Below are 1,153,433 nucleotides of genomic sequence, written 5' to 3'. Positions count from 1 at the left end.
TTAAGTGAGCAAAGCCTCTGGTATTCCACGATCCTAGTTTCAACGATGCTTCTGGGAGTTCCATAGAAGCCCGTGCCTTCCTGAAGGAATCGCCGGAAGGCCCCTCTGGTGGCTACTGCCTTCTGATTTGGGATTTCTGGGAGTGCCTGCTATAAATTGTTCCCTCTGCAACTGGGTCAATTTTTCCCGATAAGCTTCTGCCGTGCTTCGTTGTCTCATCTGTTTTATCAATGCGTTGGAAGATTCTATGAGTTACATTACATGTCGGGTGTGATGCCGGTGAGAGATCCCTCTCCGAACTCACTCTCCTATTCGCATCCCGTCGAGTGTTCAGAATATTAGATTTGCGCCGGATCCGGTTTTCGACATATTTCCTGGGAGCTTGTTCCCCGGTAGGAATCTTGTGCAGCAGAGAGCCTCGATCAGGTTCCTGCTGTCTAGATCGATGATAAGACCACTCCTGCGGGGGCGCAGACGGTGTTTTGCCCTCCCTCGCATTTGACAGATCGAAGCCAAGATTGTACAATTTGTCTCTTGCTTTCCAGATTTGTTCTTGAATATGATTCGATCCTATGTGTAGGAACGAACTATCTTTTCTTCCGTTAGGATTCGGTTCCAGGATATGTCTTTTGTAACATCGATATGAGACAACCGGCTCTCCTGAAACAGTTTGAATAGAGCTTTGCGGTTCAGTGTCCAACTATCCTGTCTATCATGTATTCTTTGCAAATTAAAAGTTCTTGTCGTCGTATTCCTTTGTCTAGGCGGAGGAGAGTGGTTAGAACGGGTGGCTACGTCAACCCGCCGGCCTGGTGATCCCGACGGAGCATGAGCCCTGGTTCTGTACCGGCGTTTGGGTTTGTCAATTGATGGGCTCCTATCCTTTTTTCTGTCATGTTGGACCCAAGGGTTCTTCTCCCCTGGAGAGCGCGATCTTAGGTGAGGGTCTCGGGGGTGGACTTCGCCTTGATTTCTCCCCTGAAGCCCCTTACCCCGCAATTGTCCCAAATTCCTACTTGCTCTTTTTTGTGGCAAAGTAGTTTTTTCCAACGCTCGCGGCGAGGTCGAGGGAGAATCAAGAAGCAGAGCCTTTGATTTCGGTTCCTCTGCTTCTCTGTTTTCGCGACTTTCCGTTTTTTTTCTTTTTTGATTCAGCGCTTGCGGAATTTCTGATTCTGAGTCCTCGACCGTGTAGGTACTCATGTTCATTAGGTCAAGTGAATTCCAAGAATCATCTTGCGACCTCTCTGGACTCCGTAAGGCCTTCTGCGTCTTATCCGAGGGTTTTAGTTTGAAGACTTGGCGATTTTGTATTGGTGGGGTAGGTTTCTCTTGGTTACTTTGACCTCTGCTCTCTGTTTTGTCTTTTTGTGCGGGCTGTTGAGGGGGCTTATGTTTCGAAGCCTTCTTGCCCTTACAGACCGGTTCACTTTGGCCTTTGTGTTGGAATATTTCAAAGGTAGACGGGATTTTCATTTTGGAGAAGTCTATTGGTTTCGCGACTGATTGGATCGCTGCACTTTCTGGGAGGGCAAATGCAACTGATCCATTTTTCCTTCCTGGTTTACCAGTCGATTCATTCAAAGACTGGCCCCCCTTTGAGCGGAGTTCCGTCTGTGTTGCACTTTTCGCCAAAGGTAGTGGTCTGTCAGTGGGCCAAGTGCCCACCTCTATCTCCCGGCCGGGCTCGAGACCTTGATTCGTCTCGGGGGATTCTCTCGAGCAAGGCCGATCGATCAGTTGTGTCCCCTGCGCGTTTTCTGTCCTGTTTCCAGAGCACGAGTGGTCGGCTGGTAGCTGGTCCACTACCAGGGATTTGCTCCCCCCACTCGAACTTTCCATGTCGTCGCCTTTGTGCTGTTGAAAGGCTGTAATGAACCCCTCTAGGAAATTCAGTTTGGTGTGCATATGTGCGATCAGAGTGGTTTGATCTTTTAAAGTATCGCTGATGGCTTCATATAATTTCCCAAATGGTGCCAGCGCGATAGTGACTGTAGCTAGAATAGACATAAGATCCTCTTTTTGCGAGGGAGTTTCAGACACTTGGCTAGGAGGAGGTTCGCCTTGACAACTGAGGGGCGTCGGAGAGCCCCGTTCTTTGGGGTGGCTCGGATTTACCTCGTACGGAGGGCCCACCCCTCTAATGTGCGGTTCCAAGCTGCACTCCAAAGATCGGGGAAAAAAGGGGACAGACCTTTTGGGCAGCGCAGGGGGGCCATTAACCGGAGCCAGGGGTGGGTGTGGCTCTCCCACTAGGGTTCCTGACAGCCCCAATCCCTCTGCTTGTTTGTTAATGGAGCGCTGGGTGCCAGTAACCAAAGTGGCACTTCCCAAGGTCCCCCTTCCAGCGTCTAACTCGGTATGCGGCTGAGTTGAAACAGTCGTCTTGTCCAACAGATCACAAGTTCCAGCACCATTAACCGGTTGTGGGATGTCCCTCCCCGTTACAGCTTCTGATCCCGTGTGTATTAAATTTGGACTCCGACTCGCTTGAGCGGTTAAGTGTGAAGCACTATTAGCCGCTTTCTCTAAGGATGCGGTCATCTTAACAGGGAAGTTCAGGGTTGAGGGGAGTATGGCTCTATCTTCAACTATGGCCAAAAGCTCTGCATCTGATACATCTTGGTATCCTTCACCCTCCGTTCGTATCTTTTTCCCAAAAAACTCTTTCAGCGTTGACATGCAATGAGGGATAAGATGTTTTTTACCCCTCCCCTGTCCTCTTTTATACGGGGGTTTGGCCCTTACCGTTCTACGAGAGGACATCTTTTGAGAGCCTCCCGAAAGTTTCGGCAAGTTGCCCGGAATCTCATTGGCATTTGCTGTTGCATCAACCACACCGAGTAAGGGTGGGGGGGATGTACTGGGTAGAAATGGATGTTTTTTCGCTGGGCAGGAGCTGGGCTTCGGAATTCCCGACTGAGAGCGGGGAGCAGGGGGTTGGGTACCCCCCTCTTCCAGGGCAGTCCCCACAATCTCCAACCCCCGATGTTCGTCCCTTCCCTCCTCACCAGCAAGTTCGAACAGCAATTGGGGGGAGGAAGATGGGGCGACTAGTCCCGGAGGTGTTCTTAAATCCTCCACTGCCGCCGCTCCCTCTGTGTTGTGTATCATGATCACTACTGACTCCCCCGGGAGTGAGGGCGGGATTGGGTCTGTCCGGGATATTTTCCTGCCGCCCTTGTGCGTTGCTTGCTCCGTGAGGGAGTCCAAAAAGCAGGACGGAGACTGGCTCCCCCCCCCCTCCACGTTCCGTATAGGGGTCGTGGGCTGCTCGGGCGTGGCCTCTTGCGCTCCCTCCCCAAACAGTGGGAACAACTCCGGGTTTGACGGGCTTCCCCTCCCTGTTTCTGGACCTTGGGCCTCCGTGTTGGGTAAAGGGGAGGGGAGTGTGTAGGTAGACGCGGGGCTCGTCGTTATTAAGATGGCCTCTTGAGGGATAGTTTGATCGTGTTCTGTAGTCGGCACTATCAGAGATGGTGTGCCCTCCAAGCCCAAGGATTCAATCGGGGGAAACATGAAGTCACTTACTTCATTAAGCTCCGCTGGGCGATTTGTATTTGCCTGAATCATTTTGCTCGCGTGTTTAATGCGGGAAATCCGTTGAAGCCTCTGAGTGGCCAACTGCTCCACGCTTTCCGGCGAGGTTACATGGTCCTTGTTATGGGTCGGCGGCTGGCGAGGTTTGCCGTTTCTTAGCAAGCGCTTGTCCAGGTCTTCCAACCCAGGTTTCCGTTTTACGGAATCGTCCAGAGCAGCCATCCGCTGGGCCTGAGGAGCAGTGGCTCTTTATGAAAGAAGTCTCAGAGTTGGATCAGAGTTGGATCAGCACGCGGTCACGCGGGCCCGCGGACTGCTGACTGCCCTTGTCAGTCCCTTCGCGGTCCGCTTCGCGGAAGACTGAGGGTATGTAGAATGGAGGGCTCGGGACACGCCTCTGAGCACACGCCTCCACTGATGAAGCTGGAAAAAATACTCGAACTCCAGCACAGCGTGCTGGTACTGCTGACTGCCCTTGTCAGTCCCTTCGCGGTCCGCTTCGCGGAAGACTGAGGGTATGTAGAATGGAGGGCTCGGGACACGCCTCTGAGCACACGCCTCCACTGATGAAGCTGGAAAAAATACTCGAACTCCAGCACAGCGTGCTGGTACTGCTGACTGCCCTTGTCAGTCCCTTCGCGGTCCGCTTCGCGGAAGACTGAGGGTATGTAGAATGGAGGGCTCGGGACACGCCTCTGAGCACACGCCTCCACTGATGAAGCTGGAAAAAATACTCGAACTCCAGCACAGCGTGCTGGTACTGCTGACTGCCCTTGTCAGTCCCTTCGCGGTCCGCTTCGCGGAAGACTGAGGGTATGTAAAATGGAGGGCTCGGGACACGCCTCTGAGCACACGCCTCCACTGATGAAGCTGGAAAAAATACTCGAACTCCAGCACAGCGTGCTGGTACTGCTGACTGCCCTTGTCAGTCCCTTCTTAAACAGGGCACTTGGTATGTACTTATGAATACCGATCGGTGCAAGCACCAGTCGGCTACCTGTAGTATGATGTTAGATTACAACCGAGTAATGTGATCTTTGCAATCTCTTGGCATACCAGTAATGGCAGCCGAGAGAAAGGACTCATTCCGGAATCTGTGGAATGATGAATCGCTCCTAATTTAAAATGTCATCTGGGGTCACAGACGCGTAAATGATTTGCACAGTCAGTGACTATGGGCAGACCCAAGAAGTAGCGAGTACTACAAAAACAAACCTCCATAAGGGAGTGCGAAGACTAATGGGCAACACGCATGAGGATTTTGCTTAACCACAACATCTGTATGTGTACTGTATCACCATCCTCACAGTGGGACATGGAGAAAAAATTCCCAATCAAATTGTGTGGCATGCGCAAATAGATCAATAACAAACAATAGGCAAGGACTTTGGGTCGTACTCTAGTCGGCACAGAGATATAAGGTTAGAACTGAGTGCCACAGGACCTCTTTATATACTTGTTAAAAAACATACTTTTTCTTTACTAGGCACCATAGTAATGGGTAAAGAGGTCACCAGGATTACACAAAGCAATTCTATCAAAAAAGTATCTGCTGGTCAACCGAACAAGAAGGTCAGTATGAGAGGCGAAAATATTCTGAAATAACTGCTGTGCCAGCAAGACAGTATGCTGAGAAATACATTTTATGCAACAAATGAAGATACCAACACACTTGCGTGGCTCCAAACAATCAATATGTCATCTCTGCAGGTGTGCCAGCAGTACTCTACGCTCACTGATTAATGAACCGTAATTCATCACGAAGTTGGAAATTGTTTTTCAAGAAAGAGAAATACATCACCATCCCAGAGTGTGAATTAAATTAAGATCAGTAGCCCAATATGGAAAGTCAGTTTGGTAAAGGAAACTAACCAAAGAAAGCCTTACTCATTAGATGTATGTTTGTATTGTGTTGAGAAGACAAGTTGAAGGGTTAGTCCATTGATTCGTATATTGTATTCCAGCTAAATATATGTCCTGATAAAGGCCCAGCTCTAAACAGTCCAAGAGGAACGTCAAGAAGGGGCGGATCCTACACAAAGGGCCGAAACACCTTGTGTCGACCACATATTGCATAATATATCCTTCTTAGAAGCGGAATGGCAAAATAATAACACCACTGCAGGGAAATGTATGCATACAAAAACCGATGTTTGAACCGGCAGTAAAACCAACCTGTATTGACCATCAAGATTTAGACCTACCAATTGGGTAGCTCATACCTCAGATGGTCTGTTTGCACATTCCTACCTGTATGAATAGAAAATGTTCCCAAGTAGACTGCTGTTTACTATATATAGCACTAACCCCACTTTATTACACCAAGTCTGCACTTATGCACTTTAATGACTAGGTAAAATGTTATGTGCCTACCCGTTAGAAGATGTCTAGTGTTGCTGCCATCTGTCATGTAATGGTTTGTGAATTAAATGTGTACACCATTTTTTGTTGTGGTAACCTGGTCTCAATGTCTGTTAAAACTTAATATGTGTTATAACTGTTTTTTTTATAAATTGGTGTTATGAAGAAAGAAAATCAGAGGTACTGTGCAGCATTTGTTCCACAACTGCACTCTTTCAAGAGCGGCTGACTGGTCTGCACAATAGAGGTAGGGCTGGTCCATCACGTGCCCTTTGTTTTCCTGATAGTAACTCCGTGTTGCAAGTAAGGCCCTGCCATAAACAAAAAAGAAGGGAAAGGCCCATTTTGCATAAACTTTCTGGGATGAGGCAGACCTTCTCCACTGTTTGAGCAAGACGACCTAACCGATATTCTGGATGACCACAGAAGAATCCCATACTTCCTTTTCATGTAGCTCTCCAGAAAAGGGTTATGGAAAATTGGGAGGCTCCTGAGTCGAGGCCAGAGGTGAACTAAAACCTCAGCAAAAAATATAGACCATCTACTACCGACCCTAGCTACCTGTCAAAACACCTGAAAGCATAGTCCAGGCAGCGATGTCAACCTACAAACAGACTATATACCCTAGCATCCCACCAGATACGAATGATAAGAGTTTCAATGCTTAGGGAATAAAGGTATTTTCTGCCGGAAGCACGGCATTCAAGTCTGCAAATTCCACTTGCGCTTTAGCAAAATTCATATTCAGCTTGTGGGACTGTAGCTATGGCGGCTGACCATATTCCCGAAAGGTAAGAGAGAGACTGGGTATCCGTATAAATGATTGAATACAAAAAAGAACGAGGATGAAAAGACAGAATTTGTTTACCTACTTTTTTCAAATTTTTTGTTGTTTTTATTAAAATATAGATGTGGGGTGGGGCAAGGGTATTAGTAAAGGAAGGAGGTGGGAGAAAGGGTGCAAGGGGGCTCCTCTGCATTATTAGAAAGAAAGAAAATGTGGTAATTTCTACTTTTGATTTTTTTTAATTCGATCATTTTATGGTAAACTGAGAGATGGCTTCTTGAGCATTGTAAGAGATGGCAAAGAGGCTATGTGTGAGTCTTTTTAATCAGGATTGGACTCAGCAGATAGCATCAGAGCCATGGCGGCAAGCACAGTAATGCGCAGATTTGCATGATTGAGAAAGTCAGGTTTTGCACTGGATGTGCAGTCCAGGCTCCTCGACATTCCTTGTGACTGCACCAAGCTGTTTGGCAGCAAAGCTGCTGAAAGTTTAGAGAAACTGCATACGTCAAAGGCAGTGGCCAAGTCCCTTGGAGCCACCATCAGAGAGCCACAATCCTCTCATCCCAGTGGCTTATCTTGGAGGGGTAAGTCCTTTCGCTTCTCCTCAGTTGGAAGAGCAAGAGGACTGGCTAGTTAAAGGGGTCAGAAGATTCCCTCATGGTGGACGAGGGAGAGGTGCAAAGCCCGCCCAAGCAACTGCAACTTTACCATCAGCCGCTGCTTCAGCTGCTCAAAACCTCTCTGAGGCCTTAACCCACAAGACCCCAGTGGTAGGCAGACTCACTGCACCTAAAAGAATGGTGAGGCATTACTTCAGATGCATGGGCATTAGAAACAGTAGCCCAGGGTTACTGCCTTCCCTTTCAAACAAGGCCTCGGGACCATCCATTGGAGAGCCACTCTTTCAAGGTTCCAGATCCGTTCCTTGTGCAGGAAATGTTGAGCCTGCTAGAGAAAGGTACTATAGAACCAGTACCTGTGACAGAGAGGAACAAAGGGTGGTACTCTCCCTATTTCCTAATCCCCAAGAAGGAGAGAGGTTTGAGACGCTTGAACAAGTCCTCAGGAAGGACAAGCTCAAAATGGTCACTCTTTTTCAGATCCTTCAGGCCCTCCATCTTCAGGATTGGCTGGTGTCATTGGACCTTCAGGACGCTTACTTATATGTGCCAATCCACTACAAGCACGGAAAGTACCTGAAGTTTGCAGTTGGTGGTTCTCATTATCAGTTTCAAGTTCTGCCATTTGGGCTGACCTCCGCCCTGAGGGTGTTCATCAAGTTGATGGAGGTGGTGGCAGCGAGTCTCAGGAGAGGGGGGATTCACATCTACCCCTACCTGGACGATTGGCTGATCAGAGCTCGGTCCCCCGAACAGGCCATGGAACATATCAGCATAACCTGCCACTCTCTCCACGGACTGGGCTTCTCCATCAATTACAAGAAGTCCCACATAACACCATCTCAAAGACTCCAATTCATAGGAGCAGTCCTGGATGCATCCTTGGGAAAAGCCTCACCACCCGAGGTGAGGGCTCAACACATTCGAATGCCCAGCGTCTTCCGGCCTTCGACTTATAGAGGTTGTTTGGTCTCATGGAATCCTGCATTTTACTGGTGCCAGAGGTTCGCCTGAGAATTAAATCCCTTCAACGGGCCCTCAGGACGCAGTGGTCTCTATTCTCGGGCAAGATGTCAGACCTACTTCAGGTTCCAAACAGGGTCGCTCTGGATCTGTTGTGGTGGGCCTGTGAGGATAATATTCTGAAGGGAGAATCTTTTTGGCAACCATGGCCGGAAATAACAGTGGTGACGGATGCCTCAACGATCTGATAGTCCTCAGTTGTTGGTCTCCGTCGTATTCCAAATTACACATCGACCTTTTGGAGCTGAGGGCAATCAGAATAGCACTGAAGCCCTTTCTGTCCTCTGTACGGGGAAGGAATGTCCTGATAATGACAGACAACACAGTGGCCATGTACTACATCAACAAGAGAAGTGTTGTAGGGTCACTACCACTGTAACAGAGGTAATACAGCTCTGGTTCTGGGCTATTCAAGGAGTCGTCTCCCTATCAGCAGTTCACCTAGCTGGAGAGGAGAACACGGCAGCGGACACTCTGTGCAGGCAGAGCGCAGTCTCCCAAGAGAGGGAACTAGCTCAGGAAGTCCTTCAAGAGATCTTCATCCTTTGGGGAACCACTCAAGTATATCTATTCACAATCAGTTCAGCCGGAAGTGCAAACTGTTCTGCTGCCGGAATTTCTCTAGAGTAGCTCTCTGAGACGTGTTCATAGGATGCATTTCCTCCAGTCCCCGTCATTCTTCATGTGATCAGGAGGTTGAGAACTTTCAGGAAATCTATTATCCTAATTGCTCCTGTTTGGGCCTGGAGGACGTGGTACCCGGACCTTCTGGACATGTCCATCTGTCCTCCATTACGTCTTCCACAAAGAGAGGATCTTCTCTCGTGAGAGGAGGGTCGGGTTCTTCATCCAGAGGTCAAGACACTCAACCTTCATGCATGGTTTCTGAGAGGTTGAGATACAAGGATTGGGACCTCCCGGATGACATATTGGAGATTTTGCTTTCGGCCAGAAGTCCAGCAACGAAATCCTTATACTGCTGCAGTTGGAACAAATTGTTCAGCTAGTGTAGGGAAAAGGATTTGGACCGTTTTCAATTAAATACACCTATGGTATCTTAAAGGGCTCACAAATTCGTTGCTTCCTACACCTTTTCAAGTCCCAATTTGGAATCGTAATCTGCTGTTAAGATTTCTGATGTGTGCTCCCTTTGAGCCCCTCCACTCATGTCCATTAAGACAGCTAACATTGAAAATCCTTCTGTTAGTTGCGTTAACATCAGCCCGCAGGGTGAGTGAGTCGCAGGCCCTATCTAGTAAGCCTCCATTTACCATTTTTTACAAAGATAAGGTTGTCCCTGGGGTTAAACTGTTTTTATTACACAAAATTGTGTCGGATTTCCTTTTAGCGCAGAAAATTGTGCTTCCAACTTTCCATCCGCCCCCTCATTCTGGCAAGGAAGAGGAAAGGCTACATAAGTTTGATCCCAGAAGGTCTTTGAGCTTTTACATTTCTCGGATGACAAAGATATTTCAACACACCCAGCTTTTCATTGGGTACACAGGACACAAACTGGGTCTTCCAGTTACAAAACAAACTTTGTCCAGATGGATAATTCTAGCTATTTCAGAGTGCTGCAGAGTGGCCAGGAAAGATCCATAGAAGGCCCAAGAGCCCATTCCACGAAGGGCATGGCAACATCTTCCGCTCTTCAAAGAGGGGTGCTGATATGTCATTTATGAGGCAGCCACTTGGTCTACCATCCATACTTTTATGAAGCATTACTGTCTGGATTTATCATCTAGCCAGGAATGAGGATTTGGGGAAGCAGTTTTATACTCGATCCATGACAAATCTTGAAACTGAAAACTCTTAATCCCTCCTCCAAAACCTAACCCTGCTTTGGGAGTCTATCATAAAACGAGGAATACAAAGGAGGACACAATCCATTCCAAGAACAAGTTAGTTACCTCCTGGTAACGTTCTTTCATCTGGATGTTCCTCCCACGTATTCCTCCTCAAACCATCCCAGCCTACCCCACTGTAGAATTTCCAGGCATTACACTTTACTCTCTTCCAGAGTCCAGTACTGTCTAGGTCTCACTGAGGCTGGTAATTCTGCATGAGGAAGGGGTAAAAACGGAACTGAAGCCAACGGGCGCTGCGCGTACTATATATAACGCTGATGACGTCGACTCAAGGATGGAAGCCCTCAAGGGACATGGACTTGACCGCATCCACGAACTGTGCTCTCTGTCGAAAACATTTTCCGAAGCAGCTGCAGCTGGAAGATCTTATATCTTCCAGCTACACTGCTACAGAAATGTATTTGACAGGGGGCGCTGTGCGTCGAAGCAATGTCGCCCGAGGGCTTCCATCTCTGCTTTCCAGCCAAGAGCCTGAGACTAGAAAAGGAAGCAGGGACACCTACCTCAGGCCTGATCCAGGGCACCCAGCATGGGCACCTCTCACCAGAACTACCCTGCAGAAGCATGGAAAGGTGAAAGGTTAAATGGTGCACAAATGCAGCTGCCACAAATTTTGTTTCTGCGGTTTTGCTTGCCTTGGTACTTACCTGATCTTGCTCTGGCTCTTTGTTGCTGTTCTTATCTAGACCTTTGCCCTGGGTTCCTGCACATTCGACTCGTGAAGGGAAAGAAGGAAGTTTAGGCACTGTACAACAGACATTGAGACAGCCATTGAGACATGCCAAGCATGCCACAAAGAAGCAGACGTCAGCAGTACTGCGTCATGGGAACCAGTAAAGCAACTGGCCACAGTCGGCTTCCAGACCACCTGCAACTCGCACTAAGGTAGGAACACACACAGAGGGGGAAAGGGAAACACATGCAGACCAATCTAACATGTTTTTACACCCACGCATGAGAGGAGATAATGTCTGACAAGGGGGTCTTGTCCACTGTAGCACAGGGATATTATGTCGAAGTCATCACAAAGAACAGACCAATGCCTTTGGAGCACAGAAGACTTCTACAAGCAGAGAGCCAGGCGTTGCTCGAAAAGGTAGCAATAGTACAAGCCCCTACAATCACTGGTAAATGGGGGTGTTTGTTCTCTCCACTTCCTTGTTCCAAAGAAAGACAAAAAAAAGACAAGTGTTGAGACCAGCAAACAAATACATAAACCTTAAAAAGTCGAAATGGAAACTTTACAGTAGGTCATTCCACACATCTCTGATGTCTCTAAGAAGTCAAACTACCAAAATCACCTCCTCAGAGGTATTCTTCCTTTCCTCTCCTTCCCCCAGAAGCTCACTGTCTCTAGAGCTCTGGTTCTCTCCAGGCTGGACTATTGCAACAGCCTCTTTCTAAAACTGTATGAGAGGTGGGTTTACTCCTGGTTATCTTGTCTGATTCGGTATCAATAATCCTTCTAACACGGTAGTTAGTGCGATACAGGTTCGCTTTTATTGATGGTTTATGAAAGATTCCACTTGATACAATGATTAGTGTGTAGAACACTGTTATGGCATTTTGTGCCTTGGTGCGGTCAGCCGACACGTGTTTCAACCCATACGGGTCTTTCTCAAGGCTGAACAATATTCAAAAGGTGCAAAGTGATATGTGGTAAAAGACATTTTGTGACCAGCATGTTTAATTAACAAACATTAAACGTGGTGGGTGATGTGTGGTGGTGGTGGGAAATTTAAAAACATTGCATAATTATACATTGTATTTACAAGTTGGATTATTAACACAGTAGACAGAAGAAAAATGGGGAGAGAGAAAAGAGAGAGGTTAAGCAAGAGCGGTGGGGAGGAGGATGGGCGGAAGGAGGATTGGAGAGATAAATGGTCTTCTTACCAAGTATGTAATGCTGCGGTCCCTAGGTGGGGTTCTTGTTTTATTGTGGGTGGCTGTCCTTATGGCAGTCTAGCTCCTATTGGGCTCTGAAAATAATTCATGAAAAAGTCCGTGGTTACAACTGGTATATGATTTAGATTTTATAGTTCGAAGGGGGTGGGTTGAGCCCTTTCTTAGGTATGGCGAGTTTCAGCGAGGGTTGGATCGAGGTGGCATTGCTTACCTTCGTCTGAGTAGTGTCTGTGATGCGTTGCTCCCTGCGGCTTCAGTGGTGAATGAATGCCGCCATGTTTAATATACTTGCGCATGCGCCTACCAGCCATAGTTGGACTGGCGGCGCATGCGTGAGCGTGTGGTGTCCCAGCGGGTGCTACTGCGCGTGCGCGAAGAGATAGTGTTCTTGGGAGGCAATTGCGCATGCACGGGTGCGAGTTTGCGATACTGACGTGTGCACATTTTGATATTTTTCTGATTGGGCCATGGCCCGGTGGAAAGGGGCGGTTTTGTTGGAACCTAGGAGTGCAATTCAAGGGGGATCTGAATGGAAGGGTGTAAGTGGTGGTTTGCTAATTTCTATTATGAGTGGATAGCTCATTTAAAGTGTGATTGGATAAGTCATTACGGATGGTCAGTCGTAGCTTGCCAAGAAATTGTCGATGTCTGAAACTGTTATTCGTGTTCGTCGGTCGGGCCAGGGTGTGATGCCCATTGGAGTATATCATGGAGGAGGCAGATTTGGTGGTTGAGAGGGTTTACAGAAAGACATTGAGGTCGTGATCTCTGTTAAGACCATTTTTAACACATCTAAAGTGACAGATAAGTCGCGCTTCTTCTTGTCTGAGTTTCTGGATTCTGTCTTCTCCTCTCGGGCCCAGCCTGACGATTTTCAGTCCGATGAACCTTATTTCACTTTTGTCGTTCATTTGGTGGTACTTCTGCCAGTGGTTGGCCAGCGGTAGTTTAGGATCTTGCGAATGTATGCTGTTCATATGTTCCCTTATCCTGATGCGAGCTTCTCGGATGGTGCTGCCAATATATATCTTGTCACATACGCAAATCAAAGCATAGATCACATACTTACTTCTACAATTGATGTGCTCCGTGATTTTAAATATTGGGCAACCTGCGAATTTGGCACAGTTAGTTTGTGTCGCATATTTGCACATTGAGCAAGTGCCGCATTTAGTGAAGCCTATTGGTGTTTGCTTGCTGAGCCAGTCTTGTGCCATGATGTGTTTCTCCGCGAGAAAGGAAGGACTAAGTAGGTTCCTGAGAGTTGGTGCTCTTTTGAACGACATGCTTGGATATGTTTCAAGCTGAGGTTCGATATGTTCATCCATACGGAGTAGCTCCCAGTGTTTGGTCAAGATTTTTTGGAGGGCATGACTGTCTTGGTTGTATCTTGTGACAAATCTAATCTTGGGGTTGCATTCCTGTCTTCTGGGTTTAGGTGTTAACAGTGTAGATCTCGGAATGTGTATAGCTTGTTCTCTTGCCGGTGTCAGGCTCTGGGCGGAATAACCTCGGCATCTAAATCTGCGATCCAGTAGGTCGCATTCTTCTGTGAAGGATTTGTCTGTGTTACAGTTCCTTCTCGCTCGGATGTATTCACCTTTTGGGATATTTCGTATAACACTGTTCCTGTGGCAACTTTGTGCATGAAGGGTTGAGTTCACTTCCGTTGGTTTACGAAATGTTCTGGTTGTAATTTTGTTGTCTTCAATCATAATCTTGAGATCCAAAAAGTCTATTTGTTCCGAGCTGATATGGCTAGTTAGTTCGATGCCATAGTTGTTAGTATTGAGGTAATCCATGTATTGGTTTAGTTCATCTTCTGTCCCTTTCCATATCAGGATGATATCATCTATGAAACGAGCCCAGTTGACAATTAGACTGGTGTATATGGTTTCCTTCATTGCATGCTCTTGTTCGTAGGTATGCATGAAGCAGTTGGCTAATGCTGGAGCATAGCTGGCTCCCATAGCGATCCCCTTGGTTTGCTTGTAGTATTCACCATTGAAAATAAATATGTTGTTGTTGAGTGAAAATTTCAGGAAGGATTTGGTCATTTCTACTTGATCGAGGTGTGACGCTGACTCGTATTTGAGGAGGTACCCCATACTCGATATTGCAAGTTCATGGTCTATTGATGTGTACAGGGCCTTGACATCTAAGGTGGCCATTAAGAAATTCGGTTCCCATTTGATTCTGGAAAGTATCTCCAAAGTATGCATGGTATCCCTGAGATAGGTAGGGATCTTGACGATGAGTGGCTGTATTACATTGTTGATGTATCTTGCTAGTGTTTCAGTAATACCGCCAATGCCACTCATAATTGGTCTTCCTTCTGGAATGGTGTCAAAGGTTTTGTGGATCTTCGGTAGGAAGTACAGCGTTGGCATAATTGGATGATCCGTTCTGAGGTAGTCATATTCATCCTCTGTAATGAGTCCTATCGCTTGGTATTTGTTTAGGAGTTCTCGGTGTTCCCTGAGAATCCTGGCTTGGGGATTGTTGTCCAGTTTCTCGTAGTTGCCCGGTATTTGGAGGTGGTTCAGGGCCATTTTGATGTAGTCTGTTCTTTCCATAATAACTATATTGCCTCCTTTGTCTGCTTCCTTGATCACGATGCTGGTTTCTTTTTGTAGATTCCTTAGTACCGTTTGTTCCTCTTTTGTTAGGTTGTCTTTATTATTACTACCTCTGGTACATCGATCTTCCAATTTGTGGAGGTCATTGGTCACAGCTTGATGAAAGGTGTCTATGTAGTTCTCCGCACATAGTTGTGGATTGAATTTGGATTTGCTTTTAAGCTCTGGGATTTTCATGGATACACTCTGAATCCCTAATTCTTGCATGCATTCTTGCTTGCTCTTGTTGTTCTCTGCAAGCGTGCTTAGGAGGTGGATGTCTTCAAGGTCTCTGATGGTGAGCAGGCTGGGTTTTGGTACCGTTTCTGGTGGTTTGTAAACCGTTGTTTTGGTTGCAAAGAATTTTGTAAGTTTGAGGCGTCTAGTAAATTTGAATAGATCTATTTGTATGTCTACAAAGTTGTTCTTGCTTGATGGTGAGAAGGACAATCCCTTATTGAGTACCCTTATTTCCAGATTCGTGAGTTCTTTGTGTGACAGGTTCATGATCAGATTTTGTTGTGTTTCTGTCCCACAGTTTTCTGTGATTGTGACCTTGTTTGTCTTTGTTCGATTTCCTCTTCCAGGTCTCCTGCGTCCTCTGTCTGTTCTTCCCCCCCTTCTTCTTCTTGAGGGGTTCCTGTATTTGTCAATGGAGTTGCGAAGGATACCGATTTTTTGTTGCTGTTGGGTTGTGATTTCAGGCGACTTGCCTTCTTGTGTAGTTTTATTTGGTCTAAAAAAGACCGCTTAGATGTCTCCTTTACCGGTAAATTTGATGATTCTTCCTGATCGCTATCAATTTCTGAACTTGCACCCGAGGTGTTTGGGGTACTTTCTTTGGACTTCTGTTGCTGTTGGTTCTGATCATATTTGGGTTGGTAGGTGAAGACCCGATCTTCCCTGTAGTCTTTGTCGTCTCTGAAGAATTTGTGCAGCTTTCTCATTTTGACCTCATCTTGGTGGGTTTTGAGTATTCTATACATGGTTTTGTAGTTCTTCTCCTTGGTTGCTTTGGGGGCATCGTATATCTCTATTTCCTTTTTTAACTCTTCTAGTAGGATCACAATTCTTTCATGTTTTCTTTTTGCGTGTTCGATCAGCAGTTCTATCATTCGTAAAGAGCCTGTTATGAGATTTTGTTCCCATTCATCTGCTAAATCTGAGTCGAGTGGGTCATCGAAATCCGGAAAGATAATTATCCTGAGACCCCTCGGTATTTTCTTTTGTTCCGCATATTCCTGCATTGTTGTTTTCTCCCAGAATTTGTTGATTTCTTTTTTAGATAATTTCTCTAGTCTCATGAATTTGTGCTTTAGATCTTCTTGTAGATTTGAATCTCGGAAGGCGTTATCCGTGGATCCTCGTGGGGCAAATAGCGCTCTGATGTCTTCGTTCCTTGACATCATGTATTCTGCCATTCTTTAGCTGTTCCCTTTTTCGTGTTGATTTTGTTTGGAAAATTCCAGGCGCTGTGAGCAAGGCTGGTTCCCTAGTATTGAATAAAGGGTCTGGTTGGCTCTAGGATTGGAACCTGCCCATGCTAAGCACCATTTATAGGTTGGAAGGTTTATTCTGGTGTCGCAAGATCACAGGAGTGGTTAGGGGTTTAGCCAGGACCCCAATTTGGTGCGTATGAGAGGTGGGTTTACTCCTGGTTATCTTGTCTGATTCGGTATCAATAATCCTTCTAACACGGTAGTTAGTGCGATACAGGTTCGCTTTTATTGATGGTTTATGAAAGATTCCACTTGATACAATGATTAGTGTGTAGAACACTGTTATGGCATTTTGTGCCTTGGTGCGGTCAGCCGACACGTGTTTCAACCCATACGGGTCTTTCTCAAGGCTGAACAATATTCAAAAGGTGCAAAGTGATATGTGGTAAAAGACATTTTGTGACCAGCATGTTTAATTAACAACCATTAAACGTGGTGGGTGATGTGTGGTGGTGGTGGTGGGAAATTTAAAAACATTGCATAATTATACATTGGGCCTCATTCCGAGTACGGCGCTAACCAATGGCGCTATTAACGCCTTGGTTGACGCCGTACCCGGACCGGCAGCGCCTTGGTGGTTGGCGGAATTACCGCCCCATTCCAAGGTTGGCGGGGCGGTAATTCCCCAATCCCCATTTACCCTTCCCCATTCCCATTCTTGCCCCATAGGGCATAATGGGAGTGGGGAAGGCGTCAATTACGCCACCGTAAATTACGGTGGCGTAATTAACATCAAGGTCCCTTAGCGCCATGGTATTTAACGCCTGCTAAAAGCAGGTGTAAAAAGCACCATGGCGCTAAGGGAACTCGGAGTATGGCGGTAAGGGATTACCGCCACCGCTCTCGTTAGCGGTGGCCGCTATCCCTTACCGCCATACTCGGAATGAGGCCCATTGTATTTACAAGTTGGATTATTAACACAGTAGACAGAAGAAAAATGGGGAGAGAGAAAAGAGAGAGGTTAAGCAAGAGCGGTGGGGAGGAGGATGGGCGGAAGGAGGATTGGAGAGATAAATGGTCTTCTTACCAAGTATGTAATGCTGCGGTCCCTAGGTGGGGTTCTTGTTTTATTGTGGGTGGCTGTCCTTATGGCAGTCTAGCTCCTATTGGGCTCTGAAAATAATTCATGAAAAAGTCCGTGGTTACAACTGGTATATGATTTAGATTTTATAGTTCGAAGGGGGTGGGTTGAGCCCTTTCTTAGGTATGGCGAGTTTCAGCGAGGGTTGGATCGAGGTGGCATTGCTTACCTTCGTCTGAGTAGTGTCTGTGATGCGTTGCTCCCTGCGGCTTCAGTGGTGAATGAATGCCGCCATGTTTAATATACTTGCGCATGCGCCTACCAGCCATAGTTGGACTGGCGGCGCATGCGTGAGCGTGTGGTGTCCCAGCGGGTGCTACTGCGCGTGCGCGAAGAGATAGTGTTCTTGGGAGGCAATTGCGCATGCACGGGTGCGAGTTTGCGATACTGACGTGTGCACATTTTGATATTTTTCTGATTGGGCCATGGCCCGGTGGAAAGGGGCGGTTTTGTTGGAACCTAGGAGGGCAATTCAAGGGGGATCTGAATGGAAGGGTGTAAGTGGTGGTTTGCTAATTTCTATTATGAGTGGATAGCTCATTTAAAGTGTGATTGGATAAGTCATTACGGATGGTCAGTCGTAGCTTGCCAAGAAATTGTCGATGTCTGAAACTGTTATTCGTGTTCGTCGGTCGGGCCAGGGTGTGATGCCCATTGGAGTATATCATGGAGGAGGCAGATTTGGTGGTTGAGAGGGTTTACAGAAAGACATTGAGGTCGTGATCTCTGTTAAGACCATTTTTAACACATCTAAAGTGACAGATAAGTCGCGCTTCTTCTTGTCTGAGTTTCTGGATTCTGTCTCCTCCTCTCGGGCCCAGCCCAACCACCAGAAACGGTACCAAAACCCAGCCTGCTCACCATCAGAGACCTTGAAGACATCCACCTCCTAAGCACGCTTGCAGAGAACAACAAGAGCAAGCAAGAATGCATGCAAGAATTAGGGATTCAGAGTGTATCCATGAAAATCCCAGAGCTTAAAAGCAAATCCAAATTCAATCCACAACTATGTGCGGAGAACTACATAGACACCTTTCATCAAGCTGTGACCAATGACCTCCACAAATTGGAAGATCGATGTACCAGAGGTAGTAATAATAAAGACAACCTAACAAAAGAGGAACAAACGGTACTCAGGAATCTACAAAAAGAAACCAGCATCGTGATCAAGGAAGCAGACAAAGGAGGCAATATAGTTATTATGGAAAGAACAGACTACATCAAAATGGCCCTGAACCACCTCCAAATACCGGGCAACTACGAGAAACTGGACAACAATCCCCAAGCCAGGATTCTCAGGGAACACCGAGAACTCCTAAACAAATACCAAGCGATAGGACTCATTACAGAGGATGAATATGACTACCTCAGAACGGATCATCCAATTATGCCAACGCTGTACTTCCTACCGAAGATCCACAAAACCTTTGACACCATTCCAGAAGGAAGACCAATTATGAGTGGCATTGGCGGTATTACTGAAACACTAGCAAGATACATCAACAATGTAATACAGCCACTCATCGTCAAGATCCCTACCTATCTCAGGGATACCATGCATACTTTGGAGATACTTTCCAGAATCAAATGGGAACCGAATTTCTTAATGGCCACCTTAGATGTCAAGGCCCTGTACACATCAATAGACCATGAACTTGCAATATCGAGTATGGGGTACCTCCTCAAATACGAGTCAGCGTCACACCTCGATCAAGTAGAAATGACCAAATCCTTCCTGAAATTTTCACTCAACAACAACATATTTATTTTCAATGGTGAATACTACAAGCAAACCAAGGGGATCGCTATGGGAGCCAGCTATGCTCCAGCATTAGCCAACTGCTTCATGCATACCTACGAACAAGAGCATGCAATGAAGGAAACCAAATACACCAGTCTAATTGTCAACTGGGCTCGTTTCATAGATGATATCATCCTGATATGGAAAGGGACAGAAGATGAACTAAACCAATACATGGATTACCTCAATACTAACAACTATGGCATCGAACTAACTAGCCATATCAGCTCGGAACAAATAGACTTTTTGGATCTCAAGATTATGATTGAAGACAACAAAATTACAACCAGAACATTTCGTAAACCAACGGAAGTGAACTCAACCCTTCATGCACAAAGTTGCCACAGGAACAGTGTTATACGAAATATCCCAAAAGGTGAATACATCCGAGCGAGAAGGAACTGTAACACAGACAAATCCTTCACAGAAGAATGCGACCTACTGGATCGCAGATTTAGATGCCGAGGTTATTCCGCCCAGAGCCTGACACCGGCAAGAGAACAAGCTATACACATTCCGAGATCTACACTGTTAACACCTAAACCCAGAAGACAGGAATGCAACCCCAAGATTAGATTTGTCACAAGATACAACCAAGACAGTCATGCCCTCCAAAAAATCTTGACCAAACACTGGGAGCTACTCCGTATGGATGAACATATCGAACCTCAGCTTGAGACATATCCAAGCATGTCGTTCAAAAGAGCACCAACTCTCAGGAACCTACTTAGTCCTTCCTTTCTCGCGGAGAAACACATCATGGCACAAGACTGGCTCAGCAAGCAAACACCAATAGGCTTCACTAAATGCGGCACTTGCTCAATGTGCAAATATGCGACACAAACTAACTGTGCCAAATTCGCAGGTTGCCCAATATTTAAAATCACGGAGCACATCAATTGTAGAAGTAAGTATGTGATCTATGCTTTGATTTGCGTATGTGACAAGATATATATTGGCAGCACCATCCGAGAAGCTCGCATCAGGATAAGGGAACATATGAACAGCATACATTCGCAAGATCCTAAACTACCGCTGGCCAACCACTGGCAGAAGTACCACCAAATGAACGACAAAAGTGAAATAAGGTTCATCGGACTGAAAATCGTCAGGCTGGGCCCGAGAGGAGGAGACAGAATCCAGAAACTCAGACAAGAAGAAGCGCGACTTATCTGTCACTTTAGATGTGTTAAAAATGGTCTTAACAGAGATCACGACCTCAATGTCTTTCTGTAAACCCTCTCAACCACCAAATCTGCCTCCTCCATGATATACTCCAATGGGCATCACACCCTGGCCCGACCGACGAACACGAATAACAGTTTCAGACATCGACAATTTCTTGGCAAGCTACGACTGACCATCCGTAATGACTTATCCAATCACACTTTAAATGAGCTATCCACTCATAATAGAAATTAGCAAACCACCACTTACACCCTTCCATTCAGATCCCCCTTGAATTGCCCTCCTAGGTTCCAACAAAACCGCCCCTTTCCACCGGGCCATGGCCCAATCAGAAAAATATCAAAATGTGCACACGTCAGTATCGCAAACTCGCACCCGTGCATGCGCAATTGCCTCCCAAGAACACTATCTCTTCGCGCACGCGCAGTAGCACCCGCTGGGACACCACACGCTCACGCATGCGCCGCCAGTCCAACTATGGCTGGTAGGCGCATGCGCAAGTATATTAAACATGGCGGCATTCATTCACCACTGAAGCCGCAGGGAGCAACGCATCACAGACACTACTCAGACGAAGGTAAGCAATGCCACCTCGATCCAACCCTCGCTGAAACTCGCCATACCTAAGAAAGGGCTCAACCCACCCCCTTCGAACTATAAAATCTAAATCATATACCAGTTGTAACCACAGACTTTTTCATGAATTATTTTCAGAGCCCAATAGGAGCTAGACTGCCATAAGGACAGCCACCCACAATAAAACAAGAACCCCACCTAGGGACCGCAGCATTACATACTTGGTAAGAAGACCATTTATCTCTCCAATCCTCCTTCCGCCCATCCTCCTCCCCACCGCTCTTGCTTAACCTCTCTCTTTTCTCTCTCCCCATTTTTCTTCTGTCTACTGTGTTAATAATCCAACTTGTAAATACAATGTATAATTATGCAATGTTTTTAAATTTCCCACCACCACCACACATCACCCACCACGTTTAATGTTTGTTAATTAAACATGCTGGTCACAAAATGTCTTTTACCACATATCACTTTGCACCTTTTGAATATTGTTCAGCCTTGAGAAAGACCCGTATGGGTTGAAACACGTGTCGGCTGACCGCACCAAGGCACAAAATGCCATAACAGTGTTCTACACACTAATCATTGTATCAAGAGGAATCTTTCATAAACCATCAATAAAAGCGAACCTGTATCGCACTAACTACCGTGTTAGAAGGATTATTGATACCGAATCAGACAAGATAACCAGGAGTAAACCCACCTCTCATACGCACCAAATTGGGGTCCTGGCTAAACCCCTAACCACTCCTGTGATCTTGCGACACCAGAATAAACCTTCCAACCTATAAATGGTGCTTAGCATGGGCAGGTTCCAATCCTAGAGCCAACCAGACCCTCTTTCTAAAACTGCCTACTATAACTCTACGCCCTCTGCAACTCATCCAGAACAAGACTGCAAGACTTGTCCTATGCCTCAAGCCCTGGGATTGTATCTCTGCAGCCCTAAAATATCTTCATTGGCTCCCAGTGGCTGCAAGGATTAAGTTCAAGACCCTTTGCATTGTCCAAAAGGCCTTCTGGGGCCTGGGTCCGCAAAACCTTCAACTCTGCCTTCAGAAATACCTTTCTACTCGAGCTCTTTGCTCCTCCACCTCCAACTCCCTCAGGGTCAGTCGCTTCTCCAAGCAACAAGTTGGGGGTAGATCTTTCTTCGGCGGTGGCCTCCCTCTGGAACAGCCTCGCTGCCTCTCTGAAACTTGAGGAGAGCCATCTTCAGTTCCGGAAGCACCTCAAGACCTTCCTCTTTGCATCTGCCTTCCTCTCCCTTGCTGATCTGTCTGTTTCTGCACTGGGCACCTGGCTACCCTCTGATTTCGGGCCCAGATTTCTGCCCACTCAGCCGCTTACCTGCACTGCCTCCTGGCAACCCTTGCACTTGGGTCTGTATCTGCAACCCTAAAGTCCACTTCCTGCACTTATTAGAGACTGTTTGTCTGCACCTTATTATTGCACTTCCACCAGCTGGCTGCACTACTTGTTGCTGTTTAGATCATGTGTTCAGCACCTTTCCACTCCACCCTGCCCCTTGCACTTTCCCCCTTCCCTCTCCCCTGCACTTGTGCATTCTCAATGTCACTGGGCATAGTAAGATCATTGTTTTTGTTCTCCCTTGTACCCCTCCCTTGCCTCGTCGCGCCCTGAAACACTTGGGTATGGGCGCAATATAAATAAAATATATCATATACTAAAAGTAGGCGATTGTCTGGAAACTATTGAGATGAAAGATGATGCATACTTTCATATTTCAATGTTCCCAGGTCAAATACCCAAGATTCAAATTGGGTCACATTAATTACCAATTCAAAGTACTCCCTTTGGAATTGCCTCATCGCCTACAGTTCACAGCTCAAGGGTCATGGTCACTGCCTCTGAAGAACCGGCACACAAACCTGCTGGAACTTCTAACAGTGCGTGGGGCTCCGCACTCATTATATAGACTAAAAGGGAAGAACATTCTAATGGCAATAGACAGTACAACAGCTATGTTTTACTTAAAAAAAAGTGAAACGCATTCTCTGCAGTTGTCCAAACGCAACTGTCTGGAACACAGCTGAACCAGAACACAATCACAAGCATATGAGTGGGAGTTGAACACAAACATAATCAAATGCATTTTTTTCTCAATGATGTCAACCAGCGCTCTACCTTTTAGCAACAGCAGAAAACGCAGAATGTCCAAATTACGCCTCCGGGTACTCACAAAGGGGCTCCCTGGGGAATGCACTATGGATCAATTGGACAGGGATATTTGCTTATGCTCCTCCTCCTTTATGACACCCCTCTTATGCGGAGTAGTCCACAAGATGCACCAAGAACCTTTAACACTGGTAACACCGATGTGGGCACGTCAAACATGGTACTCCTTTCTTCTCAAGTTGTCTGTCTATCGACCAATAAAATGGCACCCACTAAGAACCTATTGTTGGTGTCGGGGGAAGGTTCTACAACCAAACCCTCATAAAACAAACTTGGTAGCTTGGCTTTCGAAGTCATAGTTTGGTTATCTCAATTTACCTGACAGATACATGGACATCCTGAAAGGAGCACGCAAACCCAATACCAGAGACTACTGATTTTTTCATATGGTGTACAAAATCCAACATGGATTCTATTGATTGCTTGGCATCGCATATTATTTTATATCTCCATTATCTACCCAATTCAGGGCTGGTATTTAATTCCTTAAAAGCTCATGTGGCAGCTTGCACATCTCAGAAGGTCTCCTCTTGGTGAATTCCATTGGATAAAGCCTTCATGGAAGGAGTTAAACAATTACACCCACTGGTAGCTAATCCACCACAAAGTTGGGATCTTAATGTTGTGCTTAGCAAACTCATGGCTCCACATTTCAAACCAATGCATAAAGCATCCTTAATAGACCTCATCAGGTGCTTTTCTTTGTAGTGATTACATCTATCTGCAGAATGAGTGAACTACATGCATTATCAGTGGCAAAGCCTTTTGTCATAGTGCTCAAAATCAAGGTTGTCCAAAGAACATATCCATGCCACCAAAATACATATCCAAATCTCAATTATAATCAGTGAATTGAAGTTCCAGATTTTTTACCAAAACCCTCAACTTGTGGGAACACGCCCTTCATACTTTGCATGTACATAGTGCTTTCAAGTAGTACCTTAATGAAAACAAAACAACTGAGAAAAACAGTTGCCCTGTCTCTAAAGCTATTGCCAGATAGGTTTGTAAGGTGAATTGAACAGTGTTACAGCCTCTAACGCAAAACACTTCCCTTTACTCCCAGCGTTCATTCTACTCGATGCACAGGAGCAACACTTGCTTTTATTGCAAATGTGCCACTTGAAGCAATTTGTAAATCGGCAACATGAAGCTTAGTACACACCTTTACACAACACTAACGTGGTGACACTCAAACAAGAATTGTATTTGTAGGTGTCAGGCAGTGTTAACACATATTTGTTACTGTCCTTTCTACTCACCTGCTACCTTCATCGACCACTGCTTGATAGTCTATGCAAAGCATGTGATTCTAGCCTCCCAAGATCAACATTACTTACCGTAATCTACTTTCTGATCCCTGTATCTGCTTAGATTCACAGGCACCCGCTCATCCTCCCCTCTATTACAGTTGAAGCTACAACAAACAGCACGGGGAGTCGTATTAATACCCTCATTGTGAATATATTGTATTTATTTTTAAAAGATTAAACCTTTTTGTTTTTTTGTCACTTTTCAGTACTCACAACACACTATAGACTTCATGCAACCTCAGGTCAGAAAAATAACAATCTGACGTGTGAAGGATCATGGGTACTGTACATGTAACAGTAGGGCTAACACCCTGTCGATAATAATGTAATACTCCTCACCAACCACTAGATGTCGGCCTTTGCAAAGCAGGTACATGCATCAGAAAGAGGATTATGGTAAATGTTTATCATTATACATGTATATATTCACAATACATCAGTCTCTTACCTCCTTTCAATCACTTACACATCTACTCATATGCTCTGGAGCATATTACTCCAACACACACTTCTTTCTTCTTGTTACACAGCACTTTCTGGTCAATGGCCCTCATTAGGACCCAGGCGTTAAGGGGTTTACGGCGCCGTAAACGGCGCCGACCCTTAACGCCTGATTCCAAGGTCCCTTTGCGGGATGGTGATTTTAACGCCTGCTTTTTGCAGGCGTTAAAACCCATGCCGCAAAGGGACCTTGGTGCTAATTACGCCACCTTAATTTACGGTGGCGTAATTAGCGCCTTTCCCCATTCCCATTATGCCCTATGGGGCAAAAATGGGAATGGGGAAGGGTAAAATGGGAAATGGGGATTTACCGCCCCACTGTAACGCTCACCTGATTCCCGTAGAGGCGCCGGTCTTGACTGGGCGTATACCGTATCTTCAAAGGTGATGTGTAACACACGGCTGGCTCTTTGGGCTGGACCTCTGTGCACTGTATGTCTGACTCGAGGGGTAAGATGTCCGCAGATAGAAAATATGGGATTAATGAACTGGGTTATTGAATGTCTCTCTCTTCTTCCCTTTCTCTTCTCCTGTAGAACCCCAAAGGTTAACGCTCTCACCTTAGGTAAGTGAACGCTGTGCTCTCCATCTGCCTCGGGGCAGGGTGCTGTAACCAGTTTCTTCACTGGATAAGGGGAGCAGGCCTCTTGACTTCAGAGGACTGCTGTCCGTCGTTTACTGCACGAACGGTAAGTTTCGAGTAATTCTAATGTCTTTAAAAGTCTTTAGTAATGATGTCTCTTGTTTTGCAGGGTTCCGGCGATGGCGGATGACGGGCTGAAGTGAGTTGAAGATGGAGCCCGTGTGATGAATAGAAGCGCCTGGAAGCACGTAAGTAAGCGCTTGTTGCCTGCTTCACGATGCGCTCTAACTGTCTTTTTATTTTGCAGGTACAAGTTCGGAGCGGCTGCAGGGTCTCGGAATACCCACTGGGTTAGATGTGGAAAGGAGTAATGGCACGTGAGTATTAAAGTTCCCCAAAGTCTTTAAACGCACCTGGTTTTGTCTTTCAGATGCGGGATGCAGCGCCGAAGGCCTCCGGAGCGTGCGAAGAGTTGGTAAGCTTTTGTCTTTCAGATGCCGGAATGCAGTGCGAAGACCTCCGGAGCGCACGAAGAGTAGGTAAGCCTTTGTCTTTCAGATGCCGGAATGCAGCGCGAGGCGTTGGTGACAGCAGATGGACCAGGTAAGTGAAGCGCTGTCACTGAAGACCGTAATGCTAACCTGTTCTTTCTTGTCTTTATAGGTGTTGCTGAAGACTGGATTCAGGATGGTAAGCCTTTTCCCTTAGGCCCAGGATCAGATGCAGAAGACACGATGAGCGTTCTGCTGCAGAGGATGCAGAATAACGCAAAGCAAGATTCATCCATCGGGTGTGGTTTAAATAGCCTCCTGTAGTGCTTAGGTATCTCCTTCCACAGCCACGCCTAGGTAAGAAAAGAGTTCCTGCTTTCCAGAAGAGTTCCAGTGTTCTGAACCTAGGGAGTGGCTCCTGCCCCACCCAACAGGAAAAGTAGTTCCAAACAGAAGAGGATCAGAGGCTCAACTGGCAGGCAAGTAAGCAGCATGGTCTGCTGCAGGTAAGTCCACCCAAGCATTATGAGCCCGGCGCTTCCAGCGCTGGGACTGGGCATATTTATGAGCCTGGTGCCACTGGCGCCAGGACTGGGTCCAAAAGGTCCCAATTGGGACTGGTTGGCACTCGGAACCTGGGTTATGGATCTGCTTCCAAGGGAGTTGGGAAAACCCTGACCTTTTGGAAGCAGAGATCATGACAGTACCCCCCCTCAAGGCCCCTCCCAAACCGGGCTTCTCCGGGGTTTTGGCTTGTCAGGAAATGTTCGGTGAAATCTTTTGATTAGGCGAGGAGCGTGGACATATTCAGCAGGTTCCCAGGATCTCTCTTGGGGGCCGTAGCCTTTCCAGTCAATTAGGTAAAATAGTTTAGAATTTGGAGATCTTGGAGTCCAGAATGCTTTTGACTTCAAACTTGAGTTCTCCATCAACTAGGATGGGTTTTGGAGATTTAGTTAGTCGGGTTTGAGGTTGCACGGGTTTTAATAGAGAGACGTGGAAGACCGGATGTATATTCATGTGCGGGGGCAAGTCCAACTTGACCGCTACTGGGTTTACTATGGTAGTGATGGAATAGGGACCAAGGTATCTTGGGTTGAATGTGCGTGGCCCTTTTAGAGGTAGATATTTGGTGGATAACCAGACTTGATCCCCTACTTGATACTGAGGGGCTTCCTTCCGATGTTGATCTGCTCCTTTCTTGTATTGTTCTTTAGCCCTTTGAAGGTGAGAAACAGCTTCCTCAAAGGCTTGGGTGATTGTAGAATGCAGGTAGTCTACTGCTGGTGTTTCAAGATCTTGGAGGGGATCCAACTCCGAGGTTCGAGGGTGACTGCCGTATAAAAGAAAAAACAGGGTTTTCCCAGTTCCCGAATGGACAGAGTTATTGTAGGCATATTCAGCTATCCAAAGGATGTCTTTCCAAGTTTTTTCAGTTTGTTGCAGCATGCAGCGTAAATACTGTTCCAGAGTTTGATTGGTCCTCTCGGTTTGTCCGTCGGTCTGAGGGTGGTGACTGGTCGATAGTCTCACATCAATTTGAGCCGACCGACAGCAACTTCGCCAAAAATGAGAAATAAATTGACTACCTCGATCCGAAATTAGAACCGAAGGAAAACCGTGCAGTCGGACGATGTTTTCGAGAAATTCTCGGGCCAGAGTTGCTGCTGTTGGCAAGCCTTTGAGCGGAATGAAATGCGCCATCTTGGAGAATAAGTCCACGATTACTAGAATCGTATTGTATCCGGAGCATGGAGGTAGATCGGTGATGAAGTCCATAGAAAGCGTATGCCAAGGGCGAGGTGGGATGTCAATAGGGCGTAAGAGGCCTGCTGGTCTTTCCTTTTGACTCTTGTTTTGGGCGCATACTCCACAGGACATTATAAAGTCTCTGATATCTTTTTTCCAAGACGGCCACCAGAAGTAGCGCTTGATCTTTTCTGAGGTCTTTAAAGAATCGTGATAACAAGAGATTACTTTTTTCTGTAAATCTGTGCTGGGCAGGTATAATCGTTCTTGGAAATACAATAAGTTGTCCTTTACTGCAAAATCCTTTCCCTGCAGATGCCAATTCTGTATGTCTGCTGGAGTTACAAGTTGCCTGGCTTCATCCTTAACTTCCTCTATGGATTTTGTGGCGATTACACCCAGAATTCTTTGTTCGGGAATGATTGGTACAGGTTTAGGGTTGATCAAGTGTTCTTCCACTCCCATCCGAGAAAGGGCATCAGCTTTACCGTTTTTTGTACCAGGTCGATAGGTAATTATGAAGTCAAACTCGGCAAAGAATAATGCCCAACGGAGTTGTCTAGAGGATTGGGCTTTTGCGGTTTTCAAATATTGCAGGTTTCGGTGATCCGTAATCACAGTAACGGTGTGTCGGGCCCCCAGCAGATAATGCCGCCAAGCCTTAAAGGCAGACTTGATAGCCAGAAGTTCCTTGTCAGTAATCGTGTAATTGATTTCAGGAGGCGAGAATTTGCGGGACCAAAATGCCACGGGATGCAACTGATTGGTTACCGGGTCCTTTTGTGATAGAACTGCCCCCATGGCAAGGCTTGAAGCGTCAGTTTCCACGATGTAGGGGAGTTCGGGGCGAGGGTGTTTTAAGATTGGTGCAGAGATAAATTTAGTCTTCAAATCCTGGAAAGCTTGTTCCGCCTCGGTAGACCATTCAAAACGTTTGTTTTTCTTTAACAAGGCAGTGATGGGCTGGACTATTCGAGAAAATTCGGGGATAAACCTGCGGTAAAAGTTAGCGAAGCCTAACATGCTTTGCACACCTTTTACGGAGGATGGTGATGGCCATTTGAGAATTGCATCGACCTTCTTTGAATCCATACGCACTCCGCTAGGTGATAATATGAATCCCAAGAATTCAACTTCAGTCACGTTGAAAACACATTTTTCCAACTTAGCGAAAAGTTTGTGTTGACGCAATCTTTCGAGGACCATTTTCACATGTTTCCGATGTTCAGATTCCGATGAAGAATAAACGAGGATGTCGTCAATGTAAACAACAACACACACGTCTATGAGCTCTCTGAGGACATCGTTCATAAAATATTGAAAGGCGGCCGGGGCATTGCAAAGTCCGAAGGGCATGACCTGATATGCAAATAGCCCATATTTGGTGCGGAAGGCCGTCTTCCATTCATCGCCCTCTTTTACTCGTACCAAGTGGTAGGCTCCTCTAAGATCCAGCTTTGTATATATGCATGCTTTTCTGACTTGGTCCAGGAGTTCAGGGATCAAAGGTAACGGATATCTATTCTTGACGGTGATCTGGTTCAGGGAGCGATAATCTATACAAGTTCTAAGGTCTCCTTCCTTTTTTGGAACGAAGAACAAAGCTGAAGAAGCAGGGGACTTGGAAGGACGAATAAACCCATTTGCCAGGTATTGATCCAGGTATTGTCGAAGGTGAAGGTTCTCAGGCTCGGTGAGGGCATAAATTCTACTACAAGGAGGAGTAGATCCAGGTATCAGGTCTATCTGGCAGTCATAAGACCTATGAGGAGGTAGAGAGTTAGCCTGATCCTTCCAGAAAACATCTTGGTATTCTAGGTATTCGGGAGGTAACTGGGGATTCTCTGAAGCAATTGCTGCCAGTGCAACACCAGGTGGAGGGTGACAAGTAGAGACACATTCTGGAAACTGGACCGTTCTTGCTCGCCAATCGATCAGAGGATTGTGTTTCTCTAACCAAGGTATTCCTAGAATAATCTGAAACTGAGGAGCCTTGATCACATCGAACACGATCTTCTCATGGTGTCCATCTTGACTTACTAGCGTCACTTCTTGAGTGGTATGCGTTACTGGTCCGGAGGCTATCTCCGTTCCATCCACCGTAGTAATGACGTCCTTTACAGCCTTGGGACAAAGAGTTAGATTCATCCTCAAAACCATTTCATGATCCACATAATTGCCGATGGCACCGCTGTCGACGTAAGCTTCAATTGCATGTAATCGATCCGGATTATCAGGGCTAATGAGGACCATAGGTATGACGAAATGCGAGGTCACGGAACTGGTTTTCACGCTCGGCAAGAGGACCTCTAGTCTTGTCGGGCGAGGTCGTTTCCCTGCTCAGAGTTTGTAACTTTGGTAACTGCAGCTCCTACTGCCTTCTTGGCAGGTTTCACCGGACAGTCTCGAAGAAAGTGCCCTGAGTTTCCGCAATAGAGGCATAATTGCAACTGTTTTCTCCTTTCCCGCTCCTTTTGTGTTAGAGGACCTTTCAGGCCCCCTGTTTGCATGGGTTCCCCGGAGTCTACTCCTTTGGAAGGAGTTGGCGGTTTGGAAAATACTCGAGCATCAAACTTGGAACGATCGGCCTTCCTGTTCTGCAGTCTGTGATCTATTTGAACGACTAAGTCTATATATTCCGAACAATCTTGTGGGGGATTCACTACTTGGGCTAACACATCTTTGAGCTCTCCACGTAGACCTCTATAAAAGAGCGTAATCCTTTTGTCCTCAGGCCATTGAGTTTCCACTATCAGTCTGTTGAAAGACGCAATATAAGCCAAAAGGTCTTGATTACCTTGTCGCAACGAAAGAAGCTCATTGTCCAAGGCCTGCCCCTGTGAATGTCTTGCGAACAGTTTTTCCATACTGAGCTGAAAAGCTTGAAAATCATGGAGGACCGGATCATCTTGATTTACTAGAGGGATCGACCAGTCTGCCGCATTGCCACTAAGGTACGAAAGCACGAAAGCTACTTTAGCTTGATCAGTTGGAAAGGCTGCTGGCCGGCATAAGAAATGCAACCGGCACTGATTAATAAATACCGCAAACCTCTTTGGGTCACCAGAAAATCGTTCGGGCGGAGCCAGAGGTACATTCCCAGGTAGGTTGATCTGCACTGGATTCATAGAGGATGTAGAAGGAAGATTTTCCCCAGATGCGGGTAACGGGGTCTGTCCGGCTTGTGACTGTAGCAATTGTCTAGCGAGATCATCTGTTCGCTCCTTGGAAATAATCAGTTCCCTTCTTAGAGCGTTCGTTTCCTGACGGGCTGCATGCACTTCTGCCCTTAGTTCCCCAAGTAACTGGGCTAGCTGGTCGGTATCCGAGGTTTCCATAGCGCCTGGACGGGAGTTTTGCGGTAGGCTTTGCGTTCTGTAACGCTCAGCTGATTCCCGTAGAGGCGCCGGTCTTGACTGGGCGTATACCGTATCTTCAAAGGTGATGTGTAACACACGGCTGGCTCTTTGGGCTGGACCTCTGTGCACTGTATGTCTGACTCGAAGGGTAAGATGTCTGCAGATAGAAAATATGGGATTAATGAACTGGGTTATTGAATGTCTCTCTCTTCTTCCCTTTCTCTTCTCCTGTAGAACCCCAAAGGTTAATGCTCTCACCTTAGGTAAGTGAACGCCGTGCTCTCCATCTGCCTCGGGGCAGGGTGCTGTAACCAGTTTCTTCACTGGATAAGGGGAGCAGGCCTCTTGACTTCAGAGGACTGCTGTCCGTCGTTTACTGCACGAACGGTAAGTTTCGAGTAATTCTAATGTCTTTAAAAGTCTTTAGTAATGATGTCTCTTGTTTTGCAGGGTTCCGGCGATGGCGGATGACAGGCTGAAGTGAGTTGAAGATGGAGCCCGTGTGATGAATAGAAGCGCCTGGAAGCACGTAAGTAAGCACTTGTTGCCTGCTTCACAATGCGCTCTAACTGTCTTTTTATTTTGCAGGTACAAGTTCGGAGCGGCTGCAGGGTGCCGGAATACCCACTGGGTTAGATGTGGAAAGGAGTAATGGCACGTGAGTATTAAAGTTCCCCAATGTCTTTAAACGCACCTTGTTTTGTCTTTCAGATGCGGGATGCAGCGCCGAAGGCCTCCGGAGCGTGCAAAGAGTTGGTAAGCTTTTGTCTTTCAGATGCCGGAATGCAGTGCGAAGACCTCCGGAGCGCACGAAGAGTAGGTAAGCCTTTGTCTTTCAGATGCCGGAATGCAGCGCAAGGCGTTGGTGACAGCCGATGGACCAGGTAAGTGAAGCGCTGTCACTGAAGACCGTAATGCTAACCTGTTCTTTCTTGTCTTTATAGGTGTTGCTGAAGACTGGATTCAGGATGGTAAGCCTTTTCCCTTAGGCCCAGGATCAGATGCAGAAGACACGATGAGCGTTCTGCTGCAGAGGATGCAGAATAACGCAAAGCAAGATTCATCCATTAGGTGTGGTTTAAATAGCCTCCTGTAGTGCTTAGGTGTCTCCTTCCACAGCCACGCCTAGGTAAGAAAAGAGTTCCTGCTTTCCAGAAGAGTTCCAGTGTTCTGAACCTAGGGAGTGGCTCCTGCCCCACCCAACAGGAAAAGTAGTTCCAAACAGAAGAGGATCAGAGGCTCAACTGGCAGGCAAGTAAGCAGCATGGTCTGCTGCAGGTAAGTCCACCCAAGCATTATGAGCCCGGCGCTTCCAGCGCTGGGACTGGGCATATTTATGAGCCTGGTGCCACTGGCGCCAGGACTGGGTCCAAAAGGTCCCAATTGGGACTGGTTGGCACTCGGAACCTGGGTTATGGATCTGCTTCCAAGGGAGTTGGGAAAACCCTGACCTTTTGGAAGCAGAGATCATGACACCCACTCACCTTGGAATGGGGCGGTAAATCCGCCATCCACCATGGTGTAAACGTAGTTTACCCCGAATCTCTCCCAGAGTCTGACGCTATTCAGGTCTGCGTTGGTTGTGCATATGTCTGCCAAACGTAGTTTACACCATGGTGGTAAGGGTACGACCCAGGCGGTAACTTACCGCCTGGGTCGTAATGAGGGCCAATGTGTCCTAAGCAGATTAAGGTCCTGCTGTCCTTAGGTGGGAATGAATGCTCCTTAACTTTGACAAGGTTTACACCGTCGGAGATTTATTTATATGCGCCTATACACAAGTGTTTCAACACACAACCTGGCAAGGAGAGGGAACAAAGGGAGGACAAGACAAACGATCTTTGTGTCATTTAGATCGTGCCAGTAAGCAACAAGAAGTGCAGGGGAGACGGTACAGTGCTAAGGGCACCTGAGTTAAGTGCAAGGAAGGCTGGTATTACAGGGGGCAATCACAGCCCGCTAGTGCAAGGTTAGTTAGGCGGCAGTGCAAGGTGGGGCAGGCGGCAAGTGCAGGGGGACTGGTCAGGGGCGGGCTGGTGTCCTGTAAAACTCGGGGAACAGCGGGCAGCCAGTCAGCAGAGACTACTTCCCTGGTGAATTGGCACAGTATTAAAAAAAAATAATAATAATGCTAAATGTGTTAGTCCCCTCTGCATGGCTTCAGGAGTATTTTTATCCATGATTCTTTTGCACTTGCACTGCTGACACAAAAAGCTGTACATGCACCATTCAGACTCTTGGTCTTGAACTCCTATGTTATGAAGGAGAAGTTAAAGAGCCGGTCAGACAGCACAACGAGTTGAGCGCTCGTTCTGACATCTGTGCATAGCCTGCTGATGCAGGTTCGAATCCCAGAAGGGCCAACTCAGCCTTTCATCCTTCTGAGGTCAATAATTTGAGTACCAAATCTGCAGATCTTGCCAACTCTTCAGCAGTGGAATTTTTTAGGCACTGTGGACTGTTTGGATGCCTTTATGCGTATTTTGCGCAGTACAAACGCATAGTAACCTAGCTTATTTCTTTTTGTCTGCCCTCAGAAATCTTTGGTTTTCTACTGCAGGGTTTTGTTTCCAATTCAAAGTTCTACCCTTTGGTCTTAGCTCTGTCTACAGAGTTTCATTCAAGGTCATACAGTGGCAAGAGCTTTTTTCCGTCAAATGGAAGTTCACATTTTCAGCTTTTTTATTGGTTTGGTTTCCATGATTTGCTTGCTAATTTATTTATTTTTAAATTTCTTTATTGGCATTTTGTCATAGAAACATGAGCATACTGGCATTTGTTCTTAGGAAATAAAGGAAGAGATTGAAGAGAAGAAAAAGAGAGAAAAGTACAAAGTAATGTAAACAACAATAACTGTCTCATTATGTTGATTGTGCAGTCCGGTGCGAGCTATTTCAGCTCGGGAGGGGATGCTGAGGAGCAGGGGGGATAGAAACGGGTTTCAGATAGCTTTCCAAGGCGTACCTGCTCAGGTGGTTTCATGATTGGCGAATTGTTTTTGCGGGTCTGTGAGGCATTCATGGGGGCTTATCGTCTGAGGGGTGGAACATGGTCCATGTTAGTTCCTTCCATGCGTCCAGGGCCCCGCTCATGCAGTCTGTGGATCTGGCCACGCTGTCTTCCCAGGCTTTGGTTTCCGCACCCACCCATCGTTCCAGCTCTTTAAGCCATGTGTTGTACTGTGGGCCTGCGGGGCGTTTCCAGGCCATTGCTATGGTCCTTTTGGTTAGTACACATGCCATGTCCATGAGTTTCATTGTGTGTTTAGATTTGGCTAGTCTGGGATAAATTCCCAGCAGGCATGTGCTGGGTGACCATTTGTATCTCGTCACACCCGCTTTCGTGCAGCAGGCATGTTCCACTCTTGTCCAGAGGTTCTGTACCTTTGTGCAGGCCCGTAACATGTGGAACAGATCTGCCTCTCCGCTATTGCACCATACGCAGCTGGATGTTGTCTGTCTATTAAACTGCGCTATTCTGTGTGGGGTTAGGTACATGCGGTACAGTACATTCAGTTGTATAAGACGGAACCTTGGAGTTCCTGGACACCTCCTTCGGGTAACTGAGCGCCCTGTCCCACTCTTTATCGGTCAGCTCGGTTCCCAGGTCCTCTTCCCACTTAGACCGCCGCATGTCACTTTTAGGGTTTGGGGTATCATTGAGTCACTGCCGCCTTCCACCAGGTTGTATAACAGCGTGACTAAGGGGTCTGCCTCGGGTTCGTCGGGTTCGTCAGGCCAGGCTGCCCACTTGGTCTGTGCCTTCCCTCGAATCTTATAGTACCACAAGAACTGGCCGCTTGGCATGTCTTCCTCCTCTTGTAGTGTGGTAAACTCCCGGAAACTGCCCCCTGCGTACAGGTCCCCCCAGGTGTATACCCCGAATCTCTCCCAGAGTCTGACGCTATTCAGGTCTGCGTTGGTTGTGCATATGTCTGCCAGCAGCGGGATCTCCGGTGAGTATGGGTGCCTCATGTGCAAGAGTGTTCTGGCCCGGAGCCATATTTTCCTGCCCAGTTCAACAAGTAGCGGTACCCTGCTCAGGAGCTGTCGGGGCACCCAGATTAGTTCTTTCAATTGCATTGGGGAGATCATTTGTCATAGCAGTGTCGTTTCAGACGTGGTGTCATCAGCCAGCCATTTGGTTACATGGCTGAGTTGTGCCGCTAAATAGTATTTCTCCATATGTGGTAGTTGTATACCCCCTTGCCTATGTGGTAGGACTAGTGTGGGGAATGCAATTCTGTGCCTGTTTTCCTTCCATAGGAAGTCTCTTAGCAGTGTGTCTAGCAAGCGAAAGAAGGGGGCGTTAATGTAGTAATGCACGTTCTGGAACCCGTATAGGAATCTGGGGAGGACAATCATTTTGATGATTGATGCCCTTCCCATCACAGATAAGGGAAGCCTAGACCAGAACCCAATCGATCTGCGTAGGGCAGGGAGCACTGCCTTGGTGTTGTTCTCGTCCATTAGTGTGGGAGTATGTAGGATGTTTACCCCTAGGTAGCGGAAGGATTCAGTTTGCCACTGTATTCCCACTGAAGGGAGGAGTGCCGCGTATCGTCCCCTCAGGTCTGCTAGGGGGAACAGGCATGATTTTTGCCTGCTGAACTGTATCCCAGAAACTCTGGAGTAGTTATCCAGGACCTCTAGTACAGTTGGTACATTTAGATGCGGTTTTCTAATGTACAGGAGTACGTCGTCAGCATACAGTGAGATTATGTGGTCTTGCCCCCCCAACCCTTATGCCTGCATCAAAAAATTGTTTCCTGAAGAAAATTGCGATGGGTTCCAGTCCCAGGATATAAAGCATGGGTGACAGTGGGCAGCCCTACCTGGTTCCCCTTTCTATATCCCATGCTGCTGAGACGTATTTCCCGGTCTTTACTCGGGCTTGTGGCCTTGTGTATAGCACTCTTACCCACCTAATGAACCCTTGCCCAAATCCAAACCCTTTGAGGACCATTAGTAGCTACTCCCAGTAAATCGAATCAAAAGCCTTTATGGCATCCAGTGAGAGCAGTCCATATGAGCCTTCTTTCTGGTTGGTCTGATCTATTATATGTTGGAGCCTGCGCAAATTAAGGGATGTGTTTTGGCCCGGTACAAAACCGTTTTGGTCGGGGTGCACTATCTTGCCTATGGTTTTGGACAGTCTCGTGGCCAGGATCGTGGTGAGAATTTTGACGTCGTAGTTCAACATTGCGAGGGGGCGATACGAGCTGCATTCTTCGGCAGGTTTGTTGGGTTTAAGTATTGGGACCACTAGTGTCTCTCTCATGCTTTCGGGTAGGACTCCATGTTCAAATGCTTCGTGGAAGACCTTGTGCAGCATGGGTGCCAGGGTCGATTCGTAGGTCTTATAAAATTCTGAGGGTAGCCCATCGCTGCCAGGCGTTTTGCCTGTAGCTAGAGATTTAATTGCTTCCGTTATGTCTTCTATGTCTATGTCTGCGTCTAGTGCTTCAACTTGTGCTAGTGACAGCTTGGGGAGCCCTATTTCTTCCAGTGTGTCTATGATCTCCTCTCTGGGAATCTGGGTTTCATGGGAGTATAGTTTGGCATAAAAGCGTTTTAAGGCTTCATTGATGCCTGATTGTGTTTGGTGCAAGGTGCCACCCTCATCCACTAGTGCTGTGGTTAGGTGTCTGGGATGCTCCTTCCTGCAAAGCCAGGCTAACATGCGACCAGGCTTATCTGCTTCCGCGTGTGCCCTGGCAGTTCTGGTGGTGTAATCAAATTTAGCTAGTCTACCACAGGCAACACTGCACTCCTCCCTTAGCTGTCTAAGGACGTCCTCCCCTCCAGCTCCGTCTAGGGGGGCAGCTTCAAGCTTCTCAATTTCTCTTTCTTGGTTTTCCAGGTCTGATCTCAGTTGTCTTCTAATCCCGCCTGCTTTTGCTATAATCTCTCCCCGCATTACCACCTTTAGCGCATCCCACACAGTGCCAACCCTGCCCACACTTCCAATGTTCAGCTCTATGTAGGACTCAATAGCATCTCGGAGTTCCTCCCTAAAAGCCTGATCCCCTAAGGACTCTGTCAGTATTCTCCACATGGGTGTAGGGGGTCTGGGTCCCGTATTGTTCCACTCGGCCAGAAGGGGTGCGTGATCAGAGACGGTTCTCCCCAGGTATCTGGCTTTCTGTATCTGGAATGCATGTTCCTTTCCAATGAGGATATAATCAAGTCCAGTGTGAAGGCCGTGTGGGGACGAAAAATAAGAGTATCCCCTCTCCCCCTGGTGCAGTTCACGCCAGATTCAGCCAATTCCAGTCGCTCTAGCATGGCGCAGAATGCCGATGAGGCCGCCGTTGGGCCTCCTGTGGGGGGTGTAGATCTGTCTAGGTTCGGATCGTGTACACAGTTAAAGTCTCCCCCCCCAAATGTCCTCTGTTACACCTAATATACGTATGTTGCTGCGGTGGGCACAACCTTCCGCATCTTCCGAGTGCGCTTCCAGTTGGGCTATTCTCATTTCAAGCTTCTGGAACTTCGCCTGTAGCTCCGAAGTAGTTTTGACAGTGCTTTGCAGGGTTGTCTCCGCCGTGGTCACCCTTTCTGTCAGCTTCCGGGCATCTTGGCGCATCAAGTGCGAGTCTGATTTGACCTCCTCTATTTTGCTTCGATGAATGACCTGAGCGCTGCTATGGCCTGGAGGACTTGTTGTGTCTTGGGGTGCCTCATTGGGGGCAGGTGCTTTGTCCCCTGCAGCGGCTCCATTTTGCTGCTGTTTGGGCCTCGTTGTCGCAAATGAGTCCATTATGGATGTCTTGGTTTCGTTTTTGGGAGGAGACATCTCTTTCTGGCCTTGCACTTTGCCCTGTTGGTGGTGTCTTGAGAGGGGCTCGCAATAGTCCAGCAGGTACACCTATGCTGTGTTGGTTTTCAGTGGTGCATCAACCTTTTCTTAACAGGCTCAGGCGTTTATGCACAGTGCGGCTGTGCTCCGGCAATGGCGATGTCTCAGTAGTGGTCTCCAGAACCCTGTCTGCTATGGGAGTGCTGCAGTAGCAGCTCCCTCGGCACGTTCTAGCCTTATTTGTAAGTCCTGATATGCGTCCAGTTATGCCCTGTGGGCCTGGCAGGATCCGATATTGCTGTAGTGCGCCAGGCTCCAGCACCCGTGTCTCGGGTCTGTGTTGCGTAGTGGAAGGGAGTCGCTGGCCTCCCTGTTGCTTGCTTGTGTGTGGGGGCCTTCCGCCTGCTCCTGTGCGCCTTCCGCGGAGATGCCTCCGCGTGCTCAGCAGTCCATGCCCTTGTAGTTGCGGGTCGTTAGTGCCCGCAAGTTGTGCCTTTAGCTGGTCCCCCTGGTGGGATTGTTGGTGCCGTGATAGCTTGAGATCCCGCATGCGAGCGTCCGCCCCACCCGGGTCCCGCCTGTGCTCCCAGCAGGGCCCCTACCTCACTATGTAGCTCCTTCCTCCGGCACCCGCAGCTCCCTGCCGTCCTGCGGTGTTTGCTTTTCTGCTTGGGGTGTGCGCCTCAGCACCTGTGGCCTCAGTGGGGCTCCCCTCGTAATGCCAGCAACAGTCACAGTCTCCGTATAGCAGCTCTCAGCTGTGGCCCAGGTTCCTCGGGGCGACCTCCTCCGCCTCAGGCAGTCTCCTGCTTCTTGCGTCCTCGTTCCGCTTCACGCCGCCTCAGGCTGCGGTTCAGCCCCCGCTGGGTCCTGGTAACAATCGGCCCGGTTGCCGTTCTCTCTTCGCCTCGTCTGGGGCCCTCTGTGTTGGTTCGCCCCTCCCCCTTCACTCCTCGGGTCTCCGTTCAGGCTGCCATCTTGCGGGCCTGGGGGTCTGCTTTCCGACGCTCCTTTTGGTGCGAAGCCCACACCGATTTTCTCCAAATCTGCCACCACGCTGTGGGGAAGTGCTTCAGGTGCCTTTTGATGGTAATTGTGTAAGTTATAGTTGCGCACAACTGCAATTTGTGGAGGATCACTGCTATCGCCGGACGGAGCTCACGCGGGACCTGCCTTCACTCCATGAGCCCAGGCCACGCCCCCCCTTGCTTGCTAAACTTTATTTTGGGCACTGATGGTGGTGGATCAGTATTAAGATCCATGTATGACATGTGCATACTACTCCTTATGCTTCTGGATGTCAATGTATTCAGATTCTTTTTTTCTGCCATCATATTTGGTCAGAGTTAAGCAGCGGAGTGAAAAAAAAGTAAGATCTAGGATTTATTTTAATGCATTGATCTGGTTTTTCGGTGATGGTGGTAGGGGTAGATTGTATAAAGAATTAATGTTAAGGTTTTTGGGCAATTTCTACTATGGTCTTTTCACCGTCTTGGATACATGGGAAAGACTCCATTTTAATCTTGCCCATCCTGTAACCATAGGTTTCAGTGGCTATATAAGCACATACTGTGGAGACCGTCTTGAACATTAAGTACCATGAGGTGAGTAAGTGTCAAAGTTATTCAACGCTTATGCTGGAAACTGAAACACACACAATGAAAAGCGCTAGGCAGCCTGACATATGGAGGCATATCAGTCAATCTAGATTGTGAAGTGGGCACCACCCTAAAAGAATCTAATGGTCTATCGTATTAACAGTTTGTCTATCAGGATTTGATGCATACCAGATCCACATAGCACATTTGTGGAAACCTAGAACAAAAAGACCAAACGAAGGTAGCCACCCCTTCCCCCCCCAACTCCCCACAGCTCTGGATGCACCCTTGTAGGACAAACACTACTCAAAAATTGTTAACATGTATATGTAATTCTATACAGATTCTGCACTCTTCTTAATGCTAAAATATCTTTAGTATTGTTTTTCCATTCCTTAAGAACCAGCGAAGCTGACAATGTTGGCCAATGCATTTTGGACAATATAGTCCATCAAACTGTCTTCTAGTACAAATGGATAAGGGCTCAGTGAGGACACGTTCAGGAACACACTCTACTTTGATCATCTTTTGACCAAGTAGAAAAGGGTTCACTCTGGCTCAAATGTGGAAATAAGAGGGGGAGTCTGGCTTCCTCTCTCGAGGTAAACGCGTCAAAAACAGTAACAAAGATGTTTACCAAAGCGGTGGGAGGTTCCCTCAGCTTGATATCTTTGGCAGGTAAGTCAATGACAAGAAATCCTCGGATGCCCATTAAGCTGCATTAGTCGTTTTGGGACCCAAATTAGGGTAAGGCGTTCCCACCTCAGGAGAGACTCAAAGCACTTGATGAAACCGGGAGCAAGATGTCTGAAGAGGCGGCTGTTTTGCTTTTATTTCGTAGTGTGCTTGGACAAATGGTATCTTAGTTGTTCCTACTCCAAAATACACACATTTCTTCCATCCTGATTTAATCAAGAGTCTCTGCCTCAGTTGGCTCTGATAACAGACTAGCGGAGCAGGAGGTAACATGGTGGATATAGCAGAGTATTTGAACATTGTGTGCCCTTTCTACAGTCTGTGACCCAAGAATTCCATTGCAACAGCAAACCCCACTCTGTCTTAGGGGAGGTAGGGCACAACTGACTCTTAAGGTACATATTTCATGTGGCCCTCGAGACTGGAACTCATATCCACATGCTTAAAGTAGAGGCCGTTTTTCCTGTCCCGCGAGGCTTTTCTAACAACAAGGCTGATTTCAAGGGTGTTCATGAAGACATATAACACCACAGCCATGTTCTACCTCAACATGCAGGGTGGATCCAGGTCTTGACAGCTATAAAGATTAGCACATAAACTGTGGATAAGGGTTGTACAGAAGGACCTCTCCCCAGTGGCTACATTCTTGTCAAACTCTCCATGTGAGAGAAGACTTTTCACTCCAATACATTTGAATAGTCGCCCAACTGGCGAAAGGGTCATCTGTTGGATCTCTTTGAAACACAGACCACTGTATGCCTTGTGAGAGGGGCTGAAGACTCTGACATCATTTCCTTCTACATTTGGGATGGGCACATCTTCTGCCTCCCATGCCACCCAAAATTGTTCACAAACTGGAGGTGTCTCTAACCTACTCTCTCCTCTTCCCTTCATACCTTTGTGATCTCGTGCATACGGGACTGGATCAGAGCACTCTGCTCAGCAGATGGATTAAACATTTGCACGCAGGGTGCATGCACGCAGGTGCCGGTCCCTCCCTGAAGCGCTTCTAGGCTAGCAATCACCACTTACTTAGCACTGTTTGCTAAGGAGCACTCGCTGCAGCATGCTTTCTTCCATGTGACAAATTCTGCTACCTTTTAAGCTGGGTGCCCGCAGTCTTCCGTGGTTTTTCACTTGCTGGTCCGCCTATGCCACGTTCCTGGGGCTGCAGTCGCTGCCACTCTTATGGCAAGGATTTTATTGCGGTGGACCCCTACCACTTGTGCTTGGCCTGTTTAGATACAGATCACGGGTGGCTGCTTTGTGCTCACTGCGATGTGCTTTCCCTCTGGGTGTTTGTGTCAAGACTAACGCGCTAGGAGCAGGTTTTTCAGTATCTGTTGACCCAATGTTTTTAGGACTTTATCAAAAATAAGGTGCAGTGTCTTTTCAATACAGATTCCTGCAGGGATGACAAATTCCCCACAACCTCTCCTGCCAGTCTGGGTCACACCACACAGCATGCATCTGTGGATCCCACTGAGGTTTGCCCTGAGATGCCATGTGAGCTGCCAATGGATCCTCTTTGGCTCTGCAAGTCCAGCACTGTCTTTTCCTGAGGTGAAACGCCCTTGCTAGGTCCCACCAAATATCTGAACCGTTCCCCACCTCCATTGGGCCCTGTTATCAGGAGTTAGACCTCCCCCCAACAAGCATGGGCTCACCAAACTAAACCCCTGCACCTCTGGGACCCCAAGATGGCACTTCGTCCTTTAAGGGAGGGTGGCTTGCACAGCTGAAATCTTCAGTGACCTTGGGGAGAGTACGAAGCCATCGGAGTGGTGTGCCAAATTCTTGTCTTCTAACCTTCAGTCTATGGGCTCTGCAGAGGAGGCTGCCATCGCACACGTACTGGAGTGGCCAGTGATGGGGGTTGTTCTTCACCAGGCCTCTTGTACCTGAGTGGTTGCGGCAGATGGTATCGGCCCAATGGTCACCCACTGCTTTCCCCTGTGTGGGAGTCTACCCCTTCGTATCTTCACCTATGCTATATAGGTTTCCTGAGCCAAAGGCTTCTTCCATTCCTCTCGGTCTCATCAGACTCTAAAGCAAAACAATGAGCAGCAGTTGACACATCTTATGCCAGTGTGAAGTCAGTCACTCTGCACCAGAACCTGGGAGATCACCTTGAATCCTTAAACCTTCTCAGTAATTGTGGTATGGTGGACACTTCCCCGCCCCTCCTCCCCCTGCGCCCCCTCTTGCCCTTACTGCCTTCCCACACCTCTCCGCTAATATTTCTTTCTGGCACTAGTCCCCCAGAGGAACTCAAGTTGGTAGTCCCCAGACAGATTGTCCTCCCTACAGAATGGAGATTGGATCTGCGCAGTGGTGGACCTGCAGGACACTTGCACGCATATCCCCATTTGACCTCTGCATCGCAAAGTACTTGTGTAGTTTTTCATGGGCTTTTTGCACCTCCAGTACTTCCTTATAGCCTCGGTTCGGTGCCCAGGACCTTGTCCAAGGTGATGGACTCTATCACAGCCACCCTTCAGTGGGAAGGACGTCACTCATAACCTCACCTTGACAACCGGTAACTTGGGGAACAACTTTGGGTTCTCGTCAAACACAAGGACTTTGGTTTGCACAGGACAAGTCTCTTCATAGCAACTGGCTTGGTTTGAAGCCTTTCTTCCCTATCTTTGATGCCACTGAGTGTTGATCCACTCAGACAACATAGCGTCTGTTTAATGCATCAACAAGCGGAGCAGGGACTATATTGTATTGTACTTGTCATTGATATAGCAGCTTTTACCCTTATTGTAGTCTCAATGAACTATTAGTGAGAACGCCCTCGGAGGGCCGAAGTCCAAAGTGTTGGAGGTCATGGAGTAAGATTAGGATGTGTGTGTGCGCGTTTTGCTCATATCTTGATCACATACTCCCCCAGGCTCCCCTGTGCAGGCTGGCCCTTTACCTATTAGACTGGGTCATTCCTAACTCGATCTTCTTGCAAGCCAGCCATTTGGCTGGGACTCGGTTTTCAAGCGGATGCATTGAGCAGGATGGATAGATCTACTCATGCGTGGGTACTAGACATGCAGGTCGCAAAGGAAATATTCTGATCTCATGATATGCCCTTGATAGAACTGTTTGCCCCCCTCTGTGTAGGAGGCAGAGGTGAGGGGTGGGTGCATTTGGGTTGATGCACGCCTGAATCCCATTGAAGGGGCAGTTCTTGAATGCCTTTCCCCCATCCCTCTGGTGAGCACGGTCATCCACAGATTCAGAAGGAGCCAACATGATAGTGCCTTACTGGCCAAAAAGGATCTGTTCTCAGACCTGGAGTTATTAATATGTCCGCGAATCCGTCTGACTATGCAGAACCTTCTCAGCCAGTTGGCGGGGCAGGATCTTCACCCCTTCCCAAACTCTTTCCTTGACTTTTTGGCTCCTAAGGACCTCTTATGTGGCAACCTAGGACATTCGGGAGAGCATGGCAGTTCTCCAGGCAGTGTGTAAAGAATCCACCAGGAAACCATATGCCATGAGATTCTGCCATTGGTCACTGAGCAGGGGTTATAACCCCCGACTTTTCTAGATGACCTGTTTGAGCCCAGTCTGGCTTCTTCTGGATTCAACTTGGACGTGTGCAGTGCATACCTGCCTGCAATCAGTCTGTACCTTAACTCTGGGCCCTTAGTATTTTCCCTCCAGAATCCTGTTGGCAAGAGAAATGTCAACATGCTCTCCATACTATATCTACTGGTACAATAACCTAGGTGCCAGTGGAATCTCCACCTGGTGGTAGTGCCCTAATGCAGAAACCCTTGGAGCCTGTGTCCTGAGTGGGCTTAAAAGTTCATTACTTGGTAGCCAATGTTTTTGGTTGAGAATACTTTGGCCAGGTGCTTTGGGAAATGTCAGGCTCTCGGTTGTAAGGAACTTTCATTCCGTTTTTTTATGGAGAAAGTGGTGTTGCATATGTAACCCTCTTTCCTTCCTAAGGTTGTGATTGAATTCCACATTAACCAAGAGATTTTTTTTTCCTTTTTATCCTGGACCCAACTAATGGCTGCGCAGTGCATAACTTGGATGCTCCATATACTCTTATAAGTTTTATCTGGAACACACAAAAAACTTCAGTGCATTCGATAGGCTTTTTGTCACATGGATGTCTCGCATGGTTCACAGGTGGCAAAGGCCAGCATCACCCAGTGAGTGGTTTCCTGCACGCTAAAGGCTTAAGTCTCAGAGTAAACCTCTACTGAAAGTCCTTCACCCATTTCGTTGGGGCCAAGGTGACTTTGGCAGCATTGTAGCGTTCAGTTCCCCTCAGACATCTGCAGGGCCAGCACATGGTCCACTCCTCACAGTTTCTGAAGGCATTACCTGTTGGATTACAGCTCCATAGTGATGCCAGGTTTGGTCTGGATGTTTTGAGCAATCATTTTGGTTGTACATAATATAATGAGCTCCACTAACATTTCTGATCTGGATCTTTGTTTTCGGCCATCCTCACTTTTTCCGTTTGCTTTGGTAGTCTTCCCGAAGGCATGGAGGAAAGGGGACGGGACACAAGAGTACGTTTATTAATCACCATAGTGACTATTGTACTAGTCCATAGTCCTCCATATTTCTCTCCGCCCATCCCAGCTAGGAAGGTGACCTTTACCTGTTAATGCTTGTGGCAAAAGTCAATGGTGATTGGGAGTTGAGCGTTCAAGGGCGGGAAATGCGGTGCCAGTGTATCCATGCATGTGACCTTAATCTTTTTAGCCTATCTATTCCTGTAGAGATGACATCCCACAGGTAAGGCGGAAAGGGGACTGGGGGCACAATGAACTAGGAGTACAGTAGTCACTACAGCAATGAACTTGAACCTTTTATGCAAAGTGCCCCAACATGGACAACCTTGTGTGGTTCTTGGGCCTATCTCTGGAAATGTACTTGCTGAAGTACCAGTAATATGCTAATACAACTGTGTATGTAAAGCAGTATATAAACATTTGCTATTTCTAAGGTTTGGAGAGTTATCATCCTCACTGCCTCCCAGGGAAGTGGGGTGGGATCTCCTGGACGCCCTCCCCTCAGTTCCTGAGCTCCTTCGAGGAATGTAATTTCTAGATCTTTTCACCATGGCTGAGGGAGACAAAACTTACAAAAGCCAGTTCAAAGGCTGTTCCAGCTGATATCTAACCAATGTATATGTTTATGTTGGGTTTATATAGCGCTTTAATCCAAAGCGCTTTACAGTATAACAACAAGGTACAATAAAGAAAGAAACATATATACAAACATGAAGCAAACCAGTGAGACAATATGCAGACCAATTTACTGAGGTGAAGGGTGAGAGGGAAGGGAGAAGGGAGGGGGAGAGCAGGTGGGTAGGAGGTTACAAATAACTGAATTGAGACCAATGGGTGAGAGAAGAAGGGGAAGGGAACAGGGGAGTTGGAGAGGGGAGAAGGTAGGGAAGGAAAGTCGGGGGAGATATGTTAAAGACTGGCATGAAGAATGTCTTTTCTGCCTTTATCTTGATCGGGACGCAGGCACTTGCAAAATGTGCAACTAAACTTTAACTGACAGGCACAGATGTGTGTTAGACCTATTGGATGAAAGGATAGCTACCGTGGACACTTGTTATTTGGGAAGCACTTCTTTAGCCAGGCCAGGAAGACTATCCCTAAAGGCCATACCATCAAAAAGAGTGAGATTCCATAAAGAAAGAACTAGTGAAAGTGTGCTGATGCTGATCCAACTGGGACTCAAAAGGCACCAAACAGCCCTCCAGAGCCCAGCCAAATAGACCTCCAGAGCCCAGCCAAATAGACCTCCAGAGCCCAGCCAAATAGACCTCCAGAGCCCAGCCAAATAGACCTCTGAACCCATTCCAGACAAGTTGCCCTCAAAGGGTGCTGCTTGCAAGACATCTAAACCAGCAGCTATGAAGTACACATTGACTGATAAAAGATTGTCTAAGGCACTGTGAACTACGAAATCCTAGTCAATGCCTATTGGCTGTACTGTCGGATCCCTTGTTGATCATCCCATTGAAGGCAAGCATCAGCGAGGGCCTAGCTGTCTTTGGCCTTGTTTTTCAGCTTACCAGCGCCACTGTTGATGGAGAAATGAATTTCTCACTTTTCAACTGGCTGCTCGAAAAGAACATTCCGTCTGCGACCCCTGGTGGTCTCCACATTCGACTCCTTTTATGGTTATCGCCTTCCAAGAATCCTGGTTAACCAGAGAAATAAATCTGGAAGGCAGAATTGCTATCCAAAGATGTGCAACTTGAGGGGCGGTGGGACGCCCAAGGGGTGGGCTTCTAATTAGCTGTTTACCAAATTGCACTTGACCAATTTAAGTGCGGACTTGGATTACATCCTTGCCGGAACTCTAACCTTTAATGATCCTGATACTGGGACCATAAAGTGTCTCATTCATATATTTGGTCCTCCGGGAATTAAGTATACTGCAGCCTTATGTAACACAGGAGGAACCCTGATTAATTGCTATTGTACTCCCTGCTTAGTTTTGCTTGTAGGGGATTTCAACTCCAGGATACCCCCCCCCCCCCCCCCCCAAGGATTTTGACACAGATGCACTTCCCTTATCTGAACTCGGTCAACTTACTATTAATAAAAAAGAAAAAATGTGGTCTCTGTCCCTAAATTCCCTTGACGTCTTTATGTTAAATGTTCGATGTAAATCTGATTTTCTGGGTAACTTTACATGGGTAACACCTATTTCCGCCAGTATTTTGGATTTTGTCTTTTTTTCTGTCTCTTTACTTTTGGGGGATGTGAAGAGAGCGATCAGTGTCCCTTGCTAATTTTTTTAAACTATTATATATCCACAATATCATCTGATCATGGTCAGCCTCTGTATGCGAGTCAAGGGCAAAATCGGATCGTCTGGAACAATTTTAATTTACCAAATGTTAATCAATTTATGCTGTTAAATCTATTGGGTTGTCAACCTGGAATTAGGGAAGAGCTGGGTGACACGCTGAGCGATCATGAGTTAGTAAAATTCATCATCGAGGAATATGGGACCATCTTGACGTGTGTGCTAGCGAAAAAAAATGTGAAGAAAAAAACAAAACATACTTTGTTCCTAATGTACATAATACGCAATTTGATCACAATATAAGATATGCCAAGAGATCCCTACGTAAAGACCTAGGGCCTCATTACACGTTGTGCGGTAAAAAATTGAATTTAACGGCATGGCGCTATTAGCGTGACTGCCCTCGCAAGAGGCCGCTAATTGCGGCCCATTACGAGTACGCGGACACAAGCATAGTGCCATGCCATAAATGACCCTACCGCCATGCCGCAAAATCCCCCAAAAAGCCCCTTACCGGCTTCGACCAAAGTGCTGATAGCACCTCCGCCCTCACGCTACATGCAGATAGCGGTCTCCGCTATTTGCGGACACCGCTATTAGCGGTCACCGCCATTAACGGTCTCCGTAAAAAAGCAGAACCGGAAATAGCGTCATCGGACAGGAACGGGAAAGAGCACGGCGGCCATCTTTAAAAACACAATCCATTGCCATCCTCTGCATCCAGGACCTCTTACCAGAGAACTACGACTAGAAATCATCCCGGATAGCCCAAAGATGCCAAAAGCCCTAAAGAAAGCTGCTGATCGCCAGCGTAAGGAAAAGTTTTCAAACGAGGAGCTGATAATGCTCACCGAGACACTTGCAGCTAATGCAGAAGTTGTATTCAGCAATGATATGTGCCGGGAGGCCCTCATAAAGAAAAAGGCCATCTGGGCCGAAGTTGCCCGCAAAGTCAGTGCAGTGGGCACTACCATCCGGAGTGTGAAGGACTGCCGCAAGAGGTGGGACGACCTCCGGGTTCGTGTCCGGAACATACTCTCGGTCAACCGTAACCTGGCAATGGCGACAGGAGGTGGCGCAGATTCCCCTTTGAAGCTCAAGGAGTGGGAGGAGACCTGTGCCTCGACAATTGGAGTAGAATCCATAGAGGGCGTCAGAGATATGGAGCTTGGTGTGGCCATTTCATCTGATGGAGGTGAGTGTATACATCTAACAATGCACAGTGAAGGGTGAGGGGTCCCCCAAATATGTGTCCATGACCAGGCCATTGATCCAGCCACAAACATACATGCATGCATCACCATATACACGTGCAACACAGACCCATCCATGCATGACCCACCCGACATCCCCATCACAAGAATCAATATTAAAGAGGCCCCAATGCATAGAGCCGCATGACGTAAAGATTCTGCATAAGGCACGTAGAACCATTAACGATGATATACCCTATTTCTGTCCCCTACAGGATCACCGACAGACACCGAAGGCACATGCACTGCAACACGTACTCCCCCAGCAGCCAAAAAGGCCAGGATGAATCAGACAGGGAACACCGCCACCACCTCCAGGGGAACTGGGAGGAGTGTCCATCATCAGAGGGCCAAAGGCAGCAGAAGCACCACTACCACGCAGCCTGAGGGCACGGCTGCTGTCATTGCTGAACCCACGCCAGTGTGCCCCATCATAGGTGAAATCATCACAGAGGGCACGCACTCCGCTGCCACCAGTTCGACTGGTGAGGCAGCAGCCACCGCACTGCTCACTGACGAGGAGGACGCCATTGATATCCTGGATCATAGCCATACACCCAGCCCAACACGGTCCATTGAGGAAAGGCCAAGGGCAACGTCCATATCAGGTAGCCATGGAGGAAATGACACCCACACCGTTGAAGGGGCATGGAGCCCTCTGGTGTCCTCACCTGATGCCGGAAGCACGGACCAGGGCGCACTAGCCAGCCCAACAGCACACACCCTCAACCTGACCTTGCAACCGTTTGTCGGAGGCAGGAAGAAATTACTGGCCTGGTCGCCCAGCATGTGGCCGAGGCAGGCCATCTAAGGAATGACCTCAGCACATTAGCAGGGCAAACAAGGGAGGCCATGGAGGCCTGCACTGACAGGATCTGTAGGGAAATGTGCCAACTCCGCCAGGCCATTACACGCATTGGGGACATTGGAGCGGCAATACCAACCCCCAACACAGGAGCAGCCGGGCCCCTCCTCCTCGGCAAGTTCCCGGCAGACAAGCCCCTGCGCCGCTCCCAGGGCAACCTGAGGCGCCCCACATCACAACCACCCAATGGTGGAGGAGGCCCTGACGCTTAGCTCCAGCAAGGACTAGGTGGCACATGTTGGAAAGACACGTAGACACTATGGAGCTCACATGAGGGTATTGTGGGGGGAGGGGAGAAAGGGTGTATTCGGGGGTGTTGTGGGGGGAGGGGGGAAAGGGTGTATTTGGGGGTGTTGTGGGGGAAGGGGGGAAGGGTGTATTTGGGGGTGTTGTGGGGGGAGGGGGGAAAGGGCGTTTACACAGTTGGGGTAATACACTTTTTGTCCACATTTTGTTCGCAATACACTGTTCTGAAGTTGAAACACAGGCGTGGTCTCCATCATTGTGTATGTGTAATTTATTGTGGACAGGGTACTTTGTGGGCCTCAAAAAATGCATCAGGGCAACAATACCCATCTCCATCCATTATATTTCACCTTTGTACCTGATGAAATTCCTGATTCAGATGCTGACGCACATTGTGTGCCTCCTTGCCATCGCCTCTTGCATGTGGGTGTGGATGGATGGGTGATATCTGGAGACATGGATTGTTTTCAATGATGTGCAGCTCAAATATGCATGCGAGGTCTTCTCAGGTACATTATGGCCTTCCATGATGGACATTGCTGTACATCTGTATGTCCATTTGTCCGACACACGACAGTCAACACCCAGTTGGAGTATGTATCTCTCCCCCCCAATCACACCACCATGTGCATGCCCTGCTACTCACTAACTTGCCACGATTGTCGTCCAGCTTGTCGCTGCATGTTGCGTGGTATAGTTGAGTTCTGCAGGACCATTGAATCATGGGTTGATCAGGGATATCTTGCACTACAATGTGTGATTATCTTGTTTGCGTCACATGCCATTTTGACTCATATGGAGTGTACTTGTTTTCTGGTTTCGGTAGACTACTTCGTTGTGATGTGGGCCCACCAATTCCACATGGGTACAGTCCATGGGCACAATGATACTTCGGATTCCTGCCAGTGAATTGAAGGCAACTTTGGTGTTTGCGATCTCCTGGCCAGTCCGTGTCAGGAATATGTGTCCACGTGCATACTTCAGGAGGGCATCGTGTACCTCGTTCAGTGTGCATGAGATTACTGGTTGTGAGATGCCATGCATCTGCACCACAGCATGCTGCTAGGAGCCTGTGGGCAGGAAGTGGAGCACAGTCACCACCTTCAGTAGAGGGGGATTGCAGTTCTGATGTGTATGAGGGTCAAAATGTTGTCATGTATCTTATCCATGATGCTGGTGATGGTATACCGGTCCAGACGGTACAGGGTAGGTATCTGCTCCAATGTTGGGTGAAATGGACTGCCTTGGATCCTGGGGTTTGTTGGCTGCCCTTGTGGTATTTATGGGTGCCCTGGTGGTGCTTGCTGCGCCAGTCTTGCCCTCCTCCTCCTCCTGCGTCTCCTCTGTGCTGCCTGTCGTTGTTGGTGCTGCACTGCAATCATGTACTCAAGCCCATGTCATGCTGCTGGTATTGGGACCATCTTGGTGTGGGAAGGGGTGTGGGAAGGGATGTGGTGTGCTCGTTTGTGCTGCCTGTCTCCATTGCCTCCACCTGTGCTGCTTGTGTCCACCTGTGCCAGATGGGAACACAGCTCAGGTCTCTTAATGTGTGGTTTTAGATGCCGTTATTAGTGCCATGCCGGTAAGGGGTTTTTGGGTCTTTACGATGCCTCTAATGCCATGTCCACATGGCTTGTAATGGCGTGCTATTATCGCCATGGCGCTATTTCCGTACTGGGGGTCGCGCACGCACGGCCTTGCCGCTATTAGTGGCACCGTACTTACCGGGTCCGCTAATAGCGGAGGGTACAGGTCGTAATTGGCTTGGGGAATTAACGGTACCGGTAATTCTTTACCGGTGCCGGTATTCCCTTACTGCACAACGTGTAATGTGGCCCCTAATGTTGATTCTAATGGTGCAGAAGCTTCATCTATAAACCTTTCTAATTCCCGTAAGAAAGCCTACCGTGTATGGTTAAGATCTTACCAAAAGAGTATGAAAGTTGAACGTTGGAATGCTCTGAAAAACAACAAAAAACAAAAACATTTTTTTGAAGATTAGTACGAAATAGTAATCAGCCTACTTTCTGTATATGAAATGTGAGCAAGGATGAATGGCAAGCCCACTTGGGTACCAATATTGACAGGCACCAGACGTAGAAGTTAATTTGGGCATTTCTTTGGCCAAATGGCAATATTGTCTGACTGCACACGATATTGCCCGTATTATATCATCTCTAAAGATATCCCATGCCCCCGGCCTAATTAATGCCCTATTAAGGCTCAATCCTGTATGGTGGGGTGGTTTGTTACACCAATTGTTTAGTTACATCTCTGCTACAAATGTGTTTCCTGGCACTTGGAAGGAGAGTGTAATTGTGCCGGCACACAAAAAGGGCTCTTAGAACGACCCCAAGAATTATCGTTTACTGGCCATGATGGATGTGCTCGCTAAGATTTATGCCAGTGTGCTCTTGTTTGAACTATCTTTTTTTTTTTTAATATGTTTGGCTGAAGAATTCAACCTTTCAAAATTTCTTTGTTACAACATAATTACAACATAATTAAACAATTCATTAACAACAAAAACAACATATTTTTCTTCCACAATTTTACAATAGTAACCACTGTTGAACACATTTGCGTTGTTTTTAAAGAATTGTGTATAAGAGTTAATTTACATATAATAACACACACATTTTTAGTAAAAAGGAAAACTCCCAGTTTCATAAAATATTTGCAGCACTTTTAAATGGAACACGATCTATTGTAGAGCATACAACAATACGTTTTTCAATTTTCATTAAAAATTGAATCACGCTGCAGTATTGTTTTTATGAACTGCGTAAGCGCAATATGGATAGTGGTTCGGTTACTCGTGATTAATAAACTCAATATTTCGTAGGAAGAACGATCACAAGAGAATTGCAATAAATTGCGAAAGTAATGTTCACGTAGTCCACACAATGCAGGACAATCAACTACTAAATGAGATAATGGGCCTCATTGCGACCCTGGCGCTAATGGGTTAACAGCGCCGTAAAAGGCTGCGGCGCCGTTAACCCATTAGCACCTAATTACGAGGTCCCTTTGCGGGACCCGACCTTAATGGCTGGTCTGGACCAGCCGTTAAAGTAGGGACCCGCAAAGGGACGTTCGCTGTAAGTATGGTACCGCAATTTGCTGTACCGTACTTAGCGCCTTCGCCATTCCCATTCTGCCCTATAGGGCAAAAATGGGAATGGGAAGGGCCATGGGGAAATGGGGAAATACCGGCCCGCCAACCTTGGAATGGGGCGGTATTTCCCCATTTCACCATGGCGGACACGTTACGATACCGGCACCATGGTGCTAATAGCACCATGGTTTAGCGCCGGTATGGTAATGAGGGCCAATGTCTCTAACTGCTTTACATTTTTACAGAATCGGCAAAAGTTTTCATTTTCAGAGATTAAGCCACGTCTTGCCAGGATCTGATTTGTCGGGCAAAGATTCAGGCGTACCCTTAGCATTTCAGCACGCACAAAATGTGGTGGACACTTTATGAGATAATGACCCATTTGTTTAAATGTCTTGTGTGGGAACAGGTTTAAATCAAAATCTACATAGTTTGTGCAAATTTGTTGTGTCAGAATCCAATCATGCCAATACATTAACTAACATGGTCCAATACACTTGGCATGTACGTAGCTTAAACTACTGTGCTTTGTATGTGGACTTTAGCGCAGCCTTCGATTCCGTTTACCGGGATAAACTCTGGAGTAACTTGGTGAGGTGGGTCATACCATCTGGACTATTGCACATGTTTGTTGCACTCTATACAGACACACCGCTTACAGTTAGGTTGAACAAAAGTGGGGCGGTTCCTGATGCTATTAACACCTTTGTTGGGCTTAAGCAAGGTTGTATACTACCCCCACTGTTGTGCAATCCTTTTCTGAGTGACCTGCCTGAAGCCCTGGCGAATAGTGCTCCAGTGTTTCCCAGGCTAGGTATGGTACAAATACCCTAACTTGGGTACACGGATGACTTGATATTGTTGGATCTTACTCCCAAAGGTCTCCAGAGTTCACTCAACGGCCTTAAGCAATATTGTGCCAAAAATGGCCTGGTTATTAATTTGGGGAACACAAAATCTGTGTTTGTTAGACCCAAATATACAAGAGCTTTAAAGCCTTTAAAACTCAAATTAGGAACTCTACCTATTGAACAGGTGTGTACCTATGAATGCCTGAGGATTACTCTCGACTGTCATTTGCTTTGGGCACCTCATCTTGAACGCACTCAATGGAAGGTTTATTTGATTACTGCTGGGTTGAAGCAATTTGCTAGGGAACACGCAGGAAATTCCTTAATTTCATTAGTGAATTCATATAAGGCTAAAATAGGGCCAGTTCTATTGTACGGGCCAGAAAGTTGGGCCTATAAAATCTGAGACAAAGGGCCTCATTACTAGAAGTGCAGTAAAAATGGGGTCATTACCGGCATGGAGGAACTAGTGGGTCTGTGCTCGTTTGACGCCGCTAATAGCGGGTGATTACGAATGCGTGAGTACGCACAAACCCCCATGCCGGTAATGGCTATACTGCCATGGCTCTTAAGGCCCTCCAACCCCCCGATAGCGCCATCACGGGACCCGCCGATACCGCCACCGCCTAGGAGGCACCCCTTAATACTGACCCGGTAATATCATCATGCTAATACCGGGCTCGTAATACCGGACCCGGAAGTAACGTCATCACGTCGGAACAGGAAATGCGCCGGTGGCCATCTTTAAAAACACAATCCATTGGAATCCTCCCAAACCACCAGTTGTGTACAGGAGAGACCAATGCCAATCTATTCAACATGTCTAAGGCTTCCAGGAAATCAAACCCCCGCCTGTGCAAGAAGCGTTTTTTGGACGAAGAACTCAACATGTTGGTGGACACCCTTGCTGCCCATGCTGAGGAGATTAACCAGCACAACCTGAAAAGGGAGGTGCAGCAGCGAAAAAAGGAGATTTGGGAGGAGGTAGCCCGCAAGGTCTCGGCACTCTGCACCACCCCACAGACAGTCAAAGACTGTAAGAAAAGGTGGGATGACCTCCCCCTCAGGGTACGGAACATCCAGGCCAGCAATAGGAGGGAGGCCATGGCCACAGGCGGGGGTCCCCACTCACCCACAAAACTAATGCGCTGGGAGGAGACGTGCAGTACCTTCATCCAGATGGAGTCCATCGAGGGCTTCGGGGAGATGGAGATGGGTGCCACAACATCTGGAGATGGAGGTGAGTGACCCTGCAGATCCTAGTAGGGGAAACCATGACGTAGCACAAGTGATCTGGAATAGAGTCTAGGCAAGGCAATGCATGTCCTAACACACACATCAACATATCCTTGTCCAGATGGCGGCCCAAACCCTGCCACACTGAAATGCATGCTGAGTGCCAATCCCATTACCAACAGACAGCCAACACACACGGACTGTGCCCATGTAATACATCACACAAACCCCAATACAACGGCATGCCAGCTGCCATGGAGCATTCCTGAATTGAGACATCACGACAAATGCCAAAATGCCCCCTTCATACTACCCTGTGTGACACCCCTGTAAGATATGAATGCATGATAAATGAAATTCTCCACAGCACCATATAATGCATCTTGCATGTAACACCATCACTGATGCCCTGCATCTCTTCTACCCCCCCTGGCACCAATGGAGAGGATGCCAGTGAGGAAACACCCACAAGGGCATCCACGTCCCGGCACAAGACAACTCCCATAGGCAAGACCACCTCTGGGGCAGCCTCGAAGACCACACCAAAACCCAGGGCGAGTTCCCAGACCTTGGCCGCACATGAGGGCCCCACATCTACGCCTGAGACCGGGACCACAGAGCTGGCAACACCAGTGGAAGGTGAGGCCAGTGGCACACATTCGGCAGCAACAAGTTCGGTGGGCGAGGCAGCAGCCACTGCCCCACTGAGCGACATTGAAACTGCAGTGGAGGAGTATGTGGACGAGGATGGACTAACCCATGTGGCATGTCCACACTCCCCAAGCCCCGTGTCCACCCCCCAACTCCACACTCAGGCCACACCCACCAGCAGCATTGCGGATCCTTTACTCCGCGATTCGGACCTCAGCAGCCCCCCCCGAGGACAGCACTGCCAATGCACGACCGGTTGCAGCACCCTCAACCACTGCTGCTCCCACCAACCTTGAGGCACGGCTAGCAAGGGTGGAGGCTAGACAGGACTCAATGCTGGACCTTGTCCGACAATATTTTGCAGAGGGAGAGGACACAAGGCGTGACATTGCGCAGGCCATAGCGGCGAACACAGCCGCCATTAATGCCTCTGCGTTGATGATGCGAGACAGTCTGGGGGCCGTCACGCAGGTCCTCACCTCAATCAGCAGCAGCAACAACCCGCACCATCCGTGCCAATCACCACGGCTTCCACCCCATCCATCACACCCCCATCCTCCACACCTGTTTCCTCTGCACCCTCCAGCCCTGTGCATCCAACAAGACGGAGTGCGAGGCAGTCAGAAATGCTGCCCCCGGACAAGAAAGCAAGGAAATAGTGTGGGACAACAATGTGAGTAGGTCAGATGGTGTCTGTGGTGTATAGGTGTATTAGGGGGAGTTCATTGGGGGCTATGGGGAGTTCATTCGGGGTATGGGGAGTTTATTGGGGGGTATGGGGTGTTTTGGTGTTGTAGGAGGGGGTGGGAGGTAGCACATTTCTGTAGTTGACATTAATACACCCGTTGTGTGAAAAATCATTCAATGCCTGGACATTGTTCATTTCGCGTGTATACATTTTATTCATGACAGTGCACAGTGCCCAACTCCCCACATTCCCTGTGTGCATGTCAACATGGACCCAGTGTACAATGTGTTACTGACACATGTCCATCAACGTCCCTGTGGGTCAGAAGCATTCGTCAATCAGTGATTGGCGTACTGTACAGCCATCTTGTGCATCACGTACTGGCAGGGGTGCTGCTTCTCCTCTGTCTTCATCCTCATCATCCTCACCCGGTGCATGCATGTCAATATCAGTTGGCAGTGGTACATTTCTCCGGACGCACATGTTGTGCAGCATACACAGGCCATGGTGATCCTTGCCACCTTCTCAGGCCTATAAAGGAGTGCTCCACCAGACCTGCTTAGGTAGCGGAACCGCGCCTTCAACAGGCCAAAGGTCTGCTCAATCATAACACGGGTATGAACCCGATTGTACTCCTCTTCATGGCTGTTCCGCGGGTTCCGCACAGGGGTAAGTAGCCACGGCTTCAAGGGATATCCTCCATCACCTGCAAGCAAATACAAATAGGATTCAAAGCTATGGCCGCAGCAATTTGGTGTTGACATGTACATGTCCCTTTACGTATACACAAATATTATTTAGATGCATTGTATACTGCAATATGGTGTGGTAGTCTGGATGGCGTTGTACAGATGATGCAGGGTGATTTCTTGCATGCTTATGCAGATGTACTGTGGATGCAGGACGATGTTTTCCCTCCCATTATTGCTGTGTATACTACACTGTAGATGATCACACTAGCCACATTGGCACAGTTGCAATCATGTATAGTCATGCATTGCTTGACATACCCATGGTGCCAGGTTATACGTCTTACATGTTGTCATTGATATACGGCATTGGTCCAATGTGTGCCAGTGATGTGTCATGTTCGGGTTGGGAGGTTCAGGTCAGGAGTGTTTAGCTCTGCGTGCATTGTCCACTCACCACCCATTCCCACCCTGGTGGAGTATGCATCCCCCCACCTCACAACCCCGATGCACTGCCATGGGCCAGTCAGGCAACTGACCAAGCAGCCAGGCACGTCGTCCAGCATGTCGCTCCATGTGACGGGGTAGCATGGAGTTACGCAGCAACATGGCATCATGTGTCGATCTGGGATATCGGGCGCAACAATGTGTGATGATCTTGATGGAGTCACATACCATCTGTACATTGATGGAGTGGTATTGTTTGCGATTGCGGTACACCGCCTCTAGGGCATGGGGGACTACCAATTCTACATGGGTGCAGTCGAGGGCACCAACGCAATTGGGCATGCCAGCCAGTGCATGGAAGCCTACTTTGGTGTCGGCTATCTCCTGGGCAGTCCGTGGTAGGGATATGTGGGTGCTAGCGTGCTTCAGGAGGGCATCCAGCACTTGGGTCAGCATGCGTGAAAATAGTGGTTGTGAAATGCCATGCAGCTGGCCCACTGTGTGCTGGTAGGTGCCTGTGGCCAGGAAGTGGAGCACATACACCACCTTTAGTAGCGGGGGGATGGCAGTGCGTATTTCTATGAGGCTGACGATGTCGTCATGTATCATGTCCACAATGGTGGTGATGGTGCCCCGGTCCAACCGGTACGGGGTGTGGATCTGCTCAGGGGTTAGATTGAATGGACTGGGTCTGATGCGAGGGTTTGGTGGCTGCCTACGAGGTACTACTGGCTGCACTGGTGGTAATTGTTGGCCGTGTCTCACCCTCCTTCTCCTCCTGCGTTTCCTCTGTGCTGCCTGTTGCTGTGGCTGTAGTTGTTGTTGTAGTTGGTGTTGTTGCTGTAGTTGCAGCAGTATAGGCATGTCCTCCAGCCCCATGATTGCAACAGCTAGTGGTATCATTTTGGTGTGGGAAGGGGTGTGGTGTGTGGGTGTACTCCTTTTATACTGGGACAGGCTCCATTGACTCCACCTGTGGTGATTGTGTTCACCTGTGGCAGTTGACTTGACTGCAGGTTGCTGTTTACGGGTGGTCTGCGATGCCTGTATGGCCGCCATCGTGCAGGCCCTAATTACCGCCCTCGGGTGCCGGTAATTGCATGCCCGCGTGAGTTGTGATGTCCTCTATTACCGGCATCCCAGTATTTACTCTGCGAAGGGGCGTGTGTACGCACGCGTGCCGGTATGAAGGGGCACGGTACGGGCTGTGGCGGTATTGGCGGGTTGTCGGGTCGTAATGGCCCAGACCCGTTAACGATGCCGGTGTTACCATTCCGCCTTCCTTTTTTCATTACCTCCATTCTCGTAATGAGGCCCCAAGTATCCAAGATGAACAAAAATTGTATCAAATCCTTACTTAGTTTACCAAGTAGCATGCCATATGAATATATCTTACTAGAGACTTGCACGCCCTCCCTTGACTGCACAAGAAAGATGGGGTTTTATCAACGTCCATACACAAATGATGTTATCTGAGGAAGGCACTCTGTTACACGATAACGGCTTTCACGATATTGACCTTCTTGGCTGCAGAAAAGTGACATATTTATACTATTATACTGAAATGTACAACGGATGAGACGAGGTTGGCTAAAATTATACAAGTAACACAACTTGAAAGATGGCGCCACGAGGCAAAAGAGCTCTCATGGGAATTGATTCCGAGTAGTTGCTAACTAACCTGGCATGTAAAGCATCCTCTGGCGATTATGTGTTGCATTGGCATATTAACACCGGTAACAATAGTTATTCGAAAGCCTACCCATATAATAGGATTGTGGCATCTTATTCAGTTTAATCTATTGGGTACACTAGGAGGTTTTTCTCTTGGGGACACATGCCTGCTTAATCTACATTGTCGAGACTGTGGCGTTATGAAATTTGAAACCCTTAAACATTTATTAACATAATGTGAAGCTTTGGCCTCCCTCCATCAAACAAATTGTTTGGGTGGCAACCGGCTTACCGCGGCCCCGGCTCTGGGGGCACCCAGGCCAGGGTCGCCACCCTGGCCCGACTCAAAGGGCCAGGGGAACACACAGGGACGGCATTGCCCGGCAGGGGCACCGTCCGGACGGCGTTGCCCAGCAGGGGCACCGTCCTGGAGCTGGGCCCCGCCCTTGGTCCCAGCACACGTGGTGAGGCACACTCATGGTGCTGACACGGACACACACACGTGGAGTCAGTTTGGTCTTGACTGACGAGCCCGGAAACGGCTCGTCCATTTTATTAACTTGGTCACATGGTTCCCCACATGACCAAGACAACACACTGGAAGATACCATGTCCCCCTACAGGGGTGACATGCAACACTCCTCCTTTTTAATAACAACAAAAACAAAAACCCCGAAGTCCCCACATAACCACCACTACTACTACTTGAGCCACTCTACTACTTTGCACACCCTTTATTAACCTGGGTGAGTGGCTCTCATGTCACTAAAAGGCACCACTGAAAGCTACTGACACAACATGAAGCCCTCTGCCTGTGCAGGCTTGCACAACATCACATTCCCCACCACCGGGCCATTTCCAACAAGTCCCAGTCTGCAGGCCATCACTCTCCATGGGGATGTCGAGGACGATGTTCATCCTTCACACCTGTGGGGTTGCAGGACAAATGGTCCACCTCTTCACCCGCATTCACCAGAGTCACAGGAGGCCGGCAAAGCCGCACCTGGGGAGGCCCAGGGGCCACATCGGTCAGGTCCACAGTCTAGAGGGCAAACCTTGCGGCATGGTGGTGGCGGTGGCCAGATGGTTGTACCACTCCGTGGCCAACCCCACGGAAACCTGGAAATGCCGGGGACGCTGACAAGGGGGCACACGTGATGGTGTCCATGCTGTTTGGACACCTGGCTTTGTTCAGACAGATAGGTGACACTGAGGGCGCACAAGCACTCCAGATGGAGCCGCTACCCCGTTGTAGGGCGATGGACTCAGCCCCTTCAGTGTGGGAGGGGCAGACCTTGGCCTATGCAGTTCTATTTGTGTTTCACTTCCCTCATGTGGCGGAAGACAGAGGTTGTGCCGGCCTTGACATTCTCCTTGCCCGCATCCTCATTAGCAATACTGTGAATTTGATGCCTGCTGTGTGGCAGGGTACTCGTGGTGTGCCCCTCTCTGTTTATTGTCCGGGGGCTGCCTCCCACCGACATGCAGAATAATATATTTACCCCCCCCTTCCTTTGCACACGCTCCGGTGCGGAGCGCTTTACCTTCTTTTTTTTGTTGTTTTTCCATTAACGAAAATCGCCGCTCCTCCCCCTCCGCGGCGGATGTCGTTTCACATCTGCAGGCAGGTGGGGGCAGCCACTTGGTGTCTCCTCCTTCGCGGACACCAGCCCGCCTTTCCTTTGTCGCGGCACAAAGCCGCATCTTCCTTCACACAGCAGGGCTGGGGAGGTCGCACCAGTCTTGTTTCGTTTGCGGGCCCAGTTGGAGTTGGGCCCGCGACTTGCGAGTTGGGGGAGGGGCAGTGCCTCCTCCTTGCGGCCGATGCCGCGGGCACTCTCTCTCTCACGGGAAGGGAAAACGGCATCCCCGCTCCTGCGGATGATGGGGGGTTGGGGGGAAGACCCCCCTTCCTCGCGCGGCCGCCGCCAGCCATCTCTTCCTCCCCTCCCTTGTGGCGGGAGAGTCAGCGTCCAAGGTGGGGGAGGGGCGCAGCCACACACGCGGCCAGTGCCACGGACCTCTTCCATCCCACTCAGGGGACGCGGGCGGGCAGCTTGTGCGGGCCCAGTTGGTGGTGGGGCCGCCTCACCATTTCCTTTCGGGGCGCGCGGGGCCCCACTTCCTCCTTCATGGTGGCGCAGCCGCCGACACGTTCCGTCTCCCTCGGGGACAGAGTGGGCAGCTCGCCATCCTCTTCTTCTTTGCGGGCCCAGTTGGAGATGGGCCTGCAACCCTCTGTTTCTTGCGGCGATTTTGTCCGCACCTCGTCCGTGCGGCCGATGCCGCTTCGCACGCAGGGCTCCAGCCCTCGTCGCCATTGTTGGGGGCTGCTCCGGGTCACCGGGCAGCCCCATTGCTCATGTCGGGGAACACCCGACGGCCCACACCGGTGCAGCGCTCACGCTGCAAACACAAGGGTGGGGGGACACCTCACCCGCTCTGGATCACCGGAGCTTCGCACATGGCCGGGTGGCAACCAGTTTATCGTTTGGGTGGCAACCGGCTTACCGCGGCCCCGGCTCTGGGGGCACCCAGGCCAGGGTCGCCACCCTGGCCCGACTCAAAGGGCCAGGGGAACACACAGGGACGGCATTGCCCGGCAGGGGCACCGTCCGGACGGCGTTGCCTAGCAGGGGCACCGTCCTGGAGCTGGGCCCCGCCCTTGGTCCCAGCACACGTGGTGAGGCACACTCATGGTGCTGACACGGACACACACACGTGGAGTCAGTTTGGTCTTGACTGACGAGCCCGGAAACGGCTCGTCCATTTTATTAACTTGGTCACATGGTTCCCCACATGACCAAGACAACACACTGGAAGATACCATGTCCCCCTACAGGGGTGACATGCAACACTCCTCCTTTTTAATAACAACAAAAACAAAAACCCCGAAGTCCCCACGTAACCACCACTACTACTACTTGAGCCACTCTACTACTTTGCACACCCTTTATTAACCTGGGTGAGTGGCTCTCATGTCACTAAAAGGCACCACTGAAAGCTACTGACACAACATGAAGCCCTCTGCCTGTGCAGGCTTGCACAACATCACATTCCCCACCACCGGGCCATTTCCAACAAGTCCCAGTCTGCAGGCCATCACTCTCCATGGGGATGTCGAGGACGATGTTCATCCTTCACACCTGTGGGGTTGCAGGACAAATGGTCCACCTCTTCACCCGCATTCACCAGAGTCACAGGAGGCCGGCAAAGCCGCACCTGGGGAGGCCCAGGGGCCACATCGGTCAGGTCCACAGTCTAGAGGGCAAACCTTGCGGCATGGTGGTGGCGGTGGCCAGATGGTTGTACCACTCCGGGGCCAACCCCACGGCACCTGGAAATGCCGGGGACGCTGACAAGGGGGCACACGTGATGGTGTCCATGCTGTTTGGACACCTGGCTTTGTTCAGACAGATAGGTGACACTGAGGGCGCACAAGCACTCCAGATGGAGCCGCTACCCCGTTGTAGGGCGATGGACTCAGCCCCTTCAGTGTGGGAGGGGCAGACCTTGGCCTATGCAGTTCTATTTGTGTTTCACTTCCCTCATGTGGCGGAAGACAGAGGTTGTGCCGGCCTTGACATTCTCCTTCCCCGCATCCTCATTAGCAATACTGTGAATTTGATGCCTGCTGTGTGGCAGGGTACTCGTGGTGTGCCCCTCTCTGTTTATTGTCCGGGGGCTGCCTCCCACCGACATGCAGAATAATATATTTACCCCCCCCCCCTTCCTTTGCACACGCTCCGGTGCGGAGCGCTTTACCTTCTTTTTTTTGTTGTTTTTCCATTAACGAAAATCGCCGCTCCTCCCCCTCCGCGGCGGATGTCGTTTCACATCTGCAGGCAGGTGGGGGCAGCCACTTGGTGTCTCCTCCTTCGCGGACACCAGCCCGCCTTTCCTTTGTCGCGGCACAAAGCCGCATCTTCCTTCACACAGCAGGGCTGGGGAGGTCGCACCAGTCTTGTTTCGTTTGCGGGCCCAGTTGGAGTTGGGCCCGCGACTTGCGAGTTGGGGGAGGGGCAGTGCCTCCTCCTTGCGGCCGATGCCGCGGGCACTCTCTCTCTCACAGGAAGGGAAAACGGCATCCCCGCTCCTGCGGATGATGGGGGGATGGGGGGAAGACCCCCTTCCTCGCGCGGCCGCCGCCAGCCATCTCTTCCTCCCCTCCCTTGTGGCGGGAGAGTCAGCGTCCAAGGTGGGGGAGGGGCGCAGCCACACACGCGGCCAGTGCCACGGACCTCTTCCATCCCACTCAGGGGACGCGGGCGGGCAGCTTGTGCGGGCCCAGTTGGTGGTGGGGCCGCCTCACCATTTCCTTTCGGGGCGCGCGGGGCCCCACTTCCTCCTTCATGGTGGCGCAGCCGCCGACACGTTCCGTCTCCCTCGGGGACAGAGTGGGCAGCTCACCATCCTCTTCTTCTTTGCGGGCCCAGTTGGAGATGGGCCTGCAACCCTCCGTTGCTTGCGGCGATTTTGTCCGCACCTCGTCCGTGCGGCCGATGCCGCTTCGCACGCAGGGCTCCAGCCCTCGTCGCCATTGTTGGGGGCTGCTCCGGGTCACCGGGCAGCCCCATTGCTCATGTCGGGGAACACCCGACGGCCCACACCGGTGCAGCGCTCACGCTGCAAACACAAGGGTGGGGGGACACCTCACCCGCTCTGGATCACCGGAGCTTCGCACATGGCCGGGTGGCAACCAGTTTATCGCGACCCCGACTCTGGGGGCACCCAGGCCGGGGTCGCCACCCTGGCCCGACTCAAAGGGCCAGGGGAACAAACAGGGATGGCGTTGCCCAGCAGGGGCACTGTCCGGACAGCGTTGCCCAGCAGGAGCACCGTCCTGGAGCTGGGCCCCGTCCTTGGGCCCAGCACACGTGGTGAGGCACTCATGGTGCTGAGACGGACACACACACGCGGAGTCAGTTTGGTCTTGACTGACGAGCCCGGAAACGGCTCGTCCATTTTATTAACTTGGTCACGTGGTTGCCCACGTCGTGACCAAGACAACACACTGGAAGATAGCATGTCCCCCTACAGGGGTGACATGCAACAGGTGGCTGTTTTTGTTTTCAAGAATGAGATGGAAATAGACGGCAATTAGATCAGCCTGTTATACTACAAGACTAAACTATTGTATCAAGTGGCAGATATTTTCTTATTACTCCAGGAGACAGTTAAGTAGGTAACGCATATTTCTTACTCCAGGAGACAGTTAAGTAGGTAACGCATATTTCTTATGTTCTTTTCATGACTACCTTTTATTCAGAATTATTTTATTTCTTTGTGTTTTCATTTCATTTTTATGAATTGTTTATTATTGATGAGTTATGTTATGTATAAATAGCCGAACTAATGTTGCACGTCACCCCTCCTGGGAGCGTTATTGCACGTCACCCCTCCTGGGAGAGTGGTAGCTCCCAGGACTTGTGCTTGGGTCACATGGTCTTAACCATGTGACCCACCTGATAAAAGGGACGAGCCATCTCCGGCTTGTCAGTCTAACAAAGAACTGATCCGGTGTAGTTATTTGGAGCACCATGCTGGTGCTACACCGAGTGCAGCAGGCCCAATGGCGGGGCACTGCACGTGGACGGTGCTCCAGCTGGGCAACACCATCCCACTCGAAGGTATTGGCCATGTGACCACTAGCACTATGCTGTAGATGAGTTCTTGTCTCGCTACACTCTGACAAGATTGCTGCAGGGCAGTATGGAGCCCCCAGACTACAAAACGCAGCACAACAAAGTAGTGGAGGATGTTGGAACAGTCAGGGAGCATTCTGAAGCATTTTGGAGCATTTTGAACCCCGCTATTGAAGTGGAGAAAGTCTCCCCATGGAGTTGGAGGCCAAAGAACGCAGCCACCATGAGGACCAAAATGGTGGTGACGCCAAATGCTGCAGCACTACACCGCGACTCAGACAGCTGACATGGGCTGGAGACACAAATAGGAGGCTGACAAAGACAGGAGCGAGTTTGAAATAACAGTGCAGAAGGCAGTCAGGCGAAATCGATGGCAGAGAAGCTGGGTCGACAGCGGAGTAGCTGCGCAGGAGACTGCATTACTAACCAGCGAGTCGGACACTGGGCAGTGGACCTGCAGAGCAACTCTGCGGGAGGCTTCGCGAAAAAAGCCAGAACAGTAAGGAGAACTAGCGAAAAGAAGACCTGGACATCGCTCGGCGGACGGCTCAGGGTGCGGGGAAGAAAATGAAAGGTGACCTGCGCAGGAATTGATCCCAGCATAGGCAGCAGTGATAGACCAGGAGGTCGGAGGAAGGCCTGCGGGAGAATGAGGAGATGTCTGCTCACCCACACCAGCAATTAGTGTGGGGCTGGTGGTCCCCCCTCCTTTTAGACCCTACAGTGTGGCGACTTGTTGTGGCTACTTGTTGGGCCGTCTGCAGTGGTGGGGGTGGTTTTGCTGAAATACACAAAGGCAGGAAAAATCGGAGGACTCACTGAAGCCTTCAGGTGTCAAGTACATTGCTCAAACCCACCTGGGAACCCTTTGCTGGCCCTGTTTTCTCTCTTACTGCCCTGTTCTCGGTAACTGCCCCCCCCCTAAAATCATGCCCATGGTGGTCTGTATCAGTCATTCACGACTGTGTGAGCAAAGGACAGACAGCGCAGCTTGACCACAGAAGAGATGCAAGAAAGATAAAGGCGGAGAGGAAACATGGACCGTAAACAATCTTGAGTTACAGCTAAATGCTGAAGTAGCTGCACCTGTGAACAGCCAAAAATGGAGAAAGCTTCTACGCGCTCTGATAAACAGAGGGATTTGTCCATCCCTACAATTGTGGTGTTCATTGTAACAACAGGGTACGGCAAGGAGTGCCCTTATCTAGCGAAGAGGCCACAGAATGCTTTGCACCCATTGTAAGCTTTTTAAGACACTTGAAATGGCTCCACAGGGGTCTGTAAGGAACTCATGCTGGCAACAGTAAAGACAGACACAAGTGATCACAGTTTAAGGGTGCTTATTAAACTGTAAATGGAGGGTGGAAAAATGCCTAACCTAAATCTAAGATGGGATGAAAAATAAGGCTGTCCTTGTGGCTTCTCTGCAAAGTAAAAAGGCCTATACTAAAAAAAAAAGAATATTGCCAAATCCTTACAACTAATTACAGAAAGTGTGGAATAGAGATTTCAATAAGGAAAGAAGTGTTCACAAATAATTCAGGATGTGATTGCCAGCGGTCTCCCTTACCCACATTTTCAGCACGGGACAAGGTCGGTCTCCAGAGCACAACACACACTCTAGCTTTCCCAGCACGAGCCGACAGTTCCGCTCCAGCTATCAGGTTCTTTGATGGGTAAAGTCTCTTTTCAATAAAAACTCTCTTGCCTTCGGGGGCCTGATATTCTCAACAAACACAAAAGTTCAGTTCCACGTATGGCTTTAGGTGACGGCTTCACCCCTGGGTTCCCCTCTTCCGGGCGCAGACCCCTCACACTCGTACTCAACTAATCAAACAGTTCCTTTCTCAACAAACTTTGGGTGATGACTTTCCACCGCTGGATCTCCCTCCTTCGGGTTGGGACCCCTTTTCAATTACCAGTTTCCCTGCTTCGGGTTCACTCTTGTCAACACAATGTTCAAATGTTCATGAGACTTCCGATTTCATCCCCTCTTGTTAGCATCCCTCCGCCAGCTTCACTCTTGCCAACCTTCAACAGTTTTTTTTAAAAACAATTTTTATTATTTTAAACAAACAACACACCAAACATTACAACCAGTTAGGACGATCATATTCAATATCAAGGCATCACATTATATAGTGTTATCTTCCGTCCTCCCCCCTCCCTCCCCACAAACTCGAGCCGTCTTACCCGTGCCATCTGCATGAGCATTTTCAGGTATCTCAGTGTTTGTCAACTCGTCTGAGTCTTCCGTTTCATGATTGACCTGGTGGGGGTTTGCCATTGAGGTCACCAGTTGCCTCTAGGCTATCAAGGGGCCCACTTCCTCCTCTCCCCCCCTAGTGACAGCTTCATATCATACCGCAGTTTCTGCTTCTGCCCATTTCAGGAGGTCTGCCCACCACATCTCCACTCTGGGCCTATGGGCCGCTTTCCAGCACACTGCAATTCTGCGCTTGGCCAAGATATAGGCCAGGTCCTTCATCTTGCTGATATGTTTTGAATTACGTGGCCTGGGGAAACTCCCAAGCAGGCATGCCCAAGCAGATCTCACATCAAGCACCACTCCCCCACTGGCCATTCTCGTCTTTATTTCTTCCCAGAATGTCTGCACCTCTCGACAGGCCCAGAACATGTGCAGCAGCCCTGCCTATTCCTACCCACACCTGGGGCATTTCTGTATAACCGAGCCTCCAAACTTAGCTATTCTTCTGGGGGTTGGATAAGCTCTGTAGGTGACATACAGCTGGATTTGTTGGAGTCTCGCATTCCAGGACACCTTCTTATGGTACCTTTGGGCTTTATCCCACTGTCCCTCTGTCATGGGTTCTCCCACCTCCTCCTCCCAGTCGAACCTCAGCTGAAGCAGCTCCTTCCCTGTCTTCGCACTCAGGAGCTCATGTATCCGAGATATTTCGTGCCCACCCTCCGAGACATCGTACATCATTTCCAGGGTGGCATTAGGCACTTCCGCTAGTACCGCCTCGGGCCACCTCTCCCTCACCCGTTTCATGAGCCTTGTGTAAGTAATATATTGGCCTTTATGCACCCGTGTCTCATCCTGCAGCCTCTGAAATTCCAATGCCTCCCCCTCCTGCCATATATCTCTGAGGGTAGCTAGACCCACCGGTTCCCAGTATCTGCGGACCCCTTTGAACAGTTGGGAGTCTTCCCCGCCTAGCACCGCCAGCGGAGCCTGCTTTGGGAGCGGGTCTGGGTCACCCACCGTTCTCCATGTTCTGCGCCAAACTTCCCAGCCCAACACCAGTAGTCTCCCCTTCCCCGCCATTTTAGTTTTATCAAGCCACACTGTCTCTCTTAGGAAGTATGGGGTTGAATCACCTTGCAAAAGCCTAGCTTCTGCCGAGTCCTCCGCAGACAACCATCTAGCCACATACAACAACTGTCCCGCCAAGTAATACAATTCGAAATTCGGCAGGTTTATGCCCCCCTTATCACATGTGTTCTGTAGTTTCCATAGGGCCACCCTATTCCTGGAGTTGTACCATATGAAGCCCCTGCACAGGCTATGAAGTCTCTCAAAAAAAGCGTCTGGGGATCAAATACGGGACATTCACAAAAAAATGCAAGAGTCTGGGCAAAACCACCATTTTGAGCAGCGCTGCTCTTCCCATCATGGCGAGGGGTAATCTAGACCAGAACGCCATGCTATTTTTAATTCCTTCGATTGCTTTCTCCGTATTGTGTTTGTGCTCTGTCTCAATCTTATGGTAAATGTTTACGCCCAGATATTTAAACGTCTCGGTCTGCCAGGGTATCTGCATGATGGGTAGCCTTTCTAATGATACTCTTATACCTTCCCAAGGGGAACACAATAGACTTCCCGGGGTTCACCGATATGCCCGAGAAGGTGGTGTACCGGTCCATCACCTCCAGCACATATTGCAGATTCTCCTCCGGGTAGCGCAAGTAGAGGAGCATATCATCTGCATACAGTGATATCAGGTGTGTGCCTCCTGTCGTACGAATCCCCACCTCCCTGTATTGTTGCCTCAGGCAGATTGCCATCGGCTCTAATGCCAGAATATATTGCATGGGCGACCAGGGGCATCCCTGTCTGGTCCCTCTACTGAGTTGCCATTTGTCTGAAATTATAGTTCCTGTTTTGACTCTTGCAACCGGGGAGCTATATAACATCTGGACCCATCTGATGTATCCTGGTCCCATCCCGTATCCTTTCAGGGTCGCCATCAACCATGGCCATCGCACTGAATCAAAGGCTTTAACCACGTCCAGCGACATGATGGCCAACTCTCCCGGGTCTTCCTCGGCTTGATCAATGATATGATGTAGCCTCCTATGGTTGTCTGTGATGTTTCTACCGGGGACATAGCCTGTTTGGTCCGGGTGTATCAACTTGCCAATTACCCTCTTAAGTCTGTTGGCCAGCACTGCTGTTAGTATTTTGCTATCTTGGTTAAGCATAGACAAGGGCCTATAGGACCCACATTCCACGTTCGGCTTGCCTGGTTTCAGGAGCGGGATGATCACTGCCTCACGGAGGGACTCCGGCAGTTCCCCCTGCTCGTAGGCTTCATTGAACATGGCCAGCAGCAGCTGGAGTAGCTCCTGCTTATAAGTTTTATAAAACTCACTGGGTAACCCATCCGACCCGGGCGATTTACATGTGGGCAGGTGTTGGATAACCGCCTCCAGTTCGTCCGAGGTGATGGGGGCCTCTAGATCTGCACGTTCTAAGTCATCCAAGGTGGGCAGCCCTATATCATCTATTGTTTCCAGTATTTCTTGACCCATGCCCTCTCCCGCATCCTCATATTATCGTTTGTAATACTCTTCATTTACTCCCTCCTGGGTATTACAGATTTGACCTCCCTCATCCCTGACCTCTCTGATCACCGGGCGGGGGGTCTCATTTTTGTATAACTAGGCCAGTAATCTACCTGGCTTATCCCCCCCGCATGTTGCCTTTCTATATATTTCTTATAATTTAGCTTGCATAATCTGTCCCAGTGTTCGCTACAAGTCATCTGTAAGTCTCTTATTTTAGCACTGTCTCCTCGGGTGGTCCCCTCCCTCTGTATCAGGCCCTCTAGCTCTCTTTCTGTTTCCTGCAGTTCCCATTCAATACCCCCTTGTAGCCCTTTGGATTTTGATATAGCTACCCCACGCACCACCACCTTAAATGCCTCCCATACTGTTCCCATGGAGCGTACAATGCCCGTATTGATTTCAAAGTATTCCTTGATGGCCTCCCTCAGATCCTCCCTAAATCCTGCGTCCTGTGGAGCCTTGGCTCTAAGCCTCCATGTCGGGATTCGTGCTCTAGGGGGTTGGTGTCGCCACTCTATGACCAGAGGCGAATGGTCGGAAAGTACCCGAGCCTTGTAGTCCGCGCCCACCATTTCTCCCACCATCTCAGCAGCAGCAAACACATAATTCAGTCTTGTATGCAGGTCATGTGGCGCTGCGTAATGCGAATATTGCCTGTCTATTGGGTGCAGCCGTCTCCACACATCCACTAGGCCAAGGTCTGTCAACAGTTTCCTCAGCGCTTTAGCCGCTGGCGGCGGCTTTTCCGACTTGCCATCTGACCTGTCCATCCCAGGGTTCAGGGTGCAATTGAAGTCCCCTCCCCACACTATTGCGCCAACAGGGAGATAATTTTACTATAGAGGGACCTAAAGTATGCCGCTGTATCATGGTTAGGGGCGTACAAATTTATAATGTTCACTTCCCTGTTCTCCAGGAGTCCCACCACCACCGCCATTCTACCCTCTGGGTCTATCATTGATCTGAGCAGCTGAAACGGCACATGCGGTGCCACCCATGTAATCACCCCTCTTGCATATGCCGAGTATGTGGCCCCTATAACATTACCCTTCCATTTTCTCTTGGCCACCTCCAACTTCTCTTTGGTGAGGTGGGTCTCCTGTAGCAGAGCTATGTCAATCCGCATCCTCTTTAGGTACATCATCACCTTATTACGTTTTAGATAACTATTGAGGCCCCGCACATTCCAGGTCACAACTCTGAGGTTAACCAATGCCATTGTCTTGATGTTCTCCTCCTCCCCCCTCTCCCTGATGTCTTCCTTCATGGCCCGTTTTCCGACTCTTACCCCTCCCAACCTGAACATTAACAACTCCTCCCCACCCCCTTTCCCCAACCCTGCCCCACTGCACACAACCCTCTCCCTCCCCCCTCCCTACCCGACCCCAACAAATGGCCAGCTCCATCCCTGGATCTCAGGCCCACCCGTGTCTGGTCCTGTCTTGTGAACCGAAGGCTAGGACCCCACGGGGCGTCACCGGACTAACAGTGACCTAACTAAGCATTATGCTATGGGGTTCAAGGGTTGACTCCCAGGAGCTCCCGCTTATCTGGTCCGGATTATTTGCTTCTGACAGACCTTGCAAGCATGTATTTTCTGCAACACATTCCCCACAGGCTTCATTTAATACTATACTCTAGTCCCAGTGTCTTATGCTGTGTCGCCAGCGATGACCCAGCTGTGTGCTACTTATCTTCCGCGGCTCCTGTTTGGATACCCAGTTCTTGGGGGCGGCCCTGCATATCCAGCCAGTCTATAGCATCCTCCGGCGTCTCGAAAAACAGAGTTTTATTCTTGTAAAACACTTTCAGTTTGGCCGGATAAAGCAACATATATCTGTGGCCAGCCTCTCTCAACCTCCTTTTCACCGACCCGAAGTTCATCCTGCTGCGTTGTACGTGCAAAGTGTAGTCCGGATACGCTGTGATTTTCGCCGGCCCCCTTTCGATCGTGCCTCCCTTCCGGAAGAATTCAAGTATTTCTCCCGATCCCGATAGTTTAGAATCTTTGCAATCAGCAGCCTTGGGGGGGTTCCTGGGAGCGGTCTCCTTGTCAAGCTCTGTGCGCCCTTTCAACTGCAAACCCCTGGGTCAGTGCTCCGCCAGTTATCTCTTGCAGAAGCATGGATTCCACATATTCTGTTGGGTTGGGCCCTTCCATTCCTTTCCGCAATCCAACAATACGAACGTTGTTGCGTCTAGCGTGCCCTTCTGCCTCCTCGGGCCTATTTTCCAGATTGCCCACACGCTGCACAAGGACATGGAGTTCCGATCCGTGGGCGGCGCATGCCGCCGTGTTTGGGGCCATCTCCTTTTCCAAGTTTCCAGTGCACTCTACGATCGTCCTGACGTCCTGTCTCAGCAAATTAACTTCTTCCTGGACCGCTCCGATCTTAAGGTCTAGTCCCACTTTTAGATCGCTCATTGCCAGGCCCAGTTTGGTCTCCCAGGCAACTTTCAGGTCTGCTATCGCTGCAAGCACCCCCTGGATCGTGCCCGGTGTCTCCGCTTCCGCCGTGGTTGTGTTGTCTTTGCCTTTGCCCCCTTCTGCCCCTGGAGGTGTCTTGGCATAGGCATCCAGCGTGGGCTGTTTGTTCCTGGGTCTGACAATTTTGTTAGACATCTTGCCGTGCCGTTCTCCGCTGTGTCTATTTCAGTCGCTGGTGGTCGGGTGCTCAGCCTGTCCCAGCGCAATCCCACTCCGGCCCCCTGTTAGCCCAAGGCCATCCGGCCTACTGTCTTGCCGTAGGTGCTTTTGCCCAGTCTCCAGCCTAACCTAGCTGCCTTGTACGATTTAGCGGTTTGGCAATTGCTCTGGGGTATGCCTCCTCTCTTCTTCCTCCTCATGCAGCTCTCAGTACAGTTCCACCAGGCTCGGATCCTATTTGTGCAGCTCAGTGTGTTGTGCGCTCAGTTTTGACTGTGGTGTGGGAGCCATGGCTTCAGCTGATGGCTCCAGCTTACATGCAGCCCCGCTCTGTCCGTTGGCCGGGGTGTACTATACGAGCCCCCTTCGGCTCCTCCGTCCTCCTCTACCAGCCCATGTGTGGTGGGCAGCTCTCTGTGCTCCTTGGCCCCCCTTCCGGCCGCGTCCGTGCCTTCACGGGTCCGCTCGGCCCCCGGTAGTGCCCTCTCTCCAGTTCCGGATTGAGTGCCGATACCAGCTACCCTCTGACCCCAGCGGGTGCTGCGTATGTTCCGGAGCGGGCCGTGCCACTGGGCCTCCTTGTGTATGTTACAGGGACAATTAGTCATTTAGTGCAGCGGCCCTGTCTAAGCAGCCTGTTTGCCGCTATTCTGCGTCTGATTACTGGCATGGGGGCCCTCCTCTTCTCACAGCTGATTCCAGCACTGGTGTCCTGTTCACATGTCTCACGGCCCAAGCTACCCAGTTATGTTCTCTGACCCACCTCCGTCGTCAGCTGCAGCTATTGAGCTGCCGTAGATGTCCTGCTGTGTGGTGGGTTTTCATTCCAGCCCTCACTTCAGGCCAGATGTATTATCCCTCATTAAGGTATATGCCGCCGAGGGGCCCAGCTGTGCACAGGTCACAATACCCTGCGTCCATCCGCTCTAGGTTCCAGAGGCAGCACAACATGTCCTTTTAATTTGCCATGTTTCCACATGGCCAGCCTGAGTACCTCACAGGGTCCGCCGCTCACCAGCCCCTCTGCGGCTGTCCCTCGCCAGGCCCGACACCGCCCCCCAGGCAGTCCGGGTCCCACTTCACTGGGCAACTGATCCGAATCGACTGTCTCACTGGCCGCAGCACCGCGCTGCACAGGATCTCCCCTGTAGGGACCTGCACTTTCATCCACGCCGCCAGCCAGGAGCGTCTCGGGATTTTCCTACAAAGCCGTCCCAAGGCTCCGCCGGGCGCCCCAGTACCCCAGGCGCTACGGCGCAACAAGTCCCAGGCACCTATAGTCCGGGCACGGCACTTCGCTGCCCCGCCTGGACTCCGATGTGGCTGCTCCCGCTACAGCAACGTGGCCTCGTCTGCGCTGTCCTTGCTCCCCCCTCCTCTCAGGCACGGGGGCTGCGGGAGCCTTTGTCCTTCCTGGGGCCACCAGTTCGTGCGTCGCCGCCACCAGCTCTAGGCGATCGCACTTCAGATGTGCCACTGCCGCAGTCCGCGCACTCTTGGGGCCGAAATAAGTCGGCGCACCCGTCTGTGCCTCTGGTCTCTGCCTGCACGCCGGCTTCGCGGGGTCCCCCCCAACCAGTTCTTCCACCACTACCAAACAGGATGCTCCACGCTCTGGGCCTCTATTGTCGGCGCGGCGTGCGCTGCTCTAGCCAGCTCTGTCCTTCTCAGCCTCGCGGACCATTTATGGCCCTTTGTTCATGAACGGCCAATTTGGATAATGTCCTTTCACAGACCGATCGTCTCCTCCTTTGAGCTCCCGTTTCTTCGGTATACGATCTCCCAGGCTGTTTAATCACTCGTCATGTGCCCCCAGCCTTCATGCTCCTTCCGATGCGCTGTGGACATGCATGTCCTCCAAAAACCATTGTTTTTCGTCAGGATCAGTGCCGGATCTGCAGGAGCTCCCCCGAGGAACGTCCCCTCACGTAGCCATCTAGCCACGCCCCCCCAACCTTCAACAGTTCATGTACTTTTCATACCATGCAGGATTCGTTTCCCTTAGTTTCCCATTCATCTGCCGGTCAAAGACTTTAAACTGTACTGAGGATTTGACAAGACCCCCGTATGACCACTTTGACCCCCTTTTGCCTTTTCCTAAGGCCTTCTGATTACTGTAGTTCAATATCAGGGTAATCGCCTAGCATTTCTCAAGTGAACACCCACATGGTGTTTGATTCTGATATGCTGGTTTTTCCCTTTCCGTATATCAACAGTTCTTTGTTCTTTCAAAGTTCAATTAGCAGCTTGCTACTTTCGTTCAACACAGTTCCAGTTCTTTATCAGCGCTCCCCTCGACTCCCAGACTGTGATGAACCGCTTTGCTTTCTTGTGTGTGGATTCAAGGCCCGGTACCATTGGGCCATGCGTCTCTCCTCGGCTTGGCTGTCAGCGGTGGAGGTGCCCAGGTACCGTTGACATCTGCTGCAACACACGCTAGCTATTGTCTGCGGCCTTACGATTCCTTATCTTGAGGCTTCACAGGTCTTTGTCGATAAGGGCAAGGTCCCTTCCCACCTTGATATCCTCTCAACTCACCCTGTCTTTCTCCTTCTCTTGAACTGCCGTGCTGAGTTAGCTCTCACATCGTGCGGTTTGTCTTGCTCGTCCTGTGCTCTCACGCTCCACCTTTTATCCCTGTGGGGAAGGGAAAGGGCTGTCAGGTGTGTGTAATTCTGGTCAATTGCCTGACTTTGCCTGACCCTTGTATTGGGATATGTCAGGTAAACAGCTCTGGTGTTAGTCTCTTGTCGTCATGTTGATGCAAAAGTGTTAGTGTAGGAAAAGGGGATGGGGCAATGTTTTGGAATATCCTACGTGGTAGGATGGGGAAAAGGTGTTTAAAGAAGGGGGATACCGCGCCTCACCCGTCAGTGCCCCACTCCCCAAGGACCAGGAGATCCTCCCACACTGGTCCACCCCCAAGAACTGGATCTAAAAGCGATGGCCGTGTCCTGGCCACCAGAATTACCGATCCTGGGGACTAGTCAGGGGGACACCTTCAGGTTTCTCACAAGTCCCAGAGAGCTGAACTGGGAAGGACAGATTCAGCATTGCCACTGAGCAAGATTGACACCATAAGCATGGTTGGGGGGCTCTTAAGGCAGGACTTCCACAAGATGTCAGCGAGAACGAAGGAGGCAGAGCAGGGGATTTCTGACATGGAAGATGCACTGGGCCTGGTCAAGAAGCTTTTTGGGGATTATATAAAGAAGAGAGATAAAGGATACCTCGAATTCACAGGCTCAAGAGAGACAGAAAGGGTACACACTATAGTTCTATATCGGAGCATTAAGGTTTCCTAAGGGCAGAGCCCATTAGAAGAGCATGTATCAAACTCCCAGAAGGGGTAATAAAAAGGCAGTGGAGGAAGATGCGCATAAGGGGACAAATTGAAAGTGCACATATTTATGGAGTTATAATATGTTAGTATAACAGTGTGTGTTGGGTCTAGACTAATAAATATAAAATGATAGTACATTTCTTTAATTAAAGCACTTCTTATCCTAACCAAAAGATTGATGTCAATCTGGTGGGGGGGGGGGGTAAAATGAAAAAGAAAATAAAGAAAGAAAAGAACTTTAAAGTATACATATTAAGGCAAAGATATAATCAAAATTGATAGAAAATGTAAATGAAGAAACAAAAATAAAATCTTTGTTAAAGATTTATGAAACGGTGTGGATAAAATATTCGTATTTTTTGATAAATAAGCAGCACTTGATGATGCCTGCTCAGATTGATCAATGTGGTATATTTGATCAAATATAGACAAGAATAAAAGGCCAGACACGTATTGACAGTCGAGATCGACTTGTCATCCTGAGAGAACTTCCACCAGTGCACAAAAGAACAGTGAGAGTAAGTAACAATAACATTATTTTATGTATATATGTGTTTATGAAAACATTTTGATTAAATGTTGTAGGTGAAAAGGTGTCATTTTTGGACCAAAGGAGGAATTTGTATATGGCCTTAGTGGAGTGGAGTGGTACACCTGAAAGAAATATTTTGAAAGAAGATAAGTACTAGTTGATAAATAAAAAGAGAGAAACTATAAGTACCAATGGACACACAAAGTGTGTGAATCTCCTTATTTGATCATTATTAGGAGAAAGAGGACCAGGTGAGTACAAGTAAAAGGCAGTAAGCATTTTATTCCCCAAGAAAAGGGTGGTAGGTGTAGGCAAAGAACAGTATTGATATGCAAGTATGCCCATATCTAAGTGAAGAAAGCAAAGAAGACACATGCACATAAGAAGGTGGTGTAACCTTTTTATGATTATGCTGATAAAAAGTATTGAATTATTTATATATGGTTAATGCATAAAAATGTAGAGATAGGCAAACATTGTATGCATATATGCCACACTTGCATGCACTTAACAGGACAAACACTTATTCTCAGCGTCATGGGTAGGTAGATTAGGGTAGGAAGCGTGACAAACATGTGCATTATATCTCAACAGAATAAACACAGCAAAGAAAGAAGAGATCCCATGCCATCGAAAGGACTACAAAAGCACAGAGATTTTCAGCATAGCAGAGAAAATTAAAAGCAGGTCTGCCACCGTATCATATTTATAATAATAAATCAACATGCACCACCGCTTTACTGAGGGGAAAAAAGAGTTTGAGGCCGATTCATGGAACCAATGTGCGCCGAAATTTGTGGCGCAAGCTGGCACAAGCGTGAAAAAGCAAGCGCACGCGCATGCGTGCGATTCATGGAAGGCCCTGCGCGTGTTTTCCCCGGGATGTGCGCCAAATCTGTGGGTGGCACACACGGGCGCACACATCACTGCAACATCTGGAACGCTGTGCGCGACGCGCACAGCAAAAGCGCACAACGTGTCGCGCACCCACCAACAAGGGGGCAGAACACACGGAATAGGGAAAAACGTGTGAAAACGAAGGCATAACTGGGAAGTACTGCTGGGAAATACACGGAATCCCCACATGCGCGTGAACAACACGTATTCATGGAATCGAATACGGCAAACCCGCGCACACCAAAAGACACCCACAGGCGTAAACACGTCCGCCACAAGAAGGCAGACGGAAGCGTCCCCACGCAGTATAAAAGTGCGTGCAAACAACAAACACGTATATACAGCTACGATGAATGTCCCATTTCACGCAGCACTGATCGTGGGACACCGCAGGAGGAGGAGAATAGCCAGGCTCTGCATTTTTTTGCCCAGGACCAGCCTTTTTGGGATGCCTGATGACCAGGTCTATGGCAGGTATAGGTTTCCACCTCGTATCATCCTAGACCTTGTCACTGAGTGGGAGGATGTGCTCACATCACCCACCTTGTGCTCCCAAGCACTGAGCCCCTTGGAGTTTTTGGCCACTAGGTCATTTCAGCAGACAACTGCCATAGTTGGGGCGTCTCACAGGCCATGCAGTTATGCTCCCTACACCTGGTGTTGGCAATCATGACTGCGCGCCCCTCAGTCAGCAGGCATATATACATGCCCAGAACACCCGCAGAAAGGCAGGCCATGGTCCAGGACTTTTACAGGGTGGCACACTTCCCCAAAGTGCTTGGGGCCATAGATTGCACCCATGTGGCCCTATGTCCACCTAGGGCCACTGAGCACATCTATCGAAACCGCAAGCACTGGCATTCCATCAATGTACAGGTTGTATGCGATGCCCATGGAATCATCACCTCTGTCTATGCAAACTATCCTGGGTCTACCCATGACAGTTTCATATACAGAATGGCCACCCTGAGCCAGGACCTGGAAGCTGGGAATCATGGCGACACATGGCTCATTGGTAAATCCAAATGTCTGTGCACATGCATGCATGTCACACACAGACAAATACACAAACCCAACTAATGACAACCATCCTCACCTCCCAAGGAGACAGTGACTACCCTCTGAGCAACCACATGATGACGCCAATATGGAACCCCACCACACCACCCCAGGTAAGATACAACGCAGCCCATATTGCAACCAGGGGCAACCAGGGGCATAGTGGAGCGCAAATTCGGAGTGCTTCCGCTCCCTTGACCGCTCTGGCAGGCAGCTACTATATGCACCCCCAGTAGTGTGGCAGCATGTGTCCTGCACAATGTTGCAACACGGCAGGGCGTACCGGTGGACATGGTGGTGCCCCCTCATCCCCATCCACAGGCACAGCCGCTGCCCATAGGAGGAGAAAGGGCATGTGGCCAGGCAGCCCGGACCCAGCTTGTGGCCAAATTTTTCACCTAAACTCCTACCCCTGCGGAGGGCACACAGGCCTGGCACCTATCGGGTGACACAACCTTACCACCCTGAGAATGTTGCCACGGAAGTGCTACATTGTGTTCATCCCTAGCTACTTAAACATAACCAATACGGTGTACCAAAGGGAACACATGCAAGGTGTATATCACACCACACCCGTGCAAAACAGGCCATGACAATCACTTGTATGTCACCCAACCCTCCCAAACCGCATCACCCTTGTCTGCCACACCATGACATGGCATGCAACAGCAAAAGAGCAAACCAAAAGCACAACACATGACCAATTAGATACGAAGTGACACGTGATAAATGAGACAATCACACCTGACATGGAATCTGATGAAATGACTGACCAACAACCTCCCACACATACAAAGTCATACACAAATGCATGCCATCAGCGTTACCATCAACAAAAGACAGAATGCCTGTCGGCATGCACATTGGCCAAGCCAAATCCGCAAATCCCTAACCCGTGTGCTGTGTGTGTCTCCTGCAACACACTGGTCAGCACACAGCACAGTGAGCAGCCATTGTGTTGGGGATACACCTTGAGCATCATATAAAAAGGACAAGCAACAAAAATTACCTATTGACGCATGTACACAATCCCCAATTGGTAAGTGATCATGCGCTGCAGGGACAAAGCATGCCAGAGAAGGCAATCTGTGTGCACGTGTGGGCATGGAAGGGTGGTTGTATGTGTGGTGGAGCATTGTGTAAGTGTGTGTGTCAGTAGGGACATGCACTCAATACATGCATGTGAAATCAAATGAACCTCAGTGTCCTGTACACATCACATGTGAACATTGCCCATGTATACACCCCAGTATGTCAAACCACAACAATACCCTGACACCTGAAAAGTAAACCCAACACAGGAACAGCCATTGACCAGCAGAACACATCATGTACATAGTACCCCACAATGACAATGTCAGAGAGTGCCCAAACACTGTAGCCCAAGGGTACTGTCCGACAACAAGAGGCCCTCCCTCATTTAATCATCACCATGCCCTTCAGAAGAACTGTGTCTGGGGTCTGTTTCCTTCTTCCTTCTAGTCTACCTGGCTTCAGGATCCCCCTACCCCTTGGTTTCCTTATTCTACCTTGCATTTAAATAGGGTCCAGCCCCCTCAGAGGCCACCTTGACTGGTAAAAATACCAAATCGCAGAGAACTCCAAGGAGCCAAACCCCCAAACCAGGGTAAAAGCCTGTAGCCACCAAAAAACCCTGGAAGAGTCTCCATTAGATGACTTGAAGTCGCTCAATATGGCCAAGCACATGTCCAAGCAGAATGATAGAAGAACTACCAAGGTAGCACAGTTGAACAATGGTTGAATAGGATGGGTAGCATTTTCAGTACACAATAATCAATGCGGATGCAACAACTGATGGGTAGTGTCACAGCTCCGGTCTTCAGGCGCAGGAGTGGCACGAACTGACCACCCCCTCTGCGGTCTGGGCGCCTGCAAGGTAAAATTTACACAGGCCTCCGAGACCCCAGCGGGGAAAGAGGGTTAGGGATCCATTGTTTGGATAGGCATCGGTATTCAGTGTAACCGGAAACAGGGTCAGGAGAGGGGAGGTGGATGGGCAAGGGAAAGTAGGCAAAAGACAAAATACAACTATTGACAATTACACATACTCAATCAGAGAAACCATGTACATCATGCACATTTTAAAAATGGCTCAAAGGCGAGCCAAAGAGAGACTTATCTCTAGGGTGAGTGCTGGCCTCCCGCCTGCGCACTCTCAGGTCCGGTAACAGGAGCAGTTCAATGCTGCAAAGAGATTGTGAGTTACTGTTCTGTGTGTGTTTTCCCAACACACACATAACACCATTCATGCCTCAAACTTAGTGACTCTTCCCCAAACAAGCACTCTTGTCTGCTGCTTCGTTTGTATACTTTTGCTTGCCCCTGTGATGGTTCATACACTGTTAATGCAGTAAGGCAGCCACACGTTGTCCCGCGGTAAATGGAAGACCATGTGTTAAGAATCACACATGATAGAATGGTCCTTGGGTGAGCTGCTAGACGCGTGTGGCGAGGTGCGACTTCAGTACAAGTCGCGTTCTGCCTGCCGCAGATTTGTATAGGTAGCGCACGTGGCAATTTGCATATGCTAATGATATGCACTGCACTCGAGTTTGTGCGTTGCTGTGTGTCCCCCCCTTGCGCTGTATTAGTTTATGGCTAGGAACGCTACTGCGCTAATAACTTAACTTCTATGGAGCAGGGTGGAGTTGAGGATATGGGCGACGCCCCCTGTGTGTGCCCCTGATAACTTGGAAAGCTTCTTGGTATTTGGTCCTCAGCGCGGCTTAGCTGTACTGTGTACATCTTCCCCAATGCCTGGCCAAGCTCCCCAGCACTGGCCCTACTTAGCTTGCATGTGTGAGGGGCCTGGAGGAAGGACGGCTGGGGCATGGTCCCTCGTGCTGCTCACCTTGCTAGGAGCTCCTGGAAACACGTCTGCTTCTGTCGGACGTCTGAGCACAAGCCCCGTGCTTCTGCATGCGCGCACATGCTCACGTGTGCCCCACCCAACGTGGCAAGGGTTTAGTAGTTCTTGGCCCGGTGTCTGCTGGGAAAGGTAGTCTGGAGGCTCCTTATCCTGCAGAAAGGGCATAAAAGGCTTTAATAAGGCTGGAAAGTTTTCTGTGTGTGTCTTCATGCTGCATGTTACTGGCCCATGTCTGAGACCTACATCTGACCTCCTCCCACACAACTCCAGGTTCTGTACCCTGACAGGCAGAGCTTGAACTTGAGTAGAAAATAATCAAGGAGGCTGGCACAACTGGATGGTTGAGCTGAAACACAATAAATCCCTGATAGCGTGAACTAAGAAAGGCAGAGACAAGTCTGGAAAGGCACAGAGAAAGCAAGATAGCCAGAAACAGCTGACAGCAAGTTAAGAGCCACAACAGTTGAATAGCATTGGCAAAAGGAAACACTCAACATAAAAGCATGGATGTAATATATGAAAGACAGGAGGAGCGACAGAGAGATGCAGTTGAACAGAAGTGTACTGAGGCAAACCGAGTCAGTGTAAGAGTACGTGGAAATAACTACCCGAGAGACAGGCAGACAGATCTGCAACAAGGACAGTAGCAGGAAGAAGAACAGGGACTAAAGGCACCAGAGTGTGAAAAACAAGTAAAAGAGCCGTAGTCCAGTAGGAAAACTGGGCCGTCAGGCAGCATGAAAGTCATAGAGGGAAGAAAGACACAATGTGCCGTCCAAACAGAACGGAGCGTAATAGTAGTATAGGCGGACATCTCAAGTGAGGACTGGACCGTGAGTTGTGCCTCTTGGCTCACATCCCTAATGGATCCTCCTTTGCCACAATCCACAGGGGCTGTACTCAACACATACCAACTTCACATTGTCACCACCCGGCCCCCTCCCACCATCAGTGTGAGTTTGACAGCTAAAGGGTGAAGGCTACCGTCTACAGCATGAAGTGCATCAAGCACGTATACAGGCAAGAAATTAACATACATCCCAATCAACATCAATAATTGGACAGTTCAATAATGTACTCACCAAAATTGATTGTAGACATGCCGTGGAGAAAACATCCATAATCCCCACTAGGGGTGTTAACACAAGTGGTACAGCAGCAGACAGGCAACAGATATGACGAAAGTCCTATGCCCTTGTGTAAATGGTTGTAACACCAAACCATCCTTGCGAGCCCATGGATAGGGGAAGCAGGAGTGGCATATGTGAGTCAGGACCCCAAGCTGCAAACACATACACGAGACAAGCTTGAATGGGCCCAGATGGAACAGACAGTGGATGCTTTCAAAAGCCACAAAGCACCACACCATCACATGAATGCACAATAGACAAACAATTTTAAACTATATTAACTAATTAAACTATAAAAAAAAATTGCCACATACGACCCAGGGAGGGGTGGGGGGAGGAGGCACCCATGAGGGTGGAGGTACAGGGTGCACCTCAACACCCACATGCGATGATGTTGAGATAAAAAAAAACGTAGGTCAGCATGTAGCACCTCACGTGATATGCGTGCTTCCTCTTGCAAGGTAGCACGTGTAACATGGAGTCCTTCCTGCATGGCCTGGCATGACATCTGGAGCACCTCCCGGCAAGCACGTAGCTCAGTCGAGATGGTATTCTCAAGCTGCTCCAACCTCTCCTCTGTCCGCTGCCTCTGGGTCATATTGAGCACACCCAGGGTAGATCTCAGGGGTCGATGGTCATCCCTCAGGGTCTCCCTGTGTGCCTCTGCATGAGCAGCAAGCGCTTGATGCAGAGACACCATTTCAGCCTGGCGTGCCCTGTCTGAGGCTGCCATGCCCAGCCTGAGCGAGCGGGCCGTGGACTGTGCTGCCCGCTGCTGGAGATCCACCTGCTTAGCAGGGGGGAGCACGGATTGGCCCACACGTTCCATGCTCTGAGTGATCTTATCAAATTCTGCCCCCTGTTGTTCGGAATCGGCAACCATGTCTTGCTCCCACTCAGTATACCCCGGTGGCGCACGGCCACCGCGTTGCTGGGCTTGACACCCGCGGGGCCCAAGGAGCCGCAGTCCTAGTTGGGTTGGCACCGCCCGCGGCTGCAGGACTACATCCCTCCATTGACGTGATGCCCCAGGCACATCAGCAACTGGTGTGGAGTGTGACCGTGCATCCCGATCCACCACAGGCGGAGGTTTCAACACCATCTGGCCCCTCAGTGCAGGTGTCGCAGACAGAGGATCGTCCACATCAGAATCACTCACCGTGGACGAATGGACATGACGCACATTCAACTCGACATTGTTGTCAGAGTGATCATCCGAGCTAGACCATTGCCAGCCCTGGACACAATGGTCTGCAGCACAAGTGGGTTCTCATGGCCTACCACCCCACGACCCCCACTTGTGCTGGATTGCCGAAGTGATAGCAAACCTGTGTCAGTATTGACATCACCATCCTCTGGCTCCATTGCATCATCATCTGTAATGTGGAAAAAACAAACATGAGTACATATGTCAGAAGCACATAACCCACACACACATAGACATCACATCGACAGCCAATGCATGAAGCAGACATGTCACACACAAATGAAATTCCGGCATGCATCCAGTGGCATTGATATGCAAACACATCCCAAAGCAGAAATGGATGTGTGTAAATAGCAAAGCCTACACATGTACAGAATGTAGTATATCACCTCCATCACACACCACCTCTATCAGGCACATGTCACAGGCAGAAATGACAGATGGCAACAGAGAGATGGCACATACCATAAGCATGTCTGAACTGCAAAATGGTCACAGCTGCAAGTGAATCCAAACACACCATGACACACGTAATATGCATGTACACATGCATCACTAAACCATCATCACCAATATAGCTTCATCCATCTGCAGCTCATCCCGTACCGGGCGTCATGGGCCATGTAGACATAGTGAATGTCCCAAGCAAAACGAGGGCCTGCAATCAGGCATGAGGGACCATAACGCCCAGTACGGTCCGAGCTTCCGGCCATGAAGCCTCCAGAACACCCCTCAGGGCCTGATTGAGCACATTGTGTATTGATTGTGCCCTAAAACATTATTCAATGTGTCAAATCATCACAGCCAAGTGGGCCTGGGTGGACACATACTGCACCACAGTGCACCTTCAGGATTGTGCCAGTTGAACATAACGGGCTCAATGCTGAAATCGCAGCAGCATTAACATTAATCAACTACATTTTAGTCATACTACAAAAAAGCTGCAGAAGATACGTGTAAATGAACACTTTCACACACACATAAGTGAGTAGCCACAATGTTGCACTACACAACATTGAAGCTGCTTGCATATGTACATGTGAAAGTGTTCAAAAACACCCGTTTCACCATACACCTGTATTGTGAACATGAACAGCAACCAACACAGCAAAGCAAGCAGCTACAACGCTGCTTGCTTTGATGTATGTGAAAGTGTACACATACACACGTGCAGGCAGCTCCACAGTCATTACAACCCGATTGGCAGGCTACAGTCAATCTGTGGCCTATACCGGTTAGTATAGGCCGCAGATTGACCTATCAACTTTGCTAAACACCCACCAGGGTGTCTCAATACTGAATACATGTGTCAAAGGATGCACCTTTGCCTGTGCCTTTCATAACAGTGAAGGGATGACAATCTGGCCATACATGCCAGTTCACTTTGACATTGCATCAGTGAGTAGGCATGTAGAACGGTGTGACATGGCTCAGAAGTGGGTTGGTGCAGTGCAGAGCATGTGCACGTTATCAACTATCTACATCAACAAGTGCATTATGATGTCAGTAAGTGCAAGGTCAGACATCAAATGTAATATGCATGCAATGGGTTGCATGGATACAGGCACCCCCTCCCTTAGTGAAAATGCACGGAGGCATTGAATCACAGTGAAAGGTTGACCAGAAACTGTGTATTGGCAGACAGTGTTGAGTACCGTCAATTGCATCATCTGAATCAACTGACAACACAGCCGATGAGAATGGGACAGTGAGCAGGACACATGATGAACCCTATGTACTACACCCATTTGTGCAGAAGGCACTACACCAGTTTGACAGAGTCAGGGGGCCTGAGACAGGGGGAGGCCAGTGCCCCACACAGACTATGACACCCTAAACATGTGCGTGATGCCGGACTGAGCCACAGTGAGCATGGAAATGATGATGAAATGCCATTAAATGCATGTCATGCTGGACACGTACTACAATGATCATCCTGCAAAGGACACATAGGGCCATGCATGTAATGCACATGGAGCATGAATGGGCACTCATGTCCCTGCGGAGCATCAGCCATCTGCACAGTCCGAGTGAGACACCCTGCATCAAGGACATAGGATGTACCCCACAGTATGTGTCTGGCAGGTTGGCAGGGGGAAGTGTGCATGTACACAGGAGCGTTGAACAGGCCATTGCAGTAGTCCAACATGTTACCCACCAGTGCAATGGTGTAATAGTGGTGCAGGGGGGTAGAGGGGCAAGGGAGCATGCCTACGTGGAGTACCAGCATGCAGGCAGAAGACCCATGCATGTCAGTCATGTGATGACATAGTCCGAGTGCTGAGTGGAAAGACACCCCAGGCTACATGCAGAAGGGCCAGTGAGCTGGAACATGGACTAGAGGGGCAGCCGGATGACTAGCATGTGAGTAGGGTGCAAGTGTGGTGATGAGGACAGTCCGTGTCTGCAGTACATGTCCAGCATGCTGCACAGCAGGCACGCATTAGTGAACCATTGCAAGACTCGCACATAAGAACCATGTACACATAGCATGTATTGGCAGTCAAGCACAACACATCGCACAAGCAAACCACACGTGGCCTGGACAAGCACGCAGAAACACTCCCTGGACGGGGCATCAAAATCCAGCATCTCTCCCACTCCTTCGTACAATTCTGCCGGTATGAACTCCGCAGCGATCAACTCATGCGGAGTGAGTTCTTCCTCCTGAGGTGGTGGCCCACCGCCAGTCACCCCAGTCATGGCATAATTGGAGGCACGCTTTAGCTTAGCACAGCATCGGAGGTCATCCCAATGCTTTTTGCACCCCTGAGCTGTGCGCACCTCATGTCCGAATGCACTAACACTCTCTGCAACACGCTTCCAGTGGTCCCAATGGTGGGCAGCCATAGTGTGACAATTTAGGCCGACTAGCATGTCACGGTTGTGTTCCGACATGTAGCCCACAAGGAAGTCCAGTTCCTGCTTGCAGAAAGACTTCTTCCTCGACGTGCCGGAGGCCGGAGCCGTGTGTGGGGTCCCAGCCTCTTGTGCAGGTGCAACCTTCCTCCTCTTGGACCCTGAATGGCAAATGCCGCCCTGATCAGTTGGGGCAGTGGCGCTGGTGGATTGAACCGAGGGAGTGGCAGGTGGAACAAGGACAGAAACCCTGACTTGCATCAGTGGCTGCTGGGTGCCCTTGACTGGACCCTGCTCAGCAACATCCGCTGTGCCAAGGTCATTGACCAGGACTGTCCTGGATGGTAGACTCACAGCCGGGGTGGTGTCAGCTGCATCTGCCCATGCACTTGCCAAGACCCGGCTGCTCGGGGCAGCAGATGACAATACTGCCCCAGGGACATGTACCTCGGTCAGGGCAGCCCTGCGTGCACTTACCGTGTGCCTTCTGACCTCCTGGAAATCATCCTGGGACTATTCAGGTGCCAACGCAGCATGCGCTGGATGACCCTGAGCCTGGGTGGTGGTGTCCACAGCTGCACCTGCAGCTACCACTACCCTTGAGCCTGTGGCAGTCGATGAAACGGACTGCCGGGTCACATGGGCCCCAGTGCCAGATGCAAGAGCTGTATCTCCCGGAACCACAGGGGGTGGTGGCATGACTGCACCAACACGTGGCAGAACATCCTGCCGAAGTGGCGCACCCCTGCCTCTTCCACCTCTGCAGCCACCCTGGACACCCTGGAGTCCCCCTACTCCCTGGTCACCCTGGCCACATCCGCCACGTGGAGTACGCCCAGCTGAGGCGCCCCTCACCTTTCGTGGCCTCCCAACCATGGCACAGATGTAGTAGTGCCAATGGGAGGTGTACACGACAATTGTCCTGGGCAATTGGGGTGGAGAGAGGGGGATACTAGATGTTAACAGCACCCCTGTGCACCTGCAAGGCTGTATGTGACCCTGGTGATGAAGTGACGGGTCACGCAACGCTCAGGCACCCCAAAACTGCAGTAAAACCGCGCACGCAACCCCTCGGTAGCCCAGGTGTGTGGAATTAACCTCCCGCAGTACGTGGTGGCACCAAGGGACACGAAAAACACATACGCGTGGGACACGCAGGCTACTATGACCTCGAAAATAGGTAAGCGATACACAGGGGTACCCACAGTGGGAAAAATAGCATGCGCGACTCACCGTCTGACTAGCGTGGTAATGAAAAACACATGTAGCCAATACCCCCGCCAAAAGAAGAGATACATCCTTGATCCGCTGTGAAGTAGTGATGGCGCGTGAAACAACCAGAAGTAGCAACACACACGTCGGTCTCCACGAAAAGCACGTACAGCGAACTGCTGGCCCTGCTCACCTTTAACCCGTGCTGAGGTAAACGCCCGCGTGTGTCACATCACTTACGCGCTTAGGCCCTTTCCTTGAATTACACACATTAACACGCGGATTTACAGTTTTTTCACATGCTGAATCACTATGCACCCGTGCAGGGGAAACGCCAGTGCGCGTTCCGTCACATACGTGCTTACACGATAAGGGCCTTTCCTCAAATTACACGCTGACGTGCTGTTTTTTCACGTGCCAAATCACTCTGTATCAAGCTGACCACGCGACAACACACGGAAGACCATGCTCCTGCCCAGAAGGCCATTTTCCTGCCGCCCAGAGCCCCGAGCCAACTCCCACCAGCCATCTGCTGCTGCCTGCCTGCTGGCCACGTGCCCGGCTATTTGGTGTCTGCACGTCAGCCATCTGCAGGGGTCCAGTTGCTGTGACCACCCCTGCTGGAACAGAAGACTCCCGACTGAAGTTCTATCGCTCCACAGCCCAGCACCAGGACCCAGTTGCCCACCCACACCTGCCTCAGGGGTTGCCATGTCGGGGGAAACACCACTGGCAACCCCCAGCCAGAGAGGCAGAGGGCTGCCAGCTTCACAGCAGGAGAGGTTGGCATCCTGGTGGAGCAAGTCCTGGTGCATTATGATGCCCTCTATGGAAGAAGACGCGCCAACAAGGATGGACGGGAGAGGATCTGATTGGACATCGTGGTTGCCATCAACGCGGAGGGTGTGGCAACCCGCGAACTACAACACGTCCGTAAGCGCTGGGAGGACTTCAGGTCCAGGACCCTCAGGAAGGTCCGGCACGTCTTGGAAGCAGCGGATGCAGTGAGGCGCCGGCTCCACCTTACCACCGACGACATCAACCGCATTAACCCAGCCCATCCCCCCAGTTCATGGCCCGCAGGCAACCCATCACCCCTGGGCATGCCCCGCAGGCAGCCCACACCACAGGGGACCACCCCACACCCCATACCATGCCCCGCAGGCAGCCCACCACCCCAGTCCATGCCCCGCAGGCAGCCCACCACCCCAGTCCATGCCCCACAGGCAGCCCATCACCCCTGGGCATGCCCCGCAGGCAGCCCACCACCCCAGTCCATGCCACGTAGGCAGCCCATCAATCCAGTCCATGCTCCGCAGGCAGCCCATCACCCCAGTCCATACCCAGCAGGCAGCCCATCACCCCTGGGCATGCCCCGCAGGCAGCCCACACCACAGGGGACCACCCCACATCCCATACCATGCCCCGCAGGCAGCCCATCACCCCAGTCCATGCCCCGCAGGCAGCCCATCACCCCTGGGCATGCCCCGCAGGCAGCCCATCACCCCAGTCCATGCCCCGCAGGCAGCCCATCACCCCTGTCCATGCCCCCCAGGCAGCCCATCACCCCTGGGCATGGCCCGCAGGCAGCCCACACCACAGGGGACCACCCCACACCCCATACCATGCCCTGCAGGCAGCCCATCACCCCAGTATTTGCCCCGCAGGCAGCCCATCACCCCTGGGCATGCCCCGCATACCAGCAGCCCACACCACAGGGGACCACCCCACGCCCCATACCATGCCCCGCAGGCAGCCCATCACCCCTGGGCATGCCCTGCAGGCAGCCCATCACCCCAGTCCATGCCCCGCAGGCAGCCCATCACCCCAGTCCATGCCCCGCAGGCAGCCCATCACCCCTGGGCATGTGCCGCAGGCAGCCCATCACCCCAGTCCATGGCCCGCAGGCAGCCCATCACCCCTGGGCATGCCCCGCAGGCAGCCCATCACCCCTGGGCATGCTCCACAGGCAGCCCATCACCCCAGTCCATGGCCCGCAGGCAGCCCATCACCCCTGGGCATGCCCCGCAGGCAGCCCATCACCCCAGTCCATGGCCCGCAGGCAGCCCATCACCCCTGGGCATGCCCCGCAGACAGCCCATCACCCCAGTCCATGCCCTGCAGGCAGCCCATCACACCTGGGCATGCCACGCAGGCAGCCCACACCACAGGGGGGACTTTTTCCACACAATTTACCTGGCATGAGCAGGGTACGTGTATTCCAGGTGTGCGCGGGGAGTTTTACACGCGATTTCGCTGGCACGAGCAGGATACACGTATTCCGAGGGGTGCGTGTGGAGTTTTACATGCGATTTTGCTGGCGCGAGCGGGGTACGTGTATTCCAGGGGTGCGCAGGGAGTTTTACATGCTATTTCGCTGGCGCGAGCGGGATACACGTATTCCGAGGGGTGCGTGTGGAGTTTTACATGGGATTTCGCTGGCGCGAGCAGGGTATGCGGAATCCGAGGGGCGCGCAGGGAGTTTTACACACGATTTCACTGGCACGAGCGGGGTACGCATATTCCGAGGGGTGCGCGGGGAGTTTTCCACACGTTTTCGCGGTTGGGGGGCTGTATGCTGGTCCACTGGCCTTTGCGCCATGTACTGAATTTGTACCATGTTTTTGGCGCATGGAGCGCGGTTGGGGGCGTAGCTGGCGCTGCTGCAGGGTCGCTGCGCCACGGCTGGTTATGGATGTAAAAATCCATGACTACGCTGTGCGTCAAAATGGGTTTTGGCGCAGGCGGCTGGCGCAAGCTGCCGCACACGCACTCTGTGCGCAAGCTGCGTGCGTCACTTCTGCGCTTTATTCCATGAATTACCCCCTTAGTGTCCTACCTAACAATGGATATAAAGAAATGACCCCAGCATCTGTGTCCTACTTAACAATGGATATAAAGAAAGGACCCTAGCATCATCATGTTAAGGAAAAACATAAGCGACAGGGCCAGGGCCTCTGTGCAGAAGGAGAAAGAAAGGCCTGTTTTAGGGAAATACAATTTTTGTTAGCTTATCATGACTTTGGCTCTATTTGGTTTCTGCAGGGAGCAAAGGACAATGTTATCCATGGGTGTGCCAAGAGAAGCGGCTAAAGAAAGAAGAAGAACCCCCATTTTTTAATATGTTTTTGGATTTGTTATGTTGTTTGTTTTGTCTTTTATTATTTTTATCATAAAGAAGGGGACAATTTAACCCCACTGGTGTGAAAAATGAGAAGCCACATGTAAAAGGCTCTATTAAGAATGGAGGAGAAATGTTTCCTTTTTCACTTAAAAGAGGAGTTTGGAGATGACATTTGAGTTTAGCACAGCACTAAGAAAGATACAATGAGGTGTAAACCTAGGAAAAAGGAGGGGCAAGTGAGGGTAAACAAATTTATACGTGTGCTTTTTGGTCCCACGTCTCAAGCACACCCAGGTATAGGCATAGAAAAACATAGGTGACACTAAGGTATGCATGAAAGGGAGAAAAAGCAGCCAATCAATTATATTAAGAAAGAGGAAATGTATTGTATGTGTTAGGAGGTAGGGGTGCTTTAAAGAGAAAGAAGCACTAAAGTAGTAATGTTTAGATTTTAGGTGGAAGTACTGATGATAAAATGCACCTATTTTTCAAGAATTCTTTCTATTTTTTTTATATTTCAGATGGACCGGGAGCACCTGCACGACAATTGATCTAAAGCAACTAAGCATAGGACCAGGGAGAAAAGTCATAATTGAGACATAAAGGGGATTTAAGGGGACCCAGCCAGAGGCCCATTTGCTATTTAAAAAAAAAAAAGAAGAAACAATTCTCCATATGAAATCCCCCAGAAAATCTAATGTCCCGTCGACTGACTATTTTATTCAAATCAGAAGACTGGGGGTTTTAGTCCTCAGTGGTCACAAAACAATTCATCCTAAAGCATAGACTATGAACTAACAGCCCTTGAACCGGCTGCAAAGCAGCTACATAAATAAATAAACAAATAAATAATGGACCACTGAAAGGACCATGGACTTGTAATAAAAGAAGAACAAAGAATTGAGTGGAAGATGCGCAGATGGAAAACAAATAAGATGACGGCCAAAAAATATACTTTGAGAAGCTGGCGAATGGGGAATAAGGCAGGGACAAAGGAAACGTCATGGAGTGAGAGAAAAGAGAACATAAAAACACATGAGAATGTATATACATGACAGTATGAAAAATGAGCTTGTGGGTCCCCCTCAAGAAATATAAATGTTGTTTAACGATATCTCCCAAATCTCATGGTGGGAGAAATCACTTGTGCATGTAAAATATCTTTTAATTGGGTAATAGGGGTGGGAACAGGGTGGAGCAAACAAAGTTGCTGTTTGGAGATGCATACATAGAAACAAATAATAAAAGAGGGCAATACATGTCATACCTTTGACAAAAAAGGGTACATATACATTTGATTAGGATACTACAATATGATTAAAGACACTATTGGTTCTTTAGAAGTGTATTTCACAATTCCTCCAATCTTGAGCTAGAGCATTGCGTTGAGGGGGCTGACTGAGATAGGGATGTATAGGTACACTGCATGCGGGGGAGGGTAAACACTAGATATAAGGTTAAGTAGTGAGGGGGGATGTAAAGGAGGTCTATATCCCCCATTTTATGGTAGACAGACAAATATGGTAATTAGGGCCAATATTTCACTCTCCTGTACAATATTGTAGAAATCAGGATTCTTATCTGTTTAGATAAGTTAGGTTGGCCTAATTAAAGGTAAAAGTACTTTTGAAATAGGGGTCACTGCGCACACTTGTTTGGGGTGGCATGGGCTAGGGAGGGTGTGCTTACATTTTGTACAAACAAACATAACATAAGACATTAGGCCACACTGTTGCCTCACAAATAAATAAAGGCTTTAAGTCTGATGGCAGTTATACGTATTGAGCAACCACGCGGAAAGTGCTGTGTGCAGAAATTCAAGGTTGACTGAGATCAGCTGAAAAACGTGTAGAACAATTCAGTATTTAAAAAGCAAGAATATGTGTCTTTCAGTGGTATGGTTCATGAAATAAAATTGGCTTATCTTCAGAAAAGATAAGATATAGAGCCAGACAGTCCATGTTCTGAACATCGCGTGCTGAGAAGTCTGGAACACAAAGTGTCATCTCAGAAACTTGTTTTTTCTTAAAAACAATTTTTATTGATTTTCAATACAAACTATAAACATTTAATACACCAGCATTATGCATCTTGAATCCACAACATCTGTCATTTACATGTAGGCTCTGCTGTTTGTGTCCCCCCTACCCCCAAACTCGAGCCTACCTCACCTCACTTCCTGCCATTCCATAATTCTGCGACATTCCTACACCTTCTCCTCAGCATGTTCATTTTCATCGGGGCCTTACTGAGTGGGCCCATATAGTGTAGCCGTCAGTTGTCTCCATTCCATCAGGGAGCCTGCTCCCCCCCCCCCCTGTTGCTCGCCTCATGCCACACTGCTGTTTCAGCCTCTGTCCATTTCTGTAGTTCCCCCCACCAAGCTTCTATTCTGGGTCTATGGCTTGCCTTCCATCCCATAGCAATTCTCCTTTTGGCGAGTATATATGCCAGGTCTTTCAGCTTACTCACATGTCTCAGTTGGCACGGTCTAGGGAACCCCCCTTACATGCATGCCCATACTGAGTCCACATTTATATTTATCCCTTTCTCCTTTAACCAATGGGCTATCTCTCCCCAGAACTTTCCAACTTCCGGACACTCCCAGAACATATGTGTCATTCCAGCATTAATTTCTCCACATCTAGGGCATGTTTGTCGTTCAGCTTTCCCAAATCTAGCTATCCGTTGGGGGGTCAAGTATGCCTTGTGGGTTACATATAATTGTATTTGCTGCAGTCTCTCGTTTCTGGACACCTTTTTGTGGTACCCTTGGGCTCTTTCCCATTGCCCATCAATCATACGTTCCCCAGCTTCTTCCTCCCAGTCTACTCTTAATTGGGTTACTTCCTCCCCGATCTTAGACATTAAGAGCTCATAGATCCTGGAGATCTCATGTCCCCCATCAGCCATGTCTTGCATCATTTCTATAGCTTCATCAGGTTGTTCTTCTAGTATTATCGCTGATCATGACTTTTACTCCGCCTTACTATTCTGGAGTAAGTGATTTATTGTCCCACATGCAAACCAGTTTCCTCCACCAACACCCCAAACTCCTTTATCTTCCCTTCTTGCCATATGTCTCCCACTGTTGCCACCCCTACTGATTCCCATCTCCGCCGAATCGTTCTCCTCAGTTGTACATCCCCTCCTGTGAGTGCCACTAGTGGCACTTGCGGGGAACATGGTGTTGGATTCCTCATGACCTGACATGCTTGATCCCATATCTTCCGTCCCAGTTGCAGCATCCCCGGACTCCCTTTCAGCTCCGACCTAGGGAGCCATATCATTTCTTTAAGGAAGTATTGGCCACACTCTAAGCTCAACAGTCTAGACTCTGACGTGGGGTCTTCAGATCACCATTTTACCACATGTTTCAATTGGCTTGCTAGGTAGTAGGCCTCGAAGTTTGGCAGCTTGATCCCCCCTCTGTTGTACATATTCTGTCATTTCCACAGGGCAATTCTATTCCGAGGGCCATGCCAGAGGAACCCCCTACGTATACTCTGTAGTTTAACAAAAAAACGTTTTGGTATCATATGCGGTATGTTTCCGAAATAATGCAGCATTCTGGGCAATACAACCATTTTCAATAACGCTGCTCTTCCTATCATAGCCAGGAGTAGTTTCGTCCAGAATTTCATACTGTTTTCTATGTTTGCTACCGCTCTCTCTGTGTTCCGCCTGTGTTCTTCCCCCACCGTGTGGTAAATGTCTATCCCTAAGAATCTAAATGTGTCAGTCTCCCATGGTATTTGTAGGACTGGAAGGCGTTCCTTTGGGACCCCTACGTTCCTCCCCAGCGGGAATATACATGATTTCTTAGGGTTGACAGCAATATCCGACAGTGAGGAGACTCTCTCCATGATCTCCATTATATACTGGAGATTCTCCTCCGGGTATTGCAGGTACAGCAGCATATCATCTGCATATAATGAAATTAAGTGCGGTTCCCCATTTGCCCGGATCCCAATTATTCCATATTGCTGCCTTAGGTATATCGCCAGTGGCTCAAACGCCAGTATGTATAGCATCGGCGAACATGGGCATCCTTGCCTAGTGCCCCTCCCGAGCTGCCATTTCTCCGAGATACATGCTCCCGTCTTGACCCTGGCCAACGGTGCGCTGTAGAGTAGTTTCACCAATCTAAGGTATCCTGGTCCCATTTCATATTTGTTTAGGGCCACCTGACGGAGTCAAAGGCTTTGACTGCATCAAGTGATACAATAGCCATCTCTCCTGGGACCCCTCTCGTGTGTTCCATGACCCGGTGTAGCCTTCTCAAGTTATCTGATATACTTCTGTTCGGGACATACCCTGTTTGGTCGGGGTGTATCAAGCTGCCAATGACTCGCTTCATTCTGTTGGCTAGCACTGCGGTGAGTATTTTGCTGTCCTGATTAAGCATCGACAGTCGTCCGTATGATCCGCACTCCACACCTGGTTTGTTAAGTTTAGGGAGCGGGACAATAATTGCCCCCCTCAGGGATTGCGGTAGCATGCCCTTTTCAAACGCCTCGTTCAACATTGCTAGCAGCAGGGGGACCACATCATTTTTATATTTTTTATAGAACTCGCCTGGGAGTCCATCAGTCCCTGGGGTCTTACCGGTGGGCAGCAGTAACACTACTTCCTCTAATTCCTCTATTGTGATCGGGGCTTCCAGACCCTCCCTCTCTTCAGCACTTATTTGGGGCAAGCCAATGTCTTTCAGTGTTTCCACTATCTCTCCACTATCTCCTCCCCCTACGTCCTTATACAGTTTCTTGGAAAATTCCAGGAATTCTCGGTTTACTTCTTCCTGAGTATCCACTATGTGCTCACTTTCTCCCACTATTGCTCTAATTACTGGCCTGGGTGACTCACTCTTATACAGCCAAGCCAGCATTCTTCCCGGTTTGTCCCCGACCGCATGCTGCCTCTCCGTATATTTCTTATAGCTTAAATGACACAGCCTATCCCAGTATCCCACACATTCTTGCTGCAGTTGACTTATGGTTCCTACCGCCTTCTCTGACTCCCCCTCTTTGCTCATCATTTTCTCCAATTTAATTTTGTTTTTTTTGTAATTCCCTCAGTATCCCTCCTTGTAATCCTTTGGATTTAGCTATTGCTGCTCCTCTTATCACCACCTTTAATTCTTCCCAGTATTGTTTTCAAAGTAATCTACAATGTCCTCTCTCAGATCGTCTTTGAATTCCATATCCTGCAATGCTTCTGCTCTAAGACTCCATGTCGGAATCCTAGCTCTCAGGGGCAGGTATTGCCACGTTAGGACCAATAGCGAGTGATCCGACAGAACCCTCGCTTTGTATTCCGTGTTAGTTCTTTCCCCCATCATTTCTTGTGTGGCGAACATGTAGTCTAGCCTCGTATGTAGTTTCTGTGGGGCCGAATAGTGTGAGTACTGTCTATCACTTGGATGTTGTACTCCCCACACATCCTCTAACCGGAGTTCCAACAGCAGCGTCCCCAGGGCCTTAGCTGCCGGGGCAGGCCTATCCCATTTCGCATCCGATCTGTCTACCCTTGGGTCCAGTTTACAGTTAAAATTCCCTCCCCATATCATCACCCTCCCCAGATATGTGCTGACTTTGGTATATAGGGACCTGATGTACGACACTGTGTCTTTGTTCGGGGCATATGTGTGTATAACGCATGTTTCCTTATTCTCTACCAGCCCTCTTATTGCCACCATTCTTCCATCTGTTTCTATTGTGGTCTGTAATAGCTTGAATGGGACATGCCGGGCCACCCACGTGATCACCCCTCTCACATACGCCGAATACGGCGCTCCAATAACAGTTCCCTTCCATTTCTTTTGGATCACCTCCTGCTTTTCTTTCGTTAGATGAGTTTCCTGTATCAGGGCGATATCTATCTTTTTCCTCCTTAGGTACATCATTATCTTGTTTTGTTTCAGGTAACTATTGAGTCCCCTTACATTCCGTGTCACTACTTTAAGGTCCCCCATTTTCCCACTGTATCCTATTCCTCCCGGCCCTCCTCCCTCTTCTGCATATAGCGCAGGTGCGCAGGTGCGTAAGCTCATTTCCCGTTCTACAAACTACTCCCAACACATAACACTTCAACTCCCCCAACTTCCCCCCACCCTCCTCCCTTCCCAAACCCAACAAATGCCCAGCTCCATCCCTGGATCTCAGGCGATCCCATGTTTCGTCCCTTCCGGGTTACCGGTTCTAGGGACACCGTAGGAGACCACCCCTCTAACAGTGGCCTTTCTAACTTTACTTATGGGGTATGAGAGTATGGCCTCTGCGGCTCCCGCGCTTTGCTACATTCCATAGTGTGTGCTAACTTTATATTATACAGTCCTAACGATTCGGCATATGTGCGTGAAATTATATTCTAGTCCCAGTGTTTTAGTCATACAGCACCTCTGCCTCTTGGGCTCCCAGGTCATTTTCCTGTGCCATCGTCCTTCTGCACATCCGTCTCTGAGGGGCAGTTCTGCATATCTAGCCACTCTATCGCGTCCTCCGGGGTATCAAAGGACAAAGCTCTACTTTTGTGGAATGCTTTTAGCCTTGCTGGGTACATCAGCATGTACTTCAGACTTGCCGCCCTCAGCCTTCTCTCCACTGTGCCGTAGTTCATCCTCTTCCTTTGCACTGTGAGCGTGTAGTCTGAGTAAGCTGTTATGGGGGCAGATGCCCAGTGTATCGTGCCGCCTTTACGGAAGAATTCTAGGATCTTCTCCCTGTCTCGATAGTTAAGGATTTTGGCTAAGATCAGCCTCGGGGGTGCTCCAGGTGGTTGTTTTCTCATCAATGCCTTGTGCGCCCTCTCGACTGCAAATCCCTGTGTGAGCACCCCACCTGCTATTTCTTGTAGTAGCATGGATTCGATGTATTCCGTAGGGTTAGTGCCTTCTTCTCCTACAGTGAACCCCACTATGTGAATGTTGTTCCTCCGGGCCCGTCCTTCTGCTTCCTCCGCTCTATTTTCCAAGTTGCCAACTTGCTGGCACAATGTGTGGATCTCTGAAGTGTGCGACGCGCAGGCAGCTGTATTTGTCGTTGCTGCCTTCTCCAGCTCGCCTGTACGTTCTGCTATTTTCCTCACGTCTTGCCGTAGCAGGTTGACATCCTCTTGTACTGCCCCCATCTTGAGGTTCAGTGATACTCTAATTTCACTCATGGCTGCTTCCAGTTTGGTTTCCCAGGCGATCTTCAAGTCAGCGATCACCTCCAGTATCTGGCGATGGACTCTGTGTGGCGTTGCTTCCGATTGCGGGTTCTTATCCCTGTTCCTGGTCCCCTCCGACTGTTGGGGTGTTTTCGCGTAGTCCTCCATGGTTTGTTGTTTCCCCTTTGTCTTGAGTACCTTAGACGTCATCTTGGTGCCTCTCCCGTTCTGCTCGCCGTCCCCAGGCTATATTCTCTATCCTCCTTCTGTACTGCAGTCCTTGTGGTGCCTACTCTTGTTGGGGCTATTTTGTGTCCTCCCGACTGCCAGGTGTATGCTCCTCTGCCGTTGGCACCTTGGTTCCACCACCCTGAACTGGGTTCTACTGCACGGGTTTTGTCCGCTGTGGTTGGCGTGCTTCTGGTCCTTTGCCACCAGGCCTTGCCCAATGTGTGTCTCCCACGCTTTATTGCAGGCCTGGCGTATGCATCTACATCCAGGGGGTCTCTCCAGCTATGCGCTTCGGTACCCTGCTTGTAATTTTAATTGCGCCTTTTCACAACCTCATTAATGTGCACTTTGTGCTCCTGGGGAACACTGCCTATCTCTTGGTTGAGTTTTCGATTGTGTCCTTTACTTGGGGTCTCCCTGGCATGGGGTGTGTGCCATTACCACCTTGTCATCACTTTGGTCTTGTGAGGAGCGCCCCTGGCAGTCTATTGTCACACTGCTGGCTGCCCCTATGCATTATCTCATTGTCCATGGCTATCCGCGCTGGGTGCGCTTCTGCTTTATTGTTTGTTTCTTGTGTATTCTTCCCCACTTGTCCCCTCCTTGCATCTGCGATATTGGGGAGAGGTGCCCTTGGTGCCTGCCTTAGGCCAGTCCTGCACACTGTGTGGCGCTTTACAGCCTAATGCTGCCGTGTGCGCTATCCATTGTTCCTGGGCCCCTTTTGCACAGCCGCTACTCCGCCCGTTGCTGCTGCGGATACAATGTGTCCATCCCCGTTCGTACTCACACGGCTCCGTGCGATTGTTATTGCAGCGGCGGGGCAGGGCTACTATGTATCCCACCGCTTTCGTATCTAGCTTCCACAGGCGCTGGCTCGGCTTCCTCCCGTTTTGGAAAGGCTCACATTCTCCTGCCTCGTCCGAGCTTTGCAATCAGTCCGCTTATGTCGTGATGTTAAGCATGCTTGCACCACCCGTGTCTTCATGCTTCCAAGGGTTCAGTGATTCTCAGGGCGCCACAATATTATCCAGGGTTACATCCGCATCTCCGTCGCCCGCAGCGGGTCCCTCTGCCTTCTTCACTTTCTGCCGGCGGCCATCTTCCGTTGTTGGGTTGCCCTCACCCCGCAACCTTCTCCTGCGTCCTGGATCACACGCACAGCGCCCCTCCTCGTTCTCTAGAGCTTCACACGCTGCTTCCTATGTTTACAAGTAAAAACGCCATAGTTTGCACAGTATTCTGCCGGATTATTGTAGGATCTGCGGGAGAGAGACAGACAGAAAAGACGCTGGAAGCAATCATGAAAAATGGGGGCACCTCACAGGAGGATGCTGAATGTGTAAGCCAATTACAACAGGCATGTGCTGGTCTATGGGAGAGATTATACAACCTGAACTATAAAAAATACATCGAGAGACAACACGCAGGGGGAGACAAACCAGGGAGGCGCTCGCCTGGCTATACAAGAATGAGACAACAAGGACAGAAATTAGAGAAATAACGGGAGAAGAGGGCCAAACCTGGAACACTCAGGAGAGGTGAACGAGGGATTCCTCATATTCTATAAACACCTATATGAAGACACAGGAGAGAAGGCAGAGCAGGAAACTCGGGAAACGCTGGAAGACATAGGGCTAACCAAGTTGATCGAGGAAGAGAGGGAGAACCTAGATGCCCCCATTTCATTAGAGGAACTAGAAACAGCGGTGATACACCTGCCCATGAGCAAAGCCAAAGCCCCTGGGACGGGCGGGCTCCCTAGCGAATTCTACAAAATATATAGACAAGAAGTACTCCCCCACTACTAGCAATGTTAAACGAGGCCTTCGATAAAGGGAAACTGCCGGAATCTCTGAAGGAGGTGGTAATTATTCCTCTCCTCAAACCTGACAAGCCAAGCACAGACTGCGGATCGTATAGACCACTGTCCATGCTTAACCAAGACAGCAAAATTCTCACGTTGGTGCTGGCGAATAGACTTAAGCAGGTAATAAATAAACTCATACATCCTGACCAAACCGGTTATGTCCCAGGCAGGAGCATATCTGATAACCACAGGAGGCTCCACCACATTATAGAACAGGCAGAGAGTGACCCAAGTGAAATAGCGGTAGTCTCACTAGATGCAGTGAAAGCCTTTGACTCCGTGAGATGGCCTTAGATGATGGCAGCCCTGAAAGAATATGGGATGGGACCAGGGTACCTGAGATGGGTGAAAATGGTGTACAGCTCCCCAACAGCCAGGGTCAAAACAGGAGCGGTAATTTCAGATAAATGGCAACTTAGTAGAGGCACTACACAGGGCTTCCCGTGGTCCCCGATGCTGTACATCCTCGCCTTAGAGCCACTAGCGATCTGTCTGAGACAGCAGTATGAAGAAATAGGGGTCTGTACTAAGGGGGGCCCGCACTTGATATCTTTGTATGCGGATGATATGCTGCTATACCTGCGATAACCAGAGGAAAACTTGCAGTATATCTTGGAGGTGATGGAGCGATATGCGACTCTCTTGGGCATAGCGGTAAACCCCAAAAGATTGTGCATGTTCCCCCTGGGCAGGTATAGAGGATCTCCGAAGGAAAGCCTACTTATCTTGCAGGTAGCCTGGCAGACCAGAATATTTAGATACCTGGGGATAAACATATATCACACAATTGCAGATGAGCACAAATATAACACGGTAAGAGCAGTAGAAGGTATCAAGAACAGCATGGGGTTCTGGGCAAAGCTCCCCCTGGCTATGGTGGGGAGGGCAGCCCTACTCAAGATGGTGGTCCTGCCTAGGCTGTTACACTTTTTTGTGAATATCCCACACATGCCACCTAAACGTTTCTTTACCAAACTCTAAAACTTATGTAGAGGCTTCCTGTGGCACAACTCCAGAAACAGAGTGGCCCTATGGAAACTACAGAATACATATGATAGAGGGGGCATAGACATATCACATGGCACCGCAGCTACAATATGTGGCTAGGTGGCTGTCGGAAGATGAGACAGCAGAAACTAGCCTTCAGAGGGGCGAATGCGACCCTTATTTCCTGAAAGAACTGATATGGTTACCCAAACCGGAGCTGCATGGGCGATCGAGATTGTTGGTGCTGGGGTGGAAGATGTGGAGAAAAGCGTGTCGAGCTATAGGAAACCCGACCCCATGCTCCCCACAGGCACCACTGGTAGCGCTACATGGGGTGGATGAGCAACTGAGGAAGGGGATCCGCAAATACTGGGAACTGGTAGGCCTAGCAACCTTGGGCGACGTATGGCAATAGAGGGAGGCATTGGACTTTCAAACGATAGTGGAAGAAACTGGGATACATACGGGGCAATATATCACATATACCAGAATAATCAAATGGGTGAAAGGGACGTGGCCCGAAAGAGTACTAGCAGAACAACCTGATACCACCATAGAAACTATGTACGATATCTCGGAGGGAGGTCATGAGACATCTCGGATCTATGAACTGGTAATGTCCAGAGTGGGCAAGGAGTTTCTCCAATTGAGACAGGACTGGGAGGAGGAGGCGGGAGAACCCATGCAAGATGGACAATGGGAAAGAGCTCAGAGATACCACAAAAAAGTGTTGAGGAACGCAAGGCTGCAGCAGATTCAGTTATATGTCACCCACAGGGCGTATTTGACCCCTCAGAAGATAGCTAGGTTTGGAGGCGCAGAAGTACAAAAATGCAATAAGTGCGGGGAGCTGGACGCAGGGATGATCCATATGTTCTGGGCGTGCCCGGAGGTGGGAACATTTTAGGAAGAAATCAAGCTGTGACTAGCTGAAAAGGGAATCAACCTAGTTGTGGAATCGGTGTGGACGTGCATGATGGGGGGATTTACTAGACCACGTAACCTGAAACACGTATGCAAACTCAAGGACCTGGCCTACATTTTGGCTAAAAGGAGAATTGCCATGAGCTGGAACGCAGTTGGCAGACCCAGATTAGAGGTATGGTGGAATGATCTCCTGAAATGGGCAGATGCCGAAACAGTGGCATGATATGAGGCAGCCAACAGGAGGGAGGATGAAGAGGTAGGACCTCTGATAGCATGGAGACAGATGGTCACCACACTGTCGGGACCCTCCCGGCCCAACTCCAGTGAACGGGATACGCCTGAGAACGGTGAAGGGGACTAACCCCAAGAGAAGGGGTTAAAATGGGGCGAGGGGGAAGACATTAACAAATAAATTGCGAAAGTATGCTAAAAAAAACCTGTAATGAAAAATGTCGGGCGTGTTGGTTATGTTTTGTGTGTTGTGAAAACCAATAAAACATGTTTTTTTTTAAAACTATGTTTAACTGAAACATTCCTTCTTTGTGGCTTCTTCTACTGATTGCTTGGCCACACATTTTAAATTAATGTCTTTTTCATTGTTATAACAATATTGTGCACACACCATAGAAGGCCACGGCAGATCAGCACACTATCCTTAGGTATTGCTCCAAAAACACTTGAAGCACTTCGCATGCACCTGGTAGTAGCAGTGTACAGAAGGATGTCTTGAGCCACACCCTTTGGGTCAGTATACCATTTACATTCATCAGTACTCGCCATTCGGTCTGTGAACACCATGCAAGTGCACAAACAATGCTCTGAGTCCTCCACGAGTTGTGAACCCCACATCTGCCAAGTTCCAACATTCTTCCAAGGTACCTAGCCCAATTGGGCTGCCAGGGGTGTGTGGGAAGGTAATACCCTACCTAGGCTGGAACATATTGGGTTGATTGGTCTAGTTTTGGATGTTTTACTACTGAAACATAAGGTGCTGAATGTAACCCTTCTCCACCTTTCTCTGACCCTCCAACATCTGAGTGTTGGAATGAGGAAGATGCCCCTCAAGAACATCTCCACATTTGTAGACAAGACCCATTCGGGCTCTGTGGCAACATAAATGCCCCCAAGTTTCCCCACTCCCAGATCTAAGATGATTGTATGGCCCAGTGCTGACTCTAGGGTCCCTACCTTGGGACAAGGCGCACCAGGCTCAGCTGATACATAATCCTCCCAAAAGTGGCATGCTGCCGCTCTATAGTTAAGATGGGAGCCTTGTGTCATAGAAAATTCCCAAATTCTATTGCTATGGCTGATATTTTCCAAACCAAACATTTGTCATGGCCCCTCCCCCCAGACTGGACATTTTGAGAAAGATTTGTACAAAAAGAATTAAATGAAAAGTTAATAAGAAAGTAAAAATAACGCTTTGGGCCTACTATTCATTTTCCCATGGAGAAAAAGTAAAAGTTTGGTAAAGACGAAGCGATGAACTGCTGGGTGGATTTGGGCCAAATAAGAAACAACTTGTGCACGAAGTGTCGACTACATTTCCAGAACAGGTTTGGGGTTATTCCGTCCAAGAGTTTTAAAAACATTAGATGGTGAAGCGGGTATCTTATACTCCACATTATCTGATTATCGAGGGGGATAACAGGGAATCTTGCGATATTCCAGCATCTACAATGGAATACGTGCTTGGAAAATAAAATGCGTCACACGGACCAAAGAGTGAAAGTGGGTAATGGGAGAGGGTCCGGGAGGAAAAAAGCAGCTAGGGAAAGTGGGAGGTTCATGGAAATAGGAGGGTCCCTTAGTGAGTGCTTGTGAGGGCAGGGGAAAACATTTGGATTTTTGAACATTTTCGCATTATCGTGGGAATACCACGGGCATTAGTAGTTCATTGCCGCTGTATGCGTAGTTCATTGCCATTATCGGGGAATCCTGTGGGAATCAGAAGGGAGAGATAAATAAAGAAATTCTACACCTAGTGGGCCCAAAGGAACCTATTGGTGCAACATGTACAGTGGCCACAGCTGAAGGCTATGTCTTGTGGGCCTAAAGGAACCTGTTGGTGGAACATATACAGTGGTCACTAGCATTGGCCAGGTCCCAAAGAAACCTAATGGTGCAATATGTACAGTGGCCACTGCCCATGGCCGAAGGCCATGGCTAGTGTGCCCCCAAAGAATCCTATTGTTGTAACGTGCAGTTTCAGCCATAGCTAGTGTACCCCAAAGGAACCTATTGGTTCAACATGTACATTGGCCATGGCAAGTGGGTCCCAAAGAAACCTTTTGGTGTAACATGTACACTGGCCATGTCCAGTGGGTCCCAAAGAATCCGATTGGTACAACATGTGCAGTTTCGGCCATGGCAAGTGTGCCCTAAAAAAACCCTATTGGTGCAACATGTACAGTGGCCACGGCTGAAGGCTATGGCTAGAGGGCCCAAAGGAACCTATTGGTGCAACATGTATCATGGCCACAGCCGAAAGCTATGGCTAGTGGGTCCCAAAGAAACCTATTGGTGCAAAATGTACAGTGGCCACAGACAAAGGCCATGACTAGTTGGCCACAAAGAAGCTTATTGGTGCAACATGTACAGTGGCCACAGCCGAAGGCCATGGCTAGTGGGCCCAAAACAAACGTGCTGGTGCAACAAGTAAAGTGGCCAAGGCCGAAGGCCATGGCTTTTAGGGCCCAAAGAAACAATAGTATAACAAAACCCTTAAAATTCAATGAAAAAACATTAGTCAATAGAGAGTTAAGGTGATCAGATTTAACGCAGCAAAACCCTTGAAATTTAGCACTTGCATTTGAAGTCCACCTTAACTTTTCACCCCCTGTTATGCAGTGTATGACCACAATGAAAGCATCACATCATTGGCTAGTGGGCCCCAAAGATACCTATTGGTGCAACATGTACAGTGGCTACGGTGGTAGGGCATGGCTAGTGGGGCCATCTGATCACCTTAACTCTTAACAAAGGTTTTTCCACAGTAAAAAAAATAATAATAATAATAAAATATATATATATATACATATTTACATTTACACACACACACAGTTGCCTGAACTCAGTTCCTTGTGTCAGTTACTCCTTTTCTGCAGTACAGGCACTGTAGCTGCAAATAACCATATTCTTTGGTTCATTTTCTGAACATGCTGCATACATGTTAGCAGTGTGGTAAGCAGGTGTTTGCTTTGGAACCACAAAGACACCTGGGGATTCATTACAATCTTGGCGGAATGAGTTAACGGGTGCCACTAATGGATGCGGACCCGTTAAAACCATTCCCCCTGATTACGAGGTCCCCTCGCGGGACCCGGGAAGGATGCCTGGTAAAACCAGGCGTCGTTACCGGGTCCCGCGAGGTGACCAGGGAGCTAACAATGGGCCGTTCGTAATCGGCCCGTTGTTAGCTCCCTGCACCCATTCCCATTGAGCCCTATGGGGGCTCGAATGGGAATGGGGAAGGTCTGGGCCCGGGTTCCCTGAGGGAGGAATTACTGGGCCCTCCAAACTCGTAATGGCCTGGTAATTCCCCATTCAGGGAACCCGAACCCGTTTTTGGAGCCAGCCATGCCGCCAATAGCGGCATGGCTACCGCCAAAGCCGTAATGAGGCCCCTGGTCTTTTGGACTCAAACAACAAAATGTATGATTTTGATGTATACAGTCTATTTAAATTAGACATAGAAAAGAAATTTGAACACTGTCAAAAACAGCAAGTTGGAAGAAGGACTAGAATCCTCAAACCATTGATTGCAACCTTGGAAGCAATTAGTCTAGACGAGAAAACATACCTAATCCAGATATGGATCGCTGAAACAATCGACAGCATGGCCCTGGAAAATCCCCCAACCCCACCCCATGACAAAAGAAAGCAGTGGGGAGATGGTTCCTCCCCCACCTCAACATAATGAAAATAAAAAACGGAAACTAGAACAAGAATGGAGGAAAAACTACAACTTAGCCAAAAGAATAATTTATCAAAAACAAATCTGAGCATATAAAAAGGACATCCTTACAGCGAAAAAGAAATACTATGACGAACAGATCACAAAAGCCACCAACACTCAGAAAGAACTATTTAACATCATAAACGAGATAAGAAATCCCTCTGGATATAATAACACACTGGTGCCTTCACAAAAACTATGCGATGATCTCGCAGATCACTTCAACAATATAATCAGGATCATACAAAGTAAACCAATCAACCAGTCCATGCACTCGCCCCTACCTAACCTGGGACCACAGAACAGACTGAACTGTTTTGCACAAATGTCAAGAGAAACTCTTCAAACTGGTGAAAAAAGCAACAAGACAGGCTCCCCAATGGACCTCTGCCCACAAGCCATCTATAAATCAATCTATAGCCAGGGTACACCATCGGAATGCTACCTAAACCTCTTCAACCTATCACTCTCAAAGGGGAGAGTAGCATGGGCATTCAAATCCGCCCACATCGAACAACTCCTCAAGGACACAATGGGCGATGTGGGAGACCTCTCAAACTACAGACCAATCTCAAACATTCCCTATCTAGCCAAACTACTAGAGACCTATGTCTATGAACAAACAGCGGAATACATAGAAAACAACCAACTACTGGATCAGGCACAAATTGGCTTCAGACCCATGAGAGGGATGGAGAAGGCGCTTCTCTCTATATGGGACAACCTAAAAACCAACACAGACTCCAACACAAACTCGCCACCGATACTATTCAACCTCTCTGCAGCATTTGACACAGTAGACCAGCAAATCTTCATAAAGAGACTAGAGGAATAGGGTTCACCGACACAACGCTGCTCTGGATTACATCTTTCTTGTCAGAAAGAACAGAAACAATACTGATAAAAGCCTTCAAATCTTCACCATCGGACACCACCTGTGGAGTACCACAAGGATCCTCGTTATCCCTGTTCCTCTTCAACATCTATATGTGTTACGCTCACCTGGTCTCTGCGGGGACGTTGGGGCACGGTTGGAGCCCTCCCTGGATTGCACTCCCTTGGCTCGAGCTCCTCCCTTGACTGCGGTGGTGTGGACTGCTCGGGTTGCTGGTTATACCCCTGAGAGAAGGTAGGAGGCAATGAGAATGCTGCAGTGGAACTGCGATCCCCCTCGAACCCTTTGTGCCAGAATGAGATGAGCATGCGTTTTCCATATGACCTCACCTGTGATTTTGTAAGGATGAGCTCACCGTCCTGCTTTCTCACAGCAGGGGCGCCGTAAGTAGACCAAGTTGCGTCAATGGTCCTTGTGCGTGGTGGTCCAGACCGGCTGCGACCAATCCCGCCTTGGAGGTAAGTTTTTGTAGCAATGATTATTGTTTGTATCCTTTTGTGTTGGTTTTTCCCAATGATTATTGTCCGTAACCTTGTAATGTCCTTTATTTCCCCTTTAGGTATGAAGATGGCCCACAGAGACGCAGTGATGGAAGAGAGTTCAAAATGGAGCCAACATGGATTTTGAAGACCCCACTAGAAAGGTGAGTTGGGTTTCCAGATGTTGCGCAAGGTTTGTAGGTTGCACTGATAAGCGTAAAAAGTTTGTGCAGTTGCTAACCTTGTGTTTTTTATCTCCTTTGCAGGTTCGACCTGACAGCACTTAATGGCAGAATCCGTGAGGATGCTGAGCCGGAGGATGTCTCCGGTGATGTCGGGTGTCCAGAACCGGTAAGAATGCAAGGCGCTGCAAGATTTGGATCAGCAGAGATAGTTAAGGTGCGCGCAGTAGCTGTAGAGTTGGAATTGAGTACGCAGTGCTTCGAGCGATGGCGTGGCTGGTCTCGGGTAAGATGCGCGAGGTAGCTGCAGAGTTGGGATCGGGTTCGCAGAGCTTCAGGCGATGACGTGGCTGGTCTCAGGTAAGATGCACGCGGTAGCTGCAGAGTTGGGATCGGGTTCGCAGAGCTTCAGGCGGTGGCGTGGCTGGTCTCAGGTAAGATGTGCGCGGTAGCTGCAGAGTTGGGATCGGGTTCACAGAGCTTCAGGTGGTGGCATGGCTGGTCTCAGGTAAGATGCGCACGTTTGAAGGATGGAGTTCTAGAGATTGAAGATAAGCATGCAGAACTGGAAACAGGTAAGGGTCTGTAGACGGCAGTAAGCGTTATACCGAACCAGCAGACTAACGTGAAGCGCCAGCACGTGGGTGGGGCTGGCTTATATAGTCTGGCCCCAGCCACTCCCCTTCAGCCCTGCCCTCTGGCCCCACCTTACCACTTCCTCAGACTTCTGCACGTGCTCCCAATGCTTGTGGATGGTCGCACCCCGCCTGGATGCACGTGCCTTAGGCACACTGTGTGCAGAGCACACTTTCAGATGAGCCTGGCACCAAAGGCGCCAGGACTGGGTCCATTGGGACCCTGTGGAACATAATGGCCCTTGACCAGTGGCCATGACAATATGATGCCACTAATCAACCTCATCAAAAGACACCTGCTACAACTACGGAGACAATACCCAAATCATCTACAAACTCAGCAATGAACAAGAGGAGAACACAATGCGAATAGACTGTCTCAAAGAACTCTACCAATAGATGAACATTAACAACCTCAAACCCAACCCAGACAAGATGGAAATCATGATTGCATCCAACAATCAAGGATGTAACCAGTACATCGCATGGCCCACATAACTGGGAACAACACCCACACCATCCAAAATTGTCAAAAACTTTGGAATCCTAAAGGACAAAAACTAATCTTAGAACCGCAAGTAAATGTGATAATTAAAAAATGCTACTTCCAACTACACACGATCAAAAAGATTCTACCATTCTTCTCCTTCACGTACAAAACCCTGGCCCATCATCTCCCTCATCATGTTTAGGATAGACTACGCCAACAGCTTACAACTAGGAATGCCAGACTATTTACTGAAGAAACTGCAACATATACGGAACTCAGCTGCCAGACTTTATTTTTTTATTCGCTTTTGGTTTAAAAAATAAACCTTACAGCTTTAGAATAACACATAAAAACAAGCAAGTAAAACCAGGAACTTAGACGGAAAAGCAAAACACAAAAGCTATGACAGAATACACTGCAATCTTCCAGTTCCCTTTACAGAAATTCACCACCAAATCAAATCATAAGCAAATCAGGAGCAAGAGGTTAAATACTAAAACACTAAAAATATCCAGTGGCCAATACGCCGTCGTAAAGTTAAAAGAAAACAAGATTGATTGGTGTGTGCATGGGGGGATGGATCTGGAGTTAGCCTGGGTCCCCAGTCACAGTGGCATTTTGGGTAATGATTTGGTGGATTTGGCGGCGGGTGCGGGTATGAGGAGAGGAGCGGTTGATGTGAGGATACCTTTGAGTGTGGGTGAGGTGAAGGCTGTGGTGGTGAAGGGGGTTATGGATGAGTGGCAGGAGAGGTGGGAGAGTGGGGTGAAGGGCAGGTGGATGTTTGGTGTTCGTGAGAAAGTGTCTGTGAAGGTGGATGCAGGGAAACTGGAATGGAGGAGGAGAGAGGAGGTGATGCTGAACCGGTTGAGGATAGGGCATGTGGGGCTGAATGACAGTCTGTTTCGAGTGGGGAAGCGTGAGTCGAGGGACTGTGCGGTGTGTGGGGTGCCTGAGACTGTGGGACGTTTTTGGCTTGCGTGTGAGAGGCATGTTGAGGAGAGGAAGTTGATGAGGGTTCGGTTGTCTGCGCTGGGAGTGGCTGAACTGAGTGGGAAGGCTTTGCTGGGAGGAGTCGGGGTGAGAGGCAGGGAGAGGAGCAGTGTGCTGCTAGATTTTGTGGGGCAGACGGGGCGGTGGGAGGAGTTATGAGAATGTGAGGGCTGTGTGTAAGAATGGTGGGGTAGGTGCACATCATCCTTTTGGATGGGGAAGCGCCTGCGTGGGTCCGCCCACGCATCCGTTAATAAGAAAGAAAGAAAGAAAGAAAGAAAGAAAGAAAGAAAGAAAGAAAGAAAGAAAGAAAGAAAGAAAGAAAGAAAGGCATTTGTAGCCTCAGTTCTTTTCCTAGCCCTCTGACCGGTTCTGAGTCATACTAGAAGCTCTTGCTTGTCTACCATCAATTCAAAAACTTCTTTCAAGAAAGCCAACATAGCCAAAGACAGAGAGATTTGAGAGCTCAACATCAATCTCCCCCACCAATCATTTGGAGATAAAGTTTAAAATTCATTAAAATGTTTCGCCAACCATTTAGACCGAAGGTCTTTCGCTCCCGGTCAATGTAAGGTGAGGTGAATGAATATTTCTCTGTTGCAGTCACATAGCCTACATTTGTAGTTGTGCGAGTCCGTTGGCTTGTGGGCCTCCGTTACTTCCTTAGTAGGATACAAATTTAACCTCATCCGCAAAAAGTCTGCACGTTTATACCTTCATGGACATTTGGCTATGTAAGGAGGCAGTGAACCCCTTGCTCTAATGTCCTTAAAGTTATTCCCATAGAGCATTGAGTTAGCTCTATTTTCCAACGCATGAATCCAGTCCAAGTCGTACAACTTCCTCTTGAGCCGGGCCGGGTTTGTCCATAGCGACTCATCTGATTCGCCCAGGTCAACCAAAATGTCTTTGCAGAAAGAGCTCCAGGTATTCAGGAGGACCTCGGCGGGCCTTGACATTACTGAGCCAATAACCGAAAAACCTCCTTCAGCCCCAACTGTACAGCATTTCCTGTAGAATGAAAGGGTTTGCCAGACGGCAATAGAGTAGAGAGAGGTCAGCCCCAATTCCATCCTAATGACTTGAATTGGTACACAATTTGGCAGGCCTAGGACCCTCCTCCAGAAAAGGGCTTCAAGTTTGCCCACACAGTTGCTGATAGAGAAAAAGACGCCTCCGCGCCATATGTTAAAATCAGTGTCACTTTTAGACGGAAGTAGTTATTACCGGAGACAAGGAACATTTGCAATAGTGCTTCTGGATGATACAAGCTTGAGCAGCTAAGTTTTAGTTTTACTCCGCAAGGTTAATTCCCTTTGGGTGTCAGCTGCACTGACATTTAGACATAGCCCAGATATGTGAGTGCTGACACTTCCATTATCTTTTCCCCTTTGATGTACCATGCTTTAGCAGCTCCTTTTTTCTTCATCTTCTTTCGGACAAAAAAATTAGAATCCTTGATTTTGTAACATTTATTTTTAGCCCGTTCGTCGCCAGATACTTCCCTAGGGCATCAAGATGTCTTTGGAGACCCACCTGCGTTTGATCCAGCAGAATTAGATCGTCAGCGTAGAGCAATCTGCGAATTGGAACCCCCGCTAGAGTAGGTGGAAAACATCTAATTAGCTTAAATGCCGACTCTATGTCAGAGATAAAAAGATTGAAAATGGCAGGCGCCAGTGGGCATGCCTGCTTCATGCCATTAAAGGTTAAAATTGAATCACTCATGAGCCCCTTACAATCCAGTCTCGCGCATAGGGAGGTTTGACTGTGTAGTCATTTCAAGCTTGCCCAATGTCCGTTGGGCACCCCCAGGCTTCCAATTCGGCCCACAGACGTTGGCGGTGTATAGTGTCAAAGACCTGAGCTAGGTCGATTGACACCACGTATAGTTCGTATCCATTTTTCACCTTGCCCATTGACTTGAAAATATTTAGGAGAAATAGATTCAGCGAGGTACCAACGCCCCTAATAAACCCTGCTTGCCAGGGGTTGAAGTGAAACGCCCAGTTAGTAAGCGCCTTCAGCAGCAGGCACCCTAAGATTTTACCACTGACATCTAAAAGAGCGATGGGCCTATAATTCCCTGGATTAGGCATGTCGCCCTTTTTATATATCGGGACGATGGTTGAACAAATCCACGAAATCGGTATTTGTTTTCTCTCGTTTAATTAGTTCAAACCACTGCCACAAAATGTCAGCCCATTTATCTGAATCTTCTTTGAGTCGTAAATTTGTCATCCCATCAGGGCCTGCCCCTCTTGAGTTACTAGCCCTGAGTATCTGGTCATGGATTTCGTTCTGAGTTGTAGAGAATGACCATGGGCCCACTGAACCAGGGTCATTTTGGAACTGTTGATTTTTAGGACCTGCAAATACCTTCTCGAAGTGAGCCTTCAATTTTTCTGCCGATATCAGGTTTAACGCTACAGCATCTTGGGGGGCAAATAGTTGATTCATGACTCTCCAGATATCCTCTGTATTTTTAAGGATATAAGGCATAGCATTCTTTCTGCATCCTGTTGTAACATTTCATGTTTGTGGCACTTGAGCCAATTCTTAAAGGCTTGTTTGAGCCATTTAGAGCTTTCCGCAGCCTCTACCGTTTGTTTTATGGAGTTTGCTCTTAATTCCTGGTTCAAGGCCTTTTTCCTCTTTGCGACCTCTGCATCATATTTATGACATGCAGAAAATTCAACTTTGTTAGATGTTGAGTATGCTGTGTCATAGGCTTTGAGTGGTTCTGACGTCTGTGATAAGACATAATTGTCGTTTGGCTTTGGAGGTGCTGGAAACGGTAATATTTTCACTCTCAAGCGATTTCTTCCCGGTTCAATTTCGAGGTCATTGTTTTGTTGCATGCACCTCTTAGATGGCTATTTATCCACAGTTATGACTATAATGTTATGATCACTCCAGTCAGTTTCCCATACTACCAGACTTGATAGTTCAGAGAATAGCAGTTCTGAGGCGAAAACATAGTCTAACACTTTCGCTTCCAAGCCCCTTTTCCATATTATCCTTGAGGGACAATCGTCTGTGATGTGCCCATTCACCAGAAGTATATTTCTCTCTTCCAATTCATGTCTCCAATGTAGCCCTCTCAACACTTGCTGAGGAGCTGAAGGAAATGGGTCTTCTATAAGGTTTAATGCACCATCGAAACAGTGGATATTTACATCGCCGCACAAAAGGACCTCTAAGTTGGCGTGGCTGGCCCTTGCTTCATCAATCAGTGCAACCACTGTACACACAAATCTTTTGTTCCACTTTGATGCCACATTTCAATAAAGGTTTAACACCATATCCTTTTTAGTAATCCCAGATGTAGAGGGGCCGATCAGTATGATTATCGCCTGAATCAGGGGTGAAGGTTGAAATTCCGATATGATCACATAGCCTCTAGCTGCTCTCAGAGCTATTATAAGGCCGTCCGTTGGTCTACCATTCTGTTACGTTTTCTCAGCCAATGCGCCCGCCAACCAACTCCACTCATTACTTTCCAAATGATGGCGGGTCACCGGCTGTTCTCTCTGATCATTGTTGGTATTAGGATTCTGATCTGCCGATGATCTTGGAGAACGTTGGGAGAGTGATTTGGAGGAAAGCCTCGAGGATACCCATTCGTCAGTGGGCTTATTTCTTGAAGGAGAAGCAGTAGGATTGGGGTGTTGAACTGCCCTCCCCCATTGCGATTCTTCTCTTGAGGATAATGGGTGGATGTGGGGTCTTCCCCCTCATAATCTGAGAGCATAAAGTCTAGTTAGTAGTTTAGCCCTAGCAGACAGTAGTGTGTTTCTCTTTCTCGATGAGGAGAGATGTATTAATATTTTATCAAGTCGGTGTTCGTCTGGGTACTCCACTAGCCGTAGATCTTTAGATTTAATTTGGTTGAAGGCTGGAATGGTGTTCAGGAGCCCCATGAGATTGGCTCTATTAAAAATGAGAATGTCCTTAATGATGAGTATTCTCTCCAGCAGGAGCCTGTAATCCCTCCTACCATTCTTAGGAGATCCTTTGGGTGGTGAGTTTATTTCTCTATCAGCCTTTGGCCAGCTTGGGTCTATTTTGACCTGACGAAAGATAGGAGGATTTTTAACTGGGACCCCATGATGGAGATTAGCACTTTGGGTGGCCTTTTTAAAGAGCAGTCTTTTCTCTTCTAAGGTTTTAAAGCGTGGACCAAATGAAGGACGGTCATTTGGGATTTGAGCAGTGTTCGGGCCCTCCACCGCCCCCTCTCTTCCTCTTGGGAGTCCAGATAGCTGTAGTCGCCAAGGCCCACTGAGGAGAAAGTAATTCTTGAAGTCCATCTTCTTTGCGGAGGGATTGGTTGCCTTTTTGGTGGGTCTGCGTCTTCCTCCATAGAGTAAGTAGAGAGATTGATCTCTCTATAGACTGTTCGTCTAGTGAGCCTTACTACATTGGGTCACCACGTTGGCCCAACAGGGGACCCAGTTACCTCCAAAGCACTGCGTCCAGTTGTGTTCACCAGGCTTTTTGGCTCATTAGTCGTGACCATAGGATGTACAGTTTCATTTGTGCCCTCTTGGGTGCCATTTGAATGCTGCAAGGGGTTTGCCACAGGGAGTCAGTTTGAATATGGTCTTTGCTACCATCCACATTTCCAGCAGCCCGTGGCGAGATGGTCACTACTGCTAGACAGTCATTTGGCATCTGATGAAGCGAGCCCTGAAACACATCGCTCCTCCTTCTATTCTTGTCTCTTGTCGCAGTTGCAAAAATTGAGTGGAGGATGTTAGTAATCTCTTCCTTATTTTTATCGAGGCTATCTTGAATACTTGTCACAAATCCTTCCAGAAATATCAACTTGGTATGCAACATTGCAATCAATGCAGACTGATCCCTAATGTGATCACTCAAGGTTTAATGTAATTTCATGAATGGAGCCAGAGTCACTGTCAAGGCCGCGATTAAGCCTGTATCAATAGTAGATGAGCAAGGAACCTGGTCTTGAATCTGCGCTGTTGCCAGGTCCAACAGAAGGTCTTTGTCCGTAAATTGAAAAGCCATGTGGCCCGTCAAAGTTTTATCAGTCCTGGACCTGCGTAGTTGAACTTCCTGAGTAAGAGAGATTGTTGAGGCGCCCCTGTTCGATACTTGAGCCACAGTATCTCCTAAAGAGTTCAGCTTCATTCTTCTTGTAGGCAGGGCCCTTACGCAGGTTCTACACTCCAATTTAGGGGAGGACTCTCCCCTATTTGCCCCCCTTGATGGCTGGACCCCCAGTGCTCCCTCCACCCTCCCCGTGCTCGTCCTTGGCCGCCGACCAGCCCCAGTCGCCTTGGTGCGTTCTCTTAGGGGAAAGGGCCCTCAGCATCATTACTGGTGGCTCCTGCAACATCGCTGACAGCGCTGATGAGGTGGATTGGGTCTCTGACCTCCGAATGGAGAATCTAGATGTTAAATAGGCAGTTGCTGGAACCAGACCTCTCGGCTATCACCATTTTTTGAGAGAGGGCTAGCAAGTAAAACCAGGAACTTAGACGGAAAAGCAAAGCACAAAAGCTATGACAGAATACACTGCAATCTTCCCGTTCCCTTTACAGAAATTCATCAAATCATAAGCAAATCAGGAGCAAGAGGTTAAATACTAAAACACTAAAAATATCCAGTGGCCAATACGCCGTCGTAAAGTTAGAAAGAAAACAAGAAATTTGTGGCCTCAGTTCTTTTCCTAGCCCTCTGACCGGTTCTAAGTCATACTGGAAGCTCTTGCTTGTCTACCATCAATTCAAAAACTTCTTTCAAGAAAGCCACCATAGCCAAAGACAGAGAGATTTGAGAGCTCAACATCAATCTCCCCCACCAATCATTTGGAGATAAAGGTTAAAATTCATTAAAATGTTTCGCCAACCATTTAGACCGAAGGTCTTTCGCTCGCGGGCAATGTAAGGTGAGGTGAATTAATATTTGTCTGTTGCAGTCACATAGACTACATTGGTAGTTGTGCGAGTCCGTTGGCTTGCGGGCCTCTGTTACTTCCTTAGTAGGATACAAATTTAACCTCATCCGCAAAAAGTTTGCACGTTTACACCTTCATGGAAATTTGGCTATGTAAGGAGGCAGTGAACCCCTTGCTCTAATGTCCTTAAAGTTATTCCCATAGAGCTTTGAGTTAGCTCTATTTTCCAACACATGAATCCAGTCCAAGTCGTACAACTTCCTCTTGAGCCGGGCCGGGTTTGTCCATAGCGGCTCATCTGATTCGCCCAGGTCAACCAAAATGTCTTTGCAGAAAGAACTCCAGGTATTCAAGAGGACCTCGGCAGGCCTTGACATTACTGAGCCAATAACCGAAAAACTGCTTCAGTCCCAGCTGTACAGCCTTTCCTGTAGAATGAAAGGTTTTTCCAGACGGCAATAGAGTAGAGAGTGGTCAGCCCCAATTCCATCCTAATGATCTGAATTGGTACACAATTTGGCAGGCCTAGGACCCTCCTCCAGAAAAGGGCTTCAAGTTTGCCCACACAGTTGCTGATAGAGAAAAAGACGCCTCCGCGCCATATGTTAAAATCGGTGTCACTTTTAGACAGAAGTAGTCGATTACCGGAGACAAGGAAAATTTGCAATAGTGCTTCTGGATGATACAAGCTTGAGCAGCTAAGTTTTAGTTTTACTCCGCAAAGTTAATTCCCTTTGGGTGTCGGCTGCACTGACATTTAGACATAGCCCCAGATATGTGAGTTCTGACACTTCCATTATCTTTTCCCCTTTAATGTACCATGTTTTAGCAGCTCCTTTTTTCTTCATCTTCTTTCGGACAAAAAAATTAGAATCCTTGATTTTTGTAACATTTATTTTTAGCCCGTTCGTCTCCAGATACATCCCTAGGGCATCAAGCTGTCTTTGGGGACCCACCTGCGTTTGATCCAACAGAATTAGATCGTCAGCATAGAGCAACCTGCCAATTGAAACCCCCGCCAGAGTAGGTGGAAAACATCTAATTAGCTTAAATGCCGACTCTATGTCATAGATAAAAAGATTGAAAATGGCAGGCGCCAGTGGGCATGCCTGCTTCATGCCATTAAAGGTTAAAATGGAATCACTCATGAGCCCCTTACGATCCAGTCTCACGCATAGGGAGGTTTGACTGTGTAGTCATTTCAAAGCTTGTCCAATGTCCGTTGGGCACCCCCAGGCTTCCAATTTGGCCCACAGACGTTGGCGGTGTATAGTGTCAAAGACCTGAGCGAGGTCGATTGACACCACGTATAGTTCATGTCCATTTTTCACCTTGCCCATTGACTTGAAAATATTTAGGAGAAATAGATTCATCGAGGTACCAACGCCCCTATTAAATCCTGCTTGCCAGGGGTTGAAGTGAAATGCCCAGTTAGTAAGCGCCTTCAGCAGCAGGCACCCTAGGATTTTACCACTGACATCTAAAAGAGCGATGGGCCTATAATTCCCTGGATTGGGCCTGTCGCCCTTTTTATATATCGGGACGATGGTTGAACAAGTCCACGAAATCGGTATTTTTTTTCTCTCGTTTAATTAGTTCAAACCACTGCCACAATATGTCAGCCCATTTATCTGAATCTTCTTTGAGTCGTAAGTTTGCCATCCCATCAGGGCCTGCCCCTCTTGAGTTACTAGCCCTGAGTACCTGGTCATGGATTTCGTTCTGAGTCATAGAGAATGACCATGGGCCCACTGAACCAGGGTCATTTTGGAACTGTTGATTTTTAGGACCTGCAAATACCCTCTCGAAGTGAGCCTTCAATTTTCTGCTGATATCGGGTTTAACACTAAAGCATCTTGGGGGGCAAATAGTTGAGTCATGACTCTCCAGATATCCGCTGTATTTTTTAAGGATATAAGGCATAGCATTCTTTCTGCATCCTGTTGTAACATACATTTGATGTTTGTGGCACTTGACCCAATTCCTAAAGGCTTGTTTGAGCCATTTAGAGCTTTCCGCAGCCTCTACCGTTTGTCCTATGGAGTTTGCTCTTAATTCCTGATTCAAGGCCTTTTTCCTCTTTGCGACCTCTGCATCATATTTATGACATGCAGAAAATACAACTTTGTTAGATGTTGAGTATGCTGTGTCATAGGCTTTGAGTGGTTCTGACGTCTGTGATAAGACATAATTGTCGTTTGGCTTTGGAGGTGCTGGAAACAGTAATATTTTCACTCTCAAGCGATTTCTTCCCGGTTCAATTTCGAGGTCATTGTTTTGTTGCATGCACCTCTTAGATGGCTATTTATCCACAGTTATGACTATAATGTTATGATCACTCCAGTCAGTTTCCCATACTACCAGACTTGATAGTTCAGAGAATAGCAGTTCTGAGGTGAAAACATAGTCTAACACTTTCGCTTCCAAGCCCCTTTTCCATATTATCCTTGAGGGACAATCGTCTGTGATGTGCCCATTCACCAGAAGTATATTTCTCTCTTCCAATTCATGTCTCCAATGTAGCCCTCTCAACACTTGCTGAGGAGCCGAAGGAAATGGGTCTTCTATAAGGTTTAATGCACCATCGAAACAGTGGATATTTAAATCGCCGCACAAAAGGACCTCTAAATTGGCGTGGCTGGCCCTTGCTTCATCAATCAGTGCGACCACTGTACACACAAATCTTTTGTTCCACTTTGATGCCACATTCCCATAAAGTTTTAACACCATAACCTTTTTAGTAATCCTAGATGTAGAGGGGCCGATCAGTATGATTATCTCCTGAATCAGGGGTGAAGGTTGAAATTCCGATATGATCACATAGCCCCTAGCTGCTCTCAGAGCTATTATAAGGCCGTCCGTTGGTCTACCATTCTGTCCTTTTTCCACCGGTTTGAATATTAGAGTAAAACCCTCCAGGAGGGGAAGGAACCTCAGCCATCTCTCCTGTAGGCATACTATGTCCATCTCGTGAATGTTTGGAATACCCTCTCCAAACAATTGCAAGAAACCGCTGGTATTCCAGCTGCATATTGTCACTTGATTTGACATGGCATAGAGCTGTTGGCCCCAGCCTACCGCCTACAGGCTATGATCTTACGTTTTCTTCAGCCAATGCGCCCGCCAACCAACTCCAGTCATCACTTTCCAAATGATGGCGGGTTACCGGCTGTTCTCTCTGATCTTTGTTGGTATTAGGATTCTGATCTGCCGATGATCTTGGAGAACGTTGGGAGAGTGATTTGGAGGAAAGCCTTGAGGATACCCATTCGTCAGTGGGCTTATTTCTTGAAGGAGAAGCAGTAGGATTGGGATGTTGAACTGCCTTCCCCCATTGCGATTCTTCTCTTGAGGATAATGGGTGGATGTGGGGTCTTCCCCCTGATAATCCAAGAGCATAAAGTCCAGTGGTAGTAGCTTAGCCCTATCAGACAGTAGTGTGTCTCTCTTTCTCGATGAGGTGAGATGTATTAATATTTTATCAAGTCGGTGTTCGTCCGGGAACTCCACTAGCCGTAGATCTTTAGATTTCATTTGGTTGAAGGCTGGAAAGCTGTTCAGGAGCCGCATGAGATTGGCTCTATTAAAAATGAGAATGTCCTTGATGAGTATTCTCTTCAGCAGGAGCCTGGACTCCCTCCTACCATCCTTAGGAGATCCTTTGGGTGGCGAGTTTATTTCTCAATCAGTCTTTGGCCAGCTTGGGTCTATTTTGACCTGACGAAAGATAGGATGATTTTTAACTGGGACCCCATGATGGAGATTAGCACTTTGGGTGGCCTTTTTAGAGAGCAGTCTTTTCTCTTCTAAGGTTTTAAAGCGTAGACCAAACGAAGGACGGTCATTTGGGATTTGAGCAGTGTTCGGGCCCTCCACTGCCCCCTCTCTTCCTCTTGGGAGTCCAGATAGCTGTAGTCGCCAAGGCCCACTGAGGAGAAAGTAACTCTTGAAGTCCATCTTCTTTGCGGAGGGATTGGTTGCCTTTTTGGTGGGTCTGCGCCTTCCTCCATAGAGTAAGTAGAGAGATTGATCTCTCTATAGACTGTTCGTCTAATGAGCCTTCCCACTGCCTTACTACATTGGGTCACCACGTTGGTCCAACGGGGGACCCAGTTAACTACAAAGCACTGCGTCCAGTTGTGTTCACCAGGTTTTTTGGCTTTTTGGCTCATTAGTCGGAGTTGGTAATAAGTTCCTGATGGATTGTCTCATCCTTCCCCCTGCCTCTGGTAAGGCGCAATCTCTTTGCAATTGTCTATGGGCCTGCGGCTTTACCCCATTCTTTTTGTTTCCTAGCTTCCTCTTTAAGGCAAGTCTCTTGGTTTGAGGTGACTTAGTGTTTGTTCTATCACTCTCTGGAAGTTTCGAAAAGATGTCATATTTTTTTTGGAGTGAGTTGGCCCTGAAGCCTCCTGATCTTCTAACTTCTCCAACCCAGACCGATGGTCTGGCAGTGGAAGACCTCCAGGCTCCATGTTCGGTGGCTGAGATGCTGACTGTAATTGTGTGACCATAGGACGTACAGTTTCATTTGTGCCCTCTTGGGTGCCATTTGAATGCTGCAAGGGGTTTGCCACAGGGAGCTGGTCAGTTTGAATATGGTCTTTGCTACCATATACATTTCCAGCAGCCCGTGGCGAGATGGTCACTACTGCTAGACAGTCATTTGGGGTCTGATGAAGCGAGCCCTGAAACACATCGCTCCTCCTTCTATTCTTGTCTCTTGTCGCAGTTGTAAAAATGGAGTGGCAGATGTTAGTAATCTCTTCCTTATTTTTATTGAGGTTATCTTGAATACTTGTCACAAATCCTTCCAGGAATACCAACTTGGTATGCAACATTGCAATCAATGCAGACTGATCCGTAATGTGATCACTCAAGGTTTCATGTAATTTCATGAATGGAGCCAGAGTCACTGTCAAGGCCGCGATTAAGCCTGTATAAATAGTAGATGAGCAAGGAACCTGGTCTTGAATCTGCGCTGTGGCCAGGTCCAACAGAAGGTCTTTGACAGGCCACATGGCTATTCAATTTACGGACAAAGTTTTATCAGTCCTGGACCCGCGTAGTTGAACTTCCTGAATAAGAGAGATTGTTGAGGCGCCCCTGTTGGATACTTGAGCTACAGTATCTCCTAAAGAGTTCAGCTTCATTCTTTTTGTAGGCAGGGCCCTTACGGAGGTTCTACACTCCAATTTAGGGCAGGACTCTCCCCTATTTGCCCCCCTTGATGGCTGGACCCCTCCCATGGATTCACACAGGGTGCTCCATCCACCCTCCCCGTGCTCGTCCTTGGCGGCTGACCAGCCCCAGTCGCCTTGGTGCGTTCTCAGAGGGGAAAGGGCCCTCAGCATCATTACTGGTGGCTCCTGCAACATCGCTGACAGCGCTGATGAGGTGGATTGGGTCTCTGACCTCCGATAGGAGAATCTAGATGTTAAAGAGGCAGTTGCTGGAACCAGACCTCTCGGCTATCACCATTTTTTGAGAGAAGGCTAGCAAGTAAAACCAGTAACATAGACGGAAAAGCAAAACACAAAAGCTATGCCAGAATACACTGCAATCTTCCCGTTCCCTTTACAGAAATTCACCAAATCAAATCATAAGCAAATCAGGAGTAAGAGGTTAAATACTAAAACACTAAAAATATCCAGTGGCCAATACGCCGTCGTAAAGTTAAAAGAAAAACAAGACATTTGTAGCCTCAGTTCTTTTCCTAGCCCTCTGACCGGTTCTGAGTCATACTGGAAGCTCTTGCTTGTCTACCATCAATTCAAAAACTTCTTTCAAGAAAACCAACATAGCCAAAGACAGAGAGATTTGAGAGCTCAACATCAATCTCCCCCACCAATCATTTGGAGATAAAGTTTAAAATTCATTAAAATGTTTCGCCAACCATTTAGACCGAAGGTCTTTCGCTCCCGGGCAATGTAAGGTGAGGTGAGTTAATATTTGTCTGTTGCAGTCACATAGCCTACATTGGTAGTTGTGTGAGTCCGTTGGCTTGCGGGCCTCCGTTCCTTCCTTAGTAGGATACAAATTTAACCTCATCTGCAAAAAGTCTGCACGTTTATACCTTCATGGAAATTTGGCTATGTAAGGAGGCAGTGAACCCCTTGCTCTAATGTCCTTAAAGTTATTCCTATAGAGCTTTGTGTTAGCTCTATTTTCCAACGCATTAATCCAGTCCAAGTCGTACAACTCCTCTTGAGCCGGGCCGGGTTTGTCCATAGCGACTCATCTGATTCGCCCAGGTCAACCAAAATGTCTTTGCAGAAAGAGCTCCAGGTATTCAAGAGGACCTTGGCGGGCCTTGACATTACTAAGCCAATAACCGAAAAACCTCCTTCAGTCCCAACTGTACAGCATTTCCTGTAGAATGAAAGGGTTTTCCAGACGGCAATAGAGTAGAGAGCGGTCAGCCCCAATTCCATCCTAATGACCTGAATTGGTACACAATTTGGCAGGCCTAGGACCCTCCTCCAGAAAAGGGCTTCAAGTTTGCCCACACAGTTGCTGATAGAGAAAAAAAAGACGCATCCGCGCCATATGTTAAAATCGGTGTCACTTTTAGGTGGAAGTAGTCGATTTCCAGAGACAAGGAAAATTTGCAATAGTGCTTCTGGATGATACAAGCTTGAGCAGTTTAGTTTTAGTGTTACTCTGCAAAGTTAATTTGGTTTGGGTGTCGGCTGCACTGACATTTAGACATAGCCCCAGATATGTGAGTGCTGACACTTACATTATCTTTTCCCCTTTAATGTACCATTCTTTAGCAGCTCCTTTTTTATTCATCTTCTTTCGGACAAAAAAATTAGAATCCTTGATTTTTGTAACATTTATTTTTAGCCCGTTCGTCTCCAGATACTTCCCTAGGGCATCAAGCTGTCTTTGGAGACCCACCTGCGTTTGATCCAGCAGAATTAGATCGTCAGCGTAGAGCAATCTGCCTATTGGAACCCCCGCCAGAGTAGGTGGAAAACATCTAATTAGCTTAAATGCTGACTCTATGTCAGAGATAAAAAGATTGAAAATGGCAGGCGCCAGTGGGTATCCCTGCTTCAAGCCATTAAAGGTTAAAATTGAATTACTCATGAGCCCCTTACGATCCAGTCTCACGCATAGGGAGGTTTGAATGTGTAGTAATTTCAAAGCTTGTCCAATGTCCTTTGGGCACCCCCAGGCTTCCAATTTGGCCCACAGACGTTGGCGGTGTATAGTGTCAAAGACCTGAGCGAGGTCTATTGACACCACGTATAGTTCGTGTCCATTTTTCACCTTGCCCATTGACTTGAAAATATTTAGGAGAAATAGATTCATTGAGGTACCAACGCCCCTAATAAATCCTGCTTGCCAGGGGTTGAAGTGAAACGCCCAGTTAGTAAGCGCCTTAAGCAGCAGGAACCCTAAGATTTTACCACTGACATCTAAAAGAGCGATGGGCCTATAATTTCCTGGATTCGGCCTGTCGCCCTTTTTATATATCGGGACTGGATTCGGCCTGTCGCCCTTTTTATATATCGGGACGATGGTTGAACAAGTCAACGAAATCGGTATTTTTCTTCTCTCGTTTAATTAGTTCAAACCACTACCACAATATGTCAGCCCATTTATCTGAATCTTCTTTGAGTCGTAGGTTTGTCATCCCATCAGGGCCTGCCCCTCTTTAGTTACTAGCCCTGAGTATCTGGTCATGGATTTCGTTCTGAGTCGTAGAGAATGACCATGGGCCCACTGAACCAGGGTCATTTTGGAACTGTTGATTTTTAGGACCTGCAAATACCTTCTCGAAGTGAGCCTTCAATTTTTCTGCCAATATCGGGTTTAACACTAAAGCATCTTGGGGGGGGGCAAATAGTTGATTTATGACTCTCCAGATATCCGCTGTATTTTTTTTAAATATATGGCATAGCATTCTTTCTGCATCCTGTTGTAACATTTGATCTTTGTGGCACTTGAGCCGATTCGTAAAGGCTGGTTTGAGCCATTTAGAGCTTTCCGCAGCCTCTACCGTTTGTTTTACAGAGTTTGCTCTTAATTCCTGGCTCAAGGCCTTTTTCCTCTTTGCGACCTTTGCATCATATTTATGACATGCAGAAAATCCAACTTTGTTAGATGTTGAGTATGCTGTGTCATAGGCTTTGAGTGGTTCTGACATCTGTGATAAGACATAATTGTCGTTTGGCTTTGGAGTTGCTGGAAACGGTAATATTTTCACTCTCAAGCGATTTCTTCCCGGTTCAATTTCGAGGTCATTGTTTTGTTGCATGCACCTCTTAGATGGCTATTTATCCACAGTTATGACTATAATGTTATGATCACTCCAGTCAGTTTCCCATACTACCAGACTTGATAGTTCAGAGAATAGCAGTTCTGAGGCGAAAACGTAGTCTAACACTTTCGCTTCCAAGCCCCTTTTCCATATTATCCTTGAGGGACAATCGTCTGTGATGTGCCCATTCACCCGAAGTATATTTATCTCTTCCAATTCATGTCTCCAATGTAGCCCTCTCAACACTTGCTGAGGAGCTTAAGGAAATGGGTCTTCTATAAGGTTTAATGCACCATCGAAACAGTGGATATTTAAATCGCCGCACAAAAGGACCTCTAAGTTGGCGTGTCTGGCCCTTGCTTCATCAATCAGTGCGACCACTGTACACACAAATCTTTTGTTCCACTTTGATGGCACATATCAATAAAGGTTTAACACCATAACCTTTTTTAGTAATCCCATATGTAGAGGGGCCGATCAGTATGATTATCGCCTGAATCAGGGGTGAAGGTTGAAATTCCGATATGATCAAATAGCCCTTAGCTGCTCTCAGAGCTATTATAAGGCCGTCCGTTGGTCTACCATTCTGTCCTTTTTTCACCGGATTGAATATTAGAGTAAAACCCTCCAGGAGGGGAGGGAACCTCAGCCATCTCTCCTGTAGGCAGACTATGTCCATCTCGTGAATGTTTGGAATACCCTCTCCAAACAATTGCAAGAAACCGCGGGTATTCCAGCTGCATATTGTCACTTGATTTGACATGGCATAGAGCTGTTGGCCCCACCCTACCGCCAACAGGCTATGATCTTACGTTTTCTTCAGCCAATGCGCCCGCCAACCAACTCTAGTCATCACTTTCCAAATGATGGCGGGTCACCGGCTGTTCTCTCTGATCCTTGTTGGTATTAGGATTCTGATCTGCCGATGATCTTGGAGAACGTTGGGAGAGTGATTTGGAGGAAAGCCTTGAGGATACCCATTCGTCAGTGGGCTTATTTCTTGAAGGAGAAGCAGTAGGATTGGGGTGTTGAACTGCCCTCCCCCATTGCGATTCTTCTCTTGAGGATAATGGGTGGATGTGGGGTCTTCCCCCTCATAATCCGAGAGCATAAAGTCCAGTGGTAGTAGCTTAGCCCTATCAGACAATAGTGTGTCTCTCTTTCCCGATGAGGAGAGATGTATTAATATTTTATCAAGTCGGTGTTCGTCCGGGAACTCCACTAGCCGTAGATCTTTAGATTTAATTTGGTTGAAGGCTGGAATGGTGTTCAGGAGCCGCAGGAGATTGGCTCTATTAAAAATGAGAATGTCCTTAATGATGAGTATTCTCTCCAGCAGGAGCCTGGAATCCCTCCTACCATCCTTAGGAGATCCTTTGGGTGGCAAGTTTATTTCTCGATCAGCCTTTGGCCAGCTTGGGTCTATTTTGACTTGACGAAAGATAGGAGGATTTTTAACTGGGACCCCATGATGGAGATTAGCACTTTGGGTGGCCTTTTTTAGAGAGCAGTCTTTTCTCTTCTAAGATTTTAAAGCGCTAACCAAACGAAGGACGGTCATTTGGGATTTGAGCAGTGTTCGGGCCCTCCACCGCCCCCTCTCTTCCTCTTGGGAGTCCAGATAGCTGTTGTCGCCAAGGCCCACTGAGGAGAAAGTAACTCTTGAAGTCCATTTTCTTTGCGGAGGGATTTGTTGCCTTTTTGGTGGGTCTGCGTCTTCCTCCATAGAGTAAGTAGAGAGATTGATCTCTCTGTAGACTGTTCGTCTAGTGAGCCTTCCCACTGCCTTACTACATTGGGTCACCACGTTGGCCCAACAGGGGACCCAGTTACCTCCAAAGCACTGCGTCCAGTTGTGTTAACCAGGTTTTTTGGCTCATTAGTCGGAGTTGGTAATAAGTTCCTGATGGATTGTCTCATCCTCCCCCCTGCCTCTGGTAAGGCGCGATCTCTTTGCAATTGTCTAGGGGCCTGTGGCTTTACCGCATTCTTTTCGTTTCCTAGCTTCCTCTTTAAGGCAAGTCTCTTGGTTTGAGGTGACTTAGTGTTTGTCCTATCACTCTCTGGAAGTTTTGAAAAGATGTCATTTTTTTGGGGGGTGAGTTGGCCCTGAAGCCCCCTGATCTTCTAACTTCTCCAACCCAGACCAACGGTCTGGCAGTGGAAGACCTCCAGGCTCCATGTTCAGTGGTTGAAATGCTGACTGTAATTGTGTGATCGTAGGACGTACAGTTTCATTTGTTCCCTCCTGGGTGCCATTTGAATGCTGCAAGGTGTTTGCCACAGGGAGCTGGTCAGTTTGAATATGGTCTTTGCTACCATCTACATTTCCAGCAGCCCGTGGCAAGATGGTCACTACTGCTAGACAGTCATTTGGCATCTGATGAAGCGAGCCCTGAAACACATCGCTCCTCCTTCTATTCTTGTCTCTTGTCGCAGTTGCAAAAATTAAGTGGAGGATGTTAGTAATCTCTTCCTTACTTTTATCGAGGTTATCTTGAATGCTTGTCACAAATCCTTCCAGGAATGTCAACTTGGTATGCAACATTGCAATCAATGTAGACGGATCCCTAATGTGATCACTCAAGGTTTCATGTAATTTCATGAATGGAGCCAAAGTCACTGTCAAGGCCGCGATTAAGCCTGTATCAATAGTAGATGAGCAAGGAACCTGGTCTTGAATCTGCGCTGTGGCCAGGTCCAACAGAAGGTCTTTGTCCGTAAATTGAAAAGCCATGAAGGCCCGTCAAAGTTTTATCAGTCCTGGACCCGTGTAGTTGAACTTCCTGAGTAAGAGAGATTGTTAAGGCGCCCCTGTTGGATACTTGAGCCACAGTATCTCCTAAAGAGTTCAGCTTCATTCTTTTTGTAGGCAGGGCCCTTACGCAGGTTCTACACTCCAATTTAGGGGAGGGCTCTCCCCTATTTGCCCCCCTTGATGGCTGGACCCCCCCACCCCATGGTTTCACACAGGGTGCTCCCTCCACCCTCCCCGTGCTCGTCCTTGGCTGCCGACCAGCCCCAGTCACCTTGGTGCGTTCTCGGAGGGGAAAGGGCCCTCAGCATCATTACTGGTGGCTCCTGCAACATGAGGTGGATTGGGTCTCTGACCTCCGATAGGAGAATCTAAATGTTAAAGAGGCAGTTGCTGTAGCCAGAACTCTCGGCTATCACCATTTTTTGAGAGAGGGCTGGTCGTATTTTTTCGGAAAGGTATTGCCTGGAATTTTTGCAAATCTGTAGATTCTGGTGGATGCAGCTCCGTCCCCTTTCAAGGATGCTACTGAGGAGTCCAGTATTGCCTCTGCGGCTGGCGACATTTCTCCCTCCTGCGTGTGGGGATGTAGTGCAGGTGAAGAATTTTGGGGATCAACGCTCTGGGGCTCAGGTCTCTGGTCCAGCAGCATTGCCGAGAACATGATCTCTGGGTGCTGCTGTTCCACTTGCTCTTCCTTTAACGGGAATGATGAAGCCTTAGGCGATGGAGTTGGGGAAATGACCTCTCCCTCCAGAGACCCTACTTGGAGCTGCATGTCAGTCGGTATAGATGTCTTTGAGACCTGATTTGTGGCCTCAAGAATGTTCAAGGCCGAATGGGTTGTGGCTGTAATGTGAACTTGACCGTTGAAGGGGCATGCTTAGGTATCGACTCCTCCCCGGAAGTCTATGGGTGCCCATCGAGTAATTCACGCTCCCTATGTCCAGCACCATCTTGAACTTATGTGAGAGTTTTTAGTGCGCTTTGTGCTTGGGTTGGTTGAGCCTCCAATATATCCTCCAGTGGGCTGCGGAGGGCAACCAATCCCTCCCCAGCCACCACGCTCTGTGAGCGTACTAACATCGCTTATAGCCCAAACTAACAAAAGCAGAGGGTCATTGTCTCCCCCACAACGTGGAAGTGCTCTAATAACGGATAGTTTGCTCGTCCTCAGTGGCTTCACAGGCTAGGGAACCTCCTTTTCACCTTTTCACCTTTCGGGCTTAGCACTTGGCCCGACCCAACATAACCAGCAGGATACCAAGGGTTCATAAGGTACCACTAACCACTGAGGAAACGTGAGTCAAGCCGCACCTACTGAGCAATGTTACAGAGGCCGCTTCCGTCAACTCTCACGAAGGGACCACATCACTCCAGCGCTGAGGATGCCACATTGGCTCCCAGTCAAAAAGCAAATCACCTTCAAAACTATGTGCATAACACACAGAGCAATCCACAGCCTAGGAACGGAATTCATACAAAAGAAAATCACCATCTACAAGCCGACTAGAACACTCCGATCCAACAATGACATCTGCCTAGAACCTAAACCGTACATGGTGGATCAGCATTTTCCTGCTTAGCCATAAAACTTTGGAACTCCCTCCACAAAGAAATAAGAACTACGAAGGACCACCGGGAATTCAGAAAGCTTCTAAAAACCTGGCTCTTCCACTATGAACAGGACGAAAACAAATGAACAACTTTGTCTCACCATGAAATGAACACATGACGGAGAAAGACTGAAGAGTGTGCCGAACCAGAATAAAGTGCAGGGAAGAACAGAGCAGTCCGAATGGGAAGAAGACCTAGGTGTACCCTTCCCTATATAGGGTCAAACGGGAAACAGGGGGACAAATATGGTTCCAACTTAATTGGACCACTGTTAGAAAGCCTGAGTTAAAAAGAGGAGAGAGAGGAGCCCAGATCAAAACTGATGGAGTACAAGACACAGGGAACACATCCCAACCTTGGGGAAGCCGTGGGGATGGTAATTGCGTCACACTGAAAATATACTAGAGGGGAAGATACAGCCTTCTGAGGACCCACTATTCTGCACACATCAAAGGCGGGGCAAGTGTATCACACCGGAATACATGACATGGGAAGGGATATGTCTAACAATCAATCCAAACAGACTTTGTAAGATAAGGCACCGGCACTAACCATCCCTAATATAAAAAAAACTCATCCTTCTGCATTCACCTCTCAAACTCCTAACTAAACAAAACCAAACCTCTGCAGCACAACAAACTGCACACACTTCACTACACCACAACTATGAAACAAACTGCACATAGACAACAGCACATGACGGCTACCAACCGGAAAATACACCTATGCTCAGGGAACAGTGTCAACCATTCACAGCTCTCCTGCTCTTTCTACTGAGTCCTGTTAACTTACCCCCTACCCTCTTGCTTTACAGAGACAACACAGTGCCAAGGAACCACGCAAGTGGCAACAGCGTGCGGTATAAGAATCTTCAACATAAAATAGGTTTCAGAGACACTAAGCAGTCGTTCTCGCCCAGATTTTGACATGCCAGAGTGAAGAGACCTAGTTGTTCTTCCAAACATCTGTCATCTTCATCCCAACAGCGGCGGACCCACTTTGCCAATTTGTGGAGGAATACATGCCTACATTTATGCAAATATGTAACAGGCCCCGGTTTCCAGCAGACATCCACTCCACAGGACTGAGAATCTTTTTAGAAGGCTATGCTCAACATTTATTAAGCCAACCTCTGTGTCCCTGGCCACTTTGGAGTGATCTACTCAGCTTGCTGCTGCTTCTCTGAACAGTGGATGCCAGAAGGTTGCTTACCACCCATACCTTCGACCTGGGTGGCATCTTTCATAGTGCCTGCAGCGTCACTTTTTGCCACTACTCCTTCAACTGACGCAGGCACTGCTTCCTCTGCATTGCGGGCGGCAGCCCCAACACCCATCTTTGTGCGGTTGACCAGTGCTGGACTGGTGGTGGGGGCTGAGCTGGTGACTCCTAGTGGGACAGGTTGACCTTTCTACCGAGGTCCTATGCTACCTTTGATGAAAGATGGTGCTACATTGCAGTAAAGAAATCTCAGATTTGTTCCAGCACAAATGTCCTATGGAAGATGAACCGAGCTTAAACAATGCACAGACTTTACGCATTGTCTACTTTGGGGAAAATATGTAGAGTAACAATTGTAATAAGGGGATAGACAATGAACTACAATATTTGTCAGTCAATGAATCAGAGAAGGGTGCTACCCCAAGTGTGCCATCATCTAATTTCTTTATTTCAAATACACCAGCCATTTTTAAAGAAGGACTTGGGGATTCACTATTGGATGCTTACTTGATATCCTCACCACAGGAGCACAAACAGGCCACATTGGAAACTATTGCGCCTGAGGAAACCATCTCCGTTGGACCGGCAGCCATATCAGCCCTCAATATGATACTAACATCACTTGTGGACCTCTATGATAGCATGAGGATAGAGTTGAAGCCACATACTGTCCATTTTAGTAATATTCAACAGATCAAAGTGGAAAAAGAACTGGGCACTGTGGATATGAGTAGTTATCACAGGCCAGGAATAAAACAGAGTGTAATTACTAGACGGTGTAGCCCCATATTCCGGTGTCGATAACGGAAGATATGGAAGTAGCGCATGTTGACAATGCCAATGTGCAGGAGCCAAATAAGGATGTAAAGAACTTGGTGCCCTGATTTCTAATTCAATTCCATCTAACATTCTAGCTGAGGTTGCCGTAATATATTCGAAGAAGAAAAGTCAACAAAAAGACACTCTTAATAAGAGCATTAGAATTGAGGATTTATGTGATCTCCTCCCTGAAACAACAACACCCAAGAGGTCAATAATAAATAACCAACAAATGAAGAAAGCAAAACATCTGAAAAGGGTAAAGCCTAACAAGAAATCATCAAGGACATTTCTAAGAGCTTTAACACGTGTGGTCACGTTTAACCACCTCCACCTTCAAAACATCACATCAAGCTGAATCCTCCAGAAGAAAACAGAAGGTCAAGATAAATAAACAATCATCCAACGACACCAGTAACATAATAGACAGTGAAGGGGAAGCTACTACACCAACGGACGTAATAACTACTGAGGACAAAAAGAAACAGCAGCAGTGTAACTGAATGAATGAGATGGGTACACAGACATGGCTTCCCATGAGTGAGTTATCCCAAGAGACCTAATCAGGAGGTAGACATGTGTTGCGTAGTATGCAAACCATGTGAGCATGCGCGAGCCTTGTTATGGCTTGCGCATGTGTTGTTCAATAAAGGAGGTCCCGGTCGCCAGTTGCAGCCGGGACCCTGTACCAGCAACACGCGTCCCACGTCTGTCTCTGCCTGATTGCGTGTGCGTGTGAGTGTTTGCACGGGGGACACCGGGGGTCGCACGCCATTTCCAATGGCGACGAGGATCCGCCACGGCAGAGAGCGTGGCATTGCTCCGACTGTTTTGTCGGAGAGAGTGTCTCCCCCCACGCGGTCACAGACCTACGCAGATGGCCGGCAGCCATTTTATGAACACGCAGATCACGGCGGTTGCGGCCCACACGGGTGCTCGTGCGCCGGACGTGATCCACAGTTTATGACTCAATTTTTGGACACTCCAGGACCCTGAAATACAGAAGGGGCCTTGGATTTTCGACTTGGGGACACCCAGAGGCATCACTTGCTGCAGCTGCAGGCCTACCACATCATCAACCTTGGCCATCTGACAGTGGGCACCTCTTTCTGCCCACAAAAGGTTAGTGGAGCCCACCCCAACCAACACCATGGGTGAAGAGGATGGAGAAGAGGGGGCACCCATGCCAGTCCCACGCAGGATGCATAGCACTTTGGCACCCATGCCCGAGTTTGACACCTCAGGCCCACCATCCAAACTGGGGCCGAAGTGGCTACTGTGGGTGAAGAAACTGGAGATGTTCTTCAGGGCCTCAGGTGAGACGGATGATGATGCAAAGGTGGCCACGTTGGTGTACTCGGCTGGCACAGAGGTCAATTGGATTTTTTACTCGCTTAACCTTCAGGTGGTCACCTATGACGCGGTGAAGCAGGCCTTCCAGGATCACTTCCTCCCCATGACGAATGTTGACTTTGACAGATTTGTGATGTGTGCCGAGAAACAGCAAGGGGAGCAATCTTTGGACTAGTTTTGTGCAAGGTTGAGGTGCCTCGCTAGCACCTGCAGGTGGGTGAATGAGGAGGAGATGGTACGGAACCAACTACTACAGGGGTGCAGCTCCGGGAAATTGTGGAGGCGAGTGCTTAGAGAACCAGGCCTGACACTGCAGAAATCCTGGACAGTGGGCGAGCCTATGAACTGGCAGGGTCGAGAGGTGCGAAAATGGACGCTGCAGTGCATCCAGGGAAAAGTGAGGATGCTTTTGCCGTTGGGTGCTCGGCCCAAGGGAGGTCGGGCTGGGGTCCCAAGAAGGCGGACAATCCCTCAACGCCCGGCAATCCGCAGTCCTGCCCGTACTGTGGGTACAACCTGCCACATGCGGGGGAGTGCCCCGCAAAAACAAGAGTCTGCGGAAGGTGTAGCACACCAGGACAATACGCGAGAGTGTGCAGGGCAACAACCCCAGTAGCAGCATCCAGGGGGCCGGCAAGACCATTAGGGGGAAACCCCAGGTGCTTGAGGAACGTGTCTACGATAGAGCAAGGGGTGCAGGAGTTGGACATTGCAGAGGAAGAGGAAGATGAAGAGGAGATCTTTTTCATCTCCAGCATTGCCACGGGAGGGAAGCAGAGCAGGGAACGGACATGCCCACCCCCGTCTTGATTGACAGAGGAGCGTTGGTCTGCGTCCTAGCCGCTGAACACTATGAGGCTCTACCAGGGCAGCCCAAGCTGGAGGAGTCAAAAGCTTGGATATACTCTTTTGGCGGGGACACGCCCCTGCCAATTCAAGGGGTCTTTGTGGCTCCCTTGTCACACGGGCTGAGCAAAATCAAGGCCAGGTTCTTCGTGACTAATGTGAGCCCGCATTCCCTGCTGAGCTGTGCCGCTTCCGAGGCCCTTGATATTGTGCATTTCACTCTGGCATTATACCATATCGACATTGATCGCCTGCTGCATCGATTTGAAAACATTTTCCAGGGTGTAGGCAAGCGGAAAGGAGACCCCATTAGACTCCACATTGATGGGTCGGTGAGACCGACAGCCCTCAAACACTGCAGAATTCCATTTCATCTGAGGGCGCAGGTGGAAAAGGAACTCCAGTCGCTCATTGACATGGACATTATTGAGAGACCATAGTGGTGGCACTGAAGCCCAAGCAACCAGGGGCTGTCAGCATCTGTGTGGACATGAGACTGCCAAATGCTGCCATTAAGAGGGAGCGTCACCTCACGCCTACGCTGGACGACATTGTGGGCGAGCTCCAAGGGGCGAAAGTCTTTTCCAAGCTCGATGTGAGGTCTGGGTACCTCCAACTAGAACTCCATCCGGAGTCGCGGTACATTACTACGTTTACGACCCATGAAGAGCTATATCAGTTTAAAAGACTCAGTTTTGGTGTCTCGTCAGCAGCGGAAGTGTTCCAGAACATCATCCGTGGAGCCCTGGCGGGACTCAAAAGTGTCATTAACATGTCCGATGACATTCTGGTCTTTGCCCAGTCGGAGTCCGAACACCTGAAGAGGCTGGAACAAGCTTTGGAAAGAATCAAAAGTCTGGGGCTGACTCTACACTGGAAGAAGTGTGAGTTTCTGAAGGACCGGATAGAGTTCTTCAGGTTCGTATTGCACGCAGGGGGCATCTCGCCTGACCCGGAGAATGTAAGAGACATTTGTGAGCCACCCCCCCGGAGTCACCGGCTGAGATAAGAAGCTTTCTCGGCATGGTGAACTACTGCAGGCGGTTCATTCGCGACCTGGCTTTGCTGTCAGAGCCCTTGCGGGCACTGACGAGGAGCGACGTCGCATGGGCCTGGACACCCAAAGAGCAGAGAGCATTTGCAGAGATCAAGAATGCCCTGTCGGGTCAGGAAACCATGGCATATTTCAGCCCGGACAAGGAGTCGGAGATAGTGGTGGATGCCAGCCCAGTCGGCCTTGGCGCGGTGCTGATGCAAGTGGACTCACAAGGACTCATGCGCCCGATAGCGTATGCCAGCAAGGCACTCACGGAGACGGAGAAAAGATACTCCCAGATTGAGCGGGAGGCCCTGGTCATTCTGTGGGGCTGCAAGCACTTCAGGATATACATCCTTGGAAAGCCTGTTGTGGTAATCACCGACCATAAGCCACTCATTCCGATCATGGTGGGTGCATCCTCCAAGCCACCTCCACGCATCGAACGGTGGATGCTGTCACTGATGGAGTATGGTGTCAAATTGCAGTATCGCCCGGGGACCCATAACCCGGCAGACTACTTGTCCAGACATCCAGGGGCCGGGTGCCCCCATGACACCGCTGAAGTAGTGGGCTGCATTGAGATGGTGCACAATGTGGTGGAGGCAGCCCTGCCTGTGGCCCTCCATTCCAAGGGCAGCAGTTCGCCAGGTACTGTGAGGACAGAGGGATCAAACATCGGAAAGTCTCCCCGCTCTGGCCCAGGGTGAACGGTGAAGCCGAGCGTTTCATGCGAACACTCAACAAGATCTTCCGCATCTCGCTGGATGGGGGAGGAGAACTGCGTCAGAACCTCTTTGAGTTCCTGCGAGAGTATCGGACAACACCCCATCAGTCCACGGGGGTTGCGCCGGCCGAGGCCCTGTTTAATCGATGCCCCAGAGGGCTGCTGCCTGAGGTCGAGGGGCAGCACCCCGGAGTGATTGACAACAACCGTGTGCGCCAAGAGCGTACAATCAGGAACTAAAAGGAAAGTGCCCGCTGGAACATGCAGGAAAAGACGATTGAAGTAGGGGACACTGTACTGGTCCGGAACAGGCGTCCGGAAGGGAAGTTATCCCTCACTGTGGGGATACGCCTCGGCGCCAGCAGGATATGTTGGCTGCACCGGCTGCACCGGTGATCGGGGGCCCTGGGAACCGCGGGTCGGCTCCTCCGCTCTCGGCTGTCATAAACGCCGAAGAGCGAGGGAACGCGAGCCGCTGCTCGGAAATGCGGCGCATCACAGCTGCACTCACCTGACGGGAGGCCCGACCCCGAAGGAGGGGGGACGAGGGCGCAGGCACTCCATGGCGGCGTGGAGTGGGGGCGACCGGCCCTCCAGCATGGCGTGCCCCGCGGCAGCCCCGGAGCGGGTTGCGGCTGGAAGGCACCCAGAGCACGCCCATACCCAACGCGATCGCGGTTGCGATCACGTGATCGCCTCCGGCGTTTTCCAGGTCTCGGGAAACAGGAAATGGTGTACGCTAGCACGGCAGCCTTTAAGGGAGGCGGGACAACCCCTCAGCAGCCAATAAGGTGTAAGCCAGACAAGGCTGATGCTGATTGGTGGGGACTTGAACCTAGGGAACCCTTTAAAAGCGCGCCAAATGAAACTGAGGTGGTTCTCTCATTTTCCAGGAAAGAGAAGAGGACGAGGAACGAAGATCGGAGTGGTGGGCCTATCCGGACACCACGAGATAGGACAAAGTTAGGACTTGCTTCAATCTACATTGGAAGGGCCAAACACTGGTGAAGGAAACCAGAGGACGATACTCTTTGTTTTGTTAAGGACCCTTTACCCATTAGAATAAATATTGTTTTAGCATCCGCCTGTCTCCTGAAGTTTCCTTATCACACTGGCGACGAAGGTGGGATACCGACAACGTCATGGAGGCACTGATCAAAACGCTATCGGAGGGGCAGCAGCAGCTGCAACAATTAATACAGCTGCAAACCCAACAGGCGGCTGCCGATAGACAAGCCTTCCAGCAGGCCATCCAGCTGCAGGGCACCATACAAACCACAGCCCAGGACAAACAACACGAGACCATAGCCCGTCTCACTGATGTGGTGGCCAACGTCAGAAACCAACCATTGGTGCCATCAGCTCTACTCCAGAAATATAAGGAGGGGGAAGATCCTGCCTTCTTTTTTACCAGTTTTGAGAGGATCGCCAGGAATGCGCAATGGCCTCCGGACCGTTGGGGACAGTATGTCGCCCCCCTGCTATCCGGGGTGATGCAGGGTGCCTATCAGGCGGTTAACCCCAATGGCAGCACTCCCTACGGAGAAATTAAGGCCGCAGTCCTGGATCGTCTAGGCCTAGATGAAGAGGCTTACCGGATACAGCTGAGAGAGACCAGACTCAGGGTGGGGGAAAGCCCGCGCCAGCTATACTATCGTATAAAAGACTTGGTCGAAAAATGGCTCCTACCTCCCACCCCAGCGAATCAACCCGTCCTCGACAAGATCATCCTGGAGCAATTCATCGAAGCCCTACCAGGACAGATGCAGAGGTGGGTTAGACAGCATCACCGGCCCTCCTTGACTGAGGCGGTAGATATCGCCTCAACATACCAGAAGGCGGGTCACCACAAGATGCAGCCAGTTGGAATAACAGCCCGGATAGCAATCCCGATATCCGACCCCCTTGCATTCCGGAGTGGTAGGACCCTACCCACGAGGTGGAGACACGCCGACGACAGCTCCAGAAAACCGGAAGACAAAAAAACAGGAGGTGAGGAAAAACACCCATTGGCAGCACCAGGATACAAGCAACCGCAATGCTACGAGTGCAATGAATGGGGCCATATAGCCAGGTTCTGCCCTAGAAGGAGACCAGCCGAACCGATGGACATCGGATACCTGAGCCCTGGGTCGGAGGAGAGCATCCCGGGTCCCTATGTGGTGGACATCCGGGTGGATGGCAGACCATCGCGCGCTCTACTCGACAGCGGCAGCCGGCAGACCGCCATATCACCAACCGTGAGTAACGCTCCCTATTTATCTAATATAACAGTACCCATTAGATGTATCCATGGGGATGTAAAGCGGTATCCAATGAAGAATGTGGTGGTAGAACTAAACGACACAACCACTCCCTTGAGGGCTGCCGTCCTGCCGTGTCTGCCTGCCCCGGTAGTTATAGGGACCGACCTGCCTGGCTTTGAACAGGCCATGAATGCCCTGGAGGGAAAGAGAATTCCGCGCGATTCCGGCGCCCCAGCGTCAGACTCTGCTTCCCTGATCCCTGTGCCAGGACGGAAAAAGCCGAACCCGGATGGAATGGTGTCAGGCTAGTTACATGACCAGACCCATCGATTGGAATTTGGAGGAGAATGAAGACACCCTTAGGGGGGAGACCCTAACTGACTCAACCCTACGGGTAGCACGAGAAAGGGCAACACAAGATGGGGAACCCGATCTAAGTAAGGGACCAGGGTTCCTATTACGCCGGGGTCTACTATATCGAAGATATAAGGGCGAGGATGAAGTCGCCAAGGAGCAATTGGTACTACCAAAAAAACATCGTGCCATAGTTGTACAACTGGCTCACAACCATCCCTGTGGCGGCCATATGGCTTCCCTCAAGACCCAGCAGAACCTATTGAAGCGGTTTTACTGGACAGGCATATACGGGGAAGTGGCGCAGTTCTGTAAAAACTGCCCCACATGCCAATTGACCAGCGGTGTCCTACCAGCAAAGGCGCCACTACAGAAAATGCCTCTCATAACAGTTCCCTTCCAGAGAATCGGCATGGATATTGTCGGTCCCTTGGAACCTGCTAGCAGGGGGTATAGATATCTGTTAGTGATCGTCGACTATGCCACCCGATACCCGGAAGCGTTTCCCCTAAAGGGGACATCCGCCAGAGTTTTGTGTGATCAGCTTATTCCGTTTTTTGCACGAGTGGGGTTGCCTTCGGAAATAATCACAGACCAGGGTACGAATTTCATGTCCGCCCTCCTACGGCAAGTATGTGAGAATCTACAGATCAAACAAATGAGAACCTCAGTATACCATCCCCAGACCGATGGACTGGTTGAACGGTATAACCAAACCATCAAGAAAATGCTGAAGAGGGTGACAGGGCCGGACGCGAAGAATTGGGATCGGGTGTTGCCTCTGGTGTTGATGGTATTAAGGGATACACCCCAAACTTCCACTGGTTTCTCCCCCTTTGAACTGCTATTCGGAAGACAACCCCGGACGATATTGGATCTGGTTAAAGAAGAATGGGAAGCCAGCGAAGAGGTATCACTCACTGAATACACTGAGGAGCTAAAAACCCATCTGACAGCTCTGCGTACCTTGGCCGAAGCAAACCTCAGCCAGGCTCAAACGACCCAAGAGAAGAACTATAATAAAGGGAGCCGAATGAGGACCTTCAAACCCGGAGACCAAGTACTGGTACTCCTGCCTACGTCTGCAAACAAGCTATTGGCCAGATGGAGAGGGCCATACAAAATCACGGACGTGCTCAGCCCAGTGACTTATCGGGTGCATCAACCTGATAGGACCACAACCGACAAGGTTTATCACATCAACCTTCTGAAGGAGTGGAGCGAGCCGAGTCTGAGTGCCTTCACAGAACCCGGGGAACCAGAATCAGAGGAAACCGTGAACACCGTTCCTGACACCCTCGAAGCCATCAATTGGGGCAATGTCCTCTCCCCGAACATGAAATCAGACGTCATGGACAAACTATTCCCCTATGCCGATGCCTTTTCTACGTTGCCCGGTCGGACCAGAATATTGGAACACGGGATCAACACAGAACCCGGAAAAACCATAAGGCTTAGGCCATATCGAATCCCCGAAGCCAGGCGAAGAGTCATCAGTTCAGAAGTAGACGAAATGCTGCGGATGGATATCATTGAGCCATCCAACAGCGTATGGTCATCCCCCATAGTTCTGGTTCCCAAGCCGGACGGGTCCGTCCGCTTCTGTATGGACTACAGACAACTAAACACAATTTCCCAATACGAACCGTATCCTATGCCGCGGATGGACGAGCTCTTGGAAGGCCTCGGAGCGTTCCTCTTTCTAAGCACCCTAGATCTAACCAAGGGATATTGGCAGATCCCCTTGCGTTCCCAGGACAAGGAGAAAACCGCCTTTTCCACACCAAGGGGCTCTATCAATACAAGGTTCTGCCCTTTGGACTACACGGCGCCCCCACCACGTTCCAGAGGTTAATGGATATCATCTTACGACCACATGACGGATATGCAGCCGCTTATCTGGATGACATTGTGGTGTATAGCAAGTCCTGGGAAGCCCATCTGAACCATCTGGAACTAGTGGTTGCCGATCTGCATAGGGCTGGTTTGCATATAAACCCAAAGAAAAGCACAATCGGAACCCATGAAACCAAATACCTGGGGCACATAGTGGGTGGGGGTGTCCTGAAACCACAACTATCCAAGACTCAGGCTATACACGATATTCCGACTCCCACCAACCGGAAACAGATCCGAGCGTTCTTGGGGCTCGTTGGATATTACAGGAGGTTCATTCCTGACTTCTCCTCGGTGGCTGCCCCCTTGACCGATGCTTTAAGGCTCAAAGGTGTTCCAAACCTAACCAACAACCCGAGCGCCCTGAACGCCATAAAACTCCTGAAACATAGGATTTCATCGAATCCTGTACTTTGTTGCCCGGACTTTCAAAAACATTTCTACCTACAAACAGACGCCTCGAACCAGGGTTTAGGGGCTGTACTCTCACAAGACTGGGGGGATGCCCTACGTCCTGTGTGCTTCATCAGCCGGAAGTTGCTGCCTCATGAGGCTGCCTATTCAACCATTGAGAAAGAATGTTTGGCCATCCGATGGGCCATCGACTCCCTTAAGTACTACCTATTGGGTCGCCGGTTCACCTTGTACACGGACCACGCCCCCTTGCAGTGGCTTGCGCAACATAAAGATACCAACCAGAGGGTGCTCCGCTGGTTCCTCTCCCTCCAGCCTTTTGACTTCCTCACGTTGCACAAACCGGCCAGGTTTCAGCTGGTGGCCGACTACCTGTCTAGGTGTGCTTCCCGGCCCGAACGGCCTGGGACTGGGGTGGGGATGTGTGGCGATACGCCTCGGCGCCAGCAGGATATGTTGGCTGCACCGGCTGCACCGGTGATCGGGGGCCCTGGGAACCGCGGGTCGGCTCCTCCGCTCTCGGCTGTCATAAACGCCGAGAGCGAGGGAACGCGAGCCGCTGCTCAGAAATGCGGCGCATCACAGCTGCACTCACCTGACGGGAGGCCCGACCCCGAAGGAGGGGGGACGAGGGCGCAGGCACTCCATGGCGGCGTGGAGTGGGGGCGACCGGCCCTCCAGCGTGGCGTGCCCCGCGGCGGCCCCGGAGCGGGTTGCGGCTGGAAGGCACCCAGAGCACGCCCATACCCAACGCGATCGCGGTTGTGATCACGTGATCGCCTCCGGCGTTTTCCAGGTCTCGGGAAACAGAAATGGTGTACGCTAGCACGACAGCCTTTAAGGGAGGCGGGACAACCCCTCAGCAGCCAATAAGGTGTAAGCCAGACAAGGCTGATGCTGATTGGTGGGGACTTGAACCTAGGGAACCCTTTAAAAGCGCGCCAAATGAAACTGAGGTGGTTCTCTCATTTTCCAGGAAAGAGAAGAGGACGAGGAACAAAGATCGGAGTGGTGGGCCTATCCGGACACCACGTGATAGGACAAAGTTGGGACTTGCTTCAATCTACATTGGAAGGGCCAAACACTGGTGAAGGAAACCAGAGGACGATACTCTTTGTTTTGTTAAGGACCCTTTACCCATTAGAATAAATATTGTTTTAGCATCCGCCTGTCTCCTGAAGTTTCCTTATCACACTCACGTATGAGGCCCAGCCACTAGGAGTGACCCATGTCAAAGGGTCCATGGTTATGGCGGCCAACCAGAGGGGAACTATCACCAGGAACATATCCTACTTCAAGAGGATCGAGGCCGGCCTGCAGGAGGCCCCACCAGGAGCGCCGCCGGAGGCATCTGCCCGAGGGTCACGACTGGCGACGCCGCCGGTGGACGAAGGACCTCCAGAGGCCCCGGGGACACCGAGGCCCCCTCGTGAGGACGAAACGAGGTACCCGAGCCGGGAGGGACATCAGCGCCCATCGAGGTTCCAAAACTTCATCATGGACCCGGTCTCGTAGAAGGCCCAGAACAGTTCCGGCACACCAAAGTTTTGTCTGTTATAGTTATGGTTTACACGTGTTCATTGTTTGCAGTAAAAGGAGGGATGTTGCATAGTACGCAAACCATGTGGGCATGCGCGAGCCTCGTTATGGCTCGTGCATGCGTTGTTCAATAATGGAGTTCCCGGTCGCCAGTTGCAACCGGGACCACGTACCAGCAACACGCGTCCTGCGTCTGTCTCTGCCTGATTGCGTGTGCATGTGAGTGTGTGCACGGGGGGCGCCGGGGGTCGCACGCCATCTCCAACAACATGGACGAACCATGTAATGCAAGTCAATATCCGGATGGGATAAAAGACTTATTGGGAGATGCTCTCATCTCTAACCCAAGGTGTAATAATGCTAGAATGCTTGTTACAAGGATGACTGCTATCAACCTAAAACATACATGCACCTGTCTGAGTAGTTCTAATATTGGGTGTAAGGGAATTGCCAGTGTCAAGGAAAAGGTGATAAACAGAACCCCTGCTATATTGCATAAGAGAGCTACTAGAATTGTCCTAGAGTTATTACTATCAGAATCTGGATGGCCCTTACTGAACAGAACGAACATTCTGAATTTGTTTTATGACATATCTAAACTAAGTCTAATTCAGTCTGGTGATACTGATCAAGTTGAATTTCCGGATGACAAGAGGGCTGGTGCTGTTACTTTTGAAATTCAATCTAGAATAATAAGAGAAATGATATTAGCCTACATCCCATACTTTTGGCTCTATGGTGTACGACATTGTGCCATATAATGATGGGAGTGGCATTGGCATGGCCCCAAATACAGCGGGGAGTGTTTGTTTTAGGAAAACACTGTTGCTATGTGACAACTGCTGCTTGCAGATGGAGGGTGGTGAAGATCTCAAAATTGTCGTAATAATAATGAGGAAATTATGGAAAAGGAGGTCATCTTAAAAAAACAGCTTGGAGGGGAATATGAAATGGTCCTGGCTACCGGGGGCTTTAATGGGCTATAGTATGCAAAGGAAGTATGCAAAAGAAATAATTTAGGCAGGAGGTTTAGCCCTGCCCAATGCATGAAAATTATAGTATGGATCACTCGTGGACAGAACCAATTAAGTACTAAGTACAGTTGGATGGGTGGCATACATGCAGCCAGCTGGCCACCAATGGAATCCGTTTGCCCCTTGGGGGGGATAAATAATAGCAATGAGAAACACTATGGGCACCATGACCAGCAGAATATGGGCAGCTGGTATATTAGCGACCGAATATAAATGTGTTAATAATTCTACAGAATATATCATCCTTATAATTAGTATTTACTGGAACCCAATCAAAAATAAAATTGCTATGTTGCGGATAGAATTGACAAGCGTACTAGGAGAGTGGCATATGAAGACCAACAGAGGGTATGTTATTCTAGCTGGAGATCTTAACACAGTGAACTTAAATCTAAAGGGAACAGGGGGAAGATGGGTGTGTCTGGCTCAACGGAAACAATTCTATGTACGGGCTTGGTCAACCTTCCTGAAAAGGTGGAATCTCATGAAACTGAATGGGAATGTTGAGGGGGGCTTACAGGGCGCCCCCCATGTGGTGAAGAGGTCCCCTTTCCCCTTGCATAGATTACGTCTGTGTTTTTTTGACATCTTTTCCATAAATGTGTCTGCTTTAGAGTAAAGAAAACTGACCTTATTGACCACATGATGATAGCCGACGACTGGCTGGATGGGGGCTGTAGGGCGAAGCATGGTCCTACTAACTTCATGGTGAATATGGCTGGCAACAGGGTTAAATGGAATTTAACAAACACCAATTACTTTAATAATATGATTGGGGATGCATATGCTGTGATGGATGCAACAGAAAGAGGGAGGGCATGTACATCTCTTTTGATTAACTGTCTCCTAAACAATAAACTCAGTAGAATTGCGCACAAGAGTGTATCTGGGCAAAGTACTCATACACACACTTCAATAAGGATAATACATTCAAGAAAAGAGAGCCAAGAAGAGAGTTGAGATGCATTCAAATAATTAAAGACTCTATACAGAATAAAATGCTGACGATCAAAAAGTGTCGGCAGAACTAAAAAAAACAGGATTAAACAGCATAAATATTTAATGCTTATAAAAGATTCAGAAGTAATTTTAGCGATAATTGGGGCCGACCAAGACAAAAACCTTTGGGCCTTCAATGGCAAAATGGAGAACAATAAATTGGAGGCTCACATTAATCCTATTTTAGAGAGTGTGTGGATAGAGTATTTTAACAGGGTGTACTCTGTGGAGATCAATCTGGCTGACGGACAATCTCATGAGGAGGGAAATTGGAGTCTAAGATTTGACCACTCATATATTATAAACGCAATCAAAAGAGCAAGCAAATCCAAAGCAAAAGGCACATAATGGTTTAATAAATAAAATTTTGAAATATGCACCTGAAATGAGGGCAACCACATTGTTTATCCACTTTACAAACATTATAAAATAAAAAAAGGACTCCAGAGATATGGAAACTCTCATATGTATTTCCCATCATACAAAAGGATACCGGCTGAACCCGGTCAATTATTGCCCCATTACCCTGATAGAAGTTGAGGGTGAAATCTTCTCTGTTTTAATCCTTAGGGGGCTGGAATCTTGGGCCATTGAAACAGGACATTTTAGTAAACATCAATCGTGGTTGCATAAGGGAGTAGACACAATATTAAATGCCACAATTGTAAACATCTTGCAAAATGTAGCGTCAAAACCTAACAAGCCAAATATTTGCATGGGATTCATTGATTTCTCATCAGCTTTTGAGATGATAGATAGAAACAGATTATGGGAGAAGTTAGCAAAGTGGGGGCTTCCAGTGGGTCTAGTAAAAATATTAGAGTACCTGCACACGGACACCTGTATTCAGGTACGTTTGGATCTGTGGGACCATGTCCAGCAGGATTCTGGTAGGATGGGGTTTAAGGCAGGGATGTGTATTGGCACCCTGCTTGTTTAATATCTATATGTCCGATTCGGGGGAAATCCTGAAAGCTATCATGATGATTTCATAGTTGTAATTATAGGATGCGTAATTTGATTAATGTTATACAAGATTTGTAAGTAACTATTGTATGAAGATTTTGTAAAGACCTTTTTTTTAAAGATATGAAAATACATTTTATGTGAAAGGTTTATTTGTTAAACCAAAGCACAATTTAAAAAAAATTAAAATATGCACTGCATGATGGTAACTATTGCTAAAAGGTCCAGGATCTTTAAACCTATTATATGATGTATATGATTATTCTGTCAATTTTCTTTCAGTAAATGTCTTAATATGTTCTTTGTTTTAGGTGACTGCACTGATTTTCTGGTATATTCATTGTTTCATTTAATATTTGATTGTTGCTGTACTTTTATTGATGTTTTTTTATTAGTTTATTTGCCTGAAATGAACTAAAACTGAACAGAAATTTGACAAATTTCAGAACCCAGTGTGCTACTTTGCCATGAAGGCATCCTTTGGGTCCTGTTTTGTTGGGGCACACTCGCCAGGTCCCTTTAGCGAGCTCCCACTAGTTATGCCCAGAAAAGCGGTACCTATCCTGATTCCGGGCTTCACTGCAATTTTCCCCCGATCCTGCCTTCTCCATGCCCCCACTGCTGAAAATGTCACCTTTGCTGCCACTTGTTCCTCTCTCTCCATATAAAGAGAACACAGACACATCCATGTCCCTGAACACCTATGATAATGGGAATCCCAACAAGGCAGGTGATGAAGTGCACACTTCGGCCACAGTGTTTCATGACGGCATCATTCAGCAAAGGATCGACACAGAGATGAAAATTCCAGACACTGCTTCAGTTGAAGCAGGCATGCTAGCCATAGTGCTATTTTGGAGAGATAATAGGTTAGGAATTCTGATGCAAAATTATGTGCTTCAGGGATCCCTTATGAAGCCCCTTCCTGCTGCACCAGTAAACAGAAAATTGACTGCCTGCTACAGGGGCCTGCAGGTGGAAAAATGGTGCTTGATTTATTTATAAAAATCACAGGGAAAGCATTGCATTTCTGGGGAAAAACATGTAAAAAATGTACCATTGATAACATAGTGGAGGACCATAGTCCTTTACAATGGGGTGAGAGAATGTGACTTGAAGACCAGATGTAGCAGGGGAAAGTGAATACATAAATCAGGGACGAGGCAGGACAGAATGACATAGGAATAGGTTGGTGGAGGAAGTGCTGAATTAAGGGTGGAGGGGTGATGGAAACGTGCTCTAGCGTTGTCCATGAATGGTAGGGATGGAGGAAAACAGGGTGATGCAGTAGTGTAGAGTGCTAGGAAACAGGTTCCTCAGAAAGCAGCAGAGCTTTGAGGTTGGATTTAAATAGTGGTAGAGTTGGAGTAGTACAGAGAGGGAGAGGAAGAGCATTCCCAAGTAGGGGAATGAGGAGAGAGAGTGGAAATGAGAGGGAGCACAGGGGGCTTAAATGGTGGCAAGGAGGAGAGCCAAGGTAAATCGTAACAAGCCAGGAGGAGATTAGGCAGTGAGATGCACAGAAAGGTAGGGTGAGGCAAGTCCATGGATTGTTTTGAAGATGAGAAGACATGTAAAATGAAGTTGTGAAGAGTGATCACAACATAGCTGGATGGGCTACCAAGGTTTTCAAGGTGGGGTTGGTTGTGTAAATAATTTTGTGCATAAGATAAAACTCAACAGAAATGCTATACCTGTTGCTGCCAAACTCAGACCAGTACCCCTGGCTTGTAAGAAAGAAGTTGAGATAGAGTTGGAGAGAATGTTAAAAGATGGCGTGATTGAAAAGTCAGAAGCTTCTGAATGGATTAGCCCAATAATGATTTTAAAAAAAGCCAATGGTAAAATAAGACTATGCATTGATCTCAGGGAGGTGAATAAGAATGTCATTACGGAAAAATTCTCACTACCAAAAATAGATGAAATGATCACTGACTTAAATGGTTCAAAAGTATATTCCCTTTTAGATCTTTGTTCAGCATATCATCAGGTAAAGATGCATCCAACATCCTATGATATATTAACATTTATTACCCAGATAGGGTTGTTCAGATGTGTCAGGATGCCATTTGGTCTCATTTCAGCCGCTAATGTGTTTCAACGCGTGATGCATAACATCTTAGAAGGAATGAGTGGGGTTAAGTTTTATCAAGGCGATATATTGGTGTGGGGAGAGATCTTAAAGAACATGATGATACATTGAAGAGTGTGTTAAGTAAATTGGAAGAGGCTGGTTTATCCTTGACGTTGGAAAAATGTAAGTTCAGAAAGAGTCAAGTGGATTACTTAGGATACAGTGTTTCGGGTGACGGCGTGAGACCAAAGGAGAGTGCTGTGCAAGCCATTATGGACATGTCACTTCCAACAAACAAAGTTGAGGTATCTTTGTTCTTGGGGTTGATGGAGTACTACGCTAAATTTGTGAAAGATTTAGCAAGCAAAACAGGGAATATGAGAAAGTTGACAAGGAAAGGATCAAATTTGAATTGACTGAGTGGTTTGAAGCAGAGTTTATTTTGGTAAAGGAAGACATCACAAAAGCACCAGTTTTGTAAGGTTTCAGGGAGGGTTTGCACACTGTGCTATATACTGATGCCTCAGAATGCGGGCTTGGAGGGGTATTGATGCAGGAAAATGGTGCTGGGTGCTGGGAAACACACCATAGCATATGGCTTGAGAACGCTCAAGGAGGTTTAGGGGCATTAGCCATATTGTGGGCCATTGTGAAGGTTAGAGTGTATCTATATGGTAGAAAGTTTGTGATTTGCACCGATCACAAGCCACTGATTGCCATACTCAACAAAAAAGGTTTGGATGGAGGGCCCAGGCACATATCAAAATGGATTACGAGGCTACAAGGTTTGGAATTTGAAGTGGAACATGTCAGTGGTAAAGATAATGTCATAGCTGACGCCCTTTCCAGAAAGCCATTGGCGATGGGGGATGATGTCAATGTACAAGGAAATTAATTAATTATGGATTTCTTTATGGTGGAGGAAGCTATTCAGGAGGAGGAGTAGTTTGAAGCTTGTGGTGAGGACAAGGTGTATCAGGAAGCCAAAAGGTTAACAGAGTTAAGGTGGAGTTGTCAGAGTAGTGATGGAGTTGGAGAAAGAATCAAGGAGTACAAAAGCGTTAAGGATAAATTGTGTATAATGGATGGTATACTGTGTAGAGGGCAGCGTTTGGGTGTTCTGGAGAGTGTGTGAGAAGGTGGTGGATTTGGGGCATAGGTCCCACATGGGTATCTGCACAGCCATGGCCCTCAGTAGGATGGATTTTGTTTGTGGCCAGGAATGGACAAGTTCATTGTAGTGAGAATTAGGGAGTGTGAGCAATGTAAACATTCTGTCTGACAAGGTTTTGGATACAAGCGCATCTCCCATGATTGTACCAGATAGTCCCAAGACAGTGTGGGATACCATTGCCATAGACCCTTTAGGTCCGTTGAATTTCTGTGGGTCACAAGAGTGTTATGTTGTGGTTGTGATGGAGTTGCTAGCAAAGTGGACAGAAGTTGGTATTCTCAAGGACATCGCCTCAAAGAATGTGATAAAATTCCTTGAGAACATTTTTTAGAGAGGGATGGCCAGCTGTGGTGGTGTCTGACAATGGTCCTCAATTTGTTTCCTAGGAGTTTCAACAGTGGACAATTGGAAAATGGTATCAAACACAAGAAGACGGCTTTGTACTATCCACAAAGCAATGGTTATGTGGAACGGTTTAATAGGACGTTGATGGAGGGGAGCAAATGTCCATAAAGTTTGGGGGGATTGGAAGAATGTGATGTGTTGGAGAGTGTATCAATAGAGGAACACTCCACACCCGGTGACTGAAGTTACACCGTTTGAGTTGATGCGTGGGTGCAAACCCAACACCTTGCTGGTGCCTGGATGGATGGGGTATGCAAAAGCGTTGGGTGGGGATGTTGGATTGGTGAGAGACAAGGTGAGGCTGAAGGGAGATGTTAGCAAAAGGTGGTATGATAATAAACATGCCTGCAGATTGATGAGTGTTAGGAGAGGCGATAAGGTGGAGATCAAACTACCCAGATGGACAAGTAAAAAAGGATTCAAAATTTTCCAAGGCCAAGACAGTGTGCGAGAATTTTGGCAATTCTGTTTGTTTGTAGGGACATGAAGTTTGGAATAAAGAGCAAATGGTCAAGGGGTCATCTAAGTAATGCACCGCCAACAGTAATGCACAACCAACACTTTCTGGTGGCCCTGTGCTGTTTCAGATTTGTTCGGTTTATATAGTATATAGTTCACCCTAGTTAAAGGGAAGACAATGTGTTATATTGTATATAGTTCACCCTGGTTAAAGGGAAGAAGATGTGTTATATTGTATATAGTATAGTCTGTTTAATTTTGGGCATCACTCAGTGCCATTGATGTCACACAGTTCTATGTAGAACATAAGACCTGTTCCACCATTAGAATCAGAGAAGTGTTGGAATGTTTAGGTTCAGATTGGTTGGGCAGTTAGTGGCTGAACAAGGGAGAAAGCTGCAGCTTTGATATGAACCTGGAAATAAAGTTATGTTCATATCCAAGAACAAGTGACTCACTTACTTTATAATAGGATGCATTCACAAAGCGCGTCAAGAAAGGGATGAATGATTTGGGATTATTTAATACCAGTTTGGATGGAATGACGTCTCCTGGGCAGGTAGTAGGGCACACCTTATTAAGGAATTTCCTCACCTCATCTTTAGATATCTGTTTAAAGCAGAAGCTATGACCCCCCTCTCTTCTCCGACACCTGAGGAACAGAAGGAGTTTAATTTTCCTCGTCACAGGTTATCTTGGAGCGGGCTGTGTTCATTTTATTTGAGAAGGCTTTTAGTATAGAACAGCAATCCTCATTCGAGGGAGTGAAAGACTGAGGGTTGGGCAGGCAGTTTCTCGAGCTTCTTATATATCTCAAAATGTTTTTTCAGTTTGGTTGCCTGTTTCAATCTGGTTGTTGAAAAAATGTTGCTTTGCCTCATAAATGTGCTTCTTATAGGAATTTTGTATTAATTTCCACATTGTTATATTCACTTTAAATTTGTCTTTTTCCCATGCCATTCGCCTTTCTTTTTTCTCTTTTTAGGGAAGTGAGAGTAGAGTCAAACCATGTCTGATGGCATATTTTGTTTCTGACAACTTTAGACTTCAACAGAGCTGCTCTGTTTAATAGGCATGTCAACTGTTCCTCATAAATACTCGCCAGTATCTATGGGGTATGTAAGTCTGAAGTGGTGTGCATAATAATATCTAAACACTGTTTAAGTTCCTCAGGTTGAATTTTTTTCAAGTTCCATCTAGTTACCCTCTTAGGGGTATTGTGCACTTTCAGTAGTCGACCCGGGAGAGAAATGGAGCATTCAATAATGGGGTGATCAGACCAGATACAAGCTTTGGTATTAATAACCCTCATGCAGATATTTCATGCAGCAACCCATTCTAGAGTATTACCTCCCAAGTGAGTAGGTTCTGTGCTAGGGATGGTAAAGTCCAGATTTTTTAAATGTTTTTCTAAATCTACTGCTTCTTTATCATTGGGATTCCTTAACCATCTATTAAAATCCCCAAGGAAGATGGTGGAGCAGTTGGATTTATTCATGGAGGCTAGAAGATGCACTCAATTCTCATTGAAACCTGACATGTCAATGGGCGGGCGGTAGATCAAGATGAAATTTCTACTGCAGTTGTTATTAGAACTAAGCTTCAAATGTATAATTTCACAACTCGCACACTCAATTTTAGTTTCAAAGAAGTGGAAGTTGGATATTGCAATAAGGGCTACAAAGCCTCCAATACCATGCACTGATTTTTGCTAAAGAAATTGTAACCTGAAGGAGTTTCCATACTCATTTTGTGACCGCTAGAATCGTTAAGCCAAGTTTCGGTGATGCACATTACATCAAGATCTTTTGCCTCAATATAATCATGAATATTGTTTGCATGCTTGCTAAGTGAGTGAGTGTTTAAAAGAGCCATTTTGATGATTGAAATGGTATCCCAAGATGTATAAGGTCTTGTCTTGTCTGGCATGGATTTGGCAGGTATTTCCCAGATGTGCTACAGTGTTATTAATTGGTGCCTTCTTATTTGGAAGTTTGTTTTTTGATTTCCCTGGGAGCGTAGTTAATGATACTGTGGTCAGGAGATTACTTTTTGTCTTTCCATGTAAAGGCAGGTCATTTAAGTCAACCAGTTCTTTAGGCACAGTTACAGTATCAATATTAACTAGCGAGTGGCTAGGTAGGACATTATGGGCCTCATCACACGGATGGCGGCAAGGATTTACCGGTACCGGTACCGGTAAAATACCGGTACCGGTAAACCCTTACCGCCTTACTACGAGGTCCCTTTGCGGGTTGGGGGATTTAACGCCTGCTTTTTGCAGGCGTTAAAAACCAACCCGCAAAGGGACCCAGGGAGCTAATTACGGTACCGCAATTTGCGGTACCGTAATTAGCGCCTTCCTCATTCCCATTATGCCCTATGGGGCAAAAATGGGAATGGGGAAGGGCAATGGTGGAAGGGGGAATTACCGTCCCGCCAACCTTGGAATGGGGCGGTAATTCCCCTTTCCGCCAAGGCGGTGCCGGTATTTTACCGGCATGAACCATGGGGCTAATAGCACCATGGTTCTCCGCCATCCGTGTAATGAGGCCCTATTAGTAAGTGCATCAACTTTTGATATGTTACTGATATTATTTAATGTAGAACTAGATCCATATTCTAAGTTCGAGATGTAAGAATTGACAATATTCTCCCTTCGCAGTTTTTGTGCCACAAGTAACAGGGCAAGTTCGGGCGAAAGACCCATGTTGTGAGCAAGCAAGAATCGGTGAGCAGATCAGGGAAAGAGAAAATAATGAGAGAGCATACACCAAGTGTGTTGAAATGTCATGAAAAGTGTCTTACCCAAGCTCCGTTTCACAAAGATTAGAGTGCAGTAGCGGGCAGCGTGTTCTAGCGCGGACTGGCGAAGACCAGCTTGTCGCAGAAGCCCCCGATGATCTGGAAATATGGCCTAGAGCAAGCTGGGTAACGTAGTTCTAAAGAACTGCAAAAGCAGCAAAGCAACTGATATCGAAAAATAAGATTGCTTTTCTCTCTGCTTGAATCAAGATGTAAAATGCAGAAACACAATCACAGTATATTGCAACGAGTGGAGCTGAATAGCATATGTTTGATAAAAGCTGTAGACAGCCAGTTTGCGCTTTTCCATGTATTTCAACATGATATATGCTAGGACCGTGCTCTTTCAAAGTTGGACAAAGCCAGTACCATATCCATGAGGTCGGAACAACCTATCTTACTTTCATCATAGGCATAGGCCCCAGATGGATTACCGGGGCAATGGTACTCTATCAACATGCTAGGGTGACGGTGTTGGTGAATAGGGTCACCTTTCAGGAATTTCACTTGGGTCGTGGAACGTGGCAGGGATGCCCCTTATCACTGCTTATATTCGCGTCCACCCTCAAACCATTGGCGGTAGCCATACGCTCTAATACGTTAATTTGTGCCTTGACATTGGGGTCTAGGGAATACAAACTGGTGCTGTATGCCGATGATATTCTGGCAAATCTGAGCCTTCTGGGTACATCGGTTGCAGTATTCTTGAAGACCATCAAGGATAATGGCCGGCTCTCAGAATTAAAGGTTAACATCACAAAGACAGTCGTGCTCCCATTACAAAAAGCCTCGCCCCACTTACTCTATTTGGAAGTTAGGCATTCAAATCGAGGAGGGTAAGATCCCATACTTGGGAATTAAAATCACTTCAGACCTAACAAAACTGTTTGAGACCAACTTTACACCCCCGTGGGATGTACTTAATAAGGACCTCCAATCATGGTCAAAGCTCACGCTGTCCTGGCCGGCTCAATTAACTGCAACCAAAATTAATATCTTTCCACACCTTTTGTTTTTGTACTAGGTCCTCCTGGTCATAATCCCGGCCTCCCACCATGACAAAGTTAGAAGGGTTCTTCTAAGCTTCTTGTGGGCGGATCGAAAGCCGCGAGAAGCATATTCCACCCTTATCTTGACCAAAGAGGGAGGCGGGGTAGGCCCAGACTTTTATGAGTATTATTGAGCTTCCCAGTTTAGGATCCTAGTTGACCATATACGTGAAAACAAGGACAGACAATGGGTCAACCTGGAGAACCTTTTCTTCGATCCCATCACACTGGGGGAATGGCTTGGGTCCCTCAGCAGTGCCTTCCCCAAAGGATTCACAATCATCCAGTTCTCGCAGTATTGTGGCAAAGTTGCATTTGGTCCCCCCGCCCTTCAGGGATAAGATATGGAGTTCCTCAAAGTTTCAGGCCTGCTATGAGTCGGGTCTGGTTAGGGCCAGCCAGATGTGGACAGAAGGCAAATTTTTGACTAAATTTGAACTTGAGATGGTAGTGCGCTGGCCCCTCCTTCCCCCCGGACATATCTCCAGCTAAAGGAGGTAATGACAGATTTGTGTTGGGGGATGCCCTGAGATGTCCACTGACCCAGTTCGAGCAAATCCTTAACCCGCAAATGGGCTCGAAGGGGCTTATTTCACAAATACATTTGTCATTCCTGATGAGGGGCACATGAGTACACCCAGGACTCAGACACAATGGTCTATGGAGCTCCAGCTTACTGAGTAAGTAGATGTTTGTATGTTCCTATACAGGGCAGTCTGATCGTCCTCCATAGCGACCCAATATCAAAACGCAAAATGGTAGAGTATTGTTTTGATGGTATCTGATCTGACCCAATTGCGGCTCTCCATAATGTACTCTAACGCTAGCCCCCTATGCTGGAGAAACTCTGGAGTACAATGCACGTATTGGCATATGTGGTGGGATTGTCCCGTGGTGCCGCTCTTTTGGAAAAAGGTGGCGGTGTGGGTTAAGGACATAGACGGTATTAAAAGGGTCCTGTCCCCATTATTGGTCTTGTTTGGGATAGAGAGGAGTGGTAATGATTTCTCTGTGCTACCACATATACAGAGGAACCTGCTTCTACCAGCCTGAGTGTGTATAACCCTTCAGTGGAAAAGGAGCCAATTGTCCACGCAAAAGGAAGGGCTCGATAAAGAATATGAAATTTATGATATGGTGAGTTTGACAGAAATATTGCTTGAGACACACGCTCACATAGACACAATATGGTTCCCTTTTTGGAATATTACTGCACTCACACAACAGTGGTGAGAACGTGGCTTGACTCCCCTTTCACATATATTTCAGCACATGAGGACCCAAGAGAAATGTGAGCAATGGGCCCCCATCATACATTGTAGTGTCTGGTCCCGCACAGATGTCTTTGTCCTCCTAACCTGACACCATTCCTCCAAGGATACTATGGCTCCCTATCTTGCACCGGTCCAATGGGGGGGTGGAGAGGGAAGGTGTGTTTGTTGCAGCAAAGGGACGATATGTCAACATTGTACAGTAAGTAGTACTGAAACCACAATATAGGCGGTACCCTCTTCCATTCCAATTTTGTTATTACGTGAGTTGTTGATAGGTGAAAGTGAACTACATAGTCGATGGCTGATTTGCTTTTCTTTATAGTTTTCCATGATGTACTTTAATTTTGACATGCTGTACCCATTAAAAGTTTTCAATAAAAACATATTTAAAATAAAATAAAAGTGTGTCTGCAGGTTTTGCATCAGCCTGTACACATGGACCAGCCTCAATCCATCGGGGGAATGGGCATACAACCCCAATCATGTAACGAAAGTTACTGCACCTGTTAGTCCTGTCAATAAAATCGACATGGAGTTCCTTGAAGGGCCCAGAGGGGCGGGGCAATGTTGCTTTCAGAGTTTTCAACGTGTGGCCAGAATTGAACATGGGGCAGGTTGTGCAATTGGCCACGAATGTGTCCATGTTCTCAGATAGGTTTGGAACTAATCAATCTTCGCTGATTTCAGCTGCTATGTACTGCTTGGAGGCATGTGTGAGGGTAGTGAAGTTGTTCCAGGGCGATGGTCAACAATTCCAAAAGCATCACTACTTTACCTGTAATGTTCTGTCGTCATACCATGTCAGTGGGTGATAATGTGCACCCTTTTGCTTCACCCATAATACTTTCTCTTGGGGTGATGCTTTTCCCTGCAACTCTACAATGTGTGCCATAAATATAGAGTTGTACGATTCTGGTAATTGCTCTTGCTGTACTGCTATGACAGGTGTTTTTCTTTCCATTGGAAAGGGCATATAAGCTGCCTATTTGGTGGCTCCATCTGCAGCTGCGTTTCCACATGAAATTGGATTAGTTCCTCTGGTGTGCAGTACGCACTTCACAATTACTACATGGAGGAGACATTTCAATGCATCTATTAGCCTTGATAATAATGCTGCATGTTGAACTGGGGACCCATCCAATTTTCTGTACCCTCTCCTGTGCAATCTTCACAAACGTGAATGTACTGTTGATGTTACATATGCTGAGTCACTGAAAATGGTTACGTCATCATCCGATAACGCATCAAGACATTCTATGAGTGCTACAAGTTCTTCTGCTTGTGCTGAACAGTGTGAGAGTAATCTTTTTTGCATTACTATCTGGTATTCTTCTTCCTGTCCCTCCACATATATGACCACCGCTGCCCCTTTGTGCTTCAGACCATTCTCCTGATCTATCATTGATAACCCAACAATGTACAACACTTTTTCTGCATCCTCACTCTGCTGCTTTCTTCAGGTGTTCCTTCATGTATTGCAGAGTCGTGTACCTGATCTTGTGGTTCAACAGGCTTTGCTACCAATGTTGCCGGATTCACAATGTGACACTGAACTATGTTAATGGCTGGGTTGGACAATATTACCTCATAGCCAGAGGCTCCCTGTGTGGTGAATGTTGGTTTATTTATTTCCAGAATTGTGAAGACTGTATGCTGAACATACAATAGGCCTCATTACAAGGTTTCCAGTAAAAAAAGAAAATTACTGACATGCCAGTTCTACCGTTTCCGTGTAGCACTGCTGCCGAAATCTACAGTAGATTCTGAGTCAGCATGCACGCACATGCCGGTAACGGCCCCTGAACCCACGATACTGGCATCCTCGATGCCGCAGACGACTCCGGCACCGACAACGCCGTAATTACGTGTACCTGATTTTGTAGTTCAACAGGCTTTGTAACCAATTTGCCGGATTCACAATGTGACACATAACTATGTTAATGGCTGGGTTGGACAATATAACCTCGTAGCCAGAGGCTCCCTGTGTGGTGAGTGTTGGCTTATTTATTTCCAGAATTGTGAAGACTGCAGGCTGAACATACAATGGGCCTCATTCCAAGGTTGCCGGTAAAAAAAGAAAATTACCGGTATGCCGGTGCTACCGTTTCCGTGTAGCAGTGCTGCCGGAATCTATGGTAGATTCTGAGTCGGCGGGCATGCACATTCCGGCATGCCAGAAACGCTAACACCGGCATGCCGGTAATGGCACCTAAACCCGATACCAGCATCCTCAATGCCGCAGACACCAACTACGGCACCGACAACACCATAATTAGCAGCACCGGTAATACCGGCACCGGAAGCAACGTCATCACACCAGAAAAGGAAATGCACCAGCGGCCATCTTCAAAATGCAATCCATTTCAATCCTCATTCTACAGGAGTCCAACAGGAAAACCGAGTAGATACTGACAAAGTACACCATGTCAGCTAGGCAAGGCGCCATCCATCAATAGCTCAATATTTTGGCAGACACACTTGTTGACCATGCGGATGTGGTGTTCTGCGCTGATCTGTGGTGGTCAGCACAACTGGCAATATGGGAGGAAGTGGCCTGAAAAGTCATGGCAGTGGGGACAACACCCCGGACCGTCCGAGATTGTCGGAAGAGGTGGGACGATCTACTTCTCTGTGTCCGCAACCTCTTGGCTGCACAGCGCAGCCAGGGGCTGGCCACAGCAGGTGGCGCGCCATCCCCCATCAAACTCCAGACGTGGGAGGAGACCTGCAGCACTGTACTCTACATGGAGAGCATTGAGGGAGTAGGAGATGCGGAGATGGGAGCAGCAACCTCTGATAATGACGGTGAGTGTCCGTTACCGTAATCCCAAAGCCACACCTTACACCTTTATCCCCAATGCCAATGGTGAAGTCCAAACATGAAGTAACTGGCACCGGATCCCTGCTCCATTTGCACCCACCAAAAGCCTCCTCCCACACAAGTACAATGTACCTGCCACAAAGAAAATCAACAAACCCCACTGACACACCCCTCATGTCCCCTGTATTGCCGACACACAAGTACCATCTGCATGCGCAGAGACACACATCACTGTCCAACTGCTGTGGTCACCACTGTGCCACAAGATGCACACATCACCAGTTGCACACCTGTCACACCCACCATGTCCATACCCGCAGAGTAGCCATCAATGCACAATGGGACACATCAGTTTGACAATCAAACTCCACATGGCACACAGCCCTTGTGGCATGGCCACAATACCCAAGCCATTAGACACCAGTACGCCAGCCAACAGACACTGTGCCATGGCCGCACCACAAGGATGCTCCCACACTGCATCCCCCCCACATTCCTGTGTGCACCATGCCAGGCCCTCCAACACGTCCATGACAATGCACATGACTCTGAATGTACTAGCATCGATGTATGTCAGATGGATCCACACCCTTTACTAATGCCCTGCCTCACTGTCCCCCACAGGCACATCATCTGGAAGTGAGGATGAACATGCCACCACACCCCAGTCAACTGCTGCATGTCGCCGCCGCCACAAAGCCCCCGCCTCTAGCCAGGAACCAGGCACCTCCACGGCAAGACCCGAGCGTGCCACAGAATCTACTGCAAAACCCCCCACCCCGCCACCACAGGCTACCCAGCATCCCCAGCTCCCACCAACACCAGCCAGCAAGGCCCCTCGGCAGTCCTCAACACCTGCCAGCAAGGCCCCCCCGGCAGTCCTCAACACCTGCCGGCAAGGCCCCCCCCGGCAGTCCACAACACTGCCAGCAAGGCCCCCCGGCAGTCCACAAGACCTGCCTGCAAGGCCCTTTGGCAGTCCACACCACCTGCCAGCAAGGTCCCCCGGCAGTCTACTACACCTGCCAGCAAGGCCCTGGCACTCTACAACATCTGCGGCCAAGCAGGCATATCAGCTGGAAGAGCCGGAATCCCCAGTGCACAGCGAGAAGGAGGAGGCACAATCCCCAGTGCACAGCCAGCAGGAGGAACAAGACTCCCCAGTGCACAGCAAGCAGGAGGAAGCACAATCCCCAGGGCACAGCCAGCAGGATGAGCCAGACTCCCCAGTGCACAGCCAGCAGGAGGAGGCAGAAACCACGCCACCCAGGCAGGCAAGCATACATGCTACACCTACAGATGGCTCAGGAGTACACAGCACAGTGGTGGCCAGTGGGCCTGACACACATAGCTATGGCGCACATGACGACAATGCTGTTTTGACTCCCCCAAGCCCTCGAAGCCCATCTCCCTTGCCACTCCCAGAACTCCGCCACATAAGAGACATTCAGGGGCGCCTCACTTGAACGGAAGTGCGGCAGCAGGCAATGTACGCCTTGGTCAGCCAGTACATCACTTAGGCGCAATTGACCCGGCAGACTATGCAGGACTCCATGGGCACCATGCGAAGACTGCTTGGCAGAGCCATGGAGGGTATCTACCACCTGGCTAGGCGTGTGCGAGAGGGAGTCAATTGACAGGTTGGTGACTGCCATTGACGCACAACGGAACATCACCACCACACTCGGCCCATCCTCCAGTACTACACCCAGCAGCTCCAATCAGAGTAGCCCTGTGCATTGCTCGCAGTGACTAAATCGCCCGCAAGAGACTCACCCCCATCCTCCAAAAAGGGGGCGTAAATAGACCCAGTGACTAGTGCATGTATGGAGGGAGTTGTTAGGAAGGGGTAGTGGGGGTAGTGGTGAAGGGGGTGTTGGGGTATTGGGTGTGGGGGTAGTTGGGGAGGGGGTGTTGGGGTATTGCGTGTGGGGGCAGTGGGGAAGGGGGTGTGCGGTCAATTTAACGGGATAGTAGTGTTAGGTAAAGAATGCAAATCTGTATATAGTTTATCCTTATTCAATACACCGGGTGTTGCAAAAAGAAATGACTGGACATTGCTTCTTGAGTGTGTGTCTATTTAATCATGTACAGTGTCCAGTGTGACCCATGCCCAGTGCCGTGTTTTTTACAGTCCATCAAAAGTAGTGGTCAATTAAATCTTGCCGTGTCGGACGTCCATCATTGCCATTGTGGCGCAGAGGAATTTCAGATTCTTCCTCATCCTCAGGTGGCATCATGTCCATGTCAGGGGGCAGGGTGACGTTGCGCAGGATGCACATGTTGTGTAGCATGGCACATACTAGCACAATCTTGTTCACCTTATATGGGGCGTAAATTAGGGTACCCCCCGACCTGCTGAGGCAGCGGAACCGGGCCTTCAACAGGCCAAATGTCTGCTTGATGGTGACACGAGTGCATGCATGTGCACGGTTGTAGGCCTCTTCGTGCCTGTTGTGTGGTTGCCTGATGGGGGTCATGAGTCACCCCATCAGGGGCTAGACGGCATCACCTGCATGGGAGCAAGAGAAAGGGTACTTGTGATTAATTTGGTCATTCCATGCAAGCACTGACTGTACAGTGTTCATATTAAAATGCAACTAAGCACAGGGATTCATAACTGTACATGGCATGTGTCATTCTGTATGTACCCGGTAAGTGAATTTAGGGCTGATCCATGGGTGAGGGGGGGATGGGTGCAGTTGCTGTGACATGGCCCATTGAATGTGAACCTGCACTCTCACAATTCAAGTACAACAGACCACAATGGTCTCAGATCTCATTGATGTGTTACCAATGCAAATGGACAGTGCATATACAGTGGCAACTCACACATATGCCTGATTAGCTTCATGTAATTCAGTGGTATTCCCAGGATGTGTTCTACATATAAAGGTCTCCAAGTACACATCCATCGACCCCTTCCCCCATATGACCAGGTCAGATATCCATTGGTGGTATGTATCACGGATGAAAGGTTGCATTACTGTAATAAGGCTGAGTGGGTGTTAGCATCTGTGGTGTACCTGTGGACTTGATGCAGTGACATATTGTTTGTGTTTTGCAGATGGTCGTCTCTCTGGCAGGGAAGCATGACTCATGTATTGCTTTGCTGAGATGATGTATGTCATGCATTGTCACTACAGAGTGGTGCATTGTGGTACATGTGGTTCATGTTTTGTTATGTACCTGGTACATACATTGCATGTAGACATGGCTGTGAAGGGGTTACACATCGGCATGCATTAGCTGTGTTGCACATTCTGTTTCATTTACAATGGACACAGTTGAAGGCACCCAGTGCAGTGTGTGGTCTTGTTCCATTCAATGTGTGTGCTTTCATGTTGTGCAGGTTGGGAATGATGAGGTAGCTAGGTCTAATTCCTCATCAGACTTAGCGTTCTATTGCCCTACCCAGTCTCTCTTCACTGCAATGCATTCCAGGTAATGTTTACGGGTTTTTGCAGGAGTGATGATGAATTAATGCATGCAGTGTGCACTTGTGCACCTCATGCATGCAATCCTATGTTATGTTCCGACAACCCTCATGGCCCTGTGGTCAGACTCACCCAGCAGACAGGTTGTTTATGCTGGTAACTGTCCCCCCCATTCAATGCCCCTCATGGCCCGCCCAGCAGACAGCTTGCCTATGCTGGTAACTGCCCCACCCCCATTCAACGCCCCTCATGGCCCACCCATCAAACAGGTTGCCTATGCTGGTAACTGCCCCCCCCCGATTCAACACCCCTCATGCCACTGTGGTTAGACTCACCCAACAACCAGGTACGATGTCCAGCATGTCGTGCCATGTAGCAGGGCAGCGTGGAGTTGCGCAGCACCATGGAGTCATGTGTGGAGCCAGGGAATCTTGCACAGCAATGCGTGATTATTTTGTGTGCATTGCACACCATCTGTACATTCAGAGAATGGTAGCTTCCTGTTGCGGTACGCTACCTCCACAGCATGCCGGACAACCAGCTCCACATGAGTACAGTCGAGCGCACCTATTACATTTTGTATTTATTTGTATTTATGAAATGTTTATATAGCACTTTCAGCCAAAGCGCTTTACATAAGCAACGATGATTACATTACAAGCATTACATAATGAAACATGAATCAAATAACTGACAACAATATAGAGAACAATTTACATGAAGGAAATGAATGAACTTGAGCAGTAGGGCAGTTGTGAGAGAGACTAGAAGGGGGTGCTAGTTTGAGGTGAGAAGAATGGTAGGATGTTAAGGAGGAGAGGATGGAGTAGCAAGAGGTGATGGAGCAGAAGGGAGAACAGGTGTCAGGTTGGGGTTTGGAAAAGGTAGGATTTTAAAGAGGAGCGGAAAGAGGAATAAGAGGTGGTGGAGTGGATTGCGAGGGTGGGACGGTTCCAGTGAAAAGGGTAAAGAAGTTAGGAGAAGCGGGATGGGGCGCAGGGTGCAGGAGGAATAGAGAGTAGGAAATGGTCAGCAGAGTGGGCGAGAGGGAGAGTAGAAAGAGAGGACAGAGGAAAAGTAGGGTGGAGCAAGGCCATAGAGAGATTTGAAGACTAGACAGAGGAAGTTGAATCTAAGTTGGGAGTGAAATGAGAGCCAGCCCAGTGAGATGTGTGAAGAGGAGATGGAATCGTGAAGAGAGATATGGCAGAGAGAGCGGATGGCAGAGTGGTAGATGGATTTAAGTGGGGTTAGATGTGAGGAGGGGAGACCGAAAAGGAGAGCAGAGCAATAGAATAGCCTAGAGAAGATTAGAGAGGAAATTAAGAGTTTTTTGGCGTGAAAGGTGAGGAAGGATCGGATTTTGCATAGGTTATAGGGATGGAAGCGACAGGCTCGGGAGGTGAGAGAGATGTGGTGGGTGAAGGAGAGGTTAGAGTCGAAGTGCAAGCCGAGATTGCGGGCGTGAGGGGAGATGGGTAGCTTGGAAAGAGGGAAGAGGATGGAGGGAGGAAGGGAAGGGGGAGGGAGGGTGTTAGCGGGAAAGAATAAGACTTCTGTTTTGTCTGTGTTTAGGATGAGAAAGTGAGAGGACACCCAAGATTTAATAGCAGAGAGGCAGAAAGAAAGCTTGAGATGGATGCCAGGGGTAAAGGAAGAGAAAGAGAGGAATAGCTGGGTGTCCTCAGCGTAGAAGTGATGAAAGATACCAAAGGAAGAGATGATAGGTGCTAGAAGGGAAGTGTATAGTGAGAAGAGGAAAGGGGCGAGCACTGAACCTTGTGGGACACCGTAGTGCTGCCTCCCCAGGAAACTGTGAAGGTGCGATTGGAAAGATAGGAAGTGTACCAGTTAAGGACAGAGTCTTTGAGGCCAAAGGAAGAAAGGGACTCAAGAAGTAGAGGGTGGTCTATGGTGTCAAAGGCAGTGGATAGGTCAAGAAGAATGAGAATAGATGAGTGTTTAGAGTAACGAGCAGAAAGGAGGGGGTTGAGAATAGAGGTGAGAGCGGTTTCAGTGGAGTGGTTAGGACAAAATCCAGATTGGGTGGAGGGGAGGATGGAGAGGTTGGAGATGAAGACGGAGAGTTGCGAGTAGACAAGGCGTTCGAGGGGTTTTGACAGGAAGGGTAAGAGAAATGGGTTGAAAGTTGGAAGCCAGATGGGGGTTGGCAGAGGGCTTTTTCAGGATTGGGATGATGGTTGCATGCTTGGAAGTGGAGGGGAAGGTGGAGGTAGCCAGACAAGTGTTGAAGAAGGAGGTAAGGTAATGTATAAGGAGGGGGTACATTTTGGGAATGAGAGAGGTGGGAAGGGGAATGCCCCATTTGGCATGCCTGCAAGTCAATGGAATGCTATTCCGGTTGCATTCACCTCCTCCGCAGTCCGTGGTAAGCTGATGTGGTCACGTACGTGGGACAGGAGTGAAACTAGCACCTGGGTGAGCACACGGGAGAAAAAGGGTTGGGCGATTCCATGGAGCTGCCCCACTGTGTGCTGATAAGTGCCTGTGGCAAGGAAGTGTAGCACTGACACTACCTTCAGCAAGTGGCGGATGGCTGTCCGGATATTGATTAGGCTCACCAGGTCATCATGTATGAGGTCCACTATTGTGATGATGGTGTCCCTGTCCAGCCGGTACAGGTTGTGGATCTAAGCAGGGGTTAGATTGAATGGGCTGGCTCTTAGGCGAGGGATTGGTGGCTGCCTGCGGGGTACAACTCAATGCATAATGGGTATCTCCTGGCCCATTCTCGCCCTCCTTCTCCTCCTGCGCCTCCGCTGAATACTCTGGCTCAGTGCCTCCTCAATGAGTAGCTGTGCAGGCATGTCCTCCAGCTCCAGTAGTGCTAATGGTAGCATTGTGGATTTGGGAGGGTTGTGGTGTGTGGAAGTGCTCCTTTTGTGCTGTGCCAGACTCCATTGCCTCCATCTGTGTTGATTGTGAGCAACTGTGGCAGGTTTTTACACATCAGAGCCCTATGAACGGTTGTTACGCGGTGCCTGTGTTTACGGTATCATTGTATCTGTTATTACTGGCATGGCCATGCTTGAAATTGCATGTCCATGCACCTCTGAATGTTGCCCTAATTGCGGCATGACAGTGTCACTGGCATGGCTGCCGCGTGTCAGCGCGGATACCGGTACCGGTGTGGCCAGCCACGTCGGTTTCCCTTCCGATGCCGGAGGCACCAGCATCGTGAGTCGGAATACTCTGGTCAGGTAAAGGATGCCGGTACGGTGATACCGGCATCGATTTTACCGGACCGGCAACCTGTAACGCTTACCTTTGACTCTGCGGGGACACTACTCCCTGTCATTATGACCACTCTTCTCAGGGTGCCTTGTTCTCACCTTTTCTCTTATCAATACTTCTATTCCTTTAATAACTAGGAATCTAAGAAGAAACACAAGAAATCTATCAAAATATGTTCTCTACAGTTTTCCAGGGAATGACTCACAACTTCCTCTTTACTTCTTTCTAAAGCTTTTCACTCACAATTACCTTATATTATTATTTGGTGGACTCTCCATCCTGCTTCTGCACAGGGGCGCTTGTCCTGTAGATGGCAGGCTGAAGGGGGATTGACTGAGGAAAAACTTCCTAAACGGAATGTACTGGGAATAGTGAAAGAACCCACCAATATATATATAAATGAAAGAATTTCCACAAGCACTCGCCCTAGAAAAGGACCCCAACAACTAACCCCTTGAACAGTAATAGAGAGGTAACTGAGGTGAGATACTAAGACTAACTTACTGTAACTCTGTGGAGGGACTAAAGTTATGCTAATTCTACAATCCAGGGAAATCCTAAATGAGCCCGAGTGTATAATTAAAGAACTGCCAGAAATGGAAATTCTAAGTTCCCTCTAACTCCGGGTCAGAAATGTGTGCCCTGTTCTTGTTCGAACTTGTACCCAAAAGTCATGGAAACATATAAGAACCTAGATGGGAGCCAGAGTTACACTTATGGCTAATACATTTCTGTATTGCACTCAAAATAAGCAACCCCACAATAACACGCAATAGAATGTCAATGAAAAAAAAACATGCGTGACTAAAATGAAGTGAGCATCACTAATGTGTCACAAACTTCAAGCGACTACAAAACTCCAAGCAATCACAATGTTAATGAAACGATATGCGCGCCTAATGAGCAGCGAGCATATGAATGTGTCACAAAACTCCTCGTGCGCGTTCATGCACGGGCGCTCCAACACTCGACATTTGTGAGGAAAATTCATTCAGCACATAACGCCGCAGCGCACAAAATGCAACACTGAGTGTTCTACAATTATACTTGCTGTGTCATCAGAAACAGGAAGACTGTCACTCTGTTCCTTGTGAATTGAAGTTCAAAAGAAACGCGCACCAGGAAATACAGAAGGCAAAATGAAGAGAGGGAAAGTAAAAGGGGAACTGCAATAATGGGAACACAGGAGCAGTGAACTAAGCCAGAAATTAAGAAAAGGGGTACTGAGGTATTTTTGACTGAAATTCTGGTCCGCGGTAAGCGTCACTGCGAAGCAGATAAGACGCGAAGCACGGAACGAAAAAGGGGAGGGGCTTATATACCCAGAGAGTGGCAGCAACTAGACTGCAAAACATTATACAAAGAATTCAACAGGGCGGCCATGTTGAGAGATGAGGAAGTGTCTACAGCAGTATAGCCCTAAGGTTCTACCTACCCTTAGCCCATGAATGTGAGAACAAATAGAATGGCTTGTTGTAATCTATTGTTGCTAACAGTGGAGCATTACTGATTGCTATTTTGAGATCCTCAAAACATTCTGTCATCTCGTCTGTCCATTCAAAGGGTTTCACTTTCACTTTTGGGCACCTTTTAGTGCTTGCAGTAAAAGTCTGACGTAGGTGGAGTAACCAAAGATCCATGTCCTGCAATAGTTACTTAACCCTAGGAATTGCTGCATTTCCTTGACTGTTGTGGGATGAGGTGTATTGTGCACTGCTGTTGCTCTGACAGGGGTAACTCTTCTCCCTGCTGAGGACATTATCTGCCCTAAGTATACTACCTCCTTTTAGCAATACTGCAACTTCTCTTTGTCTACTTTGTACCCCTTGTCTGCGAGGAGTTTTAGGAGCTGTATTGTATCTTCCCTGCACTGTTCTTCCGTTGTGCTGCAAACTAGCAAATCATCTACATAATGTAATACTGTGCTTGATATTTGTATGTTTCCTAGGTTCATCTGGAGCACCCTATTGAAGACACTGGGGGACTCACAATACTCTTGTGGTAAACAAGTGTGTTGGTATCGCTGTCCACGGGAGGTGAACGCAATGAGATACTGGGAATCTGGATGGAATGGTACCAAAAAGAATGCATTTTTTAGATCAATCACAGTGAAAAAAGCTGCATCTGCAGGGATATTAAATAGTAATGAAGGTGGATTAGGCACAAATGGGTATTCTGCCTCCACTATATTGATCAAAGGGCGGAGAACTGGTATGAACATCCATAATGAACGTTTTGCTTTCTTCACAGGGTAAATAGCTATGTTACATGGGGAAGTAGGTGATACTATAATGCCTTGCTCAATCAGTGCTGAAAGGGTGTCATATATTCCTTAATCTGCCTCTCTGGATAATGGGCATTGTTTTACTCTGGGGAGAATTTCACCTGGTTTAAGTTTCATTCTCACGGATCCTATGCTGTTAATAATCGTACATCATGAGATCTGTCGATCCATAGACGGCTGCACACTGTTGCCATGTCTTCATACAACTGTGAAGGTGATGCTGTGGCAGTCAATATGGTGTTTGGTATTTCTCTGTGCTGTATTACCATGTGACATGGTATGCATATTACAAACACCATCTCCCCTTCCTCTTCTGTGTCTGAGAACAATCGCTCATCAGTTACTTCTCTTAAGGGCCGTGTAGAGTCTATGCACAGTACTGTGAGCCATTCTATTCCCTCTTCATCTGTGCCTATTAGAATGATTGAGTCTTTTCTGGTGATCACTACTTCTATGTGTAGGGTAAACATTGTTCCTGGTGTTCTCTCTTGTGGGTTCGCTGGTCTAAACAAACATTTTGCGGGCAGATGGAATTTCATGCTTTGAAATCCTGGGAGCCATTCTATCAGGATGGTCACTGCGAACAGGAACATTTGTTTGTGCAATGGTAGTGCTTGAACCATGCTACTGCCGCTATTCTAGTATAATGCATGCCTGCTGTCGAGCACACTATCCCTTTATCTGTGAATGAGACAGTCATATTCAATTTGCTCAGGAGGTCTCTTCCTAATAGGTTTGAGGCTATCTCTGTGCTCTACAGTAATGGTGCTAACACCTCTTGATTCCCTATAGTGATTGGTTCCATTCATAGAAGATTTACCTTAGTAATAGCCCCAGAGAATCCCTGTGTATCCATACTTCTGTTGGTTAACAAAACCTCCCTTCCTTAATACAGGACATGGTGGCCCCTGCATCCACCATGAAGGTGAATATCATGTTGTCTATCTTCACTTCCACTGTAGGTTCCTTTTCTGGGTCTGGGGTGACTGATAGAATTGGACATGTCAGTGCTCATTGTGGGCTATCCTATTGTGGATACCTGTTTGCCCTTGGAAACGGAAAAGGATTGCTTCCCAGGACACTTGCTCCAGGGTACTGTGTCACCATCCCTCATGGCAATGCATTCTGTTCCCATAGCAGGGTGGTAGCTTGGGTGGGCACTTGCTGTGTGACATTCTGCGTAATGTTTGGAGTCGGATATTGTATAGGCTGTACCTGTGTTGGGGCCGCTACCTGCAGTGGGCCTAAATTATGTGGTTGTGCGGATCATGGGGCGTACATGGGTCTGGGTGACATCCTGCCTATAATCTTACTAGACGGATGGCTAACAGAGGTGGGGCTTGTTCCCTCCTCTCTGCTAGGCCAGAGCCATGGATTCAGTGACTCACACCCATACCTACATGCGAGATGATGTTGCCAGAGATAAATATAAGTATATAATACATCAGCATTTCTGGTTGGTTTGCTTTCCTCTTGTTTTTTTCCCCTACCCAGTGTTGTTACCCTATCTGTTCGTCTTGCTGTCCTTCTATATCTCCCCCACTTTTTTGCTGTTTATTCTGTTGGCCTGCTATGACATGATGTACATTGATACACTCATGAACTTAATTGTTGCCTAATTGCCATGTTTGACAAAATGACAATAAAAATGTTTTTTTTAAATGGGTCTGGGTGCCACTGCGGAACCTGGGGCGTATTGAACCGCAGGGGCATATACTGGCATCTGGTATGGTGGGGCATTCAAGAAATATTGGTTAGGGGGTGCACCTGGGTGATACTGCATGGGGGACCTGCTTCTGCAGTCTTGTGCTATGTGTCCCACTTTTCCACATGACCAACAAAACCCTGTGAATCATGGTTGTAACCCTCCAAACCCCCCGGCCTGTTCTCTCGGAGAGTTACTTTTTGCCCCCTGGACACTTCCCATGTCTCTTCTGCCATCCCCTGATCCTCCTGCCCATCCTTGCTGTGGTTCTCGCTCACTTTGCCTATCTGTGGCGTTGGTAACTACTGCTCCTTCCATGCTTACTTTCGCTAACCTTTTTTGTACTGGCTTTGCTTCTGCTGCGCTTGTTCTTCTTTCTCCCGTTCTTTCTCACGCTTCCGGCATACAATAATGCACTATATGTGCTTGTAGCTCGCCCCATCCTTTCACTTCAATGCCCACTATTCTGTCCAAGTCTACCTGTACCCCTACTGGAAGACCTCTGCCTAACATATGATAAAATAATGGTACATTTTCATCCCAAGCTTCCGCTGTCTCTTCTCGCCACATCTCCTGAATTGAATGAATGTACAATGTTGGGTCTTCATCTTGTCTCATTGTGTGGGCCATAATTGATCCTATGTCAGGTTTATCCATGCATGCTCTTCTTAAGGCATTTCAGAGATGGGCTCAGCAATTATTAAAGGGAGCCCCATTGTGTATGTCACTCTCTAATCAAACCCAAGGTACCATGCTTTCTCCCAAATTGTGTTTGTTTGCTCTCCTAATATAGCCACAACCAAGCTCTTCATGTCTCCTACTGCTAACGTGACACCCGATGTCTGATTTTCTAGGGCATGAAGCTACTTTCCTGCTCTTGCTGTGAGTGTAGGCAATGCCTTCATTAGATTATTTTTATCCATGTGCGGCCATGGCACATAATGTGACCTTCCTATTCCTTTCTGCATCAAGGGGAATTGTGTCCCGTTCCTTTCCGTTTTGAATGCTTTTGCTCTGTTTTCCCCCTTGCTACTGACATTCGTCTTGGGCGAGGTCTAAGCCTTTCCCCCCATGGTGTTCTCTCCCACTGCTCTTCCTCTGTCTCCCGGTCTTTCTCGTCCTCATTTTCTCCTTCTTCCCTCAAAGCTTCTGAATCATAATCAAAGCTTTGTTGATTCTTACCTCTCCAACATATACCCTCTTCATTCCTTCTTTCCACTTGATTACCTTCCTCAGACTCTATTTGAACATCCTTAATCACTGCGCTATTCATTTTGTAACAGAATCTCCCCTGCTGTCCACGTATGAGCATTTATCATTGGGCACGATCCTCCCCGCTCCCTTCTTTACGTCACCTTCACATGCTCACCTATGCCTTCTGGATTGCTGCCTCTAGATCCCTACGTGATTTATTTTCTATCTTTGTTGTAATTGGGTCTCGAGCTTTGTTAGTTTCTACAGTGCCCCATGATGCCTTCTTTTCTGAATCGGCTTGGGGCTTAAACTGGGGATTTGAATATCTCGCAGCAGGCTGTATGGGATTTGTTCCGAGTGTGGGCGGGTCTGTTGGCTGCGCAGGTGTTGGAACCTGTGCCAAATTGGTGCGCTCTTCTGGAAGGGGCAGGATTATCGACTGCACAGGAATTGGACCCTGTGCTACACTTGTGTGTTCCCTTGGAAGGGGCAGGGTTGTGGCCATAACCACTTTTCATTTCTACTCTCCGATTCCCCCTCAATTTCGTCATACAGTTTCCATAATTCTAATATACTCTGTGTTTTCTTCAGTTCTTTTACCTTTATATGTTGACAACAAATGCATATACATGGACTCAATGATTCCCTTATTATGCGTACCTTCCGCAGGCCAGGCAGTAAACATTTTCCCTTCTGTCTCAGTCACCCATTCATTGTGATAATTTAAAATCTTCTCCCTATATGTTGGGAGCTCTTTACAGATATGCTCAACCGGCATACACATTTTAGATAACAAAATGGTCACAACAAGATGAAAATCGTTTTCATCAAGGACCTCCAGGGACCGCCCCCTATGGTGCACCCTGATTTACCGCACAAAACACAAAGGGAAACAAACAATCACTGTGCATTTCCACACCACAACCCCCAATAAAGCCCCCTCCCACAATGCGTTCTTCACCCCAAATTCTCATCCCACTCTTCACACATATGCCAAACTACTCATACTTTAAATCAAAAAAATCTCTATATACAATTCATACAACAAATCCAAAATAACCAATTATGTAAACAATGGTTTATTTATCCTCCTCTTACCTCGGGGCAGAGCAATACAGTCCTCTGTACTAAGGGACTTCCCACTCTTTGTCTAAGTAGTGCTGCCCTCCCTCCTCTCTTGAGGGATGTTTTACTTCAATGTCTCTTTATTCTTGTTAGGCAGAATCCTGTGTAGTTCCCTTGGGGACCACTGAAAGAAGATTAAGTCTACAGGAGTAAGCAGTAATCCCAATTGGTAGCAGTCTGCAACACCCAGATTTACCTGGTAGCTGTGGCTGAGCAGTCAGACTTCGCTCAAGAAGAGTTAGGCAGTATACAGAGGATACACAATAGGGCCAAAAACACCCTAGAACAAGCAAACACAGACCAGAGCTTTGTATCAAAAGTATATAATTATTTATTTAACACACACTTTAGAAAATACACTAGCACTATTAATCAAAGCAAGTTCAAAACACAATCAGAAAAGTATACACACCTCCCTTAGCAATTATTAGACAAGTCTAAGTCAAAACACCACCTTTGGTCAAAACAGAGGTGAGCACGTAACTTAGATGGCACTCCAATAATTAAATGAAAGGGAGAGAAAAAGGCAGGTTATAAAAATAAAACAGTTCCCAACACTTTTAAAAAAAACAAAACAAGTTAGTGAAGGCAGAGTCTACTGTAGAGTCAAAGTTCATAGGCCAGGCCCACTTTAAATGGAGCAAGGTGAAATGTGCCAAGATCACACAGTCGCGAAATGCATTCAAGTCTTTGTAGAAATGTTCAAAAGAGGTTGGGGTGGTTCAAAAGATAAAGTTAGAAGGTCTGGGGGCCAACCCAGTTGTAAAGCCAAGGATTTAAGGGTCACCATGGGCAAACCGAAGAAAGGGAGGCCAGGTGGAACACAGTACCTTTAAAGTTGAGGAAGCTCCAGCGGTGGCAGTTGTTCCTGGCAGCGGGTGCAGTTTGTGGTTTCGACCAGGGTAAGAGAGGATCTCGTCGAGGAGGAAACTTGGAGTCGTTGCACTGCCCAGGGAAGAAACCAGCCGCGGAGTTTGTTGGTGAAAAGGTGCGTTCCTGGTATTCGCAGTCACAGTGGTGAAGCTTGGCTATCCGGCCGCCGGGGTGCTTGGCACGGGCGATTCGACCAAGAGACGTCCTGGAAGGTGAAATGGCGAACTGGTTGATCCCACCAGCTCAGAGAAAGAAGACTCTTTCTTCAGAAGTGGTGAAGTCGTTGCAGTAGGGCTCCACCGGTGGTGTCGTCGTTGCAGATGGCTCAGCTTCTCCCCTCTTTGGATTTCTTAGGTCCTGTGGTGACTTCTGAAGTTCCAGTCCCAAAAGCCCTGCTTTTATGCAGAAAAACCCCCATTCAACAGCCTAGCTGTCACTCATACATGCTAAGTGGTGAGCTGGGCGGCTCACCACTGGCCCAATCAGAACAGAGTGCGACTTGCGTTGCTAATGCAACGCAGTCCAGGGTGCCAATTCCCCCACCCACACATCCTGTGGAACCCAGACAGAGTGGCACCAGTTGAAGGGCTTCTGTGGAGAAGCCTGCCAAAAAGTGGGAGAAAGGGCCCGACCTTGGTTGGAGTTACAGAGACCGACACGAACGCCATTTTAGAAAAGAGTTCTGGCAAAAAGACACAACCGGGGATTTAATATTAAATAAATAAACCAGCGGTATCTTTAACATTGCACCAAAAAGTGGTGCTTTTAAAATCAATGGGAAAATCCCATAGGAAATATTCTGGTGGAATATTTTGCGTGGTAACCACTGCCCCCAGCCAGAAACTCGACAAGGGGGGACTGAACAGTGCCCCCTTGGAAACAGACCCAGGGGCAATCGAATTAACCCCTTCCAGTACGTCCACAATATGATGGTTTGTACTGGTTCTGTTCACAATTTTGGACTAGTAAAGACTAGCAAAGTCAATGGTGACTTTACATGCCTTGGGAAACAGTAGTCAGTCCCAGGGTATGGAGTCTATGTTTGGGGGTCACTATGACACCCCTGAGGGTGCTGTGTAACACATACACAAAAACAGATGATACCCTATGGAGTAAAAAAAAAACATAGCCCATAAGCACACAAAGAGTAAAAGACATACCTCAAATCATGCTAAGAGTGGGAGGAAAAGAGTCTCACTCTTACCAGGAGAAAAAAACAACCCCCAAAAATCCAGCAAAGCTGCTGGGGGACTCACTAGGTTTGGGAAATTAGCCTTATAAGAGAATTCTCCCTAACAATTCTTACTTCTACTACTGTGACATCACTGCTCCCCTCTGCGGGATCCCTTTTCTCCATTTCTTCTAAAAATAACAAATAAAAATATACATCACTTGGTTCATTCCCTCTCACACTCCAGCTTGTTGGTCCTGTGAAAGGTGGATTGGCGTTCTGTATGTTCTTTCGAGGACCACTGATGCTGTCACGTCCCCCTCAAAAGGCTTGCACATTTGGGGCAGTGCCAGACCTTCAGTGTTCATGCAAGCATCTGCTCAACCACAGGCCTTCTCGTGGTGTGCGCAATCTCTGCTCCCTGCAGGCAGGAGCCGCTTACCCAGGAAAGTGCGGCAGAATAGCTCCTTGCCCCTCGGTTGGGCCTTGAATCACGTTGGGGTCTCCAAAAGGTAAGGTAGCCCCAAAATCCAATTAGTCAAAAATCAATCCAATTAGCCAATAATGATGCGCGAGTAGCAAGGAAAACAAAAGTGTATTACATGCAGCCCCGGCTGGGAACAATTCAAAAATCATTTGTGTCATCATTAAATTGTGGTTTTTATAGGAATGAGTGACATCACAGCTCTAACAATGTTGCAAGATACATGAAAATTATTGTTCACCTGATTGGGCAGTAATTGTTGTGCCCTACAAAAATCTATACAATGCCACCTATTGGCCTATCCTATTCCTTGTGACCAATCTAATGACTTCCTCTTGATAATGACCTAACCATCAGATTATCCAGCTTCTCCCTTCCTAATTGGTCGATGTAAATTCTAGCATTTTGCAACATACAAATCAGTTTCCCATTGGCTTTCCCACCCCAAGTGTTCCATGGGGGGTTTCTTCCCTCTTACTCAGCCAATCGTTTTGTGAGGTGTAGACAGTGTGGCAATAAAAATAATTACTTCATCACTTTCTCACAGGACCCAAATGTTGACACTATCTGACTGTTCTCAGACTTGTGACTGTATAACGACTTCTCTTCGGAATCATGTTTCACCGTTTAGTATATTTCCTTCCTTTCCCACGATGGGAATGCATGACTTCATGAGGCTTATTTTCTGGCCCTTTGCTCCAAGACCATGTGCAAATCTGGATTGTACATCTACATGTGGACGCATGTGTGTGTGGCCTTTTTAGATTGTATGTATATAGTTGGTTGTGGGGCAGTAGGGTCACTTATTTTCCCGACCCTTCCATATACTATACTTTATTCACTGCATTGGAACAGGTATCCTTTTGCCTCTATTTGACCAAGTACCCTTGTTGCTTGGTACTTGCAGCTTCAGTCTAGGTGGCCATTTTCCTACAGGGAGCAGTGTGTTTCTTCTGCCTAATGGACTTTGACTGGTGCATCTCTCAGCACACTATCTCGTTCTCACCAAACTGTAGCCTTCATCTTGCTAGTTTTAACTGATGTGTGAGAACATTTTTGTGTTATATTTTTCACTCATTCAGGGCTTGGAAACCTGCTGTCCACTCTGCTTCTAACCAAACTCTGTGCAGATTTTCACATCTTTTCTCCAGTGTTCTGACCTTGTCTGTTGCAGCATATGAGACAAACGGGAATGGAGTGTATTTTACCACTAGAAATGTGAATATTTCTCTGCTGCCTAATGCTCATAACCCCCAATGATTGCATTTAGGATGAGATGGCTACCCGGATCATGGCTTGAGGGCATTACGTTGAGTATAGAAACATCAGACTATATGTTCTTAGTTGAACTGTCTCTCAGAGCTGCATGGTCTGCACTCAGTAAACAACCAGGAAAGCTATATCCTTTTTCCAAATGAAACAAATTACTTAACATTTATAATGATGTGTTTTTTTTAAAACATTTATTCAACATTTTAATGCCTCCTTCATCTAGCATTACTGACAATCACCATACCAGTGATGTGCTCTAAATTTAAGACCAGACATGTTTTTATATAATTCAAATAAGAAAAATGCATAGAGATGCAGATATATGTATCTGCCTCCAAGATGATCACCACTGTACGGCTATGTAATTTAGTAGTGTTTATATAACACCAGCCCTCAAAAGCCCACATAATCCCCTTTTCTTTCATTTAATATGTAGGGATTCATTGTAATGCTCGTTTTCGTAACATTGAGTCTGTTTTCCTTGTTTTAAAATTTCTCACCTGGATTATTTGCATTGTTTATCGGAAAATGATCATTTGAGTCCACTCATCTGTGCGGGGATACACCATTGGGGTCACATGAGGCGGCTAGTGTACTGTGGGAATTTATAGAGGACCTACTGGAAAAATACTAGCACGTGTGATATGGGAAATGACGATTCTGAGCCTTCTAGAATGAACTGACAAGTGTCAATAAAGGAGAAGACATATGCATTGAAGATAGACTTGCCAGAACCCCAGCAATGACTGGACAGGTGAGGGATCCTCCTCCCTACGACTGGTGCTGCTGGTGCCAATGGCGTCAATACATTTGGCTGGTGGAGGAAAGGATAGACTGATAGAGGGATGTACAATGAGGAGGTATCGTGCTTCAAATTAGAAAGAAGCAATTGTCAAGGGTGGCTTGGAAACTCCCTGCAAAACAAATTCAGGAAAAAAGGAGCAAAACAGGTGTATTTTAAGACACCTATGGACCAATATATAATCAATCTAATGCATTTGATGGAACTAGAGATGCTGATTGTTTTGTCCTGTGATGTTGATTACAATAATAATACATTTTGAAATTAAGTGATCCAGGTTCATACATTGTTTTCAAAACATCATAGTTTCAGTGATAAAGCAGATCCAGTGATAAAATAATGAACTATTTTATTAAACTACTCTTGGATTACATCGTGAATACAAACACTTATCTTGGCAGGATAGGCCAAGCAGACAGAGGGGAGCAAAGCCCATGTATTACTAGCTAATCAGAGTAGTGACAACCCTATGTAAGTGGTCAGGGGAGAGCAGGAGAAAGCCCAGAGAGAGAGCAGAATGAAGGAAGGAATTCATGAATTAAGGAAGGCAGGAATCTCGGAATCACAAGTGTAGGAGGGTGACACCGGGTTGGTTGGAAATAATTACACAGCCAGTCAGGGGTAGTATTCCTTGATGGTAAGATGAAACCCAGTCAAGGAGTCTAGGAAGATGGTCTAGAGGGGAAGAATTTCTGTCCCAAGAGAACACTTGTCAACTGACAAGAAGTCAACTGGGCAGTTGGTGAGCAGGTGCAAGTGGATCTTGATCACGTGACATAAGCCTCACCGACCTGCCAATCACTGCTAATCTTTTGGTGCCTTCTTGTTTTGCTTCCCCTTTTCCCTTCTTAAGCAGCTCTCCGGCCTCTTTACCTTTGTAGTTGGTGAGCAGGTGTAAGTGGATCTTGGTCACTTGACCCAAGACTCACCCACCTGCTTAGCTATGCTTCTTAACTCTTATATCAAGGGCATCTCTCGCCCTGGCGTCCGAAGCAAAGGTCAGATGAAGAAAAGGGCAATTCCTGTTTGGACCTGTTCAGACCGGAAGGACCTAGGACCAGACTCCCTGCTCCGCTTCATCAGGGTAAGCTCCCTTGAACATGTGTTTCACCCCTCTCTGCCAGCAGCCCATCCCTACCATCACCAACCATGGCACTCACCAGAAACATCATGGATACCGCATCGCAGCAACCTCACAAACATCACCACAGACCCCATCAGAACTCTGTCACCACTACACGAAAACTGACGCTCGCCAATGTCTAGTCAGCAATCAACCATGCAGCCGACATCATCAACCTCATCACATGACTTGAACGCCATCTTCATTACTGATACCTGGTGTTGTAGTGTAAGGTAGAGCATTGGAATGTAGAATTAATCTGGTGGAACTTGGAATGTGGGATGGCTTGGGATATTATGTTGGAATTAGATATTAAATGAAGTAAGAACTAAGCAGTGTCCTGGCATAGTTATTAATGTATTAACAATGCATGCGTGTTTCAGTACACAATAGTTGGCGACGAGGAGACAAATAACCCGCAATATTAAGTAAGGAAGACCCAGAGATACTGGCAGCCTACAGAAGAGGCTGGGAACACAGCCTGCAGAGGTGGCTGATGTGGAAACATAAGCAAAACCGGAGTGAGGACAGACAAGCGACTTGTAGCTCGAACACAAGGCACTGGAAAAGGAGACTGGAAAATGAAAGGCGAGAACAACATGTAAAAGCTGCTGAGGAGGGAAGCAGAATTTGTGGAGATGGCAGCCGCGTAGAGCAGCCATCATTTATGAACATTCAAAACCTTGAAGAGTAGATTGTTCCGCAGCATCCCTAACCAATATGATCTACTGTGATAAATGTATGTTAAATCATAAACAAAGCTGCTGCACAAGAAAGGCATTTTTTGAAAAGGGATTTGAAACTGTATAACTTATGAAGGCGGGAGGCATAGGATTCCAAGACCGGTGACAAAGTCATTGCGTAGCCCTGAAAACGTAAGAAAGCGTGCAGCCATATTTGTTTCAGCTCATAGCAATGCAACGGAAGTAAACAATGTGACGTACATAAACGAAAAAGACTTCCAATACTCCACCGCAAACATTAGGAAATACACAAAACAAAGATCGAAAACCATTTGAATATCACAAACACAGTAGCAGTGTACATCAATAACCAAGTGCCACATTACGCATGGTCAAAACGAAAACAACATGTTGACATTTTCGTAACACAGCATTTTTCAGACCTGAACAATAAACTGTTCCAATACGAAACAGAGTGATGGAAGAAAACAAACAAAAACCATGCAAACTGAAGATATAAAGAAAAGAAAATAATAACAGACTACAGTAACTCAACAAGTAAAGACACAAAGGCTGTAATAGAAAATAGTCAAGCTACTGCATCTGTGTCTGCACAACAAACACAATAAGACATTGCAACAAAATAACGAATCCTAAAACGGCATTCAGGCAAATACAACATACCAGGTCTGAGGAATAACTAACAAAAAAAAAAAAAAAAAGGGAAAAAGAAATGTCCTTTAACAACGCAAGTGGAGACATGAACCTTCTCAGAATGTGCTTGGAATGTCCATATCCACAAACCAAGTCAGTTATCTACGCAGCCCAAACCCATTCAGTCTTGAGCCACAAGATGACCAGGGACAGTGCTGGCAGGAATGGGTAGACAAGTTTGAAGAGTTTCTAAGGGCAGTGGGAAATCAAGATGCCACAAACAAATTAGACATCTTCATAAACCTGGTAGGAAAGGAGATAAAAAGTGTCATCAAAACCATACCACCTGAAGAGAAAATAACATACCAACTCTTAGTCATGGCTAATAGTGGACGATTGATAATTCCTCCCAATACAGACTATGAACGTTATACATTTAATCAATGCATGCAAGCTCTGCATGAAACTATAGCACAGTTTGTGCTACGACTATAGAGGAAAGCAACATATTGCGAGTTTGCGAACTTTAGTGACAATGATGCAATAAGGTTGAGAGTCATTGAGGGATGCATATCGTCACAATTTCGGAAGCACCTCCTAAAGAAGCCTCTCCCCTTAAAGGATGTACTAGAGTTGGCGAGAGTATAGGAGAGAGTTGACACTCAGGCGGCAAATATTGAGATTAGACACCATTGCTGCCGTAGGACCAAATGTACAAGGGCAAACATGATATTCTGGCATACCATCTCGTCAAGAATGGTGGAATAATAGCCGTAACAATCAACTGGAAAGACAGTGCTATCACTGTGGTTTTGAATTCCCACGTAGAGGCCAATGTCCGGCTCTTGGCCAAATGTGTATGCTATGTGGCCAGCAAAATCACTTTCAGACAATGTGCAGGGAGAGAGCGCCTTTGTTGCCTGGCCACGTACAGGTCTAACACAAAGATGTTGCTAAAAAGAAGATATGATGTGCAAAATACTTCCACCACAAGAACATATCAAGAGAAAGACTTTACAAGACCTAATACAATTGCCAGAGTGAGTCATCTGGCACCACAACCGGGATTCATCAGAGCAATGGAGAATTTACAAATAGGAGTAACTGAAGAGGCCAGTCAAGAACATGATCAGACCCTACAGTCATACCAAGCTCAAAATCAAGGAAAAATGCAGTTAGAGGATTCTTATGAAAATCCATCAATTGAGGAAGAGCACCTGAATACAGATCAATATCAAGAGTATGACAGATATAGCAAAGAATATGTTAGACTGATTTATGATACATCGGATGACAGGGTTGCCATAGAAGTAACAGTGAATTTATGTGAGCAACCCACACCCTTCTGTATTCATACGGGTGCCACAGTAAATGTGATGAGTGAAAGAAGGGATAGCAAACATGTACCCGTTAAGACCGTCAAAGGCTCACATTTTTCAATGGGGAGCAAATCAACCATTAGGCTCCAAAGGGCAGTTTCAGTGTGACTTAATTCACAAGGGTTACTGTGTGCCTGTCAACATGCGTGTCATAAGTAGTCCAGCAATAGGTAGATGCCTCATCAGCCGCAAGACTGCCACTGAGCTACAACTAATTGATGTCAAATATGATCCATCCAAAATGATACAAGGAGTTCCTCCACGTAACCACGACCTACAAGCATTATCAGAAAAAGGATAGGACGTGGAAGAGCTAAAGGATACATTTCCAAAGTTGTTCCAAGGTGTTGGAAGGCTGAAAGACAATGTTATACATCCACACATTGATCCTTCTGTTCGTCCTATACCGCAACATCCCCGACGGATAGGGTTTCATCTTCAGGCAAAAGTATCCCAGAAATTGAAACAACTGCTTGATAATGATATCATTGAGAGAGTTGATGGTCCCACCCCTTGGGTGTCTGCTTAAGTGGTGGTACCCAAAGCGGATGGTCGTCTTCGTCTGTGTGTGGATATGTGAATTCCCAATACTGCGATACAAAGGGAGAGACATCTTGGGCCCAATATCGAGGATATGATCATTCGACTCAATCAAGCCACCAGGTTTTCAAAATTAGACTTAAATCAAGGATACCATCTGTTAGTAATCAATCCTATATCTAGGCCTATCACTACTTTCACCACATATGAAGGTCTGTTTCGATACAAGCGCCTCAGTACAGCATTTCTTCAGCCGCGGAAATATTTCAAGAGACAATCAGGTGACTCATTGCACCAGTCAGTAATGCTTTCAACTACAGCGATGATATCCTGGTATTTGGTATTACCCAAAATCAGCATGATGAGGCACTGATACAAGTTCGTAAAATCTTGCAAGACAATGGTTTAACTTTGAATGGCCCAAAGTGTAACATCAATAAGCATAGCCTACGCTTCTTTGGTCATATATTTTTGGAGAAAGGACTCAGAGCAGACCCTGACCAAGTCAATGCCATCCTGGGTCTAGAAGCTCTGAAAGATTTCATGGCATTATGGTCCTTTTTGGGAATGACAGGGTATTGTGCTCGATATCTTCCCAACTATGCGATGTTAACTGATCCACCTAGGCAGTTGCTCAAGAAAGATGTGGCATTTCCATGGAATGAGAACTGTAAGGCTGCTTTTGAGAGAATACAAAATGAGCTAACCAGTGATCGACAACTTGCTTACTTTATTCCTAGCTGGGAAACTGAAATGATAGTGGATGCTAGTCCGGTTGGTCTAGGTACCATCTTAGCTCAGACTGACCCAAAAGCAGAGCCTGGGAGGCACATTGTGGCATACGCTAGTAGGGCTTTCAACACCATTGAACAAGCATATTCACAAGCTGATCGGGAGAGTCTTGCTGCAGTCTGGGCATGTGAGAAGTTCAATCATTTCGACGTTGGCAAGCTGTTTACGCTCATCACAGATCATCAAGCCCTTTTGTCACTCTTTGGAAATCCCAGAGTTAGAATGCCTCCACGCATAGAGAGGTGGCGTATACGTCTGCAAGAATATGATTACACTATCATTCACAAACCAGGAAAGGAAGCTAACCCTGCAGACTATTTGTCTCGACATCCTGAGGGAACACTTGAGAATGAGATACAAAAGGAGGCGGAGGCGTATGGTTCCTAGTGATTGCATCGACAGCCAAACCATCGACAACCATACCATTGACAAAAAAACATTAAAAAAAAACCATCAAATGCATTTTTTCTTTTTTTATTAGGGGGGTTTGGCTCCGCACCCCCTTTTTTAAAACAATAAAACACATTTTTACCAAACGAAACCCTTTACCATTGAAAAAAATGCATTAGATGTTTTTTGTTCAATGCATTTTTTTCAATGGTATGGTCTGTCGATGGTTTGTATTTGATGCAATGACCGGATACTGAGGCCCGTAATGCTCTGCCCACAGCCATCACAAAAGAGGTATTTGTAGGAAAGAGCAAAGCTGATCCCACAATCCAAGCAGCTGTTCAGCTTACTAGGGCCAACAGCGCCAATAGATGTCTGGACGCAGAACAATTTGGCAAAGAAGGGGTGGACAGAAGAGACCTACAGAGGTTAGCAATAATACACAGTGAGCTGTCTGCAACTGATCAAGGGATGTTGCTCAGTGGGAATAGATTGGTAGCCCCAAAAGGTTTGCGGAAAGCTCTTGTGATTCTAGCACAAAAGGATCATCGGGGAGTTGCAAACATGAAGAAGATACTAAGAAATCAGGTGTGGTTTCCACATATGGATAAAATTGTGGAAGATACTTTGCAACATTGTTTGGCTTGTCAGGTAACTGCATCCAGCAAGACTTCATGCCCACTTCAAATAGTGCCAATGCCTGACCGTCCCTGGCAGAGGGTTGCAATTGATTTCTATGGCCCGTTAGAAGAAGGAGGACATCTATTGGTGCTGATAGACGAATATTCATGTTTCCCACTGAACAAACATGTGGCATCCACAGCCTTTCATCATGTGGTGGTAGTCCTGGATGACCTGTTCAGTGAGTGGGGAGTCCCTAACGTGGTTAATGGCCTGCCTTTTCAGGGACAAGAGTTTGGAAGGTTTGCATCACACCTGGGTTTCAGACATCAGAATACCACCCCGTTATGGCCCCCGGCTAATGGTATGGTTGAAAGGTTTATGTCTACAATAAAGCGAATCCGGCAGAAGGCTGTTGCAGATCTTATGTCTATGCCACAAGCGGTTTCACAGATGTTGCAGAGCTATCGTAACATGCCACACGAAGTGACTGGGCGTTCACCTGCGGAACTGATGTTACAGTATAAGGCAAGAACTAGGCTTCCACGACTTGAGGATTATACTCCTGTTGAAGATGATGAATTCAGAGAAAGGGAGAGTGTGAAAAGGAGAAGAGTCAAGGAATGGACAGACCGTAAGCGGAAAGCTAAAGAACATCAGCTGTCAGTGGGTGAGAGTATGTTGGTCCAGCAAAGACAACGAAAGAAGGTGGATTCCAGATATAGACCAATGCCTCTAGTAATCAAAGGACCTATGATTACAGCAGTAGGGGATGACGGTGAGATAAGCAGGAATGCCTCTTTCTTTAGAATGTTGTTTCAGGATGACTCAGAGTCACAGGATGAGGATGAAGAGGAAGAGCTGTGTGTTAGCATTCCTGGAAGCTTTGGAACTTCTTCATCGTTGTGTTTACAGACCCCACAATCTCAGGGAACAGATGTGAGTGGTCGGCCCCAGAGAGCTATTCGCAAGTCTTTACAGCTGATTGAGCAAATGTAGATGTGAACTTAATAAGCATATGGGTATGAACTTAACTGATAAGTAAGGGGGGATTGTTGTAGTGTGGGTAGTGCAATGGAATGTAGAATAAAGCTGGTGGAACTTGGAATGTGGGTTGGCTTGGGATATTCAGTTGGAATTAGTTATTAAATGAAGTAAGAAGTAAGCGGTGCCCTGCCGTTGTTATTAATGTAATAACAATGCATGCATGATTCAGGACACAACACCTGGATGGCATTCACTGCCACCCATATCCCTGATGTCTTTATCCCCAGCAGTTGTACAATTCTACAAGACTGTCTAAACAAGATCGGCAGAGGCCTCACCATCATTCACAAGGCATCACGGCCATGCACCCAACTGGACGTCACCACCATTGGCTCTTTTGAAAACATTTCCTGTCACTGCACGCTTTCCCCAACAGATGCAACAATCACTTTTCACCTCATTTACAGACCACCCACACCCAACACCTCCTTCATCAAAGACTTCACGCATGCAAACACCTTCCTCTGTGACTTCTATATCCCTGGCAACCCAACAACCAAGTCAATGAAGGAAGATCTCCACTGGCTGCTTGAAACTCTGAACCTCGCACAGCGCACAAAAGATTCAACTCATAGGAAAAGTAACATTTATTTCATCCTCGCTGCCCTGCCCACCCTCTATCCATCACAGCTCTCCAAACCCGCTTGACCGGTCAAACCATCTACTAATCCCCTTCGACATTAGTCACACCACCTTAGTCAAGCCTACCCATCAGAAATCCAGCAAACAAGCCTTCAGATCCTTCAAGAACTTCCAAGCAGAGGCTCTCACAGAAGACCTCGCCAACCTTCACCTTACATGGGCTGATCTACCTCCGATGAACTAGGACTGTGAATCAATTCTCCAAGAACGCAACACCACCCTCAGAACCAACATCAACTGTATAGCCCCAGTGAAACAATGCACCATCAAGACTATACCTTCTAAGAAGTCAACTTCAACAAACAAACCATCATAAAATAAGAAAGGTCTTTGCAAAAGTCCTGCAGTACATCAGAAATGTCCTGTTAAAGGAACTCTTTGCTGCATGTAGATGACTGATCACCACTGCCAAGGTCAACAATGAAAGCAGAGTCCTCTTCAAAGCCATAAAGCATTGCTTCAACCCTCTGCCCAACAGACCTGTCCTGCACTCCTTCGACAAATCCTCTGCCATCAACTCTTTCTTCAGAAACAAGATCAGCATGATCCACCAACACATAGACACCAACTCCACAACTGACAGCACACTACACATCCCATCCTGCAAAAGCACAACTATCAGGCCAACTTTCAAGAAACTCACTATGGAAGACCTCATTGCCACCCTAGCATCCCTCAAGGCCACACTGTATGCGGACAACATCCTTCCTGCCTCCATACTGAAGACCCTTCCAATTGAAGCATCCCATTCCCTTACCAGACAATCACCAACAGCTTTTACCGCAAGGCACCTTCCCCTCGACCCTCAAGACAGGAAAAATCCTCCCACTCCTCAAGAAACGGACACTTCAGCTTCCCATCACCCATCTTTCTTTCCAAGGTAGGATCCTTGGGAAAGAAATAACCACGCAACTCTTCCAACACATCGAAACCGACAACCCTCTTCCATCTGGCTTCAGACTCAGATGTAGCACAGAAACAAGAGAACCAGGAGGCAAGGATGGGCATCATCAAGGACTTTAAGGGCATCATCAATTCCCTTAAATTCCTTGATGAAGACCATCCTTGCCTCCTGGTTCTCCTTGACCTCTCAGCAGCATTTGACACAGTGGACCACTAGACACTCAATGACAATCTGCATCGCTGCATGGGGATCAGCAAGATCATTCTCAGCTATTTCAAATCCTACCTTGCTGGTTGCTACCAGTTCATACAAATGGATTCACCAAATCTACCAATTTTGATTTATTTATTTTTTATTTAAATTTATAATTAAAAAAATAATAATAAATACACATGGATTCCTCCAGATCACCAAATCTACTCATCACCTGTGGAGTCCCACAAGGATCCATTCTCGCCCCTGTGATCTTCAATCTTTTCATGGAACCACTCAGAACCCTCCTGGCACCACACTACAGCCACATCCGCCAATATACAAATGACAGGCAGCTCTAGCATAAGATATCATCCACCAAAAACATCAACAGGCAATAAGCCTGCCTCACATTGATCCAATCCTGGATGTGTGGTACTTAACTGAAGCTCAACCCCCAACCAAGTCATAATTCCTACTGCTGACCAACAACAGCGAACACCCTGACATCCAAACTTGGCTTCCTGCTATGAACCTCGAGGGCTTCATCCTACAGCTGGTCACCACTGCCAAGTCCCTTGCTTTCGACATCGACTGACACCTCTCCTTTAACCAGCACATAGCAAGGAAGACACAAACAGCTTGGTAGTGCGGAACAATGCAGTAAAGCTGCAGATTCAGCATTGCCAAGGGGGCGCACCTACAAGTTGCGGGTGTGATGAGGAAGTGGCATCCCTAGAGGTGGAGGGACATCATTGACAGCTGCAAAGTGTAACATATGTGCCGTGAGAGCAGGTGCTGCTAGAGAAGTCCATGGGGAAAGAGCGGAGGTGAGGGCACCCAGGGTGCAACATGGGAGATAGGGATCCAGGACAGGTGCAAGGTGTAGAAGGGGTAGTACCGTATAATATGAACCACAGAAGAGTCATTTTGGGACATAAGTAAACCCCTTGGCTTTTCGCATTTACAGGCCCTGTGTTTCGGGCAGACATGAATTTCACGAGCGCTCTTCCACAGCAGTGTGCTGGAGAAATGTTGTAAGCTGACCATTCCCTGGAGACTGGTAAGTGGGAAATGGGTCCAGCTGATACTTTCGAGGTCAGCAAGTCAGGCACCTGGGCACTCGCTGGGAAATGAAGGAATTCAACTAATAAATACAGGCAAATGGGAGTAAAATCACTTTGGGGTAAGCAGTTTCAAATTGCCCCTTTGTAGATGAGCCTGGGGAAGAAGGCTGTGGGGCGAGGGGGAGAGGGGGAGAGCTGGGAGGTGGTCAATCATCGAGAGTTTCGGTGTCCTTATTGTGCAATGTCCGCAGGCACCTCATTGGTTGGGGACCGGGTGAATGTCACCTCATTGCCAATCTCTGGTTGTCTTGTGTGTCTCATGAGAACTGGTCACTGGCAGAATAATAAAGTTCCAGTGGCCAGCACAATTACGTAATGTAATGAACATCATTTTAGGGCAGTGTGGGGAGGTTTGTGATGTCACGTGGAGTGAAGTTGGACAGCATGGGTAAGGATGATCTGCTCCAATTATGGCTTACATTAGTATGGCATACATTAGTATGTTCAGCTATAGGGGACTGACGTAGTCCCCCCAATAAGCTTTGTAGGATGGTTTTAGTAACTGCTACAATTTTTGTTATGCTAATTATATGAGAAATTGATAAAATGTTTGCCTGCAGTAGGCAGCGTTGACAGCTCCCTTTGTTCAGTTCTGTTACACTGTGCTGTTTGAATTGTGCACTCCCAGCTGCGTCTGCACCTGTAATAAACTACGTTACTTCCTGCTTGGTGTATGCTCCTTTTGGATTACTTTGGTGTTGCAGTCATTACTTACATTTGGAGGATCCAGGATACATTTGGAGGCCCCAGTGAGATCCTCCATTCTTCCAGGAGGCATGGGTCAGGCGAGCGCAGACCAGTCTCATGTGCACAACCGAAGAGGCCCAGCAGATGCAGAGTTCGCAAAGGTCTGCCTGGTCCCGATCACCGCTGCGCTCAGCTAGGTGGATGAGCCCCAGGGAAGTCTCGGTGCAGGGAGGACTCGAGCCGAGGTTTCAGGCCCACCGAGGGGGGAGGGATTTTTTTTTATGGTGTTTTGGATGCATCCTATAGGGGTGTGAACGATCGGCCGTAGTAGTCGTGGAGTGTAATTCCACCCCTCCGATAGGGAGTGGGTGTGCGGCAGGCATGTCTGCATTAGAGAAGAACGGTGCGTAGACGGTAGTGGACCCCATTAGATTGAGTTGCGCATAGTGCAGGCGATTGTATAGTTGCGTCATTTTTGGGGATGGAGTTTATGATTTGTTGAGGTGTTGAAGGAAGACGTGCAGTAGGGTAGTTTATGTTGGGTGAGTACGTTTGATTTTTGGTGTTTCATTCTTTTCATAGTGGTCCAAGTTGGTTTATGTGGAGCGACTGAGGTGGGAGGGTTGACACCAGAGATAACTTGTATATAGTTGCACTTGGCTTAGTACTGGCAGGCGCAGGGCCAGAGGAAGGCCGTGGCTTGGTGCCAATATTGTGATAAAATATTAAAGTACCACTTTCATTGGGCTCAGGACACTGCAGGACAGTGCTTTCACGAATGGCCAGGAGAGGGAACATTTGATGGTGGAATGATAGAACATATGTTCTTGTACTTGCTAGCAACATATAAAGGATCAAAGCTCAAGAGCCAGCAAAATATTTTAGGGCTTTGGAAGCTCTACGAGGAGAAAAGGGAGAGACCCGGGAAGGGGGCCGGGCAGGACAGTGATATGAGAGGACCACCTAGTGCTCCGCCCCCTCCATACGGGTTGTGTCCCACGTTGAGACCTGCCGTGGGGTACACCAATCCACAGCGTGTGTCCCCAAGGAGGGGGGGCAGAAAAGGGTAGAAGGAAGAGCAAGGAGAGCGGTGCTGGGGAACAAAAGGAAACGAGTGACTGAAAGTACCTGGCAAACATAGAAAAAAAGCATGCAGCGACAGTTGGACACTATGTTCAAGGAGGTAGAGAGAGTGATAGAAAAGAAGGTATGGAGGAAGGAGAAAGAACGGGGGGCTGATTGAGGTGGAGATGGGTGGACAACAGGTAAGATAAAGTTCAAATTGGATAATGAGGAGTCTGACAAGGGGGAGTAAGGACTGGATATGTCTGACGAAGACTGAAGTCTCAGATGAGTAGGAGGAGGAAGAAATAAGCACGGGTGACAAGGATCCCTCAGCTGAAGATAAGGAGAAAGAGAGGGGACGAGAGCAAAGGAAGAAGGGGAATAAGGGGGAAACAGGTAGAAACAGTCGACTAGCCTCTGCCATAGAAAGGCAAAGATAGGGATGGCAAAGGTCAGGAGAGGCCGGGGGCCGGACCCAGGTCCCAATCATCCCAAATGCCTCTGCTACACAAGGGGTGAGGTGATGCACACTATGTGCCGTGGCAGATGTCGACAGACAATTTGATATACAGCTTGGCCTGCCTTATGGCAGGGGTGAGCAAGTGGATATACGCTCCCCAAAAGGAAACAGCTGGGGTCAGCCTGGCAATCAGGGATATGAATAGCTTATTTGCAGTGATAATAGGGGAGCGAGGGGACAGAATATGGGAACAACCGGGATAAAACAGGGTTAAGCGGAGTCCATATATACACAATGGAGCTCCCTTTAATAACTGCCACACCCATGTGTGGAAGGTGCTAACAAGCATGTATCCTGATACCTCGGATCTGGGGGCGTGATGGTCGGCAAGAGGAACCTAGAAGAGGACCATGCAGAATATATATGACCAATACAGGAGTTTTGGACACTAGAGACACGTAAAGTTTGGGATGGATATATGCTACTACCGTATACTGGTCTGAGGGTTACACCCAGATGTGCAGACGTCCCTGGATAAGGTAGTAGGGATAGAAGCAAAGAGGTGGCCAGAGATACAATCAACTAGGGGGAGGGAATTTGCAGATAATGCCATAAAGGCAGAGAGCAAGCTAATACAAAGGAAACTAGCAAAGCTCTCCATGGAAGGGCAGTGCTCATTACAGGTCCCGGAGAAGTGGCTCCCGCCCAACAGGGGGGTTTCCCAGTAGGGAATAGGCCACAGCAAGGTGGCACAGTGGGGGGGCCAGCCGCCTAGGTTGTACTCACAAGGGGGGTGGGTGTAATGCTCACCTGACTCCCACGGAGATGCTGACCAGGTCTGGGCTGCTGCGGCCTCTTCTAAGGTGATGCGCAGGACTCGGAACACCGACTGAGCCGGACCCCCAAACCTCGCCTGTCTAATGCGTAGGAAGATCTTTCTGTAGATGGGGAAAAGGATTTTAATCACCTACGGAGTGACGAGTCGAACCCCTCCTTTCCCCTTTTACTCTCTCTTCAAACCACCTCTGAACCTTCCATTAATTCTCACCTTAAGATTTGAAATGACGAGCTCTCCATCCTGCTTCTGGTGCAGGGGTGCAGTAGAATCCAGTTACTTCACTGGTTATCGGACGGGCATTCAGGTCCAGTTGCTTCACTGGTTTTTTGGATGAATAAGGCGCTTTCGTAAGTATATGACTTATCAAGTTCAAGGGTTGTTCTCCCTTCCTGTTTGGCCTTTATTTTCAATGGATTGCTTTTAGTCTTTTAGAGCAGGTGCAGAGCGAAGATTCCACGTAGAGAAGACAATTCGCTGTGGATAATTCAGGTGAGCTTATGTTGGGATGGTTTTTCTAATGTCTGTATGTTCACCCACTAATGCGTGTGTTCCTTTTTCCCCAAAGGGGCCAGGGCGCGGTACTGCCAAAAGGCGTGCCGACCCGAGATGAGGAAGGATTCTCCCCCACCAATCGCCAGGTAAGCCTTCTGGCAAATCAGTTTTTTCCCAATGTTTTCTCTGGCTCACCTTTTGTTCTTCTCTTTTCCTCCCTAGGTGCTGGAATGCAGCGGAACGTGCGGATGGTCGTAGGAGTTCGGAATTCCTTGTGGACAGGTGAGTTGAGCGCAGCACTGCAACGAGCAACGCGAGGAATCCAAAAATAATGTTGTTTCCTTTAGGATCGTCAGCGTGTTGGCTCCGGATCCCATGCAATATCAGGCAATGTCCTTTATTCACCTTCTCTTCCTCTCTTCTTCCTTGTAGGTGTTCCAGGACTGAAGCGGGTGTGGCTGGAGTCAGGATGCAGGAGCAGACACGGTGAGCGTCCGGCTGCTAGGAGCAGAGCAACACGAAGCGTGAGCTGCTGTCTGGGCGTGGCTTAAATAGCCTCCAAAGAAATCCCAGGTATGCATCCTTCCCCAACCAGGTATGTTTCCTTCCCTGACCACGCCCGAGTGGCAAAATAGTCCCACAGGTAAAGTAGTTCCTTTCCGGCCTCAAAGAGGTCTGGATCTGGCAGCATGGTCTGCATCAGGTAAGTCCACCAAAAGCACTCCCTTTATGAGCCTGGCGTCTACGGCGCCAGGACTGATATCCAAAATGAGCCTGGCGCCTATGGCGCCAGGACTGTGTCCAAAGGGCCCCTATTTGGGGTTGCTGGACCTTCCCTTGGGTACCTGATGTGTGCTTCCGGGGCTGCCGGTCTTGGACTGGCTCTCCGGGAGTATGCATCATGACAGTGGGTGTATCAGCCGATGGGATATCACCCACAAGGGAGAGGATACCAGCAGAGAGGCGGGAGGGTCGGGTGGGCAGATATGCAGGGATGTGGGGTCTACGTTTTTTGGGCCATGCTTCACACGAATGTATCCCTTTGGGCAACCAGTATATTACAATCTGGGGGGGCCCAGCTAGGGAGCCAACTGACACAGCAGCAGGGCCCACCACAGCAGCAGGTGGAGCCCACCAATCCCCCCCAGCAGCTCCTGCCCCAGCAAGTACAGACATTTGTCCAAGCAGGGCCAGTAGGGATCCCGGGGACACCCACAAATGCATTGCAGGCTCCCATGCAAACACATCCACAAGGGGACAGCACACTGTTGGTACAGAGCGTGGTACCCCACTACACAGGGGTAACCGTTTTGGGGTCATCCCTTCCCGTTCCTGCAGAATATAAAGTCCCAATAGAACTGCCCACAGAAAGTGTATGTGTGTCCGGTCTTTGCAGTAACTGAAGACCCTGAAGAGTAACCCAATGTAGCAGTGAAGATAGGACGGAAAGATTTGTCCTTCTTGACAGATAGAAGGGCCACCAAATCTTGCATAAAGGAGGGTGGGTTCCTACTGTCAACTAAAGTTATAGACACACAGGGCTTCTCTGGGGCTATTGTTACGGTTCAGGTTACATCGGATTTACCCCTAACGATAGGGACGCAACACCATGTAGCTCCTCTGCTGTACTCGTAAGATACTCCCATCAACATACTGGGAAGGGACTTGTTAAGCAAGCTAAATACAACCATCTCATTCACAGAAAAGGATATGGTGTGCTCAACTCCTGGCTTGTACCCAGCAAGGGTGGCCACCATCATACAGGCCTACTATGGCCACAGCACCTTACGAGGGCAACCCAAGCACCCTGAGGTGTTTCTATATGGGGTGAAAGTACTATTGGGACGGGTGCAAAGGAAAGACATTTCAGCTATCCACAGAATTTCTGGTCAGGCGCTCATGGCACAAGGACTTTGCCCCAGGTACATGAATATTGTTGTACTTAGAGGAGGTGATTACTCGAAAAGACATGGTGATACTATGTGGGATGGATAAAGACGACATTGAGTGGTGTTCTGTACTCTGTATGGACCCCACATTGACATTGACTGACATGACTGATGTACAGCGTTTTGCAGATGGGGAAGAGGAGAGAGAAGTAGTGTTCCAACTACACAACCCATGTCTCATAGGAGTGATAGAAAGGTTAGTTCTGCAACTGACACAGATAGTGAAAAAGCAACTACACTCAAGAGGATTTGAAGAATGTCCCAGAAACATTATAGACAAAGGGGCCCCATGATGTGGGAGTGCTCAAAGGAGAAGGGGCGGTTAGCATAAAGTAGTTTAAAGAGTGGGCATTACTGGCCCGGGGAAAACAGTATCCCTATCCCGCAAAGCAGATGAGGGCATTTATGACACACTCCTCTCGTTATGGCAGCAGAGTATAATTTAAAAACATCAAATTCCCCATGTAACACAGCCATATTTGCGATTAAAAAGTTAAAGGGATGGGACTGGAGATTCATACAGGCTTTCTGCCCCTGTCATGACCCTTGCCCCTGGCCCTCACTGGCAAGTCAGCCTTCCAGTTAGGGCCAGGTCAAAGACCTTAAAACCTCATCCAAGACTCTCTTGGAGTCAGTCCTGGCGCCTTTGTCGCCAGGCTCATAACCATCATGAAGACCTACATTAGAATGGGACTATTTACTTGGGACTATTTAACTTGGGGGGGTTCAGCGAACATGGACACACACACATAGCTCCAGGAACAACAAACAAGAAACAAGGAACTGAGCTATGCGGTCTAGTCTTTTGGGTGTGGCAGGCCTGGAACTACTTTACCTGGATTACTTTGGGTGTGGCAGGCCTGGGACTATTTTACCTGAACTACTTTACTTGAGACTATTTAAACCGCACCCAAACAGCAGAACATGCTTTGCGTTATTCTGCTGTTGGCAGCGTAACGTTCACTGTGTCCAGTTCTTGGATGCCAGCTTACTGGAAACCAAGGACCTGCAGAGAGAGAAAGAACACTACGAAACCTACCTGGAACAGTATCCTGTCTTCAATCCATCGCCGACTTCATTTCCACTCACCTGAAGGTACGAACTCCATCATCCGGCATCGCATGCATCCTGGAATACCATAACCTGGAAAGAGGAGAAAGAAAGACAGCATTAGTAAGCGTTTCCTCACGTTTCCTCCCGAATGAAGAAAGCCACAAAATTCTTACCTGGGTAGTCATCTCCTGCTCAGTATCATTGCTGGAACATTACAGCGCTCGGCGAGGAACATCGCAACCTGCAAGGAGAGAAAAGACACAGGTTAGAATATAAAAGGCGAAACAGCGCCGCGCATCGCGCATTGCTCACCGGACAGCATCGCACACACCACACTTTCGCCTACCGGCCCATGCTCATCTTCAAACTGCATGACAACACCAAAATACCTTTCCATACCTAAAAGGAAAGAAGCAAGACATTATTATTCGAACTAAGAGGAACATAAGAACTGCATCTAAAGACTGTAAAGCAGCAAACCTATGGAGTCGCAGAGGCCTGGATTCCCAGAGGGGGGCTTGCACCAGTGAAGTAACTTGGTCGCTGCTCGCCCCCCACATCTACGCGCCCCTATCACCAGGAGCAGGACAGAGAATTCACCTTTTACAATATTAAGGTGAGGAGAGGGCCCAAGGGTGAGGAAGGAGTTGAGGCCAAGGGAGGTGGGAAAACAAAGACAATCTGGTATTGAATCTAGCTCTCCTATATTGCAGACCCATCTTTAACCAGAGGCCTTACCAAGGGACCGGGAGATTGTTCGAGAGTGCAAATCATCCAACCAGGGCTGAGTGGCGTCCCCGTGGATACCAGGTGAGCATAACAGAACGCAAAGCCTCAATAATATTATCCACCTTGGCGTCATGGAGACTTTATAGACTGACCAGTCAGTTCAGCTGTTGGGACAATTATGCGCTGAAATACATTCAGCCAGGCAAGAAACCAACGCTCTTAGGAGGGATTTGATTGTTACTAAGGATCGTACAGACGAAATAAGTGGACAATTTCTCCAATCGCAGGCAGGACAGACCCCATTGCCTGGTAAAATTCCGCCAGCACCTGTACCAACTTCTTCCACTAATCCAGTACAAATAACCCTTCCTGGGGCAGTTCCTTTAGCTCCACCTGAACGATTTACAGGGGACCCCAAGAAGTACGCAACGTTCATGAACCAGTGTCATCTTCATTTCCTTTGCAGACCTGGGGCTTTTCCTAACGGCAAGCGTGGGTTTCTTTTGTCTTGTCATATCTGAGTGGCAGTGCTGCGGATTGGTCGGTACCATTGGTAAGTCAGGATAACCCATTGTTACATGACTTTGGGGGTTTCCAGATGGAAATGGAAAAACTCTTTGCTCGTCATACCCAAGGCTAAGCATTGGACAACAAACATTTGTCACTCCGTCAAGGAAGTCAAGACTTGCTTACATATATAGCAACATTTAACAGACTAGTCGTTGAAGCTGGGTGGCTTGAGGAAAAAAGGACCACACTATATCATCAGGGTCTACGAGGGGAACTAAAGGCTGTCCTTGCTCAAGTGGTTAACCCACCAAAAGACTGTGGAGAATTCCTCAACCGTGTGGTGCAATTAGATCAGAGATTACAAGACCGAAAAGTAGACCGGATAAGGTTAGACACTCGAGCTGTGTATGTCCAGTCAAAGGATAATATTCCATGTACATTGGAAAACACGTTAAAACCCATGCAAATTGGAGGTGTACGGCCCCCTTTAACTAAAACTGAAAGAGACAAGAGAAGGCAACAGCAATTATGCTTATATTGCGGAAATTCAGGCCACTTCCTCAAAGAATGTCCAGTGAAACAACCAAGGAGAACTGTTGGAGCCACAGAGAAGGAAGATAATAACAAGGAGTCGGAAAACTACCAAGCCCAGCAAGCGTAGAGGTCCGCTTGTCGAGCGAGAAGGATGAGGCACAGACCTCACACTTTGCATTACCAGTAATTTTGATCAATCACCAACAACCGTCTCGGATGCATGCTGTCGAAGCATACATAGACAGCGGAGCAGTTGGGAATTAAGTAGACCAAGATCTGGCAGCAGAGATGGGGCTTCCCTTATGCTCTAAGTCGACTACTGAAAAAGTTACTACAGTTGATGGGACAGAAATAGCTTCCGGACCAGTAACCCAATGCACAGCAGCACTAACCCTACTGTGCCTGGATGGAGACCGAGAATCTATTGCATTCGACCTCATCAAAGCTCCTCAGTATCGACTAATCTTAGGGATGCCATGGTTGGTAGCTCACAACCCTCTAATAGATTGGCGTGCCAAGAAGTTGGCCTTTTCCGATGATTGTGCTCGCACCTGTTATTACCAAGAAAAGGGGAAAACAGACTTATGTACATCTCTACTTCCAGTACGGAAGCGATTGTACTAGGTGTGACTAGCACTCTACCAAATGAATACCAAGATTTTCAAGACGTGTTCCAGAAAGAACAAGCCAATACTCTACCACTGCACAGGCCCTACGATTGTCAGATTGACCTCATACCTGGTGCGCAAAATCTATGCACTTACTGAACCAGAAAACCTCAATTTGAAACCTTATCTTGATCAGTACCTGGCAAATGGATTTATCCGCCGATCTAAATCACCGGCAGCCAGTCCCTTATTCTTTGTACCAAAGAAGGAAGGAGATTTGAGGACTTGCTTCGACTTTGGCGCATTAAACCAGATCACAGTAAAAAACTGTTATCCACTGCCCCTTATTCCTGAATTATTGGATCAAGTCAAAGACGCCCAAATCTATACCAAACTGGACCTTAGGGGGGTGTACCATGTTGTTCAAGTGAAGAAAGGAGACGAATGGAAAACCGCCTTTCGTACCAAATACTGCTTGTATGAATACCAGGTAATGCCTTTTGGAATTTGCAACGCTCCTGCTGCATTCCAGTACTTTATGAATGATGTTTTGCGGGAGTTAATCGACGTTTGCGCCCTCGTTTACACTAATGACATCTTAGTGTATTCTGCTACAAAAGAAGACCATGTCAGGCATGTCTGCTCCGTCCTTACTAAACTCCGCCAACATAAACTGTATGCTAAACTTGAAAAATGCTCTTTTCATGTCACCGAAGTGGAGTTCCGCGGTTTTATCCTCACACCAAAAGGTATCAGAATGGATAGGCACAAGGTAGATGCCATTCTTAACTGGCCGTCACCAACTTCATTTAAAGGAATCCAGAGTATGTTGGGCTTTGCAAACTTTTACCGCAAATTCATCCCAGAATTTTCCCAAATAGTGCATCCAATTACATCACTATTGAGAAAAAACAATAGAAAGTTCCATTGGACCGAAGAAGCAGAGAAGGCCTTTCAAGAACTTAAGAAAAAATTCACTTCTGCTCCAGTTCTACGGCATTCTCGCCCAGACCTCCCTTATATAGTTGAAACAGATGCCTCTAGCATGGATATGGGAGCTGTTCTCTCACAGAGGGACCCAGGAAATGGCCAGTTACACCCTGTGGCCTTCTGGTCACGAAAATGCTCACCTTCCGAACTCAACTATGCTATCACAGACAAAGAACTCTTGGCTATAAAATCAGCTTTCAAGGCATGGCGACATTATCTCCTTGGTGCTAGACATACTGTCAGGGTCATAACTGATCATCGAAACCTGCAATACCTAAAAACAGCAAAGGCTCAATCATCCCGTCAATTGCGGTGGGCTCTTTTCTTCGCTGAATATGACTATGTAATCACCTACCGGCCAGGAGTCCGAAACATGTCCCGCATGGGTGTTGATGAAAAGGTATACATAACTCCAGATCCATTAGCCATCATTCCAGAAGACAAACTCCTGGGTCTTACGACAACATTGACACAGGGCGAACTCCAAAACAAGATCCAACTCTTAATGGATCCCACTTTCTCACAAGAGTGGTGTACTCAAGGAGAACATTACACCATTAATAACCAGTTACCATATTTTAGGAACCTTCTATACTTGCCAAGTAAAGATTTACAAGAGCAGGTTATTTCGGGTTATCACGACCCCCTGATTGAAGGTCATCCTGGAATTGCGAAAACTCTAGCTAAAGTAAAACGAAACTATTGGTGGCCCACATGGCGTAAAGACATCATACAATGTATCCAATCTTGCGGTGTGTGTGCACAAAACAAGTCCCAAAAGCAGAAACCAGCTGGTCTTCTCCAACCATTGAAAATTCCTCCCGCACCATGGCACACACTGTCCCTTGATTTCATTACAGATCTACCTCCCAGTCAAGGATTCAACACCATTTTAGTAGTTGTAGACTTGTTCTCTAAAATGGCACACTTTATTCCTTTTAAGGGTCTTCCAAATGCATCCAATTTAGCAAAAGTATTCCTGGAGGAAATCGTACGGCTACATGGCTTTCCATCGGTCTTGATCTCAGATCGAGGTAGTCAGTTTGTATCCAACTTCTGGAGGAAATGCTGTTCAATGGCCCAAATTGACATTCGACTATCCACAAGTCACCATCCTCAAACAGATGGCCAAACAGAAAGAACAAACCAAACCCTCGAGCAATACTTACGTTGCATGTTACATCAAGTGGAAAGAAATTGGAAGGACTTGTTATGGATAGCTGAATACGTCTATAATAATTCATTACACACCAGCACTGGACAAACCCCTTTCTACACTATATATGGTAGACATCCACGTACTTCAGAATTGGATCTCCCAACCCCTTTGGAAATGCCAGCGGTTAAAACCCTACATACAACCATTTCCCAGGCCTTCAAAGAAGCAGCAGAACATTTACTCCAAGCCAAGAACAGACAAAAGAAATTTGCTGACCAACATCACAGTAAAGCCCCCGACTATGAAATTGGAGACAAGGTCTGGTTAGCATCAAAATATGTGCCCATAAGAGGGACTCAGACCTTTCGTCCCCGATATCTGGGACCCTATTCTATTGAATCCATAATAAATCCAGTGGCAGTTAAATTAGCCCTACCACCCACTATGCAGATTCATCCCGTGTTTCACGTATCACTCCTGAAACCGGTACAACCCGGTACTCGGGTTACAACACCACCAAAACCAGTATTAGTTGACGGACAACCAGAGTTTGAAGTAAAGGATATCCTAGACTCAAAATACACCAGATCCAAACTATGCTACTTAGTTGATTGGAAGGGATACGGCCCTCAAGACAGATCATGGGAACCTAGTGAATACATCCATGCACCTCGCTTAATTAAAAAGTTCCATCAGAATTACCCAGCCACACCAGGACCAGGCAGAAGTGTCACCATGAGAGGGGCCTGGGGGGGAGTGCTGTCATGACCCTTGCCCCTGGCCCTCACTGGCAAGTCAGCCTTCCAGTTAGGGCCAGGTCAAAGGCCTTAAAACCTCATCCAAGACTCTCTTGGAGTCAGTCCTGGCTCCTTTGGAGCCAGGCTCATAACCATCATGAAGACCAACATTAGAATGGGACTATTTACTTGGCACTATTTAACTTGGGGGGGGGTTCAGCCAACATGGAGGCACACACATAGCTCAGTTACAAGGAACTGAGCTATGCGGTCTAGTCTTTTGGGTGTGGCAGGCCTGGGACTACTTTACCTGGACTACTTTGGGTGTGGCAGGCCTGGGACTATTTTACCTGGACTATTTTACCTGAGACTATTTAAACCGCACCCAAACAGCAGAACATGCTTTGCGTTATTCTGCTGTGGGCAGCGTAATGCTCACTGTGTCCAGTTCTTTGATGCCAGTTTACCTGAAACCAAGGACCTGCAGAGAGAGAAAGAACACTACGAAACTTATCTAGAACAGTATCCGGTCTTCAATCCATCGCCGACTTCATTTCCACTCACCTGAAGGTACGAACTCCATCATCTGGCACTGTATGCATCCTGGAATACCATAACCTGGAAAGAGGAGAAAGAAAGACAGCATTAATAAGCGTTTACTCACGTTTCCTGCTGAATGAAGAAAGCCACAAAATTCTTACCTGGGTAGTCATCTCCTGGTCAATATCATTGCTGGAACATTATGGCGCTCGGCGAGGAACATCGCAACCTGCAAGGAGAGAAAAGACACAGGTTAGCAACATAAAGGCGAAACAGCGTCGCGTATCATGCATTACTCACCGGACAGCATCACGCACACCGCGCTTTCGCCTACCGGCCCATGCTCATCTTAAAACTCCATGACAACACCAAAATACCTTTCCATACCTAAAAGGAAAGAAGCAAGACATTATTATTCAAACTAAGAGGAACATAAGAACTGCATATAAAGACTGTAAAGCAGCAAACCTACGGAGTCACAGCAGGCCTAGATTCCCACAGGGTTGCTTGCACCAGTGAAGTAACTTGGTCGCTGCTCGCCCCCCACATCTACAAGCCCCTGCCACGAGGAGCAGGACGGAGAATCCACCTTTTACAATATTAAGGTTAGGAGAGGGCCCAAGGGGGAGGAAGGAGTTGAGGCCAAGGGTGGTGGGAAAACATAAAGACAATCTGGTATTGAATCCATCTCTCCTATATTGCAGACCCATCTTTAACCAGAGGCCTTACCAAGGAACCGGGAGAGGATTCGAGAGTGCAAATCATCCAACCAGGGCTGGGTGGCGTCCCCATGGATACCAGGTGAGCGTAACAGCCCCCTAAACAATGTGGTAGAGGCACATTTTCCACTTGTGCCGAACCGTGCTACAATATTGTGTAACATTCCAGCAAACACTAAATATTTCACAGTAATTGATCTCACAAATTCGTTCTTTTCCATCCCATTACATCCCGACTCCAGGTATCTTACTGCGTTCACGTTTCGTGGGGTCTGATTTGAGCACACAAGGTTACCCCAGGGGTACTGCAAGCCATCCAGTGTGTTCACCAGAGTGATCCAGGTGGATTTGAGAAATTTACACGTACCTAGTACAGTGACACAGTACCTTGATGACCTAGTGTGCAGTATGACAGAGGAACAGTGCAGGGCAAATTCAATCCTCCTTTTTGCCCTGATAGCAGTCCAGGGGCACAAGGTAGACAAGGAGAAGCTACAGTATTGCCAGGAAGAGGTGGTGTACCTAGGACAGATCTACAATAGGACAGAGGATTCCACCTGAAAGGGTGGAAGCAATACATAGGACTCCGCCACCCCGCACGGTAAAAGAGATGCAGCAGTTCTTAGGACTGTGTAATTACTGTAGGGGATGGGCGTTTGATTACTCAACTTTCACCAACCCCCTTCTCCAGGCACTTAAAGAAGCCCAAAAGGTTAAGGGCCATATTAAATGGACCTCAGAGATGAATGAACATTTTGCAGAACTGAAGGAGGCACTGGCACACGCACCAGTGTTCAGAACAGTACAGTGATGACAGCTGTCCTCACCCAGAAAAAGCCACAGTGGCACAAGCCCCTAGAATACTACAGCAGTCTGTTTGATCCAGTGATGCAGGGTAACTTCACCTGAGAACAAGCACTTGTGGCAGCAGCATTTGCCATAGAGAAGGCTGCAATGATATATTTTTTTAACTTTGTTTTTCAAACAATAACAAACCGCATTACGATACTGTGCCATGTGCTATCCAGTCCCCCCTCCCTCCCACAGCCTGAACATAGGGTTCAGTGTAAAGCATGTATTCATATCACAGTTAGTATACAGCAGTTATAGAGAAGCAAAAGGGAAGGATTCCAGATCCTGAGTCTGGGATTCAGGATAGTTTAGCAGATTTCCGTCTGGTGTCACCAACAGGTGACTGATGTAGTTTCTGGACATCATTATTCCCAGATACTTGACACCTAAGGACTCCCATTTGAATTCAAAGTCATCCCTGAATTCTGCTGTTTCGGGGGTTAGGGGAAACACGACTAATTTATTGTGATTAATGTTTAGCCCTGAGAAGGCTCCAAATGTGAGCACCTCCCTCATTACTGGGTTCAGGTTTGCCGACGGGTCGCTGACAAAAAGGGCTACATCATCAGCATATAAGGAGAGGATCTGTTTGTGAGGCCCTATCGTAAGACCTTTTTTTCCATTAGTTTGGCCCTGAGGTTTGCAGCCAGCTGCTCCATTGCGAGCACCAACAGCAGGGCTGATAGTCTGGTCCCTCTTTTTAGTTCTATGGGTGCTGATTTCATTTTCCCCAGTGTCATACTTGTCAAGGGGTGTTTATAGAGGAGTAAGACTAGCTGTAGGAAACAATTCCCTAGGCCTACTTTTTCCAATACTGTGAAGAGATATGGCCACTCAACTGAAGTCAAAGGCCTTCTCTGCGTCTAGCAGGACTGCCACTGCCTGGGCCGAGGGGTCTAGTGCCTCAATGATGCAGAAAAGATGCCTGATTCCAATTGTGGTGTTTCGCCCTGGTATGAATCCCGCCTGGTCTGCCAGCACTAGCCTGGGCATCAGATGGAGCAGTCAATTAGTCAGGATTTTAGCAATGATTTTATTATTGATATTTATCAATATCGGTCTGTATGAGGCGCACTCCTTAAGGGGTTTCCATGGTTTATGGAGCAGGATAATGTTGGCTTCAAGTAATGTGGAGGGAATGCATCCTTTCGCCAGTGCTTCGCCAGTGCTTCCTCGTATACTGATTGTAGGATCGGAGCTAAGGTTGGGGAAAATGCTTTATAAAATTCTCCCATCAGGCCATCAGGACCTTGTGATTTAATCCTGGGCAGTTATTCTATAACCGCCAATATCTAAGTGTGATCGGTCTGTTTAAGGACTCCCTCATATCTCCTTCTACCCAATAAAGTTCTATTTCATCTAGATATTCTTGGAGGCATTCCGGGTTGTTCGGGGCTCTGGTGCTATATAAGTTTTGGCGCGAAATGCTACCATTATTTTAACTTCGGTGTGGACTAGGGTCCCCTGAAGGGTGTGGACATATTCCACCTGTGGGGGTCTTCTTACAGCTGCTAGCAGCCTTGCTAGGAGGGCTCCTGGTTTCTGGTCTTCGCCGTATTGCTGTATTTGGTGGCCACGTGCCATGAACCGGCTCCCACGGTCAGCGTTACTTCTGAACTTATCTAATTCTTTCCTGAGGAGGGTTAGTGCTTGCAGGTTTTTAAAATCTTTATAGGTCTGCTCTAGTTTTTTTAATCTGGTCTTGTTGTCCGCTAGTTCCCTTCTGATGGTTTTCAGAATCCCATTTTCTTTGGCCATACATATCCCCATGGCATAGCACTTTAACGTCTCCCATAGGGTCCCACTCGATAACACAGACTCTAGGTTAATGGCGAGAAAGGATCTCATTTCAGACAGGAGCTCCTGAGCAAACACCAGGTCTTGGAGTGCTCTTGATTTGAATCTCCAGCTGGGGCCTTTTGTTTTGTTGTCTGCGGGGATGCACTCTAGGGTGACTGGGGAGTGATCAGAGAGTGTTCTTGGCAGGATTAGCCATTCGCCCCATTGGAGACCTCTCGGCTGGGACATCAGAAGGTAGTCCAGTTGCGAGCTAGTGCCGGGGAGCCAGGAATGAAAGGTGTACTCGTGAATGTCTTTATGGCCGAGTCTCCACACATCGATTAGGTTGTAGGCTTCGCAGATTTCGTGAATTTGAAGACTTGCCTTAGTGGATGTGTTGGTGAGTGAGTGTGATTTGTCCCATGCCGGATCCAATGTGGTTTTCTGGTCGCCGCCCCATATGATTCTGGCTGCTCAATTCCTGCTAAGTGTGTCAATACCCAGTCGAAAGTGTTGGTGCTGTCAGTGTTTGGCTCGTATGTGTTCACCAGGACAACCTCAGTGCCCTCCAGTACCACCCCGGACCAATAGCGCCCTGCCCTCATCATCCCACTGCATCGACAACAACCTGAACTTAGTGTTCCTGCCGATCAGTATGGCTACTCCTCTGGCGTAGGATGAAAAGGAGGAGTACTACCGGTGGCATCCCCACATAGAGACCCATCGGTTTTCAGAGGATGGAAGGAGGTGAGTCTCTTGTATAAAAGTGACGTCTATGTTGTGTCTATGTTGTTTTGGGTTGTGTCTATGTTGTGTCTCTTAAGGTATTGTGATATCTTCTAAGTTTTAGTTGGGTTGTTCCCCCCTCTGATGTTCCACATTGCTAACTTGAATGGTCTGGGATCCTTTGGTATTCATACAGGATGTATTTGCCGTCTTTAGGTGTTGTAAAACAGGAGTGTGCATGCTTCTTTTGGGTATCAAGGTTTAATAGTGGGTTTTGTCAGTGGTTACTAGGTCCATGTTTTGCGCATTCCCCTGAACTGTTCTCTTCCCTCCCACGGGGACCTCCACTCTGGTTAAGTAGTGGTGGTGTTTCCATACTGGTCCCCTTTCCACGGGCAACCGCCAACTCACCCATCAGTCGATCCCTCCCCCCAAACCAATAACATTGAAACATTGCTGAGCTCGAGGCGCTAGTGCCCAGCCAAGTCCGCCGGCCCCATCTGTGTTTGGAACCTGTTTTTGCCCAGGGGTATCTGGCATATTGCTTAGTCTGGTGATAGAGTGCTGAAGGTGGACTATTATATAAACCCTCATGCGTGGATCATTATATCAGTTCTGAAGTGTGTGGTGATCATCATGTATTCTAGTTCGTACGTACCATGGGTGCTCAGCATGGGTCTCCCCTACCTCGATCATCCCTCACCGGTGTCGGGTTGTTGTTAGAGGGTCGGCAGCCGGTCTCATCGAGGAAGTTGCTCACAGCCTCGGGTGTGGTGAAGAACTGTATCTTACCGGTGTGCTGAATTCAGAGTTTTGCCGGGAAGAGCATGGAGTATTGGATTTGGTTGTCTCTCAAGTGTTTTTTAACTCTGGTGAAGGATCTTCATGACGCTTGTACTGCCTGTGAAAAGTCGGGGTAAATTTGGATCCGGTCTCCTTTGTAGTGTAATTCTCCTTTTTCCCTGGCAAGGCGTAGAAACGAGTTGTGATCTCTGTAATTGAGTAGGTGCGCCAGGATGGGGCGCAGGGGTGCTCCCGGTACTGGACAGCTGACCGGCACTCAGTGTGCCCTTTCAACCATGAAGAGGCATGACTGGGAGGTTTCCCCAAACAGTTCTCTGCGCATAGTTTCAACAAATTCCTCCATCTTCTGCAGAGTTTGTTGTTCTCTCACCCCCATGAGGCGTCTGTGGTTGCGGCGGCTTTGTCCCTCTAAGTCCTTATTTTTGGCTGACACGGCTCTTATTTATACTTCCAGAGCTGACACCCTGGCTGTCAGCGCTGTGCTTCCATCTTCCAGGACGGATACTCTTTGCTCAACCATGTCAAGTCCGTCGCTATATTTGTCTAATCAGTGCTGAAGTTGGTCTACTTTGGGGATAGGTTATCCAACTTTGAGTCCAGGTTCCCGATGCCAGCTATAAGGTCTATCAGGATTTCCTGAACGTCGATGTCTGACATAGGGGGTGTGCCGTTGTTCCGCTCAATAGTCATCGTTGGGGTTCCCGTTGGGTGTTGGTGCCAGGAGTTTTGTTGATGGCGCCGGCTTCCAAAATTCAATTTTCTTTGCGATTTGGCAGTTTTTCCCCATTTTTTAACACACGTAGTCTCTGGGATGTGGATGTTCTGACTGGGAGGTGTTGGCTCTGGTCCTGGCGAGTAGTTTTGTTGCTGAGGAGGGTGGGCTAGGCGGTAGTTTCTTTACCCAGGTTCTCAGTGTCTCATAGTCCACAACTGGGAGCTTGTTGACTGATTGAGCAAGTCTGCTGCTCTGTTTGTGTGCAGCCATGCTCTGTGTGGGCTACCAGTTAACACCTGTAGCCACTGACTGTCAGATTGTACCCCTGTCAGGTTTTGTTTTGGCCCAGTTGTCCGGGCCGTCGGGCCCTGGTGGTAGCTCTAAGCACCTCAGACTGTACCCCCGCGCCCTTCCTTTTACTTGTGGTCGGGTCGGCTGATGAGAACTGCTGGCAGGGGGCAGCCTTGTTGAGGTTCTAGTTTGCTGCCGCTGCTGTGAAGGTGCCAAGGTATTCAGTCTAGATTGTTCTCTGTTTGCTTTCCTGACAGATATGTTCTAGGCACTCCCAGCCGGGGTGTGTGGCCCCACCCTTCAGAACCCAGATTTTGTGCTGTTTGCCGAGATTGCATAGTTTCCTTATTATGTGTGAGGATCACTGGTATTACGGTTGCATGATGGTCACAAATCCCTTTTCTGTATGTGCCATTTGCATCTCCAGATTTAATGTGGCATTGATGGGTCAGAGGTCGGATAGCACCATTTGTGAATTTGCTGCGGTGGTCTGGTCCGGGTTAATGCATTGTGGTGGCGCTAGGGAGGTCTGGAGTCCCAGCTGTCATTTCTCGCTGCCTAGCAGTGGATCCTGTGGGGCTAACAGTGTGGCCCGGGTCTCCCCCCCCACATCGATCTTGAGTGGGGCTAGGTGAATCTACGAGGAGTACTCAGCACGGACCTAGTTGGGAGCTTTCTGTCTGAGTTGTTGGCAGTTGGTCTACTCCAGGCCATGCGCTCACTGGACAATATCCCACATCTGAGTCGGCTCGTACTGTGTGTTCTGGCCCTCATAGGGTGCCGGCCCCGTCCTCGCAGGCCGCCAAGGGGGGAGAGGAACGGTGGCCGGAGGCCCATCACCGGAGCTGTGGACGAGCTGGGCTGGGAGGGCTCGCTCTCTCAGACTCAGCACACGTTTATCTGGTGAGCCGGTGCCGTGGTATTTTTGCACTGGATGCACTCACCGGTACAGCTTCAGCACTGATGGCTTTCCCGGATGTGTGGTTTCAGAAGGTTTGGAGCTGCGCACCTCCCAGATAGGTGTTCGGCAAGGTTGCGGCACAGCCCCAAGGCGGGGGGATGGCTCGGCCAGAGGTCTTCACAGAATGCAGGCGGACAATGTGTCTTATCACCGTTTCTTCGGGGCTCCCTGTCCGGCAGCCAGTCAGTCCTGGCGCTGCGTTGAAGCAACCAGCCTGCTCACTGAAGTCAGCATTGCTCTGTCTCTTCTCTGACCCGGCCGCACCGGGAGGGTACCCGGGCACGGCATTCCATGCGGCACCTGTGCCACCACTGTGGGTCGTTCTCAGTAGCGCCACCGCCAGCGTGTACCCCCAAGTGCCTTACAATGCCCTTGCCTCCTCCGGTCGCCACCATGTGCCTGCTCTTCTCGATGGGCCCCTTGACTGGTGCCCGGTGTCGCTGTTTTCTCCAGCCTTCTGCTGGTGCTCTGCTGGTGTGGTGGATTAGGCTCCCTCCTAGGTTTTGCTTCGGCAGGTCAGCTTATGTGGGGTCCCACATGCCTGCACCTTGGTCTGTTGGGGTCAGGGGTGTTTCAGACAGTTGCCACCTTCAATTTGTGTCATTTTAGGCCCTCGGGGCAGGATTTTGGTCAGGATGTTTGGGAGCTCTGCTGGGAGCTCGAAGGGGAGCTGCCATCTTGGTTGGGCTCTCTAGCGCCCTCTAGAGAGAAGGCTTCAGTGATAACAATGGGGTGCCCAGTAGTTTTGTATGTGGAGAACACGCTTTTTGCAATACTTGAGAAGTCAAAATCCACGCTAACCACTCAAAGGGCCTCAGGATACGAGGCGATACTGACTGAGGATGTTAGATGTCATGTGGTGAACCCAGCAGAATTCATAACACAGCCTGTTGCGCCGGGAGAATATGTTCATGGCTGTGTATCCTACGTGGACAGAATAGACGGGAATAGACTCCAGCACGGGGTGTAGGCATTCAGGTGCCGCAGTGGTGTGTCACATGGATGGAGAGTTCCGCATTTGCCCGCAGGTGCGATTTCCAGCTCATTATCTAGTACAGGCGGCAGAACTAGTGGCCCTAAGAAGGGCATTAGACTTTTCAGAGGGATGCATGGCCAACATCTTTTCAGACTCTGCTTATGTCACCTCTACAGTGCACCCAAGGTTGGCCTGATGAGAAAGGAGGGGGGTTCAAAAGGAGTGATGGTTCCCCGGTCCAGCATGCAGAGCTGCTGGTGTGGCTAATTGAGATGACGCTCCCAGTAGAGGTAGCAACAACCAAGTGTGACACGCACACAGGTGGCATGGACCTTATTTCCCAAGGAAATGATGTGGCCAATAGAGCTGGAAAACAAGTGGCCTACTTGCCCAAAGGCACAATAAAGTTATATCCAGGTACAAAACAGAAAGTACCCATGATGGCACAGTTGTCCAAACGATCCGAGAGCACTGACTACATAGCCCTTCAATGCACTTCAATGTCCAGATAATTGAACTGCAGGGAGAAGCACCCCAGGAGGAAAAGGAGCTATGGGTACAGAGGGGGTGTTCTCGCTCTCCCTCACTGACTTGGTGTGGAGACAGAATAGCACGAGGAAACTAGTAATGCCCAGGAAATTACTTAATGTAGCATTAGAGCAACTACATTATCCGGTCCACGTGTCAAAAGAACACATGGCCACAGACATAAATGAAAGATGGTTCATGCCCAAGCTTTATGAGTTGGTGGCTGAATTCACAGGCATTTGTGTAACGTGTATGAAATGTTTGGCAGGCCACACATTGAGAATTGTCAGGACAACACTGCCGCAACTTGAAGGGCCCTTCCAGCACTCACATATTGACTAGGTCGATATGCAAGAGAGATGTGCCTCTTATAGGTACATGCTTGTCGTAGTTTGTCCTTTTTCACATTGGCTTGAGGCGGGACCCTGTGCCCACAATAATGCAAAATCAGTGGCCCAATTTTTGGTATGGGAGGTATTTCCGAGGTGGGGCATGTGTGATGAATTTAGATCAGACAATGGGAAACACTTTGCCATTGAACTCTTCAAGGAGGTTACAGCCCTCCTGTGGATACAGCACTGCCTATGCTCAGTGTACCACCCACAGGCCAACGGTAGAGTAGATAGATTAAATGGTTTCCTTAAAGAATGCTTAGCAAAGCTGACAGGGACGCTTTTCAAAAACTGGCTGCAATGCTTACTGCTCGCTTTATTTGCCTTGCACTACTCAACTGGCACGGATCATCACTTGACTCCGCACAAAATTGTTACTGACAGGAGAATGCATGCAGCTCTTACTCCTGCATGTACAATTTCGGATGCTAACAGCTCGGCTCAGATCCCTGGTGAAGAATTCCACATGTACTTGACGGAACTTACAAATGCTGTTACGTATATATCTTGTCAGGTGCACACAGGTCCAAGACACTCGACTACAGAGACATCACTCACAGATACATCAGATACATAAGTAGAAGACATGTATGCACCTCTCTACCCAGGTGACAAAATCTACATAAGGAACTTTGTCAGAAAGTGGAAAGAACCACACTTTACCGGCCATCACACGGTTGTCTATGCAACAGACACTGCAGTGAAGGTGATTGACAGGAAGCCATGAATTCATCTTTTCTACGTCCACCGAGACAACAGCACTGGCTCCCCCGGAAAAGGAGAGGAGCACCACTTGATGGGAAGTTTAAGCCAACTGTCAATGACTTTTTTCTCGTCTATTAGATTTTACACAAGGCCTGTGGAAAGAATGATTTGCCTCACAACAGTGTTGGTAACAATAGAAAACAGAAAACGAATGTGCTATGGTTTGTTCTTACCATTTTCTGTGTCTTTCTTTTCTCTGGTTTCTGTTGTATGAAGGGTCAGGCAGCATGACCAACGACACAGATACGAATATAAGAACAAAAAGAAGTGTAGTCAATGCAGATGTATTTCATGATGCAATTGGGGGGGGGAAATAGGACACGGCATTTGGCAATGAATGATATGACGATAAGCGTCATGTGGGGCGAGAGAGGGGTAATGAAACTTGTTATGTGTGCTCTCTCAACCCACACATCACAGGGACACCCAAACTTTTTCTGCCCGAGGAAGTGATAGCGGGTGAGGAGGGGTGCATAATGCACTTGTCCTTGTGTAAAACACAAAGCCTTTTTCAGGGACAGGCAGTGTCAGCTCACTGGAAAGATGAAGGAGAAAATGTATATGCAGGCAACCACATACAGCTAGGGAAAATGTCCAAAAAAGGTTACCAAGCACATAATATTAGAATGCATAACAGACGGTGCAAGGAGAGGAGAGCAACTGTTCACAATGCACAGCAGCGTGCTCTGCGGAAATTCATCAGGGCATGATATTCCATGGTGTCACACAAGGCTACTAGAGAGGGGAATGGTGTAGTGTCGATCAGAGGGATTGGTGGGGATTGAGGAGGATGTGGTAGCAAAAATAAATGATAGTTGCAGGGCAGTATGAAACAAATATATACATGCATTAACCTGGATAGGTGGGAGGATGGGAGATATCAACCGGTCCACTTGAAACCTCTTACACTATTTTCCTTATGTTTAAGGTCCACAGGCTCAACATATCTGGGGGCTAATGCCGGTTGCACCAAGGTGATGAGCATCCCAGCACTGCAGAGAGCAGGACAGTGGCGGTGATGGATCATTGGTGTGCATGTGGGACCCAGTAGTACACACAGCTGCTGTCTGATTTGGGGGGCTGTGTTCCCTAATCACGCTTCACAGCCCTGCCCTGGCAGTGCCCCGAGCAGACCTGATGCCCTTCAATGACCACCACGTAATTTTGAAAAGAAAAATAACAGGATGAAAAGGCACAAGAATGCGGGGGTACTCACTGAACAGAAGGAAGCGCAGCAGTAACTACTGGTCAGCATCATCATCACAAAGTTTGGAAGCCATCCCATCCCAGTTCCGACTATTTTCAAAGGCTTCTGTTCTCTTTGCATCCCTGTTGCTTACATGGTTCCAAGCAGCTACTAATGCCAAGTGGCTACAAGTGACGTGTTATGAAGTGCTACAGCTAGCAAACTCGACTGAGAAAGGACTCAATGTGGTAAGGGAAGAACTGCATGCAGTAAGGCTGGTATCACTTCAAAACCGCTACGTATTGGACATGATCACAGCAATGGAGGGTGGCATATGCCACAAAATAGGCAGCAGCTGCACCTCTCGCCCAGCAAATGATGCAGCCAATGGGACACTAACCGAAGCCATCCAGGAAATTCATACACTCCATGAGAAAATGACAAGAGAAACTCATGCGGTAGCCTCAGACACTGGGTTTGATTAGCTGTTTTCCTGGGTCCCCACCTGGTTTGCGAACATATTTAAAGTGACTGTCCCGGTACTTGTGCTGGTGCTCATCACCTTCTGTGCGGGTCCGCTGATATTGAGGCATTGCAAATGTAAAAAGCGGCAAAGGAGCTATATAATGTGCATGAATATTGGTGGGAGGAGGGTAAGACACAGGGTAAAAAAGTGAATGTCACACAACCTGGAGTAACCAAGGATGATACACAAGTGGTGCTTACAGTGCCGCTTGCAAATATGGACAAGTATGATGCTTTTTGGGTGGCGTATTCAGCCAATGGGTAGGAGTGTATGGTAATAGATTAGTTCCTGGGGGAATATGAAGAAGAGAAGGGGGGGAATTAACAGGGTAACAAGGTTGTGGATCCCCAAAATGATACGTCAGAGTATGGTGGGCACAAAATAGTGTTGATCGATATATCATTCAAAGGGGGGAATGTGGTAAAGGTGCAGATTCAGTGTTGCCAAAGGGGGCACACCTACCAGTTGTGGGAGTTATGGGTAAGGGGGATCCCTAAAGGGGGGGCATCATTAACAGCTGCAAAATGTAATGTATGTGCCGTGTGCACAGGTGCAGCTAGAGACAGTTGTGGGTAAAGAGCTGGGCTGGGTGCACCCAGTGAGCCACACAGGAGATAGGGATCTGGGGGCAGGGGCTAAGGGCAGAAGGGGCAGTACAGTTTTATATGAACCCCAGAATAGCCATTTTGGGACATAAGCTGCAGGTAAGTAAACCACTTGTCTTTTTGCACTCACAGGCCCTGTGTTCTGGGCAGACATGACTTTCTCAAGCGCTCTGCCACAGCAGTGTGCTGAAGAAATGTTGCAAGCTGACCATTCCCAGGAGACTCTATTCGCTGGGAAATGGGTCCAGCTGATACTTTCGAGGTCAGCGAGCCAGGCATCTGGGCACTCTCTGGGAAATGAAGGGATTCAACTAATAAATACAGGCAAATAGGAGTCAAATCACTGTTGGGTAAGCAGTTTGACTTTACCCCTTGGCAGATGGGCCTGGGAAGAGGGATGTGGGGCGAGCCGGAAGGTGGCCAATCATCAAGAGATTTTCAGTGTCTCTAGGGTGCAACAGTGTTTTGTGTCCTTGCTGATGTCCGCGGAGCACCTCATTGGTTGGATGCAGTGTAAATGTCTCCTCATTGCCAAGCTCAGTTTCTCTTGTGTCTCATGAGAACTGCCCACTTGCAGAATAATAAGGTTCCAGTCATAAGCACAATTATCTAATGTAATGAAAATCATTTTGTGTCAGTGTGGGAGGTTTATGAAGTTACGTGGGATGGAGTTGGACAGCATGGGAAGATGATCTGCTCCAATCATGACTAAGTAATGTATGTTTAGCTCTAGTCGACTGACATGGTCCCACCAATAAACTGTGTAGGAGGGTTTTACTAACTACTAAATTCTTTGTTATGATAATTATGTGCAAAATTGATAAAATGTTTGCCCAGAGTAGGCGGTGAGGACAGATCCCTTCATTCAGTTCTGTTCCACTGTGCTGTTTGAATTGTGCTCTCCCAGCTGCATCTGGACCTATAAAAACTGTATTACTTACTGCTTGGTTTATGCTCCTTTTGGATTTCTTTGATGTTCCAATCATTACTTACATTTGGAGGACCCCCAATTCAAAATCAAGCCCTTCCTCCCAGAAAACAAATTCATGTCTGCTATTCGAGCCTTGGTTCTCTCCCACCTGGATGGTGGCAATGCCCTTTTGAAAGGCCTTCCGGTCACTACCGTGGAACTTGAGATATGTCCTGAACATGACTCATCAAAGGACTCCACAAATTTGACCATATCACACCCAAATGACCGAAGAGCTAACCGCAGCAAGCACATATCATCTGCAAATCCTGCTGCATCATCTACAAAGACTGTTGCCCTGAAGTCCCCAAGCTGCCCCTCTGAGACACTCTGAATCTCCAGAGGCCTACGATCCACCAGAAGTAAGGATATGTTCAGACTTGAACTCCCCCGGTGCAGGAAGGAAAGAACCACAAGACAAGCCTTCTCAGTCTACACCCCAAGACTATTAAACCTCCTCCCCATCAACAACAGACTCAAACCCTCATTTCCAAGGAATTGCTCTTCTCTAACACCTAGGTCCGTACACCCTCCACGCCCACCCTACCTGAGACTGGGTAACCTGCTCCCCACTGTTTCCTCTCTTGGTTGCTTTTAGATTGCTTGGTGCCAAATCCCCCCCACCCCCTCCTGTGGTTAGCTCCCTTCTCCCTTGTATCTCTACTTCCCTCACATGACCTTCCCCCCTATGAATTGTAAAATGCTCTGTTGCTTTCTGAAGCTAGGTCCATGCTCAATAAATACCCCAATAAGAATAATATATCCCCAAGAGTGTGAGATGAACAAATATGAAAGGTGAGTTATATAGTCCTGACACTGTGTATTAGATAAGGGAATTCATTACAGGCATTTTTAGATAGGAAGACCTTGCATGTAACACAATCACCATCCTGACACTTTTAGCATAGCTGCAGCACTTGAGTTGTAGTTTACAATCTTAGGCCCATCAATTGTTCATCTAACCTCCAACCTGCTGAGTTTGACAAAGATTTTGAAATGTATTTTACAGATCTGTTCGTCCTGCGTTGTCACAGGGCCTACATTATTTGGCAGTTTTTTCTTCCCAGTGACACACTTCAAAGCCACTGTTCTACCGTCATACCTCCAGGCTCACCATTCTTTGGATGGCGTCACCCTCCTTGAACTAATTGTACCCCCAAAACAGGCCATAAGGCATCCTTAGACTTCAGTCAGATCAACTAACCATTGACCCTACTCATCTAATAAAAATAAGTGTGCCTTCTGTGATTACTAACTTTAAAGCATGGCTGTTTGTAAAATATGACCAAACACTTTCTTTTGTACTGTGCATTCCAATACAATTTGTTGGATTGTTTCCCATTGTTGCGATTAAACGCCATGTCGTATCCCCATGAACCTGTATCTCCACCCTCACAGAAATTGTTCATCTGGAACGACTTCAATGGGATCACCATCGAAAAATATCTGACAATAACAAAAGGTTGAGGCGTATGTTTGCCCACACAATTACATGATGCCCTCTTCCCTCCTCACATATAGTCAATGACTTTTGGTTAGCACACACATTAGCTGGTGACCTCTGAAGGCTCTGAATAGGTGGCAACTGCACTGGTCTGGCAGACAGTGAGACAAAGCTATGCTTACTAACTTGCAATGAGTTGGCACGGCTGTACAGTTGACATAATCCCTGTGGCTTGTGCACGCTGTGCATCAGAGTAGGCAGCTGAGCTGAGCTGATCAGCAGCAGGACAGGTGTAGTCTGCAGTCAGAGCACACAGTCTACTGTATCAGGTCACCATCAGTCTATGTGGCCTTCTACCTGGGCTTGCCACTGGTGGTGCATCATGTGGTGCTGCTGTCTTCTGTGCTCCTCTGCTCTTGGTGCCGATCGCAGGCAGATGCCACAGTTTAAGACTCAGAGTATGCATATTGACCAGAGTTTGCATGTTAGCATACTTTGTTTCGGCATGCTCTGAGAGAAACTGGGTCCACCTTTGCCACATCTGTGCATGCCCATTCCGTATACATTTGCTTCAAGTCAGTGAGACACATACGCAGGCTAATACTGCATTAAGGGCTGCTTCATACCGCTGCTGTCTGGCTGTCATTGCTACCCATTCTGCTGATGTCTGTTACAGCAGCATAGTGACATGCAGGCATTTGGAGTTGTGCAGTGTGTGGGTGCAGCCTCACATGTGCCACATACTTCTTGCATTCATGAAACCAATGAGACCAGCCAGTGCTTCTCACATGCTGTGACGCTTGCTTGGCTCATCAGTTTCATGAATAACAATGAGCCAGGACTGGCTTCACCGACGGCCATGGCTGTGCACTGCAAAACCTATGATGTTTGTCTGTACATTTTACCTAGCGGGCAAATGAAGTTGCCCATGTAATCAGTTTAATAAACTGAATATTAGTACCTGTGCTTGGAAATAAGTGCCAGGGGCTCAGCCCTGGTAAGCGCCAGCACAAATGAATCACTGCTGGTACTAAGACAATGGGCCTCATTACACGTTAGGTGGTAGGGATTTACCGTTACCGGTAAGGGATTACCGGTATCGGTAAATCCCCTCCCCAATTACGACCCGGACATATCGCCATTAGCGGCACCGCTAAGTACGGTGGCACTATTAGCGGCAAGTCCGTGAGCGCGTGCCCCCTCAGTCCGGAAATAGCGGCATAGCGCTAATAGCACGCCATCACGAGCCATGCGGACATGGCAATACCGGCATGTAGTAGACCCAAAAAACCCTTACCGGCAAAGCGCGAATACCGGCATCGCGAACCACACGTTAAAAGAGCACAGCAGTGTTCCCACCTGCCACAGGTTGACAAAATCAGCACAGGTGGAGGCAATGGAGACTGGCAGCACAAAAGAGCACACCACACCCCTTCCCACACCCATTCCCACACCAAGATGGATGCAATACTAGCAGCATTACATGGGCTAGAGGACATGATTGCAGTGCAGCAGCTACAACAACAGGCAGCACAGAGGAGACGCAGGAGGAGGAGGAGGAGGAGGAGGGCAAGACAGGCGCAACAAGCACCACCAGTGCACCTAGTGATACCACAGAGGCAGCCACCAATTCCCAGGATCAGAGCCAGTCCAGTCAACCTAACCCCTGAGCAGATACACACCCTGTACCGTCTGGACCGGGATACCATCACCACCATTGTAGACATGATATATAACGACATTGTGAGTCTCATTGACATCCGTACTGCCATCCCCCCTCTACTGAAGGTGGTAACTGTGCTCCACTTCTTGGCCACAGGCACCTACCAGCATACGGTAGGTCAGATGCATGGCATATCACAACCAGTATTCTCACGCACACTGAACCAGGTGCTCGATGCCCTCCTGAAGCACACAAGTCAACACATATACATGCCACGGACTGCTCAGGAGATCTCCAACACCAAAGTTGGCTTCCATTCACTGGCAGGCATCCCAAGTTGCATCAGGGCCATCGACTGTACCCATGTTGAACTGGTGGTCCCACATGCCAATGAGGTAGTGTACCGTAACAGAAAGCAATACCACTCCATCAACGTCCAAATGGTATGTGATTCCAACAAGATCATCACACATTGCTGTGCCCGATATCCCGGTTCAACCCATGATGCAATGGTCCTGCGGAACTCGACAATACCACGATACATGGAGCGACATGCTGGACAACGTTCGTGGCTACTTGGTGAGTAGCAGGCCAACCACATGGCAGTGTGATGTGGATTGTGAGTGGGGGGGTAGATGCATACTCCAACTGGGCGTGATTGGGGGGGGGAGATGCATACTCCAACTGGGCGTGATTGGGGGGGGGAGATGCATACTCCAACTGGGCGTGATTGGGGGGAGAGATGCATACTCCAACTGGGCGTGATTGGGGGGTGGGAGATGCATATTCCAACTGGGCGTGAACTGGTGTCAGGAGAAGAATGGACACACATATTTGCATCACTGTACAGTGAGGCAGCCCACAATGGACCAGACACAAAACCACATGCCAGAAGTGAGTGCCACGACAAACATATCAATCCATTACGCCAAACAGGCCATTCCAAACAACATGCACACCGCACAACACACCATTCCCCCCATTACACAAATCAGCAACATGCATATAAAAATCACATCTGAAATTTACGCTGAACAACATCAGAAATGATCCGCGCACATGAGTGCATACAAATGGATCTCCTGTAGCCATCGTAGTGAGCCACACCCGTAACCCACCACTGAATTGCCATTGAACAGCATGGGGACATCAACTAAGGAATGGCAGTGTACTAGCAGTGTGGCACTAACGTTGCCAGGGCCAGGAAACACAAATGACTTCAACTCAGGCGGGACATGGCAATCCCTGCTGTATGCATGCATGGTGCATGTCCACTTGCAAGGACCACCTCACCTTCCCACATTGCAGTTACCCGGATTGCCATGCGTGCTTGGATCAGTGGATGTCGTTGAAAATGCTATGTTTGTTTGTGTGAGATGTGCAGGCTCCACTTTATGTAGACACTTACACATACCCATTGTTGCACCCATGCAGGTGATGCAGGTTATCCCCTGAAGAGGTGGCTCCTTACCCCTGTGCCGAACCCACAGAACAGGCACGAAGAGGACTACAATCATGCACACACCCGTACCCGCGTGGTGATCGAGCAGACATTCGGCCTATTGAAGGAACGCTTCCGGTGCCTCAGCAGGTCGGGCGGGGCACTCCTGTACGGGCATGAGAAGGTGGCCAAGATCACCATGGCATGTGTCATGCTGCACAACATGTGTATCAGACGGAATGTGCCAATGCCCCCTGACATTGAACTGCAGCCACCGTCTGAGGATGATGACGGGGATGAGGATGGAGGAGAGGGGGCTGCAGGTCATGCAGGTGGCGATGCCCATGAGGGATGTGCTGTGCGGCAGCACCTGATAGACCATTGTTTCTGATGCACATGGATTAGGAGGGTGCAATTGATGTGGAGCTCAGGGCACGGGGTGTATGGAGGACATTAACACAGTGCACCCTTCAACAACAAAGCACACATACACAATAATCAATGTCCAGTCATGTGATTATCCATGCCATTACGTGTGTATTGAGCATTATGTCATTCAAACGTGCATGTACCCTCCACCCCAAACACCCTCACCCCCTCCCCCCACAACTCCACCAAACACCCTCACCCCCCTCCCCCCACAACTCCCCCAAACACCCTCACCCCCCTCCCCCCACAACTCCACCAATCACCCTCACCCCCCACCCCCCACAACTCCACCAAACACCCTCCCCCCCTCCCCCCACAACTCCAAACATGGTGTGCACATCAGTGCTGCATTAGTCTCCAAGTGTCAACAGTGACAGGCTGGCCCTACTTCCCTCCTCCACTACCACCATTGGGGGGTTGTGAGTCTGACCGCCGCAAGGACCGGCTGGACCTGCGCAGGATGGTTGTTTGGTCGGAGCTAGTAGACGAGGGGGTGGCTGGTTGATCTGCTCCTTGTGTGTGACACATGCTCTCCATCGCCTCAGCAATGCGCGTTAGGACCTGCCTCACAGCGGCCATCTCGTCACATAGGCACATCGTGTTGCTGTCCAAGGCAGCTTTCATGTCCCTTGATAACCCCCGGATCTCCTCCCTGGTCGAGGCAGCCTCGCTCACTTGCCGGGCAACCAGGGCATTGAGCTCCTCCTGGCGCTGTCGTATCAGGCTCATGCTGTCGTCTGCGGCCCTGCCCCTGCTACTCCTCGGCGCAGCTTGCTGCATGTGGCCGACATCAGGTGAGCTCACCACGGGACTGAATGACCCATCCATTGAATCTCCGGCATGCACCTCATGGATGCTGCCATTGGATGTGTTGCATGGGCTGTGGTGTGGGGACAGCTGGGTGCTGGGTGTACGCTACCCTTCCGGTGTCGGACATGGGTCGTCCACATCACTCATGGGTACCGTGGCTGCTGCTTGCCCGACGGAGCTATTGGCTGCGGACGGCGTGCCTTCTGGCACTGGCTCCTGAGTGGTGGGGGTGGGTGGTGTGGGTGCTACCACAGTGTCGGATAGCATTTCGACCCTTGGTGTGGTCGGTGCGTGTGTGGCTTGTGAACGCTGGGCCACTCCAGATTTCCCAGTGCCCCTTGATGTACTGGGCCTGGTGCCTGCATCCTTTCCCTTGGCCTGCTTCTTGGGTGGCGGGGCCTGCGTTGCAGAGTCCAGCTCCTCACTGTCAGAATGTGACCCTGTGGGGGAGCAAGACAGGGATAGCATGTGTGATGGGTCAACGTGCATCATGCATATGTTGTTGTTGCTGCAGTTCTTTGGATTTGGACATCTAGTTTGGACATGCAGGTTGTTGGCCAGATGGGTGGGTCATCCGGACATGAGTCAGGGTGACACGTGTGTGAGGTGCGGCATGCATGTGGTTGTGTGGGGATGTGCACGGCATATATGCAGGGTTGTGTACATGTGTGTGTGATGACCCCATCCATTAGCTAATTCCCATTTCACATTTGGGAGAGGAACTCATGCTTTGCATTGCAGTGTTTTGCGTGGACACTCACCTCCGTCTGATGTTGTTGCCACACCGCACTCCATTTGGCCCACTCCCTCGATGGATTCAATGCCAATGGTGCTGGCACATGTCTCCTCCCACTCCTGCATCTTCATCGGGGATCCTCCGCCGCCTCCTGTGCCCATGGCCAGATTCCTGTTGGCCGATAATATGCTGCGTACACGGAGGCGCAGATCATCCCACCGCTTGCGCACGTCCTTTACGGTGCGGGGGGTGGAGCCCACCGCACTGACTTTCTGCGCCACCTCAGCCCAGATCTCCTTTTTTCTCAGGAGTGCAGGGCGCCGCATGTCGCTAGCAAACACTACGTCTGCATTTGCAGCCAGGGTGTCTGCCAGCATTTTCAATTCCTCGTTTGAAAAGCGTTCTTTGCGCTGGCGCGCATCGGCTTTCTTTAGGGCCTTGGGCATTGTTTGTTATTGTGGGAAGTGGTTTTGCCAGTTGTGGTGTTGCTGCAGGTCCTGAGTGCAGGGGATGGCAATGGATTGTGTTTTTAAAGATGGCCGCCGGGCTCTTTCCCGTTCCTGTGCGATGACGCTATTTCCGGTTCCGGTGTTTTACGGTGACCGCTAATAGCAGTGACTGCTAATAGCATGCAGCATGGGGGCAGAGGTGCTATCAGCGCTTTGGTCGGAGCCGGACAGGTGCTTTTGCGCCATGGCGGCAGGGTCATTTACCGGCATGGCCCTATGCGCGTGTCCGCTTACTCGTAATGGAACGCTATTAGCGGTCTCCTGCGAGGGCGGACACGCTAATAGTGCCATGCTGGTAAATCGCATTTTTTACCGCCTAACGTGTAATGAGGCCCAATGTCTTAAAAAACGCTAAGTGAAAAAGTCAAAGGGCCTCAGCTTACCCCTATTTCTGGGCCGCCACACTACAAGTCTGCTTGTAGGGGCCATTGCGCCTGGCAGGTCTGATCCTGTGGGACTCCACGGTAATGGGGATTTACCAAATCCTTCGCCTGACTTCCTGCGCCGCCGAGACTTGTAATGTTCCAGTGGCACTGAGAAGTCAGTCGCCGGAAGCGCTGTTTCATGGTCAGTGGCAACCCACTGGTGGCACCGGCAGATTACTGCCGACCTCGTAATGAGACCCAAAGTGCAGCACTGGGCTCCAGTTCTAAAGCAAGGATTCCGATGTCAACAATGAGGTGTTCCGGCCAAGCCAAATGATACAAGATCATCTGGAGAGGGTGATAAACTAGAGGACAGAAGAGCTATGGATGCTAAGGGACCATTCTGCTGTGCTGTTTGCTGTGGGTACGGTTCTGGTACCAGAAGATGCAGCCAATGCGTAGTGATCACAGTTCAGGTAATACATTGACCCTTCAGAATCCCAATGTATGGCTTTAGGCTCTATTCATCACCCCTGCTCTGAGTTTTCTGGTGCTCCTTCCTATATGTGTCTGATCCCCATAGCAATGAGCAGGGTTAATGCATTTTCAGTACCCTTGCCTCTTCTTCTCCCCAGAAAATCTTAATTCAGAGCAACACTGGAGATTGCAAATGTATTTTCTTATGTGCTCCCTGGGTATTGCCCCATAGTGTACGTGGATGAGGTTTGTCATTCAGACCATGGGCTTCATTACAAGGAGCGCGGTAAAAACTGGGTCATTACCGGCATGGCGGTACTAGCGGGTCTGTGCTCGTATAACACCGCTAATAGCGGGTGATTACGAGTGTGCGAGTGCGCGAGCACGCACGAACCCCCATGCCGGTAATGGCCATACCGGTATGCCGCTAAAGGCCCTCCAACCCCCTGATAGCGCCATCACGGGACCTGCCGATCCGCACCCCTTGATCCCGACCCGGTAATAACAACATGCTAATACCGGGCTTGTAATACCGGACCCGGAAGTAAGGTCATTGCGTCGGAATGGGAAATGCTGCGGCGGCCATCTTTAAAAACACAACCCATTGCTATCCTCCCAAACCACCAGTTGCATTCAGGAGAGACCAGTGGCAATCCCTTCACCATGTCAAAAGCTACCCATAAAACAACCTCCCGCCTACGCAAAAAGCGTTTCTCAGACGCAGAAATTAATATGCTGGTAGACACCCTTGCCGCACATGCTGACGAGATAAATCAGCAGAACCTCAAGCGTGAGGTGCATCAGCGCAAAAAGGAGATCTGGGAGGAGGTAGCCCGCAAGGTCTCGGCTGTCGGAACCACCCCACGGACAGTGAAGGATTGCAAAAAGAGGTGGGATGACCTCCGCCTCAGCGTTCGTATTATCCTGGCAAGCAACAGGAGGGAGGCCATGGCTACAGGCGGGGTTCCCCACTCTCCTGCCAAACTGAGCAGCTGGGAGGAGACGGCACCCACGTTCATCCAGATGGAGTCCATCGAGGGATTTGGAGAGATGGAGACGGGTGCGGCAACATCTGCAGATGGAGGTGAGTGACCATGCAGATCCCTGTAGGGGAAACCATGACGTAGCACAAGTGATGTGGAAGAGAGTCTAGGCAAGACAATGCATGTCCCAACACACATTAACATATTGTTGTCCAGATGGAGGGCCAAACCCTGCCACACGGAAATACATGCTGAATGCCAATCCCATTACCAACACACAGCCAACACACACGGACCGTGCCCATGTAATACATCACACAAACCCCAATACAATGGCATGCCACCTGCCATGCAGCAAACGCCAAAATGCCCCCTCCATACTAACCCGTGTGACACACCTGTAAGATATGAATGCATGATAAATGAAATATTCCTCAGCACCATATAATGCATCTAGCATGTAACACCATCAATGATGCCCTGCATCTCTTCTACCCCCCTAGGCACAGATGGAGAAGATGCCAGCCAGGATCCCACCACAAGGGCATCCACGTCCCGGCCAAAGACAACGGCCAGCGACAACACCACCTCCAGGGCAGCCTTGCAGCCCACACCAACACCCAGTGTGCCTGACACCGTGGACATTGAGCTACCTACACCTACACCAGTGGAAGGCGAGGCCGTAGACCCACTGACCAACACAGATGATGCAGAGGAGGAGTATGTGGACCAGGAAGGACTGACGCATGTGGCATGTCCACACTCCCCAGGCCCTGTCGAACACCCCCCCACCCCACATTCAGCCCTCACCCACCTGCAGCAGTGCGGATCCCTGCCTGCATGATTCAGACCTAAGCAGCATCCACGAGAACAGCACTGCCATTGCAGGCCCCGTCACAGCACCCTCGACCGCTGCTGTTCCCACCATCAGCCTTGAGGCACAGCTGGCGAGGGTGGAGGCCAGACAGGACTCTATGTTGGACCTGCTCCGGCAATATATTGCGGATGGGGAGGACACGAGGCGTGGGATAGCCCAGGCCATAGCGGGGATCACAGCCGCCATAGCCGCCAACACAGCCGCCATAGCCGCCAACACAGCCGCCATAGCCGCCAACACAGCCGCCGTCAATACCTCAGCATTGTTGATGAGAGACTGTCTGGGGGCCATCACGCAGGTCCTCACATCCATCCTGCTGCACATGCAGCAGCCACAACCCGCACCAGGCGTGCAAATGACCACAGCTTCCTCCCTATCCACCAAACCCGCTTCCTCTGCCCCCACTTCCTCTGGACCCTCCAGCCCTGTGCGTCAAACACGGCGGAGTGCAAGGCACACTGAAATGCTGCCCCCGGACAGCAAGAAGTCCTGGAAATAGTGTGGGAGAACTATGGGAGTGGGTCAGATGGTGTTGGCGGTGAATGGGAGTATTAGGGGGTGTTCACTGGGGGATCTGGCAGTTCACTGGGGGGTTTTGGGAGTTTTTCTTTTTTATTATTTTATTTATTTATTGTGTACGGTTTACAGAAGAAACCTTTACAAGTACATTCAATAAGAAAAGAAAAGATCAATAAAATACATATATACATACAATACCATAAATTGATTATAGATAAAACACAACCCCAGTATCCTTCTTCTAAAAGTAGAAAACATAGAACAATCCAATAAAATCAGTGCAGATTTAAAACCAATAAGAAATTCCTAGTCATGGTTCCCTCTACATGCATAATTATCAGTGCAATGTCAAGTTTATATGCATATGCAGTACATTGGATAGTTAAGAAGGATTAGAAATTCATCATTCAATACGATCAAAAAGAGGGCCCAAACAAGTCTAATGATTTGATAAAACCTGCCACCGCAAGTCCATCTATGGCTTTAGTGATAGAAAGACAACGAGACCAAATAAGATTTTCTGCCCCCAACGGTCCCAGAGTATTGCATCTCCCTAAATAGATGGCCCTAAGACGTTTCAGAGCTGTACAGTCTAAAAAAAAATTGCGGGCTGATTCAATAACCCCAGGATTGTGGCAAAAACGACATGTGAGATCGAGTCACTAATCTCCTTCCTTCTAAATAAAACTTCTTTAGTAGGCAGAATATTCCATATAAGCTTCAGGAGTAGTGAGCGGTAGTGGCGGTTAGGGAATTGTGTCATAATAAAAGATAAGCAGCGTCTCTTCTTATGATCAAATTGTAAATCGCAGAATGATGAGTAAGTATGTAGTTTTTCCAACGTATTGTTCCAATCACTACAGAAAAGGAGCTCTTTGACTTTATTTAGCTTGTTCAACAGAGTATCCCTATAAATAGACAGATCTAATAAAGTCTTGTCACAGAGGTCCCCAAATTTTAAAAGAAATTAATTTCGATCCAGTGATCCCTGTGAGAAGAAAGTCTTGCCCAAATCATCATAAAGTGCGTCTTGTTTGGGACTAAGCAGGACGGAACAAAATGCAAGGGCCCTCAAAAGGATTCTAGCTCGCAAAGAAACTAAACCCAGTTCAAACCTTATGGCCGCTGTCAGTACACAATTGGGCAGTTTCATGATCTTTCTCCAATAGATACCCTCAAGGGTGTCCCAAAACGTCAGGAGAACCAGATAATGTAGTTCCATTCCATATATTAATTTCAGAATCACCTTTCCCTTGAACAAATCTACCACTGGCTTAAAAGAGAACCTGCTGTATTTATTGTCTAATTTGATAGATTGTGAAATAAGCGAGAGAAGTTTATGTCTGAGTGAGCGTCTTAATTCAATGGCCGAAGGTTGGGCCAAGATATGGAATCCCAAATAGACAATTTTGTGTGCTCTCATGATATTTTCACCACCAATTTTCCACACTTGTTTGTTCCTTTTTTTCCCCCTTCGAAATGACCAACATGCGGGTTTTACTTGGGTTAATTTTTAGCCCGTTAAGTGTAGAGTATTCTTCAAACTTGCATATAAGTCTTTGCAAGCCCACTTTGGTCTGATCAAAGAGAAGGAAATCATCAGCATATGCCAACCAAGAGAGCCTGAGATCCCCCAATTTTGTGTTCACCAAACCCGCATTTCCGAGAAACTGCAAAATAAAGGATGAAAAGACATGGAGCTAAGGAACAACCCTGTCTAAGCCCAAAACGTGTCCTTATTGTTCTAGAGAGGGTTCCTTCTAAATCAATCCTAATATGGACCCCCGAATTCTCATACATTGTCATAATTAGGTTGAGGAGACTTAACGGGATCCCCCACTTTGATCATTTTGCCCAGAGCCTTGACCTAATTACCACATCAAATGCATTAGACAAATCAATCGAGGCAACGTAGAGAGTACCCCCAAATTTTCCCCATATGGTGCTTTGTAGGGCAGTTAGAATAAATCCTTTAAGGTTAGTTGAATGGCCCACCCTGAAACCTGTTTGTTGTTTCGGAAGGATATGATTTTCCTTAATCCAGACATTAAGATGAGAGAGGAGCATAGAAACAAAAAGCTTACAGTCCGCATCAATAAGAGAGATTGGTCTATAGTTTTTGACCAAAGTTCGTTGACCTCTCTTAAAAATGGGAACAATGTGCGCAGTTTGCCAACTAATAGGGTCCTTACCGGTGTTCACTACATCTTGAAACAGCAGACACAGGAGTTTTGCCCAAATTTCTGGTTCCGCTTTCAGTGTATTGTTCGTCAGGCCGTTTGGACCTGGAGCTCTGGATTTCTTAGCTTTCACAATTAACCCTACTATTATCTCGTAGTCAATGATTGGTTCCCACCTAACGTTTGGAACGTCTTCCCTAGTTGTGCAGAGTTGTAACCACTCTTCCCCTCTACCAAAGAGTTCAGAATAATGATCTACGCATTGAACTTCCGGGATGGCATTCAATTGGTCAATGACCGCATCGTGGTCTTGGGCTGAGAGAATAGCCCAGAACGCCCTAAGATCTCTTTTGACCAGGACTCTTAGCATAGGCTTCACATCATTTTGGGGGAGACTGAATTTTCTTGATTTACAATAATTTTTATATTTTTGTCGAATGCATTTAATTTTTGCTCTTTTGATATCCCAGTCAGTATGAAGCAGTTGGACCTCTCTAATGCGTTTCCGTAAGTGAGCCTTTTCATTATCAAGCTCCTGATCATACACATGAGCATGAGATCTTTTAGGGTTACCCTTCCTGAGTGAGTCATAGATACTACTTTGGAGAGCATTCAGGAAAGTTTCAAAGAGTGAGGTGTTAAAAACCACTTGTTTCCACAAAAGGGAGGTATGATTAAATGAAGAAATAAGCTGACAATTGAGGAGATTAATGTTAGTCGATGGCCAGCGTACCCCAGTCCCTTGTCCCACAGTGTTGAGTTGTCGTGGTCCACCAGAGGACAGTATCTTCGACGGGAAAGGAGAAGAAAATGCGACCAGCAGAGACCCATGATCACTCCAAGAGTTGAAAGAAACCTGAACCTCAGACGAAAGAAGGGAGAGGGAATTGTCTACAAAGACATGGTCTATAGTAGATGATGACACACCTCTATCCCACATGGAGCATAGAGGGAGAGTAGAATCATAGGAGCTGTTAAGGCATATCAGACCCACCGATTCCAAAGCGAGATTACAAAGTCTGCCCCAGGCAAATTTTTGACCTCTCCAGAACCGGTCCCAAATCGCAGAAATTGGCCTCAGATGATATAGAGCTGTCGGAGTTAAGGTCTCCAGTCAGGATCACTTTCCCCTTGGGATGGAGAGATCTCCAGGTAAGAACCATATCCATTAGATTTTCCAAAAAAGGCTCAAGGGCAGCAATGCTCTTGTGCCAATAGATATTAATCAATAAAGGGTTAACCATGCCATCTCCAAACGTAGACTCCAGGGCCAAAATACCAAATGGTGTGTCCAAAAGAACATCATTCCTAAGGCCGAGAGAAGCTCTTATTCCAATGAGAAGTCCCCCTGAGGCCCTCCCACCCAGACTAGATTTGGCATTTTGAGAATAGATTTCAAAGCCGTCAAAGAAGGAGGGGGAAAGCATCCAGGTTTCCTGAAAAAAGAAACAGTCGGAGCCGCTAATCATAGCTACTGTGTCAGTGTTAGTAAAAAGATGTAGATTTCCCCATGAATTCCAAGAAAGAAAAGAAAATATGTTCGGGGCCACAGGATTGGGTGCTGAAGCAAGACTCTTAAGAGAATGCTCATTTCCAGAGGCCAGAGGTAACTTGGGCCCAGTTTCTGGCATCACTCTTGAATCGGGGCGTAAACTGCCTCCGTTGGGGCTGCAGAGCCCTTTCCGGGTGATAAACCATTGTAAGATTTCCCCTATACTCTTCAGACCCTGCGTGGCTACCCGGGGGCTGATTAGATTGTAACAAACTTACTTCAAAGCCAAGTTGCATTAGGCCCTTTTTTTGGCCCCTTATTAAGTCCAATACAACTCTATATTTCAGAACAATATTGCTCATATCTACACGTTCTTTAGAGGGAAAGAAAATTCTTTCCATATCAAAGCTAGAAATAAGGGCAAGAGGTGTAAATTGATGAAAAATGTTTAGGATATTTCCACGATTCAGACAGATAGGCATATCCTGACCCCTGAGACTAGTCAGTTGTAGGGTCTCCAAAGAGTCTTTAACCCCCAGCGATTGTGGCAGAGAATCAGCTATACATTTAGTGAATTGGCTTAAAGGGTCAGCTCCCAAGTCAGTACCCCTTGCACCCCTTAAGATGGTCCTACTTTGGGATAAATGAGGCCCAACAGGGAATCTTTCATGACCATTGAGAGTGGTCCTATTTTGTGATGCATAAGGCCCAACAGGCGATCTTTCATGACCATTGAGAGAGACCCCATTTGATAAATTTAGATGAGTGGGGTTAAGGAAATTAGGAACATAAAGATCCCCCACTGGTCTAAATCCGATGGTGTGCTCCCCAGATAAGGAATCTGCATTAGCCAAGTAACCCTCGGGGGGGATGAAGAGATTGACCTTCCATACTAGAAGAACTAGAAGAGCTAGTTGTAGGGACCGTGGCCTGTGATGAGCCTGTAGTTGAGTTAATGTCCACCCCGGTAGGAGATTTAGTGCTATAAAGCTCCTGGAATAATTGTTTCACCATATCAAGGTTGACCAAAGTCGCAGATATAGGAGTAGTGATAGGCACAGAATAAGTAGAATTTGGACCAGGTAGCAAGTTACCAGGGATAATAGTGGGTTCTGCAGTTGAAGAAAAAGCCACAGCGTTACATTCAGTTTGAATATTCAGGGTAGCCAGAGCAATATTATTTATAGGCTCAAGTAAAGTTTAAATGACTTTTGGATGACAAACGTCATGAATTTCCTCAGTCAAAACAGCATTCCCCAAAACCGCAGGGGGAATTTTATCATTTGACACAGAACTAACGGTCAATGTTACTTAATGTTAGTTGTTGCTGATACCATCGGTATATTAACCTTCTTAGAAGGGCTAATTATAGTTACACACAGGGACACACTTGGCAAAACCAGATTTTTAAAAAAATGGATTGGTAAATGAATTAATTTTCTTCATGTTTTTCTGATTTTTTAGTTTTCTTTGTTGAGTAGGTTTTCTTTTACCTATATGAGCAAAACCCTTCAGGTGTACTGTTTCTTTAGTAAGGTCAATACAGTCTGAGGATTTCTCCAGATTTGAATAAGGTTTAGATTCTAAAGAGGGAGCTACAATGACTCCCTTCTGTAAGTTGACCGTTTCTAATATAGGAGGTTCGCAAGCAGGAACGGTAGTAACGGGACCAGCTGAATTGGTCGCCAACCCCTCTGGGAATTTTTCCAGAGGGGGAGTAACAATCGCTTTTGCAAAGAGGGGGTCGAAAGAGTTTGAGCACATAATCCCCTTTCTGAACAGGAAGAGGTGATTGTAGATGGAATCTTATTGGAGACATTCCCCAAAGTGTCAGCACTTTCCCCTATCATGCCCTTGTTATCTAGCAGCCCTTCCATGTTAAATTGATTTGTCAGAACAGAGTCTGGGCACTTTTTAGTTATAGAAGGGTTATCTTCCTTAATAATTTTAACCAACTCTTCAAACCTATCAAGACCCTCCAGCCTGGTGTAGATTTCAGCAAGTAAAAGAGAATGTGATCTAACCTCCGCCCAAATATTGTCATAAATACTAACAAAGGAACTTAACACCATGTTCAGGGCGGAGACGGTAGGTTGAGTTTATTCTGTCGTCAGCCTCTTTAAGAGTATGGTGCAATATGGACTCACTGGCATTCCTTTTTCATATCTGGGAGTAAACCCCTTTCTCTAAGCCAGTTTTGCTTCTCTGTATACTCATCGATGAAATTAGTGAGTTCAGAGGGAGAGCCCACGTAGGAGGCATAACAGGTTTGTTGGGTTACATTGTTATTATTAGTAGAATTAGGTTCTAGCTCACTCTCAGCTATTGCCTTATCTGCACATTCGATAATACTGATGTCATCAATATCATTATCTGCAGTATCATAAGTCTCTAACTTCTTTGCTACATCCGCCAAATGTAGATGGTCCAGAGTAGCCACTGTGAGAGCGGAGTGTGGAGGTTTAATTAGGGTGCTAGTTGCTGTTCTTGTCCCAAAATAATTGGAGATTTTTTTCCCCTTGTATTGGTTGGCCTAAAGTGCCCATATTAGATTTTATTTTGGGAGTGCAGGTCAACGGTTTCATAAGTGGTGTTTTAAAAGCTGTAAATTTCATTGTAGGAGTGACGGAATTATCAGCAGAAGTAACAGAAAGGTTCACCTGAATAGAAGTGGTATGATTAACAGCCCCACCAGAAGAAGACACTCCCCCAAGTAGGTTTTCGGGTGAAATAGTGTGAGTATTATTACCCTCTAATAAAGAAGATTGAGGAGCAGGAGCCCCAATAGGGTCAGCAGGAGGTACTGTAGAGTTTAGACCAAAGGCATCCAACATACAGGCCGATGGAAGCCGCTTTGTTTGTGGGGGAATGGGTGTCAGATGGTTAGAGTTCACCATAGTAGTGATGGAATTGTCGGGACACGTCCTCGCCCTTGATAAACTGCCACCATCCTCCAAATTCAAAGCTATAGTAGCTGCTAAACGTTCTTCCTGGGCATGAATGGAAATATCCTGTTTTCCATTGTAAATGCAACTGTTATCAGCTGAAATACGTGGAGTGATGCCCATCATATTAAGTACTGCACTCCTATCTTATGAGTGAATTTGGGCCTGAACCATGCTTTTCTGAATAATAGAATCCAAGGAGCCAGCCGCTGGTGTAGGGGGAAGCTTACCCAGTAAGATAGAATAGGAATTCAAAGGAGGGGTAGCTACTTTTACAACGGGGGAAGTAGCCACCACAGCAGGTTGGGTAGAGTCCAGAGAGGCCTCCATAACTGACTGGCTCCTAAGGCCCTTACGTGCCATCCAGAAAAGGGAACTAAGCCTAGGAAATTAGAATGCAAGAGAAAAAGAGAAGGGTTGGCAGCAGAACAACTCTGTAGATAACAGAGGGAGAAAACTTCAGAGGTAGATGCCTAGAGTCAGTGCCACCAGCAAGTTGAATAGAATTTTGGGGGATACTATCCAAATGTTTAGGACAAAACGCAATAATAAAATGCACTGAGTAGAGATGTTAGCTAAAATAAATCAAAAGCTAAAAATCTATGAATAAGATACAACCACCAATATACAATAAAAACCCATAAATATGTATCCTACCATAGAATCATGGAATAAATAGGGAGTAATGTATCAGAAAACAGTGTTATATGAATAATGTGAAACAAAAGTCTCATTAGGCTGCAGGTGACCAATAAGGCCCCAAGTCACAGGGTAAGGAACTCCCGATAACTTAAGGAGCTGCCAGAGTGCAACTCTCCCCCCTTACCCTAGTGACGCGTATTAGTTGGAGTGTGCAGTAAAGCAGCCAAGAGGTCACTCTAACATACTCACAAAGTCACTGTCAGTGTGTAAGTAAACACCGTTGCACAGGTGCACAGGTCACAGCCAAACAGCAAAACAGAAGCTCCAGCCCTTACTGCCTCCAGGGATAAACGCTGCAAGGGTGGTTGGGTCGGCAATTTCAGGAGGAAGATTGTCACGTGACCATCACGTGTTCAGATTAGGCTCCGCCCTCTCCAGGAAGCGGCCAGCAGCAAGAGCAGCGCTCACAGTGCTGCGTTCAGGGGGAGATAACAGACACAGGAGCAAGCGTTCCAAGTACCAAACACTCCTTCACATTAGCAGTAGAACACCAAATGCTTTCGGAGTACACTGGGGGGTTATGGGAGTTCACTGGGGGGTTTTGGGAGTACATTGGGGGGTTCTGGGAGTTCACTGGGGGGTTTTGGGAGTACATTGGGGGTTCTGGGAGTTCATTGGGGGGTTTTGGGAGTTCACTAGGGGGTTCGGGGTGGGGGAGTTGCACTTTCTTCAGTTGATAACAATACACCTGTTGGGTTAAAAAAAAGTCAATGGCTGGACATTCTTCTTTTCGTGTGTATCAATTTAATGTATGACGATGTACAGTGGCCAACTCCCCACATTCCGTGTGCATGTCCACATGGACACAGTGTACAATGTGTCACTGACACATATCTATCAAGGTCCCTGTGGGTCAGAAGTATTCTTCAATCAGTGATTGGCGTACTGCACGGCCATCCTGTGCATCACGTACTGGCAGGGGTGCTGTTTCCCCTCCATCTTCATCCTCATTATCCTCACCCGGTGTATGCATGTCAATGTCAGGTGGCAGTGGTACATTTCTCCGGACGCACATGTTGTGCAGCATGACACATGCCATGGTGATCTTTGCCACCTTCTCAGGCGCATAGAGGAGTGTTCCACCAGACCTGCTTAGGCAGCGGAACCGCGCCTTCAACAGGCCAAAGGTCTGCTCAATCACTACACGGGTATGTACCCGATTGTACTCCTCCTCATGGCTGTTCCGCGAGTTCCGCACAGGGGTAAGTAGCCACCCCTTCAAGGGATATCCTCCATCACCTGCAAGCCAATACAGAGAGGTCTAGGTGAGTCACTCTGAGCTGCCACCTTCAGGATACACAGTCATGGCCGCAGCTATTTGCTGTCGACCTGCACATGTCCCTGTAGGTATGCACAAATATTGTTTAGATGCATTCTATACTGCAATATGGTGTGGTAGTCTGGATGGCGTTGTAGAGATGATGCAGGGTGAAATCATGCATGCTGATGCAGATGTACTGTGGTTGCAGCACTTTGCTTTGCCTCCCATTTCTGCTGTGTATACTACACTGTGCATGGTCACACTAGCCACATTGACACAGTTGCAATCCTGTTCACAGTCATGCATTGCTTGACATACCCATGGTGGCCAGGTTGTGCGTCTTACATGTTGTCATTGATATGCGTAATTGGTCAAATGTGTGCCAGTGATGTGTCATGTTGGGGTTGGGAGGTTCGGGTCAGGAGTGTTTAGCTCTGCATGCATTCTCCACTCACCGTCAATTCCCATCCAGGTGGAGTATGCAACCCCCCCTTTCCCACCCAGATGGAGTATGCATCCCCCGACCCCTTTCCCACCTAGGTGGAGTATGCATCCCCCCCTTTCCCACCCAGGTGGAGTATGCATCCCAACACATCACTACCCCAAAGCACTGCCATGGGCCAGTTAGGCAACTCACCAAGCAGACAGGCACGTGGTCCAGCATGTCGCTCCATGTGACGGGGTAGGACATACCATCTGCACATTGATGGAGTGGTATTGCTTGCGATTGCGGTACACCGCCTCTATAGCATGGGACACTACCAATTCCACATGGGTGCAGTCCAGGGCACCAACACAATTGGGCATGCTGCCAGTGCATGGAAGCCTACTTTGGTGTCAGCAATCTCCTGGGCAGTCCGTGGTAGGGATATGTGGGCGCTAGCGTGCTTCAGGAGGGCATCCAGCAATTGATTCAGCATGTGTGAAAATAGTAGTTGCAAAATGCCATGCAGCTGCCCCACTGTGTGCTGGTAGGTGCCTGTGGCCAGGAAGTGGAGCACAGGCACCACCTTTAGTAGCGGGGGGATGGCCGTGCATATTTCTATGAGGCTGGCAATGTCGTTGCCTATCATGTCCACTATGGTGGTAATGGTGTCCCGGTCCAACCGGTACAGGATATGGATCTGGTCAGGGGTTAGATTGAATGGACTGGGTCTGATGCGAGGGATTGGTGGCTGCCTACGAGGTATTACTGGCTGCACTGATGGTAATTGCTGGGCCTGTCCCGCCCTCCTTCTCCTCCTGCGTCTCCTCTGTGCTGCCTGTTGCTGCTGCTGTAGTTGTTGTAGTTGCTGTTGTTGCTGTAGTTGTAGCAGTATAGGCATCCAGCGCCATGATTGCAACAGCTAGTGGTATCATTTTGGTGTAGGAAGGGGTGTGGATGTACTCCTTTTATACTGGGCCAGGCTCCATTGAGTCCACCTGTGGTGATTGTGTGCACCTGTGGCAGTTGGCTTGATTGCTGATTACGGGTGGTCCGCGATGCCTGTATGGCCACCATCGTACAGGCTCCGATTACCGCCTTCGGGATGCCGGTATTTGCATGCCCTCGTGGGTTGTGATGTCCTCCTATTACCGGCATGCCAGTATTTACTCCCCGAAGGGACGCATGTACACGCCCATGCCGGTATGAGGGGGCACGCTACGGGCTGTGCCGGTATTGGCGGGTTGTCGGGTCGGAATGCCCCGGACCCTTTAACGATGCTGGTATTACTATTCCGCCTTCCTTTTTTCATTACCTCCATTCTCGTAATGAGGCCCCATGTATCTTAATTACAAGCTGGTGTTAGTTGTTTTACTTTTCCTGGGCTGCAAAGTGGTGTAGCCATTTTACCGCATTGGTAGCCATGTTCTCCTTGAACAGGAGCCAAATGGCTTCAATTTGTTTTTTTCCAAGTCCTCTATCTATGCATCTGGCTTTGTTGCTATTCCAGGTGGGAATAGATGATATCCATCAGGGACAGTCAGATCCTATAACTCTGCAGCTACCTTGTGAGCCCCTGAATTTCCTGGAAGTGTGTATCACCGTCCCAGATGTGGGAGCACCGTTTTGCTACTACAGATCAGACGGCATTGCATCTGCTGCCAGAAAGTGCCGTCTCCATTTCTGTACTCTTCAGGCCGGACTCAGCTGATGTCCTTTCTTCCACTGTCCTGCCATGCTGTGTTGAATCCAGACAGGCGCATCTGCTGGCTCAAACCCAAGGGGAAGCTTTCCACAAACTCTTCATTGTGGCTGCTTCTGTCTTCACCGTCAACCAAGCGGTTGCTAGGAGCCTGTCATACATTCTTTAGGACGCGCATGCAAGGCTGATGGACAGCGCATCTGTGCGCTTGTAGAGGAGGTCCTAAATAAAACCTGCACTCCAGTCGCCCATTTTGGAGTACCAGGAACGTTCACACCAAAATATGTGACGTATGATGAGCAAATAAACCAGCAGAGAGCCGAAGTGGGGCTCTGCCCAGTGTCATCAGAAGAGCAACACCTATTGAAGTACCGATACCCAGAAAACCATGTACAGTAAAGTATCCATTAAGGAAACCCTACCAGCAAATCAAACGAAATGAAGATTGCCTAAGTACTGTCCTGGAAGAAACCAAAAAGGTCTTAATGGAAGACGTCACGAGGGCCTGGAAAGACTCACAGATTGAAGAAATGATGACTCGAGAATGACACAAAGAGACGAAACGTCATGAGTAAGGATATCGTGAACTTAAAACAAAAGAATGATGTACAAATGTAAGAAAATTAAGCTGTAACCAATACAAAGACAGTCAACCAGTTTACACCTGTAAATATGCTTGGAACCACAAGAAAGCTAAGGAAACAGTGCAGTGTACTGGGGAGTCTCCCGGCTGGGCCCATAAAGTCAGGGTTTGCTCCGAAGTACTTTAAGACGAGATAGCTGCACCTTTGAGATGGATGGGGGTACAGATTTTGTTACTCCAACACCAATCAATAAGGACAATCTATTCCTCCTATTAGATCGCTCTGCAGCATTCGAACTGGTCGACCATTCTGTCCTGTGCACTCACCTCGACACAGCAGCTCATTTCTCTGTTGAGGCCATTACTTGGATTAAATCATTCCTTAACGGCAGAACTATGAGAGCCTTTTCACCCTCAGCAGCAGCAGACCCCAATCCAATTACCTGTGGTGTGCCCCAGAGCTCTTGTGTTTCCCCCACAGTGTACAATATATTTACCAAGACCCTTTTCGATGATCTGGATCATCTCGGTATTACCTACACCAACTACGCAGATGATACCCAGATCCTCCTTCCGCTTTCTGGAGATTATGGGAAGGATTTGGCCTTGGTGAATAGAGTGTACATCATCATCCAGGCATGGATGGCCACACATGGACTATGCCTGAATGATGATAAAACCGAACTTATAATCCTGGGTACTACTGCCAACTTAAAGAAACTAGGCCCTGACTATTCCTCCTTCACTAATGATGTCAATAGCATCAAAGTAGAACAAGTGGTCAAAACGGTAGGTTTTTACCTGGATTTTAACCTTTCTTTCAACTGACAGGTGAACTCTCTAGCCTCTTCCACAGCTTACACATGTAAACTGATCTGTGCAGCTAAACCCTTTCTGTCCGACACTAGCTGTGTGACCCTCGCCAGAGCCCTTATACTGTCCCGCCTGGACTATTGCAATGCCCTTTATCTTGGTTCTGCCATAGCCACTACTAACAAATTACAAACTCTCCAGAATAACGCTCTTAGAGCGGCACTGGGCATCCCCAGGAGAGCTCACATTACTGTACATAGCCAACATAATAACTGGCTTTCTATCAATGACAAAATTCTCTTAAAAACTGCACCACTTACCTACAAATCTCTCAATAACATTGCACCAATTTACTTGATTGACGGATTTCAGACAGACCTCCCTGAGACCTACAAGAACAGCATACAAAGATTGCCTCTGTGTCCCCAACTTTAAACGCTCCACCTTAGGGGGCAACAGCTTCCCAATGAAAGCAGCGAAACTGTGGAACTCCCTACCGCCAACCCTTAGAATGGACCTGCCGTATCAAAGCTTCCGAACCAAGGTCATTTCTTGGTTGAAAACGTAGGCCTTCCTATATACCTAGGTGCCAAGTCAACATATTCTTGTCATCTGCTCACACTGCTTCCACTTACGCTCTTGTGCACATTTTGTACATTATCTTGTATAGTTATGCTTTTACCTTGACTGTGTGTATGTACATATTGCACTTGCACTCATGTGCACATTTGTACATTATCTTGTATAGTTTGCTTTTACCTTGACTGTGTGTTTGTACATATTGTTGGTGTCCTAACCAAGCTTTGCATACCCTTGTAACTGTTGCGCCCTGTTACCCCAGGGTATGCCAGCGCATTACAAATAATAAACAAACAAACAGACAACCCAATGGTTTGACAAAGGGAGTCCGTTTAATGACAAGTAAAAATAATGGGGAGTTGTGGAAATCAGCAGTGATGCGATCGTCCGTCTCGCTTTAACTCCAACGAACTTCATAAAAACAACATCATTTATACTAAAAACTTGTCATAGCTGACGTATAACACTCCAAAGTTAAGCATTTCTATTGGTTCGGAAAAGGTAACTTTAATATAGGTGCTATATCTGTATATGGTAACGGAGTAAGGTGATTGGGTAAAACACTGTCAGGTGGGCACCTAAGCCCTTCCTTCAAAATGACTACTGTAGACGTCACTAATAGTACGACGTCCCATTGGTTCTACTAACTATAGGACCCTAGATTATTTGGTCCACTGCGATTGGGTTGGCACCAACCCCATGCATATTCTTCCACTTTGCTTAGCAGCACGCAGAATGGTCCGCCAGTTGCAGGGTGCTCCCCCCATCCACCCAGCCTTCCTCCAATTAAGGTTACAATCAATCATTGCTTCAGGAACTATGTGTCAATTATGTTACTGTGGTTGGCCTCGAAACTGCATCTTCTGACTGGGAAAGTTCCGCTATCTTCTTCTGGGTGGATGCCATGCGTAGGTGTGAACTCGTGCTTCTCCTCGCTCGGATGGTCATGTGATGCAGACACTGTGAATTTGCCTAGTTTCGCTCGATTTGTGCATTTAATTCTTATTCGGCTTGCCACCTGCCTACGCTTCCTTATATTGACCTTTCAGAGGCATGATATTCTGTTCTTAAGTTTCTATTAGATGTAGCTACTGTTTGCTTCTTCTAATGGTATGACCTTGGCTCCTTTGGCATGAGTTACATCTGCTGAGTTTCGATTCAGCCTAACCTTAGTTGATTCTGCTTTTTATGCAAAGTGGACTCGCACTTATAATACTGTGCTTTGTATTGAGGTACATTATGTAAACATGGCGGTTGCCGCTTTATTCTTCTACTAAGCATAGCAAGCCATATTGTTTTCTTAGCTTTCTTGCGTTTCAAGCATATGTACAGGCGTTAACTAGCTGGATATCTTCATTCTTGCTTACAGCTTAAGCTCCTTCATGTTTCAACATCGTTCTCTTTTAGTATCTTTATTCGTGGCGTTTCGTCTCTTTGCTTCATTTTCTGGTCATCATTTCTTCTATCTTCAAGTCAGTCCGGGCCTTCGTGACGTCAACATTGTCTTCCATTAAGGCCTTTTTGGGTTCTTCCGGGACTGTATTTAAGCAATCTTCATTTCGTCTTATTTGCTGGTAGGGTTTTCTTAATGGATACCTTACTGTCCATGGTGTTCTTAGTATAGGTACGTCAATAGGTGCTGTTCTTCTAATGGGTACTGGGCAGAGCCCTACTGAGGCTCTTTGCTGGTTTATTTGCTCGTCGTACATCACATATCTTGGTGTGTATGTACCTGGTACTTCAAAATGGATGATTGGAGTGCAGGCTTTCTTTGGGACCTCCTCTACACGCCCCCCTCTGGGCGATTCAGCGACCACTTTCACTTCCTTCTCTAGATCCATTTTGTTCCGTTCTCTGTATTCTTCTTCACTTGGGTTCATTCCTTCTTTATCTTCTGGATCTACACATGATGGCCTGAAGAAGTGTCTCTTTGGAGTCCATATCTTTATAACTCTCTTCAGTGCTTCCTGCGTTTCTTACATGTTCGTCTTTGTTCCAGGTCATCAGTTGACATTGTCCATTCGGGCTCCCGTAAATCCATCTTCCCACATAGTTTCTGTGCTTCTTGGGATAGAGAAATTGTGCACATTCTGGCGCTTGCTGTTACGCTCACCTGGCTCCCACAGAGGTGTCGATCTGAACTGGACTGCTGCGGTCTCCACCAATGTGACGCGCAAGGCCGAGATGACGGACTGGACTGGCCCACCTAGCTTCGTTTGCTTGGCCCGTAGGAATATTCTTCTGCAAATGGAGAAAGGGGATTAACCACCCGTGGAGTTGAGCGTAAATCCCCCCACCTCCGCTGTTCTCCCCACAGATCACCTTTGATGTCCCCTCTTATAGTCTCAACTGATGGTTTGAAAAGATGAGTTCTCCATCCTGCATTGAGCGCAGGGGCGCGTTGATAACCAGTTGCTTCACTGCTCGAAGGAATTGGTGAGTTCCAGAACAATATGGACTCCGAAATGTAGTTCGTAAGAGTTCACATGTCTGACTTTCACTCTTGTCGGATTCCTTGCAGTTTGCGGCTTGACCCCAGCGAAGAGTTCCTCGTGGTAGCTGATGAAGTTCAGGTAAGGATTTGGCTTATCCTACACAGTTCAATAAAATAAGGCCAGAATATAACCTGTTGCTTGCTCCCTTATTCAGGTGTGGAGAGAAAATATGAAGTTCGGGGAATAATGCCTCCGGCGGTAAAATTAGGTAAGTCTATTGTGGTGAGAATAGTTCCCCTTGTTTGTCCCTTTGTCTCACCTTGTTGTCCTTTTGTTCCCCTTAGTGGCCGGGGTACGGCGAGGATGCAATGGAGACTGCGCCGACCCGTGAAGAGGAATAGTACCCCCAGCGGTAATCAGGTAAGTCTATGGGGGTAGTTACTATTGCCTCTGTTTATTCCCTTGGCTCACCTTTGCTGTTCTTGTGATCCCCTTAGGTGCCAGAGTGCGGCGGGAACGTGCAGAAGGATGCGCTGGATCGTGAGGATGCTGCGAAGGCCGGTGAGTTTAGCCCGGCGCTGCAGCAGGCCAGGCAGCGCACGTAAAATGCTTCTTTCTTCCAGCTCGAAGGTGCGGTGGATCCGGAATTCAGGTAAGGATCGAAGGTTTTGCTCTTATTCTAACCTCTTCTCCTTCTGTGCCTCCCTTTTTTTATCAGACTCAAGGCGGGTTTAGCAGAAGACTGGATGCAGGCTTGCAGACACAGTGAGCGTTACGCTGCTGGATGCAGAATAACGAGAAGCGTGTGCTGCTCTTCGGGCGTGGTTTAAATAGCCACCAAAGTAGTCCCAGGTAAGTATTCCGCCCTAGCCCCACCCGAGTAAAAAATAGTCCCACGGTAAAATAGTCCCTTCCAAGCCTCATTTGGCTTGGAGCTCTGCAGCATAGTCTGCATCAGGTAAGCTTGCAGCATGGTCTGCATCAGGTAAGTTCTACTCTATGAACCTTGGGTCTATGGTGCCAGGACTGACTCTCCATAGGAGCCTGGCGCCATAGGCGCCAGGACCGCACCCAAACAGCCCCTAGCAGGGGTTTTTGGGCTTGCTCAAAATAACTTGATGCCGGCTTCCGGGGTTGCTGGACCTGGTCTGGTGCCCCGGGGGTAGGCATCATGACGATTGCCTGCTGGCCTTCACAAAGTCTCTTATTTCTTCATCAGTCAGGTCTTTGGGCTTCCATCTGGCTCGACATCAATCATGATCTTCATCCCTATAGCTTTCTTTGCAGTTTTCTGGCATTGTGATATTATCTTAATAACACAAAATCCTAGTAATATCATCACTAGCAGGGCTCCTGGAAACTTGAATATGTCTGCCATCCATTGTGGGACCCATGAGAACAATGATCCAAACCAGCGATCATCATCAACTTCGTCGATTTCATCAATCATTTGGTTCTGTAATTTTGTCAGCATACCTATGGCTTCAGTTAAGGTTCCATTCTCCTCATCGTGTGATGGTATGAATGTGCAACATGATTCTCCTATTTTTGCACAAATTCCTCCATACATACCTGTGATCATGTCAAGCATGTATCTGTTCTGGAGAGTCATCAGATGGCTCTTAATTCTTCTTTAATCGCATTAAATCCTTTTATGGTCGTGTTGATGGTCTGCAGTAACTTCCATCTGATTATCTGCAACCAAATAGTATTTGCTCCAACCTGAAATCTCGGCATGAAAATCGTTGCGAACAGTGATGAGGTGAGGGTAAACAGCCAGTGTTCATATGGGATTGCATGAAAGGCTTCTTTTGATTTGGCAGAGAAGTAATTCTCTCTCTTCATTCGAGTTGTCAGTTCCACAGATCGCTTCTTCCTCAGGTGAGCATCTGCTTTCAGGAAACTGTCAATATTCAGGTCACTTTTCGGGATCACCAATGCTGGAACATGGACGTTCACTATCGTGCATATGCCTCCCCAGCCTCTTGGCAGTCTGATGTATGCTTTGGATCCACACGCCCCAATAATGGTCCATAATCACTGCAGTTCCATGTACCATTCCTGGAGCGTCAAAAACTCGTCCACAGTTCTGATTTTCTCCCATCTTCCTTGTGCCGTTAATTCTGAAACAGAACTTTGGGCTTTCTAGTGGCACTATCTGCAAGGGTCCTCCTCTGTCTTCAAGCCATGTGAGTAGTTCTGCAAGTTTTGGCCATAATGGCTTGCATCCGTTTCGTAATATGTTGATGGTTGGCTCGTAATGACCGAAGACCATCCATGCTCGGCATATCACTACTCCTTTCTCCCATCTGTCTGGTGAAAGCACTGTTCCCCAGATTTGCATTTGGCCTCGATTCTTCCATCTCTGAGCTTCTTCCAGAGTTGTTCCTTGAACATTTAGCTTCTGATTTGCTTCTCTTCTAATCTCTGCTCCTTTAACTCCAGGCTTCTCATATCTTATCACAATGTGTTTTGTCTTTCCATTGTTTCTTGTCTTTATATCCTGGACCTAATCGTCTTCATTTGGATCAGTTGCCCATTTCAGAGAGGCATCACTACCCATGAACTGGCCTCTGGTCTTGCACATTGCTACATGCGACATACAGTGTGCAGTGTGCTGTCTGGACATCAATTTCTACAGCCACGAAGATCTTGGACTTCCCCATGCTTTATGGTAGGAGTGCACATACAAAACATTCCCCTTCTGAACTTCGTCTTCCAACTTCTTTCATGTGTTGGTACTAAATGTTTCCCAGATGTGCTGTGCTGTCCAGGTAATCGTTTAGATTATCATCATCTCCATGCATGCTTCTCTTGATTCTTAGTGTTTTCCTGTAGTTGGCTATGACTACATCCCTGAAGGCATCTGTATGGCTTTTTCTTGCTGGAGGATTCTCAGGTATCCTGGTCCATGGTGCAGGCCTTCTCATCTGCGCCATTTCAGTTGATCGTATTCTAGCTGCTTTCTCTTGTTCCTCGTATAGTTTTTTTTTCTCTGGCTAGGAACATTTGTACTCATACTAGCATTGGTTTGGTGTATGGCTGTACTGTGGAACTGGTGCTTGTTCCTTTCGTTGGGAGATATATGTTTTGCAATACAGTTTCTGCGGTTTTGTTCTTCAGTTCTTTTTGCAGCTTCCTTGCTCTTGCTATGTGTGGAAACAATGAGTCTACTATCCGTTGTGTCCATGTAGAGAGTTTCTCTGAGTTGGCTCTTGTTTTCTTACGAGTTTCTGGTATGATGGTTTCTGTTGGTTTTCCTCTTAACTCTTGTTTTCTTACAACGTCAGCTATGGAGTTTCTTTTGGCGGGCAGACTCTTCTTCTCTGCCGTTTGTGTTTGTGGTTCTGTAGTCATTGACACTAGGCCTGTTTCGTGTGCATTCAGTTTTTGTGTGCGTGTAGTTGTCAGTGATCTTACTTCATTCATCCCTTGCCGACCCTGTCTCCGGCTCTCCTTTCCATTTGTTACCACAAGAGTGTGTGTATCACTGCTAATCACATTCATTTCGAGTTCATTCATTCTGCCATCAGATTTTCTAGGGACTGGAATCACTATATAAGGTCTGGGTGCTTTTGTGGGTTTCATGCGTACATCATTAGGTGGGTGCACTGAATTTGGAACGCTTTGTGCACCAATAAAGAATGCAGTTCTGATCGTTAATGACAATAAAATAATGATGAATATGATGCATAGGTACATTATGTCCCTGTAAGTCAGGCAGCAGCATTTTCTTCCAAAGAAGCGGGGGTGCCTCTCTTCTTGTGGGAGGACCAGGTTGCTGTTCTGGGCCCCCATCTTGATCATTCGACAAAAATGTCAATATTATTTCCTTAACCAATATTGTCTTTAGAATACTGTGTTTATGAATGTTAGATGTTTCACAAGTGTCCCCCCCTCTCGCAGGCGACAAATTGTCTCTTAATTCAGGATACAGTTCCTTTGCTAGACTATGGGAATAATCAAAACAAATAACACTTCAATGAGTCCCCATTACTGTGCATGTTCAAAGGTGAGCTCCCAATCCACCCCCCTGATTTGCTTCAATCCTGAGGACATGGTGTATGTTGGTCAGATACGAAGAGTAAAGACAGAAAATATCAAATGCAATGAAGTTCTTGACGCTGCTTCCTCGATCTGTCCCTCGGCGAAAGCTTTTTAGACTCTCCTCAGATAGCTCCTCTGATGGTTAGAAAGTTCCACTTGAAGTATGATTCCATGCAGGAGCATTCCCATCTGTGCAACATTAGTTGGATCTCTGATGAAAGTGAGGACGTCAACATCGATTGGTCTCCCCACTAGTTCTGGAAAGTCAGTGACTAGGCGATAAAGGATGTTGTGTGCCAACCTGCTGTCTTCTGGTGACAGGGACATCTGTCCTGTCTTTGTTGAGGTTCAGGATTATATGTTCTTTCCTGGATGTAAACAATGTCTGCATTGTCCGGTTGCATGGAGTGCAACCAGAATGATTATCTTATTCAAGAGATGGCTCAAATGTTCTGTATTTGCTGGATCTCGAAGAAATGTGAGTGTGTCTGTTGTTCTCCCAATGAGAGTTGGACAATCTTCGATTATGCGAAAGGACAGTGTGTTGATGAGCTCATCTATTTCCGTCTGCGTTGGGATCATTTGGTTCTTCCTCACTGTACTCGGGGAGTAGAACAAATCTTTCGGCTATGACAGTGAGCAGTTGTTTTATTATCTTTTCGTTTTCGGGATCTTGTAAAAAGTCAGTGACACTGGTGAGCCTTCCAACCAATGACGGGTATGACTTTAGCACTAGGTAAAAAAAGGTGACCACATCCTTTGTGATGTCTCTACTGTGGGACACCATAAGTGACTCCGAACAGGGTTATTGTGCAGAAAGAGTCAAGATATTGGTTTTTCTTCCAGCGTATGTGTCCTCGATCAAAACTTCTCATGTTCTCCTTCCTTTATTAAGTCTTTTTACGTGCCTTAGTTCAAAGTTCAATAGTTAATGATCTGTGTTGTGGCTTACACATGTGATTTTATTCTTCACCCTGCAACTAGGATGCACAGAGTGTCTGTTTTTATTTCCTTATCCCCTTTTTGTTTAGAGGAAGTGTCCAATTTAAGCCACAACTTGCAAAAAGTTCTTTGTCTGGCTGGTCATGCGTCCTTCTTCCTCGTCATGGATCTCATTTGCACGTGCTGTAGTCCTTCCCCGTCGCTCGTCAATTCCTCTCGTTGGGGTGCAGGCAGGTGGGTCTTCTCCAATGTAGGGTTTGATATCACCGAGAAAAATCCATGCTCTCCTCCCTTTCAGTATCACAGCGGATGGAGTGCAGTCCTCTACTGTAAAAGGTCCATTGAACCTTGGCTCGTCCCAACTTTTCCTTGTATGGTTTCTCACCAAGACGGCGTTGCCAGGGAAGATGAATGGAATACGTAGACCTTGAACTTTGTCTGTTGTAGTGTCTCCTTCTGTGTTCTGTGCTGCGTTGCACCCTTTTCGTCATTGCTGCATCTGGTCTGAAATTACAGTAAGGCAAGATGTAATGCAGTTCAGATGGTTTTGTATTTCAGATCGTAAAACCTCTCCTGTTTTCTGGGCATCACATCTAGCTCTGTCTTGGGCGTTAGGGGAGTTCTCATTCTTCTTCCTGTGGCTCTCGTGTGGCATAAGACGATGGTCGGAGCAGGGTTGGTTCCGAAGAGCATACAATGCCAGTGGAAGGCAGTGCAACCATCCCTTCTTTAGAGTGAGCTTCAACTTGGCTATCCTTTCCCTTAACAAGCCGTTGAGCTTCTCACAGACCCCATTACCTTGTGGATGATACGCTAATGAGAATTTGTGCTTTATACCAAGCAGTAAGTTAATCTGCTCGAATACAGTATTGACAAAATGAGGGCCGTTATCTGCTCTCATGACTTCGCAGACCCCCCCATCTGGGGAAAACTTCCCTCACTAAAAATTTGGCCGCACAGGTAGAGTTTGGGTGTGTACATGGACATGCCTCAATCCATCTAGAGAATGGACACACCACATCAATTAAGTATCTGTACCCATCACATACTTGAATCATGTCGGCGTAATCGACGTCTAAGTGCTGAAAAGGCCCATTTGGCCTGGGGATGACTCCTCTCACTACTTTTAATGTGTGTCCTACTGTAAATTACTGGCAAGTTAAACAGTTCACCATGAAAAATGCAACATACTCCGCTAAATTCGGTATGAACTAGTCTTCCGCGAGCGACGCTGCTAGATTCTCTTTAGTCATATGAGCTGGGTAATGTAACTGCTCCAGCGCTATTTTTAATAGGGCTACAGGCATTACTGGTTTACCAGTGCTGTCTTGATGCCACAAGCTGTCAGAGGGGTTTAAAGAACACCCTTGACGTTTCCACAGGTTCTTCTCTTCCTGTGGTGCCTCCCCTTGGAGTTCCATTAGTTGTGTTTGCCCCAAATCACTATAACTCTTGGATGTAGTTCATGCCACCAGCCTCCTTTCATTGATATGGGTGAATTCCACTTCCATGATCGTCTCACTTTAGGATGCCATGCGCTTGGCCTCTGTGTTTGCTGCGTGATTTCCGTGCGAGATAAAATCTGTCCCTTTCGTGTGGGCGGCGCATTTCACGGCCGCTATGCCCACTGAGAGCTGTAGTGCCTTGATCAGCCTGTCCAATAAGGCTGCATGCAGCACTGGCGTGCCATCTGCTCGGAGGTAGCCCCTCCTTTTCCAACGCGCTAAGCCTGCGTGCACTGTCGACGTCACATAGGCGGAGTCACTGTATACGGTTACTTCCTGGTCTGCGTGATTCTCAATGGCGAGCATCAACGCCAATAATTCTGCAGCCTGTGCTGAATAATGAGATGGTATTCGTGCACTAAGAAGCTCTCGAAATTCTCCATTTGCGGTGTGCTTCATCACAGCAATGTCTGTGTATCTTTGCCCATCAGTTTGGTCGATCCTTGAAGACCCGTCAATAAAGACGATCTCTCCTCCTGCCAAGGCATTTTCTTTTACCCTGGGAATTTCATCATAGAATTCTTCATAATTTGCACAGTCATGTATGGGCTCTCCTTCAGTGACTGGCTCTGCTATGAACATAGCTGGGTTCACTATCTTACATCGGACTATCTTAATCGATGGATTTGATATGATTACTTCATAAGCAGAAGCTCTCTGAGATGTCAATGTGCCCTTTGGTTTCTCTAGAATGGCAAATAGTGAGTGCTCGACGTACAATGTCATGAAGCATCCCATGACAATGGTGGTGGCCTTTTCTATGGCGAATGCTGCGGCAGCTAAACTTTGTTCACATGGTAAGTGGCCTCTCATTACTGGGTCATCATTCGTGCTGTAATGTGCCTGGGGCCTGTACCCCAAGGAGATTCTTTGAGCAAGCACTGCTGTCATAATGCTGCCATTTGTGTGCGAAAACAGGTAAAATTCCTCTGCATAATTAGGAATCCCTAGAACTGGTGCTGTGCAAATTGCTCTTTCGAGTTCAGCAAACCCCTTTTCCATGGACTCATACCATTCAATCTTCTCCTTCATTACTTGGCCCTTCTTTAGGGCCTGAAGTAAAGGCTTAGCGTAAGAGCGGTAGTCAAAGACCCATGGCCTGACATAGTTGCATAGGCCTAAAAATCTCTGCATCTGCTTTATCGTGTGTGGCTTAGCCTTGTTCAATATGGCTTCAGTCCTTTCTGGGGTCACCTTTTTTCCCTCATGCGAGATCAGCTGGCCTATGTACAGCACTTCTTGTTGACAATATTGTAGCTTTTCCTTGTCAACCCTGTATCCTTTCTCAGCCAGTATAGTCCATAGCTGAATAGAATCGTATCTGCATTGCTCTTCTGTGGTGCTGCAAATCAAGATGTCATCCACATATTGCAGGATGACACTTTCTAGTGCAATGTTACTTAAATCCATCTGCAAGACTCTGTTGAAAATGGAAGGGGACTCCCAGTACCCCTGTGGGAGCCTCGTGCTTTTCAGGCGCATTTGTCTGAACGTGAATGACGTCAGATCCTGTGAGTCACAGTGCAATGGGATTGAGAAAAATGCATTTGTCAAGTCAATCACCGTGAAATATTTTGCCTCAACATGTATATTACATAAGATTGTAGACGGGTTAGGGACTCGAAGGAACTCGGCCTCAACAATATCGTTTATTGCCCTTAGATCTTGCACTAGCCTCCAAGACCCCCTTTACTTTTTTTTCCACAGGATACACTGACGTATTACACAGTGACTCTGATGTCACTAGGATGCCTTGGTCCATCATGGCAGAAATTGTCTTAAAAGTCCCCTCATCTGCCTCTCTGGACATGGGATATTGACGTTCCTTGGGTAAAATAGCTCCTGGTTTCAATTTAATTCTTACTTCTCCAACCCCATTCAAGAGGCCTACGTCATAGGGTCCTGTAGTCCATACTGAGACAGGCACCTAGGCCATGTCACCATCAAAATATTCAGGAAATTAGTGCCAGCATCAGTCTCTGGGGCACCTCTCTTTTAATCATTTTAACCTAAAAGGTGAGACTCACTTCCCCCATTGTCTATCCCATATCTGTTGGTTCTTCAAATAGATTGTCATCAGTGACTCGATATCCTTCTTCAATGGCGATTTTCACGCACCATTGTCTGCCCTCGTCATCGTGACCGTCAATTAAGACTACTTTCCTTCATACTACAGCTGTGTGTATCATCACGGGAAATACTTGTCCCTCTTCCTCATACATCGGGATTCTGGGTCTGAATAAGGACTCCTCAGGGGTTCTCATGGTTTTGTCTGCCAGGCCTGGTAATCCTGCCATGAGCACACGCATACCATATCGAACATTTCTGGCTCTAATGGTATGGTCCTCATGGCTATGCGTCCTGAGTATGCCCTGATTATTTTGCAAACATTTGAATAGTGCATTCCTGGAGTTGAACACACTATGCCCTCCTCCCTGAACGAGATTGTCATGTTTAACTTCGTCATTAGATCTCTCTCCAAAATGTTTACTGGGGTCTGACGTGAATATAATAAAGGCACGTTCATTTCACATTCTCCTATAGAGACTGGAAGTGTTCTGGTAAAGGGAACACGACTTGTCGCTCCTGTGAAACTATGAGTATTTATGGCCTCGCCGGAAAAGGAAAACTTGCCTTCACGAATACACGAGCGCGTTGCACCTGTGTTAACGAGGAAGGAATATTGTTATCCCCTATAACGACATCCATAGTTGGTTCCCTTTGAGGGTCTGGTGTCACTGATAGGATAGAACACATCAGGGTTCCCAGTGAGCTGTCCTATTTCATATACAAATTTGGTGCTGCTGGATTTCCTCCATGAGCAGTTTCATTTCCAATTCCAGGGTTCATGGCCAACCCTGTGCGCATTGGTTGTGACTACTGCTTTGGTGCCTGTTGGGATTGTCCTTGTGGAAAATTCCCCATGCTCTGAGGTTGTGCACCTTGCTGCACTCCTGGTGCTTGCTGTTGCACTGTGTGATTCTGTGCAACTCTCTGCTGAAAGGCTGCAGGTGGATTCACCATACCTGCTCCTGTCCCTTGGCCGTTCTGTATCATGCCTTGGCTTCTGCATGCACACGCCAAGTGCCCTGTCATTCCACACAGCCAACATACTGGCGGAGGTCGGATTATTTGCCCATTTGATATATCTTTATTACCATTTTGCATATTTTGAAAACCTCCTTGATTATTTTGGAAACCTCCCTGATTACCCTGCCATCCTCTTCTCCTAAATCCTCTTCCCTGTGGGTAAAACCCTGCATTACCGTGATTATTTTGCTGTCGACTAGCCACCTGCTGCATACTTGATTCAGCTGCGCTAGTTATCATGGCTCCCTCGAGAGCATATTTTGACAATTTCTTTTGCACCAATTTCACTTCCTCACCTTTTCTAGTTGGTTCCTTTTAGCGATTCTTTTCCTGCAGCAACCTACGATGTGCGATGGTTAACTGTATCTCTGCCCAAGGTTTAGCTTCAATTCCCACCAGTTTCTTGAGCTGTTTCTGTACCTGTTCCGGCAGTCCTTGGCACAATGTATGGTAAAACACAGGTATGGATTTTGTCCAAAATTCATGAGTCTCGAGCACCCATGCGTCTTGAAAATTCTGTACATAAATCAACGGATTCTGCGACTCTCATTTACCGTGTCATTATATCTCCCATATCGGAAGTATCTGGATATAGCACTCGTATCGCTTTCGATACGGCGGCTCTACAATTGTTAAATGGAGCTTGTCATGCAAGGTATTAATCGTGGTTAAACCAGGGTAGCCTGCTTGTGATATATGATATGATTAATACCCAGAGGTTTCTAAGCGCGGACCCGGGGATGGAACCCGTGTTGCTCTGTGAAGTCTTGCTTTCCGCTGAGCTATCCTCCCAAGATAGCCCACACATCGTCAGCTCTCTCACTAAGTATGGGGATTAGGAGACCTTTAATATCCCCAATAGCTAACGTGTTCCCTCCTGTCATTTGTTCTAACTCATGTATTCATTTTCCAGCTTCCGATGTCAGTATTGGAAACTTGTTTTTCAAGTTTTCTCGATCCATGTGTGGCCATGGAATATATTGCGGTCTTATTTCCCCCCCTTCACGAGCAACGGAAATTGGAATTTGTAGCTCTCTCTTCTCTCATCGTTCTCCTGTCTATTGCAGGGGTAATATTTCTGCATTGCCATCTACCTGGCAATGCTCTTAATTTGTTCACATAGGGCAGCAAAGACACCCCCCCCTCTAACTGAGATACTCCCTCAGATCGGTCAGGCTGCGTGGCTGACTCTGATGCCCTCGGAGCAGACTCGCTAGTGTGTGACCATCTTATTCCTTTTTCCCTCAGGAGTCGTCTTTTGCTCCTTTCCTCCTCATTTTCCTTGCGCGCCTCCCTTTTGGAGTCTGTCCCCAATTCGTGCACCTTCTTGCATAGTCTTGGTTCCTACTGATTTCTAATCTATTTAGAGATAATTCCCTATTCCTACTACTTCGGGTGACATCCTCAGTGTCGTAAAGCTGAGTGCTCTCTACACGCTCATCTTCCGCCTCCCCTTGAGGTATTTGTTCTAATCCCATTTCGTCATATATTCTATCAATCGTTTCTCCGATGCTTCTGGTATCGAAGTCATCATCAATATTTGCCCTAGACGTGCCTGGTACTGAATTGTACTCAGGAAAAAAAATTCTTCCATGTTTTCCCAATCTACCACTGGAGCAGGTTTTTTAACCTCTCTCCCCAGATATCCAAGATCGCGTACTATCTGTCTTCGCTTACGTTCTATGTCCTCATAGAACTCCTCGCGTTTCCTCGCCTCTTCTCTGACCCTATCTTCTTCCCTTCTCTTTTCATTTCAACATTCCTCTGCCCTTCGAATTTCCTCATCTCTTCATCTTTTTATTCTTTTTTCACGTATCCTTTGCTCTTCTTCTAACCTTTGTTGTTTCTGTCTGTCTTGATCATTGACTGCTCTTGGCTTGCGATCGAGCTGTCTCTCTTGCTCTTTGTGATATAGCTGTTCTCATCTTTGTCCGTCTTTCTTTCTTATCCTCTCGTCTCTTAACTCCTTCTCTTTCCCCTTTCTCTCTGCATCACCTATCTTCTCCCTTTGTTTCGAATCATCAATGCCTTTGCCATCGAGTTCCAATAAAATTTGTCCTCCCATCCATTCGTCTCTTGCGAATTCTATCTCATCAGTTCTACTTTCTTTCCCTTCCATCGCTTCCCTTCTGTCTCTTTATAGAGAGATGCACTTGTCTGTGCTTGATCTCCTCTTGCATCCTTATGTCTCTCCTTGTCTCGTGGGACTGTGGAGGTAATATTTTTGTCCCTATCCTTCCCTTGGTTTTCATCACTACTATGTGTAGGTGACTCATATGCGGGGTTGCTATACCCTGTTGCTGCTTTGAGTTCTCTCAGTGGGTATAACCCCTCGTCCTTACTTTCTCTCAATTTTCATTTCAGGTGGGGCAGTAGGTGTCTCACCCCCCTCTGTGCATATATTAAGTATGCAGTCTGCTGGTGGCTCTTCCTCCTTTCCCTGTTCAAACATTTTCCACAACTCGAGAACAGCAAGGCGTTTTTCTAGCTTTTTGCCTGAATATGTGGCAGGCAAATATGTCGTCATATGTTGCAAGAATGCTTTAGATAAAGACCCATTTTGTGGCCATGGCATAAACATCTTGTGGGCGGTACCTTTAACCCACTCGGTACTATATTTCTTTAGCTTGGGTGCGTGTTTTGGCAACTGCTTGCATAAGTGGGCCAATGGAGTTATATCTTTCATGCTTAACTCTGTTTCCTTTCCTTATACCATCCATGTTTTCGTGTGACTTAAAACAACTTCTAACAATATGAGCGAGCACCAAACACTGCAAGCTCCAATCCAAATTTTCATAAAAATTTCATATCTTCCAATTTACTCAAAAACATTAATTCACATGCGATTTCATCTCAGCTGTAAAATCGCACAAAGTATTGGTTCCATTTTCTCAAAGAATTCTTTTTAGACATATGATGTCACAACAAAAAAAATATACGACAGACGCTTGACAGACTAAACAGACACCAGCTGGACACAGGTATCTCTGCCTCTAATCATTACCCCTTCATGGAGTGTAAATGTACCCCTTTCATGACGTCTTTAAAGGTTGTGGTAGCCTAATCATTCCCCATTATGTGGGACTCTGGGTACACGTTTCTTCTACCTGCTATATTAAAGCATAGGGATAAGGGGAATCCTCTCACTTCTCGGGTGTCTGCTCCGGTAACCTTTCACTTCTCAGGTTTCTGCCCGGTAACCTTTCACTTCTCGGGTGTCTGCCCCGGTAACCTTTCACTTCTCGGGTGTTTTCTGCCCCAGTAACCTTTAATTACTTGGGCGTCTCGAGTCATTATCCCCATATATACATATATATATATATATAGTCTTCTCTGCTTCCAACTATATTTTTGTTTTCTTCCTGCCTCCCTCTGTTACCTTTCCCCTTTACTTGTTCTAAGGCATGCACTATTTGCCAAAGCATTCAATTTTTGTTTCACTCACCGTTCGCATGGTTCCTCTCTGGACCCTCGGGATGACCGCCTTCTTCAGTTTTTTGCCCGCTCAGCTGCCCGTAGGAATGGGAAGGGATGCGTGGGCAACACGGCTCCCTCAGGGCATGACTGCAGTCTTTTTATGCTACCATTGTCTACAGGGAGCTTCACGGTCTACTCAACCGAATGAGTTGTCCTTATTGATTGGTGTTTGAGTAATAAATCTGCACCCCCATCCATCTCAAGGGTGCAGCTATCTCGTCCTAAAGTACTTCTGAGCAAATCTCAGCTCTATGGCAGGCCGGGGTTCTCGGAGTACACTTGGTAGCAAAGATTGATGGTTATCGATAATCAATTAGAATAAGACAACCATTGACCGTCGACATAAAGTAACTCTAGGTCTTCGGCAATATCACAAGTCCTTTGCCATTTGACCGAGTAGACTGCGAAGCTCCATGTAGACAGTGGTAGTGTAAGAAAAGGAAACCTGCAGGTCGAGGTCTGAAGGGACCTGTGTTTCCCTACATAAAACCCTTCCCATGCCTATGGGCAGCTGAGCGGGAGAAAAGCCGAAGAAGGCGGTAACAAAAGGCAGTGATCCCGAGGGTCCAGAGAGGAAAAATGCGAACGGTGAGTGAAAAAGATTACGTGCATGCTCTAGAACAAGTAAAGGGAAAAGGTAACGGAGGAAGGTGGGAAAACAAAATATAGTTAGAAGTACAGAAGAATGTATATATCGAAGGGAATAATGACTCGAGAATAATTAAGCAAAAAGAGAGAAGATACCGATGAGGACACCCGAGAAGAGAGAGGTTACCGGTGAGGACACCGAGAAGTGAGAGGATTCACCTTATTCCTATGCTTTTAATACAAGTGGCTAGAAGAAACGTGTATCCATAGTCCCAACTAAAGGGGAACAAATAGACTACCACAGCGATTAAAGACGACGTGAAAGGGATATGTATGAAAGAGTAATGATTAGAGGTAGAGATACCTGTGACCAGCTGGTGTTTGTCTAGTCTGTTAAACGTCTGTTTTATATGTTGTTTGTTGTGACGTCACAAGTCGAAAAATTTTCCTTGAGAAAACAGATTTCAATTTTACACTATTGAATAGGCAAGATAATATCGCATGCGAATTGATGTTTTTGAGTAAAATAGAAGATATCAAATTTGGTGGAAAAAAAAAAGAATCGGGATTGGAGCTTGCAGTGTTTGGTGCTCGCTCATATTGTTGGAACTGTTTAAGTCATGTAAAGTTTTGACAAGTGTTATATAAGGAGAAGGGGAACAGATTCAAACATGGAAGACATAACTCCATTAACACACCTATGCAAACCGTTGCCGAAACATGCACCCAAACTGAAGAAATATAGTAGAGAGTGGGTTAAAGGAACTGTCCACAAAGTGTTATGCCATGGCACAGGGCGGGTCCTTATCTAAAGCCGTCTTGCAACACATGACGACATATTTGCACGCCACATATACGGGCAAAAAGTTAGACAAACGCCTAGCTATTTTAGAGCTTTGGAAGATGTATGAACAAGAAAAGGGAGAGGAGACACCAATAGATTGGATACTTAATATATGCTCAGAGGGGGGTGAGACGCCTACTGCACCACCCGCCCCATCCGAAACGAAGGTTGAAGAAAGTAAAGATGAGGGACTGTACCCAGTGAGAGAACTAAAGGCAGCCACGGGGTATAGCAACCCGGCATATGGGTCACCTACGCAAAGTAGTGACGAAAAACAAGGGAAAGATAATGATATCACCTCCACGGTCCAAAGGGACAAGGAGAGACGTGATGACAAAAGAAGGGATCAGGCACAGACGAGTGCATTTCTTGACAAGGAGAGAGAGGGCAAAAGATGGAAGGGAAACAAAGATAGAACTGATGAGATAGCATTCGCAAAAAATGAATGGATGGGAGGGCAAATTCTATTGAAACTCAATGGCAAAGGCATTGATGATGCGAAACAAAAAGAGAGGCTAGATGATGTACAAAGAAAGGAGAAAGAGAAGGAATTGAGAGACAAAAGAATAAGAAAGCAAGATAGACAAAGGCGAGAACAGCTATATCACGAAGAGCAAGAAAGACAGCTCGATCGCAACCAGAGAGCAGCCAACGATCAAGACAGACAGAAGCAGCAAAGGTCAGAGGAAGAGCAAAGAATACGAGAGAAGAGAATAAAGAGACGAAGGGATGAGGAAATTCATAGGGCAGATGAACGTAGAAATGAAAAGAAAAAGGAAGAAGGGTCAGAGAAGAGGCGAGGAAGCGCAAGGAATTTGATGACTATGTAGAACGTAAGCGAAGACAGAGAGCACGCGATCCTGAATATCTGGGAAGAGAGGTTAAAAAACCCGCTCCGGTAGTATATTGGGAAGGCATCGAAGAATTCTTTCCTGCATATGATTCAGTACCAGGCACGTCTAGGGCAAATATGGAAGATGACTTCGACACCAGAAGCATCGGAGAAACGATCGATAGATTATGATGAAATGGGGCTAGAACAAACACCCCGAGGGGAGGGGGAAGACGAGCGCCTGGAGAGCACTCAACTTTACGACACTGAAGATGTTTCCTAAAGCAGTGGGAATAGGGAACTATCCCTGCATAGATTAGAAATAAGAAGGAACCAAGAAGACACAAGAAGTTGCACGAATTGGGGACAGACAATGTCTGAAACGGAGAGGGAGGAACGCAAGGAAAATGAGGAAGAGAGATGGAGCGAAAGACTCCCAAGAGAGAAAGGAATAAGATGCTCAGACACTAGCGAGTCTGCACCAAGAGCATCAGAACTAGCCGCACAGTCAGACCGACATGAAGAAGTATCTCACGGTCAGAGGGGGGTGTCTCCACCGCCCTATGTAGACAGAATTAGGTCACTGCCAGGCAGGCGGCGATGCAGGAACATTACCCCTGCCATAGATAGAAGAACCATGAGGGGAAGAGAGAGAGAACTGTACATTCCAATTTCCGTTACTCGAAAAAGGGGGAACAAGACCACAATATACTCCATGGCCACACATGGATCGAGAAACTTGAAAAACAAGCTTCCAATGCTGACATCGGGAGCCAGAAAATGGATACACGAGTTAGAAAAAAATGACAGGAAGGAACATGTTAGCTATAGGAGATATCAAGGGTCTCCTAATCGCCATACTTGGTGAGAAAGCAGACGATGTGTGGACACAGGCAGGTTACCTGGGTGTGACCACAATCAACACTGCACATGACGGAGCTCCATTTAACAGATGCAGAGCCGCAGTATGGAAAGCACTACGAGCGCTTTACCCAGACACTTCCGATATGGGAGCTATAATGACACGAAAAATGAAGGCATCTGAGGATCCGTTGATTTACATACAGACTTTTCAAGATGCATGGGTACTCGAAACTCATGAATCTTGGCGGAAATCTATACCTGTATTCTACCATATATTGTGCCAAGGGCTGCCAGAACCGGTACAGAAACAGCTCAAGAAATTGGTAGGAATCGAAGCAAAACCTTGGTCAGAAATACAGCTGACCATTGCACACTATTGCAGACTACTGCAAGAAAAGAATCGCAAAAAGGAAGCATCACGAAAGGGTGAGGAAGGGAAATTGGTGCAGAAAAAAATTGTCAAAATATGCTCCTGAGGAAGCCAGGATAACTAGCACAGCTGAATCGAGCATGCAACAGGTGACTAATCCACAGCAGAATAATCAGAGCAATACTGGGTTTTACCCCAGGGGGAGAGGATTTAGAGGAAGAGGATGGCAGAGCAATCAGGGAAGTTTCCAAAATAAATAAGGAGGCTTTCAAAATATGCAACATGGTAATCAAGATATGTCAAATGGGCAAATGATTAGACCACCACCAGTATGTTGGTTATGTGGAATAACAGGGCATTTAGCGCGCACATGCAGAAACCAAGGCATAGTGCAGAACGGCAAAGGGACAGAAGCAGGCACGGTGAATCCATCTGCATTCGTACAAGGTGTTGCACAGAATCACACGGTGCAACAACAAGCGCCAGGAGCGCAACAAAGCGGGCAACCTCAGAATATGGGGCGTTTTCCACAAGGACAATCCCAACAGGCACCGATGAAACTATCACAGACAATGAGCACAGGACAGACCATGAACCCTGGAATGGGAAGTAACAAAGGGAATGGGGAAATCCACCAGCATTCAGTGGGTCAAAATTGTATATGGACTAGGACAGCTCACTGGGAACCCTGATGTGTTCTATCCTATCAGTGACACCAGACCCTCACCGGGAACCTAGGGTGGATGTCTTTATAAGGGATAACGTCATGTTTCACTTTGTCATTAAATCTTGACCCAAAATGTTTACTGGGGTCTGACGTGAATATAATAAAGGCACATTCATTTCACATTCTCCTATCGAGACTGGAAGTGCATTTGTGAAGGGAACACGACTTGTAGCTCCTGTGAAACTGAGTATTTATGGCCTCGCCAGACAAGGAAAACTTGCCTTCACGTATGCACGAGCGTGTTCCACCCGTGTCAACTAAGAAGGAATATTCTATCTCGTTCATGGAGGAAGGCATAGTATGTTCAACTCTAGGAATGCACTATTCAAATGTATGTGAAATGATCAGAGCATACGCAGGACACACAGCTATGAGCGCTATACCATTAGAGCCAGAAATATTCGCTTATGGTATGCACATTCTAATGGCAGGGCTGCCAGGCCTTGCAGACAGAATCATGAGAACCCCAGATGAGTGTCATGATGCCTACCCTCGGGCATCCAGACCAAGTCCATCAACCCCGGAAGCAGGCATCATGTTACCTGGAGCAAACCCAGCAACCCCTGTTAGGGGCTATCTGGGTACAGTCCTGGTGCTTATGGCGCCAGGCTCATATGGGACATCAGTCCTGGAGCCATAGGCACCAGGCTCATATGTTAAACCTTACCTGATGCAGACCATGCTGCAAGGGATCCAAGCCCCTGTGAGGCTTGAAGGGACTATTTTATCTTAGCGATATTTTGTTACTCGGGCGTGGCTGTGGAAGAATACTTACCTGGGACTACTTTGAAGGCTATTTAAACCACGTTCGAAGAGCAGCACATGCTTCGCGTTATTCTGCATCCAGCAGCGTAACGCTCACTGTGTCTGCAGTCAGCATCCAGCATCCTGGCACGCCCGCCTCGAGTCCAGAGCGCCTAGGAAGAAGGGAAAGAAGAAGAAAGGTTAGAACAAGAACTTTACTGGATTTCTTACCTGATTTCGGATTCAGAGCATCTTCGAACCAGAAACAGACTTCATTTTAAACGCGTTGCATCGCCAGCAGCAGCGCCGCGCCATACTCGCCGTTCCTCGCAGCATCTCTACGATCCGGTGCTGTCTCCATCACCTGGTTGCCGCATTCCAGCGCCTAAGGGGGACAAGAAAACAACAACGTGAGCCAAGGGAACAAACAAGGATAATCTCTTGCCACCATATGCTTACCTGATTTTACCACAGGAGGTATTATCCACCAGCACACCAAATCTTCCTACGCTGCACCTGCAAGAAAAGAGAAAGCAGCGAGTTAAACCTTGGCATCATTTACCGGACAGTGTTACAAAACAGATTCTTACCTGAACGCTTTCAGCTGCCACAAGACAATCATCTTTTGGGTCTAAGCTGCAAAAGAAACAAGGAATAGGACAAGAGGTTTGGAGCCAAGATTTGTCCAGAACTCTTCCAATATCCTCAAGCCAGTGAAGTAACTGGCCATCAACGCACCCCTGCATTCTTCGCGGGATGGAGAGCTCATCATACAAAACTATAAGGTGAGCTTTGTGAAAGGGAATGTCAGAAGTGATAAGTGGGGACGCAGTGAGGTGTTAATACTCAAATCCACGGGTGGATAATTCCCTTTCCCCGTAGTAGGAGCCTACTTCTACGGGTCAAGCAGACGAAGCTAGGTGGGCCAGTCCAGTCAGTCATCTCTGCACTACGCATCACGTTGGTGGAGACCGTGGCTGTGCAGTTCCGCTCGACACCCCTGTGGGAGCCAGGTGAGCGCAACAATGAGTTCCTATTTAGACCAAGAATAGCGATGCACGAGGAGAAGGGACAAGTATTTCCCTTGATGATACACACAGTTGCAGTACGAGGGAGAATGACCTTGATTGATGGCTATGACGACGAAGGCCGACAATGGTGCGCAGTAATCGCCATTGAAGGATATCGATTGACTGACGTCACCGATGATGACCTGTTTAAAGAACAAGCCTTGGGAGATGGGAGAACAAGCCATGGGAGAGACAATGGTGGAAGTGAGTCTCACCTTTTGGGTGAAAATGATCAAAATAGAAGTGCCTCAAAGAATGATGTTGGCACGAAACCGTCCTGAATATTTTGATGACGACATGGCCCAGGTGCCTGTCTCAGTATGGACTACAGGACCCTATGACGTAGGCCTCTTGAAAGAGGTTGGAGAAGTGAAAATTAAACTGAAACCAGGAGCAATTCTACCAAAAGCCCGACAACATCAGAGAGGCCGATGAGGGGATTTTTAAGACAATTTCGGCAATGATGGAGCAGGACATCTTAGTGACGTCAGAGTCATGCAATTCCGCGGTTTATCCAATCTAGAAATCAAAGCAAGGGTCGGAGGCTAATTCAATATCTGAGGCCAATAAATGATATTGTTGAAGCCGAGTTCCCCTTAGTTCCTAAACTGGCTACAATCCTATGTAATATACCAGTTGAGGCTAAATATTTTATGGTAATTGACTTGAAAAATGCATTTTTCTCAATCCCATTGCATTGTGACTCACAAGATCTGACGTCATTCACATTCAGACAGATGCGTCTGAAAAGCACAAGGCTACCCCAGGGGTATTTTGAGTCTCCATCTATTTTTAACAGAGTCCTGCAGATGGACTTAAGCAATATTGCCTTAAAAAGTGTTGTCCTGCAATATGTGGATGACATCTTAATTTGCAGCACGACAGAAGAGCAATGCAGGCACGATTCTGTTCAGCTATTGACTATACTGGCTGAGAAGGGATATAAGGTTGACAAGGAAAAGCTACAATATTGTCAACAAGAAGTGCTGTACGTAGGCCAGCTGATCTCAAATGAGGGAAAGAGAGTGACCCAAGAAAGGGCTGAAGCCATACTGAACACGGCAAAGGCACACACGATAAAACAGATGCAGAGCTTTTTCTATGCAACTATGTCAGAGTATGGGTCTTCAACTATAGCGCTGACACTAAGCCTTTACTTCAGGCCCTAAAGAAGGCCCAAATGACGAAAGAAAAGATTGAATGGTCTGAGACCATGGAGGAAGGATTTGCTGAACTCAAAAAAGCTATTTGCACAGGACCAGTTCTAGGGATTCCCAATTATGCAGAGGAATTGTACCTGTTTTCACACACAAATGGCAGCGTTATGACAGCAGTACTCACACAGAGAACCACATTGGGGTACAAGCCCCTGGCATACTATAGTGTAAATTTAGACCGAGTAATGAGAGGTCATTTCCTGTGCAAACAGAGTTTAGCTGCTGCAGCGTTCGCCATAGAGAAGGCTACAACCATTGTAATGGTTTGCTCAATGACGTTGTTCGTCGAGCACTCGCTTTTTGCCATTCTAGAGAAACCGAAGGGCACATTGACATCTCAGAGAGCTTCTGCTTATGAAGTGATCATATCAAATCCATCGATTAAGGTAGTCCGATGTAAGATAGTGAACCCAGCTATGTTTATAGTAGAGCCAGTCGCTGAAGGAGAGCCAATACATGACTGTGCAAACTATGAAGAATTCTATGTTGAAATTCCCAGGGTGAAAGAAAATGCCTTGGCAGAAGGAGGAAAGTGTCTTTATTGACGGTTCTTGGAGAATCGATCAAAATGATGGGCAAAGATATACAGGCGTTGCTGTGATGAAGCACACAGCAACTGGAGAATTCCGAGTACTTATTAGTGCGCGAATACCATCTCATTATTCAGCACAGGCTTCAGAATTATTGGCGTTGATACTAGTTATTGAGAATCACGTAGACCAGGAAGTAACGGTGTACAGCGACTACGCCTATGTGACGTCGACAGTGCACGCAGGCTTAGCGTGCTGGAAAAGGAGGAGCTACCTCCGAGCAGACGGCACGCCAGTGCAGCACGCAGCCTTATTGGACAGGCTGATTAAGGCACTACAGCTCCCAGTGGGCATAGCGGTCGTGAAATGCGCCGCCCACACGAGAGGGCCAGATATGATCTCACGCCGAAATCAAGCAGCAGACATGGAAGCCAAACGTATGGCATCGAAGAATGAGACAATCATGGAAGTGGAAATCACCCATTCCAACGAGAGAATGAATGTTGCACGAACCACACCTGAAAGCTATAACAATTAAGGGCAAACTCAGTTGATGGAACTCCAAGGGGAAGCACCAGAGGAAGAGAACAATCTATGAAAACGGCAAGGGTGTTCTTTAAACCCCTCTGACGGTTTGTGGTGACAAGACAGCACTGGTAAACCAGTGATGCCTGTAGCCCTATTAAAAATAGCGCTGGAGCAGTTACATTATCCAGAACACATGACAAAAGAGAATTTAGCAGCAACACATTGCATTTTTATAGTAAACTGTATAATCTGCCAACAATTCACAGCTGGGCATACATTAAAAGTAATGAGAAGAGTCATCCCCAGGCCAAATGGGCTTTTTCAGAACTTGCATGTCGATTACGTCGACATGATTCAAGTATGTAACGGGTACAGATACTTACATATTTAGTGAGAGAAGTGTTCCCCAGGTGGGGGGTGTGCGAGGTCATGAGATCAGATAACGGAGCTCACTTAGTAATCGAGACATTCAAACAGATTAGCTTGCTGCTTGGTATAAAGCACAAGTTTTCGTCAGCATATCATCCACAAGGTAACTGAATCTGTGAGAAACTCAACGGCTTATTAAAGGAAAGGATAGCCAAGTTGAAGCTTACTCTAAGAAAGGAATGGTTGCACTGCCTTCCTTTAGCACTGTATGCACTTAGGAACCAACCCGGTTACGACATCATCTTACGCCACCGAGATAGCCACAGGAAGAAGAATGCGTACTCCTCGGACATCCTGAGATAGAGCTAGATGTGATGCCCAGTCAACAGGAGAAATTTTAGGGTCAGAAATGCAAAATTACCTGAATTGCATGACATCTTGCCTTACTGTAATTTCAGACCAGCTGCAGCGATGACGAAAGGGGTGCAGGGCAGCACGGATCCCACTGAAGGAGATACTACTACAGACACAGCTCAAGAACTTTGTGTACCATCTGTTTTCCCAGGACATACTGTCCTTGTAAGGAACCATACGAGGAAAAAGTGGGACAAGCCAAGGTTTAACGGTCCCTTTACAGTGGAGGACTGCACTCCCTCCGCAGTGAAACTATAAGGCAGGAGAGCTTGGATTTTCCTGGGCAATATAAAACCCTACATAGGAGAAGACCCCCTGCCTGCACCCCAGCGCAAGGAGACTACGAGCGACGGGGAAGAACCACAGCATGGGCAGACGAGATCCATGGCGAGGAAGGAGGACACAAGATAAAGAACCTTTTGTAAATTGTGGCTTAAATTGGACACTTCCACTAAGCAAAAAAGGGGTTAAGGACATAAAAACAGACACTCTGTGCATCCTAGTTGCAGGGTGAAGAAGAAAATTGCACGTATAAGCCACAACATAATCTGTTGACTTTGAACTTTGGATCGAGACACATTAAAACTGTGATGAGGAAACAACATGCCAAATTTTGATCGAAGACACATAAATTGGAAGAAAATACAGTATCCAGGCTCATTCCACAATGAGACCCTATTCGGAATCACTTATGGTGTCCCACAGTAGTGACATCACCAAAGATGTGGTAACATACTTTAATCTAGTGCTAAGATCATACCCGTCATTGGTGGGAGGGCTCACCAGTGTCACTGACTTTCTTCAAGATCCTGAAAATGAAAAGACAATAAGAAGATTGCTTACTGTAATTGCCGAACAATTTCTCTTACTTCCTGAGGACAGTGAGGAGAAACCATATGTCCCAAGCAGAGAAGGAAGTAAATGAGCTTGTCCATACAATGTTCTTTCGAATAATTGAAGACTGTCCAAATCTTGTCGGAAGAACGACAGACACACTCACGTTTCTTCAAGATCCAGCGAATACAGAGCATCTGCGCACACTCCTAAATAACATTATGATCTTAGTTGCACTCCACGCGAACGGACAGTCCAGATATTGTTTACATTAAAGAGAAAGCATACAATCCTGAAACTCAGCAAGACAGGATGGATGTCCCTGTCACCAGAAGACAGCAGGTTGGCCCACAACGTCCTCTTTCGTTTAGTCACTGACTTTCCAGAGCTAGTGGGGGAGACCGATCGATGTTGACGTCCTCACCTTCATCAGAGATCCAGCCAATTTTGCACAGATGTGCATGCTCTTGCATGGAATCATACTGCAAGTAGAACTCTCTAACCATCAACAGAACTATCTGAGGAGATTCTGAAAGCTTTCTGCCGAGGGACAGATTGAGGAAGCAGTGTCAAGGGGTTCACATTATTCCATGTGTTGTTATTTTGTCTCTATTCTTCATACTGACCAGGATACAACATGTCTTCGGGAGTGAAGCAAATCCGAGGTGTGGACTGGGAGCTGACCTACTTTGAACATGCACAGTAAAAGGACTTGCCGAAGTGTTATTTTGATTTGATTTTTCCCCATAGTTTAGCAAAGGAACTGTATTCTGAGATAAAAGACAATTCCCTGCCCGCAAGAGAGGGGACACTTGTGGGACACCTGAACCTCTTAAACACAGAATCCGAAAGACAATATTGTTTAAAGAAATAAAGTGAAAGGTAGACATTTGGCTAATGATCGAGATGGGGATCCAGAGCAGCAACCTTGTCCTCCCGCAGGAGGAAAGACGCCCACATTGCTCTGGAAGTAAATGCTTCTGCCTGACCTACAGGGGCATAATGTATTTGTGTATCATATTCATCATTGTTTTACTGTCATTAACGATGCATTTTTTATTGGTGCACAAAGCGTTCCAATTCCAGTGCACCCACCTAATGATGCACGCATGAAACCCACAAAGGCACTCAGACTGTACATAGTCATTCCGGTCCCTAGAAGATCTGATGGTGGAATGAATGAGCTTGAAATGGATGTGATTAGCAATGACACACACACACACTTGTGCTAACAAACAAAAAGAAAAGCAGGAGACAAGGTCGACAAGAAATGAATAATGAAAGGTTACTGACAACCACATGCATGCAAACACTGAATGCACACGCACAAGGCATAGTGTCAATGACTGCAGAACCACATTCCAAAGCATTAGAGAAGAGAATACTGCATACTATAAGAAACTCCACAACAGACATTGTAGAACTACAAGAGGAAATGGAGAAGAAACCAACAGAAATAATAATGATAAACACCCCTGAGACAAGACTGATGGAGACAAAGCCAAACTCCAAGAAGATGCACAAGCACAACTAATAGTAGACGCAGTATGGCCGTCATTAGCCAGAGAATGGAAAAGACTAGAGGAGCTGAAGTATAAACACCCAGAGACAGCAATAACAAACATATATGTTCCAATGAAGGGGACAAGTACAAGTTCCACAGTACGACCATACACCGGACCAATGTCAGTATGGATATGAACATTCCTAGCCAGAAAGAAAAAACTGTAGGCAAGAACTGCCAGAATTTGGTCTACTCAAATGGTGCAGATGAGGAAACCTGCACCATGGACCGGGATACCTGAGAATCCTCCAACAAGAAGGAGCCTTACAGATGCATTCAGGGATGTAGTTATAACCAAATACAACACTAAGAATTAAGAGAAGCATGCATGGAGATGACAACGAACTAAACGACTACCTGGATAGCACAGCACATCTGGGAAACATTTGGTACCAGAACATGAAAGAAGTAGGAAGACAAAGTTCAGAAGGGGAATGCTTTGTTTGTGCACTCCTACCATACAGCATGGGGAAGTCCAAGATCTTCGTAGCTGTAGAAATCGATGTCCAGACAGCATAAGAAATAAGAGACTTTGTGAAGACCAGCATTCACGCACCAGAAGGAACAAAGTTTCTCTATCCCAGGAAGCACCGAAATTATGTGGGAAGATGGGTTTACTGCAGCCCAAATGGACAATGCCAATTGATGACATGGAATAAAGACGAAAATGTAAGGACAGCAGGAAGACTGAAAGGAGTAATAAAGATATGGACTCCAAAGAGACACTTCTTCAAACCATCATGTATAGATCCGGAGGACAAAGAAGCAATGAACCCAGACGATGGAGTGAAGATGAATACAGAAGAACAAAGTAGGATTAATGCAAAGACGAAGGTGAAAGTGGTCGATGAATCGCCCGGAGGGGGAGTGTAGAGGAGGTCCCAAATAAAACCTGCACTCCAGTCGCCCATTTTGGAGTACCAGGAACGTTCACACCAAAATATGTGACGTATGATGAGCAAATAAACCAGCAGAGAGCCGAAGTGAGGCTCTGCCCAGTGCCTATCAGAAGAGCAACACCTATTGAAGTACCGATACCTAGAAAACCATGGACAGTAAGGTGTCCATTAAGGAAACCCTACCAGCAAATCAAACGAAATGAAGATTGCCTAAGTTCTGTCCCGGAAGAAACCAAAAAGGTCTTAATGGAAGACGAATGGTGATGTCACCAGGACCCCGACAGACTCACAGAAGAAATGACGACCCGAGAATGACACAAAGAGACCAAACACCATGAGTAAGGATATCATGAACTTAAAACAAAAGAATGATGTCCAAATGTAAGAAAATTAAGCTGTAACCAATCCAAACACAGCCCACCAGTTTCCACCTGTAAATATGCTTGGAACCGCAAGAAACCTAAGGAAGCAGTGCAGCTTGCTATGCTAAGTAGAAGAGTAGTGCGGCAAGTGCCATTATACATAAATCTAGCTCAAACGAAGTACTTTATTATAAGTATATTTCCACTTTGCAAACAAAGCAGAATCAACCCAGGTTACTAAAGGCCAAATGAGCAAAGATTCATATTTAGCAAAACTCAAAGAGACGGCTGAACCGAAACTCGACAGAAGTAACTCGTGCCAGGGAAACCAAGGTCATACCAGTAGAAGAAGCGAACAGTAGCTCCATTTAATTGAAACTAAGAACAGAATATCCTGCCTCTGAAAGTTCGAGATAAGAAGACAGACAGGTGGCGGGCTAAATACGTATCAAATACACAAATTGAGAGAAACGAGACAAATTCACAGCGTGGGAAGTACGTGACCAGACGAGCAAGAAGCAGCGAGGCTTCACACCTACGCTTGCACCCGACCAGGCAGAGATATCAGAACTTTTCCAGACAGAAGATGCAGTTTCGAGGCCAACCACAGTGAACTAATTGACACATGGCTACTAAAGTGATAATTGATTGTAACCATAATCGGAGGAAGGCCAGGTAACTAAGGGGCACCCCGCACCTGGCCAACCGTTCTGCATGCTGCTAAGCGAAGAGGAAAAGTATGCATGGGGTTGGTGCCAACCCAATCACAATGGACCAAATAATCTAGGGTCCTATAGTTAGTAGAACCAATTAGATGTCGTACTCTTAGTGACGTCTACAGTAGTCATTTTTGAAGGAAGGGCTTAGACGCCCACCTGACAGTGTTTACCCAATCCCCGCACTCCGTTACCATATACAGATATAGTACCTATGGTAAAGTTACCTTTTCCTAACCAATAGAGTTGCACGTTAACTTTTGAGTGCTATAAATCAATTATGACGAGTTTTGAGTATAAATGTTACAACTTGTATGAAGTTCGTTGGAGTTGAAGCGAGAAGGACAATTGCATCACTGCTGATATCCATGGCTCTATGTTTTTTGTACGTCATTAAACGGACTCCTTTTGCCAAACCATTGAGTTGTCCTTATTGATTGGTGTTGGAGTAATAAATCTGCACCCCCATCCATCTCAAGGGTGCAGCTATCTCGTCTTAAAGTACTTCTGAGCAAACCTCGGCTCTATGGGCCGGCCAGGGGTCTCGGAGTACAAGCTATTGTCCAGCACCTCCTAAAATGCCCAGATCCCCTATAAGAATAAGGTGGCCGGAGCATTTCAGCAATGAGTACAAATGAAACAAGTGCGTTCCCTGCACTCCTTTCATTTGTGCTAATTTTTGAGAATCCGGCCCTACATGTTTAGTGATATATTGTGTAGGCAATAATTTCTTTTGTGTATTACCTGTACCTTATTGCCACTGAAGTCTTGACTGCTCTGCCTAGCTACAGCTGGAGAATCAGGATTAACTTAAGGGAACAACCGGCAAGTTGATCTTCCTTAGCCTTCCCCAGAAGACGCTTAGAAAATCATTCTAACAAGAAACACAACAAGGCTTCTTCTGGGAACAGGGCATCCTTGTAGAATCCAACCTGAATGTACCTATCAGATGAGAGATGGGAGCACTGGTCTAGCATTTTACCTTGCTCTATTGCAAAAATGTGTCCGCAGACACTGGCACATTTCCGTATCAGAGTAGTCTTCACAAGATATAGCAGCAGGGCTTACTCACAGTCGTCTTGAGTCTGGTGTCATCTTCTCGGGCTTCAGCACTCAAGTCAGGGTTTATACAGAGTAAGAGGTTAGACTCCCAAGTGAAATATTAATATTGGCATTGGAGTGAATACTCTGCTTCAGGAAGGTATATCCTTTCAAACATTTGGCAGCCAGTCACTGTGGTAGCCAAATTAGAACTACCACTGCTGTGACAAAGTCCCAAGTTGGACTGGGGAGAATATTGAGGCCTGATGCTAACATCTTCTCTGTGACTTAGGGATCATTGGAGGTAGACAGATAATCCCCTACGCTCTTTGGTCCATCGTCAGACTTAAGAACAAACCAGTTGGATCCCACTAGACCTCATGGTAGAACAGGATAAGACTATGGAATACACAGGGACCACAAAGGAGGGGACACTTACGCTTCAGAACAGGTGTGATAAATGGTAAACGCAGGGGGGAGCAGTTCCCAACCTGGAGGGAGAATGAGCAACCTAGTTTCACATAGATATGACCCCCATGGACCTAAGGAAGAACGCCACACGCACTACTTCACATAGTCTCTTCGACTGGAGGAACTGGTAGTTAAAAAGGATGCCCACAGGTAACCTATTTCTCTGGTCTAACGGGTATCTACATCTTCTCCAAAGTGTTACCAACCTTGTTTTCCATGCATATAATACACATGGCAATGTGAATGTTCTATCCCGGTGACCTTCGTCACTGATGGTCTCTGTAACTTGTGGACTACAAACAAAAACAGTACATGCTTATGGAGCAATAACTTACAACATTTTAAGGAAGCAGGCTTTGAAGCTGGAGCTGCATCGCACTTAGACACCAACAGCAAATACCCACCACACACCCATACCACTGTAGCTCCAGATACTGCAGGAACAGTCTGCATCAAGTACAGCAAGTGACACGGAATCAAGATGGTGGATAGCCATACTGACGGCTTGCTCCGAAGCTGCACGTGCAAATTCAGAGGCAAAATATAAAGGGAAGCCGCTGAGCCCAGTTCTTCAATTAGTTGGTGGGGCCACATAAGTTAAAGAGCATCCAGTCTAGAACCGTGGATGTCAGAGTCAGACATTAGCGCACAATAGGAAGAGAGGTGGTGAATCAGAATGGGAAGCAGGTGGTAGAGCAGAGCAAGGAAGGTGAGCAGGATGAGAGAAAGTGGTGGTGGTGGAGTAGAACAGGGCAGAGGAGGTAGAGCAGGAGGAGAGACACAGAGAAAAGAGGAAGTAGTAGAGAAGAAGGAAGAGGTGGTTGAGAAACATCACGAAATGCTAGAGAAGGAGGAGGAGGAAGGGAAGCAGAGAGACAGAGAAAGAGTGGAGCTGGTTAGGACATAACATGAGATTGGGAAAGATCAGAAGAAGCTAAAAGCAGAGAAGGAGAGAGAGGGTGAGGGTGGATGAGGATGGAAAAAAAACAGGGAGTAATGGAGAAGCAGAGAGAAAAAAAATGACTCAGGAGGTGGAAAGCAATATACCAGCGGAGCAGGAAGAGAGCAGCTCTTTGGGAGCTAATAGGAGAAATAAAAGAACAAGCTACAATTAGATAGTGGAGAAGACCAAGAAAGGAGGTGAAGATGGCTCGAATGTAGAAAGGTATCAAGGAGAAAGGGAAGATCCAGCAGAACTCCAGCCATCACAAAACCTTTCGGCACAGCACCCGTAATTTGACAATAACAAATACAGGGCTGTTCTCTGTGACACACCCCAGAGTCTTTGTTTTGGGAGGAGAGAACAAGAGAGAGAGAAGTGCAAGGGAGGTCACTAGAAAGAGGCAGTACCCAAAACCTGGATCAGCTAACCACCAGGTCACCAACCAAATGAATCCTGGTGGAGACTGCGACAGGGTCTGCTGAGGGCACCAGTGGCCACCATCAAGCTTTGTCATTCCTGGGGCTCAGAAAATGTGGTGCAGCATCATCAAGACTGCTGAGGCAGTCTACGATACACCGGTCCGAGGAGCCCAAGGGACTAGAACCTGCTACCAAGGACAGTCATGTCTTTACACGTGCAAAAGAAGAGCAATTTACAGTTCAAGCCAAGAAAGAAGTGTTGAGCATTTAAAACCATAAAGAATGTGAATGACTTTATTTGACTACCAACCGGTGAAGCCAAAGGAGAGAAAGGGGTGGACTGATGAACTTAAGCCAGCTGGAATTGCACTCTGCTGTTGTCTTTGAGCTATACCCTTGTTTGGACCTGGTTTGGTGCCTGTTATAAGCCTATGACAAGTTTAATTTGTAAAAAAATAAATAAAAAAAACGTTCCTAATCTTATATTGTGTGCTTTGCGTGATCTGTTGATCCCTCATCCGTACCACAAGGCAAACACTCAAAATATGGATTCCACTCAAAAATCCCAGACATCATTGAGGCATCTGGACAGATCAATTGTTTGCTCTCACTTCACTCGTCCTTATGAGTCAGGCAGACACCATTACCGTTTATGGCTTCATCTGTTTCCTTTTATAAGAACTTCTAGTGGATTAGAGCACAGCATACACTTTAGGGCATCCCTCAAGATGCAGCAAGCTGTCAGCAACCATTTCAAATGTAGGTACATCTACCACCAATCGGATGAGCACACAGCTAACTACTCAGAGACTCTCACAGGGGAAAGTGTGTTTTGGGGCACCACATTCCCGAGAGGCCAGTGAACAGGGTTCCTAGAATATGCCCATTGATGCATGAAGTTTATATGTCCACTTTGGCTAAAAGTCCCATATTATAACTTCATAAAACACTTAAAGAACCATTACTCTACAATGGGCTCCAAGCAGTGGACAGATCAGGAGTCCATTCATCTCTACAATGCTATCTATGTTTGCTTTTTGCACTTTGTCACAAATGAGATTGTCTTCCTAGAATGTTTGTAGTAAGCACAGTAAGAGAACCAAAAACTCTAAGCACTTCACTCTGCAAATTACAAGTTTGCTTCTCAAGAGCCATGCATGCACTCGAACTGCAAATATCAAATGGTGTCATTTTGGTAAATAAATGAAATTTTATGTATTTAACAAAACATCTAATACACAGCTTTTTCTTTAATATTAGATTAGTTTAACTCTTGATTTTCTCGTGTACAAAGAAAAAGCCAAGCATTTGTATTTCCATAGGCATTGACCAATGTGGGTGCTATTTCACAACACAGGCAACATTTTGATGTCAGGACCATAGGCTCCCACCACACGTATGACATTACAGTCCAGCAGGCAAGGGCAAAGCAACTTTCACAATACTTGGTGGCATCACAAGGAAAAAAGAGTCACACATTCCAAATGGAATCAGCTTGCGAAAACCATCAACAGTGTATTAACACTGGGGTTCCTCTACCCCAGCAGAACTCCAGCCATCAGAAAACCTTTCGGCACAGCACCCGTAATTTGATAATAACGAATACAGGGCTGTTCTCTGTGACACACCCCAGAGTCTTTGTTTTGGGAGGCGAGGCCTCTAATGTGAGCTTTGCTAGAACTGCAGAAGAATAACACCATTTGCAGACTAGAAATGGAGCGTACAATACACTTTCACCTTTGTGTGCAGGTCACAATAGTGCAGTTCTCCCACTCTCCTGAACCCCAAAGTGGCGCCTCCCAGCTCCTCTCCTGAGTGCCTCACTTGGTACCCCAGCAAAGGTTTTTTTCCTCATGTATTAGCTCAACTCGACAATGATTGTTAGAATGGAGAATTGGCTTTAATCATCTTTCCCTACAACAAGCCCTAAATTAGTTAATCATTACATTAATGTCTACATATCTAGTTTCCTTTGCTAAGGCAACAGGAAAAGGGTTTTGTGGCACTCCACCCCCCTAATGGCACATCATTGTTACATTGCCTTTTTTGGGGGGTCAGGGATGGTTTCGGTCAGCGGGGTGAGACTAAGCAGCAGCACATGTCTCTCACAAGCTTTTGTTTGCTTGAACACAGCATCAGTCCCGTGCAGGCGATCCAGCACCCCCAGAACACCGAAGCACTGATTGAACCTGGAAAGAAACAACAAAAGCAGGGTTGAGAGAAAAGACCTGCAAGACACCACATTGGCAAATCCCAACAGAGCTTTCTTCACCCAAATAAGGAATATCGGTTTTCAAACACACTAAAACTGCAATAAGAATAGGGGCACACCGTCATTTTGTCAATTTACAAGATTAAAGTAGAAAATTGATGAGCCTTCAGCTGTTGAGACAAAGCTTGACCTGTCCCTCATGTACTACCTTAGGCCATTTCACTGCGTTCCCTTGCACTGCCGGTCCCCGCCCCTCTGTGCCATTATTTCACTGTTAAACACACATGGTGCTTTTGATCCCATCCAGCTATTAATGTCCTGCCCTAAGTGGTTAATAGCCATCTTAGTTCATATAGCAGTTTTTCTTTACTTTTGACTGAAATGTTCCTGTATTATAATAAAGTGTTCTCGTATTATTGCAGCTTGCAAGACCCGCCTACCCGTGCTAAGGTTATAATTTCTAATACCACAGGCTTACTAAGTTAACACTGAGAATAAAGAGAGCCTGTGGAGAAAACTATATGAAGGTGACCTAAAACTGTACTAAACTGAAACTAATTCACAGTACACTAACATAATGGTAGTAACTTAAGTCTGTGCTCAGAGGAAAGTAAGAATAAAACTACACAAAGATTAAACTAAGATCATTGCAATATAACAGTATGCTACATTTCTGATTATTCTTTGATAAAGCAAGACATTGAAGCTAATACTATATAACTATATGTTGTGTTATGTTAAAGGATATTTATAGCCCGCACTGTCACCACCGGAGTGGTCCCTTGGCGCTCTGGTAGATCTGAAAAGCAAGAGGGTAGGGTAAGTTAGTAGGACTGAGTGGGAGATAGAGCAAGAGAGCTGTGATGTGCTGTTGGCAGCTTCAGTTCGGTTTACACACGTTCGCGGAGCATAGGTGTGTTTTTCGGTTGGTAGCCTTCCTGTGCTGTTGTACGAAGCTATGTGTGGTTTGTTTTGTTGTTATGGTGTAGTGAAGTGTGTGCGGTTTGTTGTGCTTTAGAGGTATGGTTGTGGGTAGTTCAGAGTTTGAGAGGTGTACGCAGAGGAGTGAGATTTTTTTATTAGTAGTGTTGGTTAGTGGCATCATTACCTAGATGGGACGCATGGTGATATCCACAATTCCATCTAGATGTGACACAGTTCTGTCTAGATGTGACACAGGCTAATATTCACAATTCTGTCTGGATGTGACGCAAGCTAATCTTCCATGCACTTTTCCCCTTTCCCTCTCCCATGGACTTGCGTGTTCTCAATGTCATTGGGCCTAGTAAGATCGTTGATTTTGTTCTCCCTTGTTCCCCTCCCTTACCTTGTTGCGTGCTGAAACACTTGTGTACAAGCGCAATATAAATAAAATATCAATAATCTTCACAATTATATTTAGATGTGACTCAGGCTAATCTTCCCAGTTCTGTCTAGATGTGACGAAGCTAATATTCACAATTCTGTCTAAATGTGACACAGGCTAATATTCTCAATTCTGTCTGGATGTGACCCAAGCTAAAATTCACAGTTCTGTCTAGATGTGACACAAGCTAATAATCACATTTCTGTCTAGATGTTACTCAAGCTAATATTCACAATTCTCTCTGGATGTGACGCAGGCTAATCTTCACAGTTCTGTCTGGATGTGACGAAAGCTAATATTCACAAATCTGTCTAGATGTGACGCAGGATAATCTTTATACAGATATATTGATATACATTATTGATCCACAGTCGGGACTACTTTACAGAGGAAAATGCAAAAATGCTTACCTCATTAACTTTCATTTATGTCCGTGAAAGTTCAGCAAATTCGGCAGACCCATGACCTGGCCAAATCCAAACACTTATGCCAAATTTGAGAAGGCTTCATCATTGTTTTCATGCCGAAAAACATTGCAGAAAAAAAACTGTTTTTATTTGCATGTGGTTTTCCGCATAGGGGGAACATTGCACTATTTAGCCCCATAACTTTGCTCACAATATCTCAAAACTGGTCTTTTTGATTTTCGCGATTCTTGGCACAGTCCTCAGCCTTTGCCTGAAGTAGTACTTGCTGCACAAAATGTGAAAACAGCATGGGCCAAAGTAGAGAGATTCCTTTTGTAAGATCCCAAACATGTATTGATACTTTAAGATTCCCAGGAGCACGATAAGTGAAGACACTACGTCCTGTACCCTGCGAGGGTGGGAGAGTGGGGAATCCTGGTATAGCGCCTTGAATTACTTGATAGACACGGCGTAGCCCTTGAACTTTATTACTCTATGGGACTGGAATATAGTGTGTTAAAACGCAAATGAAAACAGAAGTATTGGGCGTAGCAACTCTAAACAAATAGGAGCGGCAGGACCGCACTTACTTACCCCCTAGATTTAGTAGAAAGGCGGCTGTTAGGCGGAAACCTGTGCAGTTCCCTCTGGGACCACTGCAAAAGATTTAGGACTACAGGTGTTTGGCGGTGAACCCACTTGGTAGCAGTCTGTACCACACAGATTCACTTGGTAGCTGTGGCTGAGCAGTCAGACTTCCCTCAAGAAGAGTTGAGCAGTATGTGGAGTATACAAAATAGGGCAATTCTTCACAGCAAGACAAGCAAACACGCAACAAGCCTTAGTGTAAAGATATTAAGGTATTTATTTATAACGAAACATCTATCAAAAACACTATGGCACTTTCACGGCAAACAAATCAAGCACAGTTACTCTACGAAGACGAAACGATCAATCCCCCTAGTAATATTTCGACAAGTCTAGGTTCTACCGGCACCACTTATTTACAGACAGCGGTCTGTACCTCAACCTAGATGGCACTCTAATATTAGTTAGGACGGGAGAGAAAAAGATAGGCAGGTTACGAAATCAACACAGTTCAATACTTCACGGGCAAAAATGCAAGGCAGGAAGGCAGGAATCTCAATAGAGCCTAAAGTTCAGAGGCCAGGCCCACTCGGAGAGAGGCAAGGCGATATGTCCCAAAAAGTCTCTAGTGGAGAGGCCTTCAAGTCTTTGTAGCAAATTGTTATCGGCAGATTGAACCAGTTCAGAACAATAAATGAGAAAAGCTTGGAGGCGACCCAACGGAAAGGAGAGGATTAAGACACCTCACTCGAACCGATCGAAAGGGAAGCCAGGCGGACACGGTACCTTGTTGTGGAGGGCAGCTCCGGCGGGGGCAGTTGTTCCTGGTGGTGGATGCACGTCGGGTCTTTGCCAAGAGTAGAGATGATCTCGTCGTCGAAGAAAAGTGAAGTCCGGTGCACCACCAGGGAAGAGACCAGCCGCGGAGTGCTTCATCACAAGGCACCACCTTTTGGTCGCGGTACAGGGGTAGTGGCTATCCGGTTGCCGAGGTGCTCTGCACGGGAAATTCGACCACTGCGTCCTGAGGCGAATAAAAAGCAAAGGGGACTGGTTGTTCCCACCAGTCAGGGGAAGAGACTCTCCGGCAGGGAGATCTCCTCTGTCGTCGGGAAGTGGTGAGTCGGTTCTGCAGGGCTCCACCGGAGGTGTCGTCGTGCAGGTCGGCTCAGCGGTACCCTCGTCGGATTCTTAGGTCCTGTGGCGACCTCTGAAGATCCAGTCCCAAAAGCCCTGCTTTTATGCAGAAAACCCCCATTCATTCAGCCTAGCTGTCAATCAACACATGCTAAGTGGTGAGCGGGAAGGCTTACCACTTGTGCCAATCACTCCAGAGTGCGACCGGAGTTGGCAAGGCAACTCGGTCCAGGGTGCCTAAACCCCCTCCCACACCCCTGTGGTAACCCAGACAGAATGGCACCACTTTGGAGGGTCTCTGTACAGAGGCCCGCCAAAAGTGGAACAAAGAGCTCAACCTTTGGTTTAGGAGTCACAGAGACGAACACAGACGCCATTTTAAAAACCGAGTTCTGGCAGAAAATACCATCCGATAAACTTATTTAAGATAAGTAGACCGGTGGTACGTTAGAGATTAACGAGGAAAAGTATCAATCTCCAACAATGGGACGAATCCCATAGGGTTATGTTCGGGTCGGACATAACAAGTAGTTTCCACTGCCACCAGCCAAAACTCGACGAGGGGCGACGGGACAGTGCCCCCTCGAGTAACAGATCCAGGAGTAATCGAATTACCCCTACTAGTACGTCCACAATAAGATGGTTTTTACTAGTTCTGTTAGTAAATTTAGGTCTAGTAAAGCCAATGGTGACTTTACATGCCCGGGGAGACAGTAGTCAGTCCCTGGGTATGGAGTCTATGGTGGGGGTCCGCTAGGACGCCCCAGTGTTACGGCACGTAGGGTGCGGTGTAACACACATAGAAAAACATATGAGACCCTATGGAGTAAAAGACCCCATAGCCCATAGAACACATTGGCATTCAAAGGAATTACACACATACATGTCCAAGAGTGGGAGAAAAAACAAACTCCAGAAATCCAGCAAAGCTGCTGGGGGACTCACTAGGTTAGGAAATTCAGCCTAAACAGAGAATTCTCCCTAACACTCGCCCCCCCCCCCCCAGACTAAGGGACAGGAGGATTTAATCCACTCCTGGATGAATCTCATACCTCTAGTCGATGACATACATCCTAGAGAGACCATCAGCATTTTGGTGGTGACACCCTGACATGTGCTCAATGGTGAAATCAAACCCTTGCAGGCAGATCGACTATCTCAATAGTTTTGGGTTTTCCCCTTTCATTTGCATTAATCATCTCAAGGGTTGGTGGTCAGTCTGAATGACAAAAGTAGAACCATACAAGTACGGCCTAAACTTCTTCAGAGCCCACACGATAGCAAAGCACTCTTTCGATTGTTGCCCACCTTGTTTCAGGATCCTTCAGCTTGCGGCTGATGAAGCAAACGGGGTGCTCCCTACCTTTCCCATCCAGTTGACTGAGTATGGCACCTAATCCTACATTTGAAGCATCTGTCTGCACAATGAAGTGTTGGCGGTAATCAGGAGCTCTGAGTACTGGGGCTTGGCAAAGAGCCTTTTTCAGGTTTTCAAAAGCCTGATTGCACTCCTCGTTCCATTTAACCTTTTTAGGAAATTTGGGCGAGGAGATGACATTCAGTGGAGAAGCTATGGTCCCATAGTTCTCTATGAAATTCCTGTAATACCCAGTGAGGCCTAGGAAGGCTCTCACCTGGGTTTGAGAAGTCGGGGTTGTCCAATTTTGCACAGCTTCAATTTTACTGAGCAAAGGCCTTATTTCTCCACCTCCTACCTCATGTCCAGGATAGACTACCTTGCTCTGTCCAATTTGGCATTTACTCGCCTTTATGGTCAGATTGGCTCGTCCAAGAGCCTGCAAAACATCTCTCAGCTGGGTTACATGTTCTTCCCAGGAATTGCTGAACACTGCGATGTCATCCAAGTATGCCATGCAGAAGTCCTCCATCCCATTCAGAACCTGGTTTACCATCCGTTGAAACGTAGCAGGTGCATTCTTCAGTCCGAAAGGCATTACCTTAAACTGGTATAAGCCAACGGGGGTAGAAAATGCAGTTTTCTCCTTGGCATGGCCTGTCAGGGCTATTTGCCAATAGCCTGACGTCAAGTCAAATGTGCTGAGGAACTTGGAGGTGCCAAGTTTATCCACCAACTCATCTGTTCTTGGCAAAGGGTGGGCATCAGTCTTGGTGACTGCATTAAGAGCTCTATAATCCACGCAGAATCTAAGTTGTTTAGATCCGGCCTTTGGTACTAACACAACTGGGCTTGACCATGGACTAGTAGAGGGCTCTATTACCCCGAGATCGAGCATCTTGCTGACCTCACCTTTGATGTGGGTTCGTACGTTTTCTGACATGCGGTATCCTCTGCTTTTGACTGGCAGACAGTCACCAGTGAGTATGTCGTGCTGGCCCCAAGGGGTCAAGCCTGGTGAAAGCGAGAACAGAGAGGCAAACTGATTCAACATAGATTTGCACTCTTCTTGTTGCTCGGGTGTCAGATTGGAGGAGAGATTTACTCCTTCAATTTTTTCATCTAAAGGTAAGCCTCTGAGGAGATCCGGAAGAGCTTCACTCTCTTCCTCTTCCTCGGATGATGCTAGAAGCAACGCTCCTACATCAGGTCGGGAGACATACGCTTTAAGTCGGTTGGTGTGAAAGACTGTCGGAGCCTCTTTTTTTTTTAACTTTATTTATTGGTTTTAACAGTTTAACAAACACAGTATGCATCACTTGTAATATCAGACATTAATCAACAGAATTACGTATATCCCCCCACCCCCAACTCAAGACCACAGTCAACATTATCTTCCAATTGTGATGGGCCGGATTGATGGCTAGGACAGTCCGAACCGTCCGAGGTATCGTCAGTGTTATTAGGATGCAGTAGTGGCTCTGTTAAAGCCACCCAGCGATGCAGTTCTCCACTGGAGTCCAGCCTCTGTTCAAGGATTGCCGTTTCCCACGCGCCGGTCTCCGCCGTTATCCATTTCGTCAGGTCCCCCCACCACAGTGCCTCGTACGGGGCCCTTGGGCTCTTCCATCCCATGGCTATGCGTCTCTTCGCAGTTATGTATATCAGATCTTTGAGTTTGTTTAGAGGCTTATTTTTGTGGTTGCGTTTGCATCTGCCCAGGATGCAGGCTGCGCGGTTGTTCACTTCTAGCTCAATATCTGCGTCGCCACCCTCTCCTGAACCTGTGTCCAGAAGTGGCGTATCTCCGGGCAGCCCCAGAACATATGCGTCATACCCGCTCTCGGCTCCTTACATTTGGGGCATACCTGGGCCTCAGCTCCTTTGAAATTGGATATGGCCTCTGGTGTTAGGTATGCTCTGTTGGTGATGTATAATTGAATGAGCTGCAAACGGGAATTCCTAGAAACCTTTTTGTGGTAGTGAGTTATTTTCTCCCATTCGACATCTGCAAAGTCTTGGCCAAGTTCGATTCCCCATTTTGCTTTGCTTTTGAGCTCGCTGCTTGTCCTGCCCTGGAGCAGGGTTTCGTACAATCGCGAGGTTTCATGGCCACCTTCGGCTGTGTTTAATAGTGTTTCTATGACCTCGTTTTCCGTCTTTGGGGTGGTAGCCTCTGGCCATCTAACCATTATGGCTTGTGTCACTGCCCTATGGAGCAAAAATTGGCCAGCGGGTAATCCCGTAGTCTCAGCAAGGTCGGGGAAGGGTATGATCTCTTGGTCTCGTGTTAGGTCTCCTAGGGTGGCCACTCTGTAGGGTTCCCACTGGGTGCGTGATTCGAGAGAGCCCCATGGCTGGTAAGCCATAATTGCTGCGATGGGGATTTGTAGTGAGAAGGGATCAGCTGACCCCACAGTTCTGCACACTCTGTTCCAGAGCTTTATTCCAAGTTTGATTAGGTATGGGAAGGGCTGTGCGAGTCTGTTCCGGACCCATAGTAGGTCCATCAGGAGGAGATTGGGCAATGCAAGTTGGAGGAGCCTAGTGTCCGTGGAGGTCTCGTCAGCCATCCATCGCATCACATGCCTTAGTTGGCTTGCCAGGTAGTACAATTCGAAATTGGGGACTTTGATTCCTCCCCTCTCGTAGGGTCTTTGGAGTGTGTCCAGCGCCACCCTGTGTCTGCCTCCCTGCCAAAGGAACTGTCTACATAGTTTATTTATGTTTCTGAAGAAGGAGGGGGGGATGTTGTAGGGAACGTTTGTAAAGTTGTATAGTAAGCGGGGAAGAGCAACCATTTTGAGGAGACCGGCCCTTTCGGCCATCGAGAGCGGGAGCTTGCCCCAGAATTCCATAGATTTTTCGAGAATGTCTTTAGCTCTCACCGTGTTGAGAATATGTCCCGTGTATGGGTCCCGGTGTACAGTGATTCCCAGGTATCTAAAGGAGGTCACTTGCCATTTTAGATCCAGGGAGGGGAGGGATCTTAGGTCTTCTTTATACAGTGCGGCAAGAGGGTAGAGGCAGGACTTGTCTTTGTTAATTCGGATTCCTGTGTATCTGCTAAATCCGTCCAGTGTCTCTAGAATGTAGGGCAGGAGGTGTTCGGGGTTATGTAGGTACAATAGCGTGTCGTCCGCGTACATAGAGACGAGGTGGGTCACTCCGTCTATTACGATGCCCCCATCTCCGTATTCCTGTCTAAGGTATGCGGCTACGGGTTCGGTGGCAATGATGTATAGCATCGGGGAGAGTGGGCAGCCCTGGCGGGTGCCCCTGTGTAGGGCCCATTTGTCTGAGAAGGTCCTATTTGTGCGCACCCTAGCGGTGGGGTTGGTGTAGACTAGCTGGGTCCATTTCAGGAAGGCGGGTCCGATTCCCATTCTAGCCATAGTGGCATATAGCCATTCCCAACGCACTGAGTCGAAGGCCTTGGTGGCGTCAAGTGACGCAACCGCGTATCTCTGAGGCCTCTGTTCCGTGCTGTATATGATGTGATTCAACCTACGCAGGTTCTCTCTTATGGAGCGACCGGGCACATAACCCGTTTGGTCCTGATGGATCAGGTGGGGGATTACCCTTCGCAGCCTACTAGCTAGCAGGGAGGTTAGGATCTTGCAATCGACATTTAACATGGAGAGGGGCCTATAGGAGCCGCAGTGCGATCGTATTTCCCGGGTTTCAGGAGGGGGATTATCACCGCTTCCCTCATGGAGTCAGGGAGGGCACCACGCTCGTAGGCTTCATTAAACACCTGTGCCAGCAGTGGGGCCAAGGTCTCTTCGTACAATTTATAAAATTCCCCGGGGAGGCCATCAGTGCCTGGGGATTTACCGGCCGGGAGTGATCTGATGATTACTTTGACCTCATCTGGGGTGATGGGTTCGTCCAGGATGTCCGTCATTTGAGGATCGAGCCTGGGAAGGTCTATGTCGTCCAGGACATCCTCAATGTCGGAGTCGGCCATGGGTGGGGGTTTGGCGTATAGTTTGCCGTAAAAGTCAGAGAACACCAAATTAATTTCAATCTGGGTGTGCACTAGGGAGCCGTCTGGTTTGAGTACTTGGCAAATGGGTGTTCTGGGGGTCTCTCTCTTGTATAGCCAAGCCAGGAGTTTACCGGGTTTGTCACCTAGGGCATGGGTTCGTTCAACGTGTTTGGCATAGCTCAGCCTATCCAGGGACTCCCAGTGCGTAGGACAGGTTTGTTTTAGGTCAATTACTTTCTGTAAGTGTTCTGGGGATGGGTCTAGTCTGCCTTCCAGTTCTCCCAGCTCCCTCTCTGCATGTTCTAGGGAGGAGGTAACCGACCTTAGTGCTCCGCCCGCGGCTGCGATCATCTCCCCCCTCATGACTACTTTGTATGCCTCCCAGGCGGTGCCTATGTGTTTGACACTGTTGAGGTTCCTTTCCCAATAGTCCTCTGACCTGTCCGCAATGTGTTCGCGGAGGGCTGTGTCTAGAAGGGCCTCAGCCCTGAGTCTCCAGGTGGGGACAGGGGGTCTAGGCGGGTAGACCTCCCAGGTGGCCAATAGTGGGGAATGATCGGACAGCACTCTGGGCTGGTACTGGGCCCTGCCAACCATTGCCTGTTGTTCTAGGCTTACGAAAAGATAGTCAAGCCTAGTGTGGACCGCGTGTGGAGGGGAGTAAAAGGAAAACTCTCGCAGGTCTGGGTGTTGTTCTCTCCATAAGTCTCGGAGTTGTAACTGCTGTACCAGCCTGGAAAGTATTTTGGCCGGCGGGGAGGGGCGTGTATGCTTATCGTCAGACCTGTCTTTCTGGGGGTCTAGGGTGCAGTTGTGGTCGCCCCCCATATCATGGTTTGGTCCCTGTAAGGGCTGAGACGTGAATATAGGGAATGAAAGAAAGCTGTTGCGTCGTGTTTGGGTGCATAGGTGCTGACTAGGCATGTCTCTCTCCCTTCGATAGTGCCGCTTGCTAGTGCCATCCTGCCCTCATTGTCTACTTTGGAGCTTACTAATCGGAAGGGGATAGAGGGGTCTACCCAGATCAGGACGCCTCTGGCATAGGAGGAGTAGGAGGATCCTACCAGAGTACCGCGCCAAGCTTTGGCCAGTGTCTTCAGTTTGTCCGACGTTAGGTGCATTTCTTGAAGAAGGGCTATTTCGGTTTTACTTCTTTTGATGTAGGCTAGTATGCGCCGTTGCTTCACGAAGCTATTCATGCCTCTGACGTTCCACGTCAGGATTTTTATCGAGTCAGCCATGGGAATCAGGGGTTCTAGTGACAATATCAGGCCCACCCGGATGAACTGCATGTGGCGGGAGGCACGTGGGGATCATATGAGTTCTAGGTGGTTCATGCATGTGGGTCCCAGCTGGGGTACCTGCGTCCTTTAACCTCTGCTCCGGTGACTGTAAGCCCATCCAGCGTAGTGTAGATGCTTCGTCTGTGCTGTCTAAGGTGGTTGTTGGTGGTCTTGGTTTTCCCCGATTCGGGCACTTAACAGCTGTGCCAACTTCCCCTGTCCCACCCCCCCCGTAACTTTAAACTTCCCAAACATAAACCAGGTCGAGCGAGGTCTCCCTCACTATGACAGACCCGTTTCCGCTCCTTTAGACCGAACATCGGTCGCATGGTGCCCTCCGGGCGGGTATCAAGTACCCTTAACAAGAAAGAGCTTCCGGGGGTAGGAGAGTGTTCGTCCGGGCGTCTCGAGCAATCCAGTCAGCTGCAGTGTGTGTAGCCGTTCCTTGGTGGGGCCTCCGAGAGACATTGGGGCAAGGTGTAGCCATTGGGAGACGGGGCTCAGCGGGGTTGTCGCTTCCCGACTTCGATATCTGGGATCTGCTCCCTGTCCATCCAGTTCCGAGCCTCGGCAGGGGTATCAAAGAGGTAAGTTTTGTTGTTGCGCATCACCTTCAATCTGGAGGGGTAAAGGAGCATGTAGCGTAGACTGGCAGACTTCAGTCTAGCTTTGGTATGTATAAACAGTGCCCTCTTCATTTGAACCTGAAAAGTATAGTCTGGGTAGATGGATATCTTGGCTGAGCCCCTGCAGATCTGGCCGCCTGATCGCGAGAAGGCGAGGATGGTTTCACGATCTCTGTAATTAAGTACTTTAGCGATCACTGGTCTGGGTGGGTTGCCCGGGGGGGGTTTCGATGTGAGGGACCGGTGAGCCCTTTCGATTGTGAAACCCTGGGAGAGTTTCTCTGCACCAATCTCCTGTAATAGGAGGTTCTCGACGAAGTTTGTGGGGTCCGATCCCTCAATGCCCTCAGGGAGCCCCAGGAGGCGAATGTTGTTACGGCGTGCACGCCCTTCTGCCTCCTCGGCCCTGTCTTCCAGGTTTTTCACTTTTTGTCGGAGTACATCGACATCTTTGAGGAGCACAGTCTTGGCTTCGATGTTTTCACGGACCTGGGCCTCCAGCGTATCTGTCCTGCCGGCCAAGGAGCGGACGTCTTGGCGTAGGAGGTTCAGGTCTATAGCAACTGCGTCGATTTTATGTTCCACGGCTGCTTGAGATTGTTCGATTGGCTTCGAGGATCTGTGTGTTGCTTGGTTCCGATGTTGGCCCCGAGGGGTCGAGTAGGTCCGCAGCGAGTGTCCCGTTCATGATCTCAGGCGCTATGGGCCCCGCCGCCGTGAAGGTATCAATGGTGGTCTGGCGTTGCTTGGCCCTTGCTCCTTTGGTAGACATATCAACTGGGCCACAGGGCTTCGCTGTTATAGGGGTGGCCAAGGTGTGATGAGATGGAGGGGCAGTAAATGCCCAGTGCCGGCACCCGTGGTTGAATCGTTGTGCGGGTGAGCAGTGGTAGAGGGCAGCAGTATGTTATGGGCAGCTCCGGAGGCTCAGAGGGACAGCTAGTGCGGAGGGGCCAGGCCAGCAGTGGTCTTTAGTGTGCGCCGGGGCCGCTTCTTTGAGTTTCCGAAACAGGGCGCGGCTGGCGAGATACAGCTACGTCTGCTTGGCGCTTCGTGAAGGGGACACCGTGCCTATGTAGGGTGGAGGAGGGAGGGGGGGCCGCCCCGAGGGCCCGCTCATGGTTCTGCGGTGGGTAGCGCCCTTATCCGGGACGTCTCAGGCTGGGCTCTGCGTCCTGGTTGCGCCTCCTCTTATTCGCGCACCCGGCCTCACGGGTGCTACGCAAGTCCCCCTCGTCGGTCTGGCCAGGCGCTTGTGTGCGACGGAGGGGTCTTCCCCCCCTCTGGCAGCTGAGCGTTGTGGCGCGGAGCAGCCTTAGAGTGCGGGCCGCCGCGCTGTGCTGGGTGAGGGAGCCGCCATCTTGGCCCTGGTCCGCTGGATCGTGTCGCACGGTCTATAAGGCGAAGCCGGTCGCCCAGAGCCACGGGAGTCGACCCGCAGGTGCAGCAGGGTGTTAGCCCTCAGTGAGGCGATTTGTGGGGTTCAGGACCCCCGAAAAATGTAGTTAAAGGCAGCTTATGATGGTCGCATCAGGCGGAGCGCGCGGAGCGAACGTCCCCTTCACATTGCGGTTAGCCACGCCCCTGTCGGAGCCTCCTTGGGATTGCCCAAGTCCACCAGATAGTTAACCTCTCCGAGTTTACCCACGACTCGGAAGGGTCCCATCCATTTATCTTGCAAGGCCCTCTGCTTTGTTGGGATCATAACGAGAACGAGCTGGTCTTGAGCGAACTCAACCATGTTAGCCTTTTGATCGTGCCAGTGCTTGACCAATGCTTGTCCAGCTTTCAAGTTATCGCTTGCTTCCGTCATCATGTGTGACATTCTCCTCTGGAGACCTATCACGTAGTCAGTCACTCTGACTGGCTTGGGGGAAGGAGCACTCTCCAACCCCTCCTTAATCAGGTCCAATGGACCTCTGACGTGATGACCATAGAGTAGTTCGAAGGGTGAGTAACCTACACCCTCCTGAGGGACTTCTCTATAAGCGAAGAGAAGGCATGGCAGTAGAAGGTCCCATTTACGCTTAAGGGGTTCCTCTAAAGCACCTATCATACCCTTCATGGCATGGCAGTAGAAGGTCCCATTTAGGCTTAAGGGGTTCCTCTAAAGCACCTATCATACCCTTCATGGTTCGGTTGAACCGTTCTACCAACCCATTGGTTTGTGGGTGGTACGCCGTTGAGAACTTGTAAGTAACTCCACAGGTTTTCCACATGGCTTTCATGTAGTTGGACATAAAATTTGACCCCCTGTCAGAGATTACTTCCTTAGGAAAACCGACCCTAGTAAAAATACCAAGGAGGGCCTTAGCCACAGCCGGGGCTGTAACAGTCCTCATAGGAGGTTGGAGGATCAAGGGGACCAACGATGTCAATCCCTACTCTCTCAAATGGGACTCCCAGAGAGAGAGAGAGAGAGAGAAAGAGAGAGAAAGAGAGAGAAAGAGAGAGAAAGAGAGAGAAAGAGAGAGAAAGAGAGAAAGAGAGAGAAAGAGAGAAAGAGAGAGAGAGAGAGAGAGAGAGAGAGAGAGAGAGAGAGAGAGAGAGAGAGAGAGATCTTTATTAAGTGTAAAACTGAGGTTCCTGCCAGGCAACGAGCTGGTAAGCCTGTCCATCTCGGAAGGCCAAAAACAAAACAAGGGCCCGGAATCTTACTTCACCCCCTATTACCATCACGTCTACCGTCTCAACATTGTGCTTGAGCCAGTGGGATGCCACTTAGTCATCCACTGCCCGTAACCAATTGCCAAAGTACTTTTACAACTTCAGCAAGTGCAGGGGAAGAAACAAAAGAAAGTTTATACTGCTGAACATCCACAAACACCACAGCACACGAGTAACACATGCACTATAAGTATTGAGGACCACACAAAATTAAGTTTGTTCTGCGAAGATTGAAGGCCAAAAGAAGTTATGTTTTTGCCACCAACAATGGCAAACCATTCGCAAGCAACACAATCATCATGCTACAAGCATGCAGCAATGTAGGATGGACCGTATGCACTTAGACTACACAACATACATCGAAACAATTATATGGAGCAGGTGTGAAGTGATGTAGGATGAACCACAGTTAAGAAACCCTTATACATCATATGACTAAACAACTACAGCCAATCACACACGCAAGCACACCTACCTACCCATGATGGACCCACAAGTACAGGAAGGTTTCCTGGAAGAGAAATTATTATGCTTGCACTACACCATACACCTGTCATGGAAGGGAACCCAACTGGATGAGCACCCATAATGACTATTCAAAACATCAAATACCAACATACGTTTGACCTTTAGGCAAACATAACAGTTGCAGGTATTGTGATAAATCCAGTGATGTCATCACTTCCTTTTCGGGGAATCTTTCTCCCCGTGTGGCCAGGGAAGGACAGCCGCTACCTGATCATCACCCTTGGGTTGGCTGTCCAAGGGAGGACTGCATGGGGTGAGAGGACCATCATGGAAGGGAAGGAGAATCACTGGTAGAAACCTGGTATCCACCTTTCCACTCAGGGTATGAAATCCCCCTAAATTCACAAACCTTTATGGCATATTGTAGTATAGATCCAGTCCAACCCTTCTATACTGAGAACAGGGCTCTTTTTGACAACTTCTGACAAAACACTGAGACAAGGAAGAGCCTGAAAGTAATGCAGAGCACAAAATCCTTGGAACTAGAGACGCAATCTAGTGGTTGGAAGCATCCGATAGTCAGTTGCAAGGTTGACACCTTCAACTGGCCCACCTGTGGCTTCAGTGTGCAAGATGTCTGGGAGGGGATCGGTCTCCTCCTCAGTCCCTCTGCCAGTCACTAACGCCATGACCAAGTCATCCCGGCTATAATGGGGTTTTAGCTGGTTGACGTGAAAGACCCTGCACATATGTTTAGGTCCTTTCACGTCAATGAGATCCTTCACCTCACTGACCTTTTCCAGCACACAGTAAGGTGCAGTCCACTTGTCCTGAAGGGCACTGGGATTGACAGGTTCCATAATCCACACCCACTGGCCTGGAGAATAGACTGTCACTGTGGTTGTGCCAGTGCTTCATCAGCTCCTGACTGGCCTTTAGATTCTTTGTTGACTGTTCCATGTACTTTGCCATTCTAGAGCGAAGGCTGAGTACATAGTCCACCACATCTCGTGACGGGGATGAGGGTTTGATTTCACATCCCTCCTTCACTAGACATAGGGGACCTCGTACAGGGTGTCCAAATAAAAGCTCAAAGGGGCTAAACCCTACTCCGTTCGGTGGCACCTCCCTATAGGCAAACAGAAGGCATGGCAGGAAAACATGCCTTTCAGAGGCTTGTTGAACTGCTCAACAAGCCCATTGGTTTGTGGATGGAAGGAGGTAGAGAACGGGTAGGTGACTCCACACTCTTCCCACATAGCCTTCATATATGCCGATATAAAATTTGATACTCTGTCAGAAACGACTTCCTTGGGGAATCCAACACGGGAGAGCATCCGAATCAGAGCCTTCGCAACCACGGGGGCTTTGATGCTCCGCAGAGGGACAGCCTAAGGGTATCTGGTGGTGTAGTCCACCACCAACAAGATATATCTGTTCCCTGAGCTGGTTTGAGGATCCAAAGGACCCACACTATCCATGTCTATTCTCTCGAAAGGCCGCCCATCCACAGTTAGTGCAATTAAGGGGGCCTTTGTGGCACCACATGACTTACCAGAAGCTTGACAAGTCGTGTAGGACCGGACAAATTCCTTAACTTTTACACAGAACTGCAGCCAGTAAAAGTGCACAGACAACCGGTCTGATGTCTTAGTCACTGCCAAGTGATCCACTAAAGGAATTTGGTGAGCCAAATCCAGAAGGAACTTTCTGTTGCATTGGGGAACCACCAAAGTCCTGGTGTCCCCGCTCTCAGAATCCTTCGGCTCACTGTACCGAAGTCCATTCTCCCAGTACACTTTGATCAGTCCAGGGACCTCGCCCTTAGCCTGATCCTCTGCCTGCTTCTGCAGACCCGCCAGATTGGGACACTCTTTCTGGCCTGTGTAGAAGTCTGATCTGGGCCCCCAGCTGATGTGAGCTCGTCCAGCTTCGGCAGACCCTTCAGATCTGTGCCCACCTAGTCCTCCTCCTCAGGTTCCAACGCTGCGCCAGGCACCTCTGAAGTCACGGGGTCCCCTGCTACCAAAGTAGGGTCTACAGTGGCTACTAGCCCCTCTCCCACAGGAGTAGGCGACTCAGTAGTCTGTGGAACTGGACTAGGGGCCACTGTCCATGCCGGTCCTTCCAACAAGCCCTCTGGAAGCACTCCAGGCCTTATGGCTCTCAGAGTGTTCAATCTGGCGTTCTCTTTGGCCCTCGATCGTGCAGCCGCTGCGACTATTTCGGAATCAGGAAGATCATTACCCAACAGACATGGGACAGGGATGGAGTCTTTAACCGCTACACAGCGCTGGGTTGTTTCACCTCACCAGCTGAACTCTACTATCGCCAAGGGGCACTTACTCTTACCATCAAATCCATTTATGTCCAAATCAGGCCGAGCAATATACTGGCCTGGCTGTACCCCCTGCCAGGTGACAGTGGTAACACTAGCCACAGTGTCTTGGACCGCAGGAGATTTGTGTCCATTGATATACACAATCTCTAGATAGGGTTGAGAATTATTGGGATCTGGGGTTTCTTCTGGAGATCCGGTACCGTTCCCACTCAGAGTAACTAATCCACATTCGGCCACTCCCTGGCCTAGTGGGAAATCCTCAGCTGAGCGGCCCACACTAATGATGGCCTCTTGCACGAGTCCAACATTCACCACGGGTTGCTTGGGTAAGCCCTTGGAAGCAGGATCCCCTTTCCTATGGCCCAGCTCCTTACACACGAAACAACCTTTAGGTGGTGAGAACGCAGGTGTCCCAGTGTTAGGGGTGTTAGGGGTGCCTACGCTCTTCTTTTCAGTGTGCACGGCTGAACTAGAGTTTGGGGGTGTCCCTTCATTCTTTTGGGCACACGACTTTGAATAGGATTGGGTTGGACCTTTGTCCTTCCCATCCTTGTTTACTTTTTTGTCTGCCGATGTCTCTCCTGGTTTGGGTGTGCTCGCCTGAGCCTTTCTCTGGACTCAAGTACTCACAAACCTGTCGGCAGCCTTTGCAAGCTCCCTAGGGTCTGTAATAGTCTTGTCCACAAAATGCTGGTGTAAGTAAACCTCAAAATTTTTCAACACATGCTCACATGCAATCAAATTATACATCCCTTTAAATGTGTCAACTTTGTTACCAGTCACCCACCTGCTCAGATATTTCAACAAGTGTGTGAACGCTTCAAATGTCTGCCCACTTTTCTTTCCAAGCTCTCTAATGCTCTTGAGATACTGTTCTGGGGTTTTACAGAACTTCCTGCCTTCATGCTCTCATAAACGGGCCTTTCCTCCGGAGTTAACTGAAGAATTGCATCAGTCCATAGTGTCGATAAGCGACTCATCAGAGCTGCACCCCACAGTGCCTCCTCCACCTCCTGCAGCTGGAATGCCAGCTCGAGCGCTTCAAACCAGTCAGAAATATCCTTCCCCACCTCACAAGCCTGTACTAAGTCTTTGGGGATCTGCCGTCGGGGCTTATCCCGGGCACTCTCTTTGAGCCACTTCTGCTGCTTCCGGTAGAGACGGATCTGTGGGCCTCCTTCTGCTATTCAAGCGCCAGCTTGCGCAGTTCTATGGCGACCTTTTCTCGCTGCTTCTGTTCTTCTAGCACTAGTCTCCTCTCCTCGAGCAAGAGCTTTCTAGCCGCTACCTCATTAACAGTCGGAACACTTACTGGGCCACTTAGAGCCTGCGCCTAGGCCTGGGACCTGCGGGATGCTGCACTAGCCTCTGTACTCCCTGACACTCTCGAGTATAGAGAAACTACACTTGCCCCCCGGCGGGGTGCTTGGCGAGAGACACTGCTCATGCGGTCGACCTTGTCATTTCACCCCTCTGAAAGGTCTTGTCCATTCTGGTACACGGTGTCTAGACGTCCCCTGGAGTCTTCTCCTCAACCGCCCTCACTTCTACCCAAGCTTGGAGGCTGGTCAGCAACTCAGGTTTATTAACCTTAGCACTGTAGGTAAGTCCCCTCTCATGACATAAGACGTGCAGGACATCCTTGATCTTGCCTTTTATAGTCTCCATGTCAAGCTCCATGACTATTACTATTACCCAGAAGTGACTAAACGTTGCCTGCAACAGTACTTTTATCATTGGGTGACTAAGCTGTGCGCAAGAAACCGTGACGTTTCGCAAACCGACAGAAGTCAATTCAATACTGCATGCACAGAGCCGTCATCAACACTCAATAATTCACAATATTCGCCTAGGGGGATACATCCCAGCAAATTGTCAAGATGATTCCAAGTTTCAACAGGAGTGCCAATTTTTGAGGAATAGATTTAAGAAAAGAGGTTATCCTAATAAATGTATACAGAAATCGTTCGAAAAAACAAGAAACCTTCAGAAAACTGATACGCTAATTGCCAAGAATGCAACAAAGGCAAAGGAGATGAAGCTTATGTTTATTACACAGTTTAATAAAGATCACCAATTGATCAGGAAGACCTTATAAAAACATTGGTATTTACTGCATTTAGACGAACACTTAAAGAAATTCATAGATGATAGACCAACGATCATCTTCAAGGAGGCTAATACGCTGAATACTATCATTTGCCCGTCATTATTACCAGCTGTACACAAGGAAAAAACACTCACCTGGCTTATTGAGAATGTACCTTGTTTTCGCAAATGTGGTTATTATACAATGTGTCCCTACACAGGGGACAAGACCCAAGAACCCATGGGTCCTAATGGGAAACAGTTTAGGATCAAACAGAGGTTAAATTGTAGATCTAAGTTTGTCATGTATGTGATCATCTGTATCTGTAATAAGTTGGAAGTCAGGACCCGACTTTACCTCTATCAGTGCATTGGCAGAAAAATCATCAATGTGATGAGAAAACAGCAGTTCAATTTGTAGGGCTACAACAGGTCCAAATGAGCACAAGAGGTGGGGACAGAGTCCTAGCGCTCCGCCAAGCAGAGGCGAGACTTATCTGTTTCTTCAACATAACCATGTTGGGTTTGAATTTTGACACGGAAATGGTGTTATTCCTATGAGATATTTTGAATAATTATGTGTGTTTTAATGTCCAACTTGATTAGTATAAGAGGGTAAAAATGATTGCATGTAATAATGGATCATTTCTACTTTCATGTATTAGGATCTCTAATAGCAGTGAATAATATGGGACTACTCGTGTCAATTTGACTAGTAGAAGAGATTGCAAATATTGCACGTTTAAACAGATCGTGTGCATTCTCATGTATTAAGATTTATAATCAGTAGTGGATAATATGGCAGTCAAATATGGCAAATTTTTATTTTATTTTTGATTCCCATCTGTGTAGGCGGTTACCATGGTAACGACCCGAACGGGGCGTATTCTGTTTGGTAGCGATTTATGCATTTTTGCTTTCGCCACATATGGCTTTCACACTAAATTACTTTCTTGGTTCACAAGCGTATAACCCATTAGTCACCACACGCAACTACTTACAACCGTGATTATGCTCATGCCTAGTTATTCCCATAATGTAGGAACACCCGTGTTTGTTGCCTAGTAACAGAACGCAGTAGGCGGAACAATCCACGCGTCACCTTGGGAAATAGTAAACAAATAGTCCCAAGATGACGCCCTCCCGCGTTACTCTTTACGGATCCAGCCAACGCGAATAACCCAGTAAGTTTGTCCCGTTCACATTATGCTTTGTTATAATGACTTTTCACTACATGGGGTATTACTACCATGGAGCTTGTGCTGATTGATGAGAATTGATCGTATGAATCTTCAAATTAAAATACGCTCGTATTTTTCAGTTTTACAACATTATGCCTTGTCATGATGGCTTTATATTTTATATGGGGTCTAAACACTACGGAGTTTGTGTTGATTGACGATAGTTGATCGTATGAATCTTTAAATCAGACGCCAACGTGGGGCACTGCTAAGCCTGCTTTAGTGGGCCGCGTGCATTTGATTTTGTGTGGCAAGCTAAGAATTGGAAAGCATATACTTTATACCTTGGAATACAACATTTGTACTAAGCATTTTAACATGACATTGACGATAGGTTTGACTAATGGTTGCCCTTTATTAATTATTATAATAACAGCTCGGAATTCTATGGGAACAAACCCAAGAACATTTTTTGAGATGAATAGCTTAACTCCCGAAGAGGGTAAGCTTCACAGTATGTGACATGGTTTAAACAAATGGAATTGATTTGGAATTATGAATATTAATGAGATACCTTTCTCTTGTCTTGTGTTTTCGTTTGTATGTCTTCCCTCCCTTTCCCCTCTCCTTGAATCTTGGTTTGTATTGGTTATTATTTACCTTTTTACTTTTATTTTTTCATTCATGGAACTACTCTTTGGAATCATTTAACATTTTGTTCTTCACGAATCCCTGTGTATCCTTCCCATTGCCAATCCCTATTTCTCTGTCTGGTGCACAATTCAACCGTGCTTTTTGACTCACACCATGAATATGTAATAATTGCAATGATGCTTTTGACTTTTTATTTTTTGTGAACTGTATTTGTGCAATGATTGGCATGATATGGCATACCTATATTATCTTAACTTTGATGGTGAAATATATATACATACACAAATTTCATTATATTTTTATGATTTCATAAGGAATGCACTAAGCCCTGTTTTGAGAAAGACTGTTGTAGGGCCGAAACACGTGTCACACTAAAGGCCATTTTGCTAATAAATATTTTTTTTTGCAATCTATTGGGCGCTGTGTTCTGGACTTTTCTCTTTTCTTTGGATTGTATATGACGGGTTTCCCGGCTTCCCGTCCATCCAGTGACCTGCGACCTCATTTGAACATATTATTGAAATTGAAGGGACCCACTGTCCCTCTGTCTACAACTTTGGACCCAATTGGAAAGACCTGCACATTCTTATTGGATTTTTGAGTCACCAACTAGACCAGCTGTACCCATAAGCCTGGGGTTTACCTGTAAGCTGTGCGCAAGGCTCCAACCGATCCGACCTCTTGCTGCCAATGTGATGAATCAACTTCCGTGGCACCAGTGGTCCAGGGATGAATACCGGTTTCTAAACCATCAATCAACCCCACACCTCTAGTACACCAGAAAGTATCCAAACAGATTGGAACACAAGTCATTTATAAACCTCCTTGTCCAATTTTGGTAACAAGGACGGAACGGCAGGCTTATCTCCGCAAGGTCGTGGATCACTGGTTAGTTGCAACACAGCAAAAATACAATTATTACCCAATGATAAAAGGGACTGTCCAGTCAAGGTTGTATACAAATAGCTCCCTCTCTACCTGTGGTGTTCCCCCGGGGTCTAACCTCTCGCCCAATACCTGGCAACTCTCGCCCACTGCATTGCCATGTTCTGCTCAAATTTCCAGTGCTACGCTGACGACACAACTAATTTTCAGGCTGCCCTCAGCCACCTGCTCTCCCATCTCTGATTGCCTAACTGTCATTCAAGATTGGTGTGCCGCCAACGACCTTTGTCTGAATGCCAGAAAGACAGAGATCCTCCTCATCGGCACACCTTCACCATCCTCTCCCCTTACTCTATGGCCGGCCTCCATTGGCCTTCCTCTTAACCCCACCTGCAAGGCCAAGACCCTCTGGGTCTTCTTTGATGCCACACTTTCCTTCTCTGCATACATCTCTGATGTCTCTAAAAAGTCAAACTTCCTACTGCACCTCCTTATATGTACTCTGCCTTATCCCCCAGAAGCTCACTGTCTCCCAAGCTCTGGTTCTCTCTAGGTTGGACTATTGTAACAGCCTCTTTCTAAATCTACCTGCCTCTAGTCTCCGCCCTCTGGAACTAATCCGGAACAGGACTGCAAGACTTGTCCTTGGCCTCAAGTCCTGGGATCGTATCTCACCAGCTCTGAAATCTCTCCATTGGCTCTGAGTGGACGCAAGGATTAAATTCAAAACCCTCTGCATTGTCCGCAAGGCTTTCTGGGGCCTAGGTCCAAAATACCTTCAGCTATCCCTACGCAAATACCTCCCCCACTCGAGCTCTTCGCTCCTCAACCTCAAACTCCCTCAGGGTCAGTCGTTTTTCAAAGAAACAACCTGGGGTAGAATATCTGTCTTCAGCTGGGGCCTGCCACTCTAAAACTTGAGGTGAACTATCTCTGGTTCCGGAAGCACCTCAAGACCTTCCTCTTTGCTTCTGCCTTCGCTCCACCTCTCCCCTGCTGATCTGTTCTCTCATGGCACCATGCACCTGGCCACCCTCTGTCCCCTGGGCCCACGTACCTGATCACCCTACCACCCTCCTGCACTGCCTCCTGTCCACCCCTCACACTGGGGTCTGTATCTGTACCCACACAGCCCCCCACATCTCCCTTTTCTTTTCTTTTTCTTCTCTTTCTGCACTTATCAGACTTACCCAGTCTGCTGCCTTAAACACAGCACGTGCCACTTGCTGGCGGCACTACCACTCTTTATTGCCTCCATTATCTATTTATTTTATTTATTATTATTTATCTGTTCTCCTCCGCTGTGCACTTTCCACTCTCCCCTTTCCATGCACTTTTCCCCTTTCCCTTGCCCATGTACTTGCGCATTCTCAATATCACTGGACCTAGTAAGATCGCTGTTTTGTTCTCCCCTGTTCCCCTCCCATTCCTTGTCGCACTCTAAAACACTTGTGTATGAGCGCAATACAAATAAACTATCATATCATATCATATCTACTTTAACATTACTAGAACAGGCAGTTCTAGCACACTACAAATATGACCCACCCTGTAAAAAGGAACAGAGGACAGACAGTTTATGAAGGAAAGGGATGCACTCTGGATACTGACAGGAGGTAGTTGGTAAAGTAATCTTACTGTCCAAGGTTATTCGGTTCCAGCACCAAGGGGGCAAAGGGTTGTAACTCTCTCTAGGGGCCTTCGGAGAAGGACCAGGGAGGCAGAACCACAATGTACCTGATGCTGAAGAACTTCTTGGTGCTCGACAGAGTCGAGGCGGTTCCAGGGCGCTTTGCAGCCCCTGAGACAAAGTTAGTGGCAGGAGACAGCTGAGGGTATTATACCGCAGGCAGTTCGGCAAGCGAGGCTGGATGGATGTCTGTGGGCTGGTCGGCGTGGCGGCTCAGGGCCAAGAATCATTGTCTCTGTGCTGGTTGGCAGACCTGGAATGCTGGTTGAGGCTGCTTGGACGGCTCTGGTGACTACGGCGTGACAACAGTCAGCTGTGCAGCCGGATGCGGCTCGAAGACTTGATTGACTCGAAAATGTCCTTAAAAGATGGACACTGGTTGATGCTTGTAGGGGCACTCCTTCTAGCTTCTTCGCAGGGCTTGTGTCGTCCTTACAAGGCAGACGGCCAAAGGCTCAGGAGAGTGTTTGCAGGCAACAGCCTCGTCCTTAGTTCAGATACTCTCCGGCACTTCCCAACTAGGAAGCTTGCTGGCAGAATCTAGCAGGGCATGCTGTGTGCTGGCTAGGTACCGGTTCTGGAGCTGCTGGATGAGTCCTCTGAGTGCGGTATCTTCCTCTGTTCCTTGGGAGATGTTTAGGGGAGGGATCTTGCTTCCCTCTTGGAACACCTAGCCTTCCTTCACTCCTTCACTGGCGGAAGATGTAAGGTAGACTGTACCTTCAGCCTGGGTCCAAATGAGTCGTCCTTCTTACTCCGAAGCCGTTAGACGATCTGCCAAGTGAGGGGTTCAGCACTCTCTTAAAGCCAAATGGGCCCCAGTGATTGGTGCAGGCTAAGCCCACCTTAATGAACCACTCCTGGGTCCCCACCAACAATCTTTTGTTATGCATGAGGTCAGGACCAGAGTGCTCTGCAACAGGACAGATAGGGGGTGACAACATATACCTGAGTCCCACCCACCTCCCAATCTGTTGTAAATCAAAGTGTCTCTTTTTGGTTAACTGAACCCTTTGTGACTCTTGATTAAAGCACAGGTCTCCCTTGAAGTTTGTGCTGGGAGCAGATTTGCTGACTCTCCCAAAATCACACTCTTCGTCCCTCTGAAGGGGGTCTTCTCTACAGGGACACCTACGGTAACTGCTGGACCCAGACAGGCCATTCATTGCCTTTCATAAAGAGAGGTGTGAGCTAGCTTCAAGCTGACACATTGCATACCAAAGGGGTGTTAGCCTCGCTTTCCTGTTCGGCAACCAAGACCCTTCAGGCTTGCCTCAATTATCTCTCATTAGTATGCGCTGCCATCAGCCGAATGAACACAACAGGAACGCAGATCCATGGAGCCGTTGATATTTAAATTAGGCTGCCCATGGCTGGAGGAGGGTGTGCCTTCCACCTTCTTTAGAGGCGTTGATGTACCCATGGCTGTCACATTCCAGGTGAATATGACAGGGGAAGACGGCGCCTATAGGCTGTGTCTTCCCGGAGTACACATGACTATGCATTTTGTGCGGGGACAGATGAAATGTGTGCAGAATGGCCTCACACATTTCTCGGAGGTTGATCTCCCATCATTCCTTTTCATTATCAAAAAGCCCAGGTGAGCACACTCTCACCGTGCAGATGGTCGAATTCCTCATAGGTCCAACCAACTCCTCTTCGAAGTCAGGTCCCCAAAAGAATGAAGGGAAATCCATAAACTTTAGTTCAGCTGTACACACTGAAAAGAAGAGTGCAGGCACCCTTAACACTGGGACACCTGTGCTCTTACCGCCCAAAGCTTGTTTCATGTGTAAGGAGCTGAGCCATAGGAAAGGAGATCCTGCTTGCAAGGGCTTACCCAAGCAAGCCATAGTGAATGTTGGACTCATGGAAGAGGTCATCATTAGCGTGGGCCTCCTAGAGGAGGACTTCCCACTAGGCCAAGCAGCGCCCTAATATTGATTGGTTACACTGAGTGGGACCATTACGGAGTCTCCAGAAGAGATCCCAGTTCCCAATAATACTCAACTCTATTTAGAACATGTGTATATATGGACAGAAAACTCCTGCGGTCAGAGACACCGTGGCTAGCGTCACAGCTGTCACCCAACAGTGGATAGAGCCTAACCCCTGCAACAAGTTCCAAGGCTGAGACAAGTGAAGACAATATGAAAATTGTATCAAATCACATAAAGCCTAAACCATGCAGAAGGATGCCGAACAGATGTTACAAGCACTAGCCTCTAAAAACTCTGCCTTAATTTGGGGATTTATTAAATCGGGTGAATCATATCACCCAAGTTCCAATGCATTTAATGTGGTGCCAGAAGAAGTGTGGGTGCGTTATTATCGTACCTTGTATGCCCCAGCCCCTCATTGTCAGCAGATCCAAGTACAACCACCCCCAAATGGCACTGACTTAGAAGATATCATCTATTACATCTCAAAGCCAAGTTCCTCCAGAACTCCTGGGCCTGATGGGCTCAGTAATGCTATGTTGAAATCCCATCCTGAAGCATGGGCAATAGTTCTCTTTAGTATTTTCACTGATGTTGTGATACAACAGCAAATTCCACCGTCATGGCAGAAATCAGTCATTATTCCAATTTTCAAAAAAGGTGATTGCCAACTACCTGAGAACTATCGCCCCATTGCTTTGCTAGACGCCCCAGGTAAACATTTTGCTCGATTGATCCTAAGAGATTTCAATCATTGGATGTCTACTTATCATTTGCACAACGCTTTTCAAATGGGTTTTGTTCTGGGGCTAGGCACGGCGGTCAATCTAATAACCATCAATGCGCTAAAAATGCAGGAGCAGCAGGCAAAGCAGCCTGTTTACATGGCTTTCGTCCACTTTAGGACTGCTTTTGTCTCTGTCTCCAGGAATTTGTTAAGGATCAAGCTAACCAATGCAGCGTGCCCTGCTCCCACCTGGCCCTGGTTTTGCAACTACACTCTGATACAACAGTTCAAATTTGTCTAGCCCTAGACTGTAGGCTCTCAGTCCCGATTCCCACCTTTAGAGGCCTTAAACAAGGCTGTATCTTAGCTTCATCCTTATTCAAATTTTATGTCTGAAATGAGGCATAATTTTGACAAAGTCATCTCTGATTCTCTGAAACTTGGTCAGCAAGTTGGGCCTTGGTTGCTGCCTGCAGACGATTTAGTCCTTCTCTCCAAAACTACAAAGGGCTTGCAAAATCTACTTACTGCATTGGAATAGTATGCCGTCTCAAATCAACTCACAATTAATATGGAAAAACTAAAATCTTAATTTGTGCAACCAAGCGCCAAATCAATCGATGCTCTTACATCTGGCGTCTACATGGCATTCACGTGGAAGTGGTAAATGAATATTGTTATTTAGGCATAAACACGAATAATGACTTCTCTGACCTGACTTATTTCAATGAGCTAAGGAGGAAAGTTCCGACATCTGCTGTCCAAGCTCGTATTATTCATACGAAAAATGGTAAACATTCCATTGAAACATTACTCAAGTTTTACAAACAGAAGGTAGTACCCATAATAACATACAGTGCTGAAAACAGAGCCTGGAAGACAAGATTGTTTTGGTTGCGACTAGAGGGTCTGTTTTGGAAACAAGTACTGTCCTTGCCTATGAGTCAACCCATGTGCATAGTGAGGTACGAACTGGAACTGCTCTCCCTCAGCATATCCTAGGTTTGGAAACTCTGTATTTTATACAGAAAATGTTTGCTGGCATCTGATCCCCCCCTCTTTGCTACATGCTTTATCTACCTACATGAACACCACTAAAGATCATTTTATGGTAACTTGGAGACAACAGTTAACTGAGGTCAAGGCAGCGGCAGACATTATACTTTTATTGACCAATCCATCTAGGGCCAAACTGAAACTATGGTGTTATGATTGCATTCTCACTCAACAACATTGTATGACCCATCGACAATTCAGACTTGGACAATTCAATCTCAAAGCTTTTCACAAACCGTAATCTGATCTCGTGAAGTTCCCATGTCCAGTGTACAGGACTTTATTTCTACGGTTTCAATTAAATGTGTAGTCAACAAAAGAAGTTCTGGCCAATCCAAGAGTAATTGCAAAAACTGACAGTTTATGCAGATTCTGCCTCACTCCGGATGAACAAGAAACACTAAGGCATCTGCTTGCATTTTGTCCTCTGTTGTCTGAGAGAAGAATTTCCTATCTACAACGATTGTTTAAAGACTATTCGACCCTCACCTGCAAGTCATTATGGTACAAAATGTGTAATGCTCAACGCACATGTGTCAGAATTGCTACCATGAAAATTGTATTATCTCTAGATCTGGGCTGACTTAGCTAAACTCATTTTTACTTTGCAAATTTGTACCTGATCTTTTACGCTTCTTGTGCGAATTTTATGATGGGACCGAGCCCAAATATCAGTTTCAAGCCAGCTCCATCGTTAAAATATATCCTAAGTTTTACATTTATGATGTCTTACTAGATTTCTGATGACAAACTATGCAGCCAAAGAGTTGATTTGCCAACTGATTATTAAATGTTCATTATGTGTTCTTGTGATTTTATATATTTTTATCTACGAAGTTCATGTGATGATATGAAATTTACCTTTGCCTATTTTCTCTGATGTGCACTTTCTCTTCTAAAGACAATTTTATTTAAATGTTTGTATCTGTTGAACGGTTGATTTTTTCATCAACCATAACAATAAAACAATATGGAATACATTACTCACCTTAATCGTATTTCTGGTGCTTGTATCTGCTTGGATTCACATGCTATGCATAGGCCGACATCTAGTGGAAGCTACGGAGTATTACACTTGTTTTTCGAAACTCAAAAATGGGCATCAAAATAGGATGTGCCAGTAATACTATCCCTATTGTGACGCCCCCTCTACCCATGATCCCTCACGCATTTTGGGTCCCTCAGACTGTATTTTTTCTGACATGAGGTAGCATGAGGAGTAGTGCGAGTACAGAGTTCCTAAACAGATACGTACATATATGGAAAGCTCAAGTAAACATCTATACACCTTCTCTCAGGGGAGGAAGGGTGGGCACATGTGAATCTAAGCAGATACAAGCACCAGAAATACGATTACGGTGAGGAATGCATTCCTTCTGATGCTTGTGTATCTGCTTAGATCACATGCTATGCATAGATTAGCGAGCAGTGTTATGAGAAGGTGGTGGGTTGTGAGAAGGAGTAGAGGCAAATAGATGTTTTAGAACCGCTTGTCCCACCTGTGTATCTGTTTTGGAATGTGTGTCAATGCAGTAGGCCCGAGTAAAGGTATGAACTGAGCTCCATGTCGCTGCTCTGCAAATGTTGTCTAATGGTACGTTTGCAAGAAAAGCTAACGTAGCCCCAGTACCCCTTGAAGAGTGGGCTCTAGGTGTAGAAGGCAGTGTCTTGTCTGATAATGAATAGCATAACTGTATACATTTGACTATCCATTTGGAGAAAGCTCTTTTTGAAACGCGCTCTCCTTGTCTGCCTGTGTGGAGTTTGACCTCAGCTGAGCTAGTTGGCTTTTGAAAGAAGGCCGGGAGCTCAATAGATTGGTTCACGTGAAACTTGGAAATAAATTTAGGTGAAAACCTAGGGCGAGTCCATAAAACTAATTTGTCTTTATGGATGACAAAGAAGGGGTCCTGCACTGACAATGCTTGGATCTCGCTGACTCTTCTTATGGAAGTGATAGCCACTAAGAAGGCAGTTTTATAGATAATGTCTCTAAGGGTAGCCTGTTGCAAAGGCTCGAATGGGGGTCCCATGAGCTTTGCTAGCACTATGCTTAGATCCCAACCATGCAGGGGGTTAGAGACTGGAGGATGCATTCTCTTCACTCCCTCCATGAAAACTTTGATGACTAGCACTTTCCACCATGAGATCTTACTCAGAGGTGGTGAATGCTGATAAAGCTGCTAGGTGGACTTTAGGAGAATTAAAGGCCAACCCTGAATCCAACAGTTGGAGCATGTAAGTAAGAATGTGTGGCATACACTCTATGGGGTTAATCTGTTTGGATTGGCACCAAATGACGAATCTCTTCCACTTGTGAAAATAGCAGTGCCTGGTGTTTGGTTTCCTTGCTTCTTTAGGATGTCCATACACCCTTGTGGAAGATTAAGGTGTCCGAACTCTAGGACTTCAGGAGCCATGCTGCCAAGTTCAAAGAGTGAGGTTGTGGGTGTATCGTTGTCCCCCCCCGTGCTGAGTCAACAGGTTGACCTGGTACGGGAGCTTGATGGGATCGCACATCGCTAGCTTGTGCAGATGTGGAAACCACGGTTGTCTCGCCCACATAGGAGCAACCAGGATGAGTGTAATCTGTTCCCTGTGTATTTTGTTCACTATCCTGCTGATTAACGGAGTCAGGGGAAAAAAAGTGTAAGCAAATATCCCTGACCAGTTCATCCATAGGGCGTTCCCCTTGGAGAGTGGCTGGGGGAACCTGGACGCGAAGTCTGGGCATTGCTTGTTTTCTTTTGTAGCAAACAAGTCTAGAGAGGGGTATCCCCAAAGAGGGAAGATGTGGTCTACGACGTCTGTGTGCAGTTTCCACTCGTGCTCTTCTGGTAGAGGGTCTCTGCTGAGAGAGCCCGCTAGTGTGTTCAGTATCCCTGGAACATGTTGCAAGGACAGGGACATGCCTCATCTGAGTGCCCACTTCCATATTTTCTGTGCCAGCTTGGACAGATTTGGAGAGTGTGTACCACCCGGTTTGTTGAGATAGAACATTGCAGTGGTGTTGTCTGTTAGGACTTGTACCGACATGTTCGGCAGGTGCTTTTAGGGTTGTAGGGCCTTGAGGACTGCCAATAACTCCAGAAAGTTTATGTGTTCCTGTGCAGTCGCTTGTGACCACAGGCCGTGTTCTGTGTGGTGAAGGTAGTGGGCCCCCCACCCGGAAAGGGACGCATCCGTTGTGACGACCGCTTGTGCTTGTGGTTCGTGGAAGGGTTTCCCCTTAAGTAGATTTTCCCTTTACCACCAGCATAAGTTCTGAACCAGTGTTGGCGAAACAACCATTTAGATCGTCCCACTGACCACTTGCCTGAGACCATTGTTTCAACAACCATTCTTGTATTGGTCGCATGCGTAGGCGCGCATGGGGGACTAGGTAAATGCATGATGCCATCATACCCAGCAGGCGCATTGCTTTGCGTACGCTTATCCGGAGACCGGCTTGATACTAGGGTATTTTGCACTCTTTCCATGGATGGGTAGGCTAAGCCTGTGTTTGTATCTAATACAGCTCCTAGGTGTGTTTGGTATTAGACTCGTTTTTTACTCGTTTATTGAGAAGCCCAATTGGAGGAGGTTTTTTTGGCCTTTGCGTGTTTACTTTGCAAAAGATGATAGTTTTCTCCCGTGATCAGCCAGTCATCCAGGGAGGGGTACACTGGGATTGATTCCCTGCATAGGTGCACTGCCACCATAGGCAGTACCTTGGTGAACACTCTTGGAGCCGAGGCTATTCCAAAGGGCAGAACCTTGAACTTATAGTGTTGGTCTGCTACTTTGAATCGCAAGAATCTTCTGTGCGCCGGGAACATTGAGATATGAAAATAGGCATCTTTCATGTCTAATGTTGCCATGTAATCCCCCTCTTTTAACAGAGGGATTACCTCTTGTAGCGTTATCATGCAACATTTTTGTGGTTTTACAAATTTGTTTGCAGGGCGCAGGTCTAGTACCGACGCATGGTGAGATCTTCTTTGGAAGAAGGAAGTATGTTGAATAAACACCCTTGTTTACCTCTTTGTGTGGCACAACCTCAATGGCGTCCTTGGGGAGTAGAGCTTTCACCACTTCTAGCAGGATACGTTGTTCCTCCTGCAATGGTTTCTTTTGGCGCAGGGGGAGGTTTGACGGTCTTCCTTGAAACTCTATACAATAACCCCCTGTCACAGTTGACAACACCCATTTGTCCGATGTTATACCCTCCCATACGTGGGTGTAAAAGTATATTCGTCCCGCGACTGGGGAGGCATGGGAGGGGACCCGCAGTGGGGCGTCATTGCTTAGAGGGTGTCCATCCACCTCTGGTGGGGGAGCCTCTCCCTCTTCCGCGGGCCCTGCACTGACCCCTGGGGTAACCCTGGGTGGCTTGTTGATCGGTATTCCAAGAGGAACCTTGATTTTGGTTGTATCCTGTTACTCTCTGCGCGCTTTGCCCCCGAAAGCGACGAAAATTACAACCACCTCTTTGGCCTGGTTATTAGTCAGTTGGCCAAGGGACTTGAGGGTCTCATATTCATCCTTGGCGGACTTGAGGGCGTCTTCAACTGTTTTCCCAAATAATACATTCTGCTCAACTGGCATGTTTAGTAGGGTAGCTTGCGTCTCAAGTTTAAAGCCTGACTGCCTAAGCCAGGCATGGCGTTTTAAAATGGTGGCTTCTGCAATAACGCGCCCACCGTTGTCAGCAGCGTCAAAGTTATTCTTTAGGAGGATGCCTGCTGTAACTCTGCCTTTGGCAGCCAGAAGGGAGAGTTTAGCCTTTAGTGGTTCTGGTGCTGACTCTGCCAGGGCCTTTGCCTCATCCCACTTTGTGCAGTCATAGCTGGACCACAAGGTGGAATTGTTTGCTATACACGCCTGGTATGCTGCAACGGATGCTATCTTCCTACCCATAGCATATAATGTTTTGCTCTCCTTGTCTGGAGGGGCTTCGGAGGAGGCTAAGGGTGTACCCGCTCTCTTGCGGGTGGTGGTAACCACCAGAGAGTCAGGTCGAAGTTGTTCCCTTATGTATAAGGGGTTGGATGGTGCTAGTTTAAAGAGTTTCTAGATCCTAGGGTTCACTTCCCTGGTATCGTTTAGTAGTTCTAGGGAAGGTTGAATCCTTCTTTGGACTGATTTTAGCAGGGGGATAAATTGGGTTGCCGGTTTTTTATCACCCAACATATTCTCTGCAAAATCCTTGTCCTGCTGGGCCTCTTGTGTTTCAATGCCGAAATGCTCTGCAGCCCTTATGAGTATATCATTGAATAATGGCTGGCTATCCACAGGGGAGTCTGGTAAAACAGGGTCTTGCAGGACTGGAGAGTCCATCACGAAAACCACAGAGTCGGTGTCCTCTTCGTCTTGATCGCCTTCTCCCCCGGCGTCGTAACCCTCGATGTCACCATCGTAGGGTTCACCTTCGTCTAAGTATTCATCCTGCCCTACATCTACTGGGGGAAGAGATCTTTTTTTATATGGTACAGCGGTTGTCTGAGATTGAGAGGCTGTAGGTGTTGTGTTTGAACCAGACGCCTGTGTAGTGGGAGGCGTGGAGGCCAATTTGTCTAGATCATGAGGATGTTTTTCAAAGAAATTTGCTAAGCAGGTCATGCGGCTCATAACTCTGTCAATATCATGTGCAGACATCTGGCTGAACTGGGTATAAACCCTGGGACGGAGGAGGCTAGAGTGGGGATAATGGGTGTATGTTCCTCTTCCTCATCAAGACTGATAGAGTCAGGTTGGTGTGTATGATCAGACTCTACTATAGTGTCCTGTAGGGGCATACTCTTATGTTGGCTAGAGGGTTGCTCCCTAGCCTTCTCTTTGCTAAGTGAGTCCTTCTCTCTGGAGGAACTGGACTTGTCTCTCTCCTTATGTTCCCTGCCCTTAGATGATGATTTTCTGGAGCTCGGGGTCGAAGAGGGGGTACCAGAGGACTACCTGGGCTTGTCCCTGGGTGTAGGCCGAACTTCGGCTGCAGGGATGGCTTGCGCGGCATCTTTCATCGACGGGCCGGACGGGGGAGTTTTGAGTTGGGTGACCTTTGTCTTGGCAGGCTTAACATGCGGCGGCCGTTTGGAGCACCCAGAGGACGTATGATCAGAAGATCTGCCTTTCACCGTCGACTCTCGGTGTGCGACCTTACTCGCATCGCTGTGGGGTGTGTGTTTATGGGTAAGTGTGGTGCCCTTGCCGCGGGGTGTCTTCCCTGTAACAGGACCGCTGGCCTGTCTGCTACTGTCGGGGCTGGCATTGGGGAACGTGGAGGTTCCCCGTCACCCTCGCCGTCCAAAAGGACGGCCTCGATGCCATTGTTTGATGCCTCTTCGACGTCCATGGAGGCCTCGGCCTGCATGGCGTAATGGGCCCAACGTTTAGTTCACCTGTCTTTGAGGGTTTTCGGTCGGAGAAGCTTACAAGCACGAGAATGCACCTTGTCGTGGTCTCTATTCAAGCAGAGGTTACAGACCCTATGCTAGTCGACCCACGTGAACTTCGTATTGCAGGAGCGGCAGAACTTAAAGGGAGTACGCTCCATGATATATGTAGGTAGCTGGGCGACTATGGGAAAGGGTGGGAATATACATGTTTATGACCACCCCCCCACTCTCCCTACTGTAAGGCAAAGGCAGAAAGGGCCTTCCAAGGCCGAGTGGTGCTGTCGAAGTCTCTGTCCGACGCTCAGTTTCGAAGTCTTCTTCAGTCTTTACCGCATAGGGACACGGCGTCGGCAAAGGACAGGAAGAAACACCAACGTGATTAATAAAGTTCAACGGCGTACGCCGAAAATGGACTCCGCTTATATTTTGCAACCACTCACGATGGCGGAAAAAAAACAATCTGAAGGACCGACACGCGTGAGGGATTATGGGTACAGTGGACGTCACAATAGGGATAGTATTACTGGCACGCCCTATTTCGACGCCCATTTTCGAGTTTCGAAAAACAACTGTAATACTTTGCAGCTTCCACTAGATGTCGGCCTATGCATACCATGTGATCTAAGCAGATTACACAAGCATGAGAAATATATATATATATATATATACCGACACCTATAATAGAAGAACCTTCAGTGACACTTAACCATCATGGCAAGGCACCAATACCTCAAGTCTCCACACCGTGTCCCTCTGGCACGAAGCCTACGAGCCACAAACCTGTATCTTCACATAACAGGGCCAACAAGAGCCATGGCTCCAATTACAAAGGTATGGCTTTAGATGCTACTATTCATAGCTCTTCCACCTCATGTACAATGACCAAGGAACCCCTTCCTCCCAGACTTACCAGTTTAGAGAACACAGTAAGGGGAAAAAACCTCCTCCTCAAGAAAAGAAGAGACCAAGTTAAAACTCGCCCTCCTGAATACAAGATCCCTAAGTAAACATGCTTGAGACCTTGAGACCATCACGGAAACCTGGATTCAGGACACAAGTGGCCCTACCATCAGCCCGGCGGTTCCAACAGGATTATCCTTCTTTCGCACCAATCGCGCTCAAGGATATGGTGGTGGGGTGGCAATCTTTCCGGCCTCTGTGTCATGTCAGGGCTGTGAAATCATGCATGTCAAAATGACCCTGACTAATAATAACTGTATTAACATTATTCTCATTTGCAGGCCACCCACTTCAATGAAGAAGTCATAAAAATACTTAAAAGACTTTCCAGGTCTAATATCGCTACCCTTTTCTTGGGGGGCTTGAACAGCTAGAGAGCAAACAAACAGGATAAAGATGCGATTGAGCTGGAATCTGCCATGAATATCATAGATCACAAGGTCCAGAACAGCAAACCAAACACAGATAAAAACAACATTGTGGACTGGATAGTGACCAGACAGCTCATAGTCAACAGTAATCAGACCACCCTGTGTATATGGTCGGACCACTATGTCATCGAACCTATAGGTCCCCTCCCCAAACCTAACAACCAGACCAAAACAGTCACTAGTCAGAATTTTAAAAAGGTACTCCCTCAAGATCTTCAGCTTTGTCTAGATACAATCATGACCAATACACGCAACTCTGAGCTGGCTGATTGCATGGTGGCCTCTTTTTCCAACATATTCACTGAAATGCGGGACTCAACGGCACCCCTTAAATCCAAACTGGTCAGGGAGAACACAGGACACCAAACCTTGTTTACACCAGAAGTCGGAGCTCTCAAAAGACAAAAACGCTCACTAGAATTATGACAGCTAAAACATCATTGTGAGAAAACCAGAATAGCCTGGAAGGAGGTAGATAAACTATATACATCACAAATACTGGACACTAAAAAGAACAACTTCAACGCCCAGATCCAACAATCGTCCAACCGTACAGGAAAGCTGTTTGATATTTTGAAACTACTTGAAAAACCAAAGGTATCCCAAACCTCTTTCCAACCCACAATCCTAGACGGCTCTACAGTCCAGGCCGCCTTCGAAGCTAAAATTGTCAATGCAAGAAACAAAATAAAAGCCCAGAGCAGTGCCCCCATACAGAAGGACCAGACAATCACTAAACCCAAGGGTCACAAACACCCTGTCTTTACATTCACGCAAATCTCTGTCCCAGATATGCTCAGAATGTTATCCTCTATGCACCCCATTTCATGCCCATATAATATTCTTGCTCCCAAACTGATTTTAGAGCACACGGACCTATTTACCCCATGTTTGACCAGATTTGTATATGCCACCTTCAGGGATGGCCAAGTACCGAACTCAATTAAGAAAGTCACAGTAATCCCCCTTTCCAAAAATAAACTAATATAGATGCAAAAGAACCAAGTAATTTGAGACCAATTACAAATTGTCAGTTTCTACTCAAAATCCTAGACAGGTGGATTTCAAGATGGCCGTGATCCTCTGAGCACCGCGACCACCGAGCTCCTGGCCCTGGAGGCCCCATAGCCCTCACCTACGCAGTGAAAGCCCTCCCCAGGCGGCGAAGGAGACATAAACAGCATCCAGGGCACAGCGGGTCCCCGAGGGGACCCACTCATGACTTGGCACTGACCCGGTTGGGCCCGGTGCTGTGGCAGCACTGAGGCGGGTGCAGCAAATTGAAACAGGAGAAGGGGCGATTGGCCGTTCCCACTCGAAGCACAGACGAGGCCCCACCCCGGCGGGGCTTCGGCAGCAGTTTTGCACTCTTCTGCTACATGGAGGAGCGGCCGGAGATAGCCGCCTGCCGCTTCGGGTCCGCGTATACGGTGGGACCTGTGGGGAGTGCATCCAGACGCAGGCAGGAGGTTCAGTGGAGGACCTGGAGGGGACCGGGTGAGAGCCCGGGTGGAGCGCAATACAGCGACCCGCACTCCGGCCTGACGGGGATTCCTGGCCATGCAGGGCTTCCGCACCGTCTTCAGCTGAGAACAAAGACGCGGGCCGGCGCCGAGCATCATCAGAGGAACCGACGCGGTTAACTGGGGCAGTCGGCCCGCACCGGGAGAATACCTGGCCACGGGGGGCTGTGGGCCCCGGACCGCTCCCCCACCCTCCATACCCAGGATGGCCATGGAGGGGGGGAGGGATGACTCCCTCCCCCCCCCCGGCCATCCAGTCTCCCGTGCAGCGGGCCGACCGCAAGCCATGGGAATGGTCCATGGTCCGTCCAAAAAAATTGAGGAGGGGAAATGCCCAGTCGCGTCTGCGTGACCCATCACCAAGGAAGGAATAGAAGACTCACACAGGATAGCAGGTACACGCCTCATCAGCCTATAGATAGGAGTTCGCTGGATCTGCACAGGAACACCTGAGGAGGGCATACAAGAAGAGATGAAGCCAGGAGATTACACATAGTGGCGGGTTGGGGGGCCTTGGCGCGGGGCGGGAGGGTGCTCACTCTTGGAAAGGGATGGGGATATCCTGCGTTGAACTCAATGGGGGGCAGGTTGCAGAACGACTCTTGAGGTTTGTATTCAAGGGGGGGCCACAGTTGTTCCAGCTCACCGGGGGTAAGGGGAGGAGGTAGAGGGGGGATGGTGGGGAAGGATCGAGGGAGCCCAAATTGCAGAAGAGGGCGATCAGGTGGAGGGTACCTGAACCCAACATCTGAGAGATGCAGGGACAAGCGATATTTACAGAACCAAAATCCTAATTAGAGGTACAATGAGAATTCTCTCCCTCAATATTAACAGGCTTAACTCCCCGGTCAAGCGGAAAAAACTAGAGCGTTATATCAGACGTGAGCGCCTGGATATTGTAATGCTGCAAGAGACCCACATACACTCGCGGGACAGAGCAAGGGTCAAAATATGGGGCTATTCTAGAGTGATACAAGCCACACAACCCACCAGGAAGGCAGAAGTCCTAATAGCACTGAAGGATGGGCTAGATTTGAGGATCACGAGGAAGGATGCGGACGAGCAGGGAAGGTATCTAGCATTGTCTCTGGAGGGGATGGGGGAGCCGTTTACAGGAGCGACTCTTTACGCACCGAATACAGCACAAGACCCCTTTATTCAGTCCACACTAGATAAACTCGAGGGGTTCATCAGACTACCGATTATACTCACTGGCGATTTCAATATCGCCTGGGACCCGACAAAGGACAGAAGTTCCGGGGCGGCATCTCCACATAGTGGCCCATCAAACGAACTGAGGCACAAAATCAACAACCTGGTCTGGTGGACGCATGGAGGGGTATACGAGGGGACACGGAGGGATACACGTTTTACTTGCATGCCTATCGCTCCCACTCTAGAATAGATTACATTTGCCTGTCGTCAACCCTACTGGGAGAGGTGAACGATATCTCTATCGGTACTTCAATAATATCTGACCATGCTCCAATAACACTAAACATTAAGGGGAATAGGAGGCCCTCAAGTCTGTGGAAAAGGCGCAATTCGACGCCTCTTTTCAAAGACCAACTTCTCACCCGGGTGGTTGAGGAAGAAATAGAACGCTTCTTCTTGACCAACAAAGCAGGGCACACATCCCTTCAGGTAAAATGGGACGCCTTTAAGGCCACCTTGAGGGGCACTATTATCGCAATCAAGGCAAGAAGGGACCGAGAATTAAGGTAAGAGGAGGCTAGGTTGGAGGAGCTTAAAGGGACATTGGCCAAAATGGGCATTAATCAGACCGCGACCACCAAAAGAGCATACAGAGCTGTCCAAGGTCAGCTAGACTTAATCCAGACAAGAAAGGCAGAACGCAATCTCCTACAGCTTAGGCAGAAATACTACATCAAAGCCAATAAGGCGTATCACCTGCTGGCGAGAATGCTCAGAAAGGAACAGAAAGATAAAACAATAGTGGGAATTAAAGTTGGCGAGGGGGGAGTAAGTGCCAACAATGATGACATCAAAAGGGAATTCACCAGATTTTATTCCTCCCTATATGCTTCTGACAATCCATCACACACGACCCAACTAGAATACTTAAATAGAGTCCATCTAACCTGCCTATCAGAAGAGGAGAAGGGATCACTAGAGAGGGACATCACAGAGGACGAAGTGAGGGCTGCAATTAAGTCTTTACCTACCCTTAAATCTATAGGGCCGGATGGGTTTGTAGCTGAATTTTATAAAGCCCACAAGGAAGTGTTAATACCGACTTTAACTGCCCTTTATAACCAAATAGGCAGGGACAGCCTTGTTACGAGATCAATGGAGGAGGCAAAGGTTATCCTCATCCACAAAAAGGGGAACGATCCTTCAGAATGTTCCTTCAACCGTCCCATAGCATTGATTAATGTGGACTCCAAGATTCACACGAAGATATTAGCAACAAGGTTAGATCATATAATCCCTAAATTGGTCCACTCGGACCAATCGGGATTCGTGAGGGGTCGGCAGACGGGGGATAATGTTAGAAGACTGGTCCATCTGATAGAGAAGGTCAATGCTGAGAAGGCGTTTGACAGGGTGGAATGGGGATTCCTATTCACAACTATGCAAAAAATGGGATTTGGCCCCAAATTCTTGGACAGAGTCAAGGCCAATTATAGAAACCCAACACTCCGGCTAGCGGTAAATGGACACCTGACGGAACCAGTGACCGTCGAGAGGGAGACCTAATAGGGATGCCGGCTATCCCTGATATTATACACGCTCCACCTTGAGCCCTTTCTGGAAGTGGTAAGATGCAATCAGAACATAAAGGGGGTCCCGTTCACAGGGGCATCTCATTAAATAGCAGCGTTCGCCGACGACATGATCTTGTCCCTGACGCAGCCAGATATAGCCCTGCCAGCGGTAGAAAGGGAGTGTTACGCTCACCTGGCTCCCACAGGGGCGACGGTCGGAACTGGATAGCTGCGGCCTCCACCAACGTGACTCGTAGAGAAGAGATGACTGACTGGACTGGCCTGCTCAATTTCGTCTGCTTGACCCGTAGGATTATTCTCCTGAAAGCGGAGAAAGAGGATTACTCACCCGTGGATTGAGCGAGCACACCTCCCCTCCGTTTTCCCCACTAATCACCTCCAATATTCCCTTTCACCAGTCTCACCTTATGGTTTTGAATGATGAGCTCTCCATCCTGTGTGGAGTGCAGGGGCGCGTAGATAACCAGTTACTTCACTGGTCCGAAGGAATTGGGCGAGTTCCAGACGAATATCGACTCCGAGGTAAGTGGCAAGGAGTCGTAAGTGTTTGGTTCGTAAGAGTTCAAAATGTCTGTTATTCACTCTTATCCGATTCCTTCCATTGTCTTGCAGCTTGATTCGAGAGGAGATTGTCCCATAGTAGCTGATTGCGTTGAGGTAAGAGTCTGTATTACCCAACACTGTCCGGTAAAAAATGTCAGTGCTTAACCTGTTGCTTTCTCTTTCCTCACAGGTACAGCTTAAGACGATGTGGCGTGCAGAAGAATAATATCTCCAGCGGTAACTCGGTAAGTCTATTATGATAATTGAAATTGTCTTTGTTGGTTTTCACGGCTCGCCTTTTGTCTTTCTTCGTCCCCTTTAGGTGCCCAGAGTTCGGCGATGAATGATGGAGCAGCGCCGGGTCGAGGAGGTGCTATGAAGACTGGTAGGTATAGCGCGGCGCTGCAGCTGGTGGTGCGGCGCGTACAAATAAAGTCTTTTTCCTTGTTCGGATGCGCGAAGGAACTGTTGAAGAATGAAGGTAATGTTCTTGCTCTAACCTTTTCTTCTTATTTTCCCTTCTGTCTCCGGATTCGAGGCGGGCGTGGCAGAAGACTGGATGCTGGACTGACAGGCACGGTGAGCGTTACGCTGCAGAATGCAGAATGACGCAAAGCGTGTGCTGCTCATCGGGCGTGGTTTAAATAGCCTCCAAAGTAGTTCCAGGTAAGAAGATCCCTAAGACCACACTCGAGTAAAAAATAGTCCCTGAAACAAGTAGTTCCTTCCAGGCCTCACGTTGGTTTGAATTCTTTGCAGCATGGTCTGCATGAGGTAAGTTTATTCATATGAGCCTGGCACCTATGGCGCCAGGACTGATCCCATATATGAGCCTGGCGCCTACGGCACCAGGACTAAACCCAGATAGCCCCTAGCCGGGGTGACTGGGTTTTCAATAGGTGTCTGGATGCCTGCTTCCTGGACTGATGGACCTGGTCTGGATGTTTGGGGGTAGGCATCATGACAGAGAGCTCCAGCAATTTGGAGCCGTAGCAGGCTTTAAAATGAATGCCTCCAAAACAGAAATCCTCAACCTCACCATTCTGACGGAAACTGCTGAGGCCTTAAAGGCAACATCCCCATACAGATGGGTTGGGAAAGTAATCACCTATCTGGGCATAAAGCTGGCTAAATAGATTGAACAAATGTATCGGGCCAACTACTCACCCTTGCTTGAGAAAATTAAGTCTAAATTGGTGGACTGGGGGCCCCTAGCTATTTCATGGGTGGGCAGCATCAACACACTAAAAATGGTCATGCTCCCACAGCTGTTGTACTGTTTTGCAGTGCTGCCAGTATATGTCCCGCCTGCCTTCTTCAGGGCGTTGAATAGAATAACTAGCAGATGTGTGGGTCGATAAATGCCCGAGGATGGCAGCTAGGCTGATGAGAACCCCGACGGACCAGGGAGGCATGGGGAGCTCTGACTTTAGGGCGTACTACAGGGCAGCCCAACTCAAAGTGATTCGGGACTGGCAAAAAGACGACTGGGGGAAGGTGTGGAGGTCAATGGATAGGGCAGATCTGGGGGAGAAGATCTAGAATTTGTCCTATGGAAGCCGAAACAGGACAGGCCCAAGCATATGCATAGTAGTGCCCTCTTGGACCTAGTGGGACGAGGGAGTGCGGGAGTCCCGCCTTTACGACCTTCCCCTCACCCTACACGCCCTTGTTCGGAAACCCACAATTCACTCTGAGGTACAATACAGCGGCGTTCGATACTTGGCACCAGGGGGGGCTGTAGTATGCTAAGGGATATGCTCAGTAATGGGAAGATGAAACAATTCGAGCAATGTAAGGCAGACTTTGCGGTAGGCGAAAGGGAAAGGTTTCGGTATTTCCATCTGCGGCACTGGCTGCACCAACCTACCATGCAACAAGTGGCAACTCGGCAGCTGACCCCGTTTGAAAGGTATCTCAGCAGGGAGTCTTTGGACAGACACCTGATCACAGCAATTTATAAACATTTGAAGACAGGAGAGCAACCCCAAGTGAGACCATACATGAGGAAGTGGGAAGCAGCCTCGGGAGGGTTTGTGGGGGAGAAAGAGTGGACAGGGCTGTGGTCACAGATCCCCAAGTTAATGAGGTCTCTACAGATAAGGGAGATCTGAATGAAATTGGTAACCCAGTGGCACTTGACCCCCTCGAGACTCCATAGAATGTACCCAGGGGTATCACCCCTCTGCTGGAGGGACTGTGGGGTGGAGGGAACCTGGGAGTACATATGGTGGACCTGCCCGAAGATTGCGACATATTGGGAAGTAGTCCTGTACGCAGCTAAACAAGTCCTAGGCATGGACCTTAGGCAATACATGTCCCTGGCGTTCAGTGGTCTGGGGGGACCACTTGAAGCAATCAAGACCAAGGTGGGTCAAAAGCTGTACGTGATAATGATGATGGCGGCGGCCCTGGTACTGGCCCGCAAATGGAAGACAAGGGACCCCCCCTCAGGAACAAGAATGGGTTGCAAAACTGTGGGGCCTGTTAGCTTTGGAGTGGCTCATGTATTCCATCCAGGGGGACCACGTCAAATTCTCCACAGACTGGCCTTCCCTAATTCGGTATTTGATGGATGGAGCAAGAGTGGTATGGTGCCCTCATTCTATGCGGCTCTTGGGGATAGTAGAGCACCCTGTAGAGGGTGAACTAAGAGGGACCTCAGTTCATGTGGCCCTCACGCCCATGCTTACGTACCCACTGATCACTGCCCACAATGCAAAGGTTGATATGCTAATTCTTGGGTCTACTCTCGAACCAGGGGGAGGAGAGCGGGGAGGTGGAGTAGGGGGTGTTCCTTTTATGTTCGAAGTTGTTAATGTTTAAAAATGCTAATAAAAACTTAATTGAAAAAAAATCCTAGACAAATTTGCCACTGCCTAGCTCCAAGCCTTTGGGGAGTATAATGACATCCTCCATTACCGACAATGGGGCTTCCGAACATCCTTCAGAACCGAGATAGCACTTGTGGACCTTCAGTCCCACATGTAAAAAATTATGGATGAGGGGAAAGCTGGGATGTTGATTTTTTTGGATTTCTGCGGCTTTTGATTTGATAGACCATTAATGTCTTTTGCTTTCCCAGAGTGATCTTGGCCACTGCTCTAAAGAGGCTGTTGGCTGGTTCTGCTCCCTCCTCTCAAACCCGAGAGTCTAGAATTCAGTGGGGACCAGTATTTTCTCCTTGAGCTCCTATCATATGCGGGGTGCCCCAAGGCACATTTATCTTGCCCGTGCTCTTCAATCTTTATTTCAGAATGCTCTGCACTCTCCTAGACAATTTGGGTGCATTCTTTACAAACTATGGGAATGACACCCAAGTGGTCATGGAAAATAGTGGGGATCATGCCAAAGACTCACCCACCTTATCCAACATTTACAGTAAAATCGAAAGATGGATGTCAGAGAACTGGCTGAACGGCAGCAAAACTGAACTTTTGATCTTTGGCTCTCAACAGGCCCGGGCCAAATTTGGCTCAGACTTCAAAGGCGTCCAAATAAGCGACAATGAAATCCAAGTCCAACAAAAGGTTACAACCCTGGGAATCCAATTGGAGGCCCCCTTAAATTACATAAATCAAACCTGAAATTACTATCTACGCCTGCTTAGGAATATCCGCCCCTACATCACAGAAAAGAATTGTGCCACCATTGCTTGAGCAAACATCCTAACTAGACTTGATTACTGTAACTCACTATGAAGTGGAGCCTCACTTTCCAACTATAAGAAGTGTCGGTTCATTCAAAATTATGCTGTGCGTATTGTTAAAAATATCTCCAGAAGAATTCACATTTTAGATCACAGAAGAAACCTCAACTGGTTACCAATACAGGAACACACGCGTTTCAAAAATGGGCACCATAGTTCATCGCTGCCTCTTTGGCACAGCCCCGGAATACCTCAAATACAGGGCCAAACGCAAAAAAGGTCTACGAAGAACGCTAAAATAAACAATATTAGTCTAGGTGGTTGGAGCCATCCTAGCGTCTTTCTGTGTAAGGAAGAATACAATTCCCAGAAAGGACATTCCATAATGCAGTACTATATTCCCAGTATATCGCAATGTAGAATAACAGCTTGAGCCTGATCTGCAGCATAGGATTTCCCACAGATCTTACTGTCACGTTCCAAATCCACTGTCCCAATCTCAGGGTATCACAAAATATGCTCGGTTACCCACAGCAGTACTAATATAGTCATATACATACCCTGTACCCTTATCTTTCGAGAACTTAGAGATATAACCCAGGCATAATACACCATTCACTCTCGTAGCAACACTGTATAGGAGCTGTCTTCCAACCCCTAGAGTTCCAAACAAACCACCTCACTACTCCCTCTTCTCTTCACAACCCATCACATTCCCCACATCATAGTCACCCATCCACCCCCACAAATTCAGGAAACCCGGGAGTCCCCAACTATCGAAGTAGCAAAAGAGTGTAAAAGAAAAAACATCCTCTTTGCTTGAACTCAAAGTCCATTATCCGTTCTCTGTGACTGATGTGGCTTTTTCCAGGAACGATTTTAAAAGCTCTTCAGCCCTCTCAGCATTCCAAAATAGATATTCCTTAACCTTACATCAACTCTCAGTTTAGCATGTCAGAGTAGGCCTGCTTTCACCCTTTCACCCTCCTCCCTCAAAATCCCTCCTCCAGCCCGGCAAGAGAAGATTTCTTAATGGTGTTGAGCTTCCTCCTCTTTCTCTCAGTTGCTAGTGCCAGGTCTAGAAGAAGGTGGACCCTACATTGCCGATATGTCAAGTCTTCCCTTGCGGCTATCGCTATAGATCCTCTCCTTGTCCCGAACATCCAACAACTTAACGATTAACGTTGAGCCCCCCGTCGATTCTGTGGTTTTGTTGAAAGCTGTCACCTTGATTCTATAGCACTCCTCCACTTCCAGGTCAAGCAATTCTGGGAGCCAGTTAGTGACAAAGGTAATGTGGTTGGCTCCCTCTGCACCTAGAGGAAGGCCTATCACCCTCAGTTGCTTAGATCTCTCCACATTTTCCAGATACTCAAGTCTTGATTCCATCATCTTGTTGCCCTTAAAGACTGCTTCTACATCCTTGCACATCTGCTGGAACATGGGCAGCATTTGGTTGTATTGTTGATCCAACTTGGTATTTCTCTCCTCAAGGGTTCTTGTATCCAACTGCACCACTTTTTCATTCAATTCATCAAGCTTCTTATCCAAAAGCGATATTTATTTTTCAATTCGCCCAAACGCCACCAGAACAAACTGGATTGTCTGCTACGAGGTGCCAAAAAGCCTGACCCCGCTCCCTTGGACTTTTCCTTCTTTCCAATGCTATTCTCCCACTGCTGCCATCTGGGGCACTCAAAATATGGCTCAGATACTGGGAGAAGCGCAACTAGTCAAGCAGAAGCCAAGACACAGGATAATACAGAGACAGGCAGATACCTCCTTTTATCAGTTAGTTGTGTGGTTAACAGCTACATATACTGTTTGGAGGACTGATATCCTTACTGCAGGTATCTTATGACTTTAGAGAGTCTTTGCCTGACACCCAGGAGGGTTTTTTACACATAGATTTGTCTATGTATGTATGTATGCATACTGATGTGTGCCCTCTGTTAGGCCTAGAGCTTGTGTCTATCGGTTTGTACTGTTGTATTTGCCTGTATGCATGTGTATTTGGATGTTTCTTGCTTCATGAGTAAAATCACTTGCAGACATGACATTGGTACTATTAGTCTTTGGGGGAAGAGGGGAATGAATGGATGCTTGTAGCACACTCATTAAAACCTGAACACGTAAAACAAGGTCATATGCGGCATAACAGAGAACATTTCTTCTTAATATTTTTGGGGAGAAAAGGTAACATTTTTCCATTCTATTTTTCATAGCGGTCACGGCAAAGAAAATTCAAAGCAAAGAGACTTCTGCAACCCCTACTCTCAAACTGCTGTACTTACTTGAGGTGGTGGAAGTCATGGAACTCAGGAGACGGCAGCAAGGGCAGGTGGTAACCACAGTGTGACACAGTGGTGCTGAGCAGTGCCAGGCAGAACCACAACATTATTGTGGCCACATGTGAACCCATGATCATTGGCCCCACCATCGGCGGCAGCATGTTGGACAGCTGTAATGACACAAGTGCCAGTTGAAAACAAGACCCTCACGCAGTCCCATGCCAACATACAGAGAATGGTAGTGCTCAAGCAAGGCTTCAGAGCACCCTTTAAAGGCTAACTGGTATGTAAAGCACTATGCATGTCTTGACACTTCTGGGGGGAGGTGGCTTTAAATATAGACAGATGTAAATGAAGATCATGAGACTGTAATACCTCCAGTACTTCAATGCCCTTCATTCTCTATCGTAATGCCTACCCTTCTTTTTCCTACACCTTCTTGCGGTAACCCTAGCCCTTTTACCTGCTTCCCTCCTATCCTCCTTGCCAATTCACTCCCCTCCTCAAACTCTTCCACAACCCCACTGTCCTTGTGTATCTCACCTCCTCTCCCCTCATCAATCTCAGAAGGAGACCCTAACCACATGCCTCCTCTCTTTCCCCCTATATCCTTTCCCAGAGCCCCTCCAAGGACCGTTCCTCTAACTTTCTGCCGCCCTGCCTTTAGCCTCTCCCCCTACTTATTTAAATCTTCCCTTCAGACTCCTTTTTTGCACCACTTCCATTTATTCTCCCTCCAATGGTTCCATTCCCACCACAGAGGTCCTTTGCCACATACCATGTGCTCCAGGGGGTGAGCGTACAAGGAGACGACGCCAACAGGTGCGGTCCACTCATGATGCTTCTTGTGGATGTGTTTGTATAGACTGGGGTGATGGAACAACCTGAGGGAGGAAACACAATGTAATGAATTGCCCTGGCAAAAGAAATGAGAAATAATAAAATGTATAAATCACAATGTGCATGACACAGGCTGTTTTTTGGGGCATGGGGGTAGTCTGATCACTCTGGGGCCAGAGAATATACTATAGTTTGTGACAGGAATGCAGAATCCATAGTAAGGCTGGAATGACCTCTCTTCTTTGGGGCTGGGATGCAGACGATCCTCGGGGCCAGTGCTTCAGAGAAGGCGCAAGGCTAGGCCATTGCTATGTACATTAACAACAAACTGTGACAATTCTGAGCATGAAACAGGAGCTCCGAGATGCCACACCATTCCAAAATGATCCTTAATCACCACCAAAAAGAAAATGGCCTATTATCAAATTGCTCCCATTTAGCCCCTGCATTTCAGAGTGTGTGTGGACTTTATAGCTCTTGGACAAGCATGCTCCACCTGCCCTGGACAGGGTTTCATTGTTGGGCACTGCAAAGAGGCTGGTATGTGTAAGAGTTTGCAAAAAGGGGCTTCACTGTTCACATGGTCGTTACATTGTATAAAGATCAGGCTTTTAATGAAACCAAAACAATGTTCGTCAGGTGACACAACTCTTGACTGTTTAGTTAATAAATATCTTGCATAGCAAGGGGCAGCTGGTGTGAATTGTTCCGTGTGTGATGGTGTGATGAGTGGCTGTATAATTTGGAGACACTGACACAGGTCTAGATTACAGCGTGATAGATCAGTAGGTTTTGTATAATGGCAGATCTTAAAATTGTATGATTTTTCTCTGAATGTAACCTTTCTTTACCAGTAGTCCACCAAGAACAGGCACACCTTTGCATTTATACCACCAAGAAAAGGACAGCAGTAAAGTTGCTTAACATTTACATTCTGTGGTTCTCTTTACTTTGTAATGGCTATCTGCCTTGTTTAAAATTGCTAATTTGACGATATTTCAAGAACAAAATAGGTAACTATGGTGTGCCATTTTTGAGGCAAAATCGAAATTTCTGGTGGGCAAGATTGAGAAAGCAAAAAATAGGCCACGATAATTATATTCTGTGATATCAAATTCTGTGGAACCTAATTGGGCGCCAGTAGCGCCGGAAGCTTCACAAATACAGGCAGATGCCTTTAATGACCATTTTATAAACAAAATAGAATTGATTCGAGAAAAGATCGTCCAATCCACACCGATAGATGCCCAGAAACAATTGGAGGGGCTGAGGCCAGTAAATCAGACGATGCGATGCGTCAGGTCAGATACCGTTTGTATTCACGGAAGTTTCGGAGGAGACCGTATGCTCCCTACTTTCCAATTTGAAGGCCACAAATGATTTATTTGCAATCCCATCATCAGTAGCTAAACGAGTGGCTACGGATATTTACTCTTTTATCACAAAGTTTGTGAATAAATCCTTAACCACAGGTATAGTTTCAGCAAATCTGAAGGAGGCAGTGGTTACTCCATTGGTAAAAAAAAGTGAATTTAGATCCTAAGAATCCCCAGAACTATAGACCAGTGGCAGGATTACCATGGCCAGCAAACATTCTGGAGAAAATTGTTAAATCCCACTTACAGGAATATGTGGAACAGGCTACATTATTGGACCCTCTACAATCAGGTTTCCGTCCAGGATTTGTGACAGAGACTGCATCAATGACAGTCTGGGACGATCTTTTGGAAACAGCAGACCGGGGAGACATGTCTTTGTTGATCATGTTGGACCCATCTACCGTATTTGACACAGTAGATCATAAGATCCTGTTGAAGCGGGTGGGTTAAGTTGGAAAGATCTCTGGAAAAGCCCTCCAGTGGTTTGAATTATTTCTGACTGGAGGGGAACGAAGGGTCAAATTTGGAGGATTCCTGTTGGACTCCTTTTTACAAATGTGTGGGGTTCCACAGGGCTCCTCACTTTCTCCTTTACTTTTTTTTTTTCAACAAAACATTTTATTCAGCATTTCATTTGCATAAACAATGGCATCCCATCAGTGCATTTGCGACATTACGATTCACACAAAAGGTTAGCTCAGAAGCAGTTTCTTTCGCGGGTATCGGTCTCAATGTCCAATGCTGTCCAGTTGTTGTGGAGGGCATGGATGTTGAGTGCTCCTTCCATCTGTTTCCCCCCCAGCAGTGTTTTCCCATTAAACATTTCGATCATAAAGTGCCCGACGGCAACCAAACTTCTGCATATATCTCCAAATGCCACCATGCTCTGCGGCCATTTCTTTTAACAGGGACCATTCGGGGGCAGGAGGGGGTGTCGTGCCCCACAAATCATTCTCGGGGACAGGGGGATAAAGATTTTGGATGCCCCCAGCCCTCATCGTTAGTGTTCCGCTTTATCAACCCTGTAGCCATCGAGTCAGTGTGGGCCTTCGGGTGAGGCCTGGGTATTTTTCAGAGTAGTCCATAAATGGTGCCCAGGTGTTCAGATTCCCAGAGCGTATCGCTGTTATCTTTTCTGCCACTATGATTTCCCAGCATTTCGACCACCATAATGGGACTGAGGGGCCCTCTGTGTCTTTCCATAATCGGGCCAGTGCAATTTTCGCGGCCAGCAGGAGGTGTGCATAGGCGCGCCATCTGCCCTGACAGCGGGAATGCCCCTCCTCCAGTTTCCCCCAGGAGAATTATTCCAGGGTCCCACTGGATTGTTAGTCCTGGGATTGCTTTAATGTGGTTCAGCACTTCCCCCAGTACCTTTCCGCTCTTGTGCAGGTCCATAGGAGATGGAACAGAGTACCCCTGTCTGCACAGCCCCTGCAGCAATTTGGGGGGTTTTCTGAGTTGGCTCTATTTAACTGATCTGGAGTGGTATAATATCTATAACAGATCTTATAGCCCCCTTCCTTGTTTGTGATGCATTAGGGACTTTTATGTAGCCTGGTGCACATTTTCCCCCATTCTTCCACATCTATTACTCGGCCAAGGTCCCGCTCCCAATCCAGCATATACTTTTCTTTTTTGGAGGGGTCTGTCCTGTCTAGGAGTTGGTAGAGTGCGGATATCTTCCCACTTGGGTTTGCTGATAAAAGGGTGTGTTCTAATGCCGTTAGGTCTCTTGCCCCCTTTCCACTCACTACCTTGTGTGAGGTCCAATGCCGCAACTGAGCGCAGTGGAACCTTTCTGTTTCTGCTGCCCCGAATTTTTCCTGGCATTTTTCAAAGGTTATCGGGGAGCCCTCCTCTAAAAATTCTGATAGCTTTCCTAGTCCTCACTCCAGCCATGCTGAGTAGCCATGTGGTGGAATTCCGGGTGTAAATTCTGGGTTATTCCAGAGCGAAGTGAGCGGACCTAGCAGGCTTTTACAGCCTCATTTACGGGCCGCTGCTTTCCATTTTTGCACAGTGTTCAATGTTGCTGTGAGGGGACCTTGTTTGTCCTGGGTTTTCATTATCGGCAAGTGCGGGAGATCCCTTAGGGGGACCGGGCACTAAGCCTCCTCTATTTGTCTCCAAAGAAATTGGTCAGATGAACGTACCCATGCGAATGCGTGAGAGAGTTGCGCTGCTAGTAAGTATCTAGCTACATCTGAGACGCCCAGACCACCCAGAGTTCTGCCCCAGAGCATGATTATCTTCGCTATTCTGGGTTTCTTAGCCCCCAGATACATTTGTGTATGTTTCTCTGAAGAGTAATTAGCTCTTTTTCTGGGATATTGACCAGGAGTGCCGCACATTGGTACAGTAGTCTAGGAACCAGATTCATCTTCACCGCAGCTATTCGGCCGAACCAGGACATTTCTTGGGTTTGCCAAAGCTCTAGGTCGCGCCTGAGCTCACCAAACAGCTGGGGGAAGTTGCTCCGATATATTCGGGAGGATTCCCTGGGGATCTGAACTCCCAGGTATTCGATCACTGAATCTGCCCAGGGGATCGGTAGTGCCAGACTCAGGTCCGCCTTTTGTTTTTTTGAGAGGTTGATTGCCATTGCTACCGATTTATCTAGGTTCACCCTGAACCCTGATACCCTACCGAATTCCTTGATTTCTTCCCAAAGTGGTCCCAGGGAGGAGTTTGGTTTTTGTCGTGGTTACCAGGACATCGTCCGCATAGAGCGCGATTTTATACTCCTGATTCCCTACCGTGAGCCCTTTTATCTCCAGGTTTATCCTATTGATCCTATTCGCAAACGGCTCCATGGACAGAGCAAAGACCATCGGCGATAGAGGACAGCCCTGCCTTGTTCTGATGGAAATGAGAATTATTTCAGATCGGTAGCCATTCATCCGCAGCTGCGTAGTGGGGGTTTGGTAATTAGCCATTGCCCATTTGATTAAGTTAGGCCCAAAGCCCCAATGCAGTAGGACTTTCTGAATATAGCCCCAGTCCACCAAGTCAAATGCTGTGTGGGCTTCCAATGAGATAACTAGCATACCTTCCCCTGTCTTTGCGCTTTCTATGAGGTTTATGGTACGCCTAATATTATCATGCGTCCCCGTCCCTGGGATAAATCCTGTTTGGTCTTGGGCTATGATGTTTGGGAGATAGGCTTTTAGCCTGGTTGCTAATACTTTCGGGTAGATTTTCCCATCATTATTCATTATGGTTATTGGTCTGTATGAGGCTGGTTGCTCGGGATCCTTACCCGGTTTGCAAATGAGGATCGTTAGTGACTCTGCCATTGACTTAGTGATGGTTCCCGTTCTCAGAAAAGAGTTAAATAGAGTGGTCAGTTGTGGGGCTAAAATGTGTGAATAAGTCTTGTAAAATTTTGCAGTCAGCCCATCCGGGCCCGGGCCGAGTGTTTCTGTGTTTTTATGGCTTCAACCGTTTCTTCTGGAGTAATGGGGTCGTCTAGGGTGCTCAATAGCGTTTTATGTTGTTGGGCTAGTACGCAGGTAGCTGGGCAGTTTATCGAGGGATGTTGGTGGGCCTGTCATTATGGCTTCGTGGTGGTTCACCAGGACCTCCATCTTGTCCCCCTCCCTGTATTGGTCCTGACCATTCGCGTCTCTAAGGCAAGATATGTTATTCCTAGTGTGCATTTTTTTCAGCTTGTATGCTAGAACTCGATTTGCTTTATTGATTTTACTATAGTAAAACTGTTTTTTGTAGGCCAGGGATTTCGCTTATCTGTGCGACCAATGCATATCCAATGCTATTTCTTGTCCAGTGGGATTGTAGATCTTTTTCTAACGAGGCCACCGTACCCTCTAGTTTGGACACAAGGATTTTTGAAACCCTTTGCTGCTCTGCCCCTGCGCTAATGAGCGTCCCCCTCACAACTGCTTTCATGGCATCCTAGACTACGCCCACAGGTGTGTCCTCTGTTGTGTTTTCCAAAAAGTAATTAGTAAGAGTGTCCACCGTTTCTCTTTTTATACTTTCGTCTAGCAGCATGGCATCGCATAGCTTTCAGAACATCATTGGGGGTTGGGGGGAATTGTTTATACTTAGGTCAGCCGAGACTGGGGCATGATCCAAGATTGCCCGTGTGTGTATCTCTACCTTATCCAAACGTGGATATATTGCGTCTGTGACTAACAAGAGGTCAATTCTTGAAAACCCCGTGTGCATGAGAGTAGTGGATATAACCGCTAACCCCCTATTAGCCAGCCTACATGCTTCCACCGTTCCCATTTTACCTAATAGTTTTGACAGTGATTGTGCTTGTGTATAGTCTAATCTGGTTGGGGGAAGAGTTTTATCTGCTCTGGGGTCAGGGACCATATTGAAATCTCTGCCTATAATGAGGTATCCTTCAGAGAACACCAAGATGGTCGGGAGAAAGTGAGCTAGGTATTTGACTTGCGCAGTATTATGGCAATCAACCATTGTGATTGGTTGCTCTACTAGTAGCCCCTTGACCAAGAGGAACCTGCCCCCCCTGGGTCACGCCTTACTGTAATTCTTGTTAAAGGGACATTTTGACTCAATAGGATTGCCACCCCTCTCTTTTCCAACCCGAAGTGGCAAAGAATTTTTTTTTAAACCTTTTGAATCGGACCCGTTTTTCGTCGCCCTGCAGCAGGTGAGTCTCCTGGAGGAATACTATGTCTCCCGCTAGTTGATTGAGCTTGTGCTCCACTGACCTGCGTTTCCCCGGGAAATTAAGGCCCTGGACATTCCATGTAAGGATTCTAATTTCCCTTTCATTATCCAACCCCATGAGTCTCCTTCGTGGGTGACGCTCTGCTAAGTGGTTTTCACGCCCATGTTCGAGCACCCTGTGTGGTGTGGTTCTGGTAGCCTGTACTTGTGATGTCTGTGGATGTCATGGCGTTGCAACATTGCGTTACCTGTGGGAGAGCAACTTCTTGTGCCCCCCTACCCCTTGGTTTTATGCCCCCTCTATTCCCCCAACCCTTGAATTCTGAGAATAAACATTCTCCTATCCAATGGGGCAACTGGAAGTGCTCCAACCATGAGCACAAATGGCCAACCAGGCCCAACTTGACAATAACAGATCACAGGGGTAACTTGCTTTTGCAGCGTTGTGTGGAACTACTAATCGGCTTTAAGTTGTTTCGATACGGTCTGACCTAAGTGTTTGGAAGACCATTGCACCTCCTCATCCATCCTTCATTCCCCCTACTTGCCCGAACTAAGTCGGTTAGGGATGCGTCTCCGAAGACGTCCCCCCCCTTCCCCCTCTTAGTGGTCAGGGACCCCAGGGGCCATAAACTGACCGTATCTGCATTCAGAGTTCCGTGGCTGTTCAGTCTGGGTTGGGCTTTCTTCGGTGGGGGGGGTCACGGATCTTGCGCCTTCTGTTCACCCTTGTCCATGTTGCTGATTCATGCTTTTTGGCGGGATCTCGGATGGTCGCCTCCGCTTCAGATTCCTCGCTTGCTCCCCCCGGTGCCCAACAATTTTTCGGCTTCTTTTAGGGAGTGGAGCTGTCGCTGTGCACCCTCCCAGGTGAATTTTACGGATGTTGGAAAGCCCCAATGGTATGGAATCTTTCTTTCACGCAGTCACTCAGTCAGAGGCTTGAGGGTTTTTCTTTTCTGAAGGGTGGAATTCGCCAGATCTTGATATAGGAGGATAGTGGAGTCTCTGAAGGAGATTTGCTGCATTGACCTGGATTCTCTCATAATTTCTTCTTTTACCCTAAAGAAGTGGACCCTGGCTAGGACGTCTGGAGGTGATGTGGTCGATTGCCGTGGGGTCGTTCTGTGCACCCGGTCAATTTCAAGTGGAGACTTATCTGGGAGTGTTATGATGAAACTGAACAGGTCCAGTACATAACCTTCCAGTTCCGAGTCTGAGACAGACAGCAGACTCCTTCAGAGGCGGATGTTGTTCCGCCTTGACCTGTTTTCTGCGTCTTCCTGCTTCGCCTCGAGCGCTTCACACCGTGATTCTAGGGCTGTAAGTCTGTCTTGTCCTTTCTCCCATTCGAGGATTTGATCACATAAGTCGCTTTCCACATTTGCTGTACATCTTTCCACAGGCTCCACCCTTTTGTCGAGGGAGTTGATCTTTTTCATCACTTCGTCCGTGCCCTTTTGAATTTCTTTTCTTAGGGCCGTAAGCAGGTCCTTCAGGTCTGACCTTGTAGCTAATTGGTCCGGTCCCGGGGACTCCTGGTTAGCATTGGAGCCCGCTGCCTGCTCCCCTTGTGGCTCCCCCTTCTTTGCCTTCTCCAGGATGCTGTTGCTTATTAGCGTTGCAATGTCAGTTTGCCTGGTCGCCTTGCCACTTTTCGCCATTGCTTCTACTGGTACTGACGAGGGATGGGGCAGGTGATGTCTATGTATCTGTGATGATTCTGGTACACTCCTGTCAGCCCTCCTCTCTCCCCTCATCCCAGGGGGGCCTTGCCTCGAGCCGTGGGCGCTGTGGTAGCTTCACCCCGAGGGTTCCTCGGGAGATATAGCACGTGTGGGTGCTTTGTACAGTTGGGGTGGGCCTTGCCCCCTGCCGCTACCCAGTGGCCTCTTCAATGGTTGGGGGACGATGCCTGCTGACGGTTCCCTTATTGTGGTGCAGAAGGTGGTTCGCTGTTTCAGTCTGCACCTCTTCCTTGTTGGTTGTTTTGGGTTTGGGGTGAGTGCTGAAGGGAGAGGTTGCTGGTGCGCCGGGGTTGTGAGGATTAAATCAAGCTTGCCAAACTACGTGGGCCATACTGTAATGCTGCAGCCTGCTGGCACTTCTCCCAACCCAGGCGCTGCGTGACTCCGGTGCCAGAACCGCCCTTCAGCCAGGGAGGATGAGAACCCCTCTTTCCCTCCTCTTCCCGGGCCCACAGGGATGTGGTATAATGGGCCCTTCCCACCGTTCCTGGGAGCGCTGGCCGGCTGATACCCTGGCCCGCACTTTGCTTCCGAGGACTCTTGATATGATATGATATGATATGGCATTTCTAACGCGCCTATACACAAGTGTTTCAAGGCGCGACGAGGCGGGGGGGGGAACAAGGGGAAGACAGACAACGATCCTACTAGGCCAGGTGTCATTCAGATCGTGCAAGTGCAGGGGTGGGGGGAAGGGAAAAGTGCAAGGGGAAGGGGAGGGGGGGGGAAGTGCAGTACAAGGTAAGTAGCGTAAAAAAATAATAAATAAGGCCAGCTGGTGGCAAGTGCAAGGTAGATGCAGAACAAGTGCTGGGAAGGGGGATGTAAGGATACAGTGACAGTCCCGCAGTGCAGGGGGGTGCCAGGGAGGCAATGCAAGTGGAGAGTGGCTGGGTCCTGGACCGAGGTCATTGAGAGTGGCCCAGTTGCAGATTCAGAGCAGATTCAGTGAAGAATTAAAGCTGTTCAGCAGGGGAGAGGGAGAGAGAAAGCAGAAGCAAAGAGGAAGGTTTTGAGGTGCTTCCGGAACCGGAGGTGGTTCTCCTCAAGTTTCAGGGAGGCAGGAAGGCTGTTCCAGAGGGAGGCCCCTGCTACAGAGAGAGATCTACCCCCAGCTCGTTGCTTCGAGAAGCGGCTGACCCTGAGGGAGTTGGAGACGGATGAGCGAAGGGCTCGGGAAGGAAGATATTTAGGAAGAGAGAGTTGAAGGTATTTGGGCCCCAGTCCCCAGAAGGCCTTGTGGACAATGCAGAGGGTTTTGAACTTAATCCTCGCAACCACTGGGAGCCAGTGTAGAGATTTCAGTCCTGGAGAGATACGGTCCCTGGGCTTGAGGCCAAGGACAAGTCTCGCAGTTCTGTTCTGGATGAGTTGCAGAGGGCGGAGAGTGGAGGCAGGCAGATTAAGATAGAGGCTGTTACAGTAATCCAGCTTTGAGAGAACCAGGGCCCGGGAGACAGTGCCTCCACTTAGTGGGACGTTAAGAAAGAAACCGAGGTACCATCTTGACTAACAAGATCCTCCCATTGAGGTTTAGAGGGAGATTGTTCCACCTTTCCACTGATAGTTTAGCCTGTTTAAGCACTCTATGATAATTGTGCACATAGCGGTCATGCAGGGCTCGTGCAATGACTATCCCCAGGTACCGAGTGTTGTCTCCCTGCCATTGGAATCCCCATTTGCCTGCGTACTGTTCAAGGTTGCCATTTAATGGAAAAAGGACCGACTTTGCAGCATTTATTCTGAGCCCGGAGAAATCACCAAATGCCATTACATCCCGCATTATCGGGTCTAGGTTGTTCTTGGGATCTGTGACAAAGAGTACCATGTTGTCCACATAGAGGGAGACCACCACCCTATGTGTGCAAAGTTGAACCCCCCCTGTGGATATGTCGTTCCCTGATCTCTTCCGCCAGCGATTCAATTGCCAGTGCAAATAGCAGTGGTAATAGGGCACATCCCTGTCGAGTGCCGATTTCCAGCTTAATAGTCGATGACAGTTGGAGATTTACACGGATCCTAGGGCATGGGTGTGTGTGAGACTAATGAGATGAACTGTTCGCCCATTCCCATTCTACGGAGTACCGTCATCAGGAACGCCCAACTCCACCGAGTCAAATCCCTTTGTGGTGTCCAGAAGTGCAGCCACAACGGGATCGCCCTGCTGTAATGCTGTCATCAGCCCAAACATCCTGCGCAGGCTGTAGGAGGTAGAACCTCCCGAAATGAATCCGGACTGATCCGCTCTCACTGTTTTATGCATCAGCGGTGCCAATCTAGAGGCCAGTATCTTAGCCAGGATCGTATTGTTTAAGTTAATAAGGGATATGGGTCGTTAGGAGGAGCAATCATTGGTTTCTTTCCCGGGCTTTAGCAACACCACCACCACCACTGCTTCCCTCAGGGATTCTGATAACTGACCCTGCCTCAAACTCTGATGGTACATTTGTAGCAAATAGGGTACTAGCTTCTTAGCGTATAATTTATAGAACTCAGCTGTGTATCCATCCGGCCCTGGGGACTTCCCTGATGGGAGAGCTTTAATTGCCAGCAGCACCTCCACTAACCGGACGGGCCAGCCCAGCCATTCCCTTTCCTCGTCTGTGCACCAGTAAAGGGCCACTTGATTTAAGTAGTCGCCTTTCTCCAGCTGGGAGACCGACAGACAAGAGGAGTATAATTGGCCATAGCACCTACAAAATTCTAGGACTATATCCGAGTCTGCACATTTATCATCACCCTTTGCATCCTTTATTGACAACACTCGATTTTTAGAGTCCTCTGGTCTGGTGGCTCTTGCCAATAGTCTCCCCGGGCGTTGCCCCTACCCATATTATCGCACAGCCTTTTTTCCCAGTAGGAATTTCACCTCTCTATGAGCTCGTTCATTAAATATGTTATCTGCTTTTTTCTTTTACCTCTGCCTGTTCTATCAGTGTGGGATTGGCCGTCTCCGATTGTAATTCTCGTATGTAAGTTTCAGTGTCTGAGTTCCCTGCGGATTTGTTTCACCTCCCAGGCTTCCTTGGAAATGCATTCTCGCCTGATGACGCATTTGAAAGATTCCCATAGTGTCACTGCTGACTCCACAGACCCATCGTTAATTTCAAAGAATGTGAGTCCCGAGACACCCCAACCGATAACCCCACACTTTTAAATACCCATAGGGGCCTTCCCTTATCTCACCCAGGTAATTCGATGGTCAGTAGTATTGGGGCATGATCTGATAGTGTACGCGCCAGAATGGATACCTCAGTGACGTCCCCCACCAGTGTATCAGAGAGCAGGAAGTAATCCAGCCTAGATGCTGGGTTGTGAACTGAGTAGTGGAATGTGTATTCCCTTTCGCGTGAGTGTCTGGTACGCCATAAGTTACTGACTTCCCACTCCCAGCACATGTCTTGTAGTTTGCCTGTCGGGCGGGTGGACCCCGCCAGGAGTGGTCCCAGTCTAGTTCCATGACTTTGTTGAAATCGGTTGCCCATGCGACCTCCCCAGGTGGCAGCTCAGCTAGCTGGTGGCTAATCCACTCCAGGGTTTCTATCAAGTCCTGATTCGGGCCATAGTAGTTGACCAAGGTGTATAACTGACCTTGAATTATGCCATGCACCACCAGACCCCTCCCCTGTTGATCCTTGACCCTCTTGATAATCCGAAACCCAATTGATTTATGCACGAGAACACCACCCGCCCTTCAGTACGAGGAGTAAGAGGAGAAATAGCAGTGACATCCCCAGTCCCACCCAAATTGCGATTCCCCACCCTGCAGTAAATGGGTTTCTTGTAAAAAGGCAACATCCACCCTATGTCTTTGCATATATAACAATACTTTGAAGCACTTGGAAAGACAGTTCAAGCCTCTCACATTCCATGAGACCCAGTTGGAGCTTACCCCCAACGATATCCCACTCCGAGGGTGTACTGTTTGCATAGTCTGATTTGCTATGACCCACCTCTGATCCCTAGAGAAAAGTATTCTTCGAATCCTCTGTGCTATAGTAACCATAATCTTACCCCCTATTATCCCCTTTCAGCATCCCCATCCTGCCGCCAGAGCCCAGCGATTAACCAGCTCCACCCTCCTCCCCCATCAGCAACCCCAACCTGCCAGTTCCCCCCAACCAGCCCAGCCAAAAACACACACATTTGCTCACGCTCTGGGGCTCACCAGGACCCAGTCAACCCAGCGACTAGTTCTCATTCGCCAGGGCTATCGACTTTAGATAGTGTTAGCACATCGTGATTACTCTGGGTTGTCCCTGGGGGAGACACCCTAGTCGTTGTTGTCTCTGCTCCGTGGGGCCCTCGGCAGGGTCTCTAGGAAGGAGTTTGCCTCTCCCATGGTATGAAAAAACAGCACTCTGCCATTGTGTTCGATCCTGAGTTTGGAGGGAAACATCATTGCATATTTAATACTCCTCTCTGAGTCTATTCTTCACATCAATAAAAGTTTTTCTGGATGCCTGTATCTTGTCAGAGAAATCCAGAAAGATCCGGATCTGTGCATCGCGGTACTTCAGAGAGCCTTTCCCTCTCGCTTTCCACAAGACTGTGTCCCTGTCTCAATAGTTCAATAACCGGGCTATTGAACGGGCGAGCGGGGCACCTGGCACAGGTTTCCTACCACTCAGTATGCAATGGGCCCTTTCCAAAATAAGGACTGGAGAAAGTCCCTCGTCGTGCAGGACCTCCTTCGGCAAGTATTCCACCATTGATTTATTGACAAGAGGAGGCAATCGCAATCTCACACTAGAAAGGTGTGAACAAAAATGGATTTATGAGACCACCATGGGGCGCCGAGATGGACTGAAGCATCCCGCTCGAGCTCCTCCACTGAGCCGTGTTACTGGGTTCTGAGTCCCACCATGCCCCCACAGGAGTGAGTTCTGAACCCCCCCACGGTTGTGCTTGCTCCCGGTGCGCCTGGTAGTCCAACTCCGGTTCCTCTAGCCTTGGAATTTCTGAAGAATCGACCCAGCAAAGTTGGAGGCGGAGCTCTTGAGCCGCGGGACAGGTGTTGGGCCTAGCCTGAGCAGCCTGTCGACGCGGGCCAGGTGCTGCCTGTTAGCCGCGTGTGGCGCCGGTAAGGGGCTTGGCCCCCACCGCTCTCGGCCCCAGGCGGGCGCCCAGGCAGGTGGAGGGGGCCCATCTGTAGAGAGGATGGAGTGGGCAGAGAAGAGAACGAGAGTGGCAGCCCGCCATGCAGGTCAGTGTTGCGGCGCTCTAGCTGACAGAAGAGCGGCCGAGTGGAGGGGCGGTGCTGCTGGAGCAGGAGTGCCCCCTCCTACTCCTGATCTGTTAAGTGGGAGCCGAAGTCTAGGGCGGGAGAGGCCCGCTCCAGTCATTCGCTCCGCCTGGGCCCTCCCGCTGGAGCAGGGAGACTGCACCACAGCGACCTACGAGCGGGTGGAAGCCCTCCCCCGCCCTGACTGGTGGAACCGGGCCGGTGATTCCCCTACCCCGACGCAACATCGTGGACAGTGCTAACCTCGGTGTGGGGGCCCCCAGCGTGGGTTGCAGCTACACGCCCTGGGGGTCCCACATTAAACCTGCACACCGGTCGGAGACCAGTGGGAAAATAAATAATTAAATAATAAGTACAAGAAGTGCAGAGGGATGGAAGAGCGTACAGGTGGGGCTGCGCATAAAGGGCACCTGAGCAGCGCCCCCAGTATTCCGGTTGTGTCTGTTGGCCCTCCTCCCCCCACCTTGGTCCCCACCCGGGGGGTCACTTGGGACCATCCTCTTCATAGTGCCTTACCACGTGCCAACCCCCAGAGACTCAGGGCGGCGGGTCGGTCGCCCAGAGGCCCACTCGGTTGGTCTGCCCTTCAGCCCCCCGACCTCCATCGAAAGGGGCTTAGGCAGGGCAGCGGGGTGCCGGGAGCCTCCATGAGTTGGGCGGAGTCCCTCCAGAAATATCGCCGGGTATCTCCCTGTTCACCCCCTCGTCTCGCCATGACGGCGCCCTCGCACCTGGACTCCGTGGAGGCTAACTCAGTCACCAAGGGTATGGCTGCCCTATTAGAGGAAATCAGAGGCTTCAGGGCAGACATAGCAGTGCGTCTGGACGAGCTAGACAAAAAGGTCGATACCATAGAGGACCGGGTTCAGGCCCTGGAAGCCAACTCCGCCTCTGTGGATGTACCTGAATCTCAATTTGACATGCGCCTGGCGGAATTGGAAAGGAGGGAAGAAAAATGCTCCTTGAAAATAGATGACTTGGAAAATAGGGAGCATCGGTGCAACCTACGCTTCATAGGCTTTCCGGAGCGAGAAGGCGAAACGCAAATGGACATCGTGAAGGCTGTCAACGCTGTGGTTAGCTCTCTCTTCGAGGAGGCCAACACCAATGAGCCCACCATTGACAGGGCACATAGAGCAGGCGCTGCCAACAGAGGCCCCAGGTCAGTCTTGGTCGGCTTTCACTACTTCTCGGAGAAGAATAAAATCTTGGAGCTGGCGCGAAGGAGGGGCCCGGTCGAATGGGAAGGTGTGCAAATCTCGATCTACCAAGATCTGTCTGCGTTTACATTGGCAAGACGACAGCTTTGCTCCCCCCTGACAAAAATGCTACAAGCTAAAGGAGTTTTCTACAGGTGGGGTTACCCCTTTTCCTTGTCTTTTGAACTTGAGGACTTCAAATATACTTTGCTCATGGAGGAGGATAGCCATAGGGTTTCCCAGGAGCTCCTGGGTGAGCCAAGCAAGGACCCTGCCGAAGCGGGGCGAGAACAGGCCCCGTCTGGCCCCCAAAGCTCCAAGGCTGCCAGTGAAAGATGCAAAGTCCGAGGGCGCAGGAAATTTAGGAGGATCGCCCCGGCGTCACCGAACTCTCCCAACTCCTGAGGCTCTCACGGGGGTTTTCGGCTGGCGCCTGTTAGAAGGTGGCCTAATCTACCTGTTTTGCCTCTTGTAGGCTGGAGGGCCTAGTGCGATAGGCTCTGTTTTCACAGGTTTCCGATGTACTGTGGTGGGGTTTGCTCAATGTTTGCTAAGTGTCACTGGGGGGAGGGGGGTCCTTGGTTGTTATTTCAGTTGTTATAGTGGGCCCAGAGGAGGAGGACACTGGTGGCCTGGCTTTGCGGTGAGTTGGAGTTGCATCGTATCCAGGCATTCGGGGAGGTGGGGTAGGTGAGACCGCTTGAGTTTAGTTTGGAGAGCGTTTTTCTCTGCTCATCAGGCCTCGTGGGAGGCATGGGCCTTACGGTTTTTGGTTTGTACGAGTATTGTGCACGGATGCAATGTGGGAGAAAGGTTATGATGGGCTCCTTAGGTGGAGCTATGAGCTGCTTGTTTTTTCTCTATGGCTAATACACTTTTCTCGCTGACAGTGGGGTCGGTGAATATACGGGGCCTCAACAACCCAACTAAAAGGTCATTGGTAGTAAGGGAATTCTCCAGGCTCCGTCTTAATTTTTTACTTGTGCAAGAAACGCATTGAATTAAAGAGAAAGTTCCCAAGCTTAAGGGTAGAGCCATTCAGTCCGTGTTCACCTCCCCATGTATATCGAAGAAAAGAGAAGTCGCCCTTCTGGTTTCGCCCGATGCCCACACGCATAAAACTGATCCAGAAGGCTGCAATGTCATGGTCAAGGGGGATGTTAGAGGAAAACTATTCAACCTAGTGTGTGTATATGCCCCAAACGAGGCACAAGACCTTTTCTGGGAGGAGATGAAGGAGAAGGTTATTGCTTTTGCTGAAGGGAACCTATTGGTGGGAGGAGATTTTAACATGGTTCTTTGTCCCGAGAACAATATGAAATCACTCAACCCTTCTTCAGACTCTCCCCTCCAGAGAAGGTTGGCCGCGACATTCCACAGTGTTAATGGGGAACTAGGTTTATAAGACTTGCACATTCTGCAACAGGGCTTTGATCCATGCGTCACCTGTTTCTCGAAGGCGCACATGACGCTTTCCAGAATTGACTACATCCTGCTAGACTTTTAATTACAGGAACAGGTACTCGTCTCTGGGGTGGAGGTGGTTCCATGGTCATACCACGATATGGTTAAAGTCAGGTTGGGCAACCCTCCTCACCCCCCAACAGGGTCCCGTTGGCAGTGTAACAACCTTTTGTTGCAGGACCGCGAACTGAGGCAAGCGCTGCGGGTTGCCATTAAGGATTATTTTGCCATTAATGATAATGGGGAAGTGGGTGTCATGGGGTGTGGGAGGCCTTCAAAACTACCATTAGAGACACTGTCGTAGACATGGGCTTGAGGAAGAAAAGGGAACAGGGGTACGAGGAAAGAGGAAAAAAAATGGAGGGAGAAAATTGCCATTATTCAACCTGGGGGGGAATTGAGGTTGCAAATGTTTCCGGGCCAGTGGGAAGAATTACAAAAGCTCAAATCAAAGCTAGTGGCCTTCCTTGTGGGCCAAACAGAAAGGAAATTGGCCTTCCTGAAGCAGAAACATATGGAGAAAGGAGAAAAAGAGGACAGGATACTTGCCTGGAATCTGAGGGGACAACGAATTAGCAGGGAAGTGAAGTCCGTTCGCTGTACGGGGAGGGGGGAATATTCTCAGGGACGACTCCATAGCAGACCAATTCAGGCAATTCTATGAATGCTTATACTCTTCGGAATACCCTGGGGATTGCTCCATAGTAGATTGGTTCTTAGATTCTTTGCCGGTTCCCCATCTCCCCCTGACAAGGCAGTCTCCCTGGTGCTCCCCATTAGCCTGCAGGAAGTAGTGGAAACAATCTCCTCTCTAAAGAGTGGTACAGCACCGGGAGATGATGGTTTTACGGTGCGGTTCTATAAAACATTCCACTCCACTCTGGCCCCGTTCATGGCCAAAATGTACAACGCGCCCTGGACACGAGGACCCTCCCGTGGTCCATGATGTCCGCCCTCATCGTTGTTCTTCCTACGGAGGGGAAAGATCCATCCCAATGTCAATCATACCCCCCCCATTTCCCTCCTCAATACAGACGTTAAAATCCTTGCTAAACTCCTGGCCAACAGACTGGCAAAGCATCTCCCGTCCCTGGTCCATGGTGACCAGGTTGGCTTCATTCCCAGCCGGCAGGGCTCAGACAATGTGAGGAAGACGCTGGACTTAATGCATGAGGCTAGGAGGCAAAACCTAGAGAGCAAGCTCCTTTCGCTGGACTCCGAAAAGTCCTTTGACCGTGTTGAATGGCCTTACATGGGGAAGGTTCTCCAAAAAATGGGTTTGGGGGGAGAGGTTCTGTGGGTGGATCTCGGCTTTATATAACGGTCCCACGGCTAGGGTCTTGGTTAATGGTTGCACATCAACACCTTTTCTCCTTTCCAGAGGCACCCGCCAGCAGTGTCCCCTATCCCCCCTTCTGTATACGCTGGTAATAGAGCCTCTCGCTATCAGGGCAGACAGTAGGCTCGTGGGAGTGCAGTGTGGTGAATGCAAATTCAAACTGTCTTTGTTTGCGGACGACATACTAGCTTACCTGGCTGACCTCCCGGAATAGCTCCCCCGGTTACTAGACCTCATTGGCTTCTTTGGCTCATTTTCGGGGGCTCAAAATTAATGTGACCAAGTCCTGTATAATGCCGATGGGGGTCGGCGATCGCGAAACCAGGGACAAAACCGAGGTGCTGGGAATTAGAGTCGAACGGGAAGCGATCCCCTACTTAGGTACTTCCATTCCCAGGGACCTGGGCCATGTATTTGAACTTAACTTCCCTCCGCTTTTGGCAAAAATCAGCAGCGACCTGGTACGCTGGCCCCCCTCACTCTCTCATGGTTCGGGCACATGACAACAGTCAAAATGAATGTTCTTTCTCAGCTCCTTTATCTTTTTGGGACCCTTCCCACCCTCGTCCCGAAGTCCTTCTTTGAGGTGCTACAATCCCGGCTTCTCTGCTTTAACTGGAATGGCAAAAGGGCGAGAATTAAATTCTCCACCTTGACCCTGCCCAGGACCCAGGGAGGTTTTGGGCTTCCAGTCTTCAGGTTATACTATAAGGCCGCACAAGTGCGAGTGATGTTGGAAAACATGAGGGATCAATTAGGCACTGATTGGATCTTCCTACAAGACAGCCATTCCCATCCAAAAAAAATTAGAGATCTCCTCTGGGCCCCTCTCAAACTCCTCCCGGTGGGCCTTAAGTCTCATCCAATCCTGGCGGTTTTGTGGGAGTCCTGGAAGCCTAATTAGGTAAACAAACGACTCTCCTCCTGGCCATCCCCCCTATCGTCTTTATGGGGTCTTCCTTTTGACCTCAGCTCTAGAGGTTTCCGTGACTCTCAAGTGTGGTCAGACGGAGGGTTGGAGAGGGCAGCGCAACTCTTCCACGAGGGTGCCTTTATTGAATACGAACAACTCTGACAGGTATTTAAAAGAACATGGGAAGAAAGGTTTGGAATACCTTTGGAAGAGCCAACATGGAGGGTGGTCTTCAAATCCCATTTTTTCAGGGTTTTTGTACACCTCCGTTAAGGAACACAGTTTTAAAATACTTCATTCCTGGCAACGCCCCCCTGCTGTTCTGTCTAGAATGTTTCAAGGTGTTCCCCCGACATGTGGTGGGAGTGTCCAGTCATCAGTGTGTATTGGTCCCAGCTGCTGAGCTGGATCAAGGACATCGTGGGTTTGGGTCTGTCCCTTAACCCCCTGGAGGTCCTCCTGGATACGCCTATGCCTGATTCTGTCCAGTCAGCCTTTCCCAAGGTAGTGGTGGCAATGTTGAGGGCGGGGAGGCTTGCACTTTTAAATGAACAATGTGAAGCAATGAGACTGTAGCCTTGAGGATTGGAAGGTGGTCCTGTGCTTCCTCCAGTAGGTCTCCCTACTGGATTTAAGCATGTTGCCCCTTTTTACGAATATGGACCTGGACCCCACAATGTCAGCCGTTGAGTAAAGTTTTGCTTATTATTTTGATTTTGATCTTTTTCCCATCGCTCTGTATGTGCGCCACCCGAGGGGGCCAGAGAAGCTTATGTGCGGATGAGAGGGGGGAGTGGGGAGGTGTTAATTCTGACTTGTCTTTTTTGTAATGGTATTGGCAAGCAAAGGCCAGGGTTTCCTGGGTTTGTTGTAATGTTTAAAGCTGTTCAATAAAAGCAAAGTTTTAAAATAAAATGGATTTACGATATGGAAACAGTCAAATATGGACTTAACATTTTGATAGAGTGGAACTTGTTCACATAATACCACATGTGAAACTGCATTGAACACCATTGTAGCCGTACTTTTTTGGCATATATGTAAAAGACAGACGTTTGCATTAGTCTATACAGATAGCCATTACATATGAGAAATGAATTATGGCAGAGTGAAAGCCTCCCTGTTGTAGCCCGCCATGGAAGAAGTCCACACCTTAAGGAATCTCACGTGTATGCTTCTTTAGAAATATTTATATCTCAAGACCTTGAGAGAAGAGACTCCCACAAGAGTGGAGAGGTTACTGTGATGCATCAACCAAATTGACCCTAAAGACAGGGCCCTTTTTCAAGATAAATAAGGTGTAAAAATAATAAAGTAAGGACAGCCACATGTTGGACAGAACGTGTGCACTATTTTCATCACTGGGTACGGCGAAGATAGGTTTGGTGCTAATATAACAACAGGAAAGGGTGGCAACCCACTGCACCTCATTTCGAATAAGGCAAATGGAAAATCCGAAATAAGTTCTAAAAGCCTTTTAAAATATGAATTCTCATGCACCTGTAAATTAGGATATATAGGTTTGTCCCTAGAGGCATATATTTTTTCTCATAGACACCCATGACGGAAGATCATCAACTAAACGTTGAGCCTTTGGTAACATTGCATGAACATCAGACTACCCGGCACAAGAATACAGCTTGGGCCTAAACATGGTAAGATCCCATAAATAGTCATGCACGTATACACTTAGATAGACGGTTCAGCCTATGACCTCAGTGAGTAAGGTGACCTAGGGCCACAATGTTTTTCTTACTTAAGCCAAAAAAATAACAGAGAACACTGTTTCGAAGCATATGAAGAAAACGAAAAACAACTAAACAAAATCCAAGAAAAGAAAGTCAACAGTATAGTGTGACAATCACGCGACAAAGGATGCCGACATCACGTGACCACACGCAACAGTGAATAACCTAATTCCAGCAGTGTTTGCATTTGGAAACACTACGGAGGACGACACCGGGAACAAGAACGAGTGGACTTAAACGCCAGAAGACTGAAGTAAAAGGGCACAGTAAGCAAGCATTCCATATGGTGCACACAATGCACTAGCATATTGTTGTTCTTTGGGATAAACACCTGTGCTATGCGACAATGCTAATTTTCGGAATGATGGCTATACCACAGAATATGGGAAAGGCACACTAATTTGGCCTGATAAAGGAAAGGCAAACAAGTGATACGGGGGGACACCTGTTAATACAACACAGCACATTCTGTGCGACATGGAAAGAGATTCTGAGTAAATGCTATAATGCAGCTCTAAAATACCATTAAGGCACACGCCCGCCTTTCTGAAAAAACCTCTGCACGTAAATAATTTCTTTAATAGCAGAGAAAAATAAATTAAACGTTTTGTCTTGAAAAATATTAATCTTTTCCGGACAGATAACTCCTTGATACCCACCACATGGAGAAAATCCTGAGTGACTGGTGGAATACAATAGAAAATATGCTGTGGCAAGCAAAAACTCTGAGATGTACGATACAAAAACAACATAGAATGGAATCTCTACAAAAAGGTGACAACTATAAGAATAATTTACTTGTTACAAAAAACTTCATATTCTAACCAACAGAAGAATTTAAAAACATAATCAATTTCTGTTCTAACAGGTAGCCATAGGCACCTGGCTAGGCAGACTTCCAGTGAAAAGTCGTCTTAATTGAAAATCTCAAGTCCCCAATTCGGCGGATTGACCACCAGGTCAGTCAACATGTTGGTACCGTTGTAGATACCTTAGACATCATCTCAAAAAATCTTTGTATATTGTTTTTAATTGTGCAAATGTAATAATAGGGAATTATGTACTTTTGTTGTAGATCAAAATTGAAGACTTACTAAATGGGGGATGAATTGAATTCTTATAGAAAAACTGTCTGTCTTAAAGATGGCCTGAACAATCATTAGTTCGACAGCACTTGAGACGGTGCAGTACATCCTATAAAGGCCGAAACATATGTCGACTCATTAACGCAATACTGGTTTCCACAACTGTATTTTATGTGACTATCACTAAACAATAGAGTATCAAGCATAGTGAGGACAGGAATTAATGTAATTTACGTTACTCCGTTCGCATCAAGTAAACTCATAAAACAGTGGCATGCTTGAAATGTCACTTTGTGTACCCCTGAAAAGGGTTTTTTCCTTTTTATGAAGGTTTTTTGAACTTATGTAAAATCATTGATGTATGCAAGAACCCGTTGGGTTTTGTTTTATGTGTATAACATAAGTGATCATATGTTTTTTATGTGTGTTTTTAGAAAGTAAGATTTAATAAAATTGTGAAGACTGATATAAAAAAAAACTATTTGTGAGAGTTGTTCAATCTACAGAATTGCAAAGTAGATACACGTGTCTCTGTCCTGTTGCACACTTGGGGACATTAGAGAGGGGTAGTGAATCTTGAGGTCTTTGTTCTGTTGTTGCACCATTGCCTCCATATTGCATTGGTCCGCCGCTTCAGTTACCCCAATTATCTGCATGTTGTTCCTACGGGACCTGGACTCGAGGTCATCCTGTTAGTCCGATTGTTTTTTCACCGTCCTTTTAAGTTCTGTTCTGTACCTCACTGCGAAATTGGCTCTATCTTCAATTGTAGACACTCTGCCCTCTACTTCATCCAGGCGCTCCCCATGTCTATCCAGGCGGACCTGCATGTGATCCACCTTGCAGGTTAGAGTGTCCATTTTCCCGTCCAGGGATTGAATACTTGTTTGGACCTGGCAAAGCATTTGTTTGATGTCACTCAGCCCTCCTCCACAGGCGATGGTTTAGCCAAGTGTGAGGATTCAAAATGCAGTTTAGATTGCTGTTTACCTGGGCACCTTGGATATGATGTCCTCTTCAGTTTTTGACCTGTTTTGTCTGTACTGTTGGCCCAATCCCAAGTTTGGTTGAGTACCAGTCTCGTCTCTTGTGCCAGTGTAACGCTCACCTGATTCCCACGGAGGCGCTGGTCTTGGCAGGAAGGTGTCTGTGACCCAAAAAGTGATGTGCAGGACTCGATTTGCTTCTGGGGCCGAACCTCTTCGCACTGTGTGTCGAACTCGAAGAGTGAGATTTCTGCAGGTGAAAGAATATGGGGGTTAATGATCTGGGTTGTTGAATGTCCCTCTCTCTCTCTCTCTCTTCTTAGCTTCTCCGTAGAGCCCCCAGGTCAACGTGCTCACCTTAGATAGGTGAATGCTGGACTCTCCATCTGCGTCTGGTGCAGGGTGCCGTTGCCAGTTCCTTCACTGGTGAAACATAGGCCTCTTGAAATCAGAGGATCGCTACCGTCGTAACTGCACGAGCGGTGAGTTTCTGGACACCTTTTTAGTCCTTTTAGTCTTTAGGTGCGCGGGCACGTTAATATAGAACAGGACTCTGTATAATGCTTTTTCCTATTTGTCTTCCAGGGCTCTTGAGATAGGAGATGGTGTGAAGAGAGCCGAAGTTGGAGCCAGAGCCTTGGAATGAAGCGCTTGGAAATGCGTAAGTAAATGCAAGCGCTCTAACTGTCTCTTTTCCCTTGCAGCTGTGAGTTCGTGCTGAAGAGATGCTGGAAAACGCCGGAGTATTTGCAGGCGTTCTACTGTGGCGAGCGCGATGGACGTGAGTAAATACCTGTCTAATGTCTCTTCGTTTGTCTTTCAGATGCTGGGTTGCAGCGTTGAAGAAATCCGGAATTCGCGGAGTGCCGGTAAGTAATAACAATGCTTTTGTCTTCACAGGCGGAGGTGCAGCGTGAAGAAATGTTCGCTGCCGATGGATCAGGTGAGGAAAGCGCTGCGTGTAAAGGTTGCAGTGCTAACCTGTTTCTTGTCTTTGCAGGTGCTGCTGAATACTGGATACAGGAGTGGTAAGTATTGTTCTTGCAGGTTCAGGATCGGAAGGTAGAAAGGCTGGAACAGACTCAGTGTGCGTTCTGCTGCAGATGCAGAATAACGCGAAGCACGTTTGTTCAATCGGGTGTGGTTTAAATAGCCTTGGAGTGATGAGGCGTCTTCCTCCACGGCCCCGCCTAGGTAAGAAAAGAGTTCCAGTTCCAGAAGAGTTCCCGTGTTGTATCCAGGGAGTGGAGCTTGCCCCACCCAGGTAAGAAAGTAGTTCCTATTCACAGAGGATTCCTATGTGGCATGGTCTGCTGCAGGTAAGTCCACCCAAGCATCTTCATACATATTATGAGCCCGGCGCTTCCAGTGACCGATGGCTTTGATGAGCCTGGTGCCACCGGCGCCAGGACAAGGTCCAAAAGGTCCCAGTGGGGACCGGCTGGTGCCTAAGATAACGGTTAGGGGCCTGCTTCCAAGGACGTTGGGCTGTTCCTGACTCCTTGGAAGCAGTGATCATGACAGCACCCCCCCTCAAGGCCCCTCCCAAGCGTGTCTTCTCCGGGGGTTTTGGCTTGTCGGGGTGATTCAAATGGAATTTCTTGACCAGACGAGGTGCGTGGACATGCTCTGAGGGTTCCCAAGACCTTTCCTGGGGGCCGTATCCTTTCCAATCAACCAGGTAATATAATTTAGATTTGGAGATTTTGGAGTCTAGGATGTTCTTTACTTCGAACTCAAGTTCTCCATCTACTAAAACAGGTTCCGGGAGTTCGGTCAATCGGGTTCCTGGTTGCACTGGTTTTAGTAAGGAGACATGGAATACTGGATGTATTTTCATATGCGAAGGCAATTCCAATTTAACAGCCGCCGGATTAATTATGGTAGAGATAAGATAGGGTCCAAGGTATCTCGGGATGAAAGTGCGGGGTCCTTTTAGAGGTAGGTGCTTAGTGGATAACCAGACCTGATCTCCCACTGCGTAGTGAGGGGCCTCTTTACGGTGCTGATCTGCTCCTTTCTTAAATTGAGCTTTAGCTCTTTGCAGATGGGCAGTGGCTTCCTTAAAAGCACGAGTGATCTCCGAGTGCAAGTGATCCACAGCAGGTGTTTCGAATTCTTGGGGAGGATCCAGGTTAGAGGTTCTAGGATGGTGTCCGTATAATAGGAAGAAGGGAGTCTTCCCGGTTCCAGAATGAGTCGAATTGTTATAGGCGTATTCAGCGATCCAAAGAATGTCCTTCCAAGGGTTTTCAGTTTGTTGGAGCATGCAACGTAGATATTGCTCTAGAGTTTGATTTGTCCTCTGGGTTTGTCCGTCAGTTTGGGGATGGTGACTGGTAGAAAGTCTCACATCAATTTGGGCTAAACGACAGCAACTTTGCCAAAAGTGGGAGATGAATTGACTTCCCCTATCGGAGACCAAAACCGAGGGGAAACCGTGTAACCGAACGATGTTTTCTAAGAATTCTCGGGCTAATACTGAAGCTGAAGGTAGGCCCTTCAGGGGAATGAAGTGAGCCATCTTGGAGAATAGGTCCACGACTACTAAAATGGTATTATACCCTGAGCATGGAGGTAAGTCCGTGATGAAATTCATGGACAGGGTATGCCATGGACAGGGAGGGATGTCTAGTGGGTGTAAGAGACCAGCTGGTTTCTCCTTCTGACTCTTATTCTGGGCACACACACCGCAGGAGATTACAAAGTCTCTAATGTCCTTCTTCCATGATGGCCACCAGAAATGGCTTTTGACCTTTTCCATGGTCTTGGTTATGCCAGGGTGACCCTCCATTAGTGAATCGTGATAACAGGAGATTACCTGTTTTTGTATTTTCTCACTGGGCAAGTACAATCGTCCTCGGAAATATGGTAGGTCTCGATCCACTGAGAATTCTTTTCCTTTTAATTGCCAGTCCTGTAAGTCGACCGGAGTTCAAAGTGATTTGACTGTAGTCTTAATGTCTTCAAAGGATTGAGCGCTGACCAAGCCCAAAATCCTTTGTTCTGGGATTATGGGTATTGGTTCTGGATTGGTCAAATGTTCATCTATTCCCATCCGGGAGAGGGCATCTGCTTTTCCATTTTTACTGCCTGGTCGATAAGTAATTATAAAGTCAAACTCAGCCAAAAACAGAGCCCAGCGAAGCTGCCTGGAAGACTGAGCTTTGGCTGTCTTCAGATACTGTAAGTTGCGGTGATCAGTCATTACGGTGACTGTGTGTCTGGCTCCCAAAAGATAATGCCGCCAGGCTTTAAAGACCGATCTGATAGCTAAAAGTTCCTTGGCTGTAATTGAATAGTTGATCTCGGGAGCCGAGAATTTGCGGGACCAAAAGGCTACAGGATGTAATTGGTGTGTGACCGGATCCCTTTGTGATAAAACTGCCCCCATAGCAAGACTAGAAGCATCTGTTTCTACGATGTAGGGGAGTTCTGGGCGAGGATGTTTTAGAACAGGTGCAGAAATGAATTTAGTCTTTAAATCCTGAAAAGCTTGTTCTGCCTCGGTAGACCACTCAAAACGTTTGTTTTTCTTTAACAGAGCGGTGATGGGCTGGACTATTCGAGAGAATTCAGGGATGAATCTGCGGTAAAAGTTAGCGAAGCCTAACATGCTTTGGACTCCTTTTACAGAGGTTGGTGAAGGCCACTTGATGATTGCATCGACTTTCTTTGAATCCATATGGACTCCGTTAGGTGATAATATGAATCCCAGGAACTCAACTTCAGTTACGTTGAAAACGCATTTTTCGAGCTTAGCAAAAAGGTTATGTTGACGTAATCTCTCGAGGACCTCTCTAACGTGTTTCCGATGTTCTTCTTCAGATGATGAATAGACGAGGATGTCATCAATGTAGACAACAACACACACATCAATGAGTTCTCTAAGGACATCATTCATAAAATACTGGAAGGCGGCAGGAGCGTTGCAAAGTCCAAAGGGCATAACTTGATATTCAAACAGCCCATACTTGGTGCGGAAGGCCGTCTTCCATTCATCGCCCTCTTTTATTCGTACCAAATGGTAGGCTCCTCTGAGATCCAACTTTGTATATATACATGCGTCTTTGACTTGGTCCAGGAGTTCAGGGATCAAAGGTAACGGGTATCTGTTTTTAACGGTGATTTGATTCAGGGCGCGGTAATCTATACAAGTCCTAAGGTCTCCTTCCTTTTTCGGAACGAAGAACAAAGCCGAGGAAGCTGGAGATTTTGAAGGACGAATAAACCCGTTAGCTAGGTACTGGTCCAGATATTGTCTGAGGTGAAGATTCTCTGGCTCGGTGAGGGCATAAATCCTACTGCAAGGGGGAGTTGTTCCGGGTATCAGATCTATTTGACAGTCGTAAGACCTATGAGGAGGCAGGGTGTTAGCTTGGTCCTTCCGAAAGACGTCTTGGAATTCCTGGTATTCGGGAGGTAATTTGGGAACCTCAGAAGAGATTGCCGCCAGTGAAACATCAGGCCGAGGATAACAAGTGGTAAAACATTCTGGAAACTGAACCGTCTTTGCTCGCCAATCGATCTGAGGATTGTGCTTCTCTAACCAAGGGATTCCCAGAATGATCTGGAACTGTGGGGCCTTGATCACATCGAACACTATTTTCTCCCGGTGTCCATCTTGGCTCACTAACGTCACTTCTTGGGTGGCGTGCGTTACTGGTCCGGAGGCTATCTCCGTGCCATCCACTGTAGTAATGACGTCTTTTACTGCCTTAGGGACAAGGGGTAGATTCATCCTTGATTCCAGTTCACGGTCCACATAATTACCGATTGCTCCGCTGTCGATGTAAGCTTCAATTGCATGCAAACGATCCGGACGTTCAGGACTAATGAGGACCATAGGCACCACGAAATGCGAGGTCACGGGACAGATTTTAACGCTCGGCAAGAGGACCTCTACACTTGTCGGGCTAGGTCGTTTCCCTGCTCAGAATTTGTGGTACAGGTATCTGCGGCTCCTACAGCCTTCTTAGCTGGTTTCACTGGACAGTCTCGAAGAAAGTGCCCCGAGTTTCCGCAATAGAGGCATAATTGCAGCTGTCTTCTTCTTTCCCGCTCCTTTTGGGTTAAAGGTCCTTTCATGCCCCCTATTTGCATGGGTTCCACAGTGTCAGCTCCCCTAGTAGAGGTCTGTGGTTTAGAAAACATTCGGGTATCAAATTTGGAACGATCAGCCTTCCTGTTCTGTAATCTGTGGTCCAATTGGACAACTAAGTCAATATAGTCTGAGCATTCTTGTGGAGGATTCACGACTTGAGCTAACACATCCTTGAGCTCTCCACGCAGGCCTCTGTAGAAGAGCGTTATTCTCTTATCCTCAGGCCATTGAGATTCCACTATAAGTCTGTTGAATGAGGCTATATAAGTCAAGAGGTCTTGATTACCCTGTCATAACGAAAGAAGCTCATTGTCCAAGGCCTGCCCTTGTGCATGTCTTGCGAACAGTTTCTCCATGCTGGACTGGAAGGCCTGGAAATCATGCAGAACCGGATCATCCTGAGTGACTAAAGGGATCAACCAATTTGCGGCGCTGCCACTGAGATAAGAAAGCACGAAAGCCACCTTGGTCTGATCTGTTGGGAAGGCAGCTGGTCGACATAAGAAGTGTAGGCGGCACTGGTTAATGAACACTGCAAATTTCTTTGGGTCACCAGAAAAGCGTTCGGGCGGAGCCAAGGGCACATTGCCGGGTAGATTGATTTGCACAGGATTTAAGGATGATGCAGAAGGATAACTTCCTCCTGGAGCGAGCAAAGGTGTCTGTCCTGCCTGCGTTTGTAGCAATTGCCTAGTGAGGTCCTCTGTTCGCTCCTTGGAAATTATCAGCTCTCTTCTTAGAGAGTTTGTTTCCTGACGAGCTGCATGTACTTCTGCTCTTAGTTCCCCAAGCAACTGGGCTAATTGATCAGTGTCTGAGGTTTCCATTGCGCCTGGGTAGGAGTTTTGCGGTGGGCTTCGCGTTCTGTAATGCTCACCAGATTCCCACGCAGGCGCTGGTCTTGGCAGGAAGGTGTCTGTGACCCGAAAAGTGATGTGCAGGACTCGATTTGCTTCTGGGGCCGAACCTCTTCGCACTGTGTGTCGAACTCGAAGAGTGAGATTTCTGCAGGTGAAAGAATATGGGGGTTAATGATCTGGGTTGTTGAATGTCCCTCTCTCTCTCTTCTTAGCTTCTCCGTAGAGCCCCCAGGTCAACGTGCTCACCTTAGATAGGTGAATGCTGGACTCTCCATCTGCGTCTGGTGCAGGGTGCCGTTGCCAGTTCCTTCACTGGTGAAACATAGGCCTCTTGAAATCAGAGGATAGCTACCGTCGTAACTGCACGAGCGGTGAGTTTCTGGACACCTTTTTAGTCCTTTTAGTCTTTAGGTGCGCGGGCACGTTAATATAGAACAGGACTCTGTATAATGCTTTTTCCTATTTGTCTTGCAGGGCTCTTGAGATAGGAGATGGTGTGAAGAGAGCCGAAGTTGGAGCCAGAGCCTTGGAATGAAGCACTTGGAAATGCGTAAGTAAATGCAAGCGCTCTAACTGTCTCTTTTCCCTTGCAGCTGTGAGTTCGTGCTGAAGAGATGCTGGAAAACGCCGGAGTATTTGCAGGCGTTCTACTGTGGCGAGCGCGATGGACGTGAGTAAATACCTGTCTAATGTCTCTTCGTTTGTCTTTCAGATGCTGGGTTGCAGCGTTGAAGAAATCCGGAATTCGCGGAGTGCTGGTAAGTAATAACAATGCTTTTGTCTTCACAGGCGGAGGTGCAGCGTGAAGAAATGTTCGCTGCCGATGGATCAGGTGAGGAAAGCGCTGTGTGTAAAGGTTGCAGTGCTAACCTGTTGTTTCTTGTCTTTGCAGGTGCTGCTGAATACTGGATACAGGAGTGGTAAGTATTGTTCTTGCAGGTTCAGGATCGGAAGGAAGAAAGGCTGGAACAGACTCGGTGAGCGTTCTGCTGCAGATGCAGAATAACGCGAAGCACGTTTGTTCAATCGGGTGTGGTTTAAATAGCCTTGGAGTGATGAGGCGTCTTCCTCCACGGCCCCGCCTAGGTAAGAAAAGAGTTCCAGTTCCAGAAGAGTTCCCGTGTTGTATCCAGGGAGTGGAGCTTGCCCCACCCAGGTAAGAAAGTAGTTCCTGTTCACAGAGGATTCCTATGTGGCTGGTAAGTAAGCAGCATGGTCTGCTGCAGGTAAGTCCACCCAAGCATCTTCATACATATTATGAGCCCGGCGCTTCCAGTGCCGGGACCGATGGCTTTGATGAGCCTGGTGCCACCGGCGCCAGGACAAGGTCCAAAAGGTCCCAGTGGGGACCGGCTGGTGCCTAAGATAACGGTTAGGGGCCTGCTTCCAAGGACGTTGGGCTGTTCCTGACTCCTTGGAAGCAGTGATCATGACAGCCAGTCGCCTTACCAAGATCACAGCTCCTTCCAGTATCTATCCCGTCTGCCACAGGAAACCCCAATCGGCCAGGGCAACTCCTGAGGTTCTGTGCACAGAGACCGCTGTGGTGCACAAAGCAAAGGTCTGCAACAGAAGTGGTGTTTCCTTCCGAAAGTTATTTCCTCCCCCAGGCGGCATTCCTCACACTTCTTCCACTGACTGCTCCAGTGTGCTTCCACGTTCTACACTGCACTGCGGTGCTTTATTCGAAGGGGCCGACCCTTTCGCTGATACAGTCACTTAGATTGAGGCAGCGCCCGGACCCGGCATGTTCTCACAATATCGCTGCACTTACACTGATCGGTGCTCACTAGTGGTTCAGCGCCAGGTCTGGGTGTCTCACGGCTCATCTCCTCCTTGCTCCGCAGGTCAGCTGAGCACCCAGAGCAACCTCTCCTCGCTGATATTTGCTGGGGCAGCGGGTGCTTCCGCCAGCCCACTCTGCCTTTTGGCGCTGCTTTCTCCACTGGTCTCCGACAGGGGGCTCGAGACTTTTCCACAGGTTCCCGCTCAGCACCCCCCGCCAAACCCCACACAAAGGTGGTGGTTGTCGTCCCTCATTGGCAGGTAGCTCGCCGGGGCGCCTCGGGTGAAGTCTCTTATACCAAGCGACCTGCTACTGCCAGGTCAAGGTGACCGTTCCTCTTCACACCGCACAGGGGAGGTGTGTGTACCCCGTCCCCACAAGGTCTGTAAGTCCACTTCCCGGGCATGGTGGAGGTCCGGAGTTGCTTCTAGGCGATCACCTCTTGATCTAACTGCACAGGGGTTCCTCGGCAGGCGTGTAGTTGTGCAGATGAGACAGGATTTTGTGCGGATTGATTTAAGTCACTCGGGAGCTAACAGGCCTGCAGCCTGGGCTCTCTGGTGCCCCCCCTGTAATGTATTTCTAAAGTTATGTATTCCATGTCTGCTAAAGTGAATGCCTGATTTAACTGTAACTATTTTTGGTGACATTGTATTTATGTTTCCCAAAAGCGTAACAATTTGGTGCTCTCAGTCTAAATGTTTCTGGTCTTTTGGAAGTCTATTGCTGTGTTTAAGAAGTGCACCCACCCTAGGCCCTTCATAAACCGAGATGTATGCATTTGTATTTTCAAATGCTATGTTCTGGAGGTCTATATATACTGTGACTTTTTTAGTGTTGGTATTGAAATCCTATAATGACTTTTTAAACTGGGTTTTATGTCACGTTCCCAAGTCTTTTCACTACTCGTACAACAAATGTGTCTCCCACCAGCTAATGGGCTTACAACAAAATAAAAAACAGATCAAAATTACATCAAAATAATGTCCATCAGATTCATTATGGTTTGATACAAAAATATATTTGTTTCTTCACCACATAAATCTTTAAGACACATCTGTTGAAAATGTAGGCTGAATTTGCTCGAAACCCTCGAAATTAATTAAGGGTCCACTGATGGGGAAAGACAGAACAGAATGTCTCTGTCAGCTATGTAAATCTGAGAAGGAGAAAGAAACATCCAAACATCTTTTTTTAAATTAAAACAATTTTTATTATTTTTCAAAACAAACAAACATCAAAACACGCCTTGCAGTGAAAATATGATGTATTCAAACATCATACACATTAGCTTATGTTTTTCACTGTCACCCCCCCCACCCCTTAACTCGAGCTTACTTTATCGCACCTTTACCCTTATTCCTCCAGGGTTACCTCTTCATCCGTGCTCCTAGAGGTGTCATGTTCGCTTAAGCTGGTGCGTGTGGGCTTAGTTAGTGTGGCTACTAGCTGTCTCCAGGCCATCAGTTCTCCCACCTCTTCGTCCTCCCCCCTGTGGGCCGTTTCATACCATGCTACTGTTTCCGCTTCTGCCAATTTTAGAAGATCATGCCACCACACCTCTAACCGGGGTCTCTGGCTCGCTTTCCACCCCATAGCTATTCAGCATTTGGCCAGGATGTAAGCCAAGTCCTTGAGTTTGCATATATGCCCCATTTTTCGTGGTCTAGTGAATCCTCCCACCATGCATGCCCACACCGATTCTATGTCTAGTTTAATACCTTTCTCGGTGAAGCGGTGGGTAACCTCTCCCCAGAATTTCCAAATCTCTGGGCATGCCCAAAATATGTGCGTCATCCCTGCATTCACTTCCCCGCATTTGGGGCACATTTGTGTGTCTGTGTTTTTAAATTGAACTATCTTTTGAGGGGTCATGTACGCTCTGTGGGTCACGTATAGCTGGATCTGTTGCAATCTAGCATTCCTGGACACCTTCTTATGGTACCCCTGTGCCCTTTCCCATTGCCCGTCTTGCATGGGGTCCCCTGCATCCTCCTCCCACTCTCGTCTCAGCTGGGTCACCTCCTTCCCCACCCTGGACATTAATAGTTCATATATCCGGGATAACTCATGCCCTCATTCTGAGATGTCATACATTGTCTCTATGGCCGAGTCTGGTTGGTCTTCTAATGCTATTTCTGACCACGAGGCTTTTATCTGCCTTACCAATCTGGTGTGGGTAATATATTGCCCGGGGTGCACTCCGGTTTCCTCCATTAATGTTGTGAATTCCAGTGCCCTTCCTTCCCGCCACACAGTGTTGCTATGCCCACCGGTTCCCAATGCCTACATATCATTTTTCTTAGTTGTCCGTCTACTCCCCTCAGTGCTACTAGCGGCGCTTGGGGGGAGCACGGTGTCGGGTGCTCCATGACCTGGCATGCCTTATGCCATGTTTTCCACCCCAGTTCTAATAATTTCGGTCGCCCCTTTAGCTCTGACTTTGGCAGCCATATTAGTTCTTTCAGAAAGAAGGGTGCACATTCGGCTCCTTAGCAGTGTGGACTCTGCTGTTGTCTCTTCAGTTAGCCACTTAGACACATACTGTAGCTGCCCCACCAAATGGTATATCTCAAAGTTAGGCAGTTTTATTCCCCCTCTCTTGAAGGCGTGTTTTGTAGTTTCCATAAAGCAACTCTGTTTCTGGTATTATGCCAGATAAAACCTCTACATAAGCTATGTAGTTTACCAAAAAAGCTTTTGGGTGGCAAATATGGGATATTCAAAAAAAAGTGCAACAGTCTAGGCAACACAACCATTTTCAGCAATGCCAGACATCCCATCATAGCTAAGGGGAGTTTAGCCCAGAACTTCATGCTGTTTTCAATATTAGCTACTGCTTTCTGTGTTATATTTATGTTCTTCTTCCACCTCATGATAAATATCTATCCCTAGGTATCGGAATGTACTAATCTCCCAAGGTATTTGTAGTACCAGCAGTTTGTCTCGTGCAATACCCTTGTATCTTCCTAGGGGGAATATACTCTACTTCCTGGGGTTAACCGCAATGCCAGAGAATATCGCAAATCGTTCCATCACTTTTAGGATATATTGGTTTTCTTCTGGGTACTTCAGGTACAGCAGCATGTCGTCTGCGTACAGTGATATGAGGTGCAGCCCTCTCAAGTGTAGACTCCTATCGCTTCATATTGTTGCCTCAAGTATATTGCTAGGGCCTCCAATGCGAGAATTAACAGCATCGGGGACCATGGGCAGCCTTGATTGGTGCCCCTGCTGAGTTGCCATTTGTCCGAGATGATCGCTCCCGTCTTGACTCTAGCCATCGGTGAGCTATACAATAGCGTCACCCACCTCAAATACCCGGGCCCCATTTCATATTCCTTCAAGGCCGCCATCAGCCAAGGCCACCTCACTGAATCGAAGGCTTTCACTGCATCAAGCAAGACCATAGCCACTTTGTTTGAATCTCTTTCTGTCTGTTCAATGACGCGGTGAAGCCGTCTGTGGTTATCGGCTATACTTCTACCCGGAACATAGCCTGTCTGATCATGATGTATCAATTTATTTATAACCCGTCCAAGCCTGTTTGCCAGCACTGCCGTGAGCATTTTGCCATCTTGGTTTAGCATGGATAGTGGTCTGTACGACCCACAATCTGTGCTAGGCTTATTTGGCTTGAGAAGCAGGATAATTATTGCCTCTCTCGGTGATTCTGGTAATCTCCCAACCTCAAACGCCTCATTTAGCATTGCCAATAACGGGGGAGCACCTCAGACTTACATGTTTTATAAAACTCGCTAGGGAGCCCATCTGTTCTAGGGGCTTTGCCGGTGGGCAACTGCCTGACCACTATTTCTAGCTCCTCTAATGAAATGGGGGCTTCCAGTGTCTCTTTCTCTCCTACACTCAATTTAGGTAACCCAATGGGCCTCATTACGACCCAGGCGGTAAGTTACCGCCTGGGCCGTGACTTTACCACCATGGCGTAAACTACGTTTACGCCATGGTGGTTGGCGGACTTACCGCCCCATTCCGACCTAGGCGGGGCGGTAAGTCCCCAATCCCCATTTACCCTTCCCCATTCCCATTTTTGCCCCATAGGGCATAATGGGAGTGGGGAAGGCGTTAATTACGCCACCGTAAATTACGGTGGCGTAATTAACTCCATGGTCCCTTAGCGCCATGGATTTTAACACCTGCTAAAAGCAGGTGTTAAAAGCACCATGGCGCTAGGGGACCTCGTAATCAGGCGGTAAGGGTCGGCGCTGTTAACGCTGCCGTAAACCCCTTACCGCCTGAGTTGTAATGAGGCCCAATGTCTTCCAATATCTCTTTCATCTCTTTATCATCCACTCCACCTGCATCTGCGTATAAGTGTTGGCAGAATTTCTGGAATCCCTCATTTACACTCTCTTGGGTATCTAGTATTTGACCACTCTCTTCCCTTATCTCTCTTATCGTAGGACTGGGCCTCTCCTGCTTGTATAGCTATGCCAGCAGCCTTCCCGGCTTATCTCCCCCAGCATGTTGCCTTTCTATGTATTTCTTGTACTCTAGGTTAGTCTCTCCCGGTGTCCTCCACATTCTTGTTAGAATTGGCTCATGGCTTTAGCATCTCCTTGAGAGGCGTCCCCTTTGTTCATCATTGCTTCTAGTTTCCTTTCTGTTTTTTTGCAGATCTTTTACTATGTCCCCCTGGAACCATTTGGATTTTGATATCACTGCCCCTCTTACCACTACCTTGAATGCCTCCCACAGGGTGCTCTCTGATTCCACGCTAGCTGTGTGTTCTTGAAATATTCTATTATCTCCTCCCTCAGATCCTCCCTGAGCTCTGTATCTTTCAGTGCTTCGGCTCTAAGCCGCCACGTTGGGATCTTGGGTCTGGGGGGCTGGTGTTTCCATTTCAGGAGCAAAGATAAGGGAATAGTTTCTTACCTGTAACTTCATTTCTCCAGCATTGGTATCTTTCAGGGATTCACAGGCTTAGAATATTCCGCGTCGTCAGGCTGGGAATCCTCGGAAAGTTATATAGACATTTTCCATAGGAAAAATTCCGACACTTTTGTGTCCTATCTACATCGTTTTGGGCCGCGCACGCCGGCGCCACTAGGACGTAGAGGTGTATATATAGCACCGCCCCCGCGGCTCCCTCAGATTTCGGCCCCCAAAGTAGTATGGGGGGGATCTCTTGTTTGCATGCTCAGGGTGGCAGGCGGGCGCATGTGAATCCATGAAAGATACCAATGCTGGAGAAATTGAGTTACAGGTAAGAAACTATTCCCTTCTCCAGCATTGGATCTTTCATGGATTCACATGCTTAGAATAGATTGTATAGCAGTATCCCCCAACATTGGAGGCGTGTATGCAAACCAACATCACAATAATCACAATGCATATTTACCATGGCAACACATTACATTATAGTATGTTAACAGTGAAAGACACGACACTTTAAAGCATAGTTGCCGAAGGGTGTAACCCCTACTTGGGGCTTACCTTATTGGAACAGGTGACGTAGTACTGCACGCCCCATCTGTGTATCTTCAGCATGTTGCTGTGCGAGACAGTAATGCCGGGTAAACGTGTGTGGTACCGACCAGGAAGCCGCCTGGCAGATATCCCCCAGCGGAATTCCGGACCACAACGCCGTCAACGACGATGTAGATCTCGTCGAATGGGCCCTTGGACGCTTTTCTAGCAGTTTTCCGGCCTTGGAATGACAATAAGAGATGGCCGAAGACACCCATCTGGATAGTCCTTGTTTGGAGTTCGCCTTACCCTTAGCCGCAGGACCATAAACTACGAAAAGTTGTCTTGTGTCTCTGAAGCTTTGAGTGCGATTGAGATAAAATTTTAAAGCTCTTTTCACGTCCAATGTATGGAGAGTCTTCTCCGCCACCGAAGACGGTGTTGGAAAAAATGTAGGCAACACTATAGAAGCGTGTTTATGGAACATGGAAGGCACTTTAGGAATGAAATGCGGGTTAGTGGCCAGCACAACTTTATTACTGAAAAACCTCAAATACGGAGGGTCGATCACTAAAGCTTGTATTTCTGACAGACATCGAGCTGAAGTAATGGCCACGACATTGGTTCAAAAGGGGGTTTCATCAGGGCTTCCAGAACCAGGTTTAGACTCCAGATCGGAGGAAACTTCTTCGTGGGAGGAAAGGTTCGAAACAACCCTTTAAGGAAGTGTTTAACTAGGCAGTCACTGAAGAATGGAGTTGAATGTCTCTTCCGAGTAAATCTCGAGATAGCAGCCAGATGCACCTTTATGGATGAAACGGACAAACCGTTTTTAGCCAGGAGCAACAAGTATGGTAGGAGCTGCTCCTGTCACGATGCCTGCCCCCGGAAAGCCAGACCAGGCCCAGCAACCCCGGAAGCAGGCATTATGCCACTTGAAGCATGCCCAAAAACCCCAGTTAGGGGCTCTTTCGCTACAGTCCTGGCGCCTATGGCGCCAGGCTCATAAGAATAAAGTCAGTCCTGGCGCCATGGGCGCCAGGCTCATTACAGAAATCTTACCTGTTGCAGACCATGCTGCATACCTACCTGATGCAGACCATGCTGCACAAAGCCACAAGCCAAATGAGGCTTAAAGGGTCTACTTTACCTCAGGGACTCCTTTCCTCTCGGGTGGGGCTGTGGAAGAATACTTACCTGGGACTTCTTCCAAGGCTATTTAAGCCACACCCGGACAGCCACACGTGCTTCGCGTTATTCTGCTTGCTGCAGCGTAACGCTCACCGTGTCTTCAGCAGCTCCAGTCTCCAGCCACGCCCGCTTCAGCCCTGGGACACCTGAAACAAGAAAAGGAGAAGGAGAAGGAGAAGAGGTCAGAACAAAACCCTTACCTGAATCCTTGATCCAGCACATCATCGATCTGGAAGAGAGAAGCCTTCTCAGGTGCATTGCAACGCACCTCGCAGAGCCGCGCTGAACTCACCAACCGAGGCTGCATTCCTTTACTCCATCGCAAATCCAGCATCTCCAGGCCATTCTTCAACACCTGGGGGAGACAAGAACAGATAGGTGAGCAAGGGCAATACAAACCACCCCCAAAAACTTACCTGATTTACCATAGGGGGGTACTCGCCTCATCTCGGGTCGGCATAGTCAATTCTGCATCACTGCCGCACCCCGGCCCCTAAGGGGAAAAAACAAGGACAATAAAAATCACCCCCAAAGACTTACCTGCTTACCACAGGGGGGTACTCATCTCATCTCGGGTCGGCGCAGTCAATTCCGCATCACCGCCGCACCCCGGCCCCTAAGGGGAAAAAACAAGGACAATACAACCTAACCCCAAAGACTTACCTGATTTACCACAGGGGGGTACTCACCTAATTTCGGGTCGGCGCATTTAATTCTGCATCATCGCTGTACCCCGGCCCCAAAGGGGAGAACCACAATAGACTTACCAGGATCTTACCCATTGCGACTTGGAACTCTTCTGGTGGTTTAAATCCGCAACCTGCAAGGAATCTGGCAGAGTGAAGATCAGACTTTTGAACTCTTACGAACAATTGGACTTCGAGTCAATACTGGAACTCACCAATTCCTCCACGCCAGTGAAGTAACTGGTCGTCTACGCGCCCCTGCGCTCGACGCAGGATGGAGAGCTCATCTTTCCAAATCTTCGGGTGAGATTAAGAGGGAACTTCAGGAGTGTTCTGTGGGCAGGCAAGGGGAGTGGGAAGGCGGGTTAACGCTCAGATTACGGGGGGTTAATTCCCTTTCTCCATTGCAGAAAGATATTTGTATGAGTCCAACAAATGAAGCTAAGTGTGTCTGTCCAGTTTGTCATCTCGGCTCTACGTGTTACTCTGGTGGAAGCAACAGCGGGCCAGTCCAGATCGACGCCCCCGTGGGAATCAGGTGAGCGTAACAGTTCCGGTGTGATCGTCAGCAGGACCAAACCTGGTTGACCTGCGCACCATACACAGAACCTTTTCCATTTGTATGAATATGAAGCGTTCGTGGAAGGTGCCCTTGCAGCTTGCAAAATGCGATGACAATCCGCTGGAATCGCTAACGCGCCAAACTCTGAGAAATCAGGAGCCAGGCCGCCAGACTGAGGCTGTCCGGGTCGTGATGCCAAACGACCCCTTTCTCCTGAGACAGAAGGTTGAGGATCTTCTGGAACCTCATTGGTTCTGCCGCTGAAAGGTGAAGTAGATCGGAGAACCACACTTGTCTGGCCCAATACGGGGCCACCAGGATCACCCGATATGGATATCTGTGGATCCATTGCAGAGTCCGACGGATGAGAGGAAATGGGAGGAAGGCATACAGAAACTTGCCCGTCCACGGGGAGGAGAACGCGTCCCCTAGCGAGTCTTGTTGTGGCCACCTGCTTGCGTATTGTGAGCATTTCTTGTTGTCTCTCGTTGTAAAGAGATCGAGGGCCGGATGACCCCATTTCGCGAAGACACGGTGCAGTTGTTGGTCGTTCAGTTCCCATTCGTGTAGACGATTCATCTCCCTGCTGAGAGTGTCTGCTTGCACATTTTTTACTCCTGGTAAGTGAAACGCCAACAGATGTATGTCGTGTTGGAGGGCCCGATGCCAGATCTCCTGGGCTTCCGTCGACAGGATCCTGGAACGAGTTCCTCCCTGCTTTCGTAGATAAAACATGGTTGTCGTGTTGTCTGTCATGATTCTCACCACTGAGCCCTTTATCTGTGGTAGAAAGGATTTCAGGGCCCATCGCACCGCCCTCAACTCTAGCAGATTGATGTGAAGGGTGGATTCTTCCGATGACCAACGACCCTGAACCTGCAGGGACTCCAGATGAGCTCCACACCCAGTTAGAGAAGCATCCGTCACCACTGTCCGCTGGAACGCAGGTTCCAGCAGGGGCCTTCCCTTCGTCAGATGTATGGAAATTCTCCACCATTGAAGAGCCTGCACAAGCTGGCCGTTGATGGTCAACTTGTCCGACCAGCGCCCTTGACTCTGTGCCCATCGATCCGCCAAGAATTCCTGACGAGGCGACAATTGTCGATCAAGGGTATGCAGGACGACATGGTCCCCAGCAGGGACATGTACCTTCGCACTGACACTCTGGTGTCGACCTTCCATTCCGATGCCTTTTGTTGCAGTTTGTGAATTCTTTCGAGGGATGGCCTCACCAGCCCCGACTGTGTGTGGAACTCTGCCCCCAAAAAGACCAAGGTCCTTGATGGCTTTAATGAGGACTTGTCGAAGTTCACTGCGAAGCCCAAACGTTGTAGGAGGGACATGGTGGCATCTAGGCTTTCTAGTGCCCTTTCCGGAGACAATCCCCTCACTAGCCAGTCGTCCAAATAAGGGTACACATGGTGACCTTCCTTTCTTAACCAGGCTGCTATTGGAGCCAGACATTTGGTGAACGTCCTGGGGGACGATTTTAGTCCGAACGGGAGGACCTTGAACTGATAGTGGGTTCGTCCGACGACGAACCGCAGAAATCTTTTGTGTCGTCGACGCGTCGGGATATGGAAGTATGCGTCCTGAAAGTCTAGCGACGACAAATCTCCGGGGTGTATCGATCGTATCACCTCCTGGAGCGTAAGCATTTTGAATTTTAAATTCTTGAGCAGTTTGTTGAGTGCTCGTAGATCCAGAATGGGACGCCATTTTCCATTTGGTTTCTTGACGACAAAGTAACGGGAGTACACTCCCTGTCCTTTTTCTGCCACCGGGACCAGTTCTATAGCCCCTTTCTGCAGCATAAGCGCCACCTCCTGCAGTAGTATTTGAAGGTGCGGCTGAGCCGAGAACACCGGTGGAATGTGTGGTGGCTTGTCCTTGAACTGGAGAGTGGCCCAGATGAATCGTGTCCAAAACCCATTGGTCTGTTATGCGCTCCCACTCGTCAGGACGTCCTGAAACATGTCATTGTTGGTTCTTGGCTTGTTCATTTTTCGTCGACAAAGGGTAGGCACCCCGCCATCTTGAGGTTTGGTAATCTCTGCCTCTACGAGAAGACTGGGCCGCACGTCTGCAGCCTTGGGACGAGTAGGAGGGTCTGTTGAAACCTCGGTCTCTAGATGACCCAAACCGGGAGTTACCAGAAGCCCCTGTGAAAAGACGAAAGGAACGAAAATTCCTACCACTCTGGAGGGCTCCGAGTGACTGCGCCGTGTCAGTATCCTCTTTCATGCCCTTCAAGGCCTCATCAACTTTTTCACTGAACAGTTGTTCCCCTTCACACGGCATATCCAAGACTTTATATTGCACCTCCGGTCTGAACGTAGTGCACTTGAGCCAGGCTTGTCTTCGTAGTACTACGCCGTTATTGATTTGCTTAAATCCGGACTCGGCTAGGTCGACAGCAATGTTTATAGCATGCTTGGAGGCCTCTTCTCCTTCCCGTACTAGCAACATGGCGGACTTTCTATGTTCTTCGGGCAAATGTTCCAAGATAGGAGCCAGCCGGTGCCACATTTCTCTGTCATACCTAGACATAATCGCCAAGGAGTTGGCTGCTTTAACTGTAGTCACGCCGACCGACAGCACCTTCTTGCCAAAAGCGGCTTGCCTCCTGGCTTCGTTGTCCGGTGGAGTCGTGCATTTATGTTGAGACCTGGCCTTTCTAGCCGCCGCCGCAGATACCACCGATTCCGGCGAAGGTTGAGACGTCAAGCACTTGGGAGTCGATTCCAGAGCCTTGAATTTCTTCTCCAAACAACCTTTTACTGCCGGTTCCGAGAAAGGATGACGCATGGTCTTCAGGCCCTCTTGCCAGACATGGTCTAAAATAGGGATGGCGAATATGGATTTCCTTCTCTTGCCCATATGATCAAAAAGAAAACAATCCTTTTTCTCTTCTTCAGGGACTAGGCCAAACTCAGCACATGCCTTACTCATCATGGCATGGAACGCCCCCACGTCGTCAGGTGGTGATGGTTGCGCGGGACTTCTCGGAGCTTCCATTTCCGCTTCAGAGTCCCATGTTGGGTCCCTTGAGGGGGATAGTGAGATGTCTGAACCCGACCCTTCGCAGTCTGAATCAGAGTCCGGTAGTTCTCCCTCTTCTTGTGGGCGAGGGCGATCTTCCGCAACTTGGGAAGCAGCAGTAATCCTGGTCGTCGAGCGAGGAGCCAGGCCCGGCTCGTCGACGAGTGGCGTAGACTGTAGCAGTGCCGGGGCACTGGGCTGAGGTATCTGTGTGTCCAAACGCTCTAACAGCTTCTGTAGCGTATTTAGCACCTCCAAGGACAGAACTGCCTGGGGGTTCAGTAATGACGAGGTCATAGGGATGGTACCCCCACTCAAGAGCGTCACCGCACTGGTTGGTTGCAACCCCAGATCGGTTGGGTGCGCGACCGGGCCACGTTCCTCGTCAGCCGACGAGATGGAAAAAGCCACCTCTGGTTGCAGCAGGGCCTCAGGGGGAACGGGGTCGAAAACCTCCGGTTGCCATCCCATAGACGGAACCACCGTCGACGACGATATGTTTCCTACAGCCGCAGTCTGAACCATGGGAGGAGCCGCCGATGACGCAGGTGTCGACGAGCGGGCCGTCGACGTAGCAAGTGGCGCAGGGCCTTGAGGTGTTCCCGCCGCTTTCGGGGCCGACTTGCTGGCCGAGGACTCTCGACTCAAGGTAGACTTATGACGGTCTCCTGAGGAGGATTTAGATGGTTCTTCTCTCCTTTTTAGACGAGGAGGAAGAAGACGACGCCTTGTGTGAAGAGGGGGCCTTCGAATGTTTCTCCGAATGTTTCTCCGAGGGGCGTTTTTCAGCAGAACGCGTCTTCTTCGTCGGGGGTTCTGACTTACTTCTCGAGGCCGTGGAGCCCACCTCCGATGCGGGTACGCACCCACCCCGTCATTGAGCCAATCGACAAGGCATCTTTTTCGGTCTTTGAGGGTCTTCTGGGAGAAGCCCTGACAGATTTCACATGTGTCCGCTGTGTGGTGAGGATGAAGACAGTAAATGCAGTCCATATGACCATCCCCTTTGTACACCTTCTTAAGACCGCATGTAGCACACGGACGAAACAACGCCTTTCCAGACATTTTTTCGAGAAGAAAAAACAGTCGCAGAAGTAGAAAGTACAAACTAACCAAATAGCAGATACGTGAGGTAATCCCACTACTTTGGAAGACGGTTGAAATCTGAGGGAGCCGCGGCGGCGGGGCTCTATATACCTCTATGTCCTAGTGGCGCCGGCATGCGCGGCCCAAAACGACGTAGATAGGACACAAAAGCGTCGGAATTTTTCCTATGGAAAATGTCTATATAACTTACCGAGGATTCCCAGCCTGACGACGGGGAATATTCTAAGCATGTGAATCCATGAAAGATCCAATGCTGGAGAAGTGGTCCGATAAAACCCTTGCTTTAGGGGGCGTGGCTAGGCAGCATGCCATGCGGATGTGTTTCCCCTGAGCTCCGCTCCGTAGTGCCCAAGTCGAGCGGATTCCCCCGTTTAAATGAAGAATTTTCAGCCCAGAAGATTCCGGTACGGAAGTGAAGCGTTGCTGAGTCTCCGAACGGGCATTGAAACTAAAAGCCCCAACTTTAAAGCGCTTTTGGAGAAGCGAGCTCCAACACTGGTGGAGCCCAAAATGGCGGAGCGTGCCATTTCTGACAGCCCCCGAGAGGCCCTTCGATCGAGCTGTGCCAACCTTGGGACCCACACGGATGGCCGCGATAAAGCGTGAGGATCAACACTGAAGTTGTGAGCGATCGGTGGGGAGGAGAGTCCTACAAGAACGGTGCGCCAGAGCGAGAGAGAAGCGGGCTGGCCGAAGAGGAGCCTCCGGTGAGGGGGAGGTGCAGCACCAAAGACAGGGTCGGCCGAGTCGTGAGCCGCACACCTCACCGCGAGCGACCCCCAGGTTGGTCAAGACAGATCGCCGGGGGAAGAGTGGGACCCTGCTGCCCCCCGACACCAATAGTAGTGCGCCATTGGCCCCACCGATAGCGCGGCTCCAGCCCGTCTGTCCCTGGGAGCTCTACTCGGGGCGGATTGAGTTGCGGTCGCCCATATTCGGAGAGATCCTCCACTGCGGGACAGCCCCGAAGAAGCCTAGGAAATCCCATGGGGTTGATCGTTGGCCCCATAAGATTCTGCCCCTCCGGGCCAAAGACCGCCGAGGGAAGAGTGTTGGTCTCGGTCATCCTCCTGGCCCCAACTACATCGTGGGACTGGCCCGGCCGCCTTCAGCAGATCCCCGAAGCTTGCCGGAGGGGGGGACGGACCTCTGCCACCCCTCTGGATTCCTACCCGTCCCCAGAATTGTCACTCCCGGCTCGTGGCCGAAGCTCGCCGGAGGAGTGGCTGGGTTTCCGCCGATCCCCGATTTCCCCGGCAACAACGAGACGCCGGCCTGCCAGCCCCTGGGAGCTCCGCTCGGGGTCCTGACAAAAGGAATCAACAAGCCCAGTGTGGAGCGGACCTCCAGCTGCCGGGAATGGAGGGCAGGACGGCAGGTGGGTTCTCGCTGCCCCCTGGCTGCCCGCAACGGCGCAAGACCTTCCCTGGCCCTGCTTGGGGGCTCGGCTCAGCGTGGCGCAGAGCGCGGAGACCCACGGACAGAGAGAGCTCCATCTACGTATGGAGAGGAGCGGGAGGCCCGGGGGGGGGGGCCTGGAAGACAGCGGATCGCACCATGCCGGGAGCTGAGGAGCCTACTGCCTTCCCCTCACTGCTCGCCACAGGAGGGACTGGTGGGGGGGGCTGGCCCACTGCCCTCTGGGCCCAATAACAATGCCGAGCCCGCCATACCAGCTCCGGGGAGACCCGCTCGGAGTAATGCAGATAGCTGGGGGCCGCGCTGGGAAGGGCCTGCGATGCCTCATCGGTCCTGCTCTGCATGCGACTCTACTCATGGGTAACTGGGGGCTCGAAGTCTGAGATGAGATACACAGCCCCCCCCCCCCCCCCCGATAAATATAGCAGTAAACAAAGGAGACTCTCTGGATAGATAAAGAGGCTGGAAGGATTACGAACGAGCAAAACACAGGGAAGGGCAGCTGTTCCAGGAAAACAGAGCCAAGAATGGATCCGAGGCTGTGAGATCCCCGGTATTATGACGGTAGGCGCAGAGGACGAACCCAACGGCAGGGAACGAATCCAATATAATACAACTGAGGCCTCTCGCATTACTGAAAGCTTATAGGAACAACAAAACCCGAGTGCTGAGCCCTGTATGCCTCTCCCTCCAGGTACCTCTGGTTGCCCCTTGAAGCCAAATAAACGGAAACGGCAGCCCCGTCTGGGGATGCCCAAAACAGCAGCTAAAAAGAAGATACACACTATACAAGCCTACCTAACACCACAGGCTGAAGGCCCAGTCCCTGCAGACTCTAACACGGTTGAAACCCACCTGGCTCCAACCCTGGGGTTGATTACGAACATGGCTGTTTCCAGGGAGGTCCTGGAAGGGATGTTTAAATCCTTTAAACAAGGCATCACCCAAGAAATTAAAAACGAGATTAAGACCTCCAAGGATTCTCTGGCCCAGTCGCTCGCAGATCTTACATCCCACGTGGGGGGTCTGGAAACCAGGGTCAATGACCTAGAGAATGTTACCTGTGTGCAATCCCATGACACCAAAGCTTTAGCTGGAAGAGTAAAGATCATAGAGGAGCATCTAGAAGACATTTGGGCAAAACAGGCTGATCTGGAAAACAGGTCGAGGCGAAACAATATACGCATCCGCGGGATCCCACGGAAGGTTCCCGACCGCGACCTGGGAGCCTATGTGGAGACGCTTTTCAGGGGCCTTCTGGAATTGCCACCAAATGAAGAGCTAAAGCTGGACAGAACTCATCGTGTGTATTCTTCAGCCCGGTTGAAGAAAAACGTAACTCCTGATGTGCTCAACCGGGTACATTTTTACCCCCAGAAGGATGCCATCATGGCGGCAGCCAGAGTCTCAGACTTTATCCGCTTTCAGGGTTTGGAGGTTCATTTGTTTCAGGACCTGGCCCCATACACTTTAGCGCATAGACGGCGACTGCAGAGAGTAACAGCCTGGCTGAGGGACCGAAAGATCTGTTATCGCTGGGGGTTCCCATGTAAGCTGATGTTTGAACTCCACAATCAACATCACAATCTCCGCGGAGGAAGAAGCGAAGAGTCTGATGGATGAGTCACCCAACGTTGTAGAGCAGAACCCACAATCCCAGGAGGACGGCTCTGCTTTGCGCCCGCCATCAAAGGCTGGGAGGGGGAGATCCCGGCGTAGACCACTGCCCGCAACAACCCCGAGCGGAGAACCTGACCCAAGGAAAATAACGAAAGCATCAGAAGAGGCTTCACCCCCAGCATCCCCGGGAGGGGGAAGAGTTGGGCGCAGAGGTCTGCACAAATTGAGGGAGGAGAACATTTATTCACCAAGAAGAATCCTGACACTGAAACTCCCCTGCAATCCCCGCTGCCGCGTAGGGAAAGAGTAGCACTGGCAGGGGGAAAATCTTGGATTGCACCGGCCGACACCGGCCAGGGCACCTGGGAACGTTTCATCAGAGGCCTACAGATCGACGGCAGTAAGGAACTAACTCATCTCCACTGGAACCTGTTATAGCTGTGGCACTTTCATGTCACCTGGGAACCCATATTCTGCCCTAGTTCGGGCGCTGAAAATTCTGTGTTAAAAGCAGACTTGGGCACCGGGACGGATGGCGCCCAACAATATTTGAAATGTTGTGTAAGTTACCTTGGAAGTTAAGAATGTGGCAATTTTTGATGACAATAGCTTGCTTAAGTGGCACCATCTGTTTCTATTATAATTTTCTTTTCAAGTCCTTTGTGTATAATCCAATCCTGATCCTTGCAGGAAGGGACTATGTAATGCTTCACTGTGGACCCCATTCCGCATGTATTCTAATGCTCAACCTAAGAAAATCACCTCACTCCCTCCTCATATGAGAAGGTTATCTTGGAGCTGAAACCTGAGCAACCAAAATATGGCAACTCCTAGCTATAAGTTTATCTCGCTCAACGCACAAGGCCTGAACTCCCCTTTGAAATGTAAAGCTCTCCTCCACAGGCTGAAATCCCTAGGCGCATCATACCTATTCCTTCAAGAGACTCACTTACAACCGGCTGATGAATTCAGCCTAAACGACAGGCTTTACCCCACCAGATTCTTTGCGTCAAGGGTCCTTAAAAAGCGAGGAGTTGCCATACTGGGGCGCAAGGGGATCTCCTTTAAGACCCACGGAGTGGTCCGTGATGAGGAGGGAAGGTTTCTGTTGGTCAATGCCACACTAGACGGCCGCAGGGTCATCTTGGTTTCCATATATGCCCCTAACAATAACCAAAACCATTTCTTCACGAAGTTGTCAAAAGCGTTATTTGATCATGCTGAAGGGGAAGTAATTCTAGGGGGGGATTTCAATGCAGGTCTCAATCCTCTGGTTGACAAAACGCTACCGCCAACAGTAAATGATAGGAACAACTTCAAGGCCCTCACTTCCTTGTTGAAAGACCACTCCCTGATTGAGGTGTGGCGATACTGCCATCAAGAAGAAAGGAATTACACATATTTTTCGGCAGTACATGGAGGGTTTTCAAGACTAGACATGTTCCTTATAGCAGATTTGTTGATTCAAAACGTATTAAAAGTGGACATCTCCCAGAAGCATTGGCAGACCACTCTCCAGTCTTATTGTCCATATCCCCCCTCCGAGTTATTCCCCCAATGAAACCCCGGTGGAGGCTAAATGACTTTCTGTTAGATGACCCAATGATCCAGGCCCATATAAGAGAAACCATGGAGCAATACTACAGCGAGAATGACACGGGGGAGGTGACCTGGGGCACGATTTGGGATGCAAGCAAAGCTCTACTTAGAGGCCACCTAATAGAACAAGCAGCACAACGTGGGAGAGTTAGGAGGTTAGTGTGGGAACAGTTAGAAGGGGAAGTTCTCAGACTGGAAGAAGCGCATAAGAAGAAACCCTCCCGGCACGCTCTAAGAGACCTCAGGATGGCCAAAAAAGCATTGGAAGCACATCACATAGGGAGGGCGGCCTATGGCATGATGCGCACCAAACAATTTTTTTTTTACACAAAAGGGAATAAAGCTAACAAATTATTGGCAGCCAAATTAGGTAAGCAGACTAAACAAAACAGGATAGACTTCCTGAGGGATAAATCAGGCAAGGGCACATGTTCTGAGGAGGGTAAATGCTGCATCATAGAGGAATTTTTTAGAGAACATGTGACCCCTCTCGAAGGGGATCCGCACCACGCCAAAGAATGTATAGCCAAGGCGGACCTCCAACAACTGCCAGATTCCTTAAGGGAATACTTAGAAGCCCCAATATCAGCGGAAGAAGTAGTACTCGCTATCAAAACTCTCCCTATTGGCAAGGCTCCGGGCCCAGACGGATTCACAAACACATTTTACAAAACCTTTGTAAAAGAACTCACACCGCACCTCACAAAGCTATTCAATATTCTATGGGAAATCGGCTCTGTTACTCAATCTATGGCTGAATCAATCACAACCCTAATTCCAAAACCTGGGAAAGACCCTGTAGACTGTACTTCCTACCGGCCCATAGCCTTGCTCAATACTGATGCCAAGCTGTTTAGTAAAATCATTTTGCGCCGTCTAGGGGAGGTATTACCTACACTAATAGATAGAGACCAGACGGGCTTCATTCAGGGCCGAACGACTCATGACAACATTCGGAGAGCAATTGACCTATTAGCCTTGGCCCCCTCCATATCAGGCCCCCTTTCCCTGCTATCTCTAGATGCCCATCGGCCCTTCGATAGTATGTCATGGGACTACCTACATGTAGTACTGAAGGGATTTGGCTTCGGCGCACAATTCTCCAAACTGATACTGGCCAACTTTCAGATCCCCTCTACACAAATACGGGTCAATGCCCACTGGACATCACAGATAACCCTCGCCAGAGGGACTAGGCAGGGGTGTCCCCTATCCCCATTAGTCTTTGCCCTAGCAATGGAACCTCAAGCCCAACACATCCGCCTTCACCTCGAGATCCACAGGTTCGAGGTGAAGGACCAGCCCCATAAAGTAGCGTTATACGCTGATGATGTGCTCTGTTTTTTGAGGGAGGCTCAGACCTCCGTCCCCCAGCTTATGAATCTACTCGATAGATTTGCGCATATCTCGGGTTTCTCAATAAACATGGCCAAATCAAGGGGACTAAACCTTTCTGAATCATCAGAGGTGTTGGACGTCTTACAGAATACATTCCCTCTTAAACGGGTAAAATCCAAAATAACGTATCTAGGGGTGCACTTGACTCTCAATTACTCTGGGTTGCAGAGAGCCAATATCCCCCTGTTCATAAAAGACGCGAAGGAATCCCTTCTAAAATGGGCCCCTCAGGAGATATCCTGGCTAGGGCGCATAACAGGCGTCAACATGACCTTGCTATCCCGGCTTCTCTATGTATTTCAGGCGCTCCCAATTCAGATTACAGAGCGTGACTTACAAGAGCTGCAGAAAGAGATATGCCCATTTATATGGCGCCGTAAAACACCCAGAATTCAGCGTAAGATCCTCACAAGAAGCAGGCAATTTGGAGGCCTGAGTCTCCCCTCCATCCTAAGATATTATCAAGCATCCCAAATCGCCCCCATTTTGGGCTGGGCCATTCAAGATGACCCTCCCAAATGGCAGGATATTGAGCAGCTGTTCGCTTTCATACCGCGTGAGGCACGTGGATCCCGAAGGCCCCTTCTCCCTACTACGAACTCCACACTCAGATGCTGGGACAGACAGATCACTCTGAGGGGGTTTACCCCGGGACTGGGTCCATTAACCCCAATCACACAGAACACAACCTTTACCCCAGGGCTTCAACCTACTTCATACCAAAAATGGGCAGGATCAAAGATCTTGAGGCTGCAGGAGATGTACTTTAACAACCCCCTGACCTTTACACAATGTAAGGAGAAATTAAACCTCCCAGAAACCGAAAGATTTAGATACATCCAACTCAGGCACTGGGTCACCAACCCGTCCATTAGAAAAGCTGTTACCAGGACTCCCACAGGCCTGGAGTTAACTGCCTCAGAGGGTCAACGCGCACACAAAATTGCAACATGCTGCCGACTACTTGAAATGTCTCGGAAGAAGAAAAACTTGCTTACATGTTAGCATGGGAAAGAGAGTTGGGGAGGGAGATAGCCTCAGAATCATGGCAGCAAATTTGAGATAGAGCACACCGGGTGTCCAGATGCACAACAGTGCAGGAATGCGCAGTTAAAATATGCTACCGATGGTACTTCACGCCACAGAGATTGCACGCAATGAATGTGGATTATCCTGATGTATGTTGGCACAGTTGTGGGGCCAAAGGGGACTTGGGGCACATGTGGTGGCACTGCCCGATCATTCAATCCTACTGGTTGGAGGTCAGGTCCAAAATTAAGGACATCTGCGGAACCCTCCTCCATATGGACCCATTGGTGATGGTACTGGGAGATGCCCCTGAGGACAGATCATATCCGCATTCCGGCCCCAGAGCGCGACTAATCACTCAACTACTGATGGCGGCTCGCCTTACACATGCGTGATTTTGGAAAGATCTGGAGGGTCCCCACATTGCACACTGGTGGGTAAAGATTTGGGAGCTTTTGGGTATGGAGAAGCTAACCGCTGCAATAGAAAACCGGACAGACACATTTCAGAATATCTGGGGCCCATTTTTAGACCACATGGAAGAAAAGGAACACATGTTCTTCCAACCTAGACTGGTCAAATACCTTCTCCAGCCCTGAACACCTTGAGAAAGAGGGAAGAACCTATTGAACTTAAAGCAGAATGGAGGGAGAGTACGGAACTTAGTAAGCAACATCCGGATTGGAGTTTTATTTATTTTTATTTTTTTTCCTTCTTCTTCCTCTTCTCTCCCTTTTCCTCCTTACAATGGAAATGCCACAAAACATAAACCAACAAAACTACACCCCCAGGGTACTTGCGAAATATTGTTACTAATAGAATCATAATAGAAGTCAAATGAAATGTGGGGGCGTGGCTACAGGGCCATGTAAGGAGTCGTGTTTTCAGAGGAGCTCCGGATGATCCTGCACTGATCCGACATAAAAGTGCATATACAGGCGCCTGCTGTGGATGAAAATACATGTGCATGCACATTAATGTATGGAGCCTGTCTAAAGGACGTCGAGAGCCCACAAGAGGCACTGGTGTTGCAGTTCTGATCATTATTGAGATCGTGGTGGCCCGAGATGCTCGAATCCAAAATGGCGGTTGAGCAAATGTGAACAAAGGATTCCAACAAGACGAACCATCATTAAGACTGCGACACGCAGACACAGAGCCGCGCGAGGAACAGCACAGTGAAAACAACGCCGCGGCCCTAATATGGAAAGTGGGCTGGTTGCTGGGATATCATACTGAAAAGTAAGATCCGATGCAGAGAGGATCGGAAAATAATGGCTAATGCGGGTTAACGGTCGGCTGCCCGCCTGACCCCCACACCCGGATGCTGGCACACACCGATGCGGCTGCTGTGACCAGTAGAGCACACATGGGAGCTGCCGTGGAGCGGATTGCACGAATACGCAGCGGGCACGGCCAGCGTTGTAAAGACGCCTAGGTAGATACATTGTAGCGGCATGTATTCGCGGAACGAGCCCTGTGCTCGGGGAGCGCGGCAGACACGAAGCAGGAACTGATGGTGCAGCTATAACGGAGAGAGACACTGTAACGGCGGAGCCTGGAGCCATCGGGGAATGGTGAACGGCGGATGCAGCATTCTCACGTGTTGGGTGCCGTGCTATAAACGAAGCGAGGTGAACAGCAGGGGAACGGAGGAAACCTTCTGAAACACACAACGACTCGCACTACGTTAGGAGAAAGCTTTATAGCAGAGACAAGGGGGTGGCCGTGCAAACAGAGAGTGAAGTGAAGCGAGATCAGGAGGATGCCCTGTGCCCCTCAGTGGCCATCTGCCTGAGGCCAACAAAGCAAGGACTCCACACCGGAGCCCATCTGAAAACATCAGGCGCTAGCCTGTGGAAAATCCCCTGTTCCCCCGCCAGGAATTGCTGCAACTGAACAGGCGGAGGGGCTCAGAGGGAAGGCCATGCAAACGCCACAGCATAGGGGGCCACACCACCCCCCGAGAGACATATCCTGAACCAGCTGCAGCAGGGCACTAACTCACAATACTATCGCCCATCAGGGAAGGTAATTGGCACTGGAGGCGTTGGGAGACACTTGCCCGGAGGGTTGAGAGAAGGACACGGGACACATTGCCATTTCCCATAATAAGCAGCGACAACCACGGCCCGAGAGGACCAAAGAAGTGAACTGCGGTGTGGTCAGTGGAGAACCAAGGTCCACGGAAGATAACATGCCACTGTGAGCGAAGACACGCTTGGGCACATCACTGGGCAACAGCGTTATCAAAGGTGCGGTGCACAATCCACCCGTGTAGCATAGACGGACGGCCCCTGGACTTACAAGTGTAGATGAGAAGCTGTCCCTAACCGTAGGAATGTCCAGTAAGCCTCTGAGAGCGAAGGCTAAACAGCCCACGCTGGATGAATATACCAGAACGCCCGAGGGAGCCAGGAGTAAAAACAAGACCTCAGCAGGGGGAATGGCCGCTGTAAGCACAAACCAGAAGGTCCTTGAGGCAATCGCGGATTTGAAGGCGGCCTGGGAGTCCAAACTCCAATTGGCTGTGACGGAATTAAAAACGGCAATGGAGCTCCAGGTTGGGGCGGTACAGGAAGATGTGAACCTCCTCAGGCAAAATGTTAGGACTCTGGCGGAACGCACGGAGTCCCTGGAGAAAGAGATGGGTCCTACTGCTGCGGACTGTGCTGCACACAAACGCGAGCTACATGCCCTGGTGCAACGAGTGGGCAATCTGGAGAGCAGGGCGGAGGAGGCAGAAGGGCGTGCTCGGAGGAATAACATCCGTATCGTTGGACTGCCAGAGGGGGCTGAGGGCCACAACCCGACGGAGTTCGTGGAAAACATGCTGCTGCAGGAAATCACCAGGGGAACCCTCTCTCAGGGATTTGCTGTGGAAAGAGCGCACAGGGCCCTGACAAGGAAGCCAGCCGCAAGGAAACCCGCCCAGGCCAATGATCGCCAAGATCCTCAATTATCGGGATCGAGAAAGAATCCTTGAACACTTCCGCAAAGGGGGAACAATACAACGAGGAGCGGCGAGTATAACGGCCTACCCGGACTATACCCTGCAGGTACAGCAAAGCCGCATGAACTTTGGATCGGTTAAGAGGAGATTGCGGGAGGCTGGCCACAAATACATGCTGCAATATCTGGCCAAGCTAAAGGTTTTTTACAAAAACAAGATGTTCTTCAAACTCCAGAAGACGCCATGGGGTGGCTAGACATGCAGAGCTGCCCCCAAGAGCCAGATATTCAGAAAGAAGATGGAGCCGGACGAGACAAGTAAAGTTGTAGAACTGGTGGGACTGCGGAATGTGGGACTTGATTATAGTCATTGATGCAGCTGGACGGCAGGTACGCTTTGGCTGGTGGGAAACATGATCTGTGTGCACGGAAACTGTTGCGCGAGAAGAAGCCTCCCGGGGCCGATCTTTATACCCCCATTTAGAGTTCAGTTAGGTCACTGTTAGTGAGGTGACACCCTGCTGGGTTCTCGATTTGGGTTGCCATGGGAGAGCCAAACGCGGGGATGCCTGAGATCCAGGAATGGAGCTGGGCAGTTAGTTGGGTTGGGGTGTTTAAGTTTAAATATGGGCCTTTGTGGAAGTACTATTATCAGGAATCTGTTTGGTGTGGGGGGGGGCTGTGTGGGGAAGGGAAGGGGAACCATCGATAGACCATGGGGGACCTTAAGATATTGACATGAAATGTTAGAGGGCTCAACAGTTACTTGAAGCGTAATAAGGTTATGTTGTATTTGAGGCGACAGAAGATAGACATCGCCTTGTTGAAAGGGATAGCGGTGCGTTCATCGTACTCTGCCTATGCAAGGGGAGTGCTTGTCTCGGTGGTGCCGCATGTCCCATTTAAGTTAACTGAAGAAATTGTGGAAGCGGATGGGAGGTTGGTTATAGTCAGGGGGCTGTTCGAGAACAAAGAAGTATGCATAGTGAATGCATACGCCCCTAACCAAAACACGGCGGCATTCTTTAAGACATTGTGTACCAAGTTGAGTGTATGTGTGGGGGCTGCGGTTATTTGGGGAGGGGATTTTAATTGTGTTTTGAATCCAAGAGTAGACAGGTCGAATGGGGGGGCGGCCAGGCCCAGCAAAGCGGAAAAGTGTTGCAGACGTTGTTAGCGGACTTTGGCTTGGCAGATGTGTGGAGAGTGAAACACCCTGTTGAGAGGCAATACTCGCACTATTCGGCTCCACATCAGCTACACACGAGGCTTCACTATATCTTTGCCACCCCGGACGTGGTTGCCGAGAGTATTCATATAGACTACAAAGCGAGGGTTCTCTCGGATCACTCGCCCCTGGTCCTCGGGTGGCAGTATTGCCCCCCAAGGGCGCGAATACTGACGTGGCGCCTCCGGGCTGAGGCGCTCAAAGACCCAGTTTTCAGGGAAGACATAAGAGAGGAGATGAACAAGTTACTTCTTACCTTGTAACGTTCTTTCAATGGGATGTTCCTCCGACGTATTCCTTACCTTAGATATCTCTTTCCAGCTTTGCTGGCCTCGGAAATTTTTTCTCTCTAGAGGGCGCTGCGCGTCGACGTCCGCCGAGTCGATGTCCCTCGACAGCCGCCGTATCGACGTCATCCTGCCTATAAAGGCCGCGCGCAGCGTCCGTTGCTCAGTTACGTTTTGTAGCACACAATAATTCTTTCTGGACTAGACTAATCACCCTGAAGGAGCGTAAGCTGCAACAACAAGGGAAGTAGTACTGCGGGGATGGATGGGAGGGTCGATAAGGAATACGTCGGAGGAACATCCCATCGAAAGAACGTTACAAGGTAAGAAGTAACTTGTTCTTCAAAGGGATTGTGTCCTCCGACGTATTCCTCATCTTAGATAGGCTCCCATAGCAGTATTCTGTTATTGGAGGTGGGAGTAATGACTTCATGCTTCCTCTTATTGATGAATAGAGTGCAATACTGCCCTTCCAAACCTAGTTTCCTGACTGGAGGAGGAATCCAAGTTGTAAAACCGTGTAAAGGTATGGACGGACGACCATGTGGCAGCCGCACATATGTCTCGAACCGGCACTCCTCTTTTGAGGGCCGATGAAGCTGCAATACCTCTGGTCGAATGAGCCCTAAGATTTTGAGGGGGCTCTTTTCCTGCCAGTTTATATGATTCCAAAATGGCTAAAATAATCCATCTGGAAATGGTCTGCTTAGTTATTGGTAGCCCCAGCTTGTGACCTGCGTAGCCTACAAACAGCTGGTCTGCTTGTCTTATCTTAGCCAGTCTACTAATGTAAAAACCTAAAGCCCTTCTTGGGTCCAGCCTGTGTAACCTCTCTTCCTCTTTCCCCTGATGGGGAGGAGGATAGAAAGATGGAAGGGTAATCTTCTGTGTGATATGAAATTCAGAAACCACCTTTGGGAGGAAATTAGGCTTCACTTGCAGAACAACTTAGTCTTTGTGAAAGATTGTATGAGGGGGTTTACAAGAAAGAGCTTGTAACTCGCTCACCTTTCTAGCAGATGTAAGTGCTACTAATAAAACAGTCTTAAGGGTAAGAAACCTTAACGAAGAAGAGTGGAGTGGTTCGAAAGGTGTTCCCATCAGGAAAGTTAGGACTACATTTAAATCCCATAGGGGAACCTGGAATGGTCTTGGGGGATAAACGTTAGTTAACCCCTTTAGAAACTGTATTACCAAGGGTAACTTGAAATAGGATGGTTCTTCCGCAGTGCGCTTAAAGATGGACAGCGCTGCGAGATATCCCTTGATAGTGCCAACTTGAAGGCCTGAATTTGCCAAGTAAAGTAGAAAGGATAACACCGTTGGTGTACCACATGAAAAGGGGTCGATATTCTCTTCTCTACACCAGCTGCAAAATCTGTTCCAACGGCAGCGGTATAAAGATTTTGTTGCTGGCCTTCTTGCCGAAAGCAACACCTCCATAACGTCATCCGGGAGGTCCCAATCCTTGTACCTCAGCCTTTCAGAAGCCAAGCGTGAAGGTTGAGGGTTTTGATGTCTGGGTGGAGAACCTGACCTCCCTTCTGTGAGAGCAGATTCTCTCTGAGTGGAAGTCGAATTGGAGGGCAGATGGACAAGTCTAGAAGGTCCGGGTACCACGTTCTCCTGGCCCAATCCGGGGCAATTAGGATCATGGTTTTCCGGAATCTTCTCAACCTCCTGATCATTTTAGGAATGACAGGGACTGGTGGAAACGCGTACAGGAGTGGAAACTCCCAGTCCACTATGAACGCGTCTCCCAGAGCTCCTCTCGGGGGAAATTCCCTTGAACAGAACAGATCGCACTTCCTGTTGACACTGGTGGCGAACAGATCCACCTAAGGGGTTCCCCAAAGGGCGAAGATCTCTTGAAGGACTTCCTGAGCTAGTTCCCACTCGTGGGAGACTGTGCTCTGCCTGCTCAGAGCGTCCGCTGACAAGTTCTTCTCTCCGGCTAGGTGAACTGCCGATAGAGAGATTGCTTCTTGGATTGCCCAAAACCAGAGCTGCATCGCCTCTCTGCACAGTGGTAGTGATCCTACGCCTCCTCTTTTGTTGAGGTAATGCATGGCCACTGTGTTGTCCGTCATTATCAGGACATTCTTTCCTTGTACAGATGGCAGAAAAGCCTTCAGCGCAAGTCTGATGGCCCTCAGCTCTAACAGGTTGATATGTAGTCTGGACTCCGATGGAGACCAATGACCGCTGATCGTCAAGTCATTGGCGTGGGCTCCCCACCCCGTAAGTGAGGCATCCGTGACTACTGTTATCTCCGGCCAAGGATGCCAAAACTGCTCTCCTTTCAGAATGTTCTCCTGACAGGCCCACCACTGAAGGTCTCGAGCCACCCTGTCGGGAACCTGAAGAAGATCTGTCATTCTCCCTGAGAATTGTGACCACTGAGTTCTCAGTGCACACTGGAGAGATCTCATTCTCAGGCGAGCCTCTGGCACAAGGAAAATGCAGGATGCCATGAGGCCTAGCAACCTCAAAAAGTCGAAGGCTGGGAGACGTTGGGCATTTTGAAACTTGGTGATCATCTGTAGAATATCTTGAGCCCTCACCTCTGGTGGCGAGGCTTTTCCCAGGGAAGTGTCCAGGATCGCTCCGATGAACTGGAGTCTCTGCGATGGTATCATTTGTGACTTCTTTAAATTGAGGGAGAAGCCCAGTCTGTGAAGGGAGAAGCAAACATAATCTAGCTGGATCCGAGCTTGTTCCGAAGATACAGCTCTGATCAACCAATCGTCCAGGTAGGGGTAGACGTGAATTCCTTCCCTCCTTAGACTTGCAGCCACTACCGACATTAACTTGGTGAAGACCCTCAGGGCGGAGGTCAGCCCAAATGGCAGAACTCGAAATTGATAATGAGAGTTGCCAATTGCGAACCTCAGGCATTTCCTGTGTTTGAGATGGATTGGCACATGGAAATAAGCGTCCTGAAGGTCCAGAGATACCAACCAGTCCTTGAACTGAAGGGCCTGAAGGATCTGAGAGAGAGTTACCATCCTGAATTTGTCTTTCCTGAGGAATTTGTTCAATTCCCGCAAGTCCAAGATAGGTTGCAGTCCTCCGTCTTTCTTTGGTATGAGAAAGTAAGGGGAGTACCAGCCCTTGTTCCTCTCCGCTACAGGTACCGGTTCTATGGCACCTTTCTCTAGCAGGTCTAAAATTTCCTGCAAGAGGAGTGGATCTGGAGCTTTTTGAGAGCCGATCCCTGGTGGATGACTCTGAGGTATGCAAGGAGAGGCAGGCAGTAACCTTGTGCAACTGTCTCCAATGCCCAAGCATCTGACGTGATAGCCTGCCATTCCGCCAGATGTTGAGTTAACCTGCCTCCTACAGGTGTCTTGTGAGGGAAGTCCTCAGAGTGGTTTTGGGGCGGCTGATGCAGATGCCGATGGTAAAGAGGCACCTGCTGTTGCTGCGGCTATTGAATATCTACCCCGTCCACCTCGGGTAGTTCTTCTTTGTCCCCTTTGAGCCGGTCGTCCTCTACCTCTTCTGAATGCGGAGTAGAAGCGAAAAGACTTGCCTCTCGCAGAGGTTCCTGTGGGACGAAAAGGTGTCTGACGGATTGCAGCGCCTAGGGATTTTGCTGCTGCCTTTGATGTTTGCAGTTTTTCTAAACTGTCATCCGCCTTTTTCCCAAACAAAGAAGAGCCATCAAATGGCATATTCAAGAGCCTGGCTTGCACATCTGGGGCAAAACCAGACTTTCTCAACCAAGCAAATCTCCTCGTTGTTGTACTTGCTGCCATTGCTCTGCTGATACTGTCAGCCGAGTCAATGCCCGTCTGGAGGGCTTCGCACATAGCGTCTTTACCGTCCCTTATGATATTTAGGAACGCCTCCCTTTCTTCTCCCTCCGGGATGCAGTCAGACGCTGTAGAAGCACACTCCCAAAGTGTATGGCTAAATCTAGCAAGGGTGCAAGTAGCATTCATAGATTTTAACGCCATGCTACATGCCGAAAAGACTTTCTTAGCCATAGCATCGTATTTCTTATCGTCCCTGTCCTGTGGGACGGTAGGGTAAGCAGTCTTGATGTCAGTAGAAGATGCTGCCTGTACCACCAGACTTTCTGGGGATGGGTGTTTGGACAAAAACTCCGGGTCTGCAGAAGATACCCTGTATTTAGCAGACAGTTTTTTAGTTACTGCCGGGACGACATCTCGGGTTTCCCAGTTTGTCATTATTTTACTTTGAAGAGCTTTATGAAAAGGTACTACAGGATCCTCCTGTGGACCTTTATCAAGAATATCCGTGAGGTCATCCTGTTGGAAAGCCGGTGAAGGTGTTGACCACCCCATAAATTCTGTAATCCTGGCCATTAAGGCTCTATAAGGGGTTTCAGCATGCTCCCCCGGGTCTGGCCTAGCGAACTCCACCTCTGGGGAAGTGTCTAAACCACTTGCCTCATGTAAGGAATCATGGAGTTCCTTTAATCTGCGTTCCTCTGAGGAGACCTCCTCTTGAACTGGGGTTGCAGATCCCTGCAACTCAAATGGCTCTTCTTGATCAGACAGTTCTCCCTCTTCCATAATTGAAGACATTGTTCTCAATTGGTCTGAGCTCACAAAGGGTGTGAAACCCATCTCCAAGGCAGAGGGTGCCAAACTTGTCGTAATCGGCCTCGAAAACGTTGACGCCGAAGGCTTCGAAAGTGGCGTCGAAAACAAAGGTAGAGGCCTCGAGGTCTTCGATAGAATCGGAATTCTGCTCGAGGATATCGACAATCTCAACGACATCGATATCGAAGACCTGGGAATAGCCACTGGGTGCGCCGCAACCATGACTTTCCTTGGCGTCGACGCCGGTGTCGAGGATGGCGTCGAGTCGACAGACCCGTGTGTCGAAGGTCCCTTCGACAACGGCGTCGAAGACACCGACCTCGGCGTCGACGGAACCTTCGTCGACGGCGTCGACAGAACCTTCGAAGAAGGATTCGAGGTCTTTGCTTTACTCGAGGGTTTGTGACGCGCTCGAGAAGCTTCCTTCGCCGGGTGCTGCGACTCGCGGCGTTTTGGACCTTCGGGTCTTTCGACCAGAGCATCGCGCTCGGCAGTCTTCGAGGGGGTCGAGGCCGCTTTCTCGAAGACGCTCATCATATTTTTTCGGAATTCCTCCCATTCAGCCCGGGAACTATGCTTCGTGGGGCAAGGGATTCTCTTAGGTGAAACAGAGGAAGAGGAGGACGAAGAAGGGGATTCGATTTCAAAGAATGATGGGACACGCTTCGAGACCTGGAGCGCGAATGGTGACGAGGAGATGAATGTCTCGACTTCATCGAGGAAGAAGAAGCTTTAGAAGTCTTACCTTTTTCCAGCTTCCCCCTACGCTCCTTCAGGGCTTTAGCTGTCATGGACATACAGTCCTCACACTCCGAACAATGGTGTTCAGCTCCCAAACACCACAGACAGACCCTGTGAGGGTCTGTTAGCGACATCTTTTTTCCACAGTCTCTGCATTTTTTAAAGCCGGACCGAGGGGTCGTCGGTTCAGACGAGGAAGCCATCGAGTATGGATCGACTATCTCGAGGAAAATGGAATAATATATCTACGAAACTGAGCAACGATATTCCGAGGCACTGAGTAAGCGCGGAAAAACGGAACTGAGCAACGGACGCTGCGCGCGGCCTTTATAGGCAGGATGGCGTTGACGTCGATACGGCGGCTGTCGAGGGACATCGACTCGGCGGACGTCGACGCGCAGCGCCCTCTAGAGAGAAAAAATGTACGAGGCCAGCAAAGCTGGAAAGAGATATCTAAGATAAGGAATACGTCGGAGGATACAATCCCTTCGAATGTTGCTTACTTCGAGGTGAATACTGGCAGTGTGCAGTCGGCGGGCACTTTATGGGAGGCCTTTAAGGTGGTGATTGCCATCGCGAAGTCAAGGGGGTTGCTGGGTGGAGTTATGGCTGACCTACATGTAGCTGATATTGAATTGGAGAGAGAGCTGGATGGAGGTGGTGCGGGCACGGCGGTGACACTCAGATTGCAGCAAAAGTGCGCAGACCACTGGGACAGGCTCTGTAACTTAAACTACAAAAAATATATAGAAAGGCAACATGCGGGAGGAGATAAAACAGGCCGGCTTTTAGCGTGGTTGTATAAGAGCGAAGCCCCTGGGTCCCCGATTTGAACTATAACCAGTGAAGAGGGCGAGACGGTGGATACTCAAGAAGGAGTAAATAGGGCATTTGCAGAATACTATACGGCTTTGTATGGGGATGATGGGGGGAGCAGCCGAGAAGAGATTGATGAGGTATTGGAGGACATAGGCCTGCCCAAGGTGAGTGACGAGGAGAGGGAGGAGCTTGATGCACCGATCACTCTTGAGGAATTGAAAGAGACTGTGAGGCAGTTGCCCACCAGTAAGGCCCCGGGGGCAGATGTATTCCCTATTGAGTTCTATAAAATGTATGAGGAGGAGGTGCTCCCACCCATGCTAGAAATGCTCAACGAGGAGTTTGAGGTAGGACGGTTGCCAGAGTCACTTAGGGAGGCGATTATTATACCGCTCCCCAAGCCCAATAAACCGGGACATAGTTGTGGCGCCTACAGGCCCCTGTCGATGCTGAATCAGGATAGTAAGATCCTGACAGCGGTTTTGGCCAACAGAATGCGGAGAGTGATCGGTATGTTAAATCACCCAGACCAAACGGGCTATGTCCCGAGTAGGAATATCACTCACAATCACAGATGACTCCACCGTGTGGTTGAATGGGGGTGCAATTATGACGGCGAAATGGCGATTGAGGCATTGGACGCAGTCAAAGCGTTTGATTCTGTTAAGTGGCCGTGGATGCTGGCGGCCCTGCGAGGGTATGGTATGGGCCCAGGCTATATTAAATGAGCTGAAATGCTATATAGCGAACCGCTAGCCAGGGTCCGTACGGGTGCAGTGGTGTCGGAAAGATGGCAGCTGGGCAGAGGCACTCGGCAGGGGTGCCCATGGTCCCCGATGCTGTACATTCTGGCCCTGGAGCCCCTAGCAATATACCTCAGGCAACAATATGAACCGATCGGCATCGAGGTGGGAGGGGAGAGTCATCTCATATCCTTGTATGCGGATGATCTGTTATTATATCTAAAGTACCCGGAGGAGAATCTTCGGTATGTTTTGGAGTTAATGGAGCGGTATGCCAGGCTGTCCGTTATAGCGGTGAACCCTAATAAATCATGCCTATTCCCGCTAGGTAGTTACGTGGGAAGGCCTGTAGAGAGGTTGCCTGTGTTTCAGATTCCGTGGGCGGTTAGTTCCTTCCGCTACTTGGGAATAGATGTGTATCACTCGATTGCAGATGAACACAGGCGCAACACTGAAATAGCCATGGGAAAAATCGGGAAATGCATGAGGTTTTGGGAGAGGTTGCCCCTAGCGATGATGGGTCGAGGTGCTATGCTTAAAATGGTGGTCCTGCCCCGACTTTTACATTATTTCAACAATATCCCTTACATGATCCCTAAGAAGTTTTTTGTTAAGCTGCACAGTATGTGCAGAGAATTTTTGTGGCATGGCACCCGTAACAGAGTTGCATTATGGAAGCTGCAGAATTTCTATGAAAAAGGCGGTATTAAACTGCCTAATTTTGAGGCTTATTAGGTAGCGGCACAACTGCAGTATGTGGCGAAGTGGCTCTCTGATGAGGAGACCCCTGAGCACAGGTTGTTCGGGAGGAACTGTGCTCCTTTTTACTTGAGGGAAATGATCTGGGTGGCCAGCTCTGATATGAAGGAGCGCCCTAGAATGTTGTTGTTGGGATGGAACATGTGGCGCCGAGCCTGCCGAATGATGGGGGATCCTTCCCCGTGTGTCCCGCAGATGCCGCTGGTCGCGCTGGCAAATGGGGACAGGCAACTGCAGGTAATCATTAGGACTTATTGGGAGTCATTAGGTCTAGTCACTTTGGGAGACATTTGGCAGGATGGGGCTATCATGGAGTTGGGGGAACTTGGGGCAGCGTCGGGATTGCACGTAGGCCAATATGTCACTTATCACAGGGTAGCACAGGAGATTCGGAGTAGGTGGCCAGAAACCATTTTGGCAGAGGAGCCGGACACTACTATCGGGGTGATATACGATACATCAGAGGGTGGGCATGAGGTGTCCAGGTTGTACGAGATGTTGATGCCTAAGATCGGGAAGGGCCTAGTGCATTTGAGATCAGAATGGGAAACAGAGATGGGAGCCCCGATGGAGGATAAGGTGTGGGAACAGGCTTTGGGATATCATAAGAAGGTGTCGAGAAATGCCAGGTTCAAACAATTACAGCTATACATAACGCACAGGGCATACATGACCCCTCAGAGAATATCAAAGTTTAGAAATGTTGGGCGCCAGGCCTGCCCTAAGTGTGACGAGGAGAATGCAGACATGATACACATGTTCTGGGCGTGCCCGGTAATTGAAGGTTATTGGGGTGAAGTGGCACAGAAACTAGCGGAGAAGGGGGTCACGCTCATAATAGACTCGGCCTGTGCCTGCTTGCTGGGGGGGTAACCCAGAGCGCGGAAACGCAAACATGTTGGGAAATTTAAAGACTTGGCATATGTGCTTGCGAAACGAAGGATTGCCATGGGATGGAAGGAGTGTCATAAGCCGCGGGTGGAGGTTTGGTGGAAGGACTTACAAAAATGGGCAGAGGCTGAAACAGTGGTGTGGCAAGAGGCCAGTAACACGGGGGGATGAGGAAATGGGCTCTCTCATGGCATGGAAACTGTTGATAGCTGAAGTGTTTGGAGCAGTATCTGACCCTGCCGAATCAGAGCACAGTGACGCCCTGTCACACGGAACAGATACTGAATGCGAGGAACAAACAGGCTCAGAAAGGGGGGGGCAGTGTTTATGTTGTTAGATGTTTAATTATGTTTGGTTGTATTGTTGTTTGGTTTGAATAAAATAATAAAAATAATTTTAAAAAAAAAAGAAGTCAAATGAAATGTGTATACATAGTTGAAGATATCTGAAATTGGAAGCACAGTGACAAGTACTGATGGCTATAAAGTATGTGAAGCATGCTAGATGACCCCGTGGGCGAGTACCACCGGACTGACTACAGCTGACCGTAGTTAAGTAATACTGCCACTGATTCGGTTTACGAATGAATTCAATGTGTATTGTTGTTTCAACAAAGAGTCCGACAAAAAGAATGATACTGAACAGACTTTAAAATGAAATGTTGATGCATTGTTAAAGATTAATTGAAGTTGTAAGCACAGTGACAAAAGATGAATTTATGAATTTTAGAAGCTGATTACTCACGAGATTAAGTAACATTGCCACTGATTTTGGTTGTTGGATGAATTCAATGTTTTATCAATGTTTCAATGAAAAGATTTTGACAAAAAAAACCTTGCTTTATACTCCGAGCTTGCTATCTCCCCAGTAAGTTCAGAATTGATGAACATATAATCTAATCTAGTGTACAGGTTTTGTGGAGCAGAGTAGTGCGAATAATGCCTATCGTATGGATGGTGCAGTCTCCATACGTCTTCTAGCTTGAGGTTGCCTAGCAGGATTCGCAACATTTTGGCTGCAGGGGTGGGCCTATCTTGTTTCTTATCTGACCTATCCACCCTGGGGTCCAGCGCACAGTTAAAGTCCCCACCCCAAACAACCGCACCTCCCAGATAGGGGCTAACTTTTCCATACAGGGCCTTAAAATAGGCCACTGTGTCTTGATTCGGGGCGTACGTGTTTATGATGCACAACTCCCTGTTTTCCACCATCCCTCGTATTCCCACCATTCTCCCGTCTGCTTCCACTGTGTGCTGCAATAACTGAAAGGGTACATGTGGCGCTCTCCAAGTAATTACCCCTCTGGCATATGCTGAGTACGTTGACCCGATAACGGTCCCTTTCCATTTTCTCCTTATCACCTCCTGTTTTTCTTTTGTAAGGTGTGTTTCCTGCAGCAAGGCTATATCTATTTTTTGTCTCCTCAGGTACATCATGATCTTGTTTCTTTTCAGATAACTATTGAGTCCCCTGACATTCCAGGTTACTATCTTAAGGTCCCCCATCGCTCATCCACCTCTTGTCGCGCTTCTGACCAACTGTGCCCTTCCACCATCTTACTACTGTGCATAAATATAAGCTCATTCCCACCCACTTCCCCAACTCAACTCCCCCAGCCTCCTTCTCATTCCCTCCCTCCAACACCCCCAACACACTTCCCCACCTCCACCTCCCACTCCCCAACTGCTGCCATCCCCCTGGCCCCCTTCCAACTTCCCCAAACTGTTGCCCAGCTCCATCCCTGGATCTCAGGCTATCCCGCATCTAGCCCTCCTTTCGGTATTACCGATTCTTGGTACTCTGCAGGGGGATACCTCTCAAAAGGTATCCCAACTAAATTACCTCTAAGGGGGGGGGTCGATGGTGTGTCTCCTGGTGTCACTTCCGGCTTTTGCGCTGACAGCATGTTGTGGTGTGAGCTTCGTACTCAGAACCAATAAACCCAGGTGCAAACGACTATAATGTAGTCCCAATGTCAACATGTTTGATGTAGTCGCTTTATGCATCCATCTAATATCTCCATGCAACGTCTTCAAGGCTCCGGTTACATCCCTGTCTCGCTCCCCTTCTGGTCTGCCGCTCCCTCCGGACAATTCCTCGAGTCCAGCCATGTCGTCACCTCCTCTGGTGTATCAAAGAATAAGGCTTTGCTTTTTTAGGAGCACCTTCATTTTTGCCAGGTATAGCAGCGTGTATCTGTATCCTGCTTCACGCATTCCTCCTCTTCACCGCTACATAGTTCAGGCGTTGCCTCTGTACCATAAGAGTATAGTCTGGATATATGGTGACAGTGGTTGATACTCTATTGATTGTTCCTCCCTTACGGAAGTGTTCCAGGACCTTCTCCCTGTCCTTATAGTTTAGGATTTTTGCAATTATCGGCCGCGGTGGGGCTCCTGGCGGCAGTTTTTTTGTCAGCACCCTGTGTGCCCTTTCTACTGCAAACGCTTGGCTTAGAGCTCCAGGGGTTATTTCGTGCAGCAACATGCTTTCGATGTAGTTCGTAGGGTCCGATCCCTCTTCTCCTTCCGGTAGCCCTACGATGCGCACATTATTCCTGCGGGCCCGGCCTTACGCTTCTTCAGCTCTATTTTCAAGATTCCGCACTTGTTGCTGTAACACGTGGATGTCCGTTGTGTTGGTCTTACTGGAACTTGTATTGTCTTTCACTTCCCTTTCCAGGATCCCTGTGCATTCGGCCAGTGCTCGTAGGTCTTGCCGCAATAAATTTACATCTATACTCACAGCGTCAATTTTAGATTCTAGAGCCGACCGTAGGTCCGAGATGGCTATGTCCATCCTGCTTTCCATCGATACTTTCCGTTCCGCTGTGGCGTCCAGTATTTGTTGGCTGTTGAGCGCCGCCTTATCGTTTTCTCTGGTGCTTTGTTCCTTCCCACCGGCACCTTCTGTGGCTTGTGGTGTTTTAGAGTACTCCTCAATGGTGGATTGTTTACCCTTGCTTTTGGGCAGTTTGGACGCCATATATTTTTTTGCACGGGCTACCAGCGAAAAACTGCCTTTGGCCTTGGCTTGCACTATCCTGTAGGGCCCTTGGAATATATTCCTTGATCCCCCCCCCTACTCCTCTTCAGGCTTGTGCACTGCTTGTCCTGTAGTGTGAGCAAAGTGTCCCTTTGAGCGCCTAGTCTTTGTCGGCTCCCCCCCCCCCTTTTTGTGTTACCGCCTCTTGCTGCCGGCTCGCCAGCATCGGTCTCGAGCAGTACCCTGTGAAGGGCCTATCTCACAATGCTTCAGTTTAGGCACTCTCTACTTCACAACTGTTCACTGCGTTTTTGGATGCGGTCCCTTCCCTCGTGCCTTTCCTTTTCAACTGCATCCGGGATCCTTCTTTGTTTCTACTATGCCTTCAGAAGGCTCCGGCTGCGCCCATCACTCTTCTGTTCTGGTACAAACCCGACAGTTATCTATTCATCAGCTTCATTTCGTTGTGTTTATGTGTCTATGTATTTGTGCTGATGTCTGCTATTTACTGCGCACTTTCTCCAACAGGCTTGAGCCTATGCCTTCCCTGCATGTCTTGGGGCTCTAAATCTATTGTGCTGCTTTAGTTCTTTGTTGCGCACCATCTGCCAGGCACCTCACCACCTCTGTTGAATGTCAGGGGCACACCTGTATCCTTGTCCATTGAGTTCACTGGGTGTCCTGCTCTCGTATTGTATTTGCAGGTGGGATGCTATTCTTCCTCACGTGGGCGCGTCGTGTTGTTGAAGCGCTAACACTCGTCTGTTTTCCACCCGCTCGTTGCAACAGTGTGTCCTCTAATCTTTTCTTTCCCTCTACTCGCTCTCTGCGGGTCTGCTTCGGTCCATACAATAGTGTTGCCATCTGTCTGCGGTACACTAAGTCTACTTGTGGCGGTAAACAGCTCTCCGCTTCGGAACTGCAGTGCTTTTTGTTTTGATGTACATTTTCTTTTGCTGTCAATGGGGTGCCATTTTACTGAACAGCCCTATGGCTCCTTGGGCTCTGTGCTAATTTCCGATTTTGCTTCGCTCCGAGATAGTCCCTCGCTCTGCATCATGTCTTTGCTTGTTTATTTCGTGAGGTTTCTCCAGGACGGTTTCCTCTCCGGTTACTTTGTATCCGTGCTGCGTTGTTTTCTCCTGCTGTACTTCAGTTCGGCTCTCTCTCCGATGCTCTTCTCTTGCTACTGTATCTCGCGTGCTCGGATGTGACAGCTCTGGGGCGGTATTGTATCTTCCGCTCCAAACCCAGCTCGGATGTTGCCGCAGGGCTGGGGGCTCAGTCTTCACTGTTGGGCTGTCCCGGCTTGTATAAGCCGGCGCTCCATGGTTTCCAGCTGGCACTCACACGGGCTGCCTCATATCGTCAGCTTTTCTTTGTGCCACAATGTAATCCACACTCCTTCAATCCTGCATAGACAGTCAGGGTTGGCCTCTCATTTCACTTTGCTTCGCTCGTCTCACCGCAGCGCGAGGGTCTCTCAGCACAGCCCTTTGTTCTCACGATCCACCATTTTGTTCTGCACCGCAGCTTTAGCTCGTCAGATCTTTATTTCCTCAGTGTTCGTTCCACGCACTGCAGATCACTTCTCTCTTGCGCAGATCATGCCCGTGGTGTTCATGTATCCATAGGCGTTGGTTGATCATATATGGAAGGTGTAAAGCATCTTTTTTTCTCAAGATCGACAAAGGATCGGCAGGAGCTCTCAGGAAACACGTCCTATCTCGCAGCCATGTGGCCACGCCGCACATCCAAACATCTTTCTTTATTCCTCTGCAACTGCTATAGATAGGACTGTTATTTGGGGGGGAATGTATCCATGAGGTGGACTTTCTGTCATCGGAAGCTTGCTGGGCACGTTGGATGGGTGGCCAACAAATCGGATCGGGTTCCATCGTGATTTTTAACAATTTATAAGAACGATGAATTTGTACGTTTTATTGCATATGGAAATAGAAAATGGTTTTCTTTATTTTTACAAATTTTGATACAGTAACAGTGAATGTCTATGTTGAATGTTTTTTGTTAACTAAATTACACACAATAAACAAAACAATATAATATAGGAGTGGGGCGTTTTTATGTCATTTACTGTTTTTAAACTGGGTATATTTGTACTGTTTATTTTGTTACTAAAGTACTTATTTAACTGGTAAAGGTATGCATATGTGTTATAAAATAAAGGTGTATGCTTTTCGGTATACCCACGTGGTATATTTTCTATGGATAAGTGTGTGGACTAATTGTATCCTTGTGTGGGCCTACATCCCTTTCATGGAGTTAAGCCTAAGTGCTCTGCCACTCTACTTACTCTAAGAGAGGTTTGGCTTCCTTTCTGGGCTCATCTGAAGGTTTGGGCTTCTGCTTGTGTAGCCTTCACCCGACCGAGGGCTGTGCAAAAACTGCCTTAGCAATAAACAAAGTGTTTAAGTGCCTGACCAATCTATGGTTAGGGAATAGTAAAACCGAGGGACTGCATGGGAAAAAGGCTGATTTCCGGATTTTTGCTTTCTTAACCCAGGCAACAAACAAAGCTAATGAACTGCATGCAGGTCACAGAAATGAAAGTGGGGGAGTTTGAACGGCTCACATAACGAATGGGACAAGATCTATAGGCCTTTGGGATTTAGCACTTATGGACATACACGTTTTCCTTGAAAGAAAAACATTCAAACTCCAGTTGCAAATGATTTTACAACAGCTTGTAGGGCAGCTCCAACACGGGTGATGATAGCCCCAATGTTGGGTCTAGCTGTTATATCGTCTAAGGCACCTGATGATCCAATGTCCAGAAGCACAGCTTATATGTGGCCGACAGGCACAGAGTCTAAGTTGGACTGATGTGCCCATATACGACAAATGTTCTCTTTTACCCTACTTTGGATGTTTCCTATTGGTGTGCCCTGCCTAAATTAGGCACAAATGATTGTAAGTAGAGACTGTCCACATCCGCTCCATGACATTTCATGTGGACTTTGCAGACCCAAGGTACTTGAAACCTTGTGTGCTAGTTGTATTTTTGGGCAATCTCTTCGAGGTAAGGCACACAAAGCCGAGGAGCACCTGAATTGTAGCAGCAGGTTGAGTAGTGGTAAATTGCAGGTTAAGGAAGGGGATGATTTAAAAGATTAATTTAAAAGGTTTTACCTGCTTACAAAAATCGACTTAAAGAGAAACCTGCAGTTTTCCTTGTGGTTCAAGAAATTGAGCTATACACATTGGTTTTAAATGTATTTCCATGCAGTTCTTTCAGTGGTGGGGAGAGTCTAGGCATCACATGTGTTAGTAGAAAAGGCCAGGTACCATTTCTGGTTTTGCTGCTGTTACTCTTGCCCAGTGGGGATGTTCCTAGAACGTCAAAAGGGGCTGCACTTGTGGCTAGATCAGGCTGATATGAAAATGCTTATTGTCCTTTGCTATTTCCCAGAGACAGACCTAAAGCAGACTGCAGGCCTACTGAGTGGATTACATCCCGCAGGAAAAGCTGTTTATCGTTTGTTCATTCTCAGAGGGCGATTTCGCACATTGTTGTCTAATCACATGCATGACATTTTGAATGACTAAACATTATTTGAAAGTAGAGTTTCATGTTTGCAACATTTTAAAAGCGTTTTTTCCTACTTGGTACAAGGCGAACATATGTGTAAATTACTAAAATATTAACAACATAGAAAAGAAATATGTACGTTTAGTGAAGTTTAATGTAGTGGGTTTATTTTAAGCATTGAGTAAAATAATCGTGGTGTATGTGTTTACTGTTTGAGGGGTCAGCAATGAGAGGCGGACACAATCTTGTACTTTTTATAAAAATAAAAGGGTTGGATAAGGGCCTTTCTGTCCCTATCCTTCAGCGAGTTTGCCTACCTGTAAAACTAAAACTAAACATCAGTCTATTATTTATTATTTTTATTTATTTTATTTATTTATTACATTTGTTATACGCCCAGACCTGGAGGTATCACAGCGTATATAAATGAGTACAGTAAAAAACAGAAATGAGGTTACGTACAATTAGTAATGGTTGAATAACCAGGTTTTCAATTATTTTTTGAATTGTGGATAGGATGATTCATTCTTGATGTTGGTGGGTAGGGCATTACAGTGTCTGGGAGCAAGGACTTTAAAGCTACTGCCCCCCGCTTTCTCTCTTTGGTATCGTGGGATCTCGATGTGTGCATTGTTGTTGGATCTAAGGGGTCTGGTATGGGATTTCTTCATAACTGTATTAATGAGGTATTTAGGAGCTTTCTTGGCAATACATGTATGTATGATGCTTAAAGTTTTGAATAGTATCCTGGCTTTGATAGGGAGCCAGTGATTGTCTCTCCCAATGTTGGAACTGTGTTCCGACTGTTTTATGCGTAGTGCGGCTCTGAGGGCTTTGTTCTGTTGGAGTTTAGCTATATTGGTGTTGGAAGTGCCAAGGAAGAGGATATTGCAGTAGTCGAGCTTGGATAGTATTCGCGCTCTGGCTAATGTCACGCAGTTATCCAGTGTGAGGAATTTGCGACTTAGGGAGATGAGTTTGGATGTGTAAGAGGTGGACAAAGAGAGGGTGTTGACTGTTTTGACATAGTTAGGGTAGCATCTAAGTAGACACCAAGTGTCTTGATTTGTTTATTCACTGGGATCGTGGTGCCATCAATGATGAATGATGAGTAGGTAGGCTGTAAACTGTCAATTTTAGAGGATAATCCTAATATGAGTAGCTCTGTTTTATCATCATTGAGGCATAAGCTGTTGTTAGCCATCCAATTCTGGATTAGTGAGTACATTTGGTTGATGAGCAGTGAGTCTTGCTCGTGGTTGCCTGATAGTGGGATGAGGATCTGGGTGTCATCTGTGAAATTGGTGTAGAGGACACCCATGGCATCCAAGGCTGCAAAGAATAGCTTAGTGTAGGCGTTGTAAAGAGTTGGGGATAGACATGAACCTTGCGGGACGCCTACGAGAACTTGTATGGGGTCAGCTGATTATTTGCTGATGGATACTATTGAGGTCCTATCTGCTAGGAAGGATTTGATCCAGTCGGTGGCATCCTTGGACAGATTGAAGTTGTTGGCTAGTGTGATGCAGAGTTTGTCGTGGTCGACCAAATCGAAAGCCGCCGAGAGATCCAGTAGCATTAGTAGCCAGAGTTTGCCTGCTTCTCTGGTGGCGTCCATTTGGATCTTCAGATCGAGAAGAGCTGTCTCAGTGCTGTGGTTAGGGATGGTTAGCGCGGAATCCTGACTGTCGGTCCCCCAATAGTTGGTGGTTTTCTAGGTGGTTTTGAATTTGGGAGTATGCCATTTGAACAATTATTTTCAGGAGAAATGGGACTGTTGGTCAGTAGTTGGTGGGGTTTGAGGGATCTAATGTCGTATTTTTTAGTAGGGGGGTTACCCATGCTTTTTTGATGCTGGTAGGGACCGTGTTTGTGTTGAAGGAGGCATTTACAAATTTGATAATTATAGGTACTAGGGTGGGGGGGTAGAGTTTGACTAGATGGGAGGGGAATTGGTCTTCTTTACAGTTGGAGGCTTTGAGTTTGGCTATAGTGTCTAGCACATCTTTATTAGAAACCAGTGTGAAATGAAAAGAAGTGCCAGGGTTGGTGGGGGATAGGTTCTCTGTTATGGTAGGAAGAGTTTTGCTCTGCTATGATAATTTTCTTTTGTCCATTTTCTTTTGTAGCAGTAAGATTTTGGAGGATACAGCGTCTTGTATTGTGGTGCACCAGGCTTTACTGATATTGGTGGGTGTTGTGACTTGACAAGGATTCTCCAGCTCTCAGAGGATAGAGAATAATTCTTTGCCGTCGGAGATGGCGTTGGTGATACGCAGATTGAAGGTGTTAACTTTTTGGGTGATTATGGCTGATTTGTAGTTTTTGTTGGCTTCTTCAAATGCTTTTGCTGAATGTGGGGTGTTGGATTTTCTCTGGAGGTGCTCGAGCGATCTTTTTATTCGTCTCAAGGTGACTAGTTCCTCGTTGAACCAGAAGCAAGAGCGTTTTGTTTATCTGACCTCCGTGATTTGGTAGTGATAGGGGCAAGAAGGTCAATGGTGTGTGTAAGGCTTTGTTGATAACACTCTGCTTGGTAATCAGGACTATTTGTATCAGGCGTTATGTTAGCTATAGTAGGGGAGAGGTTGTCTGCTGAGAGCTTTTTGATGTTTCTAGCTGCAAAGGTGTCGGGTACTTTGGAGATGGTGTCGTCGGAGGTGTTACTTTCCAGAGTAAAACAGATTCCGAAGTGGTCTGACCAATCTACGGGGAAGATGGAGTCAATGCTGGTTTGCGTGTTGAGAGTCAGGATCCAGTCCAGAGTTCTGCCTTTGGAATGGGTGGGTTACTTGATTAGCCAAGCGAAATTCATGTCTGACATGGCAGTGTGGAAGGCTAATGTGCCAAGATCTAGGGGAGCGCTATAGCCTAGGTTGATGTCTCAGAGAATGATGCATTTGGTATTAGGCTTGATGATGGTTGTGAGTAGTAGGGGGATGTCCAGGTTAGGGTGAGTATTTTTGTTTGGAGTTCTATACACTACTAGGAAGTTAGTGGTAGTTTTTGGGGTCGAGGTATATTTAACTAGTAAAAGTTTGTACCCCTGTAGTTGTTCCACGGGGCAGGCTCTAATTTGCAAAGTGGTTCTGGCTAGTAGGGCAACTCTGCCTCCTTGGGTGTTAATCCTATCGGTTCTGAGGATGCTGAATGCTGAGGGGATGGGATGGGGCCTGCAGCAGGGTGGTGAAGCCATGTTTCGGTAATTACTAGGAAATCAAGTTGTTGATCTACAATGAGGTTGTCGATTTCTATGGTATGTGCTCCGAGGGAGCGCGCATTGATTAGTGCGCCTTTGAGAGTGTTGTTAGTGTCTTGAAGAGGTGTGGTTTCTGGTTTGGGTGTTTGAGTAGCGGTTTTAGAGTTTGTGAGGAGATTGGTAGGTTTTTTGCAGTGGAGTTTGTGTTGGCGGTGATTTGATGTGGTTTCTATTTTAGTGGGTAAGTTTATAGTAGAGATGGGTTTGGTGTTAAGGGGGTTGGTTTTAGTTCTTGCTCTAAGTCCGTTTAGTCTGTCGGTACCCAATGTGGGTGCTGTCTTGTGGTTGGTTTCATTAGGTCCGAGTTTAACAGTATTATTGAGGCAAGGGATGGATAGTGACACGTAGCTAGTGGCGTTGGTGGTAGTATATGTTACTGGCTACAGTTGGGGTGGGGAATGGAGGTAGGGAGGGAAGGAATGGAGTAGGGCAAGGGATAGGGTGGTGGCGCCGACAGCCCAAGCTGGCTAAGCCTTCATTGATCTTGATGAAGTATCCTCCTGTGCATGGTAAGGAGTGGGGCATTATGCAAAAAGGAAACATGATGGTAGCCAGGATGTGCAGCATTATTTGGAAGGGCAGGGTTGCAGATGAGCTAGTGCAGATGGTGAGTGGTAGTATACAGTTGAAACAGTATTGCACATAGGGTAGTGCAATTGAGCCAATCAAATATTGCATGTAGCCTGGTGCACCTGCAGTGGTGTGGCAATAGTTCAAACACTGCCAGTTACAATCAATCTATATTACAAAAGGGCAAGTATGACTAAGAAGCGGCAACAGTTCGATCACACAGGTGTTACAGGTAGGGTATTGCAACTATAGTATGGCATCATACAGTCAGTCTGTTTTGCACGTAGGCTGGTAGGCCTGCAATGTGACAGCATACAAGTCAATATATGTTGCACATGGGCAAGTGTGGCAGAAGGGCGGTGACAATAAAAACAATCAGGTATTGCATGTGGGCTTAAGCGGCTATGAGGCAGTGAGAATCGAGTCAATCAGTAATAAGTATAGTTAGTCTGAATCTCTAGTGATCTTAGAGGGAAGTCTCTTTTTGGCGAGAAGGCGTAATGTTTGCTCCGTGGACTTAGCAATGGACAGAAATCAGCTTCTGATTTGGTGGTCACGGGCAAATCGATTCAAAATGTACCATGGAGACTTCGATGTGTATCAGGAGGTTGCGTATCTTACCGGATAGATGGTGCGGCCATCTGAGGACAGCTGCAGACAGGGCCCTTAGAGCGCGGCCCTTGGGATGTGCAGCTTTCGCCTCCGGTTTCGGCAGTGTGGTTAAATGGCGCTGGGCAACCAATCTGGATGGTTACAGGATGGTAGCTCCCAGCTACTTTTCCGAGGAAAATACGTCGGCCATCTTAGAATTTTCAAAATACAGCCGACATCTGTTGTAAAGGAGGCTGTGCCTCAACACTGGCACAATACTAAGGGCAGCGCTAGCAAATGGAGGGGTCCCCTTACCGAGTCGGTGTGGGATTGGGCATGGGGTCATCCTGGCTTGCCGTAGCCCATCCGGGGCGGGATGGCCGGCACAGAGGGAAATGGTGGGGTCCTGCCCTTCCGAAGTCGCCTGCTAGTGTGCATTGTCTTGTCATCAAACATATAAACTGTCTATGTGTCCAAAACATATTACTCTGACCCTCACACTAAGAAATGAACTAAAGGTGCAAGGAAATGTATCTGATTTATATTTTGGCAAAAAGAGTTCATAAAAATAAATAGATACATCCAACCGAAACAGTCTTTTCCAAGGAGGAGTTATTGGATCCAGAGGATGCTTTTTCCTTCCCCTGAATATTTTAAGTAAGATAGCAAAAGTGTCTCTTTAAAACAACAGCTTCTCAAGGATGGTAAAAGAGCATCTCTTGAAAAACAGTTTTTTGAAGATGGCTAAATTGTTAATTTCAAATAACAGTTCTTTTAGGATACCAAAAATGTTTCTGCTATACTTCTTCACCCTATACTTTGCAAAAACAAAATAGGTTTCCTTATACAACTCTAATAGACCTCTTTCTGAGTCTTACAGATCCCCTGGTATACTCTCCTGACAGGTATCTTTGCACTCCTGCTACAACTTTACTGGACCTCCTGGTATACTCTCATAACACGAATCTCTTTCTAGGTCTTACAGATCTCCCGGTATACTCTACTGCCAGGTATTTTGCCTCCCAATGTTCATTGCCTGGTGTGTTCCTTTTCACCAGGACTTCTTCTTGAGATCACTGTCCTATAGTTCAGCACAGTTGTATTACTTCACTGTGCTCCACTTCATTGGCTTGATGTACTACTTGTTCCAACTTTCCCCACACTAATATATTATGTATGGAGACTTGTTCAAGTTTTGCCTTTTTATATATATTTTCACTAGGATTCATTTTTGTAGGGTAATACTTGCTCCAACTTTCCCCAATCTGACATCTTATGTATAGAGATGCGTTCTATGTCTTTCACTTGGCCGGTATTCAAATATCTTTTTCTGCTTACATGCCTTTCGGTAAGCACCTGGGTCCCCAAAGGCTCTGGGTAGACTCACCGGTATATTGAAGTGTTCCCGACCTGTGGCACATTGCTGCGGTGAAGCTCCCGCTTCGGAAGAGTCTTTCTCACACTGCAGACCTCTTTCCAGCTCTCCAGACAGCTTTGCGTTCACCTGCAGCACAACCACTGTTTCTCTGTACAACCGTGTTCCTGACAGCTCTGCCAGTGCTGCTGGCTCCCAACGGTTCTCTATTGGTAACTGCGGTGCCCCTTCTGGCCTTGCACCAAACGGGTATCTCACACATGAGAGCACCGGAGTAGAAGTGCCTGCTTTCTGCCTCAGCTCTGCTTCTCTAGTCTATGGCTCTGCTTCCTTCTTCTGTGGTTCTCCTGATTTGAATGCGTATACCCTCTTTAAAAGTCTTGCTCACTCTGGGCTCCACAAAACAACTAGTCTGCATGCTCTGCATTAACTCCTTCCTCCTTGTCTCAGTACCTAGGGTTTTCTGGGCTGGAGTCACAGTAGTTCTATGATTTCCAATGTGATATTGTTCCGAATTTCTATTCAGAAATCCATTATAGAGAGGAGAAGCTAAATGTGTGTTATGAGTGCAGGAGGCATGAATGATGTTTTGCCCAGAGTGATTTTCAAGAAGAGGTTTTGGGGGTTTACAACGGCAAGGACTTGTATAGTGACAACAAGCCATCAAGCCAACAAGAATTTAGGAATTATGAAGTATTCTTCTCTTGGAAGGGAAGAATACCACATCTCTCCTGATGGGGTCATTACCTTTCCCGGAAGCCGTCTCCTTCCATGTGATCCTCACTCATAATACAATCCCCGGGGTCAGGATGAGATTGCGGCTGCCATCACCTGGCCACATGGAAGGAGATCTTTGTCAGGGAATCAGTGATGACTCCATAGGAGGACTCCATAGGAGTCATCACAACTGTAACTTGTTCAATGTTTCAGCTTTTAACAGCAAATTTTGAGTTCTTTTTCTTGAGAAATTTGGTAAACCTCACATATTATTCCAGATTTTTCTACAGTTGGGTATTTTCTCTAGCTAAAATGATCTCAAGCAGCAGTAATACTGCCCCTGTATTACTTTGTAATTGAAGCTGCTCCTTAAGTGTCAGTGTGGGTGCACAAGAAATATTTTAAAATATTCCCCCAGATCTCCCACCCTTTCCTCCGTTTCAACAACAAACCCACCTCCCTGTTCTGTGTGTGGCAGGCTTTACATGAAGGTTTCCACGTGTTGGACCTTAAGGGTAGCCTAACACCCGAATGATCCCTCATACATAATAATCACACATTCTGGTTCGGATGATTTTGTTCGTATAAGAATTTTTTAGGGGAATCAGTATTTGATTTTCATTTCCTATTGTCTTTTCACAATATAAAGACTGCCTTACAAGTGAAACATTCTCTTAGTCTTTAATCGGTTTCTATGGAAAGCTCAGTGAGGGACACTCCGAGAGATCCAGAATAGTAACCCATGCCATGCTCCCTTCCCTCTGTGTCCTCGATGTCAGCTGGACTTACCGATGGGAGTAGTAGAACATAAGCTCTTCAATGAGGATGAAGACAGACAGCTCCAGCAGCACCCAATGGAAAGTGGGCAGCTCTGGTCCGCATGGGTTCCCCCTCCACTGCATGAAGGGATACATAACCATTACCATGGGTAGCGAGATGAAAATCTGGTTACAGAGAACTGTGAGGGCTGCCTGGCGAAGCCTGGCTGAGTCCACCTGAGGAAGAGAGGGAGCACAGGTCAAAAGGTCAGCACACAAGACTAGGTTTAAGACATGCCATAGCTGTATCAGATATAAATTGACAAATCGCTAAATGTCAACTACATCACTATTGAAGGAAACATGTCACAACTATGTTAGTTATACAAATTAGTATATTAGACAAATCAGAAGTAGCTCAGTCCTACAGAAGACATTTCAGAGGCTGCTCAGCCATACATCAGAAATGTCACAGCCTGCTCATTCATGAATGAGGCGTGAAAGCCATCATATATGAACATGTCTCAGCTTGGCCAGTCATACATGGTAAACATCACTAAAATTTAAATTGTACATCAAACATGCAAGTGAAAGTACATTCACACATGTGGCCTTCACAGGCAGGCCAGTAATACATGAAACATGCCAACAGTCACTTGTATATGATATATGCGAGACAGGCCATTAATACAGGCGACATATCACAATCATGAAGTCATATATGAAGGCCATGCACCATCAGGTCTGGCGTGCATGGGAATTGGCTACCTGTAACTTATGAAAACGTTGAAGGTCTGGTTATGGAACACTACTTTTAAACAGGGGCGTTGCTAGGGGGGGGCTAAGGGGGCTATAGCCCCTGATCTTTTGGTTGTAGCCCCGGATAGAATCTCAGGAGCTACAGCCAAAAGACTAGCTAGCCCCCAGTCCCAACAGTTCTGACATCAGCTTAGCCCCGGGTCTTTTCCAGACCTAGCAACTCCCCTGCTTTTAAATCTCATTTTATTTCAGATTTTTTTTTATTCAACTTTGTACTGTTTTCTATATTTTACTGGATAATGTGTATGTTTATTGTACAGCACCCATTTGTGCCGTGTTCATACATTTAAAAAAAGTGTAATAAATAAATAATGGGAAAAGTCACAGGGAAGACAGTAACACATGGGACATCCAACTAACATGTCATGTGTACAAGAATCATATCCCTGCTAGGCCATTCATATGAGAGATGCTAGAGGGAGGCCATTTTGTAGGAGAAATGTTGCGATAATCCGTACAAGCGTTCTGCGTTTGAGGTAGTAACGCTAGCACCTATGGCTACCAAAAAAGGGGGACCCTGTTCCCCCTTTTTTAATTACTTTGGTGGGTTTCCTCACCCAGGCAGCGTATTCAGGACAAGCTGTTGGCATTTTAACATTTTTTTATTGTGCACTGTGTTGCACCTTTACGGTTTTTCAGTGATTTTGCCATTCATGTCTATATGGTAGCCAATAAGGTTACCTCTTTGTTTTACGTACTGTATTTTAGAACCACTGGTTTTGTTGGCCTTCCGGTATTGGAAAGCTGCTAAAGCTTTCACTGATGCAAGCTTTCTGATAGGATTTTTGGGATAAGCAGGGTGCATATGTGGGCATATTTTTGAGCAATTACTTACGCGAGCACTGCCCTTGACCCAAAGCAGCTGAGAGGACCAACGAGGACCCCAGGAACTCTGGCAGAAGCCTTCATTGGCAAATCCCAATCCCATGAGGCAGATCTCTGCCTCTCTCAACCAGGGGACACCTGTTGAGGTGATTCTCTCCCTGGAACTGGGGTGGACTGGCATTGTAGTCTATAATCAGGTGTGGTACATACTTTTGTTGCTGCTAGTGCTGTACTGGCACTAGGAGCACACAGGCTTGCCTTGCTGTCTTAATGGGGCATTATACAAACATTGCTATGCTTGCCATCTTTCCTGGATATTGTATATACACACACGCTGGACTGTTCTTGCAGGCTACATTGCAGTGTTCTACATACAAAGGTATTGTTGCTGGGAATACTGCACTGGTACAAAGGCACGGCCATTATTGCTGCCTTAGCAAGTCATTATGGATACATGACTACCTTGACAACTTTACAGGGGTGTTATACTTGGAGGGTTGTTCTTGCTCACTTGAGTTCAATACATACATGACTGTTCTCGACACAAGTATGGGCGCTGTTACACCCAGAGAACTATTAGTGCCACTTGTACTGGGCTGTTATACAGAGAATGCTGTTCTTTGTCTGTACTTGTCTGGCAAACACACAATGGTGTTTTGCTAGCTTAACAGGGCAGGTATACATTCGGACAGTTTTTTCATCTGTACTGCCCTGGTCTGCCTTCCGAAGTTCTTATTAATGCCTTTTATCTGGCTTTTCTTTCTGCCTACACTAAGGTTGTACATGCATGCAGGGCTAAATGTTCTTGATACCTGTACTGTGTGTTGTGCACTGGGAGCTGAACTGTGGCGGTGTTCATGTAGGGTTTCGCTTGAGAACTATACTGGGCTTATATTCGCGCAGGACTATTTAGACAAAAGTACTGAGTGTTATACACACAGGGCTGTTCTTGCCGAGCTGAATCCTGTAGCGAGTGATCGCAGTGGGTTTCCCAGTTGTATCGATGATCATCAACAGGGCATTGAAAAACCAGAAGGCGAGACTTGGAATCACCAGGGTGCCTGGGAATGAGAACAGGGAACAGGTTAAATGTACAGTTAGGCACACTACAGGGTAAAGGCACACCAACGGGAAAAGGCACTGCTGGGGGATACTTGTGCTGTTCTGGGCAGCCTAGCATACATCAGCATTTGGCGATAATACATAATACAAATCAAATAGAGAATATCACCTTCATTGTGATTTAGGTACTCCTAGGGGATCATTGTGGGTTTACCAGCGTTGGCAAAAATGGTGGTATTTGAAATATCACCCGTTTTTAGCATCCGCCCAATTATGGGCTGGCAACGCATGCGAAATGTACTACATGCATTAAATACTGCATGTTTATGGGTTGAGACAAAATGATACTGCACTACTTGAAAAAACAATGAAACTTGGTCATATATGACGTATGTCCCAAAAGGATGATGGGGGATGGCGAGTTACAAATGGGGGTGAGAATGCAAGTAACAGTGACGCACAATATTCAAAAGGGTCACAAATAACAATTCAGTTCATTTTTTATCCATGCGGCAACCGCAATATGAACTGCTGCTGTCCCATTTTTCACTCAAATAGTGACCAAAATAATGTTGAATTATTTTTTAGAAAAGGAGATATGGGGTATTTCTGAAATATCACTTGCACTATTTCAGAAATATCCCATGTGCAGAATGCATTTTGCACCCTATCATGGGAAGAGCGATGATCACTTAAAGGGATAGTTCACTCTAAAATATTATTGGCTAAAAAAATGGCCCATAATCAAAAATATATATAAAAAATATTTTTAAACAAAGTCCCTATGTAAAGTTTTGAAATGGATGAGCCTCCTGTGCTTGTGTTAATTTCTGCCCTTGCAGCACTAATGAAGCAAAAACCAGCTGGCTGTAATACACAAAAGCTACCAGCAGGTGGCTTTTGCTTCATTAGTGCCGCAAGGGCAGAAATTAACACAAGCACAGGAGGCTCATCCATTGCCAGAGAGCAGAGATTAACAGATCCTGCTGCTGGTAAGTGCTTTACATTTAATTCTTTTTTGAAAGCACTGCAAAATAAATGCTGCGGTTCTCTTTCTAACTTAAAAAGAAAACCGCAGCATTTATAATGTTTTATTTATGTTGGCTGTGGCTTCAGCTTTGAGTCTTCTGGGCTCCCCCGACCCGGGTGAGCCCAGGAGACTCAAAGCTGAAGCCACAGCAAACATAAATAATAACATTGTTGTATTTAAAAATGCAGCGTTTTTCTTTCTATGTTTCCCAGAGCCAGAGAAACGTGGAAAGAAAACCGCTGTATTTAGAAATACAACAACGTTGTATTTCTGACTGCTGCGGCTTTCGCTTTGAGTCTCCTGGACTCCCCCGACCCGGCGGAACCCAGGAGACTCAAGGCAAAAGCCGCTGCAGTCAGAAATACAACGTTGTTGTATTTGTGATTGCTGTGGTTTTCCAACCACACCAATCACAAATGCAACAACTTTGTATTTATAACTGCTGCTCCTTTGCTTTTATCACTTTCATTTTACGTTTTCTGTGCTTTCTTGGGCTTGGGGAGCACCGAAAACGTAAAATGAAAGTGAAGGCAACCTCCCAAGCTCATGTACAGCTCTGCTCTGGCTGCAGTAAGCAAAAGCTCCCAGTAGGGGGCTTTTGCTGCTTGTTTAGTGCCCCCAGGGCAGAGCTTTAACATGAGTTGAGAAGGCTGCCTGGAATGGCAAAATGGATGCTCCCATTTAAACGCTTTGAGCCTCGTTTGCTCAAAAGTTTACATAGGAACATTCATTAAAATTATGTTTAATGCATGCTTTTCATTATTGCCCATCTGTGGGACAATAATATTTTTGAGCGCACTATTCCTTTAATGCCTTCCATAGTCTGTAGCGCTCTGTCCCCCCAGCAGACCAGGCTACAAAACTGCTCTTATCATTGCACAACTGCAGCTTTAGAATGTAGGCCATATTAACGTACTATCAAGTCCCGTACGCTCCCTTCCTTGCCATCTCGTTGGGACAGATTATAAAGAACAGGGAAATTGGGGAGGAGGCAGCAGAAGCAGCATATATCAACACGCTTCAAGCAAAACACTTACGTAGAACCTGCTGGCCACAAGAAACCACCCTTCCAGCACTTGTAGGTTCTGAATACTCACAGGGCATAGTAGCTCTGGCCACCCCTGGCCCCTCTGTATTCTTTATTTATTTAATTTGTACTGCTAGCCCACGTTCGCTCCCTGCTGCCCTGTGGGCGCTTTGAAACAGAATTGATTTCATGTATAGCGCCTAACAAGAAAACAATAAATAAATAAAAACATTCTAGAGTAGAAGCCAATTGGCTAATGCTTACAAAAGAATGTGGGCATGTGCCACATTGCCACCCTATAGATCTTTAGGATAGAAGCACGCCTCTAGAGAGCTACAGATGCTGCCTTGGATCTGATGCCTATGAAGTCTCCCAGGAATGAGAACATCAGGCAAAACATTACAGACCACAATCCACTGAACAGTAGTGGCATTAGTCATTGTATCGCTTGTAGCACAAACTTGGCTCCAGAGCAGCGGAGTGCTTTACAACGACAGGGTGCCAGCACTGGGCCTGGCATTGTATACAGTAACGCCTGATGTTCAAGCAAAATATCAGCGAGATTTACAAAATATATACCTGCCAAAAAAGTCTAGATCTATCCAAATAGGAGGATTATGGTCTGGAAACCGACATGTAGAAGCCCAAAAGAGCGTCATGCTGAGGCGGATGCACAACTGTGTGTTGCGCTTGCTTGGGGCAGCATGATGTTGTGACAAAAGGGAAGGAAGGGTAGCGAGTGGGGATTGGGGGGGGTGGGGAGGACAGAGGAGCAGGAGATGGGATTTCGGGGGTGATCCTGAAAGTGGGAAAAAGGGGAGTGCAACCTTACATGCAACGTCACTTTTCTGTTGGCGAGCCGCAGACCTAGCTGATAGTGAAAGTTTATAGCTTTAGAAATAGCATGATTATCCAGCGCTGCCTGGGCTGGAAAATGGGTAGAATTGGTGCCTGATTTAAATTTAAAAAAACATTAAATCTTGATGGGTGAAGGAAGGAACCATCCTTAATACTCCTCCATCCACATGGGAGACTGGAAAGGGCCCCTTACGGGACAAAGCATGCAACTAGCGCACTCTCCTGGCTGATGTCATAGCAACAAACTAGGTAGGAAACTAGCCCAAGACTTGAGTCTCCAACCAACCAACTTCAAAGACATGAGTGAAAACAGCAACAACTAAAACCTATGCTACAAATATCCCACAGCACACCGCTCCTCACTGCTTAATGTGCATAGGTGCTATCTGGAATAATACCTCTATAGTTCAGGGGCAACACGCTCGCCTTGGGAACAAGACAACACACAACCCAGGTTCGATCCCCGGATCTGCGCTAACAAACCTGAGTATTAAGCGCGTTATAAGTAACCAATTACAATTAAACATCGGAATCCTCTCAGAATCCCGACAGCTTCTCTGCACTGGCATTTGAAGGATTCCTGGAGATTTGCGGAGCCGACTGCAGGACATTTAACCAGACCAGAACCTCCCAAAGAAATCTACAACTAAAAGTCATGAAGCGACAATACCCCAATGTCTACCTTCACTCACCCCTCTCATCCCTCAGCTAAACTCCCGCTTTACTAAAATTTGTACAACCTTACACCTCACTCACTTAAGACAACCCACCGGGTCAGATATAATTAACGAACTCCTCCCCTCCCCTTCTTCTATCACCATCCACCCACTCAATCGATCAATGTTTCACAAGGCAGAAGCTGCCCTTACAGCTCCTCTGAACCCATTCATAACCCAGGCATTTGTCCATTACTATGCCAACATACATTACTCTTGCTCTTGCTCTTTACTCTTGGCCCCTTCTTTTCCCCACCAGTAAGGTGCAGAATGAGACAGGTCTTCTTTTTGGCATAAAAAGGCTGCAGATTTATTTTCACACACATAATAAAAAACACAGCAAACAATTGTGAAAATAGTTCCGAAGGTGCGGCGACTGCTCCGTGTACAAAATCTGCTTTGCCCTTTTCCCAACAAAGTCCACAGTAGGCACAACTCCCCCAGCCCTTTGTGCCTGAGATACGCCTGCCCCTGCAGGTTTTCCTGGGCTGAGAGAACACTGTTTGTTCTGGGGAAGCTGAGCCCTCATTGCCACCACCAGAGGCCCCCGCCGCTTAAGCTCCCAAGAGGCGCTGGTCCGAGAAGAGCGAAGACCCTTCCGGCTTTCCCATGGCTCATTCAGAGTCTGTCTCTTGTCACTGGTCGGCAAAACACTGCCTCGCCATCCCGAGATGTCAACGACCAGGCCTTGACGTAGCTGTTCCTTATGCAGGGTGGGTGGGTGGAAAAACGAAAATCATTTCCTGCTGCGCGGGCTTCCTTCTGCGGAGGCTGGATGCTTCTGCAGCCGGACGCCCGCTGCTTATATGGGGCTTGGCCCGCCCCCTTTCTTTGTTGCCCTTTGCAGGCTTTTCCAGCGCTTTGGCGCATTTCGCCTTATCCCTTCCCCTTACCCAGGGGGGCAGGAGGAGGAGGACCATGCCTCCTCCATTTTGTCTTTTTTTCCGTCATCACCTTCATAACCCAGGCATTTGTCCATTACTATGCCAACATACATTACTCTTGGTCTTGACTCTTGGCCCCTTCCTTTCCCCTCCAGTAAGGTGCAGAATGAGGCATGTCTTCTTTTTGGCATAAAAAGGCAGCAGGTTTATTTTCACACACATAATAAAAAACACAGCAAACAATTGTGAAAATAGTTCCGAAGGTGCAGCTACTGCTCCGTGTCCAAAACCTTCTTCCCCCTTTTCCCAACAAAGTCCACAGTAGGCACAACTCCCCCAACCCTTCGTGCCTCAGACCCGCCTGCTCCTGCAGGTGTTCCTAGGCTGAGAGAGTGCCATTTGTTCAGGGGAAGCTGAGCCCTCATTGCTACTACAAGACGCCCCTGACGCTTAGGCTCCCAAGAGGCGCTGGTCTGAGAAGAGAGAAGACCCTTCCGGCTTTCACATGGCTCATTCGGAGTCCGTCTCTTGTCACTGGTCGCCAAAACACTGCCACGCCGAAGGTGGGTTATGGTCCACCGCGGCTCCCCTCTTCCCTATTTCATAGTTCCAGGAGCTTTGTGCACACATTCCAATAAAACAGCTCCATGCCAGATGCCGACAAATGCACACCATCCTTTAAGTAATACTCCGGGGATTTCAAATTGATCAAGTCGTGCCTGATCTGGGGAAAACCACTGCCCCTGTAGAATTTGGCCATTGCGCAATTCAATTTCCTTCTCGACTTCTCCACCGCTGAGTGACTCTCAGTGCCCCTCCATTCCTGCCTTGGAATGATTTCCGACCACAAAATCTCGGTCTCTCCCAGCTGCAATGACAACTCCTGCAGGGTAAACATCTCCCTCACCGGGGTCCCCCTCCCAAAGCTCGTCAGATCGTTGCCCCCAAGGTGTATGATCAAGACATCCGGCTTTTGCTGCTTACCCAGCAGTTTGTGAATTTGTGCCTTTTAAATTAACAATATTCGGCGTGCGGGCCTTGCCGACTGCACCTTCTTGTCAATTTCACCACACGCGGCCCGGGTCACTGTCCCGACTCCATCACAAAGCACCCTTTACCGCACTTCCTGATGTGTATCTCCTTTAGTTCAGCCATGTCTAACAAACTTATTTGACTCCTCCAGTCCGACTGCTCAAAATCAATGCCCCCGCTTTCACCCATTCCGGCCCGGGTGTGTCCAAATGAGGTCAGCCGCACAAACTTCCCAATGCCCAGCCCCTGATGCACTCAACGATCTCTTCCGCCTTTGTCAGTTTCACCCGAAGCAGCCCGGTTCTGCTTATAATATCCGTATTCTGGCTCTAACCACAGCGGCTGTCCGCCTACCTTGATACTGCCTGGCAGCATGCTGGGCTGACTCCGCTGCTCTTCCGACTCTCCGGTGGGTCTCTGCGACCCTCTCCCCGGTGGGTCTCTGCGACCCTCTCCTCTCACTGTGCCATCCTCGATCGACTGCCGCAGGACCGCTGCTCCTCGCCTCAGCGATCCCGGTACAGCTGCTTCACGCCTCTGCTGTCCTCCGACGGCTGCTCTCCTCCTCGAATAGCCAGTGGCGGCCCCAAGCACCAGCACCATGGCTCGCTCCGGGACAGCTCCCAGCCGCCTCCCAGCGCTGGCCGCGTTCTCCCCGACTCTCAGCTGGCCAATGGCTCGATCCGGACGCCCTCCAGGTTCTCTTGCGCCGCTCCCACTATCTGGTCCTAAACAAAGGGAAAAAAACCTGAAAATTCTTTCCTGCTGCGGCGGGTGTCCTTCTGCTGGAGGCTGGATGCTTCTGCAGCCGGACGCCCGCCGCTTACATGGGGCTTGGACCGCCCCTTTTCTTTGTTGCCCTTCACAGGCTTTTGCAGCACTTGGCACGCTTTGCCTTATCCCTCCCCCTTACCCAGGGGCGAGGGAGGAGGACTCTGCCCGAGTTATCGGGGTGCCTCCTCCATTTTGTCTTTTTTCCGTCGTCACCTTCATACCCATCACAAAGAACAAATGAGTGTTCACACAGGCACACAGGGAACGGGTACATCCGACCTGCACATATCAGGTCCAGAGGTTTTTCTGCATCTGCCTTTCCTGCTATCTGACTACCGCCTCCACCTGCCTTTCTTACAGAGTGAGGCCTACATTATTAGAGACCACTTACCTTACCATACCATACAGAGGTTAATGTAGCATAAACTGGACACAACTCAAGGCAGCCTACAGCCCATAGCAGAGCACGATGGCACACAGAGCACATGAGCATGCCTGGCTCTATAAAGCACACGATGAGACTGCGCCCTGCAGCACACGATGACACGCATCCTGACGTAGCACATGCGGACACACGCACCCAAACACCTCCACGGTGACACATAGCTTGATGCAATGCATATGGATGTACAGACTGCAGGATTCAAAACATACAGCTTGAAAAATAAACATGGGGGTACACAACTGAGGCTCAGAAGCATTAACAGTTGGTGTGGGTGTGTGTGTGTTTTAGTCGGGTTAAGAGGTTCAGCGCATACTCACCAAGAGAAAAGAGCGCCCACTCACTGCCTCCATAGAAAGTGTGCAGCTTTCCCCACTGCACCTGCCAGAAGTACCCAGAGGCGCCCCAGAACCGCTGCAGGTGCCTAAGGAGAGATGCAGGGGAATAAAGTAAGGCCTCACAGAACACCATTGCAAATAATCTAGTACCCCCAAATGCCCTTGAAATCAGGAAATCCTAATTAGAAATAAAATCACGGCTACTAGAGTCCCGACAAATACACAGGGTCGCACTGGTGTGTACAAGGAATCGGCCCATGATGGAAGAGGGGCCCACAGTCACTCATCGCTATTCGTTCTTTTGTGACAGAACATTGAGTAGCACCCAACGTGGAGTTTGCTGGTGAAATGTGTTGCAAATTGTGCATTTTAAAGAATATGTGTTCAATAATACTGGGCAAAACCACTAGCTGCACAGTGAAGTAACTCATCAAACTGGCCCACTTTAGTAAAACAATGGACCAACTTTTGGGCCTGCACATCAGGCGTTGCCCTATTGCATACAGAGCTGTCTGAGCAGGCAAAGACCGCCAAATTAGGCGTCACGGAATAACACCAGCAGAGGAATTCAGATGTGCCTCACAAACCCTATTAATGCTAAAAGAACCAACCTGATGAAATATCTGCAAGAAACACGCTTCCCCAACTCTCCCAAATACCAAAATATATCGGGCCTCATTAGAACCATTTTGTTGAATCTTGCAGCTCCTCCAAATGTAAAAGTAGAGGAGATGGAAGGCCTGCCGTACTTGGCTTCCATCTCTGGGACTCCCTCCCTCTCCACCTGCGCTAGTCGCAGTCACAGTTTATTTTTTTAGAGAGGCTCTAAAAACCCATCCCTCTACTTTATTCTCCATTACTACTGTCTCCTGTTACTTTATTTCTTTCTCATTGTTCCACCTTCACCAAGGTGCTAGATGCAATTCTGTCTGTTAGACTGACATTTAATTCCTCAAATCAAATCCTCAAATCGAAACAGAAAATACCTATAGCCACTCAAAGTTAACATTTTGAGGACCTATTATGAGCAGTGAAGGATATGGGGAGGTCTGCCGACATCAGCTATCTGGAGTGCCTATTAGTGCCAGAGAATTAAGGCGAATCCCATTTAAGGCCAGTAAATCAGAAGAAACTGGTTTCTATTTGTGTGCATAACCATGCATCGGGCTAGTCTTGATTGCGCTCTGAACCCAGTCCCAAGCAGGTGTTGGTTTCAGAACTACATGACCTTAACCCGGACCTAATCACATGCCTCTGTTGCCACGCCAGCCTTGCCAATGGACCTGTGCGTGCTCCTCAGCTCTGCTTTCCCGCGCTAACTCGTGGAGCAGTTTTAGGAGCTCCTCTCATGGACAGCCTGGTTGTGCACTTCGCCCTTGCTCCCCGTTTGATTCTGCCAGTTCCCTGTCTGCTGCCTCTGCCTATGTGTTCCATATACAGTTGGATCATTGCCCAAGTCTATCTGTTACTTGTGTTGAAAGGTCATTGTCTGTTTTTGCCCGTGCCTAGCAATTGCTGTACTTTACCTTCTTACACTGCACCCGGCACCGCTTTCCCGGCTACGCTTTACCTTTATCTTCTTTTAACATGGTACTGCCGCTCTGAGCCACGCCCAGATAAGTAATCACTGACCTCTGAGGCAAGATGTAATATGCGCACGCTGCTAAAGATTGAGGGAACATATTTAACATCACTTTTGCTGCTTAGATATATCAAAGTGCAGCAAACACGTTTTGTCGCAATCCCCATTATCAAAAAGCGCCTGCAATAGTGCAAAAATGAATAGGATACTAACTGACTGGAAGAGCAATTGGTTGCCACAAAGGCAGATGTTCCAAGGTGTGGTGGTAGGAGACTCCCAGTTTTGAGTTCTGCAGATGACGCAGTACTTCTGGCAACCACACCCAAATCACTTCAACTCAAGGATCGACAGGTACACCGAGTACATGCCAGCCAGGGGCCTAAGAGTTAATCAAAGGAAGTGCCTAAAAATTGCGTGTGTCAGGTAAAAGGAAGATTAAACCCAGATTCTGCTTAAATGGGTACCAATTGGGGTCGAAGATAAATTCAACTACCTGGGTCTCCGATTTATCACCATGCTGACCTTGGAGGATCAGACAGTCAAATCAGCGCGTAGAGTAGCAGCTGCATGTCTCTGCAGGAAATCTTGCCCTCCTATATGTTGGAAACCTCAGAATGTGCCGTGTTTGACACCAGCAGTTGAGCCAATACTGCAGCGTATATTCGAAAGAAGATACCCATTGAGACAACCCTATCAAATGTATCCTAGAAGAAACGACAATCTGAGGGAGGAAGTCCCTGAAGGAATATAAAAAAAGCAAGGAAAGAAGTCTAGGACGTCATAAGAGAGTATAAACGATGTCCCAGAATATTGGCTCAAGAGGATGTATGGATCTTACAGTAAAGATCCAGTGAACTCTTGAATATGAAAAGGAAGATTACACGTGTACAAAATGTTGCAGAGAATCAACCGTTCAATAACTGTACAGATGCTGAAACACAAGGTAGACTAAGTCATCACAGAAGCTGACTATGAGTGGTGAATATAATGCAGGCAAAGCAGTCACTGTATAGAAGCTGGACATCGGTATCATGAATTTAGTAAGCCAAGTTCAATGAAGAGGAAAGGGAGAAGTGTGTTGCAGCAAGAATAATCTGAAATCATGGAGCTGCATGGCGAGGTTGTCTGGCCTGGAGTCAATATTGAAGCAGCAATGGTCAGCCATCTATTCTGGAAAGGAGTGAACGTGCAAAGGATGAATCATCCCTTGTTAAGGTGTAGAGAAAGAGTGGCAGGTTTTATTCATTTAAGACATTTAAAATCTGCAAAATGGACCAGATCATGGTCTCCTGTCACGTGAGCCAAGGATGAAAATAGAGTCAAACTTGAAGTCCTAGAACACAATAGTGAGTGCCCACACTCCCATGTATTCCCAGAGACAAGCATTCCTTGCAAGGCCAAGTTCAAAGACAATCTTCATGGCAGAAGGCTTGGGGTGATGAGAGATGCTGGGCTAATTGGGTGGGGAGGTAGAGTCAGGCACACCTCCTTGCATCTGGGTCTGGGTTTACGTGCTGCTAAATTAACCGAATGTTCCAGACATGGCACAAGCGTGCCAACCAATTGTAGTGGTCCATACAAGGACCGTATAGTTTGAGAAGTCAATTAGAAACTGTGTACTTGATGTTTTTGAAGATGACATGTTTTAGAGGTAGGTATATATGGCCCACCTGACAGTGGGCAGCCAATCCCAATCCTAGTTCCTACATAATGTGTACTTAGATGTTCCTCTTAAGCCTTTCTCGATCCCCAGTAGGCGTTTCATTATTTGCCACGTAGTATGACATCCCCTCTGACGTGTTTTAGTATAAAGACTATGTTGTGTGAAAGAGTCGTTGAGAGAAATAGAGCGTACATCCGTTGATGTTCGTTGTAACTCCCTGTTTTAGATAATTGTTAATAAAACAGTACTTTGCCATCTTCCTGAGTTGGTTCAGTTATTTGGACTTATTCTGTGAACCCATCCATTGCATGCACGTTCCTAAAGGGCCATAAGCTCAGAGTATTGCATCTTTCTTTCAGAGATCGAAAAGGGATGGCGACATGGGCGTGACTAACACTATCCCCAACGTGAAGTGTAGCGTACCCAAAATCCTTCATGCGTCGAGGTCCCAGCGGTTGATTTTGTTCTACTGTGAGAGCCTTACAGAATGCGTGAGTGAGTACAGAAGAAGAGAAGGTGTAAGATGTCTATGTTCCTTCTACTCCTAGAGGGGAGGAAGGGAGGGCACATGTGTATCTAAGCAGATACAATCATCAGAAATACTATTACAGTGAGTATTGTATGCCTTCTGATGCTTATGACTGCTTAGAATCAACTGCTGCTAATAGACTAGGAAGCAGAACCAGGAGATGGTGGTGGGATGTGTGAAGGAACAATAGCAAAGAGATGTCTTGGCACCCCCTGTCCCACCTAAGAATCAGACGTAAGAGTGTGCGTCTGAGCAGTAATGTTGAGTGAAAGTTTGAACAGAACTCCAGGTAGCTGCTTTGCAAATCAAATCAAGGGGAACATTTGCAATAAAGGCTATAGTAGCTCCTGTGCCTCAAGTAGAGTTAGCTCTAGGCGTAAAGAGTATGTCACTCTTGACAAGAGAGTAACACAGTATGATGCATTTACCAATCCATTTAGAAATAGCTGATTTAGAGACTGGGTCCCCTTCTCTACCAGCGGCAACAGAGGCAAATAATTGGTTTGTCTTTCTTAGTGGTTTCGTCTTTTCAAGGTAATATACCAAGGCTCTCTTAACATCTAGTGTATAGAGGCTTCTGTCAGCTGAATTACTGGGATTTTGAAAGAAAGAATTCGATGGATTGATTTGCATGGAACTTAGAAATGAATTTAGGCGCAAAGCGTAGGTGTTTGCGCAGAACCAACTTGTTTTTATGAATGGTTACAAATAGGTCTTTTGAACGGAGAAAGCCTGCAGTTTGCCAACTCTCCTTATCGAGGTAATGACTACTAGGAAGGCAGTCTTCTAGGCCTTAAGACTGGCTGTATGCATTAACTCAAAAGGAGGTCCCATTAATCTTGTGAGAAGAACATTCAAGTCCCACCCGGGAGTTGGGTTAGAAATAGGAGGGTGAAGTCTCTTTACCCCTTCCATGAATGTCTTTATTACAGGAATTCCCCACAATGTTACCTTGCTCTGGGATAAGGTGTACGAAGAGAGGGCATCAAGGTGGACCTTTGCAGAGTTGAAAACAAGTCCTGAGTCTAAGAGGAGTGTTAGATAAAGGACTATATCTTTAGGTGAACAATCAATAGGGTTGATGTTTTTAGTGTTGCACCAAATGATGAAAAAGTTTCCATTTATTGGAGTAAGAATGCCTGGTGTAAGGTTTACGGGCCTCTAAGTATGTCCATACATCTTTGAGGTAGCTGGAGGTGCCCAAACACTAGCACTTGAAGAGCCAAGCTGCTAAATTGAGTGTCTGGGGGCACAGGTGCAGTGTTTTCCCTAGATATTGTGACAGCACGTTGTATGGGCAGGGCCGTTTCCTTGGAGGCTAGACTGACATTCCCATGAGAGAACCACTGCTGTTGAGCCCACATTGGTGCTACCAGAATCAGTGACTTGTTCCTGGTGCATCTTATGCACTATCCTGTTGAGAAGGGGAATCGGAGGGAAAAGCGTAGGCAAATCTGCCAGACACATGCTATCCAGAGACTGTTCCCTTTGGACCATTTCTGAAGGCATAATATGGGCACTGGGTGTTCTCCAGAGTTGCAAACAAATCGATGTCTGGATGACCCCATTCTGCAAAGACGTTGAGTAGAATATGTTCTTGCAATCAGCGCTCGTGTTTGTGCAAGTCTCTGCTGAGCACGTCTGCCAGAAGATTGTGCTCCCCTGGAACTTGTTGTGATAGTAGGAACATGTTGTGTTTGAGTGCCCAATTCCAAATGTTCTGTGACAGTTTGGATAGCCCTGGAGAGTGGGTGCCCCCATTTGTTCAGATCATATATGGCCGTGGTGCTGTTTGTGAGGATAAGAACTGTCTTCCCCTGTAGGTGTGTTTGGAAGGCTTTCAGTGCTCTGAACACCACCAGCAGCTCCAACAGATTGATAGGTTTGGATGTTACTGATGGAGACCACATGCTGCGAGCTGTCCGTTGTAGGAGGTGTGCACCCCATCCTGACAGGGGTGCATCCGTGGTGACAGTGGCTTTTACTGTGGGGGTGGTGAAGGATTTCCCCTTCAGAAGGTTTTCATTTGGCCACCACTGCAGAGACAGAACAAGGGCTGTCGAGACAACCACTAGATCGTCCCACTGACTGCTTGCCTGACACCATTGGCTCGCAAGCCACTTCTGCATAGGGCGCATGCGCAGACGGGCGTGTGGAACCAGGAAGATGCAAGATGCCATAATTCCTAGCAGCCGCATGGCTTTTTGTATGCTTACTCGATGACTGGCTACATAGTAAGGGATTTGGAACAACATGTTTTGAACCCTCTCGTTGGAGGGGATGACAGTCCTGTCTTGTGTTCGAATTAGTGCTCCTAGAAATTACTTGATTTGGCTGGAGACCAGACTGGACTTTTTCTCATTGATTGAGAACCCCAGGTTGCATAGGAGATCTAGTGTCTTCTGGGTGTTCTGCAGACATGTCTGGTATGAGTCTCCAGTTATGAGGCAGTCATCAAGGTAAGGGTACACGGGAATGGACAGCTGAGGTGGTGATCCGTTTGCCCAGAACGTAAAGCTTCTTACAATCCTTGTCTGGAGGAGACTGACGAGGATAGTGGCACTCCTGCCCTTTTTCTGGTGGTCGTTACAGCCATGGTGTCTGGAACAGCATGGCCTGTGATATACAAAAGATCTGTGGGTGCCGGGCAGAAACATCTTCTCCACTCGAGGGCTGACAGCCCAATTGAGCGAGGGTGTAAGCAGGAAGCGAGCCACGCGTTTCTTTACTGAATTCAGGAGGGGAATTGCCTGACTGACTGGAACCTTTTCCTTAAGGATATCCTCCACGAAATCTGTATCGGGTAGGGCCTCCTGAGTGACAATTTTGAAGTGGTCAGCAGCATTCTTGAGGAGGGTGTTGAATAACATCTGGTCGTTAATGCGTGACGAGTCCAAGGCTTGAACTACGGGAGGAGTGTTCAAGAAAATGTTGTCAGGGCATGGGTCAGGGTAGTGTGCCAAGTGCCCTGGTCATCAGCGGGGACCCAGTCTGGGTCTCTAGAGACGAGGTCCTGTGAGGCCTGATCCAGGTCAGGGACATTGTAAGGATCTTTGTCAGGGTCATCCTGGTCATCAAGGAACACATCCACAGGAGGTTCGAGAGGACATTGTTCAGACTGGATCCAAACTATGCACCTGGAGAAAGGAGTCTTGGGGACTTAAGAGGCATAGGCCTGTGGATACTTGTCCTATACATCTAAAGAATATCATCAAACTGGTCTGAAAAGGTGATACACTGAGACATCTTCTGCATAAGGGCCTCGAATTTCTCTCTAGTCCACCCACAGGATTTTGACTCATCAGGGGTGGGGGATGGGGGGAGCAGTTGTAATAGGATCCTGCTGCAGGGCTTGAGATGGGGTGGGGGGGAAGAGGCTGGAGAATACCCCTCAGGTAAAGAGGAGGCTTTAATGCCATGCGCAGGCCACAATGGCAGGTATACAGCGTCTCCTGAACCACAAGGTCCAGTAGGTCCCGTCAAACTTTGACATGCCTGCGGGTGTCAATGTCTTCCTCGACAAATCCGTTGAGTGAGACTTAGGGGTGTGTTTATGTGTAGTGGTATGGTGTGTGTCTTTGTCGCCAGGGTCTAGTCTCCCCATCGAACTGCCAGTGACATACTTATCGGGCAGGGACAGACATGTGGGAGTCTGTAGACTCCACCATTAAGTCTACAGTCTCTGAAGTGGAGCCGCGGCTGCCAACAGACTCCTCATCCGAGGCAACGGCGCTGGTGGAGGAGTGACTCTCGGCCTGAAAGGCATAGGTCGCCCACCGATTGGTGCACCTGTTTTTTAGGCTCAAGTGTTTACAGGCTTTGCAGCGCCACTCTTCGTGGTCACAAGTGAGGTACTGATTGCACTCTTTATGAGTATCCTTCCAGGGAAATTTGCTGTTGCAAGATGAGTAACATTTAAAGGGGGTTCACTCCATAACAGAGTGAAACGGCAGCCAGACCGAGGAAAAAAAAGAGGGGCAAAGAAGAGGCATTCTCAAGAGAAAGTCAGAAAAATAGGACCCTATTCTCACTACTGTGAGGCAGGGCTGGAGGGCCAAGGCTGAGAAGAAATCATTAGCCGAGTCACTGGAGATGTAGCGTCGGCAAGGCAGGATCAGTCGTCGAGATGATGTTGAGTAGTCATCGATACAGTTGTTGAGGAAACTTACCGAGAATCGCTATGCAAAGACAAAGCTATATAAATTCGATAACGAGCTCTGATTTGAAGCTTTACAGATCACATGCTGCTAGTCAAAGATTGTGCAGTTCATTACAGATGAAAGGGAAGATGAAATGGCTAATACATTCCAAGTCAGATCATATCTCCCGTTTGCAGCTACAATGGGACTGCCAGGGTATCTTACCTTTGTGAAAAATCAACAGCACAGGACCTTGCTCACCAGAGCCGGGTTATATGTTCTTTCGTTGGCAGTGGTACTCATGGATGGAAGTCAGGATTGCAGTAGAGAGTCTGGCACATTTTATTATTTTCTGGCCCATTTATGAGGACTTAAGGAAGAGCTGGTTGACAAGCATCTTAAGAGAAAGTGGGATAAGGCACTATAGACCTGCTCTCACATTCCTACTTCTGTGCTTGCACAGTTGCCTTGGCCCTTGGCTCTTATGTAAGCAGGGCATGGAAAAGAAGAACCACATCTTTGCCATCCTAGCCTAAACTGCGCTGTTTACCCAATAAGCTGGTTCCGGCTGTGGTTCTGTAAATTCTAAGGAGACAACATTTCTGCTGTATTGTAGAAACCTGTATCTTGCATCATTACACACTTTCCGTGTGTGGCACGGAAACAGCTCTGCTAGATCTCAAGACACAAATTGAGGAATTTAAGGATAACGGGAAAACAGCCTTGCTTCTCCTACTGGACTTGTCGGCTGCGTTTGACTTGGTGGACCATGCAGTCTTATGCAACCACCTCAAATCTGCCGCCAACTTCACCGGAGATGCTATAGCCTGGGTCCAATCCTTCTTAGCAAATCGCACCATGCGAGTCTTCTTCACCACCAACTCAGCTGACCCTATCAAAATAACCTGCGGTGTCCCACAAGGATCCTGTGTGTTCCCTACCATGTACAATATCTTCACCAAGCCTTTGTTTGACAAGTTGGACAGATCGGGTGTCATCTACACGAACTACGCAGATGACACCCAGATCCTCATACCCCTTTCGGGCGACTACGAGACAGACTCAGCCTTGGTGAACAAGATATACACTCTCATTCAGGCATGGATGGCCACACATGGCCTCTGCCTGAATGACGATAAAACAGAACTACTAATCCTAGGCTCTGAAGCCAACATCCAAAAACTATGCCCAAACTACACCTTCAGCATTGATAACAACCCTATCAAGGTGATGCCTGTGGTTAAAACCCTGGGATTCTATCTGGACTCCTCCCTTACTCTCAAGAAGCAGGTCAACTCCCTTGCTTCCTCCACTACCTACACCTGCAAACTCATCCGTGCAGCTAGACCTTACCTCTCCAGTACCAGCTGCATTACATTAGCGAACACCCTTATCATGTCCAGGCTAGATTACTGTAATGCCCTGTATTCTGGAACCAATAAATATATCACTGATAAACTTCAAAGACTACAGAACAATGCCCTAAGAGCAGCACTAAATATCCCTTACAGAGAACACATCACTAACTTCAGGAAAGAGGCTAACTGGTTAAAAATAACAGATAGAATCCTACTTAAAACAGCTTCCCTCACATCCAAGTGTCTAAACAACCTAGCCCCCCGTATCTTATGGAAAAAATAAACAGGAAAATCCCCACGCGACTCACAAGATCTGCTAACACCTCCAAACTAGAGATTCCAAGGTTTAAACGCTCCACCGCGGGAGGAACTAGCTTTCCTGTCAAAGCTGCCCACTGCTGGAACAAATTACCACTTGACCTCACAACGGAACAACCGTACCCGAAATTCAGGCATAAGATAATCAATCGGCTGCGCGTCAATGACACATAACTTACACCCAGCCTCCGACCCAGCCACGACCTACCCATTGACCGGACACCCCAAGACATGCCCTGTTCGGGGTATATGCCTGCATATATTCTTGTATATATTTGCTTTTTGCCGTTGTGTTTCATATGTATATGCTTGTATATAGTCTTACATATATCTGCTCTTCTTGCCGCTGTGTTGTATATACTCATGCCAAATACTGTAGCAAGCTTAAGTCGTCATGTAAACTGTTGCGCCCGGCTACCCATGGGTTTGGCGCGCATTAACAAATAAATAATAAATAAACAAACAAACTAATCTGGGCTGATAATTGCACTCAATGCACTTTATTTGAGTACTAGTAATGACGAGCCAAATACAGCACTTTATGCTCTTTCACTGTGGTTACTCCTATTTGTCAGTTGCACTTTACCTTTAACAATTTCTATTGTTGGCTGCTAATTATATTCTACGTTCGGACAAGCTGGCCCAAAGTGTAGTTATGCCATCTGACCAATATTTAATTTTAATTTGCCGAGATGTATAATCACTAACCAATTTTTATTCTCCATTTGGATCATGTGTACGAGACTGTTGTATTGTTTCATTGTGAATCTTTTATGGTGAAACATCACGAAATAAAGATTGATTGATTGATTGAATAGGATTGTTTGCGCACTGTGATTGCTGTGTAACACAAAAATAAATGTCCTCACTGCATTTCATTTAATGTTAGGCAGAAAACATAGTAAACAAACATTTACAAACAGGCGGTAGCACTCCAAAGCCATTTCAATGTGTGGAAAGAAAAGCAGAAAGGCTCAACTTAAAGCAGAGCTTTTATTCATTCATGTTTCAGTTCTTTTACTCTGGATCATTGGCTGGCCTTTGCTAGTAGGTCAGAGTGGGGGGCCTGCATCTACTTCCTTCCCAATCCCCCTGGAAGGGAAGTATGCGTACATAATGATGCCTGGTACACAGATCAATGAACAGGAGTGGGTTCCCAGCATGAGTGCCTGGTAAAATACCAACATAAACCTTGATCACGGTTCTGCTGACAAGGGGATTTCTATGATCATCTTGGCTCCTAAATATAGACACCTAGGAACTTCACACATTTCTCATGCCTCGGTTGAAGCCAGTATGGAGCAACCATAACCGCGCTTAACTGCTGATCCAATGCGCTAGAGTGTCCAAGTGACGCTGAAGTGCCTAGAGCACTTCGCCAAATGTAGTCAAAGGCAATGTTTGGCCTATGGGGTTGCTGACCTCATTCCGCCCCACTTCACATAAGTGGGCTCGGAGTGAGCATCTTGGACACAGCTGGATGAGGAAGGCGAGTCCATGAAATTAAGACACCACGCCCAAAGTACGGCGCTCGAAACCTACATAGATCTGATAACATACACTTCCTCGCCAGGTGTGTCCAAATAGCATGTCATCAATAATTGAATAGGGAGGTGGTCTTCCTCCTTTTCATATACTGTATCTGAACTCTGTCATTTGGATTTTGAAATTGCTCATTTTGCTGTATCTTGCTAACAGCGTCATCATTTTCATAGAGGAATAACTAAGCCATGTGTCCTTCCCATTCTTTAAAAAGGTCTGGGTGGCCATCATCAGAACAGGGAAAAGGCATAATTCTTCATTCTCTCTGAACCCACCTTCCAGGTAATGTGTCCATGTGGTGCACTCGAGCTGTCCCTTTCCTACTGAGGCGTTCATATTCCCTACTTTTTACATACAAAATCAGCACTTCCATTGCTGTAGCCAACCCTTTTTAACAGCTGCTAATGCGCATCCCACGGGGTCATTCCGTGTTAAACAATTATTAACTACCATTTGCTGGATAGTTCAGAACGTGCAGAAACACACAATTCCGCAATCAGCCTGCTTCGTTTTTCTGCACTAGTGAAAAACATTTGAGATAACACGCATTCATTACAGCAAAACTCTACTAAACGAGCAGAAAGATGGCTGCAGCTCAACGCATTTGCTCCACGGCTTTGCACAAGGGCCGCGTTTGGATAATCTGGCCTTTGTTGTCCACCCCCCCCCCCCACCTCTCAGTGGTTTATCATGAATATTTCTTTTCTGCTTGATGTGCTCCCCGTGTGTTGCCCACGATACTGCGTTGAGGTTGGTCGGTTCCAGTGTAAGCCTACGGCTGGTGGTCCGGTTTTTTCTGGCGACACATCTGTCAGTGAGAAATCTAGCACATTGTTTTATGGTAGTGTATGTAAAGAGTCTTTCTTAGCACTATGTAGTCTTGTGGGTTCCTAGGTTGGTTAGGGACCCTTCACAAAATGCTGCACCCCGGTTTCTGTTACATGTCCTGCCTTGTTCACAGCCCCCCATGCACCCTTGCTATATTCCCATTCTGTTCTGCCCACTCTGTGTCTTTGCTTCTCTTACAACGTACACTTGTAGTCCAATTTCTGCATTACTTTCTGGCTCAGCTTATGCTTCCCCCTCCCTGTCGTGGTTTCCCGAGTGTTGTGCAAGTCCAATCCGGTTTCCTGGAGTGACCTTGGACAGGCTCTGACACAGAGACTTTCGGAAAAGGCGGGCGTCGAGCAGCCGTCAGAAACCCCTGAGGCAAGGCGTTCAAGAGTCCACTGGACAGCGACAGACGTGTGCGGAGTGGGGCAGGGGGCTAGAGAACAGCAGTGCACATGCAAGCCTGCTTTGGGCTGGGCTGAAATGCACCTGCCGCAGGCTAGGCCAGGTGGCTGATGCGGATCTGTTGAGGGTTGATATGGGCCTACTGGGGCCAATAGATGGCTAATGGGATTCTAATGTAGAGAAGGCCCACAGGGGGGCACAGGGGGACGATAGGTAGGCTCAGAGAGAGTTGCTATAAATCTGCTATTAAACAAGGCCCTGTGCCTGATTCGTCCCTGCTGCAGTACAGGAGGCGCAGAGTGGGCGGTGTGATCTACTCAATATTAGGCATGTAGAGGACTAATGTGTACTTGTAAAGAAAAAAAAGACGCATGCATGGCCTCTATGAACATGCCCTGAAGATGCCCACAACGCATTGACCACTCAGTATGAATAATGGGATAACAGCATGCTGTATGGACCTGCTGAAGAGGAGGCAAGTACAGAAGGCAAGCCTAGTCTGCATTAGAATATGTGTCCATTGATGATCCCTGGCCCCACGGCTTGCCTTTGTAATTGCATTATTCTTACCGATAAGTGGAGCTCAGTGCCATTCCTTACCATGTGACAGAGTTCCTGAAGGCAGCAAAGGTCAGGAGACCACTGCCCAGGATGAAGGCCGTCTTCTTCATGGAGTCCCATAGCTGTCCCTCCTGCATACAAAGAGACGGGAGTCAGGCCCTGCTTCTGTTGATAGCATGGTTTACCACAGAGAGACAGAGGGTGGGCGGCAGGAGGTAATCACACTGACTGCCTGGTGGACTTCAGCAGATGACCCCACAAGACAATGACCAATAGGAAACATACGAACACTCCTCACATCAAAACGTGAAATTGCTTTGGGGCAATTCGTTTCTGTGCAGTACGTCATAAAACAGTCTGTATTATACCAAGCACAATCGTGACAGGCACACAGATTCTAGGTGCACCTGTCAAGCACTGTTTGTAACCTTTGCACAAAGAGACCACTTTATCAGAAACACCATTTCCAGAGAGATGTACATGCACAGCTCTCACAAGAAAAGGTGAGACGTGTGCGCGCGCGCACACACACGCGCACGCCTTTTAACGTACATGATGGACTGGGGATTTGACCTTTCAGCACTCCGAGATCATTCGTCGTCATGTAGCACACGTTCTCACTCACTCACCCGACCCTAGTGCTGTGCCACTCTACAATGCTTGACACACGTCTTTGTACCCTGTCTTGCAAACATTAGTTGAAATGAGTGTCCCATATATGGGGCACATAATATCACGATATTCTTGCTGTTGCAGAGCCTCTGTGTATAGAGTGTAGCGGTACTTTTAGGTGGGACGAGGGGTCTCATATATTGTTCGGTATTTCCCCATGAAGAGACTTGCTTTTGTCATTGTGCAAGGCCTTTGTGTTTATCTTACTTTTTTTAAGACTGGATGCGTTATGTTATTTGACCGTTGTATAGCGCCCACTGGCCTTTGTCATGGCTTCTAAAGGCTATAGATTGGATGGACCTTCAGCAGAAGCAGTCAAAAAACTGAACAGACATGAGAAAGGGAGCATTAAATTGCATGCAACAGTTTAATTATTAGCAGAGATTACTAGTGTAGCAACATTGTAAAAGCTGTAGTGAAGAGTGATACTGCATGGCATGGATTGCCTATGTCAGAGGTCACCTGACCACACTTTTCGTACGACTCAGCCATTTTCTATGGGGCATTGCACAAAAGGTAGAGAGGCAGTACAAATCAGCAAATCAACCCCAATGGTAACTATCTACAGTTTGGGTCTCTGCTATACTTAAATGCAGGACACATGCATGCATGAGATGCACTCATCTGTAAATTACCTGCACAATGTGTTAGTGGTCATTCATAGTATGGCTTTTCACTAAAATAATGTTGCTTTTCATCACCCTTACGATCTCGGTTCACAGAGATCCTCCTCCCTCCTGGGTATGCTCTGCGAGCCGTACTTGCTTAAATAAAAATGTCTTTGATGGTTTCCTTCCTTTTTCCGAGTCTTAGAACAATTTCATCTATTAGTCTTTCTTTGTGTGCTTGCCCTTGTAAACAACAACAGTGAAGCCGTAAAAATGCCAAGTGACTTTGAACATCCTCGTGGAGCAGCCCAAAACTCTTGCAGTGTTAGACTTTTAATGAAGATGTGCTTCATGTTCCCCCCACTCTCTTCCCCTACATTCCTGACAAGGTCAAGAGTTCCCACCAGAGTGGGTAGGCTGGTCATGGACTGAGTAGAGGGAGTGGTCAGAAGAACAAGTTACTTACCACCCCTGGTAATGTCCTTTCGACTGGATGTTCCTCCCATGTATTCCTTATCTTTGATATTTCCAATATCCAGCTTTGGAAATTATTTTTCAGCAGGTGGTGCTGTGCGTCGATGCCTGTCGACTCGATGTCCCTCGGAGGCCTCCGTCTCAATGTCAACTTCACCGAAGGTAGCACGCACAGCACCCGTTGGCTTCAGTTCCGTTTTTACGAGTGAAGGATTTATTCTTGTACCTGACTGTTACTCCTCCTGAGAGAGCGTAGATTGTAATAGCAAGGGAAATTCTACTGGGGTTGGGAGGGGCGATAAGGAATACGTGGGAGTAACATCCAGTCGAAAGAACGTTACCAGGGGTAAGTAATTTGTTCTTCGAATGGATTGTGTCCTCCCATGTATTCCTTATCTTTGATGCACTCCCAAAGCAGTTTATTGAATTAGGAGGAGGGAGTTTGAATTTTATATGAATAGATTTCATGGATGTGTGTGGACTGAATGCAACACTGCGTTGCCAAATGCAGTTTCTTGACCTGAGGAAGAGTCTAAACTATGTTTGGTGAAGATGTGTACAGACGACCATGTGGCAGCTGCACATATTTCCTTTAATGGTGCTCCCCTCTGTAAAGCAGAGGAAGTTGCCATGCCTCTGGTTGAATGAGCCCGTAGGCCTTCTGGAGGAACTTTTTCTGCCAGTTTGTAACATTCCTATATTGCCAATATGATCCATCTGGATAATTTTTATTTGGTAATAACCATACCCAATTTGTGACCTGAATAGCCCACGAATAATTGGTCATCCTGTCTTAACTTTGTCATTCTAGCTATGTAAAATCTCAGTGCACGTTTGAGGTCAAGCCTGTGAAGTCTCTCCTCTTCCTTCTCAGGATGTGGAGGAGGATAAAAAGATGGTAAAGTTATATTTTGCGTGACATGAAACTCAAGACAATTTTTGGGAGAAAAGTGGGGTTCACCTTCAGCACCACTTTATCTTTGTAAAAGACAGTGTAAGGAGGCCTTCGGGCAGACGTAAGTGCTACTAAAAAGATGTTTTTCAGTGTTCGTAGCCTCAAAGGGCAGGAGTGTAATGGCTCAAAAGGAGCCCCATTCATAAACCTCAACACTAAGTTGAGATCCAAACTGGGACTTGCAAAGAGTTTGGTGGAAAGACATTTGTCAGACTATTGTACTTTTAAAGGTATTTTAAAGTAAGAAAATTCTCCTGAAGTGCGCTTAAAAATAGAAAGCGCTGCTAAGTATCCCCTGATGGTAACAATCTGGAGCCCCAGATTGGCCAGATGTAACAAAAAGGATAACACCATAGGTGTATTAGATGTAAATGGGTCAACATTCCTATCTCTACACCAGCCGCAGAACTTATTCCAATGGCAGCAGTACAAAGATTTAGTTGCTGGCCTTATGGCCGAAAGTAAAATCTCCATTACGTTCTCCGGGAGGTCCCAATCCTTGTATCTCAGCCTCTCAGAAACCATTCGTGAAGGCTGAGCGTCCTGATATCCGGACGGAGAATCTGACCCTCCTCTCGCGAGAGAAGGTCCTCTCTTTGTGGAAGACGTATTAGAGGGCAGATGAACATGTCCAGAAGGTCCGGGTACCACATTCTCCTGGCCCAATCCAGAGCCACTAGGATCATGGATTTCCTGAACTTTCTCAACCTCCTGATTACTTGAGGAATGACGGGGACTTGAGGAAGCGCATACAAGAGGGGAAATTCCCAGTCCATCGCAAGCGTGTCTCCTAGAGCTCCTCTTGGGGGAAATTCCCTGGAGCAGTACAGTTCGCACTACCTGTTGGCCCTGGTCGTGAACAGATCCACTTGAGGGGTTCCCCAAAGGGTGAAGATCTCCTGAAGGACTTCCTGAACTAGTTCCCACTTGTGGGAGACTGTGCTCTGCCTGCCCAGAGCATCTGCCGTCGTATTCTCTACTACGGTTATAGGGAGATCGCTACTTGGATTGCCCAGAACCAGAGCTGCATTGCCTCTCTACACAGTGGAAGTGACCCTTACACCGCCTCTCTTGTTGAGGTAGTACATGGCCACTGTGTTGTCCATCATTATCAGGACATTCTTGCCCCGTACAAAAGGCAGAAAGGCATTCATCGCTAGTCTGATTGCCCTCAGCTCCAAAAGGTTGATATGTAGTTTGGACTCCGATGGAGACCAACGACCGCTGATAGTCAGATTGTTGGTGTGGGCTCCCCACCCTGTGAGTGAGGCATCCATCACTAATGTTATCTCCGGCCATGGTTGCCTAAATGGTTCTCCTTACAAGATGTTCTACCGACAGGCCCACCATAGAAGGTCCTGTGAAACTCTGCTCGGGATTTGTAGGTGGTCTGACATCTTTCCTGAGAATCGGGACCATTGAGTCCTGAGAGCCCATTGGAGAGATCTCATTCTCAGTCAAGCCTCTGCCACCAGAAAAATGCAGGATGCCATGAGGCAGAGCAACCTCAGAAAATCGAAGGCCAGAGATGCTGGGCATTCTGGAAATTGGTCACCATCTGCAGAATGTCTTCAGGTCTCACCACTGGCGGCGAGGCTTTTCCCAGGGATGCATCCAGGACTGCCCCAATTAATTGGAGTCTTTGTGATGGTAACATGTGGGACTTCTAAGTTCAGGGAGAAGCCCAGTCTGTGAAGGGAGTGACAGGTGTAACTGAGATGATCCAAGGCCTGTTCTGGGGAACTGGCCCTCATCAGCTAATCATCTAGTTAGGGGTAAACATGAATTTCCCCCTCTCCTGAGACTTGCTGCCACAACCATCAGTTTGGTGAATACCCCCAGGGCAGAGGTCAGACCAAATGGCAGAACTCGAAACCGATAATGAGAACCGCCAACGGCGAACCTCGGGTACTGTCTGTGCTTGTGATAGATAGGCACATGAAAGTAAGCATCCTGAAGGTCCGAAGATACCCTCCAATCCTGAAGCTGGGGGGCCTGAAGGATCTGAGAAAGGGTTACCATCTTGATCTTGTACTTCCTGAGGAACTTGTTCAAGTCTCATAAGTCCAAGATGGGTCTCAATCCTCTGTCCTTTAGGGGATTAGAAAATACAGGAAGTACCAACCCTTGTTCCTCTCCGCTACAGGTACTGGTTCTATAGCACCTTTCTCTGGCAGGGTTAGTATCTCCTGCATAAGGAGTGGATCTGGAACTTTTAAAGAGCTATTCCCCGGTGGATGATTGAGGTTTTTGCAGAAAAGGTAGGCAGTAACCTTGGGCAACCGTTTCCAATGCCCATGCATCTGAGGTAATAGCCTGACATTCTGTCAGATGCTGTGACAGCCTGCCTCCCACTGCAGTCTTGTGAATCAAGTCCTCAGAGAGGTTTTGGGGAGGCTGACGCAGTGGCTGAAGGTAAGGAAACCGCTGCTGTTGCGGTCTTAGTACTTCTTCCCCGTCCACTGCGGGGGAATCTTCATTGTCCCCTCTGAGCTGGCTGTCCTCTGCCCCTTCCAAATGTTGAGCAGTGACGAAAGGACCTACCCCTCCAGGGTGTACCCGTGGGGCGGTTTGGAGGTTGGCGGATTGCAGCACCAAGGGATTTGGCTGCTGCCTTAGAAGTTTGCAGCTCATCAGCCTTGTTTCCAAATAAATTAGTGCCGTCAAAGGGCATGAAGTCTGGATTGTACGTCTGGGGCAAATCCTGACTTCCTCAACCAGGCAAACCTGCGCATTACTGTACTTGCCGCCATAGCTCTGCTGATACGGTCCGCAGAGCCGAGACCTGTCTGGAGGGATTCGCACATCACATATTTCCCATCCTTGACAATGTTTAAAAACCTGTCTTGCTCCTCCCCTTTGGGGATATGGTCAGCCGCCATGGAAATGCACTCCCAAAGGGTGCGAGTAAACCTTGTTAATGTGCACGTTGCATTAGCCGATTTTAAGGCCATACTGCCAGCCGAGAAAACCTTTTTGGTCAGGGTGGAGGTGGCAGCTTGAACTACCAGGCTCTCTGGTGTCAGATGTTTAGACAAGTAGTACGGATCACAGCTTGAAACTATGTATTTTGAGAGTAATTTCTTGTTTACAGCCGGAATAACTTCAGGTGCCTCCCAGCTGGTAGTCACCTGCCTTTGTAATGCTTGATGGAAAGGCACAATTGGGTCTTCTTGTGGACCCCTGTCCAAAATATCAGTTAAATCGTCTTGCTCGAAGACTGGAGTTGGTCTCGACCAACCCAGATACTCCATGACTCTTGACATCAGGTGCCTGTATGTCACTTCTGCATGGTCACCGGGGTCTGCCTGGCCAAATTTGACCTCTGGCGAGGTGTCTGACCCACTAGCATCATGCAGGCATTCGTGCAAGTTTTTAATTCTTGAACCCTCTGAGATTAAGGCCTCAGGTACCGATGGTGTTCCATATTGTAAATCAAAAGGTCTGGCTTCATCAGCGGATAAATAGAGGAGAGGGAGTTAAAATAGTCAGACCTGGGCAAAGGAGCATATATTTTCTCCATTGTAGTAGATGTCATAATATTAGTGGTCACAGGAGCCGAAATCGACGAGATCGTTCATGTCGACGGCTTCGACACATGTGGCGTCGAGGAAGTCAACGCTCGAAGCGTAGATGGCATCTCATAAATGATCGGCGCCGATGACACACCTTTCGACCCTGACGGTGTCGATGTCAAGTCTTTCAGCGTTGACGACTCAGTCCTCGAGGGAACTTTTCCTCAACACGAAGGATCCTTCGACTGCTCTCGAGGAGTCTTGCCCGCCGGGTCTGAAGACGCACGGCCTTTGTGCTCATGATGTCTTTCGATCAGAGCTTGGCTTTTGGGTGTAGTCGAGGGGGACAAGGGCGTGTTCTCGAACACCTTTAACATTTTTAATCTAACCTCTTCCCACTGGCAGATTTAGTGGGGCAAACGAGCCGTTCCGGTGAGGAACTGGAAGACGAGGAAGATGGCGATCTATGGCGCCATTTCTTTCCATGTCTCGACGACGAGTGGTGTGAACCACTACGTGATTGTTTGTTTTTCTTGCGACTAGGAGAAACCGTTCTCCACTCGTCAGAGGTGTTTTGTTTTTTTGACAGAGTCAAAGGGGATTTTTGGGTCCTACCTACCGCAAGCTTCCCTCTATGATCTTTCAGGGCTTTCGAAATCATGGACAGGCAGTCCTCAAACTTTGATGACGGATGAGTCGACCCCAGACACCATAGACAAATCGTATGGGGGTCCGTAATGGACATCTTCGCGCACCGCAGTAACAGCATTTGTTAAAACCAGACTTGGGAGTGGAAGAAGTCGAAGACAAAGCCATTCTTCACAAATTCACTCGAAGAATATGATTTTACTCAAAGAAATACTTGAAGATTTTCCTTTCAAGGAACGAAGCGTTACCGTGTCCGAAGCATAAGCACGGAAAAACAGAACTGAAGCCAACGGATGCTGCACATGCTACATATACCTTCGGTGATGTCGACATCGAGACGGAGGCCTCTGAGGGACATCGAGTCGACAGGCATCGACGCACAGCGCCCCCTGCTGAAATGTTTTTGCGAAGCTGGATATTGGAAATAGCAAAGATAAGGAATACGTAGGAAGACACAATCCATTGAAGGGTGGGATTTAAGTTCAAGGCAGATGGCTGGAGAGGACTTGGAAAGGTTCAAGTCCCTCAGCCTGACAAAGGGGCTATTGGTAGAAAGTGACTCAAGGACGGTCAGATCAGGGAAGAGGTTTAGAGGAATAGGGGGTTGATAAGGAGTCAGAGCAGTGAGCAAGTAGGAGGGAGGACATGAACAGTGGTATACTTAAAAGAGGAAGAGTTGATGTCAGAGGGGAGTAGAGGGGCATTGTGGAAGGCCTTATTGATAAGGAACGCCATACTGCTGCCCTTCCCACGAGGTCTGCGAGAATGAGAGAAGGTAGAGTCAGTGTGGAGAGCTGCTAGTCTAGCAGAGCCATGAGGGGGGGTGCAGGCTTCTGTGATAGCAAGAAATGAAAGTTGACGGTGATAAAAGTCGAAGTAGTCAGTGATGTAAAAAGACCTGTAGAGAGATTGTGCATTCAAGAGGCCAAGGGAAAGAGTGATAGGAGGTGGGGGAGAGGAGCAGGTGTTGTGCAGTAGACAAGATGGATAGGTGAGGTTGGATATCCTGGGGGCACTGGTCCGTCTTATTTGACGGGTCTGGGCGCAGAGCAGACAGAGCCAGATGGTGAGGCCATTGACTGATGAAGCAAGCTGTGGCTGAAGGCTATGAGAGAACGGAAGGAGAAGAGTGAGTAGAAGGAGGAATGGAGCAAAATCAAGATGAATTATTGAAGATAGTTGAAATCGGCAAGGGAAGACAATGAAGAAAGGGTGGAGCCCATCAGAGAGGTAGGGTAGGTGGCTGGGTGGAAAGGGATGGATGGCTGAGAAGAATCCTGTCTATGTTTCTGAGTTTGGGTACAGATAGCAAAATGACAGTCCCAAAACAGCAATGTCTTGGTCCCGTGAGGTAGCAGAAGCTATGCAGTGAATGGATAGTAAATAGGTCCAAGGGTCTATATGAGTGGAAGTAGAAGTCAGGTAAACGGTGAGCTTGGTGAAGTCCTGGCTTGAGCAGCGGTTCTGGCCCTAGGCCCTTTCCATCCCCAACAGGCCAAAACAGGGAACTGCCCTTTGGCCGTTGGATGCAAACACCATGAACAAAAAGTGCATTATCTTCAAAGAAAAGCAGGGTTAGTGCTCAGGTAAGGTGGCTTAGATGACACATAGTTCTGTCAATCGCAGTTGACACCTCTTTGCAACACTACTGTCTGCCATTAAATTGGGAAACAATAACATACATAACTGCAGCGCTTAGAAGAGGGAGGAGTCCGGTCTGGTCTGAAGTGCCACATAAAAACATGATTTTACTATGAACTGCTTACTCTTCCAGTTTTGCTTTCAATTACACTCACAGGAGACCAGGTTGGAGGGATACTGCAGGATTGCACCATGCTCCTTAACTGAAGTGTAGAATGTATATGGGTAACGCTCAAAAAGATCGATAAATATGCCCAAAGGATTTTAGGACCCCAATCAACTAAAAGGGCCACGTAATACCTGTCGCTGACGAGCAGCCGGGCGATCCACTGCAGCCTCCCCCGTCATCTGCAACAAGAGAATACAAAAGTAAGATTATGGGTTTATATTGAGCACAGTAGGGCAGAAACTGAACTACACCCACAGTCTTTCCATCCAATCCCAGAAGGAACCCTGCACACAGAAATTAAGTGTTTATTGCCATGCCTAGGTTTGGCTTCCGAAACAAATTGTAAGGAACTTGTGCAGAATTATCTGCCTAAACAAATGCTGGCCTAAATCCGCCACATATGAACTATAAACTCACCAGTCGGTACAGAAAGCTCAAGTTTGAAAAGTTGCTTTCAGTAACACCTGACTAGAGAAGGGTCACTCATAAACTGTACTTCCGACAATGCACCAGTCCACCATAGAACATAATTCGTTTTGGTTTACGGTGCAATTTATAATTGGATAAAAAATGCAAACTAAAGGTAGACTTTGTTAACACATTTCCTTTGCTAAAGGGTGTTTCTTGGCATGTGCTGTCATTGTTCTCCTCTTCGCTATCTCAGTTGAAAGTAGGTGTCCCTTTTCATCTTCCAAGTTCCACATCCTCAGCCACCTACCTTTCCAAACCCGATCCTCCAGGCTCCCAGGGAGCCATGATATGGCCTTATGTGGTAGCCAGTATTTGGAAGCCCACTCCACCCTTATTTAAATCCTCTACAGCCCATTTTCATGTCCATGAGTTAGTGATGGGCAATGCTGCATGGGCATCCCACAAGCGAGGCAGGGTAACTGCTGTTACCATCGGCAGCTGGGAGAGGGGCAGCCCCAACCTCCCCGCGCCTGCTCCTCTCCTCCCCCCAGCTACGGAAACACGCAGTCTCGGCAGCACAAAAGCCACGGAAGGGTAAGGTGCGAACAGTCATCGCAACCTTCGTCCAAACAGCAAGGTGCTAAGCGCCATAAGGAAAACAACCATCAGGCAGGGCCCAGGTTCAAAGATCTGCCCCTACCAGGGGGTCAGACAGTCGGCTATCCGGCCGGGGGCTGCGACAACAGCAGGCCCCACCACAAACACAACAAAGACCTAGGGCCTCCCTGGGTCCTATAAATGAGAGCAGCATGCTCAGAGTAAACACAATCTGTTTGTGGACCCTGAACGGGGACCCAAGCAAACAGGAGGTTCACTGTTGACTCTGTGTCTTCCAAATCTTCTTGCTTCTTTAACAATTCTTGAAGTTCGCTGTACATCGCAGCGTCTTTTTCCTTCCTGAACATTGTACTCTTCAAAGCAATTGCAATGCAGCTTTAACGAAGGAAGAAGCGGCAACCGAACGGCCAGCGCGGACGCTGTCAACTCAACATTTTCGGCATAGAACGAAAAGCGAGCGGCGAGCGTGTCCAAAACAAACAAAGACACGTGCTGTGTAATCACCCACAAAACCAGTGCGAACGAAGGAAAGAGTGGCACTCGAACAGCACGGCGCGGACGGCTTCCGATTCAACAACTTACAGGTGTGAGCCACCGCGCTGGGGCTACGATGGAGGAAAAATAGACATTTATGTCCGGAAGGGATACATTTTTATTACAGTGGACCGGAACCCCCGCGTTAGAAGGCAGACGGGGCAAGATAACACAAGCCAGTTTTAAACTCTGGCAGAGTCACAAGCCAGCTTGGTAGCACGGCGAGCGGGGAGCTTGTCTTTTCTTGACAGCCACGCAGAGCTGGCGAACACAGTTTCAAGCTCGGTGGGCCCAAACACTGCAGATTTAAAATAATTTCTGTAATATTGCAGGGCGACCTCACAAGCGAAACCAATTAATTAAATCCAGTAAATCAAGTCTGAGGGCTGCCCAATTTTCTGAACCCGGTCAAGAAGGCACCAGTCAACAGTTACCCAGCACGGGCAACAAATAGAACAGGCGCAGAGAACTCGCTGATAACAACAGTTTAACTCCTTGATAAAACCTTTTTCCTTTTCCTATAGCAGGCGTAGAAGAACATGGGGCCCAAACGGAAAGCACGGGCACCCCCAACACCGGCGCAGAAGCCCAAATCACCACAATTGCTAGCAGCCATTGAAGCGGCAGAGCACTACGGATGGGCATGGGTTAGAGAAAACATGTACGCCCTACCCAGGGAAGGAATTACCAGCCCACCCAGCCAGGAGGAGTTTTCTGCACCATTAAAAAGGAAAACAATATCCAAAGACGCCAGAAAAGGTACCAAAAAATTGTCAAAACTATGTGAGAATGTAGCGAAATTACAGCAACTAATGGTTGAAATAAGGGGGAAGCAGACACTGCCCACAAGGGAACCTGGGGCCTCAAACCCTACCATCGCAATAGAACCTAAAATAACGGTTGTCAACCCACCCGTAACACTAGCTACAGCAATCCCGCCACAACAAGTATTGGCAGTTGCCAATAGCGCCCACAGCTATAAATACACAGCCTCCACAACTCCAGCAACAGATTCAGCAGGTGCCCTAAAAGCATGGGCAACCCCAGGCACAGACAACACGGGCGCGACAGGGACATCCAGTAGCAATACAACTGACATTGTAACAATCTGTAACGCACAATTAGACCAAAAAATGAAATCTTTCCAAACAGAGATATTAAATAGATACAAAAGATGCCTGGCATGGAACATCGATACCACAATCAAAGAAGCCATATGGGCCAAAGAATTTATAGAAATCATTTCCCTAATAGAAGCCCAGCACAAGGGGAAAGACGCTTTCAGAGACCCCAAAAAATAGAAGAAAAAGCTATTGCCAGAAACGCCCAGGTCGAACAAAACTGGGACAACTGGTTACAGGCCTTTGCCATCTTAGCAACAATATATGAAGAAAAATTCCCCATGGATGGTAGGAAGATCTGGGCATACATTGATAAAATAAGGGAAGTAAAAGTAACACAGAGGGGAAGACATGGCTGGCATACGACATCAGATTTAGGAGGAGCATGTCAGAAAGGCCGGCCATTGAGTGGGATGAAGTCCAGAACGATTTATACACCCTCAACGCCGAACCTCCCCAGGAAGAAGATACCATGCATTCTTCTTCCAAAAATAGCAAAAATTCGCAAGTAAGCAAATCCCATGACGATGATAAATCCAAAAAAGGGGAGCAGCCCTTTCGGAGGAACCAGCCTTGGGCGGCTAAAAATAATGCCCACAGACAGAACAAACAGCAGGCTGTCAAATCCAACATCCCATGCAGAAATTTTGGGAAAAACCAGTGTACATGGGGCAAAGAATGCTGGTACAAACATGCCTGCACAAACTGCAACGGCCACCATGCAGCAAGCAACTGTACCAGACTACCAGCCAAGAAAGAATGATATCCCAATTTTAGAACCAGGACGAACGCCCATCAATCCGGGCAATTTTAGGGACGCCCTAAACAGCTACCCAGACAAGGAAACCAGCAGGTTACTATGGCAGGGTTTCACCAAAGGTTTTTTCATCCCATTTAAGGGCACTGGGTCACAATGCATCCCGATGAACCTAAAGTCAGCCAGGGACAACCCCCAGATAGTAGAAACCAAAATCAAGAAAGAACTGCAACTGGGCAGGGTAGCAGGTCCTTAAACGTCATGCCTTTGAAGGACTATTTAATATCACCACTAGGCCTGGTCCTGAAAAAAGAACCCGGGAAAATGAGACTAATACATCACCACTCCTACCCTAAAGGCCAGTCTTTAAACGACGGCATCCCACACACAGAATCCGCTGTATCTTACACGCATTTCCAAGAGGCGGTAAGGCTCGTACAAGAGTGCGGCAGAAACGCCTTGATGGCTAAGCTGGACATCGAATCTGCTTTCAGACTCTTGCCAGTCCACCCAGAGTCACAGCAGTGGATAGGTTTCACTTTTAACAAATTATACGTGGATAGATGCCTACCCATGGGGTGCGCAGTATCCTGTGCACTATTTGAGCAATTCGGTTCCTTTTTTCAATGGGCTTTCCTAAAGCAGAGACCAGGGACAAAAATAGTGCATTACCTAGGCAATTTCATGGTCATAGGGCCATCAAACTCCGAGGAATGCGGCTGGGCTTTAGCAAAACTGGAGCACATGGCCGCACAGTGGGGAGTTCCCCTAGCGAGGGAAAAAACACCAAACCAGACACAAACATAATTTTTCTGGGCATCGAAATAGACTCAGCAAAGGGGCTCTGCAGAATGCCCAAAACAGAAATATCAGAACTCCTGGCTAAAATACAAAACCTGATAATGAGAGATAAGGGGACTGTAAAGGAAATACAATCCTTAGCAGGCAGCCTCAATTTCGCATCCAAAATAATACCTCAAGGAAGGATATTTTCCAGAAGCCTGGAGTTCAAAATCAAATCACTCACCAAACCACACTTGCACATCCGGCTAGGCAGAGGTGAAACGAGACCTGGAAACATGAGGAAAAATCCTCAGAGATTTCAACGGGTCTTTACTTTGGCAAAAGCCTTTAAATACCCGGTCAAACAGGGTCCTATACACCGACGCAGCTGGGAGCGAGGGGTTTGGAGCCATACTAGACTCCGAATGGGTGGCAGGACACTGGCCCAATTCATGGCAAACAGCAGGGTGGACAAGAAACATCACCCTTCTAGAAATATTCCCCATCTGGCTAACATTACACATCTGGGGCAGGCGACTAGTGAATACGGAACCTTTGATCTGGTGCGATAACATGGCTGTACTGGGCTCCATAAACAGAAGGTCTACGAAATGCCCTCTAGTACTAAAAGTATTACGAGCCATTACAACAGTCACACTACAAGTAAACGTTGTACTCAAAGCGAAGCACATTTCAGGGGCAGATAATAACATTGCTGATGCCTTATCTCGTTTCCAGTGGACAAGATTCCGAGAGCTAGCACCGCACGCCCAAGAACAGATGACGCCAATACCAGCAGAATGCTGGGCAATAATGGGAAGACAAGAATAACTGCATCAACGCCAGAGAGCACAGGCCGGGATGCCCAACGAAAACCAGGCACCTCTAAAACGGGCGCCAACAACACATCGGCATCAACGCCAGCACCAGAGAGTGCAGGCCGGGATGACCAATACAAAGCAGGCACCTCTAAAACGGGTGCCAACAACACATTGGCATCAACGCCAGCACCAGAGAGTGGAGGCCGGGATGACCAATACAAAGCAGGCACCTCTAAAAGGGGTGCCAGCAACACATTGGCATCAACGCCAGCGCCAGAGAGCCCAGGCCGGGATGCCCAACAAGAATCAGGCACATCAACAACGGGAGCCAACAACCTCACAGGCTTCCTAACAGAGATGGCAGAGAGGGCGGTGGCAAGCACCACTGCAACGTAAAGTAAGTGTTTGCAAACAGTATTTAAGGCCACAGGTGTAAACCACGTAGAACTAATAACGATTAAAGATACAGAAGTATTTTTAAAATGGGCCCGGGAACAAGGTTTCAAAAGGGATTGGGCTAAAAGACACCTGGTGGCAATTTCATACTTTACAAAAATATGGGGCGATTCAGACCCCACCCAGAACGCCCTCATCTCTTATGCAATGAAGGGATGGGGCAGAATATAGGGTCCACAAGTGGACCCCCGCCGACCCCTTGATTTCAGCAAACTGGTACAGATAGCAAGCTATTTGGAAGCCATATGTTGGCACCCATACAAGATAATGTTATTTAAAACAGCTTTTTTCCTAGCCTACTTCGGGGCTTTCCAGGTAGGAGAACTCATCGCTTCCAGCACCAAGGCCACAAATGGTCTGGGCGTCATGGAAATCAGGGTGAGACGGGAGAGTGTTAACATAGAAATGCAACTGTCGAAAACGGGTGCAAAAAGAACCATCAATATTTGTTGCATCGATGAGGCAACAAACTGCCCGGTTTGCATCACCAACCTCTATTACGCACAACGACCCAAGGTAGGGGGGAGTTTTTTCGTTTTTTAATCCACAAGGATGCATCGGCCCTAAGCCGCTACCAATTTAAAGGATTGCTGATAAAAGCAATCAGCAGAGCAGGGTGGGATCCCAAACATTTCGGCACTCATTCCTTCAGGATAGGTGCCGCCACTGCAGCATGGCAAGGAGGTTAGCACCGCACCTACTAAAAAAAATAGGGGGATGGAAGTCAGACTGTTATAAAAGCTATATCAGACCAAAATTGATATAACCATCCGCCCTAAAATTTTCTTTCTTTTCCCTACCTTCCACCACCACAGAAACAACAGGCGAATCGAGGACCACACTCCGATCAGCATGGATAGTTGGCCACTCATTCGTTTTCAGGACAGGCAGATGGGCAGAAGAGACCAAAGAAGGGCCACCTTTCAGAAACACCATTACTTCATGGTGGAGATACAGAGGCCTACGCTGGGCTGATGTCCACGAAACACTAGCAGAACTGGTGGCATATAGGGACCCTCCAGAATTCCTGAACATCCATCTAGGGGGCAACGACCTAGTCAACACAGCTAGACGCATCCTATGCAAAGAAATCTGCTCCTCCCTAGCAGGCATTTCGCACAACTGGAGGGGGACTGAAATATACTTCTCAGCCATCTTACCAAGAAAGAAATGGCTAAGGGCCAACTGCTACAAATCTATACACATATCCAGAAGAAAACTGAACAGGACGATAGAGAGATTCTGTATTACAAGAGGACTGGGTTTCATAAAACACCCAGCCATTACACTAGGCAACCCTGACCTTTTTCTCCACGACGGCACCCATCTGTCTAGCCAGGGCATGGAGCATTTCTTTCGGGAAATCAATACAACACTTGCTCACAGGGGCTGTCTCTAAGGCATACTCTTGGGGGAACACGGTCAGCCGGCAACCTGCCAGTGTGTGGCGGCACGGGTCCGAGGGGGTAACCTCAGGACCCGGTGCCCAAAAGTATGATACCATCATCATATGTGATATTGTTATTGCCATAACCCATATCTGTACAATAAAATCCTGCCGCCTTTTATTGCCAACACTTGATACAAGTTGTGAGCCTATCATTATGGGTGAGGGTTTGGGGTTCGGCCATTACTAATGCATGCATATGGGTTCAGCAATTATGGACAATGCTGCATGGGCATCCCACAAGCGAGGCAGGGTAACTGCTGTTACCATCGGCAGCTGGGAGAGGGGCGGCCCCAACCTCCCCGCGCCTGCTCCTCTCCTCCCCCCAGCTACGGAGACACGCAGTCTCGGCAGCACAAAAGCCACACAAGGGTAAGGTGCGAACAGTCATCGCACCCTTCCTCCAAACAACAAGGTGCTAAGCGCCATAAGGAAAACAACCATCAGGCAGGGCCCAGGTTCAAAGATCTGCCCCCACCAGGGGGTCAGACAGTCGGCTATCCGGCCAGGGGCTGCGACAACAGCAGCCCCCACCACATACACAACAAAGACCCAGGGCCTCCCTGGGTCCTACAAATGAGAGCAGCATGCTCAGAGTAAACACAATCTGTTTGTGGACCCTGAACGGGGACCCAAGCAAACAGGAGGTTCACTGTTTACTCAGTGTGTCCAAATCTTCTTGCTTCTTTACCACAGAACCCGCCCACCCTACAAAAAGGGGAGAAGAGCAAAAAGAAGTACAAGACACTGTACGGTGCCCACAACAAGTCGTGGGACACAAGAGGGCGGCACGGATCTGAGGGGGTATCCTCAGGATCCGGTGCCCAAAAGTATGATACCATCATGATATGTGATATTGTTATTGCCATAACCCATATCTGTACAATAAAATCCTACGGCCTTTTATTGCCAACACTTGATACAAGTTGTGAGCCTATCATTATGGATGAGGGTTTGGGGTTCGGCCATTACTAATGCATGCATATGGGTTCAGCAGTTATGCTCCATTCATAGCAGACACAGCAGCACTTAATCCAAACGCATGGGAAATTGAACAAACAGGGGAGCTCCAGCTACTTTCAAAAATTCTTAACTGTAGTACCCCAACAAGGCCTTTCTTTTTTCTTTTGGGCACTAACTAAACCAGACATGAAGTTACCAGTGGAGTCAACTAGTTGCAGCCGATTGACCTGTACGGCGGAGACCTACTATGGCAAAACAGAAAGTCAAACTTGAAAAGTCAATCAGTACTACGCTATGCAGTAAAAAATGCTGCATGTGAGACTTCTATGCCTCTACCCAAACATATACCAAGGGGTTGGTAGAGGATGACCCGAGCAACTGAGAAGGCCATAGCAAGCCTACTGGGGACTAAACCCCTGGGAAAAATCGGGACATAGACGACCTCTTTAATTTTGCAAACAAAGGACTGGTTGCAACTCAATTTTAAAGCCAAAGTCAAATGATCTTAATTGTTTGCGGATCCATTTATTCAGGTATCTCAATACTGTGTGTATAAGATATTGATTCGTAGAAGAGGACAAGACGTTATACAGGGGCCAGTGTTGGAGGTAAGGAGGGGCAAATGATTGGGGGACGACCCCCTACGTGGGCACCTCCTTCATGCCTGGTGTGCCCCCTGGCTTTCGTAGTCCTGCCCTGGGTCAAAACACATTCTTTATTTAAAAATATGTGCGTGTGGTAAGCTTGCACGCTAAATAGACAGCACACAATGAAGTCTATTGGCTGCATAGCAATCAAGTGGTGATCCCCATTGGGTGTGTCACGGGTTCTTCCTACAAGGGCAATGCTGCGAACTGCTACCTGAAGCTCATGCCTTTACGGCTGAAGCAGATCCATCCCAACCAGTGTAGGTACGTTTTTCTTTTAAGAGTGTGTAGTTTGTGTGCACACACAGGAGTTTAAATGCATGTGTGTGCTAATGAATGAGTCGGTGTGTACATGTATGTATTAGTATGTGTGTGAACAAATTAGTGATGCATGCATAATATGATATGGCATTTATAATGCGCCTATACACAAGTGTTTTAAGGCGCAAGAAGCATGCGTTTATTTGGCAGGGGAACGAGAGTGCATCCTGAAGGGTATTTCCAGGATAGATTCTGTGCACAACAGATATAATCAAAGTTATTTACAGTGGCAATGAGCACGTATTTTGTAGGCGCAGCTCCATCAACATGATATACAGAAGCCAATGCCCATTACCTCCCTATCCGGGATCGAATTCAATTCAAAACCCTCACCCTAACACACAAATGTCTGGCTCACACTGCCCCGAAATACCTGTCCAATGAAATCATCAAATCTCAATCTAACAAACCAACCCGAGCTGCCCACTCCCACTGCCTATGCATACCTAGATTTAAACTCCAAAAATCTGGAGGCCGCAGCTTCCCGGTGGTGGCGGCCAAATACTGGAATGCCCTGCCATCTCACTTAAGAGCTGAAACCTCACTCTGGTCCTTCCGTAAAGGCCTCAAAACCTGCCTCTTCTCTCAGGACGCATAACCTCCCGCTAGTCCTCTTTTCAGTTAGTCAATGACTTGGGTAACGTACTTCAAGTAATGACAAATATACCTGTACTAACACTGCTACTGGTCTTAGTTAAAATCAACTGAGCCTCTGTAACAGTCACTAGTTGCCTTTGTGCTCATGTAATTGCTACTGTAACTGTACGAATATAAATTGTGCTCCAAGTTAAACCTAACTGCGCTTTCTGTACCAGCACCTAGATGCCTTCGGGTTTTGTGCCCTCTACAAATGAAAAAATAAATGCTGACATATTGTGAGTGCACCTTAATGAAAATGATTTACCGTAACACAGCTGCCATATTGTGGCACAGTTTCATAAAAATGTACAGTGGCAGTGCGGGCATATTGTGGTGGCTGCAGCCTCATAAAAGTAATATACAGTGGCAGAGCTGCTATATATTGTGGGAGCAGCACCATGAACATGATATACAGTATGAATGCTGGCAAATATGGGAGCAGCACCATGAACGTGATATACAGTTAAAATGCGGGCATATATCAGTACAGTTTCATGAAAGTTATTTACAGTGGCAGTGTTGGTATTTTGGTATTTCATGTCTGGGCAGTATCATGCATGGATTATGGCATATATTATGGGTGTAGCATCATGTAAATGATGTCATATATTGTGTGTACAACATCACAATGATGCCATTTATTGTGGGGGTAGCAACATGATGCAATGCGGACATATATTGTGGATGCAGTCATCATACAAATGGTGTCAAATGCTCCTGTGTGCTCTTGGTCACTTAGTATTTATTGGATCTGTTATATGTGTTACCCTAGAGAACCAATTGAAAAGTGAATGGCATTCTACCCTCTTTTGCTAACAATTGAGCAGTAAAGTGAAACATTTCAACCCATTATTTAAAGTAGTCACCCACTCCCCAATTTCCCCTATATTACTTAGGGCCCCTAGCTGCACTTGGTTGCTCACACTGATGTGGCAGAGATGTTAAGGCCCCTCCACTGAAAGTGTGTAGTGGCCTTGACTAATTTACAATGTATGTGCCCCCCTCACATGCCCTCTCTGGTACCCATAGCTTCCTCTGCCATGTGGCCTGACATACCCTCTTCTCAACACCCCTCAACTGTTAGCTTCCACCCCTTTAGTCTTCTTTGAGAAAAGGTAGCAGAATTAATCACTGACACATGTCAAGATTGAAGTGCAGAGGTTCATGCAACACTGGTTTCCAGTCACTGGCCTCTGCCTCCTTCTACCAAATGACTCCTACTCTGGGGAGGCTATTGGGCCCAATCCTCAAAAGTTCTGCACAATAACAGACTATTGTCCCACCCGTCACTGCTTTGCAGTGCTCCAGCTCCTAGTATGACACACATCCCTCTTCCCATGTGGAAAGGACACTGAACACATTTCATAATCCTTCATCTAGTAATGGGCTGTCCTCACTCGCATACTTTTTCCTATGACTCCTCCCAAGACACTAGCATCTCCTCTTCACTTCTGAACCTAACTGCAATCCAGATTTCCTTTTCGAGTGTCAGAATCTTTCTGCATATCTGACAACCTTATCACTGGGTTGGGTCAGACCAACTCTTCATCTATCCATACTATTCTCATTTTCTCTCATCTCTGGCCCAATTGCCTATCCTGTTTAGGTTTCATACTGCATGCCCATGCACCGGCACAGTATTATGATATTTTTTATGATTCATATTTTTCCACTTTCATTCCCTAATCTCTTCTCCTCCAGTCTCCCACATTAAAATGTCTTCTCATTGGTTTCCCTGTTTTTTGATTGCACACCATTTCACATTTCTCCTGCAATCGCCTCATCCTTCTCTATACTTTCTGAGTTTCTGCATTTTCTTCCCCTACTTTCTCAATGACCCACGTGGGATTGAGTCTCAAATTGCTCTTTTGTCCCCTCACCAGCTTAAAAATGAAAACTGCTGTTGCCGTTGTTTTTTTATTCTACAATACCTTCTTAAGGGTAGATTGCACATTCATACTATTGCTCAGTGCTTGTTTAATGGCGCCTTCACTTACTCTAATGAGGCACTCACCATCCTGTTTAGTTTCTGAGTGGTACAATGAAGCATGTTGCTATTTGATCCCCTGAGAAGCACAATATTCCTTCACTTTTCTGACAAACTCTGGTACTCTTTCATCCTGCAACTTTGCAGTATATACCTAACTCCTAAAGATCTGATCGAAGAACTCCATCACTAGTTTTCCAGTTACTTGCTCTACCATCTTTATTTCTGGTCATTTAGAGAAGTGATCTCTCATAGTATGGTAAACCTTTCCTTTCCTGTAGGTTACTGTATGGTAATCCTTACCATGCCTCTCAGGGATGTGTATGCAAAACAGGGTTCTATGTCACGCACATTTTTTCAAAGTAAGTCTTGCTGAAAAAATTACTTTGAAAAACACTCATCGATTTTTCTTTTTCTTTTGTCCTCCCCCCAAAATCCCCTTTTCCTATACTCTTACTCCTACCCCAACTCCCTCCAACCAACACGATACCAGGACACAGGAGTTCTCTGATTCTTTGGGCTCTTATCAGAGTTGATAAATGGCCTGCCATCTCGTACTGCATTCTCTATTTGGTATGCATTGCCTAAGAGCAACTTAGCGACTCCTTTGCCACTACACCGGAGGCACCTTAAGAATTGAGTCCTTTGGGACTGTCTGTCATTCCCCTAGGGTTCACTTTAAAGTAATCTCCCGGCAGTTACTCTACTCTGGAAGGCTACACACTATAGAGACCAGTAACTCCCTCTGATTACGGATCACCCTACCTGCACAACCCTCTTAGGAAGGGAATAGGCAGGACGCATTCAGCGCCTACCGCCGGTGTCCAGTCAAAGCTTTGAATGCATAGTTTCGAAATACAATACTTTCGAAACAAAAGGATCGAAAAAATTTATTTGAATGCATTTCTTTTAATGTAAATGTTTTTTTTTTGGTTCGTATAGTAAAACAAGTGGTTTTTGCCAAAAATAACCATGGTTTGGGGGGGGGGGGGGGGGGGGGAACCCCCCCAAAAAAAGAAAAAAAAATGCATTTAAAAAAAAAATTTCCCGATCCTTTTGTGTCGAAACTTTTGTATTTCGACACTATGACTGTCGAACAAGTGACTAGGAACCCCTACTGCCATTACATAAGTTTGGCATCACCCTCTACGTACACCGGTATAAGGGAAAAGGAAACTAGAAAACCTACATCCCAAACTCGAGTGCAACTATCACGTCTAAACACACATAAGAAACCAGGGTCCACTCCGGACGAATGTTCTGGACTTGTGCCCCCTAGTACAGAAACATGTTGAGTTTTTTGTGTAATGTTGAACACAATGATAGATGAAATGAATGCAACAAACTAATAATTGTTTATAAAGGGCCTTGTGTTTTTCAAATTTGAAAGAGAAGCTAGGAATTGAAACGTATTACCTCTGAGCATTACAATACCCTGGCCACATCCTGTGGCACGGTTTGTCTTTATGTGTTTTTTTAATGATATTTTGTATGACATTGAATAGATTAAGGATTGATGATTAAAATGATTTTAAATTACTGGAAGTAGCCCCCCTTTCATTGTAGTTCCCTAGTTCCGAACCTCTCAGACAAGCCTCTATCTCCTTGAGTTTTTGCATATCTAATCCCTCCCAGGAACAGATAGAGGCAGCACTTGGACATTTGTTAAATAAGTGCACACCCGGGGTTCCTCTATCATTCTGAGATTAATTGCTAGCCACCAAAACATTTGCTGCACCTTGCACTTCCTACCCGTTATGCAGGTTCCCCTTCATGTGCCATATCTATTATTCTTTCTGTCCGTATTTGTGGCGGAAAACACATTGTTTCTCATCACCAATCCATCTTCTATAAATATCTAATTTCTTGCTTCCCAAATTCCCCATGTCTCTCTTATGACACCCTTTTTTCAAAGGAAGCCTTTAACAGCCACTATTCTTACTCTTTCCTCATTACAATCCTCTCTAGCAACTTCACTCATACTTACATTGGCATGATTCCCATTTGGATTTGCTACCCACAATGTCTAGGATAGGAGCGTGGAAAAACACCCCCTATCAGGAACGTGTATGTCGCTTCTGTCAAACTGAAGTTGAAATACCTAGACATTTACTGGCAGCTTGCAGAGAACTGAATGATCTTTACTTGAGGCGATACCATAACCTGTGCAATGAATTGAAATAGTTTTACTCTGATCAATCATGGGGGGGTTCTAAACTTAGCGGCCAGTACTGAGTTACATTTGACAATGTATCACATTTGGCTGCACATTTTGAATCGTTTAGAAAACATACTATTATGGAGAAAAAAAAAGAGATAAATCAAATTAGTATTCTAAGGCAACGATTTTAAATTCGTTCTCTATCATTTAACAAAACATGAAATTAGTTATGTTTTAACACTATATGAAGTATGTGAATGTATATCTGGAAATGTATTGATAATATGTATTTTAATAGGGTTTGAAGATGAATTTATAGTGATTGAATATTGTATAGAATAGTATAACATGTATTATGTTTTACTGTTTTATTGCTGTACTCATGTAGTGTTAAAAGGTTTAATTAACTAAAAAACATTGGCAAGCACATACTCCTCCAAGTCACTCATATCCCCGTCCAATGCTGCTAGAGGCATTCTCAATTAAAAAAATCTTCAATATAGTTTTGTTTCCTCAGCAAGTATTGAATTTCGTACTTGTGCTCCTGCACTTGCATTCTAAATTCTGCCAGTCTCAGTGTGGCCCTTGACAATCCTTTGACTGTAAGCATCTCTGCTAATTTGTTATGGTCTGTTCTTGAAGTCAGCTTCTGGCCACAGACATACTTACAGATGTATTCCATCAGTGAACAGCAAGCCAGGAGTTCACGTTCTATCACCGAGTACCTTGAATCCTTGTCAGTTACTGCTCTTAATGTGAAACAAATACATTGCTCTTGGATGCCCAATGTCTGCGAGAGTATAACCCTCAAGTTCTCTTCGTGCTGGCATCCAGTGAGAGGCATGAGGGGTGGCTCAACTCATAACTGCCCAAGTTTGGTGCATGGAAAATTCCCTCTTTTATCCTCTTGACTACTTCTTTACACTGTTGGCTCCACTTAAATTCCACATTTATCATCATGAAACACCTAAAAGGGTATGTAATATTCACACACATTTGTATAAACATATTAGAAGAAAATCCCACTAACCGTCAGTATTAACTCAGCACCCTTATTATTACTTGGGGTAAGAGCATCGTTATGACATTAAGTAAACTTTCCTTTGGCTTGTATCCTTCTTTGCTCACAGTATACCCTATAATTTGACCTCCACTTTGCCCTGTACTTTATTACACAACTCTATAGTTAACCCTCTTTTCCTCAATATGTGAAGAACATGCTATTGTTTTACATTGTGGTCCATCCTTCCGCCACCCATGTACCAATATGTCGTCCTGGTAGACAAGAACACCTTTCATCCCCTTGAACATGCGGAACATTGCCCTCTGAAACCCGGCTGCCCGGTAGGAAAGTCCTAATGGCATGCTCCAGTATCTAAAGGTGCCAAATGAAGTGATCGGTGATGGTGGTTTGTTACATTCCTCATGCAACTGAATGTGTCTAAGAAGGCAGAATAGTATGAGCTTTTGGGAATTTTAGTAATAAAATGTTGTGGGAAGATCTAGCTCTGAAAGAGAGGTCTGCCTATCAATGCTCGATTCTGGAAAGAATAGTGCAAGCATGTAACTCTGCTGGGCCTGTATACTGAAGTCTCTCAGCAGCTGCCTTACAGGTTGGCATCCCAGCAGTACAAAGTGACATGTACATTCTTGGCAACAGACTAATGGAGCCAAATGTCCCAGTAACCAGGATCGGAATTTAACCGTGGGCAGCTATGAATCTAAATATTACCGGCCAAAAACATTTGGGGTCATTTTAGTGACATCAGGCTTCTAGTGAACTTCATGTTAGGGAATCCAGTGCATTTACTGTCTGGACTGAGTTTTACCGAAAACAGACCATTTGGGGTGTGCCCCAGCAAAAGCCATTGTCTACCTTGGGAAAGGTTTGTTACCTTCTATAAAGACTGGAACTGCCTCCAGGGGGCAGGGAGCGGTCCAGTGCCTCAGAGGACAGGCTCAGCCAGATCAAAGGAAAACATAGCAGGGTGGTAATTAACAGAGACTCTTTGATTTAGGCAAAAAGGAGAGGGTTCAAGTTATGAAAGTCACGAGAGACACATCAGTCCTATGGGGTCCCGCCATCTTGGATTCTGCCAGGTTTCCCAAACTTCCTGTAACCCCTTCTGCAAAGCACTCTAGGTATGACATCACCAGAAAAAGAAAAGAAAGATTCAGAAACAGCAGCCAGGATTGGCCCCTTTACAGACGATGAGAAAGGAAGAATTCCACTGCAGAAGATTGCCTATTAAAGGCGGTGAGACCACCCACCTGGTGGAATCATCTTTAGACAACTGAAGAAGAATTAAATCTGAAACTTTGTTGTTTGTAGAGTCTGCTCCAAAGTCCTCTTCCAAAGAGGTGAAGACAAACACCACCAAGAAAAGGGCACGCCCTTTCCCTTAACCTCCCCAGAGGATTATTGGTAATTCCCAGTTGGCTGGACAATGCCTACTACAGGCTGAGATCACTGGCACCTAGGAATATGCTCACTGGAGATGAGAGAACTGTACACCTGTTCTCTAAAATCCTTCATGGCTGGGAAGTGCAAAACCAAGGACTTACCCTGCCCTGGGAGAACCAGGACAGGGACCCCCCCCCCCCATCAACCAGAAGTTAAGAAACTACTCCTGATCCTGTTTTCCAGCTTCAATCTGGTGGGACTGCTTCAAAATGCTATTCCAAGTCACTGACAGCTTTGACACACGCTGCTTTTCAATAAACTTACGTGTCCCATCACTTGCCTGCACTACAGCTGTTTTCAAGCTCATTGCCACTGAAGAACTGTATTGCCTCTGTGTACCTCTTTAAGCCAAACACTAGCATTGTCTGCCTGCTGTGCACCTGATTCCAGCTAATCACAGCTTCTGGAAAGCACTGCATCGCTGGGCCATATCGAGCCACCTCGACTGTCTTGATGCCCTTGATCCTTTGCGAACAACCAAATAAAAATATCTTGTTGACAACTTGATCCGTTGAAAACACCTACAAGCCTGGCTCGATGCTTTTGAACAATAAGAGCAAGCATTAATTGTATGTGAAGTGTTTCTGACCACCTGACCAACTTCATGGGCCATAGTGATAGTAAGACCATACGCTTTACCTTTTTAAAATACATCGTCTGCTGCACTGATATTGTTACTGAAATCATTGCCTATGGACCCAAGTCTTCAGACTGAGAGGGACCTTTTCTTTACAAAGTTTGCATATTATGTGTCTTCTTTTACGAGGTGGGTTGTAGTGTTTTTGATTAGTGTGTTGTACTTGTGGTTTAATTAAAGTATCCTATTTTTGTACAGACCCATGGTTAGACTCTTTTCTTTTCAAACCACAGAACTAGTGTTTGGTCTGCTTATGTGCTAGCTCACAACCCTCCTGAAATGTATTTCATGCCTCTCTGCCTATGCAACCTTAAAGAGGTGAAGGAAGTATACCAACATGCTCTCTGTGCCACTTGTAAAAAAAGCCAGAGCGGGCGGATCCAGTTTCCCCTATCTCGCACCCATTCACTGGAATGCCCTTCCACCCACGATCCGAGGTGAGGCCTCCGTCACCACCTTCCGCAAAGCTATGAAAACTATCCTCTTCACATAAGGCCTCGCACACTAGCATGAATACTCACCACATGACCCAATGCATAAGTTGTAACACAATGACCAAGTGCAATGGCTGTAACAACAGTATGATGTTCTGTAGTATTCACAATGTATCAACGACCGCCACTATGCCTGTACCTGTGTAACTCAGTTTTTTGCAAGTAACAGCGCCTCAATGCCCTTGGGCTGCTTGCACGCTATATAAATATGAATAAATCAAATAAATAAATACATGCCGGGCCGTACCTGTTTCTTCTTTATGATTGGGATTACTGCTGGTTTAGTAATGGTGTTTGCAGTGTTACAGCTAAGTGGTGTATCGGCCACTTCTACCCCCTAAAAATAGACAAATACTCCCCAATTAATAAAAATAGGCAGTACAAATACTCCCAACAAACAATAAGAAACAAGACACGTAGGACCTTATGCCCTTGCTTTCACCCACACAGCTCCATGGATATATTTGCACCAGTACTGCACATAGTACCGTAGGAAGAAAGTAGTAATATTACTTGCTGATACGAAGAGGGGAAACATGTATCTTTTAATGGACATGTATAACTATGTGCATAGAAGAACAAGTTACTTTCTTACCTGGTAACGTTCTTTCGATGGGATGGTCCGACGACGTATTCCATATCTATGACATGTAATCACCACAGCTGTGCTGCTTCGGAAACTTTTTTCGGCGTCTGCGTCCTGCGTCGATGAGCCGTCGTCGAGGCCCTCCTCCGACGTCCGACGTCATCCGATGTGATAAGTAGGACGCACGACGCCCGTAGCCTCAGTTGTAGTTTTTTCCCCCAGAACGTGTGACACAAGTCAACTGCCAGTCAGACACAAAGCCTTGCGGAACGTAAGCTGCAAACGCAAAAGAAATTCTGCAGTGGGGAAGGCAGGGCGGGAGCGATATGGAATACGTCGTCGGACCATCCCATCGAAAGAACGTTACCAGGTAAGAAAGTAACTTGTTCTTCGAGGGGATTGGGTCCTCCGACGTATTCCATATCTATGACAGACTCCCAAAGCAGTACCAGAGCAAGGAGGAGGGAAAGAATTTAGAATCAAGATTTAGAATAGCCAATCAAATAGCAGAGCAAAGGACCGCCTTGCCAAAGGCCAGATCCTGTGCTCGGATGGAATCGAGGGAATAGTGACGTACAAATGTATGTACTGAAGCCCAGGTGGCTGCATCACAGATGTTGCGAATAGGAACACCCCTCTGCAGGGCAGTAGACGCAGCCATACCCCTGGTAGAATGGGCCCGCAAGCCAGCTGGTGGGTCCTTACCCGCCAAGCGGTAGCACTCCGAGATGGCCAAAATAATCCAGCGAGACAAAGTCTGTTTCGTCACAGCTTGCCCCAAACGCTTTCCAGCAGAACCAATAAAGAGTTGATCGTCCACTCTGACCCGGGACATGCGTGAAACATAAAAGCTCAAAGCTCTCCTAGGATCAAGCCTATGGAGCCTCTCCTCTTCCTTACCAGGATGCGGAGGAGGATAGAATGCCGGAAGAACAACCTTCTGGGCCAAATGAAATTCCGTCACTACCTTCGGAAGAAAAGAAGGACGAACTCTAAGGACAACCCTGTCCTTGTGAAATACAGTGAAGGGAGGCTTAACAGAAAGTGCCTGTAACTCACTCACTCTGCGAGCGGAAGTAACCGCAACTAAAAACACAGTTTTCAGAGTTAACAGCCTCAAAGGGCAAGAATGTAAAGGCTCAAACGGAGCACCCATAAGAAACTTAAGAACAAGGTTTAAATCCCAACCGGGCACCAGGAAAGGTGACGGAGGGAACACATTAGTGAGCCCTTTCAGAAACTGTGAAATCAAAGGGATTTTAAAATAAGAACACTCTTCAGACAAGCGCTTAAAGATAGACAGCGCCGCCAGGTAACCTTTAACGGTACCCACTTGCAAGCCCCTGTGGGCCAAAGAAAGTAAAAAGGACAGAACCATGGGGATGTCACATGCAAAAGGAGCCACATTCTGAACTCTGCACCAGTCGCAGAACTTACGCCAACGGTACAGAGACTTTGTTGCTGGCCTTCGGGCCGAAAGCAACACCTCCATCACGTCCTCAGGGAGGTCCCAATCCTTATACCTCAACCTTTCAGAAGCCAAGCGTGAAGGTTGAGGGATCTGACCTCTGGATGGAGAACCTGACCCCCTCCCGTGAGAGCAGATAGTCTCGGTAGGGAAGACGACGTGGAGGGCAGATGGATAAGTCGAGAAGGTCCGGGTACCACGTCCTCCAAGCCCACGCCGGGGCAATGAGGATCATCCGGGAACCGAACTTCCGTAACCTCCGCAGCACTTGCGGGATGACGGGGACTGGAGGAAACGCGTACAGCAGCGGGAATGACCACTCCACCACAAACGCGTCTCCTAAGGCTCCTTTTGGAGGAAATTCCCGCGAGCAAAACCTTTCGCACTTCCGGTTGACACTGGAGGCGAAGAGATCCACTTGAGGGGTCCCCCAAAGGGCGAAGATCTCCAGGAGAATCTCCTGAGCCACCTCCCACTCGTGAGAGATTGCGCTCTGCCTGCTCAGAGCGTCCGCCGTCACGTTCTCGACTCCGGCCAGATGAACTGCCGAGATCGAAACTTCCTGCTGGATGGCCCAGAACTCGAGCTGCATCGCCTCCCTGCACAGAGGAAGTGACCCTGCCCCCCCCTTTTTGTTGAGGTAGTGCATGGCCACTGTATTGTCCGTCAGGATCAGGACACTCTTTCCTCGCACAGTCGGCAGAAAAGCCTTCAGGGCTAGCCTGATGGCCCTCAGCTCCAAAAGATTGATATGGAGTCTGGACTCCGACGGAGACCAACGACCGCTGACTGTCAGCCCGTTGGCATGAGCTCCCCATCCCGTGAGGGATGCATCCGTCACGATCGTCACCTCCGGCCAGGGAAGCCAAAAAGGAGCCCCCTTCATCAAGTTGCCTTCGACGGCCCACCACAGAAGATCCCGGGCGACCGAGGGCGGCACCTGAACCGGGTCCGACATCCTGCCGGAGGACTGCGACCATTGCGTCTTGAGCGCCCACTGCAAAGATCTCATCCGCAGGCGAGCCTCTGGCACCAGAAGAATGCAGGATGCCATGAGGCCGAGCAACCTCAAGAACTCGAACGCAGGGAGCGTCTGGGCATGCTGAAACTTGTGCACCATCTGCTGAATGTGAAGAGCCCTCACCTGGGGAGGAAAACACTGCCCCAGGGAAGTGTCGAGCACCGCTCCGATGTACTGGAGCTGCTGTGTTGGCGTCAAATGGGACTTCTTTAAATTGAGGGAGAAGCCCAGCCTGTGAAGGGAGCGGCAGGTGACGGACAGATGATCCAGGACTTGCTCGGGAGAGCTCCCCCTGATCAACCAATCGTCCAGGTAGGGGTAGACGTGAATCCCCCCTTGCCTGAGATGCGCTGCCACCACCACCATGAGCTTGGTGAAAACCCTCGGGGCGGAGGTCAAACCGAACGGCAGGACCCGAAACTGAAAGTGCGAGTCGCCAACCGCGAACCTCAGGTACTTCTTGTGCTTGGGATGGATCGGCACATGGAAGTAAGCATCCTTGAGGTCGAGTGACACCAACCAGTCCTGAAGCTGAAGGGCCTGGAGGACTTGAGAGAGAGTAACCATCTTGAACTTGTCCTTCCTGAGGAGTATGTTCAAACCGCGCAAGTCCATGATGGGTCTCAATCCCCCGTCTTTCTTCGAAATCAAAAAATAAGGGGAATACCATCCCTTGTTCCTCTCCGCTACAGGCACCAGTTCTATGGCGCCTTTCTCCAGCAGGGCTTGAATTTCCTGCGCAAGGAGCGGATCCGGACTCTGCAAAGAGAGGTTCCCCGGTGGATTGTCGCGAGGCCTGTGCCGAAAGGGAAGACAGTAGCCGTGGGTTATGATCTCCAGAACCCACACATCTGAAGTAATGGCTTGCCACTCTACAAGATGCTGCGCCAGCCTTCCCCCCAACCGGCGAACCATGGGACATGGCCTCACGACTGAGTAGGAGCGGCTGCAGCGTTACCTGAGGGCAAAGAGGCAACTGCCCGAGCGGCCTTGGCACCACGGGTACCCTGTCGTCCACCTCTGGTACCCCTGCGATGGCCTCTTTGACTGCCAGCTCCTCTCGCTTTACTGAAGGATGAGTAATAGCGAAAGGAACCACCCCTCCACTGCTGTCCCCTAGGACGAAAAGGCAGAGGTTGGCGAACTGCAGCGCCCAACGACTTCGCTGCAGCTTTTGAGGTCTGCAACCTCTCAAGGCTCTCGTCAGCCTTGCTGCCAAAAAGGTGTTCACCGTCAAAGGGCATGTTGAGGAGCCGGGACTGCACATCAGGAGCAAACCCCGATTTCCGCAACCACGCAAACCTGCGTATCACGGTGCTCGCCGCCATGGACCTACTGACGCATTCAGCTAAATCCAAACCCGACTGAACGGACTCACATGGCATCCTTACCATCCTGGACCACAGCAAGGAAACCATCCCGTTCGTCCCCTTCGGGAATATGATCAGCCGCCAACGCAACACAGTTCCACAGAGTGTGTGTGAAACGAGACAAGGCACAAATGGAGTTGGCCGCCTGAAGCGCCATACCACCAGAAGAAAACACTTTCTTCGCCCAGCCATCAAAACGTTTGTCGTCCCTATCAGGAGGGATGGTAGGGTACGACGCCTGTTTTGCCGGGGCCGTGGCCGCCTGCACCACCAAACTCTCTGGAGTGGGGTGCCTGGTCAAGTAGCAGGGGTCGCTACTGGCTGGACGGTATTTTCGCGACAAGGATCTGCCCACCGCCGGAAGACTCTCTGGAGCAGTCCAAGCCGCCGCCACCCTTCTCTGTAAAGCCATATGGAACGGCAGTACCGGGTCAGTTGGGGGACCAACATCAAGGATGTCCGTCAGATCATCCTGCACAAACTCCCCTGGGGGAGCAGACCATCCCAAGTACTCAGAAACCCTAGCCATAAGGCGCCGGTACGAGGAATCGGCATGAGAGCCAGGCTCAGGCCTACAAAACTCCACCTCCGGAGAGGTGTCCAGTCCACTGGCATCATGCAGTGACTGTCTCAAATCGTCAAACTGACTATGGCCCGAGACAATTTCATCTGGAACCTGACTTGGAACCAGGCCATCAGAATCCTCATCCGCCTCTGAAATATAGTCCAGGTGGCGAAAAGAAGGCACCCGAGAGTGCTTGCTCTTAACCAGAGCCTTCCTAGGGGGTACTCCCGTGCCACGGGGTACCTCCGACACGAAAGGCGTCGATGGCGTCGAGCGAATCGGCGCCGGCGTTGAGAGAACCGGCATCGGCGCCGAGAGGATCGGCGTCGACGTCAGACGCAGCGCCTCCAGCATCGGCGGCGTCGACACAGCCCTCGAGGCCGGAGCCCCGAGCGTGTCCCTCGACGACCCGAGCGTCGACGGCCTCGACGACTTCCTCAAAGCCGGAGCCTCGAGAAAGCCTGTCGACGCCCTCGACGCCTCAGACGTCGATGTCTTCCTCGAAGACTTCACAGGAGCACACGGTCTCGAACGCGTCGAGGACCGGGACCTGGAACGGGTACGGCGAGAACGAGTCTCCTTGTCTGAACGGGACCTCTCCCGTGACTCGTGCTGACCACTCATGCGAGCGGTGTCTCTCGACTTCACACGACCGACCCCACTCGGGGGCGCGGACGGCTTAGTACCCTGCGACTCAAGAATCGCCAGCATTTTCTTCCCGAAGGAAGCCCATTCCTCCGGCGTCGCACGGCTGGTGGGGTAAGTGACTTGCCGGGCAGAGTCCTCCGAGGAGGACCTGGAAGACGACCGGTGTCGGCGCTTCCGAGAACGCCTCGAAGATGCTGAGGAGTGGCGAGACCGACTCCTAGAAGGAGACCCACGAGACTTCCGATGATGACGCGGAGAGTCGCCCTTCGAATCATCTGTCGAAAGCCCCGCAGACTTCGACTTCCTGGGCTTGGACACCCGACCTACCGACAACTTCTTCTTACGTTCGCGTAAGGCCTTGGACGTGAGCGACTGGCAGTCGATACAGTCATCCGTGTCGTGGGCCTCCCCGAGGCACCAGAGGCAGGCGTCGTGCGAGTCCGTCACCGACATCTTGGACCCACACTCCCCGCACTTCTTGAAACCCGGACGCGGGGTCGAAGACGAAGTAGAAGACATCTCACAAAACCAACAGGTTCGACAGAACCGAGAAGAACAGAACTCCAAAGAGACGAGGCGTGAACCGAGATAACACGAAGCAACACATTCGCAGAAAAAACGGAACTGAAGCTACGGGCGTCGTGCGTCCTACTTATCACATCGGATGACGTCGGAGGAGGGCCTCGACGACGGCGCATCGACGTCATCGACGCAGGACGCAGACGCCGAAAAAAGTTTCCGAAGCAGCACAGCTGTGGTGATTACATGTCATAGATATGGAATACGTCGGAGGACCCAATCCCCTCGAAATAATTATTACAAAACCATTTCTGTGTTCCAGTCAAAACATTTTTACTCGCTTATAAAATACACTTGTTGAGAATTGGACATACTTATTTACTCCCTAAATAATAATTGTACTCCCAACTTTAATAAATAGAGAATAAATTACTCTCAGTTCAAAATCCTATCTGGAGCACTGAGTGATGGTCTGAATAGGTGTTTAATCCACTAGTCATCCCAGTACTCCTGCAGAGTAAAATCTCAGGTTTCCTCTGAGTATTAACCCCAAGAGCAGGATCTGGGTACACAGGGTAGGTGGGAGGCATTACAAGAAAGCAAGAGCAGGGGCTTGTTTGTGAGTGTGGAGAAATGGCTATCCTATCTTTTCCTTAACATTAGCCTTTGCAGCACACTGGAGCCGTCCCAACTGAAGATGGAGGGCATGTTAGTGAACACTGATTGGATAAGGAGTTCCATGAGGTAGTTTGGAATCTTCACTAAGATTCTAAACTGCCTTTCGCTCCAGCTTAGCACCAAGAAGGTCACAGCAACCAGAGTTCCAGAGTATATCTAATGAAAAATCAAGAGGAAGAGACTTTAAAAGAAGATGCAGAATCTAGAGACTTTACCACATTCCACTAGGAATCAGATACGTGCTGAAATACGTTTAGATGAAAATAATTCTAAATAGAAAGAATCTGAAACCGTTTTACCCAAAATAATTCAATGTTTATTTGAGACTGTATTATGGCAGGAAAACGAATTCAGGAAGATATTTGGTAGAAATGCCTGTGTAAAGTATTATTGGTAAAAAGTTCAGAAAACCTGTTAAACAAGTGTTTGCAGCAGCACATGTTGCATAGAGACTGAGCGCTAAGTTCTTGCAGCATTTCCAACGGAATCTTCGGTGCGCAAGCAGCGAACATTGCTGTGAGAGGATTAGATAAAAGGACCCTGCGGCGTGAGCACATGTAACCAGGAAGCAAGTATCTTTTATTAGCGCTGTGAGGAGACTTGTGAGCATGGGTGAGAAGAGCAACTTTGTTTCCCTTGTGTAGAGAGTGTCGTGTGGTGACCTAGAAGGCAGAAACATGCTGCAACAACAGCGGACCGCATCGGAGAGCAGAGATACAAAGCGAGCTCTAGAATACACGGGTAAGCAGGGTTGCTGGCATAAGGAAAATCATTCCTTTTTAAGCAGAGGAAAGGGATTTGACAGCGCAACGTAAATTAAATACTCCTACATCCCGTCCCCTTTCCTCCATACTTGTGGGACATTCCATCCTTCGGGACGGGACTGGAGCACTTTTAAAGCATCAAAAATAAGAATTGTTGTCCTTCTTTTATTTTTATGTGGAGCTACCGCACGTGACTATAGCCCCGCCCTCCTGAGCTCTGACCCACGGATCGCCCTTCAGTCCTTTTCTCAGGGTCAAACGCACTAGCATCACAGGGAATATTTGTCTTTTTTGTTCCCTTGTTCTTCAATACTGCTCCAGTTCCACGGTCATCTCTTCTTCCATCTATGCCGGAGCGTCTGGGATTCGTGTCCTGTTCATCCTGTGAACGTCGCTTCGGGAAGGCGGATCCCCACTCTCGTTGCCGCTGGGACGCGTGCTTCTACTGAGACTCCCTCTCCGTCCGGGCACTCCAACGTCAGCTTGTCAGGTGGGAGGAGGTGTTTCAATGCGTTCCTCCTCCGCATTTACAGCTCTTCATTGAAGAAAAAAGGAGATGGCCAGTAAGTTTGTTCTTTTTCAGGGCACTCCGGTCGGGGGACTCCTTCCCGGGGTATTCCGGGTCCGGGAGGGGCTCAAAAGGCTCTATTACCAGGGATACCCCTGAGGTGTCCTGCAAGGGATCTAACAGGCGCACCGGAGTATCCTCTGAGGATCCTGGTTAAGGGGCTGCCAAGAACGGATCTTCATCCGAGGTTCCCCCTTTGGGGGCTAAAGTTGGGCCCAGTTCTTCTGGCGCTGTTTTCACTGGGGTCAGCCCTGAGGTTTCCACTTCTGGAACTAAGTGTACCGAGTCTCGGCTTGAGGTCCCTCTCAAGGCAACTAAACCTACCAGGATTATTCCCAAGGTTCTCCTTCTTGGGGCTATTTCTAAAACTGGCAAGCTTCGGGGGGTGACTCCAAGCCTTCCCACACTCAGACCTGCGGTGGAACCAATCCTGCTGAGGGGGCACAGAAGCCGGTCACGCGCCATAAGTCTTCTCGTACCAGCTCTGCCGAGGCTCCCTTATTCGGGCTAACTTATCAGCAGCCCCTAAGGTGTCCCAGAAACACTCTAGATATGCTAGAACCTACTCTGCTGAGGTTCCTAGTCACAAGGCTAAGATGGCACATAAGACTCCCTGACTCCCCTGTGGTGACCACGGTCTCACTTACACCTGGGACGCAGTTCGCCTCAGGCGTTGACAAAATTGCGGTCCAACCCCCACAGTCCACAGCAGCCATTTTTACAACCTCTCTTGCATCAATGTTCACCACGGCTGGTGCTGAGGGTTCTGTTTTTGGGGCAGAGTAGCCTTTTCCACATTTCATGAGCAATAAGAACCCGTTCTGCCCTCCAATGTATTGGCGTGCTCAGAATCTGCTGCCGCATACAGTCTCACTCCATCCTGCATCTGCGCCTTTGATCAATGGGGATCCAGCTGGTGGAGTACCATCCTGGCAACCTTCCTTTTTGCATTCGTGGGGGTATTCTCCTTCCGAGGATGCGTTTTTTGGGAAGTTTCAGACGCTTATGCATTCTGAATGCATGAAGGCATACTTTAAGGATTTATTTAAGGAAATGTATCCCAAACCGCCTGAACCGGACCCTGTTCCAGAAGTCCCTATGCTGATTCCAGTAACGCCACCACCTCCACCTCTCCCTCTGGGGCCTCCTCCCCCACTGCCTCCTCTTTTCCCTGTGGAAAAGACTCTGATGGCTCTGCCAAACACCACTTCAGGACCTGAGGCGCTGTGTGTGGCCGACCAGTCATTCGCTGGATGAGGACCAGGACGGCAACGACCCACCCAACTCTATTCGAGCCTTTTACCACAGGGTTCTGGATATGATGGCGCTGCTAGACATTCCAATACCCAGATGGTGATGGCTTATATTTTTTCTCAATGTGAGCATTGGCGGCTTTAGAGGCAGCTGGCCTTAACAGAGAGGGTTCCATGTGCGTCTCCATAATTTTGTATATATGTGTAATGCCGGACACCTTGAACCAGTCCTGATTTTTCCTATAGCATGCTGAGAATTGTAGGCCCATATTTACAATCGAAAAAATGAAAGTACAGGTCCCAGCAAGCAACGGAAAAAACAGGACTGGTCCGAGGTGTCATCCATGACACAGGGCAAATTGGCAGCTCTGTATTTCAAAGATTTCCAGCCCTTTCTCTGCTCCTCACCTGGAGCTCTGAGGGGTGGTTTGTGCATGGTCACTCAGTTTTCTCATTAGTTACTTCCAGTAGTAGTCATTAATCAATTAGAATCCATTAGCCATCTGCGGTTCATTTTACACCCATTTTGGGCTTTAGGAAGCAGCATGATTAGTGATCAATAGTTACAAATTATGCCAGAGTTCAACAGGCATTCTGTAATTAGTAAATGGAGGGATAGGCATATTAACCGCAAGGAAATGCTCCACGGGGCGCTGCTTCTGCACCCCAGAATCTCGAGGTGTGGGGTTACTCTGCCAGAGAACATCCTCCCGAGGTGTTAACCACAGAATCCGCTTTCTGTTAACATATATTTACACAAAAGATTAAGCAAACTGTACTACAAATTGCTGCAGTCCACTTTTTGTCCAATTGGTATTTCACCAAAGTCATATCTTGTTGATAATGCGTCTGTTCATAATGTGATGGGACAAAGCAAATATATTTGAAGGCATTCCACCTCTTGCTTTGCACGAATAGACTGCCTCCCCACCTGGAGCTTTGTGTGCTTGCTTGTTTGTGGAGGGTCATGGGAATAGCTGTTGCCATATCATTGGTAAGTTCCAGTAGTGCCCATTAATGATGATGATGATATGGCATTTATAACGCGCCAATACACAAGACTTTCAAGGCGTGACGAGGCAAGGGAAGGGGAACAGAGGGAAGACAGACAACGATCCTACTAGGGCAGGTGTCATTCAGATCGCACAAGTGCATGGGAAGGAGGAAGGGGGAGAGTGCGGGGGCAAGAGGACAGTGCAGTAAATGGGATAAAAGAATAAAGACAATAAGTAAAAGTACGGCCAGCAAGTGGCAAGGGTAAGTGCAGACAACATGTGTCAAGTGCTGGTAGTGGGACTGTAGGGATACAGAAAACAGTCCAAGTGCGGGGGTTGCCAGGAAGGCAGTGCAGGTGTGCGACTGGCGGGGGAGGGGACCTGGGCCCGAGATCAGAGGGTGGCCAGGTAACCAGTGCAGTTTCGGTTTCAGGCGGGAAGTCAGCAGGGGAGAGGAAGAGAAAACACAGATGCAAAGAAAAAGGTTTTGAGGTGCTTTCGGAAGCGGAGATGATTCCCAGAAGGCCTTGTGGACAATGCAGAGGGATTTGAACTTAATCCTCTCAGCCACTGGGTGCCAGTGCAGAGATTTCAGCCCTGAAGAGATATGATCCCTGGGCTTGAGGCCAAGGACAAGTCTTGCAGTGCTATTCTGGATGAGTTGCAGAGGGAGGGGAGTAGAAGCAGGCAGATTTAAAAAGAGGCTGTTGCAATAGTCCAGCCTACAGAGAACCAGAGTTCCGGAGCAGTGAGCTTCTGGGGGAAGGAGAGGAAAGGAAGAATACCTCTGAGGAGGTGCAGCTGGTAGTGTGACTTCTTAGAGACGTCAGAGATGTGAGGAGAGAAGGAGAGTGTGGAGTCGAAGATGACCCTGAGGTTGTTAACCTCACATGTGGGAGCAGGAAGAGGGCCAACAGAGGCCGGCCAGAGAGTGACAGGAAAGGCTTCGTGTGTATGGCCCCTCTCACATGCAGTTCATCCTAGGCCCACTTTGGACTTCAGGAACCCGCATGCAAAGTGGGCAGTGTTAATAAATCCCCATTGAAGGCATAGTGGACAGGTTTAACCAATCCCAGCTGAAGGCGTAGGGAACAGTTTTAACCAATCCCCATTGAGGGCATATCAGCAGAGTTAGAAAGCCATTCTGTAATTATTAAATGAGGAAGAAGTGAATTACTGGAAAGATGATCCTCCTTGGTGCATAGCTTCTGCAGTCCAGTATATAAAACAATATAATATGAAAAAATTGTTACAAACATGATGGTGGTTACACATTTTATCCACAAGCTCATTAATCCACAGTCTTACATTACCAGATGCATTATAAATAACAAAGAGCTCTCAGGTTTCCAGTAGTCATGCATGAACAGGCCATTCAGTCCAGTTTTTTCGTAGGAATGATTGACTTGTTTTTTTTGTTTTCCATTTAATATTTAGGAATGGTTGGTCTTCTCACGCATGACCACGGGAAACTTGACAGCTTTGATAATAATGCGATGGCCTGTATTTTTCTACACATGCAAAAGCTGTGTTTTGAATTGCAAAAAAGCATTTGTTGTTGCTAAGTGAGACGGCATTATCTAGGCTTTGCAATGACAAGGCTGCTGCTCCCTCTCTCTTGCATTCAGCTGTAAAAGGCAAATGCATCAGCAATAGGAAGTGACCAATTTAAATGAAAATCGATGCTCCCAAAAGCAAAACGTAATAGCGGACTGTGGCATCATTGAGTGTTAAGTATTGTCATGACAACACTATTGAATGTAAAGTATTGTCATGACGCCACTACCGAGTGAAAGTGTAAGGAGAATGAAGCCACCGAGTAATGTAATGTAAATGGTCTTGTATTGCGCCTTTCTACCACTATTGATGGCCTTGCTGTGCTGTAAGAAAGAAAGGGGGTGGGGGTGAAGTTCATTAGTTAGACAGTGGGAAAGGCAGATGCAAGACCTGTTGTGTTGATGGGTGCAGGTCGGCAGTACTGCGTTCTATGGGTTTGGCAGACAAACTTGGGAGTATGTTATCCATAGGGAAGAGCAAACGATCTGATGGACTACAGCAATCTGGGGCTGGTTTGCCACTCATTTGGGAGAGTGCGACAGGGCTAACAAGGAGAGCTTAATCGTGGCTCGGTTAGTGTTGATGTGCCAATGGCTAGGCCTGCGGTGGACCCCTGTGGAGGGTTGGTGTGTGTACTGTAAGGTGGTAGGAGATCTTAGAGGGGAATCGGTTAGGCGGGGAAGGCAGGAGTAGGCGTTATAAGGGAAAACAATCTGCAACCTTGCCTTCCGACTGCGGGCCATTTGCAGACATGTCTCATTTCCTTAGCTACAATGTCAAACAAGCATCTGTGGGTTGGCAGGTGAGGGAAAGGGGTGGTGTGGAAACCCAGACATTACCATAAACCACTAAGGTTTATGGGATGAAATAGGTTAAGGTTCAGCGGGAGGGCAGCAAGAGGACCGCAGTCATCCATTTCACCTTCTTTAGTATGCTGGCTAAAAGGCTGAAAGACATTGCAAACCTCACTATAACATGCTCAGGCACCTTCTGGGAATATTGCTTGTTGAGTGCCGGGCAAAGCGTTTGTCAGTCGTTCATCAGGCATTGGTCGGGACATGGCCAGAATCCCTGTTCATTTTGCCAAGAGGTTTACCTGGCTGTCTCGCAAAAGCCCCAAATTCTTCTCACACAGTTCGAAAATGAACCACCCCCCCCCTTCAGTGCCAACAACAAACACAACTTATCAGGTTTTGAAGCGGCACCAGGCCTCCGGTATCCGAGCATTGCTGCAACCCCGCAAGGGATTCTTCACAATGAAACTGAGTGGCAAATATGTCACAATATAGATATTGGAAACAATTTTTAAAAATGGAATTAGGATGCAGTGCTATGCTGGGTTGGCTGCCCCAGGTGGTAAGGAAGGAAATATTTTGCACTAACATCAAGTTGTTTGGATCACAAACATTACTTAACAGCACAGGCCTGCTTTCGGAGCAGCCTGTTGGCTGACCTGCTTTCATCCCTGGAACTGTATTGTATTTTATTGATGTATAAAGTGGTTTCACAAAAGCACTGCACACATTAAAAAACAGTGCATTGCAGTAATGGTGGAATTCATACATATTAATTAATGTTGTGATGAAAGAAGAACTTTTTTAAAGTTAAGATGGAAAGAGAAGTCCAAATATGCAGAGGCCGGGAATTCCAATGTTTGGGAGCCAGTAGAGGAAAAACAAAAGTGGGAAAAGGGAACATGGAGGCTTTGGAACTGCAAGGAAGTGTTGAGTTTTAGAGCAGAGAGAGCGGGGTAGGACATAGACAGAGAAGAGAGGGGAAAGGTAAAGAGGTGTGACACCATATAAGCACTTGAATGAGATGCAGAGTAAGTGAAAGATAAGGCGAGATTCATGTGGTAGCCAAGACAAAGATCGTAAAGGGGAAGGTAGGTGTATGAGGAGGAAGATAGCAGAGGGTACAAATTGAGGATTTAGAGCAGAGATTTACCAGGTTACTCACCGTAGTGACCACCTTACTCCTAGTCCCCTTTCCTCCATACTTATGGGACATCTCTCCGTCCTGTGGGACGGGACCGGAGCACTTTGTAAAAAGCATCAACATTTTTTTAAAAAAATGTGTCCTTCCTCTCTTTCCTGCGCGGGGCCCGGCACGCGGCTGTAACCCCGCCCATCTTGGCTCCGCCCCGCGCATCGCCCATCAGTCCTTTTCTATCGCCAGGTCAAAGACCTATTAGTAATAAAAGAGGAACCTTATAAGAGGGGACGGCGGGCGGGCGTATGGAGGAAAGGGGACTATGGACTAAGCGTAAGGTGGTCACTACAGTGAGTAACCTGGTAATTCTCCTACGTCCCGTCCCCTTTCCTCCATACTTATGGGAGATTCCCAAGCACTCCTTACAAGAACTACGGGTGGATGGACATACCCCTCACTGAAACAGGTTCTTCAGCACAGCCTGACCAAACTGAGCGTCAGCCCTTAAGCACATGTTGAGACAATAATGCTTACAGAAAGCAGATGGGGAGGCCCAAGTAGCTGCCCTAGCGATGGACTCCCAGGGGACATATTTCTGAAAAGCAACCGCGGCTGCCTTGCCCCGCACCAGGTGTGCATGAATACCCTTAGGAGGTTTCAGCCCTTGGACGGTGAAAGATCCACCGAGAAATAGTTGCCTTACACGCCTGCTTGCCCTGAGGGTTACCGAAGGTCACAAAAAGTTAAGAACTCCTTAACTCGGAAGTCCTGTCCAGGTAGAATTTAAGAGCTCTTCAGACATCAAGACAGTGTAGAACCCTCTCAGCCTCAGAGGCAGGGTTCGGAAAAAAGACCGGTAGGGAAATCGACTGATTCAGATGGAATTCAGTCACAACCTTCGGCAGAAAGGACGGGTTTGTCCGAAGGACTACCTTGTCCTTGTGAAAGACCAAGAAAGGATGCTCCAACGACAATGCCTGGAGCTCACTCACTCTCCTTGCTGACGTAACGGCGACCAAAAAGGACACTTTCCAGGACAAGTACTTGAGGTCCACAGTAGCCATTGGATCAAAGGGTTTATGGCACAGCGCCGTCAGGAACACATTTAGGTCCCACGGCGGGTGCGGATTACGAACGGGAGGGTAGAGGTGTGTCAAGCCAGCAAAATGCCTCTTCACCACTGGGTTAGTCAGGGAATAAGAACACTGGTCTGTAGAAAGATAAGCGGAAACTGCTGAGAGATGAGTCCTGCATGACAGAACATGAACCCCTGACTCTGCTAGGGAGGACACAAAGGACAGCACCGTGTCAACCGTGGCCACCCTTGGATCCAACTTCTTCTCCAAACACCAATGACAGAACCTGAGCCATTTACTCTTGTACTGAGATCTGGTCGAGGGTTTCCTGGCTGCCTGAATAATAGCGGTTTACACTCCCTCTGATTTACCGAGACGTTGAGTACCGCGCCAGCAGATAGCATTTTTGCTATTTGATACCCGGATTCTACGGATGAGCCTGCCGTTGGCGCATACAAACTGCCCTACACCCGAGGGCGGATTTTGATTAGGTCACCCTTTAAATCACTTCTGTGTCCTGAAGAAGATGGTTTACAACACTTTTTAACCATCGAAACCGGTCGACCTGACAGGTGTGGCTTCTCCACACCTTCACAAGATACCTTCTGAAGAAAGAGGAAGGATCCCAAGACTAAAAGATCACAACCCAGCCACAGATGGGGTTTTTTTAGCACCTCAAGTGTATAAACAGCATTTCTTAGCTTCTAAAAAATAACTATCTAAGTGATGACTCTTACCACTTGTTATTTTTAACATTTTTTATGGAGACAATCACCCGCATGAAATATACCTCCAGTTTGTTTGGGTAAATAAAGAGTAACACAGGAAATCCCAACATCTCTGAAACTCTTTTCATGCCAGTCACCAGATATGTATGACATCACGACGAGACATTCTTTCATTCTCGTAGCAATCTAAGATGCAATGGGTGTTTTGTCTCCCCCCTTGTTTCAGCACATACTCATCATCCAGCGCCCTTTGAATAGGACTCCTGAAATTTAACGCAATAAAAGGGGCAACCAAACCCAATGTAGAATTGTTCCCCCGAGTAACCGTCTTTTTGTGAACTACTATAACCCTACGGTTAGGGATGGTACGAATGCTTTACGGTCAGAAGAGACCGCAACTTGCCCTGATGTCTATTTGCCTGAATAATACGCATGTTATCCGTAGACAAATTCAGATGCTCTAAAGACTTGAATTTAGGCACCATGCCGCCAAGCTGAGCGATTGAGGGGAGGGGTGCCACAGCTGCCGTTCCCCTTGGTGAAGAAGATCAGGAGTTACTGGTAACCTGATCGGCGGATACACCGACAGGTGTTGAAGCTCTGAGAACCAAAACCTGGCCGGCCACCGCGGGGCTATGAGTAGAAGGGAACAGTTCACTCAATTCTTCAACTTCCAAATTGCCCGGTGAACTAGAGACAGAGGCGGGAAGGCGTAAGCTCTCATGTTGTGCCATGGAATCTCGAGAGCATCCCCCAGAGAGGAGGCTCCCAGCCCCCCTCTAGAGGCATACTGAGGAAGCTTCTTGTTTACCGCCGTAGCGAAGAGGTCCACCTCCGGGGTGCCCCAACGCGAAAAATCCATGAGAGGACCTCCGCCTTCAACTCCCACTCGTAGCTGACCACTGTCCGCCGGCTAAGGGCATCCGCTGTGACATTCAGCTGGCCCGGTATGTGTGCTGCAAGCAGCCAGACACCATGAAGCACGGCCCACTCCCATATCTGGATAGACAGGTCCACGAGGGGGGGGAGACTTTGCTCCCCCTTGCTTGTTGATGTAATACATTGACACCACATTGTCCATGCGTATGCTGACCACCTTGTTGGCAATAAGTGGTCAGAACGACTTGAGCGCCAGAAAGATCGCCAGAAGCTCCAAATGATTTATGTGCAGGAGCTTGTCCTGAGGCGACCAGAGGTTCGAGACCTAAAGAAGATCTAACGTCACACCCCACCCCAGAAGGGAGGAGTCTGTTGTGATAGTCACCGTGGGGGCTGGGTCCTGAAACCCCGTACCCACCGACAGGTTGTTGAGAGATGACCACCAGTCCAGGTCCACTCTCATGGAATCCGGAATCATTATCCGCTTGGAATCCGGGTCCACAGCCTGACGCCAGGAACTCCGAAGAGCCATCTGGGTCCGTCTCATCTTGAGACGAGGAAGAGCCAGCATGCACGAGGCCATGAGGCCCAGAAGCCTCTGGAACCACCAGGCCGACATGCTCTCCGACTGCGCAAACATCTGACACGTGGCTAACAGATCCGGCATTCTGCCCCCGGTCAGGGACACTCTGCAGTCGATCGTGTTCCAGCGAAAACCCAGGAAACCCAGGAAAATCAGGTCCTGCTAGACCGCCATGGAAGATTTCCGCCAGTTCACCGACAGCCCAAGATGGAACAGGAGCTGAAGGAGAGACTGGAGATTGCCCGCTGCTGCTAGCGGACAAGGGCTGCGTAAGAGCCAGTCGTCCAAATGCGGATACACATGGATACCCTGGAGACGAAGATAGGCCGCAATCACCGACATCATCTTCGTAAAGACACGCAGCGCAGAGCTGAGGCCAAAAGGAAGCGCTCGAAACTGGAAGTGCTCCTCTCCCAAAGAGAAGCGGAGTTATCTCCTGTGTGGGTTCCAAATCAGGATATGCTTGTACACGTCCTGAAGATCCACTACGCCGAGCTAGTCGCCCGCCTGCAAGGAGGAGCGTATCTGGCTGGGCGTAATCATCTTGAATTTCTCTTGGGGTAGGAAAAGATTGAACTGGGAAAGGTCTAGGATGGTGCGCAGGCCAGCCTGGTTGGGTTTGGGCACGGTAAACAGCTGGGAGTAGAAGCCCTCCCCTTGCTCCCCGAGGGGAACGGGTTCCACAGCTCTGACGTCCAGAATTTTCTGAACCTCGGCTTTGAGGGAGGGCGAGCCCGATAGCTGAAAAGGAGGGTTGCAGGGTGGGGTAGGGGTAGAGGTAAGTGGAAGCCCGCTCGAGCGACTGACAAGACCCATCTGTCTTCTGTGATGGTCTGCCACGCCTCCCGATGAGACGCAATGCGTCCTCCCACCGGGGTCTCGTGCGAGCGTGGAAAACCCTCATTTAGTAGGTTTATCGGTGGCGGTGCCACCTGAACCTGACGAGGAGGCTGAAGAGCGGGAGAAAAACCGCGTCCGTTGTTGCCTACGGCGGTTATTCCCCACAGGGGTATCCACTCTGCAAAATTTGCGGTCGAGGAAGCCCCTAAAGTCAGAGGAGGGTCGACTGCGACAACGGTCTCTGGGTTTTGAAAGGAGCCTTAACCAGGACAGTCAATGACTTAGCTGTCTGAGTGCTATCCTTCGTCTTGGTTGAGCTCTGCATCTGTTGTAGAATGAAAGAGCTCCTTACCATCGAACAGAAGGTCCAACACCTTATCCTGCACTTCTTTTGAAAATTTAGTGGCATGCAGCCACGCCTGCTGTGAGGTATCAACCCCCAGCATAAGGCCCGAGCAGAGGTGTCTACGTGATGAGCCGCAGCCTTTAGGAGATCCTGAGCCAAGACCCTGGCATCGGATAGGCCACACTTGAAGTTTTCCGTTCTTCTCGACCGGGATGTGCTTCTCAAACTCCGACAGACCTTTCCACATCCGCATATTAGCCCCCGCTAATATCAACTCGGCATTGGCCTGCCTGAGCTACAAGGCCGAGTTGGCAAAGATTTTCCTCCCTAGGGAGTCAAGGAGCTTGTCCTCCTTACCCAGGACCTGCAGGTCTGGATTGCAAAGTGGCCGCAGCCACCACTGTGGAGGAGGGAGGCGGACAAGACGACAGGGCCACCTCTTCGAAGAATGTAGCCTGTACCTCGCGTCAATCTTCTTATTGACAAAAAAGTCCTGAGTGTGGCTTTTCCCAGACTCTTCGGACCTCGGCCAGAACATCCTTCTGCAGGAACAGGCCGGTACGCTCCAAGGGAGACAGGGTGAACGCCCCAGAAAGCACGCCCTCCTGCCAAGCGGGTGCCTCGGGCCCGGAACATCTAAAACTCATGTCCAGTACCCGGTCATGAAAAGCTCTGATACAGCGGGGAAGGTCCTTGTTGTCCTGATCGCCTTAAGGGTCATCTGACAGGTCAGGATCCTGCTGAGCCATGTCAGGCACTGCCTTGTCCACTGGGGACAATGGAGGCAAAGGCGGAAGAGCCGGGGGAGGCACCACAGGCAAGGGAGGCCCCAGAGGAACCACTGGAGGAACGGGTGGAGCCAAAGGCATAGGTGGACATATCTCTCTGAAAAGCCCTTTGAAATATTCCCTCATGGGGTCGGTGCGCATAAGCGCTTGAAATTTACCAAAAAAGGCATCCTCCGGAGACTGTTTCGGAACCTGAGAAGGCCTCTCATGAGGTGGACAAATCCAAGGACGTAGCGGGGGAAGGGTGGCACGCTGGCCCCTCCACCGATGTATCCACATAAATCAAAGGTGCCGCCCCCGCGGGAAACGTAACATTGTGCGGAAGAGGCATAAACCAATCATAAACCGGCCGGTAAGGATGCGCACAAGGGACCTTAGGTTCACGCAAGGGACCAAGCCCTACACCAGAGGCCGATGGTGTAGTTGTAGGGGTAGCACCTAAAATGGGCACCGCGGTCGTGGCGGGAATGGGCACCATTTTGTCCTCATCTGAGGGGAACTGCGGCACGTGAGGTAGTGAGGCAGGGGTCCCCGTCGATGGATCAGGGGTCTTAATCTTAGCCTTAACATGAGGAACCTCGGCAGAGCCGGTACTATGAGGCCTGGAATGTTTTTGTGACATACCAACCGCCAACTGAGCCTTCGAAGGAAGGAGCTTGGCACTGCCGGTAAAAGAGAACTTTGCTTCTTTGCCCCCTCAACTGGTCTGGTGTCACCACAAGAGCGGGAACGGTGAGCAACAGCTTTCACCGACAAAGCCTTGACCGGCCTCTCAGACTGTTGGTAGCTTTAGCCTCTGAACGAGGGCCCTCGGACCCATGCCCGGTAAAAGCCTTATCTGCGTGGGCCTTGAACATCCGTTCGGTAACAACAAGCTCAGCCAAGGCCTCGGGGCGAACCCCGGTCTTATCTTTGAGGGAAGCCGACAGAGAGGCCTCAGAGCGAGCTCCGGTACCCCATGACTCAGTAGAACTGGGTCTACAAACAGCCCCCACAGGAGGGGCCTTGGAGCGTACGCCGGTATTCACAGGCCCCTTACGGAGACCCTCGGAGAAAACTCCGGTAGAATTATTAGGCCCTCAGGGCACCTCAGGGCGAACCCCGGTGATAGAGCAATCAACGCCCCTCCCGGCCCGAGAGGAACCCGGAATGGTATCCCCCGGCCGGGGTGTTCTGATAAGTAAAGAACTTACCGGGCGTTTCTTCTTCTCGTCGATGAACGCCTGAAAATGTGAAGGAGGAGTTTGTCGGAACACCTCCTCCCACCGCTCCAACCGACGTTGAAGTGCCCAGACCGAAAGGGAGTGACAGTAAAAACAGGAGTCCCAACGGTGATCCGGACCCAAACACTCTAAACAAAGAGGATGGGGATCCGCTCTCGTGAAGCGACGGTGACACGTTGAACAATCAGGAAAGTCTAGCTTCAACGACATAGACAGACCAGTAAACAAACGCTAGCGAGAGCCAGAGAGGAAAAAAGGAAGAAAAACTTCTGAGGATGCAAGTGCGTCTGGCCCCGATCGAGCGGAGAAAAGAACTGATGGGCGATGCGCGGGGCAGAGCCAAGATGGGCGGGGTTACGGCCGCCTGCCGGGCCCCGCGCAAGAAAGAGAGGAAGGACAAATGTTTAGAAAAAATGTGGATGCTTTTTACAAAGTGCTCCGGTCCCGTCCCACAGGACGGAGAGATGTCCCATAAGTAGGGAGGAAAGGGGACGGGACGTAGGAGTAGTGAGAGTTGATAGGTGGGTAAACTGATTAGCAGAGGTGAACAATAGTCAAGGCAGGAAAGGACAAGAGTAGAGGTGAGCAGCTTAGTAGCATGAAAAGTAAAAAAATGACAGGCTTTGCGAATGTTGAAGAGGTGATTGCAACACAGGCGGGTGGTGATAGAGATGTGCTGGTTGAAGAAGAGGGAGGAATCAAAGTAGACACTGAGTTACAGGTTGAGGTGGAAATGGAAAGATGAGATGGGGAAAGAAAATGGAAGGAGAGTGGTGCAGTGGGAGATGGAAGAAGATGGAAAAAAAGGATCTCCACTTTAGAAGGATTGAGGTGCAGGAAGTTAGCATGCATCCATGACTGGATTTTTGATAGACATGTTAGTAGAATGACGTTCATCGGAGAACGAGGAAAAAGAGATTTGTGTCCAAACTACACAACCTTTTGGAGCTGAGGGCTAGCGCTGATGGCCTTTCCGCCCTCTGTACATGGGAAAGGATGTCCTGATGATCGTTTTGGCATAGCAGGAAGCTCAGTAGTTGTCATACAGCAGAATAGCAGCCATAACAGAAATAACAGCCAGGAGGAAAAATAGCAGCCTTGACAACAGTTGGAACAATCCAAATGCAACCGTCTCCTATTGCCTACTATCTGTAATTTGTAATGTTTTTGTCACTTTAACCTAGGATACGCGTCCAAATGCCTTTGGGCTAGGTGTGCTATACAAATAAAGAAATACAAATACAAACCAATAAGCCATGCAGGGAGCCGCAAGGCAGGCTTGACAGCATGCCACATCTTACAAGGATTCAGAAGGGGGATATTCAAGCAGCACTAAAACCAAAACCTCGACATTTCCACATCAATTATCACAATGGCAGCTGCCATACTGCTAATCATCAGAAACCATTGAACCAATGGTACTACACAGTGAAAATAAGACAAACTAATAACATTAAAAGGAACCCAGGTTCGTCATTCAAATAAATAGTATATGCCTCTCTGATAAGCCCGGTCACATATACTTGAATGCGACGTGGCCATCATAGGGCAGAGCTGCGTGGACCCACTTGAACTCAACCCCGATTTCTTTTTTTTACTTCTTGTTTGGCTGGCCACATTCTTCCAGGCAAATCTAAATCTTAAAGGACCATTTCTTTGCACCAGACATCTGAGGTAGGCAGTAGAATTAGAGCTGTAAAACATTAGTGTCTGCAATCTACTCCGGGAAGATGGACTATACCATTACTCCCATCATATCTTGAAACCGGGAGAGCAAATAACCATGTGCAGCAAATAACACAACCAAACGGGCAGTATGACACAAAGTGTGCATCCAACAAGTATTCACCATCAGTGCTTTCAAAATACTCAACAGCTTCTTAAAGCGCTATGCAAACAATCCAATTGCACACATCTGCCGGTGTGCCATGTGAACTGTGAGCATTTAGTTGCTAGTGGGGTTACTCCCCACCAATTCTATCAAGATTATAAACTCAGGAATGTAAAAGCCACAAATACAAGGGAACAAGTACTTACCTTACAAGCCATAAATTTCAGGAGCACAGCTGCTTTAAGAGTACACTCCTTCTGGACACTGGCCTTCAGGGCCAGCCCAAGAAAAGGGGCTCAGCCTTGGCCACTGCACGTGCTGCTGAAGAACTCACCGGTCACCAAAATGCAAGACAAACTGGGAAAGTTATAAACACTGCTCAGTAGCAGGGACTCAGGAGAAGTAGATACAAGTGTAGGCCTCTGCTGTATGGTTGCCAAGCAACCTTATCTTTGGAAGGCCTTGTTAACTGCTCTGCTTCACATTTAACACACTGTATCGCAGTGACATCTGCTGCGTTTGAACGCTTTGGCTGTCTACAGATAAGGCAAACGGGAAAGTATTGGATAAAATTATAATACTTGATTTTATGGGGGTTCTGGGGTTGCAGATGATAAGCCAGGTGTAGCTAAGCAATGCCCAGGGGTTGCAGCTGCGATCCCCATCCACTCCTAAATGACCCATGAGTGGCTATCCACTCTCTCTCTCTACACGTATGTCTTACATCATTATTGTACAGATGCGCCACAAAGTAGCCGAACAGTGGCACTGTATAAACAAAACAAAAAAAAGATACAAATGTTTGCTTTTGATGCGTGCAAGGGAAATAACCACAGTAACATTCCTAGAAATGAGTTACAGAGTTCAGGAAAGGTTGATAGCCACGATTGATTTCTTTTGGTAAAAGCTACAAAACATTAACAATCTGCTTTCTTTTTCAGTGTATGTTTCCGCAGTGATGGCTTCTTTTTGGTGCTGCACTAATATAGCCTAACAGCAATGCAGGTTTTGGAGTTTGGTGAAGTAAAAACGTTACTTTCATAGTGAGTAAAGTAAATAGAGAAAATGAGTAAGCAACTTAAATGTGGTTTTATTTTCTAGTGTTTAAATAGCAAATAAGTTAAGTATATTAATTGCAAACTTGGTTGACCTGTAGTGTGTTAGATATAAGCAAGCATGACGCGTCATGTAAAAGTAAACGTGACAGTAGATTTCTAAGTTTTAGCTTTCTCGCTGGTGTTAAATGGGATATTGGCGGAAAAAAAGTCTTCTCGGAAAGGAAGTGTTTTGTTGAAAGAAACCTTGCGTGGAAATTGCTGTGCGGTTTCTCTGTCTCCTTTGATCATTTTGAAAGTCAGAATGATCAGAATGCAGTCAATACCAATATTTATGTACTGCCCTCTGAATATTCTGATTGGATAATAGAAGGTCAAAAACGATCTCCATGAGGAGTTGTAAACCAGTTCAATAGAACTCCAACCCTGGTAGGTTGAAGGGCTGATTGGGAAATAGTTTTTGCAATTCGTAAATCGCAAAAACAATGCATTCATAAAGCATGTTTATGGAAGGTACAACATCAGAAAAATGAGTCCCTTGTATGTTTAAAATACATGTAAATCTTCAAGACAGCTCAACTTCAGGACATTGACAGTGTTACTTTAGATGCAAAGAGAGCTTTCCTTACTTTGGACAAGAATAAAAGATATCTTCTAAAGATGATGTTGAAGGTTAAAGTTCAAGCGAAAAATATACTGCAAATTTCGGGTTTGCAAATGGACCTATGCATGGCCTTTTTGTGGATCAATGGTCAGCAAACACTAGTTTCGATAAGCAAATCCATTTACTGCAATCTTGCACACAGAGAGAACATGCTGTCTCCACCAGACACTGGTACTCGCCATTTGGAAGCAGGCTGCGTCCAAACCACCACTTGTGGCAGTGTGCAGGAAGCACAAATAAAAACGTAATAGTCACAAGTCATTATATTGTTACTAAGACATTAGTATATTTTTCCATCTGCAGAACATTCCCTTTTATATAGTCGTTTTTGTTTGTTTTGTGGTTACGAAAAAAATGAGAAAACGTTTAAGGGGCAATTTTAAAAAAAGTTGAAGGAAAAGGGCAAGATAGGGGGTTTCCACCCATAAATCAAAAAGCCTGGCACTGTGCTTTTCTGCTGACAAAAATACTGCTGGTAGATTAAGAAGCAAAATATTGATATGGATCCTAAATAACAGGATAACCAAACAATATATTACGTCCAGTACATTCACTTTTAAAACAAATGCAAAGTTACATTAAATCTAAATTCTAAAAGTGAATAAAAAAATACAATAATGATTTACATGGACATTTAAAAGGTTTAAAAGGCACACATGTTATTCAGAAAGTGAAATGGAATTCCCCCAAGAAAATGTTCAAAAACTGATGAAATCACGACTCGTTAAATAGCTGTGCGGGTTTCGGACCATCATAAAGAGGCTGCAACATACTTGATAACTCAGGTGATTCAACGGTACCCAAAGTGGATAGATGAAGTGGGGTCCCCCAGTGTTTCAACTTCATACTTAGTCTCATAACTGGCAAGGCTGTCCGGTTCCAAGCAGCCGAGCTACAATGGGTTATGACCGCTGCATCTGTTAGCTGCTCAAATTGAAATAGCTCGTTCTTTGAACTTAGCCTTTGGGTGGGAGGTTAAGTGTGCGGGTACTTGGTTCTTTGCACGTGGGTGTGTTTCCAAACCTTCATTGTTAACCAACTGGTGTCTGTCATTTTAACACAATCCAATGAGCACAACATGTTGCAAAAGTAAAGACTTTTCTTTCTGGGACCTTTTTTGGTGGGCTCAACAAAGGAATCTGGGTGCCCATTACCAGCTATGGGTGAGCACTGGTGTCTGGGAACAGGAGGACATCAATGGTGGCACATTCGCCTATACTCCAGCCCAGGGGGGACTTGTACCTTCAGAAACCCAACTTGTTTAAAGGAGCGGGCACAGTAGAAAGCCAGGCAGGCTCCCAGATCATGAGTTATGAATTCCATGGAATGACTGCTCACAGTCCAACAAGGTTTTCCCAGGAGATACTGCTGAGGGTCCATGTGAACAGTTCACTGGGTTTCCCCCAGTAAAGGGTCTCAGCAATCAGTACGACAGGAGGCATCCCATCAAATCAAATTGGGATAAGTTGTTTTGGTTCAGTATTCGGACTTAAGGGGCTTTAGGAAATGTTAGATGTGATATTAAAATTATTAATGCTGTTATTGGCTCAAATACCCAGGTCTCTACAGATGCACCAGTGAAAGGATTGGGAGATCATAACATAACATCAATTTAGGCTATTTATCCCCTATCTCATGGCGCCTGAAAGGCAGAAAGATCAAATAAAATGTATTGGAATTCTCTGCATCCATTGTCCGCGTATACCACAATATTGTTCTAGGCATGCCTAGAGAAGCCCAGGGATAGCGAAGTCTGTGACATTGTATGCATATACTAGTTTCAAGGGAGACCATGACAGCGCTGCCAACATGCAACACATAACAGGCTACCACCTCTCTGGTGTAGTGTTCAAGGGCAGTTGAGCAAATGGAAGTTTTCATCTATTCATAGGCCTAGACTACGCTTGGAAGAAGGGGGGTCAACAGCCTTTTGGAATTAAAAAACAATCAGGGTAGGCAAGCAAACATATGTTACTGAATGGGTGTTAAAATGCAATTGTGTGCCAAAGTATCCCTCACTGGGATGATTTGACCGTGTTGCTAATTCTAAGACATCTTAAAGATACATGATGCAATAGCAGTTGGTTGTCTTGCAACGAAAAAAAAAACGCTACGAAGGAATTCTGTAAATAGGCCATGCTCTTCTGTTAATAAGCCATTTGGGTAACGAAGTATTTCTGAAGCAATTCATTATACCTTAGTAAGGTTTCACAATTAGGCCAAACCTAAGAAAGTGTACACTTTGGTCATGTGCCTAAATGACTGCATATGAATTCTATCATTACATGTACCTGGAACGAATGATGGCTCCTGCCTGTAGCCTGGAAGAGCCTGGTTGTCATGACACTGCCTGCTACCAGGAGCTTTGACCCCAGGATAACTGGTGCCCCATAAACATGATTATGTTACACTAAATATGCATTTACAAATGTGTATGAAGGAACATTATGACACATCTAGAAGACATTCAAAGCATAATGGGTCATATATAATGAGCAAATAGTTACAGTTTGCATCTCATGTGAGCGTTAGATTTGAAGCACATTATGTACTAGAGCTTCATTTCCCTGGGTTAGCTTCTGCTAATTGTATGATGCCTTGTACATAGAGCTGCCTTTAGTTCCTGCTCATCAACACTTGATTTCGATAAAATTATTCAATAACTTTAGGCACAGCAGATTTTAGAAGGAAGACCATTAAGAAGTATAAAGATTACCATGGTCACTGAAACAACTTTTGCTGCTCTAAAAATGCTCTAACGGGAATTACAAACATTTTAAATGGTCATCAACAAAGTAAAGAATTCAAATAATTTGTTCACCGAACTAAGAGCAGAACAAATCTATTTTAAAGGTAAACATGTGTGATCAGATGCATGGCTTGGTCTGGTGAAAATAACATGAATTCCCCAAGAGGGATGAGAGGAATTCAATTGGAGAATGATTTGCCAATAAAAAAAAGAGTATGCTGAATAAATATTAGATGGTAGGCTGTGACAGAGGACTAGAGAGCCCCAAAAGACCGAAGTACTACCCTTGAATGTTATTTTAAGAGCAGAGGCTTTGTATTATGCTTTAACACATAGTTCCTCATTATGTGGCCAATGCTTTTCAACGCTTTACGTAGAAAGATAATTGAGTAAAGAAACAATGAACCATTTCTAGTCCGCAAATGATGGCATATCACCCTCCATGTGCCTGGCTGTTTCAGTGATTAATCCACTTTCTTTCCTGCTGGGCAGCACCTTGTGATCACATACATCTTTCTCTTCGCTATTGTTCTTATTTGGGGATCATTTACATGATGTCTTGTTGCATTTGTCAGCATTGACAGTGTACTCTGCTCTGTGGAGTACAGAGGCGTGCTGCCATTCTCTGCTTCTCGTCTGAACCTCCTTGGGTGAGATGCTGCCCATTTCACCCCCTTGTCTCCCTTCACCCCACCCTGCACATGTTTGCTCTACGTTCCCTCAGCACCCTTCCCTTGTGCTTTGGAGGTCTCCTCTGCCATGTGGCGCTGAAGAATGCACTGTCTCGTTAAGAATCTGTGTTTGGCACTATACCATGCATGCAGGGCACAGGTGGGTGCCGCTTGTAACCTCAAATAACAATCCTCAGAACCGGACTGGATTCTGGCCTGCGCAGCTTCACTCCATCTGCTACTTTGTATCCAACCTTCCAGACCTTTGTTTAAAGTTACCACTTCTTGGATTAGTCTAACAATGTTTCTAATGCCATCTGATCTTTGTTCTGGGGCTCAGAACTTGCCACATCCACTCTTCATGATGTACCTGAGGCTGAAGGGAAGACAGCTCTTTCCCCTGTTGATAACTTTATCAGAATCATGGATACCTTAACAAGCCGGTCCAAAAAGCAGTGTCAGAAGCAACGTTCATGTTGTCTGCTGATTTGAGATCTATGCGACACATGATCTAGTCTTCTGCCTTTTCACATAAACCAAAGAATGGTAGTTCTCAGAATCTCGCTCAGTCTGCTATCACAAAAAAGTCTTTCTCCTCGACCCCACCTGCAGATAGATGCAGACCACACAATACCTTGACCCTTCAAAAGAATATACATATTATCCAGTACAAACCTCTTGGCAGGAGGAAGAAGGTTGTTATTTTAATGAGGACCTTTTATGGGGTTCACAATACTTAGTCACCCAGTGTGGTTAAAAGATGTGCTCGCGTGAAGGGTCATGGCTTTGACAGAAGCCACAAAGGTGTGGCTTCCTGTGGCTGAATATTGAAGCTAGGATGATGAGGATGGGGACATTGCAGCACTGAACTAGGGTCTGCCCCATGTCTGAATCCCTGGGGTATGTGATACACTGAGGATCAACTGTTTCCAGAGAGACTCCCTATTCGGAGCCGGGTTCCCTAATCATCTCCCAATTATTATCATTAAATATATAGGGTATATAATTCATCTATAATTATTATTAGGGTATTTATTAAACACAGACCCAGCACCAGGAAAAAACAGAGCGCTTTACAAGTCATAGAGGGAAGCTCACAGTGAGGGAATCAGTGACAAAAGAGAGTAGGGAGCTAATAAAAGGGGAGGGCTTGCAATTTGGCAATAAGTGATCTACAAGCAACCAGTGGAGGAAACAGGGAAGCATATCACCTAGCCTCAGGTTAGGTGGGGAGGGTGTGTGGACCAAGGTGTTAGGGAGGAGCCATTTCTTAAAGAGGAGAATGTTAAGCTCCTTCCTAAAATGTAGACGTGAAGGGGAGAGACTCGTGCTGACAAGGAGGAACTTCCAGAGTGTGCAGGGGTAGACAGAGAATGCTTAACTTCTGGTTATTTTTCCTTCTGCACTGGTGGGAGTTAAAGTCTGCACATGTGCTTACTTCTGGTGGCTTGGGAACTTGAGGGCGAGGCCTTGTAGATGGTGCAGCAGGATTTGAAGGTGATACATGCTAGCAGTGGTAGCTAGCACAGTTCAATGAGGGCTGAGATGATCTGGTCGGATTTACAGTCCTTTAATGAGTCATGCTGCAGCATGTAGGACACATCTCAGGGGTTCCAGCAAAGCACCTTCAAGATGTTGACCATATGCTGATGCTCAGCGATCCAGTGGATTCAGGCCACACCTGCTTCCTACCTCCCACTCCTATACTAGCGTACCTCATTTAGAGAGCACCAGGTGAAGTGGGTGACCAATTCCATGCTTAGGCAAAATGTTTTCACAAGTGAGTCTTCCAAAAATGGCAGCCGGGCCATGTGCATGACTGGCGTCAGGGACCCATATGGCTTTGCTGTGAAACAGAGAGCCTTCCCTGCTGTTCGTCTGGCACCACTATTAGAGCACCTCATACAGATGGCTTTTAGTGATCATATTGTTGGCTGTAATATCAACATTAGCAAGTCTTCCTAAAAGGGCACCATGGTCATGCGGAGCACATTTAGGGATAGAAAGCCTTGTGACAGACCAATGGGCTCTCTCAGCAATGAGATGTTGCTAGATTCGGAGCTGGTTTTGATACTTGGTGGCTGACAAAGGGGAAGGGGCAAGAGCCATATATTTTATTTTCGATTCCCCCCAGATCCAGTAGCCCCATATTAGACTGGACACTCCCCTCCCTGCGATCCTGCTGTGTTAGGGTTTGTGGACTAATTGTTTGGAGAAACCTGCCGAGTGCTACGTATGCCCCTCTTCTTGAACACCCACAATAAGGGTTTTGTTGCCAACTATCTACTTACTTCTGCTGGCACTGAGTCATGCAGAGGAGACCATCCGCTGAGGTACTACCGAGTTTAGCCATTCTATGATTGAGCAACTCCCAGCATGACTCTACCAAACCCCAACCATTGGACAGCCATAGACACATGAATGTGTTCCCATTGGCCCCCATAAGATAGCCCTGCCAAGCTCTGACACTCCCCCAGCCACCTCATTGGGGCGACCCAGTCCTTCCTACAAGCAGCTTCTGAAATGTCTGTTTATGCGTGGAAACTTGCCAACTCATCAGCTTATATTCCATATCACTGTCTGGCTGTGTCACATCATTTTGTCTCTCGTCAGGGTTTTGGATGTAGGAAGCAACTCTGGGAGACTCTCCTATCTTACAAAGAAGACACACGGTCAGCATCATAGACTCAACATGTTAATTAGGGCTTGGATGAGGTTTGAAAAGATTCTTCAAAGTGCTACTTCACTTTGAAGAGCTAAATGTGTCCCTCAAAACCAAAGAAATACAGATCGGCCAACATTAAGGACCTCCTCCTGCTGGCTGTGAACTCAAAACATAAAATCAATAGAGCTCTGAGTGCATCACATCTGCAGACCCACCGAGAGCCATCACTCTAAGAGAAGGCTGTTCCTGCTACGAATGGAAACATATCCTTATCATGATGGAACTTGTAATGTAAAACAGACCTCATACAATCCGTTTTGGACTTTAAAAACAATGTGCTCTTGGTTGAGGGGAGGATCGAAGCACTGGGGGTTAACATGTGCAAGCAGCTGCACAAACAAGTCAAACTATCCAACATGGGTATTGCAGCTAAAGGAGCTCTACAAAAGAAACGCAGACAAAATGGATAATGTCAAGAAACACTCAAGCAGTAACAATATTCACTAGCATTCAGATTTGTGGCATTCAGATAGTTGTGCTAGCTTCTCATTTAGAGAGTTCTTTCCGGGACTTATTCATAGAAGTGCTTGGCAAGACATCCTCATCCATTCTCGTCCTGGACAGAACACACAGGGTCTTTTTCACCTTTCAGAAATTTAACGTTCTCATTCCTCACATTCTCATTAGCTTATATTACTTCCACAGTAAACAGACTGAATGTGCAGAGGGGGATGATACGATTTTGGGGAACAACGATTTGCCTCATTCATGACCTAACCCAAAGGAGATGGGCGATGAGATCTGTGATTGCTTGGCATCAAACAAAAGAATCTCCTACAGATGGAGTCAAGGGCCCAGAATTATCTTTGTGTTTCAAGGTGAGCAACGCCGATTCTCCACTCTGGCTCCTGAAGCCTCACTCATAGGAATCCAGTCTGATGGCTCTAGATCAACAGGGGAGACCGGAAAATGCTGGTCTCCCCAGCAAACACAAGAAGGAGACAAACGAGGCATCGCCAGCGGTCCAGAGACAGGTGAGAACGAGCACAGATTATAAAACAGCTTAAAAGTAGTTGCAACGTTGTTGTTTAATGGTTGGCTTGCTTAGTTTATGGTGACAGGGGGGAAGAGGGCCTGCCACAATCTTCCACTGGAGAAGCTGGGGCATGTTCAAACGTCCTGTTTGTGGTGTTTTTCATCTCCAGTGTCCTCCCAATCTGGCTTCTAGGTTTGGCATTTCTGGACGCGTCCATCCTTTACAAGTTCCACACAACAGGTAGTTGTTTGAAGCCGTATAACGTTTTCAAGACACTGCATTTGGCAATATATTGTAGGAGAGGGCAGGTTATAAGTAGATATGGAAAGTGAGTAGTGGCATATATTTGTTTATGAGCACTACATCTTTGCATTTACCTCAGTTCTTTTACTTTTTTGTATTCACGTCTTCATTGAAAAACAGAAATCAATTAACCAATAGGTAACAAGTACAGATAACTCCCAACTCCCCACCCCAGACACAGCACAGATTGTAAAGGCCAGGAGGTGTCAAGAAAAATCAAGGACAGCAGATTCAAAATCCTCCCCCATATTTCTTCATACAGGTTATTTTTCTGTAGTTCACAAAATATGACTCTCTCCATCAAAGCCATTTTACAGAGATCTTCAATCCTTACAGAGCTTAAGGGAAATGTAACACTCTGCTAATCTCTCAGTATAACATATTTTTTGCAGATAAAGAAGCCCTAAAAACATGTCTGAGTATAGGACAATTCATTCAGGAGTTCGTCTTCACCCAAAATAACAGTTGTAAAATCAAAATCCATGTCCAACAAAAGGACCTTGTTCATCATTTCAATCACTTCAATCCAGAATGTTCTTACCTTACTACACTCCCACATCACATGATCAAAATAGCCCATTTTGAGCCTGCAAACACAACAGGTTTCAGGGCCACTTAATCCCCTCTTAAATAGTTTCACTGGAGTCCAAAAGGCATAATCGAGAATGTTCATCTGTCTCACTCTCTCTCTAAGATTTAAAGAGGTCAAAGACACATTCATACACATGTTTTGCCATCTATTCTCGGTCATGTCACTTCCAAGGGTGTCTGACAATGTCCTGAGGAGACTTAATTCACGTTCTTGTAGCCAGTCAGAAGTGTATACATGATTGAAGCAAGGCAACCTTCGCTCTTAAAATCTGACAGCTGGTCCGTAAGGACACTGTTCGCCTTTGGTATTATTTCTCCAATTGCAGTCTTTAGCTTTCGATATTCTCTGTAGGTACATTCCGGCAGGCGCTTCATCGAAGTTAGTTTGTTGAAAGGGATCCATCTTTTGTCCTCAACCAAATCATCAAGCCACTGGATCCCACTCAGAAACCAATTTGGCCAGAAGATAGTCTTCCCGTCCATCTGCATCTTGGGATTCTGCCAAATTGATGCCTCAGCCGAAACATGAACATCTTCCTTGGTCATATCCTTAAGCATAAGCCTACACTTTCTCAAAAACTCAGTTGGTGGAGAAGGTGCACTGCCTCTGGTACTTGTCATCGGCAGAAGTGCTTCAGGTGTAAGAGGTGTATTCATCCTAGATTCTCCATGCGACCAGACATCTGGTGACGCCTCTAAAAATGGAATCAAGTGAATCGCAGAAAAAGCCAGATGATTGTCTGGAAGCAGAAGACACTGAGGGTCAGTGCAGCTTGACGGTCGTGGCATGCTGCTGCTGCGTAGTGTGCAAACGGTCCTTTCCTCTAATCCATGAGGCAAAGTGCGTCGAGCTCGGAGCTCTGTACCTGAAATGAAATGAAACTTCGTACCCCGCCTCTCTTGGGGTTGAGGCGCTGCCGTGATTACGCTGCCCTACCCTACCTGGTCGGCAGAAGCTTCAGAAGTGGCAGAAGCGATGCGCCAAAAACATAGGTTCTAAGTTGCAAAACGTGTCTGCCTGTCTACAAATATCGTTGTTGGTGCTGCTGGTGTTGCTGGAAGGGGGCAAGGGCTTGAAGGGCTGTGCTCTTCTCTCTCTCTCTAGCCATCTCCAGTGATTTTCCCTCTGTGAGAGTGTGGGGGCGGGAGGGCACTGGGAAGGGGTAGAACCTCACCTTCTTATCACTACATTCCATGTGAAGTTAGCATAATGACTAAGACAAGCACTGCAAGTGAAGTATCTAAGAAAAACCCACAACCATACAGAAGCCAAAGAGGCTCTGGGCATGCAAAGAGCGGCCTTAATCAGAAATGCAAACGTAATGAACTCTCAAAGCAGTCCACAATCAAATGGGCTTTGCAGAGCAAGTCGAGGCAGACTTGGAGCAAGTCAGCTCAGTCACCACAGCCCTCGGAAAGGACTTCAAGCATTGCTGACCATAAGTAGCCCAATAGGAACAGCACTAACATCACACGATGATGTATCTGTCTCCTTTACCTAAAGCTAGGAACATTATGAACAATAGTGTTCTTCCCACCCTACCAGCCTTGCTTCCTTCTTCTTTGACTTTGGGAGATGAAGGAGAGGAAGAAGGGGAAGCTTGACAGTATGTAGAAGAGCCCATGGAGCATGATTGTGGTGATTTGAGTATACGGAGCAGCTTCCGGAGATGCTCAAATCTTTCGAGGGCCTCTGTCGCCCTAGCATCTTCATCTCCTCCACCACTTTCCTCTGACAGAGCCAGTCTTGAGGCTCTTGAAGGCTCGATTGATTGTCACTATGAGAACTGTGTGCGCAGACAGTCCTGTGCCTCCTTGATTAATGTAGGCAGAAGCACTGCAGCTTTTGATAGTCTAACAATTTGGCACAAGGTTATAGCATCGGACTGCCCAGCTAATCCAGCAACAACTTTTCCCAACAATGCAGCACTTGTTTTCCCCCCTTATCCTACCTTTGCATCTTGTCCATTGGAGTCATCTTTCCTTTCGATCCCTGCTATTCACAATATTATAGTGGATCAATTCTCTTTGCCCGCAGCTATTCATAATAAAAGCCCTGCAGGTTTTATTGGGTAATAGCACAAGACATGAGGAACGAAAGTTTGGTGCACCAAGACCCATGCACAGATAACTCAGAGTCCCATTCTATGAGGCCTACATCGGAAGAGCATGATGTACTGCTAGACCCTTTGAATCCCAGTGGCCCAGAAAGAATCCGGCCGAATCCTAGCTTCCTAGTAGACTGTGAGAATAACTTAACGAATGTCGATAACGAGATGAATCTCTCTCTACGACATTTTACAACACAGGGAGAAAAAGATGCAATTTACATGGACAAATGTTTGGATATAATTTTTGCCATGACTAACATGGAGTTTTTTTTTTTTAAACAGTCTCCTTTGCATCCCCACGCTGCCTTGGACCATAGTGCAGGTGGGGCAGGCGGTGCTGTGGCTGTGCCTAGTGTAAGTCAAAACACCAGTCAAGAGGATGTCTTGGCTCTAGATCTAAGGTCTAGACACTCCTGCGGACATAAAACCCAAAAGCCACCTGCTCAGGGCAAGGGTGATTGCGTGGTGGTCCCCTACGCGCCACTCGCCTGCTCTTGCCCGCATGAGGCCCTGGTTAAGGAGGCGAGGGAAAATGCTGAGGCACCCCCAGAGTTTTGCTTTCAGATACAGAACACTGGTGCTGATCCTCAGAAGGGTTGGAGGGAAAATAATGTAATTCTCGGTTTTAAAGGATTAACACATGGAAACCAAAATTCTTATAAGAGAATGCTGATTAGAGCCGTATCTGAAGTTTTAGGGCTTAATGTTATCTCTCAAGTTCTTTCCCTCTGCAAGAATCTTATCAGATTGTATGTATTGTAATGACCAATATTCGGTTTTCTTTTAGAAATATTGATTTCCGATCATGTATTTTAAATTGTTGCGAATGGCTGGCAGCTAAAGGTATTGAAGTCTATAAGGATGTAAGCGCCTCAGTCTGCCAGCTCCACAATTCTTAGTACACGAATGGTAATTTTGTCGAAACCTTTGCCCACGCTATCTACGCAAGGGCTGCTCCCCCGGTTCCAGCAAACCCCTCCTCTTTGAACACTATTATTATTGACTTGACTAGTGAGGAATTGCAACACAGACTAGCTCGCCCACCCCCTCTAAAGATTATTATCTCAAATCAGGCCAAGGAGAGAGTGTAAAGATTTGCACAACAGCAGACACTGAGGGGGTATTCTAATTAGGGGTATTCCAGCCCTTACCCATATAACTCAGGCTGGAGACAACTATACAGAGCCCAATGTTAATATGAACAGTAGTAGTAAAAAGTGCACGAATAAGGGGACAGCTCTGGATGGGCTTCCATTACCTGCAGTACGTTTGCTGAGTTGGAATGCGGCGGGGGTGGCTAATAAAATAGAGGACCCAGATTGGCTAGGCTGGCTAAAAACATTTGATTTACTATGATCACAGGAGACATGGTTATCTTAAAATACTTTATTAGCGAAGCACTTCCAGGATTACTGGGTAACAATGTCGCCAGCTTTGCGCAAGGGCATTGCCTGGCCATGTAAGGGTCTTGCTACTCTGATACGCCGCTCTAGGAACTAGAATCCTGCACTTCTCCCTTCACCATCAGACCAAATCCTTCTGACGTCCATCATGCAGGGTAATGCCGCCAGACTTCTTATTAGGAATATCTATTTGCACCCGAAGGAGGAATTAAAAACCATCTTATCCCCAAACGGGTTGTTAACGGACCGCCTATTATGCAAAGGTGACTCTAATACAATTATTCTGGGTGATTTTTACGCCGATTGTCAAATTTGGGCCTACCCTTGGACAGGCTCATCCATGAAGCTGCTTGTGGGATAACCAAGCAAAAGAACAAGTTACTTACCAACTGGTAACGTTCTTTCGATTGGATGTTCCTCCAACGTATTCCTCATCTTTGATGTATTCCATCTAGCTCATCTGCTTCGGAATTTTTTTTTCGGCAGAGGGCGCCGTGCGTCGATGTCGTCGAGTCGATGGTCCCTCGAAGGCCTCCGTCGAGGGTGACGTCATCGGTGTATACGTAGCACGCGCGGCGCCCGTTGGCCTCAGTTCTGTTTTTCCCCCTTCTTTGGTATGGACTACACTATGCAGACTGTGTTGGTATACAGGTACTTTGCCTTGCGAGAGTTGGAGTGGCAAAAGCCCGGAAAGAATCTACAGAGGGGTAGGTTGGGATGGCGATGAGGAATACATTGGAGGAACATCCAATCGAAAGAACGTTACCAGTTGGTAAGTAACTTGTTCTTCGAGTGGATTGTGTCCTCCAACGTATTCCTCATCTTTGATAGACTCCCAAAGCAGTAAGGACAATCCTTATGGAGGAGGGATTAGATTTTTTTTTTGTTTATATGGCCGAGTATAGGACTGCTCTGCTAAAATTCAACCCTTCAGATTGGGAAGCATCTAGGTTGTATAATTTTGAAAAAAGTATGCAGCGATGACCAAGTCGCTGCTTAACAAATGGACTTTATAGGAACACCTCTTTGCAGGGCTGCAGACAAAGCGATGCCCCTGGTGGAATGAGCCCTTAAACCTTCTGGTGGGTCTTTCGCCGCCAGTCTGTACCATTCTGAAATGCAAAGGACAATCCAACGGGATATGGTCTGTTTTGTTACTGATTGACCCAATCTTTTTCCCGTGTAGCCAATAAACAGTTGGTTATCCAATCTAAGCCTAGATAGTCTAGCGATATAAAAGCTTAAAGCTCTTTTTGGATCCAATCTGTGGAGTCTTTCCTCCTCCTTACTAGGATGTGGTGGAGGATAGAAAGTTTGTAACACAATTTTTTGATCTAAGTGAAACTCAGATATCACTTTTGGTAAAAAAGAGAGTTTGACCTTCAAAATAACTCTGTCCTTATGGAACACAGTATAGGGTGGCCCAGAAGACAGTGCCTGCAATTCGCTCACTCTTCTTGCAGATCTTAAGGCAACTAGAAAGGTAGTTTTCCATGTTAGCAATCTCAATGGACACGTGTGCAGCGGTTCAAAAGGAGCACACATTAAGAATTTTAAGACCAAATTGAGATCCCAAATCGGTATTTGAAATGGCTGAGGAGGAAACACAATAGTGAGTCCTTTTAGGAATTGTGTTATCAAAGGAATTTTGAAATAGGAGCATTGAAGATGGAAAGCGCTGCATGGTAACCTTTTATTGTTCCAATATTTAGACCTCTATGCGCTAGAGTCAGAAGGAAAGATAGTACTTCCGGGACAGAACATAGAAAAGAATACACATTCCTTTCTCTGCACCAGTTGAAAAACATTTTCCAACGGCAACGGTATAGAGACTTAGTCGCTGGCCTTCTTGCCGAAAGTAACACCTCCAGAATGTCATCTGGAAGGTTCCAATCCCTGTATCTCAGCCTTTCAGATACCTTTCAGATACCAAGCATGAAGGTTGAGCGTTTTGACCTCTGGGTGGAGAACCTGACCTTCCATTTGAGAGAGAAGGTTCTCTCTCTGAGGAAGACGTATTGGAGGACAGACATGTCTAGAAGGTCCGGGTACCACGTTCTCCTGGCCCAATCCGGGGCAATTAGGATCATACGGCTCCCGAACTGTCTCAACCTCCTGATGACCTGAGGAATGACGGGGATCGGAGGGAACGCATACAATAGTGGGAAGTTCCACTCCACCACAAACGCGTCCCCTAGGGCTCCTCTCGGGGGAAATTCCCTTGAGCAATACTTTTTGCACTTTCGGTTGGTACCGGTCGCAAATAGGTCTACCTGAGGGGGTTCCCCAAAGGGCATAGATCTCTAGAATGACTTCCTGAGCCAGTTCCCATTCGTGGGACACCGTGCTCTGCCTGCTCAGAGCATCTGCAGTCATATTCTCTTCCCCGGCTAGATGAACTGCCGTTAAAGAGATTCCTTCTTGAATTGCCCAATACCAGAGTTGCATTGCCTCTCTGCACAGAGGTAGTGACCCTACACCTACTCTTTTGTTTAGATAATGCATGGCCACTATGCTGTACGTCATTATCAGGACATTCTTCCCTCCGACAGATGGCAGGAAAGCCTTCAGCGCTAGTCTGATTTCTCTCAGCTCCAAAAGATTGATGTGTAGTTTGGACTCGGATGGAGACCAGCGACCGCGGATTGTCAGATTGTTGGCGTGAGCTTCCCACCCCTTGAGTGAGGCGTCCGTCACTACTGTGATCTCCGGCCCTGGTTGCCAAAAAGGTACCCCTTTTAGGATGTTCTCTGTACAAGTCCATCATGCAAAGTCCTGTCGAACCTTGTTCGGAATCTGGAGAAGATCCGTCATTTGACCGGAGAACTAGGACCATTGAGTCTTTAACGCCCACTGAAGGGATCTCATTCTCAAGCGTGCCTCTGGCACCAGGAAGATGCAGGATGCCATGAGGCCGAGCAACCGTAAAAAGTCGTAAGCCTGGAGATTTTGGGCATTCTGGAATTTGGAAACCATCTGAAGAATGTCTTGAGCCCTCGACTTGGGAGGCAAGCTCTTTCCCAATGATGTGTCCAATACAGGTCCTATGTACTGAAGCTGTTGGGAAGTTGTCATTTGGGACTTCTTGAAATGGAGGGAGAAGCCCAGTTTGTGGAGGAAGTGGCAGGTGACTTTCAGATTATCCAGTGCTTGTTCGGCAGAACGCACCCTGATCAACCAACCGTCCAGGTAGACGTAGACATGATTCCCCCCTCTCCTGAGGTGCGCTGCCACCACTACCATTAACTTGGTGAAGACCCTCGGGGCGGAGGTCACCCCAAATGGCAGGACTCGAAACTGCGAGTCGCCAACTGCGAACCTCAGGTATTTCCTGTGCTTGAGATGAATCGGCACAATGAAAATAAGCATCCTGGAGGTCCAATGACACCAACCAGTCCTGAAGTTGGAGGGCCTGAAGGATCTGAGAAAGGGTAACCATCTTGAACTTGTCCTTCCTGAGGAACTTGTTTAAGTTTCTTAAGTCCAAGATGGGCCTCAATCCTCTGTCCTTTTTGGGGATCAAAAAATATGGGGAATACCATCCCTTGTTCCTTTCCGCTGCAGGTACTGGTTCTATAGCACCTTTCTCCAGCAGGGTTAGAATTTTCTGCTGTAGGAGCGGATCCGAAGACTTCAATGGGTGTCTCCCTGGTGGATTGCTTTGAGGTTGCGTTAGAAAAGGAAGGCAGTAACCTTGGGCTATTATTTCCAAGGCCCAAACATCTGAAGTAATGGCTTGCCATTCTTGCAGATGCTGCGACAGCCTGCCTCCCACCGGTGTCTTTTGATGCAAGTCCTCAAAGTGGTTTTGTGGCGGTCGCTGCAGCCACTGATGGCAAAGAGGCTGTAGCTGGCTTTGCACGTCTCGCTCGTCCACCGCGAGTGGCCTTTCTTTGGCCCCTTTGACTGGCCATTCCTCTCATCTTCCTGTATGAGGTGTAATAACGATAGGATCGTCCACTCCATGATTGCCCTTGCGCACGAAAAGGCTGAGGTTGCCTAATAGCAGCTCCTAAAGATTTGGATGCTGCTTTTGAGGTCTGCAACCTCTCAAGGCTCTCGTCAGCCTTGTTGCCAAAAATGTGAGACCCGTCAAAGGGCATGTTCAGGGAAACCTGATTTCCTTAGCCATGCAAACCTACGCATTACTGTGCTAGTGGCCATGGACCTGCTCACACTATCAACAGTGTCCAAACCAGATTCAAGGGATTCATGCATAGCTTCCTTTCCATCCCTAACAATGGCTAGGAATCCTTCCCTTTCTTCCCCTTCTGGTATATGCTCCGCCACCATTGCAATACATTCCCAAAGAGTGTACGAAAACTTTGCCAAGGCACAGGTGGAGTTCGCTGATTTTAATGCCATGCTCCCGGCTGAAAATACCTTTCTTGCCCAGGCATCCACACGCTTATCGTCCCTGTCTGGAGGGATGGACGGGTACGCAAGTTTGTTTGAAGCTGTGGCTGCCTGTAGAACTAAACTTTCTGAAGAGGGATGCTTAGACAGATAGCTGGGGTCGCTACTGGCAGGGCGGTATTTTGAGGTAAGGGATTTATTCACTGGAGGAATAGAATCCGGCGTCTCCCAATTTTTGGCCACCCTATTTTGTAAGGCCACATGGAAAGGTAGAATTGGGTCTTCAGTAGGACCATGGTCCAATATGTCTGTAAGATCATCTTGAACAAATTGGGCTGTAGGTTTGGCCCAGCCCAAATAATCCAGAACCTTATTCATTAATTGACGATATGATGGATGAGCATGTTCACCTGGCTCTGGTCTGCCAAATTCGTTCTCTGGGGACGTATCAATACCACTTGCATTGTGTAATGTTTCTACTAAATCCTTCATCCTGCTTTCCTCTGAAATCAGGCATTCAGGAACATTTGGAGTACCATATTCAAGGCCAAAGGGAACATTTTCTTCAGCAGACTTCTCTTGTTCCTCAAAAATTGAGGTCAAAGATTTGAAGAACTCCTTCCTAGGTAAAGGCTTAAAAACCTTTTCTGGTGGTGGTATAGGAGGAGTGCTACTGGGTCCTGAATGTGACCCAGGTGCTTTTGTCTTTTCTTTGTCTGTTTCCAGCTGATCTTGTCGAGCTGGAAGTTTTGGCGTTTAGGGCTTCGGCGTCGATGTCGACAAAGGCGTCAACAACTTCGACATATTATCCAATTTCGACGGCGTTGACTTCGAGGGTGTCGAGGCAACCTTCGAGGACTTGCCCTTTGAGGTATGTTCAGTCTCGGACGGCGTCGGTGACCTCGATCGGTCGACTCGAGCGGCCGCTCGACGTCCTAGAAGGTTCTCTAGCCTTCCTCTTTCGATCACCCGGGCTCAAGGACGCGCGAGTGTCGGAGCGATGGCGCTGCCGGCCGGCTTCCGAGGAAGGCGCGGACCAAGGCTTCGCTTTGTCAAAAACCTCCAACATTTTCATCCTAAAAGCTTCCCATTCTTCGGATGATTAATGTTTTGTGGGACATTTCATCATTTTTGTAGATTCGTCCGAAGACGAAGTGGAGGGGGATCTATGGCGTTGTTTCTTTGATTTTTTTGTCGAAGACGACGAGTGATGGGAATCACTTCGGGACCCCAACCGATGCCTTTCGCGTCGAGGAGATTTCTCCTCACGGGACCTCGACTCAACGCTAGAGGCTTTTCGGTCGGATTTTCGACCTAACTGCAGTTTTCCCCTCCTCTCTCGCAAGGCTTTTCCCGTCATCGATTGACACTTCATGCAGGCTTCCATGTCGTGGCCCTCTCCAAGGCACCATAAACATTCTCGGTGCGGGTCAGTAATCGACATTTTCGAGCCGCACGATTTACATTTTTTAAAACCCGATTTCGGGGTCGTGGTCGGCGTCGATGACGAAGACATATTTGTTATATTTGCTATTTTCACAGAACTCGAGGTGCGCCGATTCTCCGAAGCAACGTACACTGCGGAAAAACGGAACTGAGGCAAACGGGCGCTACGCGTGCTACTTATACACCCGATGACGTCACCCTCGACGGAGGCCTTCGAGGGACCATCGACTCGAGGACATCGACGCACGGCGCCCTCTGCCGAAAAAAAAATTCCGAAGCAGCTGAGCTGGATGAAATACATCAAAGATGAGGAATACGTTGGAGGACACAATCCACTTGAATAAAAAGTTGGTCTCTGGCGACTCACGTGGTGTTTTACTGGATGTCGTTGTAAATGCCATTACAATAGTCGAATTAAACGGGAGGTCACTGGGTGACAAACCCCCCGAAATTCACTTACACCCAGGCGGGAAGTAATTCTCTAATTCACTATCGTCTAGTTGACTGCTATTCCTTTTGGCGAGTGAGAAGGTTTGTCCGCACCCAGAGAGCGACCACTATCCACTAGTTATTGGCTGGACCATGAGGTCCTTATGTAATGGACTAAAGCCCTCTGCCGCAAGTCGTGATAATCAGGCCACAGCTTATCTTTGAGAAAATGATCTAAAGGGTGTCTGGCTGAAATTCTGGACTGCGCACGACCCACAAGGGACACATTTTGCACAGTTTTCGTCAGGGGATCCGCCCCTATAAAGGCCAGTGAGAAATTGATTACTTCTATTGCACTGTGCAAGGGTCCGGCTCCTTTAGAACCGGGGAACGACTCAAGGTGGCACGCAGGGGACCGCTTCGACACCCAGTGGTCCGATGCAGAATGTCGTAGGGTCAGGTATGTTTATGGCATAGTACCAGATTGAATAACATCTCAGCGGGTGCTGGGCATGTGGTGAAGACAGATTATAAGAAATGTATGAGCCTAAAGAAAAAATTGTTCTACGAATCTCAGTGGGAAAAACTTGAAGCTGCGATACGTGATAAAGACACGAAAGCTTTTGGGAATTTGGTGGCATGTGGTTTCCGATAAGGTGCTTATGAATCATTTTGCCCTAAATTAAACTGAGTGGGCTGAGCATTTCAAGTCTATTCTGTTTGACAAGGCTGAAACACTCACTCTTTTACCCAATACTGATATTGATTTCACTTTCTCACTGGATGAGGTGGAGAAAGCTATTATGGGTATTAAACCATGCAAGGCATCGGGCGGGATAACATCAGACCTGAAATTTAAAGATGGTTCCCTGAATGGTGGCTTCCAGTGCTGCTAAAACATTTAAACGCAATTGCTGCTTCAAGGACGATTCCTCACTTTTGGTCTCTGAGTATAGTTAAACCAATCTATAAAAAAGGCTTGAGGCTGAATCTTCACTGCTATCACCCCATATCATTATTAGATTGCAGCTCAAAAAACTATACTAATTGTCTCCTGACCAGGCTTGAGTCCTGGGCCGAGAAAAATAAGATACTTCCCATCTACCAGGCTGGATTCAGGAAGGGCTTCTCAACAACAAACCATGGGCCTCATTACACGGACGGCGGTGGACCAAGGTGCTATTAGCGAGAGAAGATTCTCCTTGAGTGGAAGACGAATTGGAGGGCAGATGGACATGTCCAGAAGGTCCGGGTACCACGTTCTCCTGGCCCAGTCCGAGCAAATTAGGATCATGGCTTTCCGGAACCTTCTCAACCTCCTGATCATTTGAGGAATGACAGGGACTGGAGGAAACACGTACAGAAGTGGAAATTCCCAGTCCACTACGAACGCGTCCCCTTGAGCTCCTCTCGGGGGAAATTCCCTTAAACAAAGCTGATCGCACTTCCTGTTGATGCTGGTGGCGAACAGATCCACTTGAGGGGTTCCCCAAAGGGTGAGGATCTGTTGAAGGACTTCCTGAGCTAGTTCCCACTCGTGGGAGACTGTATTCTGCCTGCTCAGAGCGTCCGCTGTCAAGTTTTTCTCTCCGGCTAAGTGAACTGCCGATAGAGAGATTCCTTCTTGGATTGCCCAAAACCAGAGCTGCATTGCCTCTCTGCACAGAGGCAGTGATCCTACGCCTCCTCTTTTGCTGAGGTAGTGCATGGCCACTGTGTTGTCCGTCATTATCAGGACATTTTTCCCCTGTATAGCTGACAGAAAAGCCTTCAGCGCTAGTCTGATTGCTCTCAGCTCGGTGTCCAGTCATTTGGTCGACTGAAAACTGGTCGAATGACATTTGGTCGACGCAATTTGGTCGAAAACCAAATGATCGAATTTTTTTTTATTTATATATTTATTTTTCGGGTTTTCGTTTTTTAAAAAAAGGGTTTTTTAGAGAAAAAAAGGGGGGCGGGCGGGGACCCCCCAAAAAATAAAAAAAGGGGTGAAAATAAAAAAAAAATTCGACCATTTGGTTTTCAACCAAATTGGTTCGACCATTTGTCTGGTCGACCAATTTTTTTCGACCAAATGTCTGGTAACCTCTCAGCACTAACAGGTTGATATGTAGTTTGAACTCTGATGGAGACCAACGACCGCTGATGGCCAAGTCGTTGACATGGGCTCCCGACCCCGTGAGTGAGGCATCTGTGACTACTGTTATCTCCGGTCATGGTTGCCAAAATAGTTCTCCTTTCAAGAAGCTCTCCTGGCAGGCCCACCAATGAAGGTCTTGAGCCACCTTGTCCGGAACCTGAAGGAGATCTGTCATTCTCCCTGAGAATTGCGACCACTGAGTTCTGAAGAGATCTCATTCTCAGGCGAGCCTCGGGCACAATGAAGATGCAGGATGCCATGAGGCCTAGCAACCTCAAAAAGTCAAAGGCTGGGAGACGTTGGGCATTTTGAAACTTGTTGACCATCTGCAGAATATCTTGAGCCCTCACCTCTGGTGGCGAGGCTTTTCCCAGGGAAGTGTCCAAGACCGCTCCAATGAACTGGAGTCTCTGTGATGGTATCATCTGTGACTTCTTTAAATTGAGGGAGAAGCCCAGTTTGTGAAGGAAGTGGCAGACATAATCTAGCTGGATCTGAGCTTGTTCCGGAGATACAGCTCTGATCAGCCAATCGTCCAGGTAGGGATAGACGTGAATCCCTTCCCTCCTTAGACTTGCAGCCACTGCCGACATTAGCTTGGTGAAAACCATCGGGCGGAGGTCAGCCCAAATGGCAGAACTCGACATTGATAATGAGAGTCGCCAATTGCGAACCTCAGGTATTTCCTGTGTTTGAGATGGATTGGCACATGGAAATAAGCATCTTGAAGGTCCAGAGATAGCAGCCAGTCCTGGAGCTGGAGGGCCTGAAGGATCTGAGAAAGAGTTACCATAAAAAGGAAGACGGTCCTCGCCGTACTGCTTCTTGATGACATCTGGGATGAGGGGCTCGCCCTCCTCAAGAACCCTGCCACGGCGCCGGCAAAGAGGAACCGGTACGAGAAGTAGTACCGGGTCCCCGACGCTGCCCCCTTGTGCCTTCGGGCGCAACCTACCCCGGATTCGGTTGTCTCGGCAAAGAAGAAAGCTGGGGGGGGCATCGGCCTCGACATCAACTTCCCCGCCGGACGGCGAGGGCAGGAAGTTGGACACGATGGGACGGCGGATCTTCTCATCTGCAGCGACGACTATCAAGGCGGCCAATGTCCTGGCTATCGTAGCCCGCTACGACAGGGAGTTGTGGTTCAAAGTCGCCCCTCTGTTGGACTTCCTTCCGGACGCCAAAAGGGCTGAGGCCCTTGAAATCCTACAGGAGGGTGAGATTGCTTTGGACCACGCCATCACAGTGGCAACGGACATCGCCGACACCGGTTTTCGTCAGTTGGGCAACAGCGTTTGCTTGAGACAAGGATGGCTCAAGGCCACGGATTTCCGCCAGGACGTACAAACCAAGGTTTTGGACATGCCCTTCGACGGGAACAACCTGTTTGGGAAGGCGGTTGATGAGTCCCTTCAGGCCATCAAGACAGACACAGAGACTGCCCGGGCACTGGGAGTGCTCCAACAACGACGGCCGTCCTTTCGGAGCTCCGGAGGCAGACAAGGTGCCTCCAAGGGATCCGGCAGTGGCTCCTCCACGTACCACCCAGCGGCAAGATCTTCGTCCCAGGAAGCCTACAGGGGATGCGGCAAGTCAGGTGGTGCCCGTCGTCGTCGACAGGGTGGTCAAGGAGGCAAGGCGACCTCCAAACAAGATTGAACCGACCGTGGGGTCGGTCCCCCGCCGAAGCACCCCAGTGGGAGGCCGGCTGGCGAGGTTCGTCAGCGTGTGGGAGTCCATCTCCACCGACCGTTGGGTGCTGGGCGCCCTGGCCCAAGGCCACGCCCTCGAGTTTCAGAAGAAGTGCCCTCACGTTCCACCCGTGGCCAGGAAGGAAAATCACGTCCCTCAACTACTGTTGGAAGTAAGGGAGATGCTCAAGAAGGGTGCCATCGAGCTCGTCCCAAAGAGGATTCGGGGCTCTGGAGTTTACTCAAGGTACTTTCTCGTAAAAAAGAAGACAGGAGGATGGCGCCCCATCCTGGATCTACGACGACTGAACAAGTACATCAAGGCACAGAAGTTCTGTATGGTCACCCTCCAGCACGTGCTGGGACAGCTGGAGGAGGGCGATTTCCTGTCGTCGTTGGACTTGGAGGATGCGTACTTCCACATCCCCATTCTAAAAAGACACGAAAGTTCCTCAGGTTCGTGGTCCAAGGGTGGCACTACCAGTTCAAAGCCCTCCCGTTCGGATTGAAGTCGGCACCCAGGGTGTTCACCAAGTGCCTCGCACCGGTGGCGGCACGGCTGCGCCTACAGGGGATCCACGTCTACCCCTACCTGGACGACTGGCTCATCCGGTCAAGGACAAGGGAGCTCGCCGTGGAGCACACTGCGAAGACCGTCCAGCTGCTCACAGACCTGGGATTCTCCATCAACTTTCTAAAATCCCACCTGGTTCCGTCGCAAGTCGCCCTGTTTCTGGGAGCGAAGCTCGACACAGTGGCGCGGCTGGCCTCCCCGTCGGAGGAAAGGACCAGGACCATTCTGGGCAAGGTGCAGCGTCTGCTGGCCACGGACATGGCCAGGGTAAGATCTATCAAATCCCTCCTCGGGATGATGTCCTCCTGCATTTATCTGGTGCGCCTTTGCAGGCTTTGGATGCGCTCCTTACAAGAGTTCCTCGATGCCCGCTGGGTCCAGTCGACGGGCAGCTTTGAGGATAGGATCCCTCTCAATTAGACGTTCCGTCAGGGGATCTGGTGGTGGGGTACCCGCTTCCATCTGTCGGCGGGCACGGACTTTCAGACCCCAGCTCACCAGGTGACGGTGACGACGGACGCCCCACTGGAAGGTTGGGGAGCGCACTCCGGAGATCTTCACGCGAGAGGCCTTTGGCTCCCGGAGGAGAAGTCTCTCCACATCAACATCTTGGAGCTCTGCGCAGTGTTCTGGGCCCTCAGGTCCTTTCTTCCGTCCCTCAAGGGCAAGGTGGTGAGGATCTTCACCGACAACACCACCACGATGTTCTACATCCGGAAGCAGGGCGGAACCAGGTCCCCTGCCCTATCCTGGGAAGCCCAGGATCTGTGGCATTGGGCCTTCGCCCAGGGGATGTTTCTGGTGCCTCTTCATCTGGCAGGAATAAAAAACACGGTCGCCGACTCACTCAGCAGGGAGCTGCGCTCGTGCCACGAGTGGGAACTACGCCAGGATCAAGTGGATCGACTCTTCCGACGATGGGACGAACCCCAAATCGATCTCTTTGCGACGGCGACGAATTCCAAGTGCCAGAGGTTCGCCAGCAGGTTCCCCCAGCCGAGGAGCATGGGCAATGCTTTCTCATTCCCCTGGGACGGCCTATTTCTTTATGCGTTCCCTCCGCTGCCGTTGCTGCTCCGGCTCATCAACCAGCTCAAGAGGTCCCGGTGCAGGATGATCCTCGTCGCCGAGACATATCTGGTTCCCGGACCTTCTGGACTTGTCAACGTCCCCACCAGTCAAGCTACCGAAGGACGCAGACCTTCTCTCCAGAGACGGAGGCACCATTCTTCACCACAACCCGGAGTCGCTGAACTTGCAGGCCTGGCTCCTGCAGCACTAGAGTTTGGAGGGTACGACATCCCGGCTGACTGCAGAGAGGTTCTTGCAAAGGCCAGGGCGTCCTCAACTCTCAAGTGCTACGGACATAAATGGAAGAGGTTCTCTGTCTGGTGCCGAAGATTAACCCTCTGTGGATTACGGCCCCTCAAGTACTGCCGTACCTACTGTCGCTGGCCAAAGCTGGACTGGCTCACGCCTCCATCAAAATACATCTAGCTGCAATCTCCCGATATACCAGGACCACGGGACGGGCGTCCTTGTGGTCTCATCGCCTGGTGAAAGAATTCATGAAGGGACTATTCCGATCATTCCCGCCGGTGAAGGCTCCTGCCCCAGCATGGGAGTTTAATGTGGTGCTGACCGGGCTCATGGGGGCCCCATTCGAGCCTATGCATTCGGCGCCTTTGAAGTTCCTGTCATGGAAGACCGCTTTCCTCGTGGCCATCACCTCCGCACGACGAGTGGGAGAGATCCAGGCCCTCTTTTGCAAGCCTCCGTACTTGACTTTTCATGACACGAGGGTGGTGCTGAGGACACACCCCTCCTTTATGCCCAAGGTGCCGTCGGACTTCCACCTCAATGAGCCCTTGGTGTTGCCAGTTTTCTTCCCGTCGCCTTCGTCGCCGGCCGAGAGGACTTTGCACTCGCTGGATGTAGCTAGAGCGCTGAAGTTCTACGTGGACCGCACGAAGAGTTTTCGGAAGACGTCACAACTGTTTGTGAACTTTGGGACTGTGAATCAAGGGAAGGTTCTCTCGAAGACTTCCATTTCCAGATGGCTCTCCGGCTGCATCATGCACTGTCACCGGTTGGCAAACCGACCGCTGCCTGGTCGTCCGAGAGCCCATTCGACCAGAGCGATCACTGCTACCACGGCGTTCCTGTCTGGTGTGCCCCTGCTGGACATCTGCAGGGCTGCGACGTGGAGGTCGATGCACACCTTGACAAGATTCTACTGCGTCGATCGGGACTCCAGGGAGGAGTCCAGGTTTGGCCAAGCAGTGCTGCGCAACCTGTTCGCCTAAGGTGAGCCTGGTGAGGAGGTAAGAGTTGCTTAATGTTGAGTTGTTGTATTGCTTAATGTTGAGCCTGTTGCCATCTCCCGTGGTTGTGCATGTGTGTACTGCTATGTATTCTCTTATTCATGAGCATGTGAATCAATGCCAGACCCCATGCTGGAGAAGGAACAAGTTACTTACCTGTAACTGTTGTTCTCCAGCATGGGTCTGGCATGGATTCACATGCGAACCCTCCCGCCTACCCCTCTGCGGCTCTTCACTTGGTCATACTGCGTCGAGCTTCCTTTCTCCTGGGCCATGTCAGGGGTGGGCCTCGGAACTTCTGGAATCCTCCAAAAGCGTAACTCGACTAAATCTTCACCCTTGAGGGGCGTAGAAAACTCCGAAACGGGTCCCCGTTGATCGGCTGTAGAAACGGTGGAGCTTGAGGCTCTATTTAACCGAAAAATGAGAAAAATCTCCTGAAAAAAGCCCGAAAACGCAGCTAAAGCTCGAGATCTACAGCACGAGGACTCCCAACACTTGAACGTGGTAAAAATCTGAGGATGGCTGCCAGAGGTGGGGCTTAGGGAGAGGGCAGTCATTGGCTGGGGGCAGTATGACCCAGAGACCTGTGATTGGTTATTACTAAGAAAGACAGATCAGAAACGAAACTGATACTGATTTTTTTCTATAACGAGGATTCCCGGCCTGACGACGGGGAATATTCATGAGCATGTGAATCCATGCCAGACCCCATGCTGGAGAACCACGCAAATCTGCGGGTTGTAGTACTTGCCGCCATGGCCCTACTGATGCTGTCAGCAGAATCAATGCCAGTTTGAAGGGATTCGCACATTGCGTCTTTACCATCCTTAATGATGTTTAGAAACGCTTCCCTTTCTTCTCCCTCTGGGAGGCAGTCAGCCGCTGATGAAGCACACTCCCAAAGTGTATGTCTGAACCTTGCGAGCGTACAAGTAGCGTTAATAGATTTCAACGCCATGCTACATGCAGAAAAAACTTTCTTAACAATAGAGTCGTATCTTTTGTCATCCCTGTCCTGTGGAACAGTAGGGTATGCCGATCTACTGCCTGATGCAGTTGCTGCTTGGACAACCAGACTCTCTGGAGTTGGATGTTTAGACAAAAATTCAGGGTCAGTAGTAGATACCCTAAATTTGGCTGATAACTTTTTGTTAACCGCCGGAGAAGGTGGTCAGCCGACATGTGTTTCATCCTCGGAGGGTCTTTCTCAGGGCAGGAAGGTAAAGTTCATGGGAGTGAATTCCCGTTGGATCTCTATGGCCAGTGGCAGATGTGTCTCCCAAGATACAATAAGGTCATTAGGCTGTTGCCTGCACGTAACATTGGACCGTCTGGCCACCTTCTCCAGACAATGTGTCTAGACTATGTTCCAATAAAAACACACTTGAAAAAACAGCAGCAAAACCGGTGAGATCCTTTTATAAAAAAGAAGGGTGAAATGGGTATACTCCAATTGCAAGGTAACCAGGGCTTCTCTACAAATGCTTATAAGATGTAATTTGGGAAGTAGAAGAGAAGACGGCTATGAAGTAAGTTAATTAAATAGGGCAAATCCCTTTTAGTGGTGTGATGTGAGGCGCATAAGGTGAGCATGCAGGAAAAATAGATTAGGGAAGCATGAGATTTGGACTAGAATGGGTGTGGGTAAGGCCAGAGATATATATATATGTGTGTGTGTGTGTGTGTGTGTGTGTGTATGCATATGACTAGGGTAGATTGTTGAATAAGACTTTTTTAGGACTTATATTGTATATGGTAAGCAAAGTGATTTTTTTTACTGACATTGCTTGAAGAGCGAATATTTGGATGGTTATGATGACATGTTTTGCAAAAATGTATTTAGTGTACGGCTTTAAGTGGGCTGGGACCCAGCTCCAACAGTATCTGAATACTGCCCGAGAGCCAGGACTCATTGGACTGACTTTTTTAAAAAAAACATTTTTAACAACTTTTATTTATGTTGGTTACAACATAACAATCATGATATTGGACTGACTTTTTTTTATTAAAGTGTTCACGAAATATAGGGATAATAATGTTTTTGTACAGTGGAGGTCGTTTTTGAAGACGGCTGGATTGACAACCTCAGTAAAAAGATTTTGGGAGTGAGTGGTTTTCAATCAAGAAAGAGCAATGAAAAGAGAATACATTAGTTGTTTTTTTCAAGTGATGTATTAAGGTGGTGTCATTAGGGTATCTTTAACTGACATGTGAGAATAATAGATTTGTGTTTAAGATTGTATTGGGGTACAGACCCCTTTTTGACTTGGCGATTTGTTCACATGTAGCTATGTTTAGGTGGGTTAAAAATATATGTATGCACTTATGGCATTGTTAACACACTTTTTCAAACTAGGGTTCATTCTCTTTTATTGCGCACACACAAACACAGACACACACACATTAGAGTGACCCCAACAGACAATTCATTCAATCTTACAGGCCGCTTTTCAGTTTTCAAAGCACACACTAGATCTGCTGTTTGGGATTTGGGTATGTGCCACACATTTTTTCAAGCATTGCTTTCGAGAACTGCATTAGGACATATTAGAGCCTCCCCAAATTGTTTATATAAATTTCACTACTCGCGAGTGCCTTCATTGGCAATGAGTGGGACACTTTGAAGGGCACACTACAGTGTGCATAAAGCAGTAACGCAGAGGGGAAGGGAGAGATGCTTTGATTAATGAAGGGAAACCGCTTTTGGAGTTTAGATGCATTGCGGGACGATAATTCGGAAAAGAGAGATGCATTGCCCAATGTTTCCAAACACACAAAGTAATGACTTCAAGGGCCTCTGGATGAACCAACACATTAGGTAAGAAGACAGGGCCACGCTGACACCTACATACATATTATGAGACGTAAGAAGCCTCCGATATACATGTACATAGTTTAGTTCTGCAAAATATTACCACAGGAAAGGGGAGGAGCAGGTGGGAGAGCCAGAGAGAGAGAGCACATGAGATTAGGACACACATCTCAAGCATGTAAGAGCAGTGGAGCGACGTAACAAAATTGGCAGGATCCAAGAGGAGGGATGGCACACACTTCACAATACAGTGCATAACTACATGAACATTATGCCCAAGATCACACACAGTGTCCGACGCATGCATTGCGAGGTAAACCTGTATCACAGATCAATGCAGCAACTACAGGCCCCCATGCAAACAAACACACACACACACACACAGGATAGGGAGTGTGGCGGTAGCAAGCCCTTTTAGGAGAGCATAACCTTTTTACACCATTCATGTTAGCAGTTTATGGTTAGCAGAGACAAAGGAGCAGGCCATAATTCTCGGAGGTAGTCCCTCATGAAACACACATACCATCAGCATGACTGGTAGGGACAAAGGGCAGACTATCACGATTACTCACAGGGTTTCTATTCAGAAGAGACGGCACACAGAGGATGAAGACTGACCAGCGGCTACAAACGAGTTCAAAAGCTGCAATGGTGGGGGAGGAGAGAGTGACTTCACACAAGGATAATAAAGAGGGAGTGAAGTGGGGAATGGAGACAACTCGTGATGAGGGGCAGACTGACTCATTTGATAGCTGGGGGCATGTAAGGGCTAGGAATGATGAACTGCAAGGAGGAGCACAATGTGCGGAATGGGAGCACATCTGCCAGCACAAGGAACAACGTACAAGAGTAACACAATATTTTGTATATTACTGAGGGGCACTAGGTGTGTCATAAAGTTAAGCAATGTCACTCTTTCATATGACATCAATGGTGTAGCATATTAATGTAACTGGAAGGAGCAACACATGAGGAGGTAGGGAAGTGAAGGGAAGGTGAATAGGGATGACAGGTGGGTACTGGGGGAGGTGAAAGGAGTGTGGGAGGTCCTCCACGGTTCTCCGTGGAAAGAGGAAGCGTATGTGAGTAACAGGTAGAAAGTGAAAGCGGAGTAGAGGGGTTGTGAATGAGGAAAATCTTTTGTATAGAGCAAGAGCACAGGTAAAGTATAGTACTTATGAGGTGGCCATTAACAAAAACAAAGCTATCTTTTTTATCAGATGTAGGAAATATACTGAAATGTTATGCAATGTTTTTGTTATGAAATGTATGTTTTATGAGAAGATGTATAGGTAGTGGTTTTGGAGAAGGGATGTAAATGTAAATGCTAGAGATGGTAGGCAAACCTTTGTACACATATGTCACACCTGCATGCACACGTACATATGCTTGTTTCAGCGTCATGGGTAGGTGTGTGGGTAGGTGTGTTCGTGTAGGCAAAGGTTAGGGAGGTAACAAAAAACAGCAGCTATATTTTGCAGGGACAACACAGCAAGAAAAAGCAATGGTCGCGTCCCAACCCAGCATAAAGAAGGTGGACAAGAGGAAAATGCCAAGATTCAGACAGCTCATGCAGGCCGGCCAAAGCATCAGCAGAAGAAGGAAAAGTTCAGCGTTGTTGGAAAGCACAGGGAAAGACTCTTGGACTTCACATGAAAGCCATCAACATCACATTGGCCCAGAGTGCAGAAATTGCCAGCCCGTCACATGGAGGAATCCCACAGCGGCAAAGCCAATGCCTCACGCACAGAAGGAGAAAAGAGAGCTCATTGAAAGGAGTAACATCTACTTTAGTATGACTTTTTGTCCCCATTTGGTCTCTACAGGATATAAATATTCAGCTCATAAATATACCCAGACCAAGGAGCAGAAGTGATAAAGGGCCTCATCAGCAGATGGCCGGAGCGTGAAAATATGGCAGTAACGCTATTACCGTCGCATTTACCGCAGCCCCAATCCCAAGCATGGCCCTACCTGGGTGCATTCACCTCCAGCTCTGCAGTATGGGCATTTTCAGCTCTATTACCGCCGCAAATTGCACCTGTCCGAGTAGTGGTAATGGTAATTGCATTGGGCGGTATCCCGGCGCAATTACTGACGGGGTACCGCCCAACTTGTGATGAGGCCCAAACACTGGAAAGACTGGAAAGGGGTTTGGTTACTGTTTCTGTTTTGTTCTTTGTCCCTCTCATGCGGTTAAAGGAAAATGGGACAGCAAATCCCCCAGAGAAATTAAGAGAGCAATAACATAATGACATTGAAGGTAGAGGCGGATTGGGTAGTGAGCTTATGAAATATGGATTAGATGGAAGAAGTAGATAAATAAAAGGAGTATTAGTAGCTAGTATTAAGGCAATGGTAGGAAGTAATAATAAGAACATGTATATATACTTTGAGTAACTCACCTGATTTTCTTTGTGTTTCAGGAGCAAAGGGACTTTTAAACAAAGCACAAGAGGGAGGAATGAGCATCGAATGACCCTGCACCTGAGCCCAAGAGCAGGGACAGAAGGCCCCATCGCCAATGGGGCCTGTGGGACCCGACCTGACGCCCACATGTCACGAAGCTGGGGCACAACAAAAAGCCCCCTGATTGTGTGCTCCTCCACCCGTGTCTCCCCATAATCATAATGTCCCCACAAACTAATGGTCTTACTACCCAGCATCTGAAGAAAGGTTCCTGGACTTAGAGCAGCTTGCAGGTGTTCAGACACAAAGGTATTTGCACAGCTAAATTAGGAGTGTCTTACAAAGGGAAGATGGTGAAAGGAAACAGGGACAGGAGAAGGGCTTTTGGAGTTGAGAAGAAGATGACTCTGGGGTGACAACTTTTCAAAAAAGAGAAAGATGGTGACATGAGAAAAGAACTACCAATTGGCTGTTGGGTCCCACCAAAGGTATTTGAGGGCCACTTGAGTGACCACTGCTCGTGGTGGTGAGGGTCACTCGTTTTGCATTAAAGAGGGAAATAAATAATGATAAAATAGGAAATGAGGATACACAGTGGTGTAGGTTTTGCAAGGTATCGAGGTACAAATTACACACACGGTAATGGGCGTGCGCTTGCAACACGTGGAATTGCACTGCTGAAAAGAAAATTGTAGCTATATCTGTTTTGCATTCTGCTGTTTCTACATCTTTACCCTCCTAGTATTATGAAAAGCAACAATGTACTATGCATGCATTATGCACCTGAACAAGTATGTGTTATATGGCGCATGTTCCATAGTTATTGAGGTAATGACCCAACCCCTTGCTAGTATCATGAAACAGATGAAGCCGCTCCAATGGAGCATCATTACTAATTTTAAACACGCGAGTGCTTGTATGACCAATTCGGCCCCCACCACTAACAATATATAGTAACAGCACCTGACACATGTGGGGAGAGAGGCTTAAGGGGAGGGCTACCACGTATGTTCTCTCTCTATTCCCAGGCCATGAGTAACTCCAGGACTTCTGTGATGGTTCCAGAGGAAGCGGGCCACACTATGATGATTGACACAGAAGATATTCGCCCATGAAAACATGAACAATGATAAAGGATTGCTGAAGTGCAGATGACCTGATACAATATAAACTAGAAGATCCAAACTAAGGACAAGTGAAAACAGTAGTAAATAGGGAATTGCAATGCCTCGGTAGAAGATGGGTAGGGGGAATGTCTGTATGCTGCAAGAGACACCAATTACGAGTACATGTACAGGCGTTTGCAGGAGAAGAATGGGTCGAAGGGCTGAGGGAATGCAAAGCACAAGCGCTCCTGACAGTTCCAGTGGAGATGGTGCAGAGAGAAAACGATGTGTACATCAAGGAGTGGGCAAGGAATTTCAAGTTGCTCACAGGGGTAGAAAACAAGAGAGGCCTCTGCCCACAATGCTCCTCAAGAATAACACCACTACATTACCAGGATGAAGGTCCAGTAAAGGTTGGAGGGAATGGAAGCTCCAGACACATTTCAAAAGGTACATGGCATTAGAGGAGGCGTAGCAGTATTTGCGGACCACTATCAGGCCAGAAGCTGACATGCAGATGCCCCCCAAATAGAGGAGGGGTATGTAACTTGATGCCATTGAACACACCAGCTCTGAAGGTGCCCCAGAAGGACATTGAAATAGATGAATTCCCCAAACTGGATGCACATCGGAGGACGAAGAGACCAATGAAGCTGAGCAGAGAGAAGAGGAGAAGATGACCTGGAGCACGGATGAACACTGAAGGAACTCAGGCGACCTGTGGGGGGTGGCAAAGGTGTGGAACCACAAGACACCTGTCAGTGGGGAGTGGCTTCAAGTATGTGTGGTCCATATACATGGACCAGAGGGGGGTGTAGTGGGGGCGTTTACTCCCTTTCCCCCACCAGTATACCACCAAGGTGACAGGTGCCACTCACTGACGCAGCCCTACAGACCATAACCAGATGACATCACCGAAGTAATCACACACACACACACACACACGTAGATGCGTTAGTCATGAAGCACATGCATCCCTGCACGAAGTTACACTGACACTTAGGCCACAATGCTCTTAGACACAAAGCACATGCTAATAATCACTGAGATGGAGATCACATACACCTTATCTCTCTAATGCAGACCTGCAATCACACAAGAATACATATAACTGCTTGCTTGATGCAGAATGCAACTAACATGAGTGGCCATATAAATCAAGATGGAAGCCACAGTCGAATCGAAATGAATGGAAGGCACTGAAGAGGCTCAAGAACACAGGGAGAATGCCTGGCACACCGATTTCATTGAGAAACGCAGACAAGGCTGTCAGCGCAGTCATTGTGCATATTCTTGACAAGGACACAGAGGGAGAGAACATTGCACATCAGCAGAAGAGATAGGACACCTGCCTGTATAAAAGCTGAAAATCCTCATAAATGTGAACAGGAAAATTAAGTTTGTGGCCCCTGCACACGTGATCTGAACCTTGAAAACAAAGCCCATTAATTCGAGCTAGACGGAAACCGTTGTTACCACCAAACTGAAGACATGATACAAAAGTAATACAGATAGAGTTTGAAAGCTAAAATGTCCTGCTAGTGGAGTCAGAGAGTGGTAGCCTCATTGGAACAGGCAGAACCCTGGGCCCTTCTCCACTCCCATTGTGCTCATGTGCTGATTGCTTTCCCAGGCTGAAAAGGCCTACAATAGCCTATGCCTACCCACCGTCCATGATAGTTCACACTTTATTGCAAGAACCAATAGAAATGTGCCAGCCTGACAGGACCGTATTTGCAACATTTCGGACATGGCCACCAGTGGAGCCACCAGATAGAGTATATCCAATTAGAACACTAACCCTGTATAGATGCTATATGTAGTTTACCCCACTGACCAATCCCATCCCACCTTAGGTTTGTGAAATATATTATTTGTGACATCACTGTACCTTAAAACCCATGACATGCCTGTTACCAGTGGGAGAGCATTGAAAATCATGTGATATCCACTCCCTTTAATAAGCTTTTAATAAACAAAGAGATTTGTCACATTTAGGGACTCTCGAGTGCAGGGGATTTTCCCTGGACCATTTCCTCTTGCTTGCATTTGGGGAAATTAATAGAACCTGTGCTTTACTTGCTTCACTTTTAACCTGACAAAGTCTCAGCAATCTTGGCTATCATCCTCTTCCGCTTAGACTGCACCAATTCCCTCTATCTGGTGGCTCCCGCCTATCGGTTTAGAAAACTCTGCAGCCAGACTCCCCCTTGCCCTCTAACCCAGAGAAACATCACTCCTGCCCTTCTAGTGATAAACTGGCTTCCTATCTGCCGACAGGCGACCTTCAAGGCCCTGTGCATTACACACTGCGCACTCCACAAAATAGGCCCTGAATTCCTCCAACACAAGCTTACACTATAAGAACCCATCAGAAACCTTACATCTGGCTCAGCACTCCTCCTTTTGGCCCCCCCGCTTCTGTTCCACCAGATTTGGAGGATCCTCATTCTCCATCTAAGCTCCCACCCTCTGGAACTCCCTTCCACTCTGCATCCGCCGAGATGAGGACTACCTCTCCTTCAGGAAGGCCTTCAAAATATATATATTCCAGAGCAAGGTAGAGTATAATTTCGGAGCAGACTGGACAATCTGAGTACACTACTACATCAAAAGCAAAGCCCCAACCGAGGCTCAAGGTACGTATTTACGGACCACTTCCGTGGACACCAGCCGCAGGCACAGCCTTCCACCCAAACGCATTTACCTCCATACACCAGACTAAAACACAAAGCACAACATTTCTGGCATCAGAATGCAGCTATGTCCTACGACAAAAAATGTGGTCTAGCTGGACACATAATGAGTCTCTTGTACTCTCATTCTCCCGACCGGCTCTCAGCACCCATCCACATGCCTGACCATCATCGAGAGCTCACTGGGGCTCAGTCGACCCACCCAAATCCCTTTTTTGGCAAAATGCACACATGCATTCTAATCTGAGAGAGTTCCCCCCAGAAGCACGTTGAGGCCATACTAATTGGGATAAAGATGCTATATAATGACAAACTACTACTACTTGTTTAAGTACAGTAGCATGTAGAATCTGGGTTGTATCCGATTCTAAGAGCTCCTTATTCTGTCAATTAAATTTAGTCGAATGGGAAGTCCAGGATTGGATCCCATCGCTCACAATTGTGCAGACAACCACCACCAATGTGCCAAACGGAACGTGAAATTGTATTTTTTTCAATCATGGTTTTAGATTCTGGCAGATAATTTCAAATCAAATGAATAATACGAAATTAAAGGTGTAGCTTTGTCAGTTGTGTGCAGCTGTCAAATTGGCTTGAAACTCTCCTTTAAATCATTCCAGCAGGATGTATCAAAACCAATGGTAAAAGAAATATTCCACACAGGTGATTAAGGGATAATTGGCTCTGGAGAGAGAACCCCAAATGGGTTTTGACATCCAGTATCAAAGTAAGCCAGCACATTTTGTCCTGTTGTGTCTCCAGAACCCTATGTGTAACTAGCAGATCCCAGGCTCAAACTCAGCTAGTCATCCTTTAATCACTGTGAGGTCGAATAAACGAGTGCCGGTGAGTTGAGTAATGAGACCATCTGTTAAGATACAAGTGTGAATGAGGTGTAATCATATAGTCAATATAGAAATATGTGAATACACCTTCTGCCCTAGTGGGCTGGGAGAGGGCATCTGGCGAATGTGCGGGAGGGTGGGGCGGGTGTACTGGAAGGGTAGGATGTGAATGGGTGTGACAGGTATGAAGCAGAATATACAATAAACTATTATAATGAGGAATATCTCACCCAAATCTGCTACTTTCTGCGGTACAACACAGGGATCTTGAGACCAAAACGTGAAAATCCACAACAAAAATGTTTTGTTTCATTCCAACAATTAACATTCAATTCTGATACATTGAAGTGTTTTTCTATTCACGCTATTGAGATGTGGGTCAGTAAGAGCCAGACCAGCCGACAATGACATTTCCCAGACAGGCCAGTACTTCTGAAAGGATCAGATGGCTAGCCCAGAGGTTCTGAGGCTGGGCAATGCCCCATTTGTCTGCAAGCAAATCAGTGGCAGGGTCAGTCACTGGCTTGAGAGGGCTCCAGAGCGTTTACGATTAACAGACACCAGCAACAAACATGCAGTGGCAGAGAAAAAGCCTGCCCTGCCCATATCAATATAGTCAACCCCATGACAAAGCCTGAGACTGAACTGCTCTGCTCAGCTTTTAGATGGCCCAAACCTCCAATGACTAGCATCTCATTGTGGAGCCAATTATACTCTGAATTTGGGGATAGATGGCTCTAATTGGCCAAAGGAAGGCTTAATAGATATTCAGCCTCCTGGTCTCAGAGGGCAAATGAGGGTGTAATGGGTTAATGCACCTACTGAGCTATCTATGTGTACCAGCCAGGCAACTGGTGCGATATAAATACAGTTTTGCTTGCTATGCTGGGACCTGTACCCACCAACCCTCGATTACCTCAAGAAGGTGCCCCGTTTCATTGCCAGCTCAAGTGACTTACCTGTACTGACCCCTATGCGTCACTTGTTTTCCTAATTTGCGCTGGGCAGTTGGGATCAGAGAGGCATATGAGGGTTACCGGGCGAGAGCGCACAAGCAAAGCCACAATTGATCGTGGGCGTGAAACAACTTGGAGGGGCATTGGATTTTGGGCGTCCACGCGTGGGTCCCCTCGTGACACTCTTTTTAAAACTGCTCTTCAGCCCCACAACATGTTGAGGCTGGCTCCACCCCTGAAGCTAGTCGTCCACTGAATTGAAGCTTCATGGATTAGAAGCCTGGCGCGGACTCGATGCAAGATGCGTGGGCTCCCCGCCGAGGCCTGCCGGTGCTGCGGGCTGAGATCAATGCATGCAGCAGTCGTGTCGCCCAAGGTCTGTCCGTTTCCGCCGAGTGTACATTCGTGCCAACACCGAGGGTTCAGTCCTGAGAAGTTACTAAGAAGGCTTTATTTCCACGGCAACTGAAAATGTTTCAGATTATTTGATTCTGTGAAGCTGAAAACAGACCTGCTGTTGATCTGTGCAGTAAACTGGAAAGTGTGAAGGGAAAAAAGGCTTTCCCACAGGTGGGTGCCGTAGAGGGGGGTGCGCTGATCTTTTCGATGAAACAATGAATGCATTTCTCCACGAGAGGAAGCTTTGTCGAGAGACCCCGGGGGAGCATTCCTCCCACGGAAGGGCTGCAGCAGAAGTAGGTGCAGGCCACAAGAAAGGAGGCCGTAAGAGGAATCCACGGGTAAAGTGTCTGCACCACACACGGGTCATACATAGTTCCTGCACCGAGGGCTGATACTCACGGTCACAGTATGGTTCATTAAGTATCAGTTCATGAACAGTTGTGGTCTGGGAACCAGTAACTCGAGGCAAGCAAGTCCCTCCCATACTCAGAGTTGACTAGAATGCAGGAGGAGGGTCTGGCTGCAGGCACCGGGAATACGCAGCCACTCCTCCACCCATATCTAAGTTATCAGTCACGTTCCAGTCACCTGCATATCATTGGGCCGCCTGCACCAAAGTAGGTCAAAGGACGAAGTCAGCCTCCCTTTCCATGTGGGGAAAAGACGCATTACAGACCGTTAAGAAAATGATAGAAACGCTCATGCTTTGATGACAAATGAAGAAAGCGGTCTGCAAAGACCTCTGAGTGCATTACTCATTCCCCCGAGCAGGAGGAGCCTTATCCTTAGGAATTCATTCATGAACCAGAGTTGAAGTTTGGGGTGGCAGCCACTCCCACGACATGGCACATGCCCACACATTCTGCACGCTGCACGATTCTACCTGCACAAATTGCGCATGAAGATTGGCTTTTGAAAATCCTACCACCTACAAAATGTAGGTTTGTTGTCCACTTACAAGCACGCTTGGCACACGAGAAAAAAAAGACACTTGTGAATTGGGGCCCACAGTATGTACAGAACAAGCAGCCTTTCGTTTTTCCATGTCGAGTGTGAGTAGTGCATCCAGGCAGGGTTTTACCTTTTCATTCTGGTGCATATACTTGTACTTTTCATGTTAGAAATGCATAACCATAATTGCAGGATTGAAAGGGGTATGCAGGACTTGATACGATATTCATACCTAACATGGAGCAACTTGTCATATCTGTATTATGGGCTGATTCAGGAAAAGTAGGGTCAGTGTTAGGATTTGCGAGGCCCTGTGCTTCCGAGAAGCAGAGGGTACCCCTAATTTTCGGATGTATTGACATCTCCTGGAGTGACAATACAGTAAAGGATCAGTGTTTATGCTACACGTAACAAGTTTTAAAGAATTCGTTTTGAGAAATGTTCTGTGTGCGCGGAATTGATTACCCTAACTAGTTAAGTGTAAGATAGGCACTGAGATTATATATAGGTCATGGCTGAAGACTGGCTAATACTAGCACCGATAACTTTTTAAGAATGGTCTTGAAGGTATTTTGTATATATATAATGGGCTTTTTGTTAAATTGATTTCGGGAGCAGCCTAAACAACTACTTATACGGCCAAAGGATTGAAACAGGCTGTGTGCTGGCACCAATGCTATTCACCCTATATATGGTGCATCTTCTGGAAGATCTGTGAAGAAGTAGAAATGTTCCACCAAAGATAGGGAACCATCGGGTTCGCTGGAACCGCTGATGAGTTATCCAGATATGTAATCAGGAATGATCAGTAATAAACTGTGATAAGACGAAATACATGTTGTTTGGGCATAACAATGGTATGAGAGGCAATATATATGGCGAATGCATGCATTGAGAGGGTTGCTGATTATAAGTACTTGTTTATAGGCTTTAGTCAGGATGTAAAACCAAAGGAAATGCAACAGGCAAAACAGAACAATGCTCAGGCCCTTACAGTAATTGTACGAAAATGTGGTGCTCAAACGGCAGGATATAGCCTTAAGGGCATTATTACCATACACAGGCAAGGTATGGTACTGGCTATCATCTTTGGTCTTGATGTAATGTACCATCTTAAGCTGGAATGGTTAAACCTTCTTGAGGGATGGATATGGAGAGGCCTACTTTGACTAGCACAATGTGTCCCCATTCAGGCTCCGAGGCCAGAGCTAGGCCTAACCTCTATATGTGGTCAGGTTTTTTTGCGGCACAGCCTCATATCTATAAAAGCGAAGAAGGAGCCAACATGCTCCTTTCTGCCACTTATGTGGTGTATCATGAGAAAGGAAGACCCAATAGATTTAGGGGTATTCAAACAATCGCAGTAGGAGTTGTTTGAGCAGGTTGGATGGGCTTCGGCGTGGGAGAAGGAAGAGTACATTAAAAAAAAGGAATTTACAGATATGTTTAAAGTATGGTATTAGGGCCAGAACCATGCGCATTTGGCAAAATTGAAAACGTATAATGACTTTGTAAAATGCCAAATTACCTGCTTTAACCTCCAGAAATATCTGATATCTATGGCCTAGGCCTGAGAATATTGATCTTGCTCTTACAATTGAACCAACTACCAACGCTAGTTGTTTTGGGCCCGAGGCTTGGGGAGACTCTTGAAGAAAGGGGTTGAAGATTATGCATTTTTACCAAAGAGGTTGACGCCATCAAGGGGCATGTTGATGACCTTAGACTGCATGTATGTCAGGGAGAGAATTGGTGGCCTTGCACCACCCCTGGCACCTCAGAACGGCAGCATTCCCCATCTGGTGGATCCCAGTGTCCACAATATCCAAAGCAGTGGTAATGGCGTGATCAAATGTTTCACCCTCATAAAGCAAGGCTAAAGCCTCATCCCTCTTGTCGTGAGGTAGGAAATCCAAGATGGTAACCATCTTATACCACAACTCCCAGTCGTACCAGGACAGAATGGTCAAGGAATTTGAGGCCTTGGTCGTAGTAGCTGCCATAGTAATTAGCTGCTTTCCCTCCTTGTCAGGGGGAATCATGGATGATGTGGACGGGTTAGAGGATCTCTTCCTTGCTGTAGTCGAGACCCCAGTCTGGAGATGGCAGAGTGCGAAGACACTTGGGTACAGTGTCTGGAACTTTATATTTCTTTTCCAGATGATCCTTCTTTGGTGGTGCCGAAAAAGGGTTTCTCATGACCAATAAACCCTCGTCTCAGTTGTCATCTAGCACAGGGATAGCCACTACTGATTTTCTGGAGGCTTCATGCCTCTGGAACAGGAAACCTTTTTTCTGTTCCTTTGAGACAAAGTCGAACAGTTTCACTGCTCGTGTTAACAGTGCGTGGAAGAAATCTATTTCTTCTGTTGGAGAACTTGAGGGTACCTCAGGAGGTTCTGCATTAGGTCATCAGAATCATCACTAGTAGCATGTATACCAGGGGACATGTCTGTTTCCGGACAGTCATCCATGTCTATGAGAGCAGCCACTGTGCCTAGCAAACGAGACGCTGGTCGTGGAGGCAGAGGCTGCTGGATTATATCCTCCCACGCAGGCAATGTGGAGGTCTCCTACTATGGGCACCTTGAGGGGCAAGTGGAGGTAAGCAGTGTTGCAGTTCCTGCATCAAGGTTTGCAAAGTGGACACGATGTCTAATGACAAATCCCTAGGTGCCGATTGTTTTCCAATGGGAACCGGTGGCACAGCAGCAGGGACAGAATCTGGAAGTGGTGGATGCACCGATTGATGAGGTTCCGGGGGAGTCACTGATTGACGTGGTGCTGGCCGAATAGGGTCAGGTTCCTCTTCTATCTCCTCCCGATCCGAAATAAAGCATCCAGAGGCTCATCTTCTGTCATACTACCCTCCCGTAGCATTTGGACAGGTGGTGTTGCAGTGTCTATAGGCACCAGAGAAAACATTGATTTTGCCTTTGATGGTCGGGGCAAAAAAAGAGTGCTGGCAGCATGTCCCTCTCCACATTAGCGCTTTTGGCAAAAGAAGCGATGGCAAGAGCTTGTGTTATCATGGGCGCTGGTCTGGGAGGCAACGCAACCCTGGACATAATGGTCACAACTGTGGATGAGGTGGTCGACGATTCAATCGTAGACGGCGCAGTCGTGGTAGATTCAGACCTACAACTTGTCGACGCAGTCGTCGACGAAGAAGACCGTGTAGATGGCGATTTCTGCTTGTGACTCGTCGACAGTGTTGTTGTCAATGTGGATGTTAATTGACGCGGTTTGCTGGAAGACGACGATCGTGTCGCGATTGGTATCGTGGATGAAGCCGTCGACGATACGAACAACAGGGTCCTGGCAGCTGTCGTAGTCGTCCACAGAAGGGCAGTCGAGGTGTGCAACTTATGCCCATGTCCCCTTTTTGTTTCTTTCCCAGGGAACTCCTCATGAGACCCCGACCTCTTCACAGAGTTTTTTTTTCCCGGAGATCTGCCGATCCTGGCAGAGGCATGACTTTGCACAGAGGCCGAGTCAGAGGCCCTGGCATCCTCCTCAAGTCAAGTCACCAACCTTCTATGGCAATCCTTCCATGTCTTCGTGGAGAAGGACTGTCAAATGGAGCAGGCGTCCACATTGTGGTCTGGGTGCAGGCAATATATAAATGTCTTCGTGTTGATCATCCACAAAAATATTCTTGATGCAACACTTTGAACAGGGACTGAAAAGGCTCTTGCTGGCGTCTGCCATGGCTGCGTGGAGGAGGCATCAAAGTCGAATAGAGGGCATCTCGTGGCTAGAATATCTTCTAATGTCCAGATCTTCACCAGCAACGGATCCCTGCTACCGGCAGTCCCCCGATGTTGAAGAAAAAAAGTTTGACGATATACCAAAAACAGATGGAAATAGTCGATATTTTGAGGAACGAAATACAAGTACTCCAACACATAATGTGCAGTAAAAAGAAAATCTCGAAAGATGGCCTTCAGGGGTGGAAATAAGGAGGTCTAGTGCCATTGGCTGAGGCAGTATGACGCAAAGTGACAGCAATAGGCTATATAAGTGACAAGCACTTTAAGCTTTAAAGCTAAACTGCTTTAATATTACTGAGGATTCCCAGCATGATGCCTGGGAATATTTATGAGCATGTAAATCCATGAAAGATCCCATGCTGGAGAATCACTTCTATGGACTTAACATTTGGTAGATAATGCACAGTAATTTTTTTTTTTAAAATGCCGCCCAGGGTTACACATTTTTTGGTTAAGTTGTGAAGCTTGAACTTGCCCAGAATGCAAATATAGCCCTTGACTCCCCATATATGGTTAGCTTTCGATGGTAAAAATATAATAAACCCACACAGATCAGGCACAGTAAAAGAAAAAGATTTGTTCAAAGTCAGACATTTTTTAGTTAAGTGGTGCAGGTTGGACTTGGGCAGAGCATGCATACTAAGCACTTCGCAGGCCATATATCATTAGCTCCGGTTGGTAAAATATATATATTAGTACCCGGCACAGAGGGTGGGGGGACCACATGGTAAAGCTCGCGCTCCCAGCCTCCTCGTAAGCGGGAGGCTGCCATCTTTCCTGCCGTGAATCAGCTAAGTGCACCCGCGGTTCCTTTCCCCTCCTTCCCCCCGGCACCGAAACTCAATTTCCACATACCACTAGTACCCCCACATCCATCCCATTTGCCTTGCGCTCCTCCATCCCTCGCCGCAGATCTCCTTTCCAGCAATGCTCGCCATGGAAAGGAAGAAGGGTCTACATGTATTTCCCTTCTCCCTGATCCATGGCGGCCATCTTGTTTTGGTGTTTTTTTCAAGTTGAGAAACGGCACACACGCCATTTCTTAACTTTAAACATTTAGTAGCCCGGTACAACGTGCTGGGATATTAATAGTAATACATCCCAAGCTCAGAGGACATTACCGGAATGCCCTGGGCTAATGTCAAAGTCCTTGCTTCGCTCGGGCTCCTAACTTACGCTTTACATCGCCCATTCTGAATGGAACTATACAAGTAACTGAAAGTATTAAAAAGGAGAATAGTGGTTATTTTGTGATTCCGTTTAATTTGGTTGAGCGAATATGCAGATTTTGATAGCCATCTGGAACTGTGAAGGGCTATTCAGATTCAAAAGTCCACATCAGTTGCTACCACCCAAATATTAGCACCAAATTAAGAAGACATGTTGGCATTCGCCAATGATAAAGAGCTATCCTTTAAAATGTGCAAACACGTGGTATGGCATTTGCGAGGGCGTCGTGCTAAGGGAATGGTTTTCGCGTCCCCCCTTGTTTTCTCAAATAAAACATGGCCATCGTATTGTCTGTCAGCACTCGTACTCTCGATCCCTTGATGTGTGGTAGGAACGCCTTCAAGGCCCATCGCACTGCTCTGAGCTCTAACACGTTGATGTGTAGGAGTGACTCTGTTTGAGACCAACAACCTTGCGTTTGAAGAGTGCCCATGTGAGCTCCCCAGCCGGTTAGAGACGCATCCGTGACTATGGTTAGCTGGAACTCCGGCTCCTGTAGGGGTACGCCGTTGTTCAGGTTGTGGAAACTCTGCCACCACTGAAGAGTCTGAAGCAGTTTGTCGTCGTCGATGATGATTATCTTGTCTGACCACGATCCTTGGGCCTGTGTCCACCGGTTCGCCAGGAACTCCTGAACTGGCCTCATGAATAGGCACAGTTGGCCACCAGATGGATGCAGGATGCCATTGCCCCTAGGACCGAAACGTATTTTCTTGCTGAAAGCTTGGTGTTTCGCCGTAGTCGACCCGCCAGTCGATTGAGTTTTGAGATTCTGTCAAGGGAAGGCTTCACTAGCCCCGACTGGGTTTCGAACTGTGCCCTCAGGAACACCAACGTTCTCGATGGCATCAGCGAGGATTTTTTGAAGTTTATGGCAAATCCCAGCTGTTGTAGAAGCTGCATGGTGGCTTGCAAACTTGTGTTGGTCGACGCTGGGGAGGATCCCCTTACCAGCCAGTCTTCGAGATATAGGTATACATGGTGGCCTTGCCTTCTTAGCCAGGCCGCTACTTGGGCCAGGCTTTTCGTGAACGTTCTGGGGGAGGTTTTGAGCCCAAAGGGAAGCACCGTGAATTAGTAGTGAGTCCGCCCTATTACAAACCTCAGGAACTTCCTGTGTTTCCGACACATTGGAATATGGAAGTACGCGTCCTGCAAACCAGGGACGCCAGAAAATCCCCTTCTTGAACGGCTCGGATCACTTCCTGGAGCGTGAGCATTTTGAATTTTAGGCTCTTTAAGGACTTGGTGAGATCGCGTAAGTCTAGAATGGGACACCATTTTCCGTTTGGCTTTTTCACGACGAAGTATCTTGAGTAAACCCCTTGACCTTTCTGTAATGCTGGAACTAATTCTATCACACCTTTTGCTAACATGAGTGTTACCTCCTGTTGCAGTACCCTCAGATGGGAATGAGCGACGAACGCAGGTGGAATGTGCGGAGGGCTGCGCTTGAATTGTAGAGAATGTCCGTTCCTTATTGTGTCCAGCACCCATTGATCTGTCGTTATTCGTTCCCATTCGTCGACATAGGCTGATACTCTTCCCCCCAGAACGGTGTGTTGCTCGTCATTGCTAATCTTTGTTTTGCTTCTCTCTCGACGACGACGGATAGGATGGTCTCTTCCTGGAGGTCTGGAAGTTCTGGCGTCGGTTTGCTGTTTGAGAAGCACGCCTGTATCCCTGGGAGGGGTACGCCGACCTACCGAAGGATCTGTCTCCTGGCGCAGAGAATCTGGAATTACCTGAAGCCCCTCTAAAGGGATGAAAAGACTTGTAGCTTCGGCCACTCTGGAGGGCACCCAATGAACGTGCCGTGTCAGAGTCCTCTTTCATTCCCTTCAGGGCCTCATCTACCTTCTCTCTGAATAAAGGTCTCCCTCAAAGGGCATATCTAATACTTTGTATTGTACCTCCGGCCTGAAGTAGGTACACTTAAGCCATGACTGTCGTCGTAACACGACCCCATTATTGACTTGCTTGAAGCCTGATTCAGCGAGGTCCACCGCAATGTTTATTGCGTGATTGGAGGCTTCCTCACCCTCTCGGACTAGTAACATCGCCGCCTTCCTATGCTCTTCCGGAAGATGATCCAGAAACGGAGCCAGCCTGTGCCACATTTCTCTGTCTTATCTGGCTACAATAGCCAGAGAGTTTGCAGCCTTCACTGTAGTTGCTCCCACAGATAGCACTTTTTTGCCGAAGGCATCCTGACGTCTTGCCTCGTTTTCAGGCGGAGTCGTGCACTTGTGCTGGGCCTTCGCTTTCCTCGCCGCCGACACCACCGATTCAGGCATTGGTTGGGAGGATAAGCACTTGGGGGTAGACTCTGGAGCCTTACATTTTTTCTCAAGGTGACCTTTTACCGCCAGTTCCGAAAAGGGGTGACGCATTGTCTGCAAACCCTCCTTCCACACATGATCTAGTATGGGTATTGAAAACACTGACCTCCTTCTCTTACCCATGAGGTCGAAAAGAAAACAGTCCCTTTTCTGTTCTTCCTGGGACAAACCGAATATCATCCGGGGGGACGGCTGAGCCGGGCTCCTTGGGGTTTCTAACTCCACCTCTGACTCCCAGGCTGGATCCCTGGAGGGGGATGAGGAGATATCCGACATGGCTCCTCTGTCAGACTCCGAATCTGGCAGCTCACCTTCCTCTTGGGGTGCCTGTGGTGCTGAGACTGGCGTGCGTAAGTGAGTCGGTGGACGGGACGGGCCCGGCTCGTCGACGGGTGACTGTGGCAGGTTTACTTGAGGTAGTCTCTGGTCCAACGACTGTACTAAAGACTGAAGCGTGGACAGAATCTCCAATGACAAAACAAATTGAGGATTGAGAAGAGGGGCAGACACCAGAATTCCGGATCCCCTCGTCGACGACTTGTCAACCACTCGTAGCCCGAGGTCTGCCGGGCCAGCTATTCCCCCGCTCTCATCCTCTCCCGAGGACAGCAACGCTGCCTGTTCCTGCAGTAAAGTATCCGGAGGGATCGGATCGAAAACTTCAGGCCTCCAGGCTTCCTGTAGAACCCCCGTCGACGAGGCCACCGTCGCAGTCGTAGTCGGTGGGGCGGTAGATACCACATGCGTCAGTGGTAGGGAGGAGGCCGATGACTGGACCGCCGTCGACGATGCCGGCTTAGCAGGTGGTTTTGGCGGTCCCGCCTTTTCTGCACTTGGCCTGCTTTTACCCGACTCTCGACTCGTGGTCGATCTATGGTGATCGCCCGAGGAGGATTTCGGCTGTTCCTTGTCATGCTTTTTGCCGATTGAAATCTATTCTAAGCATGTGAATCCATGAAAGATCCAATGCTGGAGAAATTACATGATTTTGAGAATTTTGGTGACCTTGGAGGAAAAACTGCAGAAAGAATGGCTTTGTGGTATTGTGTGGTATTGTGTGTATATAGTCTAATATTGATACATTTTGTTAAAGAGGGTGGTTTGGAGAAGTGCTACCTGAGGTTTCCTCTGGTGTCTGGTCCAGCGTGTGGTTGTTGCGGGTGTTGTTCATCAATGAGTACTGCGGACAGTGATTGTGAAGAGTACAGCTTGGTGGTTCATCAACAGGAGAGGTAAGCAGTCCAGATTGTGCATACCTATGTTTTGTTCGAGGAGTGCCATAGGGAAGCGGGTACAATTTTCGACCAGCTGGTGGCATCCTAGGGATTTCAGTTATTTTTTGCAGTCTGAGGCGGTAGGGTGGGGGGGTTTTATGGGAGCAGTTTGAGGAACAGTTCACTGAGAGGTTGAAGATGCCAACCAGGAGGAGGTAATCGGTCTGCATTGTGAACAAAGATGAAATGTCAGTCATTAGGGATTAGAGCATGGTTATCTTTAGCAGAAGAGCATTTGAGTGGTGTCATATGGGTTTGGTTGAAGTTGTTGGGCGACCAGCATGCAGGGCAGGAAGAATAACGAGAGTAGACAGTGTGCTTTGGCTGACCTACCACAGTGCTCGAATCAAGAGGTCTGTACAGAGTGGCAAGCGTGGCCCTCTGCCTGCCGAGCCCTGCATCGGGGCTGGGTGTCTAGAGACGAAGCCGCGATCTGCCTCCGTCAGAGCTGGGCACCTACTGTCAATGCGCCTCTGGGTGTCTGTGGTCTCTCTGGGTGCGGCTGGGAGAGCTGTGCCAGTAAAAATCTGAGGCCGCCCCGGGGTGGATCTCCCTGTTCATCGGCCCCTGCTGCATGCGGCCTACCACCACCATCCCTAGGTTCTGTACCATCAGAGCCGGGCCATAAACTTTGCCCTGGCGCGGGGGAGGTCGCTTAGTGGGACCTTGATAGAGCTGGCTCCCCCGGGTGATGCTGAACATAGCGGCCCACACTACATGCCGCTGGAAATAACATCTCAACCACCTGGAGGCCCCCGCCTCCCCACGCCCGCCGGATCCCCACTCCTCCCCTATGCCCTTGGCTCATGTACTCCTCCATCAGAGTCGTGTTGCCCTTATCGCCGGCCCCCTGGAGGGCTAAGACTACACTACACAAGCCGCGGGTGCTGCTGATACCCGGCTCAAACTGCTGTCCATCTCCTGGTGAGTGCTGAGCCATCCCTTCCTGGGGAGTACAACCTTGTCCTTTTTTCCTATCTAGGTCCCAGCCATCATGGGGAATCCATCCTGCAATACCTCACAGTGCACTGCACCCCCTTGTGTGACCCAAATCCCTGCGGTCCGTGCTGTGCAGCTGGGAGAACTACATACCACGATCTGCTGAGAGCTCTTCCCTTGTGAACGCTGGGTGTCTGGCCCAGCGGCTGGTCCCTAGCTGGTGCGTGCTACCTTGTCGGAGGCCCTGCATAACACGCCTCCACACCACCCCCATCCCCTAATCTCCATCTTCTAAACATGAGTAAGGCGGCAGGCAGGGAGAAAAAAACAGGCTCCATGGATACGTTTGCGAAGGTAGTCCCCCAGGGGGAGACTGGTGGGGATCCTCCTGCCCCACCTTCAGGAGACTCTATACCCGAGTCATCTGCCCCTGACCTCAAACAAATGATGGAGGCCATGACAAGAGGTTTTGCAGTGGTGCACAAAAAAATTAGATGACATGACACCAAATGTTTCATCAATGCACTCCCAAGTATCTAAAGAGGTCCTACAGATTAACAAAGCCTAAGAAAGAATTGGGGCGACTGAAGCTGACGTGCAATCCCTCCAAACTGCTGTGGTCACCCTTCCGAAGGACATGAAATTGGTTAAACACAAATGCGATGATTTAGAGTCCCGGTCGAGGAGGAACAACATTCGCATAGTGGGGGTTCCAGAGGACACGCTGTCCGGGGGCATGCAGCTGGCTGAGGAGAGCCTGCTCAAGGAGCTCCTTGATGAACCCACAGCTCTCACCATACTTTGCTGTGGAGCGTGCGCACCGGGCACTCACTCCAAGGCCCAAGCCCGGAGATTTCCCCCAGCGGATCATTGCTAAAATCCTGAGCTACCGAGACAGGGACCAAATATTCCGGCTCGCCAGGGACAAGAAAGAACTTCAGCTGGGGTCCCAAACCATTTGAATCTTCGCAGACTTTTCTATTGCGGTCCAACAAGAACGTTGTCTGTTTATTGGAATCAAGAAAATGCTGAGAGACCGCAATATTCAATACACTATGCTATTTCCAGCATGCTTGCTCTTTCAGTTCAGAGGGAAGTTTTTTACTGTCCCAGGGGAGGCAGTGAAATGTATCGAGTCCCAGATTCCAGTGGACAATCTGGAGGTTGCCCCTCCTGATGAACAACATTCTGGTTCAAAACTCCCAAAATTGACCCATGCATGAAGTTCCTTCGTGTACATCACACATTTGTTTGTTCCGCCACAATGTTTGATATGTTCAGAGTAACCCGTTTAGCATGCCGACAACACGACAATTTACCCCTTAGCAACTGCTTTGTATTTGTTGACGTTTAGGGGTCTACCCACTAGATGTTTGTCGGCCGACGAGGGATGGGGTTTGGGGGGTGGATGAGAGGTCAATACACTGCTGGTTGGGGGGGTGGCAGTGAGGGTGGGGTGGGGGCTAGGGGCCTGGTTGGTTTTCGGGTCTGTTCATTCAAGGAAGGGTTGGTTGAAATTGTTAAAATCTCTTGGCGGGTGGGCGATGGGGCATAGGCGGGAAGAGTAGTGGCAGTGAGGCAAGCATTGAAGGGGAGCATACAATGGTCGACAATCTGGTCTGGTGGGTGAAAGGCAAGTCACTATTATGAGCTGGAATGTTAGGGGGCTGGGGAACAATACTAAGTTGAGGACAATTATGGCCTATGCTGCCAGGCATGGGGGTCAATGTTCTTCTATTACAAGAAAACCATGCTAAGGCCGATACGCCATCGTATTGTTCCCACTTGGGGGGGGGGGGGGGGACAGTTATTTCACCTCCTACTTGACCCAGTCTTGTGGTGTGTTGACGGTGGTGCATAAAACTGTAAAATGTGTTGAAAGTCACACATTGACCCGGCTGGACAATGTCATTATACATAGTATCCTTGAGTGGGTTGAAACTCTGCTGGTAAATACATATTTTCCTAATGTTGACTCCCCAGAATACTTTGACGGAGTTGTAGAGATACTATCCTCATATATCGGAGTCCCCATCCTGCGGGGCGGGGGAGATATGAACCTTCTGGACCTCAGTCTAGATACGACCAGCACTGCCCCAGACCCCTATCCAGAGCTGCCCTCCGACTGACAGTACACATGAATACATTATCACTAAGGGATGCTGGAGGCTCACAAACCCAGACACGTGAATATACTTTCTATTCCTCAGTATACGATATGGCCTCGCTCATTGATGTTTTTCTGGCGTCTACCTCACTCGTGGGTAGGGTTAATGGGGTCCAAATCCAACCCTGCACATTATCTGACCATTCCGCAGTAATTTTGAATATGAAGACATCTCCTGGTTCTACCTGGAGATTTAAGTCGGAGGCTTTGAAGGACATAGTGTTTAAAGCTGACATTAAATCAGACATTGAAACCTTTGCCTGTAACGCAGCGGGAGATACATCCTTGGGAACTCGGTGGCAAGCCTTTAAAGTCTACATAAGAGGGGTGTCTATATCCAGGGAGGCAGGGGTCCTTAAAGTTACCAGTAATGACCTTTGCCTCAGTGAGGCCCGACTCAAGGCCCTTGAGACTGAACATGCCCCATCTCTTGAACCGAAAAAGCTAACACAGATATATACTGAATTGGAGAAGTTCCGTGCACACGCCTCGCGTAAAGTTCACTTTCTCGCTAGACCGGCAGCCGCCAGAAAATATGGGGCGGGAAAAAGGCCCGGTAGGACATTGGCCAGGGCGGTATGTGCCGAACAAGGGAGAACTCAAGTCGACAGTATTCTCAAAGAGCAAGGTGAACTCAAATTAGAGGAACGTGATGTTCTGAAAGTGTTCCGGAGCCATTATGGGGCCCTGTACGAGGCAGACCCGCAATATGACCCCGTTGCCACTAGTGCCTGGCTGGAGGGAGTGCCGCTGTCAAGGTTCAGTCCACAAGCTACTGAAAGCCTCAACAGCCTGCTCACTGCGGATGAGCTGTTATCAGGGACGTTCCCGGAGGAAAAGCACCCGCTCTGGATGGCCTATCTGCCGAGTTCTACCGGGAATATGGGGCCCTCTTGTCCCCAATATCTCAGTGAGGTTTGGATAGAGTCACTGGCCAACTCCCTACTGCCCGAGTTCATGCATGAGCTGTCATAACCGTTCCGCTCAAGCTTGGCACCCCAGCAATGAATGCGGTTCCCATCATCCTCTTTCACATGTGGACACAAATATTTTCCCCAAAGTGCGGGCAAACCGGTTGCTACCGTTAATGCCCCACATTATCCATCAAGACCAGGCGGCGTTCATCCCGGGCAGAGCGACATCTCTCAACATCTTTTGGCTATTTAATGTAATGGCCAGGTTTAACTCTGACGTAGAGGCGGTGGCTGTCGCAATTGATGCCCAGAAAGCATTTGGCGAGAGTTCTCGTTAATTCCAGGGTCTCCGATCAATTTGAATTGGGAAGAGGTACCTGTCAGGGGTGCCGCTTGTCCCCTTTCCTGTTCGCACTGGCGATTGAGCTGATGGGAGACTTCATCCGTTTTCATCACAGTTGTCGAGGTCTACATCTCAAAGGCGCGCCTGAACTAATCTTGTTATACGCAGATGAAGTCCTGCTCTATATTCGCGACCCAGAAAAGAATCTCGATCCCATTATTCGGGATATTACTCTCTTTGGTGAACATTCAGGATTCGTTATAAATTATACCAAGTCCGAGATCTTTCCCCTGACGTCCTGTACAAAAGAACCTTGGTGGGACTTCACCCGTCAATGGGCTCTGGATGGCATTAGGTACCTAGGTGTGATGGTGGCCCGAGAGGGCACTTCTCCTCCACCACGACAACTACTCAGTCCTCAAAGAGTATGTCAGAGATAAGGTCACCAGCTGGAGGATGTTGCCAATATGACTGACGGGTAGGATTGCCCTAATTAAAATGATACTGCATGGGACGCTAGCGCAATTCTTATAGCATTCTGGTGCGGTCCGTAAAAAGTGGTTAGACTTGACTTATCCATATTCGGCGGGGGGGACTGACCGCTCCACATTTTGAATTATACTTGCTAGCAGTCCACGCCCAATTTGCATCCTACTGGTACAGGAAGGACCCATCCCTGCCTCATGTGACGCTGGAAGTCTTAGCATCAGGGAGGACTAACCTTCGGACACTGGTCCTAGAGGAGAAATATACTGACGGCTGCCCCTACGACCCGGTTAGTACAACTCTGACAGTTTGGCGCTCAATTTTCGCAAAAACTGGGGCCAGACACCCACATTATAAATGGCTTCCACTAGGGAAATTCCCTGGGTTGGGTCCCACGTGGGACAAGACACTGAGCTCACGCTGGCAGGGACTGGGCTACCTAACATTGGCCGACCTGTATCCAAACAGTTTCTTCATTACTCCACAAACCAGGTGACAGGGCCACGGGGACTCTGCCATAGAGCAGATGCAGTATTACAGGATTCGTGCTGCTGTCACCGCATGGTGGCCAGATTACCCCAATGTACCCCCCAAAAATGCTGAATTGACCAACGTTGCAAACTCCACAAACTGTTGTGGTCGCCTTTCCACACTATATAGGATGATATTGAATAAAACATCTGTGAATATACCAGCAATCAGGTTGAAACGTGTGGTGAGTTTAAATGTGGAGTTGTCGGATACTCAACGGAAAAACATGTGCCTACATACACGAAATGTATTCCTGAATTCTAGGTTTAAGATCATACAATTTAAATTGTTAAATAAACTTTATTACACGCCCTGGAAACTGGGTAAAATGCTCAAGAGTGGGGAACAACTCTGTTCGAAGTGCCGTACATCGGGGGCTGATCACATTTGCATGTTTTGGAGCTGCTCCTCCCTAGTCGGATGTTGGGAAACAGTCTTGAAGACATTGTCGGATATAGTGGGGGTCAGGCTCGATCGTTCTCCTTTGGGAGCACTGGTTAGAGGTTGGTCTACACTTCCGTTCAAGCGCCTCAGACCTTTTGTAAGTATGCGGTGCATGATCGCCAAAAGGTGCATACTGCTCAAATGGAAAGATAAGAACCCTCCAACAGCCAAGACGTGGCTGGTTGGCCTTACATGGGTTGAGAACTGTGAGGAGGGTCTACATCGATAAACTCCAACTCCTCCAGACCTAAAGACGAATGGGCAGAGTTCTGCTCCTACTTAGCCAGCAGCACCTCGGACTGATCACCCGGCTGTCTTGCTGAACTATCCTTCAATCCCTACTGTCGCCCATCTGCAGCTACTGTGATTTTAAAATGAAAAGCTAGCTGCCTGAATTCTATTTTCTTTTCTTATCACTGATGTGTAATGTATCTATACATCTGTATGCTCATATGTGTTCTTAAAGGAGAGTTCCGGGACTTTTTTTTTATTGTCCCTACGGTTCGGCCATGTGTTTTTAAGCATAACTCGGTAGATCGTAGAAAACTTTCCTATGGACCTTACCCGACTTTTCGTCCATTAACGCACTCGAAATCAGCCGCCATTTTCTGATAATCCTATCATTTCCCCCCATCGCCCTGGCTCACCTGCTTTTGCGGCACTAAATCAAATCCCCCGCCCCTGAGCCTGACATCAGCAGACGCGTACCGCCCATTTCCCAACGCCAAAGCACGTTTCGTGTCAACAATCGCTGCGCCTCAGCTAATGAACTGTCGCCATGGAAATGGCAGGACGCCTCTTTCCTCAATAAGTATAAACACACCGTTTCACAACACACAGCAGCAGATTTTCGATTCCATTACTCTCTGTGTGTTACTTTGAGTATTCTGTGACTCGTTTCTGTGCTCTGGTCAGCTACCTTCGTTGATTGTAGCCCGTGTGAACAGATACCAGTACCACCGCTATAAATTATTTTACTTTCTTTACCACACAATGGCTACAATAATGCTGTATATGTACGAGCCCGAGTACACCGAGGAAGAACTACTGGAAAGGCAAGCACGCGAAAACGATGGGGATTCGGACGGCAGTTGGGAGGACCAGTCAACGGATGAAGAGCCTGGACCATGTCGCATGGACGGCGTCTCCACCTGGTGCACGTGCAATCGGTGCGAGCTAATGCCAACTGAGGAGGAGAACTGCTGCTGCCGTGAAAATTCCGGGTGCTTGGCCTACATTTCGGAAGGCGAGCCAAGTCCGCAATGCATCACTGAGCTGCCAGAGTTCAGGGAAGCCTGCCTCTCACGGACCGTGTTGAGGATGATGATGGTGCTTATGCACGAACTTTGCGGCACTGTTCGTCCGCGTAATCCGAGTAACGAGTAAGTATACTCTGGTTGTGATGTCAGTGATGCCACTACTATTTCATGGTCGTCATCATTCGAATGCATGTAAATTGGTTCCATGTTGTGCATTTTCTAGATAGAATTTTTTTCAAAGCAAAATGACATTTTTTACCTGAATCGACAGTGATAAGAAAGTTGTCATTTTAATACAGTTTGCATCTTTCATTTTCACAGGTGGTACAGGCTGGTGGCCTATCGTTGCTTCACTTGGTGGCTTCACGGGAGGCTCGGACACCGCGTTCGGAGAGTAATACCTGCCTGTGCGGTACTTGCCATTAGACAACATTTCCCCAGCGACAGTGGACAATACCGCGGATTTTCCCTGGATGTGCTGCAACCGCAACTTTACAATGTGTAATGTTTATTATTTATGTTCAATTGAAATTAAGATCTAAAATAAAACCCAACATATATTTTAACAATGGTTGTTTTGATTTTTTAAATGAATCTAGTGTGTCTCCATTGAATAGTCTTCCTGTGCCTTGTCTTGTCACACCACATGTCTCCGGCCAGCATCCTCCCTCACGCTGGACGGCCCCCTGCAATCCACATAAGTGTGTCTCCATTCACGAGTCTTCCTGTGTCTTGTCTGCACGACCACCGCCCCAATCCACCCCCCGCCCTATCAAAGGCAGTTCGCACCGGGGTACTTGTGCTGGCAAGTGGAGCTGTCAGGGAGCGATGAAGGCCAAGAGGTGCCAAAGACCATGTACACTTCAAAGTGGTCTATAGAGCATGGGTTGTTGTTCCCATGTCTACCGCCAGACCCCGTGTCTCCTGCCAAGCATCCCCCCTCACGCTGGACGGCCCCCTGCAAACCGCATAATGCCACGACATATACACGTCATTCATTCACAAACACACCCCTGTTTCGAATTCTTTATAACCCACTTCATATTTCTAATGAGAACTTCTTTGCACTTTGCTAGTCAACCCGTGAAGGTGCTGGTTATCTGCTCTTCGTCTCTGTGAACTTCCGTGACCACTTCGAGGAAACTCGTCAGTTTGCAACCTGTGAACGACAAGAAACTACTCTGATCCCTGCATCTAACTGTTTGCTCGTCAAGGTAAGGCCATGTACCATACTCATTTTGCGTCCAATTTCTTTTCGTTCAAGACAGTACATGCAAGGAACTAGTCACATGTTCTGAGTTTAGTCAAATTATTTTTCTATTTTTTTAAAGTTATTCAAATACTTATCCGCATGTGAATAACGTGTATAGTTCCAAGAACCAAAACATACCTTGCATTGAACCTTTTATGTGTCATTTAATTTTTTAACACATTGGTATTCATAGAGAATTGTTGATCTTTACTTTTCAGAACTTTCCACAATGCCTGCCTGTTCCATTGGCGGTTGCCCTTCGAAGACCCATAATAAATCTGAAGGTACTATAATGCATGTTTTCGCTAAGACAATAGATCAGATAAGAGAATGGGTCCGATATTGCGGATATCCACCCTCTGAGTTTGAAAGTAGAGTCCTAGAAGTCTTTGCGGACAAGAGGGGTGATCGATACCGCATCTGCAGCAGGCACTTTACCTATGACATGTACTCCACCTCATTGCTAATAAAGAAGAACACACCTCGAGCGAGGCGAAAATTGCTCTCAACCGCTATTCCCACTCTATTCGTCCACATCCCTCCACTGGTGAGTCAAGTTTACGTATTTATCTCTCGGCCTTGCGGTAGTGTGTAGCATTAGCTAACAATAATTTCCCCATTTATGTATCCACTCAATATGAAGGCGGAAGATTCTCCATCCGTGTCGTTATTGCAGTCATCAGCCACTTCAAGCGCCTATCGGGTAATCTTACTTGGCTATTCTGCCACTGACTTGTTTTAGGCATGTAAATCAATAGTTTTAATTTATCGTGTAATTATTTTACCTAATGGTACACCCTTGTACTCGTCCTCTAGTCTTTGTTTTCAGTTATAATTATTGTTATCCAAAATAATTCAAGTACTGTCTTTCAGGGAGATGCTGAGGAGTCCAACGTATTGACGACTACCGTTGATGTCACTCAGATGCTCGAGGTACGTTTCAGGACAGTTCCATCGATGGAGATCATCAGATCTTGCATTCTTGTAGCGTGATTGTTACAAACAATGTTTCTTTCGTTTTTAGCCATTGATATGTCCTTCTGTCGTCGCCCTCCTATGTGTCTTCTTTTTTCAATATTGTGTTCATTACTAATGAAAGTCCTATGTTTCAGGGAGTCGATGGAGCATTAGTCCAAGAAGAAGGGGGAGCGTGCAGTTACGGGTCGGCGCAACAGCTTGCAGAAGTGTGCACCGCAGTTACATCGTCCCTTGATGTTCTTATGCATTTCGAGGTATGGATACTGACAGTTCGATGAAGCGAAATCATATGACGTGATTACATCCGCTATACTTCCTTCTTTATTAACGCAAGTACTATGTTTCAGGGAGATGACGGAGCTTCTTCTACGAGAACATCACCCCTAGTAGTTGATGCAGATTTCTGGGTGGTGACACTTCCAACGATCGAGCAAATCGAATCATATTTAGATATCCATTATTTATTTTAGACAACTGATCATTTGTGCAGGTCTATTTAGATGAGCCGTTCACGCCTGCACAAACTTTCTGTTCTTTTTATCAAAATAGAAAACCATACTAATGCAATTACTGTGTTTCAGGGAGTCACTGAAGCATCATCTTCAATAATATCATCAATGGAAGTCTATGAGGAGCACGAGGTATGGATCTTGACAGTTCCATCTAACTAGATCAACAATGCGTGAATAATTGTCGTTTGAATGTTCTACACAAAGCGTTCATTCGTGTTTTGCTATTGAGATGTACGTGGGTATTGGTCCCCAAGTACATTTTGTGTTTTCGATATTATTATACATACTAATGAAAGTTCTATGTTTCAGGGAGTCCATGGAGCGTCAGTGCGTGATGGATGTGCTCATCAGGAAAACATAGTCGTTGCAGCGCAAGAGGAAGTGGAGACATGCACACACGAGTTGGAGCAACAGCGTCCTGATGTTGAAGTTCGAGGCAAGAAAGTTTCAAAGAAAAGAAAGCAAAAGAAGGTTAGTGTCCTGGTCACTATATTATGTTGTTTTTCACTGTTAATAGTTCAATACTGTAAGTTGTGTTTAAACTGAACACCCCTTTTCCAATCTGTCCTCTAGTTGCGAGTGGGTGTACGAACTAGATCTACACAGACAGTGAAGCGAACGAGAGATGTTGCTGGTCAAACCTTTTGGCAGGGACTTGAGACTGGAGAAGCATCGTGCCAATGGGAAGAATATGAAGTGATTGACAACGGAGCTATACCACCACCAGCCATTGATAGTGAATGTCCTCCTGGTAGTTCGGATGCAGTCGGAGATCAATTCACAGAATCCACACCCGCAAAAACTAAGACCGCGAGAAAGTTGAAGAAATTGTTTTATTCACCCATCGCCGGAGAAGGAACAGATGTTGCAATGGAAGAGAATGAAGTAGACGACAATGAAACACCATCAATATCACTGAACATAGCGGAAGACGATATCAGAGATTCTACCTTTCATGTGAGTGACATGTCCTCAACGTTACAGGCCGAACCAGCTGGGATGCAGAGTGACAGTATAAGGAAAGAGGCCAAATTCATTGTATTCGATAGTTGTTTGATTGATATTATTATTCGGATTAAATGTGGGCATTTGGTAGGTGGGGGAAGTATGTGGGGAGCCATTGATTAATGTGACTCGTGCAATTCGAGGCACTAACCTTAAAATACATGCCACCTGTACAAAATATCATCCTTTCACATGGTCTGCACAACCTATGCTGGGACAACTGCCAGCAGGCAATCTACTTTGTGCAGCGGCTGCACTTTTTAGTGGTTCAAGTTTTAAAAAATTAGAGTCTTTCTTTCAGTTTGTGGGAATCCATTTCATTGCGAAAACTCAGTTCTACAAATACCAAACCGATTATCTATTTCCAGCCATTAGCGAAGCTTGGAGAATGGAAAAAATGTCTATTGATAGTACATTCGCGGGCAAACGGTTCAGGCTAGCCGGTGATGGACAGTGCGACAGCCCAGGATTTTCAGCCAAGTACTGCACCTACCACTTTCAGGACATGGAAAGTAAGAAAATTGTGAGTTCGGTGGTCGTGCAGGTGTCACAAAGTACATCCTCAGTGGCCATGGAGAAAGTTGGCTTTGTAGCATCATTGCAAGAACTACAATCGCGGGGAATGGTGATCGACCTGATAGCCACGGACAGACACGTTTCAATTGCCAAGACAATGAGAGAACATTACAAAAATATAAATCACCAATTTGACGTTTGGCATCTTGCAAAATCAATCAATAAAAAATTGTCGGCTGCAGGTAAAAAAAAAGAATTGCAAGGTATTTCACAGTGGTCCAAGTCAATCAGCAACCATCTTTGGTGGAGCTCAAAAACATGTGGAGGGTCGTTGGAAATTCTACTGGAAAAATGGCGGTCAGTAATGCCACACTGTACAAACGTTCACCGATGGAACACGAACCAACATTTCCACAATTGTGAACATGGCCATTTGTCCACAGAGGAGGCACGGAAGAAGAAGTGGTTGATTCCTTCATCACCCACTCACAAAGCCATTGAAAAGATTGTATTTGATAAAACTATAACAAAAGCTTTGAGGGGACTCACGGAATTCTGCCACACAGGAGATTTGGAGGTGTTCCACAATATGTGCCTCAAGTACAGGCCAAAACGATTGCATTTTGGCATGGAGGGCATGATAAATCGGACTCTTTTAGCGGTCTTGGCACATAACCATAATGTTGGCCGTCAACAAAGTAGGACGACCGGAACTTTAGGGACGCTTCGCTACAATAAGGCCTTCACTAAAAGAAGTAAACAATGGGTGATCAAACCAGTGTTTGAGGATATGCAATATGAGTTTATTGAGAAACTTATTGTTGACGTCCTAGATAGGCACATAAAAGGAGTTGTGAACGAACCTGTGCAGGGGACAACTGCATTGCCACCCAACATTGCCTCTGTTCCATGTCCACCTAAAGCAGAGCTCATTGAGAAATACACATCACGGTTTAAATGATTGTAATTTGATTGTCTGTTCTCTCGAGTCTCCTCATGTCGCAGGCCCATTGAATATGTGTATCTATCCAACCTTGTTCATTTGCGCATTAAATTAAACCAAACAGTAATATAAATAATTTTTCAAAAAATATAGAATGTCTCCGTATTTATGGTTCTGTGGGGCTGCAAAGCACGCAGACAAAATGCAAAGATGGAGTGTAAATTTCAAGTCCTGTGAGAATGCCTTACACTGAATGTAGCTAACTAGGAATGTGTGCTCGTTCAAAGTGAAGGTCAGCTGCTTTGATTTTTTCTCGGGTGCCAGAATGGCCCACGACTCAGTATAAGGTTCTATTGTATTTTGACCTTGACAGGCCGGGACCACGTAAGAAACGATAATGAATATAATTTCAGAAACGAAAGCCATTTCATGTTCGTTCATTAGAAGAAATAACGTCGGCATAGAAGGAGTGGTATTTCGGGGCTGCCCTACGCACAGACACAATGGAAAATGCAAATATAATGTAAGTAACTCTTTAGATGAGTTTATACCGCAATTTAATTACTATACAGTAGCTTTAAAGACGGGTTAAGTTGTACTTGTTCGTTCTATGTGGCATATTGTTTTGTACCGCGCACTATCTTGGGGAGAACCGTCTACTTTTACGGAAGCACCTCAAAACCTTTGCTTCTGCTTTCTCTCTCCCTCTCCCCTGCTACAACTGGTCCACTGTCTGCGATCTCGGTCCTGGGCCCTTCCACTCTCCACCTGCACTCCCTGTCAACCCCTGCACTGAGGGACTGTCTCAGTATCCTACAGCCCCCCCTTGACGTTTAAAACCCAGTTGCACTGTCCTAGCTATGAAATAATTTCCCGACCGAATATATAAAATGAATAATTTTAATAAAGATCTGATGGTGAGACTAATTTCATTGTTTATGTTTTTCAAACAGGTACATCATGCATTACTGCATGTGTCACGAGTACCAGACACCGGCGGACGGCTTTTTTAACCGCCAGTTGCTTCTCCGCGTGAACAACGTTACCACCCTGACCATTTTATGGGACGATCGCCAAGTACAAGTATGCCCTTACGCGGTACTAACGGCTAGATGCAACATACAGACCGTTGTGGTGGCCTAGTGCCTCGTTGTTGGAACAGCCATGCGATTATCAGTGCGACCGAAGAGCTTATTTTATCGTAAACCAACACCCTGTTTACTGCACACGAACATCGCTTGCCTCAAGACGAACTATTTTGGATCGAGAGCAAATAAAAATGAAAATCGCTGAATATTCTCTAAACATTTGATGTCCAATAAATGTACTTTGCCAAATGTACAATCTTGCAGTTTGCTTTTAAACCACAGTTTCATATTCCGAATTGTGGCGCTGTATTGTGAGATGATCTAAGACCCTGTGTACAGCAAAGGAACATCGCGTTCCTCAAAACGAACTTTTTGGAACGTGAGCAAATAAAAAAGAAAATCGCTGAATATTCTCTAAACATTTGATGTCAAATAAATGTACTTTACCAAATTTACAATCTTGCGGTTTGATTTAAAAGTACAGTTTCATATTGCGAATTGTGGCGCGCTGTGTTGTGTGAGCTGATCTGTGTTGATTTCCGGGTTCTGTGTGGAGTCGCGTAGAAGACGCCTGGGCGCGTTTGCCTACGCAGCACAGTCACGTCACGGATAGAGGCGGGGAATATGAATGTTTTGATAAAGTCTGTTTCAGGGGCGGGGGATTTGATTTAGTGCCGCAAAAGCAGGTGAGCCAGGGCGATGCGGCAAGTGATAGGATTATCAGAAAATGGCGGCTGATTTCGAGTGCGTTAATGGACGAAAAGTCGGGTAAGGTCCATAGGAAAGTTTTCTACGATCTACCGAGTTATGCTTAAAAACACATGGCCGAACCGTAGGGACAATAAAAAAAAAGTCCCGGAACTATCCTTTAATGTTGTCCGGTCTCCTCTGCCAGTGTTTCTCGTTGTACCTGCTAAGAGTAAATAAGTACAATTAAAAAAAAAACCTAAGGAAAGAAAAACACACCACAAAAATCCTGCAACACTTCCAATTGTACATCGGGGGACTAATTGTGCCCGGCTCCTCATAAAGGCCGGAAGGGTTGGGGAGAAATCGGTCAATAGCTGGCTTGGACTTCCACAGCAGGCAGGCAAATGCATCATAGCAAAGCAGCGTTCCGTTTTCCGTGTTCCAAGGCAAACACATTGCCTAGGGTTTGATTTCCTAACCATAGAAGTCAGTTTTCTTTTGAGTCTGGACATTTGGAAGTGGTCCTTTCCTGACGCAGGACACTACACACTTTTTCACCAATGTGACATGTCACAAGTTACAAGGAAGTTGTTATGGACCTTGCACAGTACACTAAATGGCTTGTCACAAGGTAGATACAGCAGCGGGAATCCCCTTCAGTCTGGAGGCAGGTGTCTGCTATCAGAACCCTGTATGGCAATAGCCACAGCAATTAGAAATGACTTACTCCCAGGGGTGGACTGGCCCATACCGAACTATGGATATTTCCAGGTAGGCCTCTGCGCCATGGGCCTCTTTTGTGTGGTAACTTCTTTTATTTCCACATTTTCTCATAGGAAAATGGTTGGGCTTGCTGAAAATGTGTAATATGCGGCCACTTTGAACATTAGTTCAAGGGCCTCTTTTGGATCACTGTCTACTCCAGCTCACTGCTAATTCTTCTCATCTCACAAGAATACATTTACTTGGGAATTCCTGTGAGGTGCGGTCTGCAAATAGAGTGAGTTTTATAGTCCCCAACATACACAATAAAATGTAATAAAAGTGGATAGGACGAGTTAGAAAAATGCAACAAGTCTCAAGCTCCTCCACATTTACCTCAACGGCACAATGTTTTTTTTTAATGCAGATACTTCTGTACGGTGAAAAAATTAAGTAGGTACCCCGTTGTAAAATTGTTAGTTTAAACACGTTAAGTGGCATAGAATACACCATATATGGGCCCGATTAATGGAATTATTTGCGTGTAAAACGGGGATTTGTATCCCATTCTGTACGCAAATCCCTGTTTGAAGAATGGGGATTTGCTGGCAGAATGGCACGTAAATCCCCGTTTTACACGCAAATAATTCCATCAATCGGGGCCAAAGTATAGCACCAAGGGCCATATGCGGATGCACTGGGTACTGCAGCAAAAATCATGGGGGCAGATTTTACCAAGCTAAAAAAGCACAGAGGGTGCACTTTTTTTTTCATTTTTAGTAGTTTGAGAAATGGGCAGGTCACCTTGCACTCAAAGATGACCGGCGCATTTCAGTGGGGCTGGACAGAAGCAGAAACTATGCGTGCGCCGCAGCTACTTGTATACATTAGTGTGATTCATGGAATTTTTTGCACGGATCAAAGTGACTTTGCATCGCTGAAAAGTGACTTTGCGCTGACAACCCAAAGCCTGATTCTTTGAACTGTGCAAAGTGTATTTTTGCAGTACAAAAGGAACTTTGCGCTGCAAAAATACACTTCGCACAGTTCCGTGAATCAGGGTTTGTGTCGGCAGTGCAAAGTCACTTTTCAGCAGTGCAAAGTCACTTTGAACCGTGCACAAAATTCCATGAATCGGGCCCAGAATGTATTATCGGCTGGTGCTGGGAAAGCATGTCACAGTGACATGCCCTAAATTGCAAAATGCTAAAAAAAAAAAAAAAAAAAAAAAATATATATATATATATATATTCTACCCCTTTATGGAAGAATAGAAATGTAAGTGGGACTAGAGCTGTCAAGAAGGACCTTGTCAGGCAATGCTCCTACCCCCACCCCCCCCCCCTGCGCCTGTTCCATAGAGGCACAGGGAGATTTATTTTCTATGCATTTTAAAGTGCATCCCTTTTCAGCAATGCTCCCTTATTTGTGAAAATGCACAAAGGGGCAAAAGGGGGCATTTGGATGTGTGCAGCTATAATGCTCACTTGCAAATGAATTTTTTTTAGCATACGGAGCATCTTGTTTTGGTGCAAAGGATAAAATGTGCTCGCACATCTAATCATCTGTGCCAAAAAACGTTTTAAGACTTTGGCCCGTTATTCGCAATGTTTGCATTGGAGCAAGTGAGGTGATAGATGCAATATGGGCATCTCTGAATTGGACATGCTCCTTTACACCTGGTACATAAAGCCTGAAACTGGACCAAATCGGGAGATGCCGCGAGTCTCAGATGCTCATCTGCAAATGTGATTCACAAACGTTTGCTCAAGGGAACCTCAGAGATGGCACCGTGATGGGCTTTGTGAATCAGCTATAATGTAGCAGGTGCAAATCAGAGCAAAGTTTTGTGAATTAGTCCGATTGTGTCTGCAGAGAAAATACAACTATTTTGGTGCCATTTTAAGTTACCAGTGAGAGTGCAACTGTAAAAGAGGCACGCGAGGATCAAGCTAAAAGTACCGGCTCAGTCCTCCGGGAAGCTCAAGGCCCGGGTACACAAAAATCTGTAGGTCCAGGCTAGGTAGACAAGAGTTCCGCGAGAGTTTCCAGAAATGGCAGCGTGGGACGAGCGAGGAGCGGGCTTGGAGATGGCTGCCAAGCCGCCTCTGCTTTGAAGCGCTATGTTTTGTCAGGATGCTGTTGGGCTCTAGGTCAGCCAAGATGGGGTCTGGGTGGAGTCATATTTATGTGATAGAGGGACAGGCATGTGTGTTCGGGGAAATGAAAGAATGAACATCAGGTTTTTCCTCAGACAGCAGTTCTAGGGATTCCATTTCATCAAACTTGTGAGCGACAGTGATCTGGCTCCATGTGATAATGTCCCCTGGAAAAAGTCGCCAGGCAGGTGACGTTTTTCAATGCACCTCTAAAAGCATTCCCCCACATATTCTAGGATGGGTAACATTTTCTATTCTAACTCCATTCCTAGAATATTTGGGGAAAGTGCTTGATGTTCATGGGAGTGCAAATCTGAGGAAATGTCACCAATTGACGACTTTCTACCAGCCGACATTATCACTGGATACCTGGATACCAGTGATCTCTCATACACATCAAAAACTCCTTTTCTGAGTGTCGAACACAGTGCACCCTCATCCAATCCCATCAGCATAGAGTAGATGTGCCTGGCTCCCCAAGGACGTAATATATGTTATGCTGATTTATACCATGCACCACTACCACCACCGGGGCAGTCTCTAGGCACTCACGTGGCTCTGCAAGCAAAGAGCAAGGGGGAGTTAGTGAGGGTAGAGTGAATGGATAGGCTAAGAACCAGGAGAAACTGGCATCTGTGTGTGTTGTCTTGTGCATGAGTTGGTTGGGAGGTCTGGGTTATGTCCATAAGGGTATGACCCAGTGCCTCGGCTATTCATGCATGTTTATGTTTGATGTGTGTATCATCTGTGGCTCGTGCGTGTCGTGCCGAATGGCTCGTTTTATCCATAGGGGTGTCCAGTGTCATGATAGTATGTTGTATGTAGGTTATGTTAGTGTGTGTTTTGGTGTGTGGTTATGTGTAGGTTAGTTAATGTTTTGGTTGTATGCACTGGAGTGTTTCGTTCGTGGTGTAGGTCCCGGGTCCCAGATGTATACTATACTGAGTGTAAAATTAGAGTTTAATGTGTGTTTGTGTAGTTGGCTAGTAGGTAGGCATGTATAGTATTTGTGAGTAGTGTAGGAGGAGCAGGAATAGGGTGGTTTTGTTAGTATGTTGGTTACTCTAAAATTCCTCCGGGTATGTCCCCAGAGCTCAACCAGCTTCAATTCTGCGGTACCCACTATGTCCCAGATTCCCTCAATGTGGCGACTTTCGCAGTTCAATCTAGTGCGCAGTGGTGGTTGAATAGCCTTGTTTTCAGTGGTATATGGCACACACAAGAACATTTAACACGACATAACAAAAAATAGAAGGGAAATCTTAAAGGAACATATACGATAACACTACATAGAGCAGCACAACAAACGATAACCCAATTGGCTTACCTCTGTGAAGGGCCTGGGGGTCTGCCTTCTTTCACTTGCAAGTGTGTCCTTTTCCTCAGGGCCTGGGTTCAGGCTTTGATTGTTGTAGGTTGGTAATTTCGACCCTGCAGTTATTACTAGCCTCCCAATGTAGGCCTCCCGGAGGAGAACTCGTCCGCGGCAGCCTTATCCCGATGCTTCAAAATAAACAACAGAGAAATAAACAGAAATGTAAGGACACGCCGAGCATAACACTACACATTTGGCAAGTGCACTAAACTCGCCATCCGTCAGAAGGCGATTCCAAGTCAATGCGGTGCAATATCCGGCAACGGTGAAAGAAAAGGACTTTAAGACATTGGGAAAACAGACAGGTTCACAGAAAAAGAACCACAACTTTCTTTAAAGAAGCATAATGGTCGGGCGTCAATCACTACCCCCTAAGGGAGGGCTTCCAATTGGACCACAGGGGTCGATCACAAATAGAAAACCAGCAACAGGGTCCCCAAACAATAAGCTTCTAACCGCCCGGCCGCTCCCCTCACCCCTGACAGCAAAAACAACAGTGTGCACAGTGGGGTGAGTCAGCGCGAGAGATTGCAAACAACACAGTTAGTTGCCAGTCACCTGGACTGCTCAGACCAACAGACAGACAGGCGAGTCACCACAAGCAGGGCCATCAGCCCAACCGCAGGACCCCCATCCACCACATTGCTCTTTTTCAGCCTAATCGCTGATATGCTACGCCGCCTAGCCGCACTCAAACCAGCCCTGTCAACCACCTGTAAACATCTCTTGCTCGCGGAGGAGCCGGAACAGAGCCAGCGTCTGATACCGGGTTGCACTGATACTGGGAAGTCGAAGAAGCTTTAAATACTCATGTCCAACGGTCGGACAGATAAACTTTTTTTGTAATCGATTGCATCTGTTGTAAAAGCCCTTTGCCCGCAGTGATAGAGGCACTCTTTATGTTTACATTAATTAAGCGGCCACAGCCCCAGGTGCTCAGCTGACAGCTGCGAGACGCCACGTTCTCACTGGAATTTCTGTTTCATGCGTCTGCTTCTCCACCCCTACCCTTTATAAATATGCAAAACACAGGAAAAACAACAAACCACCGTCGCTTGCTCAACACACCTGAACAAGCCAGGTCATGCTTGTTGGGGCACAGGAGCCTTAGCGGATCTGTGGTATCTAGGGACGTGATGCTTAGAACACAGTACAACAATCTCTCTAAGCATCTAAGGGGACAAGGAAGCAGCAGGCCCACGGCACACAACGTTCTCTGGTCCTAGACAGCAGGGTGCCTGGGTAACCGATGAAGTGAGCGGTCAATTTAAGCACTGAATATCTATAAGTGACTATCACACCCAAGTGTTATGTTGAATCATACTGCGAACTGCTGCCATTTGCATGGTCTCCAGGCACCAACGTGGCTCTCTAAGAAAAGTGGGTAGGGTTGGTTAGTGAGGGGGGAAAGGAAAGAGGTTGTGCTCATCTGTTGATGCATGCAGAACCAGGAGAAACTGGTGTCTGAGCATATGAGCTTTCTTGGTGTGCTTTGTTATGTGCACTGGGCTTGTTGGGTCCAGAAGGGTGGCGTCCCGTGTCCGGGATGTTTGTTGTCTGCTGATATTGGGTTTGTAGCATGATTAGAGAGGGGTGCTTGGTTTGCTTCTTTTGGTGGGTGTTAGGGAAAATTCTCAAAAATGTGCTAATTCCCTTCACCTTAGAGACCCCCAGCAATTTTGCTGGATTTTGAGGATTTCTTTGGGGCGGATCCACACACAGGGGAGTTACAGCACTGCGCCCATTGCTGTGGCTCTATAGGAAGCATCCCAGTGTTCTATGAAGGTGTTGTTCTCAACAGAACATCCATGAGGCCTATGATCCACCAGCAGTACAGTGAAGATTGTGCGCCTTTTTTCCCACTCTCATGTATTTTGATGTTTGTTTTACTCTTGTGTTCTTTGATTATGGAGTTTTAAGATAACACCATAGGCATCTTTTCATGTGTGTTGCACAGCACCCTCAGTGCAGGGACATGTGGATGTCTCTTTAGACTTCCCAAAGGTTTAAATACCTTCTCTGGGATAAACTACTGTTTCCCTGGTAATATAAAGTTAAATTGACTTTACTAGTATTTTTAAATTCCTAGACCTAGCACACACTATCTTCCCATAGAGTGCTGGAGGGATTACCTAGTATCCCCTATGTCTAGAATACTCATGTAGCAGTGAAATGCTACCCTTTTCTATCAGAATGGCTGGTGGCAGTGGTTTTACAACAAACTACTATGGTTTTTCCCAACCGTGAACACGGGTAGCTAAAAATCGCAGGAGCCATGTTTTTCGAGATGGCGCCTTAAGCCTCTTTGTTTAAACAGGTCCCGGTCTTCTTTTTTCACCATTTCTTTTTGGAAAGGTGATTTTATTGTTTGTCTCTGCGTGCCAAACTAGGTTTGGTCCCTTTGTTTCCATGCCTTTGGCAGGCATCAGGACTGAAGACCGCCTCTGCCATCTGAGTGTCTGGGGTGGGCAGGAAGTGAGGGAGGTGCCCTAAACTCCCTGTGCTTAGTCTCCTAGGAGACCCAAATGCACTCTGGCGTGATTGGCTGGCTGACTGTCCGGCAAGGACAGCCACCCTGCTGGGTGAGTGGCAGCTAGGCTGGAATGAATGGGCGAAAACGGTTTAAAAGGCGAGTCTCTTGGACTGGAAAGCAGAGTCGAGCACTGGAACGAAAGAACTGAAGACGAGCTGGAAGAGGACGGCTGCTGCAACTCCTGGACCGTTGGTTTGCCCGGTGAAGCACTACTGCAGGTCTGAATTGCCAAGTTCACCTTGACAGAGAAGCCCCTTCAAGGACGACCTCTTCCTTTAAGTTGGTGGGACCAATCAACTCGTAAGCCACCTGGATACTATTCTCAGAGCTGGTTAGGATTAACCAGGGGCAAGGACACCAGCTTGTGTGCTTGATGAACAGCTACTCGAACTGAAGTGACTCCATTTTATCAGCATTTTCCGACGAACCCGCAGAGAGTCCCCCAACGTCCTCCCTCTTGTCCCCATGACTGAGGCTCAGGAACAGTGAGATCTGCAGGAACTGCCAGTAACCAACGTCTTCAGCTGCATCTTTTCCTTCATACTAAGGTACTGTGTCAACCCGATTTAGAGAATGCTTCTCTTGCGGTGAAAGTTTGTGGAACTTTCCCAACTTGCAGGCTTAATCAGCTTGTGACCCAACATATGATTCTTTTTCGTACAAACTACTTTTGAGAACTTTGGCAAAGCCTTTAACATTTACTTCAAGAAATGCTCTTTCCTATCCAAGACACTAGTCCATTGACTTTGGCCTAGGCCTATTGAACTGAATCAAGTCCTCTAGTGAACTATTTGCACTGCCTAAGAAAGTATTTGTGATCTATTCTGATAACTTGTGCCTTCTAACTCCCATTGAAAGTAACAGAAATGCCATTTTGCTCCTATCTCAGGGGAGCCTATGTTCAGAAACTTATTGGTTTGCTATTGAAGTGTGTTTGTGTATAATATTAAGTTGCCTTCTTCTAGTGAATGCTTTCTAAATGAGTGTGTAATAAATGAATAAGTGTTTTACCAAGAAATCTTGAGAGTGAGTATCTACTTGAACCAATGTGATTGTAAGACCTCTGTGTAACCTCTTGTACTGCTCACATTCCCTCGAAATAAGCGTGGCTGCTCAGCTCGCTACCACAAACTTTTTAGTACAGACTTATACCAAAGGTTGGTTTTGCCTACACCTGTCGTCCTAATTGTATGTGGTGGTCCCAGAGGGTACTGCATACAATTCTGCCTAACAGTGTGTTGTCACACTAGACCTCTGGATGTGTGTAGTACATGAGAGCTGGGGTATTTCAAGAGGGGCGAAATATATATAGGCGATTCATATTTTGCATGAGCTTAGGCATTATCCTGCATTGTCCCACTTGCAAATATAACCCCCCCAACCCTTCCTTTTGATCCAGAGTTTAACAATGTCTATCGCTGTGATTCGGGTAAACTGCCACATTTTGAGTTATGGTAGCTATTCAGAAAACATTAAGCAAAGCATTAAGGTGTAGTTGTGTTTCATGTGAGATGAGCAAAGATCTTCCTCATTTTCAAATAGTCTGCCAAGACTGCGTGATGACAACTGCCCAGGTTTACTGGGGCGGATCCACACACAGGGGAGTTACAGCACTGCGCCCATTGCTGTGGCTCTATAGGAAGCATCCCAGTGTTCTATGAAGGTGTTGTTCTCAACAGAACATCCATTAAGCCTATGATCCACCAGCAGTACAGTGAAGAAAGGTCATCTCTGTTTTATGCCCCCAGAATCTGGAACCACCTCCCAGTCAACACCAGACTCGCCACTGCGCTTTCGCATTTCAGAAATGATCTTTCATACGTTTTGTGAACACTCAGATAAGTTAAGTGCAGGGAAGGAACAGGGAGACAAGCCTAGTATAACAGAAACACCTAAGATATAAAATCGATCAAATAAGTGCCACGAAGAGTGTGAGGTCTGATGGGTAAAGTGCAGTGGCCTTGGCAGGGCGCCCATAGTCACCAGACTGGGCTCTGGTGCCCTAAGAAGTACACCAGTGGACACAACTACATGACAAAGGTGAGCCTAGCAGAGCACGCATGGTCAACTGACTGTGCCCTGGTACTCCAGGAAGCATATTGGGGACTTGGTCGAGAAGAGAACCTATGGTCATAAAACCAGTGCCCTGGTACTATGGGGAGCAGATCAGAGACCGAGCCCTAGCAGAGCATCTATGGTAATCAGACTGTGCTCCGGTACTCCAGGAAGTATGCCAGGGACCCAGCCTTAACTGAGCACCCATGGTCATCAGACTGTGCCCTGGTACTAGGCTCTCTCCCACTCTCTAGGTCCCCTCCATTGTGGTTACCGTCACCTGTCTACTCCCCCTGTGTGCTCCCTACTGTGTGACCCGTGCACCCGCCCTCGGTGCATCCTGCGCTGTGCAGCGCAGAGCTGTGTGTCTCTCCTTCCCTCTTTCGCTCTCTCCTCCTCCTACTTTCCTATTCGCACCCTCTATGGTGCTTTCCGTTTCTCTGATCTCCTTTAACTGCTACTTTATCTCCTATCCTATCACTCTCATTGAATCTCGATGGCCTCCCTATTGCTGATAGTTACATCAGTGCTTCCTCCAGGCAGTCTCTCACCGACATCCTCTGTCATTCCCTCACCAGACCTATGGACCCCTCATATGGTCTCGTCTCTCTCTCCCATCTCTTCCTCTCCCATTAATGGTGGCACTCGGTGGGAGGTCCTCTTGGCCTCCCTCCATTCCTCCAAGAACATACTTTTTTTTATAGAACAATTTTTATTGTGTTTATAAAAATGATAACTTTACTTACCAAATTGTTATACATTTTCAGTATGCTCCATTTACCAGTCTTGAATAAGTGGCTCTTGAATATTAGTAAGTCTTTAAACGGGTTCTTGTGGGGAGAGAGAGGCCGTGCTCAGATTTCAAAGGATATTCATCAGAGACCAGTGCACCTAGGTGGTTTTGGTTATCCTGATATAAGGCGCTATCACACTGCATTTGTGCTGCATACTTTACATCATTGGATTATGCTTGATCATGTTGACTGTGCTGGCTGTATTAATATTGAGAGAAGGGTTGTTTCACCGATGGCTCTAGATGTTATTTTATTTGTAGATAAGAGGTTACCTGTCATCTCGGCTCCACCATTTATAAAACATGTTGTGAAAAAAAGGACAAGATGTAATGAGATACGAGACACAAAATACTTACTCTGTACAGACTCTAGTATGTGGAGGAACCCAGCGGTGCAAAAAGATAACTGCACTTTATCGTGGATTACGTGTCAGAAATCTGGCATTTGGAGAAATAGTCAGGTTCATGATGGTCCGAACATCCTCGACTTTTATTTTTGTGCTTCAAGTCCAAACTGAGGGCAGGAGAGATTTGCCGTTATAACATATTGAGAGATCTTCTTGCTGGCATTTTTTCACCACTGAATGCCACAATGCATGCCCTGCCTTTGGTCTTGCGCCTATCTAAAACCATATTTCTTTCTGCGTCCAGTTTATACAAGCTTGTTGCGCCTTCTGTGTTTGCGCTGGTTTAGGCCGTTTGTTGTCAGATATTGAGTGGAACTGCAGATGTGCAGGGCCGGTTAGGTACAAAGTTGATCTAGAGCTGCGGTTACACAACAACGGATTAACCACTATCTACACTGGTCACCTTGGAAGATGTGGTCGTGCAAATTGTGTTGTGAGGATACTTGCTGGAACTGTAAGAGTGATGCTGGCACCACCTTACATATGTTATTGCTGTGTAGGAAGATTACATTGTTTTGGGAGTGGATTTGGTCTCCAATCTGGCCCTACCCCGACACCCATTAATTAGTGTGCTTAGTTTATTCCCGTCAGATATTATATTGACTAGTATATTGGCGTGTTGAGTGCGAGGCAGAGTGTCTTGGGCTTACTGAGCAAAGCCTTTCCTTTTTTTGGTATCTTGATACACTGTGATACCTGCTACAATTGACTCAGGAGCAACATTGAGGGCCGATCATCTGGATTTCTTTGCTCCGGTCTGGCAGTGATTATTGGTGCTGCAATCTACAAAGCCTGCCTGTGTGTAGACTCTCACCACCAGGGACCACCCATATAAGACTGCCTCGAGCACGTCAGCACGCACGTCGAGTGCAAGGCTGAGTGTCTTGGACTTAATGAGCAAAGCCTTTGCTGTTTTTGGTATCTTGATACACTGTGATACCTGCTACAATTGACTCCAGAGCAACATTGAGGGCTGATCATCTGGATTCCTTTGCTCCGGTCTGGCAGTGATTATTGGCGCTGCAATCTACACAGCCTGTCTGCGTCTGGACTCACCCCCAGCGACACCCATATAAGTCTGCCTCGAGCGCATCACTGCGTGCATCAAGCACCAGGCTGAGTGTCTTGGCTCCTGTGGCCGAGGGGTCGAGTGGAGAGGGTGGTTTTCTTTGCCACCTCGGCCCCTTCTTCATCTACACTTTGTCGCCGCAGATACTTTTAAGGTAAGAGAATACGTCTCCCTTGCTCATGCATACGTAAAGCAATGACTCGTAAAGCCACATTACGTAGTGCTGCAGTAAACAACACATGCTATGCTAAACAAAAAGGCGGTAAACAGGGCTCGACCCCCTTCAAGCTCCTAAATTCACCTACACAACAGGCAATCACAAACCTTTTTTAAACTAAGCTTCTTCCAGAACCGCGCCATCCTTCGGTATCCATCAGTGAAGAAGCTGACCTATCATTGTCAGAGGCCATCGACAACAAAAATTAATTGTTAAAGTTGGTTGTTAATCTGAAGAGGGCTTCACTGGGGCTGAGCAACATTTGACGATGGATAAAAATATGGATGATGTAATTGACATCAACTTATTGAATTCCCCAGACACGGTGGCTTTCGCTTTGCGCTCAGACTTTCTATTTCAGATGAATCTTGCAGAGAGGGCGATGACTCACATCTAAACGAAAGCCCCACGGGAGGCACAGCAGCGCTTCATAGCAACTTCATTATGTTAGCAGCAAAGACAGAACCCCAATATTTGACATTGTCATAACTTAAGGTTGAACAATGAACAGGCAAAGGCCTGATGCTGCAAATGCCAGACCTATTTGCTGTGCTTGCAAAAACAGTATCAGAGACGCTGGAGCGGCAAAGTACAAAAAGGGAGTCGATCAAAACGACTAAGGAAGCAACTAGTCAAACTTGCTCCAATGAAAGTAAAACTGCAGTCATGAAAGACCAAAAGGAAAACAAAGTCTTGGCATGCTCTGAATTGAATTTGAAATCAACTGCATAGGGCTGGGACTTTGAGGAGATACACACCCCTGAACCCCTACGAAGCTAAAAAATGCTCTAAAGAATAAAAAGACACTCTCCAGTATTGGAGCCTTTTATTGAATTGACTAAATCTGCAGCTAAAACATCAAAGTTAAAGCAAATTGAGTCCCACATAACAAAGGCTGACTACAATGTAAATCGATTTTTGGTTCAAAAACGTGCCCCCGATGGCCATATTTGGCAAGTTCACCTTAATGGTCCACTGACGATAGGGTGTAAGAAAACCCTGTATATCAGACATCAGATCGGCCTCTGCAAAACAAAGCGACGCAAAGTAAAGAATTGGGTACAGAAATGTCTGACCTAATTCCTACATCTCCTGGAATTGTCATAATTGGGTTCCCATCTGAACAGCCAATGCCATTGGGGAGAACTACAGAAGCTCCTCAGATGAATATTCCGATCATTCACCTCAATGTCCTAAAATATATGGATACCTGGATCCTTCTGGAGGACAACTGCTCAATGGCCTACAGCCCCTTTCTGAATAGGTCCACTCTTTTTTCTATCTTCCAACAGATACCATATTTTGAAGTAATACAGTCCACAGATATTTCGAAAATTGAATTACCATCATGGAATAGCTCAATCAACTATCCTTGCTGGAGTGTTTCCACAATATCCTTACCTTGGATTCAGTCCTTCTTCAAAACACTCCTACAGCGGCGTGCTGCAGGAGTGTTTACTGTGTGCCTACTATGCTTGCTGGAGTCTTTACACAGTATCCTTACCTCGGAGGCGGTCCTTCTTCAAAACACACTCCTACAGCGGAGTGCTGCAGGAGTGTTTACTGTGTTAACTGATTGATCTGATCATCTGGACCGGCATAGCGCGATCTCTGCTCTGCGTGATATCTGCCGCAGTTACAGATACTGCTCACCGCTCAGGTCCATAGTCATTAGACCTTAAGTGCTTTATGCGATGTGTTATTCTTTACCCATTCCTTCCAGCGGATTTGTCCATGTGAGCGTGTACTAAATGTTAATAAAACGTAGTCTGCCCTCTGCTTTCCGGCCACCGCTGGGGACTGTTGAGAGTTTGGAACTAAATCAGTAAATCAGTAACCCAATTTGGAAATGATCTTGTCCCTGTGAACTGCTTGGTTATTCTACGCTGACTGCATTGCTTCTTCAACATTCGGAATCCTCTCAACCTGTCAAAGCGCTTTTGGGCTAATTACCTGCAGGGAACCACTGAGTCCCAAAAGTGTTTGCAACACTGTCTATCGCCGGTGACTGCTGAGAGCGTGAGACTCTCCTTGAGCCGTGCGAAGAGTCCTGCTCGCAGACTCACCTTTGCGAGTGACTACATGTCCCCATATTATTTGTATTTTGGTGATGTGGGTTTCATTGAAATTGTGTTTCTTAAACCTTTTGAACAACTTAACTTGCCTACAGTTTATAACATTTAAATTGTTCAGAGTTGCGGAATTGCTAATTGTGAGTGCGTTTATCCACTGGAACCGTGTCGGCGACTGCATAGGGTGAATACTCTCTTTGAGCCGTGATAGGTTTCCAATTACAACTTTGTTTTGATCCGAATGACTTTGATCGGTAACCCAATGTTCGTACTCAAGCAAGTGACTGTGGGGTGCCTTTCCCTTTGAACTGTGCTCGTTCTCCTGGTGGGAGTGTGTTCTGTGGCGGTCACTGCAGAGAGTCTTAGTACTTAATCTGACTCTCTTTGAGCCCCTCAGTGCGTTTTCTCTCTTAACTATCTTTGACTCCATACAAAGTCAGGAGACTGCTGTTTTTCTTTCCCGTTTCTTCCCTTTTGGGTGCCTCATTTTCAACCGTTTGTGAAATTGTTTAGCCTGTGGGTAAAAACAATTCTGACTGTCTAATCTAGTTGGAAACAAGATGTCTGTGCGGACAGGGCTCTGCAATCAATTGCAATCTCAAGCAGATATCAAAGGAAAAAACACTATCGTTGAAATTAACACATGTGCAAACCAATCACCGGAATGTCAGGTGCCTAATGAGGCAGACTTGGGTGATAAGAATGAAGCTCACCCACAGAATTTACCGATTTTATCTCCCAAGAAAAAGCAAAGACCTCATTCGATCTCATCTGCCGACTACTCTAATGAACCCAGTGATGGAGCAATTCATCACACACACTAAGAGGCAGACGACTGCATAAAGCTATCTTCTCCCAGCCTCTCTGCCCTTAACATGGTCCTTAGCTCATTCGTCAAATTATATGACAATATCTGGGAGGAGGTACAAGTTGACTCAACAATGCTTGCCACCATCTATACAAAGGTTGAGGACTTTGAAGCATGTGTTGGCCACTTTTCAGCTTCCAACATGCCAAACATTAAACCTCTCATCTCACAACCTGGACAGGTTTGTATACCAGTTGGTACAAACACCCTGGAGGTGCGTATCCACGAAGCACCTTTGACCACTAGTGACACTCTGGTACCAAAATGTTCAGATGCAGCAAACGAGACTGCGGTCATTATAGAAAGTTCCGATAGTCCACCACTTCCACTTACTTCATTACACATGCAACAAAGTGTCTCTACTGATTGCCCTGCCGACAGAGGAGGACAAAAGAAAAAACTAAGAACCAAAAAGTAGTAAAGAGAAGAAATAATTTGTCTCTAAAATGGTTAACAAATCTGTCCATACTGGACTCGATGAAATGTCAGAATAATCCATCCAAACACTTAGGACCACTGTTGACACCAGTACCGGAAAAAAGTGGCTCTGACCTTCAACCGAGTACACCTACATTTTCTTGCCATGATCCCGACATTCTCACATCAAATCCTACCCACACCCTGCCACCAAAATTGTCCCTAGATCAGGGTGAACCTACTAAACATGGTAAAGGTGAACCATAGGGGCCCAAAGTTGAGAAAGGGGGTTTAGTCCCCGACCAGTCTATCATACAATTGGTGACCGAAGTGCCCGAATTCCACAGTTCGGATGCATGTGTTCAGACTCTATCCTACCCTGAACGCAGGAAATCCTTGTCTGACACTACTTTGTGCCTGCCAACTGACAAACCACCAGTCCCTGACAGAGGTCGTCCCTCTACTCCACCTCTAGCTATCATTTCCATTGTCACGTCCTCCACTGCAAAGCCCCGCATGTGTCTTTGCAGACACGATCAGGTACTTCCCTCTAGTATTCCTGTTGTAGACATATTTCACATAATGGGGAACCATCAGACAAAAGATATCACAAATGGGTGTGAGTGTGTCAATAAGGTGTTTGAGGGCTCTAGTTGTAGAAGGCTCAGTAATGGTGTGTGTGAGCCACATGCCCTGTCCCAAGGCAATACTACCTGTGAGACTAATCAAGTTCTATGTATACCCACACACATTACTGAGTCAAGGCCCAAACTGTTGTCAAACCTACTTCCTGTTCCATCTTTGGAAAGTTTGGTAAATTCTGCAGTGGTTCACGATAAACATACTAATCTTGGGGCTTTACTTGACAAACTATACATCCCCTCTGAGAGACATTCTTTGGCAACAAACAATGGTGCTAAACCCACTCACAAGAAGAAGCCCCCTTTTGCCAATTCAAACTCTGGGCTTATATGTGATTGTGCTTGTGGGTCTTTGAGATCTCCAAAGGATATGTCTTCTGGTGAAAATAACCATCAAACGGCCCCAATTTTAGTACTCCCCATCCAGGCAGATGTATTTAACTCTGAACCTGTGCCACTAATGCCCATGGTGGATACCTCTAGATCCAAAAACTCTAGGTGTCAATCTTCCAAGCCTCAACACATTATTATATTAAAGTCCAGTACACTGGGAGCCTCTATACCGATCTACCTCAATCGGATGAACATTTTACTAACTCTAGCAGAAGCAGCTACACTGAACGCTATTTCCTCTGCTGATATTGACTGGGTTGCATTCCCTGAAAAAAAATGATGTGCACACCTCTATTTTCGTCTAAATTGCTGCTTGATCTGGTTTTGGTGGAAAGAGACATTGCAAAACTTGGGATTCTCTGTAGTTCAATGGGAGGATGAACGTAAAGATCTTGATAACAGTTCTGGCAAGGTTAATCCGCTCACCAATTTATCTTAAGCAGTGGAAAGGGGAAAGTCAACAGCTATGTGCTAGAGTGGAAAGAGCCGCCATAATCCAGGGTCCTATTAAAGCAAGCCCCTGGCAGCTTCAACAATGAAAATGCCAGTGTTAAAAACTGTGATGCAAATGGGGAACTAAAATTCATGTCGTGGAATTCCAGGGGGCACTATCATCTGTACACTAATTTGGCAGTCTCCGAGGAATTGCGGGGTGCCCAGTACATAATGATATAAGAAACTTGGCTCACCTCTAACCCTGTTCTAGATGGATATCAACTTTATTTTCAAGCTGCAAAATTTACTGGGAAAGAAAGGCGTATGGTGGATTGGCAATTACTTTAAAAGCAGATCCACTAGTGTCTCCCGCCAAGTTGCTAATTTACCATATGGTCGCCTTGCATTGGAGCTCGAATTCCAGTCACAGGAGTTCTTTATCTTGCTGGTAAATATTTACTGGCATATATGCATGGGTAATTTGGATGATTTTCTTCTGTCTATTGTTGATCTTGTTTGCGAATGGAGGGCGAGAAGTGGATTTCGTTGCGTGTTTTGTTAGCTGGTCACTTGAATACCAAATGTTCTCCCATCATAGTTGAAGACCTGTTAGACAATCTCAAATTTGATATTTTTGAACAACAACCAAAAAACGGTCTAGAATGGAGTACTACTCTCTCCTCTTTGAATCTATACTCCTTGCATGACCAAGTCAGTAAGTCTGACTCCACCCAATAAATGTGGTTTTGAGGTTCTAGTCGCACTATGACTGACTATATTTTTGCTGATCCACTTGTAAGAAACACCTACAATGTTTATGATACACAGCTAGCCCAAAATAAATCTTAAATGAGGTACACCTTAAGGTCAACAAAGTGCCAACCGACTTCAAATTAATATAAATTTGCCAGGAGTAAATTAGTAAAACAAAAATAAAAGCTTTACTGCAAACAGCAGCAAGCAGTTCTGCTCCAGCGAGATGCTGAACTGGTCCTTCAAATTCCTTCAATAATGGATGTTGGCATGTTCTATGGACTACATGTGCCACACAGATAAATGCTGTAGCTGAGTCAACTTGGGCAATGTTCTTTTTTGACTATACTAATTATTTATTAATGTGATACAGTTTTATACAGAATGTAAAAAACTTTACACATAAATTACATTAAACACTTACATTATAGGAATAAATTCAAATATACAGTAAAAAATCATTATGGACACTGTAAAATTCATCACAAATCAATCGTTCGTTCAAGGCAAAGAAGAAACATTTGGACAGATCAGATCCGTAATAAAGTTTTAGATAAATATTGTAAGACTATTTTGCTAGAGGTAGAACCCCTTATGCATATGAATGGCCACCCTTGTGCTTGCTTTCAGATATATAGTGGCCTCGCGCCACACCTGGAAAAGTGCTGAGTGCAGTTTAGGATTTAGGGAATTGGTGCATTGGTTCCAGAAATCTGGATGTGTGATTTGATCATTATCATGAACAAATTCCTTCAAATATTTCCTATGTCTCGTTTTTAGCCTACTACATTTTGTTAGTACGTGGCATGCCGTCTCCGGCATAGATGTAGACTCACATATTCTGCAGTACCTAGCTGCGGTAGTCAGGCCCATTGATGCCCCACGAGCCGACAGAACTGGTAAATAATTGAAGCGTAAGAGTAATATAAAGCGCCTCAGTTGGTCCGACGGGCATAGGTTTAAATAAAGCTGAGGCTTCATGTAGGTATAAAGTATAAATATGATGAAGCCATAGCTTTTCAGACGTCCCAGATGTGTGAAATTACTCTGCCAGTCCCATAGATTTAGGCGGTTTCGCACGCAATGTTCTTTTTGAATCTCTATGCGGTGGGTTCTGTAAAACCGTATGCTCAGACAGTTAGGCCAATTATAATACCTGTCAAGGATGTTGTCATTAAAATTAGCGTGAACAACGTCTTTGACCTGATCACTTCATGTAAACTCACAAGAGCTGCTGGACCCAATGGCCTTTCCAATGCCATCCTCAAATCTGATCCAAAGAACTGGGCCAATGTTCTAACTATTTTAGTCCAAAGTGTTGTATCCACAAAAATGTTTCCATCACTGCCTACATTGTTCCTTTCTTTAAAAAAGGTGTGAGGACCGACCCAACAAACTACAGACCGATTTCACTACTTGATATTGATAGTAAGACCTTTTCCTCTATTCTGCTTCAACATCTGGATAAATGGGCCGTCTAGATTATCCAAATTTCAGACCGGTTTTCAAAAAGGTTATTCAACCTCTTACAATGAACGCATACTTAGATATATGCAAAATTCTACATGGGCCTCCCCAGGCGTGTGTACTTACATGGCATCAATTGATCTATCATCTGCCTTTGATCGTGTAGACCGCACCAGGTTGTGGGGCAAGCTTAAGCATTGGGGGATTCCAAGAGGCCTCTTAAAACTCATAGTAGGTCTTCATGAGAACTCCTCTGTAAGGGTAAGGTTGAATAGAGATGGGGTGATGTCCCAATGTATTCCAACTAAGTCAGGTCTTAGACAGGGACGCACCCTAGCAGCATGTCGATTTAATCTGTATGTGTCCGATTCCAGTGACTACCTGATCCCAGCTGCATTAATTGCTCCAAAGGTGGGTTCTCAACATATTACCTGGCTCGCATATGCAGACGATCTTCTCCTTTTCAATAAATCTTGTGTGGGTCTGAGACGCCTACTTAAGTCATTTTCTGCATTTGCCTCTGATAATGGGCTGAAAATTAATTCTAAGAAATCTAAAATTTTGGTAATATCAAGAAGCCTGAAAAAGCGCCAACAATTGTGGTTTTGGGAGGACACGGTTATCACCTCAGCCTCCTGTATGACATACCTTGGTTACACGATATCCGCTGCACCTTGCTTTGTCAATGGGAGGAATGTGTTAAACCTGAAGGCGAACATGTTTGTTTCACAAGCATTGGCGATACACAGGAAATTCGGATCCTATTCTATTCTGCCCGTTCTGAAATTTTATTCAGGCAAGGTGGTCCCAAAATTGATCTACGGCCAGGAATTGTTCTATGAGTCAGCCATAAAATGTCTTGAATTATGGGAAGCTAAGTTTTGGAGGCGTGTGCTAGGAGTTCCAACCTGTATCCCGATAGCAGCTATAAGGTTCAATACCGGGCCTCGCCTCTATTCATGCACGGGTGGAATGGAATTTACCTCCATTTAGGAGATTACTTTTGCCCTCGATTCTCTATATTCAAATTTACGCGAAACCTTGAAGCTGAGCGCTAGTACGGAAAAGCCGAATGCTGTCATGTGCGAGAATTCTATGCAAAATTAATCTGAACACATATATCCTTAAATCGAATCCAAACAAGGTAAAAAAACAAGCTGCTCGTTCAGGATTGGATTGAGAACCTAGAGAAATTGCATAGTTATCCTTCCATGGTGTATATCAGCCATGAACATAAGAGAGGTGAGATTACGTCATACCTCATTAAGTTCCCTGACAGGCATCATAGGAAAATGTTCTCGCAATTGAGATGGAACCTGTTGTTGACCAAAGAGATTCTTGCACGGCGTGGCCTGATTGCAAAATCTACATTTCAAATCGTCTAAGGCAATCAAGAAGGAATTACTGAGTCAACGAGGCATCTTCTCTCTTTTTGCCAGGAATTAAACACTAAAAGGCGCTGTTACTTGTCAAACATGTCTCCCAACCATCATTGGGTTAATGAGTGACAAATATGGCATTGTTGTATTAACTGATGCCATGCCTCCGAAACTCTAGCTGTGGCATCCTTTTTCAAGTCTTTGAATTTGAATGAGTGTAACACTAATATTGCTATTGTGCCGGATATGGTCACATTGTAGTAGGAATGTATTTATTTCCTTTGTTTTTAGCACAAATGCATCACGTTTTCTCCTCCGAAGTCTTATTTAGTAAATTTTATGTATTTGTGTATACATGATTTTATTCAAACAACGGGCCGCATTCCGAGGTTGGCGGTAAGGGGTTAACAGCGCCGGTAAGGGTGCCAGAGCCGTCAACCCCTTACCGCCGCATTACGAGGTCCTTTAGTGGGTCCCGCTAAGGGCGGCTGGTTTTACCAGGCGCTCTTAGTGGGAGCCGCTAAAGGAGCAGCATGCTAACAACGGCCCGTTATTAATGGGCCTGTTGTTAGCATGGTCCCCATTCCCATTGAGCCCTATGGGGGCTCGAATGGGGATGGGTTCCCTGAATGGGGAAATACCGGGTCCTCCAAGATTGGAATGGCCCGGTAATTCCCCATTCAGGGAACCCGGACCCTTTCTGTATGTATACGGTTTTTGTATGTGAAAGATTTTGTAAAGGTTATTTAACCACATACAAATAAAAAATAAAAATATTTAAAAAAATAGTTCAACAATTGGGCGTTGGTGGAATTTGCCTCCCCATTAATGGTGGCATTGTTGAAAACTCACACGGAAGTATTCTTTGACTTAGGCTATACTTTAATCGCATGCAGGAAAATTAAAAGGAACATTAACCAGTCGCAGGAACACGTTCCACAGTCGGCTAACCAGGTGCTCTCCTTGAACTGAGAGCAGGAGGCTCTTCAAACACTACAAATACAAAGTACCAAAGCAAAAGAGACTACGAGCCAAACTGATTACTGGATTCCAGTGTGCTCCCAAAGTGGGGCTAACAGACCTAAGGAGATCTCAACCGGATTAAGTTGGCTATCTTTGAACACTAGGGGTTTTCGCTCATTTCTGGTGCACACAGAAGGGCAAAAATTACTAGATGAGGTAGATGTTTTCATGTCGCAGGAGACCTGGTGCACAAAGCATTTAGCCATTGATGGTTTCCATATCCTGAGCCAAAAGTCAATCCCTTCTAAGAAAGGGCGTGCCAGTGGTGGTCTGGCCATAGGTGCTAAGGCCCATGTGAATTTAATCTCTTATCCCAGTATGGAAAAATCTCCCTGTGTTCAGATGGGGATCTTGCATGCCCCCCCAGATAAAACTATGGATATTTTGATCATTAATATATATGACCCACCGGGTGGCTGGCAAACTAGTTCTATCTAGAACATAGTGTGTCTTGCAATCTCACAATGGATTGAACAATTTCCTGCAGGTCACGTGGTGTTAGTAGGTGATTTTAATAAAAGGGACTTGCATTTGGCGGATGCACTAGCAATTCGGGGCACTGGTCCTTGGCTTTAAATTGTGGACTCTTTTTACCTAAGATTCTTGGACCCCCCATTGTTCAAAGATCACAAGGCTAATTATACCTGGTCTAACCGCATTTTTCAGTCCTTTATTGATCATGTGATCAGTACTCCCGCTTTGTATACAAGTTCTAGCCATATTACCATCACTTACAATAAGCTGAGTGACCACGGTGTACTCGGGTTGGAATACGTATCTTAACACCTCTTCGCCGGTAGCCAGGAGTCTCACTATGCCAACTTGTAATTACCAAGGTAACCGTATTAGATGATCGGCCGAAAACATCAAATTCACAAACTAGCTACTGTCCCAGGACCTTGCCGATTTGACAGCTGCATTTGTCACTGCGGGTTGGGACATGGGGAAAATGCTTACTACCAAGGTACATACATTGCTAAATAGGAAATGGAGACCAAAGAATAATAACATCACCAGTAATTCTGCCCCTTATGGCTATGTAATTGCAGAGCAGAAAAGCTTGTATTTAAAGGAGTGTAAGAAAGTTATGGCAAACTGTGAATTAGACTTACAGGACAAATGCAAAGCATTCAAAAGTCAAGAATCATAAGTTCTCTACAAGAAATATAAATTGGCAAAAATGATTTTACTGGCTAAAAACTCACAATGCCAGTAAATTTCGGCAGTACTATAAAGTCTTTTTTTCCCAGGGAATTGAATCCTATTTCACAGGAGGCCTGGATATGTTACATTCAGGACTTATACTATGTACCATCAATCTCTTTTCCGGAACATAATTGAGGATTATAACGATTGTCTGGTTGTTAGCTCCTGCTTTCAGAATAATATTAAATCCAATATCTCTGAGGTAAGCCTAGTTAGACTGATTGAGAAATCAAAGTCATCAAGTGCCCCTGGCCCCAATGGAATTCCTAATATTGTATTTAAAGGAAATCGGCCTTGTGGGCAAAGATTTTGAATATTCTTTTCCTGAACATAATCCAGATGGAAATATCCCTGCTAGTTGGCGAAGATCCACATTAGTTCCTGTATTTAAAAGGGGTGATAGACTGGAGCCGAAACTACCGCATATTGGCAATGATGGACTCCACAGTCAAAAGCTCTTTGCCAATTTACTTCTTGAGCAACTGTCTCTTTGCTTAAAAGAAAATAAAATCCTAGGCACTTTTTAAACAGGGTTAAAAAAAAGTATAATCCATTAACAAATATTGCCACTTTGCAATTTCTGATTTCCTCATGCGCAAAAAGGAGAGGTGCCGGTCTGTATAGTTGTTACGTGGACTTCTCCAAGGCTTTTGATCTGATATCAAGACCTAATCTGTGGGGAAAACTGAAGAAATGGGATCCACAATTGCTCTATTTCAGCTAATCTTTGTACACTAACACTTCAGTAACTGTGCGTCTTAGTTCGGATGGGCACCAATCAAAATAAATATCAGTAAATAGAAGGTTGAAGCTGGGTTGTGTTTTGGGCCCAATCGTGTAGGACGCTAACAAAGCTGATATGGATGCTTTTCTGCTTACCATACGTACTTTCCCACTGAAAATAAATGGAACTAAGATCACTAGCATGTCCTATGCAGATGATATTATAATCTTTGATCAGACTTGCATTGGCTTGCAGCGATAATTTCCAGCGTTTGTAGATTATGCTAGGGACAACAATATGGTAATCAATATAACGAAGACTAGTACAATGTGCCTGGGTAGTAGACGTACAGCTACTGAAAAGTATAAATGACAATTGGAGAACACAGTATTGCAGAATGCACATACATTTATATACCTGGGTCTCCCAGTAAAAAGTTACTTAACCTGTGCATATTACGCCGGTTTTGTGTATGAAAAAGTCTAGAAAAGATGGCTGGTCATTAAGAACTTCATTGAAAATAGTGGGGGGCGTAATATTGGTGGATTTATAGAGATCTACAAAGTAAGTATAATTCCATCAATATTATATGCACTTGAGGTATTATCATTGGATCAGGTTAAGTGGCTGGGAAAGTTGGAAGCAAAATTGTTACGATCCATTATTAATCTTCCGAAAGCAGCACCAGTAGAAGCCTTGAGGCTTGAATATAGCCTCCCATCCTTACACCCTTCGTGGTGCTTTAGGAGAGTAATGGTATGTGCAAAGTTGGGTGAGTCAGACCTTGGTTCAAATGCACTTCTACAGCTGTTGAGTAAAGGAACGTCTCATAGTCTGAATCCATTCACTGCAGATTTAAAGGGATTCACAACAAAACATTTATCAATGTTGGGCCTTGAACAGGATTGTTTAGAAACGTGTCCTGAATATAAAAACATAATTGTATGGTGTATGGGTTATTGATGTTTCTTTGGTTAACTTGGTTACTTGTTGTGAGAAAAGAATCAAAACACAGTTTTTTAAAAAAAAATAAGATAAATGGGAGAGGGCTGTAGGTCCCATAGACCCGGAGTGGTGAGTGGAGGCACTCCTGTTCCAACGCGAGGTCGACATTGCTGCCAAACTCTCTTAGCCAATATAAAATCCTGCATCAGGTGTACTATTCAAGAACCAATATGGCCCGCTTTGGTGCTGTAGAACACAACGGCTGCCTGTGATGTGGTTTGGAGGGAGACTCCCAGGCCAGGTGAAAGAAGGTTGCCAGGGTGGTGTTACATCTCTCACAGGCTCTGGATATTGTTTCATGGTGGCGATGCTATTTGCTCGGCATAAGATAAGTCTGATGAAGAAAATGAAAGTGGACCAGTTTAAATCTCGAGTTGAGGGCAACTTTTTGCGTTTGATTTTGTATATAGAGCCAGTCATCTTCACTTATGGTGTCCGCGAGGGTCGTTTCCCATCTGGATTTAGGAGATAATGGGGGTGGTGTTGTTGCAAGTAGGTCTTTATAGATAATCGAGAGGAGTTTGCCTTCTCTGCGAGCTAGGATTGTATTGTGCAGCAGTATCCAGGCGGGTGGCTTCTTCGGGAAAGAGGAGAACCGAGAGCTGAGTGCGTGCCAGAACCGGAAATAAACAAGCATATCTACGGAGGTGATTGTGCCACGCTCTTTTACTTGTCGTATGGACAGAAAGGTGTCCTCGGCAAACCAGTCGTCGATTGAGACGATGTGCATCTTGTCAATAAATTGGAGGTACACATTCTCAGTTGTGAGTGGGATACCGGGTATACATTTTTCTGGGAGAAGAGGCGAGTACCTATCTGCGATGTTGTGCTTGAGTGCCATCTTCCTCCAGATTTCATACGTGGTCAGTACCACATTTAGGGTGTTCATTGGAACCGTTAATTCACCCAAGATTGCTGCTCTCAGAAGGTAAGGAGCGGCCAGGGCTCTCTCAATTTGAACACGTGGGCAGACAAACTGAGTCGCATACCAGTGGCTCAAAAACTGAGCTTGTACTGCCCAGTATTAACATTTCATATCGGGGAGAGAAAGGCATGTTACGCTCACCTGGTATCCACGGGGACGCTACCCAGCTGTGGGGACTCTGGTCCCTTCTCAGCCGCTCCAAGGTATAATCAGAGGAGAAGTTCTGCCTGGAAAACAGGTGGGCAATGTTCAAGGCTGGGCAACTGGGGTAAGAGCCTCCCAGCACCCCGTATGCCCGCAGCCCCTCCCCGGACCTTTCCTCACCTTGTTATGGTTTTGGCGTGCTCTCCGTCCTGCCTTCTTGGCAGGGGCGCGCTGTCCTTTGTGGGCGAGTGCGATCTAGTTACTTCACTGATGCAGGCCCTTTAGAGTCTTTCATGTAGGTCTTATTACTGTTATACTGTATGCCTTTCTTGGATTTAAATAATGTCTTTTCTCTCTCCTTAGGTGCGCGGAAGTTCGTTGTGGAACGTTGGCTGAATTGGGACTCGCCGGCAGGTGATGGTGCTTCGAGAGCGCCTTGATGCGCTAAGTAGGCGCTATGCGCAGCGCTATGATGCCTTGCCTTTGCTAACCTGTTGTCTTTTGTTCCCGTAGGTTGCAGTGCTCACCCGGAGCAAGAAGTCCCAAGGCGTGCTGGTCGATGGGCGACTCGTGAGGTAAGCTTCCGGCACAATTGTAAAATGTCTAATGTCCTGTTTCTCTCCTTTTTGCAGATCCGACGGTCCGGGAGGCTCGCTGTTCCTTGGATGCTGTTTGCAGGAGCGGTAGGCAGCTAGCGGTGGAATCACAGATAAGCTGCTGCTATTAACGATGTCTTTTGTTTTTCAGATGCTGTTCTTCCAAGGTTCGTAGATGCAGCTGAACACGATGAACGTCACGTTGCAGGATTGCAAAGTAATGCAAAGCGTGCTATCCAAGTCGGGTGTGGTTTAAATAGCATCAAGAAAGTAGTCCAGGTAAAATAGTCCCTAGGCTACCACACCCAAAACACTATACCGCATAGCTTGGTTCCAAGGAGCCAAGCTATGTGGATGCCTCCATGTTGACTGGCACTGAAATAAAGTAGTTCACAAGCACAAGTCTTCATTAAGTATGAGCCTGGCGCCAGGACTGGCCCCAAGAGGGCCTAGGCAAAGGATGCCTGAGCTTGTTGGGGGCCCAAGCCGAGATCCCTCCTGGCCCATGGACCTGCCGGGGGGGTTTCAGGAAGTGTATCGTGACAGGCCACCTTTCATTGTGGGTTGAGTCAGGATGGAGTCTGCAACTCTAGCGGGTTTACCCACCCAGATTAAGTCCAAGATAAGGCTCTTCAAATGGCGGAAAAACCTTTGCGGTAGAAATAGTGGTATGTTTGTGAAGAGGTGTAGAAGTTTGGGGAGTATAATCATTTTGACAATTGAGGCTCTTCCCCAGAGTGTCAAGGGAAGGTGTTTCTAACGCATTACCGTCTCAGTGAGTTGAGCCATGGTTCTGCCATAGTTGTTGCGGAAGACTGTCAATGTTTCGGGACAGCATTATCCCAAGGTACCGAACCCCAGATTGTTCCAGGCGAAAGTTGAAATAGTCGGCGAATGCCTCCGTACCTGATGTCAAGGGGAAAATTATTGACTTGCTGTTATACATTTTTAGCCCTGAGAATGTGCCGAATTTAAGAACTTCTCTCATTACTGGGTTCAGATTATCAGACGGGTCACTGAGAAAGAGGGCCACGTTGTCAGCATAAAGGGACAGGATCATTTTATGCGGGCCAATAGATAGACCTTTATCCATGAATTTGGATCTCAGATTAGCCGCCAGGGGGTTCCATGTCCAAAACGAACAACAATGCAAAAACACTGTCTTTGAGCGCCTCAGATTTGAACCTCCATGAGTGGCTTCGGACTTGTTGCTTTGCCAGGGTGATGCCTAACAAGACCGGGGAGTGATCTGAAATGGTGCATGGTAGGATTGAACACCCAGTGTAATGCACTGTTCCTGGACACTAAGAGGTAGTCAAGGTGTGAGCTGGTCCCACGTAACCATGAATGGAATGTAAATTCACGGGATGCTAGATGGGAGCGTTGCTGTATGTCTGTCAAGTTGTAGGCATTGCATATTTCACGAACTTGAGAACTCGCACTCGTATTTGACTTGGAATCTGTGCGCGATCTGTCGCACTTGGGGTCTAAAACCCTCCCAAGATTACTGTGACGTTGGAGATGTCTGCGAGTTGCTGCATTACCCAGTCAAAAGAGTTGGCGTTGTCCACATTTGGGCCGTACGAGTTGACCAGGTGCACTCCCGCCAGGATCCCATTCACTAACAGGTTCCTGCCTTCTGCGTCTCTGGCCACTTTCACCAGCTTGAAGTTCATATTCTTGCTGATCAGAATCGCGACCCCCCTGGCGTATGACGAGTAAGATGCATAGTACCAGTGGCAACCTCCGATAGGGGCCCATCGATTTTCGGTAGCTCGTGTCCGGTGGGTCTCCTGGATAAGGGCAATGTCAACTTTGTGCCGTTTTTAAAAAAGGGAAATTTTACACGACTTGGCCGGGTTACTGGCCCCTCTAATGTTCCACGTGATTACATTGAATGGCCGCTATGGTGAAGTGGTGGAGCAAACTCTTGTAGAGGTGATGTTTTACGCTGACTTGTGATAGCGTGAGTGAGCACGGCCGTCCATCGGGCTTGGTTAGCGGTCGGACGACATGGCCGGGTCTTCTGTAGGTGCATCTTCTAGAACTCAAAACCCTTCCCCTTCTTGATCCCTCCCGGCGGGTAACCCCCAACACACCCGCAATGAAGCCCACCCCCCAATTTATCCAGATAACGAACAGTGCTGAGCCTGGGGCGCTAGTGCATCCCGAGAACAGTGTCCAATGATAACAGTTTCAATAGTGCCCAGCTGTACCTCCCTCCGTTACACAGATGAAAGCACTTCAATCTCCTGAGTCCCCTCAGAGGGGGGGGGGGGCCTACTCTGCTGCGCTCTCTCCGACGCTGGTTTGGCTTGTTTTGCAGAGGCTGGCAGCCGATCTCATCTAGGAAAGCGCTAGCGTCTTCAGGGGGAGGTAAAAAACAGTGTTTTGCCACTGTGGAGAATCCGCAGTTTCGCTGGAAACATCGAATATTGAATGTGTCCCTCTTGTAGGCGGCGCTTTACACTGGTGAAAGCTCTCCTCGACGCCTAGACTGAGGTTGAGAAATCGGGAAAGAATTGGATCTTATCGCCCTCATATTGTAGGTCGCCTTTTTCTCGTGCTAGCCTGAGGATGGCGTCCCGGAAATTGAGGAGCTTTGCAATGATAGGGCGCAGTGGGGCGCCTAGGACCGGGCGATTAGTTGGGATCTGGTGCCCCCCCATCAACCATAAAAAGCGAGGAGAACTCTGTTGCTCCGAAGCAATCTTTGCATAGTTGTTCCACAAAGTCCTCAATTTTTGCCGGAGCCCGCTGCTCTCTTACCCCCACCAGCCGTATATTGCTTTGGCGGGCGCGTCCTTCAAGGTCTTTGTTTTTCGCTACCACTTCTTTCACCTGCCACTCCAGCAACGTGACTCTGGTGGCCAGTACAGAGGTGTTGTCATCCAAATCCGATGCTCTTTGCTCAACAGTGTCAAGACGATCGCCATGCTCGTCTAATCAGTGCTGCAATAGATCGACTTTAGAAGAAAGTGAGTCCATTTTGACATCTAGATTGCCATTGCCAGCTTTAAGCTCGAGAAGTATCTTGCGAATGTCGATTGGTAGGGGGAGACATAAGGTCTTCCTCTAGGTCCGTGGTGGAAGACTGAGCTACCGTCGGCTGCATTGTTTTGGTGGTTTGGGAGTAGTTCAGACTTCAAAGGGTAGCTTTCATCGACCTTGATCAATTTTGCCCATTTTGTTTCGTTGGAGTATGCCCACTTACACTAGCGGCTGGTGAGGAGCGGAGGCGCCAGGTATGGTCGTGGGGACCGGTGATGCCACGGGGCGTTCGTCTGGGGCTGTTATCTCAACCGTAGGGTTGCAGCTGTGTCCAGGACTTTGCCTTTGATGGCGGTCCGCGACTGGGTACTATTTTCCTGTGGCTTGGAAACGTGAGGTGGACGTAGCGTGAGTCTAAAGAGGACTGCTCCACAGTGTATTGGGACTCCGGATCATGTTGGCGCAGGACGGCCCCAAGACACAGAGGCTGTGTCAGTTCCACAATAATAGTGCCGTAGTTGAGCGATGTGGATGTTTCAAAGTTCTGGATAGGAGTCTCTTCCGTCGCAGCCCCGGACCCTCAGCGAGGCCCAGAACCCACCTTGTCCTCCATGTTATGTGCTTACAGCTGGATTGGACCCACCAGTTGATGAAGCGGGGCCAGCTCCAGAAAAAAAAAGGGGTACAGTATTGATGTTGAGGTGTCATGTCCAGGTAAGGAGATGGGTTCGCCACAGGTCGTGAGGAGTGCCACTATGAGGACTTCTGAATCACTGATCGGGTAGCTTTGGGCCTGCAGGGGCGTGCAGATGTATCCCCGGAGGCGCTTGCCAGGCGATGCCCGCTCCTGGGATGGCGAGGGGGCCGCCCCCGCCTCCGATGCAGATCAGGCAGGCCCCAGAGGCTGCCCACACCGGTACAGATGGTGCCCCATGGATTCAGATGTAACGGCCCTCAGGGGGCCGGGACAGTCCACCCGCCAATGCGTCAGGATAAGATGGCAACAGCCAACTCCGATGGAAAGGGGGGTGCGGGCCGCTGCAGCTGTCTTTGAGGGCAGCCGCTGCAACCCTGGGGGACAGGGCTCTGCTGGAGCGCCGCTCTCAGTCCCCGCTCACCTGGGACCCGATGGGCTCCTTGCGCTGTTGTCCCGTTGCTCCAGGTCCTAATGGGCAGGCGCCGCCTGTCTCTGCCCGCAGACCCCCGATACCTCCAAGTCTGCCGTCAGTCACTGCCAATCACCTTGAACGCCCACAGAGCTGTAGTATAGGGCGCAACCCGCCAGACACCATGGGATGGGCTCCAGACTGCCTCCGCCACTAGTGCCTGGCGGTCCCCGCACACGGACCGCTCCGCTCCAGCCCCCTGTCCGCCCCTCCAGTCGCCGCTCAGGAGCCGCCGAAGTGCTAGGCCGCGCTGCGCCGCACTCACTCTTGATTAAGGAGCGAGGAGCTTATCCTCTGGTCGCCGCAAGCTACACCTGCGATTTCTCCGGTACGCGTATTATGTATGCTGCAGGTTCCACGGGTGGAAGGGCTCGCAATGGCACAATTATTTCAGGATTTGTTTGGACACTGTACAGAGCTCTCTAGTGAGGCACCATCTTGGATGGCAATCTAGCGCCCTCCACCTCCCATTTATCTTTAAGTCGTGACAGCCCCTGGGACCCAAATGCTGTCAACATCTGGTACATTCTGGAAATGACCTTAGCAACAATGCGGCTTGGGAAGATGTTAGTGTCATGGCCACTGGACAAGGGCCCATGTCTTAATCACCTACAGGGTCCAAATGGACCCAGTCGGGGCCCCTCTGGCACCAGGCTCATAGAAAAGTGTGCTTTGCACACTTTGTGCTCAAGGCACATGCATCAGGGCCGGGGGTGGCCATAGAGAATCATTGGGGAGCACGTGCAAGAACCTCTGGGAGTGGCAAGGTCGAGCCACAAGGCGGGGCCAAAGGGAGGGGCCGGGGCCAGCCTATTTAAGGCCAACCCGCCCACATACTGGCGCTTCGCGTTAGTCTGCTTTCTGCAGCGTAACGCTCACCACCGTCCTTACCTGTTTTCCTGCTCTTCTCCTCGTCGTACATCTTACCTGATTCCAGCTACTCCATCACTGAGGGCGCATCTTACCTGACTCCAGCAGCACCATCGCGGAATGCGCACCATACCTGACTCCAGCAGCACCATCGCGGAAAGCGCACCGTACCTGACTCCAGCAGCACCATTGCGCAAAGCGCACCTTACCTGCCCCCAGCTACACCATCGCTGCACGCGCATCCTATCTTACCTGACTCCCATCGCTTCTTCACCTGATCCCGACGTCCAGCTATGTGAGGGCTCATCTTCCATTCTTCATTTTTGCGGGACCTCCATCCTGCAGCCACGGACCGGCCTCCGAACAGCCAGCCTCCGCTCGACACCGTCAGACTTCTCCTGCAAGAGAAAAGAACACAACAGGTTAGGAGTCATATAAATAACTAACACTCAACCGCGCCAGACCTAAGCCTAGCGTTCTACAGTAAAAAGCCAATTTACCATCTAGTTCAAAGGCTTCATCATCCTCTGGGGAATCACTGGACTCGCTCCCAAACACTGCGACTCTAGGCCTCCATCTTCACACCTATATAGGAGAGAAAAGACATTTGCAAGAATTATGAACTATAATCACTGCAAAAGACATTGCAAGAATTATGAACTAGAATCATGGCAAACGACATTATAAGTACGAACAATAATCATTGTTAAAAGACTCACCTTGCAAGTGGTCGGTCGCAGCCAGTCTGGATCGCCACTCTCACGGCCTGTGAAGCAACTAGTCCACTCCAAGCGCCCCTGCTACAAGAGGCAGGACGGAGAGCTCAGCATTACAAACAGGTGAGCTTGCATGGGTAAACACTTGCACACTTCATTCTGGCGAGAAAGGGTTGAGGGGACTCACGACATCACCACGCCATTCTCATTGCCTCTCATCTTCTCTCAGGGGCAATATCAGCATCCAGAGCAGTTGATTCCGCAACAGCTGGGGGAAAGAGTCGATCCAGGGGAGCCAAGTCGAGGGATGGCTCCAACCGTGCCCCAAAGTCCCCGCAGAGACCAGGTGAGCGTAACAGTTAGCTTCTATGGGTGAACACCTGGGATCACATCTAAGGCTGGGAATTGGGTCCCAATTACATGCACTAGTTGTAATTAACGATAGTTCTCATTCAGTGGTAACCCAAATGTCTTCCGCAGGGATTCAAATGGAAGAAGCCTTCCGTCCTGTATCACGTCTGCCAAGACTTTGACTCTGTTTCTCTCCCAGGTCTTGAAGTGGCCCATATTGCATAACTCTGGTAAATAACAGTTGTTCCATCGTCGTTCCTCCCCAGCTGATATCTTGATGAGATTCAACCCATATTTGTCACATATGACGTGTCATCTGAGGGATTACCATAGTCGTGGATCCCCATGCAACCAGTCATTCACCACACTTAACTGAGAAGCCCAGTAATATCTATGCAAACATGGCAGGCCCAATCCACCCTCCCACACAGAGCGCTGTAGTGTTTTAAGGGCAGTACATGGTTGTCCCCCCTTCCAAAGGAGATTACTGAGAATACCGTTCATTTTAGCAAAGAGTGACTTGGGGATTGGAAGTGGCGCGTTCTGCAGCATGTATAAGCATTGAGGGAGTACCTGCATCTTGAAAAGTGCCACCCTACCCATAAGAGTTAACGGAAGAGCTTGCCAGTGGACAGTATCTGAGGCAAATCTGTCTATTATCGGGTGAAGGTTAAGCCGGAGAAAGACTGTAGCGCTCGGGCCCACCTGTATACCTAGGTATTTAAATCCTCAGGTTGCAACTTGGTAAGGGCAGTTGTGGGGAATAGCTCAGTCGCCACCTTGCAGCGGGAAGAGCACTGATTTAAGCCAGTTAACCTTCAGCCCACAAAACTCTTGATATTCCATCAGAGTTATAGTTACCGCCTGACAGGAGATCTCAGGGTCACTCATATATATCAATAGGTCATCTGCATGAAGCGAAACCTGGTCCCCTATCCCCCCCAAGGCCATTTAAAACAATTCCAACTGGGAGCTTAATCGGAAGTGATTCAATAGCCACAGTGAACAATAAGGGGAATAGAGGGTACCCTTGCCTCGCCCCCGTCCCAAAGTCAAGCTCCTGGAGAATACCCCGTTAACCCAGACCACCACCTCAGGGGAGATATAGAGCAGGTGGACCGATTTAAGGAACCTCTCCCCAAACGACCCATGATTTCCACAAGGAAAGTGCAGTTTACTGAGTCAAATGCCTTCCTGAAATCAATTGCCAGAAGGGCAGCTTGTTCAGGCATCACAGAGGCTTGGTCAATGGCAAGTTGGACATGGCGGCGGTTCATCCTCGGAGATCTAGAGGACATAAACCCACATTGATCTGAGGGAACAAGCAAGTCGATCAGCCCAATGAGCCGATTAGCAAAGGTCCGCACCAGGACCTTTGCTTCCCCGTTAATAAGCGATATGGGCCTATAGGAGGCACATTGGTCGGGCGGTTTCCTGGGCTTCGGCAGAACCACAATGATCGACCTTAGCAGCTCCGAAGGGAAGCACCCATTTAGTATGCACTCCTGAAATAAACAATGCATGGGTCCAACAAATGCCTTCCCAAGCCATTTCCAGACCACTACCGGGAAACCGTTGGGTCCTGGGGTTTTACCAGTCTGCAATTCCCCAATTGCTGCCGCTACCTCCTCCTCCATTATGTCAGCCTCCAATCCCAGTGTCTGTTGTGCCGTAAGGCGGGGAAGCACCAACTGGTCTAGAAACCTCAGCTTGCTCAGTATTTTAGGCACCCATGGGGGGGCCGGAGGGAGTAAAGCGACTCATAAAAGGCCGCAAATGCTTCCACAATATCTGTGGCTTCCTTAACTGTCCCACCCAGAGCTCCCCTATCTCCTGCACGTCTTAATCCCTGATCAATGCCTCTCCAACCACGCCATTGCCTTCCCAGCTTTGTCCCTGGTCTCATGAATTTGGCCTCTTCTCGCACAATGGGCTTGTCTAGCATTATCCAAGCCCACATCCCGATTGACCTCCTGTGCCCTGACCAGCGTTTCTTGCAAATCCCGGGAACCCGAAGAAAGAAAGTCCTCCTCCACAATAATGGCCTTTGCCTCTGCCTCCTCCACCTCTTTCTTGTGTTTGGTCCTTACTGCCGTGACTAGTGATATTGTTTCCCCCAGAGTATGGTTTTATAGCCCTCCCATAGTGTAACCGCACTGTCTACTGATCCCTCATTAATGGTGAAGTACTGCGCTGTTTTCTGGGATAGCCCTTCTACGACCGCCGGAATTCCCATATAATACATGTTCAGACACCAAAGTGCAGAGGGTTTTGGTTTCTCATTTACAAGCTGCATGAGGAGTGGGGAGTGGTCCGGGATGCCTCTGGCCAAAAATGTCACTGATAGACGCCTATGTGTAACGCTCTGGGGGGTTGAAGAAGTAGTCAATACGTGACATAGAGCCGTGTGCTTTGGAGAAGAACGAGTAATCTGCTTCAGACCCATGCAACATTCTCCAGGCATCAACCAGGCCCAGTGCGTTGACGAACTAGCACAATTTGGTGGTCGTGCTTGGGTTCCTATTGCCTACATGTGTGGGATCTAGCCCCCAGTCCATGACATCATTATAATCCCCCCCCAGTACCCATACATCAGCCTGGACCTGCAACATCAAAGTCTGAATGTCATTTAATGGATCAAGTGTGAGCAGCGGGGAGCATAAACGGCCATAATGCCCCAACTGGCCCCCCATGCTTCCCCCCTAACCAAAACATATCTACCTGTGGGATCTGCTCGTACTGCTCGACAATCCCGCATGACAGATCATTGTGTAGTTGTTTTTTTAAAAAAAAGTGGCACTCTGTACCTGCCAGATGCGTCTCTGTTAACAGTTCAATGCTTGGAGCGTGTCTATTTAGGAATTGAAGCACCAGACGCCTTTTGATACTAGAGCCCAGCCCGTTGACATTCCATGCCAGCAAGGAGACCACCCCTTCATGTGACCCAGTTCCCATCATGATGTAGTGTAAGAACACTTATGCGCACCACCCGCCCTTCCCATAAAGTCCACTGGATCCAAGCACTGTCTCTCCACCCCGGCTGTTCTAGAAAACACTAAGCAAGGCAACCCATTGAATTAAACTTTGTCCCCCCACCACAGCGGAGAAGAACCCCACTTTCAACATGTTGTACACAACAAGAACCTCCATATCCCACCCCGTACTCCCCCTGCCCCCAACGTGAAGCACCTGTCACCCGAACACCGCACCAACTGGGCACGGAAAAACGAAGTCAAACATTTGTGGGCAGTCTATTGTTGACGCCTCCGTGAGCCTCCCTCAAAATTCCACCGCCGCCATGATCAGTTCTCTGTTTCGGACAGTTCCAATCTCCGAGCTGGGGCAGGACCACCACAGTTGCCCTTCAGCCATTGTCCACGGGCTTGTTCATTGGGCCATCTTGCACAGGCTGTCCCGTCGGTTGTGATTCAAACAGAACTGGGGAGCGTGGGCAGCGACAATATTTGAGTTTGCAACCATGTCCATGCCTCTCGTGGGTTGTTGAAAAGGTGCGTGGTGCCCTCATGGTACACCTTAAGTTGTGCGAGGAACAAAGGGCATATTTTATCTCCAGCAAATGCAGCTTCTTTTGGATGGAGTAAAACGATTGGCGTGCCTTCTGAGCCTCCATGGTGTAATCAGAGAAGAATCCGATGCGGTAGTCGTAAGTGATAGGACCAGTGGCGTGTGCCATCTGAAATATGGCATCCTGGTCATGGAAGTTCAGGAGTTTGCAATTATCATACACAGTGGAACCCCTGGGACAGGGCGGCCTGCCGGGATCAGGTGCCCCCGCTCAATGGAAACAAACTTTGAACGTTTCTTGAGGGTGAACAGTTCTGTCAGCCACTGCTCCAGGAAGCACTCTGTACTAGGCCTTTCTTTCTCTGGCACCCCGAGGATACAGATATTGTTGCATGCCCTCCCTTCATTGTCCTCTGCTCGGTTCTCCAGTTGTGTAAAGCTTCTGCGTGACTATTACAAGCTGTTTTTGCATTTGTTTGATTGCATCCTCTGAATCCGAGATTCGTTGCTCTGTTTCACCAACCCTCGAGGCCAGATTCTGCAGATCTTGCCGCAGGAAGGACATTTCTGAGAAGAGACCATCAATCTTCTCCTCAACAGATGACCTAGTTTCTCCTATGGCTCCCATGATGTCTGGGAGGGAGATTTGGGGATCCTCCATGCCCACCATTCCTTAAGCGTGAATCGAGGGCGTTTGAGGGGTCCCTACCGTGTACTGATCAATCTTGTTCTGAAGCGCCACCTTTTTGGCTTTAAGCATTGAATTGTTTAGGGCTGTTCCCCAAGGCAGGCGTGCCACCGTGGACTTGCTCGGGCCAATATACCAGAACTTGCAGAGACCCCCTCTGTTAGACTTCAGTGGCAGGTGCTCCTCTCCCTACCACCCCCACTTGTTACTACCAGTCCCGCGGCAGCTGGCTTCCTTTCCCACCCTACCTTTCCTGGCGTCAATACAGGAGCTGCAGCCAGGATTCTGCCCTCCAAACCATTTCTCTCCTCCTGGGTCTTAGGGCCTTGTTCCACCTATGTCTGTGAGAGGCATTACAGCTAGGTACAATGCACACCATCTACGTACAAGGTTGGCAGGTTCGGGGGTCGTTGCCGCACATTTGCGTGGTCTGCGCAGAATAGCCAAGTCTCTGCTTTGCCCCCGCGCCTCAGCTGCCTCCCACTTGCATGTATTTTCCTTCTATTCGCTCATCAAAATTGCCATGTGCAGGTGTACTGTGGGATACTCGTCGCATTGCAGCGGCCTCTTTCAGTCCCAAAGGCCCTGCAGCACCAGTTCCAGCCACCACAGCAGGGCGTGTGTCTTTTTCCCTACTATTGTCGGCAGTATCTGCACCTCGGTAGAGTGCGTAGTCCACACAGCCGCCACGGTCAGGTCACTGAATCACCAGAACTGTGGTGGGGCACACTGGCACCTTTCCACTTGGCGCCGGCAATGGCTCTCGGCCAGTCCACTTTCAGGCCCCCCCCCCGGGATAACAGTTAGAATCGGCCTCAGGCTCTTCTTGTGTTGCACCGGGGCTGCTGGCACCAGAGGCCCTTTCTGTTGTCTCCACACCCTCCGGCAATGTTCGAAGTGGATGGGTTCGCCTCACTGCAGGCGATCCGCCGTTACAGGGCCACCTGGTCTTTCGCCTGCCGACAAAGTAAACTCTGTTATAGTGCCGCCTGGTCAAGATGGTGCCGTCTGTCAGATTCGTCAGCAGTTCAGGGGGTTTCCGGCCCGATTTCTCCCATGGTTGAAACAGACCACAGTGCCCACCTTCTGCTACCTAGGGATGTAAACATTCCATGCCTCAACGGGATATCAGGATTTCTTGTGCAGGATTGACATCAGACTGTGCCCTAGTACCCGGGAAGCATACCAGAGACCCCATATGCATTAGACTGTGCTCTGGTGTTCTAGGACACATGTCCTATCAAAGCACACATAGGCACTGGACTGCACTATGGAATTTTAGGATGCATGTCGGATCCCTGAACCTAATATATATAAATATATATCTATCTCTGAACTAAAATTAGGCTAAATTGACAGTGAGGCTGTACGAAGTGGATCAGCAAATTGTGGACTACGTCAGGGCTTTGTCCTGGCTCCCTTCCTGTTTAGCGTTTACATTTGTGATACGAGTACCTGTTGGGAGAAGGTCCAAACATATGCCCCATCTATAGGTCATATCAAGGTGCACTATTTAGATTGCGCAGACAATACGAGCATATGTGACTTAAATCCAATAGGCCAACAGAGATAATTGGAATGTTTGAATGTGTACTTGCTGAATCTGGACCTTCACCTGAATAAAGTAAAAGCAAAAATCTTGATATTAAATATGGAAAAATCGAAGAGAAAAAAATGTTTCTTGGAAGGTTGAGGGCCACACTCTAGAAGTAGTTGAACGTTTCAAGTATTCAGGGAATTATATCCATGCAAGAGGCATAAAATCCATTTTGAATAAGGCTATCAGAACATCATTTTTTTTTTGCAGCTGCTGTTCAGTTAACCTCAATTTGATTTTAAATTTGGACGATACTGTTCTCCCGGTTTTAGAGTTTTATAAGCAAAAATTACTCCCATGTTTAATTTTTGGGGCAGAGACACAAAATGAAAATATAGCTTGGTCTGAACTAGAAACAGTGGTTTGGAGGAAAGTACTCTCTTTGCCCAATTTGATCCCCATTACTGGTTTAAGACATGAATTGGGCTTGATCTCTCTCCAAGGGCAGGTGGACTGGAGGGTTTTAAAGATTTATGAACTAATACTTCCTCTCTGTGGGCTTATCTATACATTAAACAGCAGGAATTAATGTTAAAGAAAGTAAGTCCAGCCCTGACAACTTGGAGGGAACATTATGAGGAACTTCTTGGAAAGTTAAACTCACCTGCCGAAGAATTGGCCGCTAACCCAAGAAAAACTAAACAAAAGTTGTTCAACAGGGATTGGATTTTAAACAGAGAGATTTTACTAACTTGTAGTTGTTTTGACGATCATTTTAACTGGTCGATCAAAGGCCATAATTTATTAGCACCTTATTTATCTAAGCACCTATCTCGTGAGTTTAGAAACACTGTTTTGAGAATTAAATTGAACTTCTACCCGGCTAATGATGCCCTGGGAACTAGACTGAAAATTCCAAAGGACAGAAGACTGTTGCTTTTATTTTGTAAATAACGAGCCACTAAAGCACCTTTGTACTGAATGTCCTGGTTTCACAGTTTCTCGTTTTGAAAACTTCAGTAGATTTTGGGCATAATTTAGGTGGGGTTTTGCATATCTGGTTGTGGATACGCATTCTAAACACCAATGAGGTATCCTTATCAATTGCTGTGCCGGAATTTCTTAATGTGATTTTAGGTCTGTAATTGTAAAAAGATCTGCGTATTGTAATGATTTGCACATTGTTTTTAACTGTGATAACTCTGTTTCTATGTGATTGTATATTTAAATTGTATTTTAGCATTGCACTATTAGGATAAGCTATTCCCTTGCTTGCTGAATTCTTGTATGTGTAAAAAGTGTTGTTTAAAAACTATATCACACTATAAATAAATTATTGGACTGCACTCCGGAACTGTAGGGCAAAGTAGGGCACACATGCAATTGATCCAGCCCTAGTAAAGCATCCATGGTCATTAGAGTGTGATCTTGTGATCTAAGACACATGCAAGAGTCCAGTTCACAGACCTTGGGAGTAAAGAGTGTAATGATCTAACCTTGCCCAAGGGAGAGGCTCACATGGTACCTTAGATTCGGGAATGTAATGTAGATTATGGGCTTATCTAAAGCCAGGGCAGTTATATGTATGCAGCCTTTTGTATGTATGTTTCTTGTATTATTTATTCCTTGAGTTTCATGTCAGCGTGTTATTTAATCTTTACATTAGCAGAGAGGTCTAATTATTTATTGCTACCATCACCAGGTCTTGATATCTAGCCAACTAATTAATGACTATGCACCTATAGGTGTTGTTACTTACAGGTGATTATTCCCAAATTGAGAAGTGACGGGGGTGTTCCAAGTTACCATGTAATACGCACTTAGGTCGACCTCAGAACTCAGTGAGAAGCACATTTTGTCCAAAGAATTAATAGTTGTATTTTTGTTGCTTCTTTTATCTGAAGTTAATAAATAAAAAATGAAGAAAAAGAAAGAACTCACCATGTCTCCTAGAAGAGAAGGAAACCTTTCTGTAGCTTGAGGTTGACTAAAGGCCAAGGCCAATGTTATATTGTCTAAAGATGCACCTAGAGACTCTGGTCACTGTGTCCTCTCAGATGTCCCTAAACTAATAAGTCACCATTTCTAGTGAAGGGATTAGTTCTAAATTCTAAACCACCATGTTATGTTTTCTCACCTGATCAAAGAATGCAAGGCCTCACGCACTTGCTTCACCATGGTATCTGGTCTGAGGGTAACTGTAATCCCCCTTCTTTAGGATAAACCTAGTAATCACGGCCATCATTTTATCTCCGCCGTGCCTCTAGGGTATAGCGACCCGTGTGCTCAGCCGGCTCCACTCTCCAGCCTGGAAGCATGGTGAGTATGCCTTCATTTTGCCAGCCTTTGTGATTTCTTTTTTTTGTAGGCCCCCAGGCCTGTGAAACCCCTGCTGCAGTCCTTTTTCCCATCCCCACCCTCTTCCGTGTTTCCCTTCTCCCGCCTCCAGACCCGCCCCCCACCGCCTTGATTGGTGTGATTTCCCTGTGCCTTTAGGGTCTAGCAACCCGTGTGCTCAGCCGGCTCCACTCTCCAGCGTGGAAGCACGGTGAGTGCGCCTTGATTTTGCCAGCCTTTGTGATTTATTTGTAGGCCCCCAGGCCGTTGAAACCCCTGCTCCAGTCCTTTTTCCCACCCCACCCTCTTCCGTGTTTCCCTTCCTTCCGCCTCCCGACCCGCTCCCCCTGCCCTGATTGGTGCGATTTCCCGTGCCACCTGAGCCATAACTCACCTTCCCAGGACAGCACTCTGCCTTGAAGGGCGGCTCCAACAGAAAGTGTCTGCAGGTGTCCGCAGGGGAAGCAAGGAGCCTGTACTCTGCTGCCAATAAAAGGTTTTACTGTGTTGTTCTTACATCTAGATAGTGAACCAAAGAATATTGAGTGTGCCCAAGAATTTAACTGTTAAATTTAGCATCTAGATAGCGTGGCCAAACAACATTGAGCGGCCTGTAATAGTCTAACTATGTTAAAGTTTTAAATTTAGAAAGAGTGCCCAACCGCAATAAGTGTGCCTAATAGCGTAACTGTGGTCTAATTAATTTTAGAAAGTGTGACTATTAACCACATTGTGCCAAAGTTGACCCTAGAAAATGTGCCTAATAGCGTAACTGTGGTCTAATTCATTTTAGAAACTGTGCCTAATAGCGTAACTGTGGCCTAGTTCATTTTAGAAAGTGTGCCTAGTAACCACATTGTGCCAAAGTTGAACTTACAAACTGCCTAATAGCGTAACTTGGTCTAGTTCATTCGAGAAAGTGTGCCTAAAAGCGTAACTGTGGTCTAGTTCAATTTAGAAAGTGTGCCTAATAGCGTAACTTTGGTCTAGTTCATTTTAGAAAGTGTGCCAATAGCGTAACTGTGGTCTATTTCATTTAGAAACTGTGCCTAATAGCGTAACTGTGGTCAAGTTAATTTAAGAAAGTGTGCCTAATAGCGTAACTTGGTCTAGTTCATTCGAGAAAGTGTGCCTAAAAGCGTAACTGTGGTCTAGTTCAATTTAGAAAGTGTGCCTAATAGCGTAACTTTGGTCTAGTTCATTTTAGAAAGTGTGCCAATAGCGTAACTGTGGTCTAGTTCATTTAGAAACTGTGCCTAATAGCGTAACTTTGGTCTAGTTATTTTAGAAAGTGTGCCAATAGCGTAACTGAGGTCTAGTTATAATGAATAATACCATCCTGTGGTATAGTTTAACCTGGAATCTTTGAATAATCTCACCCTATTGGTATAGTTGAACTTAGAAAATCTGAATAACATCATCCTGTGGTTAGGTGACCTTTAAAGTGTGCATAATATCTTCCTGTGGAACAACTGAATTTAGAATGTGTGAATAATATCAACCTGTACTACAACCGAATTAGAAAGTGAACCTAACTCTGGTATAGGTAAACTCAAAGTGTGAACAATATCTTCCTGGGGTTCAGTTGAACCTAGAAACTGTCCCTAACTGTGGTATAGGTAAACCTAGAAAGTGTGAATAATATCATCCTGTGGCACTGATGTGGTATAGCTGAACCTGGAATCTGTTATTAATCTCACCCTATGGTATAGTTGAACTTAGAATGTGTGAATAATATCCTCCTGTGGTAGAATGGATCTTAGAAAGTGCGAATAATATCGACCTGTGCTACAGCCGAATTTGAAAGTGTGCCTAACTGTGGTATAGGTAAACTCAAATAGTGTGAATACCATCTTGCTGTGGTTCAGTTGAACTTAAGAACTGTCCATAACTGTCATATAAGTAAACCTAGTAACAGTGAATAATATCTTGCTGTGGTTTATGTTGAACTTAGAAACTGTCCCTAGCTGTGGTACACGTAAACTTAGGAAGTGTGAATAATTAACACCCTGTAATAAAGTTAAACTTGAAGTGTGAACAAAATCACCTAGGCAAACTATAACATAGCTGAAACTTAGCCACGCCATGGGTCCACCAGACCGACCAGGGTCCCCCGAAAGAGACCCACTCACGCTCGCCACCCCTCCCTCTCGCCCTACTTCCTTTGCCCCCCTCCCCAATCCAGCCCACCCGCCACCTCATTCTCAGCCCACTCGCTACCCAACCCTCAAGCCAGAAGAACCATCCCAACCCATTCCAGCCCAACCTCCACCTCGCCCCCACCCATTCCCCTTTCCAAACACCAAGCCAGAGGAGCCCGATGGTGAGCCAACCATCCTAAGACCCCTGCTCCTCTCATCCCCTACACCCACCCGCCCACTATCATCATGCCCGCACCCCGGCCCCCCCAACTAATGGCACGCCCAGCCTCCCAGGCACTCCCAGCCCTGCATCCACCCCCTCCCCCTTCCTCTCATCAACTCCCCCAAACACCCTCATCCGACCCCACTCCTTCCCCACCCTAAAAATTGCACATCTTGCCCTGGCAAGAACAGTAGCTGCATCCCTTTCACCCTCAGACCCACCTACCCTCTCTCACACACCAACCGCAACAAAAACCCTGAAAAGAAAACGCACCTGGTCTCCCTCAATCTCTTAATACTCCTCGCCACTCCTGTCTCGACCCTCCACCTCAATCTCCCAATCCCGATCACCACCACCCTCCCCCCTCCATCCCTCGCCCTGCCTGAAACCCCTCTCCCTTGAATTCTCCCCAACCATAACTGGAACTCCTAACCCCCTACACCCCACCTACAAGTCCCTTGACCGACACACCCGTCCAACCCCACCCCCCAACACCTCGACCGCCCGCCTACTCTTCCCATCGACCACCCCCCTCTCTTTCACCCCAGTTTCCACTCTCTCCCCACACCCTCCGATAACCCACCCCCAATTCCTCCCACCCACTCCCCCTCTCCTCCCTTCCTCCACCCCTGCAACCTCCACATCATCCTCCTGTACCGAAGTAAGATGCATCCTTTTTAATGCCCGATCTGTAGCAAGAAACAGACATAGCATCTCTGACCTCCTCGCCTCAGACAAACCAGAACTAGTCTTTATCACAGAAACCTGGTTCTCCGACGACTTTGCCGGTATCGCCAATGAAGCCTTCCCACCAGACTACTCCCTCATCCAACTCAACTGACCCTCTAGAAGAGGAGGAGTAGCAATCGCCTTCAAGTCACACTTCCCCGCCTCAATCATCGACAGCCAGCCAACCATCCCCTCCTGCGAATCGCTTCTCGTCAAACTATCCCTACCTCCAACATTCTCTCACAGCTTCCTATTCATCTACAGACCCCCTGGCTACGACAGGCAATTCTCAAGCAACCTCTGCGATTCGATAGCCACCATCCAATTAAACCATCCCACCCTCACTCTTCTAGGAGATTTCAACATCTGGCTTGACATCCCCACTAACCCTATGACCCACTCTGTGGTCGACTGCCTAGAGGCAATTGACCTCCATACCCACATAAATGGCCCAACTCACTGTAAAGGACACACCCTTGATGCCATCTTCAGCTCCCACAACCAGATACACCTAAACCCTGGCAACCCTTTGATCTGGTCTGATCACTTCATTGTCCCTTTCAACATTCGCTCATCCGCCCCTCTCCCTGCACCCGAACCAGAACCTCCAATTCTACGCAAAAGCTGGAAGAAACTAAAAATCATTCCCGACCTAGCCGACGCGCTCATTCATTCTCCTCCCTCTACCTCCCCACGCAGTGAACACTTAACCTCCAAAGCTTTTGACTCATGGCTCAATACCTCATTAATCCCACTCACCCCCACTTGCCAATCATCCGCTTGCGGTGACCCTTCTCCAAGATGGTTAACACCAGAACTAAAAACCGCAAAACAACTACATAAATCCCTCGAACGCAAATGGCGGAAAGATAAACCCACTCTGAGCAGATCCACCTTGGTCCGGCACCATCGCCACTACAAAGCCGAAATCCGGAAAGCTGAAAAAGCCCATTACATCTCTCGAATCCTCAACTGTGAAAACCCCAGCAAAGAACTCCACAAAATCATCTCTGAATTCACCAAACCATCATGTACCACCACCCAATCGACCCCTTCTCAATCCCTCTGTGACTCACTTTCGCTCCACTTCTACACCACTGCTCTCGGAAGAACAAATTCCCTAATCAACAAACTGGCCCTCTTGCACCCACCACACAATCCACCCACCCTACCTGCCAACCCACCGCCTGCAACTGCTACCCACCCGACCTTCGACTCTTTCACTCCAATATCAACAGACCAATTTCTCAAACTTCTCTCCGCCGGAAACCATCCGGCTCCCCGCTAGACCCCTGCCTAGCCTCAACCCTCAAAGAAATATTCACATCCACCTGCGCAGGAGAATACACGAGAACCATCATAAACTATCCCCTCTCCTCAGGAATTTTTCACGACACGTTCAAAACTGCTCATGTCAAGCCCTTTCTAAAAAAAAAACGTCCCTCGACCCCAAAAACTACTGCCCCATCTCAAACACCAGGTTCCTTGCCAAACTCAATCGACCGAACCACTTATTCCCAACGAAATGCCTTTGTCAAAACCAACAATCTCCTAGACCCCGCTCAATCAAGTTTCAGACCCCAACACGGAACCGAAACCACCCTGACCTCAATCTGGGATGACCCTAAAAACACTGCAGACTCCGTGGGATGCGCTGCACTAATCCTTCTTGACCTATTCGCCGCTTTTGACACAATCAACCACTCAATACTCCTCGACCGCCTCCACTCCCTAGGAATCCGTAGAAACGCTCTCAAGTGGAAACCATCCTTCCTCAACAATAGGAAACAAATAACACTACTCTCCTCCTTTACTTCCCCCGCCCGACCAGTGGATACCGGAGTTCCACAAGGAGCGTGCCCGTCAGCCCTCTTGTTCAACCTCTATATGGCTACCCTCCCACGAATAATCCGCTCGCACAATATCCTGTGCTACAACTACGCCGACGACACCCAACTAATCCTAAAACTCCTTAACTCAAAACCCAGCTGCCATCCCGACCTTGCTGCCTGCCTCCTTGACATTGATCACTGGATGACAACAAACCACCTCCTTTTAAACCCCACCAAGACGGAAATCATGGTGTGTGGCAACACCAATCTTCTTCCACACCCTCTACCCTAGCCATCATCCATGGGCATTTCCCCCGACAACCTCAACCTCAGTAAAAAACCTTGGATGCTCTCTCGACTCAGACCTAACCCTCTCGCACCAAGTCAACAATGTCTCCAAGTCCTGCCACTACCACCTCAAAATTCTCAGGAGCATTTTTCCATACCTCTCTTTTCCCAAAAGACTCGCCGCGGTCCAAAGAATTGTAATGTCAAGACTGGACTACGCCAACTCCCTCTACCTCCGAGTCCAAGCATACCACCTGACTAAACTACAAAAAGCACAAAATGTTGCTGCCAAACTGCTACTAGCACTTGGCCCAAGAGATCACACCTCCCCAGCTCTCAAAACTCTCCACTGGCTCCCGGTTGCTCGAAGGGTGACCATCAAAACCTTATGCATCTCTCACCGAGCAATGCATAAAACCGGACCTCAATACCTTCAGGACAAACTAAAACCTTACCATCCACCGCAAACTCTAAGATCAAGCTCTGCCCAGCTCCTAGTGATCCCAAAAACCAACATCATCAGGTTAGGCGGATCATCATTCTCAGCCTTAGCCCCCACTCTGTGGAACTCACTTCCACCCCACATACGACTCACAGAAGACCTCATGTCTTTCCGCAAATTACTGAAAACATGGCTCTTCCCTTAAAAATCGACTGTTAGCTCACACAGTATAAACAGCCACATTAAACAGAAACCCAAGAATGCTGAATCAAAAATAACAATCCAGGATAGAGACCTGATCGAGAAAATTGAAAACTAAAACAGATAAAATTAGTAGAACGAATGAAGTGGATGAAAGGGACAAAATGGATGGAACGGATGAAATGGATGGAACGGATGAAGTGAATGGAACGGATAAAGTGAATGGAACGGATAAAGTGAATGGAACGGATAAAGTGAATGGAACGGATAAAGTGAATGGAACGGATAAAGTGGATGGAACGGATAAAGTGGATGGAACGGATAAAGTGGATGGAACGGATAAAGTGAATGGAACGGATAAAGTGAATGGAACGGATAAAGTGAATGGAACGGATGAAGTGGATGGAACGGATGAAGTGGATGGAACGGATGAAGTGGATGGAACGGATGAAGTGGATGAAACCGAAAAGTAGATAGAATGCGTGGAAAAGATGGAGTGGATGGATAAAGTGGATAAAGGAATGAAATGGATGGAAAGCGTGAATGATTTAATCCGAGGGAGTAGATGAAACGGATGGAGCGGATAGAACTGATGGAGCCGATAGAACGGAGGGAGCGGATAGAATGAATGAAAAGGATGGAACAGAGAGCTGGTTGGACTGAGTCTACTGGTCAGAATGAACGGATGGAGTGAATGGACTAGATGGAGTGGATAAAACGGATGGAGTGGATGGAGCAGACTGAACGGATTGAGCGATTAGAACATCTCGAGTAGAACATCGAGTGAATGAAACAGATGGAACAGAGAGCTGGTCCAACTGAGTCTACTGGTCAGGACGAACGGAGGGAGTGGATGGAGGAGACAGAGAGGATGGAACGGAGTGGACGTACTGGTTGGATTGAAAGGAACGGATGGTATATATGGAACAAAAGGAATAGATGGAACGAATGGAAGTTGGAACAGATAGAGCAGATGGAAACGGAAGAAATAGATGATGTAGATGGAACGGATGAAATGGATTGAACGGATGAAGCAGATGGAACGGATGAAGTGGATGGAACGGATGAAGTGGATGGAACGGATTAAGCGGATGGAACGGATGAAGCGGATGGAACGGATGAAGCGGATGGAACGGATGGAACGGACACAATAGATAAAATGGTTGGAACGGATGAGACACGTAGAATGGACGGAACAGATGGAGTGGATGGAACGGATGGAAGGGATGGAACGGAGGGAACAGGATGGAGTGGAGGGACCGGATGGAGTGGAGGGAACCGGATGGGGAGTGGAGGGAACCGGATGGGGTGGGGATGGAACAGATGGGGTGGGGATGGAACGGATGGGGTGGGGTGGAGACGGAACGGATGGGGTGGGGATGGAACCGATGGGTCGGGATTGAACAGACGGAGTGGATAGAACAGATGGACTAGATCGAACAGAAGGAGTGGATGGAACAGATGGACTAGATAGAACAGATGGAGTGGATGGAACGGGTGGAACAGACCGACTAGATCGAACAGATCGATCATGTATGGAATGGATGGAGTGTATGGAACGGATGGAACCAACGGAACCGATGGAACCGACGGAGTGGATGAGTGGATAGAACGGATGAGTGATAGAACGGACGGACTAGATAGAACAGATGGAGTGGATAGAGCGGGTGTAATGGATGGAATGGATGGAGTGGAGTAGATAGAACAAATGGACCAGATGGAGTGGATGAAACTGACAGAGTGGAAGGAACACGGAGTAGATGGTAGAGATGGAACGGACAGAACGGATGAGTAGATTGAACAGATGAGACGAACAAGCAGATTGAACAAATGCAAAGGATGAGTAGACTGAACAAATAGAACAGAAGAAAAGGATGAAATAGATGGAACAAATCGAGTGGATGGAGCGGATGCAGTGGATGAAACGGATACACTAGACAGGACGGAACAGAGGGTGTTGATAAAACAAATGGAGTGGATAGAAACAGATGGAGTGGATGGAACAGATGGACTGGATGGAACAGATGGAGTGGGTGGAAGCGCTTTACTGATAACCACCATATCACACTATCACGAGTACTCTCTCCTACGCACCACCACTCAACTAGAACACAGCGATACTATGACACATTTGGTATAGCTGTTCTCATATGAACACCCGCCACATACTCCTCATCATCCTAATTAAACACAGCTAGCACACACTGCTAGCTTATGCGTCTCCTCAGGCCTAACGCAGCCAGAAATCAGTCTGGGTGTCCACCCTCCAGAATTGAACACACACAACTGAACGCCCCACCACCACACCTACCCTTAAGAAGCAGCTATCATGCAACTGCCACAACGGCTGCACACATATCCAGTGCACCCACGCACCCTATGACTCTCTCTCTCTCTCTCTCTCTCTCTCTCTCTCTCTCTCTCTCTACACTGACTTAAACTACTGTTCCTGAGGGTGTTCAACCTACCAGCGCTTTGACATACCAATGATACATAAGGAGCTATATAAATGCCAAATAACATAACATAACATAATAGTGCCCCTACATATCCAAGACATACTCTGTACCCTTGTGGCATTACTGTTGCGACTACGTATCCTGGAAGGGGGCTGCTTTTCAAATAAATCCACCCCTGCAGACTGGGCTCCAGATACGATTTTGAAGTATGTTACTCCCTATTTTCAGAAGATGGGAGTAAAAGGATTTTTTAGAGGGATAATAAATTAAGTCCCATTCTCAATAGGGATACTTTTGAGGAAAGTAAAAATATATTTTAAGTCTGAAATAAATCTTTTGGTAATCCATACTTCTTTTGGATGCAAATTAAAACATGCATGTTTACCTTCTAGTGCCTCTTCAGACCTGAGAGTAATAACAGTAGATTGTCCTGTGGCACTGCTCTGCTTGTATTACTGAACCAACATATCTCTGGGGCTGTGTGGGTGGAGCAGGGGCAGAATTATTTGTCTCTGGTTCCTATTTTTCAGGGGGGGGTGAATTAGTTGTACTTCCTATTTTCTTGTTAGGAGTATTTGACTCTTAGGGAGTAAACGTGTCTTGTACAGCGCTTATCGTCAGGGCTGCCTGCAGATCATGACTCTACTAAGAAAATCAGATTACCAAAAAGAAGTTGGGCATTGCTGTTACAGGGAGTAACTCTTCTCACACTTAGACTCAGCTTGCATGAGGGGAAAAAGTCAATCAAGGTGCTCGGCTCAGGCAGCTGTCAAGTAACCGTTCGTTACGATGTTAGATAAAATTGGGCAGCCCTAGGGCACATTCAAGACCTCCTATGATTTGACAGTGTGGTCCAGATGAGTGGAATCAAAGTGGCAGATGCCTGAAGCCCCAGTACAGTGGAAGCTCGCGGGTCCCATACTGTGCTGACTGCTCATATCGAGGTTTCAACCAACCCATACCACGGTAAGGGATATCCCTCCAGTTCAATCAGTAGAAGGCGTGTAGCAACACTCTGCACCTTTCACCTAGGAGCGCTCTCTAAATGGAAACTGAATGCAAGAGCCAACAATGGCATTCACCTTTGTATCTACAGATTAATCAGCATGTTGGCAAATGCAGCCTATTGTGCAGTGCTCGCGCGAAGAGTATTGGGCAAGCAAATCATCTTGCAGTCACTTTCCATTGCTTTCATGTAAACAGCAGCAACCTTACTGTATCTGCGAACTCTGAGCCCCACTTTGGCAAGAGGTTACTCACAGGTACTATCTGCAGGGATCGAAATAAAGATTAGGTGAGAGGGAGTCAAAAGCATTTCCTGGGTAGCTGGCATCGAGCAGGGCTCTGCCTCTGGGAAACGAGGAGTCGGAACACAGCGTACTGTAAATCTAATATCCAAGTGAGATTCAAGCTATATATAACCTTTTGCCCATTACATATGACCACTATCCTTTAAATGTCTTGTAGAGTTGTCATAATTCCCCATTATACAAACTCTCAAACACACAGCGTTAATATCACGTAGGTATGTTGTTTGTATAGCACTAGTTCGCCTTGGGGTCCAAAACAGCTACTGGTTGGTGTCAAGCTCACCAAGCGATTCTATGCTACATTCAGGAGCTAAATTGTTTCCAGCAGCTTCGATGTCTTTGTCTGCACTGCCACCAAACACAGAGAATGCAGATGAACAGAAAACGTCTTCAGGATGTGGACATGCAGCATGAGTGCACTACCTTAAGCCTGCGTTCCCGTTTGCTGAAAGCCTTCCAAACACTGATATCCTTCACCCACACTGACATACATCCAAACGTAGGCACCCTTTGGCCATGTGAGACCCTTAGAAATAAAGCAACCTATTGCCTGAGCAGTGGTAGCATTCCAAATATGGAACCCCATGCACTGAGCACATCTAAAACATGGGAGCCCACCACCTAAACTCTGGGAATATTCCAAAACTGTAAATGCATTGCCTATACACTGAGCGCAGGTAGGCTTCCAAACATGGGAAACCACCACCTAAACACTGGGAACATTGCAACACATGCAACTGAATTGCCTATGCACTTAGAGTATTCCAATTACGGTATTGCATTACCCATGGTGAAACCCCCAAAAGCAAAGTGGTTTCTAAGAATGGGAGCCCACCATTGACAATCGGAAAGCATATGAAACATGTAAACCCACACAATGAAGAGAGTTTCAGACATGGAAGCCCTTTCTCACACATGGAGAGACAAAAATGGCCCAATACCAACTTACTCTCCTCCAGAAACAAAATTGGGTCTTACCCCCATCTGCAAGAATGATAAACCAGCCCTTTGATTCAAGCCATGCCGTCTATTGCATCAGGACCATATTGATACCCTCCCACCTCCAACACTTAGCATTCCGATCCACACAAGCCAAAGTCAGGGGTAACCCTCTACCACATGTTCATAGATCGACTATAAGCAAAATCGCATCCAGCCTCTGAGCCCTGAGCTGTCAGCTCCACCAGAGCCAGAAATAAGACTGTGCACACTGCACTGTACCACGGCTCAGGAGCCTTTATCAGAGCATGACATGCACGCAGTGCCCTCCCAAAGAACTAAATCAAACTAAAACATGCATCTAACCGCACCACACCATTAGCCCTTCTACTCTGCTACAATTCAAATCTGGCCTACTACACTCACCAAAGCATACATTCTGCCAGAGCTAGTATCCGGGCTTCCATCAACACTAGACACTTTCCTTATACAGAGATAAAACTGAAGCTCACCACCGACCCGAGGTGCTTTGCTCTTCTGGACCCAAAATGAGACATACCTTATCATCTTGTGCCCCGGGGAAGACCTAGTGGGGTTTTGCTGACCTGGATTGAGGCTAGCATAATACAGAATGATAGAGAGTACGATACAGGGTCTCCTGACCTCCAGTATTTGATACTTCAGATGACTAATGAGCAGTTGAATTAGCAAATGTTTTTATTTAATTTATATAATCATCCTGCGCGGAGTACTGTGCTACTTTTAAATGATTTGATCACTGGATGGTACGAACTGGATACCAAATCGATGCATGCCTCGATTGTGGGTGACTTTAATCTCCAAATAGAGCCGTTAAGGGATATGGAGGGTCTATGGGATAACCAGGACCATGTCTGTGATGTCCCGGCAGTGGTGGCTGATTATCCCGTAGAGCCGTTAAGGGATATGGAGGGTCTATGGGATAACCAGGACCATGTCTGTGATGTCCCGGCAGTGGTGGCTGATTATCCCGTTAAAGCCCACAAGTTCACCCTTGATACAGCCAGGATTATCTATGATGTACACGTGAGGGCTTGCAACAGACGTCTTATTATATGACCAGCCTGCCAAGTACACCTTTAGGGGTTATAACAGCTTTTCCCACATCGATTATGTCCTTGTCTTAGCCATCAAATTTGAGGTGCTAGATCGCAATGACAGCGGCCATAAACCATTGGCAGCTACTTTCACATTTCTGGAGCAGCTCAATCCAAGTTCTGATTCTTCCATATCGAACACCCATATTAAAGTCATAGGCCAAGCTCGCCACGCCATCAAATGGGGTAGAATAATTTCTATGGATAGCAAGCCAGCAATTTATAGTACAGCTCTGAGCCCAATTAAAAAGATTTGTAATCCTCAGGTATCTGCCAGTGAAGCATTAAATGTGTATGGAAAATTAGACCAAAGTATTGGTCCTTTTTTCTCTCAGCCAACGGCCTCGATCAAGAGGAAAATAACGAAGCGAGAAGGCTGGTTTGATGAGGACTGCAGAACTGCCAAAAGTAAATTAATGCAGTGCCTTTTAGGGAATGAACAGGTAGATAGGAATCGCATTCGGGCACAAGTCAATTACAAATGAATTGTTAAATCTAAGAAGGAAGTATTCCTTAGGTTGCAGTTGGCCGAACTTATGGAGGCTGTAGAGAGGCGATTCAGGCTATTTTTGGAAAATGGTGGCAGGTATTAAAGAGGCCAGCGACACCCGTTTGAATTGCAGTATCGGCCCAGCTGAGTGCAAGGCTCATTTTGCAGTGGTATATTGCCCCTGTAATGACATGCTAATAGGGGATTCAGGGGTGGTAGATGCAATCGAGGAAAAGCGCAAGGCGGGTATTGGAAGTTTCTCTCTTTCTTTGACTGAGGTGGAAAAAGCCATTGACACTGTAAAGTGCGGGAAGGCTCCTCGGCCAGATAGGATCCCGACTGACCCGATTAAGGATGAGCGTTCTGTTTGGTCGCCTGTCTTGTGGCAGGTGTTTTATGCAGTGGTGGCTACCAACTGTATCCCCGACACATGGAAGGAGGCAAAATTGCTGCCAATCTATAAAAAAGTATGGTAGAGATTGTCCTGGTAATTATCAACCCATTTTGCTTTTAAACGGAATGGGGAAGATTTTTGCCAGGGCAATCTTGGAACATCTTCAGAAGTGGACCATGTTGATCACATTCAGGTGGGGTTTAGACCCAGGGTGAGCATCTTAGACCAATGTTTCAGGTTGTTCCTTATTTTACAGAAACACACAGTAATAAATAGAATTAAGGTTTACGTGGTTTTTGTTGACCCGAAGACCGCATTTGATGCAGTACCAAGGAATCAACTCTGGGAAGTCTTGTACAAGAGGTGTATTCCAACCCATTTAATAGCAGTCATTCGAGAACTGTATTCAACCAAGGCTGTTTGCTGGGGTGTTGGGATGGTGATGAGCCTATCAGCATCCCGCTAGGCGCTTCCAAATACGGCAAACCCCATATGAGGAAATATAACCTACAAGGGGTGAGCCCTATGCATCATCAGACACCATACAAAGATCCTGCAGCATATTGAAGTAGGAGCTCAGCAATCGAAATGCCCTTGCCCCGCGATTTTGTATTAGGCCTACACAGGACACAGTACAGGCTCACGCCGCTCACGTCCCAAGTTGCACATCATACTGGCTCCGCTTGAGCCGTGTTCCCACGGGAGCCCATTTCCCTCTCGTCCTGTCAGGGTTGCAAATAGTATCACTTCAAGGAATGTGCCCTGCGAAAAGCATGGGAGAGCAGCAGGCTCTGCACTGTGCCCATTCATCTCCACTAACTTGCCATCGAGCTTCTCACCCCCACCCAGCCAGGCCAGAGCCGGCCTCACACCACTGACTCGACCCCCACCCCTTTGAAGTTCTTCAAGTAGCTGCTTTGCAAATAGCGTCTACTGGGATTTTTGCAATAAATGCCAGAGTAGCTCTGGTAGAGTGAGCTCTAGGAGTGAAAAGTAGGGTCTTTTTGGATAGTGAATAGCACAGCTGTAAGCATTTGACTATCCATCTGGAGATGGCAGTCTTAGAAATGTGATCACCTTCTCTACCTGGTGCTATGGAAACAAAGAGCTGGTCTGTTTTCCTTAGAGGCTTTGTTTTGTTTACGTAGTACAAGACCGCCCTCCTTACATCTAATGTATGGAGGCTTCATTCAGCTGAGTTAGATGGATTTTGGAAAACAGTAGGTAGTTCAATGGATTGGTTAACATGAACGTTGGAGATGAATTTAGGCGAAAACCTAGGATGTGTTCTAAGGACCTTGTCCTTGTGGATTATAAAGAAGGGGTCTTGTACAGATAATGCCTGTAGCTCACTGACTAGTCTTATCAAGGCGATGGCTACTAGAAATGTATGTTAAGTGTTTTAGGCTGGCCTTGTGCAAAGGCACGAAGGGCAGACCCATGAGTTTTGAGAGTACTACATTAAGGTTCCAACCTGGTGACGGGTTAGGAATGGGATGGTATAATTTCTTTACCCCCTCCATGAAAGCCTTGTTAACAGGCACTTTCACCCAAGACACCTTGTTCTGCAAAATGGTGTAATGCTGACAAGGCAGCCAGGTGTACTTTGATGGAGTTAAATACTAGGCCAGAGACTAGTAAATAAAGCATGTAGTATCGAATTTTGGATGGTGAACATTCAATTGGATTTAAGGACTGATCTGCACCATACCACAAACCTTTTCCACTTGTTGAAGTAGCAGTGTCTGGCTTTGGGTTTCCGTGCCTCCTTTAGAATATCCATTCATCTTTGAGGAAGATTGAAGTGACCAAACTCTATGACTTCAGGAGCCAGGCTGCCAAGTTCATAGACTGAGGATGTGGATGGAATGTTGTCCCCTCGTGTTGGGACAGCATGTTGGAGGTGAACGGAAGCTTGATTGGGTTGCACATTGCCAGTTTGCGCAGATGTGGAAACCAAGGTTGTCTTGCCCACATTGGAGCGATCAGGATTAGGGTGACTTGTTCCTGGTGCATCTTGTGCACGATCCTGCTCAGGAGTGGTGTCAGTGGAAAAGCGTAAGCAAATTTCCCTGACCATTTCATCCACTGGGCGTCCCCATTGGATCCTGGTTGGGGAAACCTGGATGCGAAGTCGGGGTATTGTGTGTTTTGGCTTGTGGCGAACAAGTCCAAGGGGGATAACCCTACTGGGAAAAGATTTTGTTAAGAATATCTTGGTTGATTTGCCACTCGTGTTACTCTGCAGGGGGTTTCTGCTTAGAGAGTCTGCTAGAGAATTGAGTTCCCCTGAATGTGTTGAGACTAGGAACATGTTCTGCTTGAGTGCCCACTTCCACATTTTTGGGGATAACCCGGGCAGAATTGCCGAGTGTGTGCCCCCTTGTTTGTTTGTGTCAAACATGGCAGTGGTACTGTCTTGTGAGGACTTGCACTGTCTGACCTATTAGGTGCTCCTGAAAAGCCTGTAGAGCCTTGAGAACTGCCAGATGTTCTAGGAGATTGATGTGGTTTTGGGCTGTGGTGTGTGTCCATAGGACTTGAGCTGTGTGGTGAAGGGGATGGGCTTCCGATCCGGAGAGTGAGGCGTCTGTAGATAGTACTGCTTGAACTGGTGGATTGTAAAATGGTTTTCCCTTTAGCAGGGTGTCCCTGGACCACCAGCGAAGAGCCTGTACTAAGGTTAGAGAAACAACCACTAGATTGTCCCACTGATCGCTTTCCTGAGACCATTGTATTACTAACTACTCCTGCATTGGGCTCTGCAAAGCTGTGCGTGTGGGACCAGATCAATGCATGATGCCATAATTCTCAGCAGGCGCATTGCCTTGCGTACAATTATCTGGCGGCCGGCTAGGTAATGAGGTATTTGCGACAGTATGTTTGGAACTCTGTCATTTGAGGGGAAGACAAGCCCCTCCCATGTCTTTATGATTGATCCCAGAAATTATTTTGTTTGACTGGGTGTAAGACTTGATTTTGTTGTTGTTGATGGAGAATCCCAATTGGAACAGAAGGTTGATTGTTCTTTGGGTGTTGTATTTGCCAACTTGAGGAGACCCCCCTGTTAATAGCCAGTGGTCCAAATAAGGGTACACTGGGATTGACTGCTTGTGTAGGTTCACCGCTACCACTGCAAGTACTTCTGTGAATACATTTGGGGCCTAGGATGTGCCAAAAGGGAGCCCCTTGAACTGGTAGTGTTCTCCTGCTATTTGGAAGCACAGATACGTTCTGTACAAAGGGAACATTGAAGTATGAAAGTATTTATTTTTTATTTATTGTGCATTTGTTAGGCGCTTATACAACAAGTAAATTGTGTTTCAAAGCTCCCACATGGCATCAGGGTTCCTATGAAACAATATATACAACAGAGGTCAGAATGTGCAAGTGCAGAGAAAGAAGAGGGGGGAGGGAGTGGGGGTAAGTACTGGAATGTCCATGCTCATGGGTGAGCAGCAGATGTAAGTGCCAAGTATAGTAAGTGCTACAGGGGAGGTCAGTGGCAAGTGCTGTGTAGGTAGAAGCTGAGGCGATTGGGTGTGTGATGGCAGGGCCCCGAGGGCACTTAAGGGCCCTGGTTACGAATCATAGCGACTGTGAGGTCAGCAGAGGAGGGAAGAAGGGATAGCGGGAGTGAAAAGGAAATTTGAGGAGGTACGGCTCAAGAGGAAGGGGGAGGCTGTTGCACAGAAGGGAGCCTGCTGAAGCAAGAGATCGGCCTCCGGCCCTCTGTTTAGTGAAACACTTCACACACAGAGTTGGTACCAGAGGAACATAGAGGTCTAGGGGGAGAATATTTAGTGAAAGCAAGTTGCAGATAGTTTGGTCTCTGGCCCCAGACAGCCTTGTGGATGATGCAGAGGAATTTGAATTTAATCCGTGCAGCCCCTGTTTTTCTTTTTTTTTTCGCGGGTGGGATGCAGGGGTGTCCCCCGCAACACCCCGCTCACTATACTTCGCAGTACTTTACAGTATTGTGAGCGGGTTTTTGTGGGGGAAACCCCTGCAGCCCCCGTAAAAGAAAAAGAAAAAGAAAAGGACATGGCGGCGCCGGTTCCCGATCACAAAAGTGAAAGGAAACTGGCGCCGCAGGGACTCAGCGTGAAGAAAAAGGTAAGTGGAGTTTGTTTATGTTGTGGGTGTGGGTGTGTCATGGGTGTGTTGTGGGTGTGGGTATGTACGTGTGTTCTCATGAGAAAGGTGCAAACTTTTGGTGGTTCGCACCTTTCTCATGCGAACTTCACGGGCCGCAGGCAAATCAGCCGCGGTCGGATCACATAGATCCCAAGCTGCACCTCCTCAGAGGTATTTGTCCTTTTCTCTCCTTCCCACAGATGCTCACTGTCTTCAGAGCTCTGGTTCTCTCTAGGCTGGACTACTGCAACAGCCTCTTTCTAAATCTGCCTGCTTCTACTGTGCGTCCTCTGCAACTCATCCAGAACAGGACTGCAAGACTTATCCTTGGACTCAAGTCCAGGGATCGTATCTCTCAAGGATTGAAATCTCTGCACTGGCTCCCAGTGGCTGCGAGGATTAAATTCAAAACCTGCTGCATTGTCCACAAGGCCTTATGGGGCCTGGGGCCTCAATACCTTAAATTCTCTTTCTAAATATCTTCCTTCTTGAGCTCTTCGCTCATCCTCCTCCAACTACCTCAGGGTCAGTCGCTTCTTTAAGCAACGAGTTGGTGGTAGATCTCGATCTTCGGCTGGGGCCTTCCGCTGGAACAGCCTCCCTGCCTCTCAAACTTGAGGAGAACCATCTCCGGAAGCACCTCAAGACCTTCCTCTTTGCTTCTGCTTTCTCTCCCCTGCTGAACTCCTGACAAACTGAATTGGTCACCTGGCTACCCACTGATCTCGGGCCCAGGTCCCATCCCCCACCAGTTGCACACCTGCACTCGGGGGCTGTCTCTGTATCCCTAAGTCCCCTACCAGCCTCTGACACTTGATGTCTTCACTTAACCCTGCACTTGACACTTGCCAGCTGCACTTTTTTTTATCTATTGTTACTATTTATTTTATTTATTTCACTGTTGATCCTATGTATTGCACTGCCCCTTCCCCCCCTCCTCTGCACTTGCGCGATCTCATTGTCACCTGGCCTAGTAAGAACATTGTGTTAGTCTTCCCTCTGTTCCCCCTCCTTTGCCTCACCCCGCTGCGCCTTGAAAGACTTGTGTATAGGCGCGTTATAAACGCAATACAATATCAGGCGGATCCTCATGACTGGGGCAAGAATGTCCAGAGTGTTTGTAATGGCCAGATGGAGGTTGCTGAGAGCAGAGTCAGAGGTAGAGTCAGGGGCGGGGGGGGCAATGAAGGTGGATGAGAAGGCAGCAGCTGACACTCATTTCATCAGACGGATGTTCGTGAACGAGGTTGGCATGGCTGGAGGAGGTGTGGTCAGAGGGCCAAGGGGACCCAGGTAAGAAGAGAGGAGAGAGTGGTCTGACCAGGAGAGAGGTGTGATCCAGGCGGGGAGAAGGGGGAGAGTGGAAAACCAGAGTGGATGTGGGCATCAAGAGTGTCCTCCCGAGTGGGTTGGACCCGACGGGAGAGTGGAGAGGCAGAGCGAGGTGAGAAGGTCTAGGAAGAGGGTGGATGTTAAAGGAATGGTTCGGTCAGAAATATTATTGGCCAAAAAGATGGCCAATAAAACAAAGATCTAAAATATATATATTTTTTTAAGTCCCTATGGAAAGTTTCGAGCGAATGAAGCTCAAGCTTTAAAATTGGAAGCACTAGGGGGCATCCATTTTGTGAAATGGATGCCGCCTGCGCTTGCGTTTGCGGCACTAATGAAGCAAAAGCCAGCCAGCTGTAGTAAACAAAAGCTATCACTGGGTGGCTTTTGCTTCATTGGTGCCGGACTCGGAGGACGGGGACCAGAGACTACAGGCAGGAAAGATGCAGCTGCATCTCGGTAGGTGCTGGAGGAGCCCGGAAAACTTAGAAATAAAACCGCAGCTTTTAAAACGTTGTATTTATGTTTGCGGTACCGCAAACATAAATAAAACATTGTGTTTCAAAAACGCTGCCGTTTTTCTTTCTAAGTTTCTCGCGCTCCTCCAAGCCGCAGGAGCCTGAGAAACTTAGAAAGAAAAACCGCAGCATTTTTGAAACACAACCGCGTGGTGTTTCAATTAAGCTATAGGAGTCCAAATGGATGTTGAAGTCCCCCAGGAGGAGTTTGGACGTGGTAGTGAGGAGAGAGGAGCAGAAGTCAGCCCATTCAGAGAGGAACAGGGTGGTAGTGCCAGGCGGACTGTAGATAGTGGCAATGGTCAGAGAGGAGGAGGGAGAGATGACCAACGTGCAGACCAGGTCTCGAAGAAAGAGTAAGGCTGAGTGGGTATGAGGAAGGCAGGAACCCACTCGTGGGAAGATTAAGGCAACCCCACCGCCAGAATGGTTAGGTTGTGGTTTGGAAAAGATCTTATAACCATTGGGGAGAAGGGAGTCAAAAGCAGTGACTGAGCGGGCATTGAACCACATCTCAGTAAGAGCGAGAATGTCAAGGTCATGGTCTTCAAGAAGGAGGCAGATATCGGCAGAGTGTTTGTTGGCTGAACGGGCGTTGAGTGGCAAGATGAAGGAGGTCTCCGCCTTAGAAGGTTTTCCAAGGAGGAGTAGAGGGGCATGGTACACCAGGCGAAGGGGGAGGGACAAAGAGTAGTAGGAGAGAGGCAGATGAAGGAAGGAAGTTATTGAGGGACGGCAGGCGCCGCTCAAAGAGAAGGATGTTGGGTTGAGGGCCCTGAACCAAGATCGTGCCATTGTGGCACAGCGTGATGATGAGAAGCCACCATTAATGTGAGAGGATGTGAAAAGGGAGAGAGTAGAGATGAGGAGTCCATAGATCTGGGGAAGGGACAGAGAAGAGGATATCAGTGAAGAACTGTCTGGAAGTTGTGCCGACATAGGTGTCTGCAATGGGTAGGCCATGGTTGACACTCAGGATGCCTTTTTGTGCTTTTTGTCTTCCAGACTTTGTAAGGGAGGGAGGGTAGGTAATAGTGTAGCAGTTAGGTAAGATAGGGGAGATGCTAAGTGCCATCAGAGTGGCAGAGGATAGTTGAAGGAAAGAGGGGTGGCTGCATTGCACAGTCCTAGCCCAAACTCATGAGGTGGCTTAGTAGTTACAGGAGGGGAACAAAAATGCAATGCAAAATGTGGGCTGCAAGAAGTTTCAAACACACACACCTAGGTTCAAGAGTCCAGCAGGGCACAAAAATAGCAATGCAAAATGTGGAATGCAAGAAGTTACCAACACACACACCTAGATTTGAAAATCAAACAGGGCACAAAAATGCAATGCAAAATGTGGGGTGAAAGAAGTTACAAACACACCTGGATTTAAAATTCAAACGACACAAAAATGCAATGCAAAATGTGGGGTGCAAGAAGTTACAAACACACACACCTAGGTACAAGAATCAAACAGGGCACACACATATGAAGAATATGAGGATTAGGTGAGGCAGAAATTCAGAGTGAGGAAGACATTTTGGTTCAGGATTGTTAGTGGAGGAGGCAGTGGGAGAGTTCAGCCAGCACTCACTTGGTCATGTTTGGGGTGCAGGGGCACAAGTTTATCTGGGCACCGGCTGCAGTGGGAGGCACTGCTCTTCATGGTTCAGGGGATCAAGAGGTGTGGGCCCACCAGGCCTTCCTAGGCCGGGACAGGCTCAGATAGGAGCCTTAAGATCGAGCCTTGGGGCGGACTGGCTCTCACCTTCCGCCTCGCCTGATTGGGCTTTTGATGGCAGAGGGGCCCAATCAGAGCAGGGCTTCCCCCAGCAGGTCAGGCACTCCCAAACCTGCACCTTCAGCGGCGGCCATGCTGAAACAAGGAACCAATGCTGAAACAATGGATGGAAGAGTGCAGCACACGGCAAGCAGCTGCAGTGAAACACTGCAGTAACAAATTTGCAATTAAAGTCTTTTTAAATTACATTTTCTTTTTTCCTGATGGTATTCCGAATTGAGTTTGCCTGTGGTACGTCACTTCAGTACAAAAGGTGGATAGGGCCTCACAAAGCCCAACAGGGCTTAACTTTCAGGTGAGTGTTGAGGGGAGTCTTGTGGTGAAGGAGACAAGGCCTGTGCTGGAAGGGATGGCATTGGCAAAGAATGGAGAATGAAAACATGCATCTTTCATGTCTGATGTTGCCATGAAATCCCCTTGTTTTAAGAGGAGAATTACCCCTGAAGCATTGTCTTGGGAATTTGTTTTAACCATGACATACATGTTCGCAGGTATAGCACTGGGTGGTTAGATCTTTCATTGGCACAAGGAAGTACGTTGAATAAATACCCCCGTTTACCTGGTTTGCTGGGACGATCTCTATGGCGTCTTTCTACAGTGAGGCTTTCACTTCCTCCAATAATATGCGCCTTTCTTCTGGTGTAGTTTTCCTGTGTTTTGGCAGGTGGTTGGATGGCTTTTGTAGAAGTTCTATACAATATCCGCCCGCCACAGTGGGCAACACCCTGTTGTCTGATGTGATCTCCTCTCATGCGTGGGTGAATTGTGAGATGAGACATCCTACTAAAGTGGCAGGGGAGGGGACCTGGAGTGAGGAGTCATTGTTTGGGTGGAGTGAAGCCTCTGGCTGAAAAGGCTGTACCTCTGCTCCTGGGCCTTCTATAGACTCTTTGAAAATTCGAGGAGGAGGATTGTCCATGTGAGTTGCTCGAGTATGCCGATTGGTTACCCTGGCTGTAACCAGAGGAGCGTTGAGGGCCCTGCCCACAAAACCTTAACCCCCTCTGGCCAAACGGCTTATTGTTAAATTGACCAAGAGATTTGAGAATGTCATATTCTTCCTTGGCACTTTTCAGGGCCTCTTCCACTGATTTGCCGAACAGGGCATTAGGCTCGATGGGCATGTTAAGCAATGTAACATGCGTTTCTAATTTGAACCCGGACTGCATAAACCAGGCATGGTGTTTGATTAGGGTGCCCTTGGCTGTGATGCGGCCTGTATTGTCTGCAGCATCTAGGTTATTCTTCAAGATGCAATTGGATACTTGCTTGCCCTTAGACACTGTTTTTTAAAATGTATTTAGTTTATTTATTTATTCATTTCAAAAATTAGTTTTGATCATGTTTAGACCTTTACAAAATAAAAATGATGTTTTTTCAACTTTAAGCAACAATATTTTACAGATTGTTTTTTACATTTCTAGTAATCAGAGGGCAAAATTGCAAAGAGAAAAAAAAAATGTTTTTTGTTATGTTGCATGAGGGGCCTAAGCCCAACAAGTCCTGTACTCAGCAGCCGTTGTTTCTCAAGCCTTCTATCTTTCCTTTGATCACAAGAAGTGAGATGGATCACCGTTTTAGTTACCACTTCTCCATTATGTTTGTCTTTCTTGAGAAACATTGGTCACAATCTTCCGGGCTCCCGTTGGGGTTAAGCCAATTTTTGTTAGGATCTGTCCCACTGCAATTGTTAGGGCAGTGTTATGCCCTGCTATCAAGTGGTTCCAAAATTGTTCTGAGAGTAGACTCTCCGCTTTGCTTACAAACTTCGAAAAGTAGGAGATTCTGATTTCCCAAGTCCCTTCGCAGTCTTGAAGCAGATGATGCAGATTTTGTTTTTTAGGATCAGCACAGATTTTGCAGAAAGTAATAGCATTATGACTTTGCCCTCTGATATTTAAAATTTCGCCTGTATGGATTAGATTTAGGCGAGTCCTAAGGAATGTATTTCTTGATTCACTATTTGGATGTCTTTGTAAATATTTTGGCAGTTCTCCCAATTTTTTATCCACCACTAGGAAGCTGTTCTTTGGTTTTGATAGTCTCATTTCCATCCCTGTTTTGATCCAATCCACTGTTTTGGTTTCTTTCTTCGCTTTCAGGGGATTTTCTTTCAAAGTTTCTACTGATGAGTTGGCCTCAGCCAGACTTATCTTCACTTTTATTTCTAGCTGTTGGAGAATTTTAGATCTATCTGATTGGAGATGTTGCCTAATATCCTCATATACTGAATTTTTTTGCGGGGTTATTATTAGCCTATATAATGAGAGCAATCTCCAGCCCACTTGTTGTTGCAAAGATTTAAGGCCAAGTTCAAATCTTAAGACCGGCATGGGAAGGCAGTTTGGCAAGCCCAATGAACTCTTCCATAGCTGGCCTTCAACTTTTTGCCAATCTAAATCCCAAAGTGATGGTCGTGCCTCCAACCCATTTAATATCACTGGGATTATTTTGGCAACATAAAACTTTATTAATGGCATAATTGAGAATTTGCAGAGCTCATAAAAGATCTTTTTCATCTGTGGTATCGCTTTTTCAACCTTTAATCTTATTTTGGTTTCTATTTTGTTGGCAGATGGAGAAGAATATACTATATAGCCCAGGTAAACTAGCTCATCTGTTCTCGTGATGGCTTCGCCTTCAAAGAACCATTTTCTGTAGTTTACTTGCTTCTTAGGATGTTTCAGCACCATAATTTTTTATTTCTTTGGGTTTACTTGGAGGCCGTTCATTTAAGTGTATGCACTTATGCGATTCAGTAGATGTTGCAGCCCTATTGCTGTCCTGTCAATCAGGACAATGTCATCTGCATAGGCGAGCCAGTGGACATTGGTGGAATTTAGTTTTGGACTTGCCATAATCCAAGATTGAAGGAAATCTGACAGATACAGATTGAAAAAGAATGGGGCTCCAAGGCAACCTTGTTGCACGCCTTGTTCAAGAGTGATTGTGTTCGTTAGATGGCCCTCCTCATCTAGTCTTACCATCAACGAGGTGTCTTTGTGTAACTCAACCAATATTGACAACAACCTGCTTGGTAGTCCCCAATTTCTCAGTTTTACCCATAGTTTCTCCCTATTAACTAGGTTGAATGCCCTGGAGAAATCTATCCAGGCTCCATATATCGGGCCCTCTCCTTTGTTATTAGAATATTCTGCTAACAGGCTCAGAGTAAAGCCATTTAATGTTGTGGACGTGCCACGTCGAAAACCTGTTTGGAATTTGTATATAACATTTGTTGACTTTGCCCAGTCCTCTAGCTCTGACAAAATGATCCTCATGAATATTTTGCTTTCAATATCAAGGAGGGCGATTGGTCTGTAATTCTCTGGTTGAGATCCATCGCCCCCTTGTAAAATGGTATTACGACCGCTTGTTTCCAAGACGAGGGAAAGCTTTTTGTTTCTAGTTTTTCATTATAGAGGAGATTTGCCCATGTTTTAGCATTGTTTTTTTTAGGACCTGATCGGTTAGCCCATTAGGGCCCGCTGCCTTCAAGGAAGAGGCATTCAAGATAAGTTCTTCTATTAGCTTTACGTCAAAGTTGAGTTCCCACTGGGAGGCTTCTTGCTTTTCTTCCTGGAACTCTGACGTGTTCTTAAAGTTCTTTCTAAGGTAGTCTGTCCAGCTCTTTTCTGTGACCGGATTGCATTGGGTATTGTTATTGGCCAGTTTCTTTCCTGTGTTGTTTATGATTGGCCAGAAGTTGCATGTATTGTTTTTACAAAGGGCAGCAAGCATCTGCTCATTATCTTGTTGGTGTTGAAGTACCTTTCTTGCAACCATTGTTTATAGCCTCTAGTGAGCTTTTCTAGTTCTTCTTTCCCTTTTATTGGATTGATGTTGCTTTTCTTCAGTCGTCTGCAATCGCTCCTTAAGATCCTATTTTGTATCCAGGTATCTTCATCAAATGAATGATGGTGAGTTGTTTTCGCAGAACTCCTGCAGTTGGACGATGAACGGACCAGATAAATGGCTTGAAACGATCGGGCCTACAGTTTTCTTTTTGCTCCTTTAGAGAGATCTGGTTTAGTTTTTCATTAAATTTGTTCCCATCTCTCTTATATTTTACCAAAACCGCTTTACCTTTTCTCAAGGTTAGATCCTGTGTGTATTTTTCCGATTTTATTTTCTTGAAGCATTTAATATTTACTTTTAGACGAGCGTGGTCACTCCCTTCTCCCCATATAATTTACAGAGACATTTCTTTTGATTGCATATCTTCAGAAACGAAGAAATAATCTAATGTAGAAAAAGAATTGCATCGTGACCAAGTCGGTCTCGAAGGGATGTCGCCATCTACTGAAACATTTAGCATACTAAGACCCCATGAATTCAAATAGTTTACTCATCGTCTTCCTGTTCTGGATATTTTTGCCCATTTTAGATTGCTCTTAATATCCTGTGTTGTTATGCATTGGGAATTCAGGTCTCCTCCATGGAACAGTGTGATCTTTTCCAAAACCATCGAAAGTGATAGGTGAAAAGTTTGGATGTTGTAATATGCTTGGTTCCAATACACGTTCACTACTATAAGGTAGAAATGTCCCTGGGGAGTCTGTATGTTTACTTTACATGCTAGGATGCCTTCCCTTCCACTGTGCACTAGTGTGACCTCTTTGCTCAGCGAGTTGTTGATCCCAAGTAGTAGCCCACCAGACGGTTGACCTTTTGATTCTTGACGTGCTGGTATTGTAAATATTGTGAAGCCCTCTTTTTCTATGTGGTGTGTGTGCCACTGTCATCCGCCGTGCCGGATGGGGTTTACTTCCGCTGTTGGCAGCTTCGTCAAGGAAGAGTGCAGGGTTAGTTTCCCTGTGTTCGGGTTTTTCCACTCTGTGCAGGTCTAGTTTTTGCGTCCTGATGGCCGCCCGGAAGTATATGTTCCGTTTACTTCTGGAGGACTGTTGCGTTGCAACCCCCTTATACTAGCGCTTCGCTCTCCTTTGGGTCAGACGCCGTTTTCCTCTTTCGGCTTTTCCCTTAGCCGCCTCCTGCTTTCCTCTTCGTACGCCCTTCTGGCGTCTTTCCTTCTCATTGCCTCGCTGCCTTCTCACTCTGCTTTGCCTTCCGCTTTGCCGGTGCTCCCTCCGGTGGCTTCTTACCTTTCCACGCCTTCTCTGTGGTTAGCCCTGCCTCTGCCTCAGAGGTCACCTGCTCCTGGAGCCTTCTCCCACCTACCAGTTACTCCTGCCATCTCCGGACCTCATTCCATTGCTGGATCTCCTTCGAGCGGAACACTACTACGGCCAAAAAGGGTTTTTTCTGCTGTTCGGCCTTTTCCCTTTTTATTCCTTTATGTCCGTGGGAACGAGGCCACAGGACTGCTGTAATAGCTAGCGGTCACTGTGGCTTCCTCTCGCGGCAGGCCCCCTCCACATAAAAAGGAGAAGGATTACCTCATTCGAAGGAACTTCGACCCAGAAGACTTGGATATCCTATCATCAGGTGAGGAGAGTGGGGAGGAAGGAGGGCGAGAACGTCCTAGTCGGGATAGTTTGCAACGCCAAGACAAGATGTCAGCAGAAGAACAGATCCAAGAGCTGTGGAAAGCCATACAAGGCTTATCACAAGAACTACAGACTGTTAAAGCCGAAAATGCCATCCTTAAGCAAACGGCTACTGCACGGGAAGCCCCCCGGCGGAATTGCCAGCTATGTCTCTCTCTTCTGGGAAATTCGATGGATCTCCCAAAAAGGTGAAGGAATTCTTGGAAGCTTGCATTGTGTACTTCACTTTTAGACCCCGTTCATTTGCAACTGACCAAGCTAAGGTTGGTTTCTTGATTTCGAATATGACAGGCAATGCACTGTCATGGGCAACCCCTCTTGTTACCAGTGCTAACCCTATCTTGCATGACTTCACAGGGTTTCAGACACTGTTGAAACAGACTTTTGAGCGACCAGAATTAACGTTTACAACCTGCGAAGATTTATTAGATGTACGACAAGAGGCTGCCGACGTCCTTACATATATATCCCGTTTCAAGACACTGGCCGCCAGTGCTGGCTGGCCAGAGCAAGCTCAGTATGCCATTTTCAGAAGAGGCTTAAAGGAGGAAATCAAAGATGAGCTCGCTAGGTCTACTAGACCTCCAACATTTCCCGATTTACTCTCATCTGTTTTACAAATAGAATACCGATTACAAGAGTGGCGCTCGGAACACCGCAGACACCGTACAACGGCTCAGGTTACGGACTCCAGGCCAGCTGCCACGTCTTTGCCCTCTTCCCCCCACTCCCACGAAGAACCAATGCAGATCTGAGCCACCAGAGGCCCGTTGTCCTCAGCAGAAAGAAGACGAAGAAAGGAAAAGGGACTCTGTGCATACTGTGGTTCGGAGCAGCACCTCCTTAAAGACTGTCCGGAAGTCCCAACCAAGCGGCAGGGAAACGAGTATCCTCGGCACCAGTAGGGACAAGGTTCTGAGGAACACTTTGTGATTCACACAGTCCCTATGTTTCGCTCTCTGTCTCGGCACCCAACACTCAAGAAGACTCCAGGCTGATGGTCATACCTGTCCTCATCAATCTACCTGCAAAAGCTGTGGAATCTTTAGCTCGCCTGGACTGCGGAGCAGCGGGTAATTTTGTGGACACTCTGTGGGCAGAGAAGGTGGGGCTCCACCGATTAGTCCGTAATCATAACCAGAAGGTGGAAGGGGTGGATGGTTCCCCCCTTTCGTCGGGACCCATAACACACACTACAGAAGAGCTCACGATCACCATTTTTCAACACTCGGAGTCCATAAAGTTCGAAATAATACAAGCTGCCCATTTTCCCATTATCCTCGGTATTACTTGGCTTAGGAAGCATAATCCCCAGATAAATTGGACTAACAACTAGCTAACTTTTAGCTTCTCGTACTGTCAACTTCATTGCTTCCCTGTTACAGCTAAAGACGAGACTCATACCATGGCAACCATCCCAAGCAATCTTGTGGGCATACATGCTCTACCCCAGTTTTTTACACCCTACCAAGAAGTCTTCACGAAAGAAGGCCTGCTACTTTGCCTCCCCATAGGTCGGAAGATTGCAAGATCGACCTGGAGCCTAATGCTTTGGTTCCCTTCGGTCGAATGTTTTCTCTGACTCAAGTGGAAAGACAGATCCTCAAAGACTATCTGGAGAAGAACATGCAAAACGGTCTCATCCAACCTTCAAGGTCCCCTGCAGGGGCTTCATTATTCTTTATCAAAAAGAGAGATTCCACAGACCTCCGGTCCTGCATCGACTATAGGGGTCTAAATAAAGTAACCACCCGTGACCGTTACCCTATGCCGTTGATAACCAAAATCATAGAAGCAGTGCAAGGAGCCCACATTTTCACCAAACTTGATCTTCGTAATGCTCATCACTTACTTCGCATTGCTGAAGGCGATGAATGGAAGACGGCTTTCCACACCCCATTCGGGTTATACGAGTACCAGTTCATGCCGTTTGGGCTCGTTAATGCACCGGCTGTGTTTCAGCGGTTTATGGACCGAGTGTTTTCAGATCTACTTTCGGTTACAGTCATCATTTATCTAGATGACATCTTGATATTTTCCTCCGATGTAGCGGACCATACCCGGCACGTCCTACAAGTACTGGAATGTCTCCGACAATATCAGCTCCTTGTCAAACCAGAAAAATGTAAGTTTGCAGTATCCTCGGTACCCTATTTAGGATATATTGTCTCAAAGGAGGGTATATCTACGGATCCTGGCAAGGTTTCAGCTATCATTGAGTGGCCTTCACCCACCAATATCAAAGAAGTCCAAAGATTTCTCAGTTTGTCGAACTTCTACAGGAGATTCATTCAAAACTTTTCTGAGATTGTTCTTCCCATCACCAGACTACTAAAAAAGAGTTTGGGTCCTTTCAGATGGTCGCCAGAGGCAGAACACAGCTTTGTTCAGTTAAAACAGATGTTCTGTTCAGCTCCCATTCTTCGACACCCAAACCAAGAACAGCAGTTTATAGTCGAGACTGATGCTTCTGCTTCTGCCATAGGAGCGGTTCTGCTTCAAACTCACGACTGTGTGGAACATCCTGTAGCATACCTCTCAAAAACGCTGTCACCTAGTCAACTGAATTATTCAGTGCTATAGAAGGAGTTACTTGCTATTAAACAGGGTTGTGAAGAATGGCGACATCTACTCTTGGGAGCACGTCACCAGTTTCTCATTCGCACAGATCATAAGAATTTACAAGTTCTACAAAACATGGACTGTGTTAACTCACGACAAGCCCGATGGGCATACTTCTTCGCCCAATACAACTTTCTTATCACCTACTTACCCGGCACGAACAACAAAGTAGCGGATGCCTTATCTAGAAAAGAGACCGTCAGTGAAGGAGAACCCCTTCTCAGGGAACCCATGTTCCAAAGAAACATGATACTTGGGATTACGGCAACTTTTTTCCAGGAGATCAAGACCGTTCAAGCTGTCGAAAGGCCTCAGCTATTACAACAGGACAGTAATACTTAACAGAGGTGGCTTGCTTTTTTATGGTAATCAGTTGTACATTCCTTCCGGTATGTGGCAAGGAAAGGTTAACCGTTGGTGTCACAATCTACCCACTACAGGACACAGAGGAATGCAGAACACTACAGATCCAATTGCTAGATCATTCTTTTGGCCAGGACTCAGAAAGGATGTTAAGGTGTATCTTAAAGCATGCCGGTGTGTGCCACTGCCAAATACCCCTCTGGTAAACCGTTAGGACTGCTCACCCAATGTGAAATACCTACCCGTCCGTGGGGCTTGATTTCGACAGATTTTATTGTCGACTTGCCAGTTTCCAGCGGTTGTACCTGCATTATGGTGACGATTGACACTTTCACCAAATTGGCCCATTTCTCCCCGTTACCCGGATTACCTACGGTGACTGAGATGGCAGAAACCTTTGCGAAGGACATATTCCAGCTACACGGCCTTCCAGACAAGTTCATCTCTGACAGAGGAAGTCAATACATCTCTAAATTCTGGAAAGCCCTCTGTTCTCAAGTTGGTATTGAAAGAGCACTATCCTCTGGGTTTCATCCCCAGTCCAACGGCCAGACGGAACGACTGAATGCCATGTTAGAACAGTATTTACGGTGCTATAGCAACAAATACCAAGATAACTGGGTTTCGTTACTGCCAACGGCAGAGTTCACGTATAACAATTCAAAACATTCTGCCACGGGTCACACTCCGTTTTTCTGTACCTACGGTATACATCCAAGGTCTTTTATTCCCACTCTTCCTGTTCCCACTAATTCTCCCACTGCTGAAGCTGTTCTCCAGTCTATTCGAGAGACTCACCATTCAGCCAGACAGTGTCTAGAAAGGAGTAGAAGACAAAACAAGACTCAAGCAGACAAGCACTGCAAGAACTGTCCTACTTGGGAGAAAGTTGACAGAGTATGGCTTTCTACCAAATACCTACCCAGATGGGTTCATCCTTCCAAACTGTCTCCCCGTTTCTTGGGTCCTTTCTCTATATTCTCAAAGATCAACCCCGTTTCCTACAAGCTTGACCTCCCTCCTCATCTTCGGCACATCCATCCGGTTTTTCACTCTTCTCAAACCTTTTGTCTCGGATACTTTCCAGAGGTCAGTTCCCAAGCAAATTCATGCCCATCCTGACAGGAAAGACGAATATGAAGTCTCAACCATCCGGGATTCACAATATTATCGGGGACGCTTAGAATACTTGGTTTCGTGGAAAGGTTACCCAGAGTCGGAGGACTCTTGGGAACCGGCTTTTCATGTCCATGCACCCCGGTTGCTGAGCCGCTTTCACCGGTTACACCCCGGTAAACCCGGGTTCCTTCACACTGGAGGGGGGCATACTGTCATCCGCCGTGCCGGATGGGGTTAACTTCCGCGTTGGCGGCTTCGTCAAGGAAGAGTGCGTGGTTAGTTTCCCTGTGTTCGGGTTTTTCCACTCTGTGCAGGTCTAGTTGTTGTGTCCTGACGGCCGCCCGGAAGTATATGTTCTGTTTACTTCCGGAGGACCGTTGCGTTGAAACCTCCTTAGATTAGCGTTTCGCTCTCCTTTGGGTCAGACGCTGTTTTCCTCTTTCGGCTTTTCCCTTAGCCGCCTCCCGTTTTCCTCTTCGTACGCCCTTCTGGCGTCTTTCCTTCTCTTATTCTCATTGCCTTCTCACTCTGCTTTGCCGGCGCTCCCTCCGGTGGCTTCTTACCTTTCCACGCCTTCTCTGTGGTTAGCCCTGCCTCAGAGGTCGCCTGCTCCTGGAGCCTTCTCCCACCTACCAGTTACTCCTGCCATCTACGGACCTCATTCCATTGCTGGATCTCCTTCGAGCGGAACACCACTATGGCCAAAAAGGTTTTTTCTGCCGTTCAGCCTTTTCCCTTTTTATTCCTGGCTGTCCGCGGGAACGAGGCAACAGGACTGCTGTAATAGCTAGCGGTCACTGTGGCTTCCTCTCGCGGCAGGCCCCCTCCACATAAAAAGGAGAAGGATTACCTCATTCGAAGGAACTTTGACCCAGAAGACTTGGATATCCTATCATCAGGTGAGGAGAGTGGGGAGGAAGGAGGGCGAGAACGTCCTAGTCGGGACAGCCACGTCTATTGGAGTAGGATGACATCCGAGTTAGAAAAGAGGACTTTCTTTGTACTACTAGCAGTAAAGGTGTTTGGGCCGCGTGTATTCTAGCTTGTAATACTAATTCGGTCTTGCCTACAGGTTCTGTTGGCTCAATCCCAGCTTCTGAAGTACTTGTGTGAGTATCTCTGGGAGTGCCGCCAGCATGCTGGATTTAAGGACTCCAGTGCTCCCCTGTGGATTCACACCTGCCTTCTGATTTGATGTCCCCATAGCTTCTATGCTTGTTGCTTCAGAGTCAGCGCTCTCTTTCATTTTGAATTTTCACTTGAAGTTTATCAAAGATCTACAGACTGACTTTTTCCAGCTCTTTTTCGTTTTTTTTTTATCGCTTTCCATGCTTTTTGCGATGTGAAGCCCGCCTCTATTAGTTTCCTGTTGCCTCTGCTTGGGAACTTTACATATTCCATTTCCCCTTAGTCAAACAGAAAGAGATTTAGAACTTTTTTAAAGTACTCCAGGATGGCCTGCCTACAAAGTGATGTATGTTGCGGGATTTTATTCAGCGCCTTAAGCCATAGTTTGGGAACAGCGTATTCTTGAATTTCCGGGTCGGCCTCCAATAGCTGGAATTGAGGAATCGCCTCCAAATTGGCCAATTTCGAGCAGGCTTCTACTTTTCCTTTTGACTCTTCAAGTATTCCCTTCGTTTTTCCTTGTCCATTTTTGATTTCAAACAACATGGGCGCAGTTGTGTTTCTCTGGGAGTCTCGTTTTAGAAAGATCGGTGCAATTTTTAAAGTGGGTACCATCGTGTCCTCAGCGTTTTTTTTACTTAAGCGTGTGGTCCTTTTTCCCAGGAATATTGGAGCCCACCGGGGTCCTTTTGGTAATGGGCAGCTTTTGTTAGCCCCTTTCCCTCTTATTTCTTTTGTTGTCCCTGGGGGACTTAAGGTGCTCCTAATCCCTGCAGTCGAGGTATGTAAAGGATCTGCTTGGGGACCTGGGAGATCTGTCTGTAGACCCATATACGCACTGTGTTTCTTTGTATTTGACGGGGCTTTCTTATTGGTCCCCAAAGTTACTTCCTCTTTTCCTGCTTTTTCTTGCTCCTGAACTTCCCTCTGCGAATGGCCTTTTTTTTTCCTTGCTCTTTCCATTCTTCCAGCAGTTATGTCCACATTTTTGACCTTGGGTATGGTATCTTGGGGAACTTCCTGAATTAAAATGTGCCTTTCTTTATTTTTTGTATGTTCGTCGCCTTTGATGTTTTCCATGTTTTGCTTCGCTGCTATGCATTTTTTTTAGGTTTACGAAGATTTACTGGAAATGCCGTTGTGCTACTTTTTCTTTGCTTCTTTTTTGGGCTTTTCTTCTTCAGTTTGAGAGTTGCTTGCCAGTTTACTGTCCACTCCGGGGAGCCTGCAGTCTGCTTGTTTGGCAGGGTCTTTTGTTTGTTTATTTGAGGCTGAAATGCTCCATCTTCTTCCACAACATGTGCAAGCCTTCTAAATTCCTCCAAAACAGACTTTGAGAGGGTGGGTGTCCTCAAAGTAATTAGTTTCCAACTCCACCCCTCTCAGAATTTCCAGGATCCCGGACGCTGTTGTTTTCTCGGCCTTCAGTAGAGAATATTTCTTGGAGCCGGCATTTTTGCTTGTCTTCTTCCTCTTTGTTCTTCACAAGATATCTTTCTACGGCTGATAGATCTAGACCTTGTTTTGCGAGCTCTACTCTCAACTCTCTCAATGAAGGTGTGATAACTCTGTTGATTGTTGTGATCAGCCCCACTATTGTTGAATCTGCACTAGTTATCTCTCTGGTCATCTCCAACCGAGTTCCAGCTTGCAATTGAACTTCCAGCTTCAGTTGCTCAAAAACTGTAACCAGTTAGTTTAGTACAAAGTTTAGGGCTGTAAGTGTAGCAGCGCTTGCTTCTTTTGGGACCTCCTCTTCTGTCGTTTGCCTCCAATCCTGGGCTACTTCTGAGGTTTTGGCCATTGTACTTTCTTTGGAATTTTGTTCTTGCATAAGTGCTCCCACTCCAGGTACCTCCTCTATGATGGCTTCCACTGTGCCACTTTCAGTTTGGGAAATTATTTTTGAGGCTGCTGAAGGAGGGGAATCTGTTCTGGATGAGGGATCATTTTTTTCATTATCTGAAAGATCTATGCTCTTTCTCTGAATGACATTTAAGCTTTGGCTTCGTTTTTTTTTTTTGCAAAAATGTTCGCCAATTTTCCTTTGTATTTTTTTCGTGGTGGTAGTATATTCCAGTCCTCGCTTCCACGAGTGCACAATCTCAGACAGTGTACTGTTTGCTGGCGAATGACCCGAGGGCCCAGAATGCACCTGCGCCGTGACTGTATTAGCTGAGGGCAGGCATATAATAGGAGCATTTTTTGTTGATGAGTCTAGATTTTGTATTTGTAGCTCCTCTGAATACGACCAGACCCATTCTGGACACCTAATGTCGTCCTGTACGTCTTTACTGCGCAGTTTCATTTCTCTTTTTTTGATGTTTCTAAATAATATGGTTGCCGTGAGTCAAAGACTGCACCAGTTTTTATTGCAGGCACAGAAAAGGTAAAATGCTAGTCTTCAGGTGCTTTATTTTAACGCAGGCACTTATGATTTGTCTACCCAAGCTTATAGGTTATTTAGTGCGCTCGCTTACCGTGATTTTGACAGGGCGGCCCGGAAAGTGCTGTTGTCCGTCTTCTGGGACATTCCAAGTGCTGCCAGTAAATCCAAGTCCTGTACTTTCCGGGATAGTTCGCAGGACTTTCCTTAGCGCTCCACCCAGCTACAAACAGTCTCTAAACAGTAGCTTTTGCCGCCCTTGTTTCCACGCCGGGCTTCTCTGGCTATATTCTAATAACCCAGAGTTCAATTTAATGGAGAATCCAGTTGAGAAACACAACAGAACCTTTGAGGAGAAGAGTTTTAAATGGAATCCGCTGTTAAGGATGCCAGAACCCGGCTAAAACGGGAGAACAAAAATGCAGCTATAGGAGCGCTATGCAGTGCATAAAGCTGCTATTTAAGCTGAAAAGGAACTTCCTTGTCTTTCACTGTGTTGTGCCGAGAGGAATTAGCCAGCTATAAGTATTAGCCCAAAAAGACTAGACTGTAAACAACTAAAAACGCAGTACGAAAACTGCCGCGGCTCCCAAATGAAACAAGTCCAGGCTTTCCGACAACAACAGTAGACGGGGAGACAGGAGACACGTTGTGGAAGGAAACGCAGTCGCTGCAGTCCACCTACCGTGTTCACCCAGATCATAGAACGATAGGGGCGACAGAGGAATCACTCAGCTACTCAGCACAGCTGCTCAGTTGCGGCCGCAGCAGACCTTTATCCTCCAGCAGCAGCACAGCACACCGCTGATGCACCACATTATGCAGCCCACTGGGAGCTCTCTCAACCCGGAGGCAATGCAAGAGGAAAAGACCTAACAGACCGTCAAGCGCACCAGAGAGAAACACACATGCCACACACCTCTCAACTGACCGCTTCCGACACAGTTTTTAGAAGTTAGGACTTCAGGGGTCCTGGGACTGCTTTGATCTGCTGTTCAAGTTTGTCCCACTTATGGCAACCATAGCTAGCCAGGAGGGTGGTATTGTTGGCTATTGTAGTTTGATAGGCAGCCGAGGAAGCCACCTTCCTGCCAAAGGTGTAAATCTTTTTACTCTCTTTGGGCCTCATCATGAGTTTGGCATCAGCCCTTAAATGCTGCAGCAATGTTATTACCACCACATTTAAGGGCTGGCCAAATCAGGAGTCGGGCGGAAAGTTTGGAGTTTTACCTCCAGCTTTTGCTGGAGGTAAAATACTCCACTTTCCACCAGTTTTTGGTGCTATTAGCGGCCCAATGAGGAATGGGAACTTAACTGCTGCACCGCTACTCATGATCCAGCACTAATGGCACCGGTCCAAGTAGGGTTAACACTATTTACATTGGCAGTATCCCGGTGGTATGATACAGCCCTTTATCTGGTAGGGCCTCCTCGCCTTTGATGGAAGAAACCGTTCAGAAATGGCCACCACGATAGCTGTAATCCTCGTCCGCTGCACCCTGGGAAACGCGCATGCGTGGAGAATTAGCGGCCCGTTGCAACTACCGCAACCTCAGCGGCTCACTGCGAGCACCGGACACAGAGAAAGCAGTCCATGTCTGTTTCAGGTAAGAGCAGCCCTGCAGCAACGCTAGTCTGTAATTGATATCAGGCGTATACTCTGACTGCACGGCCCCAACTGTTGAACTAAACCTGATCCAAACCTTTACTCATATCTCTTCTAGTACCATCACAGTACAGTGACAGACGCACAAGACAAACACATTGATTGACTAAACGGAGCCATTATAGTGGGAATACACCTGGATGAGAAAACTTGACCCCTCCTCCCCTCAGATAATGACAAGTCAGATTTAATCCACCAACACTATATGAGAATGCTGAGTCCACACCTACCTCAATACCCACTACTCCATCCACCTTTCCTTGAGCCAGACAGGTGGCATCACCCACTGTACTTCGAAGACTGGTGCCACGTACCAATTTGAAGACAATCCCACATGTACAGGCTGACCAGGCCATACCGGTAAATATGAGCACATAGCTCATGTGCACACTGTAACCTGCATTGCCAGGGAAATTAAGCAACCACCTTATCCTCTTTTCCATATTTGTGTTTCTATACAGTGGGTGCCGGAATAATTGACTCCAGCCAGCCCTTAAGTAGGATATCTCCACCAATCTGCGCTTGGACTCATCAGGTCCACTCCAACAAGCAGGGAAACGCGGCCCAGGCCTGGCCCACCCTCATTGACAACTCTGCAGCAGGGTTGGTCTCCCAAGGTCAGTGTCAATAAGGCCATTATGAGGCCCCCTCCTCTGCCTCTCCCTACCCTCTTTATTCACAGTTCTATTTAACTAAGTACATACCACAAGTAAGCACAATTTGAATAACTCAGTGCTTGATGTTCCCACTCTAGGGGCACCCAATCCATGTCCAGAAGAAGGCAGCCGAACTGATAACATCCTGCCGAAACGCCAATGGAAAGGACAACAATTTACTGAATCTAGTCCCTGATTTTACCTACAGCTAACTATTAGCAACATCTTGGCTAAATGACCATTGTAGTAAATACTGTACAACAATAGATCCCATTTATATAACACTAACCAGGAACACTAGGGAAAGAATAACACCACTAGAGGATTGTAGAGACACACTAAGGACATTCGGGCTCTGCACATACATGATCGATGTAGAGTTTAGAAATGTGTTGAATGCACCTTATTTTTTCTTTCGTGTTTCTGGATGTTTGTACATGTATACATGTATTTTGACGACATTTTGCTCACACGTGTGTGTCTATGTATATATATATATATATATATATATATATATAGCGCCTCAGGCAAAGGCACTAATGTGGTTATTCAAAACCGCACAGATTATACAAGGGAAGCTTACAGACAATTGCTGGATGAAAATTGTTATGAAAAACTGGAGAGTAATCCAACAGAGAGAATAAAACAAAGTGGACTATCTTCTTAAAAATTGGTCTGAGTTGGATCTCCTTGATGAAGATGACTGCCGTTTTCTTTTTAACAAATTCACGAGCATACCTACTATCTACTTTCTCCCGAAAGTCCACAAACATCCGACTCTACCCCCAAGCCGACCTATTGTCACTCTAAATGGAGCCTCTCTTGAAAACATTTCTAAATATGTGGACCAGACCCTACTACCCCTTGTATTCACGCTACCATCATACATGCGGGACACTAAAGATTTTCTTAGTAAGATCGAAGGAATAGTATGGGAGGAAGACTACATGTTTGCCACGTTGGATGTCGTCTCACTGTACACCTCCATTCAACACAATGGCAAAAAAGCCTGCAAGTATTTTCTTGACAGCAGGTCTCTTAACTATCTTCCCCATGGAGAAATGATCATGGAGATGATAGAAATGTGTCACACCAACAATGTCTTTCTAGTTGATAACATTTTATAATCAACTAAGAGGGACTGCCATGGGCACAAGTTTCGCCCCTCATACGCCAAATTGACAATGGGTTGGTGGGAGAAGTTTCATGTATGGACAGAAGACAATCACCGGTACACTGATCAAGTGGTTTTATGGTTAAGGTTTATTGATGACCTTTTTATCCTTTGGAAAGGTGAAGAAAAAGATTGGGTTGAATTTGTAAGAATGTTGAACGTGAATAACTTAAACTTACAATTCACTGAAACCCACAGTCGGCAACAAATAATCTTTCTAGATGTCTTGGTGAAAACCAACCAACAAGAAATTATTACTGAACTATTTCGCAAGCCAACAAGCTCCAATATGCCACTTTTCGCCACAAGTAATCACCCCACATCTCTAAAGTGGAGTATCGCTTATGGCAAATTTGTAAGAATAAGATGTAATTGCAGTGAAATAGAAAGCTTCGATAAAGAGTGTAAACTCACAGCGGCGAAATTCTTAAAACAAAGATATCCGAACGCTGTCCTAGAGAAAGCATATACAAAAGCCTGCAATCTAAACCGAAGGACTTTACTCTCGACCAACAGAGAATTGGAACTACACCAAATGGAGACTAGATACATTGTGGATTTTGAATCTAAAAAACCAAAAGGCCATAACCTTGATGAGTTGTTGTATACATTCCTAGGAACTTAAGAAAATGGGTCATCAAGAATAATGAATGCTTTTATTGTCCTCAATGTCCTGTGGAGAAAACTTTGGGTCATCAGGGTATATGAATTTTAAGATTATTATGGATTTTATATGCTGGGATTGTATACACTAATAAGAGTTTGTGATAGTGAGATTTGGTGGTATGATGTTTTATTACATCTTATCATATTCAAGATTTTAATATTATTGTTCGGTGCCTGTTTGTGGTCATATGGTTGTTCATTTAGGGGTGTTTATGTGTGCTTTTATTGGTATTTTTAGTTTTCTATTCCGTGGTGGTTCCCCTTTTATGGAGAATGAGAATTTGCTCTCTAGAAATAACAGCTGCCATCTGCTGCCAATATTTACATACAGAAGGTTTTAGACTGGAATCATGCCTATGACACATGATGAATTTTAATATAGATATCTACGTTTCATAAGAGATTATATTAGCACCATGCACTTTAGGAATTTACCTCAAGTGAAACCTCATGCACTTTAGGATTTGTTATATAAAGTAAAGCACTATGCACTTTATTGGCAAGCATTAGACATATGTCTGAATCAAAAACTTGGTCTATGCACTTTACTAAAAAATGGCATTCATAACAGAGGTGGCAGCACTGTTTATCTTATTATTGCAGGTAAACATTGAGACATAAGTGGCATACATTTTTATTAATAAAATGCCCCAATTAACAACATATTACTTACTAATCGTAAAGAAGAATGTTTTAAATGCTTGCAATTAAGCAATACTCTTGCTGCCATGTATGCCTTAACAATAGAGCACAATAAATAAGTGCATGCAAAAGTAGCTGTAATGCCCATTACAAAATGGCAACCGTGTTAAACAGCAAAACAGATTGAGAAATGCAGGTAACTGGTGGCAATGGAAATCAAAAAGGGACCACCTTAGGGAGTAGAACCATAGAGTTGGGCGATGGTGGGTATATTTACACAATGTCACAATGCACTCACTTGTACGTGATCAAGCAGCGAGGAGGCTGCGAAACGCGATGTACCGTGTTGCTCTAACTTTGGCTAATGCTGTAATAAACTGGATATTTTAAAGGACACTTGACTTGCTTTTGGTTTTTGAAAAACGGATGAAGCATTTCCCTGGCGGTTACCTCACTGTTTGGAGTGCCATCCTCCTTGGGGAAAGAAAGAAGCAATTACTTTCCCCTTTTCTGCAATATATATATATATATATTCACTAACAAAAAACGTTAAAGGGACGTTATGGTTAAGTTGCACTAGTAAAAACCTATAAAATTCAATGGAAAAACATTGTTACAGGTAAAACCGAAAAAGCCCAGAAATTCACCAGTTATGGTAAGGTTAACTCATGCTACCACTGTGCACTGCAAGGACTAAATCCCATGACCTCAAAGATGACATCACAAATGTCATTGATGACATCACCGATGCCATCACATGTCAGGCTCCCTCTTTTTTTGGTCACTAACATATGTAGGGCAGCTGGTTTTCTTCATTGATAGGCAGGAAGTGAACATTCAAAAGGTACTATATTTGTAGACCGTACCCTTCTCATATGTCCTTACACTCTTTTCCTAAGGGTTCATTCACATCATGTGATACATGTACATAGGGGAAGAAGCAGCCCTGAAACACAGCAATCACTTGTGTGCATTAAGATAATCAGTTCGGTTAGGAACACGTTCGGGTAATACTGCTTTTTTGCTTACTTTACTTTCCCGGTAAATGGGCATATTTGTGTCCGTTGGGGTCCCTTTATGGTTTGTGTGTAGTAGTACAAATATGTAGTAAGTGAGGGGGTATTTGCTCCTTATTACATGTTTCACAGTAAGCGAAACTCTGAAAATAAAGCATTCATCGTGATACTATGTAGCATGGCAAAAATGTCAATATTGGACATCTATGGTGCATGCTGCAGACAATTCCAACATTTATGCTAGTGGTGGTTGCTATACTGGAAAGAAGTCTGTAGTGCAATGGTGTTCATAGCAATGGATTGTGTACTGAATTTGGTACCTCATGATAGTTCTCCCAATCACCTCTGGTAGTTTTGTGGCAACTTTATATTGACAATCCCTTGTGGAGGCTTGTTATTAAAACTAAAGGCACATGTGATGGCAACAATGACATTTGTGATGTCATCTTTGAGGTCATGGGTGTTAGTCTTTGCAGTGCACAGTGGTAGCGCGAGTTATGGTTGGGTACCTTACCATAACTGGTGAACTTTAGGGGGTTTCCGGTTTTACCTGTAACCATAACGTCCCTTTAACAACGTTTTTTGTTAGTGAATTTCATAGATTTTTATTAGGGCACCATAAACATAACATTGCTTTAGCATAGTGAATTTAAAAATAATGCTATATTTGTAGTACCACACCTTCACCATAACGTCCCTTTAGCAATATTTTTTTGTGGCTGATTATGATATAAAGCTCCTTTCAGAGTGTCACAATGTAAGTGGCAATGAAGAGAGGCAGTGCAACGGACATTGTATACCCTCCATACAATTGTATGGTAAATCGAAGGTACTGTGGAAAACACTGCAGTGTAAACTGGTAGAAATAGGTGGTTGTTCAAACAGATGGTTGTGCATGTTGCAGTGCGTTTTCAAGAGCGCAAGTGCCCAACAGGAAGCACAAACATTATTCCTATACTTCCAAAAAGGGCAGCAAACAATGTGTGTATAGCGTGCAGAATTCAGAAATACAGTAATATCAACAGGAACGCTATTTGTGGTGAAAACTGTTCTTGCTGTGAAACGATAGATTCCCATTTGTACAGTACTACTATGGCGCAAGTTATAAAAAGACACAAACACAGTTCTTCACAATATTCCGCGCTTTCTCCATTTCCAGACCAAACGATAAATAACGTGCGTACGAGGGTGTCTGCATAATTGGAAACACAATTATGCAGGAGATCTGAAACAGAAGCATTACCTGGCCCACTGCCTTCCTCAGCAAAAACGGCACTGAAAATCATGTTACATGGTGTTCATTTGCCCCTCCACAATCAACAACAATAATATTGTCATGATTGAGCGCCACCAAAGTCTCACACAGACAAACCAAAAGCTATAACTTCATTGTAGGTGCTCGATACACGTACAAACCCACATGCTACACTCCACACAACTCCCACCGGACTCTGTTTTCCATTCACTGTCAAGTAATATATATTTGCAATTCACCAACAAAGCATACGCTGTGCCTCGTACAAAACACATCCATAAACTCACCCTCTGCATTTAGGTCGACAAATATACTGCATACCACAGTCCGTGCGTGCACTCCACACCCAGAAAGCATAGTGCGCAATCCAGTGTCCCCCACAGTCCCAAATATAATGTGGCCATGTGCAAAGGGGGCGTATGTTACACGTACAACCCTGCAACTGTCACGATTTCTACTGACTTTTCCAGGTGTGCAGGAGTAGGGGAATAAAAGTAAACCAGAATACGGGATCTCCTTTGTAGCGTTTTTTTTGTATTTTTTTTAAAACAGCTTCCACAGTAATAACTTTTTTCAGGCTTTTATAAAATAATTTTTATTTGTTGGACATTCTTACAATACGGTCTTCAGTGCAGCCTGTAGATCGGAAAACCAAATGTCATCGCCACTGGGCGACAATGAAATGCCATTTCCATTGAGAAGATGCACATACCTAGCACCAACGTTGTCATTGTCACAGAAGTACATCCCAGCAGCACGCAAAAAGTTACACATGCTTATGTTGATAAAACGCCTTCCCACCTCTGGCTGCCGACAACAATCATTAGGATATTTATATACTGGACTTGGTGGTATACATTAGAAAAGCACATTTGCAGTGGCAAAAATGTGCTGCACTTCTTTCATCATCTTTTTGAGTTGACGATACACACTTGCACAAGCTATGGAACCCAAAGGCAATCCTCCATAATGCACTACCACAACGTGTACAGTACCTAAAGTTGCCACTCGTCGACATTCTTCAAGCAAATGGTCGAAAGTATGGACAGCAACACCGCACCAAAAAGGCTCTACGTCGTCCAAATTAAAATTGCTATTAAGGCCTCTTTCAACAGCATACTGGAGCAGCTCTAGCACAAAGTGATCACCCACGATGAAAACTGTGCGTCTAGCCATCTCTACCAGCCTGACTACACAGAGTAATGAAAGAAATGATGGCCACCCTTTCATGTGACGCACACTCTAACCACCTGATTGGACAATTACAGAAATCGCATTTCCATTGGCCACCATGTTCAAAAGCGCAGAATGTAGCATGTGCGGCACGCAAATTATCGTAAGGGCCGCGCCTCACTAAATCATGCAGTCCTTCTTCCCTTTCCACTATCCTCTTCCCACCACGCCCTTATTAGGTAGTGCCAAGTACTCACACACACATCCACCAATACCTTCCAAGACTTCAGCATCTAACAATGTCAGTTCTCCACAAGACTTCATACCGTTACAAAATCAGCCTGCACGTCTGCTGTTATTGGAAAGCATGTCCAGTTGAAAGTGCAGTGAAACATTGCATGGGTTATACATGCACATTCATAAACATAAACACCCATCACCACAAAAGAAAGGTGTGAACAGTTTTTTCGCAGTATGTTCACAACTCTGTTATAAGTGCCTCTGCGCACGATGTCTGCCTCCAAGCGTCCACTACGTGTTTAAAAAGCATACTGCTGTTCCTCCAATCTCCTACCATAAAGTGCCATTTTGTTGATATGTTTTTTCATACACTATATTAGCGAAACAGCAACTCTGTTCTTTCCTTCCAACAATGCTATGAAAATTATTCCCCACTAACCCACCTAGTACATAACTCGTAAAAAGGCACTACAGCCACCACTAAATGTATCTTAGCAACCTAAAGTCACTTTTCAAAGGGTCACTGTCTGCAAGGCTGTGGTGCTTTGTATGCTGCACTGTTGCCACAGGCTTTTTAAATCTACCACCTTCCACTCTGCGCCCTCAACATCTCATCCATAACAGGAGTGCGCAACATGTCCTTGGCCTGAACGGCAGGGATCGTATCCGTGCTGGACTTAAAAGTCTGCAATAGCTCACAGTGGCTGCGAACAATAAAATAAAACCCCTGTACATTATGCAAAAGGCCTTCTGGTCCCTAGGACCTCAATACCTTGCACTCTCACTTCCTAAATATCTGCTTGCTCCAGCTCCTCTCTCATCCGCCTCATACTCCCTTAGGGTCAGTTGTTTCTACACGCAACCAGATGGTGGTAGATGGGTTTCTTCTGCTGGGGCCTCCCTGTGGAACACGCTGTCTGTCTCCCTGGACCTTGAGGAGAAGCATTGCAGGGTCTGAAAGCACCCGATAAGCTTTCCATGCGCTTCTTCTTTACCCCATCCTCTCCCCTACTCACTTCCTGGCTAAAAAGTATTGTGCACTACTTTCCTACCCATCCTATAATCTGTGCCCCAGGCCACCTCCCTCCCTACAGCCGACCTTCTGTCACAGTGTTTATGTACACATCACAACCACATTGCCCAATGGCTTAGCCTGCACATGGCCAATACCATAGCTGCCATCCTAAAAAGAGCCAGATGTCCCACGTCTAATCCTCAAAGTCCCGCGGAATCCGTTGCATTACCGTGCTAGAAGCTGGAGAGGGTTTAGGGGGTAGTGGGGGGCATTTGGGGAGGGGAAGAAATGTGAAACAGGGGTGGGGATTGTGTCTTTAGTATGGTCTCTAAAAACACTTTTTTTCGTGTTTTTCTTATGTGCACTCATACATTTTTTTCTTGTTTTTCTCTTTTGCTCACTGTCTGTTTGCTTCTCAGCCTGACATTTTTGTCGACTGAAGATGAACGCTTATGGTACATTTCTACTGAATTCTCTGTAACGCTTCGTGCGGAGTGGCAAACACAACAGCATTACCAATGGAGGTAAAAAAAATGCCATTTCCTTGAAACCAGTGAAAATCTGGCTGGTCACTAATACTTTCATAGTCTGTGCAGAACATCCCAGCACTGCACATAAAGTGGCACATGCTTCTGTTTATCCAACATCTCCCGACATCTGGCTCTGGACACATTACACCGGCCTTCTCCCATTGTCCTCTTGGTGTCATCGATGAGAAAATCACCTTTGCAGTAGGAAATGTCTGCATCACAGCTGTCATCAACTTCTTTAAGTAAGCGAGCAAACGTGAGCACGCCATGTTCCCCAAATGTAGTGCTCCAAAATGCACGACCACCACATCTACAGTACCAACAGAGACTACACATTTGCAAAGGAGTTCCATGCCTCTGAAACCCCACTCAAACTGTGCCCCAAAAAGCCTACACTCCTTCCAACTGAAAGTCAATATTGAAGCCTCTTTCCACGGCATACCTGTGCAGATCGTGCACAAAGTTATCACTGACTATAAATAAGCACTTGCCATCTGTCCATCACTGCCAACCTCACTGCATCGAACTTTGAGTAAATATGTCACTGCCCCTTCTAGTGAACCACACCCTCGAATCCTCTTTGGAGAATCCCTGCAGTTCCATTTCCGAAGGCTCCATGCTCAGAAGGCCATGATGTGGCACGTGCGCTTTCCCAGCTACAGCTAGGGACGTGCCTCATTAAAGCAGACAGAATACTTCTTACCTTTGCCGTCAAACTTTCCAACACTCCCTTAGTGGTGCCTATTAAAAAAACGCCTGCACCAATCACATAGTAAAGCTCGGCATTGCACACTATAATTTCTGTACACAACTCCATATTTCCTGTGAAACACTCTGAGACCACGTTCCCTTTCCTTCCAAAACCCCTCCACCAGAAACTTCCTACAGGATGCCCTATTGCAGCATCCACAATGATCCTGCAACGCACACAGCGCACCTTTCGGCATGCACACACCAGGCCACCCTTGCTCACACACAGCACAACACTAGGAATCCATGCGTGTGACCATGTGGGCAGCTAACATTGTGCACAAACTTAACATACGTAGCTGCACTTCAACCCAACTCCCTCACACCATAAAACACCCAATCACAAACCCAGGTTGCAATTAGCAGCCACAAACATACCACAGCCTCCATCACCCCTACCCACTGCCAATCACAAACTAGTGTGTCACTACCAACCTAACCACAACATTTTCACAACATTGGCCCTACTTCAACAAATCTGCACACAACATAGTAAATAACCCATACAAGCTACACTTCAACCATACCCTCTGCCGTACTGCCAGTATACACACACTGCACCCAGTGGCCACACTGTGTGACTTTTCATTGCACGATCTCCAATCACACATCCAAAACTTGACCATGTTCTACCAGCAACCTCACCTGCAGAACCAAACATACACACCTGCCAGCTCACTTCTGCTGGTCTATTGCGTTTGAAATGTATGCCCCAAGCATTCTTTACAGGTCACCACCCTCTACCAGATACACAGTCAAAATTGCATTAGTGGCGTGGGTTTCCTCAAGTCCTAGGCTCTTCAATGCATGCTCTACCGCCTACTCCCTTCAGCCATGCACCCAATAGGCTAGACCATGAACACAGGTACTGCAACGTAATGCCACCATCCATGTGCCCATATCACCAACTACGCCAATCCACATACACACCACTGCCACCAGCACTCCTACCCACCCTGCACACGCATCCCCCAGTCACATACTGAACCTCTGCATTGCACCCATTCACGAAAACAGGTTGCTATCAGGAGAATCCACAAACATACCAGAGCCTCGAACACCTCTACCCACACCCATTCACAAAGTATTGTGTCACAACCAACCTACCCACAACCTTTTCACAACATGGCCCTACTTCAACAAATCAGCACACAGGGTAGTAACCAAGCACATTTAAGGGGCCCTTCTACCATATCCTCTTCCATATTGACAGTATGTAAACCCAGCACCCAGTGCCTACACTTGCCAGCTCACTTCTGTTGCTCTATGGCGTCTGAAATAAACTCCACAGCCATTCTGTTGCACTCCTACCCAATGTACTGCATTGCACCCATTCACGAAAACAGGTCCCTAGAAATGTGCTACACGCCCATTCTTTACAGGTCCCCACCCTCTAAGTGCTGCAGAATCCAAAATGCATTACTGCAGTGGGTGTTCTAAAGTCCTGGCCTCTTGAGTGCATGGCCTTCGGCCATCCACCAAACAGTCTAGGCCTTCAACACGGTCACTGCTACATAATGTCACCATCCATTTCACCATGTCATCAACTTTGACTATCCACATACACAACACTCCACCAGCACTCCTTCCCAACCTGCACACTGCTACATAATGTCACCATCCATTTCACCATGTCATCAACTTTGACTATCCACATACACAACACTCCACCAGCACTCCTTCCCAACCTGCACACCGCCATTTAAGTATGCATCAACAAATTACACCAGTTACCATAATGTACAAAGAAAACACTCTCTCCTGCACTCCTCTGCACTTTCATTCACATACTATGGCTGTCCCAAATTACACTGCAAAACTACCCACAATCTGGTTGGAACACTGCCCTATTGCAACCAATGTGCACACACCTCACAATACAAACACCACCCTGTTCCGGATGCACACCCACACTTGTGTTACTGCAGTGGGTATGCTAAAGCCCAAAGTTCTTCAGTGCATGCCCTACGGTCTACAACCTTCACCCATAAACCCAATAGTGTAATCCTTCCACAGACCCAACACTTCTTCCTACACCCATGCATGTCACCATGTGCTCAACTACCGCATTCCATCCGGATAGCACAGCCACCCGCGCTCCCATCCAACCTATGTCATGTGCACTTCATTACCCTTCTAAAATTGCTGCACCACCACTCACCACAGAAAGAGTTCGCTGCAAACAGGTCGCGGCAGAACCTATCGGGCTGTTATAACACCTGCCTCCAATCACCAGACAAAGTACTCGCCTCTCTAGCTACCCGTGACTTGACAGTGCGTGCAAAAACTGCAGGCACTCCTCCGTCTTCTTCCAACTACTTATATATATCACATGCACCACTTCTCACTCCCCCAACCGTTCCCTCCCTTCTTGCCGCCAACAAATGCCATACGGTACATTTTCCAGAGCCTTCCGCCCCCGCACTGTCCTCCGATACACCATGACGGCGGTTCCCATAAACTTTGACGCACACCACGCTTCCCTTGAGCCAACCACCTGCCGCGTACAATGTTCGGCGACATCACGCCGTACCGCAGGCCCATGACACTTCAGTACGCGGAGCGAACAGGGAAATGAGACCCAGATATCACTAATTTTTTGGGACGTACATTTCAGTAATTTGCAACAAAAGTACTGGTCGGATTACCACCAAACACCCAAAAGCACGTTTTCTGACGCAAGTCCCCGCTCCTGCCGCACATTTGGTGAAAATCCGTCCAGCCGTCCGCCCTGTAGCCGTGTGCAAAGTTTTCCCCCATTCAGTCTATGGGGGGGGGGGGGGAAATGTTTGGGACCCCCCTATAACTTTGTCCCCCCTCCACCCCCGCACTAAACCTCGCCCAACTAGGCGAAACAATTCAAAGCCGCCCATAAACTTTTTTTGCAAAGTTTGTTGAAGATTCCTCCAGGGGGAGCAAAGTTATAAGCCGCCGAAAAAGTGCTCTTCCAATGAGTTTAGCAACTTAACCATCACTACACGGCCGCTACTGCGGGCCATGTAATATATAAAGTTACAGAAGCAGAACACACTAACTTCTTAGGAAGCTTTATTGACAAGCTTTATACAAAAGGACCCCCAGCACAGGCAGGCACAGCCACAGCTCAGGCTGCTGCTCTCCAACTGCTGCACCATAGAACCCCAACAAAAGTAAACATAGAATAAAATTACCAGAACATGAAGGCTCCCATACGATTCTTACACATCACACACTCCATACCACATCATCACATTCCATCCAGCAAGCAACACCATAACACATATCCCTCTGTTTACAATCTCCTCCCTTAGGCTTTACCTCTCTTCACAAACGCAACCCTGTCTTTATTCCATACCTGACCTCCACTGACCCGGACTACCCCTTTAAGTACAGCCAACACTTTGACATGGTCAGAGTACAACGGTTCCCCTTTCCTTCCGATTGCACTCTTCTTCATTCTCATAAAATGTCCACACTCAATCCTCAATTCCTTTTTGCTGCTCCTGTTCTCTCTCATAACCCACTCCTCCTTCCTTTTCCTCAAAGTCTTTCTCACCCTATCCACAACCAAGTCAGACTCTCTACTCCTCCCCAACCACGGGGGACTCACAGCCGTATTTGCTCTGCGCCCTCTCGTCAGTTCAAAAGGGACAAATTCCATTTGTGGAATGAGGTGTCATTCGCATGGCATACATCCTCTCCTGAAAAGCAACCCTTTTATCATAACTACAAGCGTCTGTCATGCATATACTCTCCGTCACGCATCTGTTCATCCTCTCCACCATGCCGTTGGTTTCGGGATGATATAGAGCCGATTTTCTGTGCTTCACACCACATTCCTTAAGATACTTCACAAAACATCCTCCAGTAAATTGTGTGCCGTTATCAGCGAGTATACCCTCTGGCATCCCTTCCCTCGCAAATACCTCTTGAATGAATGTAACCATATTCTCCCCAGAAATACCCTTGACAATTCTAAACTTGCACCACCTTGAAATCCATCAACACCACAACATACTTTCCCCTTCCGTAACCGAGATCAACAGGACCTATAATATCCATGGCCAGTTTGTTCCCGAGATATTAAACTCCATGGAGGGGCTGCTTCTTCGCTTCCAGTACCCTTTCCATGATCTGACACAAAATTGACACTCCCTTAACCTTCTCTCAATGTCCTTGTCGAATCCCGGCCACGAGTAATCATTCCTCAATACACCTTTCTTCTTAGCAATGCAAATATGCCCACCATGGGCCAAATGGATCACTACTCCTGATGCCCTCAGGTACCACAGTACTCTCCGATCTGAACACGATACCATTGACCACACTCAATTAATCCTTCACATCCCAAAAAGCCTTTTCGTATTGCCGTAAATCTCCTTTCCTGGGCCACACTGCCAACTCAAAATATGTCATCACCTGCATAAGCATAAAATAACCAGTATTGCATGGGGATGGGGGGGCGTAGCAGAAAAGAGAATGTTGTAAGCAGGGGGAATGTTGTAAGGAGAGTGAACCAGAAGGAAAATAAATATGCTGTCAACCCAGTACTGAGACCTATTCTGAAGCAATGTATCCTACACTCTGCATCTCCTCTCCATTTCTGGAAGTCTCGTCTGGAGTAGTGCCAAGTTCTGGAAACCACCTCTGGGGTAGCGTGCTGAGCTGCGAGGGCCTCCCTTGTAGTATGCCCCCTCATCTTACGTACTGTGTCATGTCACAGAGGCCACGTCTGGAATCCAGTGCATTCAGCTCTGAAGACCACACCTCTAGTATTGTGTCCTGCTCTCAGGGCTGTGTCTGAGGTTTTGAGTCCAGCTATCGGCATTGGCAACCAAGGCCGGCCTTAGGGCAGGCGACCGCCCAAGGCGGCTTTAGACCCTCACCATGCCAGCTCGGGGAAGTCTTTCTAGGGCTTCCCAAACTGGAGTAGTGGGAGAAGACATGGCTTCAGGACCCTGTTGAGATGATTACCTCCCCACACCGACGCAGGAGCAAGATGGTTTTCATTAGAATAGGGCGCTCATGCGTTTGCATGAGCGCCCTATTCCAGTGATTAACTCCCTGCTCAGGCGGCGGAGCGGGGAGTTACAAAGAAAATCAGCCCCCCGCCGCATTGACATGGGGCGCGCAGGGAGCCACATTTTTCCTAAATCGCCCAAGGCGCTGCCGCCGCCAAGGCCATCCCTGCTGGCAACACATATGTAGCATTGTGTCCATCTCTGGTGACGGTTTAACTTAAGTATAGCACCATGACGCCACCCTTTAAAGTTTACATTAATGCCAGAAACCTTGAAGAAAAAAGGGACGGGATATAAGCCCCTCCGAACCCATAGAGATGGGATAACATAACGTCTACTACACTGACCTTCTTCCCGCAAGCAAGCTCCTGTCCTGCAGGTGCACTTACTGCAGGCATGCATGCATCTGGGTAAAAGGGCCCCCGCTATCCTTATTACTGTTTAGTTCACACGAACGCCATTTACATGGTGGAAAGGAAACACCATCCTACTTGGAATCCATTGACAGAAGCGTGTTCTTATCTCAGCGTTACCTGATATTATGATATTATTCACTCAACTACCTAACAAAAGCTGCCATTTCAAATGAGTCACAGCAGGCGCCGATATGCTAGTAAGGAAATCATCAGAAAAGCGCAAGGCAGAGGTTTGTCATTATCAGTTACAGTAAAAACATGTGTTCCAGCCTGCCCAGTTCCATGCTGTACATGCTTGCCCAGTCCCGTTTTCTTTCCTTGAATTCTGATACTTGTAGCCCTGGGTTTATAATGGGAAATTCAGGACCACAAGACACAGAATAAACAGAAAAAGAACTTGACGAGCAAGTATCGAATGGGCTGGGCACTTTGAGACACACCATATGCAATAAAAGGCGTTTCTGTGCGCGGCTTGTGGTCGTGTGGCTTTGAGTTCTTCACAAAACAGTGCTCCGGCAAGTCAATTTCGTCGGCTAGCAGTTCGGTCTTGTTCCAGCCCAATTCCTTCCCTTTGGACGGCTGCATCAAGACCTCTAAGTTGAGTTGGTTATCCATAGGAGATCCCATACTGGGATTGGAAGCTGCAAGTTGCAGTTTACATAAGGTTTTTCTGAGATGCAAGAGACATGCATATCCAAAGCAGATCCAATAACCCTATATGCCATCGGGATCTTCGCAGAACGTGAATCATCCTGCTCAGCTATCTCTCTCTGGCTCTGTTAATAAACCATCTTTTTTTAGTAAAACTAAACTGCAAATTTCATCTATTAGTCCACTTTCGGCTTCAACCTCCGGCTTCCTTTCATGCTAGGCTGTGCCCTTATGACGCATACCTTATCTGTGTACCACAATGCAAATACTATTGCCGAGTCCTGCGATCGCGATGTGTGACCCTGTGCCTGCCAACCTAATCTGACGGCCAATCCTTAACGTTAAAGGATATTTATACCGCACACTATCACCACCGGAGTGGTCCTCTGGCGAATCTGAAAAGGAAAGGGGGCGAGTTAGTGGGAATGAGCGGGATAAGTGTAAGAGAAAAGTGATGTGCTGTTGGCAACTTCCGTTCAGTTAACACCTTTCACTGAGTTTGGGAGTCCTTTCCGGTCGGTAGCCTTCATGTGCTGTTGTGCAAAGCTATGTGTGGTTTGTTCTGTTGTTGCGGTGGAGTGAAGTTTGTGCGGTTTGTTGCGCTTTAGGGTTGTGGTTGGTTTGAGTTTGAGAGGTGTATGCAGAGGGGTGAAATTGTTAGTGGGCTGGTTATTGACCTCGCTATCTAGAAGTGATTTGTGCTAAATTTCCACGTTCTTTCTAGATGTGGCACGTGAATATCTCTGCATTTCTATGTGGATCCGGCACTGGCTAATATTCACAATCCTGTTTATATATGACGCACGCCAATATTCACAATTATATCCAAATGTGGCACTCGCCCACCATCGAAATCCCGTCTAGATGCGAAGCAAGCTAGCATTCACAATTCTACCTAAATGTGGCATTGGTAATATTCCCAATGCAATCTAGATGTGCCAATGGCTAATATTCGCTATTCTACCTAGATGTGGCACTGGCCGACATTCCCAATGCTGTCTAGATGTGACGCAGGCTAATGTTCTCAATTCTATCTAAGTGTGGCACTTCCTAACATTTGCAATTCTATCTAAGTGTGGTGCTTGCTATCATTCGCAATTCTGTCTGGGTCCGGCACAGGCTAATGTTCACAATTCTACCTAAGTGTGGCACTTGCTAACATTCACCGTTCTAAAAGTGGTACTTGCTATCATTCACAATTCTCTCTGGGTCCGGCGCAGGCTAATGTTCACAATTCTATCTAAATGTGGTACTTGCTAACACTCACAATCCTATTTCGATGCAACGCAGGCTAATGTTCACAATTTTACCCAAATGTGGCACTTGCTAACAACCACAATCCTATCTCGATGCGACGCAGGCTACCATTCACAATCCTATCTAGGTGTGGCATTTGCTAACATTCCCAATTCTATCTAGATGCGACGCAGGCTAATGTTCACAATTCTATCTAGTTGTAGTGCAGTTTAGTGTTAATATCCTGGTCTGCTATGGTCTGAGGGCAGGTACAGTGGCAGGGCTTCTGGGGTAGAGTGGTCTACTCCCCACCCAGGCCACACCTACGTTGGTGGTTGCTGCTGTTCGATGACTGGCCGCTGGCCTCCCGTGCTGACACCTGGAGACACAATCTGGAGCCGCCTCTGTGGGAGCCGCCCTTTGCCTTGGGGCCCTTAGCTGCAGGGGCTGCACAGGCAGAGGGCTGCCCTGGGATGGTCAGTTATGACCAAATGGATGTACCAATCAGGGGAGATGGGCGGGATGGGAGGCGTGAGGGCAGGACTGGGAAAAGGCCAGACACAAACAAAGGACTACACCCCACGGTCTGCACTCTAGATGCAGGGCAGCACAGAAAAACAGGGTCAGAAGCCACAAAAACACTACAGAAACCCACCACAATAGCACACACCGATCAACAAAAACGATTGAAAAAAACTCAACCGCTCCACTACAGTACATGAAAACAGGCCAAAAACGGATTACAATCAATGTACAACTACTCACTGAGCATCAACCAGCCCCTAAAGCTGCTTCCAAAGTGGTTTCCCTATCAGATCCTTCAGGATTGCAGTCCACAAAGCAAGTGGAAAATCTAAGACGCAGGGGACTTAAAGAGGTACACTCAAGTATTAAATGGAACAATGTTTCTGATCTGTCTTGCAAAATCTGCACATGGTTTCTTCTAACCGAATTCTCTTGGATTTATATAAGATTCTCTTGGTCAAATACAGTTCCATATAAATCTCATGAATAGACCATGTGCTTCTTTGCCAGGACAAATTGACAAAAGCGGGGCCAACACACCCAATTTGTTATGGTCGCCAGCCAGGTGAGACAAAGAGCCATAGCTGTGCATTTTTCCCTGCAGTCATTGTCCTGTTGCAGCGTTCCAGACAATCTTAGGCCCATTCATCAACTCTTCAGCAGTAGATCCAAGGCCAGGCAATAAAGTGCCACAAGACAAAACAAAATGAATTATTGTTACACTTTCTTGCAAACACAATCAACAGTAGACTTCAGATGCTCATACAATTCAAATGTTACCAAAACATATTAATAAATCGCCACATACCACAGCATTTTAAAGATTTGAATCCCAGATCATAGTGTTGTCACGGTTTATAACACGGCACACTCCAGCCAGGGACTCCTTCCCAGACAATGAATGCGGCGTACAATAAAACGCTTTTTATTTCTAATAACCCACACATTATTTTGAGTAGGCCTCCAACCCGTCTCGCACCCAACCTTCACAAACAACCAGGTCACAATGGACTAGGAACCAGGCCTGTGCGTATCAATAAGATATTTATTCATTTATGGTTTAATGAAAAAACAAAATCAAACAATTTTACAACAACCACCAATGTTGTGGCAACACAAATGCAATGATTCCTACAGAACAATTGGTCCAGAAATCCTAACACAGTTCACACCGATCTTTAATGGCAAAACAGGAAAAACAGTTTTGAATCAAGTGATAGCGCTAAGGTTTAGCACTCCCCCGCAACACTCACCCCCTAAACATCAGCTAACTTCATTCCCTTCGAATGGAAGTCAGTTGCAAGGAGTAAGGATAGAGGGAGAAAAATCGGATTTGGAATAGAGCCCACCATCCCAAAATGGGAAGCCAGAAAAGAAAGTGAAAACCCATTTTGGGAGCAAAACGGCAGTATCGGATTTGGATTATTACTCACACTGCTACTCACAACTATTGTGGGACAGAATAAAGGTAATTCATGTTGCTACACTTGAGGAGATAGGGAAGCTTAGAGACTACTAATCAGCACACCAGGGCAACGTGGAAACAAGGTAGGAAAATCGATTTTGGGGAGAAAGCAAATGCAAAAGAAAAATACAAACGGCAAATGGAAATTCGTTTAGCTGCCTGTCATTGCAAATCCTGTGTTAAAGAAAGGGGATTAGCTTTCAAAATCGGAAATCGGTTTTCAAGGACAAGGAAAGAGGCACATAACAGATAGGATTCTAGACAAAAGGGGTTGCTCTCAATGGGACTATGGTTTGGTGTTTTTTTAATAGGACAGATGCAATTTAGGAGTTTGTGGGGTAATGCACACAATACACGGGCAAATTCGGTTTTCAGTTACACAGACTAATTCTGTTGAGGCTTCAATTTAATGACTATAGTTATTAAAGAAAGACACTAGGCACAAGGCTTTTAATTTCGAATTTTAACAAACTCGTACCGTGAATTTCAATGGGGAATTAATTGATTTACCTCAAAATAATGTTGAGGATTTATACAGACAACAGAGATTTACCACAGGAATACGCTAACATACACAGGCTAATACAGATTCCTCTATGGGAAGGTGAATGAATAATACTGACAATTTGGGACTTTCAATGGGATTTCAATGGGGGACATATTGAATGCAATGTTACAAAAGGGGAGGTTTATTCAATTTAGGGCAGGGGTCATTTGCTACTTACAAATTAAGCCTTGGTTTGGGATTCTGGAAAGTCAGCTAGAACCAAGGACCCTCTGGTCAGCTAGGGCAAGGGGTCTGGTCTCTGCACTCCACAAGATGGTAAGGTTCAGCTTTCCCTCCGTCTTCCTTCTCCCGTCTCCCTGGATTCTTGCGTGTGTCTCTCTCAAACCTAGTACAGTCCCCCCTTATATAGCCCAAATTACATCATTCACTTTACAATCTTGGGGGGGGGGGGGAGTACTCTAGAATTACTCCTACCCTGGGATAGGACAGTTCACTATTCCTCCCTTATTGGTTCAAGGGGAGAGAGCATCATCTGTCGGTTTGTCATTTATTACAGTTCTTTGTTCCCAGAACCACCTTTAAGCAAAATTGAGTCATGTATCATAACTTCAAACGTATACTAGCCATCGCCATAAGAAAAATATATGAGGTTTCAGCGGGACATAAGGAATTGGGGAAGCCGATCGCCGACTACGTGCGAGGTAGCATGGCCCTTTGGCGCATTGTTGTCCTTTTGATGAAATGCATAACAGTTATAACTCTACAAATGAGCAGGTTCATAATCTCATTTTCCATCTTTCCACCAATTTTCATATTTGTCCCATTTTTAAAATCAGCCAGCAATGAGTCTTTACTGTCCATTTCAGTCCACAAACTCCTAGGAACATACACTAAGCTTCTTAAGAAATCCCTGGAAATTGCATGGAAAAATAGTATATAACGAAATTACCTTATTCTGAGTACTGGGGAAAATGCCTAAAATGAATCAATCTTTTAATGTCAATTTGGAGGATCTGTCACATATGGGAGGGCAGCACTTCATCCCCCACAGCAAAGTGTCTCCCCCTTGCTCAGCTTGAAACAAAAGACTTATTACACCCTTTGAAGTTTGTCAGTTTGTCCTTGGTAGTGGGTGCAGAAGGAACTCTCACTTCTTGGTCAAGCTCTAGCCACACTTGCTTTCTTTGTCCTCCGTGCTAGTATTGCCTTTGTCTGGCAGAGCAGGGAATTATAATGCCCTCAGCCACATCACATGTCATTGCGGGATAGTTCACTTATAGGTGCGACTTCCAGTGGGAGGCAAGGCTTTCAATTGAGATGTGTCCTGACTGAGCCTAAAAGCTGGTCCTCTGAGCCTCTTCCAATTTGATTGAAGTCTTGTGGGGAAAGCATAATGTACCTTGCTTAGCCAACCCCCCACCCACAATATATTTCACTGACATTTCTGTGCGAGCAAAGCTGTCCTTTCACAGTGGCTTTGAAGTCATTTTTCTTATTTTCTTTCATACATGTGCAAGCCGTATTTTTCATCTAATGTTTGAAATGCGGTTCTGTAGGTCATGAGAATTTTTTTTTATTTGTCCTTTTGAGGGAATTCGCATTTGCTGCTGGCCCATTGACATGGTGGGGTAGGTCCCCTGCACAGGGTTCTTTGATTTGACACTGGAAAAGTGCAGTGTTTAGAGCGCTGCTGTTCACATGAAAGGGAAAACAAAAGTTGTGTCAGGTTGCAACGTTGAAATCCTTGCCCCTCATGTCAATTAACAGTAAGACAAGGCAGTTTTTCAATTTTGTGCATAACTTTTTGCCATTCAGATGGAATAAAGCGAACACAGAGCAGTTCTTCAATGCAGTGCATAACTTCTTGTTATTCAGATGAAAGAGAAGCAAACGCTGGGCAGTTTTTCAATGCAGTGTTGCAATGCTTGCCACACATGTGCCAGGGAAAGCAAAGCACAGCTGTTTTTTGTGGCAATGTTTAATGCAGATTTTCAGGTGACAGGGATTCCTATTTAGGGTCTGTAAATGTATCCTACAGATTTCCCCCCCCCGCTCTTCCATGACTTTTTGGGGGGGGGGGGAGAGTAGGGCAGAGTGGGGGCTTCCTTTGACGTAATTTCTTTCATCAGGGAGTGGCACTCAACGATCCCCTTCCACCTTTGGGTTGGAGTTTGGCACGGCACCCTCTTTCCTTTCTTGCCTTCCAGGTCCCCAGGGTGTTCCTCTCCAGGCTGGAATTTAAGTATGTTAATTCTCTAATAGAAGAGAGACAAAAACAAGTTTCAGTACTTTTTACAATAATTTTCCCGTTAGATTTACAACAATGGAACGACGACAACAACTTGCAATTTTCATGACATTTTCTTTTTTAATTTTTACAATAACCCCAAGTAAATTACTCCCTGGTATATAGATATACCGATGCATCTAAATACTTCCATCTGCTTGTTCCTCCTTTCTTTTCATTCTTCAGATGGTTCCTCCGCTCGATTTTCATTTGGCTCATCAATCAGCCATAAAGCGCATCTGGGGTGACAGCTTTTCAACTGATTGATGTGGACCCATTTTTCTTCTGACAGTTCTCCTTTGGGGATGCAGATCTTATAGGCGACAGGTGAGATTTTGTCTACAATTTCAAATGGGCCGTGCCAGGAAGGGAGGAATTTTCGCTCCTTGGTCTGGTTCCACTGAAAATTGTACAAGTAGACCCCGTCTCCTACTTGATATTCTTTTTTAGTAGTCTTTAAATCGTAATGGGTTTTCATCCCCTCTACCGATTTCTCCAGATTCTGCAGAGCGTGCGCAAAAGCATGCTGAATCTATTTTCTCAGATTCTCAATATATTCATGTTTTGTGGACCCGTTAATCAGCGTCTGCTGTAGAGCAAATGCTGGGGTAGCACCATTTTTCGTCCCGCCATTAGCTCAAATGGAGACATTTTGGTCGCAGAAGATGGTGTAGACCTGATGGCCATCAGTACAAGCGGTAGTCGGATGTCCCAACTAGGCCCAGAGTGCGCCACAACCTTCTTAAGAATGCTCACAATTGTTTTATTGTACCTCTCAACTTCCCCAATAGAGGCAGGCCGGTATGCAATATGGAGTTCCTTTTACCCCAAGTATCTCCCACATCTTTGTCATCACCTCGCTGGTGAAGGGACTTCCTCGGTCCGACTCAATCCTTTGGGGAAGGCCGAAACGCGAGAAGATGTGGTTGATCATCAGGGCAGCTGCTTTTTCTGCCTTTCAATTTGAGGCTGGGAGACATTCCACACATTTGGTAAACAAGCATGTTACTGTTAACATGTAGTTGTTTCCCCTAGAGGAGCGAATCACGGGCCTGATGAAATCCGACCAAGCTAGTGTCATCCCCCTTTTCTGGAGGGGAGCATGGTGTGTGAGTGAACTTGGCTGAAATCGTGCACACACAAGACACCCCTTCAATTATGTCGAGGTCCTAACCCATGTGTGGCCAGTATGAAACCTCTCACAAAGATTTCCAAAGTAGTATGAAACCCACGATGACCGGTTGTGGCCGCGTTATCGGCGGGACCTAGCATCAGGCTTCGGAAGGAACAAGTTACTTACCTGTAACTGTTCTCCAGCATGGGTCTGGCATGGATTCACATGCTCATGAATATTCCCCGTCGTCAGGCTGGGAATCCTCGGTACAGAAAAAATCAGTTTTGTTTCTGATCTGTCTTTCCTAGTAGTAACCAATCACTGATCTCTGGGTCATACTGCCCACAGCCAATGACTGTCCTCTCCCTAAGCCCCGCCTCCGGCAGCCATCCTCAGATTTGGTAGCATGTAAAGTGGCAGTATGACCAAGTGAAGAGCCGCAGAGGGGTAGGCGGGAGAGTTCGCATGTGAATCCATGCTAGACCCATGCTGGAGAACAGTTACAGGTAAGTAAATTGTTCCTTCTCCAGCGTGGGGTCTGGCATGGATTCACATGCTCATGAATATAAGATTACATAGCAGTACACACATGCACAACCACGGGAGGTGGCAAAAGGCTCAACATTAAGCAATACATAAACTCAACATTAAGCAACTCTTACCTCCTCACCAGGCCCTTTAGGCGAACAGGTTGCGCAGCACTGCTTGGCCAACCCTGGACTCCTCCTTGGAATTCCGATCGACGCAGTAGAATTTCGTAAAGGTGTGCGTCGACCTCCACGTAGCAGGCCTGCAGATGTTCAGCATGGGCACATCAGACAATAGCGCCGTGGTAGCAGAGATCGCTCTGGTTGAATAGGCTCTCGGACTGCCGGGCCGCGGTCGGTTTTCCAACCGGTGACAGTGCATGATACAGCCGGAGAGCCATCTGGAAGCCTTCGAGAGAGCCTTCCCTTGATTCACAGGTCCAAAGTTCACAAAAAGCTGTGACGTCTTTGAAAACTCTTCGTGCGGTCCACATAGAACTTCAGCGCTCTAGCTACATCCAGCGAGTGCAAAGTCATCTCGGCCGGTGACGAAGGGGACGGGAAGGAAACTGGTAACACCAAGGGCTCGTTGAGGTGGAAGTCCGACGGCACCTTGGGCATGAAGGAGGGATGCGTCCTGAGCACCACCCTCGTGTCGTGAAAAGTCAAGTATGGAGGCTTGCAAGATAGGGCTTGAATCTCTCCCACGCGCGGTGCGGTGGTGATGGCCACAAGAAAGGCTGTTTTCTACGATCGGAACCTCAATGGTGCCGTATGCATAGGCTCGAAAGGGGCCCCCCCATGAGCCTAGTCAGCACCACGTTGAGCTCCCACGCCGGGGCTGGGCTCTTCACCGGCGGGAACGAGCGGAATAGTCCCTTCATAAACTCCTTCACCAGGCGATGAGACCAGAGGGACACCCGTCCTGTTGTCCTGGTGTATCTGGAGATGGCAGCCAGATGTATCTTGATGGAGGTGTGAGCTAGTCCAGCCTTGGCCAACGACAGTAGGTACGGCAGTACTTGAGGGGCCGTACTCCGTAGAGGGTTAATCTTCTGTGCCCGGCACCATTTGTGTTTTATCCAAGAGTCTTGGCTGTAGCGGTTTGGTCTAACATGGCGACATCTTGTGATGATGAATGTATTTCAAAGAGGTTTCCTTAAATGCATATAGTCGCGTCTCACCGGATACTGGGTTTAGCCAAGAGAAAACCCGCTTAAGCATTAGTATGAGGTATTAATAGCCCAGAAAGAGACTGCGCCAAATGTTCCAAGAGAATATGTTTATTTACAAAAGTGTCCGTAACACGAGAGTTGAGGACGCCCTGGCCTTTGCAAGAACTTCTCTGCAGTCGGCTGGTATATCGTATCCTCCAAACTCTAGAGCTGCAGGAGCCAGGTTCAAGTTCAGCGACTTCGGGTCGTGATGAAGAATGGCGCCTCCTTCTCTGGAGAGAAGATCCGCGTCCACGGGCAGTTTGACTAGTGGGGACGCCGATAAGTCCAGAAGGTCCGGGAACCAGATCTGTCTCGGCCACGCCGGTGCGAAAAGCCGAGGATCATCCTGCACCGGGACCTCTTGAGCTGGTTGACGAGCCGGGGTAGCAGTGGCAACGGCGGGAAAGCATAGAGGAACAGGTTGTCCGAGGGGAGCGAGAAAGCATCGCCCATGCTCCTCGGTTGGGGGACCCTGCTGGCGAACCTCTGGCACTTGGAGTTTGTTGCCGTCGCAAAGAGATCGACCTGGGGTCTGCCCCACAGCCTGAAGAGTCGGTCCACTTGATCCTGGCGTAGCTCCCACTCGTGGCACGAGCGTAACTCCCTGCTGAGTGAGTCGGCGATGGTGTTCTTTATCCCTGCCAGATGAAAGGGTACCAGAAACATCCCCTGGTCGACGGCCCAGTGCCACAGATCCTGCCTTCCTTGGATAGGGCTGGGGATCTGGTTCCACCCTGCTTCCTGACGTAGAACATCGTGGTGGTGTTGTCGGTGAAGATCCTCACAACCTTGCCATTGAGGGACGGAAGAAAGGACCCGAGGGCCCAAAAAACTGTGCGGAGCTCCAGAATGTTGATATGAAGCTGTTTTTCCTCCGGGAGCCAAAGGCCTCTCGCGTGCAAATTTCTGGTATGCGCTCCCCACCCTTCCAGGGAGGCATCCGTCGTCACCTTTACCTGGTGAGCTGGGGTCTGAAAATCTGCGCCCGCCGTCAGATGAGTGCGGGTGCCCCACCACCGGATCGCTCGTCGGAAGGTCTCGTTGAGCGGTATCCTGTTCTTGAAGCTGCCCGTCGCCTGGATCCAGCGTGCGTCGAGGAACTCTTGCAGTGGACGCATTCGAAGTCTGCACAGGCGTACCAGATAGATGCAGGAGGACATCATCCCGAGAAGGGATTTGATGGATCTTACCCTGGCTACGTCGTGGCTAGCAGGCGTTGCACCTTTCCCAGGATGGCTTTCGTCGGACGGCGAGGCCAGCCGTGCCACTGTGTCGAGCTTGGCTCCCAGAAACAGGGCGACCTGCGAAGGGACCAGGTGGGATTTGGGGAAGTTGATGGAGAACCCCAGGTCCGTGTGTCAATCTGGAAAAATGAATACCCTTCATTTGAATGACAGACGTAACTTGATGGCCGTGGGCCAACCGTCTTATGCACCGAATTATAGAAATATAAAACTGCTATGCTTGACCAACAAGCAGCCATTTTAAATGTAGCAAGAATCACCATTTTGCTTGTTAACCATTGCTCATTGCTTTCTGTCTAAAACTGCTTTGCAGCTTGCAATTCATGTGAATTCTGCTTAGTCTGCTCAACTGTTAACATTGTTGTCTGAATATGGAAGGACAAGGTTGCGGGACTGAAGAGTTCGTTGAAACTCCTCATGAGTAGCCCAGAGAGGAATGCCCACGCTCCCTCTCTGTAGCCTTGGGAGAGCTGCAGGGCATTTAATCACTTCACAGCTGCCAGCCAGTCTCGTACGATGGTAGAATATGTTAGAATAAAAACAGCTAAAGGCTTGAATTATGCTCTTCCTACGGCCCCCACCCCCTCGCAAAGCCCTTTAGAACGTGTCGGCTCCCAGGACACGAATAGTACGTCACAGATAGCAAAGCTTGGAATGTGGCTCTTCCCCCGTGTGCAGCTTGCTTCCAAGAAGAGAACCACCGTGTTCTGTTCAACAACTAAAAGATGCCTCCGCACTTTCTAATTGCACATTGTTACTAGAATAGACATCAAAAGTGTCATAATCGTCATACTCGTCGGATATGTCCATCGTCATCACGAGTTCAAAGGAACTTAATAAAGAGGGGTGTTAAACATGACATTGCTGATTGTATGATATGCATTTTGTATATATGTAAGTGATGTACGTAATTCGCTCTCTTGCGTCCCTCGAAGTCTAGGAAACTCAAGTCGCGGGGCGCGAGATCAGAATTGGCCAATTGATACTATTTGTGCTTGCAATAAACCCTAGCATTGGGAATTTGAACCGCATGTATGGTTATTGCCTTGTTTCCATAGCACGAGGGACTCCTAGGGGCCCCTTTCAAGATGGCGCCCGAATAGGGACCCTCCCCCACTTGCCCCATCGTATACGTTGTAACGGAGTAAAGGCGGAAGAACGGCGAGGACGGGACGGTCGAGCCGGGATCAAGAAGTGTACGGGGCGCCCTGTAGAAGTGAGGAGAGATTCCTTCAGGGATCAGATGTGTGCAGATCTGCGGATCGACGTACCGGGCCAGAGGGCAAAGGAGGCGAGGGTCCCGAGACGAGGCAGAAGCCAGAGAAGCGCAGACACGACGTTGGGAGAGGTTGCGTTAGGACAGGCGACTTGTTTTATCAGGTGAGTCATTCCCCGATTCAAAGAAAAACCTGATTTTTGGTAGAGTGTTGATTTTGCAAATTCAAACATCCAGGTAAAAGTTAGCTAACCAAAGGGGAAGGTTAAAGAAACATGCCTGGAGTACTGTCCACTTTAGCGGGGCTTTTCAGCTGCGGTAGACAGTCCTTGGAATATGGCCAAAGTGCACCGCCTGGGGGAACGCCGGCTTATGACATGTATGCAAAATATGGTGTGGGTGCGATAATATTTTGTGAAATTTGGCATAGGCAAACTAGAAAGCAACCCGACCATCAGTGGCCGATTAATGGTAGCTTTGAGATTGGGAGGATAGATAACCTAGAAAGGGTGCTAATTAGAAAGAAAGCGCAACCTGCAGCTTTTGAGACTGTCAAAGATTGGAGGAGGGAAGCAATGCTCCGACTTAGGAGTAGAGAGAAGCATGCGCGTAGGCACAAAACGAAGCTTGAGGTAGCAGAAGAAAAGGAAGAGGAGGAGTGGACGGCAAGTCTAAGACGGGAAGGGAGACGTGACCAGATGAACATAGAAAGAATATACCCGCAGCGGGAACTACACAGTTAACAAATGTTCCATTAATTCGTCTGCTAACACGGGTCGAGGCCCAAAACCAGAATCAAAACCAAACACGCCAGCAGTGACTGCGCAGGCCCAACCAGTAGCTCTCATACCCCCTCCCGTAGCCCAAGCACTTCCCCTCACGCAAGCATTAACCCAAGCCCCACCCACAGCGCGAGCACTCCCACAAGTGCAGACCGCGGACATACAGTTTCCCAGCATCCAGGAAGGCCCTTCACAGATGCCACCTGTGTCACTTGTCCCATCCGCACCTCCCACTCCAGAGACAGATTCAGCACCATCCGCCCCTCCCGAAGTCGTAATTGAGACCGGGGAGGGGAGAGGCGGGGCTGAAGGAACAGGATTTGGACGGGTAACTCGAAGCGCGATCAGCAAAGAAAAAGATTGAATTACGGCAAGAGGCAGAAATGTACATAGAAGGAAATGATGGGACGGCAGCATTGGCCTCATTGTATGGGTACCGAAGAAGCGACGAGAGACAGGCAGTGTTGGAATGCATGGGGGACATTTTGGTGGGAGAATGGAAAAAGATACTCAGGAATTTACCGTCACAGCGATTGTTAGATTTGAATAAGCAAAGAGATGAGGATGTAAGAAAACATGTGCACAAACTCATTGAAGTAAAAAATGAAATGGAAGACAGATCTGCTGAGATGTTTGCTACACCTGAGTATAGTAGAGAGTTTATTAAGAAAGGTAGGAAGGAGGCGTCAAGGTTGAATATGAAAAAATCATGGCCGAGAGTTTTTCCAGGTGGTACAAAGCATTTGCCGGTACCGGGACAAATAGGTGATAAAGATTGCAGGTATGGGTAGGGGAAACAATGCGATGGATGTCGAACAAAAGAACGTCAGTAAAGGAAGTAAGTGAGATATGTAATGGGTACCCATTGGAGATGAGAAAAGAAGTGATGCAAACGATAGTAGGGGTGTTACTGCAGCAGGTCATTGGATACAATAGAGGTAGAGGAAATGCACAAGGCAGAGGAAATTTGAATAATATGCATGGGGTGTCATTGGGATTAAATCAATGTGTGTATTGTAAGGAGGAAGGACACTGGCGAGCGCAATGCCCGCACCTACAGAATAGAGGTGGGTTTGGTCAGAGAAGGCCTCAGAGGACATCAGGGGTCAAACGGCCCAAGCAGAAATAACATGCAGCAGCAGCAGCAGCAGGGATATACCAATGGAGGTACTCAAACCCAATCCTATGGTCAAAACCAAGCGCAACAGAACCAGGCATTGAACCAAAGTGTTTCGAACCAAAATCAGGGCGGGCAGGGCCAACGGAGAAATGATCAGAGTGGAGGACATCGAGGGGGAAATGGGAATATTTTTGATACACAACCAAACACGTATTATAGCAGTAGCGGTGACTACACATCGGACGATGTGTTATTTTCGCGATAGGACAGCCCACGGCAGGGGTCGGAACCAGTGTCTATTCCCGTGAATCAGAGAGGACTCTACGTAGAAATGAGAGTCGGGAATAAGGAGCACCGTTTCCTTGTAGATACAGGGGCACAGAAATGCTCGATAGACCACCACTTGGTTACGGAGATACCACTACTTGGTTACGGAGATACCACTGTCGGGGCAGAAGAATGTTTCTGTAGGTTTCGCAGATACACCAGTAATTAACCCCATGTCCGAAGCTGTCCCAATTACAATGGGACCATTTACGGAACAGTGTCCATTTCTTTTGACAGAAAAATGTGGAGAGAACTTGCTAGGATTAAATTTGTTGAGCAAATTGGGGGCAGTCATACATTGTACAGCAGACGGGGTGTTCCTCACGATGCACCGGTGACGGAATTTATGTCAAAAGAGTTGCCAGAAGAGCTAAGTAGAGTACCAACCTGTCTGTGGCCAATGCATGATAACGATGTAGGGTGCTTGAAAAAAGATCCCGCAAAAATAACTTTGAAAGAAGGTGTCACACTACCACGAATTCCCCAGTATAAAATTTCTGTTGAAGGTGAGAAGGGATTGAAAAGCATTGTTACTGACCTGGTGAGATTGGGGGTGGTTGAGGAAATTGCAGGTAGCACGCGCAACAGCCTGATTCTTCCAGTTTACAAGAAAGGAGGCAATGAGGAACCCTATCATTTCATAATTGATCTGCGCGCATTAAACAAAGTGGTAGACCCACAATTCCCTTTGGTCCCAGATGTCACAACAATACTGACAATGATACCGGCCACTGCAGAATACTTTAGTGTAGTCGATTTGAAGAACGCATTCTTTAGCATTGCAGTGGATAAAAGCAGTAGATATCTGTTCGCGTTCACTCTAGGAGGTCGATCATTCACATTCACACGCATTCCACAAGGATACACAGATAGCCCGAGCATTTACAGCAGAGCGCTAAAAGAGCAGCTAGACATGCTAGAATTACCCGAAGGTTGCGCACTCGTGCAGTACATAGATGACTTGTTATTAGCTGCTGACACGAAAGAGATCTGTAATGAAAGTACTATATTACTATTGACACACTTAGCGACCCATGGTCATAAGGCAAGTTTGAAGAAATTCCAGTATAATCAGAAGAAGGTGTCTCATTTGGGTTACCTACTTTCGAAAGAAGGGAGAAGATTAACACCAGAACGCATAGAAAGTATTTCTAGTATGCCTATTCCAAAAACTCAAAAAGGAGTGAGAGCTGTAATAGCCATGGCCTCTTATTGTCGGCAGTGGATCAGTAATTTTGCGTTGATTGTGAAGCCGATGATAAAGTTGACTAAAAAGGATGCAGAGATGCCTTTACAGTGGGATGAGGAATGTCAGAAAGCGTTTGAGCAATTGAAAGCTGCATTGTGTGCTGCGCCAGTTTTAGGCACTCCTAACTATAAAAAGATCTTTAGACTATTTGTGAGTGAGAGTGAAGGATGTGCATTGGCGGTTTTGACACAGAAACACGGTGCAAGAAATAGGCCGTGCGGCTATTTTTCTTGCGCGTTGGACCCTGTAGCGCACGCACTACCACGATGTTTGCGATCTGTCGCAGCGGCTGCTGCGTCAGTGAAACAAACGGAAGGAATGGTATTGGGGCACACTTTAATTCTGATGGTGCCACATGCTATAGATGTTCTATTAAATAGGACACAGACGCAACACCTCACCTCAGCTAGACTGACAAGATATGAGCTCATCTTGTTTGCACCCCACATCCAAATTATGAGGTGTAGCGCATTGAATCCTGCAGAATTAATGCCACTGCTTATAGCAGAAATTGGTGACAACGAATCACCACCCCATGATTGTTTCTTCTTCAGTGATCATTAAACAAAGTGAAGGATTGACTTGAGCGATATCCCACAGAACAACAAGTTACTTCTTACCTTGTAACGTTCTTTCGATGGGATGTTCCTCCGACGTATTCCTTATCTTAGATATCTCCTTCCAGCACTGCTGGCCTTGGAAAATTTTTCTCTAGCGGGCGCTGCGCATCGACATCCGCCGAGTCGATGTCCCTAGACAGCCGCCGTATCGACGTCATCCTGCCTATAAAGGCCACGCGCAGCGTCCGTTGCTCAGTTCCGTTTTGTAGCCCACAGTATTTCTGTCTGGACTAGACTAATCACCCTGAAGGAGCGTAAGCTGCAACAACAAGGGAAGTAGAACTGCGGGGATGGATGGGAGGGTCGATAAGGAATACGTCCGAGGAACATCCCATCGAAGAACATTACAAGGTAAGAAGTAACTTGTTCTTCGAAGGGATTGTGTCCTCCGACGTATTCCTTATCTTAGATAGGCTCCCATAGCAGTATTCTATTATTGGAGGTGGGAATACTGACTTCACGCTGCCTTCTATTGATGAATAGAGTGCAATACAGCCCTTCCAAACCTAGTCTCTTGACTGGAGGAGGAATCCAAGTTGTAAAATCGTGTAAAGGTATGGACGGACAACCATGTGGTGGCCGCACAAATGTCTTTAAACGGCACTCCTCTTTTGAGGGCCGATGAAGCTGCAATACCTCTGGTCGAATGAGCCCTAAGGTTTTGAGGGGGCTCTTTTCCTGCCAGTTTATAACATTCCAAAATGGCTAGAATGATCCATCTGGAAATGGTCTGCTTAGTTATTGGTAACCCCAGCTTGTGACCTGTGTAGCCTACAAACAGCTGGTCTGCTTGTCTTATCCTGGCCAGTCTACTGATGTAAAAAAGCCCTTCTAGGGTCCAGCCTGTGTAACCTCTCTTCCTCTTTCCCCGGATGAGGAGGAGGATAGAAAGATGGCAGGGTAATCTTCTGAGTGATATGGAATTCAGAAACCACCTTTGGGAGGAAATTAGGCTTCACTTGCAGGACAACTTTGTCTTTGTGAAAGATTGTATGAGGGAGTTTACAAGAAAGAGCTTGTAACTCACTCACCCTTCTAGCAGATGTAAGTGCTATTAATAAAACAGTTTTAAGGGTAAGAAATCTTAACGAACAAGAATGGAGTGGTTCGAAAGGTGTGCCCACCAGGAAAGTTAGGACTAAGTTTAAATCCCATAGGGGAACCTGGAATGGTCTTGGGGGATAAACGTTGGTTAACCCCTTTAGAAACTGTATTACCAAGGATAACTTGAAATAGGATGGTTCTTCCACAGTGTGCTTAAAGATGGATAGCGCTGTGAGATAGCCCTTAATGGTGCCAACTTGAAGGCCTGAATTCGCCAAATAGAGTAGGAGGACAAAACCATTGGTGTACTACATGAAAAGGGGTCGATATTCTTTTCTCTACACCAGCTGCAAAATCTGTTCCAACGGCAGCGGTATAAAGACTTTGTTGCTGGCCTCCTTGCCGAAAGCAACACCTTCATAACATAATCAGGGAGGTCCCAATCCTTGTACCTCAGCCTTTCAGAAGCCAAGCGTGAAGGTTGAGGGTTTTGATGTCTGGATGGAGAACCTGACCTCCCTTCTGTGAGAGTAGATTCTCTGAGTGGAAGTCGAATTGGAGGGCAGATGGACAAGTCTAGAAGGTCCGGGTACCACATTCTCCTGGCCCAATCCGGGGCAATTAGGATCATGGTTTTCCGGAATCTTCTCAACCTCCTGATCATTTGAGGAATGACAGGGACCGGTGGGAACACGTACAGAAGCGGAAACTCCCAGTCCACTATGAACAAGTCTCCCAGAGCTCCTCTCGGGGGAAATTCCCTTGAGCAGAACAGATCGCACTTCCTGTTGGCACTGGTGGCGAACAGATCCACCTGAGGGGTTCCCCAAAGGGCGAAGATCTCTTGAAGGACTTCCTGAGCTAGTTCCCACTCGTGGGAGACTCTGCTCTGCCTGCTCAGACCGTCCGCTGTCAAGTTCTTCTCTCCGGCTAGGTGAACTGCCGATCGAGAGATTCTTTCTTGGATTGCCCAAAACCAGAGCTGCATCGCCTCTCTGCACAGGGGTAGTGATCCTACGCCTCCTCTTTTGTTGAGGTAATGCATGGCCACTGTGTTGTCCGTCATTATCAGGACATTTTTCCCTTGTACAGCTGGCAGGAATGCCTTCAGCGCAAGTCTGTTGGCCCTCAGCTCTAACAGGTTGATATGTAGTCTGGACTCCGATGGAGACCAACGACCGCTGATGGTCAAGTTGTTGGTGTGGGCTCCCCACCCAGTGAGTGAGGCATCCGTGACTACTGTTATCTCCGGCCAGGGTTGCCAAAACTGTTCTCCTTTCAGAATGTTCTCCTGACAGGCCCACCACTGAAGGTCTCGAGCCACCCTGTCGGGAACCTGAAGAAGATCTGTCATTCTTCCTGAGAATTGTGACCACTGAGTCCTCAGTGCCCACTGGAGGGATCTCATTCTCAGGCGGGCCTCTGGCACTAGGAAAATGCAGGATGACATGAGGCCTAGCAACCTCAAAAAGTCGAAGGCTGGGAGACGTTGGGCATCTTGGAACTTGGTAACCATCTGTAGAATATCTTGAGCCCTCACCTCTGGTGGCGAGGCTTTTCCCAGGGAAGTGTCCAGGATTGCTCCGATGAATTGGAGTCTCTGCGATGGTATCATTTGTGACTTCTTTAAATTGAGGGAGAAGCCCAGTCTGTGAAGGGAGTGGCAAACGTGATTTAGCTGGATCTGAGCTTGTTCCCAAGATACAGCCCTGATCAACCAATCGTCCAGGTAGGGGTAGACGAGAATCCCTTCCCTCCTTAGACTTGCCGCCACTACCGACATTAACTTCGTGAAGACCCTCGGGGCAGAGGTCAGCCCAAATGGCAGCACTCGAAATTGATAATGATAGTTGCCAATTGCGAACCTCAGGTATTTCCTGTGTTTGAGATGGATAGGCACATGGAAATAAACGTCCTGAAGGTCCAGAGATGCCAACCAGTCCTGGAACTGAAGGGCCTGAAGGATCTGAGAAAGAGTTACCATCTTGAATTCGTCTTTCCTGAGGAATTTGTTCAATTCTCGCAAGTCCAAGATGGGTCTCAGTCCTCCGTCTTTCTTTGGAATGAGAAAGTAAGGGGAGTACCAGCCCTTGTTCCTCTCCGCTACAGGTACCGGTTCTATGGCACCTTTCTCTAGCAGGTCCAAAATTTCCTGCAAGAGGAGCGGATCTGGAGCTTTCTGAGAGCTGATCCCCGGTGGATGACTCTGAGGTATGCGTAGGAGAGGCAGGCAGTAACCTTGGGCAACTGTTTCCAATGCCCAAGCATCTGACGTGATAGCCTGCCATTCCGCCAGATGTTGAGTTAACCTGCCTCCTACAGGTGTCCTGTGAGGGAAGTCCTCAGAGTGGTTTTGGGGCGGCTGATGCAGATGCCGATGGTAAAGAGGCACCTGCTGTTGCTGCGGCTTTTGAATATCTACCCCGTCCACCTCGGGTAGTTCTTCTTTGTCCCCTTTGAGCCGGTCGTCCTCTACCTCTTCCGAATGCGGAGCAGAAGCGAAAGGACTTGCCCCTCGCAGAGGTTCCTGTGGGACGAAAAGGTGTCTGACGGATTGCAGCGCCTAGGGATTTTGCTGCTGCTTTTGACGTTTGCAGTTTCTCTAAACTGTCATCCGCCTTTTTCCCGAACAAAGAAGAGCCATCGAATGGCATGTTCAAGAGCCTGGCTTGCACATCTGGGGCAAAACCAGACTCTCTCAACCAAGCAAATATCCTAGTTGTTGTACTTGCCGCCATTGCTCTGCTGATACTGTCAGCCGAATCAATGCCCGTCTGGAGGGATTCGCACATAGCGTCTTTACCGTCCTGTATGATATTTAGGAACGCCTCCCTTTCTTCTCCCTCCGGGATGCAGTCAGCCGCTGTAGTAGCACACTCCCAAAGTGTATGGCTGAATCTAGCAAGGGTGCAAGTAGCATTAACAGATTTTAACGCCATGCTACATGCCGAAAAAACTTTCTTTGCCATAGAATCATATTTCTTATCGTCCCTGTCCTGTGGGACGGTAGGGTAAGCAGTCTTGACGTCAGTAGAAGATGCTGCCTGTACCACCAGACTTTCTGGGGATGGGTGTTTGGACAAAAACTCCGGGTTTGCAGAAGATACCCTGCATTTTGTAGACAGTTTTTTATTTACTGCCGGGACGACATCTGGGCTTTTCCAGTTCATCATAATCTTCCTCTTAAGAGCTTTATGAAAGGGCACTACAGGATCCTCCTGTGGACCTTTGTCAAGAATATCCGTGAGGTCATCTTGCTGGAAAGCCTGTGAAGGTGTAGACCACCCCATAAATTCTGTGATCCTGGCCATTAAGGCTCTATAGGGGGTTTCAGCATGCTCCCCTGGGTCTGGCCTAGCAAACTCCACCTCAGGGGAAGTGTCTAACCCACTTGCCTCATGTAAGGAATCATGAAGATCCTTTAACCTGCGTTCTTCTGAGGATAACTCCTCTCTAACTGGGGTTGCAGGTCCCTGCAACTCAAATGTGTCTTCCTGTTCAGATAGTTCACCCTCTTCCATAATTGAGGACATAGTTCTCAATTGTTCTGAACTCACAAAGGGTGTAAACCCCATCTCCAAGGCAGAGGGGGCCAAACTTGTCATAATCGGCCTCGAAAACATCGTCGACGTCAAAGGCTTCGGGCGTGGCGTCGAAAACAAAGGCGGAGGCCTCGAAGACCTCGACAGAATTGGGATTCTGCTCGAGGAAGTCGACAATCACGACGCCATCGTCATCGAGGACCTGGGGATAGCCACTGGGTGCGTTGTAACCGTGACTTTCCTTGGCGTCGACGCCGGTGTCAAAGATGGCGTTGAGTCGACAGACCCGTGTGTCGAAGGTCCCTTCGACAACGGCGTCGAAGACACCGACCTCGGCGTCGACAGAACCTTCGTCGATGGCGTCCACGGAACCTTCGAAGAAGGTTTTGAGGTCATAGCTTTACTCGAGGGTTCGAGACGCGCTCGAGAAGCTTCCTTCGCCGGGTACTGCGACTCGCGGCGTTTTTGACCTTCGGGTCTTTCGACCAGAGCATCGCTCTCAGCAGTCTTCGAGGCCGCTTTCTCGAAGACGCTCATCATATTTTTGCGGAATTCCTCCCATTCAGCCTGGGAACTATGTTTCGTGGGGCAAGGGATTCTCTTTGGAGAAACAGAGGAAGAGGAGGACGGAGAAGGGGATCTTCGACGTCTGCTCTTCGAGTGCTTCGATCTCGAGGAGTGATGGGACCCACTCCGAGACCTGGAGCACGAATGGTGACGAGGAGACGAATGTCTCCACTTCGTCGAGGAAGAAGAAGCTTTTAAAGTCTTACCTTTCTCCAGCTTCCCCCTACGCTCCTTCAGGGCCTTAGCTGTCATGGACATACAGTCCTCGCACTCTGAACAATGGTGTTCAGCTCCCAAACACCACAGACAAACTCTGAGAGGGTAAGTCAGTGACATCTTTTTCCCACAATCTCGGCATTTTTTGAAGCCGGTCCGAGGAGTTGTCGGTTCCGACGAGGAAGCCATCGAGTAAGGATCGAATATCTCGAGGAAAATAGGATTAAATTGACAAAACTGAGCAACGGTATTCCGAGGCACTGAGTAAGCGCGGAAAAACGGAACTGAGCAACGGACGCTGCGCGTGGCCTTTATAGGCAGGATGATGTCGACGTCGATACGGCGGCTGTCGAGGGACATCGACTCGAGGGACATCGACTCGGCGGACGTCGACGCGCAGCTCCCTCTAGAGAAAAATTTTCCAAGGCCAGCAGAGCTGGAAGGAGATATCTAAGATAAGGCATACGTCGGAGGACACAATCCCTTCGAAAGAGCCAGATGGGGAGTTATTTTGTGATGGCTCTTGTTTTAAATTACCTGATAGCACATCAACGGCCGCATGTGTAATTACTACCCTAAAGAGTGTTGTAGAAAGCAGAAGAATCCCCTACAATTCGGCGCAAGCCGAAGAAATAATAGCACTGACCCGAGCCTGTGAACTCCGAGAATTTGAACGTGAATATTTATACTGACAGCCAGTACGCCTTTGGCGTGGTTCATAACTTTGGCCGACTTTGGGCTGAGAGGGGTTTCTTGACATCACATGGGGCCAGGATTCAGCATGGCCCTTTGATTGTGCGATTGTTGTCTGCACTCACGTTTCCAAAGCGCCTAGCTATAGTGAAGTGCAAGGCGCATAAGAAAGTAACATGTAGAGTGGGAGAGGGAAACGCATTTGCAGACAGGATTGCGAAGCAAACAGCCACAGATTTGGGGAATAAAATGATGACAGTACAGACTGAGGAAGTACCTTGCATGATAGAGAATGGAGTTGCCACAGTCAAAGAAATGCAGGCCGAGGCCACGACCGAAGAGATTCAGGGGTGGGTTGAGGGCTCTGCTGAGTTAGATTTGGAAGGATGTTGGGTGGACAAGAAAACAAAGAACTGGATGTTGCCAAATTGTTACGTGACTGCAATGGTTATAATGGCGCATAGCCCTACCCACATTTGCGCGAAGAAGATGGTACAGCATTTATCCACAGTATGGAAGAATGAGCACATAAAAAAGAATGCAGAAAGACTAGTGCAGAATTGTATTACGTACCTGCAACACAATGTAGGGAAGGGAACCGTGACTCCAGTAGGTAGTTTCGGCTCACCCTCTATGCCATTTGAGGTGGTCCATTTTGATTTCATAGAAATGGAAAGGTGCCAGAACTACAAATGTGTTAGTGGTAATTTGTGCATTCAGCAAGTGGGTGGAGGCATATCCTTTAAAAGACTGTACTGCCATGTCCACAGCAAAAGTAATGTTAAAAGAATATTTCTCCCGGTTTGGGTTGCCCCGTGTCCTGTGGTCAGACAACGGTCCCCACTTTATGGGCGCAGTAGTGCTACAGATCTGTGTAGGTCTGCAGATAGAGAAGAGATTCCACAGTTCCAGGCATCCCAGTTCTGCCAGGCTTGTGGAGAGACATAACGGAATCTTGAAGTCAAAGATAGCAAAAATCTGCGCTGGGAGCAAGTTGAGTTGGGTGGATGCATTACCCCTAGCACTGTTGTGTATGCGCACGTCTGTGCAGGCTAAGACTGGGCTCTCCCCCTATGAGATTATAATGGAGAGACCAGCAAATGTATGGTGCGCACCGCAGCCCAAAAGATTATGTGAGGTTGGGCATCCTATGTTAAGCACGTACTGTGGGCTTTCAATACAGAAGTTGCGTTTGATTCATCAGCAGGTGCAGGAGGCGTTACCAGTGCGATATACCGGACCGGGGCACTCGCTGGAGCCTGGAAGCGGAGTCCTGATTAAAAACTTTGAACGGAAGACAGCATTAGCACCCAGGTGGCGCGGCCCCTACCAAGTACTCTTGGCGACGCAAACGGCCATCCGAGTAGACGGACGGAAGGCATGGATCCATGCAACACATGCAAAAAGATTCCCAGGACTGCTGACAACTTCCGACGACCAGAGAAAGGAAACGGTCTCAGAAACGAAAGAAACTGTTGCCAGTCCAATGCCACAGCATCAGCCTGAGCGAGAAGTGAAAGTTGAAACAAAGCGCAAGCGAGAAGTGAAACTCGAAACAGAGCCTGAGGAGGCTGCCAGCAAGGGGAAAGGGCGAAAAGTGCCCCAAGGGTGCTCAACAGAAACAACATCACTGCCGAGCGACACAAACCCTGCATGGCAAACACAAGCAGAAACAACGCGTGTACCCCTTTGGCGCCCACCAGTTTCTGCAAACGCACCAAAGCCAAAGAAAGAAACTACATCATTGCCACGGCGCTCATCGCTACCCATCATTGTGCCACAGGCTGACTCTGAGCCTAATACTGGAAATGCAACGGCACTATTCACGGATCATACAATACCAGGAGTGAATCGGTATAATTTGCGGCCTCGACAGGCAAAGTGATCCACAGATCTTTGGTGCTTTTCTTTTGCCTTTGGTTCCACCCACGGACGGAGTAGGAGCCAGAGGCGTAGAGGAGAGAAGTGTGAGAATTGTGCAAGTCGGACAATTCAAGACTCACGGCTCCTCGGTGCGCTTATAAAAGTACATGTGTCCTAAGCCAGAGCGGGACAAGCTGGATGCACATAGTACTCCATCAATAAAGAACTGTTCAGAAATCGTCTGAGCAGTGGGAGAAAGAACAACTAATCTTGCTCGGAGTGGATAAATGATCTAGGCTGTGAAAAGGCTGGCAGAATTGAACTGACATTTTTCGGTGAACTTTTCTGGCATCAAGAACTAGAGACATTTGCGACGAACTTTGCCATCAAGAAGAAGGACGATGAAGAACAAGTCAAGACCGGTTTCAGCCTCCTCCTGCACCCCTGCTGAAAAGATAATAGATTTAGAGACTGTAAATTTAGGGAAAAAGCATGGTAAAAGGAATAAGGTACTGATTTGGACATTGGTCCTGTGTTTCTTAAGTATGGTAGTACCAACAATAACAGCTATTACACTTTGGTTCCTGGAGTACGTACACCCATTAGAAACACTTTTGCCAAAAGCAGCTACTGAAAGCCCGGTTCATGTAATCACTGGTACTTTGCCCCCAATGGAAGAGAGACATAGAGAAGGATACGGCAACAATACATTGTTGCTCATCATGAACATGACACATGCGGTTATAAAGAAAAAAAGATTGCTGGGTTTGCGCCCATTTACCACAGCACGGTGGGAAAGGGATAGGCTGGTATGTACAACCGTTGCCATTGATTTATTCATGTGAGGCAACATTAAGTGTTCTTTGGGAAATGGAACAAGAGTAATATGGGTCAGCTAGATGAGACCAATATGAATGAATTTGAGGAAGTGATCATGAGACCTGTGGGTTGTTCCATACTCCAAAAAGCTTGCGTGTTTGCACTAGAACCCATGAGAAAGAATACACGGAAGATAACAAGACTAGATAGATTACATAGGCAAAATAGACCAACCCCGCCAGCAGAAAAAACATCAGTAATGACATTTCGAATGAGGGATGAATGGAACAAAGATGCTGTGCCCCCTGCCTATACAGTGGATCACAGCCCCAAAACTGCTCCCCTATGTCTACAGAAAAAGGGTTCCTATAAAGTAGGAACGTTTAGCAACTGCCTAAACACAGTGGTTTTAAAACACGAAATAGAACCTGTGTATGTAGGGGACCCTGTTTACTTTATATGGGGAGAAAAAGCATATCCATGGTTACCTAGGAACTGGGGAGGTACATGCTACCTAGGTCTACTGTTCCCAGGAGTGTTCCTCTTGGAGACAGCAGAAGTAGCCAGACGAACAAAAGGTAGAACTCAAAGGAGTAGCGAGGATGGAATGATAGCAATGGATATAGCCAAATCATGTATACCATTCTTGTCCCAAATAGAGAATTCTTACAATATAAGAAAACTGTCTGGAATATTACAAAAAACAATATATTCAACAACGGATATTTTATTGAATATGACGTTAGAAGAAAAAGGAATAAGACTAATGGCACTTCTAGCTCTCGATATATTAGTTGATCGTAGGGGAGTTTGCAAACTCGTAAAAACTGCATGCTGTGTGTATATAGATGATTACTCCCCTACGATATTTAAAGCGATCCGGAAATTACATATCATAAGTTCCACACTCTCCACTGAAGAAGGGGGTTGGGAGATAGGATCCTGGTTTTGAGGATTATTGCGGTCTTGGGGATGGAAGTTAATTTCGATACTAATGATGGTACTTGGGATATTCATAACATGCTGCTGTTGCATACAATGCTTACCAATAGTCTGCACTGAAATAACTGATGGATGTACTAAGGGATGTATGCACATGGTGTCGAGAGGAAAACAAATGCATGGCCGAAATAACAGACACTGAGGAAACAAAAACAGTAAAACAATTCATGGCGATAGACATTAATGATGAAGATGATTCAGACATAGATACCCCAGACTTATCCTCATTGGAGGAGGATACAATGAATGAATAAGACATACGGCCAAAAGGAGGGTTTGTCAATCTGGAAAAATGAATACCCTTCATTTGAATGACAGACGTAACTTGATGGCCGTGGGCCAACCGTCTTATGCACCGAATTATAGAAATATAAACTGCTATGCTTGACCAACAAGCAGCCATTTTAAACGTAGCAAGAATCGCCATTTTGCTTGTTAACCATTGCTCATTGCTTTCTGTCTAAAACTGCTTTGCAGCTTGCAATTCATGTGAATTCTGCTTAGTCTGCTCAACTGTTAACATTGTTGTCTGAATATGGAAGGACAAAGTCGCGGGACTGAAGAGTTCGTTGAAACTCCTCATGAGTAGCCCAGAGAGGAATGCCCACGCTCCCTCTCTGTAGCCTTGGGAGAGAGCTGCAGGACATTTAATCACTTCACAGCTGCCAGCCAGTCTCGTACGATGGTAGAATATGTTAGAATAAAAACAGCTAAAGGCTTGAAGTATGCTCTTCCTTCGGCCCCCCTCGCAAAGCCCTTTAGAACGTGTCGGCTCCCAGGACACGAATAGTACCTCACAGATAGCAAAGCTTGGAATGTGGCTCCCCCCCCCCAGTGTGCAGCTTGCTTCCAAGAACAGAACCACTGTGTTCTATTCAACAACTAAAAGATGCCTCCGCACTTTCTAATTGCACATTGTTACTAGAATAGACATCGAAAGTGTCATAATCGTCGGATATGTCCATCGTCATCCCGAGTTCAAAGGAACTTAATAAAGAGGGGTGTTAAACATGACATTGCTGATTGTATGATATGCATTTTGTATATATGTAACCGATGTACGTAATTCGCTCTCTTGCGTCCCTCGAGGTCTAGGAAACTCACGTTGCGGGGCGTGAGATGAGAATTGGCCAATTGATACGATTTTTGCTTGCAATAAACCCTAGCATTGGGAATTTGAACCTCGTGTCTGGCGCATCTTTTCATGTATGGTTATTGCCTTGTTTCCATAGCGTGAGGGACCCCTAGGGGCCCCTTTCACGTGAGTAGCTGGACGGTCTTCGCTGGGTGTTCTACGGCGAGCTCCCTTGTTCTTGCTCGGATGTGCCAGTCGTCCATGTAGGGATAGACGTGGGTCCCTTGTAGGCGTAGCCACGCCGCCACCGGTGCTAGGCACTTGGTGAACACCCTGGGTGCCGACTTTAATCTGAACGGGAGGGCCTTTAACTGGTAGTGCCGTCCTTGGAACACGAACCTGAGGAACTTCCGGTGTCCTTTTAGAATGGGGATGTGGAAGTAGGCATCCTCCAAGTCCAACGACGACAGGAAATCGTCCTCCTCCAGCTGTCCCAGCACGTGCTGGAGGGTGACCATCCGGAACTTCTGAGCCTTGATGTACTTGTTCAGTCGCCGCAGGTCCAGGATGGGACGCCAACCTCCCATCTACTTCTTTACGAGAAAGTATTTGAGTAGACCCCGGAGCCCCGAAGTCTCTTTGGGACGAGCTTGATGGCACCTTTCTTGAGCATCGCCCTTACCTCCGGCAGCAGCTGGGGTATGTGGTTTTCCTTCCTGGTCACGGGTGGCACGCGAGGGCACTTCTTTAGAAACTCGAGGGCGTGCCCCTGGGCCAGGGTTTCCAGCACCCAACGGTCCGTGGAGATGGACTCCCACACGCTGACGAACTTCGCCAGCCGGCCTCCCACCGGGGTGCTTTGGTGGGGGCCCGACGTAACGGTCGGTTCAGTCCTGTTTCGAGGCCGCCTTGCCGCCTTGACCTCCCTAGCGACGACGGCGGGAACCTCCAGACTTGCCACGTCCTCTATAGGCCTCCTGCAACAAGGAATGGGCCGCTTGACGGTAGGTAGAGGAGCTGCTGCCGGAACCTTTCGAGGTCCCTTGCTTGCCTCCGGTGTTCCGAAAGGACGGCCGTCATTGCTGGAGAACTCCCAGGGCCCGGGCTGTCTCTGTGTCCGTTTTGATGGCTTGCAGGGACTCATCGACTGTCTTCCCAAACAGGTTGTTCCCGTCGAAGGGCATGTCCAACACTTTGGCTTGTACGTCCTGGCGGAAATCCGTCGCCTTAAGCCATCCGCGCCGTCTGAGGCAAACACCGTTGCCCAACTGGCTGAAACCGGTGCCAGCGATGTCCGTCGCCACCGTTATGGTGTGGTCCGACGCCACCTCGCCTTCTTGCAAGATTTTCAGGGCGTCTGCCCTCTTGTCGTCCGGCAGGAAGTCTAACAAGGGAGCGATTTTATACCAAAGTTCCCTGTCGTAACAGGCAACGATAGCCAGGGCGTTGGCTGCCTTAATCGTCGCCGCCGAAGTGATGACTAGTCGTCCCATCGCATCGAGCTTCTTTCCCTCGCCGTCCGGCGGGGAGTCGATGTCGATGCTCCCCCCGCCTTCTTCCTGGCAGCCGTCGAGACGACTGAATCTGGGGTCGGCTGTGCTCTAAGGCATAGAGGGGCCACGTCGGGGACCCGGTACTTCGTATCGGTCCCTTTTTGCCGGCGTCGTGGACGGGTTCTTGAGCAGGGAGAGCCCCTCGGCCCAGATGTCATCCAGTAGAGGTACCGCGAGGACCGTCTTCCTCTTGGTCTCTCGACGTTGATAGAGGAACCCCTCCTTTTCTTCGGGGCAGAGCTGGAAAAGCTCGGATGCCCTGGAGATCAACGCATGGAAGGATCCAATCTCATCGGGCGGGGAAGCCCGGGGAGCGGGGGACGACGGGGGGTCCACCCCATCGTCGTCTGTGCCCGTCGTGGCCGTGTCCGTGCCATCCCCGCGGACGAGGAGGAGGGTTGAGCAGGCCTTGAGGGCTGGAAGGGTGTAGGAGGATGTGTTCTTCTCCTCTTGGGTGGTGGACTTCCCGACGGGCCTGCCCCTGGCTCCTCCGTCGGGCCGGACTCCGGCTCCTCCGTCGGTGGGGTAAAGGCAATCTAGTCCTCATCTCAGAGCATAAGAATTGAATTGCCCTCAAAATGGCCGCCGAGTTGTCCTGCGGCACTGGCTGCGACGGGCGTGACGGTTGGTCTGGGGTCCCGTCGGCGCCACCGTCGCTTTCGTCATCCCCCTCGTCGGGATGCCTCTCGACGGGCTGGTCCTCCTCCATGCCCGCGTCGTGGCTCTCAGGGACTTCGACAAGGTCCTCCTCGGAGGCTATGTCTGAATCCAAAACGGCCACTGGCCCCCCCCCCTTCTTTCTCCGCCGGGGGCTTCGTGGGGGTTCTTTCGATGGGCTTGAAAGATGCCTCCCTCCGAGGTGGCAGGGAGACTCTGGGACGCGAGGTCGCTACCACAGGTGTAACCTCTGCAGGCTGCGCCAGGGTTGCCGCAACCTTCTCGATAGAGGCCTTGGCTGGGTAAATCAAGGCCTTAGTCACCGACTGCGTGCTTGTGGCCTTCACCATGGGGGAGGGCTCCCCGCTTCGCTCCCCATCAGCCGAAATCTTCAAGATCGACCGGGGCCTCTCCAGAAGCTAGGCCGGGTTCTCGGATTTCCTCTTAACCGAGCCAGAGCGTTGGCTCATGGTCGATGGCGCCGGGGAGGATGCGCCCTGCCTGGCAGCCGAGGAGCCCGAAGGTTCGGCGCTCCCAGTGCCCGGGGACTTGCGGTGCTTAGCCTTCTGTTGGGCCCCCGTCGCCGGGGCGCCTTCACAGGACTTAGAAGATCGCTCGGATTTCTTCTTTTTCTTCTCACCCGACGGGCTCTTTCCCTCCAGCCAGTTGGCGAGACGAAGATGGCGGTCCCTCATGGTCCGCTCCGACATGTTCCCGCAAAACGCACAGTCCTCCTCCACGTGCCTTTTGTCCTCGTTAAGACAGAGGCATAAGGAATGCTCGCCTTTCTTGAACACGTTCTGCAGCTGGCATCCAGGGCAGGCCCTGAACAGCTTCCCGGGCGTCAAACTCCCTTTCTCCTGGGCCATGTCCGGGGTAGGCCTCAAACTTCTGGAATCCTCCAAAAGTGTCGTTCGATGAAATCTTCACCCCGAGGGGCATAGAAACTTCCGAAACGGGTCCCCGTTGATCGGATGTAAAGACGGTGGAGCTTGAGGCTCAATTTAACCGAAAAATGAGAAATTCTCTTTGAAAAAGCACGAAAACGAGGGCCACCAGGGGGCGCACAGGCAATGGCTGCCTGAGTGCACAGCTCCCGCCTTGACTGGGTCACCGCAGGGGATTGAGCCCCCCCCCAACCCCCCTCGACGGATCCGCCTGGGGACCCCCCCGGGCACCCACCAGGCGAAAGAGCGGCGCTCGGGGTTCCCGGATAGCAGCAGTTCGGGACCCGGGCCTTCCGAGCGACTTGCTGGGCGCCGCTGAGCCGGAGGAGAGGCGCTCCTCGCTCGCGCCCTTCTGGCCCCTTGACTTGGCCTGCCCCCTCCCCGCGGCCGACCTCCTCGACTGGAGCGGAGGACCGGCCTGAATGGGGACCGGCCCCTCGGAGGCCAGGAGACATTGCGGCAGCCCGGGGAACGGGACCCCCCCCGCCCTCCGCCCCTCCCCTCGACCCGGACGGCACCAAACGAGGATCCCCCAGCGAGGTGGAAGACAGGGACTCCCTTGGCACCCGAGAGCCCGACACAGCGGGTCCGGGGCCCGGTGTCCCCCCTTGACCCACGTGGTAAGCACAGCACAGATCTGCCCCCCTCAGGGGACCTCGATCGCGGGCCGGCGCGGCCCTGAGGAGTGACGTGGCGGTTGGGCCGCGGGCTGCCAGAGACTGCCGGTGGGGGCCGCAGAACATCAGCGGAACGCGCTGCCCCCCCCGGACACAGAGACTGGGCCACGGGCCCCTGGAACTACCCGGGAGCGAGGCCCCCGCCTGCAAGGGTGGGGCGTGTGCCCGCCCGGAGGTGGCCCCCCCACCCCCCTACCTTCTGGAGAACGGGTTTGGGTGCAGGGGTTGAGGCACTTTACCACCCCCTGTCTGCTTGGACGCCCCGGCCCCCCCCTTTTGTTTCCTAGAGACACAAAGCCAGCGTACCTCAACGTGGGGGGATAACTGGGTGTGAGGCCCCCGCCGGTCGCAGGTGGGGCGTGTGCCCGCCCAGGGGTGGACCCCCCTCCCCCATCTCCATATCTAGTGCCCACTGGCTGGGGCTGGGGGCATCGGACCCTCTCCCCCCCACCCAACGAGAACAACCCGCCTGTCCAGGCCACAGGGACCCTCCAGGCGCCACCACCCCCTCTCAGGGAGACCGGAGGAGGCCCAAATCGGGCACGAGGAACTAGCCCAGGGTGTGAGGCCCCCGTCGGCAGACAGGCGGGGCGTGTGCCCACCCCCCCAGACTACGATACTACCCAGGGGGCATCGGGGAAAACCCCAAGCGGGGCGAGGGGTGACCGGACCGCGCCTCCTCTACCCCAGCGCGCTTCCCCCCGAAGCAGAGCACAGGGAAGCGTCAGATGAGCTGGAGGGAAGCCCTGCAGGGATACCGCTTCCAGAACACCGCAAGTGGCAGCGGGGGCACGAGCCTCAAGAGGACCATAGCCCATTCGGAGGGTGCAGCCCCGTCCTCAGCTGCAATGGAAAGGGGCTTTGCCTTGATTTTACAGGAAATCGAGGACATGCGGTCCGACATAGCCGAGAAATTTGAGAAAATGGACCAAAGGGTGGACAAGGTTGAGGACAGATTGTTGCAGGTCGAGACCAACCAATCGTCTTCAGCAGCCCAGGACGTACAAACATACATGAGGCTGGCGGCCATGGAGAAGTGGGACGAGGAAAGAGCTCGGCAGATGGACGATTTCGAGAACAGGGAGAGGAGAAACAACCTCAGAATTTTTGGTGTGCCCGAGACAGAAGGGGAAACGGAGAGGGACATCACCCGAGTGGTGCGTGAAATCATCACCCTTTTATTCGCAGAAGAGATGACAACCGAACCCACCTTCGACAGGGTACACAGAGCGGGGGGCAGGGCGGGGGCCCCCAGATCGATTTTGGTCCGGTTCCACTACTACACAGAGAAAATGAAAGTGCTGGAGGAGGCCAGAAAGGCCAGAGAAATCACCTACAATAACGCCCAGGTCTCCATATACCAGGACCTCTCGGCCTACACGCTGGCTAAGCGTAGAATGTGTCGCCCCCTCATGCAACTACTCAAGGAGAAGGGCATACGCTATAGATGGGGCTACCCGTTCTCCCTAACTTTTGAATATATGGGCCAACGCTCGACCCTGACCACGGAAGAGGCTATAAGGGGGGCTATCCAGGAATACACAGTGGACTCGAACCCCAGGAGAGGCCCAACGGGGCCGGAGCATGGCAGACCTAACGGCCCTGGACCGTCCGGTGAAAGAAGAAAGTGCACTGGCGCCAGGAAATACAGGAAAATGAACACCCCTTCCCCAGCGAAAGACGGAGAACGGAGTGACTCAGAGGACTGAAACAGAGACATCCGATCAGGTCCTTGACAGATGGGTGCAGATCCTGTGATTTCATTATTTACATCGTCCTACTGAACAGCAAGTATGAAGGGTTCACACGCGGGACACAGCTGGGGGGGGGGTGTTGGGGGGGATCAAGGGAATGAGCATCGTACGTGGATTTCCTGGCCAAGGTGGGCAGGCTGGTGGTTCGGCCAAAAGCCAGTGATGGCGGGACTAATTGGCTGGACGCCGGGGTGGGGGGGTGGGGGGCGTGTACACAAAAGTTGGGGTTGTTCAGTTGGGGATCGGGGAAGGGGGGCAGTTGGGGTTTCGTTCTAGGCCCACACGAGGGGCAGAGGTAGGGGGCGCAGGGGAACAAAATACTATCCAATGGGAGCATGCAGGGAAGAGCTATGGGGACAAGTTGACCGAGAGAGAGGAAATCCTAGATCATGGCTGATAGTCTGCCCGCCCTGGGGGTGGGCTCCCTTAACGTACAAGGCCTGAACACCCCTACGAAAAGATCCCTGGTTTGCAGGGAATTTCGACGGGCAAACCTCGATTTTCTCTTTGTGCAAGAGACTCACTGGCCACGGGGGAAGGAGCCCAAGATGCGGGGAGGAGGGATCGGGGAGGTCTTCAGCGCTTCCCACAAAGGCAAAAAGAGGGGGTTGCCATTTTAGTAGCGAGGAACGTGGGCTTCGAGAACGAGGCCACGCTGAAAGACCCAGGGGGCCGCTATCTGCTAGTGCGAGGATCCCTGCAAGGGGCCCCACTCACCCTTGCCGTTATCTACGGCCCCAACGAGGGCCAAGCGCAATTCTGGGAGGAGGTGAGCGATAAACTCAAGCATTTCGTCCAGGGAACGGTAATGGTGGGGTGAGACTTCAACATGGTCCTGGACCCAGTCCGAGATAGGAAACGTGCGGGACCCCAGCCATCCAGAGCGGCAGACGAGATCATGGCTCGTAACTTCCAAAGGGTCAACTTAGAACTGGGCCTGGTGGACACGATTCCGACCCCCAGAACAGACGCCCCCTCTTTCACATATTATTCAGCGGTCCACACGTCCTTTTCCAGGATAGATTACATCCTAGCAGACGAGATCCTGCACCCATTCATTTCGGGCTACAGGGTCGACCCGGTCCCCTGGTCCGACCATGATCTGGTCCGCATCACTATGGCGAGGGGAGGGCTAAGCGATCGCAGGGGAAGGTGGAAGTGTAATGACTCCTTGTTGAAAGACGAGGTCCTCGCCCAGGAGGTTCTTGAGGCCATCACAGATTTTTTCGAAATCAACGACAATGGGGAGGTAGGTTCGCATACCTTATGGGACGCCTTCAAGGCTACCCTTCGGGGTGTCCTGATCAGAATGGGAGCCCAGAAAAAAAGGGAAAGGGAGACCCAGGAAAGGGCTTTGAGGGCGAAGATTGCCCAACTCCAACCGGGGGGCCCCCCCACATCCCCCTTGGACCGTGCTCAGGTGGCCGCTCTGGCCGACCACAGGCTCCAGCTGAGGGATCTCCTCCTCCACAAGACGGAGAGAAGTCTCCAACTGGTCAATCAAAAGTATTACGAAAAGGGAGACAGGGCGGACAAGATCTTGGCTTGGAAACTGAGGGAGGTTCAGAGAAGTAGATTGGTGAAGGCAGTGAAGAACGAGGCGGGTGTGGTGGGCCACGATACGCCCCACATTGGAGAGGCCTTCCGCCGATACTACGAGAAGTTATACTCTTCGGAATACAATGGGGGTGAGGCGGAGATTGAGGGGTTCCTAAACTCTTTACAGATCCCGGCCCTGTCCAGAGAGATGGCGGAGGGGTTGGAGGGTCCGGTGACAGAGGACGAGGTGGAACGGGCGATCCGAGGCATGAAAGTGGGCACTTCCCCGGGGGAGGACGGGTATTCGGTCTACTTCTATAAAAGGTTCCGCTCGACCCTTTCCCCCCACTTGGTGAAGGTGTGCAACGCGGTGCTGGAGGGGGGTTCCCTCCCGGACTCCATGATGGAGGCAATCATAGTGGTTCTCCCCAAAGAGGGCAGGGACCCCGCGGAGTGTTCCTCTTACCGCCCAATTTCTTTGTTGAATATTGACGTAAAAATCCTGGCCAAGGTGATAGGGGGGCGGGTGGAGGGGATCCTGCCGAAACTGATCCATGGTGACCAGGTGGGGTTCATCAGGGGAAGACAGGGCTCAGACAACATCCGCAAAACTATTGATCTACTTCACTACGCCCAAGTGTCTGACCTAGACGCAAGCGTCCTGTCCCTCGATTCGGAAAAGGCGTTCGACAGGGTGGAGTGGAGATTCATGGAACTCACCCTCCGGAAAATGGGCTTTGGGTCACACATTAGAGAATGGGTGGCGGCGCTATATAGGGCCCCAAGGGCTAGGGTCCAAGTGAACGGCAAGTTGTCAGAACCATTCCCCCTCTCGCGGGGAACAAGGCAGGGTTGCCCACTGTCCACTTTGATCTACGTCCTCACCATGGAACCCCTGGCCATTGCGGTTAGAGCTCACCCGGACATAAGGGGGATAAGGCGAAGTGGAATTCAAACTCTCCCTGTTTGCGGACGATATCCTGGCCTACCTGGTGGACCCGGTGTCCTCGCTTCCCCCCCTCCTGTCCCTGATGACAGCCTTTGGTCGCCTCTCGGGCCTTAAGATTAATGCCTCCAAATCAGTTCTGCTCCCCATGAGATCCCTGGACCCGGTCTTAGATCCGCTGGTCAGCCTGGAGGGGATATCAATAGGGAAGGTCTCCATTAGATACCTGGGAGTCCTTCTCACCCGGGACCTGTCCAACCTCGCCCAGGCCAATTATGACGCTGTAGTATCAAGAGTCACTGCCGATTTTAGGAGGTGGGGGGCAATGATTCTGTCATGGTATGGCCGGATGACGGCGGTGAAGATGAACATACTCCCACGCTTGCTATACCTCTTTACCGCCCTCCCGACTAAAGTCCCCGACCAAACCTTCAGGGTCCTCCAGAACGCGGTGCGGGAATTTATATGGCAGGGTAGGACCCCGAGAACCGCAAAGGCTGTCCTGACCTTGCTGAGGGAGGAGGGAGGATTTGGGCTGCCAGACTTTCAACTCTACTTCCGCGCTGCCCAGCTGCACGTACTTTTGGAACATATGAAAGAGGGGATGGGCACATACTGGTCGTATCTAGAGGACATGGACGCTCACCCGCTTAAGGTTCGGGACCTCCTTTGGGCCCCAAGCAAATTCATCCCGAACAGACTCAAATCACACCCAACTTTGGGAGTCCTCTGGGCGATCTGGAAAGAAGGCCCCCAGACGGCCCACTTAACAACATGGCCGTCACCGATGTCCTCGTTCTGGGGACACCCCCTCAAACTGGGTAGCAGGGGGTTCCGCAACGCACAGTCCTGGTCCGACTTGGAGTTGGAGTGGGCAGGGCAAGTGTTTAGGGAAGGAGAGTTTCTGCCCTATGAGGAATTGAGAGGGGCCCTGGGGCAGGGGTCCCTCACCATATTGGAATACCTCCGCTTGAAGGGAATCCTTGGCGACCAATCCTGGGGACAGAATTTGAAAAGACAGCTGACCCCCTTTGAGAAACTCCTGGACACAGTGACCACCAGGAAGGGGGCGATCTCGGGGATGTACAGAATTCTAAACACTATTAACCTGGGGGAAAGGAGGAGATTCTGTGCCTTCTGGAGGGACTTGGCGGAGGAGGAGATCTCTGAGGACGCCTGGGCAAGGATATTTAAAATAGCCTTCCATGGGAACTTATTCACAGCGGACATGGAACACAACCTCAAGATCCTCCAGGTGTGGCATAGAGATCCCGCAAAATTGTCGAGGATGTTTACGGGAGTGTCCCCCGCATGCCCGAGGGGTTGCGACCAGGTTGGTACAAGAGGGCACATGTGGTGGCACTGCCCGAAAGTACAGGCGTATTGGGTGGAGGTTAGAGGCTGGATCGCGGAAGTCTCGGAGGAACTGCTCCCCCTAAACCCTCTAACAATGCTACTGGGCCTCCCCCCTGAGGACACGGACATAGCCAGATACCCAAGAATGTGGGAAACAATGCTGAGGGCGGGAAGGGTGGCCCTGGCCCAGAAATGGAAAAGCCTGGAGACCCCCTCAAAGGAGGACTGGTTAAAAAAAAGTTAAAAACATGTTCCTGATGGATAAACTCACGGCAATGATGAACAATGGTCTGAGCACATTCCAAGCCAACTGGTACGGGGTACAGCAGACATGGGGATGGGACGTTCATTGATCCACAGGGTAGAGTTACGGAAGGAACGGGTGCCCACGCCCCGGGAGACGGCGGACGTTACACAGCCACACATGCAGTCAACGCTCAGACTCTTTCTCAAGCTCCGGATACATTGAGCTCTCTATGCGTCTCCTCACAAGAAGCAGGCGCAAAGGGGACTAAGTTTGTTTGGGGGGGTGGGTTCGCGGGGGGGGGAGGGTCACCGGGCCTGTTATAAGTATAATTATTTATCTTTGCTGAAAAGGTTTCATGCCCGTTTGTTCTATTATGAAAATGGTAATAAAACAAAGTTTAAAAAAAAGAAAAAGCACGAAAACGCAGCAAAAGCTTGAGAGCTATAGCACGAGGACTCCCAACACTTGAACATGCGGTAAAAATCTGAGGATGGCTGCCAGAGGCGGGGCTTAGGGAGAGGGTAGTCATTGGCTGTGGGCAGTATGACCCAGAGATCAGCGATTGGTTACTACTAGGAAAGACCGATTAGAAACAAAACTGATACTGATTTTATCTGTACCGAGGATTCCCAGCCTGACGATGGGGAATATTCATGAGCATGTGAATCCATGCCAGACCCCATGCTGGAGAATGAGGTATGTACCACCCACTGGTCACATCCATAGAGGGATCTCCTCACCAACAAATTGGATTCGGAACATTTTGGGAAACTTCATCAACACACGGAGATCCTCTTTCCCTCTTTCCTGATGTAATCGGTTTCAGTCAGAAAAGATTCACAGGGTCTTCAATGTTTTGATAAAATGTCCCCTTAATCGGATCCCCTTTTTGTGCCGTGATCAAATCAAGTGTTGGGACCTGGTGACGGAAGCAACAGGGACTAGATCTCAAGGAGATCCCCCTGGATGGCTCTGGTTTTGGCCGACTGGTCAGCCAGGTCATTTCTGGTTTTGTCCGGTTCCTCTATTCTGGAATGACCCTTGATCTTTTTCCAGTAGATGGTCATCCCATTAGAGGTGACCAGATCATCGATGGATTGTATTAGTTTGCCATGCTTGAGTGGTTTATTGTTTGCACACAGCATGCCTCTCGTTTTCCAATTAATGAGGTTCTCCACAAACCCGTTCCGGACATAATCTGAATCCGTGATTATGACCAGTTTCTGGGGTCAGTGTTGCACGGCAGTGAGGATGGCCTGGTGAACTGCCATCAACTCTGCCACCTGACTACTTCAGGGACCGATCATGTACCCAGCGAAGGGCTCCGGGGCGTCATTCACCCAGGCATTCCCAACGCCGGCAACCAGTTCCTTTCCCCCCGTTGTTAACATGGAATTCAGGTACGCCTCTATGTTGTCTTGTGTTTTGAGACTTTCGTACTCGAGACAGTTTTCTTGGCAAGTCAGCCACACCTTGCACAAGGGGACTCTTCTTGTTTTGGCCATATCTGACCTCTGGGAAGTAATTCTGGCATTAATCACATTCCCTGCTCGGATTCTGTCACTTTGGGGGTATTGCAAAGGCTAGTGAGGTGTCTCCACGATGATGTGCTCCCCCTGGATGAACATGCGTTACATTTTCAATGCCCTCATCGTTGCCAGGAGCGCCTTCTCACAATCGTTGGAATTTTTCCTCCACAGAGGATAACGTTTTACTCACATAGAGGACTTTATTGACCTTGTCATGCTTTTAGTATAATACTGCTGTTAAGCAGGTTTTCGAGAACCTCGTCTCCAAGAAGAACTCCTTGTTTTTCAGGGGGTAAACTAGATAAGGTGCTTGCGAGAGGCTTCTCTACAGTTATTTCACTGCCTCGGCTTGTTCTGGACCACACTCCCACATGACCCGGCCTTTAATAAATGGACCAGGGGTCTTGTGACCTCTGCGTAACCCTCTATGAACTTTCGACCGTAATTAGTCAGTCCAAGAAGGCTCCTTAGTTCACGCAGAGTTGTGAGGTCTTTCAGTTTTAGTAGTGCTTTCACTTTTTTCGCCTTGGGACAGAGATCCTAAGGGGTGATTTCATGCCCTAAGAAGCTCACACAGGTCCTACACCACTGTGCCTTCTGAAAGGACAGTTTCATTCCGGCAACCTTCAACTGGATCAGAACATATAGGATTTTCACTATGTGTTCCTCCACAGTTGATCTTTTAATTAGAACATCATCCACATAGGCAAGGTTACCCGTTTCACCCGAGTCAGGCATGGCCTTATGCAGAAAGATGTTAAATTAATCGCCAGAGTTTATATATCCAAAGCGAGTTTGTGTCCATGTGTACTGCTGCCCCCCCACCCCCCGAAGGAGAAGGCCAGCCTGTACTGGTCTTTGCTGCTTACGGGTACTGTCCAGTATCCATTGGTCAGGTCAATGGCGGTTTACACCTTTGACCCCTGGATCTGGGCCAGTCCCTGGTCAATGTAGGGAAGAGGCCATCGGGACATGTGGACCAATTTGTTCAGCTCCCCAATGTCTGTGCATAGTCTCCATTGGCCATTAGGTTTTAGTATCCCCAGTACCAGATTGTTAAAGGTACTGTGGACTGGATGAATTATCCCACGGGACTCGAGGTTCTTTATGATTTCCGTGAGTGACTCCATAGACGCGAGAGGCAACCGATATTGCTTCACAAAAACAGGAGTCATCCCAGGGCCCGTGGGTATGGAGGTAGAACGTATCTCGGTGCGACCAGTCATACGAGTCCACAGCAAAGATTTCTTGAAAATCTAAAAACACCTGCTTCAGCTTTTGCTCCTTGGTCTCACAGGCATCAGCGAGTTTGACCCGTTCCTCAACCATCTGTCTGAAGCCTGGAAAGACCTCGGGTTTTGCAATCTCTGCGGTATCCTCCAGCTGCGTGGAGAGATCTCTGGTTATGGTGTTGGCCTGTACAAGAGGTTTCAGGTAGGAGAGGCAGTCATTGTGGACCTGGAATATCACCTCATCCTTCCTGATGTCACAGGTCACCTCTTCACCCCCGTAAGGGCAGGAAGAGTACACCAAGAAATTCCTCCCATGCTGGGTAAAAATCTTTTCTGGCGGTATGTCATCGCCACAGTTGTAGCAGTCATTGGGGATCTGTCCTATGATTTAATTTCCTAAGTCAATGGAGAAATGTTGGTCATCAACCGCCATTCCAATAAAGGTGTCTGCGCCCAGAGTGATTCTCCTAGGGTCGCTGTTATCCACCTGTATTGGAATGGTGTGTGCCAAGTCAACTAATGGTGTCGGGTTCAAACCCAATACCTGCTGCTGGAGATGGCGATTTAAATGTACATAAGCATCCGGGTTTTGGAGTTTGTTTCCTCTCTTAATTTTTAGGGAAATGGGGAATGGTCTGGTTCATCCTGGGATGGTGACCTCCTCTCCATTTTGAATTTCATCTGCATATGGTAGCAATTGAGCTGACCGAAATGCCTTTGCACGATTGTCAGAGCCCATGGGGTTGCCCCCCCCAGTCGGGATCAGGCTGTTATGGAGAATTCTCAAAAATTTGCTAATTCCCTTCACCTTAGAGACCCCCAGCAACTTTGCTGGATTTTGAGCACTTTATTTTTTTTCCTGGAGAGTGCGACCCTTTTTTCCCCCACTCTCTCATGAATTTTGATGTGGCTTACTCATGTGTTTTCTTTGGTTATGGAGTCTAACCAACTCCATAGGCATCATCCTTTCCTTTGTGTCACACAGCACCCTCAGTGCAGTGGCACAGGGAAGCCTTTGAGGCTGTCCCAAGATTTAAATACCTTCTCTGGGATAAACTACTGTTTCCCAGAGTAAGTAAAGTGAAATTGACTTTACTAGTCTTTTTAAATTCCTAGGCCCAGCACACCCTATCTTACAATAGAAGTACTGGAAGGGTTACTCGGTATCCCCTGTGTCTAGACACTCATGTAGAAGTCAAATGCCACCTTTTCCTCTCAGAATGGCAGGTGACAGTGGTTTTACAACAAACTACCATGATTTTTTCCTACCGCAATCTATTCGTAGCTCCGGTAGTGTTAGATCGCGGGAGCCATGTTTTTCAAAAATGGCATCTGAGCCCCCTTTGTTTAAACAGGTCCCGGTCTTCTTTTTTCGCTACTTCTTTTTGGAAAGGTCCTTCGAGTTTGTCTCTGCGCGTCAAACCAGGTTTGGTCCCTTTGTTCCTTCGCCTTTGGCAGGCTTCAGGAGTGAAGACCACCTCTGGCACCTGAGTGTCTCGGGTGGGCAGGAAGGAGGGGGGTGCCCGAAAACTCCGTGCTTAGTCTCCTAGGAGACCCAAATGCACTCTGGCGCGATTGGCTGGCTGACTGTCTGGCAAGGACAGCCACCTTGCTGGGTGAGTGACAGCTAGGCTGGAATGAGAACTGGATTAGAGGCAAGTCTCTTGGCTTGGAAGGCAGAGTCAACCACTGGAACAAAAGAACCAAAGACAAGCTGGAAGAGGACGGCTGCTGCAACTCCTGGACCGTTGGTTTGCCCGGTGAAGCCCTGCTGAAGGTCCAAATTACCAAGTTCACCTCGACAGAGAAGCCCCTGCAGAGTGCTGCAGGAAACCGTATAGCCAGGGAGAGAGACACCAGGTTGTGTACTGGACTTACAGCTACCAGAATTGAAGTTTTGCCAAGCTTTTTGACTGTTCCAGTGCAGGAGTCCCCCAACGTCCTCCCTCTTGTCCCCATGATGGAGGCTCAGGAACAGCGAGATCTGCAGGAACTGGCAGGAACAGAAGTCATAAGCTGCCTCTTTTTCCTTCATTTGAAAGGTACTGTAAAACAAGACAGAGTACTTACCTCTCGCGGTGAAAGTGCTTGGAACTTTCACAACTCACAGGCCCAATCAGCTTGTGACCCAATATATAATTCTTCTTACTACAAACTACTCCTAAAATAAGAACTTGTGCAGAGACTTTTCCATTTAACTACCAGAACTGCTTTGTCCTATCCAAGACTTTAGCCCATTGACTTTGGCCTAACCTACTAAATTGAATTTACTCTTCTGGTGAACTCCAAATATTTGCACTGTCTAAAGAATACTTGTAACCCTTTATGTTCTAATAACCTTGCCTTTTACTACTCTAGAAAAGTATTCTGAATGCTAAGATATTCATGTCCCCAGTACTCTTGCGACTAAAGTTATCTGTGGTTGTATGTTGTATCTGTGGGTCATCCCAAAAGGGTCTTATCTAATTCAGAAACTTAGAGTGTACAGTATTGAAGAATATTTGTGTGTGTGATATATAATTGCCTCCATCTATTGAATGTTTTATAACTGACTGGTTAATACAATAATAAGTGTTTAACTATAAAACCTTGAGTATGAGAGTTTATTTGAATACCTGTGATTGTAGACCTCTGTGTAACATCATTACAGCTCACATTCCCGCTTGAGATAAGCCTGGCTGCTCAGCACCGCTACCAAAACTGTGCAGTACAGACTTATACCAAAGGGTGATTTTGCTTACACCTGTAGTCATAGTCGCTTTTAGTGTTCCCAGAGGGTACTGCACTCAAAATTTGGCTAACTCCGGCTTTATAATTAATGAGGTCCAAATTAATTGTGAATTCATTGAGAATGTCAATGCCTAAGTAGAATGCAGAGGGGACATCTCGTACGACCCAACAATTACGCTCTATGCTTTTATCACAATGGACATTTTTAGCATGCACCTATTAGGCAGGAGATGTTTTGAAATGGGAGTTTCCAGGCCCATTTCCCACTTATCAATTTAAAAGTGGGAATGGTCTGATCTTTTGGGAGTTTCCTGAATAATGCTTCGCTGAGGAAGCTTTTTCCATTACTCAGGTATACTCTGGCGAGAACAGGCTCCCTCCCCCCATTTGCCTGAATGGGGAGGAACAGTTGTTCACCCTTTTTCTGAATATCAGCCAAGATTTGAGCTGGTTTTTCATCATTTTTTATCCTGGGACTTGGGTTTTCAAATTGTGGATCAGTATACAATTTCAGGGTATTTCCTTCCATGTGGAATGCCACTTGAAACTGGAAGGAATGTTGATTTTCAGGAATGGAGAAGGGTTCCTATCACCAGTTTGTTGTCCTACAGCAATTACAGTAATGTCGGGGACTTGATTGTTCTGAAAATGGATCTCAATTTGTCAGATCGCTGCTAAACCATGTGGCATGTGCCATTTAGACTGACATAGTTGGTGCTCCGTTTTAATTTTATTGGCCGGTTAGTCTTCAAACAGAGGACCTTGTTCACACAGTCTATTAGTGGAGACAACCTCCGAAAGAGGTCATTCCCTAAGAGACGTGTCCCCTCTGGAGAAACGACTATAACCAGGTGTTTCACCTTGTGTCGCCCAATTGTGATCTCCAGATCTGCAGTCCCCTCGACGGGAACGTCATTCCCGTCCCAGTTCTTGAGTTCTCCAGGAAGAGGTATGAAGGAATTTGGTGACCGTCACCCCTTCCAGAATTAAGTTGCTCAAATGCCTTTTTGGACAGGAAAGTGGCTTGGGATCCGGTATCCACAAGTGCTGACATTGCACACTGCCCTTGCACCCGGACGGGGGCATAAAACCTACCTTCTTTCTCCTCCAGGGGGCAAAGGAAATGGGCATTTTGGGCCAGATGGGCCATTCATTGCTTTATTTTGGAGTTCGGGAATCTGTAAATAAAATTTGGCATCCTAAGATTGGTGAGATTTTGGAATCCCCTTTTTTCTGTGCTGTCCCCCTTTTCCCGGAGACAGTCACTTGAACCCGTTTTGATCCCTCATTCAATTCTGATCTGTCAGGATGACCTTTCTGGGATTCAGGGATAGGCAGTTCTAGGTCAGTCCCCATACCTACCCAGTCTGAGTTATGGTCTTTTGGGATCCATTTTTCTTTGGGAGGAATCCCCCCCACCCATCCTTGAAAGCAAAGACTTTCTTCCCAAAATCCTCCAAGGATTCTTCCCCTTCAAACTGGAAGACGCTGACTTCCTCCACAAAATGGGACTTCTTGGTCCCTTGATTTCTCCTAATTACCCTCTGTTCCCTAGGTTGCAGCTTTTCGGGGGTAGGAGATTTGCGTTCAGGTTCAGAGGTTTCTAGCGGCTGTTCATAGGTGAGGAAGGAAGCTTCCTCTAGGGCTTTGCATCCCCCCCTTCCTCCCGAGCCTCCTTCTAAGGAACCTGCTGGTTGTCAGGGTTCTCTCCTAGTCATTGTTACAGGGTGCCAGACCCTGGGTTCGAGCTTTTCTGAGCGGCCGTGCTCATCTGAGGGTTCTGCTGAGCCCCAACACGCGACTCAGGTCTTGGGTCACGTTCTGGACCTGGCGCTCCAGTTGCGACACTCTCCTGGCTGATACGGGGCTCTGGAGTCAACTCTTTGCTGCTCGCGGGAAGGGTAACTGTCCCTTCTCCTCGAGTAGCCTTGATATGGAAGGTTTCCTTCTCCCCGAGTAGCCTTGATATGGAAGGATTCCCTGGCAACCTTCCATTCTTGGCCTTCCTTCTCCCTGATTTGGTGGTCTAGACTCCTGAAAGTGTGGAGAGAAAGGAGGGTTGTTCTGAACACTGGGGTTTTGAGGGTGTCTGGGGAAGAAACTTAAACTAGAGGGTGGAAGATTACTGCCCTTCTGAGGGAAGGTTGGAGGGAAGTTTCCTTGGGCCGTACTCACCTGATTGGATCCCCGCCATGGCCCAGGGGAGTCCATACGTACCCCAAGATGGGTATATTCCCCTTGTACTTGGGGCTGATGTAGGTGGCAGGGTCAGGTAACAAATGTGTGGGGTACCCTGCCTGGCTACCACCTGTTTGGGACTGGTCAAAGGATCTTCTCTGCCTCTGGTTTGGTTGGTTAGTGGGAGGTGTATTTTTAGGCCCCTCCCATTTGTAGGTCCAAAATGGGGGTAACCTTCACCTCCGCCACCTTGGCAGCAGCGGGGGTGTTGGTTTGTTTGGGGTTTTGGGGGAAATTCTTTTTTCTACTGATTTTTGGACCTCATAGTTCTGGGTAGCTTGCTCTATTGCCCCGTCTAGGGTCCTTTCATTGTGGAAGACCCTAACCAATTGCGTCATAATGTTCTTAGAGTGTGCATGGAAATAGGTAGTGATGAACTCCCTACTATTCATGCGCACCCGTCTAGTGGTTTGTGCAAATGCCTGCTTCAATTGCTGAACAAATTCTCTCGGGGCCTGATCCTCTCCGCAATGCAGGTTGTAGGCCGCCTTGCGAGCCTCCTGTGGGTTTCGGTGCATGGAGAAGTGCTTCAAGATGGCCGCCTTGTAGGTAGACTACCTTGAATGGTTCTGATCCACCAGCCCAGCAAAGAAGCTGGGGAATTCTGGGGAGAATGTCCATTTGGCAAACTCCATAGAATTCTGATAATTGTTTATGCCAAATGAAGTAATCATCTGGTCATACAACTCCAGATGCTCCCAGACCTAGTACTTCGCATTTTTATGGTAGAGGGTCATGAAACTTCCGATGGCTTTCATCTGTCTAATGGGGCCTTTCACCAGAGTTCTCTTGTTTGGCAGCCTTCTTTTTCTGCTGCACCTGAGCCCATTCGCCCTCAGATTCAGAGCTGCTGCTATTTGAGGTCCCATCCCTATCCTTTAGGCGCTCCCTGATTCTTGGAGACCGAGAGTCTCTCCCAGAATGATGGGGCCTAGTCTCTTCTCCCCTTTTGTATTGTGGGCTCTCGAGTTCACTTCCCTTGGACTCCCTCTTTCGCATAGGGGAGGAGTCATCGGACTCCTCCCTTCTTCCAGGGTTGGTGGAAAACTCCCCCCACCTCCCTGATTGGGTGAAGGTTTTCAGGATGCTTTTTTGGGGCCTAAACTCAGACTCCTTTTTATCTGCAAAGTGGAGCAGGTGGTTCCTTTGTAGCTGATGTTTCTGCCAGTCCAACTCCCTGATTCGCTCTTCATAGGAGTCTTCCTGGTCAGATACATCAGCCACAATGTTTTTGAACCTGAACAGGGACGCACGCCCATCAATCTCTGATGGATGCGGACCTGCCGGCTCAATCGTGCTGGGCCTAATAGAGTCCGGCTGCCTCATGGTTCCCGGTTCTTGTGAACCTGTGGACATGAAGTTAGCAGCGCCTTGTGCATATAGGGTGGCAAGTTGGCTTGAGGCCCTTGGTACAGAGGGCATCACACTGATCAGGGGTTGCCCTATCACTCTCTAACTATTCAGGGTTCCTCAAGTTCTTATTTAACCTAGCACACGCTTTTTCTAACCTCTCAAATTTCTCATTCTCAGCCCATATTTCTTCATAGTATGCAAAGGCCTGACCCTTGTGTTCCGCTATCAGGGTTTGACTGGCTTCTCTGACCTTCCCTTGTGCTACTAACTGGCTCTGGAGTACTCTGTTCTCATCCTTTTTCTTTCTGTGCTTCCTGTAATGTCTGTCTCAGACCATTTCTGTTGGAGGAGATTAATTTCCTCGCTCTGTGCGGTTTTGGTCTGTGTTGCCTGCTCTAGATTAAATTCGATTCGCCTCATAGGTCCCATCAATTTTTCATACTCTGCTTTTAGGTTCCCGAAAACCTGACTCACTTCTCTCCAGATCTGTCTTTGATTTGCACACTTCCTGGCACAGGGCATCTTTTTCCTGATACAGTGCGCAATTCTGTTCACTCAGGTTATCTCTCTCTGTTGTTTTATAGTGCCTAACCTCTGGCATTCCTGGTCAGACTCTGCTTGGGAATGGACTTCTTTAATGATTAACTTATTATTCTCATCTTTTAATTGCTTCATTTGATTTTGCAAAGTAATCATATCCTCTAAGCAGGTTCTATTGTATATCACTTTTTGGTTCAACCTTTCTTGGCACTCCTCTTTTAATGCAGATAATTGGGTCACCTGTTCTGAATTAGTTTGTTGCTGTACTGCCAATTCCTCCTTTAGCTGCTTGATGAGGTTTCCCAATTCTAACTCAGAATTTTGGCTCGCTCGCATTTTCTCCTCTACCTGCATTAACTCACTCTGTGTTTGATTTAAAAGCTCAGAATGATTTTGTACAGAGGTTACACTTTCTTGATACTTTTCTTCCATGACTATTATGTGGACGTACATGTACGCAGTGAGTCGGACCAACTTAATCTGTTCATCTTTGATGTTCTGAGTCATATAGAACTCAGTCAGGGCTTGATGTAACAGGCCACTGTCCGCCACAAATCCATGCTTATATCGATACGATAGGTTATTTATAACACGCTTAATACCCAGCGGTTTCTAAGCACGGACCCGGGGATCGAACCCATCGAGCTCCATCTCGTCTTGCTTCCAAGGCGAGCACGTTGCCGCTGAGCTATCCTCCTGAGACTCAGTACGCCTGTTGCCAGAGCTCACTTGTTGCATCATACTAGATAGCCAGGTTTTATGTTTTTGTTCTGCCCATTCCACTCTAATGAATAATTTGGACAGAAGGTGCTGCCTAGCTATGTTAATTTCATTATGATGAGTGTTCTTCCTTTGGTTATCTATGCAAGGACAGAATCTCTACCCTGCTCTTGCCTAGTTTATGGTTACAATATTTTATTTTGAGACACAGGCCTGATGCCTAGGGTACAAGTTTTTGGTTGGCACCTTTACAGTGTGACACTGCTTTCTAGCCAATAAAAAAGTAACACTACCTTAAATGGGTTAGTCTGCGGTGTTGGACTGTCACGGGTGAAAACTCTAACCTCAATCACGGCACAAGCCCCCACTTTATCACAGTTCACAACACGGCACACACTCCTTCCCCGACAATGAATGCGGTGTACAATATAGCGCTTTTTATTTCTAATAACCCACAGATTCATTTTAGTAGGCCTCCAACCCGTCTTGCACCCACCCTTCACAAACACCCCGTGTCACAATGGACTAGGAACAAGGTCAGTGTGCATCAATAAGATATTTTATTAATTTATGGTTTAATGAAAAAGCAAAATCAAACAATTTTATAACAGCCACCAATGTTGTGGAAATACAAATGCAATTATTCCTACAGAACAATTGGTTCAGAAATCATAACACAGTTCACACAGATCTTTAATGGCAAAACAGGAAAAACTGTTTTGAAACAAGTGATAGCGCTATAGTTTAGCACTCCCCTCCTGCAACACTCACCCCCCAAACATCAGCTAACTTAATTCCCTTTGAATGGAAGTCAGTGGCTAGGATTAAGGATAGAGGGAGAAAAATCATATTTGGAATAGAGCCTACCAACAACCCCAAGATGGGAAGCCAGAAAAGAAAGTGAAAACACGTTTTTGGAGCAAAACGGCAGAATCAGATTTTGATCATTACACGGCTACTCAACTGCGGTGGGAGAGAATAAAGGAAATTTGTGTTGCTACACTTAAGATAGGGAAGCTTAGAGACTACTAATCAGCACACCAGGGCAACGTGGGAACAAGGTAGTTAAATCGATTTTGGGGAGAAAGCAAAAGCAAAAGAAAAATACAAACGGCAAATGGATATTCGTTTTACACAGGATTTGCAATGACAGGCAGCTAAGGTAAGGGGTTTGGCTTTCAAAATCGGAAATCGGTTTTCAAGGACAAGGAAAGAGGCACATAACAGATAGGATTCTAGACAAAAGGGGTTGCTCTCAATGGGACTATGTTATTTTTTTTAATAAGACAGATGCAATTTAGGAGTTTGTGGGGTAACGCACACAATGCACCGGCAAATTCGGTTTTCAGTTACACAGACATTCTGTTGAGGCTATAATTTAATGACTATAGTTATTAAAGAAAGACACTAGGCACAAGGGGGTTCATTTTGAATTTTAACCAACTCTTACCGTGAATTTCAATGGGGAATTAATTGAGTTACCCTAAAATAATGCTAAGGATTCATACAGACAACTTAGAGATTTACCACAGGAATACGCTAACATACACAGGCTAATACAGATTCTTCTATGGGAAGGTGAATGAATTATACTGGCAATTTGGGACTTTCAATGGGGGAAATAGTGGATGTAATTTTACAAAAGGGGAGGTGTATGCAATTTAGGGCTGGGGTCATTTGCTACTTACAAAGTAAGCCTTGGTTTGGGATTCCGGAAAGTCAGCTGGATCTCAGGACACTCTGGACAGCTAGGCAAGGGGTCTGGTATCTTCACTCTCCAAGATGGTATAGTTCAGCTTTCCCTCCATACTCCTTCTCCTGTCTCCCTGGATTCTTGTGTTCTTGTGTGCGTGTGTGTGTGTGTGTGTCTAACCTAGTACAGTCCCCCCTTATATAGCCCAAATGACATAATTAATTTTACAATCTAGGGGGGAGTACTCTAGAAGTACTCCTACCCTGGGATAGGACAGTTCACCATTCCTCCTTCCGCCCCCTGGCCTTATTGGTTCAAGCGGAGAGAATATCATGTCATTTATTACAGTTCTTTGTTCCCAGGTCCACTTTTTAGCAAAACTGAGTTATGTATCATAACTTCAAACTTATACTAGCCATCGCCATAAGAAATAGATATGCGGTTTCAGTGGGTCATATGGAATTAGGCAAGCGGATCGCTCACTCTGCGAGGTAGCATGGCCCTTTGGCACGTTGTTGTCCTTTTCATGAAATGCATAACAGTTATAACTCTGCAAATGATTAAGCAGGTTCATAATCTAATTTTCCATCTTTCCACCCATTTTTATATTTGTCCCATTTTTAAATCCGCCAGCAATGAGTCTTTACTGGCCATTTCAGTCCAGAAAGTCCTAGGAACATACACCTAAGTCTCTTGAGAACCACCTGGAAACTGCATGGAAAAATAGCATAAAACGAAATTACTTCTTATTCTGAGTACTGGGGAAAATGCCTAAAATGAATCAATCCTTTAATGTCAATTTGGAGGATCTGTCACATATGGGAGGGCAGCACTTCATCCCCCACAGCCAAATGTCTCCCCCTTGCTCAGCTCGCAACAAATGACATTACAGCCTTTGAAGTTTGTCAGTTTGTCCTTGGTAGTGGGTGCAGAAGGAACTCAAACTTCTTGGTCAAACTGTAGCCACACTTGCTTTCTTTGTCCTCCTTTCTAGTACTGCCTTCCAGTCTGGCAGAGCAGGGAATTATAACGCCCTCAGCCACATCAAATGTCATTGCAGAATCGTTCACTTATAGGTGTGACTTCCAGTGGGAGGCAAGGCTTTCAATTGAGAAGTGTCCTGCCTGAGCCCAAAAACATTCTTTCCGGTCCTCTGAGCCTCTTCAGTTTGATTGAAGTCCTGCGGGGAACGCATAATGTACCTTGCTTAGCCACCCCAATCTCCCCCGCCACCCACAACATATTTCACCGACATTTCTGTGCGGGCAAAGCTGTCCTTTCACAGTGGCTTTTTAAAGTAATTTTTCTAATTTTTTTGTGTGCAAGCCGTATTTTTCATCTAATGTATGAAATGCAGTTCTGTAGGTCATGGGATTTTTTTAATTTGTCATTTTGAGGGACTTCGCATTTGCTGCTGGTCCATTCACATAGAGGGGTAGGCCCTGTGCACAGGGTTCTTTGATTTGACACTGGAAAAAAGAAAAATGCCGAGCCGTTTTTCATTTGCAATGTTTAGAGCGCTGCTGTTCACATGAAAGGGAAAACAAAAGCTGTGTCGGGTTGCAATGTTGAAATCCTTGCCCCTCATGTGAACAGTAAGACGAGGCCGTTTTTTCAATGTAGTGCATAACTTTGGCGTTCAGATGGAATAAAGCAAACGCAGGGCCGTCTTTCAATGCAGTGCATAACTTCTTGTTATTCAGATAAAAGAGAAGCAAACGCACGGCCGTTTTTCAATGCAGTGTTCAAATGCTTGCCACACATGTGCCAGGGAAGGCAAAGCACAGCTGTTTTTTGTGGCAATGTTTAATGCAGCTTTTCAGGTGACAGGGATTTCTATTAGGGCCTGTAAATGCACACCACAGTGTAGTGCCACTGCAGGTAAAGAATGTGGCAATTTAAATATTTGCCTCCACAACATAATACCTGGGAGCATATTTATTCATGGATTGTCATTTTAGAAATCTACCCGACAAGGGAGGCTCAGAGACTATGGGCCTCATTACAAGTTCCCCGGTCCGGAATGCGGCGATTCCGTGGCGACGGTAATAAAGTTTCCGCGTCCGCAAGGTTGCAGAAAGATCGTCCAGTTACGGGCTGTCGGTCAAACGCATCACACGGACGCGGAAACAGTGTCACCGTCGCCACATAAACACCCACGGAAATGGACATAGCGGCCCCACAGGCAGTGTAAAAACCGTGGCCGTCACGGACACGGAAGCGGAAATACCATGCCGGTGAAAACCGGAAACAGAGAAGCGGCCATCATATATACGACAATCCACTGCCATCCAGAGTCAGCACAGGCTAAATCTGCACAGCGAGAAGCCAAAAAGGACCACCAGCATGTCAGCCAGGATCCCTGCCCAGAGGCAACGCAAACAGCGCTTCAGTGAGGCAGAGCTCACTGTATTGGTTGACCATATTGTGCAGCATGCCGAGATGCTGTTTAGTGCAGACCAACGGCGTGCAACACAGCAGCGCAGGAAGGACGTGTGGGCGGAAGCTGCACGCAAGTGCACCACTGTGGGCGTGACTACGAGGAGCGTCAAGGACTGCCACAAGAGGTGGGACGACCTCAGACTGAGGGTGCGTAACCTGATCGCAACACACCAGCAACGCAGCAGTGGGACAGGTGGAGGGCCCCCTTCCCCACTGAGGCTGCAGACATGGGAGGAGCGCTGCAGCAGTGTCCTCCACCTTTAGGCCATCCATGGGATTGGGGATGCTGAGGCAGGAGTGAGCCCACCTGCAGATGCTGGTAAGTGCACACATATGAATGCCATATGAGTACATGTTGAGGCCAGGAGTGCCCCAAAGGACCCATTAGCAAACCCCCCCCAGCCAGTGCATGAGTGCCCCAAAGGACCCATTAACAAACCCCCCCCAGCCAGTGCATGAGTGCCCCAAAGGACCCATTAACAAACCCCCCCAGCCAGTGCATGAGTGCCCCAAAGGACCCATTAACAACCCTCCCAGCCAGTGCATGAGTGCCCCAAAGGACCCATTAACAACACCCCCCAGCCAGTGCATAAGTGCCCCAAAGGACCCATTAACAACCCCTCTCGCCCCAGCCAGTGCACGAGTGCCCCAAAGGACCCATTAACAACCCCCCCCAGCCACTGCATGAGTGCCCCCAAAGGACCCATTAACAATCCCCCCCCAGCCACTGCATGAGTGCCCCCAAAGGACCCATTAACAACCCCCCCAGCCATTGCATGAGTGCCCCAAAGGACCCATTAACAACCCCCACAGCCACTGCATGAGTGCCCCAAAGGACCCCATCATGATCCAGATGACAATCAACATCACTACAATACATGACCGTCAACAAGCATATGCGTGTAAATGCAATTGTTCACTGATCAACCTGTCTGATGCATGTGATGCACCCATCAGGTACCACCACACAACTAATAGCATGCCCTCTGTGTCCCTACAGCCATATCAAGTGACAGTGACCGCACAATAGCCCAGGCAATCGGCTCCTACACGTGTGCAAGCCAGCGCCCCTGCCCAGGAGGATGCCGCTAGCAGTTCAGCAACTCTGCCACCAGTAGCATCTGGTACACATGTACCGGCCACCAGCACCACCATCACCACGCTGCCTGCTGCAACATAGGTGCCATGGGCACCCATCATGCCTACACAACCCACCCCAGAAGTATCTGCACTGCATAGGAGGCAGCAGGTAGCGACAACAGTGCCCCAGCACTGCAGTCAGATTTAGGGCCAAAGGGGGAAGCACCCAACCTGGATGACTTGGCATAGTTCCATGACCTCGAGTTCAGCCCGACATCACTCGCAGTCCAATGAGGTTGCCAACCCCCTCAATGGCTGAGCTCAATGCCCGCATGCAGCGGATGGAGGAGCAGCAGGCTACCCTCACCCAGCTGCTGGAAAGGCAGCTTTAGGAGTCCAGGCAGCAGAGGGAGAGCTACAGCACATCTGTGCGTCGTCTCTCAAGGTCAATTGGACGCTTTGCCACCACAATAGTGACCCTGGCACGCCATGTGTGGGAGGGCAATAACAACACTTCCAGTATTGCTGAGTCTATGTTGCTTGCCCAGCAGGCATATCTTGGGCGTTTGCCACCAATGCCAGCAACAGTGCCATCCACTAGCACCACCCCATCCAGCTCCACCTCTGCAAGTCCACGGAGTCGCTCAAATCGCCCAACAGGGCCCTCAGGCAAGGAGATTCACATGCGCCGAAGCACACACGCAAATGATGGCATGTGTGTTTGGCACTGCAGGACACATGGGGACAAGAAGGGTGTAAGGGGGTGGGTACGTTTGGGTGGTGGGGGAGGTCCATTAGGGGGTTAGTGAATTGGGGCCTGGTTGGGGGTGGGTACGTTTGGGTGGTGGGTGGGCACAGGTGTACAGCTTCCCTACCCATTGCACCTCCTTCCCTGTTGTAATGTTATGAATATATCATCATTGAAAAAAAAAACATTCATGAGTGGACATCCATCATTTAATTTGCAGTACATCAATTTATTTACTGGCATCATCGGATCCATGCAATGCTGTCAATGTGCCGTCTCTCAAAAGTAAATGCGAATCAGTGCATCCCATGCTCGTTGTCCATCTAGTGCACCCCCAGGAGGGGGTGGAGCCATCCCATCCCCATCTCCATCTTCATCTTCATCCTCTGCGTCTGGGGGCAATGGAATGTTCCTGCTCAGGCACAGATTGTGCAGCATGGCACAAACAAGCGTAATTTTACCCGTCTTCACTGGGCTGTACAGCAGTGATCCGCCAGATCTGCTCAAACAGCGGAATCGGGCCTTCAGTAGTCCAAATGTCCTCTCAATCATGCCACGTGTGCAGACGTGTGCCCTGTTGTACGCCTCCTCATGCCTGTTGCTTGGCCTCCGTACAGGCGTCATCAGCCATGGTGTGAGTGCATATCCAGCATCACCTACAGGGGATGTAGATGTGGGGGGCGTGTCAGTCTTTGTTGTATCAAGTCTTCATCAGATGCAGTGCAATCTTGTGTCATTGTTCATTCATGCATATGTGGCAAGCAGTGATTGGACCGGTGGGTGATTACCATTCCTGGGTCATTGTAGTGGACGTGGCATCTGGACATTGACCAACGCATTGGTGTGCATGTGTACTTTGCCCTGCGGGTGACAGTGGTTGGTAAGTATGGCATTGTGCAGTGATGTACACACATGGCAGAGTCAGTCGACTGTGATGTTGTCGATGCAGGATGTCTCATGTGCAGGCATCATGTGCATTGGGGGGGGCAGTGGTGCATATTGTGGGTGGATGTATACAGTGGCTCCAGGTGTATGGGGCAGTGGTATCAGCTGTGTGTGTCATGTGGCAGGGTGTGTACGGGCACACTGTGGTAACCCGTCATGTGTAGCTTTGTGATGATTGGGTTGTGCTTTCTATTCAGTGAATGGGTGGGGGTGATGCATGTGCAGTTGCAGCAGCCCACTCACATTGGTCATTGCCCTGGATACACACCCCCTTCCACAGGGCCTGTGCATTGGCAGCTGTACTCACCCAATAGCCATGTGCTTTGTCCAGCATAGCGTTCCATGTACCGTGGCAATGTTGAATTCCGCAGAACCATTGAGTCATGTGTTCAGCCCGGGAAACTTGCGCAGCAATGTGTTATCACTTGTGCGGCATCACATACCATCTGTACATTCAGTGAGTGTTACAGTTTCCTATTGCGGTACACCATCTCGATAGCATGTGGTACCATCAGCTCGATGTGGGTGGAGTCGACTGCACCTATGCAATTTGCATGCCTGCAATGACCTCGGGAAGGGTACGGGGTAGGGCGATTTGTTCAGACACATGGCGAAACAGGGCATCCAGTACCTGTACCAATATTTTAGAGAAACATGGTTGTGATAGCCCGTGCAGCTCACCAACTGTGTGCTGATACGTTTTGGTGCCAAGAAAATGCAGTAACGACACCCCCTTCGGGGGGGGGGGGGAGATTGTGGGGTGGGTGGCGGTGGTGATGCCAATGTGGCTGCTGATGTCGTCCTCTATCATGGTGGTGATGTACAGGATTGTTGGTTGGTCCAGCCGGTATAATGTGTGGATCTGTCCTGGGGTAAGGTTCCAGGGCGAGGCCCTGATACGTGGTATTGCAGGCTGCCTGTGGGGTGGTGCCGGCTGCACAATAGGGTTTGGCATGGGTACAGGGTTAGCTAGTTGCCGCCTGCGCCTCCTCTGCCTCCACCTCCTCCTCCGCACCATTACTGCCATCATGTGCAGTGCTGCCTGCTGGTTGAGAAGCCCCAGTCCCAATGCTACTAGAGCTGCTGCCTGCATAGTTCTGTTTGGAGTTGGCCTGGGTGTGGCCCTTTTGTAGGTTCCCAGTGGCCTGCTGGGTCCAGCTGGGCTCATTTGGTGCACCTGTGGCCTGATTCAGGTCCCCAGGCACTGTTTAACGTCATGTTCCGCCACCGTGGTCACGGTTTTAGCGCCATTTTTGTGGCGGTGTTTCCATGTCCATGCTACTTGTAATGCTCGCAGTGTTTAGTATTGCCGGTAACAGGGGGGTTTCCGTGCAGGCGAAGTTTACGGGGGCATTGACTCCGCGGTGGTGGTTTATGGTGGTGCTATTTCCAGGTCTGTAGGTCATAATTCGGCGATTGCGGAAACGGTGCCAGTATGGTTATACCGGCAGCGTTAAGTCCGGACCGGAGTACTTGTAATGAGGCCCTGTGTCTAGGAAGTCTGCCAAGCCACTGTCCAACCACAGTGCCCACGGTACTGTTCAGAATGAACATCAACACACCCATGTTGTTTTACTAGCGTTTAGACTTACACCTAAACCTCTTGTATTTGAATTATCTGTGAAATGCGCATGTACACCCTCATTACTCTCAAGTATTCTTTCACCACATAGGAACCCTCGCTGCTGACTTCTATTGGAAGGCATTCGGGCAGGTATATGGGGCAGGTGGCCTGGGAGTCCGTCGCCAGCATGGACGGAGGGCTGACCATCTCTGGTCTTTGCCTTAGGGTCTGAAGATCCAGGAGGCACACAAGGCCCTAGCACCTGTGGCAGATAGAGGCTGCTCCCAGAGCTCGTACTGTTTACCCTCCCGCATACTACAAAAGAAGAAAGGGGGCGCGCATGTGCATATCCCGCTGAACTCTTCATTCCTAGTAACATGTTTTTTTTCCAAGAAGCCTTAGCTCTGCACCGAGGGGGGGGGGGGGTCCAGGCAGCCCCACCACCCACCATTAACTGACACTACTATGTATAATTTATCTACAGGTGGGCAGAGAAAGATAGCGAATGGCAGAGAGGGCATTAAGCTGTTTTCAGAGGCCACTTTATAAGATTGCAATGGACTTAGTGGATGTGGGGATAGGGCGAGAAGGAGTGGCAGGTAAACATGAGCCATTAAAGCACTGCAAGAGAACACACCAAGAAACAAAAGGCACACTGAAGCCCAGGCGCAGTCGAAGTCCCAAAGCATGATAATCCACGTGGCGTCAAATTGATCCAAGATATCACACGTATGAAAAGTGATGCCCGGGGGCAAGCTGCAGGAGGTGCGACATTGCACCATCCTGTGCCAACTACACAAACACTACTTTCACTGGTAACATAGGCTGGCCAACACAGCACATAATGTGTCTGACCCACAAAGATCTCCAGCGGTGACAAGAAGCCATGAACATGCTGTGCTATATAAAAACCGCCAAACATAAAACAAGACGAGGTCTGATGCTGATGTGGACTAGTGGTTAAGCAGGAGGGCAAGTGGTCCAGTGGTTATGGTCAGGGGCATGGGGCATATTGCCTTAACTGAAAGAGACGGGGGATAGGGCTTCATTTCAGGGGCATGCGAGTTTGTGGTTAAGCTTAGGGAGATGTGGCCTAGTGGCTGAGCACTAAGAGGTAAAGGCTAGCAGCTGCATTCAGAAGCAGGTGTTAAAGGAATAGTGCGCTCAAAAATGTTATTGTCCTGATCGATCATGCAATTCGTTATAAGCATAGTTGATCGATTGTAAAAATAAAAAATCCTACGCCTCTAAGCTTAGTTTTCCTCACTTTTACACAAGCGAAATCAAGCAGCAGGGCGTGGCCATCTTGTGCTAATCTTATCTTTTGCCGCATCGCCCTAAGGTGAACTGCCCTTGCGGCACCAAATCATATACCCCGTCCCTGAAGCTGACATCACTATAGGAGTACTGCCCATTTCACAATGTGAATGCATGTCTCGTGTCAACGTTCTCTGTGCACCAGCTAATGACCGGTCTCCATGGAAATGGCAGGACGGCTCTTTCCTCAACAAGTTCTCCTCCCTTCCATGCACTTTTCCCCTCCCCCTCTCCCATGCACTTGCGCGTTCTCAATGTCACTGTGTCACGCCACATTGGAGACCGGGGTCCGCCGCGCCCGCGCGTCCCTTCGCCTCCTGGCGAGTCTACCCGCGCTTCCGCGCTTGGGGGCTCGCCAGGGGGAGAGCGCTGGGTGTCGGGGCCGGAGGGTTACGGCGCATGCGCGGAAGACCTCTGTCTCAGTTCCGCGCATGCGCCGTGGACTGGGCTCGAGCCCTAGGAAGGGCTTGCCTTCCAGGACTCGCTTTGGGTACGCCGGCGCCCGGAGGTGAAGCGGCTTGCGTTCCAAGCCTCACAGGCGCCGGCGACCCATAAAAGGAGGTCGCAGTTCGAGGCAAGCCGCGTCTCAACGCGGTTTGCTTCGTTCTGCGAGCTTTCTACCTGGGCCGCCTGTTACTCACCTGAGCCCACTCTGGGCTGCCTGATACCTTACCTGAGTTCCTCCCTGGACCTGCCTGATACCTTACCTGAGTTCCTCCCTGGACCTGCCTGATACCATACCCGAGTTCCTCCCTGGGCCTGCCTGATACCATACCAGAGTTCCTCCCTGGGCCTGCCTGATACCTTACCTGAGTTCCTCCCTGGGCCTGCCTGATACCATACCAGAGTTCCTCCCTGGGCCTGCAGCTTACCTTACCAGAGTTCCTCCCTGGGCCAGCCAGCTACCTTACCTGGGTTCTCCGTGGGCCTGCCAGCTTTCCATATCTGGTTTCCCCAGGCTCTGCCAGTAATTAACCAGAATACTCAGGTTCTGCCGGCATACTTTTACCTGGACCTCCCTGGGTCTGCCAGCATACACTGACCAAGGTCCCCAGCGTTTGCTGCCCTAGAGTACCTTTCGGGCTCCTTCTGTTTGTTATCCTGCTCAGCCTTGGTTCCTTCCTTTCCTGTCCGGCCTTATTTTCTTCATCCGTTCCTGTGGACCAAGAAGATACCTCCCTCACCGGAATCTTAGACCTCCGCTTCAGTTCACGTACTTTGGACTTTATACCTACTGACTCCATCCCGGCCCGTGATCTGTTACAAGACCATTGCCTCTCCTGCCTGTGCTTGCACAGTCCCTTCGTCACGTTAATCAGGAGAGTGCCCTCCGTGACATTGGGAATCGGCCCATCCTCCACCCAGTATCAGTTTTTGGGTGGTGGAGAGGCTGGTCTCTCGTGCCACAAGCTCATCTTTCAACTGGATACAGACTGGAGACCCCGGCAAGATCAAAGACCAAGAAACCAGGTACGCAGCCCTCTCGTGCTTCCCAACTTGACACACTGGGCCTAGTAAGATCGCTGTTTTGTTCATTGGTCACCCCTGTTCCCCTCCCTTGTCGTGCTGTGAAACACTTGTGTACCAGCGCGATAGAAAAAAAATATCAAAGTATAAACAGACCGCTTCTCATCAGACATCAGAGTTGCTTTTTCAATCGTTTCACTGTCTTTTTTTGTGCATCCTTTGACTCGTTTCTGCTCTGTTCAGCTATCTTTGTTGCTTGTAGTCCGTGCAAACAGATACTAGTACGAGCATTGCTATCAATTTTAACTTTGTCATATAATGGCAACAATAAAGCCCTACCAGTAGGAGCCGGAGTATTCCGATGCAGAATTAGTTGGAAGAGAAATATGCGGAAACGATGGTGCATCGGACGACAGTTGGGAGGACAAATCACCCGATCATGAGCCTGAGCGTTACTGCATGGAAGACGTTTCCACCTGGTGTACCTGCAATCGGTGCAAGGTCATGCCAATCGAGGAGGAGAACTGCTGCTGCCGAGACAACTCTGGATGTTTGGCCTACATATCGGAAGACACACCACCGCTATGCATTACTCAGCTGCATGACATCAGGGCTGCCTGCCTCATAAGGACCATGTTGAGGATTATGATGGTGCTTATGCACGAACTTCGCGCAACAGTTAGCCCTCGCAATCCAAGTAACGAGTAAGTGTACTCTAGATCTGATGGCACTTAGGCCACTAACATTTCATGTTTGTCTCCTATATTGTCGTAACTTTGATCTATGACTGCCAAATTAATGTAGTCTGGCAATTCAATACATCTCTTTGGGGAAATCATAGTGGTCATCTTATGTGTCTTTCAAGTACAGCCAAGAAACAATATTTCTCTGTGCCCCAAATCTTACGAATTGCATGGGTATTCACTTTTATAATGTGTCTACACTTTAAAGCCCACTGGCAACTGTGCCATAGGATACAAGATTTCATTTTCAACTACGGTTTGGACACTTATGTTCACTTAAATACAGTTTGTATGTTTCTTTTCCACAGGTGGTACAGGCTGGTGGCCTATCGTGCATTTACATGGTGGCTTGATGGGAGGCTTGGATACAGCGTTCGACGAGTAATACCCGCCTGTGTCATTGGAGCCATTCGCACCAAATTCCAGAGTGACAGCGGACAGTACAGGGTATTTTCCCACACTGTGCTGCAACCCGAAGTATATAATGTGTAGTACATTTGTGCCATCAACACCCGCAACAAAATAATACAAATCAACTTTTATCAATAGTTGTTTCAATTTTTCAGTGAATCAAGTACACACTCACTTGTCCTGGCAGGGCTGGCAGGGTGAGAACAAACAAGGTGCCAAACACCATCTACACTTCAAAGGTATCTTCAGCACAGGGGCCATTGTTCACATGGCCTAGCCAGACCCAGTGTCTCCTGGCTCCCTTGATTCAGACCACGCCCCTGCAATCCACATAAGTGTGTCTCCATTCAGCAGTGTTTCGTGCCCTTTTCTGCACGCCTCTTGCCCATCAATCACCCCCTTCACTATCAATGGCAGTTTGCACCTGTGGCTGTGCCCTCCCAAGGGGGCTTGGCAGGGTGGGAACGGCCAAGCTGCCAAACACCATGTACACTTCAAAGGTTTCTTCCGCGCAAGGGCCATTGTTCTCATGGCCTAGCCAGACACAGTGTCTCCAGGCTCCCCAGAATCAGACCGCCCCAGAAACATTTCACTCATTCACATACACACCCACTTTTCTAATTCTTTATAAACCCCTTGATATGTATCCTGAGAACATCTGTGAGCACTGGAACTCAACTCGTGATCGTGCTACCTGTTCACCTGCTACTAACTACCCTACTTGTTGAATCTAATTGTTTGCTATTCAAGGTAAGGGCAGGTCACCTACTCATCTCTTTCTGATCCCAAAATGTCTATCTATTTCGAACAAATGTACCCAGTAGTGTAATGTTCATTCAGCTCCATGACTTTACCACTGGCTACTGTTTAAAGTGTTCAGATCTCGATATATAGCAAATTTCATCAGTGTCAATTGTGATAGATTTACATTGAACATGTTTTACAACCCATCTCTTAGAGGCCCAGAAGAAAAAGAAGTATAAAGACACAGACAACAAATGAAACCAAAGATGCTGCTTGCCAAACAGATTTCACCATGCAGCAACTACTATTTGAGGAGCAGCGTGGTCCAGTCAATAAGCAGACTGGAGATGCTTATGTCCAATGGCCAGAAAATGAATTAAATGTGACCGGCAAAGCCAGCAAAGTGTTGTTGGACCATTGCTACAATGTGAGAACTCGACAAGATGAAGGGGAGACTGAATATAATGAAGATGCTTTTGAATTACTCGCTGACCACTTGACACAATCTACACCCGCAGAAAAAAGGTCCACCCAATAAACAATCTACGTTGATGGTTTCTCCAATTCATGTGCAAATAACACAAGCTGAACTAATAAAGAATGAAGCCTCAACGCACTTGACCGAGGAACTTGCCAAAGATCTCGACTACAGTATGTTTAGTTTGGGCGATTTGTCCACCACCACAGCTGAGTCACAAACCACATTCATGCCGAACGATTGGCTAATTAAGGAGCAGAAATACATTGTATTCGACAGCTGCCTGGTAGTGATTATACTGATGCTGAAATGTGTCCATCCAGTGAGGGAGGAAAATATGCGGGGAGCCATTGGAGAATGTGACTCGTTTATTACAAGGCACTAACCTGAAAATCCAAGCCATGATACATTTTCATGGTCCGCTCAACCGATGTTGGGCAAAGTGCCAGCTGGAAATCTACTGTGTTCAGCAGCTCTGCTTTTCAGTGGTTCGACTTTTAGTAAGTTGTCAAGTTTCTGTCAATTTGTGGTACTTCAGTTCCTTGCTAAAGCACAGTACTAAAAATATCAAAGAGAATTTTTATTCCCTGCTATTAATCAAGCCTGGAAAATGTAACGAATGTCAATTGAAAGGACATTCTCTGGCAAACGGTTCAGGCTAGCTGGCGATGGACAGTGCGACAGCCCTGGATTTTCAGCAAAGTACTGCACATACCACTTTCAGGACATGGAAACTAAAAAGAATTGCGAGTTCGGAGGTCGTGCAGGTGTCCCAGTGTAAATCCTCAGTGGCCATGGAGAAACTTGGTTTCATAAAATCCCTCGAACATCTTCAAGCGAGGGGAATGCAAATCGACATCATAGCCGCTGACCGACATGTTTCAATAGCCAAGACCAGTTTCCAAAAATTCACCATCAATTTGATGTATGGCACGTTGCCAAATCAATCAACAAAAAAAAAAAGAATCACAGCTACAGGTAAAAAAAAGGGTTTTGAAAATATTATTACAGTGGTCCCAGTCTTTCAGCAACCATCTTTGGTGGTGCTCCAAAACTTGTGATGGGTCTGTGGAAATTCTACTCGAAAAATGGCGCTTATTGATGCACCACTGTTCCAACATCCACTCATGGACAGAAAACCAACATTTTCACCAATGTGCACATGGACCTTTACCAGAGGAACAGGAACGCAAGAAGAAGTGGTTGGTTCCATCTTCACCTCCACACAAAGCTCTTGAGAAGATCGTGTTTGATAAAACTCTTTCAAGAGACCTCAAGGGACTCACAGAGTTCTGTCACACTGGTGGTTTGGAGGTGTTCCACAATATGTGCCTAAAGTACAGTCCCAAGAGGTTGCATTTCGGCACAGACGGTATGCAATATCGAACATTACTAGCCATATTAGCGCATAACGAGAATCTAGGCAGAGACCAATCGAGAACTGCAGGAAACTTTGGAATGTTTCGTTACACAATGGCCTTTTCAAAACGAAGAAAAAAATGGGTTGTCAAGCCGATATACCAGGAAATGGAATTCGATTTTGTGAAAGATCTCACTTTGACTGTTGGCCATGCATACTCACGGAATCGATCCCGATTTTGTTCCTAGGACACATACATTGCCACAAAACATTGCAAACAAGCCCTGTCCACCAAAAGCGGAACTCGCAGAACAGTTGACTTCCCGTTTTAAATGATTAGCAGCGGTGTGTATGTTCCACAATGTTTGTACTGTACATGACCAATAGAAATCTATTTAACTTGAATTTCAAAGCTAATAAAAGTTTTAAGAAGTATTAAGCATCAAAATTGTCTTTTCAAATGTATCCTCTTTGTCAATTCTTTTTGCAAGAAGTGCCTGTTGGAGGATGCCATACAGTGTAACTCTGCGTTTTCCCCCTTCCCGCTTTCGGCAAGCTCTTGTGGGTCCTTCACTGATCAGGGCACGTGAGCGTCAGATAAATACCAACATGAAAGCAACTGCAGGGTCTTCAGTTGCCTTAGCATGCACCTGTCCAAATAGACAGAATAAATACGTGTCCCACTAGGGAATGAGACCTAAGCTAAATAACAAACTTGGCGTGCAAGAACTAATGACTGTAAGCAAAACAATGCATAAAGGCGGCTGCTGGTGTGAAATGGGTGCATTTTCACCTATATTTTTATGGGGGCATGTGTTAGGGGTTGTTCCTTTCGGATGCCTCATCAGAAGGGAAGATCTTTGATTTACGGGCTTTGGAGTCTTACGATTTCAAAACACAGTGGGGATAGGTGTTAGTGTTACCAAGATATATGACCACTCTAGATTAGGTATATGGTAGGTGAATTGGAGGTGGTGCGCAGGTAGAGTCCGGTGACCAGATGCATTCAAAGGGAATAGGGAGTATGGGTTTAGGGGACCGTGGCCTGGCAGGGAGGGGGTGGAGATGGCATGAGTCGGTCAGCAGAGATGGATGGGGCACTAAGGTTGGAGCAGGTCTTGGTCTCACATTCTTGGATGAGCACATTTTGTCAGGGCTCGATACTCGCTACTTGCAAAAAATGAATAGCTGCATTTCTGTGAGAACAGGAGACGCGCTGAGCTGACATGAGGACAGAGGTGGTGGGGGTTGGCTGTGCGCGGCGCTGGGAGAGGGAACATTTCGCCAGAGGGGCAGAGGGTCTTGAAAAAGATGATGTTTAGAAGGACTCAAAAGGGAGGTCACAGTATACACATCAGCACAGCGTAATACACTTATATGAAACATGGGTGATGCAAATAGGCACAGGGCGTGGAGATGTCACCCACCTTAGCTTATATGTAATTTGCCCGGTATGAGAATGTTGCAGGGGGGCAGGATATACCGCCTCTCCTCCAACATTTGTTAGTGCACGGAAAGTTCAGTGGAGATGGAAGGGAACTTGGATTTATGACTCAGTGTCTCACGTTATCCGCAGAGCACATTCCTCTGTGAAAACAGGGCACACACAGGCGTGAAAACGGGGAGGACTCTAACTGGAACTGTTGCCCTAAAATTACAATCAATGTAGAGGAGTAAAAAAGTATTCACGATGGCGCAGAATTGATGCCAGCAAACAATTTGTTTATTTTTCTAACATTTATTTTGAACGCCACGTTGGACGGCCGGGCTAATAGCTCCCATGGAGTGAAGGTCACTCAATGCGTTTGATGTTGCTTGTGGGCTGTTCACACCGAGGCATCCTGTACAGTATGTTTTTGATTTGTGGCTTCCCTTCACCAAAAGGACATTTATCATAGGCGCTCCCAAGAAGGCTCAATTGTTCGTCCTTGGAAGAAAGGGAGGATTCGCTATGAATTAAAGGACAGGAGGTGTGTAATATCTGCAAAAACGATAAGGTTCACCATTTTAAAACTGGACAGAGGAACTTGTAATTTCATTTCATGAAAACCGTTGATCTGAGCGGACACTCTACGTTACACCAAGAAAATAGAAATACCAAACATAATGTAAGTTTTACTGAAATTGGGGCATATTGGTTGGGGCATATTGTGACAACATGCAAACACAACCTGTATGTATTTGTCTTTGTCCTGGGCACATGGAGAGTCCACCACCGAAATGCATGGAGTCCATGTATGGATTCCCCCAGGTTCCACCAACGCCAAGTTCGTTGCAAATATTCTGTTATAATGCCGTCTATGTGTTGTTCGAATTCTTCCGTTAGATTCTGTTTCACCATCCCATTGCGAGCTAAACATACTCCATAGCACTAACCCCTCAAGCACATCGTCGACTTCAAATTTCCACTATGTTTTCTCTGCGTTTCCATGGTTTCTGGTTTGTGTTCATTATTAGGTTTCACACGGTGCAGAATTAACGGGTAAATGAATACATTTGAATACAGAACGGCTAATGAAATATATTTCTGTTCTGTTTTCTACACAGCTACATCCTTCCTTTCTGCGAATATCATCGTTTCCAGGTACCAAGTGATGGTTTCCTAAACAGGCAGTGGCAGATACACCTAAATGGCTGGATCTCAATTATGCTTTTGTGAGACGATCGCCCGGGACGGATATGCCCTTTGGCAGTACCAGCGAAAAGGAGCAACCTGACGCCGTTTACGGTGGTCTAGCAAGAAGCTAATGCCGAAGCCTTGCGATTCAAGGTGCGTCCAATGCGCTTCTTTTACCGAAAGGAACACTGTGTGCCTCATTAGAAAGATTTGATGTTCGAACACAACGAAATTAAAAATATGGTTGAAAATGGAAATTGGCGGATGTTCTCGGAGTGTTTATTGTGAAATAAAAGCACATTAGCATTGGTGTTTCCTTTACAAATAGTGTTTTCTATTCCAATTTGGGATGCGCTGTGCTGTGAGAGGATGTTTGTGTTGATATTCCGGGTTCTTTGTCAACCAACGTTAAGACGTAGGTGATAACTGGGCGCGTTTGGCTCCACTACACACCAACATCCTGAAACTAGGTGTCGAATATCGCTAGGAATAGTGATGTCAGCTTCAGGGGCATGGGATATAATTTAGTGCTGCAAGGGCAGTTCACCTTAGGGGGATGCTGCAACGGTTAAGATTAGCACAAGATGTCCGCGACTTGTTGCTCGATTTCACATATGTAAAAGTTTTGAAAACTAAGGTTAGATGCACCCTGGAATGTCAGAGGACTAAACAGCTATCTGAAGAGAGACAAGGTAATGATGTACCTGAGGAGGTAAAGACATAGCCCTATTGCAAGAAACCCACCTCACTAAAGAGAAGCAAGAGGCGGTAAAGAAAAAGTGGAGAGGGACCACTGTAGGAGCGACGTACTCAGCATACGCCAGAGGAGTAATCATCTGGGTGGCGCCACACGTGCCCTTCCAGACGCTACAAGCCATGGTAGAGCCGGATGGGAGGATGGTAGCGATTCGAGGGCTGCTAGAGAATAGAGAATTGTGTATCATAAACATGTATGCACCTAACCAAGATACATTGGCCTATTTTAAGACTCTATACAGTAAGATCAATCCCCACATAGGAGGAGTGGTCATATGGGCAGGGGACTTCAACTTACGCTGAACCCCAAAATGGACAAGTCAGACACGAAACTAGATAAGCCCACCCCGCAGCAAAAACACTAAAAGCCCTGTTGAGAGACTTCGGGCTGGAAGACATATGGAGGCAGCAACACCCGAATGATAGGCAGTACTCACACTATGCCGCCCCAAACAACCTGTACACAAGGCTGGATTACAAGTTTGCCGCTCCGGAATTGGTGGCGGAAATGACGGATTCAGAATAAAAGGCGAGAATATTATCGGATCATTATCCGCTGGTTCTGACGTGGCGACATCAACCCCCCAGAGCCAGGATCCCAACATGGAGGCTTAGAGCCGAGGCACTGAAGGACACCACATTCAGAGAGGACTTATGGGGGGAGATAATTGGGTATTTCGAAAATAATACAGGAAGCATGAAGTCAGAGGGCACCCTGTGGGATGCCTTTAAGGTGGTGGTGGTGAGGGGAGCGGCCATATCCAAGTCCAAAGGGCTTCAAGGGGAGATAGTGCGAGAGCAACAGGAGACAGAAAAGACATTTATGAAAAATGGGGGCACCTCACAGGAGGAGGCTGAAAGTGTAGGCCAATTACAACAGGCATGCGCTGGGCTATGGGAGAGATTATGCAACCTGAACTATAAAAGAAATACATCGAGAGGCAACACGCGGGGGGAGACAAACCATGGAGGCTGCTCCCCTGGCTATACAAGAACGAGACGAGGACAGCGATTAGAGAAATAACAGGAGAAGAGGGCCAAACCTGGAACACCCAGGAGAGTGTGAAACGAGTGATTCCTTAGATTCTATAAACACCTATACGAAGATACAGGAAAGAAGCCAGAGCGGGAGACTCGGAAGATGCTGGAAGACATTGGACTACCCAAATTGAGCGAGGAAGAGAGGGAGGACCTAGATGCCCCCATTACAGTAGAGGAATTAGAAACAGTGGTAATACACCTGCCCACGAGCAAACCCCTGGGGCGGACGGGCTCCCTAGTGAATTCTATAAAAAACATACAGACAAGAAGTGCTCCCCCCGCTACAAGCAATGTTAAATGAGGCCTTGGGAGGTGGTAATTATTCCTCTCCTTAAACCTGACATGCCAAGCACAGACTGCGGATCGTACAGACCGCTGTCCATGCTAAATCAGGACAGCAAAATTCTCACGTCGGTGCTGGCAAACCGACTTAAGCGGGTAATATATAAACTCATACATCCTGATGAAACCGGTTATGTCCCAGGCAGGAACATATTTGATATCCACAGGAGGCTTCACCATATTATAGAACAGGCAGAGGGTGACCCCAGTGAAATAGCGGTAGTCTCGCTAGATGCAGTGAAAGCCTTTGACTCCGTAAAATGACCTTGGATGATGGTGGCCCTGAAAGAATATGTGATGGGACCAGGGTACCTGCGATGGGTGAAAATGGTGTACAGCTCCCAAACAGCCAGGGTCAAAACAGGAGCGATAATTCGGATAAATAGCAGCTTAGTAGAGGCACAAGACAGAGCTGCCTGTGGTCCCTGATGCTGTACATCCTTGCCTTAGAGCCAATAGCTATCGGTTTGAGACAGCAGTATGAAGAAATAGGGGTCCGTACTAAGGGGGGACCGCACTTGATCTCATTGTACGCAAATGATATGCTGCTATACCCAGAGGAAAACTTGCAGTATACTTGCAGTATATCTTGGAGGTGATGGAGCGATACACAACTCTCAGGCATAGCGGTAAACCCCAAAGAAATCGTGCATGTTCCCCCCTGGGCAGGTATAGAGGAGCTCCGCAGGAGAGTCTACCTATCTTGCAGATAGCCTGCCAGAGCAGAACATTTAGATACCTGGGGTTGAACATATATCACAGAACACGTATGATAGAGGGTGTATAAACCTGCCGAACTTCGAGACATATCACATGGCAGCGCAGCTACAATATGTTACTAGGTGGCTGTTGGAAGATGCGAAAGCAGAATCTAGCCTGCTGAGGGGCGAATGCGACCCTTATTTCCTGAAAGAACTGATATGGTTACCCAAACCGGAGATGCATGGGCGATCGAGATTGTTGGTACTGGGGTGGAAGATGTGGCAAAAAGCGTGTCGAGCTATAGGAAACCTGACCCCATGCTCCCCGCAGGCGCCACTGGTGGCCCTACACGTGGTGGATGAGCAACTGAGGAAAGGGATCTGCAAATACTGGGAGCCGGTAGGCCTAGCGACCTTGGGGGATATATGGCAAGAGGGGCAGGCACTGGACTTTCAAACGATAGTGGATGAAACCGGGATACATACGGGGCAATATATCACATATAGCAGAATAATCAAACGGGTGAAAGACGTGGCCCGAAAGAACAATAGCAGAACAACCTGATACCGCCATAGAAACTATGTACGATATCTTGGAGGGAGAGCATGAGACATCTCGGATCTACAAACTGGTAATGTCCACAGTGGGCAAGGAGCTGCTCCAATTGAGACAGGACTGAGAGGAGGAGGCGGGACAATCTATGCAAGATGGACAGTGGGAAAGAGATCAGAGATGCCACAAAAAGGTGTCCAGGAACGCAGGGCTACAGCAGATTCAGTTATGTCACCCACAGGGCGTACATGTCTCCTCGAAAGATTGCTAGGTTTGGAAGTGCAGAAGTATAAAAATGTCCTAAGTGCAGGAAGGTGTATGCAGGGATGATCCAAATGTTCTGGGTGTGCCCGGAGGTGGGAACATTTTGGGAAGAAATCAAGCTGCGACTAATTGAAAAGGGAATCAACCTAGATGTAGAATCGGTGTGGGCGTGCATGATGGGGGGGATTTACTAGACCACGCAACCTGGAACACGTTTGTAAACTCAAGGACCTGGCCTACATTTTGGCCAAAAGGCTAATAGCCATGAGCTGGAAAGCAGCCGGCAGACCCAGATTAGAGGTATGGTGGAATGATCTCCTGAAATGGGCAGACGCCGAGGCAGTGGCATGGTACGAGGCAGCTAACAGGGGGGAGGATGAAGAGGTAGGACCTCTGATAGCATGGAGACAGATGGTAGCCACACTGTCAGGATCCTCCCGGCCCAACTCCAGTGAACGAGATACAACCGAGAGCAGCAAAGGGGACTAACACCAAGAGAAGGGAAGCCCGGAGAATGAGGTGGAAGCTCGAGTTAAAATGGGGGGAGCGGGGAAATACATTAATGAATAAAATGCAAATGTATGCTAAAAAACTTGTAACTGAAAATGTTGGGTGTGATGGTTAAGTTTTGTGTGTTATGAAAGCCAATAAAACTTGTTTTTAAAAAAAAGGTTAGATGCATAGGATTTTTTTTTTTTACAATCGTTCAACGTATGCTTATAACAAATTGCCTGATAGATGGGACAATAAAATGTTTGAGCGCACTATTCCTTCAAGTTCAGGAGCACGCGACACATCTGTCACGTGTAACTAAGTCCCTTAACAGAATATCCTGAAAGCCCAATGTCGCAAACCAATAATACATATCCGCACATCGCATTACAAACCATGGGGAAGGGGTGTAGGTCCCAGAGATACAGCAGGTCCATACCCGCCAATACCACACAAGCAACGGGCAGATAGGCACACTTCACCTCATAGATCCCAGACCAGAAGATTCTTTAGTGACTAGGCCTTCACCCCTTGCTAGTACTGCCCCACTCCACATAACCCTCAGCAATGACCAAGATAATGAGTGCCACGAGGTTGGGTGTACAGCAGTGGTGGGCGCTTTACAAACCTCTGCAACATAACATACAGGCAGCCTCACCGCTGCACCTTGTTTGCACAGATGGCCACCATCAACACTCCCACTGCTCACACTCAGAGCACTTGGGCACCCACTTTGCACCGGGAAAGGTGTTGCTCCGAACACCCAGGATCATCCCAGGGCACCCACAACCATCTTGATTCCCCTTCACCAATGAACCCCCTTGTTCCCTCAAAAATTATTGGCTAATGCAGCGAAAAGGGGAAATTCCCACTGAGAGATTGGTGCCCCAGAAAGGGCAGTGAGCCTAGAATATGGTCACTCGATGGCACAAGCCAGCGCACTTTCACCCCACTTCCCTGGGAATTTACCCATGCCAACCTCTGCCCCAAGCGTGGTGGAGGAAGGGGCATGTCGAATTGCTCAACTACAGATTTACAGAGTTACAGATTAGCAACTGGTGGCGCTGATGCATGTGTGACTTGCCTCGGATGGATTATATCCAGCATGGGTAGCATGCAGCAAGTCTGTGTGTGGGCAGAGGGAGTGTGAAAAAGCAGGGTAAAATGAGAGTCAGTCGGGAGATTTGCAAATTCAGAGGGTCTTCGGGGCAAGTGTTAAGGTTCATGGAGGGCTTCAAGCCCTACCCGGATATAAAGAGCCAGTGAGACAAGGCCGAGCCCATCGTCAAGTGCATAGTCGCCATGCTGTCTGCCCAGGATAATCACACCATCGTTCCAGTCCTACATGCCATATCCCGCACAGGCCAAGGCACTGCTACCGACACACCCATTCGGCGCCAAGACCTCGCCCATCGACCTAGAAGGACACCCAGCTATCAACAGTCGACATGTTAGCTGGCACATTGCTTCACCCGTCACCCCAGAATGACAGGCAGGTGCCGGCACATGGCCTTACACGTCACCCTAAAACGCTGGAAGGCCTTCCTATCAGCAGTCAGGACGCCGTCAAGTGTAGCACCCCGCATCACTCTAGCCATGCAGGTTTGCCTGGCGGTAGCAGCTGCGGTGCAGATACGTGGTCTCACTCAGAACCCCGGAAATGCACAGAGGTCTAGATGGAACAAGTTACTTACCTGTAACTGTTGTTCTCCAGCATGGGTCTGGCATGGATTCACATGCTCATGAATATTCCCCGTCAGGCTGGGAATCCTCGGTAAAGAAAAAAATCAGTATCAGTTTCGTTTCTGATCTGTCTTTCGTAGTAGTAACCAATCACTGATCTCTGCGTCATACTGACCACAGCCAATGACTGCCCTCTACCTAAGCCCTGCCTCTGGCAGCCATCTTCAGATTTGGTAGCACGTGAAGTGGCAGTATGACCAAGTGAAGAGCCGCAGGGGGGTAGGCGGAAGGGTTCGCATATGAATCCATGCCAGACCCTTGCTGGAGAACAAGTTACAGGTAAGTAACTTGTTCCTTCTCCAGCATGTGGTCTGGCATGGATTCACATGCTCATGAATATAAGAATAAATAGCAGTACACACATGCACAACCACGGGGAGTGGCAAAAGGCTCAACATTAAGCAATACAAAAAATTCAACATTAAGCATCTCTTACCTCCTCACCAGGCTCACCTTAAGCGAACAGGTTGCGCAGCACTGCTTGGCCGACCCTGGACTCCTCCCTGGAATCCCGATCGACGCAGTAGAATCTCGTGAAGGTGTGCGTCGACCTCCACGTAGCAGCCCTACAGATGTCCAGCAGGGGCACACCAGATAAGAACGCCGTAGTAGCAGCGATCGCTCTGGTCAAATGGGCTCTCGGACGGCCTGGCAGCGGTCGGTTAGCCAACCGGTGACCGTGCGTGATGCAGCCGGAGAGCCACCCGGAAATAGAAGACTTCGAGAGAGCCTTCCCTTGATTCACAGGTCCAAAGTTCACGAACAGCTGTGATGTCCTCCGGAAACTCTTTGTGCGGTCCACGTAGAACTTCAGCGCTCTAGCCACATCCAGCGAGTGCAAAGTCCTCTCGGCCGGCGACGAAGGAGAGGGGAAGAAAACAGGTAACACCAAGGGCTCGTTAAGATGGAAGTCCGACGGCACCTTGGGCATAAAGGAGGGGTGCGTCCTAAGTACCACCCTCGAGGCATGGAAAGTCAAGTACGGTGCTTTGCAGGATAGGGCCTGTATCTCTCCCACTCGTCGTGCGGAGGTAATGGCCACCAGGAACGCAGTCTTCCATGACACAAACTTCATCGGTGCGGAGTGCATCGGCTCGAATGGGGGCCCCATGAGCCTGGTCAGCACCACGTTAAGTTCCCACGCCGGGGCCGGGGCCTTCACCGGCGGGAACGACCGGAACAGTCCTTTCATAAACTCTTACCAGTCGATGGGACCACAGGGACGTCCGTCCTGTGGATCTGGTATATCTGGAGATCGCCGCCAGATGAATCTTAATGGAGGCATGGGCTAGCCCAGCCTTTGCCAGCGATAGCAGGTACGGCAGCACTTGAGGGGCCGTAATCCGTAGGGGGTTGATCTTCTGTGCTCGGCACCAGATAGAGAACCTCTTCCACTTATGACCGTAGCATTTGAGAGTCGAGGACGCCCTGGCCTTTGCAAGAACCTCTCTGCAATCGGCCGGTATATCGTAGCCTCCAAACTCTAGCGCTGCAGGAGCCAAGCCTGCAGGTTCAGCGACGCCGGGTCGTGGTGGAAGATGGCGCCTCCTTCTCTGGAGAGAAGGTCCGCGTCCGCCGACAGCTTGATGGGAGGGGACGTTGACAAGTCCAGAAGGTCCGGGAACCAGATCTGCCTCGGCCACGCCGGTGCGACGAGGATCATCCTGCACTGGGACCTCTTGAGCTGGCTGATGAGTCGAAGCAGCAACGGCAACGGAGGGAACGCATACAGGTATAGGCCGTCCCAGGGGAACGAGAACGCATCGCCCATGCTTCTCGGCTGGGGAAACCTGCTGGCGAACCTCTTGCACTTCGAGTTCGTCGCTGTTGCGAACAGGTCGATTTGGGGTTTGCCCCATCGTCGGAAGAGTTGATCCACCTGATCCTGGCGCAGTTCCCACTCGTGACACGCGCACAGCTCCCTGCTGAGCGAGTCGGCGATGGTGTTTCTTTCTCCTGCCAGGTGGAAGGGAACCAGGAACATCCCCTGGGCGACCGCCCAGTGCCACAGATCCTGTGCCTCCTTGGATAGGGCTGGGGATCTGGTGCATCCCTGCTTCCGTATGTAAAACATTGTCGTGGTGTTGTCCGTGAAGATCCGCACCACCTTGCCCTTGAGCGACGGGAGGAACGATTTGAGAGCCCAGAACACGGCTCGGAGTTCCAGGACGTTGATGTGCAGGAGCCTCTCCTCCGGGAGCCAGAGGCCTCTTGCGTGGAGATCTCTGGTGTGGGCGCCCCAACCTTCCAGGGAGGCGTCCGTCGTCACCGTCTCCTGGTACGCCGGCGTCTGAAAGTCCTTGCCCGCCGTGAGGTGCGCTCGAACGCCCCACCACTGGATAGCCCGCCGGAACACCTCGTTGAGGGGGACCCGGTCTTCGAAGGTACCCGTCGCCTGCATCCAACGGGCGTCGAGCAGAGGCGCACCAAGTCGATGCAAGAGGACATCATCCCCAGGAGGGACCTCACCCTGGCCACGTCCGTGGCTAGCAGGCGCTGCACTTTGCCTAGAATGGTCTTCGTCCGTTCTTCCGACGGGGCCGCCAGGCGCCTCACCGTATCGAGCTTTGCCCCCAGAAACAGGGCCACCTGCGACGGCACCAGGTGGGACTTTGGGTAGTTTATGGAGAATCCCAGGTCTGTGAGTAGCTGGACGGTCCTCGCAGTGTGTTCGACGGCGAGTTTCCTCGTCCTCGAGCGGATGAGCCAGTCGTCTAGGTAGGGGTAGACGTGAATCCCCTGCAGGCGCAGCCACTGGTGCTAGGCACTTGGTAAATGCCAGGAGGATGCCGCTAGCAGTTCAGCAACTCTGCTACCAGTAGCATCTGGTACACATGTACCGGCCACCAGCACCACCATCACCACGCTGCCTGCTGCAACATAGGTGCCATGGGCACCCATCATGCCTACACAACCCACCCCAGAAGTATCTGCACTGCATAGGAGGCAGCAGGTAGCGACAACAGTGCCCCAGCACTGCAGTCAGATTTAGGGCCAAAGGGGGAAGCACCCAACCTGGATGACTTGGCATAGTTCCATGACCTCGAGTTCAGCCCGACATCACTCGCAGTCCAATGAGGTTGCCAACCCCCTCAATGGCTGAGCTCAATGCCCGCATGCAGCGGATGGAGGAGCAGCAGGCTACCCTCACCCAGCTGCTGGAAAGGCAGCTTTAGGAGTCCAGGCAGCAGAGGGAGAGCTACAGCACATCTGTGCGTCGTCTCTCAAGGTCAATTGGACGCTTTGCCACCACAATAGTGACCCTGGCACGCCATGTGTGGGAGGGCAATAACAACACTTCCAGTATTGCTGAGTCTATGTTGCTTGCCCAGCAGGCATATCTTGGGCGTTTGCCACCAATGCCAGCAACAGTGCCATCCACTAGCACCACCCCATCCAGCTCCACCTCTGCAAGTCCACGGAGTCGCTCAAATCGCCCAACAGGGCCCTCAGGCAAGGAGATTCACATGCGCCGAAGCACACACGCAAATGATGGCATGTGTGTTTGGCACTGCAGGACACATGGGGACAAGAAGGGTGTAAGGGGGTGGGTACGTTTGGGTGGTGGGGGAGGTCCATTAGGGGGTTAGTGAATTGGGGCCTGGTTGGGGGTGGGTACGTTTGGGTGGTGGGTGGGCACAGGTGTACAGCTTCCCTACCCATTGCACCTCCTTCCCTGTTGTAATGTTATGAATATATCATCATTGAAAAAAAAAACATTCATGAGTGGACATCCATCATTTAATTTGCAGTACATCAATTTATTTACTGGCATCATCGGATCCATGCAATGCTGTCAATGTGCCGTCTCTCAAAAGTAAATGCGAATCAGTGCATCCCATGCTCGTTGTCCATCTAGTGCACCCCCAGGAGGGGGTGGAGCCATCCCATCCCCATCTCCATCTTCATCTTCATCCTCTGCGTCTGGGGGCAATGGAATGTTCCTGCTCAGGCACAGATTGTGCAGCATGGCACAAACAAGCGTAATTTTACCCGTCTTCACTGGGCTGTACAGCAGTGATCCGCCAGATCTGCTCAAACAGCGGAATCGGGCCTTCAGTAGTCCAAATGTCCTCTCAATCATGCCACGTGTGCAGACGTGTGCCCTGTTGTACGCCTCCTCATGCCTGTTGCTTGGCCTCCGTACAGGCGTCATCAGCCATGGTGTGAGTGCATATCCAGCATCACCTACAGGGGATGTAGATGTGGGGGGCGTGTCAGTCTTTGTTGTATCAAGTCTTCATCAGATGCAGTGCAATCTTGTGTCATTGTTCATTCATGCATATGTGGCAAGCAGTGATTGGACCGGTGGGTGATTACCATTCCTGGGTCATTGTAGTGGACGTGGCATCTGGACATTGACCAACGCATTGGTGTGCATGTGTACTTTGCCCTGCGGGTGACAGTGGTTGGTAAGTATGGCATTGTGCAGTGATGTACACACATGGCAGAGTCAGTCGACTGTGATGTTGTCGATGCAGGATGTCTCATGTGCAGGCATCATGTGCATTGGGGGGGGCAGTGGTGCATATTGTGGGTGGATGTATACAGTGGCTCCAGGTGTATGGGGCAGTGGTATCAGCTGTGTGTGTCATGTGGCAGGGTGTGTACGGGCACACTGTGGTAACCCGTCATGTGTAGCTTTGTGATGATTGGGTTGTGCTTTCTATTCAGTGAATGGGTGGGGGTGATGCATGTGCAGTTGCAGCAGCCCACTCACATTGGTCATTGCCCTGGATACACACCCCCTTCCACAGGGCCTGTGCATTGGCAGCTGTACTCACCCAATAGCCATGTGCTTTGTCCAGCATAGCGTTCCATGTACCGTGGCAATGTTGAATTCCGCAGAACCATTGAGTCATGTGTTCAGCCCGGGAAACTTGCGCAGCAATGTGTTATCACTTGTGCGGCATCACATACCATCTGTACATTCAGTGAGTGTTACAGTTTCCTATTGCGGTACACCATCTCGATAGCATGTGGTACCATCAGCTCGATGTGGGTGGAGTCGACTGCACCTATGCAATTTGCATGCCTGCAATGACCTCGGGAAGGGTACGGGGTAGGGCGATTTGTTCAGACACATGGCGAAACAGGGCATCCAGTACCTGTACCAATATTTTAGAGAAACATGGTTGTGATAGCCCGTGCAGCTCACCAACTGTGTGCTGATACGTTTTGGTGCCAAGAAAATGCAGTAACGACACCCCCTTCGGGGGGGGGGGGAGATTGTGGGGTGGGTGGCGGTGGTGATGCCAATGTGGCTGCTGATGTCGTCCTCTATCATGGTGGTGATGTACAGGATTGTTGGTTGGTCCAGCCGGTATAATGTGTGGATCTGTCCTGGGGTAAGGTTCCAGGGCGAGGCCCTGATACGTGGTATTGCAGGCTGCCTGTGGGGTGGTGCCGGCTGCACAATAGGGTTTGGCATGGGTACAGGGTTAGCTAGTTGCCGCCTGCGCCTCCTCTGCCTCCACCTCCTCCTCCGCACCATTACTGCCATCATGTGCAGTGCTGCCTGCTGGTTGAGAAGCCCCAGTCCCAATGCTACTAGAGCTGCTGCCTGCATAGTTCTGTTTGGAGTTGGCCTGGGTGTGGCCCTTTTGTAGGTTCCCAGTGGCCTGCTGGGTCCAGCTGGGCTCATTTGGTGCACCTGTGGCCTGATTCAGGTCCCCAGGCACTGTTTAACGTCATGTTCCGCCACCGTGGTCACGGTTTTAGCGCCATTTTTGTGGCGGTGTTTCCATGTCCATGCTACTTGTAATGCTCGCAGTGTTTAGTATTGCCGGTAACAGGGGGGTTTCCGTGCAGGCGAAGTTTACGGGGGCATTGACTCCGCGGTGGTGGTTTATGGTGGTGCTATTTCCAGGTCTGTAGGTCATAATTCGGCGATTGCGGAAACGGTGCCAATATGGTTATACCGGCAGCGTTAAGTCCGGACCGGAGTACTTGTAATGAGGCCCTGTGTCTAGGAAGTCTGCCAAGCCACTGTCCAACCACAGTGCCCACGGTACTGTTCAGAATGAACATCAACACACCCATGTTGTTTTACTAGCGTTTAGACTTACACCTAAACCTCTTGTATTTGAATTATCTGTGAAATGCGCATGTACACCCTCATTACTCTCAAGTATTCTTTCACCACATAGGAACCCTCGCTGCTGACTTCTATTGGAAGGCATTCGGGCAGGTATATGGGGCAGGTGGCCTGGGAGTCCGTCGCCAGCATGGACGGAGGGCTGACCATCTCTGGTCTTTGCCTTAGGGTCTGAAGATCCAGGAGGCACACAAGGCCCTAGCACCTGTGGCAGATAGAGGCTGCTCCCAGAGCTCGTACTGTTTACCCTCCCGCATACTACAAAAGAAGAAAGGGGGCGCGCATGTGCATATCCCGCTGAACTCTTCATTCCTAGTAACATGTTTTTTTTCCAAGAAGCCTTAGCTCTGCACCGAGGGGGGGGGGGGGTCCAGGCAGCCCCACCACCCACCATTAACTGACACTACTATGTATAATTTATCTACAGGTGGGCAGAGAAAGATAGCGAATGGCAGAGAGGGCATTAAGCTGTTTTCAGAGGCCACTTTATAAGATTGCAATGGACTTAGTGGATGTGGGGATAGGGCGAGAAGGAGTGGCAGGTAAACATGAGCCATTAAAGCACTGCAAGAGAACACACCAAGAAACAAAAGGCACACTGAAGCCCAGGCGCAGTCGAAGTCCCAAAGCATGATAATCCACGTGGCGTCAAATTGATCCAAGATATCACACGTATGAAAAGTGATGCCCGGGGGCAAGCTGCAGGAGGTGCGACATTGCACCATCCTGTGCCAACTACACAAACACTACTTTCACTGGTAACATAGGCTGGCCAACACAGCACATAATGTGTCTGACCCACAAAGATCTCCAGCGGTGACAAGAAGCCATGAACATGCTGTGCTATATAAAAACCGCCAAACATAAAACAAGACGAGGTCTGATGCTGATGTGGACTAGTGGTTAAGCAGGAGGGCAAGTGGTCCAGTGGTTATGGTCAGGGGCATGGGGCATATTGCCTTAACTGAAAGAGACGGGGGATAGGGCTTCATTTCAGGGGCATGCGAGTTTGTGGTTAAGCTTAGGGAGATGTGGCCTAGTGGCTGAGCACTAAGAGGTAAAGGCTAGCAGCTGCATTCAGAAGCAGGTGTTAAAGGAATAGTGCGCTCAAAAATGTTATTGTCCTGATCGATCATGCAATTCGTTATAAGCATAGTTGATCGATTGTAAAAATAAAAAATCCTACGCCTCTAAGCTTAGTTTTCCTCACTTTTACACAAGCGAAATCAAGCAGCAGGGCGTGGCCATCTTGTGCTAATCTTATCTTTTGCCGCATCGCCCTAAGGTGAACTGCCCTTGCGGCACCAAATCATATACCCCGTCCCTGAAGCTGACATCACTATAGGAGTACTGCCCATTTCACAATGTGAATGCATGTCTCGTGTCAACGTTCTCTGTGCACCAGCTAATGACCGGTCTCCATGGAAATGGCAGGACGGCTCTTTCCTCAACAAGTTCTCCTCCCTTCCATGCACTTTTCCCCTCCCCCTCTCCCATGCACTTGCGCGTTCTCAATGTCACTGTGTCACGCCACATTGGAGACCGGGGTCCGCCGCGCCCGCGCGTCCCTTCGCCTCCTGGCGAGTCTACCCGCGCTTCCGCGCTTGGGGGCTCGCCAGGGGGAGAGCGCTGGGTGTCGGGGCCGGAGGGTTACGGCGCATGCGCGGAAGACCTCTGTCTCAGTTCCGCGCATGCGCCGTGGACTGGGCTCGAGCCCTAGGAAGGGCTTGCCTTCCAGGACTCGCTTTGGGTACGCCGGCGCCCGGAGGTGAAGCGGCTTGCGTTCCAAGCCTCACAGGCGCCGGCGACCCATAAAAGGAGGTCGCAGTTCGAGGCAAGCCGCGTCTCAACGCGGTTTGCTTCGTTCTGCGAGCTTTCTACCTGGGCCGCCTGTTACTCACCTGAGCCCACTCTGGGCTGCCTGATACCTTACCTGAGTTCCTCCCTGGACCTGCCTGATACCTTACCTGAGTTCCTCCCTGGACCTGCCTGATACCATACCCGAGTTCCTCCCTGGGCCTGCCTGATACCATACCAGAGTTCCTCCCTGGGCCTGCCTGATACCTTACCTGAGTTCCTCCCTGGGCCTGCCTGATACCATACCAGAGTTCCTCCCTGGGCCTGCAGCTTACCTTACCAGAGTTCCTCCCTGGGCCAGCCAGCTACCTTACCTGGGTTCTCCGTGGGCCTGCCAGCTTTCCATATCTGGTTTCCCCAGGCTCTGCCAGTAATTAACCAGAATACTCAGGTTCTGCCGGCATACTTTTACCTGGACCTCCCTGGGTCTGCCAGCATACACTGACCAAGGTCCCCAGCGTTTGCTGCCCTAGAGTACCTTTCGGGCTCCTTCTGTTTGTTATCCTGCTCAGCCTTGGTTCCTTCCTTTCCTGTCCGGCCTTATTTTCTTCATCCGTTCCTGTGGACCAAGAAGATACCTCCCTCACCGGAATCTTAGACCTCCGCTTCAGTTCACGTACTTTGGACTTTATACCTACTGACTCCATCCCGGCCCGTGATCTGTTACAAGACCATTGCCTCTCCTGCCTGTGCTTGCACAGTCCCTTCGTCACGTTAATCAGGAGAGTGCCCTCCGTGACATTGGGAATCGGCCCATCCTCCACCCAGTATCAGTTTTTGGGTGGTGGAGAGGCTGGTCTCTCGTGCCACAAGCTCATCTTTCAACTGGATACAGACTGGAGACCCCGGCAAGATCAAAGACCAAGAAACCAGGTACGCAGCCCTCTCGTGCTTCCCAACTTGACACACTGGGCCTAGTAAGATCGCTGTTTTGTTCATTGGTCACCCCTGTTCCCCTCCCTTGTCGTGCTGTGAAACACTTGTGTACCAGCGCGATAGAAAAAAAATATCAAAGTATAAACAGACCGCTTCTCATCAGACATCAGAGTTGCTTTTTCAATCGTTTCACTGTCTTTTTTTGTGCATCCTTTGACTCGTTTCTGCTCTGTTCAGCTATCTTTGTTGCTTGTAGTCCGTGCAAACAGATACTAGTACGAGCATTGCTATCAATTTTAACTTTGTCATATAATGGCAACAATAAAGCCCTACCAGTAGGAGCCGGAGTATTCCGATGCAGAATTAGTTGGAAGAGAAATATGCGGAAACGATGGTGCATCGGACGACAGTTGGGAGGACAAATCACCCGATCATGAGCCTGAGCGTTACTGCATGGAAGACGTTTCCACCTGGTGTACCTGCAATCGGTGCAAGGTCATGCCAATCGAGGAGGAGAACTGCTGCTGCCGAGACAACTCTGGATGTTTGGCCTACATATCGGAAGACACACCACCGCTATGCATTACTCAGCTGCATGACATCAGGGCTGCCTGCCTCATAAGGACCATGTTGAGGATTATGATGGTGCTTATGCACGAACTTCGCGCAACAGTTAGCCCTCGCAATCCAAGTAACGAGTAAGTGTACTCTAGATCTGATGGCACTTAGGCCACTAACATTTCATGTTTGTCTCCTATATTGTCGTAACTTTGATCTATGACTGCCAAATTAATGTAGTCTGGCAATTCAATACATCTCTTTGGGGAAATCATAGTGGTCATCTTATGTGTCTTTCAAGTACAGCCAAGAAACAATATTTCTCTGTGCCCCAAATCTTACGAATTGCATGGGTATTCACTTTTATAATGTGTCTACACTTTAAAGCCCACTGGCAACTGTGCCATAGGATACAAGATTTCATTTTCAACTACGGTTTGGACACTTATGTTCACTTAAATACAGTTTGTATGTTTCTTTTCCACAGGTGGTACAGGCTGGTGGCCTATCGTGCATTTACATGGTGGCTTGATGGGAGGCTTGGATACAGCGTTCGACGAGTAATACCCGCCTGTGTCATTGGAGCCATTCGCACCAAATTCCAGAGTGACAGCGGACAGTACAGGGTATTTTCCCACACTGTGCTGCAACCCGAAGTATATAATGTGTAGTACATTTGTGCCATCAACACCCGCAACAAAATAATACAAATCAACTTTTATCAATAGTTGTTTCAATTTTTCAGTGAATCAAGTACACACTCACTTGTCCTGGCAGGGCTGGCAGGGTGAGAACAAACAAGGTGCCAAACACCATCTACACTTCAAAGGTATCTTCAGCACAGGGGCCATTGTTCACATGGCCTAGCCAGACCCAGTGTCTCCTGGCTCCCTTGATTCAGACCACGCCCCTGCAATCCACATAAGTGTGTCTCCATTCAGCAGTGTTTCGTGCCCTTTTCTGCACGCCTCTTGCCCATCAATCACCCCCTTCACTATCAATGGCAGTTTGCACCTGTGGCTGTGCCCTCCCAAGGGGGCTTGGCAGGGTGGGAACGGCCAAGCTGCCAAACACCATGTACACTTCAAAGGTTTCTTCCGCGCAAGGGCCATTGTTCTCATGGCCTAGCCAGACACAGTGTCTCCAGGCTCCCCAGAATCAGACCGCCCCAGAAACATTTCACTCATTCACATACACACCCACTTTTCTAATTCTTTATAAACCCCTTGATATGTATCCTGAGAACATCTGTGAGCACTGGAACTCAACTCGTGATCGTGCTACCTGTTCACCTGCTACTAACTACCCTACTTGTTGAATCTAATTGTTTGCTATTCAAGGTAAGGGCAGGTCACCTACTCATCTCTTTCTGATCCCAAAATGTCTATCTATTTCGAACAAATGTACCCAGTAGTGTAATGTTCATTCAGCTCCATGACTTTACCACTGGCTACTGTTTAAAGTGTTCAGATCTCGATATATAGCAAATTTCATCAGTGTCAATTGTGATAGATTTACATTGAACATGTTTTACAACCCATCTCTTAGAGGCCCAGAAGAAAAAGAAGTATAAAGACACAGACAACAAATGAAACCAAAGATGCTGCTTGCCAAACAGATTTCACCATGCAGCAACTACTATTTGAGGAGCAGCGTGGTCCAGTCAATAAGCAGACTGGAGATGCTTATGTCCAATGGCCAGAAAATGAATTAAATGTGACCGGCAAAGCCAGCAAAGTGTTGTTGGACCATTGCTACAATGTGAGAACTCGACAAGATGAAGGGGAGACTGAATATAATGAAGATGCTTTTGAATTACTCGCTGACCACTTGACACAATCTACACCCGCAGAAAAAAGGTCCACCCAATAAACAATCTACGTTGATGGTTTCTCCAATTCATGTGCAAATAACACAAGCTGAACTAATAAAGAATGAAGCCTCAACGCACTTGACCGAGGAACTTGCCAAAGATCTCGACTACAGTATGTTTAGTTTGGGCGATTTGTCCACCACCACAGCTGAGTCACAAACCACATTCATGCCGAACGATTGGCTAATTAAGGAGCAGAAATACATTGTATTCGACAGCTGCCTGGTAGTGATTATACTGATGCTGAAATGTGTCCATCCAGTGAGGGAGGAAAATATGCGGGGAGCCATTGGAGAATGTGACTCGTTTATTACAAGGCACTAACCTGAAAATCCAAGCCATGATACATTTTCATGGTCCGCTCAACCGATGTTGGGCAAAGTGCCAGCTGGAAATCTACTGTGTTCAGCAGCTCTGCTTTTCAGTGGTTCGACTTTTAGTAAGTTGTCAAGTTTCTGTCAATTTGTGGTACTTCAGTTCCTTGCTAAAGCACAGTACTAAAAATATCAAAGAGAATTTTTATTCCCTGCTATTAATCAAGCCTGGAAAATGTAACGAATGTCAATTGAAAGGACATTCTCTGGCAAACGGTTCAGGCTAGCTGGCGATGGACAGTGCGACAGCCCTGGATTTTCAGCAAAGTACTGCACATACCACTTTCAGGACATGGAAACTAAAAAGAATTGCGAGTTCGGAGGTCGTGCAGGTGTCCCAGTGTAAATCCTCAGTGGCCATGGAGAAACTTGGTTTCATAAAATCCCTCGAACATCTTCAAGCGAGGGGAATGCAAATCGACATCATAGCCGCTGACCGACATGTTTCAATAGCCAAGACCAGTTTCCAAAAATTCACCATCAATTTGATGTATGGCACGTTGCCAAATCAATCAACAAAAAAAAAAAGAATCACAGCTACAGGTAAAAAAAAGGGTTTTGAAAATATTATTACAGTGGTCCCAGTCTTTCAGCAACCATCTTTGGTGGTGCTCCAAAACTTGTGATGGGTCTGTGGAAATTCTACTCGAAAAATGGCGCTTATTGATGCACCACTGTTCCAACATCCACTCATGGACAGAAAACCAACATTTTCACCAATGTGCACATGGACCTTTACCAGAGGAACAGGAACGCAAGAAGAAGTGGTTGGTTCCATCTTCACCTCCACACAAAGCTCTTGAGAAGATCGTGTTTGATAAAACTCTTTCAAGAGACCTCAAGGGACTCACAGAGTTCTGTCACACTGGTGGTTTGGAGGTGTTCCACAATATGTGCCTAAAGTACAGTCCCAAGAGGTTGCATTTCGGCACAGACGGTATGCAATATCGAACATTACTAGCCATATTAGCGCATAACGAGAATCTAGGCAGAGACCAATCGAGAACTGCAGGAAACTTTGGAATGTTTCGTTACACAATGGCCTTTTCAAAACGAAGAAAAAAATGGGTTGTCAAGCCGATATACCAGGAAATGGAATTCGATTTTGTGAAAGATCTCACTTTGACTGTTGGCCATGCATACTCACGGAATCGATCCCGATTTTGTTCCTAGGACACATACATTGCCACAAAACATTGCAAACAAGCCCTGTCCACCAAAAGCGGAACTCGCAGAACAGTTGACTTCCCGTTTTAAATGATTAGCAGCGGTGTGTATGTTCCACAATGTTTGTACTGTACATGACCAATAGAAATCTATTTAACTTGAATTTCAAAGCTAATAAAAGTTTTAAGAAGTATTAAGCATCAAAATTGTCTTTTCAAATGTATCCTCTTTGTCAATTCTTTTTGCAAGAAGTGCCTGTTGGAGGATGCCATACAGTGTAACTCTGCGTTTTCCCCCTTCCCGCTTTCGGCAAGCTCTTGTGGGTCCTTCACTGATCAGGGCACGTGAGCGTCAGATAAATACCAACATGAAAGCAACTGCAGGGTCTTCAGTTGCCTTAGCATGCACCTGTCCAAATAGACAGAATAAATACGTGTCCCACTAGGGAATGAGACCTAAGCTAAATAACAAACTTGGCGTGCAAGAACTAATGACTGTAAGCAAAACAATGCATAAAGGCGGCTGCTGGTGTGAAATGGGTGCATTTTCACCTATATTTTTATGGGGGCATGTGTTAGGGGTTGTTCCTTTCGGATGCCTCATCAGAAGGGAAGATCTTTGATTTACGGGCTTTGGAGTCTTACGATTTCAAAACACAGTGGGGATAGGTGTTAGTGTTACCAAGATATATGACCACTCTAGATTAGGTATATGGTAGGTGAATTGGAGGTGGTGCGCAGGTAGAGTCCGGTGACCAGATGCATTCAAAGGGAATAGGGAGTATGGGTTTAGGGGACCGTGGCCTGGCAGGGAGGGGGTGGAGATGGCATGAGTCGGTCAGCAGAGATGGATGGGGCACTAAGGTTGGAGCAGGTCTTGGTCTCACATTCTTGGATGAGCACATTTTGTCAGGGCTCGATACTCGCTACTTGCAAAAAATGAATAGCTGCATTTCTGTGAGAACAGGAGACGCGCTGAGCTGACATGAGGACAGAGGTGGTGGGGGTTGGCTGTGCGCGGCGCTGGGAGAGGGAACATTTCGCCAGAGGGGCAGAGGGTCTTGAAAAAGATGATGTTTAGAAGGACTCAAAAGGGAGGTCACAGTATACACATCAGCACAGCGTAATACACTTATATGAAACATGGGTGATGCAAATAGGCACAGGGCGTGGAGATGTCACCCACCTTAGCTTATATGTAATTTGCCCGGTATGAGAATGTTGCAGGGGGGCAGGATATACCGCCTCTCCTCCAACATTTGTTAGTGCACGGAAAGTTCAGTGGAGATGGAAGGGAACTTGGATTTATGACTCAGTGTCTCACGTTATCCGCAGAGCACATTCCTCTGTGAAAACAGGGCACACACAGGCGTGAAAACGGGGAGGACTCTAACTGGAACTGTTGCCCTAAAATTACAATCAATGTAGAGGAGTAAAAAAGTATTCACGATGGCGCAGAATTGATGCCAGCAAACAATTTGTTTATTTTTCTAACATTTATTTTGAACGCCACGTTGGACGGCCGGGCTAATAGCTCCCATGGAGTGAAGGTCACTCAATGCGTTTGATGTTGCTTGTGGGCTGTTCACACCGAGGCATCCTGTACAGTATGTTTTTGATTTGTGGCTTCCCTTCACCAAAAGGACATTTATCATAGGCGCTCCCAAGAAGGCTCAATTGTTCGTCCTTGGAAGAAAGGGAGGATTCGCTATGAATTAAAGGACAGGAGGTGTGTAATATCTGCAAAAACGATAAGGTTCACCATTTTAAAACTGGACAGAGGAACTTGTAATTTCATTTCATGAAAACCGTTGATCTGAGCGGACACTCTACGTTACACCAAGAAAATAGAAATACCAAACATAATGTAAGTTTTACTGAAATTGGGGCATATTGGTTGGGGCATATTGTGACAACATGCAAACACAACCTGTATGTATTTGTCTTTGTCCTGGGCACATGGAGAGTCCACCACCGAAATGCATGGAGTCCATGTATGGATTCCCCCAGGTTCCACCAACGCCAAGTTCGTTGCAAATATTCTGTTATAATGCCGTCTATGTGTTGTTCGAATTCTTCCGTTAGATTCTGTTTCACCATCCCATTGCGAGCTAAACATACTCCATAGCACTAACCCCTCAAGCACATCGTCGACTTCAAATTTCCACTATGTTTTCTCTGCGTTTCCATGGTTTCTGGTTTGTGTTCATTATTAGGTTTCACACGGTGCAGAATTAACGGGTAAATGAATACATTTGAATACAGAACGGCTAATGAAATATATTTCTGTTCTGTTTTCTACACAGCTACATCCTTCCTTTCTGCGAATATCATCGTTTCCAGGTACCAAGTGATGGTTTCCTAAACAGGCAGTGGCAGATACACCTAAATGGCTGGATCTCAATTATGCTTTTGTGAGACGATCGCCCGGGACGGATATGCCCTTTGGCAGTACCAGCGAAAAGGAGCAACCTGACGCCGTTTACGGTGGTCTAGCAAGAAGCTAATGCCGAAGCCTTGCGATTCAAGGTGCGTCCAATGCGCTTCTTTTACCGAAAGGAACACTGTGTGCCTCATTAGAAAGATTTGATGTTCGAACACAACGAAATTAAAAATATGGTTGAAAATGGAAATTGGCGGATGTTCTCGGAGTGTTTATTGTGAAATAAAAGCACATTAGCATTGGTGTTTCCTTTACAAATAGTGTTTTCTATTCCAATTTGGGATGCGCTGTGCTGTGAGAGGATGTTTGTGTTGATATTCCGGGTTCTTTGTCAACCAACGTTAAGACGTAGGTGATAACTGGGCGCGTTTGGCTCCACTACACACCAACATCCTGAAACTAGGTGTCGAATATCGCTAGGAATAGTGATGTCAGCTTCAGGGGCATGGGATATAATTTAGTGCTGCAAGGGCAGTTCACCTTAGGGGGATGCTGCAACGGTTAAGATTAGCACAAGATGTCCGCGACTTGTTGCTCGATTTCACATATGTAAAAGTTTTGAAAACTAAGGTTAGATGCACCCTGGAATGTCAGAGGACTAAACAGCTATCTGAAGAGAGACAAGGTAATGATGTACCTGAGGAGGTAAAGACATAGCCCTATTGCAAGAAACCCACCTCACTAAAGAGAAGCAAGAGGCGGTAAAGAAAAAGTGGAGAGGGACCACTGTAGGAGCGACGTACTCAGCATACGCCAGAGGAGTAATCATCTGGGTGGCGCCACACGTGCCCTTCCAGACGCTACAAGCCATGGTAGAGCCGGATGGGAGGATGGTAGCGATTCGAGGGCTGCTAGAGAATAGAGAATTGTGTATCATAAACATGTATGCACCTAACCAAGATACATTGGCCTATTTTAAGACTCTATACAGTAAGATCAATCCCCACATAGGAGGAGTGGTCATATGGGCAGGGGACTTCAACTTACGCTGAACCCCAAAATGGACAAGTCAGACACGAAACTAGATAAGCCCACCCCGCAGCAAAAACACTAAAAGCCCTGTTGAGAGACTTCGGGCTGGAAGACATATGGAGGCAGCAACACCCGAATGATAGGCAGTACTCACACTATGCCGCCCCAAACAACCTGTACACAAGGCTGGATTACAAGTTTGCCGCTCCGGAATTGGTGGCGGAAATGACGGATTCAGAATAAAAGGCGAGAATATTATCGGATCATTATCCGCTGGTTCTGACGTGGCGACATCAACCCCCCAGAGCCAGGATCCCAACATGGAGGCTTAGAGCCGAGGCACTGAAGGACACCACATTCAGAGAGGACTTATGGGGGGAGATAATTGGGTATTTCGAAAATAATACAGGAAGCATGAAGTCAGAGGGCACCCTGTGGGATGCCTTTAAGGTGGTGGTGGTGAGGGGAGCGGCCATATCCAAGTCCAAAGGGCTTCAAGGGGAGATAGTGCGAGAGCAACAGGAGACAGAAAAGACATTTATGAAAAATGGGGGCACCTCACAGGAGGAGGCTGAAAGTGTAGGCCAATTACAACAGGCATGCGCTGGGCTATGGGAGAGATTATGCAACCTGAACTATAAAAGAAATACATCGAGAGGCAACACGCGGGGGGAGACAAACCATGGAGGCTGCTCCCCTGGCTATACAAGAACGAGACGAGGACAGCGATTAGAGAAATAACAGGAGAAGAGGGCCAAACCTGGAACACCCAGGAGAGTGTGAAACGAGTGATTCCTTAGATTCTATAAACACCTATACGAAGATACAGGAAAGAAGCCAGAGCGGGAGACTCGGAAGATGCTGGAAGACATTGGACTACCCAAATTGAGCGAGGAAGAGAGGGAGGACCTAGATGCCCCCATTACAGTAGAGGAATTAGAAACAGTGGTAATACACCTGCCCACGAGCAAACCCCTGGGGCGGACGGGCTCCCTAGTGAATTCTATAAAAAACATACAGACAAGAAGTGCTCCCCCCGCTACAAGCAATGTTAAATGAGGCCTTGGGAGGTGGTAATTATTCCTCTCCTTAAACCTGACATGCCAAGCACAGACTGCGGATCGTACAGACCGCTGTCCATGCTAAATCAGGACAGCAAAATTCTCACGTCGGTGCTGGCAAACCGACTTAAGCGGGTAATATATAAACTCATACATCCTGATGAAACCGGTTATGTCCCAGGCAGGAACATATTTGATATCCACAGGAGGCTTCACCATATTATAGAACAGGCAGAGGGTGACCCCAGTGAAATAGCGGTAGTCTCGCTAGATGCAGTGAAAGCCTTTGACTCCGTAAAATGACCTTGGATGATGGTGGCCCTGAAAGAATATGTGATGGGACCAGGGTACCTGCGATGGGTGAAAATGGTGTACAGCTCCCAAACAGCCAGGGTCAAAACAGGAGCGATAATTCGGATAAATAGCAGCTTAGTAGAGGCACAAGACAGAGCTGCCTGTGGTCCCTGATGCTGTACATCCTTGCCTTAGAGCCAATAGCTATCGGTTTGAGACAGCAGTATGAAGAAATAGGGGTCCGTACTAAGGGGGGACCGCACTTGATCTCATTGTACGCAAATGATATGCTGCTATACCCAGAGGAAAACTTGCAGTATACTTGCAGTATATCTTGGAGGTGATGGAGCGATACACAACTCTCAGGCATAGCGGTAAACCCCAAAGAAATCGTGCATGTTCCCCCCTGGGCAGGTATAGAGGAGCTCCGCAGGAGAGTCTACCTATCTTGCAGATAGCCTGCCAGAGCAGAACATTTAGATACCTGGGGTTGAACATATATCACAGAACACGTATGATAGAGGGTGTATAAACCTGCCGAACTTCGAGACATATCACATGGCAGCGCAGCTACAATATGTTACTAGGTGGCTGTTGGAAGATGCGAAAGCAGAATCTAGCCTGCTGAGGGGCGAATGCGACCCTTATTTCCTGAAAGAACTGATATGGTTACCCAAACCGGAGATGCATGGGCGATCGAGATTGTTGGTACTGGGGTGGAAGATGTGGCAAAAAGCGTGTCGAGCTATAGGAAACCTGACCCCATGCTCCCCGCAGGCGCCACTGGTGGCCCTACACGTGGTGGATGAGCAACTGAGGAAAGGGATCTGCAAATACTGGGAGCCGGTAGGCCTAGCGACCTTGGGGGATATATGGCAAGAGGGGCAGGCACTGGACTTTCAAACGATAGTGGATGAAACCGGGATACATACGGGGCAATATATCACATATAGCAGAATAATCAAACGGGTGAAAGACGTGGCCCGAAAGAACAATAGCAGAACAACCTGATACCGCCATAGAAACTATGTACGATATCTTGGAGGGAGAGCATGAGACATCTCGGATCTACAAACTGGTAATGTCCACAGTGGGCAAGGAGCTGCTCCAATTGAGACAGGACTGAGAGGAGGAGGCGGGACAATCTATGCAAGATGGACAGTGGGAAAGAGATCAGAGATGCCACAAAAAGGTGTCCAGGAACGCAGGGCTACAGCAGATTCAGTTATGTCACCCACAGGGCGTACATGTCTCCTCGAAAGATTGCTAGGTTTGGAAGTGCAGAAGTATAAAAATGTCCTAAGTGCAGGAAGGTGTATGCAGGGATGATCCAAATGTTCTGGGTGTGCCCGGAGGTGGGAACATTTTGGGAAGAAATCAAGCTGCGACTAATTGAAAAGGGAATCAACCTAGATGTAGAATCGGTGTGGGCGTGCATGATGGGGGGGATTTACTAGACCACGCAACCTGGAACACGTTTGTAAACTCAAGGACCTGGCCTACATTTTGGCCAAAAGGCTAATAGCCATGAGCTGGAAAGCAGCCGGCAGACCCAGATTAGAGGTATGGTGGAATGATCTCCTGAAATGGGCAGACGCCGAGGCAGTGGCATGGTACGAGGCAGCTAACAGGGGGGAGGATGAAGAGGTAGGACCTCTGATAGCATGGAGACAGATGGTAGCCACACTGTCAGGATCCTCCCGGCCCAACTCCAGTGAACGAGATACAACCGAGAGCAGCAAAGGGGACTAACACCAAGAGAAGGGAAGCCCGGAGAATGAGGTGGAAGCTCGAGTTAAAATGGGGGGAGCGGGGAAATACATTAATGAATAAAATGCAAATGTATGCTAAAAAACTTGTAACTGAAAATGTTGGGTGTGATGGTTAAGTTTTGTGTGTTATGAAAGCCAATAAAACTTGTTTTTAAAAAAAAGGTTAGATGCATAGGATTTTTTTTTTTTACAATCGTTCAACGTATGCTTATAACAAATTGCCTGATAGATGGGACAATAAAATGTTTGAGCGCACTATTCCTTCAAGTTCAGGAGCACGCGACACATCTGTCACGTGTAACTAAGTCCCTTAACAGAATATCCTGAAAGCCCAATGTCGCAAACCAATAATACATATCCGCACATCGCATTACAAACCATGGGGAAGGGGTGTAGGTCCCAGAGATACAGCAGGTCCATACCCGCCAATACCACACAAGCAACGGGCAGATAGGCACACTTCACCTCATAGATCCCAGACCAGAAGATTCTTTAGTGACTAGGCCTTCACCCCTTGCTAGTACTGCCCCACTCCACATAACCCTCAGCAATGACCAAGATAATGAGTGCCACGAGGTTGGGTGTACAGCAGTGGTGGGCGCTTTACAAACCTCTGCAACATAACATACAGGCAGCCTCACCGCTGCACCTTGTTTGCACAGATGGCCACCATCAACACTCCCACTGCTCACACTCAGAGCACTTGGGCACCCACTTTGCACCGGGAAAGGTGTTGCTCCGAACACCCAGGATCATCCCAGGGCACCCACAACCATCTTGATTCCCCTTCACCAATGAACCCCCTTGTTCCCTCAAAAATTATTGGCTAATGCAGCGAAAAGGGGAAATTCCCACTGAGAGATTGGTGCCCCAGAAAGGGCAGTGAGCCTAGAATATGGTCACTCGATGGCACAAGCCAGCGCACTTTCACCCCACTTCCCTGGGAATTTACCCATGCCAACCTCTGCCCCAAGCGTGGTGGAGGAAGGGGCATGTCGAATTGCTCAACTACAGATTTACAGAGTTACAGATTAGCAACTGGTGGCGCTGATGCATGTGTGACTTGCCTCGGATGGATTATATCCAGCATGGGTAGCATGCAGCAAGTCTGTGTGTGGGCAGAGGGAGTGTGAAAAAGCAGGGTAAAATGAGAGTCAGTCGGGAGATTTGCAAATTCAGAGGGTCTTCGGGGCAAGTGTTAAGGTTCATGGAGGGCTTCAAGCCCTACCCGGATATAAAGAGCCAGTGAGACAAGGCCGAGCCCATCGTCAAGTGCATAGTCGCCATGCTGTCTGCCCAGGATAATCACACCATCGTTCCAGTCCTACATGCCATATCCCGCACAGGCCAAGGCACTGCTACCGACACACCCATTCGGCGCCAAGACCTCGCCCATCGACCTAGAAGGACACCCAGCTATCAACAGTCGACATGTTAGCTGGCACATTGCTTCACCCGTCACCCCAGAATGACAGGCAGGTGCCGGCACATGGCCTTACACGTCACCCTAAAACGCTGGAAGGCCTTCCTATCAGCAGTCAGGACGCCGTCAAGTGTAGCACCCCGCATCACTCTAGCCATGCAGGTTTGCCTGGCGGTAGCAGCTGCGGTGCAGATACGTGGTCTCACTCAGAACCCCGGAAATGCACAGAGGTCTAGATGGAACAAGTTACTTACCTGTAACTGTTGTTCTCCAGCATGGGTCTGGCATGGATTCACATGCTCATGAATATTCCCCGTCAGGCTGGGAATCCTCGGTAAAGAAAAAAATCAGTATCAGTTTCGTTTCTGATCTGTCTTTCGTAGTAGTAACCAATCACTGATCTCTGCGTCATACTGACCACAGCCAATGACTGCCCTCTACCTAAGCCCTGCCTCTGGCAGCCATCTTCAGATTTGGTAGCACGTGAAGTGGCAGTATGACCAAGTGAAGAGCCGCAGGGGGGTAGGCGGAAGGGTTCGCATATGAATCCATGCCAGACCCTTGCTGGAGAACAAGTTACAGGTAAGTAACTTGTTCCTTCTCCAGCATGTGGTCTGGCATGGATTCACATGCTCATGAATATAAGAATAAATAGCAGTACACACATGCACAACCACGGGGAGTGGCAAAAGGCTCAACATTAAGCAATACAAAAAATTCAACATTAAGCATCTCTTACCTCCTCACCAGGCTCACCTTAAGCGAACAGGTTGCGCAGCACTGCTTGGCCGACCCTGGACTCCTCCCTGGAATCCCGATCGACGCAGTAGAATCTCGTGAAGGTGTGCGTCGACCTCCACGTAGCAGCCCTACAGATGTCCAGCAGGGGCACACCAGATAAGAACGCCGTAGTAGCAGCGATCGCTCTGGTCAAATGGGCTCTCGGACGGCCTGGCAGCGGTCGGTTAGCCAACCGGTGACCGTGCGTGATGCAGCCGGAGAGCCACCCGGAAATAGAAGACTTCGAGAGAGCCTTCCCTTGATTCACAGGTCCAAAGTTCACGAACAGCTGTGATGTCCTCCGGAAACTCTTTGTGCGGTCCACGTAGAACTTCAGCGCTCTAGCCACATCCAGCGAGTGCAAAGTCCTCTCGGCCGGCGACGAAGGAGAGGGGAAGAAAACAGGTAACACCAAGGGCTCGTTAAGATGGAAGTCCGACGGCACCTTGGGCATAAAGGAGGGGTGCGTCCTAAGTACCACCCTCGAGGCATGGAAAGTCAAGTACGGTGCTTTGCAGGATAGGGCCTGTATCTCTCCCACTCGTCGTGCGGAGGTAATGGCCACCAGGAACGCAGTCTTCCATGACACAAACTTCATCGGTGCGGAGTGCATCGGCTCGAATGGGGGCCCCATGAGCCTGGTCAGCACCACGTTAAGTTCCCACGCCGGGGCCGGGGCCTTCACCGGCGGGAACGACCGGAACAGTCCTTTCATAAACTCTTACCAGTCGATGGGACCACAGGGACGTCCGTCCTGTGGATCTGGTATATCTGGAGATCGCCGCCAGATGAATCTTAATGGAGGCATGGGCTAGCCCAGCCTTTGCCAGCGATAGCAGGTACGGCAGCACTTGAGGGGCCGTAATCCGTAGGGGGTTGATCTTCTGTGCTCGGCACCAGATAGAGAACCTCTTCCACTTATGACCGTAGCATTTGAGAGTCGAGGACGCCCTGGCCTTTGCAAGAACCTCTCTGCAATCGGCCGGTATATCGTAGCCTCCAAACTCTAGCGCTGCAGGAGCCAAGCCTGCAGGTTCAGCGACGCCGGGTCGTGGTGGAAGATGGCGCCTCCTTCTCTGGAGAGAAGGTCCGCGTCCGCCGACAGCTTGATGGGAGGGGACGTTGACAAGTCCAGAAGGTCCGGGAACCAGATCTGCCTCGGCCACGCCGGTGCGACGAGGATCATCCTGCACTGGGACCTCTTGAGCTGGCTGATGAGTCGAAGCAGCAACGGCAACGGAGGGAACGCATACAGGTATAGGCCGTCCCAGGGGAACGAGAACGCATCGCCCATGCTTCTCGGCTGGGGAAACCTGCTGGCGAACCTCTTGCACTTCGAGTTCGTCGCTGTTGCGAACAGGTCGATTTGGGGTTTGCCCCATCGTCGGAAGAGTTGATCCACCTGATCCTGGCGCAGTTCCCACTCGTGACACGCGCACAGCTCCCTGCTGAGCGAGTCGGCGATGGTGTTTCTTTCTCCTGCCAGGTGGAAGGGAACCAGGAACATCCCCTGGGCGACCGCCCAGTGCCACAGATCCTGTGCCTCCTTGGATAGGGCTGGGGATCTGGTGCATCCCTGCTTCCGTATGTAAAACATTGTCGTGGTGTTGTCCGTGAAGATCCGCACCACCTTGCCCTTGAGCGACGGGAGGAACGATTTGAGAGCCCAGAACACGGCTCGGAGTTCCAGGACGTTGATGTGCAGGAGCCTCTCCTCCGGGAGCCAGAGGCCTCTTGCGTGGAGATCTCTGGTGTGGGCGCCCCAACCTTCCAGGGAGGCGTCCGTCGTCACCGTCTCCTGGTACGCCGGCGTCTGAAAGTCCTTGCCCGCCGTGAGGTGCGCTCGAACGCCCCACCACTGGATAGCCCGCCGGAACACCTCGTTGAGGGGGACCCGGTCTTCGAAGGTACCCGTCGCCTGCATCCAACGGGCGTCGAGCAGAGGCGCACCAAGTCGATGCAAGAGGACATCATCCCCAGGAGGGACCTCACCCTGGCCACGTCCGTGGCTAGCAGGCGCTGCACTTTGCCTAGAATGGTCTTCGTCCGTTCTTCCGACGGGGCCGCCAGGCGCCTCACCGTATCGAGCTTTGCCCCCAGAAACAGGGCCACCTGCGACGGCACCAGGTGGGACTTTGGGTAGTTTATGGAGAATCCCAGGTCTGTGAGTAGCTGGACGGTCCTCGCAGTGTGTTCGACGGCGAGTTTCCTCGTCCTCGAGCGGATGAGCCAGTCGTCTAGGTAGGGGTAGACGTGAATCCCCTGCAGGCGCAGCCACTGGTGCTAGGCACTTGGTAAATGCCAGGAGGATGCCGCTAGCAGTTCAGCAACTCTGCCACCAGTAGCATCTGGTACACATGTACCGGCCACCAGCACCACCATCACCACGCTGCCTGCTGCAACATAGGTGCCATGGGCACCCATCATGCCTACACAACCCACCCCAGAAGTATCTGCACTGCATAGGAGGCAGCAGGTAGCGACAACAGTGCCCCAGCACTGCAGTCAGATTTAGGGCCAAAGGGGGAAGCACCCAACCTGGATGACTTGGCATAGTTCCATGACCTCGAGTTCAGCCCGACATCACTCGCAGTCCAATGAGGTTGCCAACCCCCTCAATGGCTGAGCTCAATGCCCGCATGCAGCGGATGGAGGAGCAGCAGGCTACCCTCACCCAGCTGCTGGAAAGGCAGCTTTAGGAGTCCAGGCAGCAGAGGGAGAGCTACAGCACATCTGTGCGTCGTCTCTCAAGGTCAATTGGACGCTTTGCCACCACAATAGTGACCCTGGCACGCCATGTGTGGGAGGGCAATAACAACACTTCCAGTATTGCTGAGTCTATGTTGCTTGCCCAGCAGGCATATCTTGGGCGTTTGCCACCAATGCCAGCAACAGTGCCATCCACTAGCACCACCCCATCCAGCTCCACCTCTGCAAGTCCACGGAGTCGCTCAAATCGCCCAACAGGGCCCTCAGGCAAGGAGATTCACATGCGCCGAAGCACACACGCAAATGATGGCATGTGTGTTTGGCACTGCAGGACACATGGGGACAAGAAGGGTGTAAGGGGGTGGGTACGTTTGGGTGGTGGGGGAGGTCCATTAGGGGGTTAGTGAATTGGGGCCTGGTTGGGGGTGGGTACGTTTGGGTGGTGGGTGGGCACAGGTGTACAGCTTCCCTACCCATTGCACCTCCTTCCCTGTTGTAATGTTATGAATATATCATCATTGAAAAAAAAAACATTCATGAGTGGACATCCATCATTTAATTTGCAGTACATCAATTTATTTACTGGCATCATCGGATCCATGCAATGCTGTCAATGTGCCGTCTCTCAAAAGTAAATGCGAATCAGTGCATCCCATGCTCGTTGTCCATCTAGTGCACCCCCAGGAGGGGGTGGAGCCATCCCATCCCCATCTCCATCTTCATCTTCATCCTCTGCGTCTGGGGGCAATGGAATGTTCCTGCTCAGGCACAGATTGTGCAGCATGGCACAAACAAGCGTAATTTTACCCGTCTTCACTGGGCTGTACAGCAGTGATCCGCCAGATCTGCTCAAACAGCGGAATCGGGCCTTCAGTAGTCCAAATGTCCTCTCAATCATGCCACGTGTGCAGACGTGTGCCCTGTTGTACGCCTCCTCATGCCTGTTGCTTGGCCTCCGTACAGGCGTCATCAGCCATGGTGTGAGTGCATATCCAGCATCACCTACAGGGGATGTAGATGTGGGGGGCGTGTCAGTCTTTGTTGTATCAAGTCTTCATCAGATGCAGTGCAATCTTGTGTCATTGTTCATTCATGCATATGTGGCAAGCAGTGATTGGACCGGTGGGTGATTACCATTCCTGGGTCATTGTAGTGGACGTGGCATCTGGACATTGACCAACGCATTGGTGTGCATGTGTACTTTGCCCTGCGGGTGACAGTGGTTGGTAAGTATGGCATTGTGCAGTGATGTACACACATGGCAGAGTCAGTCGACTGTGATGTTGTCGATGCAGGATGTCTCATGTGCAGGCATCATGTGCATTGGGGGGGGCAGTGGTGCATATTGTGGGTGGATGTATACAGTGGCTCCAGGTGTATGGGGCAGTGGTATCAGCTGTGTGTGTCATGTGGCAGGGTGTGTACGGGCACACTGTGGTAACCCGTCATGTGTAGCTTTGTGATGATTGGGTTGTGCTTTCTATTCAGTGAATGGGTGGGGGTGATGCATGTGCAGTTGCAGCAGCCCACTCACATTGGTCATTGCCCTGGATACACACCCCCTTCCACAGGGCCTGTGCATTGGCAGCTGTACTCACCCAATAGCCATGTGCTTTGTCCAGCATAGCGTTCCATGTACCGTGGCAATGTTGAATTCCGCAGAACCATTGAGTCATGTGTTCAGCCCGGGAAACTTGCGCAGCAATGTGTTATCACTTGTGCGGCATCACATACCATCTGTACATTCAGTGAGTGTTACAGTTTCCTATTGCGGTACACCATCTCGATAGCATGTGGTACCATCAGCTCGATGTGGGTGGAGTCGACTGCACCTATGCAATTTGCATGCCTGCAATGACCTCGGGAAGGGTACGGGGTAGGGCGATTTGTTCAGACACATGGCGAAACAGGGCATCCAGTACCTGTACCAATATTTTAGAGAAACATGGTTGTGATAGCCCGTGCAGCTCACCAACTGTGTGCTGATACGTTTTGGTGCCAAGAAAATGCAGTAACGACACCCCCTTCGGGGGGGGGGGGAGATTGTGGGGTGGGTGGCGGTGGTGATGCCAATGTGGCTGCTGATGTCGTCCTCTATCATGGTGGTGATGTACAGGATTGTTGGTTGGTCCAGCCGGTATAATGTGTGGATCTGTCCTGGGGTAAGGTTCCAGGGCGAGGCCCTGATACGTGGTATTGCAGGCTGCCTGTGGGGTGGTGCCGGCTGCACAATAGGGTTTGGCATGGGTACAGGGTTAGCTAGTTGCCGCCTGCGCCTCCTCTGCCTCCACCTCCTCCTCCGCACCATTACTGCCATCATGTGCAGTGCTGCCTGCTGGTTGAGAAGCCCCAGTCCCAATGCTACTAGAGCTGCTGCCTGCATAGTTCTGTTTGGAGTTGGCCTGGGTGTGGCCCTTTTGTAGGTTCCCAGTGGCCTGCTGGGTCCAGCTGGGCTCATTTGGTGCACCTGTGGCCTGATTCAGGTCCCCAGGCACTGTTTAACGTCATGTTCCGCCACCGTGGTCACGGTTTTAGCGCCATTTTTGTGGCGGTGTTTCCATGTCCATGCTACTTGTAATGCTCGCAGTGTTTAGTATTGCCGGTAACAGGGGGGTTTCCGTGCAGGCGAAGTTTACGGGGGCATTGACTCCGCGGTGGTGGTTTATGGTGGTGCTATTTCCAGGTCTGTAGGTCATAATTCGGCGATTGCGGAAACGGTGCCAATATGGTTATACCGGCAGCGTTAAGTCCGGACCGGAGTACTTGTAATGAGGCCCTGTGTCTAGGAAGTCTGCCAAGCCACTGTCCAACCACAGTGCCCACGGTACTGTTCAGAATGAACATCAACACACCCATGTTGTTTTACTAGCGTTTAGACTTACACCTAAACCTCTTGTATTTGAATTATCTGTGAAATGCGCATGTACACCCTCATTACTCTCAAGTATTCTTTCACCACATAGGAACCCTCGCTGCTGACTTCTATTGGAAGGCATTCGGGCAGGTATATGGGGCAGGTGGCCTGGGAGTCCGTCGCCAGCATGGACGGAGGGCTGACCATCTCTGGTCTTTGCCTTAGGGTCTGAAGATCCAGGAGGCACACAAGGCCCTAGCACCTGTGGCAGATAGAGGCTGCTCCCAGAGCTCGTACTGTTTACCCTCCCGCATACTACAAAAGAAGAAAGGGGGCGCGCATGTGCATATCCCGCTGAACTCTTCATTCCTAGTAACATGTTTTTTTTCCAAGAAGCCTTAGCTCTGCACCGAGGGGGGGGGGGGGTCCAGGCAGCCCCACCACCCACCATTAACTGACACTACTATGTATAATTTATCTACAGGTGGGCAGAGAAAGATAGCGAATGGCAGAGAGGGCATTAAGCTGTTTTCAGAGGCCACTTTATAAGATTGCAATGGACTTAGTGGATGTGGGGATAGGGCGAGAAGGAGTGGCAGGTAAACATGAGCCATTAAAGCACTGCAAGAGAACACACCAAGAAACAAAAGGCACACTGAAGCCCAGGCGCAGTCGAAGTCCCAAAGCATGATAATCCACGTGGCGTCAAATTGATCCAAGATATCACACGTATGAAAAGTGATGCCCGGGGGCAAGCTGCAGGAGGTGCGACATTGCACCATCCTGTGCCAACTACACAAACACTACTTTCACTGGTAACATAGGCTGGCCAACACAGCACATAATGTGTCTGACCCACAAAGATCTCCAGCGGTGACAAGAAGCCATGAACATGCTGTGCTATATAAAAACCGCCAAACATAAAACAAGACGAGGTCTGATGCTGATGTGGACTAGTGGTTAAGCAGGAGGGCAAGTGGTCCAGTGGTTATGGTCAGGGGCATGGGGCATATTGCCTTAACTGAAAGAGACGGGGGATAGGGCTTCATTTCAGGGGCATGCGAGTTTGTGGTTAAGCTTAGGGAGATGTGGCCTAGTGGCTGAGCACTAAGAGGTAAAGGCTAGCAGCTGCATTCAGAAGCAGGTGTTAAAGGAATAGTGCGCTCAAAAATGTTATTGTCCTGATCGATCATGCAATTCGTTATAAGCATAGTTGATCGATTGTAAAAATAAAAAATCCTACGCCTCTAAGCTTAGTTTTCCTCACTTTTACACAAGCGAAATCAAGCAGCAGGGCGTGGCCATCTTGTGCTAATCTTATCTTTTGCCGCATCGCCCTAAGGTGAACTGCCCTTGCGGCACCAAATCATATACCCCGTCCCTGAAGCTGACATCACTATAGGAGTACTGCCCATTTCACAATGTGAATGCATGTCTCGTGTCAACGTTCTCTGTGCACCAGCTAATGACCGGTCTCCATGGAAATGGCAGGACGGCTCTTTCCTCAACAAGTTCTCCTCCCTTCCATGCACTTTTCCCCTCCCCCTCTCCCATGCACTTGCGCGTTCTCAATGTCACTGTGTCACGCCACATTGGAGACCGGGGTCCGCCGCGCCCGCGCGTCCCTTCGCCTCCTGGCGAGTCTACCCGCGCTTCCGCGCTTGGGGGCTCGCCAGGGGGAGAGCGCTGGGTGTCGGGGCCGGAGGGTTACGGCGCATGCGCGGAAGACCTCTGTCTCAGTTCCGCGCATGCGCCGTGGACTGGGCTCGAGCCCTAGGAAGGGCTTGCCTTCCAGGACTCGCTTTGGGTACGCCGGCGCCCGGAGGTGAAGCGGCTTGCGTTCCAAGCCTCACAGGCGCCGGCGACCCATAAAAGGAGGTCGCAGTTCGAGGCAAGCCGCGTCTCAACGCGGTTTGCTTCGTTCTGCGAGCTTTCTACCTGGGCCGCCTGTTACTCACCTGAGCCCACTCTGGGCTGCCTGATACCTTACCTGAGTTCCTCCCTGGACCTGCCTGATACCTTACCTGAGTTCCTCCCTGGACCTGCCTGATACCATACCCGAGTTCCTCCCTGGGCCTGCCTGATACCATACCAGAGTTCCTCCCTGGGCCTGCCTGATACCTTACCTGAGTTCCTCCCTGGGCCTGCCTGATACCATACCAGAGTTCCTCCCTGGGCCTGCAGCTTACCTTACCAGAGTTCCTCCCTGGGCCAGCCAGCTACCTTACCTGGGTTCTCCGTGGGCCTGCCAGCTTTCCATATCTGGTTTCCCCAGGCTCTGCCAGTAATTAACCAGAATACTCAGGTTCTGCCGGCATACTTTTACCTGGACCTCCCTGGGTCTGCCAGCATACACTGACCAAGGTCCCCAGCGTTTGCTGCCCTAGAGTACCTTTCGGGCTCCTTCTGTTTGTTATCCTGCTCAGCCTTGGTTCCTTCCTTTCCTGTCCGGCCTTATTTTCTTCATCCGTTCCTGTGGACCAAGAAGATACCTCCCTCACCGGAATCTTAGACCTCCGCTTCAGTTCACGTACTTTGGACTTTATACCTACTGACTCCATCCCGGCCCGTGATCTGTTACAAGACCATTGCCTCTCCTGCCTGTGCTTGCACAGTCCCTTCGTCACGTTAATCAGGAGAGTGCCCTCCGTGACATTGGGAATCGGCCCATCCTCCACCCAGTATCAGTTTTTGGGTGGTGGAGAGGCTGGTCTCTCGTGCCACAAGCTCATCTTTCAACTGGATACAGACTGGAGACCCCGGCAAGATCAAAGACCAAGAAACCAGGTACGCAGCCCTCTCGTGCTTCCCAACTTGACACACTGGGCCTAGTAAGATCGCTGTTTTGTTCATTGGTCACCCCTGTTCCCCTCCCTTGTCGTGCTGTGAAACACTTGTGTACCAGCGCGATAGAAAAAAAATATCAAAGTATAAACAGACCGCTTCTCATCAGACATCAGAGTTGCTTTTTCAATCGTTTCACTGTCTTTTTTTGTGCATCCTTTGACTCGTTTCTGCTCTGTTCAGCTATCTTTGTTGCTTGTAGTCCGTGCAAACAGATACTAGTACGAGCATTGCTATCAATTTTAACTTTGTCATATAATGGCAACAATAAAGCCCTACCAGTAGGAGCCGGAGTATTCCGATGCAGAATTAGTTGGAAGAGAAATATGCGGAAACGATGGTGCATCGGACGACAGTTGGGAGGACAAATCACCCGATCATGAGCCTGAGCGTTACTGCATGGAAGACGTTTCCACCTGGTGTACCTGCAATCGGTGCAAGGTCATGCCAATCGAGGAGGAGAACTGCTGCTGCCGAGACAACTCTGGATGTTTGGCCTACATATCGGAAGACACACCACCGCTATGCATTACTCAGCTGCATGACATCAGGGCTGCCTGCCTCATAAGGACCATGTTGAGGATTATGATGGTGCTTATGCACGAACTTCGCGCAACAGTTAGCCCTCGCAATCCAAGTAACGAGTAAGTGTACTCTAGATCTGATGGCACTTAGGCCACTAACATTTCATGTTTGTCTCCTATATTGTCGTAACTTTGATCTATGACTGCCAAATTAATGTAGTCTGGCAATTCAATACATCTCTTTGGGGAAATCATAGTGGTCATCTTATGTGTCTTTCAAGTACAGCCAAGAAACAATATTTCTCTGTGCCCCAAATCTTACGAATTGCATGGGTATTCACTTTTATAATGTGTCTACACTTTAAAGCCCACTGGCAACTGTGCCATAGGATACAAGATTTCATTTTCAACTACGGTTTGGACACTTATGTTCACTTAAATACAGTTTGTATGTTTCTTTTCCACAGGTGGTACAGGCTGGTGGCCTATCGTGCATTTACATGGTGGCTTGATGGGAGGCTTGGATACAGCGTTCGACGAGTAATACCCGCCTGTGTCATTGGAGCCATTCGCACCAAATTCCAGAGTGACAGCGGACAGTACAGGGTATTTTCCCACACTGTGCTGCAACCCGAAGTATATAATGTGTAGTACATTTGTGCCATCAACACCCGCAACAAAATAATACAAATCAACTTTTATCAATAGTTGTTTCAATTTTTCAGTGAATCAAGTACACACTCACTTGTCCTGGCAGGGCTGGCAGGGTGAGAACAAACAAGGTGCCAAACACCATCTACACTTCAAAGGTATCTTCAGCACAGGGGCCATTGTTCACATGGCCTAGCCAGACCCAGTGTCTCCTGGCTCCCTTGATTCAGACCACGCCCCTGCAATCCACATAAGTGTGTCTCCATTCAGCAGTGTTTCGTGCCCTTTTCTGCACGCCTCTTGCCCATCAATCACCCCCTTCACTATCAATGGCAGTTTGCACCTGTGGCTGTGCCCTCCCAAGGGGGCTTGGCAGGGTGGGAACGGCCAAGCTGCCAAACACCATGTACACTTCAAAGGTTTCTTCCGCGCAAGGGCCATTGTTCTCATGGCCTAGCCAGACACAGTGTCTCCAGGCTCCCCAGAATCAGACCGCCCCAGAAACATTTCACTCATTCACATACACACCCACTTTTCTAATTCTTTATAAACCCCTTGATATGTATCCTGAGAACATCTGTGAGCACTGGAACTCAACTCGTGATCGTGCTACCTGTTCACCTGCTACTAACTACCCTACTTGTTGAATCTAATTGTTTGCTATTCAAGGTAAGGGCAGGTCACCTACTCATCTCTTTCTGATCCCAAAATGTCTATCTATTTCGAACAAATGTACCCAGTAGTGTAATGTTCATTCAGCTCCATGACTTTACCACTGGCTACTGTTTAAAGTGTTCAGATCTCGATATATAGCAAATTTCATCAGTGTCAATTGTGATAGATTTACATTGAACATGTTTTACAACCCATCTCTTAGAGGCCCAGAAGAAAAAGAAGTATAAAGACACAGACAACAAATGAAACCAAAGATGCTGCTTGCCAAACAGATTTCACCATGCAGCAACTACTATTTGAGGAGCAGCGTGGTCCAGTCAATAAGCAGACTGGAGATGCTTATGTCCAATGGCCAGAAAATGAATTAAATGTGACCGGCAAAGCCAGCAAAGTGTTGTTGGACCATTGCTACAATGTGAGAACTCGACAAGATGAAGGGGAGACTGAATATAATGAAGATGCTTTTGAATTACTCGCTGACCACTTGACACAATCTACACCCGCAGAAAAAAGGTCCACCCAATAAACAATCTACGTTGATGGTTTCTCCAATTCATGTGCAAATAACACAAGCTGAACTAATAAAGAATGAAGCCTCAACGCACTTGACCGAGGAACTTGCCAAAGATCTCGACTACAGTATGTTTAGTTTGGGCGATTTGTCCACCACCACAGCTGAGTCACAAACCACATTCATGCCGAACGATTGGCTAATTAAGGAGCAGAAATACATTGTATTCGACAGCTGCCTGGTAGTGATTATACTGATGCTGAAATGTGTCCATCCAGTGAGGGAGGAAAATATGCGGGGAGCCATTGGAGAATGTGACTCGTTTATTACAAGGCACTAACCTGAAAATCCAAGCCATGATACATTTTCATGGTCCGCTCAACCGATGTTGGGCAAAGTGCCAGCTGGAAATCTACTGTGTTCAGCAGCTCTGCTTTTCAGTGGTTCGACTTTTAGTAAGTTGTCAAGTTTCTGTCAATTTGTGGTACTTCAGTTCCTTGCTAAAGCACAGTACTAAAAATATCAAAGAGAATTTTTATTCCCTGCTATTAATCAAGCCTGGAAAATGTAACGAATGTCAATTGAAAGGACATTCTCTGGCAAACGGTTCAGGCTAGCTGGCGATGGACAGTGCGACAGCCCTGGATTTTCAGCAAAGTACTGCACATACCACTTTCAGGACATGGAAACTAAAAAGAATTGCGAGTTCGGAGGTCGTGCAGGTGTCCCAGTGTAAATCCTCAGTGGCCATGGAGAAACTTGGTTTCATAAAATCCCTCGAACATCTTCAAGCGAGGGGAATGCAAATCGACATCATAGCCGCTGACCGACATGTTTCAATAGCCAAGACCAGTTTCCAAAAATTCACCATCAATTTGATGTATGGCACGTTGCCAAATCAATCAACAAAAAAAAAAAGAATCACAGCTACAGGTAAAAAAAAGGGTTTTGAAAATATTATTACAGTGGTCCCAGTCTTTCAGCAACCATCTTTGGTGGTGCTCCAAAACTTGTGATGGGTCTGTGGAAATTCTACTCGAAAAATGGCGCTTATTGATGCACCACTGTTCCAACATCCACTCATGGACAGAAAACCAACATTTTCACCAATGTGCACATGGACCTTTACCAGAGGAACAGGAACGCAAGAAGAAGTGGTTGGTTCCATCTTCACCTCCACACAAAGCTCTTGAGAAGATCGTGTTTGATAAAACTCTTTCAAGAGACCTCAAGGGACTCACAGAGTTCTGTCACACTGGTGGTTTGGAGGTGTTCCACAATATGTGCCTAAAGTACAGTCCCAAGAGGTTGCATTTCGGCACAGACGGTATGCAATATCGAACATTACTAGCCATATTAGCGCATAACGAGAATCTAGGCAGAGACCAATCGAGAACTGCAGGAAACTTTGGAATGTTTCGTTACACAATGGCCTTTTCAAAACGAAGAAAAAAATGGGTTGTCAAGCCGATATACCAGGAAATGGAATTCGATTTTGTGAAAGATCTCACTTTGACTGTTGGCCATGCATACTCACGGAATCGATCCCGATTTTGTTCCTAGGACACATACATTGCCACAAAACATTGCAAACAAGCCCTGTCCACCAAAAGCGGAACTCGCAGAACAGTTGACTTCCCGTTTTAAATGATTAGCAGCGGTGTGTATGTTCCACAATGTTTGTACTGTACATGACCAATAGAAATCTATTTAACTTGAATTTCAAAGCTAATAAAAGTTTTAAGAAGTATTAAGCATCAAAATTGTCTTTTCAAATGTATCCTCTTTGTCAATTCTTTTTGCAAGAAGTGCCTGTTGGAGGATGCCATACAGTGTAACTCTGCGTTTTCCCCCTTCCCGCTTTCGGCAAGCTCTTGTGGGTCCTTCACTGATCAGGGCACGTGAGCGTCAGATAAATACCAACATGAAAGCAACTGCAGGGTCTTCAGTTGCCTTAGCATGCACCTGTCCAAATAGACAGAATAAATACGTGTCCCACTAGGGAATGAGACCTAAGCTAAATAACAAACTTGGCGTGCAAGAACTAATGACTGTAAGCAAAACAATGCATAAAGGCGGCTGCTGGTGTGAAATGGGTGCATTTTCACCTATATTTTTATGGGGGCATGTGTTAGGGGTTGTTCCTTTCGGATGCCTCATCAGAAGGGAAGATCTTTGATTTACGGGCTTTGGAGTCTTACGATTTCAAAACACAGTGGGGATAGGTGTTAGTGTTACCAAGATATATGACCACTCTAGATTAGGTATATGGTAGGTGAATTGGAGGTGGTGCGCAGGTAGAGTCCGGTGACCAGATGCATTCAAAGGGAATAGGGAGTATGGGTTTAGGGGACCGTGGCCTGGCAGGGAGGGGGTGGAGATGGCATGAGTCGGTCAGCAGAGATGGATGGGGCACTAAGGTTGGAGCAGGTCTTGGTCTCACATTCTTGGATGAGCACATTTTGTCAGGGCTCGATACTCGCTACTTGCAAAAAATGAATAGCTGCATTTCTGTGAGAACAGGAGACGCGCTGAGCTGACATGAGGACAGAGGTGGTGGGGGTTGGCTGTGCGCGGCGCTGGGAGAGGGAACATTTCGCCAGAGGGGCAGAGGGTCTTGAAAAAGATGATGTTTAGAAGGACTCAAAAGGGAGGTCACAGTATACACATCAGCACAGCGTAATACACTTATATGAAACATGGGTGATGCAAATAGGCACAGGGCGTGGAGATGTCACCCACCTTAGCTTATATGTAATTTGCCCGGTATGAGAATGTTGCAGGGGGGCAGGATATACCGCCTCTCCTCCAACATTTGTTAGTGCACGGAAAGTTCAGTGGAGATGGAAGGGAACTTGGATTTATGACTCAGTGTCTCACGTTATCCGCAGAGCACATTCCTCTGTGAAAACAGGGCACACACAGGCGTGAAAACGGGGAGGACTCTAACTGGAACTGTTGCCCTAAAATTACAATCAATGTAGAGGAGTAAAAAAGTATTCACGATGGCGCAGAATTGATGCCAGCAAACAATTTGTTTATTTTTCTAACATTTATTTTGAACGCCACGTTGGACGGCCGGGCTAATAGCTCCCATGGAGTGAAGGTCACTCAATGCGTTTGATGTTGCTTGTGGGCTGTTCACACCGAGGCATCCTGTACAGTATGTTTTTGATTTGTGGCTTCCCTTCACCAAAAGGACATTTATCATAGGCGCTCCCAAGAAGGCTCAATTGTTCGTCCTTGGAAGAAAGGGAGGATTCGCTATGAATTAAAGGACAGGAGGTGTGTAATATCTGCAAAAACGATAAGGTTCACCATTTTAAAACTGGACAGAGGAACTTGTAATTTCATTTCATGAAAACCGTTGATCTGAGCGGACACTCTACGTTACACCAAGAAAATAGAAATACCAAACATAATGTAAGTTTTACTGAAATTGGGGCATATTGGTTGGGGCATATTGTGACAACATGCAAACACAACCTGTATGTATTTGTCTTTGTCCTGGGCACATGGAGAGTCCACCACCGAAATGCATGGAGTCCATGTATGGATTCCCCCAGGTTCCACCAACGCCAAGTTCGTTGCAAATATTCTGTTATAATGCCGTCTATGTGTTGTTCGAATTCTTCCGTTAGATTCTGTTTCACCATCCCATTGCGAGCTAAACATACTCCATAGCACTAACCCCTCAAGCACATCGTCGACTTCAAATTTCCACTATGTTTTCTCTGCGTTTCCATGGTTTCTGGTTTGTGTTCATTATTAGGTTTCACACGGTGCAGAATTAACGGGTAAATGAATACATTTGAATACAGAACGGCTAATGAAATATATTTCTGTTCTGTTTTCTACACAGCTACATCCTTCCTTTCTGCGAATATCATCGTTTCCAGGTACCAAGTGATGGTTTCCTAAACAGGCAGTGGCAGATACACCTAAATGGCTGGATCTCAATTATGCTTTTGTGAGACGATCGCCCGGGACGGATATGCCCTTTGGCAGTACCAGCGAAAAGGAGCAACCTGACGCCGTTTACGGTGGTCTAGCAAGAAGCTAATGCCGAAGCCTTGCGATTCAAGGTGCGTCCAATGCGCTTCTTTTACCGAAAGGAACACTGTGTGCCTCATTAGAAAGATTTGATGTTCGAACACAACGAAATTAAAAATATGGTTGAAAATGGAAATTGGCGGATGTTCTCGGAGTGTTTATTGTGAAATAAAAGCACATTAGCATTGGTGTTTCCTTTACAAATAGTGTTTTCTATTCCAATTTGGGATGCGCTGTGCTGTGAGAGGATGTTTGTGTTGATATTCCGGGTTCTTTGTCAACCAACGTTAAGACGTAGGTGATAACTGGGCGCGTTTGGCTCCACTACACACCAACATCCTGAAACTAGGTGTCGAATATCGCTAGGAATAGTGATGTCAGCTTCAGGGGCATGGGATATAATTTAGTGCTGCAAGGGCAGTTCACCTTAGGGGGATGCTGCAACGGTTAAGATTAGCACAAGATGTCCGCGACTTGTTGCTCGATTTCACATATGTAAAAGTTTTGAAAACTAAGGTTAGATGCACCCTGGAATGTCAGAGGACTAAACAGCTATCTGAAGAGAGACAAGGTAATGATGTACCTGAGGAGGTAAAGACATAGCCCTATTGCAAGAAACCCACCTCACTAAAGAGAAGCAAGAGGCGGTAAAGAAAAAGTGGAGAGGGACCACTGTAGGAGCGACGTACTCAGCATACGCCAGAGGAGTAATCATCTGGGTGGCGCCACACGTGCCCTTCCAGACGCTACAAGCCATGGTAGAGCCGGATGGGAGGATGGTAGCGATTCGAGGGCTGCTAGAGAATAGAGAATTGTGTATCATAAACATGTATGCACCTAACCAAGATACATTGGCCTATTTTAAGACTCTATACAGTAAGATCAATCCCCACATAGGAGGAGTGGTCATATGGGCAGGGGACTTCAACTTACGCTGAACCCCAAAATGGACAAGTCAGACACGAAACTAGATAAGCCCACCCCGCAGCAAAAACACTAAAAGCCCTGTTGAGAGACTTCGGGCTGGAAGACATATGGAGGCAGCAACACCCGAATGATAGGCAGTACTCACACTATGCCGCCCCAAACAACCTGTACACAAGGCTGGATTACAAGTTTGCCGCTCCGGAATTGGTGGCGGAAATGACGGATTCAGAATAAAAGGCGAGAATATTATCGGATCATTATCCGCTGGTTCTGACGTGGCGACATCAACCCCCCAGAGCCAGGATCCCAACATGGAGGCTTAGAGCCGAGGCACTGAAGGACACCACATTCAGAGAGGACTTATGGGGGGAGATAATTGGGTATTTCGAAAATAATACAGGAAGCATGAAGTCAGAGGGCACCCTGTGGGATGCCTTTAAGGTGGTGGTGGTGAGGGGAGCGGCCATATCCAAGTCCAAAGGGCTTCAAGGGGAGATAGTGCGAGAGCAACAGGAGACAGAAAAGACATTTATGAAAAATGGGGGCACCTCACAGGAGGAGGCTGAAAGTGTAGGCCAATTACAACAGGCATGCGCTGGGCTATGGGAGAGATTATGCAACCTGAACTATAAAAGAAATACATCGAGAGGCAACACGCGGGGGGAGACAAACCATGGAGGCTGCTCCCCTGGCTATACAAGAACGAGACGAGGACAGCGATTAGAGAAATAACAGGAGAAGAGGGCCAAACCTGGAACACCCAGGAGAGTGTGAAACGAGTGATTCCTTAGATTCTATAAACACCTATACGAAGATACAGGAAAGAAGCCAGAGCGGGAGACTCGGAAGATGCTGGAAGACATTGGACTACCCAAATTGAGCGAGGAAGAGAGGGAGGACCTAGATGCCCCCATTACAGTAGAGGAATTAGAAACAGTGGTAATACACCTGCCCACGAGCAAACCCCTGGGGCGGACGGGCTCCCTAGTGAATTCTATAAAAAACATACAGACAAGAAGTGCTCCCCCCGCTACAAGCAATGTTAAATGAGGCCTTGGGAGGTGGTAATTATTCCTCTCCTTAAACCTGACATGCCAAGCACAGACTGCGGATCGTACAGACCGCTGTCCATGCTAAATCAGGACAGCAAAATTCTCACGTCGGTGCTGGCAAACCGACTTAAGCGGGTAATATATAAACTCATACATCCTGATGAAACCGGTTATGTCCCAGGCAGGAACATATTTGATATCCACAGGAGGCTTCACCATATTATAGAACAGGCAGAGGGTGACCCCAGTGAAATAGCGGTAGTCTCGCTAGATGCAGTGAAAGCCTTTGACTCCGTAAAATGACCTTGGATGATGGTGGCCCTGAAAGAATATGTGATGGGACCAGGGTACCTGCGATGGGTGAAAATGGTGTACAGCTCCCAAACAGCCAGGGTCAAAACAGGAGCGATAATTCGGATAAATAGCAGCTTAGTAGAGGCACAAGACAGAGCTGCCTGTGGTCCCTGATGCTGTACATCCTTGCCTTAGAGCCAATAGCTATCGGTTTGAGACAGCAGTATGAAGAAATAGGGGTCCGTACTAAGGGGGGACCGCACTTGATCTCATTGTACGCAAATGATATGCTGCTATACCCAGAGGAAAACTTGCAGTATACTTGCAGTATATCTTGGAGGTGATGGAGCGATACACAACTCTCAGGCATAGCGGTAAACCCCAAAGAAATCGTGCATGTTCCCCCCTGGGCAGGTATAGAGGAGCTCCGCAGGAGAGTCTACCTATCTTGCAGATAGCCTGCCAGAGCAGAACATTTAGATACCTGGGGTTGAACATATATCACAGAACACGTATGATAGAGGGTGTATAAACCTGCCGAACTTCGAGACATATCACATGGCAGCGCAGCTACAATATGTTACTAGGTGGCTGTTGGAAGATGCGAAAGCAGAATCTAGCCTGCTGAGGGGCGAATGCGACCCTTATTTCCTGAAAGAACTGATATGGTTACCCAAACCGGAGATGCATGGGCGATCGAGATTGTTGGTACTGGGGTGGAAGATGTGGCAAAAAGCGTGTCGAGCTATAGGAAACCTGACCCCATGCTCCCCGCAGGCGCCACTGGTGGCCCTACACGTGGTGGATGAGCAACTGAGGAAAGGGATCTGCAAATACTGGGAGCCGGTAGGCCTAGCGACCTTGGGGGATATATGGCAAGAGGGGCAGGCACTGGACTTTCAAACGATAGTGGATGAAACCGGGATACATACGGGGCAATATATCACATATAGCAGAATAATCAAACGGGTGAAAGACGTGGCCCGAAAGAACAATAGCAGAACAACCTGATACCGCCATAGAAACTATGTACGATATCTTGGAGGGAGAGCATGAGACATCTCGGATCTACAAACTGGTAATGTCCACAGTGGGCAAGGAGCTGCTCCAATTGAGACAGGACTGAGAGGAGGAGGCGGGACAATCTATGCAAGATGGACAGTGGGAAAGAGATCAGAGATGCCACAAAAAGGTGTCCAGGAACGCAGGGCTACAGCAGATTCAGTTATGTCACCCACAGGGCGTACATGTCTCCTCGAAAGATTGCTAGGTTTGGAAGTGCAGAAGTATAAAAATGTCCTAAGTGCAGGAAGGTGTATGCAGGGATGATCCAAATGTTCTGGGTGTGCCCGGAGGTGGGAACATTTTGGGAAGAAATCAAGCTGCGACTAATTGAAAAGGGAATCAACCTAGATGTAGAATCGGTGTGGGCGTGCATGATGGGGGGGATTTACTAGACCACGCAACCTGGAACACGTTTGTAAACTCAAGGACCTGGCCTACATTTTGGCCAAAAGGCTAATAGCCATGAGCTGGAAAGCAGCCGGCAGACCCAGATTAGAGGTATGGTGGAATGATCTCCTGAAATGGGCAGACGCCGAGGCAGTGGCATGGTACGAGGCAGCTAACAGGGGGGAGGATGAAGAGGTAGGACCTCTGATAGCATGGAGACAGATGGTAGCCACACTGTCAGGATCCTCCCGGCCCAACTCCAGTGAACGAGATACAACCGAGAGCAGCAAAGGGGACTAACACCAAGAGAAGGGAAGCCCGGAGAATGAGGTGGAAGCTCGAGTTAAAATGGGGGGAGCGGGGAAATACATTAATGAATAAAATGCAAATGTATGCTAAAAAACTTGTAACTGAAAATGTTGGGTGTGATGGTTAAGTTTTGTGTGTTATGAAAGCCAATAAAACTTGTTTTTAAAAAAAAGGTTAGATGCATAGGATTTTTTTTTTTTACAATCGTTCAACGTATGCTTATAACAAATTGCCTGATAGATGGGACAATAAAATGTTTGAGCGCACTATTCCTTCAAGTTCAGGAGCACGCGACACATCTGTCACGTGTAACTAAGTCCCTTAACAGAATATCCTGAAAGCCCAATGTCGCAAACCAATAATACATATCCGCACATCGCATTACAAACCATGGGGAAGGGGTGTAGGTCCCAGAGATACAGCAGGTCCATACCCGCCAATACCACACAAGCAACGGGCAGATAGGCACACTTCACCTCATAGATCCCAGACCAGAAGATTCTTTAGTGACTAGGCCTTCACCCCTTGCTAGTACTGCCCCACTCCACATAACCCTCAGCAATGACCAAGATAATGAGTGCCACGAGGTTGGGTGTACAGCAGTGGTGGGCGCTTTACAAACCTCTGCAACATAACATACAGGCAGCCTCACCGCTGCACCTTGTTTGCACAGATGGCCACCATCAACACTCCCACTGCTCACACTCAGAGCACTTGGGCACCCACTTTGCACCGGGAAAGGTGTTGCTCCGAACACCCAGGATCATCCCAGGGCACCCACAACCATCTTGATTCCCCTTCACCAATGAACCCCCTTGTTCCCTCAAAAATTATTGGCTAATGCAGCGAAAAGGGGAAATTCCCACTGAGAGATTGGTGCCCCAGAAAGGGCAGTGAGCCTAGAATATGGTCACTCGATGGCACAAGCCAGCGCACTTTCACCCCACTTCCCTGGGAATTTACCCATGCCAACCTCTGCCCCAAGCGTGGTGGAGGAAGGGGCATGTCGAATTGCTCAACTACAGATTTACAGAGTTACAGATTAGCAACTGGTGGCGCTGATGCATGTGTGACTTGCCTCGGATGGATTATATCCAGCATGGGTAGCATGCAGCAAGTCTGTGTGTGGGCAGAGGGAGTGTGAAAAAGCAGGGTAAAATGAGAGTCAGTCGGGAGATTTGCAAATTCAGAGGGTCTTCGGGGCAAGTGTTAAGGTTCATGGAGGGCTTCAAGCCCTACCCGGATATAAAGAGCCAGTGAGACAAGGCCGAGCCCATCGTCAAGTGCATAGTCGCCATGCTGTCTGCCCAGGATAATCACACCATCGTTCCAGTCCTACATGCCATATCCCGCACAGGCCAAGGCACTGCTACCGACACACCCATTCGGCGCCAAGACCTCGCCCATCGACCTAGAAGGACACCCAGCTATCAACAGTCGACATGTTAGCTGGCACATTGCTTCACCCGTCACCCCAGAATGACAGGCAGGTGCCGGCACATGGCCTTACACGTCACCCTAAAACGCTGGAAGGCCTTCCTATCAGCAGTCAGGACGCCGTCAAGTGTAGCACCCCGCATCACTCTAGCCATGCAGGTTTGCCTGGCGGTAGCAGCTGCGGTGCAGATACGTGGTCTCACTCAGAACCCCGGAAATGCACAGAGGTCTAGATGGAACAAGTTACTTACCTGTAACTGTTGTTCTCCAGCATGGGTCTGGCATGGATTCACATGCTCATGAATATTCCCCGTCAGGCTGGGAATCCTCGGTAAAGAAAAAAATCAGTATCAGTTTCGTTTCTGATCTGTCTTTCGTAGTAGTAACCAATCACTGATCTCTGCGTCATACTGACCACAGCCAATGACTGCCCTCTACCTAAGCCCTGCCTCTGGCAGCCATCTTCAGATTTGGTAGCACGTGAAGTGGCAGTATGACCAAGTGAAGAGCCGCAGGGGGGTAGGCGGAAGGGTTCGCATATGAATCCATGCCAGACCCTTGCTGGAGAACAAGTTACAGGTAAGTAACTTGTTCCTTCTCCAGCATGTGGTCTGGCATGGATTCACATGCTCATGAATATAAGAATAAATAGCAGTACACACATGCACAACCACGGGGAGTGGCAAAAGGCTCAACATTAAGCAATACAAAAAATTCAACATTAAGCATCTCTTACCTCCTCACCAGGCTCACCTTAAGCGAACAGGTTGCGCAGCACTGCTTGGCCGACCCTGGACTCCTCCCTGGAATCCCGATCGACGCAGTAGAATCTCGTGAAGGTGTGCGTCGACCTCCACGTAGCAGCCCTACAGATGTCCAGCAGGGGCACACCAGATAAGAACGCCGTAGTAGCAGCGATCGCTCTGGTCAAATGGGCTCTCGGACGGCCTGGCAGCGGTCGGTTAGCCAACCGGTGACCGTGCGTGATGCAGCCGGAGAGCCACCCGGAAATAGAAGACTTCGAGAGAGCCTTCCCTTGATTCACAGGTCCAAAGTTCACGAACAGCTGTGATGTCCTCCGGAAACTCTTCGTGCGGTCCACGTAGAACTTCAGCGCTCTAGCCACATCCAGCGAGTGCAAAGTCCTCTCGGCCGGCGACGAAGGAGAGGGGAAGAAAACAGGTAACACCAAGGGCTCGTTAAGATGGAAGTCCGACGGCACCTTGGGCATAAAGGAGGGGTGCGTCCTAAGTACCACCCTCGAGGCATGGAAAGTCAAGTACGGTGCTTTGCAGGATAGGGCCTGTATCTCTCCCACTCGTCGTGCGGAGGTAATGGCCACCAGGAACGCAGTCTTCCATGACACAAACTTCATCGGTGCGGAGTGCATCGGCTCGAATGGGGGCCCCATGAGCCTGGTCAGCACCACGTTAAGTTCCCACGCCGGGGCCGGGGCCTTCACCGGCGGGAACGACCGGAACAGTCCTTTCATAAACTCTTACCAGTCGATGGGACCACAGGGACGTCCGTCCTGTGGATCTGGTATATCTGGAGATCGCCGCCAGATGAATCTTAATGGAGGCATGGGCTAGCCCAGCCTTTGCCAGCGATAGCAGGTACGGCAGCACTTGAGGGGCCGTAATCCGTAGGGGGTTGATCTTCTGTGCTCGGCACCAGATAGAGAACCTCTTCCACTTATGACCGTAGCATTTGAGAGTCGAGGACGCCCTGGCCTTTGCAAGAACCTCTCTGCAATCGGCCGGTATATCGTAGCCTCCAAACTCTAGCGCTGCAGGAGCCAAGCCTGCAGGTTCAGCGACGCCGGGTCGTGGTGGAAGATGGCGCCTCCTTCTCTGGAGAGAAGGTCCGCGTCCGCCGACAGCTTGATGGGAGGGGACGTTGACAAGTCCAGAAGGTCCGGGAACCAGATCTGCCTCGGCCACGCCGGTGCGACGAGGATCATCCTGCACTGGGACCTCTTGAGCTGGCTGATGAGTCGAAGCAGCAACGGCAACGGAGGGAACGCATACAGGTATAGGCCGTCCCAGGGGAACGAGAACGCATCGCCCATGCTTCTCGGCTGGGGAAACCTGCTGGCGAACCTCTTGCACTTCGAGTTCGTCGCTGTTGCGAACAGGTCGATTTGGGGTTTGCCCCATCGTCGGAAGAGTTGATCCACCTGATCCTGGCGCAGTTCCCACTCGTGACACGCGCACAGCTCCCTGCTGAGCGAGTCGGCGATGGTGTTTCTTTCTCCTGCCAGGTGGAAGGGAACCAGGAACATCCCCTGGGCGACCGCCCAGTGCCACAGATCCTGTGCCTCCTTGGATAGGGCTGGGGATCTGGTGCATCCCTGCTTCCGTATGTAAAACATTGTCGTGGTGTTGTCCGTGAAGATCCGCACCACCTTGCCCTTGAGCGACGGGAGGAACGATTTGAGAGCCCAGAACACGGCTCGGAGTTCCAGGACGTTGATGTGCAGGAGCCTCTCCTCCGGGAGCCAGAGGCCTCTTGCGTGGAGATCTCTGGTGTGGGCGCCCCAACCTTCCAGGGAGGCGTCCGTCGTCACCGTCTCCTGGTACGCCGGCGTCTGAAAGTCCTTGCCCGCCGTGAGGTGCGCTCGAACGCCCCACCACTGGATAGCCCGCCGGAACACCTCGTTGAGGGGGACCCGGTCTTCGAAGGTACCCGTCGCCTGCATCCAACGGGCGTCGAGCAGAGGCGCACCAAGTCGATGCAAGAGGACATCATCCCCAGGAGGGACCTCACCCTGGCCACGTCCGTGGCTAGCAGGCGCTGCACTTTGCCTAGAATGGTCTTCGTCCGTTCTTCCGACGGGGCCGCCAGGCGCCTCACCGTATCGAGCTTTGCCCCCAGAAACAGGGCCACCTGCGACGGCACCAGGTGGGACTTTGGGTAGTTTATGGAGAATCCCAGGTCTGTGAGTAGCTGGACGGTCCTCGCAGTGTGTTCGACGGCGAGTTTCCTCGTCCTCGAGCGGATGAGCCAGTCGTCTAGGTAGGGGTAGACGTGAATCCCCTGCAGGCGCAGCCACTGGTGCTAGGCACTTGGTAAAGACCCTGGGGGCCGACTTCAATCCGAACGGCAGTGCTCTGAATTGGTATTGGCGTCCCTGGACGACGAACCTGAGGAACTTTCGGTGACTTTTGAGGATGGGAACGTGGAAGTATGCATCCTCCAGGTCCGACGACGATAGAAAGTCGCCTTCCTCCAGCTGTCCCAGTACGTGCTGGAGGGTGACCATCCTGAACTTTTGTGATTTGATGTATTTGTTCAGACGACGAAGGTCCAGGATGGGGCGCCAGCCGCCCGTCTTCTTCCTGACGAGGAAGTACCTTGAGTACACCCCGGAGCCCCGGAGCCTCTTCGGGACAAGCTCGATGGCGCCTTTCCTGAGCATCGCCCGTACTTCCAACAGCAGTTGCGGGATGTGATTTTCCTTCCTGGCCACAGGTGGAACGTGAGGGCACTTCTTCAGGAATTCGATAGAGTGTCCTCTTGCCAGGGTATCCAGCACCCAACGGTCGGTGGAGATGGACTTCCACACGCCGATGAAATTCGCCATCCAGCCTCCCACGGGGGTGCTTCGGTGGGGGCCCGAGACCACGGCCGGTTCAGTCCTGCTTGGAGGTGGTGGCCTTGCCGCCCTGGCCACCTTGCCGACGGCGGCGAGGCACTCCCTGCTTGCCGCGACCCCTGTAGGCCTCCTGAGACGAGGAGCGTGCCGCCTGGCGGTAGGACGACGAGCCACCGCTGGATCCCTTGGAGGCACCCTGTCTGCCTCCGGAGCTCCGAAAGGGCCGTCGTTGCTGAAGGGCTCCTAGGGCGCGGGCCGTCTCCGTGTCCGTTTTTATGGCTTGGAGGGATTCGTCCACCGCCTTCCCGAACAAGTTGCTGCCGTCGAACGGCATGTCCAACACCCTGGTCTGGACGTCCTGACGGAAGTCGGTCGCCCGAAGCCAACCCTGTCGTCGTAGGCAAACACCGTTGCCCAGCTGGCGGAACCCGGTATCGGCAATATCGGTTGCCACCGTTATGGCGTGGTCCGACGCCACCTCCCCCTCTTGCAGTATTTCCAGGGCCTCGGACCTCTTGTCGTCCGGCAGGAAGTCCAATGTGGGGGCCAGCTTAAACCAGCGCTCCCTGTCGTAACGGGCCACGATCGCCAGGGCGTTGGCCGCTTTGATCGTCGTCGCCGCAGGCGAAATGACCCGCCGCCCCATGGCGTCCAACTTCTTTCCCTCGCCGTCCGGCGGGGAATTAGACGTTGAGGCTCCTGACCCCGCCGCTTTCTTCTTAGCCGCCGCCGAGACGACCGAGTCTGGCGTTGGCTGGGCCCTGAGGCACAGGGGAGCGGTGTCGGGGACCCGGTACTTCTTCTCGTACCGGTCCCGTTTGGCTGGTGCCGTGGAGGGGTTCTTGAGAACCGACAGGCCCTCCTCCCAGATGTCATCGATTAGGGGCACCGCGATGACCGTCTTCCTCTTGGCCTCCCGGCGCTGATAGAGGAAACCTTCCTTTTTCTGCTCCTCCGGGCAGAGCTGGAACAATTCGGACGCCCTGGCGATCATGGCGTGGAATGAGCCAATCTCGTCGGGCGGCGAGGCCCGTGCGACGGGAGACCCGTTCTGTCGTCGTCGCCCTCAGAACCCGTCGTCGAGCCCAACGCACCGTCATCTCCCGACTCGTGGGAGGATGAGGAGGGAACTGTAGGCCTCACAGGGGTGAGCGGAGGAGAGGGTTGGGTCCTCCTTCGTTTGTTCTGAGGACTTCCCGACGGGCCAGGTTGTGGGTCCTCCGGCCTGGGCCGTGGGAATCTCGTCCTTATCTCAGAGCATAAGGACTGGATGGCAGACAAAATGGCCGCCGAGCCATCCTGAGGCCTAGGATCCGGCCGCGCCGGAAGGGAAGGCCGCTCTTCCTCACCATCGTCGTCTTCCTCGGTTATCTCCCGAGGATCTTCCTGACGGGATCGAACCTTCTCGAATTGGACTTCGAGGTTCCTCACGGCCTCGGTCAGTTCCTCCTCCGAGGCTGACTCCGAGCTCGAGGAGGGCACCGTGCCCCCCCTCGCTTCTTCCATCATGGGGGCCACGACGATGGGCTGAAAAGAGGATTCCCTCCTTGGCGGCAGGGAAACTCTAGTCCCAGAGGCAGTCTCCACTGGCGGTGTCTCTGCCGGCTTGGCCAGAGTCGCCGCGATAGCCTCGATAGAGGCCTTCGCCTGCTGGGTAGGGGCCTTCACCACCGGTGCATCCAGGGCCTTCTCCTTCGGGGGAGGGGCGACGCCTCGCTCCCCCACTTCCGAGATCGGACGGGGCTTCTCCCGAAGCTTACCCGGGGTCTCGGACTTTCTCTTCCCCGAACCGGAGAGTTGGCTCGTGGTTGACGGTGCCGGGGAAGGTGTGCCCTGCCTGGCGACTTAAGAGCCCGACCTTTCGGCGCTCCCGGAGCCAGCGGACTCGCAGCGCTTGGCCTGGTGTTGGGCCCCCGTCGCCGGGACGCCTGCACAGGACTTAGAAGCCCGCTCGGACCCTTTCTTCTTCTTCTCACCCGTCGAGCCCTTCTCCAACCAGCTTGCGAGACGGGATCGACGGTCCCTCATGGTCCGCTCCGACAAGTTCTTGCAGAACTGGCAGTCCTTCTCTACATGAGTCTTGTCCCCATGAAGACAGTAGAGGCATCGCGAATGTTCGTCTTCCTTAAACACATTCTGCAGCCCGCATCCAGGGCAGCTGCGAAACAGCTTGGGTCCGGGTGACGAACTCGCATCCTGGGCCATCTCGAAGTAGGCCGCGAATCTTCTGGAATCCTCCAAGAAGTTGATTCGACGAAATCTTCACCCTTGAGGGGCGTAGGAAAATCCCGCAACGGGTAGCCGTTAACGGGAGTAGAAACGGTGGAGCTTGAGGCTCGATTAACCGAAAAAAAATTGAAAAATCACCTGAAAAAGCGCGAAACACGCAGTAAAAGCTCGAGAGCTAAGCACGAGGACTCCCAACACTTGAACGCGTGGTAAAAATCTGAAGATGGCTGCCAGAGGCGGGGCTTAGGTAGAGGGCAGTCATTGGCTGTGGTCAGTATGACGCAGAGATCAGTGATTGGTTACTACTACGAAAGACAGATCAGAAACAAAACTGATACTTATTTTTTTTCTTTACCGAGGATTCCCAGCCTGACGACGGGGAATATTCATGAGCATGTGAATCCATGCCAGACCCCATGCTGGAGAAGTTGGGTTGTTCACCCGGTGCCCTAAAAAGACCTCTGCAATAGTGGTCACTCAGGGTGCTTTCCGGGTACTCACATACATGCCTGAACTGTACACATTGGGGTGCTGGCGTCGGTCCTCGAAGCTTCCTTCATCTGTTCACTGTCTCCCTCGCACGCTGTGAGAGCTGTATTCGCCACCAATCTCGACAAGAGTGGAGCACTGCCTGGGTGCCAAATGAATCCTATACCACCACTGGACAAACCACGTCTAAGGTTGAGAGAAAAAGCCAATCTCAGTGGCCCAGGTTCTGTATTGATGCCAACGGAGGGAGAAGTGTTCTAGCTTGGTGTCTTTTTGGTGTGGTTGAACAGGACACCTGGTGTCTGTGATCTCAGAGTGCGTGTGGTGTCAAGGTGGAGTGTTGGGTTCCAGGAATGACAGTTGAAGAGAAAGGTGTGGGGGACCAGTGTTGCTGTATATGCGACCTACCTGCCCTGCATCTATCATCCAGCGCGTTTGGGGGACCAGCGGACAATAAACCATACTTGTACAAGAGTACTCGCCATATCTTGTGTCTTCGGTGCACCGGTCAGGCCATATGTCCAGTGCACACATACGCAGTCTCGGGAGACTAGCTCAGGGGCACAACCCGGTCGCCTTAGAAATGAAACGATGCAACCAAGGTTCGAGCCCGGGTCCACGCTAAGAAACCTCTGGGCCTTAAGCGCGTTATAAATAACCAAATGTAATTATTATAGTCCATTGCTTAGAGTGCCACGTATCAAAGAGAAGGCCACACGCTTTACGCTTGGGAAGACTCACACGAGGCATGACGCCAGGCAGTTACCCCACGACATCTTAGTGGGCGCACAAAACCGATTTATGTTCACTAGGCTAACAATCAAACATCGTTACAATGGTGTCAATACTGCCCGAAACTGCCGCCTCTTGGAATGCCATTTCCTCATTCCCCAGGCAGGTCACGTGCAGAGATCCGGGGCGCTTTGTGTTGTTAGCCTGCGCTTCCTGGAAAGATTTGGCATGCATAGTTCTGCGTATTTGCAATCAAACAAATGAAGTTACTTTCCTGTAACGCTGTATTTCAGCTTGGCGTACGGTATAAATGCACGTACATGGTACATAAGAAAGATTCACGCTGCGTAAAAATACAGCAGGTGCAGTCGCCGCGCTCGAGTTCTTTTTTTTGCCCCAGCAGACCTAACCCGCAGATTCATTCCACAAGCTCGCATCTGGGGCATTGCTGTCTCACCAGAGACCTTTCACCCAGGGGAGCCGGCTTATGAATTTCCGGGGGAGGTCGGGCAAATATAGGAAGTGACACCACCAGCGGTTATATGACCGCATTTGCACGTAGTCGCCAACTTGGTGCGAGGAGGGCGGGGGGACGCTGAACAGGGGAAATATTGGCTAGCATGTACTGCATATACTAAAGTCAATTAAGATGGAGGTTTAAAGCTTCCAGTTGCATTCCAGTAGGCCAACACTGACCCTACTCCACCCCTCTATAATCATCCAGGTTGTAGTAGCCCTCAAAAGGCAGAGCAACACAACTAGGATAGGAGAACAAAATGTCATCCCATCCTGCGAGTGTGTCAAACCTCAGAGCAAAGACTGTGCGTGTGCCTCCTACCTTGGAGCACAATCTCACTAATTTGGTGCAAATCTCGCAAGTGGGTGCATGGGAACCCTATGCGTGTGTGTGGGCTGCAGACCCCGGATCACATGCTCACTTCTTCAGTGTGAAACTCTGGCCAAGGCTCTTTGGGCATGCATTCAGGATGGGTCTCACACCTTTAAACAGTATGATATATTGAGTGGGCACCTCACTCCTTGGAGCATAGTATACCCGTTGTTGGTAATCACACAACTGAAAGTACAGTTTCACTCTTGGTCATCTTAGTGACCCCATGTATATTAATGGAGACAGTCTCCCATCTGGGAAGACAATTATATTTCTGTTAAAACACTATGAATTCTCACTCCAGTTTTCTCGATCTATAAATCCATACCATATTCATTAATTTTGTGCGCAGGGGGGACTTGTGTCTGAGAGCTCATTCTTTCATTCAGGAGAGATAAATGGGTAACAACGCCCTGTATGTGGGATCAGGTAACAAATGACAATTCGGTCTGTTTAAATGTAAAGCAGAGTGGCTGAGAAGTACACGCACTGTGCCATTAAAACTAAAGCAGATGTGGTGGGTGGAAGTGCTGCTTCGGTGGCATCAAGAGTATGCAATTCCCTGCGGGATAGTGTTGGTCATTTCCTATTGAAGTATAGCAGTCCTATTGAGAAGTGCCATTAAAAGTGAAGCCGTCTCTAGGCTGGGTCAGGGCTGCCCCATGTAAAGTGTAGACGCCTCTGTGAAAAGTGGCAGTATTGTCCCAATGGTGAGAAGTGTAGTATTTTCACATTAACTATGCTTGGCACTTTGGGTTATTGAATAGTGCTGTTACATTCTGTGTAATTCCATCCATTTAAATATATTAGCTCTTGTATAACCATGACAGTGTGGAGTTATTCTGATGATGATGAAGATGATAGACTTGCTCAATAGTTCTGGTTCTCTATCATTAAATGTACTTCAGAGTCTCGGGAGGATAGCTCAGGGGCAACATGCTCGCCTTGGAAGCAAGACGACATGGAGCAACACAGGTTCAATCCCTTGGACCGCGCAACACTGGTTCGATTCCTCGGTCCGCGCTTAGAAACCTCTGGGTATTACGTGCATTATAAATAGCCAATTAAAATTCAAATAAATCTGCTGAGAAGTGCTCGGGCCTTGTCAATAAGACTGTAGCAGCTCAACTGAGAAGTGCTGATGTTGTCCCATCAAAAGTATAGCAGCCCCACTAAGATGAACTAGCATTGCCTCAACAAAAGCATATTATTACAATTATAGCATTGCCTCAACAAAAGCATATTATTACAATTATAGAAGCCCTGTTGCCAAGAGGGGTGCACAGATGTACAAATATATCCAACCCAAAAGACTTTTAGAAATTGAGGGACAGACTTGCTTTGCATCTGTGCCTCCATTTCTACAAATCGCTTTGGGTTGGGTATACCTTTACATCCGTGCACCCGGGTGCACAGCATACCCAAACCAAAATGATTTTTAGAAATTGAGGGACAGATGCAAAACAAAAGCCTCTTGCTTTGCATCCGCCCCTCAATTTTTAAAAATCGTTTTTTACCTGGCGCTGGAGTGGGTGGGGGGTGGATGCGGACCACCCTCGTACTCGGCGCTCCTGCTTTCACCGACCCATATCTAAAGAGCAGGAATGGATGGAAAAGGCAGTTCCTCTAATTAGCGCACTTCCCGTGGCCCTGCACTGCTCATAAAAGCCCATGTTGTACCACTAAGCGCCTAGAAGCCTCGCTATTCACCCACCACATCCATAATCTGACTACCTGGTATGCTTCAGCACCCTCGGTAGTTGTTTTCTTTCCAAAATACTGTTACAACACCCAAAAAATGACATGGTGATGCCCCGACTGTGCAGGAAAAGGGGCCTCGGGTCGCTGATCTTTTCACAAGTTGTGCGGCTGTAAAGAGTCAACGTAAAGCCCACAGCTCCTGTTCCCCACATAACAGGCCTTGCACGCTGGCCTGGGCAGACCTGGAAGGGGTGGAGAGAGTGGTCCCCGACCTGTGGGGGAAACACTGACGGGGGGGCGCATGTTATCGTCTGTTTTATAGATGCTAGAACGTGCTTGCTAGTTGTACTCCTCGTGCGTGTAACGCCCGGTGTATCGCCAGGGGCTTGAAACAACGGCCGTACTCCATTTTATCAGCGACACTTACAAAAACACATCGTTTAACGCCCCCAAAAAAAACGGTCCTGTTTTAGCACGTGGGTCACTGGACTGTAGGTATATGAGTTTGCCACATTCCGTGGGTGAGCACCGAGAAGACGCCCCCCCCCCTCATTTCGTGCCCAATAAACGCGAGGGAGCAGGAGCTGTCAAGATGGATTGCCAATATCGCTTGGGGGGTTGCAGAGATGTATTGGAGGGCTCCAAGGACAAGTGGGTGGGCGATTTCAGTAGGGCCGAGTGTAGGCCACCCCCTGCAGTCCCAGTGTTTAATGATCTACCAGGTGCGTCGGGCAACGCCAGCTTCTGAGCGCTTTTATAACTAGGCTTATGATTACCCAACGTAATGGCACTGCATTGATTAATTTCGTAAGGATAGGAGTCCAAGCGCTACAATCACATTCCTTCCCATTGCCAGTTCATATTTAAAAAAAAAGCTGACAGACAACGCGTGAGACCGCACCTGTCACCTGCATGTGTATCATGTATACATACACATGCCTGTAGAGAACAGCAGGTACACTAGCAAATCCACTATTTCCCGGGAAAGCCAAAAGCAAAGCCTTGGTAGAGAACCGGAACAAAGTGGCAGTGAGTGGGTGGGTGGGTGGGTGGGTGCACTCACCTCCGGCTCGAGGAGGGCGCCAAGTTGCACTTACCCACAGACGAAGATCTGGACGCAGAGTTGGGAAGAGGACCCACACAGCTCTGGAAGGTCGGCCGCAGCAGAGATCAGTGTCGCGAGAACAGGCGGCACACGGTCCCCTCTGCTGAAGCACCGGGGGAAGAGGCAGACAAAAGATGCTTGGCCGGTGAGTCCCCCGATGCCTCCCTTATCGGCCAGTGAGGTGCCTGCGTCTAAAGGTGCCCTCTGGTTAAGTATCGCCCAGTCTGGACAGTGTGCTCTGCCTCCCCTCGCACTTTACCTGGCTTGCTATGGGTGGTATCCCTCTACCCTCAGTGCCGGCTGCCGCTTTTCCTCCTCAGTTTACCCGGCAGCAGTCTGTGCCTGTCCCCGGCTGCTGACTGGCTGAGCCCGGCACATGATGTGAGACACTGAGCTGGGAACCCAGTTCTTAAAGGCAGAGTGCTAGCTCCCGCCAGGGGAGGGCATACAGTGAGAACCAGTGTACGGGGCGAGAGAGTGGGCAGTTGAAATAGCGTGAAATGATGTAGGCGGTGGCATCACTAAACAAAGGACAGATAGCATGTCACTGCAGAAGGAGGAGTACCCCAAGGTCACATATACATCCAGGGTCGGACTGGGGGCATAACATTGTCTCGGCTACCGACGAAAACGTGGGCCACAGTTGCAAATGGAAATTCATTCCTTTTGTGACGCCGTTTGAATAGTACCCAAGGGGGAGCTTTTTTGATAAAATGTGATCCAAATGGTACATTTTAAAGAATATTTATTCAGCAACAGTGGTCAAAATTATTAGCCTCATAGTGAAGTAACTCGTCAAACTTGCCCACATTGGCCAAAAAAGTGGCCCACTTTGACCCAAAAATCTGGCACACACAAGCATTTTGCGTTTTTGGGTCGGCAATGGGCCTATTGCCCTATAAGCCAGTCCGAGCCTGTATACATCCCAGGACAGGAAGGTGCATCCCAAAACAGCAGGTGCATTTCAGGAGATTCAGAAGAGGGAGAGATAATGAAAGCAAGAACCGGAGAAGAGGACGGCATATAGCGAGATATTATGGTTGCAGACGAGATGTATTACACACAAAATATATCCACAGAGAAAGTTGTACCCCACGGGAGATACTGCATCCCAGGAGAGTCGAATGCCTTGATAGGTAATATTTCCTTGGAGAGAAAGGTGCATCCCAGGAGATGATCTTTTATCCATAAGGGGAAAAGGTACCCCAGGAGATGCAGATGTATCCCAGGAGAGTATGGTGGATCCCAGAATATGCTGTATCGTGTGAACCCAGGAGATGTGGGTGTTTCCCAGGAGAGGATGATGTATATCAGAATAAGATGCTGTATCTTGTGAAAGCAAGTCGTTTCCAAGGAAATGCGGGTGTATCTCAGGAGGGGACGGTGTATCCTAGAATAAGATGCTGCATCAAACAAAAGCAAGCAGTGTCCCAGGAGATGCAGGTGTATCCCAGGAGAGGATGGTGTACCACGGAAGATGCTTATTCACGTAAAAGTAAGTAGTATCGTAGGCAGTGCCTTAAGTGGCACTACAAATCGAGCCGGGGCTCATTGAGGGGGCGTGGCCTAACAGCGGGGGCCTTGATGGCCCGTTAGGCCACGCCCCCTTGACGAGCCCCGGCTCAATGGGCTACTGGCACCCCTGCCAGGCAGCCTTTTGTAGAGATTAGCACCCTCTCCCCTATGGGGAAGAGGGTGCTGATCTCTGCATTTCTATTCTATAGGCTTGCCTGGCAGGGGACAGCGCCTCTCCTATTCAGCCTTAATGGTGGTGCTGCCCCTCGCCAGCTGGGGAGGGGCAGCGTCACCATCAAGGCTGAAAGGGTGAGGCCACTGGAAGCAGAGGCCTTTTTCCTAAAGACTGAAACTCCCGCGAATCCGCGGGAGCTTCAGTATTTAGAAAGCAAGGCCTCTGCTTTCAGCGGCCTCACGTTTTCTCCATAATGGTGGCGCCGGCCCACGTGCATCACTTGATTAAAGGGATGCCTCGTAGGTGCGGCGCCACCATTATGGCTGAAAGGCATTTTTTTCTGAAGCCTGAAGCTCTCGCACACGAGCGAGAGCTTCAGGCTGTAGAAAAAAATGCCTTTTCGTGTAGTGGCCGGGGCTGCCAGGGGAGATTAGTGGGCCCCGGCAGGGCCCTGGCTCAAAACGAAATTTCGGAGCCTGCCGGGGCCAAGCCCCGGCAGGCCCCGGCCCACTTAAAGCCCTGATCGTAGGTGATGCAGGTATAGCGCAGGTAGGATAAGATGCTGTATCATTTGAAAGCAAGCAGTATCACAGGAAATGCAGGTATATGCCAGTAGAGGGTGGCATATCACAGAAAACACTATCTTGTGAAAGCAAGCAGTATCCTGCGAGATGCAGGTTTATCCCAGGAGAGGGCAGTGTATCCCAGAAGATGCTTTATCATGTAAAAGAAAGTAGTATCCCATGAGATGCAGTTATATCCCAGAAGACAGTGTATCTCATAAAATGTATCCAGTGAAAGCATCAGTATCCCAAGAGATGCAGGTGTCTCCCCAGAGAGAACAGTGCATCCCAGAATTACCAGGTTACTCACAGTAGTGACCACCTTACTCCTAGTCCATAGTCCTCTTTCCTCCATACTTATGGGACATCTCTCCGTCCTGAGGGACGGGACCGGAGCAGTTTGTAAAAAGCATCCACATTTTTTTAAAAAATGTGTCCTTCCTCTCTTTCCTGCGCGGGGCCCGGCACGCGGCGGTAACCCCGCCCACCTTGGCTCCGCCCCACGCATCACCCATCAGTCCTTTTCTATCGCAGGGTCAAAGACCCATTAGCAATAACAGAGGAACCTTATTAGAGGGGACGGCGTGCGGGCGTATGGAGGAAAGGGACTATGGACCAGGAGTAAGGTGGTCACTACGGTGAGTAACCTGGTAATACTCCTACGTCCCGTCCCCTTTCCTCCATACTTATGGGAGATTCCCAAGCACTCCTTACAGGAACTATGGGTGGATTGAAATACCCCTTTCTAAAAACAGGTTCTTCAGCACAGCCTGGCCAAACTGAGCGTCAGCTCTAGAGCTCATATCGAGGCAGTAATGCTTACAGAAAGCAGATGGGGAGGCCCAAGTAGCCGCTTTAGCGATGGACTCCCAGGGAACATACTTCTGAAAAGCCACCGCGGCTGCCTTGCCCCGCACCAGGTGTGCATGGATACCTTTAGGAGGTTTCAGCTTTTGGACGGTGACACGTAAGACTCTGTGATACAGGCGGCAATCCATCTGGAAATAGATGCCTTAGACGCCAGCCTGCCCCGAGGGTTACCGTAGGTCACAAAAAGTTGGGAAGAACTCCGAAGCTCGGAAGTCCTGTCCAGGTAGAACTTAAGAGCTCTTCGGACATCCAGGCAGTGTAGAACCCTTTCCGCCTCCGAGGCAGGGTTCGGAAAAAAGGCCGGAAGGGAAATTGACTGATTCAGATGGAATTCGGTCACTACCTTTGGTAGGAAAGCCGGGTTTGTCCGAAGGACTTGTCCTTGTGAAAGACGAAGAAAGGATGCTCCACCGACAATGCCTGGAGCTCACTCACTCTCCTCGCTGACGTAACGGCGACCAGAAAGGATACTTTCCAGGACACGTACTTGAGGTCAACCGTAGCCATTGGCTCAAAGGGTTTATGGCACAGCGCCGTCAGGACTACATTTAGGTCCCAAGGCGGGTGCGGACTACGAACCGGAGGGTAGATGCGTGTCAAGCCAGCAAAATGTCTCTTCACCACCGGGTTAGTTAGAGTATAAGAACACCAGTCTGTAGAGAGGTAAGCGGAAACCGCTGAGAGATAAGTCCTGCAAGACAGAACATGAACCCCTGACTGTGCTAGGGAGGATACGAAAGACAGCACCGTGTCAATCGTTGCCACCCTCGGGTCCAATTCTTTCTCCAAACACCAATGACAGAACCTGAGCCATTTACTCTTGTATTGGGATCTGGTCGAGGGTTTCCTGGCTGCCTGGATAATGCGCATGTTATCCGCAGACAAGCCTAAACGCTCTAGAGACTTGAAATCAGGCACCATGCCGCCAAGTTGAGCGATTGTGGGGAGGGGTGCCACATCTGTTGTTCCCCTTGGTGAATAAGATCGGGAGTTACTGGTAACCTGATCGGCGGACACATCGACAGGTGTTGAAGTTCTGAAAACCAAAACCTGCTGGCCACCACGGAGCTATCAGTAGAAGAGAACAGTTGACAGAGCTCGTCAACTTCCAAATTGCTCGATGAACTAGGGGGAGAGGCGGGAAGGCGTAAGATCTCATGTTGTGCCATGGAATCTCGAGAGCGTCCCCAAGAGAGGAGGCTCCCAGCCCCCCTCTGGAGGCGTACTGAGGAAGCTTCTTGTTTACTGCCGTGGCAAAGAGGTCCACCTCCGGTGTGCCCCAACGCGAGTAAATCCATGAGAGGATATCCGCCTTCAACTCCCACTCGTAGCTGACCACTGTCCGCCGGGTGAGGGCATCCACAGTGACATTCAGCTGGCCCGGAATGTGCACTGCAAGCAGCCAGACCCCATGAAGCACGGTCCACTCCCAAATCTGGATGCACAGGTCCACGAGAGGGGGAGACTTCGTTCCCCCTTGCTTGTTTATGTAATACATTGATACCACATTGTCCGTTCTTATGCGGACCACGTTGTTGACAATGAGCGGTCTGAACTCCTTGAGCCCCAGATAGATTGCCAGAAGCTCCAAATGATTTATGTGCAGGAGCTTGTCCTGAGGTGACCAGAAGTGCTCCTCTCCCAAAGAGAAGCGGAGGTATCTCCTGTGTGGATTCCAAATCAGGATATGCATGTACGCATCCTGAAGATCCACCATGCTGAGCCAATCGCCCATCTTCAAAGAGGAGCGAAACTGGCCGGGCGTGATCATCTTGAATTTCTCTTGGGGTAGGAAAAGATTGAACTGGGAAAGGTCTAGGATGGTGCGCAGGCCAGCCTGGTTGGGTTTGGGCACCGTGAACAGCCGGGAGTAAAAACCCTCCCCTCGCTCCCCAAGGGGAACGGGTTCCACAGCTCTGAGGTGCAGAAGTTTCTGAACCTCGGCCTTGAGGGAGTTTGAGCCTGACAGCTGAAAAGGAGGGTTGAGGGGTGGGGTAGGGGGTAAAGGTAAGCAGAAGCCCGCTCGAGCGACTGACAAGACCCATCTGTCTTCTGTGATGGTCTGCCACGCCTCCCAATGAGACGCAATGCGTCCTCCCACCGGGGTCTCGTGCGAGCGCGGAAAACCCTCATTTGGCAGGCTTATCGGTGGCGGTGCCCCCTGAACCTGATGAGGAGGCTGAGGAGCGGGAGAAAAACCGAGTACGCTGTTGTCTACGGCGGTTATTCCCCACAGGAGTATCCACTCTGCGAGATTTGCGGTCGAGGAAGCCCCTAAAACCAGAGGAAGGTCGACTTTGCGACAACGGTCTTTGAGACTTGAAAGGAGCTTTAACCAGAACAGACAATGATTTAGCCGTCTGAGTGCTATCTTTGGTTTTGGTGAGCTCTACATCAGTAGAAGAGTGAAAAAGCTCCTTACCATCGAATGGAAGGTCCAGAACCTTGTCTTGCACTTCCTTCGAAAACTTAGTGGCATGCAGCCACGCTTGCCGCGAGGTATCAACCCCAAGCATCAGGCCCCGCGCCGAGGTGTCTACGTGATGAGCCGCAGCCTCCAGGAGCTCCTGGGCCAAGACCCTGGCATCGGAAAGGCCCCCTCTGAAATCTTCCAACTTCTCGACCGAATGTGCTCCTCAAACTCCGACAGACCTCTCCACATCTGCATGTTTGCTCCCACCAAAATCAATTCTGCATTGGCCTGCCTGAGCTGTAAGGCCGAATTGGCAAAGATTTTCCTCCATGGGGAGTCCAGGAGCTTGTCCTCCTTTCCCAAGACCTGAGTAGCAGTCGCGGAGGAGGATGCTGCAGGCCTGGATTGCAACGTAGCTGCAGCCACCACTGTGGAGGAGGGAGGCGGACAAGACGACAAGGCCACTTCTTCCGAAGAATGCAGCCTGTACCTCGCGTCAATCTTTTTATTGACAAAAAGTCCCGAGTGTGGCTTTTCCCAAACTCTTCGGACCTCGGCCAGAACGTCCTTTTGCAAGAACAGGCCGGTACGCTCCAAAGGAGACAAGGTGAACGCCCCAGAAAGCACGCCCTGCTGCAGAGCGGGTGCCTCGGGCACCGGAACATCCAAGAAACTCATGTGCAGCACCCGGTCATGGAAAGCTCTGATAGAGCGGGGAAGGTCCTCCTTGTCCTGATCGCCTTGAGGGTCATCTGACAGGTCAGGATCCTGCTGAGCCGTGTCAGGGACTGCCTTGTCGTCTGGGGACAATGGTGGCAAAAGCGGAAGCGCAGGGGGAGGCACCACGGGCAAGGGAGGCGCCGGCGGGACCACCGGCGGAACGGGTGGAGCCGGAGGCACAGGTGGACATATCTCCTTGAAAAGCCCTTTGAAATATTGCCTCATGGGGTCGGTGCGCATAAGCGCTTGAAATTTACCGAAAAAGGCGTCCTCAGGAGATTGTTTCGGAACCTGAGGAGGCCTCTCATGAGGCGGACAAATCCAGGGACGTAACGGGGAAGGGTGCCACACCGGCCCCTCCACCGACGTATCCACATAAATCAAGGGAGCCGCCCCTGCGGGCAACAAAACATTGTGCGAAATAGGCATCCGGGCGTTCCAATCATAAACCGGCCGGTAAGGATGCACACAAGGGACCTTAGGTTCACCCAAAGGAGCGAACCCTACACCAGGGGCCGATGGCATAGTTGTAGGGGTAGTACCTAAAATGGCCGCTGTGGTCGTGGCGGGAACGGCCGCCATTTTGTCCTCATCTGAGGGGAACTGCGGCACGTGAGGAAGTGAGGCAGGGGTCCCCGTCGATGGGTCAGGGGTCTTAATTTTAGCCTCAACGTAAGGACCTCGGCAGAGCCGGTACTATGAGGCCTGGAATGTTTCTGACACACACCAACCGCCAACTGAGCCTTCGAAGGAAGGGTCTCGGCACTGCCGGTGAAAGAAGAAACTTTCTTCTTCGCCCCCTCAACAGATCTGGTGTCACCACAAGAGCGGGAACGGTGAGCAACTGCTTTCACCGACAAAGCCTTGACCGGCCCCTCAGAACTGTTGGTAGCCTTAGCCTCTGTACGAGGGACCTCAGACCTAGGCCCGGTAGAAGCCTTATCGGCACGGGCCTCGAACATCCGTTCGGTAACCTCAAGCCCAGCCAAGACCTCGGGGCGCACCCCGGTTTTGTTTTTGAGGGAAGCCGAAAGAGCGGCCTCAGAGCAAGCTCCGGTACCCCACGACTCAGTAGAACTGGGTCTACAAACAGCCCCCACAGGAGGGGCCTCGGAGCGTACTCCGGTGAACACAGGCCCCTGACAAAGACCCTCGGAGAAAACTCTGGTAGAATTATTAGGCCCGACAGGCACCTCAGGGCGAACCCCGGTAACAGAGCGATCAACGCCCCTCCCGGCCCAAGAGGAACCCGGAAAGGTATCCCCCGGCCGGGGTGCTCTGAAAAGTAAAGAACTTACCGGGCGTTTTTTCTTCTCGTCGATGAACGCCTGAAAATGAGAAGGAGGAGTTCGTCCGAACACCACCTCCCACCGCTCCAACTGACGTTGAAGTGCCCGGACCGAAAGGGAGTCACAGTAAAAACAGGAGTCCCAACGGTGTTCCGGACCCAAACACTCTAAACAAAGAGGATGGGGATCCGCCCTCGTGAAGCGACGGTGACATGATGAACAGTCTGGAAAATCTAGTTTAAAAGACATAGACAGACTAGTAAACGAACGCTAGCGAGAGCCAGAGAGGAAAACAGGGAAGAAAATCTTCTGAGGATGCAAGTGCGTCCGGCCCCGATCGTGCGGAGAAAAGGACTGATGGGCGATGCGGAGCCAAGGTGGGCGGGGTTACGGCCGCGTGCCGGGCCCCGCGCAGGAAAGAGAGGGACACTTTTTTGAAAAAAAATTGGATGCTTTTTACAAAGTGCTCCGGTCCTGTCCCACAGGACGGAGAGATGTCCCATAAGTATGGAGGAAAGGGGACGGGACGTAGGAGTATAAAATGCTGCATCATGTGAAAGCAAGCAGTATCGCACGAGATGCAGGTGTATCCTTTGAGAGAACAGCATGCTCCAGAATCAGATGCTGCATCATGTGAAAGCAAGCAGTATCCTACAAGATGCAGGTGTATCCCAAGATGCTGTATCCTGTAAAAGCAAGCAGTATCCCAGGAGATGCAGGTTGTTGGGTGTTCTGACCCACGTTTGGACTATTATGGTACAACATTTGGTGCTGTGGGCTTAGGAAATCCCAGATGGCCGAAAAAGCCCACATGTGCGCCAGAAACTATGAAAACCGCGCAGTTTGTGCGCACACCAAAATGGTCGCCTGACTTGCCACCCCCCGGTGCGGGTGTGCTGGGTCAGAAGAGCCATGAGTGAAATGGGGTGCCAAAGAGAAAAACAGCAGTGCCTGTTCGCTAGAAAGCACTTTAAAAATCACCCTTTGTTTCTCTGAAGGCAAGCTCAGAATGCCCATTTCAAACATTGCAGAATATCCAACAATCTCACTGAACACCAGCAGACATTTGACAGAATAAAGTCTTGTGGGCATACAAAATCTGGAAAGAGGATGAGCCTAAAATAATGTTCATAGCAAAACTGGCTGAGCTGTGGATTTCAGCAGTTTTAGTAAATTTGGACTGAAAGACACTAAAAATCTAAATGTTTAAAAGAAATGAGTGACCTACTTTTGAGTGTCACATAGGTTGCAATTGTTTAAATGTCATAGTTTTAAACTTAGAATCAGCATTCTAGCTGCATGCGTAAAAATTGGAAGTTTGATTTGGACAGGAAAACTGGCAGCCAAAGAGACATTTAGCTGAGGCCTGGCTTAAAAAGAGAGGGAATTTTGCCCACCAGCTACCCCCAACAGGAGTTGAGACTTGCACAACAGCTGTGTTCCCAGGCCTAGCTGCCTTTTGCTGTTCCCACCAAAAGGGATATGACACTTCTCTGATTGAATTACCTGGGCTCTGCATGAAATTGAACAAAGCCCTGTCCTGACTCAGGCAAATGTTTTATTGGGGGGGGGGGGTCGTAAAAGTGGCTTCCTCCTGGAAGGAAAGGGGAGGAGCACTGCCTGTGAGAGCAAGCTGGCTTGGCAGAACTGGAAAAAACAGAAATTCAACCTTGTGCTGGGGGGAAACCACACCCCTTTGGGGCCAGAACATTAATCTAAAAAGATGGATCATTCATAGAGCGGACTTGTGAAAATTTTATAAGTGATATCATTATTCTTGTGATTTTTCTGTGCACATTTGAAGACGTGTTAGGACCCGGTGGTATGTTCAGGGGGGTTTTTAGCGGAAAAGAGGATATTACTCTAAGTGTATGTATGTTAAAAATCTGACACTCCACCACCTAATGCCCACATGCTTTGCGAACATTTGTGTAAATGCGGGGACAAATCCAATATTGGTAACCTGACCAAAAAGTGAAATATGTTGCCATTTTTGAACCCAAGCTCCTAGAAACGACAGAATTGGAACAGGGGCTACCATCAGTAAATGCATGATGTGTGTATGCAATGCCAAACAACTGTCTATCGGGGAAGTATGTATTTGGATCAGATATAGATTGTGTGTAAAGTTGACAGGGGTGGGTTCTCTGTATCATAAACAGACCTCATCATGATGACACTTCATTTCATTCCCCCAATCAAGGGGAAGAGGAGGAAGTGGCCAATGACAAGTGGAGAGGGGTAGGGCCTAGAAAGCTAGCCTCTCCACCCACTTTCAAAACACATAAAAGCAGACAGTCAGGACAGATAGGGACATTCTATTCCACCTGCTGCGGGACGCTCTGCCGGGAAAATCCATACTTTACCTCCATCAACCTCCAGAGAACCAACACAGAGACTCCAATCTATCCACCTTCAGAGACCAAGACTTTACTTCAGAATTGGTAGCAGAGAGGTCAACTACAAGCTAAATCCCTCTTTAGCAGGCCTCAAATCATTGCCACTATTCACAGCCAGGCGAGCTGTTTGAATTCTTTGCAAGAACTCTTGCCATTTGCCAGAAAGCAGTGTTGTATCCAGAGAAAGCTGTGCAGAAAGATCCAGAAGCAGTGCTGTACCCAGAGAAAGCAGAGCAGTATCCAGAACCAGAGGCCAGAGATCCAGAGTGACCCAGACCGCTGTTAGCAGAACCAGAGAGCTGACTCAGATCACTGTGAAGTGCCGAGACCAGAACCGGAGTCCAGTCCGAAAACCTGACCAGATCCGTGGCGAGGCCTATTTCTAAATATATTGTGAGTACCTAGCAGAACTGTGCAGAACCAATCTCTTAGTTAAAATAATACAATTCAATCTATTTTAATCTAACCAGAACTGCCTCTTAACTGTCACCTGTCATTTGCAAAGCTGTCACTTGTCATTTTCTAGCTGCAAGCTGTAACCTGTCGCTTTGAACTTTTAAAATTTCAAATCCGAAAAACTACCTTTATTTAATCGTCCGTATCTCTGGAACCGTTTGGGCTAGGAACTTGGTTTAACTTTCCTCTGGAAGCTTAGAATCTCAGCTTTTCAATAAGCATAGAACTTCCTACTCCCCATACTTTTGCCGTAATCACGATTCTCGCACTCGCGAATTTTACCGCGATTTGCAATTTGGTTAAAAATCCAGCCACGTGTGAAAACAGCAGCTTCATTGCTTTCCTTTGCCAAAAATTTGTTTAACCTGCTAGTGACTCCTAGATCCTTGCTAAAGTGAGCCTGAACTCATCCCAAGTATATTTCACTCACCCTGAACCTCCTAAATGGAATTAAAACCATTTTCAGCATATTTCTCACTGCATTGTCACCATATTCAAAGCATTTTGCCTGTGTTTCAAAACTACTATCTGTTGTATAAGCTGCTGGGGGGGAATTGAACTGAATTCTATTTGATTGCATTCCTAAGAACTGTGTCATCTTCATCTCCTTACAGTGCATAAAAGGGGGGTGAATTGTCCAAGAAAGTGATTACATTGTCTTTTGCTGAAATCCTATCAAGTTATTTTCTGTACTGCATTTCATTCCACATTGCATCCATTTGAAACCATAAAAGTATTGTTGCTATCGTATCCATCCTATAACCATTCATCATTGATTATAAAGAAATGTGCTAGTGCCGGACTATCCATTATTGATTACTGCTCAGATTAAGTGTGATATTCAATTATTAATTTATTATAAAGTGTGATATATATATATTGTTTAAATTATCAAATAAACCGTTTAAACTTGCAAAACAGAACTACTTTGTGGCTCAGTGGGGTCAAGGGGATTCCAAGAGAGGGGTGTTATATAGGGGCAGTCATCCAGAACGCATGAACTGGACGTAAAGATATATCAATAAGGGTTTCCATTCAGTATCCCAGACTAGGCATTGACTTAGCTGTAGTGTTGAATTGAATCCTCTTACAAGGTTTGTCCCAGGAGAAAACAGTCTATCCCAGATTAGGATGCTATATCATGTGAAAGCAAGCAGTAGCCCAGGAGATCAGGTGTATCCCAGAAGAGGGCAGTGCATCCAATAGGAAGATGCTTTATCATGTGAAAACAATCAGTATCCCATGAGATGCAGGTATCCCAGGAGAAGATGGTGTAACGTAGAAAATGATGTATCCTTTGAAAGCATCAGTGTCGCAGAAGATGCAGGTGAATCCTAGAAGAGAACAGTGTATGCCAAAATAAGATGCTGTATCACGTGAGGGCCCTCAGTATCCCAGGAGATCCAGATGTATCCTCGCAGAGGACAACGTTTTCCAGAGTAAGATGCGGTCTGAAGTGAAAGCAAGCAGTATCCCATTATTATAATATTTATTTATCAACTGCCACGTGCCCATGGGCCTCAGGGAGCACAAGAGATGCAGGTCTATCCCTTGTGAGAACAGTGTCTCCCACAATCAAATGCTGTATCATGTGAAAGCAAGTAGCATCCTAGGAGATGCAGGTGTATCCCAGGAGAGACAACTTATACAGGGAGGAAACCCGGTATACAATTGACTAAGGAAGGTTAGCAATGTATACTTTGTCTATGTCCGGGAGGACGATAATCCATATATAAAAAGAGACAAAGCTATAGTGTAGATGCTAGAAAAACAGAACAATAATGCTAAAAGTGCTTAGAAAAGGGGACCAGTCACAGTTAAAATATAAGTATCAAGTTTTAATAGTAAATCAAAGAGGTTAAAACAACCAATTAAATGAAGTGGTCCACAGTACAATACTTAAGACATCCAATAAAAAACAAACAAGAACAGGGATTACGTGGCAAGCTTGGATAGCTAGTTAAAACAGTGTATCGAAAGAGCACAAAAAGGTACATATAAAACAAATAGTGTAGCACCCAACTTAGTTAGAATCAATGTGTCATAAATTTGGATCTCTGTTTACAGTTCAGAGAGTTGTCTCGACATGTTTCTGTTCCTCATGGCAAGTATGGAACATTCATCAGGAGGGAAAATAATGACAACGTAACCAAGTTACAATCGGAGTGATACTAATAACAGTAATAATTTCATAGCATCAGTGAAGTAAAAACAAAAAGGCAAATAGTCAGCTCATGAGCTATGAACAAAGGTACCAAAATGAGGGGACAATTACCTCAAATGATGCCTGGGGGTGCTGTCTACTGACAGTAGTGGGAGGTAGAAGACCACTAGGTCGGTCCTACAAAAGATGGAAATACCGTTTAAGCGCCAATAATAGCTTCTAGTAGTTTTTTATAGTTATCAAGTGGTAGCAGTTTTTTAATATTTTCTTCGATTTTTAGTAGTTCGATTTCAATTTTATTGGATGTTTCTTTGGCGGTATCAATAATCAATCGATTATTGAGAATTTAAAAAATTGATGAGAAAAATCCATCTCAAAGAATTTTTCTCTCTTGAAACAGAAAGCATTTGTGAAGGACCTTCCAACTGTACGGGACTACGTAATCCCTCTACCTTTTACCCGCCACCTCAGAGTTTTTCTCCAGAATCACTAGTTTTCGAAAAGAAAGTCATTGCAGAAGTTACCGCCCTCGAAAATAAACATCAGAGACCCTTCCACAACCTTTCCACTACGGAACACAAAGCCCTCGACTCTCTATCCAAAAATCCCTTGATTGTCATCAAGAAGGCTGATAACGGTGGGGGGGATCGGGATTCTCAATCGTAGTGAATACATTAATGAAAGAGAAAGACAACTTAGCAACACTCACTACTACCGCTATCTCACACAGGATCCCACACCTGAACTTCATCTACTCGTCTCTGACAAAGTCTCCAAGGCTAAAGATCGCAAATGGATCTCGAAACAGGAAGCAGACTTCCTTATCAACAAAAAACCAAGTGTCCCAATGTTTTACACCCTACCCAAGGTGCATAAAACCCTTATCAACCCGCCTGGACGGCCGATAGTGGCAGGGATCAACTCAGTCCTCGAACCTCTCTCTACTTTCTGTTAGGCAGAAACCTGTGCATTTCCCTTAGGGAACACTGCAAAAGATTTAAGACTACAGGTGTTGGTAGCAGTCTGTACCACCCAGATTTACCTGGTAGCTGTGGCTGAGCAGTCAGACTTCCCTCAAGAAGAGTTAGGCAGTATGCAAAGTATACACAATAGGCACTCAGATACACTAATACAAGCAAACACTGACCAGAGCTTTGGTATCAAAGTATATAATTATTTATTTAAAACCACACAGTTGAAACACTCCAGCACTCTTATTGTAAAATATTCTAAACACAGTTACTATTGTAATATATACACCCCTTTTTCCTTATCAGATTAGTCACAGTAAACACCATTTATTTTCATACAGAGGTGAGCGCTTAACTAGATTGCACTCCAATAAGTTTGTGAGAAAGGGAGGGAAAAAGACAGAATATGGAAAGGTACACCACTCTAAGATTCAGGAACACTGTTAGCAAGGCAGAAGAGCAAAAGTCACTGGTGAGCCAAAGTCCAAAGGCTGGGCCCACTCTTAGAGAGAGCAGAGCACAAATGCGCCCAAGATCACACAGTTACACTATGCTTAGAAAGTCTTGCAGAGGGTTCAAAAAGGGTTTAGAGAGGCTTTAAGAAAGTTTAGCCCGGGTGTCCCAGACTAACCCAGGTTCGAAAGCCGGAGGCTAAATCTACCCCGTACAGTCGGTAGCAAGGGAAGCCAGGCGGGACACGGTACCTTAGGTGCGAAGGATCCACCAGCGATGGCAGTTGTTACTGGTAGTGGGTGCAAGTTGCGTCGTCGTCCAGGGGAAGACGAGATCTCGACTTGGAGGAAAGATGAAGGTCGTTGCACTACCAGGGAAGAAACCAGCCGCGGAGTCTTCCGGTTAAAGGTGGTACCTTTGTTTCGCGGTCGTGGTAAAACGTGGTATCCCGGTTGCCGGGGTGCTTGGCACGGGCAAGGCGGCCACGAGGTACGTCGGGAAAGCGAAAAGACGGTGAAACTGGTTATCCCCACCAGTCAAAGGAAGAAGACTCTCCGGCGGGAGATCTTCTCTGTCGTTGGGAAAAGTGGTGAGGCAGTCCAGCAGGGCTCCACCGGTGGTGGTGTCGTGGCAGGTCGGCTCAGCTTCTCCCTCGTTGGATTCTTAGGTCCTGTGGCGACTTCTGAAGTTCCAGTCCCCAAAGCCCTGCTTTTATGCAGCAAACCCCCATTCACTCAGCCTAGCTGTCACTCAAACATGCTAAGTGGTGAGCCGGCCGGCTCACCACTTGGGCCAATCAGGATGGAGTGCGACTTGAGTTGCCTAGGCAACTCAGTCCAGGGTGCCTAAATTCCCCTCCACCCCTCCTAAGTACCCCAGACAGAGTGGCACCACTTTGGAGGGCTTCTGTGGAGAAGCCCGCCAAAAAGTGGAACAAAGGGCTCGACTTGGGTTGGAGTTACAGAAGAGAACACAAACGCCATTTTAGAATCAAGTTTTGGCAAAAAATACCAACCGGAGAATTAATATTAATTAAATAAACCGGCGGTATGTTCGAGGCTACTTTAAATAATTAAATAAAGATAGTAGCCTAAAACAATGGGAAATCCCATAGGAAAATATTCGCGGTTGAATATAAAAAGTAGTATCCACTGCCACCAGCCAAAACTTGATCAGGGGGGACGGAGACGTGCCCCCTCGACTAACAGACCCCGGGGCAATTGAATTGCCCCAGCCAGTACGTCCACAATATGATGGTTTGTACTGGTTCTGTTCAGAATTTAAGACTAGTAAAGTCAATGGTGACTTTACATGCCCTGGGAGACAGTAGTCAGTCCCAGGGTATGGAGTCTATACTGGGGGGTCACTATGACACCCCTGTGTCACTGCAATGAGGGTGCTGTGTAACACACATCACAAAAACACATGAAGCCCTATGGAGTAAAAGACCCCATAGCCCATTAAACACATCTAGATTCAAAGAAACACCCTCAAATCATGTCCAGGAGTGAGAGTAAAAGAGTCGCACCCTTGGCAGGAGAAAAAAATAAACCCCAAAAAATCCAGCAAAGCTGCTTGGGGACTCACTAGGTTAGGAAATTCAGCCTAAACAGAGAATTCTCCCTAACACTTTCGCTGACCATTATTTGAAAGTATATGTTCAAAAAATGCAATCTTATCTGAAAGATTCTAGAGATGTTATCAACAGCCTTGAAAACCTTGATTTTGATCCCACAACTCAGTTGCTTTTGGGCTTAGATATTGTCTCACTCTACACTAATATTCCTCAACAAGCCTCTTTGGATGCCATAGAAGAAATACTTTTATCTCGCGAAGATAGCGATCCGGTGCCCACCTCGTTCATCCTGGTGCGTTGAACTAGCACTGAAACGTAACTACTTCGAGTTCAACGGAAAGTTCTACCAGCAAATCGAGGGTACAGCTATGGGGGCAACCATGGCTCCGAGTGTAGCCAATCTTTACGTCGAGACTTTTGAGAAATACCACATTTACAATAATCTGAACCCTTTCAGTACCAATATTGCTAAATGGAGTTGCTACATTGACGACATTTTGGTACTGTGGAAAGGCACCGTAGATGAGGCCAACAATTTCTTCACATGGCTGAATAGTCTTAACCCTCACCTTCAGTTCACCAAGACTTCTAGTAACGAATTTACTAACTTTCTGGACCTCACCATTTTTCCTGCCAACGGGGTCCTCAAAATCAAACCTTACCACAAACCGACTGATAAAAATTCTCTTTTAGATTATTCAAGTCACCACATTAATCATTTACGTGATAACCTTCCCTTTGGTCACTTTTTACGCCTCAAGAGGAATAGCTCGGATAAAGAAACATACGAAACTGAGGCTACCACTCTCAGTAAAAAACTTAGACAGAGAGGCTACCCTAAAAAACTAGTGAAAAAATCTGCCAAAAGGGCTTTTAACAACAATCGGGAAGCATTACTTGAACCGAAACCTGTAAAACCTAAAGATGATCGTATTGTCTGTGTTAACACCTTTACTGACCAGAGTTTTGAAATTACCATCATCATCAAGAAGAATTGGAAAATCTTTAAAATTACAACCCAAGTTATGCCATTGCCTATCTTTGCGTATAAAAGGAGCACCCCCATAGGCAACAGAGTCAGCAACAGTAAACTTAAACGTCTCAATACCCCTGAGCCTAGATTGACCACACTATGGGGCCTTCCTGAAGCCACCGGGTATTACCGCTGTGGCTCTTGTGGTGTTTGCAAACTGACTTCAAAAACGAAAGCTATTGATGTTGACCTTTCAAAGCTCTGGACCCAAAAAAACTTGACAAATTGTAATACAGAGTTTGTGGTTTATCTGATCACTTGTTTATGTGGACTGCACTATGTGCGTAAGACAACTCGCAAAGTGAAAACCCGAATCATGGAACATCGGAGCTGCCTGAAGAACAGAACTGAAAACGCTCCCTTGGTAAAACATTTCAACCTTCAAAAGCACAATCATGAGGATTTTACATGGACTGTATTGATAGCCCTTAAGGGAACTAACTATTCAGCACGTGAGAAGAAACTGTTGAAGATGGAGCAAAAAATGATATATACTCTGCATAGTGAAGTTATTGGTCTTAATGAATCTATTGAGTGGCACAATATCTGGCCCCCCAGATGCCTCTGTCTCACGGAGCCCTAGTGACCACTTCCTCGTAACCATCCGGTTCCTTCTTCCACCTTTTTTGTGGTTAGTTAAGAACCGCTCTGACAATACTCTATTTTGTAGACCTCTCGCCTCTCTCTTAACTACTCTGGACTCGTGCTTTATTGCGGGCACTATGGCACTATTTTCTCCTCCCCCCGTTACATTTCACCTTTGGGCTACTGCTTTCCTGGCATCTACACTACAGTCCAAGATGGCCGCCGTGTGTTCTCATACACCCGCCGTATTCCTACTAAACATAGTAGTAGGACTGCCAGGTAACTATGACTACCTGCAGGCATCGGCTGTGGCGTGCCTCCAGATTGACTCGCGCAGCCGTTTCCGAAAAGCACTGAGCACTTTTATGCTACGGACGTTCAGCACTGGGTAAGCCGCTTTTTGGAGCGCTTGCGATCGCGGACTGGCCCAAGTGGTTCCGAGCTGCTACTAACAACAGATCTGCCCGTTCTTTTTACACAGTGCCGAATGAAGGATCTCCTATTTTGCCATCCCGATTTACAGACCTTTCCCGGCCAGGCATTTCTAAGGTATGTCTGTGCCCAGCGTTTTTCACGGCGGCTCTCTCGTAGGTGTGACTATTTGCTATGGGATATCGAGTGGCCTCTGCACTCTCCTCATCGAAGCGGTGCACCTCCCTCACTGTCATTTCTGGATATTCCATGCCCCTCCACATTGGGCGTAGCTATTTACTGCTCCTATAGATACCGCACTACACTCCCGGTTGTTCTTGGTTTACCAGCATGTCTATCGTTCACTTATACATGCTCCCCAGTGGATTCGGTTCATGGCGAGTCCTTATTACTTCTGCGGTGCAGAGCTCTATGTCTGCACATCGGTCTCCCCACCTGCTGTTTTGTAAGCACAACCTCTGCTTCTCTTTAAGCTATTATTGGCGCTTAAACGGTATTTCCATCTTTTGTAGGACCGACCTAGTGGTCTTCTACCTCCTACTACTGTCAGTAGACAGCACCCACAGGCATCATTTGAGGTAATTGTCCCCTCATTTTGGTACCTTTGTTCATAGATTTTGAACTCATCAATGCATCTTGCTACTCATGAGCTGACTATTTGCCTTTTTGTTTTTACTTCACAGAGGCTATGAAATTATTACTGTTATTAGTATGACTCCGATTGTAACATGGTTACGTTGTCATTATTTTCCCTCCTGATGAATGTTCCATACTTGAGGAACAGAAACATGTCGAGACAACTCTCTGAACTGTAAACAGAGATCGAAATTTATGACACATTGATTCTAATTAAGTTGGGTACTACACTATTTGTTTTATATGTACCTTTTTGTGCTCTTTTGATACACTGTTTTAACTAGCTATCCAAGCTTGCCACGTAATCCCTGTTCTTGTTTGTTTTTTATTGGATGTCTTAAGTATTGTACTGTGGACCACTTCATTTCATTGGTTGTTTTAACCTCTTTGATTTACTATTAAAACTTGATACTTATATTTTAACTGTGACTGGTCCCCTTTTCTAAGCAATTTTAGCATTATTGTTCTGTTTTTCTAGCATCTACACTGTAGCTTTGTCTCTTTTTATATATGTATCCCAGGAGAGGACATCGTTTCTCAGAAGATGCTGTATCCCGTGAAGCAAGCAGTATCCCAGGAGATGCAGGTTTGTCCCAGGAGAGAACAGTGTGTCTCAGATCAGGATGCTGCATCATGTGAAAGCATGTAGTATCCCAAGAGAGGACACTGTACACCCGAAAAAGATGCTCTATCAGGTGAAAGTAGTATCACAGGAGTTAACACAGTACCCTAGGAGAGGATAGTGTATCAAAAAAAGAGAAGGTGTAATCCAGGAGTCTATGTTCTAATCCAGATTTATTAATTGATAAAATCCTAGGAGAGGAAGGTGCCTAACAGGAGATTATGTTATATCCCAGTAGAGGAAGGTAAACCTCAGGAAAGGCAATGTATCAAAGAGAGGATGTATCCCAGTAGAGAAGTTGTATCCAAGGAGCGTTTTCGGTGTTAAAGGATGGGAGCAAAAAACAAGGGGGGGGTCCTGGGAGTCCCTCTGCTGGACATTAGTCCTGGTTATGAGAGCCATACCCAGATTCTTTAGCTCACTATCTTTCAGAGGACAAATATCCAAAATATATCAGTCTTTGTCCTGCCCAGGGGCATCCAGCACCGAAATGCTAGGCAATTCTCCTCTGACCAAGAGTACCAACAGCAACCCCAGACACATGTTTTCGGTCTGGTTGGACCTCATCATTAGGGTGGAGCTGTGCCTCTCTAAGAATAGTGAGCCCAAGAGGAGGCCATCTGCTTGGTCAAATGACACTGAACAACAGGAAGCAGCACCAAACTTGCTGCCGAATATGCCATCCCTGCCCCGGATCTTTCCCATCTGCTTATAGAAGCAACTGATTGTTTCAAACCCTTCCTGCCAAAATCTCGCCTGCCATCAAGACAGTGCAAGAACCTTTGAGCATCGTCCTTAGGATCCGCAAAGAAAGTAGGTAACACTATCTCCTTATTTAAATGGAAAGATGAGACTACTTTAGGTAAGAACGCGGGAAACGTTCTTAGGACCACCTTATCTCTGTGAAAAGTAGTGTACGGTTCCGAAGCCACTAGTGCCTGGATTTCGTTAACCCTATGTGCAGACGCAAGACCCATCAAGAGAGTTGTTTTAATGGTGACAAGCCTGAAGTCCGCGGATACCATTGGTTCAAAAGGTTTGTGCGCAAGGGCGCCTAACACTACGTCGAGGTCTCAAACTGGGTGTGGTTTCTTGATAGATGGGTAGAGCCTGGTGAGGCCCACCAGATGTCGCTAAACCACCGGGTTGGAGGAAGAAAAAACGTACTCCTCTGAGTAACGGTAGGCCCCTATGGCTGCCAGATTGGTATGGCATGTGTATATTTGCACGCCCGAGTGTGTGAGGTGTGCAGAGAAGGATAGCACGTCGTCCAACGTGCAAGTAAGCTGGCCAACCTCCTTAGATTCTGCCCAGTGGCAAAACCTAGTCCATTTGCTTTTGTACTGGCTCCTAGTAGCATCGGTCCTAGCGCCCTTTATGATGTCTAGGTTAGCCTGTGAGAGCCGCAAATGCTTTAGTGTGACCTGCTCAGGAACCATGCTTTCGAGGGCTAACTTCTGCAGGGCGGGTGGATGACCTTGCCGCGATAGGTGAGCTGGGCCCAATGGCAGGTGAATGGGAGGCTTGTCCATGAGGCTGAGCAGCTCAGAGAACCATGGTCTCGCAGGCCACCAAGGAGCTTTGAGAATGAGGCTGAGGTGACGTGATTCTCTTATTTTGCAGATCACCCTGTGAACCAGGGGAGTGGGAAGAAATGTGTATGCCGTCATGCTGTTCCACTGTAACTGCAAGGCGTCGCTCAGGGAGCCGGGGCCCTGTCCCTGCCAAGAGGTGAACTGAGGGCACTTCTTGTTGTACCAGGTGGTGAAAAGATCCACCTGAAGAAGCCCCCATCTGCTGAAGATCCCCAGCAGGGCCCGATCGTTCAAATGTCATCCGTAATTGTCTGCTCCCAGTCTGCTGAGCCTGTCTGCCTCCAGGTTGGACTCCCCCGGGAGGTGGATTGCGCTCAAGTACATTTTGTTCTCCAGGGCCCACTCACAAATGCGGACCGCTAGGCTGCATAGAGGAGGGGACCTGGTGCTTGTTAATATAATACAAGCTGGTGGAATTGTCCATTTGAATGAGGATCATCTTGCCACTGATAAGTGGCAGAAAAGCTAGGAGAACGAGCCAGATAGCTTTCAGCTCTAGCCAATTGATATGGGCCTCCTGCTCCAGGAGGGACCAGCCTCCATGGACGCAGTTTTATTTTTATTTATTTTTTTGGAATAATTTGTATTCATTTTTTATAACAAACAAAACAACCATCACACCCGACATTTTCATCTCAAGTTTCTTGGAATACGTCACATGTTCCTTTTCAATGTCTCCCCCCCTCCCTGCCCTTAAACTCGAGCTCTCCCCTGCTGTTCCTCTAGCACCCTCCTCCTGAGGTTGACTTTTTTCGTTGTTCTCGGGCGTGTCCTCATCACAGGAATTGGCATGGGCCCGCTCAGGCAGTGCTGCCACCATTTGTCTCCATGTCCTACTCCCTCATCCTCCCCTCTGTTGGCCGCCTCGTACCATACCACCGTCTCAGCCTCTGCCCATTTTAAAAGATCTTTACACCATACCTCTAATCTAGGTCTATGGGCAGATTTCCAACCCATGGCAATTCTCCTCTTGGCCAGAATGTAGGCTAGGTCCTTAAGTTTACATAAGTGTTTCAGGTTCCGCGGTCTGGTGAATCCCCCCAGCATGCATGCCCACACAGAATCTACCTCTAGTTTAATCCCTTTTTCAGATAACCTCAGCCTGATCTCCTCCCAGAATTTCCCAACTTCCGGGCACGCCCAGAACACATGGGTCATCCCAGCCTCTACTTTTCCACACTTGGGGCATTTTTGTGTGCTTGTATTCCCAAATTTAGTGATCATTCGGGAGTGTCATATATGCTCTGTGGGTAACATATAGCTGGATCTGTTGCAGCCTTGCATTCCTGGACACCTTCTTATGGTATCTCTGGGCTTTTTCCCATTGCCCGTCCTGCATCCTCCTCCCAGTCTTTTCTCAGTTGGTGCAACTCCTTTCCTACTCTAGACATCACCAGTTCATAAATTCGGGATATTTCATGCCCGCCCTCCGAGATGTCATACTTAATTTCTATGGTTGCGTCCGGTTCCTCTGCTAGAGTTATCTCAGACCACGTTTCCTTCACCCGTTTGACTATTCCATTGTAGGTGATAGGTTGCCCCACGTTTATCCCGGTTTCATTCACTAGCGTTTGGAAGTCCAGTGCCTCCCCTTCTTGCCAGACATCATCTAGGGTCGCTAGGTCCACTGGCTCCCAGTATTTGCGGATTCCTTTCCTTAGTTGCTCATCTGTCCCGCGTAGTGCCACTTGCAGCACTTGTGGGGAGCATGGGCCGAGTTTCCTATAGCTTGGCACGCTTTGTGCCAGGTCTTCCAGCCCAGTGCCAGTAGTCTCGGTCACCCATGCATCTCAAATTTGGGTAGCCACATCAGTTCTTTTAGGAAATATGGCTTGCTTTCTTCCATCAGCAACCTACATACTGATGTCTCGTATTCTGATAGCCACCTAGCAACATATTGTAGCTGCGCCGCCAGGTATTACATCTCGCCAGGTATTACATCTCGAAGTGCGGCAAGTTTATCCCCCCTCTATCATATGTGTTCTGGAGTTTCCACAGGGCTACCCTGTTTCTGGAGTTGTGCCACAGGAAACCTCTACATAGGCTCTGAAGGTTAGTAAAAAAACGCTTAGGCACCATATGTGGTATATTTACAAACAGGTGTAATAGCCTAGGCAGGACCACCATCTTGAGCAAGGCTGCCCTTCCTTTCATGGCCAAGGGGAGCTTTGCCCAGAACCCCATACTGTGCTTGATACCTTCTACTGCGCTCTCCATGTTATAGTTGTGCTCATCTACAACTGTGTGGTATATATTGATTCCCAGGTATCTATATGTTCTGGTCTGCCAAGCTATCTGCAAGGTGGGTAAGTTTTCTAGTGGGATACCTTTGTACCTGCCTAGGGGGAACATGCACGATTTACCGCTATTCCCGAGAGGATCGCATAGCGGTCCATCACTTCCAGGATGTATTGCAGGTTTTCTTCTGGGTATCGTAGGTATAATAGCATATAATCTGCGTATAATTATATCAAATGCGGTCCCCCATTAGTGCGGACCCCTATTTCTCCATATTGTCGTCTCAGGTAGATTGCCAGTGGTTCTAATGCAAGGATATACAGCATCGGGGACCACGGGCAGCCCCGTCTCGTCCCTCTGCTAAGTTGCCATTCTTCTGAGATTGTCTCTGCTGTTTTAACCCTGGCTATCGGGGAGCTATACAGCATTTTCACCCACCTCAGGTACCCAGGTCCCTTCCCGTATTCTTTTAGGGCTGCCATCAACCACGGCTACTTGACCGAGTAGAAGGCTTTAACTGCGTTTAATGAGGCCACTGCTATTTCCTTTGGGCCGTCCTCCGTCTGCTCTATGACGTGGTGGAGCCTCCTGTGGTTGTCGGATATACTTCTTCCTGGGACATATCCGGTTTGATCAGGGTGTATAAGTTTATTTATTACCCGCTTAAGTCTATTTGCCAGCACAGATTTGAGGATCTTACTGTCTTGGTTTAACATAAATAGTGGTCTGTACGATCCACAATCTGTGCTAGGCTTGTCAGGTTTAAGGAGCGGGATGATTACCGCCTCTCAAGGATTTCTGCAGCCTCCCTCTCTCAAAGGCCTCGTTTAGCATAGCCAGTGGGACAGGGGAGCACTTCTGGTCAGTACACTTTATAGAATTTGCTGGGGAGCCCGTCTGTGCCAGGGGCTTTGCACGTGGGGAGATGCATTGCTACTGTGTCTAGTTCCTCTATCGTGATTGGGGCTAAGTTCTCCCTGTCTTCCACACTTAATTTGGATAATTCTATGTCCTCTAACGTCTCCTGGATTTCTTGCTCTGCTGTCTCTCCCACATCTGCATAGAGATGTTCATAAAATTTGAGGAACCTCTCATTCACCGCCTCCTGGTTGTTCCAAACTTGTCCCGCTTCTCCCCTTATCTCTCTAATTGCTGAACGTGGTGTCTCGTTCTTATATAGCCACGCCAGCAGCCTCCCTGGTTTGTCCCCTCCTGCATGTTGCCTTTCAATGTATTTTTTGTAATTTAGGTTGCATAACCTATCCCAGAGCCTGCCGCAGGCCTGTTGTAGTTGGCTCGCACATCTGGCATCCTCCTTTGAGGTTCCTTCTCTTATCATTATTGCTTCTAGTTTCTTTTCTGTCTCCTACAGCTCTCTCTCTATGCCCTCTTGGAGCCCTCTAGATTTGGATATGGACGCCCCCCTTATTACCACCTTAAACGCCTCTCACAAAGTTCCCGCTGACTCCACACTTCCAGTATTATTCTCAAAGTACCCAGTTTTCTCCTCCCCTAGGTCCTCTCGAAATGTGGTGTCCTTTAGTGCCTTGGCCCTCATCTTCCATGTTGGAATCCTGGCCCTGGGGGGCTGGTGTCGCCACACCAGGACCAGGGGGGAATGGTCCGATAGTGTTCTCGCTTTATATTCGGAGCTCACCACTTCCCCAGCTACTTCCGGGGTGGCGAACACGTAATCTAATCTCGTGTACAAGTTATGGGGGGCCGCATAATGTGAATAGTGCCCCTCGTCTGGGTGCTGTCACCTCCAGATGTCCTCCAGCCCGAAGTCCCTTAGCAGGGCCTGTAGCGTTTTTGCCGCCGCGGTGGGCTTATCAAATTTCGTATCTGATCTATCCATTTTGGGGTCTAGCGTACAGTTGAAGTCCCCCCATAGGACCGCACCTCCCATATGGGGGTTGATTTTGCCATATAGCGTCTTGTAGTAGGCCACTGTGTCTTGGTTAGGGGCATATGTATTTATGATGCTTAGTTCTCTATTCTCTAGCAGCCCCCATATCATCGTCATCCTCCCATCCGGCTCCAACCTGGTCTGTAGAATCATCTGGAAAGGCACATGTGGTGCTACCCAAATAATTACGGCCCTGGCATATACAGAATACGTTGCTCATATGGTGGTCCCTCTCCATTTTTTTATGACTATCTCTTGTTTTTCCCTTGTGAGGTGAGTTTCTTGTAGTAAGGCTATGTCTACCTTCTGTCTTCTCAAGTACATCATTACCTTGTTTCTTTTCAGATAGCTGTTGAGGCCCCGGACGTTCCAGGTAACTATTTTGAGGTCACCCATTATTCATTATGTTCTCTCCTCCCTCCCTAATTCCGTATCCTTCCGCCCGAGAATACGTGGTGTGGATCATGCGCAGAAGCCCGTAGGTGCAAGCTCGTTTCCTAACAACTACCACTGCAAACCCCCCCAACTCCACCCTCCCCCCCGTTCCAACCCCAACTGTTGCCCAGCTCCATCCCTGGATCTCAGTCGATCCCGCATTTCGTCCTGTCCGGCTAAGCCGGCTCTAGGAACCCAGCAGGGGGTTACCACACTACTGGTAACTCAACTAATCTATGGGGTGTGCGTTTGGGTGCTCTGTTCTCCCTGTTGTATGCCACATTTGACCAACCCTCCTTTACGTGACACGGCTATATTCAAGTCCCAATTTCACAGGTTATACAGCACCTCGGCCTCTAAGAGCTCTGCATCATTTCTTCGTGCCACTCTCCCTCTGGCTGCTCTTCTCCTCCGGACAGTTTTGTGCGTCCAGCCATTCTGTTGCCTCCTCCGGGCTGTCAAAAAATAATTATCTGTTCTTGTGGAACACCTTCAGCCTCGCCGGGTACATTAACATGTACCTATGATCCGCCTCGCGCAGCCTCCTCTTTACTGTTCCAAAGTTAAGTCGCCGTTGTTGCACCTGGAGTGTATAGTCCGGGTATGCAGTGATTGATGCGGATGCCCTTTGGATCGTGCCTCCTTTTCGAAAGTATTCTAAGATCCTTTCCCTGTCGCGGTAATTCAATATTTTGGCTATGATCGGTCTCGGGGCAGCCCCCGGAGGGGGCCTCCTCGATAGGGCCCTATGCGCTTTTTCCACTGCGAATCCCTGGGATAGCATCCCCACCTTCTATTTCCTGCAGCAGCATGGATTCGATATACTCCATGGGGTTTGTGCCCTCTTCTCCCTCCGGGAGCCCCACGACACGTATATTATTTCTACGTGACCGTCCTTCGGCCTCCTCGGCTCTGTTTTCCAGATTGCTGACCTGTTGACGTAGGGCGTGGATCTCTGAGGCGTGCGATGCGCAATCTGCCGAGTTGGTCTTCACTTCTTTTTCCAATTCGCTTGTGCGCTCCACAATTGCTCTTACATCCTGTCTCAGGAGGTTCAGGTCTATTTGCACTGCGTCAATTTTGGACTCCAGCGCCACTTTTAGGTTGGTCATGGCGGCTTCCAGTTTTGTTTCCAACGCCCCTTTTAAATCTGCAATGGCTTCCAGGATCTGCTGGTCCCCCCCAAGCTGGGGAAGTGTCCCCTTGAGCACTCCTATCTTTGCTCCTGGCTCCCTCCGATGTTTGCAGGGTTTTTGTGAAATCTTCCATCGTGGACTGTTTTCCTTTAGTCTTAGACTGTTTGGATGCCATTTCGTTTGCTGTGTCGGGTGAGTGGGACCCGGGTTCGCAGTGTTGTGGCCTTTTGCTTCTATCGGACGCTTGACTCAGTGTGTGACGGCTGTCCACTGTCGCGCCTGGGTGCTCAGGCTCCAAATTCAGCTCCATGGATAAGGGTCTGGTTTGGGCTGGTTCTCTTTGTTGCTGCCTAGATCAATCTAGATGAGTTATGCCTTCCACATTGGACACCTTCATTAATTTGAGCGTTCATGCGCCCCCTCCCCGTGCTCGGCCAGCGGCCAGTTCAGTGGGGCCCCAGAGGTGGGGTGGCTTGGTGCGGTGCAGCCGATATGCCGCGTTATGTTTGGCAGGGCTTCCTCTTTGCCTGTTCTCCAGGATGGGCCTGTGCATTTTGGAGTTTCTTATTTGTCAGTTTAAGTGACATTCCGCAGGTGCATCAGTCAGCCCCTCTTCTGGTTTCCAGGCTCGCCCAGTCATGGCCTGCTCACGGTCACATATGGCACATATGTTCCTTTGCCCTTTGGTCCACGTGGGCCACAGTGCGTCCCGGGTTCCCCGTGCTCACCGCCAAGATGCCTGCATTGCCGTGCCCTATGTGCATTTCATGTTCTTGTAGGCTTCTATTCCGCTGGGCAGTGCGCTTGTGGGACCGAATGTCCCCCTATGTGCCACCTTCAGTATTCTCCCTGTTCCACGGGGGCACCGCCAGCCCGGCTCAGTGGGGGCCAACCTCCCGTGTGTCTTTTCCATTTTCCTTTTCTCTGCCCCACAGGTCACGTTACCTCTGCAGGCCACCCTTAGGGCCTGGTACTGCGCACCCGCTCCGGGTGCCGTGTATCCCGGTCCGTATCTTCGCCGCCCGTCCTGCACATGCACCGTGGTCGGGCTCCAGGGAGAGCTCTCCCCAAGCCTCGGCGCTGCTGCAGTCCGGGGCACAGAGCGGCCGGTCTGGTCGGGTCCTGCTTGGCACTTCTCTGCCCAGGATGTTTCCGAGGCACTGCCCCAGCCCGGCTCTCATGCGCGTCTCTCTTTTGTGGGGTCGCTGGTCTTCCTCTGCTCACCTTGTCGGGCTGCGGAACCCGCAGAGCCGGGTCACGCTCTCTCCGAGCAGGGGCAGGCTTGTGTCTCCAGCAGGCACACTTCCCTGCTCTACCTTGCTGGTCCCGTCATTGGTATTCCCTTAGTGTCTGGTCCGCAAATCCCTTCAGCGAAGCTCCTGCACGATGGTGTTGCAGCGCCCACGTTCGGTTCCTTCGTTCCTATGGCGCAGCAGCCATTTTAATGAGAGTCAGTCGGGGCCGTGTTTTCTTTGTCCATGGGATCGCTGCTGCTATGGTTATTGGATTTGGCCTCTTTTGTGCTCTTGAGATGCTGTTAGTGTTCCCATGTGTATGCCTATTTTCCAGACGGATTATCTCTGATATGGAAGGCAGGTTTTCTTCGGATGTTAGACGGATCCTTGGGAACTACCTGTCCTCCTACATGGCCGTCTAGCCACGCCCCCCTGGACGCTGTGGTTGTCCAGGGTAGCCTCTCAGCCATCCAAGGAGGAATCCGTGGTGATGATCGCCTGCAGCGCTGCTTGCCGGAAGGGCCTGCCTGTCTGCAGGTTGCAGTCCGTGGTCCACAAGACAAGGCCCTGGTGGAGAAAGGGAGGAATGCTGACAAGCCCTGCTTGGGAGCAACGCTCCTGATTCCACAAGGCTGCGAAGTGCAGCTGCAATCTCCTAATTTTGAACTTCAGGTGAGGTACTGCCAGTAGGAACGCCGCCATGATACCCAAAAGATGCTGGTACCACCAGACTGAGGTCACTTCTCTGCTGAGAAAATTACCTGTGGCCCGCTTGATGGCTGTGATCTTGTCCTCCGAGGGGAAAACTCTCTCAGAGCTTGTGTCCCAGATGAGGCCCAGAAAAGTCAGGCTTTGCGGAGGCTGCAGCTGTGATTTCTTGAGATTGATGGAAAATCCCAGTCCGTTGAGTGTGTTCATAAAGATGGAGGAAGTGTGGTGAACCACCTCCGGGGATCTCGCCCTGACAAGCCAGTTGTCCAGATACGGGTAGACATGGTGACCTTGGGCCCCGAGAAGGGCTGCCACTGCATTCATAAGTCTGGTAAAGACCTTGGGGGCGGAGTTGAGTCCGAAGGGTAGAACCTTGTATTGGGAATGGAAGCCCATGATCCTGACCAATGAGGCTGCCAAATTGGGACGTGTAGATACCCGGTCTTCAGATCCAGGGAGCACATCCAGTCTCCCCTGCGTAGTGTCTCCGCAATAAGCGCTGGCGTAACCATCTTGAATTTTTTAAGAGGGAGGGAGAGGTTCAGGGTGGAAAGGTCCAAACTCTCAGGCCAGACTGGTTCTTCTTTTGTATGGCGAAAATCCTGAAGTAGAAGCCCAAGCCCAGCTGGGAGGCTAGGACTTCTTCCAATGCCTGGCTCTCTACGAGTGAACGAATTTCCACCAACAGAGTTGTTGTCCCAATCTGTGGGAGGGGAGGAATCGGTAGACAGTAATCCGTGGACACTACGGCTAGGATCCAGGGGTCTGCGAACCTCTGATGCCAAGAGAGTGTGTGAAGGGCAAGCCTGCCCCCCACCGGAGACACGTGGATCCGAAGAGGCGTGTCATGCCTTCTTTCCCTCTGAGGCTGGGGCAGAGGAGGGGCACTGAAAGAAGCCCTTGCTCCCCACCTTCTGCTGCTTGCGCTGATGATGACTCAGAACAGTCAGGCTGCCTCAACCTCTGTTACTGGAAGCCCCGGAACCCACCAAAGGCCCGCCCCTTGTCGGAGCGTTGATGTGACTGGGTGTAGGCCTTGGGCGTGGCCTTCGTGAGGATAAAGACTTTGCAAAATGGGAACTCTTTTTCTTCTTGTCTAGCTCCTCATCGGTGGTGGAATGAAAGAGGTAGTCTCCCTCGATATGCATTCCTGGACGTCCAGGTAGCCCATAGCCAGGCAGTCCTTCTCCTGTCCGTGGCGGTGCAGGTGGCACAGCCTGAGGTGTCAATGTGTGCCAAGGTGGACTCCATGATGTCCTGGGCCACCATTTTAGGTTCTGCCAGCCCCACCTTGAAACATGCCAGGCTCTGCACCCGAAGGTCTGGAAGGAAGTCAGCCATTTCCCGCCAAAGCCTCTGATTAACGGCTGCCAGCATGGCATCTGCGTTGGATTGACGAAGGTGTTGAAAGGCGTTGGAATAGACCACCTTTCCATAAGCCTCCAAGATCTTCTCCTCATTGCCTATAAGGGCCAAAGACGAGGTGGCTGAGGATGACTGAGGCTTGGAGTAGAGTAATGCCGTGGCGAGCACCGAAGAGTGCGGTTGAGGGTGCGCCAACAGCAAGAGTGGATCCCTCTCCAATTACCTATACTTGGCGTCGAGGTGCTGATCGACAGGTTGGGCTGAATGGGGTTTTAGCCATCACTTTTTGGCCAAGAGACAATGTCCTTCTGCATCGGGATCCCCGTACTAGCCGCAAAGCGTAGAGTGAGGACCTCGGCCACGACCCCCGCCTCCGGTTGTTCCACCTCGGGTTGTGGAAGACCCAAGTATTCGGCCAAACCTGAGAGTCGTTTGTGAAAGGCCTTGGCTGAGGATCGTGTGTTTGGGTCCTCCTCCGTGTCCACTATAGTGTCCGGCTGGCCCAGCACAGGTGGCGGAGTGCTGGGCACCGTAGGCTGAGGTGTGAGACCCAGAGCCGGTGGCTGCTGTGGAGGCTGGGGTGGAACCGCCTGAACTGTGGGAGGCATGGGAGCTGGAATCGATGGACCCAGCGTGGGCAGCAGGGTCTGCGTGGGATCCTGAGGTGCTGGAGCCATAGGAGGAATGACTATAGGCACCGGCAGTAGAACCGGAGGGAGTATGTCCCCGGTCACATCCCGGAGGATAGCCCCCATCTGAGGAGATCTCAAGAGTGTGAGGAACCTTTCAAAAAACCTGTCTTCACAGGCTGGAGGGGTGGTAGGTGGCATTGACAGAGTAGCAGGTGGCCGCTTGGGCCTGTGCGTACTCTGCCTTACTGGTTGCGGAGTAAATCTGCCCAGCAACGCTGAAAGATAAGCTGTAGGCCACATACCTGGTAAAGACCAGTCCCATCTTGAAACTCGTTCTCCCATTTCGTCGGGCTGCACGCCACGTGCCAGTGTAGTGATGCTTGCTTCGCTGGGCCCTGACTCCTCCAGGACTCTTGTAGTTGGTGCTTGAGGCCTACCCTGCACCTCAGGACGAGGCCTGGTAGGCATATTGACCTCGGTTGTGTCGCCGGTAGTGCTGCGTACAGGCGCCCCCTCAGACATTTGTCCGGTAGTCGGGCATTGCCCCTCGGGTGGACACCCAGTAAAAGAACCTTGTGGTCCCTCAGCACTGGCCCCGGAAGGATTTAACGACCCCTCAGACTGGCAGGCAGTAGCTGAAGCAGCCTCTGCGCCTGTGCTGGTGCGAGGACCTGACCGGTCCCTCCTGCTCTGACATTTCCTTGGGAAGGAGTCGCCCTTGCGGGGTGCGATGGAAAAAAGCGGCCCTACCTTGGTCCTTGACTTGTGTCTGACGAAGTCCTTCAAGTCCTCTGGAGGCTACTTCTCGAAGAGCTCCTTCCACCGAGCTAACCTGTTATTCAGAGCGCGCGGTGTAAGCGCGTCACACGCGGTACAACCCTCCCAGCCGTGATCGGGGCCAAGGTATCAGAAGCAAAGAGTGTAGGGGTCGGACGTAGGGAAGAGATCTTCACAAGCTGGACACCTGCTGGAGCCCGCTGAAGTCAGCATGCGCCAGGGAGGAGCGCGGTGCCAGAGGACCGAGTACCTCATTAAGACCAAAAAACAGAAGACAAAAGACAGTATCCAGGGAACAGCGTGAGGAATTACAAGACCAAAGCCAAACTCGGGAGCACTGGTGAAATCAATCTGTTCCCGTCGACGGGGAAAAGGGGACTGGGGGGTGGCGCTGGTGGGCGGAGTCAGGGGCGCGCATGCTCCCAATGCCGCGCCCCTGCGCGCCTCTAAACTTTAAGGGGAAGGTTTTTTCTGGTGAAAAAGGTTCTGTCTCCTGTCCCTAGCGAGGGACGCCCATGCAGTATGGAGGAAAGGGGACATTATGTAGGAGTAAATAAGCAGAAAGATGGAGCAACGCTCCTAATAGCTTGACATCTTCTTGACCACTTGTTGCCAGAAAAGAAGCCTGGGTTCTCACGACTATGTACTGCGGCATGCATCCCAGACATTCAGCGAGGTGTTCCCTGTTCAGAGGGGGTCTCTGTCTGACTTCCAGTACTGGAATGCCACATTTCCATGTGTTTGGCACCGGGTGAAATAGTTTGTGCCTCCTCATACTGTGCTTCTAGTTGCTTGTGCCATTTGCTGAACTCTGCTGAGGAGGCAGAAGGCATCGCTCAATTTCTAGGTAAGTGGTAGGCACACCATAAACGGTCATTGGTGCCAGCACCATCACAGCTCCATACACCTCTCTCTTTCTCCTCTCTTTCTCTGCATCCAAACTCCTACTTCTGCCTGTGTGTCGCCATCTCATTACATCAGCAGCTCCGCTGCTCGACCTCTGACTCCTCAGCTTTTGACACGCTCTGGCTCCTCCTCACAACCACCATCTGCAGGTTGGTTTGCAGCTGTGTAGGATGACTACAATATGCTTATGGTTATGGGAGGGACTCCAATTCAAACGTTTGTCATTGTGCAACTTCACTCAGCGTGGCTCCATGGACTGAGACTTTTTTAGGCTTATCCGCCATCTTAGTTTTCATACTTTTAATTCAGCCGCTAACAAGACCTTGTTCATGGAGCAACTCCCCTCCTGGCTACCACAGTGACCAAGCTGCCCAGGAAACGATTGGCCTCCTCCCTCTTTTAATTGGAGATTTGGTCAGACTTCCACATATTTTCCTTAGGTTCACCTGTGGTGAATGGATATGCGGGGCTGAATAAGAGTGCTCAGATCCTCCACCTGGTTAGAATGACTTGTTCATGCAGGCCCGGGAATCCCCCCAGGTCCCTTCTCCGAACCCAGCATCGTAGTGCGGGTGGTGGCGCCTGGTCCCTGTGGCCACCCCTGTCCATCACCCCCAGGAACAGGAAGGAGACTATGCCATAGGGGTCAATGCTCTTCTTTCTTGGAACCATGGGGCCGGAGTGAGGGATCCATGGTACGGATGGGCGCAATCGTGGCAAGGGGTTGCAATCAGGAATGGAGGTTGATGGGGGTGCCGATGTCGAGTAGACAGGTTCTATCACAGCTTCGGCATGATCATAATCATTATAATTATTATTGGGCGAGTATAACCTCTGAACAAACGAGATAAGCTGGATTGGGGAAGCGAATACAAAATGACGAAGGTTATGCATCTGGCCATGCTATTTTCATGGTACAATTCTGCCATCATCACACTGAATTCACTGCTTCTTAGACACCATTTCGGTTACACGCTCCGGTTACAACGTCTCCAGAATCTGACTGCCAGGGTGGCAACGGGTACCCCTCATCGGTCCCATATATCCCTGGTATTATGTTCCATTCACTGGCTCCCAGTGGCACAATGTATTCAATTCAAAGCTCTATTCATTGTGCATTGTGCTTTACAAGATATGGGTGCAGAGTACCTGCGCGGCGACAAATTTGAGAGCTATGTTCCGAACCGCCCCCTGCGGTCAGCATCAGCGGGTATGCTGTGTGTGCCTTCCTTCAGCCTCACTCGGGTGGAGGGGCGTGCCCTTTCGATTGCAGCTGCTCAACTGTGGAATACCCTTCCTCTATTTATGAAATTATTGTCATACCATTTAGCTTTTCGGAAGGCATTGAAAACTCACCTATTCTGAATTGCTAGTTATCTTGGCTATGATGTGTTTCCTGTGGGTGGTCTTTTACCTCTCTAGCACCATGATGCCTCTCGGCGACTGCACGCTCTATACATGGCCATAGCATAACCATAAGGCCATTAATGACACAAGTCAGATTTCACTTTTTATGTTATAGTACCTTTATCCTTTAGTAGGACTACTCCTTGTGCTTTTTCTCAGTGGTGAATATATTTGCATCCCATGACTATGACAGATTTATTTTAATGATAATTTTATCAAGTGTATTGGATGCGATTTTATGCAACGTACCTGATTTTATTACCTTTGTTAGTGTGATTTGTTATGTATTATTGTTGGAGATATTGTTGTATTATGCTTTATGGGCATTTAGCCAAAAATAAACAATTTAACTACTACTAGTAGAAAGGTTTTGCGTGATGCGAGTGAAACTGCAAGTGGGGATGCTGTCAATGGAATAGGCATTGTGCGGCTGGTTCTGGGTGGTGTCACAATTGGTTCTAACAGTCAGGTCAGGTAGGCTGGGTGTCCATGACATAATAGGGGAAATTGGGATGATTTGTAAAGGAGCGGAGGGATGACAGTCACAGGATGGATGATCATGCATTTGAGGGTTTAGGAGCTCTGGGGCACAAGTCATAGAAAGCAGGGATCATGGTCATGTCCTCTTAAGACTGGGTTTGTTTCTCTACAATATATTGTAATTCTACCATTGCCAGGTGCTCCTTTCACACCATCCTCCCCATCAGGTGCACATTATTCCTTAAGAAGTGTAAATGCGACTTCTGGGTGCCCAGGTCAGAGTAAATGGTCTTCATTCAGGAACATGGAGTGCTGGGCTGTTTTGCAGGCCCCCAAAAGTCAACATTGAAATGATTGGCATTCCTAGACTTGCTGAACATCAGTCTCATCGGGATCTACTACTTGCACCTTCAGCTCCACCCTCACCCACGGCACAATGTAATTCACTGTCTTCTTGTGCATTCATTCTGCGTCCACCCCGCCCCCGAGATCAGGTTCTCTACTCCATGATGTCTTTGTGGGCAGGTTGGTCTGCCATGAGCTTTCTCACCCTTGTTGGTGCCGTTCAACGGCAATGGACTACTCTAGCACTGGCAAAGGTGTTCACGTTAAAGTAAAGAAACATAACGGCATGTTAATGTCATGGTCCATTACAAATGGGAAGTATGCAAGACAGTACTGAAAGTCCACATATTGACAAACCCTTCTGAGGCTGACAACAGAATGAATAAGACACTTGTAATTAAATATTCTGTAATGGGAAGAACACAACATACAGTCAGTAATATACCCCATACATTATTAAACACTTCCACTGATAAAAATAATGGCCAAAGTAATATGCAGTTTACAATTACAAAGTGCATACACTTACCGAGTGAATATGACCTCGTTCTTTGCTTGCTTGGTCTTTGAGGGTCACAGTCAACTTTAACTTCTGAGCTCTGTTCTGTTTCGTGACAGGCTTTGGATGTCCGAAAAGTGAGTTATTGATGAGGGCAAGCTTTTTGCGTGGCATGGTCCACTGCTTGCTGTAGAACGTGTGGCTCTCCGTTTAGAAATTGGTGTTGTCAGATTAGGTATTGGCAATTACTCTGTTTCAAAGCAAACCAGCAGCCAAGGTGCATTTGGCAATCCCTCGGTTTTAAGTGCTGCATGGACAATTGTCGTGTCAGGAGCAGTTATATCATACAAATGCCTTACTTTTTCTGTTTGAAGAGCCACCAAGCTACGGTACGATGTCGACTTCAGGAAGCTGGCCCACACTCCAGCAGTGCCACATCACCCTGATGGCAATTAAACGGTTGGCTCCAGCACCCAGTCAGATGTGAGTGGGTGGAGGAGGGGAAGGGAGTGCAGGCCTCCAGATAAGGTGCATACTAGGCCTTTTTACGCATGAAAATCTTATAAATACGACAGTTTTATTATTTTCCTGTGTCCATTTACACACAAGTTTAGAGCAGAGGGCAGTGCAAAGGTCAGGTTACTTGACAGAAACCAGAAGGCTTCTTTTGATTTGTATCTACATGGTTGTAATTGCAAGCCATGGATAAACACCTCTGAAACAGAAGAACAAGTTACTTACCAACTGGTAACGTTCTTTTGACTGGATGTTCCTCCAACTTATTCCTCATCTTTGATATCTCGTCCAGCTTTGGCTGCTTTCGGAAAATAAGTTCTCGGCAGAGGGCGCCGTGCGTTGATGGCGTTGAGTCGATGTCCCCCCCCGAAGGCCTCCGTCGAGGGTGACTTCACTGGGTGTACAAGTAGCACGCGTGGCACCCGTTGGCCTCAGTTCTGTTTTTCCCCCTCTTATTTATGTTGGCTGTAGTGTAGGCGGCAAGTAGTCTGCCCTGCGAGAGCAAAAGCTGTAACAGCATGGGAATTTCTACAGAGGGGTAGGCTGGGAGGGCGATGAGGAATACGTTGGAGGAACATCAAGTTGAAAGAATGTTACCAGTTGGTAAGTAACTTGTCCTTCGAATGGATTGTGTCCTCCAACATATACCTCATCTTTGATAGACTCCCAAAGCAGTATGCAGAGTTTGGTGAAGGGAGTATAATTTGGAATTGTCGGCATTTTATAAGGCCGAATACAGTACCGCCTTACCAAAGGCAACATCCTGAGAGTGGGACGCATCTAAACAGTAATGCTTTGTGAATGTATGCAGCGATGACCAAGTTGCCGCATCACAGATAGATTTAATAGGTACGCCCCTTTGAAGGGCTGCAGAAGAGGCTATACCTCTGGTAGAATGAGCTCTCAAGCCTTCTGGCGGGTCCTTGTCTGCCAATTTAAAACATTCTGAGATGCCAAGAATAATCCACCTTGAGAATAACCAGGTTACTCACCGTAGTGACCACCTTACTCCTAGTCCATAGTGCCCTTTCCTCCATACTTATGGGACATTCCTCCGTCCTGTGGGATGGGACCGGAGCACTTTGTAAAAGCATCCAAACATTTTGCAAAATTTTTTAGTCCTTCCTCTCTTTCTGCGCGGGGCCCGGCAGCAGCCGTAACCCCGCCCATCTCGGCTCTGCCCCGCGCATCGCCCATCAGTCCTTTTCTATCGCCAGGTCCAAGATCTCTTAGCAAAAACAGAGAAACCTTATTAGAGGGGAAGGCGGGCGGTGTTACGCTCACCTGGCTCCCACAGAGGCGTCGATCTGAACTGGACAGCTGCGGTCTCCACCAATGTGACGCGTAGAGCCGAGATGACGGACTGGACTGGCCCACCTAGCTTCGTTTGCTTGGCCCGTAGGAATATTCTTCTGATGGTTTGAAAAGATGAGCTCTCCATCCTGCATTGAGCGCAGGGGCGCGTTGATAACCAGTTGCTTCACTGGCTCGAAGGAATTGGTGAGTTCCAGAACAATATTGACTCCGAAAAGTATGTAGTTCGTAAGAGTTCAAATGCCTGACTTTCACTCTTGTCCGATTCCTTGCAGATTGCAGCTTGACCCTAGTGAAGAGTTCCTCGTGGCAACCTGTAATATTCTGGTAAGGATTTGTATTTCCAACACAGTTCGATAAATAATGTCAATATGTAACCTGTTGCTTTCTCCCTTATTCAGGCACTGAGAGAAAGTATGAAGTCTCGGGGAATAATACCTCCGGCGGTAAAATCTGGTAAGTCTAATGTGGTGAGGAGGGTTCCCCTTGATAGTCCCTTTGTTTCACCTTGCGGTCCTTTTGTTTCCCCTTAGGGGCCGGGGTTCGGCAAAGATGCAGTGGAAGCTGCGCCGACCCGTGAAGAGGAATAGTACCCCCGGTGGTAAAATCAGGTAAGTCTATGGGGGGGTTACTAATATTCCTCTGTGTATTCCCTTGGCTCACCTTGCTGTTCTTGTCTACTCCTTAGGTGCCGGAATGCGGCGGGAATATGCAGGAGGATGCGGTGGAATGTGAAGATGCTGCGAAGGCTGGTGAGTTCAGCGCGGCGCTGCAGCAGGCGAGGCGACGCGCATGAAATAACTTCTTTCTTCCAGCTCGAAGGCGCGATGGATCGGGAATTCAGGTAAGGATCAAAGGTATTGCTCTTGTTCTAACCTTTTCTCCTTCTTTCTCCCTTTTTCTAGGAGCTCCAAACTCGAGGCGGGCTTGGCAGAAGACTGGATGCAGACTTGCAGGCACGGTGAGCGTAACGCTGCTGGATGCAGAATAACACGAAGCGTGTGCTGCTCTTTGGGCGTGGTTTAAATAGCCTCCGAAGTAGTCCCAGGTAAGTATTCCTCCCCAGCCCTGCCCGAGTAACAAAATAGTCCCTAGGTAAAATAGTCCCTTCCAAGCCTCATTTGGCTTGGAGCTCTTGCAGCATGGTCTACATCAGGTAAGTTCTACTCTATGAGCCTGGCGCCAGGACTGACTCTCCATATCAGCCTGGCGCCATAGGCGCCAGGACCGCACCCAAACAGCCCTAGCAGGGGTTTTTGGGGTTCCCCAAAATAACTTGATACCTGCTTCCGGGGTTGCTGGACCTGGTCTGGGTCCCCGGGGGTAGGCATCATGACAGGCGGGCGTATGGAGGAAAGGGGACTATGGTCTAGGAGTAAGGTGGTCACTACGGTGAGTAACCTGGTTATACTCCTACGTCCTGTCCCCTTTCTTCCATACTTATGGGAGATTCCCAAGCACTCCTTACAGGAACTATGGGTGGATGGAAAAAAACCCTTACTGAAAAAGGTTCTTCAGCACAGTCTGACCAAACTGAGCATCAGATCTTGAGCTCATGTCTAGACAATAATACGTACAAAAAGCTGATGGGGAGGCCCAAGTAGCCGCCTTTGCGATGGACTCCCATGGGACATATTTCTGAAAGGCAACCGCAGCTGCCTTGCCCCGCACCAGGTGTGCATGAATACCTTTAGGAGGCTTCAGCCCTTGGACGTGTGTAAGACTCCGTAATGCAGGCAGCGATCCATCGAGAAATAGTCGCCTTAGAGGCCTGCTTACCTTGTGGATTACCAAAGGTCACAAACAGTTGAGAAGAACTCCTAAGCTCGGATGCTCTGTCCAGATAGAACTTAAGAGCCCTTCTAACATCGAGGGAATGCAGAACCCTTTCTTTCTACCTCTGAGGCAGGGTTCGGAAAAAAGTCTGGTAGGGAGATTGACTGGTTCAGATGGAACTCAGACACCACCTACGGCAGGAAAGTAGGATTTGTCCGAAGGACCACCTTATCCTTGTGAAAGACCAAGAAGGGATGCTCCACCAACAAAGCCTGGAGCTCACTCACACGCCTTGCTGAAGTAATGGCGACCAAAAAGGACACCTTCCACGACAGGTGCTTGAGGTCCACCGTGGCCATAGGTTTGAAAGGTTTATGGCACAACGCCGTCAGGACCACATTCAAATCCCATGTCGGGTGCGGGCTACGAATCGAAGGATAAAGGCACGTCAAGCCCGCAAAATGCCTCTTAACCACTGGGTTAGACAGAGAGTAAGAGCATTGGTCCGTAGATAGGTAAGCGGAAACCGCCAAAAGATAAGTTCTGCATGACAGAACGTGAACGCCCGACTCTGCCAAGTAAGATACAAAAGACAGTACCGTGTCAATTGTAGCCCCCCTTGGGTCCAACTGCTTGTTTAAACACCAATGCCAGAACCTGAGCGATTTGCTTCTGTACTGGGACCTTGTCAAGGGTTTTCTGGCTGCCTGGATAATGCACATTTTATCCGCAGACAGGCCAAGATACTCTAAAGACTTGAACTTGGGCACCATGCTGTCAAGCTGAGCGATTGTGGGGAGGGGTGCCACAGCTGCTGTTCCCCCTGGTGAAGAAGATCGGGGGTCCCCGGTAACCTGATCGGCGGATACACCAACAGGTGTTCAAGTTCTGAGAACCAAAACCTGGCCGGCCACCACGGGGCTATGAGGAGAAGAGAACAGTTCACAGAGTTCTTCAATTTGCAAATCGTCCGGTGAACTAGAGGCAGAAGCAGGAAAGCATAAGCTCTTATGTTGTGCCATGGAATCTCGAGAGCATCCCCCAGAGAGGAGGCTCCCAGCCCGCTTCTGGAGGCATACAGAGGAAGCTTCTTGTTTGCTGTCGTAGCGAAAAGGTCCACTTCCGGTGTGCCCCAACGCCGGAAAATCCATGAGAGGACCTCCGCCTTCAACTCCCACTCGTAGCTGACCATCGTCCACTCGGCTGACGGCATCTGCCGTGACATTCAGCTGGCCTGGCATGTGTACTGCAAGTAGCCAGACACCATGAAGAACCGCCCACACCCAAATCTGGATGGACAGGTCCACGAGGAGGGGGGGGGGCACTTCTAGTAGGAACCACTCCATAGCCTCTATACCTTTTGAATGAGGGATGGAAGTGTATAAACTGTTCACGTCCATTGTGAAGAGTAATACATTCTCTTCCTCCAACTGTAATGCTTGCAAACTTCTCAGAAAGTGAGTGGTGTCTTTAAGATATGTACTGATCGATTGAACTGCCGGTTGAAGAACAGTATCTAGGTAGATGGCTTGGGGTTGGAAAATGCTATCTGTCCCAGCGACAATGGTACTTTTCGACATCCTTTATCATAAAGTGAGGTATCCATCAGGATAAGGGCACCACCCTTATCGGCCTGTTTTAGTGTCAACTTGGTATCTTCTGCTAATTGTTTTATCAATTTCAATTGGTGTTTCCTGATATCACATTTCTTCGGCGGAGCGTATTTCAGACGTTTCAAATCTTTCATGGTTCTTTGTTTAAACAAGTTAATGAGAGGGTGGTTCACTTGAGGATGGAATGTACTCTTGTTCTTTAACTCCACATATCTTGGCGTGTCTTTTGATCGTATATTTTCCTCTATGTTGTTAAAGAATACTTTTAACTCCATTTTCCGTATAAGTTTGAACAAGTTAACTTACAAATTACAGTTGGAGGAAGAGAATGTATTACTCTTCACAATGGACGTGAACAGTTTATACACTTCCATCCCTCATTCAGAAGGTATAGAGGCTATGGAGTGGTTCCTACTGACACACAGAGATGTGAACATCCACAACATTTTTGCACTAGAACTGTTACACATCATACTCTACAATAATTATTTCAGGTACAATGGACAATATTATCTCCAAATTTCAGGTACCTCTATGGGGTCCTCAGTAGCCCCATCCTATGCTAATGTATTTATGTATCACTTTGAAAAAACACACATACTGGACAACCCCAGATGGCATGATAAGATACAAACTTGGCTAAGATACATCGACGACATATTTGGAATTTGAGAGGAACAGAAGCGGAATTACTTGAATTCTGGAACCACCTTAATGCCTGTAACCAAACAATTGGCTTTACAATGGAAATTGGTAAACCTTCAGTGAATTTCCTGGATGTCACAGTGGAATATACTGGTACACATATGAAAACTAAAATTTTCCGAAAACCCACAGATGTGAACAGTTGTCTGCATCATGCAAGTCACCATCCTAAACATCTAAAAGACAATTTACCATACTGTCAGTTGTTACGACTTAAAAGAATCACCTCTGAAACTAACACGTTGCAAGAAGAATACAATACCATGAAGAAGAGGTTCTTAGATAGAGGATTTCCTCCGGAGACCATCGACAAATCTATCATACGCACTGAGACATACGACAGAAATGTACTCTTACAGGCCAATCGTAAGAAAGAAGATAAAAATCTGATACATACGCTCAAGTACTCGAGCCAAAGTTTCCAAATTAAGAGAATCATACATAAAAACTGGAACTTGATTAAATCCGATGAAACTCTATCCAATTTATTTCCAGATCCCCCCATGATGGCTTTTAAACGAGGAAAGAACTTCAGAGACCAACTGATAAGAGCGGAGAGGAGCAAACCAACAACCCAGAGGACCCTAAGCAAACCAAAATTGGGTACCTTTGCCTGCCTACATTGCCAGCATTGCAATAACCTAATTAAAGGAGACCACATTCGCCACCCACACACTGGCAAGAAAATTATGCTGAAGCACTTCGCGACATGCAACACCAAAAATGTCATCTACGCAATTCGCTGCCCTTGTGGGAAATATGTCGGCAAGACTAATAGAAGGGCAAAGGATAGATGGACGGAACACAAATCGTGTATCAGGACACAGAACATTAAATCACCAGTCTTCAGACATTTCCACGACTCAAGACACAATGTCTCTCAAATGCGATTAGTGATTTTGGAAGTCCTGCATCCCCTGAGCAGGGGAGGAAACCTACCAAAATTATTGGCCCAGAGAGAAATGTTCTGGATCAACAAACTTGACGCAATGACACCAGTGGGCCTTAATGAGGACTACTATTTGGGTCCATTTCTATAATCATGGTAACCACATACATGTTCAGACAATATTTGTCCGATACCCAGAAATGTGTCTCAAAGATGCAAAAAAAACACCCTTGAGGATGGTATTGACAATAGATTGTACACCCTTCCGTTTTGGGTTAGACAACCTGTACAGGTGTTTCTGATCTGTTTTTATGTAAAGTTTTTACATACACATTTTCTGGTCTTTTTATTTGGATGGTTATTATTGGGACACAACAATGCCCCCTAGTATACTAGGTTTTGTTACATCCAAACAACCAAATCCTTATTTGTTTTTTCCTTAATGCATCTTCTAAGAATGGCTTTTTAGCCGGCTACACAACTATTTTGAAGTAATAGGCTGTTGGTGCACGACTTGCAACATAATACCTTTGGACCACTTTGTCTTCCTTTTTCACCGTAGGCACACCGTCGCCAGTGAGCCTTTAGCATAACTCACACTTATAAACCTTTACAGCGCACATTGCGTGCACGCACAACAGTGACGTTCCGTCACTCTTTTCTTTTACCACACATTCTTCCATACTGTATCATTTAGCATTACCCTTCTGGAACATTTCGTTTTTACCATTCTACTCTTTGCGCAGTGGCGGGGGACGTGGTTTGCTATGACGTTGCCCGCACACGTGCATTTATCTTGACATATTCCCACATTACACCGCTCGCGCGTGCGTGAGTGACGTCATGGTTTTTTGTGACGCCGCTCGCGCATTCGCGGGTGACGTCGCAGCTCCATCTTTCAACATAAATAAACAAGCTGCGGCGGATGCGGTCGGAGAGCAGTGCTTCCTGAACGCATCCCCGCCGTGGACTGTTGTATCTTCTGTTATTTCTTTGCAAGTAAGTTTCCCTTTACACTATTGGGCTACCTCTTAGCCTACACACATTTCAGGGACTTATGCTCTTATTCTCCCATAGGAGAACGGAGCTACCTACCCACACCACTACCAGAAACCACTGCCCTCACTTTGAATCCCATTCCACTATCGAACTGGAAGAAGGGTGAGTTCTTCTTCTCCCCTCCTTTTCCTTATTTCAAATTTAGGCATTGTTGTGTCTCAAGACATTACATCCATCAAATCAAAGGTTTTTAATGTGTTGAAATCTCTAAAGCTTTCATTCTTGGTCATACATCATGCAGTGTGACATAATAACAAGTTACCAATGTACAACATGCATTAAGTTACCCTTTTTTTTAACAATTGTACCCTAACAAAGTCGGGTTCATAGAGGAACTTGCAATAGGATGCATTCTATATAAATTCTTTTTGATTTTTGATTATAAAAAAGTGATTTAACTTTGTTATTTGATTCTTTTCTGACCTTCAAAACATCAATAAATGTCTGATTAATTACTTGTAGATCAATGTGAAAGAATTTTTGAAAATATATGCCCCTGATGAAGAGAATATGAATCTCGAAACGCGTTGGGCCAACCTGAAAATAATAAAAAGGAGAAGACATCTTTTCCCCTAAACTAACTGAATTATTGTATGTCATTTTTTGAATGTATTGGATTACAGAACACTGTCACTTTAAAGCTGAAACACTGAATGTGTTTTAAACCAGACAGACCTGCCATTATATCTTTTAGGGTCACCGCCTTATGGAAAGTGTGCAGGGGACGTAGCTTTCCAAAATTTGGATTTCTTTGTTCTCTCATATTTCACTACAAGCCAGATGATGCTGGGCCCAGTGGTGCTCTGGGGAGAATCCCCTGGTAACCACCACCATACCAAAAACAAGCGGCAGGGGCTTATCACATTGCTGCGTTAGAAGCTCCTGTCCCTTTAACGGAACCGAGACTGAGGGACAGTCCCATTGAGATGGTAGAACTGGGTAACCTGGCTCTCCTCAGATGGGTTCAGGAACACATCCCAAATTGCTGAACAAACGTTTACCTGCTTACATAGTGTAAACACAGAGGGATGGAATGGGACCCTAACCAAGACCAAAAGCAATCACTTTCAAAGTTCTCCACACACACACAGCGGTTTTTTTATACAACACTTCCTTAAAAGGGGAAGGGGGGCTGTGGCAAGCAGCCATCCAGTGAAGCTGCTCTTTCAGTGCTCCCGCATGATCCTGTTCATTATTAAATTAAACGCTGGCAAATTAAGGCAAATCGTCCCGAAATTGCCATAAACTAGAGCGGAGCACACCACACTAGGAGTGGTATTTGAGGAGGTGAAATTGGATCCTGAAGCTGCAGAGCACGGAAGCCTGCTCGAAGGAGAGACGCGGCTCTTACAATTGCGGCCGCCGGCCGATGATACGTTGGATTGAGCCGGTGGAGCCGCGACTGCCAGCTGTCAATCTAAAAATATTATACAAGGAAAGAAAATAAGATCACAAAGACACAGAAATGGATATTCAAACGAATTAACAAGTTACTTACCCATGGTATCATTCTTTCGATTGGATGTTCCTCCCACGTATTCCTTATCTTTGATATTTGCCAATATCTAGCTTGCTGCATCTGAAAAAAAGGTTTGCCCAGTAGAGGGCGCTGTGCGTCAATGTCTGCCAAATTGATGTCCCTCGGAGGCCTCCGTGCCGATGTCGATATCATCACAGGTATAAGTAGCGCGCACAGCGTTTGTTGCTCAGTCCCGTTTTGAAGTGAAGGAACGTCTTAAGTTAAACGGTTACTACCCTTGAGGGAGCGCAGGCTGTAACCACAAGGGAAGTTTCACTGCGGAGTAGGTAGGGAGGGGCGATAAAGAATACATGGGAGGAACATCCAATCGAAAGAACCTTACCATAGGTAAGTAACTTGTTCTTCAAATGGATTGTGTCCTCCCACGTATTCCTTATCTTTGATACACTCCCAAAGCAGTAATATAATCAGGAGGAGGGAGCAAAAATAGAGTAATTAAGTATGCACAGAGTGCAGTACTGCCTTTCTGAATTTTGATTCTTGGCTAGTGGAGGAATCCAGGCTATAGAATTTTGTAAAAGTGTGTGCAGACGACCATGTGGTAGCCGCACAAATATCCTTTAATGGAACTCAACTTTGAAGAGCTGATGGAGCTGCAATACCACTGGTTGAATGGGCCCTCATGTGTTCTGGAGGGTCCTTACCCGCCAATTTAGAACATCCTGCAGTTGTTAAAATGATCAACCTAGAGATGGTTTGTTTGGTGATGGCTAGACACAACTTATGACCTATGCAACCCACGAATAATTGGTCAGTTTGTCTCAGGTTAGCAAGTGTGCTTATGTAAAAACCCAACGCACGCTTTGGATCGAGTTTGTGCAGCCTTTCTTCCCCCTTCCCTGGATGTGGAGGAGGTTAAAAAGAAGGTAATGCTATCCTCTGAGTAATGTGGAAGTCAGATACCACCTTGGGAAGGAAATTAGGCTTTACTCTTAATACTACTCTGTCCTTGTAAAAGACAGTGTGAGGAGGCTTGCCAGACAAGGCCTGTAACTCACTCACCCTCGGGCAGATGTTATTGCCACCAAAAAAACTTTGATTGTGCCCATTAAGACTACTAACCTTCAAAACAGCGGTTCAAAGGGAGTACCCATTAAAAAGTTTAAGACTGAATTTAGATCCCACAGTGGCACTAGAAAAGGAGTTGGGGGATAAACATGTCAACCCCTTCAAGAATTGTATTACCAGAGATATTTTAAAGTAGGAGACTTCCTCAGCAGTACGCTTGAAAATGGAAAGTGCTGCTAAGTAACCTTTGACCGTACCAATCTGGAGTCCCAGATTTGCTAAGAGCAACAGAAAAGACAACACCATTGATGTATGGCATGAAAAAGGGTAAACATATTTTATCTCTACACCAGCTGCAGAACTTATTCCAACGGCATTGGTATAAGGATTTTGTTGCTGGCCTTCTGGCCGAAAGCAACACCTCCATTACGTCAACCGGGGGGTCCCAATCTTTGTATCTCAGCCTCTCAGAAACCATGCGTGAAGGCTGAGAGTCCCGATATCCAGATGGAGAACCTGACCCTCCTCTCGCGAGAGTAGATCCTCTCTGTGTGGAAGACGAATCGGAGGACAGATTGGTCTGGGTACCACGTTCTCCTGGCCCAATCCGGGGCAATTAGGAGCATAGTTTTCCTGAACCTCCTCAACCGCCTTATTATATGAAGAATGACGGGGACTGGCGGAAACGCGTAGAAAAGTGGAAATTCCCAGTCCACTATGAGTGCGTCCCCCTAGAGCACCTCTCGGGGGAAATTCCCTGGAGCAGTACAGTTCGCACTTCCTGTTGGCACTGGTTGCGAACAGATCCACTTTATGGGTTCCCTAAAGGGTGAAAATCTTTTGAAGGACTTACTGAGCTAGTTCCCACTTGTGGGAGACTGCACTCTGCCTGCTCAGAGCGTCCGCCATTCTGTTCTTCTCTGCAGCTAGGTGCACTGCCGATAGAGAGATTCCTTCTTGTATTGTCCAAAACCAGAGCTGCATTGCCTCTCTGCACTGTGGTACTGACCCTACACCTCCTCTTTTGTTGAGGTAATACATGGCCAATTTGTTGTCCGTCATTATCAGGACATTCTTTCCTCGTACAGATGGCAGGAAAGCTTTCAGCACTAGTCTGATTGCTCTCCGCTCTAAAAGGTTGATATGCAGTTTGGACTCTGAGACCAACGACCGCTGATGGTCAAATCGCTGGTATGAGATCCCCACCCCATGAGTGAGACATCCGTCACTACTGTTATCTCTGGCCATGGTAGCCAAAAAGGTTCTCTCAAGATGTTCTCCAGTCAGGTCCACCACTGAAGGTCCAGTGCGACTCTGTATGGGATTTGTAGGAGATCTGACATCCTTCCTGAGAACTGTGACCATTGGGTCCCGAGAGCCCATTGGAGGGATCTCATTCTCAGACGAGCCTCTGGCACCAGAAAAATGCAGGATGCCATGAGGCCAAGCAACCACAGAAAGTCGAAGGCCGGAAGATGTGGGCATTCTGGAACGTTGTTACCATCTGTAGAATGTCTTGAGCCCTCACCTCTAGTGACGAGGGTTTTCCCAGGGATGTAGCCAGGACTGCTCCGATGAATTGGAATCTTTGTGATGGTATCATGTGGGACTTCTTGAAGTTGAGGGAGTAGCCCAGTCTGTGGAGGGAGTGGCATGCGTAAATTAGATTATCTAGGGCTTGTTCTGGGGAATTTGCCCTCATCAACCACTCGTCTATGTAGGGGTAGACATGAATCGCCCCTCACCTGAGACTCGCTGCCACAACCACCATTAACTTGGTGAAAACCCCCGGGCGGAGGTTAGCCCAAATGGCAGAACCCAAAACTGATAGTGCAAGTTGCCAATGGCGTACCTCATGTACTTTCTGTGCTTGTGATGGATGGGCACATGAAAGAAAGCATCCTGAAGGTCCAATGATACCAACCAATCCTGAAGCTGGAGGGCATGAAGGATTTGAGAAAGGGTCCCCATCTTGAACTTGGACTTCCTCAGGAACTTGTTCAAGTCTCTTAAGTCCAAGATGAGTCTCAATCCTCCGTATTTGTTTGGTATTAGAAAATACGGGGAGTACCAACCCTTCTTCCTCTCCGCTACAGATACCGGTTCTATAGCACCTTTCTCTAGCAGGGTTAAAATCTCCTGCATAAGGAGCAGATCCGGAATCTTCAAAGAGTTTTCTCCCAGTGGATGACTCTGAGGTGTTTGAAGGAAAGGCAGACAGTAACCTTGGGCGATTGTCTCCAATACCCAACCATCTGAAGTAATTGCCTGCCATTCTGTCAGATGTTGAGTTAATCTGCCTCCTACCGTTGATTTGTGAAGGAAGACCTCAGATTTTGGGGCGTCTGACGCAGACGCTGAGGGTAAAGCAGCACCTGCTGTCGCGGTCTTAGTACCTCTACCCCGTCCACCGCGGGAAATCGTCTGTGGCCTCTTTGAGTTGCCTGTCCTCTGCCTTTTCCGAATGGGAATTGATAGCGGAAGGACCTACCCCTCCAGGGTGTACCTGTGCAGCTGTCTGGAGTTTGCCTTATTGCAGCTCCAAGTGATTTAGCTGCCGCCTTGGAAGTTTGCAGCTTCTCCAAACTTTCATCAGCTTTTCTTCCAAATAGGTGTGTACCATCAAAGGGTATGTTGAGAAGTCTGGACTGTATGTCTGGGGCAAATCCCGACTTCCGCAACCACGCAAACCTGCAGATCACTGTACTCGCCGCCATGGCTCTGCTGATAAGGTCTCCCCGAAACCGATACTCGCAAAGATTATGAACTATAAAGGCTTTTCTAGAGAGGGGGGCCATCACAATGGGGGTCCTCAAAGCTGGCAATATATTCAGACTAAACTGCCCTGTGCAGCGACGCAGGGCAATGTTTGGGCCCACCAAGGAAAGGCTACGGAAAGCAGATTTGCAATATATATGGATCTAACCAGCTAAACTGAAGGTATTACACAATGGCAGATCCCATTTCTTCGAGGGCACGGCACAAGCACAGTCTTGGATGGACGTACAGGGGATGAGAGACAATAATGGACCGTGACTCTACATTGCTGAAACACTAAGGAGGCAGCCTCCAGTTAAGAGCGATGGATACATACTATAGTGCTGTAGCATGTGGAACTGAGACGCAGAGAAGTTGGGCCAATGCTATTTCCCAACTCAATCTTTTCCAATACACTCTTAACATAGATCCACTATCGCACACCCCAGTTGTATCTTAGGATGCCAGTTTTAGAGCATCAAGCTGCTGCATGCTACACGGGTAGGGGGGAAGGCGGGTGCGGAAATGGTGGCTGCGCCTGAGCAGGCACACTGCTGCTGGGCTGTTTGACTGCGGGGAAGGCGTGGGTTCTGTTTCAGAACAGTTCTGGGGGAGCTGTTGCGCTTGCTGGTATTCACGGTTCGGGGGTATGTTGGTTGGTGTCATCTTCTGTTTGGGTTTGGGGTTAGGTTTGTATAACTGGTTGAGTGGGGCTCTATTAGAGGGCACTCTGCCGCGCATCATGGGGGTGTTCTCTTTTGGCTGGAAAATCCAGGAGCGAGGGTAGGACGAGGGAGTTCTGGACAGAGTTGGGCCTGTGGAGAATTAATAGGCTCTGAGGCTGGCAGGGATGGCTAGCACGGTGAGAGTAGTTACTTGGAATGTGAGGGGCCTGAACAGCTGTATGAAAAGGCTCAGAGCTCACTTGTATCTGCGTAGGAAGGGAGTTGGTATAGCGCTCCTGTGGAGAGGCAGAATACATTGGCTAAGTGGGGTGGTAAGATGTTTGGCTCTCCTTTTTCGGCATACGCTAGGGGTGTACTTGTTTGGGTGGGGGCCACTGTCTCATTTGAGGTCCAGGAGACGAAGCATGATGAGGGGAGGATGGTGCTGGTGCATGGCTTCTTGAAAAACCAGGAGGTGTGCATTGTCAATACATACGTTCCCAACCACGATGCCAGTTTCTTTATTAACTCACTGTATCCGCAACTAACTCAGTACAGAGGGACCCTCTGGATATGGGGGCAGGGGGCGGCTTCAATTGCACTCTAAATCCCTCCATTAGCAAGTCCGATAATAAGTACAAGACGCTGGTCCCGCTGACCCTGTTGGTTTTACTGATACACCTCAGGCTTGCAGACATATGGAGGTCTGCGCACGGGCAGACCCGCGGCTACTCAAAATACTCAGCCGCACACAATGTGCTCACCCGCATAGACTACCTGTTCACCGCAGCAGAGACGCTGGGTGAGTTTGAAGAGATGGAATACTTGCAGAGGGTTCTCTCAGATCATGCCCACTACTGGCCATGTGGTGGAAGACGCTGCATAAACCGCAGGTCCCTGCGTGGAGGCTGCAGGCAGAGGCATTTCTAGATGACACATTAAGGGAACACATGGCTAATAGTATTGAGGGTTTTTTCTTGAGTAACGTAGGCAGCGTAGATAGTGTGGGGAGACAGTGGGAAGATTTCGAGATTGTGATGAGGGGGGGCGATAGGCAGGATGAGTGTCATCAGGAAGGACCTGTCTGAGGACTCTCTCGGACAGTGAGGCAGAGATAGCCGAGGTGGAACAAGGACACATTATGGAGGGAGCAGGTGAGGGGGACCTGGTGGGGCTACGATAACACACAAGATAGAAGCTGCATGAGGGGCGGTGATAAACCAGGGAGGCTGCTCGCGTGGTTGTGCCGTGGGGAGGAGAAAAGAGAAATTATCTGTGCCATTGACGATGGGAGGGGGTAACAAAGAACGCATGAGGACATCAATGGGGTGTATGCCAGTTATTATGCGCCTTGTACTGCCAGGATGCAGTAGGGAAAAATTAGATATCCGGGAGGCTCAGTCTCAGATTGCGCTGCAGAGCATTGACATGGCGCAGATGGAGACGCTCGACGCCCCCCTGACAGTAGAGGAACTGCAGGCGGTTATTAGGACACTACAGCGTAGACGGGATGCCCGGCAAATTTGATAAGGAATACTCAAAGGCCCTAGCTCCTAGATTACTGGAGATGTTAGAAGAAGCATATGAGAAGGGTGTACAGCCACAGAGTCTAAAAGGAAGTCAATTATAATACTGATTATAAAACCTGGGAAATCTCCACTGGACCGCGGTTCTTACAGGCCTTTCTCCATGGTGAACTCTGACTGCAAGATACTCAGAGCAGTCTTAGCGAGCAGACTTAAAAGGGGTGGTAGGTACTCTGGTTCATTCGGACCATACTAGGTATGTCCCGGGGAGGAACACCTACTGGAACCCGAGATGGCTGCATCACACTATAGACTGTACTAACAACATGCAAGAGGACTGCGCAGTCGCCTCCCTGGACGCGGTCAAGGCATTTGACTGTGTTAGGTGGGAATGGTTGTATGAGACGCTGGGGCATTTTGGCATCGGAACTGACTTTCTAAGGTGGGTGTATACGGTTTATACAAAACCCATGGCCAGAGTGCGGACCGGGAGGCACATCTATAGGTGCTGGGAAGTAAAAAAAAATAAAATGGCACAAAGCAGAGGTGCCCGCTGTCCTCCATGCTGTTCATCTTGGCTCTTGAGCCGTTGGCAGCCTTCTGGGCTTCCGGCAGTCTGGTTTCAGGCCACGACATGGGACCGAAACGGCCCTACTCGACCTGAAAAATCAAATTGACGATTTCAGAGACGCTGGGAAACCTGCGCTACTTCTGCTCCTTGACCTATCCGCCGCATTCGACCTTGTCGACCACAATACACCTTGCCTCCATTTACTGCACCATCCAAGCATGGATGGCAGAAAATTGGCTGTGCCTCAACAGCGACAAAACCGAGCTCCTACTCATTGGGTCACCAACCATCCTGGGTAACCTCGATAAGAAATATCGCTCCTTCACCATCGATAACATACCCATCGAAGTGTCCCACACAGTTAAAACTCTCGGAGTCTACCTTGACTCTAACCTCACCATGAACAGGCAGGTCAACGCCATTGCTTCCTCATCGGCCTACTACTCTAAACTGCTCAACGCAGTAAGACCCTTCCTAACCACGCAGAAACTGCCTTACTATTGCCAGGACCACCATCGGTTCAAGACTGGACTATTGTAATGCTCTCCTCGGTGGCACATCCAGCAAAAACATTGCCAAACTCCAGCTTGTCCAAAACAACGCACCTAGGGCCGCCACTGGTCTTCCGAAAAAGGATCACATATCGGACCTTAGGAGACAGGTGCACTGGATTTCCGTCAAACAGTGAGTTATCTTCAAAATCCTCTCCATTACCCACAAATGCCTCCATGATCTAGCGCCCCCCTATCTATCCCAGCGCATTTCCATGCCCACCTCCACCAGGCCGTCTATGCTAGCCTACACTAACCGGATTACCAAGCCCAAAACATGCAGAGTTCGTGCTGGTGGCTCTAGCTTCCCAGCTATCGCTGCCGACCACTGGAACGCACTCCCCACTCACATCAGGGCTATCAACTCCCACTTGGCATTCCGCAAAGCCATCAAAACCAGTCTGTTTGTCTGAAATGTTCGTGCCTAGCATTTGCTCGGTACTCAACTGAAATTCTATGTCTGCTTAATGTACCTGCAACTGACCGCCTTACGATGTAACTATGTAATCGCATGTTCCAAAGTCGTATTCTTGCCTACTTACAGCTTCTTGAAAAAGTGCCTCAATGCCCGTGGGCTGTAGTGCGCTATACAAATGTAAAAATAAATAAATAGAATATGAGGATGTGGGAATAATAGTGCAAGGGACTAGACACGTTGTCTCGCTATACGCGGACGACATGCTGCTTTATATAAAACAGCATGACATCAATTTACCATACGTATTAGATGTCATGGACAGGTTGGCAGAGCTCTCGGGAATAAGGATTAGCCGGGAGAAGTCTTGCCTGTTCCCAATGGATGAAATGAGGGGCCTTAGAAGGGAGCAGTTACTGGAATTGGGCTGAGGTGGACCCCGCAGACGTTCAGGTACGTATGGTGAATATCAGGCATGATTTTCGGACCCTGCAGGTCTTGACATAGAAAGCACTAAACTATTGGAGAAATTTGAAGCCAGAGGATACCCAGATGCAATTCTCGATGAAGCCAAAGAAAGATCAGCGCTTATCAGTAAAGAACACCTCCTCATTCCAAGAACAAAAACCAAAGAAACACCACTTCTACACGTTACCAAATACTCAAGACAGAGTTTTCAAGTAGGGAAAACCATCAGAAAACACTGGAACATTCTCCACAATGACCATACACTAAATGAGTTATTTCCTAAAGCACCTATGATGGCCTTTAGGTGTGGTAAGAATCTTAGAGACAAACTTGTCAGAGCAGAAATACCGCCAAAGGACAAACAAATGGTTCTACAAACAAAGAAAATGGGAACCTTCCCCTGCCTCTGCTGCTCACACTGCAACAATGTCACCAAAGGTGACAGTATTACTCATCCATATACGGGCAAAAAAATCAAACTACGGCATTATGCCACCTGTATGTCCACTGGTGTGATCTATGCATTAAATGCCCATGCGGCAAACTCTACGTGGGGCAAACGTCAAGATCTGTTAAAGATAGGCTCACAGAGCACAAATCTAATATCAGGTGTAAAAACATGAAGTCACCCCTCTCGGGACACTTCATGGAGAACAACCACACTGTGGCCCAGGTTAAATTTCAGGTCTTAGAAGTAGTCAAAAACCCTATAGAGGTGGTGATTACCATACAATACTCTCTCGTAGAGAGAAATACTGGATCCATACACTGAACACACTTCTTCCTAGGGGCCTCAAAGATTAATTTTCGTTGAAATGCTTCATCTAAAGAAGCATGAGCAATTAGTCTGACTTTTTATAAAAATTCGGTATCTATTGTGTAGTCTATCTGCCTATCTCACACCAACATTAAGAAGGTTGTGTTGTTTATGAATTTTACAAACTGGGATGCACTGTATAAGCATGTAATTAAACAGACAGTGATTCTGCATATAAAATTACAGTACTTTGTGAAACATCTATGCGCAGCAGATATGGATCTGTTAAACCAACTATGTTTCCCGTCCTTTGTTTCCTTTTTTATAAAATGTAAATCCAAAGCCACCCACATACAATCTTAATGACCTGCCTCCTATTATCAGGCTATCTGATTTATATTGACCATATGCGAATGTAAGCCCACTCTTTTGTTAGCCTCTATCTGGTTCACTTTATTGATCCTTTTTCGCATTTAGTATATGTTACAACATGGCCGCCGCTATGTACATGTTCCAGTGAGTAATATACCTCTTACTAGTTCCAACGGTAGTCCGTCATTTGTTTTCATGGATAACGCACCATATGTTGAGTCGAATGCGCACAGGAGGGTCTTTCGCTCCACTGAGAGCGTCCCTCGCCTAGCAACAGTTTCCATCCACGCACGAGTACCCTCGTCCTGGATGAGCGATCCATATGGAAGATTAACGCCACGCCGGGCACAGATCTCTGCTACTGGAATCCGTGCAACATTGTCACTGCAGTAAGCTCCTTCATTCATACACCATTGTTTTTAACTGTTATGCGTCCTCTCAATCTTTCACCTATACTAACTCCCAGCTCCCTCGGGCCATCCACAGACCCCGGCACCGTGTCCCAGCCAGCCCTGATTCAAGACTTATGCTATTTGCAGCAACTAGACTCCAGGACTCCACTGTACCTTAACATATAATCATCTTGCCAGGGTGAGTCCCTGGCTTTTTGTTGACCTTACTTAGTTTGTGGCCACTCTGCTGCCACTCCGCGTTGCCATTCAGATAATTAATTACCTGCATTGACTATTGCAGGGCTCTGGGCTCCTGCACAACTTAATTCCTGATCAATTAAGTGTTCCGTGTTCGATCAAACTCTTTTTTCCAAAGAAATTGCTAAACACAACAGCACAAAGGGACCTTCTGGTCATGGTGAGCATATGTTTAGCTCTTATTTTCTTTAAACACTCAGTTGTTGGTTCATTTGTTGAACCACACTATTTATAATTCCCCTGACATTTGACTATTGAGGCCATTTTAGATTGGGTTGCCTGTGGCTTTGGATATAATGTAACAAACACTGTAAAAATCAAGTTTAATTACGGCTTTTTTCTGTGACTGTAAACAGACTGTGACATACAGCATAATGAGAAAATGCAACTGTGCAATTATGAGTATAACGTATGCTGTTGAATTGGCTTGATAGCTACACAATCCTGATTTTCTTTCTTACATTCGCTACATTTAGTTCTTTTACACGATCTTTGGCTCATGAAGAAGAGAATTTGCTTCTCGAAACGCGTCAGCCGTCCTCAATGAACTGAACCTTCTCTGTTATTTGCGTTTGGAATAAACAATACTTGATTTTTATACTCAAACAATGGACTGTACTACAATAATTGCCTAAACCTGTTTCTCAATTGAATATTTCTATTTATATTGCCAATAAGTTTCTTTGAATTGATACTTATGCGTCTTTTCGACGCAACAAAGGTGTGCAGGGGACGTGAGGGTTCCAGTTTGGATCCTCTTTTCTTCGAAGAGAGTGGGCTGCCCACTTTGGGGGATTTACTGTGAGAGGGATTGCTGATGGACTTTGCGGTGCTGACTCAGGAACACAGCGTCCATAAAGGCAATTTGTGATGCACATGGGCTTGGTTCGGAAGATAACAAAACGGTGGCCTGAGGCCCAATCCCGATTTGAGGGGGACCAGGTACTAAAGGCCATGTACGGCATGCCACAGGGTGGCCATGTTGTATTCCGCCTATATGAGTTATTTCTGGGACGGCTTGCGGAGGGAGACATGCGAACGTGGGCAGAGCACTTACGTTTGCAAAATGGGCAAGGGTTCTCCTTTACGCAAAGCGAGTCTTGAGAAATGCCAGATTTAATCTGGTACAGCTGTAACTGATTCACCGCACATACACAACACCGCACAGAATATCCCAGATTAGAGATGCAGGTAGACCGGGTTGTCCCAGATGCGATAGGGATGGAGTTGACATACTGCACATGTTTTAGACCTGCACAGTAATCAAGAGGTTCTGGGCACTGATCACAGATAGGGTGGCCGGGGGTGGGGTAGAGATGCGCAACTGGACCCTGGAGGCTTACCTATTGGGCATGTTCCCTCGAGGGAGGGAGGGGGTACAAAGGAGGCACACCTGGCTAAAATGAAAGACCTAATCTGTGCATTTGCCTGGAAGTCAGCGATCGGCCCTAGTATTGAAGCATGGTGAGGAGATTTACAAAGGTGGGCAATGGCAGAGACAGTGGTCTAGCAGAGGGCTGTGTATAGGGGCCGAAGAGAAGTGAGCGAAGATGTTGCATCCTGGAATGCGCTTACCCAGGCACTGATTGGCCCCTCCACCCGAAGGGCGGGCCATGCAGAATGGGACATAGTGGAGCCCCTGTTTGAGATTCTGAAACCGGCAGAGATGGCGGAGGAACCGTAGGAACCCCCTTCAGGGTGTGTCTGGTTTTTGTAGTTGTGATTGCTCATTGGTCATTGGGCGCAATGCTTAGCGCCAACTGGGGGGTGAAGTTAGTGCTAAACATGTTAATAGGGTGATAAAGGTGCACTTTCTTGATAGTGGAACGTACTGAAGGGTTTTACTGGGCCTCATGAGCCTGGCATTCTGTCGCAATGTAATGGGTGACCGATAACATACAAGGCATTCATAAGAGCGCAAAGAAGACTGGGGGCCTACTCTCTTATCCCTTCAATGGGACTTTACAACACAAAGGGGTACTCATGAACTGTGGATTTTGGACAAGTAATTGACCTTTTTTGGCCCTGTGTCTGATATGCTAGCGAGGAAACACACCTAATGCATTGATGTTAACTGGGAAGGGGGACGTGGGGAGGGGAGGGCAGAGTTATTGAATGTTTGTTGTTATACAAAACCTAATAAAAACAATAAAAAAATATATAAACACTTTCTTCAGCAATGAAGGTTTGTCAGGATGATTTGTTAACACCACTTCATAAAATTTAATCACCTTCCACCTGGTTTACTTCCATGCTAAGCCTACTACTTCAAAGTTCTCTTTTTGGGTATACTCCACTGCCCGAGCAGCATAAAGTGCCATCACAACCTCTGACCTGGTACACTCCCCTGCCAGGTTAGCAAATTACAAACAAGTGCCTCTGGGGTTGAGATCAGCTTACAACAACTTTGCAACGTCCCTTGCTCCACAACACCAGGTTTTAAGGAATTCTTCAGAGAAGACAAGATGCACATTAGTGTTCTTTATTACACTTTGGTGACTTCCATAACATCTGCAAGTTATGCTCCTCACCTTCTGAATAACCTTTACCAGAAGGGCAGGCTTCTTGCCACTTTGGTTTCCCCACTTCTTTATCAACCAAACACTGACAAAGATATGGTTTTATTCTGATTCTTCCTTGGCTTTGGATATGAGGGTTTACACCAGCTTCTGTTATCCACTTCTTCAAACCTAGGCAAGAAGCATAAGCCTGGGGGCAATCTTCCTTTTCCAACACTTCCCGCTGTGCGACCTCTGCAATTAAGGCTTCTGGATGCCAAGACCCCCTGGGGACTGACTACTGCTCGACACCCGATAGTGGTCCCAGTGTCTTCTCTCTCCTCCACTTTCTGCTTCTGCTGCAACGTGAAGAGTTCACAACTCCTCAACCTACGACTACTGCTCTGCTTCTTCCTCCCCTTCTTCTTAATGGCCCGCAACTGAAGGGGCCTTTTAAGCCTCCCAGTCTCCATCCGGTGTGGGTCATTTCCATTAACAAGCTGCACTTTGCAGTTTTGTCCCTCTTTAACCCTCTTCTTCATCCCAGTACTTCGGCATTATGGGACGGAGTCCATGATTCAAAAATCATGTTTCCTAACTTGTTCTATTTTGCAATCAGCCATTAGAAGGTGGGGGTCTCGGTGGAAGTTCAACAAGGGGGTTTCCCATTCCGCCTGACCTGCTCACACCCATATGTGATCCTCCCACAGAACACCACCCCAAGGGTCTGGATCAGAAAGCATCTGCCTTTCCCTGGCCACATGAGAAGGGTGCAGATAACAAGGGGGGGTCCTGGGAGACTCTCTGCCAGACATGAGTCCTGGTTACAAGAGCCTTACCCAGAGTCTTTAGCTCACTATCTTTCACAGAGAAGAAATATCCCAAACATATCAGTCTTTGTCCTGCCCTGGGGCAGTCCAGCACCAAAATGCTAGGCAATTCTCCTCTGAACAAGAGTACCAACAGCAACCCCAGACACGTGTTTCGGTCTGTTTGAACCTCATCAGTAGGGTGTAGCTGTGCCTCTCTAAGAATAGTGAGCAAGGGGTCCACGTCTGGATTCCCCTAGTAACTTAGGGTGAAACCCAAAGTTACTTGAAACATGCAGATAACAAGGGGGGTCCTGGGAGACTCTCCGCCAGACATCAGTCCTGGTTACAAGAGCCTTACCCAGAGTCTTTAGCTCACTATCTTTCACAGAGAAGAAATATCCCAAACATATCAGTCTTTGTCCTGCCCTGGGGCAGTCCAGCACCGAAATGCTAGGCATTTCTCCTCTGAACAAGAGTACCAACAGCAACCCCAGACACGTGTTTCGGTCTGGTTGAACCTCATCAGTAGGGTGTAGCTGTGCCTCTCTAAGAATAGTGACAAAGATAGTGAGCTAAAGACTCTGGGTAAGGCTCTTGTAACCAGGACTCATGTCTGGCAGAGAGTCTCCCAGGACCCCCCTTGTTATTTGCATATTTCAAGTAACGTTGGGTCTCACCCTAAGTTACTAGGGGAATCCAGACGTGGACCCCTTGCTCACTATTCTTAGTGAGACACAGCTACACCCTACTGATGAGGTTCAACCAGACCGAAACACGTGTCTGGGGTTGCTGTTGGTACTCTTGTTCAGAGGAGAATTGCCTATCATTTCGGTGCTGGACTGCCCCAGGGCAGGACAAAGACTGATATGTTTGGGATATTTCTTCTCTGTGAAAGATAGTGAGCTAAAGACTCTGGGTAAGGCTCTTGTAACCGGGACTCATGTCTGGCAGAGAGTCTCCCAGGACCCCCCTTGTTATTTGCACATGAGAAGGGTCCCAGGGCAGGTTTTCTGGAGCAATCATCGCTGAGTCATCACAATGAAGACAAGACATAACTTTACAACAGTGAGAAAATGTCAATCTCAGTGACAAGAGTGGTTTGTATAGTGCACAGAAAACACTGGTATTGTTTAGTAGCATTATATCGAGCCCTTCAGATCAAGGGTGTATCAGCCACTTTTACTCCCTAAAAATGGGCAAATGCTCCCAAAAAATAAAAATAGGGAGTAAAACACTCCAAACAAAAAAAAGGGAAAAGACCTGTAGAATCTTGCGCCCTTGCCTTCAACCTCACCGCTTCATGGATATGTTTGGACCAGGAAGAAACTACTATTTTGATGGCCTGATTGGAAGACGTAAACGTGAATCTTTTAATGTGCAGGAATAATTAGGTGCAAAGAAACAAATATTACAAACGCAATTCAGTTGTGCTGTTCAAACTTGTTTTTACTCACTTATAAAATGCTCTCATTGGGAATTGTACTTACATTTTTACTCCTTAAAAAATGATTTTACTCCCAACTTTAAAAAATAGGGAGTAAATTAGTCCCACTTCCAAATCTTATCTGGAGCACTGATTATATCCAGCTAAAGTATCTGATTGACTAGGGTCTGGAAGTAGTGCCTTGGATGCAGATTTCCTTTATGTGGTGACTTCTAGGTGTAGGGAAATGTAATTCTAAGAGATGATGCAGTGCAACGTGCTATTTAAAAAAAAAAAACATGTAAGCTGTGTCCTGTGCACAGCATTTGAAAAACACTTAACCAATGTTCTCAAGTCCCTCACATGAAAATATAGTGACACAGTGTGAGATGAAGATTTCAAGTACCAGAAAATATCCTGCAACTTGTATAATAATGGGAACTGCTTAATCCGAGGAGAAAAAGAACATACATGGTAAAGTGACAGAGAAAAACGGATTTGGGCTTCAATTTATGGTGCTGTAGGCGTTTATTTCTTGTACAGCAATCGGGGACAGGGGGCATGATTATAAAACCTACAGATGTTTAAAATGTGGACCTTTGATGGGAATTTTGATAGGCCAGTGCAATGTATAAATGATTGTATTTTTGTTGAAAATTTAAAATCTAAAGGCACAAAAAATGTAACTTTAAAACGTGGCAATTGAGAGAACCCAACCTGAATCAAGCATCAGCTGCTTTTCTGTTCAATTCACTGCCCCCAGTAAATAAACAACAGAACGGATCTGCCTTGCACTATCAACGGGAAATAATGGCTGGCCTGCAACTACGTCACTAACAGGCTAAAATAGCAATTCGTTCTAAGGCAGCATATTTATGGGCTGCCTCTGTGTATGGTGAGCTTAATAATAAACACCTAATGGGGATTCAGCTTGACCAGCAGATCTGTGTTGCCTAATAAGAGATTTCCATCTCCCAGCCCTCTCTCGAAAGAAGGAATCTTGACAACTGGAAAAATAAAGAGATATCTGAAAATCTACCAGACCCAGTAACTGTCCAAGAGGGGCCAGACGAATGTTTTAAACCCTGAGAACTTCAACCGTCAAAAGACCTTATCACTGCCAGGCTTCTGGGTCACAAACACTATGCTTCTAGCCCTGAACTAACAGCTAAAGAACTAAAGACGCCAGATGCTCTGTTATTGACTGGAATCTGTACAAAGGAAAAGAAAAATGTCTTGTAAAAGTTACATAGGGACTTACTATTTTGCCCCTAATTCTGGAACAGGATATTGCAGCAAAATAATTCTTTTTGTTAAGCGCTCAGCTCGAGAGGGTCTATTTTTGGATGCAAACATAACTGTTCTAATGTGACTTAATTATACAAATTAGGCACATTTGTATTTTGAGGCAGATAAATGGTGCACGCCAGTGAATTATATATCATAGCCTCCGCAGGGACGAGCGCATCACATGAGATGGGAAAATAATTTTAATATAAATATAAACGCGAGTTAAATGGAAAAATATATAATTCAGTATCCATTTATGCTATTATGATATGATGAAAATTGCGTTGTTTGATGCGCGCCAGAAAGAGAAATCTGATGACCCTATTAGTAAAGTGGTCATATGTGTGGAAATTGCTATTTCAGAATGTTCCCATGTTTAATGTAAGAACTCCCTGCGATAACATCACATTAACCGGGAGGGAAACTCGGTTTAGAGTTACTCCCATCAGACTGCCCTCTTCATTAATATGTCCAATATATTCATCTTCCGGTGCAGCACCGGCTGGATCCTCACCCTCCTGCTTGAGCGGAGTGCTGGCCCAGGGCCCTCTGACCTCTGCTGAGTTTATTTGTCCATCCATCAGCCTGCAGGCCGGAGGATGCTTCTGTGTTCGATTCCCTTCCCCTAGGCCTCCCTCGCTCCTTGACTTGGACCGCCTTCCTCCACCAGTGATTGGCTATTAGTGTATGGTCAGCTGACCCACCCACACTTACCTGGAGCTCACCACCTACCTGGAGACTCCATCTTTCCGCTTCACCTTCCGGGTGAAGCACTGGCTTGATCCTCACTCTCCTGCTTGAGTGGAGTGCTGGCCCCAGGCTCTGAGACCTCTGGTGACTATTTTTCCATTCATCAGCCTGCAGGCCAGCAGACACATTCATTACCCTTCCCCTGGCCCCCACTCTTCCTTGGACGGTCCTCCTACCACAGTGATTGAATTAACCGTAGCTCACCACCTTCATTTATTTGATTGAGTATTTATAAGGCCCCAATACAATGAATAGTGTTTTGAGGTGCCACAAGGCAAAAGTGGGGAGGGAGCAGGGGAGTAAATAAGCAGTAACAAAAACAATAAAAACAGAAAGCAGCACTACTAGGCCTTGTGACATTCGTATTGTGCAAGTGCAGTGATGAGAGGTGAGGAGAAAGGGAAGGGATAAGCATAGAAGTGTCATAGGGTGCCAGGGAAGGAGGCCACTGGCTAAGTGCAAGGGTGGAGGTGACCCAAGGGGTGGGGGGGATATACCCGGCTGCCCAGCGGGGGGGCCCAGTGGGAAGTGCTGAGGGGGGTGGGTGTTGGTGTCAACTGGGCAGAGGGCCTGGTATGATATGGCATTTATAACGCACCTATACACAAGTGTTTCAAGGCGCGACAAAGCAAGAGAGGGGGGAACAGAGGGAGGACAGACAACAATCTTACTAGGCCAGGTGACATTGAGATCACGCAAGTGCAGGGGGGGTTGGGGGAATGCCAGGGGAAAGGGGAGGTGCTGTACATGAGATCAAAACAATAACAAGAAGTACGGCCAGCAGGTGGCAGGTGCAAGCAGACAGCAGGTGTCCAACAGTGCAGGTTGCCTTTAAGTCACATGAAGGGCCAGGCCGCCAGTCTCCGCAGCAGTGGGGGAATTAGCAGGGGGGAAAGAGGTAAAGTAAAGCAGAGTTTTGAGGGGTTTTCAGAACTTAAGGAGGTCCGGTTCAAGTCTGAGAGGGGCAGGGCGGCTGTTCCAAAGGGAGGCACCAGTCGAATAGAGAGCTCTTCTCCCCGCCACCCACTCTCTGCTTGGAGAAGTGTTTGATCAGCAGAGAGTTGGAACTTGAAGATCGAAGGAATCTAGCAGGAAGGTATTTAGGGAGAGAAAGTTGGAGAAAGCGGGGTCCCAGGCTCCAGAAAGCATTGTGGATGATGCAGAGGGTCTTGAATTTGATCCTTGCGGCCACCAGAGATAATTTAGAGCTGGAGAGATATGGTCCCTGGGCTTGAGGCCTAGCAGGTTAAGTCTAGCAGCCCTATTCTGGAATAGTTGAAGGGGGCGAACGGAGGATAGGGGCAGAATGAGGAAGAGGCTGTTGCAGTAGTTCAGCCTGGAGAGGACCAGAGCTCTGGTGACATTGAGCTTCTGGGAGAAGGTGAGGAAAGGGAGACTGTCTGTAAGGAAGTGAATCTGTAAGTGGGCCTTCTAGGCAAGGACCAAGATGTGAAGGAGAGAGAGGGGAGTCGAAAATGACTAAGATTTTTGGCCTCACTAGAAGGTGAGGATAGAGGGCCCAAGGAAGGGGTCCAGAGGCCTGGAGGAAAATAGTGCACAAATAAGAAGTATCTCAGTCTTACTAGAATTAAGGCGGAGATCATTAATAGCTACCTTGCCTTAATAGCGGTCACAATAAATCTAAAGTTGGACCAACAGAACAGGGAATAGCTATTCATAACATTTATTTATCAATACCAATAAATGTTCCATTTTTTGATTTCTAAATTGTTTTTTAATTTACATATCAAAATTTCATAAAGTATAAAACATTTTAAACATTTTCACAAAAAACAATATCTGCATCACGCATTCGCACTGATTCACTCCTACCACTCATTCAACTCTTTGCTTTATTATCACAGCATATGAATGTTATTGTCTCCTGGCCTCCTTCATGGACGGCCTCCAATTGCTTGTTCCACAGTGATCAAAAACAGTCCTCTCTCAAATACTATGATCATACTGTCTGCGTGTTCTTAATCACACAGACTTATGTCTACACGTGTTTGTCTTTTCGGGACCTCAACATTCGTAGCCCCTTTAGTCTTGCAACCTTCTTTAGGACAGAACATCAGGAGTTGCCTTATTCCCGTAAGCATCAAGTAGGGCGAGTGTCACCACCTAAAATACAATACACAATATCAACACACCTTGCTAAAATATTACTTCATCATTCATATATTCTATTCCATTGACAAAAGCTATTCCCTCTTATTTGTGTCACAATAAATGTGCAGAAAAAACGATTCTGATCAGTAATCATTGCATCAATTTTTATGAGTGATAACCGTAATGGCACCCATTTAATTGATTATCGGATTAATCCTATCTGCATCTCTGTAAAATGGCCACTATACTCTGTCCACATCCAAGATGCAAATAAACCCAAATTTAGACATGATTATATTCATGTACTTACTCGGATAAGTTATGTTGCTGTATTCACAAATCAGATTGTATTCATGAATTAGTGTAATTTCATTGGACTCCTTCAAGAGGGGTTCTTCATGTTAGGATCAGGCAAGGGAATTGTAACTGGCTCCTATAGGGAAGGGAAATTGTTAATATTAGCACTTTCCACATGCCGGAGTGGTAGAGCTATTCGTTACTGGTGATTAATCAGAATACTTACACCTGTTATAGCGTATGTTCTACAAGGAGATAAGTTTATCTGTAGCCACCAGATGCCGCTCTAATAATGATCCTACAACAGGATCAAAAAACAGTTTTTAGAAAAAGAGAGGTTTATGAGCTTTCATCATCAAATAAAACCTTTCAGTTACAGCCTGTCACAGCCCTTACCTTGTTCTTATTCACTGCTAATTCTCATTCGTATAAGCCCTTCTTTGCATTCATGATTTCAATTCTAAACTGTCGGACACACTCCTTCCATTCCCTATCCCACTCCTTTTGCCGACTGCCATTCAGCCTCTCCTGCTTACCTTTTTTCTTTCTCTACAGGAATCTGTCTGTATTCGGTGTCGCCTCAATCCACCGGCACTCGTTCGATGTAACTTTTGCGCGTTTATTTATGCTCGCAAATCCATGGAACACGAAAGAGGACTGTCTCTCCTCTCCCGTGTGTGAACACTAAAAAGGGACTCTTTTTTTAAAGATCGCAAAGGAAAATCATCTCGGATCCGTTAACATACAACCTAAGCTACTTGCTTGTTGTAGTTTGATTGGCATAGTCTTCTCAAGATCTTTTCAACATTTGATGTGGAGGCATAATAAATATTATACTATCAGCTTAACCCCACACAAAATTGGACAGCCGGATCGCGCCATTGATTGTATAATGGACCCGTACTTACCCTGCAGTAAATGCTCATAAGCAGGAGAGGCTGAATGGCAGTCGGCAAAAGGAGTGGGATAGGGAATAGAAGGAGTGTGTCCGACAGTGGAGAACTTTAAAGACAAGGCTTGGGCATTTAAAAAGTTTAGAATTGAAATCATGAATGCAAAGAAGGGCTCTTATACGAATGAGAATTAGCAGTGAATAAGAACAGGGTAAGGGCTGTGACAGGCTGTAACTGAAAGGTTTTATTTGATGATGAAAGCTCATAAACCTCTCTTTTTCTAAAAAACTGTTTTTTGATCCTGTTGTAGGATCATTATTAGAGCGGCATCTGGTGGCTACAGATAAACATATCTCCCTGTAAAACATATGATATAACAGGTGTAAGCATCCCGATTAATCACCAGTAACGAATAGCTCTACCACTCCGGCATGTGGAAAGTGCTAATATTATCAATTTCCCTTCCCTATAGGAGCCACTTACAATTCCCTTGCCTGATCCAAACATGAAGAACCCCTCTTGAAGGAGTCCAATGAAATTACACTAATTCATGAATACAATCGGATTTGTGAATACAGCAACATAACTTATCCGAGTAAGTACATGAATATAATCATATCTAAATTTGGGTTTATTTGCATCTTGGATGTGGACAGAGTATAGTGGCCATTTTACAGAGATGCAGATAGGATTAATCCGATAATCAATTAAATGGGTGCCATTACGGCTTTCACTCAAATGATTACTGATCAGAATCGTTTTTTCTACACATTTATTGTGACACAAATAAGAGGGAATAGCTTTTGTCAATGGAATATAATATATGAATGATGAAGTAATATTTTAGCAAGGTGTGTTGATATTGTGTATTGTATTTTAGGTGGTGACACTCATCCTACTTGATGCTTACAGGAAAAAGGCAACTCCCGATGTTCTGTCCTGAAGAAGGTTGCAAGACTAAGGGGCTACGAATGTGGAGGTCCCGAAAAGACAACCGAAACACGTGTAGACATAAGTCTGTGTGATTAAGAACACGCAGACAGTATCATCATAGTATTTGAGAGAGGACTGTTTTTGATCACTGTGGAAACAAGCAATTGGAGGAGGCCAGGAGACAATAACATTCATATGCTGTGATAATAAAGCAAAGAGTTGAATGAGTGGTAGGAGTGAATCAGTGCGAATGTGTGATGCAGATATTGTTTTTTGTGAAAATGTTTAAAATGTTTTATACTTTATGAAATTTTGATATGTAAATAAAAAAATTTTTTAGGAATCAAAAAATGGAACATTTATTGGTATTGATAAATAAATAAATGTTGTGAATAGCTATTCCCTGTTCTGTTGGTCCAACTTTAGATTTATTGTTATATTACGCCTGGAGGACCAGGGACTTTAATCAGGCACCCCTTTTGTGTATAATAAACTTAATAGCGGTCAGACAGTCGGGAATGAGAGAGGAGGAAGAGGAGGTAGTAGAGGGAAGAGTGAAGGAGAGCTGTGTGTCATCAGCAGCACACTAGAAGTGAGGAGAAAAGGTAGGCAGGAGGGGCAAGGTAGATGTTGAAAAGCCACAGAAAACTGATAGAGCCCCGGAGAACACTGCAGGTGCAGAGTGAGGTGGTGGAGGATAAAGTGTCCAGTCGCACCTGGGAAAGGCAGTTAGTTAGGAAGGTGATCAACCAGTCCAGTGCCCGGTCCATGATGCCGAGGGTATGAGGATAGAGTGGGTGACCGTGTCAAAGGCAGAGGAGAGATCAAGGATAATGAGAACAGCAGGAGAGTTGAGTCGAGGTTAGCAAGCAGGTCTTCACGGGTGTTTAGGAGAGCAGTTTCCGTGCCTCTGGATGCCCGGAATCCAGATTAATGGTCGCTGAGACAACCAACAAGTTCAGTATGAGGGAAGACCAACTTCTCAAAGAGTTTGCCCAGGAAGGGGGTAGCAGAGATAGGGCGATAGTTAGCTGTGCAGGAAGGGTCTGCAGACGGCTTGTTTAGGAGAGGGTGCACAAGGGAGTGCTTGTGGGATGAAGGAAAAGAGCCAGTGGTGAACGAGTGGTTGCAGAAATCTGCTAGAGAAGGGGCTAGAGAAAAGATATTGTCCTTAATAGTTCTGGAAGAGCAGGGGTGTACCCGCTTGGATGAGACCTTCAAAGAGTGGACATCTTTAGAGACCTCATTGGGTGCTATTGGCGAGAAGAGGGGGTTGGGAGGCGGAAGGGGGCCAATGGAGGAAGGAGGGGGGGTTAGAGATAGGGGTGAAGGAGAGGGAGGACAGGGTGTCCTGTGTTTTAGATGTGAAATGGGAGGACAGTACAGTGCAGAGAGCCTGGGAAGGAAGGGGAGAGGTAGAGACTGCAGTTGGATTGGCAAGTTCCTTGCAGATTCTGAGACTTGAGACTCCCTCTTACCGCTTCACCTTCCGGCACAGCACCAGCGTGATCCTCACCCTCCTGCTTGTTATTTTATGTAATTATTTATATAGCGCCTACACGCAGGACAGGGTTTCAAAGCGCTCAAGGAGGGTGGGGAAAAGGGGAAAAACAACAGTCGCTCATAACCCTTGAAATTCTGAGACGATAAAAGTCTGCACAGGCAGAGAAACTGCGTAATACATTTAAGGTTGAGACACAGCAAATAGGCCTGATGGCGATTCTGCAGTTTAACAGGTGCAATTAAGGGGAGAAGACAGGGAAGAACAGCCAGACTATCTTCAGGCATGTGCATTTGGATCGTGCAAGTGCATAGAGGGTAACAGGGAGGGGGGCGGTCCAAGTGCACCCAGTTGGTAGAAACTGGGTTAAGTGCAGAGAGAGCCACTCTCTCTCTGGTTATTTCTAAGTGCTTTGAGGGAGGGAGGGAGGGAGGGAAGGAGGGAGGGACGGTGGGTGGTTGTAGAGCCCTGAGGCAAGTGCGATAGAGGACTGGCAGGGTGCCCGGGACCTGAGAGACTCTGAGGTACCCCAGTCAGCAAGCTGGAAGGAAGAGGAGAGAGAGATGGAGAGAGCAGAGAGCCAGGGTTTAGCAGGGTAGCGGAGTGTTGGCCCCCAGCCCTCTGGTGAGTTCATTTTTCTATACATCAGCCCACAGGCCGGCAGATGCTTCCACATTTCCTTCCCTTCTCCTAGCCCTCCTTCGGGCCGCTCTCCTCCCCCAGTAATCGGCTGTTAGTGTAGGGTCAACTATCCCGTCCACACTTCCCCTTTACTGCTCACTCTAGGGCAGCCTTGCCCAGGCAGCGGGTTAAGGGTCAAAGGCAAAGGGCACCTCCTTAGGGACCTCCAACACCTGTTTGCCTGTGCGCCTTGTGCACCCAGCCAGGCCAATCCTGCCTGATGCAACTATCAGGTAAGGTGTGAAGATTTGGGTGCATTGCATGTGCTGCATTTCCAATATCTTCCCACAAATTGAATAATGCGCTTTGAGTTCTGCCACTGTTTTAAATCTGGCTGTGAGTGAACCTTGCCACTGTTTTAAATCTAGCTGCGCTTGAAATTTTGCCACTGTGTTGAATCTAGTTGCATTTTGAGTGTAGCTAGTTTTAAACCTAGCTGCGCTTTGAATCCCTGCTACTGTTTAAATCTAGCTGTGTCTCCCTTCCCCATGAACTGGCTACGTCTCCCGTCCCCACGTTCAAAGCACAGAGTCTCGGGATTTGTGGTTAAGGATAGGTGAGCGACAGTTGTTTCAGGATGCCACACTTTGGCTTGCAGGTACGTTTTAGCAGTGTGCGTCAGGTCTTTCAACAGCTTACAGTTAAATTACATCCCTCAGGTTTCTCTCACCCAAGTCGGGTCTCCTCCTCCTTTCAAACTCAGACTTCCCTCAGTCGTGCTCGAGTCTATCTTTTTTAAAATTTAAATATCACAGTCTGTAGGTCTTTCTCACATATCACAGTTTTCAATGAAGGCTTTCATCTGGCGGGCTAGAGCCTCGTCTTTCTTGGGGTTACCTTCCCCAAGTTTTTACACAAATCGGGTATACAGCTCAATTACAGGCTTCCCCCCGGGCTCGAACCTTTGCTTTCTCTTGGGGTTCCCTTCCCCAAGCTTTTACACAAAACACACCATTAGACTTTCCTCAGTCAGGCTCGAGTCTGTTCACCATCTGACTTCCCTTAGTCGGAGGACTCAAGTCTTTTCAGTTAAAACACATCAGTCGAAGACTTTCAAAACTGCAGAGGATTTTGCTAGACCTCTGGAAGACCATTTAGACCAACCCAGTTTCCTCTGTAGGCTTTCCTCTGCTGGGGTCGAGCCGGTCTTGTGAAATGCCTTTCGGATATTGTAGTTTCACTTTCCGTTAACCTTATGCTTGGCTTTGTTGAGAAATACTTGACAAGCTTTCGGGATCACGTTCTTGCAATTTCCCGCTTTGATTTACTGTCATCGCATTCACAAGTCCATAATCAATTCTCTTCACTGGGAGATTCAGAAACTTTCTGCATTGCCCTTCGTTTCACAGGACTACTCTGCTAACTTGTATTGCTTCAGAACAATCGGCCCTTTCTCTTCTTGCTTTAAACTTCAGATGTGTCACCTTGCTTGTTACTGTTATCACACGCGCCTTTCACAAACCAGGCTCTCGCTACATTCAAGAAATTACTGGCTGCGTTCGGCTTAGCGTCTTTTTAAGGTCAGGCCTCCACCATCGGCCTTTTGTTTCCTCCCCAACACTCCTGTTGTCATATGAGGGAAGCTAGCAACTTTCAAGCACAAAGGAATATTCCCTTCAGCTCTTCATCTTCTTTCGGCAAACCTCTCAGGCCCTTTGGAAACACGGATCTCTCGCCTGGCTTCCTCTTGCTCTCTCTTGCAGTCGAACAGCCCCTTGGCCTTCTGTTTTCCGTAGCCCAGCTCCCCAAAGCCCTGGGCTGAGCTGCTCCATTTCATAGCTCGCCTTGCTCACAGTGTGTTTGTGTCCTCCAACATTTATCGTCAGCGTGATAGTTAATGTATGGCAGGTGTATATGATCAAGACTGAGGCCCTGACCCTGCCTGGCCTCATTAGTGGGACAGGGCCATTGTAAAGTGCTAGAGTAGGTCTCTCTAGCCTCAGTCCTCATCTTCCTCGTCTTAGTGTTTCTGCTAGCACAGAAGGGATAAGGATCAGGGGAGTTGTGTCCCAGAAAGTAGGTAGGGATAGAAGTTAGAGGAGAGCTGGGAAAGGGGGGATACCATGTCTCGCCATTGGGTGTCTCTCCCCCACTCCCCGAGGACCCCCTACCCAGGTGATCCTCCCTCGCTTGTCCGCCCCCAGGGTCGGGATCCAAAAGCGATTGCCCTTCTCTGGCCACCCGAGTACTGTATCCCCGGGGACTGGGTTGTGAAACACCCTCTGGTTTTCAAACATAGCAGAAAATGTGGCAGCGGAATAACACTTTGCAAAATTGAATGTAAAAGTGCATTGCAGGCTATTCTAATTGATTGGCAACCCAAATCCAACTTTGGAAATTCGGCTTCCTAGCAGCATGTACATAGAAACGAAATCCCGGTGGTTGGAGAGAAGTCGGTTCTTCCTTTGTTTCCCAAATAGGCCATCCTCTTTCATCGGTAGTCCTCATGCCAGGGTCTTCTATTTGAAGGTTAGCCTTGCCAGTCTGCACAGTCTCCGGACATCCGAGGGAGTGTAGGTACACCCCTACCTCAGCTTCAGGCCTAATAAATAGACCTAGTTTGCGAGTTATTCAACACGTGTTGCAAAACCATGAATTTGTCCATATCAAAGGTGCTTTTATCCTTATTTGATTCAACTTGTGCTGAGTGCAGTTCTTCTTTTGTCCTTTAGAGACTTGCTCACCCCATTCCATATTGACTTTTGTGCCCTTTAATCACCCAATCAATATTTGGCATCAGTAAATGTTTGTGTTCCTTCTGATCTTTATAAAATATGTCCTTGTACATTGTCTGCTTGTGACCACCCTTCATGCTTTTTCTTCATCTCTGGAAATAGCATCCTTGGTTCAACGCCAATGTACTCTTCTATTTTGCAAGGAAAACAGTTTCTGTATTGTCTCTCCGTGTTTAAGATCCTAGCCTCTTATTTTTTAGGTAACTGTGTTAATTGACATGAGCCGTCAACCATCTTGTTCTGATTGTAGTCCTAAACATTGAATTTATACACCTCTCCTAAGTAAGCTTCTATGTATTCTTTCTACCTTGCGTTTCAACGTATTAACAGTTATTGACCCGGAGGCCACTCATTCTTCTTAACATTCATAGCTACTGCATCATGAAGTATATGGTTTTATTACTGCTTCAGTTACATCATTTATTTTTACATATTTTCATATCATTTAAACATAGGATCATATATTTTCTTTCAGACACTTTTGTTGTCCGAAGACTTTGTTTTAACGTACATTCATGTTGCACATCTTTTTATTCATGGCAGCTTTTTGACAACTCATCCCTCTTGGTAAGTTTCTTCCATTGTTTCAACTTGAGGGTATCTTCTGAATGGCTGCCTGATTGCATATAGTTTCTCATACAGTCGACATGGTATGGAAATGTCACAAACTTGTACATGGCTTCCGAATTATAGCTCCTCGTCTGTTATTCCAATAAGGTAGGGGGCAGGGGGTGTTGACTAGGGAGAATGCATCCACTTGCTCCTCTACACCACTGTGTTGAATCTAGTTGGATTTTCAGTGTAGCCTCTGTATTCAACCTAGTTGCATTTAGAGTGTAGTCACAGTCTTTAATTCTATCTGCGCTTTGAACTCTACCACTGTTTTTAGTCCAGCTTCTATTTGTTTCTTACCTCCATCTTTAATCTAGCTGCCTTTGAGTTTGCTGATAGTGCTGCAGGCCCATAATCACGATTCTAGCTGCAAGAGCAGAGGCAGCAAGCTATCCATCAATAAAAGCAGTTCAAAGGTTAGAGGGGCACTATGGCGCACCAGAAACCTGGTCAACCCCTCTCCTTTCCCACTCTCCATCCTCCCTTCACAAGTCCAGCCCTCTAGGGATGGGTGGGAACACACTCACCACCCCACCCACCTCCCCATGCACCCCCTCAAAAGACCTCCCCATACATTCCCAGCCCCCACAATCCCTACCTTGAGCCACCCCGCCTAAAGGCACCCACGAAACTGCAACACACGGACCCTCTCTTCTATGCAAACTTAAACCTATCTCCGACCCAGATGCCTGCCTGCACCTCTCACTTTCACCATCACAACCTCTCCCAAATCAACCCCACAGTGAAATCACTTCAACGAATCCTCTGGAAATCAGCAAACCAAAGTCATCTGTGACCTTACACCGTCCCTTTCTATCTGCCTCCATTGACCTACAACCCCCCCTGCGACCTCAGTTGCTGTTACGTCTCCCACTACCCCACACACTTACCTGGGTCCACGTAACCCATTGACCCTCAACCATCCTGTTAGAACACTGCATGGCAGACCCGGCGTTTATCGCCCCTCCCGTTCTTGGCAACTGAACTGGAGATTGACATCTCGCTACAACGCAAAGCGTTGCCCACGGAGACCCGCGCGGCACGGATCACGTGATTGCCCTTCACGCAGCAACGCTCCCGTGTCACGTATCACGTGACCCCTGAAATGATATAAAAGACTTCCGGAAACAAGGAGCGTTGCTTCACAGCTGTTTTCCTCCTGGATCACGTGACGCTTTTGAACTTACGGATTGTTTTCTTTCCTCGACCACGCTTTGTTTCACGGACTGCCTCGCATTGCCCTTCTACTAACAGAACTTTTGGATCTTCAGTTGCCGAACCACGCTTGCTCCACGGACTGCTTCTGCCTCACCCTCCTGTTCGAACTTTGGTCCTCTTGTTTACTTGACCTCGGCTTCGTCTCTGGATACTCTACGGATCACGTCTGTCTGCTTGGTAACCTGGCCTCCGGCCTCCACTCTAGGCGTTTACCTATCCGTCTTCCTAGCCTCCAGCAACTCCTGCTCCGGGGTTCAGCCCTTTCTCACATCTCTGGGCCACCTCTTGTACAGATAGGTAAGCAGCACCAACTTACCTGTGTCTTTAGTTGTCCTTCCTGTTCTGTGCATAACTGCCTAACCTTTTGCTTTACAGCGTTCAAGGGGTTCTTCCGGCTGTTCCCAAATCGGCTCGACGGACTTCCACCTGTGGCCTCAAAGACCGCACAGGCAGTATTTCTGGTGTTGTCTGTGGGGTACTTGGGGACGGAGGTATTTATACTCTGCACGACCATCAAGTCCATAACAGACTGTGAAGCCTTTGGCCGTTCAGAGTATGAATCCCTCCGCCGGGGACCCAGTGACCGCTCTAATGCAGGCCGTAGCGGCCCTTAGGACCGACATGGCGGTAGCTACGACCGCCATTCACCATCGCTTAGACGCCTTGCAAAGCACACGTTATCCTTTGCCTGCAGACGCCGAGTTCGGAGACCCTGCCCCTCCAGTACTGCCTGTCCCGGCCCCGGCCTCCGCACCCACACCTGTTTTGCTTCCAACCTCTTTCCCGCTTGCCGCTCCAGAACGCTATCAGGGTGACCCGCGGAAATACCGCACCTTCATAAACCAATGCAAACTCCACTTCTTGTGCAGACCCCAAGCCTTCCCCGATTCTATCACAAAAGCTGCATTCCTTTTGTCCCATCTTTCTGGTGTAGCGGCTACCTGGGCAAACCCAATGTTAGAAAATGACCATCCTGCTTTATATGACTTTGAGCTCCTCATAACGGAAATGGCTAAAGTGTTTGACACCCGCTACAAGGCCCAGTCAAGGGACCTGGAATTACTAGATCTCTCACAGGGAAAGCAAACACTTATCGAGTACATCACCCGTTATAATCAACTCGCCGCTGAGACCTCCTGGCCAGAGGAGAAAAAGGCGATTGTGTTCTACCGTGGGTTATGCAACTCCTTGAAGGACGCTCTATCAGTGGTTCCTGCTCTTCCCTCTGTGTTTACGGATCTTGTAGACCTTGCACTACAGGTGGACGCCCGGAGGTCCGAACGGAAGGCAGAAACCACGTTTGCTGGCCAGTCAACCCCTGTTCCTTCCCCCGCCAGTTCTGAACCCATGCAAATAGGTGGGATCCGAAGCCCAATAACGCAGTCTGAACGGGAACGTCGGAGAACCGACAACGCCTGTTTTTACTGCGGGTTAAATGGACACTACGTAAGGGAATGCCCCCGACGACCAAAGAACAAGGCGCCGGGTTTTCAGAAGGCTCGCCCATGATACAGGGGGCACCGGCGAGCCTATCCACGACCCCCGCTGAACCCACCTTCGGTCCTATCAGACCGGTTGTGGTCCAGGCCCTGTTGAAACCTACCCAGGAGATCGTCCATGCCGTTCAGATCGTGATCGACTCCGGGGCCACGGGTTGTTTTATAGACATCACATTAGCCCATCGTCTCAATCTGCCTTTGATCAAAAAAGAACACCCGGAACCAGTGCAAGCGGTCGATGGCACATCCTTGGCCTCTGGTCCGATTAAGCACCAAACTGCACCTTTGGAAGTGGTGATACAGAGCACTCATAAGGAGAGCCTGTCATTTGACCTCATCACCACGCCACAATTCGGGGTTATTTTGGGTATCCCCTGGTTAAGGCACCACAATCCTTTGATTAATTGGGGAACGGGACAGGTAACGTTCGAGTCAGAAGAATGGCAGCACTTCTGCCTAACAGAACCAGAATCACTCTCCTCTCCCGCCAGAATCCTCGGCGCCTTGGCTTCCTCCAGTATCAGGGAAATAGCCACTGACACCACGTCAACACACACTGTGGGAGCCGTTATGGCAGGTATTCCCGTGGACTACCATGATTATCATATGGTCTTTGACAAAGTCACAGCGGAAGGTCTACCTCCACACAGACCTTATGACTGTCCTATTGATCTTCTCCCGGATGCTCCTATACCAAGGGGTAGGATCTACTCGTTATCACAGTCTGAAGAACGGGCTTTGAAAGAATACATTCAGCAAGCCTTGCGTTTGGGTCATATCCGTCCTTCCTGTTCTCCAGCTGCCAGCCCTATTTTTTTTGTCCCGAAAAAGGAAGGTGATCTGCGCCGATGCGTAGACTATAGACGGTTAAACGCTATCACCGTGAAGAACAGGTACCCCATTCCGCTCATCTCCACGCTACTGGACAGGTTGACAAAGGCGTCCCTGTTTACCAAATTAGACCTGAGAGGGGCATACAACCTAATCCGCATGCGGCGTGGAGACGAATGGAAAACGGCATTTTGCTCCAGACAGGGTTTATTTGAATATACAGTGATGCCTTTCGGGCTCTGTAATGCACCTGCAACGTTCCAGCGTTTCGTCAACGATGTATTCTCGGACATCTTGGATACGTACGTGGTGGTCTATCTGGACGACATTTTGATCTATTCATCCTCCTTGAAAGAACATATTGCTCATGTTAGAGAGGTACTCTCCCGTCTCAAGAAGAACGCCCTGTTTGCCAAACCCGAGAAATGTCTGTTTCATACAAGGGAGGTGGAGTTTCTGGGGTTTCACATCACCCCTGGAGGGTTGTCTATGAATGAGTCAAAAGTCCGTGCTGTCACGGAATGGCCAGTCCCTGTCAACCTCAAACAGCTCCAGTCTTTTCTCGGCTTTGCTAATTTTTATCGGCGTTTCATTGCCGGTTTTTCTTCCATTGTATCTCCCCTGACTGCGCTGACCAGCCCTCTCGTCCCTTTCGTCTGGTCCTCCGTACACCAGGAGGCTTTTGAGGCACTTAAATCCAGATTTGTTTCTGCCCCCGTATTGCAGCACCCTGACCCGGACCTTGCGTTTGTAATAGAGGCTGACGCTTCCTCGTTTGCTCTGGGTGCCATACTGTCACAACCATGTCCAACCACGGGTAGTTTGCATCCGGTAGCTTATCACTCACGGAAGTTCACTGTAGCCGAGTCACACTATACAGTGACCGAGAAAGAGCTGTTGGCCATCAAGGACGCCCTCCAATCATGGCGTCACCACCTCATGGGGGCGAAACACCAAACCATAGTATACACAGATCACAAGAATCTACAGGATCTGGCCTCTCTTAAATGCGTGAACAGCAGACAAGTGCGTTGGCATTTGTTCTTCGCTGCTTTTGATTTTGTGGTTAAGCACAGGCCAGGTCGTGTTCATGGTAAGGCTGATGCCCTATCCCGTTCACCTGGGGGGGAACCACTGTCTTCATTTCCAGACACATTGTTGGGGAAGGGTCATGTTGTTTGTTTGTGTACACCATCCCAGCCACTGCTTACCTATATTAGACAATGGGTCTCCCAACATCCGCATACACTCACAGAATGGGACATTGTACTAAGAGAGGGGTTGCCGTTTGTTCAGGGCAAGTTGTTCCTTCCCACATGCGATGTGCGCAACCAAGCGCTGGCCTGGTCTCACGATGCTGCCATAAACGGTCACCCAGGGCAGCAAAGCACCCTGGATCTGTTACACCGGTGGTGCTGGTGGCCGTCCATGAGAAGGGATGTAGAGAACTACGTGAACACCTGTTCGATATGTGCCCAATGCAAGTCACGTAGAGGACGCCCCCTAGGCCTACTCCATCCATTGCCCATACCCCTCCGACCGTGGCATACTATCTCCATGGACCTTGTCACGGATCTGCCACGCCGACGAGGTTATGATGCCATCTGGGTTATCGTGGACTCCTACACTAAGATGGCACGCTTCATTCCCTGCACCGGCATACCTTCGGCCCCAACGCTAGCCCGCCTGTTCTTCAGGACAGTCTTTTGTCTCTTTGGTCTTCCACAGGTCATCATATCGGACCGCGGGTCGCAGTTTACTTCCTGTTTCTGGCGTGCCCTTACCAAACTACTGGGAATTGATGCTCGTTTCTCCTCTGCCTATCACCCAGAAAGCGATGGGCAGACTGAGAGGGTAAATCAAGCCATGGAACAATATTTGCGGTGCCTGACCCTTCAATACCAAGACTCCTGGTACGATCTGCTCCACCTCGCTGAATTCGCCTATAACAACTCACGACACTCAGCTACTGGTTTCTCTCCTTTCTATTCTATGTATGGTCAACATCCGCGCACCCTTCCGCTTCCGGATCTCTCCTCCGACACCCCTGCTGCCAACGCCTGTGTTAGCGACCTTGCGGACGTCCATGCTCAGACACTTGTCCATCTCCGTGAGGCCAAAACCTTGATGAAATCAAAGGCTGACCGGAGACGGTCGGTGGCCCCTGCTTATCGCGTAGGGGACCGGGTGTGGTTGTCAACCCGACACTTGCGTATACCTGGGTGTCGCAAACTGTTGCCCCGTTTTGTGGGTCCCTATAAAATCACTGGGATCTTGAACCCTGTGGCCTTCCGCCTTGCTGTCCCTCCTTCTTGGCGAGTCCACCCGGTTTTTCATACCTCTCTCCTCAAGCCTTGTCTGGCCCCTACCCGTGTCACTTCTCCGCCATCCTCTGTCTCGGTGTCCTCTCCGGATGTTTTCGAGGTCAGTGCTATCTTGGGTTCCCGTTTTCACAGGGGTCGCCTTCAATATCTCGTCGACTGGGTGGGTTACGGTCCCGAGGACCGCTCTTGGGTTTCCTCCAATGATGTCCATGCCCCGCTTCTTGTTGCCCGTTTTCATAGGGACTGCCCTGCCTGCCCACGGGGTCGTGGGCCTTTGAGGGGGGACTCTGTTACGTCTCCCACTACCCCACACACTTACCTGGGTCCACGTAACCCATTGACCCTCAACCATCCTGTTAGAACACTGCATGGCAGACCCGGCGTTTATCGCCCCTCCCGTTCTTGGCAACTGAACTGGAGATTGACATCTCGCTACAACGCAAAGCGTTGCCCACGGAGACCCGCGCGGCACGGATCACGTGATTGCCCTTCACGCAGCAACGCTCCCGTGTCACGTATCACGTGACCCCTGAAATGATATAAAAGACTTCCGGAAACAAGGAGCGTTGCTTCACAGCTGTTTTCCTCCTGGATCACGTGACGCTTTTGAACTTACGGATTGTTTTCTTTCCTCGACCACGCTTTGTTTCACGGACTGCCTCGCATTGCCCTTCTACTAACAGAACTTTTGGATCTTCAGTTGCCGAACCACGCTTGCTCCACGGACTGCTTCTGCCTCACCCTCCTGTTCGAACTTTGGTCCTCTTGTTTACTTGACCTCGGCTTCGTCTCTGGATACTCTACGGATCACGTCTGTCTGCTTGGTAACCTGGCCTCCAGCCTCCACTCTAGGTGTTTACCTATCCGTCTTCCTAGCCTCCAGCAACTCCTGCTCCGGGGTTCAGCCCTTTCTCACATCTCTGGGCCACCTCTTGTACAGATAGGTAAGCAGCACCAACTTACCTGTGTCTTTAGTTGTCCTTCCTGTTCTGTGCATAACTGCCTAACCTTTTGCTTTACAGCGTTCAAGGGGTTCTTCCGGCTGTTCCCAAATCGGCTCGACGGACTTCCACCTGTGGCCTCAAAGACCGCACAGGCAGTATTTCTGGTGTTGTCTGTGGGGTACTTGGGGACGGAGGTATTTATACTCTGCACGACCATCAAGTCCATAACAGTTGCTGCCCTGTACCCACACCAGCCCCCTTCCCACCACTGATTCGACACCTTGGATGAGGGACCCCTGAGATATTACCTCTCACACACACCCTGCACTGCCCTCCACCACACCAAACCCCCTACTAACAAACCACACATCATGAGCACTCTTCTCACAAACACACACACACACACATTGCTCATAGCCTCCACCCACAAGACACCTCACCTTCCCGCTAACAGCATCACCCCTCTCATCCTCCCCCTCACTCCTCCCCCTCACTCCTCCCCTTCCCACCCACCCACCCTAACCGCCCTTCGATTTGCTCTGATCCCCCCGCGGGAACTCTTCCAATGTGTCACTGCCCCTTCTCCCACTCTCCCCCAACCCCCCACCGGCCCTCCGTACCCTCATCTCCGGGGGCCAACAACTTCTGCCCATCTAATCAAATTTTATGCATCCTAATTAAGGCCAGATCTGTCCTCAAAAATTGACAACATATTTGACTTAATTTACTCTGAAAGTCCAGACATCCTTTTCATCACAGAAACCTGGTGCTCTGATAACATCCGACCCATCGCACACAAGGCCTTTCCCCAGGCTATACACTAATCGTGCACAACAGGACCAGCAGAGCAGGTGGGATTGCCATCCTCCACAAATTACACCTCACCATTTCAAACTCGGAGGAACAAGCCTGCAACGCAGACTGCAAATCCCTCCTAGTGAAATCTCATCAATCCCTCTCTCACCCACAGTTTTGTTTACGCAAATACAGACCTCTAGGCTATAACAGAAACTTTGCTGATGCTTTAATGCACTCCCCAGCGGCCATCCTGGCCGCCCACCCCTCCCTCACCATGCTAGATTTCAACATATGGTTCGATGTCCCACATAACCCCATGACACAAACTCTCCTGGACAATCTGGAAGCCCTTAACATGATTCAACTGATTCCAGGTGCCACGCACACAGCAGAACATATCCTAGAAGCAATTTTCAGCTCTTCCAATGTGATCGCCATGCCCCCCTCGGCCACTAATCTGGACACGCAGCCATCTTCTCGCTATCAACTGCACTCCCTCCTCCCAGTTTGAACAACACTGGAAAGGCCACGTGCTTCCCACTGTAGAACAGGGTCATAGTAACTCCAGACTTGGCTGACGCCCCGCTTGCCTCCCTCCCCACTCTCCTGCTCCAGTCTGCCCTCCATCAGCCATTTTGACCTATGGCTCTCCAATACCCTGAGATCACTCAGCCCCTTCTCCCACACACAAGGCCATTCCACTAGATGGTTCACGCCTTCTCTAGAATCCCTCACTTAACCACACCATTGGATGCAAATGGCGGGCCGACCCATCTCCCCAGAATAGAGTTGCTTACGCCAGTCAGATCAAAGCCTACAAGGCAGAAATCCACAAAGCAAAAAAAGTCTGTCTACTGGAACAGAATCTCTAACGCCCGTAACACAAGCAGGGAACTCCACAAGATCATCTCAGAGCTCAAGGCCGCCTCGCTATTCCCCCCTCCCAACTCCCAAGCACTCTGTGATGCTTATGCCCATTGCTGTGGAAAGTGACCGCACCATCACAGCTAAATAAGCAGGGCTCTCACCCCGACTGCCTGCACTCTCGCCTGACCCCAATTACCCCTCCCACCACCCGCCCTACTTCAATCCTATCTCTCGACCCCAATTCCTGAAGCTACTTGCTAGCAGCCGCCCATCCAGATCCCCAGGAGATCCACACCCTCCTGCCCTACTTAAAGATACCCTTTCCTCAATCTGTGCAGGCAGCATCGCAAGAGTCATCATTAACTTTTCCCTCACTTAAGGCATATTCCCAGCAGCTTTCAGGACATCGCACATGCAACCTCTGCTCAATAAAACCCTCCCCTGACCCCCTCTTTCCAGTAAATAACAGACCTCTAACAGCAGATTTAACAGCCTACTCCCAGCTTTGTCTCTTGACCAAATCCAACCTCCTCCTAAACCCTGCTCAGTCCGGTTTCAGGCCCCTTCGTGAAACTGAACCAACCCTAGTTTCCATCTGGGATGACCTTAAAAGAACCGCAGACTCAGAAAGCTGTGCCGCACTTATCCTCCTCGATCATTCAGTGGCCTAGGACTATCGACCACCACATCCTCACGGACACACTCCATTTGTTCGGCATTAGGGGCACAGCACTAAGGTGGATCTCCTAATTCCTCGCTAACCCTTCGTTCCTCCCTTCTGATCGACTCCCATCCTGTCACCACAGGATACCTCAGGGCGCCTCCTTGTCCCGTGTGTCTTCAACCTCTACCTGAGCCCCCTACCTGCTCTTATTCGCTCACATGACCTAACCTGATACAACTATGCGGACGACACACAGATCATCTTCAAGATCCCCAAGACACCTTCTTTCACTCTCCCTGACCTCGCCTCTTGCCTCACAGAAATTGGCCACTGGATGACAGCTAAATACTTCCTCCTCAACCCTGGAAAAAACGAAATCATGATCTGGAGGAAGACAGCACTCTTCCACCAAATCACCCCTTGGCCACCCTCTCTGGGCCCTCCTCCCGCCACATCCAACTCAGTAAAGAAAGTGGGATGTACCATGGACGCAGATCTGACACTTTCACACCACATCAACTCTGTGTCTAAATCGTGCTAGCTACACCTCTGCATACTCAGATGCATCTTCCCTTACCTCCCCTACCTTCAGAGTCACAGCAATCATGGCTATTGTCCTCTCCCGCCTAGACTACGCAAACTCCCTTTATCTGGGTGCCCTCCTATGTCTACTCTGAACACTCCAATGGGTCCATAACACAGGAGCTAGGACCCTCCTAGCCCTTGGGTCGATCGAGCACATGACACCTGCCCTTCGTGTCTTCCACTGGCTTCCTATCAGGCGATAGTCCACTTTCAAAGCCATGTGCATCACCCACCATGCACAAGACAGGCCCAGAATACCTTCAAAACAAGCTCACCCGTTACCAACCCAATAGAAACCTGAGAGAACTCTGTCATCACTCCCTACAAAATCGACAAGAATAGGGGGATCCTCCTCCATCCAAGCTCCCACAATCTGGAGCACAATTCCCCTTAGCATCTGTCGCTTAGAGAATCACCTTGCCTTCCGGAAAACTCAAGACCAGCTTCCCAGCATCTTGACTAAACCATGCCGCACTTTGAGTTATTTAACCCCCTGTCATATAGGCTGAGGTAGCAATGAACCCCTCACAGAAGGTACTGACCAAGGGAGAGAATAAACTCCAGCAGACCACAGGACAGAATCTCATCATGTCTACAAAACCAGGAAAATAGTCAGGACACACAGGTATGTATCACACTCCATGTCAATGGAAAATAGCTGCAGGCACGGCCAGCCACCTGCACGCATCTGCTATCATACACCATTTGAAGACACTTAGCACAACACCCCCAACCCCAGAATGCAGCTATGTCCCACTACAACAATTCGGTCCAGCTGGACACAAGTCAGTCTCCTGCACTTGCATACTTTCCCAATAACCTCACAGCAACCATCCACAAGCCAGCTTGATATGGATTCTAAGGACTGGCCACCCCTACCCTCCTTCGTATTGGATAAAATGCACACACACATTCTAAACTCCTCTGATGAATCTATCCCTACCTTGGACTTTGGTTACCCAAGGGCATTCACCTACAGTGCTTTGACCCCATACCAATGGGAAAGGGGGCTATACAAATGACAAATTACCTTACAATGACTGCAGAGGGTTGTGTCTAGTGTGATGTCACTTTTGGAATACTGTTCAATCACATACATTGACCAATTAGATTGGGGAAAGTATACACACCTCAACTGGTGGGGTTACTGTTCTATAGATAATTCAACACACTCAGGATGGACACTGACAGACTCACTAGTTTACTCACTGACTGATAGAGAGGAAAGAGGAGAATTGATAACAGGAAGGAGAAGGAATAGATTGCTCTCCTTTTGGATCCCATAATTGATTAATAGCACAGACGTAAGTGAGGCCTACCAGGAGTTAAAGCCCCAGGCATTCTTCAGTGGAAGAAATAACAGACAGACTGTGGAGGAAAGCTGATCCCATCTTGCTGACAGATGCCCATCTGTTCCTAGAGGGGGAGAATTGAACCAGTCTTTAAGAGGGAGCCCACCTGTCTGTGATAAAGCCAAAAGAAATGAATATGTGAGTATGATCTAAAGGGGAAATAATCCTATGGGGAGTGATACTATAAAGGCAGTTATATCAGATATTGGTCCTGTGATTTGTCAGTTTTAAGGGGTGGGAATATATACATTTATTGTGCATTCCAAGAAGTTGGGGAACATTTCAGAAATGTATGTAGTTCTGGAAATAAATATATTTTATAAACTAGGTCCATGGTGGGTCTACAGTGAGATTCTATTTCTCTGTGTAATGGCGTCTAGCACAGAAGAATTAGCAGGGAGCTAAATGGACATCTCACTGTGTGCATACCTAGAAAACGAATATAATTGAAGTCATTCCTGGTTATACCATCAAGTAGAAAATTGTTGTTAAAGCTAAGTTTTTCCAGACGAAAGGGATAGGGTGATTATTCGCACCCATTCCGTCGCCGTTTAAGATGTCAATTGAATGTGAGAAAGGTACGCTTTTACCAAGTAATTAAAAAGAAACATCACTGAAGGGCATCTAGTTTACATACATGTTGAACATACATTTTCCTTTCTACAAGCCATTTACATACATGAAGGTCAAATTCTGACATGTCTATTCAGTAATGCGGGTGGTATTTTGCATAAAGGGGAAGTAGAGAGAATTGGATAGGCATGGATACTTTAAACTAATTTGTTGTTTTCCACAAATGAAAGATTCCTCCTGGACACTCACGCATTCATTCCATGGTGCATACACGTTCAGGGTGAATTAAATGTACAGATACCTATGGTGATGTGTGTGATGTGTGTGTTACAAACGTCTCCATCTCTAGAACTTTAGCTTTGGAAACTGAGTTGAATAGTGTGTTGATTATGTCTTTTCATTGGCCTTTAATGAGAAAACAATTCCCTTCGGTGCAACCCTGTGTGCTTCTTGTCCAGAAAGGTGAGGGAAGCTGAACGGAATCAATGTTATTAAATTGGAGTCCCAGATTCACAAAAATAACTTTATAAAGAAAATAGTTTGAGCCTGGTTTGGGGTGGGTGGAAAGTTCCCCTGAATTAGATGTCGCCTGATTAAAACATCCTACAAGGTGTATGATAGGTCGAAGGAGTGCTCTGAACTCGTGCTGCAAGGTTGTCAATGGATTATCACACCTCATTAGTGTGTCACTAATTTATCGCTAGAACATTTTTATTGCTTAAAATGCTGTACTTTCTGAAAATTATAATCACACAAAACACGCTGGAGGGACTTTATTAGATGTCCACTGCATCTAATGCTGCTCACCTCATTTGTCACCTCTGGAAAGGTGTTGTTTCATGTGGCAAAGAGTAAGACTCATGGACAGCTCTTTTAAAAAATCATTGTAATCAGATTATATCCAAATTGTTCAACTAAAGTTAACCATGGCTTCAAATCCCAGAACGTACTAATCTGTTTAAGTGTAGACCTGGATTGGAGAAGTCGTTTCTCAGTGACATGGAGGCTCCTGAGCACCCTACTTATAAATAATATTCTGTCTTCCTATGAGGTCAAAGCAACACTTATTTGCAGACAAATGAACTAATGGGGCAACAAACCAAACAGCCCACCTCCCGTACCTCACCATCCCTGGATATCTGAACTTGTGGATGGCAGAAAAGGAACAATAATGCAACTAAAACCCTCTTAGCAAACCTCAATGCCATCTATCTTAAGCAATTATTAAGGGGATCAACACGTGCTACAGGACCCATATTGAATGGCGTTGTTTTCAAAGAAAATCTCACAACTATGGCATCCCCTCCCACTGCTCTATGTCGACTATTTTGCAATTTTGTTCCCCTTAGCTGCTACATTTTTACCTAAAAAGCATCAAGTCCCAGCATACAGCCATCAGGTCATCAATTTCTATAATCTCATTAACATGAACAAAAGGATGTACACATTTGGAGGATAAACCTATATGAAGCAGACACAACTTCTTACTACCTGCTGCAAGTCTACATATACAGAGTACAAGATTACTCACATTTTATAGAAGAAAAACATCCTCACAGGGAAATGCTCAAAATGATCCAAGAGTTCAAGAAGGCACCAACCTAAACGTAACAAATCTCTGTTACTCAGAATCTGAGCCCTGTGTTCTTTAAGTGACAATACTAGCATATATTGGCACAACCAGCATGAAAAACGATTGTTAGAATTACTAAATTACATCATCAAGCACAGCTAACGTGTGTGAATACTAGCATTCAATAGCACATGCAACATGCCAATGTCTTTCTGTCGGGGTTGTCAAGAAGGGTATTGCGGGAGATTCAAGTTGCGCATACCATACTGATGGCAGGAGGGGGATGGCAGCAAAACTAGGGAAATGTTGAAAATCTGTATGTGTAAAGTGGAGGCAATTGTGGATGGGATCAATTATTTAGAGTTTATACAAATTAGATCTTCACGCACGTAGAAAAACACAATATTAAAGCTGCAATTGTAACACAAACACAAATCCATGCAATGGGGTGCTTTATTTTCCACGATTAGTTGTGACACAAGCATTCTAAAAGTAGCAGGAAAATTTGTGACGGGAAAGAGAATTGGTTACCTAGTAATAAGGTCATACGAACAGGGCAAGGTTCACAGTGCTTGCAAGGGAACAGATGTTATCTGGCCCTTTGTATTAAAATCCTTAGAGGGGGTTAGCCATTTGTTTGGTGGTAGTAAACAAGGGCCGAGGCCAGGGTCTGATGGTTAAGTATTTTTCCAGGTCATCAGAGGTTGTATGTGGTCGCATGAATTCGATTAAGGCGCCAGAAGTCTGTGGAATGAGATGGCCATCTATAGTTTATAGAAAATCATGTTTAAGCAGACCTTCCTCTATTTGCTAAAATACGTCAGCGAGACCATGTGCAATCATACGTAAAGTTAAAGGTCTTAGGCCAGTTATTGCTAGCAATGAATTATGTTTTCAATTCTAATGTTTAAACCATGCATCAACATCCGGACATACTATAATGAGTCTGTACTACACCGGTTGGTAGTGTGGCTGAGCAGCCAGGCTTATCTCAAGAGGTCAATGTGAGCAGTAGGGGAGTTACACAGACAAGTATCCAAATAAACTTAAGGTTTCTTTATTAAACAATTATTAAATTAACAGTCAGTTTGAATAAACCTTCTTCAGAAGGGGCAATGTAATAGTAACACACAAATACACTCCAAAATACACACTCATAGTTTCTCTAAATCAGCAAGTACCCATTTGGGTTGGCACACAGACACTTCCTACACCCTCAAGTGACTTTAAAAAACGAGGACACTGGACATTAATATATCACTGGTACATTTAGATTAATGCTGAGAAGTGTGTCAAAGTAAAGAGGTTTCAGAATAAGACAAGAGATCACGCAAATATTCTGAAGCAGGTAAGTACTTTTGAACCCCCCAATGCAAAGTAAGTTAACCCTTTCTTGGAAGGAAGGTAAAAGCACACAATCGGAGCAGAGAAGAGTCATTCGGGGAGCCAGGCCAGCCAAAGTGAATTGGGTAAAAGTCTAGGTGATCTGAAGCACTTCTTGCAGGTAAGTAAAAGTCTTGCACAATGTTTTAGACATCTTTGTAGAAAAAGTAGAATCAAAGTAGGGCCACACGCTGAGAGACTTGTGGGGTGTAAAAGATGCAAACAACTCTACAGGAGCAACCAAGACAGGTCTCAACTGAGAACAAGTAAGGCTACAAGACAAGAGGTAAGTTCTCTTAGACTTTACAGTACCTTTGGTTAGAAGAAATGGTTCCAGCTGGCTTCTGTTCCTGTGTGGCTCTGCAGATCCTTTTGTTCCTGTGCCTCAGTTGTGGGGACAAGAGGGCAGACTTCTGGGGACTCCTGCAACACAATGGGTCGGTCAGCGACAGCAAAGGGCAAACTTCAATTCAGTGGCACTTCTGTGTTTCAGCTCCTCGCGTCCGACAGCAAGTAGCAACACTGCGGTTCTCGGATACCACTTCAGACCTTCCTTGCTTCTGGGGTCCAGCACTCTTGAGGTGGCTCGGGCTTGGTCAGTCCTGCATCAGGGAAGTTCGGAGGATCTTCCTGGCTCTCGGGTCCGACTTAAAAGCGATCCACTCGATTTGGTGTTCCTCTCCCTGGTACTTTGGTATCCAGCAGCAGCAGCAGAAGTACACCCAGCTTCGAGAGAATGTCCAAACGAGTTCCCTTTGGAGTCGATTGGTCCCACCAACTCAAGGGGAGAAGTCGTCCTTGCAGGGCTTCTCTAGTTGAGGCGAATTCGGGGCGTCAGCAGAGCAGCAGGGTTTCATCTGGCAAACCAATGGTCCAGGAGTTGCAGCAGGTGTCTCTTCCAAGTTCTTCCTCGGATTTCTCCTCCAGTGGTCGACTCTGCCTTCCAAGCCAAAAAGCCTCGCCTTCTATGCAGGTTTCTCCCATTCATTCCAGCCTAGCTGTCAATCACACAGCAGGATGGCTGTCCTTGCCGGTCAGCCAGCCGGCCAATCACATTTGGGTGCATTCCTGTAACCAAGGGGATTAAGCACAGGGAGTTTTGGGCACCTCCCTCACGTCCTGCCCCTGCCAGACATACTGGAGCCAGAGGCGGGCTTCACTCGTGAATCCCGCCAAAGACAAAATGAACAAAAGGACATAACTTGATTTGGCGCGCAGAGTAAATCTCAAGAAGGACCTTTGAAACAAGAAATGGTGAAAAAAGAAGACCAGGGCCATTTCAACAAAATGAGCCCCCATGGGTGCTTTATTGCAGCTGCGAACGCAGCCCGCATTAAAAACTCCCAATGGTAGTTAAAAGTAAACCACTGCCAACAGCCATTAATTGTAGAAAGGGTAACATAAAAATGTTACATGAGAAACTAGACAAAGGTGATACTAAGTAACCCCTCCAGCACCATATTGTAAGATAGTGGCCCTCATTACGACCCTGGCAGTAAGTAACGGTCATTACCGGCATGGCGCAATTAACGTGTCCGTGCTGGCCAGATACCGCTAAAAGCGGCACATTACGACATCTCGGGCACGAGCATTGCGCCATGCCGGTAATGTAATCACTGCCATGCCGGTAAAGTCCTAAAAACGCCACTTACTGGCATCGTATGCCGTGCAAATAGCACGTCCGCCACCCTAGCTATCGATATTAGCGGTTACCGCTAATAGCGGGGACCGCAAATAAGCGGATCCGGAAGTTGCGTCACCGCACAGGAATGGGAAAGAGCATGGTGGCCATCTTTAAAAACACAATCCATTGCCATCCTCTTCAACCAGTGGACACCTGACCCCCACAACCTCTACAAACCTTCTCCTACACCCATCAATCATCAGAATGCCTAAAGTTCTGAAAAAAAACGGAGATCGGCTGCGGCAGGAGCGCTTTTCTAAGGAGGAGCTAAATATGTTGGCTGAAACCCTACAAGAGCATGCCGATGTAGTATTCTCAACAGAGATGAACAGACCGGCGATCATGAGGAAGAAGGCCATATGGGCCAGGGTAGCCCAGAGGGGCAGTGCAGTTGGCACAACACCCCGAAATGCAAGACAGTGCAGAAAAAGGTGGGACGATCTACGTCTCCGCGTCAGGAGTATAATGGCAGCGAATAGAAATCTGGTCACGGCGACTGGCGCAGGAGCTGATTCGCCCATCAAAATGCAGCCGTGGGAGGAGATATGTGCCGCAACCATAGGCACAGAGAGCATAGAGGGGGTAGGAGATATGGAGAGAGGAGACCCGACATGAGGCGACGCAGGTAGGTGCCTTAAATCCAACCATGCAAAACTCACTCAAGACCAGATTTTTGGGGAGTGCAATGATCGCTAACAGGGTCAACACGACACATTAGCAGAAGACTGCCTACAGGCAGTGCTGACCTCCACCTTGTACACATGCATTATGCACACCCTTTCTGTGGCCGCCTCCATGCCTCTACCACCAAAGAGGGAGACAACCTGTATGTCACTGCCTCCAATGTGCACCATCTAGTAATCAAAATGAATGCAGCCATCTCAATGCCTGCTCAATGTCCGCAGACCCATCACTAACCCTTTCCCTCCTTTGGTCTACCACATGGCTCTCATTCGGACAGTGCCGACAAAGACACTGGCACTACACCTGCCAAGAAGTCCAGGTCCGAAGACCCAAAACACCGTCCCTCCAACTCTGGTGCAAAAATCAAACCCCCACAGCAGCCAAAATCCACAAGCACATCACAGTCCACGGCACTGATGTGCAGCAAGTCAGGCACTACGGCACCACCAACGACAACCATCTGCCCAGTGGTGTCTACTGAAGGCACTGGGTCTGCAGGAAGCAGCACAATTGGGGAGACTGCTGCCACAGCTGCCAGTTCAGACAATGAAGGGGATGTTGATGTTGTTGTGGGTCCTCCCATTCCCCCCCTTCATTCCCCCTACCTGTCCCCATGCAGCCAGCATGACGATGGCACACAGGAGCAATCTCCTGATAACTCATGGCCGGCCACTCCATGCCCAGTGGCAGATGTCCTGGAGGGGAGCAGCTCAATGGACATGCCAGTAGCAGCATCCACAGGCCAAAGAACACAGAACCCGATGCATGAAATCTTCACGCGGCAAGAACAACTGGCCTCCCTCTTGACACAGCATGTGGCAGAATGCACCAGCGCAAGATGGGAAATGCGCGATTGTGCAGAAACTGTAAAGGCAGCCATAGAATCCACCTCCAAGAATATTTAGTGCTGAACTAGCCGCGGTGCGGCACGTACTCTCGGAGCTTGTTCAAACTATGAGGGACATGCGTCCTTGTGAGCAGCCCAGTTCCTCCTCGGCTGCCAGTTCTATCCGAACCAGCCCCGTTCGCAGATCGGGCAGGAACCTGCGGCATACAGACAGGGGTGCACCGGGTGCCGGGAGAGGGAGGTGCCAATAGAGGCCGCCCTGTGGAACAATCCCACATGATGCACTTGAGCACAGGCATCCACAACATGTTTTGGGGAGCTGAGGGGGCAGGAGGGAGTGGGTGTGTTGGGGAGTTGAGGAGGGAGGGGAGAGCGGGTGTGTTCACTTAAATTTTCTATTTCAATACAGTTTTTGGTTATGCACAAATCACATGTGTGGACATTGTTCATTGCGTACGTGTGCTTTATTGTTGAACAGTCTACAGTGTGCATGTCCCAGACACATCCAGTGCCCCAAGTGCCATCACCATGTGACACGCCCCGTCCATGTGTGCTAGAAGCGTTGGTTAATCAGAGTCTGACGCATGGTACGTCCCTCCTGTGCATCGCTTCCTCCCTGAGGTACTGTACCATCGCCACCCTCCTCATCCTCTTCGTCAGGTGGTTGCAGTTCAGCGTCAGGGGGCAGGGGCACATTCTGTATGATGCACATATTGTGTAGCAGTACACATGCCATGACGATCTTTGCAACCTTCTCATGACGGTACAGGAGTGCCCCACCAGACCTGCTGAGGCACCAAAACCGTGCCTTCAAGAGGCCAAATGTCTGCTCAATCACCACACGGGTTTGTGTATGTGCACGATTATAGTCCTCCTCGTGCCGGTTTTGTGGGTTCCGGACTGGGGTAAGGAGCCATCTCTTCAAGGGATAGACTGCATCACCTGTATGTGGGCAACAATGTACGTGTTAGTCATAACATCAGATTTTACCTCATCAAGTGACACCATGGCATGCATACCTCTCTTACTTTGAACCCCATTTCAATGCCTGAATGGAGTCACACGATGTGACTGCTATATGTGTATTCCTCTTATAGACTGTTTTACATGCCATCAACTAGTGTGCGCAGAGGGGTCCAGTACCTTGTGACTGCTCATGCACTGTGTTAGTCCACAATGGTCGTTTTGGTGATCTGGCAGATGTCCAGTGATATCAATGCTTTCATCCTGGTACCATTGCTGTCAGCCTCATGATGATATCTCTGAGCAATTCAGTAGGTGTTATGGTCTGATTTGGTAAAGTGGACATGCAGATGGCTGTGGAATGGTTGGGACACAGCTTCATTCACATGGTAGGGCTGCTTACATCTCGCATTATGTGGTCAGGTGTGAGCTCCAGTCTGGCCTGCTTTGGGGTATGAGCTTGCACCATTCCTTCTGGTACTCGCAGCCAGGTAGAGTATGCATCTCTCCCCCCCGACCCCTCAATATCAGCCAGGTAGAGTATGCATCTCTCCCCCACCCAATATCAGCCAGGTAGAGTATGCATCTCTCCCCCCCCCTTTTCAGCCAGGTAAAGTATGCATCTGTACCTCAATCACCTACACACTTCACATTACCATGGCCATGACATGCGACTCACCGAGTAGCCAGGATCTCTGCCCTGCATGTCGCTCCATGTAGCGTGGTATTGTGGAGTTCCGCAGCACCATTGAATCATGGGTTGATCCGGGGAATCGGGCACGACAATGTGTGATCCTGTTCGAGTCACATACCATTTGCACGTTGATTGAGTGGTATAGCTTACGGTTGCGGTACGCTTCCTCAATGGCATGTGGGACCACCAATTCCACATGGGTGCAGTTGATGGCACGAATGCAACAAGGTATGCCGGCCAGTGCATGGAAACAAACTTTGGTGTTTGAGATCTCCTGGGCAGACCGTGGTAAAGTAATGTGGTTGTCTGTGTGCTTGAGGAGGGCATCAAGCACTTGTTTCAGCGTACGTGAGAATAATGGCTGTGAAATGCCGTGCAAATGCCCCACTGTGTGCTGATAGGTGCCTGTGGCAAGGAAGTGGAGCACGGACACTACCTTCAGTGGGGGGGGGGGGCGGTGCGTGTTTCAATCATGCTGACAATGCCGTCGTGTATCATGTCCACGATGGTGGTGATGGTGTCCCGGTCCAAACGGTACAGGGTGTGGATCTGCTCAGTGGTGAGGTTGAATGGACTGGCTCTGATGCGTGGGATTGGGGACTGCCTGCGTGGTGGCACTGGCTGTGCTGGTGGGGATTGCTGGCCCTGCCTTGCCCTCCTTCTCCTCCTGCGTCTCCTCTGTGCTGCCTGTTGTGCTTGTTGTTGTTGAAGCACTTCCATTGCAATAAGGTCCTCCAGTCCCAACATTGCTAGTCCTGTTGGGATCATTGTGAAGTGTGACTGGGTGTGGGAAGGGGTGGGGTGTGCTCCTTTTGTGCTTGGCCTGTCTGTATTGCCTCCACCTGTGCTGATTATGTGCACCTGTGTCACTTTGGAATACTGCACATGGCCATTTACGGTTGGTCCTCGATGGCGGTATTAGCACCATGGCGGTATGGTACTTTATGGCCTATACAAAGGCGTTAAGAGCATGTCCCCTTGACTCGTACTCATCCCCATTTTGCGCCATGCCGGTATTTACGGCGTGGGAGGTCGCGTGCCCGCGCCCTTGGCGCAGTTAGTGGCACCGTTGATTACGGTGCCGCTGATAGCACTATCTCGGTTCATAATCGGCCCTAGCGGTAGGGGATGCCGGCAATCCTTTACCGGCATCGTTTTTCACTTACCGCCAGGGTCGTAATGAAGGCCAGTGTGTGCTGGGTCTAAAGTCAATTTCACTTTACTGCTCTTGGAAACAGTAGTTTATCCAAGAGAAGGTATTTAAATCTTTGGGAAATCTGAAAGACTTCCCTATGTCACTGCATTGAATGTAAAAAGATGATGCCTATGGAGTTTGTCAGACTCCATAACAAAAAAAGAAACACATAGTGTAAATCACATTGCAATACATGAGAGAGTGGGAAAAAGGTCTCACTCTCTCCAGGCTGAAAATGAAAAAGTCCTAGAGTCCAGCAAAAGTGCTGGGGGTCTCTAAGGTAGAGTGGAATTAGCACATTTCTGAGAATTCTCCCTAACACCCTTCTTATGGGTGCTTTTGGTCCCCAACAATGGGACCTCAAATAGCCCTACACTAGACCCTCCTCTAACCCTCAGATTTTGACCCCGTGGTTACAGATGTCCACAGGGTGTAGGTGGGTTTACCTGATGGGGTGGAAGGAGGGCGCATATGAATCTATGAAAGATACCAATGCTGGAGAAGAACAAGTTACTTCTTACCTTGTAACGTTCTTTCGACGGGATGTTCCTCCGACGTATTCCTCATCTTTGATAATACGTTTCCAGCTTGCTGGCCTCGAAAATAATTTCTTTAGAGGGTGCTGCGCGTCGACGTCCGCAGAGTCGATGTCCCTCGACGGCCACCGTATCGGCGCCGAAGTCACCATGCCCATAAATAGCCACGCGCTGCGTCCGTTGCTCAGTTCCGTTTTGTAGCATAAGAAAAGTCATGCCTGAATTGGTTATTGACCTTGAAGGAGCGCAAGCTGCAACCACAAGGCAAGTATCACTGCGGGGATGGATGGGAGGGGCGATAAGGAATACGTCGGAGGACCATCCCGTCGAAAGAACGTTACAAGGTAAGAAGTAACTTGTTCTTCGAAGGGATTGTGTCATCCGACGTATTCCTTATCTTTGATAGTCTCCCATAGCAGTGGCATGTAATTGGAGGTGGGAGTGAGAATGTTATGTATCCCTTTAGGGATGGACCGAATGTAATACGGCCTTGCCAAATCTGGTCTCTTGAGTAGTGGAGGAATCCAGATTGTAACATTTTGTGAATGTATGTGCGGACGACCATGTGGCAGCCACACATATGTCAAGGACCGGTACCCCTCTTTGGAGAGCAAAAGAGGCTGCGATACCCCTGGTTGAATGAGCCCTGAGCTTTTGGGGTGGCTCTTTCCCTGCCAGTTTGTAACATTCCAGAATGGCCAAAATAATCCACCTGGAGATGGTTTGTTTTGTTATGGGTAGTCCCAACTTGTGACCTGAGTATCCTACAAACAGTTGGTCTGCTTGCCTGATCCTAGCCATTCTGCTGATATAAAAGCTGAGAGCTTGCCTTGGGTCCAGCCTATGTAGCCTTTCCTCCTCTTTCCCCGGATGGGGAGGAGGGTAGAACGAAGGTAAGGTAATTTTCTGAGTAATATGAAATTCAGAAACCACCTTTGGGAGGAAATTAGGCTTCACCTGTAGGACAACTTTGTCCTTGTGGAAAACTGTATGTGGGGGTTTACAGGAGAGAGCTTGTAGCTCGCTCACCCTCCTAGCAGATGTTAGAGCTACCAATAGGACAGTTTTAAGCGTGAGAAATCTCACCGAACAAGAGTGAAGTGGTTCGAATGGAGGGCTCATTAGGAAGTTTAAGACTAAATTTAAGTCCCACAAGGGAACCTGGAATGGTTTTGGGGGATAAACATTAGTTAATCCCTTGAGAAATTGTACCACTAGAGGAAGTTTGAAATATGATGGTTCCTCCGCAGTGCGCTTGAAGATAGAAAGCGCTGCGAGATAGCCTTTTACAGTGCCAACTTGAAGGCCTGAGTTTGCCAAGTAGAGTAGAAACGATAGCACCGTTGGTGTACCACATGAAAAAGGGTCGATAGTCTCTTCCCTACACCAGCTGCAAAATTTGTTCCAACAGCAGCGGTATAAAGACTTTGTTGCTGGCCTTCTGGCCGAAAGCAACACCTCCATGACGTCATCAGGGAGATCCCAACCCTTGTAACTCACCCTTTCAGAAGCCAAGCGTGAAGGTTGAGGGTTCTGGTGTCTGGATGGAGAACCTGACCTCCCTTCTGCGAGAGAAAATTTTCTTTGAGTGGAAGACGGATTGGAGGGCAGATGGACATATCTAGAAGGTCCGGCTACCACGTTCTCCTGGCCCAATCCGGGGCAATTAGGATCATGGTTTTCCAGAATCTTCTCAACCTCCTGATCATTTGAGGAATAACAGGGACTGGTGGGAACGCGTAAAGGAGTGGAAACTCCCAGTCCACTACGAACGCGTCTCCTAGAGCTCCTCTCGGGGGAAATTCCCTTGAACAGAACAGATCGCACTTCCTGTTGATGCTTGTGGCGAACAGATCCACCTGAGGGGTTCCCCAAAGGGCGCAGATCTCTTGAAGGACTTCCTGAGCTAGCTCCCACTCGTGGGAGACTGTGCTCTGCCTGCTCAGAGCGTCCGCTGTCAAGTTCTTCTCTCCGGCTAGGTGGACTGCCGAATTGCCCAAAACCAGAGCTGCATCGCCTCTCTGCACAGTGGCAGTGATCCTACGCCTCCTCTTTTGTTGAGGTAGTGCATGGCCACCGTGTTGTCCGTCATTATCAGGACATTTCTGCCCTGTACTGATGGCAGGAAAGCTTTCAGCGCTAGTCTGATCGCTCTCAGCTCCAATAGGTTGATGTGTAGTCTGGACTCCGATGGAGACCAACGACCGCTGATGGTCAAGTCGTTGGCATGGGCTCCCCACCCCGTGAGTGAGGCGTCTGTGACTACTGTTATCTCCGGCCATGGTTGCCAAAACAGTTCTCCTTTCAAGAGGTTCTCTGGATAGGCCGACCATTGAAGGTCACGGGCTACCTTGTCCGGAATCCGGAGGAGATCTGTCATTCTCCCTGAGAATTGCGACCACTGACTTCTCAGTGCCCACTGAAGAGATCTCATTCTCAGGCAAGCCTCTGGCACAAGGAAGATGCAGGATGCCATGAGGCCTAGCAACCTCAAAAAGTAGAAGGCTGGGAGACGTTGGGCATTTTGAAACTTGGTGACCATCTGTAGAATATCTTGAGCCCTCACCTCTGGTGGCGAGGCTTTTCCCAGGGAAGTGTCCAGGACCGCTCCAATGAACTGGAGTCTCTGTGATGGTACCATCTGTGACTTCTTTAAATTGAGGGAGAAGCCCAGTTTGTGAAGGAAGTGGCAGACATAATCTAGTTGGGCCTGGGCCTGTTCCGAAGATACAGCCCTGATCAGCCAATCGTCCAGGTAGGGGTAGACGTGGATCCCTTCCCTCCTTAGACTCGCCGCCACTACCGACATCAGCTTGGTGAAGACCATCGGGGCGGAGGTAAGCCCAAATGGCAGAACTCGAAATTGATAATGAGAGTCGCCAATTGCGAACCTCAGGTATTTCCTGTGTTTGAGATGGATTGGCACATGGAAATAAGCATCCTGAAGGTCCAGAGATACCAGCCAGATACCAGCCAGTCCTGGAGCTGGAGGGCCTGAAGGATCTGAGAGAGAGTTACCATCTTGATCCTGTCCTTCCTGAGGAACTTGTTCAATTCTCGTAATTCCAGGATGGGTCTCAGTCCTCCGTCCTTCTTTGATATGAGAAAGTAGGGGGGGGGGGGGGGGAGTACCAGCCCTTGTTACTGTCCACTACAGGTACCGGTTCTATGGCACCTTTCTCTAGCAGGTCTATAATTTCCTGCAAGAGGAGCGAATCTGGAACTTTTAGAGAGCTGTTCCCCGGTGGATGACTCTGAGGGATGTGTAGAAAGGGTAGGCAGTAACCCTGGGCAACTGTCTCCAATGCCCAAGCATCTGACGTTATAGCCTGCCATTCCGTCATTTGGTGAGTTAACCTGCCCCCTACAGGTGTATTGTGTGGAAAGGACTCAGAGTGGTTTGGGGGCGGCTGATGCAGATGCCGAGAGTAAAGAGGCACCTGCTGCTGCTGCGGCCCTAGTACTTTTGACCCGTCCACCTCGGGTGGATCTCCTTTGGCCTCTTTGAGGCGGCTGTCCTCTGCCTTTCCCGAATGCGGAATAATAGCGAAAGGACTTTCCTCTCCCAGAGGTTCCTGAGGGGCGAAAAGGAGTTTGGCGGATAGCAGCTCCTAAAGATTTTGCTGCTGCTTTAGAAGTCTAACTTTTCTAGACTACCATCAGCCTTTTTTCCGAATAGTGAAGAGCCGTCAAAGGGCATATTCAAAAGTCTGGCCTGGACATCTGGAGCAAAGCCAGACTTTCGCAACCACGCATGCCTGCGGATTGTTGTACTTGCCGCCATGGACCTGCTGATACTGTCAGCGTAATCGATGCCAGTTTGAAGTGATTCGCACATGGCATCTTTGCCATCTTTAATAATGTTAAGGAAGGCTTCCTTTTCCTCTCCTTCGGGTATGCAGTCAGCCGCTGATGAAGCACATTCCCATAGTGTGTGACTGAACATGGCGAGCGTACAGGTGGCGTTGATGGACTTCAACGCCATGCTACAAGCAGAGAAGACTTTCTTCGCCATAGAATCGTACCTTTTGTCATCCCTATCCTGTGGGACAGTAGGGTAAGCGGTCCTACTGCTAGATGAAGTTGCCGCTTGAACCACCAGGCTCTCTGGAGTCGGGTGTTTTGATAAGTATTCAGGTTCAGCAGCCGCTACCCTATACTTGGCTGTCAATCTTTTATTGACCGCAGGGATAACTTCAGGAGTTTCCCAATTCGATGTAATTCTTCTTGGTAAGGCTGCATGGAAGGGGACCACAGGGTCCTCCTGCGGACCTTTGTCTAATATGTCTGTTAGGTCATCCTGTTGAAAAACAGGGGAAGGCGCAGACCAACCCATAAATTCAATGGTTCTATAGGGTGTTTCGGCATGTTCCCCTGGGTCTGGCTTAACAAATTCCACTTCTGGGGAAGTGTCCAGCCCACTTGCCTCATGTAGTGACTCTTGTAGGTCCTTCAGCCTTCTTTCCTCAGAGGTGAAATCCTCTGAAATAGGCAGTGTGGTCCTCTGTAACCCAAATGTTTCCTGGTCAGAATCTTCCCCCTCTTCATAAATTGAAGATAGTCCAGGGTACTCTGACCTCTGAAATGGTGTAAAACCCATCTCTAAGGCAGAAGGAGCCAAACTCGTCATTACTGGGCGAGAAAACGTCGATGTCGTTGACGCCGATGTGACAGGCTTCGAAGGCGCTGAGAACGGCGTCGAAAAAACTGGAAGGGGTCTAGAAGAACTCGAGAGGATCGGGATCCTACTCGAGGACATCAACGACGGTCTCGACGTTATGCCGGAGGCCCTTGGAATCACCGTTGGCTGTGGACTAGCCTTGGTCTTCTCTTTCATCGGCGTCGATGATGGCGTCGAGTCGATCGACCGATGCGTCGAGGAACCCTTCGACAACGTCGTCGATGACGCCAATCCACGGCGTCGAAGGAATCCTCGACCACGGCGTCGAAGATGGTGCCTTCTTACCCGATGGCTCATGGCGCTCTCGGGTGGAATGTTTCACCGGGTGCTGCGACTCGCAGCGTTTTGATTTTTTGGGTTTTTCACCCGGGGTATCACCCTCGGCTGTCTTCGAGGGGGTCGAGGCCGCGTTCTCGAAGACGCTTAACATTTTCTTTCTGAATTCCTCCCACTCAGCTTGAGAGCTGTGTTTCGTGGGACAGGAGACCCTTTCTGGGGACACAGAAGACGACGAGGAAGGGGATCTTCGACGTCTCTTTTTTGAGTGTCTTGATCTCGACGAATGGTGGGAGCTACTTCGAGATCTAGAATGGGAATGTTTTCAACGGCGAGGAGACGAATGCCTCGACTCAGCCGAAGAAACCTTCGAGGAGGTTTTTGACTTACCTCTCTCAAGCTTCCCCTTGCGCTCCTTCACGGCTTTCGCCGTCATGGACATGCAGTCCTCACACTCCGAACAATGGTGCTCGGATCCCAAGCACCACAAGCAGATTCTGTGTGGATCCGTTATCGACATTTTTTTACCGCAGTCTCTACATTTCTTGAAGCCGGATCGCGGCGTTGTCGGTTTCGATGAAGAAGCCATCGAGAACGAGTAGGAATTATTCGAGTAGATATAGAGTTATCTTGACTGAACTGAGCAACGACGTTCCAAGGCCCCACGAAGCGCAGAAAAACGGAACTGAGCAACGGACGCAGCGCGTGGCTATTTATGGGCATGGTGACGTCGGCGCCGATACGGTGGCCGTCGAGGGACATCGACTCGGCGGACGTCGACGCGCAGCGCCGTCTACAGAAAAAATTTCCGAGGCCAGCAAGCTGGAAACGTATTATCAAAGATAAGGAATACGTCGGAGGACACAATCCCTTCGAACAGTGGTTATATGTAAGAAACATTCTCCTTATCCAGCATTGGACCTTTCATAGATTTACATGCTGTCAATAGACCATGTAGCAGTACACGGATACAGGTGGTGCATAGAGGTAAAAACCCCACTAAAACACCTTACAGCCAATCCATAGGATCATACCTTATTGGAATAGTCGCTGTAAGATCACTCTCCCTGTACGCACTTCAACATGTTGCTTCTCCAGGCAGTAGTGCCTTGTGAAAGTATGCAGCACTGACCAGGTAGCCGTCTGGCAGAGGACTTTGATCGGAACCCCCGACCAACATGCGGGCAATGCAGCTGTAGCGCTTGTTGAATGTGCATGCGGAGGAGCCTGGAGAGGCTTCCTCGCAGACCTATGGCTGAAAACAATGGCCGACGAGATACACCTTGCTATGCTTTGCTTGGAAAGAGCATTGCCTTTATTTGTCAGACCGTATGCCATCAAACGTTGCTTTGACTTCCTGAAGGACTTTGTCCTGTCAATGTAGTACTTTAACGCTCGCTTCAGGGTGAACGAGTGGAACACCACCTCTACCGGTGACAAAGGCTTGCTAAAGAAAGCTGGCAAGGCTATCGTGGAATTCATGTGAAAATCCGTAGGGAATTTGGAAACGTATTTCGGGTTTGTCATGAGAAGTACCCTTTCTTTTTGGAAACGCAAATAGGGTTGGTTAACTGCAACGGCTTGCAGTTCCAACACCCTCCTAGCCGATGTAATAGCTACTAGGAAGGCCACTTTCCAAGACAGTTATTTTAGTGGTGTAGAGGCCACACTCTCAAACGGTTTCCTCATGAGTGCTGAGAGTACAGTATTAAAGGCTCCATTCAGGCGATACCCGTTTTACTGGTGGGAAATTTCTAAAAAGGCCTTTGAGGAAATGATTTATAAGTCTGCTTCCCTATATGGAAAAGCCTTTCTCGCGTCTCATGTACCTTGAGATGGCCACCATATGCACTTTAATCAAGTTGTGGGCGAGGCCCTGTTTTGCCAGGCCCAGCAGGTATGGCAGTACTTCCTTCGGTGTCGCCCGGAATGGGTTCAGCCTTTCCTGGTGTTCCTTGCGTTGGGTTTCACACCACTTGCAAAATAGTTTCCATATGATTTGTTGGTGGCAGGGGCTCTCACCACCACTAGAATGTCCCTACACTTCTGTGTTAAGTTTAGGCCTCCGACCTCCGTGAAGTCAGGAGCCAAGCAGGGAAAGGGCTGTGTCAGGGTGTTAGTCAGCCCGGGGTGGAGGGGGGGTGCTGGGCAAAGGTGGCGATGAAAGCCTCGACTGACAAACGGTTCATGGGCCGGATGTCTGAGAAGGTGGGTGGCAGTCTTGGGGTAGGCTTGGCTTGAGGGGAGGAGATGGAAATATGAGATGAGAGGAGGCAGTGATCACTCCAGGACAGAGGAGTGGTGAGGGCAATAGAGAGCGGGAGGCCAGAAGAGATCAAGACATCAAGTGTGTGACCAGCAGAGTGAGTCGGGCCAGAGGGCAGGATAGAGAGGGAGAGTGAATTGCAGCGGTCGTGAAAAAGCGAAGATTAGGAACAGGGAGAATCAAGATGAATGTTGAGGTCACCAAGGAGGAGGAGTTGAGTGTTGAGGCCAGGAGAGAGGAGGAGAGGTCTGCCCACTCAGAGAAAAGAGGTGGTTTGACCAGGGGGTAGAGAGTAGCAACAGTTAGTGAATGGCTAGGAGAGAGGGAGAGCCAGCAGACAAGGCATTCGAAACAGAAGTAAGTCTGAGTGGGTATGATAGAGGCAGGAATCCACTCAGGGAAGAACAGGGCTACACCCCCCCGACCCCCGGGCCGGATGGATCTGGCAGCAGAGAGGGTCTTGTAGCCATCTGGGAGGAGAGTGTCAAAGCTTGTGACAGAGCTGGCCGTGAACCATGTCTCAGTAAGACCGAGGACATCAAGGTCCAGTTCTTCAAGGAGGTGGAAGATGCCAGAGCAGTATTTGACAGCAGAGCGAGTATTTAGAGTGGCAAGATGAAGAAGGTTGCCAGCCTTAGACCTTCCAGGGAGGGGTACAAATCAGGGGTATGCCCTGCAAAGGTGTGGAGGGAGCTTGAGGTAGGGCAGAGGAGGAAGGAAAAGAGGGCGAGGTAGCCAAGGGAGGAGAGTAGGGGACAGCTGGAGATGAGGGAAAGTTGATGAGGCGAGGGAACCGTCTATCAAAGAGGAGGTGATTGGCCTGAGGTCCTTGCACCATGAAAGACCCAATGCTGGAGAATAACTCATAATCCCCTATTGGCATATATACCCGTTTAAAGGGTTTCGTTCGGGAACCACACTTATATTTCCCTATATAATATTTCTTTACTTATAATTCTTTAAAGCGCTACAAACCCATGGGATACAGAGCGCGACAAAACAAGGTCGACCAGAGAAGGCAAGCCGAGCAAAGTGAAAGAGTAGGGTTTAATCACTATAGTTAAAAATAAGTGTTTTGATAGCCTTTTTGAAGACCGGAAGCGAGGAGGATAGTTTACAAGCATGAGGGAGAATATTCCATTCCTGGGAAGCACACACCTCAAAGCAGGTACCTCTGAACCTTATCAGACAAAAGCGAGGTTGATATAGAGAGTAAAGGTTATTAGAGCGCAGGGCTCCGGTTGGTTTAGCACGAGAGATTCTTCTTTACAAATAAACAGGGGCGGCAGCATTCTGGCATTTATAGGTCAGGGAGAGTAACTTGTGTCTAATTCTTTGTCTGACCGGACGCCAGTGTAACTTTTTACTGTAGGTAGCTACAGATCATTCCTGGCCAGACCATATATAGCCCCAACGGCTCAATTTTGTGTGGTTTGCAGACAGGCAATATTAGATTGTGAAGTCCCGATAAGCAGACTATGACAATAATCAAGACGCAAACCAATTAGTACAGTGGCCAGAAGAGACCTATTTTTAATGCATAGGTATGGCTTGATTTGATGCAATAACTTATCCACAAGATGAACACACACTTGAGACCTGTTGTTCCATGGATGGCTTAGAGTCCAAAATTACCCCAAGAGTTTTAACTGATTTACTGACCGAAATGCTGTTACAAAAGATAGAAAAATGGGACTAACAGGGGTCAATGTTCTTCAGCCGGGGGCATGTGTCAAAAATGAGAAGCTCGGTTTTCTCAGAGTTAAGAGCTAAAGAATTCTAGGCCATCCAGGTTTGGATTTCATTATAAATGCAATTCACATTATTGAGATCGGTGGCGTAGGTACCTGCTAGCGGAAAGAGGACCTGGGTGTCATCTGCGTAATTAGCATATTGGACAAACAGTTCATCAAGAAGATCAAGTAGTGGATATTTTTGCTAGTTTTAGATATCTATTTTTTTAGGATTTTTTTTAACGTTTTTTATTTGTTTTAGCTCAATGAGCCTTTACAAAATATCAGATCAAAAAACAAACAAGTTACAAAATTTCTTTACAAATGTACACATTTTTTCCTTAACATAAAAGAGAATAAAAGAAAAAGGGCACAGAAAATAAACCATTTTGTACTCCTTTTTTGCTAACCCTGCCACTTTAAGGCATTTATACTTTCTGGCTTTATATTATCAAAAACCGTCTGAGTGCTCAGTGTTGTGGTAGACAATTTTCCTGGGCTATAGAGGTTAAATAGTTATTTCACAGTTGATTAGCACCTGGATAGCTGCTGATGTCAATGCGGCGTTAGTACCAGAAATTAGTCTATCCCACATGAAGTCTGATATAACATCCTCCTCTCTGGGCACAAAGTTCCTGAATAGTCTTGACCAATGAATCCATGAGCCTTCACAGTCCATAAGTAAATGCCTAAGTGTTTTCCTGGCAGGGTTTATGCAAATCGAACACAGTTTTTTTGCTTTGTCCCCTTGGTTTCGCTTCTCTAAAACTACCCCGCAATGGACCAAGTTTAATCTCATTCTGATGAAATTTGAACGCAATTTTCTGTTTGGGAATTTCATAAGATAGCGCGAAAGGCGCCCAAGTTCCTTTTCCCCCCTCAAAAACGCACTTTGAACTGGATCTGATCTAACCTTCTCTATTGTTTCAATCCAATCTAGAAGTTCCAGTTTTTTTTTTAACTTTGAGTGGGTTTAGGACCAGGGTTTCCTCATCGCTGTCTATTTTTACGAGTGCCTTCATTACGATTTCCCCAAGCAAAATCAAAAGTGGCGATTTACCCTGCAGCTTCTGAGATTTAAGATCTCCATAAAGGGAGGTCTCTTTGCCCATAATTATTTCTCGAAACAGGGAATTCAGTTCCCAGTCTGCCATACACTTCAGTGACTTTAGGCCCAGCTCGAATCTCAGACTTCCTGTAGATGTACAGCTTGGGAGTCCTAAGACCCTTTTCCACAGTCGACCCTCAAAACTTTCCCAATTTGCTGACCAAAGACCCAGTTTGGCTTCCAGTCCATATAATATCACTGGAACCACTTTTGCTAGGTAGTATTTCACTAGCGGAAGGATGGAAAATGTACAGAATTTATAATTCAGTTTAATCATTTGTGATGCAGCTTGTGTTACCTTGTCCATTATCTCAGATTCTGCCTTGTATTGGGCCGGATGAGAGTGTATAATATAACACAGATATTTTGTGGATTCTACTACTCTAATACATTCGCCCCCCAGATTCCAGTTTTTATATTTAGTTTTTGACAAAGGATGTTTAAAAATGAGGATGTTTGATTTAGCATGGTTGACTGTTAGTCTATTTATCCCAATATACTCGTTCAGTCTCGTTGCCAAATGTTGGAGACCGATTGGTGTTCCGTCTAGGAGTACCATATCGTCTGCGTAAGCAAGCCAGCAGATCTTTCTCCCATTTAAGGTGGGGCTGGCCAACGCAGCCGATTCTAAGAACGGTCCCATGTCTGCCAAAAACAAATTGAAAAAGAGAGGTGCTCCTAGGCACCCTTGTCTGACCCCCCCGTTTACCTCTATTAGTTTTGAGAGGTGGCCCATTGCATCAAGACGAACTCTTAGGTTTGTAGCTCTATGCAATTCCACCAAGATGGACAATAATGTTTCTGGCATTCCCCACAATCGCAATTTTTGTCAGAGTAATGCTTGTTCTACTTGATCGAAAGCTTTCGATAGATCGATCCAAGCTGCATACAATGGGAGCGATTTCTTACTCTCTGTTTGCTCATTCAGGAGATTTAGGATCAGACTATTAACGGATGTTCGGTGTCCCTTCCGGAATCCTGTTTGGAAGCGCGATAGAATGTCAAAATCTTCTACCCATTTTGAGACATGGTTTAATAGGAGTTTCATAAATATTTTGCTTTCGATGTCGAGCAGCGCTTTCGGTCTATAATTTGCTGCTGCCCAACGATCCCCGTTAAAAAAAGGGGTATTACCAATGCAGTTTTCCAAGAGATTGGAAATGCACGTTCTTTAAGGATTTCCCCGAAGAGACAGGATAATAGTTTTGAACATAATTCCGGTTCGCTTTTGAGTGTCTGGTAGGTCAGGCTATTCAATCCTGAAGCTTTAGATGTTGAAGAATTAATTATGATTTTGTAAATTTCTTCCTCATCGAAGTTGAGATGCCAAGGTATGTCTGGCTTGGTCGTAAAATAACAGGTACTGTGACTCTTGCAGGTCTCTGTTAAATATTCAACCCAGCCTTCTTCAGAGACTAGGTTACAAAGGGAGTTACCTGTTACCCCCTCGAATTGGTTTAGTGTTTCCCAAAAACCTTTGTTGTTATTCTCTCTCAGTATATTAAGTACGTAGTACCCGTCTGTTTGCATCCGGATTTCCCTTTGTGAGAGTGACCAGGATCTATATTTGGCTTTCTCTCTTTTTATTTCTATTTTCAATTGTTCTGCCGAGTACCCTATTTTCTTAATTTCTCGCAGGGCTTTCCTATGTTCTCTTTTTCTTCTTTTTGTTGTTTCATCAAAGGCATGGAGATGTTTTTGTTTATCTTTCCCCGTTAGGTCTCCTGGTGCCTGTGTTGCCCAGAGAAATTTAGTAAACCTCTGCGGGTCACATCCCAATTTCCAGATATGCTCAGGAATATCTTTTAGCCACTCATTGAGCTTAAATCCCCCGTCTTTATATTTCACGACTCTGACTTTCCTTTTTTTCCCTTTAAATTCTGAGTTTCTCTCTCTGTTTTTATTCCTAGAATGTTTTGGAATGAAAGCTGAAGTCTGCTATGATCACTGCCCCCATCCTGTTTTAAAAAAAGAAGGGATGGTGATGCGTGCAGATTCCTCGAAACAAAAATGAAGTCTAAGGCAGAGGATGAATTCCCTTTATGCCATGTTGTATATGTTTTTAGATCTCCCTCTTGTGAGCTAATAACCATTCTAATATCCCATTGTTCCATAAATTTCTGCCACAATCTTCCCCTACTTGTCTTCCTAGCAGTCGAGTCTTTGATCTTGCCTTTTTGGGGATATAGGCAGTTTGTGTTGAAATCTCCTGCCAAAATGATGTTACTAGAGGCCGAGTTCACTTTCACTGCTTCCAACAATAGGCCCAGGTCTTCTAAGAAAATGTCCAGTTTTGAGCTGGCGGGGTTCCAGTATACGTTTATTATGACCCAGATTGATGGTTTCCCTTGTAGGTATATTTCTGCTCTACATGCTTGAATACCTAAGGCATTGTTCCAGTTTTCTACTAGATTTTTAAAAATGTGGTTCTTGAGGGCTATAAGCAAACCCCCTGAAGGTCACCCTAGTGATTTTTGTAGAGCCAGTAGGCAGAAAACTGTATATCCTTCAATATGTAATGGGTTCAACAACCAGGTTTCTTGTAATAAAACTGCATCACCCTGGTTAAATAAGTGTGCCCGCGTTTCTTTTGCTTTTATAGAACTGGAACCCTGCGAGTTTCAACTGAACACATTTAAATCATCCTTTCTAAAGTTGCTGTGTGCCTAATCCTAGTTTCTGCAGTACTTGCGAGAGAATCTCTGGAAGGAATGTAAGGGTGTTTTCTTTTGGACTTAGTTCCATTTCTCTGCTTCCCCCTTCATCAGGTTCAGTTCATTTGAAATTTCCCTTCCCTTACTTTTTAGTATTAAGGTGTTCTGATGGTTAATAGTAATGTTTCTTTCTGAGTCGTAACATGAGACTTCTAATCCATAGGATTCTAGTTCCACAGACTCTTGCAACACAACAATTTTTGCTTTCTCTGAGGTAAATACCAGTCCAACCAGGAAGGGGTCCTGCGACATTGGAAATTTAACACTTTCTGTATCTTTTTTTGCCAAACATTGAAGGTTTTCACTTTCTTCATTATGCCCAGTATTACTGCACGACGTGATTTATGACGCCCTATGTTAGAGCGCAATCTCAACCAAACTGTTTGGATGGTATCTTTTAAATTACTTTGGTTCGAATATTCACTGGTTTTTGATGGTATCTGCGTTATCAAGCGGTTGTCATCTTGATTTTCCAGGCTATTAAATGTTATCGACTTTCCTTCACCATTTCAAACTTTGTCCTGGTTTGTTACAATTGATTTTGTTTTGTTCAGGGTTATGGTGGTAGTCGGGTTTATCAAAGATGCACTGAATTCATTGCCAGTCTTCTGCTTCTTAATTACAAAGATAGGGGCAATTTTTATATTGTGCTCGCACTGTGCTGTCACAATATCATTTGAACAATAGCTCTTTTTTCCCAGTTGAACATTTTTTTTAAAAAAAGATCGGGGCCCACTTTATTGCTTTTGTAGCAATGTTTTTAGAGGGCCTCCATTTTGTTCTTTCATAACTTCTGATTTTCCTGGTTTGGGTTGATTTTTCGATGAGCTCTCTTCTATTTCCGTCCTTAAGTTTTTGCTTTCTTCTACCTTATTCTCGGTTTGCAGACCAATGCTTGCTTTTGTAATAGTTACAATTTCTTCTGGTTTGTCACAGTTTCCTGTTTTGGCCTTGTTAGAGTTCTTTTTGATTTGTTTACGAGTTCTCTTCTCTTGGCTAATCATGTTTTTCCCCCGAAGGAATTTGTGGACTTTGGACATTGCATATTGGACTTTTCAATTCATTACTGTTCCCAGAGGTTATGGAGTTTGAGATTTTACTCTTTCTTTTGTGTTTCCATTGTTTTTAATACCTTTCAGCCCCTTCTTTCGATTTTTATTTGTTTGAGGGTGTACGGTCTTTGACCTCTCTCTTCGTGCAAAATGTTTCCTCATATTTCTCCTCCCTCTTGAGGTCTGATCACAGGGATGCCGCCAGTCTGGGACTGTCTCCATTTGTTCCATTTCTCCTTCAACTACATTAGCTAGCCTTCGGAATTCTTCCAACACTGAGTCTGAAAGCGGCGTATCATCTAGTGAGTATTCTCTGATGTTTTCCACGTTTCCCTCTGCTAGATTTGATTTCTGAGGTTCTTTCAAAAGAATGAGGACCTCTCCCAATAGTTTGTTATTTTGTTTTTCCATGTCATTTTTTTCTTTCAGACTTTGCTGTATAGAGGAATTATCAAGTCCTTGTTTTACCATTTCCAAGTTTAAATCCCGGAGTGGCAGGGTCATGTTGGTATTAGTTGCGGCTACCAGACCGACTAGGTAGCGAGTCACACAGTGCTATTTCTTTTGTCATCTCCAAAAGTGTCCCGTTTTGTGCTTGCACCTTCATTTTTACCATTTCAAAAACTGAAACCAATGAGTTGAGAACAAAGTTTAGAGCTTTCAATGTTTCTGTGTTTGGTTCTGTTTTTGTCTTGGAATCTTCATGATGGACTATATCTCTTTATTCTTAAGGGGTTTGTCTTGTATTTTCAGATGACCGTGTGTTTTGATGGATTGGTGTTACCACATTTTCCCCCTCACTTGGTATAGCAATTTCATTCCCCATTTTTGCAGGTGATATAAGGATTTCCGTGCTAGAAGATGGGGTTTGGGGTTGCCTCGGGTTTTCCCATGAAATTAGTGATTCCCCTTCGGCATCACTATGGCTTTTATGCCGGTTTTTTCCCAAAGTGATTTTCTATTTTTTGTTGAATTCTTTTCGTTGTTATTGTGTACTCTAGTCCCTGTTTCCAATTATTTGTTATTACAGTACTTGAGTTCTTTTCTTTGTGGCTGTCCCCCGAATGACCAGGTATTTTTTCTGCATGCATTTGTGCCTGGATTTGTTGAGGAGTATTTAGGTGTATGTTTTCCTGAATTTGTGGGTTTACAGGGATGTGCATTTCATGATTTCCATTTAAATATGACCCATCCCCTTCTCTCTCCATGTCTTTCGTACTGCGTAGTTTCATTTCAAATCTCTGGAAACAAATGCTGGTTATAGTTTTTGAGAAAGACTTTGTGCTGGCCACTTCTTTTGGAATTCCCCCTATATACGATTGACTGAATTGTAAGATTTATGGCAAATTGCAACTGTGCCCCGTACTACCCCACAATCGGGCAGTTATAGATCCTTTTCACCATAAACACACCTACTCTCTGTACTAGAAAACTGTGTGTCAGGTAAAAACCTGAGCTGTTAGTATTTCGCACTACTTTGCTCTTTAGGGGGAACGGGATCAAAGGAGTTGACTCCCGGAGTCTCCCGCTCGCTCTGTGTACTTATTGTAGTTATAATAGTTACGGCATACAGCGTGTTTGAAGGAATATTCTTATCCTTCTGTTTTATGGGCAACGTAGTTGTCTCCACAGTCTTCCACTGCAATCAAACGCCTAGGATACCTAGGATGCCAGCACAGCAGCACAACACACAGCACACGACCCCCACGGATTGAGTGCTAATGGTTTCTGATACTGCCTAGTCAGCAGGTGTGCAAATCAGTGGGTCAGCTTCAGGTACTCTCTCATCACCCCTTCCTGACCCTCTCTTACCGGCTCTTATTCTCCTGGGTTCTCTTAGGGGCTCTCCGAGCTCCAAACTCACACTAATTCACTCGCGGTTCGCAGTTTGCGAGGATTGTGGAGTTTGCCGCTTCACGCTGCTTGGTTCCTGTGGAACGCGAAATACTGCTCTGCTTCGCTCTGCTCCAAACTCCAATCTCAGTCTCAATCTAATCTCCAAGCTCGGCCCCCTGTCGTTAGCCTCCAAATGCAGACCGCAGACCGGGTGGACGCTCGCCAGCAGCAGACTCTCTCCGGCAGACTCACCGGACTTCCCGTTAGAGGAAAGAACCTAGCGCCACATCACTGTCACTAAAACTATTTAAATTATCAATGTATTGTATATGTTAGTATTGATGTTAGGTTATTGGATAAAATGTTACCTGTTACTGAATTTTGTTGAATAGCGATATATTGAAAAATGATAAAGTTTCCAAAAAAAGATCAAGTAGTGGTCTAATATATACTTTGAACAGGGTCGGAGACAGGCAAGAACCCAGAGGTACTCCGCACATAGACAGAATAGGAATCGTTTCGGCATCCTTGAAAGCAACTCTTGGGGTTCTAGAGCTCAAAAAAGAAGAAATCTAATCAGCTGCTTTTCTCAAAAGTTAGCACTGTTGAGCAGCCTTTCATGAAGGAGATTGAGATCGATGAGATCAAAGGGCGCAGAGGTGTCCAATAATATAAGCAATGCCCTTCTCTACGATCTTTGAGATGTTGGATTTAAGGTCCAACAATGCTGTCTCAGTCCCATGCCGAGCCCTGAAACCAGACTGAAGAGTATATTCTCCTCTACAAAATGTCAAGAATAGTTTATAGGTATGGTACACAGGTTATAGGGCAATAGTGTTTGGCTATGAAAGGGTCTAAGGAGTTATTTTTGAGCAGCAGAGTAATCCAAGAGTTCTTCAGTGAGGTAGGCACAGTGCCTTAACTGAAGGATGAGTTAATAAGCACCCTTAGAATTCCAGGGACAATAGTTTCATTTGCCAAGGAATTATTTCTCTAGGATCCCTGCAATCTCGCAAAACGTAGGGGATTACACACCATTCCTGTTACGAGTTGGTCTCATACTTGAATACAACTCTCGGTTTAGCACAGGAAGGATCCTTCCCTCATAATACAGGGTTTGCTAATTCCACTGACAGTCATTCCTTTTTAAAACCCTTATGCAAACGTATGACATCAAATAACAGTGCTTTTTATTATTTTTCCAATATCACACCAAGGTGGTTTAGTATGTTATAGCTGCAGTTGTATTCCTTCAAACAGTTATGGCACATCTTGTGTCAATAAAGTGGTTTGACATTATTTATCCTAAAACATTAGGGTTCATTTTCCTGTGTCTTATACTCCACAACTGTTTATTATACATGTTTTAAGCATAGCAGAATAGGTGTTTTCCAGGTTTCAAAAGGATTTATCATGGTTAGATCGGTCTGTAATGACATTGCTGTGGGTAAATCTATGAACATTTTTTGTGTAAAGGTTCCCACACGTTTTTTCCTACTTCATTAAACAACGATAATATCGCTATGTTTCTACCCTTTCAAGGTTTCTCATGGCTTTTTCCAATGGTGGACGTTTCATAATTGCTACATATTTATGTATTTTACAGTCAAATTAATAAGGACTGTAATAAGGGCCTCATTATGAGTGTGGCAGTCCAGAAATAAGGGTGCCAGTAGCAACATACCGGAACCCTCTCCGGACCTCCACACTCCGACTCGGAGGGCGGGGCCGTTACGCCCGGCAGGTTTAATCTGCCAGGCGCAACTGCCCCGGACGGCAAAGCTTTCACGGGACACTGCGGGAATGGGGACTTCCAGAATCCGCCACCTGATATCCCAGACCGCCGGGACTTGTAATGTCCTGGTGTCACCGGGATAACAGGCAGCGGATTTGGTGTTACAAGGACAGCGGCAACCCTCGTAATGAGGCCCCAAGACTATTCGTGACTGCCACCCACCGTGATGTTTCTCTCTTCACTCAGGTTCTAATTACCAAGAGGATGAATGTTTCAGAGGATATTCTTTGTGCTACATATTGATTTGGGCTATATTCAAATGTGGCGTGGTAAAGTTGTTCCGAGCGCTAAAGAAGAGGAAGGAGGACTCATGACAGGGACCTTTATGTGCTGGGACCTGTAGTGATTGGTTGTTCTGGGTTCATGACCCCGGCTCATTAGGAACTCAGTTATGGTTCCTTATTAATCTTTTCATTATATATATTTAAAAAATCTACAGTGTCTTTTTTCTTTGCTTCTGGGTGTGAAGTTAGTAGTTAATGCATTATACGCGCCTCTGTGCCTTTAATAGAATCTAAACCCCCAATCACGATAGTGAGGGGGATAAGCCATTTAAATCATGTCTTGGAGCTGATTGTCGGTGCAGGGTTGGCATAGCTTTGTTCCTTTCCAAGAAACGCTTTAAGTTTAGGAGAAGGGGAGCACATCAGAAACAGCGGACTAAAGCAAACATATCCAAATAATTAATCTATAAAAATAGAATTCAATTTCACCCCAAAAAACAATGCGGTAACCATGGCTAGAAGCAGGAGAGCCAAGAAGAGGCGAGCTGGGGGAAGTCTTAGCCTAGCCATGTATACAGCTGAGGTTGAGTGGGAGGTTTTCTTCCGAGTAATGCATGAGCAATCTGCTCAGAGTCTTCTTTGTGAGCGGGCCGTCACTGCGAACCCGAGTACCCTGCAGTCAGGAGCCGCCCGTCAGCTGACATTGTGATTTAAACGCAGCCGAGAAGAGGCTGCACACACAAAAGAGGGAACTGAAAACAGAGACTTGGCGGCTGCACGTGTGAAGGTTATCCATGTGACGTGAACCTGAATTTAAGATGAAACTCGGCTGAGCCGCAGTGTGGCTCTCGTCCCTGTACTGTTAGCAAAGTTTCCGCAAATGTAAGCACGAACAAATGATTCAGAATACGTAATGGTCAGGGCTGACCTGGGACAAAGCGGGTCTGGACTCGACAGTGGCCCGCAAACATAAATTGCTATTTGCTACTTTTTATGACATTCCGACTGTGCTCTGCTGATGGGGCGTTTTTGGCTGCATTTGAAAGCAAACAAAGTCTGTACAGTTACTCATCAAATAGGTTTACGGTGGCCTGCATACTGTCCACACTTAAACTAGCTAGCGTGTTAGACAGGGCGTTCTGCCACTGCCCTATAGGTCAGTCCAAGCCTGCCACTGTTGTGGAAAGCTAGGAAGAGCCACTACGCTCTTAGAATGACTGTAGTTGTGTTGATGCTCACGGGGTTTAATGGCGGCTGGTGGTTCTGCTTGCTGCTTAGGGCCCCCTTACATCTGCCCACCCCCACCCTCACCCTTGTGTCTCTATTATGTTATTCTTATGTTCTTATATAGCACGCAAAAACTACCGGGGTGGTTTTCTGATGCCAAACAGGGTACACTTCCTGGAAGAGGTAGTTCCTAATCAGGTGACACATTCTTCAGCTCACAAAGTAGTAATATTCGGATGAACTTCACAAGGGAGAGAGTTCCATTCGGTGATGGTGGAAAGTTGTGACGCAGCTAACAGCCTTTTATGGGTTGAATGTAGAAGTCTGGATGGCAATTACAGTATAACTGTTATCAACTAACGCATCACAGATTGGGAGGGGGCCAATGGGCAATGCAGAGGAACTTGAATGTAGTTTGTCTTTTCAAAGGGAGACCGTAAAGTTTGAAGAGTATGGGGTGATGCTCTCTAGAATAGGCATGCTTCAGAATCCTTGCTGCAGCATTGCACAGATGCCATAGTGGCTTTATGAGCTTATCGGAAAACCCAAGTAATTGCTGCTCACGTATTCCAATCTAGACTGGACCATAATGACAAAGGCTTGCAAAGGATTACACTTTTAAAAATTCACGTTCAGCCAGACATTAATTGCTTGGGGACATTACAGGAGGTAGCTACTCTGAGATGTTGATGTGGAATTAACTTTGTTGATGAGCTAGTCAGCAGCAGGATAGCCCGTAGCCAAGTGCACACAAAGCATGGCACAATATTCAGTCAGGCCTTAAAACCATATATCAGACACAATGGACTATACCAAAAACATACAATCTTTGAGATCAAATGTTCCAAACCATGGATACAACTGCATAATTGTGGACAGCCAGTTCCACAGTGCAACATATATTCTCCGCAGCAATTTCCTGGAAAACAGAAAAAAGGGTCCCAAAATTGAATGCCACTCGTTGTCACATACAATCCACAGCTGGAATCCCTCCCCAAGATTGCTCAGAAACTCCCACCCATTCTGCAACAAGATGAATGGCTGCACCGTTTCCTCTGAAGTGCCTCTCCTTGCTTTCAGACAGCCAGACCATCTCAAAGAAAAGATAAGCGTTAAGTTACATCCACATTGCATAGGAAATGGAATCAATCATCCTTACAAAAGATGTCTAACCCATCCACATATCTACAGTCCAGATACACTCAAGATATCTCACATGAAGCAGGATTACAACATTATGGGAAGTCTCAGGTGTGCATCCAGCAATGTTGTTTATCTGATTATGTGTAGGAAATTCCCCAGGTGGGGGGGGGATTTAATGGGGAAGCTAGCAAAAAATAACATAATCGTATGAACCTCAACGGACAAAGCATTAGACAACAGATTAAGCACGCTTCCATTAGTGAGCAATTCTTGGAACCAAATCACACCCTTGCCGAGTTTACAATTGCAGTGCGGAAAGATAACTAAAGACAGAAAAATGTCATATGAATGCAAACACATGCAGATTTTCGCAATACTGGAAGATGGTTTGAATAGACCTTGCAAATTCACGAGTCACTACCCCAAAAAACACATTCCCATTCATTGCACTCATAGAGAACCAGAGATCACAACAGACTTTATTTCATAATATTTTTCTATAGCCCGTCACTGAAACTTTTCTGATGCATCCCCAGCCCCACCAGCCTGTCTGAGGTCAATAATCTGTTTCTGGACTCAGTCCTACCCTAGCCCACCCAGCTCTGCTCCACAAGCTTCCCAGAGGCTGGCGAGTGCTTCTGTTCCAAATCGGACAATCCTTTTTTCACTAAGATGTAGAGAAGCACACTCACAATATAGCATTATCCTATGATCCACCAGGAGTAAGGACATGTGCAAACTTGAACTAATCCGCAGGATAGAAGAAACCAGAAGACAGACCTTCCCTGTCTATGCCTGCAGAATCTGGAACCCCATCCCCGCCAACATAAGGCTTACCCCTTTGCTTCTACATTCCAAGAAATGCATGAAATGTAGATGCTCAAGACCCTCCTCTTCAAGGAATGGCTCCTCCCTAGTACCAGGGTTCACACACACACACTCCCAACCTAATCTGAGACTGGGAGAACTGCTCCCCATTTTCTTCTGCCCTAGTTGCTTGTTGATCCCCTGGTGACAAATAGCCTGCCCTTCCTCCCCCTCCTCCGTTGATAGCTTCCTCCCCATTGTATCTCTACTTCCCTCATTGACTTGTAAAGCGCTCTGTTGCTTCCCAAAGCTAGGTCCGCTCTCAAATACAACAATAAAAGTAATCTGAGGATTATGAAAGCTTGCAAATAAATGACTGTTAGCCCAGGTAAGGTATACTGTTGTTTCCAGCAAGCTGTGTGAAGGCTACATCATCTCACTTATAATGCAATAACAACCCTGTCTCATTCACTTCAGACATGCAAGTATATAAAACAAATATATGATTCACACATCTCAAGGAAGAAAAAAACTCTTGCATACTTTAGAGTGATGTATTAAGTTGAATAAGGGTCACATAAATTAAACTTAATGTTACTCTTAACACTATGGCATTATTCGGAGCCCATGTGGCATACCCAAATTCTACATGGATTATTTACCGGAACGTATGCACCTGAGCCAAATAATCTATTTACTGATGTCAGAAAAGTCCCACATATATGATGTCCCACATGGATCTAGGTGAACGCAACGCATTTTTTAACGGAGAATCCCAAAAATCGAATTTGTTTTTCTCAATTTTTTGCACATTTTGTTGAATATAAATGTGGGATTAGACCCCCGGCAGGCCCGCCGAGATCCCCTAACCTTCATTAATACCCCAAACCCCACCATCTATTTATGTGATGAAATGTGCAAAAATTGGATTGATAAAATGTGTTTGATTCACAGTAATGGTCTGCAATGTTTTGTAGTGATGTCTCCCACACACTATTCAGGTAAAGAAAAGTGAATCCTTTCTCATGACTTTTATAAAAAAAATAAATAGGAATTATATTCCCATAAATTATGATTTTGCATACTTACTGAGACGTCATGTTTAACAGCTCAGCCCGGAGGAAGAGGAAGCAAATGACTAATTGCCGAAACTAGCTAAACACCCAGGCTATACATGTGAAATAGCATAGGTGGTTAGTTTTCATTTTTATAATGATGTTTCCTAATGTGGAGTTAACACCCCGTTCCAAGGGCTGGAGCAGGGGGTAATATTACTACCTATTCCAGCCCTTGGAACGGGGTGTTAAGGCCATTAGCGCCCGCGATACCAAAACGGTAACCCGGGGTGCTAAACTATTATTATTTTTAAATGTATTTTCATTCATTGAATGGGACGCGGCGCGCGTCCCATTAAATGAATGAAAATACTGATCCAAAATGGCTGCCATGGTTCTAGAAGGCGGGGCTCTGTAGGGAGCTCCTCTTCTATTACCACTGCGGCCAGAAAAGGGAGGAGGGAAGCTGCTGCAGCAACTATAAGGTAAGTGGGGCAGGGAGTGGTGTTGGGAAATAAAAATAAAAACGGGAGGGTCAGGGGGAAGATGGCTGCCCATAGGTGGCGAGGCAGCATGCAAATTGTGTGAAACGCGGGCTGAGATCAGAGATTTCAGCCTTTGATATGCAGAACCTGATTGGCTGTGCCCCCTGCCACGGGTGGTAATCAAATACTACTGTTGCACTTTAGTATGGCACTTGTCCGGGCCCACATTTTAAACTTGTTACCTGCCTACGGTAAATGTTGATGTCTGCATTTTAAAAGTGTTACTTGCCTAGTGTGAATTTTTTATTTGCATTTGCCCATCGCACCTTTCTGCTCCAGCCTACTAAATGCGATACTTGCCCACTGCTAATTACGATTCAAACAATTGATCGCTGCCTATACCCTTCTCGGACCTGGTAACTGTTCTGTGCCTTGCCCAGTTACACCCTGACCTTCAAGTTATTCCTTACTTTACGATTACGTATTGCCAAGTGCGAATGGTGAACTGCATCTGCCTATTGCACTTGTCCGCGCCCTCATTGTAAACATGTTACTTGCCCACTGCCAATTACTATTCATACAACTGATTGCTACCCATGCCCTCCTGGGTAATTGTTGTGTGCCTTGCCTAGTTACACTAGGAACTTCAAGTTACTCTTCACAATCAACGAACATGATCAACTAATGCGGCACACCACTAGCATCATGTTCGCTCCTAATCTACTGTTGTCAATAATATTGCATGCCTCCTTGGCTGTAGGCGCACAAGTGAATGCACCAGCTCTAGACTACCTCTACCGCAGGACCTCCATGGCTAACAAGGACATCAAAACCCGTACAGTAACTAAACCGCACACACCATGCTTTCAGTTCAAATGTGACAATCTCCCATTAACCTTCCAACGCAATAGTTCTTTACCACCTTCAAATCTCATTAACCAGCCCTCTCTTCCTGAACACTCCAGCGCCATGGGTTCAAATCACTTGCCACCCACCTTCTTTAAGACTTAGTACCCTACTAGTAAAACACATTTACCATGCTCTACTATAGCCAGAAATTCTAGACTTCGGGCTAGACTACCTAGACTCTATGAACCACTGACAAATACCTCCATCAAAATAAACCCCACTATTATGGGGAACAATACTAAAACCAAAACCCACTACAGAAAAAAAAGAATCTGTCCTAACCACCACTCTAGATTCACACCTTAAAACATGCCAGGGTAAACCTCATGTTGTGACTAAGGACATCAACCACCCCAATATCAAGGCTGTGTTAATCAACGCCAGATCCTTAGTGGTGCAAGCTACAGATATAGTGGATCTGATCACAGGGGACAACTTCCTTGCTATAACTGAGTCATGACTTCACGCTGCTGCAGGCCCTACCCTCCTACTAGCAGTTCCCGATATCTACTTGATCATAAGAGCAGACAGAGCCGACTCTAGAGGCGGAGGCATTGCCAAGTCTGACCTAGCTATGAGAATAGCCTCATCTCCTAATGTCAGCTCCTGTGAACTACTCACAGTTAAAGTACCAATCTCAAATTCAGGCACCCCAACAATAAACTTATTATATAGACCACCAGGGTCCATTGGTTCATTCGAAGACGACCTCTCTGTCATTCTTCCTGGTAAGACCAAACTGACCTCTCAAATTCTCTTACTGGTAGATTTCAACTTAAGTTTTAACGATCCCAACGACCATCATGCTCCCAACGACCATCATGCTCCAGCTATCTCTAATGTACTAACAGAACTGGGGCTTACCCAAAGAGTGACCCAGGTCACCCATAACAAAGGGTGAACCCTTGACTGGTTGGCAGACCTCAATTGCGCAGTGTCTGTCAAACCCATCATGCCCCAAACCTGGACAGATAATTTCTTGCTCTCCTTTACCTTGTCAACTAACACCTCTAAGTCCAAGGTCAATCCAATAGCACCTCTAGGACTCGCGTCGTGCATATCAGGGCCGGGGATGGACGCCGCAGAACGAGAACTTTCTGCAGTAAGGTCAATGGCCTCTGAAGTGGAGCCTTGGTCATCGCTAATCCCTTCATCACACTCGGCAGCTGGAGAATTACTTTCTGCCTGCGACATACGGTAGGCCGCCCACCCTTCAAATGGCGCTCCTTAAGAGTCTTAGGCCGTAGGAGTTACAGGCTGTACAGGCCGCCTCGTTGTGGTCGAGGGGAAGACAATTGTTGCACCAACAGTGCTTGTCTTTCCACATGTATTTCGTCTTACAGTAAGGGCAAACTCTAAATGAAGTCTTGTCCATAGTGCAGGATATAGATAGCGATGTCAAACACAAGGGAACAAAGAGAGGGGAAAAGGAAAGGCATTCTTGAAAAGAATATGACCAACCTGACCCCACTCTCCCTACTGTAAAGGCCGGCCAGAGGGCCCGGCCATGTGGTCGGCCGCGCCGAACGGATCAACAGCCCTTGAAATTAAATCGCCAGCAGTCTTCGGCAGTAGCACAGGAATAATCGGCCATCGAAGGGAGTGACCATGAAAATAAACGGCCAAAGGTTGGGAGATATAACAATAATGCAATGGTTATGAAGAGCTCCGCATTAGGGCGTCCAGATAGCTGGGTGGAAAAAAACAATCTGAGGGACCTCGACGCGTGACGGATTTTGGGTACACTGCACGTCACGTTAGGGATAGTGTTACAGGCACGCCCATGTTGACATCCCCTTTCGATTCTCTTAAGACAAGAAGTAATACTCTGCGGTTACCACTGGATGTCAGACTATATGCACAGCATGTGATTCTAAGCAGATTAACAAGCATCAGAAAAGGAACATTACCGCAGATAAGCTTATACCACTTATCATGCCCACTCTTAATTCACTGCCGGACTCAACTAGTCCAGATAACATAGTAGATGCTTATAATGCTACTATGATCAAAGCTCTAGATGCTATTTCTCCACTTAAGATGCGGAAAAGCAAACCTAAAGCTCATCTCAACTCATGGTTCACCCCCATTTAAAATCCCTGAGAACTGAAAATAGAAAACTTGAAGCCCTGTGGAAACTCTTTCCTACTGAGGAAAATAAAATTAAACCTGATCAACCTAGCTACCGTCTACAAAAAGGAAATGCGCTCCAAACAAGAATCCTATAATGAGAGGATTAATAAAGCTAGTTCAAGCACCAAGGAATTGTTCCCCCTTCTAAGGGAAATGGAAGCACCCACTCAGACAGACGAGTGTCTGAAAGACAAACTCTGGTGCACAATATCCAGAACACCTTAGTGAATAAAATTGCTTTCCTCCAAAGTAAGATTGCAAATAAAAAAGCTAACCTACCCATCATAGGTAAACAAAGCACAGCTTCTCATAGCAAACCCAAACATTATTTCAGCTTCTCTCAAGTCTCCACCTATGAGGTAGAAAAAATAATCTCCTCCCTCAAACCATCAAGGTGTCAAGGAGACAGCTGCCCTGATGGGGCCCCTAGGGGACCCTCGCGTATGGAAACAAGGCACAATCACCACACACAAACTGATACGACAGACACGAGGTTGTATTCCCAAAAGCTAGGGTTTATTGCAAAGCAAATAGTCTCAGTTGGCCAACTGGGTCTCACGTCCCGCAACGTGTCTCTCCAGACCCCGAGGGACGCAAGAGAGCAAGAGTTTTACATCAGTTACATATATACAAAGCAACCATCTTGCTATCAGTAATGACATATTCAAAACCACCCATAACGTATTTCTTTTGAAATGGATTAGATGATTGACAATTGTGACGATTATGACTTCAGACATTTCATTTAGCAACAGTTTTCAATTTTGCGGACTCGCAGACATGATTCTTTGTTTTAGAGAACACCCTTCTCCTGTTCTTTCAAGCAAGCTGCGTGCAGGGGAGACAGACATTCCAGGCCTCGCTATCTTCTGCGTTCTATTCCTGTGCTAGGGGTCAGCTCGCTCTCCAGGGATCTACAGGGCTCAGTGAAGGGGGGCCGTAAAAGAGAGCATAATTCAAGCCATTAATTGTTCCTTTTCTACCACATCTGCGAGACTAACTGGCACCTGCATAATGATTAAATGCCTTGTTGCTTACTTCCAAGGACTTGTGAGGGAGGTGAACGGGCATTGCAGTCTGGATTGCCTGCGATGTGTTTCAACATGTATCTCGTGGCCTTGCTCTATGCATGAGCAACAATGAAATAGCGGAATACAATAAGCTTACAGAAAAGCAGTTTGAATAGAAAGCAAGAAGCACAAATTAGACAAAATGGCGAATTCTAATCCCATCAAAACGGCCGCACTTTGGTCATGTATGCGAGTCTGTATTTATTAATACTGAGATATGAGGTGGTTGGTCTTCGGCCAACAAAATACATTGCCTCTGTTATGGAAGGGTATTTTTTCTGGATGGACAAACCCTCCTTTTGGCCGTATGCCAAACGCCTCATCCATACATTGCATCCGCTTCCGACCAAGTATCTGATTCTGAACTTTGCATACTACTAGTTTCCTCCTTGTTATCATCAATATTGATTGACATGAATTCTTTTACTGTCTTCATTTCATGATTCATTTGAGTATCCAACTTGGTAGTATTTTTTATTTTTACTATCTGTACGCACTCCTCACTTATTTCAGTGCAGATTATAGGTAAGCAGTGTATGCAACAACAACATGTCATGAATATCCCGAACACTGCTACTAGGATCGCAACTAATTTCCATCCCCATGAGCGTAATACTTACAAGAACCAGGAGCTTATGTTCAATTCCCAACTCCTTTCTGGGGGGTGGAGGTCGGAGCTCAAAACGTGCAATTTTCTTATCGCTTCGAAAATCCTAAGGGAGGAGTCGCTTACAAATACGCAACATGCTGATCCCACGATTTTACAAACTCCCCCACGATCAACCAAAATTACATCAATAGCCATCCTATTTTGGAGTGTCATCAATCTAATCCCTTTTTCCTCTAACGTCATATTGTATAATATATCCGTTGTTCCATTTATTGTTTTCTCTAATATCCTGGACAGTTGCCTTATGTTATAAGAGTTAATTGCTTGGCCCCAAAATGGTATAAATTATTTTGCTATGTCTTCCACAATCAATCCCCCTTCCTCATCTCTCCGTGGTCTTCATCTGGACAGTTTGGCTATATCTGCTGTTCTTGAGAGAAAGACTCCCGGGAACAGAAGCCCCAAGTAGCAAGTACCTCCCCAGTTTCTAGGTAACCAGGGATAAGATTTTTCTACAGATATGAAATAAACGGGGTCACCTACATATACAGGTTCTTCCTCTCTGTCAAGGAACGCTATATTTATACATCTAGTGAATGTCCCCACTGAATAGGAGCCCTTCTTCTTTAAGCAAAAGGGAACAGAGCGTGGACTGTAGTTTACTGTATAGGAGGGGGGCACAGTATCTTTATTTCCTTCTAGATTCATATGAAACGTGATTACAGATGATTTATATGGCACAAATAATCTATCTCGCCGCATAGCTACTGGTGTCATCAATCGTGTTTTATGAAATATGGAGCAACCTACAGGTTTCATAACTATTTCCTCAAATTCATTCATGTTTGTTCTATCTGATTGACCCGTTTCACTTTTGTTCCATTGCACTTACAATGCACTTAAGGACGCGTAGCATGCAGAGCTCCATGGCAGCGGCTGCACATACCAACCTATTCCCTTACCACCATGCTGTGGCAAGTGAGCACACACCCAACAATTATTTTTTCTCAAAATTGAGTGTGTCATATTCATTATTACTAGTAATGTGTTTTTACCATATCCTTCCATGTGTCTCTCTTCCATTGGGGACAGAGTATAAGTAATTACATGGACCGGGATTTCAGTGGTGGAAATATTTCTAACCGGCAAGAGCACTTCCAATGGGTGTATTTCTTCCAGGTACCATAATACCAGTACTGTCATTATCCGGGCTAATATACTCATAACACACGACTATTGTTAGGATCAGCATACCATTTTTTAGGCAATCTTTATTTTTTAACCTTCCAGTCTCTACAGTTAACTCATTATCAGCAGCGGTCCAGGAGGGGGCAAGAGCTGGTGCAGGTTCTTTTCCCACTTCATCCGTAAAGGGAAACTGAGGCAACAAAGATCAATAAAAATGAAGATTTGCTCACTCCTTCTTCCGAGGCCGTAAATTATACCGCCTTGCTCCTGGTACTGTGTGATCGATGAATAGTGCTGATGGTGCACTTTCGGACTCAGGTTCACTGCCAGCCTGCTGCGCAATGAGAGATGATGGGCGCCAAAGTGATGATACAGGCTTCGTGTCAGCCAGCAGTGATGCAGGTTCTGCTGGACAACGTTGGGGCACTCTTTGCCCTTTCTCCTTTATAGCAATCTTTTCAGGCTTTGTTTCAGAATCAGACAGATTTTGTGGCAAAGAGCTGGCAACAATTTCTTTCGTTTCTGGGGCCGCTGTCTCTCTCTGGTCGTCTCGATCAGGTAGTTTTTTCAATGGCGATGGGACCTTCTTGGCATGCGTTACATGTATCCACGCCTTCCTCCCGTCTACACGGATTGCAGTCTGTGTTGCCAAAAGGATCTGGTAAGGTCCACGCCACCTTGGTGCAAGCGATTATTTTCTTTCAAAGTTTTTCACTAGAACCCGCTCTCCGGGTTCCAGTGAATGCCCCGGACCAGTATATCTGATGGGAAGAGCCTCCTGCACCTGCTGATGAATCAAATGCAATTTTTGTATTAACAGGTTACAATAGGTACGGAGCACAGGATACTCAATTTCCCTCAATCGCCTCGCCTGCGGTGCACACCAAACATTCGCCGGCCTCCCCATCACGATCTCGTACGGGGAGATCCCAGTCCTTGCCTGCACAGATGTGCGCTTGCACAGTAAAGTTAGCGACAATGCGTCTATCCAACGCAACTTGTTCCCTGCACAGATTTAGCTGATTTTGGCTTTCAATATGCCGTTTTGGCGCTCAATAAGACCGGCACTCATGGGATGTCTGGCGCAATGGAATCGTTTATCAATTTGGAGACCTGCGCAAATCTGTAGTACCACAGCGCCCACAAAATGCGGGCCATTGTCTGACCATATGACCCGGGGCAGGCCAAACCGTGAGAAGTATTCCTTCAACATCACTTTGGCAGTGCTCATGGCCGTACAATCCTTTAATGGATTTGCTTCCACCCACTTACTGAATGCACACACAACCTCTAAAACGTATTTCAAGTTTTGACACTTTTCCATCTCTATGAAATCAAAATGGATTACCTCAAATGGACTAGAGGGAGGGCCAAAACTACCTGTTGGAGTTACTGTTCCCTTTCCCACATTATGTTGCAGACATGTAATACAATTCTGTACCAGTCTTTCTGCATTTTTCTTTATGTGTGTGTTCTGCCATACTGTGGCTAAGTGCTCGACTATCTTTTTCACACAAATGTGCGTGGGACTGTGGGCCATAGTGACCATTGCACTTACATAGGAGTTGGGCAGCATCCAGTTTGTCCACCCAGCAACCTTCTAGACCTAATTCTGCAGAGCCCTCAGCCCATTTTTGTATTTCATCAGCAGTGGCTTCTGCCTGCTTCTCTTTAACAGTGGCAATTCCATTCTCTATCATGCAGGGCACTTACTCTGATTGTACTGTTAACATTTAGGTATTGAAATCAGTAGCAGTTTGTTTCGCAATCCTGTCTGCAAATGCGTTTCCCTCTCCCACTTTACATGTTACTTTTTTATGCATCTCGCATTTCACTATTGCTAGGCGCTTTGGATACGCAACTGCAGACAGCAATCGTACAATCAAAGGGTCATTTTGAATCCTGGCTCCATGTGATGTCCGGCAACCCCTCTCAGCCCAGAGTCGGCCAAAGTTATGTACCACCCCAAGGGCGTATTCGCTGTCAGTATATATGTTTACAATTAGATTTTCAGATATTTCACATGCTCTGGTTAACGCTATTATTTCTGCGGCCTGTGCGGAGTTGTAGGGGATTCTTTTACTTTCTACAATACTTTTCTGTGTCGTAATAGCATAGGCAGCAGTTGATGTGCCATCAGGTAATTTGAAACAGGAGCCATCACAAAACAGTTCTCCATCTGGCTCTTTTTGTGGGGTATCTGTTAAACCAATTTTTCCTTTTGTTTCTTCCTCAGTAACCATAAAACAATCATGGGGAGGTGATTCATTCTCACCTATTTCTTCCTTGGGTAGTGGCATTAATTCTGCAGGATTCAAGGCGCTACACCTCATAATTTGGATGTGTGGGGCAAATAGGACAATTTCATATCTAGTCAATCTAGCAGATGTGAGGTGTTGCGTCTGCGTTCTGTTCAAGAGAACGTCTATGGCATGTGGCAACATTAAAATTAAGGTGTGCCCCAACATCATTCCTTCAGTTTGTTTTACTGACGCAGCAGCCGCTACCAGCCGCTGCGACAGTTCGCAAACAACATGGTAATTCGCGCACTACAGGGTCCAGTGTGGAAGAAAAATAGCCGCATGGTCTATTTCTTCCACCTTGTTCCTGCGTTAACACAGACAAGGCGCAGCCTTCATTCTCATGCACAAACAATCTGAAATTGTTTTCATAGTTTGGTGTACCCAAACCTGGGGCAGAGCACAATGCAGTTTTCAGCAGATCAAATGCTCCGACATTCTTCATTCCATTGCAAAGGCATCACAGCATCCTTTTTTGTCAATGCCACCATTGGTTTCATAATCAACGCAAAATTCACAATCCACTGCCGACAACAGTTAGCCATGCCTATTATAGCTCTGACTCCTTTCTGCGTTTTTGGAATAGGCATACCAGAGATACTCTATCCTTTCTGGTGTCAGTCTTCTCCCCTCTCTCGAAAGTAGGTAGCCCAAATAAGCCACCTCCTTTCGACAATATTGGAATTTTTTTAAGCTCGCTTTAAGGCCATGTGCTGCTAAGTGTGACAATAACAAGACAGTACTTTTTTTTTTACAAATCTCCTCTCTATCAACAGCAATCAATATTTCATCTATATACTGTAACAATACACAACCTGCTGGTAGTTCTAACATATCTAGCTGGTCTTTCAATGCCCTGCTGTAAATACTCAGACTCTCTGTATAGCCTTGCGGAATGCGCGTGAATGTAAATGATCGTCCTCCTAACATGAAAGCAAACAAGTATCTACTGTCCTTGTGTACTGTAATGCTGAAAAATGCATTCTTAAGGTCTATAACACTAAAACATTCTGCCGAGGCCGGTATTATTATTAAAATCATGGTGATGTCTGGGACCAATGGGAATTGAGGGTCAACCACTTTGTTCAATGCGCGTAAATCAATTATGAAACAATACGGTATCTCATTACCTCCTTTCTTATACACTGGGAGAATGGGGCTGTTAAGTGTGCTGCCTGTAATCTCTTCAATCACCTCCAGTTTAACAAATCTGAAACAATACTTTTCAATGCTTTCTCTCCCTCCATTGAAATTTTGTACTGAGGAATACGTGGCAACGTTACTCCCTCCTTTAAAACAATCTTTACTGGCTCTATTTTCAAGCATCCCACATCATTGTCATTCACTGCCCATATGCAAGCTGGCACTTCACTTAACTCTCCTGGTAAAGGTTTGGACAAAAATTCAGGCACTGGTATATTCTGTGGCGAAATTGTCACAAACACTCCATCAGGAGTGCAATGGATAGCTGCACTTAGTTTTTTCAATAAATTTAAACCCAAAAGACTCTCCCCACAATTTTCTGTTAAGAGAAATGGACAATATTCAGTAAATGGACCTAATGTTACTGGTAATTATTGGGACACTGGATTGATTACTGGGGTACCTGCGAACCCTACTGAAATATTTCTTTGCCCCGACAGTGGTATTTCCGGAACCAAGTGATGGTCTATTGAGCACTTTTGTACACCTGTGTCCACTACGTAGGGTCCTTTTTGATTTACGGGAATAGACACTGGTTCCGAACCCTGTCTTGGGCTGTCCTATTGAGGGAACAACACATCATGTGTAGTCGCTACCATAATACGAATTGGGTTGTGTGTCAAAAACGTTCCCGTCCTTGCCTTTATTTTGCTCATTCTGATTTTGGCTAAAAGCAATCTGATTTTGGGCTTGGCTTTGATTCGGAGTGCCTTTTCCTTTATTATTCTGGTGTTGCTGCATATTGTTTCTATTCTGTCCGTTTGTTCCCGGGTGTCTGGTTATAAGTTAAAGGATCGAAAAAAAAGGGTCGAAAGGTCAAAGGATCGACTCAAAAGTACCGAAAACAAAAGGATCGAAATGTTATTTTTTTTAACTTTTTTTTTTGGGTGGGTCCCCCCAACCCCTTTTTTTACCTATATGAAAACCAAAAAAAATATATATAATTTAAAAAAAACATTCGATCCTTTTGTTTTCGGCCCTATTGTGTCGATCCTTTTGCATTCGATCAGTTTTCATTTGATGCTTTAACTGGACAGCCGGGTGTCCCCTATGCTGTCTTTTCTGACCATTCCCATTCCTATTTTGCAAGTGTGGACATTGCTCTCGCCAATGACCCTCTTCCCTACAATACGCACACTGATTTAGTCCCAGAGGCCCTCCAGACATGTTCGAATTACTTCTCCCTTGCGCATTTCCTCTCCCTCTGTTATGTCCAGCCACCTGCTGCAGTAACACCCTCGTTTTCAAATTCACTCTATCCTTCACCTCTTTCTCTTTGTTCACTCTATTCTCATAATACTGGACCATATGCCATACTTCGCTCAATGATTTTGCTTGCCATGCACTTTCTGATGTCCTTATTAAGTTTCGAATTGGAGGTATTAACCCTCTCAAGTACTTATCAACAAATAATCTTTTGCCTGCCTCCGTGCTTACATCCTGTCCACTAAAATCCGTAAACACTTCCTCAAATCTATTAAAATAATCTGTGGATAACTCATCTTTGCCTTGAACACATGCAGTTAATTTGCCCCATACAATTCTTTTTTCTGGAACTATTTCCTTCAATTATTTTATTATTCGTCCTGGTAACACTGCCATATTTGGCGATGGTTTCTCACCCACTTTTCTATCTTTATCCTCTATTGCTAGATTCTCCCATGTGTCACCGTAGGCCTCCTCATCATTTTCTTTTCTTATTTGCTTCCATATGTCTGTTGCCACAATTACTGGAAATATTAGGTCTATATCATTCATAGTAAAATTGGACGAACTCAAATAGTACTCTATTTCTTTATAGAATCCCGCCGGATTCTTCCTTAGATCAGGAACCGTTTGTTTTATATTATTCACCTCTTGTCTGGAGAGGGGGACATGCACATACTGTGCTGTACAATGCACTTCTGTTACCCGTGCTGGTTGATCACCTGTTGCAATAATTTCTACTTTCGGCACAAAAGTAGGTGGGACTTCTCTCATAGGAAATACCACACTTACTTTTCCTCCCCCTTCTCTCATATGCAGTACTATTCCCAAATCAAGTGATAAGGCTGTTTCTCCCGTTCCACGTTCTATTGCTCTTTTATATATTGCCATCGATTCGGGGGGGCTAGCTTGTTTATTTTCTATATCTCTGTCCTGTAAATACTCAAACCTTGTCTACAATGCTTTTCTCTTTATTGGCAAGGGGTACTGATCAAATATTTCATGCACTTCCATCGTGGGAATACTAGGATCTGTAATCCATTTTAGCGCCTCTCGTATACATATTTTGAATTTTACACTCGCCTGTTTTGACGGCAAAAGAAATAGCCGCTGTACGTATGGTACCGCCTCCTTCCTATCCCTCCTTATATCTTTATTCCTATACCCTGGCATGGCAAACATTTCAGCATATGCATTGTCAAGTTCATTCTTAAATTCAAAAAGCCTGTCTACACCAGGAATCTATTGTTTTCAACCTCATTAAGGCACCACAGTTCCGGTTGATTTCGGGAATGCCATGGTTGGTAGCTCACAATCCTCGAATCGATTGGCGAGCAAAAGAATTGGCCTTTCCCGAGACTTGCGCCCACACATGTTATCGCCAACAGAAACAACCAATAGATACCAGAACCTCCACGCTTGCGACTGTTGCAATTGGCACCCTACCAAGTGAATACCAGGACTTTCAAGATGTTTTTCAGAAAGAAAAAGCTAATACCCTGCCATCACATAGACCATGCGATTGCCAAATCGACCTGATACCCGGCACACAAATCCCTTGTGGGCGAATTTACGCACTCACTGAACTAGAAAATCAGCACCTGAAGGCCTATCTTGACCAATACCTGGCCAACGGATTCATCCGTCCCTCAAAGTCTCCAGCAGCCAGTCCTCTATTCTTCGTACCGAAAAAGGAGGGGGACTTGAGAACGTGCATCGACTATCACGCACTGAACCAGATTACTGTAAAAAACTGCTACCCCCTACCACTGATCCCTGAATTGCTTGATCAAGTCAAAGATGCCCAAATCTACACAAAACTAGACCTGAGGGGGGCATATCACCTTGTTCGCGTAAAAAAGGGGGACGCTTTTCGCACCAAATACGGCTTGTACAAATATCAAGCAATGACCTTTGGCCTTTGCAACGCACCTGCAGCATTTCAATACTTCATGAACAATGTCCTACGGGAATTGATTGATGTCTGTGCTCTAGTGTACATCAACGATATTCTAGTATATTCCGCATCAAAGCAGGACCACGTTAAACACGTCCGATCCGTATTGGAGAAACTGTGAACACCAGCTCTACGCCAAGCTCGAAAAGTGCTCATTCCACGTCTCCAAGGTGGAATTCCTAGGCTTTATTCTCAGCCCGAATGGAATCCGGATGGATGTACACAAGGTAGATGCTATCCTGAACTGGCCATCCCCAAATTCATTCAAGGGGGTTCAAAGTATGCTGGGTTTTGCAAACTTTTACCGCCGGTTCATCCCAGGATTTTCGCAAATCGTGCATCCCAACATGTCATTGCTAAGGAAAAGCAACAAAAAGTTCCAGTGGACAACAGAAGCCGAGGAAGCTTTCCAGGAACTCAAAGCAAGATTCACATCTGCCCCAATCTTACGCCACCCTCGCCCTGATCTCCCATACCTGGTGGAAACGGACGCCTCAAGCATGGCTATGGGAGCCGTCCGCTCACAAAAGGACCCAGAAACGGGCCAGTTACAGCCTGTTGCCTTCTGGTCGCATAAATTCACACCCCCTGAACTCAATTACGCTATCACAGTCAAAGAACTCCTGGCCATTAAGTCAGACTTTAAGGCATGGCGGCACTACCTCTTGGGCACCAGACACACAATCACCGTAATAACTGACCACCGGAACCTCCAGTACCTAAAAACGGCAAAGGCCCAATCCTCACGACAACTACGTTGGGCTCTTTTTTTTGCTGAATATGACTAAGTGATTACATTTCGACCAGGGGTGAAAAACGGGAAGGCCGATGCCCTTTCCCGTATGGGGGTGGAAGAGCAAGGGTATCAGACCCCTGACTCAATAGCAATCATCCCGAGTGACAAGCTCCTAGGAATCACAGCAACCATAACTCAGAAAGAATTACATGAAGAAATCCAAAACCTGATGAGTCTGGAGCAATTACAAGCGTGGAGTGCACAAGGAGAACATTACATGATAAAAGATCAGTTGCCCTACTTCAGGAATTGTTTATTCTTACCAAACCAAGAACTATGAGAACAAGTCATGTCCGGTTATCATGATTCCTTGATCGAGGGCCACCCCGGAATCGCTAAAACCCTAGCCAAGGTAAAACGAAATTATTGGTGGCCCACGTGGCGTAAAGACATTATCCAATTCATCCTATCTTGTGGAGTGTGCGCTCAAAACAAGTCATCCAAGCAGAAACCGGCTGGGCTATTACAACCATTGGAAATGCCACCAGCACCCTGGCACACATTGTCCCTCGATTTTATTACCGACTTACCACCCAGTCAAGGGTTTAACACCATTCTTGTGGTCGTGGACCCATTTTCAAAAATGGCACATTTCATTCCTCTTAAGGGGCTCCCAAATGCTTCCACTCTGGCAAAGGTATTTCTTGAAGGCATCGTACGGCTACATGGGTTTCCTTCAGTTTTGGTCTCAGACCGAGGTATTCAATTCGTATCTAACATCTGGAGAAAATGCTGCTCTATGGCCCAGATCGACATCCGGCTATCCACCAGTCACCACCCCCAAACGGATGGTCAAACTGAGAGGACAAATCAGACGCTCTAGCAGTATCTGCGTTGCATGTTACACCAAGCTGAAGGAAGCTGGTTCGACCTATTATGGATAGCTGAATATGCTTATAATAATTCGGGCAGACACCCTTTTATACCATGTATGGCAGGCACCCACGTACTTCTGAGTTGGACGTTCCTACAACCCTGGAAATGCCAGCAGTCAAAACCTTGCACACAACCATTTCTCAAGCCTTTAAAAGGGCAGCTGAACACCTACTTCAAGCAAGCTAAGAATCGCCAAAAGAAGTTTGCTGATCAACACCGAGCAAAGGCCCCCAACTACCAAGTGGGAGACGAAGTCTGGCTGGCGTCTAAACACGTGTCCATTAAAGGAACCCAAACCTTCCGTCCAAGATACCTGGGAACATTCACCGTCACCTCTGTGATAAATCCTGTGACGTTCAGACTAGCTCTGCCGTCAAACATGCAGATTCATCCTGTGTTCCACGTGTCTCTCCTTAAACCTGTTCAACCTGGGACCCGGGTAGCAACGCCAGCACAGCCAGTAGTAGTCGCCGGGGAGCCAGAATTCGAAGTCAAGGACATCCTGGATTCAAAGTACGTCAGATCCAAATTATACTACTTAGTAGACTGGAGGGGGTATGGTCCACAAGACAGGACATGGGAGCCTTGTGAGTACATCCATGCACCTCGCTTGCTTAGACTATTTCATCAAAACCATCCAAACAAACCAGGAAACCAGGACCAGACAGAAGAGCCACCTTGAGAGGGGACTTTGGGGGGGGGGGGGGGGCTTGCTGTCATGATTCCTGCTCCTCATGTCCCCAGCCCTCCAAGATGGCAGGCTGGAGCCAGGCCACGATCATTTACATGGCCCTCATGGGTTTCTCCATCCCTCCAAAGACCCACTTGGAGAGAGACTTGGCGCTTGTCGCACCAGACTCACTCACTCCCATAGGATAACATTGGGGATTGGACTTGTAGTGCATTGATGGGGACAAGATGGATGCCCCCCCATATTTCGGTTCCCAGAACTGCATGTTCAGTCTAGTCTTTTGGTTGTGGTTCAGCCCAGAGACACCTGGGATACCCAGAGACTATTTAAGCCACGCCCAGGCTGAGAAACATGCTTTGTGTTTTCTGCACCTGCAGCGTGACACTCACCATGTTCGGATCGGTCTCCAGTAGGCCTGCACCTTTGTTCTGCGCTCAGCTCCTGCAAGAACAAGAACACTTATGAACAGCCTTACCTTGCGGCGCTTCTGCCCATCATTCATCGCTCCTTCTGTTCTACGGGCATCTTCGGCATTGTCATTCCCATCACGGAACGCCGCTTCCTAAGGGAAAGGGAAAAGAACAGAAAAAAAGGCATTAGTAAGCATTCAGCAAATCTTCGCTTATTTTTTAAGACTGTATGAGCTTCAAACGCTTATCTGAATCCCAGCCGCTCTGGGGGAACTCTGCCTCCGGAACTTCTCATCCATCTGCAAGAGGGAAAAGACACTCCAGGTTAGCGTGGAAACATCTAGAGGCGCTGCATACCGCGCTTACTCACCGCATTTCTTCTTCATAACCGGCATCCACGCTGAAAAAGTCGCAGCACCTAAAAGACACAGAAAAATAACTCAGTTCAATACAAATAAGAAAGGGTCCCATCGCGCATCGTGCTCTCACTCACCTTCAGCGCTACTCATCTCAGCAGCACGTCGCTATCCCCGGACGTCGGCCATCATCTAAGGAAAGCAACAAAGTTAGAGAACTGTTCAAAAGACACATACTTACCTGTCGGACTTTTGCCAGTGAAGTAACTAGGCAGCAACGAGCCCGCATCAATCAACGCGCCCCTGCGCTGAAAGCAGGACGGAGAGCAAACTTTCCAAGAAAACAAGGCCCAGTCTCCAGTCAAGTAGACTCCAGGGAAGGGTTCGAGGTCGTAAGAGGTCAGAACAGGCTGAGTGACATCCCCGTGGATACCAGGTGAGCGTTACAATCCCATCATTCTTTCCTCACTAATCAACCCTGTCCTCTTTCTTGTAGAGCCACCTCAACGCCTGGAGAGTGCCCTTGGGTGGTTTCGGTGTGTGGTATAAATTAAGATAACATAACTTAACATAACAGGGGCACAGCTATCTCTGCAACCACAAAACTGGCCCACCTCTCTCCTATCTTATAAACACCAAATAGAAGCTAATGTGCATGGACCCACTTCCATTATTCAACTGTCGCCCCCACATGGACTCACTGAGTTGTGAATTGTGTTGCCCAGCCATCTGTCACATCAAGACAACTAATAGCGAGTAATATCTCAGAACTAGGTAGACTGACTATACTATGTGCTAGCTATTTCCAATAAAATTGCATTTATGAGCCAGTGTCACAATTAGACAGAATTGTAATATTAGCTTGCGTCATATCTAGACAGAATTGTGAATATCAGCTGGCGTCACATCTAGACAAAATTGTAAATGTCAGATTGCACCACACCTAGGCAGCATTGTAAAGAATAGCTTGCATCTAGACAGAACTGTAATACTAGCTTGCGTAATATCTAAACAGAATTGTGAAGATTGGCACTGCGTTACATCTAGACAGAATTGTGAAGATTAGCAATGAGTCATGTCTAGACCACTGTAACACTAGGTTGCGTCATATCTAGACAGAATTGTGAAGATTAGCATATGTCACTTCTAAACAACGATGCCACTAGCCAACCCACTACACAATCTCACCCCTCAGCATACACATCTCAAACTGTAACTAAACACAACCATACCTCTAATGCACAACAAACCGCACACACTTCACTACACTGCAACAACAAAATATACTACACATAGCCTCACACAACAACACGCGACGGCTCCCAACCGTAAAGCACACCTACGCTCAGCAAACGGTGCAAACCGAACTGAGGCTGCCAACAGCACATCACCGCTCCCTTGCCTTTCTCCCGCTCAGTCCTGCCAACCTTCCTGCCCTCTTCATTTTTCATATCTGCCAGAGTGCCTGGGCACCACTCCAGTGGGGACTGTGCGCAGTACAAATACCTTAACATTCAACGTGCATCCCACAGCATTTGGTAATGCATTGACTCTAGGGTTTACATTTCTTTATTAATAATTATTACAGTGCTTATAAGCAGGATAAGTATGTTATGGCCCACTAGTAAGCGTGATGAAAGAAGTGTTACATTTTGTTTTAAAAAGGAATACAGGGGTCAGGAGAAGTTAGTGGGTAGGTATCCTAAATAAATGTTCCTTTCTGAATGCACAGTTGTTAAAAGCTCAACTCTGACATGTGCCAGCCTGCACTTTCAAAGTTCATATTTCAGCAGAGCTGAATAAACCCTTCATCCCTTCAAGAGGTAAATAAATTAAGTAATTCTAAAACATTTAAATAAATTACCCAAATTGAGTTTTTCCCCCAAAAAAATAAAAAGGAGATACCTACAATTCAATGATTTATTGATAAAAGGTTATTGATTGAGAATGTGCCTTTGTCCATGATCGTATTACACTGAAGACTTGGTAAGTGTTTTGCACTCAGGGTCTTCCTAATATGGTTGTTAACCCAGAAATGTTAGTCCGTAAAATCAGAAGTGACGTATTGGGAGTCATTTTTGTAATTTTCTACTGCGCGATACATATTTCAATTTCCACTATGTTTCAATGAGCTCCTGCATATATTATTTTTTAAAAACTCAGTTGTGTTATGTATTTACGTTTTTCAGAATTACAAATAAAGGATTACATTTTCCCTTTAAAAATTAAATAAAAATAAGAACCCCGCCCTTTGTAGCTCCTACCGCCCTATTCTACTAATACATTTGGATGCCAAAATCTTTACCGAAATTTTGACGACGAGATTAGATAAAGTAATCCTGGACCTGGTCCATCCGGACCAGGCAGGGTTTGTCAAGGGGAGGCAAACGTTCGATAACATAGGCGAATTTCCCATCTTATTGAGAAGTCTAACTGGGTGGGCTTGAGAGCGGGGGGGTTCTACCACTTGACGCTGAGAAGCCCTTTGACCGGGTCGATGGGAAGTTTTGTTCGCTACAATGGAGGCGATGGGATTCGGCCCGGTCTTTCTCCACCTAGTCAAAGCCAACTACAGATCACTGCGGATCAGGTTAGCCATTAACGGGTGTCTGTCCCAGGTGATAGAGATAACCTGGGGAACCAAGCAGGGATGTCCTATGTCCCCAGTCCTGTATGCAATATTCTTGGAACTGTTCCTGGCTAGAATAAGACAAGAGAAGGGAATTAAAGGGGTCTCCTTCGGGGAGTAAGACCACAAGGTAATGGCGTTTGCCTTCGACCTGTTGCTGGTACTCACCCCTCTCTCAGGGAATTCACGGCACTCCCGACGGAATTTGGCAGGGTGGCGGGTCTGAATATTAATACCCAAAAATGGGAAATAATGAAATTACTAGGCGACGAATCCCCAGACCAGTTAGAGACAGGGCAATTTATCCGGGCGAAGCGATCCCTCCGGTATTTGGGGGTGGCACTGACTCCTTCTGTAGAGGGCCTACACCGAGACAATTACCCCCACCTACTGGGAACAATCAAGACTTGGCTAGCTGAAAGTAGGCTCCTTAGCTTATCATGGGCGGGTCGCATCAGTGTTGGTGATCTTCCCCAGGGCGCTCTACTACTTCCAGGCACTCCCTGTGGCAGTCCCCACCAGCTTCTTTAACGCTTTGAACAAACTGCTGCAAAACTATATTTGGCAAGGGAAAAGGTTGAGGGTGGCATGTGAGGTCATGACCCCCCCTCGGGGGTAGGGGGGAATGGGAGTCCCCAACTTTAAGATGTATTACTGGGCGGCTCAGATGAGGGTAATTAGAGTGGTTTGTAGGGAATCCTGACTGCATCTGGCATAGAATGGATAGGGCGGTGGTGTGCGGGCCCCTGAATGAGGTCCTGTGGCGTCCTAGAGCCGATAGGCCCCCCAACATGTATAAAAGCAGTATAACGGCCTTGGTCGGGACATGTGGGACTTCATGGATAAAGAGAGTAAGATCACGTCCTACCCATCCATCACTGTACACGCCGCTTATCCGGAACCCCCAGTTTACCAGTGGGCTTGAAAAAGGGGCTTTCGCTAGGTGGGAAGAGATGGGAGCTATCCGCACAAGGGACATGGAGGGGCAGGAGGTGAAACCCTTCCAAGAATTTATGGAAACAATGGGGCCGAGGGAGGAGTACAGGTTCCAGCATACCCAGCTGAAGCACTGGCTCTCCTCTCACGACATGAGAAAAGCGTCTGCCAGGGACTATACCCCGCTAGAAAAGTATCTGCTAACAAATTCCGGGGACAGGCAAGTGGTCAGTAAACTATATAGGATATTTACCATGCCAACGGCTCAGACCCAGTGGCCATACATGAAGCAATGTGCCGACACGGTCTCGCTCTCGTTATCCGAAGAACAATGGTGGGAAGCGTGGCAGCGAATCCCTAAGCTAATAAGAGGTACGCAAATCAGAAATGTGGACTAGAGTCTTGGTGCAGTGGCTCTTAACCCCCGAGACGCTACACCAAAGTTTTCCCACAACCGCTCAAACCTGTCGGCGTGGGGTGCAATGAGGTGGGTACCTGGATACACATATGGTGACTTTGCCCCATCCTAAAACCATTCTGGGGTGCGGTCAACAAGGAAATGAAGGGAATCTTTGACCCCCAAGTAAAGAGGGACTATGGAAAGACCATGTTGGGCCTGAGCGATGTGCTCGACTCTTCTGACTAAGCCAGAGAGGAAGGCTTACATGGTACTCAGTGTGGCAGCTCCTTCTCCAATAGCACAAAAGTGGAAGCAACCCTCCATTCCCAGCAAACAAGACTGGATAGTTAAAATCTGGCACTATACTTCACTGGAGTGGGTAACCTATTCTATCCAAGGAGATCACACAAAATTCGAAACTGAATGGTACTTGGTCTTAGACTTCCTACAGAAAGACTAGCGGGGACAATGGTGCCCTCAGAAATTGAGACTGTTGGACATTTTAGAAGTAGCAATACGATATACCCTGGACATTCCGCTCAGGAAACACTCTTTGTAGCGATCCATGGTTGGAGAGGTGGGGGGATCCGGGAGGGGGGAGGTGTGTGGTTAGTTTGGAAGGTGATTGTTACTGTTCAAAACATGAAATGCCAATAAAATAAATAAAGAAAATGAAATAAAAAGGTTACAAGAATATTTTTCCTGTAGAAACATGTAATACAAATAGAGCCTCTGTTATGATCTTAAATTACTATCTTTAGAGGTGAAATATTAGAGGTTGCATTATTACAGTGAAAAATTATATTTAAAGATCGCCACATCATGACTAATTGGGAGAAGATTATGTGAAAACACAACAGCAATGGGTTGAGCAAAATTCTAGTTTATGGGAATATAGAAGTGAATCATAAATTGACAGTTTACTACTTTCATATTGTTACAGATATAATTTATAAGTGTAGTTGATGAAGGTCATCTCCCGAGAAAGGAGTTTTCCAGAACACAGAGCAATACATTGGTTTACATGAACGAAAAGAAACAACTAATTACATATAAAAAAATAATGAATTGTTATCTTGCTCAATGTTTTTGCAATATGAATTTTGGAAAAAAATGTTTATTTAAAGAAAACCATATGTAAAATGGAAAAACAGATATAGTGGACAACAGTAATTGATAAATTTAAGGAATTGACACTTCAAGTTCTAATAAATATAAATGTTAATTTGGAAGAATTTGTAATCATGCTGTAGTGTAAAAAATGACCACTGACTTTTCTGGTTGATTGGTGAACAATGTATTAATAAAAATGTAGCAATAGGACAAAAACAAACCAGCGACAGTACAACACTTTGACGCAAGTGAGAACCCCCATACCTCCAAGCACTGTAATCTTATATCCAAAGAAACAAATGCATTTCAATGAAAGGGGAGGCGCAGCTAGAGCAAGAAATCATACTGAAACAATGTTACGAACAGGAAACAAAGCCCCTTTATCCATCTTTTTGATACCAGCTGTGTTTTTACATGCAAGTATGTAATATCAGAAAGGACAGCATAAAATGATACATTTAGTGGGGCAGAATATACTCCTCAAAGGTTCACACACAGTCTGAGGCAGGCAAGCAGGCTTATAGTATGATGACTTCCGTCTACTAACACTGCTTTTCCAGGAAAGCGCGAGACTAAAACATGCTTACCTATGCCCAAAGGGAAACACATCAGAAGCCAGAGATTTGAAAGCTAGCATAGCTACAATGTAGCAAAGACTTATTACAAAGACACGCACAGTAAAGCCTATTGCCTAGCATCGTACAAGCAAGAAACATTTATTTAAACATTGCAGTTTGCAGTACCTACTCAAGATTATAATGCAGCCGTACAATAGGGGAGTGAAAGAGGGGTTCTGCACACATCTGTTACTACGCCACAATAATGATTAAGTTACCAACCAAAATGATTTTCATGATTTGTCACATATTTATTAATTGGTGGTCCTTAACGATGACACGTGTTTCGGCACCCTTAGTGTGCCTTTTTCAAATCAGGGCAATAGTTATTATTCAAGATACTATCTGTTGAGGTTCAAAAAACGTTCTGATGTCGTGTTGGAGATTAGAGTCCCATCAGACTCAAAAGGATTGCGAGAGCTTCAAATATCTGGATTAGCGCCTCACACGTCGGGTACTTTCTAATGGCCCTACAATACAATAGGGGAGTACATAACATTTTTAATTCCATATTTCCCCCCACAGTCCCCTCCTAGGAAGCCTGCACTCCTGTCTCATTGCATATATCTTTGGGGGAACAAACATCACATTCCGGCTTGTCATAACATTATTTCTTCTTTACCAGGACAGTAAACTACTTGGGCAGTCAGAGACTTCAGAGCAGGTGTTGCCTGCTTGATAATAGAGACACCTGCAAACCATTCACAAGCAGGACAGACTTAGAATTATGACCAGTGCTATGTAAGATCTAACCATAGCCACACCCAGAGGTCCCAATAGACCGTCTATCCAAGACCCAAATGCCCAGGGAGCCTCCGGACTTGTGTAAAGGAGGCTTACACAGTGTGATGAATGTGAGTGACCATATCAGTTATATTGCTTGAATAACTGGGTTGAAAGTACAGCCCTCACTATTCATGATTGCACAAATGCCTCCTTGTGAGGCTAGAACATATAATATATAAAGCCATACAGTTCTGAAGCACCATGGTTCGGATGGATACTTGTTCTCAGGATAATAGAGTCAAAGAGGACTCTGTAGCATGTGCAATATCCTCTACTAACCGTGACAGTTAAGTCAAACAGTCCCCATTTATCTTGATTCCAAGAACTAGTATAAGATATCCTACTCCAGGCAGCTTCCCCTGAGATGAGGCGGAGTGGGAAAAGTGAATGTATGATCCACTGCAGGCAGGACATACACCATGTAACAACCCCCTCCCCAATTAATTGGCAGCCAAGGATACGATTTGACCCCACAAATGAAATAGGTTCCGGAATACGTAACGTACCCAGACTGGAAGAATGAAAAATCAGGGTCAAAGGAGAATGTGGCATTTCTCACTGCACTGGTATTGGTGGACAAGTAATAATGACAGTTGCTTGTTCCCATAAACAGAGGACCCGGATTAGTAGAACACACTAAACCAGTGGTCAAAGAGGAAAGATGGAGTACTGCTAGCTTACTGGTTACTTGTGTACTTGATGTCAGGTAGGAAAATTCAGAGGACCGGTAAAACCCAAGTGAGTACGAACATCCCGGCAGGGTCCTGGGCCTTGGGACTGGGTGACCAACTTAAGATCCAGACAGACGTCCCCCCACTGGAAGGGAATGGGCGCAATAGAGAACCTGGAGGATAAGTCATGAAGCAGGTGGGCACAAAGATTAAACCAAGTGCAGGCATACTGCCAGGAGAGGGCCAAAAACGTGTTCTCTCTGTGAACCCAGGGATGTGCAGAGGGACCATCGTTTTCATAACAAGTAATGCGGAAAGCAGCAGTCTGTTAGGGAGAATTCTCCAAATGTGCTAATTTCCCTTACCTTTTGAGACCCCCAGCAACTTTGCTGGATTTCTAGGATTTGATTTTTTAACCTGGAAAGAGTGTGAGCCTTTTTTTCCCACTCTTTCATGTATTTTGATGTGCGTTTTACTTTTGTGTTCTTTGGTTATGGAGTTTTAAACCAACTCCATAGGGATCATCTTTTTCTGTGTGTCACACACCACCTTCAGTGCAGTGGCACAGGGATGTCTTTCAGACTTCCCAAGGTTTAAATACCTACTCTGGGACTGACTACTGTCTCCCAGAGCATGTTAAGTTAAATTGACTTTACTAGTCTCTTTAAATGTAATGACCCAGCACACACTATCTTCGTATAGAGCGCTGGAGGGGTTGCTTAGCTTCCCCTGAGTCGAAACACTCATGTACCAGTAAAATGTTACCCTTTCCTACTTTAAATGACTGGTGGCAGTGGTTTAGATCAGACTACCATGATTTTTCCCCACCGCTAACAACGGTAGCTAAAAATCGGGTCAGCCATGTTTTTCAATATGGCGCCCAAGACCTACCTGTATAAAACAGACTGCGGTCGCCATTTCTTTTAGGAAAGGTCCTTCTTGTGTTTGTCTCTGCGCGCCAAACCAGGTTTGGTCCCTTTGTTCATTGGCGGGCTTCAGTGCTGAAGCCCTCCTCTGGTGCCCGAGTGTCTGGGGTGGACAGGATGGGAGGGTGGTGCCGGAAACTCCCTGTGCTTAGTCTCCTAGGAGACCTGAATGCACTCTGGCGTGATTGGCCAGCTGGCTGTCCGGCAAGGACAGCAGCCAGGCTGGAATGAATGGGGGAAACTGTTTAAAAGCAGGTCTCTGGGACTTGGAAAGCGGAGTCGACCACTGGAACGAAAGAACCGAAGACGAGCTGAAGGAAGAGGACGGCTGCAACTCCTGGATGACCGGTGAAGCCCTGCTGCAGGTCCGAATTGCCTGAAACTCCATCGACAGAGAAGCCCTTCAAGGTTAACTTCTTCCCTTGAGTTTGGTGGGAACAACCAACTCGCAAGCCACCTGGACACGTCCCCATCTGGTTGAATTTTCATCAGAGTGCTGTTGAAAACCGGATAGCCAGAGGGAAGGAAACCAGCTAGTGGACTTTAAGGCACTCACACCTTAAACCGACGCCTTGCTAACGCTTTTGGCCTCATCCCTGGGCAGTGCAGGAACCTCCCGACGTCCTTGTCCCCATGACTGAAGCTCAGGAACAGCGAGATCTGCTCGAACTGCCAGGAACAACTGCCTCAGCTAAAGCTTTCTTCATTGACAAGCTACTTTGCAAACGAGGTCCGGAAATCTTTTCGGCCATCCAGAAAGTGTGTGAAACTTTCCTCAACTACGAAGGCTTGTCCTTCCCTTAACATTTGTCAAACTTTTCAGCTAGTCAAATTCTTCTAATCTCTGTGTCAAAGACTTAACTGTTATTTACCAGAACTGTGCTATCCTATACAAAAGACTCTGAACCATTGACTTTGGCCCCAGCCTATTGAGAAGAATTGCAGATTGTATTTAACTGAAACCCTTTGCCCTGCCTATGAATGTATTTGGGCTGTGTTTTCTTATAACCTTGTCTTTTTATCCCTTTAATAAGTATATGAAGTGCCATTTTGCTTACACTTCATTGGAGCTAAACTTGTTCATTTACTTACCGGTTGTATTTTTGTGGTTTATTAGTGTGTGATATTGAGCTGCTTATGCTAGTGTAATGTTTTCTAACTGACTGAGTAAATAAATGTATATTCTTTTACCAAGAATCCTTGACTAGTGTATATTTGAGTCACTGTATTTGTTGGGCCTTTGTGTAACTTGTTCTACTGCTCACTTTAAACACTTGAAATAAGTCTGGCTGCTCAGCCATCACTACAGGCGAGTACCAAAGGTGAAATTGTGCTTGCACTTGTAGTCCTAATTGCCTGTAGTGTTCCCCAAGGGTACTTCAGGTGATTCTGCCGAACCCAGTCGCAGTGAAATAATATCTGTATCCTGACAATAATAACAGAAATATAACCAGACATTGGGCCTCATCACGAGTTGGGCCGTAAATCAGCGCAGTCACCCCAGGGGTGAAAACTAGCGTTACTGCCGGGTCGTGCAGCGCAATTAGCACCGTATCACAACCTGGCGTGCAGGCGCCCCCTTATCCGGAGGTAACGCTATTAGTGCCCAGCAGTAATAGTGCCGAAATAAGGGCTACTGACAGAAAACCGGCCCTAAAAGCACTAAATCCGGCAAACCCGGCGGAAATTGTGTCATCGCCGGAACGGGGAGCATCGCAACGGCCATTTTGAAAAACACAATCCATTAATATATCTGCACTTCCTACAGCCATCCAGACCTGCAAGTCCTCCAAAATGTCTCAGGAGAGAACCTGACGCAAGGTGGCTGAAAATCGTTTACGGAAGCCAAAGCTTAGTAAGGGAGAATTGGTGGCCCTCACTGATGAGGTGATGGCATACAGTGAGAAACCATACTGCAGCAGCCACAGGAAGAAACCGGCCAAGAGGAGAGCAGCCATCTGGCACACCATCAGCCAGAAGGTGACAGCGGTGTCCAGCGGTCCATGTGATGGCGAGAACTGCAGGAAGCGCTGTGAATGATCTCAGGGTCTGAGGGCTCCTGTCCCAACTCCGCCAGGAGTCCCTTGCAACTGGGACTGTGGAACTACTTGCCCCGACACCCAGGGAGAAGTTCAGCATAGTCTGCGACATGGAGGCCATTGAGTGATTTGGAGGCACGGAGGCGGGTACCAGGAGGCAAGTCAACCCCCCACCAGCACAAGCCCACGCACCAATGTTAGCCTAGCACAAGATGCCCCAGTTGACAGGGACACATGGCAGCAGCTGGGCAGGGCAATCAGGGCGAAGTGATGGAGTGCCAAATGAGCCGACCTCCTCAACAGCCATGGGGCATGGCGACAAGGGCACTCCTGAGTGTCACAGCAGCATGAAGGGGTAGCAAGTTACCAATCCAAGTGCCATGCACACTACACCCCTCCTGATGCACCCTGTGCCAGAGGGAATGCGGTGGGCAAGTAACCACAACACCGTGCCACAGTCACGCCAACAAGTTGCAGGCACAGTTGGCCTGCCCATGTTGACATGGCAGACCCACATGGAAGTACATGTCCCCCCTATGCCGACATGGGTTCAGCCAGCCAATCCCAGTACCTCGCAGCACCCTATAGAGCCATGGCAGTGCCATGGACAAAGCCACTACACCCATACTCAAAAGGTGTGTTCCACCCAGGGAGGGGATGCAGGGCCATGAATGACCACATGCATGCATTGCACACAACAGCCCCAGCATGGACACCTGGTCATCCACACACACATGCAATAGGCCACCTTGACATGTGTCACACTCACATTGCCGCAACCATCGCCACAATGCTGTGCACACATACAATGTACCCAGACCAACCATGCCCATTAGTCAAAATGTGCGGTGTCTCACCATTGCAAATGTATCTTGCATGCCAACACATGTGGTTGAACCATACCCAACGGAATATCATATGTCCCCTTCAGGCACTCACACATCACCAGAGGCATTGGAGAATGACGAGGGGCCAGGGCCACCTGGAAGTGGTGCCTCTAGGACCCAAGGGCAGTCAACATCAAACCCACAGAGGCGCACACAGGCTACGCCTCAGCGCATGGACCTCCGCAAGACACCACAACCCATCCCAGCCCAGAAAAGCCAAGGCCCCAGGCACCATGGTAACACCACAGGCCACAGGAGCACCTTGCAGACCACTGTACCCACTACGGCAGTTGCAGTGTCCCGCACAGAGGCAGGGCCACAGTGCAGTCACAGGTGACAGTTGCCCAGTTCCACAGGATGGAGAAGGGGCACACACCCCTGAGAGCCCTCACCCGAGGCGGCATGATACGACACCGGAGCAGGACATCAACACGCCATCCTGTGGTTCACTGGATTTCAGCCATTCCACAGCCCAACTCCCATCCAGCACACACCACCCAGCAACACCATCCTCCAGAGGCTGGTAGAGATGGAGCGCAGGCAGCGCCAGATGGAACAGATCAGGCACACACACTCTGCATACCTGGAGGCCATCAGGGATAGTATTCATGGGGCCAACCGCAGGGAAGTGCGGCAGATGGTGCGCAACAGGGCCGAGACGAGTGCCAACATGTCCGCCCTGACGCTATATGAGCAACGTGTGCGTGAACTGATGGAGAGGGTCTCTGCCCTTGTAGAAGCCATCCGGCAGGGCAATGAACTGCAATGTCAGCAGAACCTTGTGACCAGCTCCATTCCATCCACCTCCACGACACCCATGGAGGGGTCACAACAGGGCATGCTGCAACAGCAATTGTCCGAATTCACCTGGGGCTGGCAAGGAGGGGTTACGGGGGGGTTGGAGAGAACACTGACACTGGCTGCCATGAGTGGCCTTGCTAGGGAGTTGGTGCTGGTAGGCGTGATAGTGCGGTGGGAGGGGGGCGAGTCAGGGCACAGTTAGAATAAAGCAGTTGAACTACATCAATGCAAGGACATTCCCGATTGTGTCATTGTGGAGTTAATTTACAGAACTGAAGGTCACAAAGTGGTGCATGGCTTGTGCAAGGGAAAGGATTTAAAAGAAATGGTAAATTTCCAAGATGGCCACCAAGCAGTGAAGACACGGCTGACTGAACTCTGTGCCCCATCGGAAGCCTGGATCTGCAAAGCCCTAAAAACCTAGCATATGGAACCTACACCTGGTGCATGTAGGTAATACAAAGCAAAGCATATTTTTGAGAGGAACCACAGAAGGGGATCTGTGAGGAGCTGTTCCGAGGCGAGATCTGCAGCATAGCACGAACACACAGACGGCGGACATGGAGGCAGTAGGCTCTGCCCCACTCTCTACTCTGCAAGGAGAAGCTTTGCCATGCTACGGGGAAATTCGATTTCCCTGAGTCGTGGCGGGACAAAAGGATACCGCTTGGAATGTCATAGAACCCCCAAGCACCCATCGAGCCCCTGCACCACAAAAACGGTAAGCGATACCTAGATCGCCCATAACACTGCCCGACATGACACAGAGTCCCCAGGGAGACTCGTAGGACTCAGAGTCCGGGTGTGGCTCCTGCACAGTAAAACCGGTGAGTGATCTCCTTTTCCACCCCAGCGGGACCACCTGGAGCTGGCGCTGCGGTTACAGAGAGAGGCGGAACCCTGGTGGGTGTCCGATCGCACAGGCGGCATGCCCTTGGGGCCTTGTACTCAAACAGCATTACACCGGCAACGAGTGCTATGTAAGAGACCCAGGGGAAAAAAATCAGCGGACTGGGGCCAAAGGAAAACACAACCACATCAACATTCAGAATATCGGATGGTCAATCTGGAGGGCAACTGGACGACACAGGTGAGACTTAAAGCCTGGACCCACTGGGAGAATTTGGGCGTATAGGAGACACCTCAGCGAAGGAGCTTGGAAAACCAGAGGGCAATCGGAACCCTCTACTCTGAACTAACGAAGCTCAGGGAAGTCCTTGCAGGGTATTGGTGCAAGTTTAATTTCATTTGTGGGCGAGACCCATTTGTGCTAATAATGTCAGGGTAAGAGGAGAAGCAAATTTCAGGTGGACAAGCTGTGAATGATTGGGAAACCCCCCACAATTGATAACAGGGAAGAAAAAGGTGTCATATTGGACATCTCCCGAACACTTGAAGCCCAAAGCGGAATCGGAAGCAAAGGGAAACACTTAACCATTACTTAGTAGCAGCAACAGCCCCAGGGGTGCACCTGGTCATTGCCAGGGCCCAGGGGGAAAAGAAAAGAGCGCATCTCCATGCTCACACCCACTCCTAAAGAGAATCCGATTAGAAGCTCTGGCTTAGGTCGGGTGGGACCCGAAAAACATCCAGACCATACGAGCGAGTTGGGGGAGGTACAGAGGGACAGCACAGACACTAACATGTCAGTCTCAAAAGAAGATGTAGAGCGCTGTTTTCAAGGACAAACTTTCCGACTCTTTGCAACTACAATTTGACACCTTTATCACAGAATTTAAATCCACCCTAGTAGACCTACGAAAAGACACTGCCTCCCTTGCGGAAAGAACAGATAACAATGAGAAGGCACAACAAGACTTGGCACAGGATTCTACAAAGTCAGAAGAGCTCTTTTGAACAGTTGGCAAGGACAACACAATGTGGAGCTGCAATGTGAGGACCTGGAGAATAGATCGAGGAGGTCCAACAGTTGTATACGAAACATTCCAGAGTCAGTGAACGACTCAGCTCTGAGAGAGGAAGTTACAGGAGTTTTCAAGGATCTACTGAACATGGAAACATAGGTAACAATTCCTATAGACAGGATCCATAGAGTTGGTCCGAAACGTCAGGATCCTGATGCACGGCCTAGGGACACTTTGATGGCATTGGCATGTTACCCTCAGAAGGAACAGATCTTAAGGGAAGCTAGCAAAGCGACACAGATTACACTCAACAGGAACAAAATCCAATTGTACCAGGATCTCTCCCCATTGACACTACAAAAAAGAAGAGATATGCGTGAGATCCTGCAATATTTGCAAACTCAGAAGATATATAGATAGACTTTCCTTTTATTTAGTGGGATGGCAAGCAGTATCGAATTATAACAAAGGAGGAGGGGGCCTGTATTCTGTGATTGGACCAGGAAGATCAACCAGGCCCCAATACTGGGACCCAGGCTTCTACTCAGAGGTCTGCGATACTGGGAATGGACAACAATACAACGGACCAGGACAAGAAATCAAAAAGGCCCCTCCCCAGTGGGGAGGCCCCCAGTACCTTGAATGATCACAAACAACTTGACTGGGCAAAGACGACATGGTGAAATAAGGTCCACTTTCAGATCACAAATGACACTTTGTAAAGTTGGGGCATGGTAGTGGCTCATCTTGGAATCCATTAAAGACACAAAGAGGGTTTTAGTATACCCTGCACTTATCCGTGGTTTAGGAGCTAGGCGATCTGAGGACGGAGTACGAGGAGAGAGTAGCAAAGATGGTCTACACAAGAGAGAGGGGAAAATTGTTGGGGGAGGGTATAAGTTGGGAGTTGAGGAGAAATGTTTCGGGGGTGAAGGGGTAGTACATGGGATCGGAATCTGAGGGTTAGAAAGATGTTCCCTGAGGTGCATCCCCAAGGTAGCGGTTTCGCAAACTGCTTTATCTTCCGCTGTTTGACACTTAATATAAGGGGGCTTAATACTCCTGTTAAGAGGGGGAAATTGGAATGCCTGTTAAATACACATCAGCCTGATCTTTTCGCCCTACAGGAAACACATTAAATATCAGGATCGACACAAGTTAAAATTAAACCAATACCCGATAATTAGGCAGGCCAACGCAAAAGGGGAAGACAGCGGGGGTACTTATCGCTTTCAGCACAGGTACGCAGGTCTCTAGTACAAAAGGTACAAGATGATCAAGAGGGTAGTTTTTTTCATCTTTCAGTGCAAATGGGATCGTTGACCCCAACTTTGGTTTCTCTATATGCCCCAAATACCGGTCAAGAGGGTTTTTTGAAGACAGTATTATCTAACTTGGAACCGTTTGGTCAGGGTGAAATGATTCTGATGGGGGATCTTAACATCGCATGGGACCCTTTACGAGACAAAGCTCTAATACCAGATGCTCTCGCCCCCTGCCCTCCTTAGCCCTTAGACAGAACTTCGATCAATTGACACTTCAAGATATTTGGACTACCCTGAAAGGAGAGGAAATGGCATATACTTACTATTCCCACGTTGACAAATGCTTTGAGGATAGATTTTTTTTGGTCCTCAGTTAGACGGATAGGAAGAGTGACACAAATTGACAACCACACCATCACCATCTCAGATCATACTCCTCTGACCATTGAAGTTAATCTCCTGAAAGTCATTCCCACACTCATCAGATTGAAATTCCCGAACGAATTACTGTCAGATCGATGAAACAGATGGCAAGATTACCAGATATTTTAATTCTAACTTTGGCGGACAAGCGGGTTTAGATGTTGTTTGGGATTCGTTTAAAGCGACCCTTAGGGATGAACCTATTGCGATACAAGCGCACAGGGGGAAACTTTTTTAAAAAAAAATGTTTTTATTATTTAAACAAACCATAGACATCCTACATGGATAGGAAGTAAAAAAACAGGGAGAAGACATTCATCCTTACACAGTGTACTGTACCCTGCTCCCCGCCCCTGCAGCGTCCCTAAGTGTCTCATTATTTCTTTCCCCCAACCTTGTAGTCCTTGCTTGTCCCTCCGTCTGTTCCGCAGCCAAGGGTTTTTCGTTGGGACACAGTTATAGCAGACCATGTAGTCCCCAGTTCATATTAGTTCGCCACCTTCGCCAGACTGTTCACAAACCCCCTTGGTCAGTCCATGATGCCCTCTATTTTAAAGTCGACCCACCCATGACTGCTGTGTGTACTGTGATGTCTGTGAATCCAACAAAACTATAATCTTCACTCCGATAGCTCCCCCTCCCTTTCTTCTCATCCCCCTTGCAATCCCCCCTTAGCCCCTCCTTCCCACTCCCAAGCGCTGCATCGTCCTATCTGTTCCTGTGGCTCCCCTCCTCTGTCCCTTACCATCGCAAGTAAAGGACCCCTCCCACTTCAGCCAACCCCAGTCCCCCCTTCCTCCCCTTTTATGCTTACGACCTTCTGTGCATTTATGTCGGCTTCAGATCTTGTGTGGAAGCTAGCTCATTTAGCAACTGACCCCAATCCGCCACCAGCGTGTTTTCTCCTTCCTGGTTCATATGCTTGTTTAGGTATTCCACTTCTGCCATACACCACCGCAGTAACTCGTGTAACCATTGTTGCACTGATGGGCCAGCCTCCCTTTTCCATTCCATCGCGATCCGCCTTTTGGCCAGTATTAAAAGACACCTTGCCATTTTGTTTCAATTTGTATGCCTCTTTGCTCCCGGTAGGAGACCCCACTGGCACACTTCATGTGAGCATTCATAGGTACCATGGCATTCATTCTACTCACCATCTTTTCCCAATACTCCGCCACCAATAGGCAGCCCCAGACCATGTGCCAAAAACCAGCGTGGTCCCTCCCGCATCGCATGCAGGCAGGCATGCGATGCCGTGTGGTTAAACGATTGTATTCATTCGGGTGTCAGATATACTCTGTGCAAATAGTAAAATTGTGTGCGCTGGAATCGTGCATTCCTAGACGATTTCTTAACTTGCTTCCCAGATCCGTGGCCACTGTTCTCCCGAAATGCATACCTCTACATCCCTTTCCCATTTGCCTTTGATTGCCAGCTCCCTGTCCCCTCTAGCCGCCTGTAATGCCCTGTACACCCTGGATACCCTGCCCCTGCCCTCCTCCAGCCCTAGCAGCGCCTGCATCACTGGATGTTCATCCGGTTCCTTCGGAATACCCTCCCATAGTTGCGCCATACGTTTTACTACCTTGGCATACGTAAGAAAGTGGCCCTTTGCTACCTGATACTCTTGGCTCCATTTCTCAAACGTTTGTAGCTTTCCTTCTTTGAAAAAATCCCCCATTGTGTTGCAATGCCTGCCCATCAGTTCTTTAAGGCCCACACTTCGCAATGCTGTTCTAATGGTGACGTCAAATCCAATCAATTCCTCTTTTGCGGCGTAAAGTTCGCATGGCCAGCCTGGTGCGCCCTGTGTGCCACAGTAGCACCCCCAGCATCCTGAAGAATACCTTCTTCACAACGTACGGTATATTAGTAAAATAATATAATAGACGTGGGAGAACCACCATTTTGCAGAGTGCAATCCTCCCCATCAGGGATAGAGGTAACTTTCTGGAATGCAACCGCGTCCCCAATCCATGAGAGTGCCCTTCTGGTATTATGGACGAATGTCTCCTCCAGCTCATAATATATTTGAATCCCCAAATATTTGAAAGATTCCCACTCCCAACGAAGCTCCCCGCATGCAAACTTTCCCCCCCTCTGATCCCTTAAACCCGCCAAAGGAAATATTTACCTGGAACCCTGACAGCTTACGTAAATTGTCCAACACCTCTAAGATTACCGGAATGTTGTCCAAAGGGTTGTCTACATATAGCAACACATCATCCGCGTACAGCGAGATGCTGTGCGTCACCCCCCCAACCCGTATGCATGTTTCTATAACGTAAGTTCGAACGTACCACGCCAATGGTTCCAGTGCCAAGGCGAATATTATGGGCGAGACCGGGCATCTCTGGCGTGTACCTCGTTCCAAGCACCATCTCTGTGAGACACAACCACCTGTTTTTACCCTGGCTGTGGAGGCATTATATAGTAGTCACAACCACCTCATCATTAGCATTTGCCTTAGGCCGCATGCCTCAAGTACCTTAAATAGCCATTGCCACTCCAGCGAGTCAAAGGCCTTGACCGCATCTATCGCTACCAAAGCCAATTCTCTTCGCGACTCTTTGACCAGATCCATAACATGACACACCCTGCATAAGTTCATGCTAGTGTCCCACTCCCCTACAAATCTGCACTGGTCCGGGTGTATCAAACCGGGAGCTACTCTCGCCAATCTATTCTAACCTTTCCCAGGATTTTTGTGTCTACATTTAACAAAGATATGGGCCTATACGAGGAGCATTGATGTGGGTCCCCCCTTTTTAAATAACACTGATTACCGCTTCTCTCATAGATTCCGGCAGCAGTCCCTTCTGAAGAGCATGGTTGTAGATTCGTTTCAGTTGAGGCACTAATATTTCCGCAAATGTTCTCTAAAATTCCAGCGGGAGGCCATCGCTGGCCAGCGCTTTGTTAGTCTGCATTGATTTGATTGCCCCCATTATTTCCCCTTTCTCAATGGGCAGGTCTAGACTGCTCCTACCCTCGATATCCAGCTTCAACATGTGTACCAGATCAAGCAGATCGGAGGCTTCTTTGTCCGAGTACATCTTTTCCGACAAATATAATTGCTCGTAATATCTCTGGAAGACCCCATTTATCATCTGTTGATCTGTTGCGTTGACACTAATTCCCCCTTCGGGTCCCGTATCTGGGTGATTGCCACCCCCCTTGGTTCTCATGTTTTATCAGCCAAGCTAAAAGCTGCCCCTCTTTATCACCCTCCCCATGGAGATTAGTTGTATAGAGTCCCCTATCAAACCATTCTAGCGAGTTTATGGCTTCCCCTAGCGAGCTCAATTTCTCTGCCAGCGTTTCCTCCACCTGCTGACCCCCTTCCTGAGCAATTTCCAGTTGCCTTATTTCGCCCTCCAGGCGCTTGGAGTTATCCAATGATCTCCGGACCCCTACCGTTTGAGACATACACACCCCTCTCAGAGTCACCTTAAATGCTTCCCGTTGTACCCCCACATAGCCCACGGATCCCTCTTATTTCAAAGAATGACATAATTGCTTCCCTCAGGGTCTGCACATTAGCTACATCCCCCAGCAGCCCTTGCCTCATGCGCCACAACCTTATATCTGACCGGTTGCATGCTCCCTCCAACTCGGTGACTAATGGCGAATGGTCCGAAATGGTTCTTTCTAGATATGCCAGATTGTGAAACCAGTGGAAGCTCTCTCTCCCCACAAATAGGTAATCCAATCTGGAGAATGACCCGTGCACCCCCAAACGGAAACGAGTACCGTTTCTCCAACCCGTGCGTTTCCCTCCATATTTCCACTAGATCTAGTCTCTCCAGTATCCGCCTCTCTTGCCAGTGGTTTTGCCACCCCTCCCTTCCCCGTGCGATCTAGTTCGGGACCTATTACACAACTGAAATCCCTATATTATATATATATATATATATATATATATATATATATATATATATATATATATATATATATATAATATATATATGATACATTACTCACCGTAATCGTATTTCTGATGCTTGTATCTGCTTAGATTCACATGCTGTGCATAGGCCGACATCTAGTGGAAGGTGCGGAGTATTACAGTTTGTTTTTCGAAACTCGAAAATGGGCGTTGACACAGGGCGTGCCAGTAATACTATCCCTAGTGTGACGTCCACTGTACCCATGATCCCTCACGCGTCTAGGACCCTCAGATTGTATTTTTTCTTACATGAGGTAGCGTGAGGAGTAGCGCGAGTACAGATAATCCAAGCAGATAGATAGATAGGACTACAAGCATCCATGCGCCATCTCTCAGAGGAGAGGAAGGGTGGGTCGCATGTGAATCTAAGCAGATACAAGCATCAGAAATACGATTACGGTGAGTAATGTATCTCTTCTGAGGCTTGTTGAATCTGCTTAGATCACGTGCTGTGCATAGATTAGAGAGCAGTGTTAGAAGAAGGAGGTGGGATGTGAGAAGGGTCATGAGCAAATAAATGTCTTAAAACCGCTTGTCCCACTTGAGTATCTGTCTTGGAATGGGTGTCAATGCAGTAGTGCTGAGTAAAAGTGTGAATAGAGCTCCAAGTAGCTGCTTTGCAAATGGTGTCAAGGGGTACATTTGCAATGAAAGCCAGAGTGGCCCCAATGCCTCTAGTAGAGTGGGCTCTTGGCGTGAACGGCAGAGTCTTTCCAGAAAGAGAGTAACACATCTGGATACAGTTAACAATCCACTTAGAGATGGCACCTCTAGAGACGCAATCTCCCTCTCTGCCTGTAGCTACAGAGACAAACAGCTGATCTGTTTTCCTTAGCGGTCTGGTCTTGTTTACATAGTAGAGGACCGCCCTACGCACATCTAGGGTGTGTAGTTTCACCTCAGCCGAGCTTTGTGGGTCTTGGAAGAAAGCCGGAAGCTCGATGGACTGGTTCACGTGGAATTTAGAAATAAACTTAGGTGAGAACCTAGGGTGTGTACGTAAAACCAGTTTATCTTTATGAACTGTAAAGAATGGATCCTGCACTGACAGAGCCTGAATTTCACTGACCCTTCTTATAGATGTTATTGCTACTAAGAAGGCCGTCTTATAAGTCAGGTGTTTGAGACTGCTTTTATGCATGGGTTCGAATGGGGGGCCCATGAGTTTAGATAGCACCACGTTAAGGTCCCAGCCTGGTGGTGGGTTAGAAATAGGAGGGTGAAGTCTCTTTACTCCTTCCATGAAAGCTTTAACCACTGGTATCTTCCACCACGACACCTTCTTATGGGATGTGGTGTATGCTGACAGCGCTGCCAGATGTACCTTCAGTGAGTTAAATACCAGTCCTGCATTCAGCAGGTGGAGCATGTACGTGACAACTGTGGAAGGAGTGCAATCAACTGGGTTGATTTGCTTGTTCTGGCACCAGATAACGAATTGTTTCCATTTGTCAAAGTAGCAGTGCCTCGTGTTTGGCTTCCTAGATTCCTTTAGGATGTCCATACATCTCTGTGGTAATTTGAGATGTCCGAACTCTATGACCTCAGGAGCCATGCTGCTAGGTTCATTGAGTTGGGTTGAGGATGCACTGTTGACCTTGGTGCTGGGACAGTAGGTTGTACCAGCCCGGAAGTTTGATGGGTTCGCACACCGAGAGTCTGCGTAGGTGTGGGAACCACGGTTGTCTCGCCCACATGGGAGCAACTAGGACGAGCGTCATTGACTCTCTGTTCATCTTGTTGACCACCTTCCTGATGAGAGGTGTTGGTGGAAAAGCGTACGCAAACATCCCTGACCAGTTCATCCACAGGGCGTTCCCCTGGGAGTCAGGCTGGGGGAACCTGGATGCAAATCCTGGGCACTGTCTGTTTTCGCTTGTGGTGAATAGGTCTATAGCGGGGAAACCCCACTGAGAGAAGATATCTTCTACGATTTCTCTGTGTAGACACCATTCGTGTTCCTCTGGGAGAGGATTTCTGCTCAAAGCATCCGCCAGAGAATTCCCCTGGAACATGTTGAGATGACAGGAAGATCTTCCGTCTGAGTGTCCATATCCAAATTTTCTGGGCAAGCTTGGACAGATTTGGCGAACGAGTCCCTCCCTGCTTGTTTATGTAAAACATGGCTGTAGTGCTGTCCGTCCGGATCTGCACTGACAGATTCAGCAGGTAGGGCTCGAACGCTTGAAGCGCTCTGAATACTGCCAGAAGCTCTAGCAGGTTGATGTGATTCTTGGCCACTGAGTGAGACCAGAGACCCTGAGCTGTGTGGTGGAGGAGGTGAGCTCCACACCCTGTCAGGCATGCATCGGTTGTGACTACCGCCTGTATCTCGGGATCGTAAAAGGGTTTCCCCTTGGACAGATTTTCTCTTGTCCACCAGTGAAGGCTTTCTACCAGTGTTGGTGAAATGACCACTAGATCGTCCCACTGACGACTTGCCTGAGACCACTGTTTCGCCAACCATTCCTGCATGGGACGCATGCGCAGGCGCGCGTGGGGGACCAGGTAAATACATGACGCCATCATGCCTAGCAAACGCATTGCTTTGCGTACCGTTATCTGGTGACCGGTGGAATTTGCAGCAGTATATTCCGAATTCTTTCCTCTTATGGAAAGGTCAACCCCTCTTGCGTGTCTAGGATAGCTCCTAGGAACTGTTTTGGAAGTGCTTGGCACCAGACTTGACTTCTTCTCGTTTATTGAGAAGCCTAATTCGAAGAGGTTGATCGTCCTTTGAATGTTTGTTCTGCAAATTACTGGGGTCTCCCCCGTGATGAGCCAGTCGTCCAGGTAAGGGTACACCGGGATTGCCTCCCTGCGTAGGTGTGCTGCCGCCACCGCCAGTACCTTGGTGAATACCCTTGGAGCCGAGGCTATCCCGAAGGGCAGTTCCTTGAACTGGTAGTGCCGACTGTCTACCTTGAAGCGCAAGTACTTTCTGTGCGCTGGGAACATGGAAATATGAAAATAGGCATCTTTCATGTCCAATGTTGCCATGTAATCCCCCTTTTTTTAGGAGGGGGATTACCTCCTGGAGAGTAGTCATGCGAAAGTTTTGGGGCTTGACATACTTGTTTGCAGGCCATAAGTCCAATACTGGGCGCATTGTCAAATCTTTTTTTGGCACAAGGAAGTAAGTTGAATAAATACCCTGGTTTACCTGGTGTCCCGGGACGAGTTCTATCGCGTCCTTTGCAAGAAGAATTTCGATCTCTTCGAGTAGGATCTTCTGGTGGTCTAAGGAGTGTATTCTTTGTCGTGGAGGGTGGTTTCGGGGACGCCCTAGGAGTTCTATGCAGTATCCTGCGGACACTGTGGACAGCACCCATCTGTCTGAAGTGATCCCTTCCCAAGCTTGGGTGAAGTTGGAAATGCGTCCCCCTACTGGGGATGTGTGGGAAGGGACCCTGAACGGAACGTCACTGTTTTGGTGGAGGCGTGCCGCCGCCTCTTCTGGGGCTGCCTCTACCCTTACCACGCCCTCTTTTATTACCCCTGCCATAACCCTGGGTAGACTGCTGGCTGTTATTGTTCCATTGTGTACCCTGCCCCTGGGAATAGTTAGACCCTCTCTGGGAATTTTGTCCGCGTGGACGACGAAAATTGCCATTCCCTCTCTGGTTAGGGGGTTTATTGGTTAGTTGGCCTAGGGATTTGAGTGTCTCATACTCGTCCTTGGCATTTTTCAGCGCGTCCTCGACCGCCTTTCCAAACAATAGATCCGGCTCCACCGGTTTGTCTATCAATGAAGCCTGGGTTTCGGCCTTGAACCCAGACTGTCGCAACCAAGCATGCTTTTTGATAAAAGTACCTTCTGCTATCAATCTGCCGGCGTTATCCGCGGCATCAAAGGTTGCTTTTAATATGCAACCGGACACGGCTCTTCCTTCCGCTGAAACTCGTGCCAATTGGTTCTGGGGCGGAATCTAGGAGTGCCGCGACTTCTTCCCACTGGTGGCAGTTGTAACTCGCCAGTAGTGTGGTGGAGTTGGCAATCCTTGCCTGGTAGGCGGAAGTGGAGGCTACTTTCCTGCCCAAGTCATAAATCTTCTTGCTCTCCTTGTCGGGAGGAGCTTCCGACGATGACAAGGGTGTTCCCGCCCTCTTACGGGTGTTCGTAACTACCAGGGAGTCCGGCTTCAGATGCCCTCTTATGTACAGTGGGTCTGTTTGGGCTGCCCTGAAAAGCTTCTCAACTCTGGGGTTTACCGCCCTAGTGAGATAGGGATTAACAAGGGATGGGTCTATCCTCCTTTGTATAGACTTAAGGATAGGGATGGCCTGGGCAACAGGCCTCCTTTCTCCCACTAACTCCTCTGCAAAATCCCTCTCTTCCTGTGCACCCTGGGTGTCAATGTGGAAGTGTTCTGCCGCTCTGGACAGCACTTCATTCAAAAGAGGCTGGTTATCGATAGGGGAGTCGGTAACCGGGGGTTCTTTATCTACTGGGGAATCTAGCCTGTAGGTTTCTGGGTTGTCCTCCTCCTCCTCTTGGTCCTCGTCATCCCCATAGTAGCCTGTCCCAGTTTGTTCTTCCAACATGCCCAAATCTGGATCCTCATAAAGGGATGGATCTCCCTGATAATGAGAATAGGGCTGTATACTGAAGGGGTCTGGAGTAGGAGCTTCGACCCGGGACTTCTTACTTGGGGGAATCGGATCCCTAGAGCCTGAGGGAGTTGACCCGTATGGGGTGAAAGAGAGAAAGTGTTCAGGGTTTTTGGCGTAGAAATCTGCCAATGATGACATCCTGGACATTACTCTGTCTATGTCATCAGTAGACTACTCTCTTGAACTGGGAATGATTCTTTCTTGAAGGCCTTTCCCTGTCTTATCTAGATTAGACCTACTGGTTTGAACAGGGGTCTTCGGGGTAACAGAAGACCGAGACTTGTCCATCTGTTTAAGTGGGGCAGAAAGTCTTTGAGGTGTGGAAGTAGGCTGAGACTGCTTCCTCTGTTTTTCACCTTCCCCATGTGTGGAATAGTGTTTACCCTGTTTTTTCGCCCCTCCGGAGTCCTTGGACGCCTGGCGCCGAGGTTCGGGGCTAGTGTCCCTAGCTCTGTGTAGTGGAGGTTGGGACTCGGGAGCAGCCGTTGCGCGGCCTGTTGACGCCGACTCCTGGAGTGCGGACTGGGGATAGAGGTCGGCTTCGTCTTCTGACGATCGAACCTACGTTACCTTAGGGAGCGAGGCACTTCTGGCAACAGTGGATGGTTGCCTGGAGTCATGCGGCGATCTAGATCGAGAACACCCAGAGGACACCGAATCGGACCGTTCTGTATGTGACTCTTTCCGAGTACTCGGCGTGCGCGTCGAGTCTCGGTTGGACTATGTGTGTTTTGTGGAAGTGCTGTGGGTAGCGCTTGTGTCGCCGGGGGTCTTCCCCATAGCCGCCTTGCCGTACGACCTTCCGAGGTCGGGGACTTGCGCTAGGCTGTCAATTGACGCCACGTTGCCCTCGCCGTCCGAAAGCACGGCGTCGCTGCCATCGCTGAAGGCACCCTCCGCTGCCATGGCCTCTTGACGCCTGGCGTGGTGGGCCCAACGATTGATCGAACGGTCCTTGAGTGTTTTCGGTTTGAACCTACTACACGCTCTGCAGTTAGCCTCGGGGTGGTCCCTCGGTAAGCAGAGATTGCACGTGGCGTGCCCGTCAACCCAAGGGTACTTGCGGTTGCACTTGGGGCAAAATTGGAAAGGGGTACCCTCCATACGCACCTTGTGGCAGCGGGCTAATAAGTGTAGAAATATATAAGAATGTACCTATATACCAAAAGAGTGTAGAGTATGTCCACCCCCCACTCTCCCTACTAGCAGGGCCGAGGCCAGAGGCCTTCCTAGGCCGGGGCCGAGGCCAGAGGCCTTCCGAGGCCCAAATCCGTCGTGCAGCTCTCGACGGCGATTCTTTCTCCGTGCCGGCGTCGAGTGTGGATGTTCGGTGACTCGACGTTGGGGTGGAGAAATGGAGAAATATAACAATATTTTACCAAAAGTATGGCTAAAGCCAGGGAACTCCACGGAATGCTTCCGACCAGTATGGCGGAAAAAAACAATCTGAGGGTCCTAGACGCGTGAGGGATCATGGGTACAGTGGACGTCACACTAGGGATAGTATTACTGGCACACCCTGTGTCGACGCCCATTTTCGTGTTTCAAAAAACAAACTGTAATACTCCGCAGCTTCCACTAGATGTCGGCCTATGCACAGCATGTGATCTAAGCAGATTCAACAAGCCCCAGAAATATAATATATATATATATATATATATATATATATATACATATATATATATATAACCCCGCCCGTTGGCTGTCAGTCAACTCCATCACCGAGGTGAAATATGATCTGTCTTCCACATTCGGGGCATAGGAGTTCACCACACAAATGTCCTGCCCCTCCGACTGGCCTACTAGAGCTATTGTCCTACCCTCTGTATCTCCTATTGTGCATTCAACCGATAAAGATACCCCAGGAGACACCCAGATCAGCACTCCCCTTGCAAAAGTGGAGTATGAAGACCTGTATACTTTGCCCCCCACCTGGTTTCCAACCTTGTTAATCCCTCCCCCTCTAGGTGGGTCTTCTGCAGCAGAGCTAATTGTATTCCCTGTCTCTTCAAGTATTGTCCCACCTTGACCCTCTTCCCTCCGTCCCCCAGTTCCTGCAAATTCCATGTGCCTATTCTAAGGCGAGTCTCACCTTTGTCTATGTTGACATCGTTCCACCCTGGGTGTGCCACGGTTGTAAAGCCGGCTTGTCCGACTCCCTTCTCCTTGTGATTCAGCAGCGCTAAAACCCACTCCAACCCGACCCCCAACCAGTAACACACTCTTAACTCCCCAACTCCCCAGCCCCAACCTGCCTTGCATTCTCCCCTCTAACCACCTCCCTGACCCCCTCATTCCCTTCAACCTGCTCCAACCGGTCTCCCTTTCAACCGGGCTAACCTTCAGGTCACACCTCTTAACCAGTGCAGTGAATGGGTCTCGGTGTTGGGGTTGGCCACAACTCTTTCCGGCTCCAGCCGCATAGCTGTGCCCACTGGCACAAGAGTAATAAAATGTGTCTTGCATTCACCCCTCTCCAAATTATGTAGGCGGTACTCGGTCCTCTTTGTGGTTCCAAATCAGTTCCCTGGTGGCTAGTCGCCTCCCTTCTCCTGCTGTTCTTAATCAACCGATTCTTGAGGCGTCTTCTTTGGATCCCTCCTGTCAAGCCAGTCCCATGCCTCTTTTGGGGAAAGGAACAGATCGTCATGTATCTTGAGTTCAATTCGCAGTCTGCGACATGCCGAGCCGAAGGATCTCCTCTGCTTCTGGACCTCCTGAGTAAAGTCTGGAAAAATCAAGACCCTGGCGCCCTCCATCTCGATGTATCCAGCCTTGCGGGCCACCTGCAATTTCATATCCCCATCTCTGAAGTTGAGCACTTTGGCAATCATTGCTCTGGGTTGGCCCCCCGTGGGTGGAGGTCTAGCCGGCACTCGGTGTGCTCTTTCCACACTGAATAGCTTTGTTAGGCCATTCAGCCTCAGGGGCTCCAGTATCCGTTTTTCAATGTATAACTCTGCGCTTGGTCCCTCCTGGCCCTCCAGGACCCCGACTAGGTGTGTCAGAGATACTCGGGCCCCTCCTGCACAGCTGACCGAGTCGGGGAGGATCAGCAGCCACTGTGGTACAGTCCTTGGCTCCAAGATTAAAGCAGCGCCTGAGAGATCAATACAGATAGTGAGTTGGGGAGAACGATACAAGACCGGTCTGTGTTGAAGTCAAGGTTGCAAGCAGGAACATTGTATAAAGAGCACAAGAACAAAGAGTGAAACATGTGTGATGAAAGACGCAAGGACAGCTTAAGTGCTGATGGATGTGTGAATATTTACAGAAGAAAGATATAACACCAGTGGTCCGGCGCCGCGTGGGTGCCCAATCAAAGGTCTCTGTAAAAGTATCCAGCCAAGAAGTGGCAGAAACAAAAGAACATTGTGAGAGGTGAATCAAAGTGGTCCTGCAAAGGTCTAAGCAAAACCCATCGCACATTCGTCAGTCTTCAATTTTGATGTCAAGAGGAAAACGTGGAAAGTGAGATTGCATGGTCCGAGCCCGAACGAGGGAGACCAAATGTGAAAACTGTGCTAAAGGGATCCGAGCCCATCTGAGCCCAAACGAGGGAGATCCATGGTCTGAGCCTGAACGACGGAGACCAGTTCTGAACATTGTGGTAAAAAGGGGACCCATGAGGAATACTGGAAACAAGAACTTGTACATGTGAAAAACCCTGAAAAGAAAGGAACTTTGGTACTTGTTTTTTACGACAGGCCCTCTGCAGTAAGACTTTTATTGGAAAGGAGGCTTTGGCAAAAGGCCCTCATACCTATGCTTTGAACTTATCCTCATGGCAGAGAAGTCAGAGTGTGTGCGAAGCTCGAACATGCCGCCTAGCCCTGTGCTGAAAACGTGGTGTAGTGAAGCCAACTGCTCAACTATCCTGACATATTTCTTGAACATCTTTTTGTGTACACTATTGGTCGTAGCTTGCTCCCATCTTTAGATTTAGGTTTAGATAGGCGTTCAACTAACCCATTGAAATTCAATAAACACCCTTGAACTGTGATCACTTGTCTGTCTTCAATGTTTGATACCATGCCTTCCTTACACAATACATACATTCCCGATTATAAATATATGGCAGTTTGGCTATCGTGTCTGCAAAGGCATTCCATTTCCCCAACATAGTCAGTGATTTTCTGGTGTGCTGCGCATTTTATAATTGCCAACTGTTTGAGTAATGCCAGGGCGGATAGTAACTGTACTAGTCGGGGACAATGTTGGATTTTGGTACCACGGGATATCAATAACCCTCTCTGGGCCCGAAGTTGTGAGCTACACCAAAGGCACACTGACTGTCAGTATAAATATTCACCCTCAGCCCTTGGTATATCTCACCAGCCCAAGTCAAAGCAATTATTTCTGCTGCCTGTGCAGAGCTGTGAGGCACCCTCCTGGTTTCTACTGCCGTTTCTAGTGTAGTGATGCATAAGCAGAAGCAAAGATGATGTCAGGCAGTTTAAAACAAGAACCAATACATTTCTCCACCTGGGGATGACAAGGGTGTGTCAAATAGATCAATTCTCCCTTTTGTTTCTTGTTCTGTGGTATAAACAATCATGTTTGGCCTTGTTTATCTCGTCCTCCTGCTGGAGGTGCAATAACAACTTGGCTGGATTCAAAGAGTTGCATGGTTTACTTTTTTTAGGTGTGCTGCAAATAGAATTAGATCAAACTTTGTAAGGCTAGCTGCTGTCAGGTGTTGAATTTGAGTTCTATTCAGTAATACAGAAACTAAGTAAGGCACCATCATGGTTAAAGAATGACCCAAAACCAGGCCTTCACTTCTTTTGACTGAGACCGCTGCAGCACCAACCGCTCTTCAGCATTTTGGCAAAGCGCAAGCAATAGGATCTAATGTTGAGGACACATTGCCACAGGGTCTACTCTTCCCCCACATGTTCATGGCTTACTACTGCCAAAGGGCAACCCTCCTTTTCATGCACAAACAGCACACATTCCTCAGCATAGGTAGGTGTGCCCAACACTGGGGCGCAACACAAAGCAGTTTTTAACATACAAAAACGGCGCTATAACAGGCTTGATCCCATTGTTAGGGTGTAGCAACATCTTTCTTTGTTAGTACTAGCAAAGGTTTGATAATGAGTGAAAATTAGGAATCCATTGATGGCAATAAGATGTCCTCTCAATTAAAGCCCTAACTTCTGTCTGAGCGTTTTGAATCACCATATCAGAGATAACTTGTATCCTTTCAGATGCAAGGCGCCTACCCTCCTTTCGACAGGAGGTATTCTGTTCAGAGTCCACAGCTACTAATAAGTCGTCAATGTATTGTACTAATGTAAACAACGGAAGGCAAATCAAGTTTATTGAGTTGTTCTTTTAAAGCCCGACTGTAAATGCTTGGGCTTTCAGTATAACCTTGTGGAATTCTAGTAAAGTGAAAGACCGGCCACCAAAAGTAAAAGCGAACAAATATCTACTATCAGGGTGTATGGGGATGCTGAAAAGGGCATTTTTAAGGTAAATGACAGAAAAGTGGGTGGCTTGTGCAGGAATCAGTTAACACAGGGGTGATGTCGGGCACAAGTGGAAAGTGTGGCAAAACTATTTTGTTAATGGCACTTAGATCAATAACAAAACGGTACAGCAAAGTATTATTGCCATTCTTGTAAACTGGTAAAATGGGGCTATTACAAGGGCTGCCAGAAACCTCTTCTATTACTCCCTGGTGAACTGTGTCAGATATTATGACCTTCAATGCAACCTCTCCTTCTACCGATACCTTGTACTGGGATATACGGAGTAGATTGATATGTACTGGTTCGACATTTAGAATGCAGACGTCATTATCACGGGTGGCCCATAAACATGTGGGTATACTTTGTAACTCAGCAGGCAATGGTAGTTCTAGAAATTGAAAACCAATAGTGGTGTAAGGAGAACTAGTCTGCTAGACACCATCTGAAGGGCTTATGGTCTTTGCATCGAATATTGGTTCCAGATCCTGCCTCGGGCTGTCCTAGCCTAACCAGATATCATCACTGTCCTGATACATTCTGGTTTCACCATCACCGCCTTGTGGCCAATGCTGGATTTGACTTTTATGGACTTCATTGATTCATGGTAAGTCATCCTTTCTCAACTCTCATGCTGGACTTCCTTTGCATTTTGTACTCATGGTGGCCCTGAATCATGCTGTTTCCATCTTCATCTTGTATCCTGGCTTGCAACATTATGTGCTACTACTGACCTCTGCAATTGTATTCGCTCTCCCCTCTTGCTTCTCCACCGACTGCTTGCTCTCTGTTCTCTCCTCCTCTCCCTTTCTCTATCTCCTTCCCTGCTCCCTTACTTTCTTCTATGCACTTACTCTATCAGAATTGTCCCTGGACCTAGTATGATAGCAACCTTGTCTGTCTCCTCCCGCTCCCCTTACTTGTTCTCCCCCCACCCGCCAGCACTATCTGAAATGTCATCAGGCCTAGCACGGTAGTCGCCCGTTTCCATTTCCTTCCCACTCTCCCCCTCCCTTCCTTATCTATCTATGTCTTAGCTCTGGTACTATCTGAAATGTCGTCAGGCAGAGTACAATAGTTAATTTCACATCCTTACTGTTCAAGACCTGTAAGAATGTCATTGCATTTTCCCTTGTTCCCTCCCTTGAAGCGCTTTGAAACACATTGTGTATAGGCGCTTTGAAAATAAACTATCATATCATATCAGAGGTGTAATCTTAGGAAAAATAGTTACGAGAGGGGTTATCAAAGATTGATATTCCCGGAAGGCTGTTGGGTACCCCTGTTACCTGTACAGGCAAACTGTTGTGGCTGGTTAAACTGATTTTGATTTGGCCCCTGCATGCCATTGTTATGTCCTCTACTCCTATTTGACATACTGCTCCCTTTTTGCTAGAGGACTGGACACTGCGCTCTCCAATGGCCTTCTTCCTTACAGTAGGCACACTGATTCTAACCCCACCAATTCAGGTTGGAACAATCTAGCCTCTGGTTTTATTGTACCCACCACACGGTCCTATGGCCACTTGCTGCAAAAGCACTCTAGTCTTTAGAGCCACTTTTTTTTTCTACTTTGTCTTTCTCGTTAGTCACTCTATTCTCATAATATTGAGCTATGTACAACATCTCGGATGACGTCTTTGTTTGCCAGGCACTTTGAGGCGGTTGAGACAGAATTTCAGGTGAGGGAACCAACAAATGTATCATTAGTCTTTCCAGGTTCAGTACTCAAATCCTGTCCATTGTAATCAGAAAATATTTGTTCAAAACGATTAGATATTCTGTTCCCTACATGCAGGCAGCAAATTTGTCCCAATTAATCTTTTTCACGGGGACCAATGTTTTAAAATTGCATTGGGCAAAGTTAATATAACCTGTGACGGCTTTTCGACACCCTTCTTTTGGGTGTCTGCGGTTATTAGTTCAAGCATGCTCCTCCAATTGTGACATCTATATTAAGGATCGATCTGCAGAGATCTAAGATGACGGGGAAGAACAGCTCAATGTCCCTTAGAGTGAACACTGAGGAACACCGACTCCACTTATTTGTAAAACACTGTGGGGTTTTTCCTAATATTGGGAATGGACTGCCTGAGGGTATTAACCTCTTGTCTGGAGAATGCAACGTACACAATTTGTTCCAGGTAATGTGCGGCGGAACAATAGGGTGGGCGGGGGGCGTGGCTAAACAGGCCATGAGATAAGCTATAGCTCTCTGTGGCTCCTGCTGATCCTGTAATATCCTTGCATGCTCGTCGGAAGGAAGCGATGTACGCGCCATTCAGATAGATTTACTGATGTGTGAAAGTGTACTGTATGCAGCGTATATCTTTAAAGCTGAAACCGGATTGTGACATAGAAGTTAAGCAAGGAAGAAAGAGAACGATCGAGGTCCTGTGGATGTCCTGACAAGATGGCCGTCTTGTAAGAACAAAGGAATTAGCTGCGGCAGTCCAGGAGCGCCTGCAGTACAAGTTCGGACGGCTGAGTGACTCACACCGTGTCAAGAAAAGCTGCTGAGGCAGGCAAGCGCTTATGTGGGGTGCATACCGGTCCCCTGCGATGCGCTATAGTGGAGAGGACTGGTCGGATGAAGCCCGTAAGAGACGAGGCACGGTGAGCACACACACGGAGCCGGGCGCAGAGCACCGTTCACTCAAGCTTTGTGATAAGATTATACCCGCGGGCATGAGAGTCTCGGAGGCGAGGTGAAGGTGCCTCCAGCCCGTAATGCATGAGGTTGGGAACTAGCTGCACTTACACCGAAGGGCTGGGCTACGTGAGCTGCCCTTTGCTGGAGGGAAACATCAGTGGCCCAATGAAGAGCAACGTGAGGGCAAGACCTGGCAAGCTCCAACACCAATATATGGGAAAGGCTGAACCAGCACCTCGGGGATACTAACAGAGGAGCAGAGGCTGACCGGCCCCCGCAGGGGGCGCTAGAGGGACAGCCTACATAGCGGGCTGTCCCTTCTGGCCACCCCCTTCCGGTCGCTGGTCAGGCCTCTCTCCTCTTCCTCTCCTCCTCTGAAGGGGAAGAGGCGTTCCCAGGGGGACCTGGCTTCCGGTCAGGTCCCCCTGCGGACACTTATAAGGGCGGGAGTTGCTGGCCATCAGTCTATTTGCCCAGCAGCTCCCGCCCAGTGTAAATTGACAGCGGACCGCCCTGGGGCCAGGCATCAACCCGGTCATCCCACCTCTTCCCTCACCTACTGTACCTTCGGGTGCTGTGCAGCCCGTGACAGTTGCACCTTTGTTGTCGGGCAGGTCATCCTTGGCATGGCATATACCACAGGACATTAAAGAACAGATATGGACTAGGAAGAATATTGACATATTCAGCCTTTCGGCAATAGAAGATGCCGGTCCCAATGTCACCTTAAGTGCGGAGGAGAATAATAAGAGGCACCGTAAGTATCATCCAGAGGAGAACATCGCTAACTGGGAGAAAGCGTTCGCTATACTGTCAGTAATAGTGATGGAAAAGAACCCCGAGCATGGACCAGGTTTGGTCAAATATAGGGAATCCATTGTAGAGGAGGCAAAAGAGTACGGTTCTACCGGGTGGATCGATTATGACAGGAAATTTAGATTTATGATGGAGCAATGCCCCGAGATGACTTGGGACCAAAAGATGATGGATGCTTGGGTCTCTTTCAGGGGTGGCAAGCAAAGGAAGAGCATTGGATGGGCTGATGTCCAAAAAAGCGGTAAGAGTAATTGGTATGATAAGCAAAATAGTGGGGGTAAGGTGCAACCCTTTCACAATGCCCCCCAGGGATGGGGGGGTCAAGAGTCAGGAGCCACAGGATCTGGTGTTGCAAAGGGAACTAAAGAGGAGAAGAAAACAGGGAACAGAACATGCCGTTATTTTAATAAAGGCAGCTGCAACTGGGGTCCGATGTGTAGGTACAGCCACGAGTGTGGGAAATGTGGTGGGAACCATCCCCTGGTCAAATGTTTCAAGCGAGAAGGTTTCTCTGCTGGCAGAGGTCAGCGGAAAGGCCAGTAAGTCCACTACCATTTCCCTCCCGCCCCCGGCAATCAGCGCAGCAGCACAGAGACTGGATTTGTCCACTAAGGGCCCCTCTCCAGTTAACTTACAGGTTTTAGGTGAACATCTAAACCACTACCCCAAACAGCGCGAGAGGGATTTGCTATTTCGGGGTTTCACGGAAGGGTTTGTTATCCCTTACGAGGGACCCCACACCTGCCGCTTTGCCAAGAACCTACCTTCAGCAAGGGACCTGCCGGGGGAAGTTGATAGAAAAGTGAGCAAAGAACTGGAACTAGGCAGGATTGCGGGACCATTTGATGGGCATAGTTCCCAAAAAGGAAAAAGGTAAGTACAGGCTCATCCACCACCAATCATACCCAAAAGGAGAGTCTGTCAACGATTGGTTGAGCCCTGAGACATGCTCTGTCCACTATGCTTCTTTTGATCAGGCTATGCTGGTTGTTGCCAATATGGGGAAAGGGGCTCTGATGGCCAAGGTGGATATAGAATCTGCATTTCGCTTATTACCTGTAAATCCGGCCAGCTTTCATTTGTTGGGATTCCATTGGAAGGAGGGTTTCTTTGTGGATAAATGCATGCCCATGGGGTGCTCAGTGTCTTGTCCCTTTTTCGAAGCATTCAGCACGTTCCTTGAATGGGCGGCGCGCAGAAGAGAGCAGCGGGGGGCTATGGTCCATTACCTAGACGATTTTTTATTTACTGGCAAGGATGGGTCCGATGACTGTTCAAGTGCAATGTCTGCCTTTCAGCAATTGATGGGAGAGATGGGGGTTCCCTTAGCGCCTGGGAAGACAGAGGGTCCATGTAGGGTTTTAACATTCCTTGGCATTGAGATTGACACTGTTAAGGGGACTTGCAGGTTACCAGAGGATAAAGTCAAAGGCCTAAACGCTGAGATTATGAATAATTTGTCGAAGGACAGGACCACCCTGGAAAAGATGCAGCAACTCCTGGGGAAGCTGAATTTTGCGGCCAAAGTCATCCCAGCAGGGAGGGTCTTTGCACGAAGGCTGGCCAGGGCAACAGCTGGTGTGGCTCAGAAGCAACACCACATTAGATTAAGCGCTGCCCTCAAAGAGGACTTAAAGATGTGGTGCAGATTCTTAGATAGCTTCAATGGGGTTCAGATGTGGCGAACCCCGTGGGAAACCAGCGCCGAGCTACAGATGTTTTCGGATGCTGCAGGAAGCGAAGGTTTCGGTGTGATCCTAGGGCCCGAGTGGTGTGCTCAGAAGTGGCCGCAGCAGTGGCACAAGAAGGGCAGAACAAAAAACATAATGGTCCTAGAGATGTTCCCCATTGTTGTCGCATTGTTGTTATGGCCTACGATTCTGGCCAACAAGAGGGTACGTTTTTGGTCCGACAACAATGCGGTAGTACAAGCCATTAACTTACAGTCTGCTTCTTGCCCAGCAATGTTGAGCTTGCTCAGAAAACTAGTGGAAGTGTGTTTATATCATAACATTGAATTTAGGGCTCGACATGTGCCGGGCACTGCAAATGTTGCTGCTGACGCTCTTTCTCGCTTTCTGTGGTCCAAGTTCCGGAATGCCCACCCGGAGGGCAAGCTGGAGGGAGCACAGTACAAAAAGGAATGGTGGCAATTGGTGGTGTGGACAGGGCACTCGCAGAGTTGAGTGAGCGCTCACTCACGCCCGGAGTAAGATGCAGATACCAGCAAGGTTATGGTAAGTTCAAGAGCGTGATTTCTTATCTACAGTGCGAAAAATAGACTGTGGAGGAACAGGTACGCACTTTTGTGGTTTGGGCACACTCAGAAGGAATGTCAGAGTTGGGCGGCGTCGCATCTGGCGGCGGTTGCCTTCCACTCCAAATTGGAGGGGAGAGGTGATCCCACAAAGGGGTTTTTGGTGCGCTCGGCATTGAAAGGCTGGGCCCGTTCGGAGCCAAGGTCTGAGGATGTGCGCAAACCAATTGACTTTGGGTTATTGTGAATACGAAACGGAGCTATTCAGGTTGGCGTTCGCATGGGCCTTTTTTGGGGCCTTTAGGATTAGTGAGCTAGTTTCTGCATCCAAGAAAGACACATCTGGGAGGGCCATTGCTTTGGGTGATGTATCCCTGTTCCACAAGGACTCAGGTGAAGGGGTCAGTATATGGTTGAGGAAAAGCAAGACGGATCAGCAGGGAAAAGGTTTTCACATATTCCTACATGGGGCCCCCCTGGCGGATTGCTGCCCTGTGCACCTTTTCAAGAGGTTTATACAAATAAGAGCTACAAGCGCTGGCCCCCTGCTAACTCACGCCGACACTTCCCCCCTCTCTGTATTTCAATTTCACAAGGTGCTGACAATGGCCTTGAAGGCCTTGGGAATTCAGGGGGAGGGATGGTCCACCCATAGTTTCAGGATAGGCGCAGCTACCACTGCCTTTCAGCAGGGCATGTCTCCACGGGCAATCATGAAGGTGGGGAGGTGGGAGTCGGGCCGTTATCGATTGTATGTCCGCCCCCAGCATAATGCATCCCCTGAATAATACTAGATACAGAGGGCACTCAAGGGCGGAGCGGAGTAGTGTGGGTGTTGGATCCGGGTGGATCAAAGAATTTATGGTATGGTATGTTTTTTCCCCTTAGATGATGCAGTATGGCTGATCGGCCACTCATTTGTGACACGCGCTGAAAAAAGGGCCAGGCAATGGACGATTGGCCACAACCTGGGTTTCAAGGGTACCGAGTGTGTGTGGCTGGGCACTCCTAGCATGAGGTGGCATTCCTTGCTGCCGGCAATTCACTGGCAACTCCAGTGGCGGCGGGCAACAAGGTGGTTATTGATTCATTTGGGGGGCAACGATCTGGCCAAGTTGGGTCGCGGACGCTTGCTCGCACAAATACAGGTTACTTTGCGTATAATGGCGCACGAGTTGCCAGGCACAGAAATATTCTGGTCAGAAGTCGTGCAAAGGCAAGTATGGAGAGACGCCATTTCTGTAGCCGGCATGGAGGAATCCAGAAAGCGCCTCAACAGAAGTGTTGCGAAATTCACCAAGGCAGAGGGCCTGGGGTACGTAGGGCACTGCTGATTGAGCTCCTTGCCTTCCCATTTTGAAGCGGATGGGGTCCACCTATCTGATAAAGGTAACAATGTTTTCCTAACGGCTTTATTGGGCGAGCTAAAGAGGGCAGGTTGCAGATGAATTCAATGGTGAGTATGGTAAGCTGTAATTGTCTAGTAAATTTGAAGGAGAAGCAAGGTCCTAGGGTTTGGGGGCATTGATGGCAGCGTCAGCCACCATCAAAGCGTGTCGGAGTATCAGGGCGGTCCTAGCCAATGAGGTACTTCACGCTGCAGCGGCTCGGGATTGGCCGGGCTCGAGCCGATCCCTCGACGGGCACTGACTCCCTTCCTTAGGGCTTTAGGCCAACAATCATCCTGGTCAGTGCCCCCGATTCCTGCTGGCTGTGCCAGTGTAGCTGGAATAACCAGCAGTTTTGTCAGTTTGGCCAGTGGCTAAAGTGGTGACATGGTTCACCCGTATCTGACTGTTTGTAATGTGGCTGGGACCGTCCCAAGTTGTCTTGCTCCAAAATAAAATGTGACCTTGTGTTTTTCCAAAGAACTTTAATACAGTTGTCTGTGTATTCATTTATTCATTTCATTGTGTTATGATAATAACCTAAGGAGGTGGGGGTGTCCAATGGGCATCTCCCCGCTAAGAGGCTGACCGGCCCCCGCAGGGGGCGCTAGAGGGACAGCCTACATAGCGGGCTGTCCCTTCTGGCCACCCCCTTCCGGTCGCTGGTCAGGCCTCTCTCCTCTTCCTCTCCTCCTCTGAAGGGGAAGAGGCGTTCCCAGGGGGACCTGGCTTCCGGTCAGGTCCCCCTGCGGACACTTATATGGGCGGGAGCTGCTGGCCATCAGTCTCTTTGCCCAGCAGCTCCCGCCCAGTGTGAATTGACACCCACCCACCCACGCCTGAGAATATAATGCTGAGGTTAAACAGGTTGAAGATTGGTAAGTTTTAAAACTGGAGTAATACGTGCAGACCGGTGGTAGGAGTAGGGTGACGCTTTCGCATCATCAATAGAATTAGTAGAGTGCCATAGTAGAAGTATTGATAAAATAAGTTAGTGTGTTGTTTGAGTTGTTCCTAATATTTTCGTTTCTTGTTACAGGCGGAGTATCGGGGCGGTCCTAGCCAATGAGGTACTTCACGCTGCAGCTGCAGCGGCTCGGGATTGGCCGGGCTCGAGCCGATCCCTCGACGGGCACTGACTCCCTTCCTTAGGGCTTTAGGCCAACAATCATCCTGGTCAGTGCCCCCGATTCCTACTGGCTGTGCCAGTGTAGCTGGAATAACCAGCAGTTTTGTCAGTTTGGCCAGTGGCTAAAGTGGTGACATGGTTCACCCGTATCTGACTGTTTGTAATGTGGCTGGGACCGTCCCAAGTTGTCTTGCTCCAAAATAAACTGTGACCTTGTGTTTTTCCAAAGAACTTTAATACAGTTGTCTGTGTATTCATTTATTCATTTCATTGTGTTATGATAATGACCTAAGGAGGTGGGGGTGTCCAATGGGGATCTCCCCGCTATGGGCCTTTCCAATGAACAACGTAACTCAGAAAGCGTGCAGCGGTGAGATACTTTGTTGCCAGCGGAGACATCGGGAGCACAGAGAGGAGGGATAACAGACTGCTACAGTTGCAGCTGAAACTGGAGACAGACACCTTCATGTGCTGGACTTATTAACACAGAAATCGTGCTTCAAGCGCAACAGTAACACAACCCGAGCCCACGGATAACGAGATTGTATAACCCGAAAGACTCTGGCAATAAGTGCAACACAACACGGGCAGATACAATGCATAAAAGAGGGGGCTGCAGAGGAGGACACTCACAGTGTAATGTTGGTGGTACTAATGAGATAATGGGCCGGTTCAACTGCATGATGAAGAGTGGGCATTGGAACACACCTCGAGTAATGGTGAATGACTCATCCTGAAGCCCAGAAGCAGAGGCTGTGGAGAAATAAACTTCATTAAGTCATTCAACCTAGCAAGTGCGCTGGTGGTAGTCACATTGTTTTTCCCAGACACTGATGACAACAGAGGTGGACTGGTAAGCAAGCCCTTCAGAGGCACCCCTGATTGGCCCTCCGCCAAACATAACTGACCTTCCCAGGACAGCCCTCAACCCGGCAACAGCCCCTGTGGCTAATGGCCCCCAGGCAAAGGGCGGCTCCTTCAGAGGCGGCTCCAGCTAGTGTCTGCAGCTGTCTGCAGGGGAAGCCAGTTGCCAGCAGTGGCTAAGGTGGGTAGGAGTGGCCCAGCCTTTTTCTCCACTATTCAGGTCTCTCAAACCTAGGTGTGTTTTTCTCCTGTTTTTAAAATTGCATTTGAAAAGTCTTTAAAATCCAAGTGTAAGTCGTCTTGTCCAATTATGAACTGGTCTCGTCTGCTTGCACCCTGCACTGTGCCCTTCCCTAGTGTTCTCCCCTTCCCACTCCCTTCCTCTTCTCTCCTCTCCTCTCCTCTCCCTACCTACTCTATGGTGCTCTCGGTCTCTCATATCTTCTCTAACTGCTTCTCTATCTGCTCTCCTCACTAAAACTGGTAGGAAGAAGTTTAAAAAGGACATTGTGGGAGATCACCAGGGGGCGCAGACGCGATGGTCGCTTAAGCCATCGTCTCCCTCTCCGGGCTAGAAACATGCCTGAAATTCTGCAAAGAAAAGAAGACATCCGACCAAATAAATCACCACGCAGCAACAGGATCCACTAGAGCAACTGCGGATTAAGTCTTATCTAAAACCGCAAGGGCTGTGACAACAAAATCTTCGCCGTAAGATCACTCCCCCCGATCATAAGGAAAATGGCAGCCGCGCTCGAAGCACCGGTCCGATGAGAAGCAGGCGAAACTTCACCCAGCCGAGCCCAAGTAATCGATGGAGTTCCCGCGGATCCCTTTGGTGCCCTACATCACACACTGCCACAGAAGCATATTGAGAAGGGACAATTAAGGCCTTGAGCCGACTGCAACTCTCATCCCTTCCCCCATCCACCGGCGTCCACGCCAAGCACGGGACGAGTGCTCCCGTACGAATTTTGTTAAGGAGGTAAGCAGACAGGGACGGCGGAGCACGCCCGCTCCCCCCCCACAAGGGGTGCCAGCTGCAAACAGTAAACGCTCCGCTCTGGCAGTGTAGAAGCACCGGCAGAGGTGGAGCCCTCCCTCCTCTCCTCCGTACCAACAGCGAAGGGGGCCTTCCCCTCACATAAGTGCAGTAGCCCGATCGACAGCCGCAGTGCTGCCCCCTCCTCCCGGGTAGCGTGGTGCCAAGACGGCGTGGGTGCTGGCGTCCCGAGGGGGGCAGCTGGGGTGACCTTCGGCCGCTCGCGCCCAGCATAAGCTGCAGCGCTGTACAAGGAGCCCACAGAGGCCGCATTTGGCTTGCTTAAAAAAAATTCAGGAATCACACGGCAGGTCAGAGCAATCAGGACAGGAGCCCCTCTGATCCAGACCTAAAAGCACGGACTGGTGAATGACATCCAGGAACGGTGAAGCGATCCCCCTGTGCACCAAAACATAACCCACAGCACTCAATCCAGCCACGGGGGCAGTAATCCAAGGACTGGGCAAGGGCTTCTTGAGGCCCCTGATTGCATTCGCTCCACCCCCCCGCAACTGTAAGTGCGAGTCCTCCATCATGAATAGACCCCAAAAACACCTAGGAGAGGGTACTACCTCCGGCTCCCACCGTGCCACGACTTAGGCACCCGTTAAAGCGCCATCGCCAACCTCTCTATGTAGCTAAAGTTAACCTCTAAACCAGTCAAAGGGCCTCATTACAACCCATGCGTTAAGGGGTTAACGGCGCCGTAAAAGGTGTTGGCGCCGTTAAACCCTTAACGCCTGATTACGAGGTCCCTTTGCGGGTTGCACTTTAACGCCTGCTTTTAGCAGGCGTTAAAAAAACCAACCCGCAAAGGGACCTAGGAGCTAATAACGGCACCGTAATTTACGGTGCCGTAATTAGCACCTTCCCCATTCCCATTGAGCCCTATGGGCCAAAAATGGGAATGGTGAATGGGGAATTACCGCCCCGCCAACCTTGGAATGGGGCGGTAATTCCGCCATTCACCATGGCGGACCCCGGCATGGACCATGGTGCTAATAGCACCATGTTTTAGCGCCGGGGTCGTAATGAGGCCCAAAGAGTTCTGAATAAGTCCAGCACATCTTGCTTTGGGGAGTCCCCCTCAAAAGGCGGAGAAACTCATAGGGACAACTAAGGGCATGTCCAGAGGAAAAAGAAGCGGTAGTACCACCAATCGTTACCCTTACTGCGGAGCACGAGAGGAGTAACATCGAGAAACGAGACAAAACTTCTCTGGGGAGTCGGAACAACCATGAAGGGGGCATTCATCTCAAGGCTCAAGTGGCCTCTCAATTGGGGAAACCCTCAGGCCAGATACTCTCGGCTTCTACTGTGGCGATAGTGAACTGCCAACTCAGGAAAGGAAAAAGGCTGGATCCGCGCACTCTAGCAACACTGTGTACGTTCTGCCATACAGGCACAGCCATGGAACCAGACAAAGTCCAGAGCTCCTCCGAGATTCCGGGGAATGATCTCGATAGCGCCACTAAATCAGACATATAGCTCCTGGTAGGCGAAATTAGATCAATCAAATCCAGCCTTACAGAAACTGTATCCGATCTGCAAACAAAGATGGCTAAAGTGGAAGACTGCTTGGAAGCAGTCGAAAGTAACCAGCAATCGGGAGACATCACAACGATGCAATATGAGGCCCGGCTCTTAGACTTTGAACAAAAGGAACCGGACATTGAGTCAAAGATTGATGATCTGGAAAACCGGGAGCAACGCTTTAACATTCGAATCATAGGCCTGGAAGAAAAGCAGGGCGAGACCTCGGCTGGTCTTGAAAGTAAGGTCAGAGCCCTGATCCTGTCCCTGTATGACGAAATGAACCCATCCCCCCCCTCCAGCACGAATTCGACAGGGTGCTCAGGGCAGGCGGTCCGCCGAGGGTACCCCAATCAGTCCTCATAAAATGTCACTACTACGCGCAGAGACAGGACGTTTTACAGAAAGCAAGAGAAAAGGAAACAATAGAATTTAAGGGTTCAAAAGTAAAACTGTACCAAGATCTTTCAGCGATCACTCTGGCAAAAAGAAGAGGATGTCGTCCCCTAACGGCATGGCTGCAAGAGAAGGGGGTTCGGTACCGCTGGTGACTCCCTTTTTACTTGTCGTTCGAGTTCAGCGGGGAGGAGTTCAGGATAACTTCAGTGGAAGAAGCAGAGCGAGCCTTCCGACACCTCAAGGGTCCTGCTGCGGGCTTGGATTCTGACACTCGAAGACTGCAACGAGACCCGGGATTGAAACCCCCAAGACGAGGCCCAGCGCAGTTAAAGTAGAAGTACAAGCGACTAAACACTCCTTGAGGAAAGTGTAATGTGCTCTCACTCTTTGTTACTACCTAGCGAGTTTTATTTTGGACTAACTAATTACGTTCCTGGTGCATCACACCAACAGATAAATGTTTAGATAAACTGGGGGTTAAATTGAGTTGTATGTTGTAACTGAACACTGTGCCCCACGTATGTTGTTTTTTCTTTGCACACCCGCTAATAGCTTCGGTTAATGCCCGGAGAGGGGACCCACTAGTGTGGCCCTTCTCAGTTTAGAGCATCTCATTTCTCTTGGAAGAGAATGCGCCCAGTAGCATCTCAGGGGAATGGGAAGCGTGGGGATGGGAGGGAAGAAACACTCATCCAAATTAAACGACGGGTCTGATCCACAGCACTAAACCACACGCGCATGCAGCACTGTTACGGCAGGTTTTCAGTCTCCCCGCTAAGGGAAGACGTCGCCCCCAGCATAATACACAGGATGGCGAGGCTCCACTCACAAAACTCATCGTAGGTATGGCTGGGTCTGAGAGAATAGTCTTCAGATCCCTAAATGTTAAAGGCCTCAATTCAGCACAAAAAAGATCTATATTGGCACAACAATTTAATTTACACACTCTAAATTGGATGTTTTATTTGTGCAAGAGACAAAATACACCCAGGGGGAAGAACGTAAGATTGTTGGAAAGGGGATTGTGTTACGCTCACCTGGTATCCGCAGGGACGCCACCCAGCCCTGGTTGGATGATTTGCACTCTCGAACCCTCTCCCGGTTCCTTGGTAATGCCTCTGGTTAAAGATGGGTCTGCAATATAGGAAAGCTGGATTCAATACCAGATTGTCTTTGTTTTCCCACCTCCCTTCGCCTCAACTCCTTCCTCCCCCTTGGGCCTTCTCCTCACCTTAATATTGTAAAAGGTGGATTCTCCGTCCTGCTCCTCGTGGTAGGGGCGCGTAGATGTGGGGGCGAGGCAGCAACCAAGTTACTTCACTGGTGCAAGCCCCCCTGTGGGAATCCAGGCCTGCTGCGACCCCGTAGGTTTGCTGCTTTACAGTCTTTATATGCAGTTCTTATGTTCCGTTTAGTTCGAATAAGAATGTCTTCCTTCTTTCCTTTTAGGTATGGAAAGGTATATTGGTGTTCTCATGCAGTTTGAAGATGAGCATGAGCCGGTAGGCGAAAGCGTGGTGTGCGCGATGCTGTCCGGTGAGTAATGCGCGTCGCTGTTTCGCCTTTTATATTGCTAACCTGTGTCTTTTCTCTCCTTGCAGGTTGCGATGTTCCTCGCCAAGCGCCGTAATGTTCCAGCAATGATACTGACCAGGAGATGACTACCCAGGTAAGAATTGTGTAGCTTTCTTCATTCAGGAGGAAACGTGAGTAAACGCTTACTAATGCTGTGTTTCTTTCTCCTCTTTCCAGGTTATGGTATTCCAGGATGCATGCGGTGCCGGATGATGGACTTTGTACCTTCAGGTGAGCGTAACTGAAGTCAGCGATGGATTGAATACAGTTCCAGGTAAGTTTCGTAGTGTTCTCTCTCTCTCTGCAGGTCCTTGGTTTCAGGTAAGCTGGCATCAAAGAACTGGACTCGGTGAGCGTTATGCTGCCCACAGCAGAATAACACAAAAGCATGTTCTGCTGTTTGGGTGTGGTTTAAATAGTCTCAGGTAAAGTAGTCCAGGTAAAATAGTCCCAGGCCTGCCACACCCAAAAGACTAGACCGCATAGCTCAGTTCCTTGTAAGTGAGCTATGTGTGTGCCTCCATGTTGGCTGAACCCCCCCCAAGTTAAATAGTCCCATTCTAATGTTGGTCTTCATGATGGTTATGAGCCTGGCGCCAAAGGCGCCAGGACTGACTCCAAGAGAGTCTTGGATGAGGTTTTAAGGCCTTTGACCTGGCCCTAACTGGAAGGCTGACTTGCCAGTGAGGGCTAGGGGCAAGGGTCATGACAGATTGGCGTCTGTGTGGGCCTCCGGTCCCCAAAAGAAGGCTGCGGTTGGAATCCAATAAAGAAAATCCCTAGGGCTCCAGATAACACATACACAGGGATGCCCAAGGCAGATACGTTGCGCTCAAAGGACAGTTAAGAGCACGCATTATCACACTCTGCTCTGCTTACGCTCCCAACCAGGGACAGTCAAGTTTCTTTGAACCACTGTTCAATTTTTTATAGGGCTGGAGAGAGGGCACGCTGGTTTACGGCAGGGATTTTAATGCTGTAGCGGAACGGGACTGGTATCCAGTAAGGCGAAACGCCCATCCACCGAGCACCCTACAGGGGAACAGATTCCTGAGTCATTTGAGGGAACACCATTTAATTGACACATGGCGTAGAGCTCATCTGGCAGAAAAGGCTTTTACTTTCTTCTCCTCCCTCACCCCCACCAAACTTTCGCGACAATAGACTACCTCCTACTAGGGGCAGAAAATTAATGCGACATACATGGTTGTAAGATAGAAGTGGTGGCCTGGACTGACCACGACCTATGCACGTTAGATCTTGACCTGGGTCCCCTGCCCAGGCCAGAGCGAAGATGGGTCTGTAATGATTTCCTGTGTAGGGACCCAGTGTTCAAGGAAACGCTCTCTGAAGCCATCACAAGTTATTTCGAGACAATGTCACTGAACACAGTGTGCGAGGTAGGGAAAGCCACAATAAGGGGTATCCTGATAGCTGAGGGTGCAGCTAAAAAAAATAAATAAATAAAGACTCCGGCAACTCAGGGAAGGGGAAATAAGAGCAGACATCTCCCGCCTTGAATGTGGCCTCAGGAGGCACCCTGCCCTTGAAGAGGATATGGTGAGTCAAATTAAGAGACTGCCATTCGATATGTCCCCCTTAACTCTCCCCTCAAAGTGTTAACACAACTTAAGTACCTTAAGCAGACATTTTTTGAGGAAGAGGCCAAAGCACACACGATGCTTGCCAACCGGTTGCAAAAGCAAAGAGCAGACAGGGCAGTGTATAAAATCAATGATGAGCTTGGCGCCCCCCTGAATAATCCGCGAGAGACTGTCAATCGCTTTTTGAGGTTTTTCTCGAAACTGTATACGGAGGAAGGTGATAGCGCCCCCCCTCTGTATTTGAGGAATACCTAGCCGCTCTCCTGCGCCCGCCGATTGTCAGTGAACACCTAGAAATGTTAAACGCCCCGATTACCACCCTAGAAGTGCAAGGCGCCATTTCCAATCTAAAGGCGGGCTGGGCACCAGGGCAAGATGGCTATACACCAGCCTTATATAAGTCAAACTGCAACACCCTGACACCTTTCCTCACCAAACTCTTCAACTCAATCGTAGCATCGGGGCAAGCCCCTAAATCATTCACCGAATCCATAATCACTGTTATCGCTAAAGAAAGCAAGGACCCCTAGAATGTGCATCGTACCGCCCAATCTCCCTCATCAATGTGGATGCAAAAATCTATTCTAGCATCCGGGCCGCCCGCCTGGCACTAGTCCTCTCCCAACAGGTACATTCTGACCAGGTAGGGTATGTAAGAGGTAGGCTGGGAGCGGACAACATTAGGAAGACCATAGATCTCATGGCTACTTTTCGTGAAGCCGGTGACAGCCCCCTCCTCCCATCAGTGGACGCTGAAGGCGTTCGACTGGGTAGAGTGGCCTTTTTTATGAGCTGCATTGAAGTGGGTGGGACAGGGAGCTGCGTGGATTCAGGGAGCTAGAGCGCTGTACCACAGAGCCCAAGCCAAGGTCTCCATCAATGGCACCTCATCAGACTCTTTCACAAGGTACGAGACAGGGCTGTCCGCTCTCCCCTCTAATATCTGTTCAAGTTATAGAACTCTTCGCTCAAGCAATTCGATCTAATCCTTTGATTCACGGCATTCCCCGGAGAGGCAGGGAGTATAAACTAGCCATGTTTGCCGATGATATTTTACTCTACCTCACCCAGCCACTAGAATCCATCCCTGCCCTCTTCCAGGAAATAATGCAGTACGGTGCCCTATCAGGCTTTCGGGCAAACCTTCAAAAAACCATAGCAGTCCCCTTAAAAACAAATGTAGAACCACTATAGCAGTTAAAAGCGAATTGGGGCTTCCAGATACAATCCCGTTCTGTCAGATACCTGGGGGTAAACATTACTGTCTCCCTATCAGACCTCTTTGAGGCAAATTATGTCCCCCCTATGGAATAACATCCAAGATCATGTCAACAGATGGTCCAAATTGCCTCCATCTTGGGCGGCACGCTTCACCTCTATAAAAAATGAATGTACTGCTACGGTTTTTGTTCCAATCTCTTCCGATAGCTATCCCTAAACTATTCTTGGCAGAAGTAAAATGCATTTTGCTAAAGTACCTATGGGCCGGTAAAAAGCCCAGGACTCTGTACTCCACTTTAATTCAGCCCAAGGAGTTGGGGGGTATGGGATACCCAGACCTGGAGGAATATTACAGGGCATCCCAGCTACGGGTACTGCCAGACCCCCTGTGGGAAAATCCTGAGAAACAGTGGGTGGCAATAGAAAATGATATCTTTTCCCAGTCACACTGGGGGAATGGCTGTGGGTCCCCTTACCAGCAATGACGCAAAGAATTCGGGAGCATCCCGTCTTAAAAGCGTTGTGGTCACTTTGGCGTCCATTTCGAGTCATGCGGGGAGTCACGACTTGCCCCCCCCCCCAATCTGAGACCTGATAATTGAGGTTCACAGTTTTCAATCCTGGTATGAGGCTGGGCTTGTGCGAGCGGGACAGATGTGGAAGAAGGGAATTATCATCGCTTTACAGGATTTAAAGGAAGCTCTGCAGGGCATTGAAGTCCCCCCCCCATGCAATTCCTCCAGCTACGGAGTGTCCTGAGCGATGCCCGTTGGGGCAATTGAAGCACCCTCCTACCCCATATGAACAAATACTTAGCGCCCCCCAAACAACAAAGGGTGTTATTGTACAAATGTACAAGGCTCTGCTCACTAGAGGTCATCTCGAACGCCCATCGTCTGAGATCAGGTGGGAAGCGGAGCTGGGACTGGAAGACAAGCCAGAGGTTTGGAAGGCAATACATAGAGCGCTGTGGGCATCATCAATTTCCGTACAATACAAAATGCATAATGCACGCCTACTGGACAGATGGCACTACACTCCTGTGAGGTTGTCCAAAATGTTTCCAGGCACATCCCCCTATTGTTAGGAAGGTTGTGGCTATTGGCTTCAATGGTGGGAATGCCGGGAAGTGAAAATGTATTGGAAAGAGGTTCTGGGTTGGATTCAGGCCATAGACGGGATGCCTAGAGTACTCACACTAGTGCTAGTCTTGTTTGGGGTTGAATCGGATGAAGAAGATTCTTACGTATCACTCTCGCACATGCCACATAACCTGCTCTTGGCGGCAAGGGTATGCTTAACCGTCAAATGGAAGTCAGCTTCCCTCCCCACAAAAAGAGAATGGAGAACCAAAGCACACGCCATTTACGAAATGGAGAGCCTCACAGCCGCTCTCCTGGAATCTCATGAGAATATAGACATGATATGGTTACCCTTTTTGGAATTCTATACAGCATATTGGGATTCCGTAAATCCGACTAACTAGACCCTACACCGAGATTAATGAGCAAAGCTACTAGAGGTGCCCCAAGTCACCCATTGACTTTCATTTCTGTGTTGAAAACCTGTAATGCAATCTAGGCACTGTAAAATATGTACGAGTGGTGCTGTGTGAAGTTCCATCCATTTCTTTTTAATTTGTCAATTTAGTCACGATGAGTGGGGGTGGTGGGTGGGAAGGGAGGTAGTGAGGGTGTGTTTCATACGACAAGTTTCGATCTTTCTTCTTAAAATGTGCATGGTAGTTGTTTCGACATGCTATTGACCTGTACCGTGAAGCTAACATGTATTATGTCAAACTTGTTGAAAAGCTCAATAAAAAAGTCATAAAAAATAAAAATAAAAGGGCATCGTGGTCTCCAACCCAGGCCTCCGTATCGCTGACACCTATACCAGTGCCTCCTCCAGGCAAACTTTCACAGACATCCTCTTTGTCATTCCTTCGCCAGACCTATGGACTCTACAGATGGTCTCTGTGCTCTCTCCTTGCTCTTCTTCTCCCATTACTGGTGGCACTCGGTGGGAGTCCATCCTGGCCTCCTTCCACTCCTCTAAGGTCATCATTAATGTTTACCTGAATGGTACCGTCTTGGTCCAAGGCCCTCAAGCCAACCTCCTCCTCTTTGATAGACGCTTCCCGTGCCGCAACAATTTCCTTCTCCTGCTGTCCCCTCTATCCCCTCCACGGCTCCCTCGCCTCCCCTGCTGTCTCCTCCTTGGCTACCTTGCCCTCTCCTCCTCCCTCTTCTGCCCCCCACTCAGGCTTCTTCTACACCTTCGCAGGGCGTACCTCTGATTTGTACCCATCCCCGGAAGTGTTTCAAGGACGGTATTGCCACTCTCAACTCTCGCTCAGCTGTGAAACCCTCCTGACATCTGCCGCCTCCTGGAGGAACTTGACCTCGATGTCCTCGGTCTCACCGAGACTTGGTTCACGGCCAGCTCTGTCACAAGCTTTGACACTCTCCTCCCTGACGGCTACAAGATCCTCTGCGCTCCCAGATCCAACCATTCCGGAGGGGGTGTAGCCCTGATCTTCCCCGAGTGTATCCCTGCCTCTGTCATTCCTACACAGGCCTACTCATCTTTTGAATGCCTTGTTCTCTCTCTCCTGGCCATTCCCTTACTGTGGCTACCATCTATCGGCCACCTGGTCAGATCTCCTCCTTCCTCTGAGTGGGCAGACCTCTCAACTTCCCTCCTGGTCTCGACCACTCAACTCCTTCTTGGAGACTAACATCCACCTGGATGCTTCCTGTACCTCCACTGGACTCTTTCTTGACCTCTGCGACTCTCTCTCACTCTCTATTCTCCACTCTGGCCCGACTCACTCTGCGGGGCAAACTCTGGATGTTCTTATCTCTACAGACCTTTCCCTTTCTATCCCTCTCACCACTCCTCTCTCCTGGAGTGATCACTTTCTCTTTTCCTCCCATCTCACCTTCTCTACCCCTCAGGCCAAGCTAACTCCAACAATGCCACCTACCTTCTCAGTTATCCGATCCATGAAGCGTGTGTCAGTTGAGGCTTTCGCCGCCACTTTCTCCCCCCGTCCTCCCCCCTTGGCTGACTCGCACCCTGACACAGCCCTTTCCATGGTCCACTCTGCTATATCTTATACTCTCAATGTTCTTGCCCCTGTCATGAGGATCCGCCTGAAGCCCAAAGCCAAATGCAACTCTTGGTATGACTCAGACCTCGCCACCCTTAAACGCAAGTGCAGGGTGGCTGAGAGGAAATGGTGTGCTTCCAGTACATCCTCTGACAAACTGGCCTGCCGCCTGCTCCATAGGCAATACCGGCTCTCTGTGCACCAATAAGAGAGCCCACATCCAAGCCTGCGTCTCTGATGCATCTAACAACTCCACCAAACTCTTTAAAATCTAGAAAGAGCTGGCCAGTCCTGCTGCAGTCTCTACCTCTCCTGTCCCCTCCCAGGCCCTGGCGTCTCATGTCATCTCTAAAACTCAGGACATCCTGTCCCCTCTCTCTTCCTCTCCCCCTTCCCCTCCTCCTTCCCCTCCCCCTCCTCCCTCTACTCCCTGCTCTTCCTCTGGCCCTTCTGCAGCCACCTCTCCTCCCTTCTTCTCTGCATTTCCCCTGTTCTCCTCTGACGAGGTTTCCAGATAAGTCTGATCTATGAAAGTCTCGTCAAAACAGGTTCACCCCCTGTTCCTCCAAAACCATCAAGGACCACATTGATACCCTGGCTCTTGCTCTGGCTGATTTCTGAAAACACTCCTTCGCCACTGGAGTATTCCCCTCCTCCCTGAAGCACTCCCTTGTTCACCCCCTGCTTAAAAGACCCTATGCCGACCCTTCCTGCCCAGCTAACTATCGCCCAATCGCCATCACTCCCTTCCTGGGCAAACTCCTGGAACACCTGCCATCTCCCAACTTAATCTTCACACTGAATCTGTTGGTTGTCTCCATGACCATCAGTTTGGCTTCAGAGCTGCCAGAAGCACGGAAACTGCTCTCGTGAACATCCGTGAAGACCCGCTCTCCAACCTCGATTCCAACACCCCCTGTGTCCTCATCTTACTTGATCTCTCTTCTGCCTTTGATACGGTCAACCATGCCATCCTGCTCAACAGTCTTCATGATAACCTGGGTATCACCAATCAGGCCCTGGCTTGGCTGACCTTCTTCCTCTCTGATCGACCCTCCCAGGTCCAATTTGGGTCCTTCCTCTCCTCTTTCTCTATCTGTGGTGTTCCCCAGGGGTCTTACCTCTCTCCCTGGCTGTTCAACCAATACCTGCCACTTCTTGCCCACTGCATTGCCGCTCTCTGCCCCAACTTTCCGTGCTATGCGGATGACACTCAACTCATCTTCAGGCTCCCTTCCGCCACCTCTTCTCCTTCTCTCATCTCCGACTGTCTATCCGCCATCCAGGAGTGGTGCACCGTCAATGATCTCTGCCTTAATGCCAGTAAGACCAAGATTCTCCTCATCGGCACGCCTGCTCCCTCCTTTCCTGTTACTCTCTTGCCGGCCTCTCTTGGCCCTCCTCCTGCTCCCACCTGTGAAGCTAAAAACCTAGGGGTCATCTTCGACTCCACACTTTCCTTCTCTCCGCACATCTCTGAAGTATCTAAGAAGTCACACTACCAGCTGCACCTCCTCAGAGGTATTCTCCCTTTCCTCTCCTTCCCCCAGAAGCTCACTGTCTCCAGAGCGCTGGTTCTCTCTAGGCTGGGCTACTGCACCAGCCTCTTTCTAAATCTGCCTGCCTCTAATCTCTGCCGTCTGCAACTGATCCAAAACAGGACTGCAAGACTTGTCCTTGGCCTCAAGCCGAGAGATTGCATCTCTCCAGGACTGAAATCTCTGCACTGGCTCCCAGTGGCGGTGAGGATTAAGTTCAAAACCCTCTGCATTGTCCACAAAGCCTCTCTCTCTCTCTTTCTAAATATCTTCCCTCTTGAGCTCTACGCTCATCCACCTCCATATCCCTCATGGTCAGTTGCTTCTCCAAACAGCGAGTTGGTGGTAGATCTCTTTCTTCTGCTGGGCCTCCCTCTGGAACAGACTCCCTGCCTCTCTGAAACTTGAGGAGAACCATCTCGGGTTCCGGAAGCACCTCAAGACCTTCCTCTTTGTTTCTGCTTTCTCTCCTCCTCTCCCCTGCTGATCTCCTGGCTGAAACTGCACTGCTTACCTGGCTACCCTCTGATCTTGGGCCCAGGTCCCCCTCCCTGCCAGTTGCACTCCTGCACTGCCCTCCCTGGCAACCCTTGCACTCAGGACTGTTTCTGTATCCCCTCAGCCCCTACTAGCACTGGACATCTGATGTCTGCACTTACCCGTGCACCTGCCACCAGCTGGCCGCACTCTTATTTATTGTCTTTATTTATCGTACTGTTATCCTATGTACTGCACTCTCCCCGCCGCTTTCCCCCTGCACTCCCCCCTCCCCTTCACTTGCGCGATCTCAATTTCACCTGGCCTAGTAGGTTCGCTGTCTCTGTCCTCCCTCGGTTACCCCTCCTTTGCCTCATCGCGCCTTGAAACACTTGTGTATAGGCGCGTTATAAATGCCATATCAGAGCGCATATGACCCCTCAGAAGATTGCACGGTTTAAGAATGCAGGAGTACCAACATGCCCTAAATGCAGGGAGGTTAACGCGGGACTGGTACATATGTTCTGGGCATGCCCGGAAATAAGGAGATTCTGGGGGGAGGTGGCCCACCTTTTGAAGGAGAAGGGGATTCATCTGGAAGTTGAATCTTTGTGGGCGTGTATGGTGGGGGGGGGGAGGGGTTTCTTAGGCCGCGAAAGTTGAAACATGTGAGTAAACTCAAGGACCTGGCCTATATACTTGCTAAGTGCAGGATTGTCATGGGCTGGAAAGCAAGCAACAGACCAAAAGTAGAAATATGGTGGCACGACCTTCAGAAATGGGCGGATGTGGAAACGGTGTGGAGCGAAGCAGTCAATAGAGGGAGAGAGGAGGAAGTGGAGACACGGATAGCCTGGAGGCACTTAGTGGCTATACTATCTGGGTCTGCCCAGACCTGCCTAGAAGACGATGATTCCTCAGAGGGAACGGAGGGAAGGGGGTCCCCAGATAGAGCAGGGGGAAGAGGATAACGGACATATGAAACCGCACAGGATAATTGGAAACTACAATTGTTATTCACCGTCTGTTTTTTTTTCGGGTTGTGTTGTTTGTTGAAATTAATACAAAAAATAAAAAACTATCCTTACGGAACATAGTAAAGGGTGGCTTTGATGAAAGTGCCTGCAATTCACTCTACGGGTTGAAGTTAATGCTACCAAGAGAATTGTTTTAAATATTAACAACCTTAATGGACATGAATGTAAAGGTTCAAAGGGTGCACACAGACATTTTAGTACCAGATTAAGGTCCCAAACTGGAACCTGGAAAGGAGATGGGGGAGGGGCAGACACATTGGTGAGTCCCTTTAGAAATTGTGTCACCAGTGGAATTTTGAAATATGAACATTCTTCTGACGAGCGTTTAAAGATGGATAGCGCCGCCAAATATCCCTTAATAGTTCCAACCTGGAGCCCCAGATTGGCTAAGGATAGCAGAAAGGATAATACTTCCAGTGTTTTGCACAGAAAGGGTCTACATTCTTTTCTTTGCATCAGCTACAGAATGTATTCCAACGGCAACGGTACAAGGACTTTGTTGCTGGCCTATCTGGAGGGATAGTAGGATAAACTGCTTGCTTGGAAGTTGCGGTAGCAGCCTGTACCACCAGACTCTGGAGTGGGGTGTTTAGACAGGTAGACTGGGTCATTACGGGGTCACTACTGAAGGGCAGTAGTTTTTGGTCAGGTTTTTGTTCAATGCCGGATTCGTTTCTGGCGTCTCCCAATTTGCTGCCACTCTTTTTTTGAGATCAATATAAAATGGTAATATACAATCCATCTACGGACCCTTATCAAGGATGTCAGTCAAATCATCCTTTTCAAAGGGGAGGGGAGGCCTATTCCACCCCATATAGTCTACCACTTTAGACATTAGCTGTCTATATGATGCTTCTGCGTGCTCACCAGCCTCAGGTCTACCAAATCCAGCTCAGGTGAAGTGTCTACCCGACTGGCCATTTGTAAATTATCATAGATATCTTTCAACCTAGACTCTTCCAAAATAAAGCTCTCGGGCACATTTGGTATACCAATTGGAGTCCAAAAGTCGCATCATTGTCTGATGGTTCATTTTCCTCAAATTGAGGTGAGAAATTTGAAATATTCTTTGTCTGGTAAAGGAATATAGTTTTTTTCTCGTATAGGCATTGAAGGCTTAATAAACTGGATTTGACGCTCGAGGAGTCGTGAAAATCTTTTTTGGCTTTGATGGCACGGTTAGTGTCAGCAGTACAGCTGGCGTTGAAGGCGCAGCCGGCATCAATGGTTTTGATGGCTCAATGGCGCAGCTGGCGGTGGCACAACTGGCGTCAATGTCAATGAACTCGACTTATGTTTGGTCTTACGGCTCAAAGGATCCTTCGATGACTTGTCATTGCGTCGAGGCCTCAACGGCTCTCTCTGGCCTTCGTCCTGGCACGGGGGCGCCCACGATTTGGCTCGAGCCCTTTCCTTATCGGCTTCTTTGGCAGACCCAGTAGGAGCATGGCTTGCCGTGGGTTTTTGTTTTTGAAATATTTTCTGCATTTCTGACCTAAATGCTTCCCATTCGGCAGGTGTGGAGTTTTTCGTGGGGCAAGATACACTCTAAGGGGCGTGGAGGTGTCCGATGACGAAGTTGAAGAAAGCGATCTGTGGTGCCTCTTTGTTACTTCCTCGATGACGATGAGGAGTGGTGGGAGCCACTCCTCGATCTTGATCTTTTAACCTTCTTCCTCTGAGGATAGTCGCCTCTCGGCTCATCGGACGAAGGTTTCTTCAACGGGATCGATTTTTTGGGGGGCAGGGGGGCTTTACCTACCGCCAATTTCCCCTTTCGCTCCTTCAGAGCCTTTCTGGTCATTGACTGGCACTTGGAGCAGGCCAAGGTCTTCTGCTCCACCGCGATACACCACAGACAAACTCGGTGTGGGTCGGTTAACGACATCTTAGAATCACAATCTCAACACTTTTGAACCCGGTCGTCGGGGTAGACGGTGTCAATGAAGAAGACGTATTGCGAGGAACAAAGGAAGCGCGCTGTAGTTTTCTCGAAGTAATAGCTTACGTGAAAAAATGGAACTGAAGCCAACGGCGCTGCACGTGCTATATATGCCTTTGATGACATTATCCTTGAGACGGAGGCCCTCAAGGGACAACGAGTTGACTGCTGCGGCGCACAGCACTCTGACGAAAAAAACATTCCTAAGCAGCTCAAAGATGAGGAATACGTGGTAGGACACAATCCATTCGAAATGGTTCTGTCAAGCGTCAGAGGGAATACTGCACTAAATAGTTTTATCCCCATTGACCTCTGTTCCACAAGCCAACTTTTAAAAGGTGATACAATAACCATTACCATGAGCTTCCGCTACGCCAGCCCATTGCATTCTTAGATGCATCACTTTTCTCTTTTTAGTAGTCATGGAGTTGGTTCCGTTATACACATTAAATAACGGAAAATGAAAGCCATCCAGCATGGACACAACCAGATGTTGAAGATCTAAAAGCTTTTTGCCAATTCAGGGATGAATCAATCAATTACTAGGCTGCCACTTGGGCACCCCCCAGATCCATTCTGTGCAGGGACCTAAACGACTGGTAGCCCTGGAACTCCACTGGGTGTACGGCCCATGTTTCAAGGAATAAAATTAGCTGATGCCCTCTAATGAGTTTTTGCAAAACTGGAATCTGCACATTCTTAGTCAGCCCTGTTATATTTCAAGATGTAGGCGACAGTACAGGACTTGACCATCCCTCGCACTGCCCAGAAATCATCGGTCAATGCCCCCAAGACCATTCTCCCTTCCACCTGGTTGAACATGTTGTGGATTGCTGTCCGTATTCAAGGTTTTAGACATAGCAACAATGGTCCCTTCAAAAGGGCCCCCAGGTCCAGGGCCCAACAAAGGGACCAGAGAATCAAAAGGGAACAGTCTTATACTTATTGTTGAACCTTCTGGAGGGCATGTTCCGAAGTCAAGAGCCAAAAGACCTGCCACCGAAGAAAATCAGAACATTATCAAATGAGCCATTTGAAGCTGCCCTCCGAATGCACCAGGCTATATCCTCCCTGATAGTAGAAGTGCACCCCTTTACATATCTAATCCAATGGGTGCACTTGTTTATCAGGGAGGATTGACTCACAATAGCATCTTGGGGCAATCTGGGGATGTTACACATCAGCAAGGATGGGGGTGGGAGAAATCAAACGTAGGCGGCCATCTGGATAGTCCTCTAGGGATTGTGTATCCAAATATCAGGAGCTTCTATGCAAAAATACATGAATCGCAGGCAATAATTAATCTCTTAATGTCAACTCCCTCTGCAGCTACAATATACTATTGTCTCACCTCCAGTGAGACATATACAGCACCAGAACAATGCATGTTGGTGTGGGAAGACGAATTAGATAGGAAGATAACCCAATGTGGATTGGAATCGGTTATGTAAAGGGCCCAAGCATTGGGAAGTGGACCTTGACTTATGTTATATGCAACAAAAGATCATTCATTATTTGTGCTGGTGCCCCCACAAAATGTGGCTAAGTAAACTAGTCCCTGATAGCCTATGTTGGGGCTGTAAGGAAGAGATTAGGTCCATTATTAATATGTTCTGGTATTGCGGTAAAGTCAGCCCTATAGATAATGTGTGTATATGCCACTATTACTCTCTAAAATTTGGCAAATACCCCCCCCCCCCCCAAAAAAAAAATAAAATAGGGAGAAAAAGAAATAAAATAGTCCTCCAAAATAAAAAATAAAAGAAAAAATGAAACCCCCCCCAAAAAAATTAAAAAAAATGCGTAGGACCTTGTGCCCCTGCTCTCACCCACACAGCTCAATGGATGTTTGGTAGCACCCGTTGTACCACAGGAAAAAACTACTATTATCACTGCCTGTCCAGAAGAAGTAATCACATATCCCATGTGTATGAATGATTAGATGCAAATATATAATTATTACAAAAACCTTTCCTCTTTCCAGTTAAAACATTTTTTTACTTGCTTATAACATACTTCTAATGGGAATTGGACTCACATTTTTACTCCCCCAAAAAATCATTTTACTCCCAACTTTTAATAAATAGGGAGTAAAATACTCCCACTTCCAAATCTTAACTGGACCACTGGGTAAAGTAAAAGATTTCTTGGAAGAGGGTCTTCAGCGAATAGACCTGGACACAGACTTCCCATTCCCTAGACAACTTATTCCAGGTATATTGGGTTTGATGCCTACAATGACTGGTTCTAAGCAAAAGTGGATTTACAGGGCCCTCGTACTAAATAGATAGCGATTATTAAAAGATACGGCTAAACCATCATGTGAAGACTGCCTGCACAGTAGTAATCCTCTCAGTGAAGGAAACGGTTTTCCCATCAAAGGCAAGGCACGATTGAAGATTCTGAACAGATGTGGGGCAGATTTAATTAACATTATGGAAAATTAGATTAGGTTTATGAGACATTTTAGATCTTGATATTTGTTTCACCTCTCTTCCCTTTTCTTCTCTTACCCCCTTCCCTCCCTCCTTATATTGAAGATACATTTGATAAGTTTGTTAGTATTTGTTCTGTTGAAAATTAATAAAGTTTGTTTAATAAAAAGTGGGATCACGTGACTTGCCAGAACAATATTGTAACATCTTTTGACCTCATAATGAGGCCTATATGTACTATATTCTCGAGTTCATTACCAAAGAGCCTGGCACAGGGTGCATCCATGTTTCAAGATTGAGAATGGGAGAAACATTTAAGGCCTAAGACTTCTTTTCCATTTTTGAGCACTTTCCCTAGTTGTGTTCTGAAAAGGAAGGCTTCTTCCGCTTCTTCACACTCGTATGTTATCTCTTGCAGCCACTATAGGAAGAAGACTGTCTCGACAGTTATGTTCTTTGGACTGTTCCTCCCGAGACCCAGACGTTGAAGCAATCTTATTTACACCTCAACTCTAGCCTCGCCGTCCTGAAACACAAGTGCAGGTTGGCTGAGAGGAAGTGGAGGGCTTCGGGTGCATCCTCTGATAAACGGACCTGCCGCCTGCTCCAAAAGGCAATACAGACGCTCTGTTCTGTCCAAGAAGAGATCCCACATTCAAGCCTGCGTCCTCTAACACGACAGCTAAACTTGTTAAAATCTGTAAGGAACTGGCCAATCCTGCTGCCGTTTCTAAATCTCCTGTTCCCTACCGGCCTTCTGTACGGCTCAGCCTCTCACTTCACCACTAAAACTCAGGACATCCTGTCCTCAATCTGCTCTTCCTCTCTCGGCCACCCTTTGGCCAACTCTCCCTCACCTCCTCCTTTCTTCTCTTTAGCTGACAACACCTGACAACGTTTCCAGACAAGTCCGATCTATGAAAGTGTCATCCAAACAGGTGCTCCCCTGCTCCTCCAGAACCATCAAGGACCATATTGACATCGTTGCTCCAGCCTTGGCCAATTTCTGTAATCACCGTTTCGCCACTGGAACTTTACCCCTTCTCCTCAAGCACCCCCTTTTGCACCCCCTCCTCAAGAACCAGTCTGCCGACTCTACCTGACCGGCAAACTTTCGCCCGATCTCTATTGTCTCCATGACCATCAGTCCGGCTTCAGAGCTGCCAGAAACTGCTCTCCTTAACACCTGTGAAGATCTGCGCTCTAACCTTGACTCCAGCATTCCCTCTGTCCTCATCCTCTTTGATCTTTCCGCTGCTTTTGACACGGTCAACCATGCCATCCTGTTCAGTGGACTCCGTGAGAACCTGGGCATCACGGATCAGGCCCTGCAGTGGTTGACCACCTTCCTCTTGGACCACCCCTCGCAGGTCCAACTTGGTTCCTTTCTCTCCGCCACCTCTCTCTCCCATCTCCACCGGCGGGGTTCCCCACAGCTCTATCCTCTCACCCTGGTTTTTCAACCTCTACTTGGCCCCTTTAGCCCACCTGATCTCAACCTTCTACTCTAACTTTCAGTATCATGCGGATGAAACGGAGCTTTCCTTAAGGCTCCCCTCAGCCGCTCATTCCTGACAGTCTAGCCGCAATTCAGGATTGGTGGACTCCGATGATCTCTGCCTTAATGCCAGTAAGACGGAGGTCCTTTTTATTGGGACCCCTGCTCCTGCTTTCCCTCTATCTCTGGCTGCCCTCCTTGGGCCCTCTTCCTTTGCCTTCCTGTGAGGCAAAAAACCTTTGTGTCGTCTTCGACTCCACGGTCTCTTTCCTCCTCACATCCCGGACGTCACCAAGATGTCCCATTACCAGCTGCACCTCCTCAAATGCACTCTTCTCTTTCTCACCTTCCCCCAGAAGCTCACCGTCTCCAGAGCCCTGGTTCGCTCTAGGCTAGACTACTGCAACAGCCTCTTTCTCAATCTGCCTTTCTCTGCTCTCTGTCCTTGCAACTAATCCAGAACAGGACTGCAAAACTTATCCTTGGCCTCAAGCCCAGAGACCATATCTCTCCCGTCCTTAAATCTCTCCACTGGCTCATGGTGGCTGCAAGGATCAAGTTCAATACCCTTTGCATTGTCCACAAAGCTTTCTGGGGCTGGGGCACGCACTACACCAAACATTCTCTTCCAAAATAACTTCCTTCTCGAGCCCTTCACTCAGCTAACTCCAACTCTTTAAGGGTCAGACGCTACTCCAGACAGAGAGTGGGGGGTAGATCTCTGTCCTCTGCATGTGCCTGGAACGGCCTCCCTGCCCCTCTCAAACTTGAACCAGACCACCTGACGTTGCAGAAGCGGCTCAAAACTTTCCTTTTCTCCTCCGCTTTCTCTCCCTCCCCTGCTGACCTACCTGCTTGCTGTGCCGACTGGTTGCTTGCTACCCTTCAGGTAGATTCATCTCAATGGGGACCAGGCCCACCCTGATCAGTCTCACCTGCACTGCCTCCTTGCCTACCGCGAACTTAAGGGCTCTAACCTCTACAATCATCCCCTACCTCCTTTGCACTTTCTCAGAGCAAAGCTGCCCTGACTGCACTTTCCCCTCCCTGGCACTTCTCCCTTTCCACTCTACTTTGCATTGTCACACTTGCACAATCTGAATGTCACAAGGCCTAGTAAGATTGTTTGTCTTGTCCTCCCTCGGTCTTCCCTCTCTTGTCTTGTCGCGCCTTGACACACTTGTATATAGGCGCATTATAAATGCCATATCACACACATCACACCTTACGGCCATCCATAATATACCCCATCTGTGCAAAAAGAATAACAGAAACTCCAACTTGTTTATTTATTTCCATTTCTAAAGTGCACAACGGCCCTCAGGCAATGTGGTGCTGTTACAAGATACAAGGTACTGGTTACATAGGAGAAAGTCTTGGTGTTAAGTTACAGTGTAGTTGTTACATACATGCAGTTACGTGTTGGGTACATTGTTGGTTGGCATATGTTATACAGTAAGGCAGTAGTTATATGGTACATAGTAAGGTAAATAGATAAACAGTAAGGTAAGGTTATAAGGCATAGCAGCTGAGAGAGTATGGTCTACTTAAAAAGAATGGTCTTCAAGGCCTTTCCGAAGGCCATAAGAGAAGATTCTTTCCTAAGTCTAAGAGGACGTGCATTCCATGATTTGGGTGCGAGCAGTTCTAAACTAGAGCCTCCTGCTTTGGCTCTGTTAAAGGCGGGGATTATGAGTTGGTGTGAGTATAGGTCACGTTTGGGTTTGATGGAAGGTGCTTGGTGTATTCGTTCGGTTAGATAAGGGGGTGCAGCTTGTGATAGGCATTTGAGGGGGAATGTGAGTGCCTTTAAAAGAATGCGCTCTTTGATAGGGAGCCAGTGGGCGTCTTGTCTAGCCTGAGAGATATGCTCTCTCTTAGGGATACTAAGTGCGGCTCTGAGGGCATTGTTTTGGGATATTTGTAGTTTATTAATGTTTTTGGAGGAAGTACCTAGGAGGAGGACATTGCAGTAGTCCAATTTTGCCCCTATGGTAGCTCTTGCAATATTGAGGCAGTTTTTGGATGAGAGGTGAGGTTTGATGGCATTGATGATTTTAGTTGTGAATGCTGCTGAGGACGCTATATAGCTAACTTGTCTGTCCATGGAGAGGGTGGAGTCCAGGAAGACGCCTAGAGTTTTTACTGCGGGTGAAGCAGGGATTATAGCAGTTTCAATTTGGAAGTTACAGTATTTGGTGTCTAGCTTTTTTAAGGTCTCCTTGGGGCCAACTAGTAAGATTTCAGCTTTGTCCCCATTGAGACAGAGGCCGTTAGCTGCCATCCAAGCCTGGATGATAGCGTAGATATGCTGTAGGGTTTTCAAGTCTTGCTCATAGTCACCGGTAAGAGGGAGAAGAATTTGTATATCGTCAGCATAATTGGTGAAAGTTATGCCGAATTCTTCTAAGTCCTTGAATAGTGGTAGAGTGAAGAGGTTGTAGAGTGCGGGAGAGGTGCACGAGCCTTGTGGCACTCCACACCCAATAGGGGATGGGTTGTCTGAGGCCTGGTCTGGGAAAACCCTCATGGCCCGGCCTTCCAGAAAGGATGTAATCCAGATGGTGGCTTCTTAGGAGAAGTGGGCAGAGTGTCTGAGGTGTCTAGCTAGGATATCGTGGTCGACCAGGTCAAATGCTGCAGAGAGGTCGAGGAGCAGGAAGAGTGCGGCCTTGCCTTTGTCCATGTTTTCTAAAAGTTGATTTTGTAGGTCTAGCAGAGCTGACTCTGTGCTGTGCCGTGTGCGAAAGCCAGATTGCCTTTTTCCTAAGATGGTATGCATTTCAAGGTAGGACTGAATTTGTAGGTATGCCGCCTTGTCCAAGATCTTCAACAAGAAAGGCACCGTGGTGATTGGCCTATAGTTGTTTGGGGAGTCTGGGTCTAGTGTAGGTTTTTTCAGGAGAGGCCGGTCCCAGGCTTCCTTAAGGGAGTCGGGTACAATGTCAGAGGTGAAGGAGGCGTTAATGAAGGCTCTGGTGAACGGGGCTAATGTTGCTGCACAGTCTTTGACTACACTTGCTGGGCAGATGTCACCCTTGCACAGTGATGGTTTTATGCGTGTCATGATTAGAAGGACCTCAGGTATGGTTACCTCCCTAAAAGTAAAAGGTGTTGGTTGATGTAGGTTTTGAGGTGTGGGCAAGACTGGTTCTGGATAGTTATGTATTGGGAGCATGGCAGTGGGTATGTTGTTGAGGTTGGCTTTGATTTTATCTTGCAATAGGTCAATTTTGTTGAGCAGTGCATGTTGGATATCGTTGCACCATTTCTCATCTTATCACTTGTCACCTATATATAGTCATAAACATAGACCTGAAATAAGTTGGTGGTAAACATAGAACTGTACAAACAGTGCAGATAAACATGGAATTAAATGTAAGAAAGGGCTTTATATAGTACATTTTAATAAATGTGGAGCAGTATATCTGTTTCTTTCATTAAGGGGAAGCATTAGCCAATTAGTGTTTTCTAATACATATCTATTATTTTTTATAGTGGGGGTATGGGAGAAGGACAACTGACCGCTCCACTGAAGTCATCCTCGGCACCTTTTCCTCTCCTACGTCCTTCTCCTCTTGTGGTGTCCCCCAGTGCTCCATCCTCTCGCCCTGGCCCTTTAACATCTACCTTTCTCAGCTGGCACTCCTCATTCTCCCCCAACTTAGTGTGAGGCAGACGACACACAACTCTTCTTCAAACTTACTGCTGACCCTCTTGCACCTTCTATCATCCCCGACTACCTTTCTGCCTCCATGCCTGGTGCACTTCCAATGATCTCTGCCTCAGTGCCAGCAAAAGTGAGATCCTTCCCATTGGAACCCCTTCTCCCAACTTCTTCTCTTCACTCTAGCCTTCCTCCATGGGCTCTCCCCGTGCTCCCTCCTCTGAAGCCAGAAACCTTAGAGTTATCTTCGACTCCTCTCTCCTTCCTCCCTCACACTCAGGACACTACCAAGAAGTCCCATTTTCAGCTCTTCCTTCTCAAAACCTTTTCTCACTTTCCCCAGCAGCTCAATGTTACCTGAGCCCTGGTTCTCTAGGCTTGACTATTGCAATAGCCTCCTCCTTAATCTTCCATCTTCCACTCTGCGTCTTCTCCAACTAATCCAGAATAGGACAGCAAGACTTATCCTTGGCCTCAAGCCCAGGGACTGCCTCTTTCCTGCCCTAAAATGTCTTCACGGGCTCCCAAAACCTTCACGGATTCAATTCAAATCCATCTGTATCATCGACAAAACTTTCTGGGGCTGGAGACCACACTATCTGCAACACTCTCTTGCTAAATATTCCCCCTGTAGACCACTGCGCTCCTCTGGCACCAACTCTTTATTTGTAAAGCGTTTTGCTAAACAGAGGGCAGGAGGTCAATCTCTTTCCTCAACTGGCTCCCTTCTTTGGAACAGCCTCCCCCTTTGTCTTGAGCAGGACTTTCTTAAATTCCAGCAGCTCAAAACTTTCCTCTTTACCTCTGCCCCCCCCCCCCACACTCTCCTCTGCTAATCTCACAGTTGCTGGTTTGGTGTTCAGGGCCCTTATGCATACCCAGGGCCCTGACCACTCACAACAAACCCCCCCCCACCTTCCGTCTATCCTCAGCACATGCCTCGGCTCACCCTCCACCATGGAAGGCTTGCACTTACCTTACATTGCACTTAATTTGTTGCTCATCCATGAGCACAACAGCACCTATCCCATTCGCTCTCCCTTCTGCACTTGCACATTCTGAAGACTCACAGCATAGTAGATTCGTCTCCCCTACCACTGTATTAATATTTGTATGTATTTTGATCGTTTTTACACCCCCTTGTCCCCTGCCTGTTGCCCTGTGGGCGCTTTGAAACAGTATTTATTTCCTGTATAAGCGCCTAAGAAATAAATAAATCATGCAACACACAGTGATAGCTCAACATCTTTATTTGTTCTCTAATGGAAGGGGTTGAAGAAATGTTTGAGTTGGGGGCCCAACACAAAAATGAGGTTCTCAGATAGTGCCATAATGAAGGAATAAAGCAAATCAAATGTAAGGGTCCTAAAATAAAACCTAATGTTTAAAATCCAATGTCCAATCCCAATTTTAATCCAAACACAGTTCCATAGAGTCCTCATCAAGGAAAGCGCCCATCAATGCACTCACATTCTCATGGCGTTTGAAGTTCTCCAGCACACATCCTTCCTTGGCATTGGCAAACAATACAGGAAATGAGCCGGAAATGAGCTGTCCTCCAGAACTATGTAGCTGCATGACACATTCCAACAGGGTCAGGACTATACAAATGTGTTCCCCCTTGCCGTAGGGGGTCTCCTACTTCCTCGAGTCCTTTTCAAGCTGCAGTCTGTTAGGGAGAAACCTGTGCAGTTCCCTTAGGGAGCACTGCAAAAGATTTAAGACTACAGGTGTTTGGCAGTATACCCACTTGGTAGCAGTCTGTACCACACAGATTCACATGGTAGCTGTGGCTGAGCAATCAGACTTCCCTCAAGAAGAGTTAGGCAGTATATAGGGTATACACAATAGGTAGAGAGATACAGTAGCACAAGCAAACACTGACCAGAGCTTTGGTATAAAAGTATATAATTATTTATTTAAAGACACACTTGTAAATTACACTAGCACAAAAGAGGTAAGTAAATTCAGCACACAGTCACTATTATATATATATATATATACAACCCTAATTACTTATTAGACAAGTCTTAGTGAGAAACACCACTTATTTTCAGACAGAGGTGAGCGCTTGACATAAGATGGCACTCTAATAAGTTATTAAAAAGGGAGGGAAAAAGGCAGAGTTATGGCAGCACACAAATTTCAATACTTTTTAAAGAACCACAGTAAAGCAGGATAGGCAGAGTTCTACTGGAGAGCAAGGAAGTAAATTGCTAGGCCCACTCTTGGAGAGAGCAAGCAGAAGTTCCAGTCCCCAAAGCCCTGCTTTTATGCAGCAAACCCCCATTCATTCAGCCTAGCTGTCAATCAAACATGCTAAGTGGTGTGCGACTTGAGTTGGCAACTCAGTCCAGGGTGCCTAAGCCCCCTCGCACACCCCCCTGTGGCACCCAGACAGAGTGGCACCACTTTTGGAGGCTTCTGTGGAGAAGCCGCCAAAAAGTGGAACAAAGGGCTCGACTTGGGTTGGAGTCACAGAAGAGAACACAAACGCCATTTTAGAATCGAGTTCTGGCAAAAAATACCAACCGGTGAATTAATATTAAATAAATAAACCAGCGGTATGTTTGAGGCTATAGGAATTAAATAATTAAAGTTGGTAGCCTCGAACAATGGGAAAATCCCATAGAGATATATTTGCAGTCGAATATAAAAAGTAGTATCCACTGCCACCAGCCAAAACTCGATCAGGGCAAACGGAGACGTGCCCCCTCGAACAACAGACCCCGGGGCAATCGAATTGCCCCGACCAGTACGTCCACAATATGATGGTTTGTACTGGTTTCTGTTCATAATTTGGGACTAGTAAAGCCAATGGTGACTTTACATGCGCTGGGAGACAGTAGTCAGTCCCAGGGTACGGAGTTTATGTTTGGGGGTCGCTACAACACCCCTGGGTTACGGCACGGAGGGTGCTGTGTAACCCACACCAAAAACACATGAGACCCTATGGAGTAAAAGACCCCATAGCCCATAAAACACATGGAAAGACAAAGGAACACCTCAAATCATGTCTAAGAGTGGGAGTAAAAGAGTCTCACTCTTAGCAGGAGAAAAAAATAAACCCCATAAATCCAGCAAAGCTGCTGGGGGACTCACTAGGTTTGGGAAATTAGCCTTTATAGAGAATTCTCCCTAACACAGTCATTATAATCCTCCACCCCCAAGCTAAGGATCACCTTGAGGGGGCATGGCTTGCAGCCATGGAGAGAGCACCAAGTCTCTGTTGCTCCCACCAGATCCAAGATGGATTAGCTTCTACAGGTGAAGAAAGCGCATATTTGTACGACAAAATATTGTGTGCCGGCAGATGGCCTGAACGAACTGAGGCAGCTGCAGTCCAGAAACAGGGACAGGATCGCCAGGAATACAACCTCAAAAAGCTTGGCCAAGATGGCGGCCGCCGCCTGATAAGCCCCAGCAGTGCCCTGAACAAAGGCAGTGGGTTGCAGAGTAGCGGTGGGGAGCCAGGGGGTGGTGTCCAGGGGGAGCACTCCATCTGCGTGCTGCTGGCGAAGAGGCACGGACAAGCGACACTGGAGTGGTGAAAGGGAGTCCCTGTAAGGGTACCCCTAATTCTAAGTTTGTCCCTTAATCATGCTCACACCAGAATGAATGTACCCCTATAGGGGATTAAGGCTAAGCTATCTTGCAAGGATAACAAATAATTTAATCTGTACAGAAGTGAGGATGGGGAAAAGTACTCAGCTCCTGAGCAGTATATTCTGTCCCTCAACCGCTCCCAGGTACTGCAGACTTGTGCCAGGCGGGGAGCTGAAATACTCTTAACTTGGTTACTGGATCCTGCCATGGCTCCATCTAAAACTGTCGTCCTGCCCTTACAAGGGGTGCTGCAGTCTCCCTTCTTGCATGGGTGGGTTTCTGTTTGGGACAGGATACTTAACATAATCCTAACCTATGCAAAAATACACATTGTTCATCATTTTGCTATATTATGAACATTTATATATAAACACAACTTCCCACCATAGTCGCCACACTTCACCCATTATTCTATTTTAGTCTGATCCAGTAATCACCCTTAAAACCTAGTTTTAACACAATTCTGCATTGTGTGTATGAGCCCCAACGTGCCTGGGTTTTTTGATGAACAGGAAACAGCTGCTAAGATACGTGCTGGCCTGCCAGCGCTAGCAGTGCACCACGGCAATGCCTGTAGTCTATTTTTGAGCACAGGCTGCATTTTTTCCGGGAAGGGAGGAGGGGGGGTATTTTTTTACTTGTGCTGCATACGTTTTAACATTTACAATTTCATTCAGCTAATGCAACTTATATTTAAATAACTGGTTTCTATTAATGCCCCTCACCCCCTGGTCTTTTGTGGTGCCAAAAAATAGTAGAAGTCTTGCTCAAAAACAATTAACAGAAGTCTTGTCTAATTCTAAAGCGCTTGAAAATTAAGGAAGGCACTAGCTCCTTTCCAACATTCCCCCCTTTCATTACTTCTACAGTAACAAACTCATCCCCACCCAACCTACCTACAATCCCAGAAATATTAGTCTGAGTTTCGCTATTTATTGTATGGCAAGGTGTTTTAGATCCCCCAATTGATACCATCATCTTTGCACTATTAGGGACTATATGAACACAACATCGGAGACCCAGTTGGCACATGCAGAAGAGGACCAAGAAGAATACGATCACAGGCACCAGTATTTTTACTGCTGCCCCCAGTCACGACAGGACCCAAAGGCAATCGATAGCCAATCCATGTTCTGAACTCCACCTTCTTTCTTCATTTGAACACCTAGATTGTGCGCTGCCTCAATGACGTGGGATAGTGACCCATTCTCAGCATCCTATGGGGGGTATAAAAGTGCAGCAGCTGCTTCCAAATGTTTTACACACTCCATGTAGCGCTTCTTTATCATCACAAGTCTCAATGCACGAAGCTCCATTTTGATGGCATTGAACCCATTCTCTGTGTCATTGGCCAGCTGGATTAGCACCCATCGTACAATCTGAACCCACTTGGCGTTAGCCACTGCTTGTACACCAGGAGCCAAAAGAGATGAAAAGAAAGTCTCTGCTGAGCTAAAAAGCCGATACTCGTCAGGTATTCCTCTGAGTAGTGTGGAAGAGTCCTTTGAGACATAGTGTGATCTCTTTCTTCCCCGCTGTTGAAAATGTCCTTTTTCTGACAGCATACCAAATTCTTGTGTGGTCTGCAAGTCTCTTCCAGCTTCTTTAGGTGCTGGAACGGCTGTTGGCACCTTGACATGCATTTCTTTTCCCTTCAGGTGTTCTTCCGGGATTACTAGTAACACTGAGTGCAGAGTGGCCAATGAACACTTGCCCCTCCAGGAGGTGCAAGTCGGCTTGTCGGCCACAAACCCAGCAGTAATCCATCACCGCTGCCATACCTTTCGTCATATATATATATATATATATATACATACATACATATACATATACAAGAGTGTGGTTGCACTGTGTGTTTGCGCCAACAGGAACTGTTCCTTCATTGCTAAAGCAAAGTTCCTAATTCATGTGTCTATGTATTTGCACTGCCTTCTCCATTGTTGCAATCAATGTCAGCCATGTGATGTATTGGGACCATATTTGCGAACACAGTCTCTACTTGGGATATTGCTTCTCCGCTGTACTCGATCAGTCCATCTGCCGGGCACCTCACTGTGGTGCCCTGGCATTTGTCGTTGACATGCGAGTAACCGCCCAAGGAAAAATATGGTACTTGTAGACACTGGCGGTATTTCGTGTTGCCATTGCAGAACGCTGGGTCTAGATCAATGATACTCAACTGCACGCTGTGTGCCTGGAATGTGTCCTTTATCCTACATAGTGCAAGATGTACCAGGCATTGTGCCTCTGTAATTGGGACTGTATGTGGAACTAAAACCTTAGGGGCCCCTGATACGTGCGGGATAAGTGCACACACGTAACAGCTTTCATTGATTACATTCCTTCCTGCCGTGCGCATATCGGAGTACCAGCTATTGGAGGATTCTGGATACTCGATTTCAGAAATTGCGTCAAAGCACATCCCCTTATATAATGTATACGCCATTCATACATCCCGTTTCATTAGTCTAAAAAAAACTTGTGGGGGTTGCCGGCAAAAAGTGGGACATTTCGTGATTGTGTTTTTGTTTCATAGATCTATTTATACTAGCATTGTTTTCCAACTATCCATCCCTCCATTTATATGGCTACCCAATATAACTGACATACCTTCATCAACTCCAACAACCACTACCAGTGTCATACAAAACATCAGAATTCTAAGAAGACACACTGCATATGTTCTAGAATAAATGCAATTTAACATATCTTTACCCCTACATAAGAGAGAGGTTGGAATACGTTGGTCAGGCATCCTTGCTTATTCCTGGAAGAAGGAAAAAAGGTTATGAAGGTTATGAAAGAGAGAAAGAAAAAGAGAAAAAAAAGAGAAACAAAGAGAAAGAGAGAGAAAGAAAGAGAAGGGAGATAAAAACCCTTTTCCCACCAGGGCCGACCGGGTTCTGGACCTTAAAAAAAAAATGAAAAATTGAACAAAAATAAACAAAAATAAAAAGAATAGAAAACGAAAAAGGAAAAGAAAGAAAAAAGAATAATCAGGCGTGTGCCACTGCAGACCACCCAGGCATGGATCCCTTTATTTTTTATTTATTTTTTAAATGTGTTCTTCTGCTGCTAGGTCCTTATTGAGCTTTGCTTTGTCTCAGGTGCTCTTCGGACATCCAAGAGATGCACCCAATATTTTAACTCCTTCACAAGGAAGGCAAGAGGAGTACAGAACACCACCTCATAGGGTCCTTGAAATCTTGGATTGTTCCATCTACGCACAATATGTTTCATGCAGATCAGCTCCCCAGGTAATAATGGTCCAGTTGTGGCAGATATATTTGCAGTTGTTCTCCCTTCCGGTGCGTCCTGTCCTTCGCTCCTGAGTGGTGCAATCTGTCGAGAGATATATTTGAGAGCATGTGTTAGTGGTGTTAAATATTCCCTAAATTCCTCTCCTAGTACTGTCGCTGCTTGATGTGCAGCTGCCGCTTTCCTCACAGGGGATATGGAGGTCTGCATGCGCCTGCTTGTGACTATTTCATGTGGTGTCAAATGGTGGTCCTTACTAGGCTGTGTGTGTAAACTGAAGAGGGCCATGGGCAAACTGTGCACCCAGTTTTTCTTCAACATGGAACACAATTTTGACAGTTTACTCTTCAAAAGCCCATTGATCCTCTGAGGGTGGTAAATTGAGCACATTCGATGTTTTATGCCCAATAGCACTGCGACTTGCTGAAATAGTGTATTAAAGAAACGTGTGCCATTATCTGAGCTCAATGCTTCGCATGCGCCCCATCATGGAAACACCTCCCTGACCAGGAACCGTGCTGCACACTTTGCATCTGGGTGTGCACATGGTCCTACCTCCACCCATCTTAAAAAGGGGAAACCACCACAATAAGGTACCTATATCCATTGCACCTATCCCCCATATCTGCATAATCTAAATGCAGTTCACTGAATGGCCCTATAGGGCGAGGTAATGTGCCTCTTAATGTCCACACAATGTCATCCCTGTGCTGAAACTTTGGCATGTCAGACAATGCATTGCTTTTTTTCAAATGCTCTCCTGGAGGTTTGGCACAAACCAGTCCTCCTGAATATCTGCCACAATATGTTGCTTGGAGCTGTTGGAAGGGAAATGGAGTTGCTCGAATGCCACAGAGAGTAATTCTTGGGGCATCACCGCCTTCCCAGAGCTCTCCTGTCTCCACAATAGATCAGTGGGAGACGGTTTGCATCCCCTCCGCAACCATAGCTCCCTTTCCCCCTCTGGCGCTTTCCCTTGCAACTCTATAATCTGTGATATAGGCAATGCTGTGCATGGAACTGTGGTCTCGCTCTCTGCAGTGGTGGTCAATGTACATTCTGTTAACATTGTATCTAGGAGATAGGCTGGCAACTTGGCGGCCTGGTCTGCAGCCCACGTTGCCCTTAAAGATTTCATCCGTGGCATTAGTATGGGCAGCGCATTTGACGACTGCCACAGCAGAGGGCCATAATAAGGCTTCAATCAATCCTACCAACAGCCTTGCATGCTGCACTGGAGAGCCATCTGCCCTCCGAGACCATCTTCTCTTCCACCGAGACAGACCCACATGCACTGTTGTTGTGACATAAGCTGAGTCTGAGTAGATGGTGACACACTGCCCTTGAGAGGCGCTCAATGCCTCAATGAGAGCAACAAGTTCCGCTGCCTGAGCTGAATAATGCATAAGTAATATCTTCATGATCAGAACTTCATACCCCTCCAACCCCCTTTACCGAGCACCACTGCCGCCCCTGGGTGCCTCTGGCCTGTCTACTGGCTAATTGTTGATGACCCATCAACATATAGGGTCTCTCCTTCCGTTAATGCACTGTCTCTAGCTTCCAATTTACCCTCCTATGTAGCACAGTCATGAATTTTCAGGTCATCATCAGTAGATGCCTCTGTCAAAAATGTGGCGGGATTCACCGTCCTACACCTAACTATATGAATATGAGGTTTTGATATTAGAATCTCATATGAGTTGTCAAGGTAGATCTAGATCTTTCCAAATTGGCGAATAGTGAATGTTCCACAGACAAGGTAGCAGAGCACCCCATGCCAATCGTTGAACTTTTCTCTATCGCAAATGCAGCCGCTGCGAGTGCTTGTTCGCAAGCGAACTGTCCCTGCACGACTGAATCGAGCGTCCCACTATAATAGGCTAATGGCTTGTGGCCCATTGTGCTCTTTTGGGTCAATACTGCTGTCATAAGCCATCCATCAGAGTGGGAAAATGAATAAAACTCCTGTATATAATCCAGAGTTGCTAAAACAAGGGCCGTGCAAATAGCTGCTTTCAAGTCCTCAAATTGTCTAGTCATTTCTTCAGTCCATTCTAATTTACAATTTTTTGCCTTCTGTCCTTCTCAGAGACTTTGTAACAGTGGCCTTGTGTAGGCTCTGTAGTCTAGCATCCATGCCCTACAATAATTACATAAGCCCAAAAACTGCTGCATTTCTTTGACAGTACTGGGCCTAGGGGTGGCGCGTACTGCCGCCACCCTATCTGGCAATATTTTTTTCCCCCCCATTTGCAGAAATGAGTTGACCCAAGTATAGTACCTCCTGTTGGCAGTATTGTAGCTTCTTTTTATCTGCCTTGTACCCTTTGTGAGCCAGCAAATGCAACAGAATCCCTCCTGCACTGTTCATTTTTACCACATACAAGCAGATCATCCACATACTGGATGATTGTGCAAGGCACCTGAATATATCCCAAGTTGGCATGCAGTACTCTATTGAAAATACTTGGACTTTCACAGTACTCTTGAGGTATTCTTGTTTGCTCAAAGCGCAGCTGACCATGTGCAAATGCATGGAGATACCATGAACTAGCGTGAAGGGGGATTGAGAAGAATGCATTCTTTAGATCCACCACTGTGAAGTATGTCGCTGTCTTGGGAATGCTACATAGGAGTGTTGCCGGATTTGGGACTACCGGAAACTCCTTCTGCACCACGTCATTAAGAGGACGTAGATCCTGGATCATCCTCCAACTACCCCGTTGCTTTCCTGACTGGGTATATGGCCGTATTACACAGGGATGTGGATGGCACAATGATCCCTTGCTCTAATAGAGCCTAAATAGTGCCTTTTTATCCCTTCCTCTCAGTGCTCCAGATAAGATTTTGAGGTGGGAGTATTTTACGCATGATTTTTCAAAGTAGAGCGTAAATGCAATTTCAAGAGAGTAAAAATGAGTTTTCTCCTCTGCAAGAGAGTAAAACGTATCCAACATACACCCAATGCATACGTAAAATCAGACCCGTAGCCCAAAAGAGTTGTAGATCAAAGTTGTCTGGCTTGGCTTTAACCATTTTTATTACACTTGTGGAAAATATTCTGCCATAAAATAACATACAAGTACCTGGTACTTACACAGCTTCATTTTCCAAATTCTAGAGCCTAGAAACTCTGTTAAGAACTACTATAGATTAAGACTGATGTATTGCCTGCCAAGGGAGCGTGAGTAAGCAATTGTTGACATATGATTTACTTACAGGAACTTGTACACATAATCTTAGCAAAAGTCACAAACTGCTAATCTACCTTTCCCGCTGTCTGCTGCAGGAAATTAATGTGGATCACCAGACACTAGTTAGCAATATCACTTCAAATAACCAAAAATTGCATGCAAGCTGAATTGCATTATGGTAGGCATATTTATAGTTTTACCGGTTTATTGTTTGTGTACAAAGCCAAAAACCATAATTCTGGTAATTACAGTTAGGAAGAAATGCAGGCAAGTGCATAAATTGAAGACTGGTCCCAAAGCCCTACAACACTAAAGTGTGTGATCCTGGACAAATACTTTTGCCACGGTGCCTTTTTAGCAAAAATAGAAATTGCTACTACAAGTGATTTATTTCCAACTAGTTACTACTAAAAAAGCCTGACTGGCCTCTGTTCCACTGTTCGACCCGTAGCATTAATAGTAGTGACCATTTATATAAAGCACATGACAAAGTTTATGTCTCGGCTTACTCCTTGCTGCTTGTTTAATATAACTTCACATGAACTCCTCGAGTATTAAAAGACTTGTCTGTACCTCCCCATCCTCTACTTCCATCCTAGGAGAGCAGTCTTGATTGCCAGATAGGTTTCCTCCTAGATAGCCAAGAATCTGCATCTCGAACATAACACGCATCACAGCAAATTCAGCCGATGACCGCCAATCACATCAGTGGTGGAAGTGGAAAAAAGGAACTAGTAGTCCTCTGGTTGCATCCAAAAGGGAGGGAGTGGGATGGCCAGACAGATGGGGTGGGAGGCAGGGTGGAGTATGGGGACAGGGGACCAGGATCACAAACCTTGGCTGAACAGTGAAGCAGGGATTTTAATCCACTCTGCAAATTTGACCACATAGCTTCCAAGCATTACTCAGTACAAATAGTTTGGATTTCAAGGCCTACAGTAATGATGTCTTAAAGAGCACTTCCAAAAACACAAATTGCATAATAACACCACATGGCAACATTTAAATCAACATGTTAAGCCTGAATGGTAAACTAGACGTCCCAAAAATCTTGTTAACCCCACTGTACTTTCAGTGATTTAATAAAAGATGTTGTGTAATACACTCAGATATGGAGATTATTGCCCTCTACTGCCATCTAGTGGAGGAAAGTATGCTTATGTCTATCTTCTTATGTCCCATCTGTAACAGTAACTAAGGAACTGGTAATAAACCTACATGAAGCAAGCTTAATGTGCCTGGGACCTGCTTCATTTCAATACCTTACTTCCCAGTCTTTATAAGCAGAGGCTTCCTTTTTCCATTATAAATAGTAGAAAAAAATATGCAACACTTTCAATACATAACCCACCTCCTATCCCATCTACTCCTTAACACATCACCTGAAATCCTATTCCCCTTGTTGTTATCTCTTGCAAGAGTATATTCACATGTGTTCACTCGAGTATCCTCCGTTACGAAGCTGGCCTGTCTTGCTCTCTGGAGCCACGCCCTGCATCTGTGAGCGGAAAGGATTTCTTTTAAAATGGCTCCAGCTAAAACCGTGCAGGATACATGTTTTTTTTTATTTGGGGGACCGCTCTCTGTAGATGGGAGTGTCTCCTTCCAGGTGACTAGGCCTGGGCTTCACACAGTGCGGGGGAAAGACTGAAAGGGGGTCCATGTAAGGGTATCCCTAATTCTAAGTTTGTCTCTTAATTATGCTCACACCAGAATGAATGCACCCCTATAGGGAATAAAGACCAAGAGTCTATCTTGCAAGGATAACAAATAATTTAATCTGTACAGAAGTGAGGATGAAGCAAAGGACTTGGCTCCTGAGCGGTATATTCTGTCCCTTAACCGTTTCCAGGTCCTGCAGACTCGTGTCAGGCGGGGAGCTTAAATACTCTTGATTTGGTCACCGGATCCTGGCCTGGCTCCGTCCAAAACGGTCGTCCTGCCCTTACAAGGGGTGCTGCAGTCTTCCTTCTTGCATGGTCGGGTTTCCGTTTGGGACAGGCTACTTACCATAATGCTAGCCTATGCAAAAATACATTGTCGCTTCATTTTTCATCATTTTGCTTTTTTATGAATATTTATATATGAACACACCTTCCCGCCATTGTCTCCACACTTCACCCATTATTCTTATATTTTTGTCTGATCCAGTAATCCGCCTTAACCCTTTAAGTGCCAAGAAGTGCACACGCAGTGCCAAGGACGAGATAGCTCGTCCTTTTCGGCACCTTGTTTTGAGCGATCCCTGCAAAGCAGGGATCGCTCAAAACTGTAATCCAACCCCCGGGCTATGTGAGGGGGAGGTCCCCCCTCACTGCCAGGGGGCTCGATTACCTTCAGTTTGCATGAGGGTTGCATGAGGTGGGGCCCTCCATTTGGGGTGGGGGGGGTTGAGGGCCACCCCCCGTTGCGGTACATCATGCGCTGCCAATTTAGGGTGGCCCTCAGCCCCCCCTAAAAAGCAGCCTGTGAATTTGCATTTTGTTTACCCAACTTTGCTTGGTGCAGATGGCCACATTAGTGTGGCTATCTGCCCCCAGGGTGCCCAAACCCTACTGCCCCATCTATTGGGGGTCCTGCCCCACCTTTTGGGGTGGCCCTCTCCCCCCTCACCCCAAATGGAGGTGGGGTGTACCTCACGCAGCCGTTTGGAGGAGGCCCAGGGAGGCCTGCATGAGGTGTGTCCCCCAGCCATTGGGGGTGGGGTGGGGGGCACCCCAAAAGGTGGGGCAGGACCCCCAATAGATGGGGCAGTAGGGTTTGGGCACCCTGGGGCAGATAGCCACACTAATGGGCCCATCTGCACCAAGCAAAGTTGGGTAAACAAAAAAAAATATACAAAATCACAGGCTGCTTTTTAGGGGGGCTGTAGGCCACCCTAAATTGGCAGCGCATGATGTACCGCAACGGGGGGTGGCCCTCAACCCCCCCCCCACCCCAAATGGAGGGCCCCACCTCATGCAACCCTCCCTGGGCGCAGATAGGGGGGGCCTCACCTCATGCATCCCTCCCTGGGGTCAGATGCCCCTTCCTAGGAGCAGATATCTGCCCCCAGGGAGGGTTGCATGAGGTGGGGCCCTCCATTGCGCACATTGCCCCAGATTTTTTTACCCAGACACCCCCGCAAAGTCTGAAATGTGCCCCGGACTTTGCGGGGGTGTATGGGTAAAAAAATCTGGGGCAATGTGCGCAAATCACACCTCTGCGGATTCCCACGGGTGTCCTCTTTTCGGAAATGCATGGGGCTCCCTGTTTTCCTTGGTGGCTTGGACACCCGAGGCCCATATCTGTATGTTGTGCCGGTCGGCAGAATGGCTGAGATTCCCCTCTGCAAACAGACTGGGGGTTGCTTGCGTTTTCGGCTTGCCCCTTGCCGGCCAGGTAGGTGCACCCACGCATGTGAGGTACCATTTTCATCGGGACACCTGTGGGAACGCGGGACAGTAGGCCATGTGTTGTTGGGGGCGTGTTTCGATGGGTGAGTCGAGCGAAATGTGAGGAAAATGCGTATTTTTTCCCACATTTCGGACTTTGCGGGGGTGTCTGGGTAATAAATTCTGGGGCGATTTGGGCATATCATACCTCTGCGGATTCCCACGGGTGTCCTCTTTCCGGAAATGCATGGGGATCCCTGTTTTCCTTGGTGGCTTGGACACCCGAGGCCCATATCTGTATGATGTGAGAGTGTGACATTTCCGGTGTGAAAACAGACTTGGGGTTACTTGTGTTTTAGGCTTTCCCCTTGGCGGCCAGGTAGGTGCACCCACACATGTGAGGTACCATTTTCATCGGGACACCTGTGGGAACGCGTGACGGTAGGCCATGTGTTGTGTTTGTGTGGTTTTCATAACGTTTTGACCCATTCGCTGGAGCCCTTTGTCTCACAACCCTTTCTTTTCCCAAATGTGACCTACATTTAGTCGCTGCTTTAGCCACCATACGCTTTTGTAACCTGCACAAGTCACCTACCCTTGAAAAGGTCTGCCTGTGCTCTTTCAAAAAATGTATGGCTGCCGTTCCTCACCACATTGGTTTTCCCAATTTACACATGCTAAGTGCGTCTGGTCAGGCCGTGAGCGTAAAACTCCTGTGTACCATGGCTCAGTGTTTGGCTTGTGGTATTGCTGGTTTTGTACAAACACTACAAAAATGGTATGCTCTCCTAACTGCAAGAGTCGGGGGAATGTAGCGGAGCATTGCTTTTCTCAAAATTCATAGAAGCCATTGCCGTACCAAGCCAACCATGTCCAACACATACCTTTTTTTTCAGTCATTTTCCCGCTTTTCCCCCATTCGATGGCAGTTTCCCCTACCTAGTTGTTGCCTGACCTATGCAAATCACCCCTTCCTAAACTTGGAATTTTGTCTACGTTTCAGAAATATATGCCTTTCTGTCCTCCAATTTGGCTTTCCTGCCCTTTTCTTCCATTCCGTCCAGGCATGTCCAATTGGCAAAAATGGCAAAAATCGCCTACCTCTCACAAAACGGTTGATAACCCCATCAAAATATTTTTTTTCCATTTCCACTCAACCTGTTCCTGAAAGCCAACACATTGGGGAACTCAGCACAGCAAACCATTTGTTCCTAGCTCTTACAAGGAAAAAAACCACAGGCTTCTTTGTACATCATTTTATTGGCATTTTTTGAAAAAACCCAACATTTTCGCACATTTTCCTTATTTTCTCTCACCCCCCTACAGCAACCTGGGATTCCTGGGTGGCGTTACGACCGCCTACATGTGGGAAAAAAAGGAGCCAAATTTGGCCGAGATATCTCATGTAACGAAAAAGTTACAAGCCATTGAATGGCCACATACCAAAATCACCAAAAAAGGCTCTGGCACTGGGGAGAAATACCCATGGCACTTAAAGGGTTAAAACCTTGTTTTAACATAATTATGTATTGTGTGTATAAGCCCCAGCCTGCCTGGGTTTTTTGATGGACAGGAAACAGCTGCTAAGTCACGTGCTGGTCTGCCAGCGGTGCACCACAGCAATGCCTGTAGTCTATTTTTTAGCACAGCCTGCATTCTTTCCAGGAAGGGGGTTGAGGGGGGGGGGGGGGGGGGGAGGGGGAATATTTTTTGACTTGTGCTAAGAATTGCATATGTTTTAACATTTACAATTTCATTCAGCTAATGTGCCTTATATTTAAATAACGGCCTTATATTAATGCACCTCCCCCTGGTCTTTTGTGGTGCCTAGAAATAGTAGCAGAAGTCTTGCCTAATGCTAAAGCGCTTGGAAATTAAGAAAGGCGCTAGCTCCTTTCCAACAGTGGTGCAACGGTCTGGAGTTGCTGCGAAGTCTGAGGGAGCTGTAACAGAGCTCCGGGCTCCTAGCTTCATGACAAGAAATACCTGACTGCTGGCAGCCAGAGTGGCCTAGCCCGGAATGGGAAGTGGGCCAACAAGACTACAGCCGAGGCGCGGATGTGCCTGTGCTGCGGCGGTGAGTAGCACTGGGAACCTGGCTACAGTGCACACATGGTATTGGAGGTCTAGTTTTTGCACCTGCCCTGGAGCTGCAGCGAAGGCGTAGAGGAAGAACTCTGCGAGCACTGCCAGTGCAGGGCATCAGGAGGGATCACCCAATCTGCATAATTGATCTGCAACGTGCATACAATGACAGAACACTGTAGCACACCGCCTGTGAAGTACAGACGCTGGCAGAGGAGAGTGCCAAACATGCTGGAGGTTTTGGCGAAAGGAAATCAGCCAACGGGGTGCCCACTGCAAGGAAACAGTGAAGGCGTCGCACTGAGGGAAGAGGCAGCACACCAATTGAAGCAGGATCCCCGGAAGGAAGCCCAGAAAGTTGTGAGCGCCTGAGAAGTGGGGCGTCTGCTGGACTGTGGCCCCCAGAGTAGACCAGAGAGGCTGCTTCAGCATACATAGGGGGACCCCGGGCTGGGGACGCTCCCTTCACCCAGCACACATCAGATTGACCTGGACAGGCAGAGGTGCTGCCCAGCCCACAGTAGGAACAGCAAACAGAGGGCTGTCACTGCAGACAGCGCTGGCGATCTGCGGGTGAAGGAGTGAATGGAGTGGCACTGCAACAGGAGACAGTGACTGCACTGTGGATATCCTGTGGCCAAGAGGGAGCCGCAAGGAGAGGTAAAGAAATGGAGGGACAGGAAGCAGTAACCCTGAGACGAAGGCAGCACGCTTGAGCTTGGATAGTGCAGACGTCCCCAACCCCGACACTGTGGGATACGGCCGGGGCGTGAGTGGAGGGCAATGTAGCATTGGCAGTGGCCACCCCTTTTGGCACCTTCATACGCAGAGCAGGACTGTTCAACAGGCCCAACACCCATCCTGGACTGCCAGCACCCACTGAGGAATCAGTTATAATTACCCAGGCTGCCACACGGAGTGAGCAGGCCGCGCATATACTGGATAAGCAGCACAAGGGCAAGTCCAAGAAGGAGTCATTTGCCCGCAAAGGGGAAGGAGGCAGCATGTCCCAACATGAAAGCACGCTGGTGCAGTCGGAATGGAAAACTGACAAAAAACAAATCCTGAAGGCTATAGTCACACTCAAAACGACCCTGGAAAGGGGGATTGATGAAGTCAGAATTGATGTGGGACTGCTGAGACAGGACGTCAGTGGGTGGGCGGAGAGAGTACTGTCTGTGGAGGAGCAGGTGGACGAGAAATAAGCAGGGTATACAGGCAGCACAGTCGGAGGCCCGAGAACTGAAGTTGAAGGTGGCTGCATTGGAAAGCAGGACTGAAGACGCAGAGGGGAGAGCCTGTAGCGACAACATACAAATAATGGGCCTACCTGAAGGGATGGAAGGGAGAAACCCCATGACATACGTGGAGAGCATGTGGCTACAAGTAGTCGGAGCAGGTAACCTGTTGCCGGGTTTCACCATTGAACGGACCCATTGCTCCTCGGCCAGGAGAGGCCCACCCGACGCCCGGGTGCGCCACCAAGACACTTCATTGCAAAGCTTCTGAACTACAGAGATAGGCAGGCGATTCTGGCGTTCTGAAGGCAAGGAGGACTAATCGAGAGGGGCTCGGCTAAAATAGCGGTGTACCCAGATTACACTGTGAAAGTACAGAGACAGAGAGGAGCCTTTGGTTCCACTAAAGAACGGCTGCGACAGGCAAGCCTAAAGAATATGATGATATTCCCAGCCAAGTTAAAAGTACTCGGCAATGGCATCTCACACTTTTTTGACAACACTAGTGGGGCGCAGGCGTGGATTGACTTGGAGTGCCACCGCTTCGTGGGGGACAAGAGAGTCTGCCTCTGGAGGGAGGCAGAAGGAGACAATTGACTCAATCTTAAGAGAAAACGAGGTAGAAACATGTGGGACTGAAAATTGGCAAGAAGGAGGCAGCTGCTGGCTGTAAGGAACCGGGGAATCAACAACTTGTGGACAGTAGGGTTGTGGAGAAAGGAGGGAAGATTAGGAGCTATGCACGCCCTGCTGACCCTGGGAGGTCCCCGTTGGGGTGCAGCCTGGCAGCACTCCACCACTGCACGCGGAACTTGTGAGAGGAGGGTGTGTGACACCGATTAGCGGGGGGAAATGGCAGAGCCTGAACAGACAACCGTTGGGCATTGGTTTGGCATGTTGCAGGGTTGAGGGGGAGTTTTACGTTGAGCTAAATAGCACGCTAGGCTGCCCCACCTGGGCTTGGACAGGGGAGGGAGGTAGAAGCACGAATGGCCGGGCTGCAGGATGACGGGACGTGCACCCTGCTGAGGTGCAGAGACATGGGGGAGGGAGGGAAGGGTGGAGAAAGGGCGAGCGGCACGCCCCTGCAGAAAGACGCCAAAGTGGGAGAATGAGTAGTGTTAGGCTTAACAGCTACATCAAGAGGAACATGGTGCATACATACTTGGTGAACAAAGGGGTGCACATTGCACTACTGCAGGAGACACATTTAACTGCCGCCAAGTAATCCATAATTGCGAAGAGGTGGGTTGGGGGAGGAGAGGTGGGCGGTACGATGCTCGACATACTCTGAATAGGCTCATTTGACGGTTGTGCACAGGCTTCTGGAAGAGAGAGAAATCTGCATAATCAACACATGCGCCCAACCATGACGCTACCACCTTCTTCAAGTCACTGGGCCCCCGGCTAGCACCATACAGAGGAGCTTTATAGCTGAGGGTGGAGGGGGTGCTCTATAACTGCACCCTGGACACAACGCTAGATAGATACGACGGGGGGTGCAGGAGGAGGGCACTGGCTGCTAAAGTGCTGGTGGACCCGATATGGCAGCTGAGGTTACTAGAGGTGCAGAGGCAGCTGCACTGAGATGGGAGAGGGTATTCTTACTACTCAAGCCCACACAGAGTATACATGCGCATTGACTATATGTTTACTTTCACTGAAACGCTAGGTGAATTTGTGGCAGCGGAATACAAAGATCGGGTCCTCTCGGACCATGCGCTGCTGCTTGTGACGTGGTAGAGAACAACAAATAGAGCCCCCATTCCTTCTGACATGGCGACTAAGAGCGGAGGCATTGCTTGACATGCACTTTAGGGAACATCTGGAAGGGAAGATAGAGGAATTCTTTACAATCAATGCGGGCAGTGTGAGTAGCGCCCGCACCTTGTGGGAATCGTTCAAAGTGGTGATCAGGGAGGAGGCAATCGGAAAGGTGGGTGGGATACGGAAGGACTTACTAGAGCACCATATGCACAGCGGAGGAGCAAATGGAAGCGTGGACAGAGGGAGAAGGGCAACAGAGGGGCAGGGGTGGGGGTGACACATGGAACTGCAGCAGAAGTACATTGCTGCCTGGGAGAAGCTTGGTAAGCATGACTATGGCAAATACATTGGCAAATACGTACAAGGCGATAAACCCGAGAAACTGCTGGCCTGGCTATGTATGGCAGAGGAGGGCAGGGACATGATCAGTGCCATTAGAGACAGGTGTGGCGATGAATGGCGGGCCCAAGGCGAGATGAATTCATTCTTAAGAAGGTTCTACCAGAGCCGGTATGAGGCCAATGGGGAGGAAAGGGCCAAGGATATCGAGGCAGTGTGGGGGAGATAGAGCTGCCCTGTTTGGAACAGAGCAGGCGGAAATGTTAGACGCACCGCTTACGGAAGAGAAACTGCGGGAGACCATAAGCGCACTACCCATGGGCAAAACACTGGGAGTGGATGGGTTCCCGGCAGAATTTTATAAGGAATATGCAGCAGGACTTAATTTGTACCTCCTGCAAATGATGGAGGAGACCTTTGAGGGGGGGTATACTGCCAGCCAGCCTATGGGAGTCAGCAATAGCACCTATATTGAAGCCTGGGAAACCACAGCTGGACTGTGAGTCATACAGGGGACTCTCAATGATCTACCAGGACTGTAAAATACTGGCTGCATTATTGGCAGCCAGACTGAAGAGAGCGATTGGTACACTGCTAAACCCAGATCAAGCAGGCTGCGTCCCTGGCAAGAGTCCATCCTGGAACCTGCGCAGATTGCACCATGTTCTGGAACAAACAAAGGGTGAAGAGGCAGAGTACGTGGTTGCCTCCCTAGATGCGATCAAAGCATTTGATTTGGTTAGATGGGATAGGTTGCATGCGACACTGCTGCGCTTCCGAGTGGAGTCCGCGAATTTGCACGGTGGGTGCATCTGCTATATACCCAGCCATTAGCCAGTGTAAGGACAGGGAGGCATGTCTCAGAGGTATGGCAGCTGGGAAAGGGCACCAAACAAGGGTGCCCACTTTCCCCTATGCTATTCATTATAGCCACGAGCTGCAAGCGGTCTAATTTAGCAAGGACTTCAGGGAGGCAGGCATTCCGGTCAGAGGTGATATGCATGTAGTCTCGCTATATGCAGACGATATGCTGCTGTATGTGCAGAACCCTGGGGAGAACCTGCAGCATATACTGGCTGTGCTGGATAACATTGCAAGGCTATCGGGAATCACTATCAGCAAGGAATAATCGAGTTTATTTCCATTGGCAGCCCTCACTGAGTTAGAGCCTAGGCGCTCGCCGAATTTGGGGCTGCGATGGACAAGGAAGGAACATGAACCAAACACGTTGAAGGCGCTTCATGGGGTTAAGAAATAAGTGGCATTCTGGCAGAAACTCCTTCAGTCCATGATGGGTCGGGTGGCGCTCCTTAAAGTTGTGGTGTTACCACGCCTATTGTATAATTTTGTAAACGTTCCCTACGAGGCAAAAGGTGCGGAATCTCACTGGATGTGCTGCACAGTGACTATAAAGATGGGGGGGACCAGGGGACCGCACTTCAAGGCGTACTATCTAGCTGGGCAGCTGCAGTTCATTGTGGATTGGCTGGCGGATGCAACGCTACTGAGGGATGGGATCAAACCGTACTATTTAAAGGAAGCGCTTTGGGCAGAGGCCTCAGAGAGGCGCCTGTGTTGGTGATGCTGGAGCGGGCACTGTGGCACAGAATGGGGAAGCTGGCGTGACGACGGGACCCATACTCTGAAAATAAACCCTTAGCTGTGGGCTGTGGCAGGATGCAGAGAGAGGTCCACACTATTAGACAATACTTAACATATCACAGGGTGATCAAGCTGGTGGTGAGAAGGTGGCGGGCAGCAAGGATGGGAATCACTGCAGACGCCATGCTGGAAACGATATAGGACTTAGCGGAGGGCCGCCAAGACATTTCCAGGCTCTATGAATTGATGTTGGACACATTGAGTAAATCAGAGCTCCGGGAGAGGGCTAAGTGGGAAAAGGACTCTGGGCACACTTTTACAGATGGGGACTGGGCTAGAGTATTGTTGTACATGAGGAAAGGGTTGTGAAATGCCAGATTTAAGCTAACGCAGTTGCTGCTCACCCATAGGGCATATATGACAGCACACGCCATTTCACTTCCCGGGTGCAGGGGAGCAGAATTGCCCAAGGTGCACAAATGATAGGGCAGATATACTCCACATGTTCTGGTCATGTCCGGTGGTTGTTAAGTTCTGGCAGGGCTTAGTAGACAAAGTCCAGACGGCGGGGAATATGCATAGTGGTCAACAGAGGCGCGCTGAGACTAAACTAAACTCAAAGGTCCCATTTTTGTCCTGGCTAAACGTCAGATTTGAAAAAATGGGCAGAGTCTATGTAGTGTGGTATAGGGCGGTGCAAAGGGAACAGAATGAAGTCAGTGATTACATTGCTGTGTGGAATGCACTGGTGTGCGTGTTCGAATGATCCACCCCCCATGAAGCTTAGGTTGCAGCAGACCGAGCATGCACAGTGAGAGGAGAGGATGGAGCAAGGGTGAAAAGCAGATGAGGGCAGGGATATAGAGAGGGTGGACGGGTGGTCTTTGCACAGTTGGTAGTTTAATTGTTGGGGTTGGGGGTTGCACAGGAGGGCAGAGTGCGTAGCGGCTCAGAGGAGGACTGTTACTGAAAAAGCATGCAGCAAGCAAAGAGGACTTGCAGTGAACTGCTCATTAGAACAGATGGGTAGAAATGCTTTGATATGTATGTGCAACAGTTTCTCCTTATGCTGAGCAGTCTGTTGTCTGGTTGTATTTTTGAAATGTCAATAAATAGGTTTCTAAAAAATAAAAAAAAGCGAAGGATCGCCTTCCTGAGCTTCAGTCACAGGCTCTTCTCGGTTCGAGTCTGCAGCGGCTAATCATCTTCTCCTTCCCTTCAATAGCCTGGGCTTTTGCCAGTTTCTGGATCATTGCCCCCAGCGGTCTCCTTGCTCTAGTCTCAAATCTCTAACAGTATAGCTTATTTGACTTACTTGCTTCTGTTTCTTAACTATCTCGTCCAAGGGTAAAAGTGAAAAGTTGCAAGGTACTAGCCACGCACCCAAAGTTGCTCACCCACACGCAGCACACCATTCCTTACTTGCCAAGAGACAACTATAATTTGCCAATGGCAAGTACAAAGTCTGGTGTAGCCTATTTGGCTTGACCACCTCCTACTTTCTTCCCGGTACACACCACTTATGGAATGTGGTCCTAAAACACAGATATTGTAGTGGTTGGTGCCACTTTTTAGATTGTGGCTTGGGCAATAATTATTCTGTTTGTTTGGTCAGTAACCCCATTAGATCACGGCAGCTGACTGTTGTTGGCTAAATGATAAAACCCAATCGCCATGTGCGTGCCTCAACCCCAAGTGTACTGTGATGAATCATAGGAATTTTTCCCTTCTCACCAAAGGCGAGGACCCCCCTCCCCCCCACCTGTGACACCAAGGAGGCGAACCTGCTCTGCAACACCCTCCGTAGGGGTTGAGGCAGAGAGAGACTTCCCCTGTGTGAACGACTCCCGTTCTGGTGAGGAACTCCCTAAAGATCCTTCCAACATTACCTCTTCAGACATACTCTACAAGACATGAAGAAGGAACAAGGATGTGTTAACGCAAACCAGAAAATGTGAATACCACTTTAAATGGAAAATACGATGTAACTGAGATGAGGAGGAACAGTGTGACGAAGGTGTCGTCACTTTTCCCTAAGAGGGAGCCCTTTTCTATAAGGATAGGGAGCTGCGGCCACTAACCAATAGTCCCACAAGGGATGGTTTAATGTGGGAGGGACTCCCTCTATAGGGATAAGGATAATCACCTAGGGTACAGCCCATTGAATGTTGTTACTCTCCAACATTCCTTAGCCCTCCCTAATATCCAGAGCCACTACATTGAAAGCAAACGTATGCATTGTTGTAACATAGGGCCTAAAGCCAAAAGTACTAGGAAGAAGAACAGCACGGGAGATTAAAATCAAGGACTGTGATAACACTGGTACGAGGTGGCCCCAAGGCGGCATCATGATTAAGTCAGTAACAAAGAAGGACTTGTGCCATCCGCATGATGGAACTGGATACAATGTATAAAAAGGAACAAAGGACTACCAGATATGTCAAGCCCAGCCACCATGCCGAACGAAGCCGTAACGAGAAGCAGTGGTGACAGGTACAGTGGTATCCAGTCCTGTTGGGGAAAGCAGCCGGCGCTTACATTTTCCAGCGCAGGAGATGCAAACGGCAACCGGCAGCTGGGAAAAGCAGAGAGAGGTAAGAGGACGCCAAAGAAGTTCTCAGCCCGCTAAATGAATCCCATAGCCAGGAAGACGCCACAAATGCAGAGCAGAGAGGACCATGGAGCAGGAGAATTGTGCCGCGGTCCCAGGAAGTCCTGGCAATGTACCAGAACCCCGTAAGAGGTAAGGGGACCCAGGGTTGACACAGAGGCTAATGTGGCTTTTCCCTGGCCCAGTATTAGCAAGGACGTTAATGAGCATAAGAAAAGAACAGTCTGCAGGCCTCGAAAAATCCACTCGCATAGGTGAGAACTTTGACAGGTCGTGTATCATTTTAGTTCTACTAGTCCGGGTGGGCGAGTCTCTTCAGGAAATCTGTATTAATAGTAAAGTTGCTGCACTGTCCATGAAGCCTCTAGGTGGCAGCAGTGCACTGTGCCCAGCATTTCAATGTTCTATCTGGCATCTTTCAACAGCGTTGTTTTAGCTGCATATTTCTATTCTAAGCCAGCAAGCTTCCGAAAATAGTTTTCTCCCTTACAACCATGTTGCAAGAGTTTGAATCAGGGCAGTGCCGCCTACTGATGAATGATATACGCTGCTCTTTGCATGCTTTACACCAGTGAGAATACCATACAGTGTCATTTTAGGCCGTGTTATTTTTTGGTAAAGTCATTTTCTGTGCATGTACTGTTTGCTCCATGTTTCAAACCACGTGTGCTGCAATTTAAAAACGACTTGTATGCAACTTCTTGCAGTCAGCATTGATAGCTTGTTTTTTCCATTTATATCGGTCTATATTGTGCATGCTACCAAAGTTGTGTTAAGTTGTTGTATTGTTAACATTTATAAAGCGCACTGAACCTTCAGGCATCTAGGCCCTGTTACATTACAAGGTTACATGTGGCATGTTAATTACAAAAGTCATGTTGTTGCTGTGTTTCAAAATGTGTTCAAGTGCAGGGTGTCTTTGAACATGACGGGTAACACACGACAGAACAAGGCTGGGTTGGTTCCAGCATGGTGCCCTTTAAATCCCTCTTGCACACGGAGCGTCCCTTGGCTGGCTTTATTGCATGGCAGTGGTGGGGGATTAGACCTGGTTGACATTAATCTCCATCCCGCCCAGCAGCAGAGCTTTACTATCCGCCCAACCTGCTCTCCAAGCGGAGATATATATATATATATATCTCTTGCTTCAGCTGTCGTTTCCGCAGTTGGTGGAGGAGCACTCCTTGGTCCCAAAGGAATTTACAGAATCAGGAAACCAAAATGCAAAATTGTTCCACTTTATTTAAGTATCAAAAAAGAATCCATAAAATCATTGCACATCCTCGTGGCAAGAAAAGGTTTTCCCAAGCCACTCCATTGTGGCCCCCCCAAGGTAGCTGGCGCATAGTAGATGGAGTCTACGCGTTTCACGGTCCACTGACGATGCTGCCTTCAGCAGCACCTACGAGGAGGCGGCAGTGGGGGGGGAGAGAGCGTCCGTGGGGCAGGTATGGCAGCATGTTAATAGTGCATGGTGCCAATGCCCGAGCTATTTTCACTCATTGCATCATTATCAACACTGGAGCACAGCACACATTTCAGAGACTCAGTTATTGCAGTCCCCTCAGACTGGGCCCGCTTTGCTTATATTTGAGGATAGGATAGGTGCCATCTCTCAAATATTCTGGCCGCGATTGAGACAACTACACCCAGAGGGTCGGTCACCATCAACCAACTCCCTCTCAAAAGGACAGTCCTCAAGAATCTCTTTAAATTCCCAGATAGAAATAACCAGAGCGGGGTTAGGGGGTATGAGCCCACAAAGCATGGTTTGCAGGCCACCACCCCAACAATTAGCTTTGAACATATACATTTCCAAACTCTGTGGAACCTACTTGCAGTGCAAGCTGCTATGGAAAATTTCAGCTTGAAAATGATACATTCCAAGTGTGCTACATGGCATGATGCACCATGATTTTGCTGTATCTTTGTGGTCCAGGTCTACCCCAATTCTGTGTTGTGCAAGAAACAGAAGATTCCAGATGTCACACTTCCCCAAGTTCTCATGGCAGCTCCTAAATTAAGTGTTCTCCTCTCACAGGAGGCCAGCACACACTTCACGAATTGAGCACTATTAAATAGGGTAACACTGCTCCGTACATCGCAAGCAGGAATTGTTCAGCAAAGAGTGCTGTGTAACAACTTGCATTGTTATTAAGGGTAAATGACAGATCTAACAACTATGCAATGTGTTTCAGCTTACAGCACAACTGGCACTTTATATGGTGGTAGACTTTGCGTGTGATCAATATCTGTGGAACATGTTTTATGTGTCGCCATGTTTTTCTAGTAAAAAAATAAAATGTGCCGATTAGTTTTGTTATTAAAAGAAAATCTAAGCAGCATAAGTCGTCACGGTTATAAAAATGCCAGAAGATGGCATCAGTAATGTTTTTTCAGGTGAGCACCATGTTTTTTCAGTAAAAAGAAAAGTGCCACCCAGTTGGTGGGTCAAGTGTATTTCTCGAAGATCGAGTAAATCCTCGACCTGCAGGTCTAGCAGGTTTTTAAAAGATTTCGAGGCCTGGTCTGGGACCCCAAAAGTGAGAAAGCTAGCATCATAGGAAATATTCCTCTGTGCAGTAATGAGTAACCCACTGGCCACTGGTGAAGGTGTTGGATCCAAACAGTGAGTAAGAGCATTAGACGAAATCGTCCCCAGCGCAATGGTAGCGAGGAAACCACTGGCCACCAGAGAAGGGTCTGGACACCCAACAGTGAGAATGAACTGTGCCCAGTAATGCCAGGGGAATGTAGTCATTCCCCCTGGCCGTGTTGTGAACTGAGACAAGCAACACCAGGAGAAGGGAGTCATGCCCTGGTACAGGCCCAGGACTCGTGTTAATGACACCAGGGAAAGGGAGTCATTCCCCCTGGACTTATGTTGAACTGCATCGAGTAATACCAGGACAAGGGAAGTATTCTCTTGGTCCTGGGCTGAGAGTTGTACTGGAGACACCAGGGGAAGGAGGTAATTCCCCCTGGTTTTATTGGAAACTAATCTACACCAGGAGAACAGAGCCATTCTCCTGGAGGTGAAATTGCATAAGGACGGGGTGAAACATGCAAGCAAGGGGAAGGCAGTCATTCCCCCTGGCATTTCTATTGTAATAGAACATTCTTTGGATCCTGTTCAAGAAGCCGGAGATGGGAAGCCTTCGCCTGAAGACAGAACTTTGTTAGTTTATCCTTTAGTTATAGTGTGAGGTTTGGAGTAGGATTTGAAACAGGACAATGGAACTTTGATTTGACTGACATTATGACAGTTACTTTAGGTTTAGTTTGAGGCAGGGAAACCCCTCTTGGGAAAAGTTTATAACCAAAACCATGCCACCTTTATGTCAGCTTCCTTCTTCGACACTCTTAGAACAGACAGAGATGAGAGGCTGCAGCAGGGCGAGAGAGAAAGACAGATACGCCAGGGGTAGCCCCATGGCTACGTCGCAATTGAGAGGGGAGGGGCATGTGAACTCAAAAACGTTCTGCCAATCGGAAGCCCGGGAGCTGGACGCACCGACTCCTGTAAAGCTGGAGAGGAAGAGAAGGAGCAAGTGGTAGCATGACCATGAAATTCTGTGGGGGACCGCAGTCTTTGCAACAACGCCAGAATTGCTATGCGGTTGGAACCGTATAACGTCCTGGAACCTTGGAAACTGGAAAGTCATGCTTGAAGATACAAAGAACGAGATATCGAAAGAAAGAAAAGATGTCGGACAGGCGAAGCGGAGAGCCAAACCTGAACGAGGAGAAACCCTGGTGACCTTATCCCCGACTGTGTCAGGGAAAACGGGAGACCCAGGAGGGAAATGGAGAATCATAAGAACATTCATACTCGTCCCAGTCAAGATAACGAGACAATAACAGTGAAAGCAACTGAGGATCATTATAAGAATATTCATACTCGTCTCAGTCGAGATAAAAAGACGACTGTGAAAGCAAGCAAAGTGAATGAGAATCTTTCCTAGACTAATCACACTCGCCCCAGTCAAGAGGACAAGGATAGAACAGCAAAAGCGAGAGAAGTGATTGAGAATCGTTATGAAAGTATTCATACTCGTCCAAGTGAAGATACTGACAACATCATTTTGAGAAGAAACAAAAGTACAAGGAACTATTGAAAGAACTGTATGGACTAACTGAAGAAGTCACGAGAGACTAATAGAAAATCAGCTACTGAATCAAAGTTGTGAGAAGCAAAACTCAGGGGAAGGGAGTCATTCTCCTGTCTTTAGTTGTTAAGATAGTGGTAGGGTCAGTTAGGTTTAGTTTAGACGGTGGACAGATTCTTTTAAGACATTCACTGAAGACTGACAAGCACTGGAGCTAGTTTGTTAGGTAGGGAACACTCCATAGAAGTAGGGAGAGATGGCATTATCCTTTTCTTCAATAGACACTTGGAATGTCTTACAAGAGTCTGCGTCATTCTTCTGACCCGCCGGGTCTTCTGCTGGGTTACACTTACTATTTCCATTAGGCTCAAATGCCTACGACCACAGCCCGAGGTCTCTAATAGGATATCTGCCATCTTGGGGTCAGGATCATGGCAGCCTCGCATTCCAGCTGCTGGTGCCTTCAAGGATAGCAATGCTCACTTTAGCAGTATAAACTGACTTTTCAATTGTTCAACTTAAGGACAGGACATAGGACCTTGAAGTTACATGGTTAACCTTCTGATGGGCTAGAGAGAAATGTTGCAGTTGGTTGTGTGGGGGGGACATGCATGTGCTTAGGGATAGGGGTATTTAAACCTCTTTCCGTTTTCTCCATCTTGCAAAAACACAGAAGGATCATTGCTAACCCTGGCCACCTCTGGAAACCCCTTGAAGGAAAGGAGGTAGATGGAAATAGGTTGACTGAATGAACGAAAGGCCACGTCTTCATGCTGCTTGAAAGATTCCCATTCTGGTGGTTAGTGTTGGTGTAAATTAATGCAGGATTCCACAGGTTTTACTGTAATCCATCCCAGCATTTAAAAGGGTTTGTGAAGGCTTTACCTGCCTAGGCAATGCCACGTTTCCGATTTATCCTGCTGATGAGGCAATTACTATGTCTGGCAGTCTGCTTAGTGTCATGATGCCTACCCCCGGGCATCAGGACCAAGGCCATCGGCTCCGGGAGCAGGCATCCAGACATTTATTTAAACCTCAGCAGGGGCTAGGACAGCTAGGGGCTGTCTGGGTTCAGTCCTGGCGCCATAGGCGCCAGGCTCATAGACTTTACTTACCTAATGCAGACCATGCTGCAAAAGAGCCCAAGCCTACATGAGGCCTGGATGGGATTATTTAGTTACAGGGACTATTTTTTACTCGGGCGTGGCTCTAGGGAACTTCTTACCTGGAACTACTTTGGAGGCTTAGCGTTATTCTGCATCCAGCAGCGTGACGCTCAACGTGCCTGCAGCCAGCATCCAGTCTTCTGCCACGCCCGCCTCGAATCCGGAGCTCCTAGAATAAAGAGGAAGAAAAGGACAAGGTTAGAAAACGAACTTTATTTGATTCCTTGCCTGATTCCGGACCCAGCACATCTCCGAGCCTGGAAAGGACATTATTCCAGCACGTGCCGCATCGCCAGCAGTAGCAGCGCTGCGTTATACTCACCAGTCCACAGCATCTTTTGACTCAGCGCTGCCTCCATCATTTTCTTCGTTGAAACCCAGCACCTGGAAGGAACAACAAAAGAAAACACAAGGTGAGCCGTGAGAACCGACAAAGACAATCTCTTTTGCCACCATAGGCTTACCTGATTTATCACCGGAGGCATTACTCTTTAATTCGCTGCATCTTCTTATGCCGCACCTATAAAGGGAGAGAAAACAACAAGTTAAATTCATGCAACTTTTACCGGACAGTGTTTGATAACACCGACTTTTACCTGAACTCCATTGGCTGCCTCCAGGCAATATTCTCTTGGAGCCAGCTGCAATCTAACGAGGGAATGGAACAAGAGTGAACATCGGACATATTGAACTCTTTGAACTTTAAACACATTGGAGCCAATATTCTTCCGGAGCTCCTCCAGTACCTTCAAACCAGTGAAGTAACTGGTATCTACGCGCCCCTGCATGTCATGCAGGATGGAGAGCTCATCATTTAAAAACATAAGGTGAGGTTACTAAAAGGGATATCGGAGGTGATCAATGGGAGAACGAGAACAGTTGGGGAGGGGGCCATCACTTAAGTCCACGGGTGGCTTAATCCCTTTCTCCACTTGCAGGAGAATACTTCTACGGATCCAGCAGACAAGATTAGGCGGGCCAGTCCAGACTGTCATCTCTGCACTACGCATCACGTTGGTGGAGACCTCAGCTGTCCGGGTCCGATCCACGCCCCTGTGGGAACCAGGTGAGCGTAACACTTAGGAGGAAATATATTTGTGTTTTGACCAATTTTAATACAATCCCACAAGCTTACAGTCAAAGTTGAAAAAAGAGTGAATCCTCATTTTTTGACGCTCAACTATTTTTAGGTACACTGGTCTGCCTGGATGGGGGTGGGATTACGCCCATAAAACACACACACTCCGATTGGAATTCCATGTATTTCCACCCTTGCACTTTATTTCAAATTCTTCCTTCCAAATTTCGATTTTGTTTACAGAAGGACCTTTGACACTTGGGTGTGTTTCACTTTTCTAAAATTGTATCTGTGTATATATTTTATCCAGCCCCCTTCAATTTTTGGATATAACAGCAGTTTAGTTGTATGAGCATAATAAAATAGCGTTCTGTCATGCTTTGTTATTTGCAATGTCATGTCGCCTTGTGCAAGGCCGACATGGGCTGTGAAACAGTGGGAAGGTGGAATACAGTACTCCATGGCCCCCGAATAATTAAATGTGTTTTTGGCACTCAGTTCAGAAAAGTCACATTGCACATTGTAGAACTGCAAAAATCAACAATTCAGAAACTAAGATTACTGCCCCCGATTAACAGAATGAGGTAACTGCAGCTCACAGTGGAAAGGGTAAACAAGGTTCGATTTTGCAGATTAAGTCCCAGAAGAGCCCATCATACGACCAAGAGGAATCCAACACCCCACACGACCATTACCATCCCCATAAAGCTCCTAGCAGGCAACAAGAATTTAATGACAAGCCTTTTCAGGGCCTTGCTCACAGTGAAGTCACAGGCCAAAAGCCACCCTGATTTAATGGCACCCATAGTCCCTCCAAGCTACTTGTCCCTAAAGCCTAGCCTATCATCTCTGTTCACAGACTACAGAGTATGCGTAAGAGGTGTAATCTGCTGGGCCTTTGGGCATCATTTGAACCCACCTAAGCATTGCAGGAAGCCCCAAAGCATATGCTTAAGTTCCCAGGCAGCTCCTGCCTACCGGTCATATAATGGGCCGTTGCTCCTCTAGAGTATTGTCCACAATGTTTCACCTCAATAACCTACCATACGTTATTTTACAATCTTAACTCTAATTCAATTCTCTATAACTGTTTGAGAGGCTGGTCAGTGGCATTCTAGCTCAAACGTCATTGTTTTCTTGGTGTATACCCCATAATTCTAAATAATTATGACAAAGCAGGATTAATCTCTGGTATCCTCCTTCTCCTCTAAACCCTTTACCCTTTCTCCAAAACATTTATAAATAAGCAGCACATGTATTTTGGACTATTTTGTCCTTGGCAGTCTAATTCTCTAGACCTTCAAAGAAAGGCTCACTCAAAATGTGCACTAGCCATTGGCTAGTAATAATTGAATTTTGGGGAGTAACAAATGGTGTGCTCTGTGTATATGCAAAGCTGAGGGGGCGAGTGACTTTGTGTTGGGCTAGTAGATTACAACTTTACATTTCTACCCACTCAAAGAGCAATGTCAAATCATGCTATGCATTTTACATGGGTTAGCCTGAGCACCTCTAAAGCCCCTCATGCATCCATACAATAAATCCACATCTTATTTTTACATCCTTTGCCTTCACACGTTAATACATTTTGAGCTTCGCTTCCTTCTCTTTTCCTCCTTTCTCTTCCTAACCCCTGTCTCCCAGCTCCCTTCCCTTATCTAAACATTCCTCCAGCAGAGTTAAGATCTGATGATTCCGGGGCGGGGACACAAGATGCCCTAAAGCTCAGACAAGGATAAGTACTTTGACCAATATTCTGGTAATTCGACACACTATAAAAGCTAACTAAATATTAATTAGACCAGATACCTGCTGCTCAACTTGCAATGGTGAACCTTCCATTTGTGTTTGTAGAATCAGTGGTATGGGGGACAGGCTAGCATTTTCAGAGGCTTCCATTTCCATAGCAGTTGCCCCTACATTAAATTTGTGTTGGTTTTATCAAACCTATTTCTTTAAACAAAATATTGGAAAACCTAAGTAAAAAAATGTAGTAAACAAATCACAAGCAGCTAGTTAAAATAACTAACACGAAAAAAGGCTATGCATGGTCAAAAAACTGGAAATAAAATAAATGCAAATGACCACCTAGAAAAACCGTACATGGATGAACAATATATTAGATTTCAGGACAGCGTGTTTGGAAGAATGTGTATCTGATTGTTGATCAATTTGTTAGAAGATAGCTTGAAAGGCCCAACTAAACCGAATCATTAGGACACAACGAATGCCCGTTAAAAACAATGTTTTCCAGGAGTGTGTGGAGACCACAATCTGCACAGCTCTTAACCAGCTGCCATCTATATAGCAATTGCAAGCCCATCCACTACAGACCTGTATAAGCCCCACTCCGATCCCTCTAAAACGTCCATGTACAAACCTTCATGCACAGCCCATGCAGACCCCAGTACCACATCCACATCTTTCTTCAAATCACAGCTCTGATCCCTCTGAAAAAAAACAAAGATCCCTCTGCAGAGCCTTAATCAGGCCCTCTCTTTATAGCACGAACCATGCACAACCCCGATCCAGACCCTCCTTTGCCCATATACCCAGTCGCTCTGCCCTAGCAATACTTTCACTACATCACTATCCACTCACCCAGCAACATATCACCGTCCACTCACCCATCAACAACATACCAGCATCCAAACACCCTCTGAAAGGGTACATCTAGACAACCCCACCCATTACCCTGCAAGTCCTATCCACAACCTTTTGACAAACCGCAACCAGACCACCCATTTGCAGTTCAATCCACAAACCTCTTCACACCCTCATCGAGGTCACTATGCATGGGACCCAACCCCAAACTTTCCTGGTTTACTGCAAAAAACCTCCATGTATAAACCCATGACAAAGTGTGACAAATCTAGGGCTATTGTCCCTTCTACACAGGGGAGGCTAGGGAGGTGAGACTACTCAGCAAGACCCTCACTAGGGGTCTGGGCAAGTGGGACCTTACTGGAAGCGACTCCCCTCTAGGGGACAATGCCTCCCATTCCCACAAGGATCTCCGTACAAAAGCTAAAACACAGCAAAACTGTCTGCATATATGGGTTTACCTTTAAATATCAATAACATTGTTTCCCTTCTATTGGTTCCAGTTAACGCTGGACAGAGTATCTGAAGAAAATCAGAACGTTGCTTGGAACGCAAAACAACCTGTAAAAAATACAAACAAATGATGCAGGGGAGAGAAAGCATACGCTGGGGAAGCCCTGTGAGGAATACACACAAGGGAGAGGTGGAGCTGCATAGCGCTACAGATCCAGCGGCAACCTGAGCAAAGGAGAACGCTGAACGAGACACTGGAGGGCCGGCATGGCATACAGTGGAGCAACTGCTGCATGGACAGGGTCCAGGAGACTGTCCCAAAGGGTGGCATGTCCACGAGAGGACCGTGGTGGGTCGGGAAGCCGCCTAACAACTCTGAGACCTGTGCCAGCTGGAGGAACAAATCCTCCCGTCAGCAAAAGAGTGCCAATCACCGAGAGTTAACAGAACAAGCAGGAAGAGCGTGGGAGAGAGTTGAAAAACGGAGATGAAAAGCAGATTGTTGGGGAGAATTCTCGTTCCTGTGCTAATTCCCCTTCAACCTTAGATACCCACAGCTTTTTTTGCTGGACTTTAGGACTTTTTAACCCTGGAGTGAGTGAGCCATTTTTCTCACTGTCTCATGTATTTTGATCTGATTTGAATTGTGTTTCCTTTGTTTTTGGAGTCTGACAAAATCCATAGGCATCTACTTTTAGTATGGTGACACACAGCACCTTCAGTGAGTGCAGTGTCACAGAGACATCCTTTAGATTTCTCTTAAGGTTTAAATACATTTTCTTGTGAGAACTAATGGTCCCAAGAATAGTAAAGTGAAATTGACTTTGGTTACCTTTTCTCTTTGTAGGTCCAGCACACACCATCTTATGTGGAGTGCTGGGGGTTACTCAGTAGCTCCTTTTCCTACTTACTCATGTAACATTGTTTATGTTACCCTCACTACTTTAAATAGCTGGTGGCAGTGGTTTAATTTTCCTGTCATTGTGCTTTTCTACCGTAGGCTGAATCTTCAGTTGCAGTAAAGCACCCATGGGTGACCAGTGTGTAAAAATGGCTCTGGTCTTTTTTTTGTTGCCATTTCTTGTTTGTGAGGTCTTTCTTGGGTTTTACTCTGTGCGCCAAACTGGGTTTCAGCCCTTTGTTCATTTTGCCTTTGGCAGGCTTCAGTACTGAAACCCGCCTCTGGCTCCAGTGTGTCTGCAAGGGCAGGAAGTGAGGGAGGTGCCCGAAACTCCCGTCCTTTGTCTCCAGGGAAACCTGAATGCACCTAGCCACCCTGCTGTGTGAGTGACAGCTAGACTGTGCATGAATGGGACAAACCTGCTTAAAAAAGGTGAGGCTTCTTGGACTGAAGACAGTCGACCACTGGGAAGAACAACACGACGAGGAAACCGTGAACAAAGCTTGCTGCATCCTCCTGGACCGTTGAGCTGGCCGGTGAAGCCCTGCTGCTGTGCTGAAAAACTCCTCTTTCTAAATCGACAAGAGAAGCTCTGGAAAGGACGACTTCTTTCCCATGTTTAGTGGGACCAACTAACCCCGAGACGAACTTTGCTGGAGGACCTTCCCCGACGGACTGTAAGCCAGCCAAAAGCTCCAGGAAGCTCTCAGGGCCCTCCAGAAGCAGCACGAACAGAACTCGAGTCCCCTCACCAGAGTGCAGGACTCAAGGAGTGAAGGATGCCCAACCGGTGTCCAAGATCCACGGTGGTGCTGTTTACGGAGCGCTGAAACTGCGAAGTGCTGCTGATCCGAAAAGAGCCTGAAGCTGCCGCCGACCATCGAATTACTGAGGCAGGAGTTCCAAGATATTCTCCCTCTGGTCCCCACGACTGAGGCCCAGGAACATAGGATCTGCATCGATGAAACCAGACAGGAGCCAGCTGGACCCTCTTATTCTAACCAAAGGTACTATTCTGACTTTGGGGGTACTTACCTGATTGTATATAGCTTGCTCTTCTCAATTGAGACTTGAAGTAGCTGCTTTTCTGGAGTTCATCTCAGCTCTAACTTTCACAAGTGTAACAGCTTGTGACCCTACAGTGGTTTTTCTTCAACAAGCTCTCTAACTTTGTGCAGGACTTACTATCTAAGAAGTGCCTCAGCTCCATAGACTTTCCTCCAATTGACTTTGGCTGTCCTGGCTCCCCGCAGACTCTATTCCATTGACTTTGATTCTTACTGTCCCTCATAGGTGATGCATTGGTTTTAAAACTAATATTGCTGGGAAAGGTTTTTATCTAGACTTCATTGGAAGATTTAAAGTGCTCACATGCTCAGAGAACCTGTTGAACCTTTTTCCTTCCTTTAACCTTTCCTTTCTGCCAACCTCACAATCTACCAAAGTGTACAAGTGATATATAAATGCCATTACTGTCCTAGTTAGTGAAGTCAGCTCAGGGTGTAGGAAGTGTGTATGAAGCATCTTTAAGAGTATCTACTTCCTTTGTATTGCGTCTGGAAAAGTATTTTGAAGTGTAGTGTAATTGTTGCACATTGCCATTTTTAAAGAAAGCTTATTTAAAAAATATATATGTTTTAACTAAAACCCTTGAGTAGAAGTGACTTGGATACTTGTATTTGTGGATTTCATTGCTACAAGTCTGGCTGTTCAGTCACACTACCAACTTGTGTATTACAGACCTATACCAATAGGTGGGTTACCTAATAGCAGGAGGACACGGCTTGTGTAGTCTCCAACAGGGTTACTACATCAATTTTAGCCTAACACAGATACCTCCCATTAACCCACGCTGACTGAAGGTACCAGAGTGATTCTAACATGGGGGAGTTCAGGGGGTGCATGAACGTTACCAAAGAGATAGCATTATTGAGGCTTAAAGCCTTAGAGAATGGGAAGCCCCATATTGGAAAAAAACAAGAGAGTTACATAACCTAACTTATGATGGTTACTTGCATTCTTGGATGAAGGACTGTGATAAAGATGGGTAAATCCAAACAGCTGTGATAAAAGTCAACAGCATAAACCAAATCTGAGGAAAAACACCAGGAGGTGGCATATCAAACACAGGAAAAGGGTATAAAATACCTAAACAGAGAGGAAGAGACAAACCCTGAAGTAAATCAGTTCAAATTGCTAAGAGAGGAAGGAAAGAGCCAGCGTCTTAAAGAGTACATAAAGAGTCTAAAGAGCTCCCAGAGACCAAAAATTTTAACATTTCAAGGACTAGAAAAACTCATCCATGAGGGTTACCGAACCAGGATAAATAAGAAATACAGACTTCATGCTAATTAGAACTAATGTATCTTGGAAGCCCTGAAATAAAGTCGAGAGTGATGGTGAAAGGGAAGCAGTTTAATTTAGTTATTAGTTCCAAGTGGTAGGGCCAGATAGAATTAGGTTATTAGATGGAGGACGTTTTGGTTTTGGACTACTGACGAGTACCATTAGTTAGTTTGGTTAGTTAGGAAAAAAAACAAGTCATAGGGCAACACAGGCATATTATTTTGATAAAAGAATATGAAACGTCCAACTTGCCTCCTGCTCCTTCTGGTTCGCCACAAAAGCCACCTCTGTGCACAGGACAAGTGTCCAAATCCACCCCTATGCAGAGAACAAATCACCCCACCCTTTCTGCTGAACAAGAGAAATCACACCTCTGCACAGGGCAATTACCCCCACCGTCTGCACAGGACAAATCCCCAAATATGCCACTCTGTAAAGGACAAATCCCCTTCTGTTGCACATGACCACATACCCCCCTCTACATAGAACCACAATAACTCTGCCCTTCTGCACAAGCCCACAAGTCCCAAATCCCATCCTTTGCACAGGAGACAAATGCCCAAATGTGTCCATCTGACCAATACCAGCCCATTAACTTTCTGATCCACAGGACAAAGCCACAAATATACCCTAAGTGTAAAACAACAAACCTCACACTGACACCCCCCCCCCCCCATCTCTGTACATGCCATATCCCCAAACTGACCCCTCTACTAAGGACAACTCTTCCCAGTCTGCTGCACAAGGATCAAATGCCCAAATACCTGCTCTGCACAGTACACGCCGCTTCTCCACATAGGACCTTGACTATTCCCTCTTCTGCAAAGGACAAATCCCAAATCTTCTCCTCCACATGGGAAAAATGCCTACAAATACACCTCTCTGCACAAGTCAAATCGCCACTCAACACAGGACCACATGTATCGTATCCTTCTACACAGGAAAAGTCCCAAACTAGCCAGTGTGCAGGAAAAAGCCCCTCCTCCCTGCACATGATAAATCTTCAAATCTATCCCTCTAAACAGGACAAATCCTGTCTCCTATCTGGTGACAGGACCAATAGCCACTTCTGTGCAGTTCAAATCGCCCCTCTACACAGGAACACAAGTAGTGCGCCCTTCTGCACAAGACAAAATCCCAAATGTGCCCTGTCCACTACTCGCTGCACAACAAATCGCTCCTCTACATAGGACCCCAAGTATTCAGCCCATCTACAGCGGACTACTATAACTCTAAACGCAGACTTTTTTGGCAGGTGATGGATCGTTCAGCTTACTGACTCACCAAGCACCTTGTAGCAACAGCGCGGTGACATTAGGAGGAAACTAAGGTAGGTGAAGTATATGCATTTATTAGGGACATTTACAAATCGTCTTTTTCTATTCTCGTCTCCCTTATGAATCCTCAGCTGTCATCGACCAAACCCTTCCTTCCCCAACATTCCAACCTCAGCACATGAGCCTGCGCAACTTACCTAGATACAACACAGAATTCCCCTTACATAAGCAAAAAGCAATTCAGCTGCGCGATGCCCGAGGGTTGTTGTGCGCTTCATAAATGCAAATAAATAAATAAATACCAAGACAACATCTGTATAATTCTAGAACAGTACAAACATGTGAACAATAGGCAACATAACTAGTACATCATATAATCCTGAAATCTTTTAGGCGAACCCACATTTAGTTAGATGCAGGATGCACATGGGTCCTGCATCTACCTTTCATTAGACAAATCAATTTTAATATTAGGTTTTCCTCGATGTGACTCACTAGAATCCACAGTCAGCCTTTTTCCTTGGGGAAGGGCATGGGCTTCCACACGGTCACCTGTCAACTCAGGGACAAGTGCCTGAATATGTAAATTATTGTGGTGGTGCCAAGAAGGGTCCACTTTAAACATTGTTGTGGCATTACATCTTCCAGATGCACATGCGTGCCACATACATCAGCCCCCTTCACTGGTACAGAGTGCTGTGAGAGGCCCTGTCTTACTCTACATGGAAGCTTAGTCTTCACTACATCACCTGTAGCAAATCTGTGTTCTTTACCTTACACAGGTGATCATAATACTGTTTAATTCTTAACTGCCTCGCTTTCACCCTTTCACACCTTATTTGTTTTTGAAAACCTAAATCGGCGTCCCCAGTCTCTCAGCCAGCCCAGGACTAGATCAGAACACCGCAATCTTCCAAGCAATTACTCAAGTGGTGAATATCTCAGGAGGGGGATGTGGTGCATTCATGAATGACACAAACACATTTTACAAAACTCACTTCCAGTCCAACTTCTTTTGTACTGCCATCTTCACATTATCCTTAAGTACCCGATAGAACGCTTACAAAAACCATTTGTCTGAGGGTAGTATGATATGCGTAGGGTTTGAACTTGTTGGGCGCTAGTTAGCGCCTACTTCTAGCCTAAGAGAGCCTGGTTATCTTGAAACCAACAGCTACCAGGAGCTACTTTTGGCTCACCTGGCAACTGGTGCCTTACACAAACATGCAATGCGACATTAAATCTGAATATTTGAGAATGTTTATAAAGAAGAATTAGGACATATCTAGTACACATTTAAACATAATGGTTCATTACTAATGGGCAAGAAGCTATAGTGTGCATCTCATGTGGAAGTTAGATTTGCAATGCGCTGGGTACCTGTTCCTGGTTGCCCAGTGGTAGCTCCTGCCCACTGGGTGATGCCTGACAACTAGGAACTGGTTTAAGCTCCTGCTTATCACATTCTAACCCTGTATGATACATCCATGATTGACACTTCTACCTGCCAAGTTTCTGGAAGTGAACTGTACACCATCGTCCATCACAATATACAACAGGAGACCTTCCAATTCAAACCATGTCCCTAATTCTTCTTACACCTTTGCCGAGTTCACCTCAGACATGCACTCCAAACATTGCCACCAGGAATAAAAGTAAATAACTACCAACAACTAATGGTGTTTTCTGCTCAATGTATCAAATGGCCTCATAACGTCCATGGCTATTTTGTTCCATGATGGCTCTGGAAGGTTCACAAGCATCAAGGGCTGTGCACTGGACTGCACTGCCTTATGACTTCCTACACATACTCTGCCGTCTCTGACAAATCTTTCCACTGCATTGTCCATGCCTGGCCATCAAAAATCCTCCCACAATCTCTTTTTCATGGCGTTTATCCCAACATGAAAATCGTGGCATACTTTCATAATTACTTCTCTCAACTTGCAAGGCAATACAAATTAGTCCCTTTTTAACACATTGCCATATCTCACAAACTAGCAGCTGTACCCGTCCTTTGCACAGTAATTCCTAGTTTTAAAAAAAAGACAAAAAGATATATTTACATTTTTATACTTTGTACACTGTCCACACCATGGACTCTACCCAGAAGCCATATTTCAGGTTTGTAGCATGTTGGGAAGTATGCTTAACATTTCAAACAGACACATGCACATATTCCCACTATATATATATATATATATATATATATATATATATATATATATATATATTGAAAACCCTGCACCAAGGTCCAGGAAAGGTGGAAGGCACTCCAGGAAACAGTCTTGCTTGCAATAGTCACAGCGAAACACTGAGGCAGGAAACCAGGTAATGTCAGCCAAAAATCAAAACTTTAATTCATAAAATGTCCAGGACGGAGAAACAAACACGAAAAACGACGCGTTTCGCGGTAATCGACCGCTTGTTCACGTTTAGGGCAACAAACACAATGGAAGGACTATTTATACAGTCATCAACTCTATGACTTCTGTGTAGAGAGTCGTGTACACTTTCTTTTCTTGTCTCTTGTAGAAGTACGCCATCTTGGAATGGGTTAAAGCGTATTAAAACTCATTAAGCTCAATAGCAAAGAGAAACAAAAAATGCTTATATGGACATGCTCGGCTAACCCAGGGCAAATGGTTATTGTTAACAAAAAAACCCGCTTTATGTGAGGTAAGTTCTGGTAAAAATGAATGAATAAATAATTACATGCAGTATCTAAAATACAGTGCGTAGTGCACTCATTCTTTCAAATTGTTCGATTCAAGTGTACTTAATTTAACCCGTGCAAACACCTGAACCGGTATTCACGAGCTGTGCAAAATTTGCAAAGTACAGCAAATGTTGTTAAAGTGCTATGTGCATTTGATAACCTAAAAATTAATTTTACAGTTTGTAAAGTGCCTAGTGCATTTAGCAGCACGACAAGATCCTATGTCGAAACATGATAAAGTGCTTAGTGCATTCTTAAGAACAGATGTATTTTACACTTGAATCATTTCTAAATGGCAAGAATTAAGAACAGTTTTACCAGATTATTTGGCCAATTGCCTATACATAATGAAACCTCACTTTAATTTTACAGTTTATAAAGTGCCTAGTGCATTTAGCAGCGCGACAGAATCCTATGTCGGAACATGATTAAGTGCTTTGTGCATCCTTAAAAACAGATGTCTTTTACCCTTGAATCATTTGTAAATAGCATGAATTAAGAACAGTTTTACCAGATCATTATTTGGGAAATTGCCTCCACATAATAAAACCTCACTTTCAAAACAGCACCATGCAATATAAATAACCCTAAGATCAATAATAAACCGATGGGAATAAGAGACAGATTGAAATTAAAGAAATTTAAAAAATGTGCATATCACTGTTGTTCCATTGTGTTACATTGATACTTCAACAAAGAATATCCGTTGGTTGCCCTTACAAGAAAAAGAAGTGAAAAAATAAAAGCTAAAAGACAAGAGAGGTCTAGAATTCTAGTGAATCTCGAAATGGCAAAAGAAAAAAAATAAATAGACCCTCAAATCATAATTGTGAGAAAACATGACTCCCATGTTTGAAACAGACCTAAAGCCGAAAACAATCAAATACATTTTCAATGTGGGTTGACGCAATCCTATAAATACAATACATTATAAACAAAGAGGAAGGTCTTAAGTGCACATAATGTTAGAAGTTACTGGAACCCAACTCAGCATGCCACGGTCTGGAATCGTCTTTGGCATAAAATTGGTGTCAAGGCAGGCGCTCTGTTGCCAGTCAAGTTTTCCTGCATTAGCTTCTCCTTCCAAACGCATGTTTTCATGACTCCATCAATCTTCAGGGAGGCTGTGTTTCTTTGCTTTTTCAGGCGTGTCTAGGTATGGCAGGAGAAGCTAAAGATTGGTAACTGAGCGCCTGCCTTCACACCTTTAAACATTCTTCCAGGAGTCCTGGGCTCACAAGGCAGAAGCAGCAGGGCCATCATGCCTTACATTGGAGAGCCACAACCATGGATTTCCGCCTCCCCCATCAAGGGGTAGATTTGTGCTATGGGGGAAGTTGTTTCCAGTCACCTGCCAGCAAAATCCAGTGCGAAAAATACAAGTACCAGAATCTTCAGAGCTAATTAACTTGTCACACCTGAAACAGAAATGCAAACCTGCCTGAAAAAACAAAGAAACTCAGCCTCCCTGAAGATTGATGAAGTCATGAAAACGTGCATTAGGAGGAGAAGCTAAAGACTGGTAACTGAGTGCCTGCACACCTTTATATATATATATTTGAACAAAGAGGAAACACTTCTGTCTCCACACGGGGGATGGCACACACAGGAAAAATGCTCCAACGAAATTGCCTCACATAAAAGCGCCAAACAAATGCAGTTTCTTTAAAAAGTGCTAGTGACAGGCAGTCATTAAAAAGAAGGAAACATGGTACAGAGGGTTTCGTAGCTCACCCGCTACTTGTTCACATACACACTACTTGATACACAGTAATACTTTATAGAACCTATGCAGAGTCTCTACGGTTCTTTCTCTCCATTGTCCCTTTTCTATGTTCATTACCTAATGTTTACCACATGCACATTTGGTAGCAAAATGTGGCTGCCATTTTATAGTATGTTTCCAAAGTGAAGGATAATGCTTATTTAAATAAAGTGCACAGTGCGTCACTGGGTGCAACTTATCAAATCTATTCAAATATTATGCGCAGAAAGTAATTTAACTGCGCACAGATTAGAAACATGTAATGCTTTTAGTAATGCATTAACATCCAAATGCATGATGCCTTGAAACATGTTTTGACCTATTTGAGTAAAACTCAGCTTTACGGACCAACCAATATCATAACACTGGCTCTCATGTTTAAATTCCTTGTAGTGATAATTCTCCAAAGAATGACATTATAAAGTGCATTATGAGTCTCCATGGCCATTTTCCAAAGAAGTTAAGGCAACATGATTATGCTACAATGCATAGTACTCGATGCCAGACTATTAATTATTTGAATTTTCTACACCAGAACGTTGAAATACATAGTACCTAAGAATTGAAGCAGAGGCATTACCACAATAACGGTGTCATGCCGGTCATAACACTGGTCTAGTAAACCTATTTCAGCAAATTACATTTTACTTAAATCAGCAATTTCATAAAGTGCTTGGTGCTTCAATTCCCTTAGGTCAAAAGAGGTATAGTGTACTTAAAGCAATCTTTCAGTAAAGTGCATAGTGCATAAAACCTTTATCTATTCTGACCAAAATGTAGTTGTAATACAAGGTACCTAAAAATCTGAGCACCAGCATTGCCACAATTGCGATGTCATACAGTTCATAACACTTGTCCTATTTCAATAAAGTGCATTTACTTAAAGCAGAAATTTTATAAAGTGCTTAAAGCTTATCAATAAAGTTAATAGTGCTTATTGTTATCTCATCTACCCAAAGTATACATGGCACAGCATTTTTTCCTTTTCCTGATACCAACTAAAGTTAAATAAGAAAAGGAGAGAAAAGAAGAAAGAAACAATGAGATCCCAACCATTTCCTGTTCTACATAGGTGTGCGTCGCTCGGTATATATCTTGTCTAACCATTATTGTTAGGACAGAGACCACAAGACATTGTGGAGTCGAGAGATAACAAGCCAATAAAGGCAAGAACAAAGATAAGAAATAACAAACATAATAATAATAGAAATATGTTATGACATAAATTAGAATTAGGAGACATGGGGACATATATATTGTTTCTTTATCGGAGCTCAGGTCCCGAAGAATGTGTAAAGCTCTACATATCTAAATTATGTCCTTTAGGATTTTTTGTTTCAAGGTCTAGAATAAATGTAGTCTCCATCTGTAATATACATATATTTTAAAAAAACATCCTCTTTCACCTTCCAATCGTCTTGCGACTCCCTGGACCACAATTTCTCTTAAGGCCACCCTTTATTGCCGAACTCATGTATCTTTTCCAAAACTGTATCATTCACACACGCCTCTTTCCATGTATCTTCATTGATGGCCTTCCCATCCAGAGGGCACAAATTCAAATTGCAAGCTTTTAGCCAACCATAAAAATTCATGCGCCACCATAATTCTATACATCGACACAGCACACCATTTCTTACTCGCCAAGAGGCAAATCTCACTCGCCAAAGGCTAGTGGCGAGTGAAACACGTGCACCCTGTATCCTAGCCCACTGCTGAATACAATCGGTGGCCAAAACCCAGTCCCTTACCCAAGCTAGAAAAACAAAATCTGGGTAGACCGATACAGAGTGCATTTGGACACTGATAATATGTTTTGGTATGATGCAATGCTAGTTAAAATGGGTCCTACCCTTAGCCTAAAAATCTGTAAACAGCTATAGAGTAACTAGTTTTCTGCGCTCACCAGAAAATATCAAAGAATTATCATAAAATGATAAACACATTTTCAACAAGAAAAATAAATGTTATGCTCCTATTCAGCGAACAGCCGACACATGCTTCGATCCATGGTGTTTCTCAAGGCTGATACATGAGCTGTTATCTTCAAACAATATATATAGAACTTTTGCGTCACATATGATGCCTGCTCACATCCTAGTTTGTATTTTCCTGTTCACTGTATGTAATTTTTGTCATGTAACTCAAGATATGCGCCCAGATGCCATTGGGCCAGGCGCGCTATACAAATAAACAAAACACAAATACAAATATAAGGTCACTTCAAAAAATAACAATGATAATACAAAATTGTTTTAAAACAAAAATACATACCAGGGTAAAGGTTGGGAGACAAAAAAAGCAAACAAGACATAAGAAACAAGTTTTTAAAATGCAATGTCAATAGTTCTATGTCCTTCTTGAATTGTAAGAAATGTTCTTAATAGGCCCTATTTACTGTCACCCTCTTATATTTAACACATGTAAATCTTCTAAAATGTAGATTCCGTGAAGCACCCAAAATCCCAAAAAATCATTAATCCAGACAGCATGCTGGATATCTCTAAACAAAAAGCTCCTGTTGCACCCATGAATTGTGCATATCTGTTCCTTGCAATTGGTGTTATTAGTAAAACATATGAAGCCGTGTCAGTACAATGCGCTAGTTAGTATCCCAGGCGCATGGTTTCTGTGCATCAATCACAGTGGTTGGCCATATTGGATGTGATGGTTAGGTTGAGGTTTAGTAAACACACCAACTATGCTTGTCTGTAATATTCTGAAAATCCAAATATTTTTCATATTATATTATTGACATAGTGGTCTAAAGTCTCTCCCACATCCTGAGAATGGCAAATTAGGCCGTTGTGCACTCACCCAATGTGCAAATGCAGATCATTTGAAATAGCAGTATAAAGCTAAGGTTCTTTTTTCATAAATGTTTCTTTGAAAGCTGCAAAAAGTATCATAAGTACTTTTTAATGGTTATCCAAATTCGCTTAATATTTTTGTATTAAACCGACATCCAATGTTAAAAATATAGATATCATAAACTTAACCGTGGATAATAATGATGTTTTCATTCACTTATACTGATGTTGCATGAAGGGTGTGTCCCTCTTGATCCCAGGAGTTAACTTCTGCAAAGTGCAGGAATAACAAATGTGTGTTCGCGTGATGACACTCCCATTGATAGCACAACACCCTAAAAAAAATAAACACCCAGTTGTTACAGTTATCAACGGAATTATCATTGTACCATAGATTTGCCAATATTAAATGTTAAGGCAGTGATCTGGTGCTGTTTTTTTCCAATTGACCCTAAATCTTTTAGTCAATATACATTATATGCATTGGTATTTGGTCACAGATAGTCATTTAATGCCATGGTGCTGAAGTATGGTAGCTCAAATCACCCTGCATGACTTGTTTCAACCTGCAAAATTATGAGTACCACCATAATGTTATGTGGTAACCCAATTTAACCCCAACTACCAAATTGAAAATGAGCTTACCATAGTTTTAGATAGGATATCCTGTCGGGAATCATCCCTGTCTATGTATCGCGCGGGCGCCATTTTGTTTTGCAAATAAACATGCATGACGTCACATATGTGAGAATTATTAAATCTCAATTGGCCAAGGTCCCCATCAATAAAACATCTAAGTGAGATTAACAACCATTTATTAAGCTTTTGCGAAAGGGCTGACTCCAACGCACTGTCAGAAGGATAGTGGCTGAGTGAGCTGCTAACCTTACAGGTTATGGGCTCTTTATAACAAAAACTAACATGGAGTCCTACGGCTGACAAAACAGGATACACTTACATAATTGCAATTCCTCGTCTAAACACTTTGGGCTGTTGTCCCAGTCCTTGCAGGAAGGAGTACAAAGACTGGACAGGGACTGTTTTCACATACATTCCAGGAAGGAGCAAATAGGGCGGACACTATGGGGACTATTGGTCATAGGTGGTCCAAAGATGGGGCATATTTAGCCCCCATTGCGACTCCCTTGGTCTGTAAGTAGTATGCATCATCAGACAAATACAGTATGGTGGAGCGTAAACCAATGCCTTTATCATCTCTATGTAAGAGATAGGATGCTGTAAAGTCCCTATAAGTATAATCTATTGCCCCAATGGTTGGCACATGATCAATTGAGGTGTATAACCCTTTAGCATCTAGCAAAGCTAATGCCTAACCCCTTTTGCCAGTCAATATCTAGCAAAAACTGCAGAACCTGGGTACTGTCTCTAATGCAAGATGAACATTTCAAAACCTGTTCTTTAATAGCACTGTCGTATTTTGACAGACCCTCCATGGCCCAACCAATGCAACTCATGAGTGTGCATACCTCCGGTAGTGTGTCGTATGTCTTGTGTATCGTGAGTATGAAATACATGGTTGGCATGGTGGGTTTGGATATATTCAAAACATTCATCATCAGTAACAAGTCCTTTACCATGCCATAGATGTATCCAACTTTATAACTCCTGAATTACTGTCCTAGTGGGATTTGACGCTAGGTTTTTGTAGCAGCCTGGTGTCTCAAGATGGGATATACCCATGTTGATGTTATCCTCTTTATTAAGTATGACTTCTCTCCTCTTGAACCGGATCACCTCAAGTTCCGCAAACAACTCAAGACCTTTCTCTTCTCCACCTCCTTCTCCCCCTCCCTCCTGTGCTAACCATCCCCTCTGCCGGGGAGATTGGTGGTCTAGTCCCTCAAGAGACCAACAGGGTTCATGCCTTCTGCCCAATCGCTCCCAGCCCCCCCTGCACTGCAATCTCTCAGCATGCACCCACCTGTCGTGTGGTTTGCCTCTGGCCTGCACTTACCTGTTGGACGGTAGACCTCCCGCTTAGCCTGGGATGTCCGCCCATGCACTTACCTGTTGCCCCCCCCCCAGCGAGCACCTCTGGCACTTCCTCCACTACGGGACCCTAATTAGCACTTACCCTCGCCCCCACGGGACCCTAATTAGCACTTAGCCCCACCCCCCTTTTTTCATTTTTCTTTTGTTTTCACTGCACTTGCACGCTCCAAACGTCACACGGCCTAGCAGGACCGCTGTTTGCTTCCATTTGCTCATTACCATTTTCATTGTTTATTTACTCCCTTCCCTTGTGGTGCTTTGAAACACTGTCTTGTAAATGACTACATTCCCGACCTTATCAGCCTCTTTTATCACTATATTGTTGTCATTGGCAAGTGCTTCAAGAGCTAGTTGTTCATCTCTGTTAAGATTGAACCGTATTTTGTTTGAACCCTTCTGGTTTATGTCCAAATACTGGTGTATGTCAGTCAGGACTGCTCTATGAAAGGTTTCAATTACGCTTACTGTGGACGCGGATTTGGTGCAGATTTCTTCTCTGTTGACAGCAGTGTCCTGTAAAAGAGACATCAGATGGCGGGCATTTTCTATGTCCAAAATAGTAAGCTGGCTCTGTGGTCTTAGTTGTTGCTGTGGTACATATGTCTTAACTTGGTTGAGAAAGAACTTTTTTAGTTTGTGTTCTCGTAAACTTAAATAAGTTTTTGGAAATTGGTAAAATCCGTCCCCATTGTTGGTGCAAAGCTACATCACATTCTTCTTCCAAATCATCCTCACTAGTTGGCAGCGGGTATCTTGCCCATTATATGACACATTTCATACTAATATGGTTTTATTTTCGCCATTAGCCTTTCTAATTGCGCGGAAAGAGTTTTCTCACTACCCGACTTCATTACATTGACCAACTGCTTGTAGTCTGTGCTCAAATGTGTGAAAATGGGGGACCGCCTACCAGCAGGATAACCCCTCTCGTTCTATTGCAGAGTATAACCGTTCAGCCCTACTCACAGTGTAAGATGCAAATGCCACCAAATTAAGACTCCTTTTATGTTTTCATTGTAACACAGTTCCAATCCAATATGCACTTGCATCAACTTTGAAGGTGCATTCATTCCTCACATCAAACGGACGAACTGCAGGCACCCTCACCATCTCCCGAATGATCTCCTTGCAGCATTTGTCCACTTGTCCGACCACGAAAAACTCAAATGGATTCCCTTTCATTAACAAAATGTGTTTCTCAACAAAATTAAAGAGTAACTGAGTAAAACTTACCAGCCACAAAAAGGATAGTAACTGATCTCAAACCTTTGGACATGGTGCCTGCACTATTGCATCAACCAGCTTCTTTTTTGGTTCAATTCCCTACACAGAGATGGTGCAGCCAAGATATTCCACCTCATTTCAATCTAAAACATATTTCTATTTCTGTAAAGTAAGCCCTACCCCTTCCCAATGTTCAACAGCCCCCCTCCTCAGGACTTTAAAATGTTCCCTCCAGCTCCCAGTATAGTCTAGAATGCAACCTGGAAAGCTGTAACCCTTTCCACGCCTCAAATAGTGGGGCCATGAGCTTCTGAAACTGAGGAGGCACTCGCCAGACCGAATGGCATCCTTTCAAGTTAGAATAAACCATACAGAGTAAGGTATGCCTTCAACCTCCGGGACTCCACGTGTAATGGTATTTGATAATATGCACTTGCCATGTCCAATGCTGTATAGTGCTTTGCCCCTCCAGCCAAAGAAAGCATTTTGTGCATATTTGGCCACAGATGGCAACTCCTCAAATCGGCGCACAATCTCCATTCCCCATTTTCTTTCTTTGACAACATTTCACACATAGATCATTGAGAATCTTACTCAATTCCACTCTGTAATTAATCTGCATCTTTCCCAGTTTTTGCATTACAGGTACTGCATTCTCCTTTAATATTATTTTGTGTTTATAAACTTTCACATATCCTAATGATTCCCTAAAAACATTGGCATATCATTGAACCACCCTTTTTACTGACTCCTCTTCCACCATTAGGACTGTATCTTGCTCGCCCGGGTGCCGATTCATACTCGGGGCTTCCTACAACGGCCAGTTTATAATTGCTATGCCTTTCTCAGCACAATATACCTTGGTTGTAGGCTTCTAGCTCACCTACCTCGATACACGCGATTTGCAACAATGTACCCTTCAAATGTTAGTTTTTTCCTCCTTCATACCTACCAGGCATAATATCTGGTTTATTTAAACGTACATCAAAAACTCTCTCAAAAACTGTTTTGATCCTGTGTCGGCCATAACTCTTACTCCCTGTTCATCAAAATCACCATTGCACCACAGTTGAGGATATTTGGTGCTATGTTGCCCTTCATTCATCATCAACACCACATCTACTTCGCCTCATACTCCGTATCGTACGCTGCATTTATACCACTCCCCTCCCTTTGCAACATGTTTTAGGAAAGGCCCTTTCGTCTTGCAAATGGCACAGATTTTGACTAACTGGGTGTCATTTACCTTTATCGAAGTGTCCGGCAGAGTCGTATCGATAACGTGCTAATATTCCACTGCAGGAGCCTTCTGTACTGAAAGTCGTCTCCTTATGCTCTTCCTTTATAAGAGGATTAGTTATTTATTTGTTCCGTACACTACACATTAAGAAGTCAGGTTCTATTTTAAGTTTTTACGTTCCTTCAGGTACATCTGAGACGTTTTGATGTTGCAGTCAATGTCAATTGTGGCTGCTTAAATTTTGTATTATGCATATGCATCATTATCTGGTCCCGAAGTACTTGCTAAGCATTTTGAGATTTAAAGCCACACGATGCAGCCAAGCACCTCAAGTCTGCGCCGCTGCTGTTTTTCCTTGAGTAGAACTTAAGTCTTTCTAACAAAAACCACATTCACATCTCCTTAAAGTGGCCCTCTAATCTGGCTATGCTAATGGCGCATATGTCCATTTTTGCTTTATTTCCCCCTTGTCTGTAAATGCTTCATTACCCTTACTCCTTCTCGGCCCAGGCAATTCTTTAGCATACTAGCTAGCTTCTTTGTAGCTTGAAATGGATCTCCAACTGTTTTCTTAATAATGATCGCTACAACTCCCAGGCCACAGTGGGTGCCCCCAAGTTTGGTAGGAACATTGAGAATTGACATACAGTATGTGCTACAGCTATTCTCCCTCCTCTGCCTAGTTCCTCCATCAATTCAGTCATTTCCTCTAATACGACTGTTCATCAAATAGTGACATCTTTTTCCTATACTACCGTGCGCCTGCTACTTTATGTAATTTCCTCCACACATTTCAATTGCTCTTAAAGCATTACATTCGCTAATTTCCTTCATCTCCACTAGGAGGAGTTGTCTGTCCTCCGACGTGTCTGCCCAATGCAGGCCGTCAGGAAGACAATCGTGCTCCGACCACTGGTGTAACTTCATTCTATTTCTCCCAGCTCGTAGCCACTAACATGCATGCGTCCGTTTCCGTGATGACGATGGTACGGGGCCGTGAGTTGTAGGGCCGTCACTTTCTGCGTGCTCCGTTTACGCTGGGCTCCCCATCCTCGTTACCTCATATAGCATAGCTGTAGCAACGGCGTTGTGACATTGGGAGGAAACTAAGGTAGGTGAAGTCTATATATTAGGATTATCAAAATGCACAATACGTCTTCTTCTGGTCTCGGTGACTCAACCGTCACCACCCGACCCCCAACATTCCGAACTCAGCTCGGGAGCCCACACAAATTTCCTGGCTACAACAACCCTTTAGTGGGCTCTCACACCAAAAACAAAATAAATTACCCCCTCCCCGACACTGAAAGGTTTTGGATGTATTGTAAATCTCAAATATTTTTGAAAATGGCAAAATCATATCATACGTCTTGGTCAAACAATGGCAATCTGGCACAGTTGGTTTACTATAACAATGCAAACTACTTTACCGCAAACTCGTCTAAAGAACTTAATTGACAAAAAATTGAAAACTGCAAGCGACAGCATCCCCCCTCTATGCCGTTCTCTGGTGTATGCTTCAGCTCCTTAGCAATAAGGTCGTCGACCAGTTATCGTCTTCCCGCTCTTGCAATGATCACGTGGTGTTTAGGGCGCAGTTACAACAGTTGGCGTCAGACGTACATAGTCTGATTGAACGTAACGTGCAAGTCACGTGTTGAGTATGACGCAGAGGTTGCATTGCTTGGGTTCGTTTCTCAGAGGGGAATGGATCTAGGTACTGCCGTGAGTAGAGGTGAGGTGGCTTTAAAAAGCGTAACCGTGTGAGAATGGGTTATGATTGTCTGGCAATACCGCGAAGTACTTGGGCCAGTGGTGTGTTAACCAAAGAGAGGATGGGTTCACGTTGGGATCGTCAATTTCAGGGAGGAGTGAGTAAAGATGGTGAACATTTGGCTGTCAACGGGAGGAGGGGTTAAAGGTGGATCGTGAAAACTGGCCTCTTCTAGGGGGCATTCACTTGGATTGTTGGCGGAAAAGCGGGTACCTACAATATCAGGCCTGCGAAAACCTTTAGTGCATGAAGAGTGGAGGACCTTTGTTAGATATACTGATATTGTCTGTTTTAGGTAAGTGTTGCTTTTTGCTAGTGCGGAAGTTGAACCTTACTTCAAAAAAGGCACATGAGTACTTTCGGGTGTGGGTGGGGCATATACCTTTGACGTGTAGAACGTGGAGGCCTTGGGAAGAGCTAGAGGCTTAGATTGACTTCTTTTGGTAAGGTAGGGGTTTCGCTAGAATCGGCAACCACACAATAACACATTGTACGTAATACGTGGGCTGTATTGCATACCCCATGTACGCTTATATTGTAACCCGGGGTGTGCTGCGCCTTCTCAGACCAAGTAAGGTTACAAGAAGAGTTCATGGCTCTGGAGGCGCACCATCCAATCCATCGTCTTTGCTTTTACTATAGTTTTCACCAATCCGCTTTTATTGAATTGGCTACAGACTACAACTCCCAGAGTGCAATTAATGGAATATTAAAAGCGCTTCACTTGGGTATGGTGTGCCCAATGGCATGAAGGAGGATGGCATTGTTGGTTGATGGCATACTAGACTCCCTGGGTTGTTATACAATGTGTTGTATTGATTAAGGTCAGTCCTCCTTAAACTGAGGACGACCTTAAAGGAGGAAGAGTAAGGACTGAGCACGGGATGAGGGAGGAAGAGGTGCTACGGGAGCCCGGGCGGGACAGAGCTGTAAAAAGGGGGAGGTTGGGTGGTGAGGAAAAGGTTGACTTGAGTTAGTGGCTCCATGTATCCCTATGAATGAGTCTGAAGTGAAGGGGAGCAAGACTGGTACTGCGAATACAAGTAACGACGAAAGGGAAATGACCACAGCAGCAGTGGAAGACTGAAGGGTAATTGGCCCGCCGCTCCCAGCTACAGGAAAACAGAAGGCAGTCCTTCAAAGGTAGCTGCAAATCACAGCTTGTGATAAGAGCCAAAGAACAATCCGGCCAAAGGAAAGTAAGGAGGTCCGCCACCGTAGGGAGCTGGCCTGGCCAGCCTGAAAGGTCCACTAGGGCAATCAGCCCATAGAGGAAGAGGACAGCCTACCCGGTAGAGAGCAGACCCTGGGTTTGAGAAACCTGCGAGGGCAATCTGCCAAGGAACAAGAGGGCCGTCCTTCCCATCAAGGAGAGGGCAATCAGACCAAAGAGAAAGAAGCCCGTCCACCCCATTAAGGAAAAGAGCAATGCGCCCCATTAAGGAAAAGTTCAGTACGCCCAAGGTGAAATGGGGAAATCCGCCCCATTAAAGAGCTGATCCCATCCTTTGATGAAAGACATGGGCAATCTGGAGAAAAATGAGGAAAAGAAAGGGTTATCCGCCCGTTGATTGCAAAGTACACCCACAGTAGGAAAACTAAAGGGCAGTCTGGCCATGAGAAAAAGGGCAATCCGCCCCATTAAGGAATGGATCCCAGCCACACAAGGAGCTGCAAGGCACTACGCCTGCCAGAGAGTACCCATGGAGTACAGTATACTGCTGCTGGCTACAACTGAAGTTGTCGCACGCACCACGTGGGAGCACAGCGACAGGGTGAGAGACACCACTCCGTACAAAGAGAGGAAGGGGAATGAGGAGGACAAAAACATGACGCCTGAAAGAGAACAGAACAACGTTGAAAGCAAATCAAGGAAGATGTTAAGGACTCCCAGGGAACACAAGAGAAAGCACAGCTAAAAGACTCCTGTGGGCATTCGTCCCGGGAACACCAAGAAAGAAGGACATGGTGGATAGACTGGATAGGACTTCCCACGTTAGCACTCAATACATTCGATGATCCCTATGCCAATCAGTTCAAGAGAGGATAAATGGTGCTCCACAACAACCCGCGGATCCACCTCTGCCTGGTGTAGTACCACCAGTACCAAATGACGGGAGTGATAAGGGTCAAGATAAGACTGAAAGAAAGGGGGTTGCTCGTAAAGAAAGGAGTAAGGAGCAGGGAGGTGGCAAAAGGGCCAGTGGACGAAACGAGAGACCATGGCTCCAGTCTGAAGGAGAGCAACAGAGAACGGAAAATGAGATCAGTACAAAGACGAAAGAGTTGGAAAGAAGGGCAGAGGTGGACCCACAGGACGGTCCTCAAGTGAGGGACAAGAGTAAGGACGGAAGAGAAGATGGAGGACAGATGGCAAGGAAAAAGCGGCTTTAACTAAAAAAGTTTGTGACTGGACTGGGACGTTGTGTGCACAGAACTGGTATAAACTACTGCATTTCATAATTGTTAGTTACCACCATTCGAGCCTTCGTTGCCCTTGACATATATAATGCATCACACAGGACTGTAATGAATAACACCATCTGGTACTATGGCACTGTATGCACGGCTTATATTCACCAAAAATACAGTGTGCAGTTTTTATTTTATCGGTGTCAAAAGCTTAAATTAATGTTTGTTTGCCTAGAATGGTCCTGACTTTAGTAGTCTTGCCAGGGTTCATATTCTCTGCTCTGGATAATTGGGGATATGTTGTTAAGCAATGAAACAGTTTTGTCCTCGTGTGGGCAAGAATTGGCATTTTCCATGCTATGCCAAAATGGTAATAGGTGGCCGTAAAATGGCAACCGCTAGCAAATGCTGTTGGTACATTGGCATGTTATGGCAGTACCTGGCAAATGTCACTATAATCGATATACAAGCCTTTAGACGCTGGCTCAGGCGTCCAGTCAGGTAGCCAAAAAGTGGTTTCTGGATCCATGGCCTGCGTCGCACACATCACGGATTGTTCTTTTTTTGTCTACTTTTGGGCAGATCTAAAAGAAACTGCTGGATGGATTTGCACATTTGCCAAAGCACGCTTTTGGAAGCAGTCTACCCCACTCCACAAACGTTTGGCGTGAATTTATCCAGCGGGTCGGACTGTAGGTGAGAGCAACTGAATAGTTGTATGTTTTGGGACCACTCCATTCCCCCATAACATTTTATCCCTTAGAACTTATCAATAACTGTAACATACCTATATCTTTTTTCAGTTAATTGATTTTTATTGAAAGTTAAGAATAATCAAGTAGGCATTACCTATATCTTTTAATTCATTTTGTCAGCAGACGTGATTTTTCCATATTGCTATAAAATGTATTGTAATGATTACTGCATAACTAACAAATCGGTGGCAAATGTACATTAATACATGTCAATCAATTTTCCACTTTAAAAATGTTTTCACACAGGAGTGCCCCAAAATTGCAAAACCGAACTTTATTTTCTTTATATGTTTGTTTACTGATCCCTGCCCCCACCAGCACCTTTTTTTAGGTATTTTAATAGCAAAATCATTTTTATTTTATTTTTTTAACTGGGGTATGCTTCAATAGTTTTATTTATAGGGCGTCCTAAACCCTTAGGTAGCTGGGCACACACCAGAACAAGATTACTTATAGCTTGGTTACATTTGCATAGATAAGTATATACAGGTGCATACAAAGTTACAGTTTACATAGTTACTGGTGTATACATGTACATGGGTAGTTACAGTAGTAATTACAGTTTGCGTAGTTACAGGTATGTACACGTGCAAGTGTAATCGTTAGTGCATGATTACGGACTGAGAAGAAGAGAGGGGAGAGCGAGCATATGTGACTATGGTTTATTGGTCTTTGTGACGTAGCCAGTTGCGGGTGTTGTGCCTGAAGTTGTTATAGGATTGGTCTCTTCTTAACTTGACTGGTAAAGCATTCAGTTGCTGGGCTGCTTTTACTGGGAAACTATTTCCACCTGTTTTTTGTAAGCAGAATCTGGGAAATTGGAGACAGTAAGAGTTGACTGTTCTAGTTGGGTGTGTAGAAGGCTTTTTGGTTATTCTTTCCTTCAGGTATGGTCGTGCTGCGTTATTTAGGCATTTGAAGGTTAAAGTGACCATTTTAAGGAGGATCCGATTGGTAATTTTTTAGGCAATTGTGATTTCTTCTGGCGTTGGAGATAGGCTCTCGTGGGGAGGTTCAGGGATGTTCTGAGTGCATTGTTTTGCAATGTTTGTAGTTTGTTTGTGATATATTTATTAGCTCCTGCGTAAAGTGCATTGTAGTAGTCCAACTTGGAGAAGATGAGGGCATTGGCTAGAATGATAAAGCTAGCTGGTGAGAGGAAGGATCCACACACTTTGAGTTTGACGGTGTAGGCAGTGGATGAGGCCAAGGAATGTACTTGTTTTTTTTTTAGGGAGAGTGTGGAATCCAGGTAGAAGCCTAATTATATTGCTGTCGGGTGCTGCAGGCATTGTAGTTGTCATTACGTTATTTTTTTTAAATTTATTTATTTATTTTTTAAATTGTTGGTTGATCCAAGGATTAGGATCTCTGTTTTATCGTCATTCAGGCAGAGGCTGTGGGTTGCCATCCATGCCTGAATAAGGGATGTAGATATCATCTAATGCTGTTCAAGGTTTCTGGTTTTATTCAAACTTTTCCATCAACCTCTTTGTGTTCATAAATATGGATTAAGAGTATTTTTCAGGATACATTTTTGTTTTATAAATATTTCAGCTCATTGGTCACGCTTCCATTTTGATCCGTACTACAGCCATGCCTCAGTGATGATGCCCAACAACGCAGAAACATGTCTAGGGTTGCTGGTGGTACTGCCATTAACAGAATTGCCTAGCCTTTTGGTGCTGGGCTTTCTTTGTGGGTCGGACTGTCACCAGACTGATATGCAAATAGAAATTGCTTCTCTTGTAAGTACAGTGAGCATGGTTGTAGACAGAATCATCCGTTTAGTTGTGTGTGTGTGTGTGTGTGTTTTCTCTCTCCCCACCAAAGGAGTAAGGAGCCCAATGGACCTTGGTCAATGGTGGACACAAGTGTTAGCATTATGTGGTAATTTCCCAGCTGTACCCCCGGAGCGGGGGCAGAATGACTCCAGTCTAGCTAAGACTGGATATAGCATAGGCATTTGCAAAACATTGAATATGTGCTCCATTAGACTCTTTATCTCTGTTTGTCTCTTGGTCTTCGGTGTCTGAAGACTTCTGAAGCCTGCTATTTGTACAGAGTTTACTAGTGTGCAGCCATTGATGTAGCTGAATATTCTACTTTTCAATAATAGTATCAAACAAATATATCCAACATACTATGTACATAGAAATAAAATGTAACATGAAGAACAAAAACATCACATAATTACATAACTTGAGCAACAAAAATGTATCATTGTCTACACTCTTCAACATCACCCCTGAAATTGATTGAATTGTTCAGTGGTGATTTTGAGATAGTAAACACTAAAACCTCAGGCCGTATTTCATCCTTGCGTTCCCCAAGTTTTAGTTCATGCAAAAATGCAGTATCTCTTATAGTTAGAACCGTGGAGACACCAGAATAGATTATTCTCCACAATGTATCAGAAGTGTAGAGACTATATGGTTCCATTATTTGTCTGAGATGTTTCACTCGTTGGTTTAAGAGTGCATGACATTCCGTCAAGAGATGTTTTAAAGTCTCTACTTGGTCTTCTTGCACACACAAGCGGCACTTTTTTTGGTCTTGATTGAGTCTGTCGTGCTAATACTTGTCCAGTTGGCCACAAATTAAGCCACAGCCGCAAAAAGTCATTCTGATGTTCTGTGGAAGGAGACTTAATCAGATAACGTTCAGGCACACTGTTTTTTTTATTATCACAAACAACTCTGGGTCATAATCACGATATTCTGTGCATTTCATTCTCATGTTTTCCCAATCTTGAGCAAATATTCTTACTTTTACTTGCATTGGATTTTGTAGAAGTATAGCTAAACTTACTTCTACAGCTGCTAGTGCTTGGACAACTTGGTTTCGCCATTTGATTATGAATCTATCCTTGGATGAAAAAACATAAGCTGCTAGTGTTCCCAATACTGTGCCTGAATTGAGAGCTACTATGCATTTTCTAAAAAGTGCTACAATAAGCCCTATGTACCTCCGTATGTAAGGAAACCAGTTCTAATTTGTGGCGTATTAGTGGGAGAGGTGTGGAGGCAGGAAGATGTAAAACTCTGCACCAGTACTTACCCTCTAACCTCGCCCAAAAACTGTCGCTCAAAATGGGTCTAGTTTCTGAAGAGGATCGGTGACACTTTCTGATAGTAAAACGTCAGTACTGAAGCCATGGTAAACTTACCGTACTTCCCCCTGTATGATTTTGGCTAGCTGAATAAATGTTATAAGTTTGTCCTGTTGCATTTGTTTAAATACAAGACTTTGTTTATGCATTGCTATTTGTGTACCTAAGTATGTATAATGTTGTACTGTTTGAAATATTGACCCCTTTTGAGGTTCCAATTGTAAGCTTTTCTAATAAACCTTGGGTTAATGTTGAATCTTATGATCTTGGTCTTTTCGAGATTTATGCTCAAGTGATTGTCCTCCGTATGGACTACCACAGCATCCAACGCCCTCCGAAGACCCTTGGGTGTTTTAGAGATAACCAGGTCTTCAGCATACATCAAAAATGGGAGGATCATATTATCCAATTTCGGAGGATCTGTGAGAATGTTCTTAAATGTCTTCCCCCACATCTGAAGTTAAGAGGGCTGTAATGAATGTAATGTATAGTGGCTATTTTATTGATCTATGGTGCTCGATTATTGCTGTTAAAGTTACTCACGTTCCCATTCCGGCAATTAACCCAGTTTGGAATGGATCTCTTGAACCAGATTTTGCCGTCCATTTTTGGAAATCTCTCTAAACCTCGAACAGCTTGCCTGAAACATCCAGCAAAGAGATTGGCCCATAATTTCCTGGCACAGCTCGATCACCTCTTTTGAAGATTGGGATGATCGCTGACCTCTACGTAGCTGGTATTCTGTTGGTAGTTATAATCTGCTTGAAAATGAGGATCAGAATCTTGGACGACAGAACAGGATTCTGTTTCAAAACATAATTACTCATCCCATCGGGACACGGAGCTCGCGAGTTTGAGAGCCTGTTTATGAAAAACAGCACATCAACTTCTTCAATATTGAGACCATCATAGTTTGAGCATTTTCTAACAGATAAACTAGTAGCATTCCTTTCCACCTGGTACATTTTAGTGAAGTACAAAACCCATTCTTTTTCATGTACCCCATTTAACTGGACTGATTATTTTTTAGTTTTTTTTTTTTGTCGTGCTATTGCCAATATTGATCAATGCCCATACCTGCCCTGTTTTTATTTAGTCTACCGCGCAACGTGGCTTCTCCATCTGTTTGTAGCATGTACTTTTTGTGGGCTCGTAACCAATTTTTGTACTGACAATTCAGCGAAGGCAATCTTTTAGATTTGTCTGGGCAACTCGAATTGATCCGTTTTTTGCTTTTGCATAATGATTTTTTGGCTTCGACCAGAGTGTCGAATTCATGCCGTGGTTTGCAATAAGCCAAATCCACTCAGTACATGACACACAATAAAGATGGAGGAACGATGTATATTCTTTGGATGCAGCTTTGCCATCATAGTAGGTACTTTGTATATTCTTGTAGAAGTCTTAACCGCCTTGTAGAAGTCTTAACCTCTTGTGTGTGTTCCACTTGAGTCTTGTTCGTGCATTGTTTACTGTTAGTGAATCAAAATAAGTTTGTGAAACGCCTTCAGTTACTGGGACCTTCACAAGCCATTTTAGATTCAATATGTTGTGGTCACTATACGTTTGGGGAATAATGTGGGAACTCGGGGGCCTTGTTGAATGTACTTGGGTCAACAAAAACATAATCGATAATCTAGGACCTTGAGCCTCTTGACCAGGTCATATTTGGGATTGTATCTCCTGGCAGTGATCCGTCACACATCACCAGCCTCCAATCCTTAATTCTACACCCCAACCTCAAACATGCTAGGTTATATCTGGGATTATGAACTGGCAACAGCTGAAGATTCAGATCACCTACCGCTAATACAGTATTTATCTCTGGGGACTCAGAAATCACATTCATCAACATTTCCAGATCTAAAAAAAAAAAGCATCATCGGAAATTACCTTTTGGGTTACGATAAAAATTAAGAATGGCCATTACTCCTCTCCCCCCCCCCCGCCCCCCTCCCCCCCAGAAACTCACATTTTGCCAACAATAAAAATAAGTTTGGAGCTAACCACGGAGAGAGATGCCACTACTTATGATTTTTAATTGCAATCATTAGCCCAGAGGATGGCCTTCCCCGGGCAGCTGCCTTTGCCGAATGTAGAATGATTGTATGGTCTTCCCTTATTGGGGTTTCAAGTAACCACTTCTCTTGAAGAATTATGATATTGCGAAGAGCTAGAATTTTTGCACTTAACCCCATTAGATGAGAATACCCACATGTGTTCCAACTGATCATAGAAATGGCATTTCTCTCTGGTTATTAAATAGATTGGAATGGTTATGAGTTTAGCTCGTGCACTGTCTCCACTCCAGCTTTGTTAGAAATGCTCTTACTGGAGTCTGCAATTTGTTCTGGTTCATAATTATCCATGTATTTGCCCTTGTTTTCTAGCCTTATGATTCCATCAGAATCCATGCTCAGTGGATCTCTGGCCAAAACAAAACCCAATGCAAATATCTCCATTCTGGCTTGCCAGAGAGCATTCCTAATCAAGTAGGACTGTATCCATTTTCACTGAAAAATTCTACCTGTTCTATGTCAGTGGAGGAAATATCTTGTAGGGTGGCTACCTCGTCGCATATTGCCAGTATACTTGTTCGATTATGTACATACTCTGGAAAGGGAGTTGGATGACATTTTAGTATCAGTCTATGATCCTTATCCCATTTCTTTTTAAGATTATTGCATGCTATTGAACCATGGGCCACCCCCTTAACGCTATTCTGTTTAAGCTTTACGTCATTGTTTTGTCTCGTATTAATAGGCTCATGGGAAATTTGTGAGCTCTGTATTTGACTGGATTCTGTCTGGGGAGTGTTCTTATTCGAAGAATTTTGCTTGGTCGTATTATAGCTAAAGTAGTTCTCTATAGCCTTAGCAATTTGTTCTTCCATTCGACAAGGTTCATGTTGCTCCACAATAGGGGTGCAAACACCCCCATGCCCTTGTGCTTGCTGATTGGATAGTTTGCTATTCATTTCGCCTATCGTGCCCGTATGTAATCTAGACATTGGGTGTCTTTGTTCAGAGACCCTCCCCCCCCTCCCCCCTTGGAGGGCAGTTACTTGTTCGATGTGCCTCCGCCAGGGTTGCTTTTGGTGGATAGGCTCATTTACTAACAGGGAGTAATTTGGAGTTTTAATTGCAACACTTCCTGTTCATGCATTGCCACCAGGACCCTGCTGTTATTTTGAGCGTCCGATTTGTGGGTTGCCACTCGATCAAAAGATGATTGCCTTATTTGATCAATAGGCAACTCTGGTGCCAGACTTTTTTCTAGAGTTCTCGATTTGAGCTCCGTCATCCGCTAAAACAGAGTTGTGGATTCTTTTCTTTTTCAGTAACAGATTAGTCTGGCCACTGCTCGAAGTATCAGTCTGTAACCGAATTGGCATTCCAGAAAACCCATTAAACTGACCACTAGATGGATTAAAAGTTTTGGCCCCAACCATATTGGAACTATGCTTCTGAAAAGTTTTGTCCAATACTACCTCTACTTGTTTCGTCATTGGAACCACAGTTTAAGAACCCACTGTAATTGGACCAGGAAGATTTGTTCTGCTTTTTGGCTCTTCTTCAGCTTCCATAGTAGCAATCAAATGATTTAGCGGACGATAGTCGGGAATTACCATTTGCGCCCCAGAGCTCTCACTTGTACTGTTCTTGTCACCAATCTGTGTATTTTTTTAGTTTTTTTTTTTTTTTTTTTTAGCAAGATTTGGGAACTGATTTTAGTTTAGGGACCATTCGTTTTATAAAATGTTTAATGTTTGCTTTTGCTCTTGACCTCACCGGCGCACTAGTTGCCCTGGCCGCCTTGATTCTCGGCGACTTTAGACTGAAACAAGTTATACATGATTTTTTTCCTTTATCAGCAGCCATTACTAATGGCGCCATATAATCATTTGCTGCAGTTAAATCTTTATTAATGCTGCCCTCTTTGTTTATTTGAGCATCAGAATTACTTTGATGATGTGAACTGGGACTATCATGGTTAAATTCAGGTTGGACATTTGAAACATTACAATCAATTTGCACAGAATCACCCCTCCCCCCCCAATCATGGGGTGCTGAACCCTCTATTACATGACTTATTTCAGGCACTCTTTTTCGCACCATAGATCTGGTACCACTTCTTCGGCTCCGTAGATAGAAGCCTTAGATGTTATCAGGAGATTCATCCATATCACTAATTGGTCTATTTGTTTAGATTGTAATGTCAATTTGTGATCCAGAGTCTCAAGCAATTTTGTCAGTGTGACTACCGTCATGTTCATTGCATTCAATGTTACTTCCAGAAGCTTAAATTGCGAGCACTCCCTCTGAATTTTGAGTGTGAGTTTACTGTAGGTGTCTCGCTAAATCTGCGCGCTGCTTGCCCTTCTGTCGTTCGCCCTGCTATTGACAAATGTACTGTATGAACTGTGTTGTCAAATAGACTGGGCGACTGGTATAGACTGTTCTCATGAGATGAAATAAGAGAAGAGGAGTCAATTATTGAAATGTTTTCCATATTTATACTTGAGCCCTCTGTTCGTTGTTCTAAATCAATTTCCGTAATCAAGGGCTGTACATCTTGAACTTGTTTTTCCACCGGCAGAGTTGGGATCTCCAGCCTCGGTTCCTCATCTATCGTGATTTGATCTTTCTCCGGTGTCAGTTTTTATTCTATCTACAGGTATGCGTGGCTGGCCTTCTACTGACAATAGCTGTGTGTCAGTGATCGAGATATTTTCTGGGGCTTCACCTCTCTCCAGGTTTGTGATTATTGGCTTTTCACATTTTCCTTTAGGCAAAACCCACGTATATTGCCCGCACAAATCTTTTTTCCGCTATTGTTGAGCGTTTGCTCTTGTCTTTCTTTTCAGCATGTTTAAAGGCACTTGTCGAATTGGTGTTGACTTCAAGACCAAAGATGTGCTTGAAGTTTTGGTTGTATTCAACATCATCGATCTTGGTGACTAGCCCGCTGACAGCATTAATCTTAAATGTGGGCAACGCACGTGGTAATATCTCGTGGTATACTGCTAAAAGGGCTTTGCTCCGCAGTCAGTCACACCGCGTGGATCTTCCTCAATGTACCTTGTGGGTTGCTGTGTTTCACATATCCCACTAGAGGGCAGCTGACAGCCAAAATGCCATCTGACCGATCTATACAAGTTAATATAATTCTCTCTTACCCCCAAATAAAGGGACTAGCTGCTTCACGCCGAACTCCGGACACCAGACCCACTGCTTTGCACTCTGCGCATGCGCAGTGTTGATATAGGTGAAGCTGGTGAATTCACAATAACAGAAAAAGGACTAGCAGCTCCAGGTTAATCCTGCAGAATCCACAGTTCGGAGCCAGCAAAGTAACAGTGCCCTCTCAGCAACAGCACCAACTCCTTTGCACAACTTTCTAACAGTGAGGCTATGCTTGGTAGTTGCAACTTCCCCCTCCCCTTTGATCTGACTGATTTGAAATGGTGTCCTGTCTCGTTGACTATGGGGACAGCTGTGGCAGACTGCATCTCTCCTCCCTGACTTCCGACACTTATTTTCCTAGATGGAATACAGAGGCATGGTCACCCAAAACCTGACGCAAAGGTTAACAAGATGGACATCTGGTCTAGGGTTACCCACAGCAATGCTATGAACTAAGGCAAGAACTACTGGAAACGAAGCCTTGGTGTTTGTGAGTACCTCCTGTCTCTGGTATCTTAATTTCTGTGATTGTTTCATTTCAACGCTACGTGGCAGCTACAGGCTCATTTATTCTATATTTTTATTTTGTGCACATGGTTCAAAAGCAAACTTTACGCATTAAAATAAATATAAATTCATGCAATATAAATTTTGCAGAACACTAAACATAAAGACAATTACTATCACCTACCATAATTCTTTCAATCACTAATGATGAAATCACTTAGTACACTCCAAGTTAAGTAGTCTTATTTTATCCTCTCACTACAAATAGCTTACCAATACATTTCCTGTTTTAAATTGATCCTCTGTAGTAATTGCCGAAGTGCATTAGTTAATGCCACTGGATTTCGTTGGACAATTCATGTCCATAGGTTCTACCTTTTTGAAATTAAGAATCGTGAACAAAGCCGCTAAAGCAGAAAATCTGCAAATTTAATAAAACAGACTAAATGCTTGAGGGTTTAAATTTCAAGACCACAAATCCTACACAGGGCAACTTGACGGCTGTTGGGCAAGTCCCAAAACCGAATAATAATCAATCCAATGAGCCAAAAATGAATGCAAGAAATGTGAGGGAAAAACACATTTTTATTACACACAGCCTGGGCTGGGGAATAATCAAAAAGCATTGAATCGTAAAATGGATGCATTTATAACAAGACTCAGAGGTGAGGTGATAACACATTGTTCACAAATCCCCAGCCTGTGACTGGGTAACATTACTTTCACTATAGGTGAATATATACAATACCTAGCCCTGTTGGCTTATCCTACCCCTCGTGACCAAGCAACAACTTCAGTTTTATCAATTAATTGGTGATGACACTATCTTCCCCTGATTCTGATTGCATGATAACATTTTGTTTTGCCTTGTATCATATAAAATCAGCTTTTGATTGGCTGGTTCATGAAGAGTATCTTTAGAGTGAGTGACTTGAGTTTTAACCAATCCTTATGTGAGGTGTGACAATGTGGCAACAAAATTGATAACATCCTTTCTCATAGACCTAATCGGTTGGCACCACCCTACCGTTCCATCCATTATGAATTAGGAACCTTCGAAGAAGACATAACTACCCTTCTAAATACTAATGCCAAACCGGGGACACAAATTATACTACTTGGCGATTTTCAATTTAGGCCTTTATGACCCTAAAGACACTAATGCCTCTATCCTAGCCAATACAATTACAGAAGCCGGCCTCCCCATCGGGAACAATGGCCCCACTCATTCCAAAGGCCGTACCTTGGATTGGGTGGCAGATATCCACTTCACCTCCCTCGTAACTGCCATAGAACCATGCATATGGACTGATCATTATCTGATCTTGCTTACTATCTCAGACTTGCCTTCCAAGACAACCAAACTACCAGCACCACCAGCCCCTCACCTGCTGTAAAAAAAAAAAAAACATAAATCACGAATCTCCTCCCTCTGATTCAGCCCATCACCAATCACTCCAATCTGATGACCAACCCTAATCTGTTTGACCTGTACAATAACACTATCAACTCAGCTATCGATGCCATTGTGCCTTTGAAACCGAGCAAATCTAAACCTCTTGCCCATCTTAAACACTTGGTTCACTCCTAGCATAAAAGCCCTGCGTAAAGAAAAAAGACGAGCAGAAGCTTGCTGGAAAAAATATCTTTCTCCCCAAAATAAAAATCTCCTCACTAATAGATGCGAGAAACAAATCATACAGGCAAAAAAAAAACTTAACGACAATCAAAAAAGCAAATTCAATTACATGGGGAAATCTTTTCTATTCTCAGAGAATTAGAATCCCTTATGGCACTGGTAGACTCCTGCACCAAAGACAAAGCTTGCTGCATTAACATTCAAATTGCCCTACGCAATAAAATAACCTTGCTACAAGACAAAATATGAGCCAAAAGATCCTCCCTCCATAACATTGCGCTCTCAACTCAAGAAGCCATCCTACATGAACTTGCCATCAACCAAACTAAACCACACAACCAATTCAACTTTAGTGCCTTCTCCATTGCAGAAGCTAAGAATATGATTACATCTCTTAAACCTTCTCAATGTCTTGGCGATACCTGCCCTGCTCCCGTTATCAAAGAAACTGCACAAGAACTAGCTCCTTTCGTCACCTCCTTTTATCAACTCGTCCTTTAAATCATGCTCTGTGCCTACCAACCTTGACGATGCCTGGATATTACCCCTCTTAAAAAAAAAAAAAAAAAAAAAAAGCTAACCTAGATCCTAGTGTCCCAACGAATTACACACCCATAACGACATTTCCGTTCCTCCTTAAAATCTTAGCTAAAGTTGCCTATCTACAGATTCAATCCTACTTGGAGATTAATAATTTACTGGGCACCAGACAATCTGGATTCAGACAGACGGCACGCCTTGATCTCAAGAACCAACTAGATGAGCATAAAGATAGAGGAGACACCTCCATTCTTCTACTCCTAGACCTGTCAGCCGCCTTTGATTAGGTAGATCATAAAGTACTATGCAACCATCTCAAATCGACTGCCAACTTCTCCACTAAGGCCACTGCGTGGATAAACTCCTTCCTGGATAACAGAACTAGAGTCTTTTCACCCACTTAAGCTGCTGACCCAGTACCCATCACCTGCAGCGTTCCTCAGGGGTCATGTGTCTCCCCTACTTTGTATAACATTTTTATAAAGCCACTCTCCGATAACCTGGACAAACTGGGTGTCTCGTGTACTAATTTTGCTGACGACACCGAGATTCTCATCCGAATCCAAGGAGACTACTACAAAGATACTGACCTCATAAACCTAATTATCAAATCCTACAAACTGGATGGCCAAACACGGTTTATGTCTTAACAACGATAAAACCGAGCTTTTAATCATTGGATCCACCAGCAAACTAAACAAACTCTCCCACATGTACAAATCCATCACTCTTGATGGTATTAAAATCAACGTAGCCAAGGAAGTTAAAACCTTAGGCTTCTATTTAGACTCAGCTCTCAACCTTGACGAGCAAGTAAATGCCACAGCGTCAGCAACAAGTTACACATGTAAACTCATTCATGCATGTAAACCATTTCTGTTCACGGACAGCTGCATCACTATAGCACAGGCTTTAATCCTATCCGAACTAGACTACTGCAACGCACTTGGCACTAGCAAACGCAACACCAACAAACTCCAAACCATACAAAACAACACCCTTGGAACAGCACACAGGGTCTTTCCCAATCCGATACTTGCACCAAAGCCCAGCACACAGTGTATACCGAGCTGAAGCCGCCAACAGCACACCATCTCTCCCACTCCCCCCCCCCCCCCTCCCTCGACCCGACAAACATTACCCCCTCCTTCCTGTTTACAGATCTGCCAGAGCGCCTGGGGACCAATTCCGATGGTGACGGTGCGTTATATAAGTACCTTTAACCTAACAAGGCTATCTGACGCCTTGGAGGCGGCTAAAAAAGAACATGAGACGCTGAAATCGCTCAACCAAATTAAAATTACAGCCAAGCCTTTCCAACAGCAGGGACGTTCAAACTTGCGTTGTTAATTTCAAGGTCCCTCCTTCTCCCGATCTCCCTATGGTGGAACCCCATGGTCCTCCGAACAAGGCTCATATGGCAACAGCCAGTATTAGCAAAGAGGACAGCACAGAGGCAAGGGTAGAGGCAGAAACTCCACCCAAAGAGGCTTCCCGGCCCCCACATCAAAATGCCAGTCCGAGTCCCCTCACCTGCCTCCCCAGTGGGGGGGACGTTTGTCATTCATTCACGCATGAGAGGGGGAAATCACATCAGACCAGTTGGTTCTAAAGACAGTCACCCACGGTTATTGCATCGAAGGTATCGCCCACCAAAGAGCAGACGCCTATCCCCAGCACACCTGCAAATCCTGCTGGAAGATGTGGAGATCCTTCTGGAAAAGGGCGCTGTAGAAGTCATCCCCATTCACCAGGTAAACCAGGGTATTTATTCAGTGTACTTCCTTGTACTCAAAACGTATCGCACCATGCGCCCTGTTACATCTGCACCCAGCAAAGTGAAACCGCAAAAATTCTAATTGACAACATTACAGGAAGTAATCCCACTGCTGGTGCAGGGGGGGATTACATGGCCACATTGCATATGAAAGATGCATACTCTCATATTTGTGTTCACAGCACACAGTACCTAAGGCTCATGATGGAGGGCACCCACCATCAGTTCGAGGTTCTTCCCTTTTTGGCATTTCCTCAGCTCCACGGGTGTTCACAAAGTTACTGGCGGTAGTAGCTGCTCACCTGCGCAGGCAGTCCATTCCAGTCTATCTTCGACAACTGGCTCATAACTGGGGATTCGTAAAAAACAAGCCTAATAAATACCCAGAAGACAGATCTCCTCTTCAGGCTAGGCTTCTCGATCAATGAGAAAAAAATCCAGTCTAGACCCCCGTCGGGTAAAAGTTTTTGGGGGCTCTAATTCGGACCAAAGACGGCCTAGTCTTTTCCTCCAACCAGAGGGTTCAAAACCTGCTGTTCCAGATCCCTCATTATGTCGCCAGTCACGCGGTGACCATATGCAAAGCCAGGCGACTGTTAGGAATGATGGCCTCCTACATTTACATAGTTCCTCACGCTCATACGCCCCATGCAAGAGTGGCTCTCAAGCCAATGGTGTCAGGCCAGCGCACAATGGGACGATTTAGTGGTTGTCTCGGCAGCACTCGTTCAGTCTCTGCAGTGGTGGTCAAGGGAAAACATTCTGCAGGGAAAGGCCCCCCCCCCATCCCCGCAGTAGAAGCCACTCGCCACAGAAGCATCTGACGTGTGGGGTCTCGCCTCCTTCAACAGACGGTGTGTGGTTCTCAGTGGTAGCATCCACTCACATAAACCTGTGGGACTTGCTAGCAGCGTTCAAGCCCCTGAAAGCCCCCCAATTATGCGCCAAGAGCCAGTCGGGAAGATTCTGGTGGCCAACCTTGGTTCTCCCATCTCATAACGATGTCTCCCCTCCCAGGAAACTGCCATGCCCTTACAACATTATCTCAAGACAAGGGAGAGGCACTACATCCACGCCTTCAAACTCTCAACTTAGCCGCCTGGCTCCTCCAACTCACTCAAAGATGTATGGACATACTCTGGGAAGCACGGAAACCAAACACCAGACATGGCTTCTCTAGTAAACGGAAGTGCTTTATCTGGTGTAATAACAAGGGCATCAATCTTGTTAATTGCACACCAAAACATATTGTTCTGTACCGAAATTACCTGCTAGATTCAGGTCTGGCTTTCAATTCCATAAAGGTCCACCTAGTGGTGCTTTCAGCATATGCCACGTTCCCAAAGCAAGGTTTTGTGGTGGAAGATTCCCCTAACTAAAGCATTTATGGAGGGGGTTAAGAGGATCCATCCCCCACCCCCCCATCTCCCACCCAGCTCCCGGGTGCGACCTGAATTTTATACTTAACAGATGACTGGGGCCTCCCTTTGAACCAGTGCACAAAACTAGTCTAAAAGCACTCGCCTACAAGACCGCCTTCCTGGTGGCGATCACCACAATAAGGAGAGTTAGTGAACTGCAGTTCCTTTCAGCTCAGGACCATTAAGTCACGGTTTACAAGGTGGGCCTGCACACTCACCCAAGATTTGCACCTACATTTATTTAAAAGTTCCATGTAAACCTGTGCATAGAACTACCCACCTTTTTCTAAAACCCCACTAACGTGGCAGAAAGAAACCGCCACGCGCCAGATGTGAGGAGAGCAGTTCTTTATTATTTGGAAAAGACAAAGTCACTAAGGAAAACAAACCAGTTCTTTGTTTCAGTGGCAACTGGTAGAGGAGAGGACCCTGTCTCTAAATTGACAATATCAAAATGGATCATAAACTGCATCACAGTGTGTTAAACTCTTGCCAAGAGAGACCCGCCCTTCATGCTTAGAGCACACTCTACTCGGGGGCAAAGCTACTACCATAGCATTCATTGCAAATGTTCCTGTTGAGTAAATTTGTAAAGCAGCAACCTGGAGTTCTGTACACACCTTTACACAACACTACTGCCTAGATGCACATTCTAGGTTTGATTATCAGGTGGGGCAAGCAGTGCTAAGACATCTTTGCTACTGTTGCTTCTCACATCCCACCACCATCTCTGGTTACTGCTTGCTAGCCTATGTGCACAGCATGTGATTCTAAGCAGATAAACGAGCATCAGAAGACATGCATTACTCACCATATTTGCATTTCTGATGATTGTATCTGCTTAGATTCGCATGTGCCCACCCTTCCTCCCCTCGTGGATAAGGAACATAGACATCTTACACCTTCTCTCCTCTGTACTCTCACAGTGACTATAAGGCTCACTCACGGCAGAAAAAACACAATCTGAGGGACCTCGACATGTGAGGGATTTTGGGTACACTACATGTCACATTGGGGCTAGTGTTAGTCACGCCCATGTCGACGTCCCCTTTTGATCGTCGAAAGAAAGATGTAGTACTCTGCGATTCCCACTAGATGTCGGACTATATGCACTCCATGTGAATCTAAGCAGATACAATTATCAGAAATTCTATTACGGTGAGTGATACATGTCATTTTTCTGGGATGGAATAGCAAAACAGCACCCAATACCAAAACCTGGCTAGTAGCGCTTACTTGGACCCAGAATGAGCAATTTTATATCTGATCACTGCCTCGTGCATTTCCCGTCCAAAGGATATTTGGGTGAAATTCAGACCTTACCTGGCATCCTAACATACCCAACCGACTGATACCAATAGAGATGAGGTATGCACGACCCGCCTGCTGAGACGCATCTAATGTTTGGTTATATGGCACTCTGATACCGTTTGTTGAAACTCTGTGCTATCTCACCTAACTGAATATAATGTATTCCACTGAACTCTCCCTCGAACATCAAAGGTTATAAAAACAAAAAACTGTTTCTCCTAACACATTTTATATACATCTCGGGTGAGGCAAGCTGACCATATTCTAACCGAGTGAGTTGTTTTCTTTTGCAGCAAAGTGCTCACAACATTGCCATATATGTGTGCATCTTACTAAAACCAGGCATTTAGCAACGGTCTTACCTGATAAATATTTTTCAAAATATTTTCATATACAACCAGTTTGAAACAAACCAATTAATTCCAATTAAAAGCAATCCCCCAGCAAACTAACTCTGTGGCTGGTGGTCTTCAAAAGGGCGAAAACTGTTGCAGCTACAGTTCGGGGCCCTTGCCGGGGTGACCACTGGCCGAAGAGACGGACGCGAATCAAGTGTTGCAGCTGCAAGAAACTTTGTCTCAGGTCAGCAGGGATCCACAGTACTCACTGGTCCCAAGGTCTGTTCACTCCGTCCTCAAAGCGATCGATCATCCTTGAAAGGACACCATTTTGGGCGCCAATTGTTAGACCAAAATCTGGTAACTGCAAATAAGATAAGATAAGAGAAGACCAACAGTCACAGGAAAAATATTACGTTTATTCGCTTCAAGTGGACTTGGGTTCATCTACAACAAAGTACAGTCTTAGTGAGTGAGCAATTTGCAACAAGATCTCATCAGCTTTTATACACATTGACTTGCTGAGGTTGTCATTTCCCAGACAATTTATGGTTTCCTGCAATTTATAGAATTTTGTACGAAAACATGCCCAAACATGCATTACGCATAAGTATTGTAATACAAACAGAGTCGAGCATTTTACATGCCATCATAGCAAATTTAGTTTGAGAGAAAATAGGAGACAAAAAGAGTCTGTACAAAATGGAGGTTTTAGGCTAACTAAAAATGGATGCAACTTTTGATAAGCGCATGGCGCTGGAAGTCTTGATACTATTAAAGACATGGAGGCGAGCATTATGCTTATTCTTCTTTATTACTGCCTAAACACAGCACTTCAAATGTACCTCCTTTGGCATAAAAATCAAACTTTCATCCAACATGGATCTCCTAATCCAGTCCATGTAGTGAACCCACTACATCTCCCATGAGGCCTCTGGTGCCTTGTAGTCTTAGCCTCAGTCTCAACCTCCAATAAGACTCCCTTTCCTAGTATAAGGCCTCCCTTGACCAGGTGCTTTCCTCTTCTTTTTTGTTGAACTGGCTGAACTCTCCTTAAAGCCTAGATCGTACTGGCAGGTGCATCTCTTCCTGTCTTTATAAGCTGCGAAGGGCTCTGCACTCTCTCTCTCTGGATTTATCATTCAGTCACTCTCAAATTCTTCTGCTCTTCCCCCTTAAGCAAAACAGAATCTATATGTTAGGGTGGGGAATTTGCTGACTTCTTCCAACATAGGTATACATAAACATTACAATCCAAATGTTAATTTACCGACACTCCCTCAGGGAGGGATAATGCTCGCCTACGCGTCTTTAATAGAATAAAGACTTCCAGCGCTAGGCGCTTTGGCAATCTTCATTCTATGACAATACCGGAGGCGAGCATTATGCCTGCTCAAAGCTTTGTATTACTGCTGATGAAATATTCGCTAGAAGGTTCTGAAAACGGAGTCACTAGACCATCTGCTCCCTTCAGGATTTCCTGCAGCGGAACTCCGGCTGCAAAAGCTCCTGAAGCCATGGATCCTCTGGCTGAATGAGCTCCGAAAACAGAAATGTCTATGCCCGCTTGTTCCATAATATTTCACCCATCTCTATAGTAGCTGGGGCCACTGCCTTGAGAGGCTTCCTTCGCGCTGTGAGGAGCTGCGTGACGTTCTGAGGTTTGACTGCTGCTGTTGCTGCTTCATAACATGTAATGCATCGTGCTACGCAGAGCTCTGGATTGTCTGGAAAATAGGGATAATTGATGACCTTAGAATTCATCTTAGTACTCTGCGCAAGGTTAAAAGCTATGCCTTCTGGATAAAATATTTTCCTGTCAATCTTTAATGCTTTAACGTCTGATACGCTCCTGCAGGAGACTAAACAGAGCAATGTAGCTAGCTGTCCTGACAGTTGTCTATTCGATAAGAGGTCATTTCTTGGCCACTGCTCAAATAACTGTAAGATTCTGACGTCCCAAAGCGTTGAATATTTAGGTAATGGAGGTCTAGTAAATTTCACTCCCTTAAGGAGTCGAGTCACTGCTGGGTGTTCCCCCAACTGGAGCTCCATTTATCAGCTCGTGCCCTGCTGAGATGGCTGACCTATATACCCCTACTGTCCTGAAAGCTTTCCCGCTAGAGGTCAGTGATGCTAGGACATTCTGAATATTCTCTATAGGAGCTGAAATGGGAGAAATACTCCTCCCCCTGCACCATTTGTCCCAGGACTGCCAAGCGGAATCATGGCTCCGAATTGTTGGCGGAGCCCATGATACCTTGATAAGCTCCGTAGCTTGCTCCGAAAGCCCTGGCAGGCACCATCTGCGCCCGAAATTCTGCATGCTACGAGGCTCTGCGCCTTGCTCTGTATGAGCGGATGTGGATTGCCTCCCAGATCGACTAGGATGTCTGCTCTGTGGGCAATCCTCTGCGGGAAATCCATAGAAAGATCCATCAGAACTGGAAACCAGGCTTGCGATTTCCATTCCGGTGTCACGATCACTAGCTCTGCTCTGTCTCTGCGGGTCTTTGCTAGAGCTCTCGCCAACATCACGAAGGGGGAGGTGGGGCATAGTGAATGGGGCCCTTCCAGTTGTGTATGAATGCATCTGTCCCCGTCGCGTCAAGGTCCAGCCTCAGTACCTTGGTAAGTGGGCGTCCAGTCTCGATGCAAACAGCTCTGTATCGAAAGGACCCCACTTTCGTTGCAATTTCTCGAAGACTGACTTGTGTAGCCTTCAGTTGCTGGAGTCTGTTGTACCGGGAGTTCCAGTTCGCTACTGTGTTCTTCGCTCTCGGAAGATATTCTGCTTTTACTGCAATCTCGCTTTCCAAGCAAGTGTGCCAAAGGTCTTTGGCTAACTCGGCCAACATCTTGGACTTCGTGCCTCGCAGCTTGTTGATATATTTCACAGCTGAGATATTGTCCATCCGAAGAAGGATGCAGCATTTCGCTTGTTCCTTGGTAAACGCTTTGACTGCGAACGATCCTGCCAGTAGTTCCAGGCAGTTTGTGCAGTTTTAGCTCCCCTCGGGACCATTTTCCGCCTGTCTCTGAGACCGCATCTTGCTCCCCAGCCGGACCTGCTGGCGTCTCACTCTATTTCTGGTAGGTCTCCGAATATGGCTTCCATGTTGCTGAGCCACCAGCAAATCTGTCTTGCTGTCCTCATCTAGAGGGACTAGGTGATACCTCTATCCTCTCTGTAAGTACCTTATCTTGAGACTCTGAAGAGCTCGATAATGTAAGGGCCCTGGGAATATTGAATATTTTGATCGAGGCTGCTAGGAGACCACCTTTCCTGGCTAGATTCCAAAGCGATATAACCAGTCTCTTCAGAGCTGCTCTCAGATCTCTATCGCCCTGATTTTGGAACCGGGAAGCTCTAGAGTGACTTTCCTCATGTCTACCATGAAACCCAGAAACTCTATCTTGCTCGGCACTAAGGCTGATTTCTCTCTATTGATCAGAAAACCCAGCTCTGCAGTCGGTGGACTTGCGCATTGGACTTGCTTTAATAACCTCTCCTTGTCTTCGGCCATAAAAAGAATGTCATCCAAAGAGATGATCATTCGAATACCCTCGTCTCTGAGAGCAGATGCGAGGGGCCTCGTTAGCTTTCTGAACGCCCATGGGGCTGATACGAGACCAAATGGCAGGGTTTTGAATTGCCATCTTTGATCTCTCCATATAAACTGGAAAAATTGTCGGTCATTGGGGAGGGTGGGATACCACAGGAACTCTCTCTTTCAAATCTAGACACGCAAGCCAGTCTTCCTTCCTGAGAAGATCTGCTAGCAGCTGGATGCCCTCCATTTTGAAATGCCTGTACACTAACCAGCTGTTCAGCAACTGCCCGAACCTTGCCTTTCATGTGCAATAAAAACATGTCTCAAGAAACCTATTGAATGAGAATGCGCTCTCTCTAGGGCTTGTTTCTGCGCTAGCACCTGCAACTCCTTGTCTAGTAAGTCTGCTTCCGCTTCTGAACTGTGTAAGCGCGGTGGGGGATTTCTCTGCCTAGGGAGACTTATAAATTCAAGCTGATTGTAGTACCCATGCGTCTGCGGAAAGCTTTCACCAGTTGTGCATAAAGCGCGCGGTTCTGCCCTCTACAGGCTGGTATGTTTCTTTTTGCGCTCTCACCTGAGTTGTTATTCTGGTGTTTGAAGTATCCTCTTCCTCTTCTCCCTCTGAAGCTTCTGCTTCTGTTCGGAAAGAAGGCGTCCTGCTGACGCGACTCCCAGTATTGGCCTCTGGGACCCTGCGGCCTTCGGTTAGAGTTAAATCGGCCGGTTGAGCAGCCTCTATATCGACCGGCCCTGGCAAAAACGTGTCCAGAAAAAACTTTTCTGATTTGAAGCCTGCGCCTTCTTGAGGGCTGTATAGGTTCCTACGAACCTGCTCATCTCTTTCACAAACATGTCTCCAAAGAGGAACCCTTGAGCGCTCTCTCCTGCCTCGTACGAGGCCAAATCACTTGGCTTGTTATCTATCTTCAGCAGCATAGATCGGCTCCTCTCTGCTGATATGGCAGAGTTTGCGTTTCCTAGAAGACATACGGCTTGCTGCGCCCAGCCTGCTAGAATGAAGGGATGTACCGGTTCTCCAGTATCTTCGGCTCTTTCTGCGAGGTCCATAATCTTTGCAATAGGCCCTGTTGGGTCCTCTACTTTATCATGACGGGATCGCCATGCACGGACCATTCCTTTCCGGACATCTTTGCTTTCTTTGGTGACTAAGGTAAGCCTTTTTGGGTCTAGCTCCGGAGTCTCTGAGACTTTCCCGTCGAGCTCTGGTCTAGGACACTCTGATCTAAGCCGGAACCTTGTTTCCTTCTCTAAAGGCCTTATTTTCTGATATAACCACTCTTGGTGATGGGGTCCATTCCATGCACCGAGGGTGTCTGATCTCATCTGGGGTAGCCTCCACCGTACTGGCTTTACCTGCATCTGCTTTGGGTTGCTCTAGAACCTTCTTTACCCAAATTACTTTTGTCGTTTTCCTCCTCTTGTCTGTACTCCTGTCGATGAGTGCTCTTCCCCAATCTTATCTGCCCCTGGGGTAGGGGGTAAGAGGCAGGGCACTGCTGATTTTGCCAGAAAGGCCTCTTTCAATCTGTGGAAAGCATCAGCTTGCCTCTTGGGGCTTCTCTCTTAATCCCCTGACAGAGCCCTGTGGGGTAGAAGAGTGCTTTCTCTTCCGGGCGGCTTTACACCCCCTATTAGGGTTTTCCAGAGGTCTTGTGGAGGTCCCCTCACCTGGATCTTCCTGACAGCCAGCTTTAGTGCCGAGCAAATTCTCTAGGACCTGGAGCCTCTCCTGTAAGGGTTGCACTCCCTGCGCTACTGCTCTGACTAGAGAGTCTCCTAACACTCCTTTGAAGCTGAGTAATAGGTCCATCTCTTCTTCCTGCATTTCTTTCTCTTGCTCTTCATACTCCTCGCCATGATCCTCTTAACACTGTGGGGCTGTGCTCGCTGCTTGTAGTGTTTGACACTATAGAGTCTTATAGAGCTTGATTAGGAGTTTCTGAGGAGCGGTGCTCTCTCAATTGGAAATGCCTATATATATATCTATATCTATCTGAGGCTTGTGGAATCTGCTTAGATCGCATGCTGTGCATAGGCCGACATCTAGTGGAAGCTGCAGAGTATGTTTGTTTTTTGAAACTCGAAAATGGGCGTCGACACAGGGCGTGCCAGTAATACTATCCCTAGTGTGACGTCCACTGTACCCATGATCCCTCACACTTGTAGGGCCCCTCAGATTGTTTTTTTCCGCCATACTGGTCGGAAGCATTGCACAGAGTTCCCTGGCTTTCAGCCATTTTGAAAAAAATCAATATTAATTTCCCTGTTCTTTAACTCCTATGTGGAGGCATTGAAGATTGACGCCGATCCAAAGAACAAACAACCGGCGAGAGCTGTACGATGGACTTTTGGCCTCGAAGGCCTCGGCCCCCGCAAGTAGGGAGAGTGGGGTGTGGAAACATACTCTACACTCGTATTATTTCCTACACACACCAGCCCACTGTCATGGGTGCATATGGAGAGAATTCCATTTACATTTTGCCCCAAGTGCAACCGCTAGTATCCTTGGGTTGACAAATGCGCCACCTGTAACCTCTGCTTGCCGATGGATCAGCCCGAGGCGAACTGCAGAGCGTGTAGCCTGTTCAAGGCGAAAACATGAAAGGACCGCTTGACCAATGTTGGGCCCACCACGCCAGGCAACTCGAGGCCATGGAAGCGGAGGGTGCCTTCAGTGATCAGCAACACGTACTTTCGGACGTTGAGGGCACAGAGGTGTCGAAAGACGCCCAAGCGCAAGTCCCCGACCTCGGAAGATTGTCCGGCAGGGCAGTTATGGGGAACACACCCGGCGACACGAGCGCTACCGACACCACTACTACACATAAACACTCGTGTCGAGTTCTCGGAAAGAGGCACAAAGAGCGGTCCACGGAATCAGTGTCCTCTGGGTGTCCAGGTCGGGATCGCCGCATGACACAAGGCGACCATCCACAGTTGCCAAGAGTGCCTCGCTTCCCCAAGTCACGGAGGTACGTTCGTCAGAAGACTAATCTGACCTCCAACCTCAGGCCACACACCAGGAGTCTGCTCCGGCAGCCCGCTCCGCGTCTGCCTCCGAGTCCTGACGTGCACACTCGAAAGAGAGCGTACCCCCAAATCTCGACGCATGGCGTCAAAAAGCTTAGAGAAGGTGAAAACATCAGGGAAACACTTCTTGTCAAGGAGATTGGGGGAAACAGCAGAACGTCTTCTCAACCTACTTCTGCACCATAGACACATGGTGGGGAAAAACAGAAGTCTTTAGATAAACATAAATCCAAGACCCCTGTTACTGCCCCGAAGTCCAAAACTGTAACTACTGTACTAAGCTTTAAGATTTCTTGTTTCTGTTGCGCCCGTCTACCTAAGAGCTTGGTGCGCATTACCAAACAAACAAACAAAACCATTATAGAAGCTAAAACTTCTCAGGAAGTCGTCATTCCCAGCTCCAAAGAATGGAGCAGTGAAGACATACAGGGTTATGAGGAGAATGTCTTCCCTGGCTGATTTCTACTCTAAAAACACAGAACATTTCCTCAGCTATACCCCAGATATCGCTACTTCTTCAGGATCCAGAGACCCTCGGCCCCCTAGTAAGAATCCTCGGTTTGAGACTCCAATTCGGGGTCTGTCTTCAGACCCTTTCTACAGATTTAGTAATGTTGGATGACCAAACGGGGGTGGATTATTATGTAGGTGACGAGGGCCGGGATGGGGAGGAGGTAGACGTCGCAGAGGTCTACAGGATAGACTCTCCTGTTATCAAAGAACTGCAGGTTACCGACTCTCCAGTAGATAACCAGCCCCTCCTAAATGAGGTCTTGTCTAGAGCTGCAGAGCATTTCCGGATAGAGGGAGTGGGGAGGTTCTGGGAGGAGAGAGTTGGGGGGTGGGGGGGGTGGAGGAGAGAGTGGGGGGGCTGGGGGGAGGAGGGCTGGGGGGGCTGATGTAGGAAGAGAGGGACTTTGCAGAAGAACTAGTAATATTGCTAGTAATAATCCTTCCAATATTGTCACCTACATGCTCCACCTGCTGGATGCAGGGTTGGTATTTAATTCACTCAAGGTACACCTGGCGGCGCTGTTAGCCTACACCACCTCCCATAACAAGGTTTCGTGGTGGAAAGTACCAGTGGTTAAAGCCTTCATGGAAGGGGTAAAGGAACTCCACCCTCCAATTTTAAACCCACCACCTGGATGAGACCTTAATGTGGTGCTTACTAAGCTCATGGCCCCACCCTTTGAACCCATGCATGAAGCCAGTCTCAAACACCTGACCTATAAAACTGCCTTCTTAGTAGCCATTACGTCCATAAGAAGGGTCAGTGAAATTCAAGCTCTTGTCAGTGCAGGATCCTTTCTCTACTGTTCATAAAGATAAACTGGTTCTACGAACACACCCTAGGTTCTCACCTAAGACACCTGTTTGCTCATGACCCTTCTCACATCCCGCCTCCTCCTCCTCCTCCTCCTCCTTCTAACACTGCTTGCTAATTTATGTACAGCATGTGATCTAAGCAGATTCCACAAGCCTCAGAAGGGATACATTACTCGCCGTAATCATATTTCAGATGCTTGTATCTGCTTAGATTCACATGCGCCCACCCTTCCTTCCCCACTGAGAGAAGGCGCATGGATGCTTGTAGTCTTATCTATCTGCTAGGATAATCTGTACTCGCGCTACTCCTCATGCTACCTCATGTCAGAAAAAATACAATTCGAGGGTCCTACATGCGTGAGGGATCTTGGGTACAGTGAACGTCACACTAGGGATAGTATTACTGGCACGGCCTGTGTCGACGCCTATTTTCGAGTTTTGAAAAACAAACTGTAATACTCCGCAGCTTCCACTAGATGTCGGCCTATGCACAGCATGTGAATCTAAGCAGATACAAGTATCAGAAATACGATTACAGTGAGTAATATGTGTGTGTGTGTGTGTGTGTGTGTGTGTGTGTGTGTGGGTGTATATATATATATATTTTCAGACTCTGGAAGTATCTTGAAAAGCTGCAGCGCGGTGCTTTTCGCGGGCACAATGACTCCAGAGCCATGTTATGTGGCTCCTGCAGTGCTCCGCCAGTAAGAGGGAGAAAAACGGACGCAACGCGCATGCGTGATACCGTGCCGGCGTGTAAAAGACACCACAGCCGTGTTCAGGAGGTCGGGCTCCGCTGCTTCTGAGGAGAAGAACGCGTATGCAAACCGAGGAGCAGGCAAGCCCCAAAAGTGAGCGATGACGCTCGCGGACCTGCGCCTCCACTCGGTCTTACGGGGTATAGATATTTTACAATTAAATTATATAGATTAAGTAATTACCAATGTGCGCTGCCAATGTTATGGTATTGAAAATAAGCGCAGCGCGAATAACACATGGCGGTTACATGAGAAAATGTTGCCAAACCACATGAAACACAACGTTAATGGCATTAAATGCAGTCGTCTACTTAGCTGTGTATGCAGCAAAAAAGAAGAGGAAAGCACCTGGTCAAGGGATGACTTATACTAGGAAGTCTTATTTATTGAAGGTTGAGACTGAGGCTCAGACTACAGGCCTCATGGGAGATGTAGTGGGACTTGGACTGGATTAGGAGTCCCATGTTGGATGAAAGTATATATGTTTTTATAAGATGTTAAAAAAAGAGAGAAAATGAAGGTAAATTTGAAGTGCTGTGTTTAGGCAGTAATAATGAAGAATAAGCATAATGCTCTCCTCCGTTCTTGTCATAAAATCTGTCCATTCATGAGGGATCCAGCATCCTGATGAAGAAACATGCATATTCACACAAATGGATGTAGCATTTTTTTGGTTATGCAATAATATGTAACATCATGGTGATTTTTTATCTTTTTATCCACCTTTCCTGTTACTTATGTGCACGTAATATCTAGGTGCATCCCTTGACAATTTTGCACGTCCCTTTTCCCCCATGAACGCGATTGTAATTGTTTGAGCAACTTAAATATAAATCAGTCTTTCCTAAGTGTGACTGAAGGCATGCTAAGCAAATGTTGGGGCATAATATTTTCAGTCGGTCTACATCAATTTGAGTGTTACGTTAAACCACCATCCAAAAAGGTTGTTCCTTTTCTGTTATCCAACCTAAATGAACCCTGTACCAGACACTGCAACCAATGCACAACCCCTAGACTGCTACGTTTTGAAATCTTTACTGATTATTTAAAAAAATCCATTGTGTAAAACCCAATATCAAAGCATAAGACAATGCGCACTTCTTTTTGTTTTTTTCCCAGATTCTTGCAGCTGTTGTTTGGCTCCCATTCTAGCCCTGTTTCTCTTCTGTGATCCACCCTGGTCACCAGGCAGCTTCCCACCAGATCATCTTCTCCCAACACCCTCAGCATGCCAGCTGCCATCGCGGATAACACCCAAGTCATCTGTGAGGTGTGGGCCGTAAACCTAGAGGATGAGATGCAGAAGATCCGGGAGATGGTGCGCACATTCAGCTACATCGCCATGGTGAGCAGGCCTCACCCAAGGGAAGACATGGCCTGTGGCTGCTCAGCAGTGGGATTTGGTCCTGCAGTAGGTGGAAACGATGCTGGGGCTGTGAATGCTATTTGTGGAGGTGTGTGTGTGTGTGGTGGTGGTTGAGTCAGGTGGTGGGTGGCAGGTGCAAGGGTCTAATGGCTAAACCAAAGAATAATTGCATGGCTATCGTTCCCCCTCGCTAGGCGAGAGGGTATGCTTAGCTTTCTGTCCCTTGCTCCCAGCTATGTCCAGATGTGGCTCTGTTGCTTGCTGCCTTCCAGGAAATTTGGCTTCACCTCACTGAGGCCCATGCTGATCTGTCTGGGGTTAATTGTTCTTCCATACAGAGGGGATGTGGCCAAGTAGTTTGACTGAATTGCTTCCATTAGTGGCAGCACCAAAGTAGATTTTCGTACGGCTTGTCTCCTGCAATGGCCTGGAAGAGTTAAACAATGGTATGGAAAGTTGCCCACTGTATTGCCAGTGGTAAACATTAATTCAAGACATTCCACCAATCACATTCTTCTGTTTGGTCCAATCTACGAGGACAGTGTGAGATGGATAGGAATGTTGCATATATGGTGGGCTTGTCATTAATGTGTGTTGGGTTTCTGTTGCTAATGAATGCAGGTTGTGTGGGCTTTTCCAAGCAGATCATTTTGCTCCAACGTTGGTCAAGGATCTAATGTGGCAAATCCACATTTGGATTGCCAGCTCCCTAAGGGGAGGTGCTGCTGGGACTACGGTATTAAGATAGTTGAGGAGAAAGAGTAGGCAAGATAAGGTTGCACACAGCAAGTATACTGCTTTAAACCAAATTAGTACTGTGGTGCAGGAATAGGAGCCAACCAAATGCAGGTCTTCCTAACTTGCAGGAAAGTCCTGCTTCTAAACATGAATGCATGGATATAAAATTCTTTATCTCTGAGCAAGCAGAAAGTCACAAGCTGCATGCGACCTAGTGAGAATCTGGATCTTTTTCAGTCACAATCCATATTACTTTCTATACACACTGCTCCCTGCATTATAACTATTTTGTTGCCACTTCTAATGAGACCAAACTCTTAGGTTGCCTGTAGCGTATTAGTCCTCCATTCCATTCTCGTTGTTACAACGCAGGTCCTTGAAAACTGAATAGTTGCAGCGCCTATTTAAAAATAAATAAATAAAAGACAAATCTAATGTTGAAGGGATGATGAAGTCTTAAATTGAAGCTGGGAAAACATAGTTTCAAGCAAGGTCTGATGTTTCATGTTCTGTATTTAATACTGTTTGTAATGTTCTTTAGAGCAAGCAAGCCACAAACATTGCGCTAGTCCTTGATAAGTGATTATTCAATTGTGACAAGTAGAGAAGGGTGTTTGCTTGAGCAGAATTGGCATGCATGCCAGGATGCAAGTGACCTTTTGTCCATCGCTAGTAGCTTGCACCTTTGACTGGCCAAATTCAGGACTCTGCTGTCTGCAGCTCGTTTGTCCTCTGTTGGCAGAGCCTGACCTACCTGGAGTCATTTCCTGTTGTATGCAGCCCTAGGCTTCTGGAGCCCTAGTTACAAGGACTTGTGAAGGCACGGTCTGCTGCTACAAGAAGGGAGCAGCCCATTCACCTGGGAGTTCCATCTTGGCTCGGCGCTGCTTGCCTGTGGTCTAACTCTGCTGTGTTACCACCATCGTGCCTGTCCCTCCGACCTTGGTAACGCCTCTTAGCCCACCCACCGGCCTCAAGACTTTACATCACGTCCTGGGTGAAGCCTGTGGCAAAGTCAGGCCTCCGCTGTCTGCAGATAGTTGCTTTGAATTGTTTCTAATTTTCCTGCTTCTATGTTGGTGGTTTTGTTTTTCCACCATCTTAACTGTGCCTCATCTTTCCTGGCTTCCCCGCATTTAGCGCTCCCAGTTTCATCACTTACTTCACAGTTGTCATGTAACATCTCTGCTCTTACTATTTTGCTCCTTTAATCTGTAGTTCCCTAGCTACACCAAGTGGTCTAGCTTCTTCTGTTCCCTCTCATTTCTCTCGTCACCAAATTCTCATTCTTCTGGTAATCATTGTAATCTTTTTTTTATCCTTTGTTCCTTGCTATCCCCTCCAATCAATCTTGCTCTATGGAATGTGCATGCTCTTTGCAATAAATCCCACTCTGCTTGATACTTTTTTACGCTTCAATCTCCATTTTCTGTGCACCCTGCATCACTTACTAATGCATATCCCTACCCGCCTGATCATGGGGCTGGAACAGGTATCTTTTATTCCACGTTTGCTGTTGCACCAGTTTCTCCCCTCTTCCGTTTCTCATCCTTCGAATACTCTTCTACATTTTGTAAGCCTTCTTCTTTAGCTTTCTTGTTGGTCTATCTATCTCCTGGTCTCATTACTACTTTTTGTGACTATATTGATGCTTTGCTATCTGCTATTTTGCCTTCTAATCCACTTATTCGTTTAGGCAATTTTAATCTTCCCCCCTTCTTCTGTTCATGCATCATCTCCTTTTCTTTCTATTCTTGACTCCTTCCTTGCTTTTACTCCTTCTCCACCTTCTCATGTTTCTGACTCCCATCTTGATCTCATATTTTCTTCACTGTCTTGCTCCTCAGTTTCTGCAGTCCTGGTCTATTCTTCTTTTGCTTTCCTCTATTCTTCCCGCGTCTCGCTTTTCTTCTACTCATTCTGGATCCTCTTCTGCTCCTACTTATTTTCAACGCGATCTTTGTGCTTTCAATACTCCCCTGTTTTTTTTGTTGTACTTCTGGTCTTCTCACTCATCCTTTGCTGATCTTTCTGCTGATGAGGCAGTCTCTTTATTTTCTTCCTCTGATTTCTTTGCTTAACTCTTTGTTCCCGGTTTCCCCATTTTATACCTACCAGGTAAGCATGGGAATACTGGAGGTCTTTGAGGCCATTAGGGTGGCCAGAGAAAAATCGTTAATAGGGGCTTGATACAGCTGATTCCCCCTTGTACTCTGTCAACCCCCACACCAGCCCTGAGTCCCGCTAAGATCGGGTCCCATAGTAGCTTCAACATCCCCTTTATCACCCCCACATGCAGGCTTGCCGATTGACCAGCAAAATGAGGTTAGGTGCGAAAATATTCAAACTGTCCAGCACTCGCCGGAGAAGGTGAAGGAGGATGTGGGTCGTGGCTCCGAACATGGGTTGATTGCACGCAGCCATATCGCTGCTCCCTCTCATTTTGAGGTTGCTTTCAAGGCCCACATGTCGGCAGAGGGCTCACAAATTAAGATCTTTCCCACTGCAGCCCCCATGTATATTGCCACCCACCCAACCCTCCAAACTCTGACCATGTCCAGTTGTTCCACTAGGAATAAGAGACTAGGTGAAAACATTTAAGTGTTCAATTATCACGCCTACTAACTCAACCTCCCATGCATTTTCCCTCTTTTTTCCCCTTCCCCATGCACTTGCGCGTTCTCAATGTCACTGTGCCTACTAAGATCGCTTTGTTCTCTCCACTGTTCCCCTCCCTTTGCCTGGTCGTGCTCTGAAACACCTGTGTATGAGTGCGATATAAATAAAATATATCGTATCACCTCAACATCCCCCTTATCTAATCTAAAACTCATGCTACTAAACACCACATATCTGCCGAAACATGCTACGGAGGTGGCTACGCACATTGAAGAGCAAAACCTGGATATTTGCGCCCTCACTAAAACCTGGGGGCATGAAGCAGCAGGGCCTTCCCTTGCCATACCTGACGGCTACTGCATGATTAGGAAAGAGAAATGATATTAAGGGGGTGGGGGGTGGCCTTCATTCTGAAATCTGATCTAAAGGTGTGGGAAATTAAGGCTGAAACTATCCTCAGGCCTGAAATTCTATTGTTGAAGTTGGCAATCAGTCCCGATACAAACTTGAATATTTTGTTGTTTATAGGGCCACGGATACCAATTTCCCCTTACAGCTGAGCAATTATTTGCTCTCCATTCTTAACCCCAATACCTAGCTGATTCTCCTTGGAGATTGTAATCTTTGGCTTGGGGTGTAACGCAGACGCTACTGCAGGAGCTTTGGAATCGAATCTGAAATCCTTAGGATTTGCACAGTGGATCACAGAGCATACGCATATAAAGGGTCACATCCTTGACTGGGTGTCCTCACAACCTCAATTTAACTAAAGCAGAAATCTTACAATATCCCTGGTCAGATCACGTTTGTATTTCCAAACCTGCATGTCCAAGAAACAAGTGGGCATTAAGGTCCCCACTCGGGTTAGAAGCTACAAGAACCTAAGTATGAAGAATCTCACGCCTTGGGCCAAGTCCATGCATGTCGAAATTCAGAACACAGTCTTGAGGACATTACTTTCAGTCTAATGACTTCTCAAGTCTCTTAAAGACACCTTACCCCCTCTGGAGGACAAATGCCTGGTGAACCGGAAAGGCAACTCCTGGTTTCATTATAACCTTTTAGAGCTCAAAGCAATAAAAATGTAATCATTCTATGCCTGGAGACAAGCCCAGGACCAGCCTAGTCTGGACAGTTATATAAAAAAGCAGCACTTATTTATTAAGCAGCAACTACTCTGGCGAAAAAGTAATCTGTAGACCACAGAATATTAAATGCCACATCCGATAGTAAAGAACTATTCAAAATCCTAAAAGAACTTGCAACTCCTAAAGGCCCCAATTTGGTCCCATTCTCAAGACTAAGACGTGGTGTTCAGACATTCAATCTGCCATGTTTAAGAAACTTGAAACAAATGCCTTCAACTTCACTCCGGTTTCAGAATCTGATCTAGCAAAAATAATTTCCCAACTAAAAACTAGCTGCAAGGGAGACCCCTGCTCTGCCATAATCATGAAGGAATGCACACACCTGCTCATCACAGGGCTCACCAAATTTGTTAACGCCTCTCTAGCCCAAAAGTGTGTTCCCCAAATTCTCAAACTTGTGCATCACTCCCTTGTTAAAGAAACCTAATCTATGTCCACTGACACATAGCAACTATAGACCCAGTTTCCAATACGCCGTTTTTACTGAATTTTGCATAGGGTTGCATATAACCAGATTTCTCAATACAGTCAAAATCGTACATAAATTCCAATCCGGCTTTTGCCAAAATCATGCCGCGGAGATGGCACTCCTAGTCCTTAAATCCCACCTGCTGCAAGCAATGGATGGCAGTCAATCATCGTTGCTTATGATTTTAGACCTCTCAGCAGGGTTTGACCTGGTGGACCATTCTATCCTATCCACCAGGTTAAGGGTTATCGCGCATTTCTCACCCGAAGACATACATTGGGTCTCATCATTCCTGAGCAACAGATTGGTGAGAGTGGCAAGTGAGTCAGCCGAAGCAGAACCTATCCCTTTTCTCTATGGGGTGCTGCAGGGAGCGTGCGTGTCACCATGCTTTTAGAACATATTTATGGTACTCTTCTTCCACATGCTGGAACAAAAGGGGATCATATCCCCATTACAGGATCCCATGAGGTTGACTAACTGCACATCAGTGAAGTTTATCTTGCTATACAAAGGTGCACGGTCACTAATGGATTGGCCCTGAACAGCACAAAGACGGAGCTACTGATTGTTGGCACTGAGGCCAAATTGGCTAAACTTTATCCGATGTACTCCAGCTTCAACATAGATCAATGCAGTATCAGGTTCTTAAATACAGTTAAGACTTTGGGTGTCCTACTGGACAAAAACCTAGCCATGAAGGCTCAAATTAGCAGCATAGTTTCTACTTTCTCTTATTATATCAAACTGCTGCATCATCTTCGCACACTAATTTCTGAAGAAAACTCAGAAACTTTAGCAAGTGCCATAATGGGGTCCAAGATACACTACTGTTGTAGTCTCTTAGCTGGCATCACCCAAACCGATCTCCATCGCCTTCAGGTAATACAGAATGGGGTGGTGAGAGTCGCGAAAAGACTGAATCGCAAAGACCACATCTCGGATGCAAGACAGAGCCTGCACTAGCTCCCTGTACAAGCCAGAGTACGCTTTAGGTTAGTATTAATCACCCAGAAATGTATTGTAGGTCATACGTCAATCTATTTAATGTATGCAGTGGTAGTAAAACCCTCCTTGAGATCATTAAGGTCCGATCACTGAAATGTCCTCAAAACCAGTCGCTGCAAAACCAACAGAGTGCGGAATGGAGCCTTTAATATAGCAGCTCCACTCGCCTGGAATGCCTTGCCACCGGAGCTCAGAACTATTAAGTCAACGGATGTGTATTAAAAACTTTTATTCTGCTAGTCTTGTTTTGGGTCTTGTCCACATCAGGTCTCGGCTCATATTGTTCATGTCGTTTGTCTTTGTAGTCTCTTTATGTTTCGTGCCCTTAAGCCCCAGGGTACCGGGTGCACACTACAAATAAACATACCAGGAAACCACCACAACCTCGAATTACACTTTGCTGTGCGACAAATTCTTTGCTGTATGGAGCGCTGTTGGCGTAAATCCTGCTTGGTCTCTAACTCCTATTCTCTCTTTAATGAAGGTCGTCTTGCTTCTAAGCGTTCCTTCTGTTCAGATCTTCTTCATTCAGAGTTTTCTCACCCTCGTAGTTTGTTTCAGACTCTCATTTACTGTACCGTCCCTCTCTTGATTTGACTTCTTACTCTTTCAGCTTCTTATCTGGCTTGTTATTTTTCTTCGTAGGTGATTGTTCTTCGTGCTGTTATTCCTTCTTCTCACACTGTTGCTGCGGTTCTTGGATGTTCTTCTGTCTTTTCATCCAAATCCTACCTCTAACACTGCAGCTGATAGCACATGGCCATCCAACAGCTGCTCCTGCTGATCGATTCCTTAGTCTCTTATACGTAAGGTTTATCCTTCGTTGGTCTCTTATCTGAGTTATTTTTAATAACTCCCTTCTTACTTAGTTTCCTTTGTTCAGACATGCTTCTCTTCCTATCTTGAAAAAGCCGCCTCCTTCTCTTCCTTCTAATTTTCTGACCTACATCTCTTCTTTCTTCTCTTTCTAAGCTTCTTGAGCGTCTGGTCTATTCTCAGGTTTTTGTTCTGTCTCTAAGAATTCTATTTTTCCTCGTTTTCAGTCCGGTTTCCGCACATCCCATTCTACTGAAACTGCTCTTCTTTCTGTTTGGGATTTCTTACTTTCATCACAGTATTCAAAACATTACTCTTACTCTTGATTTATCTGCTGCTTTCGATAGTTGACCACTGTGAGAAACCAAGGGTGTCTAACCCGCTAGTCTCTAGGGATCTCCAATCCAGGTGGTCAAGATACAGCCATCGCTTTTGGATCCAGTTCCTGGGGGTCTACCAGTGCGGGAGGATCACCTGGGTGAGGGGTCTTCAGGGATTGGGGGTAAGGCAGCCGATGGTGAGACACAGTATTCCCCCTAACCCCACCCCCTTTTTGTTCATCTAACCCAGGCTATTTTTTTTAGGATTCTCCAAAGACCCGACCTCTCCTCCCCCTTAAAAGAAATAAATATATATAATAAAAAATTTACACAAACACTGGGCCGAGGAAGAGAGTGACACATAGCCAACTCTCGAACAGCGTAAGGACATGTCCCGTTCATCGGGTCAGGCACTTTACAATAAGTGCATACACCTGATACCAATTAGCTCTCCACACACAGATAAAAGGTGGAACACGAATACGAGCAGCCCTTCCGCGGCAAAGTCAAACCTACTGTAGCAGTGTGACGGACCGAGGGACGAGAGCAGCGGGTCGAAAACCCCAAGAGTTCCCTACTGGATGTCGTTGCATCAGACAGGCTGCGAAAGACAAGTGGAGAAGGCCAGATCCCTTATCGAAAGGCTTCATGGTTTTCAAGGACGCCAGCGACCCTCCCGGGTGAACGGCCGAGTTGTGGAGGCAATGCCAAGCCTGTGGTACTAACCTTGGCTCGTGAATTGCGAATCGTACAACCAAGAAAGAAACGCACACGGCCGATGAATTGACAAGCGACCTGAGAGACCGGTGTGTGTTAAAGATTTAAGTGGCAACATTAAAGTGAAGGCTGCACACGTGTGCATGCTGAAGTACAGGTAAGCGTGTTAGTCTGGATTAGAGGTACAGTGTGAGGCAGTGCGAGTCAAATCCAGTAGTTACACGTAGGTTAAATGCAAGTGCAGCGCAGGCTGCAAGTGTCAAATCCAGTACTTACAAATGGGTAAATTGCAAATGTGATACCGTGCCTTCCCTATGCCACACTCTGCTTCTTGTTTCCTTTGGGTTTTCTGGGTCCGTTCTTTCTTGGTTCCACTTGTACCTAGCTAATCGTACTACCTCTGTCTTGGGCAGGTAAGTATTCTGTTTGGGTCCTTTCCTCTTTTCTCTTTGCACTTATCCCTTTACATGTCTCCCTTGCCGTCAATTATTTAATCATTTGGGTTGTCTCGCCACTTTATGCTGATGACACAACTTTTCCTTTCTTTTTCCTCCTTTCACTACGGTAGTCCACGATACCTTGTCATCTTGCCTTTCGGCTATTATATCGTGGATGGCTAATCACTATCTGGTTGTAAATTCCACTAAATCTGAAGTTTTTTTTTCCTACTACTACTGTTCCTTCGCCTCCACCTCCCCTTCTATTTCTTTTCCTCCTTCTTTGCTTCCTATTTCTACCTCTGCCCGTAATCTGTGACTCTATCTTGATTCTGATCTTTCTTTTAATTACCAAATCGCTTTTCTCTGACGCTCTTGTTGGTATCTCTAATATTTGTAAGGCTAGGCCATTTCTTCTTTTAATGCTGCTAAACTTTTGATCTCATCTTCCATTTTTTTTCTCACTTATTTACTGCTCTTGCATTCTTTTTAGTCTGCCAATCTTGCGCTAATCCCTCTCAAATCTATTTTTAACTCTTCGGATTCTGTGTTCCTTCACCTTGTGATTCAATTTCCTTATCACTATTGTCTCTTGGTTGGCTTTCTTTCCATTCTCGTCTTTGTATGGTCATTAAATCTCTTCATGGTTTGGCTCCTCCTTATCTTTCCTCATTGGTTTCTTTCCATAGTCTTTCACGCTCCCTTCGTTGTCAAGCTCTTTCTTTTAACTGTCCCGCGTCCTCTATGTGCTCATTCTCGGTTTTGTAACTTTTCTTCCTTACCTGCTCCCTTACATTTGAAACACTCTTCCTCTTTCTCTGCACTCTTGTCTTCTCATTCACTCTTTTGCTTTGCTCTTTAAACACACAATCTTGAGTTGAACTTTACATTTTTTATTGTACTTTGAAGTGATATTTGTATAGCGCTCAAATTTTAAATAAATACAAAAAAAAATCCTGTTTAGAGACCTGCTCCGTCTAGCTAGAAATTAAATGTTGTGAGCACAACTATCTGTTTATTTTTCTGCTTGTAAAAACTCTTCCTTGCTGAAAATGCTCTTGAAGCAGCACGTCTATGCAGACTTTTTGGGCTCTAAATGCTATTCATTGCCTAACTACTCTGGCCTAGGTGGGCAATATCCCTGGGAAATTGTTACCTTACGTAGAGCAACAGCTTGGTTTCAGTAAGCATTTCATGAGTTTTCACTTCTCAAACATTTGGCCAGACAACATTTTTTACTGTATTGGGAAAACTGTTATAAAACATTCCTTGTATTCATCTTTGTCCCCCTGGAAATGAGATTAACGCCTGCTTTAAAAATTACTCACTAGGGGGATTCAAGATGGCGACTTACATGAGGCGAGAACTCTGCCAGCTGGGCATCTAATCATTAGCCCGAACACCCCGCAAATGGCAGCGTCAAGCGTTGTACACCAATGTGAACCCGCGCTCACTGGGAACAGAGGGGAGGCAAAGGCTGAGGCAGCGGCACGGGTAAAATTACATCGGGGCTGGCAGTGGCAAGGAGGTGCTGGGTTGCCCTGCGGAGCTGCAGCGCCATGGCAGGCAGTAGGTGAAGGGGTGCGGAGGCGCACAGAGTTGGTCAGCTGCTGCATAGGAGGCCGCCCCAGGCGGTCAGAAGATGCTGCAAATGAAATGGGCAATAGTGACGGTGGGAACGACTACAGCCATGACGGACACAGCAGCCCTGCTGTAGAAGGGCCTCCTGCTAGGGGAAGCATTCTGAGAGCAGCCTCCTCTTGGCGTGGATCTGGCTGGTGTTTGGTCGCCAGGAAGCACAGAGCAGGATCTGCCTTAAAAGGGTCAGGGCTGGTTAGTAGTGTGTGCCTTGCAATGAGGTTCCTTCTGGCATAGGACTGGAGCTCCGAGGCAGCTTTGAAGAGCAAGTCCTGTAACTGCTTTGAAAGAATTTAAGTACCCCCTCCTAGTTGTGTGGTACAAACTTACATTGGAGACATTAATCGGGGTAACACTGCTGACCCTGTGAGGGCCTGACTATGCTGGAAAAGAGTGGCTCGTGGTTGTGAGCACCAGCGGGGTTCGGGCTGCTGAGCCTGGCTTTACTGTGCAGGGCAGCATCATCACACTCCTTGGCCAGGGCAGGGTGACAGCTGGGCCAGATGGTGTGGATGTGGACTCTCTCCGTATTGCTAGGGAACGTGAGCACTGGTGTGGCAGGGTTGCCCCCCACAGTTACCTGAATGCCACCTTGGTATTGGAAACTGGGACCCTCCCGGGTGGGGAGCCCTTGTCTCTGGGTGGTAATCTGCGCTACGGACCTGATTGAGCTACCTATCTGCATTGGTCATTCAGCTCACCCACCCAGCTGATGTGGCCTAGGACAAAAGAGGCTCATAGTCGTGTGACCCAATCTCAGACAAAATCAGCTAGCGAAGGAGATCTGGCTCGCTGTCGGAAGGGTCCATGAGCGAGAGCGCGGGGCCAGCATTTGAAATCCATGAACGGAAACCCAAGTTTCACCGTACTATGCCATGGCCTTAAACAAAGAGGGTCTGATCCAGTTATTTCAGGACATGCCGGAGAAGCCAATGTCTTCCTTTTCAAAGCCAGTTTGGGGAACTCGAGGAAGAGATCAAACAATCGACGAGAGAACGCAAAGTGGAGCTTGGAAAAACTGGAGGAGCGAATTGACAGCACTGAGTGGGTGTTACAGGTGGTAGCTGACGACACAAGATGGACGGGTGAAACTTTGGAACAGCTGTATAAATTGGCACACAATCTGGATATCCAATGTTAGGATTTAAAGAACTGCTCCCCTAGGTACAACATCTGTCTGGGGAGTGACGTTGGAATGCCCTGAATCAGTCCTAAAGAAAGATCTTCAACACACGGTTCAACTCTGCTTTTGGGAACTGAGAACGGAGCTGACGAGAGACGAAATTGCTATTGCTCATATCCAGAGTGCGACCGAAGAGAATGGAACCTGGGGCCCGGAGGAATGTTTCAACAACACTTGTCCTAGGGACAGAACATATCCTGCGAGCAGCTCTGACAGTGTGGCATGTTACTATTAATGGAGTGTAGGACCTCCTCTTCCAAGATTTGGCACAGTCCGCGCTACTAAAAAGGAAAATGGCCCCTGTAACGAGATATCGAACTCAGAAAAACATCAGGTACGAGTGAATCTTCCTATTCGGTCTCTTCCTGTGGGAGAATTAACCGTGGCATATTGCCCCAGTGGAGGAAGGTCTGACCTTGCTATAGATGGAGGAGGTGGTGGGAATAGCAGCCCATTAACCAGTGGGGAAGACAAAAAAGATGAGTGTAGCCAGGTACCGAGCAGAAGAAAAAGGAGCGACAATGACACTTGAGGACTTGCAGGGAACCTCCCCCAATTATGGGGTGCTTCTATTGGGGTCATGGTTGTTGCAAACTAATGTGTCTTTTCACTGAGTGGGGACTGAGGTGTGGTGATATCTCCTCAAAGAGGTGGAGGTGGTTGGAAGGGTTATCTATTGGGTACGAGGCCTGGTAAGCAGATGCTACGGCTGGGGTGGACATTTGGGATGGTGGTAGATCACTGTTTGGTTACACAGGCTCTAGGTTGGAACAGGGTCATGGTTGGAAATGGAAAAGCTTCAAGATCACTAGGGGAAGTTGGATGGATGGGGGTTGTTCTGATTTGGGGTGGGGAAATGCATTCAAAGGATCTTTGGGATTTATGTTCCATCACATGCCGGGGAGCTTGCAGGGGGGAGAGGGGTTTAGAATTGTAAGAGCACATTGTGTACTTGGCATTCAACTATATATCCTATAATGTAAGGGGGATGAATTCCCCTATTAAAAGGAAGAAGTTGGAGGTGTACTTGAAGCAGGAAAGCGTTGACGTGCTGTTTTTTTACAGCAAATGCTCATCAGGAATGAGGATCAACCTCTTATTAAGCTGAAATCATATTCTCAGGCGGTACAGGCAAATGCACTTGGGAGGAGGGAAGGTGTCCTTGGGTCCTTATTGCGTTCAAGAACACATTGCAGGTTCAAATTGGGAAGTCGTACATTGATCCGGAGGGACGGTATGTGATGCCAATTGTTCACATAGACCATTGCACTTATAACCTGGGTTCTGTTAATGCGCCCATTCAGGGCAGGATGGTTTTCTATGGCAGTTATTAACTCATTTACAACGTTTTGCAGAGGGGGAAATTGTGTTGGCAAGGTATTTCAATCTAGCCTGGTTCCCTCAAGAAGATAGGAGGGCGGGGACGCAGTCAGGGGTGCTTAGTCAGTTGGCCATCTTGCAAAAGAAATTTGATTTTATGGCTCTTAGCGATGCGTGTAGAGCCCTCCATGGCAGCAAAATGGTTATACATATTTATTTGCACGTCCATGTCAAGAATAGATTATAATCTGGGGTTCGGCGACTTTGATAGGAAGAGTGGGTGGTATAGACTTGGTTTTGATCTCACTATGGGACCATAACCCTATCACAGCAACTATTGCGACGCTGGAATGAGTGGCCTGTGGCGGTGATAATTCCCTGTTTAGTTAGAGATCCAGTGACTGCAAAGGATATTGGTGAGAAGATGGACATGTATTTTAGAGAGAATGATACATTAGATACTAAGAGGGATACTTTGTGCGACTCTTTTAAGGTGGTCGTGTGGGGAGAACTGATGGCAGCTAAAGCAAGGAAATCCTCATCCGAGCAATGGGGTACAATTAAAAAGGGGTTGGAAGAACAACTTAAGAAACTATTTGCATTGACTAAGAACAGCTTCAAATCGCTACAAAAATAGCTTAGCACCGTCCAAATTCAATTGGGTTTAAATTGCACGTGCCGTACGGAAACCTGTTATTTGTGAAACAGACTGTAAATTAGGGCAAAAAAACAGATTGACTATTAGTGAGGCAGCTGAGAGAGAAACTACTGGCCATAGAATACTTCAAATAGATAAAGGAGGCCGGGTCTTGGTCACTGAAAACGAGGCCATAGTGAATTCCTTCGCAGACTACTACGAAACACTATACGTGTCTGAAGTTCGGACGTCTCCTGTACATACGGAATACCTCACCGGCCTTTCTTTTCTGAAATGAACAGTGGCAAAGCGAGAGAAACTTGAGGCGGAAATACTGAGGAATAAATGGCGAGGGCAATGGGGACTCCCTTCTGCTCAATAAGGCGCCAGGTCCTGATGGCTACACAGTCTTGTTTTATAAAAAGAAATATAAAACCAGATTGATCCCGTGCCTCACTAAATTATTTAACATGTTTAAGGTAGAAGGGGTTACCGCTCCATCAATGGAGGAGGCCAAGGAAGTTCTTTCTGAAAACCTTGGAAAGAATTGACAAAATGTGGGTCATAGACCCATTGCATACAACTTGACATCAGTATTAAAGGCAAACATTTTGGCAAATCTCTTATCTCCGCTACTTTCGTCATTAATAGCACCTGATCAGTCGGGTTTTAACCCGGATAGGTGAACATTTGATTATAGTGGGCGTGTATGTCCCCTAGAAGAAAAAACATCAGACACTGGCCATCTTATTATCACTAGACGCTGAAAAAGCTTTTCACCAGGTCGAGTGCATATGGGATTTGGCTCCAATTTTCTCCATATGGCACGTGTAAACTATGTCTCCCATGATATTATCGATAATGGGCAGTTTTCTAGGCGCATCTCTCACGTGTGGTACAAGGCAGGGCTGCCCGCTTTCTCCCTTACTTTTTGCTTTGTGTTTGGGACTTTCTTAACTAAGATTCAAACTTCTAAAGCTATTAAAGGGATCGATTTCAGGGGAGAGGAACATAAAGTCATAGCTTTTGCTGGTGGCCCTAACTAGAGGCTTGGGGGTGGGGGGGCTAAACATAACCATGCATGAGATTCTCAACCTAGAGTTAATGTTGCCCATATGCTCAACCAACTTTGAGGCAAATTTTCCAGCTCTGTTAAAATCTGTTGCCACTGACTTGCAGAAGTGGACCCCTCTCATGATTTCTTGGTTGGGCTGTATCGCTACAATAAAGATGGTGATTCTCCCAAGGGTTCTCTACTATTTTCAGGCACTACTGGTATGACTCCCCAAATCCTTCTTTCAGTGCTTGAACATGGTGACATTTCTCTGGCATAGTAAGAGGCGCTGTATTGCTTTCGAACTAATGGCTCGCAACAGAAGAGCGGATTGGGCCTCCCACATTTTGAGAAATATTATGAAGCTGCCCAGCTTCGGAGTAAGGAATGGTTTTCAGGTGATCGATCCAAACACTGGATATAAATGGATAGGGCTGTTGCACGGACTGCACTTGAGGGGATACTATGGTTGGGCAGGGGAGATGGGCCTGCAAATATTAAGCTTTGCAATGTGCTCTCCCGGTGCATTGGATTCTCCAGTTGACCTATCAATACAACTGGCTCCATTCACCCCATGGTTTGGGAATTCCCAGTTCTCACCGAGTATGGAACATGGGGCATTTAGTAATTGGCAAAGGACTGAATCTAAGTTTGAGAGATGATGGAAGGGGCAGAGGTTACAACTTTTGAAAATCGCAAACAGGATTTCCGGGTGCAGGAGGGTGAAAGGTTGCGATATTCACAACTTCGACATTGGCTTTCGAATGCTGTAGTGAAAGCAGCAGCTTCAGAGAATTGACAAGGATTGAGAAATGTATTGCGATTCACGTGAGTGAAAATAATCTAATTTCGTTTCTTTGGTGGGTTGAGCTCTTTGGAACCCTCTTTGCACCAATTACTTCAAAAGTCAGGGGACGGGGATGACAGTCCGAACCATGGTCTTTGGAGTTTGATAAAGAGATGACATATTGAGGCTAATTATAAAATTGAGCACTTCTGGATATTTTAGGAAAGCTTTTTGCCTACTTTATGTTACGCCATCTCATGATATTGGCAAATTAATCGGGCGTCTAGACCCCCGTCAGACAGGGTTAATTGAAGGCACAGAAACTTGCCTAAACCTTTTCCTGCTGAACATGCTCAAACTCCAAGTGACGAGACCAAAAATCCTTATCGTTCGTTTAAAGCAAGCATTTGACAGCATCAACAGGGAATGTTTATGGGGCGGATTCAAAAAATTGGAAGTGCCCTTTCCACCTAATCCAGGCCATAAAAGAACGATATTCTGGAAAAACAAGGCCTACTATCTAAAGAGATTAATACATATCCGGGACGTAAAAAAGGCTATCCTCTAGCTCTGGCCCTGCTGAATCAGTGTTTGTCAAGTATCTGCTTTCCTGCCCAATATCAATGGAATACCTATACCATGGGTCCTGCATGCAGATGATCTAATTGATAAAACTCCTATAGTTCTCCAACGCAGACTAAATTGCCTGCAGGAGTATGATGGTTAATGATTTAAGGATTGTTTAAAAAATCGAAAGTAATCATTCTAAATCCAGCTAAAGGGAACCTAGAGCTTTAAATGGTATGTCGGCCAAGAAGGCTTAGAGCGTATAGACTCGGTCTATCTCAGTGTGTGCATTAATCAAAGCTTAATTGACATGCTGTGGGCCCTAGATTCGAGATCTAAAGTTAAAAGCTTGGTTGCCCAAGGAATGGCACTCCATTGGAGGTTTGGCAAGTTCACTATTGTTCCAGTCTTGTCCTTCTATAATCAAAGTGGTGCCGGGTTAATCCATGGGTACCGAGTCTTGTTCTACAACCAGAGAACAATCCCTTTCCTTGCCGCTTGCAAGATCCCTTCCTTCTGATCATCTTTGCAGTGCCATCACCCCCTCCCTCAGCCTGGCCCCCGGCTCGGATCTTACTGGGCCAACGCAGTGGATTCTGTCATTGGGATCTCCCCCAGCCTCTACTGACCTGTAAATGAAGCACTGTTGCAGTAGGTCGCTCGTAAATACCTGACCTTGGGTATGCTCAGGAGCCTCCTCTGTCCCTGGGTGGTCCATCGCCTCCGTTCTTCTTCCGGGGCGTTCTCCCTTTTTCTCCGGAGCTTGTGGAGGGCTCCTTCTTGTTTTTTCACCGGTTTGGTCCCCGGGACACTCCTTGGGCTTATTGCACGACATGGCTCGAATCAGAGGCTAAGGTTCGAGGCTTATTGTTGGGATCGGGATGTCATGGATGTTGGTCTTTCTCCGGAATGCTATGCCTCTATGGGGAGGTGGACTCTCCTTGGTTGCTCTGGCCTACCAGATCCCGGGGCTTTCTTGCTGCCAATAACTAGCTGACGTCGAGATATAGCAGGGCTAGCTTTTGGGAGCGTTGGTGGTGTTCTGCCCTCTGCCCCCGAGGCTGGCCGCTGCTAGGTGAGGTCTTGCCGGCCCCCTGCTGTTTTGTTCAGCTGCTGAGTCCCCGAGGGTGGCAGCATGACGGTGCCTCGCACATACACGATGGATTGACCACCGGGCACCGGTGTGTACCCTTGAGGGTTTGCTTACTTGGAGTATGAGGTAGGTGCGTTGACGTCTGTGCCAAAGCGCCCTGCTGCCCCTATGGTTTTGGCTCCCACAGGGTTTCAGTCCCGGTGGTCGCTGCTAGAGGCCTCCCTTGTGGATCTGCCATGTTGCCACTCCCTCAGGAAGCCCCGCGCCCGGTGGCTGCCAGCATGAACCTTCTGGAGATTTGTTAGCTGCATTGTTGAGTTGGGGTTGGGGGGGGGGTGCTAAGTAGTCCCACTAGGTTCGCCGAGCTGCTCCGGGTTCTGTCTGCTGGTGGTGCACTAATCTTCTGCCTGCGATCTTGAAGGTGGGGGGTTAGCTTGTCTTTCTGGGGCAGGTGTGCCCCGTGCTTCCTATTAGGGTCTCATCCATCTCCTCCAAAGCACCTGCTTGTTGCATAGAGATCTTGCTGAGCCCCGGGGCCGGGAGTGCTCCATATTCCTCTTAATCACTCGGCCGTGGGTGTCCTGGCGCCACGGCACTCCTGTCTGTGGCTTCTCCCTGGGGTGCCCCTTGTCACTCTGGTCTCTCTGCACAGTCCGCTATTGCTGCTTTGGGTGCGAGCTGACAATGTGTGCCCCACAAGGACTGGGCCACTGTGTTGGTTGCTGCCATCAGGTGGGGTGGGGTAGGGGGCTGGGTGGCCCAAGTCCCCCTCTCCCGGGTCTTCCCATGTCCTCTGGAGGCTCTCGGGCTCAGGACGGGGGGCCTGCACCTTTACTCACTTGGATGACCCCTGAGCCGGGGTGTGGGGGGGTCTCGGCCTCTTCAGTAGAATCCTCGCCTCCTCCCCTCCTCCCCCTTGCCTGCATGCAAGGAAGGAGCCGTGTGTCAGGGGTGCTCGTGGAGCAGGTCCGCCCGCCCGCTGCAGCTGATCGGTGCTCTGCATTGAGCCCGCTGCGACTGGTTCCTCTCACTTATCCCCTTCAGATTGGGGAGCGCATTTGGCCCGGTCCCTCCCGGTCAGCCTGCTGATGTGCTCTCTTCTCCCCCCTGGCTGTTCAGCGTCACTTCTGCTCTGTCGTCACGGTCTCTTCCCTCTGGGACTCCTTCTGGCCGGTGCACCTTTTCCTTTGTAACGTTATGGCCTGCCAAGGGTAGTTGGTCTCTGTTCCCAAGGTCTTGCTGCGTTGCCACGACCCTCTGGGGGGTATCTCTGCTTTTTGCACCTTCATTCGGCAGGACAGGGTGGGAGCGCGTCCCTCAGTGTTACCGGGATGGCAGCTGTTTTGGAATCCATCTGGAAGCTGTTTTTATTGGGAGAAAACCCATCTGATTTTTGCAGTAGTGACATTTTTAAACAAACTTTTTAATAATGAAGGTATGATGTAAAAGGGGGGGAACTGAGAAAAAAAAGAAAAGTAAATTGCTAATAAGGAGATGAACTAATGGGTAAAGAGAATGGACTGAATGTACATCTGCTGAAACAACAGCACTTCAGTGAGTGGCTGTTCTGTCTTCAATTTGTATGTAAGGTAATAGAGTAGGAAGTAATTAAGGGAAGGAAGATGTGCATTTTTGTTGCTTTTTCTTTGACTATGTACTGTGAGGTGATGTGGAAATGTTTGTAATAAACTAATATAACACATCTAATTTAGTTCCTCTGTGCGGTATTGGTAGAGGAAGGGCCGCAATTCCAGTGGTCATAGATGAAGAAATGGGAAGCAGTCTTGGAAGGTGATATACAGAGGTCATATGTAGTATCCCCAGACTGACCCGGTCGATACAGGTGAGGGGGGCATGGTATAAAACAATGTTTCAGTGGCATTACATCCCAGAAGTGCTACTTAAGATCTATCCCAATACATCCACTCTGTTGGAGGGGCTGCTCGGAGAGAGGGGATTGGGTACATGTATGGTGGGGGTGCCAGTGCTAAAACCTTTTTGGGAAGTTATTACTGCTTTACTGATTTAAAGCCAACAGGTAGTTGAGCCATAGTACGATCCGGAATTAAATAATCTGTCTGAAGCCAACAAGAAAGCATTGATACTCCTCATTGCTGCATGACTTGTTATTGCTTAAAAATTGATATAAAAGGAGCCTCCGATAATCTTCAGAAAGTCTGGCACTTCTTGGTAATGGAATGGGCCACTTTGCAGCGGATTACTGGGCATTTAAGGATTGGTGATTCATTTGTTTTTTTTTTCTTTTTGTTCTTTTTCTTTTTTTCTTTCTGCAAAGTGGCTTTATATGTCAATGGTGCCCCCATTGAAAAAGAATTCTGGATATACTGTAACCTCTGTGGTTATGATGCTTGTATTTGTTTTGAATTCTCTGATGTTATCTGTGGGGGGGGTTAGTTATATGTTTAACTATGCAAAATGTACTCCTGTCATGAGAAAAAAATCTTCTTCCACTTTAAATTTAGAGGCGCACAGGGGCACGGCCCTGGAAGCATGCGCTCCCCTGAATCCGCCCAACGGCGCCACTCCCCAGTCCTTGTTTCTGCGTCAACGGTAACAGATTGCTTTTACCAGCGCTCGTGGGTTCGGCTTCGGCCTAGTAATTCCACACGCTCTTCCCCGTAGAAGTCTTTGTCTCTTTGTGTTTATTCAGAAACCTCGGGCGCCACGCTCCTCCCCGGGGCATGTCTACGGCATCAGGCTTCAGCAGGTGTCCAGCCTATGAGGGGCTCTTCCCTATGTCCGACCCTCACAATCTTTGCCTCTGCTGCCTTGCTCCCGATCACGGCTGGGAGGGTTGCTACGCGTGTGATGTGGCTCTGAAGAACAGGTTAGTTCGGCGGAGAGAGCTCGCCGGAAGGCCGCCTCCAGAGGACTTGAAGAACTTCGTCATATACAAGTCAAGGCCCAAAGTAGGGCCAATATTTTTTTCAGAATCCCGTAAGGGCGACTGCGTCCCGGTCGGGTCCTAGCACAGGTACCAAGACTGCTCCGGCCGCCAGGACGAGGGGTCGCGAGAGCCTACCGGTGACGCCGCTGAGGGACTGCAAGGTTCTTTTACTGGGTCTTTACCCAAGGAGCTACACCCTACTACCGGACGAATGTCTGAGGGAGCGCCTGTATGCAGCACTACCAGCGACCCTGCCGAGGGTACAATGCCTACCAGGCCCGACCTGAGGTGCAGGGTGGACTCCAACTGCCAAGAGTCCAGGAAGAGGGCAGACCGAGCACAGCAAGCATCGCAACACAGGCGCGTGGCATGCAGCCAGACAAAATGGCTGCTCGTCCGACACCATCCACCTTTGGGGAACAGGTAGGAGAAATGAGTTTCAAGGTGGGGCTGGTCTTCACCAGGCACGTATCCTACAGCGTATCCTTCAGCGTCGCAGAGCAGATACCCTGCAAGCAGCGAGGCAAAGCGTGCCCAGGCCTCAGCATCCTCCGGTCCCTGCGCTTACGCCCGCACCTCCAAGAGCCCCACTGGCCTGTGAGGACAGGTTTTTTTAAAAGTTCCTCACGCTTATGAGGTCACCACAGATCTGATCAAGGACATGCTCCCTCCAGTCCTGCCGCTAGCGCCCATGCCTGCTCTGCCCCCATGACTCCAGCGCCTCAGGCCCCCGTGCAGCCTCTGCTGCCCATGCCTGTTCCCACGATAGCAGGCCCCCCGCTTCCTGCAGTCCCAGCAGTTCCGTATCAGCCTTCACAGCAGCCTCCGGCTCGTACACCTGAGCCCTCAGCACCCAGTACTCCTCCAGCTGCACCAGACCAACAGGACACTTTGATCGACACCATGAGGAGGAGGACCCTGACGTGCCTTCCTCTGCCAAGGCATTTCATGAACGGCTTGCAGGTCTGGCTGAATACCTGGGGCTCCCACTCACTACCCGAGGTTGAACAACCAGAGGCCGGGGTTCTGACAGAGGTCTTCACTCTACACCCTGCGGCTGGAACAGGGATTCCAATGTAGGACGTTGTGGCTCTGGCCACAAAAGGATGGCTTAAACCCCATTCGACACACCCTGCCAACAGACGCCTTGATACCAAGTACAGGCAGGGATCCACTCTTGCTGTAGGGACACCATCAGCCACTCTCCTCGGTGATCCCTGCAGCCTCCCTCTACTCCAAGCCCCAATCCTCCTCGGCTACCTCAGCCTCGGCACTCCTGGGTAAGGAGAAGATCTTGGAAGCGTATGGAAAGGTGTATTCCAATGCCTCGCTCCACCGTCGTCAATCCAATGCGGATGCTGTGATCGCTGCTGTCAACCAAAGGCTTTGGCGGGAAATAGCCTACTTCCTTCCGGAACTTCCGTTACAGTGTCAGGCACGCTTCAAGGCGGGGCTGGCGGAAGCAAAAATTGGTGCACAGGACATAGTGGAGTCCACCGTGGCCCACATAGACACCTCTGGCCGTGCCATTTGCATCGCTTCGGACATGAGAAGATCAGCCTGGCTACGGGTGTCCAGGAGCGCATATTGGACCTTCCATTAGAGGGTGGCAACCTTTTTCACCACCGATGAGGAACTTGATGAGAAGAAAAACAGTTCCCAGACTGCAAAATCCTTATCTATCCTCACAAAGTCCACGCCCAAGACCTACAGCCAGGCGCACCAGCGTTCTGACAAGGGTCGGGCCTTTTGCGGGTTCCGAGGCTTTCAAGAGCAAAGGTCGAGGCAGCTGGATCGGTCTCAAGTCAGCAATCCACCTCCTGGGGGAGTCCAACCTGGAGGTGTACAGGCTCAGCTGGCTGGGTGCAGACAATTAAGAATGGCAGTTGAACAAACTGGTCCTTCAGATGGTGTCACCGTGGGGTGGATCTTTCTGCCACCTTGTCAACAGGAGATGCCCCCAGTTTGTATCCTGGCAGGGACGGGGCTGGAGCTCTCAGGGCGATGTGTTCCAGATGCAGTGGAACAACATGTATGCATATGCCTTCCCTCCCACTCCCCTGGTACATGGGGTAATCTGCAAGATAAGGGGTCTCGCCACCTATGCATCATTCTGATGGCTCCTTGGTGGCTGGAACGGTCATCCATCGCACCTCCCAGAGGGTGGCCCTCGCAGCGTGGTTCCTGAGCAGGTCACATTAAAGTATCTGTTACAGGCTAACCTAGAAATACAGCGCGCTAGGAGTGATGCTACTGGGAGTCAGTACAGAAGCAAGTAGACTAGGTTTTGTCACTGGGCAGAATCAAAGGAGTTTGATCCTCCTACTTGCACATTGGACGATGTGAAATCCTTATCAGAACACCTCGCACACTCTGCGGTGCAAGTATATGCCACACCTATCTGGCAGCCATCGTGGCCATTAGGAACTCGGAAGAGGATGTCTTTTCTCCCTCCAATCCAATAGTTAAGACATCTGGCAGGCCTCACCAGACTCTATCCACCTATCAAGAAGCCACACCCAGTGTGGGACCTCAATGTAGTGTTGGGCGCCTTGGCACATAAACCTTTTGAGCCAATGGCGTCCACGGTCCTCAGGCTAGTCCCCATTAAGACAGCCCTATTGGTGGGTCTTGCGTCTGCATGCAGGGTAAGTGAAATGCAGGCACTGGTGGCTTTCATTAAGGACAAGTTGGGGCTTAGAACGCATCCTGCATTCTTACCTAAGGTAGTCTCCTTGTTTCACCTCAATGAGGAGATAGTGCTGCCTACTTTCTTCGCAGACCCAAAGGACGAGGCCCAGAGGTTACTGCACTGTTTAGATGTCAGACTGCTCTAAAGTTCTACATAGACGAAACCAAGAGCTTCCGCAAATCAGTGGCTCTTGATCACCTTCGGTGGATCAAGGACCAGGCTATCCAGCTTTCAAGGCCTCCATAGCAAGATGGATGGTGGCGCCAATCAAGGAAGCTTATGAGGAGCAGCACAAACCACTCCCGGCAAATATGCATGCCTACACTATCAGAGCCAAGGCTACGGCTTTCCAGAGGCACGTTCCGTGGCAGGTCATCAGCAAGGTAGCTACATGGACTATGCCTTCGTTCTTCTGCAAGCACTACTGCTTGGATGCCAACTCCAGGTCAGACGCAGCATTTGGTCAGGCAGAATTAAATAACGTCACCGCTCCACCCTGGGGCTACATTCAGTTGTAATTGCCCATACAGTATGGAGGAAAGGGGACGGGAACGTAGGAGTAATAATTTACTCCCGGTAGTGACGAACATACTCCTTTTCCCCCCCCCATAGTCCCCTTTCCTCCATACGTCCCACCATCCTCCCCTTAATAAAACTGGTGTCATTAGGCAATGGTAATATTGTTGACGCATCAAAGGGGACTGAGGAGTGGCGCTGGTGGGCATAGTCAGGGGAGCACATGCTCCCAGGGCCGTGCCCTAGTGTGCCTTTAAATTTAAAGGGGAATATTTTTATTTTTTTAATTTTTTATTTTTTTCGGGTGAAAAACGTTCGCGGGACGCCCATACAGCATGGAGGAAAGGGTTCTATGGAGTACATTAGTCCCCACGTTGCGTAACTTATAATTAACACAATGTAAAAAATAAATTACTTTCAATTCAACACTGTTATATTGAACCATCTGTTCCTCGAGATCCCTTTGTTCTCTGCACCATTTAGGAGGAGGTCAGGCTCTATAATTAGTTTGTTGTAGTGTGACCACGTTCTAAAAATCCAGGCTGGTACTGCGCTTGAAACGATTACTGTTTTGTATTTCTGCTTTTTCTGCTTTGACCATTGCCAAGTACGCTGAAGATTTGTACTGCACTGTGTCTCTATTGTAGAACAGGATGCCAGATTGGACTCTACTGTTCCTGACTTGACTCTTGCTAACTCCAGCAGGTTCCCAAAACTCGTACTGCCATTCTAGGCATCTACATGTATTATCCACCATTTTAATATCACCACATATTCAGAATTCTTCCTCGGCCGGGTGTAACTTTTCACCGACATATCTGTCCCAGCATCGTAAAGAGCAAAGCAATGCTGAATGAATGGAACCAGAGAGAACCAAATTTCTCTGATACATTGGGATGTTTTTCTATTCATAAAATGCTTTACAAATGCTGTTCCGGTATCCAGTGACAACAAATAAAAAATGGAGAATGAAATGTAAACTAATGAAAAAGAGAAAATACAGAAATTGTTAAATATGTGGTGTAAGGGGTTAAATGGGGTGAGGTTTTCAACATAGGAATGCAGAGGGAGGGGACCATCCCTTCCCCAAAACGAAATTCGATATTTTTTCACTGTTTTGTTAAAATGTCATTCTCTATTTTCTTTCATTCATTAAAATAACATAATCGTCCTTCTAGACCAGCAAGTCTGAACAATGCTTCCTTGTTTCAATTAAGAAACCAAAAGCTCCATCGATTGCTCCTAAGTCGCTTTGGTAGGTCATCGCACTGTGGATTTGTGGCCGAGTCGGCTTGTCTTGGTTTTTGAAATGTAGATCCCAATCCCTCTGGTTTAAAGAGCTCCAGCCTGAGAAAAATAGTATGCATGTGAATCTTCATTTCATTTTTTGTAGGTTTGTTTTTTGATATAAAGGATCTCATTTTGCCTCTTCCGTCCATCAGGTCTTTCTACCCTGCCCTCATGCTATGGGTAACATGTTGGTTCTCAATCATCCACGTACATTGGAAATTATGCCCATCTGTTCTCTAGATCTGTGAGGTCTATTCTAAGGGTCCACATAGTCTGCATCAATGACCGATATGGAGGCGGCATGATATGTAGTCTAAATCTGATGTAGAGTCTAAATGTTCTGTTCGAGGAACAGCAAGTTCAAAATATGTTCCCCTGCCCATTCAACAGATCTTACCTAGACCATGTGAACAACTTGACTAGGGCTGAGAATGGGAGCATTCTCTGTGCCCCCTGTAGGTTAACAATGGCCTTTATCTGAAACATTCTTTGCCTCATTGTCATAGCCATAATTTCAGGACTATAGCTCACCTTCTGCATGATGGTCCCAGTTCTGAAATTGTAGGGTGTGCTAGCAGTGCTGCTTTTTTCCATGCTCCTGTCACATTGCCAATTTAATGTCTTGTACAGACTTTGATATCCAAAAGCTACCTGAAGTTCTGCTGCACATTTTCATGAAGGCAGATTTCATGCTCTCAGCGTGGATGGGGACTTCTGCCGTACACAACATTCACACACTGTCTATTGTGATGACAGCGCTCATGACACTGGAACTCAATAAGAGAGTACATCGGCTCCCTATATATGGCTCAGGTGTGGAGCAGAGGGGTTCTACTGTAGTATTGTGAATAGCTTTGTGTCCTTGTTTTCTTGCATTCTTTTGCTGCTTTGGTTGTCTGTGTAACTGTTGATGTTATGGAAATTGGCTGACTTTTTTTGTGCGGTTTCTCTGTGGATTTGCCCCTTGCTCTGACCTTTGTCTGATTTTGGACTTTGGGTGCAGACTTTGTCCTCAATGCAATTCTGAAACTTTATTTGAAACTTAGTTGGTTTGCATGTGCATGTGGATTTCTACTTCACTTGGAACCTTGCTTTACACCCGCTCTGCTTCTGATTGTTCTCCTGGTTCTAGGACTCTTTTGTTTTGTGTTCTTCAAATTTTCCCACAGTAATGTAAAGTGTCCTTTTTTTGTGTGTCTGACACCTGTTGTGTAACGTGTTGCTCCATTCTTTTGCAGCCCGGGTGAGAATCTGTCGGAATTCCACCTGAGCTTTCACTTGAGCCCTCGGCACCTGGTGGGTTCTATACTTTATTTTTATTTATTTTCTCTTCCCACAAATGCTCTCTCGTGAGGACGTTGTGTTGTGTGCACAACAGAACCCTGTTGGACCTTGACACTAGTCCTGAAGAGAGATATTGAAGCCTGTCAGCTTAGATGTCAGGCGTGTGAGGATACAAAATCCAAACTGTATCATAGCGAGAAGCCCTGAACGTTGTTTTTTCCTGGCTGGTTTACCCATCTCCCATGGCCATTTTCGGGTCACAACTTGGCAAAGGGCATGCTGTTAGTTTCTTAGTGGTGTTCTTGTTGACTGTGCCCCATTAGCTAATGGCCACGATTTACCTATCTGGAATACAAAAGGGGTTCAACTTGCTGTAGAAGAGTGACCACTATTAAAATCCAGAACTGAGTTGCACAGCTAAACTTTGTTACTGTGAATGACTGGGGGACACAAAGCGATATGCTGTCAAGGTTTCTGCCTTCTACAAAAGGGCGAATTCAGTAGAGTCCAGGATCTGTTGAGCTACTTCAATGATGCCTGGACCATTTAGGGGAATCCACCTTTTGAATAAAAAAACCACTGAAGTAGCACAGGAAAGTTATAAATGTGGTGACCAGCAGTTCCAAAAGTTAAAAAGAAGCCATGTTTTTGATGGGGGAAACAGTGCTTGCTCAGCTCCTACTCTTTCTATTTAACCGAAGCGCAAGCACCCGTACCTTGTCTAAATGTGGGAAAATCTTGAAACCGGAGAAGACTACTCCATTCCAAAGAAGACTGGCACCGGTGCAGCAGAGAACACAATGTCACGTACTGCAAATCTCTGCTAGTATCAGTGGCACTGGACATCGCAAGAGATCTAACAAATTGGTGCTTCCTTCCCTTTAACCCGATGGGCATGGTTAGGTTACAAGCCTCAAGGATTTCCTGCTTCCAAGCAAACGTCTAACTGGCCATTGAAATTATCTTTGGGATGTTGGTCTGTACTGAAACTGCACTTGCCTCCTAATGGAACCATATTGGTGATAAACTGCCCACCTTCAGTAGTTAATCGGGCTTCCTGCCCGAACCTAGTCTCCATCCGAAGAGTCAGTGGCCAGCTGGAGACTGTTATTGACACTGTCGAGCTGGGGTAGAACACAACATCCTGTAAGACTTGCTGTGCAACGTAATTACCTCTGAAATATTTTACATCCATCCTTTTCTTTTTCGTTCTTTGAAAAGTGTTTAAATGGTACTTGAGTTCCTCTTTTTCTCTTGTTTACAATGTTCCCCAATACATTTTCCACTCCTCAAGGTTCCCAGTCTCCTTTTTATAAGGAGGGAATAAGGCCTTCCGTTGTCATTCCATCACTTTTTGGCTAAGCATCAGCTTTTCTGCCTTCAATCTCCCGCATGTCTTCTCTAGTTACCTGGGTGTTTTTCATGTGCAAAGGTCTAGCTGGGCGCTTATGTTATCTGTGCGATTAGTCCTTGATTGGCAAATCCATTACTCTGATTTCAGGAGGTGGGAGGGGGGGGTTGGGGGAGGGTTTGGTTAAAGCTGGGGAAGCAGTTTACATGCTCAATAGACTGATCTTAGGCTACTCTGAGCTTCATCCCACTCTTGCGCCCTCCACTTGGAGTGGAGCAGGTTTTTGACAGAACCATATGCACTAATGTAATATCTAGTGAGGTTCGTAACTCCCAGAATTCATGGTTGTTTGCGCATCCTAATTCCAGTCCATTAAAACAATTTTGAGTGTTAACATTCTACTTTTATTGGTTCCAGGATTAAGCCCTCACATTGAGAAACTGGTCTGTTACAATAACTTGATTGTCCCCTTTATCGAGGGACAATCCACACTCCCCTACGAGACAATCTCTTCACACAATTTAGTACTTTAAGGCAAATGACTCTTCAGTCAATTGGATTCTTTAAATTTATTTCTTAATGTAAAGAGAAATCAAACTTACAGTAAATCTTTCTATATTGGATTTAACTCTACACTTCTGTGTGTGGGGAGAAGGTAATATTGTATGGCATCATCCCGTCCTTTAAGCATGCTTTTTATTTTTTGGTAACTACTTATTGGATCAAACTAATGTTGAACTGTGACTTCTGACAACCGTTCCAATCTCATCACCCCTCATCATATATTCGGACAGTGTAAATGTGTACTTTTTTTTTCATAAATGTTCCAACTTGACTCACATTTGATCTACAAGCATTTGTATATATCACTCTCTCCAATGGTGCCCATCGAATGTCTATTTTCAATGCATTAACCCTAATTTAATGGATTAGACATTTGACCATTGACACCGCTTGCATACATTGGAAACAGATTATTTCTACAACATTTTCATTTATGAAATAAAAAATATCCACTTGTCTCAAATGTTCAATCCAGCTCCCAATTCATGCCCTTAGTGGTCACTGCCTGTAATTCTTGCTAAGCAGTTCCCCAAATTCCCTTCTATGTTTGTTCATGTTAATCTCTCTAAAATTACAAATTGTGTTTGTGAGATGTTATGCCTTTGCTTCATGTATTGCATTGCCACTGACTATTTCTGATACATGTCCTTATATTTGACATGTATTCAGTCAACCTTATGTCGGCTTTTCTAGTGGTATTTCCTGCATAAGATACCAGAAGGGCATTGTATACTGTATTCAAAGGTACTCATAGCCTATGTAGAACAATGATTCAATTTGATTTATTTGCCTGTATGTAGATGTTTGATATTACCTCTTATAAAGTTATGACAATACTGACAATTGTAACCGGGCAAAGTGCCCTTTTCTATGACTCTATTGGACCGTTCTGACCCCTTTTCTATTAACACTGTTTCAAGCCTCTCCTAAATGCAAAGGTCAGACTTTCTGGAAAAAGAGTTGTATCCTGTTCAATGAGAGACCAGTTCTTCCAAACGTACTTAATTGTATTGGTTTGCACAGAGGGCGTATTAATATGCACAATTTAGGCTGAGATTTCATTCTTGTAAATTGTTTGATTTCTGCCTTCATTCATGCCTTATGTGAAGTATCTTCATCAGTTCTTTAATTTTATAGGTTGGTACTGAGCATTCCCTTGGTCTGATGTGACCCTTTTGAGATAAAAAGTTGGCTAGGTTATGTTCTATGGTAAACCTTTTACAATATTTTATGGGTGAAAACTGACATTAATAGGTTACTTCCATCTGTGCTTTCTTGTAGTTTGTAGTCGCCCCCCACCTTGAGCTATACTTCACAATTTCCAATGGAGAGTAGTGCTGTGGAAATAACATTTCCGATGTACTAAATTTACATAATTGAGAAAATCTACTCCTACTTGGTCTTGACCATAACCCCAAAATAAAATCTACATATCTTGATGCCTCAACACATGTTAATTGTGTTTACAGCTATACATGCTTCTATTTTTGTCCATGAAATGTGTATGTTTTTTCGAACTGGAAAAACGTATTACTTATTATGAACTTCATTGAATTTGAGATGAATATTTTGTTCGCCTATTTGTGACAACCTCTTCCTGTGGTATTGAAGCACAAAGACCAACCATATCCATTGGAAATGATATATCCTGATTTACATGTGTGAACTCCTTCCAGTAATCTTGATTTGTATCACATGAATGGGTACTTGTTGCTTGAATCAATGGTTTAATCATGTTATCAATGTAAATTCCAAACTGTTCCAATATGCCATCCATGGCAACTATGATGGGTCTACTTGGAGGTATTGCCAAATTGATAAATTCTTGTCAGAATCTAAAGAACTGACGTTCTTGGATGTAAATTTGTTGAACATTGTAGTATTGTGTAAAATCAGTTATTCTGTGGTTCCAATAAAATGGATTGCATCAATGCTTGGAGACTCGCGTTGGATCAGAATAGGTACATTAAGTGTTTTTAAGTTAATTGTCTCAGTCATTCTTTCCTACGACCGCAAGTCTTCATGATTACGGCTCCACCTTTATCTGCAGGCTTGTTAAGCTTTTGTCTTCCTATAACTGACCCGGATCGACATACTGAAACAGATTGATAAGAATTGTACTAAAACATTTACCGGTGGTATATATTTCATTGAACATTTTTTGATTGGAGTAATTTTAAAAAGCGTGGAAATGGAGCATTCAATGATGCATTGTTTAATTGGTATTTTGGTGAATTGGTTTATCAATGTAGTAATGACTGAATTGAAGTTTCTTGTTGAAATGTCCTCAACTATTAAACAGTCAATTGATCTTTAAATCAAACTCCATTGTCTAAAGTTATAAGTTGCGTGAAGAGATTGCCTCGTAGGAGAATGCAGGATCATCCCCTTAGCTATATCTGGGGACAATTGATGTTGGCACCTCCCCTAAACCCTCCTGACCCCTTACCCTCCTATGCTTTTTTTTTATTTTTAATAACTATTGAGTTTAAACAACACTATCAAAACAAACATGAATCATAGGCATACGTCAGACCAAGGCAGCACAGCAATATCAAAAGCAAGTGGGGCCCTGCAGGGCCAAGGGCCTTAAGACATTTGTAAGACAAGGCAGGTAACCAATGTAACGGCGGTACAGATCTACTTTCATTAACGAATTTCATTGCGCATCAAGCCATTTACCCCATGTCGTTTCGAATTTGTGGGGGCAGCCCTGTGCGTTATAGATCCGGCGTTCCGAAGCCACGCATCTGTCCAGCTCATTACTCCAGCGGTTCAGAGACAGTGGGTCGGCAGAGCACCATTTAGCTGCGATTAGTCTTTTGCCTGCCCCCAATGCTATTGCCAGAAACATTTTTCATATTTGGAGAAGTCAACACCACCCCAGATTCCTAAAAGTACCATTTTGGGATCCCTAGGGATTGGAGTCACCAGGGCAGAGGAGATCATGTTAATACAGCTCTCCCAGAAGACCTGTAACACCCGGCAGTCCCAGAAGATGGCAGGCTCTGTTTTGCATCGAATGCATGTCTCGTCTCACACCCCCCCCCCTCTCAAATCTGGCCATGGCAGTACGTGAATGGTATGAGCGGTGAAGGATTCTCAATTGTATTAGCCTGAGTTTTGATTCTATACCAATTTCTCTAGGGAACATTGATGCCTCCACCCAGTCTTCTGGTTCCAGTTGAACTATATCTCTTTCCTACTTCTCCTTGAGCCCATCGAGCTGAGTAGCCCCGAAGGAGTTAAGGGCCTGATAGAGAGTGGAAGTGACCTTGGCAGCAATGCATTGCGGGAGGATATTGGTCTCAATGGGAGAACAGGGGGGTATGTTTGTCGTATCAGGGAATTGGGTGCGGATGGCGTGGGCCAGCTGCGCATGTCGAAACCGGTCCATGGGTGCAAGGTCGAATTGCCCTTGCATGGCCTCGAAGTCCAGGAGGTGGCCCCCCCCCCCCCCCCACCCTTGTATCAAGTGTCCTAATGTGTGTATCGCTTTTGCGCGCCAGTGCTCGAAGGAGCCCATTTTCACTATTTCCAGGAGGAGCACGTTGTGCCATAGGGTTTGGGATAGTGTTGGCTTGGCTTTCCTTTCCAGCCAATTAGTTTGTGCGCATCTCGCCAGGCCTGGCAAATGTCATTCTGGGTAACATCGGGGGTCGGTTGTGGGTGGCATACAGGATCTGCAGTGGGGTTAACAGGGCCATGACCTCTACTTCAATACGGATGTGGGGAAGTGTGGGGTCTGTGTGTATCCAGTCGTTAACTACCCCGATCTATGCCGCAAGGTGCGTATGCAGGGTAAACCGATGCCTCCCTCCCATACTGATCGCTGGAGTGTGTCAAGGGCGATTCTAGGTGGTTTCCCACCCCACAACAGCATGCAAAGGTGTCTATCAATGAGTGCGAAGGTTTCTCGGGGGATGACAAGTGGGGCATTTTGGAGAACGTACATCAGTCTGGGGAGGGTCATCTTGAATAGCACAGCGCTGCCTATTAGTGATAGGGGGAGTGATTGCCAGTGGGAGGTATCTCTATTGAACCGTTCAATTACTGGTTGTAGGTTAAGTTGGAGGAACCCTCCAAGCGTCGGGTCGAGCCGTATACCCAGGTATTTCTATTCCCTAATAGAGACATGATATGGGCAGGTCTCGGGGATCGCAGACTCGCCAGCCTGGTTCGGGAAGTAAATGGTTTTGGCTTCATTCACCTTTAGGCCCGCAAAGTTCTGATACTCCCTAAGAATGAGGGAGACAGTCGGGCCAGAAGTGCTTGGGTTACTAAGGTATATGAGGAGGTCATCCGCGTAGAGCGATAGTCGGTCATACCATCGCCCCCCCCCCGGCCAGACGAATCCTGGCCAGTTGGTGTTAGCCCTAAGCTCAATTGCGAGTGATTCGATGGCCAGGAGGAAAAGAAGCGGGGAGAGCGGGCACCCCTGCCTCGTACCTCGACCCAATGAAAATTATTCAAAGGACCTGCCCTTCACCCTTACTATGGCCTCCGGGAATGCATATAGAAGTTTAACCCATGATGTAAACGTTTGTCCCAGGTTCATCCGAGCCATGATTGCCCACAGAGCATCCCACCCCACAGAGTCAAATGCCTTTTCAAAGTCCACCGCCAAGAGGGCAAGTGGGGCTGGTATTTCCTTGGCTCTACACAGCGCCAGTTGAACTCTATGTAGGTTCATGCGAGTGGATTTATTGAGCATGAAACCACATTGGTCTGGGTGGACGAGGGTCTCTATCACCTGCAGTAGTCTGTTGGCGAGTGTTCTGGCGAGGACCTTGGCTTCACTGCTGATCAGGGATATGGGACGATAGGAGGCACATTCCTCCGGGGGTTTCCCAGGTTTGTGTATGACTATGCATGCCTCCCTGAGGTCCAGGTGGAGTGCCCCTAGCTCTTTGCTGCGTAGGAACATACGGTGCATGTGGGTGGGTAGTGTACCACCGAGGTATTTCCATGTCTCTGAAGGGAACCCATTGGGGCCTGGGGTTTTCCCGGGTTAGAGCTGTGCAAGCGCCTCTTGCACCTCGGTTACAGTGATTTCAGCGTTCAGGAGATCTGTTTGGCGCTGTGAAAGTTTCCGGATCTCAATCCGGTCAAGGTAGCGTGAGGGTTCGGAAGGCGAGCTCTCGGCGGGTGGGGTATAGAGCTTCTTATAGTAGGCGGCAAATGCTTCAACAATGTCGGCGTCATCTATGAGCAATGTTCCGTCTGGAGACTTAATGGCCCGTACGTGTCCCCTGCTTTCTTCGCGCCTCTCCAACCAGGCCAGGGTTTTATTTGCTTTGTCGCCCTGTTCATAAATTTGGCTCTGGACTAGCTGATGGGCTGTTCGTGCATTGTCCAGAGCCAGGTTGCTAACGGCGTCTTGTGCCGTAAGCAGAGCCTCTTTTGCATCTTGGGTGCTGTGTTGTAGGATTTGCCGTTCACAGGACTCGTGCTTCTGCTTCTTTGATCCTTTGGACTTGTCGTTGTTGGTGGGCTGAAACCGCCAAAATAGCTTCCCCGCGGAGGACAGTCTTGTATGCCTCCCAGATAGAGATCGGGCAATCCACTGAGCCTTCGTTGTTTTCAAAATATTTTGTCGTCTTTTCCAGTTCCTCCGCAATTTCAGGGAGACGTAGGTGATATGTGTTCAAGCGCCGGTTACGATCCGGACATCGGCAGGAGTTCTTCATGGTTAGAAGCAGCGGAGAGTGGTCCGAAATACCCCTTGCGAGGAATTCAGCGTCTAGGAGCCTGTGATTTATGCTGTGGGGGATGAAGGCATAATCAGTCCTGGAGAACGACTTGTGAACACCAGAGAAAAAGGAAAAACCAGCCTCATCCCTATGAAGTGAGCGCCATGTGTCTGTCATTCCCAGAGCTTCGGCAAACATGGTGAATGGTGTGGAGGCGGGGTGGGTTCCAGATCTCCTGTGAGATCGATCGACTGCCGTGTCCATCACTTCGTAAAGTCCCCACCAATCACCCATACATCGGCCTCTTCTTCCATGAGCAGGTTCCGCAGTTCAGAGAGCAGTTCTTTCGTATGCGTGGGGGGGGGGCATAGATTGCAGCGAGGCCCCATTTCTCGCCCCAGATGTCGGCAAGTATCATTACGTAGCGGCCCCAGGGGTCGGGTTTGACCTTCCTAACCTGCAGGGGGACTTGCTTGTGGACGAGTATCCTCGTGCCCCTGGCTCCTTTTGTGAATCCGGCATGGCAGGTGTGTGAGTAGTTGGATCTTTTAAAAAAAAAGTTGGTGCTTGTACCTAGCAATGTCAGGCGAGTATCGGTTAAGGTACTGGAGCACCAATCTCCACTTTATGCTGGAGCCGAGGCCGTTAACGTTCCAGCACAGTACGGTTACCTTGTTGGAGTTCATTCTATCTGCGTGCATCTCTTATTGGGGCATCTGAGAGGATCAGTGGCGGTCGCGCACTTTCGGGAGGTGTGTAGCGATGTACTTTTGGGGGAGACATCCAAGGGTCGTCTCGTAGTGGTGTACCTGCTGCCTGGATGATGGTTGTGTCGACAGTCTTGCCCATAGACAGTGCTTGATTTCCTTAGCAATGTTTATCTGTATCGTGCCTTATTGTCTCGTGATTCCTTGCCTTCCTTAACCCCCCTCCCCCCACGCTGTACTTCCCTCTCCCCCCAAACTGGGAGCACCTGTCACCTAAACATTAAACTTATAACTTGCTAAACTTCTTCGTGATAAACCGGACTGTGATGGCGCACGCGCCGCATTAGGGGCGGCAGCCGCTAGGTGAGCACTCCCATGCTGTTGAGCTGCCGATTAGTCCCCATATTGCGTGGTCTTCATCCCTTTTCGGTAGGGGTCCAGGGCGCATCCTCGCCCGCAATGGTCGGAGAACGGGGGGGGGGGACAGAGGGCCGCCCAGACCAAGGCTTCTGTGTGGGCGGGCCCGATAGCATACCCCTCGCTCTAGAGTCCGTGAGAACTTGAGTTTCAAGCCAGTCCCATGCATCTTTGGGGTTGTAAAACAGATGAGTAGTGCCCTCATAATGGACTTTTAGCAATGCCGGGAAAAAGTGGGCATATTTGATAGCTAGCGACTGCAGCTTCTTCTTGACGGAGTCAAATGACTGGCGGGCTTTTTGGACTTTAGTGTAATCGGGATAGAAACCGACCCTGTATCCGTTGTATGTGATCGGCCGGAGGCCCTTGCCATTTGTAGGATCGCATCCTGGTCGCGGTAATTCAGTAGACGTGCAATTATTGTTCTAGGCGGGGCTCCCCGTGTAGGTTGGCCGGTGGGGACTCTGTGTGCCCTTTCCACGGAAAAGAATTTGGATAGCTTTTTAGGGGCAAAGACATGCATGAGCCAATCTTCTAAGAATTCTGCGCTGGGGCTTTCCTCTTTCTCTGGTATTCCGAGGATCCTGAGATTATTGCGCCGCGCCCTCCCCTCACTATCCTCAGCGCGGTTTTCCAGTTGGGCCACTTTTTGGGTGATCACAGTGAGTTGCTGTTCCAGTCGGTGGACTGTGTCTTCTGTCACATTCTCAATTCCGCTTCTGCCACCCTGGTCGACAGGTTGCGGAGGTCTTGCGTATGAGCGCCCATTTTGAGTTCCAAGGATGTCCTCGAGCCCCCGATCGCTTTCATGAGGTCTGACAGAGAAATAGGGGGGTCGCAGGGCTCTTCGGAGGCGCCCACCTCTTCTGGAGGCTGAGACTCGCGATGGGGGGGTGGAGCCCCCACGGTGTAGAGGACCATTTTACTTTGTAGCATTTGCCGCTTGGATTTCTCCTTGCCCATGTTGTGATCGAGCGGCCCTGCGTGGCAGGGATTCGGGTGCTGCTCGTCGTCACACCAGGGTTGAATGCAGGATCGGGAGAGGTCCTGTATAGATCAGGCGGTCGTGTGGAGGCTGTGCAGGGTGCTCACTGCTAATCCATGCAAAGGTCGCGTCTGGGGTGGCAACAACGCAGCCGCTGCAAGTGTCAATCTCTCTTCCAGGGTCTGAGAGCCAACGTGAAGGGCGCAGCCCGTGGGGAAAAAGATCGTCTCACTGGTAGTAGTGCCTCTTGGGGGTCGTGCTGGTGTGTCTCCACCGACTGCAGTTGCCACTTAGTGGAGGAGAGGGGTGGGGGGAATGGATCCCGGGGGTCCCACTTAGTCCAGGAGTGTCTAAGTTAGTTGCAGGGAGGAGTCTTTGTCCATAGAGTGGTATGGCACTGGCACGTGCCTATCCCCGACACATGGTGGCCCCCGTGGATTCTGTGATCTTTGCAGAACTGCGTAGAGGCCTCGTGAGGAGGACCGTGTCCTTGTTCATATGCTGATGTGGGGCAGGAAAATGTCTATCCTCGTCACATGGAGTGGCCCCCCGTGGTTTCTGTCATTCTGCAGATGGTTTAGGTTGTACAGGAGGCCCCAAGGGGGAAATGGGGGGGAAGTCCCTCGGTTCACACGCACTCTTACCTTGTGTTTGGCGCGTCTGTGCCCAGCGTGTCTTGTATCTGCCGGGGAGCACAGCACACGGCTCTCCTGTCTTGCTGCAGCTCAACCCTAGGCGTTGTAGTCTTGCTGAGGGAGGGGGGGTGGGCGCTTCCTCTGGGGATGAGCCGGCAGCATGAGCCCAAGCCGCGGGCTGGTATGCTCCGGGGCCCCTCTCGTTCGTGGTGCTGCCGGGGGTGAGAGGGCTGCCAGTTGTGCGTCGGCAGCTGCATATGTCTCCCTCCGCAGGTCTCCATGAGGGGTTGATGTGGGAGACTGCGGTTGGGTCTCCGGCAGTATGGGTAGGGTGCCGCCGGGACTGCAGGCAGCTCAGCGGTGTGGTTCGGGTCATTTTCCTGCCCAGGGTCCACTGTCTCCGCCGCTCCGTGAAGGGGGAGGGGGTGGTCAGCAGCAGTGTCGGAGCCTTAATGGCCGCGACTCGCCAGCCGGGAGGCACAGGCTGTAGCACACTCCCCTCGCTCCGATTCTGCTCGGGGTTGCGGCCAGTGTCTCCCAGGGCTGTCCGGCGCTTCTCATGTGCCGCTGAGGTGGGATAATTCAATGAAAAGGGGTTTAATTTTCAGGATTAATGCAGCGGCCGCCGGGAGCCATTATTACTAGTTCTGTATACGTTGCGCGCGCATGCGCAGCCCTCCTATGCTTTCTTGATGCTTACCTGTTAGGATGCTTCTAGAATCAAGTACATGATACTTAGTAGCAAACCTACTTCATCCATTAATCTCATCACTGCATATGGTGAATACTTAACTGAAAGAGCACATGAAAAGAACTATGATTGGGTAAACAGCTGGCTGTGGCTTTGCATTCAGAAAATTGAAATGGTCCAACAGGCAGAGGTGGCTGGTACGTGTTTGAAAAAACGTGGCTTGACACAAGATACTTAATATGAGGACGTGTGATGATCCTTTCCTTTAGCCTCAAGCCCTGTTGCTGGTTGAGAGCTAAGAGGACAGTTTTGGGTCCCTCGCTTGAGCGGCAGAGTAGCGGAGCAGAGGTTTGAAGGAGGTGGGGCTGCCTGAGGGGTTCTGGGAGACGACCAATGGGATGCCTGAGAGCTGGCCCCTATCCATGGCCATACCAGATTTTGCTTGAGGATCCTCCCTGACTTGCACTCCTCACTCTGTATCAAGTTGGTGCAGTTGGCCAGGTGGCAGTATGTGGTGTGAAGCGCTGACTACTGATGGGTGGAACTTCATTCAGCTGTCTTTCTGCACTGTGTGTTTGAGCTTTTGTCTAGCCCTTCTCTAATTTTGTCATCTTGATGGTGTCCTCCTCAAACTCGCTCAACCTGCATTGCCATATTATTGGTACGCTGGTACTTGAGCGCCCTGTGCATTACTTGTTACCACAGAATTTCCATCTGTTTTGACACAAACCTGGTCCATATATTAAAATACTGGTGTACTGATTTGGGGCTTGCGACCCATAGTGATTGTAAGGCGCCAAGGGTGCTATTGCAGGCAGTGGCTGTGTTAGACTGACACGTGTCAAGGCAATCTAGGTGACACCCTGCAACACTTTCAAAAAAGTCTTGGTCAGTCCTTAACATGCTGCGAGAGTGCAGTTACAGGCAGGTAAGGGCAGCAAATCTAAATCTAATTTGAGACATAAATCTGTGGCTGCCTGTTGTACTATAAACTCCCAGTTTGGTGAACTAGCGAATGCCCCCACTACGAATATGATAGAAAATTCTATCAGTGTGGGGATGGCTGAAGACGCATTAGATAACTTAAACACCAAGCACAATGAAGTGAGTAACAAAAGTACGAAATCGCCCCAAGCAAACCACAGCACCAATATCTGGGCAAAGAATTACAGATCTCTTTCCACCCTCTGGATCCAGCCCGGAGAAGTTATCAACTCAGTCAAAATGATCTCAATGTGATACAAATGGGCGAAATGGCAGCTCCAACTGTTTGCTATGTCATTTCTGTTGTGGAATGTGAATTATTACACAATGAGAAATTATGCGCTGAACTGAGTTTCCATATAATGTTGGTCATCCAAGCGGTATGCACAGAATCATCAATGGTATAGGCCGTTGGGACGGGGCCATATTCGCCATAAAAACAATCTCAAACAATAGTCTCCTTAAATGTGAACAAATAACTGATTAATTTAGTGGCCTGTTGGCTGAGAAAGTAGTCTTAGCAAATGCAGGCCCATAAACAAAATGTATTATGCACGTATATTACAAACATTCACATTCCTTGATAAGATAATTCAAGAGCTCACAATAATTCTTGAAAGATACAAGTGTCTGATTCCTTATGGGGCTATATAAAATAGCCGGGAATCTGAACTCTTCCTGCCTTATTTTACCAAGGGAAAACATCCCTGCTAGGATTGGGGTTGGTTAGCCACGATAGTAAAGAAAATAAAACTAACGATGGCCATATATGGAACCACTGCTATCGAGGACTGATGATTCCCCATGTTAAATGCTAATATAAGGAGATATCCTGGGTACGTTTACTTGGCAACTTATTACGGAAACTAACTTAAGTGACTGTTCTATGTTAATTGCTACTCTGAAATGGAATAAGGTCACAGCCCAATTCACTGCCATAATGGCCATGGTTTTAAATCCAATCATATGGAGACCTAATTCATTACCATTTTCAAATGAAGCAATTTGGTGATGATTGAAACTGAGAATTTGCCACCTTATGTTCTAAAGGAAATAAGATGTAAGTGGAAGTGGAGTAAAGCCAATTACATGTCGACATGCACATGACTAACAAGTTCAAGTAAAAGAGAGAACACTGCGCAGGGATATTACAACAAAGGACTTAATACCCAAAAAGTCGAAAACGACTGTTAAAACAGTACTGTAAAAATTGGCTAAAGTGCATCAGTATTTGCTCTAACAAAGAGACTGGCAGCGTATGCTGGAAGCCTTACTTGAGAAAAAAAGTTTGATATTCATTTTTGGTCATATATACAAAACTATGTTCAAACAAATGGAAACTCAATATAATCCGATTCCTGAGAGAGCCTGCACAAACTATTTAGTCTCATTGTACAATTATTCACAGGGTGATAACCAAACCTATGTCGAGGATGGACTCTGCAATATCAACATAAATGATGATATTCTGGGATTAATAAAAATATAGTTCTCTAGCCCCTGGTACCAATGGTTTGAGCAATGGGGTCTTTTAGGTAGCGCCAAAAATATGGGCGTCCATCCTAATAATGCAATTTTAATACCATAATTAAGTCGACACCCAGGTCTTGTAAAACATCTTATGTCATAGCCATTTTCAAAAATGAAGATCTTAACAATCTGGTAAAATGCCCTCTGATTACATTAATACACGCTGATAGCAAGATCTTCATGTCTTTGATACTTAGAAAATTGAAGCATGGGCTACTTCAACTAGGAAGCTGTCTAAATTCCATATGGGATGTAGAAAAGTTGTTGGTACCTCTCTAAATGGTTTTATTATTGACCTACTTTCTGAAAAGCCTTGCGGTAAAGGCATTGTTCCTTTTTATATGTGCTGTATTACCTAACACAATACAGCAGATTTGGTGAATCGCTCCCAATTGTTGCTAAAGAAGTGTTACCTAACAAATTATTGACTATATTGGTATATTTGCATAATGAGACAAACCTTGGTCAGAATGAACTTGTAAGGAGCACTATGTCTAAAATATCTCAACTTTGAAGGAGCTAAGTCGGGGATGCACCGGGCTTATTTAACTTGTACATCTAAGACACAGGAGAGTACTTAAATCAAGTAGCTTTTGTTTCTCTGCAGATAGCCGGTTGTAACATCTGCTGGATCTCTTATGCAGATTACTTAATCCTCATAGATCACTCAAATAGGCTTACGCCTCATGGAACATTTTCCGACATGTACGTCGGACAACCAATTGCTAACCAAAACCAATTTTCTGCTCTTCTCTACATCAAAAAAGGGTCAGGAATTTTGTTGGAAATTGGGAGAGAAGTTGGACATCATCCAAGAAACAAAATATCTAGGCTTCCACTTGACAAGAATGCAATACAACATGGAATCAAAAACTAGATGCCAAAGCAGATCAATTCAGGATTCGGATGAAATGCATTTGCAGAAATAAGGGTAGATTCATATTAAGTACTGTGCGAAAGCAATACCTGCATTTATGTATGGACTAGAAGTAGGCACTTTATCAGAGTTTGCCTATCTTGAGGTGAAAGATATGCCGCAAGGCGCTTTTGTTACCAAACTACCGATTTTATTATTATAGTATTACAATAAGTCGAATTGGGACTTATTTCCATGCATGTCAATTACCTATGACAAGTATTGCTCTTCTATATGAACATTGTATGTATTAAAATTCACTATACCATGACCACCTTTTGCAGATGGAAAACCCTAAGCCAGGAATTCTAGAACCTTTTTAAGACAAAATGCTGTGAACTATTGGAAACGTTGAAAATGACTCGCGACGACCTAGCTTCAAATCCAATGGCAGTTGAGGCAAAATTATAGGAGTTTGACTGGTGCACCGCTTGTGATTCACGAGCTCATTATAAACTGCAGAAAGGTATTGCATTAGAGAGCAAGAAGTGTGGACTTTTTCCCACCTATTTGCAAATATTCTGTGACGCACGCAATGGGAATATCGTCCTAAGATTTAGATTAAATATCCTACCAAAGAGCAATGGCACACATCGGGAATACCACTAGCATAACACAAAATATCTGTAGATTCTGCACCAAGGCATCAGAAATGGAGTCCCTGTATAATATGATAAAGTGCCTGGCGCTTCAGAAACAGGAAATGTTCTCGATTTGTTAACCCTCTTGATTAGTTAGCAACAAACGACAACTGGGGAAGAATTTATAGTGGAATAAACGCTGCACTCACAATCACGGTAGTGACATTTTAATGTATGCTAAACTTGGCTTCCCAGTAAGTCAGTAGGACGAACTAGAAGTCTGCTGTTTTAAGCTTCTTACATTTTAAATGTTTACAATGTATTTATGTTAATGTATTTTAGAGAATTTCTATTTGCTCGGTCCCAACGATTTTATTCCTATATATGTGTAATTGTAATTATGCATTTATTTCTGTATAAACCAATACAAAATAAAATAAAAAACTAAAAAATGAATACATCTATCCCCTCCAGTTTTGGTTTGGGTTTTCATTGCCAAGAAGCACACTGGAAATGCTCTTCTGTTTGTTCCTGCTTTGACTGTTTTTTTGTTGTTGTATAGAACATTTTCAATACCCAAAAAGAAAACGCCCATCTTGAAATGGAATCCAGGGACATCAACAACTAGACCTTGCTTAGGAGTCAGTTGTCTGAAAGTGGGATTTACATTCCATTCTAAAGACGGCCTGGTGTCCCCCAATGCTGCTGGATATCTTAGATACTCAACAGATCGTTTACAGGGAGTCCAGGTTACAAGAACTGAATTTCCGAGTTGTAAATGTAATGACGAGTCATATAAAACCAGGTTGAGTTCTTCAAGGCGCAATATACTTGCACAGTACGACTTCCATCACATAAAATGCCACTTGCGTTTAAAACGTGCAGCAACCCATTAGATCTGGTGATTGATAACCCCTTCAAGAGTAAACGTAGAAAGTGCTCGCAAGAACCTGCGCTTAGCTAGAAGCCAAATGCAACTGCTTGACTAAAATGGCGGGCCACTAGGCTGATGGAAGCCTGGTAGTAAGCAATGTAATTTGCACTTTTTGTAAATAAAGTAATGCTTTGCTGCCATCTTCCTAGGCATAGGAATAGAAAGGGGGATGGCCACCTGTCGCACAAGTACAGAATTAGGCCTAGCCTAGATGGCACAGCACAACAACTCTGCAGTTGGTAGCTGGAAGGGCAGCCAGGATCAGGAAACAGACGGGCGACGCTCAGGAACAGTGATTAGCAATCTACAAGAACTCTTAGAGAATAGGTTTGTGATTTGGATGCAAACTAGTCCGGAAGCAACACAGTTGTGAGAATAAAGATGTGTGAACTGGTATGGTGTGCTTATTGAGTAAACTGTAATAAACCAGGTGTCTTTATTTCACCACGTACTTGAAAAGTGGGTGAGAATGTGTATATACTGGCTAATGAATTCTTACATGCGAAAGTTGAAATGGGTTGTTACAGATGTAGTGGCCTATGCTGGGGAAGGTACACACGTTTAAAGTTGCAGGCCCCTTCCCCCAATAGCCTAGCCTTTTGGATGAATCAGATTTCCTGGCAACATTTTGCTATGTGATAAAAGAATTCATAGAGTCTGGAACATTAAGGATTTTCTGGCCCTACAGATTATCACCTAGAGTGATTTTCTTTAAATTGTACTTCACAGTAACCCCTGTAGAACTCTTGTTTTGTGAAACAGACTTCAGCTTCATTCAGTCTTTCTGTGCAAGGAAGTGTAGGACTGCTGGTTTAGGTGTTGAGTCAGCATTGCATGAGTTCTGCATTGATCCACTCTGAATTTAAGCTTTCAGCTTTTCCCAGTCACTGTCTACGCTATACCCACATAATGAGGCTATGCAAACAATTGCTAATCTTAGGTTGAAATTCTGTCTGCTGTCCTGGGAAGGGTGTTGCACCTTGACCTTTTGCATACTAGTACTTCACTGAATTGTTGGATGGATGTGTGAATATTGGAACGCTACCTAAATCAATCTGCTCTGTAATGGGAAGTAGGGTCCATGTTAGTTTCTGGGGTTTGTTTGGGTGTCTGATCCCTAGGTTTTGGCTTGTATGAGAGGGGCTGAAGCAGCACAGTTTATCTACTTTTTACTGAGTTGCCTGCCATTTTAAGTGCTTCTTTTCATTGCACTTTTTAGGATACAGAGTTTCCTGGTGTGGTGGTGAGGCCGATTGGTGAATTCCGCAGCACCATTGACTATCAGTACCAGCTGCTGCGCTGTAATGTGGACTTGCTTAAAATCATCCAGTTGGGCCTTACTTTCATGAACGAGAAGGGGGAATATCCACCAGGGACGAACACATGGCAGTTCAATTTTCGTTTTAACCTCACGTAAGTCAACAATAAGAGGATGGTTGTAATTATTATGTAGTGATTTCGTGTGACACTTGTAAGCAATCACAATGCAGGAAGGAATTGAGGGAAGTAAATGGACAGCTAGTGAAAAAGTGCACGATTACAAATTGTGAAGTAGTGAGGAAGCATAATCTTGAAAGGCATACTCCCCTGTTCAACAATTGGCCAAGGTGGGCTTTGCAGAGGTGTTAAGATGTTTGTCTACTTTTGTGATTTTTGTTCAGCTACGCTAACCTTAAGAGTTACTTGAATACTTCTGGCTAGTGTTGTTAATATGCTTTTATACTGTGCCAAATGACAGTAGTAGTAGTAGTAGAGTGCTTAGGTGTGTTCATGTACTGCGGTACTGTTGCCCCACCAGGGGCATCCAGACCTTGGTCTGCTGGAAGAAAGAAAATGAGTGAGGTCCTTTCTTTGCTGGTGGATGCTTTTCCTCTGGAGACGAAATCTGTGCTTTATTCAATATCGAGTGTCATGGGGCCTTGTATAATGAGCCCATTGAGGACTGGTATACCTCTTCTGAGTGTCCATGGGGCTGGCATGATTCCGAAAATGTCGGTCCTGGTCTAGGTTACTTATTGCATCAAAGGTGTTTACCTGAAGCCCACCTCTAGGGTCCCTGCAAAGACAGTGTTCTTCCTCTGGCATTGATATGCAACTCAGAAGCCTTTATATACTGGGTTTGAAGCAAAGTGCATGCTGACCCTAATGCTAGCTTGACATTGCAAATACTTTCTTTTCAGCAGTGGCTGTTGTATGTTCCTTCCTTTATGTCTAGCAATTGTCATTTCACTTTCTGTCACCAGGGAGGATATGTACTCCCAGGATTCAATCGATCTCCTAGCCAATTCAGGCCTGCAGTTCCAGAAACACGAAGAGGAAGGCATTGATACCCTGCGCTTTGCTGAGTTGTTGATGACCTCTGGAGTGGTTCTTTGTGACAATGTCAAGTGGTTGTCCTTTCACAGGTATGTCCTTGAACATTCTCCTTGAATGTTTGTGATCCGTTACAGGATGGCATTTTTACTGGTATATGTTTATGCATGTGTTGGTAAATAGATGGGTGTAGCCCGTATGCTGATGCCCAAACAATCCTCTTGGATTGTTTGCGAAGGTCGAATGTAAAACATAAAACATTGAACATGTGTTGCAACCGCTGGGCGCAAGAAATCCATAAAGGGTATACTCCAGTCTGGATGAAAATGGTTGAGTGGATACAAATTGGTGTTCATGCTACTGGGTGCTTGTGTGTTTTATACAAATGTAGTTTGGTGGCATTTCATGTTATTTAGATTGCTTGTCCTTCATCCTGTCCTGTGCAACAGTTGTATAATGCACAACTACTCTTGTGTTCTTTGTTTCTGTACCAGTGGCTATGATTTTGGTTACATGGTGAAGTTGCTGACTGACTCCCGGCTGCCTGAAGAAGAGCATGAGTTTTTCCATATTTTGAATCTTTTCTTCCCATCGATCTACGACGTGAAGTATCTGATGAAGAGCTGCAAAAATCTGAAGGTCTGTGCAACTTTACGGTGCAGTCAGTAGGTGCAATGGGGTGGGGAGAAGCTGGCTTCTGCCATTCATGCACTAAACCGGTTTGGTTTTACCATGCCATCATAATCAACTGTGAAGTGCCCATGTCTTGGATTTCTTGTCGGTACCCCTTCTCCGCCAGAACCATCTTAGAAGATACTCCAATCTTTTTCTGCCTCTTCTCTGGCTAGGGAGCCTGAAGTTTATGTAGAAGAGACACAATGTTTCCAGTCCAAAGACATGGGCTGAAGTGATTTCAAACTTCTGATGCTTAGTCAGATATTCCACATAAGTTCTAAATCTTTCATGGTCGATGTATTTTGCTATTGAAAGTCTTCTAGTTGTTGGCCATTTTGTGAAGGAGATGTAGCATCAAACAATCATTCAAGCTGCCTGATTGACTGTGTACTTGGGCTCACTGATTGTGTTAGCGTCTTTAATTTTACTTTTTTCTTTCAGGGAGGCCTTCAGGAGGTGGCAGACCAGCTGGATCTGCAGCGAATTGGCCGTCAGCACCAGGCAGGCTCAGACTCTTTGCTCACAGGAATGGCCTTCTTCCGAATGAAAGAGGTGTGTTAATGCGAGCCATGTGTTTTAGCTGTACTGCTGCCTTCGACTGCCTGTTACTAAATGTGTGGTGGGGGTCTGCCCCCTCTGTTGGCAGAACAGTTGCCAAGCCCATTCTGGGTAACTTTAGGATTATGAATACCTTTCAAACACACATAAAGGTTTTCAGTTTCTCAAGTTGCATCTCTGGGCTCACAATGTGCACGTGATATAACACTAGCTAGTGGTGATTGACTTTTGGCGAGTAGGAAATGTTGTGCTTGTTTAGATGGATTTTATGTGATTGACTAGTGACTTTTATGGCTGGTTTGCTAGTAGCTTGAAATATTTTCCCGCTCATTGGATTTTATCGCTAGCAACTCTTAACCATTGTAATATGGCATAGGGCATGATATATGGCGGAGGTGTAGAAGCCACAAATACTACTCAAAACTATGCAGATTCCATAAATGTACCCCTTTTTACATGCTGCAACAAATGTGCTTAGTTTTCTAATGAACGATTTTGATCTATTAAAATAGGTTATTCGTTTTTTAATGAGCTTCTCAAGCTCCTTTTTTCAAATTCTTCAAAACCCATCTTGCACGTACCAAGATTACTACTAACATGCACACACTAATTACATTTGCAGACGATTGAAAGATGTCCTGTAGTTTATACTTTTCAATTTTCTATGGCACAAAACAGGGCATTGGAATGTAATCTGGCTGCACCGTAAATATCAGATCAAAATGACAATCGCAACTAAGAGTACAACCAGGAGAGCGGATAAACAAAACAGCAACCAGACTTTCCCAAATTCCAAACTCGGGTTTTTAATGCTTTCCTAAATGGTCAAATATCTAAAAGGAGTCAAAGATTAACAGAATCCGTTCTGATCGAAAATATCACTCAGAATGAGTGAAGCATGAGATGGGGTTAGATCTAGAAAATCTAGGGAGGATGATTAGACAAATGTGATCTTTTACAAGCCATGTGAGCTCTAAAGGTCTGGATTTTGGAGGCTGGGCAGCTTGGACTAGTGGAATGTACTATGTTGTGAAAAGGACTTAGACCCTTCATGGTGATAATTGTGTCCAAAGGTAGTCTAAAGAGCTGTTTTGAGACCAGGTGGATCCTGCATGCAATTAGCCGGCACCTGAGACCAGCCTGGATTCAGCATGAAGCAACGCTCTCGGAGGAGCAAGCAAGGATGGGGGGGTATAGACCGCTAATGGCGGATTATCATTGTCTGGACATGAAGGAACTGAACAAAACTATTAATTGAAAAGATTTCTCATAAAAAAACAACCCATACCCAACAAGGCTCACAAGTTAAGATGGAAAAAAGTTAAAAAAAGGTATTTTGATTTTACATAAGCTTTTAGATTTTAGACCAGCCACTGCTCAGTCCTCTAAAGCTAATGCTTTAGACCCTGGTTGTCACCCAGAGGAGACGCGTAGGTACATTGGTGGGCCATCCTCTTACTGTTAAACAGGTAAACCCATCCCATCCCATTTCTTCCCTCTTCCCGCCCCACCCTCATCTCCCTCACTGAGCAGCAACCTAAAGAAGACAGCAGAAAAACCTGGGTGTCGGGGCAAAGAAACTGGGGTTGACACACATTGTTTTAGTTGCGAGTGGACAGATTCAATCCAAGTTGGCACCACACCATCTGATATTGAGGCACATGACATGGTCTATCACAGGGTTGTCAACTCGTTTGAAGGTATTGTCCAAAAAAGACACACTAGATGGAAGGGCTTTTGAACAGGGTTGCTACATGGCTGACTTTTAAGCAGCCTGGAAATAAGTGTACTGTTTTAGAGCAGTCTCCCAGAATAGCCCACAAATCCTAAAAGCTGAAAATATTCAACATCAGAAGTTGCCAATGATTGGCTCAGGAAATGTAAGAGTATTATACTTGGTCCATGTACACATTCTCTTGAACGGGCATTAGAGGACACTGGAAAGGCAGGAATGTTTCCCGTGGTGGTCAACATTGTCTGGAAAAAATAGTTGGGAACATTTTAGAAACTGCTATGGTTTTGTTGAGTTGTTGAAATCTCTAGAATGTAGGTGGTTGTAGTGTGGTGGAAGTTGTTGCAATTTAGCTTGGCCCATTGGGAGGAGGCATAGGTTCAGTGCGGCTAAACACAAAGGTGTATTTATTTTTATAGCGGTTTCACCAAAGCGCTGCACCGAAAAGAATGAAACCATGTAATAGAATATGAAATTAAAATGCAAAATTTCATTAAATGCACCACACCCTTTGAACTATTTCTCTTTTCATTTTATAATTCCCCTTGTTCACCAGTGTTGGGGATAAAGTATTATGAGTCATATCTGGTAGTCGTTGAAAGAGCTGATCAAGGGAGAGCTCTGAGTCTGTGGTAGGACTGGAGGGCGATGAAGAATCAATGGGAGGAACATCATCAGAAAATTACTGGAGTAGGTCATTTGTTCTAATACTGGATTGTCCTCCTACGGATTCGTCATCTTAGACATACAGTTCTGTGCTCTTGGAGGAGCAAGGAGCGAATTGACATAGACGTTATACTAGGCTATTTAGCAGGGCCGCTCTGCGAAAGCAGGTGTCCTGACATGACAGTTTCGCAGAGTTGTGTATAGAAACCCTTGTTGCTGCTTGACAGATGTCTCAAGCCTGTACTCCTCTTTGAAGTGCTGATGTGGGCACCACACCTAGATTAATTTGATCTGAAGCCCTCTGGAATGTCCTTTCCACCATAGAGTAGCATTCTGATGCACACAATCCATCTGGATATGGTCTGCTTTGTCGTTACACTGGCCCCAAGACATGGAAGGGAGTGACAAAGGGTTGGTCCTCCAGTTTGAATTTGATCTGGTAAAGTAGAATGCCTATGCTGACTTTCCTTTTCTTAAAAGGGGAGGTGAAGGATGAAAGGTTGATAAGCAGATTTCTTATGTGATGAGCAAGCCAGACACCACCTTAGGTAAGGCGGGTCACACTTTGCCTAGAGAAAACTGTACTTTTTTTGACTGCTTGGTTTTTCTCTTGTGGAGGAAGATTCTAAAATTTCAGGTATTTTTCCTGCTTAATCTTCCACCCCTGTGAACAAAAAACGACTTCTGAGCCCCTTCTAAATTAATTTGCAATCCCTTGGCTGTAACTAAAGTTGCTGCACACTTAATATTTTTTTATCTTGTTAAACCATACTGTTAATGTCTTACTCTGCTTTATCCCTAACAGTTGTTTTTTGAAGATCACATTGATGATGCCAAATACTGTGGACGTTTGTATGGCCTTGGTACTGGCGTAGCACCCAAGTCCAATGAGGAGGCAGAGGAGAAGATGAGCATTCTGTCTCTGATCAACAATGGGCAGCAGTAGCCATGGGGTAGCACTCCCAAGGCCACAGTGTCTTATGAGTGCCACTTCTCTCCCAAAGAAAGGATCTTTTCTGGATGCCTCCACTCGTATCGAGCGTCTCCAGGAAGGACTTGCATGAGCTGTTGGTTTCTTAAGTGGAGTCACCCACAGTATCCACTCGCGAGACCCCTCAGATGTGAGCAGTGGGACATCATTGTCTCTCGGATACCAACAGCACATTGAGAGGCACTGATCCTGTGTAAATTTGTCCATCCTCCGTTACTCTTTTACTACTGATGTGCAAGTTTGATGACTCGATTCATCCTTGGAGCAGAGGCCTTAAATTCTCCTTAAAATGTTACCTCGATTCATCACTTGCAGGTCACTTGTTTCTTCCCACTGTTGGAATGATGTACATAGACACCTTTTTTGTTTTATCTGGGATGTTCATGGAAAAAAGAATATCTCTGCTGCCTTGTGAGCTTGTTTTTTCTGCTGTTCCATTTCAAAATGTGTATGGTTGCTTCTCGATCAGAGCCTGGTTATTTTAGACATTTATATAACCCTGCACCACCTCTCCATACTTGTTAAAGGGCCGTAAAGCTTTTGTTTGATTCTAACTGCACGCCCCCACTTCAATGTCATGGCTTTCCCTGAAACCGTTGTGCTCCCTTCGATATATTGCATTACAATGGGGCAACGTTTTCAACATTTGTTTTTCAAGCAGAATTTTTTTGTCTTCTGAGCCTCTTTCTATCCATTTGGCTTTCAGGGCAAGTAAATACGTACATTCCCTTTTTAAGAATATATGCATGTATATTTTTAGCAGTGGGCTACCTAGATTAAAGTGGCTCATGAATTGTTTGCCATGTTCCTGTGGTTAAGGGCCATTGGATAGAAGTTCCAATTCGTTTTAAATGCTTGCGTTTCTAAAATTAATGTTCTATTTTTCTTTTTAACAGTTTTCCATACCCCTCTGCATAGGCATTCTCCTGAACCCCTTTTCTAGGATGACCCCATATTTTATGTACATGGCGCACTGGTGCTAAAAATGAACAGGAGAGCTTATCACCAGCACAAGTATGTGTTTTTAACAAGCTCATTGAAGTTATTGGAACAGATGGAGAACAGGCTCATGGGTGTAAGGTGGTATTTAAAATGTTTGTAAATATTATATATGTTTTTAAATGCGTAAAATAAAGTTGTTGTTTTTTAATAAACCGACTATAGCTCTATCATACTCTTCCTGGCCATGTGCGGATACTAGATGCTGCTTGTAGAGCCATGTTGAGTTTGGAATTGCTGCATTTCCAAATGGATGAGCATATGGATCACAAGTATATCGGGAGACTCGAGAGTGTGTGTACACTGCACCAGAATGCAGTGAAAAGTGTGTAAAATGCTTCATTGAGGAGTTGGGGTGGCACAATCTCCTTCAGGGGTCGCTCCTGTACGACATTCTGGTTTACGTGGCCAGTTGAGACAAGCCTGGAGTTTGGGCTTGGTTCGATGAAGCAGAACATGGGACCAAAAAACACATCTTGTGGCATGCTACTTAAGCAATAAGCGATGAATATGTAAACCACAGGCCAATAACTGGAATGTGTATTACAGTGCCTGAAGTAGAGGATAAAGGATACATCTGCAATGAGCAAAATCTCTCAAGATGCATGCACAAATTTGCATCATCCCCCCGTCTGGAATTTGTGTTCCTTTCCCCATTATTGTAATCCCAGTCTCCAATGTTTGGGTGCAGAAAGCTGAGGAATTACAGATGCATGGTTGAGATTGTATGAATCCATTGTGTGCTGTTTCACTTCTGAGCAGGGTGTGTCAAAAGACACAAGACTTGGTCCCTGAACAGATGTACTAGCAGTCATGGGTGGCTGCCTCCAGGCTTTACACACTAAAAATAAAGTTCCAGCAACTCAGAGGCGGGGCAAAGAAGTCTCTGGTCCTGGTAGATGTGCACTGTCTGGGGAAGTGTGGGGAAAGGTAAGATTAATGTGTCACCCGGCATTGCCATCGGTTGAGGGTGTAACTACTCTTCTCTGGGCTTTGTCCTCTCTGACCTTCAGGGCCAGGTGATTTGCATCAAGCATCCCTCTATGCTCCCGAGTTGTCTAGGGCTGGGGGGCAAAGCAGCTCAACAATCAAGAACGGCCTCCCTGGTGTGCCCAGGCAGCTTCTGCTGACATTGCTGCCTGACACCAAACATGCTGCTAGGTGGTGGATGTGTGCCCATCACAGCAAGCTTTGTTTAGCGGTAGAGTACTTGGCACACTCGTGTAGGGCCCCTGCTGCTCTGCTTGTCCTCCTTCCAAGTGCTGTCTTGTGACTGCACCCATTGTGCCACTGTTTCTGACCACCTAGCCTGCCCGAGATGGAAGGTGGACATTCAGCTGCCACATCTCGTGGTCTGTGCCACCATGGATTAATGTAATGTGATCTATTCTTCGAGTGCAAGCATGGTGCATAACTGTGGTATGGTCAAACCCAAACGAGGACTCCCAATCTAGTGGCTAGGTTTATCCAGCATTGAATGTTTCATACATTCTCATGCTGTGAATATTCCCTGTCGTCAGGCTGGGAGTCCTCGGGCTACAAAATGTAGGTTCTTCTTGCCTAAGGCAAGGTGAATCAAAAAGTAACTTAACACCCTTGTTATGGGTGTTTTTGGTCCCAACCAATGGGACCTCGAGTAGCCCTAGACTAGACCCTCTTCCCCTCAGATTTTAACCTCGTGTTCAGCTGAGGGAGTCCTCTAAAGAGTTTCGCCTAAAATTCTGACAGTGGAAAACCAAACTCTTCAAAAACAACAATTGCAAAAGAAAACACTTGCTCCACCACATCATCTGGTGGTTTTCTTCAAAGTCACCAGTTTTTAGGCTCTGTGCCACTTGTGGCCTCAAATGCATCTGAAGGAGAGAAGAACTCAGACTGCATATACTGCCTTTACCCACACCGTCGAAAGCTGCACGATCTGTAAAGGTCTGAGCTCCAAGGCTCTCAAAGATAAAAATAGAAGGCTTGTCTGCTGGCTCAATGAGGGGGCATTTCCCCGAATATCCCTCCACTCTCATATCGACCAAAAGCATGACTGCTCCTGCGGGGAAAATGACCGCGGATGAGGGAGAGGGCCAGATCGGAGGAACGGCCAGTAAAGAAGACCAAGCATATGGCCGCCCATGGCTATGAGCCGTCGTTTGTGTCTGAAAAGCCAAAGGCGCCGAACAGACCGTTGTAGCCCGTAGTCATCGCCAATGCGGAAATCGCAGCAGAAGGTGAAAGCACCGACATAAGGGAAGGTCAGTGAGAGAGGCCGAGGCCTCGTCCAAGTCACTGAGCCGAGGGGGGGGCACAAAGATCACCTGGGATGAACGACGACTGGAGGCATAAGTACCTCGCCGTCCGCTATGCCAAAAAAAACGAGAAAGCATGGGGCAATGAAAGCCGTAGAGGCGTGGCAGGCGCACCAGCAACTCGTCCGCCTATGTACGAGTTAGTTCCCTTTCTTCCGGGACCGACCGTGCTAGTGGTGAAATGGTACAAGCCCTCTTATGTGACAGAGGCTAGTGTTGGTACATAAACCAATACGCAGGGGAAGGAGTAAGAGCAGGGGAACACCGGCGCTTGGGGCGGCGAAAAGGATCTGGATTGCAAGCTTACCCTGGAGGACCTGTATCTTCCCCGTAAAGTAGATCTGAGCCTGGAAGGGGGGGGGGGAGGAGCACACTGGTATGCCCCATGAAGTAGACCTGGGTCTGACTGGGGCCTGGTGTGGTACCACCGGTTGAGCTGGTGTGACTGGTCTCAGAGCTGCATCAAGCTGAGTGATGCCTCTCTGCAGGGATAAGAGCACCTGCTGGATAGTACAGCCTGTGGGTTGGATAACGGTGCCCTTGATTCCCTTTGTTGCATTTGTAGGTGGGTGGGAGCAGTAGGTGGAGCTGGGCCTACCCCTTATGGCTGTCGCAGTGCTGGACCTGCCTCCTCTTTCGGCTATCCACCAGTTAGGTCTCCTTCCTGAATAAGACTCCCTGGTTGTTGGTCTATCTGGAGTCTCTTCTTGAATAATCACGGACTGTTCCTAGTCAGACTGTTGGTGCTGTACTTCAACATCCGTATCCACCTTGAACTGTAATATCTCCTCTGGAATTACGTCTGAGTATTGGATAGGCGAGACATGGCCAATTTTTGTGGGCTCAGCTAGTTAAGGAGGCTGTATCTTCTGCTGAGGTTCCTGTATGATGGGGCTGCCATCAACAGAGTTGTGTTGTCGACTATCTCAGCACTGGGCCCTTCTTCTGTGGCTTTGTGGAGCATGGGAGTGTCTTTCTCCGTTGCTGAGGCTGTAGGCTGGGGCGACGGGACTGTTAATGGATTTTTTTAGTTGACAAGTCAGATTTATAGTGTGATGTAGGCAAGCTAGTTTTGGTGTAGTGCCATTGACTAGCTGAACTTTGTGGACAAACTAGACTTGTGAGGTGTCGACTAGGACACTTTATCTGGAGACATGGATGGGTGCCCCCATCCATGTCTGGAGAATACAATGGTTTTATTGGCTGCTTGAAAAGACACCTAGGTGAGAAGGCTGTCCATTTAAAAGAAAATCATCATACATCAGGAGGCTGAATGTGCAAAACATTTGCAATTCACAGAAATCATAGTCTCCATTGTGAAAACAGTACATTTTATCCGTGCACACTCTTTAAACCACAGATTGTTTCAGGTGTTTTTGCCTGTTTCAGGCATGTGACTTGCAAATCTAAAGCAACATAATGTGTGATGTGTTTGAGCACAGTGTTTTCCTCCTGTATGATTGGCCTATTTTTTTCTACTATTGCCAATATGTCCTTTGGAAAGAAAGAAAGAAGTCTACCATCCTCCTCAGAAATCTTGGGGTAAAAATGTCCTCCACATTATTGATGGCTGAGCAGGTGTTGCAGCGTGTAAGGTGGGTCATTTTAAACTGCGTGTTCTTCGCAAGGTTCTCCAATTTATTCCGATGAAACACCAAGCGCCTGTGGTGGCTGCCCTTGTTTTAAGTGCAGTAGATTACTGTAACTCATACCTGGCTCAGCTGCACAGTCTAACTTTTTCAAAATGTGGCTGCCAGGGCCATTCTCCATCCTCCCTTTGGGACTCATATTTCCCCCTTTGCTTCAACAGCTCCACTAGCTGCTGGTTAAAAAGCAGATCCTGTTTAAGTCTATGTGCATCGTTCACTGTGCCTTCTATGGACTAGGGTCTGAATACCTGCAAATCAAATGTTAGTGCTATGTGCCATCCTGCTGCCTTCGCTTGTTGTCTGCCCTAGTGGTTTTTGTTCCCCATGTCAGACTCTCCCGCATTGGTGGCTGCGCCTTTTCAGTTGTGGCTGCTAAGACCTGGAACACTCTCCAGTTCCATCTTCGTGGTATGGAGGATCACCTTGCATTTTGTTGCACACTTAAAACTTATCTGTTATGATTCCACCTTATAAATGAATGGGATGACCTCTTCGCAAACGCCTTCCCTCTGTTCACAATCCTGCCCAAACCCCTACAATCAAACGACACACCTGCAAGGTGATCCTCATTGCACCAGACTGGCCTCGCCAGACCGAATTTGGGTGAATTGTCTGCATCTGAAAAGACTGAGGAAGAAATAACGGAATGTTATTTGTTTGAAAAAAAAATTCAGTATTTCCTCTGCAGCTATTTCATATAACCAGATTCCCATCCACCCCTTTACCCTGTCGGCAGCACAATGCGCTGTGTGCTGCTGACTCACTGTGTCCCTGCGTCCCTGCAATGCCTGTTCCTATTCACTTCCGTGATCAGGAACCAGCACTGCAGAGTCCTTTTCTGATGTAGTACAGCTCTCCTGGGACAAGCCCATTGCAATCAACCAGACATCATAACAAGGCAAGGGGAGAATCCTACACCACTACCCCCCAAGCACTTTGCCTGATGACATGGCTCCTGATTTCGGACACCTAGCCATATTGTAAGAATGTAGGCCAGTTGTAGCGGCAGCAAGAGCCCCCGTCACCAACACATCATACCACTTGAAGTGTTTGTGCAAGTGGTGCCAAACCCAACAGCACCAGGAAGGGCTCAAACCATTCTGGGTGACGCTGGATGAGGTGCTGCCATAACCTACTAGGTCTGGCCCACAAATCTATTAAAGTACATTTGGCAGCCATCTCTAGGTACACTAGATGAGAGAAAAGCATTTCCCCTCTATGGACACACTCAAAGCATTTCCTGAAAGGCTTGTTTAGAAGCTTTCCACCAGTAAAACGGATATCGCCACAATGGAGCCTCAATACTGTGCTGTTGGGGCTCATGAGGAAAACATATGAACCTTTGGCCTCTGCACTGCTGGGATACCTGTCGTGGAAAGTCGCTTTCTTGGTGGCCATTACATTGGTGGAGAGGGTGTCGTCGCTGCAGGCCCTCCAAGTCAACTCAACCTACTTGCAGTTCCAAAAGGACAGGATACTACTCATGACAAACCCATGATTAAGTACCATGGATTTTCACAAGAATTCCACGGTAACCATACCGGCTTTCTTTAGCAAGACAACTGCAGCAAAGGTGGCATTGTACTCTCTCGCTCTCAAGTGGGTGTTAAACTACATTGACAGGACACAGTCCTTCAGGAAATCAACTTAACTTTTCATAGCATAGGGCCCTCCGGATAATGGCAATGCTCTATCCAAGCATAGCAAGATGGATCTCATTGGCTATTGCCTTCTACCACAAGTCAACAGGGATGCCCCTCCAGTCTCGCTCACATGCACATTCAACAAGAGCTACATCATAATCTGTGGCACGGGCCCCCCCCACCTCAAAATCACAGACATCTGCCAAGCTGCTATCTGGTCGGTGCTGCATACTTTTACAAAGCACTACTGCCTGGAGAAGCAGCATGCCAAAGAAGTTCATCCAGGGAGAGCAGTCCTACAGCGCTTGTTCCAATGAGGTGCAATCTTATGGAGTTGCTGTACAGTGTGCTATTGGGGTTTTTACCTACATGCACCTTCTGTGTCTGTATACTGCTACATAATCTATTCACAGCATGTGAATCTATGAAAGATCTAATGCTGGAGAAGGAGTATGTGTTTTTTTTAATACCTATAACTCCTTTTCTCCAGCATTGATATCTATCATAGATTCACATGCGCTCTCTGTCCACCCATTCAGGTAAACCCACTCACACCCAATGGACATCTGTTACCACGGGGTCAGAATCTGAGGGGAAATAGGAAAAGGAGGGTCTATACTAGGGCTATTCGAGATCCCATTGGTTGGGACAAAAGCACCCATAACGAGGGTGTATTTTATAATTTTTGTAACTCGCTAAATCGCCCATAGGCCTCAAAGCACACACAGCAACAGACAAGATGTAACAAAAACAAAGTAAAATGAAACGGGGGTGGGGGGCAAACTAGACCAATGTCTGATTTAATCAGGGGCAAGATTGAAGAAACAAGTCTTAACATCCTTCTTAAAGACAGGTAGTCTATTTGCTTGCCTGAGGTGGAGGAGCAACTTGTTCCAGGCCATTGGTGCTTGAACATTGAACCACCAAATCAAGTAAGCTTGAATCTTGGCTGTGTAAGTTTTTTAATATATGAACAGAGAGAACGACTAGATGTAGATGGGATGAGCCAATCAATTAGATATTACAGGGAGTCCTTATTGCAACATTTGTAAATCCACACCAGGATCTTATGAGTGACCCGATGCCTGACAGGGAGCCAATGAAGCTCCTGTCTGGCCTCAGTGATATGCTCTCTTTTAAAGAGACCAAAGACTGCTCTAACAGTTCGATTTTGTGCAACTTGGACTATGCAGAGATTGGCTTTGGAGGTTTCAATCTCAGTGTGACAGTATGCCACATGTGACGTCTTTATTGGTGTACCGCCAATGTTTTTTTTTTACTTTGGTGCAAAAGAAGTAACCTTTTCAAACTGAAATTTCTGACAAAAGAGGGGTGGAGAAAACAAGTAGATTGTGAGAAGAGATGGGATAGAAGAGAAAGGAAAAAGCAAAAACTATCATTTTAAAATGTTACCGATTTGAAGACCACATTTGGTATTTACACCGATGAAAAGACCTTGAGCATGCTGGTGCTGAACTCAACCGCCTGGTTGAGTTCAGTAGAATAAAAAAAACAATGCTGCCATTTTTCTTTGTTTCCTCACTTCACATTTTAGCAGTAAAACACATTCTTTCAACATATCGTTATTTTCATACAGGTGCATTGTTTCTATGAATGAAAAATGAAGTTAGTGGGAAAACCTAAATTGTTGCCTATGAACATATGGTAAATGTATCGTTTTGAAGACCTGCATGTTTCAAAACTAACAAACGAGATCTTCTGAGCGGGTGCAATAACCACACTTTTCATAAACGTGCCTATCCATTTATCATTACTGGTTTGTGTCAGCAGACTGCAAATGAGATCAATGGGGATAGTGCCTGAGATCCCTTCATATCCTCAGCAGTTATGATGCACATTGGTTGGTGAGCAGTATGAGAAGCCCATATTGCTCTGGGTGATTTATGGGCACAGTGATCTCTGGCACCTTTTATAAGCTCGTCCTCTGCAATTCCAGATAAATGACTTCACTGGCTAGCGTCCAGAGTCTTTGTTTCCATGTAGGATAATCCTTACAAGAACTGGTTGGCTACGCCAGAGCATTTACAAGTCAGGTACACTATATAAGATACTCTCTGCCCAAAAGGGCCACGCAAAGACACCACCAGCCTGTTATCCAAAGCAGGGGAGAAAGTTAATGCTCCTGCTACATTGATCTATGTTTAACCTGCAGGTCTGATCAGCCAGACATGGTGAAATAGCTGTGACAAAATGACTACTTCTCTGCAGGTGTACAGGGATGAGCAGTGGCCAAAACCTCTACTTATTCCCCGGCACTACTGCTAAACCAGCAATGATCACAATCATAAAGGTTGAAACGGACACAACCTGGTGTACTTCCTTCGACCTGGCTGAAGGCAAGCTACCTCTTCAGGAGGGATGTGAGAACTTTAATGAAAACTAAACAATGCATACAACTAATTAAATAACCCCTGGAAAGGAAACCTAGAGAATACAGACTGAGAATAAACTGCACTTTGGGTTCATAGGTGTTCGGACTAACTATTTCAGCAGCAATGTCTATGTTGAAGGATATATCTTTAAAAGGCAAAGAAGGGGGGCTTAAAGGTCACTATGGTCTTTTAGATCTTAGCCTTGGGTGCTCGGTCGTATGAAGCTGGCCTTTTGGTGCGTGTCTATCATTGAGCCAGTGCCGAGACAGTCTGGTCCTGTTAATCCAATTGCAAGTCTGCTTCGAGAATGGGCCCTCTGTGGATCGAGTTGGCTTTCCAGCCGATGGGTCCCAACAATACAAGTCAGCAGCCGGGTCAAAATGATGAGTTCACTAGGTTTAGTCAGCGTTCAAGACTTCCAGCCTGTCCGGTCGAGATGAGGCTTCTTTTGGGTTGAGTTTGCACTCTAAATATGTGGCGTTGGGTGCTTCCACAGTGACAGGACAGCAATCTAGTCATGACAGCACTTCACTGGGTTGAGTAATGTGTCAAGACAGCTTGAAGAAGCAGGTAAGCAGTTTGAAATCCTTCATGCCAAAAGCAGCAGCTTGGTTCATGTAGCAGCTCGAACATGTCTCGAGGCAGTAACCAGAGTTCCAAGAGGCTTCTGGGAGGCCCAATCAGGAATCACCAGGGACAAAATAAGTCCTTTTTCAACACTTCCATTGCAGGAAGATTGTCTGGCACCTAGAGGGGGTACTTTACCTCCAGTGAACAGGATCTTGGTTTCAGTGCACAGGCAGCAGAGAGACCTTGCTCCACAGCAGTGGCACACCAAATGTGCCCTTGGGATGGATAGAGAACAGCGCTTTCCTATGTCTTCACCTTTACGGCAGAGGACTTTGGAATAGATTGTATCCCCAGAAGAGTTCCAGATGAATCCTCCTTGTCTGGAAGTTCAAAGATGAATTGGCTAAGGGACAGGCTTTCCTGTCCTTTTCAAGGCAAAATGGTACTGCAGATTTGTCCAAAGCAAGTCTGTTGTTGACAGGGGTCCATGCACCTGGCCACCCTCTATCCTCCGTGCCCAGGTACCTGCTCCTCTTACCACCCACAAGCACTGCCTCTGGGCCACCCCTTGCACTGGGGTCTGTATCTGTACCCATACAGCCCCACCCCTTTGTTTTGTTCTTCCTGCACTTATCAGACCTACCCAGCCTGCTGCATTGAACCCAGCACTGCCACTTGCTGCCTGCACTCCCTCTGTTGCCTTTTTATTTATTATTATTTATGTTTTTTCCTCCTTGCTCCGCACTCTACTTTTGTTCCCCCTTCCATGCACTTCTCCCTCTCCCCCTCTACCATGCACTTGTGTGTTCTCAATGTCACTGGGCCTAGTAAGATTTTTGTTTTTTGTTTCTCCTCTGTTCCCCTTCCCTTGCCTTGCCTTGTCACGCTCTGAAACACTTGTGTATGAGCGCAATAGAAATAAAATATCAATATAACAAAGGTCCTTTGGCATCCTACACAGAGAAGTGTAGAGAGCCCTTACCAGAAACCAAGATGGTAGAACCCTTCACTCGACATAAATCTGCCGTCTGGCTTCTCCAACTCCACACTTTCCCCACATCTGCCTACTTAGAAAGAACTCCAATGATCTTAAGTATTTTGTCATGTCACAACTTTCTTTGAAGCACCATTCTCCAGGGTACCTCACAGGCAGGGTTCCTGTGCCCTATAGGAAGAGGTTGGCCTTCCTCTGGGGTGATCAAATAAGCAGATTCCAGAGAATTGTCTCACATGGCCGTTGTGACTGAATCACTACCCACCAAACTGAAAAATATATCCAGCTATTGTGGCTGTATAATTGTGTAACCCAAGTAGCCACCATGCTGCAATCAAGCACGGCTGATATTGATAGTTTAATGTGCCACAAGGCTGACTATGGTACCCAATTATGCTTCAACTCAGGAATTCAGCCAAAAAGCCACCTAGGTCTCTTGGAATTTTGTGTTCCAGTAGAAGTCAGGAAGGCAACTGTGACCCTTGAACGAGCTCTGCATTCACTGCAGGACAGTTGCTTGAGATACCCGGCAACCAGTCACAGCAAAGACACATGAGTGCACTATGCATTTGGCATGTAGCATTATGAAAGAGGGGTCTTTGGAAAGCCTTTCCCCCTCCAAAATGGGCTTCAACTGGGCTGGGAGCAACACAGAGCTCACCCCAACACCACCAGATACCCTCTTTCCATCTGTCTGAGGCTTTCTGCAGAGGTCAGGATACCCAAAAGAAGCATCCAGGATCAATCTGGAGACTACCCCTGTCATCTCTGACAGTTACTTCTGGGTATGTATCTATTGTCCTTTGGGCATCCAGAGCAAATGGAAGCTAGAGCTACGGGTTGCTACTATATCCTTCTCTATTTCATTCTGTGTTCCTGGTTAGCCCGTTTGCCACAGAAATTCCTTGCATTCAGCATACAAACAACATTCAAATCTAACTCCACTAAAACAACAGTTTTCATACACCTGTGAGTACCCCTAGCTTTCTGATTACTGTACCATCTCTCAACACTGTACTACCTTACATATAATGCATTCACTTCTGCTTCTCACCTCTCCCTACGCGGTCTCCAATTGCACTACAACGGTTCACATCATCTCCATCTATCACCCTACTGGTCCCACTGGACCATTCTTTGATTCTCTTGGGCAACTCCTTGATTCGCCTTCCACTACACATCACCCCATTCTCTTAGGTGACTTTAACCCTTCCCTCTCCAACCACTTCTCAGAAATGTGTACATCAGTCTTTTCTTAGTGACCACACTCTCCATAACCTACCTACACAGGTGCTAACACTTTGGATATTTTATTCATCTCCACCTCTCAGCTACTAATACTACTGTCACCATCCATATCTGATCACTCAAATTGTTTCCATCACCATCTCACTCTCTGACCTTTCCTCACCACTTGTTTCACCTATTACTAAAAGGAAATGTACACCTCCAGCCATTTCATCCCCACCCACCCCCCACAGTTCACTCTCCTCCCAATGCCTCTTCTGTCAAGACTGCCATCTCCGGATGTATGTGTTTAGCGGTGGCACAATTGTTCACGGCCGTATTGAGAGTGGTCAATTCGGCTGCAAAGCCATTGTTGCCACGGGCAAATCCGCCGAAACTAAAACCACCCCCACCCATCCCCTACTTATCCTTTCGCTGTCCACTCATCTTCTGACCCTGCGGCATCGGATCCATCCCTCCTATGCGGGTCGGATTTGATGACGCAGGGTCCGCCTTTCTTCCCCCCCCCCCCTACCTCAAAACCTCTGGAAGCAGGGGGACACCCCTCACTACCCCCAAAGGCCATCACTACCAAACATGGTGAGCGGGGGAGGATAACCCCACAACCCCCGCTCCCAATGTTTGGTAGGGATTACCCTAATTGATTGTTTCCAAACGATCAAATGGTACTGGCTGAATTCGTCCAGATTTACCATGCAGTCAATTGGAAACTACCAATTTGGGTAATACCCCATCTCCAGCTTCCAATACCAACCATACCACTCTTCTCCTCACTGCTTACTTTCACCCCCTTAGTCTCAGCATCCTGAGCCATGGGTCACCCATTTCATACGCTCTCACCACACAGACATGAGTCAGCTGCTGCACAAATGGAGGCGTACCCACTCGCATGAGGACCTGCAACTCTACCCCTCTGCCCTGAACTTTCTTAAGTCCACTCTTGATAGAGCCAAAAGAGAATTCTAACTAATCCTCATTTACTCTTGCTCCAACCATCCTCACTGGCTACAGGGCACCCTAAACTTAGTCCTCCTAAATCTAAGACCATCAGCTCCTCTCTCACAGCTAATAACCTAGCGGAATACTTCACTTCAAACATTTCCAATATTAGGAACTTTCTCCTGACCTTCATCCTCCTCCGTTTTACAATCCGCCTACTCTACCATCGTCCTCTGCCTCCATCTCCCACTTTAGTCACACTAATACTGACAAAGTGCTATCTTGTATCCCATCAGACCCTCTTCCTCCTCTGCTAGTCAAGCTTATTGCCCCTTGTCAAGTTCACAATATTAAAGGACTGGGTGGGGGGGGGATGAGAAAGGATGGGGAGAGACTATTTGGGGGGTGGTCAGAGGAGATCCATCTGATGGCCGAGTCCCTTATGCCAAGGTCAAAGAGTGTTCATGAGGATGGAGTGGTTAATCATGTCCAAGGCTGTTGAGATGTCAAGGAGAAGGAGAGCAGCGCAGCCCTCAGAGTCTACGCTTCTTTACAGGTCGTCCCAGAAAGAGACCAGGGAGGATTCAGTTCCATGAAGGGGTCTGAAGCCATATTGGGCAGGGTTAAGAAGGCTGTGGGCCTCAGTGAAGAGGCTGAGCTGGGAGTAGGCTGTGCAGTCTTGTAATTTGGCTATGAATCGGTTGTTGGAGATGGGGCAGTAATTGGAGGGGGTCAAGAGAGGACTTTTTTTTAGAAGTGGTTTGACATGAGAGGTTTTGTATTTAGATGGGAAGATACCTGCTGTTAATGAGTGGTTGATTATGGATCTGGCGAGGGTGCCTGCACAGGTGGAGGAGAGTATGTTTTTGAGTAGTGCTGGTCATGAAATAACCACAGACAACTTTTGTAAGGTTCTTTGCTCCAAATAAACTGTGACCTTTTATATTCCAAACAATAAACTTGGGACAGTCCCAGCCACATATTACATTACAGTCAGGTAAGGGTGAACCGTGTCATTCTATGTGCCACAGGCACAAGCTGACCACGCTTCTGGTTACTACCAGGAGAACACCGGTTACTACCAGTAGGACACTTAGGGACACTGACAAGGAGGTTGTTGGCATCAAGCCCTAAGGGGAAGTCAGTGCCCCTCGATGGATTTGGCTCGAGCCCGGCAAATCCTGAGCCACTGCCGCCGAAGCTGCAGCGTGAAAGTCCCTCATTGGCTAGGACCGCCCCGATACTCCGCCTGTAACAGAAAAAGGAAAATTAGACAACTTACACAACACAATATCATTACCATCTATCTCTACTTTGTAATTGCTACCACCTCTACCTGAACTCGTTTGGTGATACGAACGCCTCACCATGATCCTTACAAACTAAGCTACTTGTATTACCAACACCTTACTACTGCGTCACGCAACTACTTCTATGATCTCAACACTTTACCAATGTTAATATCTCCCTTTTGATGATTCCTGATGTGGGAGGGTGGGAATCAAGAAACGGCGGGAGCCACTGGACAAAGAGACTGATTGTCCGCAGCTCCTGCCTTATATGCGTCCCCTGGGAACCCGACTGGAGGTCAGGCCCTGGGGGACGTCTCTTCCGCCTCCTCTGGGGAGGAAGAGTAGAGGCTGGCCTCCACCCAGAAGGGGGTGGCCAGAGGGGACAACCTGCTATGTAGGCTGCCCCTCTAGCGCCCCCTGCGGGGTCCGGTCAGCCTCTTAGCGGGGAGATCCCCATTGGTCACCCCCACCTCCTGTGACCAGTAAAACACACACACATACATCACGAAATAACCACAGACAACTTTTGTAAGGTTCTTTGGAATATAAAAGGTCACAGTTTATTTGGAGCAAACAAACTTGGGACAGTCCCAGCCACACATTAGTCAGGTAAGGGGGAACCATGTCACCCTATTTGCCACAAGCACAAGCTGACCACGCTTATGGTTACTACCAGGAGAACACCGGTTACTACCGGTAGGACACTTCGAGGCACTGACAAGGAGGTTGTTGGCATCAAGCCCTAAGGGGAAGTTAGTGCCTGTCGATGGATTTGGCTCGAGCCCGGCCAATCCTGAGCCACTGCCGCCGAAGCTGCAGCGTGAAAGTCCCTCATTGGCTAGGACCGCCCCGATACTCCGCCACGCTTTGGGGGTGGCTTTCGCTGCCTAAAATGCCCCCATACCTTTGCTCCTCTTGTCCTAACTCTCCCCTATATTCATACCTTAAACCTTTCATCTAATTCATCCCAACTTCTATGTCCACCGGTTCTAAGACTGCTGTATCCTAAAGCTGTACCATCATTACACTTAGATGACACCTCGCGATTGGTCCAGGCTGCAGAAGTGCCCGGCTGCTTGCGGGTTGCACATGCTCCACTTACGAGTCCAAAGATTACTTTGTTATGAACCCCCCTCCCATACTAGAGGGGGGGCTCTGACTGGGGCCATACTGGGCCCACCCTTTAACCTGATTTCACTTCAGTTGCCTCTGGAGATCCGTGCTGGCACGATAGGTGCCCCGTAACACTTGCTGGTCGCCCAGGACTAAATAGACACTGGTCCCCGGTGGCCCAAGTCTACATAGTCCCTGGTACCATTGCAGGGCAATGTGGCCCAACCGCCCCTGGCACTGTGTACAGGTCTGTTGGTCTAGACCCTCAAAATCGCACATCTGTCGTTTAAATTCTCAGTGCACCTGCGCCATCCTCCGGTTTTACCGTTTGGATGTACCTTGTGGCAGTGTCATCAGCTTGCCCACCTTACGTGGTCATAGTGCTGTGTTGCTGGCCGGACATTCAAGTTGTACTTCACCACACTTTAAACTTATCATTGCATGTTTTATCAATGCATGCATGCCCCCATCTAAGTCTTACCATAACCATGTATCTTGTGGGAATCCCACAGGCTTACCAAGTTCCACAACTTACCGAACCTTTCAAGGTCCCCGAGTGCCGTTTTAATGGCCAGACCCTAATTTGCACACAAGCCAGAATTTCCAATTATCAGGGAAGATATGCCACCATCAAGTCTTAATTAGGCATATACCTAGTGGGAGTCTCCCCTGTTTACCAACCTGTCGGTCTCATTATGCCGCGTTCATGGCCATACTCCTGGGGCCAGACCAAGGTGGTCCTTAAAATCCTCAATTATCTCTGTTCCCTATGATAATACATAATCATGTACTGTTATTACCACAGTTAATATGCAATTCAGTGTCCCCAGCTGGCAACATCGAGGAGAAAGGACCCATCCCCAAGACCACTAACACCTGGCATAGTGGTTTAATTAAGTCCAGCCATTACAATTACCCTTGTATAGGAGCCATCTCCTGAGTGATATTAAATATCTGCCTAGCATTACTAGAAGGCACCTCAATCACACCCTCCCCTCCTTCATGAGTCACCTGTTACAACCAACCTATACTAAATGCTGCATCTCACTGACCCTACCCAAAAACACTGTTGCAAAAACACCACGTTTTGTGGAAAACGCCCTAGCTAAGGACTGCACTGCATGGGTTCAACCGGCGATTGGGCAGGTAAATTATACCTACTCAACTTTGAATAAATACTTTTGTATTGCCCCGTGCTGGGGTTCAAACCCAAACCCTGCCCATGACAAGCCTGTGTCACATCACAATGTGCTATTTGGGAGCGGATTCTGCCTTAACCTCAAATCGTGCAGGTTATCCTGCACCACAGGTTCTGGTTGGGCCATAAAGTAGTGTGCCCAATGTGGAGTGGGCCACCGTAGTAGATGGCCATCCCTACCTTTTGTGTCAGTTTCAGGATCAACCCTCTCGCCGAAGAGTGGTGCAAATTGTGTGCCCCTCTACCTCTGCTCCCAAGGAGCCTGTAATTACGAGACCACGGCGCAAGAACAGGCCATGGTAACAGGTACGTGGCATCTACTGATTGCGGTGCCACAAAAACATTTTTTTCTGCCGTGGAGCACGCCTTAAAGAAGGTATAGTCAATGATTACTTCCAACCACATTCGTACTGCACCCCATAAAAACCTTGTGCTCCAACTTGGCAGAAAAAGATACAAAAGTTAACTGAATGCATCTGAAGCTAGGGCCATATTGGCAACTTGCGGCACCGCTCCGACCTCGGGACATCACACCTCCCCAAAGATGCTGAGCACCTGTGGTGCCGGACCCATGCAAACATCTACAGCCAACCAGCATTGCGCATTAACCTACTGACCACCTGGCATGTGGTGGCTACTGGGTCCCTGTAAGGAGATATAGCTTGACAGCGCACCGGGCTGTATGATTTACCAGTGACCAAAAAACACACAGCGTAGATAATCCAAGATACGCCCTGGGTGCCGACAATTGTAAACCCATCGAATTTAGAAAGACCATAAGAGGACGCAGCACATAAAATGGTGTCCTAGGCGACAGAGCTGCTGCCTGTTTCCTTTCTACCTAACAGACCAATCGCTTCATAAACATACACGAAACCAAAGCGACTGCGACTGCCGGACAGGGTTGTGAACCTCTCTGCTGCACCATGTGGCCGTGAAACTCAGTGCTGCACCATTAAAAGCTGTAGCTGCAAGCCCCTGCAGCGAGGCAGCCTCATCCTAAAACAGTATTATCCCACAAAAGGTTCTCTAATCTTCGACCTTAACGTTATGCTGTATGGCGGCAGCACTAAGATCCATCTGTCCAACCTTACATTTCAAATTCCACTTCCATCTCTTTTGAAAGCCGAGGCTCTGCCCATGCGGCACACATTTATCTAGCCACCTGTTGGGTGTCCTGATCCACGTTTGGACTATTATGCTGCAACACTTGGTGCTGTGGGTTTAGGAAATCCAAGAGGGCGGAAAAGCTCACATTTGTGCCAGAATCCTGGAGAACCGCGCAGTCTTTGCGCACAACAAAATGATCGCCTCACCTGCCACCCACCAGTGTGAGCGTGAGGGGCCAGAAGCGCCATGAGCGAAATCAGTGCTAAGGAATATGGTGCTGTTCAAAATCTGTTGTTATTAATGTCAAAAATGGGTGAAATACTGGTGCTCACCACTACCAGAAAGCTGGCGTTTTAAAACGACCAGACACTTGTGTAAAACTGAACAAATGAACCAAACCAGGCCAAAGAAAGACTTACTAAGAGGTGGATACAATGTAAAACTATATTCTGAAATGACTTGAAGGAGGTAATTGTCTAATGTATGTATTGAAAATAGCTGGGGATGTCAGCAGCTTAAGTGAATTTGGGTTTAAAGCCACTAAAATCGAAATGTTTAGAATAAATGAGTGACCTACTTTTGAGTGTCACATAGTTTGCAACTGTTAAATGTCATAGTTTTGAACTTAGAATCAGTGTTCTAGCTGCATGTGTAAAAATTGTAAGTTTGTTTTGAATGAAGAAAAACTTGGAACAAAAGTGACATTTGGCTGAAGCCTGTCTTGAAGAGATTGAATTCTGCCCGGCAACTACCCCCGACAGGAGTTGAAACTTGATCAGCAGCTGTGTTCCCAGGCCTGGTTGCATTCTGCTGCCCCTGCCAAAAGGAGATGACACCTCTCTGATTGAATTAGGGAAGTGGCACCTTGGGACTGCAGGAAACTGAACAAAGCACTGTCTTGGGCTCAGGCAAATGTTATATTGGGGGGGGTCGTAAAATAGCTTCCTCTTGGGAGAAGTGCCTCTGTGAGCATGCTGAGCTTGGGGGAAGTGGACAAACCAGAAATTCCACTATGTGCTTTGGAAAACCACACCCCTTTGGGGCCAGAGCATAATTTTAAAAAGATGGATAATTCATAGTGCGGACTTGTAAAAATTATATAAATAATATCATCATTCTTGTGATTTTTATGTGCACATTGTAAGAGGTGTCAGGACTCTGTGGTATGTTCTGGGGAGTAGTAGCGGAAAATAAGGTTGTTACTCCAAACGTATGCATGTTAAAAATCAGACACTTTATCATCTGAAACCCATATCCCTTGTGCACATTTGTGTAAAATCTGGAAAAGTTTAGAGGTTGTTATCTGGATGAAAAGGGCAGAATTCTGTCAAAAGTGGACACAACATCTTACAAAGACAGGGATCAGATGGTTTGGTGCTACAGAAAATATGTTAACTGGACATATAATATTAGAAAAATGGTACATAGATAAATGGGTATTTGGATCAGAAATAGATGTGTGTGCAATTTGACAAGGGGAGGATCCTCTGACCATAAACCTACCTCATCACTCTGACTCACTGTTCCCTTCTCAAATCAGGTCAAAGAGAAATCCTTGACCTATCAAATCGTGAGTGGGTTGGGCAAAGAAAGTTAGCATCCACACCCATTTTCAAAAGACATAAAAAAGAGCCACTGGAAGCCAGGTAGGGACATTCATTTTCCAACCTTCAACTGAATTCCTGCGCAGCACGCTGACGGAGACTCCAGACTTCAAATCCATCAATCTCCAGAGACCAGAACTTTGAACCCAGACTCCAGAACTTGTAGCAGAGAGGCCTGAATCCACAAGCTGAATCCTTTTTCAGCAGGCCTCAAAATCATTTGCAAACTATTCAACAGCCGGGCGAGCTGTTTGAATTCTTTGCCAAGAACTTTTGCCAGAACCGGTAGCAGACCCAGAAAGCAGTGCTGTATCCAGAGAGACCAGAGATCCAGAGAGACCAGACCCAGACCAGACCGCTGTGCAGTGCTGAGAGCTGACCCAGATCGCTGTGCGCAGAACCAGTACCCAGTGGCGAGAGAACCGCAGCCAATCCTGACCCGATCCGTGACGAAGTCGCATTCCTGTCCAAAATATAGTGGGAGTACTCAGCCAGAACTGTGCAAAACCAATCTCTTAGTTTAAAATAATCTAATTCGAACTATTTTAACCTATTGAGAACTGCACCATAGAAATCGTGTCCCTCCTGTCGATTCAAAGCTGCAAAACTGTCATCTGTCATTCTGAGCTTTACTTTTATTTTGAGAATCTACCTTCACAAAATCGTCCGTATCTCTTGAACCGTTTGTGATAGAAGCGAGATTTAACTTTTATTTTAAAGCTGGGATTCTAAGCTTTCCAAAGAGCTCTAAACCGACTTGCTATAGTTCCTTCGTAATAGCGCTCGATGCACGCAACTAAATTGCCGCGATTTGACATTTTGTTTCATTTCAGCCACGTGTAAAAATATTTGTCTTTTGCTTCCATTACAGAATTCTGTTTTCAACCTGGTAACCAGCCCTGAATCATTGATAGGGCTGGCCTGAACTGATTTAAAGTATCTCTCACTCACCCTGAACCTCTAGAGGGAATTCAAATATTTTTTAGCATATTTTTCCCTTCTTTGCATACCACCATTAAAGTACTTTGCCTGTGTTTAAAATCATCCCTGTTTCTCTAAGCTTGCTAGGGGGGAACTGAATTCCTATTGTACTGTAATTGTATTCCTGAAGACTGTGTGTGTGTTACTTCCACCTCCTTACATTGCATAGAGGGGGGTGAATTGCCAAAAGGGGAAAAGTGATTATATTATGTTTTGCTGAAATCATATCAAGTGTATTCCTGTGTTGCTTCTTTTCCACCTTGCATTTCCTTGTACCATATAAAAGCATTCTCAGCTACCTTATCCTCTATACTACTCCTAAGTAATTAAATCAGTGTGCTAGTATAACATCATCCATTGTTGATCATTCACTGTCATATGTCTAAGTGTGATATCAAATATTAATTATAAAAGTGTAATATATATATATTTAATTTTTCCAATAAATGTTATAAATTGCAAAACAAACCTACTTCTTGGCTCAGTGCGGTCAGGGGGATTCAAAGAGAGGGGCGTTATATAAGGGTTCATCATCCAGAGTATAACTTGTCATAAAAATATATAAATAAGGGCTTCCCTTGGGCGTCCCAGACGAGGCACTGACTTAGTGGGATTGCTGAATTGAAGTCATTTAACACACCCTACAGTAATAGCAGTAAAGGCCCCGCTCCAATCCGCACAGATGGGGAGACAAAAGGCCTTTGATACTTCAAAGGGGGCTACCTGCCCTCAGGCCAATTTTGGCTTATATCTGAGGAGGGCAAGGTAGCCCCCATTCATCTTTCCCCTTGCTCCAGCACTTGCAGGAGCAGTGCTCACAGCTGCCCTCTCAGCGAGAGGCAAATATAATTCAAAACCTCCCTCTCTCCCTCCATCTAAATAGAGCAGGCCTAGGTAGCACCTATGGAAACAACCCTAGCCATACTACTGACCAGAGAAAAGTAGAGAAATAGGACGGGCACCAATAATAAAATATAATATTCACAGAATAGAGCAGGCGCCAATTATAAAAACATAAAATTCACAGAAATGCTCAAAGAAAGAAGTTATCAGACACCTCACAGGACGTAATTAAATAACCAAATCACACGGGCTGGGTCCCCGAACATAAGGTGAGAATGGTGAAAGCTGAAACCCAGTAAACAACCATTAAGGAGGAAAAGGCATAAAATAACCAAAAAGGCAAACACGTCACAAGGCAGAAAAATATTAAGACAAGATGAAATGGCCAGAAGGAGAAAGCTAGTTGTGTAGTATCAACTAGCTACTAACGCCTCGCAAGAGGCAAATAAAGAATAGAGCCTTCGGAAAATTGAAGGAAACAGATCAAGGAACATGGAAAAATTCTCAACGTCTCTTATGTGGCCAATCCTAAAAAAGGATTACATTTCAAAAGGAAGGCTGATAAATGCCTCAAAATGACGAAAGATGCATAAAAAAATGGGGAAAAGGCAAACATCTCACCAGGAAGCATGGAAAATTAATAAAACGTCTCTCAAAGGGCCAATCCCAAAAAGGCATTATATATCAAAAGGAAAGCTAATAATGCTGTCACCAAAATGGTGAAAAACACATAAAATAAAGGAAAAAGGCACCAGGATTGCAAATTGAAACAAACTTTGAACGAAAATGAATGCCTTTCTGCAAAGCAATGGAGTCATTTTGTAAATAAAGATTGAATTTGAGAAGGTTACTTAAAAGTAATGAAGATAAACCGGACACAGCTCACACGCTGTGTCCACAGAATGTCATAAGCTTTAGTACGATGGGCGGCAGGGATCAGCCTCGAGTTGGCCCTACGTGGGAGTAGGGTCCCCGTTTACCTGATCCCTTGTTCCCCAAAATATGTGTTTTTTCATTATGTTTTTGTTGGTTGGTTTTCTTTGCACATAGCTCATGATTATTTATTTTAAAATGTCTTTATTGGCATTTGTTATAGTTACAATAGCGGCGTGCCAAAGTTGGCTCGCTGCGACAGAGCGTATCTCAGATGATGTATAACAAGGTAAGAACGTTAAACCAACATTAACATAAACATTTAATAATAATTGTCTCCATGTGATTGATGGTACGGTTCAGTGTGGGAGAAGTTTGAGGGGGGAAGGGCAGGAGGGGCAAGAGAAAAGGTAGGGTACGGGGGAGAATCGAGAAGTGGGAGGCAGGTTCTGGTTCAGGAGGTACTCTGTTTAGGTACCATTGGAGGTGATGAGTTCCAATAATATTGAAGCAAATCGTTCAAGGAGGCTTATCATCAGAGGGGTGGAACATAGTCCACTTTAGGGCTTTCCAAGCGTCTAGTGCCTGACTCGCATCCTCTGGAGATCTTGCAACGCTGTCCTCCCAAGCTGTAGTCTCTGCTCCCACCCAGCGCTCCAATTCCCCATACCATGCTTGGAATTGTGGGCCATCTGGTCGTTTCCATGTCATTGCAATGGTCCTTTTGGTTAGAACGCATGCCATGTCCATGAGTTCCACAGTGTGCTTGATTTTAGCGAGTCTGGGATAAGTTCCCAAGAGGCATTCACTGGGGGTCCATTCGTATCTGGACAGCCCTGCCCCCTGCAAGTTTGCTCCACCCTGGCCCAAAGACGCCTCACCTTGGTGCATTCCCAGAACATGTGTAGGAGATCTGCCTTGTCGGTGTTACACCAGGTGCAGCTATGGTGAGACTGTTTGTTGAACTTTGCCTATCTATTTGGAGTCAGGTAGGTGTGGCATAATACCTTCAATTGGATTACTCTAAACCTGGAATTCCTGGATACCTCTTTGGGGAACGCAAGAGCCCTCTCCCATTCCTCATCGGTCATTTCTCACCCCAGATCCTTGTCCCATTTAGATTTCAGGTCGGAGCTGCAGGGATTAGTCTTGTCCATTAAATGGCTGTATATTTGGGGCACTGGTTTCCAGCCCTCTCCCAGATTATACAATAGTGTTACAAAGGGGTTGGCATCAGGTTCCTCAGGCCATGCATCCCATTTGGCTCATGCCACTTTGCGGATCCTCTGGTACCACAGGAATTGGCCGCTATGTATGCCATCTTCGGATTGCAGGGAAGAGAAGTCACGGAAGGAGCCTTCCACATATAGGTCTCCCCACGTGTAGACTCCCTTCCTTTCCCAGAGTCTGATGGTCGCTAAGTCGATGCTTATGGGTGTCCCAAGTGAAGGAGCGTCTTTGCCCTTTGCCATATTTTCCTTCCCAGGGTGACCAGTAAAGGTGCTTCACTCAGAAGGTGCCCAGATGAGTCCCTTCAGCCGCACCGGGGCAATTGAGTGCTGTAGTAATGCAGTTTCGGACGTGGCTTTGTCAGCTAAACATTTGGCTACGAAGCTGAGCTGGGCTGCCAGGTTTTATTTCTCGAGATCATGGAGTTGAATTCCACCTTGTCTGTATGGGAGAGTTAGTGTGCTTAGCGCCATCTTGTGCCTGCCTCTACCCCATAGAAAATCTCTGAATATCGTCTCAAGTAAGAGAAAGAAGGGGGCATTAATATAACAATGTACATTTTGAAATCCATAGAGGAATCTGGGGAGGACAATCATTTTAATGATGAATGCTCTACCCATCATAGACAGGGGGAGCTTTGACCAGAAGCCTATCTATTTGCGTAGGGTGGGTAGCGCCGTCAAGGTGTTATTCTCGTGCATTAGCTCAGGAGTGTGCATTATGTTGACTCTGAGGTAGCGGAATGTGGTCAGTTGCCATTGTACGCCCAATGAGGGTAGGTCTTCAATATTTTTATTTCTGAGGTTCGCCAGTGGAAAGAGGCAGGTTTTTTGTTTACTGAACCCTAACCCAGAACCTCTGGCATAGTTGTCCAGGACCTCTAGCATGGTTGGCACGTCCAGGTGTGGGTCCCTAACATATAGGAGGACGTCATCTGCGTATAGGGAGATTATGTGCTTTACCCCACCCAATTGTATGCCTGCATCGAAGAATTGCTTTCTAAAGTAGATGGCAATGGGTTCTAGTCCTAGTGTATACAGCATGGGGGAAGTGGGCAGCCTTGCCTGGTGCCCCTGCATATGTCCCATGCCGTAGAAATGACCCTCCCGGATTTCACCTGTGCGTTTGGCTTGGTGTAAAGTACTTCGACCCATCTAATACATTTCTCCCTGAAGCCGAAACCCCTAAGGACTGCTAGTAGCCATTCCCAGTAGATGGAATCAAATACTTTAGTAGCATCTAAGGATAATAGTGCATAGGAACCTCCGTTTAGGTTGGTTTGGGATATGACATGCTGGAGCCTGCGAACGTTAGCAGTGGTGTTGCAGCCTGGCACAGAGCCGTTTTGGTCTGCGTGTACTATCCCCCCTATCAGCCTAGAGAGCCTTCTGGCTAGGATCGTGGTCAATATTTGAATGTCATAATTGAGCATTGCGAGTGGGCGGTAGGAGTCGCAATCGTCAGCAGGTTTGTTTCGCGCATGCTCTCGGGCAGAATCCCCAGATCATATGCCTCCTGAAAAACCTTGTGTAATAACAGGGTTAGGGATGGTTCATAGGTCTTATAAAATTCTGGGGGTAGCCCGTCACTGCCAGGGGCCTTACATGTGGCCAAGGACTTAATTGCCTCCGACATGTCTTCTATAGTGATGTCTGCATCTAAGGCGTCGCTATGTGCAGGTGATAACCTGGGTAGCCCTATCTCCTCTAATGTATCTGAACTCTCGCCCGGGTGGACCTGGGCGTCATGTGAGTATAGCTGGGCATAAAATTGTTTAAAGGTGTCGTTAATGCTTTTCTGGGTCGGATGCAGTGTATCATTCTCACTCTTCAGGGCAGTGGTTAGATGCCTGGGGTGTTCTTTCTTGCATAGCCAGGCTAGAAGGCGGCTAGGTTTATCTGCCTCAGTGTGTGCCCTAGTTGTTCTAGTGGTGTAGTCGAACTTGGCCAGCCTGCCCCAATTCCTTGCATTCAATTCTAGCTTCTCAATCTCTCTTTCCCGTTGTTCTAGCTCAGTCTGTAATTGTCTCCGCAAGCCACCCGCTTTTGCTATGATTTCTCCCCGTATCACCACTTTCAGGGCCTCCCATACCGTACTCAGGTGGTCAACACTACCCGTGTTTTCTTCAATATAGTTCTCTAGGGAGTCGCTAAGGTCATTCCTGAATACCAGGTCTTTCAATGCTTCTGTGGGCATTCTCCATGTCGGTATTGGGGATCTGGGTCCAGTAATGCTCCATTCCACCAGTGGTCGGAGATGGTTCTACCCAGTTATTGTGCCATTTCCATCTGGGGCTGGTGTTCCCTGCCAGTGAAAACGTAATCAATCCTAGTGTAGAGGCTATGCGGGGATGAAAAAAAGGAATAGCCCCTTTCTCCTAGGTAACTCCCGCCAAACGTCCACTAGATCTAGACGGCCTAGCATGGTATTCAGTGCCGTAGTGGGCGCTGTCGGGCCGCTAAGGAGGGGTGTGGATCTATCAAGCTCTGGGTTGCTCACACAATTGAAGTCTCCCCCCCAAATAACAAATCCATTCCTGTATTGTGTGACCTTGGCATACATTAGGTTCAGGTGGGCTGGTATATTGTTGGGGAGGTATGAGTTCACAATGCATACTTCAGTCTGTTGAATACGACCCAATAGTATCACGTACCTTCCCTCTGGATCCGACTCGGTCTTGGTTAGTTGGAAGGGGAGTTCAGGGCTGATCCAGGTGAACACCCCTCTAACATATTTGGAGTAGGTGCCCCCAAACCCCTGCCCGCCCCAGTGCCCTTGTAACGTTGCAATAGATTCCTTTGTTAGATGAGTTTCCTGTAATAGGGCTATTCCGATCTTCTTCCTGTGCATGTAGGATTTAATCCTATTTCTACGAAGGTAAGTGCCCAGCCCCCTCACATTCCAGGTTAACACTTTGATGCATGCTGCCTGAGGATTTTGGGGAGAGTTCCAGAGTTTCTTTCATATTGTCGTTCACGCCTTTCATGGTGGTCAGGGAATGCAGTCATCCCACCCCTAGGTCGCCTTGTTCCGACCTGCCTACTTTCCTCCTTTGTGACCTTGCTTGAAGCGTTGCATCATTGTTTGGAGACTTTTTAATTGTTTCAATTTTCATTCCAACGAATGTGATAACAAACCTTAACATTGAACTGCCCCCAGCAGTTGCATTGAAAAGGCAACGCTTGGGAGCTCCTGCACCTTGTAGGCCTTTCCAGGTCGTTTGGCACGGATGGACTGCTGGCAACAAGCTCGCACAAATTCCATAGGGTGGGTTGTAACAGACTGCATGTGTGGTCTCGTGGGCTCCCGTTCGTGGTAGCAAGACCTATGGTTGCGGCAGTAGGTGGTCATTTAAGTCCAGTGCCATGAGGTCGTGCCGTGCAGCCGCTTGTTTTGTGGGGTCATTGGTCCGCACCTAACCCTTAAGATCGTGTGACGTGCTCCTAGTCTTCGGCCAGGTTATTGTGCTCCAGCCACATACTGGCTGCAGCCGGGGTTTCCAAGAATATCGTTTTTCCCTTAGAGCACCTTGAGGCGTGATGGATATAATTGTAACGCTCACCTGAAAACTCTGCAGGAACCCTCTGGAACTCCAACTGACTTCTACCTTCCTGGGAACTAGACACTGAATTTTCTGTGAAGAAAATAACAATTTCCCTTCCTTAGTTTTCTCCTGTAAAACAGAAGGTCAAAACTGGTAATATGGGAACCAGCAAATATCTCACCTTGGTATTTAATTAGTTGAGCTCTCCATCCTGTTTTATACAGGGGCGCAAGTTCTGAAGAGGGGACGCTGATAACTGTTTCTTTTGAAAGGGACTAAATGGCACTAAAACAATGACATAAACCCTATGCTAATTGAACCTAAAATGGGGCAATAAGCTGAGGTGTAATGCAAGAGTAGAATTACAGAAAAAACTACCTCACTACACTACGAGACGGAAACAGGAAAACACCTTATCACTGAGCGTAATAGGAACCTTAGTGTGACCAAAATTTTCTGACTAGAATATCCGCTTCCCAGACCAAACTCCACAGGAAAAGGGCGCGAAACCGCCAAAAACAACGTAATATCCTGAAGATGCGTGAGGAATTCAAATAACATTCATCCACAATTTCAATGTATCTGATAAGGCAACAAGGCAACAAAAACGAAGCAAATGCATTTGCATATAATAGGTGTACTTGCGTGAGAGAAGACTGCTACGAACTGAGAGCTGAGGAGAACGCTATGACAGGACTTAAACTAAGGACTGTGACTGAGCCGGGAACGGCAGCAACTGGAAAGCACAGGAAGGGAGCTGATAACTAATTAAAGTTACTCAAGGAATGAATGTAATTTTCTGTGGACATGGTATATTGAGCGGTGACAGGGAACGGAGGTACGCGGCGAGCGTTCAGTCTGAACTCAGACAAACGACGCGAAGCGTGAGCCTCCTGAGGGGCGGGGCTTAAATAGCTTGCACAAGAAAACAACTAGACCCGCTAACTAACTGACCAGAGGAGCCACCTAGCGGCCATTAGAGAAACTCAACCAACCATTAATATGGGGAGTTAAAATCAATAACTAGCTAGGGCAAATAAATTCCCTATGAACCTGCAACTCTTAGGACAAGTATGGGAAAATAAACTAACCTGTGGTCATGACAATAATAACATATATTTGAGATTAAGTTTCCAAAGCCTAGCCTTCACTGGTACAATTGAGTTTCTTGCACGCTGCACATTAGGGGTATGGTCAGGGTATAGGACGATCTTGGAGTCATTCCGTTTAATCTCCCCTCCTTCCCTCAAGAACTTAAGTATTGTCTTTCTGTCTCGAAAGTTTAGGATTTTCACAATCATTGGGTATGGGTGTGATCCCGGTGGGGGCCTTTTTTGTAGAGATCTATGGGCTCTCTCCACTGAGAATCCTTGAGAGAGTTTACCAGCTCTACAAATTCAGTCGGGTTTGATCCTTCCATGTCTTCTGGAATTCCTAGTATCCGTATATTGTTGTGGCGGGCCCTCCCTTCCGCATCCTCTGATTGTGCCTCGAGTGCGACCTGTTTTTCCAGTTCCTGGACCCTAGCTTTTAGATCCGAAGTAGTCTCCTCAGTGTCTTGTAGGCCTGCTTCCGCCATGGTCACTCTTTCGGCTAGATTGCGGGCATCTTGGCGCATTAATTGCATGTCCGATTTGACCTCATCTATTTTGGTGTCAATTAACGTTCTGAGCGCTGCAATGGCCTGCAGTACTTGCGCGTCCTTAGGGTTATCATCAGAAGGGGGTGTCTGAGTATTGGTCACGTGGTGCGGTTGTTGCTTGGGTCTGGCCACTGCGAAGGAGTCCATTATTGTCGACTTAGGTTTATTCTTGGAAGGGGACATCCCACTGTGTCTCACTTGGGTCACTTCTGTGGCGTCTACTCGGTGTGTTACTGTTGTGTTGTGGGTCGAGCGGGGTTGTGCAGCAGGCCTCTGCACCTGTGGGGCGGTGCAGTCGCCAAACTCCTGGTCAGTCGTGTCTGTGGAGTGACCAGTACTTTAGTAGGGTGGGAGCAAGGTATTAGGGTCTTTTATAGTGATGGATGGCATCCAAAGGAACAACTGATTCGGATGGGTCGCTTGAGGAGGTGGATTTGAGTGGTGTGGGTGCAGTGGGCACACCCAAGCAGCCAAAGATGGCTCACCAATTGTCAGACGGGGGCACACCAATGTATTATCAGTGGCTCAGTTAGGACTGGGCACGGTGAACCACCCACACTTTCCCGATGCATCAGCTAGCTTCTTAAGGCATTAGATTTCGCCCCTGGTTCCAGGGTAGGGCCGCGCTGGGAGCGGGAGGCACAGGGACACTCTGTATGGTATCCTCGGTATAGGGCTTGAGGTCGGGAAGGGGGGTGGGAGCCCAAGGCTCGAGTTGGCACCTGGAAGCTTTGGAGGGTTGGCTAGGTCGAGGGGGGCAACGGACGTGACCCTATGTGCAGCTCCAACATTGCTGATGTTTGTGTGGTGGAGTGTCACGGAGCTGGTAAGGTCAGGCCCGGGCTCGGCGAACGAGGACTGCCTGCCCAGGTCCAAGAGCTTGCGTGGGAGTTGGGGAATGTTGCGGGGGCCAGCGTACCTTAGTGGGAGCGCCAATTGTTGGTGTCCCGCAGTTGGTGCTTCAGCTTCACTTCACGTGTGTAGGATGTGGCTTGCTTACCAGGCGGCTCAGTTGTTCTATCGCGTCTGATCCAGCCCAAGGATGCAATAGAAGGTAGTCGGCTCACAGCATGTATACTCCCCATGATTAACTGTATTCGCTTTGTTAGACGTTCAGTCTCTGGAGCTCAGGGGGGACCCTTCAGACTCCTGCCCTAAAGTTGAAGTCCTCCTATTTTGCTGCCTCAATCTGAAGTGTACGTTCTTGGGGGCAATCCGATCGTGCTTCAATGGTTCGTGTTGCACTCATTTGTGCTCTGTATCGGGGTTGGATCACCTCCCCCTCTCTGCTAATCCATTTCCAGATCCCGATATCTTGAAGTGTGGCGTTGCCCTCGTGTGATCGGTCTTCTGGGATTGACTTCACCAGCCGAGTGGCGGGGCCCTGTCTCTTCCTAGGTCTCGGCGGGGTGGCTTCCTCAGTCCCGAGCTGCGGCTCCTTATTGCCTTGATGGGTTGTATGGCTGCTCTCCGCGCCCGCCTTTCTCAGCCAAAGTATATCGCACGACGGGCATCTCACTTCGTGCCGCGGTGTCTTCTGCGCCAGTGACTCGGATGGCGGGCTGTATCATTGGGCGCCCGATATCCCCAAGGGTGGGTGGGCTAGGTCTTTCAGCCCTGTTGTGCTGTTTCAGCAATCTACACCGCCCAGCTATTCCAGTTCCCCTTCAGCGTATGTTGTAGATTGTTGGTGCCATTTTGTTGACCGTAGGGGCGCTCCATTAAATGCTCGTCGCTGCAGCTCGTCGGATCCAATTTTCATCGGATTCCAAGTGGGGTGCAGGGGAAAGGGTTCCTCTACCTTTAGCTGTGGTTTATATTTGATAACTCAGTATTCATCTGCCGTGACAGGATTAAATGCAGGATCTCGGACGGGAGCTCTGCAGGGCTGCTTACCACACCATGCGCGCTGACCTGCACATAGCTCATCATACAATAAAGCTTGTGGCCAAAGTTTTTTCCACCCTATTTTGTTGCCAGGCCTCATCATTATGGTACTATCATTAATGTCATCTCAATGTCATCTGTTACACCTTGCATCCGTTCCCTGCACTAAAACACTTCCAGGCTTATGAGAGCATTGGAGGGAGATAGTAGAAATAACTTGTGTGTTTGTCAGCACAGTCTTCAGATAGCAGTCAAGTGCGCAGAAGGGAGCCGGAAGATAACTGATCATTTTATTTTATCCACTACGACTTTTCCCTCAGGGGTTGTCAACCCAGCAATTATTAAATCAAAGATTGGTGATTGGGCGAGCCTAAGGGCTGTGGTGGATTCATCGTCCACTCGTGCAGGAATGAAGAACTGGGACCCGATAGGCTGAGTGGACTGTGCTTAATGAGGAGAAGGTTGAGTGCGTAGGTGGAGAGAGTGGGCCCAGAAAGAGGGATGGTTTGGTGATGGGACCAGGGGTAGTGAGTGAGACTGGGGAATGGGGTCATCAGGGGAGAGGGAGAGAATGGACAGAGTTGGGTAGTGGGGCGGGCGGGCCGGGAAATAGGAGAGGGGTAGAGTTGAGGGTGAAGAATGCAGAGAAGGGTGGGGGCGGCTGTAGAAGAAAGGTCTTGTGGTCCTGGGCCTGCGGGTGGGTGCCTGGGGTGTGTGGGTGAGGGTGGGGGTCAGCTGATGGGGAAGATTTGGCCACGGTTGTGTGGGCTGCACAAAGGGAAGGGAAAGTTGAGTGTAAGACAGGTGGGGTTTGGGCAGGGTGAGGAAGGAGAGAGGGGGCGGACATAGGGGGGGTGAGTGTTTTGCAAGGGGGTGACCTGGGGGCTTGGGCAGGGTTGGGATGGTGCTGAGGGAAGGAAGTCGGAGGGACAGTGAAGGTGGTCTCACAGGATGGGAAGAAAAGGCAAACAGGGCGTGGGAGGGGGCACTGGTTGGGGCCAAGGGGAATGGGGAGAAGGGATGGGCTTCTTGCTCCGGATATGCCACAGGGCTCCTCTGGCCTTGGAAGTATTTGGCATGGTTGATGACTAGGTTAGGAGCGGGAGAGGTGACTAGATGCAAACTCAAATGGGTTGCCTGCACAATACGGCTACCTTGCAGAGCAAGACGACCTTGCAGAATTAGGCTTGATGCAGAAGATGGCTACTTTATACAATTGGGCTAAATGGCTGGCAGGAGGGCTAAACCCAAGATAAGGCTACCTTACACAGGAATTGGAACCACCAAAAGTTCTTCAGAACAATCAGACTTGTATTCATTTATAAAAGGGAGACCAAATGGGAAAGGGACTGCGAGCGTTGAATACCACCAGATCTGGACGGAGACGCAGAGAAGATCACGCAACCCCACCTGACGAGAACACAGAAGTTTAGAGCCTCGCTTTCAGACAGCGAGGCCAATTAACCAACCCACTAACAATTCCCCCATCTGCATACACCCCTCACACTCTAAACAAACACAACCACAAATCTAAAACACAAAAATCCGCACAAACTTCACTACACTGCAACAACAAAACAAACCACACATAGACCCACACAACGGCTACCGACTGTAAAACACCCCAAGCCCAGCCAACGGACGTCCGGGCAGAGGCCGCCAACAGCACATCACTGCTCCCTTGCACTTTTCCAGCCTGTTCCCACTAACTCACCTCCAACCCCTCCCTTTTTTTTCAGAGCCGCCAGAGCGCCCGGGGACCACTCCGGTGGTGATAGTGCGCGGTACAAATATCCTTTAAGATAACATTAAAATGAAAGAGATGGACAATACTAAATTCAGGCCGAAAGCGATGTTCACCCTAACAGACTGCAAGATACCCCCAGAGATTCTCACATTTGAGAAGATGATGTTGAAGGCTCTCCCACGTCAATTTGACCAGCAAGGAAATGATGGTCAATTTAACAATATGACCCACGCTGAGACTGTGGTGCTTAGAGAGCCTACACTAAAGAAAAATATCATCATAAAACCTGATGATAAAGGCGGAGGAATAGTGGTGATGGAAACCGGACAGTACATCAGAACGATATCTGCTCTAGTGGACAATAGTGAACACTATGAACAAATATTCACAGACCCAACGGACAGATTAAAGTCACACCTTCAGGACCTATGTACAGGGGCCATTGACCAGGGCTTCCTCACCAGCAATGAAGCTATATTCCTGATGCACTAGGACATTAGGGCCCTGTACGCATTGCCAAGAATTCACAAAAACAGTAATAATCCCCCAGAACATCCGATTGTCTCTCAATGTGGCTCCTGTCTCGAACCCAGTGGACAATACATTGACTGGTTTTTATAACCCCTTGCATCCATGACAAAATCTTTTGTAAAATACACCACAACAGTTATTACTATGGTGGAAGGGTTAACATAACGACAAGGTAAGCATTATGGTACCTACAGAAGAAGGGCATGACAACGGGGGGCAGTATTCGCCCCCCACTCTGGCCTATATCGTTATGGCCAACTTATAGGTGAGAAACATCAGTATAATCCCTACACGTCGCAAATTTGCAACTGGGTATGTTACATCGACCATATTTTTTTATATTGACAAACTGAAGAATCTCTCTCCAAGAAGGTGTGCTTTTAGTTGAACCAACATGGCATGAACTTGACATTCACATGCCACTTTGACAGGCAGTCTATTCCATTCTTCAGACATTATCATAGCCATTCCAATGGTCGATTATACATAGACCTATATCGGAAGAGCAGGGACTGAAACACACTGCTCCTGTACTCCAGCCAGCATCCGAAAGACTTCAGAGATAATTGCCATTTGGGCAATTTGTACATCTACAAAGCAATTGCACTTTGAAGGAGGACTATGAACTTCAGGCTAGAAACCTATCCTATAGACTCATACACAGAGGTTACCTACGTAAAACCATCAAACGCATGGCAAAGCGAGCAAGCTTCATAGAAAGAGAACCACTAAGGGGCCACAACCCATATGGACAATATAATGCCTACCCCCTCACTTCAAAAACATTGGAATTCAGTCATAGTGACGTTAAGTGGAAAGTAAAGCAATTCACACATTGAAATACATCCAATGTTATTTATGTGAACAAGTGCAAATGTGAGCTCTTATATGTAAGCATGACCACCAGGAAATCCTCTACGAGGATCAACAAACACAGAAGTCAGATACGTAATAGCACTCGCTCTGCTCCGCTTGTCCAGCATTTCCAACAAATGAACCATGAAGTTGATTATTTCACCTAGTTCATGTGAAACCAAACAGAATCAATTTCTAAGTCGCTGCTCGCTTATTTAAGCTAGAACAAACGTGGATGCACAGATTTCACACGAATCCGGCCTTAACTAAGAATTCAATAGGGCTGCTTTGCTGTGGATCCCAGAAGAGCGATCAACTTTGTACGCCATATTTGGTCTCAACATCTGTATCTATCTTCACACTTTTGTACCTTGGTACCACTAATTTGTATATTTCCAGACGGAGCTAGTACCAGCAGACCAACATGGCTGTATAATGATTGATGTCAGCACCCCAAGTAGGTTTGGAGTTTTCCCTCCCCGAAATAAACTCTGCACTTTCCTACTATACCACTTGAGTGCATCACCACTCAGGGAAATCATTGAATTGAATATCTCCGATGTGCTTTTATCTACTACAGGCTAAGGTAGGAGCCACTAAATGTATTGTGAACGCATTGCGCTCTTTTATAAACACAGGTGCACTTTATAAGGTGTCAAATTTGTGCAAGCATCCAGAAGAAAGGGTACCGTTAAGCATTGTATGAAAAGATCAATGCAATTTTATTTAATTTTTTTCTCCACAAGGCATGTACCCTCAACATTGCAGAAAATCATTAACACAGGTATCCTCAGAGAGAAGTTTGCAAACTAGCTGTGAGTGGTCAGTAATGTGAGGCGGACAACTGCTTGTGTTTTTCTCAAGAATAGACGTTTTATTTTTTAAACAAATTTTATTGTTTTACATATGTCAAAACATCCACAATGTATCAATTTATGCTATCCCATCTTTTGTGTATCATTTCAACTGATCTAAGGAATTTACAACATGTGAATTCTATTATTCCCTCAACCCAACTCCAACCAGTAAACAACTTCAACCAGCCTCTAATAGTCTAATACCAAAGTCACTTTGTTTAGACAATCCATTGACTTCAATTTCCTAGGTGTGAAATGGGTATTAATTCTTAGGATGTATAATTTTCAGATTCAGCATTTGCAGGTACAAACTGTGTTAGCATTCTCCAGGATTCAATGTCAACATTCATTTCTTCCCATCCCTGTTCAGCTACTATCTGCCAGACAGATGTTTCCGCTACTGTCCATTTCTGTAAGTCTTTCCACCATTGGACCATTCAGAGACTTCCATGCCATTGCTAGTCTGTGATTTGCCAATATGTAAATTAGATCATTCATTTTGTTTATGTATTTTTTATTTTTCAGGCTTGGAAAGATACCGAGTAGACAAGCTGCTGGGGATTGGACATTCAGTAATACTCCACTTCTGGACATTCTGCTTGCTATTACACCCCAGTATCGTTATATTGCCAGGCAGGACCAAAACATATGTATTATTCCAGCATTCTCGTGTTTACATTTAGGCAGGTATTATATGCTTGAGCCTCTAAAACTGGAAATCTTTTGAGGTGTTAGGTACGCTCTGTGTATAACCTGTAATTGTATAAATTGCAATTTGGCATTTCTGGAAACCCGTTTGTGGTACTGAACTACTTTCAACCATTCAATACTGGTGTCTATTTCCCATTTCTGTCGTACATTCAGTTATGAAAAGGAATGGTAAGAGAGAAGTAGGTCAAAGTCTAGACCCAACATGACCTCCTTCAGACATATAATACATAGTTTCTACAGAAGTATTTGTGTCTATGTGGTCACGCAGTGACGGCCATCTTTGTTTAAGTGTGTGTGACAAAGTCAGGTGCAATAGGTATTGTCCTTTGTGTATACCAGTTTGTTCCCTTAAAGTTGGGAAGGCCATCAATATGTCGACATGAAACAGATCACCCACAATCGCAACTTCACATGACTCCCAATGTTTGCATATGCTTAGTGACCATGGTCTACTTGACATCAATGCAGCTATAGGAATCTGGGGGGGAAAGGGGTCTGAGATCCCCAGTGTCTTGACATAAATGTTTGCCTAGACTCAACATGTGTCGTAGTTGACCCAAGTGGGAGTTTGGCACCCACAAAACCTCTTTTGTAAAAACATTAATGGCTGGTTACAACAGTGAAGTATCCAATGTTGGTCCATCAGCTAACCAGCCTTTTACAAATTGTAGCTGACAAGCTAGGAAGTAAAGCTCAAATTGGGGCACTCTTATACTTCCTTCTTCCTATGTCCTCTGGAGTGTACTCAGGGCTATCCTGCATCTCCTATTCTGCCATAGAAATCTTCTGTATAATGTATCTAGTGCATTATAAATACCACTTAGGTATGTTGTATGGCATGTTAAAATAATTTAACAATCTTGGTAGAACCACCATTTTCAGAAGAGCTACTCTACCCATCAACTATCGTGGCAATCACTCTCTAAACTCCATGGATCTTCCCACAACATCTGACGTTTTTTTATGTATTGTGAGTATGTTCTACAAGGGGATCATGATATGCTGTGTTCCATTTTAGTGCCAGGGTGGTAGCAAGTTTGTTTCTGGTTGTTGTATATAGAGTAGCACATCGTCCGCATACATGGATATTAAGTGTTGTGCCCACTTTATACTAATACCTCTAATGCAAGGATAAAGAGCATAGGGGATTATGGGCAACCCTGACTGGTGCCTTTTTCTAATTCCCGTACCTCTGAGAAGTGTTGCCCCATATTTACTCTGGCTATAGGTTTGTAATATAGTAGTTGCACCCACCAGACGTATCGTTGTCCAATTCCAAATCGCCGTAGAGCAGCATACAGCCAGTCCCATATAATGGAATCAAACCAAGAATAGACATTTTATTAAGAAACAAATTGGCAAATAAATCCTTGCTAATCCTGCTCTATCAGGGAATTACCTACATGGTCTAAAGGCTATGGGAATAACTCCAAACAAACTGGACCTCACACTAAACAACAAAACATTCAAAGGAAATCATGAACAACATAAAAGGATAAAGAATATTTAACCAGTATTTGGATGACCTTCACCTGCCCTGGGTAAATCCCTTCCCAGGGTTTTTCAAAGCCAGTTCTTCAAATGTTCAAAGGAAATAGAAAAGTCTTGAACCAGTTCTTATGCGCTCCACGTCAATACGAAAGTTTGTCAAACAGAAATCCACTGGTAACTATTCTTCAGCTTTCAGTTGAAAAGATCCCCTCCCAAGTTCAACCAAGAAGAAAATCACCAATGGTAATCCTAGGTGTCCTCTTTCCAAAATTAATAGCCACAGGTCAAAGATTAGGTTAACAACTTCTTCGACAATTTTGCAATTAAGACCTCTGCAGTACATTTGGTATAATTGTCAGGATGCTTCTTCTCGGATTGTTGATTTCCTCTTGACAACCACCCTTCTAATACTGTTACAGTGGCAACAGTCTCCTTCGTTCCACAGCATACTACTACTTCAACCAACTTCAATATGACATTCACCACAGTTCAGCTAATTCTGCTTCTTCTTCTACAATTTTGTACTCCAGAATTATTAGGCATATAAAGACATGACTCTTCGACCTCTACAGGTAGGCAAGAACTCTTCTTTCCAATACTCCAAGAAAAGGGACGCTTTTTTGCCTCTCCTGCCTGCCTTACTGCCACAAGTATAACCTGCCTCTGCTCCAAGACTTTAGCATTACAGATTATCTTCTATATGACTCTTTTACAAGCACCCATCTCCCTTCTCCAGCTTAGTTCACACCTTCTTGGTTCCAGTAACTACCCTGAAGTTGTATTGCCACTCATCAAGCTTCGGGTAATAATGCTACACTTGTATCAGAGGACACTGGACCTTTAACAACCTCATAAACCAGATGGATAGTGGCTGGTTTCACTATGGAAAGGTTTTACCTCTTGGCTTGGGTAATGCCTGTACTACTTAAAGAATAAATGTTCAGAATATTCCAAGGTTCAGTCTTCAAAAGGAAAAACTGTTTAAAGTATACTCAAGTAGATTTTCAACTTTAAAGAGATACCAATAATTGTATGCCTATTCAATCTCACGAAGATGGCTCTAGACTCCTTTAAGGAAATACAATTGGCCGCAAGCGACCTTCCTTTGATGCTGCATTTCTTGTAAAACTTGTGGAAGTCAGCGTTCTGTTTTTTGAATGGTTTATATTTTATTTATTGAACATTTGTATGGCATTTATACAGCAGAAAGTGTTTCCAGGCACCACAAGACTAAGGGGGAAGGGGGAAAAGAGGAGGATAAACAACAATAAACAGTCCTACTAGGCCTTGTGACATTCAGATTGGGCAAGTGCAGTAAACAGAAAGTGCAGGGGCGGGCAGGTTGGGCAAAGGTAAGGGGAGGGGGAAGGGGGATGCAGGAGGTAAGGGGCCCCAGAGGCTAGGTAAGTGCTAGGGGGTGGGGGGCTGGAGGGCAAGTGCACTGGGGGATGAGATGAGGGTCAAGTAGTGCGAGGAGGGGGGTGGATCAGACTCAGTAGTCTGATCAGGGAAGAGCGCCAGAAGGCAAGTGCTGGTAAAGAGTTTAGGGGGGGCTGAGGCAGAGGGATTGCCTAACCACTGTATGACTCAGAGGGACCAAGCAGCCAGTCGCATCAGCAGGTGGGGGGGGCATTAGCAAGGATGGGGGAGAGAGAGAAGGAAGATGAGAAAAAGAAGGTCTTAAAAAGCTTCTGGAACTTAAGGAGATCCGGCTCAAGTCTGAGAGGGGTGGGCAGAACATTCCAGAGGGAGGCTCCTGCCGAAGAAAGATCAACCTCCCACTCTCTGCTTGTAGTAACGTCTGGCCTGCAGAGGGTTGGAGCTAGAGGACCGAAGGACTCAAGCAGCATGGTATTTAGGGAGAGAAAATTGGATTTAGCATGTTCTCAGGCCCCAGAAAGCCTTGTGGATGATGCAGAGGGTCTTGAATTTGATCTGTGCAGCCACCGGGAGCCAGTGGAGAGATGTTAAGGCTAGAGAGATGCAGTCCCTGGGTTTGAGGCCAAGGATAAGTCTTGCAGTCCTATTCTGGATTAATTGAAGAGGGTGAAGGGAGGAAAGAGGCAGATTAAGGAAGAGGCTGTTGCAGTAGTCCAGCCTGGAGAGAACAAGAGCTCTAGAGACATTGAGTTTGTGGGGTGAGGTGGGTAAAGGGAGAATGCCTCTAAGGAGGTGAAGCTGAAAGTGAGCCTTCTTGGCAAATCAGCAATATGAGGTGAGAAGGACAGAGAGGAGTCAAAGATGACACGAGGGGAGGGAGCCCAAGGAGGGCATCCAGAGAGTAAGGAGGAAGAAGGGGGTAGTACCAATTAGAAGGATCTCGGTTTTCCTGGCATTAAGACTTAGATCATTAGCAGCATGCTATGCCTGAATAGAAGTCAGACAATCAGGAATGAGAGAGGAGGTTGAGGAGGGAAGCTTAAAGGAGAGCAGAGTGTCGATTGAACCCCCTACGGTTCACTCCTTCCCAAGGCCCAACCCCTCTCTGTGGATAGGGCTCCGGAGTGAAGTTGAATTGATGGGAAAGATGAACACTCCCACCAGTCTTCATTGTACACTTTTACATCTTTCACCTAATAAGTCACTACATGACAAAAACGTGCATTTTACAAATAAACTTAACATATACATTCTTGGGTTCCTCTAATCATGATGGACTTATTAAAATTACCCCCATTGCAGCAGGAAGTTGCAGGTCTGACTGGTGGTTCTTTGCATTTTACTCATAAATAATAAAAGTTGTACTCACCAAACTTTACAGTTACATGATTTCACTAAGCGACCACCTCCCCAACTTTGTCTCATGACATTTTCTGGGGCACCATAAACACATTTTAGGTTGTAGCAGAGTTTCCTAAAATCAAATCTGGGTGAGGATTGAATCAACATAACAGGCTCGTAATAAGCTTTAAAATGATACATGTTGATTCCAAGATGGCCGCCGAGAGGAGAGCACTGTGATTGATGCTCTCCTGATCCTCAGGGCCTCCAGACTTCATCAAGCGCAATCGCACTCCCCAGGCAGCGGATTAGGAAGAGTAGATCCCTCATTGAAGGAGGCTAACCGAAACTCCTGCACCGATACTGCAGATTGGGTCTCCCTTGAAGGGGGGGGGGGCACTGACATGGAACTAACCTGGGAGGTGGCCCCACCCGAACGTGAAGTGGAGGCCACAAGAAGGACAGGACCGAGAGGGTGGACAAGAACGCAAGCTTGGCGTGGATAGCTACCTGACCCCCAGCAAGGAAGCAAGTGAGAGTCCGAGGCCCGACAAGGCGGGAGAAAGATCTTTTAAACCCTGATAGGAGAGAAGCTATAGGGAAGCCCGGAAGAGGGCGAAGCAGTACACCACAGGTGGTGACGCAGATTCCTCATGGCCAGAGGACGAGGAAGCCAAGAGGAAATCGTGGGAGGTCGGCCCATACCCCGCCGTTGAGAGTGGAGAAACCCCCTTGAAAAGTGTGCCCAGGAAAGGCGGTTCTCTCACGGGAGCAACTATGGAGGTGAGAGAATCTCAGATACAACTCCCGATCAGAGGGGATTTACATGGGTAGGTCCCAAAAAGCCACACAGATGAGGAGGTGGGAGTGGATGGGTAGAGGCGCCCAGACTTGGTGGAGCATAGCGAGTGGCGCGCCTGCAAGAAGAAAAGCGGGGAGGGGAGACCTGAAAAGACTGCAAGGCCCTCAACTGGGCAAACACATTGGCCTGGGATCTTTGGGGGGGGGGGCAGAAGGGGGCTCCCCACGTCAGGAGCAAAGCACACTGGGGGCACAAGAGGAGGAAGTATTAAGGCCCTAACAAGGGCATGCAATAGCCCCCGGTGAGGTGAAACTAGAAGCAATAGAAGCCTAAGACAGACACCCAGGCCTAGAGGTTCATTAGCCCCACCCCCAGTGCTAAATACAGAGTACGGAAGGCCAAAGTCGGACAAGAAGCTAATTTAAGAGGCAAGGAAGGAAAGATTGATCCTCCCGGGAAGGGACAAAGGGGACACAGACAATAAAATACTGTTAGGACATCTTGGAAAGGCCCCTGACCTGTCAAATTAACACACACTTCAAAAGCAGACTCTGAACTGCAAGGTATTCAATCTCTCATATAACGAATAACACAGGAAACACAGAGGGAAACATCCTACGTCCCGGGTAATAATAAGCAGGCAGAGAAGAGTTCCCATCTGGCGGAGCTCTGAAGACAAGAGAGTGAATACGGTCTCATGCAGGAGCTTGGCAAGTGATCAGATAATGTCCAAGTCCAGGGGAAAAGGACCCCCCCTCCAATAGCGAAGGGATCCAGGAACCCCTTCATCCCCTCCGAGGGTAACATTCAGAGGATGTGGAGCAAGGAGGTTGGCTCCCACCAGGGAATCCAAGCCGGTCATGAGCACAGAGAGCAGGGAGATCCCCAACTAGAGGAGAGTCAAGATCAAAATATGACGCAGACTCTGCTTAAACAATACTTTACTAACATTGGGGACAGAATTGCTGAAACAGTCCAGAACCAAATGACCATCATGAGGGAAGATCTGGCGGCGGCCCTCCAGGCGATAACACAAGATGTGAACAAAATGGGGGAAAGGGTGAACATCAACGAGAAAGCGATACAGGAACTGACAGAGAACTCAAGGAAAACAGATTCATGAATAGAGCAAATGGCAATTGTGACCAACAACTTGGAGCTTCAGACAGAGGATCCAGAGAATAGGTCGAGGAGGTCAAATATCTGGATTAAAAATACGTCGGAGGAGGTGCTAGACAAAGATCTGGAAGCAGTGGTAAAAAGCATCTTTGAAGATCTATTAGATGCAGGGGAACAGTCAGAGGTGAAAATAGACAGAATTCACAGAGCCGGCCCCAGAGAATGGAAGGGGCACAGACCAGAGATGTTTTGGCAGCGTTGCAAAACTATAAAACTAAGGAGCAGATTCTGCAGTTAGTCAGGAAGGCTAAACAAATAACATACAATGGGGCCGATCTGTTGCTGTTCCAGGATCTGTCCCAGACAACTTTGACCAAAAGGAGGAAAATGGCCCAGTTCGAGAGAAGGATATTTGATACAGATGGACATTCCCGTTTGGTAGGTAGGATCTTCGAATGGCTGGGGAGGCAACACCGGATCACTTCCTGTGAAGAAGGAGCCAAGATTTTGGGGCTCGAGGAAGAAGACCAGAAGGCAAGGGCCCCTCAAGCAAAGGACCAAGTAGTGTACAAGAGCTGGGAATGGTCATCGGTGGTGAAACCTAAAAGAAACAAAATGGGGGGGCTTCAGCCCCAAATGAAAGGGCCGGCCATCTGAGGGAAGGAGGGAGGAAGTGACCTCCAGGGAAGGACAGATCCACGTGAAAAGACTTGAGGTACAAAAGGCTAAATAAGCTTTACGCCTGGGGAGGGTTTGACTAAGGAGGTCCCGTCCAGAAAGGAGGGGGTGGTGAGGAGGGAATATGGAATGGGTCGGGGGGAAACACGCCGTGGCGCAGGCTGTGAGCGTAGAGGGCTCCATTTCTGAGAGGGAGATTCGGGGGTGGTGGGGAGGCTAGAGGCCGGTGGAGTCCCTCCAGCCAAGAGGAATGGTGGGGGGAGGCTGACCAAATATGGGGAGGGACCATAGAGAAGCTAAAAACTCCTATGATAACGGATAGACTAAATAAGTTAGGCATTGTATCCTTGAATACAAAGGGATTCAATTCTCCTTTGAAGAGGAATAAATTAGAGAGGTACATACAGAGGGAGGGACCCGATATAATTACATTACAGGAAACCATGTACAGACAAGGGACAGGGATCACAGGAGGCTGCAAGGATATCCCCAAATTTAGCAGTCCACAGAAAAGAATAAGAGGGCGGGTGTGCTGATAGCTTTACGGAACACTCTGGGTCTCACAGTAACGGATATGGACAAGGAGGCCCAGGGGAGATACTTAGCTGTAAACTTGAAAGGCAGAGGGGAGGGTTACACACTAGCAACCATTTATGCCCCAAATACGGGTCAAGATGCCTTTATTCAACATGCCCTTATCAGACTAGAGAAATTTGTGAAAGCTTCCATAATATTGACAGGGAATTTCAATTTGGCATGGGACCCAGAAAAGGACAGATCGACGAAAACAAAAGGAGGTCATGGGAGACCCTCGAAAGAATAGAGAAGGTGGAGATGCTAGCCCTAGTGGACATATGGAGGGAAAAGGAAGGGGGACAGGAAGGGGTCACATTCTACTCGCATGTTCATCATCATCTCTAAATGATTACACATAGTCCTCCAGGAAACTCCTGGGATGGGTGAGGGCCATAGAGGTGGGAGCAATAATCTTGTCAGACCATGCACATTGACATTGAAAATAGACAGAAGGCCAGGTCCCCAAAGACTCTGAAAATGGAGGTACCAAGCGCATTTGTTTAGGGATGAGGCTCTGAGGAAGGAATTGAATGAGGAGATTGTGAGCTATTTTGGGCATAACAAATCGGAAGAGACATTAGCGCAAATGAGGTGGGATGCCTTCAAAGCAACTATCAGGGGGAAAATCATTGCAATCAATGCTTGCAGTAATAGGGAACTAAGGCTGCTAGAAATAGATCTAAAGGGAAAACTAAAGAGGTTAATGGCCAGAATGGGAGTGGGAGCGAGTGGGGAAACAAGAAAGGAATATAGAGCTATAAAGGGCTAAATGGAAATCATACAGGCAACGGCAGCAGTAAATGGTGTTTCTAAAACAAAGTCTACATCAAGGCCAAAAAAGCCGACAGACTTTTGGCCAGAATATTGAGAAGGGAAGAGAAGGTAAAAACAATCTTAAAAGTAAAGGTGAAAGGGGGACAACCAGTAGGGACACACAAGATATTGTTTGGGAATTCTCAAGGTTTAATACAGAATTATATAGCTCAGCAAACCCTATAAAACAGAGTCAACAGGACTACATAAAAGCAAGGAAACTGGCTCAAATAACAGTTCAGGAAAGAGAAATATTATAACTAGACATCACATCAGAGGAGGTGCGAGGGTCATTATGAACCTGCCCAGCAACAAATCCCCTGGCCTGGACGGCTTTAAAACAGAATTTTATACAACCTTCAGGGAAACATTGATTCTGTATCTGGTCCCTCTACTCCATGACATGGGGGTAGGGGAAGACTAAGAGCAACCATGGAAGAGGCAAAGGTAGTCCTCCTCCCAAAAGAAAGCAATGACCCGACTGAATGCAGTTCTTACAGGCCGATAGCTCTAATCAATGTGGACACGAAGAACTTTAAAAAGGTCCCGGTGAATGGCTTAGATCAAATTCTTCCAAACATAATCAGTCCAGATCAGTCGGGGTTCATCAGGGGCAGGCAGACAACTGATAACACAAGGAGGATAGCACACCTAATAGAAAAGGTCAATGAAAAGAGGGCCTCAGAAATTCTAGTAGCTTTGCATGCAGAAAAGGGCTTTGACAGGGTTGAGTGGCGGTTCTTGTTCATTGCAATGAAGCAAATGGGCCTTGGTGAGAAATTTCCAACAATGATCAAGGCAAACTACCAGAACCCATCTCTAAGGTTAGCAATAAATGGTCACCTGTCTGAGCCAATTAGGGGTCAAAGTGGTACGAATCAGAGCTGCCCTCTTTCCCCCTTGCTTTAAGCAATTTACTTGGAGCCACTTTTGGAGGCAATAAGAGCGAATGGTGAGATTGAGGGGATAACATTTGGGGGAAGGGTTGATCAGGCTGCTGCTTTTGCAGACAATATGCTGCTGACCTTGAGGGACCTGGAGGGCTCCCTTAGATCAATGGAGAGACAAAATATTTTGGGACGGTGGCAGGGTTAAAAATAAACCCCCATAAAACTGAACTTTTGAATCTCACAATATCAACAGAGACAGAGGAGGGGCTCAAGGACAGACTTCCATACAAATGGATTGAGAGGTTCATAACTTATCTAGGAATAAAGCTAACTAAAACATTGGAAGAGCTTTTCTGGGTCAACTACATGCCCTTGTTAGAAGTAATTAGGAATAAGCTGGTAGATTGAGGACCTCTAACGATAACCTGGAAGGGCAGAATTAATGTGCTAAAGATGGTAAGTCTTCCACAGCTGCTGTATTATTTTATGACTCTCCCTATCCAAGTCCCAATCTCCTCCTTTTGAGCGGTCCAAAAACACACTGGGAGATTTATCTGAAATAATAAAAAACCAAGGATAGCTAGAATGGTAATGATGATGCCTAGAAACAGGGGAGGGAAGGGGGAACCAGACTTGAAAACATACTAAATGGCGGCACAAATAAGAGTATTGAGGGACTGGTTGAAAGATGACCGGGAAAGGATATGGAGGGCAATGGATAAGGCAGTAATAGGGGAGAATCTTGAGGAGGTATTGCGGAAACCGAAGGGAGACAGACCAAAAAAGATGTATTACAGTAGGATACTGACGGTGGGAGGTGACTCCTGGGTTGAGCTGCTAAGGCAGGCCCAAATTACCACATTTCCGTCTCAGCTTACCCCAATCTTTGGCAATCCAAGTTTCTCCCCAGGCTATGGGGCATGGTGGGGGAGGTGGGTTGCCAAAAGATACGGGACATGTTCAGGGAGACCAGATATCAAATAATTCTTCCAATGCAAGGAGGATTTTGGATTGCAAGAATCAGAGAGATACCGATATGTCCAGATAAGGCATTGGGTCATGCAGTCATCCATTAAAGGAGCAGCAATACGCAACTTAACCTTTTTCGAGAAATATCTGGTATCCGACTCTGGAGATAAACATTAAGTGGGGGCAATTTACTCACTTATCAAACAATGGAAGGAACCAGGGGAAAGGAAATACATGACACTTTGGGAAGGGGTTATCGGCCAAGAGATAGGGGCAACAGAATGGAAGCAATTGTGGGCGAACATACCCAGTAAGATCCCACCAATTCCAGGAAATATATGTGAAATTCATGCTACAATGGCCTTTAACGCTAGAGAAATTACATACATTTTACCCTTCAGTGTCCAATCTTTGCTGGAGACAATGTGGAATGGTGGGTACTTGGAATCACATTTGGTGGCACTGCCCTCATATCCAGGATTATTGGAGGGTAATAGGGGAAGCTTTAGGAGAGGCATTGAGTTGGAAGGGATGGGGCAACAGAGGTCTGTCTATACTGGGGCTAGAGGGACAATTGGAAGAACTATCCTCCAGAGTGGAGTGTAAAATATATGTGATTTTGACGGGGCACTGGGGTGGCGCAAAAATGGAAATCAAAAGACCCTCCAACCGAACATGAATGGGTGGGAAAAGTCTGGAGCTTTGCACTACTGGAATGGACAACTTACTCTTTGCAAGGCGATAATCAAGGTTTTCTGGGGTACTGGTCCCGGGTCATGGGGTTTCTTTAAAAGTAGGCAAGGGGGAATGGTGCCCGAGGAGGAGAATGTTGGGCCTGGTGGAGTAAACGAGGTCACTTGCCACCAAGAGGCTATGACTTAAAGGAACTTGAAAGGAAGCCCTACCATCGATGTTCGGACTCCCGGGGGGGGGGGGAGAATTGCGGGTGATGGGGTTACAATGTTACGAACATGTGAAAATGCTAATAAAAAAAATGGAGTCCCATTTCTGTAAGTATCACGATTCCAATGTTAGTGGGCCAAACATCATTCCTAATATAAACCTATGCCCATATATTTACATACATAGGATTCTGACCATACAAACAGCCCCCTTAGGTTTCATTTCTAATCTGGGGTATCATTTCGCTTAAAACCTATGCTCTGGGCATCTCTCCAGTTTCTGCTGCTCAATTGTTGATTTTAGCCTGGTGTAAAATACTTAATCGCCAAAGGTCGGGTTAAGAGATGCTGAAGAGATCTTATCTCTCTGGTCAGATGGGTCTCTGGCATCATGTGACAATCTTGAGTGCAAGCCATCCCCAGTCAGTGAGTTCTTGGGGATTTTACCATTTCAGCCCACAAAAGTGGCCTTTCTGTTGACCCAGCACACCAATAAATGGCTCTCTCATGCATGAATGCAGCTCTTCTCCATGGCCCTGAAACGTCACAGAAATGGTCCTTCAACAGACAGCAAAGCAGAGCATGTAATGGGGCAGGTTGTGTTGCCTCGGCTTTTTTTTATATCTCATGAGCAATGTCGTTCTGGGCTACAGACAGAGCTGTTCTCCATGCACGTTGTCACACTTTGAAGCTTACATTTATACCACACATGGTGGTGGGGGGGAGGGTACGGTGGGAGGGTGAGGGGGAAAGCTGAATTAAAACGATCATCACTTCAGACATCCGCGGAATTTCAAGGGTTTTGTTGCGTTAAATCTTATCACCTTAACTAAAGTTTTTTCAATGAATATACATGTGTATATAGTGACCAGGCCAGTCTCTTGGCCTTCTCAGGAGGAAGTTCCATCGTACCCCAATTTCTGGGACCGAGTGCAACCACACAAAAACCCACATCTCGCAGCATGATTACATAATGCAGGGAGTGATGGGTTACACACGTTTTACCAAAACGTGTGTAACCCATCACTCCATATAATGCAGTTGAGACAGACAGCTGGTGAATTTTTCAGTTTGAGGGATGTAATTATTTCTCAACAAACCAAAAATAAATTAATAAACCAAGGCTGGTTTGGGGGAGGGTTCTCCTCTCCTAAAGATAGGTTTTTAAATGATGGGTTAAAATTGTGCATTATACAGCACACTTTCTGCGAAAGTTTGGGTAAAAAGCCAGACGGATTGCAATTTGTTTTGTATCATAACTCATGAAAAATCCATTAGATGCAAGTGGCCAACAGTGCATAGGGTATGTATGAATGTATGATAAGGCAAGCATGATAAGTGTCATCACGTGCCTAGACTGGCATATTTTGGTGCATCCAGTCTAGCTATAATTTCTTGCTGTGGCATGGAATTGTCTATTGGGAACCTATGATAACGCAAGCATGATACGTTTTATTATGTGGATAGACATGTATATTTTGGTGGTGCTAGTCCATCTATAATTTCTTAGTGTGGCATGGCAGTTTTTACTGGGCATCAAGGGCAAATCAAACATGATACGTGTTACTACATGTCTAGACTGGCCTTCATTGGCGCTGATCCATATGTTGCTGGAACATTCTCATCACAAATGGCCAACATGACCCTAATAAATGTTTTGGTAGATATTGAGGAAAAAGTACCCTTTATGTATTTTGAGGGGATAGGTAACTCCTTCATTAGAATGAAATTTGATTAGATTTGTGGTCCTAGGACTCAAGTATAGTGTCTTGCAGCATTGCCTCCAAGAACCAGATGAAGACGAGGATTTTGAACAAGACGGCTTGCTTTGTGAGAGGGATCGGGACCACGTCCCCTACTTCTCCAGATCTACAAGGTTGGATGCAGATTTCAGCATCTTCCATTGCGGCTGGGGGGACAAGGATACAACTTGTGTTGCTTGTGTTTGTGGATATCAATGGTTACCCCTGCCACTTTCTGCAGCGCCATGAATACCTCAGTCAAACTGTCCCACATGGCCTTGGGTGGCACAGAATGATAAAAATCAACAGGTGTCAAAGTGATAGTATGGGCGCTCTCCCAACATGAAACGTCAGTGCAGACGTTTCAATGAAATCTGCCTTTCACAAACATGAAAAGACAGTATTAGGTGTGAACACGAGTAAAAACATCCACGTGGTAGATGCAGTGGTGAAAGGTTCTCGGAATGGAGGATGTAGTGGCCAGAAAACAAAAGGAACTGAGCAATGTGGTCAAGAGCTCCGTTATGCATCTGTAATGTTGTACACTTTTGTAAAACGCTCCCTCGTGTATCTGAATTGGTGTATATCTCTGTAAAGTGCTCCGTTGCTTCTTGAAGCTAGGTCTGCACTCAATAAATATCGTAATAATAAGGGCAGCTCCCAAAATATATCACACAACACATGCAGCACCTCCTCGATTGCAAGGGTCAAAACAGGCACCATAATTTCAGACAAGTGGCAACTCAGTAGGGGAACCAGACAGGGATGCCCCTGGTTGCCCATGTTATATATCCTTGCGCTGGAGCCGTTGGCAATTTGCCTTAGGCAACAATATGGAGAGGTGGGGATTTGTACCGCAGGAAATACACACCTAATATCATTGTATGCAGATGACATACTTCTCTATCTGCGCTTCCTGGAGGAGAATCTGCAATATGTGCTAGAGGTGATGGATCGGTATGCCGTCCTCTCGGGCATATCGGTAAACCCTGGGAAGTCCAGCCTGTTCCCCCTGGGAAGGTACAAAAGTATTCCGCTAGGAGACCTGCCTATTCTGCAGATACAATGGCAGACCGAGACGTTTAGATATCTAGGCATAAATATATACCACAAGATAGAGATAGAGCACAAACAATACGGAGAAAGCAGTTGAAGGCATTAAAAATAGCATGGTGTTTTGGTCCAGATTACCCCTGGCCATGATGGGAAGAGCAGCGTTGCTCAAAATGGTGGTCTTGCCCAGACTGTTACACTTCTTTGTGAATGTCCCATACTTGATCCCCAGATGTTTCTTTGCCAGACTTCAAAGCCTGTGCAGAGGTTTCATTTGGCACAATTTTAGAAATAGGGTGGCCCTGTGGAAACTACAAAACTCGTGTGATAAGGGAGGCATAAACCTGCCGAATTTTGAATTATATTACTTGGCGGGACAGCTATTGTATGTAGCTAGGTGGCTGTCCGCAGAGGAATCTGCGGAGGTCACGCTTTTGCAGGGTAACTCTGTCCCGTATTTCCTAAAAGAGACAGTGTGGTTGCATAAATCAAAAGTGGCGAAGATGGGGAGATTGTTGGTACTGGGCTGGGAGGTCTGGCGCGGGGCATGGAGAACTGTGGGTGACCCGGACCCGCTCTCTCAGCTGGTCCCGTTGGTGGCATTATGTGGGGAAGACTCAACTGATTAAAGGGGTCCGCAGATACTGGGAACCGGTGGGCTTGGCCACCCTTGGTGACATATGGCAGGAGGTGGAGGCAGTGGAATTTCAGAGGTTGCTGGAGGAAACAGGGGTGCATAAGGGCCAATATATCACGTATACCAGGATCATGAAACGGGTGAGGGAAAGGTGGCCTGAGGCGGTACTTGCGGAAGAACCCAACGCCAACTTAGAGATGATGTACGATGTCTCGGAGAGCGGGCACGAAATATCTCGGATATATGAGCTCCTGAGTGCGAAGGTGGGGAAGGAGCTGCTTCACCCGAGGCTTGACTGGGAAGGGGAAGTGGGTGAATCCATGACAGAGGGACAATGGGATAGAGCCCAAAGATACCATAAGATGGTGTCCCGGAATGCGAGACTCCAGCAAATCCAGCTATGTGTCACTCACAGAGCTTACTTGACCCCCGGCAGAATAGCCAGGTTCGGTGGCTCGGCCATACAGAAATGCCCCAGGTGTGGAGAGGAAGAGGCTGGGATGCTGCATATGTTCTGGGCTTGCACAGAGGTGGAGATATTCTGGGTGGAACTGAAGCAAGAATGGCCCGGTCGAGGGGTGGTGCTTGATGTGGGGTCTGCTTGGGCATGTATGCTTGGGTGTTTTCCTAGGCCACGTAATCTAAAACATATTACCAAGATGAAAGACCTGGCTTATTTCTTGGCTAAGCGCAGAATCGCAATGAGCTGGAAAGCGGCTCACCGCCCCAGAGCAGAAATGTGGTGGGCAGACCTCCTAAAATGGGCTGAAGCAGAAACTGCGAGTCACTAGAGGAGGGGGGGAGAGGTAGGCCCCCTGATAGCCTGGAGACAATTGGTGACCTCGATGGCAAACCCCCACCATGTCAATCATGAAACAGAGGACGGGAGAGAGTTGACTATAACTGAGACACATGAGGATGCTCAAGTGGATGGCACAGATTCGACGGCTCGAGTTTTTGGGGAGGGAGGGGGGGAGGACGATGGAGAGCATTGAACAATGTAACATTTCAACAGTGATCATGAACGTCCTAAATGGTTGTAATGTTTTGAGTGTGGTTTGTTTAAAATAATAAAAATTGTTTAAAAAAAAAACACATGCAGCACCTGTGATGTGGAGAGGACATCTACAAAGAGATTCAACAGCCCTACCCATCGCCCCCTGGTACTGTGGGTATGTGAAAAATATCCGGATCATGATTGGCCCCTGGAACCATTTTAAATTAAAAGTAACCCATGTGAGTAATTTACCCACTTGAAATACATTGTTGGTGGCAATTTTTCAAAATAAGGCTAAATATGTAATCAATTTCATAAGGTGATTGCCACAAGTAGTGTAGCTCAGTGGATACTGACAGTGATCCAAATAGTTCCTTTCATGCAAGACAGGAATTGGTTTGAAAATCAGTATATGTAATGAATAAAAAAAATGTATGGAGGACAATGGTGGGGGGTTGAGGGGTGGGGTGGGGTGACCAAGCAAGTGCTTCCCTAGGTTTTTGTCAAGGAGCTCATAGTTTCTGAGAAGGGAAATGAAGCAGAGGTTTGGTCTCTAAACGACAAGACTTGCTCTTCCCACTGTGCCGAATGACCAGCCCCACGAATCAGAGCATCCCACTGGCTGCCCTCCCTAAAACTCCAGACAAAATGACCATCACCATATAAGACATTCAGCATGGCTAATCGATGGGAGGCCAGAAGCTCCTCCCTGAGAATTTCCAGTAGTCAAGCACTTTGCAGTGGTAACGTACCATTATAAAAATAATCACCACCTTCATGAACTACCATTGCCAATAAGCTGGCCTCAAATTTCCAGGTACTCCCACTTATCACCAGCTTTTCATATCATACGCAGAGGAAGTACTGATTTGCCAGACACTGATGTGTTCATATATTCACATCATATGACATATATTGTCATCATATACCAGGTAATGCCATCAAAATTCTGACTGCTCTCACCATTACAAGATTTTATAAACCCCAGGTAATCATAGCATTACTAGGTTATGCCATGAAGTGCCTGGGAACATACACCATTACTGCCCATTGTGCAGCTACTAACGCCATTGTCAAGGATTTGTGCAGTCACCAGAGGAGTGCCAAGCTCATCTATGCCCAGTTAGCAATGATTTTCATAAACCCTATGTTTAGGGTTTCTCTTCTATAGCCAACTCTCCCAGGGCTACATGAGGTAAAGCAGTCAAGAGAGGGGAATGGGGTGAGCAAGGTGGTAAAAAGATAGAGAGTAACATGCAATAAGACACCATGCGGGAATATCCACACAGTTGTTAGAGCCAGATGCACATCCAGCCACATTCAAACCTTCCCAGGCTTATTAGCAGGCTAACACTTAGGATGTGGATTCAGCCATGAATATCCGAAACCCCATTCATGCACTTGGCCGGAGCGGGTCATGGCTGCTCCGACCTCCCAACTCGGCATATAAGGATGGCAATAACGCAATAAAGCATACACTTGTTTCCATGGAAACACATGCTTGTTGTGGACTCTCACATGAGTGCTACACCTAGGTTACCCTTTTAATAAGGACCTGCAGGAAACGAGCATTCGTTCCCAGATCACTGTGAATAATACAAAGAGCTCTTACTTGCTGGTGGGTTGCAAAAGGAGTCAAGTAGAGTGCTTTTGGGGTACTGTAATGACATTATTACTTTTCTTCATGAATACAGGGACAAGCATTGTCTAAAATGCTTCCTCAGCCTCCAGGGACAACCCCTTCCCCTCTCTTGGTAACATGGGCGCAGAGCAGGCTATTTTCTTCAGAAGGGGTGTGAACTGATACAGTTGAAACACAACACCACCACAGTGGTACCAAAATAAAGGTGTCAAACCAAGGTTCTAGAAAATAGGCACTTAAATAAAAAAAAACAATGCACCCAACTATTAAAAACACTAAAGACCTACCCCTGTAAAGGAAGCACGGGGAACGCACACTTAAGAATGAAGAGGCACTTGCAATAAAGGCAGGGATGCATGCAAATGATTTGAACAGTCAATGTCACTGTTCAAGGAAGTGTCTCTTAGAAGGAAAAGGGGACTTAAAAGTCGCTAAGGTCCATTAAGGTGGACCAGGTGGACAGTGCCTCTTCAGAATACCCTCATCTCTTGCTTGTGTCTTAGGGCTCGGCAATGTTGAGCCAGGCTTCTTTCTTGGCACGTTTTACCTGGTTGAGTCAGTGTTGAAACATTTCGATTCGATGGTCCCAATAGAGTGCGGGCGTTATTATAGGTCGAGTCGGCTTGAAGAGGTCCAACTGTGCCTTGCAGTCTATGCTGCGGTAATTGACTCGATCGGGCAGAGGGCAGGGAAGCAATGGGTACAGCCAGCGGCTTGACAGCAGAACAGCATGCAGTAAGTGTCTAAAGCAGCTTATTCTTCTCACAACAGCTCAAAGAGCGTCTCAAAGTGGTTGAAATGGCTCTAAAACTGTTCAAAGCTGGGAAACGAGATCTAGAGCTGCTGCTTGATGTCTGGGTGCTGGGAAGTATGAATTGGGATTTTCACAAGCCACACAAGTCTTTTCTGTCCTCTCCTTCTTGCCAGGAGGGTTGAAGAGCACAGTGGCATAGTTTTGCCACCTGCAGTGAGCAGGGCCCTGGGTACCATTGTCTCAGTTGCGGTACGCCTGGTTGAGCCAGCTGGTCAACCCAACGGTGCCCTGGGGATGGGTAGGGAGCAGAGATTGCCTTGGTATCCTCTGTCTTAACCTCTATGGCAGAGGACTTTGGAGGAGACTGTATTCCCAACAGACATCGGGTAAATCCTTCCAAAAGTGCCCAAAGATCAATCAGGAGGAGGGGTTTTCCATTATGAAGGCAAAATGCGAAAGCAAATTGGTCCAAAGTAAGCCTGTCAGGCTGCTGTAATATGTTTCATTTGCCTTCTGACACCATACCCAAAGTGCTTTGCAGGAGGTTGGGAGAGGACAGGAAGTGTAGGGAGTCCTAGCAGAGTCCAAGGTGGTGGAATGATACTCTTGTAGAGATGGACCCAGTACCCCCACTCAAAGCTCCTCCCCCATGATGCCTATTCGTTGGGAGCCAGAGTATGAGACACGTGCAATACCAGTGAAAATACCTATACTGAAAAGAATCCAGGAAGTGAGGTAGTCATTGAGGAAATCATACCATAAATGCACTAACGACAATATGACGGTCATTAGAATGAAATCCCAGAGTGTGGATATATTGACCCACTCAACAATATTTCTCCACATCACCAAGCTGCATGTGCGCAGAAACAGCAAAATGGCTGCGCTGGCTCCTGTGAGCGCAATGGCCTCAAAACTGCATTTTTGCAGCAACAAAAAGATGGCTGTGCCGTCCTGCCAAGCACACTTCAGGCAGGATGGAACAAGGGGACACACTGAAGGAGCGTGTCAGTGTGTTCTCAAACATATAAATGGAATAAAGTGATAAGGCAGCACTGCTTCGCTGAAAACCCAAAATTCCCGTTCAAAATGAAACTTTTTCACCCTTTAAAAATGCTGCTTTGATGCTAATTCCATCTGTTCTCTCTTAAACCACTGTGATCAATAAGGCCCTGTCATGCCCAATATATTTCATTGTGCCTTAACAAAACCAGGTCTGATTTCTGAATGACAGGCCTGGTCAAACCAACTCAGAGAAATCAACAAGGAACTCCACTTTTACTCATACAGGAACATGCGTTTATTTCTTTCCAAAAGTATCCAAAGCTCAGCAGTTCAAAGAGACTAACTCTGTGATCCAGGTCAGTTTCAATATATCTGTGCTTCAGACAAAACTCCTGCTTTCAAGAAAATGACTATGGCTGCAAAGGCAGTGTGGGAATCTGATGGAGCTGCAGAACCGAAATTAAAGAAAGAAATGCTAGCTTTTCACCACACATGTAAACATGGGCCTTTGCAAACTAAAGGAAAAAAAATTGCCTGTTTAAAAAGGAAATTGTTGAATGAAAGCTTGCCTTATATAGCAATGTAAAGGGGTTTGTTGGTGATATCTGTCAGGGTTCCCTGGGTCTTATTCTATGATGGTGGTTGATTTAGAGTGTGCTTAGTTAAGTACTGCTATGCATTCTTTCATTGTGTGCTGGTTGGGCCTTAACTCTATCATTTCGAGTGTTGATAGAATCCAAGTCAAGATGGAGGGTCACAGCAGTGATCTGATTGGCTGAGAATTCCTTTTGTTCAGTTGGAAGGATCAACTGCCTTTCATTGTTTATCATCAGCTGAGCAAGTCAAGTATTTTTGAAGATCCAGTAGTGGGCCCCGTTTGCCTGGGCCTGGCCTGGCTTGAGAGAGCCAAGAAGAAAGTTTTGGTGTTTTACGGGAGAAGCAGGAATGAACTGTGAGCTGTGGATGTTGCAACTTTAAGAGATAAGTGCCTTGCTGACTTTTACCTCATCAGTCAATGAACCGATGTTCTGAACCATAAAACTGACTGATAAAAGTAAATAAGAGATTATAATCAGATATTATAATCTGTGAAACTCAATGCAGAAAAGCAGGTTTTATTTTTGTCACGTGCGCGCATGACTTTCTCTTATCTGAGCCAACGCTGTGAAGAAAATTAATCCTTTCCTAAAATGAACCGTGGTTTAATGTAAATACACTTTGAGTAATAGACGCCGTGTTTTTGGCATAGCGTAATGTTAAATACTTTAGTATGCCCATAAATCACAGCCCCGGCAGCCGCTGAGGGAATAGACTGCAGTGTGTAGCGTTCAACAGCTGTCAGCTGCCCGCTCGCATGCGCAGTCTTTAAATTGAAACAACGCTTCTAGTTGTTATAAGAAGCTAATGGTTTCCGGTCTTCCGACCGCACAGCAACCAAAGTGTGCTTCGAGTGACAGCGATTAGCTGTTCACTCACGGGCGCCGGGTCCTGGAAACAACAGTTTTAAAAATAGATTTAATTTCTTTATTTGTTGGGTTGCGGTTGCAGACCGTATCCAAAGTTTTCTTATCTTTCTCGCACACATTTGAAGGGCAGCATTAGGTTAGAAATACATTTACATTTTAAAGGTTAAGTGCTAACATAACAAAAGTGTTAGTCTATAGTTATTAAACAGGTATGCAGTTTAGGTGGAGATAGTAAATAATTAAACTGTGGTTAAGGTTTTAGAGGCAGAATTTAAGGACATGTGATAGTTAAAAGACTATGATGATCGCAGTGACTATTTACCCTTCAGTGGAGACAGGAGCGCGGAAGACTCAGTAATCTGTTTGCATCCAGGTCAATGAAAACTATTTGTTTGAACAAGAAGTTAAAAGAAAAGAGGTAGAAAAAACAGAGCTTAAAGAGCAACCATTTTTATGTGCATATCTTTTACTTTTTGGAGTAAAGACAGACTGATGTTTTGTGAACTAAGTTATTCAGCCATTCAAGGAAAAGCTGTTCAAGCTACGTTACCTCTAATTTGGTGAAGCTTTAATGTTTCCATCTTCTGGGCATGTAGCAGAGGATTAACAGGTACAAGAGTTATCCAGCAGTTCATTATTTCTTGAAGGCAAAGATAAAGTTGATTTTGCATGTTGACTGCATAATCTTTGCTTCCTTACTTGCTGCAGATATCCTGAGGGTCCAGAGGTCTGGAAGGAGTCTGTTTTCTACACATCCCCTTTCCCCCCGAGGTGTGGAATATTTAGCTGTGGAAATGATTGGTTGAGTGTTTCACACCTTAGAGGGTCTGTCGGGGTTCAGCAGTTTCTGCAGATCATCAGACAAGACTCAGCATGACAATAACACACACATGGGCTATTTTACTCCACAGGGTTGTTTTAATTCAGGACCCAAAATGAGGAAATAAAGGCTTTAAACCACCTCGGTTGGAGTTGCAAGCTCTCAAAAACAAGTTATTCCAGATGGCAGGCAGAGCTAAAAGCTTCCCCCCTAAGGAAGGGAGCCACTCCATAAACTCACAGCAGATACTAACACCTAAATGATAATTGCTAGGTTGGAAAGAATCTAATCTAGGCTAACCCACTGACAATGGACTCCCATGGCAAGGAAGTGTGAAGGCGCAATAAAACCTTCAATCAAGCTGAGAAACCCCCACCTTGCTTTGAAGGAAATCCAAGTTGGTAGCAGTTGAAGGAAGAAAAAAAATGACCCAGTGACAAAGGACTGCCATCTGTTTCCAAAGACTAATTCACAAATCAACTTTAAAGACTTTTATCTCTGCAGCAGGACTTTGTAAAAACATAGAATGTTTGCAGTGTAAAAATGAGTTTTTGGGCTTTCTTTTAAGACATGGTAGAATTCACTGACACCTTGGGGACAGAAATGGCAAAGTATGGCGGATGACAAGAAAAGCATCCATGTTGCAAATGAACATTTTTGTACATACATCCCTTATGATAATCCACACCCAAGTATAAAGTTATAGAATTTTTAGTAATATAAATCCCATTGAAAAGCGCAAAAAACTGGTAGAAGGGCGAAACAAGGTCTCACGGACGGGAGGATTGGACTGCTTTGTGCTGCACAGAGGCTATCACCCTTGTCCAATCCTGTTGTTATAGGCGTGTTTTGTTAAGCCTGCCCCAGTCATATACTTTGATGATGTCACCATGCTCTATATAAAGAGTCCCTGACAAGACACAGACACACTATTCTTGACGTTCCTGCACTGTGTTCCTGTTCCATCCATCCAGATTCAAGATCCCAACTACAAAGCCAAAGCATTGCTGACCCTACTCCAGGGCCCACTGCAAAACCCAAGCAGTCCTGATCCTACTCCCAGCAAGGCCTCAAATCTGAAAACCCACTAATCTCCCATTGAAAAGGGGAAAGCTGTGGTGTTTTGGGAAGCATCTGGATACCACTAACTGCATGCTTGCTGCAAACCTGCCATCCAGCTGATCTTTGGTATCCAGTGACCAGAATTGCCAGTTCAGAAGTGCCATCCGGTGACCAGAACTGCTCAGCTGTTTGCCAGGCGCACTGCCGTGTAGTGAGCAGAAGCCATGACGGTCCAAAATCCAAAACTAAAAGTGGACTGTATCATCCCTACCCCATCTAAACCCATAGTCTGTCTTGTCTTTGTCCTTATCCCACTAAGTCATCCTATCCTTATCCTGATAACTTGTTCAAACTGTCAGACTCATTCTTGCAACCCTGCCCTTGATTTATAGTGTAGCGCCATCTCTTTAGTAATTTTGTCTTGTGTAATCCTAAGCCATTAGTCCCATTTCGAGTGATGGGACTGGTTTCCGCCAAGGTTGGGCGCTGGGGTGAGAGGGTTGAACTCGCAAATCAACCCTGGAGCTTACTGTGTCCCTCTTTGGTGGCCTAGCCTGAATACTCTAGTGTAAAGTAAAACTGTTCTTGTCACAACTGATTTCCTTTCCTATTTCACAGCTCAATTTTTCTCAAAGCGCACCTTTTTATATCTTGAATAACTTACCCAATTTACTAGAGACTTAATTTCACTTACTGTGATATCTCTCCACCCCTCAACCAATCAACCGCATTCCAAATCAGTGTATTTCACCTGTTTCTGTTAAAAACCGTTTGGGTAATTCCAGGCGGGAATTGAAAAAATGCCAAGTTTCCAACGTGTCATTTTGCTGCAATCTGTTTTAAACTTTACAAACTATATGCTCTTGGTAATCCATTCTTTGTGATTGTTAGTGTCTTTGTATTGTTGCGTTAGTGAGGATTTATATTTGCTTCAAGGTTTTTAACACACATTCATTATTTATTTATCCATTTCCGAGTGACATTCCATAACATTGCAAGGGGTTTAAAATTCTCTTATTTGGGGAGGGAAGGTCAGATTTGATTCCGTTTCCGGTTTCTTATTCCCGATTACCTGCTGCTTCTGTTTATCCACTCAGAATTGATGATTTGTGGGTTGAGGGAACATTGCAGGGAGACATTCTAACTTGGGTGCTATCTTTCCTAAATCAAAAAGTGCTCCTATTCCGCTGTGCTGTGTATATGTTCCACTAGAAGGTTAAACCCAGTGCATTGCTCACATTCTCATTGTAATTATCACCCCATTGGTGATTGCTGCCCCATATTAAAAAGTGTGCGATTTCTTTTGAATTTTAAAATAAATAAATAAATATTGTATTTTACCAAACAGCCTGGTTCATGGTCTATTGTTACCCGGGGTATTTGAAAAGGGGGTGTGATATGAGTTGTGGAAGATCTCAATATTGAACCTATATATAAACATAAAAGATAAGCATTTCAGTCGTGCACTGCATACTAGGCCGAGACCAAGGTGTGTGTGAAACCCTTAGCAAATTTGGGGGATCGAGTCCGGGATTGAGTTTGGTTACCACCTGTGCAGTCTAACACAGCAGACTAAACTGCAAGGTAGTGCTACTTTGTGTGGCTGGAATACTTGGCTACACCGTACAAGCCCCCCACCCCAAAACAAATACTCTAAGTACCAGGCATGTGTCTAAAAATTAAAGCTAAATCAACCCCAAAATAGACAGAAAAGCAATAGAATACAGGTTACCCTTATATAAATAAATTAAAAAAGAAACATGTCCAAAATGACCATAGTAGAAATCAATACGGCTAGGTAGCACCTTCTCCACAAGCTATTTGTCAGAGGTGAGTGCCCAGAACAGGATGAAAAAGCCTGGCTCCAAGAAATAACAGAACAGGTCACTGCCATGAACCAGGACACGTGGCAGGACTGGTGGCCTATTACACCAAGCTCTGAGTGAATTATGTGTGACCCCAAGAATTAAAGAGGAGCAAATCAAAATTGCCAGAATCACGGCCCACATGGGAGTGATGCAGGAAACGCATGAGGAAAACACGACTCTTGCGCAGAATCAAGTTGAACTGTTAAATAAAATCCAGACTGATCTAGATAAAAGCAGAACAAAAATTACAGAAGAGCCAAGAGTTGGAGGTAGAATCTGGAAATGATATCTTAAAATTAAAAGAGCATTTGGCTCGCCAACAGCTAAATAATGCAGATCAAGAGGCCCAATTAGACGCAGCAAGACCAGAGTGTCAGGAAAAGGTTGACTCTCCATAAGAGAGTCAACAGAAGCTGACTCAACAATTAACCTATAACAGGGTCTGCGCAGAGCAGATAGTTACCCTGAAAGACCAGATAGAGAAATTGAAAGAGGAAAATAAGTTAATTTTGAGAGACCTCCACTCTCAAACAGAATTTGATGAAGAGCGCCAGAAATTCAATATTATCAGGAAACAAAGAGATGACCTGGCTGAACAGAGTGACACCCTAAGTCAGGAGAGAGACGTCCTAGACCAGGAAATAAGCACATTAAAAATAGAGTTACAGGGAAGTGAGTTAGCCCTCCAGAAACTAAATGAACTCAAAACAGAGTATGGGAATCTACTGGAGCACGCCAGACGGGTAGAAGGTGCTCTGCAAGAGAACACCCAGACCAAAGATGACAAAACTCAGGAGGTGAGTCTCTTGCAACATAAATTGTCTCATTATTCCCAAACCATACAGGAAGCGCAGAGAGACAATGAGGCCCTCTGTGAAAAGAATGATGGGCTCCACAAACAAGTGGCAGTGCAAGAGTGGGTCATAGAGGCCAGAAAAGCCTTGATAGCTTAGCAAAAGGCTAAGATCTTTGCTTATTATCAAGAAGTAGGGGCTGAGAAGGAGAAACTAGCAAGATTGGAGAAAGAGGGTGCTAGATTTAATCCTAACAGGAGGAACCCTGAACAGGTAGAGAGGGACAAGGCAACCTCTGATCATACCATAAAAACCTCTGTACTAAGGAACTCAAACCCATTTAACACGTCGTACACTGCTGACTTCATGGCTGCCGGTTCACATGAGCCAGAAACCATGAGGCCATCAGAATTTAATAGACCAAGCATGATGGAACTGAGAGGTCAGCGCCCCCCAGAAAGTGGATGGACGGGAGTCCCTGTATACATACCGAATCATTATGGCTGATGCCTCTGAGAAGGAAGTCGCCTATGAGGGGAGAGTCAGGGAATTAGATCCACAGAAATACTACTTTCCAAGGGACTAGTTGTTCCAATTTGATGAAAAACCTAATGAAATGAGGCCCAAAAAGAGCATCCTGAAGACCTCTACCCTTTTAGGGCAGTGGGGGGGATACTCTGCCAACCTTGGGAGCAGGGAGGAGTCAGAAGACTACACTCTTGTGCCCCACATCAGTGGAGAAACTAGGCCCCACCATTCTGCAAGCCCCTCTCAAGCTCACAGAATCCGGGAGAGCCTAGATGATCATGAGGGGACCTCAACTAGTAGCGCCTTTGAGTCTGAGGGCGAATGGACTCGAGCGACTAAGCCAAAGAAAGCAAACAAACTCAAGAGAGTTATGACAAAAGACCCCATAGGCAAATTAAGGCCCTTAGGAGTGTCATAACCCCATACCATAAAAATGCAAAATAATTTGTTTGGGAACACTTGGAACTCTATGAGCAGATGATGGACACTTTTCATATGAAAGACAACCCGAACTGCATAGAGTATGTAAAATGGAGATTCTCCCCTGAGTACTCCAGTTTCTTTGCTGGACTGGAGGACCAGAACCATTTAAGATGGTCCACTTACAGGACGGCCATATTGAAACACTTTTCCGCCCACAGAAACCCCCAAGAGGCTCGCAAAGCGGCCTACAATCTTCAGTGCAGGGAAGATCAGGCCCCACGAGAATTTGTGCAGGAGCTCAAACGCGTCTTTGCACAAACCACTAGGAGGGTGTGCATGGATAGCAGGGAATTTGAAACCACCTTCTTTCATGCACTCCCAAAGTATATTATCACCCAGCTGGTGAGGTATTTCCATGACAAAAGATCTCTGGACTGGGTCATAGAGCAGACGACCCGCATTTATGAGGTCCAAAAACCTGCAGAAAATAAAAATCTGAACAAAAACCCCAAACCAGCCAGCACCCCTCCTGCTGTTCTAAGGTGGTGTAGATAAAGGTTGGCCCCATTTTAGATCTAGAGATGGGGGGGCCTAAAAATATACCTGCACAAAATCAGCAAAATCAAAGACCCAGAAGGCCTTCAGGCCAATCACAAACAGGTGGCAGTCAGGGAGGTAATCCCACAAATGGGACCCCTAACTCCCCTGATTATGTCAGCCCCCGATAAAAGGGCAACTAACCAATCCTGGGGTATGTAGGGACTCCCCCAGCCCAAGGGGGGACCCAATCAGGTAAGTACCGCCCCAGGAAACTTCCCTCCTAACTTCCCCCAGGAGGGCAGCAATTCCCCAAATGCTGGGTTAAGTTTCTTGCCGCGCCCTCCGAAGGGGGCGCTCCACTGCCTGTTCTACTGGCAGCCTAACCTCTAAATCCTGTACCCTACCCTCGAGCACTTCCAGTTCCCTTTTGAGCTGTCTTCGGACACCCCCCGCTCTAGCAATGACCTCCCCCCTAGTGACCACCTTCAGAGTTTCCCAGAATGTCGCCCACCTGCTGACACTACCAATGTTCTCTTCAAGGTATAAGGACAGGGCATCTCTGCGTTGCCCACATCTTGTAGAGCGTCTGTGGGTAGGTGCCACGTAGAGACTGGGGTTCGCGGCGTTCCGCAGTCCCACACCACAACCAGGGGTGAGTGGTCATAGACCACATGGCCCATGTACTCTGCACTGGTAAAGCACGGCAACTGTTCAACCCCCACAAAGATATAATCCAGTCGAGTGTGGAGATTATGTAGTAGGGAATAATAGGAGTATTCGGTCCGATCTGGGTGTATCTCTCGCCATACATCTGTGACAGCTAGTTCAGTTAGAGCAGTGTTAAGTGCTGTACCCGCTGTGGTAATCCCTGACCTAGATGGCTTGGATCTATCTTGGATGTTGTCCCGTACACAATTAAAATCTCCACCCCATATGAAAAAGGCATCCCTGTGAGGTGTTTTTCGTGCAGTTAAGACTTTGAACGTGTAATGGTAAAGCATGGTTTGGAAAATAGGAGTTGACTATGACCACCTCTACCCCTTCAATATACCCTCTGAGGATAACATACCAGCCATCGACATCACTGTCACTGCTTAAGTACTGAAATGGGAGTGTGCTTCTAATCCATGTGAGTACACTGCGTGCAAATTTGGAATAGGGGTCCCATATAATGTTCGCCCAGTACTTCACCACCAACTCTTGCTCTTTAGCCGTCAAGTGTGTCTCCTGTTAAAATGCAACCGAGATTTTTTTACGCTGAAGATATGACTTGACCTTATTCCTCCTCATGTATGTGCTGAGGCCCCTGACATTCCATTTAATAATGTTAACATGCATCATACTGTGTTGTTAGAGAGCCCCAGATGTTAGCGTGCCTACAGTTGAATACATGTGCTAACTCAGGTAGTGGGAAACCATCCTCGGGCTACACAATCACCCGCACCTCTATACATTTCAAATAGCATGAGGAGTAATCCCCTGTGAACTGTACTTTGGTTGGATAGAACATACAATACTTAACCAACAACCCCTGGAACATGGGGTACCAACTATGCCCAGCAGAAACGGTCTGCTTGGGCCTGCCAGTGCCAGCCAAAGTGAACTGGCACCCGCCGAAGGTTACGACAGGGACTGCCTGCCGTCCATCCATTCAGGTTGGGATCCTTCAGGACTCAGTTGGGCCGGATCACCAGCCCCGGTGCAGAAGCTACTCTAGTAACGGAACCATAGTCAGAAGTCCAAAGGAGGGGGGGGCAATCACTGACATCTCCCGCCAGTGCCCAGGCTATTTGCACCTACAAAAGACAACAACGTCGAGCATTGGGTCCTACTTTCTTGCAGACTCTGTCTCCTGCAATGTCAGGTCTTCGTCTGGGTCCACGTTATTATGCTCCAGCCACATAGTCACTGCCTCAGGGCTCTCAAAGAACCCAGTCTTGCCTTTGTGAATCACTTTAAGCCTCGCTGGATACGTCAGCATATATCTGATGCCCTTCCTACGGAGCCTGGCCTTGACGGAAATGAATCGATTCCGCTGTTGTATCTGGGGAGTATAATCTGGATATATGGCAACCCTTGAACCTCCACGTTCAATCACACCTCCATCTCTGGAAAACTGCAGCAGTACCTCACTGTCACGGAAATTCAAGATCTTAGCTATGATCCGGCAGGGATGTGACCCTGGTGGGGGTTTCTTCTGGAGGGACCTATGTGCCCTCTCAACTGAGAATCCTTGCATCAGTTTGCCTGCTCCAATTTCCTGCTGCAACAAGGTTTCAATGTACATCGTAGGGTCTCTACCCTCCTCCCCCTCAGGAATACCCAGGACCCGACCATTGTTCAGGCGGGAGCGATCCTCTGCATCCTCAGCTCTCTGTTCCAGAAAGCGGTTCCTGGTTTCCAAGGTCTTTAATCTGGCCATCAAGTCAGTGGCAACATCTGCAGTCTGCTTCAGCTGTTCCTCCGCATTTGTAACTCGCTCCGCCAGGGACTTCACATCATGTCGAAAGAGCTGAACATCAATTTTAACTTCATCGACCTTATGTTCTAGTGAGGTCCGTAGTGCAGCTATCGCCGCCAGCACCTTATCTTCCCGCTGCTCTAGGGACGTTGCTTTATCTGTCAGTTCCACGTCATTCTGCAACTCCGTAGGGGCCTGTGTCTTCCCACGCCCTGCAAAGGAGTTCATGATGGTGCCTTTTGGTTTGAGCTTATTGTTGGGCATATGCCTGCTCTGTGGAGCAGCAAGGCTCTGTACTTCCAGCCAAGGTAGTGAGTGACCTTGTAGGTGTCTCGAACCACTGAAGCAATGTCACCCCTTCCGGCCTGCAGTACACTCTCGGGTGCAGAAGTTGCCAGCTGCATGTCTCCAAACCAGCCACAACACTTATTACTGCTGTCTCTATGTGGGCTTGCTGTTTCTATGTGGCTATCAGGTGCTCTTCCCTATTGTTGACTGCTGTGTACCAAGCAGAGTTGCCGGGCAGCACTCCAATAAGCAGGCCAGATCTGTCATGTAGCTTAATGTATCGGATCCCCCCAGTTTCAGCCTTCTCAAAGCTTGCAAGAACCTACTTAGTCAATATCCCAGAGTACTGTTCATGTGCATGCCTGGGCGTGCTGCGCCCCTGGGCTTGTGGTCACTGCTCTGACTCTCCCTACATTATTCCAGCCAAAGTGATGCACCTCAATCACCAGGGAACAGAAGTCTGTAGTGTAGAATCACAGGTACAGCCTTGCTGTGGTATTTGCTCAGAGGTCTATACGCTGTGTAACACAGTAGGTGGGGTCTAAAGCTACCATGCATGGGAGAGGGGGGGGCAGATTCTCACCTGTGCCCTGGTCAGAGGTAGCCTGTGGCCTCACCCAGTCTGGGCTCACCACTATGGTGATAATGCTTATCCCACTTTGGGTAATCTTGCCATCACCTGTGCTCCCTCTGCCAAGCAATAGCCCAGCAGCGCCAAATCAATGTGCTAGTGTGTAGCAACAATATGTAGGGGACCCCTCCTCCAGCGGCACACGGAGCACTGTCAAAACCAAAAAATATTTGGGAGAGGGCAAGGTGTTCTCTTACCAGGCGTCTGTCAAGCGAACAATGCCACTGCTTTATATTCTCCCAGGTGCTGTGATACGTATCAACCTATCAGCTGTAGAGAGGGCCACGGCTCAGTACAGTGCAGCTGGGGAAGTCAGGTCAAACCCCCGCTCGCCTCTAGGCAGCTGCACTTAGCGCCGACACCCTCAGTGAGGTGGCACGGTGGCCGCCCATGCTGCTCCCAATAACCCCCCCAACCCCCAGCTCTCATTCCACATTCCGACTTTCACTCCTTCCCAACTACCCTCCTCCCAAAGCAACCCAACCCCCATCCACCCAAAGGATAGGCAGAGACCAGTAGGATGAGTGGGAGAAAAAATTGCCACAGCAAACTTTATTACACATAAAGTCAGGAGTTAGCTTACAGGTGTTCCGTTCACGCTCAGGATTTTCTACTCTGAGAGCAAGCAACTTTCCCCCCCCGCCCCCTCGGGTCCTTGGGGGACCCGACGCGGGCGCCCAGTCCCTTCCTCAGCAGTCCCTCTCTACCCTTTGGCCATTTCTTTATTTTTGCAATTTTTCTTTTTTCATTTCTTTCCCCAACGCTATTTAAGTGCAATGTTTATTTCGTGCTTTACTTTCTTTCCATTCTTCATTTCCGCTTAGGCTCCTTCTAAAGGATGCGTTCCGGTCTTCTTTTCCCCTTCTTGCTCCCTTTCCCCTGGATTCTCTCTTCCCGTTTCCCCGGGTTGGCTTATTGATCATAGTTAACTTTCTCTCCCCAAACAGGTCTTCCTCCAGCCCATCCTGCCAGGGAGCCCCTCTCCCCCTTTCACCCAAGACCCAAGACCCCGATCAGCCCGAGCTCTCCCCGCCGCCTTAGTTGTCCCATCCCCTCCGGCCCCCATTGCGCCCTCCTGTTCTAGAGAGCCCCATCCATAAAGCACATACCTATCCCCCAGAGCCCCAGCATCCTTCTTATCCCCCTCCTCTTCCCCCACCTTTCGCTAAGGGGGGTCCACCCCAACTAACCCCCCTGCTCCTCCTGGCCCCTAGTCCCCGCACTCCAAGGCCCTCCCCCCAGGTTTCTTTTTGATCTCCTTAAGCTGCCAATCCCAAAGGGCCCCCTTCTCTTGAGCCCCCCCTATCTCCCAGGGCCCCCCCCCTTCCCCTCAGTTACCAACGTACTTGCCGGAGCCCCGTTTACAGTGCAAACTTTTAATTCACCCCCCCCCTTGCTGACTTCATTGATGCTTTGCAATTTTCAGTTTCCAACGATGCACTTCCCATTTCCCCCACCCACTTTTGGAGTTGGAAAGGTCTTCCAAGCCCCCTAACCCTCCCCATTAACGTGGGCCTCCCCTGAGTCTAATACTCCTGGGCGCCGTTCTTAATAAACTGATGGCTGTGCAGTTCCCCTTGTGGTCTCCGCCAGTACTTTCTAATGGGAACACCAGGTAACATCCGCTGGGCTTGTCTGCCAAAGACCAGTCGCTGCGACCGGTGTCACCGCCATGACTCACAGCGGGCCACCGGCCGTAGTGAGTTCCCCCTCATGCACCTGGTCGCCTTAGCTCAGGAATCCCCGGTTAAACTATCAATGCGCCTTTCACCCCTTTCACTCCGTCCGCAACAGGCACGCAGGCCCTCCGGCTGACAACCGGTGGCGTGATGACTTGTGTCGCAGCCTTCCCCGCTGGTGCTCCTCCTGACTGTTTGCAGCTTACATGTGCAGGAGGGCCAACTGACCTGGCAGCGGCGTGCCAAAAGAGGTCTTCCCTTGACCGTTCCGTTCCATAAATGGAGACCCCCCCTCCCAGATTTAGGTGGGGGGGCGTTTCGGGCCCCTAAAGGCTTCCTTTATTTGCAAAAAACCCAAATCGACACTCACCCCTGCCCCGCCCACCGCTGTTCAATTGCAGCCCATCCCCTGCCGAGCATCCTTTAGGTTGTACACCATCGCCCTTACCCCCACTTCGGATAAGTGAACTTTTCCTCCCCGAAGCAACCCGCAGTTTTCAAACTAATCCAGGCATGCTTGATCCACCCCAAGCCCCTGCTGATTAGGAATTTCCCCAGTTTGGCGAACCACGCCAACTACGATAAGTAATGCACTTTTGTAAAATCTCTTATTTATTTTTTGACCATTATTATTGTCTACATTACCATCTAGTACTGATTGCTGTTAGAACTGAGTTCCGGCTGAGCCCTTGTGCCCCTTAAAAGGGAATTGTCCAGTAGGCCCCATACCTTCGATTGTTCGTGCCTTGGCCTCCCTTGCGTCTGCCCTTTCTATTGTCAGACCGGTTTGACCCCCCTTCTCCTACCCACTAAACCCCCACCTGCTTGTGCTCCCCTCTCAAGCCGTGGTCACACTCCATGCTTTTCCTAAACCTTAGGTCGTTCCTCAGCCAAAACGTGCCCCCCCCACTCTCTGTGTTCCTCCACCACGCATTCTCTGTAGTGTTGAAAGGGCTGGCCCCTGGTCATGGTCCTTCTCCGTTATTATCTGCTCCATGACTCTGAATGCTGCCAAACAGTTCTGCAGGTTTTCATCAGGCCTCACCCTTTTTCCGGCCTGCACTCTGCTCCCACATGACTGCAGGGTGTCCTGCCCTCGGAACACGTCCCCCGGTAGCCCGCCGCCCCCTGGCGTTGGTGCCCCAAACCGTTCGCTCGACCTTGCGTGTCCACGCTCCTTGTTATTGTTGGCTGTAGGACTCGCCTGGTTAACCTTGTTCCCTGTAGGAGATGACGAGTCAGGAGTAGGAGGAGGCGGCTGCAGCCCGGGAGCTGGTTGCTTCGCCGTCCGGCTGTGGGCCCCCCTCGCCCGCCCGAGCACCCTTCTCCTACCAGAGAGAGAGGGGGATCAGGCTTGCGCGCCCTACCTTCACCATAGTCTAACCCGCGCCATTGTCCATCCCACCTCTAAGCCTGTGGCGGAGATTGCACCCGTGCCGCTCCATCGCTTCCCCTTCCGGAGGGGGCGTGTTTGCCCATGCACCCTGCCCAAAATGCTCTGTCTAATCCTAGCTAATCATGCGCGACCTTAGCTTGAATTCCCAAAATGGATGTGGCGTCGCCAGTGTAACCATGCTGCCCGGCAACCAACTGTGTCCACCAGAGGGCCCTGCCTGCTACCCAGAGCATCACCCCAAACGGTAACGACAACAAGCATTTCGCACCTAGCACGGTCTGGTCACTAGCACTGCCCCATCCCGTGATTGCAACGCGTCCCCTGCTGCCCTGCCTTGTAAGCAAGAAATTAGCCCCCTTCAGACCTCCACCCATGCATCCTTCGTTGCGCGCGAACGATCCTCCCTTTAATCTGAAACCCAACAAGAAGTCGTTAAGCCCGACCACAAACGCCCACTCAGAGCCAAACCGTCAGTCAAGCGACTGCCTCCTAGTAACCACCAACCTGGCCACAATTCTATACTAACAACGTTGTACCCCCCCCCAGCCGTAACCTGACCCCCTAAACCTGTTCAAAATGACTCGTGGTTTTCACTTGTTTTGCTGGGACTATGTTATTATGACTTGAATTATCGGGTAGGCCAGTGGGCTTTGTGTGCTCATTCTGATCCTGTCATGGATATCTTTATGCCACATGTAAACGTGTGTTCGGATATGTTTGGCCAAAGCGGCAAGTCACTTTCATTTGGCTTTCTCGGGGTGATTTCAGCGCCAGCTGAAGAAGATTGGGTCGGGGGTGGCTCTTCTACCTCGCCGTTTTAGCGCAGGTCCATGCATTCTGCATGCTTGCAAAGGGTGGGGCGCGCGCATACCTTGCATTCTTTTGCGCGCCAATGGGAGTTCAGCATGTGCGTGGGCCCAGCTGTACTTGGCAAACCGCCTTGCCCCCGCGCAGTGACGACACCGAAAGCTGAAACCACTGGCAATTTTCGTCCGAAAAAACCGGCCATCCCACATATTCATATAACAGTATTTGCCCCTACCTAACCCTCCTCCGCCGCCCCCCCCTTGCCCATTAAATCCCGTCCCGACAACGTCCACTCGGAGTGAGCGACGCCAGGCTCCTGACTCCGCCCCCTCGACCCCACACCTTTCTTGCAAAACGTCTACCCTGCCTGGATTACCGTACGGAAACGCAGCACTGAGCCATGCAGCGCAGCCTGTGCCATACAACTTTTCTTCGTCGCACATTCCTTGCTTGCCCCCTCCGCTGTGTTTCTGGTTCCGTGAACGCTCCCCGCTTACCGGGCCCCCTATCCCTACATCAATGTTTAACATGCATCCCTGCGTCGTCCTAGGGAAAACAATGCGAGTCCACGCCTTGACGGCAGCGCTGTAGCCGGCACCCAGATTTGCGACTACCCCAAGGGCAAGACCCGAAATGCTGACACACATAAGCAGTCCCCAAAATAGCTCGTTCCCAACATATGACTGCAAAATGGGATTTCAGAAGTTTGTGAACCCCGACCCACCCACGCTTGGAGTGCAAATAGCTTTAATTACAGTGCAAATAGCTTTAATTACAGGTCTTCCCAAGATGCCACCCAGTTCCCCAGCTGGAATAGTGCACGTGGCGCGGCGGCCCATGACTCTCTGAATATGCTGCCACACTTTAAATTTTTTTTTTTTTTTTTTTTTTTTTTACACGGCGCGGCGCCCATGCATGCGGGCAAACATGCTGCATTACGTTGTCACCCCAAAGCGATCTCCCCACAACAAGGCATTTCCCCAGCAGCTCATTGTAGCCACTAGCAAATACACTGACCCCGTTGTAGTGTATAAATACACCGACCGCACTGGCAAAACGGGCCCTACCCGAACATTCCACATGGGCCCTTCTTTAAGAGCGAACCCTCCCCCCCCCGAATGTTTTTTTGTTTTGTTTTATTTTTTATTTATTTATTTATTTTTTAAAATGTATTTATTTATTTTTTTTTTTTTAATCCCCCTGCGGTGACCAATGTCCGGCTCGCACCGCGGCCACAAAGTTCGACAAGGTAGGCCATGGGCTGGAAATCACTTTAAACCCACGCTGCCGACCACCCAACCAGCCTTGCGCCGCAACCCATTCTCCCCGTTCCCCTTGCCCAAACCGTGATCACAACCACAATGCACGGATGCCACCTCACCAAACATCCTTACCCCCGCGGTGACACAAAGCACATGGCATGGAGGACGCAAGAGGAATTGAACGCCTTCCTAACACACAAAGCAGGAACGCAAACCTGGCCGCAAACGGAGATGAACGCCTTCCTAGCACACGAAGCATGAACGGAAACCTTCCTGTAATCTCTACTCAAGCAACCATTTACAACTTTTCCTATCAACCCCTTCTCCCAGGGCGATCCAAATGTACCACCTACCCCCCTTGTGGCAAACGCATCCCACCTGTGTATGCATACCCGTCCAGCCTTTCCGCACACCCTCCCCTCTCATGCACCATGCCACTAGCCCTAGCTCCGGGAACACCCATCGATATGCCGACGGCCATAAGCCCATGTTGCACAGAGCAAAATTCTCTTGATGAGGCAAAATCTTTCCTCCACAATTACTGTTTGCCGAATTTCGGCATGTTACGACCAAGGCACTGCGCGCCCCGCAGCACCATGTTCCCCCCAAAAGGTCATGCCTGGGAAACAACAAGCATAAGCCTTCCGCAGATAGCTCCTCCCAACGCTAGGCAGCAACACCAGAGATTACAACCGCCTCCGCCCAGACGAGGTCCCGGCTTCCAGAAAGCCCACCAATGGCATTCCAGAAATTGAAAACGGGACCATCCAGCCCTTTAAAATACATTTTTGCCAACGTTTGGGGGCCATACTTCCCCGCATGTCACGTCTCTGCCTCCCCATACACTTCCCTACGGGCACCTTTCCCTCTTGCGGCCGCGACATGCGATCACAAGCTGATCCCCCTTCTTTCCAGGGCCCCTCTGCTGGGTTTAACTTCCCACATACTGAGCCCCCCTTTGTAATTAATACCCGATAGCTCGTGCCTAAAGGAGGCGATCAGGGTTGGCTTATCTGCTCCCCAACTTCTGCTGTCTGCATCAACCGTACAACGTCTACATTTCATGGTTGTAAACGGTATTTGAAATATTAGCTCTGTTCCACGGATTGGATCTAGTTCTTTTGCGAATAAACGTAAACAATTTGCGCATTGAAACCCACGGACACCATGCCCCCACTCCCGCCTATACTCACCCGCCTGCATAGCTACATGCCCAAATGCCGTTTCCCAACTGCCGCCGTATGAGGCTGTAAATCGTGTCGACCCTGTGTATAGCGTGTTAACCCACCCTCATCCTTTAACAGGGCACGTGGAATTCGCCCGAAGGCCAATGTGGTAGGCAGTGCCTGCCGCCTAGCCCCCACTCCAGCAGTCATTGGCCACGAGGGTTCACCCCCAATCGCCCCCCCCAACGCAGCACCCATAATGTACCCATTGCCCCCAGCTCCCCATGCAACATGCTGCCGACAAATACGCAATGGCAATTGATTGCATGAAACCCCATTTCGGCCCGACTGCCGGCTACCATGGCGAGGCAATCCCGTTAATTACACCCCGCACTTTAGAATTAAAACGAGGCGCGTGCTCCCCGATCCTGTGCGCACCCGTCAAACCCACTATGGATCCGTGGCCCCTCCATACCCGTTCGCCCTCGCTCACCCGTACTTGCTTTGCTTCTTTACCGCCTGGAACCGGATCAGCTTGCACTGGAAAACCGAAGCTCCGATCCCCAACTTCCACTGGAACCAAAACAAGGCCACGACTGCGCCCAACACAGGACTGCAACAGGACAACAGCAACGTAGGAGGGAAGCCGGCAGAGAGAGACCCTGCGTCTTCAGACCGGGTGTATTTAAGCCCCAAATGGGCGCGCGGGTGATGACGTCACCCACCCCTCCACTCCCTCACCAGGGTGGAGTGATGCCTGGCGCACACCCTCCCTCACCCCCCCCACCCCCCCGACTCCTTGCGCCACCGTGCCTTCTGAGGCAGTCGTCACTAAGGGGGGGCCCCCGCCGAGGGGCCCTCCTTCGTAGGGCGCGGGAGCCCCGTCGGTTTCTTTGCTACCTACATTCCGGGTGCGGTGCCAGGTCAGACAGGCCGTTTAGGTCTGGTCCCTCCGCCATCAGGGATTTGGCTCCGGTCCTGGTCCGCACGCACGGAGGGGCATGCAACCCTGCATATGTTCCCCCAAGCAGGACAGGCGTCTGTCACTCTCGCTGTCGCAGCCGCTCAACAGCTCTCAGGTCCAGCACCGGCGTCCAGGTAAGTCCAGGTCTCTGATTCACTGCGCCGCCGCTGGATGGCCCCCAGGTGTCCACAGACTTCTATGCAGGCGAGTCGTCTTCCATAACAATCCTCAAGCCGCGTGTAATTGCGCTTCCGTGGTCTCGCCAGCCAGCGCTGTCCGCAGCCAAGGATCCAGGTATGATAGGCTCGACAAAAGAAAGAAATCGCGAAAGTAGTCGCGCTCTTGGCTGTCCCAGTGTCACGGGCCGCCATTTTCACACAACTTGTGAAGCCGCACAGGTTACTAGTCGCCAGCTTTCTTCTCGGTTTCTCGTGCAGGATTGCCAGGAATAACTGGATGTCGGCAGCAGAGACTGTCAGGAAGCCACTCAGCCTGTGGAATTGGAAAGTAAACAGCAAAAAAAGCTCAGTTATAGGATCTATGCAGGTTTCACACCGGAGCTCAGCCTGCGCTCCAGGCCACACCCCCCGTGACCACCAGATATTGAAGTCATGAGAAGACACCGTTTGGATTTGAGAAACATGGTTCTGCATTAGAATGTTGAGGTATCACCAATGCTCAAAATATCCCCCATGACAATCCCTATGAATGTTTTAACAGTGACCAATGGGGTCCTACCTACATGCCACACATTTGGGCAAGTGTCAATGAACTGGAAAGAAGGGGCGCAGTACAAAGAGTACAGACATCTTTTTCATTTGTGTCCCTGGAATGGGCAGTCAAAAAACCTCAAGGGGACTATACGATGAATATTAATTTCAGAATGGTTAACACTCACCTATAACCCGTGGTTCAGTTGGTGGCCTCCTTCCTACAAGTGATGGCCCATATCAGACCAGGTATGACCCTTTTCACTGTACTGGACATTTCTAATGGCATATCAACGCCCCTCCCACTACATCACTGCCCCATGAAAGGCCAAGTTTATGTATGGTAAGTGCTGCCTCAGGGGCTACGGGACAGTACTACCATTTTTCACATGGTCATGAGAAGGGTATAGGCTGATGTCAATTGTGTGAACAATTTTGTTCAAAATGTAGAGATCATTTTTAATCTGGAGTGGTAACAAAACTCACCACAGTGACTTACACACTTCTAGTCCATAGTCCCCTTTCCTCCATACTGCATGGGTGTCCCTCACTAAGGATGGGAACAGACCTTACACAGAACCTTTTTCACACAAAAAAGCTTTCCCCTTTAAATGTAGCCGTGCCCGAAGGTCTGGCACCAGGAGCATGCACTCCCTTGACTCCGCCGCCACACCTCGGTCCCCTTTTACGCGTCAAATTTATCTAAAGTCTATGTTCTTATTAGGGGGGAGGAAGAAGGGTTGTATGGAGTAAAGGGGACTATGGACTAGGAGTATGTAGTCACTACGATGAGTAACTTATAATTACTCCTACATCCCAACCCCTTTCCCCCATACTGCATAGGCGATTACCACATCAGGTTTTTTTAGCACTGCTTACCCGAACGCTGCGTCTCAACATGCACTGCTGTCCAAACAATATTGCTTACAGAAGGTGGAAGGGGTAGCCCATGTAGTCACCTTGCTAATAGTCTGCCAGGGTACATGCCTTTGGAAGGCCACGGCTGTAGCCTTTGCCCTGACCACATGAGCATGGAGAGTTTCCGGTAATTCCTAGATCTGAAGTTTCTATGCCTCCTGAATGGCAGCCACTATCTACCTTGCGATAGAGGCTTTGAAGGTCTGACAACCCGGTTTCGACCCACCAAATGTGACTGACAATGCATCGGATTTCTGAAAACCATTAGTCCTTCCAGATAGAACCTCAACGTCCTTCTCTCGTCCAAACAATCTAGGACCTCTTTTGATCTCGCTGACCCTGTGTGCTGATGTAAGCCCCACGAGGAGGGCAGGCTTAATTTATTTATTTAGACATATATTTCAGTGCGCAAAATCCTGAGGTTTCTAGGCGCTAGTTACAGCAAGTGCATACATTGTACATGGAAGTTACGGAGGTACAGTCTAGGAAAGCTGCTTCTCTTGATATGGAGCGCTAACTTAGAATTCAAACATAAGTCATGGTAGATAAGGGTATACAGTCTGGGAAAGCTACACCTCTTGCTGCAGGGAGCTACTTCAGGTAGTATACATGAAACATGGTAGGTAAAGAAATACTGGCTGGGAAAGCTATGCCTCTTGTTGCGGGCAACTACCTCAGGTAGTATACATGAGACATGGTAGGTAAAGTTATACAGACTGGGAGAGATACAATACTTGTTACGTGGATCTACAATAGTTACATTGACGAGACATGGTACCAACAGGTATACAGGTTGCTAAAGCAGATCTTAGGGTTAAGGGAGTCTCCAGCAGGCTACATACAAGGAAGTGTAAGTACAGATATACATGTTACCCACATGTAATAAGTGGGGATGAAATACAGACTAAGGGGACTAATCCCTGCATTATGGATAGCTGCAATGGGCTATGAACAACGTGAAAGTGTATAAAGACACGTATCAGTACATTAGAGGTGGTTGGTACAAGGTCAAAAGAGAAGCTTTGGTAAAGTTACTTAGTTGGTTTATGAGGAAAAGGTGTGTGCAGGCAAGTCGAGCCATGCTTCGTGGTGAGCAGGCTCCCTCAGATGTGGAGAGGGTTGTAACCCATGTGCAGTTGTGCACGTTCAGCAAAATGCAGGCTTTGGAGAGTGTTTAGGTGCACGTAGCTGCTAGCAATACTGATGGTATGGATATCGTAAGTTAGATAGAGGCGGATGGGTGGCGGGAAGCAACTAGTGGTGGAGGGGGTCAATATCAGAGGAGCCATAGAAGAGGTATATCAAAAGAGTGGGGGTTTGTCAAATAGTCCGAGAGGAGTCTCCTTGTGAAGGGAGCTGCATTGAAATCAGGAAACAAGCACCAGGTGGTTTGGAGTGGGTAGACGGATACACATCTTGAGTAGCGCGGGTAAAGGGCAATAGAAACACCCCAGATTGGACAGTGTAACAACAGGTAGTGGCGTCAGTATGGTAACGATTCTTACCGGAGGTAAGGTAGCTGTATGGACTGCTCGTACGAGGCGAAGTAGGGTTAAGCATCTCGCGGCAACGCCAGCGGAGACCGGCAGAGACAAAAGTGAATGGACCTAGCTTCAGGCCTTGTCTTAAGGCCGGCAGTGCCTCCCGGCTGGGTCGCATCATCAGTGATGATGCAGGCGTCAGCCAATCCAGATCCTCGGTGTTCCAGGCAGTCTGGGACCAGGCTGGAGGCTTCAGAATGGCGGCGGCCAGCATCCCAGGGACTGCAGCATGTAATGCAGTAAAGGGGGTGGCAACAGGGGCGCATCTTGGAGTAATCATGGTGCCGGTCCCAAGGTGGAATAAGGTGACCAGTCTGATGTCCAGTGATGCCATGGGCTCAAACAGTTTATGTGCTAGCGTGCCCAGCACCATATTGAGGTCCCAGACTGGGTGCAGATGCTTGACAGGGGGTACATCCTTGTTAAACCTGTAAGATTCCGCTTAACCACCCGGTTAGATGTGGAGTAAGACATACTGTCCGAGTTCCTGTAGTCTCCGATGTCAGCCAGATAAGTATGGCACGTGTCGACCAGCATGCCTGAGTCAGCTAGGTGTGCCGAGAACGATAATACTTGATCAATTGTGCAATACATGGGATCTATGCCAGTAACAAAACTTGGTCCATTTGCTCTTGTACTGACTCCTAGTAGAGTCACTCCTTGTCCTTTGTATAATCCATACATTTTCTTGGGCCAACTGCAGGTGCTGCAAGGTCACATTTTCAGGAAACAGGCTGCTAGGGCTAGCTTCTCCGGAGCCAGGTGAACCACCACCCCCACCCTGCGGTGTGGTGAGGAGGGGAGGTTTTGAACCAAAAGAGGAATGGGACCCTGCGCCGCCAGCCTCACCAGCTCCGAGTACCATGGTCTGGCTGGCCACTGTCAAACGATCAAAATGAGCCTGAGGCCCCATGTCTCCCTGGCCTTGCAGATGACTGGATCAGCGGGGTTGCGGAGAGGTAACACACATGCCCAAAGGCCATCCCACTGCAGGTGTAGTGATTCAGGAGGCAAACTGGTGGCACCTCTTGTGTTCCGTGGCAAATCGGTCTACCCTCGGAAGAGCCATCTCTGAAAGATCTGTGCCAAGACTTGCAGGCATAACTGCCACTCGTAGTTGTCCATGCACAACCTGCTGAGACTGTCCGCTTCCAGATTGGACTCACGCGGAAGGTGGACCACCGACGGGTGGATATTGTGTTCTATTGCCCACTCCCAGATCTGGATGGCCAACATGCTCAGGACTGGGGATCTGGTGCCCCCCTGCTTTTTGTTGTAGTACATGTAGGTTGAGCGGTGTCTGAATGCAGACCGCACTGTCCCTGACAAGTGGTAGGAACGCCCGAAGAGCTAGCTGAATTGCCCTCAACTCAAGGAGGTTGATATAGAAGACGTGTCCATGTCTGACCACAGCCCGTGTACATAGTGGTCTCCTAGGATGGCCCTCACCCCTCTAGTCAGGAGTCAGTAGCGATCGTCCATGCTGACCGAAAGTTTCTCCTCCTGCCTCCACCACTCCAAATCCTGACAGCCCTTCTGGGATGGAGACCTTTGCTGTCTGAGTCTGTGTCCTGGTTCCACAAGGCTGCTAGGTGCAACTGTATCCTCCTCATCCTGAGTCTTGTATGTGGACTAGCCAGCAGGCATGCTGCCATGATACCCAGCAAGTCCTGGAACCACCAGGCTGTGGTTGAGGTTCTGCTGAGAAAGCCAATCCCTGCCTTCAGTCCCCCAATCTCTCTGCCATCTGAAAAATCCTCAGTCCCCTCGTATCCCCCAGAAGTCTAAGGAAGACCAGGGTAATGGGTGGGCTGCAGCTGTGAGTTGCTCTGGTTGATCGAGAACCCCAGCTCGTACAATATGTCCATAAGCCTGAGTGCTGTCCCCTGCACCATACCGGGAGGCCCTCCTACTCAGACATACATGTGGCATACATGGCAGCCGCTGCTATGATTGAGGAATGCGGCTGAGGGTTGACCAACAGCAGCAGGGCGTCCCCCTCCACCTGCCTGTATTTAGCATCCAAGTGCTTGTTGGTAGGCTGTGTCGAGTGTGGCTTAACCCAGCCCTTTTTGGCTAGTGTCTCTACATCCTTTTGCAAAGGAATGTCCAACCTGGTGGAAGTTCTAATGGTCAGTACTTCTGCGAGGACCCCTGCTTTGGGCTGCTCCTTCTCTTGCTGGGGAATACCCAGATATTCCACCAGGCCCATAAACCTGTCATGGAAGGCTTGGGCAGAGGTTTAGGTATCAGTCTTCCTCTGCGGCTGTGCCCGCCTGGACCGGGGCACCCCTGGTCCCTGGCGAGGGGGTCTGTGATTCCCTGATCCAGGGAGTTGCCTGGCGCGGGCACCAGCGGCATCTCCGGGACCTGTGGAATGGGAGGTGGTGGAAACCACACCGGAGTGGTGGGCTTCACTGGCGCTGGGCTCATCATGGGCAGCTCTGGAGCCCGAGGAGGTGGAGTGAGCACCAGGACCAGGGGCGGCATGAGAGCAGGTGCAGACTGCGTCAGCACCGGGGCCAGAGGTTGAGGCATTGCCAGGCGGAATCATGTCCTTTATTATGCCCTTCAAAATGCCCGCCATTTGTGGAGACTTCATTAGCGTCATACATTTTTCAAAGAAGAGCTCATCGCATGCAGGAGTAGCACGCTCCTGAGCCGCCGGTCCACAGGGGTTGCTGCGGGAGGCTGGGCTCTGCCCATGCCGTGCCTGTACTGCGTATAACTCGCCTTGGTGTAACGCACAGACATGGACGGGACCAGGTAAGCTGTACACCACGGCATCTGGGGGATATACATGAATTACCATTCCACCCGTGGAGCGAAGTCTTGCATAGGTGCCAGAGGCGTGATCGCCCCCCCCCCCCCCCCCCCCACGAGAGCCCTCAGGCTGGGAAGGTCGTGTCTCTGAGCACGGTGCCATTTTGTCAGTCAGTGCCACCATTTTGTCTTGGACTGGTAAGCACGGGAACTGCGTGTTGCCGCTGAGGTACTTGCACAAGCCTTCACCGGTTTGCCTTAAAGCTTAGGTTTGGGCCCCTTCTGCACCTCAGATGTGGAGACCTGGGAGGCTTACCGCCCTTGGGCAGACCTGGTAGTTTTCCTGCGTGTAGGCACCCCCTTGGGCCGAGGCCCAAAATCGGAGCAAAACCCCTGTGGATATTTCCCAGTACCAGAGCCCATGCGCCCCTCAGTCCTTGGCCTGGGAGGATCCTTGGATCCCTCAGTCGGTAGACCAATAACTCTGGGAGCCTCGTGGGTGCCTTGTTTGGTGATAGGATCTGAGCGATCCCTCCCACTCTGGGTCTTCCCAGCGAAGGAATTGTCCTTGTGGGGTGGGGGTGCTTTGGAGAAGAGTTTTTTTAAACTATTTATATTAACTTTTATGACAACCAATCAACAAAAAACAAACCCAACAGTGCATGTCATATAACTTCAAGCATCATATACAGTATCTTGAAACGTCCACTGCCTCCCCATTACCCTCCCCCCTTAACTCGAGCCTACTCCACTTCGCCCTCCGCTATTGTTTCCTCTAGGGGTACCTCCCCTTCTGTATTCCGGGAGGCAGGTCTGGGTGGACCCAAACAGTGTGGCCCCCCAAGTGTCTCCAGGCCATCAGAGTTTCCGCTTCCTCATTCCCTATTGGCCGCTTCATTCCACACCGCTGTTTCCGCTTCTGCCCATTTCTGGAGGTCGTGCCAGCAGACCTCTACCTTTGGCCTATTGTTTGCTTTCCAGCCCATGGTAATTCTGCGCTTGGCAAGTATATAGACCAAGTCCTTGAGTTTACTTATGTGTTTCAGTTTGCGCGGTCTAGAAAACAAAACTACCATGCATGCCCACACAGATTCCACATCTAGCGTGATCCCCTTCTCGGTTAAGCGGTGGGCTACTTCTCCCCAGAATTCTCCAATTTCCGGGCATGCCCAGAGCATATGTATCATCCCTGCGTTCACTTCCCCACATTTGGGACAGGTTTGTATTTCTGCAATCCTCTGGGGGTCATGTACGCTCTGTGGGTAACATATAGCTGGATCTGTTGCAGGCTTGCATTCCTAGACACTTTTTAATGGTATCTCTGGACCCTCTCCCACAACCCATCATTCATGGGTTCCCTTGCTTCCTCTTCCCAGTCCCGTCGCAGTTGGGTCATTTCCTTTTCCACCCTGGACATCAGCAGTTCATAGATTCGAGAGACCTTGTGCCCCCCCTCTGAGATGATATAAATTGTGTCTATGGCCGTGTCGGGTTGGTCTTCCAGCACTATTTCGGACCATGTCTCTTTCACCCGCCGTACCAATCTGATGATGTAAGTTATATACTGCCCTAGGTGTAGACCTGTTTCTTCTACCAGTACATTAAATTCCATCACCTTCCCATCTTGCCATACATCTCCCAGCGTTGCAATGCCCACCGGTTCCCAATGTATATGAATCTTCCTCAGTTGCTCGTCCCCTCCACTCAATACCACTAGTGGCACTTGCGGAGAAGACAGGGTCGGGTTCTCCATGGCCTGGCAAGTCCTACGCCACATCTTCCATCCCAGTTCTAACATCCTTGTACACCCTTTTAGCTCTGGTTTTGGCAGCCATAGCCATTCTTTCAAAAAGAACGGAGCACATTCAGACCTCAACAATCTGGACTCCGATGTTGAGTCTTCCGTTAACCACTTAGCCACATTTTGTAACTGGCTGACCAGATAATATACCTCAAATTTGGGCAATTTTATGCCCCCTTTATCATAAATATTCTGCAGTTTCCACAGGGCTATTCTATTCCTGGGGTTGTGCCATATGAACCCTCTGCATATGCTCTGAAGTTTAACAAAAAATCGCTTGGGTATCATGCATGGTATTTTCCCAAAAAAATGTAACAACCTCGGCAATACTACCATCTTTAACAGTACCACCCTCCCTGCCATGGCCAAAGGGAGCTTAGCCCAGAATCTCATGCTATACTTAATGTCTGTCACTGCCTTCTCTGTGTTATGTTTATATTCGGCCTCCACCGTGTGATAGATATCAATCCCCAGGTATCTAAGGGTTCTGGTCTCCCAGGGTATTTGTAATACTGGTAAGTTTTCTCGCAGAATCCTTTTATATCTCCCCAAGGGGAATATACACAACTTCTTAGGGTTGACTGTAATGCCAGAGAGCAACGCAAATCGCTCCATTACTTCTAAGATATATTGCAGGTTTTCCTCCGGATACCTCAAGAAGAACAGCATATCGTCGGCATACATTGATATTGAATGTGGCACTCCTTTTGTGTAGATTCCCACCTCCTCATATTGTTGTCTCAGATATATCACTAAGGGTTCTAGTGCGAGGATAAACAGCATCGGGGCCCAAGGATAGCCCTGTCTGGTGCCCCTACTGAGTTGCCATCTCTCCAAACTGATTGCTCCCATCTTGACTCTGGCTAGTGGCGTACTGTACAGTAGTTTCACCCACGTCAGGTACCCGGGCCCTATTCAGTATTTTTTTAGGGCTCCCATCAGCCAAGGCTATTTGACAGAATCGAAGGCCTTCACTGCGTCTAGTGAGACAATTGCAACTTCTTGCAAGTCCCCTTCTGTTTGCTCTATGACCCGGTGGAGCCTTCTGAGATTGTCGGATATGCTTCTGTGCGGAACATATCCAGTCTGGTCAGGATGTATAAGTTTCTTTATAACCTGTCTTAGTCTACTTGCCAACACAGCCGTGAGTCTCTTGCTGTCCTGGTTCAGCATGGATAGCGGTCTATACGACCCGCAGTCCGTACTCGGCTTGTTAGGTTTTTGGAGAAGAGTTATACTTATTTTGGGCCTTGATTTCCTGCGCACATACTCCTTGAGGTGTTCAGGTGGAGACTTGGAGAAGAGCACCCTCAACCTTACGAGCCGGTTCTTGAGTGACCGAGGTGTAAGTGTGTTGTATGCCAAACAGCCTTCCCAGGCGTGGTCCTCGCTGAGGCACTGTAGGCACAGCATGTGCAGGTCCAATGCCGCAAAGAATCCGTTGCAAGCGGGCACCTGATGCCCACCTGGGCCGACATGCGCCAGGCAGGGTTAGGCGCTGCAGGCCGGTTTTGGAAAAGAAATGGCAGTCAAAAATGTACCAGCAAAAACAGATTAAGGGACCTGGATCCCAGGGGAAGGTCAAGCGCGTGGAATTAGGAAGGAAAAGGTCTCAACCACTAGCGCAGGTGAAGCAGGTCCACTCCAGTCGCGGTGGAAAAGAAGACTGAGGTGTGGCGGCAGAGTCAGGGGAGTGCATGCTCCTGGTACCACAACTCCACGCCTTGCTAAATTTATAGGGGCAAGGCTTTTTTTGTGTGCAAAAGGTTACGTTCCCGTCTAGCGAGGGACGCTCATGGAGGAACGGGAATGGTACATAGGAGTAGAGGAGGTGCATGACGCCCATCTGCATGAAATAATAATACAGGCACCCCAAAAGGTAGGGTTAAAAAGAAACTCATCTAAGTTATAGTGGAAATAGCTACGGGTCACCTTATTGAGTGTGTCTGTGGCACAGGCAGAAACGCTACATGCAAGGACAGATGCATATGGTGTTCTGGGCGAGGTTGCCCCTGTCCTTAATGGGGCAGAATTGCTCTGGTCAAGATTATTGTGTTGCCAAGGATGCTTTATTCTTTTCCTAAAGTGTACTATTATATAGCTGCCGGGTTCTTTCGCAAGCTGGACACAATGCTTCGGGAATTTCTGTGGGGCCAGAGTAGGCAAAAGATATCACTGAACACCGAGTATGCAACATGAATAAGGGGGTGCACAGTTACCACGCTTTGAGTTATATTTCCTGGCTACACAATTACAGCATGTTACGCACTGGCTATCCGATGAGCTCACAGCTGAAACGGAGCTACTGTGTGCACTGGTTAAACCAGTTGAACTAATTTATTTTAAAATGTTTTTGAGATCAGTTTCCAGAATCTATTAAAGAGCATATTACAGATATCAAGCAAGTCACGGATTCTCCAGGCTTTTCACAATATAACAGAAACTTGCAACAACATTCAAACAGAACCTTTCCATACAGGGGTTTGACTCAGTGCAGGGGTGAGGTTCCGGGGTTCTGGTTACAGATCAGGGTACCATGTTATTGTGGGGTATTAGCCACTTCTGGGGATACGAGCAAGGCACAGATCAAGACAGGAGAAGCAAGAGACAGAGTTCAGCATAACAGGTCCCAAAGACAATAGAGTCGAGCTGGGCATTCAGGGGGGGCTTGTCATCTGATGGGTAGAACATATCAAAGACAAGTTTTTTCCAGGCTCCGTAGGTGTCTGTCACATTAGTCTCTTGGGATTGCGGCACCTTTGAACCGGTTGAACTAAAAGAAACCCTCTGGGTGGAAGGACGGGTATGGGCCAGGATGGATAAACTCCTGAAAATAGAAGAGCCTTAGTCCCCACTGAGGTCTACGGCAGGAGATGCATGCACTGGGATGAGTGATTTGGCGGTGGACAGAAAATGGAAGGAGTACGGTCTTACCACATCGGGTGAGATGTACAAGGACGGGTGCAATGCTTTTAGATAAAATATGGCGCTGGTGTGCAGTGCATTCTGGTGCGCTCTGAGCCATAATGGACATTCACTCCATGTCCTAGTGGAATCTGCACTTGCAGTGAACTCAACATATTTTCAGTATTGTTCACACTATTTCACTGAAAAACATGTTTTCAACGTTATTTGTTGTTTATGTTGGTTTTCATTGCTCATCCAAGGACACTGTTGCCATCAGTTTTGTAAAGGTAGGTGATTTTTCCCAATAGGGCATGCGTGGACGAAATGAAAGTGGAGGGTTGGAAAGCTGAATGGGAAAACAGAAAGGCATACATTTCTGAAAAGTAGACAATTCCAAGTTTAGGAAGGTGTCATTTGCGTAGGCCAGGCAATAACTATGTAGGTAAAATTCCCATAGTTTGGGGATAAATTGGAAAAATGACAGAAAAAAAAGGTATATACTGGACATGTTTGGACCTTTAAGGTAAAGGCTACATTCCTCCGACTCTTCTAGTTAGAAAATCACAAATTGTTCGTAATGTTTCACAAAACAAGCAACACAACAAGCCAAATCGGCCTCGAATTTATTACCCACAAGGACCGGCAAAGTCCAAAATGTAGGGGGGAAAAACACATTTGCCACCAGGAAACCACTGAAACACGCCACCAACACCACATCTGCTACCTTCCCACAGGTGTCCCGATGAAAACGTTACATCGTGTGTGGGTGCACCTACCTGGGCGCAAAGGGAAAAGCCTAAACCAATGGCATCCCAAAGGGTCTTGTGGACAACGTACAGATTTGGGCCGGTAGTGTCGCAGCCACCAAGGAAAACCCCATGCATTTCTGAAAAGAAGACACCCGTGGAAATCCTCAGAGTTCTGACTTGAGCGAATCGCCCCAGAATTTATTATCCACAAGCCCAGGCAAAGTCCAAGATTTACGGAAAAACCATAGAAACAAGCCGCCAACAACACATGTCCTACCATCCCACAGGTGTCCCGACGCAAACGATACCTCACATGTGTGGGTGCACCTACCCGGGTGCAAAAGGAAAAGGCTAAGCCACTGGTATCCCAAAGGGTTTCAGGAGGGCACATTTTTCAGGATTTTGGTCTTGTCAAGGGGCACCTGCTACCTTTTTTGAACCTACAGATTTGGGCCTGGGGTGCAGCAGCCACCAAGGAAAACAGGGAACCCGCATGCATTTCTGAAAAGAAGACACCCGTGGGAGGTCCAACTTGCGCAAATCGCCCTAGAATTTATTACCCACTACGCCTGGCAAAGTCCAAAACTTAGGGAAAAGGCACAATTTTCAGACATTTGCCACCAGGAAAGTAATGAACCATGCCGCCAATAACACATGTCCTACCTTCCTACGTTCCCTCAGGTGGCCTGACGAAAACGGTACCTCCATGTGTGGGTGCACCTACCTGGGTGGAAAAGAAAAAGTGTTGACTGTCCACAAAACCAATGGCAGTCCCAGGGAGCCCTGGCAGGGTCCCCTTTCCCTACCTGGCGTGAAAAAATCTAATGCAGCGCAGCTAGAGCTCCACGGTCGGGCGTGATTTTCCCGGCCATGGGCACCGGCTCCCATGTGGATTGATTGTCCCAAAGTGCATCATTCCCAGGGAGCCCCGGCAGGGTCCCCATCCCTTCCCGCAGGGAAATTCTGTAACGCAACCCAACCAGACCTCCAGAATGGTCGGGGGTAATGTCACCGGCCATGGATACCTATCTCCTATTTGGATGGACAATACCCAAGCTCAACGGCTGTCCGGGGGAGCCACTGCAAGTTCCCCATCCCTTCCTGGAGGGAAAAGCTGTAACCCAGCCAGAGCTCCAGGCTGGGCTTTGGGGAAGGTCGAAACACATGGGAGATGGATGCCCAAGGCCTAGGACATCAACCCCAACCATCCTGGAGCTCTGGTTGGGATGTGTTACAGCTTCTCCCTCTGTGATAGGCCAGTGACCCTGCTGAGGCTCCCTGGAACCTCTGCTGGGCTTGGGGACATTAAACCCACATAGTAGAAAGCCATCCAAGGCCAGGGGCATGACCCCTCACCACCCTGGAGCTCTGGCAGGGTTGCGTTACAGCTTCTCCTTCTGTGATGGCCGGTGACCCTGCCATGGCTTCCTGGAACCTCCGCTTTGCTTGGGGACAGTCGACCCACATGGCAGACAGGTGCCCAAGGCCAGAGACATCACCTCCGACCATCCTGAAATTATGGCTGGTCTGCTTTACAGCTTTTCCCTTCGGGAAAGGACAGGGACCCTGTCAGGGCGCCCAGGAACCACTGATGGGCTTGGGGACAGTCCACTCACATGGGAGACAGCCGGCCAGGGACATCAGCCCTGACCATCCTGGAGCTCTGGCTGGGTTGCGTTACAGCTTCTCCCCCTCGGAAAGGCCAGTGATCCTGCCGAGAATCCCTGGAACCTCTGCTGGGCTTGGGGACGTTCAACCCACATGGGAGACAGCCACCCAAGGCCAATCACCCCTGATCATCCTGGAGCTCTGGCTGGGCTGCGTTATAGAATTTCCCTCCGGGAAGGGATAGGAACCCTGCCGGGGCTCCCTGGGACTGCTGCTGGGTTTGGGGACGGTATATGGAAACAAATGCCCAAGGCCGGGGACATCATCCCTAACTTGCTTGGAGATCTAGCTGGCCTGCGTTGCAATCCCAAAAGACAATATAAGTCTACCAAGGACCACATTTCCACAAGAACAGGCTACTATTCAGAAATTATGACCAGTACAGAATGAAATAAGATACCAATGGAGTATCTTAAAGAAGATATAACATAGGTATATATAGAAGATTAAAGATTATATTGGACCCAGAGATAAAGCGACGCATTTCGAATGAGAAACCACCCCTGAGTGTAATTGCCATGAAAACGACAGTGTCAAAACACGTGTCGGCTATCAAGAAAGAATAAATCAAGAGCACAACCTAATCCGACTGTGTATTTCTGTATTGTACAAAATATTTTTTTTGGCAAAGCGCGAGACACCAGCACAACATTATCAGTTATCTTTTACCGTGAGAGGTTTAGGGTAATACTTCCCAGTGCTGGGGACGCAGCTAGCCAACCCATAATACTAATGTCCCAAATGAACCAACAAACGGTTATACCCGAACGCAACCCATTTTCACCTTATAAGTTCCTGTTTGTTCCAGTATTTCATATGCCCCATGCCACTCAGAGACCAGCTTGTCTTTCGAGGTAGGCAAGAGGACCAATACTTTTTGTCCTATGGAAAACTATCTTAAGCACACCTTTTTGTCATAGGAAGACTTTTGCTGGATTTGGCCATTTTCCATAGGAGTATAAACTAGATTGTCAACAAGACTACTATGTTCTCGCAGTCTGGTAGCCATCTGCAAAAGGGGAATGGGTGCCTATTCTCATTCTTCCCAGGTCTTCCGGAGCATGTCCAGGACACTCTAGGTTCTCCATAGATTTGCTCAAAAGGAGAGAATCCAGTCGATGCCTGACGGGATGTTTCTCACTGCAAACAGTGCCCAGGGGATCAGACCGTCCCAGTCCTTCCCATCCTTATCTACCAACTTCCTTAGGATCATTTTAAGCATTTTATTGAATCTCTCTACCAAACGATCTGTTAGGGGATGGTACACTGAAGTTCGTAAGGTGGTAATATGGAGTAATTCCCTTGACTTCCCCCATGAGCTTGCTCATAAAATTTGAGCCTTGATCCGTTAGGATTTCCTTAGGAAAGCCAACCCAAGAAAAATACGGTAGGAGGTACTTTAGAATTTGCTGAGTGGTGGTGTTCCGCATAGGAAATACCTCGGGGTATCTGGTATCATAATCGACAATTACGAGGACATATTTGTTGCCTAGTCTAGATGTTTTTAAAGGTCCAATGATGTCCATCCCAATTCTTGAAAAAGGGACTTCTATGATTAAAAAAGGATTGAAAGGGGCAGGCAATGGGATGCGAGTGCTGATTTTCTGACATATTTCATAGGTCTGAATAAAGATTTTTATATCAGCATGGATACCTGGCCAGTAAACCTTCCCACAAATGTGTGCCTGGGTTTTGGATGGTCCCAAGTGTCCCCCGTCAGATGGGAGTGTGCAATCCCGAGCACGATCTTTCGGTGGGTTTTGGGGATTACCAACTGGGTTTTACTCAAGCCTTCTGTGGAAGTTTCTTTTCCATATAGCAATCCTTGCTTTAAGAAGAAGAAATGGCTTCCCTTCGCTACATCCTTTCCTTCGGAAATTGCTTGTAAAAAGTCAGAGCGAGGGCTAGGTCATTTCGCTAGGCGAAGGCTAGGTCGGGATAGATGGTAGGCTCTTCACCCTTTTTCTCTTTAGTGCTCGATGGGTCATCAGCTTCCCCAAAGCCTAAGGTATGTCTTTCTCCATTTCTTCTGGTTCACTTTCTCTAAAATGGGGAAATAAAGCTTTTTAAAAAAACCCTTGGGCAATTTTGTCTCCACGATGTACTTCAAATAGGATCTCGCCATGGTGCTGTAAGAGAACCGGTATGTCTCCCCGGAAGTTGGGATCGATGACGCCTGCTAGAATGGCTATACCGAACTTCCAGGCCAGATTTTGGGGCCAATTTTATATAACACACAGGAGGGGGTATCACAACTAAATCTGTGGAAATCGTTCCTCTTTTCCCAGCCGAGATAGTAGCCTCTCTACTGCTACAGATATCGAAGCCTATTGATTCTTCTGCTCAATAGAGGGGTTGGAGGCTCAATGACTAATCTTCTGGAATGATAGGGTTCCCCAATTTGTTTCAATTGAGTGACATCCCACTTCTAACAACATATGTAAGGAAGGCATGGTATCAAACTAAGACAAACACAAGTGACCACGGTTCAAAGGTGTTTATTTATTTTTATCAAGGGTGTGATGAACCCCTATCTAAACCTCAATGTAAGATGGGAGCAAGCTATGACTATCAAACAATAATAATGCAGTCATAATAAAAGGGCCTATCAAAATAAAAGGGCCTGTACTAAAAAATAAGGATTACCAATCCTTACCGCTATGTTCATGAAAAAGAAAGAAGTGTTCACAAAATGATAAGTCAGGATGTTCAGGCCGTTGGCCTCCCTTCCCCACGTTTTCAGCATGGGACAAGGCGGTTCACTCGAGCATAGCACACTCTTGGGCTTCTTCGGCACCAGGACACAGTTCTATTACAAGCATCAGGGCCTTCTATGCCCAAGTCTCTTAAGTAATCAAAAGTTTCTTGATCCAGAGGGCCTGACGTATCAAACAAACAAAAATGTTCCTTTCCAAGAATTCAAGTAGGGCGATTCACTCTTCACCCTGGATCCCGCTCAGCCAGGCTCAGATCACCTTTTACACAATTAATCTCCCTTAGCCGGGCTCGGCCAATTACAGTCCACAAATCCTCTCTCGGGTGACTCACGGTTCACCCCAGAACCCCCACAGTCGGTCTCAGATCCCCCTTTCACAATTAGTCTCCCTCAGCCAGGGTCAGACGAATTACAGTTTGTATATCTATCGAAGACTTTCGAATGTGCACATGGTTTGGCTTGATCCGTTGCAGGACCACTTCGATTTCACGTCACAATTTTATACTCACAGTTGGATACCTAACAGAGACCCCTCGAATGAGCACCCACGTGGCGCCGGTCCACTCTGTATATGGCATCTACCTTGGTTTCAAAAGTTCAGTCATTCCTTGGATATTCAATTATATTCACATTGCTCATCACATACGCCTTACACTCTGTTCTTTGCAGATTTCTTCATACAATGCTGACACTCGGAACCTTGCTTTTAACACAGACCGGTTTGCTATCAGTCACCCCCGACTCACCGGCTGTGCTGACTTTACTGGAGCGGCTTTGTTGTAGGAGCCAAGTACCACAGCGACAATCGCTCTTCCACGCCTTGGCTCTCGATGCGAAAGAGCCTCGGGTACCTTCCACAAAATGCACCTTTCTTCAGATTTAATTCCCGGTCTTATGTTTATTATTCTCGAGGGCTTGTGAAAGTAGTGGTTTTCTTCATCTGAAAAGGCCAAGGGAAATTCCCTCCTTGCAACCCTTTCTGGTCTCGTCGCCTTTCTCCTCGTACTAAACCGCCATCTCGGAACTGCTGCTTCCTCGTGTGTTTTGCCTTGCCCAGAGTCTGCTTTTGTGCTCCGCCTTTTATCCGTGTGGGGAAGTGTTATGGATGTCAGGTGTGTGTAATTATCGGTAATTGCCTGACCCTTGTTTTGGGACATGTCAGCTATACCGCTGGGATGTTAGTCTGTTTTCTTTCACAGTGAGCTGTCCGTGGGAAAATGTTTGTGTTGGGAAAGCGGGGTTCAGTTCCTATATATACTACCTGGTAGGATGGGGAAGAACAAGTTACTTACCAACTGTTAGGGAGAATTCTCTTATAAGACTAATTTCCCAAACCTAGTGAGTCCCCCCCAGCAGCTTTGCTGGATTTCTGGGGCTTGTTTTTTTCTCCTGCTAAGAGTGAGACTCTTTTCCTCCCACTCTTAGGCATGATTTGAGGTATGTCTTTGACTTTGTATGTGCTTATGGGCTATGGGGTATTTTACTCCATAGGGTACCATCTGTTTTTTTTGTGTTACACAGAACCCTCAGTGCAGTAACACAGGGGTGTCATAGTGACCCCCAAACATAGACTCCATACCATGGGACTGACTACTGTCTCCCAGGGCATGTAAAGTCACCATTGACTTTACTAGTCCAAAATTGTGAACAGAACCAGTACAAACCATCATATTGTGGAAGTACTGGAAGGGGTTAATTCGATTGCCCCTGGGTCTGTTTTCAAGGGGGCACTGTCAGTCCCCCATTGTTGAGTTTCTGGCTGGTGGCAGTGGTTACCACGCAAAATATTTCACCTGAATATTTCCTAATGGATTTTCCCATTGATTTTAAACGCACCACTTTTTGATGCAATGTTAAAGATACCACCGGTTTATTTAATATTAAATCAGTGGTTGGGTCTTTTTGCCAGAACTCTTTTCTAAAATGGCGTTCGTGTCCGTCTCTATAACTCTAACCAAGGTTGAGTCCTTTGTTCCACTTTTTGGCGGGCTTCTCCACAGAAGCCCTCCAAATGGTGCCACTCTGTCTGGGTTCCACAGGATGTGGGGGGAGGGGAATTGGCACCCTGGACTGCGTTGCCTTAGCAACTCAAGTCGCACTCTGTTCTGATTGGGCCAGTGGTGAGCCGCCCGGCTCACCACTTAGCATGTTTGAGTGACAGCTAGGCTGTTCAATGGGGGTTTTTCTGCATAAAAGCAGGGCCTTTGGGACTGGAACTTCAGAAGTCGCCACAGGACCTAAGAATCCGAAGAGGGAAGAAGCTGAGCCATCTGCAACGACGACACCACCGGTGAAGCCCTGCTGCAACAAACTCACCACTTTCCAAACGACAAGAGAAGATCTTCTGCTGGACGAGTCTTCTTCCTTTGAGCTGGTGGGATCAACCAGTTCACCCCTTTCTCCTTCCAAAAACGTCTCTTGGTCGAATCGCCCGTGCCAAGCACCCCGGCGGCCAGATAGCCAAGCTTCACCACTTTGACCGCAAATAAAAGGAACGCACCTTTTACCAATGAACTCCGTGGCTGGTTTCATCCCTGTTCAGTGCATCGACTCCACGTTTCCTCCTCGACGAGATCCTCTCTTCCCCTGGTCGAAACGACAAACTGCAACCACTGTCAGGAACAACTGCCACCGCTGGAGCTTCCTCTCTCTTTAAGGTACTGTGTTCTGCCTGGCCTCCCTTTCTTCGGTTTGCTCAAGGTGACCCTTAAATCCTTGGCTTTCCAACTGGGTTGGCCCCAGATCTTCTAACTTTACCTTGTTGAATCACCCCAACCTCTTTTTGAACATTCTGCAAAGACTTTTAGTGCATTTTAAACTGTGTGATCCTGGGCACATTTTGCTTTGCTCCATTTAAAGTGGGCCTGGCCTATGAACTTTGGCTCTACAGTGTATACTGCCTTTATTCCCTTACTGAGAACTCCTAAAAGTGTTGGAGCCCGTTTTATTTCTATGCTCTGCCTTTTTCTCTCCCTTTAACGTAACTATTGGAGTGCCATCTAGGTTACAAGCTCACATCTGTTTTAACAAATCGTGGTGTTTTAACTCTGACTTGTCTAATAGTTATCAAGGGAGGTGTGTATACTTTACCTGACTGTGTTTTAACTTGCTTTTGATTTAGAGTGTTAGTATATTGCCTAAAGTGTGTTTTAAATAAATAATTATATACTTTTGATACAAAGCTCTGGTCAGTGTTTGTTTGCTCTACTGTATTTTTAGCCCTATTGTGTATTCTCTATATACTGCCCTACTCTTCTTGAGAGAAGTCTGACTGCTCAGCCACAGCTACTAGGTAAATCTGGGTGGTGCAGACTGCTACTAATTGGGTTTACTGCTTACTCCTATAGTCTTAATCTTTTTGCAGTGTTCCCTAAGGGAACTGCACAGGATTCTGCCTAACACCAACTGGTAACGTTCTTTCGACTGGATGTTCCTTCAACATATTCCACATCATTGACATGTAAGGTCCACAGCTGTGTACTTCGGAAACTTATTCGGCAGAGGGTGTCCTGCGTCGATGGCATTGGGTCAATGTCCCTCGAAGGCCTCCATTGAGGGCGACGTCACCGGATGTTCTAAATAGGACGCACCGCATCCGTAGCCTCTTTTTATATTTTTTCCTCCATATTGTGTGACATGCACATATCCAATGTCTGCTTGACTGCACATAGCCTTGCGGAAACATAAGCTGCAATCGCATAGGAAATTCTCCAGAGGGGCAGGCTGGGAGGGCGATGTGGAATACGTTGGAGGAACATCCAGTCGAAAGAACGTTACCAGTTGGTAAGTAACTTGTTCTTCGAATGGATTGTGTCTTCCAACGTGTCTTCCAACGTATTGCACATCTTTGACAGACCCTCAAAGCAGTACCAGAAAATGTAGGAGGGAAAGAATTTAGAATACCCAATCAGATGGCAGAATAAAGAACTGCCTTACCAAAGGCCATATCTTGACCATGGATGGTATCCAGGGAGTAATGTTTGACAAAGGAGTGGATAGAAGCCCAGGAGGCTGCATCAGAAATATTCCTAATAGGAACTCCCCTGTAAGTAGCCACGCCCCTAGTGGAATGAGCTTGCAACCCTTCTGGAGGGTCCTTGCCCGCCAATCGGTAACCTTCAGCAATGGTAAGGATAATCCACCTGGACAAGGTCTGTTTGGTAGCAGCCTGGCCCAATCAGTGTCCAGCATACCCCACAAAGAGTTGATCGTCCACTCTGACCCTGGACATCCTAGAAATATAAAAGCTCAGAGCTCTCCTAGGGTCTAACCTATGGAGTCGCTCCTCTTCCTTACCAGGATGAGGAGGAGGATAGAAAGACGGAAGAACCACTTTTTGGCTCAAATGAAATTCAGATACTACCTTAGGTAGAAAGGAAGAATGTACCCTCAGTACAACCCTAGCCTTGTGGAACACAGTAAAGAGTGGCTTAGATGAAAAGTGCCTGAAATTCACTCACTCCGCGAGGGAATGTAACCGCAACCAAGAACACTGTCTTGAAAGACAACAGTCTCAAAGGACAAGAGTGCAAAGGATCAAATGGAGCACCCATCAGGAATTTCAAGACCAAATTCAGATCCCAAATCTGCACCTGGAACTGGGACAGCGGGAACACATTAGTGAGCTCTTTAAGAAATTGGGAAATCAAAGGAATCTTAAAATAAGAACATTCTTCAGACGAGCGCTTGAAGATAGACAGCGCCGCCAGGTAACCTTTAATGGTACCTACTTGAAGGCCCCTGTGGGCCACGGAAAGCAAGAAAGATAGAACCTTGGGAATGGAACACTGAAAAGGATCAACATTTTGTCCCCTGCACCAGTTGCAAAACTTACGCCAACGGTACAGGGATTTGGTTGCTGGCCGCCTAGCCGAAAGCAACACCTCCATCATGTCATCCGGGAGGTCCCAATCCTCATACCTCAACCTTTCAGATACCAAGCGTGAAGGTTGAGTGTCTTGACCTCTGGATGGAGAACCAGATCGTCCACCCCACCCTTGCGCGTGTGAGGGAGCGCAGATCCTCTCAGCAGGGAAGACTGCGTGGAGGGCAGATGGACATTACTTGAAGGTCCGGGTACCACGCTCTCCTGGCCCAATCCGGAGCAATGAGGATCATGTGGGAACCGAACCTCCTTAACACTTGAGGAAGGACGGGGACCAGTGGAAACGTGTACAGAAGTGGGAATGACCAATCCACTATGAAGGCATATCCTAAGGCTCCTCTCTGAGGAAATTTCATTGAGCAGAATCTCTCACACTTCGGGTTGGCACTGGTCGTGAAGAGATCTCCTTGCTGCGTCCCCCAAAGGGCAAATATCTCGAGAAGGACTTCCTGAGCCAACTCCCACTCGTGGGAGACTGTGCTCTGCCTGCTAAGAGCGTCCGCAGCCGCATTCTATTTTGCGGCCAGATGAACTGCTGAGAGTGATATTCCTTGCTGGATTGCCCAGAACCAGAGCTGCATCGCCTCTCTGCACAAAGGGAGTGACCCAACCCCCCCTTTTTTATTGAGGTAATGCATGGCCACTGTATTGTCCATCATGATCAGGACACACTTCCCCCTCACAGATGGCAAAAAAGCCTCCAGGGCCAGCCCGATGGCCCTCAGTTCTAACAGATTGATGTGGAGTTTGGACTCCGATGGAGACCAATGACCGCTGGCAGTCAAATCTTCGGCATGAGTTCCCCATCCTGTGAGGGAAGCGTCCGTCACTACTGTCACCTCTGGACACGGTTGCCAAAATGGCTCCCCTTCATCAAGTTCTCCTCGTTGGCCCACCCCAGCAGATCCCGTGAGACCGAGAGTGGAATCTGAACAGGATCCGACATCTTGCCTGAGAATTGTGACGACTGCATCTTGAGGACCCACTGCAGGGATCTTATCCTCAGTCTGGCCTCTGGCACCAGAAAAATGCAGGATGCCATGAGGCCGAGCAACCTTAAGAATTCAAAAGCCTGGAGACTCTGGGCATGTTAAAACTTGTCCACCATCTGCACAATGTGATGGGCCCTCACTTTCGGAGGCAAGCACTTCCCCAAGGACGTGTCCAACACAGCCCGATGTACTGGAGCTGTTGGGAAGGTGTCAGATGCGACTTCTTGAAATTGAGGGGGAAGCCGAACTTGTGGAGGGACGGCAGGTGAGACTGAGATGATCCATCACTTGCTCGGGAGAACGCTTATGATCAGCCAGTCGTCCAGGTAGGGGTAGACGTGAATCCCCCCCTCACCCGAGATACGCTGCCACCACCACCATTAGCCTGGTGAAGACCCTCGGGCGGAGGGCAATCCGAATGGCAGGACCCGAAACTGAAAGTGTGAGTCGCCAGCCGCAAATCTCAGGTACTTTGGGTGAATCGGCACATGAACGTAAGCATCCTGTAGGTCCAGAGACACCAACCAATCCTGAAGTTGAAGGGCCTGGAGGACCTGAGAAAGAGTGACCATCTTGAACTTGTCCTTCATGAGAAGTTTGTTCAACCAACGCAAGTCCAAGATGGGTCTCAATCCCCCGTCTTTCTGTGGAATCAAAAAATATGGGGAATACCATCCCTTGTTTCTCTCCGATACAGGCACCAATTCTATAGCGCCCTTCTCCAGCAGGGTCAGGTAGCGGATCTGGAGCTTCAAAGAGATATTCCCTGGTGGATTGCAGCGAGGCTGCTTGAGGAAGAGAAGGCAGTAGCCATGGGCGATTTTATCCAGAACGCACGCATCCGAACTAATGGCTCACCATTCTTCGAGATGCTGAGTCAGTCTGCACCCAACCGGAGAACAATGGAACATGGCCTCATGATTGTTTTGGAGCGGCAGCGCCTGAAGGCAAAGAGGCAGCTGCATGAGCGGCTTTTGCACCCCTATTTCCCCCACCACATCGGGTACTTTTTCGCTGACCCCTTTGACTGGCGGTTCCTCTCGTCCTACCAAAGGAGGAGGAGTAGTAACCAAAAGAACCTCTCATCCACTGCTGTCCCCTACGGCGAAAAGGCAGAGGTTGACGCACAGCAGTGCTCAAAGATTTCACTGCAGCTTTTGAGGTCTGCAACCTCTCAAGGCTCTCGTCAGCCTTGCTGCCAAACAAATGTGCACCATCAAAGGGCATGTTCAAAAGACAGGCTTGCACATCCGGAGCAAAACCTGACTTCCGCAACCACGCAAATCTGAGTATAACGGTGCTCGCAGCCATTGGACTGGTTAACGCTGTCGGCCGTGTCCAATCCCGAATGAAGGGTTTCACACATGGCATCCTTGCCATCTTGCACGAGAGCAAGGAACCCATCCCTTTCTTCCCCTTCGGGAATATGCTCAGCCGCAAGAGAAACACAATTCCACAGTGTGTGTGAAAATCTTGCTACGGCACAAGTAGAGTTGGCTGACTTCAGTGCCATACTCCCTGCAGAAAACACCTTGTGTGCCCAACCGTCGAAGCACTTCTTGTCCCTATCAGGAGGGATGGTAGGGTATGCCCCCTTCCTCGAGGTGGCCGTAGCCGCCTGAACCACCAAACTCTCGTGAGTGGGGTGAAATGAAAGGTAGCTGGGATCGCTACCGGAAGGGCAGTATTTTTTAGTTAACGATTTGTTAACTGCCGGAAGAGATTCCGGTGTCTGCCAAGCAGCCGCCACCCTTTTCTGTAATGTCAAATCAAAAGGTAACACCGGGTCAGAGGACGGACCTTGATCCAAAATATCTGTTAAGTCATCCTGAACAAAAGCTTCTGGAGGACTAGACCAACCAAGATACTCAGTGACTGTCATGGCCACAGGCCCCAGAACACAAAAACCACACCATCTAGTGATGGGGGCAATGGGTCACTTGACTCACTTATGTCCCTTTGGGACCCATAAACACAGGGGCCCTGGCTGGACTCAGTCCTGGCGCCATGCTCCTATAGAGATGTGAGCAGGAACACTACTTCAGTGCAGGGGTGCTTTCACTTTATTTCAGTGCAGGAGTGCTTTTATTTTACAAGAACTTTCCAGGAGCTGAAAGCCTTTATTCCAGAGAACATCCTCATGTGCTGACTCATCGGGTGTGTCTCCCTAGGCCTGGTCTTCATGTGCTGACTCATCGGGTGTGGCAGGCAGACTGAACCTGGTGGGCGTGGCTTCAGAAGCTCAGCTATATACGCTGCTCCATACTTAAGGCCGGTGCTTCACATTACTGTGCACTTGTGTGCAACGTGACGCTCACCGCCGCTTGGACCAGTCTATTTACCTTTGAAAACAGGCGTTCTTCTGCATACTCACCTCCAGGAAACCAGTGCTCCATCGCTTCATCTGCAGACTCATCTCCTGACATCCAGTGATCTTAATCCCGACGCCGCAGCACCGCGCTCCGCATCCATGAACTCGGACCCTGTGAAGAAGAAGAAAGACAAGATTAGAACATCCGTTGTAGGGCTGTGCCACATTTGAACCCTGCACGCCCCCTAGTTAACAATTTACCAGCTACTGTACCGCTGCAGCTTCGTTCCTCGTTCCCTCTGGCTGCTGCATCGAGCTCCGCAGCTTCTGCCGGGCTGCCAACATCACCTGCAAGGGAAGAAAGCAAAAGAGCAAACATCAAAAGCGGAACGGACAGCAATACAAGACAACAAACTTTACAATACAACAAAAACAGACGAGGAAAGACAAAGGCAAACAGGAACACCTACCTGAAGTATAGTGGCTTAGTCACAGCAGGACTGGACTACCACGTGCTATGGACCAGTGAAGGAACTCGGTCCAGATCATATAAGCGCCCCTGTCAGAAGCAGCAGGACGAAGTGCTCGCCAAAACTAATCAATAGGTGTGCTTTCCAGGGACAGCGCATCCCACGGGTACCACTGTTTGGGAGAAGGGGGATCAGGTGCAAAAGCTGGCATGCTCACGCCATCTATTCTCCACGCACAAGCTGTTCTGAGCAGCATCACCTATTACCACCAGTCACCACATAAGCCCAGAGGGTGTAATTGGAGCCGAGCGACCTCACCCCCGTGAGGGCTGCAACCGTGCCCCAACGCCTCCACAGAGACCAGGTGAGCATAACAGTGACCCTAGCCATCAGTCTCCTGTAGGACGACTCAGCATGAGCCTCAGGCTCAGGCCTGCCAAACTCCACCTCAGGAGAAGTGTCCAAGCCACTGGCATCATGAAGAGATTGCTGTAACTCTTCCAATTTACTGTCCCCTGAAAAGACAGGAGCCACAATAGGCTAAACAGGGTCAACATCTAAATCTGACCTCTCCTCCTCCTCATAGATGTCATCCAGAGGGAGGAAAAACTCCTGCCTCGGGACAGAAGAGGGTCTGGAATCTTAACAGGCCTCACAGACTTGGAAGTAGCCTTCCTTGGAAGATCCACAGTACCAGGGATCTCCATCTGAAAATTTACAGCCAAAAGGCCCCAAAGGCCTCGAGGGCCCAGGCGGCTCCTGTGTTGACAATGGATCTGAGGGCTGGTGTGAAGGCAAACCTTCGACATCCATATGCGACGGACACGGCGCCGACGGAGTCGATGCCGACCTCGAGCCCTTACCAGGTTTCTGCGGTCTCGCTGGGGATGAGGACCGAGACCTGGAAGTACGTCTCTTGCGATCATCCTGAACCTTGTCTGAACACGACCTAGAAGGATCCCGATGAGAATCGCGCAGAGGACCCGAGCCCAAAGGCGCACGAGCCACGGATTGAGACCGTTCATTGACGGCTTCTTCCGAATGTGTGGACGGAACTGTGCCTTGGGATTGGAAAAATCGCCAGCATCTGCTCCCTGAAGGCTGCCCATTCCTCTGGAGTCGAGGACTTAGTAGGACAAGCCACTTTCCTCGTGGTGCCATCCTCTGAGGAGGATGGGTAAGGCGACCGGTGACGGCGCTTCCTGGAATGCCGAGATGAGGAGGACAAATGTCAGGAACCACTCTGGTACCGAAATCCCCGGGATTCCTTCCGATGCAGAGAGTCGCCCCTCAAATCGTCAGTGGACATCCCCTTAGAACTTTTATGAGACTTACTGGGTTTAGAACCCCTACCTACCTGGAGCTTCCCCTTACGCTCCCGCAAGTCCTTAGCAGTCAGCGACTGGGCATTTGGAACAGCCGGTGTTACGGCTCTCGCCATGGCACCACAAACAAATGCAATGCAGGTCCGTAATCAACATCTTAGACTTGCAGTCCCGGCAAGTCTTAAAGCCAGACCACAGAGTCGGAGGGGTCAAAGAAGAAGACATATTCACAAGGAAGCCCGCGGGAGAAAGGGCGCGGGTGTTTGCGGCCCGCAGGGTGTTTCGCTTGGCCCAGGAGGGCCTCCATACTGAAGCCACGCCCCCTCCACTACTTCCGCTCGCCTCCCGCACCCGCCAGGGTGAAGCCCGCGGGAGAAAGGGCGCGGGTGTTTGCGGCCCGCAGGGTGTTCGCGGATCCGTGGGGGACCAGACTGACCAGCCTTTAACGTCCTGGACTGCTCCGGGGGTCTTCAAGGTGAGCAAAAGCCAGCCATCATCATTCCTGCCAACCTTCTTTTAGAGTACCCGAGGTCCTCTGTAACAGCTAAGCCCACAAGCCCTCAACAAGCCCCCAACAAGATTCTTACGCGGGTCAAGGGCACGGGGTGTTGGTGGTCCGCGGAGAATGTTGTCTGTCCCTGGAGGGACCTTTTAAGAGTCATCTAAGAGACAGCCATCAAGCAACCCCAAATCTAACTGCTGCCAAGGGGGGACAGAGATCGTCGACCATGACTCTCCTAAAGTCTCTAAGGTCCATGAAGTCACATGCTGAGCCAAGGAAAGTTCCCTCTGTTTTGCCCTTCCTCCCCCCCCCCTCTTGCCTCACGTCCGCCCCCCATGTCAACGGTCCTAAATCGGCTCGCAAGATACTGGTTGTCAGGAGACAGCGCCAACAGGGTCATACAGCCAAACCCCCCAACTCGGCCCCCCTGAATTCCGATGAGGTCGAGCTCTCTACACCCCAGTTCCCCACGATACCCAGTGCCTTAATTGGGATTCCTGCATCCGACCAACCCTATTTCGAGCAAGAGCTAGAGGGGGAACAAGAGTGGGAAGTGGCCGGGCCTGTAATATTGGAAAGCAGCTGTCCTCTACCAAATTCTACCCCCGGAACCCTCAGCATGGTCCCTATCCCAGTCCCTTGCTCTAACCCTGGCTCTTGCACAGAGGTGGGCCTGTCCAGCTCCACCCCTGACTGCTCACTCAACGAGAGCAGCTTGCATCCCTGCAGTTCGCCTATGGTCACACCCCCGCTGAATCTATCTTCTGATCATAGCAGTCTCTGGAGCGACTATATGTCATCGTTAAGCCCTTCAGTCAGCTCGCTTTCTCATCCATCCTTACTCGGGGCTCCAAAGCAACAACATGATGACCCCAATTCCGCTGTAAAACAAGCCACTGACCCCCCAAATGGGGGGGATTTTACAGCCAGGGTGTGCAATTGTGTATGCATCCAAGTGTTGGCTGAGTTGGCAGTTATTAAAAATCTGCTCTCAGTCCTCACAGGAATGCAGGGGGAAAAGCAGTGCGAGGGGGAGCCCTGTACCATTCCAATAGCTCGCAAAGGGCCCATCGTTTCACCCACGGCCCACCCCCTGGCACACCATCAGGAACAGGCCCCTATGTCACCCACGTTCACTGAACCTTGCCCTAGCTTGGTGCATGAGAATCTACAAGCAGCCAAGGGTATTAACCCCAGTACTTGTGTTAAGCCTAGAGTGTCCATGGGGGTGCCACAACCCAAGGTAAAACCTATATCTCGGGAGGACACTGCATCAAGCAAATCGGGCCCTAAACGCCTCATTCCTGGAGAGGGGAGAGCCTATGGCCCGTGGCGTAGAGAGAGGCTACCTCCACCCTCTGGTCTAGGCCGGACCGGACAAGCTACCATGTACCTGCATGGCGTACCCAGGCTGGCAAGGGACAGGAAGGAGTCTAGGGATGCCCTCCTCAATAAAAGTCTACATTGGCTGCGGTCCGTAAGAGGCTGCTATTTTGTGTCTAGGGAATCCTTGGCAGGGTGTCGCAGAACGCCAAGAGTGGACAACCAGCAGGGTGACATTGTGGAACTTGCTTTTTGGGACGTGGGAGTGGCAAGGGCGGTCCTAGGTCACCGTGGGGGGTCTAGTTGGTCACCCAGGAGTGGTATTCTAATTAGTATTCATCCGCAAATAGTCCCCGAGTGCCCCCCGAGGTTAACTTTGAGACCCTCCCCCCTGTCCGGTGCTAATCTCACCCCTTTGGGACGTTATGGGTCAGGTTCCTTGGGGGACAGGCCCTTGTAATGGGGGACGTCTTGATGATAATGGGGCTCTTAGTTTTATTTATCTCCCTCCTCAATGATTTTGATGGGGTGCATTTTGCTATCTTTTGGAATATTGAATGTAATTGATTTTGTATGATGTTTTTTGTGTTTGATGGATTTCCTTCGGAATCCGAATAAACTTATTGACTGACTGATATTCACAAGGAATACACGAGGCGCGCCGAGTCTCAGAAGCAAACATGTTTGCGGAAAAAACTGAACTGAGGCTACAGGTGCCGTGCGTCCTATTAAACTGAACTGAGGCTACAGGTGCCGTGCGTCCTATTTATAACATCCGGTGACGTCGCCCTCGACAGAGGCCTTCGAGGGACATCGACACAGGTCGCCCTCTGACAAAAAAGTTTCCGAAGTACACAGCTGTGGACCTTACATGTCAAAGATGTGGAATACGTTGGCGGACACAATCCATTCGAAAAGGTGTTATAGGGAAGGGGATACTGTGTCTTACCCTCCAGTGTCCCAGTTCCACTGCTAGAGGGCCTCTCTTCCAGGTGATCCTCCCACGCTGGTCTACCCCCAGGAACTGGACCCAAAAGCGATGGCCGTGTGGCCACCTGGATGACAGATCCCTGTGGACTGGCGGGTGAGACAACTTGCGGTTTCTCACAGGACGCAGAGTCTCAGGACGAAGATTTGGAGGATCTGGCCAAGTGGGATCACCAGAAATGTGGGCCCCCTGGAGAAAAAGCTGCTCTCGTGCGGGCACAAGCTCGAGGGATCAGTATCCCTTTAGAGGTAGTTAACACAATCATTTTGCAATGTCCGTGGGTCAACACCAACAGCATAGACCCATGGATATTATATGGTATTGCTGTGTAAAAATGTTACACAACTGAACACCATTAAGTTGGTAAATCATATTACGCTGGATTAAGGTGTACCTTTGCAAATTCACAGTGACAATGGTTCACACTTAAAAGGCTAACTGATTCAGGAATTTGGTCAGGAAAAGAGCATTGAGTGGGTGTATCATGTGCCTTATCACCCAGATGCATCAGGTCTGATTGAGAGGATGTATGGGTTATTGAAAGAACAACTGTGCAAATCTGGTAATGGAAGTTTGGCAGGTTGGCGTGAGCAAGTGTTTGAAGCTGTGCAAGTGACACAAATAATAACTTACAATATTACTCAAGGCAATGTTTGCTATCGTATGACCTGTGAGCCGAAAGAAATTGGCAAATGCCAACAGCTGAAGCCAACTAGGGAGAAGAATCAAACTGTGTTCGAGGAGGTTGTGTGCACTCGTTCCAAGCACATGCACCAATGTAAACAATACCATGACCTGTTATTACACAGTGGTAGCTGCCAGTCATCTGAATCATGCAAAACTTCCAACTGGATGGCTTTTTTCATGTGGCAAAACCACATACACATACATTCCAGCAAACATTTCTGGAGGTCCATGTGCCTTAACACAATTCAGGTTAATGATGTTTCTTTTGCACCCAGCAATATATCGAATCAAAAGATCAACTTTCGAATCCGTGGGGCCATCCCCAAATTGCGATTCACATGTGCACTTGTTATCAGAGGCCGAGGTATTAGCTCTTGCCTATTACTTAATGGGAGTTTGGGGTTTAGCTGCTGGGGGATATAAAGCTTTTATTTAATTAGCATGTTTAGTAGTGAAAGGACTCAATCACACCTCTCAAGCATTAAAGGAGTTGCTTCTTGATAGCAAAATGATTAGAAACGCAGCTTTGCAAAATCCAGCTGCCATTGATTATTTGTTGATGAAACATAATATGGGTTGTAACACAGTTGAAGGTATTTGTTTTAATTTAAGTGATCATTTTCATTCTATTGAAAATCATGTTCAAAATGAAAAGCACTTAACACAGGTAACCCAATATCATACTGGGAATTGGTGGGACTGGCCATTTTCTCGGCTTCCAGATGTTGGAGGTACGCTATGTTATGACTTTGCTTGTATTTGTGTGATAGTTATTAAAATTTCCTGTTGTTGTATCCAATGCATTCCCAAAGTAGTTATGCTGAGTCGGTTTCAGAAGCTGATTCTAATGCCACTGGGCTATGGAAGTCAAATATTCAAGGGTGGATAGTAATGATATGAGCTAAAATATGGTGCTGGTGCGCAGTGCATTCCGGTGCGCTCAGAGCCATAATGGACATTCGCTCCATGCCCCAGTAGAATCTGCACTTGCGGTGCACTCTAAACATATTTTCAGCATCGTTTCGCAATATTTCACTGAAAAACATGTTTTCAATGTCATTGGTTTCTTATGTTGGTTTGCATTGCTCATCCAAGGACACTGCGCAAAAAGACTGGGACACGCAGATGCCGGCTGGTACCCGATAAGGTTGCCATGGATATTGTCAAAATGGAGGATGAGTTAGAGTTTTTGATGCTTTCCTGAGAAAGTGAAGGGTCCTGCTCCTTGAGGTTACTGTGGGTCACTCCGGCCGGGTGCACACGGGAACTGTGAACGAGCAGAGACTCGGGCCAGAAGATTCTAGAAGGTGCCCCGGGAGAGGGCTGGGAGGAAAGCTTGAAATGCAGGGCACTGAAAGAGTCAGGCAGAAAGCTTCATCTTGGAGGGGCGACACCTCGCTCAGGGCCTGTTGGCTGCCGTGGTCTATTGCCTGGCTGTTTCAGGGCTTTTTAGCCGATTCTTGCAAGATGAGGGCATTCTTTAAAGATGCACCAACGGTGATGTATTTTCTTTAGACTTCTTTGCCTCATGTATTCTGTGTCGCATGTATTTATTTATATATGCTGTTGATGAATAAAGGGCCATATAAGAGCCAATTGATCATTTAGCTGAGTGTGGGTGTGTGAATCCTTGCTCAACCGCGTTCAAGGTTTTTCATTCAGTGTAAAGGTGAGAGAAAACATATGTATAGGTCCGTGCACTCTTTGAAAAGCAAAACAACGGTGCATACAGAGAGCTCACAGACTTGATTCAGTCGGAGGGGCTACCTAAGGGTCAGTTTTTGTGGTATCAAAGGTTAACAAGAATAGCGAAAAGAAAGTGCATGACCTGGCCGAGTGGAGCTATGGCGAATAGGTTATTACAGCTGCTGTATGATTTAGTGTACCGAAGGTGGGTTTAAAAATCAAATGGGAAAAATAGCTTTTTCAAGTATGGGATGATAATCAGTGGTACACAACATTGATTGTTTACAAAGAAGGTATCTTGCAATGCTAGGTTCTGCCTCCTGCAGATTAATGTTTTACATAGAACCTACATGACCCCACAGCGTACGGCTATGTTTAACCCTACCAGATCTTCAGGTTGCCTGTGGTGTGGTGTGCTGGGGGCAGACATCATGCACATGTTTTGGAGCTGTGTTAAAGTTCAGTCCTTTTGGTGTCTAATCAAAACTGCTTGTGTCAGAGCAGGTATAACACTATTTAAATGGGAGCCGCTAGAATGCTTATTGGGTGCATACCCTAGACCTGAAAAGTTCAGACAGGTAGTGAAATGTATGGATTTGGCATGTATAATAGCAATACGGTGTATTGCAATGGCTTGGAAAGCACAGAGAGGGCTGCAGTATTGTGCATGGTACAAATATTTTTTCAAGTGGAGTGCAGCCGAAACCACGGCATGGGATTCATGGAACCCCATGAGATCCTTTGACACTGCCCAATCGTACAAGGTACCCCAGATGCCCCTGTCTTTTATTGTGAGGAAAGCTTCCATTTCTCCATGGGCAGAGTAATGGCATCATTAGCAATGGCATGTCAGAAGGATGGAGACTACAAGAAAGAAAAATCGGTCTGCCAAGGAAGGAGTGCGCAATTGGGTGAGTGGATGGCATTACGGTGACTTCTTTAGAAGACTCCCTGCAGGATACCCCAACCCGCATATGGACCGTGAAGGCACATGTCAGGAAAGCCCCCTGAAGAGAGGGCAACAAGAATGCTGATGCAGCAAAAAAAGGGATACAGAGAGGGACTCGTGCAGCTCCGATATGGTATGACCCCCAGGCTACCCTGCTAATGCTCTCACTACCGAAGATAATACAGAGACCTGGTAGGAATTATTATTAGGGCATTTATTGAGTGCGGACCTAGCTTCGGTAAAGTATTGGCGTGCCTTACAAATCATAGAGGGAAGAAGACAGTGAGGCAAGCAGAGATGCAGGTAACTAACAATGGAGGAGGGTGGGCAATTCACCAACAAGGGATCCACAAGCAACATGGGGAGGAAACCGGGGAGAGCAGATCAGCCAGTCTTGGGTTAGGTGGAGCATGGCTGGTCTGTGGACCGACGTGATCCTTTCTTCTGGTTCTGTCCTTCCTGCACCGGCAGAGTTCCAGTCTGAGCATATCTTTACTTATGGTGGATCGTAGGACTCCAGAGATCCTGAGACTCTAAGCGAGGTAGTTTGGGGACTTGAGGGCAATGGCCTTGTAGATGATGCAGCAGGATTTGAAGTTGATACGTGCTTGCAGCGGGAGCATGTGCAGTTCGATGTGGGTTGGGCTCAGGTGGCTAAATATGCAGAGTCCTTTGATGAGTAATGCTGCAGCATGTAGGACACATCTCAGGGTCGCAGGGTGGTCGCCAGAAGGCCTCCCAGAAGGGCTTTGCCACC

At 47.5% G+C, this 1,153,433-nt stretch overlaps 2 protein-coding genes across 11 annotated transcripts; one reads left to right on the top strand and one right to left on the bottom strand.

Annotated features, from left to right (window-relative positions):
* Positions 1 to 263,727: 263,727 nt before the first annotated feature.
* FAXDC2 (fatty acid hydroxylase domain containing 2) lies at positions 263,728 to 971,666 on the bottom strand. Of its 5 annotated transcripts, XM_069653969.1 has the most exons (11): positions 730,433 to 730,568; positions 522,130 to 522,305; positions 434,897 to 434,986; positions 417,520 to 417,567; positions 408,746 to 408,837; positions 395,761 to 395,864; positions 388,555 to 388,676; positions 386,003 to 386,208; positions 310,501 to 310,606; positions 309,726 to 309,892; positions 263,728 to 264,726 (listed from the first exon to the last, which is right to left on the bottom strand). In XM_069653969.1, exons 4-11 carry the CDS (start codon positions 417,565 to 417,567, stop codon positions 264,570 to 264,572), a joined length of 1,002 nt encoding a protein of 333 aa, XP_069510070.1. In that variant the 5' UTR covers positions 434,897 to 434,986; positions 522,130 to 522,305; positions 730,433 to 730,568; the 3' UTR covers positions 263,728 to 264,569. The 5 variants fall into 5 exon arrangements, with proteins under 5 accessions (XP_069510070.1, XP_069510069.1, XP_069510066.1 ...); XM_069653968.1 differs by lacking the exons at positions 434,897 to 434,986; positions 730,433 to 730,568 and adding an exon at positions 971,523 to 971,666; XM_069653965.1 differs by lacking the exon at positions 434,897 to 434,986 and having other exon boundaries at positions 730,433 to 730,631.
* Positions 971,667 to 971,724: 58 nt separating this feature from the next.
* On the top strand, positions 971,725 to 1,050,247 carry CNOT8 (CCR4-NOT transcription complex subunit 8). 6 transcript variants are annotated; one of them, XM_069653962.1, is made up of 8 exons: positions 971,725 to 971,827; positions 974,861 to 974,974; positions 1,000,679 to 1,000,904; positions 1,043,374 to 1,043,567; positions 1,044,398 to 1,044,559; positions 1,044,962 to 1,045,106; positions 1,045,584 to 1,045,694; positions 1,048,904 to 1,050,247. In XM_069653962.1, exons 3-8 carry the CDS (start codon positions 1,000,788 to 1,000,790, stop codon positions 1,049,042 to 1,049,044), a joined length of 870 nt encoding a protein of 289 aa, XP_069510063.1. In that variant the 5' UTR covers positions 971,725 to 971,827; positions 974,861 to 974,974; positions 1,000,679 to 1,000,787; the 3' UTR covers positions 1,049,045 to 1,050,247. The 6 variants fall into 6 exon arrangements, with proteins under 6 accessions (XP_069510063.1, XP_069510060.1, XP_069510065.1 ...); XM_069653959.1 differs by having other exon boundaries at positions 971,742 to 971,827; positions 1,000,679 to 1,000,970; XM_069653963.1 differs by lacking the exon at positions 971,725 to 971,827 and adding an exon at positions 971,874 to 971,963.
* Positions 1,050,248 to 1,153,433: the final 103,186 nt, after the last annotated feature.

This window comes from Ambystoma mexicanum, chromosome 3q (assembly GCF_040938575.1).
Source record: "Ambystoma mexicanum isolate Mex_15411 chromosome 3q, UKY_AmexF1_1, whole genome shotgun sequence".
NCBI lineage: Eukaryota > Metazoa > Chordata > Amphibia > Caudata > Ambystomatidae > Ambystoma > Ambystoma mexicanum.
Note: the sequence above shows the minus strand (reverse complement) of the source record. Positions and strands in the feature narration are given on the sequence as shown.

Coding starts and splice junctions, on each gene's coding strand:
- CNOT8 (XM_069653959.1), top strand. CDS start 1,000,788: ATGCCAGCTGCCATCGCGGATAACACCCAAGTCATCTGTGAGGTGTGG. Junction 1,043,568..1,044,397: donor AATTTTCGTTTTAACCTCAC/GTAAGTCAACAA, acceptor TTCTGTCACCAG/GGAGGATATGTACTCCCAGG. Junction 1,045,107..1,045,583: donor AGAGCTGCAAAAATCTGAAG/GTCTGTGCAACT, acceptor TTTTTCTTTCAG/GGAGGCCTTCAGGAGGTGGC.
- FAXDC2 (XM_069653968.1), bottom strand. CDS start 417,567: ATGACGGGGGAGGCTGCAGTGGATCGCCCGGCTGCTCGTCAGCGACAG. Junction 395,865..408,745: donor TTCAGGAACTCTGTCACATG/GTAAGGAATGGC, acceptor ATCTCTCCTTAG/GCACCTGCAGCGGTTCTGGG. Junction 264,727..309,725: donor CATGACTTCCACCACCTCAA/GTAAGTACAGCA, acceptor GTTTCTTTCCAG/GTTCAATCAGTGCTTCGGTG.